Below are 995,658 nucleotides of genomic sequence, written 5' to 3'. Positions count from 1 at the left end.
CAACACGCTAAAACAGTGTTCACAGCACACAAAATATGTCATACAAATCCTCCACAAACTAGGTTTCTCGATCAACTACACAAAGTCACACCTTATGCCGTGTCAAACACAGCAATACTTAGGAGCGACAATCAACACAGCAAAAGGGATTGCCACTCCAAGTCCACAAAGGGTTCAAACATTTCACAATGTAATACAGGCCATGTACCCAGAACAAAGGGTACAAGTCAAAATGGTAATGAAACTGCTAGGCATGATGTCGTCATGCATAGCCATTGTCCCAAACGCAAGGTTGCACATGCAGCCCTTACAACAGTGACTAGCATCACAATGGTCACAAGCACAGGGTCAGCTTCTAGATCTGGTGTTGATAGACCGCCAAACATACATCTCGCTTCTATGGTGGAACAGTATAAATTTAAACTAAGGGCGGCCTTTCCAAGACCCAGTGCCACAATACGTCATAACGACAGATGCTTCCATGACAGGGTGGGGAGCACACCTCAATCAACACAGCATCCAAGGACAATGGGACATACATCAGAGGCAGTTTCACATAAATCATTAGAACTGTTAGCAGTATTTCTAGCGCTGAAAGCATTTCAGCCCATAATAACCCAAAAATACATTCTAGTCAAAACAGACAACATGACAACAATGTATTACTTAAACAAACAGGGAGGGACGCACTCAACACAGTTGTTTCTCCTTACTCAAAAAAATATGGCATTTGGCGATTCACAACCACATTCGCCTAATAGCACAATTTATTCCAGGAATTCAGAACCAGTTAGCGGACAATCTCTCTCGGGATCACCAACAAATCCACGAATGGGAAATTCACCCCCAAATAATAAAAACTTACTTTCAAATTTGGGGAACACCTCAAATAGATCTATTTGCAACAAAGGAAAACTCAAAATGCCAAAACTTCGCATCCAGGTACCCACAGGACCAATCCCAAGGCAATGCTCTATGGATGAACTGGTCAGGGATATTTGCGTACGCTTTTCCCCCTCTCCTTCCATATCTGGTAAACAGGTTGAGTCAAAACAAACTCAAACTCATACTAATAGCACCAACATGGGCGAGGCAACCTTGGTACACAACACTACTAGACCTTTCGGTAGTACCTCATGTCAAACTACCCAACAGACCAGATCTGTTAACACAACACAAACAACAGATCAGACATCCAAATCCAGCATCTCTGAATCTAGCAATTTGGCTCCTGAAATCCTAGAATTCGGACACTTAGACCTCACACAAGAATGTATGGAGGTCATAAGACAAGCTAGGAAACCTACCACTAGACACTGCTACGCAAATAAGTGGAAAAGATTTGTTTATTACTGCCAAAATAATCAAATCCAGCCATTACACGCATCTCCAAAAGATATAGTAGGATATTTACTACATTTACAAAAATCAAATCTAGCTTTCTCTTCCATAATGATACATCTTACCGCAATATCCGCTTACCTGCAAATTACTCATTCAACTTCATTATTTAGAATACCAGTCATAAAAGCGTTTATAGAAGGCCTAAAGAGAATTATACCACCAAGAACGCCACCTGTTCCTTCATGGAACCTCAATATTGTCTTAACACGACTCATGGGTCCACCATTTGAACCCATGCATTCTTGTGAAATGCAATACTTAATGTGGAAAGTTGCGTTTTTAATTGCCATCACATCTCTAAGAAGAGTGAGTGAAATTCAAGCTTTTACCATACAAGAACCATTTATTCAAATACACAAAAATAAAATAGTCCTACGAACAAATCCAAAATTTTTACCAAAGGTAATCTCACCGTTCCACTTGAATCAAACGGTAGAATTACCAGTGTTCTTCCCACAGCCAGATTCTATAGCTGAAAGAGCACTCCATACATTAGACATCAAAAGAGCGCTAATGTATTACATTGACAGAACAAAACTAATTCGAAAAACAAAACAACTATTTATTGCTTTTCAAAAACCTCATACAGGAAATCCAATTTCAAAACAAGGCATTGCGCTAGATGGATAGTTAAATGCATTCAAACCTGCTATATTAAAGCAAAGAGAGAGCTGCCTATTACACCAAAGGCACACTCAACCAGAAAGAAAGGTGCTACCATGGCCTTTCTAGGAAATATTCCAATGAACGAAATATGTAAGGCAGCAACATGGTCTACGCCTCATACATTTACCAAGCACTACTGTGTGGATGTGTTAACTGCACAACAGGCCACAGTAGGTCAAGCTGTACTAAGAACATTATTTCAAACAACTTCAACTCCTACAGGCTGAACCACCGCTTTTGGGGAGATAACTGCTTACTAGTCTATGCACAGCATGTGTATCTGCAGCTACACATGCCATCGAACGGAAAATGTCACTTACCCAGTGTACATCTGTTCGTGGCATTAGTCGCTGCAGATTCACATGCGCCCACCCGCCTCCCCGGCAGCCTGTAGCAGTTTAGATGTAGTTCTTAAACATTTGTACATTTGTAAATATATTACTTTAAGCTTCATTATGTACATACGTATTCACTCCATTGCATGGGCACTATTACTAGCATACACAACTCCTACCTCACCCTCTGCGGGGAAAACAATCTAAGATGGAGTCGACGCCCATGCGCAATGGAGTCGAAATGGGAGGAGTCCCTCGGTCTCGTGACTCGAAAAGACTTCTTCGAAGAAAAACAACTTGTAACACTCCGAGCCCAACACCAGATGGCGGACTGTGCAAGCATGTGAATCTGCAGCGACTAATACCACGAACAGATGTACACTGGGTAAGTGACATTTTCCGTGTGTATATATATATATATATATATATATATATATATATATATATATATATATATATATATATACACACACATATATGTTCGATGGCATGTGTAGCTGCAGATACACATGCTATGCATAGTCTGCCATCTAGTGTTGGGCTCCTAATGTTACAAGTTGTTTTTCTTCGAAGAAGTGTTTTTGAGTCACAGGATCGAGTGACTCCTCCTCTTCTGCTCCATTACGCATGGGCATCGACTCCATATTAGATTGTTTTCTTTCCGCCATCGGGTTCGGCCGGGTTTCCTTTTGCTCCGATAGTTTGAGTCGGAAAAGTTTCAAAGCTCTCTAATTCTCGTCAGTAAAATTTTGATCACGTACCATACTCTATCGACACTTCGGTACCGTTGGGTTAAACATCTCTACTCACCCTTCGGGGGGCGCGCACCCAACTCGGGCCTGGTTGGGCCTACCACGTGGAAGCCTCACAGACCGGACCCCATTCCGCTTTAGTCCTCAGTGCCACGCTAAATTTCCCTACACAGACCAACATCTCGTCTGTAATCTCTGCCTTTCCCCAGACCATCGGGACGAAAATTGCAAGGCCTGCAGATCCTTCCGCTCCAAGAAAACTCTCCAAGACAGAAGAGCACGGAGACTCGAGATGGCATCCAAGAGCACCGAACGCCTCGATGTCGAAGAGGAGATCATGCAGGCGGCCGTCTCCATTCGAGGATCCGACGCCCACCAGGAATCCAAGGAGGACAGACCGGTCACAGCAGGACAGCACGTGAGTACGCCTGCCCCTGTCCCAGCCAAGCCCAAACATAAGGCCTTGGGGACGCCACTGGTGGAAGGCCATTGCTCGACCCGGAAAAAGACCATCGGTGACCAACCCACAACTTAGGCACCAAAAAAGGCCACGCCACCCAAGCCATCAGACTCGAGCCGAGGCTCTGTCTCCGAGCCCAGCAAACATCGATCCTTCGAGTCAATCTCGAAAATCAGTGTCGTAGCTGAGACCACCCCCCCGACTTTTTTCGATACAGAAAAATAACAGCTTTGGAGCCGAAAAAGCCAATTTACACAGAGGAACATGGACTTTCACAAACACTCAAAGAAAGCCATAAAGAGACTGGCAGAATTTTAACAGTACCTCCTCTAAAGCCAAAGAGGAAATTAGCCTTTCAGGAAGAATTAGACACTGCTCAGTCTCCAGCTAAAGTGCCAAGAACCAAAGAGAAACCTCCGCCTCCTCAGTTTTCTGCTCCTCAGTCTCTTCCTCACTCTCCTCATTTACTTATTTCTTCCCCTACTAGTCCTACACCTATGCAGTCACCAGCACACTCTTTCGATTCGCAGCAGGACAATGTGGATCCATGGGATCTTTATGATCCAGACCCCATTCCAGACAACAACCCAGATTGCTATCCCTCTAAGAACCTCACCCCCAGAGGATAGTACAGGCTACACTCAGGTCATAGCTAGGGCGGCATCCTATCACAATGTCGCCATGCATACTGAGCCGTTAGAGGATGACTTCCTTTTAATACACTTTCCTCTACACATGCAACTTATCAGTCACTTCCCATGCTCCCCGGCATGTTAAAACATGCTGACCAAATATTCAAGGAGCCAGTAAAAACTAGAATAATTACTCTTAGGGTGGAGAAAAAATATAAGCCACCTCCTACGCAACAGTTGCCTCCGGACTCCGTAGTGGTAATCGAAGCCAGGAAAAGAGCAAACTCGCGGTCATCAGGGGATGCACCCCCCACCAGACAAGGAGAGTAGGAAGTTTGATGCTGCGGGGAAAAGGGTGGCATCTCAGGCAGCCAACTAGTGGAGGATAGCCAACTCTCAGGCATTGTTGGCTAGATACGACAGGGCCCACCGGGATGAGATGAAAAACATAATACAACATCTCCCCAAGGAACAGCAGAAGAGGGCACAACAAATAGTAGAGGAAGGGCAAGCCATCACCAATAACCAGATCAGGTCAGCCCTAGACTCTGCAGATACAGCAGCCAGAACCAGTAACACTGCTGTATCCATAAGATGACACGCATGGCTTAGGTCTTCAGGATTTAAGCCTGAAATACAACAGGCTGTCCTCAATATGCTGTTTAACCAAAAACAGCTTTTTGGCCCAGAGGTGGACCCGGCGATTGAAAAGATGAAAAAAGATTTGGATACAGCTAAATCCATGGATGCTTTGTATACCATACAATTGAGGGGATCCTTTCGTAAACCCCAATACAGAGGTGGATTTAGAGCCCAAACAGCCGAGGCATCCACCTCAAAAACAAAGTCGGCCTACCAACCTCAATATCAACGAGGTGGTTTCAAAAGTACTTACAGAGGCCAGTACCCCAGAGGCAGGGGAAAATAATATCAGACAGCAAAACAAGCCTCACAACAAAGCAGTGACTTAAGACATCCCTTCCCAAGTCACACCTCACCTGTGGGGGGGGGGTAGACTGCAAAGGTTCCACAACACTTGGCTACCCATTACAACAGACAGCTGGGTATTATCAATTTTCCGCAATGGCTAATGCATAGAAGTGGCACAAACTCCATCAGATATTCCACCAAAACCACACAACCTCTCCACACAACATACCGCCCTGTTGCAAGAGGAAGTAAAATCTCTATTACTCTAACAAGCAATAGAGCCAGTGCCACAAAATCAAATAGGAACAGGAGTTTACTCACTGTATTTCCTCATTCCCAAAAAGGAAGGCCAATATTAGATCTCAGAACCCTCAATCTTTACATCCTGTCAGATCATTTTCACATGGTAACACTACAGGATGTTGTCCCACTACTTCAACACGATTTCATGGCAACATTAGACCTCAAAGATGTGTATTTTCACATACCGATCCATCCGGCGCACAGAAAATATCTCCGGTTCGTCATTCAAGGAAAGCATTATCAGTTCAAAGTGTTACCCTTCGGAATAACAACAGCTCCCAGAGTATTCACAAAATGCCTGGCGTTAGTTGCAGCCTACCTAAGAAGGCAACACAGTCATGTCTTTACATATCTGGACGATTGGCTAATAAATTCCAACAGTCATACACCGTGTCAAAACCATACGCATTATGTAATACAAACCCTACACAACCTAGGGTTCTCCATAAACTACCACAAATCACACCTACAACCTATGCAAATTCAACAGTATTTAGAAGCAACACTAAATACTCAAACAGTGCTCGCAAGCCCAAGTCCACAAATAATACAAGCATTTCGCAATATATTGCCACAAACACAGCCAGCCTAACAGTACGCTGTCAAATTCTTCATGAAAATGTTGGGCATGATGGCATCCTGTATCACCATTGTCCCACATGAAAGACTAAACATGCGGTCTTTACAACAGTGCCTTGCACTGCCTTCCACTACCAGGCAGTGCTATGCCAACAAATGGAAAAGATTTGTGCATTTCTGTCAATCTAAACACATTACCCCTCTTTCAGCATCAATACAAGTCATTGTATGTTATTTGCTTCATTTTCAAAAAGCAAACTTAGCTTTTTCATCCATAAAAATACATCTCACTGCAATCTCTGCGTACTTGCAAAATATACAGCACAGCTCTTTATTTAGAGTTCCTGTTATCAAAGCCTTAATGGAAGGGTTAAAACACATCATCCCACCTAGAACGCCTCCAGTGCCTTCGTGGAATCTAAACATAGTGCTCACACGACTTATGGGCCCACCATTTGAACCTATGCACTCATGTCAGATTCAATACCTAACATGGAAAGTTGCCTTCTTACTCGCAATTACTTCATTGCGAAGAGTTAGTGAAATCCAAGCTTTCACAATTCAAGAACCATTCATACAAGTACACAAACATTAAAGTCGTACTTGAACTAACCCTAAATTTCTCCCAAAAGTTGTATCACTGTTTCATATCAATCAAACAGTGGAACTACAAGTCTTCTTCCCACAGCCAGATTCTGTGGCAGAAAGAGCCCTGCATACATTAGATATTAAAAGAGCCCTAATGTATTACATAGATAGAACAAAATCATTTAGAAAGACTAAACAGTTATTTGTGGCTTTCCAAAAACCACATACTGGTAACCCCATTTCAAAACAAGGTTTAGCAAGGTGGATAGTAAAATGTACCCAAACATGTTACCTTAAAGCTAAAAGGCAGCTCTTAGTTGCACCTAAAGCACATTCCACAAGGAAAAAAGGGGCTACAATATACCAATGGCTGAAATTTGTAAAGCAGCTACTTGGTCAACACCACATACATTTACCAAACATTACTGTGTAGATATGTTAGCAGCGCAGCAAGCCACAGTGGGCCAAGCTGTACTAAGAACATTATTTCAAACCACTTCAACTCCTACAGGCTAACCACCGCTTTTATGGGAGGAAAAACTGCTTTGTAGTCTATGCATAGCATGTGTATCTGCAGCTACACATGACATTGAACGGAAAATGTCACTTACCCAGTGTATATCTGTTCGTGGCATGTTCGCTGCAGATTCACATGCACCCTCCTACCTACCCGGGAGCCTGTAGCCATTTAAGTTCAACAGTTCACTTGTACATATGTATGTATGTATATATATATGTTCGATGGCATGTGTAGCTTCAGATACACATGCTGTGCACATCCCGCCATCTGGTGTTGGGCTCGGAGTGTTACAAGTTGTTTTTCTTCGAAGAAGTCTTTTCGAGCCACAAGACCGAGGGACTCCTCCCATTTCGACTCTATTGCGCATGGGCGTCGACTCCATCTTAGATTGTTTTTTTTCCGCCATCGGGTTCGGACGTGTTCCTTTTCGCTCCGTGTTTCGGGTCGAAAAGTTAGTTCGAATCTCGGGAAAAAACGTCGGTATTATTTGCGTTTGGTATCGGGTTAGCTACAATAGATCGACACCGAATTTTGAAGAGCTCCGGTGGCCCTTCGGGGTTTTTTCGATCCCCCGTCGGGGCCTGGTCGGCCCGGCCACGTGCGACTTCAAGGCTGATGGAACGGACCCCGTTCCGCTTCTGTCCAAAATGCCATAACAAGTATCCGTATACGGATCAGCATCTGGTCTGTAACTTGTGCTTGTCCCCAGAGCACAAGGAAGATACTTGTGAGGCCTGTCGAGCGTTTCGGTCCAGAAAGACGTTAAGAGACCGAAGAGCCAGAAGACTGCAGATGGCGTCGACGCCGACAGGACAAGAGGTTTTCGAAGAGGAAGAGGAAGCTTTCTCTATCCACGAGTCGGACTCGGAAGAGCTCGAGGCCGAAGAAATGCCGAAAACCGTGAGTAAGACGTCGAAACATAAGACTCACGAGAAGTCAACAAAAGCCCAGGGGACGCCACCGCCAACAGGCCATGGCTTAACCCAAAAAATAGGTGACCGAGCCAAGGCACCGAAAAAGGGCACGCTGGTGTCGAAGTCATCAGACTCCGGTCGAGATACCACCACACAGCAATCTTGGACCCGAGACATCGGCTCAGAGAAATTTCGGCACCGTGACAGCGGCACCGAACAAATTCGGCACAGAGAAACCTCCACGCTGAAAATTACAAAGGTTTCTTCGGAGCCTAAAAAGACATCCGAAAACATTTTGGTTCCGAAACATCCAGCCTCGGAGCCGAAAACAGGTTCCTATACAGAGGAACAAGGATTGTCCTCCCAAATGCAAAAACATAGATTTGGAGAGGAACTTCAAGCTGTAGAGCCAGACTATACTCAAAGAAGGCTCCACATTCATCAAGACACAGGGAAAATAACCACTCTTCCCCCAATTAAAATAAAAAGAAAACTTGCCTTTCAAAAAAAGGACAAGGAGCCACAGGCAAAGGTGGCAAAGAAAACAACTCCACCACCGTCTCCACCACCATCAGTGCACACATCACCAGTAGCAACTCCACCACTGATGCACTCCCCGACTCATACTGCCATGAGTCAAGATGATCCCGATGCATGGGACCTTTACGATGCTCCAGTATCGGACAACAGCCCAGACTCGTACCCTGCCAGGCCGTCCCCTCCTGAGGACAGTACATCTTACACACAGGTGATCGCAAGGGCAGCTGCTTTCCATAACGTCACCTTGCATTCCGAACCAATTGAGGATGACTTTTTGTTTAACACGCTATCCTCCACTCATAGTGAATACCAAAGACTACCTATGCTCCTGGGAATGCTAAAACATTCAAAACAAATCTTTCAGGATCCTGTTAAAGGCCGAGCCATAACTCCAAGGGTGGAGAAAAAGTACAAGCCACCGCCAACAGATCCTGTTTATGTTACAACCCAGTTAACACCGGACTCAGTAGTTGTCGGGGCAGCTCGTAAGAGAGCAAACTCTCATACCTCGGGGGACGCACCACCTCCAGACAAAGAGAGTCGCAAATTTGATGCTGCGGGCAAATGGGTTGCAGCACAAGCAGCAAACCAATGGCGCATTGCCAATTCACAAGCACTTTTGGCAAGATATGATAGAGCTCACTGGGATGAGATGCAACATTTGATAGAACACTTACCCAAGGAGTTCCAAAAAAGAGCACAACAAGTGGTGAAAGAAGGACAAAGTATCTCTAATAATCAGATACGGTCTTCAATGGATGCAGCAGATACGGCTGCAAGGACAGTAAATACTGCAATAACAATAAGAAGGCACGCATGGCTGTGCACGTCAGGTTTCAAGCCGGAAATTCAACAAGCCGTGCTAAATATGCCATTTAATGAACAGCAGTTGTTTGGGCCGGAAGTCGACACTGCTATTGATAAACTCAAGAAAGACACTGATACGGCAAAAGCCATGGGCGCACTCTACTCCCCGCAGAGCAGAGGCACATTTCGCAAAACACCTTTTAGGGGAGGGTTTCGAGGACAACCTACAGAAACCACAACATCTCAAACAAGGCCCACTTACCAAAGCCAATATCAGCGGGGAAGTTTTCAGGGGCAATATAGAGGGGGACAATTCCAAAAAAATAGAGGAAAATTCCAAAGCCCCAAAAGTCCTCAAAATAAGCAGTGACTTACAAGTCACACATCCCCATCACATAACACCTGTGGGGGGAAGACTAAGCCAATTTTACAAACATTGGGAGGAGATAACAACAGATTCTTGGGTACTAGCAATTATCCAGCATGGTTATTGCATAGAATTTCGCGAATTCCCTCCAACAGTCCCACCGAAAACACACAGTATGTCAAAACAAAATATAAATCTTCTAGGATTAGAAGTTCAAGCATTGCTCCAAAAAGAAGCAATAGAATTAGTACCAAAACAAGAACTAAATACAGGAGTTTACTCACTGTACTTTCTGATACCCAAAAAGGACAAAACTCTAAGACCTATACTAGATCTCAGAATATTAAATACATACATCAAATCAGACCACTTTCACATGGTTACATTACAAGAAGTAATCCCACTGCTCAAACAACAAGACTTCATGACAACACTGGATCTAAAGGATGCATATTTCCATATACCAATACATCCTTCACACAGAAAGTATCTAAGGTTTGTATTCCAAGGGATACATTACCAATTCAAAGTGTTGCCATTCGGAATAACGACTGCGCCAAGAGTTTTTACAAAATGTCTAGCAGTAGTAGCTGCACATATCAGAAGGCAGCAAATACATGTGTTCCCGTACCTAGACGATTGGTTAATCAAAACCAACACGCAAATACAGTGTTCACAACACACAAATTATGTCATAGAAACCCTACACAAACTAGGTTTCTCAATCAATTACACAAAGTCACACCTTCTGCCGTGTCAAACACAGCAATACCTAGGAGCAACAATCAACACAGTAAAAGGAATTGCCACTCCAAGTCCACAAAGAGTCCAAACATTCCACAATGTAATACAAGCCATGTATCCAAACCAAAAGAAACAGCTCAAATTAGTAATGAAACTCCTAGGCATGATGTCCTCATGCATAGCCATTGTCCCAAACGCGAGGTTGCACATGCGGCCCTTACAACAGTGCCTAGCATCACAGTGGTCTCAGGCACAGGGTCAACTTCTAGATCTGGTGTTGATAGACCGCCAAACATACATCTCGCTTCAATGGTGGAACAGTATAAATTTAAACCAAGGGCGGCCTTTTCAAGACCCAGTGCCACAATACGTAATAACAACAGATGCATCCGTGACAGGGTGGGGAGCACACCTCAATCAGCACAGCATCCAAGGACAATGGAACATTCAGCAAAGACAGTTTCATATAAACCACTTAGAACTGTTAGCTGTGTTTCTAGCGCTGAAAGCATTTCAACCCATAATAACCCTCAAATACACTCTTGTCAAAACAGACAACATGACAACAATGTATTACCTAAACAAACGGGGAGGAACACACTCGACACAGTTGTGTCTCCTAACACAGAAAATATGGCATTGGGCGATTCACAACCACATTCGCCTAATAGCACAATTTATTCCAGGGATTCAGAATCAGTTAGCAGACAATCTCTCTCGGGATCACCAACAGATCCACGAATGGGAAATTCACCCCCCAAATACTGAACACTTACTTCAGAATGTGGGGAACGCCACAAATAGATCTATTTGCAACAAAAGAAAACTCAAAATGCCAAAACTTCGCATCCAGGTACCCACAACATCAGTCTCAGGGCAATGCACTATGGATGAACTTTTCAGGGATATTTGCGTACGCTTTTCCCCCTCTCCCACTTCTTCCATATCTAGTAAACAAGTTGAGTCAAAACAAACTCAAACTCATACTAATAGCACCAACATGGGCAAGGCAACCTTGGTACACAACACTACTAGACCTTTCAGTAGTACCTCATGTCAAACTGCCAAACAGGCCAGATCTGTTAACACAACACAAACAACAGATCAGACATCCAAATCCAGCATCGTTGAATCTAGCAATTTGGCTCCTGAAATCCTAGAATTCGGGCACTTAGACCTCTCCCAGGAATGTATGGAGGTCATAAAACAAGCTAGAAAACCTACCACTAGACACTGCTATGCAAATAAGTGGAAAAGATTTGTTTATTACTGCCATAATAATCAAATTCAACCTTTACACGCATCTGCAAAAGAGATAGTAGGATACTTACTACATTTGCAAAAATCTAACCTAGCTTTCTCTTCCATTAAAATACATCTTACGGCAATTTCAGCTTACCTACAAATTACGCACTCAATTTCATTGTTTAGGATACCAGTCATAAAAGCGTTTATGGAAGGCCTAAAGAGAATTATACCACCAAGAAAACCACCAGTTCCTTCATGGAACCTCAACATTGACCTAACACGACTCATGGGTCCACCTTTTGAGCCCATGCACTCTTGTGAAATGCAATACTTAACGTGGAAAGTTGCATTTTTAATTGCCATCACATCTCTAAGAAGAGTGAGAGAAATTCAAGCATTTGCCATTCAAGAACCATTTATTCAAATACACAAAAATAAAGTTGTTCTACGGACCAATCCTAAATTTTTACCAAAAGTAATCTCACCGTTCCACTTGAATCAAACGGTAGAATTACCAGTGTTCTTCCCACAGCCAGATTCTGTAGCTAAAAGAGCACTACATACATTAGACATCAAAAGAGCACTAATGTACTACATTGACAGAACAAAACTAATTCGAAAGACAAAACAACTATTTATCGCCTTTCAAAAACCTCATACAGGAAATCCAATTTCAAAACTAGGCATTGCTAGATGGATAGTTAAGTGCATTCAAACCTGCTATCTTAAAGCTAAAAGAGAACTGCCTATTACACCAAAGGCACACTCAACCAGAAAGAAAGGTGCTACCATGGCCTTTCTAGGAAATATTCCAATGAACGAAATATGTAAGGCAGCAACATGGTCTACGCCTCATACATTTACCAAGCACTACTGTGTAGATGTGCTAACTGCACAACAAGCAACAGTAGGTCAAGCTGTACTAAGAACATTATTTCAAACTACTTCAACTCCTACAGGCTGAACCACCGCTTTTGGGGAGATAACTGCTTACTAGTCTATGCACAGCATGTGTATCTGCAGCTACACATGCCATCGAACGGAAAATGTCACTTACCCAGTGTACATCTGTTCGTGGCATTAGTCGCTGCAGATTCACATGCGCCCACCCGCCTCCCCGGGAGCCTGTAGCCGTTTAGAAGTAGATCTTAAACATTTGTACATTTGTAAACATATTACTTGAAACTTTATTATGTACATACGCATTCACTCCATTGCATGGGCACTATTACTAGCATACACAACTCCTACCTCACCCTCTGCGGGCAAAACAATCTAAGATGGAGTCGACGCCCATGCGCAATGGAGTCGAAATGGGAGGAGTCCCTCGGTCTCGTGACTCGAAAAGACTTCTTCGAAGAAAAACAACTTGTAACACTCCGAGCCCAACACCAGATGGCGGGATGTGCACAGCATGTGAATCTGCAGCGATTAATGCCACGAACAGATGTACACTGGGTAAGTGACATTTTCCATATATATGTTCAATGGCATGTGTAGCTGCAGATACACATGCTGTGCACATCCCGCCATCTGGTGTTGGTCTCGGAGTGTTACAAGTTGTTTTTCTTCGAAGAAGTCTTTTTTCGAGTCACGAGACCGAGGGACTCCTCCCATTTCGACTCCATTGCGCATGGGCGTCGACTCCATCTTAGATTGTTTTTTTTCCGCAATCGGGTTCGGACGTGTTCCTTTTCGCTCCGTGTTTCGGGTCGGAAAGTTAGTTAGAATCTCGGAAAAATCGTCGGTACTGTTTGCGTTCGGTATCTGGTTAGTTACAACAGATCGACACCGAATTAAGAAGAGCTCCGGTGGCCCTTCGGGTTTTTTTTCCATCCCCGTCGGGGCCTGGTCAGCCCGGCCACGTGTCTCTTCAAGGCTGATGGAACGGACCCCATTCCGCTTCTGTCCAAAATGCCATAACAAGTATCCATATACAGATCAACATCTGGTCTGTAACTTGTGTTTGTCACCAGAACACAAGGAGGATACTTGTGAGGCCTGTCGAGCGTTTCGGTCCAGGAAGACACTCAGGGACCGAAGAGCAAGAAGACTGCAAATGGCGTCGGCGCCGACAGGACAAGAGCGTTTCGAGGAGGAGGAAGACACATTCTCCACCCAGGATTCGGACTCTGAGGAGATCGATCCCGAGGAAACGCCGAAAACCGTGAGTAAGACTTCGAAACCAAGAACTCACGAGAAAAGCGCTAAAGCCCACGGGACACCACCGCCAACAGGCCATGGCTTAACCCGAAAAATAGGTGACCGTTCATCGGCACCGAAAAAGGGCGAGCTGGTGTCGAAGTCATCCGACTCCGGTCGAGATACCGGCACACAGCAATCTCGGGCCCGAGATAGTGGCTCAGAGAAGATTCGGCACCGAAACGGGTTGGCACTGAGAGAGCACGACGCCGAAAGTAAAGAAGGTTTCGTCGGAGCCGAAAAAAAGCAGCCGAAAAGGTTTCGGTACCGAAATATCTGGCCTCGGAACCGAAAACAAGTTCCTACACTGAGGAACAAGGACTGTCCACACAAATGAAGACACATAGATTTGGACAGGAATTAGAGACAATAGAGCCAGATCACACACAAAGATGGCTCTTTATTAAAAAAAGATACAGGGAAGATCAGCACTCTTCCTCCAGTCAAAATGAAACGCAAGCTTGCCTTCCAAGACAAGGACAAACAGCCACACGCAAAGGTGGCTAAACAAGTAACACCGCCACCATCCCCACATCACTCTCCGCAACCATCACCGGTAGCCACTCCACCAATGATGCAATCCCCAACTCATACAGGAATGAGTCAAGATGACCCTGACGCATGGGACCTTTATGACGCACCAGTGTCAGATAATAGTCCAGAATGCTATCCAGCTAAACCATCGCCACCAGAGGATAGTACAGGCTACGCACAGGTGGTGTCAAGAGCAGCGGCATTTCATAATGTCAGCCTTCATTCAGAGCCCATTAAAGACGACTTTCTTTTTAATACACTGTCGTCCACACACAGCCAATATCAGAGTCTTCCTATGCTACCCGGAATGCTAAAACACTCCAAACAAGTGTTTGAGGAGCCTGTTAAAGGGAGAGCCATTACTCCAAGAGTAGATAAAAAATATAAACCACCACCAACAGACCCAATGTACATTACACAACAGCTAACACCAGACTCTGTTGTAGTGGGAGCAGCGCGCAAAAGAGCCAACTCTCATACTTCAGGAGATGCACCACCTCCAGATAAAGAAAGTCGAAAATTCGATGCTGCAGGCAAAAGGGTGGTGGCACAGGCAGCAAACCAGTGGCGTATTGCAAATTCGCAAGCTTTGCTAGCCAGATATGATAGGGCCCATTGGGATGAGATGCAACACTGTATTGAACATTTACCCAAGGAGTTCCAAAAAAGAGCGCAGCAAGTAGTAGAAGAAGGACAGAGTATCTCCAATAATCAGATACGGTCAGCAATGGATGCTGCAGACACAGCTGCTAGAACTGTCAACACAGCAGTAACAATAAGGAGACATGCATGGCTGCGTACATCAGGATTTAAACCAGAGATACAGCAAGCTGTGCTGAATATGCCATTCAACGGACAGCAGTTGTTTGGGCCGGAGGTGGACACTGCGATCGAAAAACTTAAGAAAGACACTGACACGGCCAAAGCCATGGGCGCACTCTACTCCCCACAGAGCAGAGGCACATTTCGAAAGACACAATTTCGAGGGGGGTTTCGAGGGCAAACCACAGAAGCCACAAACTCACAAACAAAGCCCACTTACCAGAGCCAGTATCAGCGGGGAGGTTTTCGGGGACAATATAGAGGGGGACAATTTCAAAGGAATAGAGGAAAGTTCCAAAGTCCCAAAACTCCTCCAAACAAGCAGTGACTTCAAGGTCACAAATCCCCAACACATAACACCTGTGGGGGGGGGGGGCAGACTAACCAAGTTTTACAAACATTGGGAGGAAATAACAACAGACACTTGGGTCTTAGCAATTATCCAGCATGGTTATTGCATAGAATTTCTCAAATTCCCTCCAAACATCCCACCGAAAACACACAATATGTCAAAACAACATATAGATCTTCTAGGACTAGAAGTTCAGGCATTGCTACAGAAAGAAGCAATAGAGTTAGTACCAAAACAACAAATAAACACAGGAGTTTACTCCCTGTACTTTCTGATACCCAAAAAAGACAAGAGTCTGAGACCTATACTAGATCTCAGAACATTAAATACCTACATCAAATCAGATCACTTTCACATGGTTACATTACAAGACGTAATCCCACTGCTCAAACAACAAGACTACATGACAACACTAGACCTAAAGGATGCATATTTCCATATACCAATACATCCTTCACACAGAAAGTACCTAAGGTTTGTATTCCAAGGGATACATTACCATTTCAAAGTGTTGCCATTCGGAATAACAACTGCACCAAGAGTTTTTTACAAAATGCCTAGCAGTAGTAGCTGCACATATCAGAAGGCAGCAAATACATGTGTTCCCGTACCTAGACGATTGGTTAATCAAAACCAACACGCTAAGACGGTGTTCACAACACACAAAATATGTCATAGAAATCCTCCACAAACTAGGTTTCTCAATCAACTACACAAAGTCACACCTTCTGCCGTGTCAAACACAGCAATACTTAGGAGCAACAATCAACACAGCAAAAGGGATTGCCACTCCAAGTCCACAAAGAGTTCACACATTTCACAATGTAATACAGACCATGTATCCAAAACAAAAGATACAAGTCAAACTGGTGATGAAACTATTAGGCATGATGTCTTCATGCATAGCCATTGTCCCAAACGCAAGGTTGCACATGCGGCCCTTACAACAGTGCCTAGCATCACAATGGTCACAAGCACAGGGTCAGCTTCTAGATCTGGTGTTGATAGACCGCCAAACATACATCTCGCTTCAATGGTGGAACAGTATAAATTTAAACCAAGGGCGGCCTTTCCAAGACCCAGTGCCACAATACGTAATAACAACAGATGCTTCCATGATAGGGTGGGGAGCACACCTCAATCAACACAGCATCCAAGGACAATGGGACATACAGCAAAAACAGTTTCACATAAATCACTTAGAACTGTTAGCGGTATTTCTAGCGCTCAAAGCATTTCAACCCGTAATAAGCCACAAACACATTCTTGTCAAAACAGACAACATGACAACAATGTATTACCTAAACAAATAGGAGGCACACACTCGACACAGTTGTGTCTCCTAACACAGAAAATATGGCATTGGGCGATTCACAACCACATTCGCCTAATAGCACAATTTATTCCAGGAATTCAGAACCAGTTAGCAGACAATCTCTCTCGGGATCACCAACAGATCCACGAATGGGAGATTCACCCCCAAATACTAAACACTTACTTCCAAATGTGGGGAACACCACAAATAGATCTATTTGCAACAAAGGAAAACTCAAAATGCCAAAACTTCGCATCCAGGTACCCACAAGATCAGTCTCAGGGCAATGCGTTATGGATGAGCTGGTCAGGGATATTTGCTTACGCTTTTCCCCCTCTCCCACTCCTTCCATATCTAGTAAACAAATTGAGTCAAAACAAACTCAAACTCATACTAATAGCACCGACATGGGCAAGACAACCTTGGTACACAACACTACTAGACCTCTCAGTAGTACCTCATGTCAAACTACCAAACAGACCGGATCTGTTAACACAACACAAACAACAGATCAGACATCCAAATCCAGCATCGCTGAATCTAGCAATTTGGCTCCTGAAATCCTAGAATTCGGACACTTAGACCTCACACAAGAATGTATGGAGGTCATAAGACAAGCTAGGAAACCTACCACTAGACACTGCTATGCAAATAAGTGGAAAAGATTTGTTTATTACTGCCATAATAATCAAATTCAACCCTTACACGCATCTGCCAAATATATAGTAGGATACTTACTACAATTGCAAAAGTCAAAGCTAGCTTTCTCTTCAATAAAGATACATCTTACCGCAATTTCAGCCTACCTGCAAATTACGCACTCAACTTCATTATTTAGGATACCAGTCATAAAAGCATTTATGGAAGGCCTAAAGAGAATTATACCACCACGAACACCATCAGTTCCTTCATGGAACCTCAACATTGTCTTAACACGACTCATGGGTCCACCTTTTGAGCCCATGCACTCTTGTGAAATGCAATACTTAACATGGAAAGTTGCATTTTTAATTGCCATCACATCTCTAAGAAGAGTGAGTGAAATTCAAGCATTTACCATACAAGAACCATTTATTCAAATACACAAGCATAAAGTAGTTCTACGGACAATCCAAAATTTTTACCAAAAGTGATCTCACCGTTCCACTTGAATCAAACGGTAGAATTACCAGTGTTCTTCCCACAGCCAGATTCTGTAGCTGAAAGTGCACTGCATACATTAGACATCAAAAGAGCGCTAATGTACTACATTGACAGAACAAAACTAATTCGAAAAACAAAACAACTATTTATTGCTTTCCAAAAACCTCATACAGGGAATCCAATTTCTAAACAAGGCATTGCTAGATGGATAGTTAAGTGTATTCAAACCTGCTATCTTAAAGCAAAGAGAGAGCTGCCTATTACACCAAAGGCACACTCAACCAGAAAAAAAGGTGCTACCATGGCCTTTCTAGGAAATATTCCAATGAACGAAATATGTAAGGCAGCAACATGGTCTACGCCTCATACATTTACCAAACACTACTGTGTAGATGTGTTAACTGCACAACAGGCCACAGTAGGTCAAGCTGTACTACGAACATTATTTCAAACAACTTCAACTCCTACAGGCTGAACCACCGCTTTTGGGGAGAAAACTGCTTACTAGTCTATGCACAGCATGTGTATCTGCAGCTACACATGCCATCGAACGGAAAATGTCACTTACCCAGTGTACTTCTGTTCGTGGCATTAGTCGCTGCAGATTCACATGCGCCCACCCGCCTCCCCAGGAGCCTGTAGCCGTTTAGAAGTTGATCTTGAACATTTGTAAATTTGTAAATATATTACTTTAAACTTCATTATGCACATACGTATTCACTCCATTGCATGGGCACTATTACTAGCATACACAACTCCTACCTCACCCTCTGCGGGGAAAACAATCTAAGATGGAGTCGACGCCCATGCGCAATGGAGTCGAAATGGGAGGAGTCCTTTGGTCTCGTGACTCGAAAAAAGACTTTTTCGAAGAAAAACAACTTGTAACACTCCGAGCCCAACACCAGATGGCGGGATGTGCACAGCATGTGAATCTGCAGCGACTAATGCCACGAACAGATGTACACTGGGTAAGTGACATTTTCCATATATATATATATATATATATATATATATATATATATATATATATATATATATATATTCAATGGCATGTGAAGCTGCAGATACACATGCTGTGCATTATCCTGCCATCTAGTGTTCGGCTCGGAGTGTTACAAGTTGTTTTTCTTCGAAGAAGTCTTTTCGAGTCTCGAGACCGAGGGACTCCTCCCTTTCGGCTCCATTGCGCCTGGGCGTCGACTCCATCTTAGATTGTTTTCTTTCCGCCATCGGGTTCGGAAGTGTTCCTCTTCGCTCCGTATTTCGAATCGGGAAAGTTAGCTAAATATCGAAAATTCAACTGTATTGTTCGCGCTCGGTACTGGTTTAGTGTTAGCATATCAACACCAACAGTAGAAGCGCTCCGGCGGCCCTTCGGGGCTTCTGCTCTTTAGCGGGGCCTGGTCGGCCCGACCGCGTCCATCGTCGAAACTAATGGACCTGACCCCCTTCCGCTTCTGCCGAAGTGCCACGCGAAGTAGCCTTATACAGACCAACACTTGGTCTGTAATCTGTGTCTATCACCGAAACACAGGGAGGATACTTGTGAGGCCTGTCGGGCATTTCGATCGAAAAAGACCCTACGCGATCGAAGAGCCAGAAGACTACAAATGGCGTTGACGCCGAGAGAACAGCTCGACGTTGAGGAGGAGGAAAGAATCTCCATCCAGGGAACGGACTCAGACGACTCCGAAAGTGAGCGACCAACGACAACGCAGAAAACTGTGAGTAAAACTGCCCCGTCCAAGACTCAGTCCAAGATCGTAAAGGTCAAGGGGATGCCACCGCCAGCAGGCCATGGCTTAACCCATCAAAAAGACGGTGACCAAACATCGGCACCGAAAAGGGCCAAACAACTGCCGAAAACATACGACTCCGGTCGAGATTCAGGCTCCGAACGATCTCGGCACCGAGAGTTCGACTCACCCAAGGTGAAAAAAGTTACCTCTGAACCGAAAAAGACTGTTTCGAAACCTTCGGTACCGAAAAAAGCAGCCTTGGAGCCGAAATTAGGCTCTTACACGGAAGAGCAAGGACTTTCCGGCCAAATGCATGAACATAGATTTGAACAGGAAATAGGTATGGGGGAACCAGACCATACCCAAAGGAGGCTGCATATCCAGAAAGAGACTGGAAAAATACAAATTCTTCCTCCAATTAAAATCAAAAGAAAGCTGGCATTTCATGAGTCAGAAATGCAGCCGAAGGCAAAGGTGGCAAGAGATAAAACACCACCACCAAGGTTTTCGCCACAGCCTTCTCCACTACATTCACCACAGCTGTCCCCGGTAACAACACCCCCCAATGCAGTCACCGACACATACAGGGATGACACAGGATGATCCGGATGCATGGGACTAATATGGTGCCCCGGTATCCGACAACAGTCCAGATTGTTACCCAACAAGGCCGTCACCTCCAGAGGGCAGTACTGCATACACGCAGGTACTATCAAGGGCAGCTACATTCCACAATGTAGCAATGCATTCGGAGCCAATAGAGGATGATTTCCTATTCAATTCCTTGGCATCCACTCACACTTCCTACCAAAGTCTGCCAATGCTCCCAGGCATGCTCAAGCACGCAAAACAGGTCTTCCAGGAGCCAGTGAAAGGAAGGGCTATCACGCCTAGGGTGGAGAAAAAATACAAACCTCCACCAATGGACCCTGTGTTTATAACACAGCAACTGACACCAGATTCGGTGGTTGTGGGAGCAGCAAGAAAGAGGGCAAACTCTCAATCATCAGGAGACGCACCACCGCCTGACAAAGAGAGTAGGAAGTTTGATGCAGCGGGCAAACGAGTGGCAGCACAGGCAGCCAATCAATGGCGGATCGCAAACTCGCAAGCCCTACTGGCTCGCTACGACAGGGCACACTGGGACGAGATGCAACACATTATACAGCACTTGCCCAAAGAACACCAGAAACGTGCCCAACAGGTTGTTGAAGAAGGACAAGCAATATCCAACAACCAGATAAGGTCCGCATTGGACTCGGCAGACACAGCAGCACAGACAGTCAACACTGCGGTAACCATTCGCAGGCACGCATGGTTACGGAGCTCCGGATTCAAACCAGAAATCCAGCAACCTGTGTTAAACATGCCTTTTAACCAGGAGCAATTGTTTGGGCCGGAGGTGGACACAGCAATTGAGAAATTAAAGAAGGACACAGACACGGCCAAAGCCATGGGTGAGCTCTACTCCCCACAAAGCAGAGGCACATTTAGAAAGCCACAATTTAGAGGGGGTTTCGTATGCAAACACCAGAGCCTTCCACCTCACAAACCAGACCCACCTATCGGGCAATACCAGAGAGGAGGGTTTCGAGGCTCATATAGGGGTGGACAATTCCCAAGAGCAAGGGGAAAATTCCAAAGCCCTAAAACAAGTCAAACCAAACAGTGACTTCAATGTCACAAAACCCCAACACTTAACACCAGTGGGGGGGGAGACTTACTGCATACTACAAAAACTGGACACACAACTACGGACGCAAGGGTCCTAGTCATTATCCAACATGGTTATTGCATAGAATTCATAAATTTCCCGCCAGATGTGCCCCCAAGAGCACACAATATGTCCAAACAACACTTAGACCTGTTACAACTAGAAGTCCAAGCATTGTTACAAAAACAAGCAATAGTTAGTACCCAACCATCAAAAAGGAACAGGTGTCTACTCACTATATTTCCTAATTCCAAAGAAAGACAAAACGTTGAGACCCGTATTAGACCTCAGAACGCTGAATCTCTTCATCAAATCAGATCACTTCCACATGGTAACACTTCAAGACGTGGTTCACTTGCTCAAAAAACAGGACTACATGTCAACGTTAGATCTCAAGGATGCATACTTTCACATACCCATACATCCTTCGCACAGAAAATACTTAAGGTTTGTAATACACGGCGTGCACTATCAATTCAAGGCGTTACCGTTCGGGATAACAACAGCCCCAAGGGTATTCACAAAATGCCTTGCAGTAGTAGCCGCTCATTTAAGGAGACAGCACATGCACGTATTCCCATACTTAGACGATTGGTTAATAAAAACCAGCACTCAACAACAGTGTCTTCTTCACACGCAATACGTTATAGAAACTCTACACAAACTAGGGTTTTCTATAAATTACCAAAAATCACATCTGCAGCCATCCCAGATACAACAATACTTGGGAGCAACACACAAAAAGCGATTGCCACACCAAGTCCACAAAGGGTAGAAGCGTTTCAGAATATTACATTAAACATACAGCCAAATCAACACTACCAAGTAAGGTTTGTAATGAAACTTCTAGGCATGATGTCCTCATGCATAGCCATTGTCCCAAACGCAAGATTACACATGCGGCCCTTACAACAGTGCCTAGCAAAACAATGGACGCAAGCACAGAGTCAACTCCAAGATCTAGTGTTGATAGACCGCCAAACACACTTCTCGCTTCAATGGTGGAACCCTATAAATTTAAACCAAGGGCGGCCATTCCAAGACCCAGTGCCTCAAGAAGTGATCACAACAGATGCTTCCATGATAGGGTGGGGAGCACACCTCAACCAGCACAGAATTCAGGGACAATGGGACAATCAACAAAAACAACTGCACAGAAACCAGTTAGAACTGTGGGCAGTGTTTCTAGCATTAAAAGCATTTCAACCACTGATAGCCCACAAACACATTCTTGTCAAAACCGACAACATGACGACAATGTATTACCTCAACAAACAAGGAGGAACACACTCGTCACAACTGTGTCTCTTAGCACAGAAAATTTGGCATTGGGCAATTCACAATCACATTCGCCTAATAGCACAATACATCCCAGGTATTCAGAACCAGTTAGCTGACAATCTCAGTCGAGATCACCAACAAACACACGAATGGGAAATTCATCCTCAGATCCTACAAGATTACTTTCTACGCTGGGGAACACCAAAAATAGACCTATTTGCAACAGAAGAAAATGCAAAATGTCAAAACTTTGCGTCCAGGTACCCACACCCTCAGTCCAAGGGCAATGCGTTATGGATCAGTTGGTCAGGGATATTTGCTTACGCTTTTCCCCCTCTCCCACTCATTCCTTATCTGGTAAACAAACTAAGTCAAAACAAACTCAAACTAATACTTATAGCACCAACCTGGGCTCGCCAACCATGGTACACAACATTGCTAGATTTATCAGTAGTACCTCACATCAAGTTACCAAACAGGCCAGACATGCTAACACAACACAAACAGCAGATCAGACACCCGAATCCAGCATCGCTCAATCTGGCTCCTGAAGTCTTAGAATTTGGACACTTAGACCTTACACAAGAATGTATGGAGGTCATTAAACAAGCTAGAAAACCTACTACAAGATATTGTTATGCAAACAAATGGAAAATATTTGTTTACTACTGCCACAATAATCAAATTCAACCACTACATGCTTCCGCAAAGGACATTGTAAGTTACTTATTACACTTACAAAAGTCTAAACTAGCATTCTCTTCTATTAAAATACATCTCACAGCAATATCTGCCTATCTGCAGATTACACATTCAACATCGCTTTTTAGAATCCCAGTCATCAAAGCATTTATGGAGGGATTAAAAAGAATCATACCCCCGAGAACACCACCAGTACCTTCGTGGAACCTTAATATTGTATTAACACAACTCATGGGACCACCATTTGAACCCATGCACTCTTGTGAAATGCAATACTTAACTTGGAAGGTAGCCTTTCTAATAGCTATCACGTCACTTAGAAGAGTAAGTGAGATACAAGCATTTACTATACAAGAACCCTTTATACAAATACATAAACATAAAGTGGTTCTCCGTACAAATCCCAAATTCTTACCAAAGGTTATATCACCATTCCACCTAAACCAAACAGTGGAACTCCCAGTCTTCTTTCCACAACCAGACTCAGTAGTCGAAAGAGCCTTACATACATTAGACATAAAAAGAGCACTAATGTATTACATTGACAGAACAAAACAGTTTCGTAAAACAAAACAATTGTTTGTAGCCTTCCAGAAACCTCATGCAGGTAATCCTATATCCAAGCAAGGCATTGCCAGATGCATAGTGAAATGTATTCAAACTTGCTATATTAAAGCAAAAAGAGATCTACCTATTACACCAAGAGCGCAATCCACTAGGAAAAAAGGCGCCACAATGGCCTTTCTAGGAAATATACCTATGACAGAAATTTGTAAGGCAGCCACATGGTCTACGCCTCATACATTCACAAAACATTACTGTGTAGATGTGTTAACAACACAACAAGCCACAGTAGGACAGGCTGTATTAAGAACATTATTTCAGACAACTTCAACTCCTACAGGCTAAGCCACCGCTTTTTTGGCAGTGATTAGTGCTTATTAGTCTATGCACAGCATGTGTATCTGCAGCTACACATGCCATTGAACGGAAAATGTCACTTACCCAGTGTACATCTGTTCGTGGCATGAGTCGCTGCAGATTCACATGCGCCCTCCCACCTCCCCGGGAGCCTGTAGCCGTTATAAGTTGAATGAAAATTGTAAATTTGTAAATAAATACTATTTTAATACACATTATGTACATACATACTTACTCCATTGCATGGGCACATTTAGTATATTCACAACTCCTACCTCACCCTCTGCGGGGAAAACAATCTAAGATGGAGTCGACGCCCATGCGCAATGGAGCCGAAAGGGAGGAGTCCCTCGGTCTCGTGACTCGAAAAGACTTCTTCGAAGAAAAACAACTTGTAACACTCCGAGCCCAACACTAGATGGCAGGATAATGCACAGCATGTGAATCTGCAGTGTCTCATGCCACGAACAGATGTACACTGGGTAAGTGACATTTTCCATATATATATATATATATATATATATATATATATATATATATATATGTATGTGTGTGTATATATATATATTTATATATATATATATATATATATATATATATATATATTCCATTTGCATGGACATCTCTTTTCTTTATACTCTATCACTCCTACCTTACCCTCTGTAGGAAAACAATCTAACATGGAGTCGATGCCCATGTGCAATGGAGCCGAAGAGGAGGAGTCACTCGATCCCGTGACTCAAAAACACTTCTTCGAAGAAAAACAACTTGTAACACTCCGAGCCCAACACTAGAAGGCAGACTATGCATAGCATGTGAATCTGCAGCAGAACATGCCACGAACAGATGTACACTGGGTAAGTGACATTTTCCATATATATATATATATATATATATATATATATATATATATATATATATATATATTCCAGATTTTTGTGTAGATGTATGACAGAGGTGCATTTGCACCCATTTAGTTAAGGTGGATACCTGGATTCATACGAAATCTTGTCTTTGCATCTTTAAAACTCAACTGGTGTGACCAAACCTAGGGAAAAATGCATTCAGTGGGATATCTAGGAGTGTGCAGAATGCTCAAATGGTTGTCAAGTTAAAAAGGGGTGTGCCACGATGGTGCAGACGTGTTTTATGATAAGACCTCTATCTCGGTGAGCAAATCTGAAACTAAAATGATTACTCACCAGATTGTTATGGCACATCAGCCTTTTTGACATTCTGTACCTTTTATTGGTGGGTGAAAGCCTTTTTAGTTATTTGGGCGATAACAGGCGAAATGTGAGTGTTGTGCGCTTGTCAAAATATGGATATTATGCCGATTGTTCACGATATACACAATTGCAGACAAAATGAAACGCAGCACTGGCACAAGAATGCATGCATATTGGATACTCACTCTGCCTTATTGTAAGAATATTTTCCTTCATTGGAAGGAAAAAAGCAAAAAAGTAAGCATCGCAAGAGAGCCGGTGCTCCATTATTTATAAGTGGGCGCTTAAGCTCACCTACTTATGAATGTCTCCTTATAATGTTTGAAAGCTTGTAGATATTTACAAAAATAAACTTTTAGCCCCCTAGCTGTTATGGATCTTAGTTACACTACACCTCCCAATGTGCCCCATTTTGAGGTTTGCAAAGGATTCTGGGTAACAGAACCTGGTGAGAGCTCGACAAGTCACCCCATCTTGGATTCCCCTAGGTTTCTAGTTTTCAAAAATGCACAGGTTTGGTAGGTTTCCCTAGGTGGCGGCTGAGCTAGATGCCAAAATCCACAGGTAGGCACTTTGCAAAAACAGCTCTGTTTTCTTTGCGAAAATGGGATGTATCAACGTTGTGTTTTGGGACATTTCCTGTCGCGGGCACTAAGCCTATCCACACAAGTGAGGTACCATTTGTATCGGGAGATTTGGAAGAACGTAGAATAGCAAAACAAGTGTTATTGCCCCTTGTCTTTCTCTACATTTTCTCCTTCCAAATATAAGACAGTGTGTAAAAAAGACGTCTATTTGAGAAATGCCCTGTAATCCACATGCTAGTATGGGCACCCCAGGATTCAGAGATGTGCAAATAACCACTGCTCCTCAACACCTTATCTTGTGCCCATTTTGGAAATACAAAGGTTTTCTTGATACCTATTTTTGACTCTTTATATTTCAGCAAATGAATTGCTGCATACCCGGTATAGAATGAAAACCCACTGCAAGGTGCAGCTCATTTATTGGCTCTGGGTACCTAGGATTCTTCATGAACCTACAAGCCCTATATATCCCTGCAACCAGAAGAGTCCAGCAGACATAATGGTTTATTGCTTTCAAAAATCTGACATCGCAGGAAAAAGTTACAGAGTAAAACGTAGAGAAAAATGGCTGTTTTTTTCACCTCAATTACAATATTTTTTTATTTCAGTTGTTATTTTCTGTAGGAAACCCTTGTAGGATCTACACAAATTACCCATTGCTGAATTCAGAATTTTGTCTACTTTTCAGGAATGTTTAGGATGTCTGGGATCCAGCATTGGTTTCACACCCATTTCTGTCACTGACTGGAAGGAGGATGAAAGCACACAAAATCGTAAAAATGGGGTATGTCCCAGTAAAATGCCAAAATTGTGTTGAAAAATTGGGTTTTCTGATTCAAGTCTGCCTGTTCTTGAAAGCTGGGAAGCTGGTGATTTTAGCATGCAACCCCTTTGTTGATGCCATTTTCAGGGGGAAAAAACACAAGCCTTCTTCTGCAGCCCTTTTTTCCATTTTTTTTTAAAAAACAAAAAACAATTTTCACTGTATTTTGGCTAATTTCTTGGTCTCCTTCAGGGGAACCCACAAAGTCTGGGTACCTCTAGAATCCCTAGGATGTTGGGGGAAAAAAGGACACAAATTTGGCGTGGGTAGCTTATGTGGACAAAAAGTTATGAGGGCCTAAGTAAGAACTATTACAAATAGGCAAAAAAAGGCCTGGCACAGGAGGGGGAAAAGGCCTGGCAGCGAAGGGGTTACCCTTCGGTTTTGTCATTGAATTTACATGGTTTTTTTTACTTGAGAAATATTGTTCTCCAACATAAAACAAACTAAATACATTATAGTTTTTCAGAACAGCCATACAGAAATTTACTATATTTATGTGGAAACATATGTAAATAGAGCTGATGAGGTGTAATTTTCCACTTCTGGTGTTTCTTTTCAGAAGAAAAAACGCTGTGTTAAGTTTCAACACTCAGCACAGTCTCTATAGTTGTTGGCGGTATTTAGGATGTTTGGGCTATGTTTGTAGCCTAGGTGGTCCTACTTCCTAACAGTTATCAGAGGGTCTGTGGTTGTCAGTGATATTTAGTAGTATAGGGCTGTGCTCATAACACCCTTGGTGTTATTAAATAATCACATTATTTTTTACTTCTTTAATTTGTTGAAATACTTTTACTTTAAAAATACATAGAGAGCCACTCTATGGGGGTCATTCCGACCCTGGCGGTCCAAGACCGCCAGGGCCGGGGACCACGGAAGCACCGCCAGCAGGCTGGCGGTGCTTCCCAGCCCATTCTGACCGCGGCGGTAAAGCCGCAGTCAGAAAAGGGGATCCGGCGGTTTCCCGCCGGATTTCCCCAGCATGGGCTGAATCTCCATGGCGGCGCTGCTTCCGACCCCCTTCCCGCCATCCTGTTTCTGGCGGTATTTACCGCCAGGAACAGGATGGCGGGAACGGGTGTCGTGGGGCCCCTGGGGGCCCCTGCACTGCCCATGCCACTGGCCAAGGAGCCGGCTTCCTTGTTGCAGGGCCTTTCCCGCTGGGCCGGCGGGCGCTCTTTTGGCGGTCGCCCGCCGGCCCAGCGGGAAAGCCAGAATGGCTGCGCGGTCTTTTGACCGCGGAGCGGCCATATGGCGGTAATCGCGTGGCGGGCGGCTACCGCCGCCCGCCGCGGTCAGAATGACCGCCTATATCTTTCCTATGTTGTTTGTGATATTATTTCAGAAGCACCACAGTACTTCCAAGGTAAGGTTGTGATAGTACCTCAGTACCTTCTGTTTGTTAAACAGCATTTCTTTGGCTTAGACCTCTGTCTACTGTACTACTTCTCCCAGAGAAAATCTGGTACTTCCAAGCCACCTTTGATATTTGGGTGATTTAAAATGGCAGACAAATAAAATCCTGTTCTGCTTGAGGATGAGCAAGAAGAGCTGGAGAGAAGGCTCTATGAGGAGGAACAGGAAGTCGAGCGAAGGAAGAAACTGAATGACTGTGTAGGAGAGTCTCTCCATGCCAGCTGGAGAAAAAAAGTTAACACCAAACTGCTAACATGCAACCTTTACATGAAGTTAATTTCCCAGGGTAATATCAAGCAGTACTCTTTTGGTACGACGGGATTACAGAAACACATCCACACAATCAATTCAGCCAAGTTGGTGCAGGCTGAAAAGAGGCGTAAGAAGGAGTTGGAAGAGGCCATGGTAGCAACATCGGTTGCGGTCAGTTGTACGGCTACTGCAAGACTTTTCACTACTTCAGCATCTGCAAGACCTCCACCACCACCCACAATGTGTCCCTCCTGCACCACCTTCGAAGTCTGCAGCTCGAGCACCTCCTTTACCATCACCCGCTGCATCTGTCCTCTATTCAGTACCTGCTCCTGGTACCACAGTGCCAGAGAAGCTGTTGAGGCAAAGCCAACAAATTGTAGAGCAGAATAGCAAGACTGCAATATACTGTCTCCATCAGGATTGTATCAAGGCAGAGAAATTTCACCACACACGGTGAGCTTGTCATGGCTCATCAGTGTATTACCCCCCCATCCCCCCCCTCCCCAAACACCCTTAGTTTTTTCATTCCCCTTTGTTGTCCTATTGTCTTGTGTAGACCTTTTATGGTTGGTCATGTTGACCTGTGGGGGGAAAAAGGTTCCAGAAAAAACTTTTTAAATGAGAGAAAAAAAATGTTTTTTTTTTTTTTCTGAACTAACCAAATATCTAAAAAAAAATAAAGCGCTTGTGCCAATATTAACCATTACTTTTTTTTAGGTATAGAACTATAACATTGTAATTAATATGGAGCTAAAAGGTAAGTTATACATGTGACTAATGGTGGCTCCATCGTACATGGTAAGTTTATAATAAACTACTATAATGATATCGGATTGTATTTAGAGTGGTGTATACTGTCGTAGAATGGCGCGGCATAAAGTCCAGTAGAGTGTTGTGGAGTGGCGTTGTCATACAGTGGAGTTTTGTAGACTGTAGTAGTGTTGTACAGGGATATAGAGTGTCTCAATGTGGAGGAGTTTTAGAGTCTAGTATTGTGGAGTGGGGTTTCATAGAGTGAAGTGGTATGTTGGTAAGTGGTGGCAGAGAGTGGAGCAGAGTACCATAGAGTGTAGCCTGTCATACAGTGGAGTAGAGTAGTGTGTCATACAGTGGAGTAGAATATCAGAGGGAAGTACAGTGCATAGAGTGGTGTAATGTCTTATGCCGCGGCCGCGGGCTCAGGTTGCCGCGGCGCGGCACGTTAATTCTGCCACAGCCGGCGCCCGGGTCGCGGAGAGCGCCGCGGCCGGCACTCGGGTCGCGGTAAGCGCCGCGGCCGACGCTCAGGTCGCGGGGGTTGCCGCGGCTCGAGCGAGAGCCATGGAGGCTCCAAGGAGCCGGTCTAGGGGTCGCGGCACTCGCCGCTTCCCTTATTTCAAGTACTGCCATAAAGGCAGACGCGGCAGAGCCTGAGACCCCGAGGGGGTTTCAGGCATGGCCGCATACAGCGCATTATGCGCTTAACATTTATTTTTTCTTGCATGTCCATTACCTGCCCACCACTTACCGATGTTCCTAGAAACAAACCGAACCCTTGCACTTGGGGTACTTTATACTTGCCTTTTCTCTTCCCAGCATGCTGACCGCTTCCTCTCTGCCCAGCATGCATTGTTTAACGCACATACCTAATTCACTATTGTTTTCTTTTTCCCAATCCAAGATGGTGGTGTTCTACTTCCTGTTTCCTATTTCCTGTCCAGGGGTATATAAGGGGATTCCAACTGCTTGTCCATTGCGTTGCAACACTCCTTGGTGGTAGTCACGCTCTGATTGATTTCCTTCTGCGAATCTTGTGTGTTCCTGACCTGCCTTGTATTCCAGCCTTCCTGATCTTCGGTCCTAACGCCCTGGTGTTCTCCTTTCGTTTCAGGGAGTTCCTGTGGAGGTTTTTTACCCTACTGGGGTTTTTCCTCTGGGACTCCTTCTGGAGGGCACGGACTGTAGTGGTTCGCTCATACCAAACAGCACCGTGGCTACCGGAAGGGGTCGCCCCTACCTCGGCCAGAGCAGAACCCGCCGGAACAAGGGCCGTTCCCCTACGCCTCTCAGCTGCGACGGTAAGACCATTGAAATCCGTGACATAATGAGTCATTGAGTTTTGTGGAGTGGATGAGTGTAATGGAGTAGATTACCTTAGAGTGGTATAGAGTAGATTGTTAAAAAGTAGCATTAAGTTGAGTAGAGGGGCATAGAGTAAAGGATTGTAGACTGTCATAGAGTGGAGCATCTTGGAGTGGAGTGCCGTTTGGTAGAGTGGAGGTGTGTAGAGTGTCATACAGTAGAGTATCGAAGTTGAGTTGATTTTTGTAGAGTAGAGTGGTTTAGAGTAGCGTTGAATACAGTGGAAAAGCATAGAGTGGAGTTGAGTATTGCATCATGGAGTGGGTTTGTCATAAAATGGTGTGCAGTTGCATGTTATGCATGCTTTGCAGTTTTGTAGATTGGCGTGCAGTGGAATGGCGTAAACTAGAGTTGTATAATAGAATGGAGTGGCATGTCAAAGAGTTGTTTTAGAGTAGAGGGGTGTTCAGTGGAGTGGCATCTAGCACAGTGGAGTGACGTGGTGTAGAGTGGAGTGTCACAGTGTGGTGACATCTGATAGAGACTTCCAGTTTCTGATTTTTTCCCCCTGGAGTCAGACTGGATCCGGAGATTTTTTTCTTCGAGCAATACCCTTGCGCCTCGGTAGGTGGCGTTGGTCGACTCCATGGGCTTCATTGGCGTAGTAGTCGCCGTGATGACGTTGGGAGTAGTACATAGATGCCGCCTTAGTGCAGTGACATCAGTTCTTTTCTTTCTGCGCTGATCTGGAGAGAGCTACCCTGGTCTCTTTTTGACCGACTTGGACCATTTTGTTGAGTTTTTTTTTGGTGAGGTTTTGGTGCGTCGAGATGTCCTCGAAGACTGGTTTTAAGCCATGCGAGGACTGTCAGTGGATGATGTCGGTGACGGATCCGCATCGGGTCTGTTTGTGGTGCTTGGAGCGCGACCACGACCCAAAGTCGTGCTCAGAGTGCCAGGTCATGCACCCGAAGGCCTCGAGGGAGCGGTCCCTCAAGCTTATGTCGGCCCGGCGCTCTACTCCGCATAGGTCCTGTCTCGCTCAAGAGGAAGTTCTCGAGACAGTTCGCTGAGTCACCACCGTTCTTCTTCCTCCAAGTCTTCGGGCACAGGTAAGAAGAAGAAGTTGAAGAGGTCCCTTCGACTTCACTCTGTCGCTCGGCTGATGCGATGCGGGAGGGGCGTTGATGCTTGAGGCCTCCGTCTTCGAAGCCTGCTTCGGGGAGCTGGAGCGACCCCCGCCCAATTAAAGGAGTTTTATGGGGCCATGTGCCTCATTTTTGGCAGACCAACCCCGATACAGTACCTTTGTGCCCAAGGGATACGAACGAGGGGCCTTCAGGTTCCTCTCTGTCCACCAAGGTCCCCTCCGGATCCGCACCGACACAGGTCATACCACTGAGACCTTCCCCAGCGCCGGTTCGACTGACGCTTCCTATGTCAATAGTGCCCACCATCGACGTCGAACCGATCCTTATCCCAGATGACTCGGCGTCGGAGCGACGTCGGCCAATGCTACCTCTGTCTTCGATGGGGGCCCTACTCACCCCAGGTCAGATTTGGACCCTTTTCCTTATGGGTACGAATTCAGGAAAGGTTTGGAGGGGGTCTCTGGACCCTTATGAATACCCGGATGAATCATCTTTGGACTGGGCACAAAAATTGAGCGAGGCCAGCAGACTGGACACTTCTCCCGGCGCTGGCATGCTATCTCCTCCTACCGTGGCTACGGCCGAGGTAGCGACTTATGCTATGGTGGTCAGTAGGGCGGCTGAGGTCCTGGTCCTTGCGCTTCCTACTTTAGGTCCAATCTCCTGACGGAGGTGCTTCAGCCAGGGGCTTCCACATCTAAGCCCCTTTTGCCATTCAGTGAAGCCCTCACCGATTTCCTTTTGGGTACTTGGTCCAAACCCAACACAGGGGCTCCTGTGAACAGGGCTATCGCATGCCGCCATCAGCCCACACCGAACAACCCTAAATTCCTGTCCCAACACCCCACGCCTGAGATTCTTGTCATCCAGGCTTCCTCTTCCTCGGGCCCATTCCCTTCCGCACCCCCAGATAGGGAATCAAAAAGGCTGGAACAATTTGGGAGGGAGATGTTTTCTTCCTCCAGTCTTGTGCTGAGGTCCGTGAACACCGCATGCCTTTTGGGCCGCTATACCCACTCTCTGTGGGATACGTTCGCGCAGATCATGGAGGAGGCCCATGCTATTGTTTTCCAAGCTGTCAATGATGGGAGAGATGCTACGAAGTTCACGATCCGATGTGGACTGGACATGACCAACTCTCTGGGCAGATCAGTTGCTATGACGGTGGCCTTGAGACATCACGCTTGGTTGCACACTTCTGGTTTTTCGGGGGAATGTCCAACAATATCCAATGGACATGCCCTTTGATAGCTCCCGTCTCTTTGGAGACAAGGCGGACTCTACCTTGGAGAGACACAAGGACTCCCGGGCTACAGCTCTGTTCCTCGGCCTTTCTGCTGCACCTCGCCCCCAACAGTATGCCTTTTGCCCCTTTCGTGGCCACGGAAGGGGCTCCCTGTCATGTCCCCCACCATGCCACCCATGCTGTTTAGCCGCTGCGTGTCCAGAGATGCGGAATCTCGCATGGGACAGGGAGCCAGAGGTCTGCCCAGTCCACCCGGCCCCGCTGCAGCCTCCAAACCCTCCTAGTCTGTCCCTTCACTCCGATCCAGTTGGCGGTAGGATTCGCCATCACCGCCCCCACTGGGAATTCATCACTACAGACAGGCGGGTTTGGCAGATAGTTCAAAAGGGCTATTCCATCCCATGCCTCCATCAATCAGCCAACTCCGGAGGATCATTTGGCACTTCTCCGCCAGGAAGTCGCAGCTCTCTTGGCCACGGGAGCCATAGAGAAGGTCCCTGTGCCAGAAGTAGGTCACGGTTGTTATTCCTACTACTTTCTGGTGCCAAAAAGGACAAGGGCTTACGTCCTATCCTAGACCTTCAGGACCACAACTACTTCCTCAAAAAGGAGAAATTCAAAATGCTCACTGTGACGGGCCAGTCAGAGACGGCTCGTGCACAGTCGTAACTGGTGCTGACCCTGCCCCAGGTACTCCGGAACGACCTGGGGCAGGACCCAATCTGGAATTGGCAACGCCGGTGACGTGGAGGGGCCGAGGTGGAAACAGGACATCAGGAGCGTTGAAAACGCCGATGCCCGTGGAGGACTGGAGACGCGGCGAGGAGGAGGAGGAAGACGGAGACGTTGAGGAGCTGTGTCTGCCCCGGAAGAAGGAAGAATACGAGGAGGTAGCAGCCGAAGAGCGGAGCACCGAGGTGGCGCCAGGAGGCCGAGCAAAGGATCCCGCCACACTTCTGGAGAAGCGTGGCACTACCAGGTGTGTGTCCCCGCCCCACTAAGAAACCCAGGGGTACGGGAGGAAGGGAGGAACGAGAACACAACACAAGGGGGAGTGGGTGGAGGGAAACGAACTAAAAGGGGAGAAAAACCGGCATCTCATGAGGACTTCTGCATTGAATAAAGACACAGAGGTATAATACCCACTAAAGCCTGAAGAGTTTAACGTAGGAACGTCACTGGCAGAAAGGATGTTTGCCAGGAAATCTTGAAGGCACTTGAAGGCACTGTAATAGAAGGGGAAGGAACAAAAGAAGAAGGAACCCACAGAAAGGACAGGAAAACGAGCAGAAAAGCTACAGGCAGAAAGGGCAAAACCCCAAAGAAGAGACAGGATCAAAAGTACAGAGGCACAGAGTCCTAGATAAGACAGAAACAAGAGAGAGAGAGAAAGAAAAGAAGCCAGTAATATCCAATACAGAGAGAAGGAAGAAGAAAGAGAGCAAGACGGGCGTAAGACAGAGGAGTAAGGAAAAGAAGAGGTAGAAAGGAATAGAGACAGGTAAAGAATAGAACTACTTACCGATACTGTTCTTGTTCTTCTCCCCGCATGTGCTTCCTGGGAGCCCTAAAGGAGAAGAAAAACAACAAAGAAGTAAGGATCCAGGGAAAAGAGTCCGAAGGCACACAAGGACAACCGTACAAGAAACCCAGAGAAAAGCATAGCTATTACTTCACTATTTTCTTCAATAAATCACACTCTAACTTTACACTCAGCCCTCGTGTTATCCTTGACTCCAACCGATTACTCTCACCCTGGCTCAGGTCCTGTCTGCCTTAGACTCAGGAGGCTGGATGGTAGCGTTGGACTTGCAGGACGCTTATTTCCACATTCCCCTCTTGCCTGCTCACAGACGTTACCTGCGATTCGTGATAGGTCACGAGCACTATCAGTTTACCGTACACCTCTTCAGCCTTATCAGCGCCCCTCGGGTGTTCACGAAAGTGATGGCGGTGATTGCAGCTCATCTGTGCAGGTTAGGGGTCTCAGGGCCTGATTACAACTTTGGAGGAGGTGTTAATCCATCCCAAATGTGACAGATATACCACCAGCCGTATTACGAGTTCCATAGGATATAATGGACTCGTAATACGGCTGGTGGTATATCCGTCACTTTTGGGACGGATTAACACCTCCTCCAAAGTTGTAATCAGGCCCTCAGTCTTTTCCTCCCTCCACGACTGGCTGTTGAAGACAGACTCAGTCCAGAAAGTCGTCTCCCACCTTCAGACTACGGCGAGCCTCCTGCACATGCTGGGGTTCACTATCAACATGCCAAAGTCACACCTGGCTTCTTCTCTGACGCTCCCATTCATCAGAGCTGTTCTGGATACAGTGCAGTTTTGGGCTTTTCCTCCCAAAAAAGCAAGTCCAAGATATTTAGGCTATGATTCTGGTCTTTCAGCCTCTGTTGTGGGTTTCGTTGAGACTGACTGAGGCTGCTGGGCCTCATGGCCTCCTGCATCCTGCTAGTGACACATGCCAGATGGCATATGTGGGCTGTGCAGTGGGACTTGAAGTTTTAGTGGGTGCAGCATTTGGGGAATCTCTCCGACATGGGCCAGATCTCGGAGGGGACTGGGAAAGTCCTGCAGTGGTGGCTTTTGAATCAGCATTGGGTCCACGGCAGATCCCTCTCCCTTCCCCAGCCAGATCTATCCACAGTGACAGATGGGTCGCTTCTGGGTTGGGGTGGCCACATGGGAGAGGCGGAGATCAGAGGCCTCTGGTCTCCGGCGGAGTCTAGGCTCCATGTCAAATGGAGATTGAGCGGCGACAGTTCCCGACTTTTGATCTTCCACCCGAAGTCTGTGAAGTTATCTTGGCAGCCAGGCGTCCCTCCACCAGAACAGTATACGCCTGTCATTGGCATAAATTTGTGGCATGGTGTACCAACAAATCTGTTGATTTAATCTATCCCCCATTCCCCCCCCCTCTATCTGAGGTTTTTTGTTCATTCTTTCTTTGGCCCAGCAAGGCTCTGCTTTGGGCACCCTTAAGGGGAACATTCTAAGGTAAGGAATCTGCAACTAGAATGTCTCTACCAGACATTTTGTTACCCAAGGTAAGTAACTTGTACATCTTGTACATTGTGAATTACAGTGGCATAGATTGGAGGGGCATAGAGTGCAGTAGACTGTTGTACAGTGGAATGGCCTGGAGTGCTGTGGTGTGTCATAGAGTATTGTGTAGTGGTATGTCTTAGAGTACCGTGGAGTGGTGTCTCATATAATGGAGTGTTGTTTGGTATACTACAGTGGCATGGGGTGTTATACAGTGGAGTAGAGTGGCATACAGAGTAGGGTCATAGAGATCAGAGTATCCTAGAGTACAGTAGCATGTCATAGTGCAAAGGTGTGTACTACATGGAGTAGCATATCGTAGGCTTGAGTGGGGTTTTATAGAATGGAGTGTCATACTGTGGAGTGGAATGCTGCAGAGTGCAGTAGTGTTGTAGACTGTCAGCAGTGTGTTGTACAGTGCCATGGCAGTAGAGTGGAATCTTGTGTCGTACAGTGGAGTGGCGTAGTGTTATACAGTGGAGTGTTGTACACTGGAGTAGAATGGCATGTCATACAGTGTAGAAGAGTGGAGAATCAAATCAAATCAAATCATTAACATTTATAAAGCGCGCTACTCACCCGTGCGGGTCTCAAGGCGCTAGGGGAAAAGGGGGGGTTATCGCTGCTCGAACAGCCAGGTCTTTAGGAGTCTCCAGAAAGCGGAGTGGTCCTGGGTGGTCCTGAGGCTGGTGGGGAGGGAGTTCCAGGTCTTGACCGCCAGGAAGGAGAAAGATCTCCCACCCGCCGTGGAGCGGCGGATGCGAGGGACAGCAGCGAGTGCGAGGCCAGAGGAGCGGAGGAGGCGGGTGGGCACGTAGAAGCTGAGGCGTCTGTTGAGGTATTCCGGTCCCTTGTCGTGGAGGGCTTTGTGTGCGTGGGAGCCAATGCAGGTGTCTCAGGTGTGCGGAGATGTGGCTGCTGCGGGGTACGTCGAGGATGAGGCGGGCCGAGGCGTTTTGAATGCGTTGCAGGCGATTTTGGAGTTTGGCTGTGGTCCCGGCGTAGAGGGTGTTGCCGTAGTCCAGGCGGCTCGTGACGAGGGCGTGGGTCACGGTTTTTCTGGTGTCGGCGGGGATCCAGCGGAAGATCTTGCGGAGCATGCGGAGGGTGAGGAAGCAGGCGGAGGACACGGCGTTGACTTGCTTGGTCATGGTGAGAAGAGGGTCCAAGATGAAGCCGAGGTTGCGGGCGTGGTCTGTGGGGGTCGGTGCGGTGCCGAGGGCCGTGGGCCACCAGGAGTCGTCCCAGGCGGACGGGGTGTTGCCGAGGATGAGGACTTCCGTTTTTTCAGAGTTCAGCTTTAGGCGGCTGAGCCTCATCCAATCTGCGACGTCCTTCATACCCTCTTGTAGGTTGGTCTTGGCGCTGGCGGGGTCCTTGGTGAGGGAGAGTATAAGTTGGGTGTCGTCGGCGTAGGAGGTGATGATGATGCTGTGCTTGCGTACGATGTTGGCGAGGGGGCTCATGTAGACATTGAAGAGTGTCGGGCTGAGTGATGAGCCTTGAGGTATGCCGCAGATGATCTCGGTGGGTTCTGAGCGAAACGGAGGGAGGTAAACTCTTTGGGAACGGTTTGCGAGGAAGGAGGCGATCCAGTCCAGGGCCTGGCCTGGGATCCCGGTGGAGCGGAGGCGGGTGATTAGGGTGCGGTGACAGACGGTGTCAAAGGTAGCTGAGAGGTCGAGGAGAATGAGGGCGACTGTTTCACCGTTGTCCATCAGGGTTCTGATGTCGTCTGTGACTGAGATGAGGGCGGTTTCAGTGCTGTGGTTGGTTCGGAATCCGGTTTGTGAAGGGTCGAGCTAGTTGTTGTCTTCCAGGAAGGTGGTCAGCTGTTTGTTGACGGTCTTCTCTATTACCTTGGCTGGGAAAGGCAGAAGAGAGATGGGGCGGAAGTTTTTCAGGTCGCTCGGGTCAGCCGTAGGTTTCTTTAGTAGGGCGTTGACTTCGGCGTGTTTCCAGCATTCGGGGAAGGTAGCAGAAGAAAAAGAAGAGTTGATGACGGTCTGGAGGTGCGGGGCGATGATGTCGTCGGCTTTGTTAAAGATGAAGTGCGGGCAGGGGTCCGAAGGGGCGCCGGAGTGGATAGAGTTCATGATGGATTTGGTTTCTTCCGTGTTGATGTGGGTCCAGTTGTTGAGGGTGATGGCCGGGGATGCGGGTTCAGTGGTGTTTGGTTGGGTCTGGTGTCCGAAGCTGTCATGGAGGTCGCTGATCTTGCGATGGAAGAAAGTGGCGAGGGATTCGCACAAATCCTGTGAGGGCGTGACGGCGTTGGCGTAGACTGAACTAGTGTGTTGTGGAGTGCGCTACAATGTAGCGCCATGTCAGAGTGGGGTGTCATAAAGTGGAGGGATGTAGAGTGCCATGTGGTAGAGGGGAGTGGTGTGTGTAGTGATGGCGGTGATGAGGTATAATTTTCACTCTCTCTGGAATGTTTAAAAAGAAAATACAGCTTTATTGCTTTCCAGTAATCAGCAGAGGTTTCTATTGTTGCTCTTATTTAGTAGTATTGGGCTATGTTTATAGCCCATATTGTGTTAATAACTAATCAAAGAATGCTTTTCTTCTTAATTGTAATTGTATTTATCTTTTTCTGTTGATTTTCACCTTTATGTGACTGGAAATGGGTGTTTCAAATGCCTTTCTAATACTTGTGAAACTTAGTTACTACAGGCAAGTTTTTTTGTTTTTTTTTCTTACCTCATTTTGTTTTTTGGTAGTATTGTTCTATATTAGTAGCTCAAATTGTATTTACGCCAATCATTCTCTTCCTTTCAAAATGAAGTTGTTAAAAGTATGTACTTTCTTACAGGCCAGTCATCTAACTCTGTATATATTTGTTTTGTCTGGCTGTGCTCATTCTTGTACGTCAGTGCATTTGCAAGATGGTTCGTGTTTGCTTGTGGGGCATGGTTTCATTTTTTGGGCCAGAGAGAATGCTAAGAAACAGATCTGGAAATTGATTTAGGTTTGAAATAAGTAGAAATAACCTGGATCGCTGAAAGAGGTTTGGGGTGGGATCAGTTACCACCTCTAATTTCCTCTGTTAATGCATGAGACCATCCCCACTTTATGGGTATCCACTGGGCGGTAATGATATAGGCTACTTCACTGCCGCTGGCCCGAAAATAGAGATGGAGGCATTTCCCCTTTAATACCTAAGTTTCCAAACACATATTTTGCCTTCAACATTTGTCCGATAAAAAAGTGGAAGTGATTTAGTCTGACTGCTGCAAGTTTGAAAAAACTCGGATATGTTAACAAGACAGTTTCCACATTCTTTCGAGATCATGGAATGTCTTTCATTTTTCATTTGCATATCAAATATTCCAATACAGCACTGTGCGTTTTACAACCTATGGAAACAATCTTTTTCCTTACAAACTGCAAAACTTGGCTTCACAAACATATTCAAGTATGTCTAATTGGAAAAACAAAGGCCCTCATTCTGACCTTGGCGGGCGGCGGAGGCCGCCCGCCAAAGTCCCGCCGTCAGGTTACCGTTCCGCGGTCGAAAGACCGCGGCGGTAATTCTGACTTTCCCGCTGGGCTGGCGGGCGGTCGCCTTCAGACCGCCCGCCAGCCCAGCGGGAAAGAGGCTTCCACGATGAAGCCGGCTCGGAATCGAGCCGGCGGAGTGGAAGCTGTGCGACGGGTGCAGTTGCACCCGTCGCGTATTTCACTGTCTGCGCAGCAGACAGTGAAATACATGTAGGGGCCCTCTTACGGGGGCCCCTGCAATGCCCATGCCAGTGGCATGGGCACTGCAGGGGCCCCCAGGGGCCCCGCGACCCCCCCTACCGCCATCCGGATCCCGGCGGTCGGACCGCCGGGATCTGGATGGCGGTAGGGGGGGTCGGAATCCCCTCGGCGGCGCAGCAAGCTGCGCCGCCTTGGAGGATTCAATGGGGCGGCGGTACACTGGCGGGAGCCCGCCAGTGGTGCCGGTCCGACCGCGGCTTTACCGCCGCGGTCGGAATCCCCATTGGAGCACCGCCGGCCTGTCGGCGGTGCTCCCGCGGTCCTCCGCCCTGGCGGTCTTTGACCGCCAGGGTCAGAATGACCGCCAAAGTCTCTTTAAGAGCCACCCTATATTGTCTAATTTAATTTTATCATGTATAAGGGATTTTTGTACATTTCATGAAGTACTGCAGCACTTCCCAGACACTTTCGGGATAGTCCTTTAGTACTCCATAAACTTTAAAAAAAAATCGAAATCAATAAAACTGCTTTTCCCTCCCTCTACACTTTGCTAAACTGGCTCTTCATTTCCTCTTCATAAAATTGTCAGTAATGACCTGTATTTCACATTGAAACACACAACATCCCAAAAGTGTGGTCTGAGCATTATGGCTGTCTTTTCATTCTGCAAGGGCTTTCATTCACCCATCGTATGGTGTTTTGTCATTGCCAGGTACAACAGCATACTGTGGCCCAATATGTCACTAAGGAGGTCATTATGACCCTGGTGCCATGTAAAGGCTGCCAGATGGCGGGGGGGCCCTGGATTGCCCATGCACTTGGCATGGGCAGTGCAGGGGCCTCCTGGCCAGCCTCGTTGCGATGTTCACCGTCTGCAAAGCAGTCGGTGAACATCTCGATGGGTCCTGGTGCACCCTACGCACTATAGCATTGCCGCCGACTCTATTATGAGCCGGAGACAATGCTGTAGGCCGTTTCCCACTGGGCCAGCGGGAAACTCTTAATGGGGCCTGCGGGAATGCAGCTGCACTGGCAGCAACTTGCCCGTTGGGACCATCGGCTGAAGTCATAATGACCCCCACTAAGTGTCCCCCCCCCCAATAACTTAAAAGATACTGAATCAGTTTACATCTACTATCAAAAAGGATCCTTCCCACACTATATTCCTGTCAAATTTCATCAAAATCCGTTCAGACATTTCAGGGATGCATCTGTTTAAAAGTCTATGGAAAATGAATTAGTGGAAAAACTTGTTTTGGGAACCTCCTTTTCTCTTTGCACCCTTTACCTAATCACCAAATATTTTGCATCATCAGCCAATGTAAGAGAAAAAGGAATAGTTCTGCCAAATTTTGTGGAGAAGCATTAAACAGTGGCAAGTTATTCCCAAGCTCGAGTCTGAGGAATTCCTATCCGTCTGAATCCAAACTATAGCTAAAGAGTGGCTACTGCCTCGCTGTAATAAATATATATATTCGTTTCAAAGCCCACCGCAGCGCCTGTGTTTTATGTGACAACTTGCGTCACTTCTTTGATGGACTGGCACTCCAGGATTGCTGTTCAAATGTATAATTTATTCTAGATGATTGTATTTTGACAGAAGTTGTGGCTTGTGGATTAGTAAGGCAGTATACTTTAGGAGAATGGTGACCATTTAGGGCCTGATTACAACTTTGGAGGAGGTGTTAATCCGTCCCAAATGTGACGGATATACCACCAGCCGTATTACGAGTTCCATAGGATATAATGGACTCGTAATACGGCTGGTGGTATATCCGTCACATTTGGGACGGATTAACACCTTCCTCCAAAGTTGTAATCAGACCCATAATTCGCTTTACTGAGGGGCTTTGTGGAGTAACCATTCTGTAAGGATGTGTGCTGCTTTTGCCTCATCTTTCCTCCTTCTCTTCCTCATTTTGGACACATCACTGATTACCAGTTCAGTATCCAATACTGGATGGCCATGCAGTGTTGAATGAGTAACCTTGCTGCGATTAACCCCACTGGCTGCACCAACAATCCATCATCTGCTTCATTCTCTCAACTCAGATCCACAATTTGTTTTCTTATTCAGCTGCAAACTGACTCATGTTCACGTCTTTGACAATCTCCTTTGCCTACTACATACATGGAAAAGTTGCCCTAACATAAACTTGCTAAGACTTTAACACAGTAGTCATCCAGCATAACACACTATCCTCCAGCTAGCTGGATTACTACAACAGACTCAGTCTGAACCCTTATTCTACTTTCAGCTCTTAAACACACTTAACATTTGCTTCTGAACTAGATTTGTCTTTCCCCATTCGACCCACTCCACACCTTTGTTACAAACATTAGGCTCACCTGGTATAGCAGGGAGTCTACTAGTTGCTTTCCCTAAGGTACAGATTTCCTTGGTCTTGCACACTACCACATGCATAGTGTGTCCCTTTTCAGGGTTGAGCCTGAGCTAGCATGCGCTTGTGCATGCGTATCGCTTGCAAGATTCTTTAGTAGTTAGAAAAGGGCTCGGAGCCCCGTCCATGTCACGTCAGTGTCTTTCATTGGTTCATGGGCTTGCCTTTTAAAATCTGCTTGCTTTTATTAGTAGAAGGCATGCATACGTCATGCCTTTTACAGTGGTTAGCCCTCCTCGAGCGACCAAGTACTGAAAACATACAAGGCTCGCTGTTTTCCGTCCGGTTTGTGGACTACTTTTTATCTTTTTTCGCAGCTCGATCTTGCTTGGCAGAAGTTGATCGCTTTGCATGACATCGACCCTGTTACATGGTTAATTGCACTTTTGCCTGTTACATAGATAATTGCACTTTTGCCTATAGGTTTCACTACGAGTGAACTGTAGCAGCGCTCTTTTTACAAATTAATGTGGCAAGAAAAGTCCGGTTGGGAGTTTACAACTGCTAAGAGCTCTAACTCTGAGAAATGCGAGACCCGTTGTATTGCAAATGCTTATTGTCACTGCCTTCTATTTACTTGCCCAACACTGACTTCAAATCCATACAACACATTGTGAATCAGACCAATTTCACATGAGGCTTCCTTTCAATTGAGGGATGTTGCATTTCTTGAGCAACTATTTGCCTCAAGGTCAGAACCTGAAATTGGCCTTAAACAAAATCCTGCTTTTATAAAGATTCCTTCATTGGTTTTTTTTCTCCCATATATGATCATTTGGACAAAATATACCATGATGACTGTAGGACTTGCATGAACTGTCTATACCATTTTGCTGTTCCACCGTCTCCAAATCTTTGTCCCTGGACCATATTTTATGAATTGCTAATTGTCCTTCACCCCAGGTTTGAGCATGAGAATGCATGGTTAACATGCCTAGAATGCAGAACCTAGACCATGTTTGGGTTTGATTAAAGGCGGTAATGTGCTTGGTTGAACTTCATTTTTTCCTAGTTCTCCTTTCCTTGTCCCAGTTGTAACAATGTAAGGTAAATCCCACCTCCAAGAAACATAATCCAGAGCCAAATTCTGAGAATACTAGCACTGCCCCACTACTGGGTCCCATACGTTGAGTTGCATCCTCGTGGATCTAACCAAAACCACAATGGGAGGCATCGGGAAGAAAGGCATTATGCGTGACCACGATGAGGAAAATTACAACTAGGAGTAATTAGGATTGCCCATAAGTAATTTAGTAGTTACCTCCACATCCCTTTTCTCATCCTAGTGACTACCATGTGAGGAGTACCAAAGTGAATTCTAGCCATGCAAACCTCAGGATAAAAACCATAGCATCACAGCAGTGATACGGCAACACCTTTGTGTCTTTATTGTAACCATTTTACTAACAGAACTTAATATAGGAAAGAATGTACTGAAGGATCGAACACCTAAAATATGGCCATTACCCGTCCTTACTTGTTACTCCCCAGCCCTGAAGGGATCCTCCAGCTTGAATTGCGTTTGATCACAGCATGGCTTCACATCCCAGAGTGCTGGCATTTGTCACCACCACAATTTGCGTTGTATTGTACGTCCTATCAACAAGTGAGAAAGGTGCAGCCACTATATTGCAAACAAGTGAGTTAGAGAAACTTTGTACAGTTGAGATGATGGATCCCAATGCTTTCTTAGGTATGATAGGAGTGGTGGTGTGTGAAGGTATGCACAGTGAACTGAGACCTTGAACCTCCTGCCGGTCTCTTACAGGGATGGAGTACTAGGACAAAAGATATATTAGAAGATTTAGATTTGACTTTGTCGTGTAACCAACCAAGAGCCTTTGGTTAGGATCAAACTGTTTGAAGGACCTATGTCGCTCCTCCATTGATAATCCCAAAAGCACCCAGTCTTCTAGGTATGCAAATACTGTTGAATCCTGGAGTTTGTAAGGACACCGTTGGCGCCAGTATTTATGTGAAAACCGGGGATGTAGAACAGAGACTTAAAAAGCAAACCTTGAACTGAAAATGAGGAGTTTGAACAGCAAATTATGGTATCTTCGAGGCTCTTGAGCTATTGGTACAGACAAGTAAACATCCATCGGATCCAGTGTTGTCATGAAGTGTCCTGGAGCCACCATGGGAGCTCTCTTCTGAAGAGCTTCTATCTTGAATGGTCGATGCATAAGTATCACTTCTTGAGTTCTCTCTTGAAATTGATTCATCCTGAGGTACCGAGGACTAGAAAAACAATTGGATACACTCCTTGACATCTCTGATGCAACAGGGCAGGGATGATGGGGTTCTTGTTCAGCAAGTCCTGTAGGGCTCCTTATGTTTTTTCGGAGGATTGTGAGGTCATGGAGTTGGAATAACCCTTTATTGACATAAATGGTGTAATCTAGCTTAATCACTCCGATTACCTATGTGTCTGAAATGTATGCCTAATATGTTAAAAGAACCCACAGATCCTTATGTCAACCACCTACTAGAGGCCATACTTATCTTAGTCAGGAACATTGATTCCAGCACTGAGACTCGTTCTTTTCCTTTTTAAACCCTAAATTCCTTCTTCTCCTGTTATGAGCTCTGGAAATCTGGAAAGATTATATTGTACGAGATGGCTGATGAATGTAGGACTGATTCCAGGTACCATGTGAGGCTTATTCAGTAATTTCATGTAGGAAAACTGTCTGTGCTCCTTGAAAACGCCACACATTCTTCCAAATCGGTCCCAAAGAGACATGTTGCTATAAAAGGCAGGCAAGGAGCCTCTTTATCAATAGGAACATTTCATTTATGTGTGTGTAAATAAGATGTCTTCTAAGGCTCCTAGAGAATCAAGAGTGATGTGCTACACATCACAGCAGTGTGGATCTTTAAAATATTATTTTTTTGGGAATCTGAGCAGTTACAATTTCCCTTGTAAATCACATCTTGGTTTTTCCTCATGGATTTCATCTTGAGAATATTAAACTCAGCACCTTTGCTAACTTCCAAAGTATAATGGTATTCTGGAATTACGTAGCCCTGAACATCCCTGCAAAAATCACATCTGAATTGACTCATCTATTTTTAATTATTTTATTAGTTTTTGTACATTAAGTGCAAGTTTACCTTGTTTTGAGGTGCATCTGTGTGCCTGTCCCAAAGAAGATGCCAATGAGCCACCTTGGATGCCCTACCTTCTGAGCAGCTGCCCAGACCCAATCAAAAGCTAAATCAAATTCCACTTGTCCTGCCATGCCTTCTAAAAAGACAAAGCATTCTGTACCATTTGAACCACCTTACATAGTTCCTTGAATCTGTTAGCACGGACTGACCAGTGCTAACATCATATGCTGCTGCTCACAAAATCAGCTCAGACCCTAAATATATCTTGCGAATGGCTGAATCCATCTTTCTGTCTGTCAGGTCCCTTGAGAACAGCATCTAAATTAGGAATCCATAGGCACTGGGTCAGGAAAGCAAGAGTCGCAGTCCAGCAAAGGATAGAGACCTGCCATAAAGCCTGGAAGACTGATGGGATCTTGCCAGACCTGTAATGCTACATCCTTGAACTACTGATGGTAGGTACGTCCAGCTTCGGCTTCTTCTGAAACTGTCTCAGCACAGAAGAGGAAGAGGTGCTGGGCCCATCAGTGTGAGTGACACCTAAATTATTGTGATTCTGGTCCGAAAAGAATTAAGAGCCTCCTTCCCAATGTGCATGTAGTGCTTATCCACAGAGCATGAATCGTTATCTAGATCACCACTGTCATTAGTGATCTCTGCCCTTTCTGAATCTCAAGCCTCTGATCCAACCTTAGTTCATCCCCCCCACGAAAAAAGGATATACCTGTCCAAACCTCAGTAACAACTCTCTGGATCTTGGCCTCGTAAGGAAACCCCAAGCTGTAGGAAACTGGGTTCTAGTTGTAAACCCCCCCACACACACTTTTTGCCTGTTTTTTAATGCAACTTTGCCTGAAGTGCACTGGGTTCCTGCTAACCTGGTCCACAGTGCCAGTGTTCTTTCTCCAAAAGAAGACACCTGGTCACTTGATCCCGAAGTGGCCACGCCCTTTAACACCTTTGTAAGTCCCTTGTAAATGGCGTCTCTGGTACCTAGGGCAGGGGCATTAAAGAGGATCTCTGAATAGCTGCAGCACAGCTTGTGTCACTCTAAGGGACCCAGCACCAAACTCCTACAGACTGCCATTGCAGACTGCGTGACAAGGTGCTCCAAAAAGTTAAAACACAGCATGGCACACACGTGTGCCATGTCCCTTAACACTGCCTGTAATATGTGTAAGTCGCTCCTACAGCATGCCTTACAGCCCTAAGGCAGGGTACTTTATATTATAGGTGAGGGCAAATATTTGTATTTGTATTTTTTTATATCTATAAAGCGCATTCTGGCAAAAAGCATCAAAGCGCTCAGCGGAGAGGAGTGTGTGCCTGATCACTTCAAACATATAGACCTGGATTAACGCGGGAACAGCCAGGTTTTGACTAACTTTCTAAAGGCCAAAAAAATGTGCTCCTGCCTTAGAGTCAGAGGGAGAAGATTCCAGCATTTGGCAGCAGCTATCATAAGAGCCTTGTCCCCCAATCTGACCCTATGGGTGCGAGGGACCTGAATCCAGAAGGCTCCTGTAGATCTCAGTTGATGAATGGGGCTATGCCAATGTAGCTTTGAGGACAGATATTCAGATCCCCTACCATGCACTGCCTTATGAGTTAAACAAAGGGTTTTAAACCTAATACGCTTTGCCACTGGTAGCCAGTACAATAGTTTCAAGCTGTCACTGGCAGACGCCGAGCAAGGAAGGTTTAAGATAAATCTGGCAGCTGTGTTCTGGATAAGCTGAAGCTTCCTAAGTGAAACCTTATCCAGATTAATCAGTAAGGCATTACAATAATCTAATTTGGATATTACCAATGTCAGAATAACTGTGACCCTCCATTCTCTTGTTAGAAAAGGGAGGATCGTTTTCAACATTCTCAAGGTCCAGAAGCAGTTTTTAACCACCTGGTTAAGAAAGTTAGACAATTATCGAAGATAACACCTAAATTTCGAGTAGCAGCGATAGGCAAAGGAGTGGTTACACATTCTAATGGCCACCAGCGCACGTTCCATAAATCTTTGCCGGGCCAAAACACAAAATTTCAGTTTTATCTCCATTTAATTTAAGCCAATTAGCACCCATCTACCTATTGACTTCATGCATGCAATTTCTAAAGCGGTCAGCCACTTCTTCCCAGTTCTTAGAAACCGGAATGATCAATTGAGTGTCATCGGCGTAAGGGGGGATGAAGCCAAATGTACAGTTAAGTCTAGCTATAGGTGCAATGTACAAATTAAATAATGTGGCGCTAAGTGAGGAGCCCTGAGGGACTCCAGGAAGAGAATAGGACAGTGTCTTGAAGTCTCCGCAGTTTACCGATATCAATCTATCTCTTAAAAAAAGAATTAAGAATCTTCAAGGCATTGTCTCTAATTCCTGCGAGGCGAGATAGCATGATCTGTGGCAAGATTGTATAGAATGCTGCAAATAGGTCCAAGAGGACTAAAATAGCTCCTTGTCCCTCATCCACGATCCTACGAATTGTATCCGAGGTGGTGATAAGCGCTGATTCCGTGCTGTGAGCCTGCCTGAAGCCATGTTGTGAGTGGTCAATTCCTCCTGAGTCAGTTGGATAATTGGCTAATTCCATATTGATATGTTTTTCAAAAATGTTCGCCTGAAAGGGAAGTAAGGAAATAGGCCGTAAATTACCCAGGCCATGTCTTACTCCTTCAGGTTTCTTTTTCAGGGGGATCACTGTAGCATCCCTCCATGAAGGGGGGTAGGATCCTGTAGAGAAAACTTTGCAAAAACCAGACCTAGCGCAATTGAAACAGGATCAGAAACCTGTTGCAAAGTATAAGGAGGACAAGGGTCATTAGGGGAACCTGATTTAATTCCTAGCATTAATTGTTTTATTCTCTCAGGAGGTAAAGGTTGGAAGTTAGTTAACAGAGGATGGTCCATATCTAAAGTGCTATTGGTGATTTCAAAACCTCCATCCATTTCCTCAGTGAGATTAAAGCTCGAATATATTTGTAGAGCTTTGTTTTTGAAGAAAGTGGCCACCTTATTACAAAACTCCTGGGAGTTCTCCAACTCCACAGGGGGTGTAGAGGTTGTCAAAGTGCGTAAATATGTCCCTACTATGTCTTTGTCAATTCTTAGAGAAAGTAAGTGGACAGGGAAGCAATTGGACACTGGTCAATACATATTTCCCAGCTACATGATGGCGTCAATGAGAATAGGCATGTTTAGTATCAACCATCTCACATTAATGAACCCTCACTTTTACCAGTGATGGATTTATTAACATGTGCACTTAGAGGTGCCCCCCTGAAAACCTACCAACAGCTGGTTTGCTGACTTACTAGTTTCCACCAGTCTGCCACCAACAGAGGAGTTTCTGACCACCAAGGGTAACAGCCTTTGCTCTCTGATGGTCAGAAACAAAAGCCTGCTCTAGCAGGGGAGTTGGTGCACCCCACCCAACAGGATGACCTGTAAATCTGCATTCCAAGGTAGGGGAGTTTCTAAGAAGCCCACCGCCCTCGGTTGCTTCCTGCAGAAGGGAGATGCTGACACACACCGCCTCCTCCCTTCAGCCCCCAACCCCAGGACCCATTTGGCACATGGACAGGTGGGAAACTTAGCTATGCAGGAGACGTGTTGCATTTGCAGGCTGGACACTCCTCTAGGTTGACCAGCCTAAAATGAACACAGCATTAGAAGTTCCACCATCTTGTATGTGAGGGAATTAGGAATTCGGGACAGGTGATGCCCGTTCCCCGAAGGAAGTGGTGTAGTGACCCGATTGGCTACTACCTTTCACTACTCTTAATGCCCCATAATTGAGTATTTAGGGACTCTCTGATACCAAAGTAGCAACTGACTTGGCCCCAACCCCGCTGGCATGCCTGCTGTCCTCAACAATTGCACCAAAGACGACTTGTTCTGCAGTTGTTTTACCTCCAAAAGCCTGGGAGGACTGCCTGCACTTCGAGAAGTAACCATGATCTCCCATGGAGTAACGGTGCTGCTTCCCTGCACCCTGCAGGCACCAAAGAATACTAACGAGGACTCCAGACCACCAAAACTCAAAATCAGACAGCACCACTGCACCCGTGCCCCCTTGTCCGAGTTAAAGTGGGCAAATGTTGCTGACCCGGGCCTCAGGCCCTCCAGAGCCAAAGCTCACCTTGGGTTTGCCAACAGTGGACTTCCCAATGCCACCTGTAGCCTCTTTCTGAAGGCCCTCTCCAACTTTGAGTATCCCCTACACTAGAACCCAATGCCAAAAGACACCCCTTGCACCAGAACCCTCACAGCCTGAGGAGAAGTGGGCCAACGGTGTCCCTACTACCCGAGGATCTCAAGGGTCGAGCCACCCTCCCGGACTAGCTGCCCAGTCCTTGCTCGCAGCCTCTTTCTGACCAGACCCATCTCCATTGTAGTGAATGAGATGCCCAACACCATAACAAACCTCTGCACATGGACACCCCGGAGCCCCCCAAGGTGAACTGTTGATGTTCCCTCAGACCTTGCCCCATACTCACCTGAAGTCCAGAAGAACAGTCCTGTAAGTTGTTGCTAAGTACCCATATGCAGTGTCTGTTTCTTTCTCATAGGATAACATTAGGGCACCGAGGCTGAAAAGTACCTCTGCACCCGAGTGCCTCAGTGCCTCCCAAAGTGACATGTTGGTGGTGCTTTGGACCTTACCCCTTACTTACCTTAACCCCAGAAGAACAGGCCTGTAGGTCGTTGCTAGGTCCCCAAATGTAGTAAATGTTTATTTTCCCATAGGATAACATAAGGGCACTCAATGCTGAAACGCATCTTTGCACCCAGACGTGTCAGTGTCTTCAGAAGTGACCTGTTGGTGCTGCCGTGGACATTGCCTCCTACTTACCTTAACTCCAGAAGCTGGGTGCTGTAAGTCGCTGCTAAGTACCTGTATACAATATATGTTGCACCCATCCCCCCAGGATAACATACCACTCCAAAAATTGCACTGTCAAGTTTTGAAAATGTAAAAATTCATAACTTGAAAAGTAACCACCCAATTCTGATGATCTTGGTATCAAAATTTATATAAAAGAGTGTGATATTTTTATAAATTGGTGTAGAATTTCTTCATTGAGTGTGCGTCTCGCTTACTGCATTTGCGTGGGCAATACATGCTCAGCACTACCCTTTGATAAGCATAACTGCTCACCCACACTACCACAAGAGAGCATTTGGGGTGTCCTTTGTGCCTCTGTAATTCTTTTGGGGTTTGCTTAGACTCTTTACACAGTGTACCTCTTTTTGATCAACTATATAAAAGAGCCAGTTTCAAACACTAGCTCTCCGGCTCATTTCCTTGTTTGGGAGGAGAAGGACTGCGGTAAGAGGTAGATGCAGAATCCAGCTAAAAAGTGAAGCCCTGCTGATGACCTATTGGAAGAAATCTGGGCTTTCAGTAAATCTTAGCAGCCGTGTGTCCTAGACAAGCGAGCAAATGCAGTGCGTAAGTATTACGAGAACTTGGCAAACTGCAGGTCCACTTTTGGGCACAGTTGCTGAAGGTTGAGAGGCTCTGCAGTAGTTCTGAATGAGGACTAGGGATGCTGGGTACATGAAGACAAGAGTTGCAGAGAACCTACAGGAGGGTCCGTTCTAAGGTATTACAGGAGTACCTACACCAGTTAAGGCTGTGGACTCTCTAGACCGTGTTGGGAGATGGTCATATTTAGGTGCAGGGAATCTGGCGGCCAGGGATCTCCAATTCTGGCTGGTATCCTACACCTAATTCAGGCTATATGCACTTTTGTCCCCTGGCACAGGAAATAACTATTCAAATTCAAGATTACCACTGGCTTTCCCTGATTATGGGGGCAAATCTACATACATTTACCACCTGTTCAGGACACTAGGAAATGTAAATGGGAGAGAGAGATTAGAGTGGGTGGGGTTTGCAGACCAGTTGGCATGGATGGAATGCAGGGGAGGCCATGTGGTCTTGGTGGGGGAGCATTGTGTACTCTGCTCATAGTGCAGGGGGGCTGGTATGGTGCTTTGTCTCTGCGCACAGCCCCTGCACAGCAGCATATGTCAGGTCTCCTATTCTAACGACGAGGGCTTCTATGTGGGACCACTGGTTACTAGAGGGACCTCTCATACTTTATGCCAGCTGATCAAGCCTCGTGATGAGCTGCGACTAGGAAAGTATACGGTTGGGTTTATCTAAACATACTGAGGACTCTGTATCCATATGGACATTTTATTTCTGGTATCTTTAAATAAGATGCCTGTACCGCTTCTTAAGAAGTAAGTGTGATGTGTTGCACATCCGAGCAGAGTGGACCCTTAAAATACTATTACGTTTTTTTAAGTCTGAGCAGTCCTCATTTCCCTTTAATCTGGGTTGGGCTCATGGATTTAATCTTGAGAATTGGAAAACTCTGTGGTAAATCGCACCTTTGCTGACTTCCACAATACAAAGGCATTCTGGAATTTTGTAACACTGAATGTCCCTACGAAAATCACATCTTTAAGGTTGGAATTAAAAAATAGTGACACAAAGCGACAACCGCAAGTATCTGGTCATGCTAGACTGAGTCAAAGTCAAAAGCTGGATCCAAAGTGGGGCTGCTGAAGAGCTGGGATCCCAGTGCAATCGTCAACAAAGGCAGGAAAGCTCCAAACGAGAGACGACTGTGCCTAGGAAGGCCTTGACATTGACCGGTTGTTGCTCGTGCTGGTCCCAGTGAAGCCCTCTACATTTGACTTAGAAACTTTTTGGAGCTCCTTTAGCGAGGCAAACTGGCATGTTGAGGCAGACTCATGATTCAAGATCAGTGACAACAGTTTTGTCCATGGCAGAAAGTTGGCAGTTTCTAAGTCCCACTTCTTGCAGTTTGGTGGCAGGTGGTGTACACTCTAACACTAGTGAACGGTCTAGACCCTGGGGGGCACCACTTGGTGGTTAGGACAAACTCCAGCAGAAGCCAGCAGCAGTGCCAAGGGCAGGTCCAGTTGAAACTGGGCAGCTGGGAGATACCAGGGAGAGGTCTATGGAAGCCTGTTGCGTCCCTGTAGCTCAAACAGGCCAGCCAACTGACCCTTGGATTCACTTCTGTGGTCCTGGGTTCAAAGCAGCCAGGTTCATTCTTTCTTCTGCTTCCCTAGACAGCAGAGTAGTCCTTCTGATTCTTCACAAGGTCCAGGAGACTTCGTAGGAGAGAATTGTGGGGCCCATACTGCCAGCCTGTGAGTGTAAGGCAGTCCTTTATTCATGCCCTAATCTAATTCTGGTCAGTTCCTCCCCTACCTCTGGGTTTGGAGACTGCCTGTCTAGGGAGACAAAAGAGAGCATGCCTAGGTTTGAGCTTCAGTTCCATTGACAGGGTAGACATCCTTTGAAGCTCAGCAAGGGGTAAGCACACAATCCTCAGGCCAACCTGCAAGAGAAGAGACCCCATTCCCACACCCAGAGCCCTTTGTCCACTGTCTGGAAGCAATACACATTGCACCAGAGGGGAGCGGTCGGGGATCAGATGACAGCTGGACGCTGGCAGGAAAGTCTTGTGGTCGCAGGCAGGAAAATGAAAATGTTCCAAGCTTGCGATTTCCTGAATAGTAATAGAAAATTCAACATGACCATTAAGTTGATTTTTAAGTTACTAATAAAATAAGTCCTTGAAATATTGTTTAGTTATTGCCAAACTGAATTTAGCACTTATTAAATTTGAGATTGTAAAACAGTGTTAACCTGTAGGCAAACCAGCCCTGCCACCCTGAAATATTACTTTGGAGTTTATCACTGCCAGGGCATGTAAAACCTTAAATAAACATGTCCTCCTTGTTACATGCCATGCACCTTTCCCTATGGGTTTTTAAGCACCATCTTAGGGGTGACTTATAAGTATTAACAAGGGAGGCTTAGGCTTTTCAAAAGGGTAATTTTGCCAAGTCAAAGTGGCAGTTTTAAAGCTGCCCATCCAGGCTTCAGTGGCCGGACTGGAGACATGTTTTGCAGCGCTACCGTAGTGGGTGGCACAATGAGTGCAGCAGTACATGGGTAGCATTTCATTTACAGGCAATGTGTACAGGTAGTACCATATACTAGGGACTTGAAAGTAAATTAAATATGCCAGTTAAAGGTGTACCAATTTAATATGCTCAAAGGGGAGAGCACTTTACTGCTGGTTAGCAGGGTTGAAGGGCACAGATTTGTACAGTCAACACAGGTAATGTTTAAATACAAATAGGCAAGAAAAATCCAGGGTAACTGCAGAAAGGGCACATTTCCAACACCATGGATGCCAAACAAAAAATATAAGCTATCCTCACACTTGTGATCTCGATGCTCCACTGTTAGGGGAAGCCATGGTTTTGGCTATTCTGTTTCATCATATGATAGCTAGACCGCAATTGAAAACCTGCAGCAAGAACCCTCATCCGCTTATATCCCAGGGAACACAGAATGCCAGCCCTGTAAACGCCCCACTGGCTACTTCTAGACAATTGATGTTCAAGGCACTTTGCATCATCCACAGAGCCACCCAAGAAGGAGGACTTATGTACCTATAAATTAAACTTAAACAAATTTAAAAAAATAGAACACTGCTCTCCATACTAGCAACCCGCATCATTATAGCCTCTAACAGTAAGAAATTCTTGGAGGCTGCGATTTCTCAGTAAAAGCTGTCATATTCTGAAAATCAATCCCAGCCAAGACTCAAAGCTTCCAGGAGCAATTAAAGTTCAGAAGAGAACTCCCCCTTTCATACCTACTCCCTAACTCCTCCAAGATCCCCAGGCTGTCCGCATTCTCTCCACGGCATGTTGGGCATGGACCAAGCTACAGTGATATCTTGGATATAATGTCCTGTACTCGCCCAATATACCCCTTGGGGATAACGCCGTGGCTCACCCTGATGCAGGAAACAATGGTGCCACGTACACTCTCCATGCATCAGATCCGAATCTTAGGCGATCTCTTCACCAATGGTAAACTAGACCTTCGCTGTATCTTTGAGGTTGATGGAGTGATCTCCACGATGGACCACTATGTCCATCACTGCATACACTGGAGAGGTATTACATACCTTCCCAGAAGAACCATCGAATTTCCCTCCCCTCACCACGGTCATTTTGACAACTGAAAACTCTAGACTTGTCTCCCGCTTGTATCAGGCTAGTCTAGAGCTGCGACCACTGTGCTGACCTGCAGCGAGACTGATGTGGTAGCGTGATTTGAACTCAGAAAAGATGTGGCAATTTTGCTGCATGAAGACTAAACTGGTCTCAGTAAATAGCCAACACAAATTCCTGCAAAGTTTCTGCACTGAGCATACACCACCCCTCAGGCTCTTTCCAAGTTTGACCCAACACGTTCCCATACGTGCCCCAAATGTTTGGCTTAATATGACAACTTTGCACACTTAACTTGGAACTGCACCATCATACGGGGCTATTGGCAAGCTATATTCACGACTCTCTATGCCGTGTTGGAGCATCCCATGGACCTGGACCCTGTCCTGGCCCTCCTGGGGTATGTCAAGACTCTTCCTCCACAGCACAGAAGATTTGCGGCTATGGCACTTATATTAGCCAAATGGTGCATAGTCATTCTCTGGGGTAATAGTAGGAGACCAAACACTGATGACTGGTTACGTGATCTCATTTACTGTGACACCACGAGTGAGCTTTATGCCTCACTTTTACCTCCTTCAACCCAGCCGAACGATATGTGGGCCCCACTTCATTCTTATCAGTTGACTCATGACATCACCGATCCACTAGATGTTGTGCCTGATTTATGATTCCCACCCCTATCAACCCCTATCAACCCCTTCCCCCCTCCACCCCCACTCCGGCCCGGACCCAATGTCTTGCACTTGCTCAAGTTGACATAAACTGATTGTATGCAGTGTGTCACTGCTGTTTTGTATATTGCAGATGCGGCTATGTTTGTTGTTCTTGAAAAGGAATAAGAAACATTTAAAAAAGGTTCTAAAGAGAGTTGGGAAGACATTTTTCCTAGATAATTGCATAAACTGCTGACCCTGGGATAGAATCTGAAATGGTAATCCCTCCTAACAATATAAGGACAGTCCAGAGCTATGGAAACTCCCAACAAGCACGCCATGTCAAGAAGATAGAGACACCTTATCTAAACTAGGGACCTCTACCTAACATAGCCTAAGAAATACCTTGACATACAGTTGGAATATGATAACTGTGCCATCCCAAAAATAAGAAATACCTCTTGCCTCTTTATTACAGGTCGAAGCTGCCATTCAGCACCTGGCAAAATGAAATGGAGGACTCCAACCATAGTCCCCCCTTACACACACACACACACCACAGACATAGTAAATATTGGCTGCCCTACATCTAACCACAGTAGGGGAAGATATTAACTCTAATTTGCGGATGGTTCTACCTGTGTCAATCTGATAGAATTCATAACACCATGTGATAACTGATACCAAACCAATTTGCTACCTAATCCCTTATTTATCAATGGGACACCATATAAATGTATTAAAGGACATATGGAACCTTGCTGACAACAGGGGAGCACAGACACAGGCTGTACCGGCCAGGCAAATTGAACTACTCAGGCCTAGCCAGACAGGCTTGCAAAGACTGAAGAGATCTGCCACAAATTGCTGGCTACCTGAGGACTAATGTAGTCCACCTCGAAGGTCTCAAATGCTCATATACTTACAGCCATTGTATAATGACCCAAAGGATGCATATAGCATTGGCTGAAAAGATCTCCTTACTTTTTCTATCTTAATGGCAATGCTACAAAAGAGGACAACAACGCAATCTGTCTGGGAAGATCTACGATTACCCATCACATTTTCTCAACACTAGTTATCTCTCCCAGGTCTATAATATCTCAGCGGGTTGTATGACAGAACCACGAATGCAATTACCGTAATTACCTTTACAACTTTGTAATTACAACACATCCGTGATTACAAGAAATGCACTTACACCAAAAGTTGTTTACCATGAAAATGCCTTTACCACGAAAATTCCATTGTAAAGGCATAGCTGGTAAAGACGTGCGCGGTAGAAAATAAAATGGTAAGTATAACACATACACACACACGCACACATATATAATTCCAAGGAAAAAACTACTGCACTCAATTTATCCTGAAAAATCATTGTTTAATCCACGCCACGTTTGTTGGGGTGGATTAAACACTTGGATTTTCAAAAAGAAACAGAGTGCAGTGGTTTCTTCCCTTGAAATTATAATTTGAGGAGCATTGTTGGTCTACCATCTACCACTAGCACCGGTAGTTTGTGTGCTCCGTGTCTGATTTATGACTGGTTGTTTTAAAATATATATGTATATGTATGTATATTTAAATATATATATATGTTTATATATTTAAACATATAATGTATATATTATTTTATGTATATAATTGTGGATATTTTTAAATATATATCATTTATATATATATAGTATATATATATTGGCATATATATATATGTGTATGTATATATATATATATATATATATATATACACACACACACACAAGTTACCACCCACAAACCCTACCCACCCTAATAATTCCCTTTCTACCCTAAATCTCATACAACCTAAAACCTAAAAATGCCCCTACCACCCCATAAACCCATACCCATCCTAAACCCAAACAATGCCCTTACCACCCTAAAACCCATACACACCCTAAAACCTAAACGAATTGTCTTACCACCCCACTCAAAAAATCATACGTACTCCAAAACCTAAAAATGCCCTTGCCACCCCAAAACTCATACACAACCTAAAACCCCTACCCATCTAAACCCTAAAAATACCCTTACCCTCCTAAATCCCATACCCACCCTTAAACTTAAAAATGACCTTACCACCCCAAAACCCATACCCACCCTAAAACCTAAAAATGTCATTTCCGCCCCAAAACCCATACCCACTCTAAAACCTAACAATGTCCCTACCACCCCAAAACCCATACCCAACCGAAAACCTAAAAATGCCATTACCTCCCTAAAACCCATACCCTCCCTAAAACCCAAAAAATATCTGACCACCCCAAAACCCATACCAAACCTAAAACCTAAAAATGCCATTACCTCCCTAAAACCCATACCCTCCCTAAAACCCCAAAAATATCTGACCACCCCAAAACCCATACCAAACCTAAGCCCTAAAAATACCCTTACTAACCTAAATCCCATTCCACCCTAAAAACCTAAAGATGACTTTAGTACCCCAAAACCCATACCCATCCTAAAACCTATAAATACCCTTACCACCCTAAATCCCATACCCACTGTAAAACCTAAAAATGCCCTTACCACCCCAAATCCCATACCCACCCTAAAACCTAAAAACCCTATATATATATATATATATACATAAGAACACTTAAACCACTTAATACGTACCTGCAAAACCTTTACCACGCAGACACCTTTCCCATTCATGCCTTTACAAAATAAAAAAAATAATATTCACTTTAAAACCTTACCCACACATATACCTTTACCATTTATGCCTTTAGAACAAAATTTACTGTAAAGACATGCATGGTAAAGGTATATTGTTAGTTAAGGCATGTGTCGTAAAGGCATATTTGTGGTAATGGCATCGTTGTAAATGCATTTCGGAGTAAATGCATCGTTGTAAACTATGTTTTGCATCTCAGCGTGGACAACCTCCTGCCACAGCCAGCATAGGATCAGATCGAAAACATAACACAAATTTTACCAACACAATAAAGGGACCTACAGGGCTAAAAAGAGTGCCAGCATATCACAAACTATTAAAAAATGTGTGTCTGACACTTCCTGAACTACCAAACTGCCAAGTAATGCATCCAAAAACCTGTTCACTACACCTCTGTGGCAGTGGCGGCCGTCAGTTTTAGGAGGGAGGGCAGCGGGTGGGAAGCACACTCACACTCATTCTTTCACACACACGCACAGCACGCACATCCATTAACAACACTCACCAACATTCAAACATACTCGCACGCGCCAAACATTCATTTAAAAAGATCACACACACACTTACCTTCAGCCTCTGAGGTCCCAGGAGGGTTGGGACTACTGCCTTCCCTCATTGGCTGACCTTAGGCGAGCCAATGAGGGAAGGCAGCAGTCCCAACTTTGTCACAGAGTGTAATGGGGTCAGTGAGACTGCTGACCCCACCCCACTCTGTGACGAGGTGTAACTGATTGACACTCGCCCTGGGCGCTTCAGGGCTTAAACCTGAAGCGCCCAGGTCAAAGTCAATGGGTGACGCTTCCCTCGTCACCCGGAGGAGGGCCTCGAGGCACCTTTGCTGCAGGAGCTGTGACCTCTTCAACCCAGCAAAGTTCAGCTCAGGCAGCCAGGAGTCTGCGCAAATTGCGCATGTCTCGCTCCTGGCTGCCTGACCTGAACATGAAGAGTGTGTGTCAGGCTGACCTTTGTTCAGCCTGACTGGCAGTCTTCATGAGGGGCAAAAGGTGGGGATGTGTGGCCCCTCCACCCTAAAGGACGGGCTGCGCCTGCTCAGTGGGCATTACGCATGGGTGACCTGCTAGCTTGATGTCACTGGGGTTCCACTTTTCCATTACTGGACTTGGGTTTTACATATCATTGCTAACAGGCATCTTGGTTCAATTGGCTAGATCAATTAAAAGGAGCCAAGACTACAACTCCCAAAATGCACTGATATATGAAAGCAAAGTCTGGAAATGGGAAAGTGTCATGGCACGATGTGGCCATCCTCATCAGGCATCACCTGGAAACATTTCCCATATAGGCTCAATAACTTCCTTCCAACCACACACAGTGTGGCATGCTACCTGGCTAGGTGAGTGTTTAAGCACCTCACATAGGGGTAGTAGACACCATCCAAATGCTACAATACAGTACCTTGATCCCGGGTCTCTGAGATACAGTTAGCAAATGTGTTCCGACTTGTATAAGTGATAAAAAAATCTAAAATAACATAATCAACTCATAAGAAGGAGGAAAGATTTTTTGTAGGACTGGTCCCCGAAATCATGGGAGTTCGAACCATGGGGGTCAGGGATTTATGTCCCCAGATTATGGAATGGTGGGGAACAGATTAACATTTGTTCCAAATGATTTTGAAGTTTTAAACTGAAGATTAAATAGTGGCAGATGGAACATGCCTCTATGAAGTGTTCCTGCGCGTCACCAAAGTCTCTTTAAGGCGCTGTATCCTGAGGAGCAAACTCTGTGGGAGCTCATTGACCCCTTTCTTTTGTTAATTATCTAATTGTGCTCATTGTGAGCCTGTCTTAAAACTGGTCTGTTTGTCAAACCAGCTCTTCAATGTCTGTTGAATAGAGGTGGACAAGACACTGAAAGCTTGAGTGAGTTCCTGGTTCTGGCTCAGCACGAGGTCCCTTTGGAACCTTGAGTCGGAAACTAGCTGCTCTTTCATGGGACGCGATGTGGCCTAGTGGCTACAGCTGCTGACCATGTAATATGGGGGCCAGATTCAAATCCCAGCCTCGGCTCAGCTTCCTGTGAATCCCAGGCAAATCTCCTTGTGCTGAAAAACAAACTAGTAACATAGTCTCTGGTGGCTGTAAAGCACTCTTATGTCCTTGGGTAAGGTTTGCGCTATGTAAATCTGCCAAAAATAAAATGTGGATTGTGCCTGTCATTCTTACAGAGCCCAAGCATAACCATTAAAGGTTATTAGTCAGAAGTGGGAGAGAGAAAATTAGGGGCTATAGGATACGACCTCCCTAACTGAATACAATAAACTCAAAGGCAGCCTACCACCTCGTGAGTCACAGACCCAAATTATAGGGTACAAATCAAATCTAGATATTCCTCCCACTGAGGCTAACAACTAAATTTTAGTTGTTTTTATGAAGGATCCTCACCCACTTCAGTAGTGCCATGCTTCCTCATCGAGCCGCATTCTGGTTCCTAAAAACCAGAATGGGCTCAACCATGTTTCAGGGAGCACTTTTGAGATTGTTGTCTACTGTGATCTAGAATAAAAAATACCTCAAAACACCCAGATATCCCTATTATTGGTAGGTGTTTTCTGGATAGATAAAACCATGTATCTAGGGTGATGGGAGAGGATTATGGCCCTACTCTTATTCAAGTTGACATGTTTCAGCCCTTATGCGAGAATGACCCTTAAGGGTTCTTGGGCTTTCATCAGGACTAAGGATGTGCCACAGAAAATATATTTAGCCAGTGGCCTGTTTCTGTCTGTCCATTGTCCTAGCTCAGTCAGTCTGGATATACAAAACAAAACACATAATATGCAGAGGCTACTCGCTGAAATGTTGAGTCTGCCACTAGGGATTTCTATGGAAAAGAACAGCATAATACGCTGTATTTGCAGCCATGAAGCATGTCGAAGGGATGTGTGTCAGCACAATTGAGTAGGATTTCAATTTTGACTATTCTCTGGGGTTGCCAAAGGTGAAAGGCCACTATGAGATCAGCTCTCTCAGATTTCCCTACAACAGTGGTTCCCAACCTGTGGTCCGGGGACCCCTGGGGGTCGCGAAGCCTACTGAGGGGGTTTGCGACTGCTTAGAAAATGAAATAATATTAACACATTAGGTCCCCAGCTTTCAATAATGACTCAGTGAGTGGTCCCCTGATTAAGATTCAGAGGGGGGTCCCCAGGCTCTAGAAATGATAAAGTGGGGGTCCACAGAAGTCAAAAGTTTGGGAACCACTGCCCTACAAAAAATATATTTGATTAAAGTTCGTCCATTACCATGTATTTCTTGATGCCGGACTGCCCTGATGAAGGTTGGGCCATATAAATGATTGTTCCACTGAAACATACACCTTTGTTTTTATTGTCCACTATTGTATGCCTTCCAAGGAGAATGCGGAAATACGACTGACACTTCCTTCAACTTTCTGGCAGTTGCGAGACAACAGGAACAGTTGGGAGAGGATGTAGTCTTATGACCAGAGATGCTGACTTTGGAGCTGGAGAACCAGGTTTGAGTCTTGGTGCCAGCTCAGCATCCTGTGATTCTGGGCAAATCACTTGTCTCCTTGTGCCTAAAAAATGAAAATAAATTCACTTGGACCTCGTGTGATGTAACTGTTGCTGATGTCAAGTGATCCTATACCTTTGACTCGAGTTTGCTCTATATAAAACTTTTTTTTAAAACTTTTTAATATTAAAAAATGACTTTATGACATGTTGTCTATGTGGTTGTCCTGTTTGGTTGACATTCTGTGATTTTTGCAACTTGGGATGCAGTTTGTATGATGACCTTAAAAAAATCACTTTTGATGAATATTTCTGAAACAATGTTTTATTTAAGAATGACTATACCAGTAAATATTTTGTGGAATATTATTGAGAACTAAACATGGTCTATGGTTTAAACTTCCTATTTGAAAAAGGAAACAGGTTTTCTAGTTGTTTTGTTCTGAATTTCACAGTGTGAAACTGGAAAACTGGGATCAACCCCGGCTTCGCTGCTCGACCAAATTGTGTGATCTTTGAGAAGTACTTTATTTCACATTCTCACATATGAGAGCATCTTCAAATGTGGGATTTCAGGATGGGTGCTGTAAAAAAAAAAACTCTCTCTTTTGTTTGATTGAATAGGCTAAAACTTTGTGCCATGTATAATAACAATGTAGGCCACGTGTACAGTACACGTGACCCCTGACTTGCCTTTTAGTTCACTGATAGCATTGTCATGAGGGAGGGGGCTGGAATTCATGATTGAAAACTCTCACTTTTAGTAATCTGAAAGCAGTAGTGTGACCAGATGTGCTAAAATTAAACTCTTCACCGTATTACCAAATAACGTTTTTTTAATTTTGAAGACACCTCACTACAGTTTAACATGACCTTTGTTGCATGATTTAGATGCCAAATATTTTATGGCTTGGCTCATGCATGGGCTCTTAGAGCCAGAAGCGACCCTAAGCTCGCCGCTCCCTGTTAATTTGTTGGCTCGCCCACCTCTAATGTGGAAACATTTTAAACAGAACAGAACACATTTAATCATATGACTACAAACATCTATATATTTGTGAATAGGGAAAATGTAATTTTACGTGATATGTGTTTTTAATTGGACTGTATACCACCAACACTAATTGAATAGAAATAATTGTATAACTGAACACAAACTGGTGACCTTTGATGCTAAATGGAAAAGAGAGTGGTGTAATCCTATACGTACATGTACAATATATGATCGGGGGCTCAGATCCCGGCTTCCTCTGTTGATCAAATTGTGCAATCCATGGCCCTTCGCTTTTCACTATGTATATTTTTCCTTAACCATCCACTTTGAGAACATTGCAATAATGCGACATCCTACAAAAATCTCACCTTTGTATGGTTAATAAAAGAACACAGTTTTCCTCGCACACCCTTACAATATTTTCTCTACAAAGAGCGAACATAACATTCTAACACAATTTGAGTAACTCGCGAAGGCGTCGACACTAAATTAGATATTTTGGAAAATTTCATGTTTAAAAAACATATTTCTTTCAATGATTATCGCTTAATTCAGTGACTCCCTCGTATGAACTTAAATGAGACACGGAGAAGTGCTGAAATATACAATTTTTCATTTTATGGTCTTTGCCATATTTTTGTGATATTTGTGGACGGATTTTCGGGCTGTGCTCGCGTTCTTACAGCCAAGTGACCCCCTGGTTTGGCTCCCCGAGGCTGCCTCTTTCCATCCAGAAATGTTTGGCCTGTGTTATTAAAGGTTTCTTTCCCTTTCTCTGTCTACGGGTGAATGTGCAGTACATATGGACCTCGGTGCCTCCCACGCTCTAGTGAAAGTGGGGTGTAAAGTGCCCGTGGTGTAAAGTGCCCCTCGCTAGCGCTGCACTCGTGCAGCAGGTACGGGGCACAGTGAAAGGGCCGCGCTGCGCTCCGTGGCCGCGCGGTGGCGCTGCTCCCCCTCCCTGGTCCTCCGTGGTGCAGAACCGGCAGAGGGAAAGGCGATGTGACCGGCAGGCGTCGCGTCCAATGACGTTTCGACAGTTCCGGATTCCGGCGTTCTTATCCAATGAGGGCGCGCGGAGGGAAGCGGTGCCTTCGTGGTAGGTTGCAGAGTACTGCACACAACAGAAGCCTTTGCTGGCTGTTGTCACCGCAGCAGCCTGGGAGTGTGTGGAGCTGCACAGGGGGGCAGGAAGGATCCTGCAGCAGGCCAGGGGCGGCCCCAGGTGAGTGGCAAGGGTGGGGGAGCAGCCTGCACTGCAGCAGCACCATAGCAGCTGCAGGTGAGTGTCACAGGGGAAGGGTCTGCACGGGGGAGGGGCAGTGCAGGGAGCAGACTGCATGCAGGAGCACAGGGCGGAGAGCATCCTGCAGGAGCAGAGGACAGGGTGCAGCCTGCAGGAGCAGAGGGCAGAGAGTAGCCTGCAGCAGCACAGGGGTAGGGAGCAGACTGCATGCAGGAGCACAGGGCTGAGAGCAGCCTACAGGGGCACAGACCAGAAAGACTACAGGAGGACAGGTAGCATCCTGCAGCAGCACAGTGACAGGGAGCTGACTGCATGTAGGAGGACAGGGCAGAGAGCAGCCTGCAGCAGCACAGGGCAGGGAGCAGCCTGCAGCAGCACATGGCAGGGAGCAGCCTGCAGCAGCACAGAGCTGAGAGCATCCTGCAGGACCACAGGGCAGAGAGCAGCCTGCAGGAGCACAGGGCTGAAAGCACCCTGCAGCAGCACAGGGGTACGGAGCAGACTGCATGCAGGAGGACATTTGCAGGGAGCAGCCTGCAGGAGCACAGGGGCAGAGCCCAGAGTACAGGAGGACAGGGAGCATCCTGCAGCACCACAGTGACAGGGAGCTGACTGCAGGAGCACAGGGCTGAGAGCATCCTGCAGGAGCACAGGGCAGAGAGCAGCCTGCAGGAGCACAGGGCTGAAAGCACCCTGCAGCAGCACAGGGGTACGGAGCAGACTGCATGCAGGAGGACATTTGCAGGGAGCAGCCTGCAGGAGCACAGGGGCAGAGCCCAGAGTACAGGAGGACAGGGAGCATCCTGCAGCAGCACAGTGAGAGGGAGCTGCATGCAGGAGCACAGGGCTGAGAGCATCCTGCAGGAGCACAGGGCAGAGAGATCCTGCAGCAGTACGGGAGCAGACTGCATGCAGGGGCACAATGCAGAGAGCAGCCTGCAGCAGCACAGGGCAGGGAGCAGCCTGCTGCATGCAGGGAAGGGGCAGAGAGCATCCTGCAGCAGCACAGAGGTAGGGAGCAGACTGAATGCAGGAGGACATCGACAGGGAGCAGCCTGCAGGAGCACAGGGGCAGATACCAGACTACAGGAGTACAGGGGCAGAGAGAATCCTGCAGCAGCACAGGGAGCAGACTGCATACAAGAGCACAAGGCAGAGAGCAGCCTTCGGCAGCACAGGGTAGGGAGCAGCCTGCAGCAGCACTGGGAGAAGCCTGTTGCATGCAGGGAAGGGGTAGAGAGCATCCTGCAGCAGCTCAGGGGTAGGGAGCAGACTGCATGCAGGAGGACATAGGCAGGGAGCCACCTGCAGGAGCACAGGGGTAGAGCCCAGAGTACAGGAGGACAGGGAGCATCCTGCAGCACCACAGTGACAGGGAGCTGACTGCACGTTGGAGCACAGGGCTGAGAGATCCTGCAGCAGCACAGGGAGCAGACTGCATGCAGGAGCACAAAGCAGAGAGCAGCCTGCAGCAGCATAGGGCAGGGAGCAGCCTGCTGCATGCAGGGAAGGGGCAGAGAGCATCCTGTAGCAGCACAAGGGTAGGGAGCAGACTGCATGCAGGAGGACAGGGCAGAGAGATCCTGCAGCAGCACAGGGCAGAGAGCATCCTGTAGGGACACAGGGGCAGGAAGCAGACTACAGGAGCATAGGGGCAGGGAGCAGACTGCAGGAGCACAGGGACAGGGAGCATCCTGCAGGGGCACAGCAGCAGAGAGCAGCCTGCATCAGCACAGGGAGCAGCCTGCAGCACGCAGGACCACGGGGCAGAGAGTATCCTGCAGCAGCACCGGGGCAGGGAGCACTGTGTAGCAGCACTGGGGCAGGGAGCACTCTTCAGCAACACAGGGGCAGGGAGCATACTGCATGCAGGAGCACATGGCAGAGAGCAAACTGCATGCAGGGGAACATGGCAGAGAGCGTCCTGCAGCAGCACAGGGGCAGTGAGCAACCTTCTGCATGTAGGGAAGGAGCAGAGGACAACTTGCACCACAACAGCACAGTGACAGCCCCAGGGGAGTATGGATGGAGGGAGGAACAGGGCAGAGTCGGGCAGTAGCTTACAACAGCATTGGGTAGAGAGCAGGGCACAGCAGCTGCAAAGGGGATGTGAACGCATGCATTTGCTTAAGCACCCCCAGGTGAGTGCCACAGGAGAGCAGGGGCACATCACTGCCCTGCAGGGGAGAGAGCATCTCACGGTCATGCTGGGATAGCTCCAGGTAGTGTCAAGGTGAGAGGGGTAATAAAGCACCTCAGCGCCTCCTCAGGGTAGTAAGTGCTACATACATGCAATCACAAAGCAGTAACGCATCTGACAGCCTGAAGCAGTAGAGGGTAGATAACAGGCTTCAGTCGTGCAAGCACAACCACTTGTGGGCACAGGAGAAGGGGCTGTGCAGGGCAGAGGTTGCATGCAACAGCACACAAGGCTGAAAGTGGCCTGCAGCAGCTTAATGCAGAGATGGGCTTGCAGCAGTGGCGTGGCAGAGCGCAACCTGCTGCAGCACGTGGGGCAGAGAGAAGCGTGCACTGCAGCAAGACAGTGACACCCACAGCAAAGCATTGAGAGCTTTCTGGTCTGTGCATGGGTAGCTCATGTATTCTGGCACCTGTGGCCTCATATAAGGGGATCCACCCTACAAATAATAACTGGGCTTGATGAGCTACACATGCATGCAACTGGTTGCTATAAGATCCTTAGCTGCCATGGATGAGGGCCTAGGAAGGGACATTTTAAGCTAAAAGAGCTGTATGCAGCAGTAAGAGGAGATGAACAGCATGCAGTGGCAGAGGTGCAGCCCCAGGTGAGGGTCAGAGAACAAGGGCAGCAGCACACAAGCAGAGAAGAGCTTGCAGCAGCACAGTAGAGGCATCTGGTAAGTGTAGAGGCAGCAGGTGCAGTCTGGGCACAAGGTGGAGCTTGCAGGATAACTTGCAGCAGCACTCGGGGCAGGGAGCAGTTTTTAGCTGCAGTACTCGGGGCAGGGTGCAGTTTTTTGCAGCAGCACTCGGGGCAGGGAGCTGTTTTTAGCTGCAGCACTCGGGACAGGGAGCAGTTTTTAGCTGCAGCACTCAGGACAGGGAGCAGTTTTTAGCTGCAGCACTCGGGGCAGGGAGCAGTTTCAGGTCAGGGAGCAGTTTTCAGCTGCAGCACTCGGGGCAGGGAGCAGTTTTTAGCTGCAGCACTCAGGGCAGGGAGCAGTTTTTAGCTGCAGCTCTCGGGGCAGGGAGCAGTTTTTAGCTGCAGCACTCAGGGCAGGGAGCAGTTTTTAGTTGCAGCACTCGTGGCAGGGAGCAGTTTTTAGCTGCAGCACTCGGGCAGGGTGCAGTTTTTTGCAGCAGCACTCGGGGCAGGGAGCTGTTTTTAGCTGCAGCACTCGGGACAGGGAGCAGTTTTTAGCTGCAGCACTCAGGACAGGGAGCAGTTTTTAGCTGCAGCACTCGGGGCAGGGAGCAGTTTCAGGTCAGGGAGCAGTTTTCAGCTGCAGCACTCGGGGCAGGGAGCAGTTTTTAGCTGCAGCACTCGGGCCAAGGAGCAGTTTTTAGCTGCAGCTCTCGGGGCAGGGAGCAGTTTTTAGCTGCAGCACTCAGGGCAGGGAGCAGTTTTTAGTTGCAGCACTCGTGGCAGGGAGCAGTTTTTAGCTGCAGCTCTCAGGGCAGGGAGCAGTTTTAGCTGCAGCACTCAGGGATGGGAGCAGTCTGTTGTACTAAAAGGGGGGCGAGAGCAACCCAGAGAATCAGCATTGAGCGCAGTAGGTGTGTGGCATGCATCATGTGAGAGAGGGCACCAGAGACACAGAAGGGTCCCCAGTGGTATAATAACATTCAGCAGAGGTATCGAGACAGAGGGAAACAAGGGGGTGGACACATCTCTCCATGTCACCCATTTCTGACCCTTTCACCTGCAAGTCGTTGCTATCATTTGTGTTACATTAATTAGATTAGTGGAAACAACCAAAGACTACAAGACCCAGAATGCATTAGGGTTGTTACATTAAAGCCCTGGATTGAAGTTAGCATATGTGATGAACGTGTGGGCTCCTAGCGGTAGAGAGCAACATGGTGAAATGAATATCCTGCACAGAGGGAGGGAGTCTGAGGCCTCACAGAGGGTAGTCCTGAGGCAGCACAGTGTAGTCTTGAGGCAGCACAAAGTGTAGTCTTGAGTCCCCACAGGGTGTAGTCTGAGTCCTCACAGAGTGTAGTCCGAGGCCCTATAAAGTGTAGCCCGAGGCCCTATAGAGTGTATTCTGAGTCCTCACAGAGTGTAGCCCGAGGCCCTATAGAGTGTAGCCTGAGGCAGCATAGAGTGTAGAGGCCCTACAGAGTGTAGTCTGGGGCATCGTAGAGTGTGGAGGCCCTATAGAGTGTACTCTGAGGCAGCACAGTGTAGAGGCAGCACAGTGTAGAGGCAGCACAGTGTAGAGGCAGCACAGAGTGTAGTCTGAGGCAGCACAGAGTGTAGTCTGAGGCAGCATAGAGGTTAGAGGCAGCACAGAGTGTAGTCTGAGGCGGCATAGAGTGTAGAGGCAGCATAGGGTGTAGAGGTAACATAGAGTGTAGTATGTGGCAGCATAGAGTTTAGAGGCAACATAGAGTGTACTCTGAGGCAGCATAGAGCGTAGAGGCATCATAGAGTGTAGAGGCCCTATAGAGTGTAGTCTGAGGCAGCATAGAGGGTAGAGGAAGCATAGAGGGTAGAGGCAGCATAAAGTGTAGTCTGAGACAGCATAGAGTGTAGAGGAAGCATAGAGGGTAGAGGCAGCATAAAGTGTAGTCTGAGACAGCATAGAGTGTAGAGGAAGCGTAGAGGCAGCATAAAGTGTAGTCTGAGGCAGCATAGAGGGTAGAGGCAGCATAGAGTGTATTCTGAGTCCTCACAGAGTGTAGCCCGAGGCCCTATAGAGTGTAGCCTGAGGCCGCACAGAGTGTAGTCTTCTGAGGCCTCACATAGTGTAGTCTGAGGCGCCACAGGGTGCAGTCTGAGGCTGCACAGGCTGTAGTTGGAGACAGCCCCGGGCTAGAGAGTCCCAGTAGAGGGAGAGAGTCTGAGAAAGCACAGAGTGTAGAGGCAGCATAGAGTGTACTCTGAGGCAGCACAGAGTTTAGAGGCAGCATAGAGTGTACTCTGAGGCAGTAGTGTAGAGGCAGCATAGAGTGTAGAGGCAGCATAGAGTGTAGTCTGAGGCAGCACAGAGTGTACTCTGAGGCAGCACATAGTGTACTCTGAGGCAGCACATAGTGTACTCTGAGGCAGCATAGAGTGTAGTCTGAGGCAGCATAGAGTGTAGAGGCAGCATAGGGTGTAGAGGTAACATAGAGTGTAGTTTGTGGCAGCATAGAGTGTAGAGGCCCTATAGAGTGTAGTCTGAGGCAGCATAGAGGGTAGAGGAAGCATAGAGGGTAGAGGCAGCATAAAGTGTAGTCTGAGGCAGCATAGAGGGTAGAGGCAGCATAGAGTGTAGTCTGAGGCAGCATAGAGTGTAGAGGCAGCATAGAGTGTAGTCTGAGGCAGTAGAGTGTAGAGGCAGCATAGAGTGTAGAGGAAGCATAGAGGGTAGAGGCAGCATAGAGTGTAGTCTGATGCAGCATAGAGTGTAGTCTGATGCAGCATAGAGTGTAGTCTGAGGCAGCACAGAGTGTAGAGGCAGCATAGAGTGTAGTCTGAGGCAGCATAGAGTGTTGTCTAAGGCAGTAGAGTGTAGAGGCAGCATAGAGTGTAGTCTGAGGCAGTAGAGCGTAAAGGCAGCATAGAGTATAGTCTGAGGCAGCATAGAGTGTAGTCTGAGGAAGTAGAGTGTAGAGGCAGCATAGAGTGTAGTCTGAGGCAGCATAGAGTGTAGTCTGAGGCAACATAGAGTGTAGTCTAAGGCAGTAGAGCGTAGAGGCAGCATAAAGTGTACTCTGAGGCAGCATAGAGTGTAGTCTGAGGCAGTACCAGGCTAGAGAGTAGCCTACCCCAGGTAACCTGCAGAAAGACGTGGCAGGGGTGCAACAATGCACTTTGCATCGCCACAGCGGACAGAAAGCAGTTTATAGAAGCACCGGGGACGGACAGCAGTTTATAGAAGCACAGGGGACAGAGAGCACTTTATGGAAACACCGGGGACAGAGAGCGGTTTATAGAAGCACCGGGGACAGAGAGCAGTTTATGGAAACACCGGGGACAGAGTGGTGTTTATAGAAGCACCGGGGACAGAGAGCAGTTTATGGAAACACCGGGGACAGAGTGGTGTTTATAGAAGCACCGGGGACAGAGAGCAGTTTATGGAAACACCGGGGACAGAGTGGTGTTTACAGAACCACCGATGACAGAAAGCAGTTTATAGAAACACCGGGGACAGAGAGCAGTTTATGGAAACACCGGGTACAGAGAGCAGTTTATAGAAACGCCGGAGACAGAGAGCAGTTTATGGAAACAGCGGGGACAGAGAGCAGTTGATAAAAGCACTGGGGACAGAGAGCAGTTTATGGAAACAGAAGGCACAGAGAGCAGTTTATGGAAACACCGGGGAAAGAGTGGTGTTTATAGAAGCACCGGGGACAGAGAGCATTTGATAGAAGCACTGGGGACAGAGAGCAGTTTATGGAAACACCGGGTACAGAGAGCAGTTTATTAAAACAGCGGGGACAGAGAGCAGTTGGTAGAAACAGCGGGGACAGGCAGCAGTTTATAGAAGAACAGGGGACAGAGGGCAGTTTATGGAAACACCGGGGACAGAGTGGTGTTTATAGAAGCACCTGGGACAGAGAGCAGTTAATAGAAGCACTGGGGACAGAGAGCAGTTTATGGAAACACCGGGGACAGAGGGCAGTTTATAGAAACGCCGGGGGCACAGTGGTGTTTATAGAAGCACCGGGGACAGAGAGCAATTGATAGACGCACTGGGGACAGACAGCAGTTTATGGAAACATCGGGTACAGAGAGCAGTTTATGGAAACAGCCAGGTCAGAGAGCAGTTGGTAGAAACAGCGGGGACAGGCAGCAGTGTATAGAAGCACAGGGGACTGACAGAAGTGTATAGAAGCACAAGGGACTGACAGAAGTTTATAGAAGCATTGTGAACAGAGCACAGGGGCACCTGGGGGCAGGTAACTCGGTGGTTCGCTGCAGATCAGGGAGCATCACTTGCAGTAACCAGGACATGCACCGTCTGCAGCACATTATACTGGGCAGACCCAGCCCAGGGGCACAGGGGCGGCCTCTATTGCTGCTTGCCCGAAGGGGTTAAGCGGTACACAACCAGACTTGGGTAGGTGTGGCTGGGGCAGGGTCAGTGAATAGCACATGCGTGTTGCACGGGATTGTCTAGTACTGCAGGGAAATGCCCCCCTAACGTCTCCTTTGTGGGGCTTTATAGTGACTGCACCCCTCAGCCGATTGTTGGGAACGCCCACGTTTGACCCTCCAGGGGACACCCAAGTGTGTCGTCACCTGCTAAGGACTCCTGGGCACCCCCTTCCGTGGATGCTCAGGGTGTCTCTTCTCACTCACCCAGGTGTCACTTCTGTAGATCCCCAAGTTCACCTGTCTGAAGGAGCCCAGATAGCTCTTATTGGACTATGTGACTGCTCTTCCTCGAAGCTCCACCTGTCATGGCCCAAAGGTGGTGACAGTGTGAGGCTTCAGGGCGCCCAGCTGGACACTCAACCATCCCTCCATCACCTGATGCTAAACATAGAAGGCCCATGCGCATCCCTGTCCGCCACTGCGAGCCTCTTCCATGTGTCCTCATTGTGTGTCCCAAACTATAGCGCCTCAGTCTGACGTTTGCAGCAGGTGGGTGAATGCAAGTTTATACGTGCTTAGAAGGAGCCTGTGCGTGTGCCTCGACAGAGGGACTCAAAGCGCTGCTGGTGTTGGGTTTGACTCTGGAGATGCGCTGCAAGGCGGTTCAGCACCACCTGACGTGTGGCTCTTCCCTCTGCCAGTGAGTGCTCTACACACGTTTGTGAAATTACATTGGCAGCCTATCCTGGTCCCAGGGGGTGCGCATTGTCTGTCCGTGTCTTACTGCGACCCTTTCACAAAAAAGCATCCACCGGTCCGGACCGTCCGGAAAATACTGGATTCTGTCTCGGTCGAGAGGAGAAGTAGTGGTGGGACCAGAGCTGGTAAAGCAGTAGTTCTCACCCTCTCTCTTTCTCGCTCTCTCCCTCTCCCTCCCCTCTGTCTTTCTCTCTCCCTCTCTTACTATCTTTCTTTCTCCCTCGCCCCTTGTTTCTCTCTCCCTTTCTCTTTCCCCATCTCTTTCCCCTCCTCCCTCTTTCTCTCTCCCCCTCGCTCTTTCTCACTCTCCCTCCCCCCTCTCTCTCTCCCTCCGTCTCTCTCTTTTTTCTCTCTCTCCCTCCGTCTCTTTCTCTCTCTCCCTCCCCCTCTTTCTCTCTCTCCCTCCCCCTCTGTCTCTCCTTCTCTCCCTCACTGCCCATCTTGCTCTCTCCCTCTCCCCTCTTCTCTGCCCTTTGTTTCTCCCTCCCCTTCTCTCTTCCGCTCTCCCCATCTCTCTCTCCCCTCCTCCCTCTTTTTTTCACCCCTTCTCTATCGTCCCTTCTCGCTCTCACCCTTTGCTTTCTCCTTCCCTCTGTATTTTTTTCTCTCTCTCTCACCGCCACTGTTTCTCTATCTACCTTTCTCTCCCTTTCACTCTCTGCTTCTCCCCTTCTCTCTCCTTCTTTCAACCTCTCCATTCTCTCTCCTCTTTTCTTCTCTCTTCCTCTCTTCTCCTTCCATCTCTCTCAAATTCTCACCTTCTCTCTCTGTCTTTTCTTTCTCTCCCTGCCCTCTCTTTCTTCCTTTTCCTGTCGCTCCCTTTTTCTTCCCCTCTTTATCTCTCCCTTCTATTCCTCTCTTCCCTTCCTCTTCCTCTCTCCCCTTTCTCTCCCTCTCTGCCCCCCGTTATCTGTCTCCCTCTCTTGCCCCCTCCGTCTCTTCCTCTCACCGTCTCCCCGTACCCTCTCTCTCTTTTCCTGGGGAGTCCCTCCATTTCTCGGCAGTCATTGCTAAGGTGATGGGGGTGAGGCTGAAGGGTTCTCTTGTCCGTATGCCACGAATGTCCTATATGTGCATCATTGTTGTATAAAGTGTAGTGGTTTCCTGCCCACACTAATCAGGTCCTCTCTCTCGGTGATGTACAAGGCTTGTCGTGTATTGATAGTTCGAAACATTATGTTTTATCATCAAAACACACATCCATCAAAACAATTAAAACAAATGAGTAAAGCAGACTACTTCAGATAGGTATTGTCGTCGTTATCTGTTGTAACATGTTTTTAATTGTTTTGATGGATGTATTTTTGATGATGAAACAGTGTTTCCAACTATCAATAAACAATACCATACGATATAAAATGTCAAAAGGTGTCTAGAATAAAGAATACGGTGGGTAGGAGAGGATCCCGGGGAGGGGTTGCAGAGACCAGCCCCCGCAGCCTTGCATAAGACGGGAGGAGGGGGGGTCGCGTCCCCTTTACACACCTCACGCTCCGGCGGAGATGCCAGGCTCACGGGAATGAAAAAATACCAATTCTCCCGGGAGGCAAAGAGCGCTCCATCGCCTGGATATTTCTCTGCAAAATCCATTGTACTGTGTGCATGCACCCCGGTGGCGGCTCCTGAGCGCCCCCTCTCTCCGGATCCCTAAGGTTACTCACTAGATCCCTCAGATCCGCGCGGCACTTGATCGGGGGTGCCTTCCCTGTGTTTAATGACCCCCCATTTCCATTGTCTCTAGAGCCGTGCAGCGGAAACGAGGACAGCGCATCATTCCCACCGGTGAGGCGGACAGAGGTAAGTCTCTCACGTCGCCCGAGCTCTCGCCCCGACCAGCCATCCAGTAATTATTGATTGCATGTGGTATCGGAGATAAATCGATGAGGAGCATGCCTGCGTAGAATACAACAGAGAGAGTGTGTGGAATCGCTTTGCACCCCGCTCGGCAGCCTCTTTGTCTCACATCCGGGGCAGAATTTGTGTTTGGAGGATTTTTTTGTCCTGACTGTGCATGTTGTATAGAGTATGCATTGTACGGACGTCTAGTGGCATTCAGATAAAACTGGCAATTCTGCATTCGCAGTTCTGCAGCTGCCGGGGGAGGCTCCCACGAAATGCCACATCATTATTTTAAGATTGAGTATGTTTCATGCATTCCTAACTTGTTGTCCAGGTGTGTGTGTCTCTCTCGCTCGCTTAGATGTAGTATTCAGAAGCATGGCGGTATAAAACAGGTGTGAGTGCATGACCCGTCATCTAACCAAGCTGTAAATGTTACCTCTGTCGCGCTGATGCTGGTATCTTCGCTGTGCTGCAAACTTCCATAAACCGTATGTTATTCGTCACTGGGGCTCATAAGAGAGGGGTGCACTCCCCATCTCACACGTCTGCTTCCGACTTCCCATTCTCCGCTAGAGTCAGGCTTGTTTGGGGCATCGCTGAGTTTCATATCCAATTTTCCTGTTTTTTTTTTTTTTTCATTTTGTTATGCTTCTCATTATTCCAGTTTTCAATTATTAAATCATAATCGCGCTTGACATTTTTTATTTTATTTTCCCGCTCTCACCAAGAGCCCTTTGATTCGCCCCCCTCTTCCAAGTTCGCCGAAGTGGTGGTAGGACAGACTAGGCGGCTTTGCAGTCCAGGTCCCGCGAGATGTCCGACCAGTGGCTGTGGCCCCACCAGCCTTAAGGTCTGGTAGGCCCTGCGAAGATTGTCCAAAGCTCCTCCAGGCCATGTGTTGCTCCAACTTGTTCAGCCAGGTCGGTGGCAGGATTTTTGTTTTGTAACAGAATCCTGTGATCTCTTGTGTACCTCCAGCTTCTTGAGGGTGTTCAGATGATGCAATGGAGGGAGGTCTGACCCCTGTGTGATGAGACAGGCTTAGGTTGACCTCCCCGATCCAGGTATTTTGGTAGGGATGTTCCCTCAGCTTCCTTTGGTAACTGGTGGTTTCTCAGTTGATTGATGCCGAGTGTGCCTTGATCACAGGTCTCTTTTCAACAACCATCTTGGACACCCTGAGTACCGGGCAGATTCCTGTCCATGTAGAATAGGAGTTTACTGATTGGTTGTTGCCAAAGTAGGAGGCAGCCATGACAACGTAGTTGTTAGCAAAGTGGGCATTTGTTTCTGACTAATGGCTTTACACCCATCATGTTTTAGACAGTACTTTGAAAGTGTAGGTGGGCAGTTCCCTGTCTTAGAGACATTGGGCCCGATTGCTGTGCGCAGAAAGGGTACCCCGCCACCTGAAGATCCGCTGCCTTATTTAGAGTCATGCAGACCTTCAGTATATCAGCGGCGGGGACTACTTGCTGACATACACCTCCATCGGAGTTTTTGCCATTTATCTGCCCGCCCTGTTCAGAGTGAACAAGCAAATGGCGTGTTTTACTTTCAGACACTTCAATCCAAAATGTGGGGGTGAGTGAAAGTACAAATATTTTAATGACCCCCCCCCCATGCCATTGGAGAAAAGACCCATTGTGAAGGAGTGCATTTTTTGTTACAAAAAAAATCTGCTTTGGGATTTTCTTTTTGAAAATAAAAAAATAATTAAAAGTGTGCTGTCCCGCCCCGTTATGTTAATGCAGCCGGACTGCACATTTTCTATGTAATATGTCCGCTGGATCAACGGACATCTCTGACTACAGCGAGCGGAGTTCCCTCGACATGTCGGTCATATAGAAGTTCACCATGCCGATGGAATATACTCCGCCTGCCGCACTCGAAGTCAGGTCCTTTGTGTTATTTCCATGATTTTATCATCAAAACTAGCCCCACTGGATACCACATATAACTGTTCAGAAAGGTGATCTAGATAAATTCGTGCATCGTGCAAGTTTTTTTCTCATTTGGATTGCCTACGTGATCTCTTCAAATTGGTGTTCTGGCCACTGGCTTGCTTGCTGGTGATATTTGGCCTTCAGCTGTATCTGAACAAAATGTTTGTGGGCCATAATCTGCCAAGAGAAGCGTAGGAGTAAGGGTTCGGACTCCCACAAAGTGATAAAACTTGGGTCCGGGCACCAGATCGATAGGTCTGTTGTCGCATTCATGTTGCAGCTACACAAAATGCAATAATGGCCGTAGGATGTGAGTCTGACTGATTACAAACTCTTCATGATTGAAATTTCATTTTATAACGTTTGTCAAGGGAACATCTGGTAGGCCAGCGGTGTTGGCCTGGTTTTCACAAACCTTTAAATTCCATGTCACTCCTTCGAACATTGGCTGATGTCATTGGAAGTCGTGGCTGCCATGTAGCTTGTTCAACATGTTTCATGTTTGTATGTACTTCATTCCTTTTAAGACACTCTTGCCTTGCTTGAGGGAAGACAGAGGGCCTTCCTTACCTTAACAAGAGTGTGGCAGTGGGTGAGCTAGAACAGTGGTTCCCAACCTATTGTGGACCCCCACTTTCTCATTACTGGAACCCGGGGAACCCACTGAATTTTTATTGGAGTCCCGGGATCCCCCCACTGACTCAGTACTGAAAGCTGGGGACCTAATCTGTTAATGCTATTTGATTTTCTAAGCAGTCGTGGACCCCCTGAGGAGGCTTTGCGGACCCCCAGGGGTCCCCGGACCATAGGTTGGGAACCAGTGAAGAAACAAAGTTGAAAATGAGAGTTAAACTTGTATACTTAAATTTTCTACCAGAAAGAATAAAGTGCAATTGAAACGTGTCCAGATGCACAGAATTCCCAAAGAGAGGAAGATGCAAGTGAAAGGAACTGGAATTAGAAAGGCAAAGGGAGTAGTGAAGGAGTGTAGCAGGAAGGAGAGCGTAGAGGTGGGTATGGGGGTTGAGTGAAAGATGTAGTGGAGAAGAAACCTTAAATACATTTTCAGCTGATAAAAGGACATTTGGAAAAGATTATTTGAGAGATGGGTAGTTGTATAAGTGGTGGTGAAGAATCGAGGATTAAGCACTCCACAGAAGGTTGTAAAGGAAACAAGCCATAGAAGTTGGAAAATTTGGAGTTGAGTAAGAAAAGACGTCAAGATACAGTTTGAGGCAGTAGTTGAGGTGTAAAACGAAGGGCTGTGAGGAAAAAATCTATAGTCAATGGAAGGGAATGACGGACGAGGCCTGGAGTCCACAGTTGAGATCTTCTGGAGCAAGGATGGAGATGGAAGCAAAGAATTTAGAAGGAGAATCAAAGGTGGCCCCCAGGTTGTGAGTAGTGGGGGATCGCAGTAGGAGGGCTGAGGGGTGGAATTCGAAGGAAGGTAGAAAAGAGAGAGGGCAAGCAAGTCGAAGTGGAAAAGAAGAACATTTCACTCTATCTTAAATCACTTGACGGAGCGAAAGCATGGGCACCTGGAGGATTAGAAAACTGAAAGGTGTGTAGGAGCCGTCAAAGAATGAAGAAAGAGATCTGAGAATGACTGATGAAAAGAGGGATGGTCAAACTATAGGCAGAATTAAGATATTCAGAAATGGAAAGGGAGGGGATGTTTATTCTTGTTGCATGCCAACAGATCAAAAAAAGCTGCAGGCACGGTTAGGTTAAATCAATAAAGAGAATAAATGTGGCTTGAAAAATAGGGGCAGACCCCTGAGTGGTTTAATCCCGCGGTGAGGGAGAGGGCAGAGAGCCTTGAAGAAAGAGTGAGTTAGATGAGTTCAGTGGTCTCAGGTCAGTTTCTGGTGGTGCTGTTCTTTAAAATGACCACCACCAAAAAGTCACTGTTGCTGTTCACACCTTTCACCGATGAAAACATACTTTTCGTGTCAAACGTTTGTAAAAACAGTATTGTAAACCATTGCATTGTCTTGCTAAATGAAAAGTATGTGAAATGCTGTCAAAATGTGTTAGCTACAGAAGGTTTGTATTTGTCAAGTGCTGTGTGCACCACGTGTGCCCCTGAGACTTTTCTTTCAGTAAACCAGCTTTGTCATATTCACCAGGCATGGGACAGTCGGTCATTGATGTTTCTGCCAAACCATTCATGCACATCTTAATTTCATAATATATTTTTTAAGTGCCCGTAGCACAGATAAAATGGGGTTCTTGCTCTAGAAGGATTTGTCCGTCCCCTGTTTCACAGTGTGAGAAGCTGGTGGACCAGGCGGTGCGAGAAGCCCACCCAGTTAAGCATTCCTTGGCCGCTTATAATGGGCTCCGTGAGGGGTTCCACAGTGCATTTCTCATGTATCAAGGCCATCAACCAATGAGAATGGAGGTGCAGGAGGTTGGAGTGCATCTCAGTTCTTCAGCGCCTTGTGCTGCGCTTTCCATAGCAAGCAAAATGTAAAGCTCTGTTCACTCTGCTTTTCTCCAGAACCTTCCTGTGAGATCAATTATTTTAGCTCAGTTGTGTCACAAAAAATCAAAATTGTTGGCCATTATCAGGGAAGACGTTCACGTAGACCTAGAAATTTTCTGCTGTCCTCCGTGACATCTCCATCATTCTCAAATGTCTCCAATAATAGGTTAAAAATCCACAAAATCGAGGAAATTCTTAACCAGGGGCATCAGAATATAATACTCATCCATTATATATATTTCATGTGTTGGTTTGGCTCAGGGTTTTACAATGATTCATTGCTGTTCAATATTTATCTTTTTAAGTAGATGCTGTTGTGCAACTCAGTACTGAAACGAGTGAAAATTGGAAAGAGTGCCCCAAAACGGTGTTATCCCGCCCCCTCTCTTCCATCAGAGGCTGTGATGCTGATCCAATGTGTTCGGCTGACAGTCTGCAATGTCTGACAATAACCTTCATGGTTGCTTTTGCCCCAGGATATTCATTTCTCCCTTGATAGACCCTCAATGGGCAAAAAAAGCTATTAACACGTAGGACTGACTTCCCACACGCGGTTACCAGAGACCAGGTTTGTAAAATGTGCAGTATTGTGTACCTCGCAGTCAAGTCCCTGTTGTATTGGTCTGTTGTGCATAGGGGATCTTTCTGATTTTAATTGGATATCCTGTTTTACCTTCAAGCCCTAGTCATTAAACGGCAGACAGGCCCACTTTCCATTTTCAGACTCCTGACTGTTTTATATTTTCAGGGTGGACCATGAGGTAGGAAATAAATGTATCTGGACCTAATTTTTATTTAGTGGCAGTACAGCATACACAAACAAGCATTCGCAATGCAACAGGTCTCGTGTTTGCTCATGTTAGACCTATGAGCGTTGTAAACTCTCAACCAGACTTTTCTTGCCACATAAACTAATAATGAAAAGTAAAACAGTTTCACATGTGCGAGCCGATGGTCGCCATGACATGCAAAGCGCTCGACTTCTGCCCAGCGAGATCGCGCTGTGCAGGAAATGAAAAGATAAATGAGTCCGGAAAACTTGCTGAAAACAAGGAGCCTCGTATGTTTTCAGTAGTTTACCGGTGCGCTCGAGGCGGGCTAAACCCCTGAAAAGGCATGACGTGTGCATGCCTTTCACTAATGAAATCAAGCAAACTTTAAAAGGCAAGCCCATGAACCAACCAAACTGATGGGCGTGGTTAAAATCCCACAGAGAGATTACAACAGGGGCCAGAGCGCTTGCGCGCGCTGGATCCTAAAAAAGAGAGCAGAGACGTGTTTCCTCCTTATGCATCCTCCCAATTAGCGACACTTAAACACACAAAATAGGTTAAGGAGGAGAGGCTTCTCCTTCTTAGACCATTTTGTGTGTTTAAGTACTGCATGATGCCCTTTTACTTAATTGGCTAATGTGTAATATCTTTCCACCAGTCACCATAGGCCTACTATTGGTTCCACTTGTTTTTCGACATTTTTTGTTTTTGTTTATTCCTTTATTAATTTTGATACAGTACAGTTAATATTGCAGAAAGATCTCTTAATGCCATGCAGTGCTTACTGGTAGTTCCATCTCTAACATACATCATCGTTCTCCTCCCCCCCCCCCAAAATCAGGAATCCTATAAACAAAAAGAAGCAGGTCTTACTGACTGTAGAAGCTGACATGGATGTCTAAGTCAGTCTATGAGTTCTTGTTTCCATGGGTTTGTTGTCGTGTGTGGTATCGTCGACACACAGTATAAGATTTGCTTAGTTAAGAAAGGTTAGAATCCAAAGTCTTTGCATGTTAAATGATGATGTGAGATAGTCTTTGAACCTTTCACATAGATGTGGTTTTCACGCTCCCTCTAAATAAGCCCTAGCTGACACTTCATGACTGAATGAAAATTCAGCTTCCTGATCCACGTGTCTGAACCGGTTTCTGCAGGCATAGCATCTGCGCAGCAGGCATTAAAGTTCCATTATATGTAGTTTTAAGGACCAAACCGTCTGCAGTAACTAATCGTATTGAGGATATTCCCTGGCTCACTACTTAAATGTGTCTTGTGAGGGATCTGTCTCTGATTATAGATGGGTGCAATGGATTTTGGCCATTGCCTTGGGAACAGGACTGCGTTAGCACCACAGATCAAACAAAAGACCTTCTTGCATTTGATGCTAAATACCAGCTCAAATCAGTAGTCACTGATACACCTCAATAAAATGACTACAGTTTATTATAGAATATTTCCAAGCGGCGACTGGAAGTAATTGGAAATTGTAACAGGGATACGCTGCAGTTGGTTTAGTTGCCCAAGACGTAGGCTGGTGTTGTGAGATGTCCATTTGACATTTTGTTGGTCCTTCAAGACAAAGAGGACCTTCTTTGTTCTGGAGTAGAGGACTGAGCCTATGTTCCCGAGCGGTGGCCTGCAGGTTCTCTTCGATACGTACTTCCCCGGCTGCTCTTACTAAGGTCAATGATGAAGCTTGCTTCTTCTTTTGTTCTTTCTGTGTTTATCAACTCAGTGTGGACCGATCAACTTTTCCAAGCCTAGTGTCTTCAGACTGTGAGAATTGTCTCTTCTTGGTTTTGAGAAATATAGGGCCAGATGTATCATTTTTCCTAATAGCGACTACCTAATTGTGATTTTCTGCGAATCACAATTAGGTAATCGATATTTGAATGTATGAAACTCAAGGAGTTCATTTAGCGATTCCCAACGGCTTGCAAATCGACCTACCTCATTAATATTCATGAGGTAGGTTGCAATTCGCGACCCATTGTTAATGGCTACAATCTTAGGGATGGTGGACTGCTGGGCTCAGCTGTCCACCATGTCTGTGATTGCTTTTAAATAAAGCATTTTTTTTTTTTTTTAATGCAGCCCGTTTTCCTTTTAGGAAAACTAGATGCGTTTAAAAAAGAAAAATTAAAAGTTTTCTTTTCATTTTTTAATAGTAGCCAGTGGTCCCACGTGCCTGCTCTTAAATTTTTTTTTGCATTCATTCACAAAGGGGAAGGGAACCCCAAGGGAATTTGTAAATAGGTTACCACCTACTTGAACTAGGTGGTAAATGTGACTGCTGGGATTCGGTATTAGGAAGGGACATCCTTGACACGCCCCTTCCCAATACCGAATTTGTATTTAGTCGCAAATCCAATTTGGATTCGGTAACAAGTTACCGAATCTCAAATTGAGATTCATACATACCAAAATGCATTTTTGCAACGGCAAAAATGCGTGATACATCTGGTCCATAGTGCTTTAGACTCCGTTAGACAAAAGCTGCAGTTTGCTGTTAATTTCACAGTTTTCTTGAAAACCTTTAATCTAAAGCCACTTATTTCTCTTTCTTGCACCACAATTGAAACCTTTGTAAATGTGACCTAGATTCACTGCCAGATTTGTAAGTTGACCTGTTGCAGCAGTTGTTAGGCTCGATACGTTCTTCGGATGTGCTGACTTGGTGCAAATATTAAATCAGTTTACGTGCAGCTAAGTTTCAGATGACTAATTTGTACAGATATTTGGCTCATGTTCATCTCTTTTAGATACCCTAGGAGCTGTTTTTTCGATTCTTCTTGTTGCATTATTATATTTTGCAGTACAATTGGTATTTTAACTCCCCATATCTCCAGGCAGCGGCGGACTTTGTTACACCCTGTGCAATATTTGATTGCTATGCTCAAGATATGTATATTCGCATCAAGTTCTAATAGGATACATTTTACCCTGAATCCACTTTGCCATTATTTTGATTTCCAGTCTTTTCAGTTTTACTTTTACATACCACTGGTCTTTTTCTTCCACAGCAAATTGAAACTTAATCGTGCTTTATAAATGAAATGTGACATAATGACTTGAAGATCCAAGATTAGCAACTGAATATGTGAATATAAACCACCCTGTTGGTAGACACATGCTTGGGTGCTAAAGCTTTCCCTTGGGTAGCAACATTTTTCCGCCTGTATTTAATGCCCTAGGTTGAGACCCTTACATTTAAAAAAGAACCCTGTTATTTAAGCCTAGTTCTGCCAATTTGCCTTGAAAAGTACTTTTGAAAGTAATACAAACCCAGCAGGACAGTGGCCAAGTAAGATGGTTTTGTGATGGTAGTCTTGCTTGCCAGATTTGACACAGGTGTTTTACCTCCATGGAGGTGGACAGCAGCTAACACTGGCATCATTTGATAGCCATTGCAGATAATGTTTGGTAAAAGGTGACCTTTGATTGCAGGTAGAGTCCGATGACGCGCAGCTTTGAGCTTGTGGCAGCTCTTGAACAGAGAATCATGCACCTTGGGATGGGGATGTGTTTCTTGCTGGACACACCACCACTCTAACAAGAGTTACTGCAGTATTTACAAATGGAATACTTGCACCTGTGTGTCCCTGGTGCATGCAGCATGCAATCGCTTGCACACGCAACATTTGATTTACTGTGGAGTGCAGTGTCTCTTTGAGAAGCCGCGTTGGATTGCAGGTGTCTGAAATGTTTGATTACATATGCATGCATCTGTTAATCATGGGCTCGGGAAGTGTTTGATTAGGGATAACTTGAGATCCCACATGTGTGCAGCGTTTGATCTTGACCAGCATTTGATCATCGGGTTATCATGTCATCACAGGCATCATTTGAAAGTGGGATGGACATGTGCGAGTGTTTGCATCTGCTGATGGTCATCATGGCAGCAGCAGGAATGCTGGAGTGTGTATTAGCAAGGTTGGGTAACAATTAATCACAGGCTGCTTTTGCTTGCTGGGTCTCAGACTGCAGCTCAAATGGTTACCAGCTCAGCATCCCCTTTTGCATTCAGGGCATGCGCCACTCACCCTGACATCTGAGGACAGGTCTCTGAGGAAGTGGTCCGGCTCCAAACTTATGGCAGGAGCTCTTCAGAATTCATTGCTTTGAATGGGTTTTATTTTGGCCGGGCTTATCATGCCCTGAGCCGTTTGCATTGAGAGGTTGAGGAGGGCATACAAGTGATCAGTAATTTTTTTTATGGCTGGCGGCCCAAAGGTCCACCTCAAGAAACATAGACTTGCTACGGAGGTCTGAGAATAAGGCCGCAGGACTTTGCTTGAAGTTGAGAGTGCTACCATGTGGAGCACATCAACTTCCTTTCTCGTGCCTGGACGTGATCATCCCTGTATCTTGGTCTGAAATGATTCCACATCACTTTTAAGAACTGGTGTGTACTTTACAAGAGATCACCATAGGCCATTTTGCTGACTTGATTCACTGGAACTTCTGCAGGCATGGTCATGATGTGTGCATGAAGACTAGAGAAATCGAGTATGAATAAGAGAATTTTGGACAGATACAGCACACCAGTTTGTGGGAACAAACATACAGTAAGTTGAAGACTCTTCTAGATTTTATCAGTTTACGGTGAATTGTAAGTTAGACGTGTGCGTAGCTCCCCTTTTTATTTTTATACCTTTCATATGTCAGGGGAGATTGATTAGCATATGCAATCTCCCTATCCCTCAACAAATTATGTTTGGCTTTTCAAAGCTTGGAGTCCTGGCTTGCAGTGTGCAATGCTTTGTTATGGGACTACTCCAATGAATGTTTGTAACATTTTATTGTGAGTGTGGGCAGCAGTTAACAAGTACCATTGTTTGATCGGGGGTATGAGGTATAGAATCATTGGTAGTGTTTGATCAGGAGCATGTGGTGATTTATCTTGGTTGCGTGCATTGTTGAAATAAGGGCTGAGTTGAATAGCGAATGAGAGCAGTATTTGATTGTAGACTTAGAGCCTGCATGCAAGGTAGGATCACAGGTGGTATTTGATCACAAGGGTATGCACAGTTGAGTCTTTGGTACCTTTGATTGAGGTTGTAGACAGTATGCGCACATGATTCCATGCAGTTATTTAAAGTGTTTGCATGTATTTGTTTTACAACATGTAGCGTGTAATTGCAAGTGTGCACAGAGGTTGATTGTGGTTGCACGCGCCATAGGATTCTATTGTTGCCACGTGGTATAGATTGATCATGGTTTGTGTTTAATCCCGGTTGTTTGCAGCGTAACATAGTGTGGGTCTGCTTTGTAGACACACAAACAGTGCTTCTCAGTCTGGGTCTGAGAATCATTTGATGGTTGCTGATGACACTGTTTGTGGGATGAGGTACTGTTGGAACAGTGGTGTTGGTGAAGGCCTGGATGCTGTTTCCTAGTAGGGATAGTGTGAGAAGGTAGCCTCTTTCTAGCCTTGTTACCCCCACTTTTGGCCTGTTTGTGAGTGTATGTCAGGGTGTTTGTCACTGTTTTCACTGTCTCACTGGGATCCTGATAGCCAGGCCTCAGTGCTCATAGTGAAAACACTATGTTTTCAGTATGTTTGTTATGTGTCACTGGGATCCTGCTGGTCAGGACCCCAGTGCTCATAGGTTTGTGGCCTATATGTATGTGTCACTGGGACCCTGTCACACAGGGCCCCAGTTCTCATAGGTGTGCATGTATATGTTCCCTGTGTGGTGCCTAACTGTCTCACTGAGGCTCTGCTAACCAGAACCTCAGTGGTTATGCTCTCTCATTTCTTTCCAAATTGTCACTAACAGGCTAGTGACCATTTTTACCAATTTACATTGGCTTACTGGAACACCCTTATAATTCCCTAGTATATGGTACTGAGGTACCCAGGGTATTGGGGTTCCAGGAGATCCCTATGGGCTGCAGCATTTCTTTTGCCACCCATAGGGAGCTCTGACAATTCTTACACAGGCCTGCCACTGCAGCCTGAGTGAAATAACGTCCACGTTATTTCACAGCCATTTTACACTGCACTTAAGTAACTTATAAGTCACCTATATGTCTAACCTTTACCTGGTAAAGGTTAGGTGCAAAGTTACTTAGTGTGAGGGCACCCTGGCACTAGCCAAGGTGCCCCCACATTGTTCAGAGCCAATTCCCTGAACTTTGTGAGTGCGGGGACACCATTACACGCGTGCACTACATATAGGTCACTACCTATATGTAGCTTCACCATGGTAACTCCGAATATGGCCATGTAACATGTCTATGATCATGGAATTGCCCCCTCTATACCATCCTGGCATAGTTGGCACAATCCCATGATCCCAGTGGTCTGTAGCACAGACCCTGGTACTGCCAAACTGCCCTTCCTGGGGTTTCACTGCAGCTGCTGCCAACCCCTCAGACAGGCAGCTGCCCTCCTGGGGTCCAGCCAGGCCTGGCCCAGGATGGCAGAACAAAGAACTTCCTCTGAGAGAGGGTGTGACACCCTCTCCCTTTGGAAAATGGTGTGAAGGCAGGGGAGGAGTAGCCTCCCCCAGCCTCTGGAAATGCTTTGTTGGGCACAGAGGTGCCCAATTCTGCATAAGCCAGTCTACACCGGTTCAGGGACCCCTTAGCCCCTGCTCTGGCGCGAAACTGGACAAAGGAAAGGGGAGTGACCACTCCCCTGACCTGCACCTCCCCTGGGAGGTGTCCAGAGCTCCTCCAGTGTGCTCCAGACCTCTGCCATCTTGGAAACAGAGGTGCTGCTGGCACACTGGACTGCTCTGAGTGGCCAGTGCCACCAGGTGACGTCAGAGACTCCTGCTGATAGGCTCCTTCAGGTCTTAGTAGCCTATCCTCTCTCCTAAGTAGCCAAACCCTCTTTTCTGGCTATTTAGGGTCTCTGTCTCTGGGGAAACTTTAGATAACGAATGCATGAGCTCAGCCGAGTTCCTCTGCATCTCTCTCTTCACCTTCTGATAAGGAATCGACTGCTGACCGCGCTGGAAGCCTGCAAACCTGCAACATAGTAGCAAAGACGACTACTGCAACTCTGTAACGCTGATCCTGCCGCCTTCTCGACTGTTTTCCTGCTTGTGCATGCTGTGGGGGTAGCCTGCCTCCTCTCTGCACCAGAAGCTCCGAAGAAATCTCCCGTGGGTCGACGGAATCTTCCCCCTGCAACCGCAGGCACCAAAAAGCTGCATTACCGGTCCCTTGGGTCTCCTCTCAGCACGACAAGCGAGGTCCCTCGAATCCAGCGACTCTGTCCAAGTGACCCCCACAGTCCAGTGACTCTTCAGCCCAAGTTTGGTGGAGGTAAGTCCTTGCCTCACCTCGCTGGGCTGCATTGCTGGGAACCGCGACTTTGCAGCTACTCCGGCCCCTGTGCACTTCCGGCGGAAATCCTTTGTGCACAGCCAAGCCTGGGTCCACGGCACTCTAACCTGCATTGCACGACTTTCTAAGTTGGTCTCTGGCGACGTGGGACTCCTTTGTGCAACTTCGGCGAGCACCGTTTCACGCATCCTCGTAGTGCCTGTTTCTGGCACTTCTCCGGGTGCTACCTGCTTCAGGGAGGGCTCTTTGTCTTGCTCGACGTCCCCTCTCTCTTCAGGTCCAATTTGCGACCTCCTGGTTCCTCATGGGCCCCGGCAGCGTCCAAAAACGCCAAACGCACGATTTGCAGCTAGCAAGGCTTGTTGGCGTTCTTTCGGCGGGAAAACACTTCTGCACGACTCTCCAAGGCGAGAGGGATCCGTCCACCAAAGGGGAAGTCTCTAGCCCTTTTCGTTCCTGCAGAAACCTCAGCTTCTTCTGTCCAGTAGAAGCTTCTTTGCACCCGCAGCTGGCATTTCCTGGGCATCTGCCCATCTCCGACTTGCTTGTGACTTTTGGACTTGGTCCCCTTGTTCCACAGGTATCCTAGATTGGAAATCCACAGTTGTTGCATTGCTGGTTTGTGTCTTTCCTGCATTATTCCTCTAACACGACTACTTTGTCCTTAGGGGAACTTTAGTGCACTTTGCACTCACTTTTCAGGGTCTTGGGGAGGGTTATTTTTCTAACTCTCACTATTTCCTAATAGTCCCAGCGACCCTCTACAAGGTCACATAGGTTTGGGGTCCATTCGTGGTTCACATTCCACTTTTGGGGTATATGGTTTTTGTTGCCCCTATCCCTATGTTTCCCCATTGCATCCTATTGTAACTATACATTGTTTGCACTGTTTTCTAAGACTATACTGCATATTTTTGCTATTGTGTATATATAACTTGTGTATATTTCCTATCCTCTCACTGAGGGTACACTCTAAGATACTTTGGCATATTGTCATAAAAATAAAGTACCTTTATTTTTAGTATAACTGTGTATTGTGTTTTCTTATGATATTGTGCATATGACACTAAGTGGTACTGTAGTAACTTCACACGTCTCCTAGTTCAGCCTAAGCTGCTCTGCTAAGCTACCATTATCTATCAGCCTAAGCTGCTAGACACCCTATACACTAATAAGGGATAACTGGGCCTGGTGCAAGGTGCAAGTACCCCTTGGTACTCACTACAAGCCAGTCCAGCCTCCTACATTGTTTGTGCAGTGGTGGGATAAGTGCTTGAGACTACTTACCACTCTTGTCATTGTACTTTTCATAAGAGAAAAATATACAAAACAAGGTCAGTGTATATACACATAGCCAAAAAGTTTTGCATTTCCTCTTTTTCACTCTTTTCTAAGTGCTGAAAAGTACCTCTAAACTTTCAAAAAGTTCTTAAAAGTTTAAAAAGTTTTTTTCTGTCTTTCCAAAAAGTTCTGAAAACTTTTTTCTCTTTTTCTATCACTTTAACTCTCTCTAAAAATGTCTGGCACAGGCCAAAGTGTTGATCTGTCCAAACTTGCATATGACAACCTTAGCTGGAAAAGAGCAAGGAGTCTCTGTATAGAGAGAGGTTTGAGTGTAGGGAAGAATCCTTCCTTGGAACTGTTACTTAACATGCTTAGAGAACAGGATAAGGCCATAGGTGCCTCATCTGTTGAAAAAGTACCTAATAGTTCTCAATCTGATTCAGGGACTCCCCCAGGAAAAGATGCAGGAAAGAAACTTCCTAGCCTGCCCATTACTAGACAATCTAGCATAGATGGTAATGATGATGAGCCACACCATATAAATAGTGTGGTCTCACACCATAGCAAAAGCATTTATTCTCACCATACTGGTAGTAATGTTTCTGTAAACCAAGCTGTTAGGGTGGCTTCTGTAAGGGACAGGTCTCCTTCTGTTCATTCCCATCATAGCTCTGTTTCTAGAAATGTCCCTCCCACCAACCCTGATGACAGAATGTTAGAGAGGGAACTCAATAAGTTGAGGGTGGAACAAACCAGACTGAAGCTTAAAAAGCAACAGCTGGATTTGGATAGACAGTCTTTTGAATTAGAGAAGGAAAGACAGAAGTTGGGTTTAGATACCCATGGTGGCAGCAGCAGTATTCCCCATAGTCATCCTGCAAAAGAGCATGATTCCAGGAATCTGCACAAGATAGTTCCCCCGTATAAGGAGGGGGATGACATTAACAAGTGGTTTGCTGCACTTGAGAGGGCCTGTGTTGTACAGGATGTCCCTCAAAGGCAGTGGGCTGCTATCCTATGGCTATCATTTAGTGGAAAAGGTAGGGATAGGCTCCTTACTGTGAAAGAAAATGATGCCAATAACTTTACAGTTCTTAAGAATGCACTCCTGGATGGTTATGGCTTAACCACTGAACAGTACAGGATAAAGTTCAGAGAGACCAAAAAGGAGTCTTCACAAGACTGGGTTGATTTCATTGACCATTCAGTGAAGGCCTTGGAGGGGTGGTTACATGGCAGTAAAGTTACTGATTATGAAAGCCTGTATAACACAATCCTGAGAGAGCATATACTTAATAATTGTGTGTCTGATTTGTTGCACCAGTACCTGGTAGACTCTGATCTGACCTCTCCCCAAGAATTGGGAAAGAAGGCAGACAAATGGGTCAGAACAAGGGTGAACAGAAAAGTTCATACAGGGGGTGACAAAGATGGCAATAAGAAGAAAGATGGTGAAAAATCTCAAGATAAGCATGGGGATAAGGGTAAAACCAAAGATCCCACTTCAAATCTTAAACACTCTTCAGAGGGTGGGGATAAAACAAATTCTTCCTCTTCTTCCCAACCTGCACACATTAAAAAGCCTTGGTGCTTTGTGTGTAAAAACAGAGGCCATAGGCCAGGGGATAAGTCCTGTCCAGGTAAACCCCCTGAGCCTACCACCACTAATACATCAAGCTCTAGTGCCCCTAGCAGTAGTGGTACTAGTGGTGGGACTGCTGGCAACAGTCAAGCAAAGGGTGTAGTTGGGTTCACTTATGGGTCCATAGTGGAAACTGATGTAATCAGTCCCAAGACAGTTTCTGTCACACCTAGTGGCACTGGCCTTGCCACACTGGCTGCTTGTCCCCTTACAATGGATAAGTACAGGCAGACAGTTTCAATAAATGGTGTTGAGGCCTTGGCCTACAGGGACACAGGTGCCAGTTTCACTTTGGTGACTGAAAACCTAGTGCACCCTGATCAACACATCATTGGACAACAGTATAAGATTATTGATGTCCATAACTCCACTAAGTTTCTTCCCTTAGCTATAATTCAGTTTAGTTGGGGTGGAGTTACGGGCCCTAAGCAGGTGGTGGTATCACCTAGCTTACCTGTAGACTGTCTCTTAGGTAATGACCTAGAGGCCTCAGGTTGGGCTGATGTAGAGTTTTATGCCCATGCAGCCATGCTGGGCATCCCTGAGGAATTGTTCCCTCTCATTTCTACTGAAATGAAAAAGCAAAGGAGAGAAGGCCTGAAAACTCAGGATCCCTCTCCATCAACAGGTAAAAAGGGTATCACAGTATCCCCTAACCACCCTACCATTTAGGATACCATTCCTGTGGTGGGAGAAACCTCTCCTGGGGTGGCACCTGTTCCAAGGGAATCATCAGCTGGCAAAGCTGGACTCCCTGATGTAGAAGTACCTCTCTGTGGGATAACTAACATTGGTGACAAAAAGAGCACCATTTTGGTTAACATGGAGCATCCCTCCAACCCTCCCAGAGAAACTTTAGTGCAGAAACCCTGCACTGCCTCACAACACTTAGGACAGCATCCCTGCCCTAGTGTGGAGCTCATAGGACAGCATCCCTGCCCTGCTCCAACTCAAGAGAAACAGCATCCCTGTTCTCTCTTCCAGCCAAATGGACAAAGTTTTTGCCCAGCTATGGCTTTATTGAGACAGCATCCCTGTCTGGCATTTCCATCACTACAAATAGGTTCAGTGGACAATTCCCACTGCTCTAAACTAAAACTTACTGATAGAAACTCTGAAAATACATCTTCACATTGTTGCTTAGCTAAAAAACTTCAAACAGGGTGGTTTACATCCCCACAGGGAAGTAACCATATAGTGGATGATAAAGGGAGTAACCAGTCTATTGCAGAGCTACTCTCTACTTATCACCACTTAGACAATAAAGTCTCAACTGGCCAAGGTTAGCCTTATTGTCCTTCGTTTGGGGGGGGGTTGTGTGAGAAGGTAGCCTCTTTCTAGCCTTGTTACCCCCACTTTTGGCCTGTTTGTGAGTGTATGTCAGGGTGTTGGTCACTGTTTTCACTGTCTCACTGGGATCCTGATAGCCAGGCCTCAGTGCTCATAGTGAAAACACTATGTTTTCAGTATGTTTGTTATGTGTCACTGGGATCCTGCTGGTCAGGACCCCAGTGCTCATAGGTTTGTGGCCTATATGTATGTGTCACTGGGACCCTGTCACACAGGGCCCCAGTGCTCATAGGTGTGCATGTATATGTTCCCTGTGTGGTGCCTAACTGTCTCACTGAGGCTCTGCTAACCAGAACCTCAGTGGTTATGCTCTCTCATTTCTTTCCAAATTGTCACTAACAGGCTAGTGACCATTTTTACCAATTTACATTGGCTTACTGGAACACCCTTATAATTCCCTAGTATATGGTACTGAGGTACCCAGGGTATTGGGGTTCCAGGAGATCCCTATGGGCTGCAGCATTTCTTTTGCCACCCATAGGGAGCTCTGACAATTCTTACACAGGCCTGCCACTGCAGCCTGAGTAAAATAACGTCCACGTTATTTCACAGCCATTTTACACTGCACTTAAGTAACTTATAAGTCACCTATATGTCTAACCTTTACCTGGTAAAGGTTAGGTGCAAAGTTACTTAGTGTGAGGGTAACCTGGCACTAGCCAAGGTGCCCCCACATTGTTCAGAGCCAATTCCCTGAACTTTGTGAGTGCGGGGACACCATTACACGCGTGCACTACATATAGGTCACTACCTATATGTAGCTTCACCATGGTAACTCCGAATATGGCCATGTAACATGTCTATGATCATGGAATTGCCCCCTCTATACCATCCTGGCATAGTTGGCACAATCCCATGATCCCAGTGGTCTGTAGCACAGACCCTGGTACTGCCAAACTGCCCTTCCTGGGGTTTCACTGCAGCTGCTGCTGCTGCCAACCCCTCAGGCAGGCAGCTGCCCTCCTGGGGTCCAGCCAGGCCTGGCCCAGGATGGCAGAACAAAGAACTTCCTCTGAGAGAGGGTGTGACACCCTCTCCCTTTGGAAAATGGTGTGAAGGCAAGGGAGGAGTAGCCTCCCCCAGCCTCTGGAAATGCTTTGTTGGGCACAGAGGTGCCCAATTCTGCATAAGCCAGTCTACACCGGTTCAGGGACCCCTTAGCCCCTGCTCTGGCGCGAAACTGGACAAAGGAAAGGGGAGTGACCACTCCCCTGACCTGCACCTCCCCTGGGAGGTGTCCAGAGCTCCTCCAGTGTGCTCCAGACCTCTGCCATCTTGGAAACAGAGGTGCTGCTGGCACACTGGACTGCTCTGAGTGGCCAGTGCCACCAGGTGACGTCAGAGACTCCTGCTGATAGGCTCCTTCAGGTGTTAGTAGCCTATCCTCTCTCCTAAGTAGCCAAACCCTCTTTTCTGGCTATTTAGGGTCTCTGTCTCTGGGGAAACTTTAGATAACGAATGCATGAGCTCAGCCGAGTTCCTCTGCATCTCTCTCTTCACCTTCTGATAAGGAATCGACTGCTGACCGCGCTGGAAGCCTGCAAACCTGCAACATAGTAGCAAAGACGACTACTGCAACTCTGTAACGCTGATCCTGCCGCCTTCTCGACTGTTTTCCTGCTTGTGCATGCTGTGAGGGTAGCCTGCCTCCTCTCTGCACCAGAAGCTCCGAAGAAATCTCCCGTGGGTCGACGGAATCTTCCCCCTGCAACCGCAGGCACCAAAAAGCTGCATTACCGGTCCCTTGGGTCTCCTCTCAGCACGACAAGCGAGGTCCCTCGAATCCAGCGACTCTGTCCAAGTGACCCCCACAGTCCAGTGACTCTTCAGCCCAAGTTTGGTGGAGGTAAGTCCTTGCCTCACCTCGCTGGGCTGCATTGCTGGGAACCGCGACTTTGCAGCTACTCCGGCCCCTGTGCACTTCCGGCGGAAATCCTTTGTGCATAGCCAAGCCTGGGTCCACGGCACTCTAACCTGCATTGCACGACTTTCTAAGTTGGTCTCTGGCGACGTGGGACTCCTTTGTGCATCTTCGGCGAGCACCGTTTCACGCATCCTCGTAGTGCCTGTTTCTGGCACTTCTCCGGGTGCTACCTGCTTCAGGGAGGGCTCTTTGTCTTGCTCGACGTCCCCTCTCTCTTCAGGTCCAATTTGCGACCTCCTGGTCCCTCCTGGGCCCCGGCAGCGTCCAAAAACGCCAAACGCACGATTTGCAGCTAGCAAGGCTTGTTGGCGTTCTTTCGGCGGGAAAACACTTCTGCACGACTCTCCAAGGCGAGAGGGATCCGTCCACCAAAGGGGAAGTCTCTAGCCCTTTTCGTTCCTGCAGAAACCTCAGCTTCTTCTGTCCAGTAGAAGCTTCTTTGCACCCGCAGCTGGCATTTCCTGGGCATCTGCCCATCTCCGACTTGCTTGTGACTTTTGGACTTGGTCCCCTTGTTCCACAGGTATCCTAGATTGGAAATCCACAGTTGTTGCATTGCTGGTTTGTGTCTTTCCTGCATTATTCCTCTAACACGACTACTTTGTCCTTAGGGGAACTTTAGTGCACTTTGCACTCACTTTTCAGGGTCTTGGGGAGGGTTATTTTTCTAACTCTCACTATTTCCTAATAGTCCCAGCGACCCTCTACAAGGTCACATAGGTTTGGGGTCCATTTGTGGTTCACATTCCACTTTTGGGGTATATGGTTTGTGTTGCCCCTATCCCTATGTTTCCCCATTGCATCCTATTGTAACTATACATTGTTTGCACTGTTTTCTAAGACTATACTGCATATTTTTGCTATTGTGTATATATATCTTGTGTATATTTCCTATCCTCTCACTGAGGGTACACTCTAAGATACTTTGGCATATTGTCATAAAAATAAAGTACCTTTATTTTTAGTATAACTGTGTATTGTGTTTTCTTATGATATTGTGCATATGACACTAAGTGGTACTGTAGTAACTTCACACGTCTCCTAGTTCAGCCTAAACTGCTCTGCTAAGCTACCATTATCTATCAGCCTAAGCTGCTAGACACCCTATACACTAATAAGGGATAACTGGGCCTGGTGCAAGGTGCAAGTACCCCTTGGTACTCACTACAAGCCAGTCCAGCCTCCTACAGATAGGCATTGTACTGATGGTGCGACCGGGTTGGCGGATTTGAGCAACACTGCAAGTGCAGATAAATTACAGGAATGTGCAGTGCTTGATCTGAGCCTTGGCACCTTTTGGATCCCAACACAATTTGTTCATAACTGTGTACAACAGTGTGATCACGGTTGAAGGGATTGAAAGAAGACTTGTTTTGTACATGAATACATAATTTGGGTTTCAATTACAGCTTCCAGCAAGTCTTCTTTCTTGCGTGTCTCCAGTTCTGATCACGTCCACACACCACAACAGCTTGTTATTTATCCTTTAATTTGCTACCTTTGGCACAGCCAACCACGCCACACCTTTGTACACGTTGAATGTCTTTGGGTATTGAATGAGGTTGAATGTTGCATGGCCCTCCTTCTAGTTCTTCAAAGGAATCGCATTATCTAATGGTGCATTGCGAGTACTGTTTCCACCCCACATCCCTCTGTAGGGGTCTGACTGGGCTTCATCCTCTGTGGCCTTCTAGTTACTGTGAGCACCCCCCTCTCTCCGAGGATCATTGCTTCTGCCGTAGGATATGTCAGTGAGGCTCAATTCAACATCTCAGACATTTGTCTTTTGCCTTTCTCTCTGGGTGGATGGTGACCGACTCCTCGTACTAAACCCAGCACAGATTGAGATGTTCTGCATTCTGCCATCATTTGCTCCCACAACCATCCCTTTCTTCTTCTCTTTTAACCACCCAGTGTTCCTACAACCTTTACCTCTTTACAATAGTGAATTGAAATTTGGAACAGTCTCGTCTGCCACCTCTGCCTCTTGCAGTTACTAATCTTCCCCCAAGTTAGCCCCTTTTTCTGCTATGCTTCGCAGTCCTTTGTGCTTAGTCAATGATCTAAAGTTACTTCGGCACTCAACAAATTCTTCAGCCTCACTCCCTGTATCCGGATCACCAAACCATCCAAGATGTGTGCTGCTCACCTACACCACCTTCTGTACAATATTGTGATAGTAATAATATTTCAGTCCATTAACGTTCCAGTTTCATAGGCCCCAATAAGGCTCAGCAGCCAATCTAACGCTAGTCCCACAGTTTGGCTTCTTTCGATCGCAATCACTTTGCAACCTTTCTAAGCTTAGCCCTCCATGTGCACCTAACCTGTTCCCGCCACTAAAACACCCGCTCTCTCTTCATCTGATCATCCAACTCTCTCAGTGCTTTAAACCCTTAAAAGGAGCCTGCAGTTGCAACTCACAATGACATGTCAAAGCTAAAGGTGTCTAAAGAAAAATGTGTTCTTCACTCAGGAGAAGGGCCTTCACTTCCCCTAGGTCCAAAGTTGATGAAATCAGCTGAAAACACTCAAGGTGCCTTTAGCTAGATGATTGGGTTTTGCCATCAGGTCACATCTCAACTTTCAAAAACACACTGGAAAGCTGTTCAAATCTGGTACCTTCGAGCTTCACATGTGCAGAACAGATAAGTCAGAGGTCACCTTGAATGACTTCAGACTGGTGGTTCACCCTACGATGCTATCACATCTGGATGGAGGCAATAAAATCACAGCAGGTTTGCTGAAAATGCTGGCTCCACTGAAATCCACAAAGGATAGCCCACTAGACAACCGGTGCCAAACAAGCCTTTGCAATGTAATACCTCTCGCATATTTTGAACAAGTTAAATGTCATCTTTTGACAAAAACGTCCAGGTGCAAAAACAAAAGCAAACATGAGAAGAAACTGACAAATGACGACCTGGCAAAATAAGAGAAAGTTAGCTTTAAAAAATAAAACCTTGCAATTTTGTGCCTGGTAGGCACGTTTTTGCCCATCACCTGTCTTCTGTTTGCGGGGGACTCGAGGTAAAAAACACTTAGAACTATTAGCGTTGTAAACTCCTAACCGGACTTTTCTTGCCACATTAAATGGAGAAAAGAAAAGCGAGCGCGTGATCGCGCTGCGAAATAAAGAGAAAAAGTAGTCCAGAAACCATACGGAAAACATGGAGCCTGGTATGTTTCCAGTAGTTTACCGGTGCTCTCGAGGAGAGCTAAACACCGGAAAAGCCATACATTTGCATGCCTTTCACGAATGAAAACAAGCGGATTTTAAAAGGCAAGCCCACAAACCAATGAAAGTTACTGACGTAACATGGGCGTAGTTAAAATCCCCCTAAAGAGAGATTAGAAGAGGAACGGGGCGCTTTGCGCTCGTCCCTAGCAACAGATAGTACCTCGATCACATCGAGAGCAGCTGACGTGCACTCATTAAGTTGCATTAATTAGTGCTGGATCCATAGAGAGGAACGGAAATTATGCCAGGCATGCCTTGACGAATTACGAGGCTGTAAAGAAGAGTGCCATGCAAACCAACAAATGGTGAATGACAGGTGGTCTCCAAGCTTTGTACTGAGCACAGCATAGTCTTGCAAGCAAGATGCATGCACTAGTGCATGCACTCGCAGTCTCGACCCTAAAAAGCAGTTACCATCGTACACGGTTAACCCTATTGACTTCGTTTGTTAGGTAGTATCCAATTGAAAATTTGTTATATCACTTACAAGGCAGTGTTTCCCACCTAGTCTGCAAATTGGCATGAAAAGCTGACAGTTGCCAGAGGCTCATGCAACAGAAGAAAGAGATCCATATTGTTTGTGGAAGTACAGAAAGAACAGGAACAACTCTAAACATGCATTCCTGTGCCCACCCCTCAGGATTGGCTCTCCCTGCCGCAACACGTAAGGCTATGACAAAGGTTTGCGGCACCAGGTCACATACACTGTACTCAGCCAGACAACTTGGCAGTGGTTCACGTCAATTTTCCCTCAGTGATTTGTATTTCTATAGTGACATTTTGTCTCCTGGCGAGTGGTTAGATCACATTTGCACCAAAAACCGTGCAAAAATGTTTTGCGCAAGTTGGTAACTACACATAACCTTTTAAGGTGCGTAACTCTGAGTGGCACGCATGCAGCCTTGTCCAGCACTGTGGAATGTTTTGTGTTTTATCCCTAATCTTCTGGAAAATATTCTAAATAAACCTTATTTAGGGCAGGGAGTAACTGAGAAGCTGCCATAAAACTACAGCTTGACCGTCCACCCCAGTTCAATAAATCATGACCAACAAACTTGCCTGTGTCCTGCCCTCAGATTGGCAAATACTTTTAACTTTAGGTTGTTTTCTAGTGCTTTCTCCACATTCAGTTTCACCATGACATGTAATGCTAAAAGGACCTAATTTATGTATGTATTTATCAACATTTATTTGTTCTCATCTTATTTGTATTCCTGAATCTGTAATTTTATTTTTAAAAAATAGTATATTTGTGCATTTTGTTTAATTGATATATGTACACTCCCACTTCGGTGCTTGTAAGGTGTTAGTGTGCTGTTTAGTTATACACAGTAAGGGATTACCCTCACGTGAAAACATTCAGCATTGCAGTCCGCTCACGTGCATATCTGCACCTGTTAAAAAAAACTCCCATTACAGTCAACATGTGGAGGTAGTGCCCTGGCGGTCATGCTTGACAGCATAGAGAGAAACTCTAAAGAAGATTTAATTTATGTATTTTCCATTTTTTTAAATAAATACAGACATAGAATGTTTTCTGCCTGTATTTTGTGTGCATACTTAAGTAAAAATGGAGAACCATAAGTTAAGTTAAACCAGTTTCCTTAAGGACAAAGGATGGTGGAGGAACTAGTGGTCCCTCTCTCACTGACATACTCTTTTAAACCTGAATGGGTTTTTATTTATTTTTACTTGTAACACACACTCTACCTTCCAAATGTTATCTAGTAATGAGTAAGTTCAGGGACAAGCCAGCAGAAAATTTAGAAGATTACCAGAAAAGGCAGCTTTTTGATGCTTTCCGCTTGAACAGTGTCTTAAGTCCTCTTCTAGATTCCCTGACAAAACGGTGGCTTCTTCAAGTAGTCACTTTGCCACCCTGAATAGGATAGGATGAATGGTATCATGATGAAAGGGGTCCAGTGTCTCCTTGAGAGGGTCCCCAACAGGAGGAAAACCGCACAAAGAGGAATAAAACTCCTTCGCAGGCCTATGACTCTTGACTGGAGCTGAAGCTTAGAGAGCAGCTGGGCACCAAACTCCTCCTGAGGAACAGGAGGGAGAAAAGAGCCAGGCCAAATTCCAGAAGTAGAGTGAGTAGAAAGTTCCAGCCGCAAGGAGTAAAGTCAAGGACAACAAAGGCAGCAAGAAGACAAAGAATGCAAGAAAAAAAATGAGGGAAGATTATACTGCACGATGTATCCCTCACTAAAAAATGATCTCCTTATTTATGGTTCTAACCTGAACTGACATCAGAGGGAAAAGGCCTTATTTCATCTTGGATTGGGATCCTGCTTGGAAAAAGCATATCATAAGGCTTGACCTTTCCCTCATTCAGGAACCATGGTGGTTCCTTGGACAGCAAACAAGAAGACCAGGTTTGGCATCTTTCACCCAGCACTGCCTTCCGTGATCCTGCTACTCACCATTTTACGCTTGTATTCTGGACCGCTTGTGTAACGCCCGTCCAGCTGATCTCGAGCACAGAGAAATCAGGCTGGTCCCTGCAGCTGGGATGCTTAGCCATGCTCAGGTGCGGAGCCTCTAAATGCACCGCCTGAGAACACAAATAATGGTTCTTCCTTCTTGGCCCTCACAGGCCTTCCAGTTCTCAACCCCATTCTCAGCACAGACATAATATTATTCCTTAATTGAAGTGATAGACAATTCCATGGTCGAGAACCCAGCACAAGGAGTCTGCTGCCCCCTGGAATCCACAGTTGGTGCTGGGAACCATCCACAAAGGTTAGTCTCCTTGGTGCGAGAGGCGATTAAGGCAGTTAAGATTTGAGATTGGTTGTGGTACCCCCATTCGGGTTGTCCCCTTCAGTGTCTTGTCTGCGGCATTAAATAGGGTTTTTATTCAAGCAAAACCCCTCGGGGGGTGCCCGTCAGACATTGCAGCGCCAGTCTGACGAGGAGCTGTCCGATAATGAAGCATGACACCAAATATGGTGTGTGAGGACTATTGCTCCTGATTATCAGGACCCTTTCTCTTTCCTTCTCTTTCAATTTCGGAACAGTGTACCACATCATATTAGTACGTTGTTGGGAGGGTGTACACTGGACCGCCCAATCCTCCTCTCTTACCCCCCTCTTTTTTCAAAGAAATTTTATTCAAGCATGTACATTTTAATGTATTCAGGGACTTGATCTTGGTTCTTGGCTAAACCTTGACTTTTTGGAGGTTAATAGAGTGTGGAGAAGGGGAGGACACCCCCTACATCACATATCCACAGTGGATAGTCTAATATCAATAGCAGTACTAAATATTCAGCTTTTTGTGAGAAAAAGTACAGGAACAGAAATGTCTCCCTAACTTATCAGTGAGTTCAGTCAACTCTGCAATGTGTCCCTGTGGAGACACTTGCTGGATTTTTTTTAGCACTTAAGTAAATTGGATTCTCCTAATTATTACTTTGTACTGCTATTATGTCCATAGAAGTTTGGAAACTGCTGCCTCAGAAACTCTCCATTTCTTGCTGGTTTTTCCTTAAAATGTGGCTATGCGCTCCGCTCCGTTATCCAGATGGGACTGCCTCTGGCAAGAGCTCTTTTGTTGATTTGTTTTCTGCTAATTGTCCTCATTATCATTTTAATTACGCTGCATTTTGTTCCAGAGAGCAGTGCAAAATTGAATTGCATACATACAAGTTACATATATTAAAACCTCTCAGCGAATCTCAGATACTTTTGAACTAGTTGTTCTTCTCAAATATGACTGTTGGAGGAATGCTTATTACGGTCTCTAGTGTCGAGGAACCTCTAGTCGTTCAATAGAAAACTGCAAAATGACGGAATTAGAAAAAAAGCTTTTTGATTTCCAAATTGAACGCGGTTACTTTTGAGTTTCAGATTTGTGTTCCTTTAAGGGTAAAGTATCTACCTACCTTCTGTGGCAGTCTAATATATTTTTTTGATGTCCCAATATTTTGAGGCAGGGGCAAGGAGTTTCAGGAGCCAATTATCTGGACTGAGCAAAGCTGGGTGAAATCTGTGGTTGGTAATCCATGCGATGCCCACTAAGCGATTGAGAGCTTGATGAATATTATGCAGCCTACAAATAAGCAGGGTAATTTGGATGCACTTGCATCCTGTTAAGGATGCTAGCTGTAATACAGGGAGAGGGCTAGAGGAAATTGTGGTGATCCACCCAGATGTTAGAGGTGGAGCCTACAATGTAGGGTTTATGTTCTTAGAGAGGAAAGCCTTTATAAATCTTGTATATTTGTTGAGGTGACCTTTTACCAACAGGCCCGTTTTGTGGCTTTTATAATGTCTGTAAGTGAAGATAGAAGGATGAACTGAACATTTCTTATATTTGGATTCCTCCAAAGGAACATGATAACAGTTGGAAATATAACCACGACTGTAGTTTGCATAACTCTCAAAGATAGGTTTAATTCATAACAACTTGGACGTGCCACCATTCTATGGTGCATTTTAAAAGCTGATCCAACGTACATCTCAATTTAAGATCAGCAGATCATGCCTTTTTGACCTGCATTAGCATTTCAGCCAATGCAAGCGAAACATGTGACGACCATTAAGAGTCTTGAAGATTAATGCTTGACTTAGATTGGATGTTTTATTTTGTAACAGTCACTGCCAGGTACTTGACTGCTACATTTGACACACTAAATATGTTGTGTTGAATATATATCCCATTTTCTGAGATTTTATTGCTCCTTTGGATGACCAAGTTCGAGTAATTACTAGTTTACTGTTTGAATAGTTCTGCTGCCAATTTCCATTACTGACCACCTGGTCTTGACATGTTGGAACACCTAGCAGCAGCGACTTAATCATTCAGTGTTGGCTCATAATATTTCTAAAATTGGCAACACAGGACCTGGTACAGCAAGAACACAATCTTCTGAGACAAGTCAACAAAAATATATACATATGTAGCACATCTCCAAAATGGACTTACCAAACAGTGGATAGCAAGAACTTCATATAAATACCTACATATAAAGCATATTTATTGGGGTTTGGGGACTACCAGGTTGCTATTTTTAGTTTAGCCCTACTAAGATTTAATCAGGAAGTGGAAATTCAACCAGACTGGTGGCTTGGTGAATATGTTTAACATGATTTTTGACCATGCAATGTGCCAAATGTATTACAACGCATATTCTTTCAATTAGATTTGTAAAGAATTCGATGATTTAACCCTTTTCAAATCTACTTAAAAGAATTACAACGTTTTAATGACATTCCGTCATGCGAATTTATAAAGACACCAAGCTTGTAAATTCATAAGAGATTAACAGTTTTAGCTATGGAAGAATATACATATCTATAAATATATTCCCTGAAAAAAACAAAAGTTTAGGTGATGTTATAGTTGGGTGAAAATGTCAGTTTAAAATGTAACATTTTAAACTCCAGTAAACGCTGAAATTCACCAGTTATAGTTTAATGAGCTAACTAGAATTTATGCCTCCACCATGTCAAGTGTTGTCACCAGTTATGTTATTTAAGATGTCATCAGTGACATCATCAGTTATGCCGTTGAGCATGGCCTGAGTGGTACAGTTTGTGAGGTCACAAGCAGCCCACGGTGGAAGTACAGTACAGTAAACTATAACCAGTGGATTATACTGTTTTTTTGTTTTTGTTTAAAAAGTTAATATGTAACAAACATTTCTACCTAACTAAAATGCCACTTTAACCTTTGTTTGTTTTAGTAAATTTCTGAAATTTTTTAAAATGTAAAGTTAGATATTATTCCCATAACTAATTATAATGTCACGTTAACCTTTGTTTTTTAAGCACATTTCTGGGGTATTTTTTTTTTACAGCAAGTAAGTTAGCGGTGGAGTGGCACACACGAAATAGCCTGTGACCTGGCCCTGCACCCACTCCCCAACAGGCAGCCAACCACCCACCTTGCACAGTCTTTGGCTAGGCCTAGTTTGAAGTTGAATGCCCAACACCCCGCTGGTTGAAGGAGGCTTTATTGCAGAGTGCAACGCCTCTGCCCTAACCAGGCTGTTTGTCTGACAGTACATTATGGTCAAGCCACTACACAGCATTGAACCTTATTTGCAATTGGTGATGTCCAATTACCATCGACGACTACCCAACCTATTTTAATTTGGGTATTTTTCATTAATGTGCATACGTAGAAACCTCTCAGTTTACGATACTGTGCACATTGTGCTCATCTGCCCGAGATTTAATTCTCTTCGATATAGATCCCATCCCACATTTCTTTTTGTTTACATTTTCCTGGTTCTCTGAGATCACAATTAATGTTGGACAGGTAGAGTGGGAGGGGCAGTTTGGGACCTACCCACACAAGAAAGGTGGTCTGGGTACTTTTGCACTGCCCACTTATGGTATTCTTTAAACATTTACACAAAACTTGGACCGAGTACGTGTCCTGTAATTTCTAAATGACCAATAAGAGAAATAGCCTACCCAGCCAATTACAATGCTTTCTTTTTTAAATTCCCACTCCCAAGGCACTCCTGAGGGATCAACTGTTAATATACCTCTATTTTTTTTACCTTAATTTCTCCAAAACAACTGAACGGATTTACACTGAATCTGAGTAAAGATAAAGCTTTCTGCCAAATTTGGTGCAATTCTGTTCGGCTGGTTTTTCTGTATTGTTGTCTAATTTTCTTTACCGAAATCGCATTAGGAAACTGTGTTACAGGACCACTCTCTTCAGCCTGATAAGGAAAGAGCTGAGGTGGATGAACTTTTTTTGGGAAGTTTTGTGAAGATTTGCTGAAGAGCGGCAAAGTTATTAGCAAACAAAAAAGGTTTTTCCTATGGAAAGTCTGACCTAACTGTAACTACTCAGTGGTGACTGTCACTGTGTAATGTGTGTGTGTATGTATATAATAGATATATTCACTGAAAACAACAAAGTTTAAAGTGACGTTATAGTAAGGCGTTGAAATGAGATAAGAACTAACGTTTAGAAACTGAAACCCCTGAAGTTTCCCAATTGTAGTTTTGTAAAGTAACTATAACTTGCGCCTCCGCCATGCACTGCTTATGAGCTCACATATCACTTTACACATTACATGTTGAATGAAATAACTGATGATATCACTGATTAATTCTCGAAGGATGTCACTTTTGTTATTCAGATTATTTAAGCCCATTCCTCTTAATAAAAAAAGCTGTTAGAAAATGGGCTTTAGTAATGTACAGCATTGAGACTCTGTGGTTGGTTATGACTTTGGCGGATGGAAAAGGCCGTCTGCCGAAGGCCAGCCGGTTAGGTTGCAGCCAGTGTGCTGGCTTCGCACAGGCTCCAGTAGGAGTTTCCCACTGGGTCAGAGGGTTGAAATGGTGTTTCCGCCCTCTGGCCCAGCTGGAAACGGCCTAGAGCATTGACGCCAGCTCATAATAGAGCCGGAGGCAATGCTGTAGGGCGTAGGGTGCACCAGCACCCGTCGTGATGTTCACTGTATGCAAAACATCGCAACGGGGCTGGCCAGGGGTGACCCTGCACTGCCCGTGCCAAATGCATGACCTGTGCAGGGGCCCCCCCTGCACCCTGTCTCTGCCAGCCTTTGCATGGGGGTGCTACTGCCGTGCAATTGCTGGCGGAGAAAGGATTCGTAATCCCCAGGGCAGCGCTGCTTGACCGACGAAAACTCGTAATCTGGCGGTGCTGGCAGTCCGTCTGTGGCGCTACTGCCATGGTCATATTATGGCAGTCGGACTGCCACATTGTCAGCGGTCCAACTGCCACTGAAGCCCTCGTAATGACTCCCTCTGTGTGTACACCCGTGGGTGCATAAAATAGAAATCGTGCAAGCCCTGGAGGGAAGTGTTGTGCATGGTGAAAGTCATATATGCCCTTGTTAAATAGTTGTAATAGGGTGCTATAGGAAAATTCTGTGTAACAAGGACGTTTATGAGGTTTAGGTGTATATTTCCAGAACTTCCCTGAAGATTTTGGGGCATTGCAAAGGCATTTTTATATTGTTGACTAATATGTAATACGTCTTGCAGCTCACTGCAGACCAGGGTTTAACTCCCTTGTATCAAGTGGAGTTGCTGGATCGCTTGACCTTGGATCTTAGGTCTTAGTAAATGAATGGAAATTGACTATAATTATTAGACAAGTTAAACCTTAAATTAGTTTTTTCCAGAATTCCACTTAGAGTCTTTTCCTTAAAGCTTTGAACCCAAAGTTGATATCATTGCTATTTTGTAATTTCTCCTAAGTAAATGGATAATATTTCTTATTTGGACATTTTATTAGACTCTGGCATTTATTGGCACTGGTTGATGAAGAGAAACACATTCAATCTTAAGAGAGCTATTTTTAGCCTGAAGGATTTATTGGAGCGATTGTCGTAAAAGCTGGTAAAGATGTATCTTGATATATAAAGCTAAGTGCTTCCCTACTGCTAGTTTTGGGTATGAAATCTGGGGGTATGCAACAACTGCCCCACTCCAGGTTGTGGAGAATACTTTATGAGAGGTCTTTTAAGTGTCGCACAAGATTCTCCCTCAATGATTGTTCATGAGGAGTTGGGCATGAAACATCTCTCAGATCTCATATGGTTGCACCCACATTTACTCAACTTTCGGTATGGGCGATAGAGCTAATGTTAAACAGGCACATTATCAGAGACCATACGGGCTTGGACAATATCCTAACATCCCATGGTAGCGCTATATTAAGACAAATTTTAAAGAGTTTGGAAGACCGGAGCTTTTTCTAGACCCGGACTGCATTATTAAAAAAGATCTGGTCTGGTTGAAATAGGCTTTCTCCCTCAGCAGTGGAGACCAAGGCCTCTGCCCTAACCAAGCTGTCTGTCAGGAAGTACATTATGGTCCAGTCAGTACCCGGAATTGAACCTTATTTGCAATTGGTGATGTCCAGTTACCATCGACGAGTACTGACCTATTTTAGGTTGGGTGATTTTCATCACTTGATTTTCATGAACGGTGCCTGGTACAAAAGTTCAAATCTCCCAGTATGTGTGTGTGACAACCTGTCAGTTTGTGATGCTATGCACATTGTGCTCACCTGCCCAAGAATTAATTAATTCTCTTCTACATAGACTCATTTGGCCTCTCTTGTTCTCTGTGAATTTCAGACAGGTTACCTCTGCATTTTTATACTTGCAGCTTTTATAATTGAGTAATACTTGTTTATATGTGTCTTGGTGTTTAGCGGTTTCCTGTCAATGGAATCCTGATAGCTGGATGTATTATTCTTTGCATATGTATTGGCTTTATCTTTGAAAGATATTGAAATGTATATTTTGTATCATTGTCATATTCTTAGGTTTTGATCTGATTAGTTGTTTATACCTCAACAACTGTTTTATTGCATCAGGTCTTAGTGCACTGTTTGCAGCATTTTCTTATGTATGAATCTGGTTGGTGTTGTACACCTTTATGAATTGTAACGCAAAAGGAAATAATGTTTATGGAAGTGAACTTGTCCAATGAAAGAAACACATCATCACTAGATACATATTTAAAGAAGAATCTATAAATCCACATTTGTTTTTTTTTTATCCTGAAGATACCTCTGGTGCCAGCATTTCACCATGCATATATGACATAGTTGTAATAAAACTCAGAATAAAATAAAAATCCATTCTCTTTTTAATGCCCAGCTCACAGCATGATTGAAATTAAATGAGGGGTTTGGGAGCAGCTCCCTGTAACATGCGTGTGGCTTTGAACCTCGCCTGCCAGCCCACATTTATTTATTTTATAGCTACACATCAGAGCCATGTCGTACAGACCCAGAACAGCTTAGTGGGCAGCTCACACTAAGGTTTTGTTTTGTTCATTTAATTTAGTACCAGAAATACATGACCAGTGGGTCTGAGCTCCACCTAGGCATGGAGAGCCAGGTGCTTCATCATTGGAACTTTGCTGCTGTGGACCACTCCTCAGATTAATCCGTATCATTGCAGAGGATATGAGGTTATGCGTGCCTGTATTGTAAGTGGATCATACAGCGAGATGGGGCAGGGGATTCGATCATCTTGTTCCTTGTGCCATGTGGACAATCAGAGCTATCAAGATCCCTTTGGATCCGAGACACACTCCGCTCCGAAACCAGCCCCGGCCAGATGGCAGAGTCTCTGGATCATGAAAAGTAGATCTGCTTATGACATGTGGGAAGGGACCAGTGCTGTAGACAATTCATCTGGCAATTTTTCTTATCCTCTTGTTAGTACCCTTTTCATTTAAAGAAACACAAATACATTAATAAAGTGCAACTCTCCTAATGAAGGCCGTACTGACTTGACCAAACATAGGAGAAGCTCTCGGGCAGTAAAGAAACTCAAGATAGACTCTAAACACCTACATCTTCCTGAAATCATTTCCATCCTCTTGCCTCTCTTCCTATATTGCTTCTCAAGAACAGAAGTCTAGATTAGTGGTTCTCAACCTTTTCTCCTCTGTAGACCCCAACCTTATTATTACTGGAGCCCGGGTGACCCCAACTTAATCAAAATTGGAATATGGGAACCCCTCACTGAGTCATTACTGAAAGCTGGGGACCTAATATGTTAATATTATTTAATTTTGGAAGCAGTCACGGACCCCCTGATGAGGCTTCGTGGACCCCCAGGGGTCCCTGGACCACAGGTTGGGAACCACTGGTCTAGATACCCAGTATCAGAAAAGTGTCTGAAGTCTTGTACGCTTCACAACAGAATAGCTTTTGATGTCTTTTAATCTTTCAGTGCAACAAAGGTTCTACTGCAATACCCTGCTAGGTTATTCATGCCGAATGAAAGAACAAGCATTGGCAATGCCAGTAGGCCTGGCTTTAAAGGAATGTTGAATGGTAAATAGCATGGGAACGACATGTATTTGTGTGGAAACAAAGAACTGTAGGATAATTTTGGTGCAGGTTAAAAGGTCAGGTGACAGTTGCACTGTCAAGCCAGACAGAATAATTAATGTAGGTTAACAACTGCCCTCCTTCCATCAGTGCTACTGCCAGAGGAAAAATATATAAATTATCTAGTTGTCTAACACACCTTTACAGTATTGCAATGTTGTAGGTGTGTGTCCCTGATATTTCAGACCCGTGCAGTTGTATAAATAAACAAATTGAGCACAACTATGTGAGGGCAAGTACTTTTTTTGAGGAAGCACACAACTTTTGCACAATCAAAATATGTAATCCTGGTTCCCAACATGGGGGCGGAGCCAACACCCCTGTCCTGGTCATTCTCACATTACTGTTTAGTGACAGCTGGGCTGTCAAACCAGACCATAAAAAGTGTTTTATTTTATTCAAAGATACAAGCACCAGTAGTTAAATTTAGACTTGCCTAATATGCCTTGCTAATATTTGAAATCCAGTAGGTACATGGTGTAGAACCTTGAAAGAAAACCTCTTATTTGTGTTAAAAAAACTTGCATTTTTGGTAGGATATTCTGTGCAGGTGCTTTAATAGTGAAAGGCGTGGCAAGGCCATCAATAGATGTTAATGAAGGCATCACTAACTTTTGATCGCAGAAGTCCTGCACCTGTAAAGCTAAGTACCAAACTGAAAGTTTACTCGTGCCTTGCTTGCCTTGGAGTATGTATAGGTTCCTTGTACTTGATTCAGATTTTAGTATAAAAGTAGTACCTCGTTCTTTAAAGGAGAATTATGTAAATTCAAAACAATCTTTCATAATAGATTTCCTCTGTCTTGGAGCACGTTTCCGTAAGAAACATTACTCTAATTGAAGCACTTGCTTTATTGAGTCTGTAAATTCAGTACTTATTTTGCAGTAGGATAAATAAATGGCGCCTTTACTATCCCTTTGCAAGACGTAATTACAATCCTGACGATTTAATTGCAGAGTCTGAATATTAGGTGAGGATGCTTAGTGCTCAAAGCTAATTTAAAAATACATTGGTGCAATGCGTAGTCAGTATCATTTAAACAAAGAAAGAGTCTATTTAGTTTCTCATTGCTTCGTTTTAGAGAATTCCAATTTCATTGGAAACAATTTCAAAGGAAAAGTCAAAAGCTGTTACATCATACATTAATTTAGATATTTCATTTATACTGTTTGTGTTGAAATAGATTTAATCATAATTCAATTTATAGAGTGAAATTTCCACATTCTTTTGCCAATACTGTGTATGCAAATATCTTTGCAAAATGTTTTTGGGAAGTACTTGTAAACCTAGCAGATCCCCTGTCCCTGACCTTTGCTACAAGTCCTTACCTAACACTTCTTTTTTTTCTCAACCTTAGCTTCACCTTGTCCCAGACCATTATTATGTCCTATAACTATCTTGACACTAAACCTACCATTGACACTTTCTAAAACTGACCTTTGACACCACCTCTAACACATAGCCTGGCCCTTATCTAGCTTTGAACCTAAGCTGAACTTTGACCATCCCTTACCTTGACTCTAACTTAATCCTGACCAAATCCTTCATTTTATTATCCTAGTTTTGATGAAGTGTACTTTTCTGGTTTTGTTTTACATTTAAACCGGTTTCACAGAATTGTTTACCTTTAAATGTATTGTATGTGAAAAAAACAGGATGTACAAAAAAAATCTCATTGGCGCGTCCTGTCAGTTAGGAAAGAATCATAAAAACTGAGACCACGTTTAAAGTCCTTTGTCACCTGTTCACGCACAGCTGTACGTAGTGTAGTTATCTATGCAAGACAGGTAGTTAACACTTGAGAGTTGGGTGCAGATCCAGGGCGTCCCAAAAAGTAGAAAAATAATTTCAATGTGCCGCAGACCAGTTATTAAAATATTTGCGCTATTGTCATTTAACACCTCATGGACAATAGGTTCTTGAACTACATGTTTTCCGTGCAACTGTCTTAGTTTAGTTTCAGACAAAAAAACTTGAAATAGTATGCTATCCAAAGAATTGAGCTCACGATAGAAACAACTATAATTGACAGTGGGCGAAATGAGAGGAATTCTGCACCAAGCGCAGTATTAAAATACATTTTTAGAATTTTAGTAAGACAAAATTTGTTCCTTTTATAGAACAAATTTTGCTGGAAAGTTGTTTTAGAACAATCTATCCAAAATGTTTGCAAGGGAGTTTATTTCTCTGAATTTTGCAACCTGATGATTCAGGTTGGTGTAGTGCTTCTGTAAGTTCTTGATTATGTAGATGATGATGACACAATACTTTAAATTTTGATGGGAATTTTCCTTGTATAGTCACTGTGATCAGTAGTGTGGGGCTGCTTTGCAGAACCGTGTGCTACTATAAGTCCTCTTTGAAAATATGGGGACATTTAATGAGGTAAAATTGGACTCTCCTCATTTGTGTGGATGTAAGTGAAAGTTAAAAATATAAAGTGAGGGAAACACATTACAGTCACACACTGAACTGCCTTTTAATGCTTACCGCACCCAGAGGGGGTCTATCTGCCCTTTGAAATCTTCAGAAATGCTTCCATCCTGTGGAGTTCCACGGGGGTCTGACCTGTCACGCACGTTGTTGGACATCTATCTATCTTGAACCTCTACTTGACATTTTCACAGACTCTTAGGTAGGGGTGGAGTCATATGTTGACAGAATCCAAATCTAGATTGGATTCTGTCAAGATACAACAGCCGTGGTCGATTAGCAAAGGCTGCTGACATGTCCTCATGGAAGATAATTAACTTTCAGATAAGCAACACAAAAAGGACGTCCTAATTTTTGGCACAGATTATTAATTTGTCTTGATATCCTTACACTCCCCTCTTACTCTTACATGGCAGCGGCCAGTTTCCACCAAAAGTGAAACAACTAGGGTTTGTATGTCAACTCTTGTTGGTTGTTGGAAGTTGCTTCCATCAACTCTCTACCTTGAGGCATATTCTTCCATTATCTTCTATCTCTTGTTAAGCATTGGTGGTGGGTTATAGGATCATTACTTGTCTTGACAGTTGTAACTCTCTATGTGATGTAGTTTATGTTTCTCAGCATTGCCACATGCAGAGAATACAGCACGCTGTAGTCTGGTTTACAGCAAGACTCGATTGGGAAGATGATGCCACCTAAACACGATGTACAGTGCAATATCTTCCTGTTGTGGCTAAAATTTTGTATACAATAGGAAGTATCCCTTTTTGACGCATTAACAGCTTTGTCCCTACTTATTTGACTAATAAAATATTCCTCCATCTTTCTTGAGTTAAGAGGCTGCTCATTAGTGCCATCTGGGCGAAATGTAACCCCAAAAGTTGGAGGACCTCTTCCTTCAGTCCCTCTCTTTCCTGGAATTCTCTACCCATCAAGCTTGTGCAAACGTTCTTCTTCTTCACCTTCTCAACAGTTCTCAGAAATATTTTTTTAGGTAACTATTAAGACCAGTGTTAAGAGTAACTAATAAATGATAAGTGTACTTAATTAATCATTTCACTAATTAGGTAGGGAAGATGTGTGTTTTTTAATGAGTGGGTCTCACTCTTAAAGTTACAAGCCGTAATACTCCACAAACACAATCAAGATAACCAAAAAAGAAATAACCAAACAATAAAACACCTCAGAGCAATGCATGCATTAAAATCAGGAAAAAATTAAATATGTATGTAGAAATAAGGGGTATATTACAAGGATAATACAGATGGCAAGCCAAAGAATAAGTGCATGAGAATGAGGTACCTCACTACTTCACACTTACATTAAGCCTTAGAAATGTTTTTAAATATCTCTGTGGCCTTCCAGTACTAGCTGGTACTCGATCTTCCAAAACTACCTTGTTCACTCTTGCAGTACAGCTGGCAGCCATACACAACACACCCTTGTAATTTTCCACACATCTCCATTATCCAATACCACAACATTCCAATGCACACCATATCATAACATTTCCATACCTTCTTCTACACACACACTTCCTCTCAACATATTTTCTATTATACTCTCCTGGTGACTTCAAAGTCTGTCTTTCATCTAATGGGTTTGCCAAACATCCTTCACGGTCACCCGTCTTGAATACACCAGAGAAAACTTGGACCTCAGCAATCTCTGTTTCAAGCATACAAATTGTTGACACTCCAGTCGCAACATTAGGTGCCGAGCAATGAGCCCACCACATTTCAGCCTCTGGTACCCTTGCACTGAGAGCCATGTGCACACATGATTTGATCAGCCAGTTTATACTTTCAACCAGCCAGTTGACTTGAAGCATTTGCAATACTGTTCTTTGATGTTCCCCACCATCGCATCTCAAAAACGTTTTCATCAATACATGAACTGTAGTCCCTAAAGAACTAGGAATCCCTTCTCTCTCAAACTCCCCATAGCCACACTGCTCACTTCTTTCACTGAAATCCATTTAGAACAATAAACCACTTCCACTGAAATAATTGCTCACTAACTTATAGCATTAGCACCAGCCTATTAATTTCCAACACAAACTTTCACCAAAGAGTCTCTAGCACCAGATAGGGCACAAAGGGACTTCACTCACTATCTTAACCTTTCTGCTGACGCACACTGTAAACAGTCCTTTACCACCATTTCCGCCATGGCATCTATTCTTGCCCACCAATAAACCTTTTGCACCTTTGCCTTGACAAGGCTCCTAGCAGCTGACGCTCGTGTGCCAGTTTAAAAAAAAACTTTTTTACAAATACACTCTGCAAGAACTAACCTATCTCCCCATCTTAAGTTTCCTTCTAGAATATTAAATTCTCCCAACACAGTCCAATATTTTCCCTCTTTCCCAGGTTGACATTTCTTCACTGGCTAACCCTCCACAAGGATTATCAACATTATTGAAAACTCCATTGCTCTTCTTAACTTTCTCTTACTCTAAACCCTCCATTGTTAACTTCTCCCACAAAATGTTGTTTTTAATCTCATCCTCTTATGCTTTTACATCATCCAAATCAATTGTTAGCAGGGATAGGCCATCAGTAAGCTCTGTTCCTTAACCCTGGGACACTTTACACTTGAAAACTGTGCTCTCTTACACCTCGCAATCTTTAGCATGGACAACTGGGAACACTAAAAAAAGCAAAACTTTAGGATTATGGTCAATTCTTTTTCAAACGGTATAGTCCAGAAATAAAACCCTTAAAATGCTTTACATCCCAGCGGCATTGCAAATCCTGTTTTTGATAGCTGATAGTTAAATTATGCTGCCGAGGGCTCTGGACTCAGACACTTCCATTGCTTCCTTGCAGCCTACAACCTGTGAAAGTTTGCATCCAAGGCTCTTCAAGCTAGCGTTGGTCGTTACATTCATCTCTCTGCTGATGTCAAACTGATTTAGAACTGTCCCTTTCTCTATTCCACCCTAAATCATTTAAAGATGAATTGAACTTCATCTGTCTGCTTGAGATTGGCCAGCTTCTTCAACAGCCTGAAGATGCTGGGTTATTTTGGTACCACATCTTCCCATCTCCAGTGATCTGAATACTAAGAGTACCTGCACACTAACATTGGGTTGTAGCCTTATCCCTAAGACCCCTGGTCCATCAACCATGTTTAGCTGGATAAAGTTCCAAGCCTTCCTTTTGTCTTTGAATTCATGTCATTCCAGTCACATGGATTCCAGGTTTTCCATACCACCTCCTCCACCCCTGCAACACCGCTGGATGTTGATATCTGGTTCAGTCAGTTCACCTGTGCGTGCACCAGAGTGTTCCCGGATTCCTTCTAACTCATCAGAGTATAAGGCGAACCTAGATCCACAAACCAGCCTCATCCTTTGCATGACGCATCACACCACGCTTCGGATATCTTTTTGGGCATCCTTCACCTGTAAAACAAACTTCCCTCCAGTCTTGCACAATTGCATGCTTTGCTTACACTATTTAGCACTTAACAGTCTTGCTTGATATCCCTTTTTCATAGAAATTCAACATCACGCTTTCCTAGCGTAGTACATTTCACTGATAGAAGCATGCCCAGGGTTGTCATTACTAAATCCATGTGTACTGAGCTTGCACTATGTTGTTGGCTTGTTGAGGTTGAAGTCTTGGTTCCTCTTCCGCTCTTTGAAAACATTTACGCTGGCAACCCCTTCCCCCCCATTCAGCTCTAATCTCACATCACCAATCCATTCTGCTGTGTGTTGCATTCCCTCTACAATCACTGTTACATCTTTAAGGTCAGGGTTGTTTGACAATAATTGCTTCTGATTGTTCTGGTTACTTGTACATCTCACCAGTTGATCGCGCATCAGTGATTCAGTAAGCTTCCCAGGCTCACAGGTGCAGGCAGTGTTTCTAAGACCAGCTGTATAATTCCCCACTTGTTAAAATTTTCTTTGGGGTCTTGCAAAAAGCATATGATGCTCTACTACCTCAGTAGCTCTTGGTCCAACATTTGATTCTAAAATTTTTATCAACAAGATGTCTTTAGCCTCATCATTCCCCCCTTCCACGGGTACCTATGGTATACTATTGTAAATGATGTGTCGTTCAATCCTGGAATTGCGCAGCAGAACCGTTTGCTTCTAACAGGCGACGATTTCCCCCACCAGTTGCAATTACATGTGGATCAAAATGTTTTTTACACTGAAACATGGGCTCTCCAGCCTAATTCAGAAATAAAGGAGGCTGAGACATGCTTTCCGCAGCCAAAGAAACCTGAGAATTTAATACAACAAGCTAATATGATGATCTAAAGCTGCTATCAAGCACAGGAAATGAAAACAACTTGGAAAAAGTGTCTATTCAAATAAACAAGTTAGAACCAACCAAAAACTGATGGCTGTTATGCTTCAGAAACCCATGGAGGCAAAGTTTTTTCATACAAACTGTCACACAGAAAATAAATAAGTATAAATGGGTTTGTCGACATTCCCTCGATGAATGTTTAGTTACTATTTCCAGTACCGCAAATCAAACCTCGCAAGTTGTCATCATGTTGCACTTGCCACAAAGTATAATGTCCTCGACTAAGTAATCGAAGTTTTTTTTGTTGAAATTTCCACAGAAGATGGTGTTGCTCCTTTAACACATATGCATTGAATTAAATGTAATGATAATTCCACTTCTCTCTTTTTTCCTATACTATGGTGCTAGTTAGGGAGTAATTTGCCTGATGACATCATGCAGCGCGGCAACTCACAGCAGAGGAAGCCACATAGTTCGGAAGATCAAGGTTGCAACAAATTCCTTCTAAACATAAGGATGCGCTGTTCACATGCCTCCTAAGCTTAGTCTTACGCGGCATGTGAATAGAGTAGAGTTGAGCATGTGCAGTCCACCAAGCAAATCACTAGTGAGTTCCGTTTGATTGTGCACAAGAGGCATTTTTAGGTCTCTCCTAAGTGATGCATTTGCGGGACCTTTTGTTTTCTAAATGTGGATTTAGCGACCGCCCACTGCTTACCAGTAGTTGGCTTCATTGTCACTCTTTTTTGCTTGCTTCCTACTGGTCAGTTCTGATTGGGTTCCTTACAAGAACACATGTTTTTCAGCTGTCTCCCTCATGCACTTCTCCCCGTTCTGAGTCCCTCCAGCTGACCTGCCGTCCATCTGCTTACCCACAGCACCTCCCACCCTCTCTCTGTTGTCCTTGTTGGTAATCCCTCACTCGGTTGTTTGTGTTGAACCGCCTCCATCCCCTTCTCCTTCTGTTGTTGTGTTGCAGCCACACTGCTGTACAACATGGCTTAAAAAAGGTGAAACCTATTTTCTTTGCCAATGTTTGTTTTTCTAAATGTAATAGTTGTGCACCAATTGTGCATAAAGATGAGAACAGTCCACTTATCCTGGAACAAATACCTAAACCCTCAAGAGCAGCCAGTAAATTCATTGGTGGGTTGGAGGTGTTGGCTGTTCCTCGCACAGCTGAAGTAACTCATCACCAGTTTGTGTTGTGAAGAAAGGCCCTGGATTCAAGAAGTGAGCTAAAGAGTTTTTAATAAAGTTATAGGCCAAATGACAAACCAACAACCTGTTAGCTAACCATCCAGGAAAAACACAATTCAGAAAATACAGCACATTCACCTGAATTCTAAAACTTCTCCCAAGTCAGGCGCCTTCCGCTGATGAAGCACCATAGTAGTCATCCTGCCTCTTTTTATCTTTTACTCACCCTGCTTACCCCGCCTCTTTACGCTGTATCATGAAGACAACCTGAAGCTTTATGCGTGTTATTTAAAGACTGTAAATAAAAAGAAGATATTAATCTAGGTAAAAGTATCAAAACAGGTGTATGTCACAATATTAGATAGGTTTAAGATGTGTTTAGTTAAGTACTCAAAATCACCCCCCAAACCTGGTCAGACCCTGGGGGGACTAGAGTTAAACAGAGCATGAATTCATTGTCACTTCAGGGGGAGCACAGCAGTCCATTATTTTGACAAATTGGAAATTTCCAGTTAGGTCCTAAAGTTTAATGGTTGGATTTTTGAAAAGCATTTGATGGGCCAAACCCCAGAATGGGAAAGTGAAATAGTTGTTTATACCAAGGCCAGCTAAAATTGTAGTAAAAAAGTTCCTGTTGTCAGTGGGCCACGGATCCTGCTGAGCAAAGTCTCTTAATGCCAAAAGCCATCTCTCCTCCTTTGTGTTGACGTTGTTCCTAAAAGACATTGGTGCACACCATGAAATCATTGCATCGCCCGCCAGGCTGCGGCACATGGGTCTGAATGCCGCCCGCTGACAGACCTGCTGACCCAGAAATCTTAATCAGACCTCACTTTGTGTGTCTTGACTGTGCTTGCTGTCTGTGAAATCACTTTACCCAACCTTTGCAGCTCCAAGTGGGCGTTGATCGAAGCCTGCGGCAAAGAAAAGCAGAGCAGTGGCCTCACAGCAGTGCTTGCGCGGATGCAGTACAACTCCAGGATAAACACATATTGTGGAGTGTTTTGTTCTACCTTGTACCTATTGTAAACTATGTACAGAGAGTAACCACACGGGGCCACAGCACACACTTACGTTAGAACAATCAGTCCAATTTCAGTAACTATTGGTGGAATTCATCCTTTGTTGAACTGATGAATACCTTGGCAATTTGAGTACCACCCGGGCAGCTGCATTTTGGATCAACTGTAGTTAGTTCAGTGAGGCTTGGTTTATATGTAGAGAAAGTGCATTGCAATAATCCATTCTTGATATTAGAAACGCTTAAAACCACCATCACTCTGAGCGCTAGTGGTATAAATGGCAAGGCTTTTTTTTTTTTCGAATCCTCATCATCCAAAAACACGCCTTGACTATTTTATTGAATTGTATGTCAAAATGTAAGGAGGAGTCAGACATTGCCCCCCAATTCTTTGCCACTGTGATGGGGGTAGGCAGAGTGCTGCAGGACTCAGGCCACCATCTACTGCTCCCAATTGTCATCTTGGTCCCAAAAATCAATATCTCAGTTTTAGCTCCCCATCCAATAGCTTACGTCCCTCATACAAGCATAGATTAAATAGTGTCTGACTGAGCGACGATACTGTGGGACTCCACAATGGAGATCAAAAGTCTCCACAGCTTACCACAGTTGATCTTCCGTGGAGAAACAAAATCAGGATTTTAGGGTCGATCCCTTCATGCCTTTGTGATACAGACGTTGAACCGTCAGCTGGGGAGAGATGGTATCAAAGGCTGCTGATAGACCCAGCAACACTAGAATGGTGGCCCCTCCCTGATCTACTTGCCTACGGATGATGTTTGTAGTGGCAACCAAGGCAGATTTCTGTGCTATGGTTTGTCCCAAACCCATGTTGTGTAGGATCAAGGCAACCATGTGGAAGCATATAACTTGCCAGCTCTTGATTGATGTGTTTCTTTAGAACCTTGGCGTGGACAGGGAGGAGGGAGATAGGCCGTATATTTTTCAGATCACAGGGATCCCTCACTTTTTTTCAGGAGTTTGACAATTTTCTGTTTCTATATTATTGGAAACACCCCTGTTTTCAAGACCTCTCTGTACACAATCTCCAATCCCTCTGTAATCGGTTCTGGGACCATATGTAGAACCCTTGGTGGACAGGGGTCATCCTGTGATCCTGATTTGATTTTGTCTGCATACAGAGTGCCAAATATTGTCAAAAACTGTCCCTTATCGTCTTCATCCTCTGGCCCGACTACTTGCTTACCTGAATGTATCGGCAGACCGGAAAAGTCTTCATGAATGTTCAGAATTTTATCTCTGAAAAACTCTGCAAACTTATCACAAAATGTTTGTGAGTTCTCAGTCTCCTGGGAGATCTGAGGCTCCGTAAGGGATCTTATTACTTTAAACAGCTCTTTAGGAACGTTTTCCGCGCCCCTAATGTTCTGCGTGTAATACCTGTTTTTCGCTTCTCAAATTGCTAATTTGTATTTACCCATAGCTTCCCTGAGCCTCGCATTTTCCTCCAGTCCTGGATCTAATTTCCATCTCCTTTCCAACCTCCTACAAAGTCTTTGGTGCACCTTAAGCTCATCTGTATACCATGAGACTGATACTCTTTTATTAGCAGTGTTTTTGCTTTCCTGAGTGGGGCTACTTCTTCTACCTCTATCTGGTCCCACTTGCAAAAAATTCTCTGCCATAGGTCCGGGCCCTTCCAGGAGCCTTTCTTTATGCCTACCTAAGGCTGTTATCAAATCGTTCTCCTCTATTCTACTGCAATTCCTACTATTATTTGGAAAATTCTGACTGTGTACTTTCCCCCTCTCACCTCCAACTGCAAAAGTGATCAAGCTGTGATCTGAACAATCTAGAGCTATACATCCTGTGATGGTAACATGCCCTTGTTTAGAAACAGTACCATCTAGGAGGTGCTCCCCAATCTGAGTGACGTCTTCCACTGCTTGCTTCCAACCGAAGCATGTCATGAAGTCTACAAAGGAATGTAGACTTATAATGTTCATCCCCCAGATGTAGGTTGATGTCTCCAAAGAGACCACTCTGTTCCACCGCCAACACTGGTTCAATCGATTTGTGGAGAGTGTCCAAAAATGTATTTTTTGGTCCTGGTGAACGGTATACTAAAATGCCCTGCGCCCATGCCACCTTACTGTGCCTGAGCTTGAATTAGACTCCCTCACAAATATCTCAGCTAATATTAATAGGGTCCAAACTCCCATTTAGCTCTTCTTTAAAAATGACAAATTACCGCCATCCCCCCCTCCTCTGTTCTGGCCTGTTTTCCCTTAATGTCTCATAACCTGGTGGTGTGGCTAAGATTACATCAGGGCCAGAGTCTTGCTTGGTCCTGGATTCATTTATTGACATTTAACAGCATGCAAGCTGTGACTACATTGGAAGCAAATCCTGAGTTCAGGTAGCTAAGGATTCAATGTCAAGATAGCGCTTTGAATTGTTGAATGTAGTTTAACAGTGAAACTGGTGGTGTAAGAAAGTTTATTTTAATATTATGTGTGTTGTGGTAGCAAATACATTCTAGACTGTTGTGCATCCAGTCACTCTTTTCCAGAGAGCTTTGGAATGTCAATTTACACCTCGGAAATATGGAATTAAGATGTATTTTATATCCGTTAACTCGTTCAAAACTATGCTTTCTGTAATCAGGCAGTCATGCCTAGAAAATTGGAGATTGTACTATAAAATATATTATTTTTTTGTGGAGATCGATGTTCTACTCAACTACATCTTAGTGTGGAACAAAGTTATCCATGAAGAAGTTCCACAGATGTAAGGAACGAAACGTGTTGTTGTGTTTTTTAATTGATAGAATTACGAACAAGGATGCTTAGGGACCTATTGAAGACTCATGAGCTCATCTTTGAACCCGTTTGACTGAGTGCACTCAGTCCAGACTTAATTACAAGTTATGCATTTATGCAGCAGTACGTGCAGCTGGGTACCAGTCAGAGGAGCACCAGGCATTTAAAGGGCTTGACTAAGGAGTATGGTTTTCCTTTCACCATAGCTGTTATTGTACATTGTTCAAGTTGTAAAAATCACTTTGAGTTCCGCAGCCACAATATTCGCATATGGGTAGTTTGTTAACCAAATCCATTTTATTTTAGTTGATCACCTCAGCAGTATAATTTTCATGTGTCCTCATCAAACTGTCAAGCACTTCTAATTCCTGGTCACAGTGTGGACTTTTTGTGTAGTATCTTTTGTGTTTTAAATAAATACAAATCCACTCTAATGAGGCAACATCCAGTCACATCCATATCCAAGAAATGTGCATCTCTGTGCCACTTTGAATCCTCAGCTCACCTTGGTCTAGACCCCTGAAGAAAACAGTAGGTCATCACTGCTTGCTTGTTCGGATGCTGCCTGCTTCTGCAGTCTTCTCTTGTGCCCTCTGCTATGCCATCCTCCCAAGGCTTAATGTTACTGCTGGAGCCCTCCAACAATTTAAAGCTCTAGGAGTCCATCTCTCTCCAGCGGGTCTCCCTATGTTGCACAATGGCTGATGTAAGTTATAAACAACCAACCCATGCACACTGTCCATAAACTGACCCTTTACTTCATCCTGTAATTCATACGTCTTTGTTCTGCTTTCATTTGTAACCTCTCTTTCACTTCTGTGTCATTCCCTCTAGAGTATGCTTGATACTGCAGGCTCCCAGAAAATATATTACTTCCCGTCATGTTTAATTCTCAGCTTAGTAGACAAGAGAATCATTGCTTGTGCACAATGCAAAGTATTTCTCTTGTGCTACGTTTCTTTTTGGGGCGAAGCCTACCAGACAGCCCAGCTGTCCTGTTTGAGGACAACTTCTTGGGGACATTTGTAAAGCTTCCGTCCGTTGCTTACCATTGGCTTTGTGGTTTGTAACTCACATCTGCATGCTTTCTATTTGCTGCATTTGTTTTAGGCTGTCCAGCTTGAGTTGGTCCCTCCCGTTGTCCACATCTTATTTACTGTATCCTTCCACCAGTGTTCAGTTTCTGTAAATAGGCCTTTAAATCTTGATCTTATCTTTCACATTTGCTGTGCAGTCAAATGTCAGGCTCTGTCTTCCAGGGAGCTTGGTGTTTACTTGTCTTTTTCTGATTTCAAAGTGAGAGCATTTATGTGAAAATCATGCCGGCTACCTGAGGGTGTGCTGGAGGAAGGCTGTATAATGTTATTTTTTTGTAGCACACAACAAAATGTCTCTGTAAATGAACTGTGCAGATGTTTCAGAATATATCAGAATTAGGAAAGCACAAATGAAGCACATTTTCAGAACTTCTGAAGTGTGATGGAAACAGATATTTTAATACTTGTCAAAAAAATCAATACACTAGGTGACCACACTTCCATACATTATTGTTTGTGTGCTGCATACCCTGTATTAGCAAAACTCTATATCTGTGCAAATGTAGTGGTCATGTTAATTGAAGTTGTGTTGTCTGTGATGTCAGTGTGCTATAGCGCCACACCCACTTCACTTTACCCACCTCCACGCTACTCTGCATCACTGCTTGCCACTGCACTCTACTCTGAATCACTCCACCACCACTGCACTCTACGCCAGTGCTCTCTACTCTGTACCACTCCGCTCTACACCAGTGAACTTTATGCCAATCCACTCTTCCCTACTCTAATCTACTCTGTACCACTGCATTCTATGCCACTCTACTTTGTCACAGCATTCTATGCCAATGCACTTTACCCTGCACCTCTTCACTCTGCCCCATACCACTCCACTCTACCTTGCAGTAGTCTACTCTGCGCCACTTCACTGTACTCTGAAACAGTCTACTCTGTGCCACTCCACTCTGCACCACTCCACACTACTCTCCTCCATTGCATTCTCTGCCGCACCACTCCAATCTGCACCACTCTACTTTACTTTGCACCACTCTATACTACAGCACTGCACTCTACTCTAACCTCGGCAGTCTACACAACTTTAGTCAAAACCAATGAATTCTATGCCAGTCTCCTGTGCACTATTGCACTCTACGACACTGTACTCTGCAACATTGCAGTCTCCGCGACTGAACTCAACGCCACTCTACTTTGCACCACTGCACTGTATGCCTCTATACTCTACAACACTCTATACCATTACACCATTGTGCTCTATATCACTGCACTCCAGCCACTCTATTCTACTCTGCACAGCTGTACTCTACGCCACTGCCCTCTATGTCACTGTACTCTGCACCACTCTAATCTATGCCAGTGCATTCTATGCCACTCGACTATACACCACCTTACTCTATGACAGTCTACTCTGCAACAGTGCACTCTCTACACTGAACTATATGCCACTCTACCCTGTGCCACTGTCCTCTGTGCCACTGCACTGTACACCACTAATCTAGGCCACTCTATGCCAAAGCACTCTACCCACTACACTCTAATTGGCATCACTCTACTGAATCCCATTTCTCTCTGTGCACCTCTACTCTGCAATACTGCACTCTCTGCCACTGAAATCTACCCCACTCTACTCTGCACCACTGCAGTCTATGCCACTGCACTGTACTCTGCACCATTGTACTTTACTGCACTGTACGCCACTACACCACTCTACTCTGCATCGCTCCACTCTATGCCACTGCACTCTACGCCAATCCACTCCAAGCCACTCTAATCTACCCTGCACCACTGCACTCTACGCTGCTCCAATCTACACCCCTGCACTCTACATCACTGTACTCTGCAACATGTACCCTCCGTGACTGAACTCGACCCCACGCTACTCTGCACCACTGCACTCTGTCACTACAGTCTACAACAATCTACTCCATGCCACTTCACTCTACTCTGAAAAACTCTATTGTACGCCACTGCGCTCTACTACACTTTATTCCAATCTGCTCCATTTCATTCTATGCCAGGCCACTCTACGCCACTGCAGTCTTGCAGGCTACCCTGAGCTAATCCACTCTGCATCACTCTACTCTACGGCTATGCCACCCTATTCTACGCCGTTGAACATTATGCCACTGCTCTTTATGCCAATGCACTCTACACTAATTTACTCAACACCAATACACTCTGTGCCACTGCACTCTATGCCAATCTACTCTGCACCATTCTATGGTACATCACTATATGCTACTCATCAACATTATATGCCCCTGCACTTTACTCCATTGAATTCGACATCATTGAACACTACACCACTTTAGTCTACACTACACCACTGCTCTCTATGCCACTTTACTCTGTAACATTCTACCGTACACCACTGTACTCTGTGCTGCTTTACTCTTCACCACTGCTCTGTACGACACTATACTCTGCAACATTGCACTCTCCGCGACTGAACTCAACGCCACTCTATTTTGCGCCACTGCACTTTTCTCTGTGCTGCTCTACTAGTCTCTATGGACATGCACTCTACGCTACTGCACTCTAAACCAATGTACTCTACAGCTCTCTGATTTACTGTGTACCATTGCACTGACACTGCATTCTATGCCACTTCACTTTACGCCTCTCTACTCTGCATCTGTCTACTGTATACCAATGCACTGTACCCCCACTCTATCAAGTGCCACTGCATTCTTTGCCGCTGCACTCTACACCTCTTCAGTCTAGACCACTCCACTCCTCAACACTGCACTCTGTACCACTGCACCCTGTGCCAATGAACTGTACTCTGTGCCACTCCACTCTCTTCCAGTGCACTCTACGCATCTACTCCATGCCACTGCACTCTTCTGCACCAACCCACTCTACCCCACTTCACTCCACTCTGAAAGAAGATACTGTACGTCACTGCACTCTATGCTACTGCCCTCTACCCCACCATGTTCCACTCTGGGCCACTCTACTCTATACGACACTCTACTCTGCAAGACTGCACTCTCAGCCACTCTACTATGCACACTGCACTCTATGCCACTTCACTATATGCTACTGCACTCTACTCTGCGCCACTGAACTTACCTGCACTTTACAGCAATCTACTCTACACCACTATACTCTACACCACTGCATTCTACTCTGCACCATTCTACTCTACCCTGCACTATTCCACTCTGCGCCACTTCACTGTACTCTGAAACATTCTACTTAACTGTACTCTACAACACTCTACCCTGTGCCACACCGTTCTACGCCATTGCACTCTACGCCACTGCAGTCAATGCTTCGCCACTCCGCTCTACTCTATGCCACTGCACTCCACTCGACTCTGCTGTATCATTGCCTTCGCTGCCAATGCACTGTACAACACTTTGATCAAAACCAATGCACTCTACACCACTGCACTCTGTGTCAATCTACTCTGCACTACTGTATTTTACATGACTTCACTGTAGGCCACTCTGTCACTCCACCCTCCAAAACTACACTCCATGATACTCCGCTGTGACGTTCTACTCCATCAAACTGTACTCCACTATGATGCTCTACTCCACTTTATGCCACTCCACTCTACTTCACTATGTGCCACTCTACAAAACTACCCCACTCTGACTCAATACACAGCTCCCTCTGTGCCACTCCATGCAACTTTACTCCATTCTGTTCTGTGACACTCTACTGCTCTCTATGCCACTCCACATCACTCTATGCCACTCCACGCCACTCTAACAATCTACTCCACAGTACTCCACTCTGCTACACTCTACTTCACTGTGTGCCTTGCTACGAAACTACTCCACTCTGACTCTATACACAACTCCCTCTGTGCCACTCCATGGCGATTTACTCCACTCTATTCTCTGACACACTACTTACTCCACTCTATTCTGCTCCACTCCACACCACTTTGACACTGCACTCCACGCCACTCTATACCACTCTACGACACTCTACTCTACTGTGTGCCACTCTACTCCACTCCTCTGTGTCACTGCACTTTATGACAGTCTACTCTGCTCTACTCTAATCTACAACACTCTAATCCAGTGGTTCCCAACCCCTCCTCAGGGGTCCGTGACTGCTTAGAAAATAAAATAGTATTAACAGATTAATCAAGTGTAGATAAATAAAGTGGCTATATGTACAACTGAACATTTTAAAAGTACTGTCAATGTCAAGGAATTTGAGGATAAAAATTAAGTTAGTATTCTCAGATTGATTTGCGGGATTAATGCAGATGCATCAAACAGAATACCGTATGAATGATGTGTGGCTTTAATTGAATTTAGAAAAGCTTCAACATTCCTGTTGAAATTAAATTATTTTATATTTGATATCTGTTTGCAAATTAAATACAAAGTGTTATTATTTGTGTGTGTTTGATGAATACTTGTTTCTGTATTTTCGTGTATTGTTTTGCATTTCAAATCATCAACAATGTTTAAGCCGGGATCCCCGCCTTCCAATAATGACTCAGTGGGGAGGGTGTTGGGGGTCCCTGGATTCTAATAATGATTCAGTGGGGGTCCCTGGGTTCCAGTAATGATAAAGTGGGGTCCACAGAAGTCAAAAGGTTGGGAACCACTGCACTACGCCACTACACTGTGCTCTGCACCATCCACAACACTTTATGCCACTCCATTCTGATACTGTACTCCACTCTGTGACACTCCACTCTTCTCCACTCCACTGTATGACACTCTACGACACTCCACTCACTCTACGAACCTAAACTGTACGACACTCTACTGCTCTCTGGGACACCACTCCCTGCATAACACTTTACACCAATTCATGCTATTCCACGCTACTAAACGCTACTCTAATTGACTACACTCTGTCACTTCACAACTCTCTTCCCCACTCAATAACACTCCACTCTATGCCACGACACTCAACTCTTTGCCACTTTCCTTTACACGACCAACTTTTAGCAATGCTGAACAGCAGCCACGCTGGTGTACAACATAGCTAAAACATATTGACAAAGCCAATAGCTCTTGCGCAGGTGAGACATATTGGCTCTGCCAGTGCTTGTGTTTTTTCTTTGTCCCTGGTCTAACCACTGAAAGTGTTAAGAATTGGCACCCAGCCACATAGCTAAGGGAGTCACTTAGCAGTAACCAGTTTCTGGGTGCGCACAGAAATTTTAAGAAGACAGTCCAGCTAACCTAGGCAGTCCAAAGGCTAATATTTAGGTACGGGATAGAACATCATAGACATCTCTGAAAACAGGCCCACAATATGTGCTACATCCATGTCCATCTGTAGTCCCTTCAACACTTTCGTCTTCTCATCTCCATTATGTCTCATTCTTAAAAAAATACCACAACTATTTGGCAAGATATTTGCTGCCCTCTTGGACTTCTCATCTGTATTTTATTCCAGTTTCTTGGCTAGATTCAGGTAATTGTGCTATGTGTGCAAATGTGTTGAAAACTAAGGGCCACAGGCTACTCAGCTTGACTCCATCATGCTAGTCAATGAAGTATCTCCTTTTCCTAAAGGATTTCCTTGAAGTCTCCTACTGATGTTCCCCCCCCCACTACCTCAACCCAAAAACCTCAAGAATATTAACAAGCATTTGCTGTGTGATAGGTAGCACATTTGTGAGAGTCAGAGCTTCTGGTGTTGTAAATGACAATGTCTTTTACCTATGTGTTTTGGTTTGGAGAGTAGTGGATGTATGCCAGGTGCCACAGCCACGCTCCCAGGCCTTTCGCCGCAGGAGAGAGGACACAACAAGGCTTCTTGGGAGTGTTTATGCTAACAGACTTACAGACTGGCTGTGATACCCTGGAGATGCAACCTTTCTAGCTTGTTTACCTAAATTTTTATAGCACCAAACAAGCCACAAAGAGGCACCTCCGTGGCATTTAACCCTGGGAATGAGGAGGTCGAAAGAGTTAGGAGCAAAGAAAAAGAGTGCAGCCATATATTTATGTGTGTTAAACCTTTAAAGGATTTATTCCTCTACATTAGCAATACCAGCCTAACTTTTAAAAACATTGACTGTATACAAAGAGAATAACAGAAGAGGCAGCTGAACTGCAAATTAATTATAGCAATTTTGTTTAGAATGGCACCTGCTTTGCAGCGCTATGAAATTCGCAGAACCTGTATTAACAAACGCTATATTAAAAAAACAAGTTATTCCCAGACTGCCCCAACACGCACCAGACAGACAAACCCTAGGGGAGAGGATGAGGCGTAAGGGCCAGAGCTGCCGACCTTGGAGCTGGGGAACACAGCCTTGTCTCGTCGCCGATATCAAGAACACCTCCTATCGCCTAGTGTTAAGCTCTCTACTCAAGTCAGTGGGTTAATGCACCCACTGCAAAGGTCACGAGAGAGCGAGATTATCACAAATTACAATCCGGACATCGCTTTTTCACCTCTTCATCTCTGCAAGCTCGATGCAACTAAATTCTAACAATTTTGTTAAGAATGGCACCTGCTTGTCAGCACTATGAAATGGCAGAACCTGTATTACCAAGCGCTATATAAAATACAAGTTATTCCCAGACTGCCCCAACATGCACCAGACACAGAACCTTAGGGGAGAGGATGTGGCGTAAGGGCCAGACCTGCTGACCTTGGAGCTGAGGAACACAGTTCGAGTCTCGGCCTCAGCTCAACATTCTGTGATTCTGGGCAAATCACATGATCTCCCCTTGCTATCAGAAATGAATGTGTTCTGGAGAAACGGAGAGGAACATGACGGTCAGCTAACGCGCTGCCCGTGAACTCCCGTCGGACGGACGAGAGACGCCAAGCATCGCGCGATTTTGGACGTGAGCAGATCTCCCCTGGTCTGTGCTCGGGAGAGCCGCGGTGGTTTTCGCTTGCTAGATTCTGAACTTTGGAGCCCCTGGCCCCCTGCGGCCGGACTGTCAGGAGGGATTTTGGCGGGGGTGAGGATTCCCCCCGCGTCTTTGTACATTTTGGTTCGGGAGCCGGCGTTTGGAAACCGGAGCTCCCGTTTGGCACTTTGGGGAAGTCCTGGAGCCGTGCCGGCGGAGCGAGCGAGGAGCGGCAAAGACGGTGACATCATTTGTTTGGCGGCTTGGGGGGAGTCCGGGGCATTTATTCTCCTGGCTTTAGCAGGCTGAGGCAGTTTGTACTACCGGTGCTGCCTTTCCAGGAGTAACGGGGCACCTAAGTCAAACTCGTATAAAACTTACATGTGTTGCTCATTTGCAAAATAAGTAGGTGCAAGAGTTCTCTATGGATTAGCGGAATACCGTGTTCTTGGTATTGCGTTCCACAACTGCATTTTGTCAGGGAGTGTTAAGTTCTGGCTCCTGGACATCCCACGAACTTGTGTAAGCTCACCGCACTGCGCAGAAGGGATTGGAAGCGCAGATGGTCGCCGATTATTCAGCATTCTTGTATTCGTGGTGGTACACGGTTTGTTTTGGAAGTGCTGGAGATCGTGAATTGTTGCTTCAATGGGATTTCTTCAGGTTTAAAGGCCTTTGCGATAAGAGGTGGGCCATTGGCCAGCTCGGTTCCCTGTGGAGTGGGGGTATTTGAATCCTCACAACGTGTACTGTGTTTTCCAGCATTTCCAGTGGCCAGGGAAAGAGAGAGGGGGAAAGAAAACAAAAAGATAAATACTCCTTTTATCGGGCCTCATTAATATCCTAATTACCCCCCTATAGTGTCTTTTTTTCCGACTTCGTCGGGAAAAAACTAGGAAGGAAAACGGCGAACAAGAAGGGGGGGTCACTGGCTACGGGGGGGGTGGTGGGGTGTCCTTGAAGCAGACACCAAATTCCAGTATTTGGACAGAAGCGGCGAGAGGTGTGCGACGTGGGAGATCTTATACTTCCCGTTGCTCTCTTCGTGGGAGTCTCCCGGAGACCCCGGAGATCTTCACAAGAAGTAACTTAATTGGGAGGGGGGTAAGAAGGGAGTGTGAGAGTGTTGGAGCCTCACAGTGTATGTCATCAATCAAGCGCCGCCCCAGGGGTGCCCGGGCAGAAGTCAATGACTTGATTGTTGCCAGGAAAAGTAAGCCCGGTACCCGTGGTGCAAGTGTTAATCTTCGGACTCAGTTGTCTGGGACTATAACAACAGGCACAGCGGACTTAGATCATAAAACCCACGGTGAGGGGTCAAACTACACAACATTAGTCGTGGATCACCCTTTACCCCTCCGGGAGGAAAGTCAAATTGAGCTTCACGGGAGGAGCGATTCGTTGATTACAAGGTATTTTCAGACTACAATCCCTCCACCACAAGCCATGGCAGACGCTCAACCGGTCTTAGGCGAGCTAGGGGTTTTAAAGCTAGTTGAAGGTGGTTCAGCTGTTGGCCCAGCTCAAAAACTATTAGATAAGGAACCAGCTACGTTGAGAGAGGGCCCTCCTAAGACACCACCCTTACTGGAAGTTGACGGTAATTTCTCTAGTGGACCAAAATCACACGACTTGGACGTACAGGCTCTGTTAATCTCTCTTACTAAAGAGATTAGGGGAAAATTCGAGATTTCAGGAACTAATCAAAATAGGATTCGGGAAGCCTGTGAAGTCTTGGAAAGTAAAATCAACCTGTTAACAGACCGGTTGGGGAAGTTAGAGGCGGTGGTGGAGGCCCATGAGGAGCGAGTTTTAGCTCAATCTAAGGACATTTTACAATTAAAACGGGGAGAAAAGTTGTTGCAGGACAAATTGGAAACATTGGAAAATAACATGAGGAGAAATAATATCAGGCTCCTGGGAGTCCCAGAGGGCTTGGAAGGGGAAGATATTAAGGGCTATGTGATTACGTTGATTAAGGAGGTCCTCCCTAGTATAGCAGGGATTAATTTGGAAGACGATATCCAGAGAGTCCATCGTGATCCTTTCAGGAAAAATTCAGGAAGGAAAAACCCCAGGAGGATCTTGATAAATTTCAACACATACTCTATAAAGGAAAGAATCTTGTCCGAAGCCCTCAAGGTTGGAGCTTTCCCCAAAGGGGATTGGTCTCTTAGGATAAGATCAGATGTGTCTAAGGCAACTTTAGACAGGCAGTGGGAGCTGGGAAACTTTATGCGGGAGCTCCGTGAACTTGGGGCTACAGTTCAACTAAGGTTCCCGGCCGCTCTCCGTATAATGTGGAAGAATAAAATGTATAATATGAGAGATCCCGGGGAGGTCAGCACATTTATAGATCAGATTAAGGTGTCTCAATAAGATCTAGTGGAAAGTTCCGTCCGGCGAGGAGTTCGAAGTGGGGATAACAGGATGGTTATCCCAGTAGAAATAGGGAGGGTTCCTCTGGGGGCAGGGGGTGGTTTTGGGGGTATGTTGGTGTTGGGTGTAGGGGTGGGAGGCACGGGTTGTTGGGGTTTGTTCTGGGTTTGGTGGGTTGAAAATGACAAAAATAAGAAAGTCCTCATATCTTGCCTACATAGGTCGGGGGGTTCGGGGTTCTCCTTTTTTTTTCCTTCTCTCTACGAATGTTCATGTATGGCAATGTAAGGTTGAGATTCCTCTCTTGGAATGTGAATGGGTTAAGGGTGCCTGGTAGGAGGAGGAAGATCTTTGAGTATTTACGATTGGTTGAGGAGGAGATCATTATCCTGCAGGAAACTCACCTTCATCAAAGTGAGTGGGAGACCTGGCTTAAACGGCTGAATTGGGTTTCATTTAGCGTATGTTCTTCTCAAACCAGTACAATAAAAGGTGTGGCAGTTTTGATTAAGAAATCCATGAGGTTCAAGGCAGGAACAGTACATGTTGACTCCAGAGGGAGGTGGGTAGTGGTAGAGCTGTGTGTATGCGGTCACTGGATTACAGTGGCGGGTTATTACGGGCCAAATATTGACTACCCAACGCCATTTCAAGACCTATTTAATATTCTACTTTCAGCTAGGTACCCAGTGGTATTAGGTGGGGATTTTAATATATTGCTAGACCCTGCACAGGACAAGTCAACCCCCCGGGGTACAGTAAATTCACCTAAAACAAGGGCACTGGTGAAACAAGCGATGCAGGATTTAGGCTTGGTAGATGTTTGGCACTGGAGAAGGGGTGAAGGAGATAGATATACATTTCACAATAAAAAATATGGGCATAGATCCAGAATAGATTTTTTTCTAATTCATAAAAGTTTATGCCCAGAGGTAAGAAGGGTAGCCCACAATATAGCATACTTGTCAGATCATTCAGCAGTAATACTACACTTGGACAGTAGGGTCATTAATAGGACTACTAGGAGCACAATTAATCGTACTTTATTTCTAGACGACGCAATAGTAGAAGCGTTAAAAAAAGACACTAGAGAATTTTTCCATGTGAATCAAGGAACTGCAAGTTTGTGGTGTGTTTGGGATGCGTTTAAGGCTTATATAAGAGGGAGGTTAATCAGCCTAGCATCAAATAAGTATCAGGAAGAGAGGGAAAAGCTGGGAAACATGGAATTGTCATTAAAAACGCTTCAAGTCTCTTTATATAATGCGCGGTTAGAAGGGAAAAAGGACTTATTAAAGGAGCTGTCTTGTCAAGAGGAAAAGGTTCGGTCTAGTTTAGACGCCTTTTTGGAAAATCGCTGTAGGTTAAAGTGGGAAAGTAGTCAATATGCACACTTTGAATATGGAGAAGGTTGCAGTAAATTGTTAGCGTGGAAGGTTAAGTCGGACCTTTCCAAAAAGCACATTTTATCAGTCAAATCAGATCTTACGAATCAGACCCGCACGGAGCAAGAAGAGATTGAGGAGGCATTCGTATCCTTTTTTCAGGAGATATATTCAGAAAATTTGGTCAACTCGGAAGAGTCGGTAAGAGAATTTTTAGATAAAGCACACCTCCCAGCTTTAGAGGAGTCTAAAATGCTCTTATTGAACGACAAGCTAAATGAGGCTGAGTTGGTTGAAGGTTTAAAGGTGTTGAAAAAAGGTAAGGCAGCGGGGCCAGATAGTCTACCTAATGAATTATACAAGGCTTTGGGGGAGGAACTTACTCCATTCTTATTAGAGCTATTTAATTCTATGTTGATAGAAGGGGCCCATATTCCTAACTCCTGGAGAGAGGCGACAATCTGTTTATTGTTAAAGCCAGGTAAGGATTCATCGTCTTGTTCCTCCTATAGGCCCATTTCCTTGCTGAACACGGACTATAAACTTTATACAGGAATCTTAGCTAAGAGATTGGGGAGGGTCATCGGCAATCTGATCCATCTGGACCAAAAGGGTTTCATGAAGGGGAGGCAGCTTCACGAGATAACTCACAAGTTATTTGCTGCAGTAGATTTGGCGGAACACGAGAAGGCGCCATTGGCGATTTTGGCTTTTGATGCGGCTAAGGCCTTTGATCGCGTTAATTGGTTGTTTTTGAAGGTGGTGTTGGAAAAAGCGGGCTTGGGAACCCCCTTCGTCAGAGCGATAGGGGAATTGTATAGATGCCCCTCAGCGAGAATCCTGGTTAATGGCCAATTATCACAAGAATTTAGGATCTGGCGGGGTACGCGACAGGGTTGCCTCCTATCTCCCTTGCTTTTCAATTTATACATTGAACCCCTGGCTACTTTACTCCGGTCTTCTAAGGAGATTATTCCATTTCGAATTGGGGGTTGGGAAAAAAAACTAGCGTTATATGCAGACGATTTGATGATATACACGAGTGAGGTTAGGTCTACTCTACCTAGGGTCATCGCCTTGATGGAACTATTTGGTAGATATTCCGGGTACAGTATAAACGTAGAAAAGACGGAAATAATGTGTTGGAACTTGTCGTATGTTTCCCCCTTAGTTAAACAAGAGATCAGATACTTGGGTATTCGATTAGCAGCTGATCTTAATGAGGTAGCTAAATTGAACTTTGACATAACATATAGGGACACCAAAAAACTGTTAAAGGCGTGGGCCGCTCTTCCTCTTACGATAATTGGAAGATCCAACATTTTGAAGATGTGTATTCTTCCAAAATTTACTTTTTTATTTAACACTATCCCACTAGAGTTCAAGAAGAGCTGGTTTAAAAAACTACAGGGGGACTTATCCTCATTTGTATGGGCTTCCAAGGGAGTAAGGATTGCTTGGAAAAAGATGAGTAGAAAAAGAGAGTGGGGGGGATCGCGTCTCCTGACCTTTTTAGGTACTATTTGGCTTTCCAATTAAAAAACATTAGAGTCTTATTGAATAAAAAGTCAGAGCACGATTTAGTCTGGAGAGCATTAACGGCACACCTTGAAGAAGGAGCAGACCATTTTTTATATAAATTTGGACACCCCAGGTACTTCAAGAAAGTTCGTTTGAAACTTCCCAGACATGCATGCAATGTTTGGATGTATTTTCGGAGGGTGTTAGAGATACCTTATTTTTGTAGTTCGGCTCCCATTTGGGATTCTCCTGACACTCCGGAATGCCTTATAGACAAACTATCAACTCCTTTGAGAGCAAGTGGGATGGTAAGATGGGGCCAGTTAATAGAAGGAGTTGAATTGTTAAGTTGGTGTGCATTCCAGGAAGGTACTGGTGGGACAGTTTCTAGATTCAAGTACCTTCAGATATCTAGTTGGGTAAAGTCTCGTCGAGATGGAGAAATAGGGAGGAGCATATGGGAAGGGAAGCTAAACCAGAAAATCATTAATAAAGAGGTTGCAGTATGGTACCATGCTTTGTTGGAATCAACAGAGGATAGTGCATCCCTTCCCTTGTTGAAGTGGGGAGCGATTTTTCCAACTCTAGATGTTATAGCATTGTGGCAAAAGTCTTGTTCAATATTGTGGCTTACCACCAGTCCAGCAGGGCTGAAGAAAAATCACTTGTTTACACTGCATAGGGTTTACTGGACTCCGGCCAAATTAACAGCTATTGGGAAAATTCAGAAGAAGTGTCCAAGGTGTGGGGAAGATAAGGCTGATGATATCCATATGTTTTGGCAATGCTCTAAGTTGTTGAATTACTGGGGGGATATAGGCAGTATCTTAAAGGTAATCTTTAATGATAATTTAGTTTTAAACCTAGCAATAGTGGTGTTTGGGGTTCAGGAACAGGATACAAACTACCAGAAATTGTCAGTTCAGCAGGAGTATTTGCTGTTTATATTAATCCTTCTAGCTAGGCGAGAAATTTGTCGTAAATGGATTGATCCTCTTCCTCCTCGTGTGCTGGATTGGCAAACAGCTGTAAATCGAATTTGTACATTGGAACAACGGGGTCCCCTGTCTAGAAAAGATAACTTTTGGTTGTATTGGGAAAATGTGTATCAATAACATATTATTCTATGCTGTATAGGTTCTTTTGTTTTGTCTCTTCCCTTTAATTTTTTTTTGAATTTTTGAACTCTTAAATTCCAATGATTAGATCTCCCCCCCACCCTATTAGGGTGCTGCTTTGGTTATGATCGGGTTCTAGAAAGTAACAATTAGCAAAACAGGAGGGATGGATCATCCGAGGTATGGATTATATACTTGGAGGCACGCTGTCGCCTGCCGTGCCAGTGCTTTTCCTACCCAACCAAAGCAGGGGTGATTAATATGAGGACAAAAAAAAAATGGAAAAAAAAAAAGAAATGAGTTTACGCTACATAAAACTGCTAAACAAAAACAAATTTAAAAAAAGACTTCACAAAGAAACTGCAAGACACCCAAAACCAAGAAAGACAAAGACACAACATGCTGCCAGGAGCGAAGCAGCAAGGCAAAAGAAAAAATAGTGCAGTAACATTAAGTTATATGGCCGATCATGCAAAAATCCATGTAACTGGGGTAGTCTCCAAACAAAACAAACTCAAGGCGGGACAAACGTAAAGCATTTATCAACAACATCAAGGGTTTTTGAAAGGCAGTCCCAGGAACAAATTAAATTGATGGGCGTGGTTAAAGGCCACAGAATAGATTACAACAGGTTGAAAAGCAGCGCTTGTGCGCTGCTATGCCCAACGTAAAAAGGAACTGGAAGATCTTATTTCCTCACATACAATATCTTATCATTATCTTGTTGGTCTCACACCAATTTTTTGCAGAATTGCAATTAGACAGTAGTATTCCCCCTAGTATTCGTACAATAGAAGTCATCTGTTGACCAAAAGGATCCTTCTGATTTGTGCCCTCTTTCTAATTTTCCCTACCAGTCATGTTGATAATCTTATCGCTTGATTTATTAACCAATACTTTAGAAACCTGGTACAATGTATTGCATGTTCTTGTTTTTCAGTTTTACATGTTTGTATTTTCTCTGCAGGTTGTGCAGTGTGTATGTTTGAAGATCTTTACAGCATGCTTGCCTCTGGTTGGTTAAGGTTTGAACTTTTCACTTTTGGAAATGTACAGAAGGTGTTATGTGTCAGCCTGCATAAGCTCCTCTCTTCTTTGGTTCAAAAGGATGCTTTCATACATTTCAAAATAAGCATCAATAGAAGTACTACAGTAGAAACCACTGTGGGTAAATTGGTGCAAATGAGGGATTCTGTAAGTGTGCTGCTTGCGAAATCCCTAAAAATGAATTAAAATTTAAAAATCAAAACAACACACAGTTGTGCTAGATGTTAGGGATTTTGACGGAATGCACGGAATCTGATTTTAAGAAACAATCCTTCACTAACATTTCCAAACCATAATTGGGCCTAGGGAGCTGAAGCTTGTGCGTCCAACACGGCATCACTTCTTGTATCCTGCTGAAACAATCTGGCCATATGGTCCACCTGCAGTAACATTAGTATGTGGCTATGCTACTAAAACTCTAGGGGCCTAATTATAGGTTTGGCAGATGAGAACATCCGTCTGCCAAACTCCCGACAGGGTGGCTGCTTTTGTAGTGACGACCACCACACCGGACCTATTATGTGTTTCCCGCTGGGCTGATGTTTCCACCCTTCAGCCTAGTGGGAAACTGGTGGCAGCGTTGTCTCCAGTTCGAAATCGAGCCGGCAGCAGTACTGTGGCCTGCAGGGTGCACCAGTACCCTTGCAGTGTTCACTATCTGCACAGGAGACAGTGAACTTTGCGACGGTGCTGGGCAGGGTGGCCCCTGTACTGCCCATGTCAAGTGCATGGACAGTGCAGGGGGCCCCCTCTGGCCCTCTGCACCTGTTCTCCGCCAGCCTTTTCACAGTGGTAAAACCGCCATGAAAAGGCTGGTTGAGGACGAGGTGGTAATCAGTATGACCTCCACCCGCTGTAAACCCGTTGGTATCACCAATCCCGGCAGAGATTGCAGAATTCTTCATGTGGCGGTCGGACCCCCACAACAGCGACGTCCTGACCGCCACTGCGAGGCTGGCGGTCACAAGACCGCCAGTTTCGTAATGAGGCCCTATGTTCCAACAAGAGGGAGATTTTACTTAAAGCCACAGTAAGAACATTCAGTTTGAAGAGAGTAGGAGCCTAGTTTTTTCAGACTTTTGCCACTGCACGGTCTACAGATTTTCAAAAAGTTGATTCGAACAATTGTTCGTAAAACCTTCTACAAAATAAAAACAGTTACATTGTAAAACATCTTAAACCCACAAATACATACGTGTAAAAAAAAAGATGTATTCCAAACCATTTTTAAAGCACTCCCGGACAGAAAGCATTAATCATTGAATTGCTACTTCTGCCTCCATAAGGCGCATTTCAGACAGTAACCCTGATGCATCTGACCTCGCATATGTTTGATACTTTAAAAATAAGGGTCTTAAAAACTTAATGTGGACAGGCTTATAAGCAATGCAATCCCTGACAGCATGACAGAAGGAACAATTCACATTCAGGGGACACACACACAAACCATTTTTCTCCCATACATCATTATACCGTTTAACACTTGAGAAAATTGAGTTACACCCCAGTCTCACTTTTAAAATCTCATTACACAGACTGGGGCCAGGTATAAGTCAAACAGGGAAAGACAACTCCTGGCCAAGAGACTTCAGTGTGAAGCTTTTTGCAATGTTTCTTCCTCAGGTAGGCCATATTGAATGTACAACCTGCTTTTACAGATTTTTCTCTCCGAACCTGTTTGCTTGAAAAGGGAATCCATATTCCATATCCTAAACTGAACATTTCTGGCCCACTTCCTTCTGCTGGCAAGAATGTCTTCCCGGCATAATTTGGAAACCTTTAAAGTTTCATTATCTATGGATAACTTATTGAGAAACCTCGAAACTCAGGAATTTACCTGCTGATGCCAAGGAACCAAATTCAGTTCCCTCCTTATGTAAGATAAATTACTCATCAGCAATGGTTGGGGAGTGCAAGGTGAGATGTAACAGTTACATGTGGGTTGGGGAGAAATCTGGAAGCAGTTTAATTTGTGATTTTACATATCATTGCACTCAAATTGAGTATGCAGTCAGCTGCAGCAGAATAACAAATTAATACTGCCCACTAGTAGAAAGGAAACAGTCACCATAAATTGTAAAATAAATGGCTGCATCTTGCTACTTAAAAACCTCCACTCTCAATTACTGTGTGAGAGATAATTATTTAAACAAGTTTTGTGTTTTCACATGTCCAATCAATTTATATATTACTGAAGAAAGGGAGATCAGTGTTAATTTTCTTAGGGTAACATTAATACAGTAAGGCTGGAAAATATCTAATGTTTCATCTCAAGGTGGCAGTTAAAGGAAAAACTGCCAAAGCACGACTGGATGGGATGACAGCAATATCAATACGCCTGAGGTCCATCTCCAACGGTTCAGGTTCCTGATCAATGAACAGACTTCCAAATCTGTGATCAAAGAGAAGACTTCAACCAAGAGCAGATTTCCATAGACGGGATCCAGAACCAGGAATAAGGGGATCACATAAAAGACAATACTTGCAGATACCTGATCCAACACCAGGCCTGCAGATATCTGATCAAAGACCAGACTTCAATCAAGACCAGTCTTCCAGACGCAAGCCCAGATCTATGATCCATGAAGAAAGTTTAGATACCAGATTCACAAGCAGACTTCCAGATACCCGATATAAGAACAGACTTCCAGACCCCCATTCCAATGCCAGTTTCTGACCCATCCCCATCTCCTCATCGTTAGATATCCAAAAAAGATCACAGATTAGTGCTTCTTCCCGTCTGAGGTAGTGAAGCAAGTAGTCCACCCTACAACAAGCTGCCCTGGGTTCTGACCCTAAGAACTTAGTAAAAAAGTTGGTCCCATCGATGAAAAAGCCTAATAATGGCGCTGGACGCGTCTGACTGAATCTCCCTGTACTCGTTGTTCGAACTTTATACGGAATATTTGCTGTGTCAATAATTTTTCAGGTCATCACTAGAGGCTCAAATGTATCCTAATTATGCCTTGAGAAAGCCCTGGTGAATGCACCGCATAGGGCGAAACACGTGTCGGCTGCATGTTCACTCTGTCCTATGATCCAGTCAATTATGTACAATATGGAGTAATTTACCTCTTTTGAATAAATTTCAAACTGGATAACTCATTGAGAAGTACCTTCGAATATTTTAAGGAACTTTACAGAATAATTGGCAATTGGTTGCTTTAAAATTATTGCTACCTAAGTGGGAACCTACCATATATCAGTTAGTTTGCTGAAAAAGTGAAAGGGATGAAATACAATTTTGTGAGTTTCTAAAATGATGATTAACTTTACTGCCTATTGCACATCAAAATGCTTTTTACTTTTATAAGTCTTTATATCAGGAATTATTTCCTAAAGGGCTAAGTGCTGCTGTTGAGGGTTGCATTGTTTTTATATTGATTTTCCTAAAAATGCTACTTTACAAAAATATATTTGTTAAATTGAGTAGATATATTTTAAAGATTGATCAGGTATAGCATCATCAGTGTCATTTCAATAATACCACAAAAGAACATAACATCACCTGTAATCCAAGACATCGAGTCATGTAGGAATCTGCTGCTTCCCAGAAACCATGAGGAGCCAGGCAAGTCTTTGCCATAAGCATCCAGTCCTCTGAATCACGACAGGCGGGATAGTTGTTGTTTTTTTGTATGGTTCCGTTTATGGATAAGAGCAGGAGGACAATAAACCATCCATGAGTTATACAGCCGCATCCTTCTAAAGTTTGCTACCCATATTTCTTCAAATTGAATTTACACCTTAACCCCATACAAAGAAGAGTTTAGCGCAAAGAGTTTGAAAGCTAGTGGATGATAGTTTTTAATAATGTGAATTGGGAATTCTTCGAATGTACTAATTGTCAATATGGAAATGGATATGATCTGACATGTTTTCGAATTTTAGGCCTGATTGCTTTCCATGTTATCCATCTACTTGGGGTTATCATTTCTCCTGTTCTACATAAGCCAATTTCTGCTATAAGTTTCTTTGTAGCCTCTAATTTCTAATTGGATCTCTCTCAACTTTGACTCTGTAGTGAAAATGGATGTTACCCAAAAAACATAGTTAATGAGCACAATTGTTACTGATGGTCAGTAGAATACTAGTTCACAATTGCGAATAATCTGAACTTTGTAAGGTAGTTCGACACTTTTTTCTGTAACATTATATTGATACACAGTGGTAACTGTTGTGTTTTAATAAATGTAAGATGAGTCATGTGCAGCATTACTCTAAGAACGTAAGTATTGAGAGAGTTGCAGCAAGTAAGTGGTGGACAAAGGAATATGCAACATTTTTCCATGATGAGGACATTAAGGTAATAGACAGATCCAATGCAGTACCCTGGAATGCTGAAATAGACAGCAAGACAGTGTGAAGTGCTTTCCACAAGTGATCCACTTCTGAACACCTCTACAGTGGTTTGGGGAATTTGCAACATCAGTTCGGATAACTATTAACATTTCATTATTATACAAATAAAACAGAACACTAAACAATAAAAAGCAAAACATTTAGCAAGCAGTCATCTAGTTAGGCTCTGTCATTAACAGCAGCCATACGCCTACATAACTGCAAAGCGATCAAACATAATCTAATTATAAGCAGTTTTCTAAGTGTGTATAAGTCAAGAAACTGCATAGACCATTAGAAATAATGTGCTCCGTGATGCTTTCAAAAAAAGCTAAAAGCAGATCATCTCATCGCACCTGAGGCAGACTGAGCTTTCATGAAGCAGGCTGACTGACAACGCGCAGTCACATAGACCCCCTCCGAAGGAAGCACACAAGACAGAAGGAATATCTGCATGCAAGCAGGCTAAGATGATATCAATAAGACCGGTGCCACATTTTCGTTGCATAACATCCATCAATCCAGCTACTTTATTTCTCTTAAAAAATAACCATATATTTACAAAAGGATCTTGAAACGTTTGTCGTAAAACTTCAAAAAGAGTTAATCAATTCAATTGGATCTCAAGCAGGATCCATCCTGCCTTCCATACCTTCAGAGACGTCAGCAGCAGCATTGGTGGACACCTGTACTACTCCAAAAGACCCAGCTATCGAAGGATTGATCAAATAAGCTTAAGAGAGACTAGGCCGGCAGAGTGGTTAGTAGCAGCCTTAGCAGCAGAGATGAGAACTCCTCCCAGACTACATTATCAACCCCATTACAGTAGAAAACATGGTCAGACCCAATGAGTAGATATGTTTTTATGCAAAATTGAAGACTATGGATGCCGCGATAATACTGGGCTCTATATACGTCCCCAACGTCCACAAAGCTGCCTTTTTCTTGAGTCTCTCGAGACTGCTAATGGAATTTGTACGCACCAGAATAGTGTTGGGTGGTTGGAACTTAGCTTGAGACCCTCACATAGACAGTTCTGGTCCACTTGACAACCCTAATGCCATGGATAGAGCGATATTGGGGGACCTTTTGAGAGACCACGGTCTGGTGGACCCCTCCCAGCTTCTACCATACTTTTTTTTTTTAAACCAAATTTTATTGATTTTATACATATTTCAAAACAGTTTACATTGTATTTTCTTCTTCTCCATCTTTCTGTATTTCACATTAGTTTTATTTATTTGCGCGCTTAAACTGGTAGAGATTCGATTTTAATAAACATTATTTATTTGGTATTATCGAAATCCAACTCCCCCCCCTCCCTCTTCCCACCCTAACCCCTCGGTCCGAATGCTTGTTCAATGATAGTACTTCTGCAATAGGAAAGCTGGAGACTTTCATTTAACTTAATTGTGTCTCTGGGGGTATTTTGCATGAGTAGGGGTCTGCTGAATTTGTCTGTGTGATAGCTATGTTTTGTTTTTGATGGCTGAATGCTCTGGTGTATTTGTATAGGCAACTTGGGTGTTATTATGGAGGGTTGGGGGCGTGCTGTATGGTTAGTTCGGTTTTTAGGGAATCCATTATTAGTTCCCAGTTAGCTGATACTTCAGGAGGTCTGATCCCGGTTCTGGCTTCTTTTTGTAGCAGAGTGCCTTCAGCAGCAGCCCACCTAAATAGTTCATTTTTCCAGCTTGTCAGTTTAGGGCCCCCAGTTTTCTAGTTGCTGGCTATTTCTCTTTTCGCCAGGGTTAGAGCTAGGTCTAGGAATCTGTCTGAGGCTTTATGTTTAGTAGAATGTGTAAATGTGTTCAAGAGGCAGGTGTCAATTGAACATGACACAGTCCTACCTAGTATCTGGGATAATTTTTGGCAAATCTCAGACCAATAAGATGTCAGTGTCTGGCATTCCCAAAACATGTGGTTGAATTCTGCATCTATTGTCTTACATCTTGGACAGCACTCTGCGGTTTTGTTGAAGTATTTGTTAATACGGGCGGGTGTAAGGTAGGCTTGATGTAAGACATAGAAATTGATCAGTTTAAATCTGGCATTCCGCAATGCTTTAGGTAAGTTCTGTAGTGTACGTTCCCATTCTGTTTCAGAGATATCTCTGTTAAAGGTTTTTTCCCATTGTTGTTTCAGGTATGGAAGGGGGGCTTTATTATCTGTTCTAATCAATGCATATAGATTAGAAATAACCCTAGTCTTGGGAGTTGGGGATGCCAGATACGTGCACATACCCTGCGCTGATGGTTCAGAATTTTTTGTTCGCCAGTGGTTGCCTATGCTAGCCCTTATAGTCCCGTAAGTTAAAAAGTGTTTCGCCGGTATGTCATATTGTGCTCTAAGGGTCTCAAAAGATTTCAACTTATTGTTCTGGAATAATGTGCCTAAAGTATTAACCCCGGCCTCCAGCCAGTCTCTAAGTTCAAGTTCAGCCCTTTTCTGAGTTATTGCTTGCAGCGCGCTGAGAGGAAGTTCCGCTGAGTAGGGAGTTTTAGTTTTAGTTTTGTGCAAGTATGATTTCCAACATTTAGCTATTATTTTCACTTCTGGGCTGTCCTGCTTTTCTTCTTTTGTGGGGTCCAGCAGTATTTCAAACAGTCTTGTTTTCTGTGGCACGGAGGACTCTGCATTAGGTTGTAACACCAGACTGTTAGAGATCCAAAGCGCCAGCCACTGTAGTTGAGCCGCAATGTAATATGACTCAAAGTCAGGAGTTGCTAGGCCCCCATTTGACAGCTGTCTCTGGAGCTTTATTAAAGCCACCCTTTTCCTGCCACTACCCCATATAAATGAGCTTGCTACTGAATTCATATCCCTGAAGAAGGACTTACGAATCCATATCGGAAGGGCCGCGAAATGGTATAACAGTCTAGGTAGTACTATCATTTTAAGAATCGCGATGCGACCCATCACCGAAAGAGGAAGTGTTTGCCAGAATGTCGTGCAGGATTTTATGGAGCGGAATACGCCGCCCAGATTTCCATCAGAAATGTCTCTAGTCTCATGGTATATTTTTACTCCTAGATATGGAAGCCCTTCAGGTATCCATGTAACCGTTCCCAAAGTCAGTGGGGGTTGATGATGTTTCACTAGGGGGAATAGACCTATTTTGTCCCAGTTTACATTTAGGCCTGAATGTTTTTCGAAGTTGGACAGCATTAGTTGAGCTACTGGGAGATCCCTCTGCATGTCACCCAAAAATATCAGGAGGTCGTCTGCATATAAGGCTATGAAATGTCTTACATTTCCGATCAGTATTCCAGGTCCTCCCTGTCCCGCCCTGGCCGCCGCAGCCAGAGGTTCCATGGCTAGAGCAAACAATAGGGGGGAGAGGGGGCAACCCTGTCTCGTCCCGCGTTCCACTGTGTATCTGGATGATATAATACGTCCCGTACGGACTCTAGCTGCAGGGTTAGTGTAAAGCAGTTTCACCCATGCAATATAATCAGGGCCAACTCCCATTTGGGCCATAACTTTATAAAGGAAGTCCCACTCTAGACTGTCAAAGGCTTTTTCAATGTCTACTGCCAATATGCCCGGAGATTCAGTCGAGGGGGTTATTCCGTTCATGACTGCGAAGAGCCTGCGTATGTTTCCTGCTGTGTTACGGCCTGGAATGAAGCCTGCTTGGTCTGGGTGGATGAAAGAAGGCATCAGAGGAAGGAGTCTAGTTGCTAAGACTTTGCTGAGTATCTTATAATCGAGGTTCAGCTTGTAGAGGGGCCTGTATGCCCCCATCCCAGTTGGGTCCGTGCCGGGCTTGAGCAGTGGGACTATAATGGCTTCCCTTGTGGTTTCAGGCGATAGGCCCTGATCCTTGGCGCATTTAAACATTTTTTCCAAACGAGGTGCGAGTATCTCAACAAAGGTTTTGTCAAATTCGGCAGGCAGTCCGTCAGTTCCAGGAGTTTTTCCCCTTGCCAGGTCTTTCACAGCCCCTTTGATCTCATCTGGTGTGATGTTTCCTTCTAATGTATCGGTGGATATTGGTTCCCAGGGTTTTAAGTTTAATGTTAATAGGTATTGCTCAGTTACGTCTCTACTTAGGTTAAATCTTTTTTGGTATAGTGATTCATAAAAGGCCAGAAACTGGGCATTAATCTGTTTAGGGTCGTGTATTTGGGTCCCATCTCCTGTGGTCAGGCTCATTATAGGGGGGGATTTTTCTGACTGCGATATTACCCAGGCAAGCAGTTTACTCGCTTTATCTCTTTCGCCATGCTCTCTTGCGAGATACTGCTTATGGTCGAAGCATCTGAGACGTTCGACGCAGTGTGTTACTTTTGATCTGTTTTCCTGTATTTGGGATTGTAAATGAGGGTTTCCAGGCCTATTTTTCTCTGTTTCTCTTAATACATCCTCGGCTTTCTCAGTCTCTCCTAGTAAGGTCCTACGTATCCCAACTGTTTCAGCAATGCATCTCCCTCTTATTACTACTTTAAAGGCATCCCATTCTATCAGTCCGCTAGTCGTGGAGTTGTTGTTTTCTTCGAAATAGCGTTCTATGGCTTGTCGGATATCATCTCGGAAGGGGGGGTCTTCTAGTAATTCGGGTCTAAGTCTCCATGTGGGTATGCATGGGGTGAGGGACCCCCATCCTAATGACAGCAACTAGGGGTTATGGTCAGATATTGTGCGAGACAAGTATTCTGTGTTTAATACAAATAAGTGAATGTCTGGTGAGCACAAGAAGGAGTCTAATCTAACATGGAGCTCGTGGAGGGCAGAGAAAAAGGAGTAGTCTTTGGCGCTAGGATTTAGTTTACGCCAGGTGTCGATGAGGCCCCAATTTGCCTGCCATGTGGTGAACTGTTGAGCTATCTTCACTAATGGAGAGTGTGGTAGGGGAGGATGTGATCTATGTGCACCTACGTCACTTACACAGTTAAAATCACCACCCACTATTACCAGCGCTTGCAGGAATGTTGCTAGTGTACTGGATAGTCGAGTGAAGAAGTCACCCTGTCCAGTGTTAGGGGCGTATACATTGATTAGTGTTATGTCCTTCCCTTCCAGTCTGCCTTTGATCGCTACGAATCTCCCCTCTGGGTCCACCTGGCTATCTGTCAACTGAAATGGAACCCCTGCTCGAATCCAAATCAGAGTGCCCCTCGAGTATGCTGAATAAGTAGTATAGAATGCCTGACCTCTCCATCTTTTTTGTAAGGCTTTGCCCTCTTTCTATGTTAAGTGAGTTTCCTGTAACATAGCTATTTGAATATCCCTTCTCTGTAAATAAAAAGATATCTTATATCTCTTGACTAAAGAGTTCATACCCCTGATGTTCCAGGTAAGGACCTTATATGATTTTGGTGTAGCCATGGCAGTGTTTTGTGGTTCTACTGGGGGGTGATTCCTGGTAGCCTAGTAGTATGATAGGTTCCCTGGTAATTCCTTGCTCCCTGCTCCATTTTGCACTTTCTGTGGTAATTCTCGGACCGATGTTAAACCCTAGCAAATTCCCCAACATAAAAACTCCCCAACTCCCCATCCCTAGGACAGAAGTCTAACCTCTCTCGCCCAAACTTGTGTGAAATAAAGAAAAAGTTAACTGTCCAACCACGTGGGGGGTGCCTCAGTTAGCAAACCGAAGCTCAGCAGGGCGATCTCTCCTCAGCCTCCGGGTGGAAGAAGGACTAAAATTCAGTGGCTCCAGGGTTTGGATTATCGGGCGTCAGTGGGTTAGTTTCTTCTTGCTGACTTTTAATTTGGTTTTAGAATCCGTAAGTGTACTCCTAGTTGTCCCTGAGGTTTACATACATCATATTTCACAGGAGTTCTGTTTGTAATTCAAGGATGTACTTCAGATTATGGTGTCTGACGTCCCTGGGGTTACATCCGGGCCCTTTTGGTTAGGCGTGAGTGACAAATCTGATTCATGTTCCGAGTCTGATTGGTTTACGTCACCATGCATTTGCTTAGGTGAACTCTGTTCAGAACAGCTGAGGGACGCAGCCGCCTCCACTGCTTTTTGACGGTCATTTAAAATCTCCAGAGGGGATGGGCTGGTGCGTCTTGTAGTGTTTCTGCTATTAGATTTTCCTTTAAGGTTTGGTTCGTGTTTTTCAAGGTTAATTCGTTTCTCGTTGAGATGTTGCTTGTCCATCCAGTTCCAAACCTCCTCCGCCGAGTTAAAAAAACTGTGTGCCTGTTGTGGTTATTATTCGGAGTTTGGCCGGGAATAGCATCCCGTATTGGACCCCTAGATTTCTGAGTCTCTGTTTGGCCGCCCTGAAAGAAGCCCTCTGCCTTAATACTTCTCGCGAAAAATCGGGGAAGATCCGAATCACTTAGTTGTCCAGTAAGCAGTCTCCCTTTTTCCTGCTTTGGGTGAGTAAATGGTCTCTGTCTTTATAGTGCAATAGTTTGGCCACCACCGGTCTAACAGTAGCGCCCGGCGGAGGAGGACGTGCTGGGACTCTATGTGCTCTTTCCACTGCAAAAAATTGGGACACTCCCTCGTTCGCTATATTTTCCTTCAGCCATTTTTCAAGGAAGTCAACCATGTTGTTTCCTTCAATTTTCTCCGGTAGTCCCATGATTCTGATGTTATTTCTTCTCGATCTGTTTTCTGCATCTTCCGCCCTCAGTTCCAAGTCTTTCATTCGTTTCTCCATTTGTCCTGTTGCCTTGGAAGCGTCTTGAAGCTCTGGTCCCAGTTCATTCAGCAGTTTTTCTGTCGAGGTCACTCTTTCTGCTAGGCGCCGGTGATCGTTTCTGAGTACTGTAAGGTCTGACGCGAGGGAGTCTATTTTCATCTCAAGAGCGTTTCTGGAGGCCGCGATAGCCTGTATTACATCTTGCAGAGTAGGCTCTTTTGTGGCTCACTCCTCAACAGAGGAAAATCTCCCCGCAACCTCCTGTTCTGGGGGTGCATTGTCTGTTATATCCCTAGTATTATCGGCTTCTCGCCTTCTATTTGGTTTGCCCATCTCTGGCGTAGTGCGGCATTTTTGCTGGTGATCACTTGATAGTGTAAAGGCAGTATAGAGCCAATGATAGTGTTTACCTGTTTTTCAAAAAATTTCTGGATGGGCCCACCTGGGTCCGGCACTTGGGGGGTGGAGGCCTGTCTTTTATTGAGCCAAATGTCTTAGATTATTAAGCTGGATTGGCGAAAAATCTGTGTTACTTGTCGGAACGTAGGGGTAATGCGTGGGGCCGGGCTGTATTTTTAAGTTACGCCACCGTCCCTTTCTTTATTCGACTGCTAGTCGATTTAACTGTTAGAAAAGTCTGATTGGGATATTGTTAGGTCGGTGTCTTCCTAGTGGCCTTTTCACAATGTTCTGGCTTGGGGAGGCGTCCCTCTGCTCTGGTTCCCCATATCACTGGTCCGGCCGATCTCCCACCCCTTAAGTGGCCTCGCTAGGTTTCAGCCTCGTTACGTCAGGCCCCTTCTCACCTTCGGTTGCTTTCTCGCTATTCGGGTCTCCAGATTACAGCGCCCCGGGCCATCTCCCCCTGGTGAGCTTATCACAGTTTACTGTGTCGGATTACTGCACCCTCGATCCCCTCTTGGCGCCAGGCCTCCTCACCTCCTCTTATAACGACACCGCTGTGCCGGGCCGTCTCCTCCAGCGTTGCCCATCAGCCGATTTCTTCCTTCTTTCTACTCGTTCAGGCTCAGTATGGTTCCGTCTAGGTCTCCGTGTTTCTCTCAGTCAGCCGAGGTGATGCCCAAGGGTGTTCTCCCGGCCGCCCAGGTCCCGGAGTGCATGGCCGCCGCCATCTTGTCCCCTCAAGCTTTCTTCCGATTTTCATCTAGCCCATTCGTATCAGAGTCCAAACGGCGGTTTCTGGGGGTCAGAAGCCGAACATCGATAGCCCGGGGGGGGGCACCACGTATTCCGCTCCCTCTGTGCGGAATCTGGAGCCGAATTGAGTATATTAGCCCCGGGGGTGAGGAGAGAAAGGCGGGAGCCTCAAAAAGAAGCTGCTACCGCCATGGCGCCAAGCCACGCCCCCCTCAGCTTCTACCATACTTAACAGCCAAGGTATTCACCTTCTCTCCTGGGTACACAGCACATGATCTATAATTGACCATTGTCTTGTTAAGCATTGTACCCTGGCCGTTCTGAGGGAATGCATGATAGTGGAGGTTGCTATATCGGATGACGCATTAGTAGGCTTAGAACACGCATTGCTCCTGCCACAAAATGTTGACTTCTAATTCTATCATACTACAAGCTTCTGAAAGTCAACCAAAAACTCACCACCCACCTTTGGCAAGACCTAGATGAAAATAAACAAATATTACCTTGCCCCAGGTTCACTGGGCAGTTGGGAAAGCTGAAAGTAGAGGGGACCTGATAAGGGACTCAGCCATAAGACAAAAGGCCTCGCGGAAAAAATAGCAAGACATCGCTACCCTGACTCAACCGCACACGAGTCACTCCAACCCAGAGCTCCTTAGAAGCCTCGAGAAAGCAACATTCGATCTGAACTTGCAATTCACCCTACAAGCTGATAGTGCCCTACTTCAGTTAAAGCGGAGACTTTAGAAACAAAGGGAAAGAGCTGGCAGCAACTGGTGGCACAGTTTCAACAAAGAGAGACTCAACAAGCAGTCATAGCAGTCAGGGACCAGGGAGACAGGTTGATCGCACACCTGGCGGCCACAGCGGAGACCTTTGCTTAGTTTCTGGGCAACCCATATAGTGCTGAAGTCGCTACTGAACTGCCATCTAAATGCACATTCATGGCGGGGATATGCTTACCCACCCTATCAGATGACGCGGGCGGTTGCAGGTGGGCATGATCATTGAAGAAGAGTTAGCGGATTTCAACTATGCTGCCTAACAAAGGCCCCGGGGGTAGATGGCTTTCCAGCTGAATTCTGTAAGTTAAACATATTTTGGTGCCTTTATTTTACAGAGTTTAAAAAAAAGCAAACTAGGAGTGTACTGCATAGTAAATTCAACAAAGCTCTCATTAGCCTCACCCTGAATGGATATAAAGACACTATACAATGTGCAATATTCTTAATCAACATGGATATGACAATATTACCCAAAGTGCTTGCCACCAGGCTAAAGAAAGTTGTTCCGAGTCTTATTCATGACTCACAGGTTGTTTCATTCCTGGCTGTTCCTCCAAACCCTGGGAGGCCTGGTTAAAGTTCTCATATTTTAAAATACTGCTTGGCTGGTACTGGTCCCCGAACAAACTGAGAAGGCCCCACTTGCTCCCACTGACAACTGCTAGAGGTGCATAGAACTTGGTTACTGACCTCCTCTGTATTTTATGGTTCTATATGAAACTGACTCCCTATTGGACGAACATCTGGAGCATGTTACGCAGTACCAGCCCCACCCACTTTACTGCATCATCCAAATTAGCCATCCTACACAATGTTCTGGACTTTTCATTGGAGGAAATGGGTGTTGACATCCTTGATGGTCGCAAAGATCAACTTACTCCGACACTGGCACCTGACGACTGTCCCAGCACATCATCAGTGTTCATCAGAACCTTTCCTACTGGCCACATACGAAAGATGCATATACAAGGTCCAAGACAAAGTCCCCTAGTTTGAGGATGTGGAGGTCCCATTCATACGAATTCTATATCCTTAACTTCTATTCCTATTAAGATAGTGGACAGGTACACATATACCCTTTAAAAATATTGTCACATATTGTTATACATTACTTCCACTGGGGAGACTTACTGATGGAAAGAAGTTTTTCACTTTCCTTGTGCCCCCATGGCTCGACCCAAACAAGGAAAGCATATCAGGGAACAGACTGTTAGAATGCACTGATGGCTAGAGTCCCAAAAGCATATATACACATATTGCTGATGGGAAGATCTACAATGTATCTGTACCAATACTGTGTTTGTCGGAACGAACAGTGAGGGATGTACAAGGTGGAGGCGTGAATTGGTTAAGGAGGGGATGGCGGGATGCCCAGATAGGGGAGGACCTCCAGATGCGTACTATGACAACAGAACCTGTATTCTTTTCTTGTTTTCATCGCTACATATTTGGCTGTTGTTTATCACTTATATGCTTTGTAAGTTCATCATCACTTAATGATACTAAGGGCTCACAAACTGGTCTGTTGGTTTGGACTGTTTGCATTGTAAAACAGTAAAGAAAGATTAAAAATTAAAAATGAAAGCATAAATTTGCCCTAATCTTAATAGAAAAGCATAAACTGTCAAGGGACTCTAAAGCATGTGCAAATTTAGAAAAGCGGGTCTACATCTTGGAACACCACCTCTCACCATAGGTAAGAGATACTTATGTTGGCCATTGATAAACAAACAAAAAAACTGAGGATTAGTTTGCAGTGCATATAGTTTGAGCTGATCTGTGATCACTTGGGTAGATGTTCATAGCCTTGTGAGATATCTAACCTTTTGCAAACAATAAAATATAGGGAGCCTAATCACAAACTGCACTTAGTAGTAGTGCAGTAGTTCTACTAACATACAATGAAATGCTATTCACATACCTACTTGCAGAGGTGTCTCAGATCTCCACACACATAGGTATATCGTTTAGTTGTAAATGTGGGAGGGACAGAGGTGAGTGGCTGGAGAATGAGCAATATTCACGACTAAAGGTGCATAGTTAAGGGAGGCATAAGGAGGGATTTACAGAGGGCAAGGGATGGAATTAGGGTGCAACATTCACCTTCCACAAAAGACTTAAGGGCCGGATTACGACCTTGGCGGATGGGATACTCCCTCACAAATGTGATGGATATCCCGCTCACTGTCTTACAAGTTCCACAGGATCAAATGGAACTTGTAATACGGTGGACGGGATATCCATTAAATTTGTGGTGGCTTATCCCATCCGCTAAGGTCATAATCCGGCCCAAAGGGCCTGATTTAGTTCTTGGAGGAGGATAATACTCCGCCACAAACGTGATGGATATCCCGCCTGCCGTACAACGATCCCATTATAATACGACGGACGGGATATCCATCACGGTTGTGATGGAAAATTGCCTCCACCAAGAGCTAAATCAGGCCCTAGGCCCATAGCTGTTCGGAAACTACACTTTTATAGTTGGCTCTGAGCTGGAGTAAGCCAAGCACCACTCATGGTACTGCCCCACCCTCCCGTTGCAAATACAGTTAGTAGGGGCTTCAAATAAAACCTCATATGAGCTCATATTAAATTTAATTATTTAAACTATTAAAAAATATAAACTAATTTAATGTTAAGTCTAAATAAATAGAATTTAATGTTAAAAAATCTATAAATACAACATGTATATATTTTGTGTTAAATATTTGAATAACCGTATTTCATTTTCATTTTAAATGTTTGTTGTATCATTAATTTGTTTATTAAAAATTAAAGAAAATAATTTCAGTAATAATTTTTCTTACATAATAAAACATTTTTTTTTTTTAATTTAGGTGTTTTTTTTCCCCTTAATTTTAGCTTTAGGAAAATAAATGTATTTTAATGTAATATATTGTAACAATTAAAATTTTAACATCAAATTAAAAAACCCTAACTTTTTTATATTCTACATATAAGATGTATATAATGAATATCTACCATGAAAATATTTTTTCTATTTTTCAAAAAAAGTTTAATAAACTTTTACACTCTTTTACCATACTTTACCATATGGATATCTCCACCTGGACGTGGAGTCTCCTCCAAGTTTGCAGAAAGCCAAATGTGTTGGTGCAATCACTAATAGTAGTGGCCTTATAGTCATATAATGGAGTGACTCCCCCTGCTATTTCAGTACCAGATTTTCTTTAAACATTTTCACCAGGCCTGTTTTTGATGACTGTGCAAAATGGCTAATGTTAGAATTGATAACTGTCATGAAATGGTTATTCATCCATAGCTAGAGACATGAGTATGCATTAATGATGTCACTTCTAGCAAAACTTATGTTGGCAGATTTGACAAGATATTTGTGTATGAATGATGATTACTACGTATTTGCTGGTTCATTTTGTATATTGGACATGCATTTTCTTGTCTGTAAACTAGACACATTTTGTTTGTTTTTTGCTGAGTGTTTTGGAATCACCTATGACAGTGGTTCCCAACCTGTGGTCCGGGGACCCCTGGGGGTCCGCGAAGCCTGCTGAGGGGGTCCGCGAGAGCCTAGAAAATTAAAAAATATTAACAAATATTGACAAATTAGGTCCCCAGCTTCCAGTAATGACTTAGGCGGGGGTCCCCGGATTCCCATGATGATTCAGTGGGGGTCCCTGGGTTCCATTAATGTTAAAGTGGGGGTCCACAGAAATCAAAAGCTTGGGAACCACTGACCTATGAGAAGAGTTCCGATTACATGCCACAAAACTGTCCTTGTTTCCTTCATACAGTAAGCGAGAGATTACAGATCATTTCACTGGAATGCCTTACAAGCAGGTAAAATAGATAGCTATAGCAAATACATTTGTTTATTTTCACAAACAGATGTATGAAGTGTGAGGAACACAATCCTTCTTAAGAGCATAAGGATCAGCCTGATTTCTCCCTGGCTTTTAAGACAGTGCAGTTGGAGAGAAGCTAATTCTCTCTAACAAAACTTGCAGGTAAATGTTGTACCAGAGGTTTGTGAATGAACTTCAGTATATGGAGAAATCACTAGACTTTCCTTTCAATGATTTTTGCTTGCTCATCCATCCTAGTTTTTATGCTACTATTCTGCTGAACAATTCTAGATCTTACTAGTTTGTTCACAGCACCGTTTCTTTTTCTGTAAATACATTCCTTCTGTTTCACCAGTTCTTCTGACATTCTCCTGTTCAGTTGTATGAGATGTAACATTGATTAGTGAAGGTCCTGTGGTTCGTACTACCATACATTTGATATACAGATTTAATTATTTGCTTATTTCAGTGTCGGTATGCCAGTGTGTCCCAGGAAATGGAGCCCAGAAGACATAGAAAGAAGTGATTCAAATGTGGGCCTTGATGATTCTTGTCTGAGAGTTCTATACTTCTTTGCAAAAAATAGTATGCACTTAAGGAGCATTTCTCACTTTCATGTAGGTGATATGTATATGCTGCACTGCACCACATATTTTCTCTTCAACTTAGAAGGCTTAAAAGGGAAGGCATTTAAATATACAGAAATGCTCCATATAGTGATAGTTCTTTGTAAATCTGATAGTTTAAACAATAACCTCCTCTCAAACTTTATTGGATGGATTCCCATTGGGCAGATGTTATTATTGTATAGCAATTGTGCTGATTATGCATTTTTCATTATAACAAAATACTCAAGGATTCTATCTTAAATGTATTTGGCAATATCTTAAAAGGGGCAGTTGTCATCTTTGTTAAGCCGTCAGCATTTTTAACCCTTGTTTGCCAAAGTCCTTGAAAGATATCTGGTATTAGGGAGGCAGTAATGCCACATTTTGAGTATACCTCAGGTTTGTAAGTTGAGTTATTGGTGCATACTTTTTGTATCGAGGAATGCTGAAGCAAGAATTTGATTTATTGAGGAATGTTTTGTTTTGCAAAACAATCACCGATCAGCTAGCTTAAGTTATTGCTGTTTTAAAACCCTACACTTCATAATGAAATGTTATGTATAGATGGTGTACATTATCAAGAAGGAAGGAGATGAGGCAGGCGTCCTGGTGGTAAGACATATACATTGTCCTGTTTTAATATCAAATAACAATACTAATTAGGCAGCAGCTTACAAATTTACACTAGTTGCTTCTGATAAACTATGTTTGAGTCCTCAACATGGAAACAGCATAGCCAACATGTCAATGGAGAAAAGCGAGCCTACGTTACAAGTAAGTCCCTGATCCCATGCTTCCTTCTGCTTCTGTTGCTGGTTGTGTGATAAACTATCTTACAATATCATGTAAAATGTTAATTAGTGAAATAAAGTATTTTACACGTCCCTCATGCTCGTTCTGTATTTATTTGTAGGTCCCAGAGACCAAAGTTTTCTAAAGTTTTATGTAGTGCAACATCTATTCTGATCTGAAAGGCTAAGAGGAGTCGCCAATGTGCTGTCTGCTTTATTCCAACGTTGAAAGCGTTCTCTCTGCTCATGTGCCTAGATGTTACTCGTTCGCTTGCCTTGCTTATGCAGCAGCTGTTGGTGGCTTGGCTGTTAACCATCATTCCATATTGGCTGTGATGTTGGGGAGTGGACGTGGAAGGTGGTCACGGAGTGAATGTTTAAGTCAGGGGTGTTTAGCTAGGAAGGCGTGCTCCCTCTGCTGTACTGACGCACACAAACATCTGTTTTTCAGGCTGAATGGGGAAGAGAGGAAGGAGGAGCTCCTCAAAGAGGTTCGTCCAAGTCCTTTAGAATAAAGGCAAAATGGTTCTTTTTGTAAAGACGTACATGCTTTAACTCTCTGAAAACGTAATACATATGTGACCGTCGTCGCTCTTACTTCATATTTTCTTCTGCTGGTACTTTTGTCCTTGACTTTCAGGGTGCTACACCCATCTCCTCTTTGATGGACAGTGCTGAAGGTGTATCTAGAGATAGGTCTTGGCTTGAGTGAGTAAATCCAAGTGATGTCTCATTGACAGTAGTTTGAAATATGCACACTAATATTTCTCCATTACTACTGATTGGAGACCACATTGCAAGGAACTGTAGAGTCTGAAGGAGCCACCAACCCCATTACTGGAATGATCATTAGACATGCGCGCTCCTCGCTTGGACCCATCATAATAATATATTAACAGTGGGAAGTGAGGTGCTCCAAAATTACAAATCAGCTCCAAACTATAAATTTGCAGGGTGGTAACTGGTTTAAATGTACTCAATATTGTTATTCAGTGCTCTGTTTAGTACAGAACTTTGGTTCCTAAAGGTGACATCCTTGAAAAGTATTACTGAATCCAAGCCTCTCACTCAGGTACCTTTCTGTCTTTTGGTCTACATTCTTGTTCTTTCTTTTTCACAAACTTTGAGCTGTCCAAGATTATTGCACTTTCTGAAATTCTGAAGTATTCAGTCATTTGTTTGTACTACTAAAAAATGTCTAACTGCATGCAGCCTTGCAGATCAAGTACTAACCAGTAGCTCATTTAGTGTGAGCAACCATCGTCTTTCTTGTAGCTCATAGTCCTGACATTAAATCCCAGGTGCTTGACTATTTAAGCGTATGAGATGCAGACTCTCTAGATATTGCTATCTTACATAACCGGCCTCAATATTGTGCATCTAAATTGTAAAATCGAGTGATTGACTCATGACAGTGGTTACAGGATCATAACATGTTCGATACTACAAGTGCACCTCCCAAAAAGCATCTGTTCTTTTTATGTACAATTTCTTTCCAAACCACACTTTTTATAGATTACCTTCCTGTGAACAACATGAGATAATTAACTGTCCTGTGTGTGATGAACCCAGAAACCTTGGTGTGAGTCCCATTTTTAGTCTTGCCTACTGATGGTTCAAATGTCCATCGTCAAAAACCTCTTGTCTATAATATGGAAAATAGAGTGGGCTTTTGTCCAGTCCCTTATTTGTGGCTGGATGGCTTCCTTGGCTATTTTGTTCAGTTCTCTATTCCTTAGTCAATGTTTTTTCCAAGTAGGCTGTCAGCCATTTTGCAGCAGTAAATTAAACATGCCAAAATTGATGTCTTTGTGGGATGGCACTTGCACCCATCCCAAGATGGCCACCCATGTGTCCTCTTGAGTGTACGTGCATCACCATGGCATATCTTGTTTCACTATCTGGGGCAGCTTTATCCTCAGCTACACTTCCCCGGCATTTTAAGGTATGAGATAGAAGAATGTGGAGCTTGTTACTGACCCTGCTGGCCCTGCATCTTCTCAACCTTTCAAAGGGAGTGAAGGCGTTCAAGATTGAGGATAGACTCCGCTCACTCAGATAAAGGCCGGACATGACAGGGATCAAATCTATTATTTTAGGCCTATATGGGTTAAGTTGCTCCTTGTTTAGTCCTATATTCGTTGTGCAAATGATGACCATTTGTACACTTGTCCGCTTACAAAAGTCACAGTACTTTACTACTTTATTATGATTTATTGGATGTAAAGGAACCTAGACACAATGACAATGAAGCATGTCATTTGTCTTTAATTAACTCTTAAGTTCAGGTTTCAGTAGATTTCTATACATTTTATACAACAGGTAGATGAACATTACTATCTGTTATATCCCAACCAACAGTAAAACTCTCTCATTCCCACCCTCGTTCCCCCACTTGTCCTGGTCCTAGATATAACCCCCTGCTTAGCCCGCCTGCACGGCCCCCACAGGAGAGTCTAACTTTTAAGCGTATACCGTTCAAATTCTAAAATGTTAACCTTTAAACCATTCTCTTTGATACCTTACTCGGTGTCGCTCTCTCTGAAGGATCTTTGCCTTCAGCAGGATCTCTGACCAAAGACCACCCACCAAAAGTCCTTGACTGGTATCAAGGGTTAAAGTAGGTGGGAGTAAGAAATGCCTTCTCCGGTGTAGGTTTGGCAAATCAGTTTACAGAACTCACAGGTGTGTTGGTAAAAATGCGTTAACATCACACATCTGTTTGATACAATAAAAAAAATAATGATTGTGCCTTCCACTTAAATGTTAGTTGTTTTATATCTAGAGTCATGATCTTTTTGCTTGGTCCATCATCAGGGCTCTCTGTGCCTTAGTTTTCAGGTTTGGTCATCCATTGGCAATTTATTTTGGCTGATTAGGCTGTTCAGTTCCCTGCATGAAGTGATGTGGGGCCTACCAGTCACCCAGATGGCCATGGTAGCTGGAGATAGGTGTTGTAGGCTGTTCAAGGCCTGTCTAAAAGTCGTGAAGAGCTATATTGAGAGGTTGACATTTCAGTGCACAAAGTCCATCTGCTCCCAAAAGTCTAGGCACGGGGTCTTAGTTATGGTCTATTTTTATTTATAACTATAAGACTATGGCCGGCTGGGGTTGGGTGGCCTTGCAACAGAGGTCAGCAACTGCAGATGGTTATCGGCCGGCCTTTGCAGTGTGACTAGGAGACATACAAACATTCATCCTTGCCATTTCCTTTGGGAAAGCTGATCAAAGAATTAACTCTTCAAGATCACCTGAGGTGACTAGCAGGTGGATCTTAAAAATGTCTGGGTTCTTTTGATGACTTTTGCACCGTCTCTCAGTCCAAACCGTAAGTCCACCCTTGATGGAGGACAATGATTAATAAAGAGAAGAGGTAGTTGAATACCTTTGAAAGGGATGTGTACACAAATGCCCTTTGGGGATTTCCATGCATAGCTGGTATTCCAATATTCAATATTGAATATGTCCAATATAACTGATTCTCATAGTCTCCGTTCTGGTTATCGGATGAGTTGTACATGCCCGCGACTCCTCCCACCTGCGATCTCTTTTCGCCTTTTGTTCACAACACCCTTAGGAGATCCAAAATAGGATCCTGGTATTATGCCCTGCCATAATCATTACTTTACATTACATTACATAACATTGTCATTATCTAAGCAGCCATCATCATCATCATTTTACAACTATTTCCAAAGCTGTATTGAAGTGAAACGTTTGCAATTTATTTTATCCCTGTTTGCAACTGATTGCTCTATGTTTATTTAGCTTTTAGACACATCTACAAATTGTACCCTTTTTTCACCAGCTCTTTGCTTGACCTCTTACAAATAATGTAGTTTGCAATGTATTTTGTGTGCAATGTTATTTGGGTTTTGAGAACGTGGCGGAGGTGTCGAGTCCAGTTTGGGAATATATAGATATATATGTGTGTGTATATATATATATATATATATATATATGTATATATATATATATATATATATATATGTATGTGCATATATATATATATATATCTATATCTATCTATCTATCTATCTATCTATCTATCTATATGGATATATATATATATATATATATATCCAAAAACAAACAGTTGCAAGTAACTTCACCACCGCACTCCAGGAGGAAATTATTTCTTTTTATTGCAGTCAGGATTAACCAGTAGGTCGAAACGTGTCAGTGGTGAAGGATGGTGATTTAATCCTGACTGCAATAAAAATAAATAATTTCCTCCTGGAGTGCGGTGGTGAAGTTGCTTGCAACTGTTTGTTTTTGGATTCATGAGAGGAAATGGTCCATTCCTCACACCTGCACCAACATGAAAGAGCGCGCCAGAAGCAGGACCAGTTTGTTTTCTCATATATATATATATATATATATATATATATATATATATATATATATATATATATATATAGATGTTCAATGGCATGAGTAGCTGCAGATACACATGCTGTGCATTATCCTGCCATCTAGTGTTGGGCTCGGAGTGTTACAAGTTGTTTTTCTTTGAAGAAGTCTTTTCGAGTCACGAGACTGAGGGACTCCTCCCTTTTGGCTCCATTGCGCATGGGTGTCGACTCCATCTTAGATTGTTTTCTTTCTGCCATTGGGTTCGGACGTGTTCCTCTTCGCTCCGTATTTCGGTTCGGAAAAGTTAGTTTAATATCGGAAAATTCGACGGCATTGTTTGCGCTCGGTACCGGGTTAGTGCTAGCACATCGACACCGAAGAAAGAAGCGTTCCGGCGGCCCTTCGGGGCTTCCACTCCTCGGCGGGGCCTGGTCGGCCCGACCGCGTCCATCTTCAAACCTCATGGACCGGACCCCCTTCCGCTTCTGCCCCAACTGCCATGCAAAGTATCCTTATACAGACACTTGGGGCCAGATGTAGCAACGTAACAATTTGCGAGGTGCAAAGTGCGAGTCCATGCGACTCGCAATTTGCACCTCGCAAATTGGTATGCATTACGGTGTCTCAGACACCGACTGCAACTCGCTATGGGGTCGCAATGACCCACCTCATGAATATTCATGAGGTGGGTCGCAAATTGCGGCCCCATAGCGAGTATAGGCACTCGCAAACATGGAGGCCTGCTGTCGTCAGCAGACCTCCATGTTCGTGACTGCTTTCAATAAAGCAGTTTTTTTTTTTTTAAGTGTAGCCCGTTTTCCTTAAAGGAAAACGAGCAGCACTTAAAAAAAAAAACGAAACCTTAAGTTTCGGTATTTTTTCAGGGCAGGGAGTGGTCCCTGGGACCACTCCCTGCCCTGAAAAAATATTTTTGGGTCCATTCACAAAGTGGAAGGGGTCCCATGGGGACCCCTTCCAATTTGCGAGTGGGTTACCATCCACTTGAAGTGGATGGTAACTGCGATACCATTTGCGACCGCGTACGCGGTCGCAAATGGTATTGCATACCACTCAGACTCGCAAATAGGAAGGGAACACCCCTTCCTATTTGCGATTCTGAAATGCATATTGCGAGTCGGTACCGACTCGCAATATGCATTTCTGAATAGCAAAGAGGCTTTTGCGCCTCGCAAACGGCGATTTTCGCCGTTGGCGAGGCGCAAACCCTTTGCTACATCTGGCCCTTGGTCTGTAATCTGTGTTTGTCTCCCGAACACAAAGAGGATACTTGCGAGGCTTGCCGGGCATTTCGATCCAAGAAAACACTGCGGGATCGAAGAGCTAGAAGGCTCCAGATGGCGTCGATACCGGCCGGACACATCAACGTCGAAGAAGAGGAGAGGTTCTCCATTCGAGATTCAGACTCGGACGAGTCCGAGAGTGAGCAGCCGAAAATGCAACAAACCGTGAGTAAACCAGCCCCGCGGAAAACTCACACCAAAATAATGAAGGCCAAGGGGACGCCACCGCCAACAGGCCATGGCTTAACCCGAAAACACGGTGACCAAACATCGGCACCGAAGAAGGCCTCCCAACAGCCGAAGACATCCGACTCTGGTCGAGATACCGGCTCCGAACAGAGTCGGCACCGAGAGTTCGGCACCCCGAAACCCAAAAAGGTTTCCTCAGAGCCAAAAAAGACTGCTGAAAAGATTTCGGTGCCGAAACATGCAGCCTCGTAGCCGAAACACAGCTCCTATACAGAGGAACAAGGCCTTTCCACACAATTACAAGGCCACAGATTTGAACAAGAACTGGGCATGGGAGAGCCAGACCATACCCAGAGGAGGCTCCATATACAGAAAGACACGGGGAAAATCAGAACTCTTCCTCCAATAAAGATGAAACGGAAGCTCGCATTCCAAGAAGAGGAAATGCAGCCAAAAGCGAAAGTGGCTAAAGAAAAAACACCACCACACTTTTCGCCACAACAATCGCCAGCGCACTCGCCACATCTGTCCCCAGTAGCAACACCCGGTCTCAGACAATAGTCCTGATTGCTACCCGGCAAGGCCATCACCACCTGAGGACAGTACTGCTTACATGCAGGTGGTTTCCAGGGCAGCTACATTTCATAATGTAGCATTGCATGCAGAGCCCATAGAAGATGACTTCTTGTTCAACACCCTGTCATCTACACACAGCCAATACCAAAGTTTGCCAATGCTGCCAGGCATGTTAAAACACGCCAAACAGGTGTTTCAGGACCCAGTCAAAGGCAGAGCCATCACACCTATAGTGGAGAAGAAATATAAACCTCCCCCTACGGACCCTGTATACATCACACAACAGTTAGCTCCTGATTCAGTGGTAGTAGGAGCAGCCCGGAAAAGGGCAAACTCACAAACTTCTGGAGACGCACCACTGCCCGACAAGGAAAGTCGTAAATTCGATGCAGCAGGCAAGAGGGTTGCAGCACAAGCAGCCAATCAATGGCGAATTGCCAATTCGCAAGCGCTACTGGCAAGATACGACAGGGCACATTGGGATGAAATGCAACATCTCATTCAACACCTTCCCAAAGAGTTCCACAAACGTGCCCAACAGGTTGTCGAGGAGGGGCAAACTATCTCCAACAACCAAATAAGGTTGGCCATGGACTCAGCAGATACGGCGGCCAGGACAGTGAACACGGCAGTAACCATCCGTAGACACGCATGGTTACGAACCTCTTAATTTAAGCCAGAAATCCAGCAAGCTGTGCTGAATATGCCTTTCAATGAACAACAATTGTTTGGGCTGGAGGTGGATACTGCGATAGAAAAACTGAAGAAAGACACGGACACGGCCAAAGCCATGGGCGCGCTCTACCCCTCACAGAGCAGAGGCACTTTTAGGAAGCCGCACTTCAGAGGGGGGTTTCGGGCCCAAACCACAGAGCCTTCCACCTCACAAGTCAGACCCACATATCAGGGCCAATATCAGAGAGGAGGTTTTCGAGGACAATATAGGGGTGGACAATTCCCTAAAACAAGGGGGAAATTCCAGAGCCCAAAAACCCCAGAAACCGAACAGTGACTTCAATGTCACAAACCCCCAACACACAACACCGGGGGGGGGGGAGACTTACAAATTATTACCACAACTGGGAACACATAACTACAGACGCATGGGTCCTAGCCATTGTCCAACATGGCTATTGCATAGAATTCCTACATTTGCCACCAGATGTGCCTCCGAGAGCACACAACATGTCCAAACAACACTTAGATCTGTTACAACTAGAAGTCCAAGCATTGTTACAAAAAGAAGCAATAGAACTAGTACCCAACCAGCAAAAAGGAACAGGTGTTTACTCCCTGTATTTCCTAATTCCAAAAGAGGACAAAACACCGAGACCCATATTAGACCTTAGAACACTGAATCTTTACATCAAATCAGATCACTTTCACATGGTGACACTTCAAGACGTGATTCCCTTGCTCAAACAACAGGACTACATGTCAACATTAGACCTCAAAGATGCATACTTCCACATACCCATACATCCTTCCCACAGGAAATACTTGAGGTTTGTAATCCAAGGCGTGCATTATCAATTCAAAGTGTTACCATTCAGAATCACAACAGCCCCAAGGGTATTCACAAAATGCCTTGCAGTAGTAGCCGCTCACATCAGAAGGCAGCACATGCACGTATTCCCTTACTTAGACGATTGGTTAATAAAAACCAGCACTCAGCAACAGTGTATTCTACACACAAAATACTTCATAGAAACCCTCCACAAACTAGGGTTCTCTATAAACTACCAAAAATCACATCTACAACCGTGTCAAATACAACAGTACTTAGGAGCAACAATCAACACACAAAAGGGGATTGCCACTCCAAGTCCACAAAGGGTACAAGCCTTCCAAAATGTGATATCAAACATGTACCCAAACCAACACTATCAAGTGAGGTTTATAATGAAACTCCTATGCATGATGTCCTCATGCATAGCCATTGTCCCAAACGCAAGACTACACATGCGGCCCTTACAACAGTGCCTAGCAACACAATGGACACAAGCACAGGGTCAACTTCAAGATCTAGTGTTGGTAGACCGCCAGACACACTTCTCGCTACAATGGTGGAATCCTATAAATTTAAATCAAGGGCGGCCATTCCAAGACCCAGTGCCCCAATACGTAATCACAACAGATGCTTCCATGATAGGGTCGGGAGCACACCTCAACCAGCACAGTATACAGGGACAATGGGACGTTCAACAAAAGCAACTGCATATCAATCATTTAGAACTGTTAGCAGTGTTTCTAGCATTGAAAGCATTTCAACCGCTAATAGCCCACAAACACATTCTTGTCAAAACAGACAACATGACAACAATGTATTACCTAAACAAGCAAGGAGGGACACACTCATCACAACTGTGTCTCTTAGCACAAAAGATTTGGCATTGGGCGATTCACAATCACATTTGCCTAATAGCACAGTACATCCCAGGGATTCAAAACCAGTTAGCCGACAATCTGTCGAGATCACCAACAAACACACGAATGGGAAATTCATCCCCAGATACTACAAACTTACTTTTGACGCTGGGGAACACCACAAATAGACCTATTCGCAACAAAAGACAACGCAAAATGCCAAAACTTTGCGTCCAGGTATCCGCACCCTCAGTCCAAGGGCAATGCGTTATGGAGGAGTTGGTCAGGGATAGTTGCTTAAGCTTTTCCCCCTCTCCCACTCCTTCCTTATCTAATAAACAAATTGATTCAAAACAAACTCAAACTAATACTAATAGCACCAACCTGGGCTCGCCAACCATGGTATACAACACTACAAGACATGTCAGTAGTAACTCATATCAAACTACCAAACAGACCAAACCCGTTGACTCAACACAAACAACAGATCAGACACCCAAATCCAGCATCGCTCAATCTAGCAATCTGGCTCCTGAAGTCTTAGAATTTGGACATTTAAACCTTACACAAGAGTGTATGGAGGTCATTAAACAAGCTAGAAAACATACTACAAGACATTGTTACGCAAACAAATGGAAAAGATTTGTTTGTTACTGCCATAATAATCAAATTCAACCACTACATGCTTCAGCCAAAGACATTGTAAGTTACTTATTACACTTACAAAAATCTAAACTCGCATTTTCTTCTATTAAAATACACCTCACAGCAATATCTGCCTATCTGCAGATTACACATTCAACATCACTCTTTGGAATCCCAGTCATCAAAGCAATTATGGAGGGTTTAAAAAGAATCATACCCCGAGATCACCACCAGTTCCCTCGTGGAACCTCAATATTGTATTAACATGACTCATGGGTCCACCATTTGAACCCATGCACTCTTGTGAGATGCAATACTTAACCTGGAAAGCAGCCTTCCTAATAGCTATCACATCTCCTAGAAGAGTAAGTGAAATACAAGCATTTACTATACAAGAACCCTTTATACAAATACATAAACATAAAGTGGTTCTCCGTACAAGTCCAAACTTGTTACCAAAAGTTATATCACCGTTCCACCTAAACCAAACAGTGGAACTCCCAGTCTTTTTTCCACAACCAGACTCAGTAGCCAAAAGAGCCTTACATACGTTAGACATCAAAAGAGCACTAATGTATTACATTGATAGAACAAAACAATTTCGCAAGACAAAACAATTGTTTGTAGCCTTCCAAAAACCTCATGCAGGAAATCCAGTATCCAAACAAGGCATTGCCAGATGGATAGTGAAATGTATTCAGACCTGCTATGTTAAAGCTAAAAGAGACCTGCCTATTACACCGAAGGCACACTCCACTAGAAAGAAAGGCGCCACAATGGCCTTTCTAGGAAATATACCTATGACAGAAATCTGTAAGGCAGCCACATGGTCTACGCCTCATACATTCACAAAACATTACTGTGTACATGTGTTAACAACACAACAAGCCACAGTAGGACAGGCTGTATTACGATCATTATTTCAAACAACTTCAACTCCTACAGGCTAAGCCACCGCTTTTGGGGAGATAACTGCTTACTATGCACAGCATGTGTATCTGCAGCTACACATGCCATCAAACGGAAAATGTCACTTACCCAGTGTACATCTGTTTGTGGCATGAGACGCTGCAGATTCACATGCGCCCTCCCACCTCCCCGGGAGCCTGTAGCTGTTATAAGTTGATGAAACTTGTACATTTGTAAATTTGTAAATATATACTATTTTTATACACATTATGTACATAGATACTCACTCCATTGCATAGGCACTTTACTATATACACAACTCCTACCTCACCCTCTGCGGGGAAAACAATCTAAGATGGAGTCGACGCCCATGCGCAATGGAGCCGAAAGGGAGGAGTCCCTCGGTCTCGTGACTCGAAAAGACTTCTTCGAAGAAAAACAACTTGTAACACTCCGAGCCCAACACTAGATAGCAGGATAATGCACAGCATGTGAATCTGCAGCGTCTCATGCCACGAACAGATGTACACTGGGTAAGTGACATTTTCCATATATATATATATATATATAATTTGCTGAGTGTAATATGCTATCCATTACTATTGTTGTGTGTTTAGGAGGTTAAATGTGTCCATTGTAACAATAAGATAACAATAACTAGACTTTGCATGTATGGTCCTGCTGTACACTGATTCTAGAAAAGCATTTCTTTCCTGGATCAGTTATGCTTCACCGTGGTGATAACATGGAATATGACCTTTGCACCGTAGTATAAAATGTGTGAATCTAAGCTTATTAGAACACTTGTTCTAGATACCTTATTTGCTCCATGTCCACATTTAAGTACAGTGGCATGATATATATACATATATATATATATATATATATATATATATAATATATTTTTATATTGTGCTGTCTTTATTGGATTTATTGCCCAACTCAAGCTGCGGTAGCATAAATAAACCCATATATTTTATAGCCACTTGAAATATGGAAAATTCGTCATGGTTTCTCGTAAAATACAGATTTCATAATCTTAGTGACTGTTATCAACCTTCACCCCCACCCCCGTAGGGCTACTAGAATTATATGCCCTAGGTAGGGCCGCTGGTATTACGTGGCTGGGCAGCACCAAATTATGCGGGAGGGCTGACTAAATTATGCAGCAAGAAAAAATAAATTAAATGCCACAATGCAGCACATTTTTGATAGTGTCACGGGTATTTTGTGATTTTTACTCACTGCGATGCTCTCTTGGTGAAGATTTCACTTCATTAGCACCATTTTAACAACCAAATACAGAAATAAGCAATCGAATGACGATCAGTAACCCTTTGCGAAGAACTTCCACTGCGGTCGAGCATGTCGCGACACGTGTAGTAATCTTTTATCCGTATGAGCCTGAAACAACATTTTTGTTAAATCTGCAAATGATGAATTATGTGGCAAATGTGGAAAATCCATAATTATATTAAAAAAGCAGTGGCCGCAGAATCGCATAATTCCAGTCGCCCCGTTATAGAGGAACAACTAATACAACAAGGTTTTCTAAATTATGCGCAAAATACAAAGGAAGTGTCTTTTCTGCTGCATTGTTGTCGTCCATTTCGGTTAGAAACAACGTTTTCGGGAAATCTTCAAATTATGTAGCTTATTCACTAAGTTCACAACTATGCGATAAATGCTCCAGCCTCAGAATCACATGAATCTACTGACCTTCACCAAAGTCCATTGATTTATCAATAATTTATTCATGAAAAGAAAAGAAGCCCAAATAGCCTAAATGCAGTCGGTGCTCATTGTTAGCTTCACTTGGAAGAAATAATTATTTTTCAAGCTAACATCTCCAAAATAAACATGGAATATAAAAAATACAAAACAGCGCAACATGGTGCCATATTGTAGTTTTATTTTTTGTTTTGCAATTCTTTATTACAGAATTTCAATAGTACACACGGATACTGTACAGGTTAAAGGACATATAAAGGTCTATCACAGTGGCCGGAACACATTTATTTCACATGAAAGTCCAACGCGTGAGATTAATAATTGTCCAATCCTGTGGAAAAGAAACTATGCTCAGAACGGGAAGGTGTAGGGGAAGAGAGAAAGAGGGGAAAAGAGGAAAGGGGAGGGGGTTCAAAGTCAAGGAGGTGTAGTAGGGTTAAACATTATACTGTCGCGGGCTGGGGGGAGCGTACTTCGTCGCTTAGGGCATGGCGTCCCATAGACCGACATGTCTGAGTGCACTAGTCGGTCGTGACCTGTGGTTACTTCGTATGGCCATAAGGGCAGGAGGCATGATCATGATGTCTGATGTCCAGTAATGGTGCATCCCCTGGGTAGCAGTCAATGAGCAGGCCGTCCATCCTGACTACCAGTTTTTGGCCGTCGGGGTAGAGCTGAGGGGGTGCGCCAATCTGTGAGAGGTGTAGTCCGCAATAGTTTGGATCAACAGGCCATGACCTCTAGCTGGCGAGGGGGGGGCGGTTCTGCAGTGAGGCTGGTGAAGGACCTGTGGTGAGTGGGTGATGGGGGTAAGAAGAGGAGAAGATGAGGAAGAGAATAGAAAAGGATAGAGAAGAAAGGAGAGGGTGGAAAAGAGGGGGAGGAGGGTAAGGGGGGAGTGGGGTTAAGGAGAGAGAAAGTGGGGGAGAAAGCGGACAAGGACAGGGGGCACTATCGAAAGTCAGAGGGTAGGGGGGTATGTTGAGGCTGTGACTGAAGTTCCGCAGTACTTTGCGTGGATGAAGGGGGAGGGAGATAGATGATGAAGGAGTTATGGCGCCTCTGCTAGGAAGGGGGCCCACACCTGTGTAAATAAGGCTGCCTAATCTTGTAGGTTGTAAATAACACATTCATGGGTGGCTATTCGAATCATAGCTGCCATCCATTCATCTGGGGTTGGGGAGGCCATTGATCTCCAGTGCCGAAGGATGCAAATCTTAGCTGTAGCGAGCACCATATGTAACAGTCTTTGTTGCGGGCGTGATAGAGTGGGGAGGGGGCCCATATCGTGTAGGAGGATGGTCGAGGGGGTGAGTGGTGATTGAAGTGGCATGGAGTCTCTAAGGATGGAACTCACCGTTTCTCATAGGGGCAGGACTGAGGGACATTCACATATGATATGGAGTAGATCGCATCGAGTCGCCAGACATCGCCAGCCTTTCTCATGTGGTAGTAATCCTGCTCTGTGCAGTTTCAGGGGAGTCCAGTACCAGTCATGCAATATCTTAACAAGACAGAATATCAGTCAGGCTTCCCTAGTTCCCCTGTCTATGGCATCCAGTATGTAAGTCCAGTCTTCCATTGAATAGTCCGTCTGTAAACGGGCCTGCCATTTAGAGCGTAACGTTTCGAGGAGGGGTTGCAAGTGAAGTTGACGCGTTAGTACATCATATAGGCCTGTCATTACGCCTTTATGGCGTCCCCATGTTTTTAAATAAGTAACCACTGTGGAGGCCTTGAGTTCCCAAGGGGCAGCACCTATTGTTTGTCGGACACAGTGTCTGAGTTGCAGATAGCGCCATTCCTGCCTCGTTTGGAGATTATATTCCACTGGTAGGTTATCGAAGGACTGGAGTGATCTCCCATTGACAACCTGCGCCAGGCATGCAATGCCCGCCTGGCTCCACTGTGGCCAGTTAAGGGTAGCTCCCCCGATCTGTAAGTTATTTTTTCCCCAAATGGGGGCTTGAGCATGTAAGAAGGGATGTATACCGAGTAGGCGGGTGCTCTGCGCCAGGCTGCACGCATTGCTGTGAGCATTGGGATGGCTTGTTGGGACTGTGTAGGTTCCTTACAGTATAGGCAGTTTAGACTGCCAGAATGGGAAAGTAGGAGTTTCTCCATAGCTACCCATTGTGGTCGTTCTGGGTTCCCCGTTAACATGTATGCCAATTGTGATAAATGGAGAGCCAGGGAGTAATGCTCGATGGAGGGGAGTCCCAAGCCCCCGCAAGATCGACATGCCATTAACTTCGCCGGTGTCAGTCGTGGGCGTGTAGAGCCCCACATGAAGGCTCTCAGCGCTGCGTCTATTTGTCTGAGGGTCGAAAGGGGGACTTGGAGGGGGATCATGCCTAGAACGAAGGTAAAACGCAGGAGTGTGACCATTCTCACTGCCTCTACCCTGCCCCACATGGAGAGTCCCAATTGTGACCATTTCGCGAAGTCTCATTTCATGCGCTATAAGGGGGTCCAGGTTATCTGGCACCATACGTTCTAAACCCCGGTTGACAAATATTCCCAGATACTTGAGACGGGTCGGGGTCCACCGGAACTCATAGCCATGCAATGCGGCTCTCGTCGTCATAAATGAGAGGGGCAGTGCTTCACTCTTGTCCCAGTTCACCCGGTAACCGGAGTGTAATGCAAATCCATCTATGATCTGCAGTAAAGCCGGCAGAGATCTCGTCAGATCCGTTAGAGTGAGTAACTCGTCGTCTGCATATAAGTATATTGTGGAGGTACCACCCTTCAGGGGTATACCTGTGATCTGTGGGTATTGACGAATAGCAGCCGCAAGAGGCTCCATTGCCAGCAAGAACAGGAGCGGCGATAGAGGACATCCCTGCTGCGTCCCTCTCTGTATTGGAAAGAGGTCTGATAGAAAGCCCCCACAATTGATGTCGTGGGGTGGTCGTAGAGCAGGTGAACTTTGGCAATTAATTGGTCTCTTAATCCAAATTTTGACAGGGTGGTAAAAAAGATAGGGCCATTCAATCTGGTCAAATGCTTTCTCAGCGTGTAGGGACAGGGCGAGAGCCTCTTCCGGGATGTTCCTTGCTTCCCACAGGGTATGACCAAGAGTGCGCAAATGATTCAGAGAGGTGCGTCCCGGCATGAATCCCACCTGGTCGTGATGTATCAAGGATGGGATGACTTTACGCAGGTGGGCCGCCAGGACACTGGCAGGTATCTTGATATCCCCGTTCAGGAGAGATATGGGGCGATAGCTGGTGCATATTAGCGGGTTCCGTCCTGGTTTGGGTCTGACAGCTATCGTTGCTCTATTGGATATTACGTCCAAAGAACCTTCTCGACATGCCTCATTGAGTGCGTCGTGGACAGCGCCAATCGTCTGGTCACCAGCCCATTGGTGAAATTCTGCAGGGAAATCGTCCAGAGCACTTTGTGATAAGAGAGATTGGAAATGGCTTGCTCTGGTTCAGTCCTGCTGAACTCTCCGTCTACAAGAGAATGGCCTTCAGCCGAAAGGCACGGCAAAGCAGTGTTGTTTAGGAATGCTTTTATGTGGGCGGGGTCAGACATTGGTTCCGGGGTATACAGATGTTGGTAGAAAGTTGCAAATTAGTTTACAATGTCCTGTGGTCGAATGAGTATCTCACCATTCGTGGATGTGATGGCTGGGATAGCTAGGGCAGCCTCCCTTTGTCTGAGCTGCCCACTAGTAGCCGGACAGCCTTCTCCCCTTGTTCATAGTGTCTTCCCTGCAGACGTTATAGTGTGTATTCAGCTTGGAACATGTAAAGCTCGTTATGCACCATACGGTAGCGTTCCAGGGTGCGGCGCGTGCCCAGAGATGGCTGAATGGTATACTGTCTCGTAAGATGTCTTATATCTTCCTCTAGGGTCATTTGGCAAGATTTCCTGTCTGTGTTGTCTATTGCCGCATCTCGCATCATTTGTCCTCTTAGTGTAGCCTTCGCTGCAGCCCATAGAACCCTCTTGGAGATGACAGTGCCGACATTTTGCCTCACGTAAGTGGATACATGGTTCTGCAGGTGGACCTTGCCCTGGGGGGTTCTATAGCGAGAAACAGAGAAGCGCCAGGGCTTGCGGCCAGGATACGTCAAACCCTACTGTACTAAAAATTTAATCGGGAGTGGTCCGAAAGGCCATAGTCCGTTATACTAGTGTCTTGTATTTGGGCCACAGTATTGGGCACCACCAAGAAAAAGTCCAGTCGGGACTGAGTACCAGGTACAGGCAACAGGAAAGTATTACTTGTCGGTTGGGTGTGTAAGCCTCCAGCAATCTACCAGTCCTGCATCTGCCATCACGTCAGTTAGGAGAGCTCTGTCATGGTTATTGCTAATATCGAGAGGACCTGTCCTGTTCAATACTGCGTCTCGTGCCAGGTTCCAGTCCCCCCCTATGATGTAATGAGCTGCTCCTATTTCGGCCAGAAGACGGTTGAATTGTAAGAGGAACTGTCTTTTAGTGCCAGTTGGAGCATATATGGAGCCCATGCAAATCGATGAGTCTCCCAGCTTTAGTTTAGCAAATACCCCTCAGAATCCTCCCACGTTTTGATAACAGTTATGTGCAGTGTTTTGCGTAGCAGGATCGCAACCCCACATTTCTGTGGGGCGCCACCTCCTGCCTCTTGAGGTCGAGGGCAACAGCTGAAGAGTACCTTTCCCACCCAGTCCCTACGTAGTTTACTGGATTCCGTACTATCCAGATGTGTCTCCTGAGTAAAAGCTATATCAGCCCGTTTGGACTGGAGGTAGGATAGTATTTTCTTCTGTTTCACAAAATGCGTCAGTCTGTGGACATTCCAGGAGATAATCCGTACGGGGCAGGCCACAGTAAAAGTAGGTCTGGTCATGATGGTGGAGCTAGGAGAAACTGTTAGGGTGGAGGGGGGGAGGGAGGCGTCATATAGGACGAGACTATCAAGTCGGGTTAAGGAAGAAGAAGAGGGGGAGGGAGTGACAAGTGTTAGACGTCCCCCTGTGGGGGAGGGTAAATGTGGAGATAGACGGGGGAAAGAGGGGAGAGGCAGGGAGGAGGGGTGTGGGTGTGATAGAGAGAAGAGAGGAAAAGGAGATAGGAGAAACAAGGAGGGGGAGAAACAGAGGATAGGCGGAGGATAGAGTGGAAGGGAGTAAAGAAAGTGGGGAGAGCTAGGTAGCTAATGAGAGGAGTATAGGAACAAAACTCCAAGGGACCGGATGTGTGGACTGTGGGTCCGAACCTATTGGGCCCCCACGCTCAGCCATATGGGCCCCGGTCAGGAGCAGGATGCCCAGGGTCTGTCCCAGGGCCACAGGGGACAGAAAAGAGCAGACCTCGGGAGTAGGCGGGATCACTGAAGGCTGTAGAGGTGCGTGCCATCTAAAAGAGGTGGAGGAGGAGAGCCGCTGCGATAAGCAATTATTGATATATTTATTGCCTAAGCAGGAATGGGGGGCGGGGCGAGGAGGTCATGCGACAACCCCATCGATATGAGGGTATTATTCAGTCACGTTGGACGGTGATATCTCTGGTTTGTGAGTCTGCAGTGGTCGGAAGAAAGTCGGAGAGGTTCTGGTTTTCCCACTTTCGCCAGTAGAGTGAGTATGCAGTGTGATGGAAGGTGTGTGCCGTCAGTACTGATCTTAATATTGATCATCCTGTGTCTGGGTCTTTCATGGTTCCGTGTCATGTCTAAGGGAGTTACTCCTGTTACAGTTCCATGGTTGGGTCGTAGTGTGTCCCCACTGTATTCGCTGAGTGGGGTTAAATGGGTTATCTGGATAGCAGTCACTCTCGCTAAGGTTGGAGTGAGAGGGGAGAGGGGGAGGGGGGGAGGAGTGGGGGCGGCAGAGCCGTAGTTGAACAGTTCTGGAAGGCGTGGAGGTGAAACAACGGCATAGAAGGAACAATAAACAATAAGAGGCAGTGCTTGTGTCTGTATATACCTTGTCGACATGGAATGCTTAATCAAAACCAAAACTAAATGTTAAATGTTACACATTTAAAGTATGATGGAGACTGCCAGAAACATTGTGATTGTATAACATTATAACTTCAACATGCGGGCAGATACTCATCTGTCTGCCGATCCATTGACGGTCTCTCGTCAGGTCTCTGGGCTCTCAAGGTCCTCACATCGTGACTGTGATTGCAGGTGACTTCAAGTGAGTTCAGGTGGGGGCCGGTGTGGGTTTCAGGGGGGAGCGAGACTTGTCTCTGTCCGAAAGCTGTGTGTGGAGCGCCACTGCTTGCAGAACCTGTTCCCTTGCGTCGTGGGTCTTTGCAAGTCTCTCCAGGTCTCTACCTCTGAGCCGGTGGTCGGATTCGAATTGGTCTGGCCCCTCTTGGTCGGTTGTTGGAGGCGAGGTGCTTCGGTGGTCGCTGGGTGGTCGCAGAGGCCGGTCTGGGTTTGTTGTGTCCATAGACTGGGGTTGTAGGCTATCCAAGAAAATTCGCAGGTCTTTTGGGTCATAGAAGTCCTTGGATACTCCATTCTTGGTGACCCACAGTCTTGCTGGTTCAAAGAGGCCATATTTTACTTCCAATTGTCTCATTCTGGGCCTGAGTGCTAGGAACCCCTTCCGGCGTTCGTTGGTTTCTCTGGAGTAATCAGCCGTTATGTGGATCTCATAGCCGTCTGTTTTGAAGGGTCCGTGCGCTCGGGCCGCTGAGAGGAGTTGGCGGACCCGAGACCATGTCTCAAGAGATAGGCGATGATCGGGCGAGGTTTGGAGGTTCCGTTTTCTCTCTTTGGGCCCTGCCGATGTGCCCTCTGGAACTCCATTGGCAGGTCGAAGGCGATTTCGGTCAGTTTTGGGAGGACGGAGCGGAAGAAAGAGGAAGTGTCTGTACCTTCTGCGTGTTCCGGAAATCCGAAAAGACAGATGTCTCTCCGGCTTCTGCCCTCTAAGTCTGTGAGTTTACTATGGAGGAACAGGAGTTCCTGGTCTTTGTCTAAGACTTTGTGAACATGGTCCTCCATGGTCGCAATTCGGTGCTCCCGTCCTGTTACTCGAGACTGAAATCCTGCTATTTCTGAGCGCATTGATTTGGACTTCATTGTCAGTGAGGTTATAGCTGTATCTATACCTTTGAGTCTGTGGCTGACCGCTGTGATCTCCTGTAGTATGCAGTCCATTGTTGTTACTTGCTCCGGGTCGGTCACATTTTGGGGCTGCACGGGCGAGGATGCAGGTATTGTTAAGCTGGAGGGCCTCTGAAAAGAGGAGCTGTCTCGCCAGTTTGTCTGAGGGTTTTCCTGTCGCCTTCGTTCCGGACATCAGAGGACTTCGATTTTGGGTTGGCCCTCAGGGCTGGAGATTGGAAGCCCAGCTTATGGGCCAGGTTGGATGGAGTGGCGAGAGAGGAAGAGATTCCATTGTGGGGTCTCGCTCCAAGACCACGTCTGTGCAGTCTATCTGCGTTGGTGGAGGCCAGGAGTCCCCAGTGCGGGCAGTGTACCAAGGAGTACCATGGATGACCCTTCGATGCTGAGGGTGTAGCGACCAAATAGGCAAGCCAGTGTAGTTGAGGATATATAAGTACTAGGCGTTGGTACCCCTGTCCGTCTCTCGCTCCCTTTCTGATCCGTCACGTTGGAGCGTTGGCATGGCACCCTTCCGGACATTGAAGGATGGGGAGGGTGTAACTGCGATCCTTCTTCGTTGATCGTAACAGTAGAAGTAGAAGGAACGGCAGGGGCGGTTCTCCTTGACAATGTTGTATCCTGCACAGTCCAAGGCACCTCGTGGGGCGATGGGGTAGATGAAATAATAGGAAGGCAGGGTGTAGAAAGGGGCTTACGATGCCTCTGTAGTCCGTTAGAGTGATTAGCGTCAGTCCAGCATCGAGGTGAGAGGGCTAGAGAACACTGGAGCTTCCGATTTATTTGATGGAAGGGGGGGTGAAGGGCTCCACTCTCCGCGACTGCAGGACGATATCAAGGGGGGGATTGGGGTGCTTTGTCAAATCATGCCAGTCGTTTTGCTTCCTCCCAGTCCCAGGGCTCCACCTCATGTTGAAAGGTGAGCCCTCTCCCCACCGCGTCCCCTTGCATCCCCCCTCCCTGCGTTAGGTCGTTCACCCGTCTCTTCGGGTATTAGAAGGAATCCACTCGGGGATCAGGTGAAGGAGCACCCGAGATCTTCAGCGCCCGCACCGTCTCGCCAAAACTGCAGCTAAGCTCGCAGGCCGGGGGGGAGTTTGGGGGTAGGAGGGGAGGGCCCAGGTAGGCAATGTCGGGACCGGCTCTCCATTGCTGCGCCACCCCTCTACCACTCTGCCGCAGTGAGCGCACACCACGCTCGCTGTGGATCGAGGCCTACCTTCCTCCAGGGGGGATCTCCTCCTTTCACCTCCCCCTAACTCGATTCGATGCTTCACTTACCCCGCCTAGGTATCCAGGCGGCGTCCAGCGTCGGAAGGGTCTCCCGGGCTCCGAGGCGTGGGCACAAAACACCCTTTCCTTCGGCGCCTCTCCCCCATGCCGCGGGCCTGCTCCAGCGGCCACGCCCCGTTTTTACTGTGGGCTGCGACTGATGAGTCCTCAGCAGGCCCTCTCTCCACGTCTCTCCACCGGCTTAAAGGCGCATCCCCGACTTCAGCTCTGCACACGACTTCTTCCATCATCAAGGGGTACTCCCGGGCCGAAATGTGAGGGTGTGCGGCACCCGGAGTGCCCCGCGTCCCCGACCGGAGCCCAAAGCCTCGCCGAGCTCCCAAACTAGGCGGCCATCTTCACCCGTGGCCAGACCACGCCCCCATATTGTTGTTTTAAAGTTAGTGTGACATTCACAAATCATTTGGCCTTCTGCTTCGTGCTTTATGATGTCACCCGAACTCTTCACTATTTGGTGGCAGGGGTGTTGCAGCTATGTCTGTTATGTACTTCCCATTTAGCGACATTCTAAATTGATAATGTATTTTTATTTTATCGCTGGCAACTCCACCTAGTGCACTGACGTGATCATTGCTGACAATCTTGGAGGGTGTGATCAGTACTATATCACTAATGTTAGTAACTCGGGATGATTTTCATTGGACATAAGTAGCTCTTGGTACAGAAAAGGTTGGAGAACCCTGAATTATAGACAGAGAGACAGACCGACACACACACACACACACACGCTCTCTCTCTCTCTCTCTCTCTCTCAAATAGCTGATAGGCACTTGTTCTGCAGCAGTTTATACCGAACTAACTGCAACATGTGCTTTTTATTGTTTCTCTTTGTGAAGAAGCGCTATAGGAAATGTGTTCCTATTTATTTTTACTTGTCCTTTGCTCATGGAATGTAGATCCCAGTGTTTTTCCAACTGCGGAAAGAACCTGTTGTATTCGAAGCACATCTTCCCTGGATAATTAAATTTGTCGGACACAGGATGATGACCTGAGTCCGCACCAGGAACCGTGCCTCCATGTGAATTTTGTATTTTTTTTTTACTACACTGTTACTTCATGTTTTACGCACCTTTTTCAGAGCCTGAGGTTGACCTCAAATACAATGTTTTTGAAAACCATCTTGAACGAAAAGGTTGTAACTTAAATATTCAGCTTGACACTATTTCATGTGTACATTCTCTTAGTGTATCAGAGATAGCAAATTTGGGACACTGAATCCATTTCAGAGTCTGAAATAGTCATGGGCCACGAAACTGAGTTTGGTATTCAATAATTTAATGTAAATGGACCTTATGAAGTTATCTTAAAAATCTGTCATTGATCAGGTCCTACCTCACCAAAATTGGACACCCATTATAGGTCCGCAACAGACATATCCATAGCAGACTTTGAGGATATCACTAGTTATGCAAATTATTCCATTCATCTTCAAAGTATGTTAGTGAATTGTCTATTTATATGGACAAGGCACCTGAAGGAACCTGAAAATGTGGATGTTTCATCCCATTTACAGTAACTTTCCATGAAGTCTGCAGAATTCTGTGGCGATCACCCCCTCTACACAGGTTCTGTGGCCACCTGCGAGATGGCTAGCAGATCCTTATAAGAGATTAGGACAATATCATGCCCAACCCTTTGAAACGGGCCCATGGCACATGCTGCGTTGACTTGTGATCTGGCAGAAGCATGGCACGTATATATCTTAGGAAAAGAAACCTCTTTGTGGTATCTTGCAGGGTGTAAGGGGCAGTGAACCAATCAAGTGAGAATCGGAAAGCAACAGGACGAGTATTTCAGAGTCTGGATCCTAAATGGAAGAAATGGAATAGCTCCCTTTGCCCACTGAAGGACTTGTGTGCAATCGCATGCACATTAATCCACTGATGGGATTAAATGGACAGTTGTATCCCCATAATTAGCTTTTACGCATTATCCACATTCGCACCCATGTGTGTTGGAGGATAGTCGCAAGTTCCAACCCCTCAACCCTTAACCAAGCAGAAAATAGGTACCGGGCTAAGGGTACTTCCTGCTAGAACAGGATGCCATTCCTACAAGAGAAGCCTGCCAAGAAATTATACTAATATGCAGGCAGGGACATAGGCCCAAGCCACTCACACAATTCCAACACTGACTGCACCAAGACACAAATAAATTACGAATATCATGCGATAGGAAGGCAAAGCAGAAACGTGAATTTTCAGGGTTTTAAGTGATTGTCTTTTAAATGTAGAGACTCGTTCAGCGTAAGCGGATGTAGTGAGGAATTTCGGGTGTTAAGTATTTGAAACTATTGAAAAAAGAGTACTGCATGCCCAAGCTCTGGGTGTGCAGTAATGTGGCTCGTGTTTAGCTGTACCTAGCAACAAATCACAGCTCTCTGATTCTGACAGACATTTTTCTGAATGGCATATCCCTATCTTTGTGAAAAATAATTGGATGAGTTTTTCGGCCATAGGTCAAATAAACTTACTTTGATGCCCTAGGGCACTAATCTTAGCCGTCAAACCATTTTCAAATGTATAGTACCAGCCAGCACTTAGAAAGGTGGAGAACATTAATTTGTAGTATTTCAATATTCTCTCATACAGTCTCATTTACTTATAAATAAACCTTCAAATTTACAAACTTGTTTTATAAAAAACGTTTTGTGAAACAAAATGTTTTTTAAGTCTGCCTTCAAGACCAGGAATTCATGCATGATTTTGATTTATATATCACTGCAGAATACACTGTTTATATAAATCCAAATAGAGTTCAGCCAGCAGCTTCACAAGACTCCTTAATAGTCCATAGAATAATATTAGTTTAGTTTATTTGTCCATATGATAAATAACAATCTTGTATCGCATAGCGTCTTTCCTTTGTCCAGAAAGTGCTTTTGTATTTCCTTTTGCCTTTATTTATAAGACTGCCAACACATGTTTTGCAGGTGGGGGCCTCCACTTTGTTAGGGTTTGATATTTGTTTTTGAAGTTAAAAATCAAAATTGACATAACTGATATATACCAAATTCAAGAAGAATAAGTGAGAAACAAAAACAATACTTAATGCACATGTTTGCAGGTACTAATAAATAATAATCTGGAATAACTAATACAGGGGCAGAAGCTTTTTTTTTTTTTTTTTTTTTAGAATTTGATTTTGGCTTATAAGTTGTCTGAAGACCCTTTAGCAGTTTTGAAAGAAAATATTTTTTCAAATGTCTATATGAAATCTTTGCCATGTGCCCAAGCATCAGAAATAATTTAATTTTATGAAAAAGTTTCTACCTGAGAATTGGAATGGCTGAGTTGAGGCTGGTTATCTAACCTATTAGTTCTACTTAAAAAATACAGGAAGGATATCAGCAGCAATGATTAAGTACAAATTTCCCTGTAAAGTGTAGTTAAAGAAGAGCCTAAAAAACCTCTACACTAATCAGTTTCAATGATAAGTATTTTTTAGGTGGAACGTAAGCGTTCGGCCTCGTGTATACTTCTTATGGTTTAAAGCGATTTCGTTGGTTGCAGTGTCCTTTAAAAATTCTTGCTCGCTAGTGGTCAGTTCTGCCTTTTTCTCCCTGATTTTTCTGTTTCAGAGCAGTGAACAACTACTGTATTACTGCACTTTGGTTTCTTCATCTGTTGCTGTGACGGACTATTTTTGTTTTTTCTTTGGTGCTCCCCTTTCAGTGTGGGTGTTTTAGGTGGTAGCTGCTTGCGTTTTATTGCAGCTTTCCGTTCCTCCCACCTCCTCCAATGTCCTGACATTTGTTTTGGCTTTATTCCAGTGCTGTCCTCGTTTATCTTAGGCTCCTAAAATAAGCTTATTTTACTAAAGAAACATCCAGTTGTTTACCTCACTGCTCACGAAAGCCACACTATGCCCTTTCTGAGGGAATGTAGCTAAACCTAGAAGCAGTGATGTGAAACTTGCTTAGCCTCGCATCACATCTGAGTCTCTCTTTCTCCAGACCAGGGCCCTTCCCTGCCAGCACTCACAACATCGTACACAGTGCATTGCTCATCTCCTTCAATGCGGCCATAAATCTTCTCAGGCTGCTCTGCTGGTTGAAATGCTTGCAAGACTTTTCATTCTCTTAAAAACAAAGGAAATACTTTTTGGCTTTATTTTCCAATTTCTGCACAGATGTTTACACAACGCGAGGTAGTACAGTCATCTTCTCGTCTCTCCTCGAGGGCTTGGGATTTCTGATGTCAGTAGTCACCACAGACCACCAAAACATGGCAGGAAAAGACAAAATTATTAGACAGGATTGACCAATTTATGTGGCAAGAAAAGTCCAGTTCTGAATTTACAATGCAATAGCTCTAACTCAAGAAAATGTGAGATCTATTGCATTGCAAATGCTTATTTAGAAGATGCCTACAAATCTCTTAATTTGTACTGAAAATAACGGTTCATGTCACCAACTTTCAAAGATTAACATGTATATTTTAAGTTTTAAAAGAAGCAGCGACTTCACACAAGTCCCACGATTAGGCCAGTACTCCATTCTTTTGGTTGACTGTATTTTCTAGGATTATTATCCTTCTTCATCAATAAATAAGCACTTTTACTAATAAGGTATGATCTTATTTCTCATCAATTTTTATGATGCTATAACTAGGCTCCCTATCTTTAAGGTTTAACTTAATGATAAGCTTTTAGTCAGAGCTCCAATAAGATAAAAGACGGCATGTGCAATATGCTGTCATTTTGGAACCTTTTATGTGCATGACATCTGATGTCACTACTGGATGTGTTTAGGAAAACAAGTATTAAATACTGTTATAGTAGAGTTAATGGGAAACAGTCTGCCTAAATGTTAAAGTCATAATAAACCTTCCTCATATTGCAATGAATTTAAATTGTTAATAGTTATGAGATGCATAAGTGATGGTGTACCATAGTCTCAGCAGGGACGAATCCATGCTTCTTACTGAAAAAAAATAGCATTTAATTATCTAACAACATTCAGTGATACAGATATGTGCATGATATGTAGACAGGGCTCTAAATACTAAAATACTATTCAAATAAAGGGTTCTTTTCACCAAATAAATGTTAATATTGGGCAGCTAATAATTAGTTTTAGGTTCCTAACCTTGGGCTCGAATCCAGTACATCCAATATTAAGACCAACTGTTGCTACTAGTAGTGTGAAGGGGGCCAGGGTTTCTGCAATCTTACATTATCAATACTTCAAGATTAAAAAAACATACATTGTTTGCAGACTATAAAGCCCTTTTCAGAATTATCCTCCTGGACTTCTGATTAAAGGCTTTTAGAATACAAAAATGTATTCAACAGTATATATCTCTTTATCATTTTGGTCTCAAAAGTAAACCACTAAAGTGAAATGTAGATAGTGTTCAATCAGCAGACAGGGCTAAGATTTGAGCCCTGTGTTTCGGGTGTCAAAACACATGTAATCTACCATTGATTGAATGGATAAAACAATATCAAAGTTCAATGGTTTCAACTCAAAAGATTATGTTAACTCTTTAAACCTCAAGAGGATAGGATATAGAAAGACTGGTACATCTAATCTATCATTTAATGAAACCCACTGGGACTCTGTGGCTGTTAGCTGTAAAGGATAATGTTACTCTAACATGGGGTAAAACTCATTATCAAAGTTAAGGTTGGTTTTACCACCTGCAGTTGTTTTACCCATCATGCTAATTTTTGTCTCAGTAAATGTTCTTGGTCTCCCAGGCATCTGTCCTCTCAGGCATCTGTTGGCTTAATTAGGTATATGCAATTGAGTCACCTTTTGTTCTTCTATAACTAATGGATACTTTTTACCAACATTTTTAATTGACACAAGGAGTGCCCGTCACTTATCCTTTACCATGGGTATTGATGAGCCTCCATCCATTTTAGAACATACACATGCACTTTGGTACACACAATATGTTGTTTTGCAGTTGATTGGATCAGCTATCACAAATGCGTTGTCTTTTGCCTTCACGTATATATTTGAAATATGAACATCATTTACATTTGTAGCATACTTTGGGTAATTCAGATAACCAGCTAGTTTTTGTTCCTTTGTTGGTATCCTACAGGTGTCACTTGGACTCAAGGTAGTTGTTGTGTATTTGCTTTCTAAAATGTTTCTGGTAATCTATTTGGACATCTTCTTGCCCATATCTAACACACTCCAGTGTTTTGGATCCTTGTTATCTTTAATATATTATTCTTTAGTTTTAGTTCTTAAGAGTTCCTCTTTTGCAGTACCTTGTTTTTATTAAAGAGATTCATTCAGGACTTTAATAGGATACACTCTAGTCCCATCTGGGATGTTACATTTCTGTTTGTAGGAATGGCCTGAACAAAAATGTAGAACGCTGTTAGCAGCTGGCTATTTTATACAGGATGTGATTTGAATGTTCCCATTTTCCAAGAACATTTCTTGAATAATACATTTAAACTCAAAGTAAGTGCTAAAGATAGGTTTCCTTCACTGTTCAGAAATGTATGATATTCAGTAATTTCTCTTTATTTACCATCCCAGATTGACTGAATATTGTCTATAGATCGCTACCATAATCCAACATGCCCATGTCCGGGGCAGAGAGTCTCATTACAGGCATGCACCCTCTCATACCAATACAAAAAACGTTTGGCATAAGTGGAAGCAAACTTTGCACCCATCACTGTACCACATATTTTCAAGAATTGGGTCTAATTACAGAATCAGTCATTTTAAGAAGAATATGGGCATGTTTTACGTATTGAGCAGATTCTGTGGAAATGTTGCTGTTGCTCTCACACCATCATGTTCTGTGATAGTGTTGAGACTCTTGACATTCAAAGATGCCAGTATAGTTTTCTTCCCCGGTCCTTCGCAGGCATTGCAGTGACATACATATGGAATGCACCTCAAAGCAGTAGTGGGAGATAGTCAAGACACCTCGTGCACAGCTTGGGCCAACCTCTGAAAGGAACGGTGCTCAGATGTCTAATGAATATAAGCTCCTACCTCTGTCCATAAACTTTTAATGTGGGACAGCGGTTTGGTTCATAGTAAGTTACATGTGCCTCATGGAGTTTACAGTAGGCATCACTTCCTCTTGGCAGCAATTTTAGAGTGGAAAAAGGGTACACGCAGGTAGTAGCGTACAGAAAGTATTTACTTTGATATGCAAACCTAGTACCACATAGGAGATGAAGCATGAGCAGTTGAAAACAAAGATTTTTTCCATGCAAAAAGCTACAGTGTAAAAACAAAATATATTACATCAAAACATTAAATAAGTTCAAAGTCTATGCGAGCTGGGAATTATTAAATTCTCCCTCATAGAAAAAGTGTGGAAAAATGGGTAGACCAGTAAAAATGCAGTGAGACTCACAGATAGCCACTTGGATTTCACCATGCCAACAGCTTCTAAGTATTAAATAAAGATTGCAGGAAAGGTATAAAGTCCTGAAACCAAAACAGGAGGCTGACTAAATGCAAACTAACAGGATACCAGCTAGGACTGCTACTTTTTTGATTGCGGATTAAACCTTCTCAGCGAGCTGTGCAGTCACTTAAGTAGGAAAGGGCATCACTCTGATACTGCATAGACAACAGAGATTTAATGGTGATAAAGGCCAAAATGCAGACTCCAACCCTGGAGCTCATTAAGAGAAGGCTAAACAACTAGCAGTTCATGCACTTGCCTTCCAGCCAACGTAGCCTAAAAAACTGAAGTGAACTCTGTAGCTTGTAATTGCACAAAGTCGTGACTGGCAAAGAGCAAAGAATACAGTAAGATACTGGGGATGGCTTTAAAGGTCACTCTCAAATCCCAGCATTATATAGAGCACTGGTCTTCACTCATGTGAGAACATAAAGATAAAATGTACACACTGGTAGCCTGTCACTGACACATATTCACCCACAAACATATGATTCAAACTGCCTTGCCTTCAGTGCTACAACATCCTGGATCCAGGTGCCATGTAACTTGAGATATGCTGATATTATGTCCAGGGCATACCTAAAGGCAGCAGTTACAGGTAATACCCTCTTGGAGCAATTCACATGGCTTCTCAGTCCTGAAATTCCAAACTCTAGCAGCCCCTAATGGCAAGGCACACAGATCTTAAAAGTATCCTTTCCAAATATATATGTGTACTATGCTTAATGCTACTATGTCCCATTTCGACTGCTTCAGAACTTTTGATGCATTCCCAGTCAACAGCATACACAGTGCCCAAGGATCGAAAAGTGATCAGTGGAATTCATGTCAGCACCTGTGATTCTACTGGACCACATCCTAGTCCATCAGTTATGTTAGTTGCTTACTGTTGCACTCTAGATAAGGAGCGTCCTTTTACAAACCTTGACCCTACTCCAGTGAGAACACTCTATATATACCAGTCATAGACTGATTTTAACCCTGTTGGGCCTCATCAGCGAAGCACCACAAGTCGTGGCACCATGAACACAGGATGTTGGGCCGCATTGTGGGCTGCGTTTCTCCTGATGACAGCTCACGAGTCATTCTCAGGTGAGCGAGATTCATGGGCAAACAATGTGGAGGGCCCTGGAAGCTCCGGCAGGCTCCCACATCCTAATGGCCTGCCCTCATGTTGGGTGGTCCGTCTGTGCAATCTTCTGTTCTCTTTTCCCTATGGGGGGGACAGCCTAGCTAGGGCGCTTTTGACAGCTCGATCATGCTATTTTTTCATGTTCCCAGAATCCTCTATGGATGATTCCTGAGTTAAAAGGCAGCCCAAACGAAGAGGGAGTTTATTCAACTATTTCCAATGGAGGATTCCCAATCTGTCTTGGCGGCACTACTGTTGTGAGGTAGCTTCCTTTTTTGGGGGTATAAAAGAGTTAATTCCTCATTCTTCCTTGCGTCGCGACACTTCTTTGTTCCTGTTGGTCAACTCCAGAGTTCCTGCTTTCTTCTGTCTTGTACTGTCAATTCTTTGGATACCTAGTTGCTGCCTTTTCTATTGTCAGTTATGACCCTCCTTCGGTCTGTCTCTCTCCTCGTGGAGCCTCACTACCATCCTTGAGGATGTTTTGCCTTCAGGCTTTTTCCTCCATTGTGGCTTCTTCTGGAAGGCACTATCTGCTTAGGCACTCCTCAGTGTTGGCGGCATCATGGCTACTGGAAGTGGTCACCCTTACCTAGGACAGACCCGAATACTCAAGACCTGGGCTCCAAGATCCACCTGGAGTCAGAGGTCTTTGGCTAGACGTTCTTCCCCGAGAGATCTGACACAAGAACTACGTTTCGGCACTCACTGGGTCTGTTTCTCATGGTATATTGCACTGTGAGTTAAGAATATACAAAAAAGACCATGCAAAATTTAATTTATCCTACATATTTTAGCCCTTCTATATTACCTTAAGGCCCATGACTATATGGCCTCCTATGGTATATTTTTAGAAGGTGGGAAATGTCTTTGTGGTTCTTTTTTATTTTATTTTGTTTGTAACTGTTAAATTGACCATCATGACATGTCATGGTAATTGTTACATAATAGTGTATTAAACCAAGAAGGATTGATTGTTCCAGAGCTGCAAATTGTCCTCAAAATCATTAGGAGTGCTCTTTCAGGTCTATCTGGCAACTCTCATCAGAGTTCATCTTTGACTTGCAGTCATTAGTTGCTGAAAGGGTGAAGTTATGTTTTATGGTGGAGTTGAATCTGTTTGCTGAGTCAGATGTGATAGGAATAGAACCCAAATATCCCTGCAAAACTGAATATTTAGATCTTCAGGTTACACCATGCGACACTATTTAGCCATCGTTCTGCATTTCTCTGCTGCTCACGGAATTTGATTCCACAACCAATCTTGTAATTTTCACCCGTACAACAGTGCTACTTTGTGATGCCAATGTTATTAGGTCTGTAAAGTAGGTAAGTTTGAGATTGTGTCTGCATATTCATAGTCAGTCCTGACGTGAAAAACAAACAGTCCAGAGTATTAGAAATATAGGAATGGGAAATATTTCTTAAAATAAAGTTACAGGAGCAAGTAGCCTGCCTATTTTGGGATGCGGTAATAGGAATGCAGACAAAAGCTTCACTGTAGTCTTCTTTGTAGTATAGTGGATAATGACAAAGGAAACCCTGTTGATAGCATACTCAATGTGATGAAACATGCTAATATCCTTGCACAGTTCTTCGAGATACTCCTATGCATTAGAAAGAGAGGAATGCCTGCAGTGTAATGGGACCATGCCACTGCATCTTCATGTTACACCTGTGCCAACGGGAGTTTCTGTTTGACTTCCACAAAGACATAAACGGAAGTCACGTTACCTAACCAATTCTGGTCTGACACCTATTTCATATAAGATACTACTCTCTGTTCTTTCCTTCCGAAATACAAGGAATCCCTGGGACCTTTTCAGTCCTAGCCCAGAGAGAGATTTAACCACCACCTTGGGATTTGTAATCACAATTAATGGATTGTCAATCTCTGGCTGTATATCTACACATGTTGTTGAATCTGTGAATATATGCGTGATGCTGCAAGTTGTGGTAAGCAGTCACAAGTTAGAGCTTTTCTAAAGAACGTTTTCTGTTTTGGCTCATGCTGTACTGTTTGGGTTCAGTTTCATGTTGATTGTGTGAGTCAGCAACTACGAAAAGTAGTTCATATGTCTGACCTGAGATTTATGAAACAAGAGAACACACCAGAATACAGGCTGACATTGAACCACTACGTTATAACAACAGGTTCTATAAATAATTGGTGAAATTCACATAGAAATCAGGAACTCACATGAGCCTTTCTTTTTAGATCTGCGTGTTTAATGTTTCTTTGGTTTCAGATGTTGACAAAACCTTTGATGAATATTGTCACAATGTTGACTGATAAGAGATGTAAAGCATAGGTACAACAGAAGAGGGAGAAATGTTGACAAATGTAAGGTATGTTAAACACAAATGCAATAGAAGTGTTGTACTAATAAGGGTTGTTAATCACAGGTACAACAGAAGTGGTAGGATTGTTTGGAAATATGTACCATATACAAACTGTTGTAATCTCAAAAAGTAGCAAAACACATAGTATAAGTGTATTTGCATTTTCAGTCTGTCCATTTGTTTGTGGATGATAGGGTGAATATACACAAACTTGTAGAGGGCATTACAGAAGCTGGAGGTGTCAGATTGAGGACCATAATTCTTGGTTATCACTTGGGTAACCCAAGACATCAAATTAATTTATTTAAGCAATACACTGCTAATCAGATGGCTAAGGGACTGATTCTTTGTTAAATGAGTCCTGTAGTAGACTGATACAGATTGTTACAAATCTTATTGTATGTATGCTAGATGGGTAATCGCAACTATACAGATAATCATTAGAGGAGATTTCTAGTAGGTAATTGTAACTCTGTTGTTCTCTGGAGTGTTACCTATCAAACTCATTTGTTTACAGAACTTATGGCTTTATTGTTTTGCTTGAGGAAATGGTATAGCTTACATTCTTATCTTCAAAAGGCCGTTCTGTTGTAGTACAATCATACAAGCTGAATTAATGGCTGTAGCAAAGATATATGAGACAGTAAAATCAATCTGAGAGTGACTCTCTGACGTGCTACACATTTTATATAATGTTAAATCATGATATAACTGAATGATGTTGGTGCTGTCCTAAAGCACACAGGTGGATTCGGTTTAACAAATGTATCAAATATTTATCTTGGAATCCTTAAGATGTTACAATGGCGTCATAGATGCATTGAGGATAAGAGTGGTAGATCCTTTACTGTCTAATTGGCATTGTTAACCCCCAGACTGGGTCCAGGTGTGATAACAGCAAATGCTGGGTCCCCAAGAGCAGCTATTTGACCCAGATGTGTGTACACAATGTATTAAACCACCAGAACTCAATTCTCAGCCTTAACAGCCTGTACTGGTGTAGGTAATTTATGTATGCCATTGGCCCCTTCCAGATTATTGTTGAGTTCCTTGGGGTTCACAAATAAACCACTAGACACAACAAGCAAGACCCAGCTTGTAAATTTCTTTTAGCTAAAAAGCCAGGACTTTGTTATAGTGTCTTATAGTGTCTCACATGGCGTGTGGCCTTTTGGCAGCCATGTTCAGGCTGGTCCTAATGGCTTCTAGATCTTTTGTATCAGTCCTGAAGTCAGATATTGCCTGAGGTACCCTTAGCGATCCCACCCATAATTTTACTTAAGATGCCAAGTATGCTTAGCATCAGGCTTTGACTGAGGTGCTTTCACCAAGCAATGTTTAACAGTGCCTTTGCATGCTTTAACCAGTGTCCAGGGGCAGCTCCTTCGCTATAGCAAAGGAGCGTCGCCCCACTGGTTGTGCCAGAAGCAGAAAAGTAAAGTGAAAGTTTACTATTGTTTTATTTTGTTGCTTCTTCACAGTCAGCAGTGCAGGGAGTGGTGGGGCTGGGCCACAGGGGGTGGGAGGGTAGAGGAGGGGAGAGTGTGCACCTAAATGCGCATGTGTGTTTGGCCGGCCGTTTCAGGCCGGCCAAACATACAAGCACACTTAAATTTCTCAAGCCTGGCTGTGTTTACGACCTGGGCTGGGGAAACTGCACAGACCCCAGGGCTGTGTCTGAGTTGCACTCACTGCTGCACAGACAGGTCCTGGTGCTGCTTTCATGCAAGGTTTTGCATGAAAGCAGCACCAGAATTGCTGGGGAGCCTGTGCTGGTGTCCCAGTGAATGCTTGGACACCACAAGAAGAGGAGCGTGAGGCAGCAGGAACGGAGGCAAGGTAAGTGCTTTTTTATTTTTTATTTTTACCTCGGCTCGGTCCTACCCTCTCCTTGAGTTATGCGGCGGCCGCCGCTGCCACTGACTGAAGCTATCACACTCTTTAGATCCTCTATTCAGTGATTTAAGGATGTACAAGAAAGACCCTTCCAATATTACATTTATCCTACATGTTTTAGCAGTTCTTTATTACCTTTAGGCCCATTAGTATATGGCCACCCTTGTCATCTGGGGTCATCCTGGCCATTGGTCACCAAACTGCTGAGAATTGATTGGACTCTTCTTCACTAGGCTGCCTCTGAGAGGGCCTTTTGGGTTTTAATATTTAGATGTTTCTGGGCCCACTGGTGTTTGTCTTGTGGATATGTCCTACATGAAGGCCCATTCCTCAATCTATTGGCTGCACCCTTCAGAGCCTTTCCTAAGGTTGTTCTTAGTGTTCCTTTAAGGGCTTTCTTACTAAGGTGTACCATTTATGAAAGCTCAGGGCCTTAAGCTGCGTCTCTCCTGCCTCGTACGCTTTTTAGTCTGTTTCACCTGAGACTTCCTGCCAGACTTTCTTCAATGTACTGCACCTTCAGGGCTCTAGAAAAGCACCTCCACCACTGGAGTCACTAAGTCCCCTTGGTGAGCCACTCTATGGGGCAATATGTATTTTTTTCTCTACCTTCAGCCTTGTTCAATTTAAATGGCCATCCCAAGATTGTTGAAGTCCAATTTAACTTCATCTGTTTTCATTATGAGCTGTTTTGGTTTCCACGTCCTCTTCACAGAAATATTTAGCTTTTGGACAGGACCTAAACTTATAAAGTATTAAAAACTACTGGTGTTGCATTTGTAACACAGGGCTCACTCTGCTATTCCTTGCTAGCCCATCTATTTGGAGCATCTAAACATTAACTTCCTGCTGTATAACGAGTACAGACGTTTTGGGTGCCCTCAGCCACGCCTTCAGGGTCTTTTCTCTACCACTCCACTACCTCTCCACTTCCCAGCAAGAGAGAAAGAGAGACAGAATCCAATGCCCATGTCTATCATTCCTCAGAGTCTGTCATACTTCATTTTACACTTGCAATAACAGTCCACTCATCATAATCCACTCAAGCTTGATAAAATTTGTTAACCCCTACATTGTACTATTGATTAACTTATAGTTTACTTGTCTGAAATCTATGTGGCCATAAACGTTCATTCACTAGTTGAAGCGACGATAGACTAGGACACCAACGTAATCACAATCCTGGCGTAGAATTACATCACACAGAGTTCAACTGGCACAACCAGAGTCATTGACCGAAAGAGGAGACTCTTCCCGACCAATAAGTTAGATGCTTTAATCTGTCAGAAACAAACATGTTCCTTTTATTTTCTGTCCATTGGATAACCGGACCGTCAAAAAGTGAACCAGATGCTGACTGACGGTTTATATATGGTATGCTGATAATGTATACTTGTGGATTAAGGGCAGAGGGAAGGGATTCATTGATGAATCTAATGCAGCACCAGACACAGTTCTCTGTCTGGAGGGAGTGTTAGAGACTAGCCCACCTGGGGCTCCTTCATCTCATGTTCAAAGGGAAACAATGCTGGGTCCAGGGAGGACAGGTACATGCACGTCAGTGAAATACTGTAGCCCTCCTCTGATAGGGGACATATCCTTAATGGGTATAGTTAGAGAAGTGTGTTGTGTTCTCGGGGACCGTGTGGATATATGTTTGTTAGACCTGTCAGCTCTTGGCGTGGTTTACCCTATCTTTAGGCTTCTGCCCTCTAGTGCTAAAGTTCAACTGCTCTTTGTCTAAATTGAATTGGTGATTGGTCTATCTATGATTGGCATATTTGATCTACTAGTAAGTCCCTAGTATAGTGCACTATGTGTGCCCAGGGCTTGTAAATCAAATGCTAATAGTGGGACTGCAGCACTGATCGTGCCACCCACATGAGTAGCCCTGTAATCAAACTGCCACTGCAGTGCCTGTGTGTACAGTTTTGAACTGCCTTTTCAACCTGGCAAGTGCACCCACTTGCCAGACCCAAACCTTCCCTTTTGCTACATGTAAGCCATCCCTAACTTTTAACTATTGCAAGGACTCTCTCTCCCATAAGTTAACATGGGATTGCCTTGAAATACCTGTTAAGTGTAATTTCCCATTGAGAGTAGGTAGAGGCATGGAGTTTCGGGTCTCTGAACTCACATTTCAAAAATACAACGTTTTGTGAAGTTGGTTTTTAAGTTGTATGTTTGAAAAGGCCACTTTTAGAAAGTTGGCATTTTTTTGTGTAACCGTTTTGTTCCTCTGCCTGTCTGTGAAATACATGTCTGGGTCAGGATAACAGTTGGGTTGTTAGTGAATTCACTCTAGACAATCACACAAAGGGAGCTGAGGTGTCTCCTGTATATCCTGCTGGGTCTTCCTGAGCTAAAATAGTGGGAGGAGCTGACACTTGCACCTGAATAGGGCTGTTCCTGCACTTACATAAAGCAGTCTCCAACCCCCAGGAGTATGTCTGGGGCCAGGTCAGGAAAGGCATGGTCTTGTGCACTACGGAGACTCCTATTTGAAGTTTGTCTACTTCAGAGATAAAAATGGTTATAAGTACTGGACCATTGACATGTCATAGTTAGAACACTTCTGGACTGAGGACATTCTGCCAGGAAGAAGAAATTGATGCAGTAGGAGGGACTGCCACTCTGCCTGTTGCTTTGTTATGCTGGCCTTATTCTTGCTGCTTCTGTCCAGAGAGTGAAAGGACTAGACTTTGCTTTGTATTTCTTGCTTTGCAAGGTTCTCCAAGGGCGTGTCTCCTTTTAAGAAGTCTGAGGGACATCAAATACTTCATCTGCCAGCACCTGGGCTCCTCTGCTGAGAGCCCTGTCCTGTCAAGCGGGGCCAAATCCACTTCTGGACCCTTAAAGGAGGTGCTGGGTGCTACAAAAAGAAAATCCATGCATCGACTCACAGCGTCATTCCGAACCGATGCATCGCTGCAAGGATTCGATGCATCACCGCTGCCCGCACCGGAGCGTTGTTCCTGCTTGACGCATCAACCACGTTTTTTTAGCACAGGCCCCAATATTCCATCGCAGCACGTCAGGAGAGCCACTGTTGCGTAAGTTTTGAGCACCGCATCACTGAAGTCTGTGATGCACTCCTCTGACTCCAACACGGGCACCTGCTTTATCGATGTGAGATGATTTTTGGCACATCATTGGTGCATCGTCCCTGGGAGCCATTTTCTCCAGTGACACCGCACCAGGGCACCAACGCAATTTTTCTAAACTGGTGTGGAGTACTTTTGTGGTGTTTTCAGTGTGTGTGTATCTGTGTGTGTGTACACACACACAGATACTTTACAAATTACCTCTGAGATAAATCAGGCTGCTCGTGCCAAGCTACCAAGGGGGTGAGCAGGGGTTATCTATGCTCTGTGGCTCCCTTACACTTAGTAGAGTGAGGGTCCCTACTTGGACAGCATGCAAACCACTGCCAACTAGAGACTTAGGGCCAGATGTACCAAAGGATTTTACCCATTCTGTGTCTATGGGAAAAAGCTTTCCTACATATGGCCCTTCATTTCTAACAGTGATGACTGAGCGTTTGAGGCATTTGGGCCCAGGTCAAGAACAACAACCTTGATTTTTGTGGCTGTGCCTCTAAGTCATGCATCTGATCTTAACTTGAGGCCAAAGCATAATTGTGGCAGTTAGAACAGGCCAGGGCTGTGATCAAATTCAGGGTTTTCGGTGCCTTTACAGGTGCAGTGGGAGTCAAGCGTAAAGGAAATTACCTAGGGCTAGCAGGCCTTTGATGACCGCATTACCAGCTGCCGCAGAAGCTGAAAGAGATTAAAGAAGGGGTTCTCTCCGCATCAGAATGGGTTAAATGGAGAAGTGTTTTTAATAAATAAATTGATTATTTGAGGGCGTAATTTCGCCACAGATTCAAGATGACACCAAAGAGTGCCTGTTCTTGGAAATGGCTTAAAGTCACGTTCACCATTTTTAGGATACTGTGCTACGATAAATTTCTGAAGTAGATTTAAATTTCCCTTTTAGTGTCACAATATGATTTGTGAAGGAGCCCCGGGTTATGTAGTAGTGGTTGTTTGTAGAACACTTAGGGCCAGATGTACAAAAACTAATTTGCGGTCGCAAACAGTAAAAGTTGCCTTTTGCGACCGCAAAATGACCTTGTAGAATGTACCACCCCTATTTTACGAGTCGTTAACCTATTATCGATTCGCAAAATAGGAATTGCGACTCGCTGTCAGAAAGGGGCGAACCAAGGGAATCCCTTCTGAATTGGGAGTCGCAGGCCCATGTATGATTGTTTTGTGACTGTGAATGTGGTTGCAAAACAATCACAGTTACCACCAATTTCAAACTGGTGATAACCCATTGTCAGACGAGAAGGGGTCCCAAGGAACCCCCTTCCCCTTTGTGAATGGCATTGCCAGCATTTTTTCACAGAACGTTTCATTTTTATTTTTTAAATGCATCCGTTTTCCTTAAAGCAAAACAAGCTGCTTTAAAAAAAAAAAAATACACTGTTTTATTTAAAAAGTAGTCACAGACATTGTGGTGTGCTGACCCCAGCCGGCCACCACCCCTGTGAGTGCACCCATTCACAAATTGGTTGCAAATTGCGACTTGCCTCATGAGTACTAATGAGGCAGGTCCCTTGCCATCCATTTGCAAATAGCAAACAGCGTGCTTGACACTATTGTACCTTTTGTTTTGCAATTTGCTAGTCAAAATAAATTGCAAATTGTGAGTCGCAAATCAAAATGGCCGTACATCTGGCCCCTAATTCATCCCTGAGGCTGTCTGTTTTTTGGGCTCCTGTTGAAATAGCTTATGACCCTGTGGTACATATTGTAATTGTAAGGGCATCTCGGAAATTAAGAGCCATATCTTAGCAAGGAGACCTCTGCACCACTTGTCTTAAAGGCTGCAAAGGATTTACTACTAATCTGCATATAGTGAGGATTACCAATCAGGAGTAAAGTACTCTTAACAGAACAGATCACCTACGTAAACTTTCTCCTCAATCTCTTCTTGCTTCCCTGATTGATAAATGCCGACTGGCCAGTGTTTATTTTGTACAAAAATGAAGAAATAAAATGAGAGCTGGGGCCCAGCGCCGAATGCTGGGGATGGGCGAACCAAGACTGCAAAGTCTTAAATCCACTTCCTGCCTCTTTCTTTCACTACTTGTAGACTCGCTCTCCACCCCCCACTCAGCAGTCTCATATCCAGACACCTCAAAGACCTCCACTGGATTCCCCATCACCGACTGAGCTCACAAATACAGGCTCTGCAAGCCTGGAGTCCTGCGTGAGCTTCTGCACCCCCATCAGACACCTCTGCTCCCCATCAGACACCTCTGCACCCCCATCAGACACCTCTGCTCCCCCATCCCATCCTTTGCGCCTTTGCTTCCCTGGCTCTTAAATCCTGGAACTATTCCCCCGTTACACATTAGAACCTCCAAAAACCTTCGTATTAAACTGACAGTCTTGGTTTTCCAGTAGGCCACAGTCCGGGTACCCCCATCCCACACACACCGCATCCTTTCTTAGGAGCCCGGATATCCCCCGGTGAATGAGCTCCTTACAAATCTCCATAATATAGCATAAACCTCTACAGTTCCTGTCCCTTTAGCTCACTCTTGAAAGTTATTTCCCCCCTGCTTTCTCCTTAAGTCACTGTTTTCCTATCTTCTCTTCCTCCGTTTCTGTTTTCTCTCTTTTTGTCTCTTGTTCAGTGCCAAAGTTGGATGATATAATACAGGTCCCGGTCATCTGAACGGCGCACCCTTACCCGACACGTCGAACCACCGGCACAAATTAAGCATTGCCTTTGGTCTGCTGTGTTTCTTTAAAAACAAAAAACAAAAATTGTAGCAAACGACCTTAACGGTAAACATGAGAGCGAGTGATGAACAATTGCTCAGACACTTGTGTCCTAGAAATGGCTCTTCTGTTAGCCAAGCAAGCCAGGGAGGTGATGTATTATTAAAGCGCCTGGCCCCAGGCGCGCCATGTGAATTGATTTCAGACACACTCGCGTTTTCATGAAGCAGTAGAACCATCGGTCAGGTTAAAAATGCAATTATTGGAAATTCGGACAGAGAAAATACAAGTGTTCATTATCCTCAGCGCAATGAAAATAATGCATGTCAGGGCATGGCTGTACAGGTTTTCCTTTCAGATGCATTGTATAAACATTTACTAGCCTGGATCACGGCAAGTGATGATAGTGACGGCAAATCACCCTTTTTAGTGAAACCCGGACACCACGGTATGAGGTCTGCATGTGCTTTGCTTCGCACCTGAATAATCGTTTGCCCGTTTTGAAGGTAGTACATTTTCTTTTGTTTGCATTTCAAACCTCTAAAGTGCTTTCGTAAATGTATTTACTTGCCAAGTAGGACAACAACATGTTTCATGTTTGTTTGGGAATTTGACTTGCAGAGTAAAGTCTGGACAGTGATGATAAGAGGCTGTGTCCATGTGGCTCTTGAGGACTAAATGGCTCAGGTGGGGCCTCCAGATCAACAGCAAAGATGCTGTGTTCCTGTTTTCTCAATCCATACATTATTCAGTTGATTTAGAGATTAACTGACTCAGCATTCAGCAGCCTCGGATATTGAAATCTTTTACTGTTCACCTTTGAAAGGCAAAATTGGAAGCTGTCCTTCCCTACTTATTTCAGCTGTTCTTTGAACTTTATGAAGAAGGGGAAAGTGATAGATTTTTCATTGTCCAGTGTGTAAAATTTACATTGAAGGATGTGGCATTCTTTTGATATACTAGCAGAATAAAGTCCAGCGATAAGCCTGAAATTGTCCCCTTATGTGGTCCACTGACAGATCATATAATTTTCTGGAGAATTAGATAACACTTGCTTGGTGATTCCTGGAAATGCGGATCATCCGTGTAGTGATGGTCACATGCTTTGGATAAGCAACAACAAAGCCCTCTGTTGAAGAAACCAACCTTACAACCAGATGTCCTCTTCAGCTACCATCCCAACACCCAGCTGTGCTTCATAAGAAGTAGCATTGAGAACGCACTCGTAACACAAGTACAGGAGCGGACCAGAAGAGCAGCTTTCTTCAGGGCTACCAACCAAGCTTCCGACCATGCTACTTCCTGGAGCCAGCCACTCATCAAGTAGTAGACAATGCCCTCCATCATCAACAGAAAGAGACCCTGTCACTTTATCCTGTTTGACATCTCCAAAGTCTTCAGATCAGTCAACTATATATCATTTGATTCACAGTGGAGGAAAGCAAACGTGCTTCAACAACACAGCCGTGCGATAGTTCACCCCGTGAACCGGCAACATTTTGGGCAGATAAGAACCGCAAGACCGCAGAAGCAGTGGTCTTTGTCAGAGGACCACAAAGATCTACCTAGTCTCTCATCATCTTCAGCCTCTACATGGAACCTTTTCAAACCTTACTCACCTGTCACTGCACCTGGACTCACCACCTTAAAAACTCTACTTTTGCCTTCCCACGGCGAACAGCCTTCAGTGACTCAAAACGTGTTGTGAACTAATTCAGAGTTAGATGTCAAGTACCTGCCTAGTGCTAATCTAATGAAGACTTGGGGCCTGATTTAGAACTTGGTAGAGGGGTTACGACGCAACGGTGATGGATATCCAGTTAACTGTAATCTAAATACCATTGTTTTCTATGGTATTTAGATTTTGGCGGACGGAATATCCGTCACTGTTGCTATGGAGTAACCCCTCTGCTGAGATCTAAATCGGGCCGTAAGTTTCCTATGTTTGCCTCCAACTCCACACAACCTCAGATCCAATACTGGCAACCTAACATGATCCTGCATAGCTTTATCCTTGAACTACCAGCCAATGCACTATCTCGTGGATTCACTTTTGAATCTGTGGAAAACAAAGGGCGTATAGGACCATCTCTCCAACCTGAAGCTAGTGAAACTTTTCTGCCTAGAAACAGATTTCAAACAATAGTGCAAGCCCTGAACTCCTCACACCTGGTTGGAAGCATGCTAGGGAAGTAGCTTGCCTGACATCACTCTGGCATCCCCTGAACAGCATCCTACGTGCAGTAGTGTGCCACATCATGGACCTTAGAGGTTAGATCACATTGTCCCAATGCTGGACAAATTGTATTGGCTACCCCGCCAGGCCTGAATCTTCTTCAAGATTAGCTGCATCACCTACATGGCTATTAGAAATGGCACCCCAGCATACCTGGCCAAGAAACTAACTACCTCAGGCAGATAGCACCTAATCCAGAGATGGTACATCTTCACAGTATAGACACAAATTTGCACAAAACAGAAAGCAGACCTTCTCAGTTTATATTTCCAGGCTGTGGACAGCACACCCAGCAGACTCAGAACTGCTTCCCCTCTCCTGCAGTTCAGAAAGAAACCAAAGGCCCTCTTCTTCTGGTGCATCAGGAACTCACCTGTTACTTGACTCTCTGTAAACCAACTTGAGTCTCACCCATGTGCCCTTCTCCACAGTTGGGCACTCTGTTGCTTCCTAGCTAGATTTGACAGGTTCAGATAACCTGATATAGATACATAGATAAACAAATGTAATTCCCCTCTCTGCTCAGTTATTGAAAGATAGGCAGTGCACCTTTCAAAGAAAGCTATGTTCCTTGCTCTTACACCAGCTGAGTAAACCACCCACGGCATTCTCCTGGTAAAGTGATGTTGAGATGAGCATAGAATCATGAAAGTTAGAAAAAGATTCCCGTTCTTCAACTTCCCTGCTCTTTTCAGCAGTTCACCCAACTGAACTTTCATTAATTCTATCAGTGAGCTGGTGCTGCTATGATATGCCACAAGTGGGCATGGTGGAACCATTTTTAGGTGTGTGAAGGAAGAGGTGGTTAACCCTAGGAACTGGGACTCACCTACTGTAACCTGGCCAGATTCAACCGCCGGGCCGACGGTAGCCACTTTCGACCCAGCAGTGGGGTAATGGTCCCATTTCCACCAGGGATTTCCTGGTGCGATACCCCGCCAGGTAATCCCTGGCAGAAAGCATATGGGTGACCGGAATTCTCATTCCTGTCACCTGTATGTGACACCCCAGCCCCCCATTGCCACACCCCCCACCCAACCCCCCAAACCCCTAGACCCACCCGAACCCTGAAAAACGTCCCCCATCCCTCCACCCTCCAATCTCCCTGTTGGCCCTCCACAACCCCCCTCACCATCCCCCACCCACCCCACCTCCGTTTAGGGTCCCCCCAACCCCCACATACACATCCACCCATATACTGACATACACACACACATTCATACACGCAGACACACATCCCCCCCTTCACAAATACACACGCACACCCCCATGCACGCACTCATTCACTCAACACACACCTCCACGCCCCTCTCTCTCCCCTCCCTTCCTTCCCTCTCGGGCAGCACTTACCTGTTCCGTGGCATTGCTCTGGGAGGGAACGGGCTCCTAGGATGCTGCTCCGCCAGCATTGCTGCGTCTCCATACACTGCCACCCCAATGACTACATCATTATAGGCGTGGTGGTGTCTAGACTGATGTGGCGGTGCGGGTGGAGCAGCATCCACCCCCGCCACAGACTGCCAGCATGGTGCCTGGCGGCCCCCACCACCATCAATAGCGGTGAGGCTCTAGGCGTCATTATCTGTCGGGATGCCTGCCGCCGCCACTGGCGGTCTTCTGTTGACTGTCAGCATGGTTGGCGGCAGGCTATCCCGCCAAGTACAAAATGGGGGCCTAGGTTTGGGCTGTCCAACAGCGATTCTCAGTGGTTGCAATTCATGGCATTTTCAGGATTACAAGACTTTAAATATAATTCTCAATTAGGTTAGTATTTCATGCAGACTCAGGGGGGGTTGCAGTCTCTTCTGGACCTCTTATGTACACCTTGCCATAAAAAAACAGTTCAGCAAGGGAGTTTCCAGAGAGGCTATTGCTGCAGTCTATTCCATAGTCCTACTTACTAATTATTGGTTTGTGGGTGGCTCAGTCAGATAGAGCAGTTCCTTCTGTGCATGGTTCCTTATATGCGTTTCTTAGAGGCATTTTACTGTCTATACTGGTAGTTCCTCTTTCATGCCACCAGGGGAAGATGATTGCATCTGCAGTAAAGTTTCACATGTGATGTGAAGGTATCCGTTGATGAGCATCATGCCTTAATGCATTTTGGTGTAAGCATGGCCCACTGATCCTGTTTTATGCAAATCATTACTTATCAAGAAAAAAGCTTTATTCTTGAATTTTGAGTAATGTTCAACACAGGGCAAAGGAAAGGCATGAGATGTCTTTTTGTGCTTCTGTAAATGTGGTTCGGGTTTGCTGTAATGTTCTTGAGTGCTCTGGCAGACCCTGAAATATATTATTCCCCCACTCCTCTGGAAAAAAACTCATGTAAAACATCAAACAGCTTTACTGTGCTTGCTTAGTGCAGCCAGTACCCAAAAGTACGCATGGAAAGTATCCCTGCTCTGGGATGATTTCACTCCACGGTTGTGCATTGTGATGCAGGATCCTTAGGCTGGTTAGTCTCCCAAAAAAGGTTTACAGGAGAACAGTGGTCGTGACTACAAATACAAAAATACACATACAAATCACTTCAGGTTTCCTGTAAAATGAGTATAACTCCCAGGCATAGCCCCTGCCTCCTGTAGCTTTCTTCCAGTGTCTTGGCATGTTGAAACTAGGAGGTGGATGTATTTGTCTAAAGTGTCACATGCACTCTACCCATGGTCACCTCATAGGCCCGCACTATACCATGTATATAGGAACTGCTACTTACAGTATCGCCCAGTTAGCGCGTGTACGCACACACACACACATACTACACAACATCTCAAGTCCTAGGCCATACTCAATGCCATATAGAGTCCATACACCACAAAGAAGTAACTGGACTGCCAGCGCCCTACATCACAAGCCCCATCATCCATCAGCTACTTCTGCCTCACCCACCTACATCACCAACTTACACATACAGGATCAACTACAATCCCTACACCCCACATAACCAGCAATACCTATCTTTTTTTGCAGCATAATGGACTTTTATTGCTTTCAGAATGAGACTGCTAGGTACTTCCTGTTTTACGCATACCTGTAACATGGGGTGGCAGTACGTACCTAAGAATGGTTGTGGAAAAACATGTGTAAAAATGTATGTGTTATATTTTTATGGGAAAGTAAATTAGATGATGCTCCAAAAGCACGATTGTAAGGGATGGAGCAGGGCGGTATTTCAGGAAAAAAGTGCTTCACAGAAACACTGGGATGGGTGAAGCAGGAGATCGAGCATGTTACAACAGATCTTTATCAGGAGCATTAGTTTACTTTTGCTAGGGCTGGTGGGAAGACTTGGGAAGTCCTAGTACTGTCAAGTGAAGTATTGAGCTGGAGATCACAAATGGCGGCTGTGAGAAGCGTAGTAGGTAGCGCAAAAAAAGAATATAAGACGGAGGTGATGGGCCTTATTTAGATTCATATTCTTATGTTCAATGTGTTTCCCTCGAAAATCTTGTAAATACCATTATTTTGAGGCTGGTCTCACCATAGTTGGTCAGTGTTTCAGTCTTGGTTTTGGTGTAGCCAGCTATTGAGTCAAATGTCTGTGACGGTGACCAGCAAAGTTGGCCACTGAAATAAGATGTGACACATTGAAGTGAAAGAGGTGATAAATAAAGCATGAATATGACTTCCAGAGGACCATGGAATGGGCTACCGAGTAGGGCACGTAGAAGATGTACAAAAAACAAGGTCTGTCTTATAAGATTCTGTGACAGTGAACACTAGGAAGAGAAGGTCATGAAATGCATGAACATGTTGAGGAGGCCATTCTCCATCAGTGTTAAAATTGTAATATAAATCTCACAGGGCGAGGACTCCCTGAGCATGATGAGACCAATCCACTGGCCAAATTAATTGTAGAAGATAAGACACTATTCCTTCAGAGTTGCAAAGGACTCTCCCTTCTCAAAGCACCTTTCGCTGTCTCCTAGTTGCTGGACCAATATGCGGAAGACGATCAGTAGGACCCTCTGATAAAATATCAGATCCAGCCTGCATTGCATTGCCTTCTGTTTTTTTTTTAAGAACGTATTTTTTTTAAAAACAAATACATTGGACATTGTGGCTCATGGGGGTCTGAGTCGACTATTAGCCACTAGGATACCTTTTAAAAGGCTGTGCTGCAAATAATTCAGTATACATGTAAGTTTGACACCAGCCGGACACGTTCTCATGCATTTTCTTGCCCAACCTCCAACACTGTATGCCACGTATTTCATGTTTCCTATCACTTGGCATTCCCCTCTTGGCCTGATGATGATTATCATTTATTTTAATAAGTTAAAGTTATCCCTCGGCAAAGGGGGAATCAGCGCATCCTGTCCAAACAAATCTTCAGTAGGCCTGTTGCAAGTAAAGGTCAGCTAATGAGGAAAATTAGCTTGCAGCTGGGCAGAAATAGTGGACGATAATGTAGGCAACCATATTCTCCAGAGGATGTGTGTCATACCTCATGTGCAGAACTTGGAGATGACTCTCAACACAATGCATGTACCAAAGGGGTTCCTTCGAGATGACAGTCCTGGAGTACCTACCGCTACAGTTCACATCTCCGTGGTGCTAGACCTGAGGCAGCAGAATAATTTGGCACAACAAATATCAGAAGATATCAACAAACTGCTGAAACGTTACTAACCTCCCCATTCCCAACAGAATTATGGAAAGAGGTGATGAGACACTCAATGTAAGACTAGGTTGAACAGAACTATCTCGGTCCTTAACATCTTTCTGGATGTAATTCCTGGAGGAACACTCGATCAGCCCTAGTCAAGAAAGGGGAGGAGTTTCTATGGATGAAGACAAGAAAACCGCTCTTATACTCATTGACCTTTTTGCGGCCTAGAACATTGTTTGAACCCGCCCTGGCGTAGATCTAATCTTTTTTTCTTCAGTTGCAGCTAAAAATTTAATATCATGTTAGTTGAGTATTCCTTTCGGGCACTGCAGTGCACTCTAATGTTCATCCCATTTTCCTGGTGTCCATCATGTACATAAGTCCATTGGGGCAGTTACTTAGAAAGTACCCGATGAACTTCTAAATGTATGTAACTAACCCACAACTTCACTTTCAACTAGAAAACCGACCACATGCTTCACCGTATGGTTGGACCTTGTCTTCCACTGGAAGAAGCAAACATTTCTCTCCATGAACAGAGCCAATACTGAAATCCTTGTAATGGGAGAAATTAAGCACCCAACTAGTTTCCCTTTGTCTGACACACAGGTCTAATAAACCTTTCTTTAATTTCCCTAAAAGCTAAGCACCTGAGGATATGTTTGACTACTAACTTTTGTTTATTCTGCACATCAATGCAGTAGTAAAGGGCATTAGTTTCTGGCTCGCCCACCTCTGGAAAATTCTTCCACTAGTCCAGGAAGCGCACCGAGTATAGGTGATTAGAGCCTGCGTCATAGCATGACTGGACTAAAACCAGCATCCCTAAGAACCTCCTATCTAGAGTGCAAGGTTACAGCTCAGGAAGTCAAACTGTACCTAAACCTTTGCAAACTAAACCACATCTGGCTCTCCATTGGCTTCCAGTATAACCCTTGATCCAAATGAAGGTTCTCCGCACCGTCCACAAAGAATTCCAGTAAAAAAGGCCAAGATTACTTAAAGAAACTGCTCTTCTTGCCAACTAGAAACATCTGTTCACCGCCTTCCCACTTTACTCATCAACAATCCTTCAGTAGAGGCTTCAGAGTGTAGAATGCCCTTAATAGCTCATCGAGATCTGAACCAAATAAGTCACAATTTAGGAAACTCTTGAAAATTCAGTTTTTCACACTTGCATTTCAGTTGACCTTTGCAAAGATTGAGGGTCCTATACAAAGTTTATGTCACTAGTACTCCCCTATCTGAATGAATTTCCTTCTCTCCCTCTCCATCAAAATGTTCATTGTCATCTCAGCACTTCACAAAACTCAAACATAAATATAACCAGCAGAGATCATAAGACAAGAACCACTAGCTTAAACAGAAGAACAAAGATCTCAGGAAACCAGAGCAGATCACGAGGAATAAAGGTTCTTGGCTCTGAGCAGGACGCTTTTCTCAGCAACCAATCTGCAGCAGTCTACGCCAGCTGGATATTTTAGTAGGCATCCCTATAGTTCATTTCTCTTGCTACAAGTGCTTAAATCTGTGATATTTCAGTCCAAAGTTGACCAAGAATTTCTACCTTTAGCCGATACACATCATCAAACATAGTGTGTGCCTGATTCCGAGGGCAGGTTGATTGATGGCCACACAGATGTTGCCCTACATTTCCAGCATGACTTTCACCAAAGGAGCCTTGCTGATCCTGCTGGCAGCTCGGGTTCTGTTAAAAATAAGTCCATTTGCCGTCTATGAGCTCCTGCTTGGTGCCATGAAGAATGCTACAAAGTCCCTCTGGCATTTGATGACCTAAATTCAGGCCAGGGATGCCTTTTTCTAGCTTAGGGCGCACCTCAAGAGACCCTGGACACTGCACATTCATAGTAGTAATGAAAACAAAAATATAGTTGCAAACCTATACAACAAGCCCATTTCTACAGGGCGGGCAGAATTTGCATGTTTCTTGTTGGGTGGGGGGAAGGCTTAATGCATAGATTTGGCCTTGTGAGGCAGCTTACCTGTTTACCTCTACATATTGTGCAGCATTCCAAACATACCTGAAGCAGGGAAGTACACATAACATTTTAAACAAAAGTATAGTCTTGTTTATTTGGTTGTGGAGGGGTTGGTCCTGGGGCGCACCGTTAGATCACAGATTGGGTGGAAAGTGGAACTGGTCTTTGAGTCAGTTTCTGAACTCTGGTAATGATGGCGTAAAACACGGGTGCAGAGAGAAGTGAATTGAGAGTCTTAGCGTGAAGATGAAGGAAGCCCATCCATTGGTTCTGGTCTCACTTCTAGTTGTTTCTTGCTTCCTAGTAAGACAGGTTCTCCCAGAGGTCCTCTTGACCTTCAGGCGGGTGTCTGTTATTGTATCAATGAATCAGTCCTAGTAATGCAGCGGTCTTGAACAGAAACCTGGGTGGTGAGAGTAGCTACTAAGAGAGAAGTGGTTGTACTCCCAAGTGCCTTTTATGGGTTGGGTCCCATTTGTTTTGTATTGGTCAGTGATGCCTGAGATGCCTTTGAGGACAACTTTGCCTACATCAAGGACCATGTAGAAAGGCACCCAGCATTGCCCACAGCTCTCCAGGGCCATACAGAAGGCAAGCATGCATTGTACAAGGGCTTGTAGCATGACATCTATGAGAGGAGCTGCAGTGAGCCCCTTACTTTCATTACGCCACATACCTGATCAAGCATTGAAAATATGTGTCCTAATGATGAGTGGAGATGTGTTTACTTTCTAAGTAGTTAATAATAAAATGTCTCTGTTTGAAGCAGTGCTTTATCGTTGGGTGGGATCCATCATTCATTTATAATATATGGATTTCGAGGCTATAACAACTAGTCTATTTTATATCACACGCCTCAGATCTTGGTGATATGATGACTGTGAATTCATGTAGGTGGGGCTGGTTGGATGGGGAATCAGCCTAAGACAATCTATTGTCACCTAGTACTATGTACTGTAGATCCCCCCCCTCCTTTAGTACCAAACATCATTTATGGCTGACGTCTCATGTGAACCGAGTGTCATCAGTACATTGGTGGAAAGAGACTCTCTGTCACAGGTCTGTAGTCCCCGGAAACGGCAGAATGTCCAAGAGTGTCCTTTCAGCACTGAGAGGAGCGCGTACCCTATGGGACAGGTCCCAGCCAGGACCTGGTTGAATGATGTTGAGTAGCGACTTCTAGGTGACTTTTGGCAAACAAAGCACATGAGGGAGTGGTTTCATTTTGGCCAGGCAAGATATCGAGCTACAGCCTGTTGTCCAGATAGATGTTGCTGACACATGGGGCCTGTGCTCAACCAAGCAGTCCTACATGGAGAGGGTCATCCAAGAGTCAGCACGAGCAAGAAGCTAAAAGTGTGTATTTGGAGTGATTGGTTGGGCCTTAGGGGAAACTTTAGAGAAATTCTTGCAGTATCTGCAGGGTATCCACATTGTGCCCAGGTCTACTCCATTAATGTTCCCGTGGCTGGTCACCACGGATGACGCTTCTCGAAACTCACCTGGTGGAGATTTAGGCTTTATACACAGTCACAAAGTAATCTCTACTGGCTACCTTCATTGCATCAAAATCAGTCATGGGTACTCCTTTGTGTGGAGCAGCTGGTGGTAGGAGTTACTGTAATCATTGGTTATTCAGATCTCAAGAGACCCTTTCTGGTAAACTCGCTGCTGACATCCAAAGTCATAAACTTTGAATGCCAGCTGAGTCAGCTCAGGCTTTCATCTTTCCAGTCGTGACAAAGTGCATCCCATTAATGTCAGTAATCCGATTAGCTGTATTATTAAGTGCATAAAAAGCTGGTATAATGAATAATTCATTTTGCACTTTTATCAATAGTTATGTTAGTTACCCTCTTCTGTCCATCTTCAAGGACTAAGAACATGTGATCTAGTATTTGATTCCTGGGAAGATCGACTAATTCCCGTTGTACAAGGGGTGTATGAAAATGCATTAAAGATTATTGGGGCGTTTACATGAAGCATAATTCTGAACCCAGATTTGTGTTTTGTGATCGAGAACCTGGAGGAGGGATGGCAATCAGGGGCTGAGAGCCGCAGGATATTGCACAGTCGGCAAACGTTATTCTTGCAAACTTGTCAACGTTTTGATTTTCCTCTTAAACTTGGAGAACAGTGTGAAGTGGGAGAGATTTACTTATTTAAAAAAAAGTGTTTGGGAAATCCTCAAAATTCAAGATCTAATAAATACTCACTTTACCTTAGAGTTAATGGGCTAATTCTTCCTTAAAAACCTCTTGTGGGAAAAATATTCCGAAATAACTTTGTTTTCATGGAAATTTTTACCTCTAGGTGAGGTTGTGGAAAGCAGACAAACTTTGCACAACTCCGCCATCAGAAATTTTATTTGACGCACAACTGCAACTTGTATGGTGGTTCCTCCATTTTCCTCTGCGTTTGTAGACAGAACACTACTGTAGGAAAGTACCATCTTGCCTGACATGTTACCCCCATTTTTCACTGTATATATGTTGTTTTAGTTGTATGTGTCACTGGGACCCTGGTAACCCAGGGCCCCAGTGCTCATAAGTGTGCCTGAATGTGTTACCTGTGTAGTGACTAACTGTCTCACTGAGGCTCTGCTAATCAGAACCTCAGTGGTTATGCTCTCTCATTTCTTTCCAAATTGTCACTAACAGGCTAGTGACCATTTTTACCAAATTACATTGGCTTACTGGAACACCCTTATAATTCCCTAGTATATGGTACTGAGGTACCCAGGGTATTGGGGTTCCAGGAGATCCCTATGGGCTGCAGCATTTCTTTTGCCACCCATAGGGAGCTCTGACAAGTCTTACACAGGCCTGCCACTGCAGCCTGAGTGAAATAACGTCCACGTTATTTCACAGCCATTTTACACTGCACTTAAGTAACTTATAAGTCACCTATATGTCTAACCTTTACCTGGTAAAGGTGAGGTGCAAAGTTACTTAGTGTGAGGGCACCCTGGCACTAGCCAAGGTGCCCCCACATTGTTCAGAACCAATTCCCTGAACTTTGTGAGTGCGTGGACACCATTACACGCCTGCACTACATATAGGTCACTACCTATATGTAGCTTCACAATGGTAACTCCGAATATGGCCATGTAACATGTCTATGATCATGGAATTGCCCCCTCTATGCCATCCTGGCATAGTTGGCACAATCCCATGATCCCAGTGGTCTGTAGCACAGACCCTGGTACTGCCAAACTGCCCTTCCTGGGGTTTCACTGCAGCTGCTGCTGCTGCTGCTGCCAACCCCTCAGACAGGCAGCTGCCCTCCTGGGGTCCAGCCAGGCCTGGCCCAGGATGGCAGAACAAAGAACTTCCTCTGAGAGAGGGTGTGACACCCTCTCCCTTTGGAAAATGGTGTGAAGGCAGGGGAGGAGTAGCCTCCCCCAGCCTCTGGAAATGCTTTGTTGGGCACAGAGGTGCCCAATTCTGCATAAGCCAGTCTACACCGGTTCAGGGACCCCTTAGCCCCTGCTCTGGCGCAAAACTGGACAAAGGAAAGGGGAGTGACCACTCCCCTGACCTGCACCTCCCCTGGGAGGTGTCCAGAGCTCCTCCAGTGTGCTCCAGACCTCTGCCATCTTGGAAACAGAGGTGCTGCTGGCACACTGGACTGCTCTGAGTGGCCAGTGCCACCAGGTGACGTCAGAGACTCCTGCTGATAGGCTCCTTCAGGTGTTAGTAGCCTATCCTCTCTCCTAGGTAGCCAAACCCTCTTTTCTGGCTATTTAGGGTCTCTGTCTCTGGGGAAACTTTAGATAACGAATGCAAGAGCTCATCCGAGTTCCTCTGCATCTCTCTCTTCACCTTCTGATAAGGAAACGACCGCTGACCGCGCTGGAAGCCTGCAAACCTGCAACATAGTAGCAAAGACGACTACTGCAACTCTGTAACGCTGATCCTGCCGCCTTCTCGACTGTTTTCCTGCTTGTGCATGCTGTGGGGGTAGCCTGCCTCCTCTCTGCACCAGAAGCTCCGAAGAAATCTCCCGTGGGTCGACGGAATCTTCCCCCTGCAACCGCAGGCACCAAAAAGCTGCATTACCGGTCCCTTGGGTCTCCTCTCAGCACGACGAGCGAGGTCCCTCGAATCCAGCGACGCTGTCCAAGTGACCCCCACAGTCCAGTGACTCTTCAGCCCAAGTTTGGTGGAGGTAAGTCCTTGCCTCACCTCGCTGGGCTGCATTGCTGGGAACCGCGACTTTGCAGCTACTCCGGCCCCTGTGCACTTCCGGCGGAAATCCTTTGTGCACAGCCAAGCCTGGGTCCACGGCACTCTAACCTGCATTGCACGACTTTCTAAGTTGGTCTCCGGCGACGTGGGACTCCTTTGTGCAACTTCGGCGAGCACCGTTTCACGCATCCTCGTAGTGCCTGTTTCTGGCACTTCTCCGGGTGCTACCTGCTTCAGTGAGGGCTCTTTGTCTTGCTCGACGTCCCCTCTCTCTTCAGGTCCAATTTGCGACCTCCTGGTCCCTCCTGGGCCCCAGCAGCGTCCAAAAACGCCAAACGCACGATTTGCAGCTAGCAAGGCTTGTTGGCGTTCTTTCGGCGGGAAAACACTTCTGCACGACTCTCCACGGCGAGAGGGATCCGTCCACCAAAGGGGAAGTCTCTAGCCCTTTTCGTTCCTGCAGAAACCTCAGCTTCTTCTGTCCAGTCGAAGCTTCTTTGCACCCGCAGCTGGCATTTCCTGGGCATCTGCCCATCTCCGACTTGCTTGTGACTTTTGGACTTGGTCCACTTGTTCCACAGGTACCCTAGATTGGAAATCCACAGTTGTTGCATTGCTGGTTTGTGTCTTTCCTGCATTATTCCTCTAACACGACTTCTTTGTCCTTAGGGGAACTTTAGTGCACTTTGCACTCACTTTTCAGGGTCTTGGGGAGGGTTATTTTTCTAACTCTCACTATTTTCTAATAGTCCCAGCGACCCTCTACAAGGTCACATAGGTTTGGGGTCCATTCGTGGTTCGCATTCCACTTTTGGAGTATATGGTTTGTGTTGCCCCTATCCCTATGTTTCCCCATTGCATCCTATTGTAGCTATACATTGTTTGCACTGTTTTCTAGGACTATACTGCATATTTTTGCTATTGTGTATATATATCTTGTGTATATTTCCTATCCTCTCACTGAGGGTACACTCTAAGATACTTTGGCATATTGTCATAAAAATAAAGTACCTTTATTTTTAGTATAACTGTGTATTGTGTTTTCTTATGATATTGTGCATATGACACTAAGTGGTACTGTAGTAGTTTCACACGTCTCCTAGTTCAGCCTAAGCTGCTCTGCTAAGCTACCATTATCTATCAGCCAAAGCTGCTAGACACCCTATACACTAATAAGGGATAACTGGGCCTGGTGCAAGGTGCAAGTACCCCTTGGTACTCACTACAAGCCAGTCCAGCCTCCTACATTGGTTGTGCAGTGGTGGGATAAGTGCTTGAGACTACTTACCACTCTTGTCATTGTACTTTTCATAAGAGAAAAATATACAAAACAAGGTCAGTGTATATACACATAGCCAAAAAGTTTTGCATTTCCTCTTTTCACTCTTTTCTAAGTGCTGAAAAGTACTCCTAAACTTTCAAAAAGTTCTTAAAAGTTTAAAAAGTTTTTTTCTGTCTTTCCAAAAAGTTCTGAAAACTTTTTTCTCTTTTTCTATCACTTTAACTCTCTATAAAAAATGTCTGGCACAGGCCAAAGTGTTGATCTGTCCAAACTTGCATATGACAACCTTAGCTGGAAAAGAGCAAGGAGTCTCTGTATAGAGAGAGGTTTGAGTGTAGGGAAGAATCCTTCCTTGGAACTGTTACTAAACATGCTTAGAGAACAGGATAAGGCCATAGGTGCCCCATCTGTTGAAAAAGTACCTAATAGTTCCCAATCTGATTCAGGGACTCCCCCAGGAAAAGATTCAGGAAAGAAACTTCCTAGCCTGCCCATTACTAGACAATCTAGCATAGATGGTAATGATGATGAGCCACACCAAATAAATAGTGTTGTCTCACATCATAGCAAAAGCATTTATTCTCACCATACTGGTAGTAATGTTTCTGTAAACCAAGCTGTTAGGGTGCCTTCTGTAAGGGACAGGTCTCCTTCTGTTCATTCCCATCATAGCTCTGTTTCTAGAAATGTCCCTCCCACCAACCCTGATGACAGAATGTTAGAGAGGGAACTCAATAAGTTGAGGGTGGAACAAACCAGACTGAAGCTTAAAAAGCAACAGCTGGATTTGGATAGACAGTCTTTTGAATTAGAGAAGGAAAGACAGAAGTTGGGTTTAGATACCCATGGTGGCAGCAGCAGTATTCCCCATAGTCATCCTGCAAAAGAGCATGATTCCAGGAATCTGCACAAGATAGTTCCCCCTTATAAGGAGGGGGATGACATTAACAAGTGGTTTGCTGCACTTGAGAGGGCCTGTGTTGTACAGGATGTCCCTCAAAGGCAGTGGGCTGCTATCCTATGGCTATCATTTAGTGGAAAAGGTAGGGATAGGCTCCTTACTGTGAAAGAAAATGATGCTAATAATTTCCAAGTTCTTAAGAATGCACTCCTGGATGGTTATGGCTTAACCACTGAACAGTACAGGATAAAGTTCAGAGAGACCAAAAAGGAGTCTTCACAAGACTGGGTTGATTTCATTGACCAGGCAGTGAAGGCCTTGGAGGGGTGGTTACATGGCAGTAAAGTTACTGATTATGACAGCCTGTATAACTTGATCCTGAGAGAGCATATTCTTAATAATTGTGTGTCTGATTTGTTGCACCAGTACTTGGTGGACTCTGATCTGACCTCTCCCCAAGAATTGGGAAAGAAGGCAGACAAATGGGTCAGAACAAGAGTGAACAGAAAAGTTCATACAGGGGGTGACAAAGATGGCAACAAAAAGAAGGATGGTAAGTCTTCTGACAAGGGTGGGGACAAATCTAAAAATGAGTCTTCATCAGGCCCACAAAAACACTCTGGTGGGGGTGGTGGGTCCAAATCCTCCTTTAATCAGAACAAGGAAAAGAAACCATGGTGCTATTTATGTAAAATAAAAGGCCATTGGACAACAGATCCCAGTTGTCCAAAGAAAGGCACCACTGCTCCTACCACTACAACCCCTACTGCTACACCTAGTGTCCCTACTAATAGCAGTGGTGGTGGGAGCAAACCTACTAATAGCCAATCCAAGGGAGTAGCTGGGCTCACTTTTGGTAATTTAGTTGGGGTTGGTCTGATTAGGGAGACCACAGAGGCTACTTTAGTCTCTGAGGGGGCTATTGATTTAGCCACTTTGGTTGCTTGCCCCCATAACTTGGAGAAGTACAAGCAACTAACCCTAATAAATGGTGTTGAGGTCCAGGCCTACAGGGACACAGGTGCCAGTGTCACAATGGTGATTGAGAAACTGGTGCACCCTGAACAACACATACTTGGACACCAGTACCAAGTAACCGATGCTCACAACATAACACAAAGCCACCCCATGGCTGTTGTAAATCTCAACTGGGGGGGGGGTAACTGGTCCAAAGAAAGTTGTGGTAGCTTCAGATTTACCTGTAGACTGTCTATTAGGGAATGATTTGAAGACATCAGCTTGGTCAGATGTGGAGTTGGAGGCCCATGCAGCAATGCTGGGCATCCCAGGGCATATTTTTGCTTTGACAAGGGCTCAGGCCAAAAAGCAAAAAGGACAGGGAAGCTTGGATCCTGGAACAATGGACCAAGTGCTCCCTAAAGCTAGGGCTAGTAGAAGCAAACCACTTCCTACTATCCCTCCCTCTACAGTGGATTCTACTTCTGAGGAAGAAGAATTCCCTCCCTGTGCAGAACCTACACCAGAGGAGCTGGAAGCAGACACTGCTGAGCTTTTGGGTGAAGGGGGGCCTGCCAGAGAGGAGCTGAGTGTGGCACAGCAAACCTGTTCCACATTAGAGGGTCTCAGACAGCAAGCTGTCAAACAGGCTAATGGGGATGTCAGTGACTCTCACAGAGTTTACTGGGAGGACAACCTCTTGTACACTGAGCATAGGGATCCTAAACCTGGAGCTGCCAGGAGATTAGTGATTCCTCAGGAGTACAGAAAGTTCCTCCTAACACTGGCACATGACATTCCCCTAGCTGGGCACCTGGGTCAAATGAAAACTTGGGACAGATTGGTTCCATTGTTTCATTGGCCTAGGATGTCTGAGGACACAAAGGAATTTTGTAAGTCCTGTGAAACCTGTCAAGCCAGTGGCAAGACAGGTGGCACTCCAAAGGCACCCCTTATCCCACTGCCTGTGGTTGGGGTTCCCTTTGAAAGGGTAGGGGTTGACATAGTTGGCCCCCTTGACCCTCCTACTGCTTCAGGCAATAGGTTTATCTTGGTGGTAGTGGACCATGCCACAAGATATCCTGAAGCAATTCCTTTAAGGACCACTACAGCCCCTGCAGTGGCAAAGGCCCTCCTGGGAATATTTTCCAGGGTGGGCTTCCCAAAGGAAGTAGTATCAGACAGAGGAAGCAATTTCATGTCTGCATACTTAAAGGCCATGTGGAAGGAGTGTGGTGTAACGTACAAGTTCACAACACCCTATCATCCACAAACAAATGGACTGGTGGAGAGATTTAATAAAACTCTCAAAGGCATGATTATGGGTCTCCCTGAAAAACTCCGCAGGAGATGGGATATCCTTCTACCATGCCTCCTTTTTGCCTACAGGGAGGTACCCCAGAAAGGAGTGGGCTTCAGCCCCTTTGAACTTCTTTTTGGACACCCTGTTAGGGGTCCACTCACACTTGTAAAGGAGGGTTGGGAACAACCTTTAAAAGCTCCTAAGCAGGATATTGTGGATTATGTACTTGGCCTCAGATCAAGGATGGCTGAGTACATGAAAAAGGCCAGTAAAAACCTTCAGGCCAGCCAAGAGCTCCAGAAGCAATGGCATGATCAGAAGGCTGTTTTGGTTCAGTACCAACCAGGGCAGAAAGTGTGGGTCTTGGAGCCTGTGGCCCCAAGAGCACTCCAAGATAAATGGAGTGGTCCCCACACAATTGTTGAAAAGAAGGGTGAAGTCACCTATTTAGTTGACTTAGGCACTGCCAGGAGTCCCCTTAGGGTGCTCCATGTCAACCGCCTGAAACCCTACTATGACAGGGCTGATCTCACCCTGCTCATGGCAACAGATGAGGGACAGGAAGAGGACAGTGATCCTCTACCTGATCTCTTTTCTTCCACAGAACAAGATGCTCTTGTGGAAGGTGTAGTTTTGGCAGATTGTCTTACTGCTGAGCAGAAAGACAATTGCATAAATCTCCTAGGACAATTTTCAGAACTCTTCTCTACTGTGCCAGGCACCACTTCTTGGTGTGAGCACACTATAGATACTGGAGACAGTTTACCTGTCAAAAGTAAGATCTATAGGCAGCCTGACCATGTCAGGGACTGCATAAAGCAAGAAGTTCAGAAAATGTTGGAACTAGGAGTGGTTGAGCACTCTGACAGTCCATGGGCTTCTCCTGTGGTACTGGTACCAAAACCCAATTCTAAAGATGGAAAGAAAGAAATGCGGTTTTGTGTAGACTATAGAGGTCTCAACTTGGTAACCAAAACTGATGCTCACCCTATACCCAGGGCAGATGAGCTTATAGATACACTGGCATCTGCCAAGTATCTAAGCACTTTTGATTTGACTGCAGGGTATTGGCAGATCAAATTGTCAGAAGATGCTAAACCTAAGACTGCATTTTCTACCATTGGAGGACATTACCAGTTTACTGTAATGCCTTTTGGTTTGAAAAATGCACCTGCCACTTTTCAGAGGTTGGTGAACACAGTCCTGCAAGGGCTGGAGGCTTTCAGTGCAGCATATTTGGACGATATAGCTGTCTTTAGCTCCAGCTGGGATGATCACCTGGTCCACCTATGGAAAGTTTTGGAGGCCCTGCAAAAGGCAGGCCTCACTATCAAGGCTTCAAAGTGCCAGATAGGGCAGGGTAAGGTGGTTTATCTGGGACACCTTGTTGGTGGGGAACAGATTGCACCACTTCAGGGGAAAATCCAAACTATTATTGATTGGGTTCCCCCTACCACTCAGACTCAGGTGAGAGCCTTCCTAGGCCTCACTGGGTATTACAGGAGGTTCATTAAGAACTATGGCTCCATTGCAGCCCCTCTTAATGACCTCACTTCCAAGAAAATGCCTAAAAAGGTATTATGGACAGCAAGCTGTCAGAAAGCTTTTGAGGAGCTGAAGCAGGCCATGTGCTCTGCACCTGTCCTAAAAAGCCCTTGTTACTCTAAAAAATTCTATGTCCAAACTGATGCATCTGAATTAGGAGTAGGGGCAGTCCTATCACAACTTAATTCTGAGGGCCAGGATCAACCTGTTGCTTTTATTAGTAGGAGGTTGACCCCTAGAGAAAAGCGTTGGTCTGCCATTGAGAGGGAGGCCTTTGCTGTGGTCTGGGCTCTGAAGAAGTTGAGGCCATACTTGTTTGGCACTCACTTCATTGTTCAGACAGACCACAAACCTCTACTTTGGCTAAAACAAATGAAAGGTGAAAATCCTAAATTGTTGAGGTGGTCCATATCCCTACAGGGAATGGACTATACAGTGGAACATAGACCTGGGAGTAGCCACTCCAATGCAGATGGACTCTCCAGATATTTCCACTTAGACAATGAAGACTCATCAGGTCATGGCTAGTCTTATTGTCCTTCGTTTGGGGGGGGTTGTGTAGGAAAGTACCATCTTGCCTGACATGTTACCCCCATTTTTCACTGTATATATGTTGTTTTAGTTGTATGTGTCACTGGGACCCTGGTAACCCAGGGCCCCAGTGCTCATAAGTGTGCCTGAATGTGTTACCTGTGTAGTGACTAACTGTCTCACTGAGGCTCTGCTAATCAGAACCTCAGTGGTTATGCTCTCTCATTTCTTTCCAAATTGTCACTAACAGGCTAGTGACCATTTTTACCAATTTACATTGGCTTACTGGAACACCCTTATAATTCCCTAGTATATGGTACTGAGGTACCCAGGGTATTGGGGTTCCAGGAGATCCCTATGGGCTGCAGCATTTCTTTTGCCACCCATAGGGAGCTCTGACAAGTCTTACACAGGCCTGCCACTGCAGCCTGAGTGAAATAACGTCCACGTTATTTCACAGCCATTTTACACTGCACTTAAGTAACTTATAAGTCACCTATATGTCTAACCTTTACCTGGTAAAGGTGAGGTGCAAAGTTACTTAGTGTGAGGGCACCCTGGCACTAGCCAAGGTGCCCCCACATTGTTCAGAGCCAATTCCCTGAACTTTGTGAGTGCGGGGACACCATTACACGCGTGCACTACATATAGGTCACTACCTATATGTAGCTTCACAATGGTAACTCCGAATATGGCCATGTAACATGTCTATGATCATGGAATTGCCCCCTCTATGCCATCCTGGCATAGTTGGCACAATCCCATGATCCCAGTGGTCTGTAGCACAGACCCTTGTACTGCCAAACTGCCCTTCCTGGGGTTTCACTGCAGCTGCTGCTGCTGCCAACCCCTCAGACAGGCAGCTGCCCTCCTGGGGTCCAGCCAGGCCTGGCCCAGGATGGCAGAACAAAGAACTTCCTCTGAGAGAGGGTGTGACACCCTCTCCCTTTGGAAAATGGTGTGAAGGCAGGGGAGGAGTAGCCTCCCCCAGCCTCTGGAAATGCTTTCTTGGGCACAGATGTGCCCAATTCTGCATAAGCCAGTCTACACCGGTTCAGGGACCCCTTAGCCCCTGCTCTGGCGCGAAACTGGACAAAGGAAAGGTGAGTGACCACTCCCCTGACCTGCACCTCCCCTGGGAGGTGTCCAGAGCTCCTCCAGTGTGCTCCAGACCTCTGCCATCTTGGAAACAGAGGTGCTGCTGGCACACTGGACTGCTCTGAGTGGCCAGTGCCACCAGGTGACGTCAGAGACTCCTGCTGATAGGCTCCTTCAGGTGTTAGTAGCCTATCCTCTCTCCTAGGTAGCCAAACCCTCTTTTCTGGCTATTTAGGGTCTCTGTCTCTGGGGAAACTTTAGATAACGAATGCAAGAGCTCATCCGAGTTCCTCTGCATCTCTCTCTTCACCTTCTGATAAGGAAACGACCGCTGACCGCGCTGGAAGCCTGCAAACCTGCAACATAGTAGCAAAGACGACTACTGCAACTCTGTAACGCTGATCCTGCCGCCTTCTCGACTGTTTTCCTGCTTGTGCATGCTGTGGGGGTAGCCTGCCTCCTCTCTGCACCAGAAGCTCCGAAGAAATCTCCCGTGGGTCGACGGAATCTTCCCCCTGCAACCGCAGGCACCAAAAAGCTGCATTACCGGTCCCTTGGGTCTCCTCTCAGCACGACGAGCGAGGTCCCTCGAATCCAGCGACGCTGTCCAAGTGACCCCCACAGTCCAGTGACTCTTCAGCCCAAGTTTGGTGGAGGTAAGTCCTTGCCTCACCTCGCTGGGCTGCATTGCTGGGAACCGCGACTTTGCAGCTACTCCGGCCCCTGTGCACTTCCGGCGGAAATCCTTTGTGCACAGCCAAGCCTGGGTCCACGGCACTCTAACCTGCATTGCACGACTTTCTAAGTTGGTCTCCGGCGACGTGGGACTCCTTTGTGCAACTTCGGCGAGCACCGTTTCACGCATCCTCGTAGTGCCTGTTTCTGGCACTTCTCCGGGTGCTACCTGCTTCAGTGAGGGCTCTTTGTCTTGCTCGACGTCCCCTCTCTCTTCAGGTCCAATTTGCGACCTCCTGGTCCCTCCTGGGCCCCAGCAGCGTCCAAAAACGCCAAACGCACGATTTGCAGCTAGCAAGGCTTGTTGGCGTTCTTTCGGCGGGAAAACACTTCTGCACGACTCTCCACGGCGAGAGGGATCCGTCCACCAAAGGGGAAGTCTCTAGCCCTTTTCGTTCCTGCAGAAACCTCAGCTTCTTCTGTCCAGTCGAAGCTTCTTTGCACCCGCAGCTGGCATTTCCTGGGCATCTGCCCATCTCCGACTTGCTTGTGACTTTTGGACTTGGTCCCCTTGTTCCACAGGTACCCTAGATTGGAAATCCACAGTTGTTGCATTGCTGGTTTGTGTCTTTCCTGCATTATTCCTCTAACACGACTTCTTTGTCCTTAGGGGAACTTTAGTGCACTTTGCACTCACTTTTCAGGGTCTTGGGGAGGGTTATTTTTCTAACTCTCACTATTTTCTAATAGTCCCAGCGACCCTCTACAAGGTCACATAGGTTTGGGGTCCATTTGTGGTTCGCATTCCACTTTTGGAGTATATGGTTTGTGTTGCCCCTATCCCTATGTTTCCCCATTGCATCCTATTGTAGCTATACTTTGCACTGTTTTCTAAGACTATACTGCATATTTTTGCTATTTTGTATATATATCTTGTGTATATTTCCTATCCTCTCACTGAGGGTACACTCTAAGATACTTTGGCATATTGTCATAAAAATAAAGTACCTTTATTTTTAGTATAACTGTGTATTGTGTTTTCTTATGATATTTTGCATATGACACTAAGTGGTACTGTAGTAGCTTCACACGTCTCCTAGTTCAGCCTAAGCTGCTCTGCTAAGCTACCATTATCTATCAGCCTAAGCTGCTAGACACCCTATACACTAATAAGGGATAACTGGGCCTGGTGCAAGGTGCAAGTACCCCTTGGTACTCACTACAAGCCAGTCCAGCCTCCTACAACTACTTTCTGCTAATTCCTTTATCCCTGCATCTGTAAGTGATGGAGAAAGGTATCTGTTACTCCAAAGTATTTGTTTTTAAACAGAAACGAGTGTTTTAGTCTTGTGATGAGGGTAAAGAGAGTGGAAGGCAGCTGAGTTTATATTTGGAAGTTTTATATGGCTGTACCCAGCCCCTTGTGGTTAGTTCTCGACACAAAAACAAGCATTTGCAATGCAATGGGTCTCGCATTTGCTTGACTTAGAGCTATTGGCGTTGTAAATTCATAACTGGACTTTTCTTGCCACATAAATTGAAAATGAAGAGTAAAACAGTGGACACAAGCAAGCCGATTCAAAGCGCCACGGCCGCCATGAGTGAGAAGGAGAGACACCAAAGGAAAAAAAAGTTAGCTCGCAGGGAATCGTGCAATTATCCATGTAACAGGGCCGGTGTCCAAGGCGGTAACCAAACAGCCCTAAGCCGGGACAAATGTAAAGCATTTACCAATGATGGCAAAGGATTTTTGAAAGGCAAGCCCAGGAACGAGTGAAAGTGATGGGCATGCGATGGGTGTGGTTAAAAGCCAACAATACTTACAAGTCAAAGTGCTTGCGCGCTCGACCTAAGGTTGATGAGCACTTTGGCTGAAAGAGCTCTGAAGAGAATTGGTGGCTGCTTTGCTGCCCTTAAACCATGTGACGTGTGACCATCTGCCTTCTTTTTATTTGCAAGAAAAATAAATGCCAATAAGCTAAAAAGCAATGTGATGGTTTGTGTATGAGTGATTCAAATATATAAAAGAAACCAGATAAAGGCAGACTATCTCAGAAGGTACAGGGAGTCCATTTGAACAGAACCTGACAATCTCTGGAGTTAAACTTAACCTATGAGCAGTTTTTAAATGGTCACCCCAAGAAGCAGAGGACTTTTATTGTTGTTAATTCTTTCCCAACCACACTTTTTATGTTGACAAATTAGTAGCTTTCAAGCCCGCGTTAATCAAACAAAATATATCAGTTTGCAATATACACAGCAGGTTATATTTATAAGATATTGAATGCAAAAGCAAAACAAATACTTCACCGTGTGGGAAACTATTTACAGCTTCATCTTTCTAAGGTCTGCAAGCTGATGACCCCCTGTCAGCCGCGAGAAAGAGATTCATCTACCCACACGGGATTGCTGGCAGCTGGCGCCTACCTCCAGCACAAGGTCCGGCAGATTCGAATCTGACTCTCTGCAGCCTGTTACATTCGTTACAAAGGTGTGCCCCCTCCTCTCAGACCTGGGAAACTGAGCAAGCCTTTTGGAGACTGGCCAGGTCTCCAAGACTACTCCTGTTCCCAAGCTCAAGCGAAGAAAAATAACACCCATGTACCCTCTCTTATCAGGTCTAGTCTACTGTGAGAAAAACATCTTGGTTCATCTGGTGCAAAAACACAGCTTGGAAAAATACAGCTTGGATTCTCAACTGCAAGATCTAACTCCACGTTAAAGGCAATAGGCAGCTAACCTAGATATCAAATGCAATGTCTAGTGTCATGTCAAAGCCAATAAGCATCTGAGCTGAATACAAAATGCAATGTATAATATCATGTCAAAGCCAATAGGCAACTGAGCTGAATATAAAATGCAATGTATAATATCATGTCAAAGCCAATAGGCAGCTGAGCTGAATATAAAATGCAATGTCTAATATCATGTCAAAGCCAATAGGCAGCTGAGCTGAATATAAAATGCAATGTCTAATATCATGTCAAAGCCCATAGGCAGCTGATCTGGATACAGGATGTAATATCTAATAGCATGTCAAAGCCAATAGGCAGCTAAACTGAATACATAATGTCAAAGTCAATAGGCAGAATACAGAATGTAATGGCTAATGCAATGTCAAAGCCAATAGGCGGCTAGACTGGATACAGCATGTCAAAGCCAATAGGCAGAATACAGAATGTAATGACTAATGCAATGTCAAAGCCCATAGGCGGCTAAACTGAATACAGAAAGTAATGGCTAATGCCATGTCAAAGCCAATAGGCGGCTCAACTGAACAAAACATAAAGGTGCTACTGGTTAACATTGAGCAACTAATATGCGCAGTGGTGAAACACAAAGTCATTGGTCAAAACAAACTCCATCAAATGGCAGTACAGGTCGAAACGTTGACAGTACACGTGTTGTGCCCCGCATTTAGTTGGAACACAGCGAAAAGTGTTCAATTTAAGACTGGCTGTTGTTATACAGAGGTCCAAGGAACAAAACGGGTATTGTAACAACTTACTTGTGTTTATGCCAGAAATTCTGTTGTTTTCTAAGTCACCTGATCACTGTAAGAAATCACTTCACCTTTCTGTCACTTTTAAAGACAGCCTTGCTTAAATTCTTTTTCTGTTAAACCTTGGTATATTAATGACAATATATGGAGGAAAGCAGACTTTTGTGTGCTTGTAATCATTTAATGACATGTTATGATTTAAAGACAAAGTATGAACTGTTTGAAGCAATATATATATTATATATATATATCAATCCCAATTCGGCTGTTCAGAATGACGCGCTCATCAGCTGGTGCAAGTGCTGGAGGGTAGACCCATCCCTCGAATTGACAATTTGCTACAAAAAGAGTTGCACCACACTCCGTGAATGTAACAATTCCTTTATTATACTAAATGTGCGTCCAACCAACGTGTTTCGACCAAAGCGGTCTTTGTCAAAGTCCGCTTTGGTAGAAACGCGTTGGTTGGTTGCACATTCAGTATAATAAAGGAATATATATATATATATATCTCCAACAGAACCATTGTCCGACATACCCCGGTTCTGAGGAAGACCAGGTCACCCTATTGTAATTACTGGTCACGGAAAACAGTGGGCACATATACAATTATTGGGTATAAGCAAGATTTAATGTTACCAGTGAAGCTGAAAGGTTCAAGAAGTGACTAGTTTAGGTAGAAATCTAGGCTTTATAGTAGAAATAACTGTAAAAGCAGGAAAGGCGATGGAAATGTAGGTTATAATTATGCTTGTTGAAGCTTCGGGTTTATCTAACATACTGTGCCAAAGAGGCCAGTTTTATGCCCTGTTGGTGGATGCCCAGAACTGCTTCTCCGACATTTACTCAAACTGACCCTGGTGAGGCAAGAAAATGGATTTCCTTTAAGCATCAGCGCTTCTTTTCACAAGACCGCCCAAGCGTATAGCGGCCTGAAAGGGCAGCACAATGTACCGCTCCAGGCACTTTCCACACTGAGCGGCCGCTTTCATGGCTGCGCCTTTTCCTGGAGCTGCAACCTGAATTACGCTTCATCGTGTTTTTTTGTTTTACCTTTTAATGCAAGTGCATGTCTCGGGTTGTGGCACTCATGGCTCAGCGGACCGCACCCACTCGAGGGCACCTTTCTTTTTGAGATGGGCAGTATTAAACAAGCTAACGTCACTGCTACAGCTCTGTTCGTCTTAATATTCTTTATACATCCACTTATTTCACATAGAATTGCCTAAGTTCCTGATGAGTTTGGGGGAGGGGCAGTGTAGTGTACACATGAGCAGAGATAAAATCCTTATTGACATCACATTGCTGTCAGTGCCTGCATCTTTTCTTTATTACTTTTTTTTACTGCAGTGTAGGTTGTTGGGTTAAGATAGTTGATCGTGAAGCATCTCCCGTTTGTATATTTGTTGGGATCTGTAAAGTGCTTAAACTACTCGAAGATTGCTTCCAAGCACATATGGGAGGAGGAGGATTAGATGCAATAGTCGTTAAATACGAGCAGGGTGATTATTATAGTTCCACGCGCTGTTTGTTGAAGGTGATGAGACCTGTCCCGATCTCCTGGGTGTGAGGCATATACTGCACTTGGGAACTATTGAAAGCTGTAAAAGATTTGTCCTTGCGCCTTTTCAGAACCTTGGTGTCTCTTGTACCACACAAAGATGATGTGGAAGATAACTGCATTGGAAGGAGCCTATTGTGGCTATAATTCTGCCCTCAAAAACCTTGTACCTTCAGTGATGGAGGCAAAGGGTGTTTGAGGAGACCAAACTAGGGCATCTGATTGGCTGGAAGGCAGAAAGTCTCTTCAGAAAATTTGGTGCATGGCCATGCAAGGGCTTGAGGACACGGTTGAGGACTTTGAAGCTCGATCATTCCTTTATCAGAATCAGTATAGTGTAATCAAGCCCAGGGAAATGCGGACTGATCACCAGATGGTCAGTGTACACACATCTTTAGAAACTATGCTTGCTTCCTTGTATTTTCTCTCCATTGGTGTGACTTTCCAGTTCTTTGTTGAAAGACTATCTAGCATTTATCTTGCTAGTTGCAAGTTATTTTTTCTAAATGCATAGGTACAAACTAAATCCCCTTCTCTATATTGATATGGATTTTATGGCATGCTAACCTTGTTCAGAAGTTCCTTGGAGTCCTCGTTGTGGTGGTGTGAATCCTGCCTCTAACATACCTCCCTAGATATAGGGAACATCTTAGCAGTAGGTGGTGGTAGTTGTTGCATTCAGTGAGGAGCCCGGGAGGCCACAGGCCGGGGCTCAGCCCCTCACCTGGTCTGGTTGGTCGCCTTGCACTCATTCTTCACTGCCGGGACTGCCTCATCATTGGACAGTTGTGAATCTGTTCTGCAGCAGACTCCCAGCAAGTATGGGCATCAGCTTCACCTGGAGTGGCATGTCAATATCTGTCTCTTGGCCAGCTCGGTTGTTTGTGACCAGATGCACGTGCAGATTGTGGTGGCCATCTTGAAGGGGCCTTGCTGCACCAGAGGTGAGGAAGGCAATAAACTAAAACAGAATTGGTGTGATGGTTCTTTCCCTCGCAACCCCCTTCAGAACAAGCATTTGCAATGCAATGGATCTCGCATTTGCTCGAGGTAGAGCCATTAGCGTTGAAATTCCTAACTGGCCTTTTCTTGCCACACAAACTGAAAATAAAAAGTAAAACAGTTGACATAAGCGAGCCGATTCAAAGCTCTGCCGTGAACACCAAGAGAGAGACAAAAGGAAAAATATGTTCGCAGTTAAAGTTATCGGCAAAAGTGCAATTATCCATGTAACAGGGTCGATGGCCAATGCGGAAACCAAACCGCCTAAAATAGGGACAAACGTTAAGGAGTTGTCAACTAAAACAACGTTTTTTTGAAAGGCAAGCCCACGAACGAGTGAACGTGATGGGCGTGCGGTAGGCGTGGTTAAAAGCCCAGATGCATACCAACATGTTGGAAAAAGCAGCGCTTGCGCGCTGGTATGCTCAACCTAAAATGGCGACAACTTTTGTAGTCTTTTTTCCCTGTTGGATGATCCAAACAACTGCATAATCTTGGCTTCATATGAGGTGGGAATCTGGAGCCTCGGTCAAATATTGCATTCTCTTCTGCAATCCTCAGACACCACATAATACATTTTTGGCCTTTTGTTTGTGTTTTTTCAAGTCATGAATTGGCCAGCCATATGATGAAAACTCAGTGTTGTGAGGCTGAATCCTCTGTTTTCGCTCAGGGCGGTCAGTATGCTTCAGGAGGTGCACACTGCAGTGACCTGCTCAAAGGATACACAAAGTACACTGGTAAAAAATATACACCGGTATAAGGGCGAATTCTATGCAGTCTCTTCTGGGGAAGGGGATACACTAAACTGGAAACACAAAGTTTGCTGCAAGACGAATATGCAGATAAGCTCTTTCTGACCTAATTGCACACTTTAAAGACCAAAGTATGAAATTGGCTTAATTTCTGCCGTGGAATAAATCTCAGTGCATTTAATGCAGAATGTTGATTTTTCTTTAAAAAAGAATCACAATTAATTATGGAAATAAATGTTCGCTTTTGTTACCAGTTTACAATCTTTCAGTAGCTGGATAGTTCTCATCAGTTTCCCAGCCAGTCTAAACTGCTTTCCAGATTGAAGAACAAAAAAGGACTGAGGACATAATGAGCTGGCACAAAGATGGAGACGCTCTTCACCTGCCGTCCAGGCAGAGGCTGCTCGGCGCTCTAGCCATCATGCCACATTAGCATATAATTACTGTTTTCATTCCTTTTCCAAATGAGCTTGGTACCATGCCAGCTCCTGTCTGACAGGTGTTCTCGCTAGAAAAGCCACCATTGCAGCTGGCACTAATGTACTCACGTGCATGGTCAGCCTGGCAGAAAAGCGGCGAGTATACTGACTAGGAAAGCGGGCTCTCACCCCTCTGCTGGGGGAGCCTGTGTCCACAGCAAAGGATCAGACAACTGCAGCAGTAACATTATTCTACCGCCTAAGGGGATCATTCTGGCGGTGTGCACACTGCAAACAGGCAATTTGCTTTAAATGTAAAAATCTACTTTTGGAAGACTTTGTGACTGGGGTGGCCATCTCACGTGGAATGGTTCAAAGATGACCTTGTTTAAGTTTCTTCCTGATCTGATATTTAGTGAATGGCTTACACCAGTGGTTCCCAACCTTTTGACTTCTGTGGACCCCCACTTTGTCATTGCTGGAGCTCGGGGACCCCCATTGAATCTTTATTGGAATCCAGGGACCCCCCCCAAAGAGTCATTACTGAAAGCTGGGGACCTAAGCTGTTAATATTAACTTTCTAAGCAGTCCCGGCCCCCCTGGGGAGGCTTCTCGGACCCCCAGGGGTCCCTGGACCACAGGTTTGGAACCACTGGCTTACACTATGTCCACCTGCTCTTAACCAAATGGAGACCTACCTATCCTTAAGGCCTTCTTTGGGGACTGAGATATCTTGGGGCGAAGGGTCAACCAAGTGACAGGATATAGGCCTTATTCATGGAAAGAAGTGAACCTTTCGATAGAGCGGGAACAGGCAGAGGACATTGTCATCATGGTATCAGTCACCGGTGAGACATCACCTGGAGGAATATGTAGTAGCTTACTGTGTAGTTCTGGTAGTTTGGGTTTCTCTGTTTACAAAATCAACTCTTTTACAAAACATGTCAATAAGGATTTAATAACACCAGGATGAATTGGCATTCAATGACAAAGTAGATCACTGCACGGCCAGATCACTTTTCAGATATTCATTCTTCTCGGATGGCAGCTGGGAAGGATTGTCTTACTCTAATCACAGTCTTTCTCCAAGCCGTGGATGCTCCTGGTGGTTCTGTGCTTGCTCATCACTAGGGTGCTAGTGGTTCTACCTGTGGTCCGGGGGCCCCTGGGGGTCCACAAAGACTTTTCACCGGGGCAGCAAAGCCTACTCAAGGTGTCTGGAACTGCTTAGAAAATAAAATAATATTAACAGATCAATAATGTGTATATAAATAAAGAAGAAAATTGAAAATTTTAAAACGTTCTGTAAATGTGAAGGGATTTGAAATTGGAGGCGGAAACTTAGGTTGCTATTTTCAGATTGATTCGTGGGAGCAGTGCAGCTGCATCACAATTCATGCAGTGTGGAAGATGGGCGGCCTTAGTTGGATTTAGAAAAGCTCCAACATTCGCGTTAAAATTGTGATTTTTTTTTTTTATACTGATTTCCGAATTAAATAAAATATTTCATCATTTGTATATTGTTCAGTGGTTCAAATCAGTGAAATTGCCCAGGCGAGTGTCTCGCGGCTCTGAGTAATGACTCAGTGGGGGTCCCCGGGTTCCAGTAGTATTTCAGGGGGGTCTCCCATTTCTAGTAATGTTTAAGGGGGGTCCACTGAAGTGAAAAGGTTCACAACCACTGGACTGTGCAACCTGATCTGCAAATTTGGATTTAAAGTTCACTTTTGGCAGATTAATGTTGTAAGGAAGGAATGAAGAGGGACAGGTCAGGCTTTCATGTTTTAAATGTTAAAGGTTAGAAGAGTGTGAAACAGACTCCAAATAGTCCTGAAACTAGCCAACAAGGTGATGCTGAGTCTGAAGAAGAGCTCCAGTGGAGGGAAGGGCTCAGATTGCGTGCCAGTAATCGCGTTTACGTTCATCCTTACTTTTCCAGATTCTAGTCCGCTTCCAATGAGAAGCCACCTTTGGAGACAAGACCTCTGTGCCTCCTGAAATAAAAAATAAATACTATTGAATAGTTGTTTTGAGGGCCTCCCCTTGCTGGCAGATTAAAATGTACCCTTTCGTTATAACTCCTGCGTCCATCAGCAAGATGCCAGAAAGCCTTACTCCCAGATCCTGTCCTCACAGTTGTGGACAGACTCAGTAAAGATGGGAAAAATGTCAGACGACCATTGGACACTGAATCCTCATGAGTTGGAGGACATCGCTGCCTTTCATAATGACTGATGGTTCACGGTTGACTGGGAGCCCAGTGTCAGTCACCACCCTTACGTGCTGGCAGGTTTAAGCGACTGGAGGATGGATACCCTGTTCATCATACCCAGCCAGAGGGAAGTTCCCATGAATTAGAGGGATAAAGAGACATGAGGTAGTTGTACTTGGGGAGACCCTGAGACACGCGAATGGAAAAAATATCTGAAGAGGGACTTAAGGCATGCAATGCAACTCTACTAGAAGTGCATACACACACCAGTGGGCCCCTCCACCCAAAGGCACCAGTGAGCTTTTATCAATGTGTCTTAGAATAGCAAAGATAGATTTGCCCTGAACTTCACAGCTGTCGTTTCCAGCAGAAACAACTTTCACCTGTCTATGCCGGAGTGCTCCAACAAACTTCAGATGTTGGGAGGAAGCCAGCTTTGACTTCTCTTGTTGGTTAACCAGCCCTGCTCTCCTGGTTGTCAGCATTGCCAGCATTGCCTGATGTGTGTCAATGCCTTCTTGGATAAACCCCTGATCTAGCTGAGAAAAAGGTTGTGTTCTTGATTAGTGAACCTGGTCCATCAAACTGCAATGACGGTCTTAAATGTAACAGGGGATGACTTCCGATGAAAAATGCTACCTGTAACCAGGGAGGAGACTTCTAGTATGGACCACGGGAGTCTCTGGTGGTAAGCCCAAAAAAAGCACCCAGCTAGAGGCATTTAACTATTGCTCTCAGGAACCGCCCAGCAGAGGCCATTTTGAATGGATCAAAGGAGAGGCAATTTTATAACTGCTTTTTCGCCAGCAAATTCAATCTCATCAAAACAGCACAACTAAAAACAAGTCAAATTGTCAACACTGTAAAGAACAGATGCATATTACGTTTTGCGTTCGAGCAATGGCATCGCTGATTGGATAGCACAGCGAGCTGAACGGTGTCCTTTGAAACATATGCTGATGCAGAGTTTAGAAGTTTGAATCCTAGCAAGGAAGACTCAGCCTTCCATCCTCCGAGGTCGGTAGAGGGAGTACCCTTAATCATCGCGCTAGTAGCACCCACTATCTACGACTCTTTGAATTTGAGAAATGCACTATGAAGCATTGTATAAAAACAAGATGATTATTACTGGCTGCCAAGATACCTGTGTCACGTGTGATTGCTTCGTCCACTTGTGTGTTTTTTTAGACAACAGACGTTGTTTTCTGGGATTTCTGGCTTTGTTTTTGCCAGTATAAGCATCAGCCTAAACGCCTTTTTGAGCAAAATTCCAGCACTGACTGGAGGTGAGGTTTGGCAGCCTCGTGATTTGTGTGTCACCCTTAGTGTTGTCTGGGTAGGCGGTTCAGTGAGTGTTGCCTTGTGTTGTGTGTCTGGAAACCTGTAACTGTCTTGCTGTAACTGACTTTGTCCTCTGTGCTATGTGCTTTTGCATGCATGTGCTATGGACTGATACATAGTGCACATTACCAGGCCAGTTGGTTGTATCTATGCTTTTTGGGTGTCTGGACTCAGGAGTGGAGTGGTGGTACTTAGAGATGGTAGGTGGGCTATAAAGCGGTATAAATGTTTACCGAAACCAAAACATGTATGGAATAGTCTGTTTTCTACCTTTCTCTTAATGAATAGAGCTTAATAAATGTGAAAATATTTTTCCAACAAGTATTAAGGGATTTTATTTCAAGCAGAAATGAGGCCCTTGTATGCTTTAAAATATACAGCGTGAAATTCGTTTTTTAAATTATTTCATTCCGATGCACTGTCTTACACAAAGATAAACTTTTACTTACTAATTTATCATTCACGCTCAAGGTGAATTTCGATTGTCATATCGGTCTGAAGATCTCTCCTTGTTTTCCTTCCTTGCTATTCTTGCTTCCTTGGCGGAGAGATGGTTGCATAATCTCGGTGGGGGACGTGCTCTGAGCTGCTAAGTGGTCTGCTCTGACGTCTAGACTGCATGTGATTAATGGTAGAAATCTTCATGACCCACACGTCTCCCAGTCTTTTATTTCCAGGGACCATCCAGAGTAGAGGAAACCCAGCTCTCTTACAGTCACAAACAAGGACACCCCTCCATTTTAGAAAAGGGGTTATATGGCAGCCCCCCCAGCTTTCCTTCTCTTTCAGAAATCTTTCTTCTGTGTAAGATATGGAAGGCAGCCCCCGGGTCACCCAACACACCTTCCTTGGCCATCCCTCGCTGGATGCGAGCTTTAGAGGTAAATCCCATACTTGGCTCAGAAGGTAGGACACCCTTAAAAACCCATTAGACAAAAGCAAGAGTGCACGCTTAATTATTAATCAATAAACATACCCTCTTGTTAGCCAGCCTTGGTTCCTCCCCTTGAGTGTCTGTCTATAAGGCCGCACAATCAAGTGATAAATTCCATTTGCAGCCAAAGAGGTGCATTAAAGTATCTTTTATCCATTTAGGTTCACTTTCACAACTCCAAATAATCAATTATTTCCATGAGTGTCTAAGCTTGAATAACTTTGATCTATAATCTTGTATATTTAGCTTTTAACATCAGCTTAATTTTAAAGCCACAGGTATACTTGAAAGTTCTGTATGAATTTACTGGTGTTTGTGGCATCCTGAATATATGGTGGCCCACGTGCCTTGCATCCTATAGGTCAATTTATTTTCTATTATCAGTAAAGGCCTAGTTACGGACGAAGCTGAAAGTGTCAGGAACAAAGGCGTAGGGGAACCCAAATGCGAGCACAATTGTACGTGCACAGCTTTGCTTAAGAGCCTATCTCCTGCTGACGTGGTTTGGTGTACCCTGCTTCCCTGCACGAGCGGTTGCAGCTCAAGGGAGGGGCTATAGAGACCACCATCAAGGACTCAATAGAAGAAGTCAGTTTTCCAAGCGGTGCGACCATCCCAGTGAAGCTAGAAAGAGGACTTCACATCTGCCACACGACCAAACTCAAGCTTTTAGCGAGACCTCAATCTGTCCTCTCTGTATGCGTCAATTGTTTTGGGTCTTTGCAGGATGTAGGGAGAAGAGAGAGCGCCCAATGCCTAGGACTACGAATACACATTAGAGTCCCAACATAGCACAAAGGATGCCTTGTCTCTCCTCATCTTCAACCTAATAATCGTTTGACTCTGGGCAGGGCATTTCATCTCTCTCTGCATCAGAAGTGTAGTGTATTGGACAGTGCACCAATTAAGACTTTCTCAGGGTTAAGTCTAGAACAAGCCTAGAGCGAGGCAGTCAAAGATTTCCAAAACTTCTGCTGTGCCTACGTTCATAACATCTATATTTTAAGCCCCAAATGTTTTTCTAGGCTGGCTGACATCCAGTTTTATCCCTTTATTGTGTACTTGAGGTCCCTCCAGAACTTGTACCCAAATTGGGGCTCCCACTACTACATGTGTTTTTGTCGCGGAAGTCACTTGCCTCCAGTATTTCAGGAATGGAAGTGTGTTGGCTTTAAATAAAGTTTAAAGTATCCATCATGGGAAGTTATGACTTCCTTTCAAAATAAAGGAACTAAAACTCTACATATGAATATGTACTGTGTAAATGTGTTGTACAAACTAACAATAAGGTGTGCAGTCCCGTAAAGTCACAGTTACATGTATCCACCCCACCTCTCGTCACTGCCTGGTTTCAATAATCTGGGTTGAACCCCATGGTGAGGATGACATACTGTAATCTAAATAAATGTTCCTTCTAAACCTCTCTGCTGTTCTTTGGATTTAGGATCTCGGTGTATCACACTAAATGCAAATAAAAATAGTGAATTATTTTATAACATAACAGCCCTTCACCTAATGATAGCAGAAGACCAATGCCACCATCACAGATCGAAGGATGTTGGATTATTTCTCAAAGTTCACGTAACCAATTACTTTAAAGTCTTTAAGAATCACAGGACATCCAAAAATGGTGCCAGAAAATCCCACATTCGTGACATGCAGGCAGGAAGCCTTCTTCTTCTAATCTTGTGTTGAGGATAGAGAACAACTTCTTGAGATAGGTCCTCAAATTTATTAGGAATTGTAGCGATTGATTATTCTCCTAAGGCGGCTTTAAATATGCACAACTCTTCCATTGGGCAACAGATTCTGTGAAGAGACGTGTTACACAAAGCGTGTCCAGCTGCAGAAAGACGATTCTTGTGCAACCTTGTCTCCTTCCGCGCTGTTCTGCCCGGGTCAGCTGGCTTTATGTAGCGTAATTCAGACTGCATTATAAAATGATGCTCTCAGATATCTACCAACATGTTTTCATTTGCTCCTTCCATCGGAATATTCAGATGAGCGGAGTAGCTCATAAAATGGATGAACAGCATTACAGTCTTGTAAGATACAAGAACATCTTGCACAAACCCGAAGGTATCTTTCCTTAAGTTAGTTCCTGCAGCCAAATGTAGGTATTTATGTGTGCATACAGTATTTCTATAGTGTGAACCTACCCAAAAGGCAGCGGAGTGCTATTAGCGTTGTAAGTTCCTAACTGGGATTTTCTTGCCACATAAATTGAAAATGCAAAGTAAAACAGTCGACATAAGCGAGCCGATTCAAAGTGCCGTGCCCGGCATGAGCGCAAAGGAGAGACACAAAAGGAACAAGAAGTTCGCTCGCAGTCAAACGTATCGGCAAACATGCAATCATCCTTTTAACAAGGTTGATGTCCAAGGCGGTAACAAAACTGCCCCAAGGAGGAACAAACGTAAAGCATTTACGAATGATAACAAAGGATTTTTGAAAGGCAAGCCCATGAATGAGTGATAGTGATGGGCTTGCGGTGGGCGTGCTTAAAAGCCCACAGAGATTACAACAGGCCAGGGCACTTGCACACTCGACCTAAAAAAGAGGAAGCTGACTTTAACGCATTATGATGTGGTGCTCTTTAAAGAGGTGAGTCGGGTGTGGCCAAGATGGCGGCGTGAGTGGACGCGTCGGTCCGAGCTCTGCCGCCCAGGCTTCTGAATCTGCTTTGCGGCCCCTGATTTTGTGGCCCGGGGGGGCCCCACTGTGCCGCCTGAGGTAGTGGGGCAGTGGGGGTCCCGATAGAACCGGGGGTGCCCTCGGCCGGCACTGCCGGGCGTGAGGAGTTGCGCACCTTGGGCCGGCGCTTGCTGCAGGCGGGAGCGGTGTGCTGCGGTCCGTGCCGTGAGGTGGGCCCGGAGCCGGCGGCCTGCTGGCTCGGCGTGGGGGCAAGGCGGCGCCCGTGGTGGAGGATGCGAATGGGCAGAGAAGAGGAGCTCACTGGGCGAGCCTGGTGCTAAGCTGGGCACTGGGGCCCGGGAGGTGGCTGCGCCCTCCCTGTTCGCCCCAGCAGCAGGGAGCCCTAAAGAAGACGCTAAGCAGTCGAAAGTGCCCTTGTGTCGCCGGGCACTGACGTGGAGGAGTTGGCGGTGGCGCAGTGGGCCTGGGTCACTGGTCGCTGGCTCGGGTGGCCCGAGGAGGCCTTGCTTAAGGCGGAAGTGAGCCGTGGGGTGGAGGAGCCTCGCAGAGGGCCCTGCAGTGAAAGACCAACGGTTGCTGGTAGGGGAGTGAGGCCAGGAGAATAAAGCCCCTGGCGACGACGCGCAGAGGCCCAGTTGAGTCCCTTACGCCTTCGCAGTACGAGAGCAGAGGTGATGACGGCCTCCAAACCCAAGCGGGACCGGACGGTAAGAGATATGCTGACTGGAGGGCGCTCGGGCCCGGGAGGGGCCCCTGAGGAACCGCCACCCGCGAGGTCTCCCGAGGCAAGGAGAGAGATGACAGAGGACGAGGCAGCCCCAGTCACGAAGGCCTTCCTTACCTCCTTGTTCGAATCGCTTCGCAGCAACCTGCAGGAACTCCGCAAAGACATATCTCAGGAGGTGAAGGAACTGCGGGTGGAGCTCACATCTTTGGGTGAGCGAGTAGCGCAGGTGGAGGATGGTGAAACGGCCCGTGGTGAGGAGCTGGCAGACCTGCAGCAGGAGGTTCTGCGCTTGCGGGACCAGTAGGATCTCCTCCAGATGACGGTGGAGGACCTGGAGAATTGGTCGCGCAGACATAACATCGTCATTAGAGGGGCGCCGATCGGGGCAGAGAAGGACGACATTAGAGACTTTGTGGTGGTGGTGTTCCGCTCGGTCCTTGACCTGGAGGAGTCACAGGAAATTGTCCTGGACAGAGTCCATCGTGTGGGCCGACCTGGCAGAGTTGGGCACCGCCCGCCGGATATCCTGGCATGTGTCCACAATTTTGGGCTGAAAGAAAGTATATTGCAACGGGTGCGCAATCTCTCGCAGGTTCACTTTAGAGGTCATCAGCTCCAACTATACCAGGACCTTTCGGTTCGGACTTTACTACGGCGGCGTGAGTTGAAGCCCATTACAGAGTATTTGCGCGCACATGCTGTGTCCTACTCGTGGGGTCATCTGTTCCGTCTTGCTTTCCGGTGGGAGGACCAGCTACATCAGGTGAAGTCTGTGTCGGAGGCGGGCCGGATCCTGGGCTTGGAGGGAGACGCCCTGGATTCGGACTCGAAGCTGGGCCCGGGCGGTGGGAGCCGTCCGCGCTGGCGGAGGAAGGAGAAAAGGAGGAAACAGCAGCGCCCTACTGCGTTGGAGCAGATCTCAGAACACCAATCGGCTGTGAACAGCATAGTGACAGGGACAAGTGCCTGGGCGAGGAGCGGCAGGAGTCCCCGGATAGAAGGGGGCTGTTCATTGTGGGCCTGCGACCAATGAGTGAGTGAGGTCTGGGCGGTGGAGTTGACGGACCTGGTGGGCGAATTTGTGTGGTTCTACGGCCCTGCTGAGACTTTTTCCTCTTTGGGATGTGTGTGAGAGGACTGTTTTATTATGAGCACCTGTTGTGCGTTATAGTTATATGCTGGTATGCATCCCTGCGTGTCTGGTCATTAAAGGTCAGAATGGGCGGGCTGGGTGATTTTGTGTGGCTGAGTTGCTGCTCTGGGTTGTGGCCCCTCCGCGAAGCTTCTCCCCCCCTGGGTAATCTCTCCTTTGTGATGTATGACAGTTAAGTGTCTAAGTTTGAATGTTCGTGGGCTTAACAGCCCACTAAGCGGTTAGCGATACTGTCGGGTCTAGAGAAATCCGGGAGTCATATTTGTTTATTACAAGAAACACACTTATTGCACAAAGACACATTTTGCATGCACTCATGGCGGTTCCCTAGACAGTTTTGGTCATCCGCTACTATGAAGAATGCGGGGGTAGCCATATTGCTTTCAAAGACTTTTGCTGGGGAGATAGTGGTGAAGATGCACGAAGTGCAAGGCAGGCTTTTGGCTATGAGAATAAGATTTGGGGCCTTCTCTTTCACTGTTGCTTCACTTTATGCTCCGAACGCCCAACAGGAAGCATTCCTGAGAAAGGCGGTTTCCCCGATACTTTGCTCGCCAGATAGGGCCATCTTGGTAGGAGGGGATTTTAACTTGTTGATGGATAACAAGCTCGACCGCTAGGGTCAACGCTTTGGGCAGGCGGGGGCATTATCGGAGTTGGGACGTCAGTGGTTGGCTGAATGTGGGTTGGAGGATGTGTGGAGGAAGCTGCATCTCACGCTCCGGGACTACTCCTTTTATTCAGCGGCGACCAAGACCTATGTGCAGCTCGATCTTTTTCTGGCCTCACAGGAGTTCCTGTCCCGGGTTAGGGAGGCCACGATTGAACCTAGGGCCTTGACTGATCATGCTCCGATTACTGTGGAGGTTACCATGGAGGTGGGTCGTGTGGGTGCTCCAAGCTGGCGCTTTAGGGATTCTCTGCTCCAGAGTGAGACCGTGGTGGAGTCGCTTCGACGCGCATTTACGGACTACCTTAGCTTTAATGACAATGGCAGTACGGCTTTGGAGACTGTGTGGGAGGCCCTTAAGGCAGTAGTGCGGGGCGAGGTGATGGCACTGTCCGCGAGGTACAATAAGGCAAGGAGAGAGATAAGGGAGGAGTTGGAGCGGAAGGTGACTGTGCTGGAGCGTTCCCATAAATACACTGGCGCGCCTAGAATCTGGTGGGAATTAGAGAAAGTGCAGCAACAGTTGAAGAGGTTGGACTGGGATAGGGCGGAGTATGCGGTGTTGTGGCTTAAGCATACATACTACATTGGGAGCAATAGGTGTAGAAAGCTCTTGGCACACCGGTTGCGATAGCAGCGAGCGGCGTCGGCGATAAAACTGATCTGATCCCCGTCCGGGAGGGAGGCCCGCACGAGTGACCAGATTGCAGAGGCTTTTGCAGAGTTCTACCGGGGGTTATACGCGGCGGAGGTGTGAGATAACGCGGCTCTCGATTCCTTTTTAGAAGGTATAGCAATCACTCCTCTTGGTGAGAGGGAGACGTCCCAGCTGGACCAACCGATAAGGTTGGAAGAGGTTATTTCGGCGATTTCCCGCCTAAAGGCTGGGAAATCCCCTGGCCCTGACGGGTTTACGGCATTATTCTATAAGACCTTCTTTGCAGAACTTGCCCCCCTCTTGGTGAGGCTTTTCAATTCCTTCCGGATGTCGGGAGCACTGATGCCTAGTATGTTGGATGCCATCATTGCTGTTATACATAAGCCGGGCAAAGACCCAGAGCAGTGTGCTTCATATAGGCCGATTTCACTCCTAAATATAGATGCCAAGCTATCTACCGAGATTCTTGCTCACTGCCTTAATTTTGATATGCCAGGCCTTATTGACCTGGACCAGTCAGGTTTTATTCCAAACCGACAATGTAGCGACAACACGAAGCGTCTTCTGCATTTGTTAGATAAACTAGATCGATTGCGAAGGGAAGCGCTTATCCTCTCTATTGATGCCGAAAAGGCGTTTGATAGGGTCCATTGGCCATACCTCTTTCGGGTGCTGGAGCGTTTCGGTTTGGGCCCTGGGTTTAGGTCTTGGATACGGAGCGCCTATCGGTCTCCCAGAGCGGCGGTTCGTGTTGATGGAGTGCTTTCTCTGCCGTTCCCGGTTGGGCGGGGAATAGGCAGGGGTGCCCGCTTTCTCCCCTTTTGTTTGCGCTATATATGGAGCCCCTCGCGCAGCGATTGCGGGACAGCCCCTTGGTTTCTGGTGTGAAATTCGGCGGGGATCGCCATCTCATTACCCTGTATGCAGACGATGTAATCCTTACCCTTGAGGAGCCTGCGATTTCGCTACTGGCGCTTATGGAGATAATAACCGAGTTTAGCCAGGTTTCGGGATTCCGGGTGAACATGCAGAAATCCCTGGTCCTTAGTTTGTTGGTCAGCTTGGATCATGAGGCAACCTTGAGAGCTAGGTACCCCTTTCTTTGGTCGTCTTCACGTCTTTCCTACTTAGGGGTTGAATTAGCGACTTCAGCTGCCAAGACGGCGAGCCTGAATTAAATGAAGTTGGTTCGTGAGGTGCAGCGGGACCCGGAGTCATGGGGGAGACACAAACTGTCTTGGTTGGGTAGGGTGGTGGCGGTGAAGATGACAATCCTGCCACGTATACTGTATGTGTTTCAGGCGCTTCCGTTGACTCCACCTCCTCGGACGAAATCCACTCTTCAATCGGCGGTTCTGAGATGCGTGTGGGATGTAGGCCGGCGTGTCTCCCGTGGCAGGCTTTATATCGCCCTAAGAGCGGGGGAGGCCTAGCGGTTCCCTGTCTTTTGCGATATTTTCAGGTGACACAATTGCGCTTTCTTCTAGAGTGGAGTCGCCCACTTACTGAGAAACATTGGTGTTTTATGGACCAGGCGGTGGCGGGCTCTCACATATGGAAGGAGCCTTGGCTCCGGCACCGGCACAGGGCGGGAGGACTTTATTCTTCCCCGATTACGGGAGTAACGCTACGCATATGGGATGCGGTGGCTTGCTGATTGGGGTTGACGTCCTTCCCGTCCCCGATGACCCCCATAGGCGCAAACCCTGATTTTGAGCCGGGACTTCATCTGGAAGGCCTGAGGCGCTGGTATGAAGGGGGTTGCAAGAGGGTGGGAAGCCTTTTTGACGAACAAGGGGTATTGTCCTTGGAACAGATACGGGAGACGTACGGCTTGTTGGAGGCAGATAGGCTGATGTATTATCAGATACGGCACTGGGCTCTCCAGCCGGCTAACAGAGCATTAATAGATAGGCCACTTATGCCATTCGAGAAATGGCTGTTGCTAAAGAAGGACGATAAAAGAGTTATCTCAGAACTTTATCGGCTACTGCAGGGGGAGAAGCGACCTCCTAAGTCAAAGGGACAGTCAAGATGGGAGAGAGAGCTGGAGAGGGAATTTTCAGATGAGGAGTGGGACAACATATTCTATAGGATTCACCACACAGCCTATAATGCAGCAGGGACTGAGACATCATATAAAGTGGCTTCCTACTGGTATTACACTCCAGCATGGATACACGCATGGGATCATGTTAAGTCTTATCCCTGTTGGAGGGGGTGTGGAGCCACAGGTACACTTGTGCATCTACTTTGGCACGGCCCCAAGCTCCATCGTTATTGGGCAAGCGTTATAGATGATATAGATGCAGCGTTCCATACCAAGATCCCTAGATTCCCATCGTGCATTTTGTTGGGGTTGCCCAATCCCCTTACCTTTCCCTTGAGATCGTTAAAAGGGAGGCAGATGGCTCTGGCATGTAACGCAGCGTACAGCTGATCCTGGCGTTATGGGGTATGGATTGGCTTCCGGCGCGTGTCTCCTGGCTTCAGAAGCTGTGGTTTATCCTCGCCATGGAGAAACTCACCCTAGCCTCCCAGCAGCGGGTGGAGAGAAATGAGTGAATTATGGAAGCCATTGCTTCAGATCCTATCCGCAGAATTTACTGAGTTGACATGCCCGGACTATTTGAGAGTCTTGAGGCTAACTTGAACTTTGGTTAGAATGTTGTGGGGAGGGATGTCTGAAAGGGTTGCGATTGGGTCGGCGGGGGGGAGGAGTAGAGGAGTGGAGAGAAACTAAGATGACACAGGTGCTGGAGGGGAAGCATTGTTGGCATGTGTTTATTTTTGTGTTTACACGGGGCCTCATGAGGGGATCTTGCAGCCTGAAGACTATTGGGTGTTGCCTGGCTGCTCGCTGGACCGTAAGGAAGGGGCGGGCGGTGATGTCCTCTTGGGCATGGTGCGGGACTAATTGGAGTGACTTTGGGCCTGATTCTAACTTTGGAGGACGGTGTTAAACCGTCCCAAAAGTGGCGGATATACCACCTACCGTATTACGAGTTCCATAGGATATAATGGACTCGTAATACGGTAGGTGGTATATCCGCCACTTTTGGGACGGTTTAACACCGTCCTCCAAAGTTAGAATCAGGCCCTTTATCTGTAGATTTGAGTTCTTACTGCATGATATTTTTTTCTCACGGCCCTGTGATATGATGTTTTTTTTTTTTTTTGTATGTTTGCATGTTCAAAAAAATAAACACATTTGATCCATAAAGAGGTGAGTCTTCAACTCTTTCCTAAATTGTAGCACCATTGGGGCTGTCCTGATGAATATGGGGATTTTTCTTTTTAACAACTCGTAATCTGTAGTCCAATGTCCTAGCTGCTGGTGTGCAGAGAATTACCTGAGAAAGTGAGCTTGTCTGAAAGTTAAACATGGTGCTGGTCGTGATGGCTTTGTAAATGATGCAGCCAGTTTTGAAGATGGTGCGGTTGGTAAGGGGAGTCAGTGGAGTTTCACCAGGACGGGAGTGATGTGATCCTATTTCTTCAGGCGGTGTGTGGGATTTCTGTGAGGAGTTAAGGAGACCATGGAGTAGGGCATTACTGCACGAGTATGAGGGCTTGAACAGGAGTTTTGAACTCGCTTTCTGGAAGAAACTGTTTGATATTCTTTAGAAAAGGGTGCTGGTACCACACCATGTTTGCTGTTTTTGGCAATGTGTTCCTAGAGGGTAAGGTTGGTCTCCAGGGTGAATGCAAGTTACTTGGCATGTGATGAAAGTTGGGGATCATGTCATTGAGGCAGGATTGTACTGTACTTGTCTGTTTTTTGTTTGTGCAAATAACAGGCGTTCTGTCTTGGTTAGGTTGAGCTTCAGGGTGGCATGCAACATCCACGTGTGGATCATAGGCAGGCAGTTGTTGATGCATTGCATATCTGAAGCAGAGGAGGCTTTCAGTAGAGTTCTGTGTCCTCATCATATTGGTGAATCTTGATGATCTTATCTGTGCGTAGAGGACCAGGTGGCTTCATATAAAGTTTGAAAATGACTGGACATTATATAGAACCGTGGGGGACTCCACGGGAGATAGGGTGGACCTTTTATGACCTGGAAGTGCCCTTGTGGACAAACTTATGCTGGTTAGAAATGGAGGAGGAGAACTAGTTAAGGACTTTGCTGGTTAATCCTGTTTGAGACTCCAAGGTACAGATGAAGGTGGATGGTTGACTTGGCCAACGGAAGCTGAGAGGTCCCTCAATATAAGGAGCCAGGAGTCATCTTCATCTCTGGTCAAGTGGTCATCATCTATGATGTGTAATGTAGTGGTCTCCATGCTGCAGCATGATTGATCAGAAGGAGGAGATGGTTAGCACTGATATGATCTCAAAATGGAACATAGACTTTTTTCAATGATCTTGTCGGTGAATGGTAGGTGAGTGATGGACTGGAAGTTGGTAAGGCCATCAGGTTTAGTGTAGGTTTCTATAAGGATCTGGTCTAAGTCTTGAAAGTTTCTGTGAAAGCACCTAAACTGAGGGAGGCATTGACAGTGGTAAGTAGGGGCAAGAGAGCGCCCCCAAGGAGAGCATTTTAGCAAGAATGATAGTAACATCGTCATGAGAAGTGTGTTTGAGGGAGTTGAGTATGTCAGTGAGATCTGGGTGAGATGGGGCATCAAAGGCTGACCATTACAGGAAGAGGTGAGGGCAAAAGGTGAAGCAGGCTTGATGTCATTCTTGTGCTGTTGGATCTGATGCATTTTTCGCTAAAGAAATTGTTGATGGCATTGCACTTTTCGCTAGAGTTAGGAATGGGTGAGTCCGGCAGGGATTTAATGCAGTTCTTGATTGTCTTGAACAGTGCAGCGAATGATCATCCATGCTGCGTATGCATTCAAAGATCAATTGCATTTTCATTATTCACTTTGTTTCTTCTAACGGAATATTTACGATTTACAATTTGCTAACGATAATTGCAGCAGCAAATCACACTGGCTGCCATGAGAAAGATCTGAAGCTATCAGAAACCGCTGCAGGATGATTTGGGGGCAAAGATTTGGGCCAGACCAGGGAAACTGATCCTGGTACAGTGTGCCCTAGCTCTGCGAAAGGAGCTATTGCTATCATGAATCATCAGCCAGGAGAATGTACACCAGTGTTAAATAATGTGCCGGGCAAGATGCGCAGTGCATCTCGTTGTCATTGAAATTAATAGGCTATCAGAATTCATGTGGCAGAAAATAAAATACCATGACACTTTCCTGAGTGTTAGATGACAGCCGAGAACTGACTTTGTCTCCTGTTTGTGTTTCCTGCTTTCGTTCTCCAGCTGCCTTTTTTTTTGTTTGGGCAATTTCAAAAGCACGAGAAAGAATCTAGGAAGAATTATATTTGAAAAGAGGACCGGGGAAGGTAATTACTCCTGTCATAGACCAGCTTCAGCTTCTATCACTCAGCTTTGTTATTCCCCCTTCCACCTTGTTAAACCTTTAAACTGTTACCCATTTCTGAATAATATATTTTTTTAAAAGACAGAGTATTTGGGTTTGCTTTTTTATACAAACCTGATCATCCATCCACACGGTTCCTGTGCATTGCTGCTGCTGGAAGAAGGACATCAGCAGGGCAAGTCTGCCCCTAACTCCCCACCAGTCCTGACATCTGTCTGTTATTGATCATGGATGGATGCTGCCCCTGACGTTTGTCCCTCAGTGTCCCTTCGCATACTTTCCTTTATCCATTATTCTGTTGTCTGGATTGTTCTTTGCGGGTTGCCTTACTCTGAACCCCCTTTATATGAACTTATGGTATCTGTGCTTTCAAGAGACGAGCATACCCCTGTCGAACATTTTTAACAGTTCCTAAGTAAAGGTTAGAACATTCCGCCCTCTAGTGGCAGAATGTTCTAATAGCCTTATAGTCCTCCGCAGCTGGGCTATACCAGCATTAAAGTCCTGCTCCCTTGTTAAAGGCCCTCTCCCGAGAGAGGGCCTCTAATGGATGGTATAGCCAGCTACGGCAGGCTGTAAGGTAACTGTGTCATTTTATGTTCCATTTAGAATGCATCCAGGAGGAGAACTCGGATACTCAAGAGAAAGTGAAGATAGCATTGTTGCAGACTACGCTCTAACCTTGGTGTAAATGATGCGTGTACTGCTGTTTGTGTGTAACTGCTTTGTGAGTATGAGAGAAGTTTGCACTGATACTGCACGTGCTGCACCTTCTCTTCAGTGTGAGAGAAGCTTCCGCTGCTACTGGGCCCTGTGTTGTAACTGCTCTGTGAGAGGGAACCTTGCACTGCTGCTGGATCCAGTGTTGTAACTGCTCTGTGAGAGGGAATGTTGAGCTGCTGCTGGTCCCTGTGTTGTAACTGCTCTGTGAATGAGAGGGAAGCTTGCACTGCTGCTGGGCCCTGTGTTGTAACTGCTCTGTGAGAGGGAAGCTTGTGCTGCTGCTGGATCCTGTGTTGTAACTGCTCTGTGAATGAGAGGGAAGCTTGCACTGCTGCTGGGCCCTGTGTTGTAACTGCTCTGTGAGAGGGAAGCTTGCGCTGCTGCTGGATCCTGTGTTGTAACTGCTCTGTGAGAGGGAAGCTTGCACTGCTGCTGCTGGGCCCTGTGTTGTAACTGCTCGGTCAGTGAGAGGGAAGCTTGCACTGCTGCTGGGCCCTGTGTTGTAACTGCTCTGTGAGAGGGAAGCTTGCGCTGCTGCTGGATCCTGTGTTGTAACTGCTCTGTGAATTAGAGGGAAGCTTGCGCTGCTGGGCCCTGTGTTGTAACTGCTCTGTGAGAGGGAAGCTTGCGCTGCTGCTGGATCCTGTGTTGTAACTGCTCTGTGAATGAGAGGGAAGCTTGCGCTGCTGCTGCTGGGCCCTGTGTTGTAACTGCTCTGTGAGAGGGAAGCTTGCGCTGCTGCTGGATCCTGTGTTGTAACTGCTCTGTGAGAGGGAAGCTTGCGCTGCTGCTGGATCCTGTGTTGTAACTGCTCTGTGAGAGGGAAGCTTGCGCTGCTGCTGGGCCCTGTGTTGTAACTGCTCTGTGAATGAGAGGGAACCTTGCACTGCTGCTGGATCCAGTGTTGTAACTGCTCTGTGAGAGGGAATGTTGAGCTGCTAAGGGCCCTGTGTTGTAACTGCTCTGTGAATGAGAGGGAAGCTTGCGCTGCTGCTGGACCCTCTGTTGTAACTGCTCTGTGAGAGGGAAGCTTGCACTGCTGCTGGATCCAGTGTTATAACTGCTCTGTGAGAGGGAAGCTTGCGCTGCTGCTGGATCCTGTGTTGTAACTGCTCTGTGAGAGGGAAGCTTGCGCTGCTGCTGGACCCTGTGTTGTAACTGCTCTGTGAGAGGGAAGCTTGCACTGCTGCTGGACCCTCTGTTGTAACTGCTCTGTGAGAGGGAAGCTTGCACTGCTGCTGGATCCAGTGTTGTAACAGCTCTGTGAGAGGGAATGTTGAGCTGCTGCTGGACCCTGTGTTGTAACTGCTCTGTGAATGAGAGGGAAGCTTGCACTGCCGCTGGATCCAGTGTTGTAACTGCTCTGTGAGAGGGAAGCTTGCACTGCTGCTGGATCCAGTGTTGTAACTGCTCTGTGAGAGGGAATGTTGAGCTGCTGCTGGATCCTGTGTTGTAACTGCTTTGTGAGAGGGAAGCTTGCACTGCTGCTGGGCCCTGTGTTGTAACTGCTCTGTGAGAGGGAAGCTTGCACTGCTGCTGGGCCCTGTGTTGTAACTGCTCTGTGAGAGGGAAGCTTGCACTGCTGCTGGGCCCTGTGTTGTAACTGCTCTGTGAGTGAGAGGGAAGCTTGCACTGCTGCTGGATCCAGTGTTGTAACTGCTCTGTGAGAGGGAATGTTGAGCTGCTGCTGGATCCTGTGTTGTAACTGCTCTGTGAGAGGGAAGCTTGCGCTGCTGCTGGACCCTGTGTTGTAACTGCTCTGTGAATGAGAGGGAAGCTTGCACTGCTGCTGCTGGGCCCTGTTGTAACTGCTCTGTGAATGAGAGGGAAGCTTGCACTGCCGGTGGGCCCTGTGTTGTAACTGCTCTGTGAGAGGGAAGCTTGCACTGCTGCTGCTGGGCCCTGTGTTGTAACTGCTCTGTGAATGAGAGGGAAGCTTGCACTGCTGCTGGGCCCTGTGTTGTAACTGCTCAGTCAGTGAGAGGGAAGCATGTGCTGCTGCTGGATCTGGTGTTGTAACTGCTCTGTGAGAGGGAAGCTTGCGCTGCTGCTGGGCCCTGTGTTGTAACTGCTCTGTGAGAGGGAAGCTTGCACTGCTGCTGCTGGGCCCTGTGTTGTAACTGCTCTGTGAATGAGAGGGAAGCTTGCACTGCTGCTGGGCCCTGTGTTGTAACTGCTCAGTCAGTGAGAGGGAAGCATGTGCTGCTGCTGGATCTGGTGTTGTAACTGCTCTGTGAGAGGGAAGCTTGCGCTGCTGCTGGGCCCTGTGTTGTAACTGCTCTGTGAATGAGAGGGAAGCTTGCACTGCTGCTGCTGGGCCCTGTGTTGTAACTGCTCTGTGAATGAGATGGAAGCTTGCACTGCTGGCCCCTGTGTTGTAACTGCTCTGTGAGAGGGAAGCTTGCACTGCTGGCCCCTGTGTTGTAACTGCTCTGTGAGAGGGAAGCTTGCACTGCTGGCCCCTGTGTTGTAACTGCTCTGTGAGAGGGAAGCTTGCACTGCTGCTGGACCCTCTGTTGTAACTGCTCTGTGAATGAGAGGGAAGCTTGCGCTGCTGCTGGATCCAGTGTTGTAACTGCTCTGTGAGAGGGAAGCTTGCACTGCTGGTGGACCCCGCCTTGTTACTGCTTTGTGAGTGTGATAGAAGTTTGCTCTGCTGCTGCACTTTCGAACAGTGATCTCCCCCCCCAGCACCTTGAGACCCTCACGGGTGAGTAGCGCGCTCTATAAGTCTCTTTGATTGATTGATTGATTGATTCTGTTCCTGGTCCCTGAGTGTGAAGGAAGCTTCCAGTGCTGCTGGGGATGGAAGACTGCACTGCTGCTGGACCAAGACTTGTTACTGCTTTGTGAGTATGAGGGAAGCTAGCGCTGCTGTTTGACCAAGACTTGTTACTGCTTTGTGAGTATGAGGGAAGCTTGCACTGCTGCTGGACCAAGACTTGTTACTGCTTTGTGAGTGAAGCTAGCGCTGCTGCTGGACCACGACATGTTACTGCTTTGTAAGTATGAGGGAAGCTTGCACTGCTGCTGGGCCAAGACTTGTTACTGCTTTGTAAGTATGAGGGAAGCTTGCACTGCTGCTGGACCAAGACTTGTTACTGCTTTGTGAGTGAAGCTAGCGCTGCTGCTGGACCACGACATGTTACTGCTTTGTAAGTATGAGGGAAGCTTGCACTGCTGCTGGACCAAGACTTGTTACTGCTTTGTAAGTATGAGGGAAGCTTGCACTGCTGCTGGACCAAGACTTGTTACTGCTTTGTAAGTATGAGGGAAGCTTGCACTGCTGCTGGACCAAGACTTGTTACTGCTTTGTGAGTGAAGCTTGCACTGCTGCTGGACCAAGACTTGTTACTGCTTTGAAAGTATGAGGGAAGCTTGCACTGCCGGTGGACCCCGACTTGTTACTGCTTTGTGAGTATGAGGGAAGCTAGCGCTGCTGCTGGACCAAGACTTGTTACTGCTTTGTAAGTATGAGTGAAGCTTTCACTGCTGCTGGACCAAGACTTGTTACTGCTTTGTAAGTATGAGGGAAGCTTGCACTGCTGCTGGACCAAGACTTGTTACTGCTTTGTGAGTATGAGGGAAGCTTGCACTGCTGCTGGACCACGACATGTTAATGCTTTGTGAGTGAAGCTTGCACTGCCGGTGGACCACGACATGTCAGTGCTTTGTGAGTGAAGCTTGCACTGCCGGTGGACCACGACATGTTACTGCTTTGTGAGGGAAGCTTGCACTGCCGGTGGACCACGACATGTTACTGCTTTGTGAGTGAAGCTTGCACTGCCGGTGGACCACGACATGTTACTGCTTTGTGAGTGAAGCTTGCACTGCCGGTGGACCACGACATGTTACTGCTTTGTGAGTGAAGCTTGCACTGCCGGTGGACCACGACATGTTACTGCTTTGTGAGTGAAGCTTGCACTGCCGGTGGACCACGACATGTCAGTGCTTTGTGAGTGAAGCTTGCACTGCCGGTGGACCACGACATGTTACTGCTTTGTGAGGGAAGCTTGCACTGCCGGTGGACCACGACATGTTACTGCTTTGTGAGTGAAGCTTGCACTGCCGGTGGGCCACGACATGTTACTGCTTTGTGAGTGAAGCTTGCACTGCCGGTGGACCACGACATGTTACTGCTTTGTGAGTGAAGCTTGCACTGCCGGTGGACCACGACATGTTACTGCTTTGTGAGTGAAGCTTGCACTGCCGGTGGACCACGACATGTTACTGCTTTGTGAGGGAAGCTTGCACTGCCGGTGGACCACGACATGATACTGCTTTGTGAGGGAAGCTTGCACTGCCGGTGGACCACAACATGTTACTGCTTTGTGAGTGAAGCTTGCACTGCCGGTGGACAACGACATGTTACTGCTTTGTGAGTGAAGCTTGCACTGCCGGTGGACCACGACATGTTACTGCTTTGTGAGTGAAGCTTGCACTGCCGGTGGACCACGACATGTTACTGCTTTGTGAGTGAAGCTTGCACTGCCGGTGGACCACGACATGTTACTGCTTAGTGAGGGAAGCTTGCACTGCTGCTAGACCCTGTGTTCTACCTGTCCTGTATGTGGGGGGCACTTGTACTGCCTCTGCCCATGCAGTAACTGCTCTGTGCTTTGGGGAGGCCTGCTTTTCACTACACACAAGTCAAAAAGATTGACTGTGGCAATTATGTTTTTAGATCTGACATGGAACACTGACGTCAACAAATGACACTCGTGTTGAAGGGCACGCAAAGGAAGCATTTTTATGAATCGTAATGTAGGTGCTCCGTCGTGATCCCTCTCTCCAGCATCTGCTCTGTACCCCACTCACCATCCCACAAAGCTTTACCTACCTGGCTGTTCTATGTGTAGGCCCAGAGTAGATGACTAGTGGTTTGAGCACCCAGTGACCTACGCAAACCCCAACTGATGCTGCCCATGTTAGTCTTCAGGCTGAACATCTGTATTCTTACACATTATGATCTAGTCTGGGAGCTTATTCCAGGCGCTGTAGGGTTCTCTCTCTTGGGGGTTACTAAAGTGGCCTTCATGAGCTGTCTCTCCCCGGAGACCTGCCGAGCCACGACCGGTTGACTGAATAACACAGTCTTGACCTGAAATCCAAAACCAACAAAATGTTGTATTTGTTGTTGTGCAGTCTCTGCTCTATAAGTAGCTTCCGGTGGCTAATACTCCCTTCTGTGGATCCGTGGCAGGTGCACCATGGGAGCACCTGCTTCGTAGCAATACTTCCCGCCATCAGTAGCCCAAGTAGGGTGATCTATTATCTTGTAAATAACCTGGACATGCGGCATACTGAGCCCTGCATAGGGCATGGAGCGTGCATGCATTATTTTTTATTTTCCATTGATTTGGAAGTGTTTAGTGTTTTGGGTGCTTGACAGTAGTCGATGGATGTCTAGATCCATAGAAAATGTATCTTGGGGCCCCAATCTTCTTATTCGTGTCTTGCTGTTCATAATCATTGAATCATTTATTACATATTTCTTCTCTTTGTATCTTTGCCTGTGTTGAAATGTGCTTGAGCATCTACAAGTATCCTTCAAGCGAATTGATTCTACCTCAGTTGCCCAAAACATTTTTACAGCCAATAAATACATTTGACGCCTGCTTTGTTGTCCATTTGGGTAATTTTAGAAGCACCCATTGTGTTCGCTTCAGGGGCCCAGTCTGGCATTTCTATGTTACTGCTGCAATGCTGGCATCTGGTGAAATCTCTTTTCATTACCAAGAGAACTAGCAGTGGCACACCTGGTACGAACCTGGTGCTCAGAGAGGGATAGAAGTGCTTTTCAAACCCTCCTGTCTTGCCCTGAGAGAGGAAAGGTAAAAGCTTGCAGCAACTGTAATCTGTTGTGGCTGTGTATTTTATTAGTTCTCATTCTCCATCATGGTTCAGTCCACAAGGGAGGAGCATCTCTAACAGCGCATCCCTTCATCCTAGAGCCCGCCCCTTACTTACCATTGGTTGGCTTTGACATCACTCTCATTTTCTTGCTCTCTGGGCAGAACCCCTTCTTCCACTTTCTCTTTTGTCATCCCAGTCATCCATGGAGCGTGTAGAGTTTCCTGTTTGCGGCCTGTGTCCTTCCAGTGGCCGCCCATTTGCGAAGGTACTTTTTGGTTACTTTTAAACTAGCAGTCCATAATAGTGCGTGTGGTTTTAGACCCTATCCATCCCTACCCGTCTGTCCCACCTGCCTCTGTCCTTGTTGCTTGCCCTGTCCCGCCCATTCTCTCCCTCTTTATTGTGGCTTGCCTGAACCCTCCCCTCTTCCTGCTTGGTAGTTTCTTGCCCCATACCCCCCACCCCCTCAGCAACCTTGTTGTTTGCCCCCTCTTCATCCTTGCTTGCTTTCGTCCAGTTCCACCCTCATCGTTCTTTCTTGCCCCATCTCAGGAAAGAAAGTGCTTACATGTAGTAAGCGCTTTTTTCTGTTGCTTGCCCTCCATCCCTCCAGCCCCCTCCAGGGTTGTTCTTCTGGTTTTGTGCGTCAACGTTTCTAAAAAAAAAACATATTGACAAAGCCAATAGTTCTTGCATAGGCAAAACCATTTGGCTTTGCCAGTGCTTGTTTTTTTAAAGTCCACACTTACATTCGCTTCTGTCTTTTGAATATAAACTTTACCTTCTTTAAGTAATGGCTGGACTATGAATAGTCAACATTTAACTGAGCGTCTGACTGTATGCAAAAGGAGGTGGGAGTACAAGTTATGTCTCACTCTTGTCTCTTTCCACTGTGGTGTGCATTTGTACAGCTGGGAACGCTTTCAGTGCGAATGATGGAGCTTACAAAAGCTTGTTCTCGAAGTTAGTCTCACCACACGCTGGAAGCATCCACGTACTAGAAGGCTATAAAGATACAAAGACTAAAATTCTTCTTTGCTGAAAGTTATCATAAAAAAAATAAAACTGCACTCTGTGCAGTCCTCAAAGAAGTCTGATAAAATATTTAGCAGCCCTCGAGCCATCATTATAGGCCATTGTTATTTATCTTCCCTTCCTATGCCTGCCTTGCCATTTTAAGGATCGCTAGTAAAAAAAAATCTAATAATTATCTGCACCCTGACAGCTCTTTTAGCCAGTGATTCGCCCACTTTCTGCAAGAATTGCACACTTTTTAGCTTTAGAGATTGAAAATGAAAGCTTGGAATATTTTGAACCTCAAAAAGAAGTGTCATTTTAAAGTTTAAAGGAGAAGGACTTTTCCAGGGATGGACATATAAAGTCAGCCTCACCCCTCCCAGAAGTCATCCGTTCCAGCCCTGCCCAATAACCTAGGGGAGTAGGTTGTTGGAAAGTCGCGTCAGTTGGTGTACTGGGCATGCACAGGGTTGCTGGCTGATGGCCATTCGCCGAGCACCTCTACTGCAGATGATCACTCCATGACTAAAAGTGGATCTTTTGTGGTTCTTTCTTTTATCTCACTCATGCTAGGCTGATGTTTTAACTTTAGCTAGAGCCAAGAGAACCAGATGGTCTCCACTCTTCAACAGTTGTTGGGCTTGATGCCACACTCACCCTGCATTGTGCCCAATTGGTTATATGGTAGAGGACTTAACTACAAAACCATTGCATTGGAATGCGTCTGGACGGTAACCAGTGGATGTACCCGGAATATGCTTTGTGCTCGCCACCAAAGCCACCATGCTGTATGTGGCACCATTGTATAGCACTGGGCCACCGGAAGGCTCAGCCAGTCAGAGGAAGTGGAACTGCCACACTCGAACAATTATACTGCAGCATTTCTTTTGCACTATTAAAGTAAAAAGTCAAATAAGAAATGAAGACTGAGACCTCTAATGCATGTTCAACAATTAGGAAAGCTTTTGTTACAACAATTAGGAAAGCTTTTGCTACAACAATTAAGAAAGCTTTTGTTATTATCTGTTGGAACACAAGTTCTTTGTATAATGTGGAAATGATGTGCCGCCTGACCCATTTTTCTGACCCCCTGTGTGTTATTTATCACCAGTGGGCTTGACAGTCTGCCAGCCCTCCTGGAGGTGCTCCATCTTTTACCAAGATGTTTGATGATGCAGCTTGGCTCAGTTGTGGTGCCCCCATGGTCTACCCGCATCCGTAGTGCGGAATCCTGCTGCTGCCTTTTACCAAGATATAGAGTGTTTTACAGCAATGGCAACAGATGAGAGCCATGGGCTATGCCTTTTTACCTGCAGCCTTTTCGGGAGAAGGGGTACCTTCCTGTGCCCTGGTGGCATTGTCCTACCAGGGTGGGGAGAGGTTGCCAAGGATGAACCATGACACGAATAGTGTGTGAGGCTTCCTCTCCCAAAAGGAATGGCTTTCTCATATGACCCAACAGCATTACTAGGTTGTCCAAGTAGAGCTAAGACTTATACCTCTAAGTGGGGGATGAAGTCTTGATGTCTCGTATGCTACCATACATACCCTTTTGTGTTTAAGTACCTTCCTATGCAGCAGTACCCTGTAGTTGTCTATTAGGGTCACAATGTAAGTGGTGACAGAAAATACTGGTTTTGTACAGATCTTGGCTGCCTTTCAGCTAGGTCTGGACCATACAAATATCAAATACTTGCATAGTGATTTCCCTACAGACTGACTGTCCATGTTGGATATGTCAGCCTGCCCGTGTCCTTGTATAGAGCTCCTCCTCTTAAGCCAGAGTTATGTGATAGGTAGGAGGCAGTGCTTAATTTGTAAATAATAATGTTCCGGTGCCTAAAGCTCTTTCTGAAACTGACGACTGCTGCAATTCAATGTGTGAGTACAGAATACCGATGCAGCGTAATCCTAAAGTCATCTCGGGCCTCTTTAATCCATTTACAGCCACTCCCTGCCCCTTCAGCTCACTCTTGCATCTTTCTGCTTTCTCCCTTTGTGACGCTTCTGTCTTTCTTTGCTCCCTGTTTCCCATATGTGTCTTTTCCTCACAGCAATTGCCTGATGCAGAAAAGTAAGAGCCGGACTAAAAAAAGTTCTGGTGCCCCCAACCGGCAACCACTGGCTCCAATTAAGCACTGGTAGGAGGTAGGAATCCCCATCCCTTCCATTGTGTGTATAGCTTTCCCTTCAGTTGACTGACACTCATCGCTACTCCGTTACTGATGCAACCAACAGGAACTCCTCTGGCTCTACCAGTCTGACTTGGGTACATGTCCCAACCATGACCTGTTCTGACTGATCTGAGGGGTGACCTTTACTGAGGAAGAAAGACAAAGGGCAAGATGCACATTTTCTGGACTGTCAACTTTTGAACAAAACTCAACTTTAAGTCACCCATGATTTCTCCCTTTGTCTCCAAAGTGTGATAAGTATGGTCCGCTCACGCCTGTAGCTCGTAGTATGGCTGGAGTCTGGTCAGACACTTGGTTTGAGATGTTTGCCAGGGACAAACCCTTTGCTGGTGCCTGTACTCTTTTGAAATTGGAGATCAGCCGGGAATGTATGGAAAATGTTTGCTGCTCTGACTATTCAGAAGAATGGGAGCTGCACTGCCCAGCGTGGAGAGAAGCCAACCCCTGACTGCTTGGAAGACCTTGGTGACTGCAGCACCCAGGGACCATATGATCCTTGCATCCGAGAAGGCTTGATTCCCAAAGACAACTCGGGTTTACTGTGTGTGTCAGAGAGTTGCAAAAACTCTTTGTTGCTTTCTTTTGAGGGGATGCTGTCCCAACTCCAACCCACGTCATACCCTTAAGGTGCCTGTGCTTGACCAAAAGCATAAGAGGTCTTTCGCTACCATTGGTGGCGACCAGATGTCCAGATTCTTGAGCTGTTTGGACCATCTCTCTAGCTAGTGAGGTTTTGTAGCTTTTAAAGTTTGAAGTTTGGGTTGGAACCTAACCCTATATTCCACTTCCCAATGGGACTGAGTCTGTCATTTGGTCCAGTCCATTCCCCCCTCTGTGTCCCCTGCGTGGCTACGGCGTGGGAACCTCTAGTCCTGACACACTTGTTTCAGGAAGGGGGTCTCTTAAGCTTGGTTTCCCCTACAAACTTTACATTGGGCACAACCCACTGCATTATCTGCTCCCATTGAAGTAGGTAGCCGATCTCTGATTAGAGATACATGACTGCAACCCCTTCCCTCCTTTACTTTAATCATTATTAACTGTAGTTTTAATAGTATTTATGTTAATAACAGTAATAACGAAAGTAATACTGATAATAGTGATAATGTGCAATGACTGACTTGAGTAGAACCTCTGACCCAGTCCTTGTGTTACTTGGGGTGCCAAGGGTTGCATTATTTTGCAGGGATGGGCATCTCTTGGACCAGGGGTCACCACATGGTCTAGGAGTTTGCTCTTTCCTAGTTTTCAGATCCTGCACCTCCTTGCTGTCATCTGAGGCTGGGGGGTAGTTGTGGGTGGCAGGTATTCATCTGTCTTCTGAGAGCAGCACTTCGGAGGTGGCCCTAACCCACAGGTATTATGGTCATATACCATCCCATGGTGATGGCTGGGCGCATAGGGGGATCTCAGGTCTGTCAAACCTTCGCATCCAGAAGATGCAGAGCCTGTGTACGGCCAATCATTGTGGCTGCATGCTTGCATCATGCCAGCACCTGGCACTAAAGAAGCTACAACAAGGGTGGATGACATACTAGCTTATAAGAATGCTCTGCAGTCGATGGTACCCTGGATACGGATGCACTGACAGCTTCCAGAGGTGGCAGCTCACAGAAGTGACTTTTCTCATTTTAACTCCCATATGATTAATTGCTCTCTTCTACATAATTAAGTGGCTGAACAAAATTACACCAAACTTGACATAAAAGTAGAACTCTATTTAGGAAGTCCTTTTTCTTGGTGAAAAGCCATTCAGTAGTTTTCCGGACAGAGTTACGAAAATGTGTTGGATGAGTTGCAGGGGCTTAAATGGATAAATGGACTGATAGTCTGCAGATGGTTTGTGAACCATCGTTGGACCCAATTAAAAAAGAATTACATTTTATAGGACAGTTGAGCCTTTTCTCCTTTTGTCCATCTCAGGTCCATGAATCCAAAGCCAGGTTCGCTTACCCAAAGCCTCTGATGGACTGGCTGCAGCAGAGAAAAGTCTATTACGGCCACTGGCGCTCTGTCACAGTATCCTAAAAAAAAGGAAAAAGGCAATAAGAGGGCAGAGTGAGCAGCCTATGAACCCTAGGTTAGATACGGCTCTAGAGGGACCCACCTCAATGTTCAAAGAACTAAAAAAAGTAGATTTTGCCATGCAGTTTGATGGGATTTTGCCATGCAGTTTGAGTGGATCTTGCCGTGCAGTTCGAGTGGATTTTGCAGTGCAGTTTAGGGTGGATTTAGCCATGCAGTTTAGGGTGGATTTTGCCATACAGTTTGAGGGGATTTCGCCATTCAGTTTGAGTGGATTTGCCATGCAGTTTGAGTGTATTTTGCCATGCAGTTTAGGGTGGATTTTGCCGTGCAGTTTAGGGTGGATTTTGCCATGCAGTTTGAGTGGATTTTGCCGTGCAGTTTAGGGTGGATTTCGCCATTCAGTTTGAGTGGATTTCGCCATGCAGTTTAGGGTGGATTTGCCATGCAGTTAGAGTGGATTTTACCATGCAGTTAGAGTGGATTTTACCATGCAGTTTGGGGTGGATTTTGCCATGCAGTTTGAGTGGATTTTGCCATGTAGTTTGGGGTGGATTTTGCCGTGCAGTTTGAGTGGATTTTGCCATGCAGTTTGTGGAACTCATTGAAGCTCTGTGAAGACTATGGGGCTATGAATCCAGCGACTAAGGCTCCTATAACCCTTTTTGGACCCATTTTTGCATTCATAGTCTGGGTCCATGAACTTGAAAGGGCCCACAATGGGTCCGCTTGTCTCTGATGGTTAGGAAACCTCCAGTGGGATCTTCAAACTCTCTGCCCAACCAAAAATGATTTTAAAAAAGTAAAAATGGGAGCTGTGGTTGGGCAATTGCAACTTGTGTAGCTCAGCGCCTGACTGAAACCTAGGCCCTGCTAGGACACACTCAGCTGTGCGGGCCAGTGTTTGACCACCCATGGTGGATTGGGCACAGGGACTGGCAGAAAGTCAAGCCCTCGCCGAACCCCATTGTGGGTTAGGCACACGGTCCAACTGGTTGAAGGCCGCACGCACTGAGACGAGAACAATTTCAAAGACGCTGGATGTGGATCTAGTATACCCTCAAAAAACTCTGTAATTCACTGAAAACAAAACTACATTTAAAGTGAAGCTATGGCTATTATTTAATATAACACCTTAACATGCTAAAAAATACTCTAAAATTCACATAAAAAAACACAGCTTAAGGGAAGTTATGCTGATAAATAAAGCCTCAAAGCTGAAATTCCCCACTTACAGTGAGTTCTGGAGTCCATTACTGATACATCAGCTGTGCAAACGGTTACTCGCACACCAAACGCAGGGTGTGTACACCCCTTTGTTTTTCTCACAAGCCATTTCACTGGGGGTGGTAGGCGTCCTCTGTCAATCAATCAGTCAGGTGTTATTTGTATAGCGCGGCTTGTCACCCGAAGGGGTATCCAGGCGCTTGCTGCAGGTGTTTATTGGAAAAGCCAGGTTTTCAGTCTCTTCCTGAAGTGGGTCAGCGAGGGTGCGGTGCGAGGTGGAGAGCGTTCCAGGCTTTGGCGGCGAGTTGGGAGAAGGAGCGTCCTCCGGCGGGGCAGCAGCGTATGCGTGGTATCTCTGCGAGGGCGATGTGTGTCGTGACGGAGAAGGGGGACTGGAGAGAGCGCCTCATGAGAGACGCTCTCTTCTCAGAGGTGGGACCCAGACCGGGAAAGAAGTAACAAGTCCATGTCTTGCAGGCCATTATCAGAGCGGCTGTTGTGCAAACTGTTAGACCGCGCTGCTTGTCCTGAACCTGCCCTGCTCTCTCGGCTTGTGGGCCGCGCGCCTAGGCTGCTTCAAGGAAAATCCAAACTGCATTACCATTTGGTGGTAAAGTTACACTGCGATTCACTATTTCCGTAGTTTCACTTTGGTTTACAATGAAATCACCAATATTTTATCTTCTAAGCCTGTCGTTTGCAAAGCAACAACATGAATCTGGGGCGTAACCAGTGCTTAATTTGTGTTTGTTGTTTCCGGTGCTGAGCACCGGCACTTATTTTTGAGGGCCGGCGCATAGTTTTCTGCCTCAAGCATTTACTGCGAGCAAAAGACGCATGGGAAAGCCGGAGGATGAGAAAAACGAAAAAGCGTCACAAAGGGAGAAAGCTGCAAGAGTGCGCTGAAGGGGCAGGGAGTGGCTGCAAATGGATTGAAGAGGCCAGAGATGGCTTCAGGATTACGCTACCTCAGTATTCCGTGTTCGAAAATGTTAATTGCAGCAGCCGCGTGTTTAAGAGTAGGGCTTTGGGTACCGCTCGTTTTTATTTACAAATTAAACACTGGCCGTAACAAAGGCCCCCGCGGTGCGTGGCGGGCCCTCAGCACAGCACCAGGTGAGTGATTCCGGAAGGGCCCCCTCCATGTTCTGTGCAGAGAAGGGGGGCTCCAGTTTCGTTACACCACTGACATGAATTGCGAACTCTATCAAGCAAATCTAGGAACGATACCCCAACACCGTCCGCAGACCCACTGACGAGGCTGGGAAGGGGGGTGTCCTGCCTGCTAATGATGCAGACTGGACCAAATAAAGAAAGAAAGAACACTAATCCGAGGAGGCTAATGTTCTGAAAAAATACCCCATCCTTGGTTGTCAGCAGAGACTTCGCCTTCCGAGCTTCTCGGGGTGAAATTGAAATCCCCGGAATACGGAGGAGGCCGCCTGCGGGATGAGAACGGCCGCCATCGGAGAGGGACCACTGATGGAGGCTGCTGATGCCTGAAATAACATCCAGGTTCATTTTTTTTTCTAATTTTAGCAAGTCTGGAAATAACAAAAAAAAGAGGCCATCGCTCCAGCTCGTATTGATCGGTTCCGTTAGGCCATAAGTTTATCACCGTTTCATGGCCCAGCTGATACTCAATATTTCTGCCTCTAATTAAATCAACATTAACACAGCGCTGAGCTCGATGACTTGAATGCTAAGTACTTACTGAAGCAAAGACGGGGTACGGTACTAACAAAGCGGTGAGTGCTGAAAATGTGTGTAAACAAACGACGCCGGGTGGATCCCGGGCTGCAAAGAGAATATTGCCCTCAAAACTCTAAAAAGGGTCCTAATATTATAACCTCGAACCCTCGAATTATTTGACAACGGAGGTCCAAATTATGTGTCAACGTTTGCTAGTTAATTCAAATTATTTTCAAAGCAAGGCAAATAATGTGGCGTAATATGGCACATTTTTTGTCAGTGCTGTTTCGCTATTTTGTCATTTTTAAAACCCACCGTTATGTCAATGCAAACCTTGCACCTCACTGGTACCACGTTTATACCTGCACACAGCAGTCGTGACTGAAATGCGACCAGTTAAGTTTTCCAAAATGGCCCGCCACTGCAAGGCACTACACGCCGCACATTGTTATTGTTGGAATCTGTAAACTATGCTGGAGAAAATCCATATTTATGCGGCAAAATGCGACTGCAACAGAACTGCTTAATTTCAGCGGCCCTGGCTATATCACCCACGAAGGGTCTTGTGAGCAGCGGTGGTAAGATGGCGGATTGAAACCTCAGATCCTTTTGGTGAGAGGATCACATCCCTGAAGTAGGTAGTTAACCATTTTTAGGTTAAGCCTATCACACCGCACAGGCGTTCTAGGTGCAAAAGACCTTTTGTTGGCTTACCAAAATCTTAAAGAGGCTCACAGCCTATTGCTTACCACTGATTAGCTTTGTTGTCGGTCTCATTTTTTTGTGTCCTATTTGATGGCTTTCATTATCCCAGATGGCCCAGCTCGGGTTTTCCTTCCCCTGGAGCACAGCCTCGTTGCCATCACTGATTGGCTGGCTTCTTCTCTCCTTTCACCCCTCAAATATAGGGAACTACTTTTTTCTTTTTGCTTAACCACTTCATAAGAGTGCATATGTTTTCCAGGTCTCTCTCCTGTATGCTTCCCGTTGTATAATACCCATCCCTTCGTCATCCTTGCTGCTGTCTCCCTTGTGTTGCAAGGTCTTTCTGTTGTGCTTCCCCCCCACCAAACTCCCAGCTTCTCCCCTGACCCTTGTGTTGTTCATGTGCCTCTTTTCCTCTACCCACTCCCATAGCCACTGTCTATTAAAAAAAATATATATATATTATTTATTTGTTTTATTTTACGGAGGACCAGGCAGCAAATTACTGGTAGCCCCTTAACCTAAAAAAAACCTGTTCACTTCTACTCAAAAAAGAGGCCTTGGCTGACTTAATAGCAGCATGATAGGTCTTCAAGGCTGCCTTATTGGCGGCCTCATTTGCCAGAGAGTAATCCTTATGGCAGCGGTTTCCAATCCGTTGACTTCTGTGGACCCCCACTTTATCATTACTGGAACCTGGGGACCCCCCACTTTATCATTACTGGAACCCGGAGACCCCCACTGAATCATTATTGAAATCCAGAACACCCCCCCCCTCCACCAACTGAGCCGTTACTAAAATCTCAGGGACCTAACGTGGTAATATTATTCAATTTTCTAAGCAATTGTCGACCCCCCGAGCACGCTCTGCAGACCCCCAGGGTCCCCAGACCACAGGTTGGGAACCACTGCCTTATGGCCCTCTTTTTCCAACTTCCTACAGCCCTCCTTTCCAAGGCAACAGAGAGAGAAAACCAAGGAGCACAGAGGCCGCGTTTGCGCTCCTTCCTCAACTGAAGTGAGGTCGGAACCTCAACAGCTGCCTGGAGGCAACCAGAGACACCCCAGCATCCAGATCAGCGGCACCAGAATGGGGGGATCTTTGTTGAAGAGGAGCTCAACAAACTACATAGACTTTATCTCGTTCCAAGCCCAGGTGGTGTGACTATTGATGTGCCTAGCCTGTTGAAAGTTGGTGGTGAGGGACCACCTGAGAGGAATATGAAAATTGCCTGACCACGCAATCACCTGATGTTCTTCAACTAACGTAGAAAGATTTGAAAACATCAGATCCTTGGTGTGACTGGCTTGGTGGGCTGAGGCAGGCACTTTTGGAATCAGATTGAGGGAGGCCAACTGCCCTATCAGGGCACAGGCTAGTCTCTAGGTAGGGTTATCTGTCTAAGACTAAAATGACCGGGCAATGTAAAGTTAGTGTATTGAAGGGTTAGGTGAGCTAAGGCATCAGCAAGGGAGTTAATAAAGTCCCCTGCATAACCTGGTGGACGATACATCAAGGTACCTGTCAGAAAGGGCTGGGCGGATACCGAGAAACAAAAACCTTGACCCTGTGCACCCAAAAATTCAGGCAGATGGAAAGTAGTACAGTGGAAAGCCTGCTTTTAGGCAATCCCTACCCCCTCACCTTTCCTGCACCAAGGAATACCTATCAGCAACAATAGTTGCTATGCCAGAAGACGCAGCACCATTCATCCATGTTTCCATCCTAAAGAGGAAATCAGGTCTTAAGTGCATGCTTGTGGAGAGAGCGAGTGTTGACCAGTATAACCGAGAGCTGTCAGAAGGTAGACCATGAGTTTGAGCGACAAACCTCCTAGACCAACACCCCCCCCCATGATATCATCAAGAGGGAAAAGCGCATGACAATAATGACAGACTAGCCATTTAGCGCAATCCTCGGCACAAGCTTTCAGGACATTGCTGAGAAAGCATTAAGGCCAGAGACTCCTGTGGGGTATACACATATCAAGGTGCCCAAGGCCCACTCGACCTTTAACTGGCTGGCCATGGGATGGACGTGCAAGCAAAGCGGATTGACTTTGGCGCTCTGGCGCGTCAACTGCGTGCATCTGCACTGTGTTCCTCCTTAAGTAAGTAGAATTCATTAGACTTTTTGGGCGACTGGAGCGCTAACTTAAAAGAATTAGACCACTAGTCAAGAAAAAAAACGTATTCTTCATTCTAGGCAGAAATTTTGCAATGGTGCAGTAATATTAGACTCTGCAAAACTGGAAAACCACTGTCCCTGTAATATCTGGTGCAGTTTACTGCATCATTTTAGAGGGTCACTCAGTGGGATTCCCTTACTGTTCTCCATTGCCGGGACTAATAATATATAACTCAAGTTTACACCTGTTATTGGCCGTAGACAGGGAAATGACTGACTTGACCCTGTCAGTAATGAAGCCTGTGGCTATCTGCAGCAGGCACTTAACCCACCTACCGTACTGTATTCAGCCCTCTCTTACTTTGTAATTCACCCCACTGTTATTCCACTGTAGCACCTTAGCGTTAACGTCAGCTGCTAATCCATTGTAACCCCTCAGTGTTATTGTCTTCTGTTATCCCATTGTCATCACTCAGTGTCATTGTCTTCTGTTATCCCATTGTCACCACCCAGTGTTATTGTCTTCTGTTATCCCATTGCCATCACTCAGTGTCATTGTCTTCTGTCATCCCATTGTCACCACCCAGTGACATTGTCTTCTGTTATCCCATTGTCATCACTAGTGGTATTGTCTTCTGTTATCCCATTGTCATCACTCTGTGTCATTGTCTTGTGTAATCCCATTGTTATCACTAGTGGTATTGTCTTCTGTTATCCCATTGTCATCACTCAGTGTTATTGTCTTCTGTATCCCTTTGTTACCACTCAGTGTTATTGTCTTCTGTTATCCCATTGTCATCACTCAGTGTTAATGTCAGCTGTTAATCTATTATCATTACTCAGTGTTATTGTCTTCTGTGATCCCATTGTCACCACTCGGTGTCATTGTCTTCTGTTATCCCATTGTCACCACTCAGTGTCATTGTCTTCTGTTATCCCATTGCCATCACTCAGTGTCATTGTCTTCTGTTATCCCATTGTCAGCACTCGGTGTCATTGTCTTGTGTAATCCCATTGTTATCACTAGTGGTATTGTCTTCTGTTATCCCATTGTCATCACTCAGTGTCATTGTCTTCTGTCATCCCTTTGTTACCACTCAGTGTTATTGTCTTCTGTTATCCCATTGTCACCACTCAGTGTCATTGTCTTCTGTTATCCCATTGCCATCACTCGGTGTTATTGTCTTCTGTTATCCCATTGTCATCACTCAGTGTTATTGTGTTCTGTTATTCCGTTGTCATCACTCGGTGTTATTGTCTTCTTTATTTCATTGTTACCACTCAGTGTCATTGTCTTCTGTTATCCCATTGCCATCACTCAGTGTCATTGTCTTCTGTTATCCCATTGTCACCACTCAGTGTTATTGTCTTTTGTTATCCCATTGTCACCACTCGGTGTCATTGTCTTCTGTTATCCCATTGTCACCACTCAGTGTCATTGTCTTCTGTTATCCCATTGCCATCACTCGGTGTTATTGTCTTCTGTTATCCCATTGTCATCACTCAGTGTTATTGTGTTCTGTTATTCCGTTGTCATCACTCGGTGTTATTGTCTTCTTTATTTCATTGTTACCACTCAGTGTCATTGTCTTCTGTTATCCCATTGTCATCACTCAGTGTCATTGTCTTCTGTTATCCCATTGTCATCACTCAGTGTTAATGTCAGCTGTTAATCTATTATCATTACTCAGTGTTATTGTCTTCTGTGATCCCATTGTCCCCACTCGGTGTCATTGTCTTCTGTTATCCCATTGTCACCACTCGGTGTCATTGTCTTCTGTTATCCCATTGCCATCACTCTGTGTTATTGTCTTTTGTTATCCCATTGTCATCACTCAGTGTTATTGTGTTCTGTTATTCCGTTGTCATCACTCGGTGTTATTGTCTTCTTTATTTCATTGTTACCACTCAGTGTTATTGTCTTCTGTTACCCCATTGTCACCACTCAGTGTTATTGTCTTCTGTTATCCCATTGTCACCACCCAGTGTCATTGTCTTCTGTAATCCCATTGTCATCACTCAGTGTCATTGTCTTCTGTCATCCCATTGTCACCACCCAGTGTTATCGTCTTCTGTTATCCCATTGTCATCACTCAGTGTCATTGTCTTCTGTTGTCCCCGTTGTCATCACTCAGTGTTAATGTCAGCTGTTAATCTATTATCATTACTCAGTGTTATTGTCTTCTGTGATCCCATTGTCACCACTCGGTGTCATTGTCTTCTGTTATCCCATTGTCACCACTCGGTGTCATTGTCTTCTGTCATCCCTTTGTTACCACTCAGTGTTATTGTCTTCTGTTATCCCATTGTCATCACTCAGTGTCATTGTCTTCTGTCATCCCATTGTCGCCACCCAGTGTCATTGTCTTCTGTTATCCTATTGTCATCACTCAGTGTCATTGTCTTCTGTAATCCCTTTGTTACCACTTAGTGTTATTGTCTTCTGTTATCCCATTGTCATCACTCAGTGTTTTTGTCTTCTGTTACCCCATATTGTCTTCTGTTATCCCATTGTCATCACTCAGTGTCATTGTCTTCTGTCATCCCATTGTCACCACCCAGTGTTATTGTCTTCTGTTATCCCATTGTCATCACTCAGTGTCATTGTCTTCTGTCATCCCATTGTCACCACTCAGTGTTATTGTCTTCTGTTATCCCATTGCCATCACTCAGTGTTATTGTCTTCTGTTATCTCATTGTCATCACTCAGTGTTATTGTCTTCTGTTATTCCGTTGTCATCACTCGGTGTTATTGTCTTCTTTATTTCATTGTTACCACTCAGTGTCATTGTCTTCTGTTATCCCATTGCCATCACTCAGTGTGATTGTCTTCTGTTATCCCATTGTCATCACTCAGTGTTAATGTCAGCTGTTAATCTATTATCATTACTCAGTGTTATTGTCTTCTGTGATCCCATTGTCCCCACTCGGTGTCATTGTCTTCTGTTATCCTATTGTCACCACTCAGTGTCATTGTCTTCTGTTATCCCATTGCCATCACTCGGTGTTATTGTCTTCTGTTATCCCATTGTCATCACTCAGTGTTATTGTGTTCTGTTATTCCGTTGTCATCACTCGGTGTTATTGTCTTCTTTATTTCATTGTTACCACTCAGTGTTATTGTCTTCTGTTACCCCATAGTCACCACTCAGTGTTATTGTCTTCTGTTACCCCATTGTCACCACCCAGTGTCTTTGTCTTCAGTTATCCCATTGTCATCACTCAGTGTCTTTGTCTTCAGTTATCCCATTGTCACCACCCAGTGTTATTGTCTTCTGTTATCCCATTGTCATCACTCAGTGTCATTGTCTTCTGTCATCCCATTGTCACCACCCAGTGTCATTGTCTTCTGTTATCCCATTGTCATCACTAGTGGTATTGTCTTCTGTTATCCCATTGTCATCACTCAGCGTCATTGTCTTCTGTTATCCCATTGTCACCACTCAGTGTCATTGTCTTCTGTTATACCATTGCCATCACTCAGTGTTATTGTCTTCTGTTATCCCATTGTCATCACTCAGTGTTATTGTGTGCTGTTATTCCGTTGTCATTACTCGGTGTTATTGTCTTCTTTATTTCATTGTTACCACTCAGTGTTATTGTCTTCTGTTACCCCATTGTCACCACTCAGTGTTATTGTCTTCTGTTATCCCATTGTTGCCACTCAGTGTTATTGTCTTCTTTATTCCATTGTCACCACTCAGTGTTAACGTCAGCTGTTATTCCATTGCAATCCCTGAGTGTAATTACAAGCGTTCAGCAGCTCATAGAGTTCTAGGGTAACTACCCAGAAAGGCATTTGGAGACCCACCCTATCAAATTGCTGTGCATTCAATTCCGGGAAGGAACATAGCATTTTTGGCGGCTCTGTCTATCCTACAGAGAAGCAGTCTAGGGAACTAACTAACCGTTTACGAGCTAATAAACTAGCATAATTTAACCCATCACAATGATCAGATCCCCTTGAAAATTCAGAAGACCAAGGGGCAAATATTCTGGAAATGGTCTCTCAAGAATCAAGAACACCTAAGTCAGCCCCCAGATGCCATGAGCAGCGAATAAACTGCACCCGGGAAGAACTTAATATACTCACCCAGTTGACTATATGTGTCCCCGAGGATGTGTGGCCCACCAGTGATCTGGAGGGATCCTTGAAGTGAGACACTGGCATGAAATGCAAGATCCTCCTGAGCATGGTACCTCACCATGCTCTTGTCCCCTTGGCCAACACATTTATCTCTGGGACTTAGAGCACCTTCGTACTAAACTGGAAATATAGTTTTTTTGTTTTTTTTTTACTTTTTGCATCAGAACCGTGAATTTACACGACCATCTGGTGCACATAGAATTTATAACGTCGAGTTGTACCGTTGTTATCTCCTCTTCAAAGCTGTGGAAGTTTTCCTTCATCTAAAACCATACATGCCATCCACTAATTCTGCGACACCGGGGAACATGCAAGACTCACCCTCTTGCCAGAGGTGCATATCACTTTCGCCTGCATGCATCTGGAAATTAAAGTCGATGACTTGGCATGTTAACCCCAGTTTCCTCTTTCCCATCATGCGCAGCAAGCAGGCGCATGGAGTGTGTGATGTCAGTGTATGGAATGATCACTCTTCCAGGTTCTTCGGGTGACTGAAAGACCAGTGGGCAAACACCTTGAGACTGGACTAGATACACTGGATCTTCTTGCGGAGTATACCTGTAATTTATAGCTGTAGTAATCGAGGTAACCTGGCTACATACCACTCCTTCATCATCTGTTGACTCAGCTTACAGAACATGTGAGTCTAAAAAAGTAGCGGGCATGGGCCTTTTAGCGCCTAGCTAGTAATTCTGCTTATGCAGGACTGTGAAGTAGGTGAGATGTTCTTGTTGATGGCAGTTTCAAAGAGAGGGCAAGTTGGTCAACTATCCATAGGGTTTCTGTTTTCTTGGAGAGGAGATCCTCTAAGGTATCCTCCATCACAGACTCCATAGTTCAAGCCTGGATGTCTGTCCTGGCACAGGATGCCATATTCCAGGTAGGCCAGCTGTTACTTCATCATCTCAACGTGTCTACAGAATATGGCCAGAAATGGTGGCTTAGAGAGTGAGCGGTTATTCAAGAGACCCTTGGGGTTTGCAGTAGGAAAAATAGTTCTCACTTCAGGTTTTAAGTAGTCGGACAACGTGCCCTGTCTGAGTTTTGTGAGTCAGGAGCAAAATGAAATTCATGAACCAAACGTCAGCTCTGGTTTTGACCAGCCGGCGAGATGCTGTGATTTTGACATTTTCAGGACCTTGGATTAGGTCTTCTACGATGAGTAGGAAGGTTGGTTGGGAGACGAGGATGGTTCAGAATTATTGCCACCATTTCAATGACTTCACTATTTTTCCTATGAAACTTGGAAGGGTCTGAATACATCACATTCTCCTGCTGGGATATAGATGCTGAGCACAGTGCACAAGACCTTCTCTGACATCTTCCGCAAAAGCATCTACACGGCTGCACTCTCCGGTGCTTAATTTGTAAAAGAATAAGCGCAGGGGACCAAAGTTTTGCTCAGAACCCGTCTGCCAGCACTATCGAAGATCAAGGTGCTGAACACCAAAACTGTGTCGTCTTGATTCCACCTCAGGCCTCTTTAATCCTTCACCTGACACTCCTGGTCTCTTTATCTCTCTCTCTTATGTTCTTTTTTCATCTCTGCTACTGTTTTTTCGTCCTTCTTTTCCTCCCCCTTCGCCATTTTATGTTTTCCTTTCCTTTAGTGTGTTTCAAAGTCCGTTGAGTTAAAACGGAACGTGCCAGTCCTCAAATCTGTGCCGGTGGGCCACACCTGTAGCACCGGCTCAAATTAAGCACTGGGGATCTCACCCCCCGAGTCACGCTGACTTCTGATTTCAGGTGGCATCCGAAACCACGCCAGTTTGGTAACTGGTGAAGATGCTTTTGACCTGTGGGTAGCTCTGCACTTGCTCTGTTGCCTGAAAACTTCTGCCAGCCCTGCATTACCCCTCCTTCACGGAGGAGTGGACCAGCCCTCTCTAACTTGCATCTCTCACCGCCCCCCCCCGTGTTCTGTTGGTACTTCCCGGCTCCATACCAGCTCATCTCCATACAGTGCCCCGTTATTTCAAGGCAGAGCTCGGCGATGGCGCCGCTCCCGCGCAGTGCCATCTGTTGGGCCCATTTCTGGAAGCATTTCCTGCCACTGTTGTACACAGCGAGAGCCAGGCAGGGATCGTGGCCAACGTCTCCCCGGCAAGACTACACAAATGCTGGCTTTTTAGTCTTTTTGTCACCAGATGCACGGTATTTCAGTCTAGCAGCTTACAACTAATCGAAACAAATATGTTCCCTGATGTCAACATTTGTAGCTGAAATTGCAGTTTCTTTCGACCTCCATTTTTATGCATTTATTATTCCTTCCAGTGGAGGTAACACGTTTACAGCAGGTGGCTGGGGGCCAGCACGCTCCAAGGGGCACCCGTAGCCTTGAATTAGAGGTGTAACGAAAATGCAAGATATGCTGTTAAATATTCCCATTAAGTTATCAGTTGTGATGGGTCCGCCATCACCCGGAAGCGATAAGTGATTCGCCTTATGCCTTGTGTTACATTGTGCTGAAATTATATATCATCCACAATGCTTACTAGGAAATGCAGGGTTTATTGCCCCAAATTAGAAGCATTATTTTCTCATCGTCCCATTTGGAATTGGTGAATTTGCACTACGGAGTTGCGAATCACACTTGCCTGCACACCGTGTCACATCAGAGAGGCTAAATGCACCCCAGCAAGTGTGTGACGTTGGCACGCCGTCATCATGGCGATGTGATTGGCTACAGTCTCATTAGTCAATATGTCATCAGCAGCCTGCATTGAAGATGCTTGCTGCAGGGGGCGCTCTTACGTATTAGGCGTTGTGATGCCTTTCTGGTACACAGAATGCCTCTACTGGCCTCCATCCAAAATGGTTAATTCTCAGCTCTGCATAACAGTGTCCCCTATGCAAAGCAGGGACATTCTGCGTGACGAATCACTTGCTCCGATTAGTGGTACTTTGGCTCCGGGTTTCCCAATGGAGGAGTTTGTTTAAAGGGGGAGAAGGGACCCAAGATCCCTGCTGGGGACCCATAGAGGGGTGTGCATCGCCATATTGCACTCTTTCTCTGTCCTGCCTCTACCAGGTCAGGCGTGGCTTTACTGGTGAAGGCCCAGGCAGTTGAGTGGAACTAACTTTGAAACAGGGCAAAAGTTCCAGATGAGAAATGAGTTTCTAAAATGGTAAACTCTTGGCATGTTTATTTTTACCTTGATAGCTTTGTGGAGCTTAAGAATTAAACTCAAATAACTGACCTACTGTGTATCGCCTTCAAGTCACCGTGGTGCACATCCGGGGACATCTGCAAAGCCTAGATCCCACATGAAACCTTAGACCACCGAAGGCCTATGCAGCCCTTGAAACTGAATGTTCAGTAGATTGGGGAGAGGTCATTTTGGATGAAAGAAGCTTTACAGTGGAATCCCAAGCAGAGAGACACCCCATTCCTTTATATGGTTAATATGTTGAGCTATTATCAATAAACAGTTGACCACAGTAGAACACAAAGGGGAACTATTATATGCAAGGGCTCAGGTTGGAGAAAATGAGGAGCTGTGTATGGAAAAAAAAAACCCTAGGCCAGATGTTTCGTTCTTCTTCTTTTGAAAGACTGTTTCCTCTCAGAGGTACCTGCAGCTGCTCTACAGATCCCTTATGACATCAGATTTCATCAATACACCTGGCACACCTACGTCAGCACACGTCATTCACAGCCTCAGATCCAGCCTCATCCAATTCTGGATGTCTACTGTATACCTCAAACCTGAAAAACCAAGTACATGTTCTCCTTCATTGGGCAACCCAACCAAGCCAGACTGTTTCCTGACTATGGGACATGAGCATTGAGGGTTCCATCCCACACTCCCATCGTCTCAGATTATGTGGAACGCCCTGCTCTGCTCTTTGCCCGCTTCTTCATTGTCTGCATTTCTTTAAATGCTCCCAAACTTTGGAGGAGCTTTCCTCTTTCAGTTCTTTCTGCCCCTCACCTTTGCACTCTTTTCTGTTCTGGAATATGAATTGCTTTCTGTTGGCCATTGTATTCATTCAGCTGATGTCCTCGAAGCGTTTTGACACGATGTCTTCGAAGTGTTTTTACACGAGTAATATATAAGCAAAGGAGCATATGTCTTCCACATTCATCTTAGAAAACTACAAAAAAAATTGCAGAATCTTATTGAATCGAGGGTCTCGAGAGAACGGCTGAAATCTCAACAACAACAAAATCAAAAATCTTTGTTAGGAATCCAAACTAAAAAAAAAAAAAAAAATGGAAGTCGAATTTTGGAAAAATTACAAATGAGCAGAATTCGAAAGTTTCTGCTGTGACTACAGGTTGAAAGGTGACCAACAGGTAAGAAGAAGTGGAGGTGTCACAGGAGCGAGAAGGTAGAAGGAGGAAAACGAGACAGAGGGGTAGGGTATGCGACTTGACTTCAGACTCGATAAGAGTGGTTGGTGACATAAACTTTGGGTTACCAAGCAGGGAGAAACAAAGAAATCAGATGTGTTCCAGATGCCGGTCTCCAAGTGACGTAAAAACCTGGGGCAGTCAATAGGATGCCTTAAGGTAACTTTATACGTCAACAAAACCCATATGGAGTGAAATACGATAAGGATAAGTGCTTGACATCATACAACAACTTCAGGGACTGGGGTGTGCGTACGTTCCCTCTCAGGTATCCCATTTACACGCTTTCAAATGACAGGAAAGTTGTTTTACAGGAAGAAATTAAATACTTCCTCATCCCAAGGATCTCCTTAAAGATCCTGTGTCTGGAGGACTAGATACTTGTAGCAACCAATAGTTGGGAAGTGGTGACTCACAACATTGACATTGAGTTTTTAGGGTCGAGTTTGCGTCGCATGCTTTTGTGAGACGCTTTAGGAGTCAGAAAAGGGCTCGGAGCCCCGTTCACATCATGTCAGTTGTCTTTCATTGGTTCATGGGCTTGCCTGTTAAAATCTGCTTGCTTTCATTAGTGGAAGGCATGCATATGTCATGCCTTTTCCGGTGGTTAGCCCTCCTCGAGCGCAGCGACCAAGTACTGAAAACATGCAAAGCTCGCTGTTTCATGTCCGGTTTGTGGACTACTTTTTATCTTTTGTTCGCAGCGCGATCTTGCTTGGCAGAAGTGGAGCGCTTTGCATAACATCGGCGATGTTACATAGTTAATTGCACTTTTGCTGGTTACGTGCGAGTGAACTGTAGCAGCGCGATTGCACTGTTTTTTTATTACAATGTGGAAAGAAAAAATCAGTTTGGGAGTTTACAACTGCTAATAGCTGTAACTCAGAGAAATGCAAGACCCTAGTGCATTGCAAATGCTTGTTTTTACCTCCCTGTTGGATTAGTAGAAGCGCAAACATTAACCATAGGATTGTCTGTATTACCCACTCGTCTTGGAGGTCAGGGGGTCATCATCTAATTGATGGACATGGGGTTGGTTTATAAATCAACAGGTTGGGAATGCCGGATTTCACTTGGGGTTTTTGCATACACATACACTTACCTGTGTTTTAAAGGTCTTTAAAATGTTTTGTTTTACAAAATATTGAGTTTTAATTACCCCTAACAATCTGCGCGCCTCTCCCTGTCTACTGCTCCTTAAGCACCGCTCATGCCCTGCTTCTCGTATGATGTACTTCAACCAGTGTGACTGTTAAAAAATCTGAAGCTCGCACTCTCCCCCCCCCCCCACCCCAGCCCCCAAACTTACTGCCCAAGCTACACCCCTGCTTCCCCAGGACATCTGCAAGAGCCTTAGAAGCGTAGGTAGTGCTGGCACAAAGCCCCACCCACTTATTACAGAGTAAACCTCGTTAAGAAGGTGGCAGGTATGGAAACTGATACATCAATTCTTGCATCGCGCTATAGCACTGCTCCCCACGGGCTGTGTGCTGACCCCCCTCCTTCAGCACCCAGCCTTACATAGCACCGCCTGGACCCCCGCTGCCTCCATACCCCCAGACCCTGCCTCCATACCCCTAGACCCTGCACTCTTCCCCTCCGTCTCAGCCCTGCGGCCCGCTTCTGCAAACCCTGCGCTGTTTCCGCACCTGGATCCTGCTTTACGTACTGACACTACACTGCTCCTGCTGCCGTACAGTAGAACACGCCCCATATTAACAATGGTTTTAGCTTTTGTGTGCTGGAAAGTTATTAACCAAGGTTCCCTAACGCTCAACACTGGGTAGAGAATGGGCAGCACTGGGCAGCAGAAATGCAAGATATTTGCTAAAATTGGTGTCAATTATTTTGTGCAACTAACTTTTCAATTTAGAAAAGACAAAACGGTTGCTGTTGCCAATTTCTTTTTTTTCATTTTCTTGGTTATTGCTAACCTTACTCATTTTTTTTCTTTTTCTGTGATATTTGTTTGGCCATACCTAACCTTGGACGTTGGTTAAGGCGAAGCATTACATAGGGTGACGCGTGGGAACTCTTCGCTCCGATGAAGGCAGCCCTTGTAGGTCATTGGCTTGCTTGGTAAAGGTTCTTGCGAATATTCAACGCAACCACATTTTAATTTCTGGGAGCACGAGGACACTATCCTGCCACTTACCTTCGAGCGCGACACTTACCAAGAGGTGAATTGGTCTGATAATGGTGAAATCTAGAAGCTCGTGGTGAAATCTCCCGCCCACGTGCCGAGCGGTAGGCCTCTTTCCCGCCATTTCCTGGGGTCGTCAGTGCAGGTGACGTGCTGATGGCGGTCACGTGCAGCCGCCCCAGGCCCAGCCTGCGGACCTGGCAGGACTTCACCCCCGCACCGGCACAAAAGGGGGGGCAGGCAGATGCCCTCACCCATCTCATGCCAGACTCCCACCCCACAGGCCAGCAGCCCCCAAACAGGCGGGAGATTCCAGATTCGTCGTTGAAACCAAAAATATATTTCTTTTTACTGTCTCCCGCCTAAAATTAGCTCTGCTTCAATATATCAATAGGCAGAGTACATCCCCCCGATTTTATTTTTAATCTTTCTCTTCCCAGTCTCGGAATGCTGGCATGCACGGCCCTTCAAAGCCTGCTAACATGATTTTATTTTTGCAAGCAGTTGGCTATAATTACCAAGATGTAATCTGGGATTGCTTCTCTCACCAGCTCCCGCGAGGCCTTTGTCGGGTCCAAACAATTTCCAAGGAGGGGCTGCCGCGTTTTTTATGTATTTATTTGTTGTTGTTAAGAGCTGGCGGGGTGCAGCGCCATCGTCGTGGCAACCGGTGTCGGGGACGCGGCCTCCGAGGGGCTGCGAAGCGATCGATAGCGCTGTTCGGGGCCGGGCGCCTCGCAGACGGAAAGATGCCTTATTTTGCTGGGTATTTTTTGCCGAACCACCTTTCTGTTGTTTCCTGGCATTGTCCCCCCCCGTTGCGGCATCATATAAACGTACCAGTGGGTCTCCCCTGCCCTCCTCTGTGCCACCCCTGCCCTCCGGAGAAGCTTTTGTGTCCTCTTGTTCGGGCACATGGCACAGTGATGCTCTCTGTGCGGTGCACGAGCCACAGGTGCTTTCGTTTTTTAATTGGCTTTGTGTTAATTGTCATTTTGCAGGGTAGGGCTTCAGTGTGAAGTTTTTCCCAGGTGGTTATCAGTTCCAACCCAAATAGTATTTTTTTAAAGCTCTACACTGATGGGAGTTTACCAAACTGACCACCAGTGCCAGGAGCCTGACCCAGCCTCCAGGGAGGTGCTATGAGGCGCTCAGAACAGAGACAGTGCCTTCCTCTCTGTTGTGTATCAGAGAGTATTCAGGAACTCTTGGGGAGGGGGGGTTGTGAGGGTTAGTTTTATATGATGAGGTAAGAAAGAGCCTTGCCTCCCTAAACTCTCTGTTTCCCACTGCTCTGTTTAGTACTGCCGGAAGGGCTGGGGCAGCGAGAGGGTTCTGCTGTGCCATGGATGGAAACCTTTCTGTCCAACCACAGCCAAACAATCCGGATTGAGCCAGTTGTGTTATCCGGACACAGGGTGTCATGTGGGACCATCTCCATACATCCCCATAAACACTATTGAACAGTACCAGGTGAACTTCCATGTATAAGCACATTGTGTGCAGATTCACGGCCTGCTGGATAACATCAAACCATCTTACCTGGCCCTCCGCACGCGTGGACCACCTCTCCACTGGATAACTCTGCATGGATGGAGTCAAGGCTGAGATCCTTGTAGTGGCTACCTTCAGCCTGTCTCTCCGTTCTTCAAGTCCTGGGAGCGCTCCTCTAAGCTCTGACAAATCTACGAGCTAAGTCAGTATTTACACCTTATGTTGGAAGACAGGAATTGCATCTCCTTTCATTGAGTGGAGTTGAGTTCTGGTTTTATACAACGGTGAACTGTTCGACTCCGGACAAAGTACGAGGCTATAGGGAAGGGTTTGAGTGTAGACTGCCAAAGCGCGCTGCAGTTGTATTACATTTTAAGACAGAAAAAAAGTTTGCAAAATGGGTAACTTGGTAGGAGTTTGTTCTCTTTCTTCTCTCAAATCTGTGTAGTACGAAGCCTGTGTGGTCACCTTGGCACCATCGGTTTTTCCTCTGAGAGAGTTCCTTTCGCTGCCCAGTCAACATTGTGTCATGGGGAACCAACCTTTCCAGTTGCTGTCCCTTGGTGGCATCTCTTCCCTACACAAGGCCACTTGGTACGACTGCAGAAACCCCCCTCCATCCCATGGTACTCCCAAGCATCTTCCCAGGGGCCACAAGATATGGTACCAAGGGCGGCATTGATGCCTGCGGGTGGGTGTGGGGCTTTGCGGGCTGGGGTGCGATGTAAGGTGGGCGTTGCGAAAGAGAAGCATGTACATGGTGTGGTAAGTGAGTCGTAGACCTTTTTTGTGGGTTTCATTCCATACTTCTCTCTAATACCAGACTTCTCTAGAAGAGTCAAAGGTTTGACAATACAGAGTTGTGCGGTATCTGAATCGCCTTTCCTCTACCAGCCCACTCTGCTTGCTGTCAGTACCTCGACAGAGTCAAGTGTTAAACTCCATTATTGAATTGGAATGAAAATTAATGTAAAATCAAAAAGTCTATGATCAATCCCACCTTCCCACTTGACCAATTGTGTGAACCTAGGCAATTGTTTCATTTCACTTTGCCACCCTTTTCTTCAGGTCACACGTAAGAGTACCTTGAAATATATGTGTTCAGGATATGCACGGTACAAACCCTTCTGTTACGTTTGGTTTAATAAACTATAATGTATAATATGTACCCAGGCCATCCAGAGGGTTCAGCAGCACAACTGTCTTGCTGCTTCGTTCAATATTGTCATTTTTGTCAGGTTAGGGGAGGCTGAAATGTTTCTGCATTTATTTTTGAAAAATATCACTTTAAAAAAATACTTCTCAATGGACTGACATAATCTGCTGTACTAAGGTTAAACTTTTCTACATGTAAATGAATAAAAAAAAGTATTTAGAAGAAACGTTATTTATTTAAACTTTTTTTTTTTTTTACAAAATTTCTTATCAAGTGTTCCTTAAGTTAAGTGGTGCAGGACACAATTTTTTAAACCTCTATTCATTTATTTCAATTATCTTGTAAATAAATGTGCGCTCTATTAGTTAACATCTTTCTGGAAGTTAGTGCTCTTTTAAGTAAACAGCAGCCCATTGCGGTTGTTCAGCGGGAGCCTGCATGTCAAGGTCAGGAGGACCGCAAGCGACCTGCGGGCCGTACTTTGAGTATCTCTTCTCCATCCCACAAGGCTGAGATGTGCAGTTGAGCGGGCCATCTGGGTTTCAGATGTTTGCGCCCCTTCGGCGGTTGTTTGATTCAGCTTGCTTATCCAAACCCTTTCCCGACCAATGAGCGGGTTCTGTTCTTTTTGTTTCTTCTGCACCTTGAAACATGGACGTTTTCTTGGTAACCTTGGAAACTGTTGTTACCGGGAGCAGCTAGAAACCAGCAAAAAGCTCTACAGACAGCTGTCAATGTGGAACTTTGATCCACCAACTGCACAAGATGGCGCGGCTGCCATTTTGTGTGGAGTTTCGATACTGTAATTTGCCAGACGGCCTGCACGCTGCATCGTGGAGATCTAGGGGACATCTCCAGGCCTGAGGCAGTGCTTCTGTCCTGTTGCTACAGTGACAACATCTGTCCGGATACCAGCTCATTCTCATGATAAATTATTCTTTTTCTTCTCGGAGATTCGGTGCCAAGGGATCTGGGATAAGCTTTGTCTTCATCAGGCGATTTATTTAAATACCCGGCTAAAAGGGCGGAAGTGTCAAAATATTCATCGCATGCTTCTTTTCTCTTTGTCGTAGTCATTTCTTCCCTATAACACAAATCACAAAATTTGGGCACAGACGTCTCGCACTGAAGATTACAAATTCTCTCGCTTGGCGGTTTAAACATCATTAATATTAATTAATAAAGATCTGCAAAGTTAATGGGCTAGTGATGTTAATTACTGTGATTAACTTGTTCTTTCACACAGGAGAGTAAAAAAGCAGATCACAGAGAGGAGGCACAGCCAAACTGGTATGAGATAAATTAGCAAATTCTGAGGGCACCTGAACACATCTTTGAATAAATAAAAAAAAAGCTTCACCCCCTAGGTAAACTCCAAAAGTGAATCCAACTGTTTTATTGATCTTTGCTTTACACACTAAATTGAATATCTACCTTTGAGCACTGGCCCAGGAGGGTCTTTGTTTTCATGTGATGTTCGTGCCCAGCATAGTAGGCGAGATGGGAGGCAATTATTAAACTGCATTTAATTAGTTTTGAAGTCAAATATTTGATTTCTTTAGCTTCTCTTTAGGAGCTTAGGATTCAAGCTATTGAGACGATGATTTGCAAATTTGAATGTGAACAGATTATTTGAAATTCGTAATGTTTCCAAACTAGGTGTCTTTTGGGGTGGCTAAAAATGAAAGATTTGCAAGGGTATATTCGAATTTCAGAGTCTGCTTTTAGTGTTGGGTAATTTCCTTCTACCACATTATCAGGATAATGCACGTTACTGAAGAGTTTAGTGCCATGTTGTTATTGTTAGGTGCTACATTTGTAGCGCAAAGTGGAACGCAGCTGAAGACAAATAGCCTAATTTAGAATTTGAAAGACGAGTTACTCTGTCACAATGGTGACAGATATCCCATCCGCCAAAATCTAAATCCCATAGGATATAATGGGATTTAGATTTCAGCAGACAGCATATCCGTCACAGTTGTGATGGAGTAACTCATCCACCAATATCCAGATCAGGCCCAATGCTGCCTTATAAGGTCACATAAGCCTTTGCCCACCTCAGATAGGTGGTTACTTCATGTTTCTAGTGATTTATTATTCAGGAACACGTGATCACGAGACACCTCTCCTCATCCCACCTTGGATAGCTGGTCTTGGGCTCCTCCTGACGGAGGGGTATGTCATTCTTCATAACATAGATTTTCCCCACTATGCCCCACCTTGGATAGGTGATCTATTGCCCCACATAATGGAGGGGTACATTATTCTTTATAATACTCAAACCCCTCTACTCGCTGCACCTTGAATAGGTCGTCCCTTGCTCATCCTGATGGAAGGGTACTCTATTCTTTATAATTAAGGCTTCCGGTATTCCGTTTATTCTGATTTTTACAGGTAAATACAGACAGAAAACAATGTAATTCCTGTCTGTATTTATTTTGAAAACCAGAAGAATACAGAAATTGTTGCCTCTTGTGAGTGTCTCTCTGTGCTGTCCTTCATGAATTCATAAATTCCAGGCCAACAGCTGAACAGATAGACAGCATGGGGAGTTAAAAGACAGGATGAGATCTTCTTAAATACAGGGATATGTTAACATACATTTGTATATAATGCTAATATTGACCTGTGGCTATAGTGTTTTGTTATATTTGGTTCCTCAATTTGCTAAAATGTGTCAGGCATGAGTGAATGTTTTTCTGTTAAACAGATGAGGAAATCTATAATTTGACGGCTCCATTTATTCTCAAAACACAAAATAAACATGGATAAATACAAATAAGCTGGCCAAAAAATGAATATGGATAAATACAGATAGAAATGTTGAAAAAATAAATACCATAAAACCAGGAGTCCTATTTATAATACAGGGTCTGCCATCACTCAAATCTCTCCCTTCACCCCATGCGCATCTGATGGAAGGGCACTTTTTTCCTAATAAAACAGGGTCTGCCATCATCCAACCCTCTCTCATTACTTCATTGAGGATGTAGGGTGTCCTCCTTCTGATGAAATAGAATCTTCCATTTGCAGAAATGTAGAATACACCTGGAATTTCAGCTGTGGAGACAAACACACTAACGGGCAACTTGCTGTTGGTTGCAAATAACATTTTTAGCAGTTAAAGGGCGTCTCAAGTGTGCTTTGTGGTTTAAACTACCAGCAGGCATGCAGCCCCAGCAGCAAATGCTGTAATTGCCTCCTTATCAGTTAATTAGTCTCTCTCTCTCTCTAGCTTTCTCTCTCTCTCTCTCATACTCACTCTCTCTCCCTCTCGGACAGCTTAGAGCAGTGCTTCCCAAACTTTACAGAACAACACGCGTTTGCGACTCACTTAGCTTTAATGGACATGATGCCGGCCATTTCCTAATGTAACTAAAGCATCGTGCGGTAGCACACTTTCATTTGCAGAGGGCACATTGTCCGTTGAAATGGACACTAGATTTGCACAGACACACAGTTTTACTGATAAAAGTACACAAAACTTTACTGCACACAAATGAGAATGTGTGGAAATCGGGTTTCAATGAACGTTTATCAGTTGCGCATCACCAACTAAAGTGTCTTGATTTGTTTTGAACCTACTAAAATCATTGTTTCCAAACACTCTAAAATTACAAAAAAGTGCTTCATTTTTGCTTTCCCAACTGCTGAATATTTACAGCTCATTTACAGATATTTATATTTTGTCATGTATTAGAAAAAATGAAACCCTTCGGCCTTTCCTTTCACACTCCCAGTGCTCAAGCAAGCTTGTCACGTAAATAGCAGTTTCTCTGACTGCAAAGTGAGAGGAATTTGTAAACATTAAACCCCCTGTTAAAAAACACAAGTAGCAGTTTGTCAGAAGACATAGCCTGACATTTAAACTATGTTTTGGAAGCACAGCAAATGTGAGAAGATAAATACAGAATTTGAAGGCACCTATCTTTATTGCTTGTACTTCTACGACCCACTGCAGCTTGGGAAGACCCACTGCAGCTTGGGAAGACCCACTGCAGCTTGGGAAGACCCACTGCAGTTTGGGAAGACCCACTGCAGTTTGGGAAACACTGTCCTTTCGTATGTGCACAGGCTACGATTTCAGGACAATGCATGGCTTTTATTTGATAAACTAATGTGTTCTGGGAGTTGTAGTCCTGTTTTTTACATTTAATGAACTGTCTTGACACATGTTAACTGTGGTTTCTCCCATGAAAGCCCAGACCTGGAAACATGGTCTGTTGTCGGTATGGATTTGGGTGGCAGTTCTTAATGTGGCTGCCATCTGCAGGAATTATTTTGTTCCACTGCTAGTCGAGCCACAACTTGTGTATATAATTATTTCACAATTAGGCACACGTAGGGAGACTGATGTTGTAGCTTTTACCTAGCCGGAGTAAATTAAACTGTGTGACCAGATTACAGTGAACAGTATTAAATACCCGGGAAGAGCTTCTGTATGTGGGAAGCACACTAGGTTTCTTACATACAGTGGGTGCAAATCACCAAGGCAGTGGCAGAAGAGTTTAAATGACTCCTATAACTTTAGTCTAAGGTTGGGAGCAGATTTCCAAGTTGAGGCTCTCTTGGGGCTTGATTTAGGGTTTGGCAGAAGAGTAACTCCATCAGAAACGCTACGGATCGCCCATCTGCTGTATTACAATTTCCATAGGATATTGTGGAATCGTAAAACGGCGGACGGGATAGCAGTCACATTTGTGACGGAGTATCCCATCCGCCAAACTCTAATTCAGGCCCTAAGTGTCCCAAGATTACACATGGAAATCCGCACCAGTTGCAGAGTTCTAGGTGGACGCCGAGGTGCAGAGTTTATGACATGGACCCTGCTGTCTTACTGTCTTTTGGACAATAGAGGGCTCCCTTCACTCTGTTGTCTCTGTATGTGTCTTCTGCAGGTTTTGAGCGATGTGTTGACCCATCCTCTGCACCCTGTCCATTTCCTTATTTTAAGCCTTCTTGGAGGTTTGTGTGTCCTTCTGGGAGTTGAGCACCTAAGGCTGGTGGGTGTGCTCTCTGGTGTCCACCCTCACCACCACCCCATGTGACTGGCCTGCCCAGAGGTTCATCTGCTCCCACCTCCTGGGCAAGGGCTGGGTGAGCATCCTTGGGTTTCATTCCCAGTTCTGGGCTTGTAGGAGGACTCTGGGCCTGATTTAGAACTTGGAAGAGGGGAGTGCTCCATCACAAACGTGAAGGATATCCTGTCTGCAGTATTATGATCCCTTTATATCCAATGGGAACCGTACTACAGCGAACGCTAAAAGTATTCCATCCGCCGAGATCTAAATCAGGCCCTTTGTCTTTTGTAACAACTCCCACAGTGGTTCCCCTAATCTGACTCTCATCCTCCCAGGTGATGGGTTTTAAATCTGGATTTTTCTATAGGTCAGGGCAGACTGTCAGCAGAGTAATGGGAATGAAGGGAGCTGTGACTGTGAAAAAACTGAGATTTTGACGCAGTGACAGCACATTTGCTCCCTGCTCTTGTACAGTTCCTCTCTTTCTATCGATCAGGAACCCGGAGAACCGATCAATAATCTTTGCCCTTTCTTGCTTCTCCGCATGAACAGCTCCACATCTGTCTCGCCAGCTTCGCTAGTTCACCGAAAAACACAAAAGCTGTGTTTGCTGAAAACTTGCTCCAGTGTCACGTTTTCAGTTTGGTGGAACACGCAAACTCGCAATACGTGCCTGCGTATTTCGAATGTCTGTAATGCGCTTCATATGCTTTCTGTTTTAATACTTAATTCTAAGTTATTAATTGTATTAACAACAGCATTGACCATTCATGTAGCAGAAATTTCATTAGGCATTGGCACTTGCCGTCTAATTAGTAGTTGTTGTTAGACTTCTAGTAGGATCGATTTTGTTGACCTGGTCAAGATGAAAGGCTGAGTCTGTTCTAACTGGATTCAAACGGGTCTCCTGCAAGCTACCCTCATGTCTGTGTGCAGCAGTCTCTGAACCCCTTGAGCTGCTTTTGGATCCTGCCAGAACCATACATTGTGTGGGTTTATCCATTCAGGAACCCCTAATAGGTTGCTGCGGCCTGTTGGGTCAAAGGAGGATACAGAGCTTGGCACTGCGCATGTGTAGCTCTGAAATACACAGCCATTGTGATCCGAGCTCCCTGCACCACTCCCTCGGGGGGGGGGTGTTGCTCAGGATCCAGCAGGGAAGTGTACTAGGCAAATCATGACATGGAAGTGTCGAAAAAAATAATAAAAGACAATAGGTCTCGCCTTTGGGACGTATTGGCTTTGCCAGTGGTTTAATCATGCTGTACAGCATGGCTAAAAAAAACTGGAAAAAAAGTAAATTTGTGCTTCTGTAAAATGACGCTTGTGATTTTTAAATTTTTGTTTTACTGATTCACGTTGGATTGACAAACAAAAAGGAAAAAAGTAGCACAGGTGGGGGAAGCAACACAGGCCTTGGAATCACATGGTGGGGGATGGAGAAGCAGGAGCATATGAGCGGAAGCAACATAATGCAGGTAGCGGGAGCAAAACTTAGGGCATGGGAAGGGGAGCAAATGAAAAGAGGAGAATGTGAGCAAGGGCTGACAGAGTGCTGCGTGGAGCTGGGGGGAAAAGCACCTGGGCGAGAAAGCAATGTGGAGAGTGGAAAAGTGTGCGGGTGCAAAATGGAAGGGGACAGGAAATAAAACAGAGAAAGATGAGTGTGGCAGGTGAGAAGTACACATGGGAGACAGGTGGAAAACACATGCATTATCGTGAAGAGCTGAAGCACAAAAAATAAATAGCACCTGAAAAGCGAGTAGTGGAAGGAGAGAAGTAATGCATTCATGCTCTAGGATAGGGACAAATAGACGAAAAGTAAAGCTCCTGTAATGTGAAGCTAGGGAATAAGAAGCAAGCAAAAGAAAGGACCAATAAAGCCAAGGAGTGGTAATAAGTGGGCGGGCTCAATGGCCACTCTAAGCTGACAGCAACAGACTGGTTTGGCAGGACCTAAAAAGGGAAGCTTTCGTAACTTTCTTCTTTCTTAAAGACTCCTTGAATTCCCTCCTGTAAGGAAATGCCTCTTTTTTGCATGATCACCCACAAAGTTTTTAGACTGATTCTACTAGTTTTTTCACTCTTGAGAGTGCACTGTGGCCTGCTATCCAGACCTCAGTGCCAGTGCTCTAACCGTTTACAAAATGTTTGTTAAATTGGCCGCCACCAAGTGGCATAAGTTAACTTTCTTATAAGTCCAGTATTTGGCCTCCACGGATACCCAGGGCCTGTAAGTTAAATATCCCCCTCAGGGCTGCAACACTGACTGTGCCACCATGTGTGTGCAAAGCACAACATGGCTTCCAGTCTAACACTGCAGTTTTAAAATGCCAGTTCGACTTCACCATTGAAACCAATATATGTAAGTGTCCCCGAAGGAAGGCCTATCATGCCCTAAGGCAGGGACCTGTATATTATTTAGTAGGAGATATAGTCTTATGTGTCCTAAAAGTATAAACACTAAATTGTAGTTTTTACTTTGGTAGCCCGTGGGCCATGACCAGAGTTACACCCTTTTAGAAAGTTGTCACGCTGTTGCCAGGTTTTTCCTATGGCCACCAGCAGTTGTTAGCCACCAGACAGCATCCTGCCTTCCTGGAGAGAAATGAAAACGACTCCCCAGTACTAGGACAATAATGGCCTGCAATAAAGGAAGGTGTTACCTCCAGCACGCAGGAAACCGCACAGGCTGTTGGCCCAAAAGCCAAAGCCACCTTTCATGGGCAAATGCCAACTATACTTGAGAGGGGCTGCTGCTTTGTCCAGCTAGGCGGGCTGGCAGCTGGAATAGAGAGGGGAAACCAATTGCCAAACTTGTTTTTCCATAGATGTGTAGCCCACAGGAAGACACACCTCTAGGGTGGGCTACCAAGCTCCTCACGGCTGACGAAGAGTTTATACATCTTGAGAGTGGGCAGAGTAGTGCCTTCTGGGATTTCTAGATGCAACACAAGGCTGTAAGTCGGCAAAGGGCTGAAGGGATCCTGGTAGCCCATTGGCTAGAAACTGCATTACCCCATCAGGGCACTCTCAGGGCATAAATCTGGCACCCCTGGCACCCTGAAACTCATATCACATTCGGACTGGAGAAAGAACTGAAGGACTGCCCTGCTGATCCCTGGACCTGGCAAGAGATGCTGCACCATCCTGTGGACTGCACAGGCTGGTCCTTGGGCTAGCAAAGAGAGGACGTTGCCTGTGGCTCCTGGCTCTGGGAAAAGTTGCTCCAGAGCTCCAGTCCAAAAATGGTAAACTCCAGGAGCCAGTCGGCTGACTCCCTATTCCAGCTCCAGGGCCACAAAAGCTGAAGTTGCCCACACAGGCTGGTCTGCAGGCACTATGAGGAAACCGTTGCTGATTGCCGCTGTGTAGCCAAAAAAAACACTTGCCTCTCATCCGTTGCACCAGAGTCTGCAAGATCTTGAGTCCTCAGAGTGCAGGTTGGTCACCAACAAGGGAACCTAGCCCTCACCAGAGGATCCCACTGGACCTGCTGTGACAATAAACCAGCAGCCCGGCTATTGCTGGGCTTTTGCTGGCTGAAAGAGGACTTTGAGTAACACCGACCTCTCTGGCTCCCTGGATCTAGGTGCAACTGCAGGAATGCGACTGCCAACCACTCAGCATCCAGACCATCTCTCCTGCATCCTCAGCATCCTGCATCCTCAGCATCCTGCATCCTCAGCATCAGCATCACTCCATTGAAGTCTATGGAAGTTCTTGCATCAAGTGTGTAACCGGACTTGAGACTGTTTTGGTGTCAAGGTAACTGTCCAAATACTCCTTATTATCCCCCTGACCTTCTCCCTGTCGATATTGGTCTTTCAGTCCAAGCAGGAGTAGTCAAACACAACTTTTTCAAACTTTCTACAACGTTCCAAACGTTACAGTTAACAATGCTTCTTTGCACTTTGAACCAAAATGCTGAGATTTAAGTTTCACTTAAAAATCTATGGGCCTCATTCTGAGGCCGGCGGTCGCCGCCCGCGTGGAGGGAGCCGCCATATGGCCGCTCCACGGTCGAAAGACCGCGGAGGCCATTCTGGCTTTCCCGCTGGGCTGGCGGGCGACCGCCAGAAGGCCGCCCCCAGCCCAGCGGGAAACCCCTCCCCACGAGGAAGCCGGCTCCGAATGGAGCCGGCGGAGTGGGTATGTGCGACGGGTGCAGTTGCACCCGTCGCGTATTTCAGTGTCTGCATAGCAGACACTGAAATACCAAGTGGGGCCCTCTTACCAATGGCATGGGCACTGCAGGGGCCCCCAGGGGCCCCACGGCACCCCCTACCGCCATCCTGTTCCTGGCGGGAGACCCGCCAGGAACAGGATGGCGGTAGGGGGTGTCAGAATCCCCATGGCGGCGGAGCGCGCTCCGCCGCCATGGAGAATTCTCCCGGGCAGCGGAAAGTCGGCGGGAGACCGCCGACTTTCCGTTTCTGACCGCGGCTGAACCGCCGCGGTCAGAATGCCCAACGGAGCACCGCCAGCCTGTTGGCGGTGCTCCCGCGGGCCACGGCCCTGGCGGTTTTTACCGCCAGGGTCAGAATGAGGCCCTATATCTCCAGAACCCTCTGGTAGATTTTCTTTGGTGTCTAAAAAAATCATAAAAATATAATGTATTTTTACAAATTGGTGTCTGACTTATTTCATTGTGTTCTTATTCTTCTGTTCGGTGCGTCTAAATACTTTACGCTTGTTCCTTTGTTTAAGCCTTGCTGCTTGAAGCCACAACACCCAGGGTTGAGCAAGAGGTTTTAAAATGAGTCTGACTGAACCCAAGACAGTTTTGAAGAGCATATTATACGGGAAGGTCACATAGCCAAGTCATATAATACCCCACAATCCGTACACCTCAAAAGCAAACAAACCTCCTGTTGCTGTAAGTGAGGCATTCGAGAATGGGCACACGTTGGAGCCAGGACGTAGAAATCCAGAAAGAGGCACCCTTGGCAGTGACTAGAAGAGACAATAGTACCTTGCACGAAAAGAAAAGAGAATTTGTCTTACACTCTAGATGTCCAGCCCTTGATGTGACCTCTTGAGTCTCAGATGTTTCTTTATTGCTTTAATGCTAAGTAATCCTTCTCTGTGCAGTGTTCATAAAACTTAAGATTTACTGTAGTGTTTAATAGCTTTTTAAAATTAAAAATGGTAAAATAATTTGGATTTTTTAGGTGTCTCCTATTTCTATCGCTGGCATGGTGATGTCACAAGGAAGACCCATGCAGCGATGTATAGGTTTTCCATAGGAAAGAGGAAGAGTTCTGGTCCTGGCCCCTTGTGCTCAGTGGCATGGCATCTCGGCCACATCACTTTAGATAAAGTACATGATGGAACATAACATATAAGAATTAATGAAATGCTGCTTACTGCAAGGGTAACAGTGCAGGAGGTGAAAGCACAGACTGTGCTTCTGTTCAGCTTCATTGTCGAGAAAGTAGCAAATTGTGCTGTTTAGGAGACTCTGGCTCTGATTTAGATATTGGCAGACGAGTTACTCCGTCACAATGGTGCCCGATATCCTGTCCTCCGCAATCTATATCTCATAGGATATAATGGGGTTTCGATTTTGGCAGAGGGATGTCCATCGCTGTTGTGACCGAGTAACTCATCCGCCAATATCTGAATCAGCCCTCTGTTTTAGTCTGGATGAACCGATGAACCAGAGGCCTTGAGTCAACTTGTAACTTTAAGTGATACTCAAGCCAGGCCATAGGAGACCTGGCACACACAGAAGGCATCTACCCTCTTGTCCGCATACAAAGCTGTGGCTCTATAAAGACCTAGATTTATCCAAAATATACATTTATAGTAGTCTTACTAGCCTATGTAACCAGCGAAGTGTTGCCCAGCAGCCCACATGCTCCAGGACTGTTCTTTGGGAATAAAATAAGCAAATACAAGAATCTACACTACTCATGGCTGCGGATACTGAAGTTAAATCAACAAGTGGGTTTTAAAAAGTTATAATGTCTCTCTATCTCTGGCTTAACCCCAAGTCTTGGAAAACCGCAGACCTAAAATAGAAACCTGTTGCGGAATTTGTCAGACCTCAAGAACCTACTCATGAAACAATATGATAGCTTGTGTGAAATCGCCCTCGGGAAGAGGCCGATGTCAATCAGTTGGGTAGCCAGCATTCTGCCCATGAGCGGAATAAAGTGGAGGGAATCTTTCACCTCTTGCTAAGCCTCATGGCCTATCCCAAAGCAGAGAATTAAAGGGTTCCTTGACCGTCATAGATGAACTATCTGCACCATGGGGAGGCAATGCAGGTGTCAGCCATCTTCAACTGCTTGTAGAGGCTCTTCACTGTTCTCGGGGATCACCAGCGCCGCCCCCAGGCAGCCTGAGGTGTGCTTGGGGACGAATCCTTCAGCCTTTCCACACCTGTGGATTTGGAATCTCTGAGGAATGCAGTTTTTTGTGTGAGGAACAAGAGCTTCCAACACACGGGCACTGAAGAAATTTCCTTGGCTCTTTAAAGAAAGTATAGTTCTCGGCTGGACCACAGGTTGCCTCATTGCGTAAATACTTGAAGTATTTAAGGTGGATTAGAGCATGACGAAATCTATCCAGTAGCATTTTGGACTCCACTGCGATGTTTCATTTCATGCCTGAAAATCACTCCTTGGAATGTATCAATCAATCAATCAGTCATTTTTAGAGCGCACTACTCACCCATAGGGTCTCAAGGCGCTGTGGGGAATGTCCTCAGAGTTCAGTCGAAGAGCCAGGTGTTGAGGTCCTTCCTGAATTGAGGTAGCGATGGTGACTTTCTGAGGTGGAGAGGTAAGGTGTTCCCACATTTTGCAGCAAAGGTGGGTGAACGATCTTCCTCCAGCAGTGGACTTCTTCATGCGGGGTACGGTGGCGAGTGACTGCTGGGCGGAGCGGAGAGGTCTGGCAGGGGAGTAGCAGGTGCTGTGGTGGTATATAGTGTTCTTGGTGAGTACCATCGCGAATACCAGTCCCATCTTGAACAGAGTTCAATTCTTCTCGTTCCTCCAACTCCTAACCTAATATTTACCGCACTCACACCCATATCTGACCACTATGAAGTCTATAGTTACCCCACCTGCTCTACATCGGCTTTGCAGTTGCCGTTCCTCACCATGCCTTGCTTGTAAATAAGTCTCTCCATCCTCTTCTGCGCTCTGCCCTCTCTGGTACCTCTTCATCCATTGGAATGTATGACCTCTCCCTCTCTATGCTTCACCCACCCATCCCATGCTGGCTTCCTTCCACTCTATTTGAACATGCATGTCTTGGACAGCGTAGCCAGGTTTGTGCTTTATAAAGTACTTGCATACACAGCAGCTCCAGTAATGGTAGGTGATGCCCCTGTACTTTTAAAAACATGTTCTTCTCAAGAGACATGAGGTCGGGAGAAGTTCTCGATCAACACCCTTATGAGTGAGTCTTCAAGTACGCTGCAGAACCATAGTGTCTTGGGCAATGCGAGTCAGTTGCAAAACTTACCAGAGGCTGAGCCAACCAGCATTTCCTGCCCAGCCTGAATCTGGCCAAATGTAATGTCAGAGTGCATGCTAGCATCTCTGACAACTTGGATCCTGCAGATGGAGTGCCTGCTGGCTGAAGAGCAGTGATGCTGAGTCCTTGTGGGGTAAAGAGCCATGGAGCAGAGTCCTTGTGACCTTCAGCTCACGCCCTATTGCTGGGTCCACTCAGATCCCCCTTGGAGAAGCAGCCACTCTTGATCCTGCGGCTTCCAGGGCTACAAGAGCTCTCTTCATCGAGAGACTTCAAGATGGAGCAATGCGAGCTCATGGACCATCCATCCCCAGGAGCAGTGCTTCTGTCTAAGCACAATGTACGCACAAGTTGAGAACAGCTAAGTGATATCTAGTACAAAGATTAAATAATCCTCTTTTAGTCCCGGACATGGATAAAAGATTGGGGAATTCTTTAATCCACTGCTGTAGGGGAACTTCAGCACAGACAGGTTCTGGAGGTCTTTCTTCAGGATGGCGTCATAAAGTGCCATGGCCATGCCTAGGACCACTTTCATGGTTCATACTTTTTACAAATGGTCCTTCTTGAGTCCTACCACACGAGGGCGCCAGCTGCAAGAGTGTGATCCTGTAGTAAGGTATTCCTTGGCCCCCTGACCTCGTGAACTGGTGGCCACCTACCGCTAACCAGAGATAATGAAAAATTATCCTAGAAGTAGCCAGCGTTAACCATTTGGCTACAGTATACCATCATATTTTTGGTATCCGTGCCCTTTACACCCTCCGTGCGCCCCTTGTTTTGCTTTCTAGACCACAAGCACCAGGGTCGAACGACTGGGGCGCCCCCACCGCTGCAGTCTGGACCCCCCACCTTGTCCCCAGAGCCGCCATGTTGCAGGGCAGTCATGTATGCTTTTAGTCGGGTATGGTGAGGTGTCTGTCAGATTTCACTTGGGAGTTTTACATGCACTCGCAGACACAACACACAAACACTTGTCTCTGTTTTAAATGTCTTAAAAATGGTTGTTTTTACAAAATATTGAGTTATGAGTACCCCTGACAGTCTGCACTCATCTCCCTTCCAGCTGCTCCTTGAGTCCCCCTACTGTCCTGCTTATCTCGCGTGATTGTTGGGAAACCTGAAGCCCCACCACCCCACAAAAAAAGGAAAGTGTTTGTCGACCCCAAAAATATTCTCTTTTTTAAAATAAGGGGCACTGTACGCAGCTGAGCATGTGCACCGTCTCCCTGGCATGGAAGTCTCCGGTCCATCAACTTCTTGGACACAGCGGAGACTTGGAGGTCACTTGCTCTGTTATCATTCTGAATGTCTCTGTTTTACATCCTTTTTTGAAGGTCTTGGCTAAGCCTGCTCCGTGCCCCTCACATTTGCATGCAGGGACAGGCCTGCGCAGCCGCAGACTCATTCATCTCCGGCCGCCTCTCGGCACCATCAGTCGTAAAACACTGACATCTCCCGCTCATAGCGCCTACTGGGACGGAGACAAGAGCGTGGGGGTAAATGTAATGCTCTTCAGTACTTCTAGCCACGCTGGCGGTGGTGACGTAAGAGTGCGTATGTAAACCACAGCATCCCTTACTCTTGGTCGGGTGCTCTATGATGACATCAGCGGGGAACTACGGTTTACGAGGTCGAACCTTTACCGGGCCGATTTAGCCCTTCATCCTTCCGAGGTCGACAAACTGAGTACCGATACATTGGATAATAGGACATTGGGTGACACACAGCCCTTGAAAATGGAAAAACATTGTGATGTTTAAGTGCTGCAAAAAATAATAATTGTGCAGTGTGATTATTGTCGGCATCCGTGGGCGTGTCTTATCTGGAGCACATCCTGCGTTCTGCGAGTTCTCCGCTGTTAGTGTTTTTAATACCTGTGCTGATGCTGTGCACTTCTCGGTGTCACGTGCTCATCTCGGTGTCACGTGCATTTCTTCTCACACATACATTGTTCATAGTGTAACATAGGCACGAGCAGTCTCCAGCATATGATATGATTTCAATGCTACAAAACACAAAAAGATATACTTTATTATTTCTGTCGGGTGGGGCCTAAAATACATTAAAACATACACAAAATCTGGATCAACATACGGACCCCTCTTCCTTCATCAGACAATCTTCTCTTAATCCATCCATCTATTTTTACCACTTTTGTAAAATATCAATAAATGTTTAACACCTTATGAATGGTAGATGATGATTCGACACCCGTGCTTTTCAGGCGCAAAGGATACCGCCCAGTGCCGCCATTAATGGGGCTGAATACTCCTCCTGCGTCACAGGCTTGTGAAAGTACCTGGTTTCTAAAGTCTAGCCCCATTTCCCACCAGGAGCATCTCCAGCTGCTCTCATCCTCCTTCAGTCCACATCACTCCTCTCTCTTCGAGCAAGGGGGACTGGCTTCATGGTCTGTCTATCTATCTATCTATCTATCTATCTATCTATCTATCTATCTATCTATCTATCATCTATCTATCTATCTATCTATCTATCTATCATCTATCTATCTATCTATCTATCTATCTATCTATCTATCTATCTATCTATCTATCTGTCTATCTATCTATCTATCTATCTAACTATCTCTCTGTCTGTCTGACTATCTATCTAGCTATCTGTTTATCTATCTGTCTATCTATCTGTCTATCCATCTGTCTGTCTATCCATCTGTCTGTCTATCTATCTGTCTGTCTGTCTGTCTGTCTGTCTGTCTGTCTGTCTGTCTGTCTGTCTGTCTGACTATCTGTATGTCTGTCTATCTATCTATCTATCTATCTATCTATCTATCTATCTATCTATCTATCTATCTATCTGTCTGTCTGTCTGTCTGTCTGTCTGTCTGTCTGTCTGTCTGTCTGTCTATCTATCTGTCTATCTGTTTATCTATCTATCTGTCTATCTATCTATCTATCTGTATCTGTTTATCCATCTATCTGTCTATCTATCTATCTATCTATCTATCTATCTATCTATCTATCTATCTATCTATCTATCTATCTATCTATCTATCTATCTATCTATCGATCTGTTTATCTGTCTATCTATCTATCTATCTGTCTGTCTGTCTGTCTGTCTGTCTGTCTGTCTGTCTGTCTGTCTGTCTATCTAGCTATCTGTCTATCTGTCTATCTGTCTATCTGTTTATCTATCTGTCTATCCATCTGTCTATCTATCTATCTATCTATCTATCTATCTATCTATCTATCTATCTATCTATCTATCTATCTATCTATCTATCTATCTGTTTATCTATCTGTTTATCTATCTATCTATCTATCTATCTATCTATCTATCTATCTATCTATCTATCTATCTATCTATCTATCTATCTGTTTATCTATCTGTTTATCTATCTATCTATCTGTCTGTCTGTCTGTCTGTCTGACTATCTATCTATCTGTCTATCTATCTGTCTATCGGTTTATCTATCTGTCTATCTATCTATCTATCTATCTATCTATCTATCTATCTATCTATCTATCTATCTATCTATCTATCTATTTATCTGTTTATCTATCTACCTGTCTGTCTGTCTGTTTATCTATCTATCTGTCTATCTATCTATCTATCTGTTTATCTATCTGTCTGTCTATCTGTCTGTCTATCTGTCTGTCTGTCTGTCTATCTATCTATCTATCTATCTATCTGTCTGTCTGTCTGTCTGTCTGTCTGTCTGTCTGTCTGTCTGTCTGTCTGTCTGTCTCTCTGTCTCTCTGTCTCTCTGTCTAGCTATCGGAGCTGATAGCTAGTCATTGAACACAAATAAAGCTAACAGTTGGTACTACACATTTACACAGGGGATCCCATAATTTATAGTAATAGGAGCAGAACCACTAGAATTATGCCATTTTGTAGTCATGTCATTTTCTGCATAGTTATGATTTTCGCATCTGCCTCATAATCCATAATATGCTTCATAATCTGCAGATTTTAACAAAAAAGGCTTCTGGTTGAAACGGATCAAAAGTTACTAAAAATGCAGGAACACGTGTTGCCGAACAGTTGAAAGCTCTTTGATAGGGTTGGCTGGCCAACCTTCAGTTGCTCATTGCAGTATTTGGTTGTTAAACTGGTACCAGTGACGTGAACCTTTGCCACGATGTTTTAACATGCGTACAGATCACAAAATAATGAAGTAATAGAATAAAAAAAAAATCTGCATCGCCCTGCATTATTTGTCTTTTCTTGCTGCATAATTTAGTCAACCCTGCCGTATAATTTAGTCCTCCACGCCGCATAATTTCAGTGGCTCTGAACGTGAATTATTCAATTCCGAAAGCAAATAGGTATAAGATTCAACTGCCTACCAGTGTGTTACTACCGGAGCACGACGTGGACAACCACGTGTACATCATGACACCTTTAAAACATTTACTACTGTACTTTCAAAAACGTGTTCATTACCGCTTCAGTGGGAATGTTTGTAAGAAGATTACAGGTATGCTATCTTCTCTTCAGAAGCATTACAATCAGGGGATTTTATCTGAGCCTTGAGTATTTTGTTACATATGCATCTTAAGTCATTACTTCACTGCTAAGACCTGTAAGTAATCACATATATTTTAATGGTATTTAACCCTTAAGACTATATATGAACATATATACATTTAAAATATAGTTATTATTTATAATGGTATACTAAATAAATATATGACAATTAAAAACTTAATAATTTGTACATTACAAAAATATATTGTAAACAATACTGTATTATTTTATAATTTTAAGAATAGAACATACATTTTGTTAAACATGTATATGGAAAAGGATATACACACACACACGGGGCTATAACACCACAAACATTTATATATGTATGTTTTAGGCATCAGGAGCAGATATATATATATGTATATATATATATATATAGAGAGAGAGAGAGAGAATTAAGAATGCAGAAATATAAACAAAGAAAAGGGTGGTATGGTGGCCTACTCCCAGATAACAGTCTCCCCCTCAAGCCATTAAAAAGAAGATATAATAGTTAAAAAAGAAGGATTATGGGGGGTTTCCCTTCCCCCCAAAGGAAGATGGATATCAATTTCAAAAAAGGATGTTTGGGTGCGTTTATCCTCCCAATACAAAATCTCATATGTCAAAAAATTAAATTGAATATTAAAACCAAATTAGAAACTTGCCAGCACTGATGTAAACTTACATCCGATTTAGTGGCTGTGATGTAATGACTCCAGATGTAATAAACTACGAAGAAATGACTGACAATCTATAAATTGTAGGAAAGATGCTATACAAATACAGGTAGGATGCATTAAAAGAGGGAAGGAGCCCGCAATAGGTCTCACCTGTGGGATAAAGGTCTCCGGCGAGAGATGACATTAGAGAACTAGTACTGTTCACTGGTTAACACAGCTCTTTTCAGTTCCTCCCAAATGAGAATCTTGACAGGACGATTGCACCCTTCTTCCCTTTTTTGATGTCTGCTTTGTTCTCGGCTTGTGTTTAACGCTGTGTGGGCTTTCGTTTGCACTCTGTGGCACCCCTGTGCTTTTCATTATCATGCTTGACTCGAACTGTGTACAATTAAGCTACATAATTTTCCTGTGTGTTTCATGGGGAAATAAACACAGTTGTTTAGCCTCTTGTTTTTGTTGTGAATCATCTGTTTTTATTTGCATCTTAACGACTCGCGAAGTGTAAACGAATGTCTTGAATGGGATATGGCTATGGTGGTTCTGATATAGAAACTTTTAGGATTAAAACTGGGCGTGTAGTTTTGTGACTGAGAAAAACTCCTTATTAAGAAAGCGAATCACTGCCCCTCGTGGTCAGCGCTTGTCGCATCATAGCACTCTTTTCCCCCCCAACATTCAGCCATGCAGTACGCAGCCACACTTCTGTACAACATGGCTAACCAGGTTAGACAAAGCCAATAGCTCGCCCAGAGGCGAGGCGTATTGGATGCACCAATGCTTGTTAATCTCCTGGCTCCCTCCCTGTCAGTTTCAAGTGTAAACAAGCATTTGCAATGCAATTGGTCTCGCATTTGCCCGAATTAGAGTTATTAGCGTTGTAAACTCCTAACCGGACTTTTGTTGCCACATACATTTTCAATGAAAAGTAAAATAGTTTCACATAAGCAAGCCGCTTCAAAGAGCCACGGCCGCCATGAGCATCAGCGTGAAGAGACACACAAAAGCAAAAAGAAGTTTGCTCGCTGCCAAACATATCTGCAAAAGTGCAATTAGCCATGTAACGGGGCGATGGCCAAGGCGGTAACAAAACTTCCTCAAGGAGGGACAAACGTAAACCATTTACCAATGTCATCAATGGATTTTTGAAAGGCAAGCCCATGAACGCGCGGTAGTGATGGGAATGAGGTGGGCGTTGTTAAAAGCCCAGATACATACCAACACGTCAGAAAAGCAGCGCTTCTGCGCTGCTATGCTCGACCTAAAAAATGAAATGGTTTGTCATTTTTAGTTCTTTTTATTTCGTAATTGGTAACATTTTTTGCAAATGGACATTTGCTCTTACAAAGAATCAGCTAACCGTTGATGCCACACTTCTTCCATTTAAATGTTAAAAGCAGCCAGGGATGGCGTACATCCCTAGGTAGCATGGGTGGGAGCAGCTGTGATCATTGGCCATTTAAAAAAATTCACTTGTCACTCTGACGTCAGCGATGCTCATGTGATGCACACAGCTTTAGATTTCAGATTTGCTGTTAACCACCTTGTAACCTGCATGTAACATATTCATAAACAGCCTCTTTTACTATTTTTTTTAGGTCTGCCATTAGCCAAGACTTTTTCACTTCACCAGATTTACATTTATAATATATTTGCGTTTAGGGGACGTCAGCCAATCCTCTTCCCCCTCTCGTCTGTTATTTTGTCAGTCACATTTTTTTCTGCCCACTTTAGTGTACAGCATCAGGCCACTCCCTCCATTGTCTGCTGTTTTGTCTTTTATTTTTTTCTTCTGCCCAATATAAGATACAGTATGGGGGAGACGGGTCCATAAACGTCAGCCATTGGCTAACTTGACTGTGAGTGACAGCATTCTGCTCTTTCACAAAGAGCACATCCACACATGAAGTAGTTCTTTTAAGTTCCAGAAACTACTATGACAATGTGTGGTCTTTGTGAGTAAAGACTATCTTAACTTCTAGCCAGTGTTTCTGTTTTTAGGGGTGAGCTCAAAGCGCTTCGTCCCTCTTCTAATCTCTCTTTAGGGGGATTTTAACCACGCCCATGTTACGTCAGCTACTTTCATTAGTTTGTGGGCTTGCCTTTTAAAATCTGCTTTTTTTCATTCGTGAAAGGCATGCATACGTCATGCCTTTTCTGGTGTTTAGCCCTCGTCAACAGCACCGGTAAACTACTGGAAACATACGAGGCTCCATGTTTTCCATATGGTTTCTGGACTAAATTTTCGCTTTATTTCGCAGTGCAATCTCGATTGTGCTCATTTTGTTTCTCCATTTAATGTGGCAAAAAAAGTCAGGTTAGGAGTTTACAACACTAATAGCGCTAACTCAACGTATTGCGAGACCCGTTGCATTGCAAATGCTTGTTTTGGTTTAAAATTAATGAGAGTTCGGCAGCTTCCCCAACAATAACATTGTGCAAAAACCATGACAACACAAGAGAAGCATTGACAAAGCCAAATGACTTGCACCCAATGCCATACCTTTAGGGTTTGCCAGTGCTTGTTCTAAGTGTCATCTGAAGAACATCTTAATCTGGATGCTTCTCCAGTCAAAACTGTCCTTTGCCCTTTGTTTTCCGAGATTGCTACCTTGTACCTTTAATTCTTTATTGTGCTATAATTGCACCTGGGAAGCACTTGGTGTGAAGTCAGGTCCTGTGGCGTCTGCAAACCTTTCCTTTGTACAAGTTTCCAAATGCTGTCTCTAGCTTTAGATTCCTTCCTTTCAGGCTCATTATTTCTTTCCCATCGCTAACCTTTCTTCAGTTAGCTCACTTTGCAGGTAGCATTTTACACGTAGATTTCAGTAGTCAGGGTTTATCAGAAGCTGCATTAATAATCCCTTGACATTTGTGAAAGGTGGCATAGATCAGCTCTTCAGATTCATGAGCAGGGCTGAGATGTGAGGACTGAATACTTGAGCAGTGTCTTCTCTTGTTAAAGTCTCCCAGTGCCTCATTTCAGCAGAAATCATAACTAGGGACTGTTGAGGAGCTTTTCTTTCTTCTTCTCGGTTAGTTTCTCTTTGAGGGTTGTCCTAAGTGCCCCCCGAAAGTGCGTCACCTTAGGGCCCATCTTCACAAGCAAACTGCTGAAACTGCCCCTAGTGCAGTGGTCTTCAAACTTTTTAATGCTGCACCCCCTCACCCCATGGGGAAAAAAATCATCGCCCCCCCTCCAAATTTTTCACAATTATTCCTAGACTTATTTAAACTTTGCAGTTAAGTTCTGTTAGTGTTTTAAAAATGCAATAAAATACTATTCTGGTCAGGCAACGCTTATCAACCATGTAAGAGTGTGATTTATTGGGGTTCGGAAGAGTATTTGGAGTCCCTCCCCTTTTGACGCATACTCCCAGCTTGGATATAAATGACAAAGCGTGTTAGTGATGGCCCATTACAGAGCTTGGTGCTGTCAGTTTCTCTGCTTCAAACAAAGCCCTGTTATCAGCATGATGCTTCTTATAGCCACAGCAGGGCGCCGCCCTGGAATCATTTGAGGGTCCCTCCCCCACCACCCCCTTCCTGCCTAGCGGGGGCCCGCCTCCCAGTTTGAAGACCCCTGCCTTAGTGTGAGAAGCTGCACCAGGATCCCAGCCAGTGGCGAAGGGAACACTCCATTTTAGCAGCTGCGCGGGGGTGGGGTACTTGATGGGCCTAATCTGTCTGCAAATGGAAGACAAGAACTCATAACTAATGCAACAATAGGAGAGCGAGCGGGACCAAAGAGGGACGGAGTACAAAAGGGAACGAAGGAAGGAATATTATATGGAAGGGTGGGCGAAGGATTGAGTGGATGAATGTGTGAGTGAAGGATAGGTGGGTGAAGAGGTGAAAGTATGGAGGATTACAGGGATGGATGGATGGGTAGATGGATGCTTGGACAGGTGAAAGGATGGCAGAGTAAAGGGATGGATGGATAGGTGGATGGGGAAGAGAAAGGATGGCAGAGTAAAGGGATGAATATGTGGATGGACAGGTGAAAGGGTGGCATAGTAACGGTTGGATGAGTGGGAGAAAGGGTGATTGGATGGATGGCAGAGTGGATGGATGAGTGAATTGATAGCAGAGTGGATGGATGGCAGAGTGGATGGATGAGTGAATTGATGGCAGAGTGGATGGATGGCACAGTGGATGATGGATAGAGTGGGTGGACTGATCGATGCATGGCAGATTGGATGGATGGATGCAATGTGTAAAATTTGAATGATGGATGAAAGAATGAATGGATAGCAAACAGTAAAGGTGAAAAAGTGGATGGAAGGGGGGGAAGGATGAATAAATAGATGCTTGGATGGAAGAGACAAGGGAGCTCATCTAGGAAGCGTTGGACACACTTGATTCACTTGCTTGGTGCCATCAGACTTCTAAATCAAAGTGGGGAGGGGGTGATTTTAATTTTCTGGCTACTCCCTTGATCTCAGCTCTGGGGTTCTGCACTTCGCTGACATCACTGCTTTTAGTTAGTCTGCAGCCTGGAATGGACCTGCCAACCCCTCAGAACTGCTTCCAAAAGTGCAGTGCTCAACATCCAGCAAATTTCTATAGCTTGGAGAAAGCTACCTTGTTTCCTGACCTGAGTGTGCATCATTTGGGCCAATAACATGGAGATAAATTACTGCGATTTAAGACAAACCTCCCAAATTAACCGGAGCTGAAAAATATAACCAGTTTACATTTTCCCTCTTACAGTGAAAAATAAATGAATAAAGCATCACTGTGCTCTTGTCCCATTGCAAGGCACGAAGCCATTGCCAGCTCTCTCTTGTTGCCATGCTTTCTAGTCCTGCATCCTATCAAACACTTTCTCTCATTGATGAAGCCACTGTCAAAAAGATGGTCTGGTGAATGATGTCACAATAAGTTTTCCAACCCAACCAGATGTCATCAAACAGCCAGCATTTGCAATGCAATGGGTCTCGCGTTTGCTCGACTTAACGTTATTAGCGTTGTAAATTCCTAACAGGAATTTTCTTGCCACATAAATTGAAAACGAAACATAAAACATTAGTTGACATAGGCAAGCCGATCCAAAGTGCCATGGCTGCCGTGAGTATGAGCGAGAAGGAGAGACACAAAAAGAAAAAGAAGTTTGCTTGCAGTCAAACGTATTGGCAATCGTGCAATTATCCATCTAACAAGGGCAGTCTGCAAAGTGGTAACAGAACCACCCCAAGGAGGGACAAACGGAAAGCATTTACCAATGATGATGAAGAGTTTTTGAAAGGCGAGCCCACGAACGAGTGAACTTGAGGGGCGTGAGGTGGGCGTGGTTAAAAGCCCACAAGACGTACAACAGGTCGAAGCGCTTGCGCGCTCGACCTAAAAAGGCATTAAAGAACTCTTATTGTTGGTAACTGCTGATGATGTGAGTTTGAGTCAGAGGATAAGATGTTTACTTTTTACCTGATGCGCAACCAACCAACTTGAGTTTGGGCATCATTACAGACATCCATGTTGTTCCTTCAACTCGTCTCTTTTGAACACTTCCCCAAAGTCGATCAACTCAGGACACCATACCAGTCTTTCGGAACAACCCCTATAGAGACCATCCAAGGCAGAGAAAGAATGTATGACCTATCACGAGTTTAATGGACAGAAGATGAGCCATGAAGGGAGACTTGTAGAACTGAGGTGCTTTTCTTCTCCACGACACCCATAATAGAAAATGTCTTGGATTATTCTTTTTCTGTCAAATATTTAGGAAATCATTTTGTGTGGGTCAAAAAAGGGTCTATTCGGAAATCATGTCACTTTGTTCAGCCGGCACAGCATTATTTAATTTCTTGGCTTGTAGAGTTCCTAGATTACAAATTAGTGTTGATGTTAATTGATTGCACCTTCTTTCTATATGGCACACCGGCTTCTGCCTTTTCAGACAGTGTGAGTTTTCTCTGAGAAAATTAACAATGTTTCAATTTAAACCTTGTCTTGAAACCTACTTGGCCTTCTTCTGGCTCTCTAAATCACGACTGTCCCCCAGGATCATGTTATCAATGTTCAGCATGAAAAACCACAATGGTCTTCGCTGATTCTGTGGGTTCTGATACTCCATTTTGCAGTCTTGTTCTACAATTGCTACACTTGTGCATCTTTATTGTGCACCCACATCATCTTTTTTTCCATGTGTATTTTTGCAGGTCCCCAAGGTGTTCCCTGAAGGTGCGAACCCGGATTGGGGCCCCTGCTCCCTCCAGCGAGTGTCCTTTGGGCTTCCTTCGTGCTTCAGCAGTCCTCATTGGCTTGTCACCTTGTCACTTGGCTGCGTCATTTCCTGGGACCCCTGTCTTGAGCTGGCACACGATTATTGGGGAGGGCTAGGACTGAACCACTCATCCGGTCTTCTTCACCTATTTAAAATTCTTGTTGGGTGGTGCTCCGGAGCACCAGTTCATCTCAACTAATCCTTTCACCAGTGGGCTGATGCCCTCCTAGCTCCGGAGTGGCTCTGCAGGCAAGGAGCGCCCTTTATTTGCCAAGGTGCTGATGAGAAAATCCTCAGTGGTATGCTGCTCACCCGATGCTTCTTAGGTTAAAGCGCCTCTGGGCTTGGAACTTGTGGTTCCATCAGGTCCCGTCACACTGTCTGGTGAAGGGAGTGTGTGGATCGGCAGCGCATGGATTTCAAGCGTTTGCCATGTCGGGTTGCCGGCCACACTCCACCAAATATTGTTTTATATATATAGATATATATATGTGTGTGCGTGTGTATATGTGTGTATATATATATATATATATGTATATATATATCAGCAAATGGCCACACGTAAATCGCACGCTCTTACTGCCGGTGCTGATGATCAAGACCTGGTTAGGTTGAAACGCGTTGGGTGGTGGAAGCACTGCTTATGATCTAACTAAAAGCTGAAAATAGGAACTTCCTGGAGTGCGATGACTCATTTTTGGTGAAAATATATGTATATATATAGTTACACAGTCACAGTGGCGGTTGCCACTGTGTAGTTATAGTCAGGACCTTTCTAACTATAAGAATTTTTTTTTTTTTGTTGTTTAATAACAACCCTGGCGCCTTATGGTGAATCTTCATTAAACTTAACAAAAAATGTTCATCTACTTCAGCTCTTTCCTGGATAGTTTTGGGGTGATCCATCAAGCGGGGCCTGGGAAAAAGATGGAGCCTCAAAATGCAATTTTCTCATGTAGTTTCCATAGGTATTTTTCTTAACAGCGCTATATCCAAATCATTTGAATGGAATTAAACCAAATTTAGCAGAAAGCTATTCTTTACACAGAAAGCGTGCTTTTTGTGATTTGGTGCAAATTTGTTTAGTAGTTGTTGAAAAATGAATGTTTAAAGTTTATAGCTATCTGGACGGTTGGGTTTGCAGGTGTCCTGCAGGCACACACAACTTCAAATATTACAGCACTTTGATGGTGCAGCGTTCTTTCCCTGTCCGCTCCCTTGCACTGCAAGTTCGACAAGCTCCTGTGGGAAATGTGGCGACTGCCATTACTGAACTTGGTGTGCTGAAAAAGAAACCAGGTATAAGGGGACAGGTCTGTGGCACCCTGACCCACAGGACTATGCGGGGTGGGGGGTGGATTGGGTGGCACTTTCACAGGGGCCAAATAAAAAAAAAATGGGGGTTTCCCTCATACCCCACAGGACTCTTGCTGAAGCCAGTGCAACCACCTTACTCCTGCAGTATAAAAAAAAACAATTACAAAAATAAGTGGAGTGTGTGTTCCTTGGGGCAGGCCAGCTCCTGCAGCCAGCTTCACGCTGGGTATAGCCAAAGTTGTGTTCGACGCAACGTGGGCCTAACGTGGGAGGTTGGGCGGCCAGGCCCTGCGGCCAGCCACAAGCTGCACATGGCTGAAACAACCTGATGCATACAGCCTTTGGCACGCACGGCAGGATTTGGCTGTCTTCAGGGGATTGTATGCAGGGCACACGCAAGGGTGTGCGCAGCATAGTTCCATGTGGTAATACAATGTTAACCATACGTCTTTACGTTTAAAAAGCCCTAGAAATTCACTGGAAAAAATCTAAAGTTAAAGTGATGTTACAGTTAGGCATACTACTGATATGTTACTTTACATTTAAAAAAAAACTTTAAAATTCACAGAAAATTTGGCACTGCTTATGACCCCACACATTGCATCACTCACGGACATGTTATATGACATCATTGATGACATCACGGATGACATCTGAAATTACATAATTGATTACATCACTGTGCATGGGTGGGCACGAGTTATAATTACTTCAGTTAATACGTTTTTTTTAGTTGTAGATGTTACGTTTAAACTGACACTTTCACCTAACTCTGTCACTTCAACCCCTGTTTTTTCATTGAAAACATATATATTAATTAAGTGGTCTGTTTACCTGTAGATACATTTTCTTATTACACCATAACCGGTATTCATTATGCTTACTCAGGGGTGTGGAATTTATTAAAATATCTACTTGTCCAGGGGACAGGTTGCTTCTCAAATCTACTTGTCCTGTAAAAAGATCTACTTGTCCCTTTGGTGCCATGTAGTGTGGCGCCAAATTATGGCAGCAATCTCATTATGTAAGAGCTCTGATTATAGCCTCTCTGATTATGCCAGGGCAACTACCATAGTAGGGCTTGAATACTTGCAGTTTCAATCCCTACTGTAGCAATTTCCTTATTTTGGCACCTTTCTGCAGATCTGCATACTGGGGCTGGAGGAAGCAGTCAGCAATAGTTCCAGGGCTGGAATGCCTTTGAGTCTGCAAACCTACTAACCTGCATGTTTTAAAGATTTTTACCAGCTTCTCTCTAATATTTTCCCATAATAAGAAAGGTTGGACATTTACTCCTGACAATGGCAGAATTAGAACTTCTTCGAGGGTTGGGAAGAAAGTGGCTGGAGGGAAAATGAACTTGCAAATGCTCAATAGATTTTCACATGAGCAAATCTACACATCGTATTTACCCACGCTAAAATACAGTTCACAAATATTTTATAGGGGTACGACATATACCATGGGTGCACTTTTGTGACTTTCTTTAAGAATTTGGGGCCACAAGTAGGTAGGTTCAGATTTGTGACCTGCAAATTGCGAGTCGCAAATCCGAATGTAGGATGGTGTCCTTGACACCATCTGTGATTCGCAAGGGCTTCGCAAATGCCCACATCATGAATAATCATGAGGTGGGTCGCAATTTGCGACCCCCTCACGAATGGTGGCCTGCTGGAGACAGCAGACCACCATGTCTGTGACTGCTTTTCAATAAAGCAGTTTTTTTTGTAATGCAGCCCGTTTTCCTTAAAGGAAAAAGAGATGCATAACAAAAACGAAAAATGAAACGTTTTCGTTTCATTTTTTCAGAGCAGGCAGTGGTCCACAGGACCACTGCTTGCTCTGAAAAAATGTTTACAGTGACATTCACAATGGGAAAGATGTCCCATGGGATCCCTTCCCTTTTGCGAAAGTGTTAGCACCCATTTGAAATGGGTGCAAACTGCGATTGCGGTCACAAAACAATCCTACATTGCACTGTGAGTTGCAATTAGGAAGGGAACACCCCTTACTAATTGCGAGTCGCAAACCCGTTTTGTGATTCGGTAACCAGGTTACTGAATCGCAAAACTGGGTTTGTGCATTGCAATGTGCTTTTTGCACGTCGCAAACAGCGAAAGTCGCTGTTTGCGACATGCAAAAAGCTACCTACATGTGGGTCTTGGTCACTAATTAGGTCGGATGTTAAAGACATTTTGTTTTTATTAAACTTCTATTTCTCTCTCTTTCGGCTGGCTTTACTGTGAGTGATCGCATTCTGCTCTTCCACAAGGAGCATATTGCCACACAAAGTAGTTTTGTTCAGTGTCAGGAACTACAGTGGCAATCAGTGACGTAACGAAACTGGAGGGTGCCCCTTTGCAAAGAACATGGAGGAGCCCCCTCTCCAGACTCACTCAGGGCAGGTGCTGTGCTGACGGGGCCCCCTGGAGGGCGGCTGCGGGGCCTTTGTTATGCCGCTGGTGGCAACGTGTGCTTTAAGAGTTCAAAAACCTTTTGGGGGGGTTTTGCCAATGTTTGTTACAATGTTGAGGGCCTGGTAGCTCCCACAACAATAAAGTGTTACAAAAGCCATGTCAAAACAAGACACGCATTGATGAAACTAAAAGACTTATAAAAATATGTCAGATCAGTTGGCTTTGTCAGTGTTTGTTTATTTTCATGCTTCCCATAATCGTGTTGAAAATGGTTACACTGATTTTCCATTAGAAATATTTTTGGGAAATACTAGCATGCATCAACACATTTTACTAAATGACACTTCATTTGCATATAATCAGAGAGCATTCTGGGAGCATTATACTTAGCCTCTTAGCCTAAACTTTTCAAACGTGTGTACACGTTTTTTTTTTTTGTACTGGAACCAACGTCAGTAGTGAAGTGTGACCTTAAAACATTTATTTACAGCACGCACCCTAATAATGAAGGCTTTCAAATAATGAACCATAAATACAAGTTCGAACAGCATTATCCTTTGGAAATACATTACCTCAACTGCAAAGAGTTCAACTCTCTGTAAACAGGCAGCCAAAGGGTTTGTGCTGCAGGGGGTTGGGCCTACTTGTCCCAAGGACAAAGTAAACATAAAAACTTGTTGCCCTTGACCCCAAACAAGATGTCCCGGGCGTCGGGCTTCCCAGTTGCCCTGTGCTCTGCATATCATGGCCACTTTACATTATAACTTCTGTAACGAGCTGGCGCTGTTTGGCCTCGTTAGTGCATCACTGGCAGTTTCACGTTTGCCAGTTGGCAATTGAGGGCATATTTTCATTCTGCCAGGTAGCACTTCCCTGCCAACCAGATTATGTCTTGTGAGCGTATGACAGTCTTGTTGCACGAGGCCCACTTACACATCACTGGTGGTTTCAGTAACACTCCTTGAACATATCAAGGCCACTTTTGATTATCTCGAGCTGGCACACGTCAGCAGGTTTACATTTTATCTAGTTAACCCATATCTGCTTCTTAGGATGACACCCCCTTTGCACAACCCAGTTGAATTGCATTATGCACAGTTATCAGTCCTTATTTTGGACGGTTAGTGTATCCTGGTCAGTTCTTGCCCTTACGCCTTGTTAACACTCCGTGGCCAGTGTCAGTCTAGTATATCCTGACTTGTGGTGCAGCCATATGTCAAACCTGTGCTCACCCGGGACCACTACATGCACAAACCAGGGCTCCCCTTTGCTAACACACGGTGAGCACACATGCAGGTTTGGTGCCTGTACTCATCATACCTCTGTCCTGCGTGAAGCTTGGGGCATCATAGCTGCAGGCCTGAAACCGGATCTAATCACATCTCTGTCCTGCTCTAACCCGGGGCCACTACATGTCCAAACCTGGACTTGGGGCCTGCACTGATCCTATCTCCATCCCATCCATTGTGGATGGCCCCTCGTTTAGCATGGAATGAGACAGAGGGTGATACAGCTTCCCAGACAGTGGAAATATATTGAATGCATCCCTGTGACTGGACGAGGGGGAGATCCCACCACTGAAGTCACAAAACGTGGGGCATAGAGGATGGCTGCCTTTCGAAATTCAGTGAGGACCTTGTTAGCATGTGACTAGTTCTTTCTGAGCTTTTCAATTTAGTAGAAGGTAGGGGTGAAGGCTGGGATTGTAGTTTCTGTTGTTTCTAGGCAGGGCGTGCCCTCTTGTGGGTCTTTGATTACGTCTTTAGCAGCGGTGATGTCAGCCAAGTGCAGAGATTTCACACATTATTATGCCCTTCCCTTGGACACTTCTGCTTGAAGCCAGCCCTGTTGCTCCCTGCTGTGACGGCCACCATCTGCACAAAGCCGATGTCTCAGGAGCTACCAAATAAAGACATTTGAAAGAGAACGAACCCAAACAGGGTCTGAAACCTTAGAGAGTAGATGCACACAATTTGTCTGGCAAATATTTATAAAGGTGGGTTTTACAACTCCCCACTTTCTTCCGTTGTAATGAAGAACTTGGAATGGATCAGAGTGTGCCACAGAGAACTCAAAGGATTGCTGTTTGAATGAGGCTAGCACCTGGACGACATCCAGTCTCGCAGAGGAGAGTAGACCATCACCTGATGATTGAAAGCTTGCTGGAGAGTCTGAAGGTCTACCTAGCACCTAGAAGCCTGCCTGCCTCCTCAGAGAGAGAAGGTGAGAGCATGGCTCTGCAGGGTTGATGAGATGTCAGCTGTGTTTTTTATGTGCAGAACACTCAGAAGTCACTCGCGGCCCTTGGGAGTGATGCTAGATGCGCCTTGTGTCGTAAAGGGTCTCCATTCACGGCCTCCCACAATGGACCATGTACAGAAATCAAGAACGACATGCGTGATGCCCGTTACCTTTGTAATGCCCAAATATTTGGTGCTGCTGCTCTACTCCAAGTGAATCCCGTGGACTAGCTGCTGTCACTTCCGAGGTAGACGCATGAGGCGGTATCTACCATACGAGAGTCTGGTCTGATCACAGCCCGGAGGCCCACAAATGCTCGCTTCAAACTCCTGTTGGATCCTGGCCCAAGGCCGCATCTGCTCACCGACCATGGCTCAAGTCTTGAGTGAAGCCACGGGTCCGTGTCAGTGAAGCCACAGCTGAAATCGCCAGCCAGGAGAACACCCACCAGCATCCGAACCACAGCAACGTCGGCCTTGCATGCGAAAGTCTGGGCTGGACGTGCAGACCGTTTTCTGCAATGGGAACATTGACAGTTACTTAAACATGGTGAAGTGAACTACGAAATACTCCACGTGTAGAGACCTAGTAAGCTGCCCATGAGCCCAATCCATACCTGTCTATGCTGGAGCTAGAAATCCCTGTGACATCATTGAGTCAGCTGGAGTGGGGATAGTGCACCATGGACCATGTAAATGCTCACCTAGGAATCGTAGTTGGATTCACAACCCTGAAGCTGAGACCTATTGAAATCTGTTGCACTACGTTTTAGTGCATTATTGAAGTGCTTTCTTTTAACTAAGGTAAGCACTTGGTTGGACAGTGTATTGTGTCTGTTGATTGACTGAGTTCTGAGCTGTTGCCTTTCACAGTACCTCTCTTTGATTGCTCGTCCTCGCTACCCTGAGAGCCAAATGCGTGATGGGTGCACTTGGCACAGTTTGGAGAACCATAGCACGACAGACCCAGGACAGTGATGGCAAACTACCCCACAGTTGGTGCAGTAGCCCCTCTCTGCCCTGACCCACCCGAAAAGGGTCTGCCAATTTTGTCCCAGATTCTTCGTTTGTTCGGCCTCTGGAACGCTTCTTCTTCACTGGGTTCTGATTGGATGACGTTAGTCCTTGCACTACCTGCATTCAGGAAACTACTTCCTTTTCTTCTAGCAATCCATGGGAGTGCGTTGGTTTTCATGCTCTCTCCCTTATGTGCTGCTTCCCCCCTTAAATTTTCCCACTCGCTCTGTGTTGCCTGCTCCTCCCTGCAAAGCTGTTCTGTTGTTCCAATCAAATTTTTTTTTTTTTTTTTAGAATAGTTAACACCCTGTTCAACCGTTGCTACTCCACCCCCGCCAGTCCGCAATCGTTGACTTCCTCCCTCCAACCCTCACTCACTGCTCCGCTGCTCCATGCCCCTCCCTGTCATTTTGCTGATGACCCCTCCTTTCCTAATTTGCGCTGTTACTCACATTTTATTCATATTTTTTATTTATCGCTTTGTAGGCGCCTGCTATCTTAGAACAGGTATTTTAAAAAATGGTTGCTGTTCCAGCCGTGTGCTCATATGTATGACGACGCATGCACATGGATGTGCCATCATGCTGGGCTGCTGTAGCGTCATGACGCATACTCAAGTTTTCCATGTGACGCATGTGTGCATACACATCTCTCTCTCTCTCTCTTTTTTTTTTTTGCTGTTCAGCATTTTTTCACTATCAAAGTAATTAGGCCTGCATTGCTTTTAAGAGGCGAGGCCGATTGGCTTGGCAATTTTTTTTATTTTTGCTGGTGTGGTGCAGCTCCTGCATAAAGCACTGGCTAAGCCGAAAGATTGGGTAGCGCCATTATACGACAAGGACCACTGACTCTGTCAATGCCGGAGAAGGTGTTACAGAAAAGACTCGGATAGCTGGCATATGATGTGCTAACAGTATCTTTAATGACCACAGAGGTCGTCAGCAATACTTATTATCCTTACTGTTCTTCTGTATCGTAGCCCGTGATTTAGGCCAAGAACTGGTGATGTTGGCTGGTTCCGACATCAGAAATGATGCTGCTGTTAATGCGATGTTTGTGTGGTGCGCGTGCTCCACATAGGGTGTCTGGGCTTCACCAAGATGTAGGATCCCTCTCTCTGAGTTGCCACCCTGAAGCAAAATGGTTTTCAGTCCGCCCCTCGAACCAGAGTGGCTGCACCAGAAGCTCAGCAAACACGGAGAATCTTTATGGAAGTCCCTAATGACGACTTTCCCTAAAAATATTTGGGACCTTTAAAAACACATTTCTCAGGTAAAATAATTTACTTTAGCTACAAGAGGCCACATGGATCCATCTTCTGTAACAAGGTTGATAATTGGACTTCCATTAGGAGTATTTGTGGTAACAGCTGGTTCCTGTCCTCTTTTAGCCTGTGACTGCCCATGTACCCCTCATCCCAGGGATCATAAAGGCAGCAGCAGGAAAATAAAGCAAATTGGGCACCAGGATCCTGTTTACTGCCTCTAGTTATCACTCCTTACCCTTTCCCTGGAAGCCTCATAAACAAACAAGAAGCTGTTGACCGGATGAGGGATGGACAAACAGGACAGCCTTGTGATGTTGGGTGTGGTGGCTTAGTGGAGTAATGCATCTACTCCAAGGTGGTACGTTGTCGCAAGTTCCCCTGTAAATATGGCCCGGATGGACCTTCAAAGACCCTTCCCAAGCACAGGTAGTGACCCGCATACCAGCAAGAGCACAAACATAGATGGAATGTGATCCGCGCATCTTCCAGGACTTGCCTGGAGATAAAACCAGATAACAACATCAGATAACAATCACCCCTGTCCGAGATTGCCAGACCTTTCCTCAAAATATGGACCCACTATATCTCTACACTAAATATTTTTGAAAGGCTTTATTAAATATTAAAGTCTGGTTGGAGTGTAGATATGACTGAGTGCTATTGTAGAAATAAAAATATTGGTGAAATGCAAAACCTAGGAATAATAGAAAAATGCTAACTTATCATATGGTGATCATTAACCCAACTCATTGGTTGAATCAATATGTATCACTATTCTTCCATTGCTTTAGCTGTCTATTTTAGAACCAAAAATGCCAATTAGGCACATTTGGTAGGTGGTCTATTTACACATATACCTTTCACTGAAAGCCATTCGATGGTTCTCAGTCTGCAGTGAGTGAGGAAAGGTTCTTTTTAGGGTCGAGCGCACAAAGCGCTCTGTCCCTGGTGTAATCTCTCTGTGTGCTTTTAACCATGCCCATGTCACGCCCATCAGTTTAGTTGGTTCGTGGGCTTGCCTTTTAAAATTATCTTGATTTCATTAGTGAAAGTCATGCATACGTCATGCCTTTTCCGGTGTTTAGCCCGCCTCGAGTGCATCGGCCAACTACTGAAAACATACGTGGATCCGTGTTTTCAGTATGGCTTCTGGACTACTTTTTCTCTTTATTTCGGAGGCAGCTCGATCTCGCTGGGCAGTAGTCAAGCACTTTACATGACATCGACCCTGTTACATGGATTATTTGCACTTTTGCCAGTTACGTGGATTATTGCATTATTGCCGGTTACATGGATAATTGCACTTTTGCAGTTTACATGGATAATTGCACTTTTGCCTATACGTTTCACTGCGAGGGAACTTCTGTTTCCTTTTTTGTATCTGCTTTGCACTCATGGCAGCCATCAGCTCGCATGTTTGGAACTGTTTTACTTTTCATTTTCAGTTTATGTGGCAAGAAAAGTCCGGCTAGGAGTTTACAACGCTATAGCTTTAACTCGAGCAAATGCGAGACCCATTGTATTACAAATGCTTGTTTGTTGTTCTTTGCACAAGGAAGCAACAGATAGCACCAGCCTGTGCTAGTGTGTGACCTTCAAGCAGACTGTTGATGACTTTCATGCTCTCCCAAAATCCTGAACCTTCTCCCTCACATTAATGTCAGCGCATCCATCTCCTATAGGGTCTCTCCGCATTATGATCCGCATCATTTGTGAAAAATAGACTTATGAACTCCTCCTGCACATTTCCCTAAATGTACCGTGCTTTATAAATCATTCTGTTGAATACATAACATATGAGCTATTGAGGCACTCTGAACCTATACCAAAGCAGCGCATTATTTAATGACTACAAAAATGAATAATGCATTTCTGTTGAATGATATGTGGGGCTCAAAAGCAGGGGAAATGCAAACCCTCTAGCATGGATGAAAAAAGAAGTTGACTAAAGACTTCATTTTATTTTTGGGTATTCGATTTAATGTATATCTAGCCCCAGCGATCAGTTTTTGTTGTAGCATGAGGATCTCCAACAGGATCCTGTTGTGACCGGATCACAGAAAGTTGGTTTTGAGGAGATGAGAAGTACCAAACCACACCCTTGGTCTTCAGTCTTTTATATTACATATGTCCTCTGCAGGGAAATAAAATCGTAGACCCAGAATCAATCAGATTTGTTCTGGCCAAATGCAGATGAAGGGAAAAGAACCAAGGTCTCCATGTTCAAAGGTAACCAGCTTATCCCCCAGATGGAAATGCTGGAGCATCACCTACAATAATCCGGGAGTTCTTCACCATGTAACCGGAAAGGGCGTATGGGTCTTGGAGGGCTCAATTCTGGGGGTCAAGCGAACTCAAGAAGACTGTTTTTCAAACCTATGCGCACATGTAAGTAATGCTTTCATGCACAGATAGCCTGGTTTACGAGTGCAAAATCACTTTTCGATTTCACAAAAATAGTTTTTGCCCTTGCAAATTAATTTACCCTGATTAACATTAGCATCTGGGATGAGGAGTGGATGTTAAAGTGTTGGAACGCACTGGGACTTTGTGAACACCTACACAGTCACAGCGGGCGACTGGGCAAAGTGGCGGGGGGAACAAAACAAAAAATAAATATATTAAAAAAAAAAAACTCAGCTTAAGCCCACCACTACTCCCCGCCACACTCTAGTCACAGGCTCCAGCCAGTCCTGCGCCAATCATGGTGCTGCTCAGAGAGCGTTATGATTGGCTGGAGCACCCTGGCTGCGCTCTCCAAGGCAGAATGGGATCCTGCTGTCTCCAACCTGGCAACACAATGCTGCGTTGAAGAGAGCCCTGTGCGCATGTGTGTTTGGCCAGCCCGAGACGGCCGGCCAAACATACATGCACACTGAGGGGAGTGCTCTGTGCACTCCCCTCCATGGCTGTCATCCCTCCCATGGCTCCGCCCAGTTAAAAATAAAACGATAATAAATATTTATTATTATTTATTTTTAAAGGTTTCCAGCTGCTGGCAGGGGAGGGAGGGGTGACCCTGCACCTACACCCTTACTTTTGTGGGTTTTTCCGAAATCCTTTCTGGTGTCTTATTACCCTGGAAAAGGTTGTAGATTTTCTCTTGTAATTTTTATGGAAAATGTTTTGCCCAACAAGAAAAATATTTTGACCCCTGAAAGCAAAAAGTTTGCTTGCAAGCATTTATGCTTCTTTTTTAGGCAGCCAAAAGTTATTTTCATAAATGTTTTTCAAGAATATTCCTGATAACGAGCTACTGGCAGAGCCTTAATGGCGTACCTGGGAAGACTTTTGCGAATTCTCAAAGTGAGTAGAGTATAGGCCTTTGTGAGGTCGTAAATGTCCGTGCATGGATTTACATTTTTTTTGTGGACCAGACTGAAAAAGCTTTGACAAGGTTCTAGTGACAGGTGGGCCATAAATTATCCGAAGTAAATGACATTCTGAATTTATTTTGAGGAATCTAATTATTACCGCCCGTGATTTACGGATCTCGGGGAGTGGACGTCATGATGGGAACCTTGTCAAGGAGCAGAGAGATGGACTGGAGGTGCTGAGTTAGAAGAGCCTTCTCGAGATAATACCTACCTACAGATTTACGTCTCTCTGCCCTATTCGACGCCACCAAATATATTTTCTGGGGAGGTAGTTTCTGTCCCTCCGCAAACTGTCAAGGCATCAATAAGTCATCATGCAAGGGTGCCTTGTAATTGGCAATTTTCACAAAGCTCTAATTTTACAAAGAAAAATTCAGACAGTGATAAATGTTTGAAAGAGCTGACTATGGGCCTGCCTTAGAGACTGGCGGAGGGAGTTGCTCCATCACAAACGTGACGCATATCCCGGCCGTATTGCGCTTCGATAATACCCTATGGGAATCGTAATAGAGCAGATGGGATATCTGTCACATTAGCGACAGAGTAACCCGTCCTCCAAACTATAAATTAGGCCCTAGATTATAATGCAAGGTGTTCATTTCTTTTTTACAGTGAGTGAAGGTTATGGTAGAGTTTTTATTGTCTTATCAATAATCTTCTCCAAAACTCCCATGACTTTTTTAGTGTTACGCTTCCCTGGTTATTGCGGCAGCTTATTGCAGTGGAATTTGTACCAGTCTGCCATTGGTCTGGCGTTGCAGCCCTTTTGGTCGCCAGTGATGGGCTCTGCGGATAGTTCAAGGGGCTCCATGGCATCCCTGTGTAGCATGAGAACAACGTGCTGTGGGTAGTGTTGTTAAATGTTCACCAACTACACTTTATAGTACGTGTAGGAAGCAGTACAGCATTTCCCAAAATGCTACTCGTTGACCGACACGCATCTTCTGCCTTCTCCAATGTAGCAGAGGTCTCCACACACACAAGGTTATCATTTAGGTGTAAATGTTGGGGGGAGTGGTGGGAAATGGGGAGTAGCTACTCCTAAATAGGAGCGGTTTGGGGCAATGTAGGGAAGGTTTTTCGGAAGGTCATGCTAATGATACAGGCGCGCATCCACAAAAGAGTAAGGCTCTTGCTATTCAGAAACTTGTAAAATTACCACAGACCCAAAGGGTACAATCACCACATAGGGTCACACAGCGGTTGTGCAGCACGGCCACGTGGAAAATAATGGAGGCAGGGAATTAAAATAACACCATGTAAGAATTAATGTTTAAACTAATTAAATGATTTTGAAATTTTGACCTTTACCATAAATCTATCTCTCTCTTTCTCTCTCTCTCTATATATATATATATATATATATCCACACACACACACATATATATATATATATATATACACATGAAAGATTTTGTAGTGTTGAAATTTTAAAATATATATATACACATGTACAGATATAAATTGTAGTGTTATACAAAATATTTCAATATTGATTTTTTTTTTAATGAAATAGTTAATTTTTTAAAAACATATTTCAAACCTTTATTACAAATAATACACAATTTACATTAATTAGACACAACTTTTAGTAATTAAAATTAAAACTGTTAGCAACTGGGGGAGTTTTTCATTGTGTTTAAAAATTATTACTGATAAAAAAATGAATATATAATTAATTAGTAAATATATATTTTGCAGAGATAGCACCATGTAACATTGCATTGGTTCTAGGTAAAAAAAATATATATATTATTTTACTTTATATTACATTACATTTTTTTTATATAACAAATTTAGTTTTCCTGTAGGGAATTCGCCGCCACAGCAAATGATGATCTCACTTACATGTAAAAAGTTACTAGTATTAATTTTACACCCATAAATTGAGTTTTAGATGTCCCTACTCCTGACCTGTAGGTGTGGGGACATGTAAGTCTGCGCTAATATGTAAATCCACTCTCGGATATAATGAAGGCGTAGTAGTAAGTGTACATGTGAGTAAATATACATATATATATATATTTACCTTTGTGAATGAGCTCCTACGAGTACTGTCCTGTGTTTGGTGAGAGCATCATGTTCAGTGAGTTAGAGGTGAAAGATCTTAGGGTCTATTTAGAGTTTGGCGGATGGGTTACTCAGTCACAAATGATATCCCGTCCTCTGTATTACGATCTCCATAGGCTATAATAGGATTGTAATACAGCGGACGGGATATCCGTCATGTTTGTGATGGAGTGACCCCCTCAGCCAAACTCCAAATCAGGCCCCTAAGGGCCTGATTACGAGTCTGACGGTGTTAAGACTGCCAGACTCATGGTGGCGGTCGGACCACCGCGACCCTGGTGGTCCGACCGCCGCATTACAACACTGACGGTCCGACTGCCACAGGATTCCCGTCTCCGCCAGGATCTCTGATCCCGACAGCGGTGTTGGTTGTGATCAGCCAGGGCGATGCTAAAGTCAGCGCCGCCCTGCGGATTACAACCTTTTCATAGTGGTCTGACCACCATGAAAAGGCTGGTGGAGAACAAGTGCAGGGGGCCACAGGGGGGCCTCTGCACTGCCCATAGCCCCTGCCCAGCACCCTTGAATTGTGCACTGTCTGCCGTGCAGGCAGTGCAAATTTCAAGGGTTCTGGTGCCCCCTGCGTGCAGTAGCACACTGGTGGCTCAATTATGAGCCGGAAGCAATGCTCCTGCACCTTTCCCACAGGGCTGGTTCCCGCCCGTCAGCCCAGTGGGAAAGTTGTAATGGGGAGACCGCCAGCACCATTGCGGTCTCCTCGTCGGGAGTTTGGCGGTCAGATGTTTCCGACTGCCAAACTCGTAATGACCCCCAAGTCTTACGTTAGTACATTGTATACTTTGCATGATCTCTGGACACTTAATTAGACTTGAGGTGCGTGCTCTGGTTCAGGCCAGTAAAGATACAGAGTTTCTGAAATTATGATTCTTTATGTAACGTCCTTCAAGGCATATTGTTTCATCGCTGGTATTACCACTTACACAATGTTTTAATGTAACTACTTTGTTTTTTCTGATGAGTACAAACCATCTAAGAAACTGCAATAAGCCATCATGTTAGTGGTTTACCAGGCAGCATTAGAAACTGAGCCTGCAGGTCGCTATTTTCGAGTTGGCTACTAAAGCTTGCAAATGGAAAAGATTTTTACATTTTATGAAATATATATAAGATAAGGAGCATCTTGCCGAGCATTATAAGGATATTGCAATCAATGAGGATTTCCAACACCTAACAGAGGAATGAGGATGAAGGCGGAGCTCTTTTATAGAGTCATGGAACTTTGAGGAGACTCTCAATATCCTGATAATGTACAGTAATGGGGTACTTTATGCCTTTTAAATACATGGTCACTCCCTCACTCTTCTCATAAACCTCTTATCCTTCGTGGTGGGCTTTTTCATAGAAAAGAGATGGGATGCCCGTAGACATCAACAATGAAAGTAGAATCTGTAGCATAAATTTAAACACTGCAAAAAGCATTTAGTTACTTGTTTCAAAAGAATATTAGAAACAGTTGCATGTAAGTCACATTTTGAAACAAACTGTGGCTCAAAATGTTGATAAATATGCAGATTCTAGTTTTCCCGTGATAACCTGAAGCGAGCAGAAAGTGAACTTTTTGCTGATTTCTTTTTCTTTCTATAAAAAGGTATCATGAAGAAAAGCCAGTTCCTGTTTTCCTTGTTTAAACTGCAGCTGTAACTATGTGCCCTTAAAACTCAACGGTAATAAATTATTACAGATGAGCAGTCACAAGTCTCCTGTAATAGGCGAAAATTAGCGAAGGCATTTTGTACACTGATTGTAGGCCCACATGCATTCAAAATGTTACTTGTGTACTCTACACTATATTAGAACATTTATCATTAATTCTTAAGATGGCAATTGGCAAATTAAAATGTTAAATTGATGTCTGGGCCCGATCCTTTAGGACTGAGAGGAAAAGAACGTTCTTTGATTATGTTCTGCTAGCTGACAAGAAGGTTTGAGTTAAGAGCAGTGGCGTAACAAAGGTCCCCACAGCCCCCGTGGTTCGGGGGCACCCCCAGCAGCACACAGCATTCTGTGCACGGACGGCAGGCCCCTGACTGGGTCCAGGGGGGAGGGGGCCCCCTCAAGGTACTTGGCAGGGAGACCCTCTAAAATGTTGTTACCTGGTGAAACGCTCACCTTTGACATCTGCTCTGACCCTCAGTTCACGAGTTTCAGTCTGGTTTAACTCACCCCTCCATCGTTGGATGTTTAGTAAATAAGCAAGTTTCACACAAGTTATTTACAGCGCCTAAAATGCTAAAAGTTGTAAGCGCTGAGCAAAATGATATTTTTTTGTCTATAGTGTGAGGTTTCGCTTAGAAAACTTGCTGCGCCGTATGCATCCTAATACTGAGCATTTCTTCACCCCTTTCTCCCTGGTTTTCACACCTGAGTTATTGCTCATTTGTTTGCCACACCTCTAGGCGCTGTGACTGCACATATTCTGAGTGGCCTAAAAACGTGCAAAACCATGGTACAAGATACAAATAAACAAAACGCCCAAAGAGGATCGGACCTATGCAGCCAGGAGTAAAATAGTAGGAGTAGATGATAACACGCAAGCACTATGATGTTTGTATAGCGTAGTAGAGCTGGCCACAGCTGAATCCAGTGGGGTTGAATGTTTTCATCCCTGATTTCTGGTCCGGCGCTGAGTGGTGACCTGCATTAGCAACGTGTCTGCCACACCAAGAGACGCAATTTACAGATTGCCTCATTACAAGGCCGGCGGGCCTAGGATCCGTTATGGTGGTCAGTCTGCCGCAGCTGTGGCGGTCCGACCACCACATTACAGGGTTGGCCCCCGCCAAGGATCAAAGTTCCCGACATGGCTCGGGCTTGTAACCAGCCATGGAGGCGCCGAAACCCCTCTTTCTGCCAGCCTTTTCATGGTAGTGAGCCCGCCATGAAGAGGCTGTCGGAAAGCCAGTGCAGGGGGCATGGGGCACTGACCTTGGTTTGGACAGTGCAAGGGTCCCCCGTGCCCAGCACTGTCGGCATGCGTACTGTCTGCTTTGGTGCTGGAGTATCAGGATATTGGCCCCGTCAGAGAGCCGACTCCAATATCTTTACAATGTTCCCGCCGGGCAGTCAGGCGGGAATGCGTATTGCACTGTTCCCGCTGGTCACCCCGGCAGGAACATCGTAATATGCTTGGTGGGGAACGTCACCGCCATGGCGGTGGCGTCCTCTCCGTGAGTTTGGTGGTCCCATGGTGAGACCACCAAACTCATAATGAGGCCCTGAGTTTGGACAACATAAATTGGTGTAGTGGTTTATACTACAAGATAATCCTGCTTTTGATTGAATAGCAGCCACAACTTGTTTGTCTTTGCGATTGATGGTAATGATCTGTAATCGAAATATGGCAGTGATTGGAAGACAATGGAGAGTGTCTGACACTGGGGCGGTATCAGCAAATTTATTCATGTTGCCAGCTTCTTTGGGTTTAAATGGTCTGAGAGTCAATTTATAGGCTTTCACAATGATCCTCTTTGACTTCTCTGTTTGCCATAACAGTAGTTAATAAGGAAGTAGTCTTCTGGAAAAAGCTGTCTTTTTTTTTATCGGACACCAAATTTGCAGTAATGTGGTTTAGAAAGTCGATCTCCTTAATTAAGCAGTTAAGAGGGCACCCAATCAATTTTGATAGGTGGGGAAGCATCTATTAGAACTTTGGTCTCTGTGTGCCAAGCGCCAACCACTGGGTGACATTTCCATTTAGAGCAGCTTTTCTAATTGTAAGCCATGGCTTTTTTTCTGTGTCCAATGACAAATGATTTTCATGAGAACAAAACCAACAATCTGTGTGCAGTCAGCTCTTGCAACCATTTGTCCACAAGTGCTTGGCACTCTGGTTCAGCTGGATGCATTTGCCAAGGTCCAGGAAAGGGAGCACCGGTCAGAATATGATTTTGAAACTAAACCTTCTGCCCTAAAATCCCTTCATTCCACATTGGGGTGCGGTGGTCCTGAGATCCTTTTGCATTTTGGGACTGACCCAAACTTGACCTAGTGGGAGTGAGGTCAAAACAGTTTTTCTATTCCTAAAACCCCCCTCCTTCCAGAATTCAGGTCCCCCTTAGTGATAGTCAAGACAGACAACACAATGACCATCATACATCTATGTGTATTGTTGCTGGTTTATTGCATGAGATGTTATGCATGCTTCATTCCCTTAATGTGACTCTTAACTTGCTCTGGATTGGTGCATTTGGGAGCACTCTTTGTATTAGACCCACCATGACAGACCTCACCCCGCTATTGTACCTAGTGCCTGTTTGTTTTCTGAAGGATGCCGAGTAGAGGAAAGCTGCAAGTTGATGAGTGAGAATCTTTGTAGCAAAGACGTCTTGCTCAACCTCAGTGGTTTTCTTTCTGCCTTCATAACTATCTATGACAATTGATGTATATGGATCCTCTTGGTGTTGTGTTGTTCATGAACTCTACAGTTCACCTAGCCAGCTTCATCTAGCCCACCTGTGCTAGATTCAGCATCCCTGGACCTTCTGCAAGAGATGGGGAAGCTCCCTCTTTTACAAAAAGTAGAATCAGTGCTACCTTGGTCAATGGAAGCATTGTTGCTGTAATTACCTTTGAGAAAGGGGCTTGCACCATCATGTAAGAGGCTCTGCACCATCAAAGATCTACACAATCCAAACCCGCGGGCGCTTGTAGGAACTCAAGAGTGCGACTATGGCACATATCCTTGCAGATGTTCAGAACAACTACTTGATGTATTCATTGCCTCTGCGGGATGATTGTTTTTGTGTCCATGCCTGCAGCAACACAGACAACATGTCCAACTTATGGTGTGAATGCAATACTTACACTGTAAGTTGTGCTCTTTGGCTCATATGTAGTTCCCTGATCTTCATCAAACTTGTTGCCCTGATGGATGCCTGTCTGCATCTGTAGATGGTCCTCTGCTATCCCTGATCAGAACTTTGTCAAAAGTGTTACTACAGTTTGGGCTGACCCTGACTCTAAGAGACATATTTGGTAGATGACCAGTAACTTTTTCCATAGAGGGTAGGTCTTTGCAAGATCATAGAATTAACCAGATCTAATGGGGGTGTCCTAATGATTTTACTTAGTTTACCAAGAGCTAGATTAGCTCCTCCTCCTGGCCCATATCACCACCAGCTCACGCAAGGCAATCTCACGACTACTAATGAACAAATACAAGACAAAAACAAAAAAAAACTACCTATGCATCCAGGATCTGGAATAGCATCCTTTCAGAGTACACTAACATTGTGCACTGTGATGCACTTTTTCTTTTCTCAACGTCTCCACCAATGACTAAATACACAATGTTGTGAGTGCCAGGTGGGAAACTGGAAAAGGGGTGTGGGGACAAAGAGAGTAAATAGGGACACTGGGCTTCTTCACTCCTTCTGTTTGGCACTGGTGTCTGCAAAAGGTAGGGTATCTAATGACAAAGTGAGATCTTTGGGAACTTTCATAAAAGTCCTGCATCCAGCAGTAACAGTGAATGGTTAAATCTTAAAGAAATCTCTGTGTAGCCATCTCTCTGTTCTTTGATTTGGAACTTGTAATACATGAAACTAAACATATACGAGATGAGTATCGTAAATATATGTTCACCACACTTCTCTGTATCGCTGCTGACATATTATCGATATGAAAACAATTGCAATACAGAAATATCACAGTAAAAATATTGTGGACAAAAATAGAGAAAAAATATCGACTTTCCATACTTACATTGTAAAATATAAAAATACTGAATTTAAAAATAAAGTGGACTAAAATATCAATATTACATATATGAGTATAAAGTGTAAAGTATTTAATATTGTTACAACTTAAAAAAATTAACTTACAAATATTACATGGAAAAAAGACGTATATCATTTAGGAAATTGAAACTAAATGTAATAATTTTAAATAAAGTAGGAGAAATATTACTTATAATATATAAAAAGAAAGAAATAAGTATAGTAAAGCTTCATATAAATATATGAAAAAATTTAAAATATGTAATACATATTATTTAACATTAATAAAAACACCATTATATGTACACATAAATATTTAAAACGTTATATAAAAAGTAAAATTACATAATTATTAATCAATTAAATCTTATATTAAAAATACACTACTAAAATTCATACTACGCCAAAAGAAGTTTAAATTAAAATATACATTTAAAATAAAAATATGCTATAGAATAAATACTAAAGTAGAAACTAAAAATAAAAACATTAGTATAATAGATGACCAATATCCAAAACAGCTAATGTAAAATAAATCCTACAAACATTTGTAAAAATAAAAACAACTTTAAAAAACAAAGCAAAATTACAAATTTACTAGACATAAAAATTTAAATAAATAGCAAACTCTATTAAAATGAAAATTAAAACGCATTACAAAATAAACATTCTAATTTACTATTTCCACTCCAAGCCATGCTACAGCAGGGAAAGGTTGGGACTATGAATGGGTCAGATTTAGTATTCCCACTCAAACCTCAGTAACAAAATGGAAAATGTTGGACAGGTTGGAATTACTATTCCCATTCAAACCTAACTAACAATAGGGTATAATCTGGACTTGGTAAAAGTAAGGTTTACTAGTCCCATTCCAACCTAAGCGGCAGTAGAGAAAGTGTTGGCCTTTGTAAGTTTCAGATTTACTTTTCCCAATCTTAATTTCATTTTTAAAATACAATAAACCAAACTAAACTTATATATAAAAGGAAAGCATATAAAATAGTTTCAATGAATGTATTAAAATTTGAAAATATATACAATAATGATCAACTATAAAAAACAAAATCACAACATTTAATATTAAGATTATGGAAAGATATAATAAAATACTTAAAATAATATATGCACACCAATTTAAACGATAATTTGAAATTAAAAAATGCCACATATTTTACAAAATATAGATTTCTAAATTTCAAATAATATTCAAATGAACCAAAATTTACCAACATCCAAAATAAACTAAATGTAACATTATTGAAAGACGTAATATACAAAATGAATATAGCATTTAACCATTTATCCTATTAACCAATAGCACAGTCAAAATTAATGAAATGTATTAGAAAACACTTTGAGTACCTTGCATCCACCCCCCAAAAATGAATAAAATGTTACAAATATGAACATAATATAACTTAAAGTACGAAATAACCAAAATAATTAAAAACAATCTTAAATATGTTTGTAAACAACCAGATATTCATAACATTTACCCAAACAATTGATTTAGAAGAAATAATCACTTAAAACTTAATTTCCCAATTAAAAACTTGAATATTTATCTATATATATATATATATATATATATATGTATTTATTTAAAGCACTTCCTGCTCTTCACAAAGAAATAAAAAATAATACATACAAAAATCCCAAAATAATTAAAAAAAATACTAAATGCTTAAAGTCAAAAAGAATGAAATAATTCAAGAACTTTTTATAATTAATCATCATATCTAATTAACCATTAAAATACATTATGAAAAGTAGTTTAGTTATCAATAAAGTAATGTACACAATTAATCAAAATAAACAATTAAAATTTCTACATTAAATGAGCAATTTATTACAAATTATAAAATATATTCTCTTGTGTCACTGCAAAGTAATTAGCAAGAGGTTAATATTCTGTAGTTTCTTAACAATGTGTCTAATGTCACTAGAACTCTTAATACTTTGTGCTTTAACGTATGTGCAGACAACATGAGCAACATAGTCCTGACCCATTACAGGATAAACCTTAGGTAAAATTCGACAATCTTGCAGTCCTTAGAAAAGTTCATATTAATGTTACACGGTTCAAGTCCAAATACACAGCTCAACTTTAAGAATACTTCTCTATATTCCCAGTGTCCTTCAAACTACTTGAAATTAAGTGACTGGTCTTCACAAAGGAAATCCTAGGTCGCGTAGAGAGGTCCTTACTGCAGAAGCTTTCCGTCATGGTTGTCTAGTAAAGATGCTGTGTGTCATGAGGGAAGTTATGCCCAGATATCCAAGACGACTGCTGCGTTTCCAGACTACCTGAGAGTTCATCACCTCCTGGGAACTATCTGGACGCTGTTATATAGTGCGTTCTCCATGTAAGTAAAGCTCCACTCCATACAGCGCCGATACTCTGCAAGGCCTGCCAGCATCTTCTACCCCGAGATGACCCATCACAAGTAGCATGGAAATAACGCTCCCTCGGACTGGCCAAGTCTTAAGTGGTGAGTTGTACCTCCAGCCCTGCTTCCTGACACATCCCTACCAACATCAGAAATGCCCAACCCTGTTACAGCTCAAAAAAAGAAGCAATCTCAGTGTACCCAGGGGCTTTTGCTTGAACTTCTGCTCTCACTTGCCTCCCAGGTAGCTTATATACATACATACATACAAATAAAGCTCTAGTGGACACCTTTGGAGGTAGTTCTCAGTTCTAACCCTAGGTGGAACTGGAGGAGAATAATTTAGGGGCTCATTACGACTTTGGCGTTCAGACTGAGCAGACCGTCAGTTTCACTGGGAGGAGGCTTCCGTCGTACCAGCGGCCTCCCCCCCCCAGGTGTGTTACGATGTTCCCACTGGGCTGACCGGCGTGAACATCAGATTATGACGTTCCCGCAGGCCAGCCTGGCGAGAACAGTGCTACGGTATTGGTCTCAGAGCCAAGTCCAATATCGTTGCAGACAGTGCACATTCCAGGGGTACTGGGCAGGGGGGGCCCCAGCACTGCCCATGTCATGGCATGAGCAATACAGGGGCTACTGCGTGGCCCTTGGCACTGGCTTTCTGCCAGCTGTTTCATGGCGGGCTTCCCGCTATGAAAAGCTGTCGGAAACTGGACTTGTGATCAGTGCAGTGGCGCTGAACTCAGTGCCTCTTGACTGACCGCAACTCCAACCGCTGTTAGCCTTTCGGGAACCATGTTCCTGGCGGGGATGCCGGTCCCCTGGTGGTCACGAATGCGTCGTAATGTGGCGGTCGGACCGACTAGAGTGAGGCGGTCCAACCGTCAGCGCGAGGCTGACTCCAGACAGCGTGGCTGCCGGCTACGCAGCGACCTTCCTGCCAGAGTCATTACGAGTTTCTCACTAGGTCGGCAGGCAGAAAACAGGCTACAGCATTGTCTCTGCCTCTTAATCGAGCCGGCGGCAATGCAATAGCCAGCAGGATGCACCAGCACCCTCACAAAGTTCACTGTCTACAAAGCAGACAGTGAACATTGTGATGGTGCTGCCCATGCGCTTGGCATGGGCGGTGCAGGGACCCTCCTGCCCAGCACCGTCACAATGTTTACTGCCTGCCTGCACTCGGCATGGGCAGTGCTGGGGCCCCCCTGTGGCCCCCTGCACCTGTTCTCTGCCAGCCTTTTCATGAAAAGGCTGGCGTAGAATGAGGTTGTAATCCCCAGGGCAGCTCTGCACGCAGGGCTGCCCTGGCGGATTAGGATCTCTCCCAGGATCTTGGAAGCTGGCGTTTCCCTGGCGGTTCAACCGCCAGGGTTATGTGGCGGTCAGACCACCGCATCCGTAGCAGTCCAGACTGCCACACTCGTAATGAGGCCCTTTGGGTTGAAGCCTGTATATGGCTACTTCGTTTCATGCAATCTCACAGATTACTCGATTAAGCTAAGGTACTTGTGTTGTTAATTCCTCTGACAATCCCTGGGGGTAGAACCGAACTGTGACAATGTTTGTTGGAACCTCAGGAGAGATTTATTGTGTTTGCATGGTTATTACATGACTGTATGCCTAATGGTTGCTTTGTGGGGAAGCTAATGCTCAAGATAGTAGGCTTGATTTGGTTTTGGTGACAAGCGAGAACAGGCATTGGTAAAGCCAATAGATCTTGCCTTCGAAGAGCTGTAGGCTTTGCCAATATGTTTTGCCATATTGTACACCAGCATGGCTGCTGTTCAGCATGACTAAAGGTTAGTGGAGTGAAGACAAGTGGCGTGGAGTGTCATAAAATGGAGTAGAGTGAAGTATTATGGAGTGGCATAGAGTGGCGTAGAGTAGAGTGGAGTGGAGTGAAGTGGAGTGTTATAGAGTGGCGTGGAGTGAGTAGAGTCTTGTAGAGTGGAAGGCCGCAGAGTGGAGTATAGCTGAGTAGAGTGTCGGAGTGGAGTGGTATGGAGTGGTGTCATGGAGTGGTGTAGAGCAGGGTGGACTGGCATAGAAGGTGTTGTGTAGTGAAGAATAGAGTGTTGTAGAGTGGCGTAGAACAGAGTAGATTTTCGTATAGTGGAATGGCATAGAGTGGAGTAGCATAGAGTGGCGTAGAATGGAGTAGTGGCCTAAAGTTGAGTAGTGGTTGTAGACTAGAAAAGAGTGACATGGAGTGGCATAGAGGGAGTTGTGTAGAGGGGCGTATAGTGGAGTAGTGTTGTAGAGTGCATAAAGTGGGGTAAAGTGTTGTAGAGTGGAGTAGTTTAATGAAGTAGAGCGTCATACAGTGGAGTATCATCGAGCGCAGCGTTGTGGAGTGTCATAGCGTGGAATACGGTGGCCTCAAGTGAAATGGCGTACAATAAAGAGGTATAGAGTAGATTGCAGTGGCGTAGAATGAAGTGGTGCAGAGTAGACTGAAGCAGCATGGAGTGAAGTGGTGCAGGGAAGAGTGGAATAATGCAAGGTAGATTGGCATAGAGTGCATTGACTTATAGGGCAGTAGAGTTGAGTGCCCCAGAGTAAAGTGGTGGAGAGAGCATTGGCTAGAGTACAGTGGTGCAGAGTAGTGTAGAATGCAGTGACGTAGAGCACTTTAGAGTAGTGTAGTGTGCAGTGGTACGGTTCAGTGGCAGAGAGTGCAGTCTTGCTGAGTAGAATGGCATAGAGTAGAGTGGTGTAGAACAGAGTGGTGTAGAGTATAGTGATGTAGAGTGCTATTGTGTAGCGTGGCATAGCCTGATGTGGCATAGAGTGCTGGAGAGTAAAGTATAGTGGCTTAGATTGCAGTGGTGCAGAATAAATGCTTAGAGTTTGGTTTTGAGTAAAATAGTGTTGAGTGCATAGGCATAGAGTGCAGTGGTTTAGAGTAGAGCGGTGTAGAGAGCATTGGTGTAGAGAAGTGTGGCACAGCTTAGAATGTAGTGGTGTGGAGTGGTTCAGAGTGAAGTACAGAGGCGTAGAGTAGATTGTTTCAGAGTAGAGTGGAGTGGTGCAGGTTGAGTTCAGCGGCATAGAGTAGTGGCTTAGAGCACAGTGGCATAGAGTAGTGGAGAATAGAGTAGTGTAAAGTGGGGTGTTGCAGAGTGGAGTAGAGTGGTGTGGAGCAGTGCAGGGTAGAGTGCATTGGCATAGAGTGCAGTGGCATAGAATGCACTGTTGCAGAGTGGAGTGGTGTAGAGCGGAGTAGTGCAGAGAGGAGTGGAGTGGCCTAGACTGGAGTTCTGTAGAGTGCAGTGACGAAGAGTGCAATAGTGCACAACAGAGTGTGATAGAGTGCATTGGCACAGAGTAGCGTGGTGCAGAGTAGAGTACAGAGGCGTAGAGTGAAGTGGTGTAGAATGCACTGTCATAGAATACAGTGGGGCACAGTAGATTAAAGTGGCATAGAGAGTAGTGGTGTAAAGTGTAGTGGCATAGAATGCAGTGCTATGGTGTGTGACAGTGTAGAGTGTTGTAGAGTGCAGTGGTGTACAATGCAGTGTTGTAGATGAAAGTGACAGTGCAATGGAATATAGTGGTGTACAGTGCAGTGGTGCAGAGATGATTGGCGTAGAGTGTATTCGTTTTGAGTAAAATGGTCTAGAGTGCATAGGCGTCAAGTGCAGAATAGAGTGGAGTGGCGTGGCTCCGGGTGGATTGCAGTGGCATAGAGTAGATTGTTTTAGAGTAGAGTGCAGTGGCATAGAGTGCAGTGGTTCAGGGTAGATTATAGTGGTTCAGAGTGGATTGGCATAGAGTAGAGTAATGCAGAGTAACGTGGATTGGCATACATTGCATTGGTGTAGAGTGCTGTACAGTGGTGTAGAGTGGTACAGAGTAGAGTGCAGTGATGCAGAGAAGAGTGGTGTAGAGCGCAGTGGTGAAGAGTGCAGTGTTGTACAGTGGCAAAGATTGGTGTAGAGTAGTGTGGTGCAGGCAATGGTGTCGAGTGGATTGATACCCATTGTAGTGGCATAGAGTGCTCTAGTATAGAGTGGTGTGGAGTGTTGCAGTGGCATAGATTGCAGGGGCAGAGACTGCAGTGTTGCGGAGTAGACTGTCATAGTGTGCAGTGGTGTATGGTGAAGTGACATAGAGTGCTTGGACGTGGAGTTCAGTGGCATAGAGTGGTGCAGAGTAGAGTGGCGTAGAGTGCAGTGACAGAGTGCAGTGGCATTTTGCGCAGTGGCGTATAGCATTTCAGAGTATAGTGGCGCACAGTAGATTGGCGTAGAGTGCATTGGTTTCGAGAAAAGTGGTGTACAGTGCATTGGCGAACAGTGCAGTTGTACAAAGTACAGGTCAGCGGCTCAGAGTAGGGTGCAGTGGTGCCAAATGTAGTGGTGCTGAGTGCAGTGACGGAGAATAAATTGTTCCAAAGTAGAGTGAAGTGGTGCACTGTAGAGTAGAGTGGCATGGAATAGAGCTGTGTACTGTGCAGAATAGATTAGAGTACCATAGAGTGGATTGCCATAGAGTGCACTGGCATAGAGTGGAGTGGTACAGATTATAGTGCATTTTCATAGAGTGCAGTGGCATAGAGTCAGTGTTGCAAAGTAGAGTGGCATAGGGTGGTGTAGATTGAAGTGGCAAAGAGTGCAGTGGTGCATAGTAGAATAGTGTGGGGTAGAGTGTGTTGGCATACGGTAGAGAAGAGTAGAGAGTGCAGTGACGCAGTGTGGAGTGATGTGGAATGGAGTGGCGAAGTGTGGATTGGTGCAGAATAGCCTGCAGTTATGTGGAGTGATGTGCAGAGTAGAGTGGAGTGGGTGAAAGTGAAGTATGCATGGTGTGGACTCTCCCCCAGTCACAGATCTGGGTACGTCACCCCAGTTTGAATCCAGCCATATGCAAATCAGTCTTGACCCAGTTCCCAATGGGAACAGTCCAGCCCAAACTGTCAGGCCAGGTCCTCCATGGACAGGAAACAAGCATCTTGGGTTCAGGTTATCACCCTTCATCGCCAGGCTAGCTTGAATCCAGTAGCACAGTGAGCAAGGGACCCATGTCTGGGCATACCCTAGTCACTTAGGACGCACAAGGCAACATCACAACACAAAATAAAATGATGGACGGAGTGTTGAAACTTTTCAAACAATCATCCCCAGTCACAGATCTGGGTTTGATCCACTGTTATTTTGCTCGCCACGTCCCCCCAGTTTGGACCCAGCCATATGCAAATCAGTCTTGACCTCGTTCCCCATGGGAACAGTGCACCCCGAACTGCCAGACCAGGTCTTCCCAGACAGGAAACAAGCATCCTGGGACCAGTTTCAGGGTATCACCCTTCATCAGCCAGGCTAGCTTGATTCTAGTGGAACAGTGAGCAAGGGGCCTACGTCTTGGTATACCCTAGTCTTTTAGGGCACACAAAGGCAACATCACAACACAAAATAAAATGATGGATGGAGTGTTGAAACTTTTCAAACACTTACCCCAGTCACAGATCCCAGAGAAGCTTTCCAAATGTCCTCAAGATGTCGTTAGCAAACCAGACAGCAAAGTTGTCTGGTACACTTCGACCCAAAAATGGCCATCTCTCTTTTTGGTTCATTGGGAAAAGTGTATCAGTTGTCAAGGGTCTGATCTTTATATTATACTTGCTACTATGATCTCCCAATTAACACTTCTGGATTCTTCACTCCTCTAGCCCTCCATTATTCTATTCCAACCAACTAACAAACTCTCATGTCCTCTACTCAATTTAACTCATACCTCCCTATACAAAAACTAATACTGTACTCTTATTTCCCTATACTAATCCACCACTAATGCTTTTGGGTTCCGGGGTACAGTGCTACTTGCCAAAAAGTGCCTCAACACCTCGTCAGGGGTAGTAAGCGCTATATAAATACAATTACAATCTCTGCTTTGAAGACACGGGAAATATGAAGCGAGATGGTGCAGTCTGGGCAGAAATATGTGACTGTTCTGTTAGTACACATCCTTCCAGTTCATTTGGACAGAAAAGCTCCCTTTCCGGCTCCACAGGTAATTTAATTGAGTCCTGCCCCCACTCTCCCATGGCTGCTGCTCAGCTCTCACAGGGGTAATATTAAGACGTCTCGATCGGAAAACCTGAAATCGCTAGGCTGACTTGGTGTCCGGGGGCGACGGCGCTGTTGTTCAATCTGACCTTTATCAAACAAACAATTACATCGCCTTGTGGAGGGCCCATTACGCGGAGACGATAAAGTTCAACACTAGACTGACTGTGTAAATATGGCTCTTGCAGCACCTCAGAGGTGCCCACTTCATTGCAGCTGCATTCCCAAGCAGAAGCCACTGGCAATCCGGCAAGGGTGAGATTTAATGCGCTTCCTATGTTATTTAGTTAAAATACTAATTCAGCTCCCAGATGTTACACTCCCTGGTGGCATTAACAGCAAGTGGTCCAACTAGTAATTGTCTGCTTGAGTGCCATTCAGAGCATCCTTAGAGCAAGTACTTCAGGTCTACCCACACCACTCCCAGCCTTTCCATCGGCTTCTTTGCACTTCCTGTACCCAATATAAAGACGTAATGATTGCACCGGTGCAGACCACCTTCTTGCGGGAGTTGGATGTACAAGCTGATGTTATGAGTGTTTTTATAGTGTTCTAATCACCCTTGAGGGTATCCAGGTGCTCAGTAGCCGACCAGCTCCAGGAGAGCTCACATGAGGAGCCAGGTCTTCAGCTTCTTGCGAAAAGTCAAGAAGGGAGACGGAGGCTCTGATGTGTTGTGGAAGGTCATTCCAGGCTTCATGGGCCAGGTCTGAGCCCCCCTACTCTGCTTTTGTGTATGCGTGGGGTGTGTCCTAGTGAGAGATCGACAGAGCAGAGGTGTCTGCCAGGTTGGTGGAATTAATGTGGCTGGTCAGGTAGGCTGGGCCTGTATTGTGGTGTGCTTTGTAGATGTGGGTGAGGAGTTTGAGGTGTGCACACTTGTGATCAGGAGTCAGTAGAGTTCCCTAAGTTGTGGTGTGATGGGGGCTGGGCGTGGGAGGTTGAGGTTTAATTTGGCTGCTGCGTTTTGGACGGTTTGCAGTCTTCTTGTGAGCTAGTTGATTATCCCTACTTACAGTATGTTCCCGTAGTTTGATCTGCTGGTGATGAGAACTTGGGTGATAATTTTCCTGGTGTTGTATGTTAGCCTCTTGAAGATTTTCTTCACAATCCATAGGGTGTTGAAGCAGGACAGGGCCACTGTGGTTGACCTTGGCGGTTTTGTTCAGTTTGCGGTCTATGATGTTTCAGGGGTTTCTGCTTGCGAGCAAGGCATGGGTCCAAGGTCTGTGGGCCACCAAGTGGAGTCCCATGTCGAGGCATGGTGTAAGGAGTTATTTCGGGGCACGCCTCACCCTTTGGTCTGTACCTCTGTGCTTCCTGTGACGGTGACAAAGGCGCAGTAATTGCACAGGCCCCAGGATAGGGCAGTGCCAATTATTTCAAAATCAGATGAGTGGAGTAGGCACTTTAATACCCTCTCTTGCTGATATGTCAATGTACAGAGCCCAGGCCTCACAGTACTGTTGTGGGAGATGCCACTTTTAGAATGCTGACAACACTACTATTTTGTAACTAAATTAGTTGTATTTATAATTTATCTTAGGGAGCCGAGGCCAATGCAGTCACACACAACACCCTTGGAATACACACTGTCCGCATAGCAGACAGTGCGGATTCTGAGGGTGTTGGCAGGGGGGCCTCTGCACTGCCCATGACATGGTTATGGGCAGTGCAGGGGTCCCCCTCTGGCCCCACGCACTGCCTTTCTGCCAGCCTTTTCATGGCGGGGATCCCGCCATGACAAGGCTGGTGGAAAGGGAAGTCATTATCAGCATAGCGGTGCCAAACTCAGCACTGCCGTGGCGACTTCGACTGCCGCCAACCCATCGGGACCCTGATCCTGGCCATGGTGGCGGTCTCTTGGTGGTCGGACCGTCAGGCTCGTAATCTGGCGGTCAGACCTCCAGGATTGCGGCAGTCCGACTGCCACCGCGAGTTTGGCTGCCCTAGGACTGCTAAACTCATAATCAGGCCCTTTGTTTAGGCATCACTGTTGTATTTAAAAGATTTTGTTAATTTATTTCTAATTTCAAATATTCATCTCTGGTTCTGGTTACTTAGAACTTGAAGATTTGCCATTATATCTTTCGCTTTGCTGAAGCCTGCAAGCTTTTTCGAGGCTGAAAGCAAGGCACAAGTAAGGATTGTATTATGAGCCATACAACTTTACTAACTTGGTGACTGCTTAGCAGTTCACACTTTATGTGATACAACAATAACAATTTCAGCAAAGATGACAGGGAACACTCTGCGGGACTCAGTCACTTTTATCTTTAACATTGGTTCCTAAATTACTATGATTTCAACCAGGGAGAGAACCAAGTTGATAGGATAAACTGATTATTGTTCTATATTCAATAAAATAGATAGTTAACATCAGAAGTATCAGCTTTATTTTTTACAGCTTAAATTAACTTTTAAATAGTTTTCTCATAACTCACATCAGCAAAGACACTGTTATTTGTGAGTCCTCTAATTTTAAAGTGTTTTTCTAGTGACAGTTAAGTCTGTTGAATTGCTTTAGAGACATCCGTGGCCCGCTATGCAAGTAAGGCTCTATGACATGTATCACCATCACTCCATCATGTTTGGCTCAAGAAATTGCACTCTTAGACACTGATATATTGCAATATAACACTCAGAGTTCTTGATGATATGAGCCTCTGAGGTAGTCATAGATCAGGGTCTCTTGCTGGAGGTAGCAGGGGTAATTGTTGGGTATCATTGTGTTTTCACCATCTGGCGAGTTAAGACCAGTGCATGTAAAACAATAGAAGAAAGTGATTAAGATTTATTTACAATAATGTGAAGTTTACAATTAGTGTGTCATGACCTGCCTTGGGGTGATTAGTACAATCTATATATAGTCAGGAGAAACCTCTTTTATGGCTGGGTGAGTAGGTGTGTGCAGTACTGGATCAGGAGAGACAAGAAGGAAATGTTTCTTTATGGTGGTCATATATATTTTTTTTCTGTGACTCGGAGCAGGGGTAGGTTATCCACCCGGTGGCCACACGAGCGGGTTGAGTATACAAGCCTGGACCACTGATGCTTATCGCTATCCCGATGGGGCCCATCCTTTAATACAATGAGGGTTTTTGTGGTACGAAGAAATCCCGTATTGGGTTATAACATGTGGATTAGGTACGTTTTTTGGTCCTGACGAATCGCACCGATCTTAACAGACATTTTTTGCGAGAAACATGTTGACCCCGATGATAGAAGTATAGTTAGTTCTGTACTCTAACTCTCCACATTCCCCTAATTCAGGGACTGACAGTTTTTTTGTTTCTGAGGGTGGACTAGACATTACTTCTAATCCTTACCCACACTCTGTTTTTAATCATGACAGGGGTCTGGGTTGATTAAATACGATATTTCCAGACCTCTAGCCATTTTTATTTTCACATACCCATATACCAATCCCACAGACTAGCACTCAGCTACCGGCATTCTTTACATTCAAAAGATCTCCGGCAAAGAGCCCCCACGAGGGGCCCGTCAGGCATTGCAGTGCCGGCCTGACGAGGAGCAAAAGCCCGATGATGAAGCATGTCACCATTTGGTGAGTGAGGGCTCTTGTTCTAATAAGAGCAGAGTCATAGACTCCCCTACTTACTGTTTACATTTGTACTAGTCTATTGGCTGGAACTGTGTACTTTTGTTTTTTTGGTCATATCAGGAGTCCAGTGAGAATCAGAGTATTACATTTATATAAATAGCACTGCTTTGCATCTGCAAAACTTCCCTATAAACAACCATCACTAAAATATGAGATTGAATATTTAAATGAGTCAGACATTTTTGAAGTTATGGAAAAACCTCAATTGGAATATTTTGGAATAGGACAGTGGTCTGCAGATTTGATGCTTTTTCATGGTCCCAAAGTAGTGAGAACGTCCTTGTGAGAAGTTGCCACAGAGCACCAGTTCCTTGCCTACACCATCTTGGTAAGTCAACACACCTGCTAAGCAAATTACTATGGGCCTCATTACGAGGCTGGCGGTCACAAGACCGCCAGCCTTGCTGTGGCGGTCCAAACGCCACATTACGAGTTAGCCAGGTGGACCCGCCTAAAGACCGCCGTCCCCGCCAGGATCACAGCTCCCGACGGGGTGATGGCGTTCTTTGTTGTAGTCATCCAGGGCGGCGGTGAACTCAGCCCGCTTGGCTGATTACAACCTTGTTCTCCACCAGCCTTTCATGGCGGTTTGAACACCATGAAAAGGCTGGTGGAGAACAAGTGCATGCGGCCACAAGGGGGGCCCTGCACCGCCCAAGGCATGGGGAGTGCGGGCCCCCATGTCCAGCACCCTTGGAATGCACACTGTCTGCTTTGTAGACATTTCGCATTCCAACGGTGCTGGACAGCCCCGCGGTGTGACAGCAATGGACTTGGCTTCATGTGGATATGAGTCCAATGCCGCAGCACTTTTTCCACTGGGCTGACTGGTTTCCGCCAGTCGGCCCACTGGAAAACTCGTAGTAGGTCTGGTGGGGAGGGCCCTATATGATATTTAAACTCATCTTTATCAGTTGATATCGTGGAGACAATCAAATTGGAAGGATTGGAGTTACTTTTCGGGTAGGTCGGGTAGAGTTTCAGCAGGGGATGGTAACAGTGTGCCCATGTGCAATTTACACCCATGCAGAAATGTTACAAGCCAGATCAAGTGAAATAGAACAACTTGGAGAGTTTGGAATTAAAAATAATAATTTCTGTGCATTCATTAAGTCTCAGTCAGACCGGAGCTTTATGTTCCACTTGCTTTCTTATTTATGAACTCATAGCTCTTCATGGTAGCATCATTCTTTCTTGTGCAACTTTTTCAGTCTCATGGTAGAAGGAGCTTTCTGATGTTTGTTCTTCGTTGTGTAATATTCAGATCCGTGGTATCCTGTGTCCTATTTGTTGATATTGCAGTAACAGTCCTGGATCTTACACCTGTAGACTAGATTACAAGGTGAGATGAATAAACATAAAACATATAGGTTGTTGCAGTTCAGCTATTCATTAATAAAAACGTTTAGGGAATATCTCTCCCTGAAATATTTGTATTTATTTGCTCCCAGTTTAAAGACTGAACAGTCTTGACACATGTAAAACCTCTTAGATTTGTTTGAAGCAAAATAAATAGAATTTGGTTACCTAAGAACATTGAACTCTTACGGTCTGTTTTTTTTCTTAATTGACAGATTTGTTTTTAAAAGAGTAGGTAGCCTACCTTGAACTGTATTCTTTAGTCCCGGGACATTAGCTAGCAAAGGTCAAATTCTTCGATTATGTTCTGTATAAAATAATCAACCTTATAGAATCTAGGGCCTGATTTAGAGTTTGGTGAATGGGGTTACATCGTCACAAATCTGACTGATATCCTGTCCGCCGTATTACGATTCCATTATATCCTATGGAAATCGTAATAAGGCAGATGGGATATCCATCACATCAGTGACAGTGGAACCCGTCCGCCAAACTTTAAATAATGCCAAAGTTATGAACCTTATTTCCTTTGGTTCCTGTTTCTTAGTCTTTGGCAACAGAAAGTTGAAGGGTCCAGTTTCTTCTCTGTCTCAACTGCTTGTTTTTGGATGGGGCTTTTTCCTGAATGAATATGATCACCGCCCTTTCGGCCTTTGTTTCAAGTATTTGATTTTGACCACAGTTAAATTTATTCAGATAAATTCTTCTTTTGGAAAATGAATTTCTTGGTGGCTTGTATGTCTAGAAGATGCATTGAGAAAGCTTGTGGCCTACTGGTGTTCTGTATGGCTTTGTTTGAAGTTGGTTAGATCACCAGGTGAAGGCGCTTCACCAGCCTCTTACTGGATGGAGAAAGGCGCAAACTCCAAGTTCTCACCTAAACTCTTGTTGCATCGTCAGTGTTAAATAAATGATTTTTCTTGCAATGATGAGTAGGTCGCAAGGGTGTCATCTTTTTAAGAACTTCAAGTGAAAGCAACACTTTATATTATACGTGCTTTTTCTGCATTTAGTAATTGTAAACTAATGCTAGTGGTAATAATAAATAGTTAGAACATTAATTGCTCTACTAATCATATTAAGTAATTTAATAGTGTTAGTAAGAATTGGACTAAAAACCATATTAACAATAAAAATATAAAACAACAATGATCATTTAATACTAATTCTGGTAATAAAGAAGTAATCATAGTAATAATAATAACTATCAGAGTGGTAACTTTATTTAGAATAAAAGTAATCACGATAAAAGTAATGTTTAACATGATACCAAAGGTAATTTTATAGTAAGAATTATATTAATGTAACAGTAATTGCGAAGATAGTAACCTGCTGCAATACTCTAATACTCCCAAGGTTTAACTCTAAGCATGCCTTGAGCCTTGTGGGGACCTTGGGCTAATCATTACAACTTTAAGTTGTGAACATTGTGAGGAATGATCCAGTCGTGTGAAGGGGAGTGCCATGTGTTCTTCCTTTTCTACTAGGAACCTGCAACCTCTACAAGGCCTGATTTCTGCTGAGAAGATGATGGAATTTTTGTTCAGTTTGTTGCACACAACTCTCTCTACCTTGTGTGAGAGGATGCAGGACAAATTCTTGAGGACCACCTGCGGTCTTCACATCACTAGATATAGCGTAGAAGCTGCCGACTGGTGTGGTGCTTTGATGTTTGTCCTGCAGAGGGTGGTATGTACAGTAATCCTGCTACAGAGACTTGTGACTTGTTGCTCAAGGATAAGTGTTGTTTGACGTTCATTCATGTTACGACAGGTAGTCGTGAATGTAGTAAAGTTCAGTAGGCTTTGGAGATGTAGGAGGCATCCATCTTATGAAGATGTCCGGGGTGGCCCACTCATTCTTTGGCGTTAGACTTATTGGTTACTAAATGGTGTTTCACATTTTTGCATTCGCTCAAAAGGAAGCAATAGGTTAACACATTTAGATGGGGCTATGGTGTTGTATTGAATGTCAGAATACTCGAGCAAGAAATATAATTTGAGTGATTGTCGAGCTGACGTTTAGGCAAATGATAATGAAATAAATTAACAAAAGAGGGAACAACAGACACTAATTGTTCAATTGCTGAAACATTAGGAATTGCCTGAATGTTTTCATTAAAATAACCGTTAGCAAAGCCAACATGTCTGGCTTTAATGTGCCAACACATGTAAATACGGGCATTCACAGATGCTATTTATATACATTGCATTCCCTAATGCTGTTTGTCTCATTGAAGAATGTTCTGTTGCCTTTGTAAATGCTAGGAAAAAGTACTTAAAATATTTCTACTTTCTGAGTAGAATGCATATAGTAGGAGATAAAGAACTGAAGGTGAGAGTAATTTTAAGATGTAAATTGTCCTTCGTGCATTTTTAGCAGAAGCACTTCATGCAAGACAGAATGATACATTAACTAGCCAATAGCTTGAGGTGAGAAATTATTACTATTCAGTGTGAACCCAAGGCCCTGTTCGTATATACGTATACTGTTCAGGGTGGGCCCAGAGCCCTGTCTGTGTATATGTATACTATTCAGGGTGGGCCCAGAGCCCTGTCTGTGTATATGTATACTATTCAGGGTGGGCCCAGAGCTCTGTCTGTGTATATGTGTACTGTTCAGGGTGGGCCCAGATCCCTGTCTGTGTATATGTATACTGTTCAGGGTGGGCCTAGAGCCCTGTCTGTGTATATGTATACTATTCAAGGTGGGCCCAGAGCCCTGTCTGTGTGTATTAATACTATTCAGGGTGGGCCCAGAGCCCTGTCTGTGTGTATTAATACGATTCAGGGTGGGCCCAGAGCCCTGTCTGTGTATATGTATACTATTCAGGGTGGACCCAAAGCCCTGTCTGTGTATATGTATACTGTTCAGGGTGAGCCCAGAGCCCTGTCTGTGTGTATTAATACGATTCAGGGTGGACCCAGAGCCCTGTCTGTGTGTATTATTACTGTTCAGGGTGGACCCACAGCCCTGTCTGTGTGTATTATTACTGTTCAGGGTGGACCCACAGCCCTGTCTGTGTGTATTAATACTGTTCAGGGTGGTCCCACAGCCCTGTCTGTGTATATGTATACTATTCAGGGTGGGCCCAGAGCCATGTCTGTGTGTATGTATACTATTCAGGGTGGACCCACAGCCCTGTCTGTGTGTATTAATACTGTTCAGGGTGGGCCCAGAGCCCTGTCTGTGTGTATGTATACTATTCAGGGTGGACCCAAAGCCCCGTCTTTGTATATGCATACAGTTAGGGGTGGACCCAGAAACCCGTCTGTGTATATGTATACTATTCAGGGTGGACCCAGGGCCCTGTCTGTTTATATTTATAATATGCAGGGTTGACTCATGCCCTGTCTGTGTATATTTGTACTATTTAGGGTGGAACATTCAGCTGTCCAAGATGTGTTTTTAGCCCTTAGACCTAGATTTTGAAAAGTCTGGTTCTATTGCTAGAATGTCAGGTTTTGAGGCAGAATGTCCAAGGATGTTGTGACTCTAAGGACGTGCACGGGTTATCTTAACTCCTCATGAAACATCCAAGTCGTATCTAGCCGCAGAGGCAACAGATCACTCTTAAAAGCCCAGTCATGACCTCGGGGTGCCAGTTACAGCATCCCACTCCAAAGGTTGGAACTTTCTGCTTGGTGTGGCCTCCTCTTCTTAGTGGTTTGAAAATAAACCATCCGGAAACTAAAGGGAGATGACCTGAGTTCACCTCTACATACATGCCAACGCCCAAAGAAACATAATGTATTTTCCCCATTGACTTCTATTGAAGGAGAAGCATTTTCAGGCGGTAGACAGCCAAAACAAAGCCATTTTTGCCTTTGCAAATCAGGAGTCTCCCATCTGAATCGAGGCTATTGTCATGTACGCCTTTAACATGGCGGCGCTCGTGTTAGTGTCAATATCAGTGGCTTCCATACATTGAAATGGGTGGAAAACGTCACTTTCTGTGGCGAAGACTCAAATGTATTCTTATCTTCTGAATGGCCTTTTTTGCATCAAACGCCCATCCAAATGTATGCATCCTTGACTCTTGGTGCCTTGATTGTGTCTGACACGTCCAGTTGCTCTCTATTTTTGAATCATTGTGGGCAGGTAGCATGATCCCACACTTAATGACTGTTTCACTTTAGTCCCACTATTTGGAATACTGACTTATATTTTCTTCCAAAATTGGAAAGAGGTTCTGATTTTACCTGAATCTCTTCCATCGCACTCGTGGGTTTGTTTCAAAGACCCTGGGCAAGCTTCACTTTCTAAAATCCGTACACAACAAGTATTGGCAAAGCCAACATGCATGGGCTTAGCAGGCCTCCAGCGTTTTTAATTTTATTTAGTTATTTATTTTGCAAACATTAGCAGTGGACATAAAAATTGCAAAAGGTGTTCAAACAAGATAGCAATTCTGCTGTCTAAAAGTAAACTTAATTTTTGCTGCAACAATAAGTAAAAAATGAACCATTGCAATAATAACTATAAATAACCTCAAATGAAGTCAGAAAATGGTCTTCCGCCCTGTCAATGAAATGGACTACTATTTAGAGGCTTGTACACATGTGCAAAACCAAATCATGGTCACTTACAATATCTGACCCAAGCCTCGTGCTGTTCGCTTTAGTGGGTGGAAACAAAATCTGAAGAATACTTGAACAGATCAGTCAATGGAGAGCTGACGGCTCTTTTGTGTTTGTGTGAGTGTTTATATACACATATGTGCATAGATGTATTTTTTTATATTTTTGGAGGGGGTGTGAGTCTAGTCAGACAGCTAAAGCTGTCTCTAGGGCAGACTTAAAAATTGCCACAGATACTTGATGTCTTGTAATACTGTCAAAAAACATTGTGAAATCCCCTTTGAGATGGTTTTTTTTTAAGAGTGCATGATTCTTTGTGGCACATAATACAAATTATTTGTTAATTTCTATGACAAAACCACTTCTAATAATTGAACCTAGTTTAAATTTTGGAGCACACAGAGCATTACTTGAATAATTAAGAATTGCTTAGTCCTCGCAAAACCTACTTCCTTTGTTGGGTGTGGCTTAACCCAGAATCTTTATGAATGTTCCCAGGGCATGGTCTTAAATTTGAGTTTTGTCCATGATGTTAAAATTTCAAAACCTGGTAATGAGTGAATGTCTGATCAAGTCTCTTGTCCACAAAATCCCTTCCTACGCCTTTCTGATAAATTGATCTTAAATCTTGCTGATAAATTCATCTTAAATATTTCTGATGAGTTGATCTTAAATCTTTCTAGGAGTGATCTGAGCGATCTTGTTCCGGACGAAATTATGTCAAGCGGAGGTGTCGAGGACGATGTCCCTCAGGGTGAGCGGAAGACCGTGACTGATTTCTGCTACTTGCTGGATAAATCGAAGCAGCTCTTCAACGGCTTGAGGTCAGTGAATTGATGATGCCTCATAAAGGACACTGCAAATGATGCTCTTAGAAGCTGCATTAAAACATGTTCATAGAGTTTTTATAGTTTATAGAGCTTTTTTACTGATGCTGATCTGGTATCTGGTTCTGTTATGGTATTTGTCATTGTTTATTCTACCTACGATTTCAACTGTTTCCTTAAATATTCTGCAACACCAATTGCGCAGCAAATTAATTAAAAAATATTTTAAGATATCGGGAAAGGTTCCTATTTAAAGAAAAATAGGTATGTAAGGGGAAATCACAAAGTAATTGCTTCTTTAATAGCAAAATACAAAAAAATATTTTGTAAAGGGAGACATGATCACCAAAATTAATATGCACCCACCGCTCCACTCTGCAGTACCTACCAAAGAAACCTTTCAGAGTATGCTAAATGTGCAGTACACCTGAATAGTTTTCTGGGTTATGGAGCACAGTAAAAGATGAAGGAAGTATTCCACATCAATAGCTGTTTTAATATTTTTTCTTGTGGCTTTGTTGTGCACGAACGGGGCTGTGTTTTGGCGTCAATACAAGGGTAATCTGTGGTTCCATGTTAGCTTCAGAAATGTGTACTATCATTTGCAAATAAATCACTATAATACCAGTATAGACTCAAAAGGGAGGTGCATTTATCAGCACATACTGTCTACTTGACAATTACATGTAGAAGCGCCTGTCAGGTGAAAGACCCAGTGAAAGCTATTCCCTTGATAACAAATGTGCTGAGTTGGGTGAGAGGACCTTTGGGAAAGGGACCCAGATGCTCTTAAGGACTGTTATCCAGTACCGTGGGGCAGGTGGTACAAGTGGTTATCAACTGGAGGAAGGTTCTGCCTTGGCAGATACAAGTACTTAGAGGGCTGCAGCTGAGACAAAGTATCTGTAAGATAGAGATTCTCTGTGGCGGATACAATACTTAGAGGGCTACAGATGAGATAAAGTATCTATAAGATAGAGATTCTCTGTGGCGGATAAAAGTACTTAGAAGGCTACAGATGAGACAAAGTATCTGTAAATAGAGATTCTCTGTGGCGGATACAATACTTAGAGGTCTGCATCTGAGACAAAGTATCTGTAAATAGAGATTCTCTGTGGCGGATACAAGTTCTTAGAGGGCTACAGATGAGACAAAGTATAAGTAAATAGAGATTCTCTGTGGCAGATACAAGTACTTAGAGGGCATGTGTGTATAATATAGAAAATATATCTGAGTCAGGATGCTATAGTATAGCATGTTTATTTCTACTCTGTATATCAATAACATTATTTCACTGCATGGGGACAGGAGACTGGGTGCCTCACTATTGTCACAGAGTTCCTACGTGACGTCCACCTTTCATGATACTTTGTACCTCACAATACATGTCTAGGCCGCCTAACATCTTCCCAGTTAAATAGCTGGTGGTGATAAATTAAAGAGAGGCTACTTGACTTCACCCTCCTCAGTGCTGGTATTCAGCTACAGCGTACAACACTTTCCATTAATAGCTGTAATCCCTCACACCCTGCAACAGCTCTGAGAAATGGCGTCCTGGGGCTCAGTGTGATTTTGCCAACCTTCTTGGAAAGTTGTCAAACATTGAAGGTGTTAATATGATCCCTCACAAGCCTTAATGCTGTTTCACTCCCAAAGCACCAGCACACAGCATCAGTCCCTCCTGGATGGTAGTCAGCCAATCAAGTGTTGAGTGTGTGATGTTGAGTTAATTGTGCTGTTTGTAGTGCATGAGGGAAAGCAGGCAACCGTGTGCGTTGTGACGGTGCTGGTGCCTCTCTATTATAGGGCAGGGTGGTCCTGAACGCTCCTCTCCGGGAGTATGTGCTGGAGGCATTACTGCTTCTAAAACTCCACTGTTTTATGTAGATTCCATCCTAAATCAGGACTGACTGTCACATACAAGCCGACTTATGAGGGTGGGACAGGAGTGCATAGCGGGAGGTTACCTGGTGGCTTCTTTACAAACCTTATTATCCAGGGAAAGATATACCAGTATCGACTGAGATCATATGCCTTAATCATGCATTCCCACCAGACAGGCGGCTGCAGAAGAGATTTCTGTGCACCAGAATTCACCACTTGGCCCTCATTTTATGGTGCTGCTGACCGCCAGAAAACCTCCCTTATCCAAGCAGACACCATTGCTCTAACTTCTTGACATGGGGCAATGGCCAGAAGGGAGTAGAGTTTGCTTATATAAGGAGCAGGTCTTCAGGTCCACACCACTACTGACCACCTATTTTATACTTCAAGAGAGTGCTTCAGGGTTTTCAGCCACTTATGGTTCAAGCGTGAAGTTCACCAGAGAAGGAACCATGTGGAAATCCCTACATAAACAGCAAGTTCCACTCGCTAGTCAGGATCTGTTCTAGTGATGGTAAGTGGTGCTGACCAGCCATTCTTTTGTGCAGGCGGGATGGGAACCTTCTGCAGGGAAGAGTTTGGAGCCTACTAAACATGGATTCTTCCCTCCTCCGTTGACACTTGATCTCTGGAAAAGAGACCATGAGGGCTGATGGAGAAAATAAGGACTCAGTAGTTGAGACCTGATTGCAGAGTCTGGTCATGAAGGAGTGACCAGAATTAACTTTGTGAAACCCCATCAGATTTGCACTGCAAAGTCAAAGATTGAAGTGGTGTTTCCCTGCCTTACATGGTGATGTTCAGACATAAGAACTCTCCTTTAATAAGTTACTGCAGTGAGTTATAAACTTGTTTGTTTACGTCAGGCTGTTTCTGAACACAGACATAGCGCCTGATTTAGATATTGGCGGAGGGATTACTCTGTCACAACGGTGATGGATATCCTGTCCGCGATTATATCCAATGGGATTTAGATTTCGGCGGACGGGATATCCGTCACATTTGTAGCGGAGTAATCTTTCTGCCAATATCTAAACCAGGCCCTGAGTCTGATATACAACAGTTAGCACAGGAGTCTGACAGTATTACAGAGAAGAAAATATTATTTTTAATCTGGATAGCTCCCTGTATATACAAAAGTCAATTATCCAAAATCTATAGTTCAAAAATAGTGACTAACTAAAATTAAAAGTGGTCATAATGTAGGGTATGTCGAGGGCGGCTGCTATTGTGTTAAAGTTAGGCAGCAATCGTGGGATTCCCATTACTAAAATATATTGGTATGTTGGCAGATGACATTACCTGGGGACCAAAAAGATTCCTCTGTATTTTGCATAAAACAGTCATTGTACTCTGAAAACAGTTTTCTGAGCATTTAGGATTTTTTTTACTTTTTTTTTTTTTTCAGCTCGATGCCTTTAAATTTAAAGCACATTAGAAGTTCCACTCCCGGGTATGTTTGACTCTGTCTTTTTGATACCTGATGCACTATGAAGACCTCCATTCTCCGCGCTGGGGTTAGTGGCTGCGGTGGTATCCACCGCTGCAGTGGTATCCCCCACCGCAGTCTATCTACGTCGTGGTCACGTTAGTGCTATGTTGGTTACTCATAGACATGTTTATCACCGCCAAGAAGACCCTCGGCTTCAACAAGCGCCTTTCCAGTACATAGCTTATGCTATGTTTTTTGTTAAATGCTTGGAAGGCTTTGCAGATACTTTCTGCTGCATAATTTTTTTTTAATATATTATGTTCAAATACAGCTTCCAACTCCTAACTACTTTGCAAGAAACAGGTTGCTTAAGAAGTGATTAATAAACCCTTTTGGCGTAGAAGACAAATAATCATGTTCTACAATTACATGTTTGATGTTGTTAAGCCTCATAATGTGGTCTACTTATATGTACGTCCATAGGCAGCCTGTGTTGTAAAATTCTGCAGAAGTCTTGAACTTGAGACACCACTTTTTACCACCTGAAATTTTGAAACTTTAGTATGTGGCTGTGGCTGTTTTGCGTTGTAACAAATGTGTTCGTTTTATTGCACTGGGGATGTTGCTTGAGGTCCATATAGCACTCCACTACCACTTGTAAGGTCTTGGGGCACTCAGGCAGGTCTGTTTTGTGGCAGAAAGCCTGGGACATGCGTGGTTGGGTGTGTGTTCGATGAGCGTATGGTGAAGTGTGTGGCGTGGGGAGACCTGCTCTGAATCACGCACACTGATGTTGTACTTAAGTGTGTATGTTTTAGGGGGAGAGTGGGGTAAGAGTAGTGCACTCACACTAGCCTTCACCGAACCCCTGTTACTAGCATCTCCGTAGTCCTGATGGGTTTCAGGCCCTAAGGTGACACTTTATAAAGTTTATCTTGCAAAGCTTGATGTTGCCTGCTCCCATCTTCATTGGTTGATTGGTCCTTTGGTTTCATGGATATACATGACCCCTCAAGCGGTAAGGCTTACGGTTGAGTAGACAGCAAGCTATGGAAGCTTGTGTTGAAGACCAGCACCCATTCCCATTAGGACCAGTCCCATTAGGCTGAGTACGGTAGGGTTGCCTGATGCTGGTTGTGGCCCTAGTTGGGTTGGTAACTTGAGTTACCACAGTCCAAAACCACCAGTGCACTTTCACTCTAACAACATTAGTTGGGAAAGCCTGAGCATTGGCCCAGCACGTGAGAACGTGCTGTTGGCTCCTGCTGTTGAGTACAATTGAGTGATGGCGAGCCGCAAATACAAATCAACACCACTGACAATCTGCAAGGGTTCATGTCCAAATGTGCGGTCCTTGGTAATGGATGAAAGGCTCTGGCATGCGAGATGTTACGGCCACAGTGTGGCTGAAAACTAATCTAAGGATATAAAAAAACACAGGTGTGGTTGCACTAGGGCGACCTTATGGAGGCTACTTTATGCATTTGCATGGTGTTTAGGCACACGCTGTTGATTCCTTGTGTTATTGTGTAACGTGAGCTTAATCTGTGCCTCCCTACGGTGTTTGGTGGATGTCGGCTGTAGTTGGAAAAAACAGTGGCCTGTAGTCACGGACAAACTCCTAGCTCAGGACTGAGCTTACATTGCCGTGGATGGGAAAGTGTAGCTGAAGAACCAGTCCTTTGTTTTGATGAGAGTTCACTGTAGCTGTAAATCAGAGTCCAGGCCCCAGAGTGATATGGGGGGTCTCAGACACTAGACTGATGTGTGTGCGACAGCTGAGTACGAGCTCAGTTTGGTGGTGTGAGTAGTGAGCAGAGAGAGGATTGTGCCCTACTGCGGCAGAGTGATTCAGTTTTCCATTTCTGAGTGATGGCCTCCCTTGGGTTCCTTCTGGAGCAGAGGACTTGTTGTACTTGTGCGCATGTTGTAGGTTCTACCTTCTAGAAGAGAAGTTCTGGATTCCAGACCAGGGCTTAGGAGTACCTTAAGGATACGATTCTGATTCCTGTGATGAACTGATGTACTTAATTTTGAAGAAGTGAGACAGTCAGTCCTGGATTTACAAGGATTTTGTGAGGCTGAGGATTGGTTTAGTCCACATCAGGATCAAGTAGCAAAGTAAAGCGGGTGTAGCCCCGTTCAAGTGCTGATCCACCATGTAAGAATCGCTGGTTGTGATCTGTTCTGGTCCACATGAGTGGAGGTTTTTAAAGGAATTGGGTGCATGCCTGCTATTCATCCCATCCTGTTATGTTTATCTGGTGATGGTGTTTGAGTTGTGTCACCTCCTATAATTGGCTACTGTACGCAGATCTGTTTCAGCATTCATCCATCGGTGGTGGCTGGATGCCAGTTCAAGCTCTCATTTGAGGCCTGAAGATGTTTTCTTCACAGTGTGGACAGTTAGTTACCTTCTGATCAGGGAAGAGATCTCAAGCATTGTTGAAGGCCAGATGAGCAGTCTCTTTCCGTGTGTGCACGACCTTCACTAATACACTCTCAACAGAGCCATCATTTTGCAAATTGGATTGAGAAAGAGAAACCTCCCAAGTGGGATTTGCAATATTTAGGGATATCAATTTAAAGCATGCATTTTTTTTCTTTGAGGCTGTTTAAGTCCTACGGGCAAAATGTATTCTTGCTGCAAGGGTCGCCCAATGCCCGTTAAAGAGCCTGTACGCGATGCTGATAGCCCTGAATGATTATTGCCTTGCTCTTGGAGTCCATTGAAGGGCTTGTAATGCTGGTGGCATCTGCTTCCAGGATTTGACTGGCACCAGCACTGCATTGACCCTTCGGCATTCGTAGAAGTCACCGTAAGAGGTAATCCGGTACCAGTAGATACAACCATTGGAGAAGTTCAGTCTTGGATAACCAAGGAGCAGTGGTTAGCTGCACTCTCTGTGTGAATCCACGATAAGAAGAAAGAAAGAAAGAAAGCAGAGCAAGAAAAAAGACCAAACACCAGATATTAAATATATGAAGAATTGGAATCAAGAAGAACCATGTTGCATTTCAGTAATAAAGCTTCTCCTCAATAGTCCACTCATACGGGTACATAAGCTTCCGTTCTCGCCATATAGCTGATCAGCAAACAGCAAACAATATGGCTTTTGGGTGATTAGAAGCAAACGGCGCAAAACATAGATTTTATGGAATTAGTAATATTTGTAACTGTAATGAAAATTCACGAGCTGCCACAAAGCAGTCGTACATGGTTATTAGGGGCATATATCATGTCCACAAACAGGACTAATGCTGCCTGTAGATGGAACGCAACTCCCAAGGGGTAGTGCTTCAGCAGGTTAACTGCTTAAGAATGTGTTGACTGCTATGCGCTAGCCTTTTTTTTTTTTTTTTACTGATGTTTTTATTTTACCATTAGTGCCTGAGAGTCAGTTGCTGCTCTAATGTAAAACTCTGTAGTGAGTGTTTTTGAGGGGCGGAAATTTAAGGCAGCGTTCCATGGTATGCATTGTGTTACCTTGCACCAGGGCATGCGCTGGTCACTGGAGCGGCAGCCTAGAGGCGTTGCATGTGTCCTGGTAAATTGAGTTCTTACCTTCACCTGCGCAATGCGAGTCAAGCTCAGACTCCATAGAGCAGAAAGTTCAGCTTGAAAACCTGGTATAATTAATTCATAGTTCCCATTTTGTCAGCTGCATGAGCTGCCCTTTTGTGTAGTATTTGTTACTTTTTCCCCCCACCCAGAGGTTTCATTTTTCGTCTGCAGCCTACCAGACAGCAAAGCTGTCTGATTTGCTAAAGACATCTGGGGACATTCAGAAATCTGACCTAGGAATACATTCTGCCTGTTGCTTGCCATTGGCTTTGTGGTTTGTAACTTACATTTTCTTGTGTACCATTTGCTGACTGCATTCGTTTTAGGCTGTTGAGCTTGAGTTTATACCTTCCCTTGCCAAAACCTTATTTACAGAATTCTTCTGAATGGCCCCTTTCTGTAAAGAGTGCTGTAAAACGTATTCTTATCTTGTTACATTTGCTGTGCATTCATATAGGAGGTCAAATGTCAGGCACTGTATTCCAAGGGTGCTTGTTTACCCTTCTTTCTCTGACTTCAAAGTGAGAGGATTTATGTGACAATCTTGCTGGATACTGGGGGTAGGAAAGAGGTTTCTTCTAGCACACAGCACATTTAAATGAACTGTGTAAGTGTTTCAGAATATATCAGAATTATGAACTCACAAATGACGCACATTTTTTGTTATTTCTGAAGCGGGTTGGAAACAAATACTTTAATATCATCAAAACGAATCATTAAACTGGGTGATGCAATTTCCACACATTTTTGTCTGTGCACTGTACAGTTTTGTTAGTAAAACGATATGTCTGTGCAAATATAATGGTCATTTCAATTGAAAATGTGTTGTCTGTAATGGCAGTATACTACCACACCATGAGTACTCCACTCTACGCCACTCCACTACACTCTGCGCAACTCCACACCATTGCTTTCTACTCTGCACCACTGCACTTTGCACCACTCTACAACACTGCTTTTTTTGCCACTGAACTCCAGTCTAGACTACACCAATGTCTAGACCAATGTCTACGTCGCTGTACTCTACGACGCTCTGCAACACAGCACTCTATGCCAGTACCCTCCATGCCAATGCACCTCACTCTGTAACACTCAACTCTATGCCCCTGCACTGTACGCCAGTCCACTCCATGCTACTCTAATCTACCGTATGCCACTGCACTCTACACCACTTTACACCATTACACTCTGCCACTCTACGCAACTGCACTCTATCCTGCACCACTCAACTCTACACCACTGCTAGTCTGAAACAATCTACGCCACTGCACTCTGTCACGCTCTTCCACTATCTACCACTCCACGCCTCTGCACTCTACACCACTGCTACTCTGAAACAATCTACTCTACGCCACTGCACTCTGTCACGCTCTTCCACTATCTACCACTCCACGCCTCTGCACTCTACACCACTGCTACTCTGAAACAATCTACGCCACTGCACTCTGTCACTCTACTCTACTATCTACCACTCCATGCCTCTGCACTCTACGCCACTCTACTTTTACCCACTGCACTCTCCACCAATGCACTCTCCACAGCTGCACTCTGTCACTGTACTCTAAGCCGCTGCACTGTACTCTGCATCACTGTACTCCGCAACCACTGCTCTCTATGCCACTCTCCTCCACTCTGCAACACTGCACTTTACCCCACTGAACGCTATGCCACTCTGCTCTGCACTACACTCTGCGCCACTGCACTGTATGACACTGTACTCTACTCTGCACCACTCTGTGCTTCTCTACTCTGCACCACTCTATGCCACTGCACTCTATGCCACTTGACTCTACTCCGCGCCACTGCCCTCTGCATCACTCAACTCCAAGTCACTCCACTCTGCACCATCCTAGGCCACTATGCTCTATGCACAGAAAAATATGGGGTGTGAATATAGGGGAAAAGAAAGGCGCTCAAGGACTAAGTAAGGCACAGTGTATAAATACGGTGCACTCACAGGGGAACACCCAGACCCCTAACAAGTCTACTAAGTAAACAAAAAAAAGATAAAAAAACATATGTGAGGCACTCATTCAAAAGTGAAAAAAACAATTAAGAAATATGTAAGAGAAGTGGATACCACAAACATTACATACATTTATGTAATGTTTGTGGTATCCACTTCTCTTACATATTTCTTAGTTGTTTTTTTCACTTTGCTCTATGCCACTGCACTGTACACCACTGTACTGTAATCTGTACCACTCTAATCTACACCACTCTAATCTGCTCCAGTCTACTCTGCGCCACTTAACTCTGCACCATTCCACTGTACGATGCTGCATTGTAAGCCGCTGGACTCAGTGCCACTGCACTCTACAGCACTGTACTCTGCAAGACTCTACGCTAATGCACTCTACACCAGTCCACTCTACTCTATGCCACTCCAGTGTATGCCACTCTGTGCAGCTCCACACAATGCCACTCCACTCTGTAATGCTCTACCTCACTCTCCAACATTCTACTCTTTGACACTACATGACACTTTTCTCCATGCCACGTTTAGCCATGATGAACGGCAGCGACGCTGTTATACGACATGGCTAAAACTCACTTGCAAAGCCAATACCTCTTGCACAGGCGAGACCTATTGGCTTTGCCAATGCTTGTTCTTTTTTGAGAAGTTCTCACCACCTGTACAAATTTTGTGACTGTCTTCAGCATCAGCTCCCGTTTCTAGATCTTGCCTACAAACACCTTTTAGCTAGCTGTGGTTGAAGACCTATAGTAGGCAATACCAATGCTTAGAGGGCGCTTTGGGTCAGCCCATTTCATACCATTGGTTGGCTTTCCTGTCAGTCTCATTTTCTTGCTTGTTGTTTAATTGTTTGTTTAACTCTTTTGTGTTTGCTGCTCCTCAGAAGAAATTTTTTAGCCAAAAATTGGATGATTGGTATCCTTCCACTGCTTACATTCATTGAACTGCTTTCTTCTTTTGTTTCATCAGCCCAGGGGAGCGGATGTGTTTTCTTTTGGGCAGGTGTTGATGTTTGTCACCCTGGCAGAGAGAGGACCCGCCAGTGCGTAATTTGTAGAATATTAAGTGATGGGGCCCAAAGTTCTGCTCACAAGCCTGGGCCAGCTCTGTTGAAGGTCAGGGTACCGAATATCAAGGCTGTGTAGCCTTGAGTCCACCCGGTGCCTCTTCAGTGCTTAATTTGTGCTTGTTGTGCACTTGTTTTTGAGGGCCGGCGCTTATTCTTCTGCCTCAAGCATTTGCTGCGAGCAAAAGACACATATGGGAAAGACGGAGGAAGGGAAAAACGAAAAAGCAACACAAAGGGAGAAAGTAGAACGCTACAGGAGTGAGCTGAAGGGGCAGGAAGTGGCTGTAAATGGATAGAAGAGGCCTGAGATGGCTTCAGGATACGGTGCCTCAGTATTCAGTGCCCGCACATTTGATTGCAGCATCCACATGTTTAAGAAGAGGGCTTTGAGCACTGGCACGTTTTTATTTACAAATTAAGCACTGTGTCTCGATAATCTCTACCACACACGTCCTGCCTCTGTATTTTACTCTTGCGGGTATTTTTCAACCCCCTTTTGTGGCTGTTTTTCCATCTTTCTCTTCCCCGTCCTTTCCGGCTTTTGTGTTTCTCTCTCTCACTCTGGAACAAAGTCTGTTGATGAAAAATAAATGTTGGTTCACAAAAATGAATGCCGGTGGGCTCCCCTGCAACCGAGCTCAACTTAAGCACTGAGGGCCGCCATGTTTAGAGATCCCCTCCAGCCCTGCGGTGATCTATATTGGAAGAGGAACAGACATCTCAGCAGCGCCTTTGATGGCACCAGCAGTTTGGTGGACGCCCACACGTCGGCCAGCCATCGTACTTTTTGTTTTTCTAAAACAAATTCTTCAGACATTAAAAAAGGACAACAGACCACGCAGTGTAAATAGGGTGGGCAGTGTGGTGCCCTTATCCAGCAGTCAGTACTCCACCAGGTGGTAGGAGCAAACCTTTAATGACTGAGCCAACAGGGGCACGGAGCGACTTCCGGTAGGACAGACGCACTGGGAGTTTAGTCACCACGCTCGTGGCAGAGCACCCTGTCCATCAAACTCGAAATCAGGCCCTCTGTTTCCAACCTCAAACTCTTACTCCTCTTTCCACCACCTCTGCTTATTCTGATTTTTTAATTCTGACACTGCTACCCCAGCTCCCCCCCTGCCCCCAAACCCCCACCCCCACCACTTTGACACGGCGTACACTGCATGTCCGTGAGATAGATCAGTGTGTCCGCTCTCACTAACATCGTTCAAGCTCGAATCTCGAAATCTCCCATGTCAGCCTTTCATCCTTCTGGCGTTGATAAGGTCGGTACAGGTACATGGGTAGTAGTGACACCTGATGTTTATCTCTTTTAGAAATGACAAGAAGTATGGTGTGAGTAATGCATAGAAAAACACCAGTTGCTATGGCTGTTTTTGCACTGAAACCCTGCATCCCGCTCCAGGTCAGGGACCGGTAAGGCCAAGGGGGAGTGCTCTCCTTGGTATATTTTGGCTGTGTTGGATGAGGCTCTTGCACATAAACGTTCACTTGAGTTTTTGATTCATTAACCCGCGAGGGGGTCCTTTTCAGGTGTAATTGGAGTATGCAGTTTGGTGAGTGCTTACCTCCCAAAGGTCCCCAGCTTCCACCTTGGTGAAAAGGTTTCCAAGGCCTCTTCCAGGCCTGGCCTTCAGGTCTCGTGATGCCCGAACCCCCCAGGGCTTTGTGGGAGACATGAGGGGGGCCTCGGTACTTCCACCCTTCTTCCCATCGCCCAAGATCTAACTCCCCTCAAAGGCCATCACAGTTCCACTTCTGAAAGACGGAGCTCTCAGGATTCCTGCATCCAGTCCAGGTTTTACTGCGCGTTCTGCCTCTTGTTCTGCACAGGGATAAAAGGGACTCCATCTCCCAGAATGCAAAGCGTACACCCGCACTGGGTAGACTGCTCCCGAATGGAGGTATGAAACTCGAGCCCTGTGTAGAGGCTCATCTTTGGATACCACCACCTCTGCCCTGTTGATACCTCATCCTGTCCCATTACCACCCATGTACCTGCAGCCATCTCTGCGTAAGGCTTGAGGCCTGTTCACAGGGGGCGAGGGGGGTCGTCTTGGCTCATTCGGGTTCACACCTCACCCTGAACGCCAAGACTTAATTCTGTGGCTCTCTGGTTACAGACAGACATCTGCAGCGCATTAACTGAGAGGTTTCATAATGTACTAGAGCGCATTCCCCAATAGGTAACAATTAATTAAATGCATTTTTCATTTATACTGCATGTTTTGGTGTATGCAGCTGCCTGACGGTGAAGGACCAGTAGTACTTACCGAATATTTCATTTGTGATTACCACCCCTGTGACCCCGCCCCGGCGCAGTCGGCATCGCTGGCCCATCGTGTGTTTAATGCACGTCCCCCGCTGCAGCGCTGGAATACTTCTCTGTGCTCGCCCGGCGCCTTCCTCCGCTTGGCTGGACCCATTCGTTGTCCGTGACAGCCCATCACCTTCCTCAGCTAGGAGGTGGCTCAGCCAGGCGTGTGCCCCCAGCTGACGCAGGTGTGGATGGATGGAGACGGGCCTTTGGCACGTGCCAGCGACCCCGGCCCCCTCCTGACAGGGGAAATGACTCTCAGGCGGTAAATTTAGTGGAGTCATTAAAACCCAGGCCTGCACTAGAAACCGCCGGGTCTGTAAATCTGCCTCCACAGAACAACGGCAGTTCTGTCTCGCCCCCTCCCTGGCGTGGGCTTATGTGGCCGGAAATGATGGAGGGGCTGGTGAAACCCACCGGGGCACAGTCCGGGGGCCACGGGAGAGCGGAGCGGGCGACCTGTTCACGACTAGTTCACGCTTCGCATCTAGCCTCATTTAACCAGAAAATGCGGACACTAACAAGAGGCCGTCCTCTCAGTTACCTTTTACCGGGGCCACTGGAATTATGCGGCAGGGACCACCAAATCACGCGGCAGAGTTCACTAATTTACGCACCAGGAAAAGGCACATTTTGCATCATGATGCGGCGCATTTTGTGATAATACTGCTTATTTTGTACGTGATAACACGGTCTGTGCAAAATTTCCACCTCGTTGGTACCAGTTTAACAACCAAACACAGCAATAGGTAACCGAAAGATGACTAGTCAACCTTTGCGAGGGGCCTTCCATGGCACGGGAACACGTGTTGCCTCGTTTTTTAGCAACTTTTGTTCCACTTGATTTTTTAATTAACCTCTGCAGGTTATGCGGCAGATAACGGATTGTGTGGCAATCCATACAAACCATAATATTTCAGAAAACGCCATGGCACATCATTTCAATGGGCCTATTTTTTATACCGACCGTAAGCAGTCTAAACACGGGAGGGGGGCATCGGGTAAGATGTGTTCCTAGGTGGCTCGTCTGCCGTCTGGGACACAGCAGAGACATGAGACCCCAACGTGGACCTCAGGCCTGGCCACGTGGAGACGCAGGGGGCACAAATGGTGCCAATGTATGTGGGTTGAAATTCCTGGCACAGTTTCCACATGCTAGCCTGCTCCCTGTTTTCACTGTATGTTTTCTGGTTGAAGAGGCCTGTGCCAGGAGCATGTGGGTTTGTGGGTACATGCGAGGTGTTTACCCAGGTGGGGATGCCCCTGTCTGTGTGAGGCACCTAGGTTTGTGGGGTGTAGTGGTAGGTAGAAGGTGTCCCCACCCATTTTCAACTTGTGTGACACGCTCCTTATTTAGCTGCCAACCCCCCTTGAAATAAATTGTGATGCTCAGGGCACTGTCAGGTTTTCTATACACGTTGCCAGGAATCACTTTTTGTGGTCCAGCTGAAACTATAAAAAACACATGTTCCAGCAGGACAAGATGTAACCCGAAAGAGCCAGGTGGGATAATTACTTTGGCCTTGGTGGCTTCACGGAGGACGCACTCCCCTGGAAAACATTGGTGTGATGCCCCAACCCTACATTCTGTGCTTTTTGCTGACAACAGAGCCTGTCCAGTGCTATCAATTAATCAGTCAACCTATCAGCGTTTATACAGCGCGGTAAATCACCTGTGAGGGTCTCAAGGCACTGGAGTCAGTGCTTAATTTGTGCTTGTTATTTCCATTGCTGAGCACCGGCTCTTATTTTTGAGGGCCTGGGCTTAGTCTTCTGCCTCAAGCATTTGCTGCGAGCAAAATACACGTTTGGGAAAGACGGAAGAAGAAAAAAGCAAAAAAGTGTCACAAAGGGAGAAAGCAGAAAGCTGCAAGAGTGAGCTGAAGGGGCAGGGAGTGGTTTAAATGGATTGAAGAGGTCTGCGTTGGCTTCAGGATTACGCTGCCTCAGTATTCTGTGTTCGCACATTTAATTGCAACAGCCGCGTGTTTAAGAGGAGAGCTTTGGGCACTGGCACCTTTTTATTTACAAATTAAGCACTGGCTGGAGTTGGTAGCTGCTTCACTGTGGCCTGTTCATTCAAACAGCCATGTCTTCAGTCCTTTTCTGAATGCCCGGAGTGATGTGGCGTTCCTGAGGTGCAGGGGAGAGTCGTTCTGGACTTTGGCCGTCAGATGAGAGAAGGCGCGTCCTCTGCTGTTGGATCTGCCGAGCTGAGGAGGAGGGGTGTCTGCGAGGAAAAGGGAGGGGGATCGCAGGTGTCTGGTCAGTTGGTGGACGGTTGTTCGTTTGTCGATGTGTGCTGGTCCTTCGTTGTGCAGGACTTTGCATGCGTGGGTCAGCATCTTGAACCGGCATCTCTTCTGGATGGGGAGCCAGTGTAGCTTCTAGAGGTATAGGGTGATGGTTTCAAGTGACATGGAGGCTATTTTATACCCAGTTACCAATTACCTTGCGAATATCTGATGGAAAAATGCACTATGCAAAGATTTGTTCTCCCAAACGTTTTGGAGTGAACTTTGAATTGGTTGGACTTTTGGAAATGCCAGGTGTCCCCAGGACCTGGATGCAAGCAAGCGTAGCTAAGTCCAACCAAGAGCCGAGATGGTGATTGGCGGCCCAGCCTTGCTAGAAGTTGAACATCTCAGCGGCCTGCTTGAAAAGGTACTTGCGGTGCAAGGTCTGTGTATGACACTCCAGGACGCACTCCACGAGGTGGCTCATCTCCACTATTCGCCCTGATACCTGGCAGGCCCTGGTCCAGCGTGTGATCCTGTGATAGGCACCCATTGAGGTAGCTCATCGCCTTTGTGAGCCCCTGTACCTCCACAAAGGTGAGTTTCAGCCAGTGTGGTGTCCTATCACCCACTTGTGGTGCAGCTACCCTGACTGGTACCTGATGGCATCAGTGGACCATGACTCACAGACACAGGTGTAGCATCACAAACGGGCAACATGCTTGGTTACTCGTCTGCTAAGCCTCATGTGATGTAACCGTGATACCTGGGTGCATTCTTCTCGCACCCATGCTTAGCACACAAGGTAATGATGCTGCATTTACTGGGGCAACCTCCAGTAATTCAGTACCACAGACATCCTTAAAGTTTCCCTCATGTTTATTACATGTAACTCCAGTATTACCCTTTTATTGCACAAATAATCAGACTGCTTGGACAGTCTATCCTAGATGATTCTTATTCTTATTGTTATTTTATAAAACATTTATAAAGCATGACTTTCGCAGCAAAAGTATCCTGGTGCTTGCCTCTTAAATGAAAAACAGACAACTCCTTAGACCAAAACCCTTCCTAAGTTAAACTAGTTTATACAGGAAATAACCAGGTTTTCAGTGGTTTCCTAAATTGAAAAAGGTCCTTGCTGTCTCTTAGGCAGACTGGTAACTTATTCCATAGTTGCTCCGCTTTCCCTGAAAATGCTCGCCCTCCGGGTCTCACGTTCTAAAGTTAGGGATGCAGAGGAGATTAGTAGTGAAGGAGCCTAAATTCCTTATTGGTACATAATGGTTGAATTTCCTTCGTAAGGGTGTCGCTCTCTTTTTCTGAATTGCTCTGAATACTACACATAGGGATTTAAATACGATAGTTTATTTCACTGGAAGCCAACTTTTGCTGCCGGAAGTAGATGTTCCCCACGCTTACCTCCAGAGTAAGTGTTGACTGTTAGATTCTGCTCTCTCCTGAAAGAAGAAAAAAAAAAAAGTAGTCCAGTATTCCTTTTTAGGTCGATCGTGAAAGCGCTCTGACATATTGTAATCAATCTGTGGGCTTTTAACCACGCCCACCGCACGCCCATCACTATCTCTCATTCATGGGCTAGCCTTTCAGAAAACCTTTGTTATCATTGGTAAATGCTTTATGTTTGTCCCTCCATGGACAGTTTTGTTACCGCCTTGCTGACTGCCCCTGTTACATGGATAATTGCACGTTTGCCGATACGATTGACTTCAAGCGAACTTCGTTTTCCTCTTGTGTCTATCCTTCGCACTCATGCCCTTGGCAGCTGCGGCGCTTTGAATTGGCTTGCTTATGTCAACTGTTTTACTTTTCATTTTCAGTGTATGTGGCAAGAAAAGTCCAGCTAGGAATTTACAACGCTAATATTTGTAACTCGAGCAAATGTGAGACCCACTGCATTGCAAGTGCTTGTTCATGCTCATGTAGTAGTATTCGGTTACTGAATTTCCAGCGGCTGTGGCAGTCTTGCAAGCTCTGGCGATGTAACCTGATGCTGTTTGCAAGCAGGATGTTTAGTTGTCTTCTTCTTCTTCTTCTGAAGTGTGCAGTAACAGTGGCAGACACCCAGTGCTTCAGTGAAGCTGAGTGGGAGCCATGACTACAGAGGAGCTGAGAGCATCCTACAGCCGGACAGGGCAAGTACAATGGTTTGTGGAAGAGCACATAGGTGGCTGAGCTATTGCACAAACATTGATGCTTCTGTCAGTATCTACAAGTGACTGTGGCTCTACCTATGACCTCTTTTCCCCTCATCCCCAGTTTTAACTGCAAGCACCCCATATCTGGAGAGCCGTACTATACACATTTATTATACTGTAATAGCGCTTAGAAGACTGTTGCTGGTGCTGCAGAATGCTAAAAGCACAGAGCATTTCAGACAAACATTTGCAATGCAACGGGTCTCGCATTTGCTCGAGTTAGAGATGTTATCATTGTAAACTCCTAACCGGTCTTTTCTTGCCACACAAATTAAAAGAAAAAAAACGCAGCGGGATCGCGCTATGTAAAATGCAGCGGGATCGCTCTGGAATTGAAAACGGAAAAACTGAGCACGACCGCACTATGTAAACGCCAGCGCATTTGCGCTGCATAGAAAATGAAAAGATAAAGTAGTCCGGAAACCATGCTGAAAACATCGAGCCTCATACGTTTTCAGTAGTTTACCGGTGCTGCGTAGGTGGGCTAAACACCGGAAAAGACATGACGTATGAATGCCTTTCACAAATGAAAGCAAGCGGATTTTAAAAGGCAAGCCCACAAACCAATAAAAAATGACTGACGTGACATGTGCATGGTTAGAAGCCGAAGAGAGATTACAGCAGGGGACAGAGCGTTTTGCGCTCACCCCTAAAAAGGAAGTTCTGCTTAGAAGAAAACAGACTTGTGGCAGTCAGGCAAGCCAAGGAGCAGCAGAGTTGTTAAGGAAGTAAGTAAAGTCTCAGAAAGTAAGAGAGAGCGAAGGAGCTATAAAGCTTCTCAGCCCTGGATGAGAAAGTTGAAGCCAGAAACTGCCACAGTCGCATCTTTAACAGCAGCGAGTAGCATGTCTTTGGAAAATCACCACCACATCCTCGGGTCTTGAAATACTTTGTCCAAACTGCACTTTAGGGGCTGATGCAATTTCGTGGCTGAATGGGTTTGACTCTGCATGTGACCTTCTGCAGATGAGTGATGCTGACAGGGCATTTACTGAGCAGGCCACCACCAGCGGGCGATGAAGCTTGTAGGGAGTTGAGTGACAGCTACAGGACCCAGCATGACTGTCAGGGATATTGTTGGACGGTTCAGGCTGACCACAGAACAAACTTTCCGGAATGCAGAGAAAGTGCTGAATTTGATCCAGGAGATGCTCATGATTGGCATTCTTCATTAAGGTTTCCAAGGGGACGAATATATGCACCTTAGATTGGTTTAATCTGCTGCTAATTGAGCAGCTTCTGAGAGATTGCACAGAGGAGGTGCAACAGTTTGTGGCTGGTCCACAGACCAGTCTGCTGGGGGTGTCTGCGACACATGCTGACAAAGGGGGGGGGGGGGGGGGGGGGGCAAACCAGGAAGTCAGAAGGGTCAGGAAAGCAGAGAGGCCTCTGTGACAGGAGTTCTTCACAGGTGGTCCACGTTTTCGCGAATAGTCAAATGAATCCCAGGTAACTCGGTGTGAAAGGAAACCAGATGGGAATGGATCATTCTGCAAGAGTTACTGGTCCATGAATGGGGGAGGTAGCAGAGGGCGCCCCAACCACACCTAGAGATGCTTGTTAAAACTGTGGGCCCGGGGGTCACATGAAGTGTAAAGGCCCATACGTTACACCAATGCCCCAGTTATTTAAGGTACCTTTCAGTTTGGATGAGAATTGCCAGAGTGATCCTTCAGAAGTAGTTTTAGGATCTATGGGTATATGGGAGGCCAAGAGAAAAATCCAGGATAAATATCTATCCCAACAGCTCACGTTACCTAGGACTTGTTTGGGCAGACAACACCAAGTTGATTGGCATTTGCTATACTAGGTATTAGTGAGACTATTTTTGATGCTTGTGCTGTAAATCTGTCCAAGGTTTTACCTCGATTCCAGAATTACACAGCCATGGGGTCACTGGGACAGGGAAGGATGCTAAGTAGCCAGTTGCTCACCAATCCTAAAGATATGTGGACACACCATCGAGGACACATTTGGGCCACTAAACAGACCTCAGCATACGTTGCTTGCCAGGGACTGATATTAGAGCGTGAGGTCCAGATGTGGCTGTGATCACAAGAGCAGAGGACACCAGGTGAGTAGACTTGGGGAGATTCCTCGGAGTTTGCTGCCACCCAGAGACAATAATGGGCCAGTACACACAGTGCAGATGTGCCTGTGTTGCCATCTGGGCTGCCTAGGTCTACGGATAGGGAGTCCGTGCTACCAGCTGGGTATCATTCGCTAGACCTGGGGAGCCAGCCAGAGTTGCAAAAGTTATTTGGGGCTTGAGGTCACAAGCAAGCTTAGCTCATGACGGTTCAATCAGTGTTTCCTGTTTTGATTAGGTTGTTCCAGACTGCACTGGCACAAGTACAAGGAAGGGAAGTTGGGCTGCATATCAATTTCGTGGATAGATGAGTTGCTCTCCAGCAAGCCTTCTAGTTCAGAGCCTTGACCCAGGCAAGGATTGCTAGTTCTATGGACGCATGAAACTTTTTTATTCAGCTGAACCACAAGAGTCTATTATCTGGACGCCTCTGGAAAAATCACTAATGAGTGGTTGTGCTCTCATTTCTACTGGTCTGCTATCGATGTACAAAATCAACACTTTAGCCACACGTGTTACTTGCCAGATAAATGGAAAGTCTGGAAGACAGAAAAAAGCACCCCATATATCTGTGCGAGTGGTACGGGTACCCTTGGGGGATGCAGGGGTTGATATAGTTTGGGAACCTCAATTCTCCTAATACTTCTAGGAGTAAGTTTACATTGGGGGGCCATGAAACAAGGATCATAGAAACAATTCCATTGACAAGCAGAATTGACACAGTGTTTGCCAAGGCTTCGTTATGCACCTTTTTATAGGGATTTTGTTCCCAGGAAGGTGGTTTCTGAATGTGGATTAAACTACTTATCAACCTAGGCTTGCGTAGCTGACATGTTTTCTACATTATATCACCCCAGGCCAACGGGCTATTTGAGCGTTTTAACAACATTCTCAAAGGTGTGATGGGTGTCTTGAACAGCCCATCAGGAGGGAACTGCACACACTCCTGTCTTGACCACTTTTTGTATATTGGAAACTGAACAGAAGGGTCTGGGCTTGAGCTCATTAGTGCTTCTGGGTGGACGCCCTGTTTGCAGCCTGTTGGCACTTGTCAAGGTCATCTGGAATAAAACACTGGTGATCTGGTTGAGTAGGTGTCAGGCGTCTGGCAGTAGACGACGCAACTGAAAAGACGGCCATCTTGACATGATTGAAGAAGTTCTGAAGGAATGGTGCTCTCAGAAATTGACACTGATTTGGTACCAGACGATCACAAAATCCTATTTGTCAGAAGGCTCTTGAGGACACAAGGACTGGAGTCTAGCGTGTTCTGAAAGTCATTGAGGTTAACAGTGTGTTGATACAGGTAACCACATTGTGTATTTCACGTTAAAAGGTTTAACGCATACTACAGTTGTTTGCAGATGGTAGAGTTAGCTGAAGAGAAGGTGTAGGGCTTACTATGAAGGTCTCCTAAGGATGAGTCCATGGTAAATTCCAGTAGTGTACCACAGACTTGAGATTTTGCCTGGATGACTGTGGCTTCAACAAGTTCTCAAAAATGAGGCCTACCTGATTGCCTGAGCGTCCGCCAAATTTCGAATGCCTATAGTATCAATGTGCACTTGATACAACGGACGGGACATCCACCACTTTGTCCATACTCTAAATAATCCCATGGGCACCTGGGCAAACACTTTGCATACAGCAAACAATAGTTTTTTCTTCTCCTTTAAGTTCTTGTACAAATGCTGAAGCCTGTTCTTTTAGTCTGTGACGCGATGAGCATTTAAAATAGAAGGCGGCTAATGTCACATATTCTTAGGAGTTGACTGAGTCATTTCCTACTAGAGAGGACACATGCTATCCTGACTTATCTTTGAAAAGATCGTCTCCTTCAGTTTTCCTATCAGAGATCTGGTTTGCTCATGTTTAAGCCATGCGTTTGACTGATGCCTTGATTTGTGGTGGCCTAACTCAGTCATGGGGATTTGAAAATTTGAAGAGTTACAAAGAAAAGAGATTTGATTTGTTGTATTTCTCTAGTTTACACATATGAAAAAGACTTGTTTACCATGAAGTGCCAAAGGGATAAGCATGATGAAATTTGGATGATTTGGAATGATTTTCATCCCTGCACAGATCCAGTACATTCATCCTGTTATGAGTATTCAGTAAGGTTTTTTTTGTGTTGCTTTCATTAGTGTTTTCATATAAAAATGTCAATTGAGATAAAATATGGCTGAAGAAACCTTAGGTGGCTGTTATCAGAGTTTTATTTAATAATGCAATGATTTTATTAGTTGTTATTACAAAAACTGTGTCAAATGGGTATAGTGTCATGAAACTGCCGGTTGTTATATATGGCTTGTAAATGCCATATTTAACTAAGAAAAAAGAACATTGTTGTAGTGATCGGAATGTTATGCTGGTTGAGAAGTACCCCCCCCCCCCCAGTCTAGAATTATGCATCTCATTAATAAGTCTGACGTGGGGGGGGGGTGAGGAAGGGTGGGGCTGGTGTGGTTCTTACCGAACCGTGTATTTTAATCTTCCATTTGCCTTACTCTCTCTTCCAATGAGGTTTCGGAGTGCAAGGACTCAATATCTTGTTAATGGGCAGAAAACTAATAGAAAAGCTAATGACTGAAGCTGGACTTCAACAACCTGGCAGGACTGATCAAATAATGCACTCCAAATGAATTATTAACGACCAGAATAAAGAATTGTATTTTGCGCGGACATTATGCTTGGAGTCGTAAATTATTGCTCTGCGGTTCATATGGAGCGAGTGGATTAAAGCTTAATTGGTTGCATGAGTGCAGTAAATATACTGATATCTTTACCCGGGGGGAGGGGGTGGCTTGTAGATACTGAAACCCGTTAAAATGTCTGCATTTGCTCCATTGTAGTTTGGAAACTAAAGTAATGTTTCAAGATAAAAATTTTGGCGTTATAATATTGGTTTTGTTGGTGGGTAGGCATTATATGGGAATTTCTGAGGTGAAATGGCTGTCTATAATACCATATATTCAGTCTTAGCTGAAGTTGTACGCATGATTTTACATTGAGTATTTGGGATCAATACACATTGCTTGAAATTATTATTGTTAAGTTGCTTCTACAGTGCTTCTGCAGGCTGTGATTGGGTACACAAGTGGAAATGTCTATAAGAGGTTATTATACATTGCCTTTGGTGGCGCGCATATTGTTATAAACATTATTGCATTTGAAATCTTACTAATATTGCAGAAGCTTGTAGGTCATAGTTTCTTTATGAAAGTCATAGTTATGAATGATTCAGTTCGTTGTTTGTTTGTTGCAAGCAGCCTGACTCTATATGCCACTAATGGGAGCCACAAACAACCTCAGAGTGCTTATCACAGATTTAAGCCATCTGCAGCAGGCCAACTCCATATCAAGTGCACCCAAATATTGCCAAGCAGTGGTTGGCCTTCACTTAATTTTAGACACTTACCCGTCACTCAAGTACAGACAGCAGTGCTTTGCTACACATACTTGTAATCTCTTGCCTTCTCAGATCTTTGCTGGGCCCTCTTTATCCATCCTCTTCTGGCCATCTCTAGTAGTCACTACACTCATTCATACTACTGCTGTAAAACCCGCCAGTCTTACTCAAGTCAGTATCCGGTCTGAACACGCGTCCTTTGGGATCAGCTCTTGCTGCTGTGGTCTCTGGGTTGGGCCTTTGTGTCTTTGCTCCAGAACATCTAGGTTCGCTAGACCTTTTTTGTTCTTTAGGAACAGTGTACTCTGTATGTGTTTATGACGTAGATGGGAGACCGTACACTGGACCTTTAACCTCCCGGCCCCTCCCCCTCTTGTTGATTTTGTGCCTCACCAGTCGGGACATACGGCTATTGAATTCCATTTGAGGAGAAGCTCAGACTCTGCGAAGATCAGGGTGACACGGTATCAACAGGATCTTTGAGAAAGTGGATACTAACCGGGGTCTCCATCTAGTGGGTGTGAAGATGGCGAGTGCTGTTTGTCTACAATGTCTGAGTTATGCCGGACTCTTCCAGTAGGGTGCTGTGCTCAAGTTACAAGAACCACTACGGCCTTGTGGTTGTAGCAGCCTTGCAGCCAACGGCCAGGACTAGAGCTTTGACAGCATTGGCCAAGTCCCTCACTGGGTCGTGATCCCAGCACCAGAGGATGGCTTTTCCTTCGAACCTATACGCATATGCTGAGGACTTACCTTCTGTGTTTCTACACTGATGATTTACCCCCTCTTTGTGTCCTCTACAATACTCCCCCCGTCTTTAATTACTACTGATTTTTGGCATCTTTTACCTGTGTTCCCCTCCACACCTTGACCTTAATAATTGATTCCTTTCATTTTACCTTTCAGGAACTGAGACCTGTGGCCCTGTCACCTTGAAATCGCCCCTGACTTTTGCACTCATCTTCTGTCACTTTTTGTGATTACGGGCATTCATTGGCCCGCCCTTTTCTATTAGAATTATTTACATCAGGACAAGACCGGACTAGCCATAGCGGGCAGTGGGTGGTTCCCCTGCAGGCTGGAAGAGTGGCAGCTGGTTTTGCAGTGGTGGGGGCCGGTTTTGTTATTGGGGGCCAGTTTTGCAGCAGTAATGTGAACTTGTCCCCTAGTAAAAATAGCAGCAGAGCTTTGCGCTTGTATCCCTGCCCTACCCCAACTCGGATGCTGGTCTGACAAAATTGCCAGGACTGCTCTTGGTTTCCAGTCCGGCCCTGATTCAAGCCTCCACCTTACCTGTACTGACGATGACCTTTCTGGGTCGAAACACCATTGGCATTTTGATATGTACAACATTTATGATCTATCTGGTTGTAACTAAAAACAAAGTTTTTGTGCAAAAAAGATACTTGTGTATGGTCATATGTCCTTCACCTTATATTCTGTCGGCTATTACACTGTGTGAAACACCATTGAGCATGGAACCCTTTTGCCTGTTTTTATTCTGTGATCTCATGACTACCCTAATAATTGCCTTAGTGACTTCATTATAATGCGAGTAATGTATTTAATTGAACATATCTACTAGTATCTCATAGAACTAATGATATTTGATGTCTGTTGTGGTTGATAGCATTTATCCGAATTATCATACTGTTTTATTATGTTAAAGGACCCCCTATTTATTAGTGGGGTCTTGAACTGAGCACCTTGAGGACGCCTGTTGTGTCAACCCCATGAAGATGTCACGACACCCAGCACCCTAAGAATAGATGTCCCTTCCAACCTATGAGGATGCCAGAGCTTTTCCCTCAGGACATAGGATGCGTTCTCCCTCAAACCCAGATTTTTCTGACTTGCCAGAAGCCCTGATCACCTGTGTGAAAGAGGTGGCATTTACCCCGCATTCACCTCATGTCTCCCTCTTCAGCTCCTGGCTCGCGGGTAAATGTATCAACTAGAGTTTGGGAACTTTCTGGCTGCCACCATTCTGAATTCATACAATGAGTTGATTAAATGAGGATTAGCAGATCCATCGGATATTCAAATTGGTTCTGGCCTTGTGGGCAGTCTGAGAGTTCCCATGGATTTTGGAGCAGGAAAGAGGATTCTGGGTGGGTGTGTCTGGAGACCACACGGGGAGAGGATGTGGTATTCGGCTGCTTTCTCGTGCTCCTCTCTATCTGTGTCGCCTCTGTTTCTTTCTCTTTGCATCTTTCCCTTTTTCCCTCTCACCAGGGGCCCTATTAAAGAGAGTGGCCGGAGGGCTCAGCAGGCTTGTGCGCCTGTTTTGTGCACCCCTGGGCACTTTGGTATTACAGAAGGGGGCGCAGAGGCTTGTGCTAATACAGATAGCTCCTGTGCACATCTATCGCCAACGCTGTCATTAGAGGCCATTCCCTCATTTGGGAATCGCTTTGCCTCTGTGTCTACACCGTCTTACGGCCGCGGGTGCAGAGTCAAACATGCCCTAAGGAGGCGCCCTGAAAGTGCACCACAAAAATGTCCTAAAGGCAGCCCTCTGGAGAGGTACTATGGACCCCCAGATATCCCCTTGCAAGCGTGTGCAGTCACTTAGGGAACCCGCTTGGAATGGGATCCCTAATCCCTCTTGAAAGTACATACGGGTTCCGCCTGCACAGTGAAACGCAGAGCGGCTTTGAAGCAGCTGCTCTGTATTTCAATTGAATGCGTTGCCTCAGGGCAGCGGGACTTTGCTGCTGCGCAGAAGGCAGCGCATTCACCATAGTAGGGTGCACTCTCTCTGTTTGCACGCGGCGCACCTCTATTAAGGTGCGCCGTGGTGCAAACAGGAAAAGTGCGCCCGTGTGATAATACGGGCCTAGACCTATTTGATCTATATATTATCTCACGCTGCTGCCCCCCACATCCAACACGGAATAGTCAAAGGAATCCACCAGTGCCAGTGTGTATCTTTACCCAGTCATCTTAAGGATAATTTTTGGGGCCCTGGGAAATACCAATTTTCGGGCCCCATGTTTGGAATGACTTTGAATTGTATTCCTTATTTTCTAATAATTCAAGCCTACATGATTCCAAACTGTATTTAAATTATACTTTCACGGAAAACAGATGAATATGTCTTGACCAGGGCCTAGAAATGCTTAACATGATATTGAACAGATAGCGCAGAGACAGGGAAAAAAAGGGAGAGCAGTTGGGGAAGAGAAATCAGTAAAAGTGATATAGAGTGGGGGAAAAACTAAGAAAGATCACTTTACAAGGGGGGGGTCCCTCGTAAAGTGGGGGTCATGGTCAGTTGCCTACTTTGCCCATGTCTTAAAACGTCTCTGTCTTTGCCTGCATCCTGCTGCAATTTATCGGAGGCCAACCTTGCATAAGCCTCCATCGATCCTGCTTCCTGATGACGTTCAGCATCCAGACCTACCAAATAGGCCCATGTCCGCGCTAACCCCTCCCCCATCCTTTTCAAGACACATACAGGTATACAGGAAAGTAGCCTGTAAAACCTCAGCTGTGCTGGGAAAGGAAAGGGGTATTTATGAAGTCCCTTAAGTTGCATTGAGTCCACCACATAGCACTGAATTTCCCAGATGTTGCCAGGGTGGCAGCTTGCAGTATTAAAAAAAAATGCTGGAGTTTTCCTTAAAATTAACTGCGTATTCCACATGTCCCTTACATCTCATGGGATGTATATTTGCATTCGTACGTTTGCAGTAATTGCCTTTTAATTTATGCATCAAAATATGGGACAGAATCTCTTTTTCAAGAGGTTAGCGAGTGCCCCGCATTTTACCACTTGAGAGTTTGCTGTTACCCGAAGAAGAGAGAGCGCTTGAGGGAGAGCAGCGCAGGCCTGTAAACGTTACATCTCACTCTATAATTAATAAGACATAACTGTCCTCTTGGGGGAACAATTTCAGAATAATTACTCTTCATATCAGCGTAGTCCCTGCTCGGTTCGTCAGTCGCTGTTTTTCTGTCTTTGGCCCAGCATTTGACTTATAGAATAAATTAGGCCCCAGATAGAGGTGCACCCTATGTGGCGGGTGGTCAAGGAAAGTCAGATCTTTGTCTGATTTTCAGGAAGACCACTCCCTATGTAAATGAGTTCCACTTTGATTCATGGGATGTAGGTTCCTTCTTTGTCCATATCATGAAAATCCTGGCTACTTCCAGCCTTTCTGGACCTACCTTCAAACCTCATGATCTATGGTCTGTCTATAATGTCTGGCTTGACACCGCAGCTGTTGTCAGACAATTATGTGAGCATCACCAGAGCGAGGATTTGGCTCTGTGCTCATGTTGGGCGCCAGGAGTACATGTTTTGAGTGGGCGGAAGTTGTATGCTTACACAAAAAAGTGCTTGTTCCCACACAGCTATGAACATTTTGTTTATTTATCCAGCTGCCTGAGCTTGAACTTTCAGGGTCACACACATGACATTGCAAACCTATTGAAGTGTCTTAGATAACTGGATGATTGATGGTGTTTTTCTCTGAGAGTAGCACACATGGGAGGAGGGCAGTCATTAACCTACATGGATTTTTAGGTCTGGCTTGACAGTGCAACTCTCATCTGACCTTTTAACCTGCACCAGTATTATTCTACAGTTCTTTGCTTCCACACAAATACATATAATTTCCCATGCTATCCACTCGTACTGCTTCACTTCAATAGTTTTCCACTATACTTGTAAGTGAGAAAGCTGCAAAAGGGAAGAATCCCAAGATTTTGCCACTTCCCCTTCAGGATGGTGTGATGGTAGTTTAAGGGTTTGCAATCCTCTGTATTTAGACAATTGCAACAGTCAACATGTTGGCCTGCTGCCTTGTTAAGTATTGATGAGACAGACAACTTGCTGCCCTCTTCAACAGAGGTCTCTGGAGGAGAAAAGACCAGTGTCAGGCACATCAGGCTGTTCCATTGGTCTTTGGCGTTGACAAGACTTAGGTGCAATATGCTGTGCTGCCATGTTAATTTATGAATAACAGGGGACTTGATTCCTGTTTCAATAAGGATAATTAACTCCTATCTCAAATTCCGGAGAGCAATAAAAACCTGCTCTTCCCTCTTACATAAGTATACAACATGGTACCCTCCTTAAATAATAAGAAATAAGCAGGCATCCATGTGTGTGACCATACCTGTTCTCAAATTTTTTTGACACCTCATACAGATGCGCAGCTATCAGTTCACCTGGACCTATTGAGAGCATGTCTTGCAATGTCATACACCGAGGAGCCCCCATGGAAGCCACCTTACAACCTGCTTAATAAATCATGCACTCTGAAAAAGGCATCCAGGAGCCCGAAGTGAATCAAAGCACTTTATGAACTCCTGAAGTGTGTGAAGTGCTGTATGAATTCTGTGGTGCAGTATCCTGGAAGTTGGAGACTTGGGCCCATATGTACGAATGCATTTTCCCACAGACACAGATCGGAAGAAACCCTTTGATGCATCAGTCCTGTTTAGTGTTCTGCACATCATACCGGAGACGTTCCTGCTACAAAACCAATGTTCTCTGTAAGGAACACAGGTGCACTTTGGACGCTGCTCTGCACTGTATCAAATACCTGTGTTGCTACACAGTGCCACGTTCCATTATTCATGAGGACCACCCTAGAGGGATGAGGCTTGTGAACATCACTTGTTAAGGACAAGCTGCCAGTGAGAAGGTTATTGAAGACGTAAAGCTCAAATGAGTTTATTGAGGAAGATGTCAAGCTGCCAATCAGAAGCTTATTGAGGAAGATGTCAACCTGCTAATGAGAAAGTTGTTGACGAAGATTCCAAGCTGAAAATGAGAAGATTATTTAAGACGATGTCAAGCTGCAAGAAGAAGGTTATTGAGGAAAATGCCAAGCTTCCAGCTGGAAGGTGAATGAGCAATATGTCAGGTTGAAGAAACATCTCTTCCGCTTGATTCTCTCATGTTCGACTGCCTTCTTCTTGGATAGGTGAACAGCGCCTGGAGAAGGTTTGCTTTGTAATCAACGCTACATGCCATATCATCACAGCTGTTCTTGCTGGGCGGACTCACCCTCTGGTAGCACTGTATTGGTTAGGACAGTGGTACCCAACCTTTTGACTTCTGGGGACCCCCACTTTATCATTATTTGAATCCGGGGACCCCCCCACTGAGTCATTACTGGAAGCTGGGGACCTAATCTGTTAATATTATTTAATTTTCTAAGCAGTCGTGGACCCCCTGAGGAGGCTTTGCGGACCCCCAGGGGTCCCGAGACCACAGGTTGGGAACCACTGGGTTAGATATCAAGCAGGTCTAGTCTCAGATATCTGCTTATGAGATCAGAGGTTCGACCTTCTGACTCCAAAACAATGAACTCCCCCTCCCCAGGCAGAGTCGGACACCTTCAGGAGATGGAACTGGAGCAGCACAGAATAGATTGTAACAATCCCTGTGGCAGGTAGATCACAGGTTCAGCACCAGTCCTTCTTATCTGACTTAAAACCAGCTTTAAATTAAAGTACCTTTTTCACCACGCCTCCCCTTGAGCCTGGTGCCTGCTCCCATGGGCGATGGCCATATGTACAACAATGTTTCGGAAGGAATCACTCAATGGCATTTAGTACATTTGCAGGAATCATACAATGATTCTGCTATCACTATCAATATTATTTATTAGATTCTTATATTTAATTGCTCAATATTATCATGAATAAACAGACAATTCAAGTGAGTGGAAAGGTATACGTAACACTGAGGCAACCACATGCAGTTCTGGTCTGGGACTAACACACTGAGGGTATTCGGCTGGGTTGAATTGAACATAGCCAGACATTCATGTCCATTTGTAAGACATTGGTCACCCATTTATTCTCTTGACATTCCATTAGTCTGTCCTGAGGAAGACCCCTTTAAGTGTTGATAAAGGGGCGAAACATCGACTTTTTAGTCTTAACCACTTTCACATTGGATGTTCTTGAGAGAACTATATAATTTATTTTTATGGGCCTCTTTGTTGTAATTGGTTTTTCGATGGTTAAAAATTTTTGTGATTAAGAACGCTATGTTTGTTATTTGCACATTGTTAGCTGATTTTGCACTCACACTGCGCAGTCACTTGTAGCACCGTGAGTGTTTCCCACTGAAACATTGTTGTACATATGGCCTTCACTACCCTAGTTCCAGTGGGATACAGGGTGCCCCTTTCCTGTTTTTGCCATGGGTGATGGACAGCAGTGCTAAGATCCATGCTGTATCTAGATGGGGCAGTGTCAAAAACACAATTTGCTTCGCTGCCTTGGAAATCACTTGAGATGGGTTGAGGAAAACTAAGTAGGTGCTTACCAGGTGCTAAATCTCACAAATGCACGCCTACATAATCTCAGGAGGGGGGTAGCAGAAATCTCTCCCCAGGCACTTGCTGGGTGCTGAATCCCACAAATGCCCAGGTTACTTTAAAAGAAAGTGGGAACTTCCTTTCCCAACCCCCAGTGTCCCGACGCTGTACAACTTCGCTAAAAGCAATTAGCAAAGCCAGTTGATCGAAAGGTGGAGTGTATTGGCTTTGCCCATGCTTGTTTTTTGAAGGCAGGGCAGCAGGAATAAAATTGTCTCTGGACACCCATCTACCACAACATAACACGTAATTGTAAAGCCCATGTTGACCCATAATAGCATCTTGGTGCTGAAATAACAGATGTTTATTGTTATCCAAGTAATTGATACTCATTTTATCAGCCTCGTTGGACCTGCGTGGATTTTGCATTAGTCCACTGAGCCAACAGTGTCGACTGTGTAAGCTGTCTGATCTTGGCCATGTTGCTAATTCAACCACATCTGTTCTACCTGGCTTGCTTGGTTGGTGGAGCGGTGGGATCAAGGGTTATCATTTTGGATTACCTCCCCTTTCTTTGGTGGGGGAGTTGGACTTTAGGTGTGAGTAGGATATGTTGATTCAAGCCCTTCTGTACAAACCTGAGTACTGACCTAACCATCCACCGCTTCCTCCCAACGGTTGCATGGAGTGGATCTCCACTCAGTGCTGTGTTCTGGGCAGCTTGAGGTGCACGGTCATTATTTTGGGACATCCGGCCTATCTGGCCAAACACCGCACTCCCATGGGCCTAGAGCCGCAAGGACTGGACGTCCAAAAGACTCAAAGATACATACTCCTGGCCTAGACCTGTCTGACTTGTCACTTCCTGCAGGGGCGTAACACAGGCCCCTGCTGTGCAAGGGGGGAGGGGTGTGGCAAGCCATTGGAGGCCCCACACTCCTTCAAATGTACCCCATTCAGCCCAAGGCCAATGAATGTCTGTGAGATATGGGAAACTCAGGCGCTCCTCTTCATATTCTGCAGGAGCGGATGGAAGGGGGGCAACATTTTGCCTTAAGTCACTGACTTCCTGGGTGGGAACAATGGAGCCCATGTACCAAGCATTTTTCCAGTTGCAAAAGGCCCGATTTGCAGAAGCGGTCATTTGCAACTGGAAAAATACATTTTGGTATGTATTAATTGCAAATCGTGATTCGGTAACACGTTAGGAAAGGGGCGTGTTGAGGGCGTCCCTCCCTAATACCGAACCACAGTGGGACCCCTTCCCCTTTGTGAATGTTTGTAGAAACATTTTTTAAGAGCAGGCAGTGGACCCACGGATCACTGCCTACTCTTAAAAAATTAAAAGAAAACTTTTAATTTTTCTACTTTTAAGCGTTTTCTATTTTCTTTTAGGGAAAACGTGCTGCAAAAAAAAGATTGTTTTATTAGACTGCAATTACAGACACACCACCAGCAGGATGGCTGCAATCCCCGATGGGTCACAAAGCTAGATCTACCTCATAAATATTCATGAGGTAGGCCTATTTGCGACCCACCAAGAATTGCAAATGAAACTCAGAAGAGTTTCAAACATTTGAAATTGTGATTTCCTAATTGCGATTCGCAGGAAATCGCATTTAGGGCCAGATGTAGGTAGCCTTTTGCACCTCGCAAACGGCGAAAAATGCCGTTTGCGAGGCGGAAAAGGCCTCACGCGATGCAGAAACACATTTTGCGAGTCGGAACCGACTCGCAAAATGTGTTTCCGACTCGCAAATAGGAAGGGGTGTTCCCTTCCTATTTGCGATTCGCACCGCGATGTAGAGTTGATTTGTGACCGCGAAAGTGGTCGCAAATCAACTCGCAGTTACCATCCACTTGAAGTGGATGGTAACTAATTCGCAAACGGGAAGGGGTCCCCATGGGACCCCTTCCCCTTTGTGAATGCTCACAAAATTATTTTTTCAGAGCACTCTGAAAAAAACCGAAACAAAAAGGTTTCGGTATTTTTTCTATTTGCAGCTCGTTTGCCTTTAAGGAAAACGGGCTCCAAAGAGTAAAAAAAAACTGCTTTATTGAAAAGCAGTCATGGACATGGTGGTCTGCTGTCTCCAGCAGGCCACCATCCCTGTGAGTGCAGGGACTCGCTATGGGGTCGCAAACTGCGACCCACCTCATAAATATTTATGAGGTGGGTCTTTGCGACCCCATAGCGACTCGCAGAAGGTGTCTGAGACACCTTTCTGCATCGCGAATTGCGAGTTGCAATTTGCGAGTCGCTATGACTCGCAAATTGCAAGTCGCAATTTGTGACTTACCTACATCTGGCCCTAAGGAACTTGCAATTTCATACTTTTGTATATTTGGACCCATGTCTCACCAGTGGCAGGCATCTGCCCTCATTGGTAGACTTTGGACAGCCTCACACCTGCTGCACCGCCCTTCACCGTGCCATACCATCCCTTGCTGGCGTTTGCTCTAATAAGCAAACTATATACTCCACTCTGCCATGTGTTCTGTAGCTTTATCAGTTACCTCGCCAATCTCTCACGTTTGTCTAAAATCGTTTCCTTCTGTTCTTTTTCTTTATAACCGTATGTTTATTATGTTGTTCCCTTTCCCACCGGCACCTGTGTGGAATATTTGGCATGTGGGTGTTTGCTTTGTGTTCTGTGCTTTTAGTTTCTTGCAACCACATGCTTTCACCCTTTGTAGTTAGGGTTACTCTATAGAAATTCTCCTTCAATAAAAAAATATTAACATTTACTTATTTTTTAAATGTTTTATTAATCACAGCTCTGCCTTGCCGCACTGCATGTACTTTGCAGTGTTTGCAGGTATTGAGTATGTGGAACCCCCCTGATTCCTCCCCACGTAACATTGTAGCTGGTACATTCCGACAGATAGGGAGGTAACTGGATGTTTACCTTTCTTTGCAAAATGTCTGTAATAAACCCAGCACAATAGCGTAATACAAATAAATTAAAGTAAAATGTTATTTGAAAACAATCTATGTTAAAAAATAATTCGAGGTCATTAGGACAGGACTATGTGGAGAATAGAGCTGGATCTACCAGGGGGCCCCTGAAAAGCTGGAGCCCGGGCAACAGCCCGCTTTGTCCATGCCTACAAACATCTTTGTCTACAACGATGGTGAATACGATGGTCTACGCATTCTGACAGAATTCAATAATTAGAGGTCTTGTTTTTTAGGTCGATCGTGCAAGGGTTCTGCCCTGTTGTAATCTAGCTGTGGGCTTTTAACCACGCCCACCGAACGCCCACCACTATCACTTGTTCATGGGCTTGCCTTTCAAAACTCCTTCGTTATCATTGGTAAATGCTTTATGTGCCTCCCTCTTTGGGACAGTTTTGTTACCGCCTTAGCCGTTGACCCTGTTACATGGATAATTGCACTTTTGCCGATGTGTTTGACTGCGAGCGAACTTCTTTTTCCTTTTGTGTCTCTCTTGCTCAAGATGGCCATGGCACTTAGAATCGTATCACTTCAAGGGTCAAAATATACAGGGAAACACTTTCCAAAGTCTAATTTGCTTTTCACAGGATTCTGACATTTACTTTCCTTCTTGTGGTAGCTCAGGGATCAGGTTTGTGAGCTTCCAGGAGGTGACTCATGCTGAGTAGACCACCTGTATCAGAGGCCAACTGAGCGAGTGCAACAGATGGCCTTCCTCAGCAGCATAAATGTCTTTGTGTGCCAGACGCTTTTAGGCATTATTTGAAATTCTAGGGATTGACAATAACAATCCCTAAAATCTGCTTTTAGCCACTCCGCAGCAAAAATATCCCTGTTATGCTTTAACAGATGGGCGGGAAGCACACAGTGTGGGTAAAGGGTTTATTTGAGAGGAGCAAACAGCACATGAGAAAGATAGAAAACACATGCACTCTCATGGAATGCTCAAAGAAACAAAAAAAAATGTGGTTCCTTAAGTGCAAGTCAGCCAACCAAAATCATTTTTTTAAAAAGGCTGTGCTCTAGGGGAGGGATAAACACAAGCATTTGAGGGCAAGACTTCAAATAAGAAGCAGGGAAATGAAAGTGACAGTAAAGCCAACCAGTGGTAAGTAGTGGTCGGGTTGTAAGCCCACAATAGGTCTCTCACAACCAGACTAGGATCAACCTAAAAGCTTAATTGAAGTGCCAAAACACAAGCCATTGTGCAGGGCGCGATACTTTTATTACTAATGCATAATGTGCAGAAAGAGGCCCGGGCAACAGATAAGAAGGATGGCTTTGTGCCACAATAAATTACAGTGCAATAGAAAAATCTAATTTTTAGATGAAAAGAAAGTTGGGTCTTATTGACTTGAAACTGATTCCGGGGTTACCCTGAGTTTCCATGGAGACCACGTCTGTTCCCAGTTTAGGCACGTCACAGAATTGTCCTTTGATGTGTCAACAGTGAATATGCAGATTTACTGTTTGAGATGCGCGCGCTCTGGTATGGTGCGATTTCTATTAGAAATAACACTGTGAACCGCGTGTAGACTCAGGGCGTAGACAGAAAGAATCGAACGAAAATATCAGTTTTAGGTGCAGATGGTAAATAATGACTGAAAGGTGAACACCAACAAAAAAGTAATTAAAACGTTAATTTTGACATTTGAAATTTGTACGAGTCTCCCGCAGCCGTAGAAAAAACGAATCCCATCAGGGCAGGCAGCGAGGTGCGCTTCGAACACGTAGCGCCTGGGCCCTCCTCTGAGCGGTTCTAGGAGCTGGAGAAGGTGCAGGGTGGACACAAACTGCCCCTATGGGGGCAGAGCTTGGTTCTCAGCTGAGCTGGAGAGCAGAAAGAAGCCCCCCTGTATTTCATTGTTCAGTCTCAAACGCGCACTAATGTTGGGCCAGATGTGACCTTCTAGGGAGCACAAAGTTATTCTCCACATCATAGTGTTCCAGGACTCTGCGTGACAACCTGTTACCTTCTGGGCGCTGTATAGGCCCTACAATCAAAATCTTTGTTATAAGCAGAGCTGTATGCCACATGATTAGAGCTGTATTTGTCATGAGAGCGGTATTCTACGTTAGGAGAGCTGTATTCTACGCGACGAGAGCTGTACGCTACGTTATAAGATGTGTATGCTACGTTATGAGAGCTGTATGCTACCTACACCGTTTACATTTGCACAAACATACAGTTTTACCGTTGAAAGTATACAGCGCCCAAACAATAATGTGTGGAAATGTCGGCACCTAGAGTACTGATTTGTTTTGATGGTATTAAAATATTTGTTTCCACCACACTTCAGAATTATCCCGAGTAGCCAGCATGATTGCCACACAAATGCTCTCACTTTGAAGTCAGAGAAAGAAAAGTAAACACCAAGCGTCGTCAGAAGACAGAGCTTGATAATTAACCTCTTTCTTTGAATGCACAGCAAATGTGACACCATGAGAACAAGAATTAAAGATTCAAAGCTTTAGAGAAAGGGAGGGCTTAAAGTATATGCTAAATAAGCCATGGGCTACTGAAGGGACAAACTTAAGCTGGACAGCCTAAAACAAATAAAGCCAGCAAACAGAAATCAAGAAAATGTGAGTTACAAACCACAAAGCCACTGGTAAGCAATGAGCAGTATGCATTCCCAGGAAATCTTTCTAAATGTCCCCAAGATATCATTAGCAAACAAGACAGCTGCTCTGACTGGTAGGCTTCAACCTAAAAACGTAAGATAAGTATTAAAAACGTGCAGTGTGTGATGTGCACAAGATCAGAGCTGCAGGAGAAACACAGTTTGCTATAGAAGGAATCACCACCAAAAGACTGAGTTGTCTGTAGCTGGACAGGTTTAGAGATTCCGTAGGCACTATTGGGTCTTAAATAAGTTATATAAGTTAGAACAGCATAAACGTTGTGTCTGATACCAGGTGACCCTGTTTCCGTTCTCTCTTTCCCTGAATTGTTCTAATCATGAACACTTCTGATTAACCGAAGATGCACCAAACTGCCCCCTCCATTTGATAGTTTGATACTTACTCCTTTTACATCGGCTGCGACTGGTATATCGTTTTAAAATGTTGCTGTTGTTTATTGTAAAAGCTGTGTTTGAGGAATTCCCTCAGGTACTGCTGAGAAGCATGTTGTCAGTAACCCTACTCACAACATCCTCACAACATGCAAGACACCCTGATGGACTACAGACCATGAAACCACCTGCCGGACTAGAAACAAAGCAGCAAGGAACTTACTGACAACTACCTGGCCATTTTAAACCCCAAACCCTCTGTGTTCATTGACCCAGTACAATGCTTCCATCCAAGTGAGGCAGAATCAACTATAAACCAGCAAAGCTAGTAGGTCTGGCATCAGCCGCCAGCCTTTTGAGTTTATCAATGCTTGTTTTATTTGTTATCGTTTTTGCAAAACTTCATTGTCAAAGAAGCTGCCAGCCCTAATCAATCTAAAAAAAGAAATTGGCTAAAAGTACAAATGTTTTTGAGCTCACAAAGCACACATTTCCATAGTATTCTCTGTCACTTGAGGGAACTACTTTATGTGTGGAAATGCTTCTTGTGAAAGGATAAAATGCTGTCAGTCAAAGTGATGTTAGCCAATGGCTGAAGTGGGCAGACCCACTGCTCTATGCTGTAGTAGGTAGAATAAAAATGTGAATAATATAATAAGAGACCAATGAATGAAAAGAGCTGTCTGAAAGCCCTTATAAGTAAATGTATTATATTTAATTTTAGTAAAGTCAAAAGGTCTCGGCTAACACCATTCCTAAACTTGTCAGGTGCATGGGTCCTTGTGGTGACCACAGATATCCGGACAGACTCAGAGACTTGCTGCTGTCGGCCACCTGAAGATTCCACTCTTGCAGGCTCAGTCCATTCCACGTGCCAGCAGCAGAACCAACTCCATGCGTGTGCCCTGGCAGCCAGAGACGGCTTCAGTTAACACTGAGCATTGGCGCCTGCAAACGTTATTAGCTTCTGTAACGCATTATCCAACAATGAGGCATTTTGATGGCGCAGGGTCGTAGAAATAAACCAAGGAAACAGGTAGCACTCATGCATCTGGGATGACACGAGACTCTCCTACTTTAATGGCTGGTCTGTCTTATTTCTAACCCCCATGACGCAGCACACGCCCCAGCAAATAGATGACAGAACCAGACAGGCAGGTAGCAGGCAGGGTTTCTCCGATACTGCTAACCTAATACTTTCTACTCCTGGGATGCCCAGCCCAGGTGTAGGTAACTGGATCCATGTTGGAACTTAAGGATAAGCCCTGGCTCTGCAAATAAGTTCCATCAGGATTCAGGACAAGTAAATATATTGAGTGGACTTGCTGAAGGTGTTGAATATTCTGGTCGTCCTGGACCTACATTGGACATCCTCACCCTAGGCCTACCTGTAGCTTGAAAAACATTAACTGGCCAAACCAAGACTAGAAGACACAACAACTGGAAATGTACGACTTGCGGTATTGTACTCCTCCTTCCACCATGGATGCAGACTACAGATGACAAATGACGAGACATGGCATGCACGGGCCTGCCTGCAACCATTCTAACAAGCCATGCACTCTTGGCTGCACCCAGCTGGCCAAGGAAAGAGAGCATTAATGCCATAGAAGAGGTAGAGGCACACTGAATAAATGGTGATCAAGGCCTCATATCCCAAATTTAGGATCAGTGAGCTTGCATACAAAGTTCAAGCTTAACTTTCAAACCTTAGCATCTATTTTGTTGTTCATTTATTCAACGCACACAATCAAATGAGAGCGGAGACGCTGCCACCAGCTGATCTGATGACTCGCACCGAGATATCCGGGTCCTAATGTGCAGTTGATTTAAAATGTGTGATTTTTGCTCAGATGACTTTTCTTCTTATGCCTTAGTTGTCTTAGCTTCCAAAATTGGCAGCACATATGCCAACAAGAAAAGCAAATAGGACGTCCTCCCTAAAATACATTGCTGTTTTCAATTTTAGTGATACTTCTTTGATGCAGAGAGTGGTGCACAAAAGGTGATGGGAGGAATATTTGTAAATAGTCTAGCTAATGGCAGTCACACCTTGTAGTTTTCTGAAGCCATCTTTTTCATACCTACCATGCCACAAAGTCTGTAATCAGAGATGGCGGTGCTTGGGGGTGGGGGGAACCCTAAGTGCGAAGCATGAGCGCAGAGGAGAGACACAAAAGGAAAAAGAAGTTCGCTCGCAGTCAAACGTATCGGCAAAAGTGCAGTTAACCATGTACCAGGGTCGATGGCCAGGGCAGTAACAAAACTGCCCCAAGGAGGGACAAACGAAAAGCATTTACCAATGATAATAAAGAATTTTTGAAAGGCAAGCCCATGAACGAGTGTTAGATGTGGGCGTGGTTAAAAGCCCACAGCTAGATTATAACAGGCCAGAGAGCTCGCTCGCTCGACCTAAAAAACAAGACTTCTTTAATTATTGAATTCTGTCAAGAAGGGTAGACAATTGTATTCACCGTCGTGTAGACATAGATGTTTGTAGGCACAGACAAAGGGGTCTGTCGCCCGGGCCGCAGCCTTTGAGAGACCCCCTGGTAGATCCGGCTCTGTTCTCCACACAGTCCTGTTCTAATGACCTCGAATGATTTTTAAACATAGATTGTTTTCAAATAACATTTTCATTCAATTTATTTTCATTATGCTTATTGTGTGGAGGTATTACAGACATTTTTCAAAGAAATGTTGTGCTTATGTTTTTCAACACCAGGAAATATCCACTAAAAAGTTTCTTTTAGGTCACAACAGGTCCTCACATATGAGAAATGGCAGTGAGTCACAGAGCTTATTTACAAAAATATTAGTGAGCTACTGTGATATTACAACATTGAAAACACACATCCCTACCCCTGTACATTAGATAGATACACATTTAGAATTTGGGCCAGTGTCCCTGTGCAATGTTAGTGATCTGGCCAAAAGGGCATGAAAATCTGAAATTGGATCATAAATTAAAAGGTATACCGAAAAAAGGGCCTCCAAAATTGTTGGGACCAAGGTCCCCAAAATCCTTAAGATGCCCCTGGTTGTAGAAACTGTTATCGTAACCAGAGAAGGGGGGCAGAGTATTCGAGTTTTGTTAAAAAAAAATCAAATGACTGAAAGAATCATTTTGATTTTAACTGGAGCGTGCCATTTTAGTGTATTCTATTGCACTTGCATTAACATATAGCTCTTCTTACCATGACGAGGTGTTGGAGCACATTAGTGGACGGCTTCTATGCTACACTTTAGGTTGTCTTCATTCGAAGAAGGCTTGGTTGGTGTGTGTTTTACGTGGGAAGTGTGGATTGTGCTTGGTGAAGAGCAGGTTTCTCCCCTCATTGCTGCAGTGTGTAGCTGCCCTGGTGCCTGGAGTGTAATGAAGTAGAGAAATAGTTATGCTAGTGGTCGTGCTTACCAACCATGTGGATTGAGTAGATTCCCAATCTTCAGCGGGAATGGTCTTGATCACCTCACACCCAGCTTTTACCAATTTTACAAAACTCAGATTTTGTGTAGGATCGACCGAGGTGCACAAAGCCTACAATATCCGGCACAAGGACTCCAAAAAATGAAATTGTCTTTCTGCTGTGCAGTATTTTCTTTCTATTTTTAGGTTTGTTTCTTTTTTTCAGGTCTTGCCTAAGCAGAGCATGTGCTGTCTCTTGTGACACATTTTGTTACTTTACTAGGAACATAGATCCACCCACTGCTTATCATTGACACTTTTATTTTCTTGCTTTGTACTTGTCAGCTTCCATAGGCTGACTTCCTCTTCATGCGTTTGTCTCTTCTCTGCAGCATAGACTCATTACTTTGTCATTCCACTGCTTGCTTTTTTAAGAGCTTTTTTTTTGTTTTTATTTAAGCACTGTTGGAGAGTGGGTGTGTGTTTTTCAGCTGCCTCCCTTGTGTACTTCTCCCTTTAGTGTTCCTCTCCCAGGCCCTCCCTCCTACGCACTCACCAACATCCATGTGCTGCTACAGGCCCCCTAACCCTCTCTTGTCCGTGTGCTTGTCCCAAGTCCCTCATGCCCACCTTCTGTTGCCCCTCTGCTACCCCCCGGGCACTCTCGCCCACCTTTCATTGTCCATCTGCTTCATCCAGCATCTCCCTCATGTGATTTAAAACATGCAGAAAATACCATTGTTCCCTTAAAGAAAATAATTTTAGAACATGAGTGCCATTAACAACTGCAATGTAACTTATCCGTTTACACAGAATTTTAATGAGTCACATAACAATGACCCCCAATTCATTAATGTTTTTGGTTTTGACCATATTACACCGAAGAGATGGGGTGGTGATAGAATAAAATTGCACCGTAGATTGCACTCCCGCTATATAATTCTCCTGGAAAGAAGGAACTGGAAAGACTGAACAAAAAACAAGAATTAAGGGCCTAATTACGAGCGTGGCTGTCCTCGGACCGCCACACTCACAGTGGCTGTCGGACTGCTGCAGTTGAGGCAGTCCCACCGGCACAGTGCGAGGCTGGTGGGCAGCCCTGCCAGCTTGCCTCCGCTGGGATTGGAGATCCCGACGGGCTGACAGCGGTGCAGGTCGGCATCAGCCAGGGCGGTGCTGAAGTCCGCGCCGCCCTGCTGATTATAACCTTGTTCTCCACCAGCCTTTTCATGGCAGTCTGACCTCCATAAAAAGGCTGGCGAAGAACAAGTTCAGGTGGCCACAGGGGTCCCCCTGCACTCCATTGTCCTTGGATTATGAGCCGGCGACCGTGCTGCCACCACTTTCCTGCTGGGATGACCGGAGGAAGCCTTGGCTTCAGCCGGTCAGCCCAGCAGGAAAGTCTCAATGGGGCCGGCGAGTAGGGAGCCATCACGGTGGCCACCACCCCGTTGGGAGTTTGGCAGACAGGTGTTCCCACCAGCCAAACTCATATTTGGGCACTAAGTGCACTTCTGGAAGGATAAGGAATCTTGACAAGTTGGTCTTCAAATGAATAGAACTTTGCTTGAAACCACCTTTTACTTATATGAATTACTCACATTAATGTTTTTCTTTTGAAATTGAAATTCTTGATTTAAATGGGATTGAAGTTAGAAGCGGGAAATTACATAAATTGGTTCCCTAGTCCACATGGGCCTCACGCATTGCATCATTTCTTTGGTAATTAAAGGATCCTGTCATTTATATGGGATATCCTTTGGAGTGCTTAAAGCTGAGAAATAATATTGATTTCTGAGTGTATGAGTTCAAATCACAAATAAAGAATACGGCCACAGTGAGCTTCATATACATAATCACATGAAATTAAAGGTGTTGGCAATTAATTATCACAGGTAGAGAGAATTATGGAGAATGTGAAATAATGTAGGACTTTAGCCCCTAGGATTACACTGAATATAAAATTGCATTTATTGTATGTAGTCATTCATTGCAGTGAATTTCTGATCACTATACACCCAGAAAACTGTCTTATTAAATCAATATATATGACTGTTTATTTTAGAACAACGTTTTTTTCACTGCCTAGGCGCCTATCTTCAATAACATGAGGAATCATGAAATATGTAGGATCACGGATGAGTAGTTCCTATGATGCATGAAGCTGAAAAGTTTGGTCTCAGTCAATTTTATTTTTTCATTTGTTGCGTAAAGGTAACTGTATTTTTACATCTGCAAGACGATACTATTAGATTACATTGATTTGATATTTACGTGACCTTTTTCGCATGCTGTAGTGTGTCTTCACTGTCTATTGCTATGGTTCCGCAAACTTATCGAGTTGATTGGGCACTTGAGTTTGAGAATGTAGTTTCTATTTGTATTTAGTATTTATAAAGAGCATTCCGGACGTAGCATCGAAGCGCTGGGTATAAAAAGAGCAAGTGTCAGAAAATAGAGAGAGAGAAGGTGACTACTGGGGAAAGAGACAAGTTTTACTAGCCTGCTGAAGATCATAAAACTTTGTTCCTTCCTAATAATCAGGGGGAGTGAATTCCAATGCTTGGCAGCCGCTACAATGAATGCTTTATCCCCCCATCTAGCCTTACGAGTTTGAGGAACGTGGACCAGATGGGCTTCCGTTGATCTGAGTTGACGGCTCTGCGTATACCAACGTAGCCTTGAGGACAAGTATTCAGATCTGCATCTGACTTATAAGTCAAACATAGAGTTTTAAAAGTAATCCGCTTTGTGACAGGTTGCCAATGCAATTGTTTCAGACTACTGCTAGCTGATGCAGAGTGGGGAAGATCTAATATAAAACGGGCAGCTGTATTTTGAATCATCTGAAGCTTCCTAAGCGAAGAGTTTTCAAGATTGAGCATCAGGGCATTACAGTAGTCTATTCTAGAAATTACTAATGCCAGAATAACTGTGATTCTAAGCTCCTTTTGCAAATAATGAAGAATTTTTCTCAGCATTTTTAAAGTCCAAAAGCTAGATTTGGTGATGGAATCTACTTGGGGCTTAAAAGAAAGGCAGTTGTCGAAAACAACTCCCAAGTTTCTAGTGGAGGTAACGAGGGCAGGCAATACGCCACACTCTGATGGCCACCAGCGTGAGCTCCACAATCCCTTACTAGAGCCAAAAAGCAAAATCTCAGTTTTGTCACCATTCATCTTTAGCCAGTTCAAGCCCATTCAACTGTTAACCTCACGCATACAGTTGTGAAAGCGATCTGCCACTTCCCGCCAGTTCTTAGGGACTGGAATCATTAATTGTGTATCATCAGCGTAAGAAGTGGACATAAAGCCAAACAAACTAATACGTCTGGCCAGTGGGGCTGCATACAGATTAAATAATGTAGGACTGAGTTAGGAGCCTTGAGGGATGCCACATGGCAGTTGATATGCCAGTGCCCTAAAGTCTCCACAGCTCACCGTGATGGATCTTTCTCCCAAAAAGGATTCCAAGATCTGTAATGCTGTACCTCTAATTCCTGCTTGATTGAGACGAAATACCATGATATGAGGAGAAATAGTACTAAAAGCAGCAGATAAATCCAATAGAACGAATGGCATCCATCTCTGAAAAACGTTTGAATAACAAATTGCAAGCTGTTATCTGGGGTGCTGGTGTTCTTTCCATATTATACAGAGAGGCTTTTCATCAACCCTTTTCATCCATTGGTCTGTCTAGTTGTCATCCACAATTTGCTTCCTCCCACCATAGGTTACACGATGGGGCAGTAGGTTGGCCTATTTCAGTCACTGACCTTCTTTATTGCAAGTGACACCATTTTGCTTGGTTAATAGATACTTAAAAAGTAGTCCACTTCACTGCAACAGCTGGTAAGCCAATATCTGCTTTACGATTCCGTTGCTATTGCATGGGTTTGGGAAAAAAAGATAAATAGCTAAAAATTGAAGACTTGCTAAAGTCCAATTGGGTTTACCAGTGCTTATTACAGTTGGTGTGGATTTACTGTGAGGACTATAGTCCACTCTGCAGAGGTACCCATCTCTGACATTGCAAAGAAAAAAATAGTGTATGTAGTGATGTATCTCATCGCAGGATACCTAGGTGAAAGCATAGCAAGTTATTCTTTAAAAATTATATATATAAAGAAGAGTCAGGAGAGATATGTACATATCTCCCCTGACACTTCTTTAATTCAAGGCACATATAAGCGTGTATCAAGGTCTGTGGTTGTTTTGCAGTCGTGGCTCACGGGTCGCCGAGGTGGCGGGGCAGCACGCGGGGAGGGGAGAACAACGACACCACACATTTAAAAAATATATTAAAAAACCACTTACCTCTGCTCCCGCGACGCAAAGCTCTGTTCCTCTGCTCTTCCGTCACCTCCACCACAGGCTCCCAGCCTGCCCTGCGGCCAATCCTGACGCTGCTCAGAGCGCTCCCAGGCCGACTGGGAGCCTGTGCAGGCTCTCTCCAGCCAAGCTACTTTGTTGCAGGGCTGGAGGGATCCTTCTACACATGTGTGTTTGGCAGGCCCGAGACAGCCGGCCAACCATGCATTTGCAGTGAGGGGGAGTGCCGAGCACTCCCCCTCATTGCTCGTCACCCCGTGGCCCGCTCCTTTTCTCCCAAAACTATAATAAACATAGTTTATTATAGTTTTGGGGGAAAAGGTTTGCAGCTGCCACTGCTGGCGGGGGCAATGCTCCTCAGCACTAATGGAGGAGCCGCCCCGGTTGTTTTGTATCAACATCTGGAAATGTTTTGTAGGCTTAGCTCACACCATAAAACATTACTTTTCATTACATTCTGAAAACCATCTTCATTCACGCAGTGCTGAAGTACACCTTTGAGTCATCATGAATAATTGGCTCTTTAAAATTGGAAGCTTGACGCTTCTGTGGGGGCTTCACGCTGCTGCCATCTTTGTGAAGGGGTGGTTCCTTACTGACCCTCTACTTGCCAAAAGAACTAGAATTATAACCACTCACACAGTGTCTTGGTATGTGGCTCATACTAGATGAAATATCCCACCCACTTTGCAATATATATATTTTTTAAATAGATATATACAGGGGTCAGCCCTTTTCATCCATTTTCAAGTGTCAGTCACATTTTGCTTCCGTCTGCCACAGTAGCATGGGCAGTGTGTCAGCTCTCTTCTGCCATTGGCTCACTTGCACAGTGAGTGATAGCATTTCCCCTGAGCACAAGGAAAGCCTCCTGAAAACAAGGGGACTTTTTTCTTTTTGTTTTCTTTACGGACATATGCTTGCATTCTTTAGACAACAACATTTTAACTTTTGGTACTTACAAACTTTTGATATTAACTACATTTTTTTAAAAGTGTACCAAAGCAAGACCTATTGGCTTTGCCAGTGCTTGCTTTGAACTTCCACTGTTGCATAATAGAAAAATAATTCTGTTTTTATCCACTCTTTCTGCTTCTCTCTCTCTCTCCATCTACCTCCCTCCCTATTTTGAGTATTGATATAATCTGCAAACAAGCATTGCCTTGCTTTCTAGCCACTTGACGGTGTCAGTTATGATAGCATTGAAGAGCACAGGATCGAGGCTATGGTACCCACTTGGCACCTCTTTTCCCTCTGAGTGGCAGAGTGCAATAGGGCGCCTATCATATCACTTTTCTCCCTTCCCTGTAAACATTTGTCAGATTTATTTTGTGGGCTTAGTGCCAAATGCAGCATTTACTGGCACATATCTCTCTTCTCTCGACTCCTTAATGTTCAGTAATGTTCCCACATTGCATCAAATCCTGATGTAATTACATTTTAAATTCCCTACTCCTTCCTGCCATAGGTGGGTAATGCATCCCATTGTGTTCTAATTGTAATAGATGTTACCTCCTGCCTTTTATTTCACACTCTTCATACTTACAGAACATTCAGAAAAGAAGCCAGCAAGGCTTTACTGGAATAGCTGAAAAATACTCCAAGAGTATCTAAGCACTATCTCTCTTCAGAGCATCTTGTTAGTGCTTCATAACATATTTTACTGAAACACTGAGTGCCACAAGCGGTTAAAGAACAGACGAGTAACCTTCATATCTGAGGTACTGTCTGATTAGTATCTGTTCGATTAATTTCACTGTTTGTCCCATTCATGTCACTAGCTGTCCGCTTCATTTCAGTATCTGTCTGATTCATTTTGGAGCCTACATAGAAACATGTATTTACTTCATGGCACAGGTCTGGGTGCTTTAATTGTGCCCAGTAGCATCCCAGGAAGGAATGGTTGTAGGGACTTTCTTGTCTAGCACTCACTTTCTTGATTAACAACCAGGATTTGCTAGAGGTGATTGGATTCTCTGTGACCATCTGTGAAAGATGGCTGCAATATTTCAGTCGCCCAGCTTCTGGTGACATTCGCAAACAACTGATGTAGGAGTTCTGGCCATTACTGTATCCTGGTGCCTACCAATAATCACTTACATACCTTGTATGTTCATATTGCAACTTCTACACTTTGGAATTTCAGAGCGAGTATTTGGACCAGGAGTTCACAAAGGTACAGCAGAGATTGCCGGCTAGGCCAGTCCTGCCTCTCATGTGTGTAGCTCTCTTTCCCCGGTGCTGAGATCTCCACAGATGTAGTGATGTGTTTCAAGGAACTTGTGGGAGTGGCATGGAAGTGGAGCTGGAAAATAGGGAATATCTACTACAAAATGGGAGGAAGACAGGAGGAAAAAAATGAGGGGAACAGGAAGGGATATGCTAATAGAAAAACACACCTGCAAATGGGTACATCTCTTGCTTTTCAGTAAAGTTACACCGCATCGACTCTCTACTGATCAAAACAGTGTCTTACACGGCCTATTTATATCAATGTTATTTCCTGTTGTTAACAAGTGGCTAACAAATAGAATGCATCACCTTGGAAGTATGTGTTGCTAAATTATGGAAAGGTGAACTGCACACCACACAAGAGAGTAGACGAGGCTCATGGGTGGGTTGGTACAACACACCAGAAGCCCAGCGTCATATGCTGACTCAGAGTCTGGTCTGCCGGGGACCTCTGGAGGGTGTGGAAACACACATCCCATCCAACTCAAAGGGCTGTGAGCCCACACTCATGGCAGATGTGTTTCAAACTCTCATTACATACGGACAAGCAATGAACAGTCAAAGCTGTGAGGCTGACCGAGGAGAGAGATTCAATTTTAAACATATTTTATCTTCCTGGGGTTTAAAGCAGTTTGTTGGGAGGTAAAGAAGAGCATTGGTCAATGCACATGGATTAAGAAAAGGTCTGTTCTTGCCTCTGTGTTGATGGACTAGTTTCTCAGCTCACTACAAGAACCCTCCACTTGGGACCTTCTGCAGGGCCTTGAGCAATACTTAATTAGTAAAAAAACACATAAGTGCCAGGACCCTTGTCAGGAGACCACTGAATCTTGCACCTCCCCTTGCTCCTGCAGGCGTTGCTAGTGACAGCACCTGCAAAAACAACAGATGATGGATGGAACGCAGCGCAAATCAAGCATTCACCCAGTCACAGATCTGGGTTTAATCCATCAGTTGTTTGCTTGCCATGCCATTCCAGTTTAGACCCAGCTATATGCAAATCAGTCTTGACCCTGTTCCCCCTGGGAACAGTGCAGCCCGAACTGCCAGACTAGGTCTTCCCTGGCCCAGAAACAAGCATCCTGGGACCGGTTTCAGGGTATTACCCTTCATCAGCTAGGATAGCTTGAAACTGGTGGCATAGTGAGCACGGGACCCATGTCTGGGCATACCCTTCCCACTTGGGGCACCAAATGCAAAAACAACAGATGATGGACGGAATGCAGAGCAAATCAAGCATTCACTCCCAGTCACAGATCTGGGTTTAATCAGTCAGTTTTTTTGCTTGCCATGCCATTCAAGTTTGGCCCCAGCCATATGCAAATCAATCTTGACCCTGTTCCCCATGGGAATAGTCCAGCCCGAACTGCCAGGCCAGGTCTAGCTTGGATCAGAAACAAACATCCTGGGACTGGTTTCAGAATATCACCCTTCATCAGCCAGGCTAGCATGAATCTAGTGGCACAGTGAGCACGGGACCTACGTCTGGGCATACCATTCCCACTTGGGGCAACAAATTAAAAAAGAACAGATGATGGACGGAATGCAGAGCAAATCAAGCATTCACCCCCAGTCACAGATCTCAGTTTAATCCATCAGCTAGTAACAGCACCATCACAACTAACTTTCACGTCCATGCGAGTGTCACAATTCATACTTTAAATATACATTATAAATGACAACAGCATGACACCCACACTATTCTTATAGTTTTGGGGGGCAGGTTTTAGTGATTTTAATGTATATTTAATTATTAAAGAACTGTTGTTGTGTTCCTCACAAAATTATACAAACAGCACCACCCTGTGGCAGATTGTTAAAAGAGCCACTGTTGAAATTAAAGTGCCGGTGCTGAACATAAAGTGCTGTTGCCGAGCACTGGAAACCACTGGCTCAAATTAAGCACTGGCCATGCGGCATCACTGCAGGCTCAAAATGATACTTCCAGAACCCAAACTCATACTTCTAAAAATGTACATGCTTTTGTGAAAGGTGATCTCATTTTTTGTGTTTAGCTTGGTTAGTGTTTATAAATTATGAAAGGACAAGTGTGATTACTTATCATCTTTACTAGGAGTAGTGTGTTGGAAGCTCGGATACAGGTGTTCCTCTCTCATGAATGTAGTTTTGGCAGGCACCAAGAGTTTGACATGGCCTGCCAGTGGAAGTGCAATGCATACAAACTTCAGCCCACCACCTCATCTGCTAGACTCTCCCACAACTTGTTAAAAATGTCGTAGTGGACAGATCAGGATGAGGAGTAGGAGGTCCTGGCTTTTATCCTCTTCCTAGCCACATATATCAGCAGTGAGGTGTCCTCCATCTCTGGTGCCATTGTTAAGGATGGAGGAACCTCAATTGGTTGAGGCACTTGGAGGATGTGATCGGTGTATCTTCAGAGGTGAGAAACACAAATAAACCAGTTTGGTGCGTTGTCAGGTATTGCAGGTTTTGATGGCAGGTTCTCCTTCAGTTGCACTATGAACGACTTGGTGATATTGCTACCGGCTGTGAATATCCTCCAATTAACCATGAATCCCTCATGTTGAGACCCATCCCACTATGATCCTCACGATGCATCACTGCAAGGCAGAGGACATGTAAGACGGACATATATGCAGTCTGAGACACTAAGGGTCTTATCACGAGTTTGGTGGACTTGCAACCGCCAATCTCGCAGTGGCTGTCAGACCGCCACACTCCTGGCGACAACTGCCAGATTACAACTGCTGGGGGACTGCCGCCACCACCGGGATCACGAATCCCGATGAGGTGGCGGCGGTCGGAGTCGTAATCAGCCGCGGCGGTGCCCAATGCAACACCGTTGTACTGATTACGAGTCCACTTTCCACCAGCCTTAAACTGCCATGGAAAGGCTGGGGGAAAGCCACTGCTGAGGGCCATAGGGGGGCCCCTAGTGGCCCCCTTGCTAGCGCCCTTGGAATGCGCATCATCTGCACTGCATACAGTGTGCATTCTGAGGGTGCTATTTTGTGACAGCATTGGCCTCGGCTGCCTGAAGGGAGCCGAGGCCAATGCCGTGGCGTATTCCCGCTGGGCTGACTGGCGAAAATGTCATAATACGATGTTTCTGCTGGCAGCTCGGTGGAAACATCGTAATACGACGGGGGGGGGGTTGCTGGCGTGACAGTGGCCTCCTCCCCGTGGCTTTGGTGGTGGGCTGGTCTGACTGCACTAAGTCTCACCTCTCGATACTTCTATAGACCTATTTCAAAATCTCTCCTTCCCTCCATCACAGCATTGGAAGCCTAGCTTCAAGCAGGTAAACATAATTCACCCATTTCTTTGCACTTTCCGGCATGTCGAAAGTATTGTCTCTTGAGCAGACGTCTAAGCTCAATTTCTAATTGTGTTATTTTAGAAATTGGCACAAATTACGTTGACCAGGAATAGCATATGCATCCTTTCTCTTGGGCTCCCCGTTGTAAATGTAAATATTGCGCATTGCTAGATAGCGGCGCTCACGGGCTGTTTTATAATAAAGATTCGCCGCTCTCCTCCAAATGAAGAACACAAGGTCATTTTGATTATGGGCAGTTATCGGGCAGACTTAAATTTCATTCCATGGCCCATTAATTTCCCATCTCTCCCGGGGGTAATAATACTGGCGTGATGTGTTTGCTGTCTGAAGGAGCAGTACAAAGATGACTTCTTGTGAAATCCCATCTTCCTTCTGCAGGTCCATTTGACAATAAATTCTCTTTTACAGGATCCCTAGTTAGCACACATCATCTGTGTCCCAGGTGTGCGTTTCATCTCTGCCCGCTCTTGTCTCCTGCATTCACCAGGCGAGGCATCATACTTAGCTCTCTCAGGGTTTTTTAGAAGAGAAATACTTTAAGGGCATCTGGACTCGGGGAATTATATTCTGTAAAATTTTAAAAATGCAAAAAGATGGTGGGATGGGAATATATTTAAAGGAGGACTCAAATTTCCAGATTTTGGTGAGGTTTAGTGGCTAAAGCGTCATTTGCAGTCATTGTGAATGTTTGTGCTTAGATTTTGCAGTAAAGGTAAGATTGAAAAAATACTGATCAAAATTGGGTGCCAAAATGCAGGGAAGTATAGAAATGTCAGATCGAGAGGGAATGTGTTTGAAATAATTTACAATATTCTGATTAATTAGAACAACGAGAGTTTGTGTCCAGTGAATGACATCCTTGAAGTAAGGGCATTAGAATCCATGCAGCTAAAAAATAATTTTAGAATTCGTTTTGAGATGTTTCAAATTATTAATTGGGTCCCACTTTTAATTTTAGCTGGAAAAACCCATAATTCACATTCGTTCAGTGCCGGAGGGTCCTATGCCAGTTAATGATGGATTCAGTGGTTTCCTTTTCTATAACACTGCTAACGAATGTGCCGCGGCATAATTAAGAACTTGCCGAATCTGCCACATAATCCATTATCTGTTACATAATCTCCAGACTGTAACAAACAAGCATTGGCAATGCAACGGGTCTTGCATTTGCTTGAGTTAGAGCTATTAGCGTTGTAAACTCCTAACTGGACTTTTCTTGCCACACAAATTGAAAAAATAAATGAGCGCAATTGCACTATGTAAAACGCAGCGCGATCGCGCTGAAATTGAAAAAAACCAAGTGCGATCGTGCTGCATGGAAAATAAAAAGATAAAGTAGTGCAGGAACCAGGCTGAAAACATCGAGCCTCGTAAGTTTTCCATAGTTGGCTGGTGCGCTCGAGGAGGGCTAAACACCGGAAAAGGCATGATGTATGCATGCCTTTCACTAATGAAAGCAAGCGGATTTTAAAAGGCAAGCCCACAAATCAATGAAAGTGACAGGCGTGACATGGGTGTGGTTACAAGCCCAAAGAGCGATTACAACAGGGACTTGTGTGGTCGACCCTATAAAAACGTTGCTTCTAGCTTGAACGCATCAAAAGTTTCTAGAAACTTGGTGCTATGTGTTCACGTGCATTGGAAGACCCTTCTCAAAGATTAGCTGCATATTTTAGTTGTTGTTGATCAACTAGCACTAAAGAGGTGAAATCTCTGCCCAGACACTATTTCCTAGTGTAAAAATAACAAAATAACAAAGTATTACTATTAACAATTGAGCCGCATTATGCTGCGTAATCTGTCTTTTCTTGTTGCAAAACGTAGTCAACCTTGCTGCATAATTTTGATGCTCCCCTGCGGCATAATTCTAGTGGCCCTGCAAAGGCTGCAGATCTGATTGGCACCAAATATCACATTCGTCCAGAATTTTGGGTCCTATTCTAAACTTGGGGCAGTGCTCGTCAATTTATTTTCTTATTTGATAATGTAAAAAATAAAATGTAAGATTAACTGTAATAGCCTCCGCAGAGTTATCTGGATTTGTTGATGTTTTAAAAAAATGTTGTACAGCAGCGCGGAATGCTGTGCAACACGGCTTAAAGTAAACAAAAAGTACAATGACACAATTTGCACAGCAGCCCACGCTGCTGCTGTGCAACATCTTTAAAAACATTGACAACAGAAATAGGTCTCACATAGGCGAAACCTACTGGCTTTGCCATTGCCTGTTTGTATAGTCTTAGGTTGCTATTTGGGTGATTGTTTCCTGGATAATGTATGTTGCCTGCCAGCATCAGTTTGGTGATAGCTGTATCCACACTAAGCCAGTGGGCACTGGGTCAGCAGTTTTTGGTGCAAAAGAATTGCTTATATAATGGGATTAAAATGCAGCTTGCCCATGAGCAGCTGGATGTCATCAGCGTGAGTCACGTCACTTGATTACATGGTAAATGGCACCCTGCTGACTAGGCTGATTCACATTGTGTTCATAGAGTGCTTGAAAGCCACCCTTTAAGGATAGAATTGTATCTATCACCATCACCTAAACCAGGGATATTGGCTGTCTGTCTATACACCTGTCAATCCACATTCACCACTTTGTTCTCCCTGCTTTCATCTTGTAGACATGTTTAGATCTGCCTGGAGACTGCTTTAGCTGTATTGCCAGCCTGCCTCATGCTTTAAAAAAAAAAAATATATTATACACACATACATACATTTATGTGTGCATATAGAAAAAAACAAAGGCGACAGGGACGTTATAGTTAGGTTCGTACAAAACCATAGAAATTCAGCAGTTATACTTAGACTTATTTCAAGTAACTATAACTTGTGTCCGAAGGTAACTATAACTTGCGCCGCCACTCACAATTTATTTTTCAATAGTTTCACTGCTAATTTGTAATTTATATTTTTAATGACGTTATAGAAGTTGTCATGAGTGCTGTAAAATCTGGGGTAATTAGCAGTGCATGGCGAGAGCGTGAGTTATAGTTACCTGAGGGAGCAAGTTATAGTTACTTGAAATAAGTCTAACTTTAACTGCTGAATTTCTGCGTTTTTGTACGAGTAAATTCAGGTTCCGAATTTACTTGCACAAAGCCATAGAAATACAGTAGTTATAGTTAACTCAAGTTAACTATAACTCGCTCCCCATCATGCACAGTTTTCTCATCAATAATTTTATGTTGCAGTAATATTATTAATGATACAGTAGACGGTGTTGTAAATGATGTAATTTGTGGAGTAATTAGCTGTGCATGATGAAGGCTCTAGTTATAGTTACCTTAGGGCGTGAGTTATAGTTACTTGAGTAAACCATAACCTTAACTGCTGAATTTCTATGGTACTGTGCGAGGAAATTCAGAACCTAACTATAATGTACCTGTAACCTTTGGGTTTTTCATTGAATTTTAATATTTGTTTTTAGCACGCAGAGATGTAAATATAACCGTTGCCGTGCAAAGCCAAAGGCAGTGCGTGGCGGGGGTTGGCCGCTGGGCCTGGCCTGTGGCCAGGTCCGGGGGCCTACCCTCCTGCATTCACCCAAACCCAATACAGTGGGTTTTTATTTCAATTTTTCTCTGGATCAGTGGATCCACCAGTGTATCGGATGAAAAAAGAAACTACTTGGGGAATTTGTTGCCCATGAGGGTTCCCTATGGGCCCCTTCTATGTGTCCTATGGGGTCAGGATAACTCTATCCTGACCCCTTATGTGTTTTTGCACTCTTCTTTTACCATCCCCAAGCCAGTGCAATAAACAAGATGGCGGCTATAACAGGTTGCAGCCAGCCAATCAGGGCCCTGCTTTCCCCCCGGATTTGTGGGTCCAGATACATGGAGGATCCGCGTCCCTGTATATCTATATTTTCTATATTTGTTAACCTCTAATATCTCCGAAACTACTGAACTGATTTACACCACACCACACCCACTAACACAACCTGCCATCGCTCACAAAACTACAGTATGCCTTTCTCTCAGTCTCAGCCTTCCAGATACACACACTCTGCTCATGCAACCAACAACACTATCCGCTGTTTGCTCCACTCAGATCACCTGTCATCATAACAATGCCCAAACCCTGCCTTCAAACACACCATCTACAAACACTCTTCCCCTCTCTTCACCAATTACACACAACCATACGATCCCCACATTTCACTCCACCACACATATTACCTCTTCCAGTCATCGCAACTAACACTAACTCCCCTGACACACATCCATCACCTCTTACACACCTCGTACATTAATCTCCAAAACACATCAACACCCCATCTAACACTCAAATTCCACTCACCAGCACTAACTCACATACAAATCCATCACTAAAAACAACTACACCAATAGCCCCTCTCACTATTCCACAAAAACAATACCGACCACAAACATCAGCACATCAAATCAACACAAACTTACATTACACTTATCGTCATACTCACTCCCACCCTCAGGACTACACAAAGAATACAAATTCCATCCTATCTCCACCCCTACTTTCTCACTCTTTACAAACACCTACCACAAGCACCACAACCCAGCAACTTTCATTCACTCGCCTCTCCTCCAATGCACAATTTAGAGCCTTACATCATGATCCACATGCTCCTTCACCACCCCTAACCCATACTCCATCCAAATAAACAAACGCAAACAAAATAAAAAACATGCCACTCATAGCAACCTCGCATCCCCTTGTCTATTACATAATAAAACTACCCTACAAAAAACAGTACACTCCTCATGGCTCTCTCAGCCACCAAGTCCACCACCCACACACACAGACCCAACAAAATGCCTCCTTAACTGCTGGAAGAGGAACACCATATTGAAAAGCAAGACTATTGTGAGCCTCAAACAGTTATCACAACTAGCAACGCTCCTGCTTCAAGCTCACATTATACTACTTACCCTTCTCCTGAACAAAACAACACTACCACTAACACACCTTATCTAAACTGCCAGCTCATAAATGCTCGATCACTCTCAAAAAACAAGCACCACATCTACGACCTGCTCACAGACACACAACCTGACTTACTATTCATACCTGAATCCTGGTTGGGAGATGACATGGCCCCAGTGTTGCACGAAGCCGTTCCTCCAGGCTATCAAACCATCACACAAAACCATATAGGCAAGAGAGGAGGTGGACTAGCTATTATATTCAAACAGGCAATAAACCTAAGTAAAACAGACACCATCTCCATACAAGGTTGTGAAGCCCTCCTTACCAGATGCCACCCTACTCCAACTTCCTCCTGTAACTTTCTCCTCCTTTACAGACCTCCACCTAACAACTCCACATTTCCAGATGCTTTTCTAGACACAGTCTCAAACCTTATTACACTATACTCCAACCTATGCATTCTTGGGGATCTAAATATTTGGTTTGACAAACCCACTATACCCCATCCAAAAGCTATCACCACTGGCCTAGACGCATTGAACCTACATCAGATTGTACACAATCCCACACGCACCGCTGGTCACATCCTAGATGTAATTTTTGCTAAGCCTGAACTAGTTACTATTCGTAGCATCACGCCAATCACTTGGTCAGACCACCATTTGATAACTTTCCGACATACAACTCCACAAATCAACACACCCCACAATTACTTACATACATACAACTATCGACCATGGAGCAAACTCAATTTGGATGAATTAGAAACACAACTAACAGCCAACACAGATCTAGATACAATTAATTATGTGCCAAAACTTTTTTTTTATATCCTAATACCACTCAGAAAAATTAAACACAACAAAAGAAAACCAACACCTTGGAGAAACACAGAACTTAAAAAGATAAAGCAACAAATCAGAAAGTTGCAGCGGACCTGACTCAAAACAAACAACAGTCAAGACAAACTGCAGCTACACAAACTTAACAGGATATACAAATCATCAATCAAAAAAGCAAAAAAAGGTACTACTCAGACAGAATTCAAAATGCTCAATCTACAACCAAGGAATTTTATAAAATTCTCAATGAATTTCGAAAACCTACATGCATGGAAGGAAGTCATCCCACTACTCAAGATTTCATAAACAAATTGGCAACTCACTACACAACCAAGGCAGACACATTGGACTCCTATTTAAAACAGAAGAAAAACATCAGCACCAACCCCTTTCTTAAAATACCCTCTAAGAATAAACCAACCCAACCTCTACAGTCCTTCAAACAAATATCCCAGGATGAATTTATGGATTTGGTCAAAGCAAGCAGACCTTCTGGTTGCCCTTCTGACCCTTGCCCACCACAAATCTTCAAGAACATTCTTCTATCTACTTCTGCTGCCACACCTGTAAGAAGAATCATCAACAACTCTTTAACTTCAGGAACTTTTCCTGTAGACCTGAAAAAGGCATACATACGACCTTTATTAAAGAAAACAAACCTAGACCCGCAAGACCCCAACAACTACAGACCAATCACAAATGGACCTTTCCTGGGCAAATTGATAGAAAGAGCAGCATTCGCCCAGATGTCACAATTCATTGAAGAAAATTCTATACTTTCAGACTTCCAAACTGGATTCCGCCCAGGAAGAAGCACTGAATCGGCACTCATAGCAATCTGGGATGATCTTAAAAACACAGTCAACCGAAATAGAGTTGCTGCACTACTTCTCTTGGACCTCTCGGCTGCCTTTGATACGGTTGACCATGACACCCTAATTCAAAGACTCCACGAAGCCGGCATACAAGGGATTGTTGTCAACTGGATTACTTCCTATCTTCAAAAAAGATCGAATATCATCCACTCCCCCACCTTCTCGTCCGAACCCTACCTCACAAAAGCAGGAGTCCCCCAAGGGTCAATCATCTCACCTTTGCTTTTCAACATCTACATGATATCTTTACCAGAACTGATCAATGAGTTCCAGCTCACATGCTTCAACTATGCAGTTGGCACACAAATACTACTTAAATTAGAATGCCCGAAAAACATTGAAAACTCACAAATCTTCAGTTGCCTCAGAGCCGTTGATCAGTGGATGACCTGGATCCATCTCAAACTAAATACCTCCAAAACAGAGATACTCATATGTGGTGAATGGAAAATGTATGACCCTCTGACCACCTCCTCAATTATCCAAGGAAGTTAAAAACCTAGGAATCACCATGGATTCCAAGTTAACTATGAATGCCCAAGTGGACAAATTAGCACGAACAAGCTTCATCACCTTGAAGACTTTACGACGCATCTTCCCCCACCTTGGATTTCCACACAAGGTGCAAGCTACTATCTCGCTTGTACTATCCAAACTGGATTATGCCAATGGCCTCTACCATGGATCATTTCTATCTGTTATGAAAAAACTACAACGTATCCAGAATTCCACAGCCAGGCTACTATTACATGTAAAGCCGCAAGCCCGCATCTCCCCTGCCTTGAGAGCACTACACTGGTTACCCGTTGCCAGAAGATGCACTTTCAAGCTGCTTTGTATCAACCACAAAGCTATACATGGAACAGGACCGCTTTTTATCAGAAACAAAATAACCAAATACATCCAACAAAGAAACCTCCGCTCAAGATTGGCACCCCGCCTTAGAAAACCACCATACAAGAAAAAGACTATAGGTGGTACATCCTTCTCCGTTCAAGCAGCCAAACTATGGAATTCATTACCCCCAACTATAAGAGCCACAGATAACTTTCTTGTCTTCAGAAAACTACTCAAGAGTTGGCTCTTTCCTTCATAACCACCATATTCAAACAACTATGGACTGCATATGCCTATGTTGATAAATATATTTTTCAGATTATGTATATATTTCTCATTATGTATAGTTTCTTTAGAAAATATGTATCGCTACTATGTCATAACAATAAAATACACACTCTTTAAACCTGTTTGACTAAGTATATTTTACCCATGGTTCTAATTATGTATTGTATGTGCATATGTGTGTGTATTCATGTGTGTGTGTGTATGTATATGTATGTATATATATATATATATATATATAATATATATATATATATATATATATATATATATATATATATATAATATATATGTGTGTATATATGTTGGCTCCTGGGTGGTTTCTTATACTAGATATCTATGAATTCCTGCTCTCATCTTATCACACTTATCTACCCATCATCATATGTCATGTCTCTATCAAACTATCCTCCATTCTCACTCTGACTCATCCCAAATCCTTTCTACTACTTTTATCTCCTAAATAACTCTGCCTAAGCTCTTCCCTCCGCTTCCATATCTAACTCACCGAACCTCACTCTACTACCGTGACCTCCCACACAACCCTACTAAATTCTCCCGCATTTATCTCACCCTGCTACTATGCTCTCCCTAACCCTTCCCTCCTCAATCCCCCTTTACTCATCCCAAACCTTTGGGTTGAGTAAATTAAGGAAAGCCATATAAATATGATTACAATACAATACAATACATCACAAAAAGCGTTCTTTCTGGACCAAGAAATAGCTTTCTTACAAATGTCGTATATTCCGTTCAGTGATTCGGGCTGTAGTAGTGTTAAAAAATTGGAAAAATCGCATTGATGTTGAATGGGGAAAACGTTTTTTCAGACCCCCCCCCCTCCTTTTCTCGCCCTCTGCTTTATAGAGCACTCAATTTTCAGGACAGCAGCTGAACTGAGCAAAATACAAGTTTTGAAAATTTTGTTAGGATTCATCAAACGGCACCATTGTTATTGGCAAAACAAGAAACCCTCCCTCTATGGGAAAAAAATGTCCTAACTAGAACTACCTAGTGCTGACTGCCACTAGGTAATATATATATGTATATGTATATATATGCATATATATATATATGCATATATATATATATATATATATATATATATATATATATATATATATATATATATATATATATATAGATAAATACAAGTATATATGTACACACACAGTCGGCAGCCCTCTTGGTCTGTTCATCTGTTCAAGTGTCATTTAGATTTTCCTTCCTCCCTCCACAGCATGGTAAATAGGTCAGCCATTTCAACCATTGGCTCGCTTCATTGTGGGTGATGGCATTTCGCCTCTGCAAATGCACCTAAAAAGTGGTCCACTTCAATGCCGTGGCTTGTGGACAAATCTCCGCTTTCATTTATTTATTTTAAATTCATTTCTACAATTGTTCATTTTTATTTTTTTATTTTTTTGCAAACCTATGCGCACACGCCACACCCCACAGTAGGACAGCAGAGTTTTCACTTTTCATTAGTTTTAACCTTTAATTCTTACCTTTTGCTTATGTATGTAAAAAAAGATTGAAGGCTTGCCAACCCAGACTTACTTGCTTTGCCAGTGCTTGTTATGTTCGTTATTGGGAGGTTGACTTTTTTTGGGTAACTAGAAAAATGTTGTTCGGAAAATGCCATAAGTTAGCTTTTCAGTGTGTGAGAAAGTGGAACGATTTGCAAGGTATCCACCGCTGGTTGCAGAGCAATATGCGAAAGCCACTTGATCAATGCCTGTTCAAGTGGGAAGTGGGAATACGTGGTAAATGCATAAATTCCGGGACTAACACAGTAACCGTGCTGTCGACACATACCTCATCTGCGAGAAGTCATATTCTCATCTTAATGAGTGTGCCTGTCTGATCCCCCCATATGGCATGCCTATAATTAACCTGCCATGCTCATCTGTTTTTCAGAGATTTACCTCAGTATGGACAGAAGCAGTGGCAATCCTATTTTGGAAGAACATTTGATGTTTACACCAAGCTCTGGAAGTTTCAGCAGCAACACAGGTGAGGGCACCTTTCAGTTTATTCTGCCTCATTTCAGTTCTTGCCCTTGTCTTTCACGGGCAGGTTTCTGCACGAATAAAGTGCCTCAAGCAATGGCTAAAGATGGTCTTGTTTCAGGCCTCGCTACAGAAGGCTTTGGTTGTTGTAAGAGATCTTGTCATCAGTACATTGATAAGAAGTATAAAGAAGAATGTAGGAAGGGAGGGCTTTGGGTTAGCCGTCCTTAGCCATTGGCTTTCATGTTTACATTAAACTGCAGGTGCCACATGTTGTGTAGCTTTACCTGCTCTGTGTTCTTTCACAAACTTACTTTTCTGATGAATACTTCTCACTGCAGATTCTTTGCCATTAGAATATTCCCTGGACGCCAGACTAAATGCAGAAGTTTTCATTGCAGTCATTCCGCACACCACTAGGTGGTGCAGTTCGACTCTGTATTAGCTTAGTTACACCCCAGAAGTGACAGAGGGAAGATGCATATATGCACCAGCCCTGTGCATTAACACCCGATCTCTTTTTTTCCGTATCTTCAAACAAGGTCCCGGACTTCTGCTCCCTCTTTTCAGTTTTTGCAATTTTTCAAATCAAAATCCAGTGTGAATGGGAACAATGGGCCTTATTACAAGGCTGGCAGTCCATAGACTGCCAGCCCTGCGGTCCAACTGCCACATTAGGTGCTTGCGGGCGGACCGACCAACCTACCGCCATCCCCGCCAGGATCAGTGATCCCAACGGGCTGACGGCGGTGCAGGTTGTAATCAGCCAGGGCGACGCTGAACTCAGCGACGCCCTGCTGATTGCAATCTTGTTCTCTGCCAGCCTTTTCATGGCGGTCTGACCTTTTAGGGAGGCCATGCCGCATAATTTTGGCACTCTCCACTCCCTCTGGCATGTCATTGGGCCCCAAAGGTCTGCAGAGGCCTCCAGTTGGATAACCACTGATGGATATATCCTCAGCACTGTCTGAGCAGCTAGACCCCAGCTGGGGTGCCACACAAACACCAGTGCTGATTTCCATCCCGGCTCCAAGATGGACACCAGTTCCTCTTTCATCAACGCCTGACTGGAGATCCGATGCTGACACCAATTCACAACCTTGAACCAAATCTATATTGACCCCGGCTGACGGAACGAATCACTGACATATAAATAATTACAATAATATTGTGCCAAAAATATTGATGACACAAATATTGTTTCCCTATAACTGTAAGTACAAAAATATTGAAAAAAATATCGTTTTAACTAATATTGTTAAAAATAAGACAGAAATATTGTTTTTCAATAAATATATAGTTTACAGTATTAAATCTTAAATATTTTAATACATAACATAAATATAATATATATTAAATTAGTGTAAGTAAGATTTGATATTAAATATATACTTATATAAACATACACACATAAATACATATGTGTATGTTTATACACCGCTCCACAGGCGTGTTTCGGCACACGGCCTTTATCACGGGATAGAGATACTGCATTGGATGTTAAGAGCCTGCCAGAACCGTGCACAGACCACTGCATTAAGGTAATCGGGATGCCGGCTTTTGGACCAATGCAATGTATATAATATAACACTATTATAAAAAATAAAAATAAATGTTTATATTATATTACATTTTTCACATTTTTTCCAATTTACTACTTTAAAAATCATGTATTTTGATATATAAATGTATAAAGTATACAAGTGTAACATCAATTACGAAACATTAAAAATGTTACCAGAATAATTAAAATAAAAAAAAAATATTATAAAAACCAATATACAAATAATATAAAATTAAACACATAATCAAATAATATTACAGAAATTTAAAAATGTAAACAATATTTTAAAAAAGTGTTAAAGTCTTGGAATAATAGATATACTATTCCCACTCAAATCTGTGCAGCAGTAGAGAAAGCATTAGACATTGTAGTGGTAAAATTTACTATTCCCACTCCGTAGGGAAAGCGTTGGACTTTGGAGGGCTTAAATTTACTATTCCCACTCCAGTCTGCTCTACAGCTGGGAAAGCGTTGGACTTTGGAGGGGTTAAATTTACTATTCTCATTCCAGTCTATGCTACAGTAGGGTAAGTACGTCACTGAAAACACTTAACCTATTTTAATAAACCTTTTAGTTGACCAAAATATAAAACTCTTATTAGGACAATTATGTATCTCTCTCTCTCTCTATATATATATATATATATATATTTAGATATATATATAAATAACATTAAAAAGTAATTGAACAATTTGCAAGATTTTAAAAAACTGTAAAAATTAATTATACATTAAAAATGGTATTGATTTTATTTAATTAAATCCCAACACTATGGTCCCACAAACCTAGCAGCTCACACTTAACATATAAGTAGAATAAATAAGTATAACATAATTATCATATTTAATAATCAATTAAATAATTATGAATACATGAATAATTAATTGTTAAATAATTCTTACTTAATAACTTCCCAGCCTATGCCCAGTGCTTAATTTGTGCTTGTTGTTTCCGGTGCTGAGCACCGGCACTTATTTTTGAGGGCCGGGACTTATTCTTCTGCCTCAAGCATTTGCTGTGAGCAAAAGACCCATATGGGAAAGACCGAGGAAGGGAAAAACGAAAAAGCGTCACAAAGGGAGAAATTAAAAAGCGGCAAGAGTGAGCTGAAGGTGCAGGGAGTGGCTTTATATGGATTGAGGAGGCCCGAGATGGCTTCGGGATTACGCCGCCTCAGTAGTCCGTATTCACACATTTAATTGCAGCAGCCGCATGTTTAAGAGGAGGGCTTTGGGCACCGGCACCTTTTTATTTGCAAATTAAGCACTGCCTCTGCCCCTACAAACACAACAGCCCACACCTAATATATAACTAAAACATAATTACACAATCTATACTTAATCAATAACTAATTAATAATAAATAAATAAAAAGTGTAAATTATCATTTTATTAACGTCCCACCCTGTACCACTACAAATCCAACAAACCGCACTTAGTACATAATTTAACAAACATAATTATTACACAATTCACATCAACATTCAATAAAATAACTAAAAATTATTATTACATATTTAACTACCCACCATATACCCCTACAAACTCAACAACCCGCACCTAATATATAACTTAAAAATATTATAATTACACAATTTACATAATAATCCATGAATTATTTAAAAAATATTAATTCATTATAAATGTATTATTACTTAACTAACTACCCACCATATACCCCTAGGAACGAATCAATCTACACCTAATATATATCAAAAAATATATATATAAGTAGACTATGTACCTAATTAATCATTTAAATAATTAATAAAATAATAATGAATTGTTCATTGATTATACTTAATTAACTTTCCACCCTGCACCCCTACAAACCTCACAACCTGCTGCAACAGGGGTGTGGAATTTAATAAAATATCTACTTGTCCATGGGACAGGTTGCTTCTTAAATCTACTTGTCCTGTAAAGAAATCGACTTGTCCCCCTTGGTGCCATGTAGTGCAGCGACAAATTATGACAGCAATCTCTTTATGTAAGAGCTCTGATTATGCCAGGGCTGCTACTATAGTAGGGCTTGAATACTTGCAATTGCAATCCCTGCTATAGCAGGTTTCCTATTTTGACACCTTTTCACATATCTACATACTGGGGCTGGAGGAAGCAGTAAGCAATAGTTCCAGGGCTGGAATGCCTTCAAGTCTGAGAACCTACTAACTAGCATTTTTGTAAGGATTTTCACTAGCGCTTCTCTAATCTTTTCCCATAATGAGAACGGTTAGAAATGTACTTCTGACAATGGAAGAAGTTCTTTCAGGGTTGGGAAAAATGTTGTTGGAGAGAAAGTGAGCATGTACACTCTCAATAGATTTTTACATGAGCAGATCTACACATGGATATTTGTTGGTGCTAAAATACAGTTCACAAATATTTTCTAGAAATCTGATTTCCTGGTCTACTTCTGTAAATTCTTGTTAATTTATGAAAGGCACTGATTTAAATACATATACCATGGGTGCAGTTTTGTTACTTTATTTAAGAATAGAGTCCCTAATGAGGTCTGGCATTAACAAAGACATTTTGTTTTTATTTAACTTCTATTTCTCTGTCGTCTGGCTTTACTGTGAGTGATCGCATTCGCTCTCCAACAAGGAGCATAATGGCACACAAAGTAGTTTTGTTCAGTGCCAGGAACTACTGTGGCAATCAATGGTGTAACAAATCTGGAGCCCCCCCTGCAAAGAACATGGAGGGCCCCCCTCCAGACTCAATCAGGACAGGTGCTGTGCTGAGGGGGCCCCTCCCAGGGAGGCTGCGGGGCCTTTGTTAACCCACTGGTTGCAATGTGTGCTTTTTGAGACCAAAAACCTTTTTTCTTTTTACCAGTGTTTATTACAATGGTGAGGGCGTGGCAGCTCCCTCAACAATAAAGTGTTACAAAAACCGTGTCAAAACAAGAAATGCATTGATGCAACCAAAAGACTCACACAAAAAAATTGTATTGGGTGGCTTTGCTAGTGCTTGTTTATTTTCGTGCTTCCCATAGTCTTGTTGAAAACGGTAACACCGATTTTTCCATTAGGAACATTTTTGGGAAATACTAAAAAAAATAGTTCCTAAAATTTCCTACTTGCATTTTTTATAACATTTTATTTTGAAAGCAAAGAATCATAACTCTTGCTTACAAGCTTCAGAAAACAATTACATCTAATCAGAGAACATTCTGGGAGCATTCTACTTCGCCTCATATTGTTAAACTTTTCAAACATGTGTGTACACTTTTTTTTTTTTACTGGAATCACTGCCAGTAGTGCAGTGTGACTTTAAAACGTTTATTTACAGTGCTCACCCTAATAATGAAGGCTTTTTATTAATGAACCATGAATACAAGCTCGAACAGCATTAACAACTAATTACCTCAACTGCCAACCGTTCCCTTCTCTGTAAACTGGCAGCCAAAGGGTTTGTGTTGCAGGGGGTTGTGCCTACTTGTCCCAAGGACAACATAAAAATGAAAACTTGTTGCCCTTGACCCCAAACAATATGTCCCGAACGTTAGGAGATAGGAATTCCACATCCCTGCACTATGAAGTAATATTAAAAATGATAAATCAATTAAAATGGCAACTATATTTAAAAATATTGTCAATAATTATACAAACAATGTTTAGCATATAAAATTAACATTTGAGCTAAAACACATAACAATAAGTAAAATACGATACTTTTTGTAACTGTGTTATAGAAAACTGTATTAGCAACAGAGATATTCTTGACAACGATATTACTTACTTAAGAAATCTATATTCTTGTCAATTATTTTTCTGCATCACAATATTTTTGTTCCCATATTTCTGTATCTCGATACTTAAAACTCAAAATTATTCCCTACCCAGGCAACTGGCTGTTGAAGACTGCTCATCACAGTCAGCCGCAGACCACTTCCAGACAATGGCAAACTTCCCAACATCGTTGGCATACTTGATCAGCGAGCTGAAATCACTCCTTACGCCTTCGTAGACGCTTACTTCTGTTGCAGTTATGTGGGACACAGTTAGATGAGGGGTTTTCCTCCATTGCAGTGAGGCCAGGATATACAGGCTGTGATCCCAACGTTTCAGCCTTGCTCCTGGATTTCGGTGAAAACAGCTCTGAGGCTTCTTGGCCCGTTAGCCTCATGTATTCTGATGGTCCTCTTTGCTAAGCTCTGCAGCGGGATCTGGAGTCTCAGTGGGCCCTGCACCAAGAACACCAGTCGGATGCCATCCAGGTTTCGGAGGAGACTGCAAAAGATCTGTCGTGGTGGCGGCTCGACCTCAACCTTAACCAGCGGCAGACCTCTTTCCTTTCCCCATCCACAGCTGGTGGTGGAGACAGATGGGTCACTGCTGAGTTGGAAAGTCATCGGGGGGAGGTGGAGATTAGAGGTCTGTGGTCTCCAATAGAAATTGGACTCTACATCTATCTGTTGTAGCTGTGGGCTGTTTGTCTGGCATTGAAGGCCTCCTGCCCTCCATCTAGGGGAGGCTGGTGCAGGTTCTTAAGGGCATCACCGGCACCATGTGATACTGCAGCATGCAGGGTGGAGTAGGGTCCTGGAGCCTGTGCTAGAAAGCACTACTCCTTTGGAGGTGGTTGGAACATCAGTGCCTCACACTAATTGTGCACCACCTGATGGGATTTTTGAATGCCAGGGCGGGCGAGCTGAGCCAGCAGTACCTATCTGATCACGAACGACAACTACACCCTGAGGTGGCACAGGGCATCTTCCAGCAATAGGGAAAACCCACCTAAATCTCTTCACTACAGTGGAAAATGGACAGTGTCCAAACTTATGTGTATTGGAGTTTCCGCGAAGGTTCTACCTGCAGGGTTCATTTCGACTCTGGTGAGGCACAGGTCTTCTGTATGTCTTTCCTGCTCTGTCTCCCCTGCTCAGAGTTCTGAAGGCCAGGAATGACTAGACCCCGGTCATCCTGGTGGGCCCAGATTGGGTCACAAAACATTAGATTACCAGTTTGGGAGGATTTTCTGTTGCAGCAGCTGGCCAAGGTTCTCCACCCAAGCCTATGCAGTCTACACTTCGACCTGTGGAGATTGAGCAAGGGCGGTTGATGATTCTTGATTTGCCAACCGAAGTTTTGAAAGTCTTTCTGTTTGCCAGGCACCCTTCCACAAATTCTATTTCTCAAGGTGCTGGAAAAATGTGTGGCCTGGTGTGGAGCCCTCATATTGAATTCTCTGCAAGTCAACCTGTTGGATATTTTGTGATGTGTTTTGCCTTTGGCCTAGCAAGGCTTTAGGGTGGTCACTATTAAAGGTTAATCACCCTTTCAGCATTTCTGCGTTTGCCAGACTAACTGTCCACGTTTAAATCACCTGTTGTGATGTGGTTTCTTAAAGATTTAACCCATATGCGTGCATCCAAAACGTTTGTAATGCCGCAGTCGGGCCTTAATTTGCTGATGACATTCTCTTCTGCTCTCCCTTCTAGCCAGTGACCAGAAGCTTGCTGCATATGTTGATAATGACTACTGCCTTCCTCGACACTGTCACTTCCGCTCATACGCAAGTGATCTCCAGGCTCTCTTGGTGTAACCACCCTATACTGCCTGTTTTTCTGACCACACTGATGTCAAGGACCAAGGCAGCCTTCTTGCTGAAAGCTGTGACTCCTTTTCAGTTTGGGCAACCCATCACCCTTCCAAAGTTCCATGCCTGGCTTCACTCCTCGAAAGAGGAGGTGACGTTCCATTAATTGGACCCCTTAAGCTTTTACATCAATCCCAACGACTAACGACTGCACAACCAGCTTTTTGTATGGTTTTCCACTACAAAGAAAGAAAGCGCTGCATGGAAAAGGAATCTTGTGAGATCTGTATTAAGATCTGCTATGCACTAGCCAAAAAGCAGCCTCTGGAAGGACTGAGAGCCCAGTCCTGGTATCTATTCTAAAGGTGAGGAATGTGCAGATAGACGGATCATCAGATCAAGCTACTTGTCTATGGTAATGCTCTTTCTGAAGGATACTCTATCTAACCAGAGATTCCTCTCTGCTGTCCAGCTCCCCATTCTGTGAACTAGCCTCCTTTTGCCATCAACAAAGGTCTCAAATTAGAGGTCTGCACACTAGTACCTCCAGGTGTTTTATGCTCTGCTTCTGAGGGCAGGGAAAGAATCAAGCAAGAAACTAAAGTGGGCTTACAGGAGTGGCATTGATATGGGGTTCTGCTTTGTCACTCGTGGGGCAGAACGAAGCCAACGTGGAGCCGGGCACAGTGCCACCTAGTGGCATGTGAGAACTGCTCTGAAAACATCTGGATATAGTCTGATGCCTAGGGAATATTCTAAAGGTGGCATATCTGCTGCTAGATAGACTATCCATCAGAGAGAGCATCCCTGGAGGTACGTAATTTGTTCTGCCGGCACAGTGACAATGCAATTACCGATTTATGGTTTTACTGCTTACTGTTTTGAAGTCTAAGCAGTCATAAAATGAAGTCACCGCGGCATTCCCTAATCACCTTTGCATGTTAATTTTTTAGGGTCGAGCCTGCGTCGCATGCGCTAGAGCATGCGTATAGCTAGCGAGACGCTTAAGGTATTAGAAAAGGGCTCGGAGCCCCGTCGACGTCACGTCAGTGTCTTTCATTGGCTCGTGGGCTTGCCTGTTAGAATCTGCTTCTTTTTATTAGTGGAAGGCACGCATACGTCATGCCTTTTCCGTGGTTAGCCCTCCTCGAGCGCAGCGACCAAGTACGAAAAACATGCAAGGCTAGCTGGGGTTGTGGACTACTTTTTCTCTGTTTTCGGAGCGCGATCTCGCTGGGCAGAAGTCGAGCGCTTCGTTAATTGCACTTTTGCCGGTAAGCTGTACAGCGCGATCGCGCTGTTTTTTTCTTTTAATGCAGGGAAAATCCGGTTGGGAGTTTACAACTGTGAACAGTTGTAACTCCGACAAATGCGAGACCCTAGTGCATTGCAAATGCTTGTTTTAGTTTGCTGTCCTGATAAAGAGTTACAGAGTAAACACGTGCTTGCACATAGGCTTTCTTAAAGAGCATGTTGTCCCTTTACCAAAGTATCCACTCTGCAGTATGTTGCTGTGAATGTCTTTTAAATTCACCAACTACAACCAATGACACCTTCAGTCTTGATTTCATAGCACTCTTCGGTGGGCACCGCATCACTCTGCCAATACAATCAATCATCGTTAACATGAGTCTCATTGTGATTACGATCAAGGAAACACACCCACATGCATGGAAACCATTCATCTATATGTAAAGCCTATGCTTTATGAAAATAAGTTAATGTTTTTTAAAGTATGCATTTCTGCTTCTCATTAACAAATGCTATAGTTTGTAAGCAAAAAGTATAATTTGAAAAGTCAAACTTTGCAATACAAGACAAAAATGTTGTTGCCCAACCATACCCCACAGCCATGAATGTATATCACATCTAACCTCCAGTACCTAACTTCCATACCTACCTACCAGCACTACCATACCAAAGCTACTTTCCTTTACCATAATTAGCTTACTATCCCTTCTGTACATACCAAGCCCACAAGATCTATTTCCCTCCCACCAGTATCTAAGCTGCGATCCCACATCTATTAACCCTACCATACCATATTTAACATACCTAGCACACCTAACCATCAGTACCTATGTACCACACTTCTGCAGGTATGCCTTTGGGATTTCAAGAAGAGCTTCATGCACTACAGACTTCTACAGGAAGCACTCCTGTGTCACTCGAGGTACCTCTGGTACCAGCCTATGATGCTGCAGCCTGAAATGGGAATGTGCAGAGGGCAGGTTTTTGAAGTGCATCAAAATGTGAATGGAATTGCTTCTTTACAAATAGCAAGACCTTTTGGCCTTGCCGATGCTTGTTTCTTAGTGCTGTGTCTCTTGCCTGCTTGTAACCTTTCGTAGGTGGGAGTTTAATGAAGAGAGTGGTCACATAAAGTTCCAACACCCTCCCTCCCCCAGGATCAGTTACTTAGGGAGGGAACAGAAGCTGACACACTTCTAAAGTTAACATTCTAAAAGTGACCCCAACAAGTTCCATGTAATGTCACAGGTTCCCTAGCTGCTCATCATTATAAAATTATATTTCCCTTCCCTCCTTTCTCCTGATCTTGTCTTTCTCTCTCTTTTTTTGCACACTGTCTCTCCCCTGCATGGTTGTGTCTAGCTATTTCTTTGTTGCATCGTCTCTTGCACTCTACTTCCCTTTATCCTTTCGCTCCAACTGCCTGCCACTGGCAAAGGTGATGCTTACAATGTGTCTGACCACTGGCAGTCACTCAGGGTTGCATTGCAACCCTTCGTTCTTTTGCCTGCCGTGCCACCTCAGATTAGACCCAACCATAAGCAAATCAGTCTTGATCCTTCTCCGATAGGAACAGCCCAGCCCCAAACCTGCAAGCCAGGGCCTCTTCGAACAGAAACTACTTCCAATTGCTCGAGATATTATATTCTCTTCTTGTTTTGTTCTGGATCTAAATGTCTAAAACCAGTGTAGAGGTGCTCTTGTGGTGGGTTGAGCTCATGCAGGCAGCCATTCAACTTGAATGTGGGCATGACTCAGTGAAGAAAATGCCACGAATTGTGGGTGGGTTTCCCAGCCCAAAACTGATTTGTTTTATTGAAGCGCAATCCCACATCCCCAACCCCAGTCCTTTCTCACTTGGTAGTCTATACCCTTTTGTGGTCCATATCTAAACTTGGGTTTTGTAGTAGCGTGCTACTTGCCGCATAACTATTCAACGTCTTGTCTCGGGTAGTAAGGGCTATATACATACAATTTACAATTACAACATATGTTCTCATTTTTACCCATAAAGTTGATAAGGACCTGCACGTTTAACTCTGCTACTCCCCATGCTTAGGTGCAGTGACTTTAGGCACACCATGCTTCAAACAACTTGTCCAAACACCATCTACCTCACCTAAATGTCCTACATAGGTCTAACAACAAACAACAGTCTTCCAACCATCCACTCTGAAGGATGCCTAGGAACATAATGAAAATTGGAGTATTTCACAACCTCAGCAAGGTATAAAATAATATAGAAAAAATGCAATCCGACCACCCAGAAAAGTGCTTGTGATGGGTTCATCATCCTGTAGGTTCCTCACCATATGAATACTCCTTCCTGACCTCAGACTGGTCAGTAAACCTTTTTCACCAGCAATAACTCTCCAGCAACACCAAGTGGTTCCACGCAGATCCAGCCACGACTCAGCATCTGAACGTGATGTCACCAGAGTATATAAGACACCAACCTATGTGTGTGCTGATGTCAGTGTTGTTCCACACCTCATAAATGTTGTCCAGGCTTAATTTTCTGTCTCAAAAAAAATATTACATTTATCAACGGGGACTATGGCACATGTCTCCACAAAGGGCCTCAGGATTTAAGAGTTGCAGTCGGTGCCTCAAGATGTTCCTTTTCAGACCTTCGCGTTGTATGTGGCACTGGGGCGGGACATGATGATAACCCATGACCCTCACACCTCCATGCACCATCAAGGAGTAGGAGGCCAAGTTATTTTTGGATACAGTCTCCAAGGAGACTTACAAGCGTACTCCCATCCCAAAGTTAAATCACATTCTAGGTAACGTTGTCCTAAGAGATCATACTACAAAAAATTCAAACAAACATCATCAGAAGAAGTCACTACCATCCTGGAGGAAGTGGTCCAATTCCAGAGACCATTCTGAATCTTGGTGCCTTTTCCTGATGCCAGACTCTTCCTCGACACTGGGCGACCCCTGAGCCACCGGTGCCCTAAAAACGTGAGACTACTGCTTTTGTGACAGATTGGTAGCAGGGTTCAACCATTTGTACTTAACTTCAATATTGTTGTTAATGAATATTGCAGAATTGTTTGTGGCAATTAGAAGGTTGCATTCTTCACTACCAGTTGTTATTTTTGGGCAATAAGAGTTTTTATCAAGAAAGTTGTTGATAAATGAATGCATGTGTAGCTGATGAGCCTACAATGTTTACATGGCTTCTTCAGATTTATTTCATCTTAGAAGTGAAGACATCTGATGGAGAATAGGGTTTACACAGTTGATCAAGTTTTTTTTTTCTGTCTCTCCCTTCCTGAACATTTTATGGAGTTTGCTTATCTCTTTTTATTCCATGAGTAGTGTTTCCTGCTTTTGGTATTGAATGATATATTTGTTAAACATATTTAGGCCTAAATGCTGGAAACTAGGTGGTTTAGGTTTTTACATTTTGAGGAGTCTGTGGCACAAATATGATGAATAAGATGCAGCCAGGATGTTAATTGTGTAATTTGATGTGTATTTACTGCAGCGGTATAGTATTTACAGCTCAGTGTCAGCAGTGGTGAGGCTCTAGGCTTGATTGTGGTAGTTAGGCCTGATATAAAGCTTTTATTGATGATTTTGATGACTGTATTTCACAAATCTGCAGAACATTTCCTATAAGAAGGAATGATGCATGCACCTCTGGTTCTTTATCATTCATTGCAGGTTGGTCAGTTGACAGGGGTGGGGATATGGTTGGCGTACAAAAGGTATAGTTCCCAATCAATTTGCAGTAAACTACTTTGCTCTCCATTGCAGAAAATACCGCCAGATGGAGTTACAGCACACTTGATGTGAAAATACAGCTTGGTCCTACTTTGATCCAGGGAGTGGTTTGATGTGAATTTGTTTAGGATAATTTGGAGAAGTCTTATCGAAAAACGTCTTCAACTAATTCACCAGTCACAAGTTTAATTTAATATACATTTGGAATGTGATTGATGGAGGAAATGTTATAATTTTAGGCTTGCAGTCGTTACGTTACATTGTTCTTGAAGTTGCTCCTATTTCATGAACAATGGTGTTGTCAAACAACCATTGCTGTAGATATACAGATGTAAAGGAGCACAGTCTATCCTGGGGACCACAAGGGTGAAAAGGTGGATATACAGATGTAAAGGAGCACAGTCTATCCTGGGGACCACAAATGTGGATAGGTGGATATACAGATGTAAATGAGCACAGTCTAACCTGGGGGCCACAAGGGTGAAAAGGTGGATATACAGATGTAAGGGAGCACAGTCTAACCTGGGGACCACAAATGTGGAAAGGTGGATATACAGATGTAAAGGAGCACAGTCTAACCTGGGGACCACAAGGGTGGAAAGGTGGATATACAGATGTAAAGGAGCACAGTCTAACCTGGGGACCACAAATGTGGAAAGGTGGATATACAGATGTAAAGGAGCACAGTCTAACCTGGGGACCACAAGGGTGGAAAGGTGGATATACAGATGTAAAGGAGCACAGTCTAACCTGGGGACCACAAATGTGGAAAGGTGGATATACAGATGTAAAGGAGCACAGTCTAACCTGGGGACCACAAATGTGGAAAGGTGGATATACAGATGTAAAGGAGCACAGTCTAACCTGGGGACCACAAATGTGGAAAGGTGGATATACAGATGTAAAGGAGCACAGTCTAACCTGGGGACCACAAGGGTGGAAAGGTGGATATACAGATGTAAAGGAGCACAGTCTAACCTGGGGACCACAAATGTGGAAAGGTGGATATACAGATGTAAAGGAGCACAGTCTAACCTGGGGACCACAAATGTGGAAAGGTGGATATACAGATGTAAAGGAGCACAGTCTAACCTGGGGACCACAAATGTGGAAAGGTGGATATACAGATGTAAAGGAGCACAGTCTAACCTGGGGACCACAAGGGTGGAAAGGTGGATATACAGATGTAAAGGAGCACAGTCTAACCTGGGAGACCACAAGGGTGGAAAGGTGGATATACAGATGTAAAGGAGCACAGTCTAACCTGGGGACCACAAATGTGGAAAGGTGGATATACAGATTTAAAGGAGCACAGTCTAACCTGGCGGACCACAAGGGTGGGAAGGTGTATATGCAGATTTAAAGGAACACAGTCTAACCTGGGGACCACAAATGTGGAAAGGTGGATATACAGATGTAAAGGAGCACAGTCTAACCTGGGAGACCACAAGGGTGGAAAGGTGGATATACAGATGTAAAGGAGCACAGTCTAACCTGGGGACCACAAATGTGGAAAGGTGGATATACAGATTTAAAGGAGCACTGTCTAACCTGGCGGACCACAAGGGTGGGAAGGTGTATATGCAGATTTAAAGGAACACAGTCTAACCTGGGGACCACAAATGTGGAAAGGTGGATATACAGATGTAAAGGAGCACAGTCTAACCTGGGAGACCACAAGGGTGGGAAGGTGGATATACAGATGTAAAGGAGCACAGTCTATCCTGGGAGACCACAAGGTTAGAAAGGTGGATATACAGATGTAAAGGAGCACAGTCTATCCTGGGGACCACAAGGGTGGAAAGGTGGATATACAGATGTAAAGGAGCACAGTCTAACCTGGGGACCACAAATGTGGAAAGGTGGACATACAGATGTAAATGAGCACAGTCTAACCTAGGGGACCACAAATGTGGAAAGGTGGATATACAGATGTAAAGGAGCACAGTCTAACCTGGGGGCCACAAGGGTGGAAAGGTGGATATACAGATGTAAATGAGCACAGTCTAACCTGGGGACCACAAATGTGGAAAGGTGGACATACAGATGTAAAGGAGCACAGTCTAACCTGGGGACCACAAATGTGGAAAGGTGGACATACAGATGTAAATGAGCACAGTCTAACCTGGGGACCACAAGGGTGGAAAGGTGGATATACAGATGTAAAGGAGCACAGTCTAACCTGGGGGACCACAAGGGTGGAAAGGTGGATATACAGATGTAAAGGAGCACAGTCTAACCTAGGGGACCACAAATGTGGAAAGGTGGATATACAGATGTAAAGGAGCACAGTCTATCCTGGGGACCACAAATGTGGATAGGTGGATATACAGATGTAAATGAGCACAGTCTAACCTGGGGACCACAAGGGTGGAAAGGTGGATATACAGATGTAAAGGAGCACAGTCTAACCTGGGGGACCACAAGGGTGGAAAGGTGGATATACAGATGTAAAGGAGCACAGTCTAACCTGGGGACCACAAATGTGGAAAGGTGGATATACAGATGTAAAGGAGCACAGTCTATCCTGGGGACCACAAGGGTGGAAAGGTGGATATACAGATGTAAAGGAGCACAGTCTAACCTGGGGACCACAAATGTGGAAAGGTGGATATACAGATGTAAAGGAGCACAGTCTAACCTGGGGACCACAAATGTGGAAAGGTGGATATACAGATGTAAAGGAGCACAGTCTAACCTGGGGACCACAAATGTGGAAAGGTGGATATACAGATGTAAAGGAGCACAGTCTAACCTGGGGACCACAAATGTGGAAAGGTGGATATACAGATGTAAAGGAGCACAGTCTAACCTGGGGACCACAAGGGTGGAAAGGTGGATATACAGATGTAAAGGAGCACAGTCTAACCTGGGGACCACAAATGTGGAAAGGTGGATATACAGATGTAAAGGAGCACAGTCTAACCTGGGGACCACAAATGTGGAAAGGTGGATATACAGATGTAAAGGAGCACAGTCTAACCTGGGGACCACAAATGTGGATAGGTGGATATACAGATGTAAATGAGCACAGTCTAACCTGGGGACCACAAGGGTGGAAAGGTGGATATACGGATGTAAAGGAGCACAGTCTAACCTGGGGACCACAAGGGTGGAAAGGTGGATATACAGATGTAAAGGAGCACAGTCTAACCTGGGGACCACAAATGTGGAAAGGTGGATATACAGATGTAAAGGAGCACAGTCTAACCTGGGGACCACAAATGTGGAAAGGTGGATATACAGATGTAAAGGAGCACAGTCTAACCTGGGGACCACAAATGTGGAAAGGTGGATATACAGATGTAAAGGAGCACAGTCTAACCTGGGGACCACAAGGGTGGAAAGGTGGATATACAGATGTAAAGGAGCACAGTCTAACCTGGGAGACCACAAGGGTGGAAAGGTGGATATACAGATGTAAAGGAACACAGTCTAACCTGGGGACCACAAATGTGGAAAGGTGGATATACAGATTTAAAGGAGCACAGTCTAACCTGGCGGACCACAAGGGTGGGAAGGTGTATATGCAGATTTAAAGGAACACAGTCTAACCTGGGGACCACAAATGTGGAAAGGTGGATATACAGATGTAAAGGAGCACAGTCTAACCTGGGAGACCACAAGGGTGGGAAGGTGGATATACAGATGTAAATGAGCACAGTCTAACCTGGGGACCACAAATGTGGAAAGGTGGATATACAGATTTAAAGGAGCACAGTCTAACCTGGCGGACCACAAGGGTGGGAAGGTGTATATGCAGATTTAAAGGAACACAGTCTAACCTGGGGACCACAAATGTGGAAAGGTGGATATACAGATGTAAAGGAGCACAGTCTAACCTGGGAGACCACAAGGGTGGGAAGGTGGATATACAGATGTAAATGAGCACAGTCTAACCTGGGGACCACAAGGGTGGGAAGGTGGATATACAGATGTAAAGGAGCACAGTCTATCCTGGGAGACCACAAGGTTAGAAAGGTGGATATACAGATGTAAAGGAGCACAGTCTATCCTGGGGACCACAAGGGTGGAAAGGTGGATATACAGATGTAAAGGAGCACAGTCTAACCTGGGGACCACAAATGTGGAAAGGTGGACATACAGATGTAAATGAGCACAGTCTAACCTAGGGGACCACAAATGTGGAAAGGTGGATATACAGATGTAAAGGAGCACAGTCTAACCTGGGGGCCACAAGGGTGGAAAGGTGGATATACAGATGTAAATGAGCACAGTCTAACCTGGGGACCACAAATGTGGAAAGGTGGACATACAGATGTAAAGGAGCACAGTCTAACCTGGGGACCACAAATGTGGAAAGGTGGATATACAGATGTAAATGAGCACAGTCTAACCTGGGGACCACAAATGTGGAAAGGTGGATATACAGATGTAAAGGAGCACAGTCTAACCTGGGGACCACAAAGGGTGGGAAGGTGTATATGCAGATGTAAAGGAGCACAGTCTAACCTGGGGGACCATAAATGTGGAAAGGTGGATATACAGATGTAAAGGAGCACAGTCTAACCTGGGGACCACAAATGTGGAAAGGTGGATATACAGATGTAAAGGAGCACAGTCTAACCTGGGGGACCATAAATGTGGAAAGGTGGACATACAGATGTAAAGGAGCACAGTCTAACCTGGGGACCACAAAGGGGGAAAGGTGGACATACAGATGTAAAGGAGCACAGTCTAACCTGGGGGCCACAAGGGTGGAAAGGTGGATATACAGATGTAAAGGACCACAATCTAACCTGGGGGCCACAAGGATGGAAAGGTGGACATACAGATGTAAAGGAGCACAGTCTAACCTGGGGGACCACAAGGGTGGAAAGGTGGATATACAGATGTAAAGGAGCACAGTCTAACCTAGGGGACCACAAATGTGGAAAGGTGGATATACAGATGTAAAGGAGCACAGTCTAACCTAGGGGACCACAAATGTGGAAAGGTGGATATACAGATGTAAAGGAGCACAGTCTAACCTGGGGGACCACAAATGTGGAAAGGTGGATATACAGATGTAAAGGAGCACAGTCTAACCTAGGGGACCACAAATGTGGAAAGGTGGATATACAGATGTAAAGGAGCACAGTCTAACCTGGGGACCACAAATGTGGAAAGGTGGATATACAGATGTAAAGGAGCACAGTCTAACCTGGGGGACCACAAATGTGGAAAGGTGGATATACAGATGTAAAGGAGCACAATCTAACCTGGGTGACCACAAAGGGGGAAAGGTGGATATACAGATGTAAAGGAGCACAGTCTAACCTGGGGGACCACAAGGGTGGAAAGGTGGACATACAGATGTAAAGGAGCACAGTCTAACCTGGGGGCCACAAGGGTGGAAAGTGTATTTTCATGCAAAGTCAATATTATGACAGGGGGTTCATGAGCAATTTTGCTGGTTTTGTGAACGACAATACTAATTAAAAATGGTTTTTTACACTATGAATTAAACATTTGTGTAGGTGCTGAAAAAGGCACTGGCCATTCCCAGTGCCCCATACAAACTGGGCATGGTCATGGAATGTGCTTAGCTTGCACTGTGGCAGGAAACTGGCTGAAACCAATGCCCTTTGTCCACTGTGCATGGCTGTGGACCTTGTACACCACTTACTGGTGGCATGGGTATTTGGCACAATGCTGCCATGCCCATCTTGCATGGAAAGGCATGCTGGGTAGGGGCGGTGCCCTACAGAGACGTTGCTAAGGGTACAGCTGCAGGGGTACTTGGTAGAGGACATGGTAGTCCTCATCTCTGAATTGTGGTTAACTACGTCGTCATTACACCCTCTGGGCAGTTATCAAGACCTTACACATGAAAGGAAATGCCAATTACATTACTGGTGCCATCACTCATGACAACTGCCATAGTCCGCATCTCTATGCAGCAGCTTCACTGAAAAGGTGTCCTAGAGAGTGCGCGTAGATTGAAGCCTGCTGTACCATTGTCAGCCACTAGAGGTTCTTGCCGAGTTTGTACAGAGACAAAAGGCTGCCGCTGGTCTATTCAGAAGTAATAGATGCCTTACAGTCAATAACAATAGTTGCTAGGCTGCTTTACCACTGACCACACCTAGATGCCTTTGCCTAGCTCATGTAAAGAAAAACAGCTCTATTTGAACCACTAGAAAAAGGATCTGAAAAAGACAACTGTTTGTGGGTGTGTTAATGTCATCAATTACATCTTTTATGATGTCATCTGGATATATTTGCTCATAGGCAAAGCATGGGGACATTATGGTTGCTTAGCTCGCAGTCACTGGAGAATTAGAGAGGTTTTAGATATTCACTAACATCTTTTAAACTGAACCTTTAAATAAAGTTTTGGAGACAATTTTGAGATGTTGGCGCATCTTTTACCGATTTCTGTATTTATCTTTATATTTCCAGATCTTTTAGAGCCGACCACCGTGTCCCAAGGCCTGTTTAGAGATATTTCGTATAATTATGATTGCAGGTTAGCGTGTTTATGTCGGTGATGGAGCTGGTGGCCTCCGAGTATTTGTATCTTGTGGGACAAAGATAGTGTGGGAGTAATCGTGGGAGAAGCGTGGACTTCCACCAGCCTGTTATTGAGGCGGATCAGGTTTGCTCTTTGCTTCCGATAGACATTGGAGGGCCGCAGTAGAGTAAGTGGACGATGCCAATGACATTGTTCAGGGAGAACCTCGCGCCGATGGAAGGTGCGATCCCTGTGTGCTGTTTCTGGCTCAGCGTATTCCTTGGTGGTAGTCATTAGTCGACATCTGCTTGTGTATCCTGCTAATTGTTACATAGGTTTTGAGTTTGCAGTGACTAAATATAACACTGTGAGCAGCTCCAGGGTAAATGCTAACCATTAATCATATCTGTGACAGCCGCAAACCTGGGATTGCTGCGTAAGCGTATCATATCTACTTGGGTAGGAACGCTGGAGATTTCTTGGTCCCCTTTGTGTCTCTGGTGCCCTTTCTTCGACTTCGTCCTTACTCTCCATTTGTTGTTGCATGAGCTCTGTGGTTAGCGCTCCCAGCTTGAATTTGTAGCTTTTTTTCAAAAGATTGATTACGGGAGTGTTATTGCTATGAAACGAGCAAGGTTGATAAATATTTAATTGCTCCTTGAGTCCTCCCGTTAATGGGAATTAAAATGTATTCTCTGAGCTAATCCAACGAAGCACCCATTGCAACTAAATCTAAAGAAAGAACCGCTGATTAGTGAGAAGCTAGTGCAGAAGAAACCGAATAAGAACAGGCATCAGAGGCGAAGTACAGATATCTCAAATCTTCAATTAAAATCTGAGGCTAAGTGAGATTTTGGCAAAGAGAAAAGGAGCAGAGGGAGCTCGAGCAGTGGTTCTTAACCTGTTGTCTGTGACACTTACTAATGGAGTCTGCAAGTGATTAAATAATTAATATTAGATGAATAGATTATATATAGTTAAAAAAACTAAATGTAAAAATATTAAATAAAACACTCTAAATTTGAGGGCATTTGAAATTGTAGGATACACATTAAGTTGGTGTATTTAACTTGATTTGTAGGAGCAGCTTAAATACAACAAACAGAATCTAGTATAGACGCTTGGTGGCCTCAGAATTCATTAGGAACAAAAAGACCAAGTAATATGCTAGGGTCTAGAATATTGCTTTGCCTTTTAAAATGAAAGCAAATGTTGAAAGGCTCAAATCTTTAAGATTATCATTTTTGTATACATTTTGTGTGTGCATTTGTTTGATGTACACTGGGTTCTGTATTTCAATGGATTGTTTAGTGGAAATTGCTTAGAGTGTGGTCCCGGTTTCCAGTAGTTATTCAGTGGGTCTCTAGAGAAGTAAAATGATTAAGAACCACTGAGTTGAATGAGGCGAAAAACCTAACTGAAGTAACATTGACAGAGATATCGTAAAGGAGATTTTGCATAGATGGCCTCGATCGCTTTGGTGACCTGGTTGCCCCTTTGGATCATCCCAAAAGAGAAATAAGTATTCCATCCACATTTCAGAGGGATTGTTTCTGTAATCTGGCCACATAGCAAATCTAATCCATTTTTGTTTGTAACGTTACAGGTAAGCGCCTTTCGTCGGCGTATAGATTTCACCTAATATTTGTCATTTTGAAGATGCTTTGTAATGACTGCAGCTACTATCGTAGACTTAAGAAGGTGAATCCGTAAAATGCCATTCCCTTTCCGAACAATTAAACAGAAGAGGATTTTAAAGTCAAAAGTGCCATGTTGATGAACCTGCTAATATGAGGAACTAGTCTTTGCAAAATGCCCAAAACATTTGGAAATAAAGACCCAGACATGTGCAGCCTTAATGTGCATATAAGACATTGAAAGACATACCTGTTGTCCAGCAGCAAAGAAAGAGGCAGGACAAGCAGCCAGGCCTACGCCCTTGTAGTCACTAGGGCTGAGGTGGATGTCACTGACACCAACAGAGGTGATCACTAGAAGGCCGCATGGAAGATGCAATGAATGGCTTCACAACTCCGCATTGGAGCCTCTGGTTGTATGTGCTTTGGATAAAAAAGCAGATCACAGCAAGAGACCCTGCCAAAATGTTTTCTGCAAACCAGTGTTGATGATTATATGTAGGATGCAATACCTGCGTGTTCCAAAGCGTCGGTGATGCTGACACAATGGGCCCGCCTGCGCGTCACATCAAACAAAACATCTCGGCGGCTAAGAAGGAGATCGGCACCCCGGGCACAGTTGATAGAGCCAATCTCTTTCCTAACTGACAAGAGGTTTTGTTTGAGATATATATATATATATATATATATATATAGATATAAATATATATATTCACCAAGAAAACCCGAGATACTGAGGCTAAAAAAAGTGGCGGTCCGACCATGGTTTCGGGAAAAGCCATAAATAAAGCAACAAGAAAGGTCAGGACACTTCCAGTGAGATTTAAACTTTTACTATCATACAGATTCTTCATATATATATATATATATATATATATATATATATATATATATATTTAGATTTTTTTGATTGTTTTTTCACCAGGTTGACAAAAACCAATCTGATAGTGAACCCTTTCTTAAAGAGAAAATATTGTCTAAGAGTTACTTTCTTTTTTTGTTGTTGTTGGCTCTTCTACCGAGGGTCCTGTCTCCTCAACCACCTCTGCCTTTCCCTTCCCCTCGTTTCTTTAGGGCTTGGTTCCCATTTTGTTTTTTTTGTTTTGTTTTTACAAACTATTTACTTCATTGACCACTTGCCTCCTTTCTTTCATAAACTGCTTACTACCTGTATCGTTTTACTTCTGAATATTTTTTTGCAATCCCCTTAAATGACTCTGGCATTACTCCCTTTTTTTGCAAACACCTTACTTCCACTCCCACTATAATTCTATTCTTTTTGTTACAAACCCCTTATTTCCTCTCCCTCTTTACTCATTTTTTAATAAAATATCGTATTCCCCTTCTACTTTATTCCCATTTTTACGAACCCTTACTGCCCCTCCCTCTTTCCTCACATTTTTACTAACCCCTTATTCCCCCTCCCATTTTCCATCCCTTTTTTTTTTTTTTTTTTAACAAACCCGCCACTAGCACTCCTTCGCCATCCATGTCTTCTGTGCCCTGTGTTCCTAGTCCCTTTGTAGGTCGAACCTAGCAGCGCACACGCGCTGCTCTCGCGATATGCTGTAATCTACTCTGTGGGCTTTAACCATGCCCATCTCACGCCCATCACTTTCATTTGTTCCTTGGCGTGCCTTCCAAAATTCCCTTGATTTCGTAGATAAATGCTTTACATTTTTCCCACCTTGAGGCTGTTTTGTTACCTCCTTTAAGTCTGACCCTGTTACATGGATTATTGCAGGATTGGCCATATATCTTAGTGTGTTGCTCTACTTTTTCTTTTGCCTCTCTGCTTCACGCTCCGTGGCCGTATGTTGTTTCATCCTCTTCTTTGTTTTTTGGGTATGCTGATGTTTCCTTTGTGCTGTCTGCACCCAAAGGGTGCAAGCTGGAGGAGGGTTCTTTTTTATGGGCGAGCACAAAGTGCTCCGTCCATTCTGTAATCTCTCTTTGGGCTTCAAACCACGCCCATGCCATGTCAGTCACTTACATTGGTTCGTAGGCTTGCCTTTTAAAATCTGCTTGCTTTCATTTGTGAAAGGCATGCATACGTCATGCCTTTTCCGGTGTTTAGCCCACCTACACAGCACCGGTAAAGTACCAAAAACATACGAGGCTCAATGTTTTCAGCCTGGAGTCCGGACTACTTTATCTTTTTATTTTCCACGCAGCGCGACCGCGCTGCATTTTACATAGCGCTTTATTTTTTTTGCTTTACAATGCTAATAGCTCTAACTCGAACAAATGCGAGACCATTGCATTGAAAATGCTTGTTATTTATTTACGTTTAAGTTTCATATAGCGCAAACTCAATCAGAGGAGCGCTTTACATGAGTACCACTTACATACAAGTTTTGCAGTTGAAAAACATACAGACTGGCACATTTTAAACAGAAACAACAGAGGAATCATAATGCTGCTCTCCCAGCACAGCGGGAGAGCCAATACTACAATATTCACTGCACTCAGGAAACTCGCCCCATAATGCTTTGCTGGGCATTTCTTTTACAAAACATTTTTGTCCATAACCCAGCCTGTGGTGGTCCTAGGACAATGGGACCACCATCAAAGTGTTTAGCACAGCATGCACTTTCTGTCTAGGTCGACACACTAGGTTGGGGGAGACGCCAAAATAATAACATTTCCCACCATTCAGTGTCTTTCTAAGGTCTCTCATGGCTGGAACTTTTGTTTTACAGCTGGGAATAGTTTGTGTTTTAAGGGCCTTGTTTGTAATATTATTCTAGTTGGCCTGTTAGGCTTGAAAGTGGGTAATGCATTCTTGGAGCTAAATATATGGTTGCACTGCATTAAATTCTGACATTCTGTTTTTATGTGGTTATGCTGTCTAAGAGCAACTATATGGTTACAGGACCATGTTTCTTACAAATGCTATTTTTACTGTGGTGCCCTCTAGAGGATGTTCTGCGCATTACATTCAAGACACTACAGTATTTGCTGCACTCGGAAACTCTCCCCGTAATGCTTTGTGGGGCATTCCTCTTACAAAACATTTTTGCCTATAACTCACTGTGTGGTGGTCCTAGGACAATGGGACCACCATCAAAATGTCCAGCACGACACACTCTTTCTGTCTAGCTCACATCTGGGTGTCACACTAGGTTGCGTGGTCCCCCCAAAAATAACCTCTCCCACCATTCAGTGTTTTTTTAAGCTCTCTCATGGCTGGAACTTTTGTTTTATAGCTGGGAGTAGTTTCAGTTCTAAGGGCCTTGTTTACCATAACATTCTAATAGGCCTGCTAGTAGGACTGCTAGGCCTGAAAATGTGTAATGCACTACACCCTCTAGGGGCTGAATATATGGTTGCACTGCATTGCATTCTGCCATTCTGTTTTCATGCGGTTATGCCCTCTAGTAGCTGACTATATGGTTACATGACCATGTTTCTTCCAAATGCTATCTCTATTGTGGTGCCCTCTAGGGGCTGTTCTGAGCATTGCAGGCTAATGCCAGTTGTAAAAAGAATGCACAAACACAAAGTTTATTTCAGATAAAGGTTTTTATTGGAGGTACATGATGATTGCAAATGTTTTATTAATCTCTCCTTATTGCAGTTATGACCATGAATCATGCCAGTGTAACATCCTTATTAAACTATGAATGTCTGAACATTTTTTTATATGTTTGGGTGAAAATTCTGGGGGTGGGGGGTCACCAGTGGTTGCACAATGTCTGCTATGGTACGTTCCATCTGCCAGTGTCATGTACTGCTTGGCTAAATACTTATAAGTACCCAAAGGTGAGACCTATTGGCTATGCCAGTGCTTGTTTTCCTTCTTACTTATTTGTCATGCTGTCTTCACAACGAACATTTAGCTATTTTTATGGAGAAGGTATTTTGTCATTCCAACTTTTTCTCAAAAATGAAGTTTCATCAGAATATATTCATCAGGCTGACTTTCTTCATTTTAGAAATTCATTGAAATAACAAATTCCAGAGTCACTAGGAACAGATTTCTTGTAGAAGTGGAATATTCTGATTGTGACAGACATCTGAATTCATTGTTGTTTAATATGACTCCTTTTTTCTGTTTTTAGTTTTTCTGACTCTCATTTATGATTCACTTTGTTGATTCTGGAATAGCTCGGGAACTAAAGTACAAAGGCAGAATGCAGAATTGGGAAAAGTAATTATACATAATGAGCAAGTCTTTGGTGCACTAATTTGAGCAGATCTTGCAGGAAAGAAATCATACAGATATCGGCAAAGCCATTAGATCTCGCCTTTGGGGCCCATTGACTCTAACAATGGTTCTAGTATAGATGGGTAAACAAAAGGAAAAAAGTAGCATGGGTGTGGTGAAGTAACATGGACGGGGAGGGGGCGGAGAGTATCACCGGGAGCTGAGAAAGCAACAGAAGGGCGGGGAGAGAGGGCAAAGTAGCACGGGCACTGGTGGGGAGGAAGCAACACAGAGAACATGGGTGGGGGAAGGAACAGGAAGGGCATGGGTAGGAGGAAGGAAAAAAGAGGGTTCGGTGGGGCAAGGAACATGGAGGGTGCAGTGGGGGGAAAGCAAACGGAAACAGAGGAACTTTGGGGAGCAAATAGAAGCGAGAGAAAGCACGGCATGGAGGTGGGAGAGGAGAAACACACACATGGAAAAGCAATGTAGAGGATAAGCACACAAGGTCATCAAGGAGGAGGGTGGGGAGAGAGAGGCACACGGGGAGAGAAAGAGCAACATGAGCGAGCATGGAGTAGGAGAAGTACAAGGGGGAGAGTGGTGGAAAGCATATGCACTCTTGTATAATTCTTAAACAAAAATAAAAATGTATTGCTTGAAAAGGGAACAGTAATGCGTTCATATTCAAGGGGAATCACAAATAAAAGAAGGAAAGCCCACAAATGTTGATGTATAAGAAACAAGCAAATGAGAGTGACAGTGAAGTCAACTAATGGTAAAGAACGGGCGTGCTCTAAGCCCACTCTACTCTAACAATAGTTTTGCAACAGTGCAAGAGATGTCTAGTAGGTGAGACCTAAAATGGCCATTTCCCTCACCTCTCCCTCACCTCTCCCCTCAGGGGCTGGAAGTAAAAAAGCCTGTCCTGCAATTGTGCCTGCGTTTGATAAATATTTTTCTGTCTGTGGGACCAGGAAGGATTTAGTTGTGAGACCCCTCTCATTGCCCCCGCGATCTTGTCCCAACCCCCGGATGTTTCAAGTTGTAACCCTAGCCCAACCCCGAATGGTTTGTTTTCATTGCTTCCCCAGTCTTGGATTAGGACAAGAGTAGGTTGATAATGGCCACACCCTTACTTTTCCCAAAGGTAGGGTGTTTGCTCCCTTCCACCCCTACCGGGTCCAAGAGCAGGTGAGGATTCTGTCAAATAAAACAAAAAGCCCTCCTGACTTCTCATAGCTGCCCCACTGCTGGATCCACAAATTGCAAGTATGGCACCGGGGCACCTGCAAGGCCCAGTTAAAACCCGGCACTTCAGACACACAAAAGGTGCTTGGAGGATGCTTTGTTAATTGCTTGGGGCAACCACGATAAGGACCACTCAACCTTTCATTCTAGTTTGAGTGGTCCTTATCGTGGTTGAAACCAGTAAACAGATCTGAGTAGCCAGCATTTAACACATAATTACTTGACAGTTCTTGTACTTCTGTGACCAATTCTATTGCTTCATAAATACCAAGTTTCATTCTAGTGAGTTCAATAAGTTGAGCACCAGTGAGCTTGATGCTAACAGCATCTTTTATTTACAGCACATTAAACACCTAAAACTGTAGTAACACCAGGTGGATTTACAGCTCTTTTACTGTTGTTGTTATTGTACATTGTGTACCACTCTGCATTTGAGACACAGCAAGTTTCATGACATTCCCGGTAGTACACCTGCAAAGTTTAGATTGGAAAAGAAAATTGCCATTTAGTGGGCCCAGAAAGTTCTTACTAAAGTATCTGTTCTGTGGCCCTCTGAGGTATTTATGTAAATTGATTTTTTAAAATATTTAAGGATGTCTCCTTCTCTTTTGTTTCAAATAGACAAATACTGGACACCAGGTATGGCCTGAAACGGTGGCAGATCGGGGAGATTGCATCTAAAATTGGACAGCTGTATTACCATTATTAGTAAGTAAATCCTGATGTTTATCATTTCTATTTATTTATTCAATCAAGTCCTCACCACACAAGTAGTTACAGATGCATGCAATCTCAATAGAGAATTTGTAGGGATCACCATGCAAGGATGTTCTACTTACTGTGCAAGAGGGAGGCGGCCATAGCATCCTTTGATGGAAACTGATGACCGGTGCAGAAAAGAAAGCATCTCCATCTTAAGGACAGACAAAGTGACCCAAGCACCTGATACTGTACACGAGTTATGTTCGATTTCCTTACTCATGTGCACAAAATATCACTGCTTCTAGGTGCTCATAAAACACCATTGGGTTTAACCTTTTCACTTTTCGTTTTATGAATGCTACCAACATATAGGGCACCTATGATGTAATTTTAGAAATAGCATCTTCGGGCCGCGGGTTGATTGTGTTTTGTTTGGAGCTACAAAGATCCCAATGCTGCCAGGGAAAAGGCGTGGGTTGGGGGTCCAAATGGAATCCCAGGTGATTGTTTTTTATATGACCTGTATGGTGCCTTTCCTAAGACCTCTGTTCGGAGTAATATTAAAATTATCTATTATTCAATCACCATGGCATAAACTGCTACAACTGTGTGTGTGTGTGTGTGTGTGTGTATGTGCATGTGCACGTGTGCATGTTTGTACATATATATATATATATATATATATATATATATATAGTGACTGTGCAAACTCCAGTCATTGCCAGCCAGATTGAGAGGTCAATATCTTCGGTAAAGGTTTTGGTAAACGGTAAATTTCTAGGCTTACTGAACATGTAGCAACAAATGACATCATTAGGCTTTTTCAGGCAGGAAAAGGTACTGGAACATTCTCCCGATTTTTTTCAGAAATATGTTAAACTGAAAACGAACTGGAGGATCTGCCTACCTTTTCTGAGTGGCACAAAACTTATTGCAACAACTGAGAATGAATTGTGGGAGCTGCTTTTTGCATCTGAATGTGACTGCATCCAAATGTTAAAATATTTAGATTTTGATCTTGGGTCAGCTGTACACAGCCCAAAAATTGCTCATTTTTTCTGATGAATAATTTTACCCTCAGATTCTTCACCTTAGAATACTCCTCAGGTACCTGACTGAATTTGGAAACATTTTCCAGCAATGCTTTCACGTCCCAATAGGTGGCGCCAAGACGCTCTTTACCACCTCAGAAGTGACGGAGTAGAATCGCATATAAGCACCAGTCCTGTAGCAGACGTCGGTTTCTTGCTTACCTCTCTTGGCCCCCTGAGACGATGAGCATGAACATTTACTAATGCCAGTGTGCCGATTCCTAACTTGGGACATTTTTAGATGCTTAAAAGAGGCCACTCCACAGAACTTGGAGGTGAGGTGAGAGGTTGGTGAGGAATCTGTGTGTGTTACCGAAGTTAAGTAACTTGTTCGTCTAATGGATACTTCTAACCACAGATACCTCACCTTACAATAAATACCAAAACAGTACCTCCCCAGGTGGAGATTCTGTGGAGTGAATTCAGAACAAGTCTTGCAGAACTGAGCGGGTGGTATATTCTTCCCACTAGAGATGACTGTCAAGGAAGTAGTGCTTTGTGCACATATGCACTGATGCCCACATCACCGCCTGCAGATGCCAAGGACAGGCACTCTGCGTGCCAACGCAGTGGAGCAGCCTTAGCCCTGGTGCAATGGGTTCTAGGACCTTCTGGTGGTTGCTCCTTGGTCAATGCAGATCTTAATGCAGAGGACTATCCACTGTGACAGCAGCCGTTTCTGCACAGCCTTCCCTTTCTTTGCCTGGGACAGCCCCACAAAAACCTGATGGTCTGTGCGGTGCAAATTTAACTTATCACATTGTTGATTGATTTAATCTGCGCTTCTCCAACCAGTAGGTTGCAAACTACTGGTAGCTCACCTGGTACCTATAAGTAACTTTCCTGTGCTGCCTCGCCTACTAAATTAGAAGCTTCTGTTTGGTTGAAATAACATGTATCCCAAAATTAAAAACCATGTGTTTGAAGTGGAAATGTGTGTATTTTTAAAACTCATCAGCTTATGTTTGAAGAAAAATAGTTGGGTTTCCAAACTATATAATAAAACTGATATTTCAGTGATAAATCATGAGATGCTGGGGAAACACTAATATTACCTCGTCCCAGGGGCACTGCAGCTATGGCTGTCGTGTATTCACTATATAGAAGTGACATTCCAGGTTGGGAAAGCCTTCTTTACATTCCTGCCAGCAACACTGTCTGATGCCCTGAGGTGATCACTGCTGGCAATTTAGCATGAGGTGGCCGCAAATGTCATTTTGCCTGGCATGGTCACTATTAAAACACTAACAATATTAGTATCTCAGTAGGATCTTCATTAAAAATGAGTAACTCTTATTACAGAAAAGGGTTGGCAAAGCCGGCTTTATTCAGACAAAAAAATGGTATCACTGCGGATGCCTCTTTTGTCCGACAGTATTAATTTTCCCAGTTGATGGACTGGGCAAAGGCTTTTGTCTGCAGAATAAAAATAAATCTTGAAAGAATTACATTTAATTAAAACAGGGTGTAAATAATAATTCCTTTGTTGTCATGAAAATGTTTTGCTTCTTAGTTTGTGTAAATTTATGTTAAAGCACAGACACTGCTCTCCAAACAGCAGTTATTTGAAGAGGGTGCACACAGAAGAGAAATCCTAAAGTTCTGATGTCTTTAATCTCATAGTGCTCCCTAGCCGATATGCCTTGCATATTTTTGTTCTGCAAAGCTGTCTCTTAATGCCAACAGGTTGTTCTAGAGCTGCATACTGTGAATCCAGAGTAGGATGAGAACTCAAGATGACTTCTAAAATGTAACAGGGTATATGTCAAATAAAATCAAATAATTTCTTAAGCGCACTACACACCCGTTAGGGTCTCAAAGCAGTGGTGGGGGGGGAGGGGATCGTTGCCGGTTACTGCTCAAAAAGCCATGTTTTAAGGTGCTTTCTGAAGGTTAGGAGGCCCTGGGTCTTGCGTAGGTTGGTGGGGAGGGAGTTCCAGGTCTTGGCGGCAAGGTGGGACAAGCATCTGCCACCGGAGGTGGTGCGTTGGATGCGGGGGACTGTGGCGAGGTCGGCGGAGCGGAGCTGTCGAGTTGGTATGTGGAAGTTTACTCGTTCGTTGAGGTAGGCCGGTCCAGTGTCGTGGAGGGCTTTGTGAGCGTACACGAGGACTTTGAAAATTATCCTTTTGTTGATGGGCAGCCAGTGTAGGGGTCTGAGGTGGGTGGATATGTGTTCGTGGCGGGGGAGGTTGAGGATGAGACGTGTGGCTGCGTTCTGAATTCACTGGAGTTTTCTTTGAAGCTTGGCTGTGGTCCCTGCGTAGAGGGCGTTGTCGTAGTCCAGTCTGCTGCTTATGAGGGCGTGGGTGACTGTTCTTCTTGTTTCTAAAGGAATCCATTTGAAAGTCTTGCGTAGCATGCGAAGAGTGTTGAAGCAGGAGGATGATATGGCGTTGATTTGCTGGGTCATGTAGAGAGATAAGTCTAGAACGATGCCAAGGTTGCGTCCGTGGGTGGTGGGTGTTGGGGGTGGTCTGAGGGTGGTGGGCCACCAGGAGTCGTTCCATGCTGTCTTGTTGGGGCTGAAGATGTTGATCTCTGTTTTGTTTGAGTTTAATTTGAGGTGGCTTGCTGCCATCCATTTGGCGAAATCAAGGAGTCCGGCGTGCAGGTTAATCTTGGCGGTGGCTCGGTTCCTGGTGAGGGAGATGATGAGCTGGGTGTCGTCTGCGTATGAGATGATAGTGATGCCGTGGGGGCAGAGGATGTTGGCAAGAGGAGCCATGTAGATGTTGAAGAGGGTGGGGCTGAGAGAGGATCCTTTGCGACCCCACAGATGATCTTGGTGGCTGTAGACCGGAAAGGAGGGAGGCGAACTCTTTGGGTTCTTTCGGCGAGGAAGGATGTGAGCCAGTCTAGGGCCTGGTGGCGAATTCTGACATCCAAAAGGCATGCGCGGAGGGTTTGGTGGCATACAGTGTCGAAAGCTGCAGAGAGGTCTAGGAGGATGAGGGTGACGGCCTCGCCCTTGTCCACTCTGGTCCTGATGTCGTCTGTGCAGGCGATGAGGGGGGTCTCAGTGCTGTGGTTCTTGCGGAATCCAGACTGGGAGGCGTTGAGTATGTTGTTTTCTTCTAAGAAGCGAGACAGTTGAGCGTTAACTATCTTCTCAGTGACCCTTGCGGGGAAGGGGAGAAGAGAAATGGGACGGTAGTTTGTGAGGTCTTCTGGGTCTGCTTTGGGTTTTTTGAGAAGAGCGTTGACTTCAGAGTGCTTCTAAACGTCTGGGAAAGTTGCGGTGTTGAAGGAACTGTTGATAACGGCACGGAGCTGGGGAGCAATGATTTGGCTGGCCTTGTTGAAAATGTGGTGTGGGCAAGGGTCTGTTGGGGAGTCTGAGTGATGGAGTTCATGGTTTTGCCGATTTCTACGTCGTTGGTGGGGGTCCAGATGTGTAGTTGGGTGGTGCTGGAGGGTGTTGTGGTGTTGGTTGTGTCTGTGGTGGTGATGGTGGGTGCTGATGCTGTGAAGCTGTTGTGTATGTCTGCGATTTTGCTGTGAAAGTAGTTGGAGAGGGAGTTGCAGAGATTTTGGGAGTGTGGAGGGTCGATGGTGCTGGATTTGGGTTTGGTGAGTTCTTTGACGATGGCAAAGAGTTCCTTGCTGTTGTGTGTGTTGTTGTCTAAGCGTTGTTTGTAGAAGGATCGTTTGGTGGCCTCAATGAGTTGGTGGTGTTTGCGCATGCCTGTTTTGAGGGCGGAGAAGTTGCTCATTGAGGGTTTTTGGCGCCAGGCTTTCTCAATTTTTCGGCATTCTCGTTTGGAAGCCTGGAGTTCTGTGGTGAACCAGGGGGCAGTCTTGATGGTGCGAATGTTGTTGTTTGTTTTTAAAGGGACGAGGGAGTCTGCGCAGGTTGCTAGCCATTGTATGAGGTTGTGGGCGGCAGTGTTGGGGTCGTTGGTGATGGGAGGTGGAGCTTGTGTGAGGTTGGCGATCAGGTGTTCTTTGGAGATCTTGTTCCACTTGCGGTAGGGTGTAGTGTGTTGTTGGTGGTGGGTGGGGGGTTTCATGAAGGAGAAGTGGACACAGTGGTGGTCAGTCCAGTGGAGTTCGGTGGTGTGGGTGAAGGTGATGTGGCTGCTGGAGGTGAAGATGGCGTCTAGCGTGTGTCCCGCTGAGTGAGTGGGTGAGGTGACCAGTTGCTTGAGGCCGAGGTTCGTGATATGTAGGAGGAGATGTGGCCTAGCGGCTAGAGCTACTGACTTTTGAACTGGGGAACCAGCCTCCAATCCCTTCCAAGACCCAGGACCTTCTCACCTTCAGGAGACTCCTCAAGACCTGGCTCTTCGAACAGTAGCAGCTCCCCCGGCAAGATATTTTACTTTGAGATTTAGAAGAGGCAGTGATGGGATTCCAACCACAAGAAAATCATTATTTGTTGTCAACAATTTCACTGCCCACTTCAGATATTGGCTTGTTTGGACTAGCCCCTTCCAACTATTCCTTTAAAACAGTTTAAATCATATCTTGGATCAGCCCAGCTGGGTATTTGTACCTGTCCTGCATTTGTCTATTGGGTACATTATTACATTTTCTAGGGAGTGCTTTCATTGCGGTGCATGAGGTGAATTGTTTGCAGCATTTGGCAGAGATCTTTTGATGAATGAAAAAGTCATCTTGAAAAGGTGGCTTAGCCCACTCATTGCAGAACATTTACATGATACCCAAGTGCCGACATGAAGTATGATCTATGTTAATGAACTAGAACATTTGTATGGTGTTATTTTTCAGTAAAATACTTTTTTATGCAAGAGTACATTAAAAAGCAGCTCCTTGCCACACTGTACTGCCTGTTGCAGACACTGTTTTACCAATCGCAGCACATAGTGTAGGGCCTCAGCCAGGAAACATCAAACATAAAGGCAAACACCTTCAAAAAGATTAGAGAGAGCCTTTGATGTGTCTTGAAAGATAAACAACAAGGTCATCTGAGGAATCCATCCTGAAGGCAAGCAGTCTAAGAAGGCAATTGGAAATGGGCATCCCAAATTAATGGGAATCCTATTTTTAAAAAAATGATCAGAGAAGCCATTGATCAAATTTGGTTTTTGGCACCTGCAGTCTCAATGGTTGCCAGATTTCTGGGAGATTTTAACGTTTCTCTTTTCAGATCTCTCCTTTACAGCTTCATGGCTAAACATATTCATTCAACAGAAGTCTAGCCTTATAGACCTATATGTGTGATAGGAATAGACTGCAAGTTTTTCACCCCGGTAATTTGAATACAGTTGAACAAGTGGTTAAAGATGTAGGAATGTGGTCACCGGTCCAAGTAGGGTTTTGGTCAAGGTTGTTAATAAAAGATAAGATTTTCATCAATGATCCATTATTCATGGATTTACAACTAATAAAGCTTTGCTTTGCCAGTCTGGATTTCTCATCTCCATTTCACTTGGTGCATAGTGAAAAATTGTGGCAGTGGTGGGACCGAAGCATATTGAACACATCTTAAAAAATATAAACCAAATCCAATGTTCTGGTTGTACTTCAAGGTCCAGACTGAGAGTCAGACAAGGCTCTGTGCTGGCTGTAGTCCAGGTTTGCCTCTCCATAAGTAATATGTACATGTTACTTGTCCCCAAAGATGTCCACACATAGATGGATTTTAGCCCCACTTCACCAAATGACTCAGTCCTTCTATCGCAAACATCTGAAGAATGTAGAGCTCAACTCCGTGCAAAGGTGCAGGTTTTCTGCAAAACAAACCTAGAAATTAACCAGCGCAAAGCTTAAAAACATGATTTTCAGTAGGCGGCACCAATTCAACCCACAGAAAAGATGCTGGATGGGAAGGAATCTCTTGAAGTAAATGCCTTCTCCTGTTTGGAGGGTGGCAATAGCGAATACCGTGATCCATAAACCACTCATCAAAGTCTGCAAAAGCCGAACTAGCAGATAAGACCCTCAGCCACTTCACAGGCAGAAAGAGGTGCTGTGAGACTAGGGGGCAGACCATGGTTGAAGTGAATGTCCCCACTGCACAGCTTCTTCTTTGGTGCTCTGGAAACCAAGCTTGTGTAGAACCCATTTTGGACAAAATGAAGGAGCTCATTTATGCGATCAATTCAGCCACATCTCAAGAGGCATCTGGATGGGTAGGATCTGGGCAACACGTCTGAAAGTTGAGTCCCCAACCAGGGGCTTCCTGGCTCTAAATCAAGACCTGATCAAACAGTAGATGAAGTGGGCAACTACCATTGGGGATCAATCAGACAAGTGATGTAAAAGCAACTTAAAGACAGTCTTTGGGAGACTGAGGATAGTTTACCAATCATCAGGCAGCGTCTCAACCTCCGGCCATGGCGGCCGTTTGCCATTGTGACCTTTGACACCCGCACGCTTGCCGAAAACCAGGCCAAGGGATTATGCTAAATAGAAACATTTGTTTCTATAATCTAACTCTTGTGCAAAGTATTAGGGGTTTGATGGTGTTTTGCTGTCATTACAAAAAAAAAACTCATGTGAGGTATGAAAAATATCTGAGATATTGTTGTCCAAAGCCTGACAAAGCATATTTGGATACCTAGTCCCTCATTGCAAGAGCCCATTGTCCTGGGTTACTACTGCTTGGCCTAATAGTGCAAGGACTGGTCGGTGGGATATTACAAGGAGATTTAAAGTTAATCCCCCATGTGTAATTCTGGAACAAGCAGAAACTGCAGAAATTAGCACTGCCTGGCCTACACCCACAATTCAACACCTGGACGCATAATTCCGGACCTTTCTCCCCCAAGGACAAACTTCTTCAGGTTTGACCTGGAGGATTTATCCCCAGAAGTTAATGTAGTATTAATATGTAATAACATTTCAGGCAGACATTCATGCTTTTGACCCTAGCGGTATCAGGTGCAAACTAGTGGTAGGGGGTTTACTATCTATTGCCGCTATGTTGTCCTAAAACTGGTAATCCTAGTTTGTTACAACAAGAAATGGGGAGCACGAGGATAAATCAATAGAAAAGCTTTTATTTGCAAAACAAAACTAATACGTTTGCAGAACTCTAAATAAGTAAAACTTCGCTAAAATCGCCACACATCCTTGTTTGAGCACTCGTATGTACTTGCTAATTATCATTATTACTATACATTAGAGAATGCGCTGTATTACATTCAATATAGACATTCCGTCATTCACAAAAATTCAAAAGAAAGACATTTCAACATTCACACAATTCAAAAGAAAATATTGATACAACTAAATTAACAAATCAAAAATCACCACGACTAAAAATGGATATAAACATTTTGTGGCTATTTCTTCCCTATTCAAACAAAAATTATGTAACCAACTGGTGGTATATATGCTTGCTACCTCGGGGTGGATTATGAACTCTAAGTATATGTATATTCCACCTATATCACTTTCAGTGTCGGCCTCTGTACCGGCTTGGCACTTTCCTTCTCGGGTATGCAGTTTCAAAGGTTTTTGCAAGTCTGAGACTCATTTTTTCAGGACAGTTTATTATAAAATGAACTGTAAAAGAAGAAAATCCGTTGGTAAAAATTGTATATAGTAAAAAAGGTTGAGTCCACAACAAAGGCTTTGTAGCAACACAACAAAATTAGGCATTGCTTTACAATCACGTTATGGTACAACATTTAGGGCCACATGTAGCAAAGTCAGATTTTGCGAATCGGAAATTGCGAGTCAGTGCGACTCGCAGTTTCCGATTCGCAAAATCGGATGCAGTACGGTGTCTCAGACACCGACTGCGAGTCGCTATGGGGGTTGCAAAGACCCACCTCATTAATATTAATGAGGTGGGTCGCATTTTGCGACCCCATAGCGAGTCCCTGCACTCACAGGGATGGTGGCCTGCTGAAGTCAGCAGACCTCCATGTCTGTGACTCCTTTTTAAATAAAGCAGTTTTTTTTTGTATTTTGCAGCCCGTTTTCCTTAAAGGAAAACGAGTTGCAAAATAAAAAAAAATTGCGAAACCATTTGGTTTCGTTTTTTCAGAGTAGGCATTGGTCCACTGGAGCACCCCCTGCTCTGAAAAAACCTTGTGGGCAACATTCACAAAGGGGAAGGGGTCCCATGGGGACCCCTTCCCTTTTGCGAATGAGTTACCACCAGGGTGACACTGGTGGTAACTGTGAATAGCTTTGCGACCGCATTCGCAGTCACAAAGCAATTCTGCATTGCAATGCGAGTCGCAAATAGGAAGGGATACCCCTTCCTATTTGCGAGTCGCATTCACAATTTGCGAGTCGGTACCGACTCGCAAATTGTGAATGTGCATCGCAGAAGGCTGTTTGCATGGCGCAAACTGCACCATGCAAACGGCTTACTACATCTGGCCCTTAGTGAGTGAGTAACGAGCGAGTACAAACCAAATGGACCATATGTAAGGACTGAATGTACAGTAGCAGTGTAAATACTATAAGTGGGCTTTTAACAGAGTACTACAGTTCCGGCAAACTCATCTCAACCTCTGCGTTTAGGCAGGGCAGCGCATAGGATTCCAACCACTTTTAGAATGAGAAGGCACGCTTTAAAGAAGCTTCTGCACATTATAAACCAATGCCCTTTGCATATAGCCAAACAAAGCAGATTAAACCTCACTAAACATGCACATAATTTATCCCCGCCACCCACTTCCCTAACCCCCCCAAACATCCTAAACTGTAGTGTATGCCTCATCAACCTTCTCATGCAACCTAATCTCCAGTTGGCTTGCTGAAAGCAAACTTTGATCTGCCTGTCAACACCCAGCAAACTGCCTTATTACCCCCACCAAGTAGAATACAACTCATTCTCGTGCCCCCGGCTTAACCAGCCAATCACCTCACAGTCTACTGGATTGCTCTACTCCCCCAAAATGGCTGGGGGCACACTTCCGAAGTCGGCTGCTCCCCTAGCCCCAATTCATCTAGTCGGAGGGTCCCTTTAGATATCTTTAAATAGTAAAGCAATCAATTCCAAAAACTACTGGGGTCTGATTCACAAACTGCAATTTGTAGTGCATAAGGTAGTATTACCTACTTACTATAAAATGCAATTTTCAAACCTCTGGGTAGAGATCTCCATCTCTGCCTTTCCTGTCTTGTCTATGCGTAGATCCCGGACAAGAAAGGTTAACTACTTAGTAGTAAACATGGGAGAGACCAGTGAGAGTTGTAGAAAATCTGAAAATGTACTACTCAATGGGAGGGAGTTAGAGAAATGTGAGGAGGTGTCTATGGCTAGACCTGCTATTACAGTCACTCAACCACAAAAGAATAAGACTATTGTTATTCACAAACTACACTTATAAAGTTATTACAGCTCTAAAGGTTTCAAAAAGGCTCAGGTGTACTCCTGCTGAGCGGTGGAGTAAGTCAAGTAGCACACATGGCCAAGCGCTGCTACTGTAATTCACTCCTATAGAAGATAATGAAGGCGGGGAAAAATAATACTCATGGGAGCAAATGTTAAATTAATTACATAATTTTGATTTTTTTAAAAATATATTTTATATTAAGAAATATATATATATAACGAATAATGTTTTTTATGTTTGTTTTAAAATGATGTGATACATTTTTTAAATAAACTTCTATTGAAAACACTTAAAAATTAAATTAATTCAGCACGTGACGAGGCAAATTTACTGCAAATTAAATAAAAATAAAAAAGCTAGTGAAGGGAGACGTTTTTGTAATAATTGTTTTAAAAATGTAAATTAGATGATATATTTAAAATAACTATTTAATAGAACTTTAATTTGAGCTAGTGCGCTGGAACATTTTTTCATTGTAGCTTATTAATAATTTGTTAAAATTAATTTACGTTTCTGTTAAACATGAAAAATATTTTTTATATCTTTTTAGAAGAAAGAAAAACATTATTATCTCTAGACTTTCATATAGTGAGATCTCCGCATACATGTGAAAAAAAAATGCTACTGGTAATTTTAGACTCATAAATTCTGTTGTAGGAGGATCCACCCACTGACTTGAGGCTGGGGAGGCATATAAATCTAAACCTTGTTTTAAATTGACACTCAGAAATGATTAATATAAAAAAAAGCACAGATGTATACCGAGGTGCCGGAGTAGATTTACACAAGTATATCTAGACATATAAATGCACTCTGTGAACTAGATCCTTGGTGTTTAGATAGGGATGTTTTCTAGTCATTCTCTAGCTAACACTTCCATAAAGAAGTCCAATATTACCAGTCCAAGTCTTGTTAAAAAGTCTACCTTTTTAGACTTTCATCTCAGCCACATGTAAGCTCACCTGACCTCACTTATCTTCTAAAAAAGCGTAAGGTAATAGAATGAACTTACAGAATTAAATAAGGAGATTTCCTTTAAGAGGTTTAAAATGGTTGCCTCCACAATCCTAAAACGCTGTACTTGCCAACATAACATCTTAGATCAATCTTGGCCAATATTGACTGCTAGGTCAAAATGTATTTAAAGATTAATGATCAGAAAATAAATCAGCAGTTCTAAGAAAGAGATTTTTGGTTCACTGCTCCAAATTCAGGGCCTCTTTTTGACCCTGGCTGTCTGAAGACTGCCAGGGCTGTGGTTGCGGTCTAACTGCAGACGGGCCAGCGGTGAAGACCGCCCCATTACGAGTGTGGGGGTTTGGCCTCTGCCAAACTGCCACATCCTCGCTGGTACTGCCAGGGCAGTAGGACAGCTGGGCCGGAGAAAAGCACATCCGGGCCGGCTGTCCACTGAAGACCACCAGCGGTATTAAGAGTCATCTGACCGCCAGGGTTTCCGTGGCGGTAGCACCTCCACCAAAAACCCTGTTGAAAAGGCTGATGGCGACAGGAAATTCCTTTCCCGTTGCCGGCAAACGACTCCCCCCTTCCAAGACAGTACCCTCTCCCTCACTTCCAAGAAAGCATCCCCTTCCCTCCCTCCCAAAACAGGCCCCCTACACCCTTCCGAGACAGCACCCCCCCGCATACACACGCACCCCACATACACGCATTCACCAACATGCATACATACACACATTCACCAACATGCATACATACACGCATTCACCCGCACCAACAGACAATCATTCACACAAACATACCAACACGCAATCACTTCAACAATCACACACCCATACTCACATGCATACACACTTACATTCATACACACAAACACACTTACATTCACACACGAATACACATTTATATTACCACACGCATACACAACACCCCCCACTCTCCTATCCCTCTCCCTTGTCAGACAATCGACTTAACTTGTCTGGCGAGGATGTCGTCCGCCAGGGAACAGGAACAGGCGCTTCCACCCCTGGCAGCACCCTGCCAGCAGGACACCGCCACGCCGTATTACTGCTCGTAATACGGCGGGCGGGTTCCTTGTGGCATGGCGGTGATGGCTGTGGAACTGCCTCTGTGCCGCTGACCGTCAGCACGACTGCTGAAGGATTTCCTCCCAAATTGTGGCGAAAATCCTTCAGTACTCGTGATATGATGGTCGGTAGACCACCAGCACTGGCGGTCTTCTGGCCCCCGCGGCTTCGGCGGTCTGTGTAAAAGATTGCCAAACTCAAAATGACCACCTCAATCTCTAAACGGAGATATCAATCAATGTGGTAGTCACTGGGGAAGGTTTACACTTTGTACTTTTTATGACCCTTCATTGAAAATGTTGCCATATAGACAGGGCTTGTGATGAGTTAGCTAATTACCACCCATGGTTGGGGGCTGGGGGGCTTTAACATCACTCTGAACACTACTCTAGACTAGTCCAACTCCTACAAAGTGGTCTGAATAGAAGAGAATAGAATACAACAGATCCTTATAATAATGATTAGGCTCCAGGATCTTTTGCAGTGTTCAACTTGTGTGATGCTTGTAGACAGTAGTTGCCTCACAAAAGCCAGTTTACTTCCTACTCACACTGCCTGTTCTCATATTGACCGCTTCCATTTTTTCTGTAATTAATTATCTACCGCCAGTCATGATCTCTGATCTCTTCGTACTTTCAATTGACACCTTGTCCTTCCGAACAAGGAAGATCTCTTAGTGAATGATGTTTAATTGCTATGTCTGTAAGATTTTGAGTTGGGTTTGGAATAAAATGTATAATATGATTAGTAAACTCTTAACTGCGTTGGCGTTGCTCTGATTTCGGATGCCCGAAAGGTGGTTGTGCAGAGACTTTGTAGAAGCTTCCGGATTAGCTCAAATAAAGTCCCTAAGAAGAAGGAGGAAATGATCTGGCAAGACCCCTAAGGACATAGGGACTTACATGCCTAACTTGGGTTCACAAAGTGATGCAAGGCTAAATCCCTCATCTGTAAAATTTGCATGTTACAAACTCGACTTTAAAATGACAAGAGACCTACGGTGGTGTATCCAACAGGCGCGTAGGACCAGATCTTAAGAGATTAGGCATTTCTCTGGCCACATGTTTGCACTTCCCTACAAATACATCACTGAATGAAGCCACAGCAACAAGCTAATTGCTGACACTGGCAGCATTTACAGTGAACCAGGAGGCATTTTGGCCTGTTCTGATCTACACTTTAGTCCAAGGAGTCCAACTGTTTGACTAAAGAAATAGTTTACCTTAGTAGCTTTAAACCAGCTAGTTGAATGGGGAACAGAAAATTAAACTAACCCAATCCTTCTCCATTGAGGACTTCAAAGTGCTGGCAAAGAGATACTGAAGCTAAAGTGATTGGGGCTGCCAATTTCATTATATCAAAACTTTTATTAATGAGCGGAGTCAATTGCTTTTTGCAAAGAGACAGTTCTGCATGAAACAACATATAGCCCATCCTACATGGAATCAAGCTATGGGATGCCCACATTTCATCTCACCGGATACACTGAAAGGAAAATAGCTCTGTAAGTTTCTCGTTGGTCTTTAAGCTCCAGTGCTCAAGACAGACTCATTTCCTGACCTCAGTCACGCTTCTTCTTATAGCCAAGGTGTTTCACTGTAGTCTCAAGAAGGTAGGGGTTGGAAAATCTCATAGGGGAATGCCATCTAAGTTGTTTTAGTAATTGGAAGGATGACCTCTGAATAATATCAAGTTTTTTTTTTAGACCACTCTAGCATTGCTACCCTTTAAACAGGATAGGTCCAGATCAGCTGTTTGAGAATTGATATCAGAACCAAGCATTCTACACCAATGCAGGCTGTTGATCATCAGCCGAGTGGACATTTGTGCCTATGTAACACTAGATCTGATTCCCTCTTTAACATTGACATTGTTCAGAACATCTCAGAAAACATACATTTTTTCACAAGATGTTTCAACGTTCTGCTTCCTTATGTTTCGAGCATTGGCAGGTCCTAGAGCACAAATGATTTGTAGAGTATGTCGCACAAAGGAGTTCATTCAAGCTTCACCTCCTGCTTGTATGATTTTATTCTTATTTTCATTAACATACAATATCCTTGTACATAAGATTAAAATGGATTAATGTTGTCACTCATAGAATAAGAAAAATTAAAGCAAAACTTCACAAACAATGAATATAGTGTTGGAGAGGAGCTACCTTAGAATATTTCATGTTGATTGTTTCAGTGCCTAATGTGCCCCTCCATAGTCTGTTGATAGTTTTTTGGACATCTTCTGTCATTTGTATAGCCCTCCTTCCTGCTTGTACCTTAGTTTCCATCTAATAGATGGTGATTACTCCTCTGTTTCTTCCACAGCTTACGTACCTCTGAAACAAGTTACCTGAACGAGGCCTTCTCCTTCTACTCTGCAATCCGACAGCGATCTTATTACTCTCAAGTCAATAAAGAAGACCGGTAAGACTGATCAACTCAGGGGTCTTCCCAAACGTTAGCTTAACCTGCAAACTCCTGTGTGTGCAGACGGTTACTTGTAATGCACATGACTTTTTCATTGTAGAGAAGCATGGGCTAAAAAAGGTACGTTCCGCAGTCCCCATCATTGCCTCCACTCACTTATAAAGGTTTGAGGCTCCGTGTAGACACACAACACAAAGTCCTTGGAGATTTGTTGGCGGAGATCAGTGCTGGAAAAGCCTGTAGCTCGACTGCTCTGTCCTCACCAGCGGCTGTCATTGGTGTCGCTACCAATTACTGCCCTAGTACTAAGGGACATGCGCATAACTCAAACTGGCAGAAATTAACTGCAGCCTAGAAGAGGAGACAGGAAAGCAATAATTCCCTTCCCATTTCTTTTAACTTGGAGGCTGTATGGTTTTTGACACTTCGCCAATCTGTTACCGCGATCTGGGCTCCATGGTCACGCCACTGTGACCGGATAGCCCAGGGGAGGAGGGCCGAGTTGTCGTTGCTTGCTGCTTTCGTTTTTACCCTTGACCAATTGATCAGTAGCGAGTCATTGTTCTGTGTCACACGCAAGAGAACCAGTCTTACCTTTGTCATTACAGCATAGGACATGCACACTTGCATTATGAAGCCTGGTTTGACCTCTTGAGCGTGCACTAAATTTTTGATCTGGAGCATACCCTTTAGAGGCACTTTGATTTTAACCGAATCCTGACTGCTCTAGGGAGCATTTCTCGAGGGACTGCTCATCAGGTTTGCGGCTTGGGCATTGGGTACAGACGCTCTCACTCTAAGAAGGGCCTTTAGCACATTCACCTTATTACAGGTTCATGCTATCTTTTTGTAATTTTGTGTGACTTTTGTTGAGAACGTTTTTCATTTTTAGCTTGCAGCCTACTAGACAGCGCAGCTGTCTGGTTTACTAAAGACATCTTGGGGACATTCAGAAATTTGACCTAGAAATGCATCATGCCCATTGCTTGCCATTGGCTTTGTGGTTTTTAACTCACATTTTCTTGTTTTCCATTTGCTGGCTTTATTTGTTTTGGGCTGTCCAGCTTGAGTTCGTAGCTTCAAAGGGCTGTAAATCTTGTTCTTATCTCATCACATTTGGTGGTATTCAAAAACTAAGGTCAAATGTCAGTAGCTGTCTTTCAGGGCACTTGTTTACTCTTCTTTCAATTACTTCAAAGTGAGAGGATTTATGTGACAATCTTGCTGGATAATGGGGGTCGGAAATAGTTTTTTTCCAGCACACCACAACATTTAAATGATCTGTGTAAGTATTTCAGAATATATCAGAATTAGGAACACAAATGAAGCACATTTTTTATTATTTCTGAAGTGTTGGAGACAAATACTTTAATATGATCAAAACAAATCATTTCACTAGGTGATGCAATTTCCACATATTTACGTTTGTGTGCTGTACAGTTTTGTAAAACTGTAAGTCTGTACAAATGTAATGGTAATTTAAATTAAAAATGTGTGTTACCACACAATAAATACTCCACTCTATGCCTCTCCCCTGCTCTCTGCCCCACTCCACACCACTGCACCCTACTCTACACCACTCCACACCACTGCAGTCTACAGCACTCCACTCTATTCCACTGCACTGTATGCCACTTCACACTACGCCTCTCTACTTTACCCTGTACAACTATACCCTCCCCCAGTGCACTCTTCACCACTGCACTCTACACCACTCCAGTCTAGGCCACACAAATCTACTCTGCACAACTCCACTCTACGCCACTCTGCATTCCTGCACTCTACTGCACTTTAATGCCAATACATTCTACACAAATGCACTTTACTCTAGCACTCAACGCTTCACCCCTGCACTCTATTCCATTCCACTGTATGCCACTCTAATCTACTCTGCACCACTGCACTCTATGCCACTGTAGTCTACGCCATCACACTCTTTGCCACTCTACGCAACCCACTTCATTTTACTCTAAAACAATCTACTTTACGCCACTGCACTCTGACACTGTAATCCACTTTGTGCCACTCCACTCTATGCCACTGCACTCCACCCCACTCTACTTTTAACCACTGCACTTTACACCATTGAACTCTACACAGCTGCAGTCTGTCACTGCACTCTTTGCTAATGTACTCTACGCCACTCTACTCCACTGCACTCTACTCTGCAACACTGCACCCTCTGCCACTGAACTCTACACCACTCTGCGCTGCACTACTCCACTCTATTATTCCATTCTACTCCATTGCAGTCTATGCCACTGTAATCTACGGCACTACTCTGCACCACTCTATGCTGTGCTACTCTGCACCACTCTATGCCTCTGCACTCTGTGCCACTCGACTCTTCTCTGAACTCTAGGCCACTGCATTCTGTTACACTTGACTCTGTGCCAATCCGCTATCTGCACTCTACTCTCTGCCACTCTGCTGTGCGTCACTCTACTTTGCACCACTCCTCTTTGCGACACTCCACTCTGCACCACTGTACGTTGCACCACTGCATTGTATACCACTTTAGTCTACGCCATCACACTCTTTGCCACTCTACGCAGCACCACTTCACTTTACTCTGAAACAATCTACTCTACGCCACTGCACTCTGACACTCTTATCCACTTTGTGCCACTCCACTCTGTGCCACTGCACTCTACCCCACTCTACTAATAACCACTGCACTTTTCACCATTGGACTCTATACAGCTGCACTTTGTCACTGCACTCTTCGCTAATGTACTCTACGCCACACTACTCCACTGCACTCTACTCTGCAAAACTGCACTCTCCGCCACTGAACTCTACACCACTCTGCGCTGCACTACTCCACTCTGTTATTCCATTCTACTCCACTGCAGTCTATGCCACTGTAATCTACGGCACTACTCTGCACCACTCTATGCTGTGCTACTCTGCACCACTCTATGCCACTGCACTCTGTGCCACTCAACTCTACTCTGCATCCTAGGCCACTTTACTCTATGACACTCAACTCTGTGCCACTCCGCTATCTGCCACTCTGCTGTGCGTCACTCTGCTTTGCACCACTCCTCTATGCGACACTCCACTCTGCACCCCTCTACGCTGCACCACTGCACTCTACTGTGCACCACTCTACTCTACGCCACTGCATTCTACGATGCTGCATTGTGTGCCGCTGAATTCAGTGCCACTGCACTCTACCCCACTACTCCTCAACATTATATGCCAATGCACTCAACTCCAGTCCACTAACTCTATGCCACTACAATGTATGCCACGCTACGCGCCTCCACACTATTCCACACCAATACACTACAATGTCTGCCACTCTACTTTACAACACTCTACTCTTCCCCATTCCACTCTACTACACTCCTCGCCACTAACTTTTAGCCATGCTGAACAGCGGCCACGCTGGTGTACAACATGGCTAAAACACATTGGCAAAGCCTGTTGCTCTTGCATAGGCAACGCCTATTGGCTTTGCTAGTGCTTGTTATGGTCAGGCTTGAAAGCACAGTTGTTGCCAGACAATTATGTGAGAACCACCAGGAAAGGGGCTTTGACTCCACCCACATGTTGGGAGTCGTGAGTACATGCTTTGATGGGGCAGATGTGCACTTTCACAAAAAGTGCTTGCCCTCCACCCTGCTCTGATCATTTTGTTTATCTAGCTGTCTGAGCTTAAACTTTCAGATGCAGTTGGTATTAATGTACATTAGAAAACGTTTTTTATGTGACATACGTTTGCTGATGCTTGCAGTGTTGTAGGCAAATCCCAAACGGATTTGTAGCCAGTAAAGCAGTCTTTATTACTCTGGCTTGACAGCTAGTTCTCACCAGACAATTATGTGACTTTCACTAGAGAGGGGCTGGGGCTCCGCCTACATGTTGGGATCCAGCAGTACATGTTTTGATTGGGCAGAAGTTGTGGGCTTCCAGAAAAAAGTACTTGTCCTCCATGCACCTTGGTTATTTTGTTTATTTATCCAGCTGCTTGACCTTGAACTTTCAGGACAGAAACTGACATTTGAATACCATTAAAGTGTCTTAGATAAATAGATAATTCATGTTGTTTTTCTCTAGCAGCAGAACTTATGGGAGGGGCAGTCATTAATCTGTGTGGAGTTTTAGAGCTGGCTTTACAGTGCAACTGTCACCTGACCTTTTTAGGCTACACCAATATTATTGTACAGTTCTTTGCTCCTTCACAAAAAGATATTCATTCCCAAGCTATTTACTTGTAATGCTCCACATTATCACGCCACATTCTTATGAAGCCATACTTGTTGGCATTGCCAATGCTTGTTTAGGTAAGTGATGCCAATAGCAAGCATTGGCCACCTCACCATACCATAGGTCTTACTGGAACACAAACAGTATATTTTATGTGGCTCCCACTCTAGCCTCCCACTCCAGCCTTTCCTGCTCTCCATAACGCTGAAGACCATCGCCGGGTACGTAGGATAGGTCCTGTGGTGCCCTCTCTCATGCTCTGGTTATTCTGCCTCTTGTCCCAACCCCGCACTCGCTGCATCTCTTTTTATCTCCTTGCTCTATTGATGTGGAGAGTGTAAGACACTAATTCCCAACCTGTGGTCCGGTTGCCTCTGGGAGTCCGCGGAGCCTCATCAGGGCTTCCGCCACTGCTTAGAAAATTAAATAATATTAGCAGATTAATAAAGTGTATATAAATAAATTGGCTAAATGTGCATTTGAAAATTTAAAAAGGTACTGTAAATGTCAATTAATTTGAAATTGGAGGCTAAAAATTAAATTAATATCCTCATTGATTCGTGGGAGCAGCGCAGGTGCGTCAAACAGAATATAGTATGGACGACTTGTGGCTACAATTAAATTTTTAAAAAGCTGCAACTTTCCTACAAAAATTACTTCTTTTTTTATTTATATTAGTTTGAAAATTAAATAAGATGTGTTATAATTTGAGAATGTGTTTGATTCCTATATTTTATGTGTATTGTTTTGCATTTCAAATCAGCAACAGTATTTAGGGCGGGGTCCCCGGCTTCCAGTAATGACTCTGTAGGGAGTCCCCGGATTCCCAATAATGGTTTAGTGGGGGTCCCTGGGTTCCAGTAATGATAAAGTGGGGGTCCACAGAAGTCAAAAGGTTGGGAACTGCTGGTGTAAAACTCTCCTGGACACAACATCTCATATAACTGTTCCAGTTACCACTTACCTTTGTCTTCCATATGTCTTTTTTAACTTTCTTCATCCTACTTGAAGTCCTTGGTCATTCTCTACCCACTGCCTTCTCAGCTGTCAGTCAACTACTCCGTCTCTCTCCTTGCTCCAAACCTCTGGCTGGCGGTCTATGTCTCATTAAGCCACTGCTGCTTGCCGTATACTCCATACTGGTCACTGATCCTCCTACGGTGTAACTCTGCGCCCTCATACTTTCTACCTCGCTGCGCCCTCCATCTAGGAGTACATTACTGCCCTCTGCACCACTGGCCATCTCCCACTTGCACATTCCCTTTCTGCCTCTTACTCTGCCTAGCCCACGACGAGTCATCCCCTTCTTTTCCATCACTGAAAATTAGTCCACAGGGAAGTAGGGTGGTTTAAGTGTTTCTTACAGGATGGCTGTAATTTGTGTATTGCAAGCCTCAATCTCTGGTGTGTGGTTCTTTTACGTGGCCTTGGTTTTTACTCCCTTGTGATACAAACTACTGGACACTCGCGTAAGGCAAAATGCATTTTAAAAAAAACAAAATGAAGGAGGGTATTTACTCTTGTCTTAAATTTCCCTTTTTGGATCTCATAACCCTTTTATCCACTTGTAGGGCCTGGAAATCTAAGCAAGGACATAACATTTCCAGTAATTTCAGTATACCTAGCTGCATGAAGATAATTTTACTTGCTGGTAAATTCATTAGTTAAGGATTGATGTGAAAGTGAGATTTCTCACATGGGCTGCTCAGTGGACTAATGGGAAACGGTGGTCCATGACACAAAATGCACTTTCACCATTAAGAAGACACAGGCAATCATTGTTCTACAAATGTCCTCAGTAGCGGGCTCTTTACAGTCGTGTTTTTGTTCTCTTTAGGCCTGAGCTGGTTGTGAAGAAGCTGCGGTATTATGCACGGTTTATCGTGGTCTGCTTGCTTCTCAACAAACTGGACATCGTGAAGGAACTCGTGAAGGTAAAGGCTGGCTCTTGAGTTCTTCGGGCGTGGTCCTCAGGCCCCTCCTGTTTCTGCGGCCACAGTTATAACTAACTACATCCGAATAAAGTGCCTGATTGGGAGTCTGCCGGAGTGAGTTACTCCTTCACCAACTTGGGGATCGTAATACGGCAGACGGGATATCCATCACGTTTGTGACGCAGTAACATGTCCACCAAAATCTAAATCAGGCCCAAAGTCCTAAAATTTAGGGGGTTGAAATTTTGGAACTCGTACATTTTCTTGTAGTCCAAAGTACCTCCAGGCACAGACTTTTGAGAGCAGATGAATTCAGCAGCAAAAAATACAAGTCGATTCTGGGAGGAAAATGAAAGAGCAACCAATGGGATTTGTGGGTGCCCCAAGTCATACATATGATACATTATAATGGGTCATAGTGTAACAGCATGGCCCTCGAAGGGTTCTGATGATATCATAAGTTACGAGCCCGATGTTTATTTCGAGCTTGCTCGCTTGAAAGAGAAGTGTGTTAACCATGGTCAGTAATTACTATGAGAATGTTTAGGTTTTGTTTACCTTTCATACATAAATTGTCAATAAAATAGTGGACCATAGTGACTGCCTCTGGATTTATGCGATTCTGTGACCACAGTGTTTACCACTTAATTATGGATTTATCACACTGGCCACATAATTCGAAGATTTCAGAAACTTTTGTTTTGCTCAAATTAAACTAGTGTTGACAGGGAATGTATTGCATCATTTGCATTTTGGCCGCATAGTTTAGCCAACTTTGACACACAGTTTGGCCCTCCACGCCATATGAGGCCACCAGTTCTGACAATGCTAAAGCACTGAAACGTATAATATAGCTTTTTTTTTTCTTGACTTACATTGTGGCAAAAAGTAGTCAATCCTTCATGTTCCTTCAGTGCAATGTATTTGCAGGGTCTTACTTGCACAAAGTGTTAGGCTTTGGTCTTCTTTATTGCTGGCTCCTGAAACCAGCAGTAAACCCTTGTGATAAAGTAATGTTTTTGTCAGATAGTCTTGAAATATCCTTCCCACCTGAGCTTCTGTCAGAACTGAATACAGGGTATAAGTCAGAGCCAGGCTGTAAATGAAATTTGTTACATGAATTATCTTGTAACCTGCCAGGGCTGAGCTGATTGTTTTGTTTTGTTTCTGTAAATACCCAGACAGGGCACTGAATTGGACATAAGTGGCTTTGCCGGGTTGGGGGGGGGGGGGGGCAGCGAGTTTAAAGACGATCAGTTTCTGAAAGTGCAGGATTAGAGGGGTGTGTTCTGAACTTGTCTCTGTTTAGTCTTCCCGGCTTTCTTTTATTTGCCAAACATCAAGTGGATTACAGAAGATCTATGATTTCTATAAGCTTTCATGAATCATTCTATATAAAATTAAATGAAAATTAATTTATAAAGCGCTCTAATGCCCTGGGGTGTCTAAGCACTGGCCTTGTGCTTCTCTGAAGTGTTCTGACCCATCTGGTCGGGATGGGCTGATGCAGAATGACTCCCTTCATCCTTCCTGAAACTGGCTACTTTTATGATTGGACAAGCCAGGATGGTGGTTCCTTGCTCACCACTTGTGCTTTGTAACATGGCCTCTTCATTGGGACCATAGTCACAAAATTCTGATGCCTCTTTCTCACGTTGGGTGCACTAAAAAGCATCTGCAAGAATAGATTCCAAACCATGAATCCCTAAATATGGATTCGTGTAATTGACCCTGCGACCTTCAGTTTGGGAAATTCTGCCAAATTTAGCGTTAGTGGCACTTTGGTGAGGTTTTCTGGGCGGCTGTACCTGCAAAAGTAGGTTAACACTCGGAAATTCTTAGGTTTGTGGCTTGTCATGTACTCCTGTCAGGTAGAGTCCCAGTGTAGAAATGCATGCAAATCTAGTGCTGCCGGGGTGATTCCTGGGAAGGAATTGCAGAGTGCGTCTCCATCCCAGTTCCCACATTGAATTGGCGTGTAAGGAAACTGATTTGTCCATTGCAAAGTTTTTTTTACGAATGAGTGCTAAAAAGGAACTTTTTTGTGCCAACATTTGCATCTTAATTCCACTTACAGATTCTTCCACCAGGGTGCAATTTCGCAGGCAAAACATTTTCTGCATGCGTATTCTGGAAGTATAGCCCTCGAGGACCTCAGGAGTGATTTCTTTGTAAAAATCATGAAAGTTACACATTTCCTTCAACTGTAGATGCAGTCCTACTGGAGTGTATTTCTGACAGGCAGAGCAGGCCCTTTGTTTATTGGTACAGAAGGTTAAATGTAACCTGTAGGGGGCTTTCACATGCAGGCCTTACTGGTCCTGCCATGACTGAGGCACTGGAGCTCTTTCCAGACTTCAGCCGCTGTCCCCAGGAGCCACTTACTTTCAGAGCTCTTGTTGGCCCCAGTATCTAGTGGAAGTGATATCACAGTGTCCACAATGCGCCACGGAACCCCTTAAAACAGAATGACCACTTATCTCAGTTTTACCTGAAATGGTAAAGATGGAGCCTTCTCTTGTGTCTTGGTTCTCTTAATTATAGGAGTAAAATTAAAGTAAAGTGATTGCTTAGTAAAAAAAAAAAAAACGTTTGAGGTTCAGTGTTTGTTACCTTTGCGGGCTATTTGTAATCGTGATTATTTCCTTTTCTTCTTTTTCAATTTCTTCCAAAATCACTGCCTTTTTAGTTCTAGTTCTTTTGACAGGCCACCTGTCTTCGTGACTGATCGAACCACCTGCAGTGGGATAAGCAAATATGGAGCCCCTGTTGAGGAAACAGAAGGGCGGCCCTTTCCCCCCAAATTTAATAAAAGACCAGGAATAAAAAATAATTTGGCAGTAATGAAAAAAACTGACCAAGACTAAGTTGTGAGAGTCTCAAATAAAGACGTTTACCTACCAAAAAATATTTAGTCACATTGTCCTCTATTCTTTGTGATTGGATTGTACACCTAGGGGGTCATTTTGACCTCTGCGGTCTTTTGTCAAGACCGCCGAGGGACCGCCATGCTGAAGACCGCCAGTGGTGGCGGTTTTCCGCTTGGCGTATTATGACTGTTGGCAGCTCTCCGTCCTTTTTCGGACGGAGAGCCGCCAACAGCCATACTGGCGGTCGGCGGGGAAGTGGAGGTTGCTCCACCTCCACCGCCACGTCAACAGAACACCACCCACCGAATCACATCCTGTGATTTGGCGTGGCGGTGTTCTGTTGACGGTGTGTTGTCGGCGGAGCAGCCCCCATGGATCCCGTCCCCTCCCGGAGGATCGACGGACCAGGTAAGTCGATCGTCCGTTAGGGGAGGGGGGGGTGTTGTGTGCGTGCATGGGGGTGTGCGTGTGTGTATGTAGTGGGGGGGGTGTGAGTGCCTGTATGCTTGCGGGGGTGTTGTGAGTTTGGGAATGAGTGCGCGTATGTCTGTAGGTATGTCTGTATGGTTGTGTGCGTGTATGTTTGAATGTGGGTGTGCGTGTCAGACTGTGTGTGTGGATGTTGGCATGTTTGTCGGTGTGTGTGCGTGTATGTGTGTTGGTGGTGCCTGCGTGCGTGTCGTGTGTGAATGAGTGATGTGATGTTGGGGGTCGGGGTGGGGAGGGGGGTCCTGCCACCTTTGGGGGGTGGCCGGGGTGGTGGGGGTATAGGGAAGGGAGTCGGGGCGGGGTGGGGGAGACCCCAATCAGTGCCAGGGAAGGAATTCCCTGGCACTGATAGTGCTTACCGCCATGGATTTCATGGCAGTTCCAAACCGCATGAAATCCATGGCGGTCAGCCGGGTCCAAATACCGCCGGCGGTATAGTGACGACCACCGGGCTGGAGACCCAGGTCTCCAGCCCACCGGTTGTGTCCGCCCTGGCGGGCGGAACGGAGAAGCGGCGGATGACGCCATGGTCATAATTGCAAAAAAATGACCGCCAGCCTGTTGGCGGTCTTACCGCTGCTTCTCCGCCAGGGTCGTAATGATCCCCCTAATGCTTTTCGTAATTCCATGATCTGATGATGTTAGAATGGGGGGGTGAGTGTATTGGTGGACAGGGGTCGTGTCTGAACCATGCCACGTGCGCCCGTCCAGACCCCTGCAGTAGACACATTGAATCGCCATCCGAGGCACGGATTGATATCTGCACATGAGAGAAATTCACTAGTCGGACCAGGTTATCTCTCGGTGTAGAGGCGCCACTCTCATATAGTTCTCGTGGTCTTTACATTTCAGGAGCTGTCCGATGAGATCGAAGACTACACGCACCGTTTTAACACTGAGGACCAGGTGGAGTGGAACCTGGTGCTGCAGGAGGTGGCCGCCTTCATAGAGGTACGATGGGGAGGGACTGGGGGGGGGGGGGGGTTGGAAATTCAGCTGATGCGAAAGAGCTTATCAGTTAGCAGGTTTTGCTTTAAACTGTAAAAGAAATAAAATGTTGAAAACACTCCCAGAGTACTCTTTAAAAAAAAAAAAAAAAAAGAGAAAATAGTTTAACATGCTTGACATGGAACCACTTAAGATCTCTGAGATTATCCTGTGCTCATTTGTACTAAACCACCTTGCCTTCCGCGTGTACAGCTCCTTGTGTTTCCCGTATTGCACATCGCCTTGTCTCGCATGTTGCACATCGCCTTACATGCCCCCGTGTTGCACATCACTTGTGTGCCCCTCGTAGTACATCACCTTGTGATCCCTGTGTTGCACTTCGCCTCTTGTTTCCCATGTTGTACACGCCTTGTGTTCTCCTTGTTGCACACCGCCTTGTGTTCTCCTTGTTGCACACCCCCTTGTGTTCTCCGTGTTGCACACCGCCGTGTGTTCACCGTGTTCCAGATTGCCTTGTGTCCTGTACTGCCTTACGTGCCACCCGTGTTGCACATCACTTCTGTGCCCCACATTGTACATCAATCACCTCGTGTTCCCTGTGTTTCACATCGCCTCGTGTTTCCCCATGTTGCACACTGCCTTGTGTTCTCCTTGTTGCACACTGCCTTGTGTTCTCCGTGTTGCACACCACCTTGTGTTCCCCTTATTGCTCATCATCTTGCACTCCCGGTCTTGCACATCTTCTTGTATTTCCCGTGTTGCACATCGCCTTCTGTTTCCCTTGTTTCACATCGCCTTATGTTCCCGGTGTTGCACATCGTCATGTTTCCTGTGTTGCACATCAACTTGTTATACCCATGTTGCACATCGCCTTGTGTTCCCCGTGTTGCACATCGATTTGCATACTCCCTGTTGCACATATCCATTATCCCCCATATTGTACATAACCTTGTGTTCCCCGTGATGTACACCGCCTTGTGTTCCCCATATTGCATATTGTCTTGTATTCCCCATGTTGCACATCGTCTCGTGTTTCCCTTGTTGCACATTGCCTCATGCTCATTGTGTTGCACATCACCTCATGTTCCCAGAGTTGCACACCGCCTTGTGTTTACAGTGTTGCACACTGCCTTGTGTTTCCAGTGTTGCACATCACCTTGTGTTTCCCTTGTTGCAAAATCACTTTGCATGCTCCAGGTTGCACACTGCCTTGTGTTTCCCCATTGCACATCACTTTGCATGCTCCATGTTGCACATCACCTTGTGTTTCCTGTAATGCACATTGTCTTGTGTTTCCCGTGTTGCACATCGCTTTGTGTGCTCGATGTTGCACATAGCCGTGTGTTCCCCATGCTGCACATCGCCTTGTGTTCCCCATGCTGCACATCGCCTTGTGTTCCCCATGCTGCACATCGCCTTGTGTCCCCCATGTTGCACATTGCCTTGTGTTCCCCCTGTTGCACATTACCTCATGTTCCCAGTGTTGCACACCACCTTGTGTTTCCAGTGTTGCACACCGCCTCATGTTTTCCTTGTTGCACATCACCTCGTGCTTCCCTTGTTGCACATCGCCTCATGTTCCCAGTGTTGCACATCACCTTATGTTCCCCATGTTGCAAAATCACTTTGCATGCTCCATAATGCACATCGCCTTGTGTTCCCTGTGTTGCACATCGTCTTGTGTTTCCCCTGTTGCTCATCACTTTGCATGCTCCATGTTGAACATCACCTTGTGTCGCCTGTGTTGCACATCATCTTATGTTTCCCGTGTTGCACATCGCTTCGCGTGCTACATGTTGCACATCGCCTTGTGTTCCCCGTGCTGCACATTGCCTTGTTTTTCCAGTGTTGCACATCCCCTTGTGTTTCCCTCGTTGCAAAATCACTTTGCATGCTCCAGGTTGCACACCGCCTTGTGTTTCTCCGTTGCACATCACTTTGCATGCTTCATGTTGCACATTGCCTTGTGTTCCCTGTATTGCACATTGTCTTGTGTTTCCCGTGTTGCACATTGCTTTGCGTGCTCCATGTTGCACATAGCCGTGTGTTCCCCATGCTGCACATAGCCGTGTGTTCACCGTGCTGCACATCGCCTTGTGTACCCCGTGTTGCACATTACCTCATGTTCCCAGTGTTGCACACTGCCTTGTGTTTCCAATGTTGCACACCGCCTCATGTTTTCCTTGTTGCACATCGCCTCATGTTCCCAGTGTTGCACATCACCTTATGTTCCCCATGTTGCAAAATCACTTTGCATGCTCCATAATGCACATCGCCTTGTGTTCCCTGTGTTGCACATCGTCTTTTGTTTCCCCTGTTGCTCATCACTTTGCATGCTCCATGTTGAACATCGCCTTCTGTTCCCCGTGTTGCACATTGCCTTATGTGTCCCCGTGTTGCACATAACTTATGTGCCCCGCATTGTACATCACCTTGTGTTCCGAGTGTTGCACATCCCCTCGTGTTTCCCATGTTGCACATAGCCTCGTGTTCCCAGTGTTTCACACCGCCTTATGTTCACCATGTTGCAAAATCCATTTGCATGTTGCATAATGCACGTCGCCTTGTATTCCCTGTGTTGTACATCGTCTTGTCTTTCCCCTGTAGCACATCACTTTGGATGCTCCATGTTGAACATCACCTTGTGTTCCCCGAGCTGCACATCGCCTTGTGTTCCCCATGTTGCACATCGCCTTATGTGTCCCCATGTTGCGCATAACTTATGTGCCCCGCATTGTACATCACCTTGTGTTCCCAGTGTTGCAAATCCCCTTGTGTTTCCCATGTTGCACATCAGCTTGTGTTCTCCGTGTTGCACACCACCTTGTGTTCTCTGTGTTACACACCGCCTTGTGTTCCCCGTATTGCACATCGTCTTCTATTCCCCGTGTTGCACATCGTCTTGTATTTCCCGTGTTACACATCGCCTCATGTTTCCCTTGTTTCCCTTGTTGCCCTTGTTGCACATTGCCTTGTGTTTCCCATGCTGCACATCGCCTTGCGTTCCACATGTTGCACATTGCCTTGTGTTTCCCTTGCTGCACATCGCCTTGCGTTCCCCGTGTTACACATCACCTTGTGTTCCCAGTGTTGCACATCGCCTTGTTTCCCATGTTGCACATCTCCTTGTGTTTCCCATGTTGCACACCAGCTTGTGTTCTCTGTGTTGCACACCACCTTGTGTTCTCTGTGTTGCACACCACTTGTGTTCTCCATGTTGCACACTGCCTTGTGTTCCCCGTATTGCACATCGTCTTCTTTTCCCCGTGTTGCACATCGTCTTGTATTTCCCGTGCTACACATCACCTCGTGTTTCCCTTGTTTCCCTTGCTGCACATAGCCTTGCGTTCCCCGTGTTGCACATCACCTTGTGTTCCCAGTATTGCACATCCCCTCGTGTTTCCCATGTTGCACATCAGCTTGTGTTCTCCGTGTTGCACATCACCTTGTGTTCTCCGTGTTGCACACCACCTTGTGTTCTCCGTGTTGCACACTGCCTTGTGTTCCCCGTATTGCACATCGTCTTCTATTCCCCGTGTTGCACATCGTCTTGTATTTCTCGTGCTACACATCACCTCGTGTTTCCCTTGTTTCCCTTGTTGCACATCGCCTGCGTTCCCCGTGTTGCACATCGCCTTGTGTTACCCGTATTGCACATCGCCTCGTGTTTCCCTTGTTGCACATCGCCTTGTTTCCCTTGTTGCACATCGCCTTGTTTCCCTTGTTGCACATCGCCTTGCGTTCCCCGTGTTGCACATCGCCTTGCATGCTCCATGTTGTACATAACCATTGCCCCCCATATTGTACATCGTCTTACATGCCCCATGTTACACATCACCAGCTATCACCAGCAAACAGATGGAACATCTGAGTTTGTAAACATGTATCCGTGTGTACATATGGGTCTCTATATAGTACAATTTTACGATTGTAGATTATCTTGCATATGCGTAATATGCACACTAGTTCCGTTCTCGAGGGGTGGGGGGGGCATTAATGTTTCTAAGTTCATGTTTAAAACCCTCACTTTTAATAAACGCCTCTCAAAGCAGCTATAATCTGCTCTAGCAGGATGAAGCGCCTCTGCATATTAGAGAAATACACGTTTTTTATTATTGAAGAGCTGTTATCACATTTTTAGATGATTATTGCACGAATTACCCGACATTTTAATAGCTCGGGCCCTGCACAGGCTCTTAGAGCCAACCCAAGTCATTGGCTCGGCTCCTTCGGGATGTCCCTGTTCATTCATTGCCTCCCACACCGCCCGGGCCCTGTGCCCTGAACTATAGATCACCATGTGTTCTCTAGGTGCAGAGTCCTAAAGTACTCACCGAGGCACCACGCCGTGCAATCCCAGGAGGCCCTCACTGTTTACTAGGGTCCTGCTTAGCACGTGCTGTTCTGGTGCACACAGCCATCTAGTGCTTGGTGGCTATTCCCTCTTGCTCTGTGTGCACTGATGCCCTCATGTACATACGTCCTGGTGCACACAGCTGTCTGGTGCTCGGTGGTTAACCCCCCTTGCTGTGTATGCACTGATGCCCTCTTGTTAGCAGGCCTGCTTGCACATACCTGTACACATTTCTTGGTGCACACACCTGTCTGGTGCTCCGTGGTTAACCCCCCCTTACTCGGTGTGCACTGATGCACTGTCCCTTGCTCTGTGTGCACAGATGCCCTCTTGTTCGCAGGTCTGCGTGCACAAATCTGTGCACATGTCTTGGTGTGCACACACCTATTTGGTGCTCCGTGGTTAACCCCCCTTACTCGGTGGGCACTGATACACTCGTGTTCGCAGGTCTACGTGCACATACCTGTACACATGTCCTGGTGCACACAACCGTCTGGTGCTGGGTGGTTAACCCCCCTTGCTCTGTGTGCACTGATGCACTTATGTTCACAGGTCATCATGCACATATGTCCTGGTGCACACAGCCATCTGGACCTCGGTGGTTAACCCCCTTTGCTCTGTGTGCACTGATGCACTCATGTTCGCAGGTCTGCGTGCACATACCTGTTTACATGTACTGGTGCACACAGCTGTCTGTTGCTCAGTGGTTAATCCCCCTTGCTGTGTGTGCTCTGATGCACTGATGTTCATATGCCTGTGTGCACATACCTGTACACATGTCCTGGTGCACACAACTGTCTTGTGCTCAGTGGTTGATCCCCCCTGCTGTGTATGCACTGATGCCCTCTTGTTAGCAGGCCTGCTTGCACATACCTGTACACATTTCTTGGTGCACACACCTGTCTGGTGCTCCGTGGTTAACCCCCCTTACTCGGTGTGCACTGATGCACTGTCCCTTGCTCTGTGTGCACTGATGCCCTCTTGTTCGCAGGTCTGCGTGCACATATCTGTGCACATGTCTTGGTGTGCACACACCGATTTGGTGCTGGTTAACCCCCCTTACTCGGTGGGCACTGATACACTCGTGTTCGCAGGTCTGCGTGCACATACCTGTACACATGTCCTGGTGCACACAGCCGTCTGGTGCTGGGTGGTTAACCTCCCTTGCTCTGTGTGCACTGATGCACTTATGTTCACAGGTCATCATGCACATATGTCCTGGTGCACACAGCCGTCTGGACCTCGGTGGTTAACCCCCTTTGCTCTGTGTGCACTGATGCACTCATGTTCGCAGGTCTGCGTGCACATACCTGTTTACATGTACTGGTGCACACAGCTGTATGTTGCTCAGTGGTTAATCCCCCTTGCTGTGTGTGCTCTGATGCACTGATGTTCATATGCCTGTGTGCACATACCTGTACACATGTCCTGGTGCACACAACTGTCTTGTGCTCGGTGGTTGATCCACCTTGCTGTGTATGCACTGATGCCCTCTTGTTAGCAGGCCTGCTTGCACATACCTGTACACATTTCTTAGTGCACACACCTGTCTGGTGCTCCGTGGTTAACCCCCCCCCTTACTCGGTGTGCACTGATGCACTGTCCCTTGCTCTGTGTGCACTGATGCCCTCTTGTTCGCAGGTCTGCGCGCACATATCTGTGCACATGTCTTGGTGTGCACACACCTATTTGGTGCTCCGTGGTTAACCCCCCTTACTCGGTGGGCACTGATACACTCGTGTTCGTAGGTCTGCGTGCACATACCTGTGCACATGTCCTGGTGCACACAGCCGTCCAGTGCCTAACCCCCTTGCTCTGTGTGCACTGATATTCGAGGGTCTGCGTGCATATACCTGTACACATGTTCTGGTGCACACAACTATCCGGTGCTTGGTGGTTAATCCCTCTTGCTCTGTGTGCACTGATGCCCTCATGTTTGCAGGTGGTTAAACCCCCGTGCAGTGTGTGTAGCTCTGTGTTTACTGATCTGCGTGCACATGCCTGTACACATGTCCTGGTGCACACAGCTGTCTGGTGCTTGGTGGTATAAACCCCCTCTCCCCCGCACTGTGTGCACCGATGCACATATGCTCGCATACCTGTACACATGCTTTGCGACCCCGGACGTCAGTACGTGTGCTGGTCCGCCTGCATGTGCGCCCTCCTGTTTGTGTGCACTATTCACGCGCCACCCCTATTGCTTTACCAATGCTTGTTTGGGTGCACAGTGAGTGCAGCGCCCTCGGATATCAGTCTTCCTGCCTCTGTAGATTTTAATTACACGCCGCGGCGCTGATTGGAATTGATTTTGGCGGGATTTAGAAACATCCCTCTTGGTGCACATTGTCTTCAGGATTACCTGTCAGCAGCGGGATGCGAAATGGAAACTTCCCCATGGTGGGGGGGGGGGTCACGTGGGCCCCTTGGCGCCCCCCACCCTTCGGGGGGGGGGGGCGCATTTCACCCAGGGCCTAGGACTCTGTGGCTTATGGAAGTGTGGGGCCAGGGGTACCTGCAGAGGGAGGCCCCATCATTTGCTTGGCGCACGTGTGTGTTGGGGGACAGTTTGTGAATCACAGGTGTTCGTGCACAGTGTTGGTGCTCAGCGGTCCCCCCTCACCGCCCTCCCGTGTGTCATTGCTTTTAAATAAGAACTATTGTTGTTGCCCATTGGAATCCTTCTCGGTTTGGGGGGATGAAAGGCTGCCTTGGCCCTGCCAGGCGTGCACCTGTGACTTGCAGGTCGCTCTTAAGGTCAGCTCACGTGTTCCCCTCGTGGAGACATCCTGCCGAACACTTATGGACATGAGCATGCCTTTAATCGTGGCGCTGCATCTGGGGAGGAGGGGAGGTCGCATCTCTGTGGTGTGACCTTGAGCATGTTCCCTCCGTGACCTCTGTGACCCGAGGCACCAGGAGTTCGTGTGTGTTCACAGTCAACGACTCTTGAGCTGTGTTAAACAGCTCCCTGCAGCTGATGATGGAGAGCCACAGCGCGGAGTAAGCGCTGCGATGCCACACTGTGGGCCAGATGTAGCAAAGGATTTTCCCCATTCTGTGTCTATGGGAAAAAGTGTTTGTACATATGGCCCTGTGTCTTTGCGCTATATAGATCCTGGATTTATTCATTTATTTATTTAACCATAACCGCTTGTGAAACTACAGGTACCAGAATGCATAGTATCGTGAAGTAAAAGCCAAGAATGGCTGAACCGCTCATATCTGGCCTGGGGTCGTCTTCGTCTTCTCAAGGTCGCGCCTAGCAGCGCGCAAGCTCTGTCTTCGACATGTTGTAATCGTCATCTGTGGGCTTGCAACACGCCCATCTCATGCCCATCACTTTCATTCGTTCTTTCGCCTGTCTTTCAAAATTCACATGATTTTATAGGTAAATGCTTTACGTTTGTCCCGCCTTGAGGCTGTTTTGTTACCCCATTGGAGACGGACCCTGTTATATGGATTATTGCACGATCGGCCGTATACCTTAGTGTTGTGCACTACTTTTTCTTTCGCCTCGCCACTTCGCGCTGTGTGCCCGTATGTTGTTTCATTAGTCTTCCCTCTTTGAGCATGCCGCTGTTTCTTTGTGGTGTCTGCGCACATAGGCTGCAAGCAGGATTTTTTTTTTTTTTTTTTAATTTATTTAATATTTTATTTAAAAAAGGTTCATATAGGGCAACCTCGATCGGAAGGGCGCTTTACATGAGGAAATGAAGTTTCATATAGCGTGAACTCAGTCGGGGGAGCATTTTACATGACTATGTGAAGTTTCATATAGCGCAACCTTGATCTAAGGAGCGCTTTACACGAGTACCACTTAACAAGTTTAGCAACTGAAAAATATATAAACTGGAGCATTTAAAACAGAAAAGGACACAGAAAATCTCTAAGAGCCTCTCCCAGGACAGCGAGAGAGCTGAGAGCCGATACTACAATATTTGCTGCACTCTGGCAACTCGACCCATAATGCTCTGTGGGGCATTTCTTTTTCAAATCATTTTTGCCCATAACTCAGCCTGTGGGGGTCCTACGACAAGGGGACCACCACCAAACCATTCAGCACAATGCATTCTTTCTGTCTAGGTTATCTCGGGTCCCCACACTAAGGTGGGGGGAATCCCCAAAACAGTAACCTCTCCCACCATCCTTGTCTTTTTGAGCTCTCTTTTGGCTGAAACTTTTGTTTTACTGCTGGGACTAGTTTGCGTGATACGGGGCTTGTTTGTAATAGTATTGCAGTAGGCCTGAACACGTGTAAAGCACTACGCTCTCTTGGAGTTATATATATAGTTACATTACACTACTTTCTGTCATTCTGTTTTCATTTTGGGATGGCTGTATAGTTACATGACTATGGGGGTCATTCTGCGCCAGGGTCACCGACCACGGGAGCACCGCCAACAGGCTGGCGGTGCTCCTAAGGGCATTCTGACTGCGGCGGTTCTGCCGCGGTCAGATGCTGGAAACCGGCGGTCTCCCGCCGGTTTCCCGCTGCCCTGCAGAATCCTCCATGGCGGCGGAGCGCGCTCCGCCGCCATGGGGATTCTGACACCCCCTACCGCCATCCTGTTCCTGGCGGGTCTCCCGCCAGGAACAGGATGGCGGTAGGGGGTGCCGCGGGGCCCCTGGGGGCCCCTGCAGTGCCCATGCCAATGGCATGGGCACTGCAGGGGCCCCCGTAAGAGGGCCCCACTCTGTATTTCAGTGTCTGCTTTGCAGACACTGAAATACGCGACGGGTGCCACTGCACCCGTCGCACCTTCCCACTCCGCCGGCTCAATTCTGAGCCGGCGTCCTCGTGGGAAGGTTGATTTGCACTGGGCTGGCGGGTGGCCTTTTGGCGGCCGCCCGCCAGCCCAGGGCAAATCCCAAAATACCCTCCGCGGTCTTTAGACCGCGGAGCGGTATTTTGGTGGGGGAACTTCGGCGGGCGGCCTCCGCCGCCCGTCGAAGTTAGAATGACCCCCTATGTTTCTTACAAATGCTATTTTTATTATGGTGTCCTCTAGGGGCTGTTCTGTGCATTACAATCCAGATACTACAATATTTGCAGCACTCTGCAACTTGCCCCATAATGCTTTGTGGGGCATTCCTTCTGCAAAACATTTTTCCCCATAACCATGTGGTGGCCCTAAGACAAATGGGACCACCATCAAAACGTTCAGCACAACGTACTGTTTTTGCCTAGATCATTTCTGGCTCCCTACACTAGGTTGGGGAGGACCCCAAAATAGAAACCTCTCTCGCCATTCAATGTCTTTTTAAGCTTTCTTATGGCTGGGACTAGTTTTTGTTTTAAGGGCTTTGCTTGTACGTATGTTCTGGTAGACCGCCCTCTAGGGGCTACATATATGGTTACACTGCATTACTTTCTGATATTCTGTTTTCATGTCGTTATGACCTTTAGGGTCTGACTATATGGTTACATGACCATGTTTCTTACAAATGCTATTTTTATTATGGTGTCCTCCAGGGGCTGTTCTGAGCATTGCAATCAAGATACTACAATACTCGCTGCACTCAGAAACCTGCCCCATAATGCTTTGCAGGACATTCCTTTTACAAAACATTTTCGCCCATAACTCATCGCACCATGTCCTCTTTCTATCTAGGTCATCTCTGGGTCTCCACACTAGGTTGGGGGGGGACCCCAAAATAATAATATTTAAAAAAATTATAAATAATGGCAATATTTCAATTTTTTGCTCCAGGCAGAGGAAGCCGGTAAATGGAAGTGCTGTGGGGCAGGGCCTCTAGAATTATGTGGCAGAGAAGACCAAATTATGCAGCAGGGTTGACCAATTTATGTGGCACGAAAAGTCTTTACAACGCCAATAGCTCTAACTCAAGCAAATGCGAGACCTGTTGCATTGCAAATGCTTTATTTGTCTTTCCGTTTCTGTAACTTGTTCTCACACACATTATTCATCGCCCTTCTTCCTTTCTGCGCGTCTCTTGTTCTGTGTCCCCTGATTTTCTTTACCCCATCACTACCTTCGTTGTCACACGTCTTGCTCACTCCCATTTCACGTCCTCACAATCTTCATTGGTTCTTTCTTTCTACCCCGCTTTCCCTCACCACTTCTTACTTGTATATCATTTTCAGTGGTTTTCTCTCCCTCTCTCACTGTTTTCATCCCCCTTTCTTACTCAAGTTCTTTTCTCTCAGCTTCTCTTCACTCTGCCTTTTTTTAGCACCTCTAAGTTTCTGCCCTTCTCTTGCCCTCTCATTGCTTCCCTCTTTCTCCATCACTCGACTGCATATTCTCATTCATATTCTCTCTCTCTCTCTCTCTCTCTTTCTCTCTCTCTCTCTCTCTCTCTCTCTCTCTCTCTCTCTCTCTCTCTCTCTCTCTCTCTCTCGCTCTCTCTCTCTCTCTCTCTTCCCCTCTTCCCTCCTCCCCCCCCCCCACCTTTCCCTTTAGGCCCGCCCTTTCTTCTCCCACCATTCCTCTCTTCTTTTGGGCTCCTCTGCCCTGTTTCTCCTTCCTCCCCCTATGTTGTCTCCCTCTTTCGTCGACCTCCTCCATGACCCTTCTTTAATCCTCCAACATCCTAGCCCCACTCAAGAGACCCACCGCCAACCAAGAAAAGAAAAAAACAGCATGGTTCACAGACGAACTGACCACCTCCAAACGCACCTGCCAGAAACTCAAGAAAAAATGGATCCTCGAGCGCACACCCGAGAACCTGGCTACCCTCAAGGAAGCCAACCGTGAACACCACCAACTGATCCGACTCGCCAAGCGCTCCCACTTCACAGAACGCCTTAACAACAACGCTCACGACTACAAGGAACTCTTCGGCATCGTGAAGGAACTCTCCAACGCCAACGTCAACGACATCCCTCCATCCCAGAAACTCTGCGACGATCTCTCCACCTTCTTCTACCAGAAAATCGCAGCCATCCACGACAGCTTCAACACCTCACCTCCGCCAGACCCCACCCCCAACAACTCCTCCCACGCCGACCACATCACCACCTGGACCCAAGTAGACGACGCCGAAACCCTAAAGACCATGAACTCCATCCACTCAGGATCTCCCTCTGACCCCTGCCCACATCACGTTTTCAACAAAGCCGACGTCACCATCGCCCCGAACTACGCAAGATCATCAACCTTTCCTTCAACACCGCTACCTTCCCGGACAGCTGGAAGCACGCAGAAATCCAACCCCTCCTCAAGAAACCCAAGGCCGACCTCAACGATCTCAAAAACTTCCGACCGATCTCCCTCCTCCCTTTCCCAGCGAAAGTCATCGAGAAGATCGTCAACGCACAGCTCGCCCACTACCTAGAAGACAACTCCATCCTATACCCCTCCCAATCCGGCTTCAGACGAAACCACAGCACAGAGACTGCACTCCTCGCCGCCACAGATGACATCAGACTACAAATGGACAACGGCGAAACCTCTGCCCTGATCCTCTTAGACCTATCAGCCGCCTTTGATACAGTCTGCCACTGCACCCTACTTACCCGTTTACACGAAGCCGGCATCCAAGACAAAGCCCTCAACTGGATCTCCTCCTTTCTCTCCGGCAGAACTCAGAGGGTCCGACTCTCACCTTTCCACTCCAAAGCCACCAACCTCATCTGCGGCGTCCCCCAAGGCTCCTCACTAAGCAAAACGCTGTTCAACGTCTACATGGCCCCCCTCGCACAACTGGCCCGCCAGCACGACCTCAGCATCCTCTCCTACGCCGACGACACCCAGCTCGTCCTCTCCCTGACCAAAGATCCTCTCACCGCCAAAGCCAACCTTCACGAGGGACTGAAATCCATCGCCGAGTGGATGAGCAACAGCCGCCTGAAACTTAACTCCGACAAGACGGAAGTCCTCATCCTCGGGCGCACCCCCTCGGCCTGGAATGACTTGTGGTGGCCCTCCGCCCTGGGCCCCCCACCCACCCCACCCCAGCCAGCCATGCACGAAATCTCGGCTTCATCCTCGACTCCGCCCTCACCATGTCCAAACAGGTCAACGCAGTCTCATCCTCCTGTTTTAACACCCTCCGAATGCTCCGCAGAATCTTCAAGTGGATTCCAACAGGAACCAGAAAGACGGTGACCCAAGCCCTCGTCAGTAGCAGACTCGACTACGGCAACGCACTCTACACAGGCATCCCAACAAAAGACATCAAACGACTCCAACGCATCCAGAACGCATCCGCCCGCCTGATCCTCGACATACCCTGCCGATGTCACATCTCCCCTCACCTGAAGGACCTCCATTGGCTCCCCGTGGACAAGAGGATCACCTTTAAATTCCTCACCCAAGCACACAAGGCACTACACAACACCGGACCCACCTACCTAAACACCAGACTCAACTTCTACGTCCCCACATGTCAACTCCGCTCCGCCAACCTCGCCCTCGCCATCGTCCCCCGAATCCAGCGCAAGACCTCTGGCGGCAGATCCTTCTCCTACCTCGCCGCCAAGACCTGGAACTCACTCCCGACCTCACTACGCCAGACCCAGGACCTCCTCACTTTCAGGAGACTCCTCAAGACATGGCTCTTTGAATGATAGCAGCACCCCCCCTAGCGCCTCGAAACCCTAACGGGTACATAGCGCGCTTTATAAATTTATTGATTGATTGATTAATCGTACGTGGGTGCTGACGCCCACCTTTCACCCTCCCCGTCACGCCTCGCTCCTCTCCGCTTCCTGTCCTCTTCCTACCCCCCCTAGACTCCTCCTGCCTTTCCGCCCCTGTCCTTTTCTCATGGTAACCCATGGCTTTAAGTTTGGATGGAAAAATCGGAGGGTCTCTCAAAGGGGCGTGGTCGATGTAATTGAGGGCGTGGCTGAAAAACACAATGAGCTAACAATCTGTGCTTCGCACAATGTGCCACCTGACTGGTAGTTTGCTGCTTCTTTCTGTCATTGCATCCAGATATTTAATGCTACAAGTAACTTTACACCTACAGCGAGCCATGACTATTGGCTTTGTCAGTGGTTGTTAATTGCCTAGGATAAATAAGCAACAAAACATTGGCTTCCTTGTATAAAATATTGAAAGTGCTTCAGTTCTGAAAGGATGAGGCTGAAAGAACTGAAAGGAGGCTCCTTGAAGTTACCTCAAGGGCAGTGAAGGGTGGGACTGCTGCAGAGTTAAGGGTTTTTTTTTAACCTGAAATGCGAGGGCACTAATGGAGAGCCGGTAGGAATCCGTCTCGGCACCTGCATTTTAGAACAGCGCACCGGCAGGACCCGGCCCACTTAAAGCCCCGCCCCTTTGTCACAGTCCTCCGCTGTGCTTCCATATCCTTTGCTGCCTCTCGCTCCCGTGCTTTCCTTTCACTCTTCTCACTTATTCCCTCTTTCTCCCGTCGCTCCCCCACCCTTTCAGTTTTCCCTTCCTAAATTGCCCCTCTTCGTTTCGGGGCTTTTCCCTGCCTCACTCTGTGTGCCTCTCCCTCCACCGCTGCCTGGAGCCCTCCGTAGCTTGTCTCTGTCATCCCTCTCATCAGCTCCTCCCCCTTCGGTCTCTCTCACCCTCCTTTCTTCTCTGCTCGCCTCCCGTGGTCCTCCTCATCCACCCCCCTCCCCTTCACTGCCTGTCCCCTTTCTGCCTCCTCCACCTGCCTTCCTCTCTCCCTCCTCGTGGGACTTTACCCCTCCGCCTCTCCTTCGCTCTCCGCCCTTCCGCCTATGAGTCTCTCCTCCTCAGTGACCTCCCTGCCTCACTCCCCCTCTCCCGGCTCTGGCCATGTCCTGCCTCCATCTTTCTGCCTCTCCTGTCTCCATTGTGATTTTTCCTTTCTTACCCCTCCACCTCTCGTGCCTCTCTCTTTAAATCCAGTTGTGTCTTCCCTCGGCTCTCATCTTTGAGTTCAACGACCCAGAACACTCTCTCTCGCTAGCTCTCTATCTCTCCCTCTCTTTCTTTCTCTCTCCCTCTCTTTGTGTCTCTCTCTCCCTCTCGTTCTCTCTCTCTCTCTCGCTCTCTCTCCTACTCTTTCTCATCCTCTCGCTCCTTACTCTGTCTCTCTCTCTCTCCCTCTCTTTCTCTCTCACTCTTTCTCTGTCTCTCTCGCTCTCTGTCTCCTCTTCTCTCTTTCTCTCTCGTCCTCTCGCTCTCACTCTCTCTCACTCTGTCTCTCTCTTCCTCTTTCTGTCTCTCACTCTTTTTCTCTCTGTCTCTCTCTGTCACTCTCTCTCTCCCTCTCTTTCTCTCTGTCCCTCTCCCGCCCTCTTTCTCCACCTCCCACCCTCCTCTCTCTCCTTAAATCCACCTGTGTCTTTCCTCGGCTCTCGTCTTTGAGATTAACGACCCAGAACAATTTCTCTCTCTCTCGCTCCGTCTCTATCTGTTTCTCTTCCTCTCTCCCTGTCTCTCACTCTCTCTCTGTATCTCTCTCTCCCTCTCTGTCTCTCTCTCCCTCTCTTTCTCTCCCTCGGCCTCTCCCCTTTCTCCCCGTCTCTGCTTCTTTCCCTTTCTGTGTCTCTCCCTCACCAGGCTCCCTCCGTTGCACCTTCTGTCCCTCCCTCCCCCCCTCTTTAAATCCAGTTTTCTCCTCCCTCCGGCTCCTCCGTGGTTTTTAATGACCCGTAAAATGGCCTCTTTCGCTGACGCTCTTCTGGTGGTTATGAGCGGCGTGGAAGTCCCTGATGATGGGGAGTTGTCAGCGCCCCCTCTCCCCCCGTCCCCGCCGTGGGCCTCGTTACTGGAGCATGGAAGCGGGGCCTGGACCAGCATCCTTCTCCCGGCTGCCCCCCACCTGCGCCCCCACTCCCAGGCCCGTGTCACAGAAATGACCGATCCACGCGCCCGGCGCCGTCTCCATGCCAAGGGGTTGTCCACCAACTTCGAGCGAGGAAGAGGGATATTTTATTCATATATTTATTCATTTATTTATTTATAAGAAACATATGTCGCTTTGAGCCCTACTGCGATTTTTTTAACAAATAAGAGTGGATTAAGGTATAGGCTCGTAGGTTAGTGGTACAAGTGTGAAACAGAAATGGAAGAAACCGTTATACATGGAGCTAGTGTGATATAGATATATATATATATATATATATATATGTTTTGCCCAAAAAAAAACAGGTTAACATTTTATTTTAAAAAACAGAAAATTCACTAAACGATTAAAAGGACTTTACAATTAGGTGACTATGTCAGTTTAAACATACTGTTTTAAACAAATAAAACCTCTGAAATTCACTAGTTATTTCAATATTTCAAGTAACTGTAACTGACCCTCACTCCATGCACTGGTAATCAACTCTCATATTGCATCACACATGACATTGTGACATCATTCATAACATCACTGCTACATTTCAAATGACATCATTGATGACAACACTGTGCGTGTCCGGCCGGGCAACGCCTCCTTGCACCATGTGCCCAGCCCCGCACGGGCATCCCGCACCCCGCAAAGCATGGCGTTTAGCAGCATGCAAGACTTGGTGTTGAGAAAGGGGTCTGACATGTGGCCATGCCCTGTGCCCAACCCGGCTGACTGTGTGACGTAACAATACAAAGGGTGATTTAAGGAAGTCAGACCTACGACTTTGTCAAAGGTTCATAACACCAAAATATAAAAAGCAGGCTTATTGGCTTTATCAAGGGGTCAGCTCATCAACATATATACAGCAGACCTATTGTTTTTGTCAAAGAGTTACCAATAACTATGATAAAATGTATTTTTTAATAATTTACACGTTACAATAAAAGTAATTGTCTTAAAATACTTTCCGTAAAGCCTTTAATAAAACATTAAAATGTCGGAGTCTTTTTTATAAACAATATTCAGGCCACAAAATGGAACTGTGAAACCAACCACAAGTGATCCCTGCGCTCCAGCGGAATAGCATACAACCCCTTGTCAGAGTGCTTTGAAAATATGATTTGCTGATCTGAGTTTATGGATTCCATGACCCAGGAGATATACTATGTTTTATTTTTTTTATGTCACTGGGGGGCTGCTGCAGCCCTTCACAATATTAAAAAAAGCTTGGGGGTGCCCCTGTTCCTTCTAGGAGCACTAGCCACATCAAAAATGTTTTAAAAAAAGACCTTTCAGAGCATCATGGGGGGCCCCCCAGCTGAAGCAGCGCATGTGAGAAGAACAGTGGCTCCGCTCTGTTCACATTCCTCTTTGTTTCCCCTTTCTTTGGTGAGGGTGCATGCGGGCCCTTCCCAGAGAACTTCAGAAAGCCACAGAGATGCCCTCTCCCAGGGCAGATCAGTTTTTTATTTGAAAGGTACCCCCCTCCGAGCCATGAAAGGGCCGTGGGGACCTCATAGCCGGGGGCGAATGTTTATTTTTTGGGAAATGCATGTGCCCGCTCCCCATCGAGCCACTTAAGGGCCCCAGGGACCCCATGCCTTGGGACGGATCACTTTTCTAAAGGGGGAATGGGGATGTCCCCCAGCCCCACCTCCCCCCTTCTATGAGCCTCTGAAGTACTCCGGGGACCCAATCCAGTGGGTCAATTTGTTTTGGGGTGGGGGGTGGGGCATCAGGACCACTCCCGGCCTCGAAAGTGCTCCAGCGACACCATCCCCTTGGGGTAAATTCGTTTTTTGGAGGTAGGCAGCGTGGAACCTCCTTCCGTAGCCATCCAGTCACCCTGGGGTCCCCAGGGGAGCAGTGTCCTAGGGACCCCATCCCTGGGACAGTGCACTTCCCTATCTGCAAGCGCGCGGGCAGGGAGAAGTCCATCTCCTTACCTGCACTCTTGCAGGAGGCGAAGCCAACCTCTGCTCCCGCCTGGTGTGAGCAGAGGAAATCTGCTCCCGCCAGGCCAGAGCAAAGAAATGTAGCCGGCTCCTGCCGCAACAGGGGTGGGTGGTGGGGTCCGGGGGGCTCAGCACAGCCCCATAGGCTGCAATTGCTGTGGTAGGACCGGGACACCACGGCATTTTTACATGCTGTGCGACCCTTGGAGACGAGGTCCCCGGGGCCTCTTAAACATGTCCCCTCCTCTTTTCTGAAGTAAAGCAGCCCCGGGGATGGGGTCCCTGGTGCCTGAGAATGGCTTAGGGGGCACCCCCCTCCCCTTTATTACTAATAAAAATGACTGCAACCCGGCCCTGGCTCACAGTATTGCATACGGTGACGTCCTGCATCCGAGCATCCGTGCGCACCTGTCACCTGCAGGAAGACGCGCGCAGATGTAACGCGCTGGCAGTGCTGACGGGCATGCCAGCCTCTTTGGTCATTAATAACATGTTCATCCCTGAAAATTTGCGGTCCGGGCTCATCCCTGTCGATCACATCTTAGAGGCTGCGCTTCCGGGGGCGGGCATCTGAAGGGGGCTTCTCCTGGACCCGCTATTTCTGATCCACAGAGGAGGCGTGAGATGGCTCTTCTGCCCTGGAAGATGGTTTGCGTGCCAGACGGTGACGCAAGCGGTCCTTGCTCGTACGGAGCACGAGTGACGGGTATTTCCGAAAGCTGGTGTATTTCCAAGGCCTGCACATGCATGCCCCGGCTTCCATTCATGAAGCTGGCCCTCCAGGTATCCAATCATATAGGCCAGTGCAGTTGTCATGGAAACTGTGATTTCTTTTTATCTCCTGCACTCTGTCTGGTGTTTTTTGCTGAAATCCAAGTTTATCCTCTATCAACCATTAGTGACGCTTAATAATACTAAATAAAAATTAATAAAGTGTGTTTAGATCACGTTAGAAGTTGAGTCTGAGGCCAGCAATATACTGTTTCAGGTGCATTATTTTTAAGGTAACTTGCATAACACAATCTAGCCATCTGTTGCCAATTTTTACTAATTTTAAGCTTGAACACTCCAATTTTATTAGTGAATTATTTAAATCTTGTGAAACTGTCAATTGAGGTTCACATTTTTTATTCAGCCCAGAGGTAAAGGAACAGATTACCTAGGGTTTGGAACGTATATGGCTCTAATCTTTCATGACTTTAAATATATATAAAGGTGCCTGCCATCTTTGTAGCCCCCTGGTTAAAACTTTGTATTGGACAGTTGCTCCTGTTTTTTTTGTTATTTTAAAATGTATTTCGTTAAACTCGTTGTAGGCCTGCAGTGGGATTATAGTGCAAGGATCCTAAAGCGGCGTGAAGCATCGTTGGAGTGGATGAATGTTGATGGTGCTACGCCTTACAGTGAAGTCTGACGCACATGTCAACTTTTTGCAGTGCATATGTCCTAAAATCTCTGTTATGGGAACCTGAACAGAACTTGGAAGGATCAGGAATTTTTACAGTCAGTCCAATTCATGAAACTGATTGTGTAAATTTGTGTTTGAGAACGAAATTTACTGGATTGAGTGAAGTTTACGATTACAAATGGGATTCGGGAATATAGAATTTCTGTTCTTCTTGTAGGATTTCCGCATTTGCAACTTTAGAACACAAAAGAGGATTGTGGGTGTTCTGTGGAGGTCCTATCTGTAAAGTAGAACATGCGCTCATTCAGTGCAGGACGCGTCATATAGACAAAACGTAGATCTCCCCTGTGATGGGCAGGAAAAGGGCGTCTCCAGGAGGGCAGTAGGACGGATCACTTCCAAAATTGATGGGATCGTAAGAAAAGGGTTTTTTTTTGTGCATGGGAAGAATATTAAATGCACGGAGAAGCAACTCGGAACAGTTTCATGTGCACATGCATACCTGCGTCTGATGTACTTATGGAGAATTTTCCACCTGTTTGAAACTCTGCCTGCACAGACTTCAGCAGCCCTGGAAATTACGAATGCCATAGTTACAAGGAGTAATCATTAAGTTATTTCATTCACAGTTCCATGCGTTTTCTGCAGATTAGAGTTAGATCCAAACATGTTCCCAATCCTTTCATCCTTTTTTGTAAGTATTCCCTCCTTCATTGCTTTCTCCATGTCACATGTACACCTCCACATATGTTCTGTCGTCTGTATGATTTTTACTCCGGACTGCAGCAGTTTTAAAGAATAAATGTCAGCAGTTGACATTTTTCAAGTCGATGTTTCTCAAATTGATATTTTTCACTTCATTTTGACCACATCACCTTACTAGCTGCGTAGTTTCCCAGCAAAGAACTGCACACTCGTCCCACCTGCTCTCGCTGGTCATGCTGAAACACAGCACAGCCCGGCTCCTGGCTCTCTTGTAACGCATTGAAGCTCCCTCTGAGCACATTGTACCGGATACACTTTGTACTCGGATAAAATCCGTCCAGGGAATGTTCCAAGTCACTTAACTGCGGCGAGCACTTTGGGAGGCTGTGATGTCTGGCGGCCTGTGTGTGCGCCTTATCTGAGCGGCTGACTCGCACTCATCAAGGTGATGCTGGCACGAGGGGGGCCGAGGGGACCCCGGGGTCAGGTAAGGCAGGCTGTGCCTCGCTTTGAAGATCTGCCCTGAATGGACTCCGAGGGCCTGGCAGAGCTGCAGGTTTGCTCGGATGTGCCCGGGTCACGTCCTCCTGCAGGTCTCCGACTGGTACCCACCCCCGCAGAGGGCAGGGATCTCTAAACATGCATGGACGCTGCTGGGGGGCAATAGCGCCGCAGGCGAGGCTCCAATACTTTCACTGGAAGGAGCCCGGACTTCCCCCAAGTTCATAGTGATGGAATGTGAAGGTGTGCACGTGCACAGAGGTGTGTCTGCGTCACAACATTATCAAGTGACCTTCATTACGCACAACCAATAGCGCGAGTAATTTGGGGTCACACGGATCCCACCTCAATGCCCCTCCCAGCAGAGACGCCATGCCACCCCCGTGACGCCATACCACCCCAGTAGAGGAGGCACACTCGTGACGTCATGCCATACAGACGTGTGACGTCATGCCACCCCAACAGAGGCCGCACATCTGTGATGTAATTTCACCCTTGTGAGGTCATGCCACCCCAACAGAGGTGGCGCATGTGACATGCCACCCCAACACGTCATATTTTGGAACTAAATCATTCCAGGCTCCACCACACCTCTAATAACACTTGGTAATGTAAGTAGTTACCCTACATTATTATGATAATTAACTCTTAATACAATGTATTCGACTACCACGGCTCAATGATAGATGCTGTGTCCCCACCAGGTAGGAGGCACTGACCAGAGGACAATAACCAAACACTGGAATCTCTAGCTGAGCGCCCATTCTTTACCCCGCCTATTTCAATAATTGGACTGCGTAATTAGGCTCCCTATTAATCTGGATAATTTAATTGTAGGTGCTACTGACAGGAAACATCCTCAGTCCTGATCATGACCCTCTAATGATTTATGTCTTTTAACGTGGTCGAAACGTCGACAACAAATCGAATGTGGATTGTAGATTGAAAATATCCTGTGACTTCAGGGCTTCCTGGATTGACGGAGCCTTTAGAAGTCCATATTGTTCTTAACCACCTTCATAATATATTGTATATATCACTATCACTATTTTTCACAATATTCACTTTCACTGTGGTTTAACATAGGAGCACCTACTACCACAGATATCGTATAAAGAACATGTACAATACATGCTGTGAAATTTTGTTTTTAACAAAGTAAAAAGGAATAAAGTATAATTAACATAACAGGGATTGGATTTATGTAATTGTCATCTAGACAGTTTACCGTGCAAGTCTAGGATTACTTCCCCCTTGTATTGACCTTTTATAATTTTGTTTATTGCCCTGGTCATAAGGGTTAGAGGGCTTTGCCTCATTGTTTTTAACTACCCCAACGGGGCGGCACATCTGTGACGTCATGCCACCCCCAGGAGGCGACACACCTTTGACGTCACACTACCTTCCAACTGAGGCATCACACCTGTGACGTCATGCCACCCCGACACAGCGGCAGACCTGTGACGTCATGCCACCTCCAACAGAGGCTGCATACCTGTGACGCCATTCCCCCACCACAAAGGCTGCAGCCTGTGACGTTATGCCAACCTTAATAGAGGTGGCAAACCTCCCCTCCCCCCGGTGGACAGAGGTGGCACACCGGTGACATCATGCCACCCAAGGAGAGGCGGCTCACCTGTGACGTCATGCCACCTCCCCCCAAGAGGCGGCGGCCTCTGACGTCATGCCAACCCTAACAGAGACGGCACACCTGTGACGTCATGCCAACCCAGCAGAGGCGGCACAACTGTGACGTTTCATGTGCCAATTCAAGAGATGTTTGGGCGAGACACCCGTGAACTAGTAGTCCCACAGGAGTATTCTTGTACCTACTCTTACGTGAACTAGTACTACAAGAGTATTGTTTTACATGCTCTTTCATGAAGCAGTACTTCAGGTGTTTTCTTTTACATAGTCTTACGGGAAGTAGTACTACAGGAGTGTTCTTTTACATATTCTGAAAGGAAGTAGTACTACAAGAGTTTTCTTTTACATACTGTTATGGGAACTAGTACTGCAGGCGTAGTACTACGAGAGTATTATTTTACATACTCTTACTTGAAACCAGTACCTCAGGAGTATTTTTTTTACATACTCCCATGAGAAGTAGTACTACAATAGTATTCATTTTTACATAATCGCACATGAAACCAGTACTTCAGGAGTATTCTTTTACATACTCGTACAGGAAGTAGTTGTACAAGAGTATTCTTTTAGATACTCTTAGAGGATGTAGTAGTAGAAGAGTAGCCTATTACATACTCTTGCATGAAACCAGTACTTCAGAAGTATTCTTTTACATACTCCTACGGAAAGTAGTGCTACAAGAGTATTCTTTGACATACTCTTACAGGAACCAGTACTTCAGTGGTATTATTTACATACTCTTACAGGAAGTAGTTGTACAAGAGTAACTTTTACATACTCTTATGGAAAATAGTACTACAAGAATATCCCTTTACATACTCTGACGTGAACCAGTACTTCGGGAGTATTCTTTTACATACTCCTACGAGAAGTAGTACTACAAGAATATTCTTTTACAAATGCTTATATGAAACCAGTTGCGGAGTACTCTTTACATACTCTCACGGGAAGTAGTACTACGAGAGTATTCTTTTACATACTCCTACATGAACCAGTACTTCAGGGGTATTCTTTTACATACTCCTATGGGTATTAGTACTGCAAGAGTGTTTTTTTACATACTCTTACATGAACTAGTACTACAGGAGTATTCTTTTACATGCTCTTATGGGAAGTAGTACTGCAAGAGTATTCTTTTACAGACTCTTACAAGAACAAGTACTACAGGAGTATTCTTTTACAAACTCTTACTTGAACTAGTACTACAGGAGTATTCGTTTACAAACTGTTACATGATCCAGTATTTCAGGAGTATTCTTTTATATACTCTTACGGGAAGTAAAACTACAAGATTATTCCTTTACATACTCTTATATGAACCAGTACTTCAGGAGTATTGTTTTACATACTGTTACGGGAAGCAGTACTACAAGAGTATTCTTTTACAAACTTTGACATGCCTTTCTAAATCCACCCAAAAGGTCCAGTTCCCTATTAGTAAAACTAAAAAGGGGACACAGCCCTTTCTGTTTGTAATAATTCAGTGTTCAGTTTCTTGAATAGTTCCATTTTGGATCTGTTGGGGCCGGGTGTGTAGTCCACGTACCCAAGGGCCAGACTTGGGCATGGGCGAGCTGGGCCCAGGCCCTGGGCGCCAGTCTTCCAAGGGGGGTAGCAGGGAGCGGCCTTACTTAATGTCATGCAAACAGCAGCTCCTCCATCCCACTTGGTCTCAATCTGGTCCCGTTAAAGACTTTGTAATCAGCCCTTAATGTACCTCAGCATAATTGCTAGCGCTCCATCAACCCGCTGTCCTTCTCCGAGCTTCCTCACACCTCCTGCCGTCACACTGCAACAACCCCCTTGTCCACAACAAACACCAGGTTATCTTTCCGCCCAGGGCACTGTCCCGGTCAGTCCGATTTAGGGCCAGCCCTGTATGTAGAAGAGTATTACAGGAATACTACATTAAACTTCCAAACTACCTTTATGAATGGACCCATTGTATACAATATCACAAATATTAGAGCATCACCCACAAGGTCATTGTCATTGATCCCCACCCTGGCTCTTGGCTAACAGATCCTGGATTGGACTGTCACAGCTTCCCATGTCTGGGCTCCCCCTGACCCTAGCAGAGCCCTCTCTTTCATCTGACCAGACATGTAAAGTGAACGTCACAGTATCTGCTGGCCAGGTGCGACAAATACAACTGTCTTTGGGGGTGTAGAGGGTTGGGGCCCTCACGATCAAGGTACCTCCTCTAGAATTCTCACCATCTGCACCTCAGCCCTTACCCCAGAGTGATGAGTGCTGAACACCCACCACAACTTCTTCTTTTTATCCCAACCTCCTCACTTCCTCTGTGATCATGACAATGCAGTAGCACTAAGGCAGTGTGGATGCTAAATAGGGTAAGCAAATAATTCAATATCTTCCCTACTACCTGTGCTCTTTATAAATAATTATAGTATTGTACCGGTCTTTCTAGAAGGGTCCATGCGTTGTAATGTGTTTGTCAGTTCAGTCTGTGTTCGATGCATTTGTTCACCCAAGAATAAGCAGAAACTGGTTGTGACCAAAGTCTGTGTTTTGTTGACCCATCTTCCGACTGCAGACTGTGGCAAAGCTTCTGATAGGCCAGTTCACTGGGACAACAATAAACATAAAAGACAGACTTTAAATGGCTTCTAAGCTATTCTCGATGGTGTTCCACACGCACAGGGTAATGTGGACTGGGGTTACGTTGAGGCATGTGGGGGCACGATCACTTTCTTGGTTCTTAAATGTTACTTCTTTTAAGAGAACCTTCACAAATCAATGTCACATGAAAGTTGTGGCCAGACTGGTGAGCCAAATTTAAACTGCAGCCATAGTCTGAACTGAAGGATGTCAGCTGCACTGTGTATTTGTCAAGTAGATGCATGAAACCGGGTTCTGCACACACATTTTTACCCTATAAGGGTGTTTAATTCATGATTCCAGTGCACACTTCATAACTTTCCTTATGGCAATAAATAAAAAACCAGAACATCTTTAAATGTGTCTGTATTTTAAAAAGTTGTATTTCTTAAATTGTTTTTTTATAAATAGGGCTCCAAGTTTCCAAATATTACTGATAAATAAAGCCAGAAAACAATATGTTTTGTTACTGCATTTCTTTTTAAAAGCAGAATAATACAGAAAATTGAGGTTCTCGTGAGTGGCTCTCCATGCTGTTATAATGCTGCAATGTTCAGGGGTTGTGTTTATAATATTTCATGCTACAACACAACGGGAAAAACTATAAGTGCTCATTTATCAGTTAAATAAATATGGAAATACATACGCGCTATGAATTCATTTATACACTTAACAAATATAGTACAGAATAAGTATGGGTAAATACAGACATAGGCCCTCATTCCAACCCTGGCGGTCTCTGACCGCCAGGGCGGAGGGCAGCGGAAGCACCGCCAACAGGCTGGCGGTGCTTCCAGGGCTATTCTGACCGCGGCGGTAAAGCCGCGGTCAGAAAAGGGGAACCGGCGGTTTCCCGCCGGTTTTCCCCTGGCCCAGCCATGGGGATTCCGACCCCCTTCCCACCAGCCTGTTTCTGGCGGGGAACGGGTGACGTGGGGGCCCCTGGGGGCCCCTGCACTGCCCATGCTACTGGCATGGGCAGTGAAGGGGCCCCCTAACAGGGCCCCATACAGATTTTCACTGTCTGCTTTGCAGACAGTGAAAATCGCGACGGGTGCCACTGCACCCGTCGCACCCCTGCAACTCCGCCGGCTCCATTCGGAGCCGGCTTCCTCGTTGCAGGGGCTTTCCCGCTGGGCCGGCGGGCGATCTTCTGGCGATCGCCCGCCGGCCCAGCGGGAAAGTAAAAATGACCCCCGCGGTCTTATGACCGCGGTGCGGTCTTTCGGCGGTTTCCGACCGGCGGGCGGTGCCCGCCGAAGTCGGAATGAGGGCCTTAGTCAAGAAATGTTATAAACTGGGAGCCCTGTTTACAGACTAAGTATATGTTTTAATGTTTTGCCACGTGCATGCGGGCAGGACCTCTAGGATAAATGCAGCATTGAGCTTAGAAATGGCAACTGCTTCTCTCCCCAGACAGAGTAAAATATTATTATACACTGCGGAGATGCGCTTGTCTGATGTCCTCAAAATCTGGACAGTGTCAGCGATCCAAGTTTGTCAGACGAGTCCACCAATCAGAGAACAGAGCCTTCTGTCTGTTTGGTCCAAAAAACAACCTCTATTTCCCCACAGCTTTGTGTTTGTGCTTATTCAACAAACACAGACCATGAAATATCCTTGTTGAAACCCGTCAAACACTACACCACACGCCAGGGTAACCCACTGTAACCAGATCTTTCACCTTAAAATTATGTCTTAACATCTACATTTTCAATATTGCATTTGAAAACAAGTCAGTGTTTTCAGGGAAATTTCTTATTTTTTTTAAATATTGATAATATAAAAGGTGTGTTCCATGAGACAGGCAATTGGTAAACATGAGCCACTGCCGCCCCCAGTCATTTACTCCTTAGTGAAAAACAGAGACTAGCAAGGGACCGGCATCCTGAGTGCACTGGAAACAAGCATTGGCAATTCATATATTTATTCATTTATTTATTTATAAGAAACATATGTCGCTTTGAGCCCTACTGCGATATTTTTAACAAATAAGAGTGGATTAAGGTATAGGCTCGTAGGTTAGTGGTACAAGTGTGAAACAGAAATGGAAGAAACCGTTATACATGGAGCAAGTGTGATATATATATATATATATATATATATGTTTTGCCCCAAAAAAAACAGGTTAACATTTTATTTTAAAAAACAGAAAATTCACTAAACGATTAAAAGGACTTTACAATTAGGTGACTATGTCAGTTTAAACATACTGTTTTAAACAAATAAAACCTCTGAAATTCACTAGTTATTTCAATATTTCAAGGAACTGTAACTCACCCTCACTCCATGCACTGGTAATCAACTCTCATATTGCATCACACATGACATTGTGACATCATTCATAACATCACTGCTACATTTCAAATGACATCATTGATGACAACACTGTGCGTGTCCGGCCGGGCAACGCCTCCTTGCACCATGTGCCCAGCCCCGCACGGGCATCCCGCACCCCGCAAAGCATGGCGTTTAGCAACATGTAAGACTTGGTGTTGAGCAAAGGGTCTGACATGTGGCCATGCCCTGTGCCCAACCGGCTGACTGTGTGATGATTCAGACCTACGACTTTGTCAAAGGTTCATAACACCAAAATATAAAAAGCAGGCTTATTGGCTTTATCAAGGGGTCAGCTCATCAACATATATACAGCAGACCTATTGTTTTTGTCAAAGTTACCAATAACTATGATCAAATGTATATTTTAAAAATGTATACATTACAATAAAAGTAATTGTCTTAAAATACTTTCCGTAAAGCCTTTAAAAAAAAGTTTAAAATGTCTTTGAGTCTTTTTTATAAACAATATTCAGGCCACAAAATGGAACTGTGAAACCAACCACAAGTGATCCCTGCGCTCCAGCTGAATAGCATACAACCCCTTGTCAGAGTGCTTTGAAAATATGATTTGCTGATCTGAGTTTATGGATTCCATGACCCAGGAGACATACTATGTTTTATTTTTTTTAAGTCACTGGGGGCTGCTGCAGCCCCTCACAACATAAAAAAAAAAAGCTTGGTGGTGCCCCTGTTCCTTCTAGGAGCACTAGCCACATCAAAAATGTTTTTAAAAAAAGACCTTTCAGAGCATCATGGGGGGCCCCCCAGCTGAAGCAGCGCATGTGAGAAGAACAGTGGCTCCGCTCTGTTCACATTCCTCTTTGTTTCCCCTTTCTTTGGTGAGGGTGCATGCGGGCCCTTCCCAGAGAACTTCAGAAAGCCACAGAGATGCCCTCCCCCAGGACAGATAAGTTTTTTATTAGAAAGGTACCCCCACCCCCCCTCCGAGCCATGAAGGGGCCCTGGGGACCTCATAGCCGGGGGCCAATGTTTATTTTTTGGGAAATGCATGTGCCCGCTCCCCATCGAGCCACTTAAGGGCCCCAGGGACCCCAGGCCTTGGGACGGATCACTTTTCTAAAAAGAAATGGGAATGGGGATGTCCCCCAACCCTTCTATGAACCTCTGAAGTACTCCGGGGACCCAATCCACTGGGCCAATTTGTTTTAGGGTGGGGGGTGGGGCATCAGGGCCACTCCCAGCCTCGAAAGTGCCCCAGCGACACCATCCCCTGGGGCTAAATTCATTTTTTGGAGGTAGGCAGCGTGGAACCTCCTTCCGTAGCCATTCAGTCGTCCCGGGAACCCCAGGGGAGCAGTGTCCTAAGGACCCCATCCCTGGGACAGTGCACTTCCCTGTGCAAGAGCGCAGGCAGGGATATCCTTGCCTGCACTCTTGCAGGCAGCGTACACACGTTTGCTCCCGCCTGGTGTGAGCAGAGGAAATCTGCTCCCGCCAGGCCAGAGCAAAGAAATGTAGCCGGCTCCTGCCGCAACAGGGGTGGGTGGTGGGGTCCGGGGGGCTCAGCACAGCCCCATAGGCTGCAATTGCTGTGGTGGGACCGGGGCACCACGGCATTTTTACATGCTGTGCGACCCTTGGAGACGAGGTCCCCGGGGACTCTTAAACATGTCCCCTCCTCTTTTCTGAAGTAAAGCAGCCCCGGGGATGGGGTCCCTGGTGCCTGAGAATGGCTTAGGGGGGCACCCCCTCCCCTTTATTACTAATAAAAATGACTGCAACCCGGCCCTGGCTCACAGTATTGCATACGGTGACGTCCTGCATCCGAGCATCCGTGCGCACCTGTCACCTGCAGGAAGACGCGCGCAGATGTAACGCGCTGGCAGTGCTGACGGGCATCCCAGCCTCTTTGGTCATTAATAACATGTTCATCCCTGAAAATTTGCGGTCCGGGCTCATCCCTGTCGATCACATCTTAGAGGCTGCGCTTCCAGGGGTGGGCATCTGAAGGGGGCTTCTCCTGGACCCGCTATTTCTGATCCACAGAGGAGGCGTGAGATGGCTCTTCTGCCCTGGAAGATGGTTTGCGTGCCAGACGGTGACGCAAGCGGTCCTTGCTCGTACAGAGCACGAGTGACGGGTATTTCCGAAAGCTGGTGTATTTCCAAGGCCTGCACATGCATGCCCCGGCTTCCATTCATGAAGCTGGCCCTCCAGGTATCCAATCATATAGGCCAGTGCAGTTGTCATGGAAACTGTGATTTCTTTTTATCTCCTGCACTCTGTCTGGTGTTTTTTGCTGAAATCCAGGATTATCCTCTATCAACCATTAGTGACGCTTAATAATACTAAATAAAAATTGATAAAGTGTGTTTAGATCACGTTAGAAGTTGAGTCTGAGGCCAGCAATATACTGTTTCAGGTGCATTATTTTTAAGGTAACTTGCATAACAAAATCTAGCCATCTGTTGCCAATTTTTACTAATTTTAAGCTTGAACACTCCAATTTTATTAGTGAATTATTTAAATCTTGTGAAACTGTCAATTGAGGTTCACATTTTTTAATCAGCCCAGAGGTAAAGGAACGGATTACCTAGGGTTTGGAAACGTATATGGCTCTAATCTTTCATGACTAATAATATATATAAAGGTGCCTGCCATCTTTGTAGCCCCCTGGTTAAAACTTTGTATTGGACAGTTGCTCCGGTTTTTTTTGTTATTTTAAAATGTATTTCGTTAAACTCGTTGTAGGCCTGCAGTGGGATTATAGTGCAAGGATCCTAAAGCGGCGTGAAGCATCGTTGGAGCGGATGAATGTTGATGGTGCTACGCCTTACAGTGAAGTCTGACGCACATGTCAACTTTTTGCAGTGCATATGTCCTAAAATCTCTGTTATGGGAACCTGAACAGAACTTGGAAGGATCAGGAATTTTTACAGTCAGTCCAATTCATGAAACTGATTGTGTAAATTTGGGTTTGAGAACGAAATTTACTGGATTGAGTGAAGTTTACGATTACAAATGGGATTCGGGAATATAGAATTTCTGTTCTTCTTGTAGGATTTCCGCATTTGCAACTTTAGAACACAAAAGAGGATTGTGGGTGTTCTGTGGAGATCCTATCTGTAAAGTAGAACATGCGCTCATTCAGTGCAGGACGCGCCATATAGACAAAACGTAGATCTCCCCTGTTATGGGCAGGAGAAGGGGCGTCTCCAGGAGGGCAGTAGGACAGATTTCATCGTAAGAAAAGGGGTTTCTTTGTGCATGGGAAGGATATTAAATGCATAGAGAAGCAACTGAGAACAGGTTCATGTGCACATGCATACCTGCGTCAGATGTACTTATGGAGAATTTTCCACCTGTTTGAAACTCTGCCTGCACACACTTCAGCAGCCCTGGAAATTACGAATGCCATAGTTACAAGGAGTAAATCATTGAGTTATTTCATTCACAGTTCCATGCGTTTTGTGCAGCTCAGAGTTAGACCCAAAAGTGTTCCCAATCCTTTCATCTTTTTTTGAAAGTATTCCTTCCTTCCATTTCTTGCTCCATGTCACATGTACACCTCCACATATGTTCTGTCGTCTGTATGATTTTTACTCCGGACTGCAGCAGTTTTAAAGAATAAATGTCAGCAGTTGACATTTTTCAAGTCGATGTTTCTCAAATTGATATTTTTCACTTCATTTTGACCACATCACCTTACTAGCTGCGTAGTTTCCCAGCAAAGAACTGCACACTCGTCCCACCTGCTCTCGCTGGTCATGCTGAAACACAGCACAGCCCGGCTCCTGGCTCTCTTGTAACGCATTGAAGCTCCCTCTGAGCACATTGTACCGGATACACTTTGTACTCGGATAAAATCCGTCCAGGGAATGTTCCAAGTCACTTAACTGCGGCGAGCACTTTGGGAGGCTGTGATGTCTGGCGGCCTGTGTGTGCGCCTTATCTGAGCGGCTGACTCGCACTCATCAAGGTGATGCTGGCACGAGGGGGGCCGAGGGGACCCCGGGGTCAGGTAAGGCAGGCTGTGCCTCGCTTTGAAGATCTGCCCTGAATGGACTCCGAGGGCCTGGCAGAGCTGCAGGTTTGCTCGGATGTGCCCGGGTCACGTCCTCCTGCAGGTCTCCGACTGGTACCCACCCCCGCAGAGGGCAGGGATCTCTAAACATGCATGGACGCTGCTGGGGGGCAATAGCGCCGCAGGCGAGGTTCCAATACTTTCACTGGAAGGAGCCCGGACTTCCCCCAAGTTCATAGTGATGGAATGTGAAGGTGTGCACGTGCACAGAGGTGTGTCTGCGTCACAACATTATCAAGTGACCTTCATTACGCACAACCAATAGCGCGAGTAATTTGGGGTCACACGGATCCCACCTCAATGCCCCTCCCAGCAGAGACGCCATGCCACCCCCGTGACGCCATACCACCCCAGTAGAGGAGGCACACTCGTGACGTCATGCCATACAGACGTGTGACGTCATGCCACCCCAACAGAGGCCGCACATCTGTGATGTAATTTCACCCTTGTGAGGTCATGCCACCCCAACAGAGGTGGCGCATGTGACATGCCACCCCAACACGTCATATTTTGGAACTAAATCATTCCAGGCTCCACCACACCTCTAATAACACTTGGTAATGTAAGTAGTTACCCTACATTATTATGATAATTAACTCTTAATACAATGTATTCGACTACCACGGCTCAATGATAGATGCTGTGTCCCCACCAGGTAGGAGGCACTGACCAGAGGACAATAACCAAACACTGGAATCTCTAGCTGAGCGCCCATTCTTTACCCCGCCTATTTCAATAATTGGACTGCGTAATTAGGCTCCCTATTAATCTGGATAATTTAATTGTAGGTGCTACTGACAGGAAACATCCTCAGTCCTGATCATGACCCTCTAATGATTTATGTCTTTTAACGTGGTCGAAACGTCGACAACAAATCGAATGTGGATTGTAGATTGAAAATATCCTGTGACTTCAGGGCTTCCTGGATTGACGGAGCCTTTAGAAGTCCATATTGTTCTTAACCACCTTCATAATATATTGTATATATCACTATCACTATTTTTCACAATATTCACTTTCACTGTGGTTTAACATAGGAGCACCTACTACCACAGATATCGTATAAAGAACATGTACAATACATGCTGTGAAATTTTGTTTTTAACAAAGTAAAAAGGAATAAAGTATAATTAACATAACAGGGATTGGATTTATGTAATTGTCATCTAGACAGTTTACCGTGCAAGTCTAGGATTACTTCCCCCTTGTATTGACCTTTTATAATTTTGTTTATTGCCCTGGTCATAAGGGTTAGAGGGCTTTGCCTCATTGTTTTTAACTACCCCAACGGGGCGGCACATCTGTGACGTCATGCCACCCCCAGGAGGCGACACACCTTTGACGTCACACTACCTTCCAACTGAGGCATCACACCTGTGACGTCATGCCACCCCGACACAGCGGCAGACCTGTGACGTCATGCCACCTCCAACAGAGGCTGCATACCTGTGACGCCATTCCCCCACCACAAAGGCTGCGGCCTGTGACGTCATGCCAACCTTAACAGAGGCCCCCCAGCTGAGGCGGCACACCCGTGAAGTCATGCCACCTCCAACAGAGGTGGCAAACCTCCCCTCCCCCCAGTGGACAGAGGTGGCACACCGGTGACATCATGCCACCTGAGGAAAGGCGGCACACCTGTGATGTCATGCCACCTCCCCGCAGGAGGCGACACACCTTTGACATCATACTACCCTCCAACTGAGGCATCACACCGGTGACGTCGTGCCACCCCAACACAGCGGCAGACCTGTGACGTCATGCTACCTCCAACAGAGGCTGCATACCTGTGACGCCATTCCCCCACCACAAAGGCTGCAGCCTGTGACGTTATGCCAACCTTAATAGAGGTGGCAAACCTCCCCTCCCCCCGGTGGACAGAGGTGGCACACCGGTGACATCATGCCACCCAAGGAGAGGCGGCTCACCTGTGACGTCATGCCACCTCCCCCCAAGAGGCGGCGGCCTCTGACGTCATGCCAACCCTAACAGAGACGGCACACCTGTGACGTCATGCCAACCCAGCAGAGGCGGCACAACTGTGACGTTTCATGTGCCAATTCAAGAGATGTTTGGGCGAGACACCCGTGAACTAGTAGTCCCACAGGAGTATTCTTGTACCTACTCTTACGTGAACTAGTACTACAAGAGTATTGTTTTACATGCTCTTTCATGAAGCAGTACTTCAGGTGTTTTCTTTTACATAGTCTTACGGGAAGTAGTACTACAGGAGTGTTCTTTTACATATTCTGAAAGGAAGTAGTACTACAAGAGTTTTCTTTTACATACTGTTATGGGAACTAGTACTGCAGGCGTAGTACTACGAGAGTATTATTTTACATACTCTTACTTGAAACCAGTACCTCAGGAGTATTTTTTTTACATACTCCCATGAGAAGTAGTACTACAATAGTATTTATTTTTACATAATCGCACATGAAACCAGTACTTCAGGAGTATTCTTTTACATACTCGTACAGGAAGTAGTTGTACAAGAGTATTCTTTTAGATACTCTTAGAGGATGTAGTAGTAGAAGAGTAGCCTATTACATACTCTTGCATGAAACCAGTACTTCAGAAGTATTCTTTTACATACTCCTACGGAAAGTAGTGCTACAAGAGTATTCTTTGACATACTCTTACAGGAACCAGTACTTCAGTGGTATTATTTACATACTCTTACAGGAAGTAGTTGTACAAGAGTAACTTTTACATACTCTTATGGAAAATAGTACTACAAGAATATCCCTTTACATACTCTGACGTGAACCAGTACTTCGGGAGTATTCTTTTACATACTCCTACGAGAAGTAGTACTACAAGAATATTCTTTTACAAATGCTTATATGAAACCAGTTGCGGAGTACTCTTTACATACTCTCACGGGAAGTAGTACTACGAGAGTATTCTTTAACATACTCCTACATGAACCAGTACTTCAGGGGTATTCTTTTACATACTCCTATGGGTATTAGTACTGCAAGAGTGTTTTTTTACATACTCTTACATGAACTAGTACTACAGGAGTATTCTTTTACATGCTCTTATGGGAAGTAGTACTGCAAGAGTATTCTTTTACATACTCTTACAAGAACAAGTACTACAGGAGTATTCTTTTACAAACTCTTACTTGAACTAGTACTACATGAGTATTCGTTTACAAACTGTTACATTATCCAGTATTTCAGGAGTATTCTTTTATATACTCTTACGGGAAGTAAAACTACAAGATTATTCCTTTACATACTCTTATATGAACCAGTACTTCAGGAGTATTGTTTTACATACTGTTACGGGAAGCAGTACTACAAGAGTATTCTTTTACAAACTTTGACATGCCTTTCTAAATCCACCCAAAAGGTCCAGTTCCCTATTAGTAAAACTAAAAAGGGGACACAGCCCTTTCTGTTTGTAATAATTCAGTGTTCAGTTTCTTGAATAGTTCCATTTTGGATCTGTTGGGGCCGGGTGTGTAGTCCACGTACCCAAGGGCCAGGCTTGGGCATGGGCGAGCTGGGCCCAGGCCCTGGGCGCCAGTCTTCCAAGGGGGGTAGCAGGGAGCGGCCTTACTTAATGTCATGCAAACAGCAGCTCCTCCATCCCACTTGGTCTCAATCTGGTCCCGTTAAAGACTTTGTAATCAGCCCTTAATGTACCTCAGCATAATTGCTAGCGCTCCATCAACCCGCTGTCCTTCTCCGAGCTTCCTCACACCTCCTGCCGTCACACTGCAACAACCCCCTTGTCCACAACAAACACCAGGTTATCTTTCCGCCCAGGGCACTGTCCCGGTCAGTCCGATTTAGCGCCAGCCCTGTATGTAGAAGAGTATTACAGGAATACTACATTAAACTTCCAAACTACCTTTATGAATGGACCCATTGTATACAATATCACAAATATTAGAGCATCACCCACAAGGTCATTGTCATTGATCCCCACCCTGGCTCTTGGCTAACAGATCCTGGATTGGACTGTCACAGCTTCCCATGTCTGGGCTCCCCCTGACCCTAGCAGAGCCCTCTCTTTCATCTGACCAGACATGTAAAGTGAACGTCACAGTATCTGCTGGCCAGGTGCGACAAATACAACTGTCTTTGGGGGTGTAGAGGGTTGGGGCCCTCACGATCAAGGTACCTCCTCTAGAATTCTCACCATCTGCACCTCAGCCCTTACCCCAGAGTGATGAGTGCTGAACACCCACCACAACTTCTTCTTTTTATCCCAACCTCCTCACTTCCTCTGTGATCATGACAATGCAGTAGCACTAAGGCAGTGTGGATGCTAAATAGGGTATGCAAATAATTAAATATCTTCCCTACTACCTGTGCTCTTTATAAATAATTATAGTATTGTACCGGTCTTTCTAGAAGGGTCCATGCGTTGTAATGTGTTTGTCAGTTCAGTCTGTGTTCGATGCATTTGTTCACCCAAGAATAAGCAGAAACTGGTTGTGACCAAAGTCTGTGTTTTGTTGACCCATCTTCCGACTGCAGACTGTGGCAAAGCTTCTGATAGGCCAGTTCACTGGGACAACAATAAACATAAAAGACAGACTTTAAATGGCTTCTAAGCTATTCTCGATGGTGTTCCACACGCACAGGGTAATGTGGACTGGGGTTACGTTGAGGCATGTGGGGGCACGATCACTTTCTTGGTTCTTAAATGTTACTTCTTTTAAGAGAACCTTCACAAATCAATGTCACATGAAAGTTGTGGCCAGACTGGTGAGCCAAATTTAAACTGCAGCCATAGTCTGAACTGAAGGATGTCCGCTGGAATGTGTATTTGTCAAGTAGATGCATGAAACCGGGTTCTGCACACACATTTTTACCCTATAAGGGTGTTTAATTCATGATTCCAGTGCACACTTCATAACTTTCCTTATGGCAATAAATAAAAAACCAGAACATCTTTAAATGTGTCTGTATTTTAAAAAGTTGTATTTCTTAAATTGTTTTTTTATAAATAGGGCTCCAAGTTTCCAAATATTACTGATAAATAAAGCCAGAAAACAATATGTTTTGTTACTGCATTTCTTTTTAAAAGCAGAATAATACAGAAAATTGAGGTTCTCGTGAGTGGCTCTCCATGCTGTTATAATGCTGCAATGTTCAGGGGTTGTGTTTATAATATTTCATGCTACAACACAACGGGAAAAACTATAAGTGCTCATTTATCAGTTAAATAAATATGGAAATACATACGCGCTATGAATTCATTTATACACTTAACAAATATAGCCCAGAATAAGTATGGGTAAATACAGACATAGGCCCTCATTCCAACCCTGGCGGTCTCTGACCGCCAGGGCGGAGGGCAGCGGAAGCACCGCCAACAGGCTGGCGGTGCTTCCAGGGCTATTCTGACCGCGGCGGTAAAGCCGCGGTCAGAAAAGGGGAACCGGCGGTTTCCCGCCGGTTTTCCCCTGGCCCAGCCATGGGGATTCCGACCCCCTTCCCACCAGCCTGTTTCTGGCGGTTTTCACCGCCAGAATCAGGATGGCGGGAACGGGTGACGTGGGGGCCCCTGGGGGCCCCTGCACTGCCCATGCCACTGGCATGGGCAGTGCAGGGGTCCCCTAACAGGGCCCCATACAGATTTTCACTGTCTGCTTTGCAGACAGTGAAAATCGCGACGGGTGCCACTGCACCCGTCGCACCCCTGCAACTCCGCCGGCTCCATTCGGAGCCGGCTTCCTCGTTGCAGGGGCTTTCCCGCTGGGCCGGCGGGCGATCTTCTGGCGATCGCCCGCCGGCCCAGCGGGAAAGTCAAAATGACCCCCGCGGTCTTATGACCGCGGTGCGGTCTTTCGGCGGTTTCCGACCGGCGGGCAGTGCCCGCCGAAGTCGGAATGAGGGCCTTAGTCAAGAAATGTTATAAACTGGGAGCCCTGTTTACAGACTAAGTATATGTTTTAATGTTTTGCCACGTGCATGCGGGCAGGACCTCTAGGATAAATGCAGCATTGAGCTTAGAAATGGCAACTGCTTCTCTCCCCAGACAGAGTAAAATATTATTATACACTGCGGAGATGCGCTTGTCTTATGTCCTCAAAATCTGGACAGTGTCAGCGATCCAAGTTTGTCAGACGAGTCCACCAATCAGAGAACAGAGCCTTCTGTCTGTTTGGTCCAAAAAACAACCTCTATTTCCCCACAGCTTTGTGTTTGTGCTTATTCAACAAACACAGACCATGAAATATCCTTGTTGAAACCCGTCAAACACTACACCACACGCCAGGGTAACCCACTGTAACCAGATCTTTCACCTTAAAATTATGTCTTAACATCTACATTTTCAATATTGTATTTGAAAACAAGTCAGTGTTTTCAGGGACATTTAAAAAAAAAAAAATATTGATAATATAAAAGGTGTGTTCCATGAGACAGGCAATTGGTAAACATGAGCCACTGCCGCCCCCAGTCATTTACTCCTTAGTGAAAAACAGAGACTAGCAAGGGACCGGCATCCTGCAATGCACTGGAAACGAGCATTGGCAATGCAATGGGTCTCGCGTTTGCTTGAGTTAGAGCTATTAGCGTTGTAAATTCCTAACTGGACTTTTCTTGCCACATTAAATGAAAATGAAAAATAAAACAGTTTACACAAGTGAGGCAATTCAAAGCGCCACGCCACCATGAGCATGAGAGTTACTGGCTCCCTGCGTGAATGTCTAGAAAGGATCGTGGCTGGGATGAATTGCAAACCGAAACCGGAGGAGGGACCATCACACCCTGTAACAGGAGGAAGCGTGACGTAGTGTGATGGCCAATAAAAATGTTCCCTTAGGGAAATCACCTGGGAGGAACCTCAGCACACAGAGGAAGGACATTTCACAAAATGCACCAATAAAAATGAAGCATTTAAGACAAGCGCAACAAAGAATGAATAGCAAGAGTGGGCGTGGTTAAAAGCCCAGGGAGAGGTTACAACAGGCCAGAGCGCTTGCGCGCTCGACCCTAAAAACAAGGAAAAATTCAGTGCCTTCATCAGATTTTGTTGTAGAATGCCTACTTGTTTTTCATGGGCTGCTTGTTTCTTCCATCTTAAAGTTCTATAGAAAGTTTTCCCTTTCCTTCCAAAGAATACTCCAATATTACTCAGGCCATAGTTGGACCAACTCCTGTTATTTAGACTTGCGGCTCCCACAACTCGTTTGCTACCTCTGATCCTGAATGCATTGGCAAGGCATCCTAAACTTTCTCACTCTAACACCTCTAGTAAAGAAGTTGCTGTGGCTTCTAATAAGTTTGTGTCTTCGTTTCAAAACCCTTCACCTTGGCACTCCTCCTTCCGCCAACAGCGGTTCATTGGTTATGTCCTCTCATGCATTACTTTTTATCAGTAGATTTATGTCTCTATGACTGAGAATCTACTTGCAAGAGATAGGATTGGAAATTTAAAACTAGATCCGAACTTTTTTTAGCTTTGTACAGCCAAATTCATAGCTCAGACAGATATTTTAGCAGCTAACACTCTGTTTGGAGAGACATTAAATGCTCAGAATACCAACATATATTTTTAGGTGTGACACCTTTTAAAGGCACTGGCCACAAGCTGCAGCCATTGTTCCTTAAATAGTTTTATCAATATATATTGTGAAATGTCTCCATACACATTGTGAAATACCACATTTAGCAGCAAGTGGCACCTGGCACCAAAGAAATAACATCAGTAATACCACCACCCAACTCAGCATGAATTCCGCAAATTAAATTAAATTGTCCTCAAACACCAGTTTACCAGTTTCGAAGAATATATTTGTTTTTCTGTTAAGTTTTCATCTTGGGCAAATTAAATAAATTCCTTCTGTCGCATTTATGTTTAGTTTCTCAACATAAACTTCTCATTTCCATCAGCTAGAAGATGTACAACGTCTTAGCAATGGTCATCCTTGTGCCAGAAGTAGATATATAATACCATGGATGCTCTCAGCAGACCACAGTGGCTACCAGTATGCCAACACTATGCTAATGTTATCATCCTTGAATGAACACCCTAATGCCAAGAACGCCAAGAATATGACAAGTGACACTTTAACACAAAGGATGCCAGACTTTATTCTAAGCATGCCTGTGACACGTGTTGACCAGTTTGCAGGATTTGCACTTCACGAATATTGCAAAGTTTGAATATAAAATTTTACACATTTGCTAAGCAGCAGATTTTGTAATTTAGTAAAGGATGGGGTCAAGAGGGACTGTTAAGTTGGCTATATATTTAATGTGAAAAGTTTCTTAATGCATTTATTTTTCATGCTGTGCAAAGAAAGACTTATTCAAACGTGCGAGATTTGTTGGAGTACTCAGTGCTTAATGTTTTGGTTAACATAAACATCATTGTGGCTTTCTGCTTTCAGGCTGACCCAGTCATGGTTTTAAATGATGACAACACCATCGTTATTATTGCAAATCGGCTGATAGAAGGAGGCAGCCCAATGCTGGAGCAGGGAATGATTGTTGGCCAGCTGACCCTGGCCGATGCACTGATTATTGGGAACTGCAACAATCAGGTGAGGCTGCCTGACAAACCAGATGCAAGGGCTGGCTAGTTTATGTTTGGAAGAGCCACAGAGAGAAGGACAATTTCAAAATAACCTGTTTTACCAGCATATCTCTTAGCTTTGATGTTTTACCTTCAATTTACCATCTCAATTTTTACTTCTTTTCCTCTTTACTTTGATTTTTTTCTCTTTGTTACTGTCATATTTTCGTTTTTATATTGTATTTTCTTTAGTTTTTTTCTTGGTCCTCTTCTTCTCTCTTACTTTCCTTTGGAGGAATCTCCATGCATCTATTTTTCCCTATCCCTCCCATCCTCTTTTTTGAAGCCTTGCTTAGTCAAAATTTAGAATACTTATTTTTTTTTTAGAACTATCACTGTTGAGTTTTTGAATTTAGAAGTGACAGTTTCAAAGTCTTGAGGTTATGTTGTGTTAATGTTAGGTTGGGAAGTTTATTAGATTAGGAGTGTGAAATTTGAACAGAGCTTACTTTCTGTTAAAATAAATATGTATATTTTTTACATCAGATTTCCAACCTTGAACAGTCGACATCAACTTTATTGTAACATGCCACTGAGTAACCTGGCCAAGGGCTCAGTACTCAACAACCATATGAAATCAACCAATCAAGGCATTTGTAAAGTGCACTACTCACCCGTGAGGGTCTTAAGGCGCTGGGGGGGGGATATGGGCTCGATTAGAATCATTGGAATCCCCTGCCCCTTCCACTGCTGTCCCTTGTGTACTTCATTATAACTTAATTGCACTTCCAGTTATATGGACATTTGACTCTTGGGCATTTCTTGAGCATGGGGCTTTGGGGTACTGGTGGTTCATTCCTCTACCCAAGTCCATAGAATTCCTTCCATTTGCCGCATACTCTGTTGAATTCTTTGGGGCACCCGCTACCCGTATAACCCACTCTCTCCGCCTCCATAAGCATCTCCATGCCTGTGTGCCGTTGCGTTATAGTCGGTGCCTTTGTCCGTCTCCACAAGTGGGCAGTATCTCTTTTTGCGAGCATTAATCCCATGTGACAGGGAGGACTTGAGCACACAGAAGGTCCGCGTCACACGGGATTCCCAGGAGGATGAATAGCAGCGGGCTGGGGATGACTACTTCTAAGATGGCTTCCATTTCCATAACAATAGCCCCCCCATATCATTTGATGGGGTGGGAGGAAATCCCATAGAGTGTGCATGAACATTCCCTCACCCCTCCACGCTGCAGGCATCAAGGGCGCGGGGCCCTCCCCATTGGATGTAACTGGCTCCTGCGATAGTAGGTGATGCGGAGAATTTTCAGCTGAATGAGCCGCAGCTTAGAACGATAGCCACCTCTCTAGGATGCAAGCAGTGCATATTTTAAGCTAGTGTCTGCAGGTGGGACCCACGACACTCGTTTTTCCTCAACAAACTTTGAAAAAACAAAAACGGGGATAGAGAAAAATGGAAAATCAGCAAGAAAGGGAGAAAGCACTGAAAAAGAACATGCAGGAGTGAGCTAAAGAAGCAGGGAATGTCTAGTGGTGGATTAAAGAAGCATGAGGTGGAATGAAAACTACATAGACTTTGAAATCAGCATCCTGACCTCTGACGGGGCCGGCTATGGGCTACTGAGCAAACCATTGGGCATCTGCACTTATTCGTTTGCAAATTAAGCACTGAGTTTGTTGAAGCTGAACACAGCCTCTGGTTTAGAAATTGATGTTGTTTTTAAACATAGAATATCTAGCAAAGCCAGAGGTGCCCATAAGTTTTATATGTATTTTTATGCATTGCTTATGTAAAGCCTTTTTGTTGACCTAATGTCACTTCAGAGAACTTTGCAGTGTTTAATAGTTAATAGGGCAATCAGTGGACTGACATTGACACAAATGAGATTCGATCATTTCTCTACAGACCTAGAATGAGGTGGGTTGCAAGGGTTTTTTACAGTTTTGGGACACATCCATCATCTTTGATGCTGTGCAGATGTAGGTACCATCACAGGGGTCAATCCGCACAATCACAATGCTTTGCATAAGGATGATCCTTTCAGACTGGAGTTTCTAGGACAGGATTCCTCGTAGCATTGAAGTTGGAAGCCTTATTTAGTGATGTTATTCTTCTGTACTCATTGACTTGTATTTGTTAAAAGTGACCTTCAATTCACAGGCTTTTTGGAAAGAGAGAGCAGCAGGCCAATAGAGGGTTGCCGGTGAAATGGGAGCGTGGCAGGTTTTCTCAGCTTAATGGCATGATCCTGGTTTTCAAGACACTGCAACAAGAGCCATTGTGTTTACAGTTTGGGTGCTTACGTTACACTCCTTGACTTGTCTCCAGTCATCTTGCTTCTTTGGAAAGTTTGACGTTAGTGACTTATGTATATGAACATATACAACCTATGTGTATCCCTGAATACGATAACCCACCTTTAAGCTTTTGAAAATATAGGGGGTACCATGTAGATACTGAACAGATGAGTGACAAACCTTGTGCTTATAGGAACTCACAGGTGATGTAAGTGAAGTGATTGTAGCTACATTTTACCAGGTAAGATCTGTTTCATGAGAAGGAGTTGGATCCTTTATCCCAACACTAAAGTTAGTTGCCAGCAGGTCCAGGAGTGTTGAATGCAGTTGGGAGATTCAGGAGCATCCATGTGCAACTGGTCCTGGGCCAGATGCATCATAAACAATGTGTGGTGGTTGAACCCGCGCTGTAAGTCACGGAGGAGGCAATACTATTCTCAGGGAAGCAGTGTGTTTGGTAATTGTCTGGTAGACCTTGGCCATACAGGAAAAGTTGGATCTTCGTCTTTAGCTGTCTAAGGACTTCTTAAAGACTTTTCATAATACAGGGTTGTATTGAACAATTAGTGATCATGAATATGTTGGCTGGGTGATGCCTATTCATGACCTTAGGATTACATGATTTCTTAGGAAATAATTGATTGCACTGACAGCCAATTTCCTATTCTTGGTGAATGCACAGAGATCATGGCGATGCTTAGGGACATTTCTGTAATAGGTGTATGCCTCATGAGATGCCGAGGCAGCAATATAATGGGAAGATTGCCAGTGCCGGATATGCTGTGAAATGCTCTTCAGTGTCCGCCTCCAGTTTGTGGGTTTGGAAGTTCTTAGTTCTTAGTCGGCTCGTTTCAACTTTCCTTGATGTATAAAGCAGGCAGGTTGATTTCTCCTTCCCTTACCCCATTGCTAGGACTCCACCTTATTATGTCCAAGCAGATTTTCTGACTGCAGGTTGAGGGATCTAGGTTGATTTGGGAGAAAAGAAGAGGGAAAAATGAATTTGTAGTGTTGTAAGAGATGCTGATAAAAATGGTGTCCGGCAGGTACATGGCGCAGAAGAACAATACAAAGAGATTTGAGATCAGGGTGAAAATTAGATTTAGGTTCTGACTGTACGAGTAGGTGAGACACCTCTTACTCAAGGGTAGGGTTATGTGAACGTTATTTCAAAGAAATCTCTGTCTCATGTTCGGTTGAGTCTTTAAAGTGTTTTTTGCAACGGTTAATAGTTTGTGGTTCACAAAAATGCCCAGCAACCCAGCAACCCACCAACTAGCAGCAGTGGAGCCAGACTCTTTGTGGACAGGGGATGGACCCAGATTTCTACACATATAGGCCCTCATTACAACCCTGGTGGTCTTTGGAATTTAAACCACCGACAGGCTGGCGGTACAAACTTTGGCATTACAACCGCAGTAGAAGCGCTGCGGTCGGACCGGCGGTTTCCCGCCACTTTTGTCCCGGCGGTTGTAATCCAGCTCTGCCCATGGGATTACGAGTCCCCCTCCCGCCAGCCGTTTCATGGTGGTATGAACCACCATGAAAAGGCTGGTGTAAAGGGGAGTTGCGGGCCCCCTGCCACGGCCCCATGGAGCTTTTCACTGTCTGCATAGCAACTGCACCCGTCGCACAGCCACAACACCTCCGGCTCCATTTGGAGCCGGCTTCCGTGTTGCGGCCCAGCGGGGATCTCGAAATAGGCCCCACTGGAGTGCAGCTGCATCGGCGGCCGCCCGGCGGTTTCAACTTGGCGGGTGGCAGTTTCCGCCCACCAAAGTTGAAATGAGGGCCATAGTTTCTTGTAAGAATCACATGGCTACATTTTTTCCCAAGTGTACAGGCGGGTGACTGACCAAATTCATGGGAATTCACGGATAGTCTTCACAAAAAACAAAAATGTAAACCATTTCATCTGAGCAAGCTTTTTTGCACGTTTGACATCTCTAGCGCCTAGGTGTGACACACCTAGTAGGCAAAGTAAACAGGAGCAAGAAAACATGGCTGCAGCGGGTTACAGCAGCATTGCTGCTTAGGATGTGAACTGAAAGCATATTAGAAATCATGAAACACAGCAGGTTGACCTGCATTGGAAATTATAACTGACAGCTAATTATAATTATAATTTGTGAATCTATCACTCACACCTCCTAATCCATCACATTGCTAGGCACCGCGCCAAACGACAAGACAAGAGCACCTCTCTGGTCACTCATGCGCAACATCAAAACTCCTCCCACATCGGATCACAACAAATGCAATACTCTGCCAGCCCCACACTTCACTACAGTGAGGTGTGCTAACCATTCAGTAATGCGCTTTTGGCACCCCACAATAGGGTATGAACCGCTATATCAGTGCTCCAACACAAAGAGGTCTTGAACATGCACACTGTGCATGATCCGTGTCACGGATGCACTACAAAGACTAGAACCTTGGACAGCCTGTTGAGCAGATCTCCAAGAGTCCATTGGGCAGCAGCCTTCTGAGTTAGACGCTTCTTATTTGCAGTCCTTGTGGCACACAACATACATCGTCAGCCACCCTAAGAGCGCCTCATCCAGATGTACTTGTTAGCATGAAGCCACCTTGTTTTAAGGGAAGAATGTCTCCATTTCTGGAATGAAGAATCCAATGATCTCAAAGCAGATTTTTGATTTCTTTCTTTTTTTCTTTAAACTTAGTGCTCATTTTCATGGACCATTGACCCCATTTGCAACATTGTTTCAGTGCAACAGTATGTGAGACCCAGAATCAAGTCTTCGAGTAGTACAAATATTACTGTTTTTCCTGTCAGTAGCTTTGTAGCTGTTTCCAGTTATCACATACTTGTTGCTGCTCTGTTTTCTAACTCAAAAGGCTGCTGTTTTTTTTCTCGTTCGCTGTGTTTGTTGGCTCGAACATTACTTATTACCTTATTCTCATTTATGCTTTTCCCCATCAAACCTAAAACAATATAAAGTGCCCTTAGGCTATTTTGCTGTCTCGGTTTGGATGTCACCCCTTCTACTTATTGGAGAGCCTTAGATTTTATTTTGTGTTCCTCCACAGTTGGTTGCCTGATTCCTGTTCTTTGTAATTATTTCCTTACCTTGCAGACCACTACTTTTTTGTTTCTAACTATTGGAGTTTCTTGTGTTCTAGGTCAAGTTCAGTGAGCTGACCGTCGACATGTTCCGGATGCTGCAGGCTCTGGAGCGAGAACCCATGAATTTGTCATCACAAATGAACAAGCCGGGGCTTCAGGTGAGTAACATTTGAGTACTGTAAGCCTTATTTTAAAATCTATACTATCATTGTGAATAGATATAACAATAAAACAGATCATCACCATGAATTGACCGGTAAATGCTGTGTTGCGATAGGTAGTGATACAGCAATGTAGGGTATGCCGCAAACTAATTCTTGATTCCGAACTGACCCTTTGAAAGGATAACAGTGCCTTATACTTTTAAAAACTTTCACATTATGAAGCAGAAGTGCAGATGAATTGGCAAGATTTCCCCAAAACAGTGAAGATTTATTTCCAAAGGCATGGTGTCCTCCTGGCACTGCCCTTGCTGGCTCAGAAAAGGACAGATCCTGGATACATTATTTATCTATTTATTTGCAAGTATTCTATAGCAGGGGCCAGACCGAAAGGGTGTCAGTGGGCATAAAGAGAAGGTAGAAAGCAACCAGCAGAGCAGGTAACTGTATTTCAATCAGTTTGGAGCCTTTGATGGGACTGCACAATTTGTATGGCTGTAAATGGAGGAGGTGACATTTGATCAGTAGGTTTTTCAAATTTTGTTTAGTTAAGTCCTTGGGAGGAATTGCGTAGATTGCAAAAGAGCTGGAGTTCCCAATCTTGGAAACATTGCCCATGCAGGGCTGTTTCATCGATTCAGGTTTATCCAGTTTAGGGATTACTGGTGCCTGGACCACACCTTTCAAAATTTCTTCCGCAATTAATTGTTTGCTTCCTCTCGGAAGTCTCAGTTGGAGTTGCACTCCTTTAGCAGTGTTAATGATGCGGCACCCTAGATGGAGGATGACGTTTGTCCTAGATGAAGCCTTGAGAGCTCGCTGAGTTGACATTGATCGGGGAGCTGTTGGGAGTAGATTGTTTTTCAGCCGTCCTCAGCGCCACCTGCACCACTTTCGAATCAGTGCAAAGTACAGCACCTGATAGGCAAAGAGTCCACTTACAAGACCTGAGTATTTTGAACCTGACTCATGCCCCTTTCAGATGCCCACTATCATCTACCATGGTGATGATGAGAGCATTGAGGTGTGCAATCTTCTCCCCCACCTACGGTCACAGACGGTGGTCACTGGCTGTGCTGAAGGCCAGCGGACTGGATACCTCTCCTGAGGTGGATTTTCATTGTTGTTCGGGTCTCACATCTGAGGAAGTTGACTCGTTGACACCTAGGATGCACATGGCCACAGAGGTCCCTGGATTACCATTGCATGAGGAGAACAAGGTTACCCTCCTCACAGAATTTCTGCAGCCGACATCCACTGTCGTTGAGCTGTTATTGCCCTGCAACGAGACGGTTATGGATCCCCTCATTGTCACATGTAGCAACCCATCCTCTGATCCTTTGCAGAGCTGCCAGCTCACCTGCTGCAATTCTGGGGTGACTGGAGACCTGAAAGTTTGATGGCACGCCCTTCATTGAGAGTCTTTTTCTTCAGGCTTCCTCTTGGTATAAATAGGGGGTTGACAAGGACTGACACAATGAGGAAGAAGGCGTTCTTTTCAGATAGCCTTTCCCTTCACTACATGACTATTACTTTTTTCTTGCCTGTTATTTCAATGCTTTGAGAAATGCTGCAATTCGTAGTTCTGAACCTCCTTGACCACATTTGTGATGATTTAGCAGAAGTTGTGCCTGATGGGCAAGAAAACCAAGCAGACCTTTCGCTCTGGGCTGGATAGAGTGCACTCGGTGTCAGGGTCCATGGGCTTTTCTATTACCATCAACCACCATGTCTGGATGCATTCCCCAAGTTTCTCATGTTTGACACCGGTTTCTTGGTTGATGTCCAGGCCAATCTTATAGACTTGCCCTTTTACAGAACTTCCCTATTTAGCACGAAGGCTGGCTTGGTGCTGGAGTGCTTCAAACAAGGTCGGCTATGGCAGGATCCTTGGGATTGGCTTCCACTGAGCATCAGTTTCATCAGCACTACAGCAAGTTCAGAGATTATTCACACAGCCTGCTTTTCCGGCAGCACATTTAGCAGATCAACAATTGTTTTCACAGGTACAGAGGCTGTATTGACTCTAGGGGTCATCGGGGCAGCAGCAGAAGTCCTCTTCTTTCTCCCTAGTCCATCTCTCAAAACTGCTTTGAGTTTCCCTTGGAGGGGCCTATATAGTCTATAGATTGACGGCTGTCATTTGACTTTACACACTTTCAGTCCTTCACCATGAACCATTCAATATTGTCAAACAAGGTTACGCCTTTTCCTTCCAGGATTTGCCTCCTCCAGCCCCTCCTGTTGTCTCTGTCATCTCAGATAACCGTACTTGCATTCTGCAGCAGGAGGTTTTTGTTTGGTTGTGCAAGGGTATACCATTGAAATTGCTCCAGCACAGAGAACCTTGGCTGGGATGCTACTTCGTGTTCTAAAAAAAGACGATGTTATTCCCCCATTCCGGGCCTTGATGTCCTGAATTCCTTCTTTTGCAAGAAGAAGTTTAAGATACTTTCCCTTACACAAGTCATTCTACTCTGGAGTGATAAGCCTGGCTAGTGTTTCTGGCATCTTGCTGGTTCCCCAAATATACACACGCCAGTAGGGCCTCCATTTGCATTGACACCAGCACTTGTAAGTCCTGACAAATACCATTCCGTTTTCCCAGAAAGTGACTAAAGTTCTGCAGTAGTAGCTGGTGATGGATCACATTACTTGCCATCTTCGGTGGTAGCCAATCCCCCTTCTCTTGGTTGGGGCATTAATCTGATTGCATAGAAGATCAGAGGCCGGTAGTGTCCCACGGAGCAGAAATCACACATCAGACTGCTCAACATTTGGTGTTCCTGCCTTGCATCTGCGATTAGTTAGTTTGAATCCTAACAGACAACTTTACAGTGATGTGATACACGAACAACAGGTTAGCATAATTTGTGCTTGTTGTTTCCCGGGCTGAGCACCAGCACTTATTTTTGAGGGCCGGCGCTTAGTCTTTTGCCTCAAGCATTTGCTCCGAGCAAAAGACACGTTTGGGAAAGACCCAGGAAGAAAAAAAAAACAGAAAAAGCGTCACAATGAGAGAAAGCTGCAAGAGGGAGCTGAAGGGGCAGGGAGTGGCTTAAGTGGATTGAAGAGGCCCGAGATGGCTTCAGGATTACACTGCCTCAGTATTCCGTCTTCGCACATTTAATTGCAGCAGCCGCGTGTTTAAGAGGAGGGCTTTGGGCACCGGCACTTTTTTATTTACAAATAAAGCACTGGCATTCCCTGTGTCCCAAGGTGCTCAGGTTGTGATCTTGGACTCTGGCTCATGATGTCTGACTGACTGTGAACCACCTGAGTGGCTCCTTGAACGTGCGGACCAATTATCTCACTCAACAACATATGGCCTTCACAAGGTGTGTTCGTCCTCTGGGGCAGTACAACAGTAAACTTCTTTCCCACTCATGAGAACACACTCTACCACACTCTTCTGTTCCTACTGCAGGGTACCCTGGGAGACACATTCAAACTGAGGTTGGCCTCCCTTCTTTACTATGTGTTTCCTCTGATTCTTCAGGTTCTGTGAAAGCGGCATCAGGACTGTGCACAGATGATCTTGATTGTGCTAGGTTTGCCAAAGAAGGTGTGCTACTTGGATGTGCCACACCTGTCCCCCTCCTGTTCCATTTCTGCTTAGAACGGCATGCATCTCCCATTAGGAGGGTCAGGTCCTGCTTGTGAACTTCCAGCACCTCCACCTTCATTCCCGGAGATTGAGCCATCAATCTGAGCTCTTTTGACTTGCGTGCAGAGGTGGTGGACGTCATCTCGCTACCAAATGCGTTCATCCTGGAGGCTGGTCCTGTTTCACTTCCTGATGTACAGAGGAGGAAATTGACCCCTTCATGGTACGTCTGGCCAATGTGTTGCTCTTCTTCCTTTCCTTAGCCTGGCAAGGCTTTGTTGTGGGCACTGTTAATAGTTATTAGGCAACCTGATGTTTTTTTGTTTGTTTGCTTGATCAGCCGTCTCTCTCCATGCCTCATTGTTATGCTTTTTTTAAGGGATTGAACCACTTCTTCATCCCTTTCTCCTAGATTTTTGCCATAGTTGAACCTTAACCCAATAGTTACGTTCTCATTGGTTGACTTTTCAAGCCCATGCACAGTTTATCCTTTGTACCTGCTTGCCTTTAAGATAGCGTTCTTGGTTGGCACCTGCGTCCTTATCCCACCAGGAAGGAGGGGAGACTGCACTGCTTGGATCCTCGCAATGCCGTCTTAATTCTACGCTGGCCCAACTTGCGAGTAACTTGTTTATGATCAGCTTTTCATTGGCCATGTTGCATAAAATAAAGTTTTAGCTTGGCTCTGCAAGGTTTGACTTTCCATCACATGGATGCATCAACGCAGTTCATCAACTCTTCGGCGCGAAAGTACAGGTTGTAATAGCCCCCCACCATTCCACACAGTACATAGCCGATGTGCTGTCCATGCTTTCTGGGTTACTAACAGTCCCTAAGAAAGGGGGGTCACAGATGCAGTGGTAAGTCAAACCTAATTTCAGTCCCTGTAATATCATACAAATGTTCTTCACTAGGAGGAAAGTTACTTTCTGTTTAAAAGTGTTTTATTTAAACAGTCTCATCCTGTTGCTTCTCACATGTAAAATATCCACTTTGAATATTATCAAAACAGAACTGATTTGTGTTACTAAAAACAAGAATATTATAAACGTTTCTACCACAGTCAAAATGACGTTTGCCACCATAAAGCTTGCATCTATGCGCTATACCTCGAGACAATAGAGTAGTTTAACTTGCATCTAGAGCACTGCATACCTGTTTACAACAAGAAGAAGTAATTATCAGTAACCAGGAGAGGGTTTGAAAAGGGAAACAAGCATCGGCTGGGTTCAGCTCCTTCCCTTTCATACCTAGTTCCTTATAAGCTCCCAGCCTAGGACTGGATGCTGCTGCAGTTCGGCAATCTGGAGGTCTCTGCCAGGATTTCTGGTAGTATCTTGTGTGATAATCCGGGGGCGGAGGACCTTCCCACCTTAGTGACCACTTCATGATCCTTTTATACTGTTGACCACCGATCTTATATCGCTTAGAGAATATTTGGGGAATTTCTGACATAACCTATATGCATTAATATGCTAGTCTTAAGACACACTAGTATAACCAAATATAGTAAAATTAAGTCAGTTCAGACTACATCGTTTGTTATTTTCACCATCTGACCTTGAACTTTAGATAAGGCACTTGTTCTAGGCGGATATCAAATTACATGTGTTATAGATGTTATTGTATGGATGACTTGACACCTTCACAGGTTCTTGGAAAGATAAAGACAGACAGCATCTATGTCAAAAGGTAGCCATGCAGATGAGAAGGCAGAAAATGGAGTCTGGCCTTGGGGGTCTTAACGTCCAGGAAAAGAAAGTAATTTCAGAAGTGGACAATTTTCAGCTGATCATGCTGTGCATCAGAATCTGGTATGCTGCTTCTAAGCGCATCAGGGTGTAGATTGTTCCTTCAGAGTTGTTTTGGGGTGTTCCTGTCCTGCGTATCTGATAGGCTGCAACATGGACCGTGCTCCACACCTACAACAGGTATTTGTGCATCAACTCTGAAATGAAATCTCCAGGGATGGATGTTTTGCCCGATCTGTGTTGTAGGACTTCTTGGTTTGATCATCTCCTCAGAACCCACCCAATGTGGAAATACTACTTGAGTATTTATTCAAGAGGTGAAGAATCTACAGCGAAACAGATACTCACTTTCGGTAACAATTTCGGTGGATACACTAGCTACCTGCATATTTCTCATCGATTCAGCCCTCCTCCCCATTCTGAGGTGTGATCATGTGACCTTTAATTACGTCCTAAGTTAGTTTTGGTACATTATAATTTTGGTCAGTCTCATATATGACTTTTAGGGCTCAGAAAAAAAGACAGGAAGCTGATGTCACTGTACCAAGTTGGCACCTTGTAGGTCTCCATGAAGTCATATTCAGGGTAGATCCCTGATTCAATGCGCCCCATATTGGCCCAGGAGGGGTGTTTCAACTTTACAGCTCCAATCTAGAGGAGATTCAAGATGTGAAGAATTTGCAGGTAGATGGAGGTAGTAAAGGACAAAGGCCCTCATTATAACATTGGTGGTAAAAAAACACCTACCGCCGCGGCGACGGCTGCCAAAAGACCGTTGCTGCGGCTACCAGTCTTCCTCCATATTATGACCAGAGCCGGATTTCCGCCACAAGAAGGGCTAAAATCCGGCTGTGGCCATACTGGCGGATGGCGGTAAGGTGGCACTGCTACCACCAGCAGCGCCACGCCAGTAGACCTCAGCCAGCCGTATTATGAGAAATAATATGGCCTGGCGGTGTTCTGCTGGCGGGCGCTGTTGGCGGTAGCAACGCCCCATCCCGTCTCCTGCCAGAAGACCCCCTGGATCCAGGTAAGTCATGTCTCCGACAGGGGAGGGGTGTGGGGTGGGGTGTGTGGGTGTGGGGGAGTGTGCAAGTATGTGTGTGCGTGATTGCGGGTGTGTGTTGAGTGTTGATTGCATGCGTGAATGTATGGAAGTGTGGGTGCGTGTATGTTGAGAAATCATAATGCGTGTCTGCGTGTATGTTTGGAAGTGTGTGCGGATGTGTGTGTGATTGGATGTATGCATGCGTGTATGTATGTGTGAATGAGTGTGTGTATGCATGTGTGTGTGTGTGAAGGGGGCTTGGATGTAGCAGGGGTGGGGAGGTTTGGAGAGGTAGGGGGTGAGGGGGGGTCTTTGGAGAGGTGGGGGCCCCCTATCAGTGACAGTAAAGGAATTCCCTGTCACTGATATGGCCTTCCCCCATGGTTTTCGTAACGTTACGAACGCCACGAAAACCATGGCGGTAGGCGGGGTCATAATCCCAAAGGAGGCACAATGGCGGCCGCTGGTCTGGAGATGGTTATATATGGTATAGCTGCACTATCTATTCACTCTAACAGACAGTTGTGCTCTCTTGATAATTTTATTTTATTACGTATTGCACCACTAAACCAAACTAACTATTGGTATTACTTCACTCTACCTTGACCACACTACCTCAATTTTACATCTAACTCAACTTTTTCTAAAGAAATATTATTTATTAATTCATATTTATTAATGTATTACTTAGTTATTTCATTCTTACCTGTAATTGTATCCCTGTTCTTTTTTGTGTTTTAAACTTTATTATACTTCATCTAACCCTAATACTTCCCTAACACTTTAATTATAGATTTTTTATGTATTCACTTTATTATTTTTCTTACTGTAATCCTAGTTCTTAATTTAAACCTTTATTTTTAATAATGTAAATTATTTTTGAACTTTCATTAGTCTACTTTTTATCCTTTTTTAATATAATTTTTAGTTGTCCTTTACTTAACCCTAATATTAACCCTATCACTAATGTATTTTATTTTAATTGCTTTTGTCTTTCTAATTATATCCCCAGTCCTAACCCTTATCCTGAGGAATGTAGTTATTTTTAGTTAATACTTTTAATTAACTGATGCTTACATATTTTATAATACTTGCAAATAACAAAAATACCTACATTAAAGTAGATTATTGTAAATATATATCTGTTAGGGAAAAGACCTTCAAGATCAATTTGTAATGTAATTTGATTTATATTATCAAAATGTCTCTTCTTCTCTTATGAAATATGTTATTTTTTAATTAGTCTTCCTTTTCATTTTTTATCTAAGTTTGTTAGTAAAATGTTTTTCACCTTTTGAAGTATTTCTTTTACCCTTATTCTCAATTTATTTCAATTCAATAAAAAAAAAATATATTTATGACTTACTTTAGTTGATGTAATGTAACCACTACGTTGATGCCTTGGTGTGTGTGTGTGTGTGTGGTGGGGAGTAACATTTACACACTCTTTAGCATTACAGCTCATTAAAAATACTGTGTGTATGTATATATGTATGGCGGTCACCAGTAGGTAGTTATAGTTATAGTTAGTATAGTTAGTATCCAGTTTCCGTAGGTAAAAGCATTTTTTCTTTTGCCTGTAACTTGGGTGCCGTTGTACGAATCTTCACAAAATTTTCAAACTAATACAACAGTCAGATCAGCTGCTGTGTTGAAAGTTTGTTTCAGGTTGAGACACAACTACAGCTCGAATTGTTGAACAGAATTACACCAAATTTAGCAGGAGGCTAGATCTTGGTGTGCCAGTTGTGCTTTTTGTTATTTGGTGTAAATCTGTTCAGTAGTTTTGCAGTTATTAAACAACTTCAACCAGGAAGTGCTGGCAGCCAACTTGGGACCAATAGACATGATAGCACCCCATTGAAATGCAATATAGTGAATGGCAGGTTTTGATGGTCACAAAAAGGAGAATTTATAAGGTGTAATAGCAAATTTTAGTTACAATATAAATCATTTGTTGGTGGTACCATGCTCATTTTTGGATTTGTGGTGTGTTCTAAGGTGATTTTACCTTGTGAAAAAGCCTTCTGCTGGGATTTCATGAATAATGTTAAAAGGCAACTGTTTTCTCATAAGGTTATGGTAAGTGCTCCAGAAGCTAAAATAAGAGCATATTTTCTGTAAATTCACACTGTTCTCAGCCATATGAGAATGAAGTCTGACATTCTGAGTAAAACATGAACTTCCAGCAGGAGCAGCCTCTCAGTTGACTCCCTTGTGCACTCGAAGTACTTAGGAGGGACAGCGGTAGGTGCTTGGCACATGGTGGGCAAAAAGGAGGGAGAAGGGTTTTGCATACAGACATCAGGTGGGGAGGGGGAAGGAGCGTAGGGGCAGCAAGCTAAGCAGGAGGGCAATGACGGAGCACAGAATTGAGCAGCGGAGGGCAGGAGGAGTGGGCAGGGATAGCCAGCTAAATGGAGGGCAGTGGGTGCCCACAGGACCACGCAGGAGGGAGGGGCTCGTGCATGGGCTCGGACATCAGAGGGTAGGAAGGAGGTGGATGGGGCAGCAAGCTAACTGTTCAGGGCAGGTGGGCAGGGCAGTGTCAGAACAACAGCCACACAGGACTGTAATGAAGGGGCCAATGGATGGCAAAGAGAAGGGGGCAGGAGCTGCAATCTTGTTGGGTGAGGGGCAGCACAGTGCAAGACCCTGAGTCCAACCCACCGCCACTGTGCATTGCAATGGGCATCTTACTTAGCATTAAAAAACAAGAATTTGCAATGCAATAGGTCTCACATTTGTGAGAGTTAGAGCTATTGGCATTGTTAATGCCCAATTGGACTATTTGTGCCCCATAAATTCGTCACCCCTGCCTCATTTGTTCCTTTCCTGCCACATAATTCCAGTGGCCCTTCATGTAACTGAAGCACTTCCATTTATCTTCTTCCTGTTTGCCTTTTCTTGCCACATAATTTAGACGTCCCTGTCACATATTTCGAGAGGCGTTGAGAGTGGGTTTCAGATACAAAGCAGGCTCTATTCATTGTTAACGGGCAGAGACCTTCAGTTAATAATCAACCACAAAACGTTAAAGGGGGCGAGGTGCAGGTGCTGTAAGCAACAACAGGCACGAAAATCGTCATGACATTCATAATTCTTTTCCAGAGACTATGAACAGCAAAAGGGTCAGACCTGGGTGACTATGAGCGTTTTTGTTGTTGAAAATGCGTAAGAAAACGTGAATGAGTATCTCAGTGCAATAAAAGGAAGAGGGCACCGTTGGAGTTCAGTATCCATCAGAGGTTATAGTTGGCATACAGCAGACAGGCTTAAGTTAGGGCAATATGTAAAGTATTTATGCAGTACCAAAACCGTACTAAATTAAAAAGCCAAACAATAAAAATTCCAAACCAAATTTGAAACATAGACCAAAATGTAATAAACACAATGACACCAAAGTGATACAAATCCTATAAGAGGAACAAGAGAGATGCATTTTTAAGTAGGAATAGGGTCAGATCAAGTGCAGGTCGGATATACCAAACAGGCTTACCCTGGTCAAATATTTTACCTAGTCCTTTAAGTCCAAATCCACCACAGAAGTCTTCTGAAGCCCCTGGGAACTCAGAACATGGCACTTAGAGACTCCCAGGGTGTCAGGCAGGGGGAAAACAGCAGGGTCCAGTCCAGATCCAGTTGCCACTGAGCAGCTGCAGGCAAAGACCTCTTGTAGCTTGTTGTGTCCCTGTAGTTTTTACTGGAGGTCAGTCTTATGACCTTGGAGTCCACTTCTTTGTCCTGGGTACAAGAGAGAGCATTTCAGGGCTCTTGTCTGGCTGCAGACAGCAAGTTTATCCTCTTCTGATCTTCCTCAGCTCCAGGACAGTTCTGAAGTGGTTGCCTGGAGATGCCACATTTATGCCTAGCACGAGCTGGTGGTTGGGACTGACTCTTGGGCATGCAATGGGGTATTAATTCCTGGGGCCAACCACGTCCACTTTGGGTATTTTAAAGATGGTGAAAGTCTTCAGCAACACTAAAGTTGAGCTCTGGCAACTAAGATGTGTGTGGAAAAGTGCATTATTGTAATCCCAGAACTCTACCACATCTAACTCTAAAATCCAGATTGAAACAGTCACTATACCAACAATACAGGGTAAATGGAATCATCTAAATCTGTGGCTGCTGTGGTTTCGGCATAGCTATGGAAATGTGGCATTTGCAACATAATCCACCTTTTGCTTATAATCTGCAGATTTTAACACAGAAATTTGTTTCTAGCTCAAACAGATCAAACGCCACTAAAATCATAGTGACCCATGCTCATGTGCAGTGGAAGGCCGTATGCAAAGTTTGACAGGTCATATTTCAGTTTCTTATTACTATATGTGGATGTTAAACTGGTTCTGATGAGGTAAAACCATTGCCCAGACAGTGTTAGCATGAGAAGAAAATACAAAAGTATAAAGTAATGCTATCACAGAATGTGCCACATAAGGTTGCATATCTTGCCTTTTCTTGGTGCTTAAGTTAATCAACCCTGCTTCATAATTTGGTCCCGCTGCATACTTCCACTGGCCCTGACCCAATACTCCTAGGAACAGAAGTATGGTGGAACAAAGCAGGGCTTTCCAGCAACTAGACAGTGCAAGCATTGTTTTTGGCATCCTGTTCTCGTCCCTTGAAGTGCAAACAAAGTATTATGTATAAAACCCCGGCAGACCTGTCGAGTAGGGTTTGACATTCAAGTTGGATTTGACACACTGATGTCAAAAAGGATACTTACATCCCAATCCTAAATTTTCTGTCACAGTCAGAGGGGTCATATCTACCAATTCAGGTCAGCCTTTTGTGTGCTCTTGAGAGGCATTTCCCACCCATTTCAGTGCTAATTACTGGCTGGAATAACTGGGAGAACAAATGCAAATGGGCCTCCAGAGGCTTTAGGCAGGAAAAAAGTAACTGCTTAAAAGTACCCTTTCCTTAATATTTATCAGAGACCCTACTTCCCCATTCATTTGGATTTTTAATAACTATTAAAAATAGTTGTTTACTTATTTTTCTAGCTGTTTCCTAGCCTAAATTAGCATTATTAAAAAAAATAGTGTAATTCAGCGTTTTCCTGTGGGACAGCAGCCTTGCTACAGTGAAAATAGAGTTTGGCATTTTTCACTGTAAAGTCATGTTTAAAATTAAATTCCTACATGTTCTACTTTTAAGTACGATGCACCCTGACTCATGGACAGTAGTTCTACATAGGAGTGGCTCATAAATATTTAAAAGGAAGGTGTTGACTTGTCAGTAGGGGTTATTTTGACCAGTCAAATTTGCAGTTTAAAACTGCAACAGCCAGGATACAAATGGTAGGCCTGCAGTCACGTGTGCATTGTCTCCGCAGTGGGTTGCACAATGGGTGCTGCACTCCACCAGAGATATTTAACTTACAGGCACTGTGTACACTTTGTACCATACATTATGAACTTTTAGATAAAGTAAATATGCTTATTTATGGATATGCAAATATCATCATTCTTAAAGGGGGCGCACAGACACTGGGTTAGAGGGATAAAGTGCACGGAGTTCTACAGCCAGCAAAAATATAGGGTCAGAGAAAAGGGGAAGATCTAGGGTGACACTGCAGAACGGGCAAATTACCTACACAATCGCAATTGTATTTGAATCTTTTTAATTTTGAAGCCAGTGAGTGAAATTGTTGTAAAGAAGGTGATACCGAAATGTAGTGTTATAATTTTTGGGAGGCAAAGGGCTGGACAATGCCTCACACAAAACATGGGAAGTGCTTCATGCCTGTCAATAGCACTTCTTTCCCCTGTATATCTTATATATTAAAATGCTATCTATTATGCTCTTTAGATAAACACATTCTAAAAATAATATACTACTTTTAGCGATAAAATAAAACAAATGTATTGGGAAGGCCTGATATTGCACCTTCTAAATTTCGCTGAGCTGCATTCCAGCTCTGTACAATTTTTAAGAGAAAAGCCAAAATACACAAATCACTCTAATACTGTTGACAAAAATCACAGAAGGATGCTCATAGAGAACAATCCCTTTCTATTTATGAGGGTTAGTCACCAGCCTTGCCAACACAAGTCTTGAATTTGATTTGCAGAGAACGAACCCTTAACTAAGCTAGCATTACCGGTAAGTAACTCATTGTTTTATATTCTACTGCAGCCCTTCATGTCCTGATAACATGCTGAACAAAGCACTGCAGTGTCAAACTCAGATTTCAGATAACTTCTTTAATGAGTTCTTTCTCCTACATTCTTGTCCTGCTAATAGGATGTTGTTTTTTTACTGATTAAAGAACAGTGTGCAGTCATGTGGAGGGTGTGTGGGCACACTGCAGGATAAATGAAAAAGAGTTGATGAGACCCAACATCAAAGCTTCACCAACCTGTCTTCCTTTTATTCAGGACCCATCTGAGAAGCCGGCCAAGCGGGAGAACCCCCACAAGTACCTTCTGTACAAACCGACCTTCAGCCAGCTCTTCACCTTCCTAGCAGCATCTTTTAAGGTGTGTCTTTCTGCTTTACTCAGTGTGATGTTTTGTATTGTCTTAATTACAAAGTGTGGCCTTCAGTGCAGGGTCCTCAAAACAACTCACAGTAAAATATAATAGAGTGAAGTAGAAGTAAAAATAAAAGACTTCTGACCACAGACTGTTGATGGAAAGCTGAAGCTAGAGGGAGTCTTACAGACTGTGTAGCAACACTGAATGGCCTTTCTTAGAGACAGTAGCATTTTGGGAGAGGACCAGAGGTGACAGGTACGTCTGTTTCTTTCTTTACTGCAACCCAGATGCTCGCTTAAGCTCTTACTACAACATATAAACCATAACAGAATGCAAGTCACTTCTCATTGTAGTTATGGTCCTCCTCAAAAGTTCCTTCAACCACTGTTTTGTCCTTGTTGCTCAGCAGCTGAGAATCTGTCTTAATAGTGTTATTCCTTTTAAAGTGTAGGCCTAGAGTTGTGATTTGGTCTCGCAGGCTGGCATTTATATTGTATTCCATGGCATTTCTGTGTTTTTGTCCTTGAATACCTTAGTGCTCTCAAATGATTACTGGGACTTCTAAGGGCGAAATATTCACAGTTCAGGGTCTGAGCATGTAACACTGCATTTCCTTTGTTTACCTCTAATGTAGTGGTTGCTTTCATGTTCAGGATTGTGATTAGGTGTGGCTTCTGTCTGAAGTCTGGAAAGGAGGAGGATGAGGTGCTGCTCCCGGGATGGACGTAATAGCATCAGCCAGAGAGTCAGTCTTCTTGACATTTTCATGTATCCACCATATTCAATGATGAATTCCAAGTCCATCTGCTCTCCTGAAGTCCCTGACCTTGCATGCTTATGAGCAGTCCCTCTCCTCAGTGGAGCTCATCTATTTGGTACTGAGCACTTGTGGCCGGATAGTGTTCATGAGCAGGAACCCTCCTCCTTCAATCTCATCCCAGGTGCTTCTTTTAGGGGCAGAGTAGGCCCAATATGCGGGCAGTTGGAGACCCTATATTTAGGGTTTATTAAGCATTTTAAGTTCTCCTGCAGCATAAAGACTTTTATATTTTCACTTCATGCATTTCTTTTTGTTTTTCACTGTTATTGGCCAGCCATGTGTTTTTGAAATAAATACATGTGCTGTGGTGCACAGGTGATTTTTACCATGAGGAATACATGGAGGAAGAGTAGACAATTTTTGCCTTGGACAAGGACTCCTCTCCGGATGTTTGTCCTTTGGTCCAGGACCTTCAGACTATGCCAATAAGCGTGAATCGCGTACCTTCGGGGACCACTTTAATGAGTATGAGGAAGTCCACACCAAAGCAGGAAATAGTTGTCTCCAATAGATGATGTTGAAAGGTTGACGAAAGCTTGAGTTTTATGTCACATCAGCACCTTCTGGCTGAAAACGTCCTGGTTTCCACACCAACTACATTGCATAAGGAGACCCTACTTGGGGACAGGATTCCACTTGATCTGAGGAAATTGGTACCAAGGGCATGAAGTCTTCATTCATGTTGTATTCTGCAGTTGACAAGGCTGTGCCCAATACTTATAAAACTCAGCTCATTGTTAAACTATAGGCACTTCGAGATAGACGAGATCCATCTCCTCCAGGATATCTTCAGAGAGAAGAACTGGATATTGAAATTAAATCTAAACTCTGCTCACTCAACAGTTTTGCAAGATTCACATGTTTGATTGCAGAGACTCCCCCTCAGCTTTTCCTTAGCATCATGACGCTTCACAAAGCTTATCAAGTCAACCAGATCTTTAGCATCACTGCCAGTCTACTTGAACAGTAAGTTCGCAATTACTCAAGATCTGTAGACCCTCTGCCAGTAGGATCAAATGATGGTAAATGTCCTGCACAGCCTGTATTTTGTGATGACAATGAACATTTCCTGAATTGCTGGGGTTTGTAGTAGACTACGTCAGTAACCCTTCTGCTGCCAGTCTGCAGGCTGATGTCCATGAAAGAGAACTGCAAAGAGTGTTAAAGACTGATAAGATCGCATTGAGACAGGTGTTGAGCATAGTGAAATCTCTAGCTTCATCCTTCCTGGGTCCTCTGAATTACTGGGTTTCCAACGCTGAAGGTTGCAATTTGTGCAAAGGAAGCCAGAACAGAGAGGCAAAGGTCTTGAAATGGAGGCTTGGAAAGGCAAAGCAGTGTTGAGATCAGCACTGTTTCTAGTAATAAAGTCGGATGGTTTGCCTTCAGGAGAAGGTTGGTCAGAAGATCAGTTGCTTGTCTTGCATGATAGTGCTTCCTATATTTCAAACACATTGACAACTTGAAGCTTGAACTCATCGGTCACCCTGCAAAATTCACATCAGACTTCAGCTCCCTTTAAGCAACTTCATCTGTTTTCAGGAAAACCATTCGAACAACTAAACTCCAACTAAAACTCTCAAGTGTGAGCTGAAACCTTCCGTACCATGATGCTCAAAAGACCCTGCCAAAAAACAAAAGCTTTATCTGCATTTAGTACAGAAAAAGGAATGAAAATAGAGTCCCTAATGCCCTCACTACTGAAGTCCCTCCACACAGCACTCATCACATCAGCCAAAGCTAAGTACAATACCAACTCCCATCAATAAAGCTGCTCACGAAAGCAGAACACTCTTCAAGACATTGATGCATTGCATAAAACCACTTCCTGACCGTCATATTCCCACACTTCAGAAGACTACAGTGACATCACCCTCTTCATTGAAAAAATACAGAAGATCCAGTAACACACTGGCAACACCAAGCTTGCTTTTCCTCTTAGACCCAGCCTCTTCTTAGCATCCCACAATGGTTATCCTTCAAAGCTTTGTCTATTTCAGAACTCAGAGATACTCCGCTCTCTGAAAACAGCTTCCTATGAAGATGAAGTTGTACCCGCCTCTTACATTAAAGCTGTCTTTAGAGAAGCCCTTTCACCGATCTTCACCATTGTCGGTGCCTCACTCAAGACTCCCTCCGAGAAGCTCTCATGATTCTCAGATTCACCCACTCCTAAAGAAACCCACACTAGACCCTGATGGCCTCCCCAATCACTGGACCATCACTCTCCTATCCTTATAGGCTTTGAAAAGGCCAATATGGATTCTGGCCACATTGCAGCATGGAGACAGCACACCTTAGATGATGCTCTCCTGCCAATCAAAGATCAGGATGAGCCCTGTCTCCTGATCGTGCTGGACCTCTCAGCTGCCTTTGACACCGTCAGTTATGCCACCCTCATTCACTCACTGAAGTCTCCAATGGGATTCATTGGTGAAATCTTTCAGTGGTTAGCCTCTCACCTTTCCAACCAAAAGCAGTTTGTTCACATGCTTATCTCTAGGTTTCAGAAGATCTTGCACTTACTAAACAAGGAGGACTGGGAGATTGATCTGGTCCAGTGTACTTACTCCCTATACGTGAACCTATAATAAATGTGTACACTGTTCCAAGAAAGAATATTATCAAAGAGGACGAGAAAGAAAGACTGAAAAAACGGTGTTGTAGGAGTGCCCTCAAGCATCACTTATAGGATGCTAGGCATCATCATCGGGCTAACTCCTCGCCAGACCGGCACTGCAATGTCTGACGGACCACCACACACAGGTGGTGGCTCTTCAACCGGAAGATGGTTCTGCAGGTCAAATTAAGTCCTCAGAACGTGCTGACAGAGGAGAAAAGGAGAGTGAAGGATATATAAAATTGGCTATGAGCACCTGATAACTAGATTTAATGCTTATAGTGAGGGTCAGGCCAAGGTTAAAAACAAGTAGGAGTATCCAGGGAATAATGTCTCCTATACTCCTAAAAGAAGGGAAGGAGGGAAGAGTCTTCACTCCTAACACTAGGTCGACATGTTTCGCGCCTACTCGGTCAGGGATTGATCCACTGGCGCTTCATCAGGACCGTTTAGTTGTAACTTCTCCTTCATATATCAAAAAACAAAAAAACAAGGAACGTAAATGCTGGGAGGTCACTTACAGTCTGCGGACCATTCGTCACAGTCAGTCTAATAGAAAGTCGCCCATCCCATGTAAAGACAGGGCATCATAGGGACGCGTAAACCTCATAACCAAGGTGAGTTCATTGAACTCCTGTGATGGTATGCAGTTAGCCTACCCGAGGACGCGTGCCCCGAATTAATGTCATTCATTCGGGGCACGCGTCCTCGGGTAGGCGACTTTCTATTAGACTGACTGTGACGAATGGTCCGCAGACTGTAAGTGACCTCCCAGCATTTACGGTCCTTGTTTTTTGGTTTTTTGGTTTCTTTCTCGTCCTCTTTGATAATATTCTTTCTTGGAACAGTGTACACATTTATTATAGGTTCAGAAGATCTTGGTCAGCTGCAGTGTCTCCCAGGGTTCTCTACTGGACCCTATTATCTTTAACCTCTATAAGGACCCCCTAGAAGCGCTACTCATTGGTGAAAGCATTAAAATTCACCTATATGCAGATAATACACAACCCTGTTTTCAAGCCATCTCTGCATCCAGTGCCTTAAACACTGCCTGCACATCATCAAGACCCTCATGTCCAGCACCCACCTGAATCTCCATCCCACCAAGGCAGAATTCCTGTTATTGGACAAAAGCAACAAGCAGTAATAGTACAAACCCAGGCTCATTAACATTTATCTCCACTACTTTGAATCCCAGATTTCTCCTAGTGCAAAATTACTTGGATTGATTCTGGTCACCAACCTCATCTTCAAGAGACACATTGTGAAGAAAACATAGACAGGTTGGTACCAGCTCTCTGTACTGCAGAAAATGAAACTATTCCTTCTAGAAAGCGGCTTCAGAGTTGCTGTTCAGCTCCTTATACTCTCACATCTGGGTGGTGGAAACTCTCTGCTCCATGGCCTTCCAGGATCCACACTGACTCCTCATAAGGTCATCGTACACACTGCAGCACGGTCTTATCCAGGCCTGAAGCAAAATGATCGCATCATCCACATCCTGATAGAACTTCACTGGTTCCCCTTTCTGGCCCGCATCATCTTCAAAACCAGCGCAATCATTTGCAGAGCATTTCTACCTCCACCTCTGCTATCAAGCTGAGAAGCTCCCCGTTTCTGGTAGATCGCTGCACACCTGGAGCCAGGACACCAGACCAGAAACAACAATGTGTAAAAAAAAAGCAAGGCAAAAGGCCTTTCCATCGATGCACCCAGGGTCTGAAACAACACTCTCCAGAATCCATCAAGACTGCTCCAACCTTACTCCAGTTCATGAAATAGTTGAAGATGCACATCTTTAAAGAGCAATACATTATGATGCCGTAACATACCACAAACCAGCTACCTCTCTCAACACTTGTTGAAGGCATCCTTGTCGAAATCCTTGTCTTTTACCCTGTACAGCTCTCCTCTGCTTTTAGCTAGGTTTCACGATACAAATACCACTTACATACAAATGCCTGCCCCTTTTATAATGCTAAAAAAGTAATGGCCCTATTATGGAGACGGAAAGCAGATCTGTTGTTCATAACTTTTCAGTAGCAAGTATGGTTTCCAGTACGTATTGAATTTTCTTCGACTTCCCCAGTCCTTCAGTCGACCAACCCCCAGCTTCAGCGGACTCTAATAGGCCCATGTGGCAACCTCACCAACTGATTCTTGAAAGCGGTCTCTTGCCTATGGCAAGAAAGTTAGATTGCGGTCCTTTAGGAATGCTTTGTGATCCACATCCAACCGGCCTGGTCATCAATCATAATCAAGTGGTCCAAGTACTTAGAAGCAGCGGAGTTTGAAGAGGACATTGGTCCCTTGTCGTTAGATGTTGTGCGTAGCACAAACTTTCTTTTGGAACTCTCGAACTAGGGAATATGTGAGACAATGATTAAATTGCTCAGATCAACTATTTCTATTGGTCACTCACTGGTGGAAGGAACTCTGCGGAGAAACACCTGCTAGTTTTTCAGATTACTTAAAGGAATGGATGTTTCTAACCTTCTCCAGCTGAAATGTTTGCAATTGTTGGATTATAACATGCCTTAATTTATTTCTGAATTGGCCTCTAATAAACATTGTTACAGGGAGGTGTCCACTAAAACGTCTGCCTGATCTCTTGTTGGAAGTAGATGTGGCATGTTTGGGGACTCACCTTGTCTGGTTGGTTGTTTACTCCACATTGAGTAACATTTATTATTTGTAAATTTGCCTAGAGTTCACTTTCAGATCAACATTACCAGTCTAGCTTCTTTTCCTGTCCTACCCCAGGAGGGCCCTCACTGGGTTCCTTTTTTAACAAGTCACTACGCCCCCACACACCAAAAAACTGTGTCTCCTTCCTATGGAATATTTCAGTTTTACTATGCACTTACAAATGAATTAATCAAAATGATTATCATAAGTCAGTGTCTCAACTGTTTATCTCCCATATATGTATATATGACCCACCCTGATCCTTACTAAAAGAATAGCTTAAGGCCCCTAAGTCTAGCTGGATAGTGCGGTATTGGGAGGCTTTGTGACAGGTATTGCAATAAAGGGAGCTAAATCTTCTCAAACTCATAGGATTTCTCATTGAATGCCCAGATCAGCCTTCCCATTGCTCGTAGACTCCAGTCTTGCTAATGCCACTGTTCTAGAGAGTGTGTCTCTCTTTATCTTCAATTAAAGGCTAGTGTTAACTTGGCAGTCACCAGACAGTGCCACATGAGTGCCCTGTCTGATTTTGTTTGCCTCTTCAATAGGAGGAGCGTAATCTCAGTATCAGTTTGCCCATGTCACTTTGTGAGGAATATCTAACAATGGGTTTCCTTTCAGCTAATATTTTTGCTGCATAAGTATTGATCAACGAACAGTCTTACAAAATGTGGAGCAAATTGCTGATCACTTGTCGGGTACAATTGGTGGAGCTTCGTCCGATATATATGTCAAACATAATTTAAAATGGTCTTCTCCTCCTTGTGTGCTTCTGAGGTGCTTGGATATATCTTGATAAAGTAGTTCTCAGGTGGTCTGTGGAAGCTCTTTCTCCAGAACTCACTTCTGGTGTTTCCTATAGGGCCAGTGGCTAATTATACCCGCTCCAATTAGGCTAACATAAATATTGGATATAACCCTTTTTTTAGCCAACTGATGATGCTATTAATTTTTTTTAAGGTTGAGCCATCTCTGGTGTATGTCACTTTCACTACATGGTTTATCTCCTGGTGTGTGAGTTGAGTGTATTTGGTTTTAAGCTATATTTTCCATGTATCAAATGACTTAATTTGTCCGTTTTTAAACAGGTCCTGAATTATAGTACAGCCGGCTTTCACACAGCCTTATAAGCTCGTTTTAAGTCATGTGGAGAAGTTGGGGTTTGCGTGGACCGTGGTGCGCTGAGAGTGAAAAGTAGTCAGGTTGCACTGTTTAATCGCCGCTCCCCAGATATTAAGACCAGTCTTTATTGCAGTGACAAGGCATCCATAATGGGGGCATGGAGCCCTGAGGCTCCAAGGTAGATCTCGTAGAGCGCTTCATGTCAGGATGCCCTCCATAGGCTGCCAGAATTGGTCTGCGCCTGGTGATGAGTCAACAAGCATCCTTAAGTGAGCTATTTTGTAATAAATATAAAGGGCTGTTCAACCCAGACCTCCCTCTCATTTGGGCGTTAGAAGAATTTTACAAGCTAATCCTGAGCAGGTTATCTGCAATATAAAGCATAGGAAGATTTGTTTAAGCTCCTCAAAGAATTTTCTCTCCATGGTATTCGGAAGGGCCTGGAATAAATCAAGGGGCTGTTGTAAAATGTTCATTTTGATGACATTGATGTGTCCCAACCAGGAAATGTATAAGCGCTACCATTTCTGAGGCCACGGTGCATTCCTGCCATAAACTGTGGTCAGTTCCAACCTTAAAGCTTGCATAGTTTGGGGGGGTGATGTAAATACCCAGGTATCAGATACATTTATGTACCTATCGGAATGGAGATAGTTCCTTCAAAGTATTGGCAGTTGTCTGGTTGAAGGATAAATTGAGAGGTTTGAATTTGATAGTAAAATGTGCCACTTCAAAACCGTGCAAATCTGTCATCAAAGCTAGCAATGAGGTTTTAGAAGAGGTCAGGGTTCAGAAAATGTCGACCGCAAAGGATAGTTTGTGAGTATCTGTGCCAAACTGAATCCTCTCGGTGGCTGTCTCTTCATTTATTTGGATGGGTAAGTTCAAATATGAAGCCAGGGAGAAAGAGAGAGGACCACCTTTCTGGTACCCCAATGCAGAGGCAATGGTCGAAGCCTTTTTCTCATCCAAAAGACTAAATTAGTGGGATTTGTTTTCCTCAGGGCCTTTTCAACTAAATTGACTACTCTTCTCACATTACCATGGTTTTGTCAACTCATTAATAAAGTCTGATTTGTCTTAGTGAGTCGGATAAGATATGAGGGTTTCAAGTCTTGTTGCCAAAATATATTTTGATGGTGCCCACACTGTACTTCTTAGGGCCAGGACAGATGCTGAGGTGGATTTTAAAGTGTGCCACAAGTGTACGAAACTGGCTTAGCCTTCCCTTTTTACCGGCGGTCCTCCGGTTGAGTTGCCGCATCCCTGCTGTCAAAATGGAGGACGCCGGGCAAGGCACCCTTCGGCACTTTGGAATATAATCAAGTGGCCTGCCACCAAACCAGCATACCGGTCTTTCCCAAGGGCTGAGACCTCTGTGCCTACTGCACTCACACAGCTGAGCCACTAGCATTTAGTGAAGTTCTTTCCTAGGGAGCGAGGCACCATCGCTTTCCTCATCAAGTCGGCACCATTTTGTTATGTCCTCGATGAAGGCTCGGTCAGTGTCAGGGCGCCTCTCCTCCGCTCCCAACACCTGGCAGTACCAGGAGAGTCTCTCAAAATCATTACCTTCTCACCCCTTCTGGGATCATTCAGAGTGCCCCGTGAACCCAGAATTGATGGTGGAGCAGGGCTTAGACTTAGCCGGACTTCTCTGGTTTGAAACTGTTCAAGTCAGTGCCTGAGCCACTCCCTCCCCCTCATTCAGTTTCTAAACGTGTAGTGCTGCCACCAGCCAAATCACACACAAGAACACACAGCATCAGCAAAAGAACAAAACTGTACAAGTGGGTTCAACCACAGTTCAGACATGTTCAGATAGATCCAGCTAGTAAACAAATACATGCAGTGACGTCAGTCTTATAGGTGACATAGTACAGTAATGTGTGTTACATGACTTGTATCTTCTACATGTACCTGATATCCTGTTTCCTTTGCAAGCAAGAGCAGCTTATGTCTCTTGGTGCCCGACTGGCCCACTCTCTTCCTGTAAACCCCGTCCGCTCACCCGATGCTTCCACTAGCCTTCTCTCTTTTTCTACGTAATCCAAGTCTGAAAAGTTGGTAGTTTGTCTCCAATATATCAGTTTCGTGATTTTCTTTCATATATTTCTATAATTGTCTTTCTCTATCTGATAGACTTTTATCTGAAGAATCCTTACCTTAGAATTATCCCCAGACGTCACACTGAATTCAGAAATGTTTTTGTGAGCTGTACCCCTGTGCGCCAGTAGGTTCCCCTCTGTGTGGCGTATATGTAGTCCGCGCAGGAAGTGGCACTCGCGGTGCATATGTAGGCACCACCCAGGTGTGATGACGTCAGTTCTTTTCTTTCCGCGCTAGTCAGCACAGATCCAGAGAAGAGCTACTTTTTCACTAAACCCTTATGGACTTTTATCAACTTCTTTTTGAGGTTTTTCCTCGTGGTGTGGCTGGGATGTCCTCAACGAAGGCTGGCTTCAGCCTCTGCGGCGCCTGTCACCGCTCAATGCCACTGACGGACCTGCATCTTGTATGCCTATGGTGCCTTGAGCATGACCACGACCTAAAGGCTTGCTTCGATTGCTGCGCCATGAACCTAAAGGCCTTGAGGGAGCAATCCCTGAAGCTCCTGGCAGCTGAACATGCCACGCGGTGACAACAGAGGTCCCAGTTGAGAGGAAGGCCCCTGGGAGAGGTCGCGGATCCCAAGGTCTTTATCACACTCAAAGTAGTCAGGTCACTGGGGGATGCACAACAAGAAGAAGAAGAAATTGAACAGATCTTCATCTTCACCTGACGAGTGATTGTCACTATTCGAGGCCTGGCTCCATGTAGGAGCCAGTACCTAGTTCATCTCCGCGTCTTCCAGAGGTTCCAGGAGCCAGAGTGACCTCGCCCAACTTCGGTGAAGCCATCCACCTCATGTGTGGATGGCCACTTCCCTCTGGTGCGTCTTTGGGCCAGGAGGTTTTGAGAGGGACCCCTTCTGGTTCTGCCCTGACAGCTCTTTTATTGGCACCAGTCGGACCTGTAGGATCCACTCTTGGATCCAGACCGATGCCAGACGTGCCACCTCGACCTTCCCTGGCACCAGTCCCGATGTTGACACTCCCACTGTGGTCTGAGAATCTGGGTGAGGCCAGTGGACTGGACACTTCTCCAAATACTGGCATGCTTTCTCCTCTTACTGTGGCTACGGAGGAGGGAGCGTCCTTTGCAGTTGTGGTACAGATGGCAGCTGAGGTCCTCGACCTTCAGTTGTGGGGCAGTCAAGACCCCGGTGTCTTGACAGAGGTGTTACAAGTGGGAGTGTGTCCCTCAGAACCACTACTCTCATTTAACAAAGCTCAGATCCCAAGGAGTACGTTCTCATGAGCGTACTCCTTGGGATCTGGTCTAAGCCCGGCACACTGGTTTCTGTGAACAGAACGATTGCCTGCCTCCACCGTCCCACTCCAGGGGACCTACACTTCCTCACCAAACACCCTACCCCAGAGAGCTTGGTGGGCCAAGCTTCTACTTCCCACCTAAATCCTGGCACATTCCCTACTGCACCCCTGGGTAGGGGATCCAAGTGGCTGGACACGGTAGGGAAGAAGATGTTTTTCTCCACCAGCTTGACACTGCGGTCCGTGAACACCGCATGCCTTTTGGGATGCTATTCCCACGCTCTGTGTGATACGGTTGTTCCGTTGCTGCCATTGATCCCGGAGGCGGCCTGGGCTGTACTCTTCAAAGTTGTTGCAGATAAGAGAGATGCAGCTAAGTTCACAATACGATGTGGACTGGATACCACCTACTCACTAGACTTAGCAGTTTCATTGACGGTGGCCTTACAGTGCCATGCCTGGTTGAGGACGAATGTTTTTTCTGGGGATGTCCAAGCATCACTCATGGACATGTCCTTTGATGGCTCTTCACAGACAAGGTAGATTTGGCACTGGAGCACTTTAAGGACAGCAGGGCTATGGCCAAGTCCTTAGATCTTTCTTAGGCCCCTTGCCACCCACAATCCATCTTTTGTGGCCACAGAAAGGGTTTCCAACTGCACCACCACCCACCCAGCCACCGTGCCGCACATACTCCCCAGCATCTGCGTGACTGAGGGTGTGAAACCCACAAGCCCTGTGGATTGGGCAGGCAGCGGCCAAGCCAGTCCACTACTTCCCCTGGCAGCCGTAGCTTCCAAACCCTCCTAATCTGCCCTCCTACCCGGGCACCCAGTTGGTGGCAGGATTCTCCATCACCTGCCCCACTGGCGGTCTATAAGATCGGACTGGTAGGGTTTGCAGATCATCTGACGGTGCTGTTCTCTCCCCTTCATGACTGCCCTTCCCCTTGTGCCACCCACTTATGACAGGCTGACGGAGGATCATCTCTCCATTCTCTGCCAGGAAGGTATGGCTCTCTTGGCCAAGGGAACCATAGAGAAGGTGCTGACGCCGGAAGTGAGCCGTGGTCATTATTCCCGCTACTTTCTGGGCCCAAGAAGGTTGGAGGCCTTTGTCCTATCCTAGACTTGCGCCCCTCAGTTTCTTCCACAAGAAGGAGAAGTTCAGGATGCTCATGGTTGCTCAGGTCCTGCCTGTCCTGGATCTGGGAGACTGGATGGTAGCGTGGGCATTGCAGGATGCATATTTTCACATCCTCATCGTGCCTGGCCACAGATGTTACCTACGGTTTACGGTCACCCACAAGCATTTTCAGCTCACTGTCCTACCCTTTGTCCTTACCAGCGCCCCTCCGGGGTCAACCAGGTGATGGCGGTGGTTGCAGCTAATCTGCGTAGATGGGGGTTGCCCGTCTTCCTCTATCTTCACAATAGACTGTTGAAGGTGGGCTCGCCCCAGGTTGTCGTCTCCCACCGCCAGACTACGACGGACCTCCTGCACTTGTTGGTGTTCACTATCAACTTGCCAATGCCTCACCTGACTCACTCTCAGACGTTCCCTTTCATTGGAGTTGTTCTGGAAACAGTGCAGTTTCCGGCTTATCCCGAGTGGCAAGTCCAGGATATCCAGGCTCTGATACCAATGTTCCAGCCTCTCGTGGATTTCAGTGAGACTGATTCTGAGGCCTCATGGCCTCCTGCTTCCTGCTTGTGACACATGCCCACTGGCGTATGTGGGCTCTGCAGTGGACCTGAAGTTCCAGTAAGTGCAGTATCAGGGGTATCTCTGAGACACTGTTCAGATCACGGAGGAAATTGCAAACGATATGCAGTGGTGGCTGACGAACCGCGAGTGGGTCAGTAGCAGACCCCTTCTCCCTTACCCAACCAGATATGACAGTAGTGACGGCTGCGTCACTCCTGGGGTGGGGCGACCATCTGGGAGAGGTGGATGACTCTGGTCTCTGACAAAATTGAAACTCCACATCAACCTGTTGAAGCTCAGAGCAATCCGATTGGTATTGAAAGCCTTTCTACCCTCCATCAAGGGAAGTCTAGTGTTGGTGTTCACGAACAACACTACCGCCATGTGGTACTGCAACAAACAGGGCATAGTGAGATCATGGACCCTTTGTCAGGAGGACCTGCGTCTCTGGACATGGCTGGAACATCAGGTCATTACCCTGGTGGTTCAACATCTGGCGGGCTCTCTGAACACCAGAGTACATGAACTCAACTGCAGACGCCTAGTGTATCATGAATGGTGTCTCCATTCATTGGTGGTGCAAGGTCTCTTTCAACAGTGGAGAGAGCCTTAGTTAGATTTTTTTCGCCACTGCCAGGAACGCGCAATATCAAAGGTTTTGCATACTGGAGTTTCCAAGGCGACTCTCGCTCAGGGATGCTTTTCGTCTTTAGTGGAGACCATACCACTCCTCTTAACAAGATCAAAAACAACCAGGCACACTTCATCCTTGTGGCTTTGAACTGGGCATGGGGAATTTGGTATCCTGAGTTGTTGAGCGTGCACATCGATCTTCCGATTAGGCTGTCCCTTTAGGAGGATCTTTTATTGCAGCAGAAGGGGTCCTCCACCTGCACCTGTCATCTCTTCGTCTTCTTGCGTGGAGATTGAGAGGCAACGGTTGACAGCCTTCAACCTTCCTCTCAAAGTTTGTGTTGTTATCTTGGCAGCCAAGCGTCCACCAAGATGGTTAACGCCTGCTGTTGGCAGAAATTTGGGGCATGGCATTCTGCAAAAAGAATCGATCCCCCCCTTTCTCTGGTTCTTTTTATCCTTTCTCTTGCCCAGCAGGGCTCTGCTCTGGGCACTCTAAAGGGCTTACTATCCGCTAGCTCTGCTTTTTTGCGTTTTCCTGATCAGCCACCCCTTTTCAAATCTCCTGTTGCAAATAGGTTCTTGATTGTTCTCCAAAATATGTTCCCTCCTTCACCCTTTATCATGCCTCAGTGGGACCTCACTCTTGTTTTGACATTCCTGATATGCACTCACCTTTTGAGCCGTTCATGATTGTCCTCTCAGGCTGCTTACTGCATTCCTTGTGGCAATAACATCTGCCTGTAGGGTCATTGAGCTTCAAGCTTTATCATCTAAGCATTCTTACCTCATCTCTCCATCCAAACTGGTCATTATCTATCCAGTTCAAAATACGGGAGGGATCAGGAGGAATTATGGTCCAGTGTATATCCTCCAAATGGAAACATCAAAAATAAGTAATACACTGTTCCAACCATGTAAAACAGAAAGTAGTGACCGGGGTCCTAAATTCTAGGAGCAAGAGGCCTCACACACCCATAGGGTGTCATGCTTCATCATAGGCACTGCTCCTCGTCAGACCGGCGCTGCAATGTCTGACGGGCACCACCCGATGGCGTCCTCGCCTCGGCATTGGCGGGTGGCTGGCCCGACTGCCAATGTCGTAATGAGGCCCTAAGTCAGATGAACAAGTTACTTACCTTCTCTAAACCCTTATCTGGTAGAGACTATGGGGTCATTCTAACCCTGGCGGTAAAAAACGCCCTGCAGAATCTCCCGCCAGGAACAGGATGGCGGTAGGGGGTGCCGCGGGGCCCCTATGGGCCCCTGCAGTGCCCATGCCAGTGGCATGGGCACTGCAGGGGCCCCTGTAAGAGGGCCCCAAAAAGAATTTCAGTGTCTGCCTAGCAGACACTGAAATTCGCGACGGGTGCTACTGCACCCGTCGCACTCCAGCAACTCCGCCGGCTCCATTCGGAGCCGGCTTCATCGTTGCTGGGTCTTTCCCGCTGTGCTGGCGGGCGGCCTTTTGGCGGTCGCCCGCCAGCACAGCGGGAAAGCCAGAATGGCCGCCGCGGTCTTGTGACCGCGGTGCGGTCATTTGGCGGGAACCGCATGGCGGGCGGCGACCGCCGCCCGCCGCGGTTAGAATCAGGCCCTATGTCTAGTCACAGATTTCTTACCGACCCACACATCCTCCCTGCTTTGCGAACAGATTTCTAGAGACAGGGCTACTTCCCTTCCAGGGCCCTAGTTTTCTACACTAGTGGTCAGTGCTCTTCATGGCTCCGCGCACCTGATGGGCAAAGTTGCTGAAAAAACCCGATGTAGGCCCACCTGGGTGGTGCCTATATAGGCACCACGAACATCACTCCCAGAGTGGACGACGCAGACATTGCCAAGCAGACCCGAACAACACCACATACCGGAGCATAGGGGTACTATTCACGAAATTTTTTCCAGACCCAGTCTGACACTTGGGAATAATCCTAAGGTAAGGAGTCTGTGGCTAGGTATGGTCTCTACCAGATAAGGTGTTACTGAAGGCAAGTAATATGTTCACCAAGTTCAGGATTCTCAGGTTCTGCTCCGTCACACACAGTCAGTGCATAATTTGTAAAATAGTAAGTGCCATCTCAGGAGCCACTGCGCTTGCACCACCCGCTGCCCCTCCAGCTCTGCCAATGACAGCATCATCACAACTATCCATCACACTCCCACAAGTATGACACTTCAGACTGTTCCAGGCCACTCATAGCTATAGGAATGGCTTGTGCAGCAGGTATTATTTAATTTAGGTATACATTGAATTATTAAACACAGTTGTTGTACTTATGTCAAAATTAGACAGTCACCGCCACCATGTGGTTTACTGTCATTAGTGCTGTGTTGACAATTAAGTGCCTTGAAACAAGGCTCAAATTAAGCACTGACACCAGTGTTTCTTCCTCTCGCATGACTGATAGCAGACAAGGCAGAGTATTTGGCCTTTGTCCTGTTAGATCTGACGTCCTCTGTGTCATCGGGGGGCCCTTGCCGACTTCCATGAAGTGACAGTATGTCTTTTGGCTAGCAACAGACCCAGATCTTTAACTCTGTTTATTTACCTTTTCTTTTTAGGCCTTGACAGTTTCCCCGGTATGCATACCTTCGGTTTTCTCATATGACCCTCTTGTCCTTACACCTCTGTGTCCAGTCCACAACATATTTGTAAATTCTGCGTTCGCTGATTGACACCTGGGGCATCTGAAAGCCACTGTTGGAAAGTTTTGTGTAATCTGTGTGGTGTGCAACCGCTGCCCATCCTTTAGGGCAGAGGGCCCACACCCCCCCCACCTTTTGCCCCTCATGAAGAGTGCCAGCCATGCCGAGCAAAGGCCAGCCTGACAGACACTCTTCATGTTCAGCTCAGGCAGCCAGGAGCAAGACATGCGCGATTTGCGCAGACTCCTGGCTGCCTGAGATGAACTTTGCTGGGCTGAAGAGGTCACAGCTCCTGTGGGTGTGACCTCCTCAGCTCAGCAAAGTTGCCTCAAAGACCCCCCTTGGTGACGAGGGAAGCGTCACCCATTGACTCCGACCTGAGCGCTTCAGGTTTAAGCCCTGAAGAGTCCATGGTGAGTGTCAATCAGTGACACCTCGTCGCAGAGTGGGGTGTGGTCAGCAGTCTCACTGACCCCATCCCACTCTGTGACAATGCTTGGACTGCTGCCTTCCTTCATTGGCTGACCAGGTCAGCCAGTGAGGGAAGGCAGCAGTCCCATCCCTCCTAGGACTTCCGAGGCAGAGCTGAAGGTAAGTGTGTGTTTTTGTAAATGAATGTTTTGTGCGTGTGTGTATGTTTGAATATTTGATGAGCGTTGTGAATTGATGTGCGTGCGCGAATGAATGAGTGTGCTTCCCACCCGCCCCCCCTTCCTAAAATGACCAGCCGCCACAGGTGATGTGAGATAAGTGAGATGCACTACATTGTCTTCTAACAAGCCTTGTGCTTCGTTAGGTGTGTTTTGTTGTCATGCTTGCTGTTGTGAGCTTGTTTATACCTTGCTTTAGAGATGCGCTGAGCTGGTTTTGATTGGTCTGCAGGCAGAGTGCTGTTTAAAGCGTTGAATTGAATGATTCTGTGTGGTTGCTTGATTGAAAGTGCTCTAAGTCTGGTCATACCTAACTATACACATGCACTATGTTGCATGTTTGACGTTTGTGTTTAACATTTCCTCTTGGATGGAAAATAGCCCTCTAGCAACAGCCACCAAAAAACTTGACAATTCATTAAAACTCACATACCATCTCTACTGACTTGACTTCTCCAGTAACCGAATCAGACTCTGGTATGTGATAGAAAGAAAGTGACATCCCCCACAAGACACTGTAAAGCCATATTAACTTTAGATTTTACACTATACAAGTGCCAGTCAACAGTAACAATAGGCAAATATCCAACCTGTAAAGCTGGTATCAGCATATCCTTCCAAAGACTGAATTGACACCCGACCAAAACCTGCAAAGAAAAGATGGAACATTGCTGTTAACTAGCTCAGAAGTTACTGCTAAAACTGCAAACATGTGTACAAACTACAGATACATTCATCATATTAGATAGGATCCTAATTTATTTTTGAGTTACTGTGTATCAGTTATCCTTCCCCTTTGAATCCCACCAGTATCAAGGCAGGCGTTTTAGAAATGCTGCATGTTGCTAGTTCCTTTTCTTGGTACCACTAACATATGGGTTCAGTGTGAAAAGCAACATCTCGGACTTCAGCAGGAAGTGTCTTCAGCTTCTACGCTTTCTCATATCTGTAGATACCAAGCTCCTCCGGTCAGCTTCTTTGCGAAATCCACAGACTAGAGCGTGATAGCCATTAGAGAGACGCAATGTCACCCTCGGAGTTGGACTGCACGCCTTTCAACCACGTGTCAATGACTGTAGCCTTGCACATTGTGCATGATGCAATAGCTTGCCACCTGATTGCAGTGTCCTCTCTGTCCCCTTTCTATGTGCTAATAAACTTGTGTGTTTCTGTGTTACAGGAGCTGCCCGCCAACAGCGTGCTCCTCATCTACCTCTCCGCGACTGGCGTGTTCCCTACAGGTCGTTCTGATTATGAAGGTACAATAAAGGAATGCTCCTGTCATGAGCAGGGCTTGAATTATTTTTGGTGATGTGCACAGGAGGGCCTCACAGGCTTTTCCAACTCCAGCTGCCCTCATAAGACCCAGTTCAAGGATAGCCTTCGATGACTAGCAGCTACCCTCCAGGGGTTAGAGGCCCAGCCCGGAGGGAGCAGTTAGGCTTTCGCAGTGTGATGGAGGCAAGAAGTTGTAACAGAGTTGGCCTTTAAATTCATGTGCTTATAGTAATGTCCCTTTTTTTGATTTTAATATGAAAACTACACCAATCTACCCGCATGTAGTTTTTTATTACATACCTAGTAATGCTTGTGGCCGAGTTTGTCGTCTTGGTCATTGTAGTTTCTTATCCAAGTCAACAAGGGCCAACAATATTTAGCTCTTAAAACGTCAGCTTCTCAACTTCGTACTACCCCTCAGACTGTTATCTACATTTACTGTTGGGGTTTTCGGCTATCACTGAACTGCGGAAGAGCATGGATCTGTTGTAATTGTCTTGTATTTGTTGGTGCCTAAATTCAAGCCCTCGTCATGACCTTGTTAAATCATCACTTTCATACTGCCATTCTGTTTGCAGCTGTGAAGTATTGGGATGCTGCTGTGGTCAAAATGCCTGTCCTCTGAGCTTGTACATAAATGATCTGAGTAATTAAGCCCATTGCAAGACATTGTGAGCTCTTGTTAACACATTTGAAGGTGAAGAGGGGCATCCAACCATGGCTCATGTGTGATCTGCCAAAGAATAAGGGTTTTTGGAAGATACAACTGGGGTAGGGGGCAATTATAAAATTCTCACCTATGTCTGTTCTAGACCTATATGTGTACTTGCTTGTAAGATCTTCTTTGCAAAGACCCGGCTCACCCAAATATTCCATGCCATTCATCTGTTGGTTTAAATGTGCATTCCTTTATTAGAGCATGCTGCCCCATTCTGCCTACTGTGCATGAGTGCAGGCGTAGACTCTCTCATGCTGTACACAGACCACTTTGAGGAGTACACTGTAGTCTGTGTATGGTGGCCCCAGTCTTCAAGAAATGCCTGCTTGTAAGAACAATTATGTATTGCAAATGATGTTTGTAGCTTGTCTTTTCCTAGTGTCCATCTTGTTCTGTCTTTCACTCCAGAGTGATGTCCTTTTGTAACCTCTGATACAGTATTTGCATGAATCTGGCGTTCCTGGCTGCTTTGTCTCCTTATAGCAAAACATAACCCTTTAGTTCACAATATGAAGATTGTTGGATTTTCAAGTGGGCAGTGGAGGAATCACCAGATTGTTCTCTCATCCTGCCATAATTTGGTGCAGGGAAATTCTCCTTTTAAGTTTATCATTGAGAACCTGATGATGAAATCACTGAAACACAGAGATGCATGATTAACCCTGCTTTCTGTGTTTGTCCAAATTTGCAAAACTTAAAGTAGTATTTTGACTTTTCTTTAGGGTGGCATTTTCTTTCTGATGATGCATTAATTCTTTCCTTTTAAAGACTTGAAGAGATGTTTGCTTAAAGCTGTTGTTTAGGTAAATAGCAATAGGAATGTAGTTATAATACCTTAAAAGTGTAACTGGTCCTGCCTCTCTTATTCCAGGTTCATGCCCTAGTGGCCAGAATAGCTTTTTACAGCACACACAAAAAATGTAAAGGGAAGCCCGGTAGCCTACACAGTACCCAAGTTGTCCTTGCTCCTGTGAAACTAGGATGGGATGTAAGTCAGACATTGAAATATATTCTATTTGCAGGGAGTTCCACCTTATATTCCAGTCCTCTCTTTCATATCACCCGAGTCCTTTCATCATTATTTGATTCACACTTATGCCACACAAAATCCTAAACTGGTTACACTTCCAAGACGCTGGCCAGCACAGCTTGCTCTTGCAGTGCCTGGAGTCTAATCAACTCTACTTTTGGGGGCAATTCTGCCTCTATCTGTTCTTTGAAGCACAGACCTTCTAAGTGCCCAAAGACTTCAGTTCTGTCTGGTCACAGAACAGCAGGAGCAACAGAAAAAACAAATCCACTGGTGGTTTAGACTTTTCATACAGACAATGTGGGAATCACCCTGTTGCAGGTCTGCGAGTATTGGGATCAACTAAAAGCTTTGTGAGATGATAGAGTCTGCTCTGACGTGTGCACTGCAGCACCATCAGAGTCAGACATTTTGGTGTCCATCATCAACTTTGGCAGAAGCTAGTAGCGGGAAATGCTCAGCAGAGGTATTGAAGCTTAGAGGTGAGAGATGGGGGAAGGGAGGATGAGCCAGGTTGACCTCCTGAAGCCTCCTACTGGACCAGACTAATGCTGCCACAAATACAGCAGCCCTTGTCCCAGATACTTCAAGAAGAAGTCCCATTCAGTGATGCAGGGCCAGATGTACAAAGCAGTTTTTTAGTCGCAAACTCCTTGCTTCGAGGTGTGCGACTGCAAAAATACTTTTTCAATATGCTGAACCCATATTAGGAGTTGGTACTGTTTTACTGACTCCTAAAATGGATTTACAAATGGCTAAGGAATCGCTGTTTGCAAGGGGTATGATGTAGGCGTCCCCTCCAAATAGCGATTACTATCCGTATGTATAAGTGGTTTAGGACCGAAGTAGCGGTCATAAACTTTTGAAAAGTTACCAATTCCTGATTTGGGATGATAACCCTTTCACAAAAGGGAATGGTTCCCTAAGAGACCCATTTCTCTTTGTGAATGTTAAAAAGCAAAAAAAAGTTTGTTGGGGAGTAGGCAGTTGTCCAAGGGACCACCGAGAACTCTCAAATTTTTCTTTTTAAACGCAGCCCTGTTTTCTTTCCAGCAAACGGGCTGCATTTTAAAAAGAAAAAAGTTTGCTTTACTTACATGTGATCACAAACGTGGCGGTCTGCTGACCCCAGCAAGCCAATTTTCCTGTGATGGACTACAATTGTAGTGAGTTGCAATTTGTGGCCTACCTCATTACCATTCAGTTGGTGGGTCGCATTCCGTCCCACAACAATTCGTTTTTAAAAATCGACCTATCAGTGCATCGGTTGGTTCATAAAACTCGTTACTAGTCGCCAAAGTACTAGTCCTAAATTGCGATGAGTATTTTGTTACCAGATATTTGTATGTCTGACCCTTAGAGATAAGATATGTTTCAGACCCAGCCCACTGCAAGGAAACGCCCCTTTCCCTTGCAAGAAACGAAGAGTTTGATCGTCCGCGCCGCCGCTGCCTTGTCGGGATCAGCGTTCCAAGCCCGTTCCTTGGATACTCAGCAGGACTGACATCGGATTGGTTGGTGGCTGCTCCCTAAGAGGGTTGGCCTCCACACCGCTTAGCGTGGATGAGGTCTTAGCTCGTTGGAGGCTCTTTACGATGATACAGATCGAGTCTGGCTTATTTTTAGATAATGAGAATCAGCCACAATTATCCCCATTCTTGCATTCTGTTCTTGACCTTCACGCGATTCTGGCTTGAATCCTTTTACACCTCTCAGGATCTGTAGCTCTGGATCAGCTGCAGCTGTAAATGCCCTTGTCTTTGCTGCAGGGTAAACAATTTGCAGCCACTTTTTCTGGTATGTGGCCTTCATGCCACATAGCGGAGGCATGAAGGCCACCATGCCTCCGCTATCTTGACGGTGGTGGTCACACTACTGGCTTCACAACCCTGCCTCTTTCAACGTGTCAGGTATGTGGCATGGCAGGGGGACTAGCTCGGCAAGAGGCACCCTCCATTTAAAAAGCAAATAAGGTGAGCGCTTATGCATGGACACGTCTATTAAAAAAAAAAGAAAAATGGAAAAAAATATCTGGAACATGGAGGTGGGCCACGGAAGGAACCCGCAGCGTAGGTTCTGGATTGTGGCTTACGTCAATGGTAGAATTGCCTATCCCTGTCTAGCCTGCCTTGTTACCGCCCCATCCTGACAAAGCAAAGGAGTTCTATGGGGAAGGGCGGCACAGAAGGGCACGCGGAGGGTAATGGGAGGTGAGAATGGATAAAGTACACAACGAGCTTAACCGCTGTGGACAATAACCAGAACACTATGTGCGGTGGTGGAAAATGCATGGTGAGAAGTTCTAGAACCTCCTTCCTTATGAACATGCATATAACAAGGTGGTATTCCTGTGCCAAGACTCGCATACTTCATCCCTTTGGCACGGCTTTGTACATGGCTTTTTGGATTGCCAGCCATAGTTCTATTTTCCACCCCCTGCTAGCTTTGGGCTATATTTGACGTTAGCAACAGAATCTGGCACCATCTTGCTGGTGTATTCCTGGGAATCTGCCTGCTGTTGCCTTCATGCAGCACTGCCCTGCCTGTTGGCTGCTAGATGCATGCCATCACAAACACGGCACATTCAGCGACTTCTGACTGTGGACATGCATGTGCATACCCTCAGGAACATGATGCCTCCAGGCTTTGGGCTTCTGGGTACATGACATCACTTGCATGCCTACTTCAGTTACTTTTTAGTGTCTGGCTTCATAAGGTATCCTGTTAAAGGTGGCCATATTGGGAACTTCGTGTGAGTTCTTTATGCACTTTTGATGTCCCTTCCATAGCAGAGGGCCAGGTGTTTTTAAAGAACAACTTTGGTACAAATTGTGACTGCTAGCTTCCCAGGTTAATAATTAAACACTTTAACACCTTCTCAGGGGTCTGGAGCAAATGAGACCAGATCTGGGTATAAGGGGTAGTTACTCACCATTGTGGCTCTCGTACTGCAAGAACTCAATCTGATCTCGTCGACACAGTCACCCAGCATCCCTCTCCCTCTGTGTCTGTCTAGGTACTTACAGACAAGAAGAAGAGGTCTGAGAAACTGGGAGTCATTGTGCAACGTGGGTGCATGAGGCAGAAGGCATGTGCAGTAGAATCGAATGTGCATTTATGTGGGTTTTGTGTAAAAAATGTTTATGCAGGCAGGGCTTCCAATGAGTGTGGAGCAAAGGGGGGCTGAACAGTAGGACAGCAAGGATTTATGCATTGAGTGACCTGTACGGAGTCCATTAGGTGGTGGAAAAGTAATGTTTCCTTTGATGGACCACCTGTCTTAATAGAGGTGGGTCAAGGGCTGTTAATCAGGCAAAGCCACACAAAGCGAGGGGAAGGAGAAAAACAGTCTTACATTGGCACCAGGTTAGGCTCCTCCTTGAAAAAACAGTAAGTTTACTTGAAAAAGTACACATTCTTCTGCTTCACTGCAGGCGGGTATTTTTAAAGCTTTATTGGGTTTTAAAAGTGAAACATCCGTGCGGTTATACATTATTATTCGCCATGTATGACTGGCGTGCATTGACCAATGTCCCCGGTTGGTACCTTAAAGGAGCCAGCCACTATAGAGGAAAAATGTCCACTTGCCCGGTCGTGCATAGCTAACAAAAACCAACAATAGGTCTCCTAGAATATTTGATGATGTCATTTGGAGTGTTCGGATCTGTTGTGACAACATCCGCTAAATGGCCCTTATAAAAGTATACTTACAAGTAGCGCGAGGCTTCTGTAGAGCGAGCTGGTTTGTGACTCTGAGACAGGCATAAAGGCAATACCCATGTACTTCTGCACAGCACAAATCTTTTCACTGACTCACTAAATTAGCTAGGTTCCTTGTGCCCTTTTCAGGAAATGTTGGCGTGGGACATTCTGAGCATACAGCTAGATAAGCCTAATTTCTAGCAATGTAGAGCAATAATTTGTGGATGGTGGAGATGGTATTTAGTCACGTCGCCCACACTTTGGATTAACCTTTGTGATATGCTGTAATTGGAGCCATTTTTATACCATCCACCCAGACATAGCCAGGTGTGTTTGCCTTAAAACCTATGAGCTTAGCAGGTTAAATGTATCTCCTACCATAGAAAGGAAGTATTGGTAAATCTCTGGTCATGGAGGGGTGGTTATCAATGCAATGAAGGCTTGGTTCCGCTTCAAGTCATACTGGCAGTGGGGGTGGGAGAAATTGTGAGGATTGAGAACTGCTCTTTTGGAGTAGATAGAGAAGAAAATGTTAGACTAGATTGGCCTTTGTTGTCTGAGTCTAACACAAAACGTTGCATCTAAGTTAAAGTTCAATGCATGGTATAAGATCTCGCTTCATATAATCCCCTTATATACTCCTTTACATCATTTTGGAAATGTCACTATGTTACTCCTCAAACTGTTATAATCAATGAAAGTTGGGATACCATCCCTGGGATCTTAATGCCCACTTGGGTGTTTTTAAAGCGAGCCCTGAAAATCTGCATCCTTCGTTGGTGAGATCTGCCCCTCTTGGACCAATTTACTGACTTTAGCCATCGACATCCAAGAAAAGATTTATATTGAAAGATGGGAAGAGACTTATGCAAGGGCATGTTCTATTTTAAAGTCTCCATTGATTGTTATAGTATTTTAAACCTATTGATTTTCTCCTGCTATGAAATGGTAAGAATGCTCTGCCGCTCTCTGGAGACCTCTCTGATGACTGGGAGTCATCTTTTCGCTGCTCCATGTAATGTGATACAGCCTGGTCTTGTTGCCTGCAGCGGATATGCTTTTATGTAATGCTAGTTTTGGCCCGGCTCTTTTTCAGCACATTTACTTCAATGGTATAATTACAGCATTAGAGCCCTTAAACCAGTTGCAGTGGAAAGTGCAAACCTCCCTTGTGCAATCACATGGCCTGGTTGCTGAAAAAGCTTTCTCTTGCCATGCTATCCAGTTTCTCTTTACTGGCACAGAGGATAAAAGATTTGTCCTTTTCTGAGAATAGTTGATATTTCTTGGCTTTAAATAAAAATATTGATGTTCTGCTGCATCCTGTATCTTAGTACCTGCTTCAGTGAAAGTGGTTCTGTACCTTCCTGTTAAATGTTAGAGCTCCACGGATACACTGTCATTGATTTCAGCCTTATACCCCACTCAAATGTAAAATAAGTACACACGGTCAGTGAAATTAAAATGTTCCATTAGCAGGTCCTTTATGTGAAACTGTTCTGGCCAAATAAAATGGTTTTTAAAGACAGCTCTTGCAGTGGTAATCAAGTAATCCAAATTAGCATTGGTTCACCATATTGAGTAGTTAACGGTTTGGACATGGAAAGAAGTTAGGCTTTTCCATCTGTTTTCGAGTATATTTTAAGTTGGCAAATCTGGGTTGGTTGGAGGAGCTCAAGGTACCAAATAACTATACGAGGGCTGGTCTAAAAATTATTAATGTTCCACAGAGAGTTAAGCATTCCTCCCATTTAAAAACCAAGAAATATGAGCATTCATGGGAAGGCAAGCTCTTTTCCTTAAAAGTTGAACTTACTTATTTAACTTTCCTAGGTTTTTTTAGCCTTGATGTTTTAAAAGTGCATCTGGCTGGACACTCGGGTGTGGTCTTCACTTCTGGTGCTCCTGGCTGTTTGTAGAATCTTCAGTCTGTTAGTGGACTACATCAGGGGGTGGTGTTCCTTGTACTTTTTATGCATTTGCAGGGAGCAAAAGGAAAAAAAATGAGTACTACTAAGAAACCAACCTAATTCCAATTCCCGTGTCATTCCCAACATTATCCAGCAGGCACTTGCCCCTTTCCAAGCATGCGGGCGGTAGATTCTTACAGGCTCTGCCCACTTCAGGCAACAATCCCTTCCAGATGCCAACCCCTTGTATGCACCAGAGCAGGAAGCAGTCCCATGCCTTTGCAGGCTGTGGTCCTCCCTCAGGCTGCCATTACCTTAAAGATACCAGACTCTCTTGGGACAAACCCCCTCATAAAATGTAGTCCCTTGGCAGGCTCTGCTGCCTTCGCAGATACCAGAATTTCATACTCCCCAATGTCTGCACATTTCCATCCACCCACAATCTCTCCTGTGTTGACCCCGTTCGAGCAATTCTTTCAACGGCCCCAGCCAACAGCTACAAGATCCTCCGGGCACCGCTGCCTTGTGAAGAGCACAGGTTACAGCTCTCAAATATTGAAAAGTGCTAATGGTGGGAGCAGGTCTGAGTGAGAAGAGAGAGTTTAACCCCTGGTTGACTTTTTTATATTCAAATTTGGTATTCTATAGAACTAGGTTCACCAAAGTTTCAAATCACTGCAACCAGACAGATCAACCAGAAGAGAGAACACTGTCACCTAACCCTGTGGTCTATTGAGAAGCATGTCTTCCGTACCCAATGAAACGGAAAGGTGTGTGCAATCTTTATCAAATTTAGTATCAGGGATTTCCAGTGGTTCATGCCACTTAACACATAAAACAACCCAATAACAATTTGCTACTGAAACATAAGATATTATCTAATAGAGATAGCACTAATTAAAAGTAGAAAAGGTCTGTCAGTCACTTCTGAGATCTGTCTTTGAACAGAACGACTTGAGTTCCCAGTGCTCACGTGTTCACTAAAATCCGCATGGCACTGTTTTTAGCGAACCTTCTATGAAGGGCTACCTTTGAGTGACAATGGAGCTGAAGGTTTCATATCACTGTCCAGTCTAGGCGGCAGAGTTCAGTAGTTGGTATCTAATGGGCAGTCAGTGTTTGGATGAATGCACTTATGTCAATGCTTACTCCGATCTGCAAATATATTATTTCGGTGTCCAATGTCAAATCCCCCTTTGCTAAGTTGTGTAAACAAATCCATTAGTACAAATGCATCCGCCACAGCCAAAGAATTGCGATCTGCCATGCACGCAAGGCCCAGCACCTGGGCACTCATTGTTGTTCTGCACGGGTGATATGCTGCGTCTCGCCAAATGATCCAAAGTTATGTTGCTTGTTTTACTGTAGGTCCCTACGATTTTGGTGGTGTTCTAACAAACAGTAACCGTGACGTTCTCAATGGGGATTCCCTCCATAAGCGCAATCAGTCCTACAAGGAGATGCATTGGTAAGTGAAGTGTTGGCCCTTCCGGGCTGTCATCAGATCGATTCTGTGGTTTCATCCCTTTTTACATTCAGGCTGCTGTTGCACCTACCATGATTGGTCTCTAGCATGTGGCCTTAGAAACCTGTTTGGAGCTGGATGGCGAGTGATGTGAGATACATTTCTAGAGCTCCTATAAAACAAACTAGTCTGGAACTCTAGGAACAGAAACTCAAGGTCCATGCTAGGAAAAATGTCAAGTGGCGGTCACCTAGGGAATACCCTATTAGGAACCTAGTCAGCTAAAGGTTTGAAGCAATCCTTTGATCAGCAGATGGTTGAACACAATAAGGAGCTTCATAGCAGGTATTTATGCACGATGAATGGATTGGGTTCTGATACATTTGTATGGTGAACTTCGAGCTTGATCGCATTTTATGGACCCGTTTTGGAGCTTGTCCGCTCTAGATGTAGATTCAGGAAGGGGTTGGAAATGACCCTAGGTTGTTGCTCCAGATCAGTGGGTTAAACAAGTAGAACTACATGCCTTCACAAAACAGAGGCTTAGACATGTATGTATATCCACAGGTGTGTACAGTCGTGTAATGCTTTAAAGGAATCCCACCAAAAGATGACTGAAAGTGGGTGTGCGGAGGCTCTCGGTATCTTCTAAATCAGGGACAGTCGTCGGTGTCTTTAAAAGAGTGACACAAAGTTTCTAATGTATACTCCTTGCACTCTCAAACAGACTGCTCTTCTAGTCATTCAGTCTGTTTTTTTTCTACGAGAGAAAGTTGGACAATGTTTTTTGCTGGGCACAAGGAATCTGAATTTGTTACATGAATGGTTTTCTGTAGTTGTGCTGGGCACAGTGGGCGGTGGTGTATAGTTTTGAGTTGACACCTCCGACCCCCTTCAAGCTTACCTTGTGTAGTGCCACGAAGACCTACAAAACAGTTAGGTCACAATGACTGCTTACCCATTGTAACACTGTTTTCTTTTGTAATAATTTTAATCGGCTTGCATGCTGTCTTTAAATAAAACTGATAAAGATGATAGGATACATTGTAAAAATAATTACATTTATACATTTATTTCTGATGGATACTTCTAACCCCAGATTCCGCACCTATAGAATACTCCCAGGCACCAATCTGGATCTGAAGAATTTCTGCAGCGGTGCTCCGGCATAGCAGTATGTGGTGCCATGTGGCTCTGCCGTGACTCCAGCACAGGAAGTTACAGAACAGAGCTGCAAATGAGCACCACCACTGTGTGCTGACATCAATTTCTTTCTGCGTCCTCCAATGCGGATCTAGAGCTCTGCACCCAGCTTTGTGAGTCTTCCAACAACTTCAGATTCTTTCTACAATAATATGCTAGGGAATATATTCCCTCCAACAATGACAGGATTCAAACTGTTCTGGGACTGTAGAAATCAGATGTCATTAACACACTCGTAGGATGTGTGTTTGTCGTGGTTGGGCTCAGCCCACGATTTGCAATCATGCGATAAGGGCACCTAAAGGTGCCTCAGGAACGAGAACCAAACTCATACCTCGACGAACACAAAAAGAGGCCATGACCAAAACATGTGAGCCGCTTCCGCTCCAAGTGTTTGGCACGCTTGCTGTCCTGGTCACAAGGATGTTCCCACAAAAAGTCCAGTTCCTGGTCGAACTCTTCCCTAAAAGCCCAAAGTCGAAGTTGCACCATAAACATAAAAAAACGAGCAGGATTCAACCCATTCCATCACTCAAAATCTGGTGAAAAAGTGCGAAGGCATCAGCCTAACTGTATTGCCCTGCCGATGTTGCCCAAAACCAATCCTGTCCCGCAGCCATGCATGGTGTACCTTGAATTTTTCAGGCTCTGCTGTAACTGTTTCAGGCACTGCCAGCCTGCTCTGCAGCCCCTTTGGGATCCACAGAACCTCAGGGGCACCTAGTTGGAAATCTTCTGGCGTGTTTGTACCTAGCTGACCCTTCAGGACCTGTTTTGGGGCCCATACTGACTCTGAGTCAGAATTCCACACTGGCACCATGGTCCACTCCAGTTCCTTCTTTGCCAGCACCAATGCTGACTCCACCAGCACTGGCCCGAAATTTGATTAAGATGCTGGTCTCTGACCCCAAACCCATGTCGCCCCACTGCAGGTCTATTTTGCACTGCTGCGACAACAGCTGTACCAGGAGTTATACACTATCTTCGGATCTGATTCTGATGCGGTTCAGCATATACCTAATGTTCCTTGTGATACTGATCATGAGAAGGAGGAAGATAAGTTACTCTCTTCTCCTCACACTGATGATGGCTTATAATTGGACTGACAAAATGTCAATGAGATAGGTATGTCCCCCAAGATGAAGCTAGAGACCACCTGGGGCATCTGTGGAAATAAGTGCCTCTTTCGCAGTAGTGGTACGGAGGGTGGCTTATGTTTTGGCCTAACAATTGCCCACTATCAAAACTAAGGCAAATTTTTTAATTAAAGTTCTCCAACCAGGAAATACTACAAGGGGAGTAAGAAATATACTGTTTCTCTCCAGTTCCAACCTACATAATATTCAAGTATCACAGGAGAGAGAACTTGTAACTATATGTTCGATGACGTTTGTAACTGTAGATACACATGCTGTGCATAAGCTTGCCATCTAGTGTTGGTTTCGGAGTGGTATAACTTGTTTTTCTTCAAAGAAGCTTTTCGAGTCACGAGATTGAGTGACTCCTCCTCTCAGTAAATCTGCCCATGGGCATTGAGTCCTTTGTTACATTGTTTCTCTCTACTGTCGGGTTCGGATGTGTGTTCTCTCACTCCGAGTTCTCAGCTAGATACAATCCAAAACGGTATTCTCTCCGTCTTTCTATCACCGTCGGTATTGTTTTGATTGTGTATTCTTCTACTCTTTGTCTTCGAATCCAACTTGAACACAGAATCTATGTTCAGCCCTTCGGGGTAGACGTAGCCTTCTCCGGCCCTCTTCGGCCTTCTCCTAATGCCATCGACCTAGGCAGCCCTAATGGAACAGACTCCATTTAGGTTTTACCCTCGATGTCACTCCAAATTTCCACACACCAACCACCACCAGGTGTATAATTTGTGTCTTCCCCCCGACCACAATGAGCAGACCTGCGAAGCGTGCGAATACTTTCAATCGAAAAAAGACCCGCAGAGATCGAAGAGCTCGATGGATGGAAATGGTGCTCGAACCCCAGACGACACACCCGACATCTCCGGCGATGAGCATGCACAAGAAGAGTTGGAGCAGGAGGAGGAGGCCTTATCCTTTCAAGATTAGGACTCTGATGTACAATCTGACATTGAGAGTCAACCGTAGCAGTTGGCGCAAACCGTGAGTAAAAAGACCCTTTCAACCTCGGTCACAACTACATCAAGAGAGGTCACCGGTCCGCCACTGCCTTCCAGTTATGGTCTGAGCCGAGAAACTCATTCAGATGCCCTGCCTTCTGGCTCGGCACCAAAAAAAGCCAAAGAGAAATCTTCAGCATCGACCTCGAGCACTTCTACTTCGGCTCCAACACGACTGAAGAAACAAGGTGCTCCAATGCCAACCACTTCAGCACCGAAAAAAGAAAAAACATCTACCCACAATTCCGGAAATGAAAATATCCAATATGCAGAAGACTTTCGATCTGAAAATCTTAAAAAATACCTCTATGGATTCTGGACAGTCTCCAACCACCACCCTTTCACCGGTGGAACCAATTTTAGAAGTTATGGTCGCTCATCAGTGCCGACTTCTGATTCAAGAGAAAACAGGATGGATTATAACATCACCTCCTTCCCCTTTAAAGAGGAAATTGACTTTTCAAGAGGCTCTTGACTCATCTCCGCTTCCAAAAAAGACCACAAAGGAAAAGGCTTATTTTCTTACTCAGCCTTCTCCTCAACTCTCTCCACCGCCACATACTTCTTCACAGCATACTCTTCCACCAACATCTCCCCCTCCTTTGGGGTTCACACCACCTGATGGGGCTTCTAATTTAGGAGATACTCTAGACAATCATGATCCATGGGATACATATGATCCGGATCCTATTACACCTAATGATCCAGATCTCTATCCAACTAGACCTTCACCACCTGAGGATTCCACCTCATATCAACAGGTTATGGCTAGGGCACCAGCATATCTTAATGTACATATGTACTCAATCCCATAGAAGAGGATTTTTTATTTGACACCCCTGGCGTAACACAAAAAAAGAGTCGAATTCTTCCAATGCTCTCAGGCACACAGATGAAATGTTTAAAGAGCCAGTTAGATCAAGGGTTACTGCTCCCAGGGTTGATACAAAGTACAAAGCTGCACCCACTGACCCTTTATTTATAAAATCACAAATCTCTTCAGAACCTCCAGACTCGGCAGGCAAAAGAGTGGCAGCCCAAGCAGCCAATCACTGGGGGATAGCTAATACCCAGGCGTTACTGTCCCGATATGATAGAGCTCACTGGGATGCCATGGAGGAGCGGCTACAAAACCTCCCTGATGAACATCGTAAAAGGGGGTAAAAATTGTAACTGGGGGACAAAAAATTTCAAATAATTCAATAAGATGTTCACTCAATGCTGCTGACACAGCAGCATGTAGTATTAACTTTGATTAACATCATTAGGCGACATGCCATACTCAGAAGCTCAGGCGTTAAACCAGAGGTACAGCAGGCAGTGTTTAACATGCTGTTTGATAAAGAGTATTTATTTGGCCCACAAGTGGATACCACACTTGAAAAACTAAATAAAGACAAATTAACTTCCAAAGCTATGGGAGCACTCCAAGCCAGCACACACAGGGGCACCTTTGGTCGCACAGGATTTGCAAGAGGCTTTCGGTCATCCTTTAGTGAACAGTCTTCCACTCAGAGAAAGCCCACCTTTCAATACACCAGAGGTTCCTACAGAGGGAACAGTGACAAAGGAACAGGAAAGCTATCTACATCTAGAGGCTCCAAACATTGACCACTCCGGGAGGGGGAAGGCTACAACATTTTTACCCGCAATGGTCTCAAACTACCACAGATCAATGGGTACTTTCAGTTATCTACAATGGTTACTGTCTGGAGCTCACATCCACTCCACCAAATATACCCCCTCGTATTCACAAACTCTCACAAGATCATCTCGCTCTTCTAGAAGAGGAAGTGCACTCTCTTCTTCTCAACAGGCTATAGAACCAGTACCATTACAACACCAGGGTATGGAAGTTTACTCCGTGTATTTCCTAATAATCAAAAAAGACGGGTCTCTCAAACCAATATTAGATCTCAGACCCTTAAACCACTACATCCTATCAGAACACTTTCATATGGTCACTTATCAGGAATTTATTCCCCTTCCACAACAAAGTGACTTCCTGACAGATTTAAAAGACGCTTGCTTTCACATTCCCATTCATCCAGCACACCGCAAATATCTAAGATTCATAGTTGCAGGAAAACATTTCCAATTCAATGTGTTACCATTTGGAGTCACAACCCCCCCCAAGAGTATTCACAAAATGTCTTGCGGTAGTAGCAGCACATCTCAGAAGACAACAAATTCATGTCTTCTCTTATTTGGACGATTGGCTCATCAAAGCCAATTCATTCACAGTGTCAACGTCATACTCAAATCCCAATGCGGCCCGTATACTCCCTAGGGTTCACCATCAATTACCTCATATCTCATCTTCACCCTCTCCAGATTCAGCCGTATTTAGGAGCGACCCTCAGCACACAATTAGGACTAGCGTTTCCCAGCTCAGCTCGAGTTCAAGCCTTTCAAACAATGATTGCTACATTAACAGAGAACTAGGCACGCACAGTAAGAACTGGTATGCGACTGTTAGGGATGATGGCATCTTGTATTTGCCATCGTACCTCATGCTAGACTTCATATAGGTCCTCTTCAACAATGTCTCTCTCATCAGTTGTCTCAGACACAGGGTCAGATGGAAGATCTAGTGTTGTTGGACCGCCATACTTACGGCTCTCTGCATTTTTGGAACACCGCAAACCTTACAAAAGGACGGCCTTTCTAGACTCTGTTCCTCAGATCACTCTCACAAAACACCGGTTGGGGAGCTCATCTCCACAACCTCACAGTCCGGGGGGTATGGGACACCACTCAAAAGTCTTTCCACATCAATTACCTGTAACTGCAAGCAGTATTCCTAGCAATGAAAGCGTTCCTTCCACAATTGCAACACAAGATAGTGTTCATACGAACAGACAACAAGACTGCCATGTACCATCTTTGAAAACAGGGGGTGGGGGCACAATCTCATCAACTATCCCATCTTGCACAAACAATGTCGAAATGGGCAATTCATCACCACATTCACTTGGTGGCACAATATCTCCCAGGGACAGACAATCGCGTTGCAGACCTGCTCAGCAGGATGCAGCAACAAGTCCATGAATGGGAATTCCACCCACAAGTCTTTCACCAGTACTTACACCTGGAACACCTCAAGTGGGGAACACCTCAAGTACACCTATTTGCCACACATCAAAACAAAAAATGCCAAAACTTCGCATCCAGGTGCCCACACCCTCAATCCAAAGGCAATGCTCTATGGATGAGTTTGTCAGGGATATTTGCCCACACTTTTCTGCCTCTCCCACTCATTCCAATTCTGGTCTGGAAGCTCAAACAACCTTCCCTCAACATGATCCTGGTAGCTCCTACATGGGCTCGTCAACCACGTTTTTTTGAACTCGCAGTGGTTTCATAGCAAAAGCTTCTCTACACACCAGACCTTCTAACACAAAAACAGGGTCAGATAAGACATCCAAATCCCAAATCGCTCAGCCTAGCGATATGGCTCCTGAGGTCATAGAATTTGGGTATTTACAATTACCACAGGAATGTATAGATATTCTCAAAGAAGTACGCAAACCCACAACTAGACAATGCTATGCGGCAAAATGGAAACATTTTGTTTGCTATTGTCAAACACAAAACATTGACCCTCTGAAGCCAACAGTACAAGACATTGTATGGTATTTACTACATTTACAAAACGCAAATCTAGCTTACACATCCATTAGTTCACATTTAGCAGCCATACCTGCATATCTTCAAAACAGACAGCATATTTCTTTGTTTAGAATCCCAGTAATCAAAACATTTATGGAAAGGCTTAAAAAATCCTTCCACTTAGGATTTCTCCAGCCCCATCTTGGAATCTTAACATTGTACTCACAAGGCTTATGGTCCCTCTTTTGAGCCGCTTTACTCCTGTTCTCTACAATTCCTCTCATGGAAAGTAGCTTTTTTAGTCGCTATATTTTCCCTTAGACGTGTCAGTGAGATCCAGGCGTTAAATTGTAAGAATCTTTCTTCCAAATTCATAAAGAAACAATTGCATTAAGAACTAATCCCAAATTCCTTCCAAAAGTTGTTTCACAATTCCATATCAATCGACAATAGAATTACCAGTTTTCCTTCCCAACCAGATTCTGTGGCTGAAAGGGCTCTACACATTCTTGATGTTTAAAGGACTCTTATGTATTATATATATATATATGTATAGAACAAAAGAGTTTAGGAAAACAAAACAACTTTTTGTGGCTTTCTCATTGCCCCATAAAGGAGAGTCTATATCTAAAGCAACTATAGCTAGATGGATAGTCAAGTGTACTCAGACTTGCTGTAATAAAGCCAAGTGACAATTACCTGTACCACCTAAGGCACACTCCACTAGAAAGAAAGGTACATCTATGTCATTTTTAGGTAACATAGCTATAGCAGATATTTGCAAAGTGGAAACATAGTCTACATCACATGCCTTCAGCAAACATTATTGTGTAGATGTATTTGCAAGTGAGCAAGCAAATGTTGGACAAGCTGTACTCCAAGCACTCTTTCAATGAATTGCAATTCCTGCATGCTAGCCACCGCTATATGGAGGGACTGCTTTACAATCTATGCACCTCATGTGTATCTACAGCCACACATGCCATCAAACGAAAAATGTTACCTTCCAGTAGACATCTGTCCATGGCATGTAGTGCTGTAGATTCACATGCACCCTCCCACCTCTCCGGACGTGTGTGGATGTTGCAATTTATTAATATGTAAATATTGTACCTATGTAGATACATGGGATGGACATCTTTTCTGTTACACTCTCTATTTTCACTACTTCACTCTCCCGCCTGTGGAGAAACAATCTAACAAAGGACTTGATGCCCATTAGCAGTATTACCGAGAGGAGGGGTCACTTGATCCCGTGACTCGAAAAGCTTCTTCGAAGAAAAACAAGTTGTACCTCTCTGAACCCAACACTAGATGGGGTGCTTTTGCACAGCATTTGAGTCTACAGCACTGCATGCCACAAACAGATGTCTACTGGTAAGTAACATTTTCCTTATCTTGTGTTGTTTCCATGATCAATAAGGTCAGAAAGGGTTCCCTAGGTTTTGTAAAAGAACCCTCGCCCACTAGTTACACTGGTGGCATGTTTCATCAATGGGTTCCCACCCAGCATACCTAACGTATCAGGGTGTGCTTTGACACTTGAATTATAGCGGAGTTAGATATTTTAGAGGGATCTAGTACTAGTTAAAATTATCTGCAGGTACATCAGTCTTTATTTGAAATGTTATTGGGGGAACCTTTGGTAAGGTTGAAACAGAACCACTTGATGTGCCTGAAGTTTTTTGAGCTTCCACATCAAAATGAAGGTCTACATGTTTCAGCCACATCTAAATGCCACTTCCATGAAGATGGCTTTATTCAGGACCAATCTTTTGTGAAGATCCCAAGCATGATGTTATGTGTACAACAAACACAAATTGTGCACGCGTGACATATATCAAACTGCATTACATCATGCAACTTTAAGGCCTTATGGTTCTGCTTCTGTTATCATAACATAATTTCTTGATTAAGAACCTGAAAAGATGAAATAGAGAGCCATCATTATTTTAATTACAGAGTTTGTGACTTTCTGTGTATGCGTTACTCGTGATCAGCAATGCACGGTACTCAGTAGTTCTGCATATCATCATCTTCATGCAGTCGTTTCTGAGTGACTTGTGTTTTGCGATGCACACCACTCTGTGGACAAAACACCTCATTGTTCTCATGCAATGATTTTGTAGAGTGAGGAGGACAAAGAGGGGAACTCCTCGAATATCCCTCGTGAGTCGCTGCAAACAAAGACATATTAGTGATGTGCATGCTACAGATGCAGATCACATTTTTTATCATCTAGTATCCTGTACATCTTTCTCTGTGGTTTATCTTGCCATTGAGTCTTAGAGTTGGGTGGACCCTATTGTCACACTCTGAAAAGGAAAAATGGTTAATAGCAATCTGGTTATTAGTGCCTTGAAATGCTGATATCGTAAAGACCCCATAAGCACTCCCAACTTATTTCATCACGGTGTCACGCCGGCGGAGGACCTAAAGAAGTTCCTTTAAACTCTGCATATTGTAGTGTCTGTGGACAGCGTTCTATAAATCGTCTTCCGGATCTCGTGGTTTGGCCTATAACGGATAAACCTGATACGTGTCATCACGCACTGTCCAGAAACAAAGGCTGGGGACTCAAAGATTCCCACATCATTATGGTAAAAAGAAGGTTCAGTGCTTAAGCTCTGCAAGAGGTCTTATTGAAACCCTTTTCTTTGTGTGACGTTTTATAATTTGTCAAAGTTTTAATCTATTTTATTCAGGCTAACACTTTGAAATGTTCATACTAATATACACTAAGGGGTGTGGAACACTAATAAGTGTCTGAAATATCTTTCTTACTAAATTCAACATTGTGGCTCTACAGCAAAATCTGATTTATGCAGACCTCATTGTAGCAGGACTAAAACCTCTGCAGAAGCATTGTCAAGTGGGTGTCTCTCTGGACCTCTGCCAGGTCGCGAAGCAGTACTGCCTTGACAGCCATGTCTGATGGAAGGGCCATTTGTATGGTTGGTCCTGCAAGACTTCCTCCTTTGAGTCCACTCCTCTGACCTTCCAACATCGTGAGGTTTATGTTCTAAAAATTAGGAATCCGTGGTGAGAAGTATCCATGAGAAGAACAGACTTACCAGCCTTTGGTAATTCTCTCTGTGGTGTATACTTCTTCTAACTCCAGCCTTCTAACTGCTTTCCCTCCTCCACATTTTGTGGAATGGACTCCCTGACATCTTAACAAGGACCCAAGATGAAGATGAGCATGCTGTCATCAACATTTTGTTTGAAGTTGCCATCAGCATGCAGGTGTTGCGCTTATATATGTCTCCGCTCGGTCACCCCTGCATGGAGTTACATTGGAGCCACATGGCACCACTTACCAGCACCCAAGCGCAATTTTCCAGTTCTTGTCTGGCGCGGGAGTATTCTAAAGGTGAGGAAACTGCGGTAAGATACAATTTTCACCAGAAAGAGCGTTACAGAGGGTAAATATCATGTTCCTTTCAAATGCTCTGATAATCTGTTATCAATGGTTTCTCCAGGGCTTTCGGTACTTTGCCACCACGTTACATGATATGAGGCATCCTCCCTTTCTTCAGTGTTTTGTAATTGAATGTAGTTCTTCTAGTTTTGAGACAAAGTGATTCTGATGTAAATTATTTCATTCTTGTCTTGTCCATTACGCTTCATTGCTCATGGATGGATGGCCTCTTAATATGTCTTCTTACCGCTTTCTCCTTTGGCCTCTTTTTTTTTGTACTATTTTTACTCAATTTGTTTATTTTTGCATTGTTTTCACCTGAATCGATATGTATTCTTTTGACAGTCTCCACCCAGGCGATCTGTATCCTTTCACGCGAAAGCCTCTCTTCATCATTGTTGATTCTTCAAACAGTGTGGCTTACAAGGTAAAATAATTCAAACTGTGCAGTCATTTTAATATTGTTTTAAACATATTTTTATTGCAGTTTCAGTTATCCACTTAACATGTAGTCATGGTACAGTACAACATAAAGTAGCTATTTTTGTATCGATACATTGGTTCAACTCAATCCATACATTTCTGATTCCTTAGAAAACAGAGACCCTAAGAACTCACCCAACTACCCTCCCTTTATCCACCCCAACTTCCCCCTCCCCCATTAGTGAGCCCATTGGTGTATTGCTAGTGGAGCATTGTACGTTAAGGTTGGAGACAAATTTTCTCTCCTTATGTGTGGTGGCATCCAGTTCCCTAACCGTGAAATGGGCCGCCAATAGATGGTGCACGATTGGGTCCTTATAGTCTGTTATTCAGTCATTCAATCACGGGACTAGATCAGCTTGGATTTCCTCTCCCAAAGCGTCCATTACTGCCTCCCATCCTTGCGTTATTTGTGGTGGCTGTCAGTCATTTTAATTACATTTAATTTAGCGTATTGCTCTGTGAAATATTGTCTTTTGCAGGTCCTATGTATTGCTTTCTATAGATTTTATTATTAAGCCATAGAGTGAACTTATGTTAGCAGGTTCAGCAGTCACTGGAAACTCAGTCACCTCCTTATGGTTCCCTTGAATCATAGTCTGGTAGGTGAAAGTTCTATTGTATAAATCTTCGAAATGTAATGATTCCTGTTGGCCTATGAAGTTCGGCTGACCTCCATCTCCAGTTGAAGCAGTAAGGAATTAGGGGATGAAATTTGATGCAAACCGTTCTTTTGACCATCAAATCACTGCAGTGGTAGGCTGCTGTTTTCTGCTGCTAGAGGACCTTAAGAAAATGAGAGGAATCATTCCAACCTCGGCACGAGGAAGGATGTTCCGTGTCATCATCACCTCTAGGATAGACCTGCCAATGCGCTCTATCTAGGTACAAGCAAACACCTCACACACAAATTTCAGATAGTTCAGAATGCTGCTACTTGTCTGATTTTTAATCTTCCATGCAAGAGCTTCACCTGATGAACATAGAGGTTCCCTTCTTCTTCCAACTTGCGTCAAAACACTCAGTTGAGCACACTGTTGGCACAGTTGTCTCGCTGCCAAATTCAGCACAGTAACATGAATTCTCCCCATCACTTGGAGCGACGACCAATCAATCTTTATTGTCAACCTTCCCATGGAAACAACTGTAATGGTAAGACAAGCCAATAAGACTAGCCTCAGACAATGGAACAAGCTTGACTATATTGCTCTAAAGTTCCATCTAAAGCCTCTTTGCAGCCAAACCAAATAAAGGAATGGAGTAATGGAGCAGTTCTTACCATTGACTTGCTCTTACCATTGACTAACACCCCGTAAGTCTTAAGACCACCGTGCACCTTATCAACCAAAGACCCTGCCACTCAATGAAGAAATAAAGAACCTGAAGACAGAAATCAGAGCTTCCTAACAACAGAAGTCCTCAAACAATGGAAATGCCAAAATACATCTCCAGCATCAAACCAGGCTACACAAATCTTCAATCAAGAAGACAAAACACTCCAGTATATATTAGCTCATACCCTGGCAGAGATATTGAATCTTGCATGGATCTCAATGTGGACAGCCCAAAGTCAACAGTCAACAGAAACAGAGTTTCTGCTTCACTAATGCTCACTCTGTATGCATTTAATGAGTCCACTACCCCTACCTTCCTCTGAGGCTAGGGGAGTTTAGCATCCAGGGGACCATCTGAGACTATGGCCCTCATTAAAACCCTGGCAGTCAAAGACCACCAGGGCTGTTTCGACGGATGCACCGCCAACAGGCTGGCAGTGCAATCCATGGAATTAAGGCAGTTTACCACCACGTTGGTCCCGGCAGTTGTAATGCCCCAGGGGATTACGAGTCCCCCTCCCGCCAGCCTTTTCATGGCAGTAGGAACCGCCATGAAAAGGGTGGTGGGAAAGGGGAGTTGCGGGGCCCCTGGGGGCCCTTGCACTGCCCAAGTGCAGGGGACCCCTGCCACAGCCCCATGGAGCTTTTCACTGTCGGCATAGCAGACAGTGAAAAGCGCGACAGGTGCAACTGCACCCGTCACACCGCCGGCTCCATTTGGAGTTGCAATGTTGTAATGAGGGCCTATATCCCCTCCTGCCTTTCTGGCACCTCAAGTGTTAACCTTGTCTCCCTTCACATCAGCTTCTCTCTTTGCCTTTAATTGAATATCTAAATGTGTAATCGCTCCATTCCTCCTCAGTGCCTATTTCACCCCATCACCAAACCTCATTCCTTCACCTGAATTTGCTGTTACAATACATACGACAAACATTATCCTGAACCTGGAAAACCCACTGACCTTCAAGCTTCAAGACTACACCATCCCCTCTGAGCAATCAGCCAATGGATTGCAATGGACCAATGGTCAACTCAAACCAAAACCCTCCCCTCTGGAGAATGGAAGAAATGCCAACCCAGCACCACCTGACCTTCAGCAATGAGTCCTCTGCCAACTTCTCCTAAGCTGGGAATGATGGTGGACTCCAGCCTGCCACCGGTCTCTCGAGTGAACCAAGTCCAAGAAGCATCTTCTGCAGCATGTGAACTGCTTGACTGATCATACTTCTCCTAGGTTTCCAACATAATCTCCAGGCTGTCGCGTTTCTAACCTTGTCTTTTAACTCGTCATCTCCCTAGGTTAAGCAAACTAACTTCCTCAAAGTAAAACCCTTTCTGCTTAGATCTCATATAATCCAGAATGCATTCGCCAGATGACCTCTACTTGACCTCATTATCCTAGGCTTACTACCACTTCACTGGTTTCCACTGCCAGGCACTCCTTCAAGGCACTCTGCAGTGCCTACAGAACCAGCTCTGGCATTGGCCTGTCCTTGATCATGGAAAACTTAAAAAATATTCTGGCATCACTGCAGACCGTCCCACCCATAAGCATTTGTGAAACCTCCCCACAAGTAGCAAAACTGCGAAACTCCATATCTGCAAAGAAAAACAACATTTTAGAGTCAGATCTTCAGGAAGGCAGTAAAGAACTGGTTGTTCAGCAAAAGATGATGCAGGATCGTATTCACTCAAAAAGAAGGAACTGTTCCCCACACACCGACAGGATCGTACCCCCTCAATAAGCAGCAACCATTCCCCACACAATGACAAGATTGTACATACTCAAAAAGCAGCAACCATTTCTCACACAGTGACAGTAGGCACAACCGCATGCACAACTTTCATTCCCTGCCCCCACCCAACCCCCCCTTCTAAGCGCATCCACACTATTGTAGCAAGACAAAAGCAAGCCTCTAGGCACTGCAGACAATACTAAAAATGAACACATGGGGCCATACCTGCAGGGAGCTACACCGTCCAACCACTCACAATGAGCGTATGTCCGCTTAAGGCTTCCCTCTCGCACTGTTCTGTGTTTCACTACACGCTCAAGCTATACACAAAAACGACTCCACTAAGGTCATGACCCACAGAACCAAAACACTTCCCACATAGGCCAAATTACAAAAACATTCCCTTGCAACCAAGCACAACCTATGAGGTGGTTTACTGATTCTCCGTTGAAAGCTCTTCGGACATAAGACTATGAAGCACTAGATGAAAGCAACTGCAGTGTAATAAAATCAGCTTGTAGTGTACTTTCCTTATGTTTTACTAGCATCAAGAGCCCTATGGGCAGTTGAACAACTTTTAAAAAAAAGTACAATAATAAGATTTGGATTGTTGTGTGCTGATTACCGCAGATTTAGAGTTGTTACCCACCCATTGTGGACATCTTTCTTTGGAGTAATAATACTAACTACTGAAGGATATTTGCATTGATCTGAAGTGCTGATGGAATACACTGAAGTTTACAAAAAAGTGGTGGATGGAATGTTTGAATTGATCTCAGACACTGGTAATTGTTTGGGCCAAATCCCAGTCCACCGTTATTTTGCACACCATGCCACCTTAGTTTGGGCACAGCCATGTACAAATCAGTTTCCTGCTGCAGTGGGGATAGTCCAACCCGTTTTGCCAGGCCCTCCCTGAACCAGAACACAAGCAACCTAGGGCCAGTTTCACCCTAGTTATGTGTTTAGAAGCCAGGTATATCTTGATTCCAGTGGCACAGTGAGCATGGGATCCATGTCTGGGTGTACCCGTCTCACTTAAGGTGACACACTGAAATATGAAAAAGAGAAATAGATGGAATGCTTGAATTAAATCCAGCTAGTGGTGCTTGCTTAGGCCGCATCCCAGTCAATTGTTATTTTGCACACCATACAAAAACAACAAGATGATGGGTGGAGGGCTTGAATTAATCTCAGCCACTGTCAGTTGCTCTGGCCACATCCTAATCCATGTTTTGTTACCCATCATGCCACGTCAGTTTGGACCCAGCCATATGAAAATCAGTCTTGACCCTGCTCCCCATGGGAACAGTCCAGCCTCGACTGCCAGAGCAGGTCCTCCCTGAAACGGAAGACAAGCATGCTTGTTTACATTGGACTGTTCCTATGAGGAAGAGGGTCAAGACCGATTTGCATATGGGTGGGTCCAAACTGACGTGGCATTGGGAAGCAGCCCAAGCTGTTGCCAGTGGCTGAGATTCATTTAATCATTCCATCCATCACCTTGTTGTTTTTATAATTTCCATACCATAGTTTGGACCCAGCCATATGCAAAGCAGTCTTGACCCTGCTCCAGTGGGAACAGTCCAGCCTGAACTACCGTGCCAGGACCTCCCTGATCCGAAACACAGGCAATCCAGGACCGGTTTCTCCCTTATTAGATCTCATCAGCTGGGTATAGATTGATTTGAATGACATAGGGCACGCGGGGCCCACATCTGGGCATACCTGTTCTACTTAAGGCTTAACAGTGAACTATACGAAAGACAGATGGATGGAATGCTTGAATTAATCAAGCACTGGTAATTAATTGAGCCTGAATTCCAGTCCATCTTTATTTGAGAAGCCAAGGAGCACTTGCAAGGCTGACTTAATGTGGCCATGTTTAGATCAAAGCCTTGGTTTGCTACAGACCTCTTGGGGACATTCAGAAAGCTTCCCTGGGAATACATTCTACCCATTGCTTCCCATTGGCTTTGTAACTTACATTTCCTTGCATTTTATTTACTGGCTCTATTTGTTTTAGGCGGTACCGCTTGAGTTTGTCCCTTCTGTTGCCCAAATCTTTACTGTATCCTTCCAAGATCTCACTTTCTGTAAACAGGCCTTTAAATGTTGTTCTTGTCATATTTGCTGTGCATTTAAACACGAAGGTCAAGGCTTCATCTTCTGTAGCTTGGTGTTTACTTTTCTTCCTGTGACTTCAAAGTGAGAGCGTTTATTGACAAGCGAGAGGAATACAGATTACTCTCCGCATGGAGCCTGCTCGTGCCCCTCCTATTTTCCAGTTTACAGGGCTGTAAGATAAGCCTTAAAATAGGCCTGCAGGGAGGAGGTGCGCGCACTGAACAAATGTTCATGTCAAGGTTCTTTTATCAAAGCACTGTTGGCTTTTGCTTAATATGGCCCTCTAGTGAATGTCTAATGATCTTTCTGTTTATAGTTAGTGAGTCTGAGTACCACGCCCTTTTAATAATAACATGCATTGGCATAGCCAAAAGGTGTAACCTACACAACTACATTTAATGAGCAATAGCCTCAGTATGTGCAACACGCGCAGTAGCACCGTGCCATAAAAGCCTAGTCAGCACACATTACTGCTTTCCTGGAAACTACAAACAGGAGCCTGGAAACCCACTACATTATTTACATTACACCCTTAAACATTCGGCCTATGTCAAAACATATTTTTTGTACTATTTGGCGGATGCATGTGTTGTCAGCAATGAAATAAATGAACATGTTCCACTGAAACAACAACGGCCTACCACCAGGGCCAGCTTTAGCACTGCTAGCATCTGGTGCAGCACTCTGTCTCTCTACTCCGCACCACTCTACTCTCTGCCAGTGCACTCTCTCCCACTCTACAATGCACCACTGCACTCTTCGTCACTACACTATACACCTCTCAAGTCTAGGCCACTCTACTCTGCACCTTTCCTCTCTACGCCACTCCAGTGTGCCCCTCTACCCTACAACAACGCACTCTACGCCACTAGTCTGTGCCATTGCATTCTGCACCTTTCCACTCTACGCCACTCCACTGTGCCACTCTACTCTACAACGCACTCTACGCCACTAGTCTGTGCCATTGCATTCTGCACCTTTCCTTTCTATGCCACTCCACTGTGCCCCTCTACCCTACAACAACACACTCTATGCCAATAGTCTGTGCCATTGCATTCTGCACCTTTCCTCTCTACGCCACTCCACTGTGCCCCTCTACCCTACAACAACGCACTCTACGCCACTAGACTGTGCCATTGCATTCTGCACCTTTCCACTCTACGCCACTCCACTGTGCCACTCTACTCTACAACGCACTCTACGCCACTAGTCTGTGCCATTGCATTCTGCACCTTTCCACTCTACGCCACTCCACTGTGCCCCTCTACTCTACAACGCACTCTACGCCACTAGTCTGTGCCATTGCATTCTGCACCTTTCCACTCTACGCCACTCCACTATGCCACTCTACTCTACAACGCACTCTACGCCACTAGTCTGTGCCATTGCATTCTGCACCTTTCCACTCTACGCCACTCCACTGTGCCACTCTACCCTACAACAACACACTCTATGCCACTAGTCTGTGCCATTGCATTCTGCGCCTTTCCACTCTACGCCACTCCACTGTGCCACTCTACTCTAAAACACACTCTACGCCACTAGTCTGTGCCATTGCATTCTGCACCTTTCCACTCTACGCCACTCCACTGTGCCCCTCTACTCTACAACGCACTCTACGCCACTAGTCTGTGCCATTGCATTCTGCACCTTTCCACTCTACGCCACTCCACTATGCCACTCTACTCTACAACGCACTCTACGCCACTAGTCTGTGCCATTGCATTCTGCACCTTTCCACTCTACGCCACTCCACTGTGCCACTCTACCCTACAACAACACACTCTATGCCACTAGTCTGTGCCATTGCATTCTGCGCCTTTCCACTCTAAGCCACTCCACTGTGCCACTCTACTCTACAACAACGCACTCTACGCCACTAGTCTGTGCCATTGCATTCTGCACCTTTCCACTCTACGCCACTCCACTGTGCCACTCTACTCTACAACGCACTCTACGCCACTAGTCTGTGCCATTGCATTCTGCATCTTTCCACTCTACGCCACTCCACTGTGCCACTCTACTCTACAACGCACTCTACGCCACTAGTCTGTGCCATTGCATTCTGCACCTTTCCACTCTACACCACTCCACTGTGCCCCTCTACTCTACAACGCACTCTACGCCACTAGTCTGTGCCATTGCATTATATCCTGCACCCCTTTACCCTGCACCACTCCACCCCACTTCACTCCTCTGCACCACTCTACTCTGCACCACTCCACTTTACGCCGCTGTGCTCAACGCAACTACTCTATGCTACTGCACTCTACCCTGAACCCCTCCACTCTGCACCGATCCACTCTACGCCCATTCACTCCTCTCTGAAACTATCTACTTTATGCCACTGCACTCTACGCCACACTACTCTATTCTGCGCCACCTTCTGTCACTGCACTCTACACTGCGCCACTCTGCTCTGCACCACTCTACACTATGCAGTTTCCCACTGTGCCACTCTGCTCCAAACCACTACACTGATACCAGTGCCCTCAATACTACTTTGCTCAAAACCAATGCACCATATGTCACTGCACTCTATGCCAACTACTCTACGGCACTGCACTCTATGCCAACTACTCTGCACCACTGCACTCTGTGCCACTACAATCTGCTCTGCAACACACTACGCCACTGCACGGTATGCCAGTCCACCACTCTTTTCTGCTCTGTACTACTGTACTTTGGTCCACTCCACCACTCTGTGCCACTCTACTCTATGCCACTCTACTCCTCTCCATGCTACACCACTTCACACTACACCACTGTAAGCTGTGCCACTCTAAACCACTGCGCTTTATGTCACTGCACTCTACACCACTCTATTCTACTCTGTATCACTGCACTTTGCGCCACTGTACTCTGCAAGACTCCACTCTATACCACTGCATGCTACACCACTATACACATTGCGCTGTACGTCATTGCACTTCATGCCACTGTCTTCCACGCCACTACCACTCTACGCCACTGCACACTACTCTAATCTGTTCTGCACCACTGCACTCTACACCTCTGCAGTCTACCCTGCATCACTGTACTCTACGCCACTTCACTTTACTCTGAAACAATCTACTCTATGCCACTGCACTCTACTCCACTTGTAACACTTAACTGTAGGCCACTGCATTGTACGTCACTGCACTTTACGTCAATGCACTCTATACCATTTTAATCAAAACCAAGGCACTCTGACGCGGCACTCTGCGCCAATGTAGTCTGAACCATTGTACTTTATGTCACATCATTCTAGGCCACTCTACAATACTCCACTCTGACACTCTACTCCATTAAATTCTACTCGACTCTATGACTCTCTACTCCACTCTACAACTCTTTACTCCACTCTGTGTCACTCTACAACTCTAACCCACTCTGACGCTCTACACTACTCCCTCTATGCCACTCCATGTCACTTTAGTCCACTCTATTCTGTGACACTGTACTCCATTCCACTCCACTCTGTGCCACTCCACACCACTCGACTCTTCAACACTCTACCCAACTCTGTGCCATTTCACTCTCATACACTACTCCGCTCTATGCCACTCTACTCTACGACAATCTACTCTGCTCCATGGCACTCTACTACACTCAAGTCCACTTTATGCAACACCTTCTACGCCACTCCACTCTGATCTACATTACTCCTCGACTCTCTATGCCACACCATGAAACTACTCCACTCTACGCCCTTCCACTCTGCAGCATTCTACTCTCTCCACGGCACTCCATTTCACTCCACGCCACTCAACTCTACACCACTCTATGCCACTCCATAACACTCCACTCTACACCACTTTACAACACTCCATGAAAGTCTCCTTTACTCCACTAACTTTTAGCCATGCTTGGCAGCAGCCGCGGTGGTGTGCAACGTGGCTGAAACACATTGGTGAAGCCAACAGCTCTTGCACAGATGCGACCTCTTAGCTCTTGTTTTGTTACATGCATGGACATTGACTGCTGAGTGTTTTGCTCTTTTTACTCTGGCGGTGTTTTTAATTTTTTGGGAGAGGCTGGTATAGGCTATGCTACAGTAACACATGATCCATAACCGGCCCTCGGGTACCCTCCGGTTTTAGGTCTTTCCTGGGTTGCTCTCCTTAGAGAAGACCGGGAGCCGCACATGCCAAAATCCACATCTTTGTGTTTTTTGAGTGCTTAATTTGGACGTGAAAAATGCCTGCTGAACTGTGGTGGGCATCCATGTTTGATTGGGGTGTCGGTCAGCACCGCCTGGTCTTCCAGCCTGGTAGTCCGGGGTTGTGCATAGGGTGACCACCCGTCCGTAAATTTCATGGACTGTCCGTAATTTCGCCCTGTTGTCCGTGAGGAAAGCTTTAACGGACGGCATTTGTCCGTAATTTTAGCCTTTCACCTAAAGGGCAATGGAGGCAGGGCAAAATTACAGGCAGAGGAGTTTCCCCAGCTGGGCTGGAAGGCAGGGGGTCTCCTGTGCTCTGAGGGAGGGAGGGGCAGATAAGAATCAGACCTTCTTGCCAGGGGGTCGCCTTCCCCAAAGACATGCAAATGCGGGCAACTGGTAAATCTCCAAATACAAAGGGGCTTGAAAACCTGCATTGACTTTACTAAAAGGAGTCACTTGAAGTTTTCTGGTGGCAAAGATATTTCTTTCAGAGAGGTATTGTAATGGTGTTCCAAGGTGAGCTGTGGAGTGTGTGGTTTTAATGGAGTGTTATAATTTTTTTTTATCACTAGGTATAAACTGTATATTATTCAAATCTGTATTTGAGAAGCACTTTTTTATTTATTTAACCGAAATGTATTTGCGCATTTTGTAGCAGCCTTCATAATGATGTCATTGTATTTTTCACAGTTCTTTCAGGTACCTCGGTACCTCATAGTACTAACAAACATTGGCAAAGCCAATAGGTCTCATCTACGAAAGAGTTATTGGCTTTGCTAATGTGTTTTAGCCATTAGCCATGTTATACACCAGAGTAGCTGCTGTTCAGCATGGCTTAAAGCTAGTGGCATAGTGGTGTGGAGTGGAGTAGAGTAGCATAGGAGCAGTGGCGTAGAGCCCAGTGGTGCAAAGTACAGTGCAGTGGGATACAGTGCAGTTGTTTAGAGTGCGTTAGCGTAGAGTGCAGTGGTTTAGAGTGCAGTGGCATGGGACAGAGTAGAGTGGCATAGAGTGCAGTGGAGTAGAGTCGCATACAATAGAGTAGCAGAAAGAGAAGTAGTGTAGAGTGGTGCAGTGGCATAGATTGCAGAGTAGACTCACATTGCAGGGAGTGCAGTGGTGTAGTGTTGAGTGGTGCAGAGTAGGGAAAAGTGCTGTAGAGTGGAGTGATGCAGAGTAGAGTGTCATAGAGTGCAGTGGCATAGAATGCAGTAGTACATAGTACATTGGTGTATAGTACGGTGGTGGAGAGTGCAACACTGCAGAGTAGAGTGTCAGTGCAGTGATGTAGAGTGGAGTAGAGTGGCACAGAGCAGTGGCGTAGAGTACAGTGGTACAGAGTAGAGGGCAGTGGCATACAGTGCAGTTGTTTAGAGTGCATTGGCGCAGAGTGCAGTGGCATAGAGTGGCATGGGGTAGAGTTACATAGAGTGCAGTGGAGTAGAGTGGCATACAATAGAGTAGCAGAGAGTGCAGTAATGCAGAGTGGTGCAGTGTCGTAGAGTGCAGAGTAGACTCATGTGGCATAGAGTGTAGTGGTGTAGAGTGGTGCAGAGTGGAGTATTGTAGAGTGGTGTAGAGTAGAGTATAGTGCCTAGAGTACAGAGGCATAGAGTAGAGTGGTGTAGAGTGCAGAGTTGCAGAGTAGAGTGTCAGTGCAGTGGTGTAGAGTGGTACAGAGAACAGTGGCATAGAGTACAGTGGTGCAGAGTAAAGGACAGTGCAGTTGTTTAGAGTGCACTGGTGTAGAGTGCAGTTGCATACAGTGGCATTGGGCAGAGTAGAGTGGCATAGAATGAAGTGGAATAGAGTATATTGGTGCAAAATGCAGTAGTACAGGGCAGAGTGGTGTAGAGTATAGTGGCGGCCAGAGCAGTGTTGCAGAGTGTCAGCTTGCAGTGGTGTAGAGTGTATTGAACTAGAGTGCAGTGGTCAGAGTGGTATAGAGTACAGTGGCGTAGAATAGATTGTTTCAGAGTAGAGTGCAGTTGCATAGAGTGGAGAGGTGCAGGGTAGAGTGCAGTGGTATAGAATGCAGTGGCACAGGTGATTTGGCATAAAGTAGATTATTTCACAGTAGAGTGAGGTGGCTTAGAGTGGAGAAGTGCAGGTTAGAGTGGAGTTGCATAAAGTGGCATAGAGTGTGGTGGCATAGAGTAAAGTGATGTAGAGTGCCGTGGCACAGAGTGCAGAGGTGCAGAGTAGATTAGAGTGACGTACAGTGTATTGATGTAGAGTGCAGGGGCATAGAGTTGAGTGTTAGAGAGTAAAGTGCATTAGCATAGAGTGTATTAGCTTAGAGTGCAGTAGCGTACAGTGCAGCATTGCAGAGTGGCAGAGAGTGGAGTTGTGCGGATTAGATTGGTGTTGCCTAGACTGGAGTGGTATGGCGTGCAGACGAGCAGAGCGCAGTGGTGTAGAGAGGCGCAAAGTGCGGTGGCTTAGAGTGGAGTAGTACAGAGTAGAGTAGAGAGGCATAGTGTGAAGTAGCATAGAGAGCAATGGCATAATGTGGAGTGGTTCCGAATGGAGAAGAGAACAGTGGCATGGAGTGGCGTAAAGTGGAGTGATACAGAGTAGGGTGCAATTCTGATATATTCTGAAGTCTATTTAAATGTTGTCATGTGATAGAAAAAACTCTTTCCTAACCCCAGTATCCAGCAAGATTGTTGCATAAATCCTCTCACTTTGAAGTCAGAGAAAGGAAAGTAAACACTCCGCCGCCCGCCAAAGTTCCGCAGGCAGAATACCGCTACGCGGTCAGAAGACCGCCTCGGTAATTCTGAGTTTCCCGCTGGGCTGGTGGGCGACCGCCAGAAGGCCGCCCGCCAGCCCAGCGGGAAACCCCTTCCCACGAGGATGCCGGCTCCGAATGGAGCCGGCAGAGTGGGAAGGGTGCGACGGGTGCAGTTGCACCCGTCGCGATTTTCAGTGTCTGCTATGCAGACACTGAAAATCTTGGTGGGGCCCTGTTAGGGGGCCCCTGCAGTGCCCATGCCATTGGCATGGGCACTGCAGGGGCCCCCAGGGGCCCCACGACACCCGTTACCGCCAGCCAGGTTCTGGCGGTCAAAACCGCCAGAACCAGGCTGGCGGTAAGGGGGTCGGAATCCCCATGGCGGCGCTGCCTGCAGCGCCGCCATGGAGGATTCCTCAGGGCAGCGGAAAACCGGCGGGACACCGGCGGTTTTCCGTTTCTGACCGCGGCGGTCAGAATGCCCTGGGATGCACCGCCAGCCTGTTGGCGGTGCATGGACCGCCAGGGTTGGAATGACCGCCTAAGTTCCCACCGAAGACAGAGCCTGACATTTGACTTTGTTCTTTGAATGCACAGCAAATGTGATAAGATAAGAACAAGATTTACAGGCCTGTTTACAGAAATTGAGCACTCGGCAGGATATGTATAAATAAGGTTTTGGCAAGGGAAGGGACGAATTCAAGCTGCATAGCCTAAAACAAATAAAGCCAGCAAATTGAAAGCAACAAATTGTGAGTTACAAACCACAAGGCCAATGGCAAGCAACGGGCAGAATGCATTCACAAGGAAGCACTATGAATTTACTTAAAGTGACAGCTGTGGGATACTTTGTGGGGAAAGTCCAGTATTTTAGTCCATATCTTGCAGAGGTTTGGCTACATCAATCAATCAATCAATCAATCAATTATTTCATTTGTAAAGCGCACTATGTACCCGTCAGGGTTTCGAGGCGCTGGGGGGGGGGGGTAGGGGGGTGAGCTGTTAGCGGTCGAAGAGCCAGGTCTTGAGGAGTCTCCTGAAGGTGAGGAGGTCCTGGGTCTGGCGTAGTGAGGTGGGGAGAGAGTTCCAGGTCTTGGCGGCGAGGAAGGAGAAGGATCTGCCGCCGGAGGTCTTGCGCTGGATCCTGGGGACGATGGCGAGGGCGAGATTGGCAGAGCGGAGTTGACGAGTGGGGGCGTAAAAGTTGAGTCTGGAGTTGAGGTAGGTAGGTCCGGTGTTGTGTAGAGCCTTGTGAGCGTGGGTGAGGAGTTTAAAGGTGATCCTCTTGTCCACGGGGAGCCAGTGGAGGTCCTTCAGGTGAGGGGAGATGTGACATCGGCGGGGTATGTCGAGGATCAGGCGGGCGGATGCATTTTGGATACGCTGGAGTCGTTTGATGTCTTTTGTTGGGATGCCTGTGTAGAGTGCGTTGCCGTAGTCAAGTCTGCTACTGACGAGGGCTTGGGTCACCGTCTTTCTGGTTCCTGTTGGGATCCACTTGAAAATTCTGCGGAGCATTCGAAGGGTGTTGAAGCAGGAAGAGGAGACGGCGCTGACCTGTTTGGACATGGTGAGGGCGGAGTCCAGGATGAAGCCGAGGTTTCTTGCGTGGCTGGCTGGGGTGGGTGGGGGTCCGAAGTCGGTGGGCCACCAGGAGTCGTTCCAGGCCGAAGGGGTGCGCCCGAGGATGAGGACTTCCGTCTTGTCGGAGTTGAGCTTCAGGCGGCTGTCGTTCATCCACTCGGCGATGGCTTTTAGTCCCTCGTGGAGGTTGGTTTTGGCGGTGAGTGGGTCTTTGGTCAGGGAGAGGACGAGCTGGGTGTCGTCGGCGTAGGAGATGATGCTGAGGTGATGTTGGCGGGCCATTTTAGCGAGGGGGGCCATGTAGACGTTGAACAGCGTAGGGCTGAGGGAGGAGCCTTGGGGGACGCCGCAGATGAGGTTGGTGGCTTTGGAGCGGAAAGGGGAGAGTCGGACTCTCTGGGTTCTGTCGGAGAGGAAGGATGAGATCCAGTTGAGGGCTTTATCTTGGATGCCGGCTTCATGGAGGCGGGTCAGTAGGGTGCGGTGGCAGACTGTGTCAAAAGCGGCTGATAGGTCGAGGAGGATGAGGGCCGAGGTTTCGCCGTTGTCCATTTGAGTTCTGATGTCATCTGTGGCGGCGAGGAGTGCAGTCTCGGTGCTGTGGTTTCGTCTGAAACCGGATTGAGAGGGGTCTAGGATGGAGTTGTCTTCGAGGAAGTGGGCGAGCTGTGTGTTGACGATCTTCTCAATGACTTTTGCTGGAAAAGGGAGGAGAGAGATCGGTCGGAAGTTTTTGAGGTCGTTGGGGTCAGCCTTGGGTTTCTTGAGGAGGGGTTGGATTTCTGCGTGTTTCCAGCTGTTTGGGAAGGTGGCGGAGTCGAAGGAGAGGTTGATGATCTTGCGGAGTTTGGGGCGATGATGGCGTTGGCTTTGTTGAACACGTGATGTGGGCATGGGTCCGTGGGGGAGCCTGAGTGGATGGTGTTCATGGTTGTTATTGTTTCGGTGTCGTCCACGTGGGTCCAGGCGGTGAGGCGGCAGGCGTCTGTGGAGATGTCAGGGGTGGGGTCTGGCGGCGGAGTGGCGTTGAAGCTGTCGTGGATGGTTGTGATTTTCTGGTGGAAGAAGGTGGAGAGGTCGTCGCAGAGTTTCTGGGAGGGCGGGATGTCGTTGGAGTTGGCGTTGGGGTTTGAGAGTTCCTTCACGATGCCGAAGAGTTCTTTGCAGTCGTGGGCGTTGTTGTTGATGCGTTCAGTGAAGTGGGCGCGCTTGGCGACTCAGATCCGTTGGTGGTGTTCACGGTTGGCGTCTTTGAGGGAGGCGAGGTTGTCGGGTGTGCGCTCTAAGATCCACTTCTTCTTGAGCTTCTGGCAGAGGCTTTTGGAGGCGGTCAGTTCGTCTGTGAACCAGGCTGTTTTTTTCTTTCCTTGGTTGGCGGTGGGTTTCTTGAGTGGGGCTAAGGTGTTGGCGCAGTCGAGGATCCATTGATGGAGGTTGATGGCGGCAGTGCTTGGGTCGGTTGAGTCGGTTGGTGGGTTTTTGACGAGGGTGCTGGTTAGTTGGTCTTGGGTGATTTTTCCCCAGCGGCGGTGAGGAGGTAGAGGGATGCGGTGGTGTTCGGTGATTTTCGTATAAGAAAAGTGGACGCAGTGATGGTCGGTCCAGTGGAGTTCGGAGGTGTGGCTGAAAGAGATGTGGTTGCTTGAGGTGAAGAGGGGGTCAAGAGTGTGTCCGGCGATGTGGGTGGGAGTGTTGACCAGTTGGCGGAGTCCGAGGTTGAGGAGGTTGGAGGTCAGTGTTGCGGTGTTGACGTCGTTGTTATTTTCCAGATGGTAGTTAAGATCTCCCAGGAGGATGTAGTCTGGGGAAGCGAGGGCTTGGGTGCTCGCGAGGTCGGCGACGGTGTCGCTGAAGGGGGCTCTTGGTCCTGGAGGGCGGTATATGAGGGTTCCTCTGAGGGTCGTGTTGGGGTCCGTGTCGATCTGGAAGTGGAGGTGTTCGGCTGTCTTGAGGGTGTTGTCCGTGTGGGTGTGGATTTTGAGGGTAGATTTGTGGGCGATGGCTATTCCGCCGCCGATTCCGTTGGTTCGATCTCTTCTGGTGATTTTGTATCCCTCCGGTATGGCGATTGCGATGTCCGGGGCCGAGGAGTCGTTCCACCAGGTTTCAGTCAGGAAGGCCACGTCAGGGGCGGTGGTGTCGAGTAAGTCCCAGAGTTCGATGGCGTGTTTTCGTGCGGAGCGTGTGTTGATGAGGATGCAGTTCAGGTGGTTGGTGTTGGAAGTTCTTGTTGTTGGCTTCTCCGTTCTGTCGCAGGAGAAGTTGCAGGTGCGGCAGGAGAAAGGTCCTTTTGTGTGCTTCGGGGTTGCAAGGAAGCACTCTGCGGAGGGGCCGGGGTTGAGTGCGCGGAGTTCGTTGGTTGAGTAGCGGACGCAGGGGATGCGGGGGGCGCGAGGACCAGGGGGGGGTGGCGCTGGGCGCGGTCCAGGCGCGGACGGGCGCAGGCGGGCTTGCCTCTGGCGCGCCAGCGGCGCGGATGCGCAGCGCCAGCCATTAAGAAGGGAGGGGGGAGGGAGGAGCAGCTGGGAGGCGGGAGGGAGCGGCGAATGGGGGCGCGAGGGGGGCGGGGCCGCAGGGAGGCACCGGCAGGGATCGGAGAGCAGGGGGAGCGCACAAGGGGCAAAAGGCACAAAAAATCGAGCGAAATTAAAGGCAGTCACAATATGAAAACACACAGTATGAAATACAGTAATGGCACAGTACACGATCGGGGAAACAGCAATCGGAGGGGCACAACGGGGGCAGAAGCGCCGGAGGCGAGGCGCAGAAAAAAGAGAAAAACAACTTACAGGACGGCGGAAAGCGGCACACGGGTCAAGTGAAGCTAGTCAGAGCCCACTAGACCCCAGGGATGAGGCGCAGGAGGATGCCTGCGGGTGGAGGAGGGCCTCGAACACGCAAACAGCAGCGTGGTCAGGGGACAGAGGCAGGAGGCAGCAGGTTGGTGCTGCGGTCGTGGGGGGCGAGCTCAGGACCTGAAACAGGTCAGAGGTCGCTCACTCGCGCCGCGCAGCCCCAGCCATTAGGAAGGGAGGGGGGAGGGAGGAGCAGCTGGGAGGCGGGAGGGAGCGGCGAATGGGGGCACGAAGGGGGCGGGCCGCAGGGAGGCAGCGGCAGGGATCGGAGAGCAGGGGGAGCGCACAAGGGGCAAAAGGCACAAAAAATCGAGCGAAATTAAAGGCAGTCACAATATGAAAACACACAGTATGAAATACAGTAATGGCACAGTACACGATCGGGGAAACAGCGATCAGAGGTGCACAACGGGGGCAGAAGCGCCGGACGCGAGGCGCAGAAAAAAGAGAAAAACAACTTACAGGACGGCGGAAAGCGGCACACGGGTCAAGTGAAGCTAGTCAGAGCCCACTAGACCCCAGGGATGAGGCGCAGGAGGATGCCTGCGGGTGGAGGAGGGCCTCGAACACGCAAACAGCAGCGTGGTCGGGGGACAGAGGCAGGAGGCAGCAGGTTGGTGCTGCGGTCGTGGGGGGCGAGCTCAGGACCTGAAACAGGTCAGAGGTCGCTCACTCGCGACGCGCAGCGCCAGCCATTAAGAAGGGAGGAGCAGCTGGGAGGCGGGAGGGAGCGGCAAATGGGGGCGCGAGGGGGGCGGGCCGCAGGGAGGCAGCGGCAGGGATCGGAGAGCAGGGGGAGCGCACAAGGGGCAAAAGGCACAAAAAATCGAGCGAAATTAAAGGCAGTCACAATATGAAAACACACAGTATGAAATACAGTAATGGCACAGTACACGATCGGGGAAACAGCAATCAGAGGGGCACAACGGGGGCAGAAGCGCCGGAGGCGAGGCGCAGAAAAAAGAGAAAAACAACTTACAGGACGGCGGAAAGCGGCACACGGGTCAAGTGAAGCTAGTCAGAGCCCACTAGACCCCAGGGATGAGGCGCAGGAGGATGCCTGCGGGTGGAGGAGGGCCTCGAACACGCAAACAGCAGCGTGGTCAGGGGACAGAGGCAGGAGGCAGCAGGTTGGTGCTGCGGTCGTGGGGGGCGAGCTCAGGACCTGAAACAGGTCAGAGGTCGCTCACTCGCGCCGCGCAGCCCCAGCCATTAGGAAGGGAGGGGGGAGGGAGGAGCAGCTGGGAGGCGGGAGGGAGCGGCGAATGGGGGCACGAGGGGGGCGGGCCGCAGGGAGGCAGCGGCAGGGATCGGAGAGCAGGGGGAGCGCACAAGGGGCAAAAGGCACAAAAAATCGAGCGAAATTAAAGGCAGTCACAATATGAAAACACACAGTATGAAATACAGTAATGGCACAGTACACGATCGGGGAAACAGCGATCAGAGGTGCACAACGGGGGCAGAAGCGCCGGACGCGAGGCGCAGAAAAAAGAGAAAAACAACTTACAGGACGGCGGAAAGCGGCACACGGGTCAAGTGAAGCTAGTCAGAGCCCACTAGACCCCAGGGATGAGGCGCAGGAGGATGCCTGCGGGTGGAGGAGGGCCTCGAACACGCAAACAGCAGCGTGGTCGGGGGACAGAGGCAGGAGGCAGCAGGTTGGTGCTGCGGTCGTGGGGGGCGAGCTCAGGACCTGAAACAGGTCAGAGGTCGCTCACTCGCGACGCGCAGCGCCAGCCATTAAGAAGGGAGGAGCAGCTGGGAGGCGGGAGGGAGCGGCAAATGGGGGCGCGAGGGGGGCGGGCCGCAGGGAGGCAGCGGCAGGGATCGGAGAGCAGGGGGAGCGCACAAGGGGCAAAAGGCACAAAAAATCGAGCGAAATTAAAGGCAGTCACAATATGAAAACACACAGTATGAAATACAGTAATGGCACAGTACACGATCGGGGAAACAGCAATCAGAGGGGCACAACGGGGGCAGAAGCGCCGGAGGCGAGGCGCAGAAAAAAGAGAAAAACAACTTACAGGACGGCGGAAAGCGGCACACGGGTCAAGTGAAGCTAGTCAGAGCCCACTAGACCCCAGGGATGAGGCGCAGGAGGATGCCTGCGGGTGGAGGAGGGCCTCGAACACGCAAACAGCAGCGTGGTCGGGGGACAGAGGCAGGAGGCAGCAGGTTGGTGCTGCGGTCGTGGGGGGCGAGCTCAGGACCTGAAACAGGTCAGAGGTCGCTCCATCAATCACCCAGGTAGTATGACAAGAAGACCTGGAGTGGTTTCCATGTTGCAGGATAGGTCTGTACACCCATTCTATCAGTTTGCCACCATTTCCTATGGTACAGAGCTTCTGGCACACCTCTTGTAGGGTTAGTGCTAGGTAGCAGACATGAAATAGGGCATTTAATGATTATTTAAGGTGGTTGTAAGTAAGGAGTTGACCGGGGTGAAGATGGTAGTCTGCCACAAGGGTTTGGAAATTTAGTAGCTCATTGTTCAGAAACAAAGTCCCCAATTTTAAGACACCTGCAACATGCCACTGATGGAGTTGCTCTGAGCACAGCCATCCTGTGCGAGTGGGAAGGCTTAGCAAAGCTAGTGCAGGAGCACAGGGTTTCTTCGTGTCAGTGAGTTTACAGGTTCTGGCAAGGCAAGAGAAAGCCATGCATGATAACCCCGGATGGTGATCCATAGAATGGTCAGTAGGAAACGATGAGCAGTGCATTAAGCCTTCCTTAAAAGTCTTTACTGGTAAACCCCATCTCATGCAGGGAGGTGGGCAGAAAGCCAGTGAGCCACCCATTGGACATCTGCAGCTGAATAAAAGCATTCTAAGTCCAGAAGATAGAATCCACCCACAGTCACAGTTAGCTTTAGAGTGGAAAGAGCTCCTGATGGCGCCACAGCGACCAAATCAGATGTGTGGCCTGTCTGAAGAAGGAATGAAGGACGAGCAGGGGAAGGTTTGCACCCCTTCACTAGTGCCACATGGCCTCTACAGAAAGCAGAAGAGAAGACCAAAAAGCAAACTGGGCTTGGAGGGACCGTTCGCTCTGCCGAGATTTTCATCCTGGAAATCAGTGTAAGAATGGTAGATATTAATCACTAGGTATCAAAAGGTAACTGGTTCCCAGTTCAATCTGAGATCTAATTGCGTATGAAGGGGAAAACAGTGCCATATGTTAAAGAAACACTAATTAAATTTTAAAATTTGTAAATTTTGTTTGTGCAATTTACATCCCAAATATTTTGAAGATTCTATGTGTACTTGACACTTAGGGATAACCCAGACCTCTAGTTTGGCCTTTGCTCAATTTCAAAACCATATAAATACATGGACTAAGCGGGCAATTGCCTTTCACAACCTTGCAAGGGGTCTGGCCCCTGCTCACCCATCACAAGCATTAACAGCGAACCATTGCACCAGAAGAGTTTGCCAAGGTGGATGGGTGTTGATTGTTCAACCACTTGACAGTGCCCCTTCTGTTTCGCTCCTGTGTGCAGAGACAACTCCCCAGGTACCGAATACCTTCAAATAGTCTTGGTGGACCCATCTTGTCTGATTTTAGGAATTGTCCCACCTTGTTCTTCTCTTCTTTATTTATCCAGTTGTTAGCAACAACCCTTTGAATTACTTGCCGTGGATCTCCCATTTGATCTCGATTTCATCCTACTCTTTTATTATCTTTGCTTGGTAGTCCGGGCTCCCATTTCTGAGATAAATGTAGAGTCCCAAACATACACTCTAGTGCAGTGAGACTACAGACAAGTTATGGGTACATCACATCCTGTCATTAGGTGTGAGACTGTCACCCACACCATCTGCCCTGCCTCTTTAAACAAATTGAACAAAAACATCTGGCATACCCCAACCGCCCATGGACTTTCAACCTAATTTTTTTTAAACTAGCATAAGGTTAATTACCTTAATGTTTCCCAAACTGTTTGCCAGGGGTTTTGAAATGTTCAGAAACATAATCAAAATTTTGCTGTTACTTTCTCTTCAGGAAAGATCGGATAGATTTGGGTAGGGGTGATGGCCTTTCCGTGAAGGGCATTAATTTACTACTGAACAAGGACGTAATGTGACACCTGAATGTAGCACACCAGGAGGCAATCACAAAAGGTCCACAGTGAATAAATAGTGCCATGTTAAAAAAAGAGTACATAAATGCACTGAGAACATAGTGAGGCATGGCCTCTCTTGTGTGTGTCTGTAAAACTGACGTTTGTTCTTGAATTTTTGTCCTGAATTTTGACCCTTTGTCCTGAATTTTTGTCCTGAATTTTGACCCTTTGTCCTGAATTTTTTACAGTCCTGTCCAGAATTTGCCTCAATGCCAGGTGGTCACCCTAGTTGCGCATTGTGCATTTTTCAGCGTTGTTCACTTCCTTCTGGTCGGACAACATGGCTGCCAGTTTTCAATTTTTCTTATTTGCTGCTATTTGTTTCTACTCTTGTCGCTTTGTTAACATAATGGCGACAGCAGGTAGACGTTTTAATGTTGGTGCCGGCAGGAACGAGCACTGCGCCCTGGCTGTCGGTGGCTTCTTCATTTCCTGCTTCGGCCTCGTCCATGTGGGAAAATTAAACATTTAATGAGTAACACGGAATCCAGCCAAGAAGGGGTTCAGAGTAGAGCGCTCCTCCTCATCCATCATTTGCAGAGGGCCTGTGGGATATAGTTAATTACACATATCAGTATTATTCTTCTGTACCTGACGCGTAGAGCGGCGCGAGAGCAAAAGCCTTGTTTGTTATTTATTGGCCACTATTAAATTCACTTTCATGAACCCGGGGAATGACGAATGTAAAGAACAAATGGTCAGAAAGTTCTCATATTGATGGTTCCTTTTGGCTTCGTCCCTTCGCGCCATCTATGCTGTGGTGAGGGAGTAAACATCACAGTTTATTCTTTTAAGGGCAATTCAAATCCACCCCAAAATGTGCGAAAATATGCCGAAATGTTAACACACTGTGGCTGGGGAAAATAGAAGATCTACCAGAAACTGCAGACATTCTGAATAATTACAATAAAAAATGAAGCAAAGATACATGCTGAAACAACAACAAAAAGTACACTTGTGTCTCAGTTTATGTTAAAATATGTGTATTTTTGTTTATTTTTATTACTCATGAATGTTTATAATTTTGTATTATTTGTATTGAAATTTGTAGCATCTCTGTCCCACTTGTATAACATTTTCTTTGCTGCCCTCTACTTGTGCTGAAGTCTAAGCTGCTTTTCTTCTCGCCCACATTTCTTCATAGTCCCATTGTCCCGGTGCCCGCTTCCACGCCTGCTTCAGCCGCCCTTTGTTTATGCTGCTAACAGCACCCGAGTGATGGGGTTGGGAGAGGCTTTGCACTTGATTTCTGGGTAGCTTCAACTGAGTGGTTCTCCTGGCAGAGACTTACTCCGCAGGTAGCCTAGACACAGCAGAGTCTTCCACACTGGTATAAGTATAGCCGGGTCTGGTGGCTTAGTGGACTAATGCGTCCACTATAGGGGCCTGTGTTCGACCTCATGGTCACAGGTTCAAATCCCGGCAGGTTCACTCAGCCTTTCATCCAAAATTCTGAGGTCGATAAAATGAGTACCATTGAGTTGGGTAACAATAAACATCTGTTATTCAGTGCCAAGATGCCTGCGGGTGAACGTGCGCTTTACAAATACACATGTTATGTTATGTTTATGTTATAAGTAATCTCTAAGAAAAAAAAAAAACATCTGATGGACACCTCTACCTGCAGATCGCACACCTTTAGAATACTTCCAACGTGCCAGACTGGATAGGGATGTTTTGTTAGCAATGCTTCCTCACACCGCTGGCCCCGGAAGTGTAGCTGCATACGAATGCCACCCCTGTGCCCCAGTTTCAGTTCCTTTCTTTCCCAGGCTTTAAAATGCTGACCTGGTCCTATTTTCATCGGCCTTCCGATGACTCCCTAAATAGAAATTCAGTGTGCAACCTTGACTGAGGAAGGACATGTCGGCCACAGACTTGCACAAGGTGTGTCATTGGTGTTTAGGCTCGGGCCACAACTCCGAGATATGTGAAGAATGCACGCTCATGCACCCGAAGGCGATCCTGGACCAAGACCAACTGTACGTCTCCGAACACAAGAGGAAGTTGCAGGACTCGCATAAGTCCCATCCTACCCCAATTCAAGAGCACAGGCTCGCTCCCAAGGTCTCTCCGATGAGAAGTCGTCTTAGCAATTGAAGTCCTGCGGTAAATCCAAGTCCAAGCGAAAACACAAGAAGGCGAAGCAGGACTTGACTACTTCCTGCCACTCTCCATTACAGTGTCCGTCTGTCTCCCTCCCGATCTCCAGTTGTTGAATCAATCCTGCAGTTGGTCCCCATGTGCACAGAATCCCTTGGGCCATCAGTGATGCCACAGCATCTAAAAGCCTTTAAAAAGGTCATGCTGGTATTTTTGGTATTCTTCTGACTCCCTCTGGTTCACCTTTCAGCCTAAGGGATCCATAGGGGCCCTTAGTCTGGTTACTGTTGACAAATGTGTCCTCTACAACTTGTCACACCCTTAGATCCATCATGAGCTCCACACACACTCCTGTTCAGACCTCCATGGCCTGCGCTGGTCTCCCTTTTGACACCAGAGGAGAATCCGGTGGCAGCTCCAATGTGCTATTCCTAACAGGGGTTGGTCTGATCCCAACTGAGGTCGCACTCGGAATCCACTACAACGCACCTAGTCACTATACAACTGCAGTTTGATTCTATGCGTTCACTACTGGGGAGGAATCCTCAGAGAGTCCAGTGACCTTTTTGCTCGGACCAAAACTTGTCACCACCGAGAGATGAAGAAGATGGAGATGGGGAACGTGGATTTGCAAGAGGCCAGTTGACTTGATACTCCCCTTGTGAAGGGTTGAATTAGCCCTTTGGGCCCTCAGCGGAAGAAATTGCTTCCTTTGCTGTAGTAGCTCGATGAGAAGTTGAAGTCCTGGACCTACAACTGGCTTCCACTTAAGTAAGACAAATGTACTTACTGAAATCTTGTAACCTGGGCCAAGCACATCTGAGTCCCTTGCTTTCGATCGATGGAGCCCCTACTGACACCGGAACAGGCACCTAGTGAATGCCCTGCTAATGCCCCCCGGTGAATAGGCAGGTGACCATACCCACAGGCCGGTGCTTGACGAGCCTGATTGTGGGTTTGTCTAGGGCGTAAAAAGAAAACACTGTGCAGAAAAGGCCTCTTTTGAGGTGGATAGTCATTGGCATTAAGATTTGCTTGCATGGGCTAAGAAGCAGTCTTCAGACAAAGTGAGTGGCTATTCCAGCAGGTTTAAGGCCACTGCTACTGAATTGGCACACCTAGTGCCTTTCTTTGACATCTGCCACGCTTCACACATTCACAGAGCACTAATGCCTTGACAACCAGGTCCGACAGGAAGGACATTTCATTCCTGCAGGACTGTTTGGTCTGAGTCCACAATATACCATCCAAAATACCATACACATACACACTGTGTTGTCTGTTCTGACCTAACAGTGCTGACTTGAAAAACTGGGAAGGAAATTAATTCTAAAAGGGGAAAGACTATCGTAAACTGGCATCTTCAGGTCAAGTGCCTTTCTGGTGCCTCTAAATCGCTGGTAGTACATGCACTGGAGTCAAGTGCCCTTATGCTGCGAACATAATGGACGGTATTGAACAGGACAAGTGAAAGGGCGTCCAAATAGGTAAGCTAGTCTTTATTTAGTGCTTTCTGCCACCCTAGTGGTGTCACTGAGCTGCACAGGTCCCAGTTGGAAACAAGCATTCGCAATGCAATAGGTCTCACATTTGCTTGAGTTAGAGCCATTGGCGTTGTAAATTCTTAACTGGACTTTTATTTCCACATGAATTGGTCAACCCTGCCTTATAATTTGTTTTTTTCCCGTCACATAATTCTAGTGGCCCTGCATATAATTAAAACACTTGCATTTACCTTCTTCCTCTATCTGCAGCCAAGAATGAAAATGCTGCCATTTAGCATCCTAATTTAAATCTACCATGCTAATTCCAATAAAATACCACTTTCACCACCCACCATCAGCGTTCCTGGCTGGCTAACACAATTCCCAACACGAGACAGCCACGGAGGAGTAACAAGAGAAATAAACTAGAAGGATCACCCAGACATCTCGAGAGTGTTCAAACAGTTATAGTGTAATAAGGATGTTAAGTTGGCCTGAATCATGATCATAATTGCAATAAAGAGAGACTAATAAAACATATACAATTATCATATAAAACCAATAAAACATTTATCAGAAATATACGTTTGGATTTAGACTGTAATGCTCAGAACAGCCCCTAGAGGACACCACAATGAAAATAGGATTTGTAAGAAACATGGTCGTGTTACCATATAGTTGGCCCCTAGAGAGCATAACCACATGAAAAGAAAATTACTGAAACTATTGCAGTGCAACCATATATTTAGCCCCCAGAGGACATAGTGCATTACACATTTTCAGGGTTAACAGGCATACTGCAATGATATTACAAACAAGACCCTTAAAACACAAACTACTCTCAGCTGTAAAACATACGTTCCAGCCATGAGAGAGGTTAAAAAGACACTGAATGGAGGGAGGGGTTATTATTTTGGGGTCTCCACTAGCCTAGTGTGGGGACCTGTAGTTGATCTACACAGAAAGAGCAGGTTGTGGTGAACGTTTTGAAGGTGGTCCCATTGAAGCATTAAGGGACAACCGAGTACAGCAAATATTGTAGTATGTTGACTGTAATACTCCGAACAGCCCCTAGAGAACACCACAATAAAAATATCATTTGTAAGAAACATGGTCATGTAACCATATAATTAACCCCTAGAGGGCATAACCACATGAAAATAGAAAGGTACAAAGTCATGTAGTGTAACTATATGTTTAGCCCCTAGAGGGCGTAGTTCCTTAAACATTTTCAGGCCTAGCAAGGCTACTGCAGTGCTAAGGCCCTTAGGACACAAAGTACTCCAAGGTGTAAAACAAAAGATCCAGCCATTAGAGAGCTTAAAAATGACCTGAATGGTGGGAGGGATTATTATTTTGGGGTCCCCACTAAATGTGGGGACCCAGAGATGACCTAAACAGAAAGAGTGCGTCGTGCTTAACGTTTTGGTGGTGGTCCCATTCTCCTAGGACCACCGCAGGCTGAATCATGGGCAAAAATGTTTTGAAAAAGAATGCTTGCAAAGCATTATGGGGCGACTTTTCCTGAATGCAGTAAATATTGTAGTATCAGCTCTCCCGCTGCGCCAGGAGATCCGCTTTGTGGATTTGTGTTTTGTACTAACTCATTTATCAACTATAAGTATTTATGGAGTGTAACGGGGAGAGCCAAAATAAATTACTCTGATTAGGTAACAGTGTAAACAATGTGAACAGCCCTCCAATACCGCCGATGGAGTTTGTGCAGTTGGCACTGTGAAGGCCATGGCTGCCATGGAGCACGAAGGGGAGAGACAAAAGAAAAAAATAGTTCACCTAGCTAAAGTATATCGGCAATCGTGCAATTATCCATGTAACAGGGTCAGTCTGCAAGGTGGTAACAAAACCACCTCAAGGCGGGACAAACGTAAAGCAATTACCAATGACATCACCGGAGTTTTGAAAAGCAAGCCCACGAATGAGTGAAAATGAAGGGCATGAGGTGGGCGTGGTTAAAAGCCCACAAGACTTAGAATAGCTCAAAGCGCTTGCGTGCTCGACCCAAAAAGGAAATAAAGTAGGGTAAAACTTGTTAGGTTGCTGTGTGTTGGGGGTGTGCTGACCAGAAGCACAGTCCTGTTGACTAGAATCTGGAGGTGGGGGCTAGGGATTGATAGGCTGCCTGTCCTCTGATGTTTGTTGCCCTCTGGCAAGAGGAGTTTGTTTATTAAAAGGCAGCTTGGGGGTTCCTATTCACATGAACATTATGAGACACCTCACTCAGTGACAAATGGGGCATGTTTGAATCTTTAGGTGTGTTTTGCAGTGCACTCTCTCGCCAAACCACTGAAGTAGGTTATCCGCTGGTCGGGGAGGACACTCCGCCTCGCCTCAGATATGTGGCTCTACTTACTATGCATTTTTTTTAAATGATGTGCACACATGTGAAACGTGTGACTGGGGCTATGTTTGAAGCAAAGTCAGTTGTCTGTTTTATTAAAGTCTTATCCATGGACTAGGTTTTATTTTTACTACCTCTTTGCTTATTTAAAGGAAACAGGAGCAATACATGTTATTTCACTACAAATTTTCTCAAATGTTCCTAGGTGTAGCAGTCTTTCTGTAATATGGACTGGTGAAAATCTGTTTCCCCAGTATATTACACAAGTAGCACAAATATTGAACATAAGCCCTTTTTGGTGCTGCAGTGTAAATATTCTGTAATATACTATGTAGTTCACAGCATGGACCTCGGGCCTGTCAGCACTCTGCAGTTCAAAAGATTCCCACGTAGGGTTAGTTCTATGTAGTTGATGGCTGTAGCACAGCATTTCTTAACCTTTTGACTTCTGTGGACCCCCACTAAACACTACTAGAGGGTAAGGACCCCCACCTAAAAGTTTTTTACAAATTGAGCCACAGAACATTACACAAAAATATAGACATAAGTATACATCAAATATATATACAAATTATTAAATAGTTTATTCAATTCACAAACACAAGTGAAGAAATCAACATTTTAACTGGAAGGTTGGAGCTTTTTAAAATTTCATTTTGTTTCGAAAAGACAAAGCTATATGCTATACTCTAGGATATGGTTTTGTCTTTTTTAGCTTACAAGGAATGTTTTTGTGTCCGTATATACCACTGCTGCTTCAGTTGACACCACCAATCCATACGAGATTCGGTTTACTGTACTTTGCTGCTCCTAAAAATCAAGATCAGGATACCCAGTTAAAGTTTGGCTTCCAACTTCAAATACAGAATGTTTTAAAACTTTTAATTTTGCTTGTTGTGTTTATGTACTGTAATAATTTGCTAATATTATTTAATTTTCTAGCCAGTCGCTGACGCCCTGTGTAGGTGTTGCTGACCCCAGATTAAGAACCGCTTCTCTAGCCCTTGAAGAATCTTGCAGGGCTTTGGTGAAATTAATCTGATTGAATTACGGCTTGTGTAGGGAATTAATGTATTCGTTTGTTAGGTGAGACCCACATCAGTTCAGGAAAGGTGATCTGGAGCTTTAGGGTTTGTACTGAGCTGTTCAGCCAGTCTCCCTTCTCATCTGCTAGTAGGACCAGGCACACTTGCCTCTGATCATCTGAACAGCTGGATGTCTAGCTATGTGTCTAGCACTTCAGCTGACAGGTAATCATACACACGCCAGACAGTGAAGCATCGCCTGGCATGTACATGGTTTTATCAAGATGCCACTTTTTGGCTGTAGCACTTACTATTTTTCTTAAATGGGTCAGTCAAGAGTTATCACGTCTCTACGTTTAAGGGAAGTTTGGGTGTAAAATTTGGTGGTGGTGCTTTTGAAGGGTGTGGAATTAAAATCACTGATGTCAGCCAGATGTGTGTCTGCTTTCTCCCTGTACCCTCCATTGGGCATCAGATCTTCTCTTATTCTCCAGTTCAGACTCCATGCTCCTTCAGTTTTGGCCTCTGTGATGCAGATATCTCTAGCAGGAGTGCCCATTGTGTGGCGGTTGTGTAGGAGAAGACATACGTAGCAGAGGAACAATGGGGCAAGGCGGGTGGAAGACTATCGCTAGGGGATGTCTCCGTCCCACCAGGGACATCATGTGGCAGACGTCTTGGTACCAGGTTTTAGTTGGTACCTATCAATCTTTATCTACTTTATCTAGTTCTCAATTGCTGAGAATATTTTAGGGTACAGGTGCCAGTTAAACAAAGGAGGAATTTGGAGCCACAATTGACTAAAAGGAATTGATAGTTTGAAAAAATGAGACATAAAAACTAGATATTGAAGCTACACCTCAGAGGAAATGATTTGGCTTACCTTGGTCTTTTTGCGTACATCCTTACTGCAGCATATATTATCTATCACTTGCCAAAAATATTCTGTCCACAGCATCGTCAAATTTGTGTATGTGGTATTTGCATGACGTGAACATAGCCAGCCGGAAGGCGGCGGGGCTCTCTATTGGGTCACAATTTTAGAAGCAGTTGAGTGTCTGGAGAGGTAGCTGGCGACTGACGGTGGTGGATGATTGTTACATCATAATCTTGTAGTGTAACAAGGCATGTGGGCCTTCAGCCCTTTCCTAAATTGGGGCACGGTTGGGCATTTCTGATGGGGACAGAAATAAAGATATAAAGTTAAGAATAGTAAATATGTACTTACCTTTGATGCGTAGTAGTGGGCGATCCAGTGGATTCAATATTTATGTAGGTCTTTATGGTCTGCTTCAAAATAGTTGCACACTGCAGGCTGTTTAATATCATTTAAGGGAACTGCACACATTTTGGCCAGTTATTAAGTCTCAGAAGTGACCATTATGGGCGAGAGCATTACAGGACTCTGAAATGCTGTCTGTCAGCCTCTGTTTCATCTTCTATCTTCCGCTCTAAGTGTACTCGATGCTTCATGTGGCAGTGCAAGAAATTCCCATTGCAGTTTTTGGCCTTGTGCGATCTGGATTTTTATAGATGTCCTCCGGTATGGCGTTTGACGGAGGACACTTGGAGTGGTAGTGGTATTTTATGTGTATGGCTGTAAACCTCTCACACTGTATGCAATGTATTATGTTTTATAATGTAAAATGCATTTTTCATGACCTCACAGACTTCCTCAGCTGAAAAATGGATAGGCAGCTCTGGATATATTGCTGCCCTTACTCTTGAAAAATAACCATGAGGCTCCTACAGCAAAGGTGAATGTGATTTGTGTTTAGGCTTCTGACATTGCAGCCATATCCATGCTCAGAAATATTGTACCTTAGATGCTTACCCAGGCCCGTTTTCATAGCACCACGTACATCCGAGCACTCGTGCGTGATATATTTGATTGATCATTCATGTGTTTTTCATGATTTACCGATGGATTTGTGGATCTACTGAAATAAGATGTAAAGGTTCGCAATTACACCACGTATGTGGTTCCTCATTTTGTAATGATCACAAATGAGACTTTCAGAAGTCTTTGGGGTTTTTCTTTCATACAAAAGCTTAACAACATAACTTTAGAGCAATGTGGACTCTGCTGTAGAGAATGGTGAACTGACGACACCATCACTCCAAGCCGTCTCCGAACTCCCCGAGGAGGTAAATCTTGCAAGCGTGAACATTATAAAACTATGACAATGTACCAGAAGGGATGACTGAGAAATATAACAGTAGCGAATAGTAGGTGGGGACAATTCGACAGGTGGTGAAGTTGATGGAAATTACAACCCATCCACTATCTATAGCTTACAAAAAACACTTTTTCCAACTGGGAGAGCATCTCTTGGTCAAATGATTACTTTCTACATTGGATCGCAGGTGATCCCTCATTTACACCATAATGGTTCACAATGTTGGGAGGGCGTCTAAGCAGTCTGCCCATGCTCCACATTTGACCATTGTCTATTGCAGCAGTTTTGTTTGACATTAACAATACACATAGGTTTGGAGAACTTACTTTCCTCTCCATCCAACTAGAAGGGTCTTTTAACCACCACTACATCTCCCACCATCCAACGGTGACCTTTCATACCAATTTTTATATTTCCTTTGATGATTGAGTATTTTGCTCTTGCAAAGTTCTTTGTCAAAACTCATAGGTACTCCCATTCCCAACCAACTTAGGCATTGGTTCGTACAAGGTTTTCTGCCCCTGAGGGATACAAGTAGGGGAATACCTGTGAACAGATAGGCTGGGTGGTATGCCCATAACATGTCTTGAATTGCTTTTTCTGAAGGGTGACCATTTATGTGACCATTTATGGAGGCTAGTTGGACACATCCCTTTATCATCCTGTTTGCCCTCTCTACCAGGCCATTGGTCTGGGGACAATGAAATGCTATTTCGGGATGGTCAATAGATAAGCTAAATAAAAACTCTCTCATAGAATTTGAGGTAGATTGCACCCAATTATCTGTGATGAATATGGCAGAAAAACATTTAGAGGAAAATGCATCTCTTAAAAAATAAATTAACCCATCTGTTGTACTATGGTTTAACATCATGGTCACAATCCAGTGTGAATGGTAATCAGTACAGAAGTAGTGCCTTTCACAGATGGGGAGTTTGTCACGCTGCACGCAGTCTTTCAGTAGATGCCCAAACTGGCTTAAAAATCTTACGACTTACCAAAAAAAATGTTTATAAAACAACTTATGAGTTCACAGACTGGGTGTGCTTTAATTTATTTCTTCTTTTCAGTTCATCTAAACAAAACATATTGAATGCACTGATCCATGTTCCAATTTGATTTTCCAAAACGTAATTGAGGGTCCAAAAAACGCATCCAGTGTACGATTTGTAAATTACATAGCTCCCCAAGCACTGTTGGCAATAAACACCTTTTGCAAGGGGAAGTAGCTGAAAACATCAATAATAATCAGTCATCTGTAATCTTAAGAATGTTAAAAGACAGGAAAGCAAGAGCTAAGAGAGAGCTATTGCCCAGCACACTTATAAAAAGCTACACAAATATCATGCAACTTGCTTGCCTCCTCGCATGCTAAGAATTGCCATATGGTATAAAGAAAACCCGGGTTTAAGACAGTCAGACAACGTCATGCAACTCCTGTTAGAGTCAAGAACCTTGAGCATACAGAAACGGTTGTACTACATGTATCAATGTGCCTGACACTCTCCGAGAATACCATAAAACCAAGTGAAAAATATTTTAGAAAAGGTGCTCAGAACTAGTACCGTCGACTAGTGTGAGAAACTTGCAGCTCTCGTATGTTTAGAACGAACCTACAACATGAGTCAGACTGCTACTTATCGCTCAGTCTTGTAAAACTTCAGGTGCTTGAGGCTGTACCAAACTAGCTGTGCTCACACCTTCACTTCTCAGTAGTTGGCATCATTCTAACAGGTGGTCGGAGATGCTTCTGGTTAACCTTAGTTCACGCGACATGGCACTAACCCCTATTTACAGCTGTTTGAAGCGGCGGCAGCGTTCTGTTGATTAAAGACCTTCTGCTTAGAAATGATTGGGGAACCTTGGATGTACTAATCATTGTGGAGACCACTGTGTGTTCTAGTCACTGAGGACCTAATGTGAACAAATCATTGAGGAGCCCTCAGCTGTTCAGTCCATCTAGATGGGCTTTCATGCTTGCAAAACCTTGCCTAGCCTTTGTGCACACATATAATTGAGGACCCCACATTTCTACAAAGCAGGGTTGGTGCCTTCACCTCTACAAATCATTGAAGAACCCACATCTGTAAAAAAAAAAAAAAAAAAAAAAAGTGATCCCATCTGTATAAATAATTGAGACGCCGTCTTGCACAAGACATGATAATCCCAGCTGTGCACAATTAATTAAGGGATAGTTACATGTGCAAATGAGTGAATAGCACTAGCCTGCACAGATCATTGAAAATCACCTTTATGTATAATCATTGCAAATCACGTGTGTATATAAATCATCAAGGGATGACTCTTCTGTGCAAGTCATTGTGTAGTCTTTGTGTGTACAGATCATTGAGATAGTCCGCTTGTGCACAACTCATTATGGAGTACCTGAGGTAGTGTCCTCCCAGATCAATGCTTTTTTTGTTCCCTTGCATTCTCTCTCCTTGTGTTGAGATTGTTAATTTTTATTTTCTATTTATTGATATTTGCTTTATATTTATTGATATTTATTTCTAGAGCTTTATCAGAGCACTGTACATTAAAAAACTCTCCTGCTACAAAACAAATATATTGCAAAAGACAAAAGGTTCATCACCTGTGATAATTCTCCAAAGGTGCAGTCACAAGGCTCAAGGCTTCTGCGTTTCCGAAAGAGGGTGTCAGGTGCTCACTGGGTCAGCCCTGGTCTCAGTTGCTATGTAGGAATCTGTTTAGTAGCAACCTTTTAACCTCTTTCCTGAAAACTGTAGTCAAGGGATTTGTTTAAATCTCAGGTAGGAGAGAGTTCCATATTTTAAGGTCAGACCCAGGGAAGGTGTGTGAGTAAGTCTTCTTTTTTCTAAATCTTGGGGATTCCACCCATAGAGATTTGGCACACCGAAGGTAGCAGCAGCCTCCTGAGACTGTGAGCTTTTTTTAAGGTACATTGGTGAATCATTATGCCAGACGTTGTTCATTAGGCATGCAATTTTCAGCTGGATCCTGGCTTTCAAAGAGAGCCAATGGCGAGACTTGAAAGATGGAGTGATGTGGTCAAAACGTCTTGTTCCTGTTAGCAATCTCACCGCAGCATAGGGTCGTCTTGAGTGGAGCTGTTCTGGATTTCGGTACACCTGTCAAGCTTGCACTACCACAGTCCAGTTTGGATACAGCTAGGGATTGAACTGTGATCTTGAAATTAGGAGGTGGGATGAAAGGCTTCATCTTCCTGACAAGGTTCATTTGGTGAACTGCACTATAAGTAGATGCTCTTATGTGTGCTCTCATGTTAAGGTTTTTATCCAGGGTGATTCGGTAGGATTTTGTTGATTCGATGATGACTGGTTTGCAGTTGAGAGGGTCTATGTGGTTGATCCATTCTGAGGTGGAGATTGAGCTGTTGGGTCGGACGATTAGGAGGAATTCTGTTTTCAGTTTAATTTGAGGTGATTTCTTGTCAGCCAGGGTTGGGTTTTTGATAGGGCCTCATCAAGATGGTTGATGTCTTCCAGGGAGGACATTTTTAGGTATAACTGGGTGTCATCAGCATACATGTGGTATGTGAGGTTTGGTCATTAGAGAATCCCCATCAGAAGCTCTATATAAAGGCTGAAGAGTGTGGGAGAGATGGTGAACCCGGTGGCAGTCTCTGTATCTGACCAGGGATTCGTTAGTAAGCTGACGAATTTGACTCGTTGTGAGCGATTTTGGAGAAAAGAGGTGAACAATTTTAGGATGTTTCCCGACAGCCCCTGTCTGCCTTCCGGTAGCTCAAGGAGAGTGCTGTTGTTGACGTGTCGAATGCAGAGGGGATGGTGAGGAGAATGGGGTAGCCATGGTGTGCAAGATAGCTGATCTGTGCTGTGTCCAGGTCTAAATCCAGATTGGAGCTTGTTAAGCAAGCCGAATTGTTCAATTTGCTGACAAAATTAGTTGTATACACATTTTTCCAATAGTTTAGCGAGGAAAGGGAAGTTTGAGACCAGCCAAACATTGTTGAGGTCTGTCGTGTCTGTGTCAGCTGTTTTTTTAAGGATCGGACTTACTTGCCCAATCTTCTTGCCTGGAATAGGTGATGAGTTAGCAATCTTTGTCCAGAGGGGGGAAACCAGTTGACTGATGTCCTTAAACAACGTAGAGGTCATGGGGGTCATAGAAATGAGAGGTTGGTTTCATGGACGTTATTATATTATTGATATCATTTTCATTGAGGGTTTTGAGTTCACTCCAAATAGCCTCATTTTTGGACTTTCTGGGATAGTTGAGGGTATTAGCTTTCTCAAAACTAGACGTTTCCACCTGGGAGGGTTGTTTATTCTGACTCACCTCCTGTTTCCTTTCCATGTCAGTTTCCAAAGACTTTTTGATTATCATTATTTTCTCCTTGAAAAAGTTAGAAAATGGATCACAAGACTCAGTCGAGTGGTTCGTGTCCACAGTAGGATTTTTAGTTCCTGTTTGGTGTTTGACAGCTTTGAAGACTTTACCTTGTCTGTTTTTAGGATTATCTAGCTGGGATCTGTAGAAGGCTGCTGTGGCTTTCCGTGTGCTTTTTTTGCAATTATTTCTTCTCTTATGCAGTTATTTCTGGTTTGTTGCTGAGGGATTATGACTCTATGACCTCTCAGCTAGTCTTAGGCCCCCGCCCGCCAGGCGGGAACCGCCAGTCGGCCGCCATGCGGCCAAAAGACCAAGTTAGCGCCCGCCGGCCCAGCGGGAATGAGGCCGCAACACAGGAGCCGGCTCCGAATGGAGCCGGCGGTGTTGCGGCCGTGCGACGGGTGCAGTTGCCCCCGTCGCGCTTTTCACTGTCTGCTTGGCAGACAGTGAAAAGCTGGACGGGGCCCTGTTAGGAGACCCCTGCACTGCCCATGCCAGTGGCATGGGCAGTGCAGGGGCCCCCAGGGGCCCCAGGACAACCTTTCCCGCCAGCCTCTTCCTGGCGGTGAAAACCGCCAGAAACAGGCTGGCGGTAAGGGGGTCAGAATCCCCAGGGCAGCGCTGCTTGCAGCGCTGCCCTGGTGGATTCTCCCAGCCGGGGCAAAAACGGCGGGAAACCGCCGGCCGCGGTTTTCCGACCGCGGCTTTACTGCCGCGGTCGGAATGGCATTGGAAGCACCGCCAGCCTGTTGGCGGTGCTTCCGTCATTTGTGACCCTGGCGGTCCATGACCGCCAGGGTCAGAATGACCGCCTTAGTGTCCTCCTTTTTTCTTCTTTTAAGTGTTGGTTGAGTCCACTATAACAGTGGTTCCCAACCTTTTAAGTTCTGTGGACCCCCATTTTATCATTACTGGAACCCGGGGACCCCCCACTAAATCATTATTGGAATCTGGGGACGCCCCACTAAGTCATTACTGAAAGCTGGGGACCTAATTTGTTAATATTATTTAATTTTGTAAGCAGTCACAGACCCCCGAGGAGGCTTCACGGACCCCCATGGGTACCCGGACCACAGGTTGGGAACCACTGCCCTATAAGACTTATCGGGGCATGAGAGCCCAGTAGGCAATAGACGGGGGGAAAACATTTCAAATAAACTATAGAAGAGTATTTATTGCCCAACAGGTAAAGAGACTCTCTAGGAATCCCAGATCTCAGTACACCTGAGTAGGTTACCTACACCAGACCTATATAACCCCGAAGCGCATAAAATGTATGTTCCCAGGTACATCCTCAAATGCCTCAGATGTTGCCAATCCGAAGTGAGTTTTGACCACATGTTGTGGGAATATCCAGTGATCCACCGGATCTAGGGAGAGTGAATCGGAAGAGTTGGACCTGATTGCAAGACTTAAAACTAACAAATATCTCTGCTGGTTAGTTGATTTAGCTTTCATACTCTTTAGTTAGCCATGACATGTTAAGCGAGCAAGTCACCTGAGACCGGGTGCTGGCCGTGACACCTGCATAGGTGGCCTAAAGCAGAAATAGATGTTCTTAAACTGTCACAACTGAGGGAGGGCAAAGTACGGGTAGAAACCACCTGGGATATGTATGTGACTAAAAAAAAGTGGCCAAAAGCGACATATGACCTAATTGATGGCTGGTCCCGGTGTCGCACAGGATAATGGGACAGGGATTATTGCTTCTGAAAGATGGACACATCAAGGTGGCACGGTCCAGAAGGTAGCCAGACTTATGTTAAACTCTAATTCATGCATGCATAGTGGTAGCCTGCCTCATAGTATGCCATGCCAGCTGCCTCCCGCTCTCAATAACTTGAGCGAAGGAGACACTGCTCCACCTGCATCTGTGGGGGCACCCCACTCCTGGAGCCCTTGGGAGAAGCTCTCCGTCATTCAGTATTCCTCTGTACGCCAAGTGTTTATGCATCTCTTGTTACCTGGGACTTGGTCGGCTACCCGGTAATAGGGTAAATACTGGGATTTGGGGATACCCTGACACCTTTGAAATGTTTACCAAGTAAGTCCAGGGGACTGCAAGTCCAGGAGGGGGATGCAAATGCCAACGTATAACCATACCAGCGTTGTTTTGCAATAAAGACATTTTTTTAAAGTGATGGTTGAACCAAGATTGTGCTATTTTGTACTTCTGCCTTTTGAGGAGAAGTGGGGCTGCTACCTCTAATATGTCTGACATTTCTTGGTTGTGGTGATCTGTTAGTTCTTGCACTCTTAGCTTTCTCTTCAGGGTGTGAGATTCCTCTGGCATAGAAAGGCCCTTGGCCAGTGTTAGGGTTTTAATCCTTGGCTGAGTTTGCTATGATGTGAAATAGAATTTGATTATGGTCGGACCAGTCAGTTTGGATTATAGAGTTGATGCTTTTAGCTCCTTCCTTGAATATAATAAGATCGAGAGTAGCAAGTTTGACGCGAGTCAGGCCTGTGCAGGCTTGCAGCAGGTTTTGTAAGGAGCTGGTTAGAGTGGACATTAGTGAGTCATCCTCATTGTTCAAGTGGAGGCTCAAATCCCCTAGGAACATGGCCTTTGGGTAAAGCATTATTTGTTCGAGGAACAGCTGGTTGTACCCTGGGTGTTGATATATGGGGTGTAGTTTAGCTACTGATCTCTCTGCTGTGAAGATTTCAACCCCCATGTATTCACAGGAGGACAGGTTGTCCACTGGAAAGCGATTTATATGTAGTGAGTCTCGGAGAATGACTGAAATCCCTCCTTCCTGCCAGTACTGATGATGTAGATTTTGATGGTGAAGTTTGGGGATGCTAGTATTTCCATGAGGGAGGGGGGAATTGATTCAGCCATGTTTCAGACAAGAAATATCATGTTCAGGCTTATGATAAAGGTTGATTTCGGCAATATCTGTGGCATGTTTACACACTAGTTTGCAGTTGTGGAACAGGTCATTATGGGTCGCCACTTGATCCTGCAAAGAGGTTGCTCCTGCAAAGAGGTTGCAAGGTCTGGAATACGCAGAATTGACATCAGGTTTCTATAGTTTAAATTTTGACCCTGGTTTTGTGGTCTGCGGTAGATGGTGTTCACCACCGCTGGTAAGCTAATGGATGGTAATGAAAGGGTTGGTGATACTTCCTCATAGGAACCTAGGAGGGTTCCAGTGTCGGCCATGGATAGTTAACTGCTAGAGCTCTTGTGTAGGTGGGTATCATTGGGTACTGGTTTGGATGGCCATGGTAGAGTGTTAGAGTCTTCTGTGGTGGGGGAGAGGCTATGGGGAACGATAGATAGCCCGGGGTTCAGGCATGATTTGAACTTGCGTATCTCTAGTAAAGTCGCTGTTAGGTCCGTCAAAATGATTTTAGCTCTTTATTAAGCTTTTCAATGTTGTATTCCATCCGAATTTGACATTGTAGCCATGGTGTGGTGGTTGCTCTTCCGGTTGGGTGTGTTCTCAGTGGGGGGATCGCCAGGTTGTACTTCTTGATGGTCTGATTGTTGGCTTGTTCTGTGAGTGAGTGTTGACACTTTTTGTTTTCAGTTTTGAGAAGAAGGTGAAGATGTCGGTTTGATGGTTGAATGGGTGCCTATTGTGAGAGAAAAGCGAGTGGTGAGATATTTCTCTCTTGGAGGCAAGAAGTGTATTTGGTGGGTCTTTTGACCAGTGTGGATACCAGGTTGAGAACCTAGCGGGAAGCAAAGCTGTACAAAAGGTCAGAGAAAGTAGCAAGGGGAAGAATCTAGGACAAGAGGTAAGTGGCTGCATATAGGATGAGGAAGTAGGCGGGAGGGGGAGTGAAGGTGAAGAGATGGAGGGCTGCGAGACGGCTGGGGGTGTTAGATGCTTCTTCATACTAGCTTGAGGGCTTCCGTGGAAATCCTAGTCCTGGGGAAAAAAGATAACTAATTTGGGCAGGAATAAAATATATTATCTAGAAAGGTAAATGTCCCAATCAGCCTAAACAACAACAATACCTGTTATCTGTCACCTTTGAAGAATCTAATAAGTAGAAATGGTGTAATCCGACATTGTAATACAACTTGTACAAACTGTAGCATGGATGTTTCGCCAAATATGTGTAATGCCCGCTGCTCCAAGTAGCCTGTGAGCTACTGTTAGCTTTACGGAAACAGTGCACCTCTCCTGTGTGCATCTGAGCCTTCTAAATTGGAAGCATTTGCTTGATTGACCTAATATATTTATACCAACATTGGAAAGCATGTATTTAAGACTAAAACGTGTAGTTTAGAACTCATAACCCGACATTTGGAGAGAAATCGTATATCATGCTCTGTTTGAAATAAATATTGCTTTTTACTACCTTGATGCCAGGAGCATTGCAGGTTTAGCTGTTATGTATTATCCATGTAGAAATATTCTAAATGAATACCGCCTTTTTTTAAATATTGAGGGCAACCCCGCATGATGCACTGAGGTGATCACTGCTGATAATCTTGTATAGGGTGGTAACTACTGTAATCTTGTCTGACGTGTTCACTATTTGAACACTATTACCTTTAGTAACTCAGGTTGATTTTCATTGATAATAAGAGGCTCTTATTACATAAAAGGTTGAAGATCACTAGTGTCATCTCTTGGTGTTCTCCATAATCTTATTATATTTTTACACTTTACAAATAGGCTACACTCCCATATTTCTATGCTGCTAGTAAATCATTCTTTATATGATCTCTAATCTATTCTTATACACTCTAAATATTTTTTCAGAAAGAAATATTGGCAGGTTGCCTTGTTGGGCAAATTTTATCTCATTCCACCTGAGCAATAGTTTTTACTATGCCATTACATTTACTACTATGAGCCGCAATTCCAGGTATCACTTGAATGGGCACTGCATTATGAATACCCCAAATATCCTTCCATATTCCATCTTTACTCTTGTAAAAATTATTATATTCGTTTCTTTGTTATAAAAAACAGTTTTATTCACTTGTAATTATAAGCCTCCTTGCAGTCTATTAAATTGCATCAATCCTTTGTGAAAGGGCAGAGTTCTCAGCCTTAAATTCTCTTGATGTGGTCGCCATTTAAGTCATTACGCTCAATGTTGAGACAGGTATATAACATTATAAAGCTTCAAATTACATATCAGATAAGGGAGGATCGCAACTTGTTATCACTTCACAGGTACTTTAGAGAAACTATGATTGAGATGCTTTAATACACTCACAGCATATATTAGATATGTATGCACTGTAAGACTGTCAAATGTATCAGTCTGTACACGTATTGATACAAATAACAATTTAAATAGCACTTACTATTTTTTTTATAGCGCTACTCATCCCAGTGTAGGGTGTCAGAGCCCTACACATCACACTCAGACATTATACATTATCAACAAATCATACAAGTGAATGAATCAATGCACAAGATGTTACATGAGACAATGTAGGTTTCAACGTGTAGAAGTCTCATCTGTATTGATGAGTACAGGACCAGGAGAAGCACAAACTCAGGAGGTAAAACATAACACCGTACTTGAAGTTTTTCTGTACTAATAAGACTTTATTACTACTCAAATAAACCCTTTTTAGTAGCTCTATAATAGCAACAAATTGAAAACAACAATAAGGTTCTAAACACATGCATTGTAGATTGCATGCAGCTCCTTTATGCCATTTCATAGCTCATTGTGCTATATTAGAGTGATTGCAATGTATGAACTGTAAGTAATAAAATGATATCTGTTTCAAAAGCAGGGACCGGCTTACTATCTACCTAAAGTAAAAATATGATACCTGCTTGTTACACAATGTATTTTACAGGAGACGCATTGTAACCCCTTATGCTACTTCGAGTCAGAAATGTGGCTAGAAAAAACAGATCTCTCTAGGAAGTGCAATAACCACCACAGTTATCTTTCCGTTGTTATTATACCCTGAGATGTACTTGGCACACAGAGCTCTCTGCAGCTGTGCCTTAAACCCATAATCAAATTTAAAATGCAAACTTTGCAACCAAATTAGCCAGAACAGATTTACTGTCATATTCCTCCTTCTGCCAATTTCATAGTGGTGGGGTTTTTAAAAAAAATGTACAAGTTGACTGTGAAACCACTTTTCTTGACTCTGCCTATCTTGACTATATCCCCTACTGATTGCCAAACATTGACCCCCAATTTATGGGTTTCTGGAGTAACGTTTTCCACTTCTAGCACTGCATGCCAGACGGTCATGGTACATGCAGTATTGTGCTCTTTCTGTTTTTTGGGGGGAGCGTTTCTTAACCTTTGGTCAGGGGACCATGGGGGTCCCCGCTGTCTACAAGGGAGTCCGCAACTGCTTAGAAAATTAAATAATATTAACTCATTAATAATGTGGATATAAATAAAGTAGCAAAGCGTAAACTGAAAAATGTAAAACGTTCTGTAAATGTTAAAGAATTTGAAATGGGAGGCTAAATATGCAGGCAGCATACTCAGATGTATTTGTGGGAGCAGTAGACTGGCATGTAACATGACATAGAATGGCCTGACTATCTGAGGAATCGTGTCAATTCAGAAAAACCCCCACCGGCCCATTTATATATTTTTTAAATATATTTGTGTCTGTATTAAATAAAATATTTCATCATGTGTGTACTTGTTTGTTGAATGCTTGGTTTATGCATAGTTTTGTGGTTCATATTTTCGAAATGACTTAAAGGCTATGTCCTCCTGCTTCTAGGAATGACTCAGTGAGGCCCCCCTATTCCAAGAATGACTCAATTGAGGTCCCCGGATTCCAGTAACGATTAAGTGGGGGTCCACAGAAGTCAAAAGGTTAGAAACCACTGTTAGAGAGTATTGTGTAGGCTTCGTTCTGCTTTGTTGTGCACATACTGCCATCTAGAGGCTCTGTTTAGAGTGCGCTTGGCAGATTCAGAAGTGACATGAACAAAGGGAGCCTTTCCTGTGCCTCCAGGTGTTGTTTGCTGGGGGGGGGAGGGTGGCGGGGGGCTGAATATAGTGTGACGCGTTTAAGTGAGAGTGGCTGTAGCATTTTTATTACTTTTAATTTATTTGGAAGTTTTGTGATATTCTGCACGCATGTATGGCGTGTTGTCCACGAGCGTGGACGGGGCGGACTGTAAAAATGCGCCTCTGTTCCTTTGTTTTCCGCCTGTACAGTCTAATACCCACTGGGGCGGGGCAGAACCTATGACAAATTAAAGAAAATAATAGGAAATGACGTGGCCTTCGTTCAAGATGCGTACTCGATAAGATAAACTCAAAGGTGTGCTCATATCTGTAGACATTCCCGACACACTTCATTACATTAAGAACACGTCCTAGTTTTTAAAAAGGGCGGGACGCGTCACACCTCTTTAATACCTGCTGTGCTAATGAGGCGACGCCGCGCATCAGCAGACTTAACTTCTGTTGTTTGATCGAGCCAGAGAGGGTTGTTGGATGTGTGAGCAGGCACTGCAGGGCCGGCTTTAGCGCCTGTGGCGCCCAGTGCCACAGTCTTTTTTTGCCCCCCAAATTCCCCCATTCGGAGTCCCCCACTGCCACCTGGCAAAAGTGTCCCTCATCTCTCCAAATCCCCTCTCTCACAATCATTTAATTTGTTTTAAAGCGCCGGTAAAGTCTGGCTTTACAATCAATCAATCAATCAATCAAGGATTTATAGAGCGCACTAATCACCCGTTGGGGTCTCAAGGCGCTGGGGGGGGGGGGGGGGGAGCTACTGGTCGTAGAGCCATGTTTTGAGGCGTTTTCTGAATGTCAAGAGGTCTTGGGTCTGGCGTAGGTGGAGCGGTAGGGAGTTCCAGGTCTTGGCAGCTAGGTGAGAGAAGGATCTTCCTCCGGCAGTGGTGCGGCGGATACGGGGGATGGAGGCAAGGGCGAGGCTGGCAGAGCGAAGATTGCGGGTGGGGGTGTGGAAGGTTAGTCTGTCGTTGAGGTAGGCTTGAAGGTGATCCTCTTTGATACAGGTAGCCAGTGAAGGTCTCTGAGGTGGGAGGAAATGTGGTCGCAACATGGAATGTCCAGAATGAGGCGAGCGGATGCGTTCTGGATTCTTTGTTAGGAATTTGGTTGTTATTCCTGCATATAGGGCATTTCCGTAGTCCAATCGGCTGCTGACCAGGGCGTGGGTGACAGTTTTCCTGGTTTCGACGGGAATCCACTTGAAGATTTTGCGGAGCATGCGGAGAGTGTTGTAGCAGGAAGAGGAGATGTCATTGACCTGCTGAGTCATGCTGAGTGTGGAGTCCAAGATGAAGCCCAGGTTGCGTGTGTGGGTGAGGGCGCGGTTCCTTGTGAGGTGGGCCACCAGGAGTCATTCCAAGTTGAGGGGTTGGTTCCAAAGATGAGGATTTCTGTCTTGTCTGTGTTTAACTTGAGGTGGCTTGATTCCATCCAGCTGGCGATGGCGTGAAGTCCATTGTGGAGATTGTTCTTTGCAGTTGTAGGGTCTTTCGTGAGAGAGAGGATGAGCTGAGTGTCATCTGCGTAGGAAACAGTGTTGATGTGGTGGGTTTGTGGGATGTTGGCGAGAGGGGCCATGTAAACGTTGAAGAGCGTGGGGCTGAGCGAAGATCCTTGGGGAACGCCACAGATGATTCTGGAAGCTTCTGACAGGAATGGTGGGAGGCGGACTCCCAGGGTTCTGCCTGAAAGAAATGACGAGATCCAGTCGAGTGCCTTGTCGCGGATTCCAGCATTGTGGAGGCGTGTGCGGAGAGTGTGATGACATACCGTGTCGAAAGCTGCGGAGAGGTCCAGGAGGATGAGTGCTGCTGTTTCTCCTTCGTCTAGCATGGTTGTAATGTCGTCTGTGGCAGCAATGAGTGCAGTCTCGGTGATGTGGTTTCTGCGGAATCCGGATTGGGAGGTGTCGAGTACCTTGCTTTCTTCCAGGAACAGGATAGTTGGCTGTTTACGATTTTTTTCGATGACCTTGGCTGGGAAGGGGAGGAGGGAGATCGGCCGGTAGTTCTTGGGGTCGTCTGGGTCTGCCTTTGGTTTCTTTAGCAGGGCGTTGATTTCTGCGTGCTTCCATCTTTCTGGGAAGGTGGCTGACTCGAAGGAGCTGTTGATGGTTATGCAGAGGTGGGGGGCGATGAGGTTTGCCTCAACTATCATCATAAAATACAGATCTGTATTACTTATATGTGGTACTTTATGACAAGGCAAAACTGCCACTAGATAAAACTCCGACCTCTCTGTGTCTAGCAGGAACAATAATCACAGACGTTATCTTGGCTCGTTTATTGGTACATGAAAGCTTAACGCACAAGGAGCTCTGGGGGCAGGTGCTTTTAAATGATAAGTTATTGGTAAACAGAGCGCCCCTTCCCTCCCCAAAGGACCCCGAGATCAGTGCCCCCTTCCCTCCCAGGTCAGCGCCAGGCGCGGCTGCACCAGTCACACCGCCCTAAAGCAGGCCCTGATGCTGACATTTCTACGGACCCGCTGACGCTGTGAGTCGCATTTAATACCAAACAGGCACTTAAGAGGAGTTAAGGACCAGAGGTGCAGACCCTCCGCAAACCCCAGCTCGGGCTTCACCCTATCACAGTTGATGGGGAGTGAGAGAGGGTATTCACACCAAAACAATATATAGTGTGTGTTTTAATAGAATAGCCCTTAAGCATGCTTTGCACAGTTCTAATGCATATATTGATGTTTTAAAGGGGCACTGAATGTTTTCTGTCAGTTACATGTGTAGGGAGTGAAAATAGTCACAATTTCAAATTTATGTCCACCTCTCCACCACCGAAGCTCCACAGAAACTCGTACATTTGGGTACCCATTCTGGCTCGTACGTTTTTTTCTTTTCCTTTTAATTTGTGACTTTCTAATTATAAAGGAAAGACTACAAGTCCCAGGATTCACAGCAAACCAGAGTAATGTCCAAATCCTGTGTCACAGAAGAACATTCTATCTCCGAAAGTTTCTCTTCCCCATGGGCTGGCCACAGCTTTCTTAAATGGAACAAATCAGAGAACTTCTGATGTCCACTGTACCTGCCGCCTGCTCTATACAGCCGTGGGCTGTGCCCATGTAGTCCTTCTTCTGTGCCAGTGAATGCTGTCAGTGTGGCCCCGCCGTGTCCACGAGGACAGCATATAGTCCTGCTCTGTGTCCGGGGCCTTTCCCGGATATTGGCTTTGAAATTCTGGTCACACACTGCTTTTTCTTTTTTTAAGAAAGTCTATTATCGTGATTATTCTTGTGTCTTGGGATGAGGTTATCCTTGGATATTGTCATAAAATAACAACAGACTTAACCAGCTACCGCAGCCCCGCACACGTGCAAGTGAGACCGCCATATTACCATGAATGTGGCCTGAGTCATGCAGGCAAGAAACTGCAGAGACAAAAATGCATCTGCCGTCCTGCAGCCCCGGTGCTGGCCAGGCCGTGACGCATGGATTCCTTTGAGTGTGTAAACCGGTCTGACTCTGAATTGTGAACCAAACGGGTGACTCCCTTTCACTGGATACTGAACATCACTGAGGCCTGTCCTGCGTGCCACTGATAACCAGACCAGGGGGCCACATGTAAGTTGTCCAAGTGCATCAGTCTGTGCTATAAAGACCCCTTCTTGCTGAACCGCTGCAAGCAGTAGTTAAATATTAAAATAATACTACTCCTTGTAGAGCAGAGGTGACCAGCCAACAGATGAACAGGAGGAGCCGAGAAAGAGTCTGGCTTGGCTCTAGGAGCCCGTGCGTGAGTCGAGCCATGAACGTATTTGGCATTTTATTCAACGGACATCCATATAAAAATATGATAGTCTCTTCAGATTTTAAAAAAAAGTGTATTTCTCATGTGAAAGTGACATCACAGCATTGATAGCAATTTGTTACACGTGATAGGCGCGCTCATCTGTCGGGTGTGTCCCCCTCTCCTAGTCAACTCTCTGTCTTAAGTATCAAGATAACATGAATTTAGAAATATCCATGCTCTGCCCCGCCTGGATGACAGTGCCATTAATGAACTGAGGGGCAAGTAAGTTGTCATGTGCATCCTATATGTGTCCTAGATCTGTATTCTACCTGTAGCAACCGTATAGTCTATCAAATCAAATACAAAAGGTTTCCATACTGCCCACATCCTGAATTCACTGATAAAGAAGAAATGGGAGGCTCAATGAAATAAAATATTTGCGTAGGATCACACAGTTTGGGGAAGCCGGGGTTGATCACAGGTGTTCTGGTTTCACATTGTGCAGTTCAGCCTCTAGATCAGAATCACTTTATATCTCTTGTTACACGTTAAAGGGCACTGCTTTGTTTTTAATTCTTGGGTTCTCAGGTTAGAGTGTGGGTGGCAGGCAGAGGACTCATGAAAACTCTGCTCAAGGGCCCAAGAGGACCTCCAGCTGAGCCGAACCAGGAGTCTGGCCCGAGCCTTCACTGGCCCTCCTATTAGAGACAATCAAATCATTGGCTATAAAGCTGACAGCATCACATGCCAGATCTAGTTACAAATGAAAAGATGACTACCAGACTCGCTCAACAAACCGGTTTCACTGCACAGCTCTAATTGAGTGCATTTGTGTGAATGGTTTACTACTTCATTGTGAAGAATTAAGTGTTGACTATAGCAATACCAGATATATGTGGTGTAATTGGACCCCAGGGAGCCTATGTCTTAGATGCTACAGCAGATTATGTCATCAGTCTGTACAGAAGGTGTGCATCATTGGCTATCCATCTCCCAGAGCTGCTGAGAATGATAACCACTCCCGCCCCCCCGCCCCATTGGACCCCTGGCGGAGTTTGGTGCTCAGTAGTTGAATGTGTGATCTGAAGGTGCTTCTCACTACATCATCTTGCCACTGCGGCAACAGTTCACTTATGTCGATACTGCACTACACGGACGTTTTACTACATGGGCGTTACTGCGTCAGATACTCTCAAGCAGAGTCAGTTTTACCGTTAGACTTAGGGCCCGATTTAGAGTTTGGGGGCGGGGTTACTCCATCACAAACGTAACGGATATCCCCGTCAGCCGTATTGCAATCCCATTATAGCCTGTGGAGATCATAATACGGCGGACAGGAAATCCGTCACGTTTGGGATGGAGTAACCCATCTGCCCAACTCTAAATCAGGCCCTTAGGTTTGAAATTAAGGTTATAATGTGGAAAGGGCGAGTCTTGGGGTTAAGGTGGGTATGAAGTTTGGCATTAATGTCAGGGTGGGCGTACCTTCTCAGAGGATGAATTGGTGTCGATTCAGAGGCTAACTTCATTACGGATATACTGAGTTGACGTAGTGGCAGTCAAGGTGACGAGATACAACTGATCTGAAACAGTCACTGGTCTGCCACTGTGAATATACATCACACTGCAAGGCCATTGCAGGAAGGCGTAACCTTTTGTTGAGTTGTTGAGAAGAAGTATTGGAGAAAAAGTGACCCTTTCCTTCCATGACAGTAGCCTGGTGGTATGTAATAGCTGGACTAGTGTTCTTTTGTTCTGCTGAAAAAGGAATGCTTGCTCCTTATGCTGCTGGGGGTAGCAGCTCTCCTTGCTTCTGAGTCTTTCTGTGGGTCTAGTGCCAGTGATCTAGCTCGGTGGTGCTTAATCATTATTGTAATCCAGGGACACCCACTGAGTAGTTACTGGAAGCCAACGGACCCCAGCCTAAGTATTTTCAATAATTTGAACAGCAAAACAATACATAAAAAATACAGAAACAAGCATTTATCAAGCAGATATACAAATAAAGAAATATTAATTTGATTCAGAAACAAATATTTTAAAACATCTACATTGTAATTTTAATGGGAAGCTTGGAGCATTTCTAAATTCATTTGAGGCCACTCATCGTCCTTACTGTTTCTGTTTGATGCACTTGGACTGCTCCCATGAATCAATCTGAGGATACCAACTTAATTTGTAGCCTTCACATTCCTTCACATTTACAGAATATTTTTAAGATTTTCAGCTGTACATTTTGCTTCTTTATCTATGTACACTTTATTAATCTGTTAATATTATTTAATTTTGTAAGCAGTTGCAGACCCCCTGAGTAGGCTTTGGGGGCCCCTAACAAGTCCCCGGTCCACCGCTTAAGAACCACAGATCTAGGTTTTCCACAGGAGCATCGCCCCGCCTCCACCCCCCGGGCCAAGAGGCAGCAGCTGAAAAATAAAATTATAGTTACAGTATTGTTTTATTTTTCATCTGCTGGCTCAGGCAGCAGTGCAGGGAGGTGCAGGGCTGGGCCACAGGAGGAGGGATGAGGAGAGAGTGCACTTAAGTGCACATGTGGGTTCGGCCAGCCATCCCAGGCTGGCCAAACAGACATGCACACTTGGGTTTACCCAGCCCGGCTGCGTACACCTAGACCAATCCTGACGTTGCTTTCATGCTAGGTTGAGCATGAAAGGAGCACCAGGATTGCTGGGGATCCTGTGCTGTTGTCACAGAAAATGCTGGGACACCAGAAGAGAAGGAGCGACAAGCGAGGCAGCAGGAATGGCAGTAAAGGTATGTTTTTTATTTATTTTATTCAATTTTTTTGTTTTCCCCCTGTCCCCGTCGTACTCCCTTGACATTTGTGGCGGCTCCTGCTGGTTTTCCGTAGGGTGTGATGCCTCCTTCCAGTGCAGCAGGTGGAACTTTCCAGATTTCCATTCCATAGAATTCTGCCATGGAGAGATTAAGATTGTCATACATATCTAAACCTCGTGCTACAAGTGTCATTTCAAACCCTCCTTCGGAAGAGCTGAAGAACACAACATCGTGATGCAGTGTCCACAGTCGCTCTTAGACACCGGTAGCCTTCCAGTCACTTCTCGATAGTCATGACTGTGACATCGCTCTGCTGCCTTTCGGCTACTTTTGTGCTTCAGAAATAATACATACATGCGTATAAGTGCTTTAACCCAGACTACAGCCATGCACCATACCCTCCAGATGTAGACGGCACACTCCCAATTTTTAAGCAAAAAATGATGTTACTTTAGATTACTACCGCCTATCACTTCCTCCACTCTAATCTAAGGTTCTTTTTCTCCAAATCTCCCTCTTCTGTGTTCCCAGATGTTGGCATGCATGTTATGCTGCCAACATCTGGGAACATCCTAGTCTGAGATTTACTCTAGTGAATGTTTCTGCTGCAGTGACTGTGCACCTCTAATCTCTATATTCTTCAGTGAGAGAAGACATGAGACCCCCACCCTCACACATCTGCTCTGGACTATGAGGACATTGACTCTTAGCTCTAAAATCCGGCGAGCCTCAGTCGTTTCCCTTTTGCTGCTCCGTGCACTGTTCCTGCGGCAGCTGATTGAACACTTGCATACATTCATGTCCTGCGGCTGCTTGCAGGGAAAGCAGCTCAGAACTGCCATTTAAAGTTGGCTGCTTTACTGCACATCTCATGGGGGAGCTTTTCTCCCATTTAAATAAAGCAACTCACGCTTTTGAGTGACCCAATTGAAGGCTACACAATGGACTTAAGTCCTGATCAATGTAGTTACTTTATTTTTCTCACATCTGTTCTGCATTTGCTTCACGTAGCCTACAGCACCCATGTATACAGAAAACATGTGTCTTTCCTGTTACCTAGAACTAAGTCTAAGATACAGCAGCCTGGTTGGGAATGATGGGCAGAGAAAACTCTACTAGAAACTGGACAACCTCGGTGCAGCTGTAGATGCCCAAGTGAACGTATTGGACCATTTGCAACAATTCGTTGCATGAAAAACACTGCATGGTGTAATGACCATACTAATTCATGAACTTCCACTTTAAGTGTCATATATGATGATCTCTTGTGCTGATACCATATGCCCTGCCAGCAGTTAACATTAATAAAGTCTCGCTCGTGCAATACAATGTCCACTGCATGGGGGGGTGGGAGGGGTAGGTATCTCTGTGTACTCACCATCTTCGGGTTTTGTAGAGAGGTGAGGGATATATGTTCCTTTTACCTCGTGCTGTCCTGTTGATTGATTCCAAAACATGCTTATTGTCATGCCCCCCAGTTAGAAGGAATACCAGTTTGCAATGCCCATATGTTTTTTTTCCTGGGTTGGTTATGGACTCATGGCACTGGGATGATGATAATAGGGTAAACATACATTGCTGTAACCCTGAGGTCAGTGGGATAGCTGAGTGGGCTGCTGATATTTGCATCAACGCAAGGGCGCAGAATTGAACGCTGACGCATGCTCACAGGGTGGCATCTTTTGAAGTGGATAAAATAAGTACATTTGGATTGGAGAATAGTAACACCTGCTATTAGAGTGATGAAGTGCGTCAAACTTAATATCTTTTTTACTGTTAAAACTGGGATACTGCAGTTATCTGCTGTATATTGTGTATATTTGGTTTCTATTATCTTCCATCTCCGTGAAAGTACAGTAACTTTTTTTCGTTTTATGTTCCAGAATTTCACAAATTTGTTTGGACAACCCCTGGTTTGCCTGCTATCTCCAACAGTGTACCCCAAAGCATTACAAGGTAACCTATTGTGCAACACCACTACACTTCACCCATCTATTTCCGGCAAAGCGATATTTGTGGATCCTCGTTTTGGGACTTCACAATTGTCAAAGCGAGGAGCAGCCATATATTATTGTCTAAAACTTCATCATACAGACAAAAGCATTGTCTTGTATTCCAACATTTACAAGGGGCTTCACATGCACACAGTATTTTCCAGTCATGTTGCAGTGCTTCCAAGGGTTGGGCTTTGTTGCTCCAGGGTGGACTTTATGTAGTATTGTGTGGTTGCTTAACGGGGCCTCAAACGAATGGGATATCTCATTTCTGGGTGGTTGTCTGATAATACTCTGTGGCAGCTTTGTAGTGCCTTCAAGGGTCGCGCTTTTGTCATCTCTGGTTAGATCATTGTACCATGTTAGAGTTGTCTCAGCTTAGAGTCCATGCTGCATGTTACATCTAGGCTCCAGTGTAGTCTCCAAAAAAGAGGGATAAACAGGCAGTCAAGAAGCTCAACTCTTTGGGCCTGGAATACTACAACATAACATCAGAAAATGCATCGAATCAACCATCATCGCAATGTGCCTTAGTTCTCAATGTTGACCCTATAGCTTTCAAAAGCAGCATCTGTGCTATTTCCTGCTGCTATCAAACAACATTTAGGGCCACATGTATGTACAATTTAGCACGTTGCAAACGGCAAATCGGTCCGTTTGCGACATGCAAAATGCCCTTTGCCATGTACCAAACGATTTTCGCAATTCGGTAAACTTTTTACTGAATCGCAAAAAGGGATTGCGAGTCGCAATTAGGAAGGGGTGTTCCCTTCCTAATTGCGACTCGCATTGATTGTTTTGTGACCGCGAATGCTGTCGCAAACAATCGCAGTTCGCACCCGTGTCACACTGCTGCTAATCCATTCCTCTTTTTGAATGTCAGTAAAAACAATTTGTTCGATGGCATCTGTCGCTGTAGATACGCATGTTTTGCAATAGCTCGCCATCTGGTGTTGGGCCGGAGTGTTACAAGTTGTTTTTCTTCGAAGAAGTCTTTCGAGTCACGGGACCGAGTGACTCCTCCTTTTGTCTCCATTGCGCATGGGCGTCGACTCCATCTTCGATTGTTTTTTTTCCGCCATCGGGTTCGGACGTGTTCCTGTCGCTCCGAGTTTCGGAACGGAAAATTAGCTAATTTCGGAAGATTTTCGTCGGTATTGTTGCGTTCGGGATCGGCGTACTTAGATTCCACACCGCATCGAAGATCGAAGAGCTCCGGTGCCCTTCGGGGTAGTTTTTCGATCCCCCGTCGGGGCCTGGTCGGCCCGACCGCGTGCTGAAGAACGCCGATGGAACGGACCCCGTTCCGTTTCTGCCCCAAATGCCACAATAAATACCCCTATACAGACCAACACTTGGTCTGTAACCTGTGCCTGTCACCTGAGCACAGTGAAGACACCTGTGAGGCCTGTCGTGCGTTCCGGTCCCGAAAGACACTCCGAGACCGTCGAGCCAGAAGACTTCAGATGGCGTCCGCGCCGACAGCCCACCGAGAGTTCGAGGAGCAGGAAGAGGAAGGTACCTTCTCGATCCAAGAATCGGACTCCGAAGGATTCGACGATACACAAACCGTGAGTAAGACGTCGAAAACCACACAGAGAAAGATTTACAAGGCCCAGGGGACGCCACTGCCATCCGGCCATGGCTCCACCCATAAATTCGGTGACCGACCGTCGGCACCGAAAAAGGCCCAAACAGTGCAGAGGTCGTCCGACTCCGGTCGAGACACCGGCGCGCAGCCTTCTCGGGACCGAGAAAGTGCTGGAGACAAGCCTCGACACCGAGATGCCGGTGTGGACACGGCTCGACGCCGAGACAGCGGCACCGAAGAAGATCGACGCCGAGAGGTTTCGGCCCCGAAAAAGAAAAAAGTCACCTCGGAGCCGAAAAAACACGCAGACAGGGTTTCGATGCCGAAACAAACTGCAAGCGACCCAGCTTCAGGCTCTTATACAGAAGAGCACTCGCTAACCTCCCAAATGCAAAAGCATAGGTTTGAGGAAGAGCTACAAGCAACTGATGTGGACCATACGCAAAAGCGTATCTTCATACAGCAGGGGACAGGAAAAATAAGCACCCTTCGCCCCATTAGGAGAAAGAGAAGGTTGGAGTTCCAGACTGAACAGACACCACAACCAAAAGTGGTGAAAAGAGTTACCCCACCACCCTCTCCTCCGCCCGTGATTAACGTCTCACCAGCACGAACTCCATCACACTCCCCAGCTCACACCACCATAAGCCAGGGTGACCAAGATCAAGACGCATGGGACCTATACGACGCCCCAGTGTCAGATAACAGTCCGGAGGCATACCCTACGAAGCCATCTCCACCAGAAGACAGCACCGCGTATTCTCAAGTGGTGGCTAGAGCAGCACAATTTCACAACGTAAGCCTCCACTCAGAACAGGTCGAGGATGATTTTTTATTCAACACACTCTCCTCCACCCACAGCTCATACCAAAGCCTGCCTATGCTCCCTGGTATGCTCCGGCACGCAAAAGACATCTTTAAGGAGCCGGTCAAAAGTAGGGCAATCACACCAAGGGTGGAAAAAAAGTATAAGGCGCCTCCTACAGACCCGGTTTTCATCACTACACAGCTGCCACCAGACTCTGTCGTTGTAGGAGCAGCTAGGAAAAGGGCCAACTCTCACACATCTGGAGATGCACCACCCCCAGATAAAGAAAGCCGCAAGTTCGATGCAGCTGGTAAAAGAGTCGCAGCACAAGCTGCAAACCAGTGGCGCATCGCGAACTCCCAGGCACTACTTGCGCGCTATGACAGAGCCCACTGGGACGAGATGCAACATCTCATTGAACATCTGCCCAAGGACTTACAAAATAGGGCAAAACAAGTGGTTGAGGAGGGACAGACCATTTCCAACAACCAGATCCGCTCCTCCATGGACGCTGCAGATACAGCTGCACGGACAATTAATACATCTGTAACTATCAGAAGGCATGCATGGCTCCGAACGTCTGGATTTAAACCAGAGATTCAACAAGCAGTTCTCAATATGCCTTTTAATGAAAAAGAACTGTTCGGTCCAGAAGTGGACACAGCGATTGAGAAACTCAAAAAAGATACGGACACTGCCAAAGCCATGGGCGCACTCTACTCCCCGCAGAGCAGAGGGAATTACAGCACATTCCGTAAAACGCCCTTTCGAGGGGGGTTTCGGGGTCAGAGCACACAAGCCAGCACCTCACAAGCAACACCGTCCAGTTACCAGGGACAGTATAGAGGAGGTTTTCGGGGACAATATAGAGGAGGGCAATTCCCTAGAAATAGAGGAAGATTTCAGAGCCCCAAAACCCCTACTACTAAACAGTGACTCACATGTCACTCACCCCCTCCACACAACACCAGTGGGGGGAAGAATAAGTCATTATTACAAAGCATGGGAGGAAATCACTACAGACACTTGGGTTCTAGCAATTATCCAACATGGTTATTGCATAGAATTTCTACAATTCCCTCCAAACATACCACCAAAAGCACAAAATTTGACAACACACCATTCCAATCTCCTGGAGATAGAAGTGCAGGCACTATTGCAAAAGAATGCAATCGAATTAGTGCCAAACACACAAATAAACACAGGAGTTTACTCACTGTACTTTCTGATACCAAAGAAGGACAAAACGCTGAGACCAATCCTAGACCTCAGAGTAGTGAACACTTTCATCAAATCAGACCACTTTCACATGGTCACACTACAAGAAGTATTGCCATTGCTAAAACTACACGACTACATGGCAACTTTAGACCTCAAGGATGCTTATTTCCATATACCAATACACCCATCGCACAGAAAATACCTAAGGTTTGTATTCAAAGGAATACATTACCAATTCAAGGTACTGCCTTTCGGATTAACAACCGCACCAAGAGTCTTTACCAAATGCCTAGCTGCACACATAAGAAGGCAGCAAATACATGTGTTCCCATATCTAGACGACTGGCTAATCAAGGCCCATTCGTTAATACAGTGCTCAAATCACACAAATCATATCATACAAACCCTCTTCAAACTAGGGTTCACTGTCAATTTCACAAAATCCAAAATTCTGCCACGCAAGGTACAACAATACCTGGGAGCCATAATAGACACATCAAAAGGAGTAGCCACTCCAAGTCCACAAAGAATTCGAAATTTCAACACCATCATACAACGCATGTATCCAACACAAAGGATACACGCAAAGATGGTACTACAACTCCTAGGCATGATGTCTTCATGCATAGCCATTGTCCCAAACGCAAGACTGCACATGAGGCCCTTACAACAGTGCCTAGCACAGGGTCACCTTCTAGATCTGGTGTTAATAGACCGCCAAACTTACCTCTCGCTTCTATGGTGGAACAACATAAATTTAAACAAAGGGCGGCCTTTCCAAGACCCAGTGCCACAATACGTAATAACAACAGATGCTTCCATGACAGGGTGGGGAGCACACCTCGATCAACACAGCATACAAGGACAATGGAACGTACATCAAACAAAACTGCATATAAATCACCTAGAACTTCTAGCAGTTTTTCAAGCACTAAAAGCTTTCCAACCAATAATAGTTCACAAATACATTCTCGTCAAAACAGACAACATGACAACAATGTATTATCTAAACAAGCAGGGGGGGACGCACTCCACGCAGTTAAGCCTGCTAGCACAAAAGATTTGGCGTTGGGCAATTCACAACCAAATTCGCCTAATAGCACAATTTATACCAGGGATCCAAAATCAACTCGCAGACAATCTCTCTCGAGATCACCAACAGGTCCACGAATGGGAAATTCACCCCCAAATTCTGAACACTTATTTCAAACTCTGGGGAACACCTCAGATAGACTTGTTTGCGACAAGGGAGAACGCAAAATGCCAAAACTTCGCATCCAGATACCCACACGAACAATCCCAAGGCAATGCCCTATGGATGAACTGGTCAGGGATATTTGCTTACGCTTTTCCTCCTCTCCCTCTCCTTCCTTACCTGGTAAACAAACTCAGTCAAAGCAAACTCAAACTCATATTGATAGCACCAACTTGGGCAAGGCAACCCTGGTACACAACGCTGCTAGACCTATCAGTAGTACCCTGCATCAAATTGCCCAACAGGCCAGATCTGTTGACACAGCACAACCAAAAGATCAGACACCCAGATCCAGCATCGCTGAATCTAGCAATCTGGCTCCTGAAATCCTAGAATTCGGGCACTTACAACTTACCCAAGAATGTATGGAAGTCATAAAACAAGCCAGAAGGCCATCCACCAGGCACTGCTATGCAAGTAAATGGAAGAGGTTTGTTTGCTACTGCCATATTAATCAAATACAACCATTACACACAACTCCAGAACATGTAGTGGGTTACTTGCTTCACTTACAAAAATCTAACCTGGCTTTCTCTTCCATTAAAATACACCTTGCAGCAATATCTGCATACCTGCAGACTACCTATTCAACTTCCCTATATAAGATACCAGTCATTAAAGCATTCATGGAGGGCCTTAGGAGAATTATACCACCAAGAACACCACCTGTTCCTTCATGGAACCTAAATGTTGTCCTAACTAGACTTATGGGTCCACCTTTTGAACCCATGCACTCCTGCGACATACAGTTCCTAACCTGGAAGGTGGCATTTCTCATCGCCATTACTTCCCTAAGAAGAGTAAGCGAGATTCAGGCGTTTACAATACAGGAACCTTTTATACAACTACACAAGAATAAGGTCGTCCTAAGGACCAATCCTAAATCTTTGCCAAAGGTTATTTCACTGTTCCATCTAAATCAAACAGTGGAACTTCCAGTGTTCTTTCCACAGCCAGATACCGTAGCTGAAAGGGCACTACATACATTAGATGTCAAAAGAGCATTGATGTATTACATTGACAGAACAAAAAACATCAGAAAGACTAAACAACTATTTATTGCATTTCAAAAACCTCATGCAGGAAACCCAATATCAAAACAAGGTATAGCCAGATGGATAGTTAAATGCATCCAAATCTGCTACCTTAAAGCAAAACGACAGCTGCCCATTACACCAAGGGCACACTCAACCAGAAAGAAAGGTGCTACCATGGCCTTTCTAGGAAACATCCCAATGCAAGAAATATGTAAGGCAGCCACATGGTCTACGCCTCACACATTCACCAAGCACTACTGTGTAGACGTGTTATCCGCACAACAAGCCACAGTAGGTCAAGCCGTATTAAGAACATTATTTCAGACTACTTCCACTCCTACAGGCTGATCCACCGCTTTTGGGGAGATAACTGCTTACTAGTCTATGCAAAACATGCGTATCTACAGCGACAGATGCCATCGAACTGAAAATGTCACTTACCCAGTGTACATCTGTTCGTGGCATCAGTCGCAGTAGATTCGCATGTGCCCACCCGCCTCCCCGGGAGCCTGTAGCAGTTTGGAAGTTACCTTCAATTATTTATATATGTATCATCTCAACCTTAAATAGGTGCATACTTAGTCACTCCATTGCATGGGCACTATTACTACAATTCAACTCCTACCTCACCCTCTGCGGGGAAAAACAATCGAAGATGGAGTCGACGCCCATGCGCAATGGAGACAAAAGGAGGAGTCACTCGGTCCCGTGACTCGAAAGACTTCTTCGAAGAAAAACAACTTGTAACACTCCGGCCCAACACCAGATGGCGAGCTATTGCAAAACATGCGAATCTACTGCGACTGATGCCACGAACAGATGTACACTGGGTAAGTGACATTTTCATTTCTGAGCAGGTAGGGGTCCTACCGACTACTGCCTTCTCTGAAAAAATTAAACGAAAACGTTTTATTTTTTGTTTTTGAAATGCATCTTGTTTTCCTTTAAGGAAAATGGGCTGCATTCCACACAAAAAAAACGGCTTTATTTAAAAGCAGTCACAGACATGGTGGTCTGCTGTCTCCAGCAGGCCACCATCCCTGTGAGGGCCGCCATTGCCAAGGGGATCGCAAATAGCGACTTACCTCATGAATAGTCATGAGGTAGGCATCTGCGACCCCCTTGCGAGTCGCAAATAGTGTCATTGACACTATACAACATTCGGTTTTGTGACTCGCAAATTGTGAGTGACTCTGACTCGCAATTTGCGAGTTGCAAAACCAAAGTTTTATACATGTAGCCCTAAATTCTGAATGCTGTTCAGTCAGGGTAGTCTCAAATGAGTCATCTTGCTCGTTGTCTAGGAATTCATCCCTGAACATATCGGGAAGTGGGGACCTTCTTAGATGGAATTTCCACCCCAATCAACCTTTGAGCTAGTACCCATTTTTTCTAAATCACTTTGCAAAGAGGCAAACATCTTAGTTTTCAAGCATTTCTAAGTCAATCTGTCTCTGCTGGTGACATGTTTTTTATTTCTGTTTGTGTATTCTTCAATCCCAGTCTGCAGAGGAAACATGTATAAAACAGAGCTTAAAATAAGGTGCTGTGACAAATTTTATGGAGGGAGAGGATAGGTATCACTCTTTGGTTTATTTATTAATTGTCAGGATAGGATGCCCTTTGACATAATTCATTTCTCTACATAGTGTATTCTGAAGAGAGAATATATTGATGAGAAAATGTTTTCCTATGATTTGTTGTGCAGTGGCACAGTAACATCTTGTTTGGAATATTGCTTGTCAAAGTATGCTAAGTTGCTGAAGTTGACACTTGAGTTTTAATCCTGATTTTAGCACTGACCAAGCAAATAACTTAGGACCTCATTATGACCCTGGCGGTCACCAGACCGCCAGTGTCACGGTCACGGTCGGACCGCCGCCAAACTGGCATTCCGACTGTGACAATACAACCGTGGTAAAAGCTTTGCAGACAGTGATTTGTGCGATGGGTGCTGGTGCACCTGACGCACAACAGCATTGCCGCTGGCTCTATTATGAGCCGGCATCAATGTTGTTGTGCATTTCCTGCTGGACCAGTGGGCGGAAACTGTGTTTCCACCCGCTGGCCAGCGGGAAACACATAATAGGTCCAGCGGGAAGGTGGCCGCACTGGCGGTTTCTTGTCCTGCTGGGAGTTTGACGGGCGGCCTTTTCCACCTGCCAGACTCCTAATGAGAGCCTTAACGTCTATTTGCCTGAAGTTGTAAATATATATGATGCAAGTGGGCACAAAATGAACTCTACCCGGTCTGACTAGTACTGTCCTGGTTACTTGTTCCCATTACGCCTCCTTACACTGCTTCAGCCTTACATGTGTGACGATGAGCATGTCTACTGAATTTATGAATGATTTCCATTTTGATTAATTACTTGTACATGTATGTCTTGTGAATAGACTGAAAATCATGCATGGACCCACTTACATTGCACACAACTATATACAATTTTGTAGGTTATGACTGTCCACTGGTGATCATTTATAGAACTACACGACCCAAGCTATTGTGCGTCCAGTTTTTATTGTGGGGTGAACTTATGGTTCCTGTAGTGCTACCCAGAGTAACAACTATCATATTAATTAGAACCTCAGTACTACAATGTTGTGTACCAAAGTGTGTGGACAGAGTGTGAGTGGAACAACACTGGGAGTGCTCTGCCTCCTGAACACCTAATCTTGTGTTTCTGATTTTAGATCAGTCCCAAAGGGGCAGCCTCTTCACCCTCTTCCTGAACAATCCCTTGATGGCCTTCCTCTTCATCTGTGGCCTCTCGAGCATGCGTAAAGGTTTATGGGAAAAGTGCCAGGAATACGTAAGGAAAATCAACCGGGACATTGCACAATTAATAACACATTCCCGCTCAATTGGTAAGTCTGCGAAGAACAATGCGACCAAGTTTCTACTCCTCCTGGAGATGTGTCTGTGTTGAGCAGAAGTAAATTCAGACTTGGATAGTGCCAATCCAAACTACACGTAATACCCTAGCAAATGTTCGGTTGATTTCTTTTGGGACCTCCATTACTTCAGTCTTTGCCAAACAGCCTTTTGCTTGTTTTTATTCATATCTACATCTCTTTTTATTTATTTGTTGGCATATTTAACTTTTGATAGCACCAATGCTAAAACTTGCTTTGTGTTCCCATACTTCTTTTTGCAGTGGTACTTGTGTCTGTGCTGTCGCAACTTTTTTAAGTTTGTGAGACGGCTGTTTAGGGGAATGGTGTGCCTTCCTTTTATTTCCTGCAGCACCTTCTTCTGGGGTCACAGGTCTGCTCGTGCTTTAGAGGCTGCTCTCAAACTCTTCATGGTGTACGGGAGGTTCCTTTAGCGGTTCATCCTTCTAGGACCTTGATCCACTACCTTACGTGTTCATCCCACACTGGCCCACCTACACCTGTTGCCAGGCTAGTGACAACTTTTAAATATTTTTTTCTCCAGCAAATGAGATAGGTTTCCAGGTATGTTCCCAAGAGGTATATAACCAATGCCTGAGAAGATTTGTCTCAGCTTACAGAGTCCATGACGCACAGGATCTCAAATAACAAAAAATGTTTCACATTAAAGTATTACATTGTTTCTTCTTTATTATTTCATTTCTTCAAAAGAACTTTCTTAGAGCAAAAATCAGCTACAACAAGTTTGCATCCATAGCACGTCAGATTCATCTGATGCTACTTTGATGTTTTGAGATCCTGTGGGATGCTGAGGAAGGTACACTTTGGTACTGCAAACAGATGTCGACAGGGAAAGCAAACATTTTGTAACTGAATGTTGCCATGAAGCGGTGTCACTTTTATTCCAAAGAAGGTCTCAGACTTCATATTGATGAACTAAATTCCAGTCAGAGGTAAGGTGGACTTGCATGTCCACTTTCTTGTAGTATGTAAGCTCCAAGCCCAAATTTCTGAACAACTTAGCAGATTTTTTCAAACATAAGGTTGAGACCATAAATAGGGACTTTGACACTACTACAAATTCTAGTGCCCTTTGTGCTGCAAGTGAGTCAGAGGAACTAAGCCATCCAAAGCTCTTTAATTTTCCCGCTCTCTACTGAGAGAGAGTTGGATTTGATTAAACAAACTAAATTTGGTGCCCCATCTGATCCCTGTCATCCCAAATTACTCCAAGAGATTGCAGGTACAGTGCCACCCCCTCTTTCCCACCTTACTAATCAATCATATTATCAACATAGGCATCTTTCCATCAGAGTGGAAAAAGGCCTCTGTATTGCCATTGCTTAAAGAACCCACATTGGATCCTAATGAGGAGAAGAATTATCGTCCCATTTCATGCCTTACTTTCCCTGCTAAAATCTTAGAGAAAGATATGAACATCGCGGTGTCAGAATTTCTCGACCAAAACGAGATTATGGATGGAGCCCAATTCAGCTTCAGAAAGGCTCGAAGTACAGAATCAGCACTTGTAGTAGCCACAGAGGAAATAAGGGACATTATGGATAATGCAGGCAAGGCTGCGGTGGTCCTACTGGACATTGTCCGCAGTCTTATCAACAGTGAGCCACTCTGTCCTGATGCAAAGAATAACGGAGATAGGAATTGGTAGGCTAGCCTATGATCTGTCTTCTTTCTTCTTGGAAAGAGAGCAATCAGTCATGTTAGGAGACTTCATATCCAAACCCACAAAGGTTCATCACTTAGTCCCACCCTATTTAATATCTATGTGGCCCCCTTTGTAAAACTCATAAGATCGTTCAGCTTTTCAACCATCTCCTACGCTGATGACACGCAAATTGTGGTGTCCATCACGAGTAACATCGAGGAGGTGGCGCAGCAGTTTAGCAACTGTATGCAAGCAGTGGTTTGCTGGATGAGCGACCACTGTCGGAAGCTGAATTCCCCCAAAAAATAAAGTACTTATTTTTGGTGGGGACACCTCCTTTTGGAGTGATACCTGGTGGCCACAGACTCTTGGACCACTTCCTACTGCAGTTCCCAAAGTGAGAAACCTTGGAATAATTTTTTACTCCAAACTCACGTTTACCGAACAGACAAATAATCTATTATCTATCTGCTTTTATTAGTTAAAAACCCTAAGGAAAATGTTACCCTTCATCTCAAAAGACCTACAGAAGACTGTTATCATCTCTCTGGTCTTATCAAGGCTCAACTACTGCAGTGCCTTTATCTGGGCATGCAGCAAGGCTCCCTCAAAAAATTGCAGTGAGTGCAGAATGCGGCTGCTAAATTGATTAAAAACATCAAGAAATTTGACCCAGTCTCAAAGGCTTTGGAGGAGCTGCACTGGGTCCCAATAAAAAAACGAGAGTGATGTTCAGAGCATTGTGCACAGCACATAAAGCACTCCACGGCTTTGGCCCAGGCTAAACTAAATAACAAATTCTCATGGTACACCCCTGGAAGATGCCTTCAGTCGGCAACTTCCAAAACAGTTGGGGTGCCGAGAACTTACACTGCTTCCAGAAGTTTTGTACACTTAGGGCCATATGTATGAACACATTTTCCCATTGACACAGAACGGGAAAAACCCTTTGCTACATCTGGCCCTTAACTTGTAAGCTTTGGAAGTTGCTTCCCTGGCACCTAAGAAGCCAGCCGTAGTTGCTGCTTTTCAGGAAACAGCCTAAAATATTGCTATTCTCACTTCCTCTTTAATGCAGAATTCCCTCTTATTGCAGACGCTAGTTGCAAGACGCCTTCGGGCATATGTCGTACTCTATAGATAAATATCATATCATATATATCTATCATAAATGGCTTTGAGGGTCCTCTGTGATTTTTGTTGCAATTTAAACCTTTCAGACTTGTCAGACAAACTATTGTTACACTCATTTCTCAAGAGACATTGTGAATTCAGTTTTTTTGTTTTCAAATGTTTGTTACAAAAGAGCATGCATTAGTTTATAGTTTTGCTAAGTCAGCAAGCAAGAATAACCTTGGCTTTTTTTTTTTTTTTTAATTCACAGATCAATCATTTCTGCAATTCTTTGGTGATGAATTTCTCCGCCTGCTCCTAACAAGATTTGTCTTTTGCTCTGCCACCATCAGGCTACACAAAAGTTTCAGGGTATGCAAATTATTTTCTATTGATTTCCTGGAGAATTAAATAGTCTGGAATTTAAAGGACGGTTTTTCACCTCTTGTTACTGCTTGCTTTTGGAAGTCCTGTTTTTGATAGATGCTTCTAACTACAGATTCCTCACTTTGTGAATATTCTGCAGGAGTCAGACTGGATCAAGACTTATCCACAAATTGTTTCCAGTTTTCAAGGGAAAAAGTTACCTCTTAAGACGGCAACTCTCAATCTCCATAGAGGGTGCGAGGGCATCAGCACGCCACCTAGCCTTGCTCTGGTTTTCCATTGAAGCTGATCCCAGGCCTAGTCCCAATGCACACTAAATTTCTGGGTTTGTCAATAATGGCGCAGCAGTGGAAGCCTTTAGGGAGGCCATGCTGCATACTTTCGGGACTTTACTGGTTCTCTCTGGCACACCTCTGGGCCCAAATGATCGACAGGGCCCTCCTATCGAATGTCTGCCAGTGAGTCTGCCCTCAGCGTTGTCTGTGCTCATTGAATCTGCTTTGGATTAAGCACCTGCTCTGATGCTGCTTTTGGTTCCAGAACCATCTGGTGCTCTAGTTAACTTTGCGTCAATGCCACCAACACTGGAGGAGGATCGACAACCCATTTTGCACTCCGAGTCCGAGCAGGGCCCTGATCCCATCGCACCACAACCAATCAGCAACCCTTCAGATTCTGATACCTTGCCCTTAGCAGGCAGCAGGGCTCAGACTTTAAACAACCTTGTTGACACTTATTCAGTGACATTTTTGATAAAGTGTATGATTTTGTTTCCGAGTATGATTAGGAAAACTGGTATGAGGCATTACAACATATCAGTGGCCTTGATACTTCACCAGGTACTGACCTTGTTTCTCCCCTCGGCCCAGCCATCAAAGAAAGCACCTTCTGCGCTGTCGCTATGCGGAAGGCGCCAAAATACTGTACCTACAACTACCTACCATGTAGGTGAAGGCTAATGTTCTTACAGAGGTACTCCATCCTGGTCAAGCACGTGCACAACCTTTCCTACCACTTGAAGCATAATGAAGCAATCATGGATACCCTCTTGGGCAAAACCGTGTTCGGGAACACCAATCTGTAGGCAGGTCGCACTGCTCTATTGTGGTGGTGCAGCCATCCACCAGTAATTAAATACTGATGCCTTCCCCACCACCCAACCTAATTGTGAATCTACACAGATAGAGACACTTGCTAACGCATCTTTTTCACCACAAGCCTTGCTCTGTGGTCGATAAATGGCAGCTGTCTTCTAGGCCGCTTCACATGCCCTATGAGACGTAGTGGACCAAGTTTTACCAACAGTTGTGGATGACTCTGAGCGTCCTTGACCCAAACTATTCAGGATTGCCACGATGCAGCAAAATTTGTTATCTGCTCTGGCTTGGGCACAAGTGACTTCTTAAGTCTAGTGATTGGTACAAACCTGTATGAGGTTTACAGGGATGTCCAAGCATCCCTAAATGACATGCCATTCCATCTTACTGGAACATTTTAAAGTAGGCAGGACCACAGTGCATTCTTTAGACCTGTATGCCCCATCCAGACAGTTCCATCAACAATTACGCCTCGTTCAAGGCTATGGTATGGGTTTCCATTAACGCAGAAGCCAGTCCCCACCACAGCCCAACAGGTCTCCCAGCAATTTCGTGGCTTAGGCTGTAGCTTACAAAGGGAAAGCACAGGGTGTAGGAAAGTACCATCTTGCCTGGCATGTTACCCCCATTTTTCACTGTATATATGTTGTTTTAGTTGTATGTGTCACTGGGACCCTGGTAACCCAGGGCCCCAGTGCTCATAAGTGTGCCTGAATGTGTTACCTGTGTAGTGACTAACTGTCTCACTGAAGCTCTGCTAATCAGAACCTCAGTGGTTATGCTCTCTCATTTCTTTCCAAATTGTCACTGACAGGCTAGTGACCATTTTTACCAATTTACATTGGCTTACTGGAACACCCTTATAATTCCCTAGTATATGGTACTGAGGTACCCAGGGTATTGGGGTTCCAGGAGATCCCTATGGGCTGCAGCATTTCTTTTGCCACCCATAGGGAGCTCTGACAATTCTTACACAGGCCTGCCACTACAGCCTGAGTGAAATAACGTCCACGTTATTTCACAGCCATTTTACACTGCACTTAAGTAACTTATAAGTCACCTATATGTCTAACCTTTACCTGGTAAAGGTTAGGTGCAAAGTTACTTAGTGTGAGGGCACCCTGGCACTAGCCAAGGTGCCCCCACATTGTTCAGAGCCAATTCACTGAACTTTGTGAGTGCGGGGACACCATTACATGCGTGCACTACATATAGGTCACTACCTATATGTAGCTTCACCATGGTAACTCCGAATATGGCCATGTAACATGTCTATGATCATGGAATTGCCCCCTCTATGCCATCCTGGCATTGTTGGGACAATTCCATGATCCCAGTGGTCTGTAGCACAGACCCTGGTACTGCCAGACTGCCCTTCCTGGGGTTTCTCTGCAGCTGCTGCTGCTGCCAACCCCTCAGACAGGCAGCTGCCCTCCTGGGGTCCAGCCAGGCCTGGCCCAGGATGGCAGAACAAAGAACTTCCTCTGAGAGAGGGTGTGACACCCTCTCCCTTTGGAAAATGGTGTGAAGGCAGGGGAGGAGTAGCCTCCCCCAGCCTCTGGAAATGCTTTGTTGGGCACAGATGTGCCCAATTCTGCATAAGCCAGTCTACACCGGTTCAGGGACCCCTTAGCCCCTGCTCTGGCGCGAAACTGGACAAAGGAAAGGGGAGTGACCACTCCCCTGACCTGCACCTCCCCTGGGAGGTGTCCAGAGCCCCTCCAGTGTGCTCCAGACCTCTGCCATCTTGGAAACAGAGGTGCTGCTGGCACACTGGACTGCTCTGAGTGGCCAGTGCCACCAGGTGACGTCAGAGACTCCTGCTGATAGGCTCCTTCAGGTGTTAGTAGCCTATCCTCTCTCCTAGGTAGCCAAACCCTCTTTTCTGGCTATTTAGGGTCTCTGTCTCTGGGGAAACTTTAGATAACGAATGCATGAGCTCAGCCGAGTTCCTCTGCATCTCCCTCTTCACCTTCTGATAAGGAATCGACCGCTGACCGCGCTGAAAGCCTGCAAACCTGCAACATAGTAGCAAAGACGACTACTGCAACTCTGTAACGCTGATCCTGCCGCCTTCTCGACTGTTTTCCTGCTTGTGCATGCTGTGGGGGTAGTCTGCCTCCTCTCTGCACCAGAAGCTCCGAAGAAATCTCCCGTGGGTCGACGGAATCTTCCCCCTGCAACCGCAGGCACCAAAAAGCTGCATTACCGGTCCCTTGGGTCTCCTCTCAGCACGACGAGCGAGGTCCCTCGAATCCAGCGACGCTGTCCAAGTGACCCCCACAGTCCAGTGACTCTTCAGCCCAAGTTTGGTGGAGGTAAGTCCTTGCCTCACCTCGCTGGGCTGCATTGCTGGGAACCGCGACTTTGCAGCTACTCCGGCCCCTGTGCACTTCCGGCGGAAATCCTTCGTGCACAGCCAAGCCTGGGTCCACGGCACTCTAACCTGCATTGCACGACTTTCTAAGTTGGTCTCCGGCGACGTGGGACTCCTTTGTGCAACTTCGGCGAGCACCGTTTCACGCATCCTCGTAGTGCCTGTTTCTGGCACTTCTCCGGGTGCTACCTGCTTCAGTGAGGGCTCTTTGTCTTGCTCTACGTCCCCTCTCTCTTCAGGTCCAATTTGCGACCTCCTGGTCCCTCCTGGGCCCCAGCAGCGTCCAAAAACGCCAAACGCACGATTTGCGTGTAGCAAGGCTTGTTGGCGTCCTTCCGGCGGGAAAACACTTCTGCACGACTCTCCAAGAAAAGAGGGATCCGTCCACCAAAGGGGAAGTCTCTAGCCCTTTTCGTTCCTGCAGAAACCTCAGCTTCTTCTGTCCAGTCGAAGCTTCTTTGCACCCGCAGCTGGCATTTCCTGGGCACCTGCCCATCTACGACTTGCTTGTGACTTTTGGACTTGGTCCCCTTGTTCCACAGGTACCCTAGATTGGAAATCCACAGTTGTTGCATTGCTGGGTTGTGTCTTTCCTGCATTATTCCTCTAACACTACTCTTTTGTCCTTAGGGGAACTTTAGTGCACTTTGCACTCACTTTTCAGGGTCTTGGGGAGGGTTATTTTTCTAACTCTCACTATTTTCTAATAGTCCCAGCGACCCTCTACAAGGTCACATAGGTTTGGGGTCCATTCGTGGTTCGCATTCCACTTTTGGAGTATATGGTTTGTGTTGCCCCTATCCCTATGTTTCCCCATTGCATCCTATTGTAACTATACATTGTTTGCACTGTTTTCTAAGACTATACTGCATATTTTTGCTATTGTGTATATATATCTTGTGTATATTTCCTATCCTCTCACTGAGGGTACACTCTAAGATATTTTGGCATATTGTCATAAAAATAAAGTACCTTTATTTTTAGTATAACTGTGTATTGTGTTTTCTTATGATACTGTGCATATGACACTAAGTGGTACTGTAGTAGCTTCACACGTCTCCTAGTTCAGCCTAAGCTGCTCTGCTAAGCTACCATTATCTATCAGCCTAAGCTGCTAGACACCCTATACACTAATAAGGGATAACTGGGCCTGGTGCAAGGTGCAAGTACCCCTTGGTACTCTCTACAAGCCAGTCCAGCCTCCTACACAGGGCATTAGGAACATTGGGCAGCTCTGCCACCCACTGCCGCAGTCCCAAACCCTTTTTGGTTTGTCATTTACGGCATAAAGCCACCCTATCCAGGGCAAGATTCCACATTTTCTCCAAGAGTGACAAGCCATTACATCAGAAAGGTGGGTCCTTCAAATTGTTAGTCAATGCTACACCCTCCCATTTCTTTCTACACCTCTGCACTTTCCGTCACCATCAGGCTGGTTGACGGAGGACCACATGTCCACCTTGCAGCAGGGAGTGCAGGCCCTTTTGGCCTAAGGAGCCATTGAGAGGTTTCTGGCCTCACAAGTAGGAACTGTTTGTTACTCCCACTTCTTCCTTGTGCCGAAAAAGGATGGAGACCTTCACCCGCTTTTAGATCTTTGCCCTCTCAACACCTTCCTGTGGAAGGATATATTCAAAATGCTCACGCTAGCCCAGATCTTGTCTGCCCTAGACCCTAGAAACCAGATGGTGGTGCTGGACCTGCAGGACGCTTGTTTTCATATCCGCTCCTGCAGAGCCACAGGCGCGATCAGCGGTTCTAGTGGACCAGGGACATTGGCAGTTCACGGTGCTCCCTGTTGGCCTCACCAGTGCCCTTCGGGTGTTCACAAAATTAATGACTGTGGTCACAGAACACTTTCAGAGGTCGGTTGTATCAGTCTTCTCATACCTTGACGACTGGCGTCGAAAGTGTTATGATCATTTTGTAGACCTCTAGCTTAGGACCATTTTAGATGAAAAAAGAGTCCAGTTCACAGAACGGAGAGACGCGAGGGGGAGAGTGAAAAATGTTGAGAAGGACATTTTGCCCACCGGGCCCTGCAGGATTTTTTGGTAGGAGTCATTTCAGAGCCACCACCCGGGGAAGTACTGCCAAGGTATCTATGCAGAAGGTGAGAAATTTCCAATTAGAAGTGTCCATCAGAGGAACAAGTTACTTACCTTCGGTAACGCCCTTTCTGGTGGATACTCTGTGAGATTTTTTACTCTCCCCCTCGCGTCTCTCCGTTCTGTGAACTGGACTTTTTTCATCTAAGATGGTCCTAAGCTAGAGGTCTACAAAATGACCATAACCCTTTACCAATGGGTTCTGTGTCTGTGGGCACAAACAGCCTAATAAAGGAACTGACGCAAGTGCGCATCAGTGGCGCTTATATGTGGCACCGTTCGTCATGCCCAGAGCAGAACAATGTGGGTGCGATGCTGCGCGATGCCACCCGACTCGACCGTAGTAGTACTGCTTTGAAGTTTCTGGATCCAGTCTGACACTTAAGGAATATTCAGAAAGGTTTGGAATCTGTGATTAGATATAGGATCCAACAGAAAGAGTTTTACAGAAGGGAAAGTAGCTTGTTCTCTCCAGCTTTACCTGAAAATCAGTAGCTTCTTTTAACAATTTCTCCAGGTGCCTGGAAAATTGTTCCCTGTATTGTATTTGAAAGCAAAGGTTTTAGTTCATTAATCAGCATTGTTAAAATTACGTGGCGCAATGAAGTCAGTTTCTGCAGGAAGGATAATGAATTTTAAGGCACACTAATGTTGCTGGTTTTTCCATATGTAGTCTTTTTAATCATAACTCTGAGCTTTTAATCACTGTATGCATTCTATTTGTCTATCTAACCATCTGTATGACCCCTTTCCACGTAGCTTTCCATTCTGTGTAGATGACTTACTGAACAAATTGCTTTTTTCTATAAATGCTTGACAGTCTACTTATGACATCCTTCAGTGTTGTTCTTTCGTAACTTGCTATTTAGTTACCCTTAAAGAATGTGCAGTTTGGGAATTGCTGTAATCCTGTTTCCCATATTCATTTTCATTTACCTTTTGGAGACTGTCACTCCCTGTTTATTAAAGGCATTTTATCTCCATTAGTGCTCTTTCAGAATTAGGAATTCGTGTTTATTTTGCTCATTTGGGACATAAGACAAAAGGTGACTGTGGAGTAGATAAATTTGTTCTGTTAAAGTGTTTGTGTGCCTTTTTTGTAACTTTGGATTGATGTAGCTGGAAATACAGACAAATCACAGGACAGATAATTGTCTATCGGGCTTTCCAAAAGTATGTGGTAGAAACAGTGGCCTTTTGACTCAGTAATTTCAGAGGCCCTGGTTTGGCTCTCTGCAGATATCCAGTAGTTGTTTCTGACTCACTGCCAAGCAGTTGACTTTTTGGAGACAATTGTCCAACATGTCGTGGGCAATCTCTGAGGTTGTGCGTCTGAGGGAACCAAAGCGCGCGGTCTTTGTCGTGAACGTACATTTGAATTCAGAGTTTCGTGCTATTCATACCTCTCTTTCGTTTCTTCCAGGAAACACTCAATTATCCAGAAACCTACCCTCCGCTGCCAAAAGAGGACACGGTGGAGAACGTTCATGTACAAAAGCATATTTTGGAGCTGGCGTCCATTTTAGATGTCAGGAATATGTTTCGTGAAAGCACCATGAATGAATATTGAGAACAGTTCTTGACCTAAAACTTTGTGCTCCTTTTATCCACAGAATTTGAAAGGTGCATTATTTTCTAATGTGAAAGCATAGGATTACTTTTTTTATATTGATTTTGTGTTCTAAACCATCATTTGAAAACAAACAAAAAAAAATCATCACCATCCAAAGTGGAGTTTTTAGTCAGCACAGTGACATTTTTTATATACTAAAAAGCGGGCAGGATGTGTGTCCCCCTTCAAGGGCCTGGGAATGCCTGTTTTACAAAAAAAAAAAAATCATGCTTCAACTGGTCCTCTCCATTCAATTGAATTGGCTGGCAGTAAAAATGGAAGCAAGACTCGAGTAGTAAAGCCCCACTCAGTTACATGTAAATATAGCAACCATCTTGTAATGGTCAATATTTATTTTTTAAAGTGTTGGAATTGGTATTTTTTAACATTGCCACCAGAAACATGGTCAAGGAACTGAGACACCAATGAACAATGAGTGGGGTGCATGCAGTCCACTTAGTTAAGAGCTCGGCCATGAAAACACAATATTGTTTGAATTTGTTAAGAATAAAAACATTTATTTATTTCTAAACATGTTTAATTCATGCCACATCCTTTAAATATAATCTGCTGGCTTGAGTTGGCATTGCTTTAAATAGAAACTTACCCATGTTTGATGTGGTCCGAATGCCCCTATCAAGTGGCCCTGGAACGCTGGTTTGCAGCTAGGAACCGCCTTACAATGGGGCTTGCAGCTCTAATCTTCTTTCTATTTCTACAGGATGACTTATTGGGGGGAGGGTTAGAAAGTGGTATCCATTTAAAAGTGTAACAGTATTTTAATTAAAAACGAATGCAAGCACATGTAGCTTCCATTGGAATGTATTTGTAGGATCGCTCCATCTCTATGTCCTCTAAAAATCGCTTCAGTTTGTTGTTTGTCTCAGTCTGCCACCTGATACCCCTATTCCTTTGCAGAAGCAGCTTGCATGCCTCATCAGTGAAACTTGCACCTTTGGAGTCCAGTTATCATGTCTCATTTGGTGTGCTGTGGAACTGCATTGCTCTCAGCCATGCACGATGCCCAAAGACTTTGTGTGTGCCATTTCCTCTTCTGCTGTTTAGGGTCCAAGCAGCTGCAGTAGGGCGTAAGCCCCTAATACATCAAGTTGTTGTTTTAAAAACAGATCAGCATACAGATTTATACAAACAAATTCATTGGACGTTTACTGTGTGAGGTTAGTGGAAAAAAAACTTTCCTTTCAACTGGCTAACTGGTGCCATGGGATATTTTTATGTCCACTGCAGTAAGTCCATCACTTTTCTCTAGCCAGAGTTGTTCATTGTATTTTTCCCATTTAGTGGTGCGCATACTTATTTTACATAAGAATTAATAATTTTGAGTAAGAACCACTATATAACAAGGTAGGTATAACAAGGCGTTTTCTTCGTTCTGCTCACAGACCGCGATGGACAAGGTGCGGGAAAAGTGCAGACCATTCCGGATATAGGTTCTTTGGACAGTGCCACACTGTAATACATTATTACTACACAGGATATGCCACAGCAGCTTGCTAGTGCCAGGGTGGTCAAACAAATGCTACTCTTCACTTGTCAGCTGGGCTCGTAGGTGCATGCACAGTGTTTCTCAACACCCAGCGATACATTTCATATTCTCCTAATATGTGCACCACGTTCAGTTCTTTACTTTTATTCAGAAATGATGGGCAAAGAAACATTTTCTACCGTATTGTTCAACTTAACAATAGGCAGCAAAACATGAGTGAGTGGCAATGCTTGAGTGGATTTGAATAACTGGTTACTACTCTGCACACACCCCATACTCCTCCAAGCCTGGTCCCCATGTCTGGATTGAATGATATGTAGCAGTGATATAACGCTGACAACGTTTTACTTCTGTAACTGGATTCACACTGAGCCTATGTAGCCTGTGTGACATCTGAGGCACATTATAATAACTTTAAAAAAAAAAAATCTTGTTAATACTGTTTTGCAGGACTGTAAGTAACATATGTTTCTATTACACATTTCTTTGATTGTAGAAAGCACCAAGGCCCTGGTGGTTACTGATAGTTCTCAGAAAAGAGTTCACATACACACAACATATATATGTTCAATGGCATGTGTAGCTGCCGATACACATGCTATGCATATCTTTTCCGACATCTAGTGTTGGGCTCGGATTGTTACAAGTTGTTTTTATTCGCGGAAGTCTTTTCGGAGTCACAGGATTGAGTGACTCCTCCTCTCGGTTACAGTGCACATGGGCATTGACTCCATTGTTAAATTGTTTTCTTTCCGCTGTCGGGTTCGGACGTGTTTCCTCTCGCTCTACGATTTCAAATCGGAAAAGATTAGAAAACCTACTTAATCGTCGGTATTGTTTCGATCGCGTTTTCCACCTAGCATCGAACCGGTAGTACCCTCGGAATTTTCATTTCACCCTTCGGGGCACATGCACCCAACTCGAGCTTAGGAAGCCTGACGGATCGGACTCTATTTCGATTTTGCCCTCGGTGCCACGCAGAGTACCTATATACAGCCCAACATCTGGTTTGTAATTTGTGCCTTTCTTCGGACCATCAAGAAGAAGATTGCGAAGCCTGTCAATCATTTTGATCGAAGAAAACCTTAAGAGATCGCAAGGCCCGAAGATTAGAAATGGCGTCGAAAAGCACTTAACATCTCGACGTCATGGAGGAAGAGCAGGCGCAGACAACAGTCTCCATACGAGACACCGACTCCGAGCAAGAATCGGAAGATGATAGACCCATCACTGCTGGCCAGCATGTGAGTGTGTCTGCCCCTATGCCCATACATAAAAAACAATAATTAAAGGCCTTGGGTACACCACTCCCGGAAGGCCATGATTCGGCCCGAAAAAAGACTGTCGGCGACCGACCTTCAGGATCGGTGCCGAAAAAGGCCACTCCTCCGTCCACTTCGGAGTCGAGCAAGTCGGTTAAAACTTCCACCTTGGACTCCAGTAAGCGTCCTCACTCTTTGGAGTCGAAAAATCAGTGTCCTGCTTCTGAGCCGAAACAGCTGACTTCTTTTTCGGGACCGAAAAAGATTCAAAAGTCGGAACCAAAAGAATCCTCATACACAGAGGAACAAGGACTTTCAAGTAAACTCAAGCAAATCTCAAAGCCCATGCAAGAACATCACAAACCTTCTGAAGAAGAGAATGATATTGAGCCAATATTGGAGGTTATGGATGAAAGACAATCAAGAATCCATGTACATAAGGAGACTGGCAGAATTCTAACAGCACCTCCTTTAAAGACTAAAAGAAAGCTGGCCTTTCAAAAGGAACTAAACTCTGTTCAACCACCAGCAAAGGTTCCGAAACTGAAGGAGAAACCACCACCTCTCCCTGTCTCTCCTCCTCACTCTCCACAGCTTTCTTTTTCACCTCCTCAAAATAGTCCACCACCATTGCCTTCTCCAACACACTCAATATACTCACATGGAGATACACTGGACCCTTGGGATCTGTATGGTCCTGATCCCATTCCAGACAATGATCCTTCTCTATACCCAGCCAAGCCTTCTCCACCAGAAGACACTATTGCTTACACTCAAGTAGTTTCTAGAGCAGCTGCTTACCCTGGGGTGCTTATGCACTCTGAACCCCTGGAAAAAGAGTTTTTATTCAACACTCTGTCTTCCACTCATTCTAGATACCAGTGTCTCCCAATGTTTCCTGGAATGGTCAAACATGCGGACCAAATTTTTGATGAGCCTGTTAAAGCTAGAGTGATTACCCCTAGAATTGACAGAAAATACAAGCCTGCCCCTACAGATCCAGACTACATCACACATCAGCGCCATCCTGATTCAGTAGTAGTCAGTGTGGCCAGAAAAAGAGCTAACAGCCAGTCATCAGGAGACGCTCCTCCTTCTCCTGATAAAGAAAGCAGAAAGTGTGATGTTGCAGGCAAGAGAGTAGCCACACAGGCGGCCAACCAATGGCGAATTGTGAATTCACAAGCACTTCTTGCCGGATATGATAGCCCATTGGGGTGAGATGCAAGAAATCATACAGCACCTCCCAAAACAGCATCAAAAGAGGACACAACAGGTTGTAGAAGAGGGACAGGCTATAAGTAATAATCAAATAAGGCCTGCCCTCGATGCTACTGATACAGCCGCAAGGAGTGTTAATACTGCAATTACAATTAGAAGGTATGCATGGCTACGCTCCACTGGTTTTAAACTAGAAATTCAACAGGCAGTACTTAACATGCCTTTTGATGACAGACAGTACTTAACATGCATTTTGATAAAAAGAATTTATTTGGGCCTGAAGTGGACACCACTATAGAAAAACTGAGAAAAGACTCCGATACTGCAAAGGCAATGGGGGCACTATATACCACACCATATAGAGGCTCCTTTCGCAGACCACAGTTTAGAGGAGGATTTAAGCCACAATCCTTCCACCTCCCAGGCAAAGCAGGGACAACAAACACAATATCAAAGAGGGGGATTTAGATGGTCCTACAGAGGACAATATTTTAGAAACAGGGGCAAGTTCCAAGCCTCAAAGCAAGCCACTACACCATCCAAGCAGTGACTTCCTTCTTACCCTTCCACCCCACACATCTCCTGTGGGGGGAAGGCTACAGCAATTCCACTCTCTTTGGCAAAATATCACTTCAGACAGTTGGGTACTATCAATTATCCTCAATGGCTATTGCCTAGAATTGATCTCCACCCCTCCAAACATTCCCCTCGTTACCACAAATTGTCCCCCGGACATAATGTTCTGTTACAAGAAAAGGTACAATCTCTGCTATTAAAACAAGCAATAGAAATAGTCCCACATTCTCAACAAGGAACAGGAATATACTCACTATACTTGCTCATTCCCAAAAAGACGGAACCCTCAGGTCCATCTTGGACCTCAGACCTCTCAATCTATACATCCTGTCAGAACATTTTCACATGGTAACTCTGCAGGATGTCATTCCACTACTTAAAAAACTAGATTACATGTCTGCTTTAGACCTCAAAGATGCGTGTTTCCATATACCCATCCATCCAGCTCACAGAAAATACCTAAGGTTCGTCATAGCAGGAAAACATTACCAGTTCAAAGTTTTGCCATTCGGCATAACAGCTGCTCCAAGGGTGTTCACAAAATGTCTAGCAGTAGTAGCAGCCTACTTAAGAAGACAACACATTCACGTCTTTCCATATGTAGACGATTGGCTAATAAAATCAAGCAAATTTACACAATGCCAAAAACACTCAGTATGTGATACAAACCCTGTATACACTAGGGTTCACTCTCAATTACCAAAAATCACACCCTCAACCAGCACAAGTACAACCTTACCTAGGTGCTATTTTAAATACTCAAAAAGCCCTAGCATATCCAAATACATAAAGGATACAAGCTTTCCATAATCTATTTCCACACATACAGCCAAATCAACAATATACTGTAAGGTTTATCATGAACATTTTAGGGATGATGGCATCTTGCATAGCCATAGTTCCACATGCAAGACTAAACATGAGGCCCTTACAACAGAGCCTCTCACAACAGTGGTCTCAGGCACACGGTCAACTTCAAGATCCAGTGTTGATAGACCGCCAAACACATATGTCTCTTCAATGGTGGAATCTCAGCAGTCTAATGAAGGGACAGTCATTTCAAGACCCTGTGCCTCACAACATAATCACAACAGACACATCAATGATAGGTTGGGGAGCTCATCTCAAGAATCATACCATTCAAGGGAAATGAGATCCCAAACAGAAACAGCTTCACATAAACCATCTAGAATTATTGGCTGTGTTTCTTGCTCTAAAAGCGTTTCAACCTCTTCTCAAACAGAAAACTGTTCTAATCAAAACAGACAACATGACGACCATGTATTACCTCAACAAACAGGGCGGGACACGTTCATCTCAACTGTCCCTACTACCCCAAACAATATAGAAATGGGCCATTCGCAATCACATTCACTTATTAGCAGAATACATTCCAGAGATAGACAATCAACTGGTAGATCTCCTAAGCAGGAATCACCAACAAACTCATGAATGAGAGATTCACCCACAAGTACATCAAAAGTACTTTCAAAAGTGGGGAACACCAGAAATAGATCTATTCACAACAAGCAAAAACGCAAAATGCTAAAACTTCGCATCCAGGCACCCACATCCCATATCCAAAGGCAATGCTCTGTGGATCAATTGGTCAGGGATATTTGATTACGCTTTTCCCCCTCTCCCACTCCTTCCCTTTCTGGTCAACAAACTACATCAGACATCTCTGACCATGATACTTATAGCCCCAACATGGGCACTTCAACATTGGTACACAGCACTCATAGACCTGTCTGTAGTACCTCATTGCAAACTCCCAAACAGACCAGATTTGTTAATACAAAACAAAGGTCAAATCAGGCACCCAAACCCCAATGCTCTCAATCTAGCGATTTGGCTCCTGAAGCCATAGAATTTGGGGGCAGATGTAGGAAGCATTTTGCATGGTGCAAACTGCGAAAATCGCAGTTTGCGCCATGCAAAATGCTCATCGCGATGCACATTCACATTTTGCGATTCGGTACCAACTTGCAAAATGTGAATGCGACTCGCAAATAGGAAGGGGTGTCCCCTTCCTATTTGCAACTCGCACCGCGATGCTAAATTTCTTTGTGACCGTGATCGCGGTCCCAAAGCAATTCGCAGTTACCACCAGTATCACACTGGTGGTACCCCATTCGCAAAAGGGAAGGGGTCCCCAGGGGACCCCTTCCCCTTTGTGAATGTTGCTAAAAATGTTTTTTCAGAGCAGGCAGTGGTCCAATGGCCTACTCTGAAAAAACAAAACCAAATGGTTTAGTTATTTTTTTTATGTTGCAACTCGTTTTCCTTTAAGGAAAACGGGCTGCAATACAAAAAAAACTGCTTTATTTAAAAAGCAGTCACAGACATGGAGGTCTGCTGTCTTCAGCAGGCCACCATCCCTGTGAATACAGGGACTCGCTATGGGGTCGCAAAATGCGACCCACCTCATTAATATTAATGAGGTGGGTCTTTGCGACCCCATTGCGATTCGCAGACACTGTCTGAGACACCGTTCTGCATCCGCATTTGCACTTCAGAAATTGCGAGTTGCACCTAATCGCAAATGCGGAAATTGCTACATCTGGCTCTTGGTTATCTAAAACTTCCATCAAAGTGTATGGAAGTGCTTAAACAAACACATAAACCTACTACCAGACAATGTTATGCTAACAAATGGAAAAGATTTGTTTACTTCTGTCAGTCTAAAAATACTGATCCACTTACAGCATCTATACAAGATATTGGATGCTACCTACTTCATTTGCAAAACTCAAATTTAGCTTTCTCATCCATCAAAATCCACCTTACTGCAATATCTGCATACTTACAAACTATTCAACACACTTCTCTATACAGAGTCCCTGTTATTAAAGCTTTCATGGAAGGATTAAAACACATTATTCCACCTAGGACACCACCTGTTCCTTCTTGGAATCTAAATATTGTACATGCCAGACTCATGGGCCCATCTTTTGAACCCATGCACTCTTATCAAATTCAATTTTTAACATGGAAGGTTGCCTTCCTTGTACCTATTACTTCATTACGAAGAGTTAGTGAAATACAAGCGTTCACTAACGAGGAACCTTTTTTCCAAGTACACAAACATAAAGTTGTACTAAGGACAAATCCAGCATTTCTGCCATAAGTAGTATCTTCTTTTCACATCAACCAAACAGTGGAATTGCCAGTCTTCTTTCCACAGCCAGACTCAGTTGCAGAAAGAGCTCTTCATACTCTAGATCTCAAAAGAGCTCTTATGTACTATATAGATAGAACTAAAGATTTTAGGAAAAGAAAACTTTTTGTTGCTTTCCAACAACCACATAAAGGCAATCCTATATCTAAACAAGGCTTAGCAAGATGAATTGTTAGATGCATACAAACATGCTACATCAAAGTAAAAAGACAACTTTTGATCACTCCTAGACCACATTCTACAAGAAAGAAAGGGGCGTCAATGGCATTTTTAGGAAACATACCAATGGCTGATAAATGTAAAGCTGCCACATGGTCTACTCCTCATTCCTTTACAAAACATTATTGTGTTGCTATTTTCTCACAGCAACAGGCCACAAGAACACTATTTGAAACAACTTCAACTCCTACAGGCTAGCCACCGCTATTTTTGGGGAGGACTATCTGCTTAGTAGTCTATGCATAGCATGTGTATCTGCAGCTATTCATGCCGTTGAATGGAAAATGTCACTTACCCGTGTACATCTGTTCGTGGCAAGTAGTGCTGCAGATTCAGATGCACCCTCCCTCCTCTCCGGAAGCCTGTAGTCTTTCACGTTTAACATTTGTACATATGTATATACATTTACATTTGCAAAGGCATCTCTTTATATTCTTATACTCTATCACTCCTTCCTTCACCCTTTGCGGGAAAACAATCTAACAATGGAGTCGATGCCCATGCGCACTGAAACTGAGCGGAGGAGTCACTCGATCCTGTGACTCCGAAAAGACTTCTTTGAAGAAAAACAACTTGTAACATTCCGAGCCCAACACTAGATGTCGGAAGAGCTATGCATAATATATATGTATAGTCCAGAAATAAGTATCTAGCCTTAGAGTGTTTGTGAAGCCATACAAAAGGTAAAAATGCAGCACAACTCAACACTGCATTGTTTTGTTTTTAAAAATGGCTGCAAAGAGAAGCTTACAAATGATGGTTGCGCCTGAAGTCTCTCACCTTCCCAAACTGCAGAGTAGGGTCAATCACTGCCACCAAAATGTTCTACGTTTAAGGAGCAGGAAATGCACATGCTTTTTTTAATGCTTGCTGCTGAAGGCGCACGCACGTGGCCCGGTTAACAAACATTATGCCCTGGCGTACTCTTGTAGTACTCCTTGCTCAGAATGACTTCAGAAATGCAGGCGTAAGTCACAGCTACTAGGCTCCTAGTCCCTAAGCCTTCGGTGAAGGTGTCACCATTTTTAGGTCGAGCGCGGAACCACTTTGACCTGTTGTAAGAATTGTGGGCTTTTAACCACGCCCACTGAACGCCCCTCACTTTCACTCGTTCCTGGGCTTGCCTTTAAAAAATCCTTTGTTGTCATTGGTAAATGCTTTACGTTTGTCCCTCCTTGGTGCGGTTTTGTTACGGTCCTGAACACCAACCCTGTTACATGGATAATTCCATGTTTGAGTGCGAGCGAACTTCTTTTTTTTTTTGTGTCTCTCCTTCACACTCATGCTCATGGCGGCCATGGCGCTTTGAATCGGCTCGCTTATGTGAACTGTTTTACTTTTCATTTTCAATTTAAGTGGCAAGAAAAGTCCAGTTAGGAATCAAAAACGCTAATAGCTCTAACTCGAGCAAATGCAAGAGCCATTGCATTGCAAATGCTTGTTTTGTTTGTAAGTAATAGCTTATCTGCCTCTAGAAAGAAGTACCAGCTCAGATATGAAAGTACTCACTCAGACACAGAGGGCTTCCCTCAGTGGGATGGGTTAGCTGTTGATCAGTCACGTGTTGCCTTGCTGTTTAGGATTGCACATCCATGCATTACCATGCACTATAGGGCTGTCGTCATGTTTGTAAACAATAGGTGCTAACTTCAAAATGGCGGTCTAAGATTTGTGCATGTCCCTGTCTTGACATCAGTGTTTTCACCCTGGTCTGAATGCAGTGTAACGTGGCACGTGTGTCCCTCTTCTTGTGAATGTGTACACACTCGTACATTCTGTATAACTGCCACTGTAAACAAATGTTGTGAAAAGAAAGTTGTTTTCTCTTGGTTATTTCTCATTGCGTTGCGCAAATGTATCTCCTATTCATTACGGACATTCTGTTCCTCCACCTGTGACTTTGCAGCGTCTGCGCAGTGGTAGACAACATGTTTGTGATTTTGTTGAGTTTTCATAGTTTGCTACCCACATTGGGCTGATTCACAGCTGTTTTTCTGTGAGTAGGTATCACTTACTCCTGACTTACTCCTTTTCAGGAGTAAATCACACACACTCGTGGAAGAAAGGTTTGTGTTTCAGCTTCAATGAGAGGTTCTGTAATGAAAGTAGTTACTGGAGCATTTGTTAGAAAAAAAGAATGCAATACTGAAAATGTGAATATTTTTCAAATATGAACAGGGGGTATGCGTTTGTACCTACCCAAGCACATGTTTGCGCTATTAAAATTAAATGTGGGCATGATGAATGAGAAAACCTAAACATGTGTTTTGCGTGACTACCTGAGGCTACCTGTAATAAAAAAGAATAGACAAAAAATACAAATCCAGTTCCCTCTGAGGGCCAGAGTGAAAATGCTAGATCTAAACACAAGGAGCAATGTTCCACATCCTGAAAATGAAGAAGACAAAAACTGAACTTCAAGCATTTCTTTTCGTGCCTCCAAATTATGGAACTCGCTACCTGAAAACCTAAGATTATATGCACCTACGTATTTAGGGTTCCATCGTGTTACTCGTTTTTTTATCCGATAATAACTACAGTTTTGACATATTTTCCTTACTCCCTGTAGAGCACTTATCTGCCCCTAGGCCATGGCCATGTGCTTATGAGATAAAAGTAAGACCATCTGATGTACAGGATTTTTAGAAACACTTCCTTAGGCCCCTGGGTGTTCAGGCCTGCCTGTGCCTTTGTTGCCCATCTGTGTCCATTCAAGAGAACGCCATTTACATATTGGTCTATCTCCGGCCATATAAAAGGAATGGCATACAAGCCTTTAAGGCTGTGTTTAATTATGGTTCAACAGTGTCTACCATTGGTTCATCAGCTTCTTTGAATACTGCCCAGCAACAAACTGGGATTGCCCATTAAATGTTATATAGCAGTAAGTTTTATCATCTCATCCAGTCTGTAGGCCTGTTTCTCCTGCACTGGATTTTGTACAGATTTAGCTGCCATTTAACTGTTCCTACAAGTCTCCGCATCCTCTGGTAAAACCAACATGTGTGTCTTTAAACTGAAACTCCAAAGAATTGTCTTTTTAGGGCCAGTTCCTCTTAATTTTTACTCTTATTTTCCGGCATTGAAGAAATATAAAACACCATTTCATCCTGGAACTTTTAGTCCATGCTAGCGCATGGGGCTCCTTCTAGAACTTTGCACTTTATTTTCTATTATTGAGTTTTTAAAACTTTCCTGACTACAGTTTTGTATCTTGTGTTCAAAAGTGTTTTCTTGACAAAAGCAGTCTAAGAAGAAGGTGGGTAGTCTGTTCAAGACCTTCTCCTAGTGTCGCCAGAAAGATATTTCCAAAGAAGAACCTGGCAAAGACTACTTGTGTCCTGATCCCAACATCGAGGAGAGTGATACCTCAAAACAAAGAACAAACATTAGTAAATCTAGTGGGTCTAGCTTGTAACTGAAAGTGCCTCTTCAATCACTGGTGAGTTTAGGCACTTAATAAGTGATCATAGATGCACTCTGTCATTCATCTTTGCACACATGCATAAATTTGTTCACCCACTAACTCTTTCTTGCGTTCACCTACCTACCCAGCTTCCCCTTCACTGTCTCTGGCACGGCTGACAGTTTTCTGCTACCTCGCTTTCCCTTCTCCCGTCCTGCGTGTTGTGCTGTTTGACCCCCTGTGCTCTGGGGCCTCTTTACCCCTTTCTCTTTGACTGTTCAGCTCGTCATTTTTCCCTTTTCACTCCTCATCTTCTTGTTTGTCATCTTTCTGTTTGTTCTGTTTCTGTCATCCTCAGTTTTGTTGCCATCCACCTTCATGGTGCCATCCACTGTTTCTTCGTTCCATTTTCCCTCCTTTGCCTGTTGCCACCCCTTCTTTTCCGATTCCCCCCTTTTTTTTGCTGCAGCACCTTCTCCTGCCTGCCGACCTCGCCCTTTGCCAGCACAGCACCTACTAAATGGAGGCTGCAGCATGGCTGTGCAGCTGTGCACCAAAGGTAAGCCAGACTGCGCCCAGCACCAGGAACCCTGGCCCTCCAGACACTCACCGCTACACTGCTGAGGAGCACAGAGCCCCGAACCTTGGGCTCCACAACAGCAACTGCTGCACCTCCTCCCCCTGATTAACCAGAGGACCCTTCACCTTCAGACACTACCACTTATTCTGCAACACAGAGGTGCCAGCCCACAAAGGACCCCGGGACACACCCACCTGGAAGGCCATGAACAACCCGTAACCACTGCACTTCCTCCTGATCAAAGTTCGATCCCTCTGAAAGCACGTCACAGAGATCTTGGACACTATCACCTCCCTCTTCCCAGACGTGGCCTTCACAGAAACCTGGCTAAACCCCTCCTCAAACCCCAACATCGCCACCACAACATCCGACGGCTACAAGATATTTCACCCAGACAGCTTCAACAAACATGGCCAGAGGCATCGCCATCATCTTCAAGAACACCATCCGATGCATCGCCACTAATGACTTCCCTACTCCCTTCATGTAACACCCCAGTTTCCAACTACAAACAGATGCCAAGACAACCTTAACAGGTACCCTCATATGCAGACCCCAAGGACTGTGACCAGCCTTCTGCACGCATTCCCAACATCATCACACCACTAGCCATCGACTCGAATCACTACATCCTACTCGGAGACCTCAACTTTCACATCAATGACCCAACAACCCCAAAACCACCATTCTCCTCAAGAACATGAGCAACATTGGCCTCACCCAACTGGTCACTGCACCCACTCACAAAGCCAGAACCATACTCAACCACATCATCTACAACAACAGTCACTTTCAGCCACACCACAGAATGCTCCTGATCCGATCACAGCATCGTCCACTTCACCATCACTGGCACGCAGTACACCACCACAATGAACACAGACTCAACTGCCGAAGCTGGGGCAAAGAAACAGAAATACAGTGGACGCAGGTCCTCCGCACCTCCCAACCCAAGGCCTGTACCGACTTCGACCAGGCTGGCTTGAATGTCTCCACCTGCCTCACTGAATGCACTGATAGAGTCGCCACACTAAATCCAGCCAGAAGCAGCAAAACCTTAAGACAAGCCTGCTGTTACACCCCAGAGCTCAGAACCACCAAGCGCAGCTGCTACAGTCTGGAGAAACAATGGTGATCCACCAGAAACCTATCTGACAGAGCTGCCCACAACGCAGTCCTCAGCAACTGCCACCGGCAAATCAAGGATGCCAAGAGAGAAGCCATCACAGCCCACATTGAGTCAGCAGCCAACCACACCAAGAACGTTTTTAAAATAGTCAAAGAATACTCCAAACCGACAGCCACAGAGAACACCATCCACCCTTCCTAAGAATTACGCAACACCTTCTCACTAATTTCACAGCAAAATCACTGCATCTACAACAACTTCGACCCCCAAACCTGCAATCTCCCACTTCAGCTCTCATGACCCACCAGCACACACCAACAGAACTATCACCACGTGGACCCCGCTCACCCCTCAATCCACAGCATCTATCATGTATCCACTGGCCCATGCCAACCACATCAGCACCGAACTCGCCAACATCCTCAACTCCTTCATCACCCCGGCAGTCTTCCCACACAAATGGAAAAACACAGAAGTCAGACTCTCCTAAAGAAACCCTCCGCTGATCCTAGTGAACTCAAAACATTACTGACTCATCCCTCTCCTCCCCACCCAAGTACTTGAGAAGGCAATCAGTCAACAGCTCACTAACTACCTGGAAGAAAGCAACCTACTGGATAGCTCCCAATCTTCCGCACCAACCATAGCACTGAGACAGCTCTCATCGCGGCCATGAACGACATCAGAGCACACCTCATTCATGGGGAAACCGCTGCCCCAATCCTCCTTGACTTATCCGCGACTTTCAACACCGACTCACACCACACCCTCATCAACAGACTCCATAGTATTGGCATACAAAGGAGTGCCCTCAAATGGATCACCTCCTTCCTAGTAAGACGCACTCAAAGCGTCAGGCTGCATCCCTTCACTTCCGCAACCAAGAACATCATATGTGGCGTACCCCAGGGATCCTCCGTCAGCCCAACACTGTTCAACACCTACATGACCCCATCCCCAGCCGCCCTCCTCAGATCCCATGGACTCAACATCATCTCTTACACAGACGATACCCAGCTCATCCTCTCACACACTGAAGACCCCTCCACCACTAGAACCAACTTCTGCAACACCATGACCAACATAGCCGACTGGATGAGAGTGAACGGCCTCAAGTTCAAAAACACATCCATATGGGATCAAACCTGGTGCCAGCCAAACTCGGACCCACTCCCACGGATCACGCCTGCAACCTCTGCATCATCCTCAACAGGGAACTGACCGTGAAGTGGCAAATCCACACAATCACCTCCTCCTGCTTCCACACCCTTTGCATGCTCTGCAAAATCTTCAAATGGATTCCAATCAACACCAGGAAAACCATCACTCAAGCCCTCATCACCAGCCGCCTCGACTGCGGCAACACACTCTACGCCGGCATCACCAGCCAGTTCCTCAAAAGTCTACAAACCACACAGAACACAGCAGCCAGACTCGTCCTGAACCTTCCCAGAAACACCATCATCTGCCCCCAACTCAGAGACCTCCACTGGCTCCCTGTCCAGAAGAGATGGCAGTTCAAGCTCCCTACACCCGCCTACAGAGCCCTACACAACCAAGGACCAGCCTACATCAACCACCAACTAAGCTTCCACCAACCAGCCAGACACCTGCGCTCTTCCTCGCTGTCCCTGGCACACACTCCCAGAATTTGCCACAGTGATGGCCACTTCTACATCGTTGCCAGGACCTGGAACACCCTACCTCTCCCACTCCCAACAGCACCTTTGATTTCAGACTTCAGGAAGAGATCCAAGACCTGGCTCTTTGAAAGAGACACTGCACCCAAGCGCCCAGATACCCCCAGGGGTGAAAGCACCATGGTGTACAAATGGCTGATTGATTGACCATCCATGGTGAAACACACACAGGCTCAACAAGCATATGCAGGATGAAATAAAAAGGTTAGAGAGGAAAACATGCTGCCATCGAAACAAGGTGGAATACGTTTGCCTTAAAACAATCCAAGTGTTGACATAGAAGTGGCAGCCATATTACAGTGGTCTTGTGTGTTTTTTAAAGTTCTAACATTGCTGCGAATTTTAGAAGCCAAGTGTTGGCCAACTAAGAGTGTTAAAACAATAATGCACTTTGTACAATAGAATTCCAAAATGGCTACCCAGTAAACCTTATAATGTGCAGCCATCTTGGAATGATATTGTGCATATAAGGATTAACCATGCCTCTTTCTAAAAATTCCAGGTGCTTGTTGGATGAACAAAGAAGCCCATGTTTGACATCCTTCAAGCCACACTGACTTCTGAAGACCTGCCGCCACCCTTCATGTTCTGGACTGGTGTGGCTCACAAAGTGCTAACCTGAAAAAAAAAAAAAAAAAAAAGAGAGAGAGAGAGAGAGAAAAAAAATCTTTAATTTATTTATTCAATAATAAGACCCTGAGGTAACCAGCACCGAAAACGTGAGATCATCTTTGAAATTCGATATAGCAAAAATACCTGCCTATTAGCTTTAACACAGACTAATAACATCCCACACTTTAAGATCGTATTGCCTTTAAGCTTCTTATAGTGAATAACAGCATAATAATAATCTACCCTTAAAGGCCTACTTCCTTTAAGCTTTTCGGAGAAACAGAGTATTCTTCTGGCCTTTTGCATAACAATTCCAAGTCAAGATTATAGCCTCTATCCTTGGCTTGTTACCATGACCAACTCGCCCCAGCTGTAGTAAATGTAAGCTTTCTCACATGGCAATCAATGTTATAAAATTAAAACTATGCCACAATTACATTTGACAAAACAATATGAAACTCCTCCTAAGGGTGCCTAATAAGGGATAGTTAGCAGGGGTAAACAACATTAAAATCCTTGCTTACTCCTGTAATCTGTGACAATCCAAGTAACAAAGTACATTTCTATTTGCTTCAGCATGGTGTAATAACAATCTACCCTTTAAGGCCTGTTGGCTTCTTGCTAGGGTTTTCACAACCAAGTCAGACCAACTGCCTTTATTGTAACTTTCTATAAGAAACAAATCAGACTTACAGCATCTAATATAAACTTTCTCAATGAAAAACACCCTTAAATAGCATTTATCAATGAAAAGCCCACAACCTTCATCATTGGCTTATCACCGTTACAAACAAAGGTCTACTGCACTAAGCATAAGCTTTTCTAAAAGCAGTCTTACGGTCATAAAATTATAAAAATGTTCACAACTGCAGTTGTCAAACCAATGTTTAACACCGGACAATGTTAACAAAAGTTATTAAAGTGAAAATGTTCAACCCCCTAGGGGTTTGTCACCTGAACCCTTGCCTTCTACAGTAATCTTTGTTATTCCATGTAACAAAATACCTGTCTCCAGGCCAGAGCTTCTCAAACCTTTTAGAACCATGACCCACTTTATAGAGTGGCAAACTTTTCACTATCCACCAAGCTTTCATGAATATGAGGCAGGTGACTTTTTAATGTAACTAAAGCATCATGTGGTAGTGCACTGTCATTTACAAACGTATTTTTCCTTAAAAAGGCCCCTAAATTCGCACCGACATACAGTTTGCTAATAAAACTATATCATACACAAACAATAATATGGAGAAATCTGGTTTCAGTGAATATTTATTATTTATTTGTCACCAAGTAAATATCTTAATTTGTTCTGATCCTATTAAGTTCATTTTTTCCATCTCAATTCAGAATTACAAAAAAGTGCTTCATTTTTGCTTTCCTAACTACTGAATGTGTACAGCTCATGAGTGTGGGTGCTTTGCTCCTGCTAAGAAACTGAAGGGCTCATCCTTCCTGACCTCAGAGGAGTACATCACATCTGTTAAGATGACTCTCCACGTACATGAGAAGAGTTTCCCAGGTGTTCAAGATTCAGACCAGGATGTGGAGCAGCCGCCTCTGGCTGGCAGGCACACAATAGACTATCCCACCAACTCCTTCCAGGTGGGTTACAAGGATCAGGAATATAATGAGTAGATTGTGCTGCCCCTGTGACAACATAGAGGAGGAAGGCTGGTATGACGGCTTGCCCCACAGATGGACTCTGGATCCTGAGACATGTAGCTCAGAAGGATGTTCAGATGCATTTGTCCCAGGCTTCTTCACCCTCTAAGGACACTGTTTTCTAAATAGCTCTGATGTGCAGGTTATTGTCTGAGTGTGGCCTCCAAATGCAGGAATCAGGTTCTGTGTTTGCTCCGGAACATGACCCAACAAGATCACTTCTGGACAAGGGAAAGTAAGGCTTTCTTGAATACCTAGACATCTGTTCCTGTGATTCCTCTTTGGTAGGACAAAAACTAAAAGACCCTGGATTACACCTTTACATATCTGCAATCTGTGGTAAAGCCAGACTCAGCGTTGGCTGTGGTTCAAGACACTGTCCATCACCTTTTGTTCAGCTAATGCTTCAGTGCTCCTCACCAGGTAAGATGGAGCAGCCTACGAAGATATCCCACCTCATCATGTTCCTGCCAGATGATAACCATGATGTAGCAAGGCACATCCTGGCAGAAGGCATGCTTGCTTAGTTCACAAATTACCATGAAAGGTTCCCTGGATGTGGTAAACTCTGGTGTCCTCCATATGAGCAACAGCTAGGTGCTCCTTCTCCAGGCGTTGCCGAAGTGTACCAGATTCTGTGTAGGCGATACTGCTGGGCATGTCATTTACTTGGGATAAGCTGGCTTTGCTGTAACCTTTCCTAATAAACAGATCAGTCCTATAGCCTTGATCATTGGCTACAGGCCTGATCTGTAACCAACCATAGCTTGCCCAGCTGGCAAGGTAGTGGACAAAGCTCAGAGGTTCATCCAGGGTGACGAGGACCATGCTGATGTGGTGCTTGTCTTCCTTTCATGGATATAGGGGTAAGTTTACTTAGTCAAAGGTGATTTCCCTCCACCATTCCAACAGGGATCCTTATTATCCATTCACAGGACCGTGAGCAGCAATTCCCTGTATTTGCAACAAAGCTACAAGTCACTTCAATGCCCATGAGAGAGTGCTTGCAGGACCTTGGGTATCAGACCCTTTGTGGGGACCACAAGGCAGGTAGGGGCTGCTGGGCCTCAACCGTGGAGTTTGAGGTTGTTTGCTTCTGTTGTTCCGGGGTCTCTTCTATGGCTGTGCAAACTGGGCCAGATACAAGCCCTTCAGCACTTGACTTTCAGTGGTGGCGATAGTGAGCTCTGAACTTCATAACCATCACACTTCCTCCCTGAGAAGCCTGTGACTACTCAGCAATCACAGATCAACAGAATAAATGAATGTTCAGCCCAGTGCTTCTCTATTAAGAGGGGAAAGTATTTTATTGCACACTAAAAGCAAAATACTACATATCACTACAACAAAAAGCAATCCAGTGTTCTTGGCACTATTGGGTAATGCTGCACTGGTGGGCACTATCCGCTAGTGCTGCACTGGTGGGCACCATCAGCTAGTGCTGCACTGGTGGGCACTATCAGCTAGTGCTGCACATCTATCCGCTTTACCTCTCACTTTTCTCCCTTGATCCAAGTCTGTGCCAAGTTGGTTCCTACTCTGTGGGTTAAGAGGTATTGGTGTGAGTATGGCTCAGATGCAGATATCTCTCCCAAAGTTATTGCACTCAGTTTTTATTGCCCTGTTTCCATTTTTAGCCTTACTGCACATAGCGGATCAGTCCTCATTGAATCTATACAGTCGCCTGCCTGTCTCCTTCTCTCTCCTGCGCACTCGCGCCCCCACCAGCCATCTGCTTAGTGGTGCACGAACTCTATGTTCACTGAGCTCGCATTCTGGCTTTGCACTGGCAGGAACACATGCATCCTGGGTCCTCACATTCCACACTGGGCCTCAGATGACTGTCACAGCATCTGGGGGCCTCACTGAGGGTCACAGTTGCAGCCTTTACTGGCTGTTCCTGACATCAGTACATGTAGCCCTGCACAGGTCAGCAGATGCAGCCACTCACAGACTATTTACTCTGTGCAGATGCAACAATGCATAGGCCAGTTACTCTGGACAGATGCAGCCAATTACAGGCTTGTCACTTATAACACATGATCACAGTCCCGAGAGGGCCTTCACGAACACTCCCATCCTTGGCCACAGAGGACTGGGAAATGGAACCACAAGTAGGGTAGTGCGGGTCTCGCTGTCAAATAGCAAAATCAGACAGAAGATGTGTTTCCACTATCTGCCGCTTCAGCAAAAGAGCTAGTTTTCAGTTCAAGTGTGCTCTCCAGGCCTCACTCCACACAGAGTTTTTGTGGAGAGTGATGCTTCTCACAGCAGGGTAGTCCCTAGTCTGAAGACCCACATCAGAACCACAAAGAGGTGTGAGGTACCTGCACTTGGCTGTCATCAGCCAACTGAAGGAGTTAGTCAAAAAGACAAAATGGCAGGACTCATCCAAAGGTTCCCATTCACCTAGCACAACAGAGTCTGCAGACCACCCTACCTTCCAGCAGCTCCTGGTCGAGCAACAAAAAGTAATTGCATTTTTTAAGTTGCCCTATCTCCAATCTCCTCCCTTGATTGATTAGATCTTCCTCTAGCTTCAGGAATGTCAAAAATGTACTTACACTGTCTGGGAAAACAACCTCACTTCCATCCTATGCAATAGCTACCTGAGGGGTATCCAAAATGAATCCCCCAGGCCTCTGTTACTCTGGCTCACTCACACATACACCATGAATTTGCCACACAAGTTATACACACATGATATACACTAAGGATGTCTGCTAGGAACTGGCAAAGTGAATAGAAGTGGAAAATTACACAAGTGGGCTAGTAGGCCACCAGTCACCAGACAGAAATAAACACAAAAGGGTCTCGCCACAGGTATGGATCCATAAAACACGGTAAGCTACCAACACTGCTCGGTATGTTAAGTAGTGTGTGGAGCATCTTAGGGTAGCAACAACATCTTTATCACCAGGAACAATTCCCACAAGTGGTGCTCCCATGCCAGCTAGCATTAGCTGATTCATCTGGAATGTCCTCTTAGTCTTCCAGATGACATCAGTTAGAACGCAAGCAACATTCCCTTAGTTAAAGACTACAAAACATCCCCTTTCCTACACCCTATAATAAATATATAACAAATGATACATTAATTTGATAAAATAGAGCCAGAATGAAGAAGCAAAACAGGAAATGATATATAAAACACAACGAAGAAGAATCATGTGAAAGGTCATCACACACAAAACCCTATCAACTTTACCAAACATGGTCTTCTCAGTCTGTTGAAGTGATAAGAGTTCATGTTAGGGAGAGAACTAATACTATTTATCTCAGACATTTTTCCATTCCATTGTTGATTTTCACCAGTCATGTCCCCCAGGGCGCAGATGACACCCAACTCATCCTCTCACTCACCGACATCCCTTCCACCACCAGAACCAAATTCCATAGATGCATGACAAGCATAGCTGACTGGATGAAGAACAACTGCCTGCAGCTAATCATAGGGAAGACAGAAGTACTGATATTTGGCAATAGCAGCAACACACTGAACTCCTGGTGGCCATTACACCTAGGACTGGCAACCACTCTCTCCGATCGTGCCAGAAACCTCAGAATTGTCGTTGACAACAAGCTCACCGTGAAATCACAGATCAACGCCATCTCCTCCACCCGCATCCTCACTTTGCGCATGCTACGTGAGACCCCTGCACATGAGACACATGCCCTCATCACCAGCCGAATGGACTAAGGCAACACCTCTACGTATTGACCTGCAGGTCCAGTCTTACTACAGCTGTTCACACTCAAACATTCTTTTTGCTTTCACGTCAGTGACCTCATTAATTGATTTTCCCAGCTGTGATTATATATGTGCACTTTTCCTGAATTCTAAGTCATCCATCTCCTCCATGCAGTAGCTTGATTCTTCCAAAATTTTAGCCAATGCTGTAATTTCCTCTAAAGTTAAGTTTTTAGCCAACCATAACTTTCCAAAATGTTTAACTTTAACGCTGTACAATCAGTTGATCCTTTATGAATTTATCTGCCATGAACCCAAATTAACATTTGATTGCCAGCTCAACCAGTCTAGTCACAAATTCATCAATACTTTTGTATTGTCAGCCAGGCTGAGTATAGAGCTTATGGCATGCAGGTGCTAGAGTTATAGACTGTGCAGATCTATTTTACAGCCTCAATTTGGCCTCTAGGTGTACATCGGTGATCTCTTGACCTTGTTGATTGTTTGCTACAGGTAAGTACTTGAATAAATGTTGCCCCTCTTTGCCAAGGACACTGTTTAGTAACGTTGTCTTTCTGTTGGAACTAAAGTCTTGTCCTTCTAATGCCACGAAGTAATTCTCGAATAAATCTATTCATTCCTCCCATAATGTAGGTGGAGGTCCGGTTGAACCAATAATAAAACAAGGTTGAATGATATCTTGGTAATTCATTTACAACGTTTTGGCCAGTGACTGTTCAATAGATGCATATACTACAATTTCCAAAAATATGCAGCAATGCCCTAAAGCTATTGAAGATGTTCTACATGGTATGCCCTAAAAACACATGCACACTGAGTGTCTCAAAACTCTGCTATACATAAATATACTGTTCATGAGAAAAATAAGATTTTTTTATATTCCACTAGATGCCACTAATCCACAGTAGACTGCTTGATCCAGGTAAATTTGAATGATTTGGGAATTATACTTCCTGCCACGAGATAACTGCACTCAGTGCGGTGCATTTACCAGTTGCTAGGTTCAAGTGACACTGGCATTGAAATGATACCTAAAAAAAAAAAAAGCTGGTGCGCACGAAGGACCCAGATACCAAGACGCACTACTGAAATCACAATCCACACAGAATCCAGTTTAGTCCAAGTAATCCAGTAATTTTTAGTCTTTCTCCAATCTTTACTGTTTCAATGCAAAGGCTACATGTATCCAATCTTCAAATGAATGGGATGCTCATCCAAGCTTACTCCCGTCCATGTCGGAATCCACTCATCATTCTGCATAACCCCGCTGATGGGAACCCAATGCACTTCGGGCTAAAAGCCCTTCTTCAGGGATAACTACAAAACAAGCCCATAAGCAGCTATTACTGGCCCTGTCTCACTTCGCATAATGCAGCATTTGAAAAATATGAACAAATTCTTCATAAAGAACAATATAAAAATAAACCACCACGAGAACGTGACTAAATAAAACTAACAATACTAGTGCTGTGTCTACTTTTTTACCCAGAAAGTAAATGAATGAATTCCAATATGTGCTTCATCATGCCTCAAACATAAACCAATGACAAAACAAACCGGTGGGCGTGCCTCTAAAGAACCTAACACACACCTAAAATGAATTCTCATGGCATTCTACAAAATATTCATACCTGCTGGAGTGTAAAAATGTGATATAAACGCCAGGACCACCGGCTGAACCATACGGAGTAAAAAGAATGAAACCGGAAACTCCGAACGAGCTGGTTTAAGCAAACCCTCTAAGAACTCTGCAGGTGAAAACATTCATTTTTTGGGGTAGAGTGAGCAAGCGCTCCGGCCTCTGTTGTAATCTTTCTGTGGGCTTTTAACCACGCCCATGTCACGCCTGTCACTTTCATTGGTTTGTGGGCTTGCCTTTTAAAACTAGCTTGATTTCATTTATGAAGGGCATGAATACGTTATGCCTTTTCCAGTGTTTAGCCCTCCTCGACTGCACCGGACAACTACTGAAAACATACGAAGTTCTTTGTTTTCAGCATGGTTTTTGGACTGCTTTTTCTTTTTATTTCCTACACAGTGTGATCTCGCAGGTTTTACACAGCGCAATCGCGCTCTTTAAAAAAAAAAAAAATCTACATTTCCCATGACCGCACCCACACCGACCCTCCCCTTGAGTTTTGCGGTGGCCGCCGCTGTACATATGCATTGCCACACGTCCTCTAGTTTACAACGCCAATAGCTCTAACTCGAGCAAACGTGAGACCCATTGCATCACAAATTCTTGTGTATTTTGCCTTGAAATTCAACCACGTGACACCCAATAAACATGCACAGCCCCGGTGCTAAATTAATTCTGTCTCACAGAAATCCAAACAGTACTATTATGTGAAATAACCCGCTACTAAACAATGATTCCGGATTATTCAAATAAAAATGTAGTTGTACCAATAATCATAAAAACATATATCAAAAATACAACAATGCCGATCATTAAAACGTAAACATTAACCCCCTCAAAAAGTGAAGGGAGATGCTCTGCAGAATAATTCAATGGCATACAAATAGTTCAGATGTTAAACCATATCTAGCTCGGAGTCTAGGTGCTTCGTACACACCAGCTTTTTTTTTTAATACATTTGTGCTGTCAAGGCAGAGCACGCCCGAGGCTGCACGCTATAACTTTGCGGTTGAGGGCATCAAGCAGAATACACTATGGATGATGTGTGGCTTCAATTGAATTTAGAAAAGCTCCAACCTAACTATTAATATTACATTTTTTATTTGTTTTTATTTATGTTTGTTCACAAATTAAGTAAAATGTGATCATTTGTGTTTGTGTTTGAATTCTTGTTTCTGTATTTTTGTGTATTGTTTTGCGGTTCAGATCTTCAACAGTGTTTACACTGGGGTCCCTGGCTTCCAGTAATACCTCGGTGGGGGATCCCCTGATTCCAATAATGATTCAGTGGGGGTCCCCGGGTTCCAGTAATGATAAGGTGGGCATCTACAGAAGTCAAAAGGTTAAGAACCACTTCTGTGGGAGAAATGCCCATATTTGGCAGACAGCCTACCATCAATTTGAAATAGTGTTTGGTGCCTCTTAGGTTAGAAATAATGTCTTCTGTGTCAATAACAATTCTAGCTGGTGGTGACACACTCACGCAGACAGCATCAATAGATTTGCATGGAATGTCATCACTGCCTTCCAGATCACATCTGTTAAAACACCAACAATAGACCCTTATTTAAAGACTACAACGCCCATCAAGTGGGACTCACACATGATCCCATCTTTAACAACATAACTGGCTTTAGGACTGCTACTCCCCTCCCATTGATCTTGACTGACCCCTATCTCACAATTGTCAATATTCCATTTACGAGGAAGACCCATAAAGTAGGATGAGCTCACTCTCTCGTTAAAACCAGGTCCTGGAAATAGGTTACCAAAGGCAGCCTAGCTGAGGCACTGAAGGACTTACCTTAAGTTGGCAAGGCTGGCGTTTTACTACCAGCTGATGGTTTCAATCAGTTGTCCATGAATGCTCTATCGCCCTGTTAGAATGCACCCTGTTGCAAGTAAAACTCCCTTGCCTAAGTATTACACGAATGATCTAGGAGACTGCAAACATCAAGCTTCTGCTTGGAGAGAGACAAAGACACATACAAATCACCGCTGAGAAAGTATTATAGACAGATTAGACCGACTCACTGTGATATCCTTGTACATTGCATCAACGACAGCTCTGTCATTAGGGAGTTTTTGCAACTCACTGGAAGCCCCCCGTCTACTCCCTCACGGGTTTCTTTAATAATAAATCTGTAAAACGTACACCAATTTCAACCCACGTTTGTAGACCATGGGATCTCTTTCCATAAATTTGCAAAGGAATGATATAGGCACGGTAAGCAGAGCCAGTTGGTCTATTAAATCTGGTTCCCCGGACGATTTGTGTCCTCACTTTGCCTTCTTTACCTGCCATGTCCTGATTGGATCCGCACTTACTACCTCCCTTAACATTACCTTGTCTGAAATTCTGCCAGAACGGAAACATCCATATATCCTACCCCTGCTGTAGAAACTTTGGGCTCATCCCCAGATTCTCCCCAAATACAGACCTTTATCTTTTCTGCTATTTCCTGCAAAAGTGCTGGACAAGATATTTAATGCACAGCTACCAGTCTATTTGAAGGCAATAGTCTCTTCCATCATTCTCAGTCTGCTTTCAGAACCACCCACAGCACAGAAACATTCCTGTTAGTGGCAGCTGATAATATCAGAGCATCCTGAATAAGGCAGTTTCCGCTGCTCTGATCCTTCTCGACCTTTCTACAACATTCGGTACTGTTTCTCATCTTATTCTGCTCACATGTCAACCTGATTATGGGTATTTGCCTGGACGCTCTAAAATGGTTCACGTGCTTCCTATCCAATAGATCTCGGACTGCCTTAGTCCCTCCCCATCACCATGACACCACTAGAATATATGCAGAGTTCCCCAGGGATCCTCCCTGAGTCCAACCCTTTTTAATAATTACTTGACTCCTCTTGCCACACTTACTTGATCTTATCATTTTGAAATTGTCTTATCTGCGAATGACACCGAGCTGATTATCTTCATCTCAGACAACCTTCACAAAACACAAGGCATGTCCCATGTTGCCAACTGGATGAAAGTCAATTGATTAAGTCTAAATGGTGACATCAAGGAAGTGATTCCCTGAAAATCCAATGTCTATTGCTCAGAAATCTGGAGGCTTAAAGATCTAGGAACTGTTCCCCAGGTCACTAAAAAACCTTACCATGGCAGACCACCTAACCTGTGTCAGTATAATGCTTCTTCATCTTAAAGATGCAATGCAAAGTGTTCACATGGCCCCACATTGAAACAAGCTACTAGGTTATTCAGGTCTTGTTTTCCAGATGCTTAGACTATGGGAATGGCCTTAAACTGGGCATCCCCAATTACTCAATGAAGAGATTACAAAGTTCCAAAATGCTATAGTAGGACTGGACCTTCACCTCCCCACACGTATCCATGTCCTCGCACCTCGAAGCCCTTCACTGGCTCCCACGCGTGAACCAGCCCTTTTCAAACCTCTGTCACACTCACGGAGTGCTTCACAATAGTAGCCCACATTAGCTAAACAAGAGGACATCCTTCCTCGAGCTCTCTCTTTGCTTCACTCCTCACTCCAGCAGTTGGCAGTCTTCCCTTGCATCCTCCACACTAGAACAGGAGGGCGCTTGTTCTACTTTCTTGGTGCTAAAAGCTGGAATCTCCTTCCTCTGTCACTCCGTTTGACTAACCGTTTGTAGAGCTTCAAAAAGAAGCGGAATACCTGGCTGCTCTAAGAAACTGTTCTGCCCCTTGTTAGCCGTTTGCTCCAGTGCCGTCGATATTATTCTTGCAGTGCCGGGTAGCATTTTTAGAGGGATATAGTGCTCTGGAAATAATCTCCGAATAACATAACAAGGGACAAGCCTAGGCCTCTCAACACATGATAGATTAGCCAAGATTCTAGGGCCAAAATCAGAAACCAGGATACCAAATGCACACAGTCAGACGTTCCGGAGATGAATACGGTCATACACCATGGTGGGGACATTGCTTTCTCAACAATAGGCCAAGTCAGAAACAGACATGATGGTGACATGTGCAAAGAACTGCACCACTCAACCATGCAGTGGAACGTTTCTCAGAAATCCTTGGTGTGGGACACGGTCAAATTTGGAAGTGGGTAGAGGACATTTTAGTAAATGTGGCACCAGAAGAACTACTCTAGTACTTACTGCTCCAGAAGGACAAGGGTCTACATCCAGTCATTAAACTATGTTTTGTTAACAAGTTCATTCAATAGCAGTCCTTCAACATGGTCAGTGGTGGAAGTTGTCCCACACATGCAAAGCAGTGACAGGATAATGTTCTAATATCAAGATTGTTCTTAGATGCCTACTTATCAGTTCTAAGTTATATGTTCCTGTACATTGGAGATCTCTTTCCCCTTGGCTAGGTTCTGAACTCAGTGTCTACACAAAGTTAGTGTTCCTTGTTGGATGCACCCCTAGACTCTGAACCCCGCAGGGTCTGACCTAGTATACATGGGGTTCACTCAGTGTTGAAGAGATCCACTTTAGTAAGGTATAGGACCTTGGGGATAGCCATACATTTCATGAATCTCCTCAGTTTCTGCATCTTTTAGGTACCATTGTGCAGGCTTGGGCTGTGTACCCTTCAGGAGAAGCTACACCTATCATTGATTCAGTTGTCTGGAAAGTGGCAGGATTACCTGCAGGTGACAGAATGGTTGAAGGCAGCTTTTGCTTGTGGTTCCACCATCTGCATCTGCTGACTGGCACTGTTATCCACCCTGTGTCCCAGAGATGACAATGGTCATTGAAGCATCTCTGGTTGGTGGAGGTGGGTGCCTGGGCTCTACACCAGACAGGTGCTACACATCAGTGTCCCGGACCTAAGTATGCTCTGAGTGCATTTCAGGCCCAGGTTACAGGAAGAATTGCCTGGTTGACAACAAAACAGCCATGTTCTACAGCCTCATGAATGGAGGAGCCCTCTCACCCACTCTGTCTATAGAGGAGGCTCTGGACACCTGGATGTGGGCTGCCAAACTGAATATCATGCATGATGGTGAAACACCTGCCGGTCATCAGGACTGAACTTATGAGTTTACAAAGCAGAGATTGAACCACACAAGTGGGAGCTGGACAAGGTGGTGTACCTGTTTGGAAATTGGGGTGTCCTCATGAGTGTCCTCTTTGTGGCAGGGAGAATCACCAAGTGCTACGCCTTCACCTCTGATTTCTGAATCCAGGACCACTACGAGGTCACGATTTCCAGGAATTGGGAAGGAGAATTCCTGTTTTTATTCTCCCCAATCTCACTGCTGCAGTGGCTGACATAGCAACTTCCGGAGTGCAGTTGCTGTATACTTTTGCGAAAAACTCAGGGCCTGACTTACAGTTTGGCTGAGGGGTTACGCAATCACGTATGTGACGGATATACCGTCCGCCTCATTACGATTTCTATGGGCCATAATGGAATCGGTAGGGCAGGCGGGATATCCTTCACGTTTGTGACAGAGTAACCCCCTCCTCCAAACTCCATTTAATGCCTTCAGTTCCCGAAGCTGCTCCACAGTCCGACACACCTTTACTTCCAGCTGTCCTTTACCTGCTGTCTCCTAAGCAGCCCAGTCTCTCGCACACTTTTGGTTGTCTCATGTGATTTTAAAAGTTTTGCCACTACTGTTCTCCCAGATGTACATGTGGGTCCTCTTCAAGTTTCAGTCAGGAGCGACCAATGACACAACCTTCTGTGGAAAAGGTTCTGCATGTGATGCTTGCAGAATGGGATGCACCTAGTGCTGAGTAAGGCTATGAACTGTTGCCATAGCTGCTAGGGTTAGCTGAATCGGTACAACAGCATGCCTCCACATGTGTGCGTTTAGCGGTGACAGCGCGTTACAGGAAGTGACCAGGTGTAAGCACCGATTTCATACAACCTAAAATCAGAGACTTATTCCCGGCTTATTGTGCATATTCCAACCAGGCAGGATACATGCGCCTACATGGAAACACGTTATGGTGTTACCATGTCTTTTCCTTTATCTCGATGCCTGACCGTGCACTCGAGTACTTCATGTGGAAGATATCTCTATGGGTATCTGTCAGGCAGCCAGGAGTGGGAGACTGAGGAGAGGGTTACATCACATTTCACTCTTACAAGTTTTCAGTTTGGATGGGGGTACCGAAGTGCAATGTTCAATGTCACACAGACTGTATTCACACCATTGTTTTTTTAAATCACCCACGTCTATGGCCAATTTAGTGATGCATGTACTGATTGTTAAGAGGGCAGCCCGCTGCTACCCTGGTAAGTCTCGGATGATAGGATCTACTTTACTTGTACATATAGCTAGAGAGTTAGAGGTATAAACCTATGCGTATGATCCTTAATTAACACACTAAAACACAACAGATGCGTAGGCTCCTGATCTGGGATTATCCTATCATAATCTCCCACCACATCAAAGATATAATAGCATATTTGGAGAAGAGACCTCACCCCCAATTACTGGTGGCCTGCTTCATTATAGGTGCCTTCTCTCTCCTGTGTAGGTATGTACCTCTCGGATGGGCCCAACCACTTGTTGGGAGTTAGTGATAAAGCTTAATCTAGATAAAAGCAGGGATCCAGTTATTAATTTCATACCCTTAAGATATTTTTTTGTTCCATCAGTACCTTTGCCATAATGAAAAGTTAATTGTGGATGTTTCCTGAAAGCAGTGTTTCATACATCCATTGGAAGATCTGGCCTACATGTTTCAGCCATTTTAATAGCCCAATTGGGTCTTCGGCTTTCTTCCGTGAGTGAAAAATCTGTCCCTAAATGATAGAAAGCGTCTTGAAATTTTACTTGAAATAAGGATTTTATACCTATTTTTTTCCTTGAATTTCAATTACCGTATTCTGGGATTCGTTCCTAGTTCATCAGTGAGGAGGGGGCACTCTTCTCTTGACAAATGTTTGACTTAGGGGAAGTGCCCCCTTCCTCGCTTATGAACTAGAAACAAATCCCAGAATAGGGTAATTGAAATTTGAGATAAAAACAGGTATAAGAACGCATTCCCTCCAGCCACCCTCTCCCATGTTGCTTCGGCGTTAAAGCTTCACACTCCCCCGTGTTGCTTCGCCATTCGCCCCAACCCCCCCCCCATGTTGCTTTCCCCATCCTCCATGACGCCTCACTATTTCCCCCGCTCACTTTACTTATCTGAATGATCTCTGTATGATCAACCAATCACTTTCTTCTGCAAGTTCCTAATATTATTTTTAATGAGATTTGTATTGGCGTTTGTTCAGATATTCATGCAAATATCAATATGCTATTTGCATCACATCATGAAATAACCTTAGTGGCAGTGTATCAGAGCTCCATGAGTTTGACAGTGGGTAGTATTATATCACAAGCTCAAGGGATACACACTGCCACGCAACAACTGACCTCAAGATATCAAAGTGACTTAGCTATGGGCCCCAGAATTTGGCATCTTTTTGTGACATCCCTTTGCCTGACACATAGGTTTCACTAGCACTGAGCACCTTCAGTCACCTGCAGCCCTTCACAAAGGAGTGTGTTGTTTTTGTTTCAACCCCTTATAAGAAGTGTTGTCATGTTATGCATGATGACCGCTGAAGTGCATCTGGAGCGGAGCCTGGCGGTGGGATGGGTGAGGGTATGTGAGAGATAGTTGCACAAATTATAATAAGGACCAACCAGCTTAGCCACAGGGGCATCAGGATCTGGTGCCTGTACACCATAAAAAGGCGGGCAACCAGAGAAGGCCCAGTAATCCATACATGCACCAGGAAGAGATGCTGTTGAATAACTACAAGGATACTCAAGGGCAAGAATGTTGATGATAAAAGCAGTAGCCATGCACCATTTCCTTTTATGTATTTATTTTATAAGGTAAACTGCCGAACAAACACACCCCATGAAGGAGGAAGGCTGTAGAAGAGCAATCAAGGCTGGCAACCTCAGTAAAAACGATGCTCCTTTTAAGTGCCCAAGTTCCACCTACTCCTGCTAGGCCGAAAGACACCAAATTTGAGAAGAGGTTCATGCCCAAGCCCTCTAAGGCTAGCAAAGGCGTTCAAGTACCAGCCAGGCGACCCCAACTATGTAAGGGTGTTGGGTAAGTGCTGGACAGGTTGCTGGATTGACTGCACAAGAGCAGATTGGCTTGCCCTGTGTTACTCTGCTGTCCCCACCCCTTCATGCGTTCCCAATACTTTTCGTTGATCCCACAGACACATGTCTTTTCTAATTGCATATTTTCCCGACCTTCTAGAATTTCCTCACAGATCGCCTTTCACTTTCATTATTAGCAGTGAGTGACATTTCAGGGTCGAAAAGAGACAATGCAACGAAAGGAGACTTGCCCTACTTCCATTATTTCACTTATCAAAGCACCGATTTGGTGATTACGAATTTACTCAGTTTTAGCCTAGCTCTTCTCTGACATGTGAGTTTTGTGAAAAACACTTTTTATACATGCCTCCGTGTTAACTTACCTTCCAAGGGTCCTCGTTTGGTCTATTCCCAACTTCACCCATTGCAGCAGTTCTCACCACTAGTCAGAAGGCTTTGAACTAAACAATAGTAGCCAATACATGCAATTTGCTTTCCTGGACAACTCCTTATTCAAACCTTCTGAGCACCAGCTTTGCCAGCAGAGAAGACTATGCTCTGCATTCCTTTCACTTGCCCATACTTCCCGCATCCAACGAAGCAGAAGTGGAGGATGCTCCTTCTCTCACATTGCAGCAAAAAACAGGAACGGCCTCCCCACGCACCTCGGGACCATCGCTTCACTTCTGGAATTCCGAATGGCTCTCAAGACCTGGCTGTGCGAATAAGACTCTGTGACCTGCAGGCGCCTGGATACCCTATCGGGTGATTAGCTGTGCTTTATAAATCCTGATTGATTGATGTGTTGATTGAGTCTTTCGGATCGTGCAGTATTGGTCTGCTTTGGAAGAGCAGAGCGTTCATCTGCCTTGTTCATTCAAGAACTTTGGTCTTCTGCCATACAGGCACATTGCAGGAAAATACTAGACTGTTCCTTGCTGCTTTACAACTGGTCATTATTAGAGATGTGCAAAATGTGCGTAATCAACCTGCATGCAAATATGCAAATCTCAGCAAACTTGCTGATAATCACAACAATTGCACCAGTAGTTGAGTGCTAAATTAAGCAGATGGGAATAGGACAAGTCAGCTACATGGAATTGTAAAACAAGTCTACAATAAATAGGAGGCATATGGCTGTCACAAAGAAGATGTCAAGTTCCAGGAAAGAATCCTAGAAATGGGTATTCTTAGAATATTTACTTAAGATTTACCAACAGACTTGGATGAGATATCGGAACACAGCCCTGAAGAAGTGGTAGAGTAAACACTGCGAAACACATGTTGGTGGCTCTCAATGGCTCATCTTGTTATGTTTTTAATTGAATAATTTATTGTGAGAATTATATAATACCATTAATTTAATGATAACTTTGAAGAACACTGTAGTACATTTTGTAATAAAATTTAGATTTTGGAATGCTTTGGTGTTAATAAAGTTCTTTTAACTTGCTGCCAATGGTAATTCCCAATTGAGGCGTTACTGTGGAAATATTACATTCTGGCAGGATATGTTTTTCTGTGGAAACACAATTAAGAACGTTTGAGTCAGAGCAGGGCCATAGGTGTCTATGTGGTACATACCTCTGAGTTTCCTCAAGACTCCCCAGTTTGGAAAGAAATTCTCTGAGACGGACCAGCTAATCTAACTTCCACTACAGTTTGCCATGTGGAGCAGCAAATCACATGGCTCACTTCCAAAGGCGAAGCTTGGGAAAACAGATCAAGATGAGACACATTCTGCCTTAATAACATAGCAAAAGGTACAGAAGGAATTAATATGGTGGCATGTGTCTTGGACCTATTTTGAGCTCTTCTGGTTAAGGACGTAAGTGCCCCACCATAGTTGTTGATTGAGCTCACAGAGTGGGCAAAAGAGGAACTGAAATGGACACACGCCAAAGAGACATAAGGCCTGATTTAGATAATGATGGACGAGTTACTCTGTCACAATGGTGACGGATATCCCGTCCGCTGAAATCGAAATCCAATTATATCCTATGGGATTTAAATTTTGGTGGACAGGATATCCGTCACCGTTGTGATGAAGTAACTCGTCGGCCAATATCTAAATCAATTACAGAGTCATATCATTGGTGAGCTGCCTCCTAAAAGAAATATCATGGCCAGAGCAAGAGGATTTAAATCTTTACAGAATCAAGCCTTCAACATGTCTCTATTCCAGGTTCTCGTAGCCCTTACATTGCAGCATTGCAGAGACTTTTGGAAAGTAATGAAAGCGCTGACAAATAAGCTGATCCAATATCGATGGCTGCTCCTGGAGGGCCTGCAACTGAAATGCCATGGCAGGGGGACAACGGTCCAGTTGCCAAGAGAGGGCATTAAATTGGGTAGGCCGGGGGAAGGAGCCGAGAAGACCTCAGATGCGGTGGCACCAGGATCATCCCAGGAGGGGCCTCAGGCAAGAACATGGCAAATGCAGACCCCATAATCACAAAAGTGTAGAGCCCTTAAATAAGACATCAAAAGCAGACTGGTGATAAAATAATGCCTGGAAGAGAGATTGCAACCAGGGAAAAGTGTTGTGCTTACAATGGACTTCAACCAGTGCTTAATTTGAGCTACTGGTTTCTGGTGCCCGGCACTGGCACCTCAATGTCAACACCAGCACTCGCTGCATTCTGCCAGGTGGTGGCGGTGTGTGTCTAATTTAGAGATGAGCACAACAATAGTTGTTTATTAAATTGAAATAGATTTAAAATTACTATTACCTGCTGACCAAGCCATTCTTACAGTTTTGGGTGCCTGGAATAGTCTGAATTGTCACACTTGTAGGAGTGTGATGTCATTGGCAGTGCTGGCAGGGGCAGTGGGTGATGCCCTGCTCACGCTAGACACAGAAAAGGCATTTGACAGGGTGAGCTGAGAGTATCTGGAAAACATCCTATGTAGCATTGAGATGGGGCCTGTAGTGAGAAAATGTATCCTGCCCTGAGAGCTAGAGTATGAGTTTAAGGCGTTAGCGCTCAAGAACTTCATCAGCAAAGAGTGACCAGACAGGGCTGTCCCTTATTGCTGTTGCTGTTTGCCTCCGCCATTGAGCCACTGGCAGTGCGTAAATGAAAATGTCCAGAGATTAGGTGGTTAACCTCAGAGGACATCAAGCATACAATAGTTCTAGGTCTATTTGCAGCCGATGTGCTTCTTTCAATCATGGAGCCTGAAGCTACCATCCCAGAAATCATAAAAGCCTTAGAGGTATTTTATAGCTAGCATCAGGGTTCAAAATCAATAAGGATAAATCAGAAATCCTCATTGTTAAACTCCCAGTAGGACAAGTAGCACACCTTAACGGTATACTCACTTTCGATGGAACACATCTACGATTAGATACTTGGGCATTAACAATTCCACCACAATTACAATTTGGACTAGGCTTAAATGGCCCTCTGTAAAAGCACGAATTGTGTGGTAACCGCTTGATGGTGTGAGCTCTACGTATCCTGGATGGGGTGCATAAATGTAGTAAAATGAACATAGTTCCCGCCTTTTGTATCTATTTCAGATGATGCCCACCCCCATACCAATACCTGAAATTCAATTTGCACAAAACATGTTGGTATCATTTGTTTGGGCCTTGGGGAGGGCCTGAATCTCCAAAAAGAAATTGATGGCACCATGTGAAAAGGGGGAATTACTGTGCCTGGAAATACTGAAGGAGTACTGCACAGCGCATCAGCGGGTCATTGTTGAGTGGTCCAATGAGAGACGGAGACATACTAGATACATATGGAGCAAGTATCATCAAGTAGTCACCAGGGAGCTAGAGCACTATCAAGAAGGCTACCCAAGGAGCATAGATTGTGCAGTCTCTACATATCCTCTATAACAAAAACAGCCCTCGACGTGAGACAGAGTGGCAGTAAGGGGAGGCCATACCAGGTATCCCGCGCCGTTTACCACCTTTCTTTAGAATCCTACCTTTACTCCAGCCCAGGATGGGAAAGTGTTTGTAAGATGCCAATCAGAAGAGTGCCTTATGCTAAGAGACCTGTTTGCGAAGGGCAATGTTATGCCGTATATGGTGCGTAAACATGCATTCGGGGACAACTGAGCAGGACAGAATGTAGTACACCCAACTACGCCATTGGGTAGGTGGGCATCCTTCATTCTAACCATGTAACAACCATGCAACAAAATGGCAGCTACAAGACCATTACATGCCTTTGAGGCATTTCTATATAAATTTAAGGCCATTAAGGTTCTGATCTCAAACATATTTGCCACTCTCAATATTGGGGAATACAGTACAAAATTAAACTACCAGTCACAATGGAAACTAGAAATGGGGAGGGAGTTGACTGAGGCCCAGTGGAAGGAGTTGTCAAACTACACCGAAACAGCTTCGAAGTGTAGCCCTAGGGAGGCAGAATATAACCTGATGATGAGGTGGTACCTCAGCCACATAGACTGCATACTATATAACCACCACATCAGACAGGTGCTGGGGGCGTAGAACCGAGGTAGGAACACTTTTACACATATGGTGGGATTAGGTTAAAATCCAGATAGTCTGGAAAGCTGACTGCTGAGCTGAGCTACATGAATGAAATGGTGTGACAACCAATAGACAGGTGCCCTAAGAAAATGCTGTTACGAACTGGCCCTGGATTCGCATCAGTCAACAAGGCCTACTCCCTCACATGCTAAGGGCGGCCAAGAAATTAAGGGCCAGATGTACCAAAGGATTTTACCCATTCTGTGTCTATGGGAAAAAGCTTTCGTACAAATGGCCCTAATTCATTAATTGACATATTTTGAAAAAAGAACAGATCCCCTTCATGTCTCCTTATCAATAGCAGAAATGTGGCGAACCATAGCCCTTAAAATGCTTACGGGTGAATTACAACAGACTTCTAAAAAAATAGGTATATGGGATCCCTTGATACATTACTTTACCTCACTGCCCTTAGTGAGAGACTACCCATCTGACTTGAGAGTGCTGAGACTGTTTGAGATGGACGGTGTATGAATAGGGCTCCCAGTTTTCTGTTTTTACTGATTTTTACAGATAAATACAGACAGAAAACTATTTATTTTCCTGTCTGTATTAAATTTTAAATACATAAAAATACCGACAATTGGCCTTCTTTGGATGTTTTTTTCCTCTGTCAAACATGAGTGCCAGGTCTGTAGGTGTACAGATGGAGATAAGTAGAGATGAAAAGACTTCAATAGATTTCCTTAATTAAGCTTAATTAAGTGCAGATCTACAGTTATTTATGCTATTCTACAATCCAATAGTTTTCATATAACGCCATTACACTGTATACTGCTGAAACCTTTTGGGCATTCAAATGTGAGTATACATTTATCAGTTAAATAAATGTGGAAAAATACCTATTGCAACTTCATTTATAGAGTGAACACAAAACAATGGATTAATACAGAAAAAATTAGCACAAAGTAAATATGGATGAATACAGAGAGGAAATGGTGAAAAAATCTCATAAAACCGGGAGCCCTATGTATGAATAATTATGCCTTATGATTGCAAAATGGTGATTGGAGGAGGATCGCCCATGAAAAATCAATGGTGTGGGATGGCGTGCTTAAGTTGGAGTGGGGTTTTAGGGTTGCCTATTGAGATGGGCCGGTCTTCGCACTGCCACTGACATAAGCTGTAGTGGTCGATTTTGGCTAATGTGTGAATCCAAAAGTAATTTGGGCATAACAGTGATTTCAATGTCGTTTTCTTGGTAGCAAAAGCATTATTATATGTTTTAGAATCACTCTATAAAATCAATAAAATGTGTTGGGGAAAAAAATATATTGAAAAAAGAACAAGTGGTGGATATAATGCTGAACAATGTAAACATTCACCCTCAATACACAGATCTGGACCTAAATCTATTGGTATTTTTTTGCTGCCCAGGCCTGGAAGGACCTGGCTTGGCAGGTTGGGCTGGACTGTTCCCATGGGGAACAGGGTAAAGAGTGATTGCAGATGGCTGGGTCCAAACTGGGGTGGCGTGGTGGTCATAAAAACAGTGGATTAAACACAGGTCTTTGTGACTGGGGGTGAGTATTTGCATTGTTCAGCATTCCATCCATCATCTGTTCTTTTTGCTTTTGTTGCCCTACGTGGGAAGGGTATGCCCAGACATTGATCCTGTGCTCAGTGCACCACTGGATTCAAGCTAGCCTGGCTGATGGAGGGTGATACCCTTAAACTGGTCTCAGGATGCTTGTTTCCAGTCTAGGTAGGACCAGGCTTGGCAGTTTGGGCTGGACTGTTCCTATGGGGAACGGGTCAAGACTGGTTTGCATATGGCTGGGTCCAAACTGGGGTGGTGTGGTAGACAAAAAAGCAATGGATTAAACCCAGATCTTTGTGACTGGAGGTGAATGTTTGCATTTTTCAGCATTACATTCATCATCTGTTCTTACTGCTTTTGTCCCCCTAAGTAGGAAAAAATATATAACCTCCATATGCCCTATCAACATGAAAAGATGAAGGTATGCTGAGCCCTGCCAGCCAGGCAAAAAAATCCCTACCACTGTAAGGCTGGTTGCAGTGTCTAGGTCTAAGACTGCTAAGTCCTAGGCAATTGGTCCCATCCTCTTGACCCTTCCCATTGTGAGTCTATTGCCCACAATCTGCCTTTCAGCATTAGGAGATGAAAGTATGCTGAGCCCTGCCAGCCAAAGACTGAGCACAATGTCTTAGGCTAGCCTTACAGGATCCTGTGCAATTAGCCCCATCTTGCTAACTTTTCCTTTTGCGAAGATATGACTAGCAATCTATCTCTACCTGTATTAGAAGATGAAAGTATGGCAAGCCATCCAGAAACACCCAACTGCACCCTACCCCTGTGAGGCTGGTTGCATTGTCATGGGCTGGCTGATTCCTCAGCACTTGGTCCTATTCTCCTGAATGACAGCTTTGCAGAGATGACACGTACGCTCTGCCATTCTCAGCATTTGAAGTTGGAATGCATTGAGCCCTGCCCACTAGTAGTATTACAGACCCCTCAGTTGGACCAGAAATATCTTGGTGTCTAGGGAGTCAGTTGATGTAGTTGTTTGCACTTTGCTGCTCAAGACTGCCAATTAGAAGGCCCTTGGCTCACTTGTAGCAACATAGGCCCTGATTCTGACCTTGGCGGACGGCGGAGGCCGTCCGCCAAGGTACCGCCGACAAATGACCGCACTGCGGTCAAAAGACCGCGGCGGCCATTCTTACATTTCCGCTGGACCGTTGGGCGCTCTCCAAAAGAGCGCCCGCCGGCCCAGCGGAAATGCCCCTGCAACGAGGACGCCGGCTCAGAATTGAGCCGGCGTAGTTGCAGGGGTGCGACGGGTGCAGTTGCGCCCGTCGCGTATTTCAGTGTCTGCAAAGCAGACACTGAAATACTTTGTGGGGCCCTCTTACGGGGGCCCCTGCAGTGCCCATGCCATTGGCATGGGCACTGCAGGGGCCCCCAGGGGCCCCGCGGCACCCCCTACCGCCATCCTGTTCATGGCGGGTTTCCCGCCATGAACAGGATGGCGGTACGGGGTGTCTGAATCCCCATGGCGGCGGAGCGCGCTCCGCCGCCATGGAGGATTCAATGGGGCAGCGGGAAACCGGCGGGAGACTGCCGGTTTCCCGCATCTGACCGCGGCCGAACCGCCGCGGTCAGAATGCCCTGCGGGGCACCGCCGGTCTGAATGACCCCCATAATGCTTTGTAGTATGTGTATAGTGGCTACTACCTCTACGTAGGGCAATAAACTACTTACTTACACAGATAACAAGCCACACCATGTAGGGTGTATGGTCGGGAGGCTCTCGTTTTTGTTTTGAGCCTATCTGGAAAGTTTTGTCATGTCATGCGTGATAAACAACTAAGGCCTAGATTTATCCTAATGACACTTTAGCAGCATTTTTTTATGCTAATCTGGTGTTAGATGGCCAAAAACACTTTGCTATATTTACAAAGTGGCACAATGCTTGCACTGTGCCACTTTGTATCCCGTTGTGCCACATTATGCCTGAGCCAGGCATAATGTCTGCAAAGGGGGCGTTCCCCCATCAGGGAGGCTGAAAAAATGGCATAAAGAAATCTAAGAGATTTCTTTGCATCATGTTTATCTGTGTTTTTAACGCCTGCTCAGAGCAGGCGTTAAAAGGAGGCACCTATTGTTTTCAATGGGCCTCTGGGTGCTTTGCAGGATTAGCGTCAACATTTTATACACTAATCCTGCAAATCGACGAACTAGTATCCAAAATTATAATGCTAGTTCCCTAACTACTGCCATGGTGCACCGTATATTAAATATGGTGCACACATGGTGGCATTAGGGGGGCTGGCCCTAAGTGTGTCTACCGTGTTATGGCATGCAGCACCTGGTGGTGTGATGGGTGAGGATATGGGAGAGATTTTATAGACAAGGCTGTAGTAAGTACATTTAAGGTTTTTCCTGTACCTAGGTTGCCATCACTAATCAGAACAGAACCACTGATTTCAGCGTTTTGTCTGCAGGATGCTGGCCTACAAGGCCTTGCCTTGATGTTGAAGGCAGCTTTGGAACAGTCAAAGCCCATAAATATTGAAACATGCCATTTTCCACCTCAGAGATTCTGATGATGACTATGTTGGAGCAGCCGCGCTTCACAACCCTGAAGGAGCTCTTTATTTTTTCTTGCCTGGTTTAATAGCTTCTTCCATCGCCAGTAAACCTATGGCAACAAAAGCTCACTCATAAAAGGCAAGATGAACAACAGAGGAGTCTGTGGTTACCTCACTGTGAAGGTGGCAGAGGCTTTGCAATGAGCATCGAAGAAGGAAAATAAATGAGTAGTCCTCCTCCTATAAGCCCCAGCAGGCCACTTCATCGTCACTGAAAGCTGCACTGTGTAATAAGTGAATATGTGCAAAGAGTTTATAATTCTGTTCCCTCCAGAACTGCTCCACAGACAGGAACCTACTATTTAGAAATTGCTGGCCCAATCGTGTCAGACTATCCTTTAGTCTAAATTGTGCGGTGTCAAAACATACATTCTAACATTTCCGAGGTGGCAAGTGGGGGATTTTTAAAAAAATGTTTGGGGAATGCATTTTCCACATTGACATATTGAGGCAGAGGCACTCTGCCTGAATAGGGCCCATTGTAATGTATAGTGACAGACAATCATCATTTCATTTTTGGCAGATTAATAACATAGCACAAACAAAACATAACTCTAAACTCTGTTTAAGGCGTGTCAAATTCTATATTCTCCACCTTTAAGAATTAAGACAAAGGCCCTCATTCCGACCCTGGCGGTCGGTGATAAAGTGGCGGTAATACCGCCAACAGGCTGGTGGTAACTACTGCCAAATTATGACCATAGCGGAAAGATCTACGATAGACAACCAATGTACCACACCGACTGGCAGGGCGGAAACAACAGCCACCACAATGGTAGCCGCCTACAGCCAGGCGGAAGTCAATGTTCCGCCCACCATATTAAGACCCTGGAAACCGCCACCTTTTCCGGGGTGGTACCAACAACATCAAAAGCCTGTCAGAAACTGAGCTCAGAAGGGGAAGGACTCACCATTGGAGACACAGGGAAGAACCACGCCGCCATGGAACCTGAACTGCATGTCTTCCTGACGATATTCTACGTTCTTCTCCACCACGAACACCAACGCCGGCAAAGACGCCGATGGGGAGTACAGACACCTAGCACACAAGGGGGGGGTAGGAAAACGAGAGTGACACATGCACAACACACACCCCATACACACAGCCAGATGCATTACAAACATTTTTTACCCCGTAACTCGGCTGAATAATGACAAAACGATTTCGCAAAAGTGAATGTAATGAGATCAACACAGTATGAAAAATAAGTTAGGCAAGATAATAGATATATACATATGAACAGAAAAAGGGACACAGCCCAGTCCACAATTTGCATAGGCCACATGGCTACAGGCCTAAGTCCAAGGCCACACATGTCACCTGCTTCAACATGGAGAGAACAGTGCAGGGGCATCAGTTGGTAAATAGGCAGGCACCTCAGGGGGACGCGGGGCACCTCAGCCGGGAGATGTAACAAGACCACTGGCAACATGCCCTGTGCTTGATCCTGGGGAGTGATGGGCCACAGTCTCTCAACTGGGTGTCATACTCACTGGTTCTGGAGGGGGCAACATGCCCTGTGCTTGACCTTGGGGAGTGATGGGCCACGGTCTCTCAGCTGGGTGTCATATCCACTGGTTCTGGAGGGGGCAACATGCCCTGTGCTTGATCCTGGGGAGTGATGGGCCACAGTCTCTCAGCTGAGTGTCATACCCACTGGTTCTGCAGGGGGGCAACATGCCCTGTGCTTGATCCTGGGGAGTGATGGGCCACAGTCTCTTAACTGGGTGTCATACCCACTGGTTCTGGAGGGGGCAACATGCCCTGTGCTTGATCCTGGGGAGTGCAAGGCCACAGTCTCTCCACTGGGTGTCTCACCCACTGGTTTTGGAGGGGGCAGGCCGCACAGCAGCCCATGGAGGCAGGATAACATACCATCCGCCAGCGGTGATGGCTGCACAGTGGTGGAGCTTCTTGTGGGGGGAGGCTCCTGCCCATCTCCTGCAACCTCAGACGGCTGCACAGTGGTGGTGCTGCTGGTGAGGGGAAGCTCCTGACCATCCCCTGCAACCTTGGACGGCTGCACAGTGGTGGTGCAGCTGGTGGGGGGAGCTCCTGCCTATCCCCTGCAACCTCAGACGTCTGCACAACCATGGTTGGTGGTAGGGGCTCTGTCACAGTTCCTGGTCCAGGCCCTTTGGTCTTCCTGCCTGCTGAGGCAGGCCCCTTGGTCTTCCTGCCTGCTGGGGCAGGCTCCTTGGCCTTCCTGCCTGCTGGTGCAGGCTCCTGGGCCTTTAGGGTGGCAGGTGCAGGTACCTTTCCCTTGTTGCCTGCTGGGGCAGTCTCCTTCCCCTTTCGGCTGGCTGGTGCAGACTGCTTCCCCTTCAGGACGTGTGGCCTGGATCCCTTTCCACCACGAGTGGGTGCAGTGACGACTGTGTGGCTGAGGTGCTTGGCCGGGTTCTTCCTACCCTGGCCATACATGCAGGACAGGGGGAGGGAAGAGGTCAATGGTGGATAGGAACAGCTTCATAGGGACATTGGGTTGGGAAGAGGGAGAAGGAATGGGAGTGGAGGATGAGGGAGTGGTTGTTGGAGGTGTCAGTCTGGTGCTTTTGCGTGCAGGTGCATGGGCTGTATGCTGTTGTGAGGTGGTTGGCTGTTGGGTGTCTGAGTGCTTGCGTTTGTGTGTTCTAGGAGGGGGGGACAGACACAGTGGGAGAGGACACAGGGGACGTGTGTATGGTTGTTGTGGAGGTGTCTGCCAGTGAGGTGTGTGTTCTGCCTGGTGTTGTTATGATGCTGGTAGTGGATGATGATGTAGTGCATGCAGGTGTGAGTGTGGACGTAACTGGGTGGGAGGTGAAGGAGGAGGAGGAGGGGGAGACAGTGGAAATAGTGGATGTTGGTGTGTCTGCAACTGGATGTTGTTTGTGTGAGTGCCTGTGGGATGAAGTGTGGTGCTTGTGTTTGCCTGTGACACTCTTGGGTGTTGTCTTGTGTGCATGCTCGCCTGCATGTGTGCTTGGGATAGGTTGGGGTTGAGGGGAATGGGACTGGGCAGTGGAAGTTGGAGGGGGGACGGTAGGAACAGGGACAATGGCTGCAAAAAGAGAGGAGGCCAGAGCATGAATCGATCTCTGTTGGGCCGCCAATCCAGTGTCAATGCCCTCCAGGAATGCATTATATTGTTGCACCTAGGCTGCCAGTCCCTGGATGGCATTCACAATGGTTGACTGCCCTACAGAGATGGATCTCAGGAGATCAATAGCCTCCTCACTCAGGGCAGCAGGTCTCACTGGGGCAGGGCCTGAGGTGCCTGGGGCGAAGGAGATGCCCACCCTCCTGGGTGAGCGGGCACAGGCAATTCGCTGAGGGGCTGCTGGTACAGGGGGTGGCAGCTGTACCTGTAGCTGGGGTGGTCACAGAAGTGTTCGCCCTCATCAAGGAACTTCCATCGGAGAAGGCACCTGTGTCAGAACTGTCCCCTCCAGTCTCTGCTGTGGTGCTCCCCTTGCCCTCTGTCCCACTGGTGCCCTCACCGTTGGTGGACTCTGCCTCCTAGGTCCTGTGGGATGCAGCTCCCTCCATCGCCAGTGCCTCTGCTCCTCCGCCAGATGATGCTAATGCACATAAAGACAGGATGACAAAACAAAAATGGGGAGGAAAGAGACAAAGGATACACTTGGTCAATGGCTGCACCAACACCACTGTTGGCATACACAGAACCCTCACACACAAGAAACAGCCCTATACAATATGCATTACACTACCAGAGAAATAGTTAGTGGCCAAGGCATAGGGAGGGGTACACACCGCCAAATGCAGCACACTTGGGACCCACGCAGCCCTGACCAGTAGTGGATGCCTACGAGCGAGGTAGCAAAATCTGCCCTTCTGCACCCTAGCCACCAGGGGACCTACGCTGCAATGTCAAGCCTGGCCTAGGGGCACCCATCGACACACATCCCCCACCCGGATACCACCCTACCATGTGTAAGTTGTAATGATGGGCACTGTATTCACCCCAATGTGGCTGCTGTGATGCCCTCAAGCATCCATCCAGCTCAGGATAGGACACCGCCAGTATGCGGGCCATCAGGGGGGTCAGAGTTCGACGGGTACCCCTTCCTCGTTGAGAGGCCATCCCCAGCTGGGCCTCCGCCATCTTCCTTGCCCAGCATCTCAGGTCCTCCCACCGTTTCCGACAGTGGGTGCTCTGCCTGCCATAGACCCCCCAGGGTCCGCACCTCCTTGGCGATGGCACGCCAAATACCCTTCTTTTGATGGGCGCTGACCTGCAGAGGCAATAAACACAGGAAAATAGATTTAGACAAACAGTCCAGCCTGTTACACATATGGCCCACCATACCCTTTTCCATCACCATTTACACACACGAAGTGAAGGCTGGGGCCCTTTCCCCGGTCACATTGGCCATGGTCGGTTCCAGACACAGGTCACAGCAGCACATGCAGTGTAGGTCCTCTCCTATGGAAGGTCAGGTAGCAAGTGAGGAATCTGATAGAAAATGGCGGTCACGTCCGCGGCGGTGCATACCATCACCGCCGGCATAGATCACCATTGGCCACTGTACCCCATAGGGCCCAATTATAACCAATGAGGAGCTGTACTGCGGTTCCCGACCGCCTCCTGTAACGGCGCACAACGGCAGTGGAATTATCTCACTTCACCTGTCCCTCACCACAGGACAGGCGGATGCCATTTCAGGGGGGTGGGGCAGGCCCTGGAATAATGCTGCATCACACGAGATATTAGGACATACTGGACAAATCACAAGTTTGACCCATTACAAGTTTGTAATGACCCATTACATGTTTACAGGATGCAAATTTCTGTTGTAGCTCCATTGTTCAGGTTGTGACCGGATCTTCACTCTTGTGTCCCTTAGATTGCTGCCGCTGGGGATGATTAGGAGATGGCGACATACCCCGTGAACAGACCCCTGGTGGACTTGGCAACACTGGAGGACAGGCACATTATCCTCATCTGTAGACTGGACAGGGCCACAATCACAGAGCTGTGTGCCCAATTGGAGCCTGACCTGATATCTGTTATCCGTCACCTCGCTGGGATCCCCCCTCTTCTGCAAGTGCTATCTGTGCTCCATTTCCTGGCAACTGGTTCTTTCCAAGTGACAGTGGGCTGTGCAGCAGCAATATCATAGCCAATGTTTTCAATAGTCCTGACAAGAGTATTGTCTGCCCTGATAAAACACATGTGCAGCTACATTGTTTTCCCCCAGGATGATGATTTGGCCACAGTGAAGGCCAAGTTCAATGCAATGGGACATATCCCCAACATGATTGGGGTGATTGATGGAACACATATTGCATTTGTCATCCCCCCGCCAGAATGAACAGGTGTTCAGGAATCGGAAGGGTTTCCACTCTATGAATGTACAGATGGGGTGCCTTGTGGACCAGTACATCTCCCATGTCAATGCTAAGTATCCTGGGTCAGGGCATGATGCCTTTGTCCTGAGGAATAGCAGCATCCCAAATGTGATTTGCCAACTACAGAGGCACAGGGTGTGGCTAATAGGTGAGCCATGGTTCCCACCCAGTATATGTTGGTGTATGGGTATGCTGTGAGCCATAGGATAGTGTGTGGCTAAATGTTGTCCCTCAATATTTGCACATGACTCTGGTTACCCCAACCTATCATGGCTGCTGACCCCGGCGAGGAATGCCAGGACAAGGGCAGAAGAACGTTATAATGAAGCACATGGGCGAACCAGAAGGATAATTGAAAGGACCTTTGGCCTCCTGAAGGCCAGGTTCCGGTGCCTCCATCTAACACTGTGCCACTCACCAAAGAAGGTCTGCCAGATAGTGGTGGCATGCTGCATGTTACATAACCTTGCCCTCAGACGCCATGTCCCATTGCTGCAGGAGGAGGAGGCTGGAGATGCCCGTGTGCCAGCAGTGGACCCTGTGGCCAGTGAGGATGAGGAGGCAGAGGATGAGGACAACAGAACATCTGTGATCCAACAATACTTCCAATGACACACAGGTAGGACAGCGTTACTTCACATTTCAATTACATTTGTTTGAATTTGTGCGGCAATGGCATGCTGATATTTCCCACTTCTATGCCCTCTTACTGTTCCCTCTGGCAATTCATTTTGCAGATGTTGGTGACCTCACATATACTCCTGGTGTGATCACTGCAGCCAGCTACAGGTCATTAATCTATGCTCATTTTCTGTACAGTTGATTTGCAATGTTTGTACCTGGTTCAATGCATACATATTTGATATGTATGACATACTCCAAACTTCTTTTTTTCCAAGGGTGTTTATTGAAGTGCTAAAATATGGAGGGGCAAGTGCAATGGGATGGGGCAATGATGGAGGAAAGTCTAGGGTATTGTTCCAGTCTGTTTGTAGCACAGGTGCATTGTCCAAGGGGACATAGAAAGGAGAGCAATGGCAGTTCAAGGTGGACAGGGTGACAGGGTGGGAAACAAGGGTGACAATCAGGAGAGTCTCATTTCCTGGTGGTGGCCTTGGCAAGTGTTTCTGGTTTCTGTCTGGATCGCTGGGAACGTTTGCGGGGTGGTTCACCTTCTGCAGGGGGAGGGGTGGTGGTGGCCTGTGAGTCCTGTGGCGGGCCTCCTGGCCACTAGCGGCAGTGGAAGTGGAAGGCTGTTCAGATGTCTGGCTAGTGGCAGGGGCCCGCTGGTGTGAGACTGCCTCCCTCATAATATTGGCCATGTCTACCAGCACCCCTCCTATGGAGATCAGGGTGTTGTTGATGGCCTGTAAGTTCTCCCTGATCCCCTGGTACTGTACCTCCTGCAGCCACCTGTTCTCTTGCACATTGTCCAGGATCTGGCCCATCGTGTCCTGGGGATGTTGGTAGGCTCCCAGGATCTCTGCAAGTGCCTTTTGGAGAGTCGATTCCCTGGGCCTGTCGTCCCCCTGCCATTCACAGCACTCCTCTCAGTTTCCCTGTTGGCCTGTGTCTCTGTCCCCTGAACCGTGTGCCCACTGCCACTGACCCCAGGTCCCTGATTGTCTTGGGTATGAGGTGTGACCTGGGGTCCCTGTAGAGGTGGACACACTTCTGATTGACGTGTCCTGGGGACAGAGGTATGGGTACGCTGGGTGGGTACTGTGGTGGTGTTTCCTGATGGGGGAGGCTCTGTGTGGTGTGTGACTGGGCCTGGGTAAGCGGCTGTCCAGGGGTCCTTGATGAGCCAGGTAGGTCATCCAGATCCTGAAGACCAGAGTTGCTGTCATCACTGGGGGCCTCTTCAGTTGGGGGACTGGATATTGCTGGCACCTCCTCTCCGCTGACATTGGCTGGGATACCTGTGGGGATGCAAATGATGTGTTATGGTTTCTGTGTCTGACATATTGTGCATCCGTGGCTTGCCCTCTTTGGTTGGATTTTCCCTGGCAACTTTCACTGGTGTACGTTGGTGTATAGTGGGATAGTTAATTCTCTATAGTGTGCATGCTTTAGTGATGAGTGTCCATGCAGGGCTGTGAGTGGTTTCCATGTATTGGTACAGCATGGGATGAGTGAGATGTGATGGTGGGGTGTATGGGAAGTGGTGGAGTGATGGGAGTGAGGGTGAGGGTGGGGGTATGTGATGGCATGCAGGTAGGGGGGTAGTAGTAGTAGAGAGTTGACCTACCAGAGTCCAATCCTCCTCTGACTCCGGCCAGTCCCTCAGGATGCAATATTGCCAAGACTTGCTCCTCCCATGCTGTTAGGTGTAGGGGAGGAGGTGGGGGTCCACCGCCAGTCATGTGGATAGCGAGCTGGTGTCTTGCTGCAATGGAACGTACCTTCCCCAATAGGTCGTTCCACCTCTTCCTGATGTCATCCCTAATTCTTGGGTGCTGTCCCACGGCGTTGACCCTGTCCACGATTCTACACCATAGCTCCATCTTCCTAGCTATCGATATCTGCTGCACCTGTGCTCCAAATAACTGTGGCTCTACCCCGATAATTTCCACCACCATGACCCTTAGCTCCTCCTCTGTGAAACGGGGATGACTTTGTGGTGCCATGGGTGTTGTGTGAGGTGTGTTGGTGAGGGTGTGTTGGGGTGTGTGATGTGGGGTGCGTGAGTGGTGTATAGGTGGGTATAGTGCATGGCTGTAGTTGTGTCAGTGGTCTTGATGTCTCTCTGCTGGCAATGGATTGAAATGGTAAAAGGCTGTGGGTAATGTGGGTGGGTGTTTTATAGTGGTGTGGGTGTGGTATGTGTATGGGTGTCAGGTGTGTGTTGTTTGAATAGTTCAATGTGGTGTTGTTTTGTTTGCGTGTGTCCAATTTGAGCGCAACGGTATGTACCGCCAATGGTTTACCGCCGTTGAATGTCCACTGTGGTGATTCATGGGTCATAATGTGATGGGCGTTGTTCTGTTGGCGTAACGGTGTGGGTTTTGATACCGCCTCTTTATCACTGACCTTTGTGCTGGCGGATTTGTGTATGTGGCTGAATACTGACAGATTGGTGTGTGTGTGTCATAGTATGGTGAACGGATATCCGCCACGGTAAGTTGGCGGCAGTCAGCGTGGCAGTAAGTGGGATTTAGCGCCAATGTCATAATGAGGGCCAAAGTGTTAACCTTTGATGTCAGAGGTAATTCTTTGAGGGAGAGATTGGAGCTTGTGTGGCAGGCATCAAAATTTTTTGGCAATTTTACAAAACTCTGAATCAGGTTTCTGCATGCAAGAATTTGGAGGTGGGACACAAGCATTGAAATCGGTAGTCTCCCGTCTGAATAGGGAGGGTTGGCATGTATGTCAAGGGAAAGGCAGGTATTATTAGAGAGCCACTGCCCCGGGGAACAGACTGGCCACAGTCCAGCCGCTCTGACCATTGTCCATATTGACCAGTCTGTAGAACGAGTTGTGCTTCTATTGGGAGGTGCAGCAGTGCAACACTGTGTATCAGGCTGGTACACTGCGTAGGGGGGGGGGTTCAGGTGCATGCTGGTATCTTTTTAGGTCTGGAACTCCAATCCCTTCTTTTTCATTCAGTAACATAAGGGCCTCCCATTTAAGATAGAGGCTTCTGCCTCCTCAAATCAGTCTAATCAGTAATAATTTGGGGCTATTGAGGAAATGCTAACAAAGAAGAATAGGGATATTATTAAATAAATGTAAGAATTTTGGGGGTATCATTTTAACCAGAGCAACTCTGCCAGCCATTGGCAGCATTAACATTATCCATCTCTCTATCTGACTGCTTAGTTTTTCCAGGGCAGGAAACCAACAGTTTATGTTTATTAACAAATTAACAGATTCCTTGCACCAACACAGGTGATTTTCAGTGGTCTGTCCCATTGTCATTTCTGCAAGTAGGAACATCTCTGATTTTCCCCAATTCATTTGTATTCCGATAACCTGCCATATCTTACCATCTTCCTTATAATGGCCACTAAAGTAGCCTCTGTCTTTTTTCACAAAAAGCATAATATTGTCAGCATATAGTGACAATAGTACACGCTTAGTTAGGAAGGCATTTCTTGCTTGTACATGCCTCTCTCTCAGCCATGTAGGCCAAAAAGGATTGGTGAAAAGGGACACCCTCGTAGCATGCCCTTATAAAACGTCAATGGTTGTGAAGTGTACCCCATGACATGTACTCGAGCCGAGGACTCAGTTTAGTTGAGGTTAAAGAGCCACACAATCGTAGAGCTTATCCTGATTTTGCGTAATACAGCAAACAGAAAGACCACTCGAGGGACTTAAAAGCTCTCTCAGTGGCAAGAAACACCTAGAGCAGTGGTTCCCAACCTGTGGTCCGGGGACCCCCGGGGGTCCGCGAAGCCTCCGCGGGGGGTCCGCGACTGCTCATAAAATTAAATAATAATAATAGATGAGGTCCCCAGCTTTCAGTAATGACTCAGTGGGGGTCCCCAGATTCCAATAATGATACAGTGGGGGTCCCCGGTTTCCAGTAATGATAAAGTAGGGGTCCACAGAAGTCAAAAGGTTGGGAACCACTGACCTGGAGACCATCAATACTTGACAGGATCTGGTGTGCAAATTTGAACAGTGTGTGCAAATTGTTGAGAGTCACCCTATGGTAACACCGGGTTCTTCATCAATGGATTCAGCCACTTAGCAATCATTCACTCGAGGATCTTACTATCTATATTCATCAATGGTAATAGCGTATAGGATTTACAGTCTTTCTCATCTTCTTCTGGCTTGAGCATCACCATGATAACCTCCTTTCTCATTGTGGATGGTAGACTGTCCTGTTCCTAGGCTTCCCAATATAAATCAGAAACAGCAAATCTTGGTGACAGCAGTTCTTTTAATTTCTTGTAGAACTCCGCTTTGAGTAAGTAGGACCCCAGGGCCTCCACCTCCCCCCACTCCACCATCGTTCCCTCAATGACATCTATAATCTTCTTTACTCCTATGAGTTCCTGAAGGTAGGATCGAATACACCCGCCAAGCAAGTGCTATTTCATCTACATATTTCTCAATGTGTGAGAGGTCCGCATTTGCGCAGAGCGCATATATGCTCTTGTAGTACATTTTAAATTCCTATAATATAACTGTTTCCATCTACCTATTTGGTGAGCAAACAAAACTTTGCTGATTTTGACATTATTTCGAGGAAAAAATCTATCTTGGAGTAACTATCTTGCAAAGTCAGAGCATAAATTTCCAGATTTTTAGGCCACCTCTTTTTCCACAGCACCCAGGTGAGCCTGACAAGTGGATTACAACATCTGCATATTCAACATTAGATTATCAAAAATAAAATTATTATGTATTGCAAAGTTTAGAAGGCTCTTAAAAACAATAATAACCAGTTGTAATTTGAGAAGACAAGTAAACAGTCCTCATAAATGTCACTAATGGAAAGCCATTCTCCATTTTGCAAAAAGAGATGTAAAGAGGTAGGATGTTGAAAGAGTCTAAGGCCCATATCTAACTCAAAATGATGGAGCGCAACGCTGCGCCAAAATTGGCAGCGCCGCGCTCCGTCATTTTCACAATGCAGGGATGAATGTATTTAATTAAATATGGCACACGCCTGTTTTGTCCCCTGCGCCGGCGCTAAACTGAGCTGCCTAGCGCCAACGCAGAAATCCTTGCACCATCGTGCCACCTTGTAAATACAGCGCAGTGCTTGGAGCCACAGGAGCGTCATGAAAAGTGACACTGTGGTGGCACTAGGGGCTCATAAATATGCCTCTAAGTTTTATTAGTCTCAACATCCATTATGAAGTTTACTCATGCATGGTCCTTGATTTCACTTTTCTTTCTCTGGCTTCAAAGTGACAGGATTTATGAGATAAACATGCTGGCTACTGGAAGTGTGCTAGAGGAAGGCTGTAGAATCTAATTTCTTTATAGTACAGAACAAAATTTAAATGCCTATAAATTAACTCCAGTTATTTCAGAATATATCAGAATTAGCAAGCACAAATGAAGCACACATTTTAGTAATTCTGAAGTGTGTGCTGGAAAAAAATACTTTAAGAAAATCAAACACACTAGTTGATGCCATTTCTACACTTTATTGTTTGTGCGCGGTATACTTTTATCAGTAAAACGGTATGTCTGTTCAGATGTAATGGTCTTTTCAATTAAAGATGTGTGGTTTGAAATGGCAGTGCGCTACCACACCATGCATACTCCGCTCTACGCCACTCCACTCTGCACCACTCCATGCCGCTGCACTCTACTCTGCACCACTTCACACTACAACATTCTCCGCATTCCACTCCACACTGTTGCTGCACTCTACTCTGCACCACTTCATTCTACGCCACTTCCCTCTACGGCTCTGTACTCTGTAGCACTCCACTCTATGACACTCTACTCTGCAACACTGCACACTGTGCCACAGCACTCTATACAAACGCACTATACTCTGTAGCGCTCCACTCTATGACACTCTACTCTGCAACACTGCACACTGTGCAACTGTACTCCATGCCAATGCACTCTACTCTGTAGCACTCCACTGTGCCACTGCACTCCATACCAATGCACTCTACTCTGTAACACTCCACTCTATGACACTCTACTCTGCAACGCTGCACACTGTGCCACTGTACTCTATACCAATGCACTCTACTCTGTAGCACTCCATTTTATTCCACAGCACTCTATGACACTCTACTCTGCAACACTGCACACTGTGCCACTGCACAATGCACTCTACTCTGTAGCACTCCACTCTATGACACTCTACACTGCAACACTGCACACCGTGCCACAATGCACTCTACTCTGTAGCACTCCATTTTATGCCACAGCACTCCATGGCACTCTACTCTGCAACACTGCAAACTGCGCCACTGCACTCTATACAAATGCACTCTTCTCTGTAGCACTCCACTCTACTCTGCAACACTGGGCACTGTACTCTATACCAATGCACTCTACTCTGTAACACTCCACTCTATGACACTCTACTCTGCAACACTGCACACTGTGCCACTGTACTCTATACCAATGCACTCTACTCTGTAGCATTCCATTTTATGCCACAGCACTCCATGACACTCTACTCTGCAACACTGCACACTGTGCCACTGCACTCTATACAAATGCACTCTACTCTGTAGCACTCCATTTTATGCCACAGCATTCTATGACACTCTACTCTGCAACACTGCACACAGTGCCACTGCACTCTATACCAATGCACTCTACTCTGTAGCACTCCACTCTATGACACTCTACTCTGCAACACTGCACACTGTGCCACTGCACAATGCACTCTACTCTGTAGCACTCCACTCTATGACACTCTACTCTGCAACACTGCACACGGTGCCACTGCACTCCATACCAATGCACTCTACTCTGTAGCACACCACTCTATGACACTCTACACTGCAACACTGCACACCGTGCCACTGTACTCTATACCAATGCACTCTACTCAATAGCACTCCATTTTATGCCACAGCACTCCAAGACACTCTACTCTGCAACACTGCAAACTGCACCACTGCACTCTATACAAATGCACTCTACTCTGTAGCACTCCACTCTATGACACTCTACTCTGCAACACTGCACACTGTGCCACTGTACTCTAAACCAATGCACTCTACTCTGTAGCATTCCATTTTATGCCACAGCACTCCATGACACTCTACTCTGCAACACTGCACACTGTGCCACTGCACTCTATTCAAATGCACTCTACTCTGTAGCACTCCATTTTATGCCACAGCATTCTATGACACTCTACTCTGCAACACTGCACACTGTGCCACTGCACTCTATACCAATGCACTCTACTCTGTAGCACTCCACTCTATGACACTCTACTCTACAACACTGCACGCTGTGCCACTGCACTCTATCCCAATGCACTCTACTCTGTAGCACTCCACTCTGTGACACTCAACTCTGCAACACTGCACACTGTGCTACTGTACTCTATACCATTGCACTCTACTCTGTAGCACTCCATTTTATGCCACAGCACTCCACGACACTCTACTCTGCAACACTGCACACTGTGCCACTGCACTCTATACAAATGCACTCTACTCTGTAGCACTCCATTTTATGCCACAGCATTCTATGACACTCTACTCTGCAACACTGCACACAGTGCCACTGCACTCTATACCAATGCACTCTACTCTGTAGCACTCCACTCTATGACACTCTACTCTGCAACACTGCACACTGTGCCACTGCACAATGCACTCTACTCTGTAGCACTCCACTCTATGACACTCTACTCTGCAACACTGCACACGGTGCCACTGCACTCCATACCAATGCACTCTACTCTGTAGCACACCACTCTATGACACTCTACACTGCAACACTGCACACCGTGCCACTGTACTCTATACCAATGCACTCTACTCAATAGCACTCCATTTTATGCCACAGCACTCCAAGACACTCTACTCTGCAACACTGCAAACTGCACCACTGCACTCTATACAAATGCACTCTACTCTGTAGCACTCCACTCTATGACACTCTACTCTGCAACACTGCACACTGTGCCACTGTACTCTAAACCAATGCACTCTACTCTGTAGCATTCCATTTTATGCCACAGCACTCCATGACACTCTACTCTGCAACACTGCACACTGTGCCACTGCACTCTATTCAAATGCACTCTACTCTGTAGCACTCCATTTTATGCCACAGCATTCTATGACACTCTACTCTGCAACACTGCACACTGTGCCACTGCACTCTATACCAATGCACTCTACTCTGTAGCACTCCACTCTATGACACTCTACAACACTGCACACTGTGCCACTGCACTCTATCCCAATGCACTCTACTCTGTAGCACTCCACTCTGTGACACTCTACTCTGCAACACTGCACACTGTGCTACTGTACTCTATACCAATGCACTCTACTCTGTAGCACTCCATTTTATGCCACAGCACTCCACGACACTCTACTCTGCAACACTGCACACTGTGCCACTGCACTCTATACAATTGCACTCTTCTCTGTAGCACTCCACTCTATGACACTCTACTCTGCAACACTGTGCCACTGCACTCTATAGCAATGCACTCTACTCTGTAGCACTCCATTTTATGCCACAGCACTCCATGACACTCTACTCTGCAACACTGCACACTGTGCCACTGCACTCTATACAAACACACTCTACTCTGTAGCACTCCACTGTGCCACTGCACTCTATACCAATGCACTCTACTCTGTAACACTCCACTCTACGACACTCTACTCTGCAACACTGCACACTGTGCCACTGCACTCTATACCAATGCACTCTACTCTGTAGCACTCCATTTTATGCCACAGCACTACACGACACTCTACTCTGCAACACTGCACACTGTGCCACTGCACTCCACACAAATGCACTCTACTCTGTAGCACTCCATTTTATGCCACAGCATTATATGACACTCTACTCTGCAAAACTGCACACTGTGCTACTGCACTCTATACCAATGCACTCTACTCTGTAGCACTCCATTTTATGCCACAGCATTATATGACACTCTACTCTGCAACACTGCACACTGTGCCACTGCACTCTATACAAACGCACTCTACTCTGCAACACTGCACACTGTGCCACTGCACTCTATACCAATGCACTCTACTCTGTAGCACTCCACTCTATGACACTCTACTCTGCAACACTGCACACTGTGCCACTGCATCCTATACCAATGCACTCTACTCTGTAGCACTCCATTTTATGCCACAGCACTCCATGACACTCTACTCTGCAACATTGCACACTGTGCACTGCATTCTATACCAGTGTACTCTACTCTGTAGCACTCCACTCTATGACACTCTACTCTGCAACACTGCACACTGTGCCACAGCGCTCTATACCAATGCACTCTACTCTGTAGCACTCCATTTTATGCCACAGCACTCCATGACACTCTACTCTGCAACATTGCACACTGTGCCACTGCACTCTATACCAATGCACTCTACTCTGTAGCACTCCATTTTATGCCACAGCATTCTATGACACTCTACTCTGCAACACTGCACACTGTGGCACTGCACTCTATACCAATGCACTCTACTCTGTAGCACTCCACTCTATGACACTCTACTCTGCAACACTGCTATACCAATGCACTCTACTCTGTAGCACTCCATTTTATGCCACAGCACTCCATGACACTCTACTCTACAACACTGCACACTGTGCCACTGCACTCTATACAAACACACTCTACTCTGTAGAAGTCCACTCCATGACACTCTACTCTGCAACACTGCACACTGTGCACTGCACTCTATACCAATGCACTCTACAGCACTCCACTCTATGACATTCTACTCTGCAACACTGCGCACTGTGCCACTGCACTCTATACCAATGCACTCTACTCTGTAGCACTCCATTTTATGCCACAGCATTCTATGACACTCCACTCTGCAACACTGCACACTGTGCCACTGCACTCTATACAAACACACTCTATTCTGTAGCACTTCACTCTATGACACTCTACTCTGCAACACTTCACACTGTGCACTGCACTCTATACCAATGCACTCTACTCTGTAGCACTCCACTCTATGACACTCTATTCTGCAACACTGCACACTGTGCCACTGCACTCTATACCAATGCACTCTACTCTGTAGCACTTTATTTTATACCACAGCATTCTACGACACTCCACTCTGCAACACTGCATACTGTTCCAATGCACTCTATACAAATGCAATCTACTCTGTAGCACTCCATTTTATGCTAGTGCACTGTATCCCCTGTGTGAACTGTATTGAAAATATAAATATGGCAACCACTGTCGCAGCACAGCTGCTGTGTAGAGTTCAGGGTAAATTAGAGGCAAGGAACATGGATGGGGTTCTTAGTGCTTCCCTTTAAACAATTTGTGAGAGCTCTGTGAAGAATCAAGGTCAGGCAACGAGCATGATGGCATAAGAGTCAGCCTATCGTGTTCCTGGGGATGGTGGAGGCTGTGGATGTCTCACTACAGGGTGGGCTCTTGCAACAACATCCATTGTCCTGCAGGACGCTGGTTAGTAGACTGCCTACCTGACGTTTTTCTGTTTTGAAGATCACTGGCACAGCTAATGAAAGACACAGCAATAAACACCTGAGCGGTAAGTCTCTTCAGGATTTCCCCTTCAGAGCAACAGAATTACAGTTTTATATAGAGTAGTGCAATTTAGACTCCCTCCTTTACACGTCACCATTATACAATTATACATTTATATTCAACATTATATTCAATGTGTGCCTTAATCATATTAACATGTGTGAAGCATTTAAACAGGTTAATGAATTATAATCACTGCAGAAACTGGAGCTTTATACATGCATACACTAATGTTCAGCTTAAAATGCTGACATGTATTCATTATTTATGTTTTACATTTACACTTCCACGTTGTGTGTGCATATGTAAGCATGCTTTCTTTTATTCATGTTTTGCATTTATTTTGAAAGTTACGTGTGCACCTATTACCATAAATTTGAAATGCACACCAAATGCTTAAAGTTAGCCTTACTACAGGCCTCTTCTTGAAATATAGCATGTTCTTTTCTTTGCAGGAGAATTCTCATGATATTCATTAGATAGAGAAAGGAGTATTATCTATATTAGATGACTGATAGTGGGGCTTGAGAAGAGAAAACTTGGCAAGAAGCGTGGATGATGCCTTCTATTCATCACGTACCAGGAACAGGAAATGTTAAATGTTGCAGTAACTGTCTAAGTTTCAATGGGATAGGAAACCAAGGTGATGTTGCAAATGCACAGCACGATTAATGAGTTGATTGGTTCCTGGTGGTGTGGGAGAAGCTACAAACGTTGCTGAAACCTATGTTGTTTTAACTTATGTTCACACAGTTAGTAGTTAGAACAGGTTTCTCTAGTCCTCAAGGGGTTCCCTTTATTCTTCAAAGTATGAAGCTTTATGCTAAACACATTCCTTTTTCTTGAGGACTTCTACTGAAGTCTTCGCTATGCTGACACCTTGCTGAGTATCCTGAGACCCTTTCCAAACTCATCCTAATTCCCTTATTAGAGGTATGATTAGATGACCTTATAGTTATTCTATGTTTAGTAGAGAGAAACTGAGTTTCTTTATAGAACACCTATTTCTTATTCTCATGTTTTTGTATTGCTGTGGCGGTTACTGTTCTGTATCTTATTTTGCTTTGTCTAAACTTATTGAGATATTTCAGCTTGCCTGCTGTATCTTTTGAATATATTCCTGGAATGTCTATATACTGTACTGATCAATAATTTGCAATAGATCCTTGTAACTACAGTCTCTGATTCCTGGTTCTTATTGTGGAGTCACATTGGCTTCACAAGTCTGCAATGTATTATTGATGTTGACTCCCTTTGAATGCTTCATGTCAACTTATAGAGGTCCATATGACCAATGGGGAAAATCTTTGGCGACTTGACTGAGAGATTGCAGTTTACTTCCCTATGCAGTCTCAATGTTTGTTTACGTGCTTTCTTTTCAAGGGGTATGATCTTATTTCTAAATGCCCACTTTATTTACTAATCTGTAATTAGTGACACATATGGGCTTTTTGTATATGAAGCACATTTCTGTTATGCAGTTGCCATTCCTTGTGATGTTATCATTATTCCAATTAGTTGTTTTGAAATATAGGCATTCACACATCTTTTGGAACAAAGAATATTGGCAAGTAGGTGTCTCCGGAAAGTACAGGACACTAGTGAACCTGGTGTGAAAAGAGGGGTGAACTTTAATATATCTGTTATATTTGATGGGACTGATTATGTAGTTGTTAAAGTGATTGCATTAATTGTCCTGTCATTAATTGTCCTGAATAACTGGCACACAAATGTTCTGATGTGGTTTACATAGACATCTAAAACTAATTAAATGTGTTATAAAAAAATAAGAAAGTACAAGGCACACAAAGACTTTTCCCAAATACCAGAATGATACAGTTAGAATAAAGTTCTAATTGTAAATCATCTACTCTGCAAATATTTGGAGTAAAAGTCTTTCCTTGAAATTCCAGGGGGGAGTTTTGAAATACAGGCACTTCCATGAAATGTGGACAAGAGTTTTCACAGCTCTGCATTAGTAAATAACAACATTTCAAACCTGTTTTGAAATATTGGAGAATTTCAAAATGTCCTCGCATATTCCAGAACTGAAGTTGGAATAGTACATAACCACCAATGCTTAATTTTGGAAGGGGTGGAATTGTATTTGTCACAAGTATATTGGATTTAAGATAAGTAAATTCTATGTCAGGACTGTAGGCGAGGATTATGCATATCTTTCTTCACCTTTATTATAACAGCCAGTTCAAAGTTCAACATTAAACGTAAAAAACTACAACACCCATGAGTCCATCACATCTCCATGGTAACCAGTAACCAATCCATCACTCTCCGATCGTTCATATATATCCTCCATTGCCAAAGTCCTTCCTCTTTCTTCACTGCTCACGGCGGTTAAGTCACTTTTGCCTAACTGCCTCATTGTGCTTTTGAGTGCTTGTCAGTGTGCTTATACGTGGTCTTTGATTGCCTTCTTTCCTGCTGAAATACTGTTCCAGCACCAGACGATCGCGTGGAAAGCTTCTCTATGAGCCTGAGCACAGATTCGTCACACGGTGACATGTCGGGTCCACCAGAGGGCACTCTCACACGTCGCTGTGGTGATCCTGAGCGCATCTTCAGCGATTCGAGTCACCATGGGCACTCGATCGCGGTTCAACGCACTGCAAGGGACAGAGCCTGTGGCTCAATAGCAGTCCCTCCAACCCCCGCGAGACACCGTACAAACGGTAAGCAGAACCCCTGCTGGGGCCCATAGCGCGGACAGCGGTAAGCGTGCGCGAAGGCCTTTGGCCTTTTTTTCTGACAAGAACGCTGGGGCTGCCCTTAAGATTAAATCAGGGTGTTTTTGCCTGTCATCAGTGCCCACTGTGTCCCCTCTGGTATTAGAATGCAGTCCCTTCAGGACCACGATATTTTTCCCCACCCGGTCCCCAGGGAAAGGGCCTTCACAATGCCTTCCCCAGAGATGGATTCCTTACTGTCTCAGGCCATAGCCAAAGCCCTGGCCCTTCTAAAGGACAGCGTGGCCAGATTGGCCATCTCAGCCTCATGCCGTGGTGGATTTCAGGAATCGTTGGGAAGACAGCAGACTTTCAAAGGAGGCTGAGAAATTCATACGCCAGGCCTGGGCACCGGGAACTTGTAAGAGATATAGGTCCGCCTAGCACCGCTGGGTTTGTTAGTGTGTGGAGAGACTTCTCAATACCATGGGGTCCCAGATTACAGATATCATAATTTTTCTGGCACGGTTGGCAGAATCTGGGTTATTTTATTGTTCGATCAATTCTTTCAGATCAGCTATATTGGCAGGGCACCCCCATTGAACAATCGCCCGGTAGGAGAACATCCTTGGGTGTGCAAGTTGCTTAAGGGTATCAGGGTTTCAAACCCCCCAGAACCCAGATATTCAGAACTTTGGGATGTCAGTGTGGTTTTGCAACTTTTGTCCTCTTGGCAAGATAATCAATATCCCTCCAGGAAAGAGTTATCAGCAAAGTTTGCCGTGTTACTCTGCCTTGTATCATGTAAGAGATGTGAGGGCCCTCGACACAGCGGCTCGGACTTTCTCACCTGAGGGTGTGATTTTCACAGTTTCCAAAGGACTAAATGTAATACCAGGTCGGTAACATACCCAGCTTTTGAACAGGCCCCCAAGCTGTGTGTAGTCAGATGCTTGAAGGCGTATGAGATGACAGCTGAACAGAGACCTCCTGGGGAGAGACAATTGTTGATCTATATAAAGAAACCTTTTAAGGCAGTATCATCCCAATCCATTGCTAGGTGGGTGAAATGGATTGTGATAGAAGCGGGACTTAACATGAAAGTGTTTGGGGCACATTCTGCTAGGGGTGCCATGGCATCCAAAGCCATCCAAGTAGGTGGAAGGTTAGAAGATATCATGAATGCCGCTGATTAGTCATCTGAATCCACTTTCAAAAAGTTTTATTTTAAACCCATTCATAAGGCGTCCTCGCTGGTGGTGAATAAGCTTTAAACATGCATAACATCCTCTCCTCCGGTCCTGACATAGAATGAGAATTTTTTTAGCTATTGAGAAGGAATGTTTCAATTCTATTAAGGACACTGAAGCGAGGATCATCCCTCCCGCCACAAGGAATGTGTCTCCCACCCGGAGGAGTGTTGGAGTCAGAAACGTTACTGAGGTGGTATTGATGTTCTTACAGTATAAATATGATAATTCTTGTGGTTTACTCAACATTATTGACTAGTATAGATATTAATGTCTTTAACAATTGGTGGAAATAGACTGGCTAATTATTAAGGAATGTCTATTCTTTTAGGAAAGAGACTTGGTCACTTCTCATATATGTTACATTGTTTCCTAGGAACTGATGCATCCACAACTTGAGAATGCCTTAAATTCTAATTGCTGTGAAGTCCAGGAAAAACTATGGCAATGGAGGATGAATGATCGGAGAAGGAATGGATTGGTTACTGGTTACCATAGAGATGTGATGGACTCATGGACGTAGTTTTTTAGTGTAATGTTGAACTTTGAACTGGTGAAAAAAGATATACATAATCATCGCCTCCGTGTACTTAATATAATTTAAACTTTCCTTCTCCATAGCTAGGAAATGTATCATTAGCCTTTTCACCGTCCACAAAACCTCTGCCAAGCCTTGTAAGTCACCTGATAGCAGGCGTTCTTAGTAAATCCCTAAAACAGTTATTATTCTAGTGCCATGATTTGAGTATAGTTTGATTTAAAAAATAGTAATTCAGATAAGGATGTTTAACTTATATCATGTAACCACTTTCTTGAACCTTAAAGTAAATCATGATACTTCCGTTGTGACCGGGGTCATCGGAGGTTCGTTAGGAAGCTCCATGCTCCATATTACTACGGTTAAACAGCACCGTTACAAAATGGCGGCCGCGTTCTCACGCCGCAGAAAAACAACCCGCCTCGCTTTAGTCTGCCTTTCATTACGAAAGTTCTCAATGGGTCGGACATGACTGCGCAGGCGTGAGAATCAGCTGGGGGTTCTTGCTCAGCTGACACGGCTATCCTCCAATGGGGATGAAGATTCTAGCCCCCTTTCCTTCCCTGAGCCAATGGCGTGCTCGCTGCGCGGTGCCGGCGGCGCTGCCGGTGACGTCAGCAGCCACATCCACCGAGAGACACTGGGAGAAGTTGAGGGGACGGGAGCCGGAGGCCGGTGAGTGTCACCGGGGGGAGGGTGGGCGCGGAGAACAAAGGGGACCGGAGGCGGAGAGTGTTCACACCTTCTGACTGTGGGAGCCCTCCGGCTTGGAGGCGGAGGGATGGTCTTCAGCCGCCGTATGGAGAGTTGTAAATGATACCCTGCTTCGAACCGGGAGTTAATTCGGTAAATTCCCCCCCCCCCCCCGGCCCCTCTTGAGATAAAGATTATCATCACTCTCCCCCCTCCAGGGATAGTGACATTGTGCCAGCTTGCCGTCTTCCTTTATTTCAGGAAGGCATACTCTCTCCCTGCCTCTAAAATGGGACCTACATTTATTCCCTTAACTTTACAGACACAACACGGTTCGATTTCTCAACAGTGATACAACCCACCATAAAATGATTGGCGTTAGTGGTGCTGGTCTTGTTTATTCTCCACGTTTCGCTTCCTCTGCCGTTCACCAGGAGCACTTGCTGTTTTTCTGGTGTTGTGTTTCTGTGGTTCTGTTTTGCGTGCAACATATGGCACCTGTGTACTGCATGCTGTGAGCTGACTCTGGCGTGGTGAGTTCATGGTATGGGTCAGAGTTTGTCCTGGGTGCCATAGAGAGCTCTGGGGCTAAGGCTGAAGTCCTTTCACTATCAGATTCTCACAGTGCCTGTAGGTGGGTCACAAGGTGTTCGGTCAGAACACATACTTCTTCTTTCCATGTCTGGCTGCAGAGCGATGGGCACGTTTTTGGCAATTGCAATTACTAGTCTATTGGAAAGTTCGTGAAGGAGGCGTACACAGCTGTTTAAATATCAACAAAGCTGAAAACGATTAGTTTACATGCCAAAGGGAATGGTGAAGGGGAAGTGAAATGAGGAAGCACGGGGGGGAGGATATGTTAGACATAGATTTACAGTGATTTCAGGCAGAGATTCGAGAATAAAAGGTGTAAGTGATTAAAGTAGCCAAGAGGCTGCAGTGGAAAAGGCTACAAATCGGAAAATAGGAATGCTCGACACATTTAGGATACAACCGCTCTCCCTTCACAGACATTTTTTAATGTTCAATTCGGAGCCTCGTGATAGCAAGTGATTCAGTCCTGCAAATACAATTATTCACATCAGTTCATTTGAATTATTCTCATCAATATCGTTGTTAGTGGTTTGCCTGTTATTGAATAATACCCATTTCAGAGAACCTCCCCAACACACACACTTTTTTCACCGCACTTAAATCTCTGGGCTTTTAGTGTCATTCTTTTCGGTTTCTTGTTAGTTTTAAGCAGCTTCAATGTATGGAAGCTTAGGTCTGTTGTAGGGTGTAGTGCAATAGCACATGTCTGTTGTAAATATCACCTAAATCGAAAAGCTTGTGTCTATTGCTTGCGTTTTTCTTGTATTTTTTTTTAGGGGTAACTTTTTTATTGTCTGGCTTTGATCCTCCATGCAGCTGTTTCGAGTGTGTTGGGTAAGGGTTTTCTTTGAAGCAGGTGGTCTCCTTTAGGGACGTTTGCTCAGCTGTAAGCAAGATTTTCCCGGGGCATTAGTGGGACAGGTATGGGCCAAGAAGCATAAGTGGGCTGTAAATAGGGTGATCCACAGCTCTCTGGTGCTGTTGAACAGAATGGTCTTCGTTGCTAGTAGAGATTGAGAAGAGGGAAGAATCTATTAGGATGCACTGGCTAGAGCTGCAGTTGAGAGGAGAGGGGCATACAACACTGCTGGATAGAGGGGAGTAGGCACTGCACGTATCATTCTCAGCCTGGATAATCATTATATCTCACTGTATTCGTTATTCCCATTAATGCGCTCACTGTTAATTAAGGGTCTTATGTAGCAACAAAATGAAAGCCATTTGAAGTGTGCTAGATATGATGGAGTATGTGCCAAGTAAATGACAGATAAAAATCGAGGCGCACCTTTCAATCACAAGTTCATGTGTTGACTGTTTTGGGCATTATGTTAATTAAATCACTTATTGTTTATTATTTGCAAATAGTGCAACAATGAAAGATGGGAAATAAGACAAAAACGCATAAACACAGACCATTTGCTGTTACCGGCACACATCAGGGAAAAAAGCAGAGGAGAAAATAGTTTTTCTGTTGGGGTGGTGAGCAAAAACATATACTGTCGATGCATGGGTAATACAAACCGAGGCACAAATACTGACTACGAAAGTCATATGGGTTTGACTATAGGTGTGTCCCCCCGCCTGTTTCTGTGAGGTATGAGATATGACAAAAGGGTTAAGAATGACCTTCCTACGTGTGTGTTACACCTGCTTTCTCACTGCCATACAGTGTTATCACTAACAATCGCACTAAAACAATGTTTGACGATATTTGTGTGTATGCGTTCAATATGACACGTTGATCAGTTCACATAATATCTGCATGTGAGTACACAATATGTACATTGTACTGAATGGTTGCCACCAAATGAAAAACAAATTGCATACATCCAATTATCCTGTTTGTCCTGTATGCCATTTGTGTCTTGATACAGGCATCAAAAAGTGCCGTCATAGGAAAACCAGGCAAGTAGGCCTGGCGTTAATGTTCAGTGTTATATGTTGTTTCTCTTACCCTGATTGGGACCAAATATTAAATAGAGTTTCATCACAGGGCATCTACATAGTGGTCCTCATGTAAACTCTGGACCGATAGTGGCCGAACCAAGGAGGACTGAAACATGTTGATTAAGTAAGGTGTAATAAATCGTTACACTTTATTCTGAAACTGAGAGAGTAGGGTATAATATATTGTTACAAATTGTTCGAACACCCCAAGAATTGCAGTTTTTTTAACCATACCAGAGGTACCAGAATAAAGGGATAGCTTTGTGACTTAATGGTATTTTTACTTTATCATTACTGTACACCTCGTCTAGAATTATATATCAGAATGCTACCTGGAATATTGTTTGAGTCCATCCTGGTTTATAGGGACTAGGGTGAGTTCGATGATGATGCATGACACTAGTAGGGTGTGTAAGGGTCAACAGCAACAACGCTGGGTTGCGTAGACCAGGATAAACACCTGGTCAGTGATTTAAGAATCTTTTTGTAGGATACCTTGTAGGTGATAACTATAGAACAAGGGGAAGTATCCTATATTCTCTAAAAATCTCTCACCCCTTCCCACAATAGTTCAAGATCTGGTTTTATTGTTTGGGAGGTGGACATGTGCCTTGAAGCAATGATGAGTTGGATATGCCTGACCTGGTATTGCTGGTTACTTAACTATGCTTTGACCAGGATGTGAGCAATCAATCTTCTCTCTGAGCTGAAATGGATTACGTTGTCTCCCAGAGTTGCAACACTGTTTACCAATGCTAGCTCATCTTCTTGTTAATTGTGAAGCGTTCTGTCTTTTGTGCCGGTGTATAACCCCCACTGTCTGAAGGGTAAAGCGTGAGAATGTATGGCTTATGTTTCTCTTTGCCAGACATCTTCAAACAGCCTCTAAAGGGCTTTCTTTTGTAATGGGTCATCAGCTTCCAGGAGCGTATTCTCGGTACCTATATCGTGTACATTTCCATTTTGCACTTATATTTGATAGATCAGTTTTAACATTTAATTTTTAACCTCTCCCCAACCCCAAAAGATCCCCAAAGATCATTGGCCAGTCTTGCTTTTACAGTTTAGCAGTTCTGCGATTTCAGTAGCTCGTTCCCATCTTGTGGGCACGCTTCTGACCTTATTTTTCAGAAGCCTTTTCTGTGTGAAACCATCTACTGCTTTTCAAATAGGGTTGTTTTGTAATTTTCCGTGTAAAGACAAGTATTAGCAAATGCAACACATCTGGTTTGTATTTATGCCTGCAATACACACCTTTGCCGCATGGTGCTGACATTATTACTGGCATGTAGGAGTGTTCAACTACTTTGTCGCTATAAAACCTTAATGTTAAGTCAGTAGCAGAGTGTGTTTCGTACTGTAATATTCATACATAACTCATACAACTATGTAGGGTGCTGAAGCTCTTGCTTAAATAGGTACCACACTACACCATGTAGGATGTGAGGTTGGAAGTGTGTTGTCTTTGTTTTGATCCTCTTTGGAAGTGTGCCATGACCAATGAGGTATGGTTATTGCGTTATGGAACACAGCGGTTAGCAGTGTGATAGATAAAGAAGCGAGAGAAGCATGCAGTTTATGCTTTTCAGTAAGCTAGCAGCTCTGCAGGCCCTCCATGGTATTTCTTATGATCATAGCCACTTAGCTGGTTACTGTAGTGAACTGGTATGGACTTTGTAAAAATCATCCCATATCTGATTGTCATTGTGAGATGTCAAGAAGCAATCATACTATGTAGCTTGTTGGAACCTGTAGTGGTTGATTAAATTAGCGTCCCCCATTGACCAGCAGTATGTGGTAGATCTCGTCAGTTAATTTATGCCTGTTCAGTTGGTAATGGGTGGTTTATGCTGTGGACTGCAACAGTACTGAGTGGTGAACGTGACCCATATCTGTTTTCTTTCTCATGTAAGTGTAAGAGTGTCTAGCAGTTTAAGGAAATTATTATGTAGCCTGCTTGAACTACGGAATTGTGAATACTATGGTGTTAACATTGGTGTGTGGGACAGGAGGGGCATGTATTGTATTGTAATTGCATCCATATAGCACTTACTACCCCGATGAGGTGTTGCAGCGCTTTGTCAGCAGCATGCTGTTCCGTAACCCAAGTTAGGTTTTTTATTTGTGGTTATTGGCATTTTCTTTGTGCTCTTAAGGAAACTATTCTGTTAATTTCTCCATTTTTTTTTTTATGTAGTAGATAAAATAATAGGAGTTAGGTGTGATCTTTCATGGAGACGGAGTTAGTGAATTCATGCTAAGGTTGGCGGTATTAATAGATGAGACATATTTAGGTATTTCTAGGTTGCAGTGGTATGACTTTTAAAATGGAGGTTGTGATCTTTGAAATGAGGTGTGGGCAATTTGCAGCTTTACAATGTAGGGATTAAGGGAAAAATGCATCTGAGGCCAGGGACAAGTAACAGTCTGGGATATGCAAGTGTCCTTTATGATAATTGATGACATTTGCTCTTGGAAAGCACCAAAAACTCCCTATTGTACAATATTCATTGACCATGCTAAGAGACAGGCTGTTTTCTCTTTGATTCACATGCTATCTTAGCCCTTTGCCACATATTGATTATGATATATTTGATGATATCTGCATTCAGGTGTTAAGCAGGTGCTAATAAGGTGAAACAGGCTAGACAGCATTGCTATTGTTAACATAATATAGAGTAATGATACTTTCTCAGAATGTGCCAACCTCTGCTGCACAATCTGCCATTTCTTGATACATAATTTAGTCTTGGTGTTAATTACTGCCCCTTGATATTTGGTGCCGATATTTGATGGGACTTGGTAATCTCACACCCAGTTGTTCTTTTTAGGGGTGATTCCAGTCTGTTGGAATGAGTTGCACTGAGACCAGCTGCTTAGCTGATAGCTGGCTTAGTAAAAAGGAGCATACGTGAAATGTGAAGTCGCAAATCTTTCGTGGTAAATGGGTTGATTTTTAGAGAAGTGGTGCTGATTTTGCATCTGTTGGACACCGTTTTAAAGTAACGATCGTGCACTAATTGACAGGTAGCAGTCTAGAGCTAGTGATCAGAAAGACCACCACCTTTGTGGAATCACACACCCACCTCCCCACATACTATGACAGACTTGATACATCTTGGTGCATTAGGGACCTTGCTCCATGAAAAGGTGGCTATAAATACCCTGGCACTAAAATAAAGGTCAGACCTGGACTGCCTGCAGGTAGATAGGAACAGAGCCTTGGCTAGGAGTGAGACTTGGAAAAATGGCGGACGTTATGTGAAATCTAAAAAGAGGAGGCAAACGACCCATATAGACTGATCTTGTCCATTTGCTTTGCTCTGGATCTACATGAGATTGATCAAATTATGTGCTTTTCCTTAGAAGCTTGTTTAAATTAATTGATATTTTTTTTTCAGTAAGCTGACAACATGTAAAATTATCAATTATCAGTATAATGTTCACAATTTAGTTGAACGTATTTTGTGGTTCTTAAGCCCCCAAAAAGCAGCAGCTTTGTGCTGAGACAGTAACTGCTAGATGAGTGCTGTGCCCACTCTGCTGCTGAACAATATTGTCACTCAGGAGCCAGCAAGGCTGCAGCACTTCCTGTTTACTAGCCACACTGTAGCCATTTAAACTTTATCTTTACTAGCATTGTGATGCCCCATCGCTGGCCTTCAGTGATAGAAAAACACCTTAAAGGGCAAATTGTGTATACCTATGGAAAGCTGAAGGGAATAAACATGTATTGCTGAGTGTATAAATGAAAAAGAACTGTAATATGATTAAACACATTGCAGTTTAATATCATACTCGTATCGAAAGTCAGCCCCAGCACCAAAAACGTATCAGAAAGACAGACATACTTCAAATAACCATGTCAGAAATTACATCCTGATTAGTGTCAAGTTGCCTCCCTCTGCCCAGGGGGACTGGGAGACTTTAACATGTGCTCTGTGGCCAAAATATTGACACGTGCAGGTTTGGTCAACTGTTGCAAGACAAAGGCCTCCTATGTACACCCCTCCATTGGGATAAACCATAATCCGCACTCTGTGTGTTGGAAATTATAGGGTGCATAAAGTTAGCATTTCTCTACTGTACAAATACCCATAGTGTAAAAAAAAGTTTAACCCTCTGATACAGTAGATTTTCCATTGCCTTATTTAAAATTACCTGTGTGTGTGTGTGTGTATATATATATATATATATATATATATATATTACATATAATATGGAGAGAGAGATGGTGTTAAAACCGGTGTAAAGTTCCTTACCTGATACAGCAGCATCACACTTTTCAAATAATAAGGAAAGAACAGGTTTTGTTTGTACGTGGCACAGAAGCAGGCGGCCTCCGTTGGCAGTAGGTTTGGCTCGTTCTGATTTGTTTGTCTAAGGCAGTACTAAACAGAGCAGTCAGGCATGCTCTGCGAACTTACTCCTTGATTATTTTATTAGTACTTTTCATGTATTTATCTTTTAAGAATTGATGTTGGTGGTTCACATTATTTTCCAGCTTCTCCTTTTTATAGGGGAGAAACTCGAGGTGATTTAAATATGGCTAAGAATTGATTAAGGGTAGAAATAAGTCTGTGTTTAGGAGGTGTTAGATACACCTTAAAGTGATATGAACTTTAGATCACAGTATTAATTTCTGTTTATGTGGGGGACGAGTGAAGCTAAGAGTAGGGCATTCGTTCTTGAGTGCTTTTTTTACACAGTTTCTCATCTTACCCCAATTTTGGCGTAATATGTCCATAAAACACATCCTATTTACTTTGTACCCTACAACATACAGGATGGAGAAGTGGGGGTACTTCTTTCATATTTATTTAGTGTATCTATGATCTTTTTTTGCTTCCACAACAAACTGGTGGTTATTTTAATATTCATAGATGTGCATGGAGACTTGGAGAAATTCATGTTTGTAAATTGATAAAAAAATGAAACCAGTGTCTTGGTGTCTTTCATTACATGCATTGACGGATGGGCTCCAGAAGTCCAGATAATGATTGGTAATAGATGGCTGAAGGAGCTGGGTATTGATTTTATTATTTAGCAGGCTAAGTTTTTTTTCAGCAGATTGCAATGCGAAACAAACCATATTCTGTAAAACAATTGGTGGGTTGTAATCGTTGGGATGTGTGGAGCTGACTCAGATCCAGTTTCGGTAGCCTGGAGTGCATGTAACACGAGCAAATGATTCTGCTGTAACATTGTGTGATAATATGTTTTGGGAACTCTGTTTTGAATTTGACATTTTCTGCATCCACTGTGTACTGGTAGAAGTGTTTATTTCCTGACTCACTAAGTAGTTTTACTTGTGCTTTTTCAAGACAGTAACATCTACAGATAATATTAGTTTAAGAGTTCATTTAAAGCCTTTCTCTGAAGCACTGTCTATGTTGTGTGATCAGTTTGCCTTCAAATTTTGCTTGTGTGTGTGTGACATGATGGTCCAGTGGCTGAGGTGATGGCTGTGGAATGGCGGGCCCACTGCCTGCTGTTGCAAAATATATGCTTAGTTTAGCATTTTCCATATTTTATTAAATTGTTTCGTCATGGCACTGTCTCCAGGCACAGTTGGACAGAGGAGAGATGGTGAAAGTTTATAGTTCTAGCTGAGTCGGCTAAGGAACTGTTGAAACGGGTCTTTCTTGAAGGATAGAAAAGTAGCAAAAGCCCTAGGTTTTTGAGCGTTAACTGACCCCCGAGTACGGGGGTTCACAGCAAAGTAGTAGTTTCCCCATCAAGTGAATTGCGACCTGTTTCTACTGTGCAAAATGCAATGTATCCATAGTTTACTTTTTAAAATTCTCATGATATTAACCATTGGTGTATACGTTTACAAGAGTCAAAAGTGGATCAGTTATGATTCCAGTCATTAATTGAACTACAAAGATTGCTGTAAGCTGGCTTTACTTATGTAATGGTTCAGTGCGAAAGGCAAACTTGCACACGTTTTAAAATATTTGTATTCCATTTGTACTTCTATCCCCTATTTTTCCTTTCTTTGCCTGGAGGGATTACCACATGGCCGGAGTTCAAATTTATTCATTTTAATACTTTGTTGTTTCTGTACCAGAACTTTTACTTCATGTGTGGTTCTACCAGACTCAGTAGGAACTTAATTTACTTTATGTAGATTTATCTTACTAGAAGAGTGATGAGCATGTGATCATTACTCAGAGGTCTTTTTTTTTAAAGGCTTTCTTGAAGCTGGAGAGGGCTGAGTTGGTGTTATGAAAGCTAACATCATGCACTGGCAACCAGAAGATTAAAGCATTTGTTCTTGTATCTGATAGTATTTTTGAATGTTTTGTTAGAGGTAGTAAGTTGAGTTTTCTGTCTATCTATTTATCTTTTGTATATCACAAACATGACCCTTGGGGGTATCGAAGTGCTTTGCAGGTGAAAACATTCACCAACAAAATTGAGAACAGTGCAGAATGTGGTATCTCCCAAAAGAGGGAAGAGACCACTACAAGGACTCAGCCTCCAAATCAATATAGAAGCACATAAGTGAATAATTTACATGGGGGTAGGCAGTGTTCCCAGTTGGGGGTCCGACAAGTAACGTTCGTGAACTCTGGTGCAGAAATTTGTCAGCAGTTTAACTTCCTTTTTAAACGATGCAGTTGAGGGGATCAGTCTGATTTTAGGGGGCAAGGAGATCCAAATTATTGGGGCAATACCCGAGAACGCTTTGTTGTAAGTTTTCTTTTGGTAGAATTTCTGTGGTTTCAGCAATAAGGTGCTGGTGCTTCTAGAGAACCTGCATTGGCTCAGTAGCGCCCGTTTTTTGCAAGGTACTTCAGGGTGTTGAAGTGTAGGGCTTTATGGGTCATGCAGGCAATTCGTAATTGAATCCTTGCTTCATATGGGAGCCTGTTTAGGGATTGCAAGTCGGGAGTGACCTAGTTGTTTCTTTTCGATCCTGTGATAAGCCTTGCAGTTGAATTAAGAGATGCCCTTAGTGGAGCCAATTTAGATCTAGGTAGGCCACAGAGGGTTGCACTTCCATAGCAGGGGTGTGGAATTCCTATAGCCCAACGCCCAGGACATATTGTTTGGGATCAAGGACACATGTTTTCATGTTTATTTTGTCTGTGGGACAAGTCGGCGTAACCCCTTGCAACACAAACTCTTTGGCTGCCAGTTTACAGGGAAGGGAACGGTCTACAGTTGAGTTAATATTTGTGTGCTATGTTAATGCTCTTCGAACTTGTATTTATTGTTCATCGATGCAAAGTCTTTATTATTAGGAGGAACGCTCTAAATAAACGTTTTAAGGTCATACTACTGACAGTCGTTCCTCTTAAAATTTTTTTTAAAAAAACAGTGTACACACGTTTGAAAAGTTTAACAATGTGTAGGCCTTGTATAGAGCTCCCAGAATGCTCTCTGAGTAGATGCAAGTGTTCAGAAGCTTGTAAGCAAGATTTATCATTCTTTGCTTTCAAAATGAAATGTCTAGGAAAAAAATGCAAGCACAAAAAAAAGTGTTTCGCTAAATTACTGTGAAATTTTAGGTACCATTACTTTGAAGCATCATTAAGTAAAATGTGTTGATGCATGCTACTATTTCCAAAAAATATTCATAATGGAAATAAGTGTAAGCATTTTCCACAACATTATGAGAAACATGAAAATAAACAGGCACTGGTAAAGCCAAACAATCTGATATTGGTTGTCAGTCTTTTGGTTTTGTCAATGTGTGTCTTGATTTGATAAGGCATTTGTAACACTTTATTGTTATGGAAGCTGCCAGGCTCTCACCATTGTAACAAACCTTGGCAAAAAGCCTTTTGGTCTCAAAAAGCACACATTGCTACAGTAGTTCCCAGCCCTCAACAAAACTACTTTATGCGCCAGTGTGAGCCTTGTGAAAGGCTCAATCATATCACTCACAGTAAAGCTAGCCGACAGATAGATAGAATGAAGATCTGTGGAAAGGTGGCAAATAAGGAAATTGCATTGTAGGCCTTAAAAATTGCTAGCATTCAAGCCCCACTATAGTATTAGCCCTGGCATAATCGGAGAGGCTATTATCAGAGCTCTTACATAATGAGATTGCTGCCATTTGTCACCGCACTACATGACGCCAAAGGGACAAGTAGATTTTTTTTTTACAAGACAAGTAGATTTAGGAAGCAACCTGTTCCATGGATTCCACACCCTGCAAAGTCAAACCTGGAGATCACTAGGGCTTGAACCACTGATTAGAAGTCATCGAGGGGGAGAAAGGATTTTATTTTCCTTAGGATGTTCATTTGGAAGTTAGCTCCTTTAGTAGCATTACTCATGTTCTCCTGCATGTTAAAGAACTTGTCTAGCGTTATTCCTAGTGATCTCGTGAAATCTATGCTGTATGGTAAACAGTTAAGGGCTGTTAGTCGCTTTATCCATTCTCCGATATCTGGTGACTGATTGGGTGGGGACATTTTTCTGTTTTGAGAGCGTTTAGTTTGAGGTGGTTGCGCATCAGCCAGTTTTTTTTTTTTTGTAGGGTTATGTTGAGAGACTGGATATCTTCGGTAGCAGATATTTTCATGTACAGTTGGTGTTTCGTCAACGTACATGTGATAAGGGATGCTAGATCATTTCTGAATTTCAGTTAAATGCTCCATGAACGATTGGAGAGAGTGTCGATCCTTGTGGGACTCCTAGGGCGTGCGGTATGGGATTGGATAATGCTTGATTAACATTGATTCTTTGAGCCTGTTGTTGAGAAACAAAGCAACCAATTAAGAACGAGTGCTGATAGCCCTATCCTATGTTCCAGTAAGTCAAGGAGGCTGTCATGTTTAACTGTGTAGAAAGCTGTTGAAATGTCTGGGAGGATTAGAAGGTATATTTTGTTTTGATCTATCATTTGTAGTGCATCATCTACTATGTGCGTTAGAGCCGATTCAATGTTGTGGCCCTGTCTGAAGCCGTATTGGAATTGTATCTGAGAAAAAGGCAGCAAGCTATAACTCCATGCACCTAACCACTATCACCTATTTAATATTACAACGTTCAATTTGGGAAACAGTGTGCACACATTCAAACACCTGCTGCCTAGGTGCAACCCTATAAGGGGAAATGTAGAGATCAATTGTTGACAGTGATAAACAAAATTCATAGAGTCCAACATAAGTCCATTTTATATCTTCTCTTTATTCTTCTTATCTTTCTTTATAATAACCCAGACATCACAGTAAAACACAGCCCCGTATTGGAATTTGCTTAAAAGTTGGAATTGTTCTATGTGGTTGCATAACTGAACGTGGACACATTTCTCCAGGAGCTTCACCAGTGTCAGAATATATATGTATGTACATGAGGTGCATGAATTTAAGCTTTTATGCATGCATCTAAATGACAAAGTACACGAAGAGCTGTGATGAAAGTGGGGCATGCAGTGTATAAATATTCTGTTAGGATGGCTTTAAGTATATATTTTTCTTATTTAGGTAATTTCTTTACAATATCTTTTTTGAATTTTTTTGCAGGTTCAGCGACACCATGGAAACACCAAAGAAGTTTCACTTATATTGAGAATGCATCATAGCCAGATTTACTTTCATTTTCCTTTCATAGTTGGATCCTGAATGTCTTTCGCTAAATATTATTTGTCAACCATTGACCAGGAAGTCTCACCTCAAGCTAGAGTCACGTTTGGACAGTTTGTGACAGTTGATTCACTTCAACACCATGTTTGCAAAACTAAAAAAGAAAATTGCGGAGGAAGCAGCTATTGCTCCCCGACCTGGAGGGGCAGCACGGATTCCCAGATCAGTCAGCAAGGAGTCTATAACATCAGCGGGTGCCGACTCTGGAGATGATTTTGTATGTACTATTTTCTTACTGTAATGGTTTGATTCTACACGTTTAACTAAACAGCATGTGTACAATTATTATTTTTACAAATTTAATGTGAATAGTCAAGTTACTGGAATTTTTTTTCTGAACTACCAATTTTATTGAACACATAGTATGTTTTATTAGGTCCTATTGCTTTCTTTTTTATTGAAAATAAACATTGTAGTTTCAGCACTCTTAAACTATTAATGGAAATGAAAGTACACCTACAGAAACTATCTGTTGAGAATCACACTGTTCTCGCTGTATTGATCTCTTAAGAGCATAATGGGAATATTTTTAAAATACAGCTCGACATAACAATTGTCTGTGATACCCTTCAGCTTTGTAGAGTCCATCAATTGTGATGCAATCATAACATTTACGGGGGTCTGTCACTGGAAAAAAAAATGGTGATGATTGTCATTGTATATATACTTAATTTGTTTGCTTCATTTTCCGTTACTCTGATATTTTGGGGTAGTCTATACCTGTTCAGTAAAAACTCACTTAGTAGGTTTGGTATATTTAATAGTTAGTGGGTTCTTATTCAACATTGTCTGTATTTTGCAGGTCAAATATGCTTTATGAATATTGTATTCTTATATTAACATGAAATGGAGTCCCACCACATTTTGCAACTTGTTCACATAATTATGTGAAACCTATTGTTCAACTCTACAGTTAAGATGTTGTTCCGAGGTGATTAGAAGATGGACTATTGTGAAGTAGAAATTAGTAAATTTTTAATACTAAAATCGCAATTGTTGCTCATTTGGGATTTAAACAATGGCTTTTTATATTCCCTCGGGAATTGGCTTGATAATCTTGCTTAATGTGGTTTAATCAGTTTCTCAACTGTAATTAATTTTAGTACTTGTTTGCAGATAGTTTATATGCATTTACAAGTTGCTGAATAAAATGATGTTGGTTATTTGTTGAGGTGTGAATGTTTGTTTACCCGAACCACCCAATAAAAAACATAAATGTGAATTGTAATATTTTTGTTTATTTTTAACATTTAAAAAAATTCTACAATAAAACATTCAGGTGTAGGGAATATGTTTTTCTCAGTTTTGGAGTAGGTATGAATATTGTATCTTATCAATTGCCCAACTTTCTACTTCCACCCATTTTGTCTTGGTAATTGAGATACGGGTAAACCAGTAACCAGTGTTTGGACTGGTAGAATCTAGAAATTAGGAGGTACTCTTATTGATTGGGAAATGCAGCTCCATTGCTTTTTCATGGAATTTACATATTTAATTGAGAGTTCACCTTTTCATGTAGCTGACCAGCGGATGTTTCATGTTTAAAAAAGAAATGTATCGCATTTTTCACTTCTGTGCAGACATTTTGTAAACTTATATGAAATTCTACACCCTATATTCATTTTCGGGTGTACATTTTGGCTGATTTGCTTAGGTTTAATTTTTGTCGTTTCTCTTTATCTAACTTTATAATCTTTAAAACTAAAGAAAAACTTTAACATTCCATTCATAAAATGTTATTAGAGCTCAGGAATATACGTTGAACACTTTGAATGGTCTTTCAGCAGATTAATCTCTTCAGAGACCTTGTCTAAGTAGTGGTGGTTACCAATTCTTTTAACACCACTGCCTCGTCATGTGTGTATTGCATAGTTCTTTGTTTGAGAATCACATGACTGCACTGCTGAATAGACCTCAAAATTGCATATATGGAGTGATCTTTTCGAGAGTATAACCCAAGTATATTATATGATCTTTAATTTTTTGTTGGCTATCGCTGACACCTTAATTGCTTTCTTGAAATTGTGTGGAAGGGCAGACAGTGTTTTATTTGGTTCTCTTAAGTGCACTTTAATATTTTTTTGAATAGCTTAAAGTGCATATTTTAGTTGAAGACAGCTCTTTTTTTTTTTTTTTACTAGTGTGGCAGAAAGGGGATTTGATTGTAATGAACAAGATACCTAAAATGTATTTCGCACATAATTTTTGGTTAGACTGACAGTTGTCATTTCCCATTGAAGCGACTTCTTATTTGTTTTGCACAAGTCTCATGGTGACATTTAGTAATCTTAAATGCCTAAAAATTAGACATTTTTTAAAATCTTTTGTTAAAGTGCTTTGAAATTTTAATTAAATATTTATGTAATGTGATGCACTTTACAATTTGTCTGCCCCAAACTGTCCAGGTAAATGCTGATATGCAGCTGAGTTACCATTTGTTCAAATGTTTAATTGCAGGCACATCTACACTTTTGAAAAGTAGCCACTGCCTATGGCCTGAAATCTCCTTGTGAACAGTGTAGCCATCAACATGACAATTCTCAGACAGAAGAAGAATTCCCTGCCTTTCACATTGATAAATAGAGTTTTCAGATAAAGTGAACCACATGATTCCTTATATTTTTACTAGATAGTTTGAACTGCCCAACAGCTAGCTGCAGGGTCCAGCTGTCAACATTGTTCTCTTCCTAGCTTCACTCAAGTATCCCAGATCTTTATTCTCCTTTTTTTTAAAATCCGTAAAAATGATTAAAAGTACAGTACGAGTTATATTTGTTACAGATATAAAAATATATTAAAAGTCATAAAGTTATAATTTCAGCGGACATTCACCAAGCGTGTGTGGAATTTAATAAAATATCTACTTATCCAGAGGACAGATTGTTTCCTAAATCTACTTGTCTTGTAAAAATAAACTAAAAATCTACATCTCCATTTAGTGCCATATAGTGCGGCGACAAATTATGGCAGCAGTCTCATTATGAAAGAGCTATGATAATAGCCTTTCTGATTATGCCAGGGCTAATACTCTACTAGGGCTTGCATAGTAGCAAGTTCAAGCCCTACTATAGCAATTTTCTCATTTTGCCACCTTTCCACTGATCTACATACTGGGGCTGGAGGAAGCAGTAAGCAATAGTTCCAGGGCTGGAATGCCTCTGAGTCTGTGCAAACCTACTAACTTGCATGTTTCAAGGATTTTCACCAGCTCTTCTCTAATCGTTTCCAATTCTGAGAAAGGTTGGAAATTTACTCCTGACAAGGGCAGAAGTCAAAGTTCTTCCAGGGTTGGGGGAAAAAGTGGTTGGAGAGAAAGTGAACTTGTAAACGCTCAAAAGATTTTCGCATGAGCAAATCTACTCAAGCAGATTTGCTCATGCTAAAATACAGTTAACAAATATTTTCTAGGAGCATGATTTCCTCGTCTACTTCTGTAAATGTTTTCAATTCATGAAGTAGTTTTGTTCAGTGCCAGGAATCACTGTGGCAATGTGTGCTTTTTGATTACCAAACATTTTTTTGCTACAGTGGTGAGGGCCTGGCAGCTCCCCTAACAATAGTGTTACAAAAGCCATATCAAAACAAGAGACGCATTGACAAAACCAAAAGACTGACAACCAATGTCTGATCGGTTGGCTTTGCCAGTGCTTGTTTGCCATAATCTTGTTCAAAATGGTTACACTGATTTACCATTATGAATCAAGACATCTTACTAAATGCTCCTTCAAAGAAATAGTACCTAAAATTTCACAGTAATTTAGCAAAACCTTTTTTTACTACTTGCATTTTTTTCTGAACATTCTATTTTGAAACCAAAGAATCATCACTCTTGCTTACAAGCCTCTACAAACATTTGCGTCTTATCAGAGAGCATTATGTGTAGCCTCCTACTGTTAAACCTTTCAAACCTGTGTATACTTAAAACATTTTTTTTTTTTATTTTTTTTTACTGGAACCACTGTCATTAGTGGTGTGACCTTACAACGTTATTTAGAGTGTTCACCCTAAAATATATAATATAATGTGTATACACTGTATAAATGTGGAAATCGGAACCGTATTTCCATTTTCTTTTTTTGGAATACTTCCATGGGGCTCTCGTACCCATGTTCACTTAGGTGTTTTATATGAAGAACCACATAATTAACTTGTCAGAACTCTAACAATACCTAAAAAAGCTGTATTTAGATTAAAACTTATTAACAGCATGTCAACGAAGGGTAACAATGAGTGAGACTAGATACAGGACAAAATGAGCCTATATTGACAGTTTGGGTCACCTTTTACTATATGGTACTTTGAGAAGTTGGTAGCTAACATATATAAACAATACACTACCAAAATGTTAGTGACTAGCTTGGAAGCTTGATGAAATTGTGAAATTGTTTAATAGCTGATAAGAGCCAGCATAATGTTTAAATGCTCTCCATCATTGGTAATACATTGTTAAAAGTACCCACAAACCAGAAATAAACATCCCAAATCTATCTCATCCTCCTACTGTATATTGGGCAAAGTACCTCAAGCAATGTGCAATTGCTTATTTAATTATGCTTTCTCAGATTTATCACCTTAGTGTCCATAGTCATCTAAAGCAGTAGCTAAACGAAATATCACACCGACGCAAGTCGCAAATAGAGCATCTTTGTCATATCGAACACTGTTTTTGGACTTGGGTATGGCCCGTGAAACTTTTGCGGTGATATAACGGGAGGATTTCAATGCAGAGCAGGTGCACCAGGGTGACACAAAAAAGCTTAGTGCAATAATGGGAATAGGGCAAAGTTCATTTTAAGATTCCACTTTTGGGCTTTGAAATTGTGAGGAAACGTTTGTACCTTAATGGAAAGCTGATGTCATTGTGTATAGGTGAGGACTGGAAAGTTCCCAAGGGCGGCATAGAAAGTGTAGTGCAATAATGGGATCAGTGCAGTACTGAAAGCTCACTGCTTGGTAACATTCAGCACAATAAAAGGGGCTAGTACAGTTATCACCGTTGGCTTAACTTTGATATTACTGAGGTGAGATGAAATAGAGTTTGCAAATGAAATGTGGAAAAAAAAAGTTTAATTTGTCAATCTGTTTGTGCTACATACTTTTTGCTTGTGAGGATTGGGGTCAGCGGGCAGTATGCATGTATACATTTTAATATAATGATTTTAATTATTCGAACGGCCAATAAATTCAAATTTGGTTAACCATCAAAAGCATATGATTCCCCATGTGACATAAATAAGAGACTTAGCATCCTCGCTCCCCTACCTTGTACTTCTGTCCAAAGAACTAATGGTGAGTGCTGCTGGAGCCATCAAACGGACAGCTAGCATGATTAACCTTTTTACTGACTACTCAGGAGGAGAAAACATGTCCACCTCTCTCATACTCTTTGTGGTGCAACATGGACAGCTACTGGCATGCCCAATACAGATTATTTTATATAGTCAAGCCAGGTCCAGATTCAGCTCTCCTTGAATTTTCCCGATGTCATTCCTATATACTCTTGTTCCTCAAGATTATCACTTCAACCTGCAGTACATTTACCTTCTCAGCAATGGATTATGCAGTGGAATTTTTGACTCGCTGCACAGAGCAGAGGTCATTAAAGTGTATGGTACATCACCTGGGGTGGCAGGGGGCGGGTGGTGGTTCGATCTCTAAAGGTGTTCCCATCCATCAGACGCATCCAAGGCATTTCTGGTTGGCAGGGAAGAAGGCAGTGCACACAAATAGCTTGAAAGTGTGCACATTTCTTGGGTATATTTCCAGGCTGACCTCGGCGGAACTGGGTGAGGAAACATCAGACAGGCAGTAGGGCTTGTATACTGTAGAGCTACCCATTTCCCCGAGTCCTGGGAGCGTTTTAGTCATGTACCAAGCGTGTGGGAGGGTGAGGGTCAAAGATCATTTCTCTACTTAAATCCTGTCCAGGTTTTATTTCCTTTGCACTCAAACGTTTTAGGATTGTTTATTGTCTTATTTTATCAGGGCTATGAATCCCAGAGTGGCAAAAAAAAAAAATTAACCTTACTGAATGAGCTGCAGATGTAAGCGCCTAGGAAACTTGAAAGCGGTGGACATCCACACAGCTTAGGGGAAGTTGTTACAGTGTATTGCTTTTTTTTTTTTTTTTTTTTTAAATACCTAAATTAAACATCAACCATTGATTGGTTCCAGTCAGCATACATGCGTATTCGATGATATTCGATCAGTTCGTAGAACGAATTGGCAAGAGATCTTGCGCCTATGCCACCAGTCTTAAGGTGGGGGTTCATTTTCAGACTTAGCTTCTGCCAGTGACATTCACTTGTGTTGCTACCATGTGAGTCTGTATGTCCTCCACTATTGTGCCGATTTTGTCTTCTCCTGTCCCACATCAGTCTCTGTCCGCTCAGCAGCCTTGCTCCTCTGCTTACTGTGTGAGGTAGCATCTTTGGACCTAGAGGACTGGGGGAAGAGTAATGCGTAAATTTCAAGCTACTCATTGCAGTAAGTCGTGTCATATAGCCATTGTTTGAGCTTAGAACATGAACCGCCCGCCAACACCATGCAACCTGATGCTTAGCAAGGAGCATCGCCAGTGCCAAAAGCTTTTTGTGAGTTGTTTAATCTATGGATGTTGCAGGACAATATTTGTTTGAGAGCCTCTGTTGGCCCAGTATGCAGGGGGCAGGACAGGCCCAGATGAAGAAAGTTTGCCTTAGGTGCTCAGCAGCGCACAGACTGAGGTTGCATGGATCCCAAAGTGGTGTAGGGCCTTATGCCCAGTTGTGGAATATAAAGTGTAAGATGGCTGCTGTCGGATATCCTATTTCTTTGCGTACAGCAGAAATTCCATGTTCTCTTTGTGATCTCTGTGCTGGTGTCTGTTTCCCACTCAGTTCTCGTTGGCTGTGCAGTGTCTGCAGTGCCTCTAGTGTCACCCGATGGAGTCCTGAGACCAGCTGTCTTGTAGAGGAGTTGGCGACTAATGTATCTATTAGCAGTAGTAATGGTGGCTCAGAGGGGAATCCTGGGTGTGTCCATATACAGGCCACAGTCTGTAATACAGGAATGTGGCCTGGGTTCCCATGGGAGGCACTTTACTGAAGTGCTCCAGAGTACCGACACTTCATTCTGGTATAGATCACCCCAACACACAATACTTCAATTGTCCAGCTGTGAGCAGGGCACAGGTTCTTGTGTTGCTGGTATTAGCAGGTAGTATTGTGTGGGCAGCCCTGGAGAATAAATGTTACGCCCTGTTCTCTTACGGAGACTTTCCCATGTTTACTTGTGTCACAACTTAGCTCAAATCCTTGAGGGCTCCTTCTGCTCTATGTTGTCTATAGCTGATTCATGCGACTCCTGATCTTCCACTACTGGGTTTTTGAAGGGCTATTGATTTCAGCTACCCTCTGAGATTTGTACTTCCGAGTTTCGCTTTCTCCGTCCTCTTTCAAGATCTGGTTATGTCCCATTTGAAGGCCTCATTCTTCCAGCCAATTTGTTCTGTTTAACATTTTATCAAGAGAATAGCCGTGGCTGAAGGACCGGATTATTTATCTCCAAACTACAAGGTAAAGGACCCACTGTAAGGCTAGCCATTGACACCCACAAGAGATAAAGGCACAAAGCTAAGACTTCCGTCCTTATTGACAAAGAACAGACAATTCCTTCTCTAAGGTCCAGAGGCTATATTATATTAGATCCAATAAATTAGAACATGACATTGAGGAAAATGCACGAGTTAATTGTTATGTCATGTCACACATGTTAAGTTTTTTCCATGGCACTTCCCTATGCATGTATAGACTGTTAACGTAAATCTACAGCCTTAAGCATGATATTTTGTTGCATAAACGAAGACACTTCAGAGGAAATCGCTAATGTATGATGTGATAGACATTGACACACACACTTGAGCAGGATTTCTCATCTTGTAGTAGTGTCATCTCTCACATATGCAGTATTATCTTTGTTCAAGTAGGAGAACGTGAGTATTTAGCCAAAAAAGGTTTTCATTGACTACCTGCATTAGCGTTATGGGCCATTCAGTGGAAGAAGGGATCTAAAGATAGAGAAATCCAGTGCCATGTTGTGAATCTATTACCTGTTTGGGCCTCGTCTCTCCAAGATGTAGCTGGAAATGAACATTGAAGGTTTTTTTTTTTTTGCTTCTGCTTCATACAGCACCCATGGCTCTGAATTCACTTTGCACTTGCTCACTGAATCCACAAGTTCTAGAACATTCAGAAAGTTGGCAAAAACAGAACCTGTCATTTGGCTCTGACTCCATCCACTGAAGAACATTATGCACTCTGTAAAGTGGGTCTATTTGCATTACCTTTGCTTCAATGTTTGCATTTTTAAAGTGCTTCCAGGGTGATCAAAGAAAGCTGCAATGTTTTGTTTTAAGAAAACAACACTTAGCACTGTGAATTTTAGACATTGCTCATGTAGGTGGTGACAGCCCCCTTGTCACAGGTAGTAGGGATATTCAGTGACTTAGCCTCGGATAAGGCACATTGTTACCAAAGTATTGTGAAAGCTGACAACCAAGGGTGTTGTAACTGTGCAGGAAATTGGATAGCCTGAAAAGATTTTTTTTTGTTTTTGTTGTAGACCAGTTTGTGAGAATAATGAGTGAAATGGCCATATCTTCAAAGTAGGTATGCTGTTGAATTGTACAACTTTAAGCATGCACTGGGTGAACAATTAGAAAGCAGGAAAGGGTGATAGGATGAAATTGAATTCTCAAGTTCTCTAGTGGGGTTTGAAGAAATATGTGTAAATGAGTAATGCTGCAGGAAGCCGTGGTCTTTAGACACTTTTATGCATGCAGTTACTTTTCCCTAGGACAAATATCAAGAAATTTGATTGTGTCTAGCTTCTGGCTGGGCGGTTAACTACATCAGACTCAGGAGTAGGCCCTGCCCATATCCTGTTTTCTTCTGCTACCGTAGTTGGACTGTATGCCCCGGGATGTAAATGAATCCCACCAATACATATAAATCAGATGAGGTAACGTGATGTGTCTGCTTGGGAAACAAAAGCTGAGCTAGCAGAATTGTCAGTCATTACTGTCTATAAGAGGAAGTGGTAATTAGAAGGATTGCCACAGTGAAATTAAGGCAGCTGCATTCATGGCCTTCCGGTTTGGTTTACACTTCCTGTTCCTTTTATACATGCTGACAGTGGGCTTCTGTTTTCAGCCTGCAGCACCTTTTTGTTCAGACTTCCTTATTGTTTTAGTCCCCAGGTAGTCTCAGGCCCTTCAAGTTTTAGTGCAGTATTCTTCACGTGGCTGTCATGAACAGTTCACTTCCCCTGTTGTCTTCTGAGAGCTGTACAAACTGTGATTTTAAGGGTGCATTGATAGCTCTTTGCGTGATATACCTAGCATTTGTTCTACTTCTTGACCAGTAGGACTGTAAATGAAATGTCAGTGCATTCCTTTTGTGTGCATGTTGATACACATGCTTCTTTCTTCCACCACTCATCAGGGTATCATCCCATTTGTGTTTCTAGGGACCAGTGGAGTTCTTTGTCATAACTGTTTTTAATGGGGCATTTGCAACTATCATGTTATGCAGAGTAACTTGGCGAATATCAGCTTGAAAGCATTATGTGACCTTCCTTGGATCATGGAAAGACTGGAGCAGTGTGGAAAATCCTAATCTTGCTCCTGATTAATACATTAATCCTCAACTGGGTGATTAAGAAGTTTAGAAATCAACATGTTATGTCCAATCCAAGTTCAGTCATGTCACATTTAACACCGCTTTTTATGGTCTGGTCTAAAAGGCAGCTGTTGCCAGACAATTATGTCAGCATCACTAGAAACAGGCTTTGGCTCCGTCTACATGTTGGGAGTCAGAAGTACATGTTTTGATTGGGCAGAAGTTGTGCACTTCCACAAAAAAGTGCTTGTCCTACACACATCTGTAATCATTTTATTTTTCCAGCTCCCTAAGCTTAAATTTTCAGGGGCACACATATGACATTAGAATGCTATTAAAGTGTCTTAGATAACATGATAATGAATGTTGTTTTACTCTGGCCTCAGCATAGGTGGGAGGAGGGCAGTTATTAGGCTACCTAGATTTTTAGGTTTGGCTTGACGGTCCAACTGTCACCTGACTTTATAAACTCCACAAATATATTTCTAGTTATTTGCTTCCACACAAATGCATATTTATTTTCATGCTATTTACTTGTAATGCTTCACATTATCACAAACATTCATTTAAAGCCAGACCTATTGGCATTGCAAATGCTTGTTTTAAACCAGCTATAAGCTCATTCATCATGAACTCGTTCACAAAATCACAGAGCTGTGCCCAGAGCCCAGCAATTAAAAAAAATAGCTTTACCATTTTAAATAGTATTTTAGCCTCTCCAATGTTTATCCTGACTTCCTAGGAGAAGCCAAGACCTCTCTTATTTATTTTATTTATAAGGTTTTTCTATAGTGGTGACTACCATAGAACATTAGATCACTTTACACAACATCAAAAATGATGCTGTTTCAAACGGACAGTCAAAGGGGAGAGCGCTGTACAAAATAAATTGTTACAAGCATGCACCAACAAGGTTGAAGTAAAGCAGGTCCCTAGACCTGTGAGCGAATTGCAGTTAGGTAATACAGGTAGGTAATGAAGCTCATGCATTCCAGGTCCACATTAAGAAGATCTAGACAACAAATAGAAAATTAAGACTATTACAAGCAGAACACAGTGTAAATCATAGGGATGTGAAGGCATACAATCCCCTATCTAACTCCTCTTCAAGCAGGAATGCTTATATTGTTGCAAGGCGTTTTTGCAAGCATTTGCTCGCAAGACACCGTGACACAGAGATGAAGTTGGCGCTTCTTGGTATTTGCGTTTTTATTGATGACAAAGCTTTAAATGTATCCCTTTCTTTGACTGCTGCCAGACAGTATGTGCTTTTCTGAGTTAGTACAGCTGTCTCACATTTGCTTACTTGTTGTTTTACCCCTTATGATTTAGAGTATTTCTTATTCATTATCAAACATGCAGTGTTTTCAAAAGGTCTGTTTTACCTCTCCTCTAGTCTATAAAATCACTCTTACCTTGCTTTACTTCTCACCCAAACCCTAAAATCATCCTTTCTTCCCTTTTAAGTCTACCCACCCCTGCACCCTCAAGCCACCCTCACCTTTCTTTACCTCTGCCCACCCCTGAACACTCTAGCCATCCTCAACCTTTCTTTACCTCTACTCAACCCTTGTGTCAGGCTCTTCTCTCTTTGCCTCTTCCCATCCCTGAATCCTAAATTCATCATTACCTCCCTTTACCTCAACCCACCACGAACCCTAAAATCACCCTTTAGCTCTACCTACTACTGAACACAGTCATCCTCCCCATCCTTTACCAAGGTATCTTTCCAACTTTCTTAAACCTGCAGTTACTCTCAGCCAACTGGTCATATGAGATAAACTCTTCCGTAAGACTTGCCCAATACAGCTGAAGTGGATGGACAGATTCCTATTTTACCTACACCACATAACCTATTTTCTCTGATACAGCTGTATTTTTCATGATAGTCTCTGAGGCCAAAATTGTTCCAGATAAAATGGCATCAAGGTGTTGGGAGATACAGTGAACGTTGTGCTGTTAAAAAAAAAAAAAAAAAAAAATACAATTTAATATGTTTAGATTTTTTTTTTTTTTTTTTTTTTTTTTTTTGCAAGATCTGGAATATCCAAGTTTCTTGAAACCACAACACTGACAAGGTGAGGGTTTATGTTAGTATTCTCATATTAGGACTTTCTCCAGAAACTTTGTGACGATGAAACCAGGCTTGCTTCGCCAAACTGGCTTTTTAAACGTAAGCTCACCAGTTGCATGCCAGATGAAAAGATACTTCCCCGACTACTGCCAAAAGGAAGAAAAACTCCACCCTTGTAAAAAGTTAATTTCTACAGAGAAGCATCTTGAGCTAGAGCAAGAACATTTTGCTTCCACCCGTAAACAAGTGTAACATGATTGTTGTGTCTAATGCATTAAGAAAGGTCCCACAGAGAATGAAGATAAAAGGAAAGCTCAAGGTATTTTCGAATTGATGTGTTACATGATCCTAATCTGCTACCATACATATAATTTCCATGGTGTATCCTCACTGAGAGGAAGGAGATAGGAAACACTGCAGTACTCGACGTTTTCAGAGTGGAGTTCCACTTGAAATTCCTCTCCACTTTAGTATCTTGTAAGTGTTAGTGGTTGGTCTCAGTTTGTTTTTTCTCAACAAACAGAAGAAAACAAAGAGGGGGTTCAAATGGAACCTTAAATCACTGCTGTTTCGTGTGCAAGCATTGACGATTCTGGATCAATTACAGTTCTTTCTGAGAAGATGGGGGAAGTATGTTCAGAAGTATAGTGTTAGCATGGGGGTTCCATCTGAACTTGTAGAAGGGGCATTTTTGACAAAGCTCTAGTTGTAAGAAAACAATTCCAGCATCCCTGCAATATCGGAAGGTACTACTATTAATACCTAGAAGAGCCCATAGGCTTTGACCTAAGTTGTGCCATAACCAGTATGCCTTGAGCAGATAGCTGAATGGAGAAGCGGCATTAGGAGTTGGAGAACAGTCTGATTTTGGGAGCGTAAATGTAATTAGTTGTGCAACTCTGTATAGACATAGGGTGCAAGGAATAATCTTAGTGGTTAAGTGATGAGGTGCTAGCAATTAGATGGATCTTTATGTTATAAGGCATTCTTAAGTGAGTCATACTTTAACAGGAAACCAGTGCAAACATTCCTTCCTTCATAGATATGTTCTTCTGCAAAAAATGAAAGTTAACAAGATGACAGTGTTCTGAGAAATCTGAAGCCCGTGGAAAAGTGGGTTATGTAGACCTCTATATGAGGCATTGGCATGGTCTCAAGGGGTATTTACTGCTCCACCCACTGCTATGGCCTTGTGGTGGAAAGAGAGGTACACAAGTATTTTGTTCCAGGTGAATAACTGGACCACGCATTTCTCCGACTTCTGCACTAGTTAGGATGGCCAAAAGTGTATTGACTCCAAAGATGAAACCTAACTTTTTTTTTCTTTTTTTTTTTAACTCCTCCATCATGTTCTGACCTATTGCGGCAGTCTATCCACCAAAGGCGTACATGGTTGTCTCACCAGTGATGTCTACATTTTCATGTCTATTCAGTTGCTAGTAGTCATGCCTCATCATCAAAGAACTTTATTTCGGCAACAAGAGCCATAAAAGCACATAGAAACAACAAAATAAATACACAGTAAATATATAAAATATATACAGTACATATAAGCGAATAAAACCTAAGCGCTCTTCTGGAGCAATTTTGATACATTATTACTACGGGCTCCCAACAATCTACAGGCAGGGGCCAACCACTTCCTACATGCAGCAGCATAGGCAGGGCAAACAAATAAAACATGAGGGAGGTTTGCAATACGTGCTTTGCAAGATGGGCAAATGATTGACCCCTCAGGTGACCAGCGGCTTGTAAGTGATCTTAGAGGCAGATTACTTATGCAAAACTGGAAGTACAATTTCTTTTCTCTAGGCACCGGGATTATGTCCCAGAAAACCTCATATTTGCAGATCTCTTTTAGGCCAGAGGACCGAGCTCACAGCCATAGCTTTGTAAATCTGAAGTGCAAGGCGTATTGGCTCACTGTATGAAAGATTAAAATCCTTTATTAAAAGCCTTGTAGTTTGCTTTAGTTTTAAGGCCTGCTTTGCAATATGTGACTTCCAAGACATTTTCTCTGTTAACATTAGGCCCAGGTAACTGATTGTGTTCACCTTTTCAAGTGGAGTACCTTCGAGCATAAACTTTCCTTTGAAGGATCTGTGAGGATTGAGCGTCATTAATTCAGTTTTGGAAGAGTTGATTTCAAGACTCTGCACGGAACAAAATTCCTCAAAGCACGTAAGGAATTTTCGTAATCTGCTTGGGGGTTTAGATATCTAAAGTGTATTGTCTTCAAATAGTAGGACCGGGATTTTGTGTGCGCCTAATAATGGTGCGTCAGCCTCCACTCTGAGTAAAGAGGAAACAATATCATTAATATTTAAAGGGAACAAAGTGGGGGCAAGGACACACCCTTGATGTACTCCCCTTGAAACCTGGATTCCGTCAGTGAGCTGCCCCATGTCATCCTACTTAACACCTGCATAATTGTCTTCGTGAAGCCGTATTAGTAATGCAAGAATATGCTTGGGGATTGCCATCAGAGAAATAACTTCCCACAGCTTATTACGAGGGACTAGATCAAACGTAGATTTCAAGTCCACAAAGGTGACATACAAATTCCCTTTGCCAATAAAAACTGTCTTCTAATATAAAAGCAGGAACAGAAGGCTTGTTCAATAGTGTATATTTTCTTACAAAACCCAGCCTGTAGTGGACCAAGTATATCCCGTTCGGTCATTCAATCTTGGATCCTGTCCAGAAGGCAGTGACAAAACACTTTCTGCACACAGTCTAATAGGTTAATTGGCCTATGATTACAGGGGAGGGCTCTACCACCCTTTTTAAAAATCAGGACTACAATAGCACCCTTTCAAGACTCAGGGATAGGTGTCCGAGTCGCTGTTGCATTTGATATGATAGTAATATATCGTGACCAAACTTCCGTGTCATTTAAGAATAGGTCTGCTGGAACACCATCACGACCAGGCACCCTACCGCGCTTTAGAGTACCCAACGAATATACTGTATCTGCACGGGAAAGCAATTGCATCAATTGGGGGGTGGGATTGGAGGGAGGGGTTTTGTTAATAGTTGAGCAAGAGACCTTATGCTCAGGAGCCATACTACAGTGATCAGGAGAGTACAATCTGCTAAAATGGTCTACCCAGTCCTTAGGAGCAATATTTGTTGTAATATGCCTCATTCATTCTTTAACGTCAAGCGGACAGCATTGGAGTAAAGCTAAACCTTTGGCAGGACCCCGTGGTATGATGTAGAGTTGCGTGTTGTCTGCATAAGGCTGCCACTCAGTGTAGTAATGTGATTTACTAGTCATTTAGTTGGTGTGACTGTGGTGGTTAGTTGCATGCACGCTGCAGTCTCTTCTTCCACGGTTAATTGATAGGAAGATGAGTGTCATTCTCGTATAACTATGCTCAGCCTATACATACACAACGTTGAAGTCAATAATTCAAATATTTAACTACATATATTCAATCTTTTTTAAGATGACTTGGCACTGAAAAAATTCACACTTTGGGCAGTAGTGTACCAAACGTTCTAAGTTCATCTATTTGCTGACAACCTTATTTCAATGTTTCCACTAGAAAATAAAAAAAACTGATATTCAAATAATTCATAAACTTTTCAAGAGTAAATCACTAGCTTGTCTGTGACATCCAACATGATTCCTGTAAATGTGGACAAACATTTTATGCTAAACTCTTAGTTGTAGCTGCATTATATGACTAATTAAATATTATAAACGGTAAAGATTTACATAAAGCTGTTATTCTTTTGCTCCTATGAAATGTGCTGAGAGATGTGATTTTTTTTTATTTTTTTTAATGTGTGTTAAAGGCCTCTGATGGAAGCAGCTCAAGAGAAGACATATCATCCCAGCTGTTCAGGAGAAACGATCAGATACGGAAACTAGAAGCTAAGCTTTCAGGTAAGTGCTTAATTTTTGTTTTTTATTGTTCTAACAGAATAAAAGAGCATTCTTTGTAGGGGTAAGTAAGAAATCCCAGACTTTTTGCTACTTTGATCTCATTCCATTTTCCTATTATTTTTCATTATATTTTTGTAAATTCATTCACTTTGCCGTTTCCTCGGCAGTCAAAACGGTCAGCCTAAATAGAATAACCCATAATGTAGCCAGTGCTAATATTCTTTTCATTAGGGATGTTGTGTCTGTGTTTTTTGCCAACACTTTTTTTTCTTTAAGAAATATTGTTATTGGTGGTGTATCCGCGGCTGACATTCTATTACAAGCTGTTGTGCAGTGCTGAAATCCCATTTCGTTAGCAAGCACCGCATTATACAAAAAAGGGTAGCTTGCATTAGTTTAGGTTTGTGATTGATTGTGGTATGCTGTGACCTCAGAGGCAAGAAATAATGTCATTCAACCTCACTACTAAGAGTTGTTTGAGAAAGAGGCAATTGAATAATGAAATATCTTCAAATTATTCATTGTCTTGAAAGGAGAATAAAGTGATTTCCTTTCCTGGGTGTAACTCTGTTTCCTGAAATTGGAACAGCAGAATAAGTGATTCCCATGGTTCTCTCTTCTGCCTTGAGGGTGGAAAACATGTTAAATCTAAACCCACTCTTTGTGAATGACCTCTCTGGTTTGTTGAAAGGCACCCTTTTATACATAATATATCAATTATGTATTTAATCTGCAGTAGAGAAACGTTCTCAAGTGTAAACCCAGTTTTATGCTCTGGATGTCTTGACAGATGGTACCTGTGTAATTTACATGTCCGAATAGATAGAGGGCACATTGCTTATGTTGCATGGACAGGATAGAGATGATAGCGTGATTTCTCCATCCTATCCCTCTCTTTTTCTTGGTAAGAAGTGAAATTATTCTGCACGTAAGAGGGTCATTTCAGATCATCCTAGGGATCTGTGGTGGGCTGATAAGTTTGATTCTTGTGAGAATCTCTTTTTGAAGGTGAAAATGTTGGAGCGGGCTTTAGAGACTTTTCCTGCTCTGATTATTGACTGCTATTTACCTTTCCAATAGTTTCACTACTGTGCTTGTGGTATAAAACCTATAGTCAGTAGTTGAACTGTATTTTTCTGTTGGTCAATGGTGCTTTTTATATTAAGGGAATGTTTTCAATTATTGATCCTTGAAAACGGCCCTGATTGTGACTGCTCCTGATTAGACCTGGTCAAGAGTGTGAAGTGCATGGTGAACATTCTCCTGGAGAGATTTGGGGGGTGTCTCTACTTTCAAGAGAGTGCCATCTAAAGCACTGTTCCAGAGCAAAGCTACACTGGACTCACCTGTGTAATGCACATATGTATATGTATGCATTGTAGTGCAAGGAATGTTGTTGTTTTTTTCATCCACAAAGCGCAGTGACAAACTACCCATTATATTTCGAACTGTCGAATGGGGGAAGATGCTAAGGACAGTGATAAACTTGTGATCCAAATGGCTGCAAATAACTTTGTGGGCTGGATAATGGATTTTTATGTACTTTTTACTATAAATACTGTGCTTTGTTATGAAGTTGTAACATTGGGGAGGGCCACAGATCGTGATCAGTCTTATTCACTTGAAGGTCAATGCGCTGAAGCAAATCTTGCTTTGTGGGCAGTAAGTCTGACCAGCACAATCTTTGACATTGCAAATCAAATGACAGGGACCCTTAATGGATCAGTGCAAGAATTCTCCTGTGACAAGGGTGGGTGAAAAGGTTTTCATTGGAGAACTAAGGTCTAGGCAAGAAACTTGAGTTGAGGCAAGGCAAAGGAAACCTGTGACATGTTTGAGAGAAACAATAATTAAAAAAAAAAAATGAATGTGGATCTTGTGGTAAGTTTATTTGGTGGGGGGCAGTGCCTGTTCCGAAACTTCAGTGACAAATTCATGCAAAGGGATGCTGGTCATAGCTTTCATAATTAATTTCCTTATAGTTTTTCATGAAAAGTAATGAGCCTACTGCTTAGATGGTTTCCTACTGGGTGCGATAAAGTCTGCTTACCACAATAAATTTCGGCCGGTGAAACATGCTTGAACTTAAGAGAAGAGAAAAGCCATGTATTTACTTGGAAATGCAGATTTTGATGGCAGTAGGCACCAAAGTCTCCATGTTATTGGCTGGAATCAGGTGTGATAAAGTCTGTCTTGCCCTCTGAGGCAATTGTAGTGAGGCCCTAAGATTTTATGTAGCTAACCTCATGCATCTTATCCTTCAAGTGTTCTTTTTCTGTTCATAAGAACTGTACTCGTACTAAGTACCATCCACATTGTGTCTCTCATCTCTTGTCATTCTACCCATAGATGACTTCTCTTTGGAGGGCATTTTGTGAACAGTTCTTGAACTCTTAAATGTAATTTTTATGTAGATACAACTTGTGTAATCATCTCGCAGTGTTTCATTCTCCTGCCTTTCCCAAAGGGCATGTGTTTTTTTCATTCAGCACTGAATCGTATCTCAGTTCTCTTTTGCATGGGTTTCTTGAACTTTTGTAAAGGATACTAGGATAATGTGTATAGTGTTCAAAATTTTAAATGTATATCACAGTACAAGTCACTTTCTCAAGATATTTGCAGACGACTTGAGAGAAAGTGGAGAAGCAGCAAGAACACGGCAGACCACAAAATCTTCAAAGCCGCTGTCACCGCGCACCCACCACCTCAGAACAGTAGTAAAATTGGCCATTCAGGAAAGCATCAAGGCCGACGCACACAACAGCAAGGAACTCTTCAATATTGTCAAAGAATTCACCAAACCCAGCAGGAACATCGCAGACATCACCCCCAAGACCTCTGCAACAACTTTGCCACTTTCTTACACCTCAAGATCCAGGACATCTACGATGGATTCACCATCCAAGACCCACCCATCCTGCCTGCTGCCACCACACCCAAAGACCCCCCGCCCCCCAACCCTCCCCCACTGGATTCCCCCACTCTCCTCAGCTCAGGAGACACCCTTAAGATCTTGAAATCATTCCACTCCAGGGCACCCTTGGACCATTGCCCCCACCACATTTTTAACCGAGCCGGCGCTACCACCACCTCTGAACTGTGCTGCACCATCAACAGCTCCATCGAGGTCTCCACCTTCCCAGAAGACTGGAAACACGTGGCGAACAACCCTCTTTTGAATAAGCCCTCCGCCGACCAGATGGACCAGAAAAACTACAGACCCATCTTACTGCTTCCCAGCCATTTTTATCGAGAAGGCCATGAACACCTAGCTCATCAAATTAGTCACATCCTGGGCCCCTCCCAATCCGGATTCAGGAGCAACCACAGTACAGAGACCGCACTCCTCACAGCCAAGGATGACATATACAGCCTCCTCGACCATGGCAAAACAGCAGCCCTCATCCTCCTGGACCTCTTCGCTGCCTTCGATACCATCTCCCACACCACCCTCTGCACCAGACTACATGATGCTGGCATCCGCGGCAAAGCCCTTGAATGGATCCGCTCCTTCATCACTGGCTGAGCCCAGAGAGTCAGGCTCCCACCATTCACCCCAAAACCAATGGAAACCAGCGGGGGTGTCCGCCTGGGCTCCTTCCTGAGCCCCACACTCTTCAATATCTACTTGACCCCACTCGCTAACATCAGACACTATGTTCTCAACATCATCCCCTACACTGACGACTCCTAGCTGATTCTCTCCCTTACAGACGAACCATCAACAGCCAAGAACAACTTTTATAATGGAATGACGTTAGTCGCCGCTTGGATGAAAGACAACTGCCTCAATCTTAACTCTAACAAGTTTGAGGTCTTCATCCTGTGCTCCATGGCTTCCACCTTGGGCGACTCCTGGTGGCCAGCAGCTCTCGGACAGGTCCCCCCACCCCTTCATTACCCACCAACCAAGCTTCATCCTCTACCTCAATGACCTGCTAAGTTAACGCTGTCTCATCATCATGCTTCCACATGCTTCACCTGCTCCGAAAGATCTTCAAATGGATCCCCATTGAGGCAAGAAGGACAGTCACCCAGGCCCTCATCAGCAGCAAGCTCGACTACGGCAACGCACTCTATGCCGGCATCAGCAAGAAACTCTAAACAAGACTCCAGAGAATCCAGAACACTGCAGCTAGACTCATCCTGGACATCCCCTGCCACAACCACATCACAGCATATTTGAGAAACCTCCACTGGCTTCCGGTCAACAAAAGAATCACCTTTAATCTCCTCACACATGCATACAAGGCCCTACACAACATCGGACCCGCCTGCCTCAACCACCACCTCTCCTTCTACACACCCACCAGACAGCTCCACTCCGCCCAGCTGGCCCTCGCCTCCACCCCAAGGATCAGTAAGAACTCAGCTGTAAGAAGATCCTTCTTCTGACTCGTGGCGCAGACTGGAACACGCTGCCTCTCCAACTCAGGCAATCCCCCTCGCTGATCCAGTTCAGGAAGGACCTCAAGACCTGGCTCTTTGACTGATCTGCGTCCTTCCCAAAGTGCCTTGACACCCTCTGGGTGACAAGCTGCACTTTATAAATACCTGATTGATTAATTGATATTTCATCAACTAGCTCCCTGCTTAATATGAGCAATCAAACAATTGCATCATTGTTCTTCAAGACAAAATGAACATGTAACATTACAAAATCAAAACAGTTAACTGAAACAACGTAGACTGATGGAAGCGTCATAAGGAAAAGCTGAGCCTTGGGAGTGTCAGAATATGTTATCCAGATTTGTGGACTCACAATCACCTGGGAGGGTATCCTGGTGCCGAGCAGGCATGAGTCTAGCCAAACCCAGAGCCTACTGGGACTACTCGAAAGCCAGGTCTTGAACTTCTTCTGGAATTCAAGGAGGAGGAGCCTCTTGTGTATAGCGGCGAGTCGATCCATGCTTCAGAAGCGATGTAGGAGAAGGCTTGGCTGCTGGATCTGTTTTTCCAGATGCGTGGAATGTGTACAAGTAGTTATTCGGACAAATGGAGGTGTCTGGAAAGTTTATGAATGCCTATGCTATTGTTGAGTTATGGTGGCCAGTTTTATGAGGTGCCTTGAATCCATCTCTCTACTTGTTAGTCAGCATTAGAGGAATACTGAAATCTCATGACAGATGTGCTCTAAATAGCTTAGCTACAACTGATATATATGTAAGCCTGGTCCAATCCATGCAAAAGCATGAGGATAATAAAAGGCTGTAAGTTCAATGTGACTAATTTAGCCTAATAAGGAATTGTATGCTGACAAGGAATCTGAAAGGTTTACACATACGGGCTGTTGACCACAAGTTGCAGTTGCCATAATTTGCCATGAAATATTCAGCTAGACCAGTGTTTCCCAAACTGTGCGTCGTGAGGCAATTTACGAGGGTCGCAAAGGCCCAACCAATAAACAAAGATGCCTTTAATTTCTGTATTTATTCTGTCACACTTGCTGCGCTTCAAAGGTAGAGGTCAAGTGCCAGGCTTTGTCTTCTGACAAGTTGCTGCTTGTGTTTTTTAACCAGGGAATGGTGTTTACAAACTTTTCTCACTTTGGAGTCAGAGAAAGAAAAGTAAGGTTAAATATGTGCTAATCTTGCTGGGGTACAGCGAGTGTGACAGGAAAGGCTGTAAAATGTCTTTTTTTTTGTCACACAGCAAAATGTAAATATCTGTAAATGAACTGCAATGAAGAAATAAAAAATAAAGCACTTTTTTGTAATTCTTATGTGTGATGAAAATAAAGATTTTAATAGGATCAAAACAAATCAAGACACTTTGCTTAGTGATGCTCAAATAATATTCACTGAAAACCAATTACACACATTACAGTTTGTGTGCAGTATAGTTTTATCAGCAAAGCTGTATGTGTGCAAAAGTAGTGGCCATTTCAATAGAAAATGTGCTGTCTGTAAATGACAGTGTGCTACAACACAATACTTTAGTCACACTAAAATATCGCCCACCTTATGACCTTCAAAGCTAGGTGGGTTCCGAAAGTCTAAAGTTCTAAAAATTGGGTTGCATTTCTAAAATGGTTGGGAAGCTCTGAGCAAGACTTTTTTTTCGCTTTGGCCCATTTATCCCACTCTGCTATGTTAGTTTTTCACTTTTAATGTTTGTTTTGACACCCACCTAAGTAAAGATCGTCTTGTCTTTCTGAAGATGTTTTACATTTTATCAACTGTTCCTTAAGGCAGTATCCCATCTTCAGCCATTGATCGTGCTGTGTGTCAGTTCCCATGCCCTGCTTTACTTTTGCTTAATGGTTCTGATTTTCACTATATTGCCCCCATAAAGGAGCCATCTCTCTTCACTTTTTTTTAGTTGCATTTCACTTAATTTTGCCTTTTTTTTGTTTTTGTTTTTTTACAGTTCATGTAATTTTTGTATATGAAATATACCTTTATCGGGAAAGTGAGCTATATGTAACAAACAAGTGCCAAGAAGTGGAAATACAATATAGCTCGTGAAGCAGATATGCTAGTATTTGTCCTGATTTTTCTGTGAAGTCCAGAATGTTCAATACTAATTTGAATTCAGTTGCGTTTTAGCCTCATTCAAAACTTCCTATAAGGTGTAGAACAAATCAAGTAGTTAGCATGTAAACCAGAGAGAGTAAACTATCACCCTTAACATATTATGTAATACAACCTCTGTGTTATCCTATTTACCAGATATGTCAAAATTGTGAGCTTTATATGCTTGACTTAAAAATCGGAACTATAAATTACTGCCTTTGTTTTTTTTGGTTTTACCATTGATGCAGTTTGCCAAGTGTGTTTCCCTTGTTTGAGGAATTTAATATTGCGAGACACAGCAGTTCTTTCTTCCTCTCTCCTTTATCCGTATGTCATGATTATTTGATTGCTGTGCCAAACTGCAGCTTTGTTGCTGATCAGTAATTTGTAGAAATGTATGTACTGTATGTTGTATGTCAAATAATCTAACGTATGACTTCTCTAATATTTATTATTTGCTTGCAATTTTTATTAGTTGTAATTAGCTAATTGAAATTTCATCTGATACACTTAAGGCTGTCACATTTTATTAATAAAAACACCTGCCAAATGAAAATGGTATTTGTTTGTAAACCTGTTAATAATAAAATTGGTCAACAATGTTTAGTTGAAATGAACATTTAAAATGTTTACACACTTAAGCCCTAGCTATGTTTATTACTGACATAGTGACAGGGTGCCTTATCTAAAAAAAAATAATTGGAACACTATATTTAGAGAATGGTGTTTAGTATAGCACATTATGCTTCCTCTGTCATGTCTCTTTGATTGTTTCCCCCATCAGAGGCAAGATGCAAGAACTTGCTGTGCTACAGCCACCTTATCCACAGTCCTCATTAAATATTGTTACAGCTACACCAGTGACCTTTTAACTGATGTGGTTGTGTTGCATTCTGATCTCCTGCCTCGCCTTGCGCATCACTTGCTGTCAGCCTTGTTAAACCCCTTGCTACTAAACAACGGTTATGCAGTCACCTGTGTATGGATAATTCACTAAATTACCAACTTATGTTTTTTTTTTTTAGCCTTGGGGAAGTAAATATACTTTAGAAAACACTGACACTTTGAAAGTGTATGTGTATGGTATCTAGGTCAGAAAACACTGGAAAAAAGTTGTTTGTGTCAAAACTGATCCATGGAAATGATGATTTGATTATGTCTTAGGAAACTCTTATTTCAATGGGTAATAAAGCTTGGTTGTCTTGTGGGATGAATATACATAAATGTAAGTGTGCACATTTTATTGATCTGTAGTTACTTGTGATAAAATTATCTTATGTTCACCACCAGATCTGAATGTATTTCTGACAAGAAGTTTAATATTAGACAGGTTCCCCTAGCCTTGTATTTACAGAGATCTTGCCTGTTCCCCGAGGTTATTTTGTCCTTTTTGTGTCCTATCCATTTTCCCTGTGACTTGTTTTTGTTGTTAAGGTGCGACCGTGAGCGTACGTTTCCTTAACAATGATGATTTTCTACATCAGGAAATCAGTCCTTTTCCACTCATTGTTTATTCATTTATTTTTAATTTCCTTCCCCTTTGTCTGTCTGCCTCTGTTCCTGGTCTGTGTTCTCCCATTCCTCTTCAAGATTATGCGGAGCAGGTCCGAACCTTGCTGAAGATAAAAGAGAAGCTTGAAATTGCATTAGAGAAACACCAGGATTGTACGTATTTCTTTTCCAATTACCTAACCTTTTATATGTTAAGAAGCCCTTTCTTCCTTGCCCATTTAATTGGGTCACACATTTTTAGTAGGATTTATTTAATTGCTCTTGGATTTAATAATAATAAAACAATACGCTCCTCAGTGGTCATCACGATCTACTACTTTTCACTTTACAGAATGCACTTAACCCACTATCTAGATCTTTCTTTAAAAAGGGCCTTTTAAGGAAGAAGGTGTACACTGAAGAACACTGCACCTAAAATAGTTTTTTAACTTAGCCACAGTTGATGTTTACATCCTGGTCTTTAGGAATGTCTACACAGCACAAATCTGTATGATGAAAAGTTTTAGTTCAGTCTAAGCAACTGGCAGTTATTCTGGGTGCATTCCAGGCTATTACTACTTAGTGGTCAATGTTATTTCAGAGGAGAGCAACAGTGTGCAAAAAGGCTATGATTCCCCTAAAAAAGCATCTCCAGCCTGCATTTCTAGGCTTCGTCTACTGTGACCAGTAACAGAGGGACACCAGACTTGCCTGGCCCGGCTGGGCCTCATCAGTAAGTCGCAGCTTGCCGTGCTGTCTCATCACATTTTGTTGTACTCATTTAAAATGTTTAGACGCTTTACTATCCAAAAAGAATGGTAAGGTAGCAGGTAAGTTTTATGTAGTCACCATACATATTGTGTTTTATGTGTTGATTTCACACCACTCACTCTCTTCCACTTTTTTGCTTCTGAAGTGCAATGAAGCACTTTAAAAACCAAAGGAGCAGGTTGACTGGGTTTATATTGGGTAGCTTGTGTGAAGCGGCTAAAATGCTGGGCCTGTTTTGAGAGCTGGTGGAGGAGCAATTCAAGAAATGAAGTGGTTAGAATTAATGTCGAGAAGTTAAGACATTGTATGAAAGAGGTGGTTTTTGATTTGCACTGAAAATTGGGAAAGAGTATGGCCTCAGGGAGCTTGTTGCAAGGTCTGGCCATCAGCACTGAGATCATTTGTTTCCTTGTACCTTCTTGACTTTTAGCTCCACCAGCCTCTAGTTCCATGTGGATCTGTGGCAGCTAGAACTATTCATCTTCGTGGTAGTCCAGTTTCTTGGGATTGCTTGTTTTGAGTGTAACATAGTAGGTTTTTGAAGGGGAGGTCGGTAAGAAGTGTTAGCCAGTCTTATTCCGCAGTAGAGAGAGATGAGATACTTTTTTTCACCAGTGTTCTTTTTGATCACTTGCTTCAAAGGCTTGATGTGCCAGATTTTTGTCTGGTGGGGAGCATGTATTTCGTTGCACTCCCTCATACCCCTCTTGTCTGTAGGACAGTGCCTTTATGTTGTCACTGAAATTATAGCATCTGAGTATGGTTTGAGTTTTCCAATGGAGACTGCACGTGTACCAAGCAGTTTTACAGGCCCTGGGTTATGTCCAACAACCTAAATTATCTAATGAAAGTTCTAAGCTGTGTTGCTCTCTGGTAGTGGGATTTCATTTCAGGAAGGCAGTGGCCAATGACCGTTAGAGGCAGGTTCTCAGCTCATAGCTTTCTGTAAGGACGAACCGTAGAGGTAAAGTTGAGTGTAGTTGGATGGACGAAAGTATCCTGTTTGACCCTGAGGGTCTGTTGCTTAGGTTAAAATCCTAATTTACGGAATTAGACAGGGGTTGCACTTGTCTGTTATTTGATAGGCATTGATGACTGTCTGGATCATTCAAATTCTATCTGTTTCAAAGCTGCATGTTTGAGAGTTTTGCAGCAACAGAACTATTCGTGGCATACCTCTCTGTGTTGTATTGACAGTAGGCGGTAGGTTTTTTTGAAAGGTCTTAGGTGTTTGAGAAGTTTCTCCTTAAAGAGAAATTGTAGGCAGTAGAACTAATGTTGTGATGTATGGAAGGTCACAGTGGCAAGGGTGATATTTACTTGGTTGAGGTGGGAAAAGAAATGTTCCAGGGATTCACTGACTCAGCAATGTTTCATAAAACTTTGTCGAGAAAAATGAAATTCTATAAAGCAGGTCCCTTTATGATTAGTAAAAACACATTTGTGTGCTTTCATATTAAACATAACTTTGTGTTACATATGCCTTGATTAAAAGAAAATGATTGTGTGTGGACATTTGCACATCAGAAAATATGAAATTCTAACTGTTTTCCAGCTTCCATGAGAAAGCTCCAAGAGCAGAATGAAGTGTACCAGGCCAATCGAGCAAAAATGGCAGAAGGGATGGCATTGGCATTGGAAAAGAAAGACCAGGTAATAAAATGTTCAGATTCTTATTTTCACATTCTCTTTTGAGACACTGTCTTTTGTTTCACTGAATGAAACCATTCTTGATGGGAGTGTGCCGCATGTCTCCTTCAGGTGCAAATAGGGGCATGTGTGTAAGTTGTCGGAGGAGGTTGAAGTATTGTTTTTCCCAGCAATAAATTTGTCATTTATGTGATTTTATTGGTAGAGTGGGCTGCTTGTTCAATACCTTGTGCAAGATATCTCAGTTGGTGAAGTTTGGTGCTGCAGAGAGATTACATGTATGTTTCAAATCTCAGTTCTTGTGGGGTACCTCATTCTTTCAGTCTTCTAGTGTTACAATATTGCTGTAATTCAGCTGACTGATAACACTTATGTTTAAGTTCAAACTGACATATATAAACAATCTGTATGGGATAAGCATAGTACACTAAATATCGATGTGATCAGACTATTCCATTTTTATTTTGTGTTTCAGAAATCGTTCATATTATAACTGGATATATACAGGTTGTAGAAAGCCAGGTCTGCCTTTTCAGACTATGGTGGCTTGATGGCTGGGAATCATTTTATTTTGGTGATTACAAACTCAAGATGAGACCTATGATACAATTACTTCTGTCAGCTCAGACAAAATATGATTTGCTATATTTATTTAGGATGCTTAAAATTCTCACTGCATTCACTATTTCCAACTTTACTTTTTTATAATAAATGTAATTGTAATTTCTCATGAGAGCAATGGACAACACATATGACTACACATAACCAAGCAGTAATAAATATACTGTGGGAAGAGCAGGCATTGAAAATTCATCAAGCCCTCTACAAGCTTTCTCTCTAAGCCATGGGTACTCACAAACATTTTCCCCAGGGCCAGAAAGTTTGGTCTGTGGTGTGAGTGAGTCTCATTGATGCCAGCAAGGCAGTGGGAGTTGGTGCGGGTAAGGTGCGATTGCAAGGTTGGGTGCAGGGGAAGTGTAACATGTACATCCAGTGGCCGAACTGCAAAATATGAAACCAGAAAACCTGGGGTCAGTTCAGGCTTCCCTACTTGACCAAATTGTGTGATTCTAGGCAATTGATTTATTTCACTTTTCCTTCTTTTTCTTCATTATCACACATAAAAGAACCTTGACATGACCTAGGGAAGGGTGCTATTTGAAACCTCCTTCTTTGTATGATTTAATATGATGTAATATAATGATGTCTGTGTATAATATCAACCTTGGCCACCAGAAGAGTGCACACTGCAAGTGACTTGCCTCTTATAACAATCACAATAGTGAACTCATTGTGGGTGGAAGGAGGCATTATTGCTTCTTAAGTTCATGTCTGAAAAATATCACTTTTTTGTAAAAAAAAAAAAAAAAAAAAAATTCTCAAGCTCTGATGTTCTAAGGTGAAAATGTTAATGAAGTACACTTTTTGAATTTGGAGGAGACTTAAAGATTTTTCCATGGGTTTGTTGCAAGATGTCTTTAAAAATGAAAGTACTCATAACGTTAAGTGGTGCAGGAAACCTTAGTCGCTAATTCATTTTTTGAATTTCAATTAACCTGAAAACAAATGCTTGCCCGTTTAGTTAACATCTTTTTAATGTTGGGTCTGATTAGGTAAACAAAAGCTCAGTGCTGCTGTTTGTTGCCTATGAGGCCATATCTGAAGGTCAGGAGGGTCGCATGTGGCCCCCGGGCCGTACCTTGAGTAATACTGCCCTAGGTTCTGCACCTACAACAACCTCTGCTGAGACCATTATACCTCTCCCAAGTCACAAACTACACATTGGGAGTGCCCCACAATCTACAAACGTTGAGGTGTTTCTTATGGCTGCTTCAGGTTCCAGTGACCGGGATTTCAAGGATCATGGAATACTACTGGCCTTTTGGATGAGTTCCCAAGTCTGGAGTTTTTGCAGCACAACAGATATATGCATGGTCTCTTTTTGCAACTGTGAAGCTAATATGCCATAGTGCTGTGTGTATTTGTTAAAGTTAGTGTCTGATAGGATAGTCATATGGCCCATCTTTGATGTGAGTTTCATCAGCAGGCCCATTTCTTGGCCATCACTGGCCAGAAGATCTGTGCTACCAGCAGAACTTTGTTGTCTGAATAAAATTGCTCTCTTAATTTCCACGCCACAGTCACAGAGTGGAGACTTTGCACTGGAAGTTACATAATTTTTTTCATCAGGTAGGGACGATGTAGGTATTAATATTGAATCAGCTTGAATTTGGACACCATTGTCACTTCCTTTGGAGTCCTGCCAACAGCCATGATACATAACCCTTTCACCTGCATTTGGAAACCTGATCTTCAAACAGAGTGGCATAAGATCTCAAAAGACAGTTGGGTGCTAAATGATGAACACTCCGACATGTTGGAAAAAAAGCCCTGCTACTGTTGTCATTGTCACCTACAGACTTCTCTACATGTTTCACATGCATTTATCCTGTCATTCAGTTGCTTCTTTGCCCTGTTTAATTGGAAATGTCCTTTAAAGAATTTATTTCATGCTTGACTATCAATAAAGTTCCACGTTAGAGGAGGAAAAGTAAGTTGCATGTGATGTTTAATGCCTGTTTTTTCACACATAATTATTCAATGAATTCAACAACCTGTTCTCTTCTGGGGTGACAGCACTAGGATGTTTACCTAAAAACAGGATTGTGCTTCCAATAAAAAATACCCTGAGGTCTCATCTACTGTAAGCACTTTGTAGGGCAGGGGAGCTGCTAGCTCTGCAAAGGAGCACTGCTTTTTAGCTTCTTGTAGCTGTTGTTTGACTACAACCATTTCATTTAATTTCTTATCTTAATATTGAATGTAAACATTTTTTTCCACTTTTGTGGCTTTGCTAACTTGTCAATTTAGAATTACTAAAGACCTGATTAAGATTTTAGCAAATGGGCTACCCCTGCACAATAGTGAAGGCTATCCCTCCACCTTATTACAAGTCCATTATAGACTAATGCAATTGGAATATTGTGGACAGGATACCCTTCTGCCTTAAACATTTATAATTTGATAATATGTATATATGTAGATATGTGTATTTCTTTAAACAAATATACGTAATTTTTTTTTTCTTAAAATATATACATACTCTTTAGGCCTGCTTAACAAATGTATATATTACTTACGGTCAAATATATTACCTAGTGGCAGTCGCCACTAGGTAGTCCTAGTTGGGACCATGTTTCCATAGAAAAAAACTTTTTTGACTTGCCTATATCTTTGGCACTGTTTGAGTCTTCACACATTTTTCCCCAAAAAGTGACCCAGAGATTCTTGTTGCGCATGTAAAGTTTTGAGGTGATCTGTCAAGCGGGACCGAGAAAGGGTTGGGTAAAAAAAAGTTGTCTTTCCCAATTCATTTTCTATAGGACTTTTGAACAAAGCTGAAGCCCAAACCACTGGACGGAATCACACTATATTTGACAGGAAGCTAGCTTTTGGTACGTAGATTACATTTTCGCTTATTTGATGTAAATCCGTCCAGCAGTTTAGGAAATATTGAAGTAAAAACAAATTTGTATATCTCTGGCCGCAACAGCTTTGCAAAGGTTAAGAGCTAGTGCGTGGCAAATGCACAGCTCTGATTGGCTGCAAACACTTCAAACCAGGCGGTGTTGGCAGCCATCTTGGGACTCGATTAAAGGCGATTCCCAGAAAAAAAATGTAAAAAAAATAAAAGGAAAAGGGGTCAGGGTAGAATCACCCTGATCCCTTAGCGCTGGTGCCGGAGTTAAAAAGCATTTTTTTTTTTTTTGCTACAATACGCAGCGGATCCAGTGGAAAAAAACAACAACAAAAAACCAAACATGATGCTGGCTCCCACGCTTCTTTATTTTGAAACCTTTGGGTGGACCAAGTCCCGGGGGCATTGCTAATTCAATGAATCAATCAGCCCCGCAGGATGGATCTGACATCTTCCACCAAGCAAGAGCAAACAAAGTTGTGTTCACCTCGGCTTAGCCCATCTTATGGGTGGTACTAGCCGGAGGGGAGCATGCCTACCTGACTAGCTAATTTTCCCACCTGTCCAGGTGCTGGACAAGGGGGTCGGCTTCCTCTCCTGTGAGGGGGAGCCTAGATTCAGATTTCAGAGGCAGCAGCTCTTTGAGGATTGCCGCCTTAAGAAGGCTAATCAGCTGGGCATCCAGTTGTAGGGGGTGTTACACCCTCTTGCCAGACAGACCTTTGTTCTGGGCCTCTTGAGAGCGGAAGGCTCTCACTCTAGGGGGCCAGAACAGTGCCTCTGGTGGCAGGCTAGCAGAAACCAGTCAGCAAGCATACCAGAGGCTGGTAAGTTTTCAGGGGGTACCTCTCACGTTCCCTCTAGGTGCATGTATTGTTAAATCCATCACAAGGATCAGTGTGGGCTTACCAATACAAGATATTTCATACCAAACATTCCTATCTTCAGTGAAGCTATCATGTATCTGGGGAACTCGTATTGACCAGTGTCCAGCACATGCATTTAGATGGCTTCTCTGTCCACTTACTATGTCTAAGAATTGACAAAGACATATCAGGGGCATATCTGTTCCTGCTGATATGTCCACCCTTGTATTATTATACATCCTGCCTTAGGGCTGGAAGACCTGCTATAGGGGTGATTTATATATATATTGGATGCAGTGTTAGTGGGCATGGCACACAGGATATGTCTCTTGTCGTGTTTTCACTTTTAGCTGCACCAAGACAAGCTTCCTGCAGTGGTGGTCTGCCTAAGCTAGGTGAGGGGTCCTTGAGGGTGGCACAATACATGCTGCAGTCCTTGTTGACCCTCTTTGGTACCCCTGCCGTAGGTACTAGAGGTACCATTTACTAGGGACTTACAGGTGTGCCGAAGGAGTTGCCAATTGAGGGAACAGTTGTACAGTTTTTGGGAAAAGAACACTGGCACTGTGGACCTGGTTAGTAGGAACCCAGTGCACTTCAGTCAAAGTTATAGCAAAATGACAGGCAAAAAGTAGCAGGACTACTGCCACAAAAGCCCAGTCTCCTTCACCTCTCCAGCAGGGTCTCCTCAATCATTCTCTATTACAGGTAGCCCCAGTCCTTATTCCTTACCATAGGATCATGATACTCTTTTGTACCCTTATCCCAGGTGGATTATGACATAGACCCTCTAGTAGATCCAGACTTGGAACCAGCTCCACTCAGGACCTCTTCCAGCAGAAGAAACTGTCACATATCGTGGGGGGATTGAGAGGGCAGAGTCAACCCTGAAGGTGGGCATGCATACCATCTCTGACAAACACGACTTCCTGGTAGAGACTCTGTCGAAGTCAGAACTCTAGATCCATTTCCTAGCTATTCTAAAGGACTGTTGAAATACTCTACCGACATCTTCATAGAGACTGTCATTACTAGGTGGTTACTCCTAGATTTGGGAAAAAGTTTAAACCTCCTCCCTCTGACCCCGCTTATATTAAGGGCCACATCCCACCAGATTCCCTAGTGGTGCAGTCTGCCTGTAAATGGGCTGTTGCACAGGTTACCAGAGATGCCCCATCTCCCCCCAAGACACATAGATAGCCAAGGACTCTTTAAACACCATCCACTAGGGTCTCCTTTCGTAGACATAACTATAAAGGGGAGCATAAACAACCTCTCCTGAGTAACCCAGCAACAACAGAATGCAACAGGCAGAGGCACTATCACCATGGAGCCTCTACCTCAAAGCATTGACTTCCTACAGTCTGACCACACATCACCGGTCAGAGGGAGGTTGCAGGGATTTTTCCTGGGACCTGGGAGGGAATCACCTAGGTATGAACCAACATGGGTATTGTCTGGAACTTCTCTCACACCCACCGACTGTTCTACCTTGTACTCACACTCTTAGCACAGAACATCTGTCTTCTCCAAAGGGGAGGTGCACACTGCCCTTCTCAAAGGGACCATAGAGTCAAGCCCATGCAACATCAGGGTTAAGGGGTTTACTCCCTACGCCAGTGGTTCCCAACATGTGGTCCGGGGACCCCTGGGGGTCCGCGAACCCTTCTCAGTGGTCTGCAGCTGCTCAGAAAAGTAAATAATATTAACAGATTAGTAAAGTGTATATAAAGTTGTTGAATGTACAATTGAAAATTTTAAAACGTATTGTAAATGTCAAGGAATTTTAAATTGAAGGCTAAAAATTAAATAGTATCCTCATACTGATTTATGGAAGCAGTGCAGATGCATCTAACAAAATAAAGTATTGATGATTTGTGTCTTCAGTTGAATGTAGAAAACCTCCAGCCTTCCCATTAATTTTTTTTTTTTTTATTCATACTTATTTCCAAATAAAATAAAATGTGTTATCACTTGTGTATTTGTTTGAATGCTTGCTTTTGTATTTTTTGTATATTGTTTTGCGTTTCAAATTATCAGTAATATTTAGACAGGGGTCCCCACCGTCCTCACTGACTCAGTGAGGGTCCCGGATTCCAATAATGATTCAGTGGGGGTCCCTGGGTACCAGTAATGATAAAGTGGGGGTCTGCAGAAGTCAAAATGTTGGGAACCACTGCCCTGTACTTTCTTATTTGCAAAAAAGCATGGTTCCCTCAGCCAAATTCGCAACCCAACGCCCCTCAACAAAAACATCCTCTCATAGCATTTTCCTATAACAGCCCTTCAGGATGTTGCTCCTCTGCAGCAGTAAGGGACTTCGTGACTGTTCTAGATCTGAAAGATACCTACTTCCACATACCCATCCATTCAGCTCATCGGCACTACCTTCACTTCATGGTAAGTGGCTAGCAACCCATTTAGGGTTGCCATAGCCTCAGGAGTATTCACAAAATACTTAGATGCCTTAAAAGCCCACATCAGAAGGGGAGGCACTCATGTTTACCCCCTTTCAAAACAGTAAGCTGTTCAAGAGCACAGGTTGACAGCAGGTGCCTAGCACACACTCAGGCTGCCATCTATCTGCTCCATACCTTGGGGTTCACAGTAAAGCCATCACGTCCTACCTTTATCCTCTACAAATTCACCACTTTCTAGGATCATCCTCAATGCCGTCCCTGCCGAGGCTTACCCCAACTCTAAGAGTGCTAGTTGTTCAGCAACTGCTGCCTCTTTTTCATCCAAATCATCATCTTTCAGTCAGAACAGTGAGGCGCCTATTAGGAATGATGGCTTCTTGCATAGCCATAGTTCCCATGCCAGGTAGTGCATGCGCCCATAGTTGGGGGTGCCTCCGGTCCGATGGTTACAAGCTGATGGTCATATTCAGGATACAGTGTTGCTATGGGATAATACTCATCACTGTCTGTAGTGATGAAACTACAACAATCTGGCCCTTCACAGACTCTTCCGCTAGTGACCATCATCACTACTGCATCTCTGTTGTGGCAAATCTCTACAGCATGACAGTTCAGGGTCTCTGGTCACCTCAGCAACAGGGGTTTCTAATCAGCTACCTCAGACATCTTCCCATTTAGCTAGCCTTCAAAGCTAGGCTTCCTTCAGAACATTTAGGGCAAGGTTAATATTTATAAAAGCAAACATAACTGTCATCAGCTAGCTACAGAAACAGGGCAGCACTCACTCGCCACAGTTTTCAGCACTGGCACATAACATTTAGCATTGGATGAATTGCCATCAAATTCACCTCCTAGTAGAGTACCTACTGCAGGTGAACAGCAACTTTGCGGACCTGTTTAGCAGGCTGCATAAAAAGAAGTGGAAACTCCACCGGCGAGTCCTACTCCCCTACCTCAGAAGCTGGGGGCTCCCCCAAATAGACCTATTCACCACTCACAGAAACACAAGATTCCAGAACCCCGCCTCCAAGTTTCCTCACCCAAAGTCCATGGGTAATGGTCAGTGGATGAACTGGTCAATGATATTTGTCTAAGCTTTTTCCCCCTTTCCCACTCCCTATATAGGACAAGGGGCCCTTCAAACTGCAGAGAGGAAGAGCCCTAATTCACTACACTGACAGAGCTAAACCTTTTCATAAAAGTCAACAGCTTTTTTACATCACTTTGACATTAAAGCAGCACACATAATGCCTTGTGCTGCTTTGCGCTACTTTGCATCACGGGGCATAGCATTGGTTTTATAGTGGCATTCCCACAAAACAACCCCTGTTTTATGATTCAAAGAGCCCTATCTTCTAAACAAATTTGTAAAGGTTTTATACAGGGCTTTGCTCAAGAGTCATCACCTTTTTGAGACCAGCATTATTTTTATACATTGCAAGTGTATTGCACTAAACAACACACATCCATATGTGAAAAGTTTAAGGTTTGTATAGGCATATCAGTTTGTACTGGAAATTACTTTTCAAGAACTGTTTTGGCCATTACACGCACACCTTTGCTACATTTTCAAAATTACTAATTGTGTGGTGGAAGGCTGCCTGTTTGCACCTCATTTCTGGGGAAGAGAGCAGCAATTTCATGTCTTAGGAGATATGACATTATAATGCTCTCTTCCCCTAGTGCAACGCGGCATAGCAACTTTGGCTGCTGTGCTGCATGGTGGTGTTTTTTGTTTTTTTAATTATTATTATTATTATTATTATTATTTTATTTTTTTTGGTAAATGTGCCTCTATCAGTGTGTGAGAGAAAGTGTGATTTCAAAAAGTGACAGTATATCGGTGAGAATGAATGAAAGTGTGAAAGGATGAACAATAATGAGTGAGTGGCAGTGAACAAGCGTAACTGTGAGTTGAAATGATTGAGGGCAAGTGAATGGGAATGAATGAGTGACTGTAATCGATGTATATAAGTGAGTGAGAATGTAATGTTATGCGACTGAGTGTGCCCTTGACCCTGACATACTAAAGGGAAATCTTCTCTTAAAGAGGGATCAATGGAAAAATTCTGGCATACTTCACATAAGAGGCACCTATGACAATGATACCAAACAAGGGGGATCTAGAGAATATACCATGTTTATTAGGTCACTCATGACAAATTGCTAGCACTGGCATACTGGATGAAACTCTTGACATGGGGCAAATGTGGAAAACAGTTGGCACTGGCAAACTGGAGGAAATTAATGCTGATGCTGGCAAACTAAAAATCATTTTTAGCATATTGGGAGCAGGGGGAGGACAACCATGGTATATAGGAGAGGTAATCATGACAAATTGCTGACCCTGACAACCTGAGGATAATTTTTTACATCAGGGTCAGAAATCTTACATGTTTGATAGCACTTGATCACTGGATGTAAGCTAAGACTGTAATGTGTGACGATGTAATTGCATCCTATTCAAAGAGTCATAACCATAAAAGCATAACTAAAAACATTTTAAAAAAATAATGAAACATTTTTGACAGTGGCATTTTATGTAATTTTTAAGTAAGGGGGGAACCATAGAATATGCGGAGCACCCATGACAATTTGCTCAGCCTGACGCTCTGTAAGTAATGTTTGACATAGGGGGTCCCCTTGAGCACACTTTAGATGGGTTCAGATTTTAGGGAGCTCCAGGTTAAACTGGCCTGGCATACCAAGATAGGAGTATTTAATGAATGCTTTTTCAGACTGGCTTTTTAGTAAATTTAAAATGCACTATCTTGTCCTATTTTTTTTTTTTATTACTTTTATTGGGTGGAGGCTACCCTGGAATCCTCCCTAGAAGACATCTAGTTCACTGGCTACAATTCATCCACCAGTTTCAGAAATCGCCAGCTGTCACTTAAGGAACAAAAGGTAAACAGTGTCTTGATGTGCACAGTTTACTTTCTGCAGTTTCCCCTGGGACTGGGACATTGCATGTTAAGTTTTGTTAAATGGGTACATTCAGCAGTGCAATGGGCACTCTTCTGACTAAAGAAAATGGAACCCAAAATAAACATTTTGAGCAAGTTGTTGATATTTTTAGGTCGTGCATAGCAGCACGCAATCGCTGCTTTTCGGACATGTTGGTATCTATTTGGGCTTTTAACTGCACCCACATCACGGCTATCACTTTCACTCATTCGTGGGCTTGCCTTTCAAAAATCCTTAGTTATCATTGGTAAATACTTTACGTTTGTCCCTCATGGGGCGGTTTTCTTACCGCCTTGGGGACCAACCCTTTTACATGTATAATTGCGCGTTTGCCGATATGTTTGACTGCGAGCAAACTTCTTTTTCCTTATGTAAACTGTTTTACTTTTCCTTTTTCCTTTTGTGTGTCTCCTTCATACTCACACTCATGGTGGCCGGGGAGCTTTGAATCGGCTCGCTTATGTCAACTGTTTTACTTTTCATTTTTCAATGTATGTGGCAATAAGAGTCCGGTTAGGAATTTATAATGCCAATAGCTCTAACTCGAGCAAACACGAGACTCATTGCATTGCAAATGCTTATTTTATCATTGTGAATACATGAAAAATTACATGTCAGAATAAAACCTTCTCCTCTGTGCTTCCCATAAGTTATATCATTATACAAATATTTGGTGCAATAGTAGGAAAGGATGTGTAATGATCAATACATCAGTGAAACTCTAAATCAATCACTGGAAGAACAATCAATTTCTTCATTTCATTTAATGATATTTAATCAAATGATAAAATAGCCTAGATCAAACAATACTAGACATGTCAAAACACTTCTAGACAAACATTACATGTCATAGAAAACAAACAAAATTGTGCATAAGTAAACAAAAACAATTATTCAAACATTTCAATTCATCAAAAATGTTCTCCAATCATCCTTTCACTCTCAGAAAAAATGTGGTAATGATTTGTATTTTATACATTAATCCACATAAGAGATGGTTGCATCATGGTCACATCAAACAAATAATATTATTCATTTTTTGAAAAAGGATGTGTACCCAGATAATTTAACATTTCTAGCAACCTCTCCAAAAAAGAAAAGGTCAACGCATTTCGGCTCTTCTAATTGTGGGTCTCTTCAGGACTATAGGAGAAGGAAGTACTAATTAGGCCAGGATGTTCCAAAAGTTCCATATACCGGAGCTGATAGAATTCAAATGGGCCAAGACACCCAATAGAGGACATAACCACACAAAAAGAAAATGGCATTAAGTTAGGCAATGTAACCATATATTTAGCCCCTAGAAGGCATAGTGCATTACACATTTTCAGGTGTAGTAGGCCTATAACAATATTAGCACAACCAAGGCTCTTAAAACATAAACTACTCTCACCTGTAGAATAAAAGATCCAGCCATGAGAGCACTTCAAAAGATACTGAATGGTGGGTAGGAGTTATTATTTTGGGTTCCCCACTAACCTATTGTGGGGACCCAGAAGTGATATAGATAGAGCATGTTTTACTGACCGTTTTGGTGGTGGTCCTATTGTCCTAGGACCACCACAGGCTAATTATGAGCAAAAATGTTTTGTCAAAGTAATGCCCTGCAAAGCATTATGGGGCAAGTTTCCTTGTGCCATGAATACTTTAGTATGTTGGTATGACTGTAATGATTAGAACAGCCCCTAGGGGAGACCGCAATAAAAATAGCGTTTGTAATAAAAACATGGTCATGTAACTATTTAGTAAACTTCTAAAGGGCATAACCACACAAAAATAAAATTACATTAAAAAATGAAATGTAAGCATATATTTAGCTCCTTTAGGGCATAGTGCATTACACGTTTTCAAAGTTAGCAGGGCTACAGCAATAATATTATAAATAAAGCCCTTAAAACACAAACTACTCTCAGCTGTAAAACAAAAGTTCCAGCCACAAGAGCACATAAAAAGACACTAAATAGTGTGAAGAGTTATTATTTTGAGGTCCCCAGTAACCTAGTGTGGGGACCCAGAGATGATGTAGACAGAACACATACATTGCGTTGAACATTTTGGGAGTGGTCCCATTGTCCTAGGACCACCACGGGCTGAGTTATGGGGAAAAATGTTTTGTCAAAGTAATGCCCTGCAAAGCATTATGGTCGAATTTTCCCAAGTGCAGTGAATATTGTAGTATCATCTCTACCGCTGTGCCAGGAGAGCTGCTTTCACTTGGAGAATTTCTCTTTTATGTAAAGCATTTATGAATTTCAAGTGTCGTAAGGGGAGAGGCACAGGAAATGACACTGATTATGTAACTGTGAACAATATGACCAGTGCTTCAATACTGCTGATTGAGTTCACGCTGTTGTGCCTGTTTGCACTGTTAGCGCCATGGCAGCCATGCAGTAGGAAGGGGAGAGACAAAAGAAGAAAAAAATAGTTTGCCCACGCTAAAGTATATCTGCAATATTGCAATTATCGGTGTAACAGAGGTGGTTTGCAAGGAGTGACAAAAACAGCCTCAAGGCGGGACAAACGTAAAGCTTTTACCAATGATATCAAGTGATTTTTGAAAAGCAAGTTCAGGAAGCAATGAAAGTGATGGGCGTGGTTGAAAACTCACAATCCTTACAACCGGTCAAATCGCTTGCACACTCGACCTAATGACTTGCATGTAGTCTGTTGTGAGATCACAAGCCTTGAGGTTCCATAAAGAACCTGTCACTGGAAAATCCACTTCTAACAGGCGAGAAGAGAAGAGACATCTGTGCTAGAACTTGTCCTGTGACAGAAACATCTACGTGGGTTAGTGGAAGGTGGCAAAACATGACTTCCTATCACTCCTGTAGCACATATGCTATTGCCATTCATAAAATCAACAAACTACACAACCAACAAACACTTGGCCTGCACATCGAGATGCCCAATAGTCCTTGAATAGTTTTGCCACAAAATGCCACAGGTCAAAATATTGCAAATTAAAATTTTGGAGAAATTTAGATCGAAAGTCATAGCTAGCAGTGATTTTTTTCATGAGCTGCATTTGTTGTTAAACGTAAGCCCACAAGATTATGGCTTTATTTGAGAGAAAACAAGCATTGACAAAGCCAGTAGGTCTCACCTATGCAATACCTATTGGCGTTGTCAGTGTTGTTTAGACATGTCGCGCAGCAAAGCTGGCTGTTGTGCAAAATGGCTTTAAAAAACAAAAAAAGCACTATTGTGTAGCCTGCATCCTAGCACATTTTATTTGGTAACTTTAAGCCATTTTGCACAGCAGCGTGCGCTGCAATAATGCTGTGAATATTCATTCACACTTCAAAAAAAATAAATCAATAAAAACTATCAAGGCATTTTCTGGTCTGCTTTCTTTGAAGCGAAAGCGTACACAATACTGATAGTTGTGTCCTCCATAGTCTTTTATTGCGTGCAAATGGCCAGTTCTTTAAATAGTATTCTCAGAGGAGTCTTGTTTCAGACAACACAAAGGAAATTAGCTTAATCTTTTAGAGACATCCATGTTAATATATATCTGTGTGTGTGTGTGTGTGTATATGTATATATATATATATATATATATATATATATATATATATATAATAATAATAATTAAAATATTTTCACCACAATTGCCTCTATGCTGCTGCTGAGCCCTTCTTGGAACAGGTGCCTTTGTTGTCAACAGGTGCCTTTGTTGTGAAGGTGGCCACACGTATTGAATTTCAAAGCAAACGTCACAAGGACCGGAGCACTCAGTGGATTTAAAATAATCGATTTATTGTAGACCAACAGACCAGTTTCAGCAAAAGTACCTTTTTCAATGTCTATTACACAAACGATAGCCGTTAATAAATCTTTAAGTAAGACTTGCAACCCTCTGATTGAATGATGGATCCTGGAAAACAAAAGAGGTCTGTGTAAGGTGTTTAATATCCATGCCACCATCATAATATATGTTTTTCACACATTAGTTGATTCCAGTTTGTGTGTTAGTGGGTTTTATTTGCCTTAAGTAGATGTTTCTCCCTGCAGTGGGTATATGTCCCACAATGCACCATTCACTTTGTTCAAATCCTGGCCAAATCCAAGTGTGATTTCCAGTCTCTCCACTATTACTCCAGGGAAGTGATATCGCTCACAATAATGAACAATTTTGTCACTTGTTCAGCTACATTATCACATATCGCATACCTCATTATCACATGTTAAGTGTTAAGAGCATGCTAGAAAAGACTAGAACGTGGAGAGCCAATAAAATGAAACCACGTCTGTGGAAATGTGATAGTGAAAACAGGTTCTCAACAACTATAACGTGAATTACTCCATTAATTAACCCTCTTGTACTGGGAGTTCCTAGTGTACTGTTCGACTTGCCAGGCATGGACAATAGGAAGCTCAGCTTAACAGTGATTACAATCTTGTAAGGCAACAGAAGGGAGAGGATCTTGTGTAATGGCCAGAACTGCAGACTTTGAAACTGGGGAACCAGGTTTGTCTCCATGTTGGCTCAAAATCCTGTGAGTCTGGGCAAATCACTTAATCTGTCTGTGCCTGCAAAACAATGAATGCATCCTTTTCTAATGTAGCTGGTGTGCTCCAATACCTTCAGGGCTCCAGCAGCAGTCCAATTCATGCTCTTTTGCAGAGTAACAAGGGAAATGATTCATCTCCTCGTCCCATCCCTATAAACTCTGCACAGGATTTCTTTATTTGGATACCATTCAGGCTAAGCTGCGTTTAATGAGCACTACAACATAGAATTACTTCTCTGTAGCATGGGCACAGCTAAAACACAAACCATCTTATGAAACTAATGTTTTTTTCAGTATTTTCCCCCCCTTCTTTCCCTCCCTCCCCCTTTATTTAAGAAATCTGGACAAATGGCAGCCGTGGTAAAAATAAGCAATCTTCTGTGTGTTGGTTGTAACTTGCCTGTGGTATAAATTGAACTGTTCTTTGCATACAAGCAAATATTATAAAAATAGGCATAACGATACGTTCAAAAGTCAAGCATCCTGTCATCAGCTGTACTCAATCTTTAATACCCACAAATTAACATAAAAAGTCTGAGTTTTAGCTGGCTGTCTACTGTGATATCTGGTTTTTAAAGGTACTGTTCTGTCGCAGTGTCAGATAGGTAAATGTCTCAGTACTTGGAAAGACAAAGGAAGTGCTGCTAGGGTTGCAGAGAACAGGTTCGTCAGCAGAAGAGAGCCAAAGTAGAGCGGAACAAAGGATTTAAAAAAGCCAAGAGGAAGAGAAGACTGCAACTATAGAAAACAGTGACTGCAGCTAAAAACAAGCTTTGTAATGGGAGAAGGATCGCAGGTGGGTTAAAGAGAAGGAAAGTGGGGGTTTGGGAAATGTTTTAAAAAGATTGAGGAGCCTGTGGCCAGTGGAAGAATACTGGCCACAGGAAGCAGTGCTTGGTGCATGCACCACAGCAGGAACTAAGACCGAAGTGAAGAGTAAAACCAAGGAGGAAGCTGAAGGCTAAAAGGATGCTCTGACCAGTAAGAAGCAAGGAAAGAAAAGTGATATGGGAGCCAACCAATGGTAAGTAAAGGTAAGTAATGGGTTGACTCTAAACCCTTTTTAAGCTTCTTTTTATCATTAAGAACAAAAGATTTTGTGAAACCTAAAAATCAGAAAAGTATACTTTTCGTTTACAACTCCAACATATATTACTGTTTTTTCCCCATACATTCACCAGCCATATTGTTGGAAGCTTTTGCCAAGTGCAGCTTTGCAGGTATATTTTGGGCAGAATACGCAGCACTGGGTTCTGTGTAAATGTTTTTTTTTCTCTGCAATTAAAAACATTTTCCCATGAGAAACCACTTTCTGTACGTGCCCACCAAACCTCTGGTGATCTGTACCCCTTGAACTCTGAAAGTGGAGTTACCCCAGCCCTTGTCTGAATAAAATCTCTGACCATTCCCAGAATGGAAAGAGTTAGATTGGAGTTTGAGAATGCACACTAATGTACATTTATGGTCGTTCCCAAACTTCTAAGGAAAACCATGCCTAGTAACGCCTACCTCCACCCTTTGAGAAGGACCTACTAATGTGGATAGCTCTACACATGTGGCGGAGAAATGTGTAGTATTAAATACATGTATAGCTTCCAGGAAAGCTTTTGTAAATTCCTGCCAGCCGTAGAAATGGAACCTAGATTGTAAACCTATGGGCTCAGAAAATCTACAATGTCCTTAAGAAAGAAACAAAGAATGCACCAAGACTAATGTTCCTAGTAGTTCCTCAGCAGTGGACAGCAAGCAGCAAATTTTTGATCTTGATATATCTTGCTGTACACATCCTCTTTCTGACTATGAACATTTGACCTGCATGTCGTGCTATTCAAGAATACATTCTTAAACTGATTACTGTTTACTATTTAGATTCGAATCTTAATGTGATTGCCCACTAGTTATGTGACAACTAAATGTTCTTTTTGTTTGTTTATTATCATGATTGAGAGATGTAAAAACTGTTGGAAAGCATTGATGAGCTGTGTTGCAGTGGCTGAGTATGTACTAGGGGCTCAGTGCATTGTAAATGTTCTTCGTATTTTTACTTTACTGTAAATTGAAATCATGGAAAAAGACGATCAAACTGACAATACCGGTTTTTTTTCTTGATGATTACAATCTCCTTTTAAAACAAACATTTGGATCGTTCATTTATTTGCTCTCATTTTGGCAGGAATGGCAAGAAAAGCTGGCAGAACTGGAAAAGGTGAGTGGCGGTATGCGTTTTTCAACTGCCCTGTGATGTTCATAGAGGTAGAAATGCAGGTTGCACTGCAGAGTTTAGACTAGAAATATGATGTAGGGAAGTACCACAGACACAAGCTTCTTTCTTTTGCGCTCTGGACTTTGTAGGTCTGGATATGCTTCTAAAATGTTAAAGGAAAAAGCGTATTTCGTGAGTATGAGTGTGAACTGCAGATGCAGTGTATCTTTACTGTCGGTTTCAGAAGAGTCTCCATGTCTCAGTAGCTTTTTTGTCAGGTTGGTGTGTCCAGGATCTTGGGGGTAATTGCCATGTGATAAATACTGTTCGTGCAGTGGAGGATCAGACATTGTGCATGCATTGTGTTACCCTCTAGAGGTGCGGTAGAATGCTGTTATGCCAATCCAAGTTAGCACATTATTAAGTTTATTTGCAGTTTTATCAATAAAAGCAAATACTTCATATTCTCTTACACAGTGGTAAATGGCAGACAGAGGTTAAGTTTGCCACAGTCTATGGCATGGATGTTTACCTATTGAGCACTAGGCATGTTAAATAATGCTGTATATTTCATTAAAATGATAAAAGAATGTATCGTTTCTGAAATGTTTTTGAAAAACTAGACATTAATAAGTACATTGAACAGCACGAAAAGGGTACTAAGATGGGGCTTTGAGAAGAAGGGGACTTAGGATTCTGGCTGTGAAGTATCTATGGCTGTTTTTCCTGCAAAAAATAAGACAGGCATGGAACATGGTAGAATTAATAACATGGTGATATGACGCACTAACAGGTTATCGATTGTCAGAACAATGAAGAAAACACAAGGACATCCATAACTAATTGAAGCAAGGACGTCCAAATGTCATCACATGCATAAATCTTTTCAAAATAAGATCAGTTTCTCTGTAAAAGACCTTGTCAGCAGATAGATCCAATGTGTCCAAATTCATTGTGTTGAAACTATGGTTCAGTGAGACCATCGTTTAAGTTTAAATTTTCATGACTGATTTCCCATGTTCTCAAAATTTTCAGCATGTCAGTGACAGACGCATTTTTGTGTCTGAACTATATTAAGAACACTATGTATTTCCAACATACGTCTTCGAAATTTAAGGCTGATATATGTCAGCCAATCAACCTATAGTCATCTAAATTGTTATTAAAGATACACATCATTTAATACTTCCCCGTATTGCTGCCGCAAGAGAGGGCTGCACTGTCAGCTTTGTTAGGCAAATTATTTAGTAGGCACTTTTAAGTAGTGTTGCAATTTTATCACCTCAGTTAAAGCTGTAGTGATGTTTGTTACCTTGACTGGGGCTGCAGTGGCAGCTGTTTCTTTGAGCAAAGCAGTAGTCATGGTTAAATACATCAGTCATAGCTGTGGTGGGCATTGTCTTATATCATTTAAAGTCTTCACATATTTTTATATTTCTTCAGTTAAAGTATTGTTAATCAGTCAGTTGACTTTGTATGAAGAAAAGGTCTTGAATCTGGGATTTTAGACACCAAGAGAGCTTGCACACCACCCAAAAATCTGAGATTTATTGAGTTATAGTCTTAATGCTAGACCACAAGGCTGTAGTCTTCTGTTTAAGCCCATCTGAAAAGCCGTAAAGAAGCCCTAAGTTGTTTACTGAGATACCTTTGACATTTCAAAGTGCTACTATTGTGGTGGTGTTTTTTTTTTTTTTTTTTATAGCTAAAAGGCCGTCTCACTGTAGTCTGTGCCGCCAGAGTAGAGAAAAGGTTTATATTCTAGTTTTTTTTTTTACATGTCTGCAAGAGAGAGATTAACTCTGTGTAGGTGCAGGGCCTCCGGAGCTGGCAAGGTTGTTTAGCCCCTTTTGACTGGGACATGCAGAAAATGATCCAGAGGTTGTGCCTAGCACCATTACCAAAGTGGCAGTAGCAGAACACCTTTAAATGTTGAAAGGTTTGGATAATATAGAATTTCTGTTACAGTAACACAATGTCTTTAGTGATTCCACTGTAAAAATAAACAGTTCTAAAGCATTTAGCCATTGAAGGTTTTAATTTGATCTGCCCAGAAGTATTAGCTTTGATTGTGACATGGTCCAGAGGTTTTATTTTCCATATAACCCAAAGTACAACAGACCTCAGTGCTAAAGCTTTATCTCAAATGTTAAATACAAGCAGAGGCAATAAGGAGCAAATCCATGTTATAGCCCACTGGGCATCTGATATTTATTTTTACCTAGCACTTAGAATCAAGTCATCCTCTTTTTGGGCACTTTAATAGAAACAGAGAGCTTATGTATAAATGTAATGTGAAAACTGCCTCCTTAAAAAAAGGCTAAGAAATATTGGATCCGAGGGGCGAACAAATGTTGCATTCTGTCCTGGTGCCTCTAGCAGGCAATTAGTTGTGTAGAGCGTTCCAAAACTTGTCAGTAGTAACACTATCTTAGACTGCTAAATATCATGAAGATGGCCATGTACCCCCAATTCTAACTTTTGAGCTACTCTTGAGACCACTAGCCTGAAAGTAATGCCACAACAAATATTTTAAGAAGTTCTAATGGCAAAAAGTATCTCTTTCAAAAGAATCTCCAGTGAATTACTTTTTTCACTTGTTGATACAACGCCTAATGCCGTAGGTTGCCAGGCTTGCAAGTCAGCTAACACTGTAAACCCGAAGACCTGGTATTTCATGCATTGGGAGATCAGACAAGAAAATTATTAGCCTTTGGCCTAACCGTAGATGCAGTAAATAATACTTTGATCGGAGAAATGGCCATTGTTTGAAGTAATGAGTAAGGACAAAAAAACACATGAATGACCTATGATTTGAATATTGGAATCAATTTCTTATTCAGACTTGTGCATGAATATAAAATGTGAAAAGCAAGATCCAAGTAATTGGTTTAAAATTTTTGGTTAATTTGAAAAGTAATTCAGCGAGGTTCCTTGTGTATGACGGCCAGATTATATTTGGTAGCAGTATTGTTGGAAGATCCTCAATTGTGGGAGGATTCTACTAAATGGCACTAAAGCTGGGGCTGGGGAGTTAATCTCTATTTCCTGTGTCAGACATGCCTTACTACCCAGGCATGCCACTTTGCCTGGTTAGTAAGTAAACCTACCTATGTTTCATTTCAAGGGTGTTAAAGGGTGATGGCTTGTTTCATCATCTCTCTTTGGAAAATGCAAATTTTAGGGAGAGCAGATTTCAAAAAAATTTCACAACCTTGCAGTCCAGACTTTCTACTATCAAGAAATTTGCTCGATATAGAAAGCTCAGCCTTTAATTGTTGTTTTGTATTTTGTTTTAAAGGAAAATAGGACCCTGTCAGCCACAGTGAGTGAAATGAGGGAGCAGAATGTAAATCTTTTCCTTAAGAGGGATGACTTTGATGAGCTGGAGGGCTTTCAGCAGCAAGAGCTGGCCAAAATTAAACACATGGTAAGATGTGTTTTCAGAAAGTGTGACTTTTGGTTATTTTTAATAGAATTTGACGTTAGCACTCAATGGCCCTTCCAACTTGTTTTTTCTAACTCAAGTTTGTTTGGCTTTGTGTGCTCTGATTGGAAAGGAAAAGGCCAATGAGATTCAGAAGTTTGTTCACATTTCTTTGTGAGACAAGCAAGATTAGGCCCTGGTAACCTTCAACATAATATTATTGGTTTTCTGCTGACAGCAGTGTATAGTCAGTTCTTATTTGCCCTACTCCAAAGAGTCTGAATGTCAGCAAGCAGCATCTTAATCAGTTCTGCCACTTTTAGATTGGCAACTTCTACAATGTAATTAAAATGTACTCCTGCGCCACTGCAACTTGCGTACATTCAAAAGCAAAACAGAATGAGATTGAGCCAATGTCACAGCAGTCAGGAAAAAATGGATTCAGTGATTCTCACAGCAGCCAGGAAGAGATCAGTCATTTCTGCTATTACAGTTTGCCTACCCCCTGAGAAAGAAACTAGATTCTGTCATAAGAATCATATGGAGCCAGAGGTAGCAATTTGCGGGAGGAATGCTAATTCAACTGCACATGAATGTCGATGCAGTGTAATGGTACGTTTCACTACATATGGCACCTATGGCAAGTTCTCAATAGAAAAATAAGCTTATAATTGGATGTTCTTTGTAAGGATGTATGCGTTAACACCTGGGATTCAAGAAGTTGGGAAAGGAACAGAGAACAACAATGATGATATCAAGCCACAAGTCAATGGGGAACATCGGATGAAGGCCCAGAGATTATAAGAAAAATCCTGGAAAACCTCTATAGCAGCATATATCGAGCATGATCTTCCTAAAATTTTAGCAAACAGTGAAACTGTTGCCTTTATGACTGTTTCTGGTCCTGTGTTGGAGTGTTTTAAAATGTACATCCATTTTGTCTGATGCATACTGATTTGCAAGTAAGCATCTTGCATATGGACTAGCAGCACTTCTGAATCCTGTTCTAGGGACACGTCATAGCTATTGTGCCGTTCTAGCTAGTCAAAGGGTGAGCAGAAACTCAGACCGTGTTTTTCTCTCCAAACGTAGGCTTTTGAGTGATTTCCAGTTCTGTGTTCACCAATTTTTACGTAATGGGGAACTCCGTAAGTGGCCCCAGTACATTTTTCTTTTGTGAATCTTTCTCATCGCAGCTGTCCACTATGTTATTCTTGTGCCTTGTTATTCTTGTAATAGTGAGTCATTTCGCAAGTACGTCGAACTCTGACCTCAACATGAACTGCTGATTAATTGTTGCATTTCACTCAAATTTATATTTTACAAAGTATCGCCAGAGTCCTAACTTAGTTGTGTCCATTATGTAGTCCACATATGGTATAATAATCTTTTTGTCCTGTAAATCTGCCACAGTTTATCCTTTGCTTCTATGCACTTATGTGTACAGCGCTTGAACACCCTATGGGCCTGGTTTGTGCTATAGATAGCAACACAAAATAAATAGGCTGCAGAGGGAGGTGACACTTAGACAGCTTCTATACTGGGTTGTTGTGTTCCAACAGACACTCATAACGTGAAGCAAACATTGCAGTGGGCTGGTTTATTGAATATTAAATCGAACAAATGTATATTAGCCCAATAGTTCTGAAAAAAACAAGGAAAGGGGAGAGATTAGGATTGAATTCATGAAAATGTAGTAAGGTTTAACTTTGAGAAATTATAGAAACTGTTTATCAGGAGCATTAGTAACTCCGTAAGGTATTGTCTGCTATTTAATTTCGAGCAACTGCTTAGAATTTAAGGTTAAAGTCAGAACTTTAGTTGCAGTCTTCGCTTATGAAGTAAACTGAAACACAAAACTAATTCATTACAAGATTTAGAGTTGAATACTGTCACAATACTAGATTAATGAGTCGATCAGAAAGAATAATACTTCCATCTGAAATTGACCCAAGACCAAGCAACCACCCCCTTTATTTTTTTTTTTTTTTTTTTTTATTTTTTACACACAAATATACTACTCATTTTGTGTTCAATACTCTAAAGCTTTATAATAAAGAAAGTTGCAACCTTTTGTATCGATCAGTGTTTGTGGCCCTTGCATTTTGTCTGTGCTTTACAAACAAAAAATGTACTACAAGGCTCAAATGTACCTTCTGTGCTTTGGGCGTCCCTAGAGTGCCTGATCCTTGTTGTGTGAAATCTTCCAGGTCATAATAGAAGGCTTTTAAATGAGTGCTGCTGACCGTAGAAGAGTAGAGCATTCTTAGGCTTTTTTCAGCATTCTGCTCTTACCGTAATGTATTCCATCATTTCACATTTGTTCTGTAGTTGCATTCCATACGGACTGATGCACAGTGAAGAGGACAAAGTTAAACCAGTAGTCTGAGAAATTTTCTTTTTTTTTGCTGCTGGACTATAGTGGTCTTTTGACGCTACAAAAAACTGCTGTAGCTCAAGAGTATTATGCAGACTACCTTAAGCTGAATCCCCTATTTTGCTCTGGAGACAGTTTGGGCTGACTATTATGTGTTCTTGCAAGGTGTTGGATTGAGGGGACCACAAAAGAACCAGTGTCTCAGTGTGATCATAACCGATAGTACAGCATGAACTGCACTATTGTTGAGTCGTGAGTTGCTGCCCCAGAGTTCTGGTTGCAGTCAAAAGTGCTTTCATTCACAGTACATTTATCTAAAATGATGTATCCCCCTACTTCAAAAATTATAGATTTCTTTGCTTGTGCCTTTAATCTAATCTCTTTTTTTCTATAGCAGTAATGTAAACAATTTTGTAAGAATGCAGGAAACTGCCAAGTAGATTTTAGGGCACAGATCAGTAATGTCATGTTTTGCCCATTGTAGGAAGTTGGCTCTGTATGCACTATTTCAAAGTAAGGAATAGTATGCACAGAGTCCAAGGGTTCCCCTTAGAGGTGAGATAGTGGCAAAAAGAGATAATACTAATGCTCTATTTTGTGGTAGTGTGGTCGAGCAGTAGGCTTATCAAAGGAGTAGTGTTAAGCATTTGTTGTACACACACAGGCAATAAATGAGGAACACACACTCAGAGACAATTCCAGGCCAATAGGTTTTTGTATAGAAAAATATATTTTCTTAGTTTATTTTAAGAACCACAGGTTCAAATTTTACATGTAATACTTTAAATGAAACGTATTGCAGGTAGGTACCTTAGGAACTTTGAATAATCAAAACAGCATATACAGTCTTCACATAAATCACATATAGCTATTTTAAAACTAGACACTTAGTGCAATTTTCACAGTTCCTAGGGGGGAGTAAGAGTTAGTTAGTTTTTGCAGGTAAGTAAACCAGCTACGGGGTTCAAGTTTGGGTCCAAGGTAGCCCACCGTTGGGGGTTCAGAGCAACCCCAAAGTTACCACACCAGCAGCTCAGGGCCGGTCAGGTGCAGAGTTCAAAGTGGGCCAAAAACGCATAGGCTTCAATGGAGAAGGCGGTGCCCCGGTTCCAGTCTGCCAGCAGGTAAGTACCCGCGTCTTCGGAGGGCAGACCAGGGGGGTTTTGTAGGGCACCGGGGGGGACACAAGTTAGCACAGGAAGTACACCCTCAGCAGCACGGGGGCGGCCAGGTGCAGTGTTCAAACACACGTCGGGTTTCCAATGTAAATCAATGGGAGACCAAGGGGTCTCTTCAGCGATGCAGGCAAGGGGGGGGCTCCTCGGGGTAGCCACCACCTGGGCAAGGGAGAGGGCCTCCTGGGGGTCACTCCTGCACTGGAGTCCCGATCCTTCAGGTCCTGGGGGCTGCGGGTGCAGAGTCTTTACCAGGCGTCGGGATCTGGGAAGCAGGCAGTCGCGGTCAGGGGGAGCCTCGGGATTCCCTCTGCAGGCGTCGCTGTGGGGGTCAGGGGGGGCAACTCTGGCTACTCACAGTCTCGTAGTCGCCGGGGAGTCCTCCCTGAAGTGTTGTTTCTCCACAAGTCGAGCCGGGGGCGTCGGGTGCAGAGTAGCAAGTCTCACGCTTCCGGCGGGAAACGCAGTTGTCTTGAAGTTGCTTCTTTGAAACAAAGTTGCAGTCTTGGGTGAACAGAGCCGCTGTCCTCTGGAGTTTCTTGGTCCTTCTAGAGCAGGGCAGTCCTCTGAGGATTCAGAGGTCGCTGGTCCTGGGGAAAGCGTCGCTGGAGCAGTGTCTTTAGAAGTGGGGAGACCGGCCTGTAGAGCTGGGGCCAAAGCAGTTGGTGTCTCCGTTTTCTCTGCAGGGTTTTTCAGCTCAGCAGTCCTCTTCTTCTTAGGTTGCAGGAATCGGAGTTCCTAGGTTCTGGGGAGCCCTTAAATACTAAATTTAAGGGCGTGTTTAGGTCTTTGGGGTTAGTAGCCAATGGCTACTAGCCCTGAGGGTGGGTACACCCTCTGTGTGCCTCCTCCCAAGGGGAGGGGGTCACATTCCTATCCCTATTGGGGGAATCCTCCATCTGCAAGATGGAGGATTTCTAAAAGTTAGTCACCTCAGCTCAGGACACCTTAGGGGCTGTCCTGACTGGCCAGTGACTCCTCCTTGTTATTCTCATTATCTCCTCCGGCCTTGCCGCCAAAAGTGGGGCCGTGGCCGAAGGGGGCGGGCAACTCCACTAGCTGGAATGCCCTGTGGTGCTGTAACAAAGGGGGTGAGCCTTTGAGGCTCACCGCCAGGTGTTACAGTTCCTGCAGGGGGAGGTGTGAAGCAGCTACACCCAGTACAGGCTTTGTTACTAGCCACAGAGTGACAAAGGCACTCTCCCCATGTGGCCAGCAACATGTCTCGAGTGTGGCAGGCTGCTAAAACCAGTCAGCCTACACGGGTAGTTGGTTAAGGTTTCAGGGGGCACCTCTAAGGTGCCCTCTGGGGTGTATGATACAATAAAATGTACACTGGCATCAGTGTGCATTTATTGTGCTGAGAAGTTTGATACCAAACTTCCCAGTTTTCAGTGTAGCCATTATGGTGCTGTGGAGTCCGTGTTTGACAGACTCCCAGACCATATACTCTTATGGCTACCCTGCACTTACAATGTCTATGGTTTTGCTTAGACACTGTAGGGGCACAGTGCTCATGCACTGGTGCCCTCACCTATGGTATAGTGCACCCTGCCTTAGGGCTGTAAGGCCTGCTAGAGGGGTGACTTATCTATACTGCATAGGCAGTGTGAGGTTGGCATGGCACCCTGAGGGGAGTGCCATGTCGACTTTCTCGTTTTGTCCTCACCAGCACACACAAGCTGGCAAGCAGTGTGTCTGTGCTGAGTGAGGGGTCCCCAGGGTGGCATAAGATATGCTGCAGCCCTTAGAGACCTTCCCTGGCATCAGGGCCCTTGGTACCAGGGGTACCAGTTACAAGGGACTTATCTGGATGCCAGGGTGTGCCAATTGTGGAAACAAAAGTACAGGTTAGGGAAAGAACACTGGTGCTGGGGCCTGGTTAGCAGGCCTCAGCACACTTTCAATTCAAAACATAGCATCAGCAAAGGCAAAAAGTCAGGGGGTAACCATGCCAAGGAGGCATTTCCTTACACCCATTATGAACCAATATTGAGTAAACACTTGCCGAGATGTGCAGGAAGCATATTCTAGCCAAAGTACTACATGCCTTCAAACACAAATAGACAGTGGCAAAACCAAGCTTGGAATATCAGTCAGGGCAACATCTGGGCTGCATCCTTCACTTGACTGTCCCAAAGCTGGGAATACAGCTACACAAAGTGTTTTATAGAATGAGTTTACATTTCTGCAAAAGCTAGTACAGCATTCAAATAATTCGTTTTTTCCCATAGTTCTAAAAGCAGTGGTATATTTTTACTAATGGGACATTACCCAGGTGGTTTGTCCCCTGTCAGTTTGTGAACATTTTAAAAAGTATCTTTAGTCTGCTTCAAAGATATATTTGGCAAAAGCAGCATCCACAGCTTGTCTGTTGATGTTCGTAGGGCAGCCGCATAACACCTTCATTATGCTCTGCTTTGTGAATTTTGTATCAAGAATGTGTACCAGGTACAGCCTGTAGCCCTTAATGGCTTTCTCTAGATAAGTTCCAGCATCCTGTGTGTTGTCCAACTTTGCCATTAGATCCTAAAAGGTAATATATAATGTGATGGGGTTGATGGTGGAGTTCCACTTAATATGCTGTGATGCTTAGCCCATGATCAAATATCTTATGCCATGTATAGATATAATACATAGCACATCCAATAACCAGTTTGGTCTTTTTTAATTGTTCTTATTGACATTTTCCAATCATATAATACATGTATTAAATGTACAGGAGCAGTGAAAACCTGCAGTCCCAGACATTTCAATCCGCATGAGTCGTTAAAATTATTTATGTAACGGCTCTCCTATTTCATCAGGGCATTGCAATTCCCACCACCACGTCCCTCGAACTGAACCCAATTTAGTTTTTGACTTGTCGGAAAACACTAACACTTTCAGATTACTTAAAATAGACGTTCTGGAAATGGGGAAGAAGTGTTGGGCTATTTATCAGTGAGTTACAAAAATGCTTTATGACCCAACATCAAACGGAGATGCTATAGGCTGACCCTTTTTGTGCTTTGCACATTCTTGAGGTTAGTTTTCCTTTTCCATGTTTTGAGCATACTCTACCTTACAATAGATAATTTGTGGTATCAAGCCAAAAGAAATCTGAAAGCAGGACATAGACTACCCCAAACAAAGTATAACAAGCTAATAGAACCAGTATTACTAGAACTGCTGTTTTAAAATAATATCTGTAATGCTTCTGATACATAATATATGGAATGCGTGCAAGATTATAACAATTACTAAAAATAATTTAATAATTTAGCCAACATGCTTTGTAAGTTATATTATCAGGGTTCAGTAAAGTCACTCAATCAAGTTTTCTGTGGAGATATTAGTTTATTTCCAGTAGCCATCCTTGCGTTACTGATTCCAGTAAAGGTTTGTTTAACATGTTTTAGCTAATAAAGAAGGAAGAATTATTAATGAAAACTGAACAAGAACTAGAGGTGCAGCGGCAAGAAGCCAGTCGAGCGATAGAGGAGCTGCAGGTGACCAGCGGCGTATCTGATAGTTTAAATGAAGAGTTGAATCAGTTACGGCAGCAACACTCTGAGCTTGAGCAACACAGGTACTGGTCTTTCTTTTCTTTTTTCTGAATTGTTTCACTTCTGAAAGGTTAAACCTCAGCGATACCAGCTTGATCAGATGCCTGATATGTTATTTCCATTGAACAAACTTTGCATTTTGTTACTGCTGTTCTGCAAAGAGAATAATAAAGTAGATTACCCACCAAAGTTCTCATTGGTTTGTTCTTCATAGTAACTATATGTTCAAGTAAGTGTGGCTGTAGGCACATATGCTGTGCATACTCCTGTCATCTAGTGTTGTGCCCTGATGTGTGCAAGATGCTTTTCTTCAAAGTAGTTGTTCAAATCAGGAGGTAGTGTGACTCCTCTTGCTCTTCATTGCTAGATTGTCTTCTTTCTGCCATCCAGTTTGGATGTGTGCTCCAACACTCCAGAACGACACCATTGCAGTACTCTTCGGTTCACATGGTTTCCTTCCCTCTGTTGGTATTGTGTTTCGATCGCATCTACCTTACTCTCCGTCTCAGGACGATGTTTGATTACTTAGTTCGAAAGTCTGGGTTGGCTGTGGCTCCTGCCAGGCCTCGCCCTAGGGCCATACTCCCATCTCTTGGTTACGTCTCTCAACCATGCTTCGATGGAACAGATGCCATTCAAATATTGTCCTCACTGTTGCACAAAATATCCTCAGACCAGTCTCCATCAGGTCTGCAATTTGTGCCTGTCGCCCGAACACAAGAAGCCACCTGCGCCATCTGCCGTTCCTTCCATTTCAGGAAGACTCTTGGCGACTGCCTGCCATGTAGACTCGAGATGTTGCATAGAAACTGCTACAACATCCCAGACCTCTTCAGTCCTGATAACATTGAGGGGGAACATCATCCACAACTGTTGGCTGCAAATGAAGAGGCTTTCTTCCCTGGAGAAAGACCTGACTCTGATCTGGAAATTGAGGACCTTCCGCCAGCCCAGCAGTCTGTGAGTACAGCATCCATCCCCACCGACCGCCCTCTCCTCAAAACCATTCTCAAACAGATCAGCCCTCTGCCAAAGGGCACACAACCACTCTGGAGCACCTGAGACAAGCTTTTGGACCACCACTGCTTTCGAGCTATGGTCGGCACCGACAGACCAATTCAGCCACACCTCCCAGTGCCGAAGAAGCCTTTGAGACTGACCGGTTCTGCACCGGGTACTCCAACACCAGCATTCAGTCGCCTCTCAGCAACAACCACATCTGCCTCAGCGTCGACCAAAACCTTGGAGCCAAAGACTTTGTCGTCGACCATCGATGCTGGTGTTGGCGTGGTCAAACCAGTTCTCCGCAAACTGCAGGAGGAGATTGATTCAAGGCAGAAACACTTGACCATTCAACTTAATATGAGCTGAATCCTTGCCTGCCTTTCGGGCCTGCTGTTCCACCCTCTAAATTCCAGCTATCCTTCGAGAAAGCCTTGAACATTCTGATTCCATTAAAGCAGTGCAAAAAAGTGGATAAGGCTACCAGCCACTTACTCAATGCACAACCATTTTCTCACCCTGTTCCTCAGCCTTCATCTTCCCCGTCTGCTTCTCCTGGAGACCCCTTGACATCACACCTCAGGGGTCTCCTCACACTGACACAGGTGGGCATGGGGGAGAGGACGACACCTTTGACACCTGTCTGCAGGGTGACCCATGGTACTGCTATGATACAGATCCACTGGGGGACAAAGACCCTGCCTGTCCCTCCCCTCTTGACGATTCCATGTCCTACCAGGAACTGATTGGTAACGATGCGTTATTTCATAAGGTGACTCTTTATACAGAACTCCTAGAGGAGGACTTCTTTCTTGAAACCCTTTTCTCCACTCCCCGCTCTGCTCAGAACCTCCACTTACGGGTAATGCTACACCACACCCCAGCATCTTCAAGGACCCCATCCGAGCCTGGGTCCTAACAAACTAGGGTGGATAAAAAATATAAAGTCTGCCCTACTGACCACGTTTACATTTGTCGCCAGCTCCCACCCAACACTCTGTTGGTCACTACTCCTCGTAAGTGAGCCAACTCCCAGGCCGGCAGGGCCCCTTCACCGGAGAAGGAGAGTGAATGATAGATGTGAGTGGCTGCACAATCAGCCAGCCAAAGGCGTATCGCCAATTCTGTTGGCCTTCTTTGAAGGTACGGTCGTGCCCACTGGGGCGGGATGGAGGTGCTCCTCCAATGCGCCCAGAGGAGCACAGAAAGGGAGGGGGGGACAAGATGAAGGCAAGCAGATATTCAACACCTCTAATTGCTGTGCCCTAGATCCGCAGACACCTCCGGCTGGGATTCAATTCCATCTTCCTTCTACACAGACACAACTGACTCTTATCTCTGGCTTTAAGTCGGAAGTTCAGCAGAACCTGTTGAACATGCCTTCTGATTGCCTGCATCTCTGATGGACCAAATGTTAGAAAAGCCCAAGAAAGTTTTGGCGACATCTAAGATGATGGGTGCATTTCAGCACCTGCTCCTCAAGGCTCCTTTTGCCGTGCACTCTATCTCGGAAGCTTGAAGGCCACCTCCCCTAGAACCTCCACATCCTACTAACACACCCATGACAGCTATTCTCTCCAGTGATTACTTTAGAGGTTCCTAGAGGTAGAGTTAAAGTTGGCTCCCAAAAAAGTGCTGTAACCATCACCAAACCCTGACTTGCTTGTGACACCCACCAACCCCTGCCACCCTCACTCACCAACTACACAACACCAGTCAGGGCATCTACAAGGCTTTATTCCCAAATGGCAGAACGTCACCTCAGACCAGTAGGTGTTGGATATTATCCAACATGGGGTTATTGTCCGCATCTCACTTCCTCGCCTCCCACCTTTCCACCTTGCAAACACAATCTTTCCCCAGAACACCAAAGGCTTCCAAGGGAGATCAGATCAAAGCCTCCTACTCAAAGGAGCTGTAGAACTCATCCCCTACCATCAACAGGGCAAGTGAACATACTCGCTGTACTCGCTAATACCCAAAAAGTACAGGTCCCTCAGGCCCATTCTGGACCTCAGGCCCCTAAACAAATGTATCCTTTTAGACACTTCCATGTAGTCACTCTCCAGGATGTCATTTTGCTTTTCCAGCAAGGCGACTTAATGACTACGACCTGAAGGACGCTTATTTCCACATACTAATACATCCAACTAATCACGGGTATCTTAAGTTTGTGGTCAGAGGAAAATATTACCAATTCAGAGTGCTCCCCTTTGGGGTTACTACTGCACCTCAGGTGCTTTGCCGGTGGTGGCTGCACACCTGCTCAGACATGATGTCCACATCATCCCTTATCAGGATTACTGGCTGATCAGGAGTGCCATCCGCCAGCAATACCGAAAACAGACTGAGATCACAATAGACCTCCTTCACCAGTTAGGGTTTGACAGCAACGCCACAAAATCTCACCTCTAACCCCTCCAGATTGAGCCCTACCTGGGGGCTATTCTCAACTCTGAGGTCGGTGTAGCCTATCCATACCCAGCCAGTATCCGGTCCTTTCCGACACTGTCCCTCTTTTCCAACCAGATCAACAAGTCACAGTCGCACAGTTGTGCGCTCCTAGGAATGATGGTGCCCTGCATTGTTGTAGTATCCCAAGCCAAGGTACACATGCGTCCATTGCCGGAATGCCTAGTGCAACAGTGGTCTCAGGTGGAGGGTCATTGAGATGATCTAGTGTTGATTGGCCACCTCACTTGTTGTTCTCTGCGGTGGTTAAATACCAACAACCTTTTGTAGGGGCAGCCTCTCTTTGGCCTAGTTCCCTAGAGGACATGATTCGTAAGTTCTGCTCCGTGGAGTGACTTGGTACAAAACCTGCTTGGTCGGGCCAGACTATAATTGCCATCAGGGGTAATAGGCGGTTAGTATTGCCAAAACGTTGTTGTCAACATTGATTAGCAATAAGGGTCAAGAATTTCGGTGAGGGGAAGTGGAGGGTGGTGTGTTCAACCTTAGGGGTCCATTCAGCTGTATCCCTGATAACGAGCCAGTAATTGATGCAGGACCAAGTGTAGAGGTAATTCATCTTTCTTCAGTGCTATTGCATTAATGCCATATGTCCGTGACATCATTATTGCCCATCAGGATGTGTAGTTGGGCAGCCACGTTTGGGTGTGGGGACCTAGGTCCACTGGACCTGTGTATGTACTGCTCCAGGATCACGTTGGAATCCCAAACCCAGACCACAGCCCCAGATCCAAGCTCCGGTATAAATCTCCAGACCTTGGAGAAGAAATCAGGACTGTCCGCATTAGGACCATACACCGAGGTAACTGTGAGTGGCAGGCCGTGCAACATACCATGCAGGTGAACAAATGTACCCTCTTTGTTACCGATGTGAGCAACTTCCAGGTAACAATGGCTTACGCCTCTCGCATAGGGAAGAGTAAGTAGCAACGTGCCTCCACCAAACATCCCGCTTGGCCTCAGTCATGTGCAGTTCCTGCACAAAGCCAATATCAATCTGGTGTCGGTTGAGATAGGTAAGCACTAACCGCTTCTTGTGCCGGTCATTAACGGTCATTGATCCCCCAGGCGTTCCAGATTAGGCATCTAATATTGGCCATCAGCACTGAGGGACATGAGTGAATGTGCAGCCATGTTAAGTAGGCTATCTGGTCACAAGGCTCTGACAACTTGAGTGTACATGTAGAGAAAGGGAGGTGCACAGTACAGTACAATAAGCAACTCAGGAAACAGAAACATTCCACCTACCCACTACCCACTTCAACAACCCAAACTGGTTGGATTTCCCACGCACCACCTGTCCCATAAATCCAGAACTGGTGTACTCGCAGGAACCATCCCTGAGGGTTGCTAGAATGCCAAGCTACAGCCCAGTGCGATTTGGGATTGGGTGGCCCGGAATGAGAAAGGATGTATGAAATGAGCCCCTGGGGTGAGGCAATGTCACATGTAAAAGTTCTCCTGCTGTGTCTCACAGTGGGACGGGCATGGCTCATGTCTGCTCTGCGCCGTCATCCAGCCTGGATGTCTGCAGAGTCACTGACCGGCTTTGGGTAGACAGGAGACGTGGTATAACGGAGTACTGTATATTATCACTTAGGTGGCTTCCTGTGGTTGTCTCCAGGACAGATGGACTGTTGCCACCAGCAACTGACAGCTTGCAGAAGAATTTCATTGCTGCCTTATGATCCATAAAGTAATGTGGTCTACCACTGAGGCTGACATTCAGTTTAGCTGGAAAAAGCATTGAGTTGGGTACTCTGGCCTTTGAAGTAAGCCTTTGACAAAAATTTCTCTGCAGGAGGACTGGACCGTGATGGTGAAGTCAAGGTACATATATATGAAGCTCCCCTGGTATTAAATGGATTGGCGTTTGCAGGCCAGCCTCAGGATAGTATAGTTGAGTAAGGGTATTATTGTTGTCGCCGGAGATCCAGGTGGGAGATGCGGTGCATTCTTTAGCCACAAAGAGCGGCGATAGTGCCTCACCGAAAAACGAACGAAGCATGGATTCCACATAAGTTTTCATTTTATCCATGGCGGTGGACTCTGGGATTCCTGAGATTAGGAAATTGTTGCATCTGGAGCCTGCTTTGAGATCTTAGTTTTTACCCTCAAGGACTTTCTCCATCTGCAACAGGTGTTCATCTATGGAGGTATGGTGATCTTCAATTTCCGGGTTACGGAGTTCCAGCTGATACATTGGGTCCTCATGCTGTCTACTCTTTCCTTAATGCCATCAATTGTGTTGGTGAGTAGGTCGATTTTGGAGTTAGTGGTACGAAGTCTGTTTTTTTTTCACATCAATGAGCATGTCCATGCAATCCTGATCCAGGACTGAGGCCACGACCCGGCAGCCGCCGATGCTACCTAGTTTTGCTCTAGCTTGGCATTGTGCAAGTGGCTTTTATTCTCGAAGGCCACTTTGGCCTGTGTATGAGCATGCTTTCATATGGTGTAAAGGATGTTGATCTCCCGCGTAGTCACCATCCAGGGGAGGACCTGCTCACTCGGGGATATCAAGGTCCCACCATGCCCGACGCCCCCACTGAGGCTCCAGGGGAGAGGGGCATGAGTAGAACCCCAACCTAGGATCTACTTTAGGGCATGGTAATCCACGCAGCCCCCTGCCCCAGCGGTCGCACACCTTTCCACCAAATCTGTAGGTTGTGTCTCCCACACTGTGCGTGGTTATTCCAGGTCACCCCCGTGTGCCAGCAGAAAATGGTTGGTTACGTCACTATGGGTCATCTTGGGAGGGACAGCTCTGTAGAAAAGATCATTAGTGCAGGGGCCCGCGTGGGGACGAAACTAGGTGATGGTCAACCTTTGTCCATAGGGACCCCGCACCTTATGACCTAAGTCCCTCCACACCCAAGCGCAACCATAAAGCCCATGGGGGCCATGAACAGGCCTGTTCTCAGTGCGGTTAAGCGGTCTGCCCACACACTGTAGGTGCCCCCCATACAGTAAAGTAGTAGGGGTTGTCAATCAGAGTACTCCAAGCCCAAGTGTCAAAAGCGCTAATGGGACCCATCTGGTCACATCTCCCGAGGGCCAAACTTTGCGGACCTGTCGTTTAGACAGCGACTCCAAATCCTCTTAAGTGCCAAATCAGACAGAATAGAAAGCTAATTGGAATGGATTGGGTTGGAAGCCCTTAACTGGTGTTAATTTTTACACATCGGTGGTTAAAGGATGGTGAGAGCAGTGAAGTGTGGGATCATATTAGCGGCACGGACATAAATTGAGCATGTGTCATGCAGGTTGTGCTTTAGTGATTATACCAACTGGCATGGGACAGTGGGCTGTTTTATAGTGACCCCTAAAATGCCTCTGGATGGCAAAGGCGTGTAGCTGTCTTTGGTTACAGTCTGGTGTAATTGTAGACATTCTTAAATCATGCATAGCAAAGTTAAAACTAGAGACCAAGTAAGGAGAAGCTTTATGTGTAATCATTGTAGGTGTGCAGTTGTATGTGTACCTGTAGCAACAGCTTGTTGAAAAATACTCTAGTTTTTTTTTTTTTTTTTTTTTTTTACTGGTTGACCCAGGGATGGTTTCCGATGTCAAAATGAGTTTTCTTACACTGTCTGATCCGAAGAGATGTCTCAGAGAAGATTGCTCCATAATCTGTTTTCTTAAGTATCAGGATTGTGCCCTGAGACCTTCAGGTATACAAGTGCTCCATAAAATATTGTTGACATAACATGCTAGAACCTACTGTTTAACTCAGTTGTATGACTAAGTAGGGTGGAAACAGTCAATGCCTTAATTGAGGTTTCCCTTTATTTTGAAGCAGGGATGAGCTGGTAGCAACACAAGAGAGTGCAGAAAAGAAAATCACGGAGTTGGAACAGAGAGAGCAGGAGCTGCAGCAATTTATCCAGCAGCTTTCCCTGGATTTGCAGAAAGTAAGATCATGTATAAGTTTACTGATTCTGTGTTTGTGGAAACTTTTCAACCATGATTTACTGGCCATTATGTGTAATAATATGCATAGAATATTGTACTTGACAGTTACTTCTGCTGAATAAAATTTATGGGACGGAGCCGATGTTTGTCTTGGGGAAAAAGTAGTTGATTGGTTAGAATGGGGCTGGTCTATGTAACTTCCTTAGGGCAGCAAGTAAAGGTTTTCTGTAATCTTATTGCCCTGATGCCAGCTCTGAGCAGAACAATTGGTTAACACATATTTAACTACCCAGAACCCCCAAAAATCACGAAAATGCCTTATTTTCCCTTCCGCTATTCTTAGGTTCCATTATCTATTTATTACATTATTCTTGGTGTGTCAGCTTGCACAGCTTTTTCCCCATAACCGTTGTAATACTATTGGCTTTCTTGCGGAGGTGGAGGATATTATGTGGCTTTGTTAGCAGCGATATTGTATCCCAGTGCGTGTTTTATGTGTTCCCAGGTAATCCCCAGCTTATTAGGTCTCAAGTAAATCAAGATCACCAAACTAGATCGTGCCAAGGACTCGAAAACATGAAAATTGTTCATCCATTACTCACCAAGCACAAACCTTGACTCCCAGAGCGTGGAACTCCTCCCCACCCAGCAGCAAGCCCCAGGTGTAGAGAGCAAGTACCAGACAAGACAGTTCTGTGGAGTAGCATCACAGCAGCCTCCAACAGGAGCTTACCTGTTTGAAGTTCAGAAAAACTGAATCACTCTGCCTTGAGGGCAACCTTCCACCGCCTGAGCCTCCTGTAGTTATGCACATAACCTGAAGGATGTCCATGGGTACCAAAGTATTGCCAATGAATTTTAATCATTATTCGTATGCTTTCCTGTCCACTGGTGCACGTGACCCATATCAAAGAGATGAAAATAATTATTAGAAAAACTGGACAGCATGGGCTTTTTATGTCCAGTCTTCAGGTTGGATGAATGCTAATCATTTTTGCGTGAACTTCTTGCACGACCTGTTGCTTGAAATTCCTAGAGTTCACATTAGATGTAACATGTGGGCTTCTGTATTGTTGCAGTGGCCCTTAAATCGCAAAATAACTCGCTGTTTGGTCTGAATGATTATGCTAAAGGTCCTAAGTGGTATAAAAAAACATAACATGTATTTGTAAAGTGCTCTTTCATGTCTCAGGGCATCTGGGCTCTGAAATGAAAGACGTTTATTGATACCCAACTCTTTGATACTCAATTTACCAGCATCGGAAGGATGAAAGACTTCATCAGCCTACCAGATTTTGACCCAGTCACTGTAAGATCTAACACAATCCCTGTTGTGGGTGCATGAGGAATGTCGCCACAGAACTGCTTCCATCGTTTTTGTCCAAATATAAATAAAGTAGTGACTCTCTCCAACTATAATAAGCCCAGTTCCAGCACTTCTCAAAGAAATCCTGCATTTCTCTGGCAGTATTGGTTTGCATCGGTGGCCATATTTGCACTTACTTTGTGATGGTGCTCTTAAAGGGCCTAGCAACCTTCTTTACTTTATGCATGAGTCCACAGTGCATTATGCTAGGGTAGATTGAGATGGTGGTTGTTTAAATGCTTTATAAGTCTATTGTAAAGCGCAGTGTGTTTTTTGGGCAACGTTATGTTGGTGACAAATGGTCATCCCATTGTAGATAGTTTAATTCAATCACTTTGTACGATTTAAAAGTAACTATGGCTTTCTCACTGTTGTAATCATATGTTGTGCCATCCCCCCTTTTGCATACACTTACAATGTCTTTAAATATTGTTTTAGGCTCAAATCACGGCCTCTTCTTGTGAAAAGAGAGTGGAAGCCTTACAGATTGAATATGACACCCTCAGGCAGCAACATAACCAATACAAGCACAAGGTAATGCATTTCTTTTTGTTAAAGGACATAAAATAGCTTTTTTTAAATGTTGTCATTCAGTCTCTGATTGAAGCCAGAATGTTATCATTCAACTTTACACCCATGATTATGTTCTAATCATTTTTCATCGGCCTACCTTTCCCATCTGCACTTCTGGGGGATAACATGTCTGCTAACCGTTCTTGACAGCAGCTCTCTGCCACCCCCTTCCAGGTTGTCCTTGCTGGTGCTTTCTTGGCTCATCTGTGCAGACCAGCTTCTTAGCCGCTCTCTCCTTCAGGTTATACTGCCTTGTTAAGCGAATACAATTCAGCTTAACACTGAAAACACTGCAGCATCCTATAATGGTAACCAGCGCACATTTGATGGGAACTACCAAAGAAATATGGATTAAGAATACCTGGAAAGACTGGCTTCACTCTTCTCTCCCTGCTAGCATTTAGTCTGCCTTTTCTTGGTGTCTGCTGCTTTGGTACCACCTTCCCTGATGACTTCCTGTGTGTTGCACATACACCTGGATCTCCAATAACTTGCAGTTTTGGGGAGCTGGGAGAGGTTGACATGCTACTCACTGTGCTGTAGAGCTCCATGTGTGAGCGTTTTCTTGCACTGTTGCTGTAATTTGACAGGGGAGTGTCAGAAAGAGGAGTGGTTGCAATGCATGTTTTAGATGTCTGCATTGCGTGTGATAGTTTTGTTATCTATGCTTTGCTTGACATAATCTTGCGCTGCTTGTAACAATGCTGCACTTGTCCTGTGTGATGAGAGAAGCTGTACGAAGTGTTGTGCATGTCTGCTTGAATGTTAAGCTTGCTTGTGTTTCCTCGGTGTGGCTGTGCCTCTTTCTCCCTCTCACACTTTATCGCTGCACTTCCCGCTGCACCTCTCTCTCCCCCTCTATTAGTTTCTATCAATGTTTGTGTCGTTAGTGAGAGTTTAGGTGTAGGAATCACCGTGGTGTATCAAATGGCATGAGATGCTCAGAAGCTCATGTTAACACTTGTTTAGAATAGAATCACTGTGCTTTCCAGACTAGCATACACAGTGTCCCCTCCAAATGTCTGCTGTTAAGATAAGAATCTTTTGTCTGCTAAGTTATGGATATTAATGTTATAGTATGTTTTAGGTTTCTGAAATAAAAGACACCATTTGAAATTTTTATATTGTTTTCTCATGTCATTCACTGCGTGCACCTCGTATACTGCAAAATAAACTGTACTTTAATTCACGGAAAATGCAGACTCAGATGATGCACTTGTCTGTGAGACAGGCTGATTTATTAATTTCAGCCAAGCAGTGCAGTGGATGAAGTTGGTTTTCATTTAAAATAGTTTTTTTCAGTTTAATTTCAGATTGTTTTTTCATTGTGTTGTGCCCTTTAGTGTTGAATTTTTCAGTTGAGCATTTTACTATTTTTTAGTTTGTGAATCAATGTGGGCTGTTGTGGCCAGTGCTGGTCGTTGATATTAGTCCAGTCAAGAAAGAGTGGTTTCTTTATGTAGTTAGTACAGAATATAAAACACTTCTTGGCAAAAATGCAACCCTGATCATCTGAAGCAAATACAATTAAGTGAGCCCAAAACATCTTAGAGCAGTGCTTTCCCACCCTTTTAGAACCACAACCCAATTTTAGGATGACAAGTTTTTGCAACCCACCTAGACATGCTGTGGTGGCAGTTTTATTTAATGTAATAGTAGGTATGCTTTCAACATGGTGTGAATTACCAAAATAACACACTCCATACAGTTTTTTGCATTCCTCTCTAACAGTAGTGGTTTGTAAATGACATGACCTTCAGCACGCCCTTTGATAAGGCTTTTTCTGACGTCGGGCAAGCTATTGATCTGCCCATTAAAGGGGCAAATGGGGAACAGTTTTCTGAGTGGGGTTCTGGTCTGCGGCATATGTTCGCTAAAATTACAAAATAGAAATCTTGGTGCAGATACCAGTGATTTTAGCAAATTTAGAATACCCCTTCTGCAGCAGAGTATGGGGTAAGACCTATGTGTTAAAACAAGGCCCAATGGATACACACACACTGTTTATTGCTAGTTCATGCCCTACCAGAAATCTCCTGGCCACCCACACTTTGTGGAACTGTCTTAGAGAGAAAAGGGAAATAATAGGAAAACATTCTAAACTTATATTTAATCTAGAAAGGCCATTTCAGTCACCACAGATGTGTTCTGCTTACAAGTAGCAAACAAAGAAGAGATTGTGTTTGGAAATTCTCCCAAGACACTCTGATCCTGGAACACCTAAGAGTGTAAACTGAACGCTTTGCAGCCTGTACATTTGAGTAGGCTTCCGGACACTTTGCAGTAAGCAGCTGACCTCAATAGTGTGACTGGGCCCTCAAAGCAAAAAGACTCCAGCAAACCATCTCACTCATGCTCTCCCGTACGCCTGTTTTAGGCATGAAGGAGTTTGTATCTCTGACAACAGACATAGTTGGCCTAGCAAACACCTCCCTTCTGACAGGACTAGGTTGCGGCCTTCCGACATGCTCTGTTATCACACCTCTCCTGGAAAAAAGAATCTGTTCAGAAAATAAGAGTTTTTTTTATAACCTTCTGTCACCTTTCAAAAGTATGGAAAGACAAGCGACATACCAACTTTAATTGTATGTTGCACTCAGCCATCTCCAGGGCCTATTTTCTGGATTCCAGTCGGTAAGAGGGCCCATTGGGGCACATGCTGCATTGAATCAAATCATTCATCACCTAAATGTCATAACAAGTTCAGTTGAATCGTCTAGTTTCTTGTGGCATTCCTCAAATATGTTCCCTCTTGTATCTCCTCTTCAACAACTCTCTAAAAAAACACCATATCAGCCTGAACAGTCAATTGAGCCTTGAACACTATCCTCTCCCCCCTTCAACCCCCCCACCCCCCCAACAACCCCTCTTCTCCCCCCACCCCCCCCCAACAACCCCTCTTCTCCCCCCCCCGGCCCTTGAACACTACTCCCCCGCGATCACCCCCCGGGTGAGCTGGGTGACGGGGGTAATGTAACTACCCAGTCATGACAACCACATGACTGGACTAAAGCTACCTTGGTGTACTTGCTGTGCTGAAATAAGCATTTGCAGTAGTCCCTCTCATTGGACAGAGCACATCACCTCTCGGGCCAAACAAACCATTTGCATGTCCGCACTGATAACATCAGTAGCAAGGCAGTCATTGCAACCTCTATCCTATATAATCCTTGCACAAGCTCTTCTTTTGCAGAAGCAGGCTAGTCTGTGGCCTCACGTGGAATGATATTAATTCATTGCATGTGTTTGTTAAGCTGCTCCTTGTGTATTTTAACCACAGACCCTGACATTCAACATCTTCCCTCCCTTATCCGACAAGGAGGTTTTTATCATTTTAATCTATTTATTTCTTTTTTTATTGCATGTGATAAATATTGTAATGATTTTTAACTAATCGAACAATAACGCTGACTTTGAAATAGGGTTTTGATTCTCACAGCCTAAGGATACAACTTGCTGGATGGCAAGAGTTAGTGTTTCTTCATTCTTCCTTTCAGATTACAGTTGAAGTCGAAGAAAAAGATAAAGAAATACAGCATTTGCAGGAAAAAGTAGTATCTCTGGAAAAAAGGCTAGAAGGCAACTTTACAGGAGATGAACATATGCAGGAACTTTTGAAGGAGGTAATAGTTTTATCATAATTTACCAACAGGAGGTGCTAGGACAATCCTACTTTGTAAAATACAGATAAAGTGCTTAGTACTTTGAATTTTAGTCGTTATATGCTGGTTTCAGCTGGTGTTGGTAGACCCAATCTCATGAAGTAGCTCTAATGAGTTGGCTCCTCCCTTTTTCTTAAGTTGACTTTACGATCCTTTCTGAACAGACATACATCTGACAGCAGTAAATATTGACTGTTGGATCTCTCTTAGCCTTATTTCAGGTGTTACTGTAAGGAATTTGCAGAGTTTAATGTAAGTATATCGTTAAAGAAGGAGGTTCGGTTCTTACTTTCTGGGTCAAAGTGGACACAAATGTCACCTTTTAGCAGGAGCTATTGAAGGTATTAGGCTAGTGCTTTAGAAACCTGTATTTCAGATTCAGCAGTAATTGACAGCTTTATTTTCCTTGAAAATACTTTACAGTCTGTGGCACGGTCCTCTAAAGGAGTTTTAAACCTTTATTTCCCGGAAGCGTGGAAGCGTTGTGTCTTAAGTCAGTTATGATAGACTAAGTACTGTTTAAATACTATTTTTATATTGTGTCTAACAATCTATTTCACTCATTCAATTTTGTTCAACCTAGAAAGCAGCTTTGGAGCAGAGGCTAGATGACAGTCGGCAACAACTTTCAGAGGCCAGGACTAATCATACCGACACAATTAGCTTGCTGGAGGAACGGGTGAGCTTAGGTCCTCTTTGATGGCTGACTACCTTTCTATGATTGTGCATTCCATACAGTTTAGGAATGAATGAATGTTGTTTGTGGGGCAACTTCAAAAATATATTTTTTACTACTGCATTTACCACCATTTCATAGAGTCTAGAAGTTGACAACAGCGGGGTTTAGACACAAACGCCTTCACTGTTGCTCTGGTGATTAAATTAAGATTCTGACCTTGATGTAGAAACTGGTTCATGGATCAGACTCCCAAATCCTTCTGTAGACCCACAGAAGGCACAGAGATCTTGAGGTCCCCCATGCCTCTTTTACCCAAAACATAAGTGCATTAAAGCAGTTACCACACTTCGTTGGTGGTGTGATTATTGCACTCCTTTCCAGTGCTTTGAGGGAAGCATATGCCATGTCAAGTTCTAGTATCAGCGAAAGTCCATCATCTTCTGTGGCACATGAGGTAGTCAGCTACTTTGTGCAGCGATTAGAAAAAATATTTTTATTGAGTTCTTATGGACCCTCTTGGAACTGATAGCCATGTCCACTTAGAAACTGTTTATCCGTTCAAAAACCCATCCCAGTAAAAGGTGCTGGCGCATTTTGTTAATGTTTGGGGCAGTTTGAACTTAATAACTTTATTTCTACCACAAATATACAGTCCAAGTTTGCTTCCTTTTCTCCCACATTTTAAGAATTCCAGAAGTGACCAGGGTATTTAAATTTCCTTGGAGCGAACATAGAAAATACCCAAATATATATTTTTTTTAATTGCGTTTCTTTGGGGAAGGAAGTACTGTGCAAGAAAGTGTGTGTTTAGTGTTCTTAAAGTGGCATGAACAAAATGTTTGCTTTGCTATGTTCACACCCTTCACAGCTTTCAGGAACAGGCAGAGTGGTTTAAAAAAAAAAAAAAACAAGTTTCCCTATTTTCCCCCAAGAATGAAATATTCACATTCGCAATGTAGATAACACGGATCTCATTCTGTTGAGGTGTTAATCCAGTGCAGTTGCATTTTGTCTGTGTAATAGACACCAGGATGAGCCTGTGTGTCCTTGTGCCAGTGTGTTAATCTTCAGGCCATACAATTAAAGATCCATCTAAGATCCATCTAGCCATCCAATTTACATCATTTTTTCAAACTATTTTATTGAAATTTTCATAACAAGGCTTAGCCAGCGTACTTCACAACTCTGAAGGAGAACAAGGATCAAATGTATACACCAATATACAGTTATCATGCAATGTCTGTAACATTAATACAGCAAATATTATTCCTACATCCACATGCGTCTATACATTCAAGTCGCTGCTCCTTTATTACAATTATGTTTTTTTCAGGTAACCCCAACCTTAGTCTCTGCAGGAAATCAGGTCTATTTGACACTCAGTCTCCCTCATTGCCGAAATTTGCAGGTGTTCTACACGTCTGTACATAAATGAGCTTTCAACATAACTTGTTATAGTTTTGTTTCACTGATTAGTTTTGTTATACTAATGTGGGAGAGCTAAGTGAGGGCAGTATTGCATGATAAAAACTCTATTTTTGTCTATAGGTAACACAGCTCAACACCAAAGTAGCAGAAGGCCAGACATTATTCAGTCAACAAGTAGAGGATGCAAAAAGTTTCAAAGATCGTAGTCTATTTCAGGTAATGTTCTTGCATAAGCTACCCCCTGTCAAGTCTGTTTTCAGCCATGTGCCAGTGCACAGGAACCTGAGCACCTACCTCTCTTCTGAACTGTGATACCTGACCAGAACCACCCTCAAGTTCATCAGGCATTAACCTCCTATGGTATACTTTGCTCGACTAGACCCCTTGCAGCAATTAAAGTTAACTTACAGATGCAGGATACTTTGACCAGATACTGTTATGCATGACCCTAAACATCACCTGATGCATTCAGCTATAATCGTGGCACCTCATCATACCCATGAAGCACATCATCAAACTTTAACTGGATGGTGTTACATCTGCCAGTATCCATGTACTTCTGCAGCTATCACCACCATAGGTGACCTTGAACTATTCTCACACTATTGTTTTTTCCCAAACACTGCAGCTGACATACCCTATCACAACTGCATCTGACCTTTGAATCTGGAATTGCCAATAGCATTATCTTGTAAAAATGGGGATTATCATTTTAACAAACAACTTTTTATTTTTTTATGTATGTTTATTTCAGGTCTTTCATATCCCAAACATTTCATCAACAATGTTTGGGGGCATGTATCCCCACAGGTGTTGCTCTTACATGTTGATTTTGATTTTACAGCTGAATGAGCTTGAGCACACCTTAAATTCCACAAATGAGAAGCTCAAAAAACGAGAGGAAGAAGTAAACGAAAGAGAAGCACAGATCAGAAAATTGGTAAGCTTTGTACTTCTAATATAAGAACTGCACATTTGTGTTTTCCATTTTTTTTATGGGATTGCACAAGATTCTCGATTTTGCAGCCTGAACTCTATATTCATATGTTGTGAATTATTCTGCCGTCTAGTGATTGGGTCGAAAATTATAAGCTTCTTTAAATAAAGCTTTTATTTTGGGTGTATAAGTTAGAGAAGTGTGTGTGTGCTCCTGATGACAGCTACCCTAATCCCATGTCCCCCATTAAATGAAAATAATTTTTACAATAATTTTGGACATCAGTGTAAACAAGATTCTACATTGATAACGGACTACAATGGTGAAACTGAATGCTTGGAATCATAAAATTTCACAGAAAGCGCTTCTATCATAGGAGGTCTCAGGTTTTGTTAAGAATGCAGTAGATGTATTATTTTTGCGTTCTCTGTGTCTTCAATTTTTTTGCATAAAGGTGTTTTGACTTTTAAAGAATCAAACAACATAAATTGGACCCAAAGTGGTGCTAAAATGACTGTATCTGTTGAGTTGAAGGAAAAAGACACCAAAATGATTCTGAAAAATAGGCTTAAAATCTATAACAGGCGTTCAAGGTCTGGCTTAAAAATAAACAAAATCAATTTGACAAAAGTGAAACAGTTAATGATGATGTATTAACATTTCTTTCTTTCTTAATGAGACTGAAGTTTATTTAGAAGGTGAACAGGAAGATTTATAATTTCTTCTAGAGACACTTAGGCCCTCATTATGACCCTGGTGTGTGTGATAAAGTGGCAGTAATACCACCAACAGGCTGACAGTAATTACAGCCAAATTATGACCATGGCGTTGAGAACTCCCATGGACAGCCAATGAACCGCACCATCCGCCAAGGCGGAAACACAACGCACGCCGGTGGTCGCCATCAACAGCCAGACGGGAGACAAAGTACGCCCACCATATTAAGACCCTACAATCCACCACGTTTTCCGGGGCGGTACCAATGCCATCAAAATCCTGGCGGGAACACATCATTGAAGAGAAAAGACTCACCACTGGAGACACAGGGAAGAACAACGCCGCCATGAACCCGAACTGCAAGTTTTTCCAATGATCTTCTACGTTATGCTCCACCTGGAACACCAACGCTGACGAAGACGACGACGGTAAATACAGCTGCCTAGCACACAAGGGAGGGAGGGAGAAAAACAAGAGTGACACACGCGCGCAGCACACACCATACACACACACACCATACACACAACCAGCTGAACACGAAAAACAATTTGCACCCGATACACGGCAGAATAATGCAATGACAACAGGAATGCACCAAGGTGAATGTATTAATATCAACATCTAGTAATCCAATTGTCCGTGAAACAGATATGTACACATGTACACAAAGGAATACTGCCCAGTCCAATGTTCAAAGGGCCCACATGGCCACAGGGCACAGTCCAAGGCCCAACTCGAATCCTAACTTAACCCGGATAGAACTCTGCAGGGGCTTCAGTTTGCAAGTGGGCAGGCACCTCAGGGTGATTGGGGAGGGGAGGTACCTCAGCCGAAGTCGGGAACAAGCCCACTGGTTCTGAGGGGGCTCCATTCCCATTTCTCTCTGCTGGGGAGTGCAAGGACAAGGATACACACACATTCCCCGTCTCCTCAAATGTTCTGTTACTACTGCTGGACAGTCTGTGAACACCCCAGGCACAGACTTTATCCCAAAGTAAGTACTTTGAATAGATCATATTTGTCACGCACTACCAACCATTGGTAGGTAGGTAATAGCTTATTGTACAGTTTAACCATAGGTACTTCCTGTTCTCTGGAATGTGAAAACAAGGATCATAAGTCTATCTATAGGTGCCAGGTCATCATTTTTATATATATATATTTTTTTTTAAACACCCTTCTTGAAGTTGTGATCTTAAATGCTGTGGTGGCATGATTGCTGACCCGATGAAGATCTAATACTGGTCACATTGCCTCCTCTATTTTTGGTACAAGGAAACTTTCTGGATCAGGCACCTATTCAACTGCTTCTTTCTCCAAGAAAGCATTTATCTTATTCAGTAGCAATAGAATGTGGTCTTCATTTACATGGCTGATTTCGGCCTGACTGCTGTTGTTATCACTGATTACATGCGGTGAGCGTTCTGTATAATGTCTAGGGTTAATCTTGTCTTCGGCTACATAGGTCCATTCCTCCAGAAAGGACCACAGATGTCCCCCTAATAGTGATGGTGAGGGTGAATAGACTGTCACTCGGAGTAAGAGCAAGAACATCTAGGGTTCTGTCCTTTTCTTTTTCAAGCACAAAGAGGCTGCTGTGCATGTTGACTTTGTTGATAGAGGGTTGATACTGACAGATGTCAATACGTAAATCACTCTGACGATATCCCGGTTGACATTATGCTCATCTTACCTGTGCCTGTTTTGAAGTGACAGGCCAAACTTTCATTTTTCATTTGTTTTAGTATTTTGTCAACAGAGTTACCAAAAATATGCTTTCCAGCTACGGTATTTTTAGAACATGTCTGTACACCTCAGGAATAAACCGTGATATGCAAAGGCATGCAAAGCCAGGCTTCCTTTCTGACAACTGAACTCGTACTTAAGAAGACAGCAGGTGTAGACCTGAAGACCTACACTAACATACAGTGGGTGGGGACCAAGTCTCACCTATTAGCCACACCCTGTACCTCTGTAGTTGGGCCATCACATTTGGGATGCTGCTATTCATCACAACAAAGGCATCATGCACTGACCCAGGATACTTAGCACTGACGTGGGAGATGTACTGGTCTGCTAGGCACACCATCTGCACATTCAGTGAGTGGAAACTCTTACGATTCCTGACGTCCTGCATACTGGCGGTGGCCTACCCTGAGCCGGATGGGCGCTTGTGGGCATCAAGCAGCCACAAGGAGGTGAGTGCAGTGGGTATCATTCCAAAATTTGGCAGGTGGGGTGGGATCCGGGTGGTGGATGTGAGTTAATGGGTGCCCCTCAGGCCAGGCCAGACATTGCAGTGTGGGTCAATTCTAGGGTAACAGGTGTATATCAAATGCAGCTAACCTACCTTCTTAGCGTTCCATTTTAGGCAGGGCTTTGTGGGTACCAGGAAGTGCGCAGTTGGCGATGTGTGGCCCTCATCTTGCCTTAGCATCTAGTCATATCACTGGCAGTGCAAGGCTTAGTGCTTAAGCCTGTTCCCTGTGTGTGACGGTGCTGTGAATGCCAACTGTGGTGTGGGTGCAGTCAGTGACCCAGTGTTTCCTTTGTCTCTCCCCCCCCCCCTTTTTTTGTTCTGTCATGCTGTCATCTTGTGCATTAGCATCATCTGGTGGAGGAGCAGGGGCACTGGTGAAAGAGGGAGCTGCATCCCACAGGACCCAGGAGGCAGAGTCCACAGACGCCGAGGGAACCAGTGGGATAGAGGGTGAGTGGAGCACCACGGCAGAGACAGGAGGTGACAAAACAGACTCAGATACCTCCTCCGATGGGAGCTCCCTGATGGTGGCGAACACCTCTATGACCACCCCAGCTGCAGGTACAGCCACCATCCCCATACCAGCACCACCCTCCTGGTAGACCCTCAACAGGTCTACCGGGAGGGTGGCCATCTCCTTCGCCCAGGTACCTCAGACCCTGCCCTATTGAGCCCTGCTGCCCTGAGTGAGGAGGCTATTGACCTCCTGAGATCCATCTATGTAGGGCAATCAACCATTGTGAATGTCATCCAGGGACTGACATCCCAGATGCAGCAATGCAGTGCATTCCCGTAGGGCATTCACGGTGGATTCGCGGCCCAAAAGAGATCGATTCAGGTTCTGGCCTACTCTGATGGCAGCCATTGTCCCCGTTTCTACCGAAGCCCATCCAACTACCACTTCCCAGTCCCAGTCTCCTCAACCCCAACCCATCCCAAGCACACATACTGACGAGCATGCACACAAGACAACACCCAAGAGTGGCACAGGCAAACACAAGCACCACACTTCATCCCACAAGCACTCACGCAAACACCAGACAGTTGCATCCACTGCCTCCACTGTCTCCCCCTCTTCCTCCACCTCCCTCCCAGTCACATCCACACTCACACCTGCATGCACTGCATCAACATCCACCACCAGCATCACCACACCAAGCATCACACACACCTCACTAACAGACACCTCCACAACATCCATGCACGCGTCCCCTGTGTCCTCACCCACCCTGCCTGCCCCCACCCCCAGGACACAAACGCAAACACTCACACACCCAACAGCCATACACCTCACATTAGCATACTGCCCATGCACCCAAATCCAGCAGACATACACCTCCTACAACCACTCCCTCAACCTCCACTTCCATCACTCCTCCCGTCCCCACCGTCCCTAAGAAGCTTTTCCCTGCCCAACTTGACCTCCCGCCGATTGCCCTCCTCCCCAACACCGTCCTGCCCGTAGGGGCAGGATCCCAATGACCCAGCCCCGCACCTCAGCCAAAAAGTCCACGGGGACAGTGGTGGCACCACCTAGTCGTGGTGGGAAGGATACCACACCTCCAGCCAAGAAGGGGAAGGAGCCTGCACCTCCAGCCAAGAAGGGGAGGGAGCCTGCACCTCCAGCCAAGAAGGGGAAGGAGCCTGAACCTCCTGCTTTGAAGGGGAAGAAGCCCTCGACTCCTGCCCAGAAGGCACCTCCATCTGCCACCACACTGCAGCCATCGTCACCTGCAGAGGCTGCCCAGGAGGCACCTCCATCTGCCACCACACTGCAGTCATCGCCACCAGCGGAAGCCATGAAGGCCACCCTCTAGGGGCTGCTGTACGAGGGGGCCCCTCCAGAACCAGTGGGGAAGTCACCCACCTGAGAGACTGTGGCCTTGCCCTCTCCAGGACAGAGAACTGGGCATGGAGCCCCTGCAAGAACCAGTGGAAAAGTCACCCACTCCAGAGACTGTGGCCTTGCACTCTCCAGCAGAGAGAAACGGGCATGGAGCCCCCTCCAGAGCCATTGGGAAACCAATGATTGGTTGATGCAGGAGAGTAAACTTCAACAATGTCATCAAAGTATCCTATAGTTATTATGCAAAGGAGGTTCCACTATAAATATGAAAAAAGGATTGGCAGGTACCTTCCAAATGAAAATGCTCCTGGGAGCATATATGAATGCATGAAGCTTAAGCACCTTCGATACCTCAGAGAGTACTGACCTTTGAGAAACATATTCTCCTTTCCGAAGCATCTCTGTCTCTTACATTGAGGACTGCTGTGAGACTGTTGAGTCTGATGGCATCATGCATTCATCTGGTTTCATGTCACCACTTACAAATGAGACAAATTGAGGAATGGCGTAACAGGAAGTGGTAACAGGGAAGTGGGAATTGGGAAGATCCAGTGTTTGTCCCTCACAAAGAGGTGAAGGCTTTGAGTTGGTGGAACACGTGCAGTCTTGACAGTGACCATTACAGCAGATGATTTCTTGCCAGGAATTCAAGTCAGGGTTTAATAGAGACTAAAGGGGACAGTGCAACAAATCAGAATGTGAAAGCTTGCGATGCCTCACCTGGTATTAAAAAGAAACTATTGGAATGTGTTCACCGATGGTAACATTGCAAAGTTTTACATGAACAAGGAGGGGTGAGTGAGGCATTTCCCCAGTCAAAGTTAGTACAGGAGATTTGGGCTTGGGGCTTGATTCACAACTTTCATTTGACTATTTACCATCTCCTATCAGAAGCCATAAGTTGGCGGACACTCGAAGCGATAAAATAAATGGCATTTTCAAAATATTCGTAAATAGGTTTTTTTTTGTCTCAAGGAAAAATGTAAAATGGGAAGACTTAATGTTTAAGCTTCTCCATCAGTTTCAAATGGAAATGTGCTCTCATTGAATGTTTGCTCATACTTTTTCACCAGTCTGATTTGATATACATAAAATAATCATTTAATGTGCTCAGTCTCTAGTGGCTTCAGTGTGGGGGAGAGACAACCATGGTTTTTACATCTCATGAAAAAGGTCACACATAGGCATCACTCGTTCAGACTCTTTCCCAGTTTACTTAGAATGCAGGAAGGGAGAATATATTGCCCAGAGCCACAGGCGCCAAAATTATGGATATGGCACTGAAGGTTTTAGAGTTTGGTCACCTTAACCTATCACAATGCCAAATGGGCCATTGAGCGATGCTAGAAAGCCTACAACTAGAATGTCATGCTGCATGCATATGCACATGTTCGGACAGGCTAAGTCACAATTAAAGTATACAAGAAGTGTTTAGAAATGTGTTGAAACGCACATTTAGCATCTATTTTTGCATATTTGAAGGTCATTGTTTTCCAAAATCAGTTTTAAGCACTCTTTAGAAGGGTTCAAGATGATGTATCAGCCGACCTGTACGCCCCCTCGAACTTGGTAAGTTGATTATCTCCTTTTTGAACCAACGCTTTATGCAAGCTTAAAACCCTATCACTATTACAGCGGTCTTCCTCATCGCAATCACATCACTGCAAGCACTTGGATTGCAGTGAGAATCCTTACATATTTATTTTGATAAGGTACTGATGCAAACAAATAAAAAATAATTATAGCAAAGGTGGCTTTTCATACTAAACAGACCGTTCAACTGCTTGTGTTGTTAGACACTCGGCATCCCAATCAGATATGATTTTATATACACTGAGGGCATCATTTTGAGTTTGGCGGGTGGTGGAGGCTGCCCGCCAAACGCATTCAGACAGAAAACCTCCACTCCGGTCTTCCGCCTGCCAGCCCAGTTAGGAGTTTTTCACTGGGTCAGCGGGCGGAAACAGCGTTTCTGCCCGCTGGCCCAGTGGAATAATCACAACTTTGACGCCGGCTTGTAATCAAACCCTTCAGCAATGGTGCGTTGCGTCAGGTGCAGCAGCACCTGTCGCGCTTTTCACTGCCCGTAATTCGGGCAGTGAAAAGTGGGACCGGACTGTCCATGGGGGCACCTGCACTGCCCATGCCAAGTGCCGTGGTGGTCCGCCACAGTCATAATATGGCGGTCGGACTGCCCATGTCGGTGGCGGAGCGAGTGCCACCGCGAGCCTGGCGGTCCGTGGACCGCCAGTCTCCAAATGAGGCCCTAAATGTGAGTAGAGCAGTGAATTTTTATCAATAGGCATACTGGTGAGCGAGTGACATCAATTGTTCACCTGTTATACACCTCAGTCGTTAAGGCTGATCACCTTGACCAGATGAATTGTGAAAACAGTTCAGCTGTGCTGCTTACTATCTAGTGCAGAAAGTCAGTTACACCATCAGTTTTTATAAGCAGTATTTCTTTGTCAATCTTTTGTGCTGCAGCAATTTGATTGTTCATGCACATAGTCACCAAATCCTACTATGTAAGTATGTAATTAAGTAGTGAGACAAATGTGGCTTAATCAGCATTAAAGTATTAATTTGCTCACCCTCCGCTTTAAAGAAGAAACTTGCACAGAGTTTATGCACAGCATGTGAATCTAGAATAGCATCACACTGAAACAGCTGAAAAACGTTCAAGTTGCTTACCCATAACAATACCTTTCTAATTACAGGGTAGTCAGGATTCAGTTGCAGCCCTCCCACCTCTTCAGAGAAGAGGAACAGAAAAAAAAAATCTTATCTGTTTAGACTTTTAGCCATATTAGCAAAAAATATGTTTGAAACTGGTGGTCACGTAGTCAGTACTTGTTGGGTTGTCTGAAGTCATGAGTATATAGAGCACTTCTATAGTCAACACCCACATTAAAACTTTTTTAAAAATAATAGTTTTTACCAACCCAGTCACTGCAACCGAGAATGATGTACGACATGTGAATTTCAAATTCAAAAATTATTACAGGTATGAAACTTGTTTAGTTTAATATATGAAAAATCATTGTCTAACTTTAAACTTAATTTATGGTGAATTATCTCACATAATGCATTGAGAGTGGCAGGGTCACAAAACTCTTTGAGAGTAAATCAGAAGTGCCAATCAAGCTTTCCCTTATGCTATTCTTAGTGCAGGCCTTTGTTTCCTCCTTCAGCATACATCAACCTACCACTTTATTCCTGCATAATAGTTTCGAAGTGTGCCAGGGGGTCGGTTTGCTGACTGTTATCCTCCTGTGAACTATTCAGGCTCTTTCTTTCATTTTAGTGGGCTCATTTCTAGTGGTTATGGTTTCTTCTGTTCCTACGTCCTACTTTGAGGGTACAAGAAATTAACATTTAGAAAATTTGTACCAGAGTAGTGGACTACCTTTTTAAATTTGTCACACTCTGTCGGGAATCATGAAACATCCGAAGAACCTATGGATTAGGTGTTCCCCATTATGAGCGTTTGGCAATGCCCCCCCTTAAATCTTTTTTGGATCTCATTAAACTGCAAGTCCTAATATATTAGATTTAGATATTAAAATACATGAGTATTGACTGTTACGCAAACTTGTGTATTGTTGTCATTTAAGGATGATGTAGACTTTAAAGTTCATTTTCTGTTTTTATCTCCAATTTATCAATGTCCTACCAATAAATGGCTGATTTAGGTACTCTGAAATAAAGTAGTTCAAACTTACATAATGCCTTTAGAATCAGCAAATCAGATACTTAATTGAACATGTTTTTGTTCACTGTAGAGTCTTGCATTCTGCAGGGTGCAGGTGAGACAAATTGTATTAGAATATACAGCAATCACTGTAATGTCACCAAGAGTGGACTTAGTTTTAGTTAAGTATTTTGATTAGACCCCATGTCTGTGTATTTCCATAGCAGCAGAATGTACTCATAAAGTTTGACTTGTGTAGAACCCCTAGGGTAGCTAATACAGGAAATACCTTGGTAAAATATGGAGAAAGAGCCATTTTGGCATGGGCAGCAAAAATGCTGGCTGGTATTCAGATTGTCAGTTTTTATCTTATGGAAAAAGACAGTTTCTAAAATTGGTTAAATAATTTATATTTTTAAATATTTTCTGATCTATTAATCACATGTGGACACTGCACTTTTATTTCATGTTGCACATATTGTTTTTATGGAAGCTTGATAGATTATGCAATCAAAAATAAAGATGTTCTTATTTTATCTTACCTCTTGAATCCCCACTGGTTGTATCCTTCAGACCCGTTCTTTACAAATTGCACTAGATTGCAATTGTATGTTGTATACCTATTACACTGGCTCCATATTGGGATGGGTTTCATGTTTAAAGTCTGGGGGTAAGTTGATAAGGCTGGCCCGTTTTCCTACAGGTGGATCTCTCACACTACTTGATCAATGTAATTGGGCCAATTTTTCTTCTTTTGTGTTCCATGTTTAGATTCATTAGTAAACTAATTTTGAAGCCCTCGGAAATTGCCAGTTTAGGAAAAGTCTCAACATTGCTATTGAGGAATCTGTTTGCCCCACGCTACTGCAGAAGGCTTGTGTGTGCTGTGGATGTACTTGATATATATCCAAAGCATCTTAATCTGATCTTTATCAGTCCTTGTTGGTAAACACAATGTAAGGCTTAAAATACTTCTCATGTACAGCATCTTTAAAAAATATCATTTAATATCAATTTGGTGTCTTGCACTTGGCACAGTAACTTTCTGTTTGGTTGACCGAGAGGGCTCATTTATGTTTGTAGTTGTATGGATGATGAAAATTAAATTTGTAGATGTTAATAATGTGTTATTATATGGTGCTTAATTACTCGGTTTATTACTCTTTTTAATAGTACTGTGATCACTGATATCAGGGAGAGTGGAAAGCAGTGTTGGGATTGAAATGTCTGCTTGTAGTTTGCGCCCATATTATTTGCTGGCTCCTGGCTGGTTAGTTACATTCATAAGCTAATCCTTCATTCTTGACTTTCATGTTTTCAAGAAATCTGACCTAGAATCGGAAAGCAGCAGACTCCAGCAGCAGATTTCCACAATCAAGCATCAATGTGCTGAGAAAGTTAACCGGCTTGAAACTCAGATAACTGCCTTGGAAACTGCCAGAGAGATTGACAAAACAGCTGCGCAACACAAGATCGTAAGTTCAGAAAGCCTTTGCAGAATATGGTATCTCTGGTGCCAACTTGGAATCCCTGCTTTATTGCACTTAGACCCCAAAGTTTGTTTTCCTTTTTAGCAGTAAAAACTATGAAGAATACTTGTGTGGGCTGAAACCAAAGTAAATAAAATAATATTTTTCCGAAAAGGACTTCTGGAAAGGGCTTAAGATCCAATTGTTCATAAGAAACCCAGGTGAAGGGCATCCTGCAATTGTTAATCCGTGTAAAAGGGAAGTCACACTCTGAGCGGCCATGACATATGCTGATTCATTCTCTTCTGTGGGCTCCTTCTCCCCGGTTACTGTCCGTGAAACAGGTCTTTGTGAATCTTTCAAAACCCTGCTAGTGCTATGGTGGCATGGGAAATAACTTTAAGAAATACTGTCTTGTAATATTGATTGTATAAAAGGGTGCTACACATATACACCACAAATAGGTGCAAAATTAAATTAACATCATAGTAATCACTGCAAGGTAATCGTCTTTTTTGCTTGAAGTATGTGCTCCACCAGAAATTTATTAAAGCCCCGAAAGGTAACCTATTTTCAACTTCAAGCATGTGTCACATCAGAAGTATGAATTACTTTATACCTGCTGACATTTAACAGGGTGTTGTAAGAGCATTTTGCCAGATGGTTTACCATTTGTAATCTTGTGCCACTAATTTCAGCTATTTCTGTTTTATGCTGTCTAATTAGTCTGCATCTGTAAATGGACAAATTACCTTTGACGACTGAGCCAAATGGGCCACTTGTTTCTACTATTTGGGCTTGATCAAATTATGCCTTTCTTATGCAATTTGAAGTTTAACCCTTAACCCCCTTTGAGAGTATCTAATATTGCTACATTTCGATGTGGTGGTTTTATGAACCTTTTTGCTCACTCTGTAGTTTGTTCCAGATTCGTCCTGAATGGCTATTTATAGTATTAGTTGAGCAGAGTAGTTTAGATTCATTATTGATTTCTCATGACGAGGCTTGGAGATGCTTGGACCAGTGTGTGATATACAGTCAATTATCTCTAACCCCATAAAATATAATGCATCAGAATGCATTATCCATGACTTGCAAAATGTTGTGATGAAAGCTTAATGTAAAATATTGCATGTTTTGTGTTTGTGATTTCACTAATCCTAGTGAAGGTAGCTATGGATTCATGTTAATTTTTATGGTAATATTTCTGAGCTCTAACATCCATTAGAGACTTGCAGCAGACTGTAAGATTCCACAGATTTGCCAATAACCGCACTACTCTTGATTTTAACACATACCTTCTTTTGATATATCGACTGCTATGAGCTTCTCCTTCATCTGCCTGTAAGTATGTGTTCTGTCTTAAAATGGAGCTGAGGTGCTATGGCTTGGTGATGCCGTAGCATGTGAAATTGTAGAGGTAACTTTGCAGCTTCAGGCAGGGCCTTAGACAGTTTTGGTAAAGAAGTGAAAATGATGTTCCAGAAACACTAGCTTTGTGCATGAAGAGCTCCTCCAATCTGGTTGGATTTTACTTGGCAAGCGGTTGTGGAACGCAAAGACTGGGTCTCTTGACTGCTTTTACTGTCTGAAGATGTTTGTAATGTAGCTGGTGGCGAATTCGCTTTATACTCGTCTAGTTTAGTGGAAGAGGTGGCTATGTGCTTGGAATGTTGTAGGCTGAAAGTGTACTCTGTTGAGAGTTTCCGTCTTCTTTCAAGTTTTAAGCATCTTTGTAGGGAGCTGAGTGTAGTTAGTATTGTAGTTGTCCAGGAGAGAAGTTCCTCCTGGTGTTACCAGGAGGTTTTTTGTTTTAATATGTTTATATCTAGAGAGTTATTCCTGAGGTGTTTCCTTTAGGAGGAATAAAGGTAGGTAGGGAATATGCTTTTTCTTTTTTCAAACTCCTTTTTTCAGGTGCACATTATTTTATTTTAAATTGGGCAGAATTAACTAGCTAATAATACAAATGGTTGTCTCTGAGGCATCAGAGTGTCATGACAGAAGGTTTCTGTTCTTAATGTAGAGCTTATTATCCAAACGTATTTGCCTCTGTATTGATTTAATAGTTCTTGGTTTTGCAACTGGTTAATGGTCCATTGGATAATGAAAAGCATCACAACGTTTAATGGAAAACACACTGACAGATGCTTTACAAAAATGTATTATAAATACATTGATCATTTGCTTTTACCAAGTGATGTTTGATATCAGAGAAGAGGTAGCTTGAGGTGACATTGGAAAACTGAAATGTGTTTTTTGTTGGGCTGGACTTTGATTAAAGAAGAAATCCTGATAATTTTAGAAAATTACTTAGAAACTTGCTGGATGAAAATCTTATCATAAAAAATTAATGACAGAAAAACTGCCACTCCTTGCTTTAAAAAATAAAACTGAGTCATTGGTTTTGTACATAGGATACTCAAAGAATTTCAGTGCTAGCGTATGTTTTTGACGGATGGATTGTGGTTGACGTCATATGACGAATACAGACAATTGTCACTGACTCAGTATTGAGGAACTGTGTACACTTGTTGTATGAAGGAAATACGACATTAAGCTATGTTGGTTAGCTCCTGGATTTAAGAGGAGGATTTTAAAAACGGGGAAGGGGTGGAATATCTTTCATTACAAATGCAGGGCATTGCACAAATGTGTATCCTAAAGATAGAATGAGCAAGAACTGTATTGGGAGAGTTGAGATATGCCAAGTAGGTAGAGGATACCATAACTTCTAGGTGTGGTTTGATTGTGGTGGGAGAGGGTTTAGAGTGAAGTTCAGTGACCATTGCCTATATTCGCCCATTTTATTAATTGCGTCGGAGGCAAGGGTAGTGAGTTTAAATTGGGTCTGTATGCTTTTAGCTACAGGACATAAGGATGATTTGATGTCAGCATAGCTGCCAGGTTTCTCAGGTTCATGAGTGATGTGCCGCTCCAGTCCTGGTTTTTAGGTCATGCCTACCAGATTACACAAGCTCTCTGTTGGTAAAAAGACATATTGTCCGCTTACAGTGGGCTTAGTGCTCCCCCTTTGATTGGCTTTACTGACACTATTGTTGCATGATTTTCATTAGTTAGCTTGTATAGGCTTTCCTTCCTCTACTTACGTTTGTCCCTCCCCTGGAGCATGGATGCATTACTTGTATCCTTCCACTGCTTGCTTTTGAAGCTTTACTTCTTTTAACTGCAGTTCTCAAAATTCTGCAGTGATACTTCTAAGGCTTATGTGTTATGAAATAATGCAAGCCCTGAAATTGCATCTTAAATCATAAATTCGCTCAAACTTTGGAAGATATTGTTTTGGTAAAGATTCTATGCATCATAACAGTGTCAAAAGTCCATGTCTGCATGAAAAAAAGAGGAATATGTGTGTGCTTGAGGAGTTGTCACTAAACATAATACACATTGCTCATATAATTATGTCCTCCCTTTCAGAGCCAACTGGAACAGGAAAATGAAGACCTTAAAGAAATGAAATATGAATGTGAAAATTCTTTAAAGAAGCATGAGGCGGAACACAGCAGGTTAAAGGTATTTATTACGTTGTCATGGTTTCCATCATTTGCCCTAATAAATTGTAAATCGGGCACCACTTTAAGTTCCCTGAGGTTTAGCTGATTAGGACATTTTGTGTGATTTTGTTTACCAAGGAAAGACTAGAAACCATAGGGAAATGTGAACATCTATTTCTCCACATAGGTACAACTTTAAAGTTTTTACTGTACCAGTGTCTTTGGGAATAATGACCATTTCCCTTACTCCTGTTTATTCAGTAGCTCCATTTCAGAAACGGCTTGATCCTTAGAACTTAGCTAATATACTGATTTCTGATAGAGACTTATAACCACAGATTCCTCACCTTTTTAATTTCCCAGGCATCAGACAGGATCTGGAAATTTTGAGCATTACCTCTGCATGTCCTACTCCAAAATTACGTGCCGGGTGTGTATAGGCGCCACTCCTGTGCGCTGATGTTTGTTCCTTTCTTCCAACACAACCCGAAGCGGATCCAGACCTACCTTTCGTCTCTGAGAGAACTCTACAACCCAAAAAATGTCAGTGTGCAAGAGAAATTTCACCTCCCAAGATGACAGGATTCAAACCCTGTAAGGCTTTTTGCAAAGACACAAGATGTCTGTGACTGATTCTCATTACATTTGCCTGAGGTGTTTGCGGATGAGCCACAATTTTAAGACCTGCAGTGTTTTCACAGCGATGAACCTGAAAGCCATACAAGACCATACAGTGAAACTATGTCGCCAAGCACTGGAAAAGTTTGTGACAAGACTGATCCAGGTAAAAAGGGTCTGGTGCGATAGTCGCAGGAGTCAGTCCCAAAGTCAGTTTTTGGGCATTTCAAAGAAAAAACACAATAAATCCAAGTGGGGCTCCCCCTTCTCTCCACTCACATACTCCTGAGATACCCCCACAGTACAGGTCACAATCAAATTCTTGACAAATGTACTCTAGCCAGGGCAAACATTCACTGAGCCCACCCAGCCCTTCAGTGAGTCGCTTACAGATACCCTTTTGGGGGCTTGGGGCCAAACCTTGTTCTCACCCCCTGGTCAGTTGCCAGATTGTGAGACTCCACCACCCTGCCTCCAATGGCCCTGTATTTTTCTCTCAGCTCCCATTCCCTGAAAGCTTGGTGATGCAGACATCTACAAGTCAGACTCACCTGAATACTTTCCTGACTACTGCCTCAATGAGGAGTCCAAACATGCCAAGATCGTTGAGAAGAGGTTATTTCCCTCCAGATAGGCCCTCAGGTCTGTAAATGCCAGCTGCCCCCTAGGCTGCTATTCCCATGCTGGTTGGGATTCGGCGGCTTATGCCGTACAAGGAGTCCCGGAAGATCTCTGACCTGTCCTAACACAAGCCATTCAGGAGAGGCATGATGCTGCAAGTTTTTTCTGGCTTGGAGGGATAGGCCATTGGTGCCAGCATCACCACTCTGTCATGCCTGGCTGCGGCCAACTGTTTTTTCAGGTGATGTCCATTCGTCCCTCATGTGCATGCCTTTGACAGGAGTCTCCTTTACAGGGACTAAGCTGATTCCACAGCACACTCCCTGGGCGTATCTGCCTGCCTTGTAGGGCGCATCAGTCTTTTACCATACCTTTTGTGGCTTCAGCAGAGGTTCTCCATACCATCAGCCAATTATTCTCCTGCAAAGTGTACATCTGTGTCACTGCCAAAACGCCCATGCGGTCCGGGTCAGCGAGCCTCTCAGAACACTGCTCCCAACAGCCCCACCTGCCAAACCCTTTCACCGTGCCCTTAGGGGAGCACAGCCACCTGGTTGGAGAAAGGATAAGCCGAGTCTAGCTTAATTGGCATACCATCACCTCAAACAGCTGGGTCCTGCAGATAGTCAGGTAGATTGCCACTCTGCCACACATTCTACCATCCTCAGTGAGACTGACTGATGGCTATGTGTCCATCCTACAGTAGGAAATACAAGCCCTTTGACCAAAAGTGCTATTGAGATGGTGCCGGTGCCATAACTAAGTTGTGGTTGTTATTCCTCCTACTTTCTGGTGCTGTTTTGGACCTGCACACTCTTCACGCCTTACTCTGGAAGTAAAAATTAAAGGTGCTCACACTGGCCCAGTTTTTGACTGCCCTGGACAAGTGGTTTAGACCTGCAAGACCCATATTTCCATATTCCTGCCAGCAGGCTCATCTGTGCTTTTTGCAGTTCGTAGTAGGACAAGAACATTTTCAGTTTGCTGTGCTCCCTGTTCGTCTCACCAGGGTCCCCTCAGGTGTTCACAAAAGGTATGGCAGTGGTTACAGCGGTCTTTACGTAGTAGTACAGTTGTATGGATTCAAAAGCACAATACCTCCACTAAGAAAGTCCTACATAATGTCAAAGACAGCACAAGAAATTTGGTGTTGAGCAACTTACAAGACTCATTGGGGAATTGTAGGAAAGTGTCCCTTTTTGACATGGTTTACCCCTACATTTTGCACCTGGTAATTGGTGCAGATTTTAACTGAAAGTGCACTAGGTTCCTGCTAACCAGGTCCCCAGTGCCAGATCTGTTTCCCCAGAACAGTACAATTGTTCCCCAATTGGCAATACCTTTGGCCCCTCTGTAAGTCTCCAGTAAATGGTACCCCTGGTACAAAAGAGGGCCCCCAAAGGCTGCAGCATGTATTGTGCCACCCTCGAGGACCTCTGACCAAGCACATGACAAGCTGTCATTGCAGGCTGCGTGTCTTGGTGCAGCTAAAAGTGAAAACACGACGTGGCACACAGCCTGTGTGCCATGTTCCCTAACATTGCATGCAATATAGATAAGTCACTCCTACAGCAGGCCTTACAGCCCTAAGGCAGCGTGCATTATATTATGTATGAGGGCATATGTTCAATGACTCCACTATGTTTTTGTCGATGTTCAGATGTAATGAGTGGTCAGGGAAGCTATTTTAAGTACAAGTGCTGGACACTGGTCAATACAACTTCCCCAGCTGCATGATGGCCTCGCTGAAAATAAGGATGTTGTGTATCAGACATCTCGTATTATTAATAAACCCTCACTGATGCTAATGATAGATTTATTAATAGATGCACGTAGAGGGCACCTTAGAGGTGCCCCTGAAAACCCTACCAGTTACCTGTGTGCTGGCTGAGAAGTTTTAACTGGCCTGCCACCACCAGACACGTTTCTGACCAGCATGAGTAAGAGTCTTTGCTTTTGGGTGGACAAAAACGAAGCCTGCTCTGGCAGGGCTGTTAGCACACCACTCCCGACAAGATGACCTGTAAATCTCACTTCCAAGGCAAGTGGGGGGGGGGGTTCAAAGAAGCCCACTGCCCTTGATATGTAGGTCTGACTTCCATCAAAGGAGAGGATGCCGACACCCCCTGCTCCAGGGCCCATTTGGCACCTGGATAGACGGCAACATTAGTAGTCAGGGAGGCGTGCACAGCCGTCAGGTCAGTTTCACAGCAAAGGTGAGCTGTGGACACACCATTTAGAAATCTGCCATGTTGGTATTGGCAGATCTAGGTACTCTGGGACAGGGTTATGCCCACCTCTGCCAGGAAGTGCTCATATAGGGGATGTATTAAACCCAGGGATAAGTATTCCATTGGCTACTACCCTACAATCCCCGAATGACCCCTAAATTCAGTACTTAGGTGAGGCCCTGGCACCAGGCAATCAGATCCCGCTGATGTGAAGAAGGAGGAAACTCCAGAGATGCAAAAACCAGAACTGAAGACCAGTGACGGACTTGGTGCCTACCCTGCCAGCCACCCTGCTTCGACAATCGTGCCAAAGTCGCCTCGTCCTCCTGCTGATGAAACTTCCAAAAGCTCGGGAAGACTGGCAGTCTTCACCCCAGCACAAAGGAACGCCTGTGGAGTAGCAGAGCTGATCCTTTGCATCTTTGCTGGCACCCAAGAACTACTGAAGAGGACTCTGGATTGCCAAAACCGCTGCCATACAGCACCACTGCACCTGAGCCTCTCAGCCCATGTTGAAGTGGGCCAACAGTGCCAACTTGTTCCCCAGCCTCTCCAGAGTCAAAGCCCATCATGGGTTCTTCCCTGCAACCTTCACACTGACTCCTGCAGCCCCTCCTCAACCGTGACCACCTCCAATGACGATAGCCTGATTGTCCACTGCACCCCTGCACCTGGATTCCCTGGACTGAGGAGAAGAGGACACTGGGGTGTCTGCATCCCCCAGGCTTGTGACACTTGAGCCCACCTTTTGGTTCACCTGGACTGGTTCCCCCAGTCCACGTCTGCTGCCTGTTTCTGTGGGCCCCCTCCACCACGACTGCCACCAGTGACAGACACCCGACTGTCCAAAAACCCTCTCTTCCCGGACACCCTGGACCAAGGAGAAGAGGGCCATTGGTGTTCCTACGTCCACAAACATTGCAAGAATTGAGCCCACTTGGTTGCTCACCCTGACTTGACTCCCAGTCCGAACCTGCAGCCTCTTTTCAACTGGACCAATCCCATTTGACTAACATTGAGCTCCCAATACCGCACTACACCTACACCCAGCCGCCCGGTATGACCTGTAGGTGTGGCCTTGACCCTTGCTCAATTCTTACCTTAAGTCCAGGAGATTAGTTCCATAAGTCACTGTACTATATCTGTTTGCCATATTTGTTCTTCCTCCATAGGATAACATGGCAGCTTCCAAGAATTACACTTAGTGTTGGCTCTTCTAACCTGTAAAGATTTATTTTGCAAAACGTACTTACTTGATCGTAAGGTGCCAAAACATTTATAAAGATACTTGTTATTTTTGTAACTTGGTGTTGATCTCCTAATTGAGTTGTGTCTCATTTACTGACTGTGGGTGTATTTGCAGATGTCTAAATCTCCTCTCTGATAAGCCTAAGGCTGCTCGACCACACTACCCCCTAAAAAGAGCACCTTGGGTTTGATAGCGTAATCCCGGTCACCTGGTAAGGGAACCCCTGGTCTCTTTACACAGTAAATCTAATTTTGGTATACCATAAAAAAGAGCTAACTTCTTACAGGCATTCCACCTACTGGGGAGGGGGTGAATGGCACAGCAGACATCCTAACCAGGTTGCCTGCTTTTCTCAGAAATGAGTGTTAGAGCATAGTATGGTAAAAGGCATTTTCGCACAAGAGGGAGCGTCCAAATTTTACCTTTTTGCTTTGAATGAGAATGCAAAAAGCAAAACTGTGAGTTTAGATGCGTGCAGCCACAGACTAATGGGAATGGACACTGTCTTTTGATTGATACAGAATATTTTCTCTTAAAACTATGAGATGCCACAGGCCAGCAACAAGAACAGAATGTCACACATTATGTAAACATTAGTTCGATGGCATCTGTCGCTGTAGATACGCATGTTCTGCAATAGCTCGCCATCTGGTGTTGGGCCGGAGTGTTACAAGTTGTTTTTCTTCGAAGAAGTCTTTCGAGTCACGGGACCGAGTGACTCCTCCTTTTGTCTCCATTGCGCATGGGCGTCGACTCCATCTTCGATTGTTTTTTTTCCGCCATCGGGTTCGGACGTGTTCCTGTCGCTCCGAGTTTCGGAACAGAAAAAATAGTTAATTTCGGAAGATTTTCGTCGGTATTGTTGCGTTCGGGATCGGCGTACTTACATTCAACACCGCATCGAAGATCGAAGAGCTCCGGTGCCCTTCGGGGTAGTTTTTCGATCCTCCGTCGGGGCCTGGTCGGCCTGACCGCGTGCTGAGGAACGCCGATGGAACGGACCCCTTTCCGTTTCTGCCCCAAATGCCACAATAAATACCCCTACACAGACCAACACTTGGTCTGCAACCTGTGCCTGTCACCTGAGCACAGCGAAGACACCTGCGAGGCCTGTCGTGCGTTCCGGTCCCGAAAAACACTCCGAGACCGTCGAGCCAGAAGACTTCAAATGGCGTCCGCACCGACAGCCCGACGGGAGTTCGAGGAACAGGAAGAGGAAGGTACCTTCTCGATCCAAGACTCAGACTCCGAAGGATTCGACGATACACAAACCGTGAGTAAGACGTCGAAAACCACACAAAGAAACATTTACAAGGCCCAGGGGACGCCACTGCCACCAGGCCATGGCTCAACCCATAAAATCGGTGACCGACCGTCGGCACCGAAAAAGGCCCAAACGGTGCCGAGATCGTCCGACTACGGTCGAGACACCGGCACGCAGCCTTCTCGGGACCGAGAAAGTGCTGGAGACAAGCCTCGACACCGAGATGCCGGTGTGGACACGGCTCGACGCCCAGACAGCGGCACCGAAACAGATCGACGCCGAGAGGTTTCGGCCCCGAAAAGGAAAAAAGTCACCTCGGAGCCGAAAAAACACGCAGACAAAGTTTCGACGCCGAAACAAACTGCAAGCGACCCAGCTTCAGGCTCTTATACAGAAGAGCACTCGCTAACCTCCCAAATGCAGAAGCATAGGTTTGAGGAAGAGCTACAAGCAACTGATGCGGACCATACGCAAAAGCGTATCTTCATTCAGCAGGGGACAGGAAAAATAAGCACCCTTCCCCCCATTAGGAGAAAGAGAAGGTTGGAGTTCCAGACGGAACAAGCACCACAACCAAAAGTGGTGAAAAGAGTTACACCACCACCCTCTCCTCCGCCCGTGATTAACGTTTCACCAGCACAAACGCCATCACACTCCCCAGCTCACACCACCATGAGCCAGGGTGACCAAGACCAGGACGCATGGGACCTATACGACGCCCCAGTGTCAGATAACAGCCCAGAGGCATACCCTACAAAACCATCTCCACCAGAAGACAGCACCGCGTACTCTCAGGTGGTGGCTAGAGCAGCACAATTTCACAACGTAAGCCTCCACTCAGAACAGGTCGAGGATGATTTCTTGTTCAACACACTCTCCTCCACCCACAGCTCCTACCAAAGCCTGCCTATGCTCCCTGGTATGCTCCGGCACGCAAAAGACATATTTAAGGACCCGGTCAAAAGTAGGGCAATCACACCAAGGGTGGAAAAAAAGTATAAGCCGCCTCCTACGGACCCGGCTTTCATCACAACACAGCTGCCACCAGACTCTGTTGTTGTAGGAGCAGCTAGGAAAAGGGCCAACTCTCACACATCTGGAGATGCACCACCCCCAGATAAAGAAAGCCGCAAGTTTGATGCAGCTGGTAAACGAGTCGCAGCACAAGCTGCAAACCAGTGGCGCATCGCGAACTCCCAGGCACTACTTGCGCGCTATGACAGAGCCCACTGGGACGAGATGCAACATCTCATTGAACATCTGCCCAAAGACTTCCAAAATAGGGCAAAACAAGTGGTTGAGGAGGGACAGGCCATCTCCAACAACCAGATCCGCTCCTCCATGGACGCTGCAGATACAGCTGCACGGACAATTAATACATCTGTAACTATCAGAAGGCATGCATGGCTCCGAACGTCTGGATTTAAACCAGAGATTCAACAAGCAGTTCTCAATATGCCTTTTAATGAAAAAGAACTGTTCGGTCCAGAAGTGGACACAGCGATTGAGAAACTCAAAAAAGATACGGACACTGCCAAAGCCATGGGCGCACTCTACTCCCCGCAGAGCAGAGGGAATTACAGCTCATTCCGTAAAACGCCCTTTCGAGGGGGGTTTCGGGGTCAAAGCACACAAGCCAGCACCTCACAAGCCACACCGTCCAGTTACCAAGGACAGTATAGAGGAGGTTTTCGGGGACAATATAGAGGAGGGCAATTCCCTAGAAATAGAGGAAGATTCCAAAGCCCCAAAACCCCTACTACTAAACAGTGACTCACATGTCACTCACCCCCTCCACACAACACCAGTGGGGGGACGAATAGGTCATTATTACACAGCATGGGAGAAAATCACTACAGACACTTGGGTTCTAGCAATTATCCAACATGGTTACTGCATAGAATTTCTACAGTTCCCTCCAAACATACCACCAAAAGCACAAAATTTAACAACACACCATTCCAATCTCCTAGAGATAGAAGTGCAGGCACTATTGCAAAAGAATGCAATCGAATTAGTGCCAAACACACAAATAAACACAGGAGTTTACTCACTGTACTTTCTGATACCAAAGAAGGACAAAACACTGAGACCAATCCTAGACCTCAGAGTAGTCAACACTTTCATCAAATCAGACCACTTCCACATGGTCACACTACAAGAAGTATTGCCATTGCTAAAGCTGCACGACTACATGGCAACTTTAGACCTCAAGGATGCTTATTTCCATATACCAATACACCCATCGCACAGGAAATACCTAAGGTTTGTATTCAAAGGAATACATTACCAATTCAAGGTACTGCCTTTCGGATTAACAACCGCACCAAGAGTCTTTACCAAATGTCTAGCGGTAGTCGCTGCACACATCAGAAGGCAGCAAATACATGTGTTCCCATATCTAGACGACTGGCTAATCAAGGCCCATTCGTTAATAGAGTGCTCAAATCACACAAATCATATCATACAAACCCTCTTCAAACTAGGGTTCACCGTCAATTTCACAAAATCAAAAATTCTGCCACGCAAGGTACAACAATACCTGGGAGCCATAATAGACACATCAAAAGGAGTAGCCACTCCAAGTCCACAAAGAATTCAAAATTTCAACACCATCATACAACGCATGTATCCAACACAAAAAATACAAGCAAAGATGGTATTACAACTCCTAGGCATGATGTCATCATGCATAGCCATTGTCCCAAACGCAAGACTGCACATGAGGCCCTTACAACAATGCCTAGCATCACAGTGGTCTCAAGCACAGGGTCACCTTCTAGATCTGGTGTTAATAGACCGCCAAACTTACCTCTCGCTTCTGTGGTGGAACAACATAAATTTAAACAAGGGGCGGCCTTTCCAAGACCCAGTGCCACAATACGTAATAACAACAGATGCTTCCATGACAGGGTGGGGAGCACACCTCGATCAACACAGCATACAAGGACAATGGAACGTACATCAAACAAAACTGCATATCAATCACCTAGAACTTCTTGCAGTTTTTCAAGCACTAAAAGCTTTCCAACCAATAATAGTTCACAAATACATTCTCGTCAAAACAGACAACATGACAACAATGTATTATCTAAACAAGCAGGGAGGGACGCACTCCACGCAGTTAAGCCTGTTAGCACAAAAAATTTGGCATTGGGCAATTCACAACCAAATTCGCCTAATTGCACAGTTTATACCAGGGATACAAAATCAACTCGCAGACAATCTCTCTCGAGATCACCAACAGGTCCACGAATGGGAAATTCACCCCCAAATACTGAACACTTATTTCAAACTCTGGGGAACACCTCAGATAGACTTGTTTGCGACAAGGGAGAACGCAAAATGCCAAAACTTCGCATCCAGATACCCACACAAACAATCCCAAGGCAATGCCCTATGGATGAACTGGTCAGGGATATTTGCTTACGCTTTTCCTCCTCTCCCTCTCCTTCCTTACCTGGTAAACAAACTCAGTCAAAGCAAACTCAAACTCATATTGATAGCACCAACTTGGGCAAGGCAACCCTGGTACACAACGCTGCTAGACCTATCAGTGGTACCCTGCATCAAATTGCCCAACAGGCCAGATCTGTTGACACAGCACAACCAAAAGATCAGACACCCAGATCCAGCATCGCTGAATCTAGCAATCTGGCTCCTGAAATCCTAGAATTCGGGCACTTACAACTTACCCAAGAATGTATGGAAGTCATAAAACAAGCAAGAAGGCCATCCACCAGGCACTGCTATGCAAGTAAATGGAAGAGGTTTGTTTGCTACTGCCATATTAATCAAATACAACCATTACACACAACTCCAGAACATGTAGTGGGTTACTTGCTTCACTTACAAAAATCTAACCTAGCTTTCTCTTCCATTAAGATTCACCTTGCAGCAATATCTGCATACCTGCAGACTACCTATTCAACTTCCCTATATAAAATACCAGTCATTAAAGCATTCATGGAGGGCCTTAGGAGAATTATACCACCAAGAACACTACCTGTTCCTTCATGGAACCTAAATGTTGTCCTAACTAGACTTATGGGTCCACCTTTTGAACCCATGCACTCCTGCGACATACAGTTCCTAACCTGGAAGGTGGCATTTCTCATCGCCATTACTTCCCTGAGAAGAGTAAGCGAGATTCAGGCGTTTACTATACAGGAACCTTTTATACAACTACACAAAAATAAAGTCGTCCTAAGGACCAATCCTAAATTTTTGCCAAAGGTTATTTCACCGTTCCATCTAAATCAAACAGTGGAACTTCCGGTGTTCTTTCCACAGCCAGATACCGTAGCTGAAAGGGCACTACATACATTAGATGTCAAAAGAGCATTAATGTATTACATTGACAGAACAAAGAACATCAGAAAGACTAAACAACTCTTTATTGCATTTCAAAAACCTCATGCAGGAAACCCAATTTCAAAACAAGGTATAGCCAGATGGATAGTTAAATGCATCCAAATCTGCTACCTTAAAGCTAAACGACAGCTGCCCATTACACCAAGGGCACACTCAACCAGAAAGAAAGGTGCTACCATGGCCTTTCTAGGAAACATCCCAATGCAAGAAATATGTAAGGCAGCCACATGGTCTACGCCTCACACATTCACCAAGCACTACTGTGTAGACGTGTTATCCGCACAACAAGCCACAGTAGGTCAAGCTGTATTAAGGACATTATTTCAGACTACTTCCACTCCTACAGGCTGATCCACCGCTTTTGGGGAAATAACTGCTTACTAGTCTATTGCAGAACATGCGTATCTACAGCGACAGATGCCATCGAACTGAAAATGTCACTTACCCAGTGTACATCTGTTCGTGGCATCGGTCGCAGTAGATTCGCATGTGCCCACCCGCCTCCCCGGGAGCCTGTAGCAGTTTGGAAGTTACCTTCAATTATTTATATATGTATCATCTCAACCTTAAATAAGTGCATACTTAGTCACTCCATTGCATGGGCACTATTACTACAATTCAACTCCTACCTCACCCTCTGCGGGGAAAAACAATCGAAGATGGAGTCGACGCCCATGCGCAATGGAGACAAAAGGAGGAGTCACTCGGTCCCGTGACTCGAAAGACTTCTTCGAAGAAAAACAACTTGTAACACTCCGGCCCAACACCAGATGGCGAGCTATTGCAGAACATGCGAATCTACTGCGACCGATGCCACGAACAGATGTACACTGGGTAAGTGACATTTTCATTATTGCTCTACATATACATCGTTGTGGAATAGGGTACATAAACATTACTATTTCTGATGAGCTCCTTGCAACACATTAGTCTCTGTTATTCAGCATCTTTTCCGCCCTGAGGCAAATACAGCTCTTCCATTCTGATACTCAGACTCATATAAACATTAAAAAACATCAACAATTCTACTTGGTACCTACTCTTTGTTTCTTGCCACTATGGCCAGAATGTCACAAAAGGCATTGATTCTCTTCAGCACCGCAATGGGCTTCACTCTGTACTCACTTCTGATGAAAACTTTACAATGTTAGATGTAGAGGGAATCAGGCATTCCACAGTCGCTAACAACGAAAGAGGGAATTTTATCCACCAGAATACAAGACCCTCAATTGAGACTGGTCTCTAGGTGGCAGAATAATGAATAGTATCTAAAGATGGAAGAGTTTCAAATTTCAGAACATGCTACAGGTTAGTAATCAGCTTTCAACTAAAACAAAAAGAGGGCCTAAGTAGTGGGCAGTGAGTGCGGAGCTGGGGTAGGTGTATTCGACTGGTCCGTCTTCAAGGAACTGTCCTTTGGTGACTGGACTACTGAAGCTCTCCGACATCCCCATGGGGCCCATCCTTTAATGTGAGGAGGGTTCCTGTATTATATAGTTATTTTAAGTCCATTAGTGGAGTGAGGATTAGGTAGGTTGTTTAAGGTCCTGACGAATCACACCAGATCTTTATTGACTACTTGAGCGAGAAACATGTTGACCTACTTTATGGCAGTGTAGGGACGACCGATCCTGCCTTCACTACATCCCCAGAAGATAGGGTTTGTGGTTACCAGACACTGTATGTAAATAGGGTAGAATAGACATTATTTTATTTTCCCCTTACTCATTGTTTATAATCATGACCGAGGGTTTCTCTTTTTTCAATAAATTGTTCTATTTGGATTTTTCCCTCTAGTCATTTTTAACAGCATCTCCTTTTACCAATCCCCACATAATCGCATTCACACACCGGCAAATATTCTCAATAAAAGATCTCCGGCAAAGAGCCCCTTTGAGGGGCCTGTCAGGCATTGCAGCGCCGTCCTGACGAGGAGCAAAGCCTGATGATGAAGCTCGTCACCAATTGGTGAGTGATGGCTCTTGTTCCAAATTATGGATATTCACAGGGACCTGTTTTCTTCTTTCCCTCATTGGGTTTAGCTTTCATTCTCCTTTTTGTGGAACTGCGCATTCAGTAGTTTAGTAACTAGTTTCTTCATTAGTTAATAAAATGCAAGCCTCTAAAGACCAAGCACTTATAGGTAGGACAGGACATTTTAAGAACTATAAACAGTGTATTTTCCTTTATCCCTTTATACAAATGTAAGATATGTACATTCATATATAAATAATTAGGTTTCAACTTACCAACTTGTCCTCTGATCTGTTTTCTGCCTTTACACTTAACCACTGCCACATTGTTTTCTGCTTGTCCCAAGTACATAGCCTGCATCTTCAGCTTGACCAATTTTTTATTTCCTTACTGTGAAATGATGATGCTTCTGACCCATTGCAAGCGTTTTCTAAGTGTTGTACCGAGCCAAGACACCTTTGAGGATGGGTTGTGCATTGAACAGGCCTTCAAATAATATACATAATAGTATTTGTTTGGTATCTGAGTTGTATTTTACTTCCCAAGTAAAAACATGGGAGAATCTGAAATGGTATTGAATTACTTCAGAAGGCCCATCTCCTAACTGCTGGACCCAGCACATACATCAGCATTTTTACTGCCTTAAACATTCACAGGTAGATTACAAAAACCCCCATTGTAAGGCCTTGCTTCTAATTTTCAGAAGTAACTAATATTTCAAGTTGGTACATTTCTTGCATGCGCTGCATATGGGTGATTTGATTCTTTCATAACAATTTCAAGTGCTTTATTCTGAAGCCATCATGCATTTTGTGATACATTTGGGTTGATACCCTTTTATTTATTTCAATATTTCAATAGTTATAAATAATGCCCATGTTACTCCTGCTGGTTTTCAGGAGGAGTTGAGTAGCAGAGAAACTGTCAGTGTTGAAATTGCCAAAGCTCTTGAAGAAGTTCGGAAACGGAGGGAAGAATTGCAGCAGCAGGTTTGTGATATACCTTCATTTGGAGTTGTATTTGGATGACCTGTGACATAATTTCAAAACCTAAGAAGTTGTTTCAGTCTTTATTATTTCAAGCATATCCTTCTCCTACCCCACCCCCATTGTTGGGACTTATACATTACAAACTGAATAAGCTTACCCAAAATAGTTAATCGTACAGAAGAAACTAAAGAAATGAAGTATGATCAACATTCCAAACCAGGGATGTCGCAAACCCACTTGTTTTTTTAACTAGAATGCTATTGTCTATCTCGCTTATGCACTAATAGATCGCATAGCAAATTTTAGTATTCATTTCCTTTGTAAGGGTGGGGGTTGGTTGGTCACAAAACAATCTGCCTAAGTTATAAAGTGACTATCCGCAAATGAAGGAATGGAGGTCTGCAAGGAGAGCAGACTTATATCCCTGCATTGGCATCCCTGAACGGGATCCCTTTTTTTTAATTTTTTTATTTTTTATTTAAGTAAAGGTATCCATGCCGATCTAGTTAATAATTGCTTGCATGTATGCCTTTTGCTAGATATGGTTTCCTGCCATTTCCCGTTTGCCCTAAGTAGGTTTTCTCCTGCCCTGGGAGTTAGAAATGGGGTCTCTAGTTGGCAGTGGTTTGCACTCTAAGTAAGGACCATCACTCTAGTCAGGGTAAGGGAATCACCCAGCTAAGATAACCCCTGCTTATCCCCTGGGTTGCTTGGCTCAAGCAGTTATGCTTATATCTGAGGCAATATGTAAAGTAATTGTACGCACATGTCCACGCACACACACACACACACACAGTAACACAGTGAAAACACCTCAAAAGTACTTCTCACCAGTTTAGAAAAATAGCTATTATTTATCTGAGTAAAACGAGGCCAAAATGACAAAAATCCAAAATATACAGTTAAAGATACAATTTTCAAAGATTAAATGTAGTATAGCGCTTAGAAACACAGTAGCTCCAACTCTGGCTATCCCAACGGCTTAACAATCGCTTCCAACAGTCCGGCACCACTTGCGAGGGAGCGCAGTTAACTACAGAGTAGTGTAGATCCCGGTTACAGTGCCTTGGAAAATGATGTGGAAACAAAGACGTTGCATGGAGTTGGGGAGGTGAGGCATCACTGGAGCCAGTGTAGCGTCAGTTCCTTACTGCCACTGGGGAGGTGAGGCATTGGTTCCTTACTGCTAGGCAGGGGACGTGAGGCCTTGGTTCCTTACGATTGCAGAGGAGGTGATGCGATGTTAGTGGCGAGGCATTGGTTCCGTACGACAAAGTGGGGCCCTGCAGGTCAAGACATGAGGCGTCAACTTTGCGGTGTCACGATCACACAACGGAGTCACAGGTGCAGAGTCAGAGTCGGTTGCCATTGACTTTGGTGACATGGCACTCGGGACTCACACTGTGGCGGGACTTCAGAGGCGATGAGGCGGCATTGGGCCTGCATTGTAGGTCGCGGTCGTTGCACTCAGTGGGGACCACTGCTCCAGTGCAGGTAACGGCACGGGGACTGAGAGCGGCACCAGTTCCAAAGTTGTTCTGGAAGTCCATTCACTAGTTTATTCCTTCTTGCGCCAGAACTCACTCCAGAGGGCCTAGGAAGTCGATTTGTCAGAACTCAGCAAGAGAGCCCACGTTCTGGCAGGTGAAGCCTTTGATGTCCCTAAGCCTTTTTAAGAGGAAGCAAGCTCAGTCCAAGCCCTTGGAGAACCTTTGGAAGCAGGATGTAGAAAGCTAAGGCCAGCCATTTCACTCCCAGGACAGAAGTAGCAAGCAGCAGGCTAGCATTACAAAGCATCCTACAGAGTGACAGTCCCTCCTACAACATCCAGCTCTTCTTCCTGGCAGAATTACCTCAGTCCAGAAGGAGTCTAACTGTGTGGTGTCAGAGGTCCAGTACTTATACTCATTTTTGTCTTTGAAGTAGGCTAACTTCGAAGAGATGTCTTTATAGTGCGCAAGACCTTGCCTCTCCCTGCCCTGGCCCAGACACACTACTGGGGGTTGGAGACTGCTTTATGTGAGGATAGGCACAGCCCTATTCAGGCGCAAGTGTCAGCTCCCCCTAGCAATATAGCTGAGGAAGATCCTGATGGCCCATCACCTGATTGTGATGGGCCATCAGGATATACAGGGCACACCTCAGCTCCCTTTGTGGGACTGTCTAGAGTGAATGCACAAACAGCTCAACTGTCATCCTGACCCAGATGCGTATTAAGCAGTCAGTCAGAGGCACAGAATGGTTAAGCAAGAAAATTCCCACTTTCTAAAAATGGCATTTTCAAACTCACAATTCCAAAACCAACTTCACCAAAAGATGCATTTTTAAATTGTAAGTTTGTTCAGAGATCCCAAACTCTGTCTGCTCCCAATGGGAAATTACACTTAAATGATATTTCAAGGCAATCCCCATGTTACTCTATGCAAGAGATAGGCCTTGCAATAGTGAAAACCGAATTGAGAAGTACATGTAAAACACACCATTACATGTCCTAGCCATTAAATACACTGCACCATGCCCCTGGGGCTTCCTCGGGCCTACTTTAAGGGGTGACTTACATGTAGTAAAAGGGAAGGTTTAGACCTGGCAGGTAGGCACACTTGCCAGGCGGAAAGGGCAGTATTAAACTGCACACATTACACTGCAATGCAGACCTGAGACATGTTTGCAGGGCCACTCGTGTGGGTGGCACAATCAGTACCACCGTCCCACTAGTAGCATTTCATTTACAGTCCCTGGGCACACACAGTGCATTTTACTACAAACTTACTAGCAAATCAAATATGCTAATCATGGGTAAACCAATCGCCAATACAGTTTAGACAGGGTGCAGTGGTAAAGTGCCCAGAGTCTTAAAGCCAGCAAAACTAAATTAAGCACAGGATCAAAAACAGGAGGTCAGAGGCATAAAGTATGGGGTTAACCCTGAAAAAAGCGCCATTTCCAACACTGACCATAAAATATTTCCGTTTGCTGTGCTTTGCCCATCTCTCTTGGCAACAGGGAGCCAAGACTAGGCTGAGCCCAGTGCACATAAAACTTGGGACAAGTCATAAATGGTTTGACTTGTGACCCTAAGTTTAGAAGCCGAGGAAATCAGAACAATTTGGCCATCAACAAGAACAGATACCTCCTCCAAGATTGGAGAACCCCACAAACGGTTTAAAAAACGTTGCAGCCGTCTGATTGGCTCTGGGGTCCTTTCACCACCAGAGAGGTGTATGTACTGGTTGCCTAAGTGGTACTTGCTTCATTGTTTGTCATGCGAAGAGTGAGGATACCTGCACACCGGTGTAGAACAGACTTCCAGTTCAGGAGTGCAACCTCTACATGATAGCCATTCTCCCTCCTAATTTCTAACTGGTTAAAAGCCTTTGAAACCTGCCGAGCTATCCTGCTACTTTTATCCCCCCCCTCCTACTCACCCCGAAGGAAAGCATACTTGATTGCACTTGATCTATGGGAATACTTGGACCATTCACTGCTGACTTGAAGGTCTGTGTGGAAAAAATCTTGAGGAACTAAGATTAGGCAAGATCCAAAGGTCACCAAGAGCAGCCTACCCAGGAAAGAACAAAAACCCAATGGATTTCCTCAGGATGGAGGAGCTACATAATTGCTGTCAGTGCAATGGTGAACCTGACTCGTCATGGACTCCAGAAGGACCAGGATGCAGTCAGTCTTCACACCTTTAATGTGGGGCCTGGTTCATAGGACCTCATTTTGGAACCATGTGAACTATCTTTGGAGTTTTGATGGTTCTGAGGATATTCTCGATTAATGGTGCAGTTAGCGTCTAATCCTAAAAGACCAGCTGCCTTTCATTCTGGTTGGTCCTCTGACTCCCCATGGATCTCCTAGTTCCATTAGTGCCCTCAGCCACTGGAAAAGCTTGAATGTATTTGCAGTGCTTCAATGTTTCATGGTAGTTAATCAGCGGATGCTGAGCAAGGACAATTGGTTAATGGGGTGGTGGGTTGCAAGGACTGGTGTGCAAGGTTAAATATCTTTGCAACATTTCTAAAGTGACAGCATCTTTTGGAAAAGCTTTTTTCCCCTAATGAAACCACAACGAAGGTTATTTGTCACATTACCAATAGAGGACTTTTTCCTAGGTGTAAGTCTGTCCTCAGATCCTCCAAACTTTGCTTCAGACATGCCTCCAGTCTTGAAGCTTCCAGTATTTGGATGCTGTAATCTGTAGTCCCTAGGTAGGTATCCATTCGTAGATGGCATAGAAGGCAAGAGGAAGTAAGATTATTGCTGCTAAGTCAGAGATACTCACAGAGATGCTGCCATATTCAAAGATGTTTCCTCTGCCAACAATTCTTTAAAGTACTTTTGACTTGGCAAGAAGCGGTTCCTCCTCCCTTCCTGGTTCTCTGTGTAGCTAAGATGGCGAGCACCTCAACGGAAACTGGATTTCTTTGTAAGAGGCCTGGCTTACTGCAAAGGCCTGAATTACCATAGCAAACTGGGATGCAGAGCTTAATCGGCAGTATTTTGATGCCTTATGCAGGACTGACGACCTTTTCCTAGGGGACTTGGGTTATGGTATTTTTCCAGCGCAAGAAAGCAATACAGATGGTTGTGTGGCTGGGACCTAGTTGTTTCACTAATGGCATTTGAGGACGTTGGTACGAATAAAGGGAGCCCTTGTGGAGTGATCAGCTGAGGAAGAAATGTAATGATTAAAATGTGTGAATTAATTTCAGCCATTGTCTAGGTGAGGTACTAAGGCAGTGATGTGCCAAAATACCACACCAGCAACACCTGCATATTAATCTGTACCAGATTGATCACTCTATCCATAGAGGCTTTCTTAAGAGAGTGCCTCAGAATTAGAGAGTAGAACTGGGGTCCTGGGGCTTCAAACACAACATTGCATTGTGTAGGAAGCTGGGTTCTGGTTTCAGTATTGCCTCCCCTCAAACCCACCCCCCTAACCCCCCCCACACACACACACACTTTTTGCCTGGCTTTTGATGCATCTTTCACTGAAGTGCCCTGGTTTCCTGCTAACCAGGTCCCCAGTGCCAGTGTTACTTCCCCAAAACAAGACACTTGATCCCTAGTAATTGGTACCCCTGGTACTCAGGGCATGGGTACTGAAGCAGGCCCTTAGAGCTGCAGCACAACTTTTGCCACCCTAAGGGACCCAGCACCCACTTCATGCAGACTGCCATTGCAGGCTGCATGACAAGTTGCTCCCTAAAAGTGAAAACGCAGCCTGACACACAGACTGTGTGCCATGTCCCCTAAACTCTGCATGTAATATTTGTAAGTCACCCCTACAGCAGGCTTTCAAAGCCCTAAGGCAGGGTACATTGTATTACATGTGTGGGCATAGCTGCCAAAGAAGATATGCCCCTCCTATGTCTTTGTCGATTCTTAGACATAGTAAGTGAACAGTGAAGCCATTTTAAATACATGTGCTGGACACTGGTCAATACGAGTTCCCCAGCTACATGATGGCTGCACTTAAAATAGGGATGTTTGGTATCAACTATCTCGTATTAATAAACCCTCACTAATTCCAGTGATGGGTTTATTAATACATGCACCGAGAGGGCACATTGAATGTGCCCCCTGACAACCTTCTGACTGCTGGTGAGCTCACTAGCCAGTTCTAACCAGTCTGACACTAAGAGACGAGAATCTGACACCCCCCAAGGGTGGGGGCTTTACCCTCTGGGAGGTCAGAAGTAAAGCCTGCTTGGGCAGTGGTGCTACACACCCCTTCCCACAGGATGATCTGTGTTCCAAGTCGGGAAGCTTCAAAGAAGCCCACCTTCTTTGGTATGCAGAACTGGCCTTTCTCAGAGGGAGATGCTCACCCCCCTGCCCCAGGCCCTATCTGGCACCTGGACAGTTGGGAAAATTAGCTATGCATGAGGCGTGTAGCATTTTCTGGCTGGACACACACCTTGGTGACTGGCCTGAAATGAACACAGCCTCAGGAATTCCGCCATCTTGTCTGTGGTGGAATCAGGAATTCTGGGACAGGGTGATGCCCACTCCACAAAAGAAGTGGTCATCTATGGGGTGTAGTGGCCCAAGAGCAGGTATCCCATTGGCTACTGCCCTTCACTCCCCTTAATATACAGATCCTCAGATCTTTGCTCGACACAAAAGGAGTGGACAAGAAGCCTGCTAAACCCGAGAACCGAGGCGCACAACTGACTTGGTGCCAATCCTGCCAGCCTGCCTGCTGCACCCGACCCTCGAGGAGCAACTGACCTGCCACTGCAGCCTCTAAGAAACTGTGAGAGCTGCAAGTGCTTCGCAATCGCCAAAAACTCCCTTGGAGTAGAGGAGATGCTCCCCTGCAAGTGCAGGCACCCAAGAGAGAACTCTGAGAACCGGGACTGCCAAAAACCCGATGCTGGACATCACCACTGCACCCGAGCCACCTAGCCTAAGCTGAAGTGGACCAACAGTGTCAGCGTGACGACGTCCTCTCCCAGCTTGCCCTCTGTGGTCTTCCCGATGGTGTCTGCAGCCTGATTCTGCAGACCCCTCCCCTTCACCACGACTGCCTCTAGTGTCGAAGACCCGATGGTCCACTGCACCTTCGCCCACAGACGCCCGCACCGAGTAGAAGAGGATCACTAGTGTCCCTATGTCCCCCAGGCTCATGAGACCCGAGCCCACCTGTTGGTTTGGCCGGATTGGCCCCCTGCACCGTGACTGCCTCCGGTGACGGTAACCCGACGGTCCAAACCACCTCTGCATCCGGAGTCCATGAACTGGGGAGAACAGGAGCACTGGTGCCCCTATGTCCCCGAGCATCACAAGAACTGAACTCTCAGTGGTTCACCCGGACTGGAGTCTAGTCCACCCCTGTAGCAACTTTGTGATCGAACCGATCCCTATAGACTGCACCCCTGCACCAAGCTGCCCCAGTGCTGTCTGATGTGACCTGCTGGTGTGGGCTTGGACCTTGCCGCATACTCACCTCAAGTCCAGGAGATTGGTCCAATAAGTCGCTGTACTATACCTGTATGCAGTGCTTTTTTTTTCTTCAGAGGGTAACATTCCCACTTGTGAAAAATGAACTGTCAACCTTTAAAAAAGTTTATAATTCCAATCTCTAAAAGCACTCACCTGATTCGGGTGATCTGAGTATCAAAGTTTATATAAATTGGCGTTGGATTTCTTTGAGTGTGTGTCTCTCTTACTGTATGAGAGTGTTCCTTACATGCTTAGCACTACCCTCTGATATACCTGCTCACCTACACTACCACAAAAGAGAGCATTTGGGATGTCATTTGTACCTCTGTGATACCTCTGGGGATTGCCTGCACTCTTTCCACAGTGTACCTCGTTTTGGTGCATTATATAAAGAGCCACCTTCCTAGACAGTGTGTGATGCATTACCCCTTTATGAATCATGGATCTTTACTGGTTAAAGAGCTGTCCTTCTGTCCCTGGATTTACTTCTTCAAGAAACTTAAAGCAGACATTAGGAAGGCAGACGGTTGCAGCTTAACAGTGGTTCAACTAGCACCTTCAAGGGCATCAACCACTAAATTTGCAGATAGAAAAATTATTGTGATGTAGTGCTGCCACACTATGTTCAGATTTGGGAAGTGAAGTGTTGTCTATAGTCGCCTGTAGCAGTATTATCTTATTAGATGGAATTTCTAGATATGATTTACATAAACAGGGAGACTGGTTTTAGACTTTCACACCTTTCCCCAAATTAACTTTTCTGTCAGGCATTTAATGAGTTATAGTTTGCCAATGCAAGCAGCGCAGCTTTGAAAAGATGTTGTGTAGACACGTTCTGTCTGAAACGGTAGTACTGATAGGTCCAAACTAGAAATTAGTGTGACTTTATTAAGCTTTGAGACATGAAAAAGGTGGATCTTCGCGGATTGCAGCCTGAACTCCTGTTTCCTGAGTAATTTCAGAAAGATAGGTGGAGCTGTGTTATGTATGTTTATGTGATATTTGTATAGCGCAAACTGAGCTTGCGCAGTCAGATCAAGCATACAGTAGCGATGGATAGGAGAAGTACCTGGATGTATGTTGTATTTGTATAGTGCAAACCTAGCTAAAATATAGAAAGGCACACTCATATCAATCACAAGATTGCATCTTTGCATGATCTTACTGTGGCTGTAGTATTTCAGAGTTGTTTGCAGATAGCTTAAACTTTGACCTCCTCCTTCATCATGAAGGCATGCCCCAAAGGTGCATGAAAATAAATGGGACAATAATTCTCCTGTGACAAGTCCCTGTAACAATAACAAGTACTAACATCCCCATTTCTAGACCTTTTCCTGCTCTCTCACACCACACGGTCACAGGATGATGCATCACTTTGCCTCAAACAACCTCCTGTTCCCTCTCCCTCCTCAATGTTGGTACATCATCTCTCTAACATGATGTAAGATTCAAGCTTTACATTGCCACACTTGGTGAATAATGCATCCTCATACTCCACAAGAGTTAAAAAGGGAACACAGACACCCATGACAGAGGACAGATCTGTCACTTTGACATTACCTGAGGAGATCGGAATGCTTTCCCTCCTCGTAAATAGGGCAACAGGCTGTAATGTGTTGGATGTTTGCTGGAAGTGCATCAGAAAGCATGCTTTCTTTTTCCTGAAAATGGAGCTAGCCAAGGGATGAAGTGGTGGCAGATACTACTAACAGTTTTAATATACGGAGTTCTTATCGATCAACGTCATCAAGAGCAGGTGCGAATATGGAAAGACAAGAATGATGATACAACGGGTTGTGTCTCTTCCTTGAGCCCAGCAATAAGTGTTGTCATTCGTCAGGTTGATGAGTGTAGTCAGAAACCATAAGCTTGAGCTTTGCGATTAAAGTTGATACCAGGAGTTGCAGAATTGCATGGATCATGTCATGGACTAGTGGGGACTCACCAGGCAGTGACTGCATGCGTAAGGATTCTCATCAAGTGTGGAATAAGAAGTATACTAAACGTTTAGTGGTTTTGGTGTAAAACTGTGCTCCGCATGTCAGTGCAGAATGTTTTCAGAGGGTATTCGTTATCTCTTGGAGAAGTGAAAATCATGAATTTTGGGAGTATCTTTTAGGGGTGCAGCATGATGTAGGGTCTTTTTCCCTTCCAAGATACAGTTATGGTGCCTGTCTAGCCAAGACATTACTGATTTCATGGGTGGCATTAGCATGCCAGGAACCGAGGATGTTTTTGGAGTATAAACTGAAGTGCATGTTGGCGTCATCTTCCAACTAGATGTTGACGCTTTGAGTAGACAGAGGTGCACCTACTAAGCTTCCAGATGGGAATGTGAGGGGGATGCCTACTAACGTAGTAGAACACATTCTCTCTGTCATCAAAATATATTTCTTTGGCATTATTTGCAGGAGGATGCTGCTGGTGTTACGTCTGAATCTTTGCATGCATTCTGGTTGATGTAGTCCCAGAGTGTGGTCTTTTGCCTGAACTTCCTATTTCAGAGTGATCTTTTTCTTGAGGTCAAATGGTTATGCGTGCCAGACAGAGCTGCATGTCTGCGAGGTTGAGGTGTTTTTGGCAGGTGTCTGCATTGATGTAGTCTTTGGGAAAGGGTTTCTTCTGCTTAAGACTTCTAGCTGCAGATTCCACACCTTTTAAATATTCCCTGCACATCAGACTGGTCTGAAAACATTTGAGTAGTACCTCGGGTGCGAAAACAGGTGTGCACTGATGCAGTTCTGTCCCAGAAATTGTGTGGGGCCCATTTAGTTGGATGTGGAGCTCCCTTTGTGTCTTTCAGAGACACTACCTTGAATTTCTTTCCAGTGTGTAAGGGATACCATACCCCCAAAACGACAGGTTTTAAGCCCTGTAGGGACTGTTGCAAACAAATATCTGTGACGGATTCCTTCCAGGTATGCCTGTGGTGTCGTCGTTTGGCCACAATTCCAAGGCCCCCGGTAACTGTGCATTGATGAACTCAAAGGCTATGAGGGACTAGGAAGCTCTGCCTCCAAACACAAAAGTCTCCTCTGTGGAACTGCTACAAGTCGTGGTCTGAATTCAACGTTCAGTCCCAGTCTCGTTTTCAATATCTGAGTCGTCAAAGCTGTTCAAGGGGTCTATCTTCATTGCGATCGAAATCATCAGTTATGTCTAAGAAGCAAGAACAATAAATGTAAGTGTGATTCCGCTCCCTCGTGCCTTCTGAGCCCATCTTGCCTCCAGCTCCACTTTCTTACTTACGCTGGCCCCGGACTCTTCAAAGCCGATGCCACTCCCATCGACACCAGAGGAGAAGGTCCTGATTCTTCTGTCCAAGGCTGAGCCAATGCCCGTCTGACCTCGATTGGTGCTGTGCGAGGTTCCACCCGAGGGAGGTGCCTCTCTCCCCCCTCACCCTACTTGATTTGCCATCTTCACAAGGGAAACATTACACTTTACATTCTTTTTTTGAGATAGGCTCAGACAATGACTATGACCTGATGATGAATTTGATCAAACCTACCAGGATGATAATTGGCACGAGGACATACAGGAGGTTGGTGGTCTTGCTACCTCTCTTTAAATGAGTTTTCTCTCACCCATTGGACCTTCCACGGAGGAATCTGCTTCCTACACCATGGCGATGGTTGTCTGCGCCATGAGGTGGTGGTCTAATTCAAAAGTCATACCTAGAGTGACTGAAGTCCATGGCCTCCAACTCCCCATGAGAAAGGTTAAGATCAGTGTCTTGACAGAAATCCTCCAACCAGGGTAAATATCTGATGAGCCCCTTCTTCCATTTAACAAGGCACTGACGGATACTGAATTGTTTTCTTTATAAAAAAAATGTTTTAGCTGTTTTACAACCGAGAGCTATTTACATTATTTATTAACTGTAAATTGAGGTCCGGAATTCACCCATGTACATTTGTCCATCTACAGTGCAGTATGTCACCCACACAGCCCCACATGGGGTTACCCTCTTGCTCGACCTCCCCTGGCTTTTACCCATTCTCGGTTGCCACAGCATCCTGAGTATATCAGCTGTTCTGCTCTTCCGCACCTTGACTAACTCTAGTTCTTCCTTCACATTCCTTCAGGAGCCCCACACATTTTCAAGTTTGCATGTACATATCTGGGCCCTATATTCTAGTTTGTCAGATCTCATGCACCAATTAAGATTCAACTTCGACTCCTGTTGGTGTCGACAATGACCTCAGTAGCGTACTATCTTGTCTAGCCACCATCAGGGCTACACTGCAAAAGTCGCTTACACGTCTCTAGAGTGTCTCATTTTTGCAGCATGAATCTTTTCTGGTTTCTGGTTTTACATGCTGTGCATTATTCGCGATCTAGTGGTTAGGTCCAGAATTCTCCAACTTTTAGACCTTTTTTAGTCCTTCCTTTGTTTTTTTGGTTTTTGTTATTGGGCATCGATGGATCTGCCCATTTGGTGCTTCCTGTGACGTTGTCACCTTCTCTCGAAGCTCCCACCTTTGGTTGCCATCTTCAGATTCTTTTTGTCCGCCAATGGGATCTGGATACTTGGCTGGAGGCTCTCCAACATGAGGAAGAAAAACTTTCAGTAAGTTTGTGTGAAGTTTGCCGAAAGAGCTACCGAATCTGAAGAACATCACCGGAAAAGAAATACCATAGGGATTGAGGAAGTGGAATTCCCTGGAGGGAATTTTGGTTGAGGAAACCAGGTCGGGGGCCTCCTGTGTAGCCTAGATGGAGAAGTCTCCATTCCGATTCTGCCCAAGTTGCCATCACAAATTTGCACAGAAGGATCAACACCAAGTGTGCAACTGTTGTTTGGCTCTCGAACATAGGAGCGAAGGCTGCACCACCTGTGCAGTATTCACATCGAAGAAGGTGAGGGAAACGCAAGACGAGCGCACCATACAGTGCAGGGGCAAGGTACCACTCCATGTCTGAGTGACCTGGGATTGTTAAGTGACGAGGAGGAACATGTTGTTGATGGGGCAGAGGGAGAAACATCAGATGCCGACTTGAGAATTATCGATGCCGAACCTCAGACAAGCAAGAAAAAAGCAGGAGGTAAGAGAGACGCTGGAAAAAAAAAGGGTCTTAATCACAAAAATATGACACAGAGTCCAAGAGAGCCTCTGCTTCGAAACACCGCTGACCGAAGGTAGACCTCGAGACAGAGAACCCCACAGATCCCTCAAGAGAGACACAGCTGGAGGGATAACTCCTGAAAAATCCAAGTTGAAGGACGGTGAAGGAAAAGATGCTTTGGCGTAAAAAAAGGAGCAGGCTCTGGAAGACCATAGAAGCTCAACCACAGCCACGTTGTCAAAGTATTCTTAGTCATCGAAGAGGAAGTCCTCTCGATTGTCGACGCTGAAAATAAATCAGTAGAAATTGAGAGGAAAAGGAGATAGCTCAAGGCCGAAATGGCCGCCTTGCTTCCGAAACGTAAGGAATTTGATGAATCCTTAAAAGCTTTTCAAGTTCCAGCCAAAACCTTGATTCCGAAAGAGCAGGGGGAAAAAAAGATTGAAATGCTCAAAGCCCCTTGACTCCTGAATCTCCAGAGGAATAGGAGGAACTCTATGAGGAAAAAGAAAAATTGGAGACCTTGTATCAGGGGTCAGCAGCGTCAGAGTATTTGGAGTGTCGCTGGCAAGACCTAGAAACAGACTCCCCAGAAGAAACTGTTGACCCCAATCTGTTGAGGCCTTCACCTCCCGAAAGCATCGGAATCTGTAATCAGGTGCTCCAGAAGGCTGCTGATAAATATGAGGTCCAAATAGAGGAGGAAAAAACTGAATTGTGCTTCCTCCTAGAGGCACTATTACATTCCAAGCCAGGAACAAATTCCTGCTAACGCTTCCTAGTGTGCTAGATGAGGGGAGGAAGCGTTCAATGAGCCTGTCACTTGTAAATCTGTGACTCTGAGAGCGCAAAACAATTCAAGTATTCATTCAAGGACCCAGTTTACATCAAGGGTTCGGTGCCAGAAGATTCCATCATTACTGCAAGAGTACATAAAAGAGCTAACATTCCAAAACATCAGGGCCGCCTCCAGATAAAGAGAGTGGAAAGATGGACCGCATGGAATCCCAATTTCGAATGCAGAGTAGCAAATCAGTTGTGCTTTGAAACTCTAATGCCTTACTAAATAGATTTGCCTATCAGCACTTGGAGGAAATGTCTGAGTTATTGAAACATCTCCCAGAACAGTATAAGAAACTCAGGGTTTAACCGTGAAGTACAGGCCAACATTCTAATTGAGAACAACTGTTTGGGAGCGAAGTTGATGATAGACTAAATCAAGTAAAAAAAGACAATGAAACAACAAAGTCAATGGATGCATTGCAGTTAAAAGGAATCATGAGTAGAGGGGACTATGCCATCACAAAAGCCTGTAGGAAGAGGCTACTTCCAATCGGGAATCATCCATCAAATGTTTCAAGGGACCACTGTAACTAGAGCACCCCAGCATATCCAAAAGGACACCAGTCCTTTTGGGGAAGAACAAGAGGAAGAGGACAGCTTCCAAGAGGAGGTTCATCCTCCACCAGCAAGGGACTCAAAGGAGAATCACAACCTCTTGCAAACAACACCAGCAAGAGGCGGCATAAAATATCACAACCTCTCACACACAACACCAGTGGGAGGCAGAATAATAAACTTCCTCCAGGAGAGGAGGACGATAACCTCATACTAATGGCTCTTCAACATCATGAAACCTGGATACTGCATAGAATGGTTAAGAATACCTCCAACAAGGGGAGCAAGAAAAGAAGATAAATTCAAAGGAAGAAACCTCACGTCTGCTCAAAGAAGTGAAGGAATTGCTGGGAAAGCAGAAATCAGAGATGAACAAAAGAAATTACTCCACATGTTTCCTAATACCAAAGGTAGACAGATCCCTTTGACCATTTCTAGATCTCAGGATCATAAACAAGTTTATAAAAACACATACATTCAAGATGTCAACCTTATAGGAGGTTATCCCACAATTGTAAAAAGGGGATTTCATGGCTACAATAGATCTGAAGGATGCTTACTTGTACATCCCAATGAATGGCAACAAGAAAAGATACCTAAGATTTGTAGTAAACAGAAACCCACTACCAGTTCACAGTGCTAGCGTTTGTGAATACCCCTTGGGCAGATTTTATCCCAAAGTGCCTAGCATCAGTAGCAGTTCACCTCAGAAAACAGGGGATACATGTCTACTCTTACCTGGATGACTCGTTAGTAAGGACGAGCGCACGCAAAACGTACCAAGAACAAGGACACTAGTCACATTGGGTCTCTCAGTAATTGAGCCTAGATTAGTCATCACCAGTACCAGAACAGAAAAAGATGTTTCTGTGAGCGAGAATTAACTCAATATAGGGGAAAATATGTCCCAGCGAAAAAAGAATTCAGTCGCTATTGCAAGAAACTCACCTTTACCAGAATGGGCATGCCCTGACAGTAAGGACTGTGGGGAAATTATGAGGGAAAATGGCATCCTGCATCTCTTTAATCCCATATGCGAGATTGCACATCAGACCAATTCTTGAATGGCTGCAGGATTAATGGTCACAAGCCACAGGTAGTTGGAAAGATCTAGTGGTTGTCACGCAGAACGTACAGCAGGAAATGGTGGAGCAAATTGCACATAACACAAGGAAGAACATTTACACAACCATCTCCAACAGTATCTTTTAAAACAGATGCCTCTCCTATGGGATGGGGAGTGCGTAGGAACATGCTCAAATTACAAGGAGTCTGGAATAAGCAAGATGCTGTAAAACACATCAATATCCTAGAACTAAAGACAGTATTCCTAGCCTTAAAAGCATTTCAGAAAGAGTTGTTCAGCAAATCAACTTTGATTCAGACAATACAACAGCAATGTTATATATCAACAAGCAAGGGGGGACGCTATCCTTTGCTTTATGGAAACAAGCCCAAGAAATATGGAAGTGGGCAATTCATAAGTCTATAGAGAGAACAGCAATTCATCAGTGTGCAAGTGGACAGATTGAGCAGACAAACAACATGCTCTGACGGATGGGCGATCAATCAGATGTTTATCAACAAGGTCCTCAAAAATTGGGGAACTTCAAAGATAGACCTGTTTACAGATCCAGAGAACTCAAAATGCCAATCATTAGGGAATGCCCTGTTGATAACTTGGTCTGGGACATTTGATTAACAAATGCAGGAGAAGCAAGATTACACTAATTCTAGTGGCTCCACAATGGGCAAGACAGACATGGTTTTCCGAACTCCCAGAAATGTCAAAGGGGAACATTTTAAAATGACAAAAGCAATCTAACTTGTTGTCAATGGAAGGAGGTAGGGTACTACACCCAAACCAGAGTCCTTAAGCCAGGCAGCCTGGCTCCTGAAGACATAAATTGTGGTAATTTAAAACTACCAGAAAACACAATGGCAGTACTCAGAGAGGTACGGAGGCAAACCACAAGGAAATGTTGCATCGCAAAATGGAAACAAAACTCCTTATGGTGTCTAAAAATGGTCTATAAAAGAAAAACACAAGGGAAACAAAAGTGTTAAAATATCTTACACACCTGCTAGACTGTATGTTCAAATAAGCATCTTTAACGGTACACTGAGCAGCAATAATGACCCACAGAAGAGGTCACATAGGAAGAGTTTTTTTTGCAGCACCAGGAGACAAAAGATTTTGAGAAAGAGACAAAAGCATAGCACCACCAAGGAAAGAAGCCACACCCACATGGTACCTGAATGTGGTACTAACTCAATTGATGAAGGCACCCTTTGAACCTCTACATAAAGCCACACTAAAGATGCTCACATTGAAAAATGCATTTCTTGTAGCCATAACATCTCCTCGCAGTGAGTGAAATACAAGCATTCACAATCCAAGACCCATACTTACAAATTCACAAGGGCAGAATAATCATGAGGACAGATCAACAGTTACTACCCAAGATAGTGTCACAGCTCACATAAATCAAGCTATTCAAGGGGGCGTGGCCAGGGTCCGGAACATGGCGGACGCCTGATTATCTAGCTCCGGAGGGGCCTGCCGGATTAATCCTTCTCAGCGCGCTGGTCCGGGCCGCCTGCTCACGGAGTGTGGGCTCCCTGCGGCGGACCGCCGGGAGGCGCGATTGGGCCCCCAACGCAGTCCTGGGGCGAGAGGCGGGCGGTGCAGTTTGCTCCGTTACGGGGAGAGGCGTGCAGCCCCTCCCCTGCTGGAAGCTGCGGCCTGACGTTGTGCGGTCAGCCGCGGCGGGAGCGAGGCGGGCGGCCAGAGTCCATCGGCGCTCGCGTCGGAGGCTGAATTTACCGTTGCGAGGGCAGGCTAGCGGCCCCTCCCCTCGCTGAAAGCCGCGGCCCGGTGGTGAGCGGCCGACAGCAGCAGGAACAAGGCGGGCGGACCAGGTGCGGCTGCGCTCGCAAATGCGGCGCGAGTCCAGATCGCGGACCCTGGGGCCCCTGATGCAGTTGGAGAGAACTGGGGGCCCTCCCTGGTGTAAGCCCTCAACGGAAGCGACGGAGCGGGCGTAACGGCCCCACCTTTGCCAGAGCCGACCTGAGGGCATTGTACTTGGCCCAATTGGAGTACCTGGGCACGGAAAAGGCAACGAGATGGGCTGCCTAACGGAGTGTGTCATCTGTGGAGGTTCAGTAGTTGAACACGGATCCCCATGTGTTGCGCCTTGAGAGAGGTGCGCATAACGGACGGCCCCAGGTCAACTGTCTGGCGTGAGGGGACCGCGGAGCCACCGGACGTCTTGGGGCACAACTGACTCCGGAGAGAAGATTACGAACACGATCAGGTGGACACCCTTGAGCACGGAAAGAGGACTGGAAAGTGGGTGAGTGCCCTATTGGATGGATGACTGGGCCTTGGCTGTGGCGGGCGCCTGGATCTGGCTGCCGGGGCAGGGCCTGTCTGGAAATCCGAACAAAGGCACCGGGACTGAAATAGGGAGTAATTAGCAGCGACCTACTGCATGAGTGCCCCCCATCCTGGGAGCCGCAATTTAGACACAACCAGCGGAGCTCTTGGAGTTCGGCCAAAAAGGACAGAGAGTAGAAGTTAGAGCTCCAAAGTCCGAAAAGAAGGGACAATCCTAGTTGTGGTTCACACGAACGCGCGCGGGCCGTCTGCCGGGGCCCCCGAGGCGCGCCTGCTTGCCGGACCGATGCCCCCCAAGGGCCGTCACAAGAATAGAACCATGGACCACGAGTTGCCACCTGGGGTGAGCGAAGCGGACTCACTAAACCAATCACAAATTAAAGTTCAGGACACCCTAGACAAGATACTGGGGGCCATAGAGGATACCAAATCAACATTGCAACGTGACATCAACCAGGTTGCGATTGAGGTGGGGCTCCTGAGAGCTGACCATCACAAGTTGGTTGACAGGGTCAAAGAAGCGGAAACCATATTAGCGGACATCGTACCAAGGCAGAAAGACATAGCGGCGGAGGTAACTTCATTGACCGACAGAGTGGCAAGACTTGAACAACGTGCCGAAGACGCGGAGGGAAGAAACAGGAGGAGCAATGTGCGAGTGGTAGGCCTCCCTGAGGGGACCGAAGGGTCAAACTTGGTGGGCTTTCTGGAGAAATGGTTGAGCGAGGTGGTTGCGCCGGGATGCCTGACCCCCTTCTACACCCTGGAACGTGCCTATCGCGTACCATCGAGACCTCTAGCCCCTGGCAGACCCCTGTGCTATAATCGCTAAACTTCTGCACTACAGAGACAGGGACATCCTCCTACAGAAAGCCAGAGAGACGGGCCCGTTCAAAGTAGGGAACGGGGAAGTTACACTGTTCCCGGATTTCACGCTGGAGGTCCAGAACAGGCGAAACTCATTCCTAATGGTCAAAAGAGCCCTGCGAGACGAAGGGATCCAGTATTCGCTATTATACCCGGCCAGGCTAAGAGTGATGGTGGAGGGCAAGACCACATTCTTCCAATCGCCGGAGGAAGCATGGGAATGGCTTGAGAGGCGTGGATCCCAAAAAGTGCGACCTGCAAGTGAAAGCCCTGGAGCGAGAAGAGCCCGCCGAGCCCCGAAGGGGAAGAGATCAAGTGACCGCCCTCGGTTGACACCAACGCAAACGCAGAGAGAAACGGACAGGAGGGCGGCCCTAGAGGCGGCGGCTCGGGTGGGTGGTGAGGTGCCCCCCCCCCGAGGAGGGACCGAAGAAGAGTCCGATGATACAATGGTGTCCTCTGCCGAGGACTCGGAGGGCCTATCGCCAGCACCGAGTGTGACCCCACAGACAGCCGACGAGCTCGTATAGTCCGGACGTGAAGCGGCGCCCAGAGACATAGCACACTGCTTGAGCGAGTGGCCCCTCCGGACCTGGCTCCCCCCCCTGACTCGACTCTTGCCTGTCCGACTTGGCTGGCGAGTACTGCAGTTGTGTGTTTGGAAAAGTTGCATTATAGCACAGTTTATTGGGCAACCTACAGTTCCGGAGGCGCCCTGGGGTTTGGGAGTTGGGGTTTACATTTACAAGTTAAATCGGCTAAATGGGTGGAGAAATCTGACTACAGTAGAGAGGTGGGCATGTGGGGGAGACTATTGAGATCAAGGGCGCGCCAGACCTGCCACGAGCAGGTCCCAAGCACTGGATGGCAGACTACAACCTTATAACCTGGAATGTCAGGGGGATGGGCACTCCGGCTAAAAGACATAGAGTTATATCATTCCTCAAGAGAAGGGGGGTGCAGATAGCAATGTTGCATGAGACCCACTTGGCAATGGGCGAGGGAGAGAAACTAAGACGGAGGTGGAGGGGGCGGGTGTTTGCCACGGAGTATTCAGCTTATGCAAGAGGCGCACTGATTTGGATTAGAGCGGGGGTCCCACTGACGGTTGAGTCTTCCAGCATTGACAAAGAGGGAAGGTTTGTGATACTGGAGGGGAAACTACAGGGGATCCCGTTAGTTCTGAGTTGCATTTATGCCCCCAACCAAGATCAGATCCCATTCATGATCGGCTTATCAAGTCACCTCACCCGCCAGAGCACAGGGGAAGTACTAATAGGAGGGGACTTCAACGCAGTACTAGATATAAACATGGATAGGTCTACCCCACCGCTCCAAGGGGCAACATCAATTAAAACAGCACAAAATCTAACTGAGTGGTTGAGTACTTGGGGGTTAGTGGACGTCTGGCGGGTGCAGCACCCAACCGCCAGGGACTATTCATTTTACTCGGGCCTCCACCGAGTGCACACTAGAATTGATAGGGTGGTCTGCACCTCGGGACTGGCTCGCGATATGACCCAATCTGAATACCTTGCTCGCACAATATCGGATCATAACCCTCTACTACTAACGATGAGGGTATCACGGGACAGGCCGCCCATCCCGTCATGGAGACTGGCCCCTGCGACACTCGAAGATCAGGCATATAGAGAGGCACTGCGCAACCACCTAACAGAACACATTGAAACAAACAAGGGATCCACCCCCTCCAGGGCGGTGGAGTGGGAGACACTCAAAGTGGTGACGAGGGGTTTCTGTCTCGGGCAGTCGGCGGGAGTGAGGCGCACACTAGAGAGGGAGCTAACCGCCCTGGAGGAGGTCATACACGAGGGGGAGCTAAGACAGGGCCCTGCAGGGCAAGAGGATGAAAAATATAATCAAGCAGGCTGAAGAAAGACTAAGATGCCATGACATGCAAAAATATCTAGCATCCATACAATCTGAGGAGGGGAGGTCGGGTAAACTGTTGGCATGGTTGGTGCGCCCAAACGGAGATAGTGAACCCATCACAAGCGTGCTGGATAGAAGGGGAAACCGTAGGCTATGCCCAGGCCCCATCAATGACGCATTCAGGGATTATTACGCACACCTGTATAGAAGACCTAACGACTTGGAGACGGTGACATTTGACAACTACCTGTTACGGATCCCCCTACCGGTGCTGGATCTCGAGGATAGGGATAGGCTAGGAGGGCCAGTGACCATGGAAGAGATAAATGATGCCATAACGCAGCTGGCCCCTGGGAAGACCCCTGGTACAGACGGCCTTCCTATGGATTTTTACAAGAAATATAAATCCTTACTGACTCCCTGCTTGGCGGAGATGTATGCGTGAGGCAATACAAAAGGGGGAGCTACCATGTACACTACGTGAGGCGGTGGTAGTCCCACTCTCCAAGACAGCCAACAGGGAGGCTTCGGTGTCCGACTTCCGCCCGCTATCCATGCTAAATAGTGACTTCAAGATCCTCAGCAGGATCTTAGCCGGCCGACTGCTTCCCCACATGTCCACACTGATACATGCTGACCAAAATGGCTTCATTCCCGGTCGCAGCACCTCTTTAAACCTTAGGCGACTCTTCTCTGTATTACACATGCCCGAAGAACTGAGGCCGCTGGCGGGGACCCTGTTGGCGGTGGATTTCGAGAAGGCATTTGACTCAATTCGGTGGGACTACCTGAGGTCGGTGATGTTAAAAATGGGTCTGGGAGAAAACTGGGTTAGATGGGTGGACCTGTTGTACTCGTCCCCGCTAGCAAGGGTGAGGACGGGTAGAACAATCTCCAGGGCGTACCCGGTGTTCCGTGGCACTAGACAGGGGTGCCCCCTTTCCCCACTACTGTTTGCCCTGGCTATCGAGCCCCTGGCGACTCGGCTGAGGGAGGGGGGTGTGGGTAGGGGGGTCGAGTGGGGGCCAACTGAACACATTGTCTCCCTTTACGCTGACGATATATTAATTTATCTTAGGGACGGTCCCAGTGGTATCCCTTGGGCACTTGGGGCACTGGAGGACTTCGGGGTGGTTTCGGGACTGCGCCTAAACTGTGGCAAAACATACGTGTTCCCTTTGACTGCAGGTTGCGAGCGCCCACCAACATGCCCGACAGACGTGAACTGGGCCCCTCGGTCCTTCAGGTACTTGGGTATTCAAATATTCCACGAATTGGAAGATCTCAGGGAGGGTAACCTTGGCAAAGCGACTCGATCCTTGAGGTCCTCGGTAGGGTTTTGGCGCTCCCTGAAGTTATCAATAATGGCCAGAGTGGCACTATCTAAAATGATCATGCTTCCAAGACTCCTCTACTACTTTGTCAATTTACCATTGTTGATCCCTCCGGTATGGTTCCGTGACTTGAACGTTCTGCTCAGAGAGCTAATTTGGGACAATGGACGTAGACGCACTGCACTCACGACCACTTGTAGGCCGACCCGCATGGGAGGACTGGGTGCCCCCGACTTTGAGGCTTATTACTTGCCATCCCAACTACAGTGGGTAGCCGGCTGGCTGGCGGGCAAGGGACACCTGGACCTGTGGACAACCCAGGGGGTAATGGACACGTCACGGATTGCGACACACATGACAGGCAAGAAAATAGTCCTGCCTGGAAACAACATGATGTTATGATGTTATGATTATGGAGTCTGGGGGGAAAGGACCGAAAAGCCTGGGACTCGGTCCCTGGACGGGTGCAGGGATTGAGACAGTGGGTGGACTATTCGAGGGGGGGGTACTGAGGGGCTTTGCTGATCTAACGGGTGTGGGTGTTCCCCTGGGTCAGTTCCTGCTCTTCGGGAAGTTAGTGCACGCACTGAAGGACCACTGGTGCACGATAAACGCTGAACCCACTCCTCACGGAGTATTGCACCTCCTACTGACGTCGGGGGAGGAGCCCCACTTGATAACCAAAATATACCGAACCCAGTTACAATCCATATTAGATCCCTTGCAGTCATTGAGGGAGCGATGGGAAGGCACGATTGGGCGGGACTTGTCTGACCCTGAGTGGAACAAAACGTTGGCATACCCCCAGACGATCACACGGAATGCGCGGTTAAAATACATCCAATATAATTACCTGCACAGAACGTACCTAACACCGCACCGACTATTCCGTATATACGGGGGGGGGCCCCCAGGGCGTGTCCAAGATGTCGGGGGGGTGAGGCAGACTTTGACCATATGGTGTGGGGGTGCCCAGTGCTTCCGGTTGGTTGGAAGGAGATATTGTCTATTCTGTCCCAGCTATTCGGTACGGAGTTACTCCCTACCCCGGAACTGTGCTTGCTGGGTCTCAGGCCGGCAGCATTAAACGGGAAAGTAAGAGGGCATTTCCTGGACCTAACCCTGGCCCTTTACAAAAGATTGATCTCAAAGGGCTGGAAATCCTCAGACCACCCCTCACTGGCTGATTGGAAAAAGGATGTTACGAAATGGTCCAGGGCTGAACTACAGGTCCTGAAGGCGGAGGAGGCCAAGGGCATCCGTCAGGTTCCTATTGCCCCGGCCTGGGAAGACTTAGTGGCGAACTGGGATGGACTATGCAAGAGAGCAGCAGCTCCAATGGGAATGGTGGGAGATACTTAGCACATCTTGGTGGATTGACCTATGGGATGGGACCCCCAGGGAATTCCATGGGGTAACTGAACACTCGTAGAGCCCACACTGAGGAACGCGAAACAGAAACCAACGAGCCACCAAATACTATATCACCATTGGATACGGGGATGAAGCGAACGGCCTGTTGTCCCCCCTCTCGCGATGGTGCGCCTGGCCTCCCCCTACATGCTGACATGCTTTAACTCCTCAAACACCGTTAGCTACAAATCCCACCCACATAACGCCGTAAAGTTGTTCTCCTATCTTGCTTATTTCCCCCCCCTCTTCTTTTTTTTTCTCTATCCATTTTTGTATTTTTCTTTTTCTCTCTTTTTTCTTTTTCTCAGTTTGCTTCGCTCTCATTCTCCTATTTAAAGTACAGAGTATAACGGGTTTAAGTTGACTGATCACATATATGAGTTAAATTGATAGTATAAGATTGCGAAGTGTATAGCACGGCTCGTCATAGGGTTGGGTATATCAACACCAAGTACCAACGAATGCATAGAAAATGTTAACAATACCAAAGTAATAAGTAACTAAAATTGTATAATGTGTGTCACAAATGCAGACTGTTTAATGCTCACATACAACAAATGCAAGTTGTTAACTCGAGCAAACGTATAAATGTAAAGCAACAAAAGGTTAATAAAATATATTTAAAAAAAAAAAAAAAATATCAAGCTATTCAAATACCAGGCTTCTTCCAAAACCCGAAGAATCGAGCAGAGAGAGCGCTACATACGCTAGACACAAGGCAAACAATGATGTAGTAGATTGAGAAGACAGCCAAAGAGAAAGACAAATCAGCTATTTGTGTCTTTTGCACACAGTAATATAGGGAATGGGGTGACAAAGGGGGCTGTTGTCAAATGGATCATGCAAGCCATCAAACTATGTCACACAAGAGCGGGGGGAAACTGAATTCAACCCCAGTGAACAAGGAAGGACATGGTCTTCTCTACACATGTTTACAAAACACTACTGCATTGACATTCCAATGAACAAAGAAGCACAGGTGTGGGACAAGAGGTACTAAAACATCTGTGTGCAAATTTAAACCCATTTTCAACCGAACCACTGCAAGAATAAGAAACCGCTACAAAATCGATGCACAGCAGTTGCATCCAGAAAAGATTCACTCTGCAAAACGAATAGTTTCTTAATTGTAGGTTTAGTCTTGCAGTTTGTACAATTTTCTGGATTCAGAAGTGACCCAACCACCTCCACCAAGAAGGGAAAAGAGAAAAAAAAAAAAATGAGGAATAGAGAGGAAATATTTAAAAAAAGAATCTGAAGATGGCGACCAAAGGCGGGAGCTTCCTTCCGGAGGAGACACAACGTCACAGAAGCACCAATTGGGCAAATCCATTGAGGCCCAACAACAAAAACACAGGAGGGACTAAAAGTTGGAGAATTCCAGACCCAACCCCTAGATGGCGGAATAATGCACAGCATGTGAATCCAGAAAATTCTTCAAGCTGCAAAACTACACCTACAGGTAAGAAGCTACTCATTTCCTTGAAAGCTTCCTACAGACTTTTTCCCAATATTCCCTAGTTTTTGGGCAACACCAGAGGATAGGCAGAAGTTTATCTTGCTGCCTGCATCCCCACAGCCATGTGTGATCCTCTGGCCTACCTATTTTCAGTAGCTATGTTCTGGTGTAATATGCCCTTTGAAATATTTTTAATTGGACCAGTCCAAGCCTGGCCTGTATCGCCACTGCCAGTGGTTAGCTGCATGCCTCCTCCTCCCTTCACCCATCTTGTCCCCATTTATTCCTAAACAATGCGAGAGGTGGAAAGCTGTTACTTTGCAGTGTGCAATAGATCAGGGAAATGGCATACCTAAGCAGGGGGCCTCCAAGACTCATTTCCAGTGGTGTTTCCTCTACGATGTCCCACAATTTATCTGTGTGTTTTTGCGGGATGCTTGTCATCTGCATGTATCTAAGGAACTGACCCTCGGCCAGTTGATACAGTTCCTGCAGTTCTGAGAACAAGATCATCTTGTCATCCTACTATACGTCCTCAGTTTTAGAGATAAGATAGATATGTAATTCAAGGGATGGCCCAAACCTTGCACCAGCCGTCCACCCCCTGCCCTCCCCCAAAATCGACAAATTGCCAGGTGCCATCACCCTCCTCCATGCGATCCTGCTTGTCTTTCACAGCACTCTTTGCACAATAGACTGGTGGTGCAAACTTTGCTCAGAACTGAACACATTTCCTACCACTCTCTCTGACAGAGAATCTAAATGGGCAGAAATGTTTGACAGACGTGTTTTCAGCCTGGCCCTTAGATCGATCAAGACCAGGTGTTAGTTGGGCCGTTACTCCTTCACTCTTTGGGATTCGATGACACAATTCCTTCCTGGTGTTCAAGAAGACCGTCTGCCTGTTTTCTCTCTCAGGCTATTAAAGACAGCTGGGATGTGGCCAAGTTCCCGATTTGATGTGGCTAGGACACGATCGATCCATCGGATGGGCTATAGGCACCTCCATTTCAATTTGCTGCCATATGTGGCTGCAGTAAACTGGGATCTCAGACGACGTTCAATCCTCCATGACATGTTCAGGAACATGGCTGATTCCACTTGAAAGCATTATAAGAAGGTCAGGTCAACTGCACACTTTTTGGGCCTTTCTATCCGCCCCACTTCACCACCACCACAGTTCACTGCTCCTTTTATTCCTTTGACTGAGGTGCCCTCTTCTACCAGTCTGTCCACCCTCTACAGGAAACCCACCAGTTTCAAGGGTGGAGGCAGTGGTACCCATCACTGCTTAGGTCAATGTGCTTCTCAGTCTGCCGCCTCGGTGAATCTCCTGTTATCTTTGGGGTTCACTATCAATGTGCCGAAGTCACATCTGACTCTTTCTCAGATTCTTACCTTCATTAAAGCCATTCTGCCCACAGTTCTATTTTGTGCCTTTCCCCTGGGAAAGAGTCCAGGTCATTCAGGTTATGATCCGGATCTTTCATTTTTGGACCTGGATTTCAGTGAGGTCAACTCTTGTGCTGCTGGAACTGATTGCCTCTAGCATCCTGCTGGTCGAGCATGGCAAGTGGCATATGCAGGTTCTGCATTGGGATCTGACGTGTCGGTGGGCCCAATATCGAGGGGACCTCTCTGAACACGGTCAGATTTTAGACGAGACTGCAAAGGATCTGCCGTAGTGGTTGCTGGTCTGTGATATGGCCTGCAGTGGCCCCCTTCTCTTACCCACCCAGAGCTGGCAGTAGGGAGGGGTAGAGATCAGAAGCCTCTGGTCTTCAGCGGAGCCCTACATCCATATCAACCTTCTGGAGCTTAGGGCCATTCGCTTGGTGCTGAAAGCCTTGCTTCCTTCCATCCATCAAGTATCAGCTGGTTTCCGTGCTCACGGATAAACCACTGCAATGTGGTACTGCAACTAACAGGACAAGATGGGATCACAGACCCTTTGGCTGGAGGCCTTGCACTGCTAGAAGTGGCTGGACCACCAATAACTTTTCCTGCAGGTGAACCTGGCCAGTTCTGTGAATGCCATGGAGGACAAGCTGAGCCATTGGTGATTCGTGGATCACGAGTAGCAGTTACACCCAGAGTTGGTAAGAGGTCTCTTCCATGAATGGGGAGAACCTTAGCTAGATTTGTTCGTCACCGCAGAGAACATACACTGTTACCACCTATTCTCATTGGTATTTTCAAGGTAGCTTTCGTTCGGAGGCGCATTCTGCCTCATGGAACTCAGGGCTCCTGTATACTTTTCCTCTGATGCTACCACTGCCTAGAATTCTCAAGAAGATCAGGAATGATCAGGCCCAAGTCATCCTTGATAGTCCGGATTGAGCACAGAGAGTTTGATAGCCAGAGCTTCTTGGGTTTGATAACCTGTCCTCTCATCAGGCTGCTCCTCCTGAGGACTTACTGTCGCAGCAAAAAATAAGTGTTCTGAACCGAAGCCTTTGCAGTTTCCATCTTCATGCTTGGAAATTGAGCGGCAACGGTGGAACATCTTCGTTTTAAGTCCTGAGATGGTTGATGCACTTTTGGCAGCCAACCATTATGGCAGCCATCCCATGATGAAAACCGTATATACCCCTGTCATTGGGACAAATTTGTGGTTTGGTGTGACACTAGCCAAATTGATCCCCTGAAGGGCAAATTATCTGATGTTCCCTTCTTTATTTTATCTCTTGCTGGCAACGTTTTGCTTCGGTCATAGTTAAAGATTATCTGTCAGCCTTCTTGATGTTGACGGATCACCCCTTCGTTTAAGTTACCAGTTGTCATTTGATTTTTTTTAAGGGCCTAAACATGTTTCCTCTTTCTCCTTTTGTGATTCCCCAATGGGCTCTTAATCTACAACTTACTTACTGTGCACTCTGTTCGCACTGCTCCCCAGCTACCCAAATGACTTCTTACTCTCAAGACTGTTTCTCATTACCATCACCTCTGCACCATGTGTCAGAAAGCTTGAGGCTCTTTGTGTAAATCTACGATATACTGCCTTCTTCCCTGACAAACTGGTTCTGCTGACTGTGTCTTTTCTGACAAACGTTGTAACACCATTTCACATTGAATAAACCATGACACTGCCAGCATTCTATGCTCCACGTACCTCTCCATGGAGGAGGAAAGACTCAGTTTGGACCCTAAGCATTGAGCTTCTACATAGAACATGTAAAAGAAAAGCGGGTGGAAGATCAGCTCTTTGTGAAGTTAGTGCAAAAAAAGGCAAAGCTATGCAGAAGAGAGCCCGCTTCTGCTGGATCGTGCTCTGCATTAAGATGTGCTAGGCAGTGGCTAAAAAGCAGCTTCCAAAACGACTGGGTGCTCATTATACCAGGGCCATAGCTGCTACCGCTGCTCTAGCATTCAACATACGCCTAGCAATTACATGGGTGTCCCTCAAACATTTACAAAGCATTATTGTCTGGATTGCTAGATTCTGCTGGAGGGGCATACATTCGGCACTGCAGGATTTGATAGTTTGAGTCCATTCACAGACCCACCTCTAGATAGGTACTGCTCTGGTATCTGTTCAGAAAGCGAGGAATCTGCAAATAAAATACTTTTTCAGAGCAAGTTACTTACTTTCTGTAACACTCTTTCTGCTGGAGATTCTAGCTAGCCGCAGTGTCTTAACTGACTCTTCCATCCTCCCTGCTCTGTGATCCTAATGGATAGAGTCCAAAGTCTAGGAATGTGCACACTGATCATAACAACTTCGCTCTTGGGGCTCTGCATCCGGTGGCGCGAATATCCTCAAAGGCAACTAATGTCAGTGTGCAGGGGTGGCGCCTATATGGGCCTTGCACGTCATTTCCAGAACGGCATCAGTACGGAGCCACTGGTGCCACATGTCTACATGCCGCGGTCCTACTGAAAAGTTTCTGAGTACAGTCTGGAGCCTGGGGAATATTAAATAGCGGCTTGATAGAGTCTCTACCAGAAAGAGCGTTAGAGAAGGTTAGTGACTTGTTAATTTGTACTTTAGGGGGCAGTGTGTCTTTGATGCCATTGACTCTGTATTCTTTAGCTCTAGCACGTGGGTGTGACCAGATGCATGCCCTCGTGTGATCTGCTGTGCATTGATGGTGATGAGGCATGTCATAATTGTTAGTCTTGATCATTACAGTTCAGCGCCTTACTTGGTGCTGTTTACCTGTGCCATCGTTTATCTTTCTGTACACTTGACTTTAAAAAAAGAAACAATGTGTACCTGTACCCATGCGTAATTCCGATGAATTATGCATGGGTACAGGAGAGTCATAGTCTGGTTTGGAAAAAGTTTTAAAATAAGCTTTGTGTGCATTTTACATTTTGCAGCTGTCCAGTTATTTGTGGTTCTGTAATTTAGGTGGTAGTCCCTTTTGTGTCAAAACGTAGGTTATTTGATTGCAGTCTTATCTTTAGTTGGTTATGTGGTTGTACATGTTTTTTTAACTGCAGTGGTATGCACTTGACTTAGGCACCTGTTGGTGTCAGTGAATATGGTGTAGTCGATGCTCCTAGGATCAGTTTGATTCATTCTTCCCAATCAATGCTTTACAGTTTGTGCCACTTTACCCTTTTCTTGATTGGGTCCCATGGTTTTCTAACAAAATGTGCAAACTGTGCTACTATATAATGGATCTGTATTTCCAGATATATCGACCTTGTTAGACCATCAACACGGCATATTTTCTTCCATAGGTCACAAATCTAGAATCCACAATTCAGGAAAAAGATGAGGCTCTCCTTAAACAACGGGAAGTGATGAACAGAAAGGAAGAGGAAATAGACAAACTGAGACAAGGTAAGAGAGAGTTTTAAACTGCTGATTTTACAACTTCTGTTTGATTGCACATCTCCATATTAAAATTGGTAGCCATAGATCTTATTTTGTTTTGCTGTTTTGACAGCTTAGAGAAGAAGCATGCACAGAAGAATACAGTATAATCACTAACCTTGGGTATCATGGGGGCAAGTGTGAGTCTTGATCTAGAGATAAAATTTTACCCTTTAAATCTAAAAAGGCAACCCTCAGGTGCTGGCAAAATAAGCAGTGTCCATCCCTTTCATTAAAATGTTTTCCAACTGACTCTTCTCCCCTAATTTCCTACTAATGCCTTTGCTCCTATATAGTATCACAGTGTGTCTTTTTACAGAATGGAGTGCTTCACAGAAGTATGTCATTAGGGGATGTAATAGGTCTTTCACCAGACTCCTTCTGTTGGTTGTGACATCCCAGAGATGTTTGTGTTCCTCTTTTTATTTCAGAGCATTTTCTGAGAAGCCCATTTCCTAAATCCTAAGGCAATTGTGCGAGCCGCCAGCCATCAGGGGGTTTCTAAGCTATAGCTATGGTCCTCTTGATCAAGATAAGAGCCCATTGTGTGAACTTTCCTTTGCCTTGTTTTTCCCTTTTTTTTTTTTTTCAAATTGTTTTTATTCAGGATTTTATGAGCATAATAGACGATGGGATATCGAAAATACTTATCAAATCATGATTACAAATTGTTCATGCAGATCACAATACAATAAAATACATTGCCTTTTGTATCTCTTTACGTAATAATAATAAACAAATAGTTTGTTGAGCCATGTTGATTTATGCCTACAGGTTGGTTTAGATCTTTAATCAAGTTTTTAAAATGGAGCAGCCTTGTCCCATACGGAATGATGCTTCCAAGTGGCCCCTTAGCTCTCTTGACTGGACTGTCTTCATTTTTGTTTCCCCAAAGATCATACACAGGAGGTTTTTTTTTTTGGGGGGGGGGGGGGGGGGGGAGGGGTTCCATTGTTGTAAAATAAGAGATTTTGCAATTAATGTTGCAATGAAAAAGTTTCGAAGTATTGCTTTGAGTACTTAGACAGCCTAGGATAATTGGATATACCAAAAAGTGTTCCCATTGGATCAGGGAGTAATGATACCTGGAGCTTTATGCTAAAAATGAGTGATAACCGGGCAGAAAAACAGACATGAAGCCAATCTTCTACTACGTAAGGACATCGAAAACAATTGCTTGATATTGATGGAGCCATCTTATTCAGTTTCGCTGGAGTATATTAGAGCAACCACGTTGTAATGAATGCCAGTCTTTTAAAATGTGCACCTCTTGAAGCTATACACGAAGAATTGTTGTAATGCTTCCATGTCAGTGGATCGATAGCACAAGTTGAACCAGCTGCTATCCGATTTAGCACAGAAGGAAGAACTCTAGCTGACAATTCTTCAAGAAGAATACTATACAAGGTACCGATCCCTGTCCTTTTCTGAGCCCACATAGCTTGTGTGATTTTAAATGGTAATGATTCGGCTGAATACTGGCCTGCGGAACCCACAGATTGGATAAAATGGGCTATCTGAAAATAAGAAAAACGTAATACTTGCTGGAATATCTGGATTAGTAATTTGAAGTTGTGTCCATTATATAACACTATCCCCTGTGAAAATGTCTTACAATTTTCCTAGCCCTAGATTTTCCTAGCTATTTAAAGCTTTCTTGGCCAGAGGAAGCCCAAATGCAGTGACTTCTCAGAGGGAAATAGTTGCATGATAACGAGTAAATTTATAGTTTTGCTGAAGTTCTGCACCTCTAGACCAGAGGAAATTCGGGATCTTATATCTAGTATGTTTCGGTTACCATGGCATTTTGAGAAAATGAGGTAGATGAATATAATATTCAAGAAGCATCTGTTTTAAATAGAAATTTGAAACAACATGGGATATAGAGGCAGCTCTTACAATCCAGTCTGTTTGTTGCTTCGTAATATTTTTTTAATGGGGTATGGCTAGGCTGCCATCTCCTGCTGTCAGCTGTAGTGTCTCGAGCTGGATATGAGGTTTTCTATTTGACCAAATAAATTCACGCAAGATTACATTAAGATCCTTAAAAAACTTTTGAGGTACCTTGATTGTGACGTTAGAAAATATGAACAAAAATAAGGGCAATATCATCATTTTGATTAAGGCAATGCAACCTATGATCGTTAAGGGTGTGTTCTGCAATTTGAGCATAAGAGCTTGCGCTTTCCTAAGAGTGGAAAGAGAATTCATGGAATAGAGATCAGTTATATTAGAAGAAACATATATGCCAAGGTATCTAACAGAATGGGGAGTCCGATAATTTATGTGCATCTCAACTGGTAAGACGATATTTTGGGCATTGAAAAGCAATGCCTCAGATTTTGATTTGTTAATCCGATAGCCCCCCAAGTTAGAAAAAGCTTGAATTTTGCTAAAGGCCCTTTTGATATTCTGTGAATCGGCTGCAACATACAAAATGACGTTCTCCGCAAAAAGTTTTAACTTGGGGGCACCTTGACAGCAGAGCTTTTCTGGGAATATCCTGCCTCAGCGCAGAAGCTAAAGGTTCGATGACATGAGCGAAAAGGACAGGGGACAAAGGGCATCCCGGATGCGTCCCACGCCGTATCGAGACCTTGCCGACCATTCCTGAATTAATTGAGATCTTGGCTCCGCCCCTTGATACAGGTTCGAAAGAAATTGGACTAGTTTGTGGGGCAATTGTAATTCTCTCAGAATTGCAAAAGGAAGCTCCCATTGTCTTAGATTAAAGGCTTATTCTGCGTTTTTCCAATTTTTTCGTAGGTAATTGACTGAGGTAACATGGCAGCCTTGACCCTTTAGAATGTTTCATATGGATTGGGAGGTTCTCTGGAAGTGCTGTTCAAGATCCATCCAAATGAACAGATAGTTCTTTCAGCATTATTTCTCTTCCTTGTGCCTCCTGGGCTAAGCGGGATTACACAGTTTGGACATGAAGTGTGCATTGCACATATATCTTTATGGAACTGAAAACCTGCCTTCATCATACCAGCTACTTGTGACCTTTAGAATCAAAGACAATGGCGAAGCAGCTGCACAGTCTATTACTGCAGATGGATAATATCACCCGTCACACTTTATTACACTCAAGGGAATCCACTCTCCATCTGGTGTGAGGACACCTAGGCACAGCTAGGGCAGTGGCTGTGACATTCCCCAGGCATGTGCCTGTCAGACCTTTGTGCATTGTGACTACATGGGCTGTCCCATACACATGTAGCTGACTCTACACCCTAGAGGCTTTCTCCCTTAACAGAGAGCGCTAGGTTTGACCAGGAAACTATTCAAAACCTCTTTAACCAACTTTCTCCAGTTCCCCACCTGCCCCATTCTTGTTGTGAAGTGCTATAGCATATACCCAGATACAGGGAGTGGCAAAAAAGCCAGAAAGAGCAGAACAAAGTTAACTCCATGGTAACTAAGTTACAGTTACGCCCTGGGCTCTTTACCATTCGCAACACCCTCCTGCCTGCCCATCTGCCTTAATTACTCTATCGTATACCTATTGGCTTCTTTTTTTAAATGAAAGGAAGTGATGCGGGAAAGCCCACACCATGCTGTTTGACATAGGCATTCATACATGGTACTGGGATGAAATGTTCCACACCAAAAACATCATAGAAGCATTCTCTGGTCCTGCAACTTAATGTCATGGATACAGACAGGCCGATAAGGATAAAAGGTCAACAGGGTAAGAATAACAGTGTCCTCATTAAAACAACTTTATCAATGTTATGCTTGGTGTTTAACCAGAAATAACACGGTTGCATCACCCTAAATATATCTCTGCATTCTAAAGAAATTTCTTCTTTTACCAAGTTTTACTAATCCTACGACAGTGGACAGTACACTGTTCCTTTTGGATTCATTCAAAATTCTTTTATCGATTTAGGGAGCCTCTCAGAGTGAAAACCAAAATTGCGGATGGTAGTTAATGCACCAGAGACAGCTGATTTTCTGCGTTATGTGATTGAGCATAGCAAAAACAACAGCAAACCATAGTGCTGTTCTTAGCTCAGAAACTCTGAACAGTAGTATGTTTTATTACTAGTAAGTTTCAATAAGGGTTATCTACACTTAAAACAATCTCCAACACTTTTGCCTGACTTGTGAGTTAGAAATGTATGCATACTAAAGCATAGAAACATCTCAACCAGGTAATAGAATTTTTGGGTAACTTGGGTCCAGTTAGCCCATCTTATTTCTTTTAAACTTATCATGGATATAACTAACAACCAATACAGAGAACGCACTCCAGTTATCCATAGATTCCTTACCTCCTATGACAACTCCGAAAGGAAGTGATTGGCTTTTCCACATGACCAGATGATGATGGATGTCACTTTGGTGGCTGAGGGTCCATGCATCCTGAAAAGGATTATTCCAAGGGCCTAGTTGAGGTTACCACGGATGGTGGATTATCTGTAACCTCAGAAAAATGACCTCCTTCCGGAACATCACACATTTTTGTTTATATATGTAAGGTATATATATGCAATTTGAGAGGATTTGTGACTGACTGCACCAAGTCTTCTTGGTCTATCATCATATATATCGTGTAAATGTTCTGATAAACTTATATGTGTTGCATGTTTGGGCCAGCCAGCCCTTGTCGTGGGCAGCATTAAAGGATTTTTGTCAGTCCACTTATCCTTTTTAGGGGACACACACACATACACTCTCACTCACTCACTCTCTCTCTTTCTCTGTCTCTCTCTCTCTCTGTCTCTCTCTCTGTCTCTCTCTGTCTCTCTCTGTCTCTCTCTGTCTCTCTCTGTCTCTGTCTCTCTCTGTCTCTCTCTGTCTCTCCCTGTCTCTCCCTGTCTCTCCCGATCTCTCTCGGTCTCTCTGTCTCTCTCTCTCTCTCTCGGTCTCTCTGTCTCTCTCTCTCTCTCTCTCTGTCTGTCTCTCTCTAGGGTTCTCTCTGTCTCTCTCTCTCTCGGTCTCTCTCTGTCTCTCTCTCTCGCTCTCTCTCTCGGTCTCTCTCGGTCTCTCTCTCTCTCGGTCTCTCACTCTCTTTCTCTCTCCTGCAGATACACATGGTATGCATATCCATTCCGACATCTAGTGCTGGGCTCGGAGTGTTACATGTTGTTTTTCTTCGAAGAAGTCTTTTCGGAGTCACGGGATCGAGTGACTCCTCCTCTCGGTTCCATTGTGCATGGGCATCGACTCCATTGTTAGATTTTTTTCTTACCACAGTCGGGTTCGGACGTGTTTCCTCTCGCTCTGAGATTTCGATTCTGAAACCTTTAGAAAACCTTCCTTTTCGTCAGTATTGTTTCAATCGCGTTCTCCATCTAGCATCGATCTGGTAGAACCATCGTAAAATCACTATTGTTCGCCCTTCGGGGCGCGCAGGCCCAACTCGGACCTCTTCGGCCCTACCGCGTGGAGAGCCTGATGGATCAGACTCCATTCCGATTCTGCCCTCAGTGCCACGCAAAGTACCCCTATACAGACCAGCATTTGGTTTGCAACTTGTTCCTTTCTCCAGACCATCGGGAGGAAAACTGAGGCCTGTTGATCGTTTCGATCAAAAAAGACTCTCAGAGATCGAAGAGCACGAAGACTTAAAATGTTGTTGAAAAGCATTGAACATCTCGACGTCAATGAAGAAGAGCAGGCGCAGACAGCAGTCTCCATCCGAGACACAGACTCTGAACAGGAATCCGAAGACGACACGCCCATCACAGCTGGCCAGCATGTGAGTATGTCTGCCCCTGCACCCCCACACAAAAAACATCCTAAGGCCTTGGGTACACCAGTGCCGGAAGGCCATAGTTCGGCCCGAAAAAAGACTGTCCGTAACCGACCTTTGGGATCGGCGCCGAAAAAAGCCACTCCTCTGTCCACTTTGGAGTCAAGTAAAACAATAAAGACTCAATTTCTGACTCCATCAGGAAACCTCAAGATTCGGAGTTGAAAATTCGAAAGTCAGCTTTGGAGCAGAGATCTTCCACAACATTTTTGGTACTGAAAAAACAACAGACTTCGGAACCGAAAAATACATCATATACAGAGGAGCAAGGACATTCCAAGAAATTAAGAGAAAGCCATAAAACCTCTGAGGAAGAGTCAGACATTGAGCCCATTCTACATATTATGGATGAGAGACAATCTAGAATACACATCCATAAAGATGCAGGAAGGATTGTTACTGCACCTCCTTTAAAAACAAAGAAAAACCTGGCATTCCAAGAGGAACTGGACACTGTACAGCTACCAGCAAAGGTGCAAAAGCAAAAGAAGCCAGTACCTCCTCATTCTCCACAGCTACCTGTCTCTCCCCACACCAGCCCTCCACCAATGCCTTCTCCAACACACTCTTTTTATTCACAAGAAGACATAGTAGATCAATGGTACCTTTATGATCCTGATCCCATCCCAGATACTTACCCATCCAAACCATCTCCACATGAGGATACCACAGTATACAACCAGGTCATAGCCAGGGCTGCAGCTTATCATGGGGGTAACAACGCATTCTGAGCCATTGGAAGATTATCTTCAACACATTCTAGGTACCAGTGCTTCCCAATGTTACTGGGCACGGTAAAAAACGCAGACCAAATTTTTAGTGAGCCTGTGAAATCTAGAATCATCACACCTAGAATAGAAAAGAAATATAAGCCTGCACCCTCTGACCCAGGTTATATTACTCATCAGGTGCCTCCAGATTCAGTGGTGGTTAATACAGCACGAAAGAGGGCAAATAGCCACTCTTCAGGAAATGCACCCCCTCCTGATAAAGAGAGCAGAAAATTTGACGCTGCAGGGAAAAGAGTTGCTTCCCAGGCAGCAAATCAATGGAGCATAGCTAATTCTCAAGCACTGCTAGCCCGCTATGATAGAGCACATTAGGATGAGATGCAGGATATTATACAGCATCTCCCAAAAGAACACCAAAAGCGGGCATAACAAGTGGTAGAGGAAGGGCAAGCCATTAGTAACAAACAAATAAGATCTGCCCTTGATGCAGCCGATACTGCTGCAAGGCGTGTGAACACCGCAGTTGCTATTCGTAGACATGCATGGCTACGCTCCTCTGGTTTTAAACCTGAAATTCAACAGGCTGTGCTAAACATGCCTTTTGATAAAAAGCACCTCTTTGGCCCAGAAAACAAAAAGACTCTGATACAGCAAAAGCAATGGGTGCTTTGTACACCACACCATATAGGGGGTCATTTTGTAAGCCTCAGTTTCGAGGAGGTTTTAGAGCACAATCCTACAAGACTTCTACCTTACAAACAAAGCAACCATATCAAACCCAGTACCAGCGAGGTGGGTTTAGAAGAACATACAGAGGTTAATACTCTAGGAATAGAGGTGAATTCCAAACCTCTAAACAGCCAGCAACACAACCAAAGCAGTGACTTCCTTCCCTCCCTTCCACTCCACACATCTCCTGTGGGGGAAAGACTACAGCAGTTCCACTCTCATTGGCAAAATAGCACCACAGACAATTGGGTACTATCAATTATCCTCAATGGCTATTGCCTAGAATTGATAAACACCCCTCCAAATATTCCACCAAGATATCACAAATTATCCCCAGAAAATACAGTTCTGTTACAACAAGGGGTTCAATCTCTACTACTCAAACAAGCAATAGAATTAGTTCCACAGTCCCAACAAGGAACAGGGGTATACTCACTATACTTCCTAATTCCCCAAAAAGATGGCACTCTCAGGCCAATATTAGACCTCAGGCCTCTCAATCTCTACATCTTGTCAGAACATTTTCACATGGTATCTCTGCAGGATGTTATTCCACTGTTACAAAAACACGATTTTATGACAGCTCTAGACCTAAAGGATGTGTATTTCCACATACCCATCCACCCAGCTCACAGAACTTATCTCAGGTTTGTCATAGCAGGAACAAATTACCAGTTCAATGTGTTGCCATTTGGCATAACAACAGCTCCAAGGATGTTCACAAAGTGTCAAGCGGTAGTAGCGGCATATTTAAGAAGACAATACATCCATGTCTTTCCATATCTAGACGATTGGCTAATAAAATCAAACAGTCGTACACAATGCCAAAAACATACACGTTATGTGATAGAAACTCTGCACACACTAGGACTTTCTATAAACTATCGAAAGTCACACCTTCAACCAGCTCAAGTACAACTGTATCTTTGTGCTATCCTAAATACTCAACTAGCTCTAGCGTATCCAAATATCCAAAGGATACAAGCTTTCCAAAATCTAATTCCACTCATACAGCTAGATCAACAATACACTGTAAGATTTATCATGAAGATTTTAGGAATGATGGCATCTTGCATAGCAATAGTCCCACATGCAAGATTAAACATGAGGCCCTTACAACAGTGCCTTGCACAGCAATGGTCCCAGGCACACGGTCAACTTCAAGATCTAGTGTTGTTGGACCGCCAAACACATATGTCCCTTCAATGGTGGAATTGCAGCAATTTAATAAAGGGGCGGTCGTTTCAAGACCCTGAGCCTCAGACCATAATTACAACAGGTGCATCAATGATTGGTTGGGGAGCTCACCTAAACAATCACACCATTCAAGGGCAATGGGATGCCAAACAAAAGCAGCTACACATAAACCACTTAGAATTATTAGCTGTGCTCCTTGCCCTAAAAGCATTTCAACATCTTCTCAAACAGAAGAATGTTCTCATAAAGACAGACAACATGACAACCATGTATTATCTCAACAAACAGGGAGGGACACGTTCATCTGAACTGTCCCTTCTAGCCCAAACAATTTGGAAACGGGCAGGTCATAATCAAATTCACCTACTAGCACAATACATTCTAGAAATAGACAATCAGTTGGCAGATGTCCTCAGCAGAAATCACCGCCAGACACACGAATGGGAGATTCACCCCGAAATACTTCAAAAGTACTTTCAAAGGTGGGGAACACCAGACATAGATCTATTTGCAACAAGCGAAAACACAAAATGCCAAAACTTCGCATCCAGACACCCACATCCCCTTTCCAGGGGCAATGCTCTATGGATCAATTGGTCAGGGATATTTGCTTACGCTTTCCCCCCTCTCCCACTCCTTCCATTTCTGATCAACAAGTTGCGTTAAACGTCACTCAACATGATACTCATAACACCAACATGGGCACGTCAGCCTTGGTACACAACACTACTAGACCTATCTGTAGTACCTCACTCCAAACTCCCAAACAAACCAGATTTGTTAACACAAAACAAAGGTCAAATCAGGCATCCAAACCCCAATGCTCTCAATCTAACGATTTGGCTCCGGACGTCATAGAATTTGGATACTTACATTTTCTATCTGTATGTATGGAAGTCATTAAACAAGCACGAAAACCCACTACGAGACAGTGCTACGCAAACAAGTGGAAAAGACTTGTCTTCTATTGTCAATCTAAAACCATAGATCCACTTACAGCATCTATACAAGATATTGTATGTTATTAACTTCATTTATAGAAATCAAATTTAGAGTTTTCCTCCATAAAAATACACCTTACAGCAATATCTGCATACTTACAAACTATTCAACATACTTCCTTTTTCAGAGTTCCTGTTATCAAAGCCTTCATGGAGGGATTAAAACGCATCATTCCACCCAGAACACTACCAGTTCCATCATAGAATTTAAATATTGTACTTACAAGACTCATGAAACCACCTTTTGAACCCATGCACTCTTGCCAAATTCAATTTTTAACAGGGAAAGTTGCCTTCCTTGTGGCTATTACTTCTTTAAGAAGAGTTAATGAAATACAAGCATTCACTCACTCTTGAAGAACCTTTTTTCCCAAGTACCCAAACATAAGGTTGTACTAAGAACAAATCCAAAATTTCTACCAAAAGTAGTATCTCCTTTTCACATCAATCAAACAGTGGAATTGCCAGTCTTCTTTCCACAGCCAGATTCTGTGGCAGAAAGAGCTCTTCATACCCTAGATCTAAAAAGAGCTCTTATGAACTATACAGGGAGTGCAGAATTATTAGGCAAATGAGTATTTTGACCACATCATCCTCTTTATGCATGTTGTCTTACTCCAAGCTGTATAGGCTCGAAAGCCTACTACCAATTAAGCATATTAGGTGATGTGCATCTCTGTAATGAGAAGGGGTGTGGTCTAATGACATCAACACCCTATATCAGGTGTGCATAATTATTAGGCAACTTCCTTTCCTTTGGCAAAATGGGTCAAAAGAAGGACTTGACAGGCTCAGAAAAGTCAAAAATAGTGAGATATCTTGCAGAGGGATGCAGCACTCTTAAAATTGCAAAGCTTCTGAAGCGTGATCATCGAACAATCAAGCGTTTCATTCAAAATAGTCAACAGGGTCGCAAGAAGCGTGTGGAAAAACCAAGGCGCAAAATAACTGCCCATGAACTGAGAAAAGTCAAGCGTGCAGCTGCCACAATGCCACTTGCCACCAGTTTGGCCATATTTCAGAGCTGCAACATCACTGGAGTGCGCAAAAGCACAAGGTGTGCAATACTCAGAGACATGGCCAAGGTAAGAAAGGCTGAAAGACGACCACCACTGAACAAGACACACAAGCTAAAAACGTCAAGACTGGGCCAAGAAATATCTCAAGACTGATTTTTCTAAGGTTTTATGGACTGATGAAATGAGAGTGAGTCTTGATGGGCCAGATGGATGGGCCCGTGGCTGGATTGGTAAAGGGCAGAGAGCTCCAGTCTGACTCAGACGCCAGCAAGGTGGAGGTGGAGTACTGGTTTGGGCTGGTATCATCAAAGATGAGCTTGTGGGGCCTTTTCGGGTTGAGGATGGAGTCAAGCTCAACTCCCAGTCCTACTGCCAGTTCCTGGAAGACACCTTCTTCAAGCAGTGGTACAGGAAGAAGTCTGCATCCTTCAAGAAAAACATGATTTTCATGCAGGACAATGCTCCATCACACGCGTCCAAGTACTCCACAGCGTGGCTGGCAAGAAAGGGTATAAAAGAAGGAAATCTAATGACATGGCCTCCTTGTTCACCTGATCTGAACCCCATTGAGAACCTGTGGTCCATCATCAAATGTGAGATTTACAAGGAGGGAAAACAGTACACCTCTCTGAACAGTGTCTGGGAGGCTGTGGTTGCTGCTGCACGCAATGTTGATGGTGAACAGATCAAAACACTGACAGAATCCATGGATGGCAGGCTTTTGAGTGTCCTTGCAAAGAAAGGTGGCTATATTGGTCACTGATTTGTTTTTGTTTTGTTTTTGAATGTCAGAAATGTATATTTGTGAATGTTGAGATGTTATATTGGTTTCACTGGTAATAATAAATAATTGAAATGGGTATATATTTTTTTTTGTTAAGTTGCCTAATAATTATGCACAGTGATAGTCACCTGCACACACAGATATCCCCCTAACATAGCTAAAACTAAAAACAAACTAAAAACTACTTCCAAAAATATTCAGTTTTGATATTAATGAGTTTTTTGGGTTCATTGAGAACATGGTTGTTGTTCAATAATAAAATTAATCCTCAAAAATACAACTTGCCTAATAATTCTGCACTCCCTGTATAGACAGAACTAAACAGTTTAGGAAAACAAAACAACTTTTTGTTACTTTCCAACAACCACATACTGGCAACCCTATATCAAAACAAGGTTTAGCAAGATGGATTGTTAGATGTATACAAACATGTTATGTCAAAGCAAAAAGACAACTTATAATCACTCCTAAAGCACATTCTACAAGAAAGAAGGGTGCAACAATGTTTTTTTTAGGAAACATACCAATGGTTGATATATGTAAAGCAGCTACATGGTCACCCTCTTGTACATTCACTAAACACTACTGTGTTGATGTTTTCGCACAACAACAAGCCACTCTAGGACAAGCTGTCTTAACATTATTTCAAACAACTTCAACTCCTACAGGCTAGCCACCGCTTTTTGGGAGGACTAACTGCTTTGTAGTGTATGCATTGCATGTGTGTCTGCAGCTACACATGCCATCGAACGGAAAATGTCACTTACCCAGTGTACATCTGTTCGTGGCATGTAGTGCTGCAGATTCACATGAATCCTCCCTCCTCCCCGGAAGCCTGTAGTGGTTTAAGTTACTAACATTTGTACATATTTATATACATTTACATTTGCATGAACATCTCTTTTCTCTTATATACTCTATCACTCCTTTCTTCACCCTCGGCGGGAAAACAATCTAGCAATGGAACTGAGAGGAGGAGTCACTCGATCCCGTGACTCCAAAAAGACTTCTTAGAAGAAAAGCAACTTGTAACAATAGTCGGAATGGATATGCATAACATGTGAACCTGCAGCACTACATGCCACAAACAGATGTACACTGGGTAACTGAAATTTTCCGTGTATATATATATATGTGTTCGATGGCATGTGTAGCTGCAGATACACATGCTGTGCATTATCCTGCCATCTAGTGTTGGGCTCGGAGTGTTACAAGTTGTTTTTCTTAGAAGAAGTCTTTTCGAGTCACGAGACCTAGGGACTCCTCCCCTTTCGACTCCATTGCGCATGGGCGTCGACTCCATCTTAGATTGTTTTCTTTACGCCATCGGGTTCGGACGTGTTCCTCTTCGCTCCGTGTTTCGGTTCAGAAAGTTAGTTAAATCTCGGAAAATTTGACGGTATTGTTTGTGTTCGGTATCGGGTTAGTAATAGCAGATCGACACCGAAGAAAAGAAGAGCTCCGGTAGCCCTTCGGGGCTTCCACTCCCCGGCGGGCCCGGTCGACCCGACCGCGTGCGTCTTCAAGGCTCATGGAACAGACCCCATTCCGCTTCTGCCCCGAACGCCACAATAAGTATCCTTATACAGACCAGCATTTGGTCTGTAATTTGTATTTGTCCCCCGAACACAAAGAGGATACCTGCAAGGCCTGTCGGGCATTTCGGTCGAAGAAGACGCTACGGGACCGGAGAGCTCAAAGGCTTCAAATGATGTCGATGCCGGCAGGACAACACGACGTCGAAGAAGAGGAGACTTTCTCCATTTCTGACTCGGACGAGGCCGAAAGTGAGCAGCTGGCGAGGCAACAAACCGTGAGTAAAACTGCCCCGGCCAAAACTCACACAAAGATAATGAAAGCCGAGGGGACGCCACCGCCGGCAGGCCATGGCTTAACCCGTAAGCACGGTGACCAACCATCGGCACAGAAAAAGGGCACACACGTGTCAAAGACATCCGGCTCCGGTCGCGATACCGGCACAGAGTATACTCTGCACCGAGATACTGGCTCCGACCAAACTCGGCACCGAGATATCGGCACCCCGAAACCGAAAAAGGTGGCTTCGGAGCCGAAAAAGACTTCGGAAAAGGTTCCGGTGCCGAAACACCCAGCCTCGGAGCCGAAACAGAGCTCCTATTCAGAAGAACAAGGCCTTTCATCACAACTAGGAGGCCATAAATTTGGACAAGAATTAGAGATGGGAGAGCCAGACTATACACAAAGAAGGCTCCATATTCGGAAGGGCACAGGGAAAATAAGAACTCTTCCCCCAATTAAAATGAAACGGAAACTCGCTTTCCAAGAAACAGAAAAACAGCCAAAAGCAAAAGCGGCGAAAGAAAAAACTCCACCACGTTTTTCGCCACAGCACTCACCACAACTGTCACCAATTGCAACACCCCCAATGATGCAATCACCAACGCACACAGGGATGAGCCAGGATGACCCAGATGCATGGGATCTATATGATGCACCAGTATCTGACAATAGTCCGGAATGCTACCCGGCAAGACCATCACCACCAGAAGACAGTACTGCTTACATGCAGGTGGTGTCCAGAGCAGCTACTTTTCACAATGTAGCACTGCATGCAGAACCTATAGAGGATGACTTTTTATTCAATACCGTGTCATCAACACATAGCCAATACCAGAGTCTGCCTATGTTACCAGGCATGTTAAAACACGCGAAACAAGTGCTTCAAGACCCCGTCAAAGGCAGAACCATCACCCCTAGGGTGGAGAAGAAATACAAACCTCCCCCTACGGACCCTGTGTACATCACGCAACAACTAACACCTGACTCGGTGGTAGTAGGGGCAGCCCGGAAAAGGGCAAACTCACAGACTTCTGGGGATGCACCACCACCCGACAAAGAAAGTCGAAAGTTTGATGCAGCAGGAAAAAGGGTTGCAGCACAAGCAGCCAATCAATGGCGTATTGCCAATTCCCAAGCTTTATTGGCAAGATATGACAGGGCTCATTGGGACGAAATGCAGCATTTCATTGAACATCTTCCCAAAGAATTTCAAAAGCGTGCACAACAAGTGGTGGAGGAGGGCCAAAGTATCTCCAACAACCAGATACGATCGGCTATAGACGCAGCGGACACAGCCGCCAGAACAGTGAACACGGCGGTCACTATTCGGAGACACACATGGCTACGCACCTCCGGATTTACGCCAGAGATCCAGCAGGCTGTGCTTAATATGCCTATTAATGGACAACAGTTGTTTGAGCCGGAGGTGGATACAGCTATAGAAAAGCTAAAGAAGGACACGGACACGGCCAAAGCCATGGGCGCGCTTTACTCCCCACAGAGCAGAGGCACCTTTAGAAAGCCACACTTTAGAGGGGGGTTTCGAGCCCAAAGCACAGAACCTTCAACCTCACAGGCCAGACCCACATACCAGGGCCAATACCAAAGAGGAGGTTTTCGGGGTCAATATAGGGGTGGACAGTTTCCTAAAACAAGAGGGAAATTCCAAAGCCCAAAAACCCCACAAACTAAACAGTGACTCCAATGTCACAAATCCCCAACACATAACACCAGTGGGGGGCAGACTCACAAATTATTTCAAAAATTGGGAAAACATAACGACGGACTCGTGGGTCCTAGCCATTATCCAACATGGTTATTGCATAGAATTCCTACAATTACCACCAAATGTGCCTCCAACAGCACACAACATGTCCAAACAGCACTTGGATCTATTACAACTAGAAGTCCAAGCGTTATTACAAAAAGAGGCAATAGAACTAGTGCCCAACCATCAGAAAGGAACAGGTGTTTATTCCCTGTATTTTCTAATACCGAAAAAGGACAAAACACTGAGACCCATCTTAGATCTCAGAACACTAAACCTTTACATCAAATCAGATCACTTTCACATGGTGACACTTCAAGACGTGATTCCCTTGCTCAAACAGGACTACATGTCAACATTAGACCTCAAGGATGCTTACTTCCATATACCCATACATCCTTCCCACAGGAAATACTTAAGGTTTGTAATCCAAGGAGTACACTACCAATTCAAAGTGTTACCATTCGGAATAACAACAGCACTAAGGGTATTTACAAAATGCCTTGCAGTAGTAGCTGCACATATCAGAAGACAGCACATACACGTATTCCCGTATCTAGACGATTGGTTAATAAAAACCAGCACTCAGAAACAGTGTCTTCAACACACAAAATACGTCATAGAAACCCTTCACAAGCTAGGGTTCTCTATAAATTACCTAAAATCACTCTTACAACCATGTCAAATACAACAATACTTAGGAGCAACAATCAACACACAAAAAGGGATTGCCACTCCAAGTCCACAAAGGGTACAAGCATTCCAAAACGTAGTACAAAGCATGCACCCAAATCAACAGTATCAAGTAAGGTTTGTGATGAAACTTCTAGGCATGATGTCTTCATGCATAGCCATTGTCCCAAACGCAAGGTTACACATGCGGCCCTTACAACAGTGTCTAGCGACACAATGGACACAAGCACAGGGTCAACTTCGAGATCTAGTGGTGATAGACCGCCAAACACACTCCTCGCTTCAGTGGTGGAATCCTATAAATTTAAACCAAGGGCGGCCTTTCCATGACCCTGTGCCTCAATACGTGATCACAACAGATGCTTCCATGGTAGGGTGGGGAGCACACCTCAACCAACACAGCATACAGGGACAATGGGACACTCAACAAAGACAACTTCATATAAATCAACTAGAACTACTAGCAGTGTTTCTAGCATTGGAAGCATTTCAACCCTTAATAGCCCACAAACACATTCTTGTCAAAGCAGACAACATGACAACAATGTATTACCTAAACAAACAGGGAGGGACACACTCATCACAGCTGTGTCTCTTAGCACAGAAGATTTGGCATTGGGCGACTCACAATCACATTCGTCTAATAGCACAATACATCCCAGGAATTCAAAACCAGTTGGCCGACAATCTCAGTCGAGATCACCAACAGATACACGAATGGGAACTTCATCCCCAGATACTGCAAACCTACTTTCAAAACTGGGGAACACCGCAAATAGACCTATTTGCAACAAAAGAAAACGCAAAATGCTAAAACTTCGCATCCAGGTACCCACACCCTCACTCCAAGGGCAATGCGTTATGGATGAGTTGGTCAGGGATATTTGCTTACGTTTTTCCCCCTCTCCCACTCCTTCCATATCTAGTAAACAAATTGAGTCAAAACAAACTCAAACTAATACTAGTAGCACCAACTTGGGCTCGCCAACCATGGTACACAACACTACTAGACCTGTCAGTAGTACCTCATATCAAGCTACCAAATAGACCAGATCTGTTAACTCAACACAAACAACAGATCAGACACCCGAATCCAGCATCGCTCAATCTAGCAATCTGGCTCCTGAAGTCTTAGAATTTGGACATTTGGACCTTACACAAGAATGTATGGAGGTCATTAAACAAGCTAGGAAACCTACTACAAGACATTGCTACGCAAATAAATGGAAAAGATTTGTTTATTACTGTCATAATAATCAAATTCAACCACTGCATGCGTCAACAAAAAACATTGTAAGCTACTTATTACACTTACAAAAATCTAAGCTAGCTTTTTCATCCATTAAAATACATCTCACAGCAATTTCAGCCTATCTGCAAGTTACACATTCAACATCACTCTTTAGAATCCCAGTCATTAAAGCATTTATGGAGGGTCTAAAAAGAATCATTCCCCCAAGAACACCACCAGTTCCTTCATGGAATCTCAATATTGTATTAACACGACTCATGGGTCCACCATTTGAACCCATGCACTCTTGTGAGATGCAATACTTAACATGGAAAGTGGCCTTCCTAATAGCTATCACATCTCTTAGAGGAATAAGTGAAATACAAGCATTTACCATACAGGAACCCTTTATACAAATACATAAACATAAAGTGGTTCTACGCACAAATCCTAAATTTTTACCAAAAGTTATATCACTGTTCCACTTAAATCAAACTGTGGAACTCCCAGTATTTTTTCCACAACCAGACTCTGTAGCTGAAAGAGCATTACATACATTAGACATCAAAAGGGCACTAATGTATGACATTGATAGAACCAAACAATTTCGCAAAACAAAACAATTGTTTGTAGCTTTTCAAAAACCTCATGCAGGAAATCCAATATCCAAACAAGGCATTGCCAGATGGATAGTTAAGTGTATTCAAACCTGCTATGTAAAAGCAAAGAGAGACCTGCCTATTACACCAAAGGCACACTCCACTAGAAAGAAAGGCGCCACAATGGCCTTTCTAGGAAATATACCCATGACGGAAATCTGTAAGGCAGCCACATGGTCTACGCCTCATACATTCACAAAACATTACTGTGTGGATGTGTTAACAACACAACAGGCCACAGTAGGACAGGCAGTATTACGGACAATATTTCAAACAACTTCAACTCCTACAGGCTAAACCACCGCTTTAGGGGAGATAACTGCTTATTAGTCTATGCACAGCATGTGTATCTGCAGCTACACATGCCATTGAACGGAAAATGTCACTTACCCAGTGTACATCTATTCGGGGCATGAGACGCTGCAGATTCACATGCGCCCTCCCACCTCCCCGGGAGCCTGTAGCCGTTATAAGTTGATAAAAATAAACTTGTACATTTGTAAATTTGTAAATATATATCACTTTTAATCACATTATGTACATACATACTTACTCCATTGCATGGGCACTATTACTATATACACAACTCCTACCTCACCCTCTGCGGGGAAAACAATCTAAGATGGAGTCGACGCCCATGCGCAATGGAGCCGAAAGGGGAGGAGTCCCTCGGTCTCGTGACTCGAAAAGACTTCTTCGAAGAAAAACAACTTGTAACACTCCGAGCCCAACACTAGATGGCAGGATAATGCACAGCATGTGAATCTGCAGCGTCTCATGCCACGAACAGATGTACACTGGGTAAGTGACATTATATATATATATATTCAATGGCATGTGTGTGTAGCTGCAGATACACATGCTGTGAACTGTTGGCCTCAGAGTGTTACAAGTTGTTTTTCTTCGAAGAAGTCTTTTCGAGTCACGGGACTGAGTGACTCCTCCCTTTTGGCTCTATTACGCATGGGCATCGACTCCATCTTAGATTGTTTTCTTTCCGCCATCGGTTCGTACGTGTTCCTCTTGGCTCCGTAATTCGAATCGGGAAAGTTTTGAAAATCCTCGAAATCCGTTGGTATTGTTGCGTTCGGGACCGGGTTTCTATAGATACATCGGCACCGACGAGACAAAAGCTTCGGCGGCCCTTCGGGGCTTCCGCTCTCAACCGAGGCCTGTTTGGCCCGACCACACCCATCAGACGTGCCACGCCAAGTATCCTTATACAGACCAGCACCGGGTCTGTAATCTGTGTTTGTCGCCAGAACACAAAGAGGATGTCTGTGAGGCCTGCAAGGCTTTTCGGTCGAAAAATACTTTAAGAGATCGCTGAGCAAGGTGTTTGCAGATGGCATCGAAGTCGACACAACACCTCGACGTCGAGGAAGAAGAGATGGCTATCTCGATCCAGGGTTCGGAATCGGACGACTCCAACAAAGACTGGCAACCGACGGCAGGACAAAAAGTGAGTACACCTGCCCCGACCCAGCCCCAAAGTCAGATGAAAAAACAGAAGGCCTCGGGGACGCCACTGCCCGAAGGCCATGGCTCGACCCACAAGAAAAGCGGTGACCAAATTCCATCTTCGGCACCGAGAAAGGCTAAGATAGTGCCGAAGTCTTCCTACTCGGGTCAAGAAACCGGCACCAAAAAGAGTCGACATCGATTTGGTCGAATCGACTAAGCCTCGAAAGAGCCTCTCGGAGCCGAGACCGACAGGATCCATGGGGGTTTCGGTACCGAAAAAACCGGCTTCGGAGCCGAAAAAGACTTCCTATACGGAAGAATATGGGCTTTCTCAACAACTCAAGGAGAGGCACAGGTTTGAGCAGGAACTGGATTTGAAAGAGCTTGACCAGACTCAACCAAGGCTACAAATCCAAAAGAACACAGGGAAAATTCAAACCATCCCTCCTCTCAAGTTTAAAAGAAAATTGGCTTTTCATGAGACTGAAACTGAGAAACCAAAAGCCAAATTGGTTAGAGAAAGGTAACCACTCCCACATTTCTCACCACAAACGTCCCCAACTCACTCGCCAAGACGGACAAGGTCACCAGTTGGCACACTAATGGCACAGTCACCCACATCTACTGGAATGACGCAAGATGATGCAGACCACTGGGATCTATATGACCCATCACTTTCGGACAACAGTCCTGAGTGTTATCCTTCAAAGCCTTCACCTCCAGAGGATAGCACATCTTACACACAAGTACTGGCCAGAGCAGCGACTTTTCATAATGTCACTATGCACTCTGAACCAGTGGAGGATGACTTTCTTTTTAACACACTGGCATCAAAGCTGCCAATGTTACTGGGCATGCTTAAGCATGCACAACAGGTCTTTCAGGAACAGGTGAAAGGAAAGGGCCATTACACCAAGGGTCGAAAAAAAAATACAAACCTCCCCCGTCAGACCCTGTGTTTATTACACAACAGCTCCCTCCGGACTCAGTTGTAGTGGGGGCTGCAAGAAAGTGAGCAAATTCTCAATCGTCAGGGGATGCGCTACCCCCTGATAAAGAAATCCATAAGTTCGATGCAGCGGGAAAAAGAGTGGCATCACAAGCGGCCAACCAGTGGCGTATCGCCAACTCACAAGCCCTCCTCGCCCGTTACGACAGAGCACATTGGGACGAGATACAGGATATTATCCAACATTTACCAAAGGAACATCAGAAGCGTGCTCAACAGGTGGTGGAGGAGGGACAGGCCATCTCCAACAACCAGATCCGCTCTGCACTGGACTCTGCTGATACAGCAGAAAGGACTGTGAATACAGCAATTACCATCAGGAGGCATGCATGGCTACGAAGTTCTGGTTTTAAGCCAGAAATACAGGCGGTATTAAATATGCTGTTCAACCAACACCAATTATTTGGGCCGGAGGTGGACACCGCAATAGAGAAAATGAAGGAGGACACAGACACGGCCAAAGCCAGGGGCGCGCTCTATACTTCCAGGTATAGGGAAACATTTAGGAAGCCACAGTTTAGGGGAGGGTTTAGACACCAACCCTCAGAGCCATCCACCTCCCAAACAAAACCCACTTACCAGTCTCAGTACCAGAGAGGGGGGTTTCGTGGTTTCTACAGGGAACAGTACCCAAGAGCAAGGGGAAAATTTCAGCCTGCCAAGCAGAACCCCAGTAACAAACAGTGACTTCAATGTCACATTCCCCCAACAGACATCACCAGTGGGGGGGAGATTAACAAAATACCACAACAATTTGTCAGACATTACCACAGACACATGGGTTCTATCAATTATCCAACATGGTTATTGCATAGAGTTCACACAAATCCCTCCAGATGTTCCCCCAAGGACGCACAAACTGTCGACACAACATCTAGACCTACTACAAATAGAGGTGCAACCACTACTAGCAAAACAGGCCATAGAACTAGTACCCCATCATCAAAAAGGAACGGGGGTTTACTCCCTATATTTTCTTATTCCCAAAAAAGACAAAACGTTAAGGCCAATTCTAGATCTCAGAACGTTAAATCTCTTCATCAAATCAGATCATTTCCACATGGTCACACTACAGGGCGTAGTTCCCTTACTAAAACAGGGAGAATACATGGCAACACTGGATCTAAAGGATGCGTATTTTCACATACCCATTCATCCATCTCACAGGAAGTACCTCAGATTTGTCATACAGGGCAACCATTACCAATTCAAAGTATTGCCCTTCGGGATAACAGCAGAACCCAGAGTATTCACAAAATGCCTAGCTGTAGTAGCAGCTCATATAAGGAGACATCACATGCACGTATTCCCGTATCTAGACGATTGGCTAATAAAGGCCAATACTCAACACTGGTGTCAATGTCACACGCAATATGTAATAGATACTCTACACAAACTAGGGTTTTCTCTAAATTACCAAAAATCTCACTTGCAACCATCCCAAATACAACAATACTTGGGAGCCACACTCAACACGCAAAAAGCAGTTGCCACTCCAAGTCCACAAAGAGTTCAATCGTTTCAAAATATAAGGTCAAGCATTCAACCAAACCAACAATACACAGTCAGGTTTGTAATGAAACTATTAGGCATGATGTCCTCATGCATCGCTATTGTCCCAAACGCACGGCTACACATGCGGCCCTTACAACAGTGCCTAGCAAAACAATGGACGCAGGCACAGGGTCAACATCAAGATCTAGTGTTGATAGACCGCCAAACACACACTTCGCTTCAATGGTGGAACCCTGTAAATTTAAACAAAGGCCGGCCATTTCAAGACACAGTGACTCATGCCATTATCACAACAGACGCTTCTATGATTGAGTGGGGAGCACACCTCAACAATCACAGTATACAAGGTCAATGGGACAGTCAACAAAAACAACTTCACATAAATCTTAGAACTACTAGCAGTCTTTCTAGCACTAAAAGCCTTTCAACCCCTTCTAGTCCACAAACACATTCTTGTCAAAACAGACAATATGACAACAATGTACTATTTAAACAAACAAGGGGGGACACACTCGTCACAACTGTTTCTCCTAGCACAAAATATTTGTCATTGGGCAATTCACAACAACATTCGCCTGATAGCACAATATATACCAGGCATTCACAATCAGTTAGCCAACAATCTCAGTCGAGATCACCAGCAAACTCACGAGTGGGAAGTACATCCCCAGATTCTACAAGATTACTTCTACCACTGGGGGACACCAGACATAGATCTGTTTGCAACAAAACAAAACGCAAAATGCCAAAACTTCGCATCCAGGTACCCACACCCTCAGTCCAAGGGCAATGCTCTATGGATCAGTTGGTCAGGGATATTTGCTTACGCTTTTCCCCCCTCTCCCGCTCATTCCTTTCCTAGTCAACAAACTGAGTCAAAACAAACTCAAACTAATACTCACAGCGCCAACGTGGGCTCGCCAACTGTGGTACACCACACTGTTGGACTTCTCAGTAGTACCTCACATCAAACTCCCAAACAGACCAGATCTGTTAACACAACACAAACAACAGATCAGACACCCCAACCCAGCATCGCTCAACCTAGCAATCTGTCTCCTGAAGTCTTAGAATTTGGCTATCAACACCATTCACATGAGTGTATGGAAGTCATTAAACAGGCAAGGAAACCGACAACAAGGCATTGTTATGCTAATAAATGGAAAAGGTTTGTTTTTTTACTGCCAAGCAAATCAAATAAACGCCGTTAGAGGCCTCCATACAAAACACTGTGAGTTACTTACTACACTTACAAAAAGCTAATCTCGCTTTTTCTTCCATCAAAATTCATCTCACTGCAATCTCTGCTTACCTGCAAATTAAACATACAAAGTCACTTTTTTGAATCCCATTTATTAAAGCCTTTATGGAAGGACTAAAAAGGATCATACCTCCAAGAACCCCACCAGTACCCTTGTGGAATCTTAATATTGTACTTACACGACCCATGGGTCCACCGTTTGAACCCATGCATTCTTGTCAAATCCAATTCTTAACTTGGAAGGGAGCTTTTCTAATAGCAATCACTTCACTACGAAGAGATAGCGAAATACAGGCGTTTACTATCGAAGAACCCTTTATCCAAATACATAAACATCAAGTGGTTCTCCGTACCAATCCAAAATTTTTACCAAAAGTCATATCACCATTTCATCTAAACCAAACAGTTGAGCTCCCAGTCTTCTTCCCACAACCAGACTCGGTAGCAAAAAGAGCACTGCATACATTAGACATAAAGAGAGCGCTAATTGTAGGAGGTTGGCTCTGTATGCACTATTTCAAAGTAAGGGTTCCCGTTAGAGGTAAGATAGTGGCAAAAAGAGATAATACTAATGCTCTATTTTGTGGTAGTGTGGTCGAGCAGTAGGCTTATCAAAGGAGTAGTGTTAAGCATTTGTTGTACACACACAAGCAATAAATGAGGAACACACACTCAGAGACAATTCTAGGCCAATAGGTTTTTGTATAGAAAAATATCTTTTCTTAGTTTATTTTAAGAACCACAGGTTAAAATTTTACATGCCTCCTGGGGGTCACTCCTGCACTGGAGTTCCGATCTTTCAGGTCCTGGGGGCTGCGGGTGCAGAGTCTTTACCAGGCGTCGGGATCTGGGAATCAGGCAGTCGCGGTCAGGGGGGGCCTCGGGATTCCCTCTGCAGGCGTCGCTGTGGGGGCTCAGGGTGGGCAACTCTGGCTACTCACGGTCTCGCAGTCGCCGGGGAGTCCTCCCTGAAGTGTTGTTTCTCCACAAGTCGAGCCGGGGGTGTCGGGTGTAGTGTAGCAAGTCTCACGCTTCCGGCGGGAGATGTAGTTGTTTAAAGTTGCTCCTTTGGAAACAAAGTTGCAGTCTTGGGTGAACAGGGCCGCTGTCCTCGGGAGTTTCTTGGTCCTTCTAGAGCAGGGCAGTCCTCTGAGGATTCAGAGGTCGCTGGTCCCTGGGGAAAGCGTCGCTGGAGCAGTGTCTTTAGAAGTGGGGAGACAGGCCGGTAGAGCTGGGGCCAAAGCAGTTGGTGTCTCTGTCTTCTCTGCAGGGTTTGTCAGCTTAGCAGTCCTCTTCTTCTTAGGTTGCAGGAATCTGAGTTCCTAGGTTCAGGGGAGCCCCTAAATACAGAATTTAGGGGTGTGTTTAGGTCAGGGAGGGCAGTAGCCAATGGCTACTAGCCCTGAGGGTGGCTACACCCTCTTTGTGCCTCCTCCCAAGGGGAGGGGGTCACATTCCTATCCCTATTGGGGGGATCCTCCATCTGCAAGATGGAGGATTCCTAAAAGTCAGAGTCACTTCAGCTCAGGTTGCCTTAGGGGCTGTCCTGACTGGCCAGTGACTCCTCCTTGTTTTTCTCATTATCTCCTCCGGCCTTGCCGCCAAAAGTGGGGCCGTGGCCGGAGGGGGCGGGCAACTCTACTAGCTTGAATGCCCTGTGGTGCTGTAACAAAGGGGGTGAGCCTTTGAGGCTCACCACCAGGTGTTACAGCTCCTGCAAGGGGGAGGTGATAAGCATCTCCACCCAGTGCAGGCTTTGTTACTAGCCACAGAGTGACAAAGGCACTCTCCCCATGTGGCCAGCAACATGTCTCGAGTGGGGCAGGCTGCTAAAACCAGTCAGCCTACACGGGTAGTTGGTTAAGGTTTCAGGGGGCACCTCTAAGGTGCCCTCTGGGGTGTATGTTACAATAAAATGTACACCGGCATCAGTGTGCATTTATTGTGCTGAGAAGTTTGATACCAAACTTCCCAGTTTTCAGTGTAGCCATTATGGTGCTGTGGAGTTCATGTTTGACAGACTCCCAGACCATATACTCTTATGGCTACCCTGCACTTACAATGTCTAAGGTTTTGCTTAGACACTGTAGGGGCACAGTGCTCATGCACTGGTGCCCTCACCTATGGTATAGTGCACCCTGCCTTAGGGCTGTAAGGCCTGCTAGAGGGGTGACTTATCTATACTGCATAGGCAGTGTGAGGTTGGCATGGCACCCTGAGGGGAGTGCCATGTCGACTTACTCGTTTTGTCCCCACCAGCACACACAAGCTGGCAAGCAGTGTGTCTGTGCTGAGTGAGAGGTCCCCAGGGTGGCATAAGATATGCTGCAGCCCTTAGGGACCTTCCCTGGCATCAGGGCCCTTGGTACAAGGGGTACCAGTTACAAGGGACTTACCTGGATGCCAGGGTGTGCCAATTGTGTAAACAAAAGTACAGGTTAGGGAAAGAACACTGGTGCTGGGGCCTGGTTAGCAGGCCTCAGCACACTTTCAAATCAAAACATAGCATCAGCAAAGGCAAAAAGTCAGGGGGTAACCATGCCAAGGAGGCATTTCCTTACACCCCCCCCCCCCCCCCCAAAAAAAAAGAAAGAGGATGAGACTAACCTTTCCCAAGAGAGTCTTCATTTTCTAAGTGGAAGAACCTGGAAAGGCCATCTGCATTGGCAGTCCCAGGTCTGTGTTCCACTATAAAGTCCATTCCCTGTAGGGATATGGAGCACCTCAACAGTTTTGGATTTTCACCTTTCATTTGCATCAGCCATCTGAGAGGTCTGTGGTCAGTTTGAACTACAAAGTGAGTACCACAGAGGTATGGTCTCAGCTTCTTCAGGGACCAAACCACAGCAAAGGCCTCCCTCTCAATGGCACTCCAACTCTGCTCCCTGGGGAGTAACCTCCTGCTAATGAAAGCAACAGGCTGGTCAAGGCCATCTTCATTTGTTTGGGACAAAACTGCCCCTATCCCATGTTCAGAGGCATCTGTCTGCACAATGAACTGCTTGGAGTAATCTGGAGCTTTTAGAACTGGTGCTGTGCACATTGCTTGTTTCAGGGTGTCAAAGGCCTGTTGGCATTCTACAGTCCAGTTTACCTTCTTGGGCATTTTCTTGGAGGTGAGTTCTGTGAGGGCTGTCACTATGGATCCATATCCCTTCACAAACCTCCTGTAATACCCAGTCAAGCCAAGGAATGCCCTGACTTGAGTCTGGGTTTTTGGAGCTGCCCAGTCCAGAATAGTCTGGATCTTAGGCTGGAGTGGCTGAACTTGGCCTCCACCTACAAGGTGTCCCAAGTAAACCACAGTTCCCTGCCCTATCTTGCATTTGGATGCCTTGATAGAGAGGCCTGCTGATTGCAGAGCCTTCAAAACCTTCTTCAGGTGGACCAGGTGATCCTGCCAGCTGGAGCTAAAGACAGCAATATTGTCAAGATAAGCTGCCCTGAAGGACTCCAAACCAGCAAGTACTTGATTCACCAACCTTTGGAAGGTGGCAGGGGCATTCTTTAAACCAAAGGGCATAACAGTAAACTGATAATGCCCATCAGGTGTGGAGAATGCTGTCTTTTCTTTTGCTCCAGGTGCCATTTTGATTTGCCAGTACCCTGCTGTCAAGTCAAAGGTACTTAAGAATTTGGCAGCACCTAATTTGTCAATCAGTTCATCAGCCCTAGGAATGGGATGGGCATCTGTCTTGGTGACAGAAGTAAGTCCTCTGTAGTCCACACAAAACCTCATCTCTCTCTTTCCATCTTTGGTGTGAGGTTTGGGGACTAAGACCACTGGGCTAACCCAGGGGCTGTCAGAGTGCTCAATGACTCCCAATTCCAGCATCTTGTGGACTTCCACTTTAATGCTTTCCTTAACTTGGTCAGACTGTCTGAATATTTTGTTTTTGACAGGCATGCCGTCTCCTGTGTCCACATCATGGGTACACAGGTGTGTCTGACCAGGGGTTAGGGAAAAGAGCTCAGCAAACTGTTGCAGGACCTTCCTACAATCAGATTGCTGTTGGCTAGAGAGGGTGTCTGAATAGATCACTCCATCTACTGAACCATCTTTAGGGTTTGATGAGAGGAGATCAGGGAGAGGTTCACTCTCAGCTTCCTGGTTCTCATCTGTTACCATCAACAGATTCACATCAGCCCTATCATGGAAGAGCTTAAGGCGGTTCACATGGATCACCCTCTTGGGGCTCCTGCTAGTGCCTAGGTCCACCAGGTAGGTGACCTGACTCTTCTTCTCTAGTACTGGGTAAGGGCCACTCCATTTGTCCTGGAGTGCCCTGGGAGCCACAGGCTCCAGAACCCAGACTTTCTGCCCTGGTTGAAATTCAACCATTGCAGCCTTTTGGTCATACCAAAACTTCTGGAGCTGTTGGCTGGCCTCAAGGTTTTTACTTGCCTTTTCCATGTACTCTGCCATCCTTGAACGTAGGCCAAGTACATAGTCCACTATGTCTTGTTTAGGCTCATGAAGAGGTCTCTCCCTGCCTTCTTTCACAAGAGCTAGTGGTCCCCTACAGGGTGGCCAAACAGAAGTTCAAAGGGTGAGAACCCTCTTCCCTTCTGAGGCACCTCTCTGTAAGCGAAAAGCAGACATGGCAAGAGGACATCCCATCTCCTTTTGAGTTTTTCAGGGAGCCCCATGATCATGCCTTTTAATGTCTTGTTGAATCTCTCAACAAGGCCATTAGTTTGTGGATGGTAGGGTGTGGTGAATTTATAAGTCACTCCACACTCATTCCACATGTGTTTCAGGTATGCTGACATGAAGTTGGTACCTCTGTCAGACACCACCTCCTTAGGAAAACCCACTCTGGTAAAGATACCAATGAGGGCCTTGGCTACTGCAGGGGCAGTAGTCGACCTAAGGGGAATAGCTTCAGGGTATCTAGTAGCATGATCCACTACTACTAGTATGTACATATTCCCTGAGGCTGTGGGAGGTTCAAGTGGGCCCACTATGTCCACACCCACTCTTTCAAAGGGGACCCCCACCACTGGAAGTGGAATGAGGGGGGCCTTTGGGTGTCCACCTGTCTTACCACTGGCTTGACAGGTGGTACAGGAGACACAAACCTCCTTGACTTTCTGGGACATGTTGGGCCAGTAGAAGTGGTTGACTAGTCTCTCCCACGTCTTGGTTTGTCCCAAATGCCCAGCAAGAGGAATATCATGGGCTAAGGTCGGTATGAACTCCCTAAACACCTGAGGCACTACCACTCTCCTAGTGGCACCAGGTTTGGGATCTCTTGCCTCAGTGTAAAAGAGGCCATCTTCCCAATAGACCCTATGTGTTCCAGTTTTCTTGCCATTGGACTCTTCAGCAGCTTGATGCCTAAGGCCTTCAAGAGAGGGACAGGTTTCTTGCCCCTTACACAACTGTTCCCTTGAGGGTCCCCCTGGGCCTAAGAGCTCAACCTGATAAGGTTCTAACTCTAGAGGCTCAGTTCCCTCAGAGGGAAGAACTTCTTCCTGAGAAGAGAGGTTCTCTTTTTGTTGTTGTGTTGCAGCTGGTTTCCCAGCTGTCTTTCCTTTTCTCTTGGTAGGCTGGGCCCTTCTTCCAGGCTCCAACTCTACTTTTTCATCCTGAGCCTTGCACTGTGCCCTTGTCTTGACACACACCAGTTCAGGGATACCCAGCATGGCTGCATGGGTTTTCAGTTCTACCTCAGCCCATGCTGAGGACTCCAGGTCATTTCCAAGCAAACAGTCTACTGGGATATTTGAGGAGACCACCACCTGTTTCAGGCCATTGACCCCTCCCCACTCTAAAGTTACCATAGCCATGGGATGTACTTTAGTCTGATTGTCAGCGTTGGTGACTGGATAAGTTTGTCCAGCCAGGTATTGACCAGGGGAAACCAGTTTCTCTGTCACCACGGTGACACTGGCACCTGTATCCCTCAGGCCTTCTACACTTGTCCCATTAATTAAGAGCTGCTGCCTGTATTTTTGCATGTTAGGAGGCCAGGCAGCCAGTGTGGCTAAATCCACCCCACCCTCAGAGACTAATGTAGCTTCAGTGTGACACCTGATTTGCTCTGGGCACACTGTTGATCCCACTTGGAGACTAGCCATTCCAGTGTTAGCTGGAGTGGAGTTAGAAGTGGTACTTTTCTTGGGACAGGCCTTGTCTCCAGTTTGGTGTCCAGGCTGATTACAGCTACGACACCAGGCCTTTTTGGGATCAAAGTTTTTACCCTTGTACCCAAAATTGTATTGTGAAGAGGCTCTGGGCCCACCCTCCTGTGCAGGTTTTTGGGGGCCTGTAGAAGACTCTTTACTATTTTTATTTTTGGATGTCTCAACACTCTTCCCCTGGGGAGGCTTTGTGACCCCTTTCTTTTGGTCACCCCCTGTGGAAGTCTTGGTCACCCTAGTCTTGATTCAATGGTCCGCCTTCTTTCCCAATTCTTGGGGAGAAATTAGTCCTAGGTCTACCAGATGCTGATGCAGTTTATCATTTGAACAATTACTTAATAGGTGTTCTTTCACAAATAAATTGTACAGCCCATCATAATCATTTACACCACTGCCTTGAATCCAACCATCCAGTGTTTTCACTGAGTAGTCCACAAAATCAACCTAGGTCTGACTCGAGGTTTTTTGAGCCCCCCTGAATCTATTTCTATACTCCTCAGTGGAGAATCCAAAGCCCTCAATCAGGGTACCCTTCATGAGGTCATAAGATTCTGCATCTTTTCCAGAGAGTGTGAGGAGTCTATCCCTACACTTTCCAGTGAACATTTCCCAAAGGAGAGCACCCCAGTGAGATCTGTTTACTTTTCTGGTTGCACAAGCCCTCTCAAAAGCTGTGAACCATTTGGTGATGTCATCACCATCTTCATATTTAGTTACAATCCCTTTTGGGATTTTCAACATGTCAGGAGAATCTCTGACCCTATTTATGTTGCTTCCACCATTGATGGGACCTAGGCCCATCTCTTGTCTTTCCCTTTCTATGGCTAGGAGCTGTCTCTCCAAAGCCAATCTTTTGGCCATCCTGGCTAACAGGAGGTCATCTTCACTGAGGCTATCCTCAGTGATTCCAGAGGTGCTGGCCCCTCCTGTGAGGGAAGCAGCATCTCTGACTATTATGTTTGGAGTCAGCGATTGAGGGTCCCTGATCTCCCTAATTAGGACTGGAAGGGGGGAATTCTCCTCCAAGTCACTAACATCATCCTCTGGGTTGTCATCCTCAGAGGGGTTGGCTTTTTCAAACTCTGCCAAAAGCTCCTGGAGCTGTTGTTTGGAGGGTCTTAAGCCAACTGGGATTTTCTTTATTTTGCAGAGAGACCTTAGCTCCCTCATCTTAAGATGGAGGTAAGGTGTGAGGTCGAGTTCCACCACATTCTCTTCTGCACCAGGCATTGTGTTTCTAAAAGTTGGTATACTTTTTAAGAATCTAAAACTATCTCTAGAACTTAATTCAAACTTTCACAAAACTTTTAAATTCTAAAAGAAATGCTAACAGGGACTAACACAAGGCCCTAGCAGGACTTTTAAAAATTTAGAAAAATAGCTCAAATTGCAAAAATCTGTTTCTAATGACAATTTTTGGAATTTGTCGTGTGATCAGGTATTGGCTGAGTAGTCCAGCAAATGCAAAGTCTTGTACCCCACCGCTGATCCACCAATGTATGAAGTTGGCTCTGTATGCACTATTTCAAAGTAAGGAATAGTATGCACAGAGTCCAAGGGTTCCCCTTAGAGGTAAGATAGTGGCAAAAAGAGATAATACTAATGCTCTATTTTGTGGTAGTGTGGTCGAGCAGTAGGCTTATCAAAGGAGTAGTGTTAAGCATTTGTTGTACACACACAAGCAATAACTGAGGAACACACACTCAGAGACAATTTCAGGCCAATAGGTTTTTGTATAGAAAAATATATTTTCTTAGTTTATTTTAAGAACCACAGGTTCAAATTTTACATGTAATACTTTAAATGAAAGGTATTGCAGGTAGGTACTTTAGGAACTTTGAATAATCAAAATAGCATACACAGTTTTCATATAAATCACATATAGCCATTTTAAAAGTAGACACATTGCAATTTTCACAGTTCCTGGGGGGAGTAAGAGTTAGTTAGTTTTTGCAGGTAAGTAAACCACCTACGGGGTTCAAGTTTGGGTCCAAGGTAGCCCACCGTTGGGGGTTCAGAGCAACCCCAAAGTTACCACACCAGCAGCTCAGGGCCGGTCAGGTGCAGATGTCAAAGTGGTGCCCAAAACGCATAGGCTTCAATGGAGAAGGGGGTGCCCCGGTTCCAGTCTGCCAGCAGGTAAGTACCCGCGTCTTCGGAGAGCAGACCAGGGGGGTTTTGTAGGGCACCGGGGGGGACACAAGTCAGCACAGAAAGTACACCCTCAGCAGCACGGGCCGGCCGGGTGCAGTGTGCAAACACACGCCGGGTTTCCAATGTAAATCAATGGGAGACCAAGGGGTCTCTTCAGCGATGCAGGCAGGCAAGGGGGGGGCTCCTCGGGGTAGCCACCACCTGGGCAAGGGAGAGGGCCTCCTGGGGGTCACTCCTGCACTGGAGTTCCGATCTTTCAGGTCCTGGGGGCTGCGGGTGCAGAGTCTTTACCAGGCGTCGGGATCTGGGAATCAGGCAGTCGCGGTCAGGGGGGGCCTCGGGATTCCCTCTGCAGGTGTCGCTGTGGGGGTTCAGGGGGGGCAACTCTGGCTACTCACGGTCTCGCAGTTGCCGGGGAGTCCTCCCTGAAGTGTTGTTTCTCCACAAGTCGAGCCGGGGGCGTCGGGTGCAGTGTAGCAAGTCTCACGCTTCCGGCGGGAGATGTAGTTGTTTTAAAGTTGCTCCTTTGGAAACAAAGTTGCAGTCTTGGGTGAACAGGGCCGCTGTCCTCAGGAGTTTCTTGGTCCTTCTAGAGCAGGGCAGTCCTCTGAGGATTCAGAGGTCGCTGGTCCCTGGGGAAAGCGTCGCTGGAGCAGTGTCTTTAGAAGTGGGGAGACAGGCTGGTAGAGCTGGGGCCAAAGCAGTTGGTGTCTCCGTCTTCTCTGCAGGGTTTTTCAGCTTAGCAGTCCTCTTCTTCTTAGGTTGCAGGAATCTGAGTTCCTAGGTTCAGGGGAGCCCCTAAATACAGAATTTAGGGGTGTGTTTAGGTCAGGGAGGGCAGTAGCCAATGGCTACTAGCCCTGAGGGTGGCTACACCCTCTTTGTGCCTCCTCCCAAGGGGAGGGGGTCACATTCCTATCCCTATTGGGGGGATCCTCCATCTGCAAGATGGAGGATTCCTAAAAGTCAGTCTCACTTCAGCTCAGGTTGCCTTAGGGGCTGTCCTGACTGGCCAGTGACTCCTCCTTGTTTTTCTCATTATCTCCTCCGGCCTTGCCGCCAAAAGTGGGGCCGTGGCCGGAGGGGGCGGGCAACTCCACTAGCTTGAATGCCCTGTGGTGCTGTAACAAAGGGGGTGAGCCTTTGAGGCTCACCGCCAGGTGTTACAGCTCCTGCAAGGGGGAGGTGATAAGCATCTCCACCCAGTGCAGGCTTTGTTACTAGCCACAGAGTGACAAAGGCACTCTCCCCATGTGGCCAGCAACATGTCTCGAGTGGGGCAGGCTGCTAAAACCAGTCAGCCTACACGGGTAGTTGGTTAAGGTTTCAGGGGGCACCTATAAGGTGCCCTCTGGGGTGTATGTTACAATAAAATGTACACTGGCATCAGTGTGCATTTATTGTGCTGAGAAGTTTGATACCAAACTTACCAGTTTTCAGTGTAGCCATTATGGTGCTGTGGAGTTCGTGTTTGACAGACTCCCAGACCATATACTCTTATGGCTACCCTGCACTTACAATGTCTAAGGTTTTGCTTAGACACTGTAGGGGCTCAGTGCTCATGCACTGGTGCCCTCACCTATGGTATAGTGCACCCTGCCTTAGGGCTGTAAGGCCTGCTAGAGGGGTGACTTATCTATACTGCATAGGCAGTGTGAGGTTGGCATGGCACCCTGAGGGGAGTGCCATGTCGACTTACTCGTTTTGTCCCCACCAGCACACACAAGCTGGCAAGCAGTGTGTCTGTGCTGAGTGAGGGGTCCCCAGGGTGGCATAAGATATGCTGCAGCCCTTAGAAACCTTCCTTGGCATCAGGGCCCTTGGTACCAGGGGTACCAGTTACAAGGGACTTACCTGGGTGCCAGGGTGTGTCAATTGTGTAAACAAAAGTACAGGTTAGGGAAAGAACACTGGTGCTGGGGCCTGGTTAGCAGTCCTCAGCACACTTTCAAATCAAAACATAGCATCAGCAAAGGCAAAAAGTCAGGGGGTAACCATGCCAAGGAGGCATTTCCTTACACTAATGTATTACATAGACAGAACAAAAGCATTTCGTAAAACTAAACAATTGTTCGTTGCTTTCCAAAAACCCAATGCTGGTAAAACGATATCCAAACAGGGCATAGCCAGATGGATAGTCAAATTTATTCAGACCTGTTACCTCAAAGCTAAAAGAGAATAACCCATTACACCAAAGGCACACTCAACTAGAAAGAAAGGAGCAACAATGGCCTTTCTAGGTAATATACCAATGAGAGAGATTTGTACAGCAGCCACTTGGTCTACACCTCATACCTTTACTAAACATTACTGTGTAGATGTGTTAGCAACACAACAAGCCACAGTAGGACAGGCTGTATTAAGAACGTTATTTCAAACAACTTCAACTCCTACAGGCTGACCACCGCTTTCATGAGGATTACTGCTTTGTAGTCTATTCACAGCATGTGTATCTGCAGCTACACATGCCATCGAACGGAAAATGTCACTTACCCAGTGTACATCTGTTCGTGGCATGTTGCTCTGCAGATTCACATAGAGATGGGAGAGCCAGACTATACACAGAGAAGGCTCCATATCCAGAAGGACACAGGGAAAATAAGAACTCTTCCCCCAATTAAAATGAAACGGAAACTTGTTTCCAGGAAACTGAAAAACAGCCAAAAGCAAAGGTGGCTAAAGAAATAACTCCACCACGTTTTTCGCCACAGCCCTCACCGCAACTGTCCCCAATTGCAACACCCCCAATGATGCAATCACCAACGCACACAGGGATGAGCAAGATGACCCAGATGCATGGGATCTATACGATGCACCAGTATCCGATAATAGTCCCGATTGCTACCCGGCACGACCATCACCACCAGAAGACAGTACTGCTTACATGCAGGTGGTTTCCAGAGCAGCTACTTTCCACAACGTAGCACTGCATTCTGAACCTATGGAGGATGACTTCTTATTCAATACCCTGTCATCAACACATAGCCAATACCAAAGTCTGCCGATGTTACCAGGCATGTTAAAACACGCGAAACAGGTGTTCCAAGACCCAGTCAAAGGTAGGGCCATCACACCTAGGGTGGAGAAGAAGTACAAACCTCCCCCTACGGACCCTGTGTACATCACGCAACAACTAACACCCGACTCTGTGGTAGTAGGGGCAGCCTGGAAAAGGGAAAAATCACAGACTTCGGGGGATGCACCGCCACCCGACAAAGAAAGTCGAAAGTTTGATGCAGCAGGGAAAAGGGTTGCAGCACAAGCAGCCAATCAATGGAGCATTGCCAATTCACAGGCTTTATTGGCAAGATATGATAGGGCTCATTGGGATGAAATGCAACATTTCATTGAACATCTACCCAAAGAGTTTCAAAAGCGTGCACAACAGGTGGTGGAGGAGGGCCAAAGTATCTCCAACAACCAAATAAGGTCGGCTATAGACGCAGCGGACACAGCCGCCAGAACAGTAAACACGGCGGTCACTATTTGGAGACACGCATGGCTACGCACCTCCGGATTTAAACCAGAGATCCAGCAGGCTGTGCTGAATATGCCTTTTAATGGACAACAGTTGTTTGGGCCGGAGGTGGATACAGCTATAGAAAAGCTAAAGAAGGACACGGACACGGCCAAAGCCATGGGAGCGCTCTACTCCCCACACAGCAGAGGCACCTTTAGGAAGCCACACTTTAGAGGGGGGTTTTGGGCCCAAAGCACAGAACCTTCAACCTCACAAGCCAGTCCCACATACCAGGGCCAATACCAAAGAGGAGGTTTCGGGGACAATATAGGGGTGGGCAGTTCACTAAAACAAGAGGGAAATTCCAAAGCCCAAAAACCCCACAAACTAAGCAGTGACTCCAATGTCACAAATCCCCAACACATAACACCAGTGGGGGGGAGACTCACAAATTATTACAAAAATTGGGAAGACATAACTACGGACTCATGGGTCCTAGCCATTATCCAACATGGTTATTGCAAAGAATTCCTACAATTACCACCAAATGTGCCTCCAAAACCACACATGTCCAAACAGCACTTGGATCTATTACAACTAGAAGTCCAAGCGTTGTTACAAAAAGAAGCAATAGAACTAGTACCCAACCATCAGAAAGGAACAGGTGTTTACTCCCTGTATTTTCTAATACCAAAAAAGGACAAAACACTGAGACCCATCTTAGATCTCAGAACACTAAATCTTTACATCAAATTAGATCACTTTCACATGGTAACACTTCAAGACGTGATTCCATTGCTCAAACAACTAGACTACATGTCAACATTAGACCTCAAGGATGCTTACTTCCATATACCCATACATCCTTCCCACAGGAAATACTTAAGGTTTGTAATCCAAGGAGTACATTACCAATTCAAAGTGTTACCATTTGGGATAACAACAGCACCAAGAGTATTTACAAAATGCCTTGCGGTAGTAGCTGCACATATCAGAAGACAGCACATACACGTATTCCCGTACCTAGACGATTGGTTAATAAAAACTAGCACTCAGAAACAGTGTCTTCAACACACAAAATACGTCATAAAAACCCTTCACAAGCTAGGGTTCTCAATAAACTACCTAAAATCACACTTACAACCGTGTCAAATACAACGATACTTAGGAGCAACAATCAACACAGAAAAAGGGATTGCCACTCCAAGTCCACAAAGGGTACAAGCATTCCAAAACGTAATAATAAACATACACCCAAACCAACAGTATCAAGTAAGGTTTGTCATGAAACTTCTAGGCATGATGTCTTCATGCTTAGCCATTGTCCCAAATGCCAGATTACACATGCGGCCCTTACAACAGTGCCTAGCAGCACAATGGACACAAGCACAGGGTCAACTTCAAGATCTAGTGTTGATACACCGCCAAACACACTCCTCGCTTCAATGGTGGAATCCTATAAATTTAAACCAAGGGCAGCCTTTCCAAGACACAGTGCCTCAATACGTGATCACAACAGATGCTTCCATGGTAGGGTGGGGAGCACACCTCAACCAGCACAGCATCCAGGTACAATGGGGCACTCAACAAAGCCAGCTTCATATAAATCAACTAGAACTACTAGCAGTGTTTCTCGCATTTAAAGCATTTCAACCGCTAATAGCCCACAAACACATTCTTGTCAAAACTGACAACATGACAACAATGTATTACCTAAACAAACAGGGAGGGACACACTCATCACAGCTGTGTCTCTTAGCATAGAAGATTTGGCATTGGGTGATTCATAATCATATTCGCCTAATAGCACAGTACATCCCAGGAATTCAAAACCAGTTGGCAGACAATCTCAGTCGAGATCACCAACAGATCCACGAATGGGAAATTCATCCACAGATACTGCAAACTTACTTTCAAAACTGGGGAACACCGCAAATAGATCTATTCGCAACAAAAGCAAACGCAAAATGCCAAAACTTTGCATCCAGGTACCCACACCCTCACTCCAAGGGCAATGCGTAATGGAAGCTTACGCTTTTCCCCCTCTCCCACTCCTTCCGTATCTAGTAAACAAATTGAGTCAAAACAAACTCAAACTAATACTAATAGCACCAACTTGGGCTCGTCAACCATGGTACACGACACTACTAGACCTGTCAGTAGTCCCTCATATAAAACTACCAAACAGGCCAGATTTGTTAACTCAGCACAAACAACGGATCAGACACCCGAATCCAGCATCGCTCAATCTAGCAATCTGGCTCCTGAAGTCTTAGAATTTGGACATTTAGACCTAACACAGGAATGTATGGAGGTCATTAAACAAGCTAGGAAACCTACTACAAGACATTGTTACGCAAATAAATGGAAAAGATTTGTTTATCACTGCCATAATAATCAAATTCAACCACTACATGCGTCAACAAAAAACATTGTAAGCTACTTATTACACTTAAAAAATCAAAGCTAGCTTTTTCGTCTATTAAAATACATCTCACAGCAATATCTGCCTATCTGCAGATTACACATTCAACATCACTTTTTAGAATCCCAGTCATAAGAGCCTTTATGGAGGGTCTAAAAAGAATCATACCCCCAAGAACACCACCAGTTCCCTCATGGAACCTCAATATTCTGTTAACACGACTCATGGGTCCACCATTTGAACCCATGCACTCTTGTGAGATGCAATACGTAACCTGGAAAGTAGCCTTCCTAATAGCTATCACATCTCTTAGAAGAGTAAGTGAAATACAAGCATTTACCATACAAGAACCCTTTATACAAATACACAAACATAAAGTGGTTCTACGCACAAATCCAAAGTTTTTACCAAAGGTTATATCACCGTTCCACCTAAATGAAACTGTGGAACTCCCAGTTTTTTTTTCCACAACCAGACTCAGTAGCCGAAAGGGCATTACATATATTTAGACATCAAAAGGGCACTAATGTATTACATTGATGGAACAAAACAATTTCGCAAAACAAAACAATTGTTTGTAGCCTTTCAAAAACCTCATGCAGGAAATCCAATATCCAAACAAGGCATTGCCAAATGGATAGTTAAGTGTATTCAAACTTGCTATGTTAAAGCAAATAGAGAACTGCCTATTACACCGAAGGCACACTCCACTAGGAAAAAAGGCGCCACAATGGCCTTTCTAGTAAATATACCTATGACAGAAATTTGTAAGGCAGCCACGTGGTCTACGCCTCATACATTCACAAAACTTTACTGTGTGGATGTGTTAACAACACAACAAGCCACAGTAGGACAGGCAGTATTATGGACATTATTTCAAACAACTTCAACTCCTATAGGCTAAACCACCGCTTTTGGGGAGATAACTGCTTACTAGTCTATGCACAGCATGTGTATCTGCAGCTACACATGCCATCGAACGGAAAATGTCATTTACCCAGTGTACATCTGTTTGTGGCATGAGACGCTGCAGATTCACATGTGCCCTCCCGCCTCCCCGGGAGCCTGTAGCCGTTATGAGTTGATCAGAATTATATATATATATTACATGTTAATAAAACTTGTACATTTGTAAATTTTTAAATATAAATCACTTTTAGACACATTATGTACATACATACTTACTCCATTGCATGGGCACTATTACTAGATACACAACTCCTACCTCACCCTCTGCGGGAAAAACAATCTAAGATGGAGTCGACGCCCATGCGCAATGGAGCCGAAATGGAAGGAGTCCCTCGGTCTTGTGACTCGAAAAGACTTCTTCGAAGAAAAACAACTTGTAACACTCCGAGCCCAACACTAGATGGCAGGATAATGCACAGCATGTGAATCTGCAGCGTCTCATGCCGCGAACAGATGTACACTGGGTAAGTGACATTTTCCATATATATATATATATATATATATGGCAAAAAGGTGCACACCAAGACAAACTAAATTGCAAAGTTTTAATTTTTTACAGTTAATCTTTTGTTTTATGTTGCCAAGTCTTCTTTTCTCACTTTGTACTCATGTTTTGTTTTGGTTTCCAGTGGGCATTGTTCTCAAAGGATGACTAGTATCCTATTCTAAATATTGCAAAGCAACATAATTTTTTACTTATGTGTAATTTTGTTATGTGTAATAACACATAATTGTGCAGTACTCCCCAGTCCACCCCACTCCAATCCAATCTGCCCAATTGTAATTCAAAACATTCACCACAATCCACTCCAACTCACCACACTCCAATCCTCCCAACACATCCCACTCCAGTCTGTCCCAATCCAAAACAGTCTGCCCCACTACAATCCAAACATATCTGCCCCACTCCAGTGCAGCGATACAATCTGCCTCACCCCAATTCAAAACAATCTGCCCTACCCCAATTCAAAACAATCTGCCCTACCCCAATTCAAAACAATCTGCCCTACCCCAATCCAAAACAATCTACTCCAATCCAAAACTATCTTCCCCCCTCCAATCCTAAACAACCTGCACCCCTTCAATTTACCTCACTCCAATCCAAAACAATATACCTCAATCCAGTCCAAAACAATCCGCCCTACTCCAGTCTGACCCACTCCAATCCAAAACAATCAGTCTCACTTCAGTCTGTCCCACTCCAGTCTTCCCTACTACAATCAAAAACATTCTACCCCACTTCAGTCCAAAACAATCCACCCCAGTCCAAAACAGTCTGCCCCACTACAATTTAAAACAATCTGCCTACTACAAATCAAAACAGTCTGCCCCACTCCAGTCTATCCCAGCATAATCCAAACATTCACCCCCACTCCAATCCAAACAATGTGCCTCCACTCCAGTCCAAAACAATCTGCACCACTCCAATCCATGAGAATCTACCCCACTCCGCCCTGCTCCAATACAAAACAATCTGCACCAAACCAATCTGCCCCACTTCAGTCAAAAACAATCTGCCCCACTGTTAACCAAAACAATTTGCCCCACTCCAGTCCAAAGCAATTTGCACCACTCCAATCCAAAACAATCTCCCCACTCCAATCCAAAACAATCTGCCCCACTCCAATCCAAAACAATCTGCCCCACTCCAATCCAAAACAATCTGCCCGCTCCAATCCAAAACAATCTGCCCTGCTCCAATCCAAAACAATCTGCCCTGCTCCAATCCAAAACAATCTGCCCCACTCCAATTCAAAACTAACCGCCCCACTCCAATCCAAAACTATCTGCCCCACTCAAATCTGCCCCCTCCAATCTAAAACATTCTACCACACCCCAATCCATCCCACTCCAGTCCACTTTACCTTAATCCTTCCCAGCCAAATCCAGTTCACCCTAATCCACCCCACTCCAAACCTATGAACCCCAATCCACCTTAATCCACCCGCCCCACTCCAATCTAATCCACCCCACTCCACATCAGTCCAGTCCACCTCACTCCACACCAGTCTAATCCACCCCACTCCAATTCATCCTACTCCAGTCCCACTACAATCCACCCCACCCTAATCCAATCCACCCCACCCCAGTTATTCACCCCACTCAATCCAATCCAGTCCACCTCACTCCATTCCTGTCCATCCCAGTCTGCCCCCACAATTCACTTCACTCAATCCAGTTCACCCCGATCCAATCCACCCCAACTCAATGCATTCTACCCCACTCCAATCCACCATACCACACCCCAGTCCAGTCCAACCCACCCAAGTCTATTCCACCCCACTCCAATCCACCCCATTTCAGTTCACCCTACTCAAATCCAGTCCACCCCATCCACTCCAGTCCATGCCATTCCACAACACCCTACTCTACTCCAGTCCTCCCCACTCTAATCTAACCCTCCCCACTCTAATTCAATCCTAGTCACTCTACTTCTATCCACCGCACTCTATTCCAATCCACCCACTCTATTCCCATCCACCCCAGTACAACTACCATATGCCACCTTCTTTCTGGACAAGTTGGTGTTCCAAAGAGGGTGTTGCCCTTTCCCTTCCATTGGTGGGGGGGAGGGGAGGTGTTATCATTCTCCCCATTTCCCTCAGCTCTATCAATGTAGGGCGGGGAGGGGTTTTCTGGTGCGACGAAAGGGAAGGAGGAGCAGAAATGGACCTTATCCAGATGGATTGGTCTCTGCATGAACATGTGCTGTGCTGTGCCTTGACTAACATAGAGCTCCGACTGCTATAGCTAAAGCTGCCACTACAGCCTTAGGCAGGGCTGTTCCAGTACTAGACAACCACCAGGCGGCTACTCCAGTGTCCATCCACACTTTCGTCAGGCATAATTGCCTTGTTTCACGAACCCATAGAGGTAGTTAGTTAGGATTTCTTGGTGTGAAGTCCAATTCTCTGAACTTCCATGTTTCAGGAGGCACCGCTTTAGTATCTGTTCAAAAGGTATAGTATCTGCATTTAGAAGAAAATATTACTTTTGTAACACTGTCTGCTGGATATTCAACCTAACTGCATATGACTCACTGCCCGCCCACCTCCATAGTCCTTGAAGTGTCTTTCTAGGTGTTAATAAGGTTACGAGGTGGATCCTGCATACTATTAAGGTTAACAATCTGTTACTGATACTCCCATTTGTAATGGTGCAGAATGCTTTATGGTAAAATAATGTCAGCATGCTGGGGTGGCACCTATGTACTGCTCTGTGCCATCCCTTCCTTGAGACAGGGTGAGGTCACTGTGCATGCCAGTGACACCAGCTATTAATGATTGGGAACAAGTCCTTGTAAAAGTTTCAAAATCCAGTGGGCCACCTGAGGGAATTCAAAATATGAGGAACCTTGTGTTTAGATGGAGTACCTACAAAAAATGAGGGTTAGCCAGGTTAAGTGACTTATTCTTTAGTTTAATCATTTCATCACTCAATATTTTGTTCCTAAGATATTTTCTGTAGCATTGGCTTTTTCCCTAATATGTTTTAAGTTTGGAGTCGCCCCATCTAACACTGATGTTTCCCTTTAAACATATACACTTACCCTTCTCCGATCCCATATTTTCCATCTCTGATCCCCTCTATTCCTTCTCCAGTCCCTTTTTTTCTTATCCGATCCCTTTTTCCTTCTCTATTATCATCTTTTGCTTGTCTTATTCCCTTTCTTGGTCTGTGCCATGTCTGCAACCTAGTTTGTATCCTCTTGTTGTTCTGTTGCTGAAGGGGGTGCTGCCTAAGACACTATGCAGTTAGAAAAAGAAGTATAAGAGAACAGAGGACTAGCAATGTCACAAACAGACCTTTCTGGAGTTGACTTACACACAATGTAAAATACAGCGGCATTTATAGAGGTCTTTGACCAGCAAAGACGTTTTCTTGTCTTTTGACAATGTGACTGATAACTTTTAGAGCCACCTCGGATTATCTCACAACACAGGGGCCACATCCACCGCAGTGGACAAGAGCCTTTCTCTGGCTTTGCTCAGATTAGTACAGGTGACAGGTGCTTGGGGGCCCTTGCCTGATGAATCCCCCTCCTCTCTAAAAGTGTCCTGGAGGTGTTAGAGGTCTCTGTTTCCATAACTGCTGCAGTCTTGACTTTTCTCTATTCTAGAAGGGCTTTTGGGGACTTGTGCTGAAATGGGAGTGCAGCTTTGTATGTTATGTTCTCAGTAACAAATCTGAAGAGGTAGATTTTCCGTATAGGACTCTTAAGGCATTTTAGGAGATACTTACGGGACAACTTATTCCCACTCCTTAACATACTATTTCGTTTCAACTCACTTGATGTTCTCTAATTGTGTACTTAACTTGTGCAAGTTTTTATCAAGGTTTTTTTTCTATAAAGATCTGAAGAATGTGGAGGTGATGACTGGTTTAAATAAAAACAGTTGGAAAGCAGATAATAATGTCAATTTGTGTGCAATATTTAGCAGTTCGCAAACTAGACTATTTAGCTATGATTTCAATAAATATAAAGTACCTATCTAGATTGTTATTGATTGTAAATCTTACTAGGAATTGTCACAATAACAAGGCCTGGTGTTGCAATTGTGACATTGCATAGTTTTATTTATTTTCTCTGTGGCGCAGCCTTTATGTAATTGCCAAAAAGATATAATTTTGATTAGTTAGACACAGTTGTTTGGTTTTCATGCAGGTCACAGTTGTTTGGTTTTCATGCAGGTCATGAAGCTATACTTGTACAAGTGAAACAGCTACAGTGTGAACTAGACGCTTGCAGAACCAAGGCTGCACAGGGAGCAGAAACGTCAGAGAAGCAGCTTGACGGGATGAGAGCACAGCTACTGGATCATCAAGAAATTCTAAGGGCCAGTAAAGACAACGTAAGCATGCTACTGTGTTTGATTTTAGCAACAAAACATTTGAACATAGTGGCCATACACACAGTACACCTAGTGTGAGAAGGCTGTTTTACTAATTAGTGCATTCTTCTCAAAGTTATCGAAATTCAGAGAGCTGTAAAACCATTTGGTAGGTAAATAAGTGGTCAACTGTTTTTACATTTATACTTCAACTTTTTATGCTGTGGCTTAACATGCAGGTCATCCACAGCCAAGATTAACAGTCAGTAACAGGCACAGTATAATGTTTACAGGGGAAACTATGCACAAAGATAATAAAAACTTCCTTTCACTTCACATGCTGATACCACCAAGATTCACATGGGACCCGAACCTACAACACTTTGGAAGTGTGGAATTACAAAGACTCCCCTGTTAAATTACAGGGAGTGCAGAATTATTAGGCAAGTTGTATTTTTGAGGATTAATTTTATTATTGAACAACAACCATGTTCTCAATGAACCCAAAAAACTCATTAATATCAAAGCTGAATATTTTTGGAAGTCGTTTTTAGTTTGTTTTTAGTTTTAGCTATGTTAGGGTGATATCTGTGTGTGCAGGTGACTATTACTGTGCATAATTATTAGGCAACTTAACAAAAAAAAATATATACCCATTTCAATTATTTATTATTACCAGTGAAACCAATATAACATCTCAACATTCACAAATATACATTTCTGACATTCAAAAACAAAACAAAAACAAATCAGTGACCAATATAGCCACCTTTCTTTGCAAGGACACTCAAAAGCCTGCCATCCATGGATTCTGTCAGTGTTTTGATCTGTTCACCATCAACATTGCGTGCAGCAGCAACCACAGCCTCCCAGACACTGTTCAGAGAGGTGTACTGTTTTCCCTCCTTGTAAATCTCACATTTGATGATGGACCACAGGTTCTCAATGGGGTTCAGATCAGGTGAACGAGGAGGCCATGTCATTAGATTTCCTTCTTTTATGCCCTTTCTTGCCAGCCACGCTGTGGAGTACTTGGACGCGTGTGATGGAGCATTGTCCTGCATGAAAATCATGTTTTTCTTGAAGGATGCAGACTTCTTCCTGTACCACTGCTTGAAGAAGGTGTCTTCCAGGAACTGGCAGTAGGAATGGGAGTTGAGCTTGACTCCATCCTCAACCCGAAAAGGCCCCACAAGCTCATCTTTGATGATACCAGCCCAAACCAGTACTCCACCTCCACCTTGCTGGCGTCTGAGTCGGACTGGAGCTCTTTGCCCTTTACCAATCCAGCCACGGGCCCATCCATCTGGCCCATCAAGACTCACTCTAATTTCATCAGTCCATAAAACCTTAGAAAAATCAGTCTTGAGATATTTCTTGGCCCATTCTTGACGTTTCAGCTTGTGTGTCTTGTTCAGTGGTGGTCAGCCTTTCTTACCTTGGCCATGTCTCTGAGTATTGCACACCTTGTGCTTTTGGGCACTCCAGTGATGTTGCAGCTCTGAAATATGGCCAAACTGGTGGCAAGTGGCATCGTGGCAGCTGCACGCTTGACTTTTCTCAGTTCATGGGCAGTTATTTTGCGCCTTGGTTTTTCCACACGCTTCTTGCGACCCTGTTGACTATTTTGAATGAAACGCTTGATTGTTCGATGATCACGCTTCAGAAGCTTTGCAATTTTAAGAGTGCTGCATCCCTCTGCAAGATATCTCACTATTTTTGACTTTTCTGAGCCTGTCAAGTCCTTCTTTTGACCCATTTTGCCAAAGGAAAGGAAGTTGCCTAATAATTATGCACACCTGATATAGGGTGTTGATGTCATTAGACCACACCCCTTCTCATTACAGAGATGCACATCACCTAATATGCTTAATTGGTAGTAGGCTTTCGAGCCTATACAGCTTGGAGTAAGACAACATGCATAAAGAGGATGATGTGGTCAAAATACTCATTTGCCTAATAATTCTGCACTCCCTGTATTGACCAATTGTTAAGTCACCGAATGCAACAGTCTTGCGGACTAGAACAAGGCAGGATTGGCTGAAGTCATGACACAGACCTACTTGCCAGCTAACCATCAATGTCTTTGCTTCAGAAAGAGCGGTATTGGAAGTTTGTAAAGGGAAGCATACTTACCTAGTCTAAAGACGTAAGTCCCCAAACCTCTTCCTATTCAAAAGGGAAGAGACACAGTGAGAGATGAATATTCCGTATACATGTTCAGCCTTTGCACATTTAGTATAAAATGCAGACTGCAATGTTCCTCATGCATATTTCTGTTGTAGTTAGTTTATACTCCATATGTTTCTTAATCTTTACATACTAGTCTGAAAACATCTGTGATATCTTCTCAATTCTGAAAAACTGCGCAGTGTATTAATCCGTTTTAGGCATGGCCATTATTTTTGTTAAAATACAAACTGTAAAGCAGAAGTAAAGCCTAAAGCCTACAGCAATACCTGTCATCTTGAGTTTAAGAAGGCAGAGGAACCAGCAGACTAAGCACACATCTGGATTCCTAACCTTTCGGCAAATTACATATAGGTATTAACTAATGTAGTTGCCAGTATGAGGCAAGGCAGCTCAAAAATGATAACCACTACATTATATAAACTGCAAGACTATTCAGATCTTAAGATAAAGCAACTGATTTGGAAATAATTATTCAAGTTTTAAGTATGCGCACTGGCAAACCTTTGACCCGACAATCACAACTTGATGTTCAGCGTTTGGTCGTGACTTCAGAAGGACACTTCTCACTGGTCTTGCTCAGCAGCTGATGAATATTTCTCATCAGGGAACCATCAAGAAGCTATTGTTAAAAGAGCTGCCAGTTTAACTTAAACTGCCTTGTTAATCATTTGCAGAGTTCAAGTTTAATTTCTCCGTGCCTTTTTAAATTCTACAATGAGGGAAAGAAAATATTTACAGAAAGAAGAGCTACTTCTTCTCTTCATGGTAAGCAAGAAAAATGCTGGTCTCCCAAATGCAGAGGAGGTTGAGGTGATTAGTTATACTAAGAATGGCCACACTGGGTGCAGGTGAGGTGATTATTTATACTAAGAGTGGCCATTTATGTACCATACACAAACTTAAAACACAAGTTATTCACCAAACTCATTTCATCAGGCTTATGAAAGATAGTTTCCTTGTGTGATTTAAACTTATGCACTCAGTTTAACTTGCTGGATTTGCAGTGGATTGAATGCTGATCTATTTTCCCAGGATTGAAACTTAGGGCCATATGTATGAACACATTTTCCCATAGACACAAAATGGGTAAAACCCTTTGGTACATCTGGCCCTTAGTCATCTAAGCTGTGCTACCAATATTGAATACTGAGACTTGCTGGACACGCACAGATTTCTGCTGAGGATGTTAGAAGCTGCTAACTATCTTACCAGTTGATACAAAATAAGAACACTGTGACACGTTATGTCACAGTAAGGTCGACAACATTAGACAGACATCATTGAGTATATTCAGTACCTGATTTTCATCACTACCTACTAAATCTGATGGTCACTTCTTGCAGATTCCTTAGGTTTTAAATATCCCCTAGGCACCAGACTAGATTCAGACATCTATTCCTTCAGCAGCCCCTCTCCAGCACCCGTTGGTAGTGCCGTATACCTCCAGTCATGGTTTTGTCCCCTAGAATGTGGCAAAAGAGGCCCACATATGGCTCCGCCTGGTACACTGTCATCAGTTTCTGTTAGTCACGCTTTATGGCAATGGTCTGGAGCTCTTCATATTTACCACATTTTTACAGTGTCTATGACACCATTTAAGTCAAATATCTCCTCTTGAGGTCTCAGGGACCAAACCTTGTCAACCATTTTGGCAGAGTATGATTTTCCTTAATTCTGATATTTCTATATGATCCCGAGAACCTGTTCACAAACCTTTAGCATTTGATTACTGCACTTCCCACAAAAAACGTAAGAAGCACCTTTCAGGGAACAGTGTTCCCTGAACTGTTCATGGGCTCTGCGGTGCCATTAACGGACACTGGTATCTTCCTTGTCTTTTTCATGGGCGATTCGGTTCTTAAGAAATGTAAAGCTGAATTTGTGACTTTATTTGCTTTCCCACAGCTGATTGAGGCCTTTTGACAGACCCTCTTGGATGTATTCATCCATCTTGTCTGATTTCCAAGGGAAGGCATATTGTGTGGGCTAAGCGATTCTGGCTGCTCCAGCGACACTGACTCCACTGCACCATAAGCTTCTGTCTTGGTGCTGATTTTGAGGATGTAACTGCTGGTGAAGGTACCGGTCCGATTGTCATCTGTGCTGATTCCGACACATGCACAGATGATTAACTCTGAGCTGTTATCAGTGCTGTCTTAGCTCTCAAAGACCACAGAAATTATTCGGGTGATTAGAAAAAATGTAATAGCTTCCTTCAAGGATTCGCCTGTTGCTGAGCTTGTTCTTATAGCCCATATATTCGCTAGAATGGAAGATTTGTTCGGCTTACATTCAAACGCACTGAATACGTTTGGCATATAAAGCAGTATGATTTGAAGGCTGATGTCTTCCTTACCACATTTTGACCTTCAAAACGCTAGTGAATTTGATGCATCCCAGAAGGTGATATACCCTATCCTGTGAGACCTCTTTCTAAAAATATTTTTTCATTTGTGTCTGCTGTTTGTAAAACATTGGAGGCCCTTGATGTACCTTTGGGGTGCCTCAGGAACCAAAATTAAACATCTTTGCAGAAAACCTACAGTAGTTTTTGATGTCTACGGAACCCCTACTGTCAATCAACAAGGCACTACTTGAACTAGTGCTGTCTGTCTGGGAGAAACACAATTTGAGCTTTTGGGCAAAGAACCTCTTCTGCAGTTGACTCTCAGTGGTAACTGTGGTCCAGCAGTCAAAGGCCCCCTCAAAGGGGAAACTATAGCTATAGGTGGGGTGAACTTGATCCTAGGAGTTGTCAGGCAGATCCCTGTCCCACTCTCTTCCTTATAATGTGGTTGGGTTACTCCCTATTCACTGGTGGCTGCATCCAGGGAACGCTCACTGGTCGTATGTACTCAGGAATTCCCCTTTTGAATCTTGAGGAATCAGTCAAAAGCGTCTGTGGTACTGCAACACTGACTCAACTTCCCAATTCTAATCTTACGCACTTTGGTGGTATGGAAGCGTTCAGGCGGGGTGTGTGCGTTCCAACCCCCCTGTTTATATACAATTGTGTGAGGTAGTGGCTTATGAACTCTGGTGGTATGGACGCAGTCAACGGTTCAGCAACTGCTATCTCTGCGGGCACTCAAGTCCTGATCCTATTTGGTGAATTCAGGGTGCTTGCGATACAGGCAGCAGCACCGGACAGGTCCAGGCTCTTTCTCGAACAGCACTGCCGGGTTGTCCAAGCGATTGGAGATGCTCCCACTCTGCAAAGACAGGGTAAGTCACTGTTTCCTTCATGGAAGGTCTGGAGAATTAGATCCTCCAACGAGTGTGCGACATCTCTGGCAGTGTCCTTCACTGTCCTCGGGGGAATCAGTCAAGTGCAGGCCTTGGTGTGCAGAATTGGATAACTGGTCACAGCCACAACAACCCTGACTTTTGGCAATGTCGTTAATGGCAGCCCCTTCTGGCATACAGGGTTGCCACTGTGCTTCCATTCTAAGTGCAAACTTCTCAGGCACACTCACCACGGCTGCCCCTGCTGGCATAGGGGGTCACCAATTAAGGCACACACAAGTCTCAATGCTCTGGCAACAAATAGTTCAGTGGTGGCCCCCTCTGGCATATGGGTCACTGCAACAAGGCGGTGCAGGCTTGCACTTCCTGCACGGCGCTCACCACACAGCACGGGTCACAGCGGCCCTCTCCTGGCTTGCGGGGCTCACTGGATCGCTCCTGCGCACTGGCTGCAACCCAGTCGGTGCACACACATTTTCCCACACATCACTCAGGGAGTCCTCTTGGTAGGGCTCCCCGCTGGCCTGCGCTCCCTTCATCACTCTCCTCTTACTCACAAGGCACACTGGTCTTTGTAAGCAGGTGATGGATTCCTTGTGCTATGTCCCCTCATCCAGCAAGGAGACTAGCAAGTCTTTGCTCGCAGTCCTGGTCACAGAAAGAAGTCTTGCAGAGCTTTCTCTTCTCACACAGCCCAACCTCCACTTCTTATAGCTATTTCTAATCCCCAAATGCGATTTAAGGTCTGAGTCTTTGAAGTTTTATGTTTGGATTCAGCTACTTTTGAAATGTACATGTTTCCTTTTCTTCTTCCTTCTTGAAAGGCTGTCTTTCACAGCAGGAAAGACTTTAAAGTGGCTAGACCCACAACATGGTCCATCGGAGTGAACAGAGTTCACACCTGGATGTGAGTCACAATAATATGTGCACTAAAAGGTTAATTCTGGGCTCCCAGCCCTACTCTTTATGATGCCCTTATCAGCTCCATCTCTTTCTTGAGATGTGTCCAGGACTTCTTCTTGTGATCTATCGCTGAATCAAAGAGCCCCCTTTTGAAGTGTAAAGGGGAAGTCTCTTCCTCCTTCATCCAGTGTGTTTCCCAGCCAGTTCGGAGCAATGCAGAAATACCCAAATCTGTCTGGAGGATTCCTCTGCTCCTCATGTCAACACGAGGCAGCCCTGGGCTTCCCAAAATGGAACCCAGGGTCCTCTGTGTAATGTACCTATTTGCAAACGCATGGTGCTAATACACAGAACGTTCCAAAGTATGTTACTTTTGCTATGTCATTGTATTATCTGCTATCTTAAGTTATATCTGGGTTGTGTGTGTTGGCCCCTTTTCGATGTGGAAAAATGTAACGGCACTCCCTCGCCAAACCGCACCGTATATAGGCACTATGATGACACCTGGGCTGATATGGCCATGATTGAAGTTGTATATTGGGACCCAGTGGCACTGAAGGTGTGTTCTCTTGAGGGTCAACGTTTTCCAGAACCTTTTGGGTGCCTGGAAGATATTCATAAAATGAGGAACTTATGCAAGGATATGTTACACACTGTAAATATTACAACCAAAGGTAAGACCTTTCTTTCTTATCACATCCAAGATGGGTACACAACTTACGCTTCCACAACAAATCAATAAAAGGTATTAACAACATAGAAAGTTATCAACTATAAAATAAATGTGTAATTTTGTTAATTTACATATGTAAGTGCTAGCTTTATAATTGCACAGATTACTTTGCACTGTTGCTAGTGTTAGATCACAAAGAATCTGTACAATTAAGTGAATTCCCCCTACCTACACTCATACACGCATTAATCAGCAGCTTGTGGTAACATTATTGGGGTTGTTTTATTTTAGATCTGAACACAGACCTAATTGCTTGTCTGATGTCTTGGAAAGTCCTGATAATCTTTTCAAACTACAGCTTGCTTAGTAGATTATTTTTTCTCTCCTCCAGGTTACTATCTTGGAAGAACAGGTGAGAGCCCTGAATGAGCGCTTGTATCCTCCAGAAAACAAGGAACCTCAACAAAATGGAGAGGTGTCGCCGGCAGATGTTGTACAGCTTCAGACAGAAAATCGAGGTTTGGAGCTGCAATTATCAGAGAAGAATAAGGTGAGAAATTATTGATTGGTCTTGGAGCCAGAAAGTTAATTTTTCCAACAGTAATTGACCGGTATATTTGAAAGCAGTTGATTCCATTGTCCTTTGTTAAAACATGAATGTATTTTTGATTACTACTACTGACCTACGTTTTGCTTCATTTGTATTTAGCATAAGTCTTTGTTGGTTTATAGTTTATTCTCAATTTGATATTGCTAGAGTGTAGGCGATGTATGGAACTAGTGACTGATTAAATCATCTTGGTCATCTAATATTTGAAATATAAGACCAGGTGTGCAGGCTTAGTGTGGAACATTTCCTTTACAACTTGTTGTACATTCTCCAAGCTTTTGTGATCCTTGGTAGGAAGAAGACTGTACGTAACAGGTGGTAGAAACTTGCGGGCAGTGTACACATTTGATTGAAACGTGTTGTAGTTGATTATGAGGAGAGTGCCAGGCATTTGCTCCTTGTGCCACAAGAGAGGATGCTACAGTTTGTCGCATTCTTCTGTTAAATTAGTAGAATTTTATCAGGGTGTGAAAGGCTGGGCTTGTACTGGGTTTGGTGTGTAGAATTTTGTATACTTGCCCACAAAATCACTATTTGCTTCATAATAAGTAATTGAAGGAATTTGTGTTAAGGGGTGATATTGTGTCTTGACAGTGATTACTTTCTCACATTTCCAACACAAGGTGTTCAAAAGACAGAATATTAAACAGTGGTTATTAACTTCTTATGGAAATTATCTACTGGAACATTCTCTTGTTCTTTTCTTTGTTTTAGTGGACCCTTATCTAATGACAAAGTCAACCAAAAATAAAATGAAATTCTACTTGGTAAAATGTGCTGTGTTTAGGAAGCATTGGCCAAAATATTTCTTAAAATTGTTGAAGCACACAAGTAATAAGAAAGAGAAAGCAACTTACATTGTGGCAAGTTTGAAAAAAAATGTGAAAAACTCTTGCCTCAATCCCTATCATGTGATCTTTCCAGGTCACCACAGGTTTCACCATAGAATAAATTTAAACAAAGAGGACTAGGGTTTTTAATTTGAACATAAAGTACCTTAAATCCTGTGTGAAAGCATTTGGTTTAATGGGCTATACAGGTGCATGACTGATCACAAGTAGGTGCCTTTTTCAGAACAGCTAATTAGTGATAACTCTTTGAGTTCCCTTTTTTGACCATTAGTGTTTAATGGGCAATGTGAATTTCAAATGGTATGCTACCTTTAAGGTTGGAAGGCCGGGCCCTACTGCAGAACTTCACAAGCAAATTCATTTTTCTCTTTTTGGGAATTTTAATCTCACTAATTTCAAATAGTCTTTTTAATTTCATCTAAATCCTTTGTTACTGGCTTTGCATTATGTATAAATATTAAAGAATATATTTTGTCTACAGATCATTAAGCAATTGCAACAGCGCATGGCGGAGCTCAAAAAGACGCTTCAAAAGGAGCTGGTAAGCGTTTGAATACTACTTACGGTGCAGAGTTTGGTCGTTCCTACGTGGGAAGTATGAGTTACTCGGCAGCTACTTTTGCCCAGTAATATTGAGAAGCCTGTTGGCTTTTGGAGCAAGGCGTAAGATGTGTTGGTCTAGAAGATCAGAGAGCTACTGTTAGGTATAGTTGAGCATACAGTATGTTTGCCTCATTGCCCTCTAAGACCATACATTGTGGACAGTCAGTAGATGAAAAGTACAAAATCATCTTTTTAAAAGATGTTGGCACAGGTAATATTTTGAACTCACACTGATGTATTTATACATTAATTCATTGAATGGTTCTGCCCAGTCAGTTAGTCAAAGTGAGTTTTAGACCTGAGTCTTTAAAACATTTACACAATAAAAACCATTGGGTAAAAATTGCATGAAAATTATCATGCCATTGTTCAAGATATAACATATCCCATACATCCACGTGCGTATAATATAAATCGTCCCCAGACATGTTACAACAAAATACTCAAATCTCTACTAAACCTTAACTCACTGATAGTATAATTTGGCCCAAAGCACAAGCTTCGTCAAAATACTGCATGTCCAGTTATAAAGTAGCTGCTTCCTGCTTTTCCCTAACATCATTTTACTTTAAAATTGGCCCAAATAATGCATTACTTTGCACTAAAAACCAGAGGCGATCTTGTGAAATGTGCATTGTCACCCTTCATATTGAAACCTTAGTTACAAATATTATTCTCATCTACATGGGATCCCTGAGCTTGGGAAATTAAAACTGGGTTGACCCTGCATCTACATTTTTAACATCAGAATCTTAGATGTGTGTTATGTAGTTTTTCTAAGTAGGGGAATGTTTCCTCCTCCACGAAGTTATCAGAGGAGATACAGTTTTTTTGTTTCTTGGGTATCTCAATTTATATTCCTTGGCCGTATTTTTTTTTGTCAACATACGGAAGTCGGCCTTGCTAATTCTTATTGTGTCTAGCACATTGTCCATTATTGCTGTTAGTTTAGTTTATTACATAAATCATCAATCCTTACCCTGACGGATATAGCCCAATTTAATTCACCGTTCGTGATTTCCTTTTTACATAGTGTAGATATTTTGAGTTCAGCCTTATCTATTCTCATCCAGAATTTTAGTGTCTCCACAAAAAAGTGAAATAGCTCCATACTGTTAGACTAGTCTCTGAGGGCCTGGACTATAATAGAGGGACAATAGCCTCTTTAAACATCTACCCTCTTTAAGATCCCAATTTGTTTTTCCACTTATACAGAGTACCTCAGCTCCATATTGGAACTGTGGCCAAATCATTCCTTGACAAGCTGTCAATATAGGTTTTAGAGAGGGTGCCCCCATACACTTTATTGAATTTCTTAAGTGGCCCTACTGATGAGAGGGCTTTTGCGTGCAAGGCTTAAATGTGCTTTTTCCATGAGATGTTCGTCATAAACCACATCCTCAAATACTTATATCTACGAACCACCTCAATTTTAGCATTATTTAGGAACCTGTTAAACTTTACCTTTTTCCCCAAATGGAAGCACTTTAGTTTTCTCCATATTGGTAATTTTTTTGTCACAGTAATTTGTGAAGATATCTAGCTTCCTCTGCAGTCTGATTTCCGTCACATCCATGATGACTTGATCGTTCTCTGAGGAAGAGACCTTACAGTATCCAATTAAACTTGTGCCCAGTTTTCTCCCTGTATTTCTTGTAGAATCAAAAGTAAGTCATGTGGTAATTCATAATTTCTTAGGGCTTCCCACTTTAGGGCTCTAGCAACAGTATTGACTGCTTAGCGGCAGTCCACAGAACAACAACATAGCTCTGTCGTCTTTTTAGCTGTGGCCCACAAGCTGAAGCAATGATCTGCAGTAGAGTGTCCCTCCTTAAAACCACCTTCGCTGTTAGAAATGATCAGAGTTGTTTCTGCCTATTCTTTCAATATCCCCAAGAGGATTTTCTTGAACATTTTCCCACCCACATCCAACAATTGTATTTGCCTATAGTTTTTAAGGACTGATTGATCTAAATTTTTACACAGGTGTTTAATCACTGCCTCCTTTCAACTGTCTATTAAAATTCCCATCATTAAGATTTTTGAAACAACAAATAAAACAAGCTAGACCATCAGTCAATATTTGTTTTCACTATTACCGCCGGTAGATTATCTGGACCTGCTGCTCTTGTAAATTTTAGTGATGATATGATCTTCTTAATGGTTCCTACTGAGAACTGCTCCCTTATGTCATCATTTATGTTAAATCTGGCTAGTCGCTAGGTATTTAGAGCTCTTTTGCTGTACATTTGTTCCAAGTATCCAACCCATGCTTCCTTCCCCACCAGACATCTCAGCTTTCTCTAATTTTTCCATAGACAGTGTTGCATCACCTCTCAATATTCTTTTGATATTAATATTCTAAATTGTTTCAAAAATGCTTTTCTAGCATTTCTCGTGATAAAACCATTTCACACTAGCCACCAAACTTTTAAACTCTCTTCCTAATTCAGTGAGGCAGTTTCCACCCTCCTTATTCCATGAGAACCTCAAATACCTTTCCAATTGCCTTATCTGCCTTTTTAGAAGTCTACATTCGTCATCGAACCAAAGGTTTCTTTTTAGTTTCTCAGGCATTTTTCTACTTATCTTATTACTTAATACCTTTAACTCAACCTGTAAACATGCTACCACTTGTGTAATTATATCCTCATACCAACTGATACATTTTACAGGTATCTCCTCTGATCTCTTTATACCATGCTGAAACGTTTTTAACAGGTTTAGGTGGTACTTTGTTATCCTTGTGTGTAAGCATCTTGGAAAGCAGATTTTTAAAGGGAGCACTTGCTCTTTTATGGAAATTCCCATATTTACTGTTGTAAGTGAAGGATACTGGTCACTCCCTTCGATTTGTGATACCTCAAACTTCTTGACTTGACTCTAGGCCAGGCATGGACAAACACATAATCAATTGGACAATTCTGACTACCATACAGAAGTTTTTTCCTTGTAGAAGTATCCTAACGTACATGTCCATTTAGAATGACTAAACCATTTAAGGCAAAGAAATTTGGCAAAGACGTGTCCCTCGCTGTTACATTACTTTCAGGATATCTAGCTGGACTTATATTAAATGTAAGCAACATTACTTCATTCATTAAATCAGCCACACAAGAAGCTACACTGAAAAGATTTTAATAAGACTCTCCTTAAACATTTCCATCTCACCATCATAAACAGATAAGCTCTTCACTGACAAGTAAATTTTAATAACAATAATACAATCTGAGCCGTCTTAGCATTATGTAATTGTATGCCACAAGCTAGCATCAAGTTGCTTCTGGTATTAATTTCTCATGCCTTAGAAGCAACCTTTGTTGATATTAATGTAAGAACACCCCCTGAGGGGTGTACTGGGGATTTATTTATTGCTGTCTGTGATACTTGCCAAAGAAGTCTATCTTGGGGGCTTCATGCACAGTGATGTTTCCTGGAAACACAAGATTGCATACATGTCTGTCATCTGTTTAAAATCTGCCGTTTCATTAAATTCTTGGATTTGTATGTGTTCCAAAAAACATTGTAATTCTGTGCATTGAACCCCATCCCTTGTCAATGTCGCTTCGATCATGCCTACCCTCCTTATCTTCTTCCTGAGACAGGCATACTTATTTGGGCCTAATCTGTACTGCTGCTCATTAGTACGTCCTCCTTATGGTAAGGTAATACTCATGGTACCTCCTCTTATCATTTAATACATATCTAGTGCTTTGCTGAGCTGATAGTCCAGTCTAACTGATTTTCTTGAAGACCTCCATGACAATGTAAAAAACCCACCCAAGGAGGTTCATTGTGTTCAGGTCCCACATTTGATGATAAATTTATTCCTTGGGTTTTCAGTTCTCATTTGGTTTTTAGCAAGGTGTCTCTGACCAACACTGAAACTAGTCAAATCTTTGTCACCTCTGCACCTGATTTACTTTGCTAAAACCCACTTGCTATGAGTCATTAGAGGATATCAGGTGGAAACTAAGACATTTTGTTAACAGATTTAGCAATCTATCTCTAGTCGAGGAATGTAATTTTCTGCACCGTTTGCCTCTCTTGCTTTCTTGCTCAGGTTCCACAAATATCCTATAAACTATAAAACATCCTTACTTCATGATTCTATATTTATGTTTTGCACTTTGTTTTCCATAGTACTTGCAGGTGGATCGACATTTCTTGGGTTGCTTTTATTAATACCAATCAATTTTGCTTTATCTTGTGCTTTAATTTCAAAGGGGTTGTGGAGGTTTAAGCCAGTTTTATTTTTCCCATATCCGCCAATGCACCTCCCTTCTCTGAACCCTTTGCCATTGTGGGTGCCAATTTTCATCCGATTTCCACTTTGCATGTCATTCATTCCTCTCACCATACCCCTCCTATTGTCTCATTGAACCATCCTTGGTTTTGGCTTTATACCCCTTTTTAGTTCACTCTTGGTGCCAATCCTTGTACATGTGCGGGTTATTGGTAGAGCGTCTCCTTATCCTGTTAGTTTTATTAAACACCTTCTCCTTCCCATTGATCGTCTTCCTGTGGCCTTTATAATATTAAACATTTACTTCATTTTTCTTAACCTGGTGATTCATTCCCAGTCTTGCCTTTGCTAAAGGTACTGCTGAAGGTACGCTAATGGTGGAGCAGTGTGTTACAGGTAGTCGGAATCTGGAGACACAGACCGCTACAGGGGAAAATAATCTGGTTTAAGTTGGAACAAGGGTACATGTTGTTCTTGACCTGAGTCACTTTAAGGACAAGGGGCAGGGGTTTGCGCCACTAGGCAGATACCTACCATGAATGTCAGTGCACAGCCTGTGTATTGCCTTACACCCCCTATAAGAAATCTAAGACTTAAGTGCTCAGTAGTTGTATGGAACAGCACTCATGAATGTAGCATGAAGTAGTATAACATGATGAGCAGAACTATTTTTTTCTTACTTCTTTGCTTTACCATTCAAGTGGCAACCTAGATCCTCATGGGATTCCTCCCTTTTTCTGTTGTGCAGCTGGCTCATCAGAGGGCCAGATATCAAGTACTTGGGAATACAGTCTTCACATCAGTGTGTCCAAATCCTCAAATTGCTTACCAATTGCAGCTCCTTTATGCAGACCACCATTGCCCTATCTCACTCTGCTTGCCAGTGCAACCCTTCAAACTGCCTGCAAATGCCAGCTCCCTGAACAGAGGACCTGTGCCCATTACCAATGTCTCTCTTCCCCAGGGACATCAACTCATCCTGCCAATTGATTCCAGCTCCTTACGTTGCCCACCTGTGCCAGCTTTTCATATTGCCTGTCAGTGCCAACTTTTGACTCTGCCTACCAGTATCATGAATGCACTTTCAGCCATGGCCTTGTTCTGTTCACCTGTGCCATGTGTATTCGCTGCGCCCTGTGCTAAATCCTCCTGTTAACTAGTGCCAGCTGCTAACTGATGCTTGATCTTCAAGCTGCTCACTAGTGCCTGCTCCTCCCCATTGTCTGTTTCTTGCAGTGCCCACCGTTCACACTGGCCACAATTGCCTACGTCTCACACTGCCCCCTAGTGTCTGCTTCTCATACTGGCCAAAGTGGCTCAATTCCCAACGTGATAAATAATGCCAGCGTTCACATAATCTATCAGTTCCAGCTCTTTATGTTGCCCAGCAGGGACAACCACTTGCACAGTCCACCATTTTCCTAATTGTTCCAGTGCCTGTCAATGATCTCCTACTACCTGGTAGTGACTCTCCTACCACTCTGTCAATGGTGGCTCCTCCCACTGTCCACCAGTACAGTCCCTCCCACTGTCTCCCATTGGAGGCTCCCCCCACCTCCAATTAGTGCAGACTTCTCCCACTGCCCACCAGTGCGCACTCCTACCACTGTCTGCCAGTGGAGGCTCCTCCCACTGTCCACCAGTACAGGTCCCTCCCACTGGAGGCTTCGCCCACTGTCCACCAGTACAGGTCCCTCCCACTGTCTCCCACTGCAGGCTAGTCCTGTTGACTACCAGCCTTCTCACTTCTTTCCTGTTACCCCTCTGTTGCTCTTTCACATTTAAAAAATAAATATTGAATAATTTTTCATTACAAATCAATACTTAATCAGGCCCACAAAGCAGTTATATGATTACAGAACGGATCATAATGGATCATAAAACATAAAGGAACATGAGTACTACCATCAGAAAATATTGTGCATCATGCAGATTCGACAATCTGTGAAGCAGCCATAAAGCTTATCAAATATTCCAAAGCAGCTGTTTTCAGGTTAAAGAATGAAACTGGGCACCTTGAATCACAACGGAGCACTTGAAGGATTTCCCTGTTCTGTAAAGTGTTAGGACAGATATCAGGAAAACAAATATTTTCTGTTCTAAGTAATGCAGCTTCTTCATTTTAGTTACATATTTCAAGACAACTTCATAATGTGATGGATCAGACAGTGTAACGGGGGACTGTTATAACACTGGAATTGGCTTGTTTGTCCATTGTAGTTGTCAGAGGCATTAAGGGCTTGATACCACCTTGTCCAGGAAACATACAACATGTGATTTTCCTTCAGTGGATTCTAGCCCACCCATACTCGTGGGGCAGCCACCATCCTATCATCCTGTAGTCGCTACACTCTCGCACCAAGAGAGGAAATGGGTTCCGTGGCACAGGCCTGAAAATAGGGCATGCAGGGTTGGTCTCCAAAGTTGTCATTCGCATTCTCCTTTCTAAAGACTCGACATAGGCTTCAGAAGATACTAGGTGTGCCACAAGGCTGTCTAATTATCCCCCCAACTCCACAAATTTAGCATCAAAGGCTGCCTATTTTTGTGAAGCCTTTCAAAAGGTGTCTCCAGCTCATTTTTAGCTCTAGCTATGACCTTGGGCATTTCATTACAGGGCCTTCACCTCCAGCCATTCCATTTTGAGACAATGAACATAGTTGGACGAAATCCTCAAGTGGGCCTGGTTGTCTTGGCCCATGTGGCCAATGCTCCAGAAGGACCACTCTTGAGTGGTTTCCTTATCCCTACATAGTGCCTCTATGCTTCTTATCCCATACTCTGTCATCCACCTATTTTCTGGCTCTACCGCATCAGCACCCTGGTCAGCTGCAGACCTATATGGGCCTTTGTCACGGGGGAGTTAAGTAATCTACTATTGTTCATGGTGGAGTTGGAATTAACCAATCAACTTTGCTGCAGCCCACCCTATCCTTTTCGACTAGCTAGGTAGTGTGGATGTACCTCCAGTTGAACCCCAGTCTTTCCAGTTACTCTAGCCTCTCAGGCGGGGTCAACTCCTTTCCAGTGTTCGTCTGTGCAGAAGTCCTTGACTTTGAGAAACCACTACTGGGGAGAGATTGATTGTCTTATTCGACTGTCTTTCTAGCCATTGTACTGGTTGGGTCCATGCACAGCAGAAGAATTGCCTCCAGTGTGTCTACCCAAAGGCAGCAGTACCTAGGCATTTCCCTTTTTTATGCATTCGTCTTTCTCCCCTTATCTGTTTTTTTCATTCTATGGTTCCATCACACTGTACAGTTTATCCTTCCCTGTCACTGCAGTCTTGCTCTTCTCTTATTCAGTTCCTGTTTTTCTCACTTCATCTACTCTGCTCTTTCATCCCCTTATCGGTTTTGTTTTTCTTTCATCAATGCCTCATCATTCTGATCCTTCCTCTGTTTCGCTCCTGCCTGCAACCAGTCGTAGAACATCCGGTGTTACTGTTCATTCCACAGCAGCACCAGTGCTGAGAGATGAGTTCAGTGGGCACACAGGCAGCTGCACCTCTAGTCGTGTGTCATGCTAGACCGTACTGACACAGCCTTAATTTGTAGCTTTCAAGTGACCCAGATTTAGAGTTCTTATATATATTTAGCAGTATTAATATGTTATTACTAAATGTTCATGTAGTTGTGTGATGTCATTTTATTGGAAAGTTTGAGCTTAATGATTTCGCAACTTTGAGAGGTTGAGAGTGGAAGGCCCCAATAACCATAATGCCGTCTGTATGTAAAGGTATTTTTGGGGACAAGCCTAGCTAGGAGGCAGCGGAGCCCTTAACAATGGACGAGATATATATATATATATATGTTCGATGGCATGTGTAGCTGCAGATACACATGCTGTGCACAGTCCGCCGTCTGGTGTTGGGCTCGGAGTGTTACAAGTTGTTTTTCTTCGAAGAAGTCTTTTTCGAGTCACGAGACCGAGGGACTCCTCCCATTTCGACTCCATTGCGCATGGGCGTCGACTCCATCTTAGATTGTTTTTTTTCCGCCATCGGGTTCGGACGTGTTCCTTTTCGCTCCGTGTTTCGGGTCGGAAAGTTAGTTAGAATCTCGGAAAAAAACGTCGGTATTGTTTGCGTTCGGTATCGGGTTAGTTAGAACAAATCGACACCGAATTCTGAAGAGCTCCGGTGGCCCTTCAGGTTTTTTTTGATCCCCCGTCGGGGCCTGGTCGGCCCGGCCACACGTGACTACAAGGCTGATGGAACGGACCCCATTCCGCTTCTGCCCAAAATGCCATAACAAGTATCCGTATACGGATCAGCATTTGGTCTGTAACTTGTGCTTGTCTCCCGAGCACAAGGAAGATACTTGTGAAGCCTGTCGAGCGTTTCGGTCGAGAAAGACATTAAGAGACCGAAGAGCCAGAAGACTGCAAATGGCGTCGACGCCGACAGGACAAGAGCGTTTCGAGGAGGAAGAAGAAGCTTTCTCCATCCACGAGTCGGACTCAGAAGAGCTCGAGGCTGAAGAAACGCCAAAAACCGTGAGTAAGACGTCAAAACATAAGACTCACGAGAAGTCAACTAAAGCCCAGGGGACGCCACCGCCAACAGGCCATGGCTTAACCCGAAAGATAGGTGACCGGCCATCGGCACCGAAAAAGGGCACGCTTGTGGCGAAGTCATCCGACTCAGGTCGAGATACCGCCACACAGCAACCTCGGACCCGAGACAGCGGCTCTGAAAAAATTCGGCACCGAGACAGCGGCACCAAAGACGTTCGGCACCGAGACACCACGCCGAAAATAAAAAAGGTTTCTTCGGAGCCTAAAAAGACATCCGAAAAAGTTTCGGTTCCGAAACATCCAGCCTCGGAGCCGAAAACAGGTTCCTACACAGAGGAACAAGGATTAACCTCCCAAATGCAAAAGCATAGATTTGGAGTGGAACTTGAAACTGTAGAGCCAGATTACACACAAAGAAGGCTCCACATTCATGAGGACACAGGGAAGATAACCACTCTTCCCCCAATTAAGATTAAAAGAAAACTTGCCTTTCAACAAAAGGACAAGCAGCCACAGGCAAAAGTGGCGAAGAGAACAACTCCACCACCGTCTCCACCACCATCAATACATGCATCACCAGTAACAACTCCACCACTGATGCACTCCCCAGCTCATACTACAATGAGTCAAGATGATCCCGATGCATGGGACCTTTACGACGCCCCAGTATCAGACAACAGCCCAGACTCGTACCCTGCAAGGCCGTCGCCACCTGAGGACAGTACATCTTACACACAGGTGGTCGCAAGGGCGGCTGCTTTTCACAACGTCACCTTGCATTCCGAACCAATTGAGGATGACTTTTTGTTTAACACCCTATCATCCACCCATAGCCAGTACCAAAGCCTACCTATGCTCCCAGGAATGCTAAAACATGCCAAACAAATCTTTCAAGATCCTGTTAAAGGCAGAGCCATAACCCCAAGGGTGGAGAAAAAATACAAGCCACCACCAACAGATCCCGTTTATATTACAACGCAATTAACACCGGACTCAGTAGTTGTCGGGGCAGCTCGTAAGAGAGCGAACTCTCATACCTCAGGGGACGCACCACCTCCAGACAAGGAGAGTCGTAAATTTGATGCTGCGGGCAAGAGGGTAGCAGCACAAGCAGCAAACCAATGGCGCATTGCCAATTCACAGGCACTTTTGGCAAGATATGATAGAGCTCATTGGGATGAGATGCAGCATTTCATAGAACACTTACCCAAAGAGTTCCAGAAAAGGGCGCAACAGGTGGTGGAAGAAGGACAAAGTATCTCATATAATCAGATACGGTCTTCAATGGATGCAGCAGATACGGCTGCAAGGACAGTAAACACTGCAATTACAATAAGAAGGCACGCATGGCTGCGTACTTCAGGGTTCAAGCCGGAAATTCAACAAGCCGTGCTAAATATGCCCTTTAATGAACAGCAGTTGTTTGGGCCGGAAGTCGACACTGCTATTGAAAAACTCAAGAAAGACACTGATACGGCCAAAGCCATGGGCGCGCTCTACTACCCGCAGAGCAGAGGCACTTTTCGCTAAACACCTTTTAGGGGAGGGTTTCGAGGTCAACCAACAGAAACCACATCATCACAAGCAAGGCCCACTTACCAGAGCCAATATCAGTGGGGAGGTTTTCGGGGGCAATATAGAGGGGGCCAATTCCAAAAGAATAGGGGAAAGTTCCAAAGCCCCAAAACTCCTCAAAATAAACAGTGACTTACAAGTCACAGCCCCATCACATAACACCTGTGGGGGGGAGACTAAGCCAATTTTACAAACATTGGGAAGAAATAACAACAGACAATTGGGTCTTAGCAATTATCCAGCATGGTTATTGCATAGAATTCCTCAAATTCCCTCCAAACATCCCACCGAAAACACACAGTATGTCAAAACAACATATAGACCTTCTAGGACTAGAAGTTCAAGCATTGCTACAAAAGGAAGCAATAGAATTAGTACCAAAACAACAAATAAACACAGGAGTTTACTCACTGTACTTTCTAATACCCAAAAAGGACGGCAGTCTGAGACCAATACTAGATCTCAGAACACTAAATACCTACATCAAATCAGACCACTTTCACATGGTTACATTACAAGACGTAATCCCACTGCTCAAACAACAGGACTACATGACAACACTAGACCTAAAGGATGCGTATTTCCATATACCAATACATCCTTCACACAGAAAATACCTAAGGTTCGTATTCCAAGGAATACATTACCAATTCAAAGTGTTGCCATTCGGAATAACAACTGCGCCAAGAGTTTTTACAAAATGCCTGGCAGTAGTAGCTGCACATATCAGAAGGCAGCAAATACATGTGTTCCCGTACTTAGACGACTGGTTAATCAAAACCAACACGCTAAGACAGTGTTCACAGCACACAAAATATGTCATACAAATCCTCCACAAACTAGGTTTCTCGATCAACTACACAAAGTCACACCTTATGCCGTGTCAAACACAGCAATACTTAGGAGCGACAATCAACACAGCAAAAGGGATTGCCACTCCAAGTCCACAAAGGGTTCAAACATTTCACAATGTAATACAGGACATGTATCCAAAACAAAGGATACAAGTCAAAATGGTAATGAAACTGCTAGGCATGATGTCTTCATGCATAGCCATTGTCCCAAACGCAAGGTTGCACATGCGGCCCTTACAACAGTGCCTAGCATCACAATGGTCACAAGCACAGGGTCAGCTTCAAGATCTGGTGTTGATAGACCGCCAAACATACATCTCGCTTCTATGGTGGAACAGTATAAATTTAAACCAAGGGCGGCCTTTCCAAGACCCAGTGCCACAATACGTGATAACAACAGATGCTTCCATGACAGGGTGGGGAACACACCTCAATCAACACAGCATCCAAGGACAATGGGACATACAGCAAAGGCAGTTTCCCATAAATCACTTAGAACTGTTAGCGGTATTTCTAGCGCTGAAAGCATTTCAACCCATAATAACCCACAAATACATTCTTGTCAAAACAGACAACATGACAACAATGTATTACCTAAACAAACAGGGAGGTACACACTCGACACAGTTGTGTCTCCTGACACAGAAAATATGGCATTGGGCGATTCACAACCACATTCGCCTAAGAGCACAATTTATTCCAGGAATTCAGAATCAGTTAGCAGACAATCTCTCTCGGGATCACCAACAGATCCACGAATGGGAGATTCACCCCCAAATACTGAACACTTACTTCCAAATTTGGGGAACACCACAAATAGATCTATTTGCAATAAAGGAAAACTCAAAATGCCAAAGCTTCGCATCCAGGTACCCACAAGATCAATCCCAAGGCAATGCTCTATGGATGAACTGGTCAGGGATATTTGCGTACGCTTTTCCCCCTCTCCCGCTCATTCCATATCTAGTAAACAGGTTGAGTCAAAACAAACTCAAACTCATACTAATAGCACCAACATGGGCGAGGCAACCCTGGTACACAACACTACTAGACCTTTCAGTAGTACCTCATGTCAAACTACCCAACAGACCAGATCTGTTAACACAACACAAACAACAGATCAGACATCCAAATCCAGCATCTCTGAATCTAGCAATTTGGCTCCTGAAATCCTAGAATTCTGACACTTACACCTCACACAAGAATGTATGGAGGTCATAAGACAAGCTAGGAAACCTACCACTAGACACTGCTATGCAAATAAGTGGAAAAGATTTGTATATTACTGCCATTGTAATCAAATCCAGCCGTTACACGCATCTCCAAAAGATATAGTAGGATATTTACTACATTTACAAAAGTCAAATCTAGCCTTCTCTTCCATAAAGATACATCTTACCGCAATATCAGCTTACCTGCAAATTACTCATTCAACTTCATTATTTAGAATACCAGTCATAAAAGCTTTTATGGAAGGCCTAAAGAGAATCATACCACCAAGAACACCACCTGTTCCTTCATGGAACCTCAACATTGTCTTAACACGACTCATGGGTCCACCATTCTTGTAAAATGCAATACTTAACCTGGAAAGTTGCCTTTTTAATTGCCATCACATCTCTAAGAAGAGTGAGTGAAATTCAAGCTTTTACCATACAAGAACCATTTATTCAAATTCACAAAAATAAAATAGTCCTACGAACAAATCAAAAATTTTTACCAAAGGTAATTTCACCGTTCCATTTGAATCAAACGGTAGAATTACCAGTGTTCTTCCCACAGCCAGATTCTGTAGCTGAAAGAGCACTACACACAGACATCAAAAGAGCGCTAATGTACTACATTGACAGAACAAAACTAATTCGGAAAACAAAACAACTATTTATTGCTTTTCAAAAACCTCATACAGGAAATCCAATTTCTAAACAAGGCATTGCTAGATGGATAGTTAAATGCATTCAAACCTGCTATATTAAAGCAAAGAGAGAGCTGCCTATTACACCAAAGGCACACTCAACCAGAAAGAAAGGTGCTACCATGGCCTTTCTAGGAAATATTCCAATGAACGAAATATGTAAGGCAGCAACATGGTCTACGCCTCATACATTTACCAAGCACTACTGTGTGGATGTGTTAACTGCACAACAGGCCACAGTAGGTCAAGCTGTACTAAGAACATTATTTCAAACTACTTCAACTCCTACAGGCTGAACCACCGCTTTTGGGGAGATAACTGCTTACTAGTCTATGCACAGCATGTGTATCTGCAGCTACACATGCCATCGAACGGAAAATGTCACTTACCCAGTGTACATCTGTTCGTGGCATTAGTCGCTGCAGATTCACATGCGCCCACCCGCCTCCCCGGCAGCCTGTAGCCGTTTCGAAGTAGATCTTGAACATTTGTACATTTGTAAATATATTACTTTAAGCTTCATTATGTACATACGTATTCACTCCATTGCATGGGCACTATTACTAGCATACACAACTCCTACCTCACCCTCTGCGGGGAAAACAATCTAAGATGGAGTCGACGCCCATGCGCAATGGAGTCGAAATGGGAGGAGTCCCTCGGTCTCGTGACTCGAAAAAGACTTCTTCGAAGAAAAACAACTTGTAACACTCCGAGCCCAACACCAGACGGCGGACTGTGCACAGCATGTGAATCTGCAGCGACTAATGCCACGAACAGATGTACACTGGGTAAGTGACATTTTCCATATATATATATATATATATATATATATATATATATATATATATATATATATATATATATATATATATATATATATGTGTGTTTGATAAGGTACAGTTTATTCAGCCTTTTGATGACAACTGCTGGAGCAGGATGCCTTTGGAGTCTGGTAGGCCTTTAAGAGGGTTGTCTCCATCCAGGTGTGAGTGGACCAAGGCTTGCTTATTCTTTCTGGTGTCCGTTTATCTTTAAAGTTTGCAGGTGTCAATCATCACTAACATAAGATCAAAAAACATTCATTCAGAAACTACAGAGCTGCAGACCATTTCAGTGTTCGATAACATTAGTAAATAGGCTCCTATTTGTGGAAAGAGGGAGTTTAACCACCAGCACTTAATCCGTTGAGTTTCTTGATAATTGTCTACATGTTCGTACAAAGCTAGAGTTTGAAATATTTTGGTCACTTTTTCTTTTTAATCCATCAAAATGCTTTGTCTTTTGTTCCTCAGAAAATAAAACCGGAGAATGAAGTTGCTGAAATGAGGGAGAAAGTAGGCGCTGAATTGACCAGTGCAGCCACCACGACAGTAACAAATAATTCAGATTTAAATGACTCCCGGGAGATCAACTTTGAATACCTGAAGCATGTTGTTTTAAAATTCATGTCTTGTAGGGAAACAGAGGTAAGGCACATTCACCTCTGTTATGATCATTGATTCCTTTTTTATTTATTTGTTTACGGAACCTTTAATACATAAGTATTTGTGTGTCCTGATATGGAATTGCCATGTACTTACCTTTTATTTTGAATAAGGTACACTCCTCTTATTTGGCTAATATTTGTTGGAGGGTTTTGATGTTTTTTTAATTGACTCTTTACATGTTCACAGCAGGCTAGGGGCTAGAGATCCATTGTCATAGATAAATAAGATAGCACATGTGGAATGCCTTTAATATTCACAAATGTTTTGTGGTTTCTGGTTGAACTGGGCAGCGATACTGTGGCCTTACCATACCAAGAGGCATGATACCATCACCTGTGAACTCTCAAGAGTTGCATATATTTATTTCACCAATTCCCTTTCTGTCAAATTGCCTAATTGCCTGTCCCTTTTGTGAGTTTCTGATGATTTATATACACATATATATATATGTCTATATATATGTGTGTGTTATATATATATATGTATGTATCGAGTGACTCCTCCTCTTGGTGATAGTGTGCATGGGCATGAATTTTTTCCACAGGAGAAGAGTTAGACGGCATTGCACTTTTATGTGGACTGTAGGGTGAGGAAAAGAGTAACCTGGTAGGGTGTTGATGTTGTGCTCGAGTGTCTTCAACAGTGTTCTGCCTCTGTTGATGGCCTTATTGATTGTGACTCCCCACACTGTCCACCTGATCACATTACACATGTCAAGGGAGGACTGAGGCACCTCTTCTTTCAGTGGAAGGACATCACCTCAGATCAGTATGATCTTTCCCTTGTGGGAAGGACGGTGCCTCAAAATTCCACTCTATCTGTCCTGCTATGACTCAAGCTCAGACCACCTCATTCTTCTGCAGGAAAAGTTTAAAGTGCTTCTTTCAAAGGGTGCCATTGAAGTAGTACCTGCAAAACCAGATATGGAAGACATGTACTCCCTTTACTTCTTGATCCTCCTCCCCAAAAGGACATCTTCCGAGCAATCCTGGACCTCTGTCCACTGAACAGATGGATCCTCTCCGATGTCACTTTACAGGACTCCATCCTGCTGCTCTGCCAATAGGACTTCATGTCTGTGCTGAATCTGAATAATGCGTACCAGTACCTCCAATTCGTGACAAGTGGACAACACTGCAGTTCAAAGTACTAACTGTTGGAGTTTGTATGACTCCAAGGGTTTTTACAGAGTTCCTACAAGTAGTAGGAGTGTCTAGGAAGCTGGCTGTTTATATAGTGGACCAAAAAGAGGAACACTGTGCAAAGAGTCCAGGCAAACCCCAGAGGTATGACAAAAGCACAAATGACAGCCCAAATGCTCTCTTTTGTGCTACTGTGGGTGAGGAGTTAGGCTTATTATAGAGTAGTGCTAAGCATGTATTGGTCACACAAAGGCAGTAAGCGAGAGACACACTCAATAAAGAAATCTGACACCAACTTACAAAAATAACACGTGTTTAAATGATTTTGATTCCAAAATCATCAGAATTAGGTGAATACTTTTTGAGTTATGAATTTTTACAGTTTCAAAAGTTGACAGCACAGTTTTTAGAGCGGTAATGTTATCCCATGGGGGAAAAACATGTTTATTGGCAGGTGTGGCTGTAGATATGCATGCTGTGCATACTCCTGTCATCTAGTATTGGGTCTGGAGTGTGCGTCTTCGACCATCTCGGGCCGCCCTCACCATGCAGCACCAAACACTATGCCAAGCTGATAGAACCTCGGCGCAGGAGAGTCCAGTCAGTCTTTGGCTACACCTTCTCCCATGGAGCCTATCCTAGAGACTGTGGGCGCTCCTTATTGTCGCCTCCATATTCAGGAGGGTACAGGACGCATTATTGCTTCTCCTCCTGTATTGGTAAAGAGGAAGATGTCTTTTCAAGAAGCCCTGAATGCTTACCCCACCTCCAAATAAAAGAAGCAAGGAAAAGGCCACCAGTCCATCTCGCAGGCCTTCTCCACCTCCTCCTCCCCCTTCTTCTCCTCTGCCTCCTTCCCTTCCTCATTCTCCTGCCTTGCCTACTTCAGGAGAATATACCCCTCAAGGATCTCCTTTATATGTTGGGGAAGATTTGGGTGGGACACAGCATGACCCAGATCCCTGGGACACTTATGACCTTGGCCCCATCCTGTCCAATAATCCTGACTTATTCCATTTATGCCCCTGACCACCAGAGGACACTAGTTCTTACCAGCAAGTAGTGGCAAGAGAAGCTGCATTTCACAATGTGGAATTACACAGGGACCCTATCGAACAGGACTTCCTGTTTGACACGCTCATATCTACTCACAGGGATATCCAATTTCTCCTGATGCTCCCTGGCATGCTTCGTCATGCTAACAACATTTTCAAGGAGCCCACCCTCTCTAGGGTTATCACCCCTAGAGTAGACAAAAAATATAGTCCTACTCCCTCAGACCAATTATATATTAGGTCCCAGATCGCTCCTGATTCTTTCGTAGTTAGCGCTGCACGAAGATGTGCTAATAGCCAGGCCACAGGTGACTCTCCTCCCTAGAAGGAGAGCAAGAAAATCGATGCTGCTGGCAAAAGAGTGGCTGCGCAGGCAGCTAACCATTGGGGTATTGCCAGTTCCCGGGCGTTACTGGTTAGATATGAACGGGCTCACTGGAATGAAATGGAGGAGCTCCTCCAATTTCTACCAGATGAGCACCACAAAAAAGTGAAACAGATTGTTGCTGAGGTGCAAACAGTCTCAAATAATTCTAACTGTTGTGCCCTGGACACCAGAGATACAGATGCACGTGGCATCAATACAACTGTCCTACTAAGAAGGCATGTGTGGCTCCACTGCTCTGGTTTCAAACTAGAGGTAAGGCAAGCGTCCTTAACATGCACTTTCATAAGCAGCATCTTTTTGGCCATCAAGTGGATATTAGCCAAGAGAAGCTAGAAAAGGACACCGTCACAGCAAAGGCCATGATTGCTCTCCAGTTCCCCACACAAAGGGGCACTTTTCATCGACCCACTTTCAAAGGTGCCTTCAGATTCACATCCTCCAAGACATCTACTTCCCAGTCCAGACAGCCTCCACCCTACATTCCAGGTGTTTCTATAGGGGATCCTACAAACGTAACAATAAGTCGAGATGTAAAAGCACCACTTCCCAAGACTGTTCCTCCACTGAGAAGTGCCTAGCTCCATCTTCCCCCTACACAGTCCACACCTGTCAGGGGACGCCTCCAAAACATTTATTTAGAATGGGCCAGCATCACCACAGACCAGTGGGTCCTTTCTCTTATCCAACTAGGTTAATGTCTGGAGCTTTTTACCACCCCTCAACCCTTCCCCCCACACTCAGACTCTTACACGAACACCTCACCCTTCTCAAACAAAAGGTTCACTCCCTTCTTCTCAAAGGGGCCATTGAGCCTGTTCCCATATACTACCAGGGATCAGGGGTATATTCTCTATACTTCCTTATTCTCCTAAAGTTCGGCTTTCTCAGACCTATTCTCAACCTTAGACAGGGTAACCAATACATCTCGTCAGAACATTTTCATGCGGTTACTCTTTAAGATGTTATTCCGCTTCTGCAACAGTGCAAGTTTATGATGACTCTAGAGCTAAAGGTCACCTTCTTTCAAAGTCCTATCCACCCTGTGCATCAAAAATAGCTAAGGTTCGTTATTGCAGGCAAACATTATCAGTTCAAAGTCCTGCCTTTCGAGGTCACTACAGCACCCAGAGTTTTTAAAAGATGTTTAGCAGTAGTTGCTGCATACATCAAAAGTCATAGCATCCACATGTTCCCTTACCTAGATGACTGGCTCATCTAAGCCTGTACATTACAACAGTGCCAATATTACACCCAGTTGACAGTGGATCTCCTTCACACTCAGGGCTTCACTCTCAAGTTTTCCAAATCCCACCTCCAACCCCTTCAGGTAGAGCCTTATCCAGGAACTATTCTCAATGCAGAGCTGAGGCTAGCATACCCTAACCCGGTCCGCGTTCAGAGTTCGGTCTCTTCTCTCCCAGTTTCAGAAGAATCACACATACACAGTCAGGACTATTATGCGCCTTGTTAGGAATGATGGCGCCTGCATTGCCAGCGTTCCCCATGCCAGACTCCATATGTGTCCCCTACCGCAGTTTGACTCGTCAGTTGTCTCAGTCGCAGGGCCACCTTGAAGATCTAGTGTTGTTAGTCTGATATACTCACCGCTGTCTGCAGTGGTGGGGTACCACCAACCTGTTGAAGGGGTGGTCTTTTCTAGACCCTGTTCCTCAGTTCATACTGACCACAGATGCATCACTGATGTGTTGGGGTCCCCACCTTCAAGACCTCAGGGCCTCTGGTAAATCAGTCACCAATACCTACATATCAATTATCCTGAGGTTCAGGCATTGTTTCTAGCCCTGAAAGCATTTCTTCATCACCTGTCCCACAAGGTTTTCTTAGTCCGAACAGACAACATGATAGCCATGTATTATCTGCAGAAACGGGGAGAGGACCTGGTCATCCCAATTGTCACAACTCTTCAAACAATATGGAAGTGGGCTCTTCACCACCATATTCATCTGGTAGCAGAGTATTTCCTGGGGTCGGAAAACGACTTGGCAGACCTGCTCAGCAGGATGCACGAATATTTCCACAAAGGAGGACTCCACGCACAAGTCTTTCAAACATACTTTGGAAAGTGGGGAACTCCTCAGATAGTCCGTTTCACCACAGCAGAAAACACCCAAGCTTCGCCTCCAGGTATCCAAACTCTCTATCCAAGGGCAACACTGTATGGTTGACCTGGTCAGGAATATTTGCTTATGCTTTTCCACCTCTCCCTCTCATTCCAGTTCTGTTTCGCAGGATCAGGCAAAATTCTCTCACCATGATCCTTGCAGCTCCCACTTGGGTGTGTCAGCCATGGTTCATCACATTTATGGACCTATCAGTAGTTCCCAACGAGAAGCTTCACAACAGGCCGGAAATTCTCACTCAAAATCAAGGACAGATCAGACATGCAGACGCCAAGTCACTCAACCTTGCGAGATGGCTCTGAAGTCATAGTTTGGCTACTTAGGATTGTCTGCGGAATGTAAGGACATTCTCAGGGAAGCTCATAGACCCCCAACTAGAGTATGTAATGGTGCAAAATGGAAACGTTTTGTTTGCTACTGCCACCCCAAACATATTGACCCCATCAAAGCTACTGTTCAAGACATAATTTGTTATCTGCTGCAATTAAAAAAAATAATAGCTTACACTTCAATTCGCCTACATCTCACAGCTATAGCTGCATACCTACAGAACAGACAACATAGTTCTTTGTTCAGAATCCCAGTCATTAAAAGCTTTCATGGAAGGTCTTAAAAGGGTAATTGCACCCAGGGTGCCTCCTGCACTATCCTGGAACCTCAATATTGTGCTTACCAGGCTCACTGGTCCTCCTCTTGAGCCACTTCATTCATGTCCTCTTCAATACCCTCCTTGGAAGGTAGCTTTCTTAGTGGCCATCACATTGCTCAGTCGTGTCAGTGAGCTCCAGGCCCTAATCTTAGAAGAACCTTTCTTCCAAATTCATAAAGCCCAGGTGGTGGTGGTGGTGGGAGGGAGGGGAGGATGGAGGGGCATCTGAGAAGAGCCAGTTCTGCATACAAAAGCAATGGGTTTCTTTGAAGCCTCCTACCTTGGAGTGCAGATTTGCAGGTTATCCTTTTGGGAAGGGCGTGTTAACATGCCTGCCAGAGCAGGCTTTGTTTCTGACCTCCAGAGAGCAAAGGCTCTCACCCATAGGGGTCAGTATCTCGTCTGTTGGTGGCAGGCTGACTAAACTAGTCAGGGAGCCCACCAGCAGTTGGTAGGTATCACAGGGCACCTCAAAGGAGCCCTCTGGGTGCATGTATTAATAGATCCATCACTGGAATTAGTGAGGGTTTATTAATATGAGATGTTTGATACCAAACATCCCTAGTTTCAGTGAAGCCATCTTGTAGCTGGGGAACGCGTATCGACCAGTGTCCAGCACATGTACTTAAAATGACCTCCCTGTACGCTTACTATGTCTAAGAATCGACAGACATATAGCAGGGGCATATCTGCTCATGCATATATGCCCTCACCCGTAATATAATGCACGCAGCCTTAGGGCTGTAAGGGCGACATTATATATTACAGCCAGTGTTTAGGGGACATAGCACACAGGCTGTGTGCCATGTTGTGTTTTCACTTTTTGGAGCCCCTTGTCAGGTATCCTGCAGTGGCAGTCTGCAAGGTTTTGGTGCTGGGTCCCTCCGTCAGACCACCCCACTCAATCCAATCCACCCCAATACACCCCACCCTAGTTTATCCCACTCCAGTCCTGCCACACACCATGTAATCCACAGGACTCAGTCTAATTCACCCTGCTCAGACCAGTTCACCCCATTCCAATCCAGTCCACTTCACCCCATTCACCCTACCTCATCCTAACCCACCCCAATTTAATCCACCCCACTCCAGCCACCCCACCTCTCTCCAGTCCACTCCACTCCATCCCATCCTGTCCACCCCACTTCACTCCTATCCACCCCACTATACTTCAGTCTAATCCTCCCCTCTCCAGTTCAGTCCACTCAAATCCATCCAGCCCACCCCACTACACTCTTCTCCAATCCATTCCACTCCACTCTAGTCCTATCCATCCCACTCCAAAGCAATGAATCTAATCCACCCCACTTCTATCCAGTGCGACCCAATCCACTCTGGTTCAGTCTAATTCACGCCACTGCATCATCTAATCCAGCCCACTCCACCCCACTCCAATTTACCCCACTCCAAACCAACCCATTCCAATTCACTCCACCCCAATCCAATGCACCCCATCCAAGTCCTATCAATCCAGCTCAGACCATCCATCCCAATCCAATCTACTCTGCCCACCTCCAGTCCACCCTACTCCAGTCCACCCCAATCCAACTCACCCCATTTCTTTCCGCTCCAGTCCATCCCATTCCACCCCAGTCTAATCCACCCACTTTACAACAATACAATCCACCAGACTAACTAAATCCACTCCAACCCACTTCACCCTATTCCACACCAGTCCACTCTACAACACTGCACTCTACAATTCACTCTGTCACACTTCCACTGAACTCTTCTCCCCTCTACTCAACTGTACAAAACTGTACTCCCCCTGCTCAACTTTACCACACTGTACTCCAACAAATGCACTCTACAGCACCACTCCACTTTGGCACTCCACCTCACTAAGTTTTAACCATGCTGAACAGTAACCACACTGGTGTACAACATGGCAAAAACATATTGCCAAGGCAATAGCTCTTGTAAAGATGAGACCTCTTGGCTTTGCAGATGCTTGTTATAGTTGCTAGACTAGTGTTTCTTATTTAAATCACTTGCTACGATGCATTTTTCAAAGGCCTACAACATTTGTTCCTCCCTCTCCCTGTGTCATGCCACAGTGTGACCTAAACTGTCCCCACATATTTGGTGTGCACCCCTTTGAGACAATTCACAGCTGTCTTTTGTGGCTTCTCACTCTCCAAATAGTGTTAAACATTGCAATAGCAGTGGTGCAACGAGTTAGTGAACTTAAGCTCTCTGTGTCTATTTGGCAAACACCACCTTCTTCCCAAATAAATCTGTTCTGCAGATGCAGGCATTGTTTTTGGTGTTAGTTGTGATGCCGTTCTACGTAGGTCAGCATATCACCCTACTGGCATTCTTAGCTTCATCTCACGAGGGGGCAACTCCATCACTTGGACCTCAAAAGGATACTAACCTTTTACATAGATCATACCAGACAACACCAGGTGGACAATCATCTCTTTTGTAGGGTTTGCTGGAGCAACAAAAAAAACTTTATGCCATACAGAAAAGGACCATCTCCTGCTTGATCATGCTGTGTATTAAGATCTGCTACACACTGGGCAAAATGCAGCCTCTTAGCCTCTTAAAGAACTCCACGCTCATTCCACCAAAACTAAGGCTCCTACCACTGTGTTGGCACACAGGGTTCCTGCCCTAGACCTCTGGGAGGCAGCTTTGTGGGTGTCTATCCATATGATCACAAAGCACTACTGTTTGGACAGCCAGGTTCTCTGAGAAGAGAATTGCACCGACTCAGTTCTACAGGACTTTTCGGTTTCAGTCAGTTCACTGCCCCACCTAATAGGTATTGCTTTGGTATCTATTTAGAAGGTGAGGAATCTGTGGTTAGAAGTTTCTGTCACAAGAACAAGTTACTTTCTTTGTGTAATTCTCTTTCTGGTAAAGACTCCCATCCCTCACCGACCCATCCATCTTCCCTGTTCTGCATATTGGCCTCTGTCCAAGAGCCTATTTCAAGTCTAGGAATCTGCTCAGTGCTGAAGCCAGATTGCTTCTGGTGGCCGGACAGCCTCAAAAGTAACTGACGTCAGCTCACAGGATTGGCACCTATAATAGTTCTGCACATCATTTCCAGAGTGGAATGGTGTTAGAAGGAGCTGCACTGGTGCCACCTACTGGCACACAGAGGCACTGCTGAAAAGATTCCAGATCCAGTGTGACTCCTGGGGAATATTCAAAGGTGAGGAATCAACAGCTAGATAGTGTCTCTACCAGAAAGAGTGTTAACAAAGGTAAGTAACTTGTTCCACAAGCTGCATCTGGTCGCTCACAAGATTCACTTCTGAATTGTCTTACGTATCTGTTGAAAAATGGATAACTGAGTAACCATTTTATGTATAAACAAATTACAGTGCATTTATCACCTTTTGCTTGCGGGTTTGCTTGAAAACGATTCTAACCCCTGGACAAGAACAGCCATTTGCAGAATAAAAAGCTTGTCTACCGCTGTGGTCAAAATGTTTAGGTATACTTAAGAATCTGTTTGGGTATGGTTAAGTATCTTTTTGGTTGGATAGATTTGTATCATCATTCTCTCACCTTCATATATTTTTCCATTGTGTGCACAGTGCAAATAGCCATGAAATCAAGCATCTTGAACCATTGCTACAATTAAATCTATAATTGTACATCTGCTTTTGGTCCCGTTATCTTTTCGGCACCAGTTGTAAATCGTTTTACCATCATGACTATATAGCAAACTGACACAAAGGCGGTGAGTTGTTTGTTGACTGCTTTCTCGATAACTTTGGCCGGAAAGGGGAGCAGGGAGATGGGTCTGTCGTTCTTGAGGTCTGTTGGGTCGTCGGTGGGTTTCTTCAGAAGAGGTTTGATTTCTGCGTGTTTCCAACTCTCAGGGAAGGTGGTCGTTTTCGAAGGAGCGATTGATGGTATGCCGGAGTTTGGGTGCGATGGTGTCGCTGGTTTTGTTGAAGATGTAGTTAGGCGAGGGGTCGGTGGGTGCTCCTGAGTGGATGGTTGCCATGATGTTGCTGGTCTTGTTGTCGGTGATGTTGCTCCAGCGGAGGAGGGCAGGGGGGGAGGCGCGTGTTGATGCTTTGGTCGACAGCCTGGTGGTGATAGTCGTGGGGGGCCTAGGGTGGTGAAGCTGTCGTAAATATCTGTGATCTTGCGGTGGAAGTAGTTGGTGAGGTTTTTGCTGAGTTCTTGCAACGGGGGATGTCAGTGGAGTTGGAGTTGGGGTTGGTGAACTCTTTGACCTGTCAGTTTTGAGGAAGCAACTGCAGGAAAGGATGGTTCAAAGAGGAAGATGAGAGATGGTTATTGCCAATGAAAACACTACGTCATGGGCGGTGTTGCAAATTAGAGTGTTTTAATATAAAGAGAATATTTGCGTCTTCATAATTGTTTGCCACCAGCTTTCATCAGTAAAGTAGACAAATATTTTGGTTTGTTCAGTTGTGCAGCTTTATAAGCAAGACATTCGATTTGAACTTGTGACAAGCATTCAAGGGTAACCAAAGAATCTCCCCTAGTACTGATGACAGTCTGAGATACTTTTCCAGCTAATTTGCAGAACTTAGGATTTGCAGTTGTATCTGAGGTTATACAGAGCTCATGCAAATTAAGTGTGTAAAGTTCTCATTAGAAACCCCTTAAAGGCGGCAGAGAGCACTTTTAGAATTTCCATTCTTTTTGCCCATTTGAAATTGGTAATAGTAAACATCCACATTTTGTAAATGTGTCTTATTGGTTGTTTTAATGATGTTTATTTCCCAGGCATTAGACTGGGTCTAGTAACTTATGAGCAGTACCTCTGTTTGCTGGTGGGTGTCGCTGTGACTCTCCACACAGGCACTGTTCCGCTCCTGAAATGACATGCGCACCTATGTAGGTGCCACTCCCATATACTTATGTCAGTTTTTCTCTTACCCTGTGCCACCATACACAGGTCCAGAGATAACTCTTGTCTCTTTGAGACAACTTTTCAAACAAAAAAAATGTCAATGTGCATGGGAATGATCACCACCTAACACAACAGGATTCAAACCCTGTAAGACTGGCGCAAACAAATGGTGATAGAACCGGTTATAAATACAATTTAAAGATTAAACCTTTACAGTAGATATGTAAAGTATAAAAAAAAATAAAAAAAACTCAAGGAACTTCTTAACCCTGAGAGTATCTACATCTGGATTAACTCATTGGCCTGGATTGAACCCTTGCTTCCACATCCTGTTGATATTAATGAATTAATTTAGCCCCCCTACTACAGCTGCCCAAACTATTGTCATTATTGTTTATAATTGATATAAATCCATTTTTAAGGACCATTTCATTTGCGTGTGATGTGTTTTTTCATTAACTGCATACAGAGTGCCTTTCCTTGGCCAGTTACTACCAGAGGAGGTGCAAGGTTTCTTTGCAAACGGGAATATCCTTGGCTCGATCTATTTGCCACCGCCAGAACGGGCAATGTCAGCAGTTCTATGTGTTGGAGTTTCCAAGGCGCCTCTTGCTAGGGAATGCATTCCTTCTAGAGTGGAACTTGTGATTCTACCACACACAAGATGGCAGAATTCTTACGGATGTGTTCACTTCAGGTTGGTAAACCGTGGAGGTGTGTCCAGTTTGAAAATGCAATACGCCTCCTGCAAAGCTACGTTTCCCACCTGTCCAGGTGCCAAATGGGCCCAGGGGCGAGGGGGTCGGCATCTCCCTCTGAGGAAGGCCAGATCAGAGTGGTGGACTTCTTTGAAGCCTCCTGTCTTGAAATACAGATTTTCGAGGTTATCCTATTGGGACGGTTTTGTTACACCACTGCCAGAGCAGGCTTTGATTCTGACCTACAGAGAGCAAAGGCTCTCACCCTTGGGGGTCAGAATTGTGTCAGTTGGCAACAGGCTGGGTAGAACTTGTCATTTAGTCCACCAGCAGTTGGTAGGTTTTCAGGTATCACCTCTAAGGTCCCCTGTGAGTGCATGTATTAACAAATTCATCACTGGAATCTGTGTGGGTTTATTAATACAAGATGTTAGATACCAAACATCCCTGTTTTCAGTGATGTGATCATGTAGCTGGGGAACTCGTATTGACCAGTGTCCAGCACATGTTCTTAAAATGGCTTCCATGATCAACTACTATGTCTAGGAATCGGCTGCAATGGCAGTGTGTATGAGCTACGTGATGGGTCCCTGAGGGTGGCACAATACATGCTGGACCCTTGGGGGCTCTCCTTGGTACTCATGCCCTAGGTACCTACGGTACCATTTACTAGGGACTTATTAGGGTACCAAAGGTATTGCCAGTTGGGGAACCAATTGTGCAGTTTTGGGGAAAGAACACTGACACTGAGAGTCTGGTTAGCAGGAACATAGTGCACTTTCAAAGTTGCGTTAAATACCAAGCAAAAAGTGGGGGGACTACTGCAACCAAAAAACATTTTCCTACACTAAGCCATCCTAGTGGCCCTGCATTGTATATGGCATCCAGCATTATTTGGCTTGACCATCTGTCCTCCAATAAAGCTGCCCCTCTAAGAAGACCTGCTTTTTTGATAACAAAGCTGGGTTTTGCACCCAGGCCTTCACATTCTCCACCTTCATGCATGGAGGTTGAGCAACGACAGCTCAACATTTTTGTCCAGAGGTGGTTGATGTCAACTTAGCAGCCCTTGTCAAAAACTGTATTAGCTTGCCGTTGGGACAAATTTATGTTTTGGTGCTCCTTCCAGGCCAAGTTACCCGACGTTGTGTCTTTTATTTTGTCTCTTGCCTGGCAAGGCTTTGCTTTGGACACTATTAAGGGATACCTTTCGGATCTGTCGCCCTTTTGACGGTCCAGCCCTCATTATTTAAGTCACCAGTTATGATGTGTATTTTTTTAAACCTTTTGTCATGCGTCAGTGCGGCCTTACCTTGGTCCTCACCCATTTGATGTGCACTCCCTTTTAGCCATTTCCCCTGTCCTTTGTCGGCTCCTCACCCTCAAATCCGGTGTTCCATCACCGTGGTGAATTAGTGAGCTCCTTTCTATCTGTGTGAATTCGTCGCACACCACTTTCTTTCGATAAAAACTGGCTTCTTACCAAAAGTTGTGGTGCCGTTACACATCTGTCAAACCATCACATTACCTTCCTGGTGTTCTGTGATCTGCGTCAGCCCTCTAAGGGAGAGGAGAGACTCCATCTCTTTACCCAAATGAGCGCTGAGCGTTTACATTGATCTTACCAAAGAACACGTGGTGGATGATTAGCTCTTTGTGGGGTTCACTGGGGCAAAAAAAGCAGAACTCTGCATCAAGATCTGCTACACATGGGCCAAAAAGAAGCCTCCAGAAGGTCTGTGAGCCCATACTACCAAAGCCGCTACCACTGCGTTGGCATGCAGAGTTCCTGTCCTGGATATCTGCCTGGCGGCTATGTGGGTGTCGCTCCAAACGGTCATGCACCACTATTGTCTGGACAGGCAAGTTTGTCGAGAAGGGCCTTTCTCCCACTTGTCCTACAGGATTTCGTGGTTTGAGCCAATTCACAAACCCACCTCCTAAAAGGTACTGCTCTGGTATCTATTCAAAAGATGAGGAATCAGTGATTAGAAGTCTCTATCAGAAGAACAAATTACCTTCCATAGCATTACTAAAGGTAAGAACTTGTTCATCAGTGTCTTAAGACTCCCTGGCGGGGCTCTTCTGAGTCAGAAACAATAGAGAGCTTCCACAACCAAAGATGGCTTTAACATAACAGAGGAATTAAGTAGAAGTGTATGTTCAATTAGATGGGCAAAACACATACTGGGTTAAGGCAAATCAGTTATTATATTGAGACCTTATGAGAGTTGTGCTATACATTTCATTACAGATTTGGAACAACTAAAGAGTTGTATGGATGCTTACAATGTAGTATATTTCTCAGCAGTAAGTGGGTTTGTCATTTTTACATGGATAATTGAATAGGTTTGTGATTTTGCTTTTCCTTTAGGCATTCCATCTTATTAAAGCAGTGTCTGTGCTACTTAATTTTACCCGTGAGGAGGAAGATATGCTTAAAGAAACCTTAGAATATAAGGTACGTTTTCTGCTTGTTTACCCTATTGTTCTATATTCAAGTTACTTTCCTTTAATTTGCACTCCTTCCTGTATGTTCCTCATATGAACCTCATCGCAGGCATTTGGAAAAAATTGTAAAAATGCTGCTACACCAGTTCGAGGTTGCACTTTACATCTCCAGTTGAGTGACCCGCAGCTGCCTACTTTACTGGATTCATTTTTCTGAAGTGTATATTTTAGGACTAATGGCCTCCCCTAACTCTTCAAAGTTTAACCTGTGAGAATTGTTGCTATCAGATGTTTTTTTAGAGTCTTGCATTGAGTGTCTCTGGTATTAGGGTAGCAAACATAAGTTAAGCACTTACGAGATTTGCTCCTTCTTGCAATGTAACAATATATGGGAAAGGATGCTTAAATTAGTAATTAAATCACAAAAAGGCTTTGGTTGTCAGTCCAAGTAGAAATCTAGATTTGCTCCTATCTTCAAAGAGCCCTTGCTCCCCTCGCTGAAAAACGACAGTATAAAAAGAGTAAAAATCCTTTCATCTTCCCACCACAACCAGTATAAGAGATGGCAGAAAAGGTTTAAGAAGCAACTCTCTGATTCCTCGTTGAATGTGGCCCCTGCATTTGGAGGTTGGGTAGCATGCCCGCCCCCCCTTTTTTAGCTTCTCTTCTCCTGAAACGCAATCCCAGGCCATCCAAGTGGTCATGCATGCCCTTTATAAATACTTAAATGTCAGCACTCTATAGCATGCCTTCCGAAGCAGCTACTACTTCCACTGGTGCTCGCTGGATTTGATGTGATGCCCACATCCCTGCCATCACATGCAGCACCAGCGAGGATGAGTTAGAAGAAAGCAAAGAGTCATGCTGCTTTTGTGCCTGTGGTTTCAAGCTCAGTATTGGCAGCACTGAATCAGACTCCAGTATCCGAGTGGGCGATTCTGGACGCTGGGTTGTCTCTTACCTCTTTGATGACTTTCTCTTGAAAGAGGCAAGAAAGAGATCTGTTGACCCCGTAGCCCTCAAGGGACGAGAAAACAAGAAAAATGAAAGGGAGAACCACTTCCAAGGTGAACGTTCTTAGAGAGATTTACTCATGGATTAAAAAAACAGTGGAGTAAACATGTCTTGATGGGATTCTCCTATCCCCAAGAAACATCCATTGGAAGACTAAACATGCTTTAGTGCAGTCAGTGAAAGCTATATCACAGAAAAGTCGAATAAACTGAGAAGAAACTGCGTTGGAATGTTACAGCAAATTACAAATAGATCTCGTTGATTTTTGTCCAGGTTACTTTCCTGGTAGGGAGCTTTCCGGGAGTGGATCATTTTGTTTGTCATATGAGCAAGAAACGGCTACCATTCTGCCTAGTGGTATGTTCAACTATAAGGTGGCAGTTGAATGAACTTTAGACACACAGAGTGTTTATTCAACCTCCATTTTGCGTTTCCTTCCTGGACAATCTTTCATCTCTGCCTACGTTTGAGCCTGCATATCAGGAACTCCATAAAAGAACACTAACGTTGTACTCCTTACCTTCTCATCCCCAGGAAGGTGTGCAGATGTCTATTATGTAATGAGCAGTCACTCTGCTCTGCAAGGGTCTGCACATTGGCTCAGTAAAGAGCTACTTATCTGCTATCTCAACAAGAGTTTTTTTAAGTTAGCAATAATGGTAAAACCTCTAAAAGTTGTAGATTTGTTACCAGTCCTTTTGTTATTCTTAGTACTCGACCACTGGCATTCCTCATGGGATCTCCCTTCAGTCGTGCATTTGTGCTTTGTGAAACATCTAACACTTAAGAATTTGTATGTGGTTATAATTAAATCAGTTGGTTGGGGGGTTGGGGGGCGCAGGTGCTTTTAGCATCCACACTATATTATACAATCACAGTGGATAAAAAAACTAGCCAGGAATGTCAATGTTCTGGTTTTAGCTGGTGTCAGAATCTCATACTTCTCATATGATATCACTGCCAGCTTATGTCTGCCCCGTATGCCTTGAGGATGGAGGAAATGTTTCAAGGATTGAACCACAGAAGAACCATCAGAGTTTACAGAACAATTCAAAGCAAAGCACAATTGAGTAAAGCAAGAAGAAAAACTGTTAGTAGCATGTGTTGCTGTGGATATGTATGCTCTACATACTCCTTACGTCTAGTGTTGGGATATTGGGATATTTGCAAGTTGTTTTTCTTTGAAGAAGTCTATTGAGTTACAAGGTATATGGTAACTCCTCCCTTCATTGGCAGTACACATGGGCACCTAATCCCTGTTAGATTCTTTTTTTGCCGTTCAGTTCAAAAGTGTACCAACAAGGCTCTCAGTTTGGCAAGTTATCTTACTTTTCGTTCAGGCTCAACCGGTCTTTGCGGTTTTGGTAGAAGAAACTCTGCTTGTCCACTGTTCCTATGGGTTGCTCTCTGGACTCGGACCTACCATTGACCTACCTAAACGGCCGGCCTAGGGCTCTTCTCGGGGTTGCGTACCCCTCTCTTTGAGGAGTTCTCTATGTAGAATGTATGAATGAGTGATATAAAAGGAGGCCCTTCCAGGACTGTTGTCGATGCCACATAACATTCCCCTGGACCGACTACAACAAGGTGTGTAACCTCTGCCTCTCTCTCAACCACTACATGCAAGACCTACCTTGCCTTCAGTTCCAAGAAGACTCTCCAGTACCGATGGGAAAGATAGTGGACACACCAGAGGATGCAGTTGCAAGTCTCTGACTATACACCCAATATTTTCGGAGAGCATCCCTTGCCTGATGTTGAGAAAAAATGATGCAGCCAGGCCATCGGGCATTCTGCCCCACCAGCCATTGTTAACCCGGTGGTGGTTTCATTTATGACCTCTAGGAAGAGGACCAAGAGGCTTCCACCGCCTCTACACCTTCAGGGCCCAGGCCAAGACCTCAAGCAGAACCAGGAGTATGGTCTGCACTGAAACGCTCACCAGGCCTTCCAAATGTCCTCAAGTCGAGGCAGAGCACTGCTCCAGGGGTGCTCAGGCATTGAGCCCTTCTACAAAGACTCTGCCTTCTGGGCCTTTACCACTATTGGGCTCTGGTCGGCTGACTCAAGCCTCTTTACCATCATGCCCAAAGATACTGCGTTAGCCGAGGGTCCAGGAATGCTGGCTCCAAAACGAACTCCTGCTCAGAAACTGCCAACAGCTCTGAAGAGTCTATCTGATCAAAGATTCAATTGGCCCCAAAACGACTCTCAGGGCTTTAGACATCTTGTACAGTAAGGTCTAATGATTTGGAGCTCCTTGACCTCCAGCGGCTCCAGGAAGAATTTGATGCAAGACAGAAATGTCTGGTTATTTATCCTCAGACTGTGAACATCTCCACCAACCTTCCTCTCAGACCAAAGAGACACTGCATCAGAAGAGGAAATTAACTTTTGAAGAAGAGCTGGTACTAGAGCCTTTCCTGGCTCCAAAGCACAAGATACAAAATAGGAGGGCCACCAGCCCCCCTACCTTCTGCACCTTTTTCTCCTCAACCTCCTCTATCACAACCTTCACCACTGGTCCTTAACCACCAGAGGCTTCCCCTTACTTTTCTTACAGGGAAGGATGCCCTTTACCTACCCTTATGGTGCACTATTTGGTCCACTTCCTATTTCCAACAAGGGGAAGATTATGATGTTGAGCCTGACACTGCTCCCAACTAGGGTTAGGGCATCACCATCAGACAATACTATGGCATGTCCCAAGATGAAAATGGTAGCGGCAGGGGTGGCCAATCACTAGAGGACACCATTGGCCTGCTTTCCAGATTCGATAGAACACAACTGGAATGAGATGCAGGAGGTTATCAAGCACACCCCACTTGAGTAAAAGAAAAGTGGTGAAGGAGTTGGTGATGGAAAGAGAGACCAGCTCCAGCACCACCATCTGCTGTGCCCTAGACACGACTGACACTGCGTCTCGATGGGTTAATCCTAATGTCCTGAGATGTTGCCATGCATGGTTTCTTATCTCGTGTTTTAGACTGATGTCCTTGGGCCTCTCCTCGACTGCCTGTTTGATGGTGAACACCTCTTTGGACTGCAGGTTGACGAGACTTAGCTGCCTAGTTTCCAGAGCGGTTCTGTATAACAGTTTATGGTTTCAGTGCACCTCTTAGTGACATTCAACTGCAAAATGTGTAACAATTTCCCACGAGTAAAAGCAAACAATCAAGCGCATTAAAAGAGCTAAATATCAGAAACTGCAAATGTTTGAGCAGTGAGACGTTCAATAAATATGTTGAAACTAATGCAAAACTTCTGATATGGAAGGGCCCTATTCTAAAATCTCTTTCTAAGATGACCATTATGTACAACGATTGTGGCGCCATCAGAATTAAGACGGACCTTGAGGAAGTTCGCAGTGGCCTGTGGATCCAAATGATTAGCCTTAAAAGACTTCAGTTGTGGATCGACCTAATGTAAAAAGCACTGAGTACGTTTTACAGACAGGTGTGTCTGAAAATATAATGGAAGTAATAAAGCATGCATCTGGCCAAACTGGACAGGCAGCCTAGTGCCTGATCGCTCATTCTGTAGAGATGAGTGAACGTCAGTGCAGAGAGTGTGCATGGCGTGTCTGGGTAGACTGTGCCACCAGAAGTACTTAGGCAATGGGATTGCCAGTATGAGCATTTACTTTGAGTGTCTTTCTTCAGCTAGGCTGGTCAGGTGGGCGCCAGAGGCTGCAGCAGAAGGCAGTGTTGATTCAATTAGGCAGAAGAGCTGCGGTCTGTCCAGACCTAAGCGGCCAAACATCTCATTCGTGTCTGCCAGCCAGACCGGAGAGGAAACAATACCTTCACCAGGGCCGGACTGGAACAGAAAATATGGCTCCCACTTGACATAGACTAGTTTTGAACGCTGTATAGGTGTTTTGCAAGGTATAGGTGTCTCCATGTATACTGGTTATTTGTTATATTATCAGGAAAATCAACAGTAAAGCCTGCTGCACCTGCAGGTCTCACGCCCTGGGCCTGATCCCACATTTATCTCAGGAAGGGATGCATCAGTCCGACTAGACTATGATCGATACCAGACCAGTCACCAGCAGGTGTTCCGTAACCCCGCACATCAGCCAGTATAGACCTGCTGGCAGACCCGCGCCAGGGCCCTGAAGAAGGGCATTAGATGGGCTGAGCTGAAACAGCTTTCAGGGAAGACAGCCAGCAGGTTCCAAAGTGAGGAGTAAAAACGCCCTGGCAGTGCACCATTCTGGAGAATGCCTTTGGGCCAACAAAAAAAAGGTCAACAAACAATTCAGCCCCCTCGGTGATCTGTCTAACGTACCTTTCAGAGTCGTGACTGGGTGTCATATGTATTCTAAAGGGGCGGGGGTTAGCTGTCCTGTCACAGACGTGCTCTCTGCAGAGTTGACTGCTCTGGCATAAGACAGGGCAAAAAATCAGCGTGGTCTCAGTTATACTAACCGCAAGCCTCAGACGGCCCACCCTCACGGTGCCAAATGAACTGCGCAGTTTATCTGCGTGAAAGACTGTAAATTAAGGTCCCAGTTATTTCATCACAGCAGGTTCTCCGGCAGCACAGTCTGCACTCTCGGATAGTGGGCGTGCTGCTAAAGTAGACCTTCTCCTTGAGTACGCCTTGCAAGAGCTTGTCACCGCACTATAAATCTTGACTAATGCATTTTATTGCAGTGATGTGGACTCTACACTAAAATGCGTAAGTCTAACCCCTGATGAGTGGTACTTGGCAGGGCTGACTAGATGGTGGAAACGATAAACAAGGACACAGACACAGCAAAAGTTATGGGTGCTGTTCAGACCTCAACCACTAGGGGCTCCTTTTCAGAGAAAGCTCTATAGTGTGGGCTCCAAGGCCACCTTCCCTTACCCGTACTGGAGCCTTCCAAAGGCAAAAGCACCTACCAACAGAAGTCAGCACTTGGATACACCAGGACTGCCTACAGGGCAGCAACAACAAGGACAGAGGAGGTTCAGTTAAAGTGGCCCCTCGCCCAAACAGTCATTTCCTGTGCCTTACCTCGATCACATAACAATTTTCATTTATAACATGCATGTGTGTTACCTGGACAGTTTTGAAAGTTTGACAGGTGAGTGGAAGATCCACACTGTAATGTGGATATATTTGTGCTGCGAATAGGAACTTTGCCTCTGCTTAAACTGACACTTGAATGTTGTGGTTTTTACAAGGGTTAACCCGACACTCCACCTTTACCACACAATTCATGCCGCAACAGTTCGGAATTCTCTAGCTATTTTGCCATATCGATAGCTTCATCAAGGGATGGATATTTGCAGGTCAATAGTGTCTGCTATATTTTCTTTGAATAACACCTGGGAACAATTTGATCTTGAATAAACTGTGATGTGAAACTTTCAAATTCACAATACGCTGCCTGCACTTTTAACCGTGCGACATATGAATCAGTGGACTCGTTTGGAGCCTGTACAGGTGTGAAGAACTTGTGACAAAGCCCACCTAAATTTACTTTTCCTTCCTCGCCGCACATATACTCAGGTAAATGACAAAATACATTTTGACCCTCTATGCCTAAATAATAAAGTAAATTGCATTTCCCATCTGGTTTAAATTTCAAACCGTCAGTACCTAAATATGGATTGAATGATCTAAACCAAAGTCACCATTTCAGTATCTCCAGGATCTTTCAGAAATAGGGATAAAAGTGTGGCCGCTTGCATCCTAGGATTAAATAAACACAAGGCTAAAATATAAAAATTAATACACCTGGAAAACAAAGAATGTATTAACAATACAAAAAAAAACAAAACTGCACGTTGTAAATCTAGAAAGATTTCTTAACGCAGAAAAGAAGTAAATACTGTGTGTAGTGTGCTGATCAATCTAGAAAGTAAATGAATGATCAGCAGGTGACGCAATAGGTGCAGTTTCAATTAAAACCAGTTCCTCATTGTGCTGATCACAGTTGACAATACTCAAGCGAGCAGCAGGGGGCCCGAAGAGATATAGTTCAAAGATTGGAGAGATGGCCTGAAATTGTGGCTCTATCACTGGAAACCAGGGTGCAGTCGACAACAGAGGAGCGTGCCCCGCAGTCAAGACTTTCGGTATAGCCGATAAGGACCCTTGGGAGCTGCCGGAGGTAAGTGGGTGGTTCCCGAACACCGCCTTATAGCACTCCGTAGAGCAGCGATCTTCACACATTTTAATTTTCGCGCATGCCCCTCCCCACCCCCCATGTGAAAACAAAGCAGCACTGGGGTCCCCCTCCGAATATTTCATAATTATTCTTGACAGTGTTTAAATACGTCTAGACTTATTTAAACATTGCATTCTGATGGATACACCTACCTGTGGATTCCTCACCTAAAGAATTCTCCCCCTCGCGCCAGCCTCGACGGAAATTTCTTCTAGCTCTGCACGTCGACGATGACATCACAATCGCCCGACTCCACGCGACGCCGCATGACGTCATCTAGGCAATAAGAAGCCCTCGTCGACGTGCAGACGTCAGTTCCCTTTTTTCTGTGCCTCCAAGTAACGGTTTTTCTTCGAGGCTCACAGGGAGCTACAGTTTCGAACGACGGTTACAATGTCGCAGCCAAGGAAATCCAGCTTTAAACCATGTAACCAGTGTCGGGGTCGGATGTCGGTTACCGATCCCCATGAAAATTGCCTCTGGTGCCTTAGCTCCAACCATGAGGTCGAGTCATGCGTCTCCTGCCAGCGCATGAACCCGAAGGCACTCAAGGAAAGGGAGGCCAAATTGTTCTTGGCCCGTTCCAAGAAAAAGAAGGAGAGGCGTCATCGGAGGGAGTCCTCTTCAAGATCCTCGAGATCCCATCATCGCCATGGTGACTCGGCGCCGTCACGGTTCCCGGCGCCGATCGAGCAAGGGACGGTCCAGATCAAGATCGGCTTCTCCATCAGCTTGGCGCCGTCAGACGTGGGAAATTAGCCGAACCGTCACCCCTCCACCTCCTACGACCCCGACGTCACCCGGGTCGGTTTTTGAGGTCGAGCCTCCCCAGAGGCCAGAAGGCTCTCCTAGCCAGGAGTTACCTGGCCCCTCTTTGGCGTCTATGCCGGCGCCGGTGCAGCAACAATACCCGGCTTTCCTGACTCCGGGAACGGATCCTGCAGCGTTTTTGAACGCCATGTTTAAAAAAAAATTCTTCCATGGCGCTGGGTGGAGGTCAAGCAGGTCCGTCTGGCCCTTTGGCCTTTAATTTGGGCGTTCCGGCATCTTACAAATCGACGCCTTTCACTCCATTTTTGCCTGCTGCACCTGAAGCGGCACCGATGACCTTGACGTCGCCGAAGAGGCCTGCTACACCCGCTATCAAGGTTCCTGTGGAGCCGGAGGGTCCGGCGTCGGATGGATCCGAGGTTCGGCGCCGATGGAGCTCTTCGGCGTCGCCCGACGCCGGGTCTCGAGTCAAGGCTTCGAGCTAGACGTCTGGCTTTGCGTCTGTTGGAGGAGGAAGAATATAGCAGGCAGCACCTGGAGGAGGGTGAGGTTTTGGAGCCTTCTGGTGACTTTCAAGGTCTTGATACGGCGAGTGGCATACATACCTCCCCGGAGTGGGATCTAGCTTCCCCTCGAGAGTTCACTGAGGAGGCTGCATCTTTCCACGCTGTAATTCAGAAGGCTGCGAACTTTTTAGACCTCCCCTTCCAGCTGCGGAGGTTAAGAGAAACCTGTTGACGGAGGTTTTGCATTCAACATCTGTAACGGCAGAGCCTCTCTTGCCTTTTAATGAGGCACTTCTGGATCCTATTAAAGACATCTGGAGGAAACCTGTGTCTACCGCTGCTGTCAACAGGGCGGTGGCTCATCGCTGTTGGGCGGCACCAGGTGATCCTGTTTTTCTCTCCAAACACCCGACACCGGAGAGTTTAGTGGTTCAGGCCTCCTGTTCATCCAGGTCCTCTCCTGGCTCGTTTCCCGGAACACCTGCGGACAGGGAATCGAAGAAAATGGACTATACTGCTAAAAAGGCCTTTTCTTCTTGTAGTATGGCCTTAAAGTCATCCAACGCGACCTGCATAGTTGGACGTTATATCCATGCCCTTATGGAGTAAGCGAAAGGCCATCCGAACTTGTCCCAGGAAATGTTGCAGTTACTGGCGGATGCTCAGGCGGCAGCGACCCAGGTGATCCAGTCGGGATTGGACACTTCAGACTCAGTGGCTAGGGCTATGGGCACGACCATAGTTTCTAGGCTACAATCTTGGCTGTGTTCGTCTGGCTTCTCATCAGACGTACAGGCCACTCTCCTCGATCTGCCCTTTGATGGCGAGAAGCTCTTTGGAACAAAGGCGGATTCTGCTCTGGAACGATTTAAGGAGAGCAGAGCCACAGCGAGGTCACTAGGGCTTCAGTCATCTGCCTCATCCTCCTTTAGAGCTTATAGGAGGTTTAGGGGATTTGGACGTGGCTCCTCCTTTCGTGGCAGGTTTCAAGGACCACAACAAACTGCAAGCACCCTGCCATACAGATCTTTCAGGGGCAGGGGCAGAGTCCGGACAAGAGGAGCCACCCAGCAGTACTCTGCCTCTTCCTCTTCCTCGGGAGGGGTGCAGCAAGGAAAGCAGCCGTAGTCCTCCTCCACTCCCTGTCCACTTGTCTCCGGTAGGGGGGAGACTTGCCCATTTTCTTCCGATGTGGGAGGTTATAACATCGGACTCCTGGGTCATCGACTTTGTGAAGAAGGGGTACGCTCTTCCCTTTCGGGAATTCCCTCCTCCCTTCCCTCCCCGCCCATCCTTCTGTTCGGTAGACCATCTTCTCCTATTACAACAGGAAGTGTTGTCCCTATTGGCAAAAGGCGCGATAGAGTTGGTTCCCGAGCAGGAGAGGGGTCAGGGCTGTTATTCAAGATACTTCCTGATCCCCAAAAAGGATGGTCGGTTGAGACCGATTCTGGACTTGAGGGCTTTGAATTGGTTACTCAGGCAGGAAAAGTTCAAAATGCTGACCCTTTCACAGTTTCTTTTGGCGTTGAACGAAGGAGATTGGATGGTGTCTGTCGATTTGCAGGACGCATATTTTTATTTTCCGATCCTCAAATCACACATGAAGTATCTCCGGTTTGTTGTGGGATCGCAGCATTATCAGTTTGCGGTCCTCCCTTTTGGACTTACTTCAGCACCTCGAGTCTTCACAAAGGTGATGGCGGTGGTAGCGGCAGAGCTCAGAAGAAGGGGGATAGCTGTATTTCCCTATCTGGACGATTGGTTGATCAAAGCCAAGACTCCGGAGCTTGTGCAGCGTCATCTCCAGTCGACAACTCAGTTGTTGTACGACCTGGGTTTTTCAGTCAGTGTGCCCAAATCTCACCTGGAGCCCTCTCAACGCCTCCTGTTCATAGGGGCAGTATTGGACACGACATTGAATCAGGCCTTTCCTCTGCCCCAGCGGGTTCAGGACATCCAGGCATTGATTCCAATGTTTCGAAATGGAGTGGTAGTTCCAGTCCTCAAGGTCCTTCGTCTGCTCGGTCTGTTCGCTTCTTGCATACTGTTGGTCACTCATGCACGCTAGCACATGAGGGCTCTTCAGTGGTGCGTCCGCAGGCCGTGGTTTCAGCACAAAGGGGATCTCAAGGAGTCGATAAAGATCTCCAGAGACACTGCAGTGGATCTTCAGCGGTGGGCAGCAGTCGACAACCTGTCACAAGGAAGGCCGTTCTCGCTGCCGTCACCAGTGGCCACAGTGGTAACGGATGCTTCCACTCTAGGGTGGGGAGCTCATCTGGGGGACCTGGAGGTCAAAGGCCTTTGGTCTCCGGTAGAACAGAGATTTCACATCAATCTGTTGGAATTGCGGGCAGTACGTCTGGCTCTCAAGGCCTTCCTCCCTTCCATTCGCGGTTAGTCAGTCCAGATTCTGATGGACAACACTACCGCGATGTGGTATATAAACAAGCAGGGAGGAGTGGGGTCGTATCTTCTCTGGAGAGAAGCTCTTCGACTCTGGTCCTGGCTTCAGGACCACAAGATTTGCTTGGTAGCACATAATTTGGCCGGAGCTCTGAACGTGCGTGCGGGTGTTCTCAGTCGACACAGCTCGGTCGACCACGAGTGGCGTCTTCATCCAGATCTGGTTCTGCACATCTTCCAGATGTGGGGATACCCACAAATAGATCTATTTGCAACTCAAGAGAATGCGCAGTGCCCGCTATTTTGCAGCCTCCAGTATCCGGTGCAAGGAGTTTTGGGGGACGCGTTTCAGATATCCTGGAAAAGTCAGTTGCTTTACGAGTTTCCCCCCATACCCTTGATTCCTCGAGTCCTGAGGAAGATTCGCCAAGACCGAGCCCAGGTCATCTTAATAGCTCTGGATTGGCCAAGAAGGGTGTGGTATTCAGACCTTCTCCAACTCTCTCAGTGCCCACCGCTCCGTCTCCCTTACAGGGTGGACCTCCTCTCGCAGTCGCAGGGGCAGATTCTACACCCCCCACCTCCAGAGCCTGCACCTTCATGCCTGGAGATTGAACGGGGCAATCTGAGTGCTTTTTCTCTCCCACCAGAAATGGTGGATGTTATTTTATCGGCCAGGCGACACTCCACCAAATCAATCTATGCAAGTCGTTGGGCTAAATTTGCATGCTGGTGTGGAGAGAACAGAATTGATCCCTTAAAGGCTTGTTTATCTGACATATTGTCATTTGCTCTTTGTCTGGCACAGAAGGGTTGTGCGATTGCCACAGTCAAAGGTTATTTATCTGCGCTGTCGGCTTTATTGTGCCTTCCTGATCAGCCATCCTTCTTTAAATCTCCTATTGTTTTAAGATTTCTAAAGGGACTCACTAACAAATTTCCACCATCACCATTTGTTATGCCTCAGTGGGACCTTAATTTGGTTTTAACGTTTTTAATGGGGTCCCCTTTTGAACCAATGCATTCTTGCTCTTTGCGGTTGCTAGTTTTCAAGACTGTTTTCCTGGTGGCCATAACATCGGCCAGAAGGGTCAGTGAGCTTCAGGCTCTTAGTGTAGAGCCCCCATACCTTTCTTTCTTTAAGGACAAAGTGGTGTTAAGGACCAAGGCGGCTTTCCTTCTGAAGGTTGTTACACCCTTTCACCTGGGGCAGTCAATTACTCTCTCTTCCTTTTACCCTCCACCTCATCCATCCAAGGAGGAAGAGAGGCTCCACCGGCTGGATCCACTAAGAGCGCTGAGCTTCTACGTCGACAGGACGAGGGAGTTCAGACAAGATGATCAGCTCTTCATTGGATACGTGGGGAAGAGGAAAGGTAGAGTGGTCCACAAGAGAACGCTATCCAGGTGGGTCATTCTATGTATTAAGATTTGTTATTCTTTGGCGAAGAAAGAACCAGCTTTTGCATATCTGTTTGAACGTTAAACATTTTCAAATGAATTGGTTGAATAATCTCACTGAATAATATGCATTATGTTGTTATTTAATATGTTTTAAAGTTACAAGTAAACTATGAAGCCCCCAACCAGTTCACTATTCTAGAATTCTTTGAACATCCCCTATGGAGGCAAACAGGGCATATACGATAGGGTAGCCATAACTGTAGTGGGCTTTTTTTCACCTCTTTAACAATATTTATATTTTATCTCTTAACTTTGTCCCGGGGTGTGGGGTAAAGTGTTGGTAGAGTTCTGGACATGAATCAGTTCCATTAATTGTTAGTAGACATGGGCCCTTTGTACAGTATGCTAATTTGACTCTTGACACTACAACATTCTACAGTTACAGCTAGTCAGAAAATGCAGTTTGTATATGTTCATTGGTTTACAGTACTATCCATAACTGTTGGTCGCAGCCTTTAGTATTAGAAGTTGGTCAGAAAGAACTGTATTTTTGTCTTCTGATCAATGTGTAAGAATTTTTTTTTTTTTTAATTTATATTTTTATACAGATGTCCTGGTTTGGATCTAAGCCTGCCCCCAAAGGAATTGTGCGCCCCTCAATATCCAGCCCCAGGACGCCGTGGTCCTGAACGGAACGTTGATAACGAAAGTTCAATATATATAGCCACTGTTTTCTGTGAAAAAAACACTACGCACACATGGGAGTTGGTGTGCTGTAATCACTGTTATTGCAGTATTTTGTACCTATGAGCTTTTTAAAAAATGTTTACAATCGCACAAGCATACTTACTGGAGCCTCACACTAAAATGGTTTAGCCTCAGTTTGGAGGTGCATGAACTCGGAGAGTAGAACGCCTTGATTTCAAGCGATTTACAACCCAAAAGACTGCTAAACATGAGGATATAATACCATAACAGAATCAGGGGCATGTAATATTACCTTTTCCTTTAGAGGCAGCCGTGTGGCACCACTTGTGCTACGTTCACACCACTTCATCTTGTGATATTATGCATAAGATTAATAGACTCAGAGGAAATGGTTCCAGCAGAAAGTAAAGGACTGTGGCACTTAATGTTTCAGTATTAGTGTGCATCCACCACCATTGTGGGATTGCTGGGAGGTTAATTTATTTCCTTAATTTCTTGCCCTTTCTTTTCCTGCTGCTCTCACAAAACGGTAAAAAACGGACATGGAAAAGTTGGTTGTGGGACTGACCAACAGTTAAATGTTAAACTATACTGTATATTCCTCTTCTCCCATTCTTTGTATTCCTACTCCCAAGAGAGGACAAGTCACCAAAGTTAAGATTTTGAAAGAAACACTCGCTCTTTCATTGGATAGTAGCTGTGAATATAGCTAAACAGCTAACGTATCCCCTTTGAAACATTGAACAACTTTGGTCACTCTACTGACTATGCCAGCAGAGCCTTTAAAGACTTTGTCCCTAGTAAGTGTTGCCATAGGGTACCTTAATCTTCTGTTCTAGTGTAGTTTGCAGATATGGTGGAGCATGTTATGTTCAGATTAAGTTTAAAGGTCAAGGGTTAAGCACGTCAACCAAACCCTGTAGATCATTGTGGTACAACTTACAGTTTTGCTACAAAGATACAAACGTTTAACTGGAAGTGAGCAGGTAGATGATCCCCCTTGCTTTGTTGTTAGTCTGCATTGTGTCTGGTCTTAGGAATGTGAGTAGTCCCTCACTGAGAGTCAGATGTGAGCGGGTTAAGGGCCTGAAAGCTTGTCCAAAACAGTGACCATTGCGGAGTGTCTCTTCGACTGTTAGAATGAGCTTCAATTTACACCTTTAGAGTGGATATGTTGAAGCACTTCAAGCACTATTACTTGGATTTAATCTCAGCTACAGAGAATAGCACAAGTACCTCTAGGTTTCATCTGCTGAATTCCTGCCTTTAGTTTCTTTGTTAAAGGTACCTGTCAGTTCTAATAGCCTAATGTTAGTATTATCACTCAGTACGGTTGTCAAAAAGGACAAGCTGAATTTCCAAGTTTAACATTTTTGCAGCCTAACAGATAGGTTTTAGTCACTTTAGGTTGTGGTTTTTTTTTCTTAATCATGTTCTGGGATACTGTTGATGCTGTTTATTCCTCATCACCAGCAATATATGGACGTTACAAATACAGTACAAGTGTGGAACAACTTTACATTATTTTTATTGGTCCAAAAAGCAGATACTGACGACTCTACAAAATTTGTTTATATTTTCTGCTAGCTGTGGAGTTTTTCTTGAAGAGCAATTCTTATCTAGGGGTCTTCAAGGTTTTTTCAAAGTTGCTCAACTAATCACTTATTTATGTTGCTTTTATCGTAAACATTCATCCCAGTTAGTGTGTGCATGAACTGAATGTGAGGAAGGTTTGGCTCTTAAAATGACAGAACAACTATTAACAACATAAACTAGTTTCGGACCTTTGAGCCTGTTGGTTAAGATTCATATCCAAAGATGCCACCCCCTCCTAGGTCAGCTGCTCAGTTGGGCTCTGTTATAGGGTTTGTTTCAGAACTAGGTTTCATGTAGTGTCATGAATCATTCTGATAGGAACCCAGCTACATCATTGCTTGCCTGAGTTATGTCTGATTCCCATGAAGCCGGTAGACATTAATTTACAACTCTGACCAATCTTCTGTGAATAGTATTATCTTGACTGCAAGGCCAACACTGATGCTAAAGCCAAGTTGGTACTCCTCATTCACTTGTTCAGATAAGTCCTTCCTTTCGTCGCCACCTTGGACGGGGAATTTCTTTGAAAAGGAGTGTGCATATAGGGGATTTGTAACAAATTTGGTACATGTAAATTACGTTACTGATTGTTTCATTGGTTTTGTGCTGTTTTCTTTTCACCATATGATTTCTTACATTTCCAAGCATCAAGGCTTTACTGACAAAAGCAGAGATGGCACATTTTTTAAAGGGAAACTGAGTAATGGAGAAGATATAGGGCTCAGAATAGTTGGGCCAGTCCAGGTGAAAAGTAGCATCTTTAAAGATACTTTTGCTATATCGACACCGGAATACTGAAAAATATAATAGTGGATTTGCAGATGAGGAGTAGGAGACTCCATGTAGATCTAAAATTGCTCAATTACTGCCCCTTTTGATAAACGCCCTTAGATAATAAGGCACTTTTCTTTTTTTTTTTTTCTTTTGCTCACACGAAAACATGTTTCCTTAAACGTTGAAGGTTACTAAAGAATGGTTAGCAGTTCATAAGGTGCCTTCTTAAAAGCCTCCACAAGGAAATGCGGCTCTTGTTAATACTCAGGAAAAAAGACTTGTGCGTACTAATTTGAAAAAAGCAAGAACAGATTGTTGTAGTTTTACCACTGTTTTCAGTCATGACTTCTGTTGAAACTAAACGTTGTGATAGATTTCCGTCTTTAAATCCCACCCGACTAAAAAGTCATCATTTCTTTAATCCTACGTACATTGTGGTACTGCCATAGCGTACTCTGGGACACTATGCATGGATATGTGGATTTTATTATTCCTTGTAAAAATAAACAATCTGGAAGGAATGAATGATCGTGAAAGTATACCTAGTGAAATGAGAGGTTTAAAATATATAATTGAACCTTTTTATAAAGTATTTAACTGTGTAACCCCGGTGACCAAGGAGCTTGCATCTTATCAAACAGTGTAGTCTGAGAATGTATAGAATAAATCTAAAAAGAGAAATGTATTTGTATAGTACCAATCTGATGGCTACAAAGTAACTTTACGTCAATCTCAACGGGATTTAAGCTGTCCGATTTTACTTTTCTTAAAGAAAATATTTAATTGGTCTTAATGACTGTACCAAAAAGTCTGTTACCTCTGACCACAGGTTCCTTTTCTGTAACATATGTGAGCCGAATGTGCTTTAGTAGCCTATTTGTATTTTAACACAGAAGATCATTCCTGTACTTAAAACACTGTAACAGGTGGTTAATCTATATGGTGCATGTAGTAATTTATTTAGGATAGGTCCAGTTACCAAGATTTGTGGGGGGGAAGAAATGCTTTTAATAACCAACATATATTTCTACCAGAAAGCTATTCATAGAGCAGTAATCTTTTCACCAGTTATTTAATTTGATATTCAGAAGATGGCCTGCTAACTTATGTTGTCTTTTATTGTGCAAAGTCTTAGTATAAAATCTTTGTGAGAGAAATTTTCACATTGATTTTTTTTTGTGTTCAGTAATGTAGAACAAATCACTGCACATGAAGCAAAGCGATAAAAAAAACAGCACTTCCTAAGTAGCTTGTTGACCTTTCTTTTTCATTCCATAATATTTATCGCAAAAACATTGTGCATTTAATTTATGAAACTGTTGTCTCTGGTCCTAATTTGCTTTTTAGAATGAGTGTTTGCATTTATCTTTAGAGTAGCAGTATTTATTTCTATGAATTTTGCCTGGCAGTTGAAAAATTAACACATGCCCAAACTGACTGCTAAAAATGTGGGCCAAGATATGTAACATGGATCACAGTGTTGTGGGAAAAGTATGAATTTGTGGAGTTTACAGTGTAGAGGTGCCGCACTGCAAATTATGAACCATTTTCGAAAGTGGCAAATTGGTACTAACAATGTAATGCTAATAGTAAACAGACTGTACTTATGTTAGATAATAGGGCATTGTTTAAGCTTTGCTTGTAATTTCGTGTTTTCACCTAAACTGAGAACACAAGTCCTGTACTCATAAACCACTTGATAACTGCAGAGGGGTTGTAGAGCCACCTACAATTGAATAACTTTACTTATACTTGGTTCTATTTCTTGCAAAGTGCACATGCACTGTACTGATAAATTTCTATAATTAGAGCTCTCAGCAGCTCTTTTTATTGGTAAAAATGCCCTGTTACCCTTTGTTGCTGGGTCAAAAAACGTGCATGCTCTATCTATCAAAATACATATTGAAGACCAGAATAAAGTGTATACTGTAAATAAAACCCTTTTAAAGAACAAAAAGTATGGTTTATGAAGCTTCTAAAGCAAGGCACCCTTGAAATTATGGTCTTTCCTGCATTTGTATCCTCTCTTAAGAAGGTAAGCCTAGAGCACTGATTCCCTCCTTGCGTTTTCCTATTGGCAGTTTCCAATTTTACCTCCTTTCATTCAGTGTGGCATGCAGTTCTATCCAGCAACACATTTTTATCTCATTTTTTAAGCAAATCTGCAAAACGTTAAGTATACCTAGAAATTGTTGTGTTGGTGTAGGTTAGTCCAAGAACTGAATCGCTGATGTAGCTGTGAGATTCTGTCTGCATGTAATCCTCTGCTAAAACAGAGGACCCATATGTTGTAAAGTTCAGCTTTAAAAGGTATAACTTTACACTATGTTATTTTAACAAATGACAGCAGAATACTCGGAGGGTGTCTGTTGTACTGTCATTGGTTTTAGAAATCAGTCTTACTGTTTATCATTATAAATGCTGTACATATTTATTTAAATAGGTCTGTCAAAATCTTATGTAGCACTTTTTTGTTTTTGTTTAAGAAAATCTGTCTGCAGCGTTTCAGATTCAGACTGCACCAAAGACATCTCTGGTATATTGAAACTTGATGTAACGCTTCCTTGGTGGCTTTGTATTTGGGAATTTAGCAGTTTGATTTACTTTTTTCGTCACTCATTCTTTATGCAACCTTGGCATGTGCAGTGTAAATATAAATTGTGAAACAGTGAATAAAGCACTGTTCCTTGTATAAAGTCTGCTACTCTGTGTTTGTACAATATGGTTTGTACAGTAACTAACAAAGACAAATTAATTCACATTGGTTTCTTTCAAGATGTAAATAAGATTGTGTAATGTAGCAATATAAAATATGTTGAGAATTACCTTGTGGTGCAAAATGTTTTTGATTAAAATTTTAATCTTTGGTTTGTGTTTTATTTTTCAAGCTAGAACGATACAAGAATGGTAACATGTTTCTTTGAAGGTGAGAGGGAATTCAGGCCGCATTTGTTAACTGCTCAAAAAGCACAAAGCAAGAGATCCTTGATATTTTCTCCTGCCAGCCACCACTCCAGACAGGTTTTTCCATTAGGTAAACCACTCTAGTAACCCTGTGTGGACCCCATGTATGGCCTGTGCCTTTCATTGACTGGTAGTAGGGCCTTCAGGAGAACACAGATTTATGTTAAGTTCTGCCATGCTCAGATTCAATACTGTTGGCAATCCCTGGATAACCCTTGTGCATCATAGTAGTGCATACTCTCTTTGTGTATATATTTCTAATTGCTCATGCATTGGAAAACCGACTGTGAGAAGGACTAGAATCTGTTTACATAATTTAAAAATGTCTGTACTTACGCAGCTCTCACCTCCCTGTTTAAACCCACTATGAAGACCTTCAGTATATTTCCTCCTAAATATTGGCAGTCTAGTTACAAGTTGTACAGCTGGCCTAAAACCTAAAGGTGAAGTAATCCGAGAGCAGTACAAGTTTACAAATCAATCCAAAATGAACAGTTGGTCCATAGACTGTGTGAGAAACAATTTCTACTGTAATTGTATTCCATAAGAGTGTCCAGGGAAGACAGAACACAGAAATCCAGATTGACTGAGTATGGTGCAAGGAACTACTACGGAAGCAAACAAGGTAAGCTCTGGGAACAGCTGAAAGTAACTGTCATGAAATGATAAGGAAATCCAACACAATACAGCAAACATCTGAAAGTGAGCTCTATCGGGAAGTTGAGAAGCATTACTTCAGTTGTCCTAATAAGCTATAGACATGCCGAGTAAACTTGGTTACTCCACATGGGGCCAGGGTATGCTGTAACCAGGGTAGCAACAGCAACTGACTTTTATTTTGTTCATTATTTGTACAGCACCTTATGCGAGGTCACCTTAAAGAGCACTGAGGGTGAGCAGAGGAAAAGACTCAGAAGAGAGAAAAAAAGAGGATGCAAGGTAGAATGGTGGCAGGAGGAGTGTTATATGTGTAGTAAGAGGCAGAAGAAGGGTAGTCCAGCATACAAGTGACATTAGAGGACTGCACTGAGATTAAGCTCAGGCCAGATAGTCACTGGGAGAGCGGAGGCTCCATCCTTCCCATCTGCGGTACAAGTTCTTACGTAAGCCTCCTTCGAATGGATACGGGTACTTGTGGGCAACATCTAATTGTCAGTAAGAGAGGGTAGTGGGGGCCACTAATTTTCTTTTGTGCTTCGGGTTTTGGGCGGTAAGATTTTGTGAAAAGTCCTCCTTGGGGTGCCAATGGTTTGGCTTTAGCAGTTACCTTTTCTAGTGTGGCCTGGGCTCGAACCTTACGTCTTATAGCCCTCGCCCTTGTTTGACACTCTTGCTGATTCTAGCCCTACAGGTGTGAGGCTAACATTTACAACACAGTCAGACACTGGGCTGAACTTTCAGAAGGCTGCACTATTTGCTCCAGGATTTGTGGAGCAGCCACACAAAGGTAGATTTGCAGGACCTCCAGGGAAAAAACAATAAGGAGTAAAATGCTGTGTTGGTATGACATGTCAGACCAGTCTTACCCAGTGTGGCGTATCACATAATTTTAAAATTACTATTTTGGATGCTTATGTATCCTGGCTACTTTGTATAAATGAGAAGACTGAGAGTTTGAGCCTTTCAGCTAGTCAGTGTGCAACAGTTATGGCGTTGAAGTTAGTCATAAGCAGTGATCATTCAGGCCAAACACTGCGTATCTTAATTACTGTCTAGTATCTTAATGACATGTAAATGGAGATGGACTTGAGGCACCATTTCCATGTGGATCTTACTCTGAAATTACTGCAAGTATATTCACAGTTAAGTGCTCCATATCATTGAGTCATACTAAACTAACCAAGAAAACAGGAACAGGAGACTATGTAGAAGAGGAGAAGCTTTGGGTTTCCTAATCGGTGCTAGAACTCTCTATCTTTGAGTGCATTGACCCAAGGGTTCCAAAATATATGAAACATTGCAACCTTATAGTGGAATCTCCTTTAGCAATTGAGAGGAGCCTGTTACGCTTCATGAAACCTGGAATCCATGTATCTGGAAACCATGATCTTGACGGATATATGTAACTATTGATTCCTCCCTTTTGAATGGAAATGCTCCTGCGTGCCAGTAGGTGACACCATGAAGCTCCACTATGACTCTCCCTCCAGAAGTGATGATACTAAACCACATATGGTGTTATCCCTGCATGCTGATGTGAGTTGTTTTACCACACCCTACAACACCAATCTGGAGCTTTGCTCCCAAACTTTTTCAGTGTTTACTGACTTCCAAAATTTCAATCTTGAATTGTGCAAGGAATGTCTGTCCCAGAAGTGACAGGTTTTAAAGCGTGCTATGTGCGCAGGAAGCAAATGTCAGTTACAGAGCCATACAACATTCGTCTTTTGGTCCTTGGACCCCAATCGTGAATCCAGAGCCCTATGGTAAATTCAAGTAAAAAAAAAAAAAAGAAAACGCCTTTCTTTACGTGCAGTGCACGTCCAAGATCCTGCTCCCACCTGTTCCTGAGGGAAGTCAATGAGACATGTAGATTTATCTGCAGGCCTTTGTACAACCATTTCATCAAGTGCCCACTGGTTCCCATTTCGTGCACCGCCTGAATGAAGGAACACCTCTCATGTTCAGCCCCATTGGTGCCCAGTATTTCCGGACGTAACAAGAGACATTTGCATGTAATAGAAATAGGGAACCCGGTAGCCTATGTGTCTGAGTAGATTCCTGATGGTACATTAGGTCACCATCTCCAAATAGATCCTCCACTGTGTGTAAGCCTGCATCCTCCCAGAGTTGTAATCTAAGAGATGTAAGCGGGCCTAACTGTGTTGGTATTCCTCTCAGGGGTATGTTAGGTGCATAATGTAGGGGTATCGTGTATTTTAGCGCCTGTTTCCTATATATGAATGCATTATTTAAGAGTAACGGTAGACCCTAGGGCATGGCGCACCCGGTAGTAGCAAGATGTGCAATGTACGGAGGCACAGTTTTCGTGGGATATAGGTTATTTCTGTCAGATGAAAGCCTCCTAACCAATATGATAGTCATTGTAGCTGGCCTGCGTAACCATGGGCTCTAAAGTCTGGGGCGCCCATTCCACTCTCATATGGTGGGAGTTGTAGTTTAGTCATGCTAACCCTGCGTCTGCTGCAGCCCCAGATCAGGTCTATACGTAGGGTGTTGAGTTGTTGAAAGTAAGCTATGGGAAGCACCACTGGTAAGATAACGTAGAAGTATAGAAGACGGGGAAGCATTACCACCTTAGAGAGTGCCAGTCGTCCTGCCACAGAAAGGGGTGAAGTGATCCTGAACCAGATCTGCAAGCGGAGGGAGGTGATTTCTTCGTTTAAAATACCATCCAACAGGTCAGAGGTAGATCCATTGATCTGGCCCAAATAGCGGAAACTCTGAGTGGCTTTTGGGATGATGTTTGTACCAAACTGTATACTGTCTTCCCGCATGCTTTCATGGAATAAAAATCCTTAAGATTTGTTATAATTGAGTTGCAGGCCGGAAAGGTCCGCAAACTGATTCAGCCACTTGGCAAGTGGTGTCAAATTCATGGTAAGGTTTCTATGTATAATGAGGTCATCCGCGTATGAGACTACGTGTTGTTGTGCTTGTAAACACCAATCGCCCGCCCTCTAATACCGTGTGCTAGATGTATTATTGCCAGCATAACGAAGAGTGGAGTTAAGGGCATCCTTGCCTAGTGCCACAAAAAATTGGGTAAGTAGATATGTGCGAGCCTGTATTTGCACGGGTCATGGGGTTAGTGTATGAGTTTAATCTGGTTGATATGTCGGGGGATGCCAAATTTAGTCAGAGTGGCAAACATGTAGGCCCAGCATAGAGTGTTGAAGGTCATAGGAGAGGCACCTAGCCCTGGCAACCTCTATCACATGGTAGAGTCGCCTTATATTTAATGAGGTACTGAGGCTTGGCACAGATCCATTTTGATCTGTATGGATTAAGTCTGGCAATAAGAGGAGCAGCCTTCTTGCCAGGATCTTACTCAATGTGTTATACTTGGTTGAGAGCAGCAACAGTGGCCTGTATGAGGATATATCTTTTGGGTCGCGGCCAGTTTTAAGTAGAGACATAACTGGTGCCTGGCAAGCAGTGGGTGGGAAGGAGCTGATCTCCAGTGATTTTTTTTTTTTTTTGGTACAATTTTTACAGGTAAGGGAGCAGGCGGTTAGTGAAGGTGGTGTAAAACTTGACGGGTCGAGTCTGGGTGTCTTATTATGAGGGAGTTCAGTGAATGCATTACGAATGTCATATTGTGTCATGGGGGCTTCCAGTTCTGCACTGTGAGATGTTGGCACCTGTGGTAGGTGAAAGTCAGCCAGAAAGGCATCAATTTTGCCAGGAGGCAGAGACTGGGGAGAGCCATATAGATATGCATAGTTTTCTCTGAATGACGTATTAATGGCCTATTGCAACTACACATGGTGGCCCCAGGTGTGCTTTTAGCTGGGATGGGAGTTGGGGACAGTTGTGGGCAAATCCTATGGGCTAGTAGGACTCCAGATTTGTCGCCTTCAGAATGCAATTTGTGTGTATAAGCGTCATAGTCTAATATCCGCAGGCCTTCAAAAAGTTCCACATATTGAATGCAGCATTCTTGCAGTTTGGATGATGGGTATCATCTTGGGCTGCCCTGCATTCTAGTACTCCCAGTCATGCCTCAGTCTGTGTTATTGAAGCTGTTTGTCGCGCCACTGTTGACGATGGTATAGATGTTTCTCGTCTGACCACCTTGAATGCCTTCCATTCCATCAGTGGTGATGAAGCAGTACCCGTGTTGTTGGTGAAATAATTAGTGATGGCAGTGGCTAGGGTATCTTTAAAGACCATATCTTCCAGGTGATGCAGCTGTAATCGCCAACTGGCTACTGGGGTAGGAGTTTGGCCGCAAGACACAGTAAGCTTGAGTGGATTATAGCTGGACAAGGTTTTACCCAGGTATGTGGAGTGTAGGCTACTCACTATAAAAGTTTGAGGGGCAGAAAATAAGTTCAGTTGGGAGTGTAGTGTGTGAGGGGTGGAACAGAATGAGTATTCCATCATTTCAACAATTCGTTCTCGCCAAGCAGCCACTAATGACCATCCCAACGCCCAGTTTTGTAACACCTTTGCTTGTTGGAGCGACAGAGCAGTGGGGAGGGAGCGAGGAGGAGGGGGACAGGGAATGGGGATGGATATCCAAGACTGTATTATAATCCCCGCCTATCAACCAAGTTAAATGGGACCAGTCTGCTTGTACAGAAGAAAGGTGTGTTAGGAGAGGATTCTGTTCCGTATTTGGGGCATATACACTTCCCGGTACCAATGGTTTACCATCTAGGTTCCCTTGTACCAAAAATTGGCGGCCATGTATATCTGTTTTAGTGTCTATCACCTCAAATGGCATTCAGGCCTGTACCCATATGGCCACGCTCTGTGCGAAGGCTGGGAAAGCTGTGGTGAACAGCTGCCCTCTCCACTTTCGGCTGAGTTTAAGGGCATTTGCTGAGAAGAGGTGAGTCTCCTGCAAGAAAACTACGTGGGCCCTACGCCGCCCAAGTTGGGCATGTATTCAGAGTCGTTTGTGAGCTGTACCCATTCCCCTGATATTCTGTGTCGGTATGTTATAAGAGTTTGTAGCTGTCGGCTTGGGTAGGATAAATATAAAGTCTGTGATTTGTAGCCCACCCTTGTACCCCCCACCTCTCCAACGTAATGTATACTTTTGTGACAAAGGACAAAAAAGGAATTCCCAAAACAATGAAACTTCAGTACATGGTCTAGTGAGGAACATTCGTTCGACTAGCATATAAAACACATAATGAATCATGAACTGTAGCTACTGCTATGGGGTAGGCTAATGTAGCCAAAGGCTTTGTAAGATCTGTGACCCATGTAGCAAGGTAAAAGGAGACAGGAGTGCAATGGCCCCTTGGGGACGCCACAGGGTGAAACATTTGGAAGTAAGTACATAATTTTTCAAAACATTGCAGCGGTTATTAAAAGGAGAAAGAAAAGGAAAAAGAACCGCATTTACAATGTGTACAGTCTGGGAGTCGATGATCATCCAATAGGCTCTGTGGAAGAGGATACTGAGCCTCGCAGGTAAAGATGGTGAGGGTGGAGAGATTAAATCACAGCATCTGAAGTCTGAGATGTCACCGTGGGAAACAGTGCCACACTCCCATTGGAATCAGTCTGACGCCGCAGCACTGGAGGGAATGCACGGGGTTGAGGAGATCACTGTTGTCTGGAAGAAGTCATTGTGGCCAACACCGCATGACGTTCCTCCAGTGTTTGTTGAGCGGATGCAGCTGCGGTGGGCATTGGAACGTCAGGGTTCCCCTGTCGGTTGTGGCACTGGGGATGCCACAAGGGGCTGTGAGTAGCATCCAATGCAGTGGGTCGATGGGCATTTGGAGAATGGGTCTCCAGCCAGTCCCAGACCAATTCAGGAGTGTCAAAGAATAATGTTTGTTGATCGTGTATAACTCTTAGACATACTGGGAACATTAAGGCAAACCTTAATCCCTCTGCACGGAGTTGCAGCTTTGCTGCCAAAAACGATGATCCCTTATGTTGGACCACCAGTTTATAGTCTGGGAAGAGGGACACATTTGTGTTATCAACTACGATTGGTGTGCTCTCTCTAGCCTTCTGCAGGACCATGTCCCGGACCCTAAAGTCCAGGATGCGTGCTTCGATAGGCGTTGGGGAGCACCCAGGGTCGGTCAGCATGTGCGCACTCTGTGTGCTGTCTCCACAACAAACAGATCAGGGAGTCCCTGTGGTGCCACTTTAGGTCTCAGCCAGTCCTCAATGAACTCTGTTGTGTTAGGTCCCTCAGTTCCCTCCGGCATTCCAATTACATGCATGTTATTGCACCTCACTCTGCCTTCTGCATTCTCAGCCCTCTCCTGCAGGAGGCGTATTCGCGAATGCAGATCTTTTCTGTTGAGTGGGCAACTTGTGGAATCAGGGATGCGAGGTCCGCTTCAGTTGTTTTGACCCTATCCGTCAGTTTGCGGTGATCATCACGAAGACGACCTAGGTCTGATGCTAGTGCATCTAACTTGTCCGGTCCTGTGCTGGGCACAGTAGGGGAAATTAAGTCTACTCGTACATGGTCTGGCGATCCATTGGAATGCGCACACCCTGATTGTGAGCTGTTGCGTTTTGGCAGAAGGGCCTGCTTAATGCCCTTGCGCAACCAATGGTGACCCAGACCCTGGGCCTTAAGGCGGTGTGAGAGGTTTCGGGGGTCTTTTGGGAGCAGAGCCAAGCAGAGCATCCCAGGTGAGACAGATCACTGGGGGCCCGGCCTCCAGAGGGGAGCCACACTGATTATGGCTCAAAGAACATTGGTGGACCGTGGCGTATATTGTTCATTTTGCTGCACTAACCTTCAGTCACTACTCCCTCCACCAGGAGTCCTGTGCCCCTTTGTAATGTAGGCCGCTTGGGCCACCTCATTCCTCAAGCGCTGCAGCTCTCTCCCAAGGTCTGCCCCACAAATAGTGCAGGGTGTGTCCGCATCCGCCAGGAAAAGAAAGAAAAGGCCATAGCGGGTGCCATCACTCCCCCTTAAGGCCAGTCCAGAGGGCATACAGTGTCAGGACTTCTAGATTTGTCTTCAGAGCCACACGCTCTCACTGTGTGGCTCTCTTTGTACGGGTCACCTGCTCCTGCCAAGATGTTCCTTCTGCTCCAGGCCGGTGTCCCCGCGAACCAGCACTCCACAAGGCGAGCCGGCTCCGATGCCCCGGTGAGCAGAGGAAGAGGCAGGGGCCCTTCCTTAATGCTGAGTGACTCCGGGCTCTCAGATGCGGGTGAAGAAGGGTTGTCGAGTGCCATTGTAGCTCCAATTATTAAAGGGTTGCAGCCATGTGGTCCTCACAGCGTCTGTTCGTTGCCATCATTGGTGTCCCCTATCCAACTCAACAATCTGCATGACAAAAGGGGGTGACCATGATCACTGTCAGTCATGGAATCTCCAATGAGTTCAGGATGGTGATGTATTTTGAAGTTTCTTGAGCGGTCCTCCAGAGCTTAACAAAAGTATTTCCGCCATCTTAGGTGGCTAGCCACACTCCCCCCAAAGAACCTGGCGATGATAATTTTTCCAGATCCAGCTGACCCCACACTCAAGGGCTTCAAGTGGGAGCCAACAATAGTCCAAGAGCCTGTACACCACTCAAAAAATTATGACGTTGGCAGGCTCTACTTTATTGTAGCCTGGAGCGAGGCACCTTTCGATGTGCTTCAAATGAAGCATGACGCTGAGGACAGTTCTGAAGAGCTGGCTATAAAAATAGAAAGCAGACTGCATGTGCGATGCCCAGTTGGGCTACTCGCGCAGTCCTGGCTCCAAAATAAGTCAAGCCTAAACAAGGCAGAGCTCTTATGGAGAAACATGGAAGGGTCAGCAGAGCAAGCCCCCCAAATCCCCCCCACCCACAACTACCACCACCCGAGTATTGGCCCCAAACGTGAATCGGTGGATAGGGGGGTGTCAGAGGCTCAGACATCATGGGATCCCTGCAACAGAGCCCCTCCTAGAGACCGAGCAGTCAGACCCCCGCTTCCCAACTGGCGGAAAAGAAAAACAACAGGTAAGAGCAACTCAGAACCTTAACTATTATAAGGGGCACTATGAACACCGGGCAATTAAACAATATGAGTAATAGAAATTAAAGCACTTATCTTGACTGCCGAGCCACAAAGAGACAGTCAAGACGGTGCTTGTCGTACTTAATGGGACATGTCGGCCATGATTGGTGGTGACATTATGGAAATGGCTCTTATGTTAAGTGTATTTATTGGCTACTGTAGGAAACTGGCTATCTTTACCATGACCCAATGTAGTGGGGCACCATGAAGATAGTCCAGGGTGACACTTATTGGTTTACAGTGGTAAAAATGACAATCCCAAAAGCTCTCATGTGGTAGTGTGGAAAAGCAGTTAGGCTTATCAGAGTGTAGTCTAAGCATTTGTTGACCGTGCAGTCAATAAATGAGAGACACACACTCAAGAAGCAACTTGAGACCAATTGTTTAGCAAAATAGTTACTTTGTTGTATTATTTATAAACACCAGAACATTTGCTGAAGAATAAATACTGTAGCAATTCTCAGAACGATTGGCAAGTAACACTTTTTGTAGATGAATGCGGTTTTATGCAGCGCGAGTTACAAAGTACTAGGGTTACAGAACAGTTCTTACCCTCAGTTCTTGGGGGTCCCTTGAAAGTAGTGAGGTGCAAGGGGTGCATAGTTATAAACAAGACCAGCAGTTCAGGTTTACCTGCCCAGGGGCATCTGGGTGCAGTGATGATGGTTGTGTCGGGTTCCTGCCCCCTGAACACTTGGCAACAGGGGGGCCACCCGGAAAAAAGGATGTAAGGAAGGACTTGGGGACAAGTCTGGGATCTCCCAACCGAGGGAGCTGGGTCAGTGGGTGTCCAGAGAGCAGGGGGACACTGTTGGAAGTCATGGACCCAAGCTGGGGTGCTCGGGTGCAGTAGATCCTTAGCGGTGGTGCTCCTGTGTCAAGGTGCACAGTTCCTTGGGGGACCTGCAGAAGGAGAGACGAAACAGGGCAACTGGATGAATGTGAAGGCTGTCCTTCGCGATGCTGACATCCCTTGCTGGTAGGTCTTCGGATCTGCTTTTGGAGTCCGGGGTGGTCTTCAACAAGCCTTGGTTGGTGCAAGGAGTCCAGTACCCCAGGCGTTCGTGAGGCTTGGATACAGTGGATCCTTGAAACTCCTCACTTGAAGGGGAAACAGGGCTGGCTTCTTTGAGCATGGGGACCTCCTCCTGGATCACTGCTGTGATGGTGGATCTTCGGGTCAGGAGGTTGGTGGACTGGATAGTTGTAGTTGGCACCTGCAAGCATAAGGAAAGTGGCTCCTCCACTCCAAGGGATATGCTGACAGGCTGGTGAAGTGTTGGAGAACTTCTGAGTCTTTTGTAACCAGGACGAGTCATGGTGTAGCGATTATCGGGACAGCAGCAGGTAAGCAGGCAGGGTTTCGCACCAAAAGTGTTACCAGGCATCCGCAGTTCTCACTCTTCTGTGCCCTCTTTTGTTTGTTGTCAGAGGAATCTGGCTTCTGGTGTCAGGGAGCCTCCTAAATACTGAACTTATGGGCATTTTAGGGTATTGTAGTAGCCAATGGACTACTTACCTTTGGGGGTGCCCACACCTTATGACCACTTGATGTGCTGAGTGGGCATATACTTATCCTAGAAGGGCTAGTTCCAACCAAAAACAAGATGGTGGAACACTTCTTAGAGTGTCAACCTTGGTTAACCCACCTTAGTAGTGTGGCTAGCCCAGAGATGGTACACGCCTACTGACTAGCTAATTTTCCTGCCTGCCCTGGTGCCAAATTTGCCTCAGGGCAGGGGGTGGCTACACCCAGGACTGGGGAAGCTGTGGCGGTGCATACCAAATGCGGCAGGGTCTTTGCAGATCCTGTGCCTGATATGCAGATCTGCTAGCCATTCTGCTGGAGTGCGTGGTAACACTGCTCTGTGGAGCAAGCATTGTTTCTGCCCACTGAGAGCAAAAGGCTCTCACCTCCAGGGAGTCAGAAGCATGTCTGGTGGTGGCAGACTGGACCAAATTAGTCAGTCGGCACACTAGGTGACTGGTAGGGTTCAGGAGGCACCTCTAAGGTGGGTGCACACGCGAATAAATCTGCGGCTGGCATCAGCCCGGATTTATCTAGACAAGGTGTTTGATACCGAACACCATAGGGTTTGGTGAAGCCATTATGTGACTGGGTCACTCGTGATGACTAGTGTCCAGCACATACCTTAACATGGCTTCCCGGTTGACTTGCAATGCTGAGCAATGGGGATGAACATCACAGAGCGATATCCATTCGTGCAGATATGGCCACGCAAAAAGTGCACTGCACTCTGTCTTCGGGCATTCGGCCTGCCTTGGTGGGTGACTTACATACACATACCCATGTCGTGATTTCTACTGGCTTGCACTAGGGTAAGCAGACCACGATGGCAGGTGTGGTGGTCTTATTTTTAGGAGGGGGGTCCCTGAGGGAGGCACAATCTGTGCTGCAGCCCTTACGGACCCTCTCCTCTACCCAGACCCCAGGTACCAGGGGTACCATTTATTAGGGACTTACACGAGTAGAGGTGTGCCAATTGTACACAAATTTATCCTGTTTTGAAGAAAGAGCACTGGCACAATGAACCTGTTTAGGAGGAAAACGGTGCACTTTAGTCGAAAATACTAGTGGCAAAAAGTGGGGGAGGACCATGTCATAAAGGGGAATTTTCCTACGGCTACTGTAAAAATGGCCCATAACCTCAATCTTGAATTGGTAGCTTGTGAGACACACTCGTGAGGGCTGTTTGTGAACAGGGGTCATGGCTAGTGTTAGCCACACAGGCGGCCCATGGTTGACACCAAAGGAGAAACCACCACCCAGATGGACAGCATATATGCAGGGTCCAATGTGCGGACAGTTTTGGTGCACTGCATTACATGTTAGGAGCTGGTTGCAACTCCCTTGTTACAGTCTTCAGTCACTTACTGAGCTTGCCTTGGAACCGGCAAGTTTGCATGTCCATGATAGTCTGCTGCCTACTCACAACCACTGATAATATATTAAAGGAAACTCACCTGCCTCATTTGTACCCATTGTTCTCGGTGTAGATCGGGAGGAGCCTGGGAGTTGTGCCATATTGGCGCAGCAGAGGATGAGAGTACCAACTTATCCTCAACAGACACTTTGATGTCCATGTAAAACAAATGCATGGTGGGACCCCTTGACAGAGTACAGCTGAAGGTTTATCTAACCTTTCCCTGATGTCCAGGGACATCTTAAGGAGGGTGACCGGAATATCAGTGTTACTGTAGCCTTCATGCTCTGAGAAGGTTTGGCGGATTTGACTTTCTGGCCTTTCTTAGGCCCATATTTATACTTTTTTAGCGCCGCATTTGCGTCGTTTTTTTACGCCAAATTGACGCAAACTTACAAAATACAATTGTATTTTGTAAGTTTGCGCTGCTTTTGCGTTAAAAAAAATGGCGCAAATGCAGCACTAAAAAAGTATAAATATGGGCCCTAGTGGTTAATCATTAGTCCTATGAATTTTAGGCACCCCAACTGGGTGGCCTGGCAGTGTGTGCTGCCTGCAAGCTGCTGGGCTGGCAAGTCGATACAAATGATCGAGACCATTGCTAGACAAGGTGACATTTGGAAGGCTGTTACACACTTCTTGATTGATTCTTAGCTTTGGGTATACCTAAGAGTCTGATGTGGGCCAGTGGCAGAGAACTGTACCATGTCCCCGTCATTCTCCATAGCAAAGAAGCAAGCCTGCTCATTCCCAAAAAGGGAAAAATGAATACATTTATGAAGGCATTTGCACCCATGGTGCATATTAACATCCCAGGTTGAAAACACCCGTCTCTACAGAATTGATTCTTCAAGCAATCAAAACATCAGGACAAGCAATGGAGGCCACCATGGGCGAGGTGGACTTGATGTGCGATGATCCTGCACCAGGATCTACATAACGCAGTGGATGGAGTAACGGAGGTGCAGAGGGTTTCATCTCCATTCTAAAGGTGGAGGGTTGAATCTTCATCCCAGAGACGGAGGGTTGTCTCTCCATTCTAGAGGTAAAGGGTTGCGTTTCCATTGTAGAGGATTCTGTGAGTGAGCTTAGGTCCAAGGTACGAACACTTTGAAGCCACATAAAATGAACAAACAATGCAAGTGGAGGACCACTAGGGTCACACCTGTTGCAACAATTTAAGATTTTTAGGTTCCCTGAAAGAAGCAGAGGGATCATGGCCTGAAATCATTCTGGAGATCTGGCTCAAGAGCTTTCTTTCAGTCAACATGGTCTCCCCCTGCTACCTGATAGAAAGTGCATGCTACTTGCTGAATCCAAGGCCTCCAGACCTCTCCCCACACAGGCGCTGATAGCTTAATTTCTAAACTGCAGGGATCATGACTTGATTTTGAAAATGACTAGGGGGAATAGGAATGTGCATTTTGAACATGGTGTTCCCAGGCCTACACCACATCTGTTCAGGATTAGAGGAAATATTTTTAACAAGTTAAATGAAATATGCAGTACATGAGGCTTAAAACCTGTTACCAGCAAATTGAAAAATCATAGTTGAAAATAAAATACTCTCAATACTTTGGCTTCCTGGGACAAGCTTAGACATAGATGGAGGAAAGAGGCCCTGAAATTGTAGCATCATGGAAACAACAAGAGGGAGGTTGCATTAGTTCCTAAAAAAAAAAAACACCAAACCAAAGAACCAGAGGTTGAGGTGCCACAGAAAGACTATACAACTCAGAACCTATCAAGAGAAAATTCAGAACGACACCAGTAGTAAAAACCTCTCTCGTGGTGGAACCTCTGACTCAGAGAGAGACGGTAAACAGCGCTGCCAAGATAAATATGAAATTAAGACCAGTATGGACTGTGCATTTGTGGCCAACCAAGACCCGTCGCTGTAGAAAAGCTAGGCTGCCACATACATCCCTTTCACTTTTTCACATATATCCACTATGTCAACGAGGTAAGGGGATCGGGGCTTTGGCTCGAGGTGACCGTGGTCACAGGCCTAAAGGAGTTGGGGGGCTGGTGAGCGAACTGATGAAAATACATGAAGATGAGTCATTTCCCATAATTTCTATACCTATTTCACAAGTGACGTTTTGTCATTTCAATTTGGAGGAAGTGCCAAAGACAACTATACATTGAAAAATAATGCACCTCTGGACATGTACACATATATTTTTTACATTTGACCTTGTTATTCTGCCATAGTCATGTGTGGTGAAGTTTTTTTTTTTGTTTTTTTTTTGGCAGTATTTCCTTTTGGGGAAGTCTGGGGACGAACTGGCTCCTTAAATGGCACACCTCTACTGCTCTGGAGACAAATACTTCACATTTTGTTTTTAAATTTGTTTTTATTAGCGGATCATGATGATACAGAAAGAAAAGGTAGCAAAATAACTGTACGTATTTGAAACGTCATAATATTTAGCACAATGGTGTTGAGGAATGATAGATGTGTTCAACAGCTATTCTAACCATTGGAAGAGGGCAATAATAGTGGATGGGGGGAGGAGGGCAGGGAGAGGAAAAGGGGAGGGAAATGAGAACTATAGAGAATTGAAAAGTGAGGAGTGAAGGGGAGAGGGGAGTGGAGGGCTGAGGTTGGAGAATATCGTGTTGCACGGGGTTGCGTATCTCTTTTTGACAGATAATGTCCTGGAACGAACGTGTCTAATGGGTCTGTATTGAAATGCTTCACATTTAAGAAGGGTGAGGAGGGGTATCACGGTCATACAGTCAGACTTAGATACACATGTCACTATGTTATACCAATTTCTGAGCCTTGACACACTAAGGCAATGCATAAAATACCATGCCGTGGCTTTAGTATGATAGAGAGAAATCCAACACATCATGGCAACTGATACACAAATGAATCAATCCAGACCCACCAAACTGCTCACGTTGAATATGAATGTCTTGTGACCTAACATATAGAGGGGAGGCCAGTTCTGAAGACAGTGAAGAGTCATAATTCTGATGTGGTGCTCCCCCAGAAGACCCACTCAATGGGCATTAATGTTTCTTTGTGTCACACCACGGTTTTTCTCTAGGGCATGCGCTGGTTTTGTAAGATTGCATGGATTGGCAATTCTCATGAGAAGTACTTTCCATTTTACTATAATCAGGATATGGATGCACCATCAGGGATGCCCGGCTTACCGATGGGTAGCCCTGTTTTGTTTATGACATTAGCCAGAGAGGGATTCATATACCCTGATGTCCACAAAGTAAGAGTGAGAACCTTGGCCTGGGAATAAACCTAAGAACCTAGATGGATATGCTATGTGCTCACCTTGCCACTGCCCTTGATGGGTCAATTGTTAATTTTTAAAATGGTGTCCCTTCAGGTATCTTATACCAACTACACAACTACCTATAGGATTCCATGCAACTGAATAGGTTTACAGCTTCTTGAGGAAGGGGAAGAAGGCTGATTCTTAAAGGTTTACTGTATAAGGAATCGTGTTTTTATTCAAGATAAGGAGGACCGCATTATGCATAACTCTTTTATTCATTCCCCCTGAGCAGCAACATTAAAGGTTCCACATCACAATCAACTCTCAAGTCCATATAAATATTCCTATTCTCCGTGATCTTCCTCTTTATTTTTTAACTTCGTCGAATTGTCCTCTTCTTACAAACTCCTGAACCATCAATCTTCTATTGATCTGAAAAAACAATAAAATAAAGTGTATATATATATATATATATATTTTAAACAACTTGTAAATTCACTAATAATCTTAGAACCTATATATTTGTATTTTCCAAATTAAAAAATAAACCACTCCCTCCAAAGAAACTGGGAGGGTGTGGTGAGATAATGCTAGCCTCCTTGCCTTTATAAAATCATGATTCTTTATTCAGTAAACCTTTAAATATCAGCATTTTATGGCAAGACTGGAGGCTAGCATTATGCATGTTCAAAGTCTCACAGAGCACAGCGTGATACATGCTCTACTGGCTGAAAATAAAACTTCCTAAATGTATCTACATTAGACCAATCAGCTTATTTCATAATGTCATTTAGCCTTCCACCTAACATAAAAGTCTTACTTGCCATGGCATCTATTATCAAATGTGCTGTAAATTTAGTCAGATCAATTGCTGTCTCCCTCATTGCACGCTTGGCTCACCTTGCAGTGCTTGCAGTCATGACAGCATGAAATGGTTTCGCATATGAAACATTCTGCACTCATACTCCTGAATACATCTCACCACACATAATTTAGGTGAATTATCCAAATTTGGATAAAATATAGCAGTAGATATGGTTTTCATTCTATTCCAGATCTTGAAGAGTACCCCTGTTGGTTAGTAAAACAGTACCATTTACACCATTTACTATACCTAGTATAATACTTATAGTAGGCCATTCATGAAACAGCTTCAAAACCAAATCTACATCCCAAAGTGACTGATACCTCAGTTTCAGACATCTCTTCAATCTTATCCCTTTCATTACTGTAAAGAAATGGCTCCCTGTTGCAGTTACCCCCCACTTTTTGCCTGATACTGATGCTGACTTGACTGAGAAGAGTGCTGGGACCCTGCTAACCAGGCCCCAGCACCAGTGTTCCTTCACCTAAAATGTACCATTGTATCCACAATTGGCACACCCTGGCATTCAGATAAGTCCCTTGTAACTGGTACTTCTAGTACCCAGGGCCCTGATGCCAAGGAAGGTCTCTAAGGGCTGCAGCATGTCTTATGCCACCCTAGAGACCCCTCACTCAGCACAGACACACTGCTTACAAGCCTGTGTGTGCTAGTGAGAACAAAATGAGTAAGTCGACATGGCACTCCCCTCAGGGTGCCATGCCAGCCTCTCACTGCCTATGCAGTATAGGTAAGACACCCCTCTAGCAGGCCTTACAGCCCTAAGGCAGGGTGCACTATACCCTAGGTGAGGGTACCAGTGCATGAGCATGGTACCCCTACAGTGTCTAAACAAAACCTTAGACATTGTAAGTGCAGGGTAGCCATAAGAGTATATGGTCTGGGAGTCTGTCAAACACGAACTCCACAGCACCATAATGGCTACACTGAAAACTGGGAAGTTTGGTATCAAACTTCTCAGCACAATAAATGCACACTGATGCCAGTGTACATTTTATTGTAAAATACACCACAGAGGGCACCTTAGAGGTGCCCCCTGAAACTTAACCGACTGTCTGTTTAGGCTGACTAGTTCCAGCAGCCTGCCACACCAGAGACATGTTGCTGGCCCCATGGGGAGAGTGCCTTTGTCACTCTGAGGCCAGTAACAAAGCCTGCACTGGGTGGGGATGCTAACACCTCCCCCAGGCAGGAGCTGTAACACCTGGCGGTGAGCCTCAAAGGCTCACCCCTTTGTCACAGCCCAGCAGGGCACTCCAGCTTAGTGGAGTTGCCCGCCCCCTCCGGCCACGGCCCCCACTTTTGGCGGCAAGGCTGGAGGGAACAAAGAAAGCAACAAGGAGGAGTCACTGGCCAGTCAGGACAGCCCCTAAGGTGTCCTGAGCTGAAGTGACTCTAACTTTTAGAAATCCTCCATCTTGCAGATGGAGGATTCCCCCAATAGGGTTAGGATTGTGACCCCCTCCCCTTGGGAGGAGGCACAAAGAGGGTGTACCCACCCTCAGGGCTAGTAGCCATTGGCTACTAACCCCCCAGACCTAAACACGCCCTTAAATTTAGTATTTAAGGGCTACCCTGAACCCTAGAAAATTAGATTCCTGCAACTACAAGAAGAAGGACTGCCTAGCTGAAAAACCCCTGCAGAGGAAGACCAGAAGACGACAACTGCCTTGGCTCCAGAAACTCACCGGCCTGTCTCCTGCCTTCCAAAGATCCTGCTCCAGCGACGCCTTCCAAAGGGACCAGCGACCTCGACATCCTCTGAGGACTGCCCCTGCTTCGAAAAGACAAGAAACTCCCGAGGACAGCGGACCTGCTCCAAGAAAAGCTGCAACTTTGTTTCCAGCAGCTTTAAAGAACCCTGCAAGCTCCCCGCAAGAAGCGTGAGACTTGCAACACTGCACCCGGCGACCCCGACTCGGCTGGTGGAGATCCAACACCTCAGGAGGGACCCCAGGACTACTCTGATACTGTGAGTACCAAAACCTGTCCCCCCTGAGCCCCCACAGCGCCGCCTGCAGAGGGAATCCCGAGGCTTCCCCTGACCGCGACTCTTTGAATCCCAAGTCCCGACACCTGGGAGAGACCCTGCACCCGCAGCCCCCAGGACCTGAAGGACCGGACTTTCACTGGAGGAGTGACCCCCAGGAGTCCCTCTCCCTTGACCAAGTGGAGGTTTCCCCGAGGAACCCCCCCCTTGCCTGCCTGCAGCGCTGAAGAGATCCCGAGATCTCTCATAGACTAACATTGCGAACCCGACGCTTGTTTCTACACTGCACCCGGCCGCCCCCGCGCCGCTGAGGGTGAAATTTCTGTGTGGGCTTGTGTCCCCCCCGGTGCCCTACAAAACCCCCCTGGTCTGCCCTCCGAAGACGCGGGTACTTACCTGCAAGCAGACCGGAACCGGGGCACCCCCTTCTCTCCATTCTAGCCTATGTGTTTTGGGCACCACTTTGAACTCTGCACCTGACCGGCCCTGAGCTGCTGGTGTGGTGACTTTGGGGTTGCCTTGAACCCCCAACGGTGGGCTACCTTGGACCAAGAACTGAGCCCTGTAAGTGTCTTACTTACCTGGTTAACCTAACAAATACTTACCTCCCCTAGGAACTGTGAAAATTGCACTAAGTGTCCACTTTTAAAACAGCTATTTGTGAATAACTTGAAAAGTATACATGCAATTTTGATGATTTGAAGTTCCTAAAGTACTTACCTGCAGTACCTTTCGAATGAGATATTACATGTAGAATTTGAACCTGTGGTTCTTAAAATAAACTAAGAAAAGATATTTTTCTATAACAAAACCTATTGGCTGGATTTGTCTCTGAGTGTGTGTACCTCATTTATTGTCTATGTGTATGTACAACAAATGCTTAACACTACTCCTTGGATAAGCCTACTGCTCGACCACACTACCACAAAATAGAGCATTAGTATTATCTCTTTTTGCCACTATCTTACCTCTAAGGGGAACCCTTGGACTCTGTGCATGCTATTCCTTACTTTGAAATAGCACATACAGAGCCAACTTCCTACATTGGTGGATCAGCGGTGGGATACAAGACTTTGCATTTGCTGGACTACTCAGCCAATACCTGATCACACGACAAATTCCAAAATTGTCATTAGAAATTCATTTTTGCAATTTGAAAAGTTTTCTAAATTCTTAAAAGTCCTGCTAGGGCCTTGTGTGTTAAGTCTCTGTTTAGCATTGTCTTTTAGAGTTTAAAAGTTTGTTAAAAGTTTGAAATTAGATTCTAGAAACAGTTTTAGATTCTTTAAAAAGTCTTCCAACTTTTAGCAAAATAATGTCTGATACAGAGATGAATGTGGTGGAACTCGACACCACACCTTACCTCCATCTTAAGATGAGGGAGATAAGGTCTCTCTGTAATATCAAAAAAATAACCATTGGCTCCAGACCTACCAAAATTCAGCTCCAGGACCTGTTGGCAGAGTTTGAAAAAGCCAACCCCTCTGAGGATGACTTCACAGAGGAAGAAATTAGTGACTTGGAGGGCAATTCCCCCCTTCCAGTCCTAAATAGGGAGACCAGGGCCTCTCAAGCCCTGTCTCCAAAAATGATAGTCAGAAATGTTGCTTCCCTCACAGGAGGGTCCAGCATTTCTGAAATCACTGAGGATGCTCTCAGTGAAGATGACCCCCTGTTAGCCAGGATGGTCAAAAGATTGGCTTTCGAAAAGCAGCTCCTAGCCATAGAAAGGGAAAGAAAAGAGATGGGCCTAGGTCCCATCGATGGTGGCAGCAACTTAAATAGGGTCAGAGATTCTCCTGACATCCTAAAAATCCCCAAAGGGATTGTAACAAAATATGAAGCTGGTGATGACATCACCAAATGGTTCACAGCTTTTGAGAGGGCTTGTGTAACCAGAAAAGTGAACAGATCTCACTGGGGTGCTCTCCTTTGGGAAATGTTCACTGGAAAGTGTAGGGATAGACTCCTCACACTCTCTGGAAAAGATGCAGAATCTTATGACCTCATGAAGGGTACCCTGATTGAGGGCTTTGGATTCTCCACTGAGGAGTATAGAATTAGATTCAGGGGGGCTCAAAAATCCTCGAGCCAGACCTGGGTTGATTTTGTAGACTACTCAGTAAAAACACTAGATGGTTGGTTAACTGGAAATGAAGTGTGTGACTATGTTGGGCTTTATAATTTGTTTATGAAAGAACACATTTTAAGTAACTGCTTCAATGAAAAGTTGCATCAGTATCTGGTAGACCTAGGTCCAATTTCTCCCCAAGAATTGGGAAAGAAGGCAGACCACTGGGTCAAGACTAGGGTAACCAAAACTTCCACTGGGGGTGACCAAAAGAAAGGGGTTACAAAAACTCCCCAGGAGAAAGTGGGTGACACTAGAAACAAAGAAAAAGAGTCCTCTGTAGGCCCCCAAAAACCAGAACAGGTGGGTGGGCCCCAAGACACAACCTGTGGTTCTTAAAATAAACTAAGAAAAGATATTTTTCTATAACAAAACCTATTGGCTGGATTTGTCTCTGAGTGTGTGTACCTCATTTATTGTCTATGTGTATGTACAACAAATGCTTAACACTACTCCTTGGATAAGCCTACTGCTCGACCACACTACCACAAAATAGAGCATTAGTATTATCTCTTTTTGCCACTATCTTACCTCTAAGGGGAACCCTTGGAGTCTGTGCATGCTATTCCTTACTTTGAAATAGCACATACAGAGCCAACTTCCTACAATTACCCTTCAAATTAGAGGACTCCTGCCAACTGAAATTCCTTGAATCAAAGAATGCCCTGCAGCAATACAATAACAGTTCACAGTACTGTAAGAAAGACCTTTAGGAAAGAGACCTGCTAAAAAATTAGCTACCTCTATCTCATCAGCCTCCATATGATCCAAATCCTTTGCCACGTAACAATACTCCCCAAGCACTCCTATATCCTAGTTCTTGAGTCATTGAGCAACCCAGAGGCTGAACTCTGAAAGCTTTCTGAACCTTACTTATTCCCTGAAACTTTCCAAACTACAAGGTTGCGCAAACCCCATAGTATTAATGGATGCTCTCTCACCTCTGCTCTTTTTAGAAAACTCCTTTTGGTCCTGATCAATTAAGGCCTCTCCATAGCCATTTCCAAAGCTGTTGGAAACCATGCCTGTGCTTTCCAAAAAGGTGTCACGAACACTATCTGACACTTCTACTTTCTGCAATGCAACAAAACTCTTTGGCCCAGATTTTAGTGCGCCTAGCGTCAACCTAACTCCACATCAGCGTCATGTTTTTACACTAATGTTGTGTTAGTGGACTAAAATACTGCACCATATTTACAAAGTGGTGCAATGCTTGCATTGCTCCACTTTGTAACCCTGTGCGCTACATTATGCATGTGCCAGGGCATAATGTATGCAAGGAGGCTTCCCCCGTTACGGGGACAAAAAATGGAGCAAAGAAATCCCAAGAGATTGCTGCATTTTTATCTGCATTTTTAACGCCTGCTTAAAGCAGGCATTAAAAGGAGGCTCTCATTGTTTTCAAGGGGCCTCTGGGTGCTTTGCAGGATTAGCGTCAACATTTGTTATGCTAATCCTGCAAAGCGCTGAACTAGCGTAAAAAATGATGACGCTAGTTCCCTAACTACCGCCATGGTACGCCATATATTAAATACGGCAGACATGGTGGCATTAGGAGGCAATAAGGGGTGCAAGAAAAGTGGTGCTGCACTCGGTGCAGCGCACTTTTCATAAATCTGCCCCTTCGTATCATAGAAAAAGAAGGGAACCCCTAAACCTTCTTCCCTTTCCAATCCTGCATAAAAGCATCCACCACCATCGCACCCGGTTCCAACCTCCAGCAGTAATAATCTTTCAACTGAAAGGTTAGTCTGAATGCAGAAAGATCCACCTCTGAAGGACCTAAAAATTCCTGTATTTTCTTGAAACATCTCCGAATCCATTTCTATCTGATAACCTCTCCCAGTTGATATAACCCAGGGATCGTCTGTGCTCATTTCCCCATTAGTCTACGAACAAACCTAGTCCTCCACCAACTCCTTTTTTAATAGAACCTAAATCTAGCCTCACACTGACCTTGGCTTATTGGGAAATTCTGCCCTTGACCTGTAGCTCTTGACGCTCTTGTCCTGCCTCCTCTCCCTTCTGGGATACAATTCTGAGGATTGTTTATGGTATCCTCCACTTTGGTAACCACTTTAGTTCCCTGATTAATGGGTCTTATAGTACCCACGGCTGGGAGGTTGCCCTCCCCGCCCAGCTGGTCCATAAAAACTGTTCCCTGAGAACACTCTCTTCATAGAAGAATTAGCCTTATCAATGCTTGTAAATGTGTGTACGTATTTTCCAATATTTCTAACCATTCATTTACCAGACAAGAGACCTTTCACCTCTTCAGAGGGTTCTTTGATTGCAAAATCCCCAAATTTAAATTAATACGCATCTATATAGTCTGACACCTCTCTGCTAACAAGCCAGCATTGGCATTGCCTAAAAAGCAAATAGCTCATTGACACCATCCTCGAAGCAAGTGGATATTCACATTCGTCCCCTTTAGGTATGCTTCCTCCACTAAGTCAAAGATTCTTGCCACCGGGCCAAGAATGTCCAAAACTTTATCTTAGCAGGACTTTAGAGACTTCTCCAACCTTTTTCTCGGGTCTCTTTTCTCATTTTAAGTAAATATGTGATAATCTCTGGATCAATATTGGGTGTCATAAAAACCTTTTCTTCTATGATGGGATGCCAACATTCTGCCCTTATGACATTTCTCTCTTCCTTTTCTAATGGCTTTCTCAGCCATAATTGAATGTAATCTACCATGTGTTCAAGAGTTCACCATATGTGGCTCCTAGGGTGTTTGATTTCCCTAGGAACAAACAATTTTTCACACACTGGGTCCAAAACCATGTTCTTTTTTTTCTTTCTTTCTTAAATTCTTGTTCCACTCGTCCTCTAACCCATCCTTATAATCCAAATCCAAGATATATTCGTCAATATCTTGACGCTTATCAGATTGTTCAAACTCCAAAAATGTACCTCCCTCAAATGCAGTGCTTGACTGCCCATCCTTTATGTCACTTCTGGCATCTATGCTTTTCGAGCCACTAGGGAATCCGGTCTCAAAACCACTAACCATGTATTTATTTTTACACATTTACCTTCTGGAGCCTTGTTATATTCTCCTTCCTCCTCTGAAATTGAGAAGTAGTCATCCTCCTCCTGACTCTTACCTGATTGTTTACTTTGTAAAACTCCTTTTACAGTCTCCTTAACTGCAATTTGCAACTCTTGAGAGACAATTTTTCAAATCAGGTCCTCTTGAGACACCTGAGCAGCCCCTTGTTCAGTTATTTTGTCACCAAATAAAGAGATTTTCTTATTCTAAATTTGTTATATATAATATACTTAGGCCCATATTTATACTTTTTTTGCGCTGCGTTTGCGTCACTTTTTGGCGCAAAAACGGCGCTAACTTACAAAACACAGGGGCATATTTATACTCCGTTTGCGCCGGAATTGCCTCGGTTTTTTTTACGCGATTCCGACGCAAAACTAACTCCATATTTATACTTTGGCGTTAGACGCGTCTAGCGCCAAAGTCCATGGAGTTAGCGTCATTTTTTAGCGTGGACACCTACTTTGCGTTAATTATATGCAAGGTAGGCGTTCCCGTCTAAAAAATTGACTCCGCGGTATGTGCGCCGTATTTACACTCCCGGGCAAAATTCACGCCCGGGAATGGGCGGGTCAAAAAAAATGACGTACGGCCGCTTTTGCGCCGTTTTTTAGCGCCTGTAAAAGGCAGGCGTTAAGGGACCTGTGGGCTCGGAAGGAGCCCAGAGGTGCCCTCCCATGCCCCCAGGGACACCCCCTGTCACCCTTGCCCACCCCAGGAGGACACCCAAGGCTGGAGGGACCCATCCCAGGGACATTAAGGTAAGTTCAGGTAAGTGTTTTTTTTTGTGGCATAGGGGGGCCTGATTTGTGCCCCCCTACATGCCACTATGCCCAATGACCATGCCCAGGGGACAGAAGTCCCCTGGGCATGGCCATTGGGCAAGGGGGCATGACTCCTGTCTTTGCTAAGACAGGAGTCATTTCTATGGGGGTTGGGAGTCGAAAAAAATGGCGCAAATCGGGTTGAGGCGAAAAATTCGCCTCAGCCTGACTTGCCCCATTTTTTCATGCCCAAGCTCCATATCCCCCTACGCCGGCGCTGCCTGGTGTACGTCATTTTTTTCAACGCACAACAGGCAGCGCCGGCGGCTAACGCCGGCTAACGTCATTGATTAAATACGGCGCCCGCATGGCGCTTCAGAATGGCGTTAGCCGGCGCTAATTTTTTTGACGCAAAACTGCGTTAGCGCAGTTTTGCGTCAAAAAGTATAAATATGGGCCACAATTCTATTTTGTAAGTTAGCGCCGCTTTTGCGTCAAAGAATGACGGAAACGCGGCGCAAAGAAAGTATAAATATGGGCCTTAATTTAAATAGTAATTATATATTATTTTTCTTCTAAATGAACTGGTTTTCTAGATATTCTCCCACAACAAGAGTCTCCGGCACTGGGGGTTAACATCCAGCTGACTGTCACCTAGCAACAAATAGCTGAAGCAGATGTAAGAGAACCATGCTAACACGGTTATTTTACAAATGAAGGCCCATTGCCTTTGAAAACATGCGCACCATGCGCAAAAGCCTGCTCCAGTCTGTCAAATGCTTTACGCGATGCATCGCCCTCATTTAAGATGGTGGCGCATCACGAGTGTCATTCTAGTCTTCTCGGGCGAGAGCCACAACATTATGCTAGTAAAAGGGCAAGTACGCTCACTTCCAAATATACAAATATTACATTTTCTTTGTCTTCCTAAAACGTGATACTCGCCAATTATGTATTAAAACCCTTTTCAAAATCTTATACCAATCTATTTCATATCCTTAAAACTAAACATTTTATTACAGTCTTTATCAAATAATTTCCTAAAACCCATAAATTGGGTTTAGATTACACAATTAATGCAGAAATAGGTGCTATATTTCTTTAAAAATCTTATACCCATTAAATAAACAAACACTTTAGAAATATACTTATCTGATCAGGAGCATCAAACTAAAGAGGAAGAACAGGGATATTTATATGGACTTGAGAGTTCTGATTAATTGTGATGTAGTTATGTTCTGTTCCTGTAACTTTTAATGTTGCTGCTCAGAGGGAGTGAATAAAAGGTTCATGCATAATGCTAGCTTCCGGTCTTGCTGTAAAATTCATGCATTGCCATGGCCAACTGCTACAAATGCTATAGAATGTGGGAATAGGAGCTGCTTACAAACTCTTGTACATCCCATCGAATTATAATTAGTAAATGTCTGTACATCACATCTTGTGGCCCAGTCTGTGCATTGTAGAGGAGAGGTATATCGGTGCAGGGAGTATCATATCAACTGCATTTCTGTGAGGGAGGCTGGATCCGGGCTTGTCCCTGACAGAGCTGCAGTGTTGAAAGTATGGTGAGACACCCTGCAACATTTTGGGTGGTACCGAAGATTAACAAAAGAAATTGTGACTAGGAAAAGTCCACTCTCGGTGGGGTTCAGTGATATATCTAAGCTGTGGGACATAACGCGCGGCACAGACCTACTTTCCTCTGTGGAGCTGCTTTGCTAATATGCATGAGTCAATTTTTCAGGCACCTACAGCTTAGACATGACCTCCTTCCCTACACGATCTCCCTGACTCCAACCAAGTAAAGGGAGGGACTACTGATGGGAGATGTGGGTAGAGAGAATATCTCTGAACTATGAACTTGATCCACTCCCCTCAAACATTGAGTAACCACCAGGAGGAGTGGGAGCGAGACACCGGCATGCCCACCCATGAGAAATGGCGGGAAGCCAGAATAGGAAAGTGAGAAGTTGTGATTGCCAACCAACTAAAATACCTGCACAAAACGTGTGTGACTCAATATTACTTCTCTTCTTTCATAATAGTCACGGGCAATTTAAGATGCGATGGACGACACTCAGGCCCTCATTCTGACCTTGGCGGGCGGCGGAGGCCACCCGCCAAAGTCCCGCCGTCAGGTTACCGTTCCGCGGTCGAAAGACCGCGGCGGTAATTCTGACTTTCCCGCTGGGCTGGCGGGCGGTCTCGTTCAGACCGCCAGCCAGCCCAGCGGGAAAGACGCTTCCACGATGAAGCCGGCTCGGAATCGAGCCGGCGGAGTGGAAGCTGTGCGACGGGTGCAGTTGCACCCGTCGCGTATTTCACTGTCTGCGCAGCAGACAGTGAAATACATGTAGGGGCCCTCTTACGGGGGCCCCTGCAATGCCCATGCCAGTGGCATGGGCACTGCAGGGGCCCCGCGACCCCCCCTACCGCCATCCGGATCTCGGCGGTCCGACCGCCGGGATCTGGATGGCGGTAGGGGGGGTCAGAATCCCCGCGGAGGATTCAATGGGGCCGCGGTACACTGGCGGGACCCCGCCAGTGGTGCCGGTCCGACCGCGGCTTTACCGCCGCGGTCGGAATCCCCATTGAAGCACCGCCGGCTTGTCGGCGGTGCTCCCGCGGTCCTCCGCCCTGGCGGTCAAAGACCGCCAGGGTCAGAATGAGGGCCTCAGTATGGAGAAACTCTATCTCTACAAATGGGATCCCTGGATTTGGGCTCTTTCTGGTAGAGGGTCCTTTTAGTTTACTAAATAAATCTGGATTTTAAGGGGAGATGAGGAGCCTCCTTCGGTCATATCATCAGCACCATAGGTCCCTGCTAAGGATTAGGTCAGTCGTCATGAAATTGCTGTTAGGCTTTGGACACATATCAAGTTGTCTCTTTGAAGTAGTACTGCGAATGGGCATTTAACAGTGAGAGCCCCTAATCCTGGGAAAGATGCCAGTGTTGCACGAACAAATATAGGTACATTCATTTTGGGAATATTAACAATGTGGAGTGGGTAATCAACGTTAAGAGAGTGTAAACTCTGAGACGCCTTCAGCAATGCGAAAAAATATTGAGACATTTTGGCCCATATTTATACTTTTTTTAGCGCCGCATTTGCATAATTTTTTTTATGCAAAAGCGGCGCAAACTTATAAAATACAATTGTATTTTGTAAGTTTGCGCCACTTTTGTGTCAAAAAATGACACAAATGTGGCGCTAAAAAAGTATAAATATGGGCCTTAATGTTTAAGACAAAAGGGTGAGTGTGAAAACGGCATCAAAGCCCCTGATGGACCACAGAGGGGTACTGAGTGGAGGGGCAGCAAAAACTGATGCATGAGAAGGCCGCACAGGGCTGTATTATACTGTGCCCTGGGGTGAGGTGGGCTTTGTGTGCCCCTGGGCCTCAATGGTATTACAAAAGGCGCCGCAGATGCCTGTGTGGGCCCTTCTGTAATGCTGATACTTCTGGCACACGTAGCACCAGTGCCATCATGAAAGGGCATTTCCTCATTTGCTGTAGTATAGACATGGGTCTATAGGAAGAAGGTCGCGCAAGAGCTTAGTATTGTTTTCTATTCAAATGTCTCTTCACTCAAAAGTAATCCCATCCACCCTTCATGGAGAAATAAAGACCACCCTCACAGGGAAGTCACCAGAGATGTCTGATCTTGATCAGGTTCCAAGCCTGTGATCACTATCCTAAATGGAAAAAGCCTGAAAAGGTTAGAAAAAAGATGACACGAGGAAAGAACAAAAAACTGTCTTTAGAAAAAATGTCTTCTAAATTGAAATGAGTGATAAGAATGTGGCATCAAGCTAAACAACTGCTTCACAACATCGTTTTTTTTTTTTTTTTTTTAATGCAGAAGAAAAAGGTGAAGTGGCCAAGGTGGTGAGGGATCGTCACCAATGATCAGACAAAAAAAATTAGAAATAAACTGAAGTATTAATGCACCCTTAGACTGTTGTCACTACTCCTGCAGGGTACATAAGGGCCCATTCTAAATAATGTAAGTCCCCTTTTAGCACCTGCTCTGAGCAGGCGTTAAAAGTACCGTAAAAAATCTCAGATTTCCTTGCGCCATTTTTTTGGCCCGCCTAACAGGGGAACGCCCTGTTTGCATACATTATGCCTGGCGCAGGCATAATGTAGCGCAAAGGGCTACAGAGTGGCGCAATGCATGCATTGCACTACTCTGTAAATACAGCGCGGGGATTTCGGTCTTGTTGGGCCACAATAACATAAAAAATAATTATGCTAATGTGGCGCTAAGGGATTATAAATACGCCCCTCAATCTCCCTGGCCTAAAAAAAAATGAATCTGTCCTTTTGTAATCTAACAGGTGCTCATGTAAAGTGCTCTAATGCCCTTTGGCCGATTTTGCACTAATAAAACTGCAAAAAAGACAAAATGGCTGCAGAAAGGTATTTCTATGTTCCACATCCTAAGCACATGCCAAGTTATTGTATTGTATAGTTAATGACTGGGGCTTTAGAATTGCGTCGGGACAAGAGGTGAAGATTCTGCATTAATATTATTTTTCTTTATTCCTAACCCCAGCATCCCCCACAAAAAGAGAAAGCAAGAAAAAAAAAAATCTCAAAAGTAATTCAGAGGGTGCACTAATCACAGGGTGTGAACCACTCAAATTCCTGTTTGAGCATTTAAGACCGGATTGGAGGATCTTTCGTTTTGTGTGGAAATGCAGGCTTGATTCCACCAGCATCGTTTTTAATAAATACTTGTTTCAGTCTGTAAAGCTTTCCTTGTGCAGGTACATTGGACACTGGGTACCGCAGTGACATTTATAAACCTGCAGCGATGCACAGAGGCACTTCTGCCCCCAAAGCCCTAGGTGTGATATACACATATTTCACTGACAAATACTGAGGTTAAAGTGACATTATAGCAAGGTGTTAAATTAAGATAAAACAAGCATTTGCAATACAATGGCTCTCGTATTTGCTCGTGTTAGAGCTATTAGAGTTGTAAACGCCTAACTGGACATTTCTTGCCACAAATTGAAAATGAAAAGTAAAACAGTTGACATAAGCGTGCCGATTCAAAGTGCCATGGCCGCCATAAACATGAAGGAGACACACAAAAGGAAAAAGAAGTTCGCTTGCAGTCAAACAAATTGGCAAATGTGCAATTAGGCATGTAACAGACTCGATGTCCAAGGCAATAACCAAACCGCCACAAGGAGGGACAAACGTAAAGCATTTGCCAATGATGAAGGATTTTTGAAGGGCAAGCCCATGAACCAGCGATAGTAATGGGCGTGAGGTGGGTGTGGTTAAAAGCCCAAACAGATAACACATCAGAAAAGCAGTGCTTGTGGTCTGCTATGCTCAACCTAATGAATGTTAAAAAAAAAAAAAAAAAAAAAAAAAAAAAAAGGGAAAATCACCAGTTAGTTTATTGAACTAACTATAACTTGGGCCCACCATGCACTGCTTATAACTTTGAATATTACACCACTCATGACATGTTAAATGACATCACTGATAACATACTTGTGTGCCGCATAGAGTTACCGTGTGTACATGCGTGGGTCCATAGAATGAAAATACTGTAAGCTCTGGAGGAAAGTGTTTGGTATGTTGAGTATGTTGAAAGTTATATGCTACACCATTTGAAAATCATTAGCGTGTAAGTACGACTCCATGTTAAACAAGATAAAGGCTGAGCACACTGAGGGGCATATTTATTTCTGTTTGTGCCGAATGTGCGTCAAAATTTTGACACACATTCGGCGTAAACCGTGCACCATATTTAAACTTTGACGCCCGAGCCTGTGGACGTCAAAATTCCTCTGTGTGAGTCATTTTTTGGAAGCGGGAAACTGCTTTTCGTTAATGACATGCAAGGTAGGTGTTCCTGCCCAAAAAATAACTTTAGGGCCTGTGCGCCTTATTTATACTCCTGCATCATTTTGACGCACAGGAGAGGGCGGGCCTTAAAAAACGGCGCACAGCCTGATGTGCGCCATTTTTTAACACCTGGGTCAGGGCAGGCGTTAAGAGACCTGGGGGGCTCACTTCCATGGTCTCTGACCATGGACGCAGTCCAGAGGTGCCCTTCCCTGCCCCCAGGGACACCCTGCCACTCTCGCCCACCCCTGGAGGACACCCATGGATTGGGGGGGGGGGACCCATCGCAGGTAAGTTGAGGTAAGTATTTTTTTTAAAGTGGCATAGGGTGGCCTAATTTGGGCCCCCCTACATGCCACTGTGCCCAATGACCATGCCCAGGTGACAGAAGTCCCCTGGGCATGGCCATTGGGCAAGGGGGCATGACTCCTGTCTTTGTTAAGACAGGAGTCATTTCAATGGGGGTTGTGCGTCATAAAATGGCACAAGTCCGGTTTAAGGCATGATTTTTGCCTCAAACCTGACTTGCACCATTTTTTGACGCACAACCCCCATTTTTCCCTACACCGGCGCTGCTTGGTTTGAGTCATTTTTTTTTACTCTGACCAGTCCGCAGCGCCGGCTAACGTCATTCCTTAAATAAGATGCCCGCATGGCATATAGGAATGGCGTTAGCCAGCGGTAAACTTTTTGATGCAAACCAGCACCGGCGCTGGTTTGCGTCAAAAAGTATAAATAGGGGCCTGGATGTGGCTTGCATAGGTATGTTTCACAGCAGGTTGTGGCCTAAAGTCAAACCCTGTTATACAAAAAAAAAAAAAAAAAAAAAAAGAGAAATGCCAAAGCTGATGTTGACAATGCATTAACCACCAGTGGCTATCTAGGTTTGTGCTTATGTTAAATAATTAGCACTAAAGTGGTACAAAAACACTGTGGGGGTCAGGTCGGCGGGAGCACCGCCAACAGGCTGGCGGTGCTCCTGAGGGCATTCTGACTGCGGCGGTATGGCCGCGGTCAGAACCGGAAAACCGGCGGTGTCCCACCGGTTTTCCGCTGCCCTAAGGAATCCCCCATGGCGGCGCAGCTTGCTGCGCCGCCATGGGGGATTCCGACCCCCTCACCGCCATCCTGTTCCTGGCGGTTTCGACCACCAGGAACAGGATGGCGGTGAGGGGTGCCGTGGGGCCCCCGTAAAAGGGCCCCACTTTGAATTTCAGTGTCTGCTTAGCAGACACTGAAATTTGCGACGGGTGCTACTGCACCCGTCGCACACCTTCCACTCCGCCGGCTCCATTCGGAGCCGGCTTCCTCGTGGAAGGGTGTTTCCCACTGGGCTGGCGGGCGGCCTTTTGGCAGTCGCCCGCCAGCCCAGTGGGAAACCCAGAATGACCGCTGCGGTCTTTTGACCGCGGGACGGTCTTCTGGCGGTCCCAGCCAGGCCGGCGGCTACCGCCGCCGGCTGGGGTCAGAATGACCCCCTGTGTGTGTTTATTTGCTGTATTTCACTAAGAATTTTAAGGCACTGCAGATTGCAGAATGTAGGGTGCCCCACTTAGGGGTGGTTTATTTGATACTGGTGTTCTAAGCGCTTACAAGTACGTTCTGGCTATGACAAGCAGACCGTATATCATTATGCCCACCTGAGTGTGTGGTTGCATTTCACTAAACTGTGGAGCACTGTCTATAGGGCCTGGCAGGAGGAGTTTGTACTGTGGAAGATCTATATTTGACATGAAATTGCAAGAAATTAGCGTCTGAAGAGGTGCTTAGGCTAGGCTTGGAGAGGCTAAAAAGTCTGGAAAGCTGGCCCGGTGGTACCAAAAGTTCAAAATAAATAAACTAGAGCCTTGAGGTTGGCCGAGGGAGCTTTTTCTCCCATCAGCCATCTCATTATTGCATTACAAGGTCCCCCTGTGCACTGAAAAATATATATTTTTTATTATTTAAAATAAAAAAGGGGGGGATCTAAGGAGGTAGGGTAGCAAAACAGTGACCTCCAGGCACTTGTAGAATACTAGCGGGCCAAGAGCCCACCACCGCCAAAGTAAAAAAAATGAAAAGAATAGAGAGAAAAAAGTTGCAGGCCACCAGTACTGCAGTACTCCTCTGAGATCCAGCGTGACCTACCTGTGATGTACTGTAGTAGCCGCTACACAAGCTTGCAGCCTATGGTAACGCAGTAGCACAAACGTTTTGTTATATAGCTATTTTAGCCATATTTCATACACTTTGTTTTAGCTACCAAGGCCAGCAGCTGTGCACTTCCACCTGGACATTTTTTCGTCAGCATGGTTTTATTGTTCTAGCAAGAGCCACTTTTGCGGTGCTATTTTATTATTTCTATTGCATTGTCCTTTTGCCTAGGAAAACATTGCATTCTTAAGAGACTCTTTGCTCTTTCCAAGCCTAGTCAGACAGGATGGTCGACAAACGTGGTGTGCTGTGTCTCCAACATTCACAAAAAGAGGGGACCATTTCTTAGAATGTTAGCTGTTTTATTATAAGAGCGTGTCCCAGACATGTTAGAGGGAGATTCCAGCCAGATGACCACGACTGTATGCCGATTGCTTCGCTACAGCTACTTGTTTAGACAGCCAAACCCCTGATCTATTTGGGGACAGTGTCTTTCTAGACTACAGGCCTCTTCTCCAGGTATGAGGGATGATATTGTCCCGGGGGAAACCTGAAGGGCAGATTAGGTTTAGTATGCTGTGCTCATACTTAACTTAGGCAAGAGGATTATAGTACAGTATGGTAGGACTGTTTCTGTGGTTTACACTTCTGGTCAGGTGCTTGCTTTTATTGTGTTTTATCATCCTAGGTATTGCTATGCATACACTATCTAAAATGCAGTTATTTCAATAAATGCTTATTGAATTATATTCTGCCTCTGTTATCTTTGCCTGAGTGAGATTTTTGGTAACTGAGAGAAAGGGATGCGATCTGATTCACAACGATTCCCTGTGGAGTCTATATTGCCATGTGCCCGGTTGCCACAATAATCTCGGTCATAGAGGAGGCGCTGCTATTAGCCTGAAACCCGGGATTAGGCCGACAGGCGTCTCCTGGTGTGGAATTCTACTCCGTACCAGTGATCCAGGTGATCCTACTGCCAATATCCAGGAGCCTCATTACCATATTGAGAACCTACGTGACAGTTTTTCTGAGAAAACTTTCATGGAAGGAACCATGGTACCCGAAAAAATAATTAACAAGAAGAAAATAAACTGTAGGTTGGGTGAAAAGGCATGCACAGTAGGCAATCAGCTGCTAGCTGAGGGACAAGATCTGCCGCAGGCCCTGCAGTCAATCCCAGCTGCAATGCCTTGAAATCTTCAGCAAAGTAATGGAAATAAACATCCACAACTTATGAAAGTCCTCTTTAAATAGAATATGTCTATAGCACCGCAGTATAACTATTTAATAAGGGCATGTGCTCAGATATTCACTGGCGGATAATCTATTGCCAAAAGAAGCTTTGGGCTTTCTCCCAGATATTTTGCAACAGGCTTGGATGAGGAAGATATTTGAGAACTCATTGAACATGTGACTCCATATTAGATTTCTAGCGCACAAACCATATCTTCTGGAACAAAGAGCTACCCCAATTTGGTAATTCCTACAGGATATATTTTAAGATTTACAGCTTTTATTCCAGCTAGATTGCTTCAGGTGTTATAAACACAGAATGTGAGCGCTTCAGTTGTCGAACACTGTGGGAAGCTGCAGTGTAACACTGGGGAATCGACTAACAAGCATCTGCTTCTATTGGAAGTACATGTTTTTCTCAGAATATCAGACCTTACTGTCCCATGGCTAAGGAACACAATGTGAACCTATGGAACGTGCTCTCATATTAGCTTCTGGAACACATTCCAGAACCTCCACGAGAAAATCAGGAGAGAAAACAGTTGTCTCTCAAACATGGTTCATCAAATCCCAGCAATTTCCACAGGGTAAACTGTCCTTACAACATGCCACAATTCCTAGTTCTTAAAATCTGTAGAGTACCATCAACAAATTATTTATATTGCCCAAAATGTGCTGTCATCTTTTATATATGATCTTTTTAAGACCCGCAAAAACAGGCTTTCACTACTACATTTCAATGATGACCATATCCCAGAGTCCAGTAATGGCTGCCACAACATGCTGGGACCATCCAATTAAGGACAGTCCTGTGGGACCCCTCCACATGCCATGCGAGGGCAGAGTGCTCGTACTGCCCCCTTATATTGTTTTAATTTTCAGAACACAGGGATCATGTCCGAGTCCTGTAAAGGATGCCACAACACTGTTCAGGTGGTCACCAGTCTGGCTACTTTAAAAAGGACTAGGCAATCCTGCCTATCAGAGCATATCTAGAAACCAACAGTCCAGATGTTCCTTAACCCCACCAACCTGACCACCATTTCTTGAAAACAGCTGAACATGTTTTTTTTTTTTTTTACACAAAATACCAGAAAACGTTCTGGGTAAAGATCTAACATTCTGCCAAATCTAGTGTAATTTCATTCAGCTGTTTTTTCTGTTGCTGCAAGAGATATTTATTATGGGTATTCCTTATAGGAATTAACATGGGAAATCAATGCTTTGCCCCCTAACCCTTTCTCTTGGTCCCTGCTTGACAGATCGCCCTGAAACTTTCCAGGAAGGCCCTGAGGTAGATGAACTTTAATACGTTTCATGAAAATATATCAAATGGCACTGAAGTTATTAGTGAAAGAAAACACGCTCTTCCTATGGAATCTCTGACCTAATGAACAACTTACCTTTGGTAATGCTCTATCTGTTCTATCTAACCACAGATTTCTCACCTTGTGAATTTCCTAGAAAAAACTCAAAAGCAGTGCTCCTACGCGGTATGGGTGCTTTGCCCCCCTAACCTTCTCTCTTGGCCCCTGCTTGACAGATCACCCTAAAACTTTCCAGGAAGGCCCTGAGGTGGATGAACTTTTTAAAAATACATTTCATGAAAATATATCAAATGGCACCAAAGTTATTAGTGAAAGAAAACACGCTCCTCCTATGGAAACTCTGACCTAATGAACAACTTACCTTCAGTACGCTCTACATGTTCTATCTAACCGCAGACTTCTCACCTTGTGAATTTCCTAGAAAAAAACTCAAAAGCAGTGCTCCTGCGCGGTATGGGTGCTTTGCCCCCCTAACCCTCTCTCTTGGCCCCTGCTTGACAGATCACCCTAAAACTTTCCAGGAAGGCCCTGAGGTGGATGAACTTTTTTTTAAAATACATTTCATGAAAATATATCAAATGGCACCAAAGTTATTAGTGAAATAAAACACGCTACTCCTATGGAAATTCTTACCTAATGAACAACTTACCTTCAGTACGCTCTACGTGTTCTATCTAACCGCAGACTTCTCACCTTGTGAATTTCCTAGAAAAAACTCGAGAGCAGTGCTCCTGCGCGGTGGTATGTGGTGCCATAAGAGACTGCGTCAGTGCCGTACTGTTCCGGGAAGTGGCAAACAGACCACATATGAGCACCACCCATACCCACTGACGTCCGTTTCTTTCACAAACTCTTTCCCACCCTGAGATGCAAAGCCCATCAACAAATTGAACAAACTAGTGTGCATATTCATAGATTAAGATGGACAAGACCATATTACAAAATGGGAGGTGGGAAGGCTATGAGGAATCTGCATTTAAAAACGATATCCACCTGAAAGAGTGTTAGAGAAGGTAAGTAACTTGTTCATTAGAAACGTGATTACTATATTTTAAGCTATACTGTGGCATCACAAAGCGCTTATGTGGAAAAATTTTGTAAAGAGCCTCACAAACAGGGATTTGAATAAGAATGGCTGGCCTGACAAACATACAAAGTTCGAAAGGGCTGCGAGTTGATCTTTAACTGTGCTTAGACCAAGACCTTGCTGGGCCAAAACAAAGCAAACACATCCAAATGATTTACCTACAAGTCCAACTGGCAGGTAAGGCACCAAGCCACAAACTTGCCCCAGCACCCTGCATACACAGATTTCATTTGAGCCTTGCTGGCTGCCAAAATTACATTAACGACCTTGGAGGAGGCTCAATTGAGTCAAGTGTTGCCACTGCATTGACATTTGGAAGTGTATTGTGTTCAGGCTTGGTTGCATGACGCTGAAAAGGACAGAATTGTTGTAGGGATTGCCTGACAGGAGCTGAACGGCCAAAGAACGGGCTGTGGCCTGAATACCTTTAAAATGCTCTAGAAGCTAATCCCTTCTCAGCAAACAGGTGGGAGTCATCTAAAGGCATGTCCATCAAGGGTACCTCGATGTCTCCTCCGAAGCCAGTGGACCTCATCCTGGCGTGTTTCGAAGCACCACACTGGTTCTCTTAGAAATATCCGAACAATCCATAGTGCCCAGTCATGAGTGGATGACAAATTTGCCCATATCTCAACCATCTTTAATGGTTTGGGCTAAAGAATCCCATAAGTCTTCTGGGACGGCAGTCTTGGATCTCACCCACCATGTCCAACAGTGCGTGGGTGTTGTCCAAATTCATGACAAAAGTGGCTGTGAACATATGCTTTCTGAATGTGTCTACTCGTATGGGACCCTGTCAGGATGTGGCTGAAAAGGTGGTAAGGTTTACTCAACTGGCAGACCCCTGCACCACCAGACTTTCAGATGATGGATGCTGTGTTAGTAAGTCCAGGTCTTCTGGAGAAGGTGTACTGTGGCAGGCAGCCTATTGGTCGAGTGAGGGACCAATGAGGACTTCATTGAAGGGCAAAAGAGGTTTGGTTGGTGCCTAGCCAGGCTGTATGATCTCTGTCAATACATTAGTATTTACCTCTACAGTGGGAAGGCAGAGGTTGAGGACCTTAGGAGCCCTCTTGATTACTGTAGCAAATGAAGTAATTTCTTTTCTCAGTGGTCCAGTATCCAGTGACATGTCCACCTAATTGACATCTTGTAGGTACATGTACCAGTTATCATCATAGGGTAAGGCAAACTCTTCCCCATCCCCACCATTGTTGGTTGGCTCTGGTCAGACTCTGCACCAAAAAGTTGGTGTAGTGCATTTGCACGATGTTTCTGCAGTTGTATGGTGTCTGAGTCAGATGGATGTAGTAGACAGTGCAGTACATCAATATCTGGAAAAGGCTTTGGTCTAGACGACTCCGGCTCAGAGTCAGACATCTCATTGGGTTGCAGGTCTTCTTCCATTGGCGGTGGTGTTGCAGATTTCAGTGTTTGTCCCGATGCCAGCATGGAACCCAGAGCAAGGAACCCAAACTGCACCAAGGGCAATCCTGCAAGCCGTAAATTGAATGGAAGTCCCTGTGGATACTTGAGGCCCAAAGGTGGGCAAGATGCAAACAGAAGCATGCTAAAGACGTGCAGCATGGTTTCGTGACAGATCTCGAACTGCTGCATAGTTGATTATGGATCTGGGAACTTTGGGTACATCAGGACCAGGGGCGGAATCGCCTTCTCAGTGGAATGAAAGCAAGACCTGGAGGTATGACGACGTCCTTGCACCTCTCCGGAGAATGGGAATGGCAGTTGTATGCTGGTTCTTCAATTTATTCTAAGACTTCGACCATGAGGAAGATCTGCCTTTGGAAGGACTTCAAGAGCAGATCCTTGCTTTTCACTTTGACCTGGAGGGGGATCCAGTGCAGACCCTCCCAGCGTTTTGCCACAAAGAGCCTCATTTCATGCTGTTGGATGGCTTACAGTTCATCTGGGCACATTTGTTGCAGGCCTTGGGGTTGTGCAGAGAACCTAATCACCAGAGACACACTTTGTGTGGATTTGTCAGAGGCATATGTTTGAAACGACAAGACAATGCTTGGATCCTGTCCTATTAGGGGAGCGACATCCCTTGCAGACTGGATACATTTTTCAGAGAAAATCTCTTCATAGAGTACAGACAGGAGTGGTGCTCCTGATAAGCGTCCGAAGGTACAGAAACAGACATCAGCACATATGGTTGCCGCTTATATGCAGCTCCATTTGTCACTTCCAAAACGGAACTGATGCAGATTCGCACTCCATTACCTACTGGCAAACAGGAGCACTGCTTTTGAGTTTTCTTGATAGCATCTGGTGCCTCGGGAAGTTCACAAACTGAAGTGTGCTGTTACAAGTATCTATCGGAGTACAAGTTCACAGTGGCCTCGCTTATATAAACTGCCGGTCCAAGATCAGTATATAACTTCACAGTGGTGGGCGCTTATATAAACTGCAGGTCCATGATCAGTACGGATACCTAATGGCTGAGTTCTGAGAGGCAACAGTCTTTTGAAGAGGTTGAGGAAGAGCTCTGTCCTTCTCAGTGTATCCTCTCAGGCATCCTGGAAGTCACCCAGTAACCCTTGGTAGAAAATTACTGCTCCTAACAGATTTTCATCCCACCCTAAGAAAGGAAGTTCTATCTAGGGTCCCCGAGACGCCTGAACCCTAAGGTCTGAAAGGTACCAGAGTGCCACCAGGAGGTAATGTAAAGTAGGAATGATGTCTCTGGATAACTTGATGCTTTAGAGCGCCTTGTAAATGCATTTTAAACAAAGCCTGTAACCCGGACTCAATACGCTCCTCTTGGGAGACCGATGGAGGCTTTGGTTGAGCCTAGGGTGAGGACTTATGAGGAGACACTGACTCCAACTGGTTATGTGCATCCGAGGAGGAAACCAGACCAACCTGCCCCTGGCTGATAGTACCCATAAGTTTCAAATCAGATTCCAGATCCATAGCTGGGATGAGATATACTAGAACCAGAATAATTGTACCAAAATAGGGACTTGAAATGGCCACTTTCAAACAAGGTATCCAAGTACGTGGCTGGTAGGACCACAAAGACCCTGGATAAAGAGGTTAGAGCAGTTTGTGAGGCAAGTGTGCATTCCCCTCTTTCAAAGGTAAGAAAGCCCTGAAGCCTGAAATTGACAGCAAGATGGCGACCATCCTCTTGAAATTTGTGAAGGCCCATACACTGGTACTGACAGGCTGTGGAGGATCTGTCAGTATGACTTTACAAGGAAACTCATGAAGATGTTTAAAATGGTCGAGAAGGTCATGGCCTCCAGAAGCTTCACCTTCCCAGACACGTTGTTCCCAAGGAGGGTAGATGCTTCTTGCTAATTTAGGTGGTCCCAAAGCTTGGCAAGCTGACCATCTGTGAGGCAGGACCAATCGCTGAAGAGGGTTTCTTTGGTGAACCATCCCTTAACCCGTTTGCCTCCTTGGATAAGGCCCAGACATTAATAAGAAAGGTACTCAGGCCAAAGGTTTTTGCCAAAGGCTTGAAGAGAAAGGGGACGCTTGGCTGGTATGCTGATCCTCCAAGGCACCCAGAAGCCTCAAGCAAAGTGTACAATTTCTAGACAAGGCCAACTTTGGTCTCTTCTTCTCCACCAGAGATGGTCATGGGTGAGGGGAATCTAATGCCCCTGGACGGCCTTCAGGAAAGGATTTTCCCTCTAGCCTGATTAAGGCCAGGAAATATAGATTAGCCGATTTTCTCCCGGCCTAGCAAAGACTAATAAGAGATGCAGGTACAGACAGAGGCAGGTTTGCGCAGAGAGTTTTATGGCTCTCGTCGACTCCTGTTCACTCGCCCCTGCCCCCCAACTGGATTTCCCTCATCTTCCAGAGCATGATAGCCAGTTAGGGCTCTTGACAGATTGACCTCTTTCCATCACACCTGATTCACAAGCTAGGGAATTATCTAGGTTGGCGTCTGGACCCAGGAGCCATGGCAGTGAGTATGTTGCCCCAGGTTTGGGGAAAGGGGTGCAAATGTATCTTTCCTCCATTTGCCTTAACTATGAGGATAGAGGCTTAAGTTAGGAGGCAGGAAGCAGATGTGTACTTTGTGACCCCACTCTAGAAATCTCAAGTCTGGTTTCTAAGTTCTATGGGAAGGAGGCTCTTGGATTTTCTGACCTCCCCCCCCTCTCGTCACAGCACATTGAAATGGGATACTCAACCCAGCCAGTTCTGAAGGCTCCACTCACCTCAAAATTTGGCAGATTCGAGAGATTGTTCCTGGGCCTGTTGTGACAGGAAGATTCCCTAATCAAGAGAGCACTAATGAACAGTAGAGGTCTCCTTGTAGGCAGTAGTATAGTTGTTGTGGATTCTGGATCCCATGAGGGCCTGACTAGTCCACATGGTCAAGAGTTGGTGGAGGCTGGTCTGACCTATAAATCAATGAAAATCTTTCAGTCTGCGATCTCGGCCTGTCATCTGCCCCTGTAAGGGACTGCCGCAGAGGAGCACCCTTTGAATTGCAAGTTGATAAACTGAATCCAGTCGTTCAGGCATCCAGAACCTAAGCATGTGCTCCTATGGGCATGAATTGGGTTCTCAATCCCTTCTTACCTTGGGATCCAAATAACTATTTACCCAGGAAGGAGCAGGAGAGTATTGAATGTTGTTTCTGCGTCAGCTGGGTAGGAAGTTTACTCTGAAACAGGTAACTTACTACTGTCACAAAAACCAGGCACAAAACATGGACTATTTCTTACCTAGCATTTGCAAATGCACCAAAGCTCTATGTGGTCTGCAGATTTAGGGTCAACAAAGATTTGACTGCAAAGCAGCGTCCTGCGGTCCTCAGAATTGCTAGATGGGTTTGTTGAGTCAAATCAGAAGCTGGCATCATTAGGGTCACACAGTGGTGCTCTCGTGGCGAGAGGATCAATGGATCCACAGCTTTTGCCTGAGGAGGTAGATTCAAGAACATCATGGGATGTGCTTATTGGTTTGCAAATTCTAAATTAGAAGTTTTGTTTAAAGTTAGTAACGGGAGTGGTTTCTCTGGTACTGAGTAAACTTTGAACATCAATTATCCTTTTCTACGACCCTGACAAAGAATGTAACATTTTCTACCTTCCATGATGGAAAGTTTCAATTCTTTCGAAGACACTGATGAAAGGATTGTACCTTTCATTTCTTTGACACAAGTAAATCCGAAGTAGGAGTAGTTTGGTTATTTTTGGACTGTACGTTGCTGCTCAATGCTGGAAAAGATTGGTTGGGATGGCAAAAGAAGGGCCTGTCATGTTGAGTTGGGGTCTGTTTTTGGTAGACTTTCTGAATTACCTTTGTATACTTCTGGGAAATGTAATTTTCTTGTTGGCCTGTTCTTCAGAATATTTAACTTGTCAAATGCTGCTGAGTTTGGACTTGGGAAGAATAATGCATAATCCTCACCTTCATATCCTCAACATAAACTTAAATCACGAAAGTTAGGACATTTATACAGTCTCCTTTATTGTGTTATAACCTGGTTGTCAATGCACAGAATTTTGGGTACTAACTAGTAACACAAGAAGGACTGCTTAATTTGGAAGTGCATTTACATATAAAGGTTCTTAGCGGTCTCGAATTGGAGTAATAACAAAAACTGAAAACCCAAAGACAAAAGTTAGGGGGCACTCATATCCTTGACCAGATTTCCATCTTTTATTTTATGTTGGCACTGACAAATGTTGGACAGACAAAAGATACCTTATTTCAATACCAGAGAACTTGGGGCCTGATTTAGAACTCGACGGACGGGTTACTCTGTCACAACGGTGATGGATAGCCCGTCCTTCGAAATCCAAGTCCCATAGGATAGAATGGGATTTTACTGGTGGCTAAAAGTTTACATTCCACAGCTCGTTCTTGATATGACAGAATATTGACAGAATACAAAAGATATGATTATTTAAGGTGAACTGTGGAGGTTTCAAGACATGAAAATATGTACAGGTTCTCTAACAGTTGTGATCCACGGCGCATGTAGCAAGCAATTAACTCTCACTGAGCAGAACACAAATAAAAAGTATTTGAAAGTACGGATCCAAGGGCTTTATTTATCCAGCAGGCACTTCACACAAAACATTCCATAGTCTGGAATAGTGTTTCAAACTACGTATTACTGTACAAAAACTTTTAAATATTAAAACTCTTCCACCAAAAGCCAGTCTTTATTACTGTATATGCCAACAACAAAAACGGACCCTTACCAACAACTCAAAAGTGATATATACAGGATGTTCCGTAAAACTTTTTAAAAAGCAGTTCATTATACACCTCTTTAATGTAAATCTATTGTCAGGCTAATCATTCACCTGCTCTATCAATAAAATTATTTTTTTCACTTAAAAATAAAAAGAGGGCGTGGGAATTTATCAAACCCTGTATATAACAAACATATATATAGTGTACATTAATGTTCCCTCCACAACCTTTTTAAATAAAAAGAACATTCCAATAAATGAATTTTCCAAAATATTTTAATAGATAGCAATCTCTAGAAAGGCGGGTCATTGTCAGTCCATCCTATCTTTTTTCAATGTTCTGTGTCGAAAACTTATCTTCTCTTCGGTTTGAAGTGTTAACAGTCTTTTAAACAGTCTTTCGTGCTGTAAGAACTCTTACTATGGAACCTAGACCACCTACTGCTAATACCTAGGAGAAACAGAAAAAACATGGTGTTAATTATCAAGATCAACAATACAAGGTGAACAAAAAGACCAAGCGCAGTAAAACACACAATTTCAACGCTCCAGCACGATGTGTGATTGCTGTGACTTGGAAACATGAAGCACACAACTTAAATAAATCTACTAATTGTAAGAGAGAAGCAGTTGCAAAAATACAGTAAAGCACATATGTCACGCCCTCCTGCTGCCCTTCACGTCGCAATCAAAAATCCATGTGATGTGAAAATAAGGTAAGTAGAACCACATATAAAACTGAACAAAGAAATTATTTCAATGCACGTTCTCATTTTTCAAAAAAATGATTTTGAGTCATCACAATTAGTTAATTGGGTTGTACTTTCTTGTGTCTGACTTACAACCATCAACGTGTTCTATTGTGAAAGGCAGAAGAAGGACACTTTGCATATAAAAAAAACTTGTTAAAACCCTTTTTTTTTTTTAAAGACACAAGTATGATATTGCGTCTCAATGATGCAAAGCAAGACCATTTTTAAAGGTTATTATGAAGGACTGAACATCGTTAATTTGTGGTTTCATTCTTCTTCTCAAAAATGTTTTTTTTATGTATAAAAGAAGGAAAGAACAAATCACATAACCAAATCATATGAAGTAAACGTTTTCAATGGGGATGTACCTACCAATTAGTGGTAGCAGAGTTGTTTGGTTTACATTAGATTGGTTAACATATGTGAAATCAGTAAATAAATATATAACGTGACATTCAGTATCCTGTTCAATACTTCAGTGTTTGCCATAACATTTTCTGTGACAAACACAAATCTATAGCTTATCGATTTCAGTCACTTTTTCTTTTCCTCTTGCAGTCCTGATCATAGACACTAACTGGGGTGTGTGTTTAGGACAATGTGTTTATGAATTTCGTTTTTGAGGATTTCCAACACAATCAGATTGATGTTCTAGGATATTAATGTGAAAGTTGCTTTTTTATTTTTTTTATTACATGAACCCTGCTCTACTTTTTGGCATACATTTTCTCATTAATTTTTTTCTTCTGTTTAGATGTTGGTTTGTACGATTCTATTGAATGATAAAGACAGAAGGTTCAATTATAGCTTGAAAATACAACAAATGTAAAAGGGGGAACGAAAGAATAGCTGTGATGGTGATTATGTTTCATTTATTTACTAGGCATTGTTAGGCATTTATATCAGGCACATAGCTGGACACTTATGTGACAAGATGTGTTAATCACGTGGACTGTTAGAATGTTTCCCTAATAAGATATTGAACAAATACGAAGAATCCATTGCACATCTTCAACAAATTCAGTGTGGAGGGCATGAGGCAGTGCGGTGACGTGCTTCAGGAGCTCCCTTGAAGGTAAGATGGGGGACGTCACTAGATATCCATCCCATCTGGATCCCAATGACTGCCTTCTCGAGGCTTCACAGCGCCGTACTATCCCACGAGCTACAGGCTCACCCTTCAAGTGCAGCCTTTCAGCACAACCTCACTCACTGTCTACTTTCTTCTCTCTCTCGTCATCGGTCTCCTAAAACAGTGTGACCTTCCAATGCTCTCCGTATAAAACATGCCTCTCAGCATCAATGTACCGCCTACCTAAAGCATGAACGTATGCTGGGTTTATCTACTAACCAGGACCGCGGAAGTTGAAGGGGCGAAGGGCAGATAATATGCCTGTTCCGTCTGCAAGCCAAAATGTGGAAGCTGAGGAAACACATCAAGGCCACCGTATGTGCCTATAAACTTGCATGTTGGGTTCCTGATCCGCGTCTAAACCCAACTAGCACGTTGTCCCAGTCCCTTTTTTTCTGGGCTGGGAATGAAGCTGAACAGTCAATAAGAACGGTGTGAGAATTGCTGGTGCCATAAGTTTAAAAAAAAACTAAAAAAAAAAAAAAACAACAAACAAACAACTGTTGGCCCTCCAGCAGCAAAGCTGTACAGATCTTAGCTGCAATATGGCAGTTTCTGCCGGGCCCTACAAATATCTCCAACAGGTGTCCGTCACAATTATCAATGACAAAAAAAGATTTAAAAAAAAAAATGAATAATTAATAAGGACACAGTGGGAAACTCCGAGGATGCCAACATTGCCATGAAATTAGACCAATATCCCAGGAAACCCAGGTGCACTCCTGAACTCCAAGCAGGCTTGACGTTAGCCACCATCCCAAATGAGTCAGTCACAGTACAATAGCGTTTTCTCGAAGTGAAACCTCAAGAACAAATATGCTTTTGCCTCCTTTTATGGATGGCAGCATCCTAGGAGGTCTACCTCAAGCACAAAGCTTCCCCATGGAGTTGGTGATAAAGAAAAAGAACTCTCCTAAAGAGAATGTCCGTAGGAATGGGGCCCAAGTCACACCACCCAGTCTCCAGTGCCCAGAAACAAGCAATGCCTGCCCCCTATGCCCCACCAAAACCAAACTGCTTTGCCAAGTGCACTCTAAAGCAAAGTGTGAACCTACCAAAAACAAAGGCAATCGAGTACGCACCTCTCATTTTACTACTTTATCATTGTGTAAATTATTGGTGTCACAGAATACGTGCCCTCATCTTATGCTAGAGTGAATATGTCTGGTATATGGTGCCAGATTATGCAAGAGAACAGGACTATTTTCCACATGCTCCCCCCCCCCCCACCTTTCCTCTTTCCCAACCTGCTGTCGACTGGTGATCTTTGCAAGTGATGTGGCTTAAAGATGGATGCGAGCTGCACGGACCAAGGGAAGAGAGCGAGTCAGTCTGCCTCCAGGGGTTTGGGGGAGATCTCCCAAAAGAACATTTTGAAAAAGTTACTTAAAGACTGTTAACTGCTTTAGTTTTTAGATATTTTTGCTAAAAAGCCATTTGCTATGAAAAGGAACTCATGAAATACTCCACGTTTATGGTGTGGCCGCAAAGGTTGACATTCTCGCGGAATGTTGGTGCTCAGTTGCTCCAGGAAAACTGGTGAGACCAAAATTGAAATCTGAGCCTAGGTGAAAGGCAGTCACAGATTACTGAACACTGGGCATGAGGGGTTGCAGGCACCAATTCATGCTCCAGCTTGCTACATAATTGTGCATCAGTGCGCGGGGAAAAAAAAAACCACAAACTAAAAATATGGTGGCCTGAGAGTGCCCATGGGTGACGACCTATCAGATATGTGCAGTGATAACGTTTGTGTGTTTATTCAGAATGCACATTAATAGTGTGCAATTCTACACTTGAATTCAAATGTTAATACTCACATTAAATGCAGCTGAAACAATTTTGCTACCACCTCTTTAAAGTGTGTTTTACTGGCTTTTGCTAACTAGGCCTCATCGCCATCTTGTCCAAAATGGGTGTCTGTTTATATTTCTGCTGCATGTAGTCAAGCAAGATGTGAATTTGTTTATTTCTGAATGACACTACGCGAAGGAAGCCTGCTAGAGGGCCTTGTGGACCCTTTCACAAGGTTCGCTATAAGTGGCATTACATTAATTCAGAATGGTTTATTATTGTTTATGTTAACTAGTTCGTCCTGACACCTCCGGTTTATATTAAGTCAGAGGGTAAGAATCAATATTCAGGTAGTGGGTTAGTGCTAAAGTCGTAGCATTAAGAGGCGTTTTAAAATTCTGTAACTTGATTAGATGAAAACTATTTCTTTGCTCTACAAGTCTGCAGTCCGAATGCTCTTCTATGTCGAAAATGGCTACCTAAACTTGAATTTGTCAGAGAGCCAGACCTTTCAGGTATCTGATAAAGATGCTTTCTGATTTCTTACGGATATAGCTGCACATTTGAGACTTAACCTATTATTGATTTTTCTCATTATTTTACTTTTTTTTAATTATTACTGAGAGTCTTCATGGCAATGATACTATGCATTTAAATGAGCTTTGCTACATCTGCACTTTACTTGTATTGTAATAAACAGTCATGGTCTTCTGTACTGTACACTTACAATTTTGTAATAAACCTTCATGATTTTCCTAAATTCCACTCTACAACTCACTTTTTGAGCTAGTCCTTACTTATTTGACTATATTTTTGAAATGCCGTTTTTAGCTTTGTCTCTGTCCCAGATCCACCCAACTCCTGGGCAAGTCACAGAGCTGTAAAGTTTTGGGGGTGCAGTGCCCAGAGCAGTTTGTGTTTCTCCCCATCACGCAGAGTCTGGAGCGGCGCTGCAGATGTAGTCAGACCCGCTGAGTGACTGGGAAAACGACGGAGGTATCACCCAAACATCCTGAAGTGTAACCTGCCTCTACCTGGCGTTTAATTTCTTTCTGCTTTTCTTCTGTCCCCATCCAATTTTTTTTAATGAACTGTTTTGAGAGTTTCCTCTGTTCTGTCCCTCTTGTCTACCCTATCCTGATTCTCTCATTTAATCTATCTCCCCTGCTTTTTCCTCTCTCCTGCCCTCTCTTTCCCCGCTTTGTAGTCCATCTACTGCTTGATATTTTTCTTCTCTTCCCTTTCTATGTCACCTGTCTCTTTGTGCTGTTTCTCAAATCTTCCTCAAACACTTGACGTCATCTCTCTGCTGCCTCTTCATCAACCTTCTTTGTCGGTTGTCTCTATTCTTACCTTCACTCTCCTCTGCCATGTTCCTTCTACATTTACCTCTCCAATCTCTGTCACTCCTCACTGCTGTATCGCTTATCCCACACACACCTGTCTGTATTTCTCCTTCCAATATACATATATATATATAAAAAAATGCTTTTTATAATGTATGTTCCACAATCTGTTACAGTCATACGATTTTCAGATAGCATTATCTTTATTGTTTTGATAAGTACACAACATAGACAGGCTAACTGAGCACCCACAATGCTAGATTTCTGAGTCCAATCCAGTCGTCCTCCCTATAAGAGTATTGCCACCACCTTTGTTCCAAAAAGCACATCAAGATTTGGAATAACCACTCTTTCTGTACACCAGCTTCTCTATTTTGGCACAAAAGACCATACTTAGGGCCCCCGCTGTGGGTGAATGGACGCTATCAGAGTTTATCAAGGTCATCTGTGGCAATTAACAAAACCATGCCAACCAAGTTCCCAACGCAACATGGTCCTCCCCACTCGTCCATGAGTCCAGATAAAACAAAATGTATCCTCCTCCACCACCCTTAAAATTTGCACCATTTTTTTGTGTGCAAATAGTGATATCACTGGGCATTCCCAAATTGCACAAAAATATGCGCCCCTGAAGATTCTACACCTTGTACATATAGGATCTTGCGCTCGACCCACCTTCCAGAGTTACGTTGGATAATGATAGAAACTATTAAAGTACTTTAACTGGATAAGGCGGAGCTGAGAGGATATTGCCAGGAACCCGACTGCAGTCCTTGCCTGTCCAGTCATCCTCATTCCAAATTCTCCCATAAATCTCCCATTTAGCGTTTACCTCAATTTTAGAATCTATGGATTTCTCTAACAGTTACCGGTATATTTTGGATATGTCCTTATTCCCATTCGTTCAGAAAGTATTTTATCTTTCAGCAGACTGTGAGTGAGTGAGTGGGTGGGTGGGTGAGTGGGTGGGTGGGTGGGTGGGTGGGTGGGGGCGTGGGGAGGGGCGATCTCTCCCTCTCACAAGTGTCTCTGTAGTGGCCTCTTCCACTCCCCTGACGTTTCTCCCAGTCATATGCCTCCTGCCTTCCTCCCTCCAATCACATCACATGTTCAATGACCAACAGAGACATGTGGCGCTCTCTTTCGGTTTCCTCTGTACACCAGCAACAAATAGACAATAACTTACAAGGGGGTAGTTCTCTCTGGTTTGTGGTCAGTCCCAGCTCCAACACTTATCAAACCACAACTGCTATTCATATTTTGGCATGCTGGCGCACACTCACAGCAGGGGTGAATGAGAGGACATCCTCCTGGGTGGGGGGAGGAGATGGGCTGGAAGAGATTATAGTCTAGGGACAGTCCTGAACCTCTGGTGCTGTGGTTACGCCCCTGCTATGATGCTGAGAACAAGTGTTATTTATAGTGCCCTGAAGAATATATGGAAATCTGACGCCCTTGTCACTCTGATGTGACAGTAATAGGTCTGAGGAGACCCAAGAGGCAAAGTATTTTTTCCCTGTGTGGCAAGTTACTTTTCAGGTTCTGAAGGATGCCATTATCCTCAGTCTCCACTTCTGTTTGGTGGATGTGGCAAAGGTCAAGGATTTTATATTCAGCAAGGAAGGTGTCAGGAGAGTCGGTACTACTGTTCTTTATGCTCATCCAAGACAGGCTTGTGCATTCCAACTTGCTTACTTCATAGCATACAAAGCTGGCATTCTTGGAAACTGACTGAAGTTAAATGACTGCATTGGAGGGTTAGTAGCAGGCATTCAGGTAGACCTGCATGTGTTCCATAGCCATTTTTGGCTTGCCTATGTTCGTTTTGAAAATGTGCCATCTGAACTGAAAAGTTAATAGCATAATCCATAGCTGTTTTTCTTTACTAATTATATTGGAATCAGCAGGTTTGTAGTGACGCCACTAAAACACACACTGGTGACACTATTGGCCCACCTCAAAATGTCAACCTCAACGTTCACAGGTAATTATGCATCCAATGAGTGGGTCCCAGAGCTGTCCTCTATGCACTTTCAACTACAACATGGAAGAAGCTGGGTTTTGAGAAATGTTGAAAGCATAGGAGACTAAATTAATCCCAAGAAGGATTCGGCCATTCCGCCAGGCGCCCTAAAGCATGATAAAAAGAAGTACTTCTTAGCCTGCCAAGGGGAGGCATAGATTAAACTTCACTTGCTCACTGGCACAATTTTAGTCTCGTAGTACAACAAAGGTACGAGGAGCTTGGCAGGACTTAGCCTCGACCTGTTAACAAAGGGCTCTCATGTGTATGTCAGAGGCAGTATTTCAGAGTAGGAGAGAGACACACCACTATACCCAATACTAACACAGGTCATATTACAACCACACATCTCTCCAGTCAAGCATACTGCTCCATGAGTAATCGCTCCACACTAGTGGCAGCTACGTGCTGTGCAAATACCAGACAACACAACGAAAGAGGCTCCCTAGTGCTGGATGGAAGGATCCAATGATGAAGACTGCCACACTAAGTGAGGGTCTTTCTTCCTATGTATCTTCTATCAAATAGTCACAACAAGATAAAACACGGTAAGGTGGATCCTTGCCACAATTTCTGCTTCTCAGTTCTGAGCCTCGTGCTGTGCTACCTGTGAATAAGGAATGTTATACCATTCTCCGTTTCTGACTGTGCATATGTATCCCAGTGTAACCTATGAGACTCGGGCACTGTTTGGCGTCAATCCAGCACTTTGGAGCATCATTAAGTCCTGCATTTCCTTTCAGAGTAAAATAATTTAGGCTTTTCATTTGTACATATTCTAGTTCTTTTAATAGGTCTCCATCAAAATTCATTAATCTTCGTTACTGCAAAACGTTGACCATTATTTTTTCCAAACTCCTATAAAAGCTCATTTCCCAAAGGACTTTACTCTGTTATGTAGCTTCTCCAGCAAAAAAAGATCAACATTATATTTTCTTAAACGCACAAAAAGGAGTTCTTGTTTAAAATGACGTGACTCAACAAAATTCGAAATGGCGACTTTGCCAACAGTACTTTATTTGCCCATTGTCCTTCCCACACTTCTGATTAGAATTATACCAGACGTGTGGGTGTGCCCTTTGTACTGGAGAGGAAACTGCACCCATCTGTAGTCAATGTTGACTTTGTGGGCTGTGACTATAGTGTTTGAGAACCAGGTCAGACAGCATGAAGGGAAACTTACCTGATATTTCTGAAAACCAGTCACCAGCTGCAGTTCAGGGTGGTATGGTGTGCATGGAGTCCACGACTTTCTCTTATGCGGAATGCCTCGTCAACCTTAGGCCTATGCCTAAAAATGTATAGTTTTCTTGTGGTTTCCACTGGCGTGGCTGCAGTATTTGGTTTCAGAGTATGGCGATAGCTAGGCAGCCCTACCAACCAGGGGCATTTCTGGAAACTTATGACCAAGGGTGCTTTGGCTTGCATGGATCCATCCCAGCACATCCTACCTAGAATGCCAGGCAAACGTCAAAACAATCCCCAAATAAACTCAATTCCTCTCCATTTTTATAGGGGATGCAACAGTATTTGGGTCCTGGGTCATCTAGCACCCAGGTGACCAAACCAATCCAGAGGTTCCTCAAAACTTGGGACTGGGGAAAATCCATGGTGGTCTGAAATGGATAGATCCCTGAACATAATCATACCCAGAAAACCCTATAAGTGCCAAACTATGTGTGAAAAAAATATTTTTTTTAAATGAATTCGACACAAAACTCAGGAACATACACCCAATAGCAAAAGACATGTCATCCTGGATTCCCACATTACTACAGATGAAAATGATACCCCACTTGTGTGAGTGGGACTACCACACGTGAAAACAACGGACCAAAACTGACAACACTGAATTCAAATGGTCAGTTTTTTTAATCCTTTGCTTTCTGGTAAAAAAGGCACACCCTGTTGTCAGCACGTTCAGGAGTTTTCTGTCACATAAATGTAAGGGAATTAAGTTTTTCAACTACACTAAGTGTGCTGGGATCCAGACAAACTATTCCATCCCCGATTCCTCTAGGTCTCTAGTTTTCATAAATACCACAGGATTGGTATGTTTATCAGGGTGGTAGCCAATGTGGTGGCCTATGGTTTTGATGTCTGTTGCACATTTTAGGCACTAAAACGTGCTGGGATCCACACAAGCAACACAACGCCCTGTCTTCCCCTAGATCTTTAGTTCTCAGAAATGGCCCATGTGGTCATGGTTCCCCGTGACTCAAATCATTTATCCATCCCAAATGAAAAGGGGAAATGGAGTATTTTTAATGTTTGCAGAACATTCTAAGTAAGAAAACGTAGATGGTTACATACAGGCCCCCGCCTTGGATTCCAACCCACCTACCTAATTTTCTGAAATGTCTTGGGAAGGTTGTTGCCAACAGCTCTGACAGACCTCAGGCCCGAATACCGCAACCACTCGCATCCCTAGAATGACTGCATTCCAAGACACACATTTAGGCACTCCCACCGTCTATTTTGGTGCCTTTCCTGCCCTAGGGGACAAGCCTACTCACACAAGCAAAGCAAGGTACCATTTGTACCAGACGCGTGGGGCAACTGCATTACAGGGATGTTGTCAATCCCTGCAGAGTCTGAATGTCTTCCTCAAAGAAGTGCGAGGAAATGTAATTTTAGCCGGTCTGATGTTTGTAGGCATGCTGCGTAAATAAAATATAGTAGGATTCATGCAAGCCACTTCATCCTGGACACCTCGGGACGTCTAGTTCATAGAAATGTCTTGGATTGGTAAGTTTAGAAGGGTGCTGGCTTCACCCAGACTAAAACACAGCAGCTGCCCATATCACAATAATAATTGCAAATCAAAGCAAAAATCTTGACAATTCCCCTATGCGTTTTAGGGTATTTCCATTGCTGCAGAATAGATAGTGTTTTTATGAGATGTTTGGGAACACAGAATGGTACAACGGTTATCTATTAAATTTCTCTCTATTTCTGTCTCCCAGTGTTAGGTCTTTGTAGAAAACCCGCCCCACACATTTCGAAAAAATGCCTTGCCTATGTTATTAATTCCAAATTTAGAAGTGTACAAATAACACTCAACACTAAACTCAGACTCTAGGGCGCACTTCCAAAAATGCACAGCTTCTCTTCATACCTTTTATTACTTTTTTTGTTATGGATGAAACAATGAAAAAAAATCACTATAAGCTGCAGCTCTGAGTATTGCGTGTTTTTAAATGACTGACAAATACCATCTGTCTCTGGGACCGGAAGAGTCTGATGTATTTAACAATAATACTTTTGATTATTGGCCGTAAGAGAAAACATTGTCACCTATATTTCTTGTTTCTGACTCAGTTTTCAGAATTGTACAACTTTCTCTGGTTCCTACATGGGTTAGAACTTTACTGCACAGTACTTTTCCCTATTTTTCACCATTGCAACACGGTAGATGGTACTGTTATTCTCTCACAATCACACACTGGGGGGGGGTTCTTTGGGGGAAAGATTCTATATCCAATCTGATTTGTTGAATAGTTTTTATCTGACCATTTGAACCACTAATGCTTACATGTATGCCTATTCTTTGCTACTCAATATTGCTGTATGGTTTATGAAAAAACTGAAATAAATGTTAAACAATATATCAACATACTCAGGGGTTTAAAGGCCATTCAGAAAACACACTAATCTCTTTGCTAGAACCAAGACAGCAAAGTCTGCTCCCATCTCACAAGAGGTGAGGACTAAACAAATAGCTTCAATCTCTTTGGTCTCACCAAAAATGTCACTGATAGTTTGATTCTGACAAATATTGTGATATTTTCCTAATACATACAGCATTTAAAAATAAGGTGTCAATGTTACACCATACAACACACAATATTAATGCCTCAGTGCCTAACTCATCACTTTAAAATGGACAATTGTAGACTTTAAATGAAATACATAGTGTTACAGAGGCCCAGCTGGTTAGATGCAAACTCCCTCAAAGAAATCTGAATGATAGTAGGCTCTATTACTGATTCTCTTTACCTATGCAATTTTTCATATGCCGCTACATAACAAGAGGCATGTTAAATTCTGTGTGTATTGAGATAATCTGAGAGACTATTTGGTACAATGGCAAGTTTTGCACATTCCATCCTGGCTTTACCACTTGCCCAAACATGATCTATGCAAATTTTTATCCCCCTGTGCCTTAAATTATAAATGTTTAATGCAGCGAAAAACAATATCCAGTTTTGTAATGTGTCTGAGTAATCGGAAATTACACGTTCTATCCTGGTCTCTTTAATTATGGTTTGCACCGGTCCTTCCTGTCTCTTACACGTCCACACCCATGTGGTTCAGCACCTTATCCTTACAAAAAAAAAAAATCTACAACCACAGGCAGTTTAGACATGCACCGCATAAGTGAAATTGTATTTCTACTAATAAAATTAGTTTTCTATTCCCAAGAGCATAATATTTTTAGGATATTTTGAAATGCAATGGAGGAAAACATTCCAGTATTTACAGAAACTTGTTGGTTCTTGACAAACAAAGGGACAACCTACACTGCAGCGTGATCAAGAAAGACAGTGTTTCAAAGTCGAGACTGCCAAGTGCTGCTCTGCGAGAAACCGATGCTTCTTTACTGATGCTTCTAAGGCTTGAAGCCCCTTTTTGTAGCTGACGCCGCTACATTACCTGATGCTGGAAGCAAGTTAGCACCCGGCCCTTTTGAACTTCGCAGAGTTACTTTAGGCTCTTCCACAACTCGGGGGTCAGCCTGGACTTACCTTTTCGTGCCACTGCAGTAGAATTGCACTGCTGTTTTCTGTGGGTTTTTCAAATCCTTTGTAGATGTACTTCATTAATAAGTCAATCCCGTTCCTGTCTAACGTTTGCACTGCTTGTTCTATTTCACTGTTCTTGAAGGCTGTGAGGACTTGCAGGACGACTGCCTGGGCATGCTCCTAGAAATAACAAAGTTAAAGAAAATATAAGAAAGAGGGAAGTCAAGTTATAATCCTTGTTTGCCTGCAAATATTAGGATTGGCAATCTCGGAACACGCTTGGAGGAAAAGGCTATCAAGTTGGCTTGAGCTGAAAAGGATTTGGAGGGATTATTAGCTTTTTATCAAGACAAACGTGAGCTTCATGATGCTTACAGAGCACTGAACAGGGAAGGCGCCTTCTAGAGCATCCAAGACCCCACTACCATGATTAAAGGATGGATAACCTCAAAACACAACAGCACTAAGATGAAGGCCACGTGGAAGTCAGTGGTAGCTTCATTTAACAACCTCCCATGCAGGGGTTTAGAGTGAAGTATAACACTAGTCAGTTCAAAGAACATTCAGTGAATTTTCGGCACGGTTCATGACTACTGTGCTTTAACTCATTAGTCGGGGCAGCAAACATTACGACAGTGATATTCAGCAGCGGTCTATATGCACGTTAATGAGGACCGGTTTACAAGAATGAAGAGTGTTACTTCACAACATGCCTGCAAAGGTCACAGTAGCATGAAGATTAGAACATCATTGTGCACTGCCTCAGACATTGCATTTTGCTTTACACATGCACGCAGGATTTCACCTTTTGTTAAAACAAATACACATGAGATATGCCATGGCATAAACCATGCATGCAGACGCCTAGTATAAGCTTTTTATTAAAATTGTCGAGGGAAGCGAGGGGCATCACGATTGCTACCCTTACTCAACAAGTAATAAGTAGCTTTTTCCACTCTCTGCATAGGCATATATACCATATACTCAGCTGTTTTACCTGAGGTTTTTGATGTTTTGTTTTCCCAATTTTCCCCAATGTTTTTTAGACAAATTATTTACATGTCCGAAATGGAAAGTGGATGTGTCCAGTATATTCTGAGCGATGGGTGAAAGGGACAAATGCCTCAATGGGACAGCAAACCTCCTACAGCTTGGGTTCATGTGTAGGTGCTGGGTTAACACTGGTGAGATGCCTGTGCGGTCATCCATCCCAGATGGGCACCACAGTGTAGCAAAAAGACCTTTGTGACCACAGTAACCTGAGCTCGAGTAGGGTTGAAGATATGGTCAACCAGTGCAGATTCAGATGAACAGAGTAGGAGATCTGCACCTGAGCCATGAGACTCCCCTGACGAGAGCGCCATGGTCACAGCATACGCCACAGAAGAACCCTCATCTGCAACCTGGTTAACATTAGGCCTATCAGATGGAAGAACTGTGGGACCGAAATTGGAGTCTGAAATCTTAGAATCATCTTCAAAATATGGGAAATCCCCTAAGAAGGAAAAACATGGTATTCTCTGCAAGGGAGAGTGAACACTTGAGAGTTGATGGTAATGCCCACGTTGTAAAAGGCAGTCCTTGTCCCCTGAAAGTGATACCTCACCAGTGCCAGAGACTTCACTTTCTTTAACAAGGACAATGACTAAAGTCCAAGCACAGACGTACATTGATTCCGGACCATCACAGTGAAACTACCAGCAAGTTTCAGAAAAATATTGGAGCGGACTTTAGCCCAAATGGTATCATTCCAAAATGAGTACTGGGATCCCACCATGAACCGCAGCCAACGTCTCAGTGGGTGTGGAGAATTGGGCATAGGCAACGTGAATATCCAGGGACACCATCCAGTGGAAGCCTGCATTCAAGGCCAGCAGTACTTTGCTCAGCGACTGCACCTTGAACCTGCTCTGTCCTGTTCAATAAACATGTTCAGAAGGCAAAGAGCAAAGTTTAGACCTCCATCCTTCTCGGGGACCAAGACATGAAGGGAATAGAATTGTGTGCACTCTTTTCTAGCGTTTATACGGCTCTTTAGTCAATACAACAAGGGCTGCCGCCTCCAAAACTGATGGGTGCTACAGAAAACATGTCCTAGTGGAAGGCGCTTTGTCCTGAAGAAAGGACAGAAATAGCAGGGCGTAGGTGAATAATATAGCAATTTGCTGTAATCATCAACTTATAGATGGAAAAAATTAAACCATCTCCCCATTGGATGATGAGTTAAAGGAAGTGTGTCGGGGGAAGCCAGAGGGGTTTTGAGGCAGCACAGCCAACAGTGGCTGGTGGAGAGTGCATATACCTCTGTTGGTTTTGGGCCATACATCCCTACCGCCTTGAAAGAACCAATGCAACCTGTGGTGTCCTTTCACAGGTACTCACGGAAACTCGCACTTCCCTCTGGTCCTGGGTATCAAAGGCCACTAATCACTCAGGGGACATCTGCAGTGTGAGTCAGGAGTCATGCCACCCAGAACTGCTGCTGCCTGTGTGCTGCCCAAATGTTACCCCGGATAGAGATAACTCAATTCTTTAAAAAAGAAAAAAAAAAACCTGTACTTTGCATAAATGTATTTTCCTGTGCGTGACTCAACTAAGTCCAAACTAGGCCTAATCTTTAACTTGAATTCTAACACAGCAATGATGTGTGTGTGCTTGTGTTTTCATTGTTCTGCTCATAGCACATAGCAAAATGTGCACTTCTACATTGACATGCTGTTCTTGAAGACCTCTGGTGGAAGCTTTCCTTTTTATGCAACAAATTCAAGAACCTTCTAACTGAGCCACAGTAAGCCTATTCATCAGAGAATACTGTCACCGTTTTCTGTTACTGACATATCTGACATTAGGTCCAAAGTGGTTGTAGTAATATTCATTTGGGGGATGCTGTTAGATAATGCTGCATTATATTTGGTATTCTGATTTGTCAGTTCAATCATCTTATGCTAACAGTGCAATTGTAACTGTATTTTGCTATGTAAGGTTTTTTTTTTTGTTTTTTTTTTTTAGGTGAGCCAAGTTTGTTTTCCCCAGACTTAGAGACCGGGCCTTAGCTAGTCTGTCTCTTACTTAGGAGGGGCTCGTGTACAAGGATAGGGAGGACCAGGGTGATGCTCCGAGATTCGACTTCATGTCAGACTCTGCTGCATTTGACTAAGCCTTAGGAGAAGTCCCCATACTGATTTATCATGCATTTTGATTATTGTTTTTGTCTTCTGTACTGCACCTTTAAAGTCTATTTAATAAACGTCCATGGTTTCTAACTTTCTTCGATCTTGTGCCTCCTTGAGTCTTATGACTTTTTTAATACTGCCTACTTCCTAAAGATTTTGATTCTGTTAGGGGCGCATTACCTCTTCTATTCTTGAGGATCACACTGCCCTGATCTTGTGAAGACGCTTGATCTAGTATCAGATTATCAAAGACGCCCCAACCCCGTCAAACACCACCTATGTCAGTCCAGTCTCCCTGTGGGCAGCCCTAAATGTGAACTTTTGCCATCCCACCTGAATAGTAAGCTGCAGAGGGGTTTGTGTATTCAGGAGAATCTACTGCAGGGTTCATGATCCCACAGTCTCCCATCTCAGAGGGTCGCACTGAATGGAAGCAAGGGCTCAGTCATGGAGGAAGGTCGCAACATTCAAGTCAAAATGTTAGATTTCGCCTTGGCACACAGTATGGTAATTCCAAGCCTTTAGTTGCTTTCCGAACCAGTCTTAAATTAGGAAACGTCCTCTGCAGTAGGCTCAAAAGGCTTTGCGATTTCTACTTCTGGTGACGTGTCCAGACCAAGCATCAATATTATAGTTGGGGTATCACCATATTTGACACGACTTTGGTTCTTATCAAGTGGTTGGAAAGTCTTGCAATCACAACCAAACAACTCCGCAATCTGCACTTATCTCTGAGCCCTAGGACGGTGCTTTGCCAATGGAACATCAGTGAAATTGGCTTAACTTTCTCTTGCTAGATGAATAATTTCCGACACTGAAAGCTTCGTGAGTGGCACTGCACTGTCTTAGGCTCCTTGTGCAGTGCATGCATCAGCCCCGATGGATCATATGGGCGGCGACCATCAAAGGCAGCCGAGGGAGGATGCAGCCCTGTCCAACAGGCAGATGGAGAAGCGTCAAAGGGGACTGGAAGTCGATACAGTCTGCCCCATGCTCGGTTACACGGCCCACCCTTCGGTATTACCAGGCGCAGCGTTGAGAAGGTGCGTATGGACCTCAATACTCTTTTTACCTCCAAAGCAGAGTATGTGCTACAGAGGTTGCAATACCAGCACTACGTACGGGGAGAGAAGGTGGGACGGCTACTGGCAGCGCAGCTCGGACAGAGGCGAGGCGGCCATGACCATTCTCCCTATCATCACTGACTCAGGGGTGCTAGTCACCAAGCCACAGGAAACTGCAGATGCATTTGCATCCTACTATAGGGCCCTCTACTCCACAGAAATTTCCAGGGATCAGCGAAGATGAATGCCTTCTTGGATAGTATTCACTTACCATGCCTCTCAGAGGAAGGTAGACAACTGCTTCAGGGCACGATCACTAAATGGGAGCTTGAGCAAGCCATCTCGGATCTACCTCAATCATAAGGCCCCAGGCGAAGATGGCTTCCCAGCAGAGTTCTACAAACGGACCAAATCCGAGGTGGTCGGTCTTCACCATGAGGCCTTCACTAAGGCTGATCGCATGGGCTCCTTGGGTTTAAGGGCACTGATTTCAGTTCTTCCCAAACCAGGAAAAGGCCCTATTTTCTGCAGTAGTTATCGCTCCATATCCCTTCTCAATGGAGAAGTCAAGATACTGATTAGTATTCTAGCTGCCCACCTCAAGCGGGTCCTCTCCTCTCTTATTCACCATTTGCGAGTAGGTTTTGTCCCAAGCTGCTCATCTCGTAACCATCTTCCCATGTTAGCTCATGAAGTCAGACTAGCAGCGGATCTTCTGGATGAGGCCTTGGCGCCATAGTTGGATGCCAAGAAGGCATCTGACATGACAGAATGGGACTACCTGTTTGCGACACTCCGCAAATTGGACCTTGGTGATGACCATCTCCAGAGTGAGATGGCTCTACGATTCCCCGTCAGCCCAGGTAAATTGTGTGGGGTTTTCTTTCTGATCCCTTCCTGGTCCGCATGGGTACCCATCAGGGTTGCCTACTGTACCCCCTGCTATTTCTCCTCGCCATGGAGCCTTTAGCAGCCTTCCCTACGCCAATCAGACCAGATCATAGGTATCCCCACACGCGGAGGCTCCTCAAATCTGTATTTATACAGATGACATTTCATTCACCCTATCAGCCTTACCATCCTCCATTTCTGCAGTGCTAGAGATAACTGACGCTTGTGCGGCAATATCAGGTTACAAGGAGAGCTGGGGAAAGAGCAAGGCTTTGACGCTGTCACGAATCATATGTGCTGCCACTGCTGGCTATCCATTCCAGCTGAAGAATTCCCGCCTTAGGTTCTTTGGCATCCTAGTTAACAGAGGCCTGGAGTGCACGGTGGCAGATAACCTGGACCCACTTATGGAGCGAAGGTGATCCCACCCGATTCTCTCTCTCATGGGACAGACTCAAGAGGTGAAAATTATTGCTCTCCCCCAAATCATGCACGTGTTAGGCATGCTTCCCCAAATAATACCCTTATCACCCCTCCGTCAGACAGACAAGACCATTAAGGCCTTCATCTGTGGTTCAGCAAGACCTCGCTCAGCAACCCGGCAGCTTATCGCCCATAGATCAGGAGAAGATCTGGGCCTGTTCTCTGTCGAGCATTATTTTCTAGCCTTACACTTGTCCCAAATGGCGTACATGCACCATCGGGTCCAAGACCCCCCTGTTATGGCTTACAATCGAACGCAGACTCCAAGAGACCGTGTTGGGACTACAGAACCTTTACTTTCCTGGTCCATCTGCCCCCAGATCCCCTGACTCTATGCTGAAAGCCATGTACGTCTCCTGGATACGGGCTCACAAGCTCTTTTCGGTTGATGTGTAGCTCCATGACAAGGCTTCCTTTTGGAACAATACTGGTATTCGCATAGGGAGGAACCATGTTTGAATGGGACCCCTGGCGCAAAGCTGGGATTCGAACCCTCACACACCTGATTTCTGGTGGCAAACAAGTCCTCTAAGATGCTACAGGACAAATTTGGCCTGCTGCGTACTCAACAATGGCGTTATACAAAATGATGTCATTGCCTACTGAGAAATCTGGGTCCTCCACCCTGGACCATCCCCTGTTCCCCGGTGCTCTGATGAGGGTGACTTGGGGTCAGTTTAAAGGTGTGATTTCCTGGTTCTACAATCTTCTGATTTGCCACCTCTTCTCCCAACTACAACTGGCTAGCCTCATGGTATCCTAGCAGGCTCGCCTACAGGTGGAATATGATGAGGACTGGATAGAACTCTTGGAAGCCTTGGAACTGGGAGTCTGCGAAGCATGGATGAAATTCAGTTTATTTCAGATTCTTCGGGCTAGCACTGGACCCCAGTATGGCTTCAGATTGCAGGGTTGCTCCCTCACCATACCTGATGGTGATGTGATCAGGCATCCTGTGATACAGTTCATATATTTATTACTCGATTGTCCTCCCATTCATCCCTTCTGAACAGCAGTGGCGTCTACGCTCCAGGAATCCATGCATTAGTTATCACCACTTCTGAACCCAGTAATTCTCCTCCATGACTTATTGCACCTTTCCGAGTGGACCCACAATGCCGGTTGTCTGGTTGTCACTGCCTTTACAGCTGCCAAGATCTGTATTCCACCACACTAGCGTTCTCCACAACTGCAATTGCATTGGGGAATGGCTTGCAGAAATGTACCAGACAGCGTCCTACGAAAGGGTAATTTACAATTTGATAGACAAAGCAGATATTTTTATTCTCATATGGTTTTCCTTTCTGCTGGATGCACCCCCCACTCACCCCAAAATCACCAGGACTCTTCATTCTATCTATAATTGTGACTGCGCCCCTCCAGCATTACTATACTTGGGGTTCACCTGAATGATCCATCTCCCTGCCCCTCTCCCCTGATTTGTAGTTTTGTCTTCTCTCCCTGTCCCTTTCTTCTCTCCACCTGTAGCTTATTTTCTCACTCCTATCCATATTTTTTCTTCCTTTCTTAGATTTTAGTAACATTTGGTATTGGTCTATGTATTGCTAACAGCATTTGTACGTTACTAAGGATTTACGCTGGACTTGCATGTTATTGAATTTTCTGATATTTCTTCTTAGTACTTAATTTATGCCAATAAAATAATACACAAAAAAAGAGCATAATAGCTGGGACGCAGGGTGGAACAGATTCCTCGAGGAAGAGGACTCCTCCTTTCTTTGGTGCTCTTTCTGCTTTTCGTGGTGGGAAGATCCTTTAGGAGATCGTTTCTGGCAGGTGAGATACTTTGAGGTGAGGAGGAGTACTTTGGTATCTCCCTACGGGCCTTCAGAGGAGATACTGGACCTAGATGCTGTGGAATTTCATTGGTGAAAACAGAGAGCGAGCTCCGGAACCAGGTCTTTGGGATGTCGAAAAACAAGAACAGATATCCCATATACTCTGGGGTTGTGAAATACGGAGGCACATCCACACCTATAGCAGCATGGGGCCACCTGGCAGCCCTGAAGAGGTATTAGTCGGGAATTATTTTCTGGACCTGTCAGAAGCCTGAAAGGTCTGCAAGAAGAGATATCTATTAGAATAGACATCACCAAGAAAAACATTAGCAGATGCAGTTAGAATACTGATACGTATGATAACCCCCCACAACCATTTAACTGTTCTGAAAAAGTACATGAACCTACCCATTAATACACGAAGGGTACTCTAGATTACATAATTTCACAGCTAATCTGTGCTCGAATAAACTATTTTACGGGAGACATGCAGTGTTAAAAGAAGAAAAAAAAAATAACAAGAAACTAGATCTTCATGGTGGCCATGTAAATTCTGCCTTTATCGATAGGTAAAACAATCTACTGGGCTTCAGCAGACAAGCGGTGGCCCTCGTATGCCAACTCAATGGGCTTCTGAACATTGTGACAGCGCTTGCTTATCCAGAATGTTATCTGAGCGCTATATGAAAACTAGTTGATGATTTAGCGAGTACAAAACACAAGCTGCTGTTCTTTACGGCTTTTGGTCATAACAACATACGCTTCTCGTAAAACAATTTAAATAGTGTATTTCCTTGAAAAATATGTCACTCGCTTCCTTGTTTGAACACTTTCATTTATCAAAGACAAACCGAAAGAATGCAGGCTATGAATAGAGGCAGAAAGCACATAGCAAACGAACACGTGAGTTGTCCACCAAATACCTTTGCGGCAGGGTTCTTGGAGTTTACTGGTGAATTCCGTAAGGCGGCGTGAAAGGCTTTCAGCACGTCCCCTGTACATCAGAGCAAGTCAAGGCCAACAAACAGGTTCACACAGAATAGTCTGTGATAGTTGCAAATCCCCCTCTCCCCCCTCTTCCAAACACACCAACTCCAGAGCATCCTTGCTATAATTACAGGATGACAGCTGTAAACACAGTGCCTCAGCTTCAGAGCCATAAAATAAATCCCAGCACATGTGCATGAAAGAACAAGATTGCGAAGAGTCATGAATACTTAGACTTGTAAAATATTTGCCATCGATTGTAGTGACATCGTTTTGTTTTAATTATTGTTCCATCACGGGAGAACCGTGCAAAAAGAGTCATGTTGTATTCCTTCAATTTGGAATTCTACACTGCTCCATCACACAAGTGGTGAATGGAAATCGCTCACCACCAGTGACAACAAATCAGGGGGAGAACTTTGTTTTTTCCCCTTTAAACCTAAGGAAGATGCAGAGGCAACGACTGTCATGCAGCCCCAACATGTTGCTAGAAATGGGAAGATCATATTACAGGTTGGCTGGTGCTCCTCACCACTCCCAGAAAGATGTCCGCTGGGTACCTAAGCCTGCAAGGTCATGTGAAAACAGAGGGGCAGGAGAAAGCAGGTGGCAGAAGACCAGAATTTGAAATTGTTTACGTCGAGTCAAATAATGACCATAAACTAAGGCGAAGCTGCAAACCACTAGCGTACAACTCAGGCTTAATTTGTGCCGGTGGTTGATGTTGCTGGGCCCTAGCCGTCGTTTTTGGGACCAGGGCTTATTTTTCATCAACAAACTTTGACCACATAACTCAGTAAAAAAAAAAAAAAAGTACAAAGAAGGGGGAAATTGAAAGAAAAAACATCAACAAAGTAAGAAAAGCAAGGATGAGAAACAAACTGAAAGTGTGAAAAAAAGAGTTAGGAAGTGTAGAGTAGTTGACGAAAGACCAGACAGCCTCGGAATTCAGCAAAGATTTGGCAGCTAGGTTCTTACAAAAATCATTGCCCGACTTTTTTTTTTTTTTAAACAAAAATCAGTACTGCACATTATTGTTGTGTGTGGCTTTTTCACTGTTCCATCTTTGCAATTGTGCAGTCCCCTTTCGAGAAAAGGGTGTACAACAAACAAAAATCCCTATCTTGGTTGCCAAATTATGGTGGACCACCTGGAACTGGGGTCCGTGTTCTCCAGTCTGTGGTCCACAGTGACACCCCAAATCACAATAATGATAAATGCTGGAATTAGTTCTGTCCCGGCGCTGAATACAGGCTGGTTCTCGGCCCCATAAACAGTATTGGATGAGCTCCGATAGGTTATTCCATGTTTGAGGTTAGTCTAACTCTACGCCTAAGCAGCAGTATTCACACGAGGTCTAATGATAGCCATGGAGAAGGTGAACAATATAGATTCACTGTACGCCTTTTTGAAAATCTTATGCAGATATTCCAAAACCCGAGTTTGAAGCCCCGAACAGTACAGTACTCTGGACAGCTGTGCAACAGTGTTATACATTAATTAGTAAGCTTTATGGAAAGCATAAATTCCACTAACACCAAATCTAAAATAAAACAAGTCATCAAAAAAATATCTTGTGCCCACCAGCTCTTTAGTACATCTCAGAAAAGGAAGCCACTTACATTTCTCAGGAACACCTAGGTTATCTGTGAGCTGTTCGCCTATTAGTCCCTAATTTGTCCTACATTTGTAAAGGATAAAACGCAAGCGTGGCGAAGACCTATATAGACTGGCATGAAAAAGATGAAGAATCACGATTTCTCGTAGTGTGGATAATTCTGCTGTATTAAATCGAGTTGCATTTCATCTAATAATGTCTGTGTTTGAGTGTATTGCAGAATAACCCCCCAAGTCACATCTGACATCAACTTTACCTTTTTACGGGAATGGTTACCACTGCGGAGAGCAGTTGTTCGCCGGATGAACAAAGACATGCTGTACGTCTGTCCTAGTACAGGCCCCTCTACAGATGCATTAACATGGCTGACGCAAAGTCACATCTAAGTTTAGAAACCCACTCTGCAGACTGATGCAGAAAATAGCCTGCTCTTCGGCTTCTGCGCTTCAGAGGCCCAGGGCACATCAGTACTGTGGAAACAAGCGGTACTTTATCCCACAGGGCCCATTTTGGAATAAACAGCCACTGGCAGAAGATGACGGTGGCTGCAGAACAGACGCTGTGCACCTGTTGCCGGCACCAGCATGTGCAAGGGAATGAAAGATTCCTTTTTATGGTCTTGCTAAGCGCAGTGGGGGCATGTCTTTACAACCCAAACATACCTTGCTGACAATGTTTTTCCTAGAGTGCCCAAACCTGGCAGAGTAGGCCCAGCACGCCTTACTGCTCTCAGTAACTGAGCACCCTCCCGCCCCCCTGTACTCTGCTGATGCGTCTTGGTGCTCCCAAGGGCCGAGCCTCGGCCAGCTTCCCGGTCTCTGCACAACTCACACAGGCTTTGTATTATGTGTTTGGGCTTTACATGTCTTCTGCTGCTGACAATTCTTTCGTGATCCATGGTGGTGAAAGGGGCTTTTCTAAAGGCTGTGCTGCTTCTCTATACCAAGCACTGCTATTTGTGTTGAGAAGAATCAGAGGATTAGTCCTGAGACATTTCAAGCACTAGGAGGTCAAAGGGCACAGGAGGTTTGTAGGGCACTAGGTGCAAAGTGGGTTACAGGAAAATAACCTTAAAGTCACTAAAATCTTACTCTTGGTTCCATACTTTTCACGGCGTGCCATATATTTAGCCACCTGTTGTGAGGTTTTGAAGCCTAAACTCTAGAAAGTATATATATATATATATATATATATATATATATATATATATATATATATATATATATATATATATATATATATATATCAGGACAAAACAGATACATGGAAATTGGTCTTAACTCGTAAAGGGCTGATGCCAGAGCAAGAAACCATGCACTGAAGGCTTAGGTGCCACCTCAAGCCCGATTGGCCAGATATAGTGTTGCAATGTCATCCATTACATTAGCAGCCGAACCATTGCCTTCAGCAAACTACTACAGGGGTCAAAACGGCCTAAGAAGACGATGGAGGCAGATTAAGCTCCCCTTCGACGAGTTTGACGAGGCTAGATTGGGTCAAGAGTATTTGAACATCACTCAGTAGGGCGCACTCATTCTCTCAGGTTTCAATTTTCGACATTTGTATCTCCCATCTTGTTGAAAGGAGCTACAGCCTTTAGACTTTGCCAAATTTCATGGGAAAACGTGTAATGGACGGGTTTGACTCGAATCGGGCGTTATTTCGATTTGATTCATTGAAATCAGATGCAGAGCATTTTAAAAATGTGTCTTTAATACAGGCAAGTCTACTTGGTATTTAACATGAATCGGGCAGCAAGTTCGGCCACAGATTCCGAGAGCAAGGAAACAAGGCTTTCCTTACTGCGAAACGTTTAGGAGTAAGAAAGCGTCCATACCTTTTTTTTAAAATAAGCTCTAAAGAAACAAGTTACTACTGTAAATCGTTGAAAACATCTCTCCCTTAATGCAATCCCGGAGCAGCACAAGTAGTTTGTGTTCCAAGAGTTCCAGAAGGGATACAACAAAAACAGCACAAGGTAAGCAGTTGTGTCCGTCTCGGTGGAGCCTGCAGTCAGTGAGATGGATAAAAAAGCTTCGCAATCTCAATTCATTGCATTACTGCCTTTGGCAAATAGGTTTCCTTTCCCAAAGAGTGAAGAAAAAAATGGAATACTGAGAAGATGAACACAGGCTCTTGGCAGAGAGGACCCCTTTTGAAACCTCATTTCAACAAATCCTCGAAAGAGGAGCCAAAGGGCTTACCCTGATGCATGGCACATTTCTCTGCCAGAGGCTTTCAAGCAGCATCACATGAAAACCTGTGTAAAATCAGTGCGGAGAGGAGCTAGTAAACATCTGAAGGGTACAATTTCTTCATGGAAATTTCACGCAAACCACGGAAATGATCTCAATTAAAAGATTGTAAATTGAATTCACATCTGTGAGCACAGTCTGACCTACAAAGCATTCTGTGACACCAAAAAAATAAATAAAAAAAAGAATTAATCAGACAAAGGCATTGGCAGCACATTAACCCCTTTGCTGCCACGCCGTTTCACACCTCAGGTGCCAGGCCTTTTTTTTTTTTAGCTATGTGGGGCTGTTCGCACTTAGGCCCTCATAACTTTTTGTCCACATAAGCTACCCACGCCAAATTTGCATCCTTTTTTCCAACATCCTAGGGATTCTAGAGGTACCCAGACTTTGTGGGTTCCCCTGAAGGAGACCAAGAAATTAGCCAAAATAAAGCAAAAATTTAGTAAAAAAAATAAATAAATAAAAAAAAAAAAAAAGTAAAAAGGGATGCAGAAGGCGGCTTGTGGTTATTTTTTAATGACATCAACCTACCAAACCGAGACATTTCTGAAAACTAGACACCCGAGGGAGTCGAGAGGTGTGACTTGCGTGGATCCCCCAATGTTTTCTTACCCAGAATCCTCAGCAAACCTCAAATTTAGCTTAAAAAAATACTTTTCGCACCGACGGCTGTTTACCCCAGTCTAGAGATGCACTGAGAGAAGAGAAATTGATTTAATGTGACAAAAACGCAACATATGGGGGTCGTGAATAACCAGTTTTTCAAAAATGAATGCATTTCTAGTTTCTGTTGAGGGGCAAATCGAGATTCAGTGCTGCCACATTGGGGCGCTTTGAGATGTACAGGCCAATCAAGGTTCCTTAAGACGGATGGGAGATGCGATGGACATGTCCAACACAGGGAACTGGTATACGTTAGAAAAACCTAAAAGAAAGTGGATTTATCTGTCCATGATCTTGATGGAGTTATACAGAGTAAAAGAAGCCACTCTTGGGCCTGACATCATGGAAGAGATGATTCCTCAAAATCGGTCAAAACAGCAGGAACTCCAAATGTCTTGTGTGATGCAGGTAGGAATTTTAAGCTGTACCCTGGATAAGCAGAGATCAGCTGACTGTGCTCTGGAAAGGTGGTTTAGGCAGAAGATCGAAGGCAGTGAATTAGTTTGTGAGGCTTGAAGAATTGAGACGTAGTCCATGGTGCTGCCTTGCAGTAACTTATGCACTTATCAAATAAGGTTGAATGGTGACCTTTCTTTTTTTCTCAGCGAGAATGAATTGGTAAAAGTGCTAGAGGCCTAATACGCGCTACGTAGTTAATTTATGTGTGAAGGAACAGGACAGGAACGGATGTGAAAGGCATGGACCCTTACCTTCATATGTATGAGAGTAGATTGGGCAGGAAAAGTGTTACAGAGGGAAGGGACAGCAGAGGGTAACTATCAAGAGCAGGATGCGTCCATGTTGCACGCATGAAGCGGCCTTACTAACACACGGGCTATCTGAACGCGAGAGGTTACCCTGGGACGGTCCTAATCTGTGGACAGGTGGAGCAGGCAATCTTGGGGGAGGTGAAGTGAGGCTGTTACCCAAAAAAGCATAAAACTCGCATACAAATTAAATAATATTTTAAAGGTCAAGAAGGACAAAAAGTGATACACATTTAAAAAACAAAAACAGTGACAAACAGAACTAAATGGAACAACAGGAAAACACTAAACCAAAACAGATCATGGCAACAATGCTTCCCCCAAATCCCCTGGACGAAAAATATACACTTTAATAATGATATATACAAATAACAGAAGTTGCCTAAACAACGCTGAAATGTTGCTGCCGTTTATGGGCGTCCTTTTTCGCTCTTCTAGGTTCCAACTCTGGAATATACAAATCAGAAGAAACAAACATTCTCTACTAAAGGGGGGGGGGGTGTAGGGAGAGGTGGGGACTGTGTTGTTTTTTTCCTCCATAACCAGAAAGCGATCAGTGATTTGAATCCTGCATAAAATCGTTATCACACTTTCAGGTGCAGGGTGCATTTAACTACACTCCAGCCTTTTACTTTAAAAATGCCTTGTAAATATTCAGAGAGACTAAACAACGTATGCCTAAATCGTCACACCACTGTAAACATACCTAACGCGGGCACAGCATGCTGAAAATACATATTATATGGTACAAGGCTGGGCGAGGAGGCGGGGAAGTGAACCCAATCTGCTGTAAAGTAACAACATCTAGTTTGATGTGTCAACACAGTGCAGAGACTTTGTTATCCATAAAACCACCAGGGAGTGCCGGATAATTATAAAAGGACATGTTTAAACTACAAGTCTTCCTCCCTATAATGAATACAAGACTCCAGCACGTGTCAACTACCAGGGGCCCTTGGGCGGAGGCTTGAAGTGCTGGTGGAGCGGGGACAGGGACAGACCACTGTTGTGTTCAATACTAATGTGTCTGTCTCTTCTCCCCGACGTCCAGCCAGTCACAAGCGTGCTTGTCCCAACATGGCCAGTCCACAAAGCACAAAACAGACAAGCATTTGCAATGTAACGGGTCTCGCGTTTGCTCATGTTCGAGATGATCGCGTTGTAAACTCCTAACCCGACTTTTCACCTATCGGCAAAAGTGCATTTATGTACGTAAGCTGAAAAAGTGCATTTAACTATGTAAAGCGCACGACTTCTGCCAAGCGAAATCGCGCTAGGAAAATAGAGAAAAAGTAGTCCACGAGCCGGACAGAAAACAGCGAGCCTCGCATGTTTTCTGTACTTGGTCGATGCGCTCGAGGAGGGCTAGCCACCGGAAAAGGCATGACGTATGCATGCGTTCGACTAATGAAAGCAAGCACATTTTAATAGGCAACCCACTAACCAATGAAAAACACTGACGTGACGTCGACAGGGCTCAGAGCCCTGTTCTAAACCCTAAAGCGTCTCGCTGCGATGTGTGAGCGCATGCAACACAGGCTCGACCCTAAAAACGGTTCAGAAAGAATAAGCAGGGTATTAAACATGTATAATCACAGTACGACAAATCAAGATGCAACAAGACGCATTAACACGGAAGGTTATCCAAGTAACACACTTTTTTTCCCTCTATGTGATTCTAATATGTGGCTACTAGTGGAGGTTTGAAGTAGACTGCAGAACATCCCCAACCGCCAAACATATACATGGAAGAGGGGGCAACGGGGGGGGGGGAAGGAGGAGGGAGCGGCAACAGACTCGAGCACCAACCCAGAAACAGCAAACACAAAACCACCACCAAGCACTGTCATGCAGAGTATAAGAAATTCAAAACACTTTCTCTGGCTCACTGCCAGGCCCAGCAGGCAATTGGAAAAAAAACTCCATACCAACTGTGCCTCAGGTCGCTAAAAGGTCCAGGGAAATCAATTATCCCTCTAACATCAGCCAAAAAAAGAACACCTATTAAGTAAACCAGGGTCGTCCGGGACAGTGCAAAGTTGACAGGGTAGAATTCAAGGGTCACTGACCCAACTGGAGAAAGACACTTGCCTTTAACAAAGACTTGGCCAGGAAGGCCAGGTTGGAGGCAGCATAAGAACTGCCCAAAAACTTAAAATGCAATCATCGTTTCTTCATCAAAGGTGATGCAGCTCTGCTACCATATTCTGGGGGCGTTACTTTTAATACAGGCGGTGCTACAAAGTGACTGCCTCGAAGATCTCCCAATACACTGCCCCAAACACCAAAAGCTGCAAGAACCAAGCAGCTGAAATGGGTATGACTCAATCCGCAAGCAGTCAATTGCTCTTGAAGGCTGCTCGCAATGGCGATAAACCCTGAAATACTACTAATATAGTGCCAGTGAAGTATCAGAAGAGCGCCAGCTCATAAAGGTATGAATCACTTCAGCATTGTTACTCTCTTAAGCATCATTGTTCTTGATCTCTCTGATGTTTAAGAGCCTGATTTCGACAGAACAGCAACACATTTTTTTTTGAGGTGGCATCATGCACGGCTGAATGCAGTAGACGGATATGCCCTTCACTGCTCATATCCGGTGATCTTCACAATGTCGGCGTGAATGAGGTTTCAAGGTTGCATCATGAACCTCTCAGGACAAACCGAAGTCATGTCAATGGCACAATCTGAACCGTCTTACAGTTTGCCCAGGAAGTGTCTGTAAGAAATCTGAGCTCTATTCCTGGTACGTCACTTGTTTTCATCGGTCCCATTTTTAATGCTTTAGTAGTTGAATCTAGCACTTTCTGAGTAGCAGATGAATAACTGTGTGAGAGAGCAAACACCTGAGTTTCCACCTGAGCAGGCACCAGAACCCCTGCCTTCCTCTCATTAGCTGAGGTCTTGAGAGAACAGAACTGGTACAGCCTTTGCCCTGGAATGCTCTTCGCACAGCACTATAAATAGTCACACATTTAAAGAACCCAATGTTTGTGCTGGGTGGATGACAAAAGAAAACCGGGATAGATATTAGGTCAATGCGTCTTCCTTTTGCACTTCAAAAACGTGCACATTAGGAAAATTGTTAAACCCATATTTCTGTTAACATTGGCAAACCGAGGCTCCCTGAATCAAGGGCACGTCATTTACAATACAAAAGTGCCAAGGTTTTCAGGAACAGAATATCAAATGCAGGCCAGTTTGTAATGCTGTGGCACGAGGCACACACTAGTTTGCCTGCCATGTAGGACTTGAGGGCACAGTAATGGTAGTCTATCTCCGCAAAGCAGGTTTGATTACCTTGACAATCAGCTGCAACTAAAACTGTACAGGTCTCCAATAATGTGAGATTAAAGGCATCGATACGATGTCAGCAAACTGATTTGCGATAACTTTAAAGATGCTGATAGTGAAATAGATATTTTCTGACACTAAGGCAGCTCTTCAACATCAGTAAGATGGCAGGCTCTCCAGTGACGTTTCACAAAGTGTTGCAACCAGTATGCAGGAGCCCTCTTACGTGCCCGGATCTCATAAGATAAGGAGGTTCACCGGCCCACTGCTCTCCAGGGATTTGTTTGAAGAAGTTGTGAAACGAGCAGCAGTCCCCGAGCTAGAACAGGAAGAACCTGCAAGACCTGGGGAAGTTTATACCTCTAGGGGTATGCTGGCTTGCACGCAAAGCCAAAGGTGTACATCCGCTTTACCCCTGGAGCTCTGCATCTCTGTCGCGGAAACACCTGGCTGGCCATTCCTGGGTCTGGAATCTGCACTTGAACACACCTCCTGGCCTAGAACTGATTACAATCTAAACAGAACTGACAAGGTGCATCGATAGCAAACGTGAACAGTATTGGGCTGGTCCCACTCAGGAGATATTAATCATACACTTTGAGCCTATAAACATAAGGCTCCTTATCAGTTTGTAATTACAGACTCAAGGTTTTCTGACTCACCAGTTAATAAGCAATTTCTGCTGGAATTCGGCACATGGTAACTATTCTCAGTTATTCTTTTTAGATATTCACAAAACCTGATCGGGTTTTGTTATGGAATAGACAGATGACCACAGGCCTTCTCTCCTCCAAGGAGGCAGAGCAGGGCCTGTCTTGCCATTCTGGCAGTGTGGCATTTTCTCAGTGTGCTGCAGGTTGCTTCCAGAGGTGATTGTCCTGTAAAGCACTCAGATGCCCTTTGGCCAAATTCGCGTACATCAACCTGCAAAAAATGTGGCCCTGCGATTATGACAGAAGGGGATGCCAGCCACGTCTCAATACAAGCAAATGGGTGATATGAGCTGAGAGCTCTGCGACCCGGCCGAGTCATAAAAAGGGACCTCAGCCACATTTATATATATAAAAAAATATATATATAAGTTATTTTGAAGGTTGCTGAAAGTGCCGATTTGGGTGTTCTTGTATTTATGTGTATCAGCCTACCCTTGCCGTCATAGGCCCACATGTAGAGGCAGCGCTGAAGAGACAAGCTGCCACGGAGTCCCTCATTTCCAAAAAGGGGTGAGGTTAGGGTGTGGGTCTCATGGTCATTCAGTTACAGCTTACAACTATCCACCAGGCTACATCCTCTCAACAATGCTTCATATTTAGTTTTTTGTTGTGCAATAAGTTTGAATGGTGCTCTTTAAAAATCTGTTGCATTTTTTGCGAATCTGAGCGAAAATGCTGCTGACAATGCAGTACTTGGCTCAATGATCACTGCCATCAGTTAGACGTCAAGAAAATGTTGATATTGTTAGACATCTGCCTCACTGCCGCGCCCTCAGACACACCCCTGCCTGGCTCTCAACGCCCACCCAATCAAATTAGTAAATACAGCCCCCCTCCCCATTTAAAGCACTCCCCAACACATGTTTAAATGCAACTTCAGAGTTTACAGTCTATGTTACAGAAATTTAAATTTATGGTACTTGTGCTCAGTACATTAGGCTGCATTGACGAGCCTAAACAAACCCAAACACTACACCCATTAGCGGGACCACAATGTTCATGCCAAGAGTCCCCAATAACCATGGCAGAAGACAGCGGCAGGGTGCAAGTTAGTCAATGGAACAGGAAGCTATTCCAATGAGGACTACTGAAACCTCAAGTATTGCCTTTGGGCGACTCCGATTCATCTTAAAGTCAAGTAATTGAACTAAAGTCATGCACTGGCTCTCCTATGGCTTTAGGGTTATGTAAATAAACCTAATCATTTGTCATCCGTGACCTCAGAAGAGGCAATGGAAAAGTGGGTCAAGGCACAAAGACAACCACATAGCCTAACTCAATCTGCTGTAAAGGATTTCTGAGTTTCTCAGATATTTTTTTTTCTTCTCCTTGACACCCTTTAGGTACAATAAAAACACACAGGCTTCTGGTGGAAAAGTTTGCACTGTATATGCAACAAATTCTCATGTTCTTAACAATGTGTTAAAATAACTACAGGAAGTACTTTACTATCCACAAATGATTTATTTTTAGAATGCCCACCTCATTAAGAATGAAGAGAAGCCTTACCAAAGAAATTCTTCAGGTGATGAACTGGCTAAGTGTGAAATAGTCAACCACAGAATGTCACAACACATTGTGGGGGCATTTACAGAGATAACGGATTTACACACCAAAAAAGGGTGGTACGCATGGGCGACCTTCCTTTTCACAAATGTGAGAGGGACTGTTAGGGAAGGTGCTGTTGTAGTGGGGAGGGGGAAAACTTTAATTTCAAGGTGTTACCCAACCGTTCCTTCTTGGTCTGGTTTAACTTGCAGTTTTAGTTTAAAATGGCAAATTGAGTCAGTGCTTACTGCCACTGAACTCCATTCTTCCAAGATATGAACTGCTGTTGAATTGAAAATTGTATGAGCACTCTTTAAAAAGTACAATCCATATTTAGTTTCAAACTTGGGACAAACTGGTGCTCCACATCATTTGTCGTGTCAAAGCAATGATTTCGCCTTAGTTTTGTCATTGAATTTGCTAATGGAAATATTAGTAAAAATGAAGGAGATCTTAATATGTGCAACAAAAAGTTCTTACGACTTATACACAGTACATTGAAATAGTGACGATCTAACCAGAATGCCACTTATCTGGTCAGTCTCAAACCATGCAGCGTTCTATCCTTCTTCAATAGCCAAAGCCAAAGATTCTAACTCTAATTTTCACTCCTCTAGTAGCTTCAGTCATTAGAACACTGTTGGTTCCGATTTCCGATGTAACGGAATGTTTGGTGAAACACACAGCACTATTACATTTAAAATTATCTTTGTACTTAAAGATAAGGGAAATCATGACATCTTCCGAGTAAAATATTCCTACATAGGATGGTAAATACTACATTTTAAAAGTACACAACAAATGCTCAACCAAAATCTGAACACGATCTGTACAACATTTTGAAATAGACCAGCAATGTACACATTTTCAAACATTTCTCATCGGTTAGCTGCACACACTTTCAATCTTATTAAACTAAAAATATTAGAAGTTTACAACCCTAGAGTGAGTCAATTCACGTTTCTGTTTCAGTTTGTGGTCACAAACCTGATTAGTGCAATTAGATTATGAGCACCGCAGATCTTTGGATATGAAAAGGGATGGTTGCCTGAAGATTATTCTGCTTGTTAACAGTATTCTCCTCGGAGCTAAAGTCCGGCATCTTCAGAGTTCCAAGAGGTAAAAGGGAAGTTCTAGGCAAAATTAGGGCTAGATGGACACTGTTTTATATGTAGCAGGGAGGAGTGGCCCTCAGAGGACCTTGTTTGCAATGGTGCCATCGAAGACAGAATCTGTACAAGTAAATATTTATTCCTGATTTCTAGCTCCCTAACTCAACCGCTTGTGCAAATATCATCGGTTTGGGGTACAGTTTACAGAACGACTTTCAGCTCTGTCGACCATTTGACTAAAGCCTAAAGTCTACGTGACTCCAAAGTCTCGACTCTGCTTCTGTGCACTGAACGCAAATTAAACGTTGACCTTATAAGCAGATCACACCAGTGAATCCAAATTGCTATAAATCGTCCCATAATTAGAGTGCAGCAAAATCATCATAAATATTACACTCCAGATTGGAAACTGAACAAGGGAACTTGACAAAAACCATCATGAATGTATATTGATAAAGGTGTGAACCAGGAAAAGTGGGACACAATGTGTTGTACATAAATGTTATAAAGATGAACTCTAGCAGAAGACCACTGAAAACCCCAACAATCTTCCCACCACGGGCAAATTATGGCCCAGACAGGAGGCCAGCCTTCAGTTCTGTCAAGAGTTGTTCAGGAATCCTCGGTGAAACAACAGAGCACTTAAATGCTCTCATTTGGCCAGTGTCAATGCAGTGCAACTGACAGAAAAGTTCTAACTTTCGTTTACTATTCTGTGGAATCTGCAGAAACCACCAGACTTCCAAATCTCATCGATGCACTGTTACATCTGAGTATATTTCCGGGTGGTGGGTGGTGTTTGAGGCTGGCTGAGGTTATGTTGCAAAGGGTAGATGGAAATGTATATTGTCAGAAGCAGACATGAGTTTTGCCTTTTCCTGCTGTACATGGGGCTGTGTAGGTTGGATGGGTTTTTTAAAGCCACACTGAACGGCAGGGACTTACTGGTTGAGGACGTGTTCAGAAGACTGAAGGAGAGCTGGAATCTGTATGATGGTTGGTTTGAGTAGAGGCAGAAAATAAGTAAATTAAAAATCCGATAGAAAAACCTGTGCTTTTAATAGCACTGAAGGAGATGTCACAGCCTAGTGCAAAGCGTGCCCATCGCTTACGACATGATTTCAAAGCGAAAACCTGCACGCGCAGGGGGGCCATTCTGGTACCATTGACAGAAATCCATATTATTCTCTGATCAAGCTGTCCATTTTCACCCCATCTAGCAGCAACATGCCTCACTCCCACTCCTCTCAGTTTGAATAGCGTTGCCTAGCAACATAAGCCTTAAACCGCAAAAAATATAGCCTATTTAAAGGTATAAGGGGGGGGGAGGGCTTGGAGGAAGTAGCGTGATGGTGTGGCTTAGTCGTTGCCACCTGCATCCTGAACACTGCAGCTAGAAGTGGGCTTGGCACACAATACAAACGCAGACACCTACGAATTCTGCACACACTTTTTAAAGTTACTCTCAAGGACAGATTCTTCATTGGTGATCACTTACCCACCACAAGGCCCCTCCCCCCCCCGCCCAAACCACCTGTCCGTCATCGGCTCTTTCCTATAGTCCTGTGCTCTCCCGAAGCTTTTGATCAAAGAATTCGACCCTGAATTCAGACATTACACAGAAGCCCTGGGCATGTAGTCCCTTTGACTGGTATCAGTGCTGTCCGAGTAGAGTTAAGGCAAGACATATCACAGTTCGGGAGTCTTGGCAGCACAAGTTCTTGTATTAGTTCACCCTAGTTAGGGGTGAGAAACGACTGCCACCCGCGCTGTACACATTGGCACTGTTCACCCCACGAGAACACTTCTTCACCAATGGCTTGGCGTTCCCACTGGGACTAGTAGATGAGCAACTGACGGGCACCTGACGTGCAGGGGTGGGACGGGAAGCAAGACTAAACACCATATATCAAGACTAAAAGTCTGCAAACCCTTGTGTATATATCCACTCAACGAGAGAAATCAATTCATATTCACCAATAAAGTAGCTTTCAACTACACAACACTATTAGCGCCCATTAATGAAGTGAATAGAGCGAGTGGTGCAATGGACACCCAAGGTGAAGGCACTGTAGCGACTGAAACAAAGGCGTGACACAGTACCAAAACCAACATCACATTATCATCCACCACCCGGGCACAGCGAACGGCTCCTACTGGGTGTAACTGGCTGTACCACCTCATGCCCCATCATTGGGACAAGGATCTGTAAGAAGAGACTGATTCAGAAATAAACTGGAATGCAGCACCAAGTAATCGTCAATGGCTAAGATGGATTCAGCATTCTTTCCATCACCTTGTTGTTCGTTTAAGGAGGGGTTGGTGCCCAATTCACACATTTTTTAAATCAGTTGCGAAGCACAACTCTCATTCTGATTAATTGTTTGCATTTTAAGATGCCCTGGCTGTACCCCTACTTTGGATGGACTGTGACCTGATCCATTTCAAGGAGACTACAAGCCAATCTGTGAAGACTATCTTGTGCTTTGAGAGGCCTAGTAGTGTGCTACAGACACGGCCAGAGAAACTCACCGTTTGCTTTGGCTACTTTCTGTTCGCTGTGTGTTTTGCAGGTCTGCATGTGTAGAGGGAATACCTAGCACGTATACTACATACTAAGCTTTGTGTGGTCTGTGCTCTGCGCTTTAATCCGGAGGAAAAATTTTTGTTTTCATGGATTTGTTTTCATGGATTTTTATGTTTTGGCTTTTAAACTAAGGGGATCGCTCTCGTCATAAAGATGATGCAAAATGCAAAGTGTTTCCCCATGTTCAAATATTCTGCCTTGACATGTTACAAAATGAGGAATTTGAAATTGTTCTATAGCATTGTTGGTGAACAGACAAGGCTCGGAAATCATACTCCTAGAATTTTTTTGTGAACTACATTTTATTACAAGCGAATACACACATGAAAGTTTGCTCATGCAAAAATCTGTTGAGCGCTTACAAGTTCACTTTCCCTACAACCACTTTTTTCCATCCCAACCTTGGAAGAAGTTTTACTTCTGTCCGTATAAGGAGTAAATTTCAGTCTTCTCTCAGTACGGGAAAAAGATTAGAAAAGAGCTGATGAAAACCCCTAAAACATGCAAGTTGGTAGGTTTGTACAGACTCATAAGGGCATTCCAACCCTGGAACTATTGTTTACCCGTTTCCAGACACAGTCTGTATGTCTGGTGAAAGGTGCAAAATAAGCAAACTGCTACTACTCAAACCCTACAGTAGTATGAACCCTGGCACAATCAGGGAGGCTATTATCAGAGCTCTTATATAATGAGACTGCTGGCATAACTTGTCACTGCACTACATGGCATCAATGGGACAAGTGGATTCTTTTACAGGACAAATAGATTTATGAAGCAACCTGTCCCGTGGACAAGTGGATATTTTATAAAAATCCACACCCCCATCACCGTGCCACAACAATAAGGGTATAACTCATTGACCAGACCTGACTAGGTCAAAATCGGTCTGAGGATGTTTGTGTTTATAGCCAGAGGGGACCTGGCTCGGCAGTTCAGGCTGCACTGTTCCTATTGGAGCAAGGTCTAGATGAATTTGCATGTTTCAGATCATTGTCCAGAGTGGAACACTGGGTGAAAAACAATGGACTGGATTGGACAAAGTCTTCAATCCTAGTTCCAGGCTGATGGACCTCACCCAGTCGCCCATCTGGGTGAGGTGATGGATCTCACCTACAAGTAGAGAACACCTGGCCGTGTCTGGAGCACCAGCCTTTTGCCTGTCTGCAAAGACCTATGTGCTCTGCTCTGTGAAGAAGAGTTTTAAGGGGTGGTGCCCACCAGGCATCCTAGAGAGTGGATCCTAGTGAGCAGTGTGTGAGGAGCCCGTTCCAGTCAAGACTAGTACAGCGAGATGGCAATCCAATTTCTTGAGGAAGTAAGCAACCCCGCGTGGTTGGTGTTAAGTTGTGGGTCGTCACCCGGTGCCACGGATTTAAATGGAGGTGTGTTGATGACCCCCTGTGTGCCAAGAGGTGGGCTGTGGGATTAATGGGGCAGTCCCAAACACATAATAAGCATGGGCAAAGCCAATAGGTCTCTGCAATGGGTGGCCTTTTGCCTTTGGTAATGGGATGGGGCGATGTGTGGGAGTGGTGAAAGGGAGGGCAGGTGGGGACACAAACAGAAAGGCACAAACAGACATCATAAAAGGACCATAAAAACAAACATAACTGCAGAAATAGAAGTCAAGAAACAAGCAGAATGGCACAAACAGAAAGGCAGAAACAGAGGAATAAACAAGCAGAAAGTCAGAAATAGGTCAAGAATCGACCAGAAACAGACAGGAAAGGACCCTAAAAATAAGCATGACCGCAGAAATAGAAGTAAAAAAACTAGCAGAATGGCACAAACAGAAAGGCAGTGGCACAACAAAGGCCCACGTGGTGCAGGGACCCATGAACTCCAGGGGCCCTCCTCAGCACAGTACACAGGTGGCAGGCCTCTTCGTTAAGCCCCTGGCACCACTGTTTTCTTCATTGTTACTGTTCGTAAAGCGGGTTGAGGTGCTGCCTTTCCATTATAAGCAAACCCAAGCTAACTATAAATAAAAAAATAAAAAAAAATAAAAAAAAAGCCAATATGCTGATCTTAAGTGCAATTAAGAAAAACACATACCTGTTGAGAGCACTTTTGGGGTGCGGCATCAGCTGTCCAACTGACCTGCTTGTTTCATATTATGATACCTTTTGTTTTGAGTATTTGTATAGCACACAGACTGCCTTCACTAAGGTTTCATAGCACTGCCCTTGTACCAACAATCACAATGCTTCCTTCGCACAGCAGTTTGTGTACTCTGTACTTGTACATTTCAGGGCATAAACTGGATGCAAAAATACCCCCGAGACCGGTGCAAATGTTATCTGCATCAAAGTGATTTTATAGGGCCATTTTTCTACACAGATGTGAAGGACCCCATTAACAGAATGGAGGGGAAACATCAGAGCACTGGTTTTGGTGCAAACAAAGCATATTTAGCAAAGGGTGTCCTTTAACCTCAATTGATTGGATACTGCCTTTACATTCTACACATTTTGAGAGTCTAACATTTGCCAATTACCTTCAGATTCTGGACATCGAGCAAATTATCCACTACATTTGGAAATTTGAAGATTGGCAGAAGATTTAGGAAATTCTTCAAGTTGTGAAATTTATCTCGAGGCTTTGCATTTTTCCAAAAATGCCCTGCATATTTTGGAATATTGTCCTTCTGCTTGCACCCAGCACAGGGTTCGCTGGGGAGGGGCATTGGTCTCAGCTGGAAAGGTAGTCTGGCAACAGTCCAGGCAGTGGCTGCGCAAACAGTGCATTGCACCGACAGCCTGGGTGAGGTTTGGGTGCTGCGTCTTAGCACCAAACTGAGCTCTCTTATTGTATATTTAAAGACCTTTACCCTGATTTTCATATTTTTTCTGTGCACGTTTTCCAATTTTGCCATCTAGAAAGCACTAGCCCAGTAAGCTGTCCCACTGGTTTGGAACTCACTGATGAAGCCCAGTGTGTTTCCGTCATGGAAAGCCACCTGGCGTTCAGGTATGGAGCTCTGAAACTGAAGTGCAGATCTGATCCCGGCAGGATTCGGATCTGTAACCTGCTGGTTCGGAAACATCTCTGCAGTGCTTGCATTAGCCGACTGTGCGACCTCACTCTTGCGGGGCACCTTACGGAAAGCATGGAGGGCGGGGTTTTGACTTGGAGGTTTTGAAAGTAAAATCTTCAAGCTGATGTTTTCTTTTTAGAGAGTCTTGTAATGCATGCGGTCAGGGAACAAATACTGTTTGGAAAGGGGCATTAGCATTAACTTCTAATATAACACATCCCACTAACGGAACTGCGACTTGGCGCTCAAACCATTGCCTCCATTGGTGGTATGTATGTGCGTCACCTGTAAAGTGCAGGGCAAGGTAGGTGCAACGAAGTCCCCTGCTTGTTGTATCGACCTCTGAAGAATGTAACACTGCTTGCATCCGTCACTGTAGGTCACACACAGCTCTCTGCAGCAGGAGCGCACCGGGGCACAAACAGAGGAATGAATAAACAAGCAAAAAGTCAGAATCAGAAATCAAGGCGAAACAAACCGAAAACAGACAGGCAGATACAAAAAACAAAGCAGCCATACGAAAACCCGATCAACAGGAACAATTGCGCTCCAAATGTGCGGCATGATTGGTCAGCCATTGAAAACAAAATAAAAAAGTAGTCCCAAATAATTGCTGAAAACATGGACGCTGCGGACCTTAATAGTTGGCTGGTGCTCTCGGAGAGGGCTAAAAACCGGAAAGGCATGACGTAATCATATCCTTCACGAATGGTGATGCTGCGAGCAAATAGGAAGGCTGTGGGCGGACTGAAGCCCACGATGTAGACACAGCAGTCTCGGTTTGAGACAGCGAATGCGCGCTGTCTAGAGCCGAGACCTAAAGGGACACCATGAATTCCTATAGGCCATGGGGCAGAGAATGATACTAAATAGAGGGAAAAAAAAAAACCATCGACCCTCCCAATTTATGCAAGTGGGTGTGTGTGCCACGTAAACATGTCAGTGAATTTATACATTTAAATGGCTACGTTTGCGAAATCGCAAAGTTAAAAAAATTGTCCCATTTACTGAAACTGCACGAGACACCAGGCAATTTGCATGTGTTTGCACACACCAAATGTTTTCCTAACTACAATCATTCGTATAAAATCAGCACTGACACTTTAAAAGATGCCCTTTGGTGAAACGTACCTACATTGCTGTTGCATTTTTTTTACTGGTGCATGCATTTTACACCATGTAAAAACGTGGTTACTCTACACTAATAAGCAGAACTTAAAGCGTACTGCTCATTTTAAAACCCTAAGCCAGGCGTTAATGCAGTTTTGGCCAAAGCAATAATATAAAGGACGTTGAATGCCTGAACCTTTATTCGAAATGACCAGCTGCCACTCTCCAGGACAGGTTATTTCAATAAGCATGGATTAATAAAATCTGAAAAAGCCAAATAATGTGGTTCCAAATGTAAGATGCTAAAAAGAGACGATCAAAACTGGGTGCATTTCTCATATAGAAAAGCCTGAGTGAAATTATCACCACTCTCTTTGAGGCACTTCAACAGGATGGATGGATGTATACTGATAATTCCATAGCGCAAATCTAGATGAAAGGCAGCGAAAAGGGTCAAATTATATGTCTTTCCATGGATTCGGCTTTCTAAAAACTCCCCAGGTCGAGACAAGGAGACTGCACTTTATAAAGTTTGTTCGACAGAAAACAAATATTTCAATACAAAAATATTTCAGACCATCACACGAGTCCTTGCATAACTACGCTGGGTTCTCAAAGAATATTGTTTTGCCTGTAAGACTTGGAGCAACACCTGCACGGTGAATTGAACGAACAAAAGAGATTACTTATCACAAAGTTTCAGCACTCCAAAGGAAACAACAACAAACAAAAAGTAACCTCACTGCGATCAAGCTAGACCCGTACTCAGCTCCGGCAGAAACACAATAACCACACTTATCAAGCTGGAACCGCTCAGATTAACAGAATACTTTCCCCTCAACTAATCATTTGATCTACCGGCACATCCAACAAGCCACCACAAAGTCCACATTCGTAAGGACTTCAACCCTTATTTCTTTTTAGAAGGCGATGTGTAATGGGGATCCACCAGTCCTACCTGGTCTACCCAAACCTGCACCACAAATGGGCCACAGTTTCACTTCCTCTCCTAATGCTGGTAACTTGTTACAACTGAATGTTGATCAGTTCTCCCTGCTACCCACAGAAACTAAATTCTTGGTTATACCTTGGCTTTAACAAGCTTTGAAACACCTTCTTGCAATAAATAGGCCATAACTAGTTTGGTTTGAAGGTCTGTAGACCCTGTGTGACAAGCGAAGAAGCAGACACAGGCTTCAAGAATAAAACAATGTTTTCAAAGTCTATGAGCAACATACTGCCTTCAGTCCTGACACTGAAGGAAATACTATCCTTCATCACCAACCACTAACTGCACTCACGTCAAGACAGATTCTGCTATTGATGATTTCTGGAAGACCGATTCCAACCAACAAATCTCCCACCATCTCTTTGCACAGAAGTCAAGACTCATGGCAAACTGAAGCACGATTTATGTCGCCCCGGGTGCACTTGCAATCAAATTAACACTCAGGGAATACATACTGCTCCAAGGATTGCAAAGATCTGAAATGATGAATGTTTTCCTAATTTTTTTTTTTTTTTACTGGCAGGGTTAATACAAGATTTCCTTGTGGTCCCCGATCAAGTGGGTGGACCACAGAAAACATATCACTGCCATGCTGCTAAAAGGAACATTGAGTCACGCTCGAAGAATGAGCTGGACCCACACAAATTGTGCCAGATTTGCGGTCCTCAACAATAGGTGTTTGCCTTTCAACTCTTTCTGCCACCTACTGGCCGGTAAGAGATTATATTTGACAGGTGAGAGTTACCCAAATCTCTATCTTCAGGAGATCGAGAGACTAAATCCACTAGTTACTGGCACACAAGCCATAAACAGGCTCGCACACACACATGTAAACATTAACAACAAGCCAGAAGGCGCATTTATTCTTTGAAAGTATCCCCATTAGCAATTCAGGGTGCATAAACCTTCTCCCCAAGGTACATTCTCAAGTCAAAGAACATTTCACAATTCATCTAATGAAAGTAAAAATGTGCCATTTTACAGAGAAACATTTTCTCATATTTCGGTGCTGAAAAACTAACATTTTGTTCCTTGAAAATGATGGTGCCATTAGCATTTGAAAACTATATCCACTGTAATCCTAACTATCTTTAGCTTCCAGTTTTTCGATTAAGGAAATACATTCTACTTATGTATTTCCTAAATACGCTACACCACCTCTTCATCAAAATCTAATAAAAACTATAAACAAGTACACAGCTACTGTTCAAACTGACTCCCTCATTAAGTAAAAATCAAACGACACTGGTGGAAAATGTATTATTATTGAACAGAAATGATATGTCATACACTAAAGAGAAGTTGTAAATCATCTGTATAATACCATACTTCTGCAATGCAACTGGCTTGTGACTGCTCAATATCTACAAAGGAGAATCAGAAGCATAACATCATATAAAACTGACCAATCAACATAGTTTATTAACTTTACTTTTAGGCTTTGGAAGAGAGCACTATCTCACTATAGTCTTCTGACATAGGGCCTCGTTATGAGTTTGGCAGTCCTACTGCGGGACTAACAAAAGGTGTGGGCACATTGTAATACATGGTTCCTGCCAGGCTGCCCGGCGGTAAAAGAGCTGCTATATTGGGCTCGGCTTCTTTAAGGGAGGGCAAAGCAGACCGTGTGCATTCCGATGGTGCCGGGCAAGAGGGGCCCCTGCAGAGCCCATGTCATGTGCACAGGCAGTGCAGCCCCCCCATCCCATCTCCTTTGGCCCCCTGCTCTGGCTTTCCACAAGCCTTTCCATGAGGGGGAGCCCCGCCATGAAAAGGCTGGCAGAAAGTTGAGTAGTAATCATACTGGCGGCATGGAGTTCAGCGCTGCCCTGGCGGAGTACATGAGGAACAGGGTCAAGACTGATTTGCATACGTCTGGGTCCAACCTGGGGTGGCGTGGTGAGCAAAAAAACGATGGATTAAACCCAGATCTGTGTGACTGAGGGTGAATGTTTGATTTGCTCTGCATTCCGTCCATCATCTGGTCTTTTTGCATGAGTACAACTCAGGCCACTATCACCACGTCCAGAACCATGTTCCTGACAGGGACGCCAGTCTCGTCTGCCCGCCAGAGTTGTAATGCGGCGGTCTGACCGTCACCACAAGTTTGCCGGTCCGTGGACCACGACACTCGTAATGAGGGCAAAAGTCAGTGACAAAGCGAAAAGTAATAGGTCATAATTATGAAAAAAGGACAGGTTTCAATGGATTTTCTCAACAATAAATGGGTACAAATTATTTGCAGATTACTGGGAAGGCCAGCATGATAAGCTATTGAGAAGACTGAATATTGTGGATTTAAGTCTACTGTGATGAATATCTTAACACTTTTTCTGAACTGGACAAATGCTGTGATTTTAAAGAAAACAAACACTCATTGCAACTTTCTAGACACCTACCCATAATTCACAGTTTAAAAAAATCATTTGAGAATGTATTTCTCAAGTACCTAAAGTCAAACCCAAGAAAGCAGACAATATTTCTGGCAAGGGAAAGTTCCTTAAATGTCAGAGCAAATTCTAAAAATCAGTGTAGTATGATAAATGAACAATTCAAACTTTTGTCCAAAACTAGCATCACAATTTTACATGCTCATACTTTGCCGCAAACCTCATAAATAGTCATGCAGGCCAAAAAGTTCATGCAGTACCAGTTTTTCTTTGACACTTATGTTGGAAACCAAAATAAAAGACAACGGTGGCCTAACCCCAAAACAATGCAGCAGGCATTTGTGAGGCATTTCAACTAAAACAGTACCCTCAGAAACACATTTTACCAAATAAATATGAATTACACTTCGATTTGCTAAAACCTTACTAATGACAGTAATACTATCCGAAAATGTCCTTTTTATAAAAGTGATATTCAAGAGGAAAGAAAGCACAGGTGTTATGAAAGGGGCTCTCGGTACAACCTCTGCATTAACAGGAAATGTCATCCTCCTAGGATTATGCTAACTAAATATAAATAGCTAAATAAAATGTTGATTTCCAAACTGCATCACAAGAGAAAAAAATGCTGTGTTGGAAGGCAAATTCCATACTAACACCACAACATTCACATGTACCTACTATCACTGACACAACAACACCGTATGTGATCTTCCTTAGACTTTTCTACAAATACATTACAGATAAAGCCCACATATTTGTTCGAATTTAAACACAAGTGATATTGCTTCCTCCAGACGTGAACAAGTGTACTGCTAGAGTTCAGCCTCTCAGGGGCGTCCATCAATTTAGTTATAATGAAGGCTGAGCTCCTGTTTTTCAGGTCCCTGAATGAAACTTACAGTGAGTCACTCAGTGATACACCGGCTTCTCGCCTCCAATAAAAAAATAAAATAAAAAAAAAACTGAAAAAAGGATTCATCCCTTTAATAAACAATCAGAATTGAACGGCCCTTGCTGCGCACTAAATTACAGGCTTCAAGATGAAATACACCAAATTGTTTCAAAGTGCTTTTGCCAAGGTTTTCTAGTTCCAATGTCACATGGACACTTCCAAATTCGTGCACTTACTTGTATGTGTAAAAATAGGCAATGACTAAAACCGTCCATGAGAAGAGACGGAATATAACACTGTGGTACAATGCATACAATTTCAAATTTCAAAGTTATGCACCCTTCTTCAGGTGGGAGTACCAAACACAATGCAGGACTTATAGAATTGGACTGAATTATGAAACGAACAATGCGCTTCCTCATTGCAGTTTTTAATCCAGGAGACTGGCACTGCCATATGAGGCAGACTGCATGCCTTCTAAAGTGTACGCAGCGCTCCCTTTCAAGTTGCAGCATTAGTTCAACCCAGTGATAAAGACATGAAAAACGTCTACTTATAGACTAATTGAACACGGAAGCATTTCTTATATGCACAACAATATCATGCAGAGTAAGATCATGGGCATGTGATAAAACGTTTGTTGTGCAGCAGCTCAAACCATGGTACACAATGAAGGCTCCGAGAAGAAAAGGCACCAATTCACCAAATCAATTCAACTCTCTCAGATAGCTATTAAACCCTGTGTTGGTTTTACAAAAAGAACAAAACTGTCACTTCTCTTTCCACCATCAAACAGTCTCAAAAGTGGCTCTCACAAACACCATCTTGGAAGCTCCAGGTGCTACTGGCAAAGACGAGAATGTGGGGAACATGTCCTAGTTCACAGAGGCATATCAGTGAGTTATCTCAACGTCACCCCGTTACTTCGAGGAATTTCCCACAAAAACACAGGGTTTTAACGGACACAGTACAATGTGCAATAAATGCAGGAGCAGATAATAGTTGCTCTCGAAAATAGTTTCAGGGGCCAGATGTAGGAAGCATTTTGCATGGTGCAAACTGCGAAAATTGCAGTTTGCGCCATGCAAAATGCTCATCGCAACGCTCGTTCACAATTTGCAAGTCAGTACCGACTAACAAATAGGAAGGGGCGTCCCCTTCCTATTTGCGACTCGCAGCACGAAGCTAAATTGCTTTGTGACCGCAAATGCGGTCGCATAGCAATTCGCAGTTACCACCAGTGTCACACTGGTGGTAACCCATTCGCAAAAGGGAAGGGACCCCATGGGACCCCTTCCCCTTTGTGAATGTTGCCAAAAAGGTTTTTTAGAGCAGGCAGTGGTCCAATGAACCACTGCCTACTCTAAAAAAACTAAACCAAATGGTTTCATAATTTTTTTTATTTTGCAACTCGTTTTCCTTTAAGGAAAACGGGCTGCAAAATAAATTTAAAAAACTGCTTTATTTAAAAAGCAGTCACAGACATGGAGCTCTGCTGTCTTCAGCAGGCCAATATCCCTGAGAGTGCAGGGACTCGCTATGGGGTCGCAAAATGCGACCCACCTCATTAATATTAATGAGGTGGGTCTTTGCGACCCCATAGCGAATCGCAGGCAGTGTCTGAGACACCGTTCTGCATCCAATTTTGCGAATCGGAAATTGCGAGTCGCACCGACTCGCAATTTCCGATTCGCAAAATCAGAACTTGCTACATCTGGCCCCAGGTTCTTTAGCGACACTCAGGAGCTCAAAATAACAAGAAGCTCTGAAAGAATGATCTAGATCAAACTTGTCAATTACAACCTAGATTAGGGAACTAATTCTGCCCAAGAGGTTAGTTAGGAAGATAAAATCTAACATGATCCTTTTTGTTCCTCCGACTGAAATCATACGAACATCGCAATAAGAGAAGTCATAATTGTTTATCCCCAAAAGCTGCCATCTGGGTTGAACATAAAGACGCAATACCCTATGTGACATGGTGTGATCAGCCCTTTGGGTTTTGTTCACTCGACACTTCAGTCTATGCTTCCACCTCAAAGTCCTCAGATGTCAACATGAAGTAAAGCTCCAATCGTATACTATCCTTTGGCAGGTCAGGCACTTTCCGCATCAAACCCTGATAATCTGTCAAGCAGACTTACACAATAAATGCTGCCAAGATTTTAGGCACCAACTTTTAGTCCTTCTTTCTTTCCCACACCACACCTCCCTGCACAGCACTAAGTAATCATTTTGAACGGTTTATAAATAGCTCCCCAAGCCCTGCTTCTTCCAGATTATGGAAACTTACTTTCACAAAACTATATTTGGATGGGAAATGTTACTTCACACTTTACTATAAGAAAAGTATCTATAAACAAGTGACTTACTCCAGCTGCACTGACACCTTTTAGACAAATCGACTTGCACTAGTGGGACACTGAAGAAACAAGGGGGAAGAACTCTGACCCAGGAGGCGCATGTGTTCTCAAGCATGAGTCTCCAGCATGTTAGATACATTTTGCTTTATAAGATTTTCTGATTCGACTACAGGCTCTGCACACTTGCCACCTGTAAGATATTCAATATGGCAACATGCCAAGCTGCAATGGAAATGGATAAAGACCATGAGACAACGACCCTCCTAGACATTGCTACGTAACAGTCATAAACAGACAGCCTTTCAATTTTTCAGCGTTCTTCCAAGGCCTCATTATGGAAACCTGAAATTTGTTTTCACTTCTAAACCATGCAAACCGCTATTTAGATAAACAAAGCTGATCAAAACTAAGGTGCGCGAAATTCACGTAATTTGCTATCACAAACTTCCCGCAAAAATGCATGCAATTATGGAAAATGGAAACCTGCAATTTCATGCTATTATTTTAACACAAAATACATTGTCGCATCAATTTTCGACAAAAGGATGCATTTGAATTTCAAGAATGTGCAAAAAAAAAAAAAAACACAGTAAACAGCTACTCAGATTCTACTATTCCTGTGCGTTAGCTGTACATTTTTACTGAAAATGCTGTGTAATTATGTGAAATGGCATAATTTTATTTAATAAGCGTAACTAGAAATGCCGTAAATTAAGCCAGCATCATTTAAATTTCACCTCTTAGTTAAACCAAATGAAAAAAAATAGCTTTCATATGTAATACTTTGCTTAGATTTTGTAAGCAACATGTGGCAAATAAAACTAAAGCAGCACAGTTTGAAGCAACACTGATGATGGACTTCGGAAACCAGAGGGCAAAAGTTGTTGATGGAAAGGCTATCGAGATCCCTGTGGATAAGAGCTCACTTTGTCTCATTTTAGGTGAAAGTAATTCTGGCCACTCTGTTTTTACTTTGCCTCTCTCCCGAAGGGGGAATTACAATAAATGTCACATTTCATTGTACCGAAAAGGTAAGCCTCCACCGATGTGCATCATGCCTCAATGCATGTAGGTATAAGCATCGTACGCTAGTTTTTGGTTAAGCACAAAAGTAGATTACCATAAGCAATTGGCTGAAGACACAGCAAGCCCTAAAGAGAGGCCTGGGAATAATGGGGTGACAGGAAGTTGTGCACAAGAAAAGATGGTCTCAATGGATATCTTCCAATCCAAGCCAATGATTACGCATAGTGAAGAATGTAAACCTCTCTTACTACATTACCAGCCTTTAACACACGAACTGGGGACATTATTATATGCATTCATTCACAAGATCTGCATCCACAATTCTAACAAAATAAAACATTAAAAAAAAATGTTCAGATGAATGGTCATCACACCGTTTCTCAGCTGGGCTATTACCTTGGACCACCCATGAAGCATTCCTTAGACACATTTCAACTTTCAATCCAGGACAGTGAGGGAAGCTTGCGCTGCTGTTGCCTGTGCCGCACCCATTTTGGTATGAAGGCTCTCACTGCTACAACCTATACAGATTCTCTTTTGCGTGTGGGACATGTTTGCACTGACTCAGCTTCTATAAATGTTTGGTGTGTGACGAAGACTGTCCAGCTGAGGTTTGTGTATGTGCAGCTTGGTAAATCGTGAAATGTTTCTAAATAATGAAAAATGTCTTTCTTTGTTTTTGCATCTTTACTTGGTATGCTACCATTTTCCATCACCCTTACAAATCTAAGGCCGCAGCAGCAGATCGCAACCAAACAGTTATAGATAAAGGGATCAACGTGGGAGCTTGAGATCCCTGCTACGGTAGCAGAATAATAGCTTTAGACCCCTAGGACGAACATAATGGTGCAGCTTGGATCCCTGCCGAAGGTCCAAACGGACAGCTTGAGATCCCTGCAACGATGCCTCATTTCTGATGCATCAACCCAACACCAATGCACTCAATAAAAGCACTCAATTCATATGAAACAGATGAGATGAAACAGATAAGATGAAACAGATAAGATGAAACGCTGAGCCGGAGGCACGCTGAAAGTGCCACAGCAGACAATTATTTAAAGCATGTCACAGAAATGAAACTGATGTTAGTGGGCTTCACAGCACTTATACTTTCTCCACTCTACTTCAGCATTACGGCGTCAAAACTTTTAAAAGTCTGACCTCGTGCCACAATGCAAAAAATCGATCTAAAAACACACAACTTTTCAGACATCACTGTGGGCGACGGATTCTCAAGCTCCATCTATTACAATTACGTGTCATAGGCTTTAGGCAAGCCTAATGTGGTCATATCAAGTTTAGAAAGCTATTCAAAATAGAAGGATTGACCTTTTTCAGATTCCATGACTCAATTTTTTTTTTCAAATGATTGAGCCTTATCAGCATTATCTGTGTATCCTGTCATCTTGTCAATGCCCAAGCTGAAGAGTGAGGGAGAAATAGCAGTTATTGTCCTGCTGCATGGGGACTATTCGCATCCATCTACATGTCCTTTAAGCAGACATGCCCACTGTGTCTGCTTCATGTTCCTGCTCTCCACTCTCACTTAGCTAAGAAAGGCTTAGCAAGCATGCACACAATAGGTTGCATTGCTCTGTGCTCAGAGCATTAACAGCTGTTAACCGACCACCCTGCACACACAGGGCAAATTTGCTTTACTTTCCTGCCCTTTGGGAATGTAAAATAAAGGCACACAGAAGTTAATGCCAGTATTCCAAAGTTTATGATTGGCAATGTCAATATTACACAATGCACGACAACAGTATTTACTGCTCACAAACTTAAGGCCAGATCACAAGAGAAGTTGACTTCCTGGCTGTGATTACAATAAATTAAAAGGGACAGTGTTTCTGCACCTGGGTTTTCAGGGAGCGAGGGCACCAGACCAGATTTTACCAGCTGGAAAATCCAGCCAGTTAAATCGCCCGAGGGATGGACTGCAGTGCAGCCGAGCCACGCTCCCTGTCCAACCCTCTACTGAGGCACGTGGGAGCAGAGTGGAGATTAAAATGCTCTCCTGTGCCAGGCAATATTCTCCCCTTCTGCCAAGCTCAACCTTACACCTGCTTTCTTGCAGTTACCGCCTGCTCCTAGTAAGTGGTAAATATATGCATTAAACCACATAGAATTGAAAATTCCGCAAAGAATTATGGCCAGTAAATTAGAGCCCGTAACTATTTCCTATGGTCAGTGAAGCATAAGGTGATATGCGTTAACAAGCTTTCCACTGCCACACTACTACTTTCTCTGGTCAGTGAAGAATAACCCATGAACACGTTCTCCATTCCCACCCTTTCTCATCTATGTCCCTCAGCTGGAACTGAGTACTTGCACTTCTTTATTTTTGAAAGAGAGAGTACCTGCATTTCTCAGTACTGCTGCAACATTTTTAACGTGAGAGCATCATTCAGCACTTCTCAGGATCAAACAGATGCTCCAGATAGTGAGTGCCTGAACTTCTAGATTTCCACATATTCCTTGGTTGGCAACCCCCAAAGCAGCTACCCTCCCTTAGTGCTCCTGCTCCCACTATAGGATAAATACCCACTCGGCAGCTCCCTACTGCCCGCCAGCCATCTGTGAGGCATGTAGCCCCCTGCAGGATGCCACATACGCCCCCCACACTCTGGAAACATTATCCCTCGCTAGGGCGACGAGACGTCCCGGGTTATCCCAGACAGACCTGGTTTCAGAGGACTGTCCCAGTGTCCTGATACTTTTCTTAATTTTAAATACATGTCCCAGTTTTTGTGACAAAGGTCAATTCATCCTGTAAATGAGAATTATTCTTGCTCAGGCAACACAGGAGGAGGTCGACTGCATGCATGCTCAAGACGGAGGGTGGTGGGGCTCAGGTTAGAGGTCCTGCCATATCAAATGTTATATAAGTGTAACGCATAAATGTGTGATTATATATATAGTTTAGATATGCAGTTTGTAGATATAGTTTGTATATACAATATATAACTATATATGCTACACATTTATATAACCACTATGTATAATAACTCGATGGAAGGACATATAGGTGGATACCAGCACACGCCATGTGCCGGTTGTAAAATTTGGTCACCCTAGCCCTTCCTGCACCCCCTCTCCCCCCCTTAGCACCAATAATAAAATTAAAAAAAAGACAGCATGCCCCCCACGAATACATTTTTGCCCTGAGCAGCACCCTTCACACCACACCCCCTTTGCTCCAAGAGTGCACTCTCTTCCCTCCCCCAGTGAAGCGCCCCCCCCCCCCAAGTGAAGAGTGTTAGCTCCCCCCCCCCAGTGAAGGGTATTAACTCCCCCCACTCTCCCAGTGAAGGGTATCCCCATCCCAGTGAAGGGTGTTGTCTCCCACCCCAGTGAAGGGTATCCCCACCCCAGTGAAGGACGTTAGCACCTTTCAAGTGAAGGATATCCCCAACCCACAGAAGGTTGTTGGCTCCCCACCCACCAAGAGAAGGGAGTAAGCTCCCCCCCACTGAAGAGTATGCCCACCCCACTGAAGGAAGTTAGCTCCCCCAGCGAAGGGTATCCCCACCCCACTAAAGGGTGTTAGACCTCCCCCCCCCCCCCCAAGTGAAGGGTATCCCCACCCAAGTGAAGGGTGTCAGCTCCCCAGTGCCACCCCCCCCCCCCCCCCCCCCCCCCGGGCTGCGTGCCTTGGGTAGTGAATCATCGCCTCCCAAGGGGTCTCCCCACGCCCCCCCTCCGCCCACGTGAGGCCTCCCTCGGTGCCCCCCTGTCACTTGAAACTCACTGCCCCCGGGCCCTGACGGTACCCAACAGCAGCCCCCACCCCCCCCCAAGTCAGCGAAGGATATCCCCTCAGCAGGCTCTCCACCGCCCCCTCCTCCGGGCCCGGCTGCTGGTGGTGCTGCTCCGCCGCCTCCTCCTGCGGTTCCTCCACAAACTTGTTCTCGTCGAACTGGTCGATGTCCAGCTTCCGGAAGCGCGAGGACAGCGTGTTCTTGGCCATGCCGAGCCGGGAGCGGGGCGCCGCGGCGGGCGGAGGGAAAGGAGCCTGCGCCGGGGCTCTCACTGTCAAGCCAGCCCTGCGAGGAGCGCGCCACCGGCCGCGGGAAGAGGCTGGAAACAAGCCACGCCCACACAACGACGGGGGGAGGGGGCCGCGCCGGGGATCACAGGGGTAGAGCAGGGCTGGCTGACATAAGACATACCGGACGGAGAAAGAGCTCGGAAACAAGCCACGCCCACACAACGACGAGGGAAGGGGCTGCTTAGAGGATCACAGGGCTAGAGAAGGGCTGGCTGACACACGAGACATACCGGACGGAGAAAGAGCTCGGAAACAAGCCGCGCCCACACAACGACGGGGGCTGGGGCAGCGTCGGGGATCACAGGGGTAGAGCAGGACTGGCTGACATAAGACATACCGGACGGAGAAAGAGCTCGGAAACAAGCCACGCCCACACAACGACGAGGGAAGGGGCTGCTTAGAGGATCACAGGGCTAGAGAAGGGCTGGCTTACACAGGAGACGTATCGCTAGAAAGGGCTCTAAAACAAGGCGCGCCCACACAACGACAGGGACGTGGGGTCAGCTTCGAAGATCACAAGGACAGAGCACGGCCTGCTGACACACGAGACGAATCGGCCGTAGAAAAAGCTCTGAAACAAGCCCCGCGCACACAACAAGGGTGTTAAGGAGATGCCTGGCCCGACTACAAGTGAGTAGCCTTTATGCCCAACACGCTACACCAGCTATGGAAAGAGGCCCAAATGATGCCTTTATTCCGCAACAACAAGTGGAGACTACAAAATTAATAGAATTGATCGACAGATACATTACACATAGCTGACAAGTTTTCATCTCCTTATGTGTAACATTTCCATGTCTTCAGTATGTTTATGTGTGACATTTCAAATATTATATGTTGCGCTTCTGCGTGATGCCACGGTGCAAACAATGCAAACCCCTTATGTCCATGTAATGAAACATTTCTCTCCTTTCATGCATGCCAACATTTTAGAAGAGTTAAGTGGGAGATAAAAAAAATAAATAATAATCGGGAGAATGGATTCCCCCTCATTCACTTGCATTGAAACAGAGGCAATTTTAGGTGGGGGACAGCCATAATAAAGCCATTTTTTGCTTCGAAAATCGTGAGTGTCCTGCCTGAATTGGGTCTATTGGCACGTATGTCTTTTATGCCATATCATATACAATAGACCTTTACAGATGTAACCTTCCTGAAATGCATATACAAGTTCAGTAAGCTACGCCCCTTTACTTAGAATCATCCTGGAAGAAGATTCAAAATGTTAACTGAACACAAGTTATCGTCACGCATTTTTTACTTATATAGGGAAATGTCGGGAATTGAATAAGGTGCCTAGGTAGGCCGAGCAGTGTTTGGTAAGAGTTACTCTGCACACCATGAACAGAGAAGCTGTGAGCGAAGAACTACAGCACAACAAGGTGTGTTGCGGTTCGGAAGCACAGCCAGACTCGGTAAGTACATAAAACTGTGTATATTCCTGAAGGAAACACAGGAGCCACCTTGAACGCGTCTTTTTGGCTCACCGCCGATCGTCCACCCCGAACCCTGCATTCGACATTCCAGTCCATCCCGAGCCCCGCATTCTACATTCCAATTACACTACACATAACATACCATCTCTTCCCCTTTTTTAAAAAATAAAATAAAAACAACAACCAACAAATAAATAATTCATTAACTATTAGAAGAATACGAATGGACACATTTCTGATCTACACACTACCTAACCATACCTGTAAGGAAGTAATGTAAAGGAAGCAACAGAAAGAGAAGGAGAAATAAACATGAAATAATAACAAAATACATCCTACATATTTTTTTTATTTTTTTATAACTCTACAAAGAAGAATAAAGAAAAAAAAACTTTGTGGAGTTCATGAGAAACTCCACCGAAAGGATAGAGAGTCTTAAACCACGACATTTCACCCATCTGACCTTAGTTTCCATGGTAAAAACTTTTCCCGGGTAGACCTAAGTAGACACCCTTCCCCAGAGTCCATGGCTGTCCTTCGAGTACTGGAATTAAACAAATCTTGGACCCGTATCATAGGACCTCTACAACAACCACTTTTACATTCCTCACTACTATCACACTCACATTTAGCTGCTGGAGAAGAGTCCTTGGATAACTTCACAACCTTCGATAAATTCCACCACCGACCTCCATCAACCATTACCGCACTGCCACAAACTTTTCTCACCCTAACCGGTTTACTGAAACAAGCATCACCTTTTTTAACAAACATACTTTTTTTTATTCGCACTAAATCTCCGGGGCAAATCACCCGCAGTTTGGTGGCTTTAATCGCATCAAATCTCTTCTTCATACATTCCTGTCCTAAATCCACATTTTCCCACTTGTCAACACTCTTCCTTACACTCATTCCCTTGTTTTTCAATGAACTTGCTAACCAGGACGGTAACAAAATGGAAGTTGGTTAGCGACCTCTTAAAGCTTCAAAAGGAAACACCTTAGTCAATGAATGAGGTGTGGAACGATAAACCCACAACATGGTGTTAACTGCCTCTTGGATGTCATAATTATTGTGTCTAGCCCATTTTATGCAATCCCCAACTACTTTATTCATTCTTTCAACCAAACCATTGGTTTGGGGATGATATAGAGAACCATTCAAATGCCTAATGTCAGACTGTTGTAGAAAAACTTCCATTTCAGAATTAACAAATTGTACCACATTGTCAGAAATAATAGCTTCCGGGAAACCCTCGCGCATAAAAACCTCTTTAAGGAAATTAACTGCATTGGTCGCTGATGGAGTGGCGTAAAAACGAACCTCTGGCCATCTACTGTGATAATCCATGAGAACAAAAGCATAACGCAAATTGTGAGGGAGAAAGTTTAATGGCCCAACCATGTCAACGCCAAGCTTCGACCAAGGTCTTTCTGGAACATCAATAGGGTGCAACGGCGGCATACATACTTTCAGCCCCTTCTCAGCAGTATTACAAATCACACATCCTTTGACCACATCATCTACATCTTTATCCATAGATGGCCACCAATAATTCTCTCTTAATCTCCTTTTGGCCATAGTCGCCCCAAAATGACCCTCATGTGCCGAAGTTATCAAACCAGAACGAATACCGTAAGGAGGAATACACCTCTCACCTCTCAAGAGTATCTGATCTTCTATAGAAATCTCATCCGCAACTTTACAAAATGGTTGTAAAGGCAAGGAAACATTCTTTTCTTTCGGCCACCCATTGATTACAAATTCTTTAACTTGGGCTAAAACCGGATCATCACGGTCCGCTACTTCCCAATCAGTTCTACTGTAAGCCTTGCACACCGGAAGATCCACAATGGCAACAAAACAATCTTCACTATCATCTTCAGCATCAAACTCATCCAACTCCTCAATGGGTAATCTAGAAAGGAAATCAGCTCTTATATTAAGTTTACCAGGTAAAAACTTAACCTCTAAGTCGTATTGCAACAGTTTTGTGGTAAGGCGAGCAATTCGCGGGGTGGTATAATTAGTTTTGTCACCACTCAGAATATAAAGTAGCTGTTTGTGATCAGTCACAATCACAAACCTTCTGCCCCAAATATAACTTCTGAACTTTTCACTTGCCCAGACACATGCCAATAACTCCTTTTCTATTACGGAGTAATTCAACTCTGCTTCTCTCAACACTCTAGATGCATAACTAATAGTGGCTTCTCCTAGTTTAGTTTCTTGGACTAGTACGGCACCTAACCCATACTTACTGGCATCAACCATTATCTTACACGTTAAAGGGGGATCATATGAACGTAGTGCTTTAGCATTGGTCATTTTGGATTTCACTAAATCAAACGTGTCTTGACAATCCTTGTCCCAAATGAATGCAACCCTATTTTTCAACATATTGGACAAACACTTCATCTTGGAGGCGTAATTAGGAATAAACCTGGAGTAAAACTCACACAATCCCACAAAAGAGCGCAGCTCGTCCTTATTTTTTGGGGGGGGAACAATTCTGAACAGCATCGACTAGTCCAGGTCTTGGTTTGACACCCTCTGACAAAATAACATGTCCCAAAAACTCAATCTGCCTCTTCCAAAATTCACACTTTTCATCTTTCACAACCACACCATTATCCTCAAAAATCTGTAAAACTAACTTAAGCACCATGTCATGTTCTGCTAACTGTTTGGCAAAAATGAGTACATCATCCTGGAACACCAAGACCCCCTCAATTTCCCTCATTAGATGTGACATGATGTGCTGGAAAACTGAAGCTGCTGAGGCAAGACCAAAAGGCATCCTGCGAAATTGAAAACTACCAAAAGGCGTGTTAAAAGCAGTATAATGTCTAGAGTCTTCTTCAAGGACCACCTGGTGATACGCTGAAGCTAAGTCAATCTTGGAGAACCACTCAGCACCATCGAGTTTCTCCAACAAATCATTAATTCTGGGCAACGGAAAGGAGTCAATCCAGATCTCCTTGTTCAGACTCCTTAAGTCGACAAATAAGCGCATTTCGCCACTGCGTTTGCGAGCGACCACAATGGGAGACAACCACAGGCTAGACTCCATGAGTTCAATAACCCCAGACGATTGTAATTTTTCCAATTCTAGTTTAAGGTCCTCCCTCAAGCTGAAGGGAATTGTTCTCAATTTATCTTTAATGGGAATGGTGCCCTGTTTGATTTTGATTCTATGTTTGAAGCCCTTGATACATCCCAATTTTTTCTCAAACACACTGGGGAACATCCTATGCAGGGTCTGCAGATCTAAGCCACCACAATCTTTAACTACCATTACCTGCTCGCTCGTACCCGGCCTCAACACCATACCGAAGAGGCCTTGGTGGAACCAACCCAAAATGTTAAGCCCCTTGACTGCTACATACACTTTTCCCCGGATCTTGCGCCCCTTGAATTTCAAAATATCTTCAATGAAACCCTCAAGTTCTATCCTCCTGCCTTCATAGGAAACTGGAGCTCTGTCAGGTGGAAATAATTTCCTAGAACCCCATGTCTTCTTAAACAAATCTGACGTCAACATGGTGATACGTGCACCAGAATCCACAAGCAGATGTAGCATTTTGCCCCCTACACCAATATCTACATAGGGGTCTACACATTCCTCAGGATTCCCTGGGATAGCTTGTTCATCCGTGACCACTACAATCATATCACGGAACTCACTCTCCAAATATTGGTCTGATACCTCACTGGCTTCACACACACTGTTAACCTTGGCATTCTTGCTCACAGCACTTTGACACACCTTAGCGAAGTGGCCTGTACGACCACATTTTTGACACACAACACTCTTTGCTGGGCAACCCCTAGAGTTCTTTGCATGTGGGAAATTTCCACATCTAAAACAAATATTGTTTCGTTTGAAAAATTGATTGCTCATAGTCTTATGTTCTTTACGTGTAGAAACAACGCTGACACTGACTTTCTCTTCTTCCTTGCGTTGAACCAATAGTTCCTTAAGAGATGCTTGAGCCAGTTCAGTGCTCTTAGCCTGCTTGATCACTTCTTCTAGTGAAGGGTCCCCCATCGTAAGTAGTCTTTGCTGAATGTGTCTGTCAACACAATGCCCTATAAGCTGGTCCCTGATGAGTTGATCCCGGAGTGCACCAAACTGGCATTGTGCACCCAATTTCCAAAGTGCACTGACAAACTCATCAATAGATTCACTCCGCAACTGGGTCCTCTTGAAAAATTTATGGCGTAATACGACAAGGCTCGGCTGTTTGTCAAATCTCAGAACAAGTTTTTTTACTGTTTCCTGATATTCATCCAACTCTTCGCCTTCCGCAACTTCGATATCCGGGAGATGTTTTAATGTTTCTTGACCTTCAAATCCTAGGGAGTGTAATAGTAGAAACTTTTTCCTTTCAGGTCTGTAACGTGAGGCCCAAATAGCCCCTAAATAAGTCTCAAATACGTCAAACTATTGAGACCATAACACAGGTGGTTCTCCAGGTGACTCTAAAAATGGTGGAGGAGCAGTGACAGATTGCATAGTGCAAGGCACGTTATTTCTTTATTATTGATGTACTATGGATTATATATTATGAAATAGAAAGAGTCAACCACTGTCAAACTGTACCCCAACTTTATAAATTCAAATTAGCTGTGAGGATGCGGTAAACGGCATCGTTTTTGGGAGAGCCGCTTCAATTATAGTCACCAAAATCAAACGTGTAAATAACTACGAATGCAAAATGAATAAAATAACAGGTTCGGCAAGATTTCCTTAAGTTGCCTAGCAACAGCTCTACAAAAGGAGGCTCTTCCGTATGATAAACAGAAGCCGCGTGAAAGACGTGCAGGGAGTACGCACACGCACACTCTGCTCGCATCCAGTGTGCTCGCGCAAGAAGAATGTTGCTGCACACGCAAGATTAAAATGTGGGCAAAAGTGAAGAAACACGACTTCCGATGAGGTCATAGGCAGAAACTCACCGCTTCCCAAAGTGACGTGCAGTCTCCACAGTCGTCCATGCCGCGTTGGATTAAGGAAGGCGTGCAGCAGACTCGTGTAGGTTTTGAGGTGGTTCCAACCGCTCGTCGCCAAAATTATGTTGCGGTTCGGAAGCACAGCCAGACTCGGTAAGTACATAAATATGTTTATTCCTGAAGGAAACACAGGAGCTACCTTGAACGCATCTTGTTGGCTCACCGCCAACCGCCGATCGTCCACCCCGCATTCGACATTCCGGTCCATCCCGAGCCCCGCATTCTACATTTCAATTACACTACACATAACAAGGTGTAGTGCACAAAACAGCTTCAGTGAAATGGCACCAAATCAGCAGGTCACTGGGTGGA

General features: G+C 44.6%; 3 protein-coding genes and 1 non-coding gene across 8 annotated transcripts; 3 read left to right on the top strand and 1 right to left on the bottom strand.

Moving 5' to 3' along the window:
- Positions 1-63,565: 63,565 nt before the first annotated feature.
- Positions 63,566-602,093, top strand: SCAI (suppressor of cancer cell invasion). 3 transcript variants are annotated; one of them, XM_069241741.1, is made up of 20 exons: positions 63,577-63,715; positions 73,471-73,526; positions 133,313-133,360; positions 151,962-152,001; positions 327,763-327,903; positions 386,332-386,427; positions 412,640-412,726; positions 427,447-427,545; positions 433,601-433,697; positions 437,909-438,007; positions 476,690-476,842; positions 482,271-482,372; positions 495,171-495,272; positions 512,710-512,788; positions 521,536-521,635; positions 532,360-532,441; positions 582,012-582,084; positions 590,729-590,902; positions 593,980-594,080; positions 601,101-602,093. In XM_069241741.1, the coding sequence occupies exons 4-20, from the start codon at positions 151,967-151,969 to the stop codon at positions 601,245-601,247; spliced, it is 1,767 nt and encodes a 588-aa protein (XP_069097842.1). In that variant the 5' UTR covers positions 63,577-63,715; positions 73,471-73,526; positions 133,313-133,360; positions 151,962-151,966; the 3' UTR covers positions 601,248-602,093. The 3 variants fall into 3 exon arrangements, with proteins under 3 accessions (XP_069097841.1, XP_069097842.1, XP_069097843.1); XM_069241740.1 differs by lacking the exon at positions 133,313-133,360 and having other exon boundaries at positions 63,566-63,715; XM_069241742.1 differs by lacking the exons at positions 133,313-133,360; positions 151,962-152,001.
- Positions 602,094-661,941: 59,848 nt separating this feature from the next.
- Positions 661,942-896,616, top strand: GOLGA1 (golgin A1). Of its 3 annotated transcripts, XM_069241737.1 has the most exons (24): positions 661,942-662,051; positions 674,096-674,432; positions 689,753-689,843; positions 697,949-698,023; positions 700,176-700,273; positions 716,692-716,724; positions 720,023-720,151; positions 727,102-727,271; positions 734,525-734,636; positions 736,442-736,537; positions 740,074-740,199; positions 740,822-740,917; positions 742,466-742,561; positions 743,190-743,285; positions 753,122-753,274; positions 756,707-756,802; positions 770,014-770,103; positions 798,584-798,686; positions 841,210-841,370; positions 848,756-848,914; positions 850,307-850,366; positions 864,832-865,005; positions 878,326-878,412; positions 891,281-896,616. In XM_069241737.1, exons 2-24 carry the CDS (start codon positions 674,298-674,300, stop codon positions 891,359-891,361), a joined length of 2,517 nt encoding a protein of 838 aa, XP_069097838.1. In that variant the 5' UTR covers positions 661,942-662,051; positions 674,096-674,297; the 3' UTR covers positions 891,362-896,616. The 3 variants fall into 3 exon arrangements, with proteins under 3 accessions (XP_069097838.1, XP_069097839.1, XP_069097840.1); XM_069241738.1 differs by lacking the exon at positions 697,949-698,023; XM_069241739.1 differs by lacking the exon at positions 720,023-720,151.
- On the top strand, positions 665,225-665,319 carry LOC138302278 (Z30 small nucleolar RNA). Its single transcript, XR_011205367.1, has one exon. It is a non-coding gene; the product is annotated as a Z30 small nucleolar RNA (small nucleolar RNA).
- A 41,481-nt stretch (positions 896,617-938,097) lies between the features above and the next one.
- On the bottom strand, positions 938,098-988,989 carry ARPC5L (actin related protein 2/3 complex subunit 5 like). The gene is made up of 4 exons (XM_069241736.1): positions 988,659-988,989; positions 958,390-958,462; positions 950,060-950,236; positions 938,098-938,715 (listed from the first exon to the last, which is right to left on the bottom strand). Exons 1-4 carry the CDS (start codon positions 988,811-988,813, stop codon positions 938,653-938,655), a joined length of 468 nt encoding a protein of 155 aa, XP_069097837.1. The 5' UTR covers positions 988,814-988,989; the 3' UTR covers positions 938,098-938,652.
- Positions 988,990-995,658: the final 6,669 nt, after the last annotated feature.

Source organism: Pleurodeles waltl, chromosome 6 (genome assembly GCF_031143425.1).
Source record: "Pleurodeles waltl isolate 20211129_DDA chromosome 6, aPleWal1.hap1.20221129, whole genome shotgun sequence".
Taxonomy (NCBI): domain Eukaryota; kingdom Metazoa; phylum Chordata; class Amphibia; order Caudata; family Salamandridae; genus Pleurodeles; species Pleurodeles waltl.
Note: the sequence above shows the minus strand (reverse complement) of the source record. Positions and strands in the feature narration are given on the sequence as shown.

Excerpts from the sequence above, each read along its gene's own strand:
- SCAI (XM_069241740.1), top strand. The coding sequence starts at position 151,967 with ATGGGGAAGAGAGGAAGGAGGAGCTCCTCAAAGAG. Across the intron at positions 482,373-495,170 it reads TGAACAAGCCGGGGCTTCAG|GACCCATCTGAGAAGCCGGC; the intron begins GTGAGTAACATT and ends CCTTTTATTCAG. Across the intron at positions 495,273-512,709 it reads TCCTAGCAGCATCTTTTAAG|GAGCTGCCCGCCAACAGCGT; the intron begins GTGTGTCTTTCT and ends TCTGTGTTACAG.
- GOLGA1 (XM_069241737.1), top strand. The coding sequence starts at position 674,298 with ATGTTTGCAAAACTAAAAAAGAAAATTGCGGAGGAAGCAGCTATTGCT. Across the intron at positions 727,272-734,524 it reads TCTGAGCTTGAGCAACACAG|GGATGAGCTGGTAGCAACAC; the intron begins GTACTGGTCTTT and ends ATTTTGAAGCAG. Across the intron at positions 740,918-742,465 it reads TTAGCTTGCTGGAGGAACGG|GTAACACAGCTCAACACCAA; the intron begins GTGAGCTTAGGT and ends TTTTGTCTATAG.
- ARPC5L (XM_069241736.1), bottom strand. The coding sequence starts at position 988,813 with ATGGCCAAGAACACGCTGTCCTCGCGCTTCCGGAAGCTGGACATCGAC. Across the intron at positions 958,463-988,658 it reads GTGGAGAGCCTGCTGAGGGG|AGGGGACGTGCTGAAAGCCT; the intron begins ATATCCTTCGCT and ends GCTCTGATGTAC. Across the intron at positions 938,716-950,059 it reads TACTGCAGTGGCACGAAAAG|GTATTAGCAGTAGGTGGTCT; the intron begins GTAAGTCCAGGC and ends TGTTTCTCCTAG.